The sequence below is a fragment of the Microcaecilia unicolor genome, chromosome 3 (assembly GCF_901765095.1).
Source record: "Microcaecilia unicolor chromosome 3, aMicUni1.1, whole genome shotgun sequence".
NCBI lineage: Eukaryota > Metazoa > Chordata > Amphibia > Gymnophiona > Siphonopidae > Microcaecilia > Microcaecilia unicolor.
Window position 1 is genome coordinate 422361628 of NC_044033.1, and position 1153433 is coordinate 423515060.

The following is a 1153433-nucleotide window of genomic DNA, read 5'->3' on the forward strand; positions in this document are numbered from 1 at the left end:
AGGAAATTTGGTCATTTTAAGCCCTGTCCCATTGCAATATAAAAAAACAAAAAAAAACCCAGGATTTGTTTTCATAGCTCCCAGTCCTCAACTAAACCTCTCATCCTATGCATTGGCAGGTAAATAATCTGTAGAGGGTAAGAAGCTGATGATGCAGTAGTAGACAGGGACACCAGGCCAGCTCACCTGTGACTGGTACTATACTGCATAAAACAAAAGGTAAGACATCAGGTCAGCTGAATTAAGAGTCCTCACTGTATACGAGTTTTAGGGATAGGGACCACTGGTTGCAAATTGTTGGGATCCTACAAAATCTGTGATATTCAGTGCTGGTTGATACTCAGATATCATTGCTGAATATCTGGGTATAGAGTGGCAGCCAAAAGTTATCCAGGTACCAGCAACATTCAGCTGTTCTAATTTATCTTATCTTACCTAAATAGTTGTCTGATATTGGTGGTACTCGGATAACTTCTGGATCCACCTTCTATCCACCACTGGATTGCCTCAGCACTACCCAGATAATGTTAAGATGGTCAGAGATGATTTTCAACAGCATTATCCAGGTGATGTCACTGCAAATCGAGGTATAGCCCTGGTAGGTGACACTTATTTGGAATAGAGTCCCTCTTACCTGGATGAGTGCCACTGAATATCAGGCACAGAGCCAACACTGATTCAATGAGTTTCTTATAATAAAACCAAGTTACTGACATTTCATCAAATAGATTTTTTTAGTGTAGAAACAAAGATTTTCACCTTGTTTCACTTAAGTTCCCTTGACTCATGAATTGATCATGGCTCAGCTATCATCCTGCTTTTCTTTTCTCAGTCTTCTCTCTTCAGCCTTTTTAACCTTTTACAACTACAATCATTCTTTCTCCATCTAGCAGCAGCTGAAATTAAAGAATCACAAAAGAATCATTCGTTTTGTACATTAAAGTTATCTGAGTCTTTGTGCAACGGGGGCCATCTTTTTGTAGAAGTTATTAGCTACCAGCAGAGACACTATAATGAATGCCACATTAGTTACATTTAGGGAAGAGGAAGGATAGCAATTTCAAGCAACGCTTGTTGCCAAGATGTGTGAGGTTAGATTTATCCTGTGATTCATCCCTAAGAGCATCTAATAGTGTGTGATAATGCCACTAGAAATTTTAAGTTCAAGGATAAACCCTTCTTACTGCAAAAGAACTACTTCTTGTTTTGTCCCTGTGAAAGCACATAGGGGCCAGTTTTCAAAAGGATTATCTGCAGGTAAATGGGTTTTGTCCCATAGAGAAGGCACCTTTAAATATTTCCCTAGGCCAATGGTCTTCAACCTTTTCCATGTAAAAGGCCATAATGTGAATACGAGAAAGTTCTGAGGGCAACCACAATATTTCAGTCTTATAATTATAAGCCTACACTAGTTAAATACTACTGAATTTGTAAACTACCTTTACCTGGTTTTACAGACCAGGTATTAAACATTAATACTAATATTGATTCTACAACACTTCAAGGATATATTTCAAAAGCTCGCTTTATTTTGGCTTGTTAAAGTAGAAAATATCATAAATGAGACACCTGAGTTACCCACTTAAGAGAGATTGTTTGCAGTTACTATATGAAGTGATTATTACACATGAAATATTGATTCTACAGCACAGAAAGGATATATTTAAATTTGCTTAACTGTGGTTCGTCAGCTGTAGCAAATATCATTCATAAGATGCTTGTGTCTGCATCACTGTGTCCTCTAAGTTTAGCAGGAGCCCTCTACCAACAGTTCTGCCACTGGGGGGTGCTGTTTCTCTATCACATTTTCAATAGTGAGGGACAGGCAAGCTCTGCAGGACTCCAGGGAACCTGCCTGTCCCTAGTAATTGAAAACTCAATATTGAAGCACCCAGTGGCGTACCAAGGGGGGGGCAGTGGGGGCGGTCCGCCCCAGGTGCACGTCGCTGGGGGGGTGCTGCGCGCCGGTCAGCGTCGTTCATTTCCATGCTCCCTCTGCCCCGGAACAGGAACCTGTTCCGGGGCAGAGGGAGCATGGAAATGAACGACGCTGACCGGTGCGCAGCACCCCCCCCCCAGGGGCATGCACCCGGGGGGTGAGGGGGTTCTTTTGCCGGGGTGGGGGGTGTCCTTTCGCCGGGGGGGGTTGCGCTACATGGGGGGGCACTGCACCCGGGGGGGCGGGGTGGGTGTCAGCGCCCCTAGGAACGCTACTGGATGCACCACCACCCACTGGCAGCAATGCAGTTAGAGGACTCCCATTCAGCTTAGAGGGAACAATGGTCAGCATATTGTTTACCAGCACAGCATATTAAGGACCACAACAGAGGACTTCGGGGGCCGCATGCAGCTCGTGGGCTGTGCATTGGAGACCACTGCCCTAGGTCCTCTAAGGGAAAAAGTATACATGCTTCTGAAAGGGTGCATACTTTCCCCATGAAAAAAAGAGTAATGTTGGTGGAAGGATCAGGGTGGGACTGGAAAAGCAAGCCTGGGAATCTCATTTGCAAATACCTCAACAGGCTTTTAATGACTTTGATGTGCATACATAGGCGGTTGGTGGCCCAACTGTTTGGGGAGGCTAAAGGGGGCGGGGATAGGGGTGGTGCCAGGGGCGGAGCTTACCTCCATAATTGTCTGACAACACACAGAAAAAAATAAGTAAAAATAAAATAGTCATAATTAATACCTTTTATTAAATATAGATATTAGATATGTATCATATGTAAAAGAATAAAGTGGTTGCTCAAAGCATATACTAACCACAATCGCTCAACTGCAAAACACTATGCACAACTTTGTGCAAAAACACACTCAGAACCTTATTGTACCAAAAATATTACACTGGGCAGACCCTAATACACCAATATACCACCCATATGGAAAATGCAGACCGTCAACAATATGAAACAAGGGATCTTATCATCACAATTCTCATGTAGAGCCACAAAACACCCTTTTAGAGTGGATAGTGTTCACAATGAGCTCCTTTTATTAACGACAATATGTAGATCCTTCAAGAGGTAGTGTGTCATGATTTAGGCTCTACACCCTTTCTGATGTTTTGGTGCTACCTCAGTAAGGCCAACACACAATCTCTCCACTGCAAAACACTATACACAAACTTGTGCAAAAACACACTCATAAGCTTACCAAACCATAACAGCACCAATTCCAAGGACAAGACGAGCTACAACCTTATGCGTGGAAAGACAGCACTATAATTACACCGGGCTCTAAAACACCAGTAGGACTGCTAAGTCCCTTCCTTAGGTAATGTTACTGTAAATATACATTTTTAATTAACCTCATTGTTTCTGCTCTAGTGGAATCAACTACTCACCCAAGACAAGGAAAAGCTTCACTTCTGAAATCAGATTCAGGAGTACAGGATTAAACAGCATAAAGGCAATTAATTTTAGAGAATGCTGGAAAAAGAGAGACAAGCAGGAGAAAGGGTACACAAGATGAAAGTGAAGAGGGAAATGGGAGACACAGAAACAAAAAGAAGAGAGAGGCGAGAACGGAAGACAAGAGAAGCTCCTGAAAAGGAAATAGAGACACCACAGAGTAAAGGCCAGGAGAATACAGACAAACCAGAAAGGCCAAAAAAGAGAGAAGTCTGGAAGAAAAGATGAAAACTTCCTGGTGGTTTTTGAACATGGGCCATGGCTTCCAGCAGTGCACATCCTTAGCCCTGCTCAGCTTTTGGCAAATTAGGGTATTATGTTTATTCCCATCCATTATCACCTTATCAGCATAACATCCTTACAGAGATCCATCAGTGAAAATTCTCAAATAAAGTCAGCTTCAAGAAACAAGAGTAGTGAGCATATCATCATTATACTAATTATACTAATTAGAAACCGTGACTACAAAAGATCCATATGATCACAAAGATTATCTCAAGCCCGATAATTGATTGATAACAACTTGATGTCGGGAGAGGCAAGAGAATCTCACTCCCTGAGGAGTGTACTTGGCGTACTGCGAGCCGGCTTTGACCGCTTGACTAAACTGATTAGCGAGTAGCGAGCTGCTAGATAAACCAATTTTTGGACTCACCCAAGCCACGTGGAAACCGAGTCTCGACCTGACTGTAGTGGCGGAAGCTCATGTCTTGTCCAGCAATCTGTTCCCCTCCCCTCCCTTCCCTTCCATGTCCAGCGATTCTCCCTGCCCTCGCCTTAACCATTTTACTCTCCCTGGCAGCAACGTCTGTGAAGAAAAAGGCACTGCAGGCTCGTCTCCGGCTTCAGCTTTTCCATTCGCTTCGCTCTTCACACAGTGTCCCACCTTCGCGGAAACAGGAAATGCATCATCGCGAAGGCGGGACACTGTGTGAAGAGTGAAGTGAAGGGAAAAGCTGAAGCCGGAGGCGAGCCTGCAGTGCCTTTTTCTTCACAGACGTTGCTGCCAGGGAGAGTAAAACGGTTGTACGCGGGGGGGGGGGGGGGGGGGGCAAGGAAGGCTGCCTGTCGGGGAGAGCAGGAAGGAAGAAGGGACAGTGGGCGAGCTCCCTGGATGCTGTGCAAGCCCTGCGTTTGTGAGGGCAGCAGCCAGGGGAAGGTCAAGATTGGGCTGGGGAGGCTTAGCCTCCCCAAGCCTCTTATATGGGGCGTCTATGTGTGCATATTTTGCACCCACAAATTATGGGTGCAAAATATGCACATCACAGCACTGAGAAGTCTGAAAATCAGTCTCCTAACATGCAAAGTAAAAGCATATGGATTCTGAAGTCATTGGGATAATTTATAACTTCTTATGTTCATGTATACTATAGATTGCCCAAAGAACAAATCAGTTAGTATTGGAGGAGATCAAAGCTAAGCTTTCTTTGGAAACTCAAAGGCCAAGACTTCAAGTTCTTACTTCCAACACATCATGGGAAGAGAAAGATCTTTACAGAAAGATATCATGCTTGGCAAAGTTGAAGGTCGATGTAAAATATTGAATATTTTTACTGTTGTAATTGTCTATTGCTTATGTTTGATTTATTCTTACTTTACACCGCCTTGACTGAATTCTTTCAAAAAGGTAGTAAACAAATCCTAATAATAAATAAAAAGAGGAAGACCAGCAATGTGATGTGTTGATTCAATAATAATAGGTATGGACTACTCTTTCAATGATTAGCCACCGGACTGAAGACCAAATACAGTTCAGGGCAACTATCTACAGGGTTTCCCTCAATTCAGCACCAGCTCAGTAGCATTTAACAACAATAACATGTCTATGGGACCTATGCAATAAAACTCACTAAAATCCAATTTTAGCATAGGCTCACAAAATAGTAAATAAATAAGTAACAACAGGCACATTAAAAAAATGCAGCAGGCTTATGGTAAAAATGTTAGAAATAGCATACTCACCTTGTTCTCATGCACAGAAACTTGAAAATGCATTGATTAAGTAGCTTAAGAACATAAGAGTAGCCATACTAAGTCAGACCGATGGTCCATCTAGCCCAGTATCCTGTTTTCCAAACAGTGGCCAAGCCAAGTCACAAGTACCTGGCAGAAACCCAAATCGTGGCAACATACCATACTACAAATCCAGGGCAAGCAGTTGCTTCCCATGTCTGCCTCAATAGCAGACTATGGACTTTTCCTCCAGGAATTTGTCCAAACCTTTTTTTAACCCAGATACACTAACCGCTGTTACCACCTCCTTCAGCAAAGAGTTCCAGAGCTTAACATGGTACCTACCAGAGCTTGGCCATGGTACTTACAAATTGCATGCTATAATAATGTTGGCATGCTAAACTGAGCATGCACAGTTACTTCCCTTTTAATCTTTGCATTGGCTTCTAGGGCATATATAACAAAGTTGGGTATATTGATATTGCATCTCAATGTAAAGGAAAGAAGGGGGGAACTGGAACGCTCTAGGTATGATGGTCCAAGTAGAGTGGAGAGTTCAAGAGCACACTGATATGGCTGCAAGATTAACGATCTTCCAAGACTGGTGTGAGAAAACATGGCTAGGGGAGAAAGGCAACATGAAAGAGAAAACTGCTGTGGAATTTACAAACTCTTGCCACCACATCTTTGAAAAATTTGACACAGGAAACTTAGGACTCTGGTTTAAATATTTCCCACGGTAAAATATAGACCTGCATATTTATTGTATTTGTTTGGTGCGTCCCATTAAACATGGTAAAAGTGATATGCAAAATCAACAGCAAAATATAATAAGTAACATAAACAAACCAAGCAGCATAGATACATAAAAATTAAAAACAAATATTAGAGAAACCACATTGCAATCCAGTTAGTATTAATCAAAGACCCAAAGCCCATACTAAGCCCACCCCATCAAAAAAGCCACGTCTTAATCATTATCCTAAAAGCCATCAAATCCCTAGTTTCTCAGATAGTTCATGGCACCAAGTTAATGGCAGGAGTAAACTTTGAAAAGACCCTGCTGCATATCATTTGTTATCTTATTGCATTCACCAAATATAAGCAGACCAGTAATTCCTCTGATGAACTCAATACCCTTCCTGGTCAATAGTCAACTATGCATTCCTTCAGACAGGAAGGCACCATCCTTTGCATATTATAGGAACTCTGACCAGTAACCACCCTGATACGGAAGACCTTAGAGAGACCTGTTAAAACCCAGCCCTTCTTCAACCCCTCTCCCCCCCATAAAAGGCTATCTCTCATCATAGAAGTCAAGCCAGACAGATCACTCAGCCAAACAATAGACAAAGATAAGTCCTATTCCTATTTAAGGACTCCCATGAAGACCCCTATTTAAGAACATTATCTGTAGCATTATCTGGAGGGTGGGAGAATTCTCTTAAATTTAATAGTAAGGAGTCAAACTTCAGGAACAGTCATAGCCAGGATGAATATTAGCAAATGGAACATGAGGTAGTTATAGGTTCTTCTACAGATGTACAGAAGTACATATAACAGCTTTACTATCTTCCTCTTCTGGCAAGAAAACTTGATGGTCCCGTACATGTCTCTCACTCCTTTCTAGGGTCTACATCTGGCTTCCAGGGCCCTAGCTTTATGGGTTTCAGAAGTGTCTCATGGAAACTGAATCCACCTGAAGCTCTAATGTTTTGTCCTCTCCCCAGTTATATAAGGGGACTTTCCGACACCCCTTTCAGCCTTTGTTTTCATCTCCATTCCTTGTGAGTTCAGAGACCTAACTGACATGGGCTTGTCCAGAGTTCAGAACAGCTTGGTAGAAAAAGGAACATTTCAATGTGGCTGCTCCCACACTTTATCATGGATGATTGCTGAACCAGTCAAGTCAGAGCACCAAGGTCAGCTTACAGAAGTAGGTAACCAGTTTTTCTCTTCCTTCTCTCAATGGAACAGAGAACAGCACTATCCCAGGCCCTTAGAGTTACAGGTAAGACAAATAAGCTGGAATCTTTAGGCCAAGCGGCTCCCTTCAGGATTTCAGGGTTCAAGAAAAATACTTTCCATCCAAAATCATGGTTACATGTGGAGGGGCATTTTTGAACTGGGACGCCCATCTCTGAGGATGTCCCCGCGAAGGGGTGGGGCATCCCGTATTATCGAAACAAGATGGGCGTCCATCTTTCGTTTCAAAAATACAGTCAGGGACATCCAAATCTCAACATTTAGGTCGACCTTAGAGATGGTCGACCTAAATGTTGAGATGGTCGACGTTAGAGATGGGTGACCTCAGTTTTCGCCGATAATGGAAACCGAGGACGCACATCTCAAAAACGACCAAATGCAAGTCATTTGGTCATGGGAGGAACCAGCATTCATAGTGCACTGGTCCCCCTCAATTGCCAGGACACCAGCCGGGCATCTTAGGGGCACTGCAGTGGACTTCAGAAATTGCTCCCAGGTGCATATCTCCCTTACCTTGTGTGCTGAGCCCCCCAAACCCCACCAAAAACTCACTCCCCACAACTGTACACCACTACCATAGCCCTAAGGGGTGAAGGGGGCACCTACATGTGGTTACAATGGGTTTCGGGTGGGTTTTGGAGGACTCACATTTACCACCACAAGTGTAACAGGTAGGGGGGGATGGGCCTGGGTCCACCTGCCTGAAGTGCACTGCACCCACTAAAAACTGCTCCAGGGACATGCATACTGCTGTCATGGAGCTGGGTATGACATTTGAGGCTGGCATAGAGGCTGGAAAAAATGTTTTTTTTTTATTTTTTTTGGGTGGGAGGGGGTTGGTGACCACAGGGGGATTAAGGGGAGGTCATCCCCAATTCCCTCCAGTGGTCATCTGGTCAGTTCGGGCACCTTTTTGAGGCTTGGTTGTGAAAAACATTGGACCAAGTAAAGTCGGCAAAATGATAGTCAAGGACGCCCTTCTTTTTTCCATTATGGGCCGAGGACGCCCATCTCTTAAGCACGCCCCTGTCCTGCCTTCGGTACACTGCTGACACGCCTCCGTGAACTTTGGTCATCCCCGCAATGGAAAGCAGTTGAGGACGCCCAAAATCGGCATTCAATTATGCCGAATTGGGCGACCCTGAGAGAAGGACGCCCATCTCCCGATTTGTGTCAGAAGGACGCCTTCTCTTTCGATTATGCCCCTGATAGTCTCTCCAACTACCCTGTCAGTGAGCTTCATAGCTGCTGAATGGAACATGACTAGATGTGAACTCATGCAGATTCCAGGGCAGAAGCTTCCCTGCAGGACCCAAGTCCCAAAATTAGGTTTTAGTGACACTTGGGTCACACGTCCAACGGGGCATACAAAGATGCATACCTCGTGGATATACCCCTTAGACAGGCCCCACTATGGCAGGAGATGTCTCAGAGTCTGTCTTTAAAGCACTGTCAGAGATCTCACCGATGATGCTCTTGCTGACATCTCAGCTGGAGGGCACAGTCAAAAGGCTGAAGCTTCACACAGCAGATGGGGAGGCCTCACAGGGCTAGATGATTATTAAAGTCTCTGTATCATTTCTCTGTATGACATTTAGGCAACTGGAGTTAAAAAAAAACCATGCTTACCACAGAGTCCACATAGCACTATCAGAGCTCTTATTCATGACAGGTGCTGAAAATTTACTTTTGGAAGTTTGTTTGTTTGTTTGTTTGTTTTAAGCGATTTCAGGACTTGCTACCTTCCGACACCCTGCAAAGCCTATTGACAGCACACAAGCACTCTGTTGAAATATGAGCATTGTCTGTCAGGAATGAGAGCTTCTCATGATGTGCAGCAGTATAAAAATCCTACAAAGAAAAGCAATTTGAGTGTTATATTCCCTCAAGTAACATTTCAGCTTTTTGCCAACTTTTTGACTAGGCAAATTATGAAGAATATATTCACACACAGAGCTGCTATGTTTGCAATGTACATTGATTTTCCACTTTGCAAACCCAGCACCTCTGCGTCTGAATGTATTCTTCATAATCTGCCTATTCAAAAAATTGGCAAAAAGCTGAAATGTTTCCAGAGGGTATATTATACCACTAAAATTGGTTTTCTTTCTGTCAAATCAGTGTACATGCTGCTTTGTAACACCCGGTGGTGGGAAGATAAAGATAAATATCCTAATTTTAATGTCAAATAACTGTTAGACAATGCCAATACATACTGTCAGAACACTGCAATGGTTACAGACCAGAACCAAATGCCTATACTTAGCACGTGCATTAACCATGTAGGCACCTATAGGGATATTGTAGGTACATACATGGTTAACGTGTGTACATGGTTAACACGCATTAAAAATGCTAGCACGCCTATAACGCTGCTTAGTAAACAGGGCTCTTAGTCTTATAAGTCACTTCAATCAAAGTACACAATACCCCTTTATGTTTTCTTTTTGAAAATCAGGATGCACATTTTCATAAGTCACCAATCTGAATGCCTCAAATATTATTAAAGGTTATTTTTCCTGCATTACCCTAATTGGTAGAGCTGAGCTCTTTTTATTAAAAGCAATAAACAGTATTCTGAAAATGGGGATGCCATAGGATATTAAAATATATACGAGTAGCCCTTGGATCCTTTTTTTCTTGTCATTGAAAGGCAAGACCAACACTTTAATGAATTATTGGGGGGGGGGGGGGGGTTAATAGCTTAGTGCTACTAAATTTTGCTGAAAAACAAGTGTCTACATTGATTTTAAATTTGTACAATTACAGTGTATAAAACATTTTTGAAGAATCAGGTGAAATCAATGGGTTTAACTGTATTCATGAGCAAAATATGGAATGCAACTATTAACTGCTAGCTGTGCATAAATATTCCTCTTAGTTATATGATTTAGAAAGCAATCCCCTAGCTACTGTTGCAGCCTCATGTTTTTGATATATTTATTCATTCACTACTCACAGCAAATTAAGTCTTGTCCACCTTCCCCTCCCTGAGCTATAAATTTAAGATTAATAAATTTAGCTTGGGTCTCAGTTTAAATTAAATTGTATCTAATTACTCTTACACTCAACTAGAGAAGACAGATCAATGGAATAGTATGAGCCTTGCTTGTGAGCTACAGGAAAACTGGCTGCAAATTCTCTTTCTCCAACACCTGAAGAACCCCAGAGGACCTACAAATTATAAGGCAGACCTTGGCACTTTTCTCTGTACACCAGAAAGCAATAGCTTGAAATATTTGAATTAGGAGTAATAGAAATGCACCATGGATACAGCCCCAAAGAATCTACATTTCTGTAATCGTCAGGCAATTATATCTGAGAATGACTAACGTATCCTGCCTGATAGTTTATTGCCATGCAGAGTTAGTCTCATGAAACAGAACTCGTGTGGCACTGTGGAAGAAAGCCACTTTATATGCACTGCACACTCCCACAATGCAGCAACACTTGCAAGGATGCCAATGGAATACACCAGCAGAAACTTCACGTATCAGACCTAAAGATGTAAACACAGGAAAATCTCTTTACAGCACCTGCACACGCTCCTTAAATATCACTGGGATGGAAGTTAAAAAAAGGGGGGAGGGGATAGAAATTAACAAGGCTTCATCTAGAATTCTCTCAGTCCTGTTCTCCATGGTTTTCACAAATCTGACACAGATGCTAAGGTGACCATATATGTAAGTAGAAAGCTTTTCATGGTTTTGGAACATTTTAGTGAAGGAAACTTTTATAAAAAGAGACTGAATTTGAGGCCTCTTCAGGAGTTGTCAGACGGCACATGCTCCTCAAAGCCCTCACTCTCCCTGACAAGAGCCTGTTCCAGAATCACTGCCTTCTTTGTAGTGCTGGCTATCTTCCCTAGTGAACTCGTACGTAAGTACATAAGTATTGCCATACTGGGACAGATCGAAGATCCATCAAGCCCAGCATCCTGTTTCCAACAGTGGCCAATCCAGGTCACAAGTACCTGGCAAGATCCAAAAACAGTACAATACATTTTATGCTGCTTATCCTAGAAATAAGCAGTGGATTTTTCCTAAGTCCATTTTAATAATGGTCTATGGACTTTTCATTTAGGAAGCCACCCAAACCTTTTTTAAACCCCTCTAAGCTAACTGCTTTTACTACGTTCTCTGGAAACAAATTCCAGAGTTTTACACATTGAGTGAAGAAATATTTTCTCTGATTCATTTTAAATTTACTACTTTGAAGCTTCATTGTGTGCCTCCTAGTCCTAATATTTTTGGAAAGAGTAAACAATCGATTCACGTCTACCCATTCCAACCATAGATCCAACCAAGTTTGCTATTGCAGTTCTTGCAGCTCATATCACAAACCATGTGCTAGCCTGTGAGCATGACCATGTCCTGGATATCACTGTACTGTAGATTTTCCAGCATGTTTAAGAGGAAAGCTCTCCCACTCCTGTGAAACAAGTGAAGATAAGCCCTGAACGGTTGGTCAGAATTGTGTCTCTAAAGCCATGACAGTCACACAAATATTATTTACACTGAACTGTAATCAATATACAAATATCCAGTACGTGAAATGTCTCAGAACTGTAGATAACAAAAATGAACCTTTCTCATTGGCAATTCATATGTTGCTTGTTTCAGCTAATAACTGGTTTACCTTTATGTTGTTTTTTGCCTATGAGCACAATGTTTAATATTTGGATTTTTTTTGTCCACCTTTTCAAATATTGCAATGGAGGCAGGACATGCAAATCTCTTTGTCTTCATTATGTATCTCCTGAAATTCAGACCTGCTGCCTGTGTCCTGAAGACTGGGTTGAGAATTGCTGTTCTATAAAAATTATGGGACTTGTGTACTAAAAATTGTACTACACATTTTTCTGTGTATTCAGTAAAATGTTTAACATGAAAACAAAATGCCATTTAGTAGGCTAAGCAATAATTTTTACATTTACATGCAAAGAGTCTCTTTCATTAGCATATATGATAGACACATGTACGTTAAGTTTCAAAGCTCAATGTTCAACTTTATTTAATAGACCACAAGTCAGTGTAATCTCAGCAGTTCACATTATTCAAGCATAAAACATAAATGTATCAAAGAGGAGGAGATGGAAAGACACATAAGGGAACTAGATTACAAATTATCATTTAATAGGAAAGAGGGATGGGGGATTGGAGGCAATAAATAAATAAATATTAAAAAATTAACCAAAACAAAGTTCCCAACTGCTGTACCCATGGACGTAACTCTAGAAATAATTGAGTCTTCTCTGGGTCACTCTGGCTGCATCTGGTTATGCTCTAACTTTCGAAATACAAAACAGGAAAAAACCTCTATGACGAGTAAGCACGACAGACAACAGTAGAGGCTGACAAAGAACGAATCACCACCGGAGATATGAACCCAGCAGGGTCCTTCTTTTTAACTTTATAATAAAGCCTGCTGGATTCATATCTCCGGTGGTGATTCGTCCTTTGTCAGCCTCTACTCTTGTCTGTTATGCTCTAACTTTGCAATTTAAGAAAACAGCATCTCTGTGGGGAAGGGAGAGCCTCAGAATCCAGTCACAATGTAGACTCAGTGCAAATTTTACAATTAAAGTAGCAGGTATTACACCTGCAGCTTCTTCCTCTAAAGTCCATGTAAGATTCAGCAAATCAAATGAAGTATCCGCCTCTATAGGACTAGGTGGAATTTGATCCGATTGTCTTTTGGCAAATGGTGGAACATAATAAATTTATGAAATTGGACGATGAGGTTGTTCAGAAATCTTTAAAATTTCAGTTAAATACTTCTTAAATGATCCTAAAGGTGCTACAGCTTCTAAAAGGTGGTAAATAAATCCTAATAAATAAAAATTAATAAAACAAAGCCCCTTTTGCCATGCTGCAGTAAAAGAGGCCCTACAGTGGTGTCGTTGTGTGGAATTGCCATGCTCCGAGGCCCCCTTTTACCACAGTGGGTAAAAGACTTTAAAAAAAAAAGGAATGGCTGTGCGGTAAGTTAAACTCTTACTGTGCAGCTATTTCCTCGGGGATCCTCATGAGCTAACCGGGCAGCAATTACTGCTGGGTATGCCCTTGGTGCTAAAAATAGAAAAATATTTTTTAAGCACCAGAAATGGCATACGGAAGGGGCAGGAACTACTACCAGGCTCCTGCGGTAGCCCAGCGGTAATGACAAATTGGCATGTGGCAAGCCCGCAGTAGGTATGCCGCGCCATTGTAAAATGGCCTCCTCTATTATCTAAGTTCTCAATCTTTCTATGAAGCTGTATATTATCTTTAATCAAAACACTATTTTTATCTTATAATTCTTTAAAGTTTTTTTTCCATATGAGAGCTTTTCTGCACCAAAGTATCCAAAGAAGCAAAAGATTCCTTAAATTGCTTAACAGTAGTTACCAGTTTCTGAGAAAACGAATCTTCCATTCTTGCCATAGCATTCCAGAGTAATTACCACAGGTTTTTGAAGAAAAAATCTCAATAATTCTGTCTGAATTTGGGAAAGATTAGACCCGTGCACCAATTCTGCTGATGTCTTTTTTAATCCAACTCCCTTGATGTCTTGGGCATCTCTTCCAACTGTGTGAGTCTCTCTCCAGAACTCCTGACAGCCAATTCGGTCATTAAAAGCCCCACCTGCGAGTGGTCTCTAGACACCAGCATCAGGGGAGGACTCCGCTGCTCTGGGCTAACCATGATGTCTTCCTTAAGCAGGGGGAGCGGTTCCTCTCTTGTCGCTGCCTCCGTAAGCGAGGGAATCTGTCCAGACTGCAACAAGAGTTGAGAAGCGATCCATCAGCCCTGTAACTGAAGCTGCGGTCATTGTAGGATAAGTACGCTGCTTTCCTCTCCACATTTTGTCTGCATTCGCTCAGATCCCTTGATAAAGGGTCAGCGAAACAGAAGCCTGTCGGGGTCTAGTGAGCATGCAGAATGGACAGATAAGTGGCTTTATTTTCCTCACTGCCAAGTATTGATTGCCTGTCGTTTCTATAGTTAAACAGAGTAGATTTCTAAAAGGTTGAACAATTAAAAAATTTAAAAAATATAAAATACAAAGTTGATAAATTATATAAGAACATTCAGTAGGAGGGGGGTTTATGTCGATGATTATACAAGTCACGTAAGGGCATCACTCATATCCAGAGTGTTGTTTAAGACAGACTAGTCCCGGTGACAGTATGAGACTTTTTCTTCCCCTTACATACTGAACCAGTTATTAAGTTGATCACTTACTAGTAAGTAGACTTAGTCATGTTGTAGTTGTATTAAGTAATTCCTCTCCTCTTCAACATTTAAAGAAACAAGGTAAGGAAATAATAGGGAATAATAAGGAGAATGGCATCTGAGCTCAGGCACAGCATTTCCTTTCAGACGTCCCTGAGTTTTTCTTGATGGACAGACTGAATGAACCATATAGGTCTTTATCTGCCATCGTCTAAAATGTTACTATGTTAGATTAGTGGCTCGTGGTTATCCTTATAAGATTATACAGCAGGCATACTTGAGATCTCTTTATGCCATTCCTATTTTTTTATTACAGGAACAGCCTATCGATCCTATATTCAAACAAGTGTGCATTTTGAGATATTCTACATTGGCTCTTCAAATAGATAACAGTATCTAATCTCACTAGCATATTTTGACGCTGCTGTCAATATTCTACAAGGACTCCTGTGTTTACTAGTACAGTTTGTTCATGTTTTGGGACATCAGGGGCTCTTTGAAGGGCATAATCGAATGGGGTGCCCAAGTTTTCATGAGGGCGTCCTCGCAGGATGGCCCTGTGAATGGGCGGGAAACCTGTATTATCGAAACAAGATGGGCATCCATCTTTCATTTCGATAATACGGTCGGGGACGCCCAAATCTCAACATTTAGGTCGACATTAGAGTATGACATTTGAGGCTGGCATAGAGGCTGGCAAAAATTGTTTTAAAATTTTGCTTTTTGGGTGGGAGGGGGTTGGTAACCACTGGGGGAGTAAGGGGAGGTCTGGCAACGCCCCTGACACAAAGGTGTGACACATACTGTATCAGGACTTGCTTATCCACTCTTATCCTAGCAGAGATTATATTCATGTACCTTTCTGATTTTGGGTGCAACTTTGTCCCTTACTGTCTAACTCCTTTTACTCTATCATGAGATAAGAGGCAATGTTCTGCTGTGAATTAGGAATTTGTTATTGGACAGAAAACAGAGGGTAGGGTTAAATGGCCATTTTTCTCAATAGGGGAGGGTGAATAATGGAGTGTCACAGGGATCTGTACTATTTAACATATTTATAAATGATCTGAAAATGGATGGACAATAAAGACAGACACAAACCAATTCCTCCTTGAATGGTACGATAGATGTAGATCAATATTAGACAACATCGCCCCAATTCAAACCAGAACCTCAAACAGGAAGAAATCAACACCATGGTTCAATGAAGAATTGAAAAAACTCAAAACACAAGTCAGAAGGTTAGAACGTGCGTGGAACAAAAAGAAAGACGAACCCACACTTAACGCCTGGAAACAACTTCAAAGAAAATATAAATACACCATAAGACAAACTAAAAGATTATCTTATAAAACTGAAATCGGACCAGGCTACAAAGACACACATAAACTCTTCCAACTCGTGAATAAACTACTAGATAGCACACCAGTCACAACCAACAGCAAAGATACACCAGGAGCAGACAATCTTGCAAGATACTTCAATGAGAAAATCATACAACTGCGACTTAAAATACCAGTCAGTACCACCGATTACGCCGAACTGCTCGACTGTCTAGATCCAGACCCTGGAGTATACCCAGCAGACAGAACCTGGACTACCTTTGAGATATTATCAGAGGATACTATCTCCCAAACGCTCAAAAGATTCGCCAAATCTCACTGCAAACTAGATATATGCCCAAACAACCTTATGACATCTGCTCCTCAACAATTTATAATAGACCTCACGAATCACGTGAACTATATGTTAAAAATTGGACTCTTCCCGAAGGAGAAAGGAAACATTCTACTTACCCCTATACCCAAAGACGCAAAGAAGAGTGCTAGTGAACTAACCAACTAAAGGCCAGTAGCATCCATCCCCTTAATAACCGAACTAACGGAAGGTATGGTAACCAAACTCCTCACAAACCATTTAGACAAATTCTCAATAATACACGACTCCCAGCCAGGATTCCGATCTAATCACAGCATGGAAACGGTACTAGTTACTCTCATGAATAAATTTAAACAAACGATCGCAACTGGCAAGAACATATTACTTCTACAATTTGATATGTCTAGCGCCTTCAACATGGTAAACCATGGAATACTACTACACATCCTCGAGTACTTCGGAATTGGAGGCAACGTTCTCAATTGGTTCAAGGGGTTCCTAACTACACGATCATACCAAGTGACAGCTAATTCGACTACATCAGCTACATGGATTCCTGAATGCGGAGTTCCACAGGGATCCCCCCTCTCACCGACCTTATTCAACTTAATGATGATACGATTGGTGAAACTACTATCAAACCAAAACCTTAACCCGTACATATACACAGACGACATAACGATCTACATCCCATTTAAACAAGACTTAAAGGAAATTTCCAATGATATCAACAAAAGCCTACATATCATGCACACATGGGCAGACGCTTTTCAGCTGAAACTCAATGCAGAAAAAACCCAATGCCTAATACTCACCTCGCAAATAACACGAACAAATTCAACACCATTAACACACCAAAACTGAATCTTCCAATTTCGGAGACCCTAAAAATTCTTGGAGTTACCATTGACCGACACCTAACACTTGAGAGCCACACGAAAAACACAACCAAGATGATGTTCCATTCAATGTGGAAATTAAAAAGAGTAAAACCTTTCTTCCCAAGGGCTGTCTTCCGTAACCTGGTACAATCAATGGTACTCAGCCATTTAGATTACTGCAATGCACTCTACGCTGGCTGTAAAGAGCAAATAATCAAGAAACTTCAAACAGCTCAGAACACTGCAGCTAGACTCATATTCGGTAAAGCAAAATATGAAAGTGCTAAACTCCTGAGAGAAAAACTACACTGGCTCCCACTCAAAGAATGGATCACGTTCAAGGTATGCACCCTAGTTCACAAAATCATCCACGGAGACGCCCCAGCATACATGTCAGGCCTGATAGACCTACCACCCAGGAATGCTAAAAAGTCATCCCGCACATTCCTCAATCTTCACTTCCCCAACTGTAAAGGCTTAAAATACAAACTAACACATGCGTTAACCTTCTCCTACCTGAGCACACAATTCTGAAACGTGCTGCCGCGCAACTTAAAAACGATCTATGAACGAACTAACTTCCTCAAACTACTGAAGACACATCTCTTCAACAAGGAATACCACAAAGATCAACAAATATGATCTCCTAAACGTACATCCAGAATTGCCTTACAACATTTGCTTGTTAAACTACCATCATGTTCTTAGTTATCAAGTTACTCTAGATCCTCTGTAATACTAAATGTATACTTTCTTTCATCTTTCCACTATTCATGATGTATTGTAAGCCACATTGAGCCTGCAAAGAGGTGGGAAAATGTGGAATACAAATGCAATAAATAAATAAATAAATGACAACTGAGGTGATTAAATTTGCAGATGACACAAAACTATTCAAAGTTGTTTGAATAGTTTTGTTTTAAGTTGTTAAAACACATGCAGACTGTGAAAAATTGCAGGGAAATTTTCAGAAATTGGAAGACTAAGCATCCAATTACCTGAAGAAATTTAATGTGGACAAGTGCAAAGTGATGCACATTGGGAAGAATAATCCAAATCATAGTTGCCTGATACTACAGTCCACCATGGGAGTCAGACCCCCCCCCCCCCCCCCAAGAATGATCTAGGTGTCATTGTAGACAATATGCTGAAATCTTCTGCCTGGTGTCTGATGGCAGCCAAAAAAGCCAACAGGATGATAGGAATTGTTAGGAATAGGAGGATAAATAAAACCAAGAATACTATAATGCCTCTGTATCACTCCATGGTGCAATTTCACCTTGTGTATTGCATTCACATCTGGCCGCCATATCTCAGAAAAGATATAGCCGAATTAGAAAAGGTTCAAAGAAGGGCAAGTAAAATGATAAAGGGGATGGAACTCCTCTCAAATGAGGAAAGGTTAAAGAGATTAGGGCTGTTCAGTATGGAAAAGAAATGGCTGAGCGCAGTGGTGTGCTGGTAAATTTTTAACAACAGGCTCTCTCCCTGGTCCACCTCTGTGCCCCCCACCCCACCCCACAACAGGCTCTCTCCCCAGTCCACCTCTGCACGCCCCCCCCCCCCCACAATGGGCTTTCTCTCAGGTCCACTTCTGCGCGCCCCCCCCCCCCCCCAAATTACAGAGCTGGCTATAGCCGGGAAGAGAGCCTGGGAGGGAGGCAATGCATTACTCTTTCCAGGAAGACTGAGATTCTGTGGTGCAGGGCAAGCTGGCTCTGCTCTTCTCCTCCTCACCTCCCCTCCCCTCCCTGCCCTGCCCCTGTGGTGTAAGGCAAGCCAGCTCTGCTCTTCTCCTTCTCCCCCGCCCCGCGCGAGCTGTAGGGTCCCAGTCTCTGAGTCCAGTACATACCTGAGGAAGGCAATCTGGTTGTCCAGTGGATTCTTCAGGGCAGGCAGGAAAGATCCCCAGTCTTTCCTGCTCACTGCCAGCGCTGACTCTCCCGCAGTGCTACTGCATCGCTCTTCAAAATTGCCACCGAGACTTACGAGGGCGGCCTCCAAGACTTCAGCAGAAGTCTCACAAGGCCGCCACTGGAAGTCTCGGCGGCCATTTTTAAAGAGTGATCCGGCAGCGGGGGAGGGTCAGCGCCGGCAGCAGGCAGGTAAGACTGGGGATCTTTCCTGCCTGCCCTGAAGAATCCACTGGACAACCAGAGTGGTTGCCTTCTTCAGGTATGTATACTGGACTCGGAGCCTGGGACCCTGTAGCTCGGGGGAGGGAGGGAGGAGAGCCGGCTCGCCCTGAAGAACAACCGGCTCTTGCCGGCTCCAGCACACCACTGGCTGAGCGGAGAAATAATTGAGGTCTATAAAATCCTGAGTGGTGTAGAATCTTTTTATTCTTTCAAAAGTAGAAAGACTAAGGGACACTCCTTTCACTCAAAGAATAGTTAAGCTCTTGAACTCATTGCCGGAGGATGTGGTAACAGCAGTTAGTGTATCTGGGTTTAAAACAGGTCTGGACAAGGTCCTGGAAGAAAAGTTTATAGTCTGCTATTGAGCTAGACACGAGGAAGGCACTGCTTGTCCTGGAATTGGTAACATGGAATCTTGCTACCCTTTGGGTTTCTGCCAGGTACCTGTGACCTGGATTGGCCACTGCTGGAAACAGGATACTGGGCTAGATGGACCATTGGCCTGATCCAGTATGGTTATTCTTATGTTCTTCCATTCTTATCCATCTTTATTTTCTATCTTTGCTTACACCCTATGCTGTTTTTTAAAATGTTTTATTGCGTATTGGGTTAGAACATGACGGCAGATACGGCCATATGGCCCATCCAGTCTGCCCATCTTGACTTTGTAATGTAGCATACTATGCCATACCTTGTATTGTTATTGGAATATTTTTACTGCTGTAATTGTCTATTGCCCCTGTTTTACTTATTCTTGCTGTACACTGCCCTGAGTGAATTCCTTCAAAAAGGTGGTAAATAAATCCTAATAAATAAAATAATAAAATTAAAAATATAGGTGGACTATAGTACTTTTATAAAATAGTGCCTAAGTAAATGCCTACTTGCCCTCTTAAACTAGGTTCTCTCTTATAAAATTACCCTCACATTGTACTTTCTTTACACTGGAAGAAATTCCACAAGCAAATAACACAATGTACCCGTAAAATGCTATTCACTGATTTGTAAAGTTTATTGAGTTCCATTGTTTCACAGCTCATTAAGACATGGTTTCTTCATGCATTAATGTTCACTGCTTTTGTGCTGTTCCTTTTTAGGTATACATACAGTACATGCTGTGAATGCTTGTGACTTTATTGTGCAACTCATTTTTCTTATATGCTACAGTTCATAATGACCTGATCAGTGGTAAATTACAAACATGTTCAGAAAAAGCTGCCAAGCTACAGTTAACAGTCATTTCACTTGCATGAAATACCATACTCCTCTTTTTATTTTTATTATTTTTTTATAAACAACATCACATCAAGGATCTATAAAAATAAAGCATCAATAAAGGCAAATTATTAAACCTCATTCAAGCAATAATGCACCATGTACTCCTTTAACTGAGCAATGAATGTTGCTGAATTATGGCTAAAAATCACACCCTGAGAAAAGGAGCAGGGTTTTTTTAACAAATAAATCCAGAAGAGATTTTAAAGCTGTAATAACCCAATGTCATCAGGGGAAAGAGCGGCAAAGACAAGAAAGGAGAGCAATTTAATTCAGTTTGCTGTGTTCTAATGAGGTTGGGTTACAAACATTCTCATTCTCTTGGATGCTAGAAGCGTCTGTGGAATCTTCATCACCTGCAATTATTCCTACAGAAGACAGGCTAGAAATAAAAGAATGCATCTTTTTTGCATAGATATCTCTAATATTATAATAAGGTAGTTCATTGTGTCTATCAATTTCTTCTTCATTACATTCTCCCACATATATGGCTTTCTGCTTTTGATAGTATTTAGAAAATTTATTAAAAATAATGGTGATAGGAAGGGCAACCACAAGTATACCACAGAGAATGCAAAGACTACCAAGGAGTTTTCCGAGTAATGTGATGGGATGGGTGTCTCCATAGCCTACAGTAGTCATACTAATAGTTGCCCACCACCAGCATATTGGAATGCTATTTAGTTCTGACACTGTCTCATCCTTCTCCACTGAGTAAACAAGAACTGAAAAGATGGCAATCCCTACAGACAAAAACAGAAGTAGAAGCCCAACCTCATGGTAACTGTGTCTCAAAGTGGCTCCCAAAGATCGAAGGCCAACAGAATGTCTTGCAAGCTTCAGGATGCGAAATATCCTCATCAGCCTCAGAATCTGAACTACTTTCCCCATATTTTCTATGCCTTCACTTTCTTCGTCTTTTGTGACCACAACCAAAGTGGCATAAAATGGAATAACAGAGACAAAATCTATGATGTTCATTGGATTTGTCCAGAATTTCTTCTGACAGGGTGCCACCGCAAATCTTATCACAAATTCTGTTGTGAACCATGCAATACATATAACCTCCAACACTTCTAATACAGGATCTTCAATCTCTTTTTCATTGGCATCAAATTGTTGGAATTCTGGCATGCTGTGGATACACATAGCCACAATAGAGGTTAGGACAACACTCAAGGAAGAAACTGCAAAGATTTTGGCTGATAAAGAATATGCAGGATTTTCCAATCTGATCCATATTTTCCTTTTGAAGTCACCAAATAGCTGTGTGTCAAACTTCTCTAATTCCTTCTCAAATACAGATGATGCTTCAGTAGATGAGTCTAAGCTTCTCAGATCACTTTTCTGGTCCCACTCCTTGTCTGAAATGGTATCCTTTCTTTCCTGGTATTTGTTGCTGCAACAGGAATCAATGAAGAGCTCATTGATGCCCCAGTACTCAATTTCCTGGCAGAAGGAAAAGACACACAACTCCTCCATAACATGCAATTTTCCCGTGTAATAAAAATTCAAAACATATCTAAATAATGAAGGATTCCGGTCAAAGTAATATTCCTTGTCTGTGACATTGTAATCATCACATAGCTCCAGGATAGCTTCTTCAGAGTGGCATTTAAGCAATTTCCCAAGCCTGGTATGAGGAAAGCGTAGGAGAGTACTTTGGTCAATTGACTGCTTAAATCCTCCTACATTCAGTTTAACCACTTCCTCCCCTCTTGTCGTTCTATGGAAAAACTCACCGTAAACCATTTTGAATACAGTAAAGGCTCCTTGGTTAAAAGGTCACATTGTACCTAGAAGGACAACAACAGATCATTAGGCAATATAATAATAGCCACAGCACAATTAGCCTTATATTTAAGTTCTAATAAGTAATGAGATATTTGAAGAAAACATATGCTTTGGACAGTAAAGCTTCCTCAAAATTCCACTCTCCCAAACCAACTAGAATTTGCCCTACCTGTGATATGGTGGTAGGAGGCAGCAGAGCATATAACTGAAACGGAATGATATTTTCATTTTTTTTTTATTCACTGCCTATACTCAAGATTAAGAGGGGCATTTTTAAAAGGAGGTCCAAGTCAGCACATCTAAAATGGATCACCATCTGACATATATTTTCAAACAAGAAATAAATCATGATTTCCTGTTCGAAAACACATGAGATGGACATCCATATGTTCGAAACATCCAGCATGAACATTTATTTTACAAACTGGAATGTCCAAACTATGACCCGGGGGGAAGGGGTGATGGACAAAGGACATGGATGTTTCTATGCCAACATTCTCTGAAAATGGCCATGCAGAGTAGAGGAGCAGCCTAGTGGTTAATGCAGTGGACTGTGAACCAATCCCACTTTAGCTCTTTAATTTTGTAATTATGAGCCCTCCAGGAACAGCAACATACCCTACTGTACCTGGATGTACACCACTTCTATAGCCGTTAGTCTTGCAGGTGGATGACATATTTAGGTACAGTAGATAGTTTTCTGTTTCTGGAGGGCTCACAATTACCAAAAAAAAAAAAAAAAACCTGAAATGAGGTTTGAACCTGGGTCACTTGGTTTATAGTCCCCTGCACAAACTACTAGGCTATTCCTCAGACTTGCTTCCTGCTTTGAGTGCCGATAATACCTGAAGCTGTCATAGAGCCTGGTATCCCTTTTAGGTTTCACTTTCAGAGGAGCTGGAGGGGAACAGCAGCCACTAGGGAATTAAGGAGGTGTAATGCCTTAATCCCTCAAGTGGACAGCTGCTCAATAGGGCAACTTTTTGTACCCTGGACATGCCTGAAACAGGTCTAATTAAGGATAGCCTTCTTCTTAGACATGAATATTTCTTTCCTTTGGTAATGGCTCTCGTTCGTCCAGATTTCAGACCCTCCCTAATCTCACCCACAACATGCAGTATTTGGACATACTGCAGTGTTGGACATTCCTTTTCTGCCTTTGCAAAATTGATACTTGGACATTTCAAGCACATGAACATCCATTTCAGCCTTTTGAGAAATCCATACACTTTGAAAATAAGCACCTAAGTGTTATACAGAAACATAAATATAGAAAATGATGGCAGATAAAAATCACACTCCCTATCCAGTCTGCCCATCCATACAAACTATGAAACTCTTCAATCCCTTCCTCTCCCTTATAGATCCTCTGTACTGTCCCCTGCTTTCTTGCATTCAGATAAAATTCTTGTCTCCACCAGGAGGCTGTTTCACACATCCACCAACCTTTCTATAAAGAAATATCTCTTTAGACTATTCCATTTATTTTTATTCTATAACCCTCATTCCAGAATTTCCTTTTAATTGAAAAAGGTCAAGGAGGTATTTAAATCTTTCAATCACTCTATCATATCTTTCCTTTCTTCCAAAATATACATATTGAAATTATTATGTCGGTCCCCATATGCTTTGTAACATAGATAATGCCCCATTTTAGTAGCCAACTTCCAGACTGATTATATCTTTTTGAAGGGGCTCTCAACTTCTTTTGGCAGTTCATGAGTAGGGTGACCACGTAGTTCCATGCTCAAGTGGGCATGAAATTATGAGGGGCTGCACTTATTCCTATGTGGTCAATCTTTAGGTAAAACACAATGACCAGACAGTCTAGTAAAAGAGCACACTTTGCACCCAACATAAAGGGAAAGGGGGTGGGACTTGATATACTGCCTGTGTTTTTTGCAACTACATTCAAAGTGGTTTACATATTATATTCAGGTACTTTATTTGTACCTGGGGCAATGGAGGGTTATGTGACTTGTCCAGAGTCACAAGGAGCTACAGCGGGAATCAAACCCAGGATCAAAGTCCACTGCACTAACCACTAGGCTACTCCTCTACATAAAATGCAAAAAGAAGTATGGAGGGGCATTTTCAATAAGACGTTCAAATGGTGAAATAAACAGTTATAGGAAAACTTTTACAAAATGAAGAGCACAATGGAAGAAAAAACTAAATGTTTTTCAATATTCAAAAATACACAAAAAAGTTTTGAAAAAGAATGTACCAAAAACGTCAGACATTCAGAGATAAACGTTTCTGTCAATCAAAAATACAGTATGCAAAATGGCGGTACTGGTCCCCGCATCGAGAAAACGTCTTCTACATGTGGAGGAACATTCATCAGTGGGCACAGCTATGTCTCTGAGAAGGAAGCCAAATTTCTCTGTGCCAGAAACCAAGCTACTGGTCAAGTAATGAAGCAGGTCCACCACCTGCCCCCACATAATGTCTCCATTAGGACATGACAATCAATAAGGAGCAGCTTGGAAAGGTGAGTGTGAAATATCGCCCCCTCCCCTGAATCACAGCACCACTCATGTGCAAGTACCATGCATAGGTAAAGTCACATGCACTGAGGTCCCTTTGTTGTTGCAATACATGTTATTGCCTTTTCATCAGAAAGAAAACAAAACATTGCTGAAATCAGAATGTACAGAATATCCAATGACAAGTTATTATAGGGCTCTCCTCCACTAACCATGCAAAGCTAAAATGAGGGGGCTGCACATCTCTGGCCCCCTCTGCCCCTGACTTCACATTCAGGCCCACGCCTTCATACTCATGGGAATGTTGGCAGCAGCTCACTAAAGCACATTGAGCGCAAAGGTACACCTGCTTTACCCCACTGTCTGTTCCCACCTCCCAGCAATGTGCACATGCTCCACAGGAAGGCCACCATGTCACCCTCCGTTTCCATGGTCACCTCAGCTCACACAGTATCTGTGCCTGTCTCATACCCACCCACCCCCTCAGCCCCATCCCCTCCCCCAACCTGCCTGTTGCCATCTGTCACAGGCTATGTGAGGAGCATTACACAACATATTGAGCAAAATCATAATGTATATAATGCCAAGAATGTCCATCATTTGAACCTTGTCTCCACCAACTTGTGTTTTGCAGATGCTTCGGAATACACTGGGACCTTGAGTTGCTCCAGCACCAGTACTGGAATGTCTGTCATGAAGGAGTGCCTCAGGGCCTGATGTAAGTACCATAGTCATAGCACCCCTATAACAGCTCTGTCCCTGATCAAGGCCTGAATATGCAACTTCCCTCATTACTATGTGCCCACAGCCTCCCATATCTACTAGAATGTGTTACAGCCAACCACCAACCTATGAAATGACATGGAAAGGAAGGGGGAAGGGGGGAAACCCTTTGGACAGCATCCTCCACCAGCCAATAGAAAAGTGCCCAGCGTGCCATACACACACCTACCTAGCACATTGCAGCTGCCATGGCAGGGGAAATAAACAGTAAAACCAAACACCAACAGTGGGAACCACACCCATGTATCCTGAAACACAGGCCTACCCCCACGCCAAACAAGCTCCTGGCAGTACACTGACCACAGAGGGCCATCACAGCATCAGTTGCCCCCCCCCCCCCAAATGGATGTTCTCTCAAGTCCCCAAACCCACACTCATTGGTTATACCATTGTCTGCTCCAAATGTCGGTATACTGTCCTGTGAGACATCCCTCAAGACCCAAGCTGGGGGTCCCTGAAATCTCCACATTATAGTGGGCCCCCTACCCAACAATGAAAACTACCACATGTGTACACTTCCCTCCCCCCCCCCCCCCCCAGAGCACCCCAAAAGTATGGGCATGACTCATGGAGTGATGTGCAGCCACCGCCATCAGTCATAAGAACATAAGAGTAGCCATACTGGGTCAGACCAATAGTCCATCTAGCCCAGTATCCTATTTTTGAAACAGTGGCTAAGCCACTGCACAGATAGATGTTCTCAAATCTAGGTTTCCCACCTTGCCAACTGGAAACTGCCTTTCTCCAGGGATCCTAGCAGAGGTGGCCAGAAGGATGGGCGGCTTTGACAGGGTCCCCTGCCATCTCCCAGCCAACTGTAGGACACATAGGTATATGGACGCATGCACCCTCACATCTCTGACAAATGGCCCCATGGTGCAACGGCACAGTGCCATACTACCTCCCAGCCAATGCCTGCTCACCCAATGCCTTCCAGTAGGCTCAGAACCAGAGCCGGTTCAACCTATGGACCAGGTGAGGAGCTGGCTCAGAGTGCCAGTGATAAAGAGTATCAAAATCCTGATCCAGCATCTCTCTCCCTCCCCACCCTCGGCCCACAGTTTGGTATCTACAGGATGAGGGGAGGGAAGAGAGAGGGAGAGATGCTGGACTGGGATTTGTTGCCCATTTTCACCAGTGAGGGTGGGGGGACTTGAAAGAGTGAAGAGATACGGGATCATGAAGGGGGTGCTGATGCAAAAGATGGCTCAGAGCATTCTTCTTATCTGCTGGGGTGCTGGGAGCAGCTCTGCAGCTGTCAGCTCTGCTGGTTCCCTGCTCCCTCTGCTCCGGAACAAGAAGTAACAGCAGAGGGAACAGGGAACCAGAAAAGACAACAGCCACGTGGCTGCTCCCTGCACCCCTCCTGCAGCATGCACCTGGGGCGGACTGCCCCCACCTACCTGCCCTCGGTATGGCACTGCCCCCCCTGGCAGCTACACTGGAGGGCATAGAACCTTAGGTATCCCAGGAAATGGCTGCCACACCTGATGGTGGGCCCACCCACCCAGACACCCAAGTCCAGATCCTGCTTCAAGTCTCAGCCATGCACAGAGACTTGCAGCAGGAGCTGGTGGTCCAAAGTGGTCTGCTGGCCCAGACTGTGGTCAAGCTGAGGATGCTCCGTCAGGAGTGGCAGCAGCCTCAATGAGGCCAATGGACAATGACCAGCTTGAATATTGTTTTTAATGTTTATTTCTGAGAAATACAATGTTTACAGGTTTTGGCATACAAAGGTCTATGTCTCCACGCTGTAAAAAATGTGCTGATGTTCTGATATGCAAGGCTGACAGGTGCTGTGGTGCGAACACTACTAGTCAAGCCCTGGGAAAGGGAGACTGCAGAAACAGGGGCAGGAAGGGTGACAGAGGGGAAGAGAAGTGTCCAAAGGGCCCTCAGTGTCCACAGGGCTGCACTAACAGAGAGGGATCTAATGGGCACTGCAGCAAATGAAGGCCCTTTGGGACTCATACCTGCCCCCCCCCCCCCAGATCCCAGAGCACACCCAAAACCATCATGCTGTGCCTCCAGTAGGCCAAAATTCGGTGACAGCAAATGTCTTAGGGCCTGCGACAGCTGATGGATGTACATGTCTCCCTGACAGATTCCTGGGCCTGCTCTTCACCAACTGATAGGCCGGTCTGCCCTCAGGACCTGGCAGGGCAATATCTGGCCTCTGGACTCAGCTTGGGAAGGGTCCCACTTCCAGATGCCCCACAGCCATGAGCTTAGCCAATGTCCCTCCGAGGATTAGCAGAAAGTTTGGAAAGTGAAATGAACAAAGGAGATTATCCACTAATGTACCTATAGTTACCTAGGTATGAGAATACAAAGGAGGTCACAGAAACAGCATTGTGGGTCACAGTATGTGACAGACTGCCCACTTACATCACCATTGCACTCTGTAGCCCTCTGTTCTCTGGGGGTTCACAATCTGCTCATTGTCCTATACCGATGTGGCCAACAGATATGTGGTCTGAGGGAAAGCTGGAGTTGATGGGGTTGCATGGTCCGTGACATTAACATTGATGCAAACCTAGCATGCTGGTCTCCCAATGTCCCTTGCTAAAGATTCTAGGAAGACATTTGCATTTCTGGCCCTAGGGAGGGGGCCACATGCATTGATGTCAGCTAGGGGTGCCATTTTGAGGGATGACACCAGAAGGGCAGGAACGATTGGATTTGTTCCTGCCCAGGGTCTACTATGTCACCAGGGAATTACAGTATGACTGTGGAGGTGGAGGGATACTTTGGAGAGTAGCTTGTGTAGAGGGGGTCTCTTGTTTGTGGGGCTCTTTTTTGGAGGGTCTGGATTGGGGGAGGCTCTTCTTCAGGTGAGCCTTGTTCAGGGGAGGCCCCTATTCAGAAAGTTCTGGATAGTAGTCTGAATTGATGGGGCTGTTTTCAGGGATTGGGACTGCAGGGGGAAAGCGTGGAAGACATTGCTGAGAGCATCAGGCCATGACTTGGCAGCCCAGTCTTCCAGAGCGGTAAAGTAACCTCAGTTCATTACTATGTAAAAGCTATAACGCAACTTGGAGTGTCTTCAGTGCTTGCTACAAGTCACGTTACGACATTTACATAGTAATGAGCTGCTTTATATACTGTACATTGGTATGTTTTGTACCTCATTACTATGTAACCTGCGGTGACTTAAATACTGCTGTGCTAGAGCAAGATAACCTACATTTGTGCCCTTTAAGTCATATTAAGGAGCCAACAAGGTGGGTTTTTGCCCTAATGCAGCTTGATAACTTCCCCCTTTAGGGACCTATGCACTAACCACAAAAATGTTCATGGGTTAGTACCCGTTTTTGCAAAATTTAGCCAGGAAATGCAAATGAGCACTTGGCTCCGGCTCCTTTACATTAGCAGCAAAATTTGGCATAAAACTTTTCATGCGTTGTCACAGCCAGGAACTTCACATGTTCTGGGCTGAGGCAGTGTGAAGAAAAAGGTAATGCAGAGTCAAGATGGTGCTGGATTGTGAACACTAGCTGCTGCTTAGTTTTTTCCCACCACTTTTTTCTATGGACAAAAAGAAGGGCAAGAAGCAGAAGTGATTTTATCAGGCCAAACTTTGATTCCTTCTTTCATTCAGGCAGTGGAAGTGGAATGTTGGGGCCAAGTCTTGCTGCTGGGTCTGCATTGGAGGAGAGAGCCCAGCTTGAGGCAGACAATTTGCTCAGCCCTGACTCCTATCATCCAGGCTAGCGAGGGCACCAGTGACCCGGCACAGTATGGAGGAGCCACGCCCATGGCACAGCCAGCAGCCAGAAGTAAAGCAGAGCAGCTGAGCTTACCAAAACAAACAGGACGGTAGTCAGACAGGAGTTAGCAAGAGCTGAGAGTAGTGGTGCGGGATGGCATGCAGCACTTAATGGCCTACCGAGGATCCATATTCAGGACCCGAACTGCCTAAAAAAACAAAGAACACATTTAGGCAGGTAGGAGGAGGACCGGGAAAGATGCCGGCTGCCCAAAAGCAGGTGGGAAGTGACTGAGCCACAACAAAAAGGCTGTGTACTTCGGCACCTAAACTGGGTGGGCCTGAGCCAAGATTGGATAGGCTTGGACCCAGTTGAGATTGGGTAGGCCTAGGCCCATCCAGGCCCACCAATAGTTACACCCCTGCTCCTAGCACCTCCATCTGTACCCGGGGGTACATTCCTCTCCCTGTCTGCTGAGGCAACTGATGTTGGGGAAGCACATGGAACAGGAAATATGGGCAAGGCAGAGGAGTTGCCAATGATTGCACAACAAGAGGATTCCCCTCTCAGCCCCACATTAGAGTTGGGTACTAGGAAACAAAGGGCTGCTGTGTTGAGTGGTGAGTCTGCCCTTAGTTCCTTTTGGGTGTTATAGAGAGAGGCCAAACATGTGTGAGGCTTATGAATAAGCACTCCTCAATGCTTCACTGTCCAGAGGTGATGACTTTGGATTCAATTTGCCATTGTTTTGTTGAAACACAATGTCTCGATTAAATTGCGTACTAATGAGAGGTCCCAGAATGACCTGTTGGTGAGAATGAAGGTATTAGCCTCTGGGATAAAGTCTTTGAATGGAAAAATAAAGCTAGCAATGACTGCATTACATCTGTGTAGACTCTGGTGACTCTATTAGTGCAAGAAAATCACATGGTGGCCCATAAAGGTTAAATAGTAGAGAACAGATCTAGAAGTTTGAAACTTAGGGTTTTAAACTTTCCAAATAATAAGTCTGAAGGCCATGTTTAAGAAATAATATGGTTGAAGCCCTTAAAATACCATCTGAGGCTGAAAGACACATTGTGATCTTGGTGGAATGGGGGTTGTGCTGAAACCTCGCAGGTTTTGGCAAATATCTTAGATGTTACAACCATACTGCAGGGGCCTGAATCTGCACTGGTTTCTCAATCTTTTCTTGTTCCTTTTCTTTTTGAAACAGAGAAAAACAATATTATGAGACTTTTGCATATGAAATGTGCAGTTTATGGACCAGAAGACACTAGGCATGAACTGTCATTTGCAACAAAACCATTTGCCAATCATAGTGCACACTCGTCTTAAAGATGGTGCATATTCTTAAAGAGCAAACGTGTGCACATGCACTAGGGTTCACGCATGTATGATGGTTCACACATATATGCACTATCAGAAAGAGTGTGCCCTCTTTGTATATAGTGAATACATTTTATTTTGCTCACACCTTTTCAGTAGTAGTGCAAGATGAGTTACATTCAGGTACACTGAGCATTTCTCTGTCCCTGGAGGGCTCACAATCTAACTTTGTACCTCAGGCAATAGATGGTTAAGTGACTTCCCAAGATCACAAGGAGCAGCAGTGGGATTTGAACCAGCCACCTCTGGATGTCAAGACTGGTGCTCTAACCACAAGGCCACTCTTCCACTCCACACTACATAAATTGTTTACAGTGAGGACACACTCTTGATGGCATTGGTTCTGGAACCAAAAACAAAAAACAGAACAACATGAAAACTTTTTGGCTGCCCACCCCTAGAAGAAATAGGTGTTTCCCGAATTATTTTAGGCAAACTCAGAATAGACATTGTCAGTTTCTGAGGATGTGGTGTGAAGCTTCTACCTAGGGGGTGATTTTTTTCTTCCTTACCCTTGCTATATGCTTGATAAAACTGAATATTGTGAGATATACGTTTCTAGATCCTAAACACTTGAGAGAATTTCTAGATAAAATATCTAAGTATTAATTGTCTTTATGGTTGTTTTCCACATAATCTAGTACTCATGCACAGCACATGTAATGTTAATCCCAACAGCCAGTGCCTTGTTTATACCTAAATTTAAATTTAATTTATTTAAGATCATCTTCCATGTTGCTGTAATCTGTCCCTTGCTTTTGTGAGCTTGATAGAGGGTGACTATAATATTTTCTTTTTGAGGATATTGTATTCTTCTTGCTATTATGATCATCCTATTTACTATGCAAGATATTTGCTTGTAATGTTTAATTTGAAAATTTCTGAAAATAAAGCACAATTAGTGCACATAAATTATAAAATCTTATAATCTACATGCATTCCTTTGTAGTTTAAATTTTTTTAAAAATCCCTTAGTTTACTGGTAAAAAGTTCAATAGAACAAACATAGCCAGGAAAATGTACTACATCTAATAAATTTATCTAGTTAATGTAATGTAATAAAAAAAGCCCCCTCAGAAATTTAAACACCCACATGGTAGTCACTCACGACCACAAACTGGTGAAATATCGCAGTTCATTCATTGGGTAGCTGACTCTATGTTGTGACATTTTGTGTACAAATGTGCTATTTTGTGCTTAGTGTAATAGTATCCCTTAATTACTTATCAAACAATGCACTGCATACACAAAATATCACAACATGGAGTGAGCGACCCAATGAATGAAGTGCTATATTTCACCTGTTGGTGGTCTTGAGTGACTGCCACGTGGGTGTTTAAATTTCTGAGGGTGCTTTTTTCATTACATGATATTAACTAGATAAATTATTAGATTTAGTACGTTTTCCTGGTTATATTTTTGTTCCTTTGTACTTTAGGCATGAGCATTTATACCAACTGTATAGCTGATTGTAGGAGCGTTAAAAACATTAACGTGCCTTAGTAAATAGGGCCCTTAGGGTGGAATTTTTTTGTGGGTCACAGCAAGGGTCTTTAAGTGAAGTTTTTCACTTCGCTTGGGATTGAACCAACCTAGTAACCCTTTCCCCCTTATATAATAATAATTTTATCAGCTGCTTTTACTGATTGGCAAATACTCAGGCACAGAACTGCATTGCATAGTTTAACTACTGTTTTCTCCTGGTAATTATGCCTGTCTTCCTCCTCTCTCTCTTTCTCTCTCTTTGCTTCTTTGATGCACCATAATCATTTCTTAATTCATTCTCATTTGCTAATATGCCTAACACAATGATTTGTTGCCATGTCAATGCTCCTTTTGTTGTGATCCATAATTCTTCTGTTCTACTTAGATCCCTTTCTACTGAGCAGGGAGAACAGATGCCCTGCAATCTGTTGGCCAGAACCCAGATAGATACTGGCTGGTTCATTTCTTCCATAGGACACCTTCATTGTTGGCATATGGCCCTCTCATGGATGGAAATTATGTGCTGAAACAAGGTAAAATGGCTAATTAGCTGACTGTCAAGTTTGCATGTATATCTGCTATGCAGAAGGGGGGGTGTGGGCTGACAAGATTTGAATTAGACCTAAAGTGAGATTAATATTATATTTCTTTTCTATATTTTTTATTTAAGCAAAGATTTTGCATAAGTGATTATGGGGCTTTTTTCTGACCGTGCAAAATGTAACACATGGGCAAACATTTCACAGTGCTGCTTGGAAATTTCATTGCAGTGGAATTTTTTCTTTACCTGATGTTGCAGGAAACTAAGGCCTGTATTTACTAAACTGTGAAGGACATCATAAAAGTGCACTTTGCTCGAAAATACTGCAAACACTTATAAATGCCCAAAGATGAGAAGTCACTGTGCTATATTGAACTTTAGTGCAAACATAAGTTTCTGTAAATTTTGGAGTGGAGGAGTGGCCTAGTGGTTAGGGTGGTGGACTTTGGTCCTGGGGAACTCAGGAACTGAGTTCAATTCCCAGCACAGGCAGCTCCTTGTGACTCTGGGCAAGTCACTTAACCCTCCATTGCCACATTGAGCCTGCCATGAGTGGGAAAGCATGGGGTACAAATGTAACAAAAAAAAAAGTTTGCATTAATGAGCTGCTGTGATGCAAAATCAGGTAAAGCAGAAAAAAAAGCAAGAATGGCACCGTTGGCCTGCTTTTGCAGAGCTGTAATTATTTTCCCAATTGCTGCCAGAAAAATAAAGGTACTAGTAGTGGCCAGTGAAAATTTAAGGGGCTCAGCAAGATGGCTGCCTGGATGGCAAAGACTAAACTATGATAAAACAAAATTCCTACTGCCAGGCCATAACACAACCACAGAACAAAACATTTCCATTGTAGTGAATGGTTTACCCTACAAACCAGAACCCTCCCTCAAAATCCTAGGCATTATAATACACCAAAATTTATCCTGGAAAACACAGGTGAATAGGACAGTCAAGTCTTGCTTCTTCCAACTGCATAACCTCAGACGAATACAGGAATATTTTACACAAGATCACTGCAGACTCGTGGTACAGGCTCTAATTCTAAATAAACTAGACTACGGTAATATATTCTACTTAAAGTGCCCTAAAAACTTAATACGCAAATAGACAACACAAAGCACAGCCATAAGACTAATCTACAGTCTGAAAACATTTGACAGGGTCTCTCACCTATATGCCCAGTTACACTGGCTACCGATAGAGGCCAGAATTATCTTTAAACTCTATTCTTTTATCTTTAAAATCTTTTAGTGCTCTGATCTCCAGTACATGTTCTCTCTAATTATAATTCTGAACTCAAACTACAGGACAAGAAACTCTCTAAAATTATCCTTCCCATCCTTCAAGGAATTTCAACTAAAGAGACTTTTCTCAAGTCTATTCTCTTACCAAGCCGCCAAATTCTGGAACCCCCTACCGACACCAATGCTCAACATCAACTGCTACACTCAATTCTGTAAAGCCTTAAAATCCATTCTATTCAAGAAATACATCTTACCAAACTCCTCTTAAACCTGGTTCCCCAATATGCATCTGTGTATTGGACTGACTTATCTACCTGCTAACCCGCTCTGTAATCTGCTATGAAACTTGTCTTCCCAATGCAATCTTGTTGAATTCTCTTTACTCTGTAGTCTGCTCAAAACCTTTTGAGGTGTGAGCGTAATAGAAGCACCTGGTAAAGTAAAATAAAAGTAAAGGACTGTGGAGGAGCTCCGCATCGTACCAATTCTCAGCATAAGTTTTTTCTCTGTTAGATGCTTTACCTTTTATCTTTAAGGGGAAAACTAAAGGTACTCCTTCCTGCCCTTCAAAGGGTATGCTGTGGCAAACTACAATTGTGGAGTATTTTGCTGGCACATCAGTTCCTTCCGAGGTGAGCTTGAAGTCATGCTGTCCCTGGAAGAGAGGCTCAGATTACCCCACTTGGAAACAAAGAGCTTGTTTGCTCTACTAGCACTATTGAGAGTTTCCAGTGAAGGTTTGTCCAAGGTGCAGAGGGAGGAGGTGAGCAAAGAATGCCCTGCGGTTCCTGCTTTAGCCATACAGCAGAAGGCTCCTAAAGTGGCTGGTAGAACTATGACTCCTTCAGCATCGGGATTCAAACCTGCCGTTGAAGATATGGCTCAGATTTGTGAGCGCTCACTGTTGTTAAGCCGGCACAAATAACATTGGATTCATTGTGGACTGTTTTGGTGTTGTTAGATGTTTCTTTTTCAACTTTGGTGAGAGTGTGTACTGCATCTTATACTGGACTGCAATCTCAGGAAAAGGGTTTAGAGAACTGTAAGACACAAGTTTTGAAGTTAGAGAAAACGGCTGTGAGAATGACAACTAGACAAACTGGCCTTATGCAGGCCAGTTTGTCTAGTTGTGCAGGATTAGTTGGCGCTCCATAGGAAAATTGAGACTTTGGAAAATAGATCAAGGGCTCTAAATTTGAGAGTAATAAATTTTCGTAAAAGATCTTTGGAGCAACCAATTGATTTGCTAAAGAAATATCTTCAGGAGGATTTGGGATATAAGCCAGAGCTATTCCCTCCTATGAGCACAGTGTTGGTGGTAGTACTGGTAGAAGTGAGAGATCTAGTCCCTGGTGAGGTTTCTGCTGACAGTTTACATGTTTCTGGTCTGTTGGAAGATATGGATGGAGTAGTACTAAAAAGAGCAACACTTCTTGTGTCTATTGTCTTTCTCTCGAATAGAGATCATGTCCAAAGACTTTCTTTCGTCAAAGACATACTTTATTTCTTGTACAAAAGATTTGGATATTTTCTGATTTGTGTAGGACCTCCTAGGATCAGAGGAAGAAATTTATTGCAATATGTCGTGTATTATTTTGGTGTGTATTTATTTTGATTTAGAAACATAGAAACATGACAGCAGATAAGAGCCAAATGGCCTATCCAGTCTGCCCATCCACAGCAACCATTATCTCCTCCATTCCCTAAGAGATCCCATGTGCCTGTCCCATGCTTTCTTAAATTCAGACACAGTCCTCGTCTCTACCACCCTTTCCATGAAAAAGTATTTCCTTACATTACTCCTGAGCCTATACCCTCTTAACTTTATCCTATGCCCTCTCATTCCAAAGTTTCCCTTCATTATTGTCACAGAGGTATTTAAACGTCTCTATCATAACCCCCTCTCTCCCACCTTTCTTCCAATGTATACATATTGAGAGCCTTATGTTTATCTTACTAAACTGGCCACATAGACATCCCAGCAGAGCAATGGGGCAGAACAGGGAGCACTGCAGTGACGTTCACATTAAAGTTCCCAGGTACACATCACATCATAACCCCCTTATATTGTATGGTGAGCCCTTCAGGAACAGCAAAAAAATGTACTGTACCCAACTGTACACCACTAAAATAGCCCTTATGCCTGCAGGTGTCACCTATATGTGGGTTCAGTAGGTTTTTTGTGGTTTTGGGGGCACTCACAATTCCCAAAACAAGTGTACCAGTTATAGTGGGAGATAGGCCTGAGTCCTCTTTTCAACAGTCCACTGCACTGACCATTAGGCTGACCTGCTTGCTGCTCTAAGAGGAATGACCATTATATCTGCAGCTGTCATAGAGCCCCACAAGCCAAAGAGTTTCTCTGCTGGAGCCTTGCTCATGTTACCTGAGCAGCAGGAAGTCAGCGGATTGCTCCAGCCATCGATGCCGGCACTTTCGCACATGCTCAATTCATATATACCAGGTCTCCCCACAGAGAATCTACACTTGATGAGAGGTCATAGACTTTAAGGGCTACAGTTCTAAATAAGGGTGTGTGACTGATTTTAAAACAAAATTGTCCCCATGTCTCAGGTTGCAGCCCTGTGCATTGGGCCACAAGGGATCTGGCTTCAAATCTGTTCTTTATCAGGCCCCACCTGAATGTAGACATGCAATGGAAGTAGTGTGATCAGACCAGGAAGAGAGATAAAAAGAGACACTGCAGCTACTATAGGAGGTCCTGCCAAACCATAAGTGCATTCAGTGGTGCCAAGGATGCACCTCAAACATAGGCCTCTGTCTAGTCCTCAGGCCAGTAAATTCTCCCATAAGCTACCATGATAGACCATCTGGAGTGCTGCAGTAGGAAAAAGAGTGAAAAAGCCCAGAATAATACAAATTCATCAATGATTTATTAAATACCTGCCAGTATTCAAGGCAGCTTTAAATCGTTGGTGTATGTCTAATCGTAAACAAATGTCATCTATTGTAGCTTAGTCCTAAAATTGCACAGTTCATCAAAACTTTTTTTTTTTAACCAGACAGGCAACTAAAATAAATGTTAAGTTCTACCAAGGGTGTAGTGCTTCAATGTGCGAAGGAAGAGCGGGACTTGGGGGTGATTGTGTCTGATGACCTTAAAGCTTTCAAACAGGTAGAAAAAGCGACGGCCAAAGCCAGAAGGATGCGTGGGTGCATAAAGAGAGGCATGACCAGCAGGAAAAAGGAGGTGATAGTGCCATTTTATAAGTCTCTGGTGAGGCCTCATTTGGATGTCTGGATGTCTCAACGCCACCTGAAATTAAATATGACCAAAACCGAGCTTCTAATTTTCCCACCCAAACCCACCTCCCCGCTCCCCCCGATTTCTATTTCTGTTGATGGCTCTCTCATTTTCCCTGTCTCCTCAGCTCAAAACCATGGGGTCATCTTTGACTCTTCTCTCTCCTTCTCTGCTCATATCCAACAGATTGCCAAGACCTGTCATTTCTTTCTTTACAACATCCGTAAAATCCCCCCCTTTCTTTCCGAGCACTCTACCAAAACCCTCATCCACACCCTTGTCACCTCTCGTTTAGACTACTGCAATCTGCTTCTTGCTGGCCTCCCACTTAGTCACCTCTCCCCCCTCCAGTCGGTTCAAAACTCTGCTGCCCGTCTCGTCTTCTGCCAGGGTCGCTTTACTCATACTACCCCTCTCCTCAAGACCCTTCACTGGCTCCCTATCCGTTTTCGCATCCTGTTCAAACTTCTTCTACTAACCTATAAATGTACTCACTCTGCTGCTCCCCAGTATCTCTCCACACTCGTCCTTCCCTACACCCCTTCCCGTGCACTCCGCTCCATGGATAAATCCTTCTTATCTGTTCCCTTCTCCACTACTGCCAACTCCAGACTTCGCGCCTTCTGTCTCGCTGCACCCTACGCCTGGAATAAACTTCCTGAGCCCCTATGTCTTGCCCCGTCCTTGGCCACCTTTAAATCTAGACTGAAAGCCCACCTCTTTAACATTGCTTTTGACTCGTAACCACTTGTAACCACTCGCCTCCACCTACCCTCCTCTCTTCCTTCCCGTTCACATTAATTGATTTGATTTGCTTACTTTATTTATTTTTTGTCTATTAGATTGTAAGCTCTTTGAGCAGGGACTGTCTTTCTTCTATGCTTGTGCAGCGCTGCGTACGCCTTGTAGTGCTATAGAAATGCTAAATAGTAGTAGTAGTAGTAGTAGAGTACTGCGTGCAGTTCTGGAGACCGCACCTACGGAAAGATATAAACAGGATGGAGTCAGTCCAGAGGGCGGCTACGAAATTAGTAAGCGGTCTTGAATGCAAAAGTTATAGGGACAGGCTTATGAACCTCAACATGTATACGCTGGGATAAAGGAGACACGATAGAAACGTTTAAATATCTCAAGGGCATTTATGTACAGGAAGAGAGCCTTTTTCAAATGAAGGAGAGCTCTGGAATGAGGGGGCATAGGACAAAGTTAAGAGGGAATAGACGTAGAGTAACCTAAGGAAGTATTATTTCACAGAAAGGGTGGTGGAGGCGTGGAATGGCCTCCCGGTGGAGGTGGTGGAGTCGAGGACTGTTCCAGAATTTAAAAAGGCATGGGATAAACATGTGGGATCACTTAGGAACAGGAAGAATTAGGGGTTACAGAGGATGGGCAGACTGGATGGGTCATACGGCCTTTATCTGCCGTCATGTTTCTATTAGATGCATACTGTAAAAGTAAAAGCTAGGAGGGGGACAAGCGTGGCGCATGCACAGAAGAGCTTCAAAATAAGCCCAGCTCCTGTGTGCATGCACCAGGCAAACCCAAACATGAAGCACAAACTGGCGTCTGTTTTCTATGCCTTTAATTATAAGCTGTTCAATGTTTTTTTTTTTATTTTTTTATTTGGAAGGTTTATATTTAAATGCAGGAAACGGGCACCAATGTGTGCTTTCAGTTTCAGGTTTACTCTGACTCGCACACATTCGCTTCCCACTACCAGCGCTTAGGGGCTTGCATGGGCTTCCTTCTACTTCAAAATTAAAGAAAAAATGGTAGATTTTAAAGATAGAATGGTGAGAAATCCTCTCTTCAAACACCCTAACACCTACTCTGAGCTGGTGTTATTTTTTTCAGCGGTAAGGGCAGCTTTGTTCTGTGCGCTGTTCTCTGAGCATTAGAAAGGAATAGGAAATGACCTCATTAACATCCATTTGACTACATTAGCATGCTATTTGCACTAATCATTGGCACGTTCGTTGTTTCCCATGCTACAGCCTCTGAGCATTCTGCGCACACTAAGTGTTAGTCTGGTGCTAATGGTCTTTAGTGCCTGCGTTTGCTTCTAAGCATCGGAGTCCCAGAGCATATGCTTGCCAAAGGAGGTAAACCAACTGACCAAGGAGAGAAGAGCTACAGAGTAGCAGAGAGGAGATTAAAGACACCATCAGGAGTAAGGAACTAAGGATTACAGCTATACAGCCTGTGATAAGAGTAAATGATTATTATTATTTATTTATTGCATTTGTATCCTACATTTTCCCACCTATTTGCAGGCTCAATGTGGCTTACATAGTTTTGTTAACATTGTCATTCCAGGATATTAGATACAGTTAGTATTGTGCAGAGATTAAGTAAGGGAAGAGAGAAAGTAAGGGAAGAGAGAAGGAGGCAGGGAGTGATTAGAGTAGTTGTAGAAGGTGGGCTTTCATAACTGAGTGGATTGCTAAAGTGGATCAGTGAGGTTATCGGTTCTCATTGTAGGCTTTGTTGAAAAAATATGTCTTCAGAGATTTGCGAAAGACAGTTGTTTCGTCGATTGTTTTCAGGTCTGTAGGTAGTGCATTCCATAATTGAGTGCTGGAGATGGAAGTAGGAGATACTGTGCAGAGGAGACAGAGAACTGTGTCTTTTAAGAAATTGATTATTTTTGCAACTACTTTACATTGATGTTATGCACTGTTTGTGTTTTGATTTTCATGATTCTTCCTCTGTCTATACTTATACATTAAAGGGAAGATTTATTTTTTCAACTTACAACAGTCTCTATACCTGGAGTGTAGGAGTAGCCTAATGGTTAGTGCAGCAGGCTTTGATCCTGGCAACCTGGGATTGATTCCCTCTGCAGCTCCTTGTGACCTTGGGCAAGTCACTCGACCCTTTGTTGCCCCAGGTACAAAAAAACTTAGATAATGAGCCCCCTAGGGAGAGAAAGTACCTGTGTACAATGTGTACAATTCTGAATACGTCTAGTAGCACTATAGAAACGATTAGTAGTAGTACTTTACCTTTGTTGTGCTGGATTAATATTTTGCTTTGCAAGCTAAGAGCAACAGTAGAGGACCCTTTATTTGTCTGTGAGCTATGAAGGACAGAAACGAAATTGTTGCAGCATATTTTGGCCATAGACTTTACTGTTTTGATTATGTACCTGCCTCAGGAATGATCCTTGACCCCAACTAACAAGGGAGCTGCCATACTCCTCCTCCTTTTGCCCATTAAGCAAAGAACCAAAACTCCTGTGGGCCCCAGAGAGGCTAACCCACTTACTGTAGCTCTACATCTCTCTACAGGACCACCTCTGGGGGAGGAAGGACCTTCCTTGCAGGAACCCTCTGGTAACACCCCTCTCTGAACTTCCCTCCAAAAGCTTTGGGCTACTATCACTGACTAGAGCACCCCCTATTCAAATTTGATTGGCACCTTTCTGGAGCAGGGGCCTAGAATGTTCTTTCTGCAACAGCATAGGAAAGTCTGATACATATGATTTTCTGAGTTGATAGGGAGATACCTGCTTAAACCTTTCCCAAACCACAAATACTGCCTTTCTGTGGTAACAATCAAAGTGACTTACATATTATATACAAGTACTTATTTTGTGTCTGGGGCAATGGAGGGTTAAGTGACTTGCCCCGAGTGTTACAAGAAGCTACAGTGGGAATTGAATCCATCTCCCTGGGTTCTAAGCCCCCTGCATTAATGTTAGGCGACTCCTTCACTCTTCAAAGACAACTGCTGTCAGGTGCTTTCAGAGCCTGTAACATCTTTAGCACTCCGAGGAAGTATGCAACATGTCTTTCTCAAAATATCTTCCTTGGCTCTATTTTCTCCCTTTTTAGTTGGGTTTATTCCAGTGTTATTTTTAGCATTAGCAAAATTTCATACAAACAGGGAAGCAACCTAAGCACAGCGCATATTCCAGAATTTCAAAAGGCCAAAACCATTGCAATCAAACTATCTGCCATATTTAAAAGGCTCTACTGGTTCAAAGTTTCAGGGTTGTTGCAGGAAATCTGCAACAATTTAATGTTTTAAATAATTTTGTGACAATACAAAACTACTTAGGCCATCAAACAATGTACTTAGCTAATAACAACATCCTGTACACTTAGAGAAAAAAAAGAAATCCATATCCAAACTGAAATCCATGGAATGGAGTGGCCTAGTGGTTAGAGCACCGGTCTTGATATCCAGAGGTGTTAGTTTAAATCCTACTGCTGCTGCTCCTTGTGATCTTGGGCAAGTTACTTACCCCTCAATTGCCTCAGGTACAAACTTATGAGCCATCCAGGTACAAGGAAATACCAACTGTAACTCACACTGAGCCACTACTGAAAAGGTGTGAGCAAAATCCAAATAAATAAAAGTCACAGAAAATAGAGGCATGTGCTGGACAGGAAGAAACACTCAAGTCAGCTCTTTTCCAAAGAAGCTAAATAAAACTGTGTTTCCATTTTCTTCCAATTGGAAACTTTCATCAAACGATTCCATTACCAAAATAAATCAAAATCAAATTTATAGATAGATGTCATGAAGTTATATAGTAGTATATTTAAATCACAAAGGAGAAAATATTTTTTTCATTGAACTCATAGTTAAGCTCTGGAACTCTTTGTCAGATTAAGTGGTAACAGCAGCTGGATTTAAAAATGGTTTGGACAAATTCCTGGAGGAAATGTTTGTAAATCATTATTATGTTAGATCTGGAGAAAGCCATTGTTTATCCCTGGGGGTAGGCAGCATGGAAACTATCAACTGTTTTGGGTCCTTACCAGGTATTTGTGACCTCGATTGGCCACTGTTGGAAATGGATGTTGGGCTTGATGGACTTTGGTACAACGCAGTATGACAACTCTTAGAAACAGCAAGACTTTGACTTTCTTTCTCTCCCCCCTCTTAAAATCTCTCACTTTCTTTTCAGTTTCTCTTCTCCTTACCCAATACAGTCTCTCTCATTTCCCTATCCTTATCTCTTTCTCATGGCTGTTGCCCTGTCTTTCCCCACCTGCCCTCTCAGCCTCCTTCACTGCCCCAGTCTCAGCTTGTTTCTCCCATTCATTCCTAAAGCGCTCTCTCTCTCTCGCTCTACCTCTCCTCAAACAACTTATTTCTCACAGAATTCCTATTATAAATATAAACTAGGTTTAGAAAAAAATTGAAGGGAGGATCCAAGATGGCATCACACTGACACACACAGAAAAATGATTAAATAAAAGGAGGTGGAGGTTTTTATGACTGGAAGTGGAGGTTTTTATGACTGATGATGGTGGTCATGGTTTTACCTTGAATACCTTATAAGCAACTGTGTTACTTAAGCCTTTTCCTCCATTTAAAGTCAAAACATCATAGGACATTACATTATATGAAGAGATTTGATTTAATAATCTCAAAGATAATCAGTGAAGATTTCAAACACTTATATTTATAAGGCCATTAGCCCAGTGTTTCCCAAGTCCATCCTGAAATACCCCTTGCCAGTCATGTTTTCAGGATATCCACAATGAATATGCATGAACTTGATTTACACACACTGCCTCTATTATATGCAAATCTCTTTCGTGCATATTCATTGTGGATCTCCTGAAAATCTGGCAAGAGGGTACTCAAATATGTTTGCTTGGTTTTAAATTGTGGTTCATTTCCCTGCCTCCCGCCTTGAGCCAAGGATCAAAGTTATTTAATGCAGCTTGGTTTGCCTGTAATAGTAAGTACATGATTTAAGTATTTTTTTGCTTTTTAGTGGTGATCTAGAGAGAAGATCTTTATATGTTTTCAAATATTTTTTTCATTCTATAAACCCTGGAAGCAGGTCGTTGCATGCCAAACACCAGACACCCACAATATACATAATCGAGTTTTGGTCCAACGATCTGCTTCCAGGGTTAATAGAATGGTTCACAAGCAAATGAAAAAATAATTTCAATACATTCATGCATTGACTTGCCGGTTTGTAATTAGGTGGGGCAATTGGCATTAATTTAATGACTATTTTATTTTCATTGGTTATAGATAGATGGTCTTTTTTTATTTAATCATTTTATGTATACATCTGTTTTCATCTTTTTCTTGTTTATTTATTTCATGTACAGATCAGTCTCTGTAGTTTCCTGACAATGCACTTGTGCACTACATGATTCATTTTATGATACATTGACAGTATCCTTCTTGATTTTTGTAGTCTGTATATTTTTTACGAGTGTTAACTATATATTTATTTGCTATTTACAGACTCCTAAGGCAGGCATGTACAGCCGAAACACGGTGCTATGTCAAGTCTTGAGCTACAGTCAATAGAGAGTTCAACGCTTTAGTGTTCCATGATTTTTGAAGAGCCATTATCTGTTTCCCACTCCTTCCTGTAGATCCCAGAGGACACCAGCTTATCTCCAGCCATCAGAAGACTCACCATCTACAGAGTCCCAAGTACAAAAGAGATCATCATAGTCATTGGGGGTGGTTCCGGTTCCTTTATAATAATCAGCATTGCCATTGCATGTATTTAGCAGAAGAAATGTGATCTGTGAACAACAGTCAAAGTTATCTGTGGAGTTAAGAAGATGGTCTGCACTGAGGAGCTGGAGCGTCTGTAAGTTTATTGCCTGCCTTTGCTGAAGAAATATCTGTTTGATTTGAACTGAAGTATATTAGTAAAAACAAAAAAAAAATGGTTCAGAGCACATCTAGCGTGTGGTCTTAGTTATTCAAGAAGGAGACTATGAACTGTAACAGCCTCTTTCGCCCTCCTTGAGAAGTTTCCAGTCCCAGCTGAAGCATCAGAAAACAAATATTACGTACCCAGCCCCCTCCCATACTCTGAAGAGAACATTAGATGACCACCTAGATTGACCCCCCCTCCCCCAATGTGGCCAGGGTGTACACAAAGAGCATCCTACAGTTTGATGACGAGTACTTTGCCAATTATTCTCTGAACCAATTTCCCATTATTGATTATGGAGATTCATTGAATATATATAACAGCATTTCTTTGCAAGATGAATAAAAATCTTCTCTGAGCTGCACATATGGAAACAAATACCCCTATTTAGATTACAAATGAAATCTCCAAGGATGGTTAGTTTGGCTTGGACAAAAAAATATGTACAATTTATATCTATAGATATATAAAGAAAATTATAGGGTCACGATAAAAGGAAACTATTGAAGAAATAAATGTTTTACTTACCAGTGTGCTAATAGCTTCAGCAAAGTAGTGTTTCCTAATGGCATACAGTGTGTCAAATTCTGATGACTTGCTATAATTAGCTAAGCTTTACCTTCAGAAAATCAATTTCACTTCTTGCATCCCTTTATACGTTCTCCAGTTGTGCTCACTAAGGGGTCCTTTTACAAAGGCACACCTAAAAGTGGCCTTCGTTGGTATAGGCGCATGTTTTGGACACGCGCAGGTCAATTTTTCAGCGCGCCTGGAAAAAAGGCACTTTTGTGGCCGAAAATGGAAATGCAGCAAAATTAAAACCAGCGCACGTCCATTTTCAGGCCGAGACCTTACCGCCATCCATTGACTTAGTGGTAAGGTCTCACACGCTAACCGGGTGGTAAGTGGACAGCATGCATAAACTGCCGATTAACGCCGCGTAAGTGCCACACAGTAGAAAATATTTTCTACCGCGTGTTTTGGGCACGCGTCAAAAATGGAATTACCACCCAGGGCATGTGGTAGCCGGGTGGTAGCTCCACTTTGGCGTGCATTGGATGCCTGTAGGCGCCTATGCACCTTAGTAAAAGGGCCCATAACTCTTTTTTTTCTGTTCCAAATACATTAAAGCAGCCAGTTCTCTAAGTAGGCACTTCCATTTAAGCACACTGAGGTCATGCAGTAGGACCCTAGTTTATAACAGAACCTAGATTCTGTTATACAATACTAGCAGAACCCGGTATCAGCAATCTTAACATTTTAACTCCCACAGTTGCACCAGCCATGGAACTGGCATAAGTGTGGGCACCTTAATGCAGCAGGGATGTGCATAATTTACAGTATTAAGGGGCCTTTTTACTAAGCAGTGGTAAGGCTAATGCATGCCAAATTGACAGTACTGCTGGGGTAGTGCAAGCACCCAGCAGTAATTTTGAAGTTGGCACGTGCGCTGTTTCCCATAGTAGAAAAATATTTTTTCTGTTTCTACCATGGAGGGCATTCCTGGCGGTAATCAGAAGCGCAGCCACATTGGCACATGCTGCATGATTGCTGTGCAATTAGCATGTGAGCCCTTACCGCTAGGTCAATGGGTGGCGGTAAGGGCTTAGGCAGTAAATAGCCACGCGTTACTTTTGATTTTAGCGCATGGCCATTTACTGCCCCATTACAAAAAAAAAAACTTTTTTACCAGCCGCTGTAAAAATTGTACCAGTGCATGTCAATTTAACACATCCAAACTACAACAGGCCACTTTTTACCGCAGCTTAGTAAAAGGGCCCCTTAGTAAGTTACTCAGGTAAATGGGCGACAGGCCTATGTCCTGCCTATCCTCCGCCCCCTCTGTACGCCCTTTTGCAAATACGTGCTATGTTAGTTTAGTGTTTTTTTACAGAATAGTGCTTAGGCATCCCGCTAGAGCTTATGCAGGTACGTGCAGATGTACATGCATGTACATGTGGGTGTCTGGGTTATATAAAACTGCCTTTTAAGGGGGTAATTTTATAAAGGTTATTTTGCATGTCTGCAACAGTAACCCCCAAGTTCTAAAAATGGAGCTTAAAAATACATGCACAATTTAATTGAATTATGAGCCAATTAGTGCCGATAACTGAGCCCTATCAATTTAATTTAAATTTACATTCGCATTTTTAGGTGCCAGGGTCCATGCATAAATTTTACACTTGGCTCCAAAAAGGGGGCATTGCTATGAGAGGGTCATGGGCAGTTCAGGGGCATTCCTGCAATTTATGCGCGCTGTTATAAAAGAGATCCACGCCTAATTTAAGTGCGAGGATTTACATCAGGGTTTAGTTGGTATAGATCCTCACATCTAAAGCTAGGCATAGTTCCGGGTGCTAAATGCTATTCTAGAAACAGCGTCTAACTTTGAGTGAATAGCACGTTTTTTTTTTTCTGTGCTGATTTTTTTGGCACCATTTATAGAATTTAGTCCTAAATGTGTATTATGGGGGTAATTCTATAACAGAGCCCCTAGAATAAAAGAGTAAATAGGGGACTGTTTCAAACCTAGTCTATAAAGAGAATACTAGCACAAGTGGTAGAAAATACATACAAATAAGTACCTGTATATAATATGTAAGCCGCATTGAGCCTGCCATGAGTGGGAAAGCGCAGGGTACAAATGTAACAAAAATAAAATAAAATAAAAATCTACATTGACGATGCGATCACTTAAATCAATCCTATGGCTGGTGTAAATGCTCATGCTGAAATGTTACAAAGAGGAAAATACACCGCAGAATGCAGAGCAAGAAAAGAGAGCAGTGATGACCAAGGGAAGGGATGACACACTACTCAGTAGTCCACAAGATATGAAGATCTATTTCAAATCCAAACAGACATGGCGTTCACAGAGGTCCGACATGGACTGTGTTTCGGCTAAAAAAAAAAACTTGTCTCGGGGGTCCTCAAACTGTGACTTGCCAAATCTCTAGTTTTGTTAGAAGCTGCTACTCTAGCGGTAGGACCATAGAGTTGAAGCATATTTGAGGATTCTTATTATTCAAAATTAAAGATACAGGCTTTTTTAACCAAAGTATGGTCAGTGCCGGGCCTCTATGAATGGCATGTCTATTTGGATTTGAAATAAATCTTCATCTCTGGTGGACTCCCAAGCCGTGCGTCATCCCTCCCCTGACTAATCACCGCTCCCTTTTCTTATCACACTTAAATGTTAGCCAAAATGCACGTAAATACAGGATACTATAATTTGCACAGGTAATTCTGCGCATCACCCAAATTTCACCCATGCACTTGCCCACTGGCAAAGTACATGTTATTTTCTATATCAATATTCTATAAGACATCATCATGTATGTAGGTGGTCACTACCATTTACAAGCATTCATGCCAACTAAAACTGGGCACCTCTTTAGAAAATTACCCCAAACCCCCAGATTCTATGTGACTTGAGTTGCCACAATTTAGGTCATATTCTGTAATGAGCAGGCAACTTAATTATCTTAACAAGCTAATCGGTGCCAATAATTGCCAATCATCAACAATTGGACACTAATTGGCTTTAATTAGAATTTATGCATACAACCAATTAAAAAGGGATTCAAAGGTATTGCCATCACCACGCCATAGGATAAAAATATCGTCGATGCACATAAATTCTAATGTGGCTATGGGTGCTGAATGGGCGGATCATGGGACTTACTAAAAGTTATGCGTGCTGTTATAGAATACACCTGTTCCATCCCTTAGTCACTGGCATTCACACCAAGTTTTACTTGGCATAAATTCCCATGACTAGATTTAGTCAAGTGAATGGGACCTAGGTGTATTCTAGAAAGCACGCCCAAAGTTAGGCACGGTTTATAGACTACACCTTTCTGTGCTGATTTTTATGGCGCCATATATAGAATCCAGCCCAAAGTGCCTCATAAAATCACTACATGTGTACCTATGAGTGGGATGCTATAAAGGGTGCCCAAAGTTACATGTGCAACTAAATTGACTAATGAGCCTATTAGCATCAATAATTGGGTGCTATCAATTATTGGCATTAATTGGTAACTTTTTGGATTTGCCCGCACATTTTTGCTAAGTGCTATTCTATAGAAATCCGCACACAAATCTTCTGGCATGCAACTCAAAAAGGGGTGTTGCCATTGGAGGGGCATGGGCAGGTCAGGGGCATTCCTTAAAGATGCATACAGTACTACAGAATTCATGGGATCCGCACCAAACTTGGGCGCCTGCGTTTAGACCAGGTTTTAGTAGGCATAACTCTGACACCCAAAGTTAAGTGCGAGATCCATGCTGAAGAATTAATCTATAAAGGGAGCACCCTTCATAGAACAGCACTCCAGTTGCTTTTTTGGTGCCCAAATTTTGATTGCCATTTACTGAAACTATCCCCATACCACGCAGGCTTGTACTTGTATCCAACCTACATGTTAGGCATGTTTGGAGGAGGACTTTGAGCAGAGCACAGGGAGAGTCACAAAATCTGTGTAGATTATAAAATACAGACCTATGCACACATTTAAACCACATACTTTTATATCTACTCCCACGTGTACATTTTAACTGCAATTATGGCTGCTTTTGTGCTGGTATTTTATAGGAACTTCTTTATCAAATAGGCTTATTATAGGCAACTTGTTATAAAATTAACCTCATTTGACATTTGCCCAAGCTTTTCCTCTCTATTTATTAATGTCTTTGGCTGGTGTGGGAATTCCATTTTCTTGGTTTGGAAGGCTAACTTAGCAGTTTAATAGGTGCCTCCTCCTATTAAACACAAGCTTTACCTTTTGGACTGGACAGTCTTCTCTTGTTCCTTTTCTTTTTCAGCACAACTAAAACCGGCTCCATCAGCCATCATTCGTACTACCCAGACCATAACACATGCATTTATACAGCTCTTCTACCAGGCGCAGTTCAGAACTACTACCCAATTATATCTGATTGCTCATTGCAACTGTCTTGGATAGCTGAGAGGTGTGAGTTAATCAGGGTAGGGATGGGATCCGAGATCATGAAGTGCAGACCACAAAATCAGGCCCAGATTTTTCACTATGCAACGTAGAGAGCTGCCTATGGATGCCAGCCTGAAAGAAGAATTTCCTTCTCTGCCCCAGCAGGACTGTCTTCTCAGAACTGCTTCGTGCCCCATCAGGCCCATCCTTAAAAAGGTATAGAAGCAGATCAGTGACATTCAAAGCACTAAAGAATGGCATTAGTCTTCCCTTGCACCTTTAAATGGACAAATCTTGTAATGTGAGTTTTCTTTTCATTTTATCATGCACAAAATAACATGAAATAGTGCATTGTAAAAGTATGCTAACACACTTCATTTAATGCATACTGCTCAAGCCCCTCCAATGTGACACCAGTGGCATAGTCACAGGTGGGCCTGGGTGGGCTGGGGCCCACCCACTTAAGGCTCAGGCCCACTCAACAGTAGCACATGTTTAGTGGTAGCTCTGTGGGGATCCTAAGCTCCGCCTACTGAAGACTTCCCCTGATGGTAAGAAAAACGCTACTCTCCGTGATACTGGCACCTGCACATTCTCAGTTTTTAGCACATGCTTGCTACAGACTGCCAAGGAGGAAAAGAAGTGTTATCCCACCAGCTGAGGTATATTTTTTTTGGTGGTGGGGGAGGGGGAGAGAACACTTGGTGCCCACCCACATCTTGCCTAGGCCCACCCAAAATCTGTTGTCTGGCTACGCCCCTGTGTGACACAACCTACTAGCAGCTCCGAAGGAGTGGCAGCAGCATGAGAAGCAGGAGGCACAGCAGTGCAGAGGGATGCCTGGTGGCAGGAGAAGCGGCAGTGTTCACACTGGCTTGTTTCTGTAAGTAGACCCTCAGCCGCACTCCTTCACCAGACTGCAGCAAACTGGTGCTTATTATGATTTCATTTTCAGTGCACACCAACACAAGGGAAGTTAAATCATAAGACTTGCTGCATGCTGCTCCTCCTCCTGCCACACTGGAGAGGCAAGATGCTGCACCGTTGGTAGGGAGAAGGGGAGAGGGAGACACTGTTAGTGAGGGAAGAGGAGAAAAACTGGACTGTTGGGGAGGGGGAGAAAAGAGATGCTGGGCCAATGAGGGGAAAGAGAGGGGAGATGCTGAACTGTTAGGGGAGAGGGGCAACACTGGAATGTAGAGAAGGAGAGAGAGAAAATGCTAGACTGTTTGGGGAGAGGGGAGATGTTGGACTACAGGGATGGGGTGAGAGAAAAAAAGAGGGGAGATGCTGGTCATGGTGGAACCATGCAGGAGAAGCCATGGGGAGGAGAGCTTGGCAGAAAAGAAAGAAGTGGAGGAAAGAGCTGACAGGAAAATTTAAATGCAAAGACAAATATAAGGGAGGAATGGACAATGACAGGAGGAGAGAGGAGAAATGGCAAATGGACGGTAGGCCTTGGAAAAAATTAGGAAAGCACAAATGAAAGAAGAAAAGACAGACTAGGGATCAATGTGATTGGAAAAGACAACAAAGGTAGAAAAAGTATTTTGTTTTGAATTTAAGTAGAATATGTCAGCTTTAACATTTCTATTTCGATAGCGTTGTACTGTATGAAATCTGACATCTTGTGATTTTCAGTTACATTTTTGTCTGCATATTTTTATTTCTAATTTGCGGTCCCTTGATCTGTATTTGGTGAGGAGCTGTCTATATTCAGCCTGTGAGACTGAGGTGTGGTATTCTATCACTGTTACTTGCTGTGTAGGGGTCTAAAGCAGTCCTGCTTTTGCTGTTTTCCCAATAGGAGGTGTATTGCTGTGTGGGTGTTGACTGTGCTATTATGGTAGAGTAGGTCTGCAATAGTGTTTTGCAGTACTTCATAATGTATCTCCCTGTTGGCACTGGAGGGGAGTTGTGTAGAAATCTCGTAGCCCCCAGCCCCACTGCCTGTATAAAGACTGTTCAGACTCTCATGAAGGAATAAGGACAGAAGAAAAGCTAGTGGACTCCATAGGAATACAGGAGGGGGAGGGTGGGAACAGCACAGCAATCATTTGCACAGGGCAGCAAATAGGAAGCACCAGCCCTGGCACAAAGCATTGCAAGCATTTAAATAATTGAGTTTTACATTTTTTAATTTGTCACTCGATATAGATGACAGCTGTTGCAGACTACTTAGGAATCTATTGTCAGCTGCGCTTGAAGGCACTTGTCAGTAAGAGTCTTACTAATAAATTTCATATCTACGTGCCTAGTGCCCCCTCCCAAAAAAATCAGTTCTGGCTACATCACTGCTGCACATCAATACATTTTCATGTGCATTAGCAAAATAACATATACTAAAAAAAATTTAAAAACACCCCTAATGAATGGGTCACCCTCTGGCGGCAGCAGCTCATCTTTCAATGTGACATCTCCTCCTCCACCACCTTATCCTCGAGAGGGACCCTCCTTCCTAAGGATGTCAAGAAGAAGGAAGATTTAAAATGCAGCCCTGCACATGGCTCTTAGCATGGATTTTTGCAGAGTTTCAGAGCTGTTGCTTACTGAAATGGAGAAGTTTCGTCTTTAACGCTGGTGCTGTGATAGAAAATACACCTCACACATCCACGTTCCAGTGCTCACATCCAGCAAGTGTATTCCTATGACATTCGTTTGCTCTCTTAATCCATCTTTCTCCTATTGCAATTAACGAGCTCTTACTTTCATCTTGCAACTATTCAAAAATGTATGAGGTTGCACAATTCTTTCTTCCTGCTTAAAGGATCGGTCCAAATATATTTTTAAATATTCCAGCACAAACAAATAAAAATCACTTTTGTGGCTTGCTTGGTGCAAGTGTTTCTGTGTTTGGGTGTTTATTTTCTGCTCTCCTCTTAGTGCCTTGGCTGGCTGACAGATACCTCATATGGTCATTATGCCTTTTGCATGACTATAACATTAAATAACGGACTGAAAAAGAAATCTGGACAGACTCCATAGGCGGGGTTGCTTCCATCTGCCTGGTACCAGCCCCAAATCACTCGCATGTGGTCCAGAACCACATAGTTTGTCTAATTTTAAAAGACACGTGTGCATGACAGAACAAATGGTCCAATATATCTGGCCAAACTCACAGATGGCCCGATTCAAATATTTTATGTACCACTGAATCAGCAATGGCTAAGTCACCTGATCTGGCTGACCAGTTTTGATTTTTCTAGGGCATTAAGGGACCCTTTTACTAATATGCTGACAGTTTTTTGCTCTTACCATATCTTAACTGCAAACGTAACCGTATCTACCCTGCATTTACTACACAGAACAGATACTTACATCATGAACCCACGTTCCATGCTTTTGGGCCCACATTCTATGCTACCTACCCAGGCACGGAATGACGACCCCAGTGGTCAAAGTTTAACAAAATGAAAGAATCATGGCGGTGGCTACACCCCCTTCTGATCCTGATCTTCAACACTTCCCCTCTTCCGATTCCTCCCCCACCCCCAGACAGTTCCCACACTTGAACACAACCTCCCTGGAGCACAACCTCCTCCTCCACCCCACTCCCCAGACTTCCCTGGTAGTCTATTAACATAGAAGCAGTCCCTTTCTGATTCTGCCCAGTATAGTTCCTGACCACTAGCCATGGTCTCGTGGAACTACTACTAGGGATTATCATTTGAGATAAGGAGTGATGGCCCTTCTTTGGAAGGATAATCCTCCCTAGCTGTAGTACTATCAGACAACCACTAGAAGTCAGGACGGCCATTTTAAAACTCGGAGCAGAGGAGGACTACTCCAGCCACTAGACTACCAAGGAACCCCCAGTTTAGTCTTGGGAGGGGTTAGGCTATACTGGTGAGGGAGGTTGTACTCGGAGAGGGAACTATCCTGGGGTTGGGTACTGAAATACCAGGGAGTATTGGATGGGGAAGTACTAGTGGGATGATCAGGCAGGGTAAAACTGTGCTGATAATAACTCTTTCATTTGTTTAACTTTGGGCAGCAACGATGCTACCAGACTGCCAGTAGTGTGGCTACCCTTAACTCTACCTTTGAGGTGGCATTAACTACAGCTGCATAATTAGTAGTTATAAGAGCTAGTGCATGGTACTGATCCCTGCTCTAGCTGTCACAGTTGATCACACCTTACTGCCACCCTTTTACCACCCATGATCACTTGCTCCTGCCTGTGTTAAGCAGCTAATACAGGCTTTTTACCATGCTGGCGGTATTAATGTATGGTAGCTGTTACCACAGGCAGGGGCGTATCTGCGTGGGACCGCAGGGGCCTGGGCCCCCGCAGATTTCGCCCTGGACCCCCCTACCGGCGTTAACCCTCCCCCGCCTAAAGCCATCCCTTTCCCCGCCTACCGCGGTCACCTACCCCCGAGGTCCGCTCCTGCCGGTTTTTTAAAATATTACTTCAGCTGGCGGGGGACCCCAACCCCCGCCAGCCCAGCCTAGGTCTTTAACTTTTTCATCCTCGTGCTGTTAAAGCTGCAATGCATCCTTCCAGTTGGATAGAGTTTGACGTCGCAGCACGTTGACGTCCTGCACGTACAACGTGCTGCGACGTCAAACTCCGTCCAACTGGAAGGATGCATTGCAGCTTTAACAGCACGAGGATGAAAAAGTTAAAGACCTCGGCTGGGCTGGTGGGGGTTGGGGTCCCCCGCCAGCTGAAGTACTGGAAGGATGCATTGCAGCTTTAACAGCATGAGGATAAAAAAGTTAAAGACCTCGGCTGGGCTGGCGGGGTTTGGGGTCCCCCGCCAGCTGAAGTAATATTTTAAAAAACCGGCAGGAGCGGACCTCGGGGGTAGGTGACCGTGGTAGGCGAGGAAAGGGTTGGCGGTAGGCGGGGGAGGGTTAACGGCGGTGGGGGGGCGGCGGCCGGGGGGGGTTATAATGTGCCCCCTCACTCTAGCCCCGGCCCCCCCCTACCGCCGAACCTCAGATACGCCCCGTTCCACGCTAACAGTTATCACATGGTAAAACCCGCACAGGCTGCTTAACACCGCTTAGTAAAAGGACCCCTAAGTTTCGGTCTTAGTTTCTTTAAAATATTAATCAAACAGAGTTTTAACAAATGTTTTCAGAGAGAGCTCTGGGCATGCAAAAGAATGCAGAAGCATAAAATAGCAGTAATAATAATGTTTCATGTTTAAAAAGTCTCTTAATGTACCATCTTTCATTACAAATCAAAGCAGTGTATATCATGGTCCAAAAAAAAAAACAGAGAACACCACTGATAACAGAAAAACCTAAAAACAGGAAAGCATATAAGATGATTTAGGAAAAGGAAAGAGAACAAGGGAGGGGAAGGGCACATATAAGGGCTACTGTACCATAATAATCGGTTTGAAACCTCCTTATTCAGCAGCTTTATAGAGCAGGTAAATGGGAGGGATCAGGGCTGATTTTCAATACAGAATAAAGAGGGCCAGAATCTCTGCAGTGTGAACGCTGCTGCTCCTAAAACCTTCATCACAGCAAGATAAGATTTACAATATCTAGTGATCATGTCATTAAATTAAAAAAAAGACAATATTATTGTCTAGGCAGCATTTGATTACAGAAATTGAACTGCTTTTTCAGACACTACAAATGTGAGAGGCTTGCTCCTGTCCCCAGGGTTTATTCGATTTGCGCTTTCACTGATTAGATTGTGTAACATTGCATTTTAACAGATTGAGTCAACATTGATTTTTTTTTCGTTCTTTTTTTTATTATTATTATTCCTGTATTCTGTAACCTGTGGTAAGAGATCCCAGTTAAACAGGGCCAATGCAATACAACTGGAACTACCGAATTTTAGAAATGAGATCTTTGGATCTCAGAAGCCAGATGGCCAACTAAATACCTTTTAGCCAAAATGTGAAAGGGGAAACAGAGAGGAGCTTATCAGGGTGCTTTAAAAGTGGCTGTATCATGCAGGGATGCAGAGCAGGCCAAAATACACATGTGCAGCTGTGTAGAAAAAAGTATATTTATTTATTTATTGCATTTGTATCCCACATTTTCCCACCTATTTGCAGGCTCAATGTGGCTTACATTGTTCCGTCATGGCGATCGTCATTTCCGGAGTGAGAGATACAAGTGGTATTACATTAAAGATCATGATTGACATAGAGGGGCATAATCAAACGCAAATGCCTATCTCCATGGGCATTTATCTCTGAAAATGGGTCCGTGAAGGGGCGGGCCGAACCATATTTTCGAAAAAATGGACGTTTTTGAGCTGGGCGTTTGTTTTTTTTAGCGATAATGGAAACTAAAAACGCCCAGCTCAAAAACGTCCTAATCCGAGCCATTTGGTCGTGGGAGGGGCCAGGATTCGTAGTACACTGGCCCCCCTGATATGCCAGGACACCAACTGGGCACCCTAGGTCAGTGCGGTGGACTTCAGACAACGCTCCCACATGCATACCTCCCTTACCACGGGTGCTGAGCTCCCAACCCCCTCCCCCAAAACCCACTACCCACAAATGTACAACACTACCATAGCTCTTAGGGGTGAATGAGGCACCTACATGTGGGTACATTGGGTTTTGGAGGCCTCCCATTTACCAGCACACATGTTACAGGTGGGGGGGGATGGGCCTGGGGCCACCTGGCTGAAGTGCACTGCGGTACCCACTAAAAGTGCTCCAGGGACCTGCATACATGCAGGCCTCTAGGACTTGTTGCTGCTGTATAACATTGGCACAACAGTTGACACCTGAAGACTAATCTCTCCGAAAACGTCCTTTATTGGAATAACCGCCTTTACTCACAGTTAACTGCAGATCAGAGGTTGTGCCCCACTGGCAACAAGTCTCCCTGGTACTAAGATTACCAGTAGGTCAGAGCTGGCAGAATGCTGTACAATGCCCTCTTTCAGCCACATTCAAGGTAAGAACTAAATTGTCTAACGTGGCTAACACAGGAAAGGGAAGTAAAACTGGCTTACAAAAATGGCCACTACCGCATGGACTACAACAGGAAACACAACAGGGCCTACCCAGTAGGCAGGGGGAAAAGCACCATGGGAGAAGAGCCTACCAACTACCAACATCGTGAGACTGTAACACAAGCTAATGAAATCACGGAGCCCAATATTCTACACCCACCACAATGCAATGCTGATGTGACCCTGTAGTGCACCCGAGAGCCACATCTGACCCAGAGAAAGGCTGTGAGAGGATCGAACACATTCTGCTGTTATGGAGGTGGGTATGGCATTTGAGGCTGGCATACAGGCTGGGAAAAAAGTTTTTAAAGTGGGGTTTTTTTGGTGGGAGGGGGTTAGTGACCACTGGGGGAGTCCGGGGACGTCATCCCCGATTCCCTCCAGTGGTCATCTGGGCAGTTGGGGCACTTTTTTGGGACTTGTTCGTGGAAAAAAAAGGGTCCAAAAAAAGTGACCCAAATCGCGGTAAAAACGCCTTTTTTTTCGATTATCAGCTGAAGACGCCCATCTCTCCTCGGCTGATAACCACGCCCCAGTCCCACCTCCGACACGCCTCCGACAAGCCCCTGTCAACTTTATTCGTTTCCATGACGGAGTGCAGTTGGAAACGCCCCAAATCGGCTTTCGATTATACCGATTTGGGTGCCTTTGCGAGAAAAACGCCCATCTCCCGATTTGGGTCAAAATATAGGCGTTTTTCTTTTTCGATTATAAGCTGGATAGTAGATTAAGCAGTCAAGTATAAAGAGTTCATATTCAGAATGAGAGATAAAGTGGTATTGCGTTAAAGTTCATTCGTGGTAGAGTAGACCTTGTTAGTCGAGTATAGAGAGTTAGGCTTTATCCAGTTCTGGCTTGAGTTTCGTTGTCTGGTATTAGGATGAATCATTGTGGTATGCCTTGTTGCACAGGCTCGTCTTCAGTGATCTCCAAAAGTTAGTTAGGTCACGCATTTGTTTCACGGCGACCGGTAATGCATTCCATAGCTGCATGCTTATACATTACAGTGGTTCTTCTACTTCAAAAGAAATCTTCAAAAAGAAGATTAAACCACACAGTAATAGACAGAACAGTTCTGTAATTATAAATTTTTGACTCCTTCAGTTTTCTTGCTGCTTGTGTTGGGGTACCAGTTCAATCAGAACTTAACCTGTGCAGGCTACGCTTAATGCTACCTTTGAGGTGGCATTAACTGCAGCTGCATAATTAGCAGCCATGATAGCTGGTGCATGGCACTAATCCCTGTTTTAGCTGTCACAGTTGATCATACCTTGTTGCTGCCCTTTTACCACCCATGATCACCTGCTCCTGCCTGTGTTAAGCAGCTAATGCAGGCTTTTTACCATGCTGGCGGTATTAATGTATGGTAGCTGTTGCCACAGGTTTTCTCTTCCCAGAATTTCTTTCAATATTGTATTTCTACCCCCATCCTCAGGGTTTTGTTGTTTATTACATCTCATTCCTTTTTATCATTTTATTGTGAACCACTCAGATTTTATTTGATGGGCGGGGTATAAACCCCTAATAAACTTGAAACATGTACCCTTCCATTTGAGGCTACCAAGGATTTCCCTCTATTTTATAACCCCCATCACCTATTGCAGCCAGTACAGTGATGGTACTTAGCCAGCCGACCACAGCTCTGTCCACAACCCAGTAACCTCCAGATTCAACGTGGAAGAAAACAGTAAGCCAACAAAAAGAAAAAAATATCTTATTTATTCACTATACTTGCTGCAGGTTATTTAAAAACAGATGCCCGACATGGTTATATTTCACTAAGGGCTGCTTCAGGGGCATACAAAGTGCTCAAATTAATGTTTGGATTGGACTGGGACATGTTCTGTGCATAACTGAAGCCCCTCTGATGCTCCTGAGGATTAAATGAATCTTGTTGGCCAGCTGCCTTGTTTTTTGGGACCTCTAGATTCAATACAGGTCGCCCAAGTTGAGAACCCAAATTTAAGTGCCCAGGGCAGATGCGTGTGCAAATTAATTAGTTAACAAGGTGCTAACAATAATTGGAGTTAATTGGAATCAGTTTGGATTTACTCGCATATCTGCCCTAGTCACTATTCTATAACATACATGCCTAGATTTCATAGCACACAACTCAAAAGGGGTGTAACTATGGGAGGAGGATCATCAAGGGTATTCCCGGAAGTTAGGTACAAGGTTATAGAATAATGTCATATCTGTGCCTAAGCTGGGAGCTGGCATTGCACCAGGTTTTAGCAGGCGTAAATCCAGCTCCCAAAGTTAGTCATGAGATCCATGCTAATCTACTATTCTGCAAAGGGTGTACACCCTTTATAGAATACTAGTTTAGTGTGGATCTTTCTGGCACCTAAATTTGGGCATCATTTACTCAATCCAGCCCTAAACATGTATCCTTAGTCTGACCAGCAGGTTACACCTTTAGACAATGGTCAAGACTCCTTCATGCCAGAGGCTACGAACACCACCTCCAAACATCTGATCCCAGCAGTGGCGTTCCTAGGGGGGCTGACACCCGGGGCAGATCGCCGATGCGCCCCACCCCCCGGGCGTAGCACCCCCCCCCCCCGGATGCAGCGTGACACCCCCCGTGAAAGAACCCCCCCGGGTGCACGCCGCTGGGGGGGTGCCGCGCGCGCCTGTCCTCCGTTCGTTCCATGCTTCTTCTCTGCCCCGGAACAGGAACCTGTTCCGGGGCAGAGAAGAAGCATGGAACGAACGGAGGACAGGCGCGTGCGGCACCCCCCAGCGGCATGCACTCAGGGCGGACCGCACCCATCGCCTCCCCCCCCCCCAGGAACGACACTGGATCCCAGTCATGCAAGGCAGCAGAAGTGAGCCCCAGGATCTGAACAAGAATCACACAATACAGCAGAAGTGAACTCCAAAAACTGAATCTGGATCACACAAGAAGGAGCTCCAAAAACTGAACCTGGATCGCACAAGGCAGCAGAAGGTAGCTCCAGGAAGTGAACCTGGATCGCTCAAGGTAGAAGTAGTGAGCTCCAGGAACCAAACCTGGATCGTACAAGGCAGAAGAAGTGAGATCCTGTTTTGTAGAAGTTTACATATTTAGATTCACAAACTGATTGTTCTGTTTTGAACATGTTTCAGGGACAGTGGTTTTATAAGTTAAAATAAAAATAAATATTTTGTTTCATGCAGATCTCTTATGTTTAAACAAAACTAAATGGGCTATAAGCCCCTAATGCAGTCCATTGGTTTTCTTATATTTTGTTTTTGTGATGACTTATACAGTACCAAAACTGAAAACTCTTACCTCTATCTGGTTGATAATAAACCAGTGCCACAATTTTGGAGTGGACTTAAGCTCAAAGTGAGGGGACCAAGGCCCCCTCGCGTTATATCCCTGGGGGGAATAGATGCTGGATAGGGGATATAATAGAATGAACTGAAACTCTCTCTCTTACCCATCCCTGCTGTCACTGGTGTAAATAAAATATTTTCTGGAATGGCAGTGGGACTGAGGTGTGCCAGAGGGCAGAGCCATGGGGTAGAATGGGGGGGGGAGTCCAAGGAAGAATGGGGTGGTGCTGGGGCGTGAACTAAAAATCTCCCTCTCAAAAATCGGGACCCCTTGACAGCTCTGCACCCAGTCTCTGCGACTGCCAATCAGTGCCTGTCTGCACAGCTGTATTCAGTCATGTGCAGTTGTGCAAGGCAACCTCTGGAATGGTTTAGAAAACAAGCCACACAGCAGCTCTCCCATCTCCTTTACTGGGAGTCGGGTATCATGGGGAGGACCTGCTTTGGCACATTATGCAGAGTACCTCAGCAATAAAGAGAACAGCAGCCAACAGCACATGCCTTCCAGTGGGGACAGACAGTGGCAAGTGCTTCACTAAGAATTCTGATGTCTGAGATCTCACCAGCCCTGCCTTATGGGATGAGTGCAAGTCAAGGTACAAGGAAGTGAATGAGGAAGGGGAGTGAGCGGACTAGCAGCCAGGAGGTTTAGATTTTGTCAACAGCATGCTGATGCCCACCCACATACAATGAACCATGCGTGTTCACAACACTGAGGGAGAGATAGTGAGGAGCGAGTGAAACCCAAACTTCCCTCCCCAAACAAAAAAAGACAGCTGGACACTTTCCAAGAAAAAAAAGAGGCAGCAGAAATGACATCCAAGCTGCTGGACTGCATGAGCATTGTAGCAGGGAAGAGAACTTGGGACACTGTATTTCCAAATAGATCGCTAATTTTTTTTTCATGCATTGCTGATGTGAAGCCATGGATAAAAGTTGAAAGCTGTCCGTCAACTTTTTAACTGGACTTTTGTAGGCAGCCGGCGCAGAGGTATTCTTAGCTATGAAGTCGCCACCACTTTTGTGTTGGGCTTTTGTCAGGGCAAAGGATGGAAATTTTTCTTTTAAATGGAGAGGGAGAAGCTCCACGAATGAAAGAAGAGGGTGAGGGCTGGGAGATGCCTAACCAAGGTTGTCAAAAAAAAAGTTTTATATTTAATGCTGGTGTGCTTCTGGGTGGGCCATGGGGAGGGGGGTTAGGGAAGGGTACGGCTGATGCCACACTATGTGGTAGGGAGTAGGGCAGGGCTGATGCTGGGCTACATGGATGAGGGAGTAGGAAAGGGAAAGTAAGGCTGATTTCAGACTACAAGAATGGATTGGGGAGATAGGAAAGGAAGGGCCCACACTGCCCACCCAAAATTTCAAGTCTGGCTACGCCACTGGCACAAGGCAGCAGGTGGGAGCTTCAGGAACTGAATCTGGATTGCACAAGCAGAAGGGAACTGCAGGAACCAAACCTGGATTGCACAAGGCAGAAGGGAACCCCAGGAACTGAACCTGAATCACAGAAGGCAGCAGAAGAGAGCTTCAGGAACTGAACCTGGATCCATAAGGCAGCACTTGGGGGGAGAGGTTCTAGTACTATTTGGGGAGGCAATCATCGTTGAGGCACTACAGCTAAGCCAGTCTTGACTAGGGGAAGGGGTAATGAAATCCCCCAAGCCAACCTTTTCACCTTAGGACATCTAACATATGATCAAGGTTCCCTTTACCAGGTAGGTGCACATGCTGCTCCTCATTAACTAGTGAAAATGTTACCTCAATTTTAGCATTCACTTCATTTTATGATTTTATTTTGTTTTATTGACTGTCGTTTTGTTAAAGAATTCACCAGGTTCCCAAGTTACTTTCATTTAAAAGCTTAATAAAATTAGAAGGTTCAGAATGGTTTATATTGAGGTAAATGGTTTATATTCAAGTACCTGTAATCCTTCTCTCATTCCTTCCTTTCCTCCCCCTCCCTCCCCCATTGCATTCGGCATTCCTGTTGCAGTCAGCTCTGCCCCCAACTGGAAATGCTCAGTCTCTCCTTGTAACACAAACACCCCCCTCCCAGACCCACCATAGGCCCTCTCCCTGGGCCTACCTTCCAGCCCTGGCGGTCCAGTGGTGAGCGGAGCAGGAGCAATCCTCCCACATTCCTGCCCATGAACCGGACTAATCAACGTGGAGTCCCCTCAAGGCTCCCCATTATCACCATTACTTTTCAATACTTACAAACATTCACTCGGCTTTGAATTAGAAAAGAAAGGTTTTTGTAGTTATGTGTATACGGATGATATAACGGTTCTAATTCCTATTTATTCAGTTGTATCATCATAAATTACGGTAATCCGGAAGGTTATTTTATTGGAAAATTGGATGAGGATTCATAAATCAAAACTGAATACCAATAAAACAAAATATTTACTTATTAACAATGGTTTGAGCGAAGTTGAGACAAGTGAAGTGGTTAAAAATATTACTTATCAGTTTTCAACATCTGCTAGAATTTTGGAAGTTTATTTGGATTCCAGATTTACATTACAGACATAGGTCACTATATTAATCCAAAGAGCTATTTTTTTTACTATGCACATACTTTGTAGCAGTGGCGTAGCTACGTGGGGCCACGGGGGCCTGGGCCCCCGTAAATTTGGCCCTGAACCCCCCTGCTGATGACACTCTCGACCCCCCCCCCCCCCCCACCACCACTGCCTACCGTGCAGGACGTCAGACTCACAGAAACAGAACGAAGCCTTATGCCAGAAGAAGAGGGCCTCGGCTGGCAGGGGTTGGGTCCACCGCCAGCAAAGTTAGGCGGCGGCAGCGGGGGAGGGTTGGCAGCGGGAGGGGGGGTCGAGAGGGTCGTCGGCAGGGGGGGCCAAAGTTGTTGGTGGTGGTGGTGGCGGCGGTGCCGGGGGGCGGGCTAAAATGTGCCCCCTCACCTCGGGCTCTGGACCCCCCTCCCGCCCAAGTCTGGCTACGCCCCTGCTTTGTAGAGTACATAAATACTTTGAACAAGATCAATTTTGCTTAATTGTACAACCATTAATACTAAGGGGAACATTTACTAAAGCTTAGCATACGCTAAATGCTGGGCATCGTATTTTATACCTATGGGCCATGTGGCACTTAAGCTTTAGTAAAAGGGACCCCAAAGCTTGTTGGATTACTATAATGCTATTTATCTTGGCTGTTCCAAGAAGTTGTTAAACTTACAGAGTATTCAAAACACAACCTTATGATTGATTTACTCTTTTAAGAAATCTGACAGAATTTCTCCAATATGTGCAGGTTCACTGGCTACCAATATATACCAGAATCAGCTTTTTTTATTTTAATTCTTTATTCAGTTTTATAGATCCACAAAATACAAACACCTATTGAAGCATAGTTAGCTCTGGAGCTACTCCACTCTCCAAACGCATACTCATTAGGATCCACAAAACAACCTGAATAAACCCCAATGCACAAAAACCAAATGCAGAAAAAAAAAACAAACCTACCACAACCCTATCCCCTGCCCCATATAACTACTGATACAATAACACTGCAAATCTGACATATTACCCCAACACACCAAACCCATCTCCCAACCAAAAATATAACCCCACATTACTCCATATCCCCATTCCCAGCAGAAACAAACAACTTTTCCAAAGCTATGTACCATCCCCACATATGGTGAAATTGAACCCAATTCTGGGTCTGTAAGACAAAGGCGATATTTCTTGCAGAGCCAGCCCAGCTGTTCTTGCACTGCAACAAAGACAGGGGTCTGCTTCTGTCTCCATTGCCAGGCTATGAGCATGCAAGCTGCTACAAAAACCAGAATCAGCAGTTTTATCACCAAGCCTGTCCAGGTCAGTAGCCCAAACATGCAACAAAGCCATTTTCGTAGACAGAGGTACCTCACACTCCACCATATGTCGCGCGTAGTCAAACACCTTATCCCCAAACCCCTGAAGGGCAGGACAACCCCACCACATGTGTATAAAGATACCCACCTCCCCACACCCCCACCAACAGTGCTGTTCCCCCTCCCCTAAAGCATGACCCACTACCACCAGTGTTCTATGCCACCAAACTAGCAACTTATGTGTAAGGCATAAGCAATGTGATGTATACGCTTCAATATGTCCGCCAAAGCCTCTCTAGTAAGTGTCCAATCCAGATTGTTCTCCCTAGAAATCACATAGCATGTTTTAACATTCCTGTTCTCATAAAGCAATCAATATAGAAACACCCAACAGCTGCTCAAAGGGAGTTCTAGCCAGATGTCGGGGTACCTTAGCCCCAGGCCACGAGATATAATCTTTGATCTGAGGATAAGGGGAAAGATCTCTCAGTTGCAATTGATATTTCGCCTGAAGTTCTGGAAACTCCATTATGCGACCATCTTCTAATACCCAACCAAAAAAACATAGATTCAACCTCTCTCATCCACAGAAATCCCCCCTCCCTACCCATTTGGAAATCTACAGAATAGCCAATGGATCAAAAATAGATCCCAGCTCCTCCCTTCAGAAGCTTATGCGACACCCTGTGCCATACCTTTAGGGTAGTTTTGCACCTTTCCCAAACTTAAGTTCACCCATGGGAAGTATCCTAGTCAAGGCAAGTCCCTAGGTAAGAGCCCCACATCCTACTCTACCTCAGCCTACTGTTTAGGGTAAGAAATCTGTCAATCCACTACTACTCTAAGTTGTGCTGCTAGATAGTACCTCTCCAAGTTGAGCATAAGAACATAAGAGTAGCTATACTGGGTCAGACCAAATGGTCCAATGTTTCCAACAGTGGCCAAGACAGTTCACACGTACTTGGCAGAAACCCAAAAGTACCTGGCAGAAACCCAGTTGGGGATACTTAACCCACCCTCTCCCTTAAATTTAAACATAGCCTGCTTGACAATGAGGGGAGATTTACCCCCCCTCCCCCCCCCCCACCCGCCAGTAAAATGAAAGATTTTCCCATGCTGTGAAAGCTCTTGGTTGGGATTTCAACTGGCAATGCCTGAAACAAATACAAAAAGTTGAGCAACACCATCATCTGGATTGCCTCCATTCTTCCTAACCAAAATACAAAAAGTTAATCCCATCTCTCCAAATCTCTATTTCCCCCGCAATCAGGGGTTCAAAGTTCTGCTGATATAAAGAACACAAGTCTACCCCCACCTGCACCCCAAATACCTAATGGGACCTGACACCCACCAAAACGATAAGCATTGCTTAAGGGTACCGACTCTTTGCTCAGAGACCAACAAATTTAAAATCTATGTTTTAGACAAGATAGCCTTAAAAAAACAGGGATCCAGAATAAACTGTTTGGTCTTGCAAAGCCCTCAAAGCAACCTCCGTACCAGTAATGATTGCCAAAATATCAGTTTATGCTCCCTGCCATTAATGTGTAATCCCTGGATGTCCCCATTCTGTCAAATTCCCTAACCCAAAGGCTCCACCACCTCGATCAAATTCTCTGGTCACCCAGTTAAAGAATTCAGATCCATTTGGCATGATTTTCCTTTAAAAAAAAAACACATTGCCTCAGATCTTGTAACTCATTGGCTTCTAGGAAATACACCATTCTTTCTTTCATCAAAGCTTCCATTACTTTTCCAATGACCAAAGTGAGGCTTACCGGTCTGTAGTTTCCCGCTTCTTCTCCGACACCACTTTTGTAAAAGGGACCACATCCGCTCTTCTCCAATCCCACAGAACCTCTCCTGTCTCCAAGGATTTATTAAACAAGTCTTTAAGAGTACCCACAGAAACCTTTCTGAGCTCCCTCAATATCCTGGGATGGATCCTGTCCAGTCCCATGGCTTTGTCCGTCTTCATTCTTTCAAGTTTTTCATAAACACTTTCTTCTGTGAACAATGCAATATCTATTCCATTCTCATGTGTACCTTTGCCAGCTTATCATGTTCCTTCTCTAGAATTTTCTTGTCGACCCTTGCACACTCTATCCTGAACTTAGTATTATATAATGTATACAATGTGTTTAGCAAGGCAAGGAAGAACTAAATAAAGATAAAGTTTAAAAAGTTGTGGAGTTCTGATTCCAAAAGACTGGACTAAATATGTCTAACTCATTATACCTGGGATAAAAAAATGTTTAAAAACTATGCTGAACAATGTTTGAAAGGGTTGTATGGCACTAATCAGATTGGTACAGTTTTGGAATTCTCTATCTAGTGATTTGAAAACTCAATCTTCTTATTTTCCGTTTCAAAAAAAAATTGAAGACATATTTGTTTAAAAAGTTGTTTTTTTAACATTGTTATAATTTATCATATTCCGTTTGTAGTACATTCTCTAGTGATTGTCATCCGCTTTGAACCTAACCAGGAACTAGCGGAATACAAATATCATGTTACATTACATTACACTGTGATAAGGGAACTCTTCTAATTTTTTTCTGAATGAAGACCATGTCCCTCTTTGCCTCTGATCTCTCAATCAACATAATCTCAGTTTAAAAGGAAACAATTAAAACTGAATCATAGTGTATAGGTTCTTGTAGATATATTTATTGCATTTGTATCCCACATTTTCCCACCTATTTGCAGGCTCAATGTGGCTTACATAGTACCGTAAAGGCATTTGCCAGTCCAGTAGGAACAGTTACAATGTGATATTGTGGTCGGATAAGGTACACATGTTTCAGGTACAATGGGGTCAAAGAGAGGAAAGGTTGTAAAGTGTCCATTTAGCGCTTTGGTTTTGCTGTGTTGCAGTTACAGTGGGGGTCGAGGAGAGGAAGGTTATGAAGTGTCTATTTCGAGCTTGGATTTGCTGTGTTGCGGGATGTAGGTGTTTATGTTGGGTCAGGGAGATGAAACTGTTACCAAAGTTTTGAGCCAAAAAAAATGACTAAACTTCATCATTTACAGCTAAATAGTTTCTTAAGAACACAAATATGAATATGTCTGCTCAGTATTTTAGGGAACCAGCCAGACACAGGTTATCAAGATAATCCACCTCTAAATTCAATCTTTTTTTGCCATCATGTTTGAATCGATGGCCACTATCATTTCCATTGTGCCAGAGAGGGCCATTGGAACTCCAGTTCCAGGTCAGAATTTTAATTCTGGGATGAAAATTCAGTGAAGATATGGAACCAGATCTGTATTTTAAAATCCCTGCACAGAAAGAAGATGTAAGAGATCTAACTATACCAGAAAATGGTTTTCAAGGGTGACGATGTGGAGGAACTGAAAGAAATCTTGGTGAACCTGGAAGCTGTACTGAGTCAAATCGACAAATTAAAGAGTACTAAATCACTTGGACCAGATGGTATGCATCCTAGGGTACTGAAAGAACTCAAACTGCTGATCTATGGTTAGTGATCTGTAGCCTGTCATTAAAATTGTCCATAGTAACAGAAAATTGGTGAGTGGCCACCAGAGAATGTGGTAAAGGCGGTTAGCTTAGGGGAGTTTAAAAAAGGTTGGGACGGATTCCTAAAGGAAAAGTCCATAGACCATTATTAAATGGACTTAGGGAAAAATCCACTATTTCTGGGATAAGCAGTATAAAATGTTTTGTACTTTTTTGGGATCTTACCAGGTATTTGTGACCTGGATTGGCCACTGTTGGAAACAGGATGCTGGGCTTGATGGACCTTTGGTCTGACCCAGTATAGCTATTCTTATGTTGTTATGTAGCCCATTTTTGTCTGTCTTTTTATGTATGTTTATTGTAACTCACCCTAGGATTCAAATTATTAATAAACTAGTAAAAAAGGCCCGTTTCTGACACAAATGAAACGGGCGTTAGCAAGGTTTTCCTCGGCTCCCCTACAGCCACCCATGTCCAGCGACCCTCCTCTCCCCCTGCAGCCACTGCAGCCACCCATGTCCAGCAAACTTCCTTTCTCCCCTGCCCCCCCTGCTGCCACCCATGTCCAGCGACCCTCCTCTCCCCTGCCCCCTCCAGCCACCCATGTCCAGTGACCCCCCTGCCCCCCCTGCTACCACCCATGTCCAGCGACCCTCCTCTCTCCCCTGCCCCCCTCCAGCCACCCATGTCCAGCGACCCCCTGCCTGTTGCCACCCATGTCCAGCGACCCTCCTCTCTCTGCCCCCCTCCAGCCACCCATGTCCAGCGACCCTCCTCTCTCCCCTGCCCCCCTCCAACCACCCATGTCCAGCGACCCTCCTCTCTCCCCTGCCCCCCCTCCAGCCACCCATGTCCAGCGACCCTCTTCTGGACATGGATCAGCTGTGAGGCATTTTTCCCCCGGGTTCTGAAGTTGACATCATAATGGCTACAGTGATGTCAGCCTGATCTATGGAGCCTAGCAGACCAACTCGGAATGAGCCACGGTCCCAGGCAGCAAGTCAGAACGTTGGAGGTGAGAATTATTATATAGGACTAGTAAAAAAGGCCCGTTTCTGAAACCAATGATACGGGCGCTAGCATGTGGCTTTTTGTGTGTGTGTGTGTGTGTGTGTGTGTGTGTGTGTGTGTGTGTGTGTGAAGGTTGTTGATGTGTGTCTTTTTTTTTTTTTGCTTGGGGGTTGGGGGATGTGCTGTGCTGTGCTGGCAAAGTGGGTTGGATTGGTGTGTGGCTTTGAGGGTGTGTTTCTGTTGTATTGTGTGTGTGTGGTTTTGTCTGTCAAGGAGGTTTGTGGAGGGGGGTCTTTCTGTTGGTGAAATGTAAATGTGGTTGTAGGGGGGTCAGCCTTTGCCGAGTGTTTTTTTTTCCAGGTTTTTTTTTTTTTGTGTTCTGCTGAGGCAGCAGTGTTGTTTTAGATGGGCGGAAGGTAGAGAAGCACGTTCTTTGTCGGTATTTTTTGGTCATTTCAGGGCTGCTGTAGGGGAATGCTGGAAGAGAAATGTGCTGTTGGAAGCAGCGCCATCTTTTTCCATTGGGCTGGGGTTCTGGGCATCCTGGAGGTGGGTGACGGCTTGCCTGAGGACGGGGATGGTTGTTTTAAGTTGGCGGAAGGGAGAAGAGCATGGTCTCGGGCCGTCCGGGGGTGATCCGGTATGTTTGGTCCATTTCAGGCCAGCTGCAGGGCAATGCTGGAATATTTATGCGCTGCAGGAATCAGCGCCGTCTTTTTCCGGGTGCTCGGGGAATCCCCGAGGTGGGAGACAGCTTATCTGAGGCTGGGGATGGTTGGGCACGTCCTTGGCTGCTTCGGCAAAAGGGGAAGAGGAAGGGGGTGGGGAGTTACCTGCAGCCGCCTGAGAAACCATGTATTGTTTGTTTTGTATTATTAGTTTGCATTTCTGTTGAAGAAAGAGTGGATGCCTTTCGAATGATGGAGGTGGTGCGTCGGTGTGCGATTGTTTTGTTAGTTTGGCAGCCAGTCTCCAGCAATTCCTAGGCAGGGAAGAAGTACTCCTCCCCCTTCCTTGGTCGCTGTTTGCTGCTGGCTGGGTCGCGGGTAATCCTTCCAGCTGGGCCGCAGCTTGACCTGTTCGCCCACGTCCCAGATGGGACTCTTCAGTACTGGCATTAGGCATTTAAAATCCCCCCCCCCCCCCCCCCCCCCGGTCTATTTTTTTTTTTTTTTCTTTATTGAGTTTATATTATCCCCGGTCTATTTTTTTTTTTTTTCTTTATTGAGTTTATATTATCCCCGGTCTATTTTTGCACATACCCACAGCAGGAATATTCTTTTCTCGTTCCAGCGGTAGTTCTGTGCTCTCCGTGCTGCGCAGATAATGAGCCATTCTGCTGGGGAATGTTCCTCCCTTATTGTCACGTAGTTTCCTCTGATTGGTCCATCTTACGTTGCCTAGTGTTGCCTGGGAACGGTGTTGTGATGGTCCTTTGTGTTTCAGAATGTTGAGGGTGTTTTTTCTGATTGGTCCGTCATGCGAGGGCGGGGCAGAGAGACATGGTCATTGTTGTGGCTGATTGGTCCGTCATGTGAGGGCGGGGCAGAGAGACATGGTCATTGTTGTGGCTTCACCACCATGAATCCATGAACCCTTCAGGGAGTGACTGAGTGACTTCAGAACGTTGTCTTCAGAACGTTGAGGGTGAGTTTTATTATAGTAGATATTTAGATAAATACATACATACATAATCTCTAGCTAAGGCTACTGAGAAAATCTGCACACCAAATAAAACACCAGATGCATCTAGAGTCAGATTCATTTTCCCATGAGTAGGATTACCAAATAATGCAAAACAGAATGAGAACTTGTTCCAGGATGAAATTAAGATGTGTATTAAAAGAAAAAAAACAGATGTGCTGCTTCTGCATCTTTTTTGTGTTGCTTAGTCTCAATGGCACTGGCAGTAAGTAACTGAAGCCCAAGTTAAATCTGACTCATTAGGCACATACAACGTTACAAAAGAACAAGGAAAAACAGCCACTCTCCTATGCCACCACTCCATGCCCCTAGTGCTAACATTAGTGCACGGCCCGAAAAAAAAAATTGAAAAACAGCCCTTTTTGATTGCCGCACTAGAAATAGACTTAGCATGCAGGAAAGTCCCACATGCGGGTGCACTAAACCCATTTCTTAGTGCAGCTTAGTAAAAGGATCCTTTACATTATAAGCCCCCTCCCCCCCCCCCCCCCCCGAGACAGGGAAATACCTACTGTAACTGAATGTAATTTATCTTGAGCTACCACTGAAAAGGCATGAGCTAAATCCAATCCAACCCATAATTCCCACCCTTCTGCTCTTTCACAACATCCAAAACACTGATGCTACTATGGGGTAAGAAGGAGGATCTGCAAACCAACTTTTATAATTGCTTTCTTTTCTGGGGTAACCTATCTACAAGGAGAGCAAAGGTAGGGCTTTTCCTTGCATTATAGAACCCACATGTAGCTAGCTGGAAGCAGAGTAACATGCATTCCATATTACTTATAAAATGAATCTGTAACCTGAATAGACACACATTTTCTAGACAAAAAAAAAAAAATAAAACATTTCCAGCTACTCTAAAATCAAAGTGGTCCATTTATCAAAGATGTTCTCTCATTATATATCTACATGAGAAAACCCTTAGATTACAATAGGTGCCTAAATGACTGGATCCAGGACCTATTGTATATAATCAATTTGATCTGATTTTCCTTGAAGTGAAAGCAACTGAAAAGTTCTTCTGCTCAATCATTTTTATACTAATAATAGAAACTGAATGCATTCAATAAAGTACATACCTGTAGGTTGTACTAGGCTCCTCTTGCAGGGATGGCTCAGAGTCTGCATCGCTCTCTGTCTGCCTGGTCAAAACTGGTAGGACACTCGGGGACGGGCAGAGGAGAGAGAGGAAGGACTTTGTGCCTCACCACAAGTCTATTGATGTGGTAGACGTCTGTCCTTCTTCCATGTGTGGACAGCCTTGGGGACCTAGTGCAGGCTCCCGGTTCTGAAAGAGAACAATTTGTCTCCTCCCTGCATGCAGAGCCTGGGCAGGAATCTCTGTGGGAAAGGGCTGAGTGCCAAGAAGAAAATGAGGTCCTTAACCAGTGCAGCCAAATGGTATATTTCCTCTTGAATTGCAACTGGGAGCTTCCAGAAAGCCAAGTATACAGAAACATAACCTCTAAAAGTCCTGTCCTGGAGGTACAAGCACAGAGAAAAGAAAGTTACAAAGGATTGTATGGCTCAGAAAGGCAGAGCTCAAGAGATTATGAGATAGCAGATTACATCAGCTATCAGGCTTTTGCATGAAAACAGTCACAGCACAGGAAAAAAAAAATCATAAGCACTGTCTTCCTAGAAGGATCACAGCAGCAGGGAATGACAATTTCACCCCAGTTGACCCAGTATCTATATCCAGCAGCATCCTCAACTGGGAGACCCATGAGTTCAGGGGGTTCATGGTCCCTATGCAGGATGGTGATTAGTTTAGTTTAATATTTTGATATACTGTCCTGCATAAAACATCAGAGCAGTTGGCAAATACAAAAGTTTAAACAACAGACGACAAGACAAAAAAATAAATGCAAATTAGTATCATATTCCCTATTATAGCAGCCTCACCTCAGTTCAGTGCTGTTTCCACCGGGGACAATGCTGTATTGCCCAGCCTCTTACAGGGTAATTCTACAAAGTACATGCTATCAGGTATGTGCCGATTATATGTGTAAATAATTAGAATCATGACATATATGAACATATTTATTGGGATTTATTAACAATATTTCTTCCCCCTGATCTCCTCTGATTCACAGCAGGCTGCTCTATCCACTAGGCTACTCCTTCACATCCCCTTGTTCGTTCTCTCTCTCTCTCCACCCCCCCCCCCTCTCTCTCTCTCTCCAGTATTGAGTCCTTCTTCATCTGTTCTCTTATCCAGCATCTCTCTCTCTCTCTCTCCCTTCATCCCTCTTCTCAGTACCCTTCTGTCAGTACCTGCGTATCTTATATAGTGCTGTGCTTTTTTTTTTTTTTACAAGTAGGCATACAGATTAGGCAGTATCTGGGTAGATCAGGGACAAGACTCACACACCTGTAATTTATAGAATACTATAATTTATGTGCATGTTACTGAAACTTAGGCATACATACTGACTCTTGCACTTTGGCTGGCATAAGTGCTCATGTCTAATTTATATTATGCATGTATTTTCAGTTACACTAGTATTCTATAAAGGAAAGGAGGCACCCAGTTAAAGAATAAACCCACCCCGAAGAATCCAGTCCAGTTACACATACAGATTATTGTCAAATGTCACTCTGCATCTAGGAGATATAAGCATCAAGGCAGTCACTTACATTACCTTCTCCTTTTTCAGAACAAAATTACAAACTTAACTTTTTCTGCACGTGTTTGGGTGCAGCACCCACATTCTGTTTTCCCGTTCATGATGCACCCTGTCTGATGTGACGTGGAGGGGCATTTTCGAAAGGACGTCAAAGTCAAAATAGAGACATGCAGCTCATAGCATCTAAAATGGACATCCATTTTGCATGTATTTTCCAAAGGAAACGTCATTATTTCCTGTTCAGAAATATGTGAGATGGACATCAGTGTGCTGAGGATGTCTAGCATGGACAACCATTTTACAAATCATAACGTTCAACATATGAATGGGAAAAAAGCAGGGACAAGGACGTCTGTCTGGCAGTATTCTTAGAATGGACACACAGATATCCTTGAAGAGCAGAGGGGCAGCCTAGTGGTTAATGCAGTGGTCTTTAAACCAGGGGACCCATATTCAAATCCCACTTTAACTCTTATTTTGTAATTGTGAGCTCTCCAGAAACAGAAAAATACATACTGTACCTGTGGTCTCACCAGTGTCTATACAGGGACATCATTTTCTCATTTTTCCTACTGGTCATTCCTCTCCCTATGCACCAACCATCCTTCTAGCTTCCACCGTCACCTTTTCTTCCTGTTAGGCCACCTTAAGATCATCACATACGATCACACCCAAGTCTCGCTCCTCTTTTGTACAAAAAGGTTCTTCACTCCCTAAACTGTACCGTTCTCTCTGGTTTGGGGTAAGGTGGCTGAAACATGTTTGGAAAGCATGCACAAAATGTTGCCCACAAACAATTAACCAGTACTTACCTTGGAGAGTACAATGAGGGGCATAATCGAACGGGGACAACCATCTCTAAGGGCGCCCATCTGTAAGAACGTCCCGGGGAAGGGGCGGGGAAACCGCTATTATCGAAACAAGATGGTTGTCCACCTTTCATTTCGATAATATGGTCGGGGATGCCGAAATCTTGACATTTAGGTCGACCTTAGAGATGGTCGACCTTAGAGATGGTCGTCCCCGGTTTTCGGCGATAATGGAAACCGAGGACGCCCATCTCAAAAATGACCAAATCCAAGGCATTTTGTCATGGAAGGAGCCAACATTCATAGTGCACTGGTCCCCCTCACATGCCAGGACACCAACCGGGCACCCTAAGGGGCACTGCAGTGGACTTCAGAAATTGCTCCCAGGTGCATAGCTCCCATACCTTGTGTGCTGAGCTCCCCAATCCCCCCCCCCCCAAAACCCACTCCCCACAACTGTATGCCACTACCATAGCCCTTATGGGTGAAGGGGGGTACAGTGGGTTTCGGGTGGGGTTTGAAGGGCTCACATTTACCAGCACAAGTGTAACAGGTAGTGGGGGGATGGGTCTGGGTCCGCCTGCCTGAAGTGCACTGCACCCACTAAAACTGCTCCAGGGACATGCATACTGCTGTCAGGTAGCTGGGTATGACATTTGAGGCTGGCAAAAATATTTTTTCTTAGGGTAGGAGGGGGTTAGTGACCACTGGGGGAGTAAGGGGAGGTCATCCCCAATTCCCTACGGTGGTCATCTGGTCAGTTCGGGTGCCTTTTTGAGGCTTGGTCGTGAAAAACAATGGACCAAGTAAAGTCGACCAAATGCTCATCAGGGACGCCCTTCTTTTTTCCATTATCGGCCGAGGACACCCATCTCTCTTAAGCACTCCCCAGTCCCACCTTCGCTACGCTTCCAACACACCCCCGTGACAGACTGCAGTTGAGGACGCCCAAAATCGGCTTTCAATTATGCCGATTTGGGCGACCCTAAGAGAAGGACACCCATCTCCCGATTTGTGTCGAAAGATGGGCACCCTTCTCTTTCAAAAATGCCCCTGAATGTGTCTTCAAATATAGTCTTAACTGATTAGTTAAAACTATATTTGAAGATATCGCTTTATGAACGGTGACACATTGTACTCTCCAAGATAAGTACTGGTTAATTGTTTGTGGGCAACACTTTGTGCATGCTTTCCAAACATAATTCTGTGTCTTTAAAAAGGGATTTTGTCATTTTGCAGAAACTTAAAAATATAAGCGGAGTTTGTTTTTATGACTAATGATTATGAAGAGTCCCCTGCATTTATGGAGGTTTGGCCTCACTAGTAGGTGTGTCTTTTCCACATTGAAGTCTTTTTTTTCTCCAAGTTTTGGTAATTTGACTGCATGACATTCCTTGGGACACAGAACTACATTGTAGAAGGTTTTTTGTCATTTGTGAGTTTGAATTCTACACGATTCTTTGTGTCAGGTGATTTTAGTTACTCCAATATTGACTAGATAAATGGTACATCAGGGAGCGCTAGGGAGGTAAAATTCTTAGATGAAATAGACTGCTTCTTGGAGCAACTGGTCCAAGAACTAACAAAAATGGGAGCTATTTTAAATCTATGATGTGAAAGATCTGAAAGAAACTCGGTGAACCTGGAAGACGTACTGAGCCAAACTGAAAAGTTAAAAAGTGATAAATTACCTGGACCAGATGGCATATACCCCAGGGTACTCAAAGAAATCAAACATGAAATTGCTGATCTGTTGTTAGTGATCTGTAACCTGTTAAAATCATCCACAGTACCTGAAAAATGTGATCAATGCAACACCGATTTTTTTTTTAAGGTTCTGGGGTGATCCAGGAAATTACAGACCAGTAAGTCTGACTTCAGTGCCAGGAAAAATAGTGGAAATTAAAAGAATAAAATTACAAACACAGAGAAACATGGTTTAATGGGACAGAGTCGTCATGGATTCAACCAAGGGAAGACTTGCCTCACCAATTTGCTTCATTTCTCTGAAGGTGTAAATAAACATGTGGATAAAGACAAGCTAGTTAATGTAGTGTATCCAGTGGCGTAGCCAAGGGTGGGCTCGGGTGGGCCCAGGCCCACCCACTTTGGGCTCAGGCCCACCCAGTAGCAGCACACCTATGATGTGACTGGCAGGGATCCCCAAGCCCCACCAGCCAAAAACTCCCAACAACTGTCCCTCCTGCGTACCTTGTAAACAGCAGATCTTCACCTGCAGTGAGACGCAACTGATACATACTGCTTGCTTGGCCCCACAGCCTTCCCTCTGATGTATTCCCGCCTATGCGAAAACAGGTAGATGCATCAGAGGGAAGGCTTTGGGGTTAACATGAGCAATGTGTATTAGTTGCTGCTCGCTGCTGGTGAAAATCTGTTATTTACAGGAGAAGGGGGGGATGTTTGATAGACCATATGGCATGCAGGGGAGAGAGGGAGAGACCAAATCACTTGTGGGACAAGGCAGAGTTCTTCTGCCCACCCATCTTAGGCCCAGGCCCACCCAAAATTGAGTGTCTGGCTACGCCCCTGAGTGTATCTAGATTTTCAGAAAGCTTTTGACAAAATTCCCCATGAGAGATTCCTGAGAAAATTAAAAAGTCATGGAATAGGAGACAAAGTCTTCTGTGGGTTATGGCAGCAGTTCCTAAACTGTGCACCATGGCACCCTGGTGGGCCACAGCGATCTCTCAGGGGTGCCACAGTACAACCTGACTTCCCTCCCATCGCCCATAATCCAACATCGCTCCCTACTTTCCCCTCCCGCAGGTCCGGAATCTGCTGCTTCCTCCTTCTTCTCCCGCTGCCACTGCAGTGCTTCCAGCTTACATTTTTGGACCATCCGCAATTCACACAGGCACTGCGGTGACTTCCTTCTGTCGTGTCCAGCCCTCGCATTCAGTTATCACTGCTGAATGTCCTGATTTTGGGCCCTCCCTAATCCCACCCAAAACACACCCCCCTTGCTATTTGGACATACTGTAGTATTGAACATCTCTTTTCTGCCTTTGAAAAATCTGGATTTGAACGTTCCAATCACATGGACATCCATTTGGGCATTTTGAGATGTCCATATACTTTGAAAATAAGCACCATAGTATACGTGTTATTTTCCTGGTAGAAGAGCATAAGAAATACGCAGAATTAAAGGGTACTAAGAAGAGCCAATGTGGGAACCTGGACAGGCCTTATCTCCCTAAGGCACACAATTGAAAACAAACTCCAGGCTCAAAACTCTGGCCAAGAGTTTGCCTAGAATTTTTCCTTAGATCAAGGAAAACCCCTTTGGAAAAAAAAAAAAAAAAAAAAACCTCCCTTTTCCTCCAGATTGTTCCTTCCTCCAAGAAATATCAATGCTGTGGCACTTGGCTAGGTTTTCCACTTTAGGCCTAAAGAGTCTCTTCTGTTCTGGGCCTAAATTTGTGGAGTGGAAGAGAACCCTAATGGTTATGTTGGTAGGCTAGCCAGGGTTCAATTTCTCCTTATGGCCTTGGCAAGTCACTTCACTATCTATTCAATTACCTCAGGTACAGATTGTAGGTCGTCCCCTGTTGTCCTCCTCCCCCCCCCCCCCCCCCCGAGTAAGGAAATGCACTTAAAAGTACCTGGCCTTGAGTGCAAATCTGGAAAGGTAAATAATTAAATCTGGAATAATAATTAAATCTACTCTAGTCAGGGCAGGATTTTCTAGTAGGCTATATACGGACCTGCTGGAGCTGAAAAATCAGCAAACTTGAGTGCCTGTGCTGAAGTGGAGAGAAGCCACGGCTAGAGCTGCCAGAGGGTGCACTGCCTACCTGTCACTGTACCAGACGGCCACCAGCAGTACAAGGCAAAGGAAAACAACAATGGTAAAGCAAGATTGGAGTTCCTAGAGATCTGCTGGGTAGAGAGAGACAGAGAGAGAGCGAGGAGGGGATACTGGTTATAGGTGGACAGAAGGGTACCGAGCAGAGGGGTAAAGAGACAGAGAGAGAAATAGACCAACAAAAGAAAAAGAGTGGGAGGCACAGGATAAAAGTCAGAAATGAGTGGGACACAGGGCAGAGATTAAGGAAGAAAAAAATGAGGGAGGCTATGAAAAGAAGCTGGCAATATTTTTTAGGATAGCTGCAGCGGAGGGGGGAGTCATGCATACTCTGCCTTGCCTCAATCTTCATTTGGCCCTCATCAAAAGGGGCAGAACATAGATATGGTCCATGATCCAGGGCCAGGACTGGGCCTAGAGACCCATTGATCTTTGGGTTGAGAAGGGGTATGGAGCTTTGTGGGCCACCAAGCTCCTGTTGTTCTTATGTCAGAAGTGAAGTCGGGGTGTTATCTTGGGTCCTGCAAACCCCATTGCTTCCCTTGTGCCATAGAGTCTCATCATTCCTCTTTTGATTGGGGAGTGAGGGTTTTACATTGGCTTCAACGAGTCCCTTTGTTGTTCTTACATGGGGAGGAAGAGAAAGGTGTCAAAACCCCTGTGCCCAGGAGTGCATTCTATTTAAATCTAGCCCCCATGGTAGTGGTGTTATCAACTCCTGATGGAGGTAACAGAAACTGTGGATCAGCCCTTAAAAAGGTTTTCTGAATTCTGAATGTGAGCAAATAGTCATGAAATTAGAAGGGAAAAATGGTTGTGAGCTGTTCATAAAGAGCTCAGATGAGAAATCTGTTAAGAGCTCATCTGAGAATCCCCACTTGAAAACAGGGAAACTAATGGAGATGAGACTTTCACAGGGAAGAAGCATTACGTACCAGGCCACTAACTACATTTCTAATTAATAATAGATGTTTTGAAGGAGTCCTAACAAGACACAGGCAGAGGCTTCAAATATGACTGTGGAGTCTGGTTTTGACTATACAAGAAAACTCACTCTGCAAGTAATACTGAATCAAGAAATGGCAGGCAGCTCACCAGTCAGGGTCTTTCTTCCAAAGGATAAGAAGAGCCACACTTCTGGAGTGAGACCAGCTACCAGCTTAAAACAGAGCTAACAAGTTGCCCATTCCAGGAGGGAGACTTTTTGACCAGTTCTGGCGTTACACTTACATCCCAAGCAGTGTAGTATTTGTAGTCCCTGATTCCATCCATTGCAATCAGTTCTGTAGGTCCCATAATGCACCATGCTGAAGTTGGGAGAAATCCAGGACTGGCCGAAAAGTCTCCCTCCTGGAATGGGTAACTTGATAGATTTGGCTTAGAAGGGGAGGAGGGCACATAACAGGGTCCAAGCCTGCTACACTGAATTGCAGCCTATGTTAGGAAATCCAGGCCAGGTTTTCTACTGAACATTCAGGAATAGGAAAGCTGCAGAAAGTACACTTAAAAAGGCAGTGCTCAGTAAAAGGATGGCTGATTAGGCTAGATACTGAAAGCTGGTGCTGTACACCTCTGTTTCTCCCTCAGGGACTGGTTAAATGTTCCACTAATTAGAAGGTATGTTTCTGGCCAAGTTGGTGAAAACTGAAAGTGTCAGTTGTACAACTGGGTGCTCTCTTTTAGCTGTCCCAATGCTGCAGAGAATTAGAATTAATTATTTCTAATCTGCCCTTATCTATGGTGGAGTACAACTCAACATACATAAAATCGCACCCACAAACATTTAGAATATACAAACAGCCAAAAAAGCAGAAATACAGTTTCAGCAACACAGCTCAAAAATCTTACGGACTCAGTCAAGGCAGTCTTATTCAGGCAGGTATATAATAAGCCTGGCAGTAAATATTCTCTCAAAATATTTTTTTAAATATTAGCAGTTGAGTTTCATTTTTTTATCGCAATGGCAGTTTGTTCCACTCCAGTGGGCAGAAAATGGAAAAGGTGCCAGTTCTTGTCACTTCCAAGCGTAACCATCGAAGAGGAGGCACTACAAGATCACGCTTCTCCAAAGATCTTAGTGGTACATACCACTTGACAGGGTTTTTCAGATAATAAGAAAAATCCTGATACAGAATAAAATTAGTAGAGGAACACCGCTGAAGTGGAGGCCTGGGATACACTACATACAGAAACACACAGAGAAAGAGTAGTATAGCCAGCAAAGCTCTTCCAGAAGAATAACAGGACAACAACTGAGAAGAAAAAAACTTTATTCTTGAAGAAACCCGACACAGCACCATGTTTCAGCAAAATGCCTGCCTCAGGGTCTAAAAACAATTTAAAACATATAGTAGTAATAAAAATATATAATAAAAAAAACACATACAGTATACAAAATATTTAAAAAATAGAATACATTAATAATTACAAGACTCCATGTATTCTCATTTATTGCTATTTCCTCATGGAGTCTTGTAATTATTAATGTATTCTATTTTTTAAACAATTTGTATATTGTATATGTTTTTTCTTATATATTTTTATTACTACTATATGTTTTTATTATTATTGTTTTTAGACTCCTGAGACTTGCGTTTTCCAGAAACATGGTGCCGTGTTGAATCTCTTCAAGAATAAATTTTTTTTCTTCTCATTTAGTCATAGTCTTGTTCTTCTTCTGGAAAAGCTTTGCTGGCTATACTACTCTTTTTCTATGTACAGAATAAAATTAACCATCAGCAGTAATTTATACTGTATTCGATATCTCATCAGCAACTATTTCTGTTCTTGTGAATTGATGTATGCTCAGACCTTGAAAGGCCAAATAGAAACCTTACTGCCTAATTTAATGCAACCTAAAGCACCTGAATACAATAACTTGGCAAACCTAGGTAAATTATGTTACAGCAATCCATTGCCTGAACCACTTTCTTGAAATCAAACCAAAGGTAAGAATGGTTTCAACTTGCTCAACATTCTCATTTTAAAATACACAGTAGGAATTAAAGCCCGAGTCCCAAACTCCCAAATTTCTTACTTGGTTTGAAGTTTTAATAGGCACACCCAATAACGATATTGTTTCTGGTAACAAAATCGCAGAATCAGAAACCACATACATCACTTCAGTTTTTTGAACATTTAGCTACAGTCTCTTCTGAGTCAACCAGACAAGGACAGCATCTAAAATTACCTTCATGCTGGGGGCCACAGAACTGAATATCATCTGCGTACACCCTATGTGAGGCTCACAAAGATTGCAACAGCTTACATAAAAGGTGCAAGTAGGTATTAAACAATATAGCTGAATAGTGTCTATTTTACTAACAGCATCTGGGTTCCCATATTTTATTTTGTTACATTGGTACCCTGCGCTTTCCCACTCATGGCAGGCTCAATGCGGCTTACACGGGGCAATGGAGGATTAAGTAACTTGCCCAGAGTCACAAGGAGCTGCCTGTGCCTGAAGTGGGAATCGAACTCAGTTCCTCAGTTCCCCAGGACCAAAGTCCACCACCCATTATAGAATACTAGTGTAAATAAACATCGGCATATCTGGTTATACAGGTCTATGACGGACATCACACCTTACAGTATTCTGTAAGTTGTACGCCTACCTTGCTGCTCTGCTCACGTGTATGCCCTTGAAGTTATGGGCTATCATAACTGCAGACGCGGATAAAAGCTGTATCCCAGGCCCTAGTCTAAGAAGGGCATTGGAGTTACACTACTCAGACTCCCTACCAGAGCTCCTTAAACCTTGCAGACTGAAACTCCTGAGATTCGCCTCCTTAAAGAGAGGCTGGAGGATTATAGAGTCAGAAACGTAAGGCTGAATCTGTGCTTGCAGGGCGTGAGAGAGACTCCTACTACTGAACAAAACCGAAATGAAGCTGGTGTTTCTATTACTATGGTGGGGGGAACTACCTTATCAAGCTGCCTGCCTTCCTGAACTGCTTATTGGAATGGCTGGACTGTCCTGCCCTGCCTACTTTCCCAGCCCCATCTCCCACAAGTCCAGTCAGTGAATAGACGCACATTTCAGGCACAAAATAAAGTAGCGTCTGTTGCTCACGAGTCATTCAGACACTCATCATGCATTTAAGGTCTTCTCGCATGCGGTATCTTCTACATAAGAAAAGCTGACACTAAAACAGCAGAGCTGTCTGTACTATCCGGGACTCTTTAGATAAAAGCTGCCTGGCACGTTTTACCTTGTCATGAAAGTGGCTGAAAAGTTGTGCTTTGTCCTTTTGAATCATAGTAATTGAAGGTGCAGAATGTAGAATACGTACCTGCAAGGAAGGCTCCCGAGTCTGCAGCCCTCGCTGCTAGCCTGGCCGAAGCCGGCAGGATGGATGTTGTGGAGGAGGTAGTGGGGAGGGGAGGGCTCCCGATCCTCCCAGTGAATCTATTGGTTGGCCAGCGGTTAGTCCGTCCTCCCCCAGCCTGAGCTGACCCGCTGCCTTTCACTGCAGATGAAACTCCAGGGCACAGGCAAGGCAGCCTGCCTACCTTCCCAACCCAGCCACAGCTGAAGGCTGGCTGAGCAAGGAACTTTACTGTCCCTGTCTGGAAAACACAGCATGACAAAAGGAGAATTACAAAAAGAAAAAAGTACTGTAAGAGAAAGGGAAATGGGACTTGATATACTGCCTTTCTGAGGTTTTTGCAACTACACTCAAAGCAGTTTACATATATTCAGGTACTTATTTTTTTGTACCAGGGGCAATGGAGGGTTAGGTGACTTGCCCAGGGTCACAAGGAGCTGCAGTGGGAATTGAACTCAGTTTCCCCAGGATCAAAGTCTACTGCATTAACCACTAGGCTATTCCTCAGTTACAGAAAACTAGAAATGAAGAAAAGAACCCCCCCCCCCCCCCCCCAAAAAAAAAAAAAAAAAAAAAACCACTCACAACATGAAGGGCACCAGAAATTCGAAAGCTGACCCAAATGGGAAAATTAATTGCTGAGGAGATTTAGAAAAATATTCCTCACCACAATTTCCGAGTTTAGAATAGGAGTGGGGGAGGCATAGGTTGTCTGCGGTATCTTACGAAAAGGATGCCCCCACAAATATGCTCATATTAGAAGAACTACTATAAAATATTTTTTTTTTCAGTAGGGACCTTTTGGAAATCACCCTAAAAATAAATAAGATGAAAAAATTTGCTTGAACTTTTCCTTTTTTTCCACAACTGATAGCTCAGTATGGAAAATGATTTTAAAACATCTGTAGGCTTTGAGACTGCATATCATTTTGTATGGTGCATCCAGTTATTGCATTCGTACTGCTGCTACAGTTAAATGAGGAAAGATACAGATCGTGTGCCCTAAGTGCTGAAAGATGGATATTGGAAAGGGGAGGGGCTGTTTAGGGAAAGGGAATGGGACTTGATATACTGCCTTTCTGGGTTTTTTTTTTTTTTTTTGCAACTACATTCAAAGTGGTTTACATACTATACACAGGTACTAGTTGTACCTGGGGCAATGGAGGATTAAGTGACTTGCCCAGAGTCACAAGGAGCTACAGTGGGAATCTAACCCAGTTCCCCAGAATAGAAGTCCACTGCACTAACCACTAGGCGACTCCTCCACGCCACTCCACTTTAGAATAATATCACCAAATGATCCTCATCATTCCTAAAATCAAGGCATGTTGGAGTCATCTGAAGCTCTCGGATTTAGGGTTTAGGCTAGTGCCATTACCTATGTTTTTTTTTTTGTTTTGCTTTTTTGTAAACTCATACACGGTGCTAGGCTAGCCTTGGCAAGGGGGGGGGAGAGACAGTGGGATGCACTGTCCCCCCCCCCCCATAGCTTCGCCCCTGCACCTGGTCACAGAGCTTATGAAAAGCAGCACTGCAAACATTACACCTGTTCCTTGAACACCAACAATTAGGAAAACAGAGATCTCTACTCAGAAACTACGCCCAGATACCTCACCTGACACCAACAGATCCTCACCAAAATACAGAACAAGGGATCATAACTTAAAATAGAAATGTGCAGACAAAACTGAACAGGAAATTAAAAACAAACAAAACTAGACTCTGCATCCAGTGCAATACCAGAGCAGAAATGCATTTTCTCTTGTTCTGCAGAAAATTAAAAAGATATCAGAGATGCCATATATTAAGAACATAAAATGGCTACACTGGGTCAGACAAATGGTCCATCTAGCCCAGTATCCTGCTTCCAACAGTGACCAATCCAGGTCACAAGTACCTGGCAGAAACCCAAATACTAGCAGTATTCCATGCTACCAAAGATTCTGTTTGGATGGGATTTGATATATTACCTTCCAATAGCTATAATCCAAGCATTTTATATATTATATGTAGGTACTTACTTTGTTCCTTGGGCAAAGGAGGGCTATGCCCCAGAAGACTCATTCACATGGTTATAGCAAAATTCTGCACATGGTAACAGCTGTGACCAGTCATTTTGCTGAGAAGAGACATAGTTACACAGGAAGGACTTCAGGATCTGGATGACCCTCTCTGTCTGGCCATTAGTTTGAGGATGATAACCCTACGAATAGTCAAGCTTAATCTGTAAGGTCTGCCAGAACCTGGATGCAAATTGCACCTCCTGGTCAGAGACAATGGTTTCTGGTAAGCCGTGTAGATGGAAAACTTCCTTAAAGAAATGTCAGGCCAATGCAGGTGCACAGAGTAATCTGGGTAAAGAAATAAAATGAGCCATCTTGGAGAATCGACTCACAATTACCCATATGGTGGTGAATCCATCAGACTCGGAGATCTATGGCACCTCTGGTACCAGAAGTGGATGGACAAGCTCCCACGGGTGTGAATGCAATGACTTGTGATGAGCACATACAAGGCACAAGGTCACAAAGTTATGCACATCCTTTCTCAACTGTGGCCACCAGTAGACTCAGTAATTGAACTCCAGTGTCTCTCGAACTCGGGGTGGCTAGCAATCCTGGATTTGTGCCTCTACTTCAATAATTTGTACTAAAGTCATTTAGATACCACCATCTTCCCCGGAGGCACTGGCATTGAAATGGCTGCCTGGATCTTGGCCGGCTTCAAGATGGTCTGAAGATCAGAACTCTCGTTAGTAGGCTTGAAGGACCAGGAGAGAGCATCTGCCCATACATTTTTCTCAGCTGGACGAAAGACTACCTGAAAGTGGAATCGAGAGAGAAAAAAAAGAGACCATCGAGCCTGATGGATTTGAGCCTTCAGGCCTCCCGAAGATACAGAAGGTTCTTGTGGTCTGTGGTCACTGTGAACAGATATTTGGCTGCCTCCAGGAAGTAACACCATTCTTCCAACGCCATCTTGATTGCTAACAATTCCTGATCTCCAATAGTATAATTCTTTTCCTCAGGTGAAACTTTTTTGGAAGAGAATGCACAAGGTAACAATTTACCTTTGGTGTCGGATTGAGAGGATGGCCTTGCCCCAATGGAAGAAGCATTGACCTCCACAGCGAAGCGCTTATCACCATCAGGATGACAGAGTGAAGGCTTGTTTCAAGAGCTCAAAAGCTAATATCGCCTCCTCAGGCCAGTCTTTAGTCTTAGCTTCCTTTCAAGTCAGAGCTATCAGGGGTACAGCAATGGTAGAGTAGCTAGGGATAATGAACTGCAAATATAAACTTCTATTATATTAAAAAAAAATAAAATGTGTTTCAAATATTTACAATATAATAAAATAAATATTGAATAAGAAAATCTATTTATAAAAAGGCATAAATTAAAAACTACAGACGGAAGTGAAAAATGAACGTCAAACCCAAAGAAATAAAAAGGATAAGGGAAAGGTTCACTGAGGGCAGAGAAGAGAGAGGGAAATCCCTCAACAGGTCCTGGTGTGGCCGCAGGAGGGGGGACAGACAAGGGTTGTGGCAGGGGTCTGGGCCCAGCACCTGAGCACAAGCCAGGCTGGCAAGAGCCCCTTTTCAAGACCCTTAGTCTCCTGACAATGGCCTCGAGCCTTGCCTCAATCTTCTCCTATACAGGCATAATTCCAGGGGCAGGTGCAGGGCAAGGTGCACCAGCTATACCTGCAGCTGCCTCTGCCCCTGGAATTGATTGAGCCTCCACTTTCTGTACTGGAGGAGGGTCAAGGCAGACCATTGCCCTCACCCTGAGACATTGGAGCCGGCTCTGTGGGTGCTATGGGTGCTTGAGCACCCCCAATATTGAGCAAATTCCTTGATTGTGTCCAGGGAGAGGTCATTTCTATTAGCACCCCCAATAATTTTGAAAAGTTGGCTTCCCTGCCCTGAGAGCCAACACACCCCTCCTGAGGCTAGTCCAGCTGCTCCTGGTGTGGCACAGGGGATCCAGGGTAGACAGGTGGGGGGGGGGGGGAAATTGTGCCCATGGGGCAGTGGTGTGCTGGTAAATTTTTAACAACAGGCTCTCTCAACAGACATAGCCAGCCCTGCAATTTAGGTGGGCCCCATGGTGGACAAGCGGTGCAACACATTCCTCTCTCTCTCCTCCCTCCCCCCTCCCCCCCCAATGTGGGCACACTAGGCATACCTTTGCTGGCAGGGATGCCGAGTCCCACCACCCAACTAAATGGATTACTGACACTCCCTGCTGCTTGTTTCTGGATCTAAGCAGCATGCTAGGAATTCTCACACATACTCTAAAAGAAAAAGAACTGCCGGTACAGAGCCATGTGCTGCAACCCCACAGCAGCAGGAAATGTGTCACAGGGAAGGTTCCGGGCCAGCAGAGCGTGGTTGTGACTATTGCAGCACACAGTTCTGTACTGGCAGCTCTTTCTTTTTAGTGCTCAGAACCACTGCGGGAAGGAGCCATGAGTTTGAAGGGGATGGGGGAGCCAGAAGAAACAAAAGAAAAAAGAATTTATGCTGGGGCACGAGGGGTGGGGGTGGGGTGGGGAATGGGAAGATGAAGGATGCACCCGGTTCAGCAGCGTTTGAGGGGGCAATGCCCCTCTCCCCCCCCCTCAAACTACTCCCATGCTTGCTACCAACAATAAAGAGAAACAACATGCATAGAGCAACTCACCAGCACCTTCTTGCTTCTTCTTCTGCCACCATCAATAAGTGATGATGTCAAATAGGCATGAATCACCGTATTATACAGTGCATGGAAATAGTGTAAACTATACTTTTGGCGCCACTGTTCACAGTGCTAAAATCCATATTGGAATTTAGAGTGCATTCACATGATATACTGTGTTTCTGGTGATATGACAAATTTGGGGTGCACTGTGACCCAACCCCTTACCCATTTCTATTACATTCTATCTGTGCTGTTCCTGCTTCCTCTCTTCTCAACTATACCTGCAGCACAGCTGTCCATTCCTCCCTCCCCCATTCCCCTCCTCCGCCCTGTATGCAAGTTGGTGTGGGTGTCTCAGTCTGAGTGTGTGTATTAGTATGGGTATGAGTCACTGTCCGCCATAACAGAGCCCAAAGCAGTTCCCCTGGCAAGTGACAGAGAGAAAATGTGCCCTCAACACCAGATTCCACTGACTTGAGCATTCTGGGGGTGAGCATTTGGATTGAGGGGGGAATTAGATCCAAATTAGCCCAACAGGGTGGATCTAGTCCTGGCCTCACCCCACTGCATGCAGGGACTGGTGGATCTGATTTCTCAATCAGAAAAACAAGGTTACAAGTACCAGAATACATTGAGGTAATCCCAGGATTGGCTCGACCATATCAGTACATGGCAACGCTAATTTGGACAAGCCAGCAAAGGTCTCTGTGTAGAATGCAACAGATAGTGAAGACCTAGAGTATCAATACTGTTAAGGATGCTTTTATTGTGAACCCCATAGACAGCTGTTTGTTACCACCCCTCTCGGCTGGACTGTAGTGATGTGCTCCCAGATACCTGATGGTTGTAGTCGTGGCGAATATCCAGGGAACACACACTCACAGCCGAGGGAGTGGAACAAATAAACTAACCTCGTCCTTTACTCTCAAAGAATAAAGGAGGAAAAGAAGCTAAATTTAGGATTTGTTCCTGAACTGGAAGAACCGCACCTTCAGATTTACAAATTATCTTTTTCTTTATTGAATACAAATGCAAGCAAATTTTTATTCAAATAAACTCAAATTCACAATTAGTGTGAGGTTTAGTAGAACTGCCATAACATAGTCAACATTCAAATGTAGAACTACATGTATACCCTTAACTTTGCTTTTTCACCTAAAAAGGCAGAAAAGAACCTTTTCAGATAAGTATTTAAATTGTCTTTTATCAAAATCAGATATTTGTGGTTATTCTCTTTCCTGATGTAAAAATTGGTCTCTTTGTGTGCACTATTGGTGTTTTTGCAGGGATCTCATAGATTTTTAATATCTGATGGTCTGTTCCTTTGTTTTCCCTTAAAATGTTGTGAAAAAAATAATATATTCCGTTCAACACCCTTGGCAATGTCACTTAGCTATAGTTGAATTTACTTAGATGATGTCTTTCTTGCATTGGAGCTCATCTGGAAATCCTTCAGCGGATGATCTACAGAATTCTTCTTCCTAAAACCTCACTTATAAAGAAAATAAATGGAAGCAAAGTCCTTAAAACTCCCTGCTTGTCCAGGAATGGACTCCACTCTGGTGACAATTAATCAGTTCTCAATACTATGGCCACACTCTCTAATTGAAATAAAATAAGTGAAAGGTTTTCTCACTACAAAACCTATTTCTCACTGTAGATTCCCTGTTCTAAAATCCAGCAGGCTTCACACTGCATTCAGAGATCTCACACAGTAACCCATTCCATATTCAAATGGTGATTGAGCATTGCATCTCACAGACTTCACATATAAACATAACATTTCCCTGCACAGCTATCAGATCAATCTGGAAAATACAGCACTCTCATCCAAAAGCAGGGCTTAATCTGCCACCTGACAAACCTTGTACTGAACTCAGAACATATGCACAAAACACACCTTCCACACAGACACTGCCTGCTAGCAATTTTCTCCAAATAACAGATTCACCTCTCAGTCCTTCCCCTGTGTCACACTTAAAATCCTTACACACTTTTTTTTTTCCTGACACCCTTATAGGCTTTCTCATTTAGTACAATTTCCAGCACAAAGCACAACCTCTCTCACTCTTACCAGGATAGGCAGCCATGTGTCCTCTTAGTACCTTTGCATACAGACTCTCAGTCCACCTTCCATGACCTTAAATTTCCTTAGAACTTAACCATTTCATTCACTGCATGCAGGGACATACCTCTGTTTCACTCCAAACCAAACTAAATTTGGTTTAAACTTTCTCACAGCTTTCTATTAGTACAGCTCTCTCTCACCCAGGACACATCAGTTTTCCCCACATGTATTCAGCAACACAGCCATGAAAAAGGCAGTCTGTTTATTTAAGTACTCACTTCTAAGCTCAAATCATCTCATTCTCAGTACCAAGGCTCACCTTCACTCACTTTCAATATCAAAGTACCTTTTTCCAATGTCACATTTCACTTTAAACTCATAAAATATACTTTTATTCCTCCTACTTTACACAGACACACCATACGTTTTTTCTTTCCCAGACTTCCCTTCTCTATCTGCTCAGCAGTCTCCCTCAAGGTTGCCAGCTGGGAAAAATTTTCCCAGCCCAAAACCAGCCGTAAACCCGCCCAAAAACCGCCCACAGCCAACCCCGCCTCCCGCGTCACCGAATCCCGCCCCTGTGTCACATAACCCCGCCCCCATGTCACTAACCCTGCCTCCCGCATCACTAGCCCCGCCCCCAACATCACTCCTGACGTCGACCCCGCCCCTGAAAGGCTTCTATTGGACCAAATTGGACCAATAGAAGCCCCGGCAGCGGGAAAACCGGCCAATTGGCGGCCGCGAAAACCCACCCAATCCCTCACCGCGGTCGCTCAAAAACCCACCCAAATCCCCGCAACCCACGCGATTCAAAAATTCCCCGCAGCCGTTTCCGAAAAGCCGCCCAATTCTGCGGCTTAACCGCAACCCTGGCAAGTTTGGTCTCCCTGGCAACTCACCCCCCCTAGAGGAACACCTGACATCACTCAGCTTGTCAGCTAAAGACTGTTTTTTTTTCCTCTGATCTGTTTAGAATCTCCCTCCCCCATAGAAGTAAATGCAAAACTTCCTATACAGAGAATTTCAAAGTCAATTTTAACCTGACTTGTACCCAAAACAGAAAGGAACATTTTAAAGTACAATCCCCACCTAATCATGGTTTGTTTCTTGAAAAATAAAACCACATTTAAGAAACATCTCACACTTTCTTCAGCTAACTCCATTAACAATTCCCAAACTAAACTTTAAACCTTTTCCAGCCAGCACCATCCACCAAAACCCTGGAACAAGCCCCCCCCCCCCCCCCCCCAGAGCCCCAGGAAAAAAACATTTAATATATGTTATGTTACCATATATTACACTGTTCATGATTAATTCTGTAGTATATCAAGTGTACAAATAAATAAAATAAACAAAAATGATCTGTTATATTTCACTCTGATAAAAACGGTTTGACCCCTTGACAGTTGATATCTTGTCCTTACAAACTGAGTAAAATTGAACAATGAGACTTACAAAAGAGGCCTATTTAAAAAAGAAAGGAGAAAAGAAAAGTGCCCCTATGACAGCTTCTCCACTTTTTGAAGAACTTATGTTTTGTTTTGGTTATTTGGGGGGGGGGGGGGGTCATAAAGTAGCCCCAGTGAACCAAGGCCCCTTTCTATGAACATAGCAAATGAAAATTAAAAAAAAAAGCACATAGTAATTACACAGAAGTGCAAGCTGTCTTCAGAATACGCAACCACAGCCACTTAAACTCAAAGAGGCACTTTTACTAAAGCTTAGAACAAGTTTAGCATGTGCTAACAGATATTAGTGTGCGCTAACTGCTAAGAAACCCATTATATCCTATTTCAGGCCTCTATAAGGTCATCTTCCTAAGTATACCCTGATGTGTAAACATGTGGCTGTACTAAAACTGTTTTCTACCAAATAAGGGAGATTCCAAATCCTTCTTCCAAATTCACATTTAATAAAATTGATGACAAAGAATGAACAAATGGAACACTTGTAAATAGAAATAATCTGGATTAGGACTCTTGTCCATACAGAATGAGTCTGTGACTTAATCTTCTCCCAGAGAGGAGAATTATCAAGACCAGATAATGAAGTTCTCACAGACCAGCATCAGCAGGCAGCATCGGCAGAAGCTAACAATCAACAGCTGCAGTCAACAGGTAAAAAAAATCACTATGGCTTTCTTTCTATGTTTGAAGGGAATACTAAGCAGCCAGGCGATGCCTCAGTGCAGAGTGTTCAGGCATCCTGTATACACACTGGATTAATTATTTAGGGATAGTTCTAACAGCCAGTTGCCATGTCCTTCCACTGTATCTCCACAGAGATCACTCAGAGGGAGGGGAAAACCTGTTCCTCCCAGCATGCCCAGGGGCAGGTATCTTCAACAAGCTGCCAGTATTGAGAGCAGGCACAGGCGATTATAAAGGTTAATCACTGAGGACCACCAGACAGTGGCGTAGCTACGTGGGGCAAGGGGGCCTGGGCCCCCGTAGATTTGGCCCTGGACCCCCCTGCCGATGACCCTCTTGACCCCCCTCCCGTCGCCAACCCACCGTCGCCATCGCTTGCCTTTGCTGGCGGGGGACCCCAACCCCCGCCAGCCGAGGTCCTCTTCTTCTCGCAAAAGGCTTCCTTCTGTTTCTGACGTCCTGCAGGAAGCCTTTTGCGAGAAGAAGAGGACCTCAGCTGGTGGGGATTGGGGTCCCCCGCCAGCAAAGGGAGGCGACGGCAACGGCGGGTTGGTAGCGAGAGGGGGGGTTGAGAGGGTCGGCGGCGGGGGGGGCAAAGCTGGTGGCAGCAGCGGGTTTTGCAATGGCGGGGGGGTCGTCGGAGCCAGGGGGGCTAAAATGTGCCCCCTCACCTCGGGCTCTGAATCCCCCTCCCATCGAAGTCTGGCTATGCCCCTGCCACCAGAATACAGGAATCTAGTCCATTTTACACAAATCAAAATTACAGACATGAATTCCATTACCATATATAGAGCAAAGGCTGTCCCATGCAATGGGGATAACACACTCCCCATCTGGTGTCCGTAGATACCACTATTAACACTTTTACCAATAACTAATCAATACCTATAGGCTTCTTGGAATTTAGCACACACTAATTCTGTTAGCACATGCTAAATGTTAGTTAAAAAAAAGCCCCAAAGTGTGACATGTGTTATGTTCACAGAGCAACAACAAGAGGACCTCTGCAGCCCCAAACATATCACCTCCCACCCTCAGAGAAACAGCAAAAGAGGCTCAGTGGCTCCATCACGTCACCTCTCAGTGAAAGCTTATAGGTAGGGATCCCCAAGCCCCTCTTACCATTTCTCTGAGGCTGGGAGGTTTCCAACCCTAGAGAAACAGGATGAAGGGCTCAGCAGACCCAACATATCCTCTTCCAATCCCAGAGAAACAGCAAGAGGGGCTTGGGAGCCTCAACATATCCCCTCTCAACCCCAGGGCAATAACAAGAAGTGCTCGACAACTCCATCATATTACCTCTTAGTGGGAGCTTAAAGATTAGAGTGGCCATACTCAAAGAAACAAGAAGAGGAGCTTGGCAGCTCCATTCAACTCTCCTAATGACATTTGCCTACCCCACAAACACTCCTTTCTCTCTGTCCCATCATGTCTTCCTCATTGTGTTCTCCTGTTTCCCAAACTTCCTTCAAACCACACCCTTACTTTGTTCTCTCTTCCCTTCTGTCCCCCTTTTAACAAATGCATACCCATTCCTCTCTTTTTTCCAATACTGCCCCTTCCCCTCATTACACCAAAATCTCCTCTCTGTACTCCACCCCTTCCTCTCTCCATCACGATCACTTTTCTCCTGCTGTACCCATTTATCCCAACCTCACAGTAAAGTTTTTTTTTTCTTTAACCAGCACTGAGGTTGCAAGTTCTAGGCTGAGGAACCAGAGCAAGGCTGCAGCCACAGTTGCAATTGGACCTCTTGACCTGTCTGCACAGCCAGTGGTTTAGAAAAAGCCAGAGGAAGGTGCTGCTTTTCTGTTGGTGGTTGGTCAGCACAGAGCTAGCACCTCAGACCAGGGCAGCCCCTTGTAGGTTCTTGGTTTATGTTAATGTTAATCTGCTTCTTTTCTCCTCTGGGCCTTTTCTTATCTGCTCTGTCTCATCCACAGTACCTCCTCTTCTTCTGTCTTCTTTTTTCTTTTGATGCTACTACTACTACTTATCATTTCTATAGCGCTACAAGGCATACGCAGTGCTGTACACCATACTCAAAAGACTGTGTTAAAGACTCTCTCCCCTCTTCCCTTGGTGTGAATTAATCTTTCACCTTATTATCTGTAGGGCTCACAAAGATGCAGAGTCTCACTCATTAAGGCCCCAATGCTCAATAGTAAACACGGGCGTTAGAGGTCATTAGCACTGTACTAGCACCCGAATTTAGCTGTGCAGAATGTTCAGAGGGGTCTAGCATGGGAAACGAATGCACCAGGCACTAGCGCAGATAGCATGCAAATGTAACCAAGCTCATGTTAATGAGGTCATTTTGTATTCCTCCCTCAATGCTCAGAAAAGAGTGCCCAAAACAAAACTGCCTTACCGCTGCAAAAAAAAAAAAAAATGCCAGATTGGAGCAGGCATTAGAGTGTTGGAAGAGAGGATTTCTCATGATTCTCATGCTTCTCTCATGATTCTTTCTGCAAAATCTGCCCATTCTTACCGCTTTTGGAATCAGAAGGAAGCCCGTGCAAGCCCTTAAGTGCTGGCGTTGAGAAACAGCAGCCCCATGTGAAGGCACACATTGGCATCTGTTTCCTGCATCTAAATATAAGCATCATGTGTGCTTCATGTTCGGGTTTTACCAGGCACATGCACACAGGAGCCGAGCTTACCGCAGAACTCTTCTGCGCATGTGCCAAGCAAGGCACAATCCTCCTGCGTCAAATCACAATCCTCCCGCCAAACTCCCTGATGCTTAATGCTATGAGCGCACCTATATTTGCATCTCATTAGCATTGAGCATTAGGGTGTTGGTCTTCTGCAGTATTCGGAATAGCACTGGGGATTTGAGCATCGGGGCCTAAGGCTAAAGGGTCATGGATTTCATACCTTTCTGTGGTAGAACCAAAGCAGTTTACATACTCTATGCAGGTACTTTCTCTGTCACTACTAGGCTCACAATCTGCTTTTGTACCTGGAGCAATTGAGGGTTAAGTGTCTTGTCCAGGGCCAAAAGGAGCTGCAGTGGGAATTAAACCCAGTTTCACAGGTTCACAGACCACTTCACTATTAGGCTACTCCTCCACTCCACTCATTAGAGTATGTCATATTCATTTGAGGGCTTTCTCTCACTCAGGAGCATCAGAACATCGTTTTGGTTGTAGGGAGCCAAACAAACCAAACTGCAGCCCCACCACATAGCTGAAAAAATAAAAGCAAAAGAGGCTTTGTTCAGGAAATACAAAAGAACGCAACGAGAGGATCACGGAAAAGATTATCGGATTAAACTCAAAGGAGAGCAATATTTTTACTTGTATATCCCTGTAAATGTATAGTAAAATATGTGGGAATTAAGTATATTTTTTTCGCACCAGAACAGCTGAAAGCCTTCATAGACCTGAAAAGAGTAACTGAGTTATAATATCAGAAGGCATCATAAATTTATCGGTGGAAGGGTAAATAGCCTTTCTTTTTTCTTTTTTACTGATTTCCCTGATCATTTCATTTCCACTCCCCCCTCCTATAGTGGTCTAAGGAAGGGACAAAAGAATATGTTTTTGTTACTTATGATTCTCTATGAAGAGTATATATTTTTAATATAACATATTTGATTTCTTTTGTATCCTGAGTTACATGTAACAAGATTTATGCTTGTGTAAAATTATAAATGAATAAATAAAAAATAAAAAATACTCAAAGGAGCGAAGAGGGAAATACGGCTAGCGAAAGCACAAGTGGAAGAAAAAATGACTAAAGATGTAAAGAGAGGTGACAAAACCTTTTTCAGATATATTGGAGAAAGGAGAAGATAGAGGAATGGAATTGCGAGACTGAAAGATAATGTGAATAGCTATGTGGAAAGTGATGAAGATAAAGCGAATGTGCTAAACAATTATTTCTCTTCGGTATTCACGGAGGAAAATCCTGGAGAAGGACCGCGGTTGGCTGCCGAGGGAACGTCTGAGAATGAAGTGGATACTGCGCCGTTTACGGAAGAAAGAGTTTATAAACAGCTGGAGAATCTGAAGGTGAACAAAGCCATAGGGCTGGATGGGATATATCCCAGGATACTGAAGGAGATCAGTATCCACAAAAGTGGAGACAGGGAAGAAGTGGGAAACTACAGACTGGTAAGTCTCACATCAGTGGTAGGAAAATAATAGAGTCGCTGCTGAAAGAAAGGATAGTTAACATTCTAGAAACCAACAGGTTACAGGGCCCAAGGCAACATGGCTTTACCAAAGGAAAATCCTGCCAAACAAATTTTATTGACTTTTTTGACTGGGTGACCAAAGAACTGGATGAGGGACGTGCGCTAGATGTAATCTACTTCGACTTCAACAAAGCCTTTGATACGGTCCCCCACAGAAGACTCGTAAATAAGCTGAAAGGGTTGAACTTAGGACCAAAAGTGGTAAACTGGATAAGAAACTAGTTGACTGACAGGTGGCAGAGGGTGGTGGTAAATGGAATCCGTTTGGAGGAAAGGAAGGTGAGTAGTGGAGTTCCTCAGGGGTCAGTGCTGGGGCCTATTCTGTTTAATATATTTGTGGGAGATATTGCTGAAGGGTTGGAAGGAAAGGTGTGCCTTTTTGCGGATGACACAAAAATAGCCAATAGAGTGGATACCCTGGAGGGAGTAAAAACGATGAGAAGGGATCTCCGAACGTTAGAAGAATGGTTGAGAGTCTGGCAGTTAAATGTTATGATTGGGGTCTGAACCCCTCTCAAACTTACCTCTTTCCTGGGGGTCAGCTTCTTAGCTGGCTTCTGTTTCTTTTCTCTGTCCTTTCTGAGCTGGCTCTGTCTCTCTGTGCTGGCAGCTTCCAGCAGCATGGCTCTAATTGTTTCACTATACTGCACCTGTGTGTGTGTTGCCTGAGTTGCTCTACCTCTCTTTGGGTGTACTGGCTTCAAGTGCTTCACAGTGTTGCATTGGTGTGGGTTGGGCCTCTCTGGGTCAGTGTGCTTTTGCCTAGGTCTAGGGAGTGTGACATCATCAGGGAGGGCCTTGATAAGGAAGTGGTGTTGTTTCCTTCAGGGCCTTGGCAACAGTGGTGTTTGCTTTAGGTAGGGTGGTGCAGTGTGCACTTCTGACTTTGTGTCTAGTTTCCCTGCTTGCTTTTGCTAAGGTCCAGGTTAGTGTTAGTGCAGTGTGCACTGGTGACTGTGTGTTTAGCTTTCCTGCTTTTCCCTCTTGGTTTTGGAAGCATTGCTGTGGGTAGGGCTTTGGAAGCTCTGTTGCTGATAGAAGTACTTCAGGGTTTGGTGTTGTTAGGAACACTGCAGAGTTTGCTGTTAGAAGTACTTCTAGTGTTTGTGCTATTGGGAGCATTGCAGTCTTTGCTGTTGGTGTTTGGTGCTTTAGAAGCACTTTTGGCTTATGTGTTAGCTTCACTGCTTTTTCCTTGTGGCCCCCCTGTCTTCCCTTTTAGTGCTAGGAGCTCATCTGGTTGCTTGCCAGAGTAGTGCTTAGGAAGCACCTTGTTAGTTGTATCTAGCTTGCTAGAGCAGTGCTTAGGTAGCTGGTTAGTTTTGTGTTTAGCTTATTAGTGTAGAGCTCTGCTTGTAGCTTGGTGCTTAGTAGCACCTGTGTTAGCTTTGTGTTTAGTTCCCTGCTCTGTTAGTTTAGGGCTTAGGAAGTCCCTTTCTTGAGCAGGGATTAGGAGCTCCTGTTTAGTATAGGGCTTAGGAAGTCCTTTTGTCAGTTTACTGTTAGGAACACTCCTGCTGGTTTAGGGATTGGGAGCACGTAGATCAGTTTAGGTTTAGGAGCACTTCTGTTTCCAGTCCTAGGCCCTAGGTCATCCGGTATCCAGTAAGTCCTGTCGGCTACTCGAACCCAGGAGCTCAACTCCTGGGGGGCTTAGTAGCTAAGTGCAGGTGAAGCTGTGTGGACCAGTCCGGTGTGCTCCAGTCCGGTGTTCCAGTCCTGTGTCCTCCAGTCCGGGGGATTCCAGTCCATGTGTTCCGGTTCGCTGGGCAGTGCCTGCAGTCCCTGCCGGTGTGCTTGCCCAGTGTTGGTTGGTGGGTTTTGCCTGCTGCTGTCGCTCCTCGGCAGCAGCCCAAGGGCTCACGTTTGCTCCAGAGCCCGGCCCCGCGGGCTCTGAACCTGAGAACCTGACATTAAAATTTAATCTTAGGCCTAATAGGGGATATGCAAACAATAGGAAGTACCTAAAACATTAATAGCAAGCAGTACTCCTATATAAGTTACAAAATCTTTATTAGTGAAAATAAATCAGTGCATTAAAAAACTACTAAATAATATCCCTGCAACTCCTCTCCAGATGTGCTTTCACCAGATAATACGATCAGTCTTAGGTTATTCAGCCTTCTAAAAGATTGCATCCAGCACTATGATAAAAAAAAAAAAAAACTGCTGAAACAGAGAAGAGAGGACTGCTGGAAGAGTCACAGGCTCCCTCATGAGGATTCCTTTAATAACTACAAGCTAAAATGCTTTTAAGTACCTTAACCTTTGGATATTGATTTGCTAAAGGCTGCTTTTGTATCTTCTCAGCATGCAGAGCAGTAAACCATGAATAAATAATCTCTCCCTCTCCCAAATCAATAGGAAGGTGTGAAGCAGAATTCACTGATTCCTAGGAAGCTGGCAGGAGCTAGGTGAATGCTTCTAGATTGAGACCACTAACTGATTTCAAATAGCCCACCTTTTTTTAAGTCTCTCCTGCCTTGAATTTGAACTCTTCACCTAGAAGTGAAAGATTCAATAATACTGTAACAATTCATTTGACCCCTACAGTCCCTAGTGAATTTCACCATCTTGGGTGAAGCTCTTCATAAAAGTGGTTAATAAATCAATAAATAAATACATTTGCAGTGTGTGAAGTCTATTGTTCACCTGGAAAATGGCTTTTAAAATTGTGTGGGGGTACACACATATAGACTATTGTGGATGAGCAGGAATAAATTTGTTATGAAAGCTTTTGCATGCTACTAGGGATTATTATAGGATTCTATTTATAGGCACAGAGGGACCCTTTTATTAAGATGTGGTAATCACTAATATTTTTTTTGTTACATTTGTACCCTGCACTTTCCCACTCATGGCAGGCTCAGTGTGGCTTACATATTATATACAGGTACTTATTTGTACCTGGGGCAATGGAGGGTTAAGTGACTTGCTCAGAGTCACAAGGAGCTGCCTGTGCCTGAAGTGGAAATTGAACTCAGTTCCTCAGCACCAAAGTCCACCACCCTAACCACTAGGCCACTCCTCCACTCCACTCCTTACAGCAGGCTAAAATACATTATTGTGACGCAAGCTCAGGCATCCTGCGATAGTTATTGGATATGCACACGCTACCCATGTGCTAAGAACATAAGCGTTGCAATACTGGGACAGACCGAAGGTCCACCAAGCTCAGCGTCCGGTTTCCAACAGTGGGGTCACAAGTACCCGGTAAGATCCCAAAACAGTACACCAATGAAAAAGGACATTGTCTTTTCTTACAGCATAATTCCTATGTTGCAGAAATTCTTGGAACCATTGCAAAACTAACCTCCCCCCCCCCCCCCCCCCCCCCCCACACACACACACCCACACCAGCAGCACTCAATCTTAATAGTACCAGGTCACGGTCTACTGCATCAAAAGCAGCAGATATATCAAACTGTAATAACGTGGAAAGTCAACACCAATAACAAAGATTCAGTACTATGATACACCCAAAACCCAAACTGAGATGTATGTGAACATGAAAACTTGTCTATATGCTCAGAAAATAATCCGCCTACATAGGATTCAATTAGTTTACTCAGAAAACTCACTACTGGTCGAAAATTGGAAGGTATAGGATCAAGACAAGTACCCTTAAAAATGTGGGTCAGAATAATGTTGTCCATATCTAAAGGTAAGGAACCTTGCTGTAGTAATTCATTAGCTCGTAACATGATCCAACAAACAGAATCATCAGGGGCTTTTGATATTAGACACATGAGAACTACATCTAAGAAACATTGAGAGTCAGAAACTTTATTCAGTAACATTTTAACCTTCTCAGCAGTAATAGGAGGCAAAAAATGCCATAGACAGTTTAACAAAACAGGTTTCTGGGCTACTATCCACATAGAATGGTTATTACTAGAGTTGATGGATTTTTCCAGAGCCCTGGTAGGAGGGAGGTCCCTGTCAATGGGCTGGAGTGGGATGTCCCTGGGTGGGGGGAGACCCAGCCCAAGGAAGGAGTGTTGGAATAAAAAGCAAAGAGATAGTGTAGTAGATAGTATCTCTGTGTAGAGTGACAGCAGGGGTGGAGAATAAAATAAATGGTGGGGAGGTACATGAGGTATTTTGTCAGCCTGCAGGTCTTTGGTTCCTGTATCCCTGCCGGGACCCTTGGGAGTATTGGGGGGTGCTGGAGTGAAGGAAATACAGGCTGGCTACAAGAGTAGTTGCTACCCCTATAAGTGGCAACTGGCAAGAGGAGTTAGGCTTTGGGTGGACAGAGGACAGTCCAGCCTGGAAATGGAACTGGGACAGAGTGTAGCCTTGGAGAGGTGCACTGCTGGTGGCAAGGACAGTCAACATGGGACTGTGCCTAAAAATTATCATGTGGCGAAAAGGAGTAGAGGTCACAGCCTGAGATATATTCCTATCATGAAGGGATGGGAAAGTGGACAGGTGGCACTGTAAATATGTACAATATAAATCTCAAGTGAAAGGGAAGTGAGATTGATCATTTCATCCCACTAGAGGATGTTATGGAACTGTAAATATCTAAAAGTTGAATTGTTGTCAAACTGGTTGCCAAAGTTACAGTCAAGTTGGAGTTGTATTTTCAATAAACTTCTGTCTGAAGTACCATGTGGTCCTTGGAACAGCAGTGAGAGGGTGCTCAGACAGAGAAATGACCCCTGACATTCCCACTAGCAACTTCCAACACCTCGGATATCTGTTCTGGACCATTGACCCACTCCCAAGCTCGATGGATGGAAGCATGACTGTATGAGTGAAAAGCCAGTGGTAACTGAATAGTGCAGTGAGAGAAAGAAATTGGTCCTCTGTGATTCAGACCCAGGTGGCGGACTGTCAGACCCAGGGTTACACAAACTGGTACCCAGCATGGGTCTGTGCTTTATGGACCCAGGCAGGACCTTGGAGCTAGCTGGGACCACGAGGCCCGGGTTAGAAGTATAACCCACAAAGGACATTTGACATACAATGCAGCCCCTCATAGTGCAGTACACCTTAACACACCACCCCCATTGTAACTGAAGAACATTGGTGAAGTAGCACATTATCTATTGTCCCCCCTAAAATGCAACAGCAAACTTGTGCCAGTGGTGCTGTGAGGGAAAAGGAACGAAGTCTGGAGTTAGCAGTGGAGGAGAAGGGGGACGACAAGAGAGATTTGTCCAGTGAGCGGAGTTCACGGGGAGGAATGTAGGGAAAGATGAGAATGCAGAGGCAATGGGGAGCTGCAGAATGGATGCATTTAAAGGTCAGTAAGAGAAGATTGAATTGTATGCAGAAGCGGACAGGGAGCCAGTGAAGTGAGTTGAGTAGTGGGCTAGTGTGGGTATAACGATTTTGGCAGAAAATAAGTTGTGATGCAGAATTTTGGACAGACTGGAGAGGAGAGAGATGGCTGAGAGGAAGACCAGTGAGAAGTAAATTGCAATAATCCAAACGAGAGGTGACAAGGGTTTGGACAAGGGTTCTGGTAGCTTATTCAGAAAGGAAGGGACGGATTTTGCTAATGTTGTAGATAAAGAAACGACAGGTTTTGGCGATCTGTTGAATATGGGCAGAGAAGAAGAGAGGAATCAAAGATGACTCCAAGGTTACGAGCCGAATACCTATAACGAATATGCATGTAATATTGTTTTGTTTGCTCCTTAATTTCCTCCTGTTCTATGCTACCATATGGCTCCAGAAAAAGTAGGACACATTGATCCAGTCCGGGTTTTGCTTCCATTGAAAGCAATGGAAGTAAAACCCAGACTGGCTCAATCTGTCCTCCTTTTTCTGGAGCCATATGGTAACCCTATATTTGTTGTAATCTTGTTTTTTACTAAGATGTTTTATCTTTCCTTCCGCATTGTAGTTCTTTTTCTTTTAACCAACATTGTTTTAATTATGAATTATTGTAAACCGCTAAGACCTACTAGTTAGCATTAGCGGTATAGCAAATCAACCTATAAAACTATAGGTTAGATGGAATAGTAGGGTGTATAGCATCACAATATCCATGAGGTGGCAAATACATTTAACACATTCCCTACACCTCCTTCTTGAACCATAATGAGTGTTACAGTGCAATCGTAACTGTACAAGGATGTTCATTATGCATATCAGCAGAGTAAGAGAACAATCATGGCAACCCTTACAACATACACTTTCATTGACCAAACCAGCCAGTTAGGTTTTCAGGATATCCACAAAGAATATTCATGAGAAATATTTCCATGCACTGCCTTCACTGCCTGCAAAGCGCTCTCATGAATAATCATCAGATGAAGATGGTGTGTGACACTCGATGATCCCCAGGTGACGTATGGTTCTTCTGGGTTGTATACTGGAATGCAAGTTTTGACTTCAGTTTCAAAAGGATTGACGGTCTTGTCGTGACGATCTGCCAAACTTTGGAAGACTTGAATAACCTGTATTATTGAATGATTGAGAACTTTCCTGGTATTAATCACCAACAATTTGAAGAAGAACCTTATTGATATATGAACTATTTGTATGAGTACAATTGCTGCGGGGAGGGGGGTGTAGTTTTAGATTGATTGTTTGGGACTATATTGTATTAAAGATTGTGGTTTTGAACAGTGTATGAATAATTGTGAATGGGTTATTATATATTGTGCAAGTATTGTATTAGTCATCAGTGATGGTATGAATAATCATTGGGGATATCCTGTAAACCTCACTGGCTGGGGTGCCTCCAGGACCAGGTTTAGGAACCACTGGTATTTCCCACAAGCTGATGGAGTAACACACTTTAATATACACAAACACTTTTCAGAAGTTTGACTTCAATGTGACAGCTGCACCACTCAATGATGTATAGCTACAGGCCCCATGTTTTAACCAAATGAATATCATGTAAGCCCCTTCTACAAATCCAGGAACTTGGGTGGCATCATTATATGTGTAATGCTACAATGCAGTATGGGAAAGCAAGAAAACAACAATATTTACTGGATCCCCCATTGAGTGTGGCACCCCTGTCACTACCAGTGGAAATCACATTGGCCAAACAATTGTTAGAGATTTCTCCTATTGCTCACGTGCCAGTAGGAGAGGGATCCATGCCAAGAGGTCACAGGTGCACAGGGTACAACAGGAACATAGTGGCATAGTAGATGATAGCAGATAAAGACCTGTACAGTCCATCTAGTCTGCCCATCAAGATAAACTCATTACCTAAGGTATGTGATACTTCTGGTCTTGATTTGGTTTTCCATTTTCAGGGAATAGACCATAGAAGTCTGCTCAGCACTGTCCTTGTTCTCCAACTTCTGAAGCTGAATCTGTCCAGCACAGACCGTAAAAGTTTGCCAGTACTAGCTTTCCTTCCCAATTACCAGTGTTGCTTCCTTATCTCTGCTAAACTTGTTTAGACCCATTCCTTCTAAACAGAATTCCTTTCTGTTTAACCCATGAATTTTTGAATTCCATTACCATTTTCATCTCCTCCACCACCTGCGGAAGGGTATTCCAGGTATCTACCACACTATCCATGAAAAAATACTTCCAGACATTATGTCCTCTAGTTCTAGCACCTTCCTGTCTCTGGAAAAGGTTTGTTTGTGGATTAATACCTTTCAAATATTTGAACATCTGTATCATATCACCCATTTCTCCTTTCTTCCAGGGTATACATGTTCAGGTCAGTAGATCTCTCCTCATACATCTTGCAATGCAAATCCCATACCAGTTTTGTCACATCTTTGAACCACTTCAAGTCTTTTTACATCCTTACTAAGATACAGCCTCCAAAACTGAACACAATACTCCAAGTGGGCCCTCACCAACGACTTGTATAGAGGCATAAACACCTCCTTTCTTCTACTGGTTATACCCCTCTCTATGCAACCTAGCATCTTCTGGCCATGGCCACTGCCTTGTCACACCGTTTTGTCACCTTCAGATCCTCGGATACCATTACCCCAAGGTTCCTCTCCTAAGCTGAGCTTACTTATCTCTCCCCTCCCCTATCCTTTTTTATTGAACTAACAATACATTTTTTATTAGCTTTCGAAGGCAATACCTTTGAAAGTTAGTCAAAATATGTATTGCTATTCCAATAAAAAGGGTATCATCTTTTCTTCTTTTCTTTTCTTTTCTTTATATTTATTATTTTTAAAAGTGGACTAATACAGCTACCACATCACTTTAGCCAAACTTTCTGCTGACAAACAGGACATCAACATCCTGAAATACTAAACACCCAATAATGAAGACAGTAAATGAGACAAACAACATAATTCATACAGTTATTAACTTCAGAGAAAAAATATAACCTCCAAAAGTGTTGACATTTTTAACTAGTCTAAATCTTCTGTAAAAATTGGTTCTAGTACTAATTTACTGCAAGTGACTAAAGAGTGCGTGTGGGTTTGTCTCAAGCCAGTCCTACAGTATCCCTTAATCAGTCAAGGTTTTAGGATATTCATCAATATGCATCAGATAGATTTGCATATGGTGCCTGCTTTTCAGACACATTTATCTCATGGTTATTCATGATGGATACCCTAAAAACCTGACCAGCTGTGTTTGTCCCAGTGACTGAGCTGAGAACCGGTATGTTGGAATTACAGATGAAATTTACTATGAATCAAAAATATATTTCTGTTACCTCAGCATAGATTAAAGGCATGTCAGCTATTGTAGTGGTTCTTATTTTTTAGGCTCTAATATTCTATATTGTGCCAAATTGGTTTCAAACCATCATGAAGTTTGAATCCAGTCTTCAGATCCTAACTCCCACTTTATTGCAAAGCTGAAAAGCATAAAAGATTTCTACTTCATAACATCACATTTGGTTGGTAACACCTGCTGTTCTGAGCTCTATCCATTGTGTGCACTGGAATGCATCTCAACTTCAGAAATGCAAGTTACCTGGTTCCAGGCTGAAGAGTTTGGGCAGCTCTGGTTTTGAATTTACATTCCAAAAGCAATATGGGATTTGTAGTGCCAGATCCTGCCCATTGAAATTAGCACTTCAAGTCCCATAATGCACCAGGATGGGTTGGTCAAAAATTCAAGACTACCCAAAATCTCCAGCCTGGAATTGGGTAACTTGGCATCTCTGTAACCTGTACAGTCAAGTGACTTGGTTTCCCAGAGCTGCTACATTATCCAGCTCCAGGAGGGAGACTTTTGGTCGATCTTTTGTTTTGAAACTACCCTACAAAGCAGTGTGGGACTTATAGTCCCTGATTCTACCCATTGAAATCAGCGCTAGAAGTCCCATAATGCACCAGGATGAAGTGGTCAGAACGTCAGAATTGCTCTAAAATCTCCCTCTTGGCACTGGGTAACTTGGCAGCTCTGGTTTCTGGAGGGACATTGTTGATCAATTCTGGGTTTTGAAGTTATATCCCAGAGAATTGTGCTATTAACAGTCTCTTTCTCTTCACACCTACCAATAAAAGAGTAGCTAAGATACCCTGTTGCAGGAGGGATACTTTTTGACCAGTCCTAGTTTTGAATTTACATCCCCCCCCAAAGCAGTGTGGGATTTGCAGTCCTGGGCAGCCTGGAACGCTCTCCCTAGACCTATCGGAGCAATCCATGACCACCTACCATTCAGAAAAGCACTAAAAACCCATCTATTCAAACAAGCCTACCCCAAAGACCCAGATTAATCTCATGAACCCATCTACCTTACATATACTGAAGAGAAAACGACATTGACCCAGACTCTTATCTCCCACCTTACCCTCCTCTCTCTATCACCTGTCTCTACTTACCTACCCATCCATCCTTCTATTATGTTATACTTAATTTCCTACTTTACATAACAACATTCTGTGTTACCTATTATTATGTAAGCCCCATTGAGCCTGCTTTTAGTGGGAAAGTGCAGGATACAAATATAATAAATAAATAAATACATCTACCCATTGAACTCAACGTCCTAGATCTCCTAAAAGCATCAGGATGGGGCTGTCTATCACATACCCGGTCTGGGTAACTTGGCAGTTTTGGGGGAAAAAACGGGTTAATATAAAAGAGAACGGTGATGGCAAAATAGTACGAGGACGTTTGTACCGTGCTTGGATTATGTCTGGTGTTGGAAAGCATCAGCTATTGTTTGATATGAGAACGGAACAGATAATCAGAAACGTGAAGAATCGAAGTATTATCGAAAGGATGAACTAGCACAGCTTGTCGTCTACTACAGTATTACAATACAAATCCTATCAATTCTAGCCATCCAGTTTCATAGACGGATAATGTGTAAAGGGTTCTCTAAAATAAATATTGAGTTGTTGTTGTTGGGGGTTTTTTTTATAACAAGCGATGAACAGCAAAAATTCCAAACGTGCACTTGGTACTAATTTATTATTTTATAAATGTTTTTGCTAGGATCAGGATAAACTATATTAAATAGGATTGAAGACGTACCCGTCACTGGTTAAAAAAAGGTTAATTGCCTGGGAGGGAAATTTCTGACAACACGATGAATAAATTAAATGGAATCGAAGACCAGGTGCAAAGGATTGATTGTAGGTGCGACAAGTAATGGGCGGGTCGTCTGCTATATTCCTGAAGAGAGGAAAGTTTTCTAGTTCTCTTTATCTTGCAGTGTTCGTTTGTAAAGTGCAGTGGGTTTCTGAATTTTGGTTGTGTTGTTACTGAATTAATAAATACCTTCTGGTCCCTGGAATGCCGTTGAGTTATGGCGAGCAATATTTTGTTTAGGTAAGGGGGGAGGGGGGGGGTTGGGGAGCTGTTGTCTACTAATCCTAAAATCGAGATAAAAACAAAGTGGTGAACAAATTATTATAGAAGACAAGGGGATTATAGGGAAATATGAATATATGTAGGGCGTGGTCTTCCTTTAACCCCGCTACAGTGAGGTTGGAAACACTTGTGATTCGAATGCTTTGTAAATACGATTAACTTATGGAGCATTTTTAATCGGGAACTCTTTCTCCCCATCAGTTCGGTTTCGTAAGCATCTTAACACTTTTTATTATTATTAATGAAATATGTGGGATTTTTTTAAATGGAGGACGATTCTTTTTATTATAATTATTATTATTCCTGGATGTGGTATTCCGGCTTTATTGCAATCCATATGAAACTGAGTAGATTTTGCAGAATATAATTTGAAGTATAATCTATCTGCACACTTGGTTCTAACTATCCTTATTGTCTATTTGTATTTGTTTAGATATATTAAAATGTTTCATTTGTGAAAAAATAGTGGCTTTTCTAAAGGAAAAAAACTGGAGGAGGTTAAACACAAAATTTTGAGACTTAAGGAACCTGTTCTGTTTGCTTTCTTCCCCCTCCTCCAGATTATATTTTTTTGTGGGTATATTTGCCTCTGCAGTATGGACACACAAGCTAGCCACAGGTAAACTGCCTGCTTGAGTCTAATTCCAGTTTCAGTGTTGTGCTTTCAAAAACTGACTTTGTATCTGGTTTGTGCGTTTAGAGTTCATGAGCCTGGAATGTGTGCCCACACTGTCGCTGGCACGGATTTATTTGCGTGCAGGATACGTCCTGGACAAACACGTGAGATTTTCTGCTGTTGGTAAGAATATAGAGGGAATCGAAGGGTCTTGTATAACTTTTACACTCTGATTAGTGTTAAAAGCCTTTTATGTAATATCCAAGCCTGGAGTCTGTAGTTGCCTATGCAGTGGTGCTAAGATTGAAAGAGCAAATCTTGGCTAGAAAGGAACTAGGCTTTTATCTAAAGTTTCATTTAAAAAGAGGCTTCTATTGAACTATTCTATTGTATGGTTATACCCAAATGTTTTAACTTCTAGTATTTTGTATCTTCTTGAGATGTTTGGGGGGAAGGGGGTTGTATTCTATCCACTGTAACCTGTTTGCTCATGGTTGAGATGTACTTACTAAAAGTCACAGCTAAAGACATTTTTGTTTATCACTTCTCTTATCTTTTAATTGGTATTAAAAGATACTATAAGAATGTATGTTGCCAAGGGTTGATTTACTGTTACTTTTTATACATGATGTGCTAAATATGTAATCCAAACTGATCAATCTTTGGCTGATCTTCCTGTCTGGTTCTCCTTATTCCTCTTAAGGAAGGTTGTAAGTTGGTCATTTGTGTGGGATGTTATGCTAGAAGTGTAAGTGTTGAAACACTGAAGTTTTAAATTCAGAGACTTTTAATGGTAAATGCAAACTTGACTTTAACCTTTTTACACCTAAACAGGAAAAGTGGCTTGATTTACTACCAACAAGTGCTCCACAACAACAGCAAATCTCAGGCAGGGTTGGGATACTATAAATCTCGCTAGTATTAAAACTGGCCTGGTGTTAATTTCTTCCTTATTCACAATTCAGTGGGCTAAGAATATGTAGCATTCAGCTATAACCTCAACAACACTATCTGGGTTCTTATAGTTAATTTCGCATGTACATGTTGATATCGAACCAAAATATGGATACACTTCTTTATATGAACTGTGGAAGTATCTGGAAGCCCAAGAGCCCAGTCTTGCAGGGGCAAGTTTAACTTAGCTGGGCTATTCGCTATGATGGCCTACAGGGTATCGGCAGGATGGGACTGTAGTGGCAGGCAAGGAAAGTGAGGAAGGGAAGAATATTAAAGGGGGAGTCGGGAGCCTTGGGGGGGATTGGCAGATTTAAAATCCAAGCGGCCTTTCCCACTAAGGTCCCAGTAGAAGATTGGCAGGCGACCTAGGATGGGAGTGGGTCGTAAGTATATTTAAGTAGGTTTCCCCTGAAGCGCATGGTCATCTGCTCAGAGGCAGTTTACTTGCCTGCCCTCCCTTGCATGTGTGTTGGTTGTGTGCCACTGGGTTCTTGGTCATGGAGGCTTTCCTGGGTCTGAGGTGGCTGATGTCACAGCAGGTGGGCACCTAAGCTATGGGTGTAAATTCATAGGGAGATCCTTGAGGCTCTGAGATTTGGAGGATCAGGTGACACAGTACAGGTAGGTATGGAGGCCCATAACATTGCCCTATTACCAGCATCAAAACTAAGTGGAAATTGTAGGAAAAAGCTCTGGAGAAAACTATAAACCACATTTTTTTTTTTTTTTTAAATCACCAGAGTGTAAATTTCAATTATCAAACACTCAATAACTAGTTACGTGTAACTTGTGCTCATAATATTTTCAATGGACATTCACAGACCTCAGTGGTCTAAATTGCGTACCCCAACACTTTTAATCATCTCACATTTTTGTGTAACCAGTCACCCAACGTGATTAAACAACTGGATACTCATTTAACAGAGTGAGAGTCCCCAGCTCCTAAAGTTATGTGCTGAGGGTCTCTTCAGACGACTCTTGTGGTTTTGTTTTTGTGTAGGGAAAGTGTTTGTTTGTTTTTATGCTAATAGCAATGTGTTTCAGAATTTATATGCTGGGCAGTCATTTTTGTTTTTTTCAGGTATTTCTAGTCCTTAAAATCTGGCCTACCAGAATAACTAACTTTAAAAGTTCTTGTAAATATGGTAATAGGATAGACAGCTGCCATAAAAACTGTTTAAGTGCTTAGAGCACAGCTGATAACCCAAGGTAGAATGAAAGCAGGTATAACTGGGACTCTTCAGGATTTTGTCTGTTTTATTCCTCCCTCAAATCTCCAACACAACTTTCTAGATCAATATGGGAGAGTTCATGAAATCAACAGGGCATTGGCCATGCAGTGTGGTTATACTATCTCGACCGACTTTAGGGGCAACATTGAATTTCGGGCTTCCCTTATTAGCTGCTATTCTCAGATTGTGGTAAGTCTAAATTTACCTTGTTCATTTTTAGTTAGTGATACATTCATTGTCTAGGTTAAGAAGATAGTACAAATGTGTTTTGCGCACCTGCTCTTCTTTTTTGGAAATACTATGGGTCAAATGTATCAAGTTATTTATAGGAAACACTTAGCACCTGGTAGCATCGCATTTACTCTCATCCAGAGGTTTTTCTGAAAGAGGTTTCAGATTCAGAGGCCAAACATCTTAAAGTAGTTCTCAACCCAATCCTTGGGTTACACTCAGCTAGTCAGGTTTTCAGAATACCCGGTGAATATACATGAGACAGATTGCATACACTGTCTCCATTGTATTGAAAATTTCTCATGCATATTCATAGCAGATAACTTAAAAACAAGACTGGCTTGGTGTATATCATGGACTGGACTGAGACCACCACCTGGTTTGGAGCCATGGTTTTCAAACCCATCTTGGGGGACCACCAACCAGTTGGGTTTTAACCCAAGAGAAATTTTGCATATAATGGAGGTGTCAGGCAAGCAACTCTCTCTCATGCATATTTATCTAACAGTATCCCAAAACCTGACTGGCTGGTAATCCCCTGGAACAGATTTGAGAGCTAATGTCCAGAGGTTTATGAATATGCATGATAATTTTACATGTATTTGAAAATGGCAAGAGGTTTCCATTACAGTAATCTTGATGCTCTTTCGAGAAGAATTGAAAAGTTGGTCTGTCTTCAAATTATCTGCACTCTGGGTATAAGCAGGATTCCATGATATGAATACTCTAGATCAGGTGTTCTCAACACACACCTAGCCAGTCAGTTTTTGGAATGTCAACAATATGCAGAAGTTGAATATGCATATTTGCATACAATGGAGGTAGTACATGCAAATTTATTATGGCTGAGATATATCCTGAAAACCTGACTGGCTAGCTATGTACCAAGCAGTGGGTTGACAAACACTGCTCTAGATAAATGTGAGACGGTGCTCCCAGGCAGGAAGAAAAATGATCAGTTCGATGACTGACCTGATCAGTGTAGCTGAAATTGTGATCTAGAATAGAGAGGTGTGACCAGCAGAAGAAAGGAAGTGTTGATGCCCCAGTGCAAGTCATTGGTAAACAGTAATGGAATTTTAAAATGCGTGGGATAAACATAAAGGAATCCTGTTCAGAAGGAATTGATCCTCAGAAGCTTAGAGATTGGCTAGCAGCACTGGTGGTTGGTAGGCGGGGCTAGTGCTGGGCAGACTTCTACGGTCTGTGCCCTGATAATGGCAGATACAAATCAAGGTCAGGCATACATATAAAATAGCACATATGAGTTTATCTTGTTGGGCAGACTGGATGGACCGTACAGGTCTTTCTGCCATCATCTACTATGTTACTATGTAATGGGTAATAAATAAGCTACACTAATCCAGGCTGTATGGTAGCCATAAGTACATAAGTATTGCCATACTGGGACAGACCAAAGGTCTATTAAGCACAGCATCCTGTTGCCAACAGTGGCCAATCCAGGTCAAATACCTGGCAAGATCCCCAAAACTACAAAACAGTTTATGCTGCTTAACCCAGAAATAGTGGATTTCCTCCAAATCCAATTTAATAATGGTCTATGGACTTTTCCTTTAGGAAACCATCCAAACCTTTTTAAAACTCTGCTAAGCTGACAGTCTTTACCACATTCTCTGGCAACAAATTCCAGAGTTTAATTACACGTTGAGTGAAGAAACATTTTCGCAGATTCATGTTAAATTTACTACTTTGTAGCTTCATCCCGTGCCCCCTAGTCCTAGTATTTTTGAAAAGCGTAAACTGACGCTTCACATCTACTCTTTACACTCCACTCATTATTTTATAGATCTCTATCATATATCCCCTCAGCCGTCTTTTCTCCAAGCTGAAGAGCCCTAGCTGCTTTAGCCTTTCCTCATAGGAAAGTCGTCCCATCCCCTTTATCTTTTTGTCACCCTTCTCTGCACCTCTTCTAATTCCACTATATATTTTTTGAGATATAGGCAACCAGAAATGAACACAATATTCGAGCTGCGGTCACACCATGGAGCGATACAAAGGCATTATAACGTCCTCCTTTTTGTTTTCCATTCCTTTCCTAATAATACCTAACATTCTATTTGCTTTCTTAGCTGCCACAACACACTGAGCAGAAGGTTTCAATGTATCATCAGTGATGACACCTAGATCCCTTTCTTGGTCAGTGACTCCTAACGTGGAACCTTGCATGATGTAGCTATAACTCGGGTTCCTCTTTCCCGCATGCATCACTTTGCACTTGCTCACATTAAATGTTGTCTGCCATTTAGACACCCAGTCTCTTAAGGTCCTCGTGTAATTTTTCACAATCCTCCTGTGATTTAACGACTTTGAATAACTTTGTGTCATCAGCAAATTTAATTACCTCACTAGTTACCCCCCATCTCTAGGTTATTTATAAATATGTTAAAAAGCAGCAGTCCCAGCACAGACCCCTGGGGAACCCCACTACCCATTGAAAATACTGACCACGTAACCCTACTCTGTTTTCTCTCTCTTAACCAGTTTTTAATCCACAATAGAACACTACCTCCTATCCCATGACTCTCCAATTTCCTCTGGAGTCTTTCATGAGGTACTTTGTCAAATGCCTCCTGAAAATCCAGATACATAATATCAACCAGCTCACCTTTGTCCACATGTTTGTTCACCCCTTCAAAGAAATGTAATGGATTGGTGAGGCAAGATTTCCGTCACTAAATCCATGTTGGTTTTGTGTCATTAATCCATGTTTTTGAATGTGCTCTGTAACTTTGTTCTTTATAATAGTCTCTACCATTTTGCCTAGCACCGATGTCAGACTCACCAGTCTATAATTTCCCGGATCTCCTCTAGAACCTTTTTTTAAAAAATCGGCGTTACATTGGCCGCCACCCATTCTTCCGGTACCGTGCTCGATTTTAAGGATAAATTACATATTACTAACAATAGCTCCGCAAGTTCATTTTTCAGTTCTATCAATACTCTGGGATGAATACCATCCGGTCCAGGAGATTTGCTACTCTTCAATTTGTAGAACTGCCCCATTATCTCCTTCAGGTTTTGAGATTTCATTCAGTTTCTACGACTCGTCAGCTTCAAATACCATTTCTGGCACCGGTATCTCTCTCAGATATTCCTCAGTGAAGACCGAAGCAAAGAATTCATTTAATCTCTCCGCTACGGCTTTGTCTTCCCTGATCATCCCTTTTACCCCTCGGTCATCTAGAGGTCCAACCGATTCCTTTGCCGGCTTATTGCTTTTAATATACCTAAAAGTTTTACTATGTGTGTGTGCCTCCAACGCAATCTTTTTTTTCATAGTCCCTCTTTGCCTTCCTTATCAGTGCTTTGCATTTGACTTGACATTCCTTATGCTGTTTCTTATTATTTTCGGTTGGTTCCTTCCATTTTCTGAAGGATTTTCTTTTAGCTCTAATAGCTTCCTTCACCTCACTTTTTAACCATGCCAGCTGTCGTTTGGACTTCCGTCCTCCTTTTTTAATATGCAGAATATATTTGGCCTGGGCTTCCAGGATCGTGTTTCTGAACAGCATCCACGCATAATGTAAATTTTTGACCCTCGAAGCTGCTTTCTAATTACACTAATGCAATATATCAAACTAGTATAGCATATGTTAAGCTGTTTCTGAAAATCAAAAAGTTGATCACAAAATGGCATACTCTCTTTTTTTGTAAGGGTCTGCACACACAAGGCTGCTGAAATGTTTCTCTTGTGAGAGAACAGCAAGCCCATGTGGTCAGTGATCAACTGGGTCACTAGTATTTGTAGCACTGTCAGGGTGGCTCCAGGGGAGTTGCACATTATTTGTTAGTAAGTAACTTTCTTTTACTAGGTGTGTGAACAATTACATCTGTTCCTAAGTGACCACTGGGCATATTTTCAAAGCACTTAGACTTACAAAGTTCTATAAGTTACTATGGAAGTTTGTAAGTTTAAGTGCTTTGAAAATTTACCTTTTAGATATGAAGGTGTAAAAAGAAAAACAAAATTGTGGGCTTAAAATTGTTGCACCATCTCATATCTTACCCTGCTACCTGCACAGGAATATTTAGCATGAGTACTTCCTATATAAATTAGCACAAAATATCAAATGCAAATCAGAACTTGAGATTTCTTTCATTTAGGCACTAAAATAGTTGAATTCTATCCCAAGGGAAAGTTGTCTTATCTGACCTTTCGCAAATTCTTGAAGGCTTTTCTTTTCAATAAATTTCTTCACTAGATGTTGAAATCAAGTTAACCTCGTCGATGCTACTTTTTCACGAATGTTCCTTTAACTCATTTTTCATGTATTATACATTAACTTCTACTGTTATGTAAGCCACATAGAGCTGAGAAATTGTATTCGGATAATGTGGAATACAAGTATCAGATATAGTATACATAACTAATTGTGAAAGGATCAAACAAAATCCAGTATTACCTTCCACCTAACGTTTTTAGTCAGATTTTCAGGGAAGCTGAATCTAGCTATACACAACACAAATAATACCTGAATCTCATTGATTTCAGTATAATTCTCATATAAAAGTTTGTTCTACATAGAACACATCTCCCCAAGTGAGCTATTGAACAACATAAAATGGATTTATGAAAAATATATATAATTGGAAAATTGTGGTAACATTGAGCTGTATAGCCAAATTCACTAGCTGATGCCAGAGGATGTAGTAGCAGCAACAGCAGTTAGTATATCTGGGTTTAAAGGTTTGGACAAGTTCCTGGAGAAAAGGTCCACAGTCTGCTATTGAAATGGACGTGGAGCAGGGCCGGTCTTAGGCAGAGGCGACCAAGGTGGCCGCATAGGGCCCCGCGCCTAAGGGGGCCCCGCACGGCGCGCCTCAACTCTGCCTCGCTTGTGCCTCCACTCCGACCTCCGCCGCTGCTCGCCTTAGTTGCCTGAGATGATCCCCATTCCCGCGGTTCAGCCGCTCCGCTCCCGCCACCATCAGTGCGGCGCCCACCCCCGGCCTTCTGATGTATTTCCTGTTTCCAGACGCGGGGGCGGGGCTAGGATGGGGCCCCACCAAATTGGTCTGCATAGGGCCCCGCACTTGCTAAGACCGGCCCTGACGTGGAGAAAACCACTGCTTGTCCCTGGGATCAGTAGCATGAATCTTACTACTACTTGGGATTCTGTCAGGTACTTGTGACCTGAATTGACCACTGCTGGAAGCAGGATGCTGGGCTACATGGATCATTGGTCATACCCAGTATGGCTATTATGTTCTTATTCTAAATAACATTAGGTGGAGGGTAATATATTAGGCATCATATAAACTAAATATACAGGGCCTTTTTGCAGTACTAAAGTGGCCAGCGTTATCCCCAGTGTGAATCTTTTCCACACACTAAGGCCGCTTTTAGTGTGGTGGGAAAATGGCTCCATCTTCTATTTTCTTTAATGGTCATGTGCTAATTCCCCCACTAGCGCATGGCCATTAGTGAGGCCTTTACACCACCTATTTAGTAGGTAAGAGGTGTCAATGTAGCTGCCCTAACCATTTGGTACAGAACATGCCTAGTCCTCCCCCCCCCCCCCCCCCCCCAAGTAGCGTGTTGCAGATACCTCTGGACACCTGGGCACATCCTGTAGTAGTGCTTTTGAACCCGCAGTGAGCACACACTGTTTACCGCAGCTCAATAAAAAGACCCCACAGTAATCTGCAACTGCAGAAACTACTCAAAAAGTCCTCTTTCAGGGCAACCCAGAAGGCCAAAAGACTAAACTGAGCCCATAACTCCATATATATTGGCTTGTATGGATTTTTAGTCTTTCAGTAATTGGTGAATAGCAAAGCCATTTAGTCTTCATAGTAATGCTTGATATATTGCATTTTACTCTAGCTGTATCATTCACTTCCTTTAGGATGACCGGAACTTTACCATAACAGTGCAAATTGATGTAGCTAATACATCTGACATGAAAAATGCTTCAAGCTGCTTGAGAACTTTGTCGTGCTCTTATTTTTCCTGGCGTCCAAGAGAGATTCTGTGTGAAACAAACTACATGGAGGTAAGATGTTGTTACTCTAATCTGGTCAAGAAGAGGGGGATTTAGATCTTCTAGAATTAAAGCTACATGGCGATGTTGTTGCTGCATAAATTTACCAGTGTCACTTTATAATGCACCACTTCCTTACTTCCTTTTTCTGAAGTACTGGACTGGAAGAGTAGCCTAATGGTTAGAAGGCTTTATAACCAGGGAAGCCTAGTTCAGTTGTCACTGACTCATGTTATCGTGGGCAAGTCGCTTATCTTTCCATTTCCTCAGGTATTTAGATAATAAGCCCTCTCCGGACAGGAAAAGGCCTCAAACTGCTGAAGTATGTAAACAAAATAAGTTGGTGAACTGCTATGAATTTACAGCCTGTCACACTGTCACAGACTACTCAATAATTACTGTGGATTCTTTTGGATTCATATTGAGTAAATGAGACCTTTTATTAGAGGAGCTAAATTCTACAATGATTAAGGTATATACAATGGTTAGCTCTATACACACAATGGTTAGCTAAACAATCATTACATCACTGGTCTCTACACCTAAGCAATGCCAAGAGTTCTTAGACCAGGAAAAGAAGCAATACATACACTATACATATAACATCACTGGTCCTTACGTCATCCAGGCTCTTATCAGCTGGGGGGGGGGGGCCCGTTACAGCGAAAGCCAGGAGCTTTTTAGACCAGGAACAGATCCTCTGCACAGTACGTATGTTACAGATGAGCTCCCACTCTGCTGTGACAAGCCCTCCATTTTTATTAGGATCTGAGCTCATGTTCAGAGCTAAGGAAATTTACAGAATGCTGCTCTGTTTAGGTAAACAAGCCATACTGTGGGGATGTGGTCACATGTTTTAGAACTCCAGGTGGCCAGGCTGGACCTGGAAACAAGAACCATCCTCCCCTTTGCATACCAAATTAATTCTGTGCCTTATCTTCTGCATTCCAACTTATTTTCACACAATCGGTTACAATGATTTTTAAACAGAATTACTTTTAATAAACTATACAGACCCCGAGTGCACTGGTCGATCAAGACAGAGATGAAAAGCAATCTTTTAAAATTCACTTCCATTACAGTTGGGCATCCCCTCCTTTTTTCCTGATTATCTCTCCCCTTGCCTCTTTGCTTTTGAGGAGAAAATGGAGCTGCTTGCAATACTGAACTCACTGTCATTAATCTGCTACTGATGCTCTGCCAAACATATATCCCGGTTTCCCAGTATGAACACACATCACCATTTGTAATATAACCTCATTGGTTGCTGATCACTTGGCAAATATGTTGTAAAGTTTTCACACTGATTTTTAAGTTCTTGATGACAACGTCCTTGTCTTGATGCCACCTTGATGATCCATGTGCCAACCTATACTTTGAGATTCATAACTCACATTTTGGAGGTTTCCAGTTTCAGGCAGATTAGATTGGAAAAATACAGAAGTTCATGGTTACAGGTCCATATTATGGAATTAATTATCAACGTTTGTTTTATTGAGCAATCTCTGCTCACTTTACAGCTAAACATTTTTTTTTTCAACAAGCTTTCTTTTAATTCTATATGTATTTTGGTTTGTAATATGCTCTTATTTTATTGTTGTAAGTTGTCTTGTGTGACTTTGAAAGCCATCTAAATTTTGTAGATTGGCAGGGTGTAAGTTTTTATTTTTATGTAAAAATTTCTATCCCTCATGTCTTTGCCACTAAGGGTCCTCTATACCAATCCTTAGGAAATACCCAGCCAGTTGAATTTTCAAGATATCGGCAATGAATATGAATGGAATTACTCCGTCTTTTACACATCCCAGTGCTATGTAGTAAGAGCCTATTGTGGTGGATTTCCAGATTGTATTAATGGAATACTAGTGCAGTCCAGTATCAGGGTGCTTAAATCAGGCAACCACAGTTACACCAGCCATAGACCAGAAAAGACTGTGGTTGCCTAAATGCAGCAAGTATTTTGTAAGTGGCAGCACTGCCTATGCCCTTGCCCCTTCCATGCTAAGCCACTGTAATGGTGTTTATCTTTCTAGTACTTAGATGCTTGTCATGTGCACTCAAGTGACAGTCATGAAAGTGATTGATTGGTATTCTGTGCACTTGTGTGCTCGTGTTGTATAAATGGAGGCTCCCTGTTATAGAATTGCTCATCTTAGGAATATTAAAAACCAGACTGCTCAAAGATCTGAAGGACTAGATTTGGCAATGCATCTGAACCTGTGCTTTTTTCATCACCTCTACTAGGAATCTCTTATACTACTCTTTGGCTTTGTGCAGGTCACACCATCTTGTTCTCCAGTGTGGGATTATTCAAATGCTGCAGATTACTTATGAGCTTACTGTAGCCCTCGGAATTTGTCAGGAGGGAGGGAGTGAGCAGGCAGGCACAAGAGTGTGTAAGGGAGCAGTTTTTGTGCACCCATCTTCCATCATTCTCCTGTAGTGACTGCAACAGATGGGGAGGAGGTACTAGGGGCTGTTACCAAGGTGTGATTCTGTGTCTGGATGCTCCTGGGGGTAGGAGAGAAGAATAGCTTCAGGTCCTTGGGGTCAGGACAGATAAAACTGTCTTCCATCAGCAAGTGGGCCAAAACCAAGATAAAATACTTCAAAATGTTCAAAGATTTCAGTTAAATGTTAATCCAGAACATAAGGGACCTCCCAGGCTATTTGATGCTTTCAGGCCTGGATTAAGTGTAGGTAGATTACATGCTTGTTTAGTCTGCCAGCTTCTAAGGCAGGGGACACAGGCAGGTTTTCAGGGTATCCGCAATGACTTGCATGAGAGTTTGCTCCTTGGTATGCAAATGCCATGCCTAGTCATTGCTGATATCCTGAAAGCACAACCTGGCATAGTGCGCCTTGAGGACTGTGAGAACCACTTTTTTCTAGGGTGGCAAAGAACTGCAGTAGGGACAGCAAAATAGGACCAACAGCCATGTGAGCTCAAATAGCATTTGTGAAAATAGTTTTTATTTTGAAACAGAAGGCAGATAATCATGGGTACTTAGAATGTCTGTCTGAAAGGTGCAGGCTTCTGCTTGCTTTCTCATGTCTTTTATTCTTCTTTTCAACCCTCATCTCCTTTTGGAGGGTGTGGAGGAGTAGCCTAGTGGTTAGTACAGTGGACTTTGATCCTGGAGAACCGAGTTCAATTCCCACTGCAGCTCCTTGTGACTCTGGGCAAGTCACTTAACCCTCCATTGCCCCTGGTACAAAATAAGTACCTGAATATTTGTAAACAGCTTTGAATATAGTTGCAAAAACCTCCGAAAGGCAGTATATCAAGTCCCATTTCCCTTTCCCTTTTATACACTCCTCAAGCTTCTGTTCCACCAACAGCAGAGGTCGTAGGGACTTGGTACATAAGCAGAGCTGTCAGCCCTGCAGTCACTGTTCCCTCTAAGCTGAGGTTGAGGAGGAGTCATCCATCTACAGTCCTGCCTGTGGGAAGGTGCTGTTTCGCTATCACATTGTCAATGGCGAGAGAAGGGCAAGCTCTGCAGGGCTCCATGAAACCTACCTGTCTCTAGAGACTGAAAATACAAATAAGCACCACCCCCAGTGATCACAATGCTGTGGTGCCCACAGTTCTCCTTTCAACCATTATTGGGCACTTAACAGGTAGTTGACAAGTAGAAGGCAGGTCATGTAGATCAGTAATGCTACATGTGTTAAGGTTCTTCTTGGCTATATTAAGACTCAGACTCAGTCTGAGTTCTGTCTACCTGTCCTCCATAGTGGGACCTCAAATGAAGTAGGTGTGCATTATGCAAGAGGTGTTGAGGATGCAGGCATGTGCTCTGCTGCTGAATTGGCTCCTGTGAATGAAATAGGAGGAAGGGGTAGACTGTCTACCATAGATTTTCAGCCATCTTAAGTCTGTATGGGCCACTTCAGCAACAGAACCTATGCCTGTGCCAGCTAGGCAAAGCCATGCTTAGTGCTCACCCATTCTAGTTCTAACTCTAGCTCAGATCTATAGAAAATTCTGTGGTGGTACAATGGTTTCTCTAGAGCTTAATCACTGAGGCCCAGATAGTTTCCAAATGCTGCTCATGCTATTGAATTTATGACTAATTGGACAGCTAGGCATAAGAACATAAGTATTATCATACTGGGACAAACTGAAGGTCTCGAGCCCAGTATCCTGTTGCCAACAGTGGCCGATCCAGGTTGCAAATACCTGGCAAGATGCCAAAATAGGTATAAATCAAATTGATGATGTCTCTATGCTTTGAAAGTTTGTTTTCTTCTTTTTTTTGTTTTGTTTTTCAAGATTGGACTACTATGCATTTTTGTGGTCTTCCCACAGATTAAGCAAAGTGTACAGAAATGGTAACTGCATTGTAGTTTTTGAGCTACAGATCCCTCCCAAGGGCTTAAATTTTAGTGCTTACATTTTTAAACTATTGAATATCATCCTTATGAAAGTGTATTGCAAATTCTACCTTTTTCTCCTGGTTGATTATTTTTCTTTTCCTTTTTTGCCCCTTGACATCTCCAGATCCTAATGTTTGTTTTTCCTTGTTAGAAAATATTGCTTACAAAAAATGCACATATTCATTATATCTCAAGTTATATACTTTTTGTTTTTGAAAATTTTATAAAAATCAAAAAAATATTGAATAGCTAGGATCCTTTTTCTATTTGGCAGAGTAACTCTGTACAAATCTACAAGTCATCTGATGTGCTGGGATGTTGGTCTTTGTGGTTAGATGCTATGAACACATTAATGCTTTTTCCCTGATTTGCTCCCTGTTTATGGCTTGCACTTCCCAGAGTTTTACTTCATTTGAAAAAGGCTTGCCTCCTGTACATTAATGCCACTGAGGTATTTAAATGTCTTATTATATCCCCTCTCCTGTCTCTCTTTTCCAGTGTATATATGTTGAAGTCCATAAGCCCGTCCCTATATGTTTTGGGACAAGAGACAATCGACAATTTTTTTTTTTTGTTGCACTCTTGACAGACTCCATCCTGTTTATCTTAAGTGTGGTCTCCAGAATTGCACACAGTATTCTAAATGGGGCTTCATCAGAGACTTAAACAAGGGCATTATCACCTCCTTCCCCCACTCCCTGGTAGTCATTCCTTTCTGGCTTTGAAGTAGCCTTTTCTACCTTAAGATCACTAGACAAAATCACCCCCCCCCCCCCCAATCCTGTTCTTTCATACACAGAAGCTCTTCACCCCCTATACTGTACTGTTGCTTGGATTTTTGTAATCCAAGTACATGACCCTTCATTTCTTAGCATTAAAACTTAGTTGCCAATTATTGGACCATAAGTTTCATGAGATCATTCCTCATGTTATCCACACCCTCAGGGGTGTCCACCCTATTACAGAGTCTGGTATTATCTGCGAAAAGACAAACCTTACCAGACAGTCCTTCTGAATATCACTCCCAAAGATGTTAAAAGCTGACTCAAGGACCAGTCCCTGCAGTACACCACTGATCATGGCCGCTGAGGGGGGGGGGGACAGGAGGGACAAAATTCCTGGGGCCCGGGCCTCCAAGGGGGCCCGGTGCCGCAGTCCCACCCGAGTCAGAAGACAGCACTTCTGCTGGCAGGGGTTTGGGTGGAAGGGGCCCAGCCCGGTGGTGGAGGCGGGTGGTACTGTGGCACCGGGCCCCCCTCAGGGGGGGGGCGATGACGATGACGACGACAACCTGGGGGGGTGGCAGTGGGGCGGGGCCCGGGGGCGGGGGCTCGGCCCAGTCTCTCGGCGGCCCTGCCACTGATAACATCGCAAGCTCCATTTACCACTACTCTGTCTCCTTCTAGTTAACCAGTCTTAAACCCAGTCCTCACTTTAGGTCCCATGCTAAGGGCACTCGGTTTTATTTATCAGTTATCCGTACAGATCCATGTTAAAGGCTTTGCTAAAATCCAAGTACACCACATCTAGTACCCCTCCCAAGTACAACTGTTTGGTCACCCAGTCAAAGAGAAGTCTGATTTGTCTGACAAGATCTGCCTCTAGTGAAACCATGCTGCCTCTGGTCATACAGTCCATTCAAGAAACTTCACAATCTGCTTCAGAAGTGTTTCCATTAGTTTACTCACCACAAAGGTCAGTCAGACTGCATCTGTAATTCCCAACCTCCTCCTCCTTAGTTCCGCTCTTGTGCAGAGGGACCACATCTGCTCTTCAGTCTTCCAGGACTGCTCCAGACTCTAAGGAAGCATTGAAGAGGTCAGACAATGGAACCACCAGAACTTCCTTCAAGTTCCTTGAGTACCCTTTGGATGTATCCCATCAGGCCCCATTACTTTGTCTACTTTTAGTTTAGCTCCTCATGAACAGTCTTCCGAGCATCGGCCCTCGTATACCATACATCCATCCCCATTAGCATTTTTCTGTGGTCCTACCTCCAGCCTCTTATCCATGAGCACAGAACAAAAATAATTAAGCAGTTCAACTTTATCCTTGTCAGCTTGTACATATTCTTCCCCTTTACCCTTGAGCCTCAAATTGCTATTATACTTCCTCCTATCATGTATCTGAAAAATGTCTTGTCTGCTACTGCTATTTTTACCGTATCAGCTCTTCCTTCCGCAAAGAAAGCGTTGGATATGGCATCAATACGACAGACTCCAGGATGCAGGGCACACACACACACACACACACACACACACACACACACACACACACACACACACACATACTCCACACTCCTGCATTTACTACTTCAGCTGTTCCCATCTAACTCTTCTTGACACATTCCCCCATCTTGGCAAAGTTTGTTCTTTTGAATTTTCAATCATAAAGCCCCCCTCGTCCTGTCTGATCATTAGATGCCAAATGATCTCCCACTGTAACATCAAATATTCTTGCTGTTTCAGCACCATGTCTAGAATAGCTACATCTTACATTGATTCTGTTGCTGGAGCAACTCTTCCTATAGAGAAGATCCCTTTGCTTCTAGATGACACCCCATACGTTTTATGGTGAGGATATGACTTTATATATATATACACACACACATAACTACCCTAGAAATGGTGATATCCTCTTCTCCTCTTCCCCTTATTTCCCATAAGTTATGCATATATAGTTTTGATACAGAGTGGGTCTACAGGAAACCAGTATTTGGCTTTATTAGAACAGAGTAGGCTCTGAGAAGTTCCTGTACCTGCTTCAAGATGTTATGCAGCTACATTTGTGATATCTGAAAAGGTAATGATCATACGTTTTATAGTGAGGATGTGACTTTATGCTCAGAACAGAGAGATGGTCTAAAAGGCCACGGTAGTCATGTGGGTCAATATGCACTTGATCAATTAGTTTTTAGTTTTGAAAATTGTTTTAAAATGCCTAAATTAAGTCCATAATGTCCACTGAGAAATAATGAATATGAATGGTGACATCCTTTCCTGACTTCAAAGGTATCTGTGAGGAGAGAAATTCCACAGATTCAGGACTTCATCCAAGATGAACCAGATGACTGGACTGAAGTGTTTCCTGAGGTAAGATTGGGGTAGGTGTCGTCCTGTCCCATAACATCACCTCACCAAGCTCCATTTTAGTTTGTTAAAATTCAAATGGGTTACTAGTGTATGTGTTAAATTTTTAATGTGTTAATTGGAATAACAATAACCTTTTCTGATAGGAAAATCTATAGTCTTGCAGATTTCTGTTCTGCAACATGCCCCACTGGTGTGTGGGAGGGAGGAGTAATACTTAATTAGTGGTAATGAGCTGTAAAACATTTGGGTTGTCTTGTCTTTCAAAAAAATCATGAGAAATAGTAGAAAAAGTTTTTACCACAGAAAAGCTTGCTTGTTTTTTTTAATGCCTACCAGCTGTTTAAGTGCACCATTTCAGGAATGAACCTGTCTGAATTGAATTATGTCAGACCATGACTTAATGAGACCTGTACAAATGATTTCTAGACTCTAATACTTGCATCCAACAAACTTTGTGTTTCTAAATATTTATGTAAACATATATTTCTAACCTTTTAGGCTTAATGAGTTCAAGCTTGGGCACGAGTAGAAGGGATCTCTTGGCAGGCAATACTTCGTTCCCTCCTTAAGGACTAAGGAGTGCACAAATTCTAACAAGATACAGCTTATTTTGAATCAAATGATTACACTTTTTTCAATTCGATTTTGAATGTTTCCTTCTAGATCGCGTTCACCTGCTAAATTTTTGAATATTGGTCTACTGTCAACTACTCTATAGCTCTTACCCCATAATTGGGAAAATATTTCAAATTGCCCTTAATATCATGTTATCACTTAAGTTGCTTAAGGGTCTTAGATCTGTGGCTCTTAGAACTTCATGTGTCCCTGAAAGCTATTGCTATCAATTTCTAACACTTAGGTGTAATGTATATTTGAGTTTGATGTTACACATTCTGATTAGCTGGTTTAGATACTTAATATTTAGAAACTATTCAAAAGGTCTCATTGGGCCATCATTCAAGCTAAACTTGTGAGAGTGCTGAAATTAAGAAATAGATCACCAAGGTCTTTATCTATATTTACCTTAATGGAAGAAGTCATACATTATACTGTTTACTGTAGATGTACTTTTGCTGCCTTTTGATTTCCAGGCAGCCTCGGGTCCTGCATCAGTTTGGCAAGTGGTATTCCATCTTCCTTCCGCAAAGAAAGCGATGTTAGTGAGTGAAGCTCAGAGTGTTGGCTATGGCATCAATACGACAGACTCCAGGATTTTGCTGAGAGCGCCCTTCGATGCAAGTGAAGCTCGGGAAATGAATGCAAGTAGACCACAGTTCTTTAAAATGTCTAACAAGATGGTTTAGATGTGCCCATTTTTAAAGAACTGAAATTCTATTGTAGGTTCAAGGGGTAACTTTTTCTGTTTTGCGATCGAGCACATTCTATAAGCAGCGGTGGATGATTCTGCTGGTAGACACTGCAGTGGCATGTCCTGTGGGTGAGTGATATGTAGTCGGACTGGAGATGTGGTCAAAAGTATTGAACCTAAATCATTTTAGAAAGGTAAGGGGCTATTTACGTGTGTGTGTGTGTATATATGACCATATATGTGATACAGCACAGTGCTTAATTCCTTGGCATCCCTCTAGACCGGCCCAGAAAGTGACTGATGGGTTGTGCACTCCTTCCAGCAGATGGAAACTGAGAATTCTGGCTCTTGATAGCCAAGAGCCCTGGATAGCCTAGAGAGATTCGGTATTCTCAGTCTCCAGCAGGTGGCAGGAGGTGAGCCTTAAAAAAAAAAAAAAAAAAAAAAAAAAAACTCATCAGTAGTGCAGCTGTCTCTCCCAGTCCTCGGAACACCCTTCCCGCAAAGGGGCTGAGGTAGTGCAAAAACTCTCCTGAGTGGAGGAAGATAGTAGCACTTAAACAGAAATCTTGGGAGGAGTTGGGGGGGGGGGGAGAGATGCAGCCACCCCCCCCCCCCAAGGCCTCAGCCTACTAAGAGAGACTCTGCAACACAGAATCCATAGAAAAGTAACCCCCCTTTCTAAAAAATAAAAAATAAAAAAAGGGGGGGGGGTTGCTTTTCTATGGATTCTGTGTTGCAGGGTTTCTCTTAGTAGCCTGAGGCCTTGGAGGGGGGCGGGGGCTGGATCTCTTCCCACAAATTCCTCCCAAGATTTCTGTTAAGTATTACCATCTTACTCCGTTCAGCAGAGTTTTTGCACTACCTCAGCCCCTCTGCGGGAAGGGTGTTCTGAGGACTGGGAGAGACAGCTGCACTAATGTTGGATCTACTTTATTTTCAGTCAGCTGCCCTTCCTCTTTGGGTTCTGTGACAGGAGAAACTTTCCAGGGTCTAAAAAAAGTCATTTTTGCCGCTCTTTAATATGGTTGATAAATGCTGTACAGCCTGTCAGAGAAAGGGTCTGATGGTGTTGGGAGTTCTGCACTGTGAAAGAACTTCCATCTGTTTTTCTGCCGTGAGCTGGTGGCTTCCTCAATCTCGGCCGATGAAGGAACTCTGGTTTCATCGGGGAAATACCGCCATTTTGATCAAGCAGACTATAAAGCGTTGGAAAGGCCGACTCCCTGTTAAGCAACTGTTGTCAGGGACTTCTCAGCCTTCTCTTGAGCAGCAGGAAATTCCTGAGGTGGGATTCCCTCCTGAATTTTTTTTTAATTGCTTTACTTATATTACACAAGTAATAACTTGTTATATGCAACAACACAGGGAAATAATACAAATTCAATATGTCTTCACATACAAAGGAAAAAACTTTTTGACTTCATTTTTGTTTCATAGTTAACCCTTCCTTAGACCACAAACTTGGGGAGTGACCAAAATATTTAAGGAAATCAAAATGGAATACAATAAACAAAGGCCCAGCCTGCCCTACATTAAATCATACAGCCTATTTAACAGTTGTTAATTCCCCTGATACCCTCTTCAGGTGTATATTTAACTATACATTTACAAGGGTAAAGTAAAAAAGTAGCCCCCAACAATTTTTTCATCTCTCATATCTAAGAAACTCTTCCGTTTTGTCCTTGAGCAGATCTAGTGACATCTGGGAATATCCTTAATTTTTGACCACAAAATGTTTGGTAAAGATTAAAGTATAACTTCAAAATGGCATTAAAGTCATCTTCAAATACAAATACCAATAATGTGGCCCTTTTTGTTAACGTCTGATAAGGAGTCCTCCAAAATCAAGGAAATATTTCTTAAATCATCCAATTTCTCCTCTTCCTGGACCTGTTCCATTTCTTCCGGAAAAGACAAGTAGGTTCTTATGAAGAAAGAATCTTATTTATAGGAGGAATATTTTGCACTCAAATTTTCAATAAGGTATTTTTTAAATAGTTCTAAAGGAAGAATTCCAACAGGCCTTGAAGTTCAATATCTTCGTATTGAGACGTCCTTTTCAATTTGTTCTATTTTTTGACATATAAACGAATTATCTTTCATGACTGCTGAAACATTGTCCTTAATAGTCACAACATCAGTTTGATATTTTAGTACCTGATCATTGAAGTTCTGCTTTAATTTAACCATTGATTTGGAAAACTGCTCCACCATTGAAACTAGTGTTGTTTCCTGGGTTGATTTTGTAATAGAAAAGTTCAGTTTTCAATTGCCTGCCAGAGGGCATCAAGGGTTACCACAATGGGAGGGTTCAATACACCCTTCTTATCAAAGGTATCCGCTTCCACTGCTGGCCGCCCTGATGAGGAACCACTACCACAGGGCCCAATTTCAGCGCCTTCCGTGTTCTTGGGACCCGTCATCTACACTCACGACTCGGCAAGACATGGTGGTATCTCGGCTTCCAGGAGGGATAATGTTGTTTCATGATCCAGGGGTGCCAAGGTCCCTCCCTCGGCACACACAGCGGAACTTCCCCATGGTTATAATCCATGGGCACCAGAGTGCAAAGCTGTCGAGGGTTTGCTGCTTCGGGGAAGATGCAAGGGCTGGAAGCGGTAAGGACCTTCAATCCGCTTTCTTTTAGTATGAGGCATAGCGGCAGCAGTAATCCAATTCAAAACTCTTCAGCAAGCCCTCCTAAACAGTCTCACTCCTCTCAGCGTGTCGGTGCCTGGAAAGCCCACTCAGGCATTCATTGCCCCAAATGTGGGGTTCGACTCCATTCGGTGTCCCAACCCACAGTTTGGGAAGCTCTGGTATAGTGATTTTTAGAAAACAAATGGCTGTTCTACTGTTAGTACTATAAAATACACATTTTCCCCACACCCTCCATGTTGGACAAGACTTTTTTGTGCAGAATACATTGCAAACTGTGAAGGTTCCAACATGGCTGGCCATTTTTCCAACTTCAATCTATCTAAAATTGGGCTCTACACTTGGAACTTTTATTCTTGTATAAAGATGATGGAAACTTTACAGACCTGTATGATCTGAAATATTTACAGTATGCATAATAGTAGTCATGCATCCCTGCATCTTGAACATATATTATGTAGTTATGTATCCCTGCACATTGAAGTATTAACAAAGCCTCTTCATCTGTCTTGTATAGTATACTCATTACGTTTTCAATTCTGTTCTCCCAGATGATATCAAGTTCACAAAGGATACCATTATATGGAGCATTCCAAAAAATATTGATTCACTTCTGGTTGGTGCAAGTTACTATAATGATATCCACATTGTGATGGGTGTTAACCTTCACAAATTGAGTTCTACAGACATTAGTAAGAAGAATTATTTATTTTCACATGATCACCAGACCATCACTGTCCAGATCCCAGTAGGTGCTGAAGGTGGCTATTTCAAGGTCAGTTATTTAACATGTTCTTTAAAATGCATGTGTAATGCATAGGAATACCCATTATGTCAAGTGGCTATGAATATGGACATACTAATAGTGGGAAGGCTAAGGATAGATTTGTCATTTATTCAAAAAGTACAAAGACCAGGGTACACTCTAAAATTGTATGGAAATAATTTTAAAGCAAATAAGAGGAAATATTCAGTCAAAGAATAGTTAACTCTAGAACTCATTGCTGGAGGATGTGGTAATGGCGGTTAGCGTATCTGGGTTAAAAAAAAAAAAGGGCTGGATAAGTTCCTGGAGGACGTCTTTATAGCCTGTTATTTAGATGGACATGGGGGAAGTCGCTGCTTGTCCTGGGATTGATAGCATGTAATGGTGCTACTAATTGGGTTTTTGCCAGGTACTTGTGACCTGGATTGATCACTGCTGGAAGCAGGATACTGGGCTAGATGAACCATTGGTCTGACCCAGTATGGGACACGTCATTGCCATTCTTATAAAATTGATACTAGATCATGAGCTTAATTTTATTACATAACTATTGGTTAGCAAACAGTATATAGAGCTATGTAGTACCTTAGGAGGTCATTTGCTAACAGAGCATACACACTCACAATCCCCTCCCCCCCCCACACACACACACACAACTCCGTTTACTAAGCTACACAGCCCATTCAAAGTGAATGAGCTGTGTCTGTAATATCACACTGCCAGCCGGTAGCATAGGTTTTTAAACAAGGGGGTTAGTAATAAGCCCTAAATATGCAATGTTAGCTGTATAGATATTGTGAAAAAATGGGTAAAGGTCATGATTTTTAAACTTGAGGTAGCCATGTTTCCCCTTAAGTGGACTAAAAATCACCTACATTCTTTATTTAGGTTAACTTAAATGTATATTTTGATTAGCTTTCAGAAGCCTGAGGGCCTCATATTATAAACCTTAAAATTCTACTGCTTTGTCACCTTCCCCATCTCCCATTCATCTTTCCCTGTCTCACACCACCTCCCCCACCTTTCTTCTTGAGACTCCTTGGAATGCTTTTGTATCACTTGTTTGTATATTCCCATACTGTCCTGACCTGAGGAAGGAGGTTTTGGGCTTCTGGAAACTAGTTAAATACATTGCAAGTCCAATAAAGACTTGTAAAATTCATGAACATAAATTCTGTAAACAAATATTTATACTGTTGCATAATAAAGGATTAAATAAAAAGTGGAAGACAGTCCTTGCATGTATAAAAACCAAACAGAAGGTAAGAGTAGGGAAAGCAGATACCTTCCAAACTTCAAACCATAAATAGCACCAGGAGTTTAAAACTAAGGAGCTTCACCAATGTAAAGTCCACAAGGGCATAATCACCAGGAGGAACAATATAAGACACTGTTGACACAATGGACACATGGATCTGTGTGTCAGCATTCAGTGTCTGCCTCAGGAGTCAGATACTAAAGTTGCTGTAGTGCTAAATTAATATGTAGCGTAATCTTTGCATATTTTCTTATGGTGGATACACCAAATATTTGGCAGTATGGCAGGTTTAGCATCTGACTCCTGAGGCAATTGAACTCCTGGTGCTTCTTATCGTTTGGAAGGTCTGTAGCTTTCCCTACTCTCTCTTCTGCTTAGTAAAGTTGTTTCTCATAACAGTAAATGCATTTGACTATACAATTAATGGTATTCATGCATATGTTAGATCTTAAGATGGAATGTTGCCCTTTTGTCTTCTCTGCTCTTATAAATTTAAGAGCTAATGAATAATGCCCAAACATGTGTACTGGAAAAGTAGACTATTTCCTCAAACACAGGGGTTCTATGTGAGTGATCAATGCAAATACCTTCCCAGAAAGGGGGGTGAATTCAGGGAACAGCCTCCCAGAGGAAATGGTGGAGATAAACAGTATCTGAATTCAAGAGAGCTTAGGACAAGTACATAGGATATGCAAGAGTGATAGGCAAAGTAGATGGCATGGATGGGCAGACTTAGAGACCATATGGTCTATCTGCCTACATTTTTCTCTCTCTCCCCCCCCCCCCCCCCCCCCCCCCCCCAATGTAAAACTCAGTTCCTGCATATTTTGGAGTTATCACCATTGCACATAAGTGAAGGCAGCCACAGATAATTTCATTCTTGGGCTATTTTATTTAAAGAAATTTTAATTCAGGCAGCCATTGGCTCCCTCTGTATCAAGGTGGGCCCAATCATTAAGCAAGATTAGGAGGTCACCTAGGCAATGCTTGTCCATTGCCTTCAATAGTCATTTCTCTCCACCCCTTTCAGGGTGGGCTTGGGGATCTTCTAAAAGCTGTAACAGAGCCCTCCTAACCTGTCCCTTTTGTACATCATGTAAAGAGAAAATAGGCTTAGCCTGTCTTGCTCCAGGTGCTGTTGCCCACTAGCTATAACCAGTACTTGTCTGACGGGGGGGGGGGGGGGTAGAGGAGAGAGAGTAAGCCCCTCTCACACATTGGAAGGGATCTTAACCATGCTGCATGGTATGAGTCCTAATTCAGTCTGTGTATGAATTTCACCTCAAATGCTGAAAAAAGGCTGCATTTATTTTACTTCAAAATAACATGTTAAAAGGTTAACTTCATTTAACAGGTGTCACATAATTACATGACAGTTGCATGACTGCTGTAAATTTGTCTTGTCCCTTATTTTAGAGTCATGTGAGAGAGGGCAAGCATGGAATAACTTATAGTATTAATGTGTTCTTGGAACATCAGTGGGATGACGACAGGTGGGGTGCTACTAAACATACTATAATAAAGGAAATAACCACACCTTTTAAACATGTGCCTCCCGTTATAACCAACAGTAAGTATTTGGACTAATTCCAATATACACCTGTCTTAAAACATTCTAATTTGGTGTTTGTGACTGTGATGAAAATGGATGGATACATAAGGGAATTTGGGGGATTGGGTGCGGGATGCATCTGTGGTCCTCCCCCCCCCCCCCCCCATGAGATGGAAGACAAGACAAGATATCTTACGGGCTTCCCCCCCCCCCCCCCCCCCCCAATTTTATTCTCCACTTTTGTTTGAGAGACAGTAGCATCTTAAAACGAGAACTGAACAAAACAAAAACGCCACTTAATGGCTGTTATGTTAGATTACAGCACTATACCTGTCTGTGTTGTATCTTGTCACTAATCTAGTATTTTGAATTTTTAGATACAATTCCAAGTAGGAAGCTCTTCAATGTGAGCATTGGGACATTCCTTACAGATACCAAATTAGTGAGCCTGACTATTGGTTCTGAAAGTTTGGCTGTAACTGAAGCAAACAAGCGGGGATACAGCATCTCCGAGATAAAGCATCCCAATGGGAGCACAAGTTACATAGTAACCGTTCCCTTTGATTCTCCGAATGTTAAGAAAACGGTAGGCACTATGGCACTATAAAATCCACTTTCATAAACTATTTGGTCTATTGTGTGTTTAAAATCTGTTTTTTCTTTTTCTTTTCTTTAGTATGACGGTGGTATTGACAGAATATATACTCTGAATATTATCTATAAATTCCAAGTCATTCCAGAGAACCAGGTGTTTACTGAAACAGCTATCGTCTCGTGCCCTGTCCCTGATGCAGGTATTTTTTTTTTCTCTCTTGGAGTGGTCTAGAAATTACTACAAACAGTCCTTGGTCATACTCTTGGTTCTTTTATTAACTTATAACTTGCAATTTATTTTGCCTTGTCTTACTCATCCTTTTGTACTATGTTGCAACTGATTCCTGTCCATATTTGTCCTAGCTTGTTCTGTGCTTTATATCCCTTCCTGTTGGTTGCTGCTTAGTTTCCCTTTGTCCCTCTTCTCATGACGATCTCCTTGTCCACTGCATGTTGGCCTACTCAATACCTGATCACTTCGCCACAAAGGCTCCCTCATCTCCAACCTTGTGGCTCAGCACTCCTTGACATTGTCTGATGTGGCTCCACCCGTGTAACACTGCGACATGTTCAATTACTGTCCCCCTAATTATCTGTCCGCACTCCCTGCCCCTCCCATCATGAAAGCAGTGTTGCCTGCATGTTCTCCTCCTCCTCCTCACAATGCCTTGTCCATATCAGATTATCTCATCCTCCGCTTCTCACTACCACCTGTTGCTTTTTATCTGGCCCTCCATTGCCCTCCTTCCCTTACCATTTTACTTCATTTTTCATTTGTTTTTATATCCTGCATTATCCCAAAGTATGGTTCAATATGGCTTACATAGAACAGAAGTAAATAGTTGCTTACATATAACTGGGGGGAAAAAAATAAAACAGCTTGTATAAACATACATTATAACAGGCTGACATTTGCAAAGTTCCATCTAGAAAACATGAAGGTCTAACCTTATAGCATTGTGAATACAACAGATAGGGGATGAAGTAGCAGTTGAAAACTTTACCGAGGTAGAAACAGAGGGGAGTAAGAACTTCTGAGCTGCTAGGTTGGCGTTTGTGTGATCTAGTAAGATTAGGGAGTGACTCGCCTTAGAGAAACGACATGGGAAACTGAGTCTGGTAGGGAGGAGGTTGTGAATTTCAATATTATCCTAAGCCACAATTGTCTGAACTGCATTTCCTGAAATTAGATAGTCTATGACATGTCTGACATTAGGCAGTAGGGTGTTCCAGATCTTTGTGGAAAGACATGAAAAACAGGAGTCTATAGACTTGTATTTCTTTGTGGTATGGGTGGTGGAGAGTCAGTTAGAGTGCCTACTATGGTGTTCCTCAGGGGAAGACCTATTAGTGTTGAGGTAGTCAAGGGATTCACCTTAAATTGTGAAAACATTGATCTTGAAGATAGTATTGTCTTTTTATTAGGAGACAGTGAAGTGCTTGTAGCAGGGGTGAGGCCCTGTGGTAACGTGGAGACCTGAAAATAAAACGTGCAGCAGTATTTTGTATAGTATTGCAGTGTGTGTGTTTTGCTCAGTTCTTTGCAGCCTGCGTATAGCCCATTGCAGTAATCTAATTGGGATAATATTAGTTTGGACCAGAAGTGGATATTGGGGGGGGGGGGGGTTCCTGATTCTTACTTTCCAGTGTGACCTAAAAGCTTTTTTGGTGACTGTTGCTATTTGGTAAAGTGTCGTGCCCAGTATTTTGATGTTTCATTCTAGGTGGAAGCTGGTCTAGCTGACTGAAATTGCAGGTTAACGGCTGGAAAGGGTTTGTCATATATCATTGGTGTAAATATGCGATTTTTAGGCTGTTACTCCAAATGATGCTGGATTCACAGAGCCATCATGTGGATTCCCTTGTCATAAGAGGTATCATGTTCTAAACAGAATTTGAGCCCTTGAGGGCAGCCCATGTATGGGTGAGAGAGCCTTTGTTGGGGATGATGGCGATCCTTGTGGTACATTGCAGCTTGGGGACCAAGGTAGGGATATATGATTGGCTACTTTCTTACATGTATGTATGTATATATATGATCATGATTTGAGAAAATGGAGAACCAGTACAACACTGCTCTGCCTAATCGGATATAGTCCAGGAGGTAGATGAGTGTTGTGGTCCACCACATCAAAGGCGCTGGACCTGTTGAACTGGAGTGTTAGAACTTAATTTCCTTTGCTAATTTCCAGCTTAATGTAATTTACTAAGGAGCTGAGTTCTGATTCTGTGCTGTGGTGTGGTGTGGTCTGAAGCCTGACTGGGAAGAGTGCAGGATTGAGTGCGCCGATAGGGTATTTCATCAATTGTCAGATAAGCTTTCCTTCCATGACTTTAACTAGCAATGGGATGGAGGCAACCAGTCTGAAGTTGATGACCTTGTTTAGCTTGGTCAGGATACTTTTTGGGATGGGGGTCAGCATTATACTGCCTTTTGCCATGGGGAAGCTCCCTGCTCATAAGGAGATGTTTGGTTAGTAGGTTTTCTCTTTTTAAAGCTCTTAAAACCTTTCATCCACCTCCTACTTAGCTTTTTCTCTTTCCTTTCCTTTGATTCCCCTCCCCCCTCATCTGTCCCTTCCAGCTTTCATCCACCTACTTAGTTTTTGCTCTTTCCTTTCTGATTCCCATCTGTCCCTTCTGTCATCAGCTTTGGGGTTTTTTTTCAATTGTAAACGGATTAGTTGCCAGTATTGGATGTATTTTGCAATATCAAGTGGAGGAAAGGATAAAATTATTTCTTGCAAAGATTCCTCAATTGGTACCATTCTGTTCCATGGTGCTTCAGCCTCTAAGATGTCTGCCATTTTTTTATTCATTTCCTCATGTCAAATCTTAACCCTCTTGTCAAATGCTAGAACATTCTGCCATGTGATTTGGTGTTGGTAGAATGCTAGCAAAATTAAAGCAATCTAAAAATATGAAAAAACTCTTAACACTGCCAACATTAAATATTGCAGTCTTGCCTGATGCAGTTGGGTACTGTGATAAAGAGCATCTTTCCTTGATGGTTACTCGTGGCAATGTTGACGAGGACTGGCTCCCTTTTCTTTCCAACCTACTATTGACAACATCACGACATTCTGGCTACACGCTGCATGATAATGGAACACATTTCCTGCTTCAGGTGTTAAAGCACTCATCTCTTGTTTTGTATGAGGTAAGGAGTTTTGAAAGCTGAATTGGTATCTACCATTAGGGAATGGCAAGGAATGAACGCAATTGGGGAACCTTTTTGGCTGGCATGAGAAAAGGTTGAAGATGTAAAGTGGTTTAAAAATTATATATAAACATGTTTTGACTGTTGTGACACTCTTGTGAACCTAATTAAAACATGCTGTGTAGCATGGATCAATTTTTTTTCTTGGACACTTTTTCACTTGACATCATACAAAATTGCCTGAGCTTGCAGCAGGTTAAAATAACCTGGGAGGAAAGGTGGATTTTGTTGTCCATTTACATCTGTTGGGTTTGGCTACTTCCACTAAACTCGGTTACAACTAAATAACTTAGCAAGCCATATGTTCATGAATGGGACCTAAAGAGGTAAAGCCACAGGGGTAAACTTAGTGAATGCTAATTTTTTGCAATATCTTGGTGAGTGAGACCTTTTCTTTTTGTCTTTTTGTTTTTGAATTGTTCCTACTACTATTTAGCATTTCTATAGCGCTACAAGGCGTACGCAGCACTGCACAAACAGAAGAAAGACAGTCTCTGCTCAAAGAGCTTACAATCTAATAGACAAAAAATAAAGTAAGGAGGAGGGTAGGTGGAGGCGAGTGGTTACGAGTCAAAAGCAATGATAAAGAGGTGGGCTTTCAGTCTAATACAGTTCATGCTGAGGTAACTAGTGCTTGTAAAATGCTATAAAAGACTGGTCCCTGGAACATCTCACTGACTTACTCTTTAACATTTTAGAGTCTCCAGAGCTCAGACATCATGATTACACTTCCTCTAGACATGAGGGACAGCTCTGGGCTTACAATGAAGAATTTCTCAATTTCCTGCAGCTATCCCTCCAAAGATCTTATAGGTAAGTATGCATTTCAGAATTGGTTCATCTTCAGGAGCAGTTTTCAAGGTCAAACTGGATGAGCAGTTTGAGAATGTACTTGCAGCTTTGTTCTTGACACAGGGAACTCGGTCATTGCTAGTGGAATTTATTTATATACGTCTTTCTTGTAGAATGTCTACCTAATGGAACAATGATTGTTACAGCTGTGAAACTAGTAGAAGTCCCAGATATGGATCCCAGCCAGCTAGCTCTACGAGATAAAAACTGCAGACCTACTCTTGTAACAGAAGAAAGTGCAACATTTATATTCAACGTCAATAGCTGTGGAACAGTTAGAAAGGTAAAAGGTCAACAAATGAGTTTTGTAATTGATGCATTTATTTAGTCCAATAAAAGGTGGTTAACTTTCAAAAGCTAAGCTTCATCAAGAAAAGAGTAGCTTAGTTGTCAGCAGTGGGCTGGGAAACAGGGAGATCAAGGTTAAAATTTCACTGAAACTTGTGACCTTTGACAGTCACTTAATTCACCATTACTGGGGGGGGGGGGGAGGATTATCATTTTTATGACAATGTGTCTGCCTATGTCGTTTTAGTTCAACCAAATGGCAATGATCTACGAGAATGATGTGCTATACTTCAGACCAGGAATGTCAGACCCAGCATACCAGTAAGTGCTATTAAGATAGGCACTTGCACAACTTCCCAAATTAAAACATTCAACACAGTCTGTACACAAAAAATAGTTAACAAAATTGATAGTTGGCAAGACATTTGCTGCAGATTTATTCATAACATAAGCAGCAACATTGAATTGTCGAGGCCCACAATAATTCCGCTTGTCAGTAGTGAACTAGCCACTTATCCCAAACCAGAGACCTTTCGCATCTCATTACTATAAATGCCCAACCTGTGGTGGTGCAGGGTTGTGCTTCCACTTTTGTGGCGATGGTGCACACAAGTATCAATCTGTTGAGCCTTCATCCCCCACTAATGCCCTCTGTCTAATCCCATTGGGACCCAGTCTTAACTTTCAGAGCACCTTTCCAGACAACCTAGGATTAATTATATATTAGACCATACAAATCATATACATAAGCTGCTAAGGAACTTGCTGAATTCTACCCCCTTTATAGTTCATAAGTCATCTTATCCTGCCTCCCCCCCCCCCCCCCCCCCCCCAAAGTGAACTATGGAAGAAAAAAATGGCCACAAGACCACAGACCAGGTAGATCTGGAAGCCAACACAGAGGAGAGACCACAGGCACCTCAAGGCAAGCACGGAAACGCCAACACTGAAATCAGCCAAACAGGGAAACGGTGGGACCCCACTGACCAACTCTAAGACCGAAACCTTGCCTGAGAGCCATGTTGGAAGAGGCCAGAACAGCCAGTTGGAACTTGCCCAAAGACACCAGTAGTCCTCAAAGCCAAGGAAACCAGGAAGCAAAAAACCAGCTCCTCTGCAGCAAGGGAGAGATCGCTGCAGGCAGCCTTGGCAGTCTGTACGAGGAGGCCAACCAGACTCCCAAATGCCCGACAAACGCTGCACCCTAGGCCCTCTGAAACTGGCTGAAAGTTTTTAAACTCTGAGAGCTGACTGACCCAGTGTTTTGGGCCTGTCATGACTGAAGTACAATTGCCAAGCCTGAGCCCAGAAAAACACCACCACCAAGTCGCAGCGGGTAAATTTGTCACACCAAAATGAACAAGTCAGTGATGCAAGATCAAGATTAGTTTTCTTGTTGCTGGTGTCATTTTAATGACCTTTCACTTTCTCAACACACACCTACTGCACCCAAAACTCTTAAAGTTGCTACAAACTACGCTCAGCAGTGGTGGGCTCAGCCGTGTTAATTGCCCCTAGAATTATTCTGAAGGCATCAATATTACATCGAACAGGGTGATTTACAATCTAAAAATCTGACACTTCCTCTTTCTCCCCCCCCCCCCCCCTTTTTCTTTTATCTTTAGACTGAAAGTTGCATGTTGGTACACCATAAATGAGACCATTGTCTTTCCATATGGATTTGAAAGTAACCCAGCACCTAAAGTCCAGCCAGGATTTGGACCACTTGCTCTGGTCATGAGATTATTTAAAGGTAAAAGCTGTTCATGTAGTCGCTTTGCAAATATTTCAAAGATACATTTTTGGAAGGTCAGTATTTATTATAGTGGTACAGCATTGATTTCAGTAGTAGCAGACATTACTACAGATGCCAATGGCTTCCACCATTTTTTTTTTGCATTTGTTCTTAAACGATTAGCATAATCTTAGTGGAAGAAAATTTGTTACTGACCCATCTTCTCCATTGTAAAACGATTCCTGAAAAAAAACATATCTGCACCAGTTGACTACTTTGTGCTTTGCCTTTAAATTTTTACTTGAGTAACTCTTAGATGAGAGAATGTACCTCCATTTTCTTCCATTACCAGTGTTCTACTTTTATCTAAATCTTGAGTTGCCATTGTGGTATGACTGTTTTTGTATGGTTTGCTTTTCTTAGACTTGACTTACTCCGACTTCTATGAGGATACAGAGTACCCTATAGTAAGGTACTTAAGACAGTCATTATATTTTGAAGTTGAACTCCTGTACAGTGAAGATCCCCAACTTGAATTATTTTTAGACAACTGCTGGTCAACCACTTCCTCTGATCAAAGGAGTAGTCCACAGTGGGATGTTGTGATAAACAGGTATACAAATGATTTTAATTGTGTACATCATTGCATGAGACAGAAGACATGTAACATTAATTACAAGCAAAAAAAAAAGCCTTTCATGATGTATTGCTTTAGGCAGCAGGGTTCATAACCTGGCTTATGCTTGCTATTAATACTTGTATAAGGTGTCTGATTACACAACCTGTAGTTTTAATTAGGCTCGCACCTGTTTTCAGTTGTAGCTCAAGATGAACCTACATTCAGGTACAGAAGTTATTTCCCTGACCCTCAGGGGCTACAATCTAAGGGGCCAATGCAGAAAGCTTATGTAGATGTTGCTGTGAGGTTGGTGCAACTTCTGCTTGTGTAATGGCTGTGCAATGCAGATCTATTTCCCCACAGAATATAATATTGCAGGAATCCGTACATACGACACAGGAGCACAACATATTGAAATGAAGCTATTCAGCCCTGATGCAGAGAACTGCACGGAAGGCTTTAGGCTGAGCACAAGTCAAGAACATTCACGACACCTTGGAGGTATAGAGAGGTTTAGATCTTGCAGTGCTATCTGTAATTTGGCCATGAGATTCCTTCCTTCCCCCCCCCCCCCCCCCAAAAAAAAATACATTTTATTTATATATATATATATATATATATATATATATATAGCTTTTGGAAGATATGGTAGAGGCTGGAGCAAGTGGGCATTACCCCTGCCTTGCTTCAAGGTAACACTGAGAGAAGGGTATGGGGGGGGGGGGGGTGTTGGGAAACTATTTTTGGGCAGTGGGTTTTTTTTAAAATGTCTCCGTTACTTTGTGAACCCATTTTTTCTGTACTTCAGGAGTTTCATAAGTTGTAATATTGAGCCAGTCCAACACTTCTCCAACTGATTTTCCTGATATGTACTAAATGAAGAGGTAGCACTTTCCAGTAGCTTGCTTAATGTAAAACATCAAAACTTGTGGATGGTTTTATAATGTACTTCTGCACAGTAGTACCAGAAATTGTTTCAAAATAGTTACAAGATGGTCCATGCAACATCCTGCCATTATAAATGCTTCCACCTTTTTTTTTTTTCTTTCCCTCAAAGCTGTGAAAACACAGAAGACTCCCATGAAACCCTCTTTCATCCAGTAATGAATAATTCAAGGTTAAGGTTTGCTAGCCATGCAAAGAGATTTGAAGTAAAAATGTTTACATTTATACATGATACAAAGGCACTATTGGGTGAGGTGCGTATGAAATGTTCATTCTCATTAGAGGGAGCAGGTTTTGTTTGTTTGTTTTTTTTTTTTTTAAAGTGGAAACTTCCAAAGCTTTAATGATATCTTCTAGATTCTTCCACCCCAGCCCCATTCACATTCTTCTTTTGAAGTATCTGAAATGTTGTAAATTTGATAAAGATGTAGTTGGGGTGGGCGGGGGTCTACTTTGGATGACTGTACTTTTTAAACATAACTGGCTTTAATTAGAATTATAGCTTCCCCCCCTTCAGTTACAAATAACTGAGTTGAGATCTGCTTGGGCCTAAATATTTTTTAGTGCATATTAGTGGTGCAGGTAGTATAAGATGAATGTTTCACTAGGGGATGCAGGTAGTATAAGATGAATGTTTCACTAGGGGATGAAAAAAACCTAATCTTCCGTGATTTACCCAGAAGTGTAGTGTTTTTTTTTTTTTGTTTGTTTTTGTTTTTTGGGGGGGTGGAGGGGATAGCTTCAAGCAAACTGATTAAGTTGCATTTGTGTAGCTCTAACACTTAAAATATTTTATCTCTGCAAATGCCAAAGGATTTTAAGTTTATTGAAGCTTGGACTTTGCTTTTAAAATTTACGCAGCTTACTGAAAAATAGAGCTTATCTTTGTAGGTATACTTCCACTGCAGTGTAGTGATATGCGATGCCAGGGACCCATCGTCAGACCTGCTCTGTGCAAGAATATGTATTCCTGACAAGCAGAGATTTGGTAAGGATTGTTATATTGGGAGCTTCGAAAGCTAGTTCATTTTGTCCAAGCTGCCTCTCAAAATTCTGGCTTTCGAGAGGTGAAGTTTCTCAACTCAGTGTAGCATATGGTTACTGTTAGGTGCTTGCTAGTTTTTCACATTGATATGTAAAACAATCGCTGGATATTCATGTACCTCTTTAGGCCGCAGCGCTGAAATGCATTATTTGCATGGCCATGTATCATCTGGTGCCGTCATACTAATGGTGGATGGAAAAGAGCAAAATGCTAGGATGACCAAATCAGGTACTTGGGGGGGGGGGGGGAGGGGGGAAGGAGAGGGAGGGAACTGTCCTTTGCAAATTTTATTTGAACTTTAAATTTTTGTATTCTCTTCTGTTTGCAGTTGACTGAAGACTGATCCAGAAAAGCAGCCTCCTATTTTAACAAAACATGCATGTTAAATCAGCAGTAATAAAGGACTGTTACAATTTCAATTGCTTGCACCTTTTTGTGAATCCATTGAAGATATACTGGAGGCCAAAAGAGTTTCAGGGAATATCTGTCCAAGTATTAGATTCAAGCTTTAGTGACAAATCACTTATTGACTCTTAATGAAATATAAATTTGTTCCTCAAACTTAAGTTACACAACCTTTTTTGTTTGACATTTTCACCTACAATTGGTCTACCTTCTATGCAACTGGCTTGCCAATTTAGTCTGGCACATAAGTTGTCATTTTCCTTAAGGTCTGCCAATAAAATGGCCCCAAGTAGTTGAAAAAGAAAAAGCAGGTAGTCCAACATAAATATGCTATATAGAATGTTCCTTTTTTTTAATTTTATTGATTTTAAAGCAACATATTTATAAAAACATATAAAAGCATAGAATATGGAACAATGAAGAAAAAAACAAAAAAAAACATACAGGTCAGTGAGCTGATAAAAATAAAACAGGACAGTATATGCAACATACTTCAGAGAGCTAATTCCCTTCAAAAGTCACATAGTTGTCTAGCAGCGACCATGCTCTATGGAAAGAGGAGATGCAACCAAATCTTATGGCAGCCAGTTCCTCATATCGCCTATAAAAACACAGCAGATTCCACCATTCGTGATGTGAAACAAGCTGATTATTCTTCCAATGCAATGCAATCAGATGAAGAGCAAGAGAAATCATTAAGTTAAACAGTAGAATGTTCCTTTTGATAGGACTTTTTATCACTTGGAAAATTTCCCCAGTATCTTCAATAGCAATGTTGAAGATGCTCCTCAAAGTTTTTCATTGTCCTAGAAGAAATCACTAGTTCTCAAATGTGATGCCCCTTTTGTAGGGACTATATAATTATGCAAGATGTTGTAGACAAGGTCTGACATAATGGAACATCTGCAAAGGATAGTTAATGCCAAATTTCTTTCAGATAATTGTCACCTGAAGTCCATTTCCACAGTGCAGCTTTTACAGTATAGCTCATTTGCCATAGCTAAAAATCTTATGGGTTAAATGTTACTCAAGTATATTCAGACTTACAGCATGATAGCATTCCATATTACCCAGAACCATGCCAACAGTTACTTGCCTTAAGCTCAACTAAGCTATATCTTCAATTTTGCAAATGGCTAATTTTTCCATCTAGATCAAGCTACGCAAGCTACAGTTTTCCCTCAGATTGGCTTCAAACCCATTCCACTTAACTAAATGTGCTCTTTCAAATGTTTTGAACCTGAGGAAGTTTTGAGGCTCTCTTGCGATTTGAGTGAAGCGGGAGTATGGCAGTGATGGCAGCTTCTTGACCAAAACCATTTCTTCAATTGGTAGAGGTAAGGCCAGCTTGGATTTGCTGAATAACAGATGCAAATGTATAATTCTATATCTAAATAAAAAAAGCAAAAAATGAATTTTACACTGAAAATAAATTCACCTGTTTACTTTTAAGAGCTAATATTAGAGAACCATGAGAATCATCCCTCTAAACCAGCATGCTCCTGGGAACTGGACCATACCACTTTAGTAATGGTTTGATACAGCATTCCCTTCAGGGCTTGCTGCAATGGTTCCACTTAAATTCCTAATGCCATTTAGCATTCAGTGGGATGGGTGGCTTTGCAGTGGAGACAGGTTTGAATGAGCTCTAGCTATAATGTATTACTTATCCATAAACAATCAACTTTTTGGAAAGCATAAATAGCTGAAAGGGAATGGGACTTGATTATACTGCCTTTCTGTGGTTTTTGCAACTACATTCAAAGCGGTTTACATAGTATATTCATGTACTTATTTTGTACCAGGGGCAATGGAGGGTTAAGTGACTTGCCCAGAGTCACAAGGAGCTGCAGTGGGAATTGAACCCAATTCCCCAGGATCAAAGTCCACTGCACTAACCACTAAGCTACCCCTCCACTCTAAATACCAAAGCTCAATGCAACCTTGCTTTTCCCACAAATATTTGGCCATCCTGACCCACTAGAATCTTTTTTGTGTGTGTGTGCAGGACCTCTTGTACATCTGCAAAGTGGGCTGGTTAAAGCTGAAGTTAATATAAACTCGCATGCACAAATCCTTGCCATGTTTTGACTCCTGTTCTGAAGACAACTTTTTCAACATATAAGCTCCACACAGTGATTTCAAAACACTAGGTTTTTTTTTTTTCTCACACTGTGCACTTTTTTTAAGAAAACCAACTGCTGCAAAGTGGTCTAATAACCATCCAGAAGCAGCCTTTAGACTTCCTTGTGCTCTAACAGTGCGTTAAGAGATCAGAAGCAGTTTTCTACTGTGCTGGGATTTGGTCCCCTAATCGCAGTGCTTACCAGTAATAGTATGGGGTCAGTTGTAGTATGTTTAAAATTCAAAATGTTCCTGAACACATGTGGACTTTTTGTAAGAATTTGTAAATGTAGTACTATGCTTCCCCCCTCCCTTTTTTTTTTCTTAATCTAGTTCATTCTCTTATTTCATCACAAGTGTGACATTCCAGAGCATCTTTGGTACAGTGCATGGTTAACCTTAATTCAGCATTGATTTTTATACTGTCTTTTTTAAACATTTCCACATATACCTCCAAGGAGGTTCAAAGCAGACACTACATTGCACATAACTTGTACAGAGCAGATAGAAAGAGATAAGGGGATGGAATTTGGTTTATGTACTTAAAAGGTAAGTTATTTTCAAGTGCAGTGGGTATTTTTCCATCCCTGGAGGGCTTAGTCCAAGCTTGTATTTATCACAGCAATAGCGTTTCAAGTCATGTTTTGTATTTAAAATGCCTTTAAATAAAGGGGTTTTCCCTTTTAAGTGTCGTACGGTAAATGACGTCAGCTAAAGTCCTGCCAATAAGGCAGCCAGAGCCATATCCTCCACTCCATGCAGGTTATAATCCATGGCATTGCAACCAAGGCAGATGGCAATCTACCATGCCTATCATATAAGGCAGTTTCTGTAAGATGCTACAAAATCCCACCACCATGCTAATTGTCTGAAAAGTGGTTTTATTATTATGGCCTCAGCACCGTCATTCATTATGATGATGATTAAACTAACAATCCATATTAGCATTTTACTCTCTGTTAACCTTAAAATGTCTGCCTCTCCCCATAGTGATACATACCATACTCATAGCATATGATATAAAATATGCATCATCCTGACTTGATGTTTGCAATTTTCTGGATGCAAATGGAGACATCTCCTTCTGCTGTCTATATTTGCTACTGTTCAAATGGTATAGAATGGAATGAGTATGTGGTAACTATCCTGATTTGCTTTTGTGAAGACACTTTTTCTCAACACAGATTTGATGCTTATTAACCATCCTGTCTATGCAGAGGTAGCAAGACACCTTTTTTTTTGTTAGAAGGGCCAAACTACTCCATGGCCATGTTCCCAAGCGCTGCAGTTATTCACTGTGTTTGGGATAATATTGGCAGGGCCATGGCTCCAATAGTCCACTCGATTTCCATTACCTGTTAGATTTGCATGTTACCTCAAGTCTAACAAGTATGTATGTGAATTCGCCCCCTCACCCCCTCCCCCCAAATGTATTCCCCTGTTTCCAGGGGAGACTTTTCTTGTGTGGTTCTGGCACACTTAAATTTTTGTCCCTGCGTGGTGTGGACAACTAGACTTGTCAGCGGTGAGTTCTGTGCCTTGGTTGGACCACTACATTACATGTTTTAAGGGGGCTGTTTTTCAGATCTTGTGTAGCCTAGTGGTTAGTGCAGTGGACTTTGATCCTGGGGAGGGTGCGGGGGAGATAAGATGGACAGACACTGGATGAGGGGAGAGTGGAGAGGGTACAGAAGCCAGATGGAAAGAGGGAGAAGAGGACAGACACTGAATGAGGGGGAAAGAGGGAGAGCAGATACTAGATGGAAGGAAGAAACATATATGCCAGATGAAGAGGCGGAGAGAGGGGATAAATGCCAAATGAAAGGGGGAGAGGATGCAGATGTTGGATGGAAATGGGGAGAGGGGCCTGAGTAGATGGCAGTGAGGAGATAGAGCAGCCAGATGCTGGATGGAGGAGGAAGAGGAGTGACTTTGGATGGAAGTGAGGAGAGAGAAGGGGGAGGAGAGGGGACAGATAATGGATGGAGAGGGGCAGAGATTGAGGAAACAATAGACTGGGACCAACACAATTAGAGAAGAAATAAATGGCCAGATAAAGGTAGTAAGAAGTGAATTTTTTTAAGTTTAGGATAAAGTAGTGTGGTAGCTCTGTTAATAAAGACAGAAAATAGAAATAAGGTGATATATTGACTATAAACATTTTTGACTTATGTTTGGAAACCAACCCTCAATTCTCGTATCAGAACACCATTACAGCAGTATATTGTCCTGACCTGAGGAAAGAGGTTTTGGCCTCTGAAAGCTAATGTATTTAGCCCAATAAAATGGTATAGCTTCCATTTTTTTAAATTTGCATTTGTTAACCTATAGTATAGTGATTGAAATAGTGGAGGAGTGGCCTAGTGGTTAGGGTGGTGGACTTTGGTCCTGAGGAACTGAGTTCAATTCCCACTTCAGGCACAGGCAGCTCCTTGTGACTCTGGGCAAGTCACTTAACCCTCCATTGCCCATGTAAGCCGCATTGAGTCTGCCATGAGTGGGAAAGCGTGGGGTACAAATGTGAAAAAAACAAATATGTTGGTTTTTGAAATTTGCATCTGCTGTCTAGTGTAGGGGGATATGCATACTTTTTTCTTTCTCTAGAGTTGCACTGAGGCCTTTTGGGAGTTCAGTTTAATACTTGCCAACATATTTTTATACTATGATGGGGGTTCAAAGGTAGGGAAGGATGCTGGATGCTGTGGGGGTGACTATGCAATATTAGGTAAGGGGAGATGCTAGAGTTGGGGTGGAGCTTCCCCCCCCCCCCCCAAAAAAAAAAATAGGCATTCCATTGCCTCTGAAGTGATTTTCATTCCTCAGTTTTCTGTATTTTGTTCACTGTATATTTTATGGATGTTTTTATTGTAATCTGCTTTGGATAGGGGTGGAAAACAATGTAATTGAACATATTAGGTAATTTAAAATGGGGAAATGAGCATAAGATTATATATAGCACCTCAGTTTAGTACCCTCTTGGTTAAAGACCATAGTCGGGTAAGAAGGAATATTAAGGATGAAGGGAGTTTGGGTTGGTACCATGGAGGACTGTGATTCATGTAGCAATGGCTGTGACATTTTGAAAGGTTTTGGATGACATGTTCAAATGATTTAATTAGATGCAGATTCTTATGAAATCAATATCAGAGGTTGAAAAGGGACAATTTAGGAGGTCTTTTACTAAAGTTTAGCTCAAGTTATCTGCAGCACGGCCCCTAGGAATAAAATGGGCCCTGTTATCATAGATAACTTGAGCTAAGCTTTAGTGAAAGGGGGTATGTCTGTTCTGCAGCCTGGTGTCGGGAAGAGGGGTCTGAGGAGGAGAAAACCAGGAAGAATCTAGGTCCATTATATAGTCTTTAAGCTGGTGTCTCCTTGGGTTTGTTAGTAAAACAAGTTACCTCCCTCCCTTCCACAGGGAATAAATGTCACTTAGAGGAAGAGGTGATGGGCTAGCTACACCCATTTCGATATAGAAAAGGGGACTGTCAGTATATAGGCTAGTTCTAATTTTGAATGTCCATGAAAGTAAAGAACTCCTTTACATGAATAGTTCAAGCTCATATAAGTTCAGACAGTCTAGCTGGAATAGTGAGCAGGCCGTAATAAGCAGTCAGTGCTGTTGTAGTTTCAGATCTTGTACTGATCAAGGTGGTGGTCTGTGAATTCAGTTGGATCTCTCTGGCATTGCACACTATCCAGAATGATTTGTTACTGGTATGCTTGTAGGCACTGGTAGATCTGCGTCATGTGGAATTAGACTAGTTTTTAGCTCCTACCTTGAAAATAGAATGCAGTAGCCATCATTTTGGAAATGTCTCAGCAGTATTTACATAGATGTAAAATACTGATTTCAGAAAACTATTTCTAGGTGGAGAATAAACACTATGGGCCTGGGAAAACTTTCCACATCTAGTTTAACCCCAGCTCACAGATAAGCACAGTTTTTAAAAAGTGCTAATTTGAATCAGGGTTGCACATGAAGTCTTAAGTGAGTCATTTGCTTTAATTCCATGTAGCTGGGCTTTATTTTAGAAAAGGAAACAGTGTAGTCTCACTATTAAATTGATATTTACACATGTACATTTTGTAATATGTGGTTTTGGTTCAAAACTTCTACATGCAAGTGGTAACACGTCCAGCTGGAAGTGGCTGGGGCCATGCCAGTCACTTTTTTTTCCCAGAATGCATATTTATTAAATGGCTGCTTGCATTTGCACTCCTGCAGGTGCATTATGTATTGCAGCGGGAGTCATGGGACTATAGCTGTTAACATCTGTAGTCCCATGACTCCCTCTGCAATACATAATACAGGGGAGACCATCTTAAATACTACATAATGGGTCAGATTATGCCTGGTTTTCCCTTCCTTCTCAGACCCCTTCTCCCCCAACACAAGGCTGCAGAACAGACCCCTTACCATAATCAACTTGTCCTTTTTCAACCACTGCTATTGATTTTCATAGGGATCTGCATCTAAATCATTTGCACACCAACATGTCAAGCAAAACCTTTCAAAATGGCACAGCCATTGCTATATGAATTACAGTCCTCCATGGTACCAACCCAAATTATTCCTCCTCATGCGAGTATGGTCTTTAACCAGGACGGTACTAAACTGAGGTGCTAACTAAAATAATACTAGAATTGAGCACTTCATGAGTTTGATATCTTGCTGCCAATCCCTTGTGCTGTGTGAACTGGTACTCAGTGTAGTGTAGCATGTGCCTTTTTTGTGTTTGTGCTTTAATTTATGGGGTCCTAGTTTTGTTTAATTTGTGAATGGTACCTTTTTGTTGTAGAAACTCAAGTTCAGGGTTGCTTTCTGTGGCTATGCTAGTGCTATTCAGCTGCTCTCATAGAGAGAGTGATCAGGGTAACTTTATATGAACATGTGTAGTAGTGACATTTAATTAAGGAGAATGCTTTGTCCCAAACTGCAGAGAAGGTGGCGGTAATGTGGGTTTTGGGCATGAGAGATCTGCATTAGCATCCCTGCACTGATCAGCCATTTCAACTGTAATATACCTTGAGTTTAGAAAGATGATTAGCCCTCAGTTTCAGCTAGTGTCACAGGGGCTGGGTTCAATTTCCTGACCTGATGCTGTCAATTTAAGCTTTTTCTGACTTAAGAACTTGATGCTGGTTTTGTTAATCATAATCAGCCAATTAAATTACTGTAACCTTGTTTTTGAATCTCCCTCAGACTAATCTAAGACATATACAGCTAATGGAAAATAAAGAGAATAGGGACAGCAAGGCTTCTGAATGGAAGTGCCTTACTGAAGCACTTCCTTTTGCCATTGTAGGGCAGCAGTGGGACCACCTCCCCTTTCAATGCAGAATTTTTACTAGGGGTGGGCCACAATTCAGCACACTACCATTTTGGAGGTTAATTGCTGGTAACTAGATTCACTCTGATCTTCTAGTTGTGTCATCAGCCAGGGCTGTGTTAGCTACTTTCTTTGATAACAGATCAACTGATCTTTATTTATGTATAAGTGTCTGCTGTTGGTCCAAAATGAGTCCCCACCACCCTCATCCTGGTGAGATGATGTTTTGGAAGCACTTATAACCTGTCTTTTTCTAGACCCTTTAAAAGTGAATGGTTGTTTGAGAGTCCATAGTGTTGACGTTATATTGGGACAGAGCTTCCACCTTATAAGGCTGGCTTAAGCCAAGACCTTGAAGCAGCTCGGCAAAACTCTGGCCATCATTGGTCTGGGGTGTTTAGAGAACAATTCAAGAAGCTGCCTCTACCTGTGCTGCTTAAATATAAGTGTATTAGATATTTGGATCAGTAAAACTGATATTTGCTCACAGTATATAGTAGAGCTCTGCCTTTATCAAAATAAATTAAGTGACTTATTACTGTATAGTGTTATGAAAAATGAACTTTGAAAAGTGAAAAAAAAAAAGGTTTTACTGAGAGAGAAGATTGCAAAGATCACACCTAGCTCCATAGACTTCCTGAGCTGGTGTGTCAAGTTCCATCTCTTGCTGTCTTCCAATCTAAGTTTAAAAAAAAAACAAACCTACCTTCTTGATGCTGTTTTTAATTCCTAATCCCTACTTCATTGCCCCCTTAGAAATTCCCATACCCATTATTTGTCCTGTTTGTCCTAATTAGAGTGTAAGTTCTGTTGGGCTTCTCTTTATAGCCAGTGTACAGTGCTCCATATGTCTAGTATTGCTATAGAAATAAGGTAGGAGTTAAGAGTTCCTTGAAGCTTTCCTTTTGTATTTTTTTAATACAATTAGTTTATTTAAAAATATATGCTGACATTATATATCAAATAGTGGATAAATATACAATTCAGTTAATGAGGTCTTATTTGGGGACACATTTTGGAAAACACTGTACTCGTGAGACCCTGGCTATAGCCATGCGGCTATGTGTTGGTGTACAGCCTCTCCTCTGACACACATAGAGGCATATTTTCAAAGCACTTAGCCTTCCAAAGTTCCATAGAAACCTATGGAACTTTGGAAGGCTAAGTGCTTTGAAAATATGCCTCATAGTGGGTTTTCCTATTAGGAGGAGGTTTGTGTGTATGTAGATATGTTTCCTTAGTTCAGAGGTAGGAATCTTTTGTGCATGGATAAAGTAGTGTGATAGACTTAAATAATGATAAATAAAAACATAAACTGGAAAATTAAAGTGATACCTTATGGGACCAGCTGTCAAAGGTCAAAACCACCTTCCTGCAGGCAGGACTGTATGTGTAAAAAAAAAAAAAAAAGTCAAATCAGAATATATGTGAAATATAAAAGTATTAGTAAAAAAGGCCTGTTTTGGTATGACATGAAACGGGTGCTAGCAAGGTTATCCTTCTCTCTCTCCCTCTGTCTCCTCCAAGTCCCACAGCCCCCTGTCTTCCCTTCCGATTTCCAGGCCCTCCCTCTCTTCCCCCCCCCCCCCCCCCGAGTTCCAGTTCCCCTTCCTCTCTCTCACAGACACGTCCTTGCGATGCCTCCACCCGTGGCCCATCCCCTTACGTGCATGTTGCCCCCCCTTCTTACCAGGGTCCTTGTGGCAGCAGTGAAGAGCCTCGCGAGTCTGCTGCCTTCCCTTATCTTTGCTCTCAGCTCTGACTCTAGTCCCACCCTCAGAGTCAGAGCTGAGACCTAAGGGAAGGCAGCAGACTAGTGAGGCTTGCTGCTGCTGCTGCAGGGTCCCTGCTAAGAGGGGGGAGGGGAGGGTAGCCAACTTTGGAGAGGGGGAATGATGTGCACTTAAGGATATCTCTGCCCGCTCTTGCTATTCTTCAATGCACAATGTGGCCAGTGATGTCAGCAGGTGCTTACGATCCCAGTGAGAGACTTTAGAATGTTCACATAGCAAATTATTATATTAGATTCTATTGATAGGTGCCTACTCCCCTTACCTTTCCTATAAGACTGTTTTTCTTAATGGGTTTGGCTTGGGTGGGGGCAGGTGCTGTGCATATGTCTTCCCTAGGAGTGGTTTGTGTAAATTTTATGCCTTATATTTACACTTTCAGGATGCAAGAAGCTAAAAAAAAAAAAAAGCACACTTTTTTATTGTGCCAGTAGATGGCACTCTAAACAACTCCTATAATGTGATTTCCTACACCAATGCAGTAAAACTCTTGTACGATATTTCTTCAGGCACTCACATCTGATCCTTTTTCAAATTATCACTTATATAGTATTTCCTCCATTTTCAGAGACTTATTTATCCTAAAGGTGATGGCCCTTTGTGATTTGCAAGGTCCTCTATACCTTTATCTAACTTTTTTCTAATATTCCATTCTCCTATAAAGATCAAAAAAGGTGCAGCACTCCTAAGCTGATTGTTGTACAGCTCAAGGCTCATACTCTTTGCCATGTTCCTGGTGCCCCCTGTGTTGAACCCAATAATTGAAGGCAATGGCTGGGAAGCAATTTTGGTACCGCCTATCTTGCCTGTCTTCTGTTATCTATGCTATGGCCCTGCCACACGTTCAGAGCAGAGGAAAGCTGAAAAAAAAAAAAAAAAGGAATTTATTCTGTCTTCTGGAGTAAAGCGGTGTGGTGGAGCTCTGTCTACTTCGAAAGGTAATAAATATACATAAAGCAGAAAAGAAAATATACTTTTTTTTTTTATACATACAAAAACACATTTGAGAGCCATTGGCATACTGTCACTGCTGGACTTGTAACTGTACCTTGGCAACTCTGCCAAGCTAAAAGGAACAAGGCAGCTTCCCAACTGTAACAGTCGAGGTGGAAGGAATAGGCTAGAGGGGAGTCCAAGGCTGTCAGATTTAAAGGGGCAGACAGGAGGGGAAAGCTATACATCCCCGTCCTTGAATAGGATGGGACAGAAGCAAAGGGAAGTTGGGCATTGTCGTGGTGTGGGTGAGCTATGGTGAAATTCAAATTAAAGGGGGCCGTTGACACCGGTTTTCATCCTGCTGCTTTTGTATTTCCAGATCAGCGTAAACTAGAGCTGGGAGTTGTGCCATGAGCTTTTACAACCACCTGTAGATGTTTTCACCCACCTCTCTCTAAACACTGTAAGGATTAGAGAGAAGGGGGCGTTTCTGCAATCTTGAATTAAACCAGCAGGTGACACGCTTAAACAATGAACACAATTTCTTCCCCCCTCCCCACCTCACCTCACAGCATCCTCAGTCCCAATTCACCTGGGCCAGTAAAAGACCACAGCGGCCTGGTCCACAAATTGCAATCATTTTAAAGCAGCATTTACGGTAAGCAAAAAATTGTAAGCAAGCCAGAGTGTTTCGCGTGGTCCAAGTTTATTAGCTAAATTCATTGAACGATTAAGGAAACTACAAATTATATACAAAACTCAAACTTCAGATTAACCCTCATCCAATATACATATCTACACATACCCCTACACATGGTTATAGGTATTGAAAAGTCTCCCTCTCTGTTTCCTGGGTGTAGGAAACATTGGCTTTTTCAGACAGAATTTTCACGTACATTAATATTTTTCAAAAATGTATATATTAAAATGACATTTCGTCCATCTGTTACTAAAATCTTTCTTGGTCACATTCATTTTTCACTTTTCCGTACCGCACATGGATTTGTTAAAAATATGAATGTGATATATGGTTTAAAACTAAATAGGTAAAGGTTAAAAAAATTAGAGGTTGACAGAACTGATGTCGGCATCCAGCTCCATTCTGCACCGCTCGCGGCTGCTTTTCCCCTGTTACCTTGCCTCTGCTCTGTGGCAGTGAGCACCTTTTGACACCATTAAAATTTGCCTGGCCACCTTCTCCTTTTCATGCATCTCCAAAAGAGTTAACCCCTCAGGGTCGGCTGTAGCAGCACATCCCTCATTGGGGGGTCGTCTCTGCGACACTGCCTCTTAATACCAAATAAAATCCAGCTGAAACAAGCTGTAATGAAATTTACAATGTAAAGTCTCACTGCCCGGCGGGGAGCAATTGGACCTATGACATTTATCACCAGGAAAGTCAAAGCAATTTAAGGTTTCAGTAGATTTGTTTCATGGCTTTTAAAAGCAACCGATCTGGACGTTTGTTCCTGTGTAGTACGGACATTATCTCTTACTATACACAATAAGGCCAGATTTTCTAACTATACCATTTAAGCTGTTTCAGTTGCAAATACAATGCTATGTAAAGATTGAACTGCACAGAAAAAATGTGGATCCTTTTCTATTTCATACTTTGATATTTCACATCAATTTAGGACACACAGACACACTCTTTAATGCCGATGACAGGAAGACACAGTTTATGATAGTGGTGCTATGAATGGAATCGGAGCAGTGTCACCCACTTTCTCCTGCTTCTCGGATAATTGACGAATGGCTCATTGAAATGTCTTAATAATTAGCTTGCTTTAATAGTCATTTGACTCTCGGGCCAAAACAAGTACAAGTCTGTACAAGAGTTTCCCTTAAAACTGAGAGTGCTTTGATATTTCATAGTTCCTCTCTTGTGTGATCCATTGGTATTGACTGAAGGTAAAGATCTGAGTCACTGTACATACAAAACCTTCGTGCTGAAGCCACTCAAGTCAATGCTTTCGTAAGTCTTCTCCTGTGTTGGGCCGGGGGGGGGGGGGGGGGAATATTTTCAAGGTCCACTGAAGGCTTACTGAAGCCCTTACGCTTTCAGGGTGTTCACCAGGTCTGAGAGTTCCCTGATGTACCTGATGGTACATTTCAGAGTCTGGATTTTGGTGAGAGGTCTGCCTCCCTGGCTGTAGATGGGAGGCAGAAAATTACGGAGAGTGAGCAGGGCTTCGGCCAGGTTCCTCATCCGGAGTTTCTCTCTTTCGCTGGCTTTCCTCCGGCGCTGCACCGTCATTCTGCGCTTGGGGCTTCTCTGGTGCATTTTCTCATGGCCTGAGCTCTGGAGCCGGCTGCAAGGGAAATCCACGAAGCTGTAGCCCATCAGGTTGCTGCAGGGCATCTCCACCGCTGCCGAGCAAGGAGGGGAAGAGCTGGATTCCAAAGAAGCATCTGACAAGGGCGACAGGCTTTGGGGAGACGACACTAGGTTTAACACACAGGTCTCCGGATTGTATTTCCATTTCCAGGTAGAGAATAGAGCATCGGGCTCTGGAGCAGAGTCCAGTACGTATTCGGTGACAGCTGGATGCAACTTAGCCATCGTTACAGCCAAACTAGCCCTTTTGCTAGTGCTTGGAATCTGATGTCTTTTGAAAGAGAGGGGGACCTTTTTATGAAGCCAGAGAAGTGCTAGAATGGGAGACAGCATCTGAAGGAGAGTTCAAAGGAAAGCAGGGTGCCAGAATAATGAACTCCTGAGGTGTGATTTTCTTCCCATTGAGAATTATCATCTCTAAGTGAACGTGAAAGGGGAGAGACACTTCATTTTGGACAGTCAGTTCATTGAACATCTCGGTCTGGACCAGTTTTTGAGAGAGACGAATCAAACCAGATTGACAACATCATAAACTCATGTTTTATTATCATCACTGTATCCTTGATTCAATTGAAGACATGAATTGCTATAGCCAATTTCTGTTCTAAGTCAGAAGTTAAGTAAGGTCTGGGGCTGCAGGAAAGTTTGCAGTTGAGATAGAACATGATACCAGAGATCACACTTTTCAATGTTTGCATATTCACCATTTAAAGGCATAAATGACCATTTAGATTTTGTAAACAATTTTGGGGAAATAAAGTTACAAAAAAAGATTTTTTTCTTGAATGCTTTTCTATAAAGTAGACATTTCTCAGTCTGAGAAATGTCTACTTCATAGAAAAGCATCCAAGAAAAATATATTTTTTTAATTTTCTTTCAAAAAAGTTATTTAGCAAATATCAATGTTTATGCTTTCAAAAATAGTAAAGATGCAAACATAGAATGTTATGCCAGAACTCACACTTCTCTACCTCATCTGCCAAATTCCAGGCAGGCTCAGACCTTGCTTACCAACTTAGAACATATTTCTGGAACTTACTGTAACATCAAACAATATTTGGCATGCATTTCTGGATGGCCATAACCCTCAAATGTTTGAAATGATCATGACTCATGCCAGAGACAGTTTCTGATATTCTACATGTGTTTCCTTTTTTCTCTTTGGTGGCTTCTTCCCCCCCCCCCCCCCCCCCCCCCCCCCCCCCCCTTCCTGACCAGTTCCACAGAATTGCCAAGTACTTGAACGAAATGTTAGGCCTGTCCTGGCTTTGTGATATAATTGGCGTATGTTGACAGCGGAGGGCTGTACTCATGGTGAATAATAAAGCTGGGTTTTACAAAAGTTTGCACAAGTTCATGAAGAACAACATTAGCCAGGTTACATCTAAGAAGGAGCAACAGCCACTGTTCTCCCCGGTTAGGATCTGATTACTATTTCCAAGTGACTTAAATTGCCTAATGTCAAAGATAGGAAGCTGGTTTTGATGGATGAGTGCTCTCGCCCAAGACTTTTTTTTTTTTAACCCACCTTTCCAAAGAATGACAAAGTGATTTCACAGTATAAGTCAGTACCTGAGATAACAGGAGGCAAAGTGCCTTACTGGTGGTCACATGCGCTGTGAGTGATGAAATGTGGGAACTGAACCTTGATTTCACTGATTCTCAACCCCCTGCAACCATTAAGTCACTCCTAAGGTAGTGCTAGTAAGTGGCAGCACTAAAGATACAACAGGGCCATTAGGATGTAGCCCAAAGTCTCCTGCCAGAGATTTGGTTTCCTTTGGGCCAATTCTGTTTCAACAAGTAGCAGAAACTTTCCTTGTTTTTACCCTGGCCCTGTGGAGCAGCCTTATCCCTTGATATTCTCTCCCCTTACCTTTGGAATTCCTGCTTACAATCTCAACTTTACTTACTTTCATATGGAATCTAATAGGGTGCTGGTGGGGGAGGGAACCTCATTTATTCCTCTCTTTCTCAGATTTTAATGATTAAGGGGTGTAGTATTCAAACTTCTTTAGGGCACTAACCCATGTTATTTGCCCTTTAATGTGTGTTAAAGGTCTCTAATGCTGGTTTTAGTGCCTTAATATAGCACTATTTAGGTCACCTGATGTTACATAGTAATGAGATGTAAAGCAGCTAATTATTATAAAAATATTATAATGTGACTTGTGGTGTGTACACAGTGCAGCCCTCAAGCTATGTGTTATAGCCAGGAAAATATAGCCAGGAAAATAACCCCAGTTGAAAACAGAGGTTAGTTTACTGCCTGGGAGCAGCAGGCTGCATGCCAGTTGCTGGACAGAATGCTATGGTCTCTGTCCCACAAATGGCAAAAGACTAAAAAGATTTGGCAGCTCCAGCATTGGGAGAGCTGGTGCTGGACAGACTGCTATAGTCTGTGTCCTGCAAAAGGCAGGTAAAGCTTCACCAACGCCGGTGCTGTAGATCACTTTATTGTCATGTGCTGTGAGTGAGGGTGCTATGCAGCTCAGGGGAGAGGGGAAGACATCTTGATGGGGAAGATAAGCACTGTCAGCAATACTTGGGGATCATTTGTGGTTATAACCAAGATGTGCCATCATGTTTGGCTGCCTCTATGGTTGGCATGGTGGAGACAATAATCATGTAAGCATGGGTGCAACTGTGGCCACCTGTTGGGCAGACTGGATGGAGTGTCCAGGTCTTTATCTGCTGTCATTTTGGGGGTGGGGGTATTAGTTAAAGGGGCAAGAACCCCTCAGTAATAGCAGTGGCCAGAGTACCCCACTCAGCCTGAAAGCCTCTCTTGGGTTCTCCTCCAAAGACACTCCCCTTGTGCCACCCCAACCAGACTGCCTCCAATTCTAAGGGCCCTCCTTATTGGCAACCCCCACCTGGAAGTGTCCCCTTCACCAAATGACCAAGACAGTAACTCCTCTCCTAGGTTTCCCGAATCTCCTGAAAGGCCCCTCCTCAGGCCTACCTTAGTCTAAATCTGATGTCTAGTAGTCCAGGCAGGAGTAACCCTCCACTGCTCCTGCCCTCACTGGTGCCTTCATCCAAAATGGTTCTGGCAATCCCTAGCAGTGGTCTCACTGTACTACCATTAGGGGTCATGCTTCATTTAAGAGCAGTAGACTACCGCTAGGGGTCACCAGCACCATTTTGGATGAAGGTACCAGTGAGGCCAGGAGTGACTGGAGATCACTCCTGCCCAGACCACTAGACATCAAGGATTTTGACTAAGGTAGGCCTGAAGGAGGGGGGGTGGCCTGGGGAAGGGGTTACTGCCTGGGGGAGTCTTCATTTAGGGATTAGGTCACTTCCAGTGGGGGTTACGACAAGGTGGGGGCCTTTCAGATTGGGAGGAGTCTGGTTGGAGTGGCACAAGGGAGGGCCTTGATTTGGGGAAGCACAAGAGGGGCTTTCAGCCTGGGGGGTTGTGCCCTGGCCACCACTGTTACTGAGGGAGGCTAGCCCCTTTAACATGCAGTTTGGGAGCATTGGGCCATGGTGTGGCAGCCAGGTGCTCCTGGGCAGTGAGCTTGTGCGATGACTCACAAGCAGCATTAATCTTTCCCAATGGCAGGCAGTAGTCTGCAGTATTGAAACGCCACAGCTTGGTGGTTCCCATTGTAAGTCAAGGTGCAATAAAAGCCTGCCTCTAACCGCACTTGATAACTTCCCCCCTAATTGTTTTCTATTTCTATGATTTTGTTTTTTATGCCCTATGCTTCAAAGGTTTCTTTTCAGGTGCCCTTGGCATTACTACTTTGTAAATCTATTATAAAGACCATAGAAATATACCAGCAAAAGAATCCATCTCCTGGTTCATTAGTCTAGCAAAAAGAAACTCATGCTGTAGAAGACAGACTGAAGAGAAATGCAGACATGCACAAGTTACCATTTTGCTTAGAAGATTGATCACCCTATCCCAAAAGATAGATTCTGCTACACTACTCAGAGGAGACAAAAATTACCCTAAACCTTGTTTGAACCATTAAATTACCAGGAATGTGTGGCTTGTGTTGTACAAACAAATAATTTTTTATATAGATATGGTCCATTCTGTTCTTTTAAACCAATAGCTATGCCAAAAAAAGTAGAGGGAGAATTATTGATCTTTCTTTTCCATTTGTTTGCATGAGTCTTGACCACTGAGATATAAAGTAAATCATCTTTCCAGCCCATAGGCGTGTATGAAAAATCTGAGCTCAGACCGGAAGCAGGCTAATTTCAGCTAGCTCTGAGGTTGACAGAATTGGCAACATTTTTCTTCTGATAAAATGGAGCAAATCATGGAAATCTATCACAGAGCTGTCAATTTGCAGAAATCCCTATCAAAGTTTTGGCCTTTTCCAAAGTTGTAGGTGTGGAGGCGTAAACTAATGGTTAGGGAGATTGAAATCCCAATGCTGCTCCTTCTGACTTTGTTTCAAATGTAGTTTATTCTTGGTATTATACTGCATCATAAGTGTTGACCATCTTGTCCCATTTATATATCACAACTACATGTGCCCTCTCAACTGCCTATTAAGATGTTTCATTCTATTGTAGGTCATAAACTAAATACTTTAGGCTATAAAGTTCAGAACTTCAGCAAAGGAAAAATCAGTTTGCATTCAATTCACCTTTCCTCCTGCAAATTCTGTCTTGAATGGATAGTAGACACTCTTAATACTTAAAGATAGAATATTTTTAGCTTTAAAATGTTTTTTAAATACTTTTTGGACCAACAGAATGCCTTCTCCAATTACAATTTATATTTGAACATCTGTCATAATGTCATAATTCTTCATAGGTCTTTATTTTTTATTATGGATGCACCTTAATCACAGTTAATGCCTTGCTTAATGTGAAATTAATTAATCATGATTAAAAAAATAATCGTGGTTAATAAAATTAATCTGCAGTGCCTTACCTTTACGCCTCAGGCGGTCGCCATTTTCTCCTTCCTTTCTCGTCCCCTCCTTGTGTCCCTTTCATTGACTGTTTGGCCTGAGCTCCTGATTGGTTTCCATAAACGTACAACCAGAAACAAAAAAGAATGGGGAAAAAAAGGCCTTGAGTCTAACAGACTTCATGGATTGGAAAGCCAAAAGTTGTTGATTGCAACGCCTATTAGTAATGGTGGAATTTAGAATTATCAATAAGTGAGACAATTCATATGGACAATTACCTTTCCACAATTAAAAAAAAAAAAAACTAGGCATAATACCATAAAATGTACTGGTATTCAATGCAGCATGTGCTAAGGTTTAGTAAAAGGGCCCCAAAGAGAGCAGTTTAAACGTTATCCTATAACTCACGGGTAACCCATGAAGTTTATTTAAAGTTGGGGAAAGGTTATGGAGCATCCTGGCTGCAGTATTCTAAATATATTTCAATTGTTTCAAGTGCCTATACAAAAAATTACAAATAATTGAGCTAATCAAATTCTGTAGCATTAATACCTGTTGCTAAACTATCATTCAGAAGATATGGTCTCAAATTTCAGACAATCCTCAGTTTATAAAATAATGATTTGATTAAATAATCTATGTGATTGCATAGACAATCTTGTATATAACAATTTTAAAACATTCTTTTAAAATTCTAGATTCCTGTGATCTATGAAAATTGGATTTGGTGACACGCTTTTGCCAGAAGATGGCTTCTATTGGTCTTTGACTGTGATTGATGACATTTGTGATTCATTGACTGGTGTATTGGATTTTTTTTTCTCTTGGATTGGTCATAATGAAAAGACTATGGCCCAGATGATCAAAAGCCCTGCGCTGTTCCAAACAGCGCCCTAAAAATAGCGCCGGGACAGCGCAGGGCTTTTCTGCATCGATGATCAAAGATAATGCATGCAAATCTAAGCAGCGCTATTATCTTTGATTATCATGTTGAAGTGCGGGAGAATTGTGCCCGAGCATGCGCTCAGCACAATCCTCCCGCACTTCTTTGACAGGTCTAGGCTGTCAAAAGCTCAAAACTGTCAAAGTGGCCCGCCGATCCCCCAACAAAGAGCGGCGGCCAAACTGACTCCCACCCTCCCACCCAGCGATGGGGGGGGGGGGCTGGAGGTCCGGTGGACCTCCGGTCCCCCCGACGACCCCCCCCCCATGTTCACAGAGGGCTGGAGATCCGGTGGTTCTCCAGCCCCCCCCCCCCACGAACCCCAGAGGACTTGGTTGCCGGCTTTAGAGAAACGCTGCCCTACCCTCCCATCTGCGACAGGGGGGGGGGGCTGGAGGATCGGTGGGTCTCCAGCCCCCCCCCCCCGGTGCTGGTGGGAGGGTGGGACAATGCTTGGCCGGAGGCGGCCACGAAGATTTTGGGGGGTTCGGGGGAGGGTCGGATCATCGGGGGGGGGGGACCAGAGGTCCACCGGACCTCCGGTCCCGTGTGCTGTTGCCTTGGGAGGGAACGGGGGCCTGCCAGCATGCAACTGCATGCTGGACAGGGCTCACCATTCCTCCCCAATGATCCGCAAAATCTAACGCCAGCTCGGAGCTGGCGTTGATTTTGCTGCGGCCAGCAACCCAATCTTTGGCACGCTGGTCGCTGATCATTGGGGATGAATGCGTTAAGCGCCAATTAGCATGCATTTGCAAGCTAATTGCGCTAGAAGCCTTGTTTAGCATGCATTTGCATGCTACTTGCGCTGAGAGCCCTCGAGTGCGCTGTTTCAGGTGCTCGAGGGCTCTGATCATGGGTCGGCTGCAAACTCTGGTGCTAGTATGGCATTAACAGCCTCTAGCGCCAGAGTTTGCTTTTGATCATGAGGGCCTATATGAGTATGTCTGCTTTTATTGCGATGGTGGAGTGCCTAACAAGAGAAGAATTCAAGTCTTTTCCCCCTGATGCAGTGGATTGCAAAATGAAGGTCCATGTTGGGCATGGACTTATGACTTTGAAAATTTAGATAAAATTAATTGAAATATTAATAATGTCTATATTTATAAACAAAATTAAAACTGGCATATTATTATGAACACTGAAAAATAATGAAAAAAGTGAAGGCATTATGATGAAAGATTGAAAGTGTAACCACTAGTGTTTTAGCTCACATTAAAAATCAGCTGGCGGTAAACACTGAGACACCCATAGGAATATAATCTCACCGTTTACCGCCAGCTGATTTTTACCATAAGCTAAAAATGCTAACACAGCTTTGTAAAAGACTCCCCTAAGTGTTTATACTTAAGGTTGTGTTCTGAGGTTCTTTTTCTCATTTATTGGAACACTTCCTGGGTTTCTTCTTGGTTGCAAGATAAGCAAAGTTTTGTTGTCGTTTGTGAGGTTATTCATTCCTCATGCGCCACCTTTAATGCTAGCAGCTCTATCATAGAAGCAATAGTTCTTTCAAAGCAGGTACTATTCAAAGTTGTTAAAAGGGAAATGGGACTTGATATACTGCCTTTATGAGGTTTTTGCAACTACCTTCAAAGCGGTTTACATATATTCAGGTACTTATTTTGTACGGGGGGGGGGGGGGGGCGCAATGGAGGGTTAAGTGACTTGCCCAGAGTCACAAGGAGCTGCAGTGCGAATCAAACTCAGTTCCCCACGATCAAAGTCCACTGCACTAACCACTAGGCTACTCCTCACATGCAGACTGTGAAAAATTGCAGGGAGATCTTAGGAACATGGAAGATTGGGCATCCAAATGTCAGATGAAATTTAATGTGGACAAATGCAGTGGCGTAGCAAGGGGGGTGGGAGGGGCGGTCCGCCCCGGGTGTCAGCTCGGGGGAGGGGTGCTCCCTGCCAGCTCCCCCCCTCGGTGAATCGACCCCCCCCCCCCCAAACCAGCTCCCGCATCCTACCTTTAAAAAGAATATCGGGAGGTGAGGCGCAGCGCCTCACGCCTGCCCTGCACGTAAAAGAAATGTGGACTGTCGGGTCTTCCCTCGCTCTATCTGTCCCGCCCTCCGCTGACGCAACTTCCTATTTCCACAAGGGCAGGACAGATAGAGTGAGGGAAGACCCGACGGTCCACATTTCTTTTACGTGCAGGGCAGGCACGAGGCGCTGCGCCTCGCCTCCCGATATTCTTTTTAAAGGTAGGGTGCGGGAGGTGGGAAGGGGGTGTCATCGTGCTGCACCCGGGGGGGGGGTGCAACGGCGAACCGCCCCGCCCCAGGTGGCAGCACCCCCTGCTACGCCACTGGACAAATACAAGGTGATGCACATTGGGAAGAATACCTGATGCTAGGGTCCACTTTGGGAGTCAGCACCCAAGAAAAATATCTGGCTGTCATTGTAGACAATACACTGAAATCTTCTGCTCAGTGTGCGGCACAAGCCAAAAAAGAGGATGCTAGGAATTATTAGGAAAGTGATGGTAAATAAGACCAAGAATACTATAATTCCTCTGTATCCTTCCATGGCACAACCTCAGTTTGAGTATTGTGTTCAATTCTGGTTGCTGTATCTCAAAAAAGATATAGCAGAATTAGAAAAGATTCAAAGAAGAGCAGACAAAATAATGGAACCCTTCCTATGAGAAAAGGTGAAAGAGGATAAGGCTGCTCAGCTCGGAAAAGAGACGGCTGAGGGGAGATATGATTGAGGTGTACAAAATCCTGGAACAAGTAGAAGTGAATTGATGTTTACTCTTTCAAAAAATACAAAGACTAGAGGACACGCAATGAAGTTACATGGAAATACTTCTAAAACAAATAGAAGGAAATATTTTTTCACTCAACAAATAGTTAAGCTCTGGAACTCATTGCCAGAAGATGTGGCAACAGCGGTTAGCATATCTGAGTTTAAAAAAGGTTGGACGAGTTCCTGGAGAAAAAGTCCATAGTCCGCTATTGAGATAGACATGGGGAAGCCATTCTTGCCATGGGATTGGTAGTATGGGATGTTGCTATTATTTGGATTTCTGCCAGGTACTTGTGACCTGGATTGGCCATTGATGGAAATGGGATACTGGGCTAGAAGGACTATTAGTCTGACCCAGCATGGCTATTCATATGTTCTTATACTCATCGTCCTTCAGTTCTAAATTGGACAGATGATTCTGCTGATAGAACAACAGTAAAGATCTTCTGGTATGTCTTCCATGAAATGTGAATGTGCTAGTAAAGAATATCTTTGAATTTTCCCCCAAAATTATAACATTTAAATTAGATTGTCAGACTCCAGGCAAACATGAAAATCAAGTTTAAGTACCCTCAGGGCAGTGTAGACAGGATCCCTTATTCCAATTTATTCTTCTGTAAAGTATTGTGACTGCTGTTATTGTGCTTGAATATATATATATATATATATATATATATATTATTTTTTTTTTTTTTTTAAGGGATGAACAAACAAGTTAATGGCCCAACTGTATATATTTGGGGCTACTATTCAAAAGCTATGCTCTTGTCATCAGAGTGAAGAAATGGCACTGTCATGCAAGCTTTAAAAAGGACAGAGTCCTCTATGTGCTAGTCTGTCCCCTTGTTGTTTCCATGTAAAGGTAAAATATCCAACAGGAGAGGCTGCTGTTGACAGTTTTTAGGAATTTGTAGTATTCTGCTTCCTCTCATATAGCTATGAATCAGCTGAACTCTAGTGACAGTCCATCACTCTAGACAACAAAAGCAGCCTTATGTTTCAATAATAGCTAGCCATCTAGGCCACTTAGCCCAGGTCCCCCCTCTACTCCTCCCTCAGGCCAGGCATCCTTTTGAAGGAAGCAAAATATTCATCAGGAAAAGGTGTTGCTTCTCTCGGGGTTCATTCCTTTGATGGCACCACTATGGTGTGAAAGCAGGAAACAAAAGTTTAAAACTCAAACAAATTATCCTGTTATGTTTGGCATTAGAAAAGAAGTCTCTCAGTATCTGACCTGTGAAATTAGGAAAGTGTTGCTCTGTTTCAACTGATGTGTTTAAATTTTTCTAACAAAAGACCTAGTTATATATTTGGCTTGGCTTCAACTGCTGTACTTATCTGTTCATGCTATCCATCATCTGGTCCGTGAGCAAAATATTTCCTAGATAGAAAACAAAGAACAAAACAAAAACCTTTTTAAACCTCTTTTTGGTTTGGTTTTGTGTTATTTCTATTTATTACCTTTAAAGTGGACTAACATGGCTACCATAGTGGAGGAGTAGTCTAAATCAAATCAAAATCAAGTGTTTAATGTAACTGTGCTCCCAGATAGGGTAGGTGTCTGTACTTTCAATAGGTTAACAGTAGCATTCACTATCTGGGAATCAATCTTGGGGGCCCAAGTACTAATCCTTTTTGATCTGAACTAATGGTTAGAGCAGTGGGCTGGGAATCAAGAGAGCCAAAGTTCAAATCACTCAGCATCCCCTTGTGGTCTTGGAGAAGTCAATGGCAAAAACCACTCCTGTAGCATGCCAAGAAAACCACAAGTGGGGGTCCCTCACGGTGTGTTCCCCAGGAGTCAACTCTGCCTCAAGGGCACATCTGGGTCTGGACCACAACAACCATATCACTATATCCAAAATATTTTCTGACACTGTTTCTGAGCTTAGCACTTTGGAGCATCATACTGTGACCCTTTGTTCTAGCACTTCCTTTCCATTGAAATAAGTGTATTTCTTGAGCATTGTTTTATTTATTGGGATTTATTAACTATAGTTATGAAGAGATGAATACATGTTAATACATTTTAGGTATTTAAATGAGTCAATCCTCCGTCTTTCTTCTAGATTATACATATTTAGATCCCTGTGTCTCATCTCTTGACTTTTGATGCAGCCTCCACAAATGTTAAGTTGTTTTTCTCTAACTAGAGGTTTGCACTGGGACATAATCTGGTCCCCATCCCTAGTCAATTCTTTTCTATTCCCAACCCATCCCATCACCTATTGCTACCATCCTGTCAATTCTTTTCCATCACCAATCCAATCCCATTATATTGGTACCATCCCCAACCCACATTTCAAAGACCTTATAGATTCAAACAAAACATCAAATATGTTCTATAACTTGTTAAGACAAAGCAATAGGTATTACTTTGTTAAATATGCAAGAAAAGCGTTCTTATTAACATGAAGTGTGATAAAACAATCATTTCAAACTGTGTTAAAAATAAGCCCTTTACAGAGCCAGAGTTCAGTTCCATTGTACATTCCTCAATAATTCATCCTGCAACTGAAAAAGAATGCTCTGATGATGTGCTAATGACAGGTTTTCCAAGCTGAGGTGTTGGTGTTTCAAGTGTCTGAGTTGAGGTTTGCACAGAGACAAAATCTGGTCCCTATCCTCGCACATTCCCATTCACTTCTGATCCATTCCCTCCCATCCTCTTCCCTCCCCTCTCTATTTATTTCTAATCATCCCCTCCTATCCCTGCGGTATTAATGGTTGTTTTGTCACCAACACCACGGATTCCCGTGGATCTCCACGAGTTTCCTGTTGTCCCCATCTCCATGCACACCTCTACTCTAAACCATCCCTAACCTATGTTTCTTTTTGAGATACGGCTTCCAGAACTTTGGAATGAAAACAATGATAAAAGCATAAGAACATAAGGCTCCCACGTTTTTAGTTCACCAGCTCTTGGGTCAGTAGCTTATCTTCAATACTAAAAAAAATCCTTTCCAAGCCTTTCTCTACCTCTCTCCACTCTGGTTCCCTGAACTCAAGGGTACTGGGATCCTTGCCACATTACTAGATGAGTGCCAAAATTCCTCTGGCATATAGAATAACATTTGCTGTTTGTCCTCTTCCCCAGTACCTCCACACTGGTCATACAGTAGATCAGCAGAGTCTCTCTAGCTGCAAGTCCTTCAGCTCTTTACCATAAACTGTCACACTCTTCCTCAGTGTACTCCTCCACTGCTCATAGGTCTCAACAGTACTGCCTGCAGGAGAATGGAAGAAAAATCTTCCACCTTTCCTTTTCCTCTGCTCAAGATCTTGTTCAGCACCCAGTGCTGGACTAGCTCAGGAACCCTGTGTTTCCTCTCACTAGCAAAGCATCTTCATAACTTCAATGAGCTCATTATCCCCTGCTCTGGCCATTCCCTTTGGGGACAGTCCACTACAAAACACTCCCATATATTACATCAGTAAATAGACAGAGGCAAATAATACCATGCCTGGATGCCCTCATACAGAATTAGGGCTGCCGACTGGATCCAGATTTACCCAATAGGGATTTATACTTCTGATTTCCCCAATGCATCCCCTAAGAAAAGCAAAATAGGTCATCAGCCTGGCATTCAGAACTTCTAAGTTATCCAGTTCCAGGAGGGAGATTTTAGACCAGTCCTGGTTTTCTGCCAACCTCATCCTGATGCATTATGGGACCTGTGGCACTGCTTTCAATGGGTGGAATCAGAGACTACACATTCCACATTGCTTTGGGATGCAAGTTTAAACCAGGACTAGCCAAAAAAACTTCCTTCCTAGAACTAGTGGCATGCTGAGGGCCATATTGTACTTACTGGAACCTTCTTGGCCTGGATCACAATTGGGAATTGCAATTTATTGATACAGCAGACTACCTTTGAGCTACAAATATAACACTGTTTTGGGAAGCAAGTTTAAAAGGACTGGTCAAAAGTCTCCCTCCTAGAACTGGGTAACTTGGCAGCTCTGTAATAAGCATTTCTCCCATTCATTGTCTATGGGGGGGAAAAGCATCTGTTTTGGTTCACGACTAATTAGAAAAAAAAGGTTTCAGAGTGGTCAAAGGCATCACAAAGATCTTTGAATAGTCATAGTCAACTCAAAATTGCAACAGTAGGATTAAGAGTAAATTGATACAAACCTGTGCTAATTCAACCACTAAGTTGTTTTTTTTTACCATGTGTCCAATATAGGCATGTATTTCCCTGAGTTAATTGACCAGTTCTTAAAACAATCTCCTCTTAAGATGGCACATAACATCTAACAATAGAGTGGTTATCAGTTGGATGAAGGCCTTATATTCCTTGCTCATGCACATGATGTTGTTGCCTCTCCATTCACACATTATCAATAAGATGCAAGGAACACAGGTCCCGATAGTCAAAGAATTTAAGTTCCTAACTTTGAGAGTTATATTCTTAAACTGGCTTCCTTGAAAATTTATTAGGGTTTAGTTCCTAAATGTATACTCAAATTTCACAAAACTCTTAAAGTGGGTATTAGTAGGGTGGGTTTAGAAGAGCAACAACACTTAGGAATTTAGCACTGATTTCAGTATGCCTACTTTGTTTGGGGGAACAAGAGGGTATGGAGCTCAAATTAGTGAGGAAGGGTGAATTTTCTCCTCCTCCTTTCAGATGGCTATTGATTAGCTTTCTCTCTCCTCCCCTCCACCTGCCATGCACACTTTCCCACACTCCCCCCACCCCCTATTTATTTCAGTTTATTTGATATACCATATTTCAAAAGCCATATCAGAGAGAAAGATCAGTAGGCTGAGACTTGGAAGGCTAAGGTTCAAATCTCACAACAGCTGCTTCTGGCCTTGGGCAAATCACTTAGGCCCAGATGATCAAAAGCAAATATGGGCGCTAGAGGCCATTAGTGCTGGACTAGCACCCACATTTACCTGTGCCCCCAAAATACTAGGACTAGGGGGCATGCGATGAAGCTACAAAGTAGTAAATTTAAAACGAATCAGAGAAACTTTTTCTTCACTCAACTTGTAATTCAACTCTGGAATTCATTGCCAGAAAATGTGGTAAAGGTGGTTAGCTTAGCAGAGTTTAAAAATTTTTGGACGGCTTCCTAAAGGAAAAGTCCATAGACCATTATTAAATGGACTTGGGAAAATCCACAATTTCTGGGATAAGCAGTATAAAATGTTTTGTACTTTTTGGGATCTTGCCAGGTATTTGAGACCTGGATTGGCCACTGTTGGAAACAGGATGCTGGGCTTAATGGACCTTTGGTTTGTCCCAGTATGGTAATACTTATGTACTTATGAGAGCCAACGAGCATGTGAAACAATGCACTTGCCGGCTCTGACTGCTAATTGCATGCAAAAGAGGGTCTCCTGAATTCCTCCCTTATGATCAGCGGGCAGCGTGCCAAACAAAAATGCTGCTCCTGCTGCAAACCCTACGCCAGCTCGGAGCTGGAATTATGGTTTGCCAGCAAGGGAGGAATGGGGGAGAGCAACAGAAGAGGATTGATAGATCTGGGATATTCTCCTGGACCTGTCAAACCTAAGCTCCCCCCCCCCCCATCCCACACACACACTAAAAAGACCTGGTGGTCCAGTGGGATTGCTAGCCCTCCACACCCACTTTGGCATCCCCCACGGCCTACCTCAAAGTTTGAAGAGGGAGGGACTAGCACCCCCTCCCTCCTCTGTGGGTGCCTTCTCAAAATGGCAGCACCCTGCCCTGCCCAGTGCATTCTGGGATGTGCTGGGTAGGGCTTAACCCTTATATGGAAGTTAAGCTCCACCCAATGTATCTCAGGATATATATACACACATACACCCTTCCTCCCAGGCCTGCCGCACCTACCTCAACCATCTCACCTACCCATTTGTAGCAGCAGCAGGGTGATAAAATAACACATTTTCAACCTTTGTATTTCTTTATTATCTCATTTTATTTCTATTTCCACATTTCATTTCCCTTCTGATTTCTAAGTTTTCCTTCTGTTACCCATTTCTCTTTCAGCATTTCCTTTAGATTTTCTTTTTGTCATCGTTCTTTACTTTTTGTTATAGGTTTCAGTTCCATTTTTTTTGTTTTCACCTTTTCCTTGTTTCCATTTATCCCACCTATTCTCTTCCGTTCACCTCTTCTCCTCCTACTCATACCCTACCTCCTCAGCTCCCCGAACACATTTATCCTTCCCACCTCTCCACAATTCCCTCATCTTTTTCCTCTTTTTAAAACTCTTCTTCCACTCTCTCTCCTTTCTTCTCTCCTCCACATCACTGTTTTCCTACTTCCTTCTCTCCAGTTCAGGCCCTTACCACTCATCTCTCCTCTCCACCCTTTTCTCAGCAATTCTTCTTCCCCTCTCATCTCTCTTATTTTCCCCCCTTCCTCACCATCACTTTTATTTTTTCCCATCATTTTCTCTGCCTCCTTTGTCTCTTTCCTTCTCACTCCTCACACCCTCCCCTCATATCTCTCCAGCCTCTCAACTTTCCCTCTCCAGCACGCACACACCCGCGCTCTCTCTCTTCTTCCTCCTGGCACTATCTCTCCCCTTCCTTGCACTCACTCTCACCTTACAAACTTTTCTGGCATACCCTCTCCCCTCCTTACTTCTTTCTCCCTCTCTTTTTTTCATCCTCCCTCCTGATACTCTTCCTCAGGGGCAGTGGCGTAGGAAGGGGGGGCGGTGGGGCGGTCCGCCCCGGGTGCACGCCGCTGGGGGGTGTCGGCGCCTCGCTGGTTCCTTGCTTTCTCTGCCCCGGAACAGGTTACTTCCTGTTCCGGGGCAGAGAGAGCAAGGAACCAACGAGGCGCCGACACCCCCTGGCGGCGTGCACTCGGCGGATTGGCCCTCCCGCCCGCCCCTCACCGCCTTCCAGGTATGTTCTTGCGGGGGGGTTGCGCTACGGAGGGGGGAGGGTGCGCAGCGGCGACCCGCCCCGGGTGTCAGCTGCCCTCACGACACCACTGCTCAGGGGCATCTTTTACTTTGGAGGGCCAAGCAAACCAAGCTCTGTTTCTGCTCCATCCCCCTCCAAGTGCTGATACTGTGAGGGGCAAAAAATTGATAGGGCCATGATCCCTGTGTTAGAGGCTGACCGAAATTGCTTTTTTCCATTTCATCTGAAACCGAAACTGCAGCCAAAACTGTCTAAACACTTTTGGCCAAAACTGAAAACTAAAGTTTGGTTGTGTTGTGTGAATGTGAACCAATGAGGCCCACTGGGGATTGTCAGAGTGTGCAGTCAGCAGCCATCTGCTAAACCCACAGGAGATTATTACCCTCCAGTCCCAGGAACTGCAAGCACAAGCTGACAACCAGGAGAGCCATTTTAACAAAGACTTCTTAACAAGTCTGGCATGTTTAGTTCCCAAGTCAGTGCAGACGTAGTTAAATATCCTCTGAGACAGGAACTTTGTGAGAACTTGTAAAAATAAATCATGATTACCAGCTTTTTATGCTTACGTTAACTGTGTACAAGTAACAAGAAAAAGTAGCAATGAGATGTTCCCCATTTTGCATTTACTTATAAAACTGATTAAGGACAAGCATGATATAGATTCTTCCTAAGATAGAGTAAAGGAGTCGAGACGCTGGTCTACACTGCGGACATTATACCAGCCTGATGCACAATCTAGAATTTAAAAAAGCCCATTGATATTATTTATTTATTGTCATTAATAACATTTACAGACTGCTTAATCCTAGTTTACAATTTAAAACATACATAATCCGTAATACAAATCCATATACAATCAGAATGTCAGACTGCTACAATAATGAATGCAAGGACTATATGCTCTGAAAAACTACAATCAAAAGTAATACATTCTCAAACTATTTTCTAATATATAGACTTCATTTCATTGTAATACCATTTCCCTACTAACACTATAAGCTGACTAGCACTTGTGCTTGAAAACAATCATTGCAGGTTCTTGTCTCATAGAATCTAGCTTCTACATGCCACAAGTTTGATTAAAATTCTGCACCTTCATCATACCCAACAAAGCCTGGATTTATTTTTCTTTAGAGGTACCCAAATAGTATCCAAGCCTAAATATATATAATAATTTAAAAAATAAAAGACCATATTTCCCCTCTGCACATATGGACCTTTGCTAATGAAAACTGAAATGAAAAGCCACAGTGCTTTTACAATGGTTGTCTTTGCACCACATTTGGAGTGACAGCTGATGCTGTATCTCCACAGAGAGGCTAATTCCTAAGGAGCACATCATTTCAAATTTACAGACTTAAATTCTTGCTAAATTTTTTATATGAAAAGCATTTATTTGGAGCACACTATTTATCATATAAACTACTATGCAAGATCACAACTGCATTACTTGCAATCACATTACACACACACAAAAACAGAATGCAAAGAATAGCCCCCCCTCCCCGCCCTGACTATCTTTGCATATATAACCTGCGGGTTATACATGATTTTACATTTAGAACAGGAGAGGGTGCAGGTAATATAAGTACTTACATTCCCAGACAATAAACTGTGAGATGCAAATTCAATAATAAACGGTATATCTTTTTATCACCAATAGTAAAAAGACAGTATTTACAAATCAATTTCACCATTTTCACAAGCATATTCACTGATTAATTTCTTGGGCATCATCTTCCTTTTCACCACCAGAAGTAAAGCCTTCAAAGTCAGTGGCAGCATCAGTGTCGGTAAAATGTTTTACAGCAAATGCTTCAGCTTCATCTCCCATTTCATATTCTTCATCATCATTGAAGTCTAAATATGGTAAGTTGTCGTTCTCAAGTAAGCCTGCCTTTTGAAAGCCATGGATAATGGTAGTTGGCTCCACAGCATTCCAAACAGTCTCTACCCAACAACAAACTTCCACATATGTTGTGTGCCGTTGTCTACCAGAAGGAGTAAATGAATGAGTTCCTTCTTGCATCCACTTATCTCACTCTTTTCTTATTAGCGTTTTAAATGAGTGATTGATGACAATGTCAACTGGTTGTAGTTTGCAAGGAAGTCTGCCAGGGATGACAACAATATGAGCCTTAGCATTGTTTGTCAAAACAGCAACCAACATGTCAGGGTAAGAAAACCCCCATGTGTAGTCCAAAAGCCAGTACAAAAGAGTAGGGGTAGACCAAAGAATCTCATCAGCCGATGGTAGTGACTTTTTTCAGCACCAGATGTGTATGTGTGTCACATACATATCTGGTGATAAATAAAGTCACTTCAACCTACCATTGGCTGGTGAGATTCTTTGGTCCATCCCTAGCATTGTTTAACTTCTTATTAACAGGTTCTAGTTTGTGGGCTGCCATTGAGTCAAATATAAGTAAAGGTTTCTGAGCAAACAAATCCGCCAGATCAAGCACAGAAACCCTTGTCAATCCACTCGTTCATATTGACTTCATTCATCCAGCCTTTTTTGTTGACCATGACGACAACACTGCGAGGAAATTTTCACGAGGCGTAGTTAAGCATTTGAAAATAGCCAATAGTTTCAATTTCGTCATGTCGGCATCACAGGCTAACACAACAGCAAAGGTGGTCCGTTCATGGCCTGTTGTTGTAATTGACACCGTATTGCTGTCTCATTCAGCCACTGTTCCTGGTGTTTCTAATGCCATAGGGACTTTGTCCATGTTAAGAATGCTTCCTGGTAAAAAATTACCTTTAAGCCTCTCACCTCTGACAAAATTACAGAAGTTAACCGTTTTCTCAATCTTCCGGTAGCTTCTGACCAACCGTGGTTCTGGCCCTGACAAATCATTTCTACACAGAAATTTATGAGTCCAATTAACCCCTCCAGTAAATCTGGTATTTTCATCTTGATGGCAAGCACTTTGGTCTTTTGTTTGATGCTGATAATTGAGATCACCCTGCAACTTTCTCTTTGCAATAATATCCATTGTTTCAAATTTGCATCAAGTTGAGGCCACTTGGCAGACCTTCCACGACAAGCACGCTTCCTTGGGTTGAGTTTATTCAAGGTTTTTTCTTGTCAGCGTCATTCACAGACAGACTTCTCATCCACAGAGACTAAGTGTCCAGCTTCTCTGTTTCTATCTTCTTTTGCATACTCTATCATTGATAACTTAGTCAGATGTATATGACTTCCTTTTCGGCATAGTTAAGGTAGCCCTTATGTAGAATTGAATTGTTAACTTACAAAGATTGCTTTCTGCAAGGTGTGCATAGCTACATTCTGTGTATATAACTGCAGGCTATATAAGGGTGTGGGGCATACACAGACACATACAAACAGGCCAATTTAATGTGGGCTATAAATGGGTATGGGTTATATGCATGAAAATATGGTATACAACTTTTACAAACAATATTTTGAGTTGGTAACAGTATATACCTAGAGAGGTAAAATCAAAAGACCATGCTTCCCTCTAGAACCAACAGTAAGGATGAATTCTGAAACAATTATTAAATCAAATCAATAAGCATCACAGCAAAGTTTCAAAGCTACTTGAAAAAATCAGAACCAAAACTGTCAAAAAGATAAAACAGTAAAAAAAAAAAAAAAAAAAAAAAAGTAAAAGAGCTTTTAGTATTTAGCACACACTAATTCCCTTAACGCGTGTTAAAGGTACATTAAGGCCATAATGCTGCTTGATGAATTCCCCCCTTATGCTCCTATGTTTGCCTGAAAACAAATCATAAACTTAGAAGCCTAATTTAAAGCTTAAATTTAGAAGCTATGACTTTTTTCTTTTTTTGACTACCAGGCCCACAATTGTTTTTTTACAATTGTTTTTGGCACTTTAAATGCCTCCTTCTTTGCATGTTTGTGATAAGACTCTCAATAACTCCAGTTCAAGAGATTTGTTTTCCTGCAAATGTCATAACATATTCTGGATATTAGAGCTGAGTATCTTGTGAATTATATAAATGTAATGTGAAGAATAAAATGAATCCCTTGTTCTTTGACCTGATACAGCAGAAATTTTCATAAGGGATAAACCTTCTGGAGATGTTTGATTTTTCTATTAGATTTGTGGTTATCTTCATCATGGGTAGTAAAGGGGCAACTGATACTGTCTTGGATACTGTAGGAGTTTGTGCTGTTCACCAGCCATGATAACAGGTGGTCTGTTCATGGCCCGTTGTTGTAATCAACACTGTTTTGCTGCCTTGTTCAGCTGGTGTGTTGAATGTCATAGGGACTTCATCTATGCTATGAATGCTTCCTGGTAAAAGATTACCATTAAGCCTTTCGCCTCTGACAAAATCACCATTTTACCACAACCAAAGGTCCATCAAGCCCAGCATCCTGTTTCCAATTGTAGCCAATCCAGGTCACCAATACCTGGCAAGATTCCAGAAAAGCTCAATACATTTTATGCTGTTTATCCCACAAATAAGCAGTGGATTTTCCCCAAGTCAATTTAATAATGGTCTATAGACTTTTCCCTTTAGGAAGCCGTCCAGACTTCTGGAAGCTTCTGACCAACCGTGGTTCTGGCCCTAACTTAGGAAAGGGTATGATACATACCTGTAGCAGTTGTTCTCCGAGGACAGCAGGCTGATTGTTCTCACGACTGGGTGACGTCCGCGGCAGCCCCCACCAACCGGAAATAAGCTTCGCGGGACGGTCGGCACGCAGGGCACGCCCACCGCGCATGCGCGGCCGTCTTCCCGCCCGTGCGCGACCGCTCCCGCCAGTTGAATGACTAGCAAAAAATATGAAACACACAACTCCAAAGGGGAGAAGGGAGGGAAGGTGAGAACAATCAGCCTGCTGTCCTCGGAGAACAACTGCTACAGGTATGTATCATACCCTTTCTCCGAGGACAAGCAGGCTGCTTGTTCTCACGACTGGGGTATCCCTAGCTCTCAGGCTCACTCAAAACAAGAACCCAGGTCAATTGAACCTCGCAACGGCGAGGGTATAACAGAAATTGACCTACGAAGAACAACTAACTGAGAGTGCAGCCTGACCAGAATAAATTCGGGTCCTGGAGGGTGGAGTTGGATTTACACCCCAAACAGATTCTGCAGCACCGACTGCCCGAACCGACTGTCGCGTCGGGTATCCTGCTGGAGGCAGTAATGAGATGTGAATGTGTGGACAGATGACCACGTCGCAGCCTTGCAGATCTCTTCAATAGTGGCTGACTTCAAGTGGGCCACTGACGCTGCCATGGCTCTGACACTATGAGCCGTGACATGACCCTCAAGAGTCAGCCCAGCCTGGGCGTAAGTGAAGGAAATGCAATCTGCTAGCCAATTAGAGATGGTGCGTTTCCCGACAGCGACCCCTAGCCTGTTAGGGTCGAAAGAAACAAACAATTGGGCGGACTGTCTGTTGGGCTGTGTCCGCTCCAAGTAGAAGGCCAATGCTCTCTTGCAGTCCAATGTGTGCAACTGACGTTCAGCAGGGCGGGTATGCGGCCTGGGGAAGAATGTTGGCAAGACAATTGACTGGTTAAGATGGAACTCCGACACCACCTTCGGCAGGAACTTTGGGTGGGTGCGGAGCACTACTCTGTTGTGATGAAATTTGGTATATGGAGCATGAGCTACTAGGGCTTGAAGCTCACTGACCCTACGAGCTGAAGTAACTGCCACCAAGAAAATGACCTTCCAGGTCAAGTACTTCAGATGGCAGGTATTCAGTGGCTCAAAAGGAGGTTTCATCAGCTGGGTGAGGACGACGTTGAGATCCCATGACACAGCAGGAGGCTTGATAGGGGGCTTTGACAAAAGCAAGCCTCTCATGAATCGAACGACTAAAGGCTCTCCAGAGATGGCTTTGCCTTCCACACGATAATGGTAAGCACTAATCGCACTAAGGTGATTCCTTACTGAGTTGGTCTTGAGGCCAGACTCTGATAAGTGCAGAAGGTATTCAAGCAGGTTCTGTGCAGGGCAAGAACGAGGTTCTAGGGCCATGCTCTCACACCACACGACAAACCTCCTCCACTTGAAAAAGTAACTCTTTTTAGTGGAATCCTTCCTAGAGGCAAGCAAGACCCGGGAGACACCCTCAGACAGACCCAACACAGTGAAGTCTACGCCCTCAACATCCAGGCCGTGAGAGCCAGAGACTGAAGGTTGGGGTGCAGCAACGCTCCGTCGTTCTGCGAAATGAGAGTCGGAAAACACTCCAATCTCCACGGTTTTTCGGAGGACAACTCCAGAAGAAGAGGGAACCAGATCTGACGGGGCCAAAAGGGCGCGATCAGAATCATGGTGCCGCGGTCTTGCTTGAGCTTCAGTAAGGTCTTCCCCACCAAAGGTATGGGAGGATAAGCATACAGGAGGCCGGTCCCCCAATGGAGGAGAAAGGCATCCGACGCTAGCCTGCCGTGTGCCTGAAGTCTGGAACAGAACAGAGGCAGCTTGTGGTTGGTCTGAGAGGCGAAAAGGTCCACCGAGGGGGTGCCCCACGCTCGGAAGATCTTGCGTACCACTCTGGCATGGAGCGACCACTCGTGCGGTTGCAAGACTCTGCTCAGTCTGTCGGCCAGACTGTTGTTTACGCCTGCCAGGTACGTGGCTTGGAGGAGCATGCCGAACCGACACGCCCAACGCCACATCCCGACGGCCTCCTGGCACAGGGGGCGAGATCCGGTGCCCCCCTGCTTGTTGACGTAATACATTGCAACCTGATTGTCTGTCCGAATTTGGATAATTTGACAGGACAGCCGATCTCTGAAAGCCTTCAGTGCGTTCCAGATCGCTCGGAGCTCCAGGAGGTTGATCTGCAGATCCTTTTCCTGGAGGGACCACAGACCCTGAGTGTGGAGCCCATCGACATGGGCTCCCCACCCCAGGCGAGATGCATCCGTCGTCAGCACTTTCGTGGGCTGCGGAATTTGGAATGGGCGTCCCAGGGTCAAATTGGTCCGGATGGTCCACCAGAGCAGTGAAGTGCGGCAACTGGTGGGGAGGCGGATGACATCTTCTAGATTCCCGGTGGCCTGGAACCACTGGGAAGCTAGGGTCCATTGAGCAGATCTCATGTGAAGACGAGCCATGGGAGTCACATGAACTGTGGAGGCCATATGACCCAGAAGTCTCAACATCTGCCGAGCTGTGATCTGCTGAGACGCTCTGGTCTGCGAAGCCAGGGTCAAGAGATTGGTGGCCCTCGCTTCGGGAAGGTAGGCCTGAGCTGTCTGGGAATTCAGCAGCGCTCCTATGAATTCCAGAGACTGAGTTGGCTGGAGATGGGACTTTGGGTAATTTATCACAAACCCCAGCAGCTCCAGAAGTTGGATAGTGCACTGCATGGACCGGAGGGCTCCTGCCTCCGAGGTGTTCTTGACCAGCCAATCGTCGAGATATGGGAACACGTGCACTCCCAGCTTGCGTAGATAGGCCGCTACCACCACGAGGCACTTGGTAAACACTCGTGGGGCAGAGGCGAGCCCAAAGGGCAGCACACAATACTGAAAGTGGCGTGCGCCCAGACGGAATCTGAGATACTGTCTGTGAGCTGGCAGTATCGGTATGTGAGTATATGCGTCCTTTAAATCCAGGGAACATAGCCAATCGTTTTTCTGAATCATTGGCAGAAGGGTGCCCAAGGAAAGCATCCTGAACTTTTCTTTGACCAGGAATTTGTTCAGGCCTCTCAGGTCTAGGATGGGACGCATCCCCCCTGTTTTCTTTTCCACAAGGAAGTACCTGGAATAGAATCCCTGCCCTTCCTGCCCGGGTGGTACGGGCTCGACCGCATTGGCGCTGAGAAGGGCGGAGAGTTCCTCTGCAAGTACCTGCTTGTGATGGGAGCTGAAAGACTGAGCTCCCGGAGGACAATTTAGAGGCAGGGAGGCCAAATTCAGGGCGTATCCGCACCGCACTATTTGGAGAACCCACTGATCGGAGGTTATGAGAGGCCACCTTTGGTGAAAAAATTTTAACCTCCCTCCGACCGGCAGATCGTCCGGTACGGACACTTGTAGGGCGGCTATGTTCCCGTGGATCCAGTCAAAAGCCCGTCCCCGGCTTTTGCTGTGGAGGCGCAGGGGGCTGCTTAGGCGCACGCTGTTGACGAGAACGAGCGCGCTGGGGCTGTCCCTGTGCCTGACGAGGCCTTCGGGCCGGCTGGTTGTACCTACGCTTTGCAAAAGAATAGGGTGCAGCCTGCCGTGCCCGGGAAAAACGCCCACCCGTGGGGGCGGGTGCTGAAGGCGCCCGGTGGGAGAGCTTGTCGAGAGCGGTTTCCCGCTGATGCAGTTGGTCCACCATCTGCTCGACCTTCTCACCGAAAATGTTATCCCCCCGGCAAGGGACGTCAGCCAGTCTCTGCTGGGTGCGGTTGTCCAGGTCAGAGGCACGCAGCCATGAGAGCCTGCGCATCACTATACCTTGGGCCGCAGCACGAGATGCCACGTCACAGGTGTCAAAAATCCCCCTGGACAGGAACTTTCTGCACGCCTTCAGCTGCCTGACCACCTCCTGATAAGGCCTGGACTGCTCCGGCGGGAGCTTATCGACCAGGTCCGCCAGCTGTTGCACATTGGTCCGCATGTGGATGCTCATATAGAGCAGGTAAGATTGGATGCGGGTCACGAGCATGGAGGATTGGTAGGCCTTCCTCCCAAATGAGTCCAGAGTGCGAGACTCCCGCCCCGGGGGCGCCGAGGCGGTATCCCTCGAACTCCGTGCCCTCTTGAGAGCAGAATCCACGACCGCTGAGTCATGGGGCAACTGGGGCCGCATGAGCTCTGGGTCAGAGTGGATCCTGTACTGGGACTCTGCTTTCTTGGGAATGGTGGGATTAGTTAGTGGTCGCACCCAGTTCCGGAGCAGCGTCTCCTTCAGGACATTGTGCAGCGGTACCGTGGAGGACTCTCTAGGTGGTGATGGATAGTCGAGGACCTCGAGCATCTCGGCCCTCGGCTCTTCCACAGAGACCACGGGAAAGGGAATGCTTATAGACATATCCCGCACAAAGGAGGCAAAGGAGAGACTCTCAGGAGGTGAGAGCTTCCTCTCCGGTGACGGCGTGGGGTCCGAGGGAAGGCCCGTAGACTCCTCTGAGGAGAAATATCTCGGGTCCTCCTCTTCCCCCCACGAGTCCTCATCCTCGGTATCGGACATTAGCTCATGTAGCTGCGTCCGGTACCGGGCCCGGCTCGACGTCGAGGCACCGAGGTCTCGGTGTCGTCGAGCGGTGGACCCCCGCGCCGGCGGGGACGGAGCTCCCTCCATCGACGTCGACGGGGACTCCACCTGCGTGGCTGTCGAGACCGGCACCGCAAGCGGCGGCGGTGTCGACTGCCCCGGCGCCGGGCTAGAGCTCGCCGGCGCCACAGTCATCGGCGCCGAGGGCGCAAGCACCCCCGGCGCCGGCACAGCCTGGCGCATCAGCCCTTCCAGGATCCCCAGAAGGATGGCTCTGAGGCACTCGTCCAGGCCCGCTGCCGGGAAAGGCGGTGGGGCCGGTAAGGGTGTCGGTGCCGGAAGCTGCTGGGGGCCAGGAGACGGCACCGAGGTGCCGGAACCCCGACGTGTCGGTACCTCCACCACCGACGGAGATCTCTCCTCTCTGCGATGACGCTTCGGCGTCGACTCCTCTTCAGGGTGCACCGAGGGCTCCCGGTGACGGCGCTTCTTGTCTTTTTTCCGGTGCACGTCACCGGTGCCGGAGGGCATGGAGGAGGAGGAGGTCGATCCCCCTCGGTCTCGGGGTACCGGGTCCGACAGGGTTCGGTCCCGTGGCTCACGAGTTGAGGGAGTGACCGGGGCCGACTGCCCACGCGGTCTCTCTACCCCACTCTCGCCGGCGGACCGGCGGGCCGACGGGACCTGTTCTCCTGGGGTCGCTGCCATCGGTGCCGATGTCTCGGGCATCGATACCGGTACCGAAGAACCGGCCTTCGATACCGATGCCGTCGAGGTCGACGTCGAGGGGCCGGCGCAAGTTCCAAAAAGACGGTCCCGCAGAACTTGCCTCGCAACCTGAGTCCGTTTCCGGAGACCGAGACACAAAACGCACGACTTGAGATTGTGCTCCGGCCCGAGGCACTGGAGGCACCAAGCGTGGGTGTCGGTCTGCGAGATCGGCCGGCCGCAGCGACCACACTTTTTAAATCCACTCGGGACCTTCGAGGACATCGACGGAAAAATCGCGTCGGCGAAGTCAAAGTCGGCAATGGTGGCTAAAATCACACCACGAAAATTGTAACCGACCGAGCGGCCACTAGGCCGCAACGAGGCGTCCCCGCTAGAAAGCGAGGGAAAAGAAGGAGCGCGTGCTCCACATGCGCAAAATTCTTTTTTTTTTTTTTTTTTTTTAATAAAGAAGAAGAAGAAGAGGCCGAACAGGCCAAAAGCGACGATCCGCGTAAACGCGGTCGAAAAAATCCGGCGGCTGAAACGAGAGAGAGGGGAAAACACAACTCTCTCAGTCGCGGAAAAAAAGTAACTGGCGGGAGCGGTCGCGCACGGGCGGGAAGACGGCCGCGCATGCGCGGTGGGCGTGCCCTGCGTGCCGACCGTCCCGCGAAGCTTATTTCCGGTTGGTGGGGGCTGCCGCGGACGTCACCCAGTCGTGAGAACAAGCAGCCTGCTTGTCCTCGGAGAATCATTTCTATGCATAAATTTGTGAGTCCAATTAACATCTGTAGTTTGTGTGCTTGATACACATATGTGGGGATAGAGAGTGAAGGAGCGGAGGCATCTCCTTAATAAATTTTCAGGTTTTTTGTTTTTTGAAGGATCCACATTTACTTCCAGACAACTGGAAAGTAGAATCCATTAGTTCTGCAGAGAATTCCTTGTATTTATTTTTTGATAAAATCATTGACTCGTATTGTTTGTTTTCCTATGATTTTTCAGATGGATTTATTTGAAATAGATAATAAAGAAATATGCCAATTCAGTAGTATGCACATCATGTGATTTTAATTAGCACAGATAAGAGTAGTTTTCTGCCTTTCTGTGCAGTTTGCAGGTCCACACATAATTTATACCCACAGATCTGGAAGATCATTTTAAAAAGAAAAGAAGAAAAAGAGAACACCTCCATGGAGTGTCCTTTTGAAAATGGTCTTGCCCATAGCCTGCCAACTTTACACCTGTATTTGGCTAAACCTTTTCATCCCATATTAATCTCATTCTCAGGCAAATATTTAATGCTTTAGAAGTTTTTGGCATTCCTCTCTAACCCCTCCAAAATAAAAACACAAAAGCAATGTTTAAAAAAAGGATATATCTAGCAACAGCTATGTATAAAAAGCTTTATTATTGGTACAATCAATGATATCTCAAAAACACAAAGTATACAAAGCAGGGTGGGAAAATCTATTCATGGAGATATCAGCTTTAAACCTCTAAGGAAGTGTTAAATGCTCCTGCATTAGGGACAAAAGGAAATTGCATTTAGCAGTACTGCTAGACCTGTTGTAACCTAAGTGCTAGGAACAGAACAATAAAATTCAAGCTTGTTTTAACACTTTCTCCTCCAGGAAAGAAAGACTTTAATGATGTGATCTCACTAAACTGCTAAAATGGACCTTAAATGCAGAGGCCTACTCTGATTTACCACTATATGTTTGAAGAATGGTCTAATTACAATTTGCTTGTTTGTTTTTAGCTCCTGTCTTTCCCATGTATAGGCATAATCTGTAAGTCCAGAGCTGGCCAATTTTTCTTATTTTCACAATCACTTATGCCCTGGTGCTCATAACTCCAGCGCTGTATGGAACAGCAATAGAAAAATAGCACAGGAGCAGCACAGAAAACAACTTTCTAATTTATTTTATTTATTTATTAGGATTTATTTACCGCCTTTTTGATGGAGTTCACTCAAGGCGATGTATGGTAAGAATAGATCAAACATGAGCAATAGGCAATTACAGCAGTAAAAATATTCAAAAACAATACAAAGTATGGCATGGTATACTAGCAATGTCAACACAATATGTAATAAAACATTATAATTGGTAGTGAAGGGTAAGGCAAAGTTGTAACATATAGATGGGTAAGAAAGTAGGAAGAATTAGAAAGTAAGGTGACTGATTTGAAGGAAATTGCACATGGAGGAGTGGATAAACATGTCCCGCTGCAGTATGTGCAGCCCGAGTCACTCCTTGTGTATGTGAGTGAGATGTGCAATGTTCAATGCTAAATGGCATTCAAATATAGGCATGCTTTTTGCGCATTAGGAAAGTAAGAGGGAGGATTGTGCCTGGGCCTGCGCACAAGAGGTAAAGATCCACAGATCGGGTGGGGGCAGGGAGAGGAGCGGCTGAAGGATGTTTTAGCTGTCAAACAAGGCTCATCTTTGGGACCCCAATCCTTCTGGCATCTGGTGAACATTTCAGACTGCAAAAGTATTTGAAGAATCAGAAAAAAAAAAAAAACCCCAAAAGTTGTAACTGAGCCACCTGCATCTTGGCAGCATGTCAGGTCTCACTCTCAGGTCTTGTGTGCTCCCCGGGCTGCTTTTCCGCTTCTTGAAAGTGAAAAGATGATAGGGAAGATGGTTCTGCATGCATGAGAGGGCAAGGACCACTGCAGCAGCTCAAAGGCACTCTATTTTATGCCTGTAGACACCATAACGCCAGCTGGCGTAAGGTTTCCGGCAGTAAGTGTGCCCTTGTTAAGGCTGCTGTACTTTCAGCATAAGAGGAAATAGGAAATAACCTCATTTAAATCCTATTAGCATACTACTGTGCTGATCTTGAGCGGGCTCGCTATTTCCTACAGTAAGGTCCTCTGAGCATTGTGCGCTAGAAAATGCGGGCAGTAGTCCAGTGCTAATGGCCTCTAGCATCCACATTTGCTTCTGAGCATCAGGGCCTTAGGGGTTTGTGTGTGCCTGCGTCATCTTCTACTGTCCCCAGAACAAGTCTATAACTGTTAATTACAGATTGAGTATCCTGTTCATTTCCATAGATCATGCCACTGTATACCACTCAATAGAAATAAATACACAGCATAGTCCCTTTTCGCAGAATATCAAATTGTCAGCAAGAAAAACCCAGAGACAGAAAAATTGGCATCACCCCCCCCCCCCCCTTGGTGTATCACCCCCTCCCCCTGAAGTGCATCATCCTTACCATCTGGGGGAACAGAAAGTAACATCAGAGGGGGCAGGGAACCAGTGGAGCCAACAGACATGCAACTGCTCCATGCACTCGCTTGCTTAATGCATCCGGGGTTGACCACCTCCACCGCCCCACCCTTGGTACACTACTGATTTGCACTATTTTTCAAGTGGAGGCTGTGTTGACAAAAACAAAAAATGAATAAGAGAGCTAAGACAATCACCAGACAAAGAGATGACGCTGCTGAAGCACATTCAGGACCCGATGTAGTAAGCTGCGCTAGCCTTTAGCATGGTTTACTCCCAGTTTTCCCATGCTATCTTATCCTGATGCAGTAAGAAGTTTTAGCATGGAAAAATCAGTGGCAAAAGCACTGCCCTAAAGGGTAGTACAGTGGGCATGCACTTCATGTACAACTTTCTTTAAAGTACTTCCCTTACTAACTCCTCTTAGTCTATCTGTTTATTTCATCTTTGTTTACACACTATGCTGTATGTTAAAATGTTTTATTGCATATTGTGTTCACATTGTAAGCAGCATACTATACCATACCTTGATTAATTGAATATTTGTTATTGCTTTTTCCTCTCAAAGTACAATATGCAGACCCCTCCTCCCCCAGAAATACCAGTGTATGCTCACTGTACAATAAGAGTGGTAAATCTGACATGTTCTATTACCTATAACAACAGAATGCCAAACAAAATAATCCAACATCATGTGTGTTTCCAAAATGTGGAATATCCAACAAAGGTATTATAGAGTTTGTATATGCTCATCATGGAGAAAGTGAGAATCTCAGCTCACCCTCCTAAATAAAAGAATAAGGAAAAGAAAAAAAAATGTGATTAGAAACACAAGACAATGAATAAGTCATTAAAGGAGAAGACCATTATCCAAAGCTATTCCAGGCTTTATTCCAAATGTCCCAGGTAGTTAACAATACTCTGTGGTTGTCTGCTCGGGCTGGAGTAATAACTAATAAAGAGTACCGGTACCTTTTAAAACCATATCCTCGTACACCCTTCATATATTTCCTTCCGAAGATTCACAAAACATTGAGACATCCTCCGGGTCATCCCATCGTCTCGTGATGTGAATCTCTTAATGAGCCTCTCTCTCAATATTTGGACTTTCATTTACAACCGAGAGTACAGACACTCTCTTATCTTAGAGACTCAGCTCATCTTTTACAAATCTTGCAAGATATTCAACCTCTACATATCCTAGTTACATTAGTATCTTTGGATGTAGTGTCACTATACACTAGCATCCCACATAATGATGCCTGTAGCCTTGTGAACTCCCATCTTCAACAGCTCGAAATCTCTCTGGAGAAAATAACTTTATTAAATGATCTAACAGAGATTATAATTAAGAAAAATTATTTTCAATTTGAAGAGAGATTCTACCTGCAAACCCACGGTATAGCGATGGGTGCTACCGTGGCTCCAACCATCGCATGCCTTTATATGGCGGACTTCGAGGAGAAGTTCCTGTACTCATCAAGATTTGCCTCCAAAATATTATTATGGAAACGCTTTATTGATGATGTAATCCTCATCTGGACTGGAACTATGAATGAGCTACAACAATGTTTACATCATTTGAATTCAGCTGATACATACATTAAATTTGAGTCATTGATTGGTGGTCAATCCATTAATTTTTTAGACATCATGATTCATATACAGGAAGGGAGTTTCATCACAGAAGTTTTTCGGAAAACAACTGACTCGAATACGCTACTGCATTACCACAGCTTTCACCCAACTGCCTCAAAGAATGGAATCCCTATAGGGCAATTCTTACGCATGGAGAAACTATCTATTTCTAAAGAATGCTTTAGAAACTCAGCCATTGATCTATACAATAGATTCAAAACTCGAGCTTACCCCAACAGAGTGATTAAGAAGGCTTTTAAAAGAGACACGAATGCTGATCGACAGTAGCTATTGAACCCGCCCTCCAAACCCTTGGATAAAAATGAATGACTTGTTTATGTGCTGCCCCATTCTCGCCAAACAACCACCATTAAGAAAATTATCAACAAACACTGGTTTATGTTAGCAGACCTTGGTTTTGATCAGGTACCCATGTTTGCTTATACACGAGACCGAAATATGGGTGAGATTTTTTCTTTGATTAAATCATCTTTTCGGACTACCACTACATCTGAAATACAAGGTCACAAGAGTTGTGGCAGATGCATATATTGCCAACATGCCTGGCATACCACAATGGTCACTAACCCCAAAACAGGCAAACCTTTTTTTCTCAATAGCTCTACAGATTGTAATTTGTCTCAGGTTGTTTACGGCATAGTGTGTTCTTGCACCAAGTGGTACTTAGGACACACGAACAGACGTATCAACAAAGAATTGGGGAGCATTTAAGTAATTTGAGGACCTGTAAACGTGAAGCACCACCACTTGTACACCACTGGCTACAAATGCAACACACGATCAAGGATTTAAAATTTGTGGTGCTTCTCCAAATTAATTTACCTCTAGGGGGTGATGCTCCTCGGATTCTTCTCAGAAAAGAACAGGAATTCATCTATCGTTGGCATACAGTGGCCCCTAGTGGCCTGAATAGGAAAATTGAATGGCAGGTATTCATAATTAACGTTTCCCGCGCTTGCCAGACAGCTAATCACCCCCATAAATAGTGAGCATGTGTGGGTGTTCTTTTGTAGGTTTTAGACCGGGTCGGATTGTGTTCCTCCCTGGGTTTGCTGGACTGTGAGTAATGAAGTTTACAAAGTCTAATTTAATATATGAGTTTTTGAATGCTGCAGTGAAAAAAATTTTTTGTATACAGAGTATAGTGCTGCTGTTTTTTATTTTTTGTTTTTGAGTTTTTTTCATATTTAATTTTTATTTTTATCTGTTTTTCTAGATCAGTTCCCCTGAAGACGCTGCTATAAAGGCGAAACATGGCCCATGTAGGGAACTTTGGATACTGACTTTTGTTTGAAGCTTTGGACTGAGATACACACAGACTTTGAATTGAAAAAGTATTACACTGACCAAGAATTTACAACAGCATCTGCATTTGCATGCCAAGTAGATGGATAAAACTTCATACCGCCCAAGCTAAGTAGCGGATATTTTCATACTTTTTAGGAAAACTATTTTCAGTTGTGCTGTGCTGCAACTAGGTTGGAGGTAGGGCATGCAATGATGTTAGCAGGGTGTTGACTTACACCTCGAGCCTTTGCATCATTGTATATACACCAAAAAAACTGAGCACAAACTTTTACTATAAAAAAGTTATTCTTTTTTTTCTTTATTTTCATTAGAATGCATAGTATTATCCTGGTTTCTGATAGTATTTACTAGTTAAAATTTAATGCCAAGAAGTGTAGAGTGATGCACTTGGGGTGCAGAAACCCAAAAGAGAGATACCGGATAGGAGGGGAGAGATTAGTAAGCTCGACTCAGGAGAGAGACCTTGGGGTGTTGGTGTTGGAGGATCAGAAGGTGAAGAAACGATGCGACAAGGCGATGGCCGTGGCCAGAAGGATGCCAGGCTGCGTAGAGAGGGATATAACCAGCAGAAGAAAGGAGGTGTTGATGCCCCACTTAGAGTATCGTGTTCAGTTTTGGAGGCCATATCTTGCTAAAGATGTAAAAAGACTGGAATCGGTGCAAAGAAAAGCTACGAAAATGGTATGGGATTTGCGTTACAAACCGTACGAGGAGAGACTTGCTGACCTGAACATGCATACCTTGGAGGAAAGAAGAAACATGGGTGATATGATACAGACGTTCAAATATTTGAAAGGTATTAATCCACAAACGAACCTTTTCCGCAGACGGGAAGGCGATAGAACTACAGGACATGAATTGAGGTTGAAGGGGGGCAGACTCAGGACTAATGTCAGGAAGTATTTTTACATGGAGAGGGTGGTGGATATGTGGAATGCCCTCCTGCGGGAGGTGGTGGAGATGAAAACGGTAATGGAATTCAAACATGCATGGGATAAATACAAAGGAATCCTGTTTAGAAGGAATGGTTCCATGGAATCTTAGCGGAGATTGGGTGACGACGCCGGTAATTGGAAACAAAATGGGAGCTGGGCAGACTTCTATGGTCTACGCCCTGATCGTGACTGGATAGGGATGGGCTGGAGTGTAAATTTTAAGGGGCTTCGATGTTAGCTTTAGAACTTAGTACAAGAACAGTATTGGGCAGACTTCTACGGTCTGTGCCCTGAGAAAGGCATGGACAAATCAAACTCGGGTATACATATAAAGTATCACATACCATGTAAAATGAGTTTATCTTGCTGGGCAGACTGGATGGACCGTACAGGTCTTTATCTGCCGTCATTTACTATGTTACTATGTTATTTCCTCTCCTGCCAATTTCTAGCAATGCTGGGGTGGAGCCCACACCCTTCTCTTCTTGAAACCCATTCCAGCCAATATCCAGCTATGCACGGGTGGACTCTTTATCATAAGTACAGCCATACTGGGACAGACCAAAGGTCCATCAGGCTCAGCATCCTGTTTCCAACAGTGGCCAATCCTGATCACAAATACCTGGCAAGATCCCAAAAAAGTACAAAACATTTTATGCTGTTTATCCCAGAAATAAGCAGTGGATTTTCCCCAAGTCCATTTTAATAATGATCTATGGACTTTTCCTTTAGGAAGCTGTTCAAACCTTTTTAAAACCTCACTAATTAACCACCTTTACCACATTCTCTGGTAATGAATTCCAGAGTTTAATTACACGTTGAGTGAAGAAAGATTGTCTCCGATTTGTTTTAAATTTGCTACTTTGTAGCTTCATTGAATGCCCCCTAGTTCTAGCAGCTTCATTCTGTTCTGTTCCCGGTGTCATTCTAAGATCAACCATGGGTGGACTCTTTATCAAAGGGGTTTGCCTGCTCCTGGTGCCTTTCAGAAATTTTGATGCTGTCCACATGCTGAGTCTCTAGCCATCTCAAACTCTGTCCATGAAGAAACCATCTTGTAAGCGTGTCATTCACCACTTATCTGCACTAGATCAACTGCAGTCTGGTAAGCAACAAGCCCAGCTGGTAAAAGACCTTGGCCTCAATGAATCTACTCTAAGAGGGTGGAGGAAAGAAGGAGAAAAGCTGAGAGGTTTTCTCTGTATCCTAGAAGAAGCAGCACGATTGCATAGGAAAAAAATTAAAGTGGCTAGTAATGAAAACTTGGATTCTGCGCTATATCAGTGGTTCATCCAAGCTCGGTCACAGGGAGTCCCTATTTCTGGCCCCATTATGGAAGCACAGGCCGAAAAATTTGACACACAGCTAAATGGCCAAAATTCAACGTTCAAAGCCAATAATGGTTGGCTTGACGGATTTAAGAAACAGCATGCCAGTCAAATCCTTTTCTCAGGGGAGATCTGATTGGATGGCAAGGATGTTGCACATTTTTGGGGGGCTTTTTTCTCCAGAATACGTGCAGTTAGCATAAAAGGCATTTAAAAAATTCCAATATGTGCTTAATGGGCAGTTTTTTTGTATATAACTGTGCCACTCCATCTAAAAATTCAGTTACCTGCCTCCTATAATTTAAGATAGTATAAGTTGACTGTTTATTTTCTGAACATTTGTGTGCTTGTTCTGCACTTAAGCTTTAAATAAAGACTCTTCTGTTGGCTCAATTTGTTTCTTAAGCTGGGAGCCATATTGAATAAACTGACCTCAAATGACAGCCTTTATGGGCCAATGCTTAAAACATAATGCTAGCGCTGGCGTTACTGAGTGCAGAATGCTCAGATGGCTCAAGCACAGGAGACAATGTGCGCACCAAAGATTAGCACAAATAGCATGCAAATACAGTCAAACAGATGTTAATATGGTCATTTCCTATTCCCTCCCAATGCTCATTGAACAGCGCACAAAACAAAGCTGCCCTTACCGCTGAGAACCTAATGCCAGCTCAGAGCACTATTAGAATTGTGAAAAATCCTCTCTTCAAACACATTTTCTTTAAAATATGCCAGTTTTTTTATTTCTTTTGGAAGTGAAAGAAAGCCTGTGCAAGCCTGTAAGCGCAGGTATTAAGAAATAAATGTGTGCGAGTCCGAGCAAACCCAAAAGTGAAAGCACACATTGGTGCCTGTTTCCTGTGCTTAAATATAAACCTTCCAAATAAAACAAAAATTGAAAAGCTTATATTTAAAGGCACAGAAAACAGGCATTAATATGTGCTTCATTTTCGGGTTTGCCTAGCGTATGTGAACAAGAGCTGAGATTACCGCTAAACTCTTCTGTGCATGCACTGAGCATGTTCTCCTCTTGCTTTTGCTTTTACAGTACACATATAATGTGAATACCATTTTCTTTCAGCATTGGAGAGCTAGTTTTCTGCACTGTTCTGGCATTATGGATTCTACGCTATTGGCTTTACCGCGGGAGTTCTGAGCATCAGCCTGCTAAGGCTTCCCAAACTATAAATGTGTCAACAGTCTCATTATCATTAAAGTGCAAGTACTTTGTAATCCGAGCTTATAGATATTTAACAAATTTGGCATGGGATAACACTTTAGTATTCATGTACCATAGCCTACAGCCACAAAGCCCAGAGGTTCCAAAATGCATATTTAGGTGTAAGGGGCGTGGTCTGAACAGGTAATAAGGTTGAATAGCACATTTGCCCAGTTTAGAATACAGCTCAGGGCACACTAAAAAGTAAACAATTCTGGAGTACAAATTAACTGCATAACAGGTGTTGGATTTTGCTTTCTCTGATAGTTGGATTTTGCATTCTCCATACATCAGGGAATGTAATTTAGCAATTCAGCAAACCATACAATCGAATATTGCAATGAGCTATCCAATTGCTTTACCCTAGATGATCTGTCCCAATCTTCTGATGGTACAACATTGAGATTTTTCATTTCATTTATTACCATTTATATTCCGCTCTTATCCAGAGCGAAGCACAATATACACACATAATAAAATCATATCAAGCACAGACTTGTACATAAAAAATACAGTCAGAATTGTCACAGCATTGTGTTCCCATTATACTGAGATCACCTCCTATAAGTAAGGGCAAGGTTGTCCAAGTGAATAGTTGATCTAGAACCTCACTGTGAATCGTATACAGACGTTCAAATATTTGAAAGGTATTAATCTGCAAACGAACCTTTTCCGGAGATGGGAGGGCGGTAGAACGAGAGGACATGATATGAGAGTGAAGGGGGGCAGACTCAAGAAAAATGTCAGGAAGTATTTTTTCACGGAGAAAGTGGTAGATACTTGGAATGCCCTCCTGCGGGAGGTGGTGGAGATGAAAACGGTAGCGGAATTCAAGCATGCGTGGGATAAACATAAAGGAATCCTATGCAGAAGGAATGGATCCTCAGAAGCTTAGCCGAGATTGGGAGGCGGGGCTGGTGTTTGGGTGGTGGGGCTAGTTCTGGGCAAGACTTCTACGGTCTGTGTCCTGAAAATGACAGGTACAAATCAAGGTAAGGTATACACAAGAAGTAGCACATATGAGTTTATCTTGTTGGGCAGACTAGATGGACCGTGCAGGTCTTTTTCTGCTGTCATCTACTATGTTACTATGTATGTATGTATATGCACACTGAAGAATCACTGTGCTCTCATAGAAGCAAAATTGCTCTCATTTAATCTATGTGAGAGGAAAAACCTCATACTCCTGTGTAGTGCATTTTTTCTAGCGAAAATGGTGCTGGTACTCAAATGCCAGGCCGCCCTTCAGAGGTGGGGTGGATCACAATAGCCAGACCCTTGCAACCAGTCACAGAATCTATGACAAGGCAGAATTGGTCTGTAGCCTGAGTTCTTTCATTAAAACTTGGGGATCATTGGCAGTGGTGTGCTGGAGCAGGCTCTCACAGGCTCGCAAGAGCTGGTTATTAAGTTTTTAAGAATTTTGGGAGCCGGTTGTTAAAGTAGGGCCCTCCATGGCTATTTTAACAACTGGTTCCCAAAATGTGGGCTTGGGCCCCCTGCTGAATTCTATTTTACTTTGCTGGTGGGGATGCTGATCCCTGCCAGCCAAGGAAATAGACTGCTGCTGCTCCCCACTCCTTGTTTCCAGCTCTGAGCAGCAGGCTGGGATTTCTCCAGCATGTGTGAGAAGTTTCAGCATGCTGCTCAGAGCAAGAGGTTGGGAGTGGTGGCAGTCCATTTATTGGCTGCCAGCAAAGGTATGCCTAGCGTGCCCCCACGAAGGGAGGGAGGAGAGAGAGGCAAGTGTTGCTCCCCACCCCGGCCACCCCTGGCCCTTCCAACTGCAGAGCTGGCTACGTCCGGAGAAAGAGCCTGTTGTTAAAAATTTACCAGCACACCCCTGATCATTGGTCAATGTTAGCAGACAATGGAAAAGGTGCCAGTACTCAGTACCCCCAAGTACTCCCTCAAAAAAAGCCCTGCTCCTGTGGCTCAACATGGTTCTTTCAACCGGAATGCTGCTTAACTGAAAATCACCTAAAGCTCACAGTTAAAACCTAATCATTGGTTAAAAAAAAAAAACTCTCAACAGTGTTAAATCATCCACTCTTTTCTGGACTGATTGCTATGTGAAACGAAAAAAGACTGCTCCATTTCTCCTGGCCAATCAGTCTCCGAAACAGTGAGGTCCCGACTGACCCATTTCACTTAGGCTTTTTCACGAGCCCTCACTGTGATTGAACCGTTATGCCATGATCCTATCATAGGGCAGCCAGCAAGCAACTGTGAGCTTTAACTGATTTTCAGCTAAGCAGTGTTCCGGTTGAAAGAACAGTGTTGAGCCACAGGAGTATGTTTTTCCTCGCACTTAAATAGATTAAATGAGAGCAATTTTGTTTCTATGAGAGCCCAGTGATTTTTCAGTGTGCATATATGATTCACAGTGGGTTTTGTTTCGTAACAGATTTGAAGAGTGAATCAGATCTATATAGTTTACACTTACGTGATCTAGAACCTCATCCAAAAACTCCAACTGGCCTCTGTTAGGAGCGTATATGTTCAATAAGCAAAACTGAAAGTTTTATTCACAGTTATTTCTGCTGCAACTACCCTTCCCTTTTGGTCCCTCCAGCTATGAAGTATTATACTATTCCAATTTTTATGGAATAAAATCAACACTGCACTGTTAGAGGTGCCAAAGGAGTGGATGACAGTGCCCGCCCAAGGAACCCTAATGCAGTTCTTATCAATTGCTTGCAAACGTGTTTCCTGTACCAGAAAAACATTGACAGCCTTCCCACCAAATTCCAGAATGATTCTCTTTCCTTTATGGATCTCCTGTATTCCCCGACATTATAAGAAAGAATGTTTACATGCATCCTTGACATAGGTCTGTGCCCTGAAAATACAGTCTGTGCCTTGAAAATGGCAGATAGAAATCAAGATCAGGTATACACATAAAGTAGCACATATGAGCTATCTTGTTGGGCAGACTGGATGGACCGTATAGGTCTTTCTCTGCCGTCATCTACTATGTTACTTACTGAAATTGTAAGGATTTATAGGTCCTGGGGAACCTATAAACCCTTACAAAATAACATATAGTAATTATATCTCACCCCAATCATATGATCTAGTCTATTTAAAATAGGGCATCAAACAGCTATTTCTTAACTCTCTTATGAAAAACAATATAAGAAAAACTCTGGTGAATATCTAAAGGTAAAGAGTTCCATATTTCAACTGCACAATAATAAGAACCTTGAAGCACACTTTTATACCTCATACCTTTGCAAGATGGAAAATGCAATAACAATCTATCACGATTTCGAGATCCAACCTGCCCACTCAACAAATTAATTAGAAAAGGAAAATTATCAGGTACTTCTCCATATAGATCTTTAAACATTAAACAGCACAACTTACCTCATACCTTTGCAAGATGGAAAATGCAATAACAATCTATCACGATTTCGAGTTCCAACCTGCCCACTCAACAAATTAATTAGAAAAGGAAAATTATCAGGTACATCTCCATATAGAGCTTTAAACACTAAACAAACTCGACTTAAACTTAATCCACAATTCCACCGGAAGCCAGTGCAGATTCAAAAGTGAGGCCAACCAAAACTGGTGGTTTTGACAGAAACCAAATCCAGAGCTGAAATTCGCCACTCAGTTTTGGCCAGAACCAAAGCTGAAACAGAAAACGTCATACCTCCCCCATCTGCCTAGAGAAAATAGGTCCCTCCAGGCTGCTGCCACCAGCCCCAGCAGAGATATGCCCCCTCCGACCATCTGTAGGCCCTCCCCGGGCCTACCTTAATAAGCCCTGGTGGTCTAGTGGCCTCTTCAGAAAAACAAGTTTCTCTGGGCAGCTGCTGCCCCCCTCCCAGCAAAGCTCCAGTTGCTCTTGCTTATGCAGATGCCAATCTCAAAATGGCTGCCGGGACTTCCTGCTGTAGTCTTGGCAGCCATTTTGAGACTGGCATTGGAATAAGCAAAAGTGGCTGGAGATGGCACCAGAATAAGCAGGAGCAAACTTGGCGACTATTTCCATTGAGTAGTGCCTCATTTGTAGTGGAACTGGCTGTTAAGACTGCCACAGGAGGTCCCGGCAGTCATTTTGAGATTGGCACCATCATAAGCAGGAGTGATTAGAGATTGTGCCTGCTTATGTCAGTGCCAATCTTTAGTTGCTTTTGCTTATTCCAATGCCAGTATCAAAATGGTCACTGAGACTGCCATGGTGGGAGGTCCTGGTAGCCATTTGGAGATCAGCACTGGCATAAGCAGAAATGACTGAAGTCTGGTACCAGCATAAGCAGGAGTAATCTTAAAATGACTGCTGGACCCTACTACTACTATTTAGCATTTCTATAGCGCTACAAGGCGTACACAGCACTGCACAAACATAGAAGAAAGACAGTCCCTGCTCAAAGAGCTTACAATCTAATAGACAAAAAAAAAAAAAAAGAGGCTGCCGTGGGAAGTCTTAGAAGCCATTTCCATTGAGCGATGGCATTGGGGCAGGAATGAGTCATTTCTGTTTCCAAAAAGGCCAACTTTATCACCAGAGCTTGTTGAGGTAGGCCCAGGTGGCCTGGGGGTCTAGATTGCTGCTGGGTGGGGGTGGGGGCGGCAGCTGCCCAGAGGAACTAGTTTTCTGCGAGGGAAACACTTCCTCTACCTTTTGGCGGCCCAAGGGAGTGTGTGGAGATTGATCGTGGGCTGGGGGGGAGTTTCAGTTTCATTCAAAAATGAACTGGCATTTTCAGCAGAAACCTGAATTTTGGGCTGGTTTCAGTGCTGAAAATGAAACTTGGTCAGCCTCTAGTTACAACCCTAACCACGTTACAAGGCAGACTGGAAAGGCCCATTTAGTCTTTATTTGTTGTCATCTACTATGTTACTATGATGGTTATTTTAAAAACTCTATTTCTGTTTTGAACACATTGTCTGTTCCGCATTTAGATGTCCATATTGCGCGTCCAGAAGCAACGGCAGCAGATCACTGCGCAATCAAGGAGCAATGGCAGTATGGAAAACTTTAATGCACAAATAACATCACAATGCATTTAGCATTGCAGATCCCTGCCTCTTATCTATCCCAGTCCATACTGCATGGGCATCCAAATTCCAATTAAAAAAAAATCACAATATGGATGTCTAAAACGCTATGTCCATATGACAACGGAGCATGGCCTGGGAGTGTTTTGAGTAGGAATAGGGAGGGGCCAAAAGATGAACATCCAATTCTGATTGCAAAAGGGATGTCCATGTCCAAAAAGATGGATGTTCATATTTAGAGCTGGTACTTGGAAAGTACAGGTTACAGAAAGGTACTCTGATTAAGCGGTTCTCCATTGGAGAGAGTAAGGGAAGTCTCAGTAGGAATTTTCCTATCCCTGGCCTGGAGGCTCACAGTAAAAAAAAAAAAAAAAATTACAAACAACTACTATGGAATTCAAACCTGTGACATCTGGATCTCTGCTCTAATTCTCAGCTGGTTGCTCTAACCATTATGCTACTCCTCTATATGGACATTTGTATGGGCATTTTATAATATTGATGCTCTTATGGTGCCACAAAGCCATCCATGTCCCTTGTTTTGCTCCATAGTTTGGCTATTCAGTTTGTAAAATGGAAGCTCATGCTGGACTTAGCCTGCACTTGGACATCCATTTCTCATGTGTTTTTAGAACAGACTGTTAGCAGATCCTAAGAAATGGACATCCATATCTGATGTACAGACTTGGATGTCCATATTCTGAGTTGGGCATCCTTTCTAAAATTCTGTTCCACTAGATTAAAAATCATCTCCTGCATGCAGGACTAAATTTATTGGTAGGCGATTTCAATTTCCCAGATCTTCACTGGGACATCCCACCTGCAATGTCATATAGAAGGTAGATCCTGGATTCTGTATAGGAAGGACTGTGTGATAAATGTTGTTTGTGCATGTCATAAGAGTTTTTCAGGACCTATGATTATAAAGGGGTCTATAAGCTGACTTGTTGGAAGCTGTTTGGCTATTGAATTCTAAGTGCCTGACCATATGAGGTCCTTTTCTCCTAACAATATAAAAGTATTTAAAAGTTTATTCCATACATATAAGTGAGTAGTGATACTTTTGCATTTTGTATTGGAATTGAATAACATCTTTTTGGATTGCAATTTTTACAATCAATGTAAAAATAGTACAAGATATGAGAACTCACTGACATCTAAAACGGAAGAATTGCAATAAAACAAGAATTAGAATAGTAAAGCATGTAAGTAAATATTAAACCAAATGGATGTCATTTATTTTTCTTGGTGACAGAAGCACTAACAAGGAAGGTTTTTACTATTTTACAAAAAGTTATATAATTATTTTAGTAGGAATTCCATCTTTTAGTACTCTGATAAGTAAAACCCGCAGTATGAATGGATTTGTAGACTATTTTCTTGCAACAAGGGTAATGAAGAATTAAGGAGTCTCTTGTTCCTATGAAAGCATTATGTAAAGGTTATTTGACTAGGTGTTGCATATATGCAGTAGGCATTCCACATAAGTTTTTAAAAGACAAAGATGCATATTTTAGAGGTAATTCTGGCATGTATTGGAAGTCAATGTAATTTTAGCAGTATAGGTGATGCCTTTCCAAATCATGGGGCCTTACAGACACATCGAGCAGCGATATTTTGGGCTGTTTGTAGTTTCCTTAAGACTATGTTCTTACAACCAGAATATATAGCATTGCAATAGTCAAGTATCGTTAGTACTACGGATTGTACTAAGGTGAAGAAGATAGTGTTTAGGAAAAGAGGTTTTATTCTTTCCAACTTCCACAATGACCTAAAGATGCTCGATACTATCTTGGTAACCTGTGATTCAAATGTCAAGTATTGATCAATAGTTATTCCCAAAAGTTTCTTGGTTGGTTCTTAAGGGTATGTTGTTTGGTTGATAGTAAAATTCTTATAAAGAACAGGATGAAGATGATTTGTTAAAATTAGGACATTTTGTTGTATCCCTGTTATGTTTCAATTTGAAATTGGATGTCCAAGATTTCATCAGGTCTAGTCCTGATTTAATTGTACTCAATAATTCTCTTAAGTCATTGGCGAAGGGAATAAAAATTGCTAAACTATCAGCGTAAATGAAGGTGTTGAACCCACTGACTTCCAGTTTTCTCCCCAGTGCAGCCATCATAATGTTAAATAGAACTGGAGAGAGGGGTGAGCACTGTGGGACTCCACAGGCAGAGGACCATGGAGGAGAAATGGAACTGGATAACTTTACTTGATAGGACCTCAATTCTAGGAAACCATTAAACCATAAATATACTTCCCTGCAGATCCTGAAATTATATAATAATTTTAGTAAAATGTTGTGGTCAACTATATTGAACGCACTTGGACATATCAAACTGGAGGATTATTATTTTTCTGGCCAAACGTAGGGGCCCTTTTGCTATGCTGCAGCAAAACATGGCCTGCGGCAGTGTGAGTGCATCCTTTGGGCATGCACTGGGCCATATTTTACCATGTCCTGGAAAAAGGGCCTTTTTTTAAGGGGCCGGAAAATGGATGTAAAATGAAAACCAGTGCGCATCCATTTTCGGCCTGAGACGTTACCGCCACATATTGACTTAGCAGTAAGGTCTCAAGTGCTACCCGGGTGGTAAACATACCGTGTGCGTCAACTGCCATATACCACCGGGAAAGTGCCTTGTAGTAGAAAATAGAAAATATTTTGTCCTGCATGTTTATGGTGCATGCCAACTTTGGAATTACTGCCCAGGGCAAACGGTAGCCGGGCGGTAATGCTGATTTGGTGTGCGCTGGCTTCGTGTAGGCCCTTATGTGCTTTTGTAAAAGGCCCCCTTTATTCTTTCCTGAAATTTGCCACTAGAGTTGTTAAGACTGTCTTGGTACTGTAACAAGGTCTAAAACCAGATTATGAGCTATGTAAAATGGAGAAGGTCTGAAGATATTCCATGAGTTGGTGAGCTACAATGCCATCCATCACTTTAACCAACAGAGGTATGGAAGCTACAGGTCTGCAGTTAGAGACTTCACAACTTTTTACCTGTAAGTTCTTTAGGAGTTAATATTATGCTGCCTTTCTCTTTAGAGAAATGGCCGTGAGATAACATGAAGGACAGATATGAGGCAATAAGGGGGTCTTTTACTACGGTGTGCTAGCGTTTTTAGCGTGTGCTAAACAGTAGTGACGTCCATATATTTCTATGGACGTTGCTAACGTTTAGCACGCCGTAAATATTAGCGCATGCCAAAAATGCTAGTGCGCCTTAGTAAAAGAGGCACTAAATAAATTGTTCTGGAGCTGATTTTAGTAAGTAACTAGGGCAGGTATCTAATATGCAGTGAGAGGATGAGTGTTTAAGGAGAAAGGACTTAAGAGTAATGCAAATGAGAACCAAATCCTACCAGCTACTAGGCCCATATTCAAATTAATTTTGAGTTCCAACATAGTCATTGATAATGCCTCTGGAGCTCTTTATTTCCTTCCTAATTTTGATTATTTTCTGCTCGAAATAAGTTGCCAATTGATCAGCAGATGGAGTAGGTTTGTTGGCAATGGTCAGGGGTAGCGAATGCTACATACCTGTAGAAGGTATTCTCTGAGGACAGCAGGCTGATTGTTCTCACTGATGGGGTGACGTCCACGGCAGCCCCTCCAATCGGAAACTTCACTAGCAAAGTCCTTTGCTAGTCCTCGCGCGCCCGCGCGCACCGCGCATGCGCGGCCGTCTTCCCGCCCGAAACCGGCTCGAGCCGGCCAGTCCAGTATGTAGCAAGACAATACACTTCAAGGGAAGACACAACTCCAAAGGGGAGGCGGGCGGGTTTGTGAGAACAATCAGCCTGCTGTCCTCGGAGAATACCTTCTACAGGTATGTAGCATTCGCTTTCTCCGAGGACAAGCAGGCTGCTTGTTCTCACTGATGGGGTATCCCTAGCCCCCAGGCTCACTCAAACAACAACCATGGTCAATTGGGCCTCGCAACGGCGAGGACATAACTGAGATTGACCTAAAAAATTTACCAACTAACTGAGAGTGTAGCCTGGAACAGAACAAACAGGGCCCTCGGGGGGTGGAGTTGGATCCTAAAGCCCAAACAGGTTCTGAAGAACTGACTGCCCGAACCGACTGTCGCGTCGGGTATCCTGCTGCAGGCAGTAATGAGATGTGAATGTGTGGACAGATGACCACGTCGCAGCTTTGCAAATTTCTTCAATGGAGGCTGACTTCAAGTGGGCTACCGACGCAGCCATGGCTCGAACATTATGAGCCGTGACATGACCCTCAAGAGCCAGCCCCGCCTGGGCGTAAGTGAAGGAAATGCAATCTGCTAGCCAATTGGATATGGTGCGTTTTTCCTACAGCCACTCCCCTCCTATTGGGATCAAAAGAAACAAACAATTGGGCGGACTGTCTGTGGGGCTGTGTCCGCTCCAGATAGAAGGCCAATGCTCTCTTACAGTCCAATGTGTGCAGCTGACGCTCAGCAGGGCAGGAATGAGGACGGGGAAAGAATGTTGGCAAGACAATTGACTGGTTCAGATGGAACTCCGACACGACCTTTGGCAGAAACTTAGGGTGAGTGCGGAGGACTACTCTGTTGTGATGAAATTTGGTGTAAGGGGCCTGGGCTACCAGGGCCTGAAGCTCACTGACTCTACGAGCCGAAGTAACTGCCACCAAGAAAATGACCTTCCAGGTCAAGTACTTCGGATGGCAGGAATTCAGTGGCCCAAAAGGAGGTTTCATCAGCTGGGTGAGAACGACATTGAGATCCCATGACACTGTAGGAGGCTTGACAGGGGGCTTTGACAAAAGCAAACCTCTCATGAAGCGAACAACTAAAGGCTGTCCTGAGATCGGCTTACCTTCCACACGGTAATGGTATGCACTAATCGCACTAAGGTGAACCCTTACGGAGTTGGTCTTGAGACCAGACTCAGACAAGTGCAGAAGGTAATCAAGCAGGGTCTGTGTAGGACAAGAGCGAGGATCTAAGGCCTTGCTGTCACACCAGACGGCAAACCTCCTCCAATGGAAGAAGTAACTCCTCTTAGTGGAATCTTTCCTGGAAGCAAGCAAGATGCGGGAGACACCCTCTGACAGACCCAAAGAGGCAAAGTCTACGCCCTCAACATCCAGGCCGTAAGAGCCAGCGACTGGAGGTTGGGATGCAGAAGCGCCCCTTCGTCCTGTGTGATGAGGGTCGGAAAACACTCCAATCTCCACGGTTCTTCGGAGGACAACTCCAGAAGAAGAGGGAACCAGATCTGACGCGGCCAAAAGGGAGCAATCAGAATCATGGTGCCTCGGTCTTGCTTGAGTTTCAACAAAGTCTTCCCCACCAGAGGGATGGGAGGATAAGCATACAGCAGGCCCTCCCCCCAATCCAGGAGGAAGGCATCCGATGCCAGTCTGCCGTGGGCCTGAAGCCTGGAACAGAACTGAGGGACTTTGTGGTTCACTCGAGATGCGAAGAGATCTACCAAGGGGGTGCCCCACGCTTGGAAGACCTGATGCACCACTCGGGAGTTGAGCGACCACTCGTGAGGTTGCATAATCCTGCTCAACCTGTCGGCCAGACTGTTGTTTACGCCTGCCAGATATGTGGCTTGGAGCACCATGCCTTGACGGCGAGCCCAGAGCCACATGCTGACGGCTTCCTGACACAGGGGGCGAGATCCGGTGCCCCCCTGCTTGTTGACATAGTACATGGCAACCTGGTTGTCTGTCTGAATTTGGATAATTTGGTGGGACAGCCGATCTCTGAAAGCCTTCAGAGCGTTCCAGATCGCTCGTAACTCCAGAAGATTGATCTGCAGATCGCGTTCCTGGAGGGACCAGCTTCCTTGGGTGTGGAGCCCATCGACATGAGCTCCCCATCCCAGGAGGGACGCATCCGTGGTCAGCACTTTTTGTGGCTGAGGAATTTGGAAGGGACGTCCCAGAGTCAAATTGGAGCAAATCGTCCACCAATACAGGGAGTCGAGAAAACTTGTGGACAGGTGGATCACGTCCTCTAGACCTCCTGCGGCCTGATACCACTGAGAGGCCAGGGTCCATTGAGCAGATCTCATGTGAAGGCGGGCCATGGGAGTCACATGAACTGTGGAGGCCATGTGGCCCAGCAATCTCAACATCTGCCGAGCTGTGATCTGCTGGGACGCTCGCACCCGCGAGACGAGGGACAACAAGTTGTTGGCTCTCGTCTCTGGGAGATAGGCGCGAGCCGTCCGAGAATCCAGCAGAGCTCCTATGAATTCGAGTCTCTGCGCTGGGAGAAGGTGGGACTTTGGATAATTATCACAAACCCCAGTAGTTCCAGTAGGCGAATAGTCATCCGCATGGACTGCAGGGCTCCTGCCTCTGATGTGTTCTTTACCAGCCAATCGTCGAGATATGGGAACACGTGCACTCCCAGCCTGCGGAGTGCCGCTGCTACCACAGCTAGGCACTTTGTGAACACCCTGGGCGCAGAGGCGAGCCCAAAGGGTAGCACACAGTACTGGAAGTGGCGTGTGCCCACCTGAAATCGCAGATACTGTCTGTGAGCTGGCAGTATCGGGATGTGTGTGTAGGCATCCTTCAAGTCCAGAGAGCATAGCCAATCGTTTTGCTGAATCATGGGGAGAAGGGTGCCCAGGGAAAGCATCCTGAACTTTTCTTTTTCGAGATATTTGTTCAGGGCCCTTAGGTCTAGGATGGGACGCATCCCCCCTGTTTTCTTTTCCACAAGGAAGTACCTGGAATAGAATCCCAGCCCTTCTTGCCCGGATGGCACGGGCTCGACCGCATTGGCGCTGAGAAGGGCGGAGAGTTCCTCTGCAAGTACCTGCTTGTGTTGGAAGCTGTAAGACTGAGCTCCCGGTGGACAATTTGGAGGTTTTGATGTCAAATTGAGGGTGTATCCCTGCCGGACTATTTGCAGAACCCACTGATCGGAGGTTATGAGAGGCCACCTTTGGTGAAAAGCTTTCAACCTCCCTCCGACTGGCAGGTCGCCCGGCACGGACACTTGGATGTCGGCTATGCTCTGCTGGAGCCAGTCAAAAGCTCGCCCATTGCTTTTGCTGGGGAGCCGCGGGGCCTTGCTGAGTCGCACGCTGCTGACGAGAGCGAGCGCGCTGGGGCTTAGCCTGGGCCGCAGGCTGTCGGGAAGGAGGATTGTACCTACGCTTGCCAGAAGAGTAGGGAACTGTCTTCCTTCCCCCGAAAAATCGTCTACCTGTAGAGGTAGAGGCTGAAGGCTGCCGGCGGGCGAATTTGTCGAATGCGGTGTCCCGCTGGTGGAGAGACTCTACCACCTGTTCAACTTTTTCGCCAAAAATATTGTCCGCACGGCAAGGCGAGTCCGCAATCCGCTGCTGGAGTCTATTCTCCAGGTCGGCGGCACGCAGCCATGAGAGCCTGCGCATCACCACACCTTGAGCAGCGGCCCTGGACGCAACATCAAAAGTGTCATAAACTCCTCTGGCCAGGAATTTTCTGCACGCCTTCAGCTGCCTGACCACCTCCTGAAAAGGCTTGGCTTGCTCGGGGGGAAGAGCATCAACCAAGCCCGCCAACTGCCGCACATTGTTCCGCATGTGTATGCTCGTGTAGAGCTGGTAAGACTGGATCTTGGACACGAGCATAGAGGAATGGTAGGCCTTCCTCCCAAAGGAGTCTAAGGTTCTAGCGTCCTTGCCCGGGGGCGCCGAAGCATGTTCCCTAGAACTCTTAGCCTTCTTTAGGGCCAAATCCACAACTCCAGAGTCATGAGGCAACTGAGTGCGCATCAGCTCTGGGTCCCCATGGATCCGGTACTGGGACTCGATCTTCTTGGGAATGTGGGGATTAGTTAAGGGTTTTGTCCAGTTCGCAAGCAATGTCTTTTTTAGGACATGGTGCAAGGGAACAGTGGACGCTTCCTTAGGTGGAGAAGGATAGTCCAGGAGCTCAAACATTTCAGCCCTGGGCTCGTCCTCCACAACCACCGGGAAGGGGATGGCCGTAGACATCTCCCGGACAAAGGAAGTGAAAGACAGGCTCTCAGGAGGAGAAAGCTGCCTTTCAGGAGAGGGAGTGGGATCAGACGGAAGACCCTCAGACTCCTCGTCAGAGAAATATCTGGGGTCTTCCTCTTCCTCCCACGAGGCCTCACCCTCGGTGTCAGACACAAGTTCCCGAACCTGTGTCTGCAACCTCGCCCTGCTCGACTCAGTGGAACCACGTCCACGACGGGGGCGTCGAGAGGAAGACTCCCTCGCCCGCATCGGCGAAGCTCCCTCCGCCGACGTAGTCGGGGAGCCCTCCTGGGAGGTGGCCGCGGTCGGTACCGCACGCGGTACCGACGTCGGGGACCTCAACCTGGGCGATGGGCCAGCCGGCGCCACGCTCGACGGTACCGGAGGCGCAAGCACCGCCGGTACCGGAGGGGTAGGGTGCAACAGCTCTCCCAGAATCTCTGGGAGAACGGCCCGGAGGCTCTCGTTCAGAGTGGCTGCAGAAAAAGGCTGAGAGGTCGATGCAGGCGTCGACGTCAGAACCTGTTCCGGGCGAGGAGGCTGTTCCGGGCTGTCCAGAGTGGAGCGCATCGACACCTCTTGAACAGAGGGTGAGCGGTCCTCTCGGTGCCGATGCCTGCTGGGTGCCGAATCCCTCGGCGACCCAGAGCTCTCGGTGCCGACACGGGGAGGAGACCGGTGTCGATGCTTCTTCGATTTCTTCCGAAGCATGTCACCGGAGCTCCCCGGCACCGACGAGGAGGACGTAGAATCCATCCGTCGCTTCCTCGGGGCCGAGACCGAAGAGGGTCGATCTCGGGGGGGCTGTACCGCAGGAGCCCTCAGGGTAGGAGGAGACCCACCCGAGGGCTCACCGCCACCAGCAGGGGAATGGACAGCCCTCACCTGCACTCCACTCGATGCACCACCGTCCGACGACATCAGGAGACGAGGTCCCGGTACCACCGACGTCGATGCAGCTATCCGATGTCTCGGCGCCGATGCAGAGGCCCGATGCCTCGATGCACTCGATGCAAGGGCGGCCGAGGAAGATGGTCTGGACGCTGACGACGTCGATGCACTCGAAGATCCCGGTGCCGATGCCGACGAAGAGCCCGAGAACAACACGTTCCACTGGGCTAGTCTCGCTACCTGAGTCCGCCTTTGAAGCAGGGAACACAGACTGCAGTTCTGAGGGCGGTGCTCAGCCCCCAGACACTGAAGACACGACGAGTGTCGATCAGTGAGCGAGATAACCCGGGCGCACTGGGTGCACTTCTTGAAGCCGCTGGAAGGCTTCGATGTCATGGGCGGAAAAATCACGCCGGCGAAATCAAAAGCCAAAATGGCGAAAATTGAAGCACCAAAATTAGAGGGAGAAAAATCTCGACCGAGGCCGAAAGAGGCCTACCCCGACGACGAAAGAAAACTTATCGGGGCAAAAAGCTGGAAGTACGGGGAGGATTGACACGAAACCCGGGGAGGGTTTCCGGAGCACTTCCCGCACTAGAAGAAAGCTTTTCCGAAGAAAAAACACGCTCAAAAAAACTTTGGACGCGCGAGGTCGACTTTCCGGGGCTCGACACGGCGAAAAAACGACCGTACCGAGTGCGGACAAAAGAAGACTGGCCGGCTCGAGCCGGTTTCGGGCGGGAAGACGGCCGCGCGGGCGCGCGAGGACTAGCAAAGGACTTTGCTAGTGAAGTTTCCGATTGGAGGGGCTGCCGTGGACGTCACCCCATCAGTGAGAACAAGCAGCCTGCTTGTCCTCGGAGAATGAGTATTTTATAAATTATTAATTAAACCATATAGCTTTTGTGTATTCAAGGATTTATCACCTATATATTTTTCATAAGTGGATTTTGCAACCTTTATTTTATATTTGTACTCTTTTACCAATTTTCTCCATTTTTGTGAGTTATCTGTAGTTTTAACCTTGGATCATATTCTCTCTTGTTTCCTACAGAGTCATTTCACAGTCAAAATGTTTTCGGAAAACAAAGGGGATAGCTTTTTCTTGTGTCTCAGTTTTTTTTTTTTTTGGTGCTATCTCATTTAGTATGGAACTACATATAACATCCTAATTGTGCCTGACATTTATAGCATTTGAAGTGAGTAAGAGTTGATCAATAGGAATTCTGGTGGAAAGATTGTCGCCCACTCTTATGATGCTTTCGGCTTCTTTCCAATTGAAGGTAAATATTAATTTACTATGCTCAGACTAAGAAGTGGGTAACCATACTGGTTCCGAGTTAGAAAAATTGGTTGGATCAGTGAATCAATATGCTAGTAGGCCTAATAAGTGGCCTTTGATGTGAGAAGAAATTGCAGGAGGTTGGGAGAATTGCCACGATGTTAGAAAGTCCAAGAAACTCTTAGTATTTGTATCAGTTCTTAAGGAGAGACAAGCAATATCTGGCAAAAGAGAAGCTGGGAAAGTAGTCAGGAAAGTGAATATGCAAATAGACTTTAAAAAATAGATGAAACAGTAAAACATGAGGAAAAGAATTTTATTAGACATCTGTGCAACAAGAGGAACAGCATTATGATACTCAGGGGGTAAAAGGGACGAATATATAGAGGCCAAATGAGGATAAGACAGAACTTCTTCATAAATATTTCTGTGTTCACTGAGGACAGACAGGATGCAGGACACAAACAAGAATGGAAGTGAGTTAGATCTCAAGCAACTTTCAGAAGAATGTTATTTGTTAGCAGCTAGTTAAACTAAAAGTGAACACAGTGATGGCACCAGACAGGATATATCATAGGTATTAAGGGAATTAAGGAAAGTTGTAGCTGCTCTGCTCTCTATCTTTTCAATGCTTCCTTAGAGCTGGGAGTAGTTCTAGAGGACTGGTGATGGGTAGATGTCATTATTTTTACAAAAGCAGAACTAAGGATGAGGTTGGAAACTACAGGCCGGTCTGACCTCAATGGTGACTAAATTAATGGAGTTGCTGAAAAAAATAGAAGATAGTACAGTTTCTGGAATCCAGTGGATTATAGTATCCAAGCCAGTATAATTGTATCAGAAATAAGCCTTGTCAGAGAAATCTGGTCAATTTGTTTGACTAGGTGACCTGAGAGCTGGATCAGTATAGAACAGTAGATGTGGTGTACAGTTTCACCTAGGCAATTAATAAATAAACTGAACACTCTTGGGGCCAGATGCACTAAACTTTATGAGGCAATAACGAGCCAATAACGAGCAAGTAGTAAACCCTGGCATGCACTAAATACTTTTTTCCCGATGACGGTAGCAGCTAACGCAAACGGAATGCAGATGAGCAAATTGTGTAGAAATGAGATGCACTAAGCTTTTCCGTTTGCCCTAACGCTGGAAAATGCCGAGAAAGCTAACGAGAGGTCTGTACCTCTTGTTGGGGCTGTGTGGGCTTCGAAAACTTATAAAATGTTAAAAAAAAAAAAATCGGGAGGGGGCAAAAATGCTCGTAAGGAGCATCCTTTATGGATGTTCTTCACTGTAGGTATTACAGGTATTATAAAAAAAAATCGCAGGCATCCGCTGCACTTATGGTACGCCACTCCCCCCTCCACCGAAATCAGAACTTTTACGCAGCCCCGGCCCCCCTTCCTTCCTTGAAATGACAGCTTCCCCGCCATCCTCCACCCCCCGTGGCCCCGCCCCGCCGCCCCCCTGAGGTCGTCGCCAATGGCGGGAAGCTGTCATTTCAAGGAAGGGAGGAGGGAGGGAGGGAGGGGGCCAGGGCTGCGTAAAAGTTCTGATTTCAATGCAGGGGGAGCGGGGAGCAGTGGTGACCTCGGGCGGGGTGGGGGGGAGCAAGGCTGTCAATAATGGACATCCATAAAGGCCGGTTTTTTTTAACATCTTTGGCATGCGCAGAGGACCCAGCATAACGCTTGGCTGCTCTGCGCAAGCTCTACCGGCCGATTATCCAACAGTTTTACGAAGGGTTAGAGAATGCAAGTGAGATGCAACGAGCAGCTCATTTGCATTCTCTTTCCTTCATGCATAGCCGTTCCCTACCGATTCGCTATGTAATTCGGTAGGGAAAGGCTCTAACGACGACTTTAGTGCATCCCCCCCTTGGTATGGGCCCTGAAATGTCTGACTGGATTAGAAAGCTGTTGAATGGGAAGTGTCAAAGGTTAGTGGTAAATGGAGTTTGAAACAAGAAAAAAAGGCATTGCTAGTGGTGTGCCACAAACATCAAATCACTGGACTGGTTCTTTTCAATATTTTTGTAAGTGGCATTGCAAAGATGCTGTCAGGAAAGATTTGTCTTTTTGCAGATGACACCAAAATCTACAACAGGGTAGCTGTGGGGAAAAAAAAAGGAGGAAGCATCTAGCAAAACTTGAGGAATAGTCTAGAATTTGGTAGCTAAGATTTAAGGCTACAAAAAGACTTTTCTAAATGGAAAAAATAATAGCAACTCCAAGGGGTCCTTTTACAAAGGCGCACTAGCGTATTTAGCGTGCACTAAAAATATATGTGCACTAAATGCTAGAGACGCCCACTAAAAACACTACCGCACATTTGTAAAAGGCCCCCCCCAAATTCATTAAAAGGTAAAGGTCTTATTTTTTTTAAAAAAAAGTTTTCTTTCATAGACCTGAAACAGAGCAGAAACGGTGCTTAAAGTGCTAGCAACAGACTTTTGAGATGAAAAGACTCAAGTGTTGAATTAACACCTAGTCAGCTTTTAAGTAGGATATTTTACTACTCCAGGCTTTCTAGCTGATATCTGAGATCTCAGTTTTATATCCCTGTTAAACTTAAAAGGAGATTGTGCTTTAATGTCTGTGGAACATTTTAACAAGTAATTTATGAATCTTTTATCAAGTCAAAGGCTACTGTCCACAACAAAAAGAGGGCCAGTTTAACTGATAATTTCCCCACAACTAATAAAGGTTCTTTTTTTTTAAATCTCAAACATTTTAGAATTAATGTAAAAGGGATTATTTTACCTTTATTTAAGAATTTAACCCAATATTACTCAAACTCAAAGTGTAATGACTTTTCTATAAAACAACAGAAAGTTTGCTTTCATTTGATCCTCAAACACTGTCTGCAGAATACAAATCATATTTTGATAATAACTCATGAGCAAATTTAGGGGTCTTTTTACAAAGACACGCGTTTTCGCAGGCGCTAAAAATAAGCACGCACTAAAAACGCTACAGTGACTTTGTAAAAGATCCTATTAGATTTCTGATTAGTATAGAGCACAGTATATCTATAGCTATATGTCATTTATTAGGATTTATTTTCTGCCTTTTTGAAAAAAATTCACCCAAGGTGGTGTACAGCAAGAACAATCTGGACATAGGCAACAGATAATTACAGCAGTAAAAATATTTATATAACTACATACTATGGCATAGTATGCTACTTACAATGTCAACCCAATACACAATAAAACATTTTAATAGAAAGCATAGGGTGTAAGTGGAGGTGGACCATACAGACAGATAAGATAAAGTAACAGGATTTAGGGGGAGATGCTCAAAGCAAACCGGGCTTGCAACGTTTCATTTAGAATGGTTTTAGCCATCCAAATGAAACGTTATTTTGAGGCTAATGCACAGAGACTTCTGGCCACTGCTTTATCGTGCACGGAAACAGTGACCGAAAGTCCTAGGCTAATGAAATTGCTAGTATTAAAAATGAGCTCATTAGCGATGCCCTCCAATGCTCAGAAAACCAGCTGAAACCCCCCTCCCCTCCCTCATGACTAAAACCTACTGACAGCTCCGGAGTGGTCGGTAGGTCTATTGGCGATCACAATATCAGCCCTTCTGACCCCTGTCTTCTCCTCTGCTCAGTTAAGGCATAGAAGACTGTTCACCTTTCTCATCCCCATCCAAGGTCTGCAACAATGGGATCTCCAGCTCAACCAACTCCTCCGAAGACCGCAGGTTGAAATAAAAATAACCCCAGCAGCAGACAGCAAATGAGAAAAACAAGACTAAAAACATGACTGCTTCTGGCTCTTTTCTCAATCTTTATAAACTTCCCACTCTCAGATCCTCTGGTGAATGAACTCTCCCAGAGGAACAAAGCTCCAATTGTAAGAGGAGTACGTCTAGTGGCATAAGGCTGGGAACCTGGAAGTCAGGTTCAAATTGCACCAATGCAGCTTTCACACCACGTCCAAAATGCCCCATTGACTAGACATGCACATGTGGGCACGCACAGGAATGTTCCTTCCCCTTTACCAACCAATGCTCAACACTGACAATATGCACATAATTTGCATGCTGCTAGAGTTGAACATTGGTTGCTAAATCAAAATTGGTGTTCCTGCCAGTATTTCTGGTGCTGTTCTCTACAGCGGCAGAGTTCAGTACATGTCAATGTCACTCTTATTAATCGCTATTTCCCCTTAAAATAAGGGTTCAATGCGATGTACAAATACGTCTCCCCCTTAGACAGAAAATATGGGTACTAACAATGAAAGTTGCACATGTAGGAGTGGCTAAGCAAGTCCTGCTAAATTATGTGCAGCCAGTGTTAGTCTTTATCCCCTAGATTCTATATAGCGTGCCTAGAGATCCACGCCAAACTCCAAGTGCATTCTGTAACAACGCGTATAACTTAATTGGCTTAATAAGGCACTCAGTGTTGATAACAGCACTTAACAAGAATAATGAGCACTAATTGGCAATAATTAGAATTTATGCGCACAACTTGCTAAGCATATTCTGTAATGCAGTGCGTCTAACTTCTAACATACGTATGCAGCAAAAAAGGGGCGTGGTTATGGGTGTTCCAAAATTTACAAGCGTATTTACAGAATATGGCCCAATGTGCCTAAAACTACAGGTCAGGATTTACACCATGTTTTCTTTGGTGTAAACGGACGAGTCTAGTTTTAGGCACTGGGATATCAACTAAGTGTATTCTATATACCGCGCCTAAGTCTAGGCACCGCTTATAGAATACGCTTAGGCGAAAATGTTTTCCACATGGACTTTTTTAGGTGCCATATATAGAATCTCTCCCTACATGTATGACACTATCAAGTTAGTTGCTTCTGTCATCAAAGACCTGGGAAAAGACTACTATTACTATTTAACATTTCTAGAGCGCTACAAAGTGTACATAAGAAGAAAGACAGTCCCTGCTCAAAGAGCTTACAATCTAATAGACAAAAAGTAAAGCATTTAAATTTAAAATATTTAAGCAGTCAAGCACAAGAGAACAGTCACAGAAGGACTGAAGATGTTGAAGGGTGGTCAGTGTGATTAGGTGTAACTCTGGTTGGACTAGTGGGAGAAGGTGATAGAAGAATAGAAATGGGTGAGGTAAATTAATGAGTGGGTTGATAGGGAGGTTATAGACCTACCAATCAGAAACATAACCAGATCATCTCGAACATACCTAAACCTTCACTACCCAAACTGCAAAGGACTTAAATACAAAGCAACCTATGCACCTTTCACCTGCATCTTTGCGTTGAACTAAGTCTTTCAGGGAGTGCATTCTGGAGTGTGGAAGCTACTCCGAAGAAGGCTTGCTGGCAGGTATCACATCGTGTGATGTCCTTTGGAGATATTCCTTAGGAGGACCTTAGCAACCTTGGAGGTGTGTAGAGAGAGATCTCGTTCTTCACGTATTCTGGCTATTTTCCCTTAAGGGCCTTGAAGATCAAACACAGAGTTTTTAATGTTTTCCTGCATTGTACTGGTAGCCAGTGAAGCTTTTGCAGAAATGGTGTGATACGATCACGTCCCTTACAACCTTCTGTCAATCTCATCAGTCAACATTTAGCCACCATGGTTAGCATTTCTTTTTTAAACATTGGCTGCAGCAGTCAAAAAGTATCCAGATACTCAGCAACACTATCCAGATAGTGGCCAGTGCTGATAAGGCAGAACATATCTGGCAATATTCAATCTGCTAACTTGTTAATTTAGGACAGATTTCAATCTGTGAACTACTACTACTACTAACTAGCATTTCTAAAGCGCTACTAGGGTTACGCAGCGCTGTACAATTTAAACATAGAAGGACGGTCCCTGCTCAAAGAGCTTACAATCTAAAGACAAGAGAACAATCTAAGGACAAGTGAACAATCTAGAGGACGAGTGAACAGTTAATCTGATAGGGTGGATAGATTAGGGCATTCTATCTATCTCGAGCGGTTAGGCGCTGAAGGCAGCATAGAAGAGGTGAGTTTTAAGCAGAGATTTGAAGATGGGTAGGGAGGGGGCATGGCGTATGGGTAAAGGAAGATTGTTCCAGGCATGGGGTGAAGCAAGGCAGAATGAGTGGAGCCTGGAGTTGGCAGTGGTGGAGAAGGGTACTGAGAGAAGGACTTCGTCCTGTGAGCGGAGGTTACGGGCGGGAACATAGGGGGAGATGAGGGTGGAGAGGTAGTGAGGAGCCGCAGACTGAGTGCACTTGTAGGTAAGGAGGAGGAGCTTGAATTGTATGCGATATCTGATCGGAAGCCAATGAAGTGATTTAAGGAGAGGGGTGATATGAGTATATCGGTTTTGGCGGAATATAAGACGTGCAGCAGCGTTCTGAACGGATTGAAGGGGGATAGATGGCCGAGTGGGAGGCCGGTGAGGAGTAAGTTGCAGTAATCAAGGCGGGAGGTAATGAGAGCATGGACGAGAGTTCTGGTGGTATGCTCAGAGAGGAAAGGGCGAATTTTGCTGATGTTGAAGAGGAAAAAGCGACAGGTCTTGGCAGTCTGTTGGATATGCGCAGAGAAGGAGAGGGAGGAGTCGAAGATGACTACGAGGTTGCGGGCAGATGGGACGGGGAGGATGAGGGTGTTATCAACAGAGATAGAGAGTGGAGGAAGAGGAGAAGTGGGTTTGGGAGGAAAGACGAGGAGCTCGGTCTTGGACATATGTTCAGCTTCAGGTGGCCGTTGGACATCCATGCCGCGATGTCGGATAAACAGGCCAATACCTTGGCCTGGGTCACCGCGGTGATGTCAGGTGTGGAGAGGTATAGCTGAGTGTCATCAGCATAAAGATGATACTGGAAACCATGAGACGAGATCAGCGAGCCCAGGGAAGAGGTGTAGATTGAGAAGAGAAGGGGTCCAAGGACAGATCCCTGGGGAACTCCAACAGATAGTGGGATGGGAGTGGAGGAAGATCCATGGGAGTGTACCCTGAAGGTGCGGTGGGAGAGATAAGAGGAGAACCAGGAGAGGACAGGGCCTTGGAATCCAAAAGAGGATAGCGTGGCAAGAAGTAAATCATGGTTGACAGTGTCAAACGCGGCGGAAAGATCGAGGAGGATGAGGATGGAGTAATGACCTCTGGATTTGGCCAGGAGCAGGTCATTGCAAACTTTAGAGAGTGCTGTTTCTGTCGAGTGCAGAGGGCGAAAACCGGATTGAAGTGGATCGAGGATGTCATGAGAGGAGAGAAAGTCAAGGCAGCGGCTGTGAACGGCGCGCTCAAGTAATTTGGAAAGGAAGGGTAAAAGAGAGATGGGGCGGTAGTTAGAGGGGCAGGTAGGGTCAAGTGAAGGTTTTTTTAGGAGAGGTGTGACAACAGCGTGTTTGAAGGTGTCAGGGACAGTTGCCGTGGAGAGAGAGAGGTTGAGGATGCGACAGATGGCGGGGGTGACAGTATGGGAGATAGTGTTGAGTAGGTTGGTGGGGATGGGATCAGAGGAACAGGTGGTGCATTTCGAGGAGGAAAGAAGGCGGGAAGTTTCATCCTCGGTGATCTCAGGAAAGGAGGAGAAGGAGACCTGGGTAGGTTGGTTGAGGGAGTGGTGTAGCCAGATAGTCAATTTTGGGTAGGCACATTTTCTCGGCCCCTGCCCTACCCACACTCTTCACCCCTCCCCTGGCATTTCACAACTCAAAATATAAATACTTTAGTTAATGAGGATCCCCAGGCTCTGTCAGATGAAGACTTCCTCTGAAGGTGGCCAGAACTTCCTTTTACCAAGTTTGGCAGGCAGCATAAATGCCCCTGAGCCATCGATGTTGGCACCCTATGCATGTGTAGTTGTCAGTGACTCAAGGATGATGCTGCATACTGCAGAACTTGGCAGAAGGGAATTCTTGCCACCTTTGGAGGAAATCCTCAGCTGGCAACGCTTGGAGATCCCCACTAGCTACAGCAAAGGGTCACGGCTGGTGTTAAACATGCTGGGGCCCAGGACAGAAAATGAAAGAGGGGGCACTCCTGATCCCTGTCTCCCCTCCTGTCTCCCAGCTACCATTAATATCATACCGAGAGACTCTCACCAAATACAGGACAAGGGATCACAAAAATTGAACTGGGAATCCCAAGAAGTCAAACTTGTCATATACTGCAACACCGGAGAAATAAAAACATAAATGCATTTCTTTTACTACTGAACACAATACAGAGGCATTTGTATGCACATTTCCCAAAGCTTTTCTCTACCTTTGTTGTTTGAACATTTTATTCTTCCATCATGTTGATTCCAGTTTCGTTTTTCTGCTTTCCTGTCTTCTGCTAATTCTCCTTCAAACAGCTGCTGTCCATTTGTCTTTTCTCCTCTCTCCTTTCTTGTTCCGCTTCCTTACTACACTTATCTTTGACATATCGATCTTTCCTTTTTAGCTCTTTCCTCTCTTTTTCTCTTTACTGCCTCTCTGTTCAAATTTCACTTCTTTCTCATCCTTCTCCTTTTTACTTTTCAGCTACCTATCAAATTCTATCTCCTTCTCTCAGCCACTAGCTCTCCCATTCCTCATCTCACTCCTTCCCCAAGCCTTTCATCTTTAATCATCTCCCCATTACCATATTTCAACCCCTTGTAATCACTATCTTCATCTCACTTATTTCCTCGCCACCCCGTATTTGGCCTCTCCCACATAGTTCCACCACTTCCAATGTCTTCTTCCCTCAACCCTTCTAGCCCAGCACTTGCTCCTTCTTTCTTCCCTACCCACCCCTGTAGCCTGATATCTCCCTGTCCTTTCCCCCCCCCCCCCCCAGCATCTTCCTGCCCCTTCTCTCGTCCTTCCTGCCCCCCCCATGGTCCAGCATGTCTCTCTCTTCCCTCCCTCCAATTGTCAAGCATCTCTCCCACACTCCTTTCTGTCCCTGGATCTAACATCTCCCTTCCCCCTTCTATGCATATCTCTCCCTCCCTCTCCTCCACCCCTATGTCCAACCTTTCTTCCCTCCTCCCTCTCTCCCACTGTCCACATCTTTCTCTCTCTTCTTTGTGCCCCAGGTCCAACATCTCTTTCTTTCTCAACCCTCCCCATGCAGCATCTCTCCTTCCCTCCCTGCCACCCACCTCCATTTCCAACATTTCTCCCTCTCTCTCCCTGTGCATCTGTCCCTCCCCTTCACCCCCATGTCCAACATTTCTCCCTCTTATCACTCTCCCCTCACCCCAAGCCAAACAATTCTCCCTCTCCCCCAATCCATGCTGCATTTCCCCACTCCACCTCCAAAAATCCTCCCTTTCCCCCCAACCCATGCAGCATCTCTCCCTCCCACCCCATCTCCAGCAATTCTCCCTCTCTTCTCCCACACCCCATGCAGCATATCTCCCTTCCTCCATATCCAACAATTAGCCCTCTCTCTTCCCTCCCACGTGCAGCACCTCTTTCCTTCCCTCCCCTCCACCACCATGCATTTCTCTGCCAGTATGAATCTCTCCCACACCTACCATCTTCCTTCGTAAATGTTTGTGTGAAAGGATTGCCGGCAGCAGCAGTGATTCGCATACACTGCCCACGGCTAACCCGGAAGCCTCCCCTCTCTTGGAAGCCTCCTTTCTGCCATTTTCTACCCATGCAAAAAAACAGGAAGTTGTGTCGAGTGGGGGCAGTACACAGCAGAGGGGAGGCTTCTGGGTTAGGTGCAGGCAGTGTGTGAGAATCACTGCTACTGCTGGCAACCCTTTGATACAAACTTTTGTAAGTAAAGGCAGGGAGGGAGGAAGATGCAGGACCGCAGGAGCCTACACAGACCAGCTTGCTCATGCTATGCCAGCGCTTGCAAGAGTGCAGAGCTGCTGGGTGGCCCTGATCCCAAAGTGGGTGGGCCCAGGCCCTCCTGTGGCTATGCCCCTGCTGTGAACACACTGCCCTTCACATCTTTTTTCTTATTTAGCTTTTTTTTTTTAAAAAAAACAAACTTTATACACAGCACAGCTCAGAGACAATATAGGCAACCAGTGGGCAAAAACAATCAGTGAAGTAGGAGAACGAGTAGGAATGACCAAATGCAACTCAGATACAGAAGCCTTATACCTATCTCCCCAGCAGTGTTCCCATGGGGTACACCAACTCAGAAACCCAGGCACCCAGGAAATAGACCTGTAGGCCCAAGTCCTACACTTGGAGTTACACTCTGGCTCAATTAGGGCAAGGGTCCATCGACCGATCCCTAAGTGCTTACAGAAGGCACTGGAGTTCGACCATGGGCCACAAACTTAACCTGCACTACAAGAAGCCTGCGGCACCAATCCACACTGCAACCATCTGCTGGAGGTAAGAGAATGCTGGCAAGTTCCAGCACTGCACTAAAATCTTATATTGGTGATGATGTCACTGAAAGACTGGCCTAGGAAGATAAGGAAACTCACGATTCCAAGTAAATTAGGGTATTGCTGTGCTGATCCTTAGATTCTAATGCAGACATTATACAGCAAAAACAACTAGCAAGTGGAGGCAGGGAGTTGATTTCTAATAATTGGGCTGTGGCTACAAAAAAGGTCACATTTATTTTTTTAAATATTATGTACATAAAAAAGTGAATAAAACTGTACAAAACAAAGGATATTAGAGTGAGTCCACAATAGTACACATAGATTTGAGATAAAGGTAAGCTGTACATGTATAAATTTCAGTAGTATTACTGTTTAAAACCTGATATCCAAAAAGAACTAAAATAAGCCAAAATAGCAGAGAGGTACAATTAATCTACACACAAACACACTCATACAAAATAAAGTATAATCAACATGAATTAATAGCTACTAAAAACATTTACATATAAAATACAGGTTTTACATTTTCGGTCAGCAAGCAATCTTGCTATTATGGTTTCTGCCAAGTAACGTAATGCTCATTAGTCATTACTTTACAACAGTATTAGAATCTACAAATTGGTTCTGAATGAAAAACTATTTACTTCTTCTGTTAATTTGCTCAAAAAAGAAAAAGAAAAAAAGCAAACAAGACATAATAGAAATTATTAGTTGGGCAGTACTTGATAGTCAAAAAAGCAGGCTATGTGAAAGACTATGCACACCTTTTAGTTAAGCCAAAAATCATGGCGAATGGGAAGCTAAGGCATGACAAGAGCTTTTAGTGCATCAACTTCTCTCTAGTCTTAACTTTAGCCTCTCAGACAATGGCAGAGGACTATCTACAGAAAGGACTGAATCATCGTTTGCATCTTCATGTACCGGCAACAAAGGTGAATCACATCTTGTGACTCTTTCCATGGGGTTTTGGAAACTGACAATTACACTTGAACTTTTATGCATAGAAGTGCTTGTGTGTGACACTGCAGCATCTTGATCTGCAAAACAGCTTCCAGTCATATCACAACTCTTTTCGATTAGTGCCCCTTGACTTGCTTCTTGTCCTCTTCCATTGTCACCTAGCTTCTTTGAGCTCTTTTTCTTACACTGAGTCGGGTTCATTTTTCTGCTGTGCTGCTTAACTTTAGCAAGCTGTGGTTCACTGTTAATATCTTCCCTGTCACTCTCTTCGCTAGAAGAGTACCCTATGTGGCAGACACTCTTTTTAGTATTCTGCTTCCGACCGGTTTTAGTTTTCATTATTCCACTTCTACAGTCAGTTGATTCTCTTTGTGGGTCATTCACCCAAGGGAGGAATTTGCCAGGGTGACCACTTCGAACTGCCAGTGGCACAGAGCTACTTGGTTTCTTGCACTGTAGGACTTTAGCAGCCATACTTGCTGCTTCACAGTTTTTCATCTCTTTTTGTGCATCCAATTGCGCAGAATCCTCTTTTATATACACTACATCAGATGAACAGCGAACAGGAAGACATGCTGTCCAAGAATCTGAAGAGTCTCTTTTGCTCTCCACAAATGATTGATTGGTCAAATAACCTGTTGTACTAGAAAGCAGGCTTTGAGGATGTGAAGTATCATACTGGAAAGCATTCTTCAGAAGAATGCGCTCTTTTAAAGGCATTGTTTGAAGATGTGCAGCTACAAAGGTATCAACAGAAGAGGAATATTCTAGACTACAGCAAGAAGTCTGAACGCATGGACCAGGTTTGGTAGTAGCTATATCATTTCCTATGCCTCTACATTGTGAGTGGTACCATTGATTTGTGCAATTATTAGATGAATACCCAACAGCCTCATCAGTTGTTAAAATATGAGCAGGATTAATATGACTCTGCACCTGAGGGGAACAGCTAAATGAAGTCGCCTCCCAATCAATGTTACTCAGTTGCATTTCAGAGATTAGGGATGAGATGTCAGGTGATGACACATGAAGGGAGTGTTCGCTGAACTGTACTGAAGGGCATAATGGATCATCAAATGTTGTTGCACACTTTGCACTGTCTGGCACGTACACTGGATGCGCATTTGGTAGTGATCCAGCTGTTGTTGATGAGACCATAGTATATGAAGAATCATCACAACTTGACTTGTTTTTTTGTAGGTTTCCCCTATTCAAAACTATTTGAAGATCTTCCTCAGAATCCACTGAAGTAAAGGTCTCCTTCTCTTCATGTTTTAAGTTCATTTGAGTGAACTGATCAGCTACACTGTCAAGCTCAGAGATTTGCTTTCCTCTAATTTTGGTCTTCTTGCCTGTAATAAAAGAAAGGAAGTACAATTAAATCGTTTACTTTTCAAACCCAAAGGACAAATATTCCCATCTTATTCTGTGGGTGTAGTAGAAACCATCTTACAGGCAGATGATCAAAAGCCCCGCGCCTTTCCAAACAGCACTCTAAAATAGCGCTGGAACAGCGCGGGGCGCTATTAGACCTATGATCAGAGATAATGCATGCAAATTTAAGCAGTGCAATTATCTCTGATCATGGGGTAGAAGTGTGGGCGAACTGTGCCTGAGCATGCGCTCAGCACAATCCTCCTGCACTTGTTTGACAGGTCTGGGCTATCAAAAGCCCAAACCTGTCAAACACAGGGGCTGGAGGTCAATGGGACCACCAGGCCCTGACTACCCCTGCCCAAAGTAACGGGGGCTGGATGTCCGGCAGACTTCCGGTCCCCCCTCCCTCCCTCAGGTTCAGGGAGGGCTGGAGATCCGGTGGGTCTCCAGCCCCCCCAAACCCCCAGAAAATGGTCCCTGGTGGTCCAGTGGCCGCCGACCAACCCCCCCCTCCAGCCCACCCGAAATCCCACCCCCCCCAGCATTGTCTGCCAAATCCCTGGTGGTCCAGCGTGAAAAAGAACCCCCTCACGGCCCCCCTACCTTAGTTGGAGGAGGAAGGTAGCCTGCCTCCCTCCTCTTCCTTGGGTTGACACCGCCGCAAAATGGCGGCGCCCAGCCCTTCCCAGTGCATCCTGGGATGCGCTGGGTGGGGCTACAGACCATATAAGGGAATTGCCATTTTGCAGCGTCATCAACCCAAGGAAGGGGAGGGAGGCAGGCTACCTCCCTCCTCCAACTAAGGTAGGGGGGGGCCGAGAGGGGGTTCTTTTTCACGCTGGACCACCAGGGATTCAGCAGACAACGCTGGGGGGGGGGGGGGGGGGAGTTGGGGTGGGCTGGAGGTCCGTTGGACCTCCAACCCCCCCCCCCCGTCGCTTGCTGGGGGGGGGGGGGGTTGGCCGGCCACCACTGGACCACCAGGGACCATTTTCTGGGGGTTTGGAGGGGGCTGGAGACCCACCAGATCTCCAGCCCTCCCTGAACCTGAGGGGGGGGGTCGTCGGGGGGGACCGCAGGTCCGCCGGACCTCCAGCCCCATTGGCAGGTTTGCTTTGGTGGGGGGGGGGGGGGGAACAGGGGCCTGCCAGTATGCAACTGCATGCTGGACAGGGCTCACCATTCCTCCCCAATGATCTGCAAACCCTAACGCCAGCTCGGATCTGGCTGGCCACTGATCATTGGCGATGAATACGCTAAGCCCTGTTTAGCATGCATTTGCATGCTATTTGTGCAAAGAGCCCTCAAGCGTGTTGTTTCACGCGCTCGAGGGCTCTGATCATGGGGCGGTAGCAAACGCCAGCGCTAGTATGGCGCTAACAGCCTCTAGCGCCGGTGTTTGCTTTTGATCATCTGCCTATTAGTGTCCCATAGTTTTGATTACTCCAAGGAAGTAAAACAGCATATTTTAAAAAATATATGCTACTGGGTGAAACCAGGACTGAATCATCCTAGTCTGACAAGACAGTTCACTAGTAATCCTAAATTCTTATCTTAGAAACACAGGATTACCATGTGGAGTCCAAACATTACAGGATCAAAATAAAGGATGGCATCACTAGAAAAAATAATTAGCTTCCAAAAACAGTAAATTTAAACTTTTAAAATCCAGCAAAGGAGTGACAAAATGGGCACCATTTATTGGGGAGAGGGAATAGGCAGTCTGAACTTACATAAGAATAATGCACCATCCACTTTAAAATAGTTTACTATAAAAATATAAGTATAAAAGAAAACAATATCAACAGTAGGATAAGAGGAAAACTGCACCAAAATCATGTCTTCTAATTTAATTGTTCCATACATATTGTAAAGAAGCTGTTGAATTAGGGTGCAATCAACACTAACCCCAAATTCTATAAATGGTGCTTTAAACTGTGCGTGTTATAGAATTTGGGGAATCTGCGCTTAAATAGGTGTGGGGGGTTTACACTAGGGTTTTGTTCATGTAAATGGCCATGCCTAAAAGTACTTGCAGTTCAAGGCGATAAGCGCTATTACGTACATAAGTACATAAGCACCGCCATACTGGGAAAAGACCAAGGGTCCATCAAGCCCAGCATCCTGTCTCCGACAGCGGCCAATCCAGGCTTCAAGAACCCAGCAACCCCCCCACCCCAAAAAAAAAAAATTTAATAATGTTCAATGGACTTTTCCCTCAGGAATCTGTCCAAACCCCCTTTAAATTCCGTAAGGCCAGCTGCTGTCACTACATTCTCCGGCAACGAGTTCCAGAGTCTAACTACAAGCTGAGTAAAGAAAAACTTTCTCTTATTTATTTTAAATTTACCATATTCTAGCTTCATCTTGTGCCCCCTGGTTTTGTTGTTGTTTGAAAGTGTAAACAAACGCTTCACATCTGTCCGCTCTACTCTGCTCATTATCTTGTAGACTTCTATCATATCATCCCTCAGCCGCCTTTTCTCCAAGCTGAAGAGCCCTAACCTTCTCAGCCTTTCCTCATAGAGAAATCGTTCCATTCCCTTTATCATTTTCGTCGCCCTTCTCTGCACCTTTTCTAATTCCTTTATATTTTTTTTGAGATGCGGCGACCAGAATTGGACACAATACTCGAGGTGCGGTCGCACCATGGAGCGATACAACGGCATTATAACATCTTTGTGTTTGTTTTCCATCCCTTTCCTAATAATACCCAACATTCTGTGCGCTTTCTTAGCCGCGGCAGCACACTGGGCAGACGTTTTTAACGTCTTATCCACGATGACTCCCAGATCCCTTTCTAGGTCCGTAACTCCTAACGCGGAACCTTGCATGACATAGCTGTAATTCGGGTTCCTCTTACCCACATGCATCACTTTGCACTTGTCAACAATGAACTTCATCTGCCACTTGGACGCCCAATCCCCCAGTCTCGCGAGGTGCCTAATTTTGAGCGTTGCTTACAGAATAGCACAAAGTGCTTTTCTTCAGTGCCATTTTTTTAGGCGCCATTTATAGAATTTAGTCCCAAATGGAAGTACAATGTCAGCTTGCTGAAAATAACACTAGTTAAATAAAAACCAACAAAATAGCTGGCTCAAGATGACAACTTTATAACGCTAACATTGTTTAAGAAGCAGATTTTTGGGACTTATGGTTCCTTCCTTAGATGGTGATATAATTAAAAATTTAGAGGCTCATTTTCAAAGCACATAGACTTACAAAGTTACAGATTACTATGAGGCGTATTTTCAAAGAACTTAGACTTACAAAGTTACATAAAGGGGCACTTTTGATAGTGCATCTAAGTCGAACTTTGGACATTTTGAATTAAACATCCAAAATCTGAACAGAAAATATACCCATTTTCGAAAAAAGGGAAAAAGTCTATCTTTTTTCGAAAATACCATTTTGAACAAGATTTTGTGCTTTGCGCGTTTATCTTTTCAGGCCATTTTCGAAAAAAAAAAAACCACCCAAGTTAAAAAAGCACAAAATCAAGCCATTGGGATGTAGGAGGGGCTAGCATTTTTAGCAGAGTAGTCTCCAAAATATCCCAGGAGAGCAATGGGGCACTGCAGTGGACTACAAATAAATGCTCCCAGGTACACACGTCACTGTTGCTCCCTTATCTTGTCTGCTGGGCCCTCCAAAACCCACCCCAAACGCACTACCCCCAACTATACACCACTACAATAGCCCTTATGGGTGAATGGGGCACTTATATGTGGGTACAGTGGGTTTCTGATGAGTTTTGGAGGGCTTGTTTACACCACGAGTGTGACAGGTAGAGGAAGATAGGGACCTGAGTATCCCACTGCATAGTGCACTGCACCTACCACTACACTATTCCAGGGTCCTGCATGCTGCACTACTAGACCTGGCTATAACATCTCAGGCTGTCATAGAGGCTGGTAAACACCAGGCATCAAACAGTAGAGGAAAAAAAGGAAGAACCTCTCGCAGATGGTGTCCAGGAAAGATCTTTATTAACAACAGTCTTCAATAATAATAAAGGGGATAAGTCATATTTTATTCCCTTTTTTTGGGAGGGGGTGGAAGGGGGTCAGTGACCATGGGGGGTGGGGTCATCCCTGATTCTCTCCAGTGGTTATCTGGTCATTTAGGGCACCTTTTTGTGCCTTATTTGTTCTAAAAACAGGTATGCCTTGTAGCGCTATAGAAGTGTTAAGTAGTAGTAGTAGTCTAGATCAATTTGTCTTACTTTTAGTTTTGAATGGTTTTGTTTTATTATGGCTGAAAAACATCTAAGTCTTAGGAACACCCATACCCCGCCCTTAACACACCCCTGACATGCCCCTTGAGATCTGGACGCACTGCAGATGAACAGCATAGAAAAATGTCTGAAAAAATAGGTTTCAAAAATACTGATTTGGATGTTTTTGTGAGAAAAACAAATGCTGATTTATGCAACTGTTTAGATGTTTTTCTTTTTTGAAAATGAGCCCCATGGAATGATTATGTCATAACCAAACTCTGTAAGACACATTGAGCCTGCAAATAGGTGGGAAAATGCAGGATACAAATGCAATAAATAAATAAATAGAAACCTATGGAACTTTGTAAGTCTAAGTGCTTTGAAAATGAGCACCTAATCTTCTAAGAAGCCTAGAGAAATATTGGCTGAAACACTTACTTTTATGTTTTCTGTTGCCAACATCCAACTTTACTCTTTGAAAACATTCAACAATGTCAGGGTAGGCAGCTCGAAACAGAGATTCCTCCTCCACTGTCACTGGCTGAGATTCCAAAGGGTGGCCCTCTGCACAGACAAAGTGCTCTAAAAAATAAGTACATGTCTTAAGTGTTAAATGGCAGTCCTTGTGCACAAAACCAAAAAGGTGATGTGTAAATCAGTTAGATAAAGGTGCTAGAAAATAACTTTAAATATAACTGGGCTAGTTGACTAGCTTAGTTGTTCACAGATCAAGTGCAGATATGCAAGACAAAAAGAAGAATAACTACTTCTAGTCTTTGGAAAGAGTGTGGTTTTAAAGAATGTCACTTGTTTCTGATTCTAGTAGGTATTTATTATCTGAAATTCTCTATTTTAATTATTATTTGCTGATGTTTAGTCTAGTACCTTTTATATTTACTTTTATGTTTTTATTTTGTTTTACTTATTGTATGCCAATTACAGAACTGATATATTTGCAGTATATAAAAACACCAAACAAATGCTCTTTTTGTCTTATGCCATTACTATTAATTTACTTCTATAGCACCTGTAGCAAACTGCTGTATATTCAAGCCTGAATTTACAAGGTTGTAAAACAGAAAAGTACAATTTCATTAAGGGGCCCTTTTACTAAAGTGAGTTAAGTTTTGCACTTACTCTGCCTTAACAACCAAACGTAACATGTAGTACTTACAGCAACTGCACAGAAATGTTCATTAGTATGCGCTGTGGTTGCCGTCAGCACAGATACACTTTGCGCCTCCTAATGAAGTGGCACTAACTGAACCTGAACTAAATGCACAAATGACAGCTTGTGGCATGTACCCCGTGCTAACTGCAGTATGCTATACATGAACCCGAGATAAAATGCAGTTCACTTGTGAAGCAGTGTGCACTAATGCCATAATGATCAAAGGTAAATGCTAGCGCTAGAGGTCACTAGCACCCGCATTTACCAGCACAGAATGATCAGAGAGGTTTGGCGCAGCAAACAACGAGCGTGCCAGGGAATACCACAGAGTTCATTTAAATGAGTTCTGTGGTATTCCACCCGTATGATCAGAGAACTGCATTTTGATTGTATGGGTGGAATACCACCTTAACCCTATGCCAGCTCGGAGCTGGTGTTAGGGTTAAGGCTTCTCTCTTCTCCCCCCCCCCCCCCCCCCCCCACCAAGCCAGGCAGCCTGGGCTGTCATTTTCAGCCCAGGCTGCCACCATCAGTCCTGGGGGTCCAGTGGCTAAGGCCCCCCTGCTCTGGTGGCCTACTGCCTCTCCAGGTCCCCCAACCAACCCTAGGTCCCTAGAAACCGACACTGGACCTCCAGCCCCCCCAATACAAAATAAAATACCAGGTGGTCCAGTGGGACCCTAGTTTTAGCCCCCCAGCCAACCCCAACCCAAATCCCCCGTACCTTAAGGCAGGCAGGAGGAGGGAGTAGCACTCCCTCCTCTTGTGAGCATTGCCTTCAAAATGGTAGTGAAGCCCCATCCAGCGCATCCCAGGATGCACCAGGTCAGGTAGGGCGCTGCCATTTTGATGGTAGCGCTTGCAGGAGGAGGGTATGGGAGGGGGGTTGGGGGTATAAGTAGGGTCCTGCTGGACCACCAAGTATTATTTTTGTATATGGGGTGCTGGGAGGGTCCAGGGGGGTGTGGGGGTAGCACTAGGTCGCCAGCGCGGGGGGGGGGGGGGGGGGGGAGGGGGCTACAATTATGTCCTGCTAGACCACCAGGTATTTTTCTTGTATTATTGGTGGTGGTGGGGCTTTCAAACATGTTATTAGTTTGATCATTGGTGCGTTGTTCCCACTGTTGTTCTGGTGCTAATTTTAAAATGCTGTTTGGAACAGAACGGGGAAAATGGAAACAGAAAGCTTGTGCAATAGCAGTTAACGCATGCGAATTTGCATGTTAAATACTTAAAGTGCTTTAATAAAAGGGCCCTTATGTGTGAATGCAATAAAGGACAGAATCATGCATTTGGGGTACAGAATCCTTGAGAGCAGAATGCAATGGGGTGATGTCTGATGATCACAAAACAGCTAAACATTGGTAGCCGGTGCACAGATGAATAACCAGCACAAAAAGAGATATTGCCTCTATAAAATGCTGGTGAGTCCTCCCCTAGAACATTGTTTTGGAAGCCAAACATCAGACAGATTTACATACATTGCTAACAATACATATTCATTGTGGATTATAATGAAATGAAGACTAGCTAAGGGATACTTTAGGACCAGCATGAGAAACACTGCTCTAGAATGCTCACAGTATGAAGCTTCACAGAGGTAGACTCAGGAGCAACATCAGAAATGATTTCTTCACAGAAAAGGTGCTGGATACACAGAATGGACTGTTAAAGGAGGTGGAGAAGAAATGATAATGGCATTCATGAAAGCCTGGGATAAATACAAAGACAAACTTATCATAAATTGCAAAGAAATGAGGGGAAAGCAAGAGTACAACTGGAGTTTATAGTACAGCACTAGGGAGCCGATGATCAAATTCTCCGTGCTGTTCTGAACAGCACTGAAAAATTAGCACCGGAATAGCGCGGGGAATTAAAGCCCCAATGATCAAAACTAATAACAAGCAAATTTATATGCGCTATTAGTTTTGATCATGGGGGAACTTCTGCAGGAGGAAAAATTTTCTCTGGTGGCCCAGTGAGCAACCTTACCCCCACCCGCCCCAGGTGGTCTACTGCCCCCAACCCCCCCCCCCCCCGTACCTTTAGCAGCACAGGAGGGAGTAGCACTCCCTCCTCCTGGAACACTACCTTCAAAATGGTGGTGCCCTGCTCTGCCCAGTGCATCAGGGGATGTACTGGGCAGGGCTTCAATACCATATAGGGATAAATTCCCTTATCTGGTACTGAAGCCCCAAATGCATCTAAGGATGCACCAGGCAGGGAAGGGCACCGCCATTTTGAGGGAGTTCTACTCCCTCCTCTAATTCTAAAGGTACAGGGGGATGGGGAGAGGGGTTGGAAGGCACTATATCACCAGGACGGCTGGGGGTAGGGTTGCCCACTGGTGTCAGGGTTTTTGGGTGGGCTGGATGTCTGTGTCCAAGGAGTGGGGGTAGCTCACTGGACCACCAGGGAAACTTGTCTGGGGGGGGAGGGTTAGGGGAGCTGGAGGACCACGGACCCCCAGCCCCCTGTGCCCAGGGGGATGGGGGCCTGTAAGCATGCAAATGCATGCTGGACAGGGCTCCCCAATGCTCTGTGAACCCTAACCCCAGCTCCAAGCTGGTGTAGGGCTTGCCACAGGAGTAGCGCCAATGTTTGGTGCGCTGCCCACTGAGGATAAATAGGTAATGCCCTGTTTTGCATGCATTTGCATACTACTTGCAGTCAGAGTCGGCTGAGCTCGTTGCTTCACGAACTTGCTGGGTCTGACCATGAGGCGGGAGGAAACGCAGGCACTAGTACGGCGCTAATAGCTTCTAGTGCCCGCGTTTGCTTCTGATCATCAGGGCCTAGGAGTAAAACTGGCAAATTAAAGTGGCCCAAGGTCCTTATCTGACATCACAGTCTCTGTTTTTATTCAATAAGTAATTAGATGCACGAAGTAAGCATGAAATTCAAAGAGAAGAAAGCAATAGCTAATTAATAAATGCTAGAACTTGGGCCTTAGTCTGCAACAACATTACACACACATACAAGTATAAAATTCACACACCTGGCTTTTCCCATTCGACTTCAAAACAAGGAACGCCACTTCTAACACGCGTCTTGATTATCCTGTTAAATTAATTATACACTGAATGAACTTCAAACTCTATTATCTCTCTGTAGAGATCTACAGTTTGGTTATTGTGCTAAAAGATAAGATGGCCATAGGAATATAATGGGCTTTATTATTTAGCGCACCTTAGTAAAAGGACCCCTAAATTGTTTAAGGCACAATAACAAATGCATATCCCTACCACCTTTTTCCCCCAAAAGGTTATTTTAAATGTATTATAATTGGATCATACTGAATATGTATATTTAGTTATGCTTTTCACTATTATAAATACACTTTAGAACTTTGGCTGTGAAATATTAAATTTGATAAATAAATCTTCCAGAACAGTCTAGGAGTGGGCAGACAGAAGATGAAGATTAGTTCTTTTGTGTCTCAGAATTCAACAAAAAATAATGAAACTACTGGATTTAAGAGGATTGTGCTCCGCTTTGCGGCACAGTGATCTGGTTGGACTATGATACTTGAGGTGCAACTTAGGATAGATCTTGGTAACTAACTCCTGGAATATCTTTGCACCATCCTCTTCCAAAGTCACTGAACATTATTTGTAGAAAAATAATTAGGTTGGTCTAATAGTAGCAATGAAACCAAAGTGGACAACTCATCTGTTCTGTGACAAAAAATAGAGTGGTTAGTGACTTTTTATGTGTTGACTGGACCCTTTGGAGCCTCTTGTGTATGTTTGCTGTGCCCAGGATGCAGGCAAAGAGAATGATGAAGAAGATATGTGCTTTCTCTGTGCAGATGGACAAACTGTTTTAACACAGCTAGTGCATTGTGCTGAACTCAGTACAGAAGTGTGATCTGTACTGGAAAGCTCATAATGGGACATCTTGGGTGCAGAAGAGTCAGCACAGGAAATAAGCTTTTTTTGTTGTTGTTTTTTTTAAAATTTAGAATAATTCCAAACATAATCACATCATTCATGCAATTAAATAAGTAAAGCACAAACATACACAAAAAAAAATCTAAATTACAATCAGGAAATGTAGAACTACATTCCATCCACAATATTAGGGAAAAACAGCACCAAGAATCTTAGAAAGAAAAAAGAAAAGCAGATAACTACAATTAGAACAGTGCCTCAAGCCAATCTTACAGTGCTTATATCTATCACTTCAAAACATCATGTTTGAATCCTCAGTTCTTCCTTAGAAACCAAACTTACTGTACACTGCCTTGAGTGAATTCCTTCAAAAAGGCGGTAAATAAATCCTAATAAATAAATAAACATTCTAATAATTGCTTAGGATAAAAATAATACAATTTCCCCTCATAAGTCAAAACACAATTACAAGGAACAGGTAAGGAAAAGCACATCCCCAGAGCCTGAGCCCTGGGATGCAGAGACAAAACACTTGACATCGTCTCTGCTACAGCCTGACCGAAATCGAACAGCATTCTGGTCCAACACTTGGGCATGCAGCTTAGCTGCTCCAGTCACCACAGAAATATCAGCCACAAACCTAGAAGCCACCTTAAGTAAGGAGGTACTGAGCACCTGCATGGTGTCCCAAAGTGAGTCCAAAGCTACCTCAAACTACTACTACTAATAATCATTTCTATAGTGCTACTAGATGTACACAGTGCTGTACACATATGCAAGTAATTTCTCTGACCCTAGAGGGCTCACAATCTACCCCCACTGTTTGCTAGGCTGTGCTGGCAGCTGCCGTGAATGGGCTGTGTTGGCATTGCTGTATGGCTTGGTAAACAGGGGGGTACGATTTTTGTACCTGGGGCAATGGAGGGTTAAGGTCACAAGGAGCTGCAGTGGGACTTGAACCCAGGTTGCCAGGATCAAAGCCTGCTGCACTAAGCACTAGGCTATTTCTCCACCTCCACCAGAAGCCATTCGCCCTGGACAAATTGAAGCACTCACAATGGCTGCTGTTGCACTTCTTTGTTTTTTTTCCACTTTATTTTTATTAATCTGCTTCAAAAGACACAAAGCAATCTTATATACAGAAACTAATAAGAAATAATCAATATACGAAAACTAATATAGTCAAGCCAACATCAAGGGGAGCACATAGGACCTCTTTTATCAAGCCACGCTAGCGGTTAATTCGTGGCAATGCCAACGGAGCCCATTCAAAATGAGTGGGCTTTGTTGGCATTACCGCATTGGGAGCCACTAGCACAGTTTGATAAAAGAGGTCCATAGTGTACAATTCCAAGCAATGAAACAAAAAGAAATCAAAATACTAATACAGTATACTCAACGCTGCTTAACCATCCTAAACTATATCTAACCCTAATCTAAGGTCTATTGCCAGAGGACTCTTTTTTTCTTATGTCTCTACTGTGTAGACCTTGATATTTCAGGAAAGATTCTAAGCTTCTAACTGCAATATATATATACATTTTTTTAAATGTATGAAGTACAAGAAGCTTACCATTTTCAGAAATAAAAAAACCCAAAAGGGTGTAGCGTTGGCTAAACTCGTCCTGAGAAGTCTCTAGAAATTTTGTTAAATCAAACTCTGAAACATTTTCTCATGACTCCATTGCCTCCTCATCAGGTTTCTGAATAATTTTCTTCTGAGATAAATAATACAAACTTGAAAAAACAATTTGTGTCTATTTTAGCAATTTAAAAAACTTCCTTCCTTGCCCTGAAGAGGACAGGTACAAAAAGAAGCACATATGAGTTTATCTTGTTGGACAGACTGGATGGACCGTGCAGGTCTTTTTCTGCCGTCATCTACTATGTTACAATGTTACTATTTCTGAAGCAATAGCTCACATGATAATCTAGTGACAGGAAAATTTAAAAACTTCAAATTCCTAGACCTGTGATAATTCTATAACTGCTCACAATTACAATAAAGAAATAAACTACCCCTAATAGCTGTTATGCTTGTGACTTGCAGTGTATTAACTTTAGGCTCCAAGGATCCCAGCCATTTATCACAATCAACAGTTCTAAGATCAAGGTTTTGCAAGGACTGTGAAACTTGCTCTGGGTAATCACACAATTGAGAAACAGGTTTTTTTTTTTTAGCACAGACTCTACTCTAGAGACTGGCTTCCAAATGTCAGCCAAAGATAAATCAGAGGGAACTTGTCCAACACTGACCAATTCAACCACTGGATGTGGGACTGGTACAGGTATTTTGCATCTAGCTCCAGAAATTAGAGGAGTCCCCATTTCCCAAAACCCCAACAGAAACAAGAACCATCTCGGATGTCCCGTCCTTGGGAGTCTAGAAAAGAAGATATAGGTACGGGTGGGGTAAGGGACTCCCAGTGCATAAAGACGCTCCTGAGATCGAAGTAGGAGTTGCCACACAAAACGTGGAGCTCCTTGTTGTAATAACAGGCTGAACGTGTCTAGCCATTGGGTCAACAGTAACTTTAGAGACTGAGGATACAGAGCCTTCCTTATTTTTCTTCCCCATAATTCAAAAAGCACAGTACTCACAAAAGTCTGACGACAAGAGGAACATCAAGGAGTTTTCCGGTCTCCTAAGGGTTCTGGAGGGGAGTGGTCACACCCCTTTGGGCCACACTTCTGCGGCTGTGTGCCGAAGGCACAGTGCTCTGATATGATGATCCAGCATGGACTCCCACTGATATTGGGAGGTTCTGTCTCAGGTTGGTCCCACTGTCCCTGTCTCCGAATTCACAAACACCTGGCTCTCATTGCTGTTGTACTTCAATTTGTGTGAGAATATTCTTAGGGGAAGAAGCTGTAAACTGGGAGACCCTGCAGAGGCTGCACAAGAAGTGGAGCCTCTTTGAACTGCACTACACTCTCCGCAGCTGAGGAGCAACTTCTGGGCTGTGGTGGCACTGAACTTAAAGCTGGGGTTAGAGAAGCCCCATTTTCACTGGCGCTGGAAGCAATTTCCTCTGGCAAGGCTGAAGGGCACACCAATTCCAAGCAAGGGGCAGTCTAAAAACCATCCAACATGGTTTGCTTCACTGGGGCTAGAGGGACCCACCAAGTTACACCCTCTCTCTTCCCTACCGGTTTGAAGGGAAAAACAAACAGAAAGCAAAACAAGATAAGGGAGACAAGATAGGGAGCTCTCTCTTTTATAACTGCTCACAACACTATCTTGATCCACCGAGCATGAAAAAAAGTTTCTTGGGATTTAGAGTAATGACATGACTGGCGCTGAGAGATCTGCACTTAACGACCTCCTTGGAACTATGCACTTTGGAGAATCACCATTTAGACTGGTACGCCAGTGCTGAGGAATCATGTGCTTTTGGTTTGGAAACTTCAGCTGAGACCTCTGTCTACTTTGAAGAGGTTTGGCACGCCTCTTTTTTCATGATGGGACTCTCTCAGCCAAGGTCTGAGGGAACAGAGGCACTTTCCAAGGAAGATGATCTGCCAGACTGCATGGAGCAAGCTGGCTTCTACACAAAATAAACTCTTCATCTTAGGGACGTGTCCTTCAGCCTCATAATATTTGCAGAGCTCAAAGAGATGTTTCCTGGCCCTGGGGAACATTTTTCCATACGCATAATTTTCGTGCTAGAGAGTGAGACTCAGTCAAATGACTTTACGATTGTCATCACTGACCACTCTCCTATTGCAGGTGGAGCAGGCCTATTTTAGCCTGTGCCATGGACCCACAGTGAAAAATAAAAATAAATTAAAGAAAGAAAAAAATTAATAGTAAGAATAAAAGAACATAAATGAAAAAGAAAGCGAGACAAAAGATGGACAATTCTCTCAATGGAGGAGAGTGAATAGTGGAGGGCCACAGGGATCTGTACTGGGGCTTTTTAACATATTTATAAATGATCTAGAAATGCGAATGATAGGTGAGTTGATCAAATATGAAGATGACACAAAATTATTCAAAGTTCTTTAATCACATGAGGACTGTGAGAAATTTCAGGAGTACCATAAGAGTACTACTACTACTATTTATTCTATAGTGCTACTAGACGTACGCAGCGCTGTACAGTTGAACATGAAGAGACAGTCCCTGCTCAACACAGCTTACAATCTAATTAGGACAGACAAAAAGGACAAATAAGAGATAAGGGAATTACTAAGGTGGGAATGATAAAACAGACATGGGTACTGAACAAGTGAATAGGAGTTAGGAATTAAAAGCAGCCTCAAAAAGGTTGGCTTTTAGCCTAGATTTGAAGACGGCCAGAGATGGAGCTTGACATACTAGCTCGGGAAGTCTATTCCAGGCGTATGGTGCAGGAATGGAGTCTGGAGCTGGTAGTGGAGGAGAAGGGTACAGATAAGAGAGATTTATCCAATGAATGGAGTTCCAGGGGAGTGTAGGGAGAGATAAGAGTGGAGAGGTACTGAGGAGCTGCAGAGTGAATGCACTTGTAAGTCAATAAGAGGCATTTGAACTGTATGCGGAAATGGATAGGGAGCCAAAGAAGTGACTTGAGAAGAGGACTAATACGAGCACAGTGACACTGGCGGAATATAAGTCGTGCAGCAGAATTTTGAACAGATTGAAGGGGAGAGAGATGGCTTAGTGGGAGACCTGTGAGAAGAAAGTATTCTAAGCAAGAGGTGATAAGAGTGTGAATAAGGGTTTTGTTTGTGCTCTCAGAGAGGGACAAATTTTAGTGATATTATACAGAAAGCAATGACAGGTTTTAGCAGCCTGTTGGATATGTGCAAAGAAAGAGAGTCAAAGATGACACCAAGGTTACGAGCTGATGAGACAAGGAGGATGAGAGTGTTATCCACAGAGACAGAGAATGGGGGAAGAGGAGAGATGGGTTTAGAGGGGGAAGTGGCTGGAAGACTGGGTATCCAAGTGGCAAATAACTTTTAATGTGGACAAGTGCAAGTGATGCACACTGGGAAGAATAACTGAAAAATTACGACTACACAGTTTGGTTCTACATAGGAGTTATCGCACAGGAAAAAGATCTAGGTGTTATCATGGACAATACATTGAAACTTTCTGGTCAGTATGTGGTGGCGGCCAAAAAAAGCAAACAGAATGTTAGGAATTATTATGAATGGAATAGAGAAAAAAAAACAAAACGAGTATTATAATGTCTCTGTATCGTTCCATGGTGTGACTGTACTTTTGAGTATTATGTGCAATTCTGGTTGCCACATCTCCAAAAAACATATTGTGTTAATAAATAATGTACAGAAAAGGGTGTTCAAAATGATTAAGGGGATGGAACTCCTCTCCACTGAGGAAAGGCTAAAGAGATTAGGGCGCTTCAGCTTGCAGAAGAAATGGATGAGAGGAGATATGATTGAGGTCTACAAAATCCTGAGTGATGTGGAACAGATAAAACCTAACTGCTTGTTATTTCAAAAAGTACAAAGAGTAGAGGACACATCATGAAATTACATTAAAACAAATAGGAGAAAATATTTTTTTTTTTTACTCAACTCAATTAAAATTCTGGAACTTGTTGCCAGAGGATATGGTAAAAGCAGTTAGTGTAACTGGGTTTGAAAACGGTTTGGACAAATTCATTAAGATAATGTTAATAAACATTTAAGTTAGACCTGGGTGAAGCTACTGCTTATCCCTGGAGGTAAGTGCCATGGCAGAGCTGCCAAGTTACTCGTTCCAGGAGGGAGACTTTTTGGCCAGTCCTGAATTTCTGCCACTCATTCTGGTGCATTATGGGACATGCTACACTGCTTTGGGATGTAAGTTTAAAACCAGGACCGGCCAAAAGGTCTCCCTCCTGGAATGGGTAACTTGGCAGCTGAACCTTGGTGGAGGGGTAGCTGGAAACCAGACCTGAGGGAGAGGTTCAGTAGGCAGCCTGAGGCGGAAGCTGTGGCTGCTGGGAGTTGTACTGGAGAAACCTGTTGCTTCCCAGGTGGGAAAGGCACTATGCTAATCAGCACAGCAGTCTGGGTATCCTGATAGTGAGATTGGAAAAGAGACCGTAGTAGATCAAGTGTGCTTAAATAAAAATAAAAATCAGACAAAAGATTGCCTAAGAAATAAGATGGGAGAGTTAGAATATATTGCACTAAATGAAAAATTAGATATAATAGGCATCTCTGAGACCTGGTGGAAGGAGGATAACCAGTGGGACACTGTCATACCAGGGTACAAATTATATCGTAGTGATAAGGTGGATCGAATTGGTGGAGGGGTAGCATTGTATATTAACGAGAGCCTTGAATCAAATAGATTGAAAATTCTGCAGGAACAAAACACTTCTTGGAATCACTGTGGATTGAAATTCCATGCGTAAAGGGGAAAAGGATAGTGATAGGAGTGTACTACCGTCCGACTGGCCAGGATGAACAGACGGATGCAGAAATGTTAAAGGAAATTAGGGACGCAAACAAACTGGGCAACACAATAATAATGGGTGATTTCAATTACCCCATATTGACTGGGTAAATTTAATATTGGGGCACGCTAGGGAAGTAAAATTCCTTGTTGAAATCAAGGACAGCATTATGGAGCAGCTGGTACAGGAGCCGACGAGAGAAGGAAAAATTCTAGACTTAGTCCTTAGTGGAGCGCATGATCTGGTGTGGGAGGTAATGGTGCTGGGGCCGCTTGATAACAGTGAACATACTATGATTGGATTTGATATTAGCCTTGAAGTAAGTATACATAGGAAATCAAATACATTAGTGTTTAACTTTAAAAAAGGAGACTATGATAAAATGAGAAGAACGGTGAAAAAAAAAACTTAGAGGAGCGACTGCGAGGGTCAAAATTTTACATCAGGCATGGATGCTGTTCAAAAACATCATCCTGGAAGCCCAGGCCAAATATATTCCGTGTATTAAAAATGGAGGACGGAAGACCCCAAACGACAGCCGGCATGGTTAAAAAGTGAGGTGAAGGAAGCTATTAGAGTTAAAAGAAAATCCTTCAGAAAATGGAAGAAGGAACTGACTGAAAATAATAAGAAACAGCATAAGGAATGTCAAGTCAAATGCAATGCGCTGATAAGAAAGGCTAAGAGGGACTTCGAAAAAAAGATTGTGTTGAATGCAAAAACACATAGTAAAATTTTTTTTAGGTATATTAAAAGCAGGAAGCCGGCAAAAGAATCGGTTGGACTGCTAGATGACCGAGGAGTAAAAGGGGCGGATCAGGGAAGACAAAGCCGTAGCAGAGAGATTAAATGAATTCTTTGCTTCAGTCTTCACCGAGGAAGATTTGGGTGGGATACTGGTGCCAGAAATGGTATTCGAAGCTGACGAGTCGGAGAAACTTAATGAATTCTCTGTAAACCTGGAGGATGTAATGGGGCAGTTCTACAAGAGTAGCAAATCTCCTGGACCGGATGGTATTCATCCCAGGTACTGATAGAACTGAAAAATAAGCTTGCAGAGCTAGGAGTAGCCTAGTGGTTAGTGCAGTGGACTTTGATCTTGGAGAACTGAGTTCGATTCCCATCGTACCGGAAGATTGGAGGGTGGCCAATGTAACGCCGATTTTTTAAAAAGGTTCCAGAGGAGATCCGGGCAAAGTGGTAGAGACTATTATTAAGAACAAAATTACAGAGCATATTCAAAAGTATGGATTAATGAGACAAAGTCAACATGGATTTAGTAAAGGGAAATCTTGTCTATTACATTTCTTTGAAGGGGTGAACAAACATGTGGATCAAGGTGAGCCGGTTGATATTGTGTATCTGGATTTTCAGAAGGCGTTTGATAAAGTACCTCATGAAAGACTCCAGAGGAAACTGGAGAGTCATGGGATAGGAGGCAGTGTTCTATTGTGGATTAAAAACTGGTTAAAGATAGAAAACAGAGAGTAGGGTTAAATGGTCAGTATTCTCAATGGAGAAGGGTAGTTAGTGGGGTTCCCCAAGGGTCTGTGCTGGGACCGCTGCTTTTTAACATATTTATAAATGACCTAGAGATGGAAGTAACTAGTGAGGTAATTAAATTTGCTGAGGACACAAAGTTATTCAAAGTCGTTAAATCGCGGGAGGATTGTGAAAATTACAAGAGGACCTTACGAGACTGGGAGACTGGGCGTCTAAAATGGCAGATGATATTAATGTGAGCAAGTGCAAAGTGATGCATGTGGGAAAGAGAACCCGAATTATAGGTTCGTCATGCAAGGTTCCACATTAGGAGTCACGGACCAAGAAAGGGATCTATGGTATTGTCGTTGATGATACGTTGAAACCTTCTGCTCAGTGTGCTGCTGCAGCTAAGAAAGCAAATAGAATGTTAAGTATTATTAGGAAAGGAATGGAAAACAAAAATGAGGATGTTATAATGCCTTTGTATCGCTCCATGGTGTGACCGCACCTCGAATATTGTGTTTATTCTGGTTCATCTCAAAAAAGATATAGTGGAATTAGAAAAGGTGCAGAGAAGGGCGACGAAAATGATAAAGAGATGGATGACTAAAGCGGCTAGGGCTCTTCAGCTTAGAGAAAAGGCGGCTGAGGGGAGATATCATAGAGGTCTATAAAATAATGAGTGGTGTTGACGGGTAGATGTGAAGCGTCTGTTTACGCTTTCCAAAAATACTAGGACTAGGGGGCATGCAATGAAGCTACAATGTAGTAAATTTAAATGAACTGTAGAAAATATTTTCTTCACTCAACGTGTAATTAAACTCTGGCATTCGTTGCCAGAGAATGTGGTAAAGGCGGTTAGCTTAGCGGAGTTTAAAAAAGGTTTGGACGGCTTCCTAAAGGAAAAGTCCATAGACCATTATTAAATGGACATGGGGAAAATCCACTATTTCTGGGATAAGCAGTATAAAATGTTTTGTACTTTTTGGGATCTTGCCAGGTATTGCGACCTGGATTGGCCACTGTTGGAAACAGGATGCTGGGCTTGATGGACCTTTGGTTTTTCTCAGTATGGCAACACTTACGTACTCAGGAAAAGGGTGTGGCTGGAAACACTCTAGCTATAGCTACTATAAGAAGAGAGTGCCAAGGATTCTCAACAGGAGGAAGACAGGATGGGCTGACAATCCCTGGTTAAGAATGTCCCAGAAGGAGAAGACGGGTTGAGAACCCCTGGGTTACAGACATAACTATATGGAGTCGTATGGACTGAGGCTCCAGACTAGGGAAACCATCTGGAAGGAAGGGCATAAGAAGGTTGTATCTGGTGGCCTGGGTAAGGGTTGAATTCCCGTGGTGTGTGAAAGACGGGCTGGCAATCCCCAGGTTAAGGTTAGTCCCAGGAGTGAAACGGGGGTTGGGTTACCCTGGTGTGTGAAAGCGGGCTGGTAATCCCTGGATTAAGGTTAGTCCCAGAAGGAGTGGGAAGGGGGGTTTGAGCTACCCTAGTTGTATCAAGAAGGGTTAGGGTTACACTGAGTTTGTAAAGAGGACCCTGAGACCTACCCTTTGTTGGGAAAAGAAGGAATGTGCTTAAAGGGAAACTGATGTGTAATGTATAAATTTGCTGGACCACATGTTACAAAGAGAAAAGGTTTAATTGTCATTGATGTAATTGTGCTGGAAGCCAAGTTACACCCCTGCTCTCTGAAAGGGACAGCAGAATTATTTAGTGGAATGAGATTTGTGTTGTCCAGAATAAAGAATATTTTGTTTATTTTAAAACCTTATGAAGCCTTGGTTATTGGTTAGGCAGTTGCCTAGGCCCGGGAAAGTGACTGATAACTGAGGGGTTAAAGGAGTGGGCAGGGTAGCTCAGCCTTAGTAGAAAGGGGGAGTCCCTCAGATCCAGTTCTCTCCACTAAAGCAAGCAGGCTCCACTCAAGCCGTCCCTAGCACCACTGTAAAGGTTTGGACTAGGACAAACACCCACTAGGTGTTTGTCCTAGTCCTCCAAATATGGGACCTCCACTGGCCAAACATGCAACCCACCCATAACAAAGGACACACACTAGATATTATCACCCACAAAATTCTCATCAGAACCTAACCTCACACTTACAGATACAAAATGGACAGCCATGCCATGGTCTGATCACTACAAAGCAAACCTTACCCTCCGCTGGAGAACAAAAAAGGAACAACAAAAACAAGAACAAAAAAACATATACTACGAGAGGCAAAATAGACCCCACTAACATTCTGGCAACAATTCTATACCGACGAATGGATAACACCTAAAGACTCGCCCCCAATTTCTCCAAGAATGGGACAACAGATGCAGAACAGTACTAGACAACCATTTCAACACCAGAACCTCTCATAGAAAAAATCAATACCATGGTTTAATGAAGAACTGAAAGAACTAAAACACAGGTCAGAAGATTAGAAGAGCATGGAGCAAGAAAAAGACGAACACACACTCAAAGGACTGGAAACAGCTACAAAGAAAATACAAATACAAAGTAGACAAACTAAAAGAACGTACTACAAACCATAATAGGACCAAACTACAAGGATACAACAAACTCTTCTCAACTCGTAAACAAACTCACAAATACTACACCTGTCACCTCTAATAATACAGACACCCCATCCGCAACCAACCTTGTGAACTACTTCAAAGAAAAAATTATAAAGCTCTCGACTCATGATACCTACCACAATCACTGAATACACAAATATCCTGAATGTCTAGGACCCAAAACCTGGGGAATGCCCAGCAGATCGATCATGGACCAACTTTGACACGATATCGTCAGATGAAATCTCCCAATGGCTTGAAAAAATACGCCAAGTCACAATGCAAATTAGGACATTTGCCCTACTAGCCTAATAAGATCCGCCCCCAAACAATTCAAAAAAGACCTCATGAATCATGTAACCACAGGCTTCAAAATGGTCTCTTTCCCACGGATAAAGGAAATATCCTACTTACTCCGCTGCCAAAAGATGCTAAGAAAAGTACAATGGACCTAACCAATTATCGCCCAGTAGCATCTATTCCGCTCATAACCAAACTCATGGAGGGCATAATGACAAAACAACTCACTGAATACCTTAATAAACACTCAATTCTGCATGAGTCTCAATCAGGATTTCAGTCAAATCACAGCACCAAAACTGTACTAGTGTCCGCAATGAACTCATTCAAACAAGCAATAGCAAACTGGTACAACATACTCCTCCTACAATTCGACATGTCCAGCGCCTTCGACATGGTAATCATGGAATACTATTATATTATACTAGACTACTTCGGAGTAGGAGGTACAGTTCTCAAATGGTTCAAAGGATTCCTGACCACAAGATCATACCAAGTAACAACGAACATGGAAATATCACCCCATGGATACCTGAATGTGGAGCTCCCCAAGGATCCCCCTCTCACCACTCTCTTCAACCTAATGATGATACCTTTATCCAAACTTCTAGCCAATCAAAACCTCAACCCCTACGTATACGCAGACAATGTCATGATTTACATCCCATTCAAACATGATCTAAACGAAATCACCAACGAAATCAACCAAAGCCTCCAAATCATGCACTCCTGGGCGGATGCATTCCAGCTAAAACTCAACGCAGAAAAAACACAATGCCTGGTACTCACTTCCCAACACAACACAAACAATTACTCCACCATAACCACACCATATTGTTATCTTCCTGTCTCACAAAATCTGAAAATTCTTGGAGTTACCATTGATCGAAACTCACACTCGATGCCCACGTGAAGAATACCACAATAAAGATGTTCCACTCCATGTGGAAACTCAAAAGAGTAAAACCTTTCTTCCTGAGATACATCTTCCGTACCCTGGTACAGTCAATGGTAATAAGTCATCTGGACTACTGCAACGCACTGTACGCTGGCTGCAAAGAACAGACTATCAAAACAAACAGCCCAGAATACGCAGCCAGACTCATATTTGGAAAAAACAAATATGAAAGTGCAAAACCCCTAAGAGAGAACTTCACTGGCTCCCAACTCAAGGAACGCATTGCGTTCAAGATATGCACGACTGTACACAAAATCATTCACGCAGACGCCCCAATCTACATGCTAAACCTCGTGGACCTGCCTCCCAGAAACGCCATAAGATCAGCCCACAAATTTCTCAATCTGCACTTCCCAGCTGTAAAGTACTAAAATAGAAGCTGACACACGCCACCACCTTCTCTTACATGAGCACGCAGTTGTGGAATGCACTACCTACAGCCCTGAAAACCAATGACGAAATAACTAACTTTCGCAAATCTCTGAAGACACATCTCTTCAACAAGGCCTACATAGAGAACCCATAACCTTACAAAACTACCTCACCAATCTACCGTTATCAAAGCCCACCTTCTATACTATCCTGCCTAACACCTTCCTTCTCTCTTCCCTTACTTAATCGTTGTACATTACTAATTGTATCTGATATCCTGGAATGACTATGTCATAACAAACTCTGTAAGCCACATTGAGCCTGCAAATAGGTGGGAAATGTGGGATAATAAATAATATTTGTTAACTTTGTGGATGATGTGAAGTATCTGTGACCTGGCTTGACCACTGTTAGAAACAGATATTAGGTTACATGGACCTCTGGTCTGATCCAATATGGGAATTTTTATGTTTTTATCTAATACCCCCCACCCCCAAATCAATCCTGACAAGCATTTCAGCAAATTAGTATATGTCCACATCCCTCCTCTCCCCTCAAAAAGAGAATACAACAAAAAAAGCTATCATTCTGTATTCAGAACTGAAAATACACCTGCTATACTCTATAAAACATCACATGGCTACAGAGAACAGATCTGATATTGGTACCGAATTGCCTGCAGTTGCCTCATATCCATTTGACCAGACCTCCTCTTGCACATGTCATAGTGTGTCAGCAGGATCAGCACTTTCTCACATGAATAATGCCGAGGCCAGTCCAGCATTTCCAGGCAAACTTCTGCAAAAAAACAACAACAAACAAAACAAAGGAATAATCTGTGAACTTTAAGGGATTTTGAACTTTAGAGTTCTTAAACAACTATGGTAATGGGAATTCCCCTTCTTCTCCAAAAGAAAGCCACAGCATGATAGCTGAAATGTGGTTTCACTCACCTGGACGAAGCACAATCCAGACAGCAGCAACGATTATTATTACCACGTAAGTCTACCTGGATTTGTAGAACTAAGGACCACCACAAAGTTGTGTGTGATACCTTTTTATTGGACTAATTTGGTGGCTCTCAATCTAGTCCTTTACCCAGCCAGTATGGTTTTCAGGATATCCAGAAGAATATGCATGAGACAGATATGCATCCAGTGAAGCAGTGCATGCAAATGTATTACAAGCATATTCACTGTGGATATCCTGAATAACTGGCTGTGTTCTGAGGACTCAGCTGAAAATCACTGGACTAAATTAATATATATCAGTGACTAGCTTTCTAGAGTTACCCTCTCATTATCAGAACACTAAAACCCCCCAGCATAGTTACATTAGTTTTAAATAGCAGTGTCCTCAGAAATGAAACAGGTCAATTTTCAATTAGGGAATCTATGTCTGTATTGAAGACGTGGAGGGGCATAATCGAACGGGGGAGCCAGTGAAGTTTCTCTCTTAAGGGTTTTGCACTTTCATATTTAGTTTTTCCAAAAGATTCACCCAAGGAGGTGTACAGCAGGTATGGTTTAACATAAAAGGTAAAATTATGTATAATCATACCTGATAATTTTCTTTCCATTAATCATAGCTGATCAATCCATAGACTGGTGGGTTGTGTCCATCTACCAGCAGGTGGAGATAGAGAGCAAACTTTTGCCTCCCTATATGTGGTCATGTGCTGCCGGAAACTCCTCAGTATGTCGATATCAAAGCTCCATCCGCAGGACTCAGCACTTAGAGAATTACACCCACGAAGGGACACTCTGCCCAGCTCACCACCGCCGAAACGGGGGAGGGGAATTACCCGCTCATCCCCACACAAGTGGGGAGGGAATCCGTCAGATCATCCCCGCGGAGCGGGGGGAGGGCCACCACACCCGCCGATGCGGGGGATCTGGCTTATCCTGCAAACCGCAACCGCGGGAGAGCTGACTGACCCTAACAACCGCCGCAGCGGGAGGGGTACAAAGCTGCCCTACAGCCGCCACGAAGCGGGAGGGAGTGCCGGCAGAATTTATGTCTCAATCCAGCCCCGTAAAACGGAGGGGAGAAGGACATGCAGCAGCTCACTGTAACACAAACTCGTCTCAACTCTGAAGGAATCAAGTGAAAGAAGAACTTGAACACGAAGTCCTCCTGAAGTAACTGAAGGCTAAACTTGAACCTAAAATTCAACCAGAATATAAACAGTACAGATATCTGGGAGGGGCTATGGATTGATCAGCTATGATTAATGGAAAGAAAATTATCAGGTATGATTATACATAATTTTACCTTCCATATCATCAAGCTGATCAATCCATAGACTGGTGGGATGTACCGAAGCAGTACTCACCCAGGGCGGGACATAGAAATCCCTGACCTCAACACTGAAGCTCCAAACCGGGCCTCCGCCCGTGCAGCCACAGTCAACCGGTAATGCTTGGAGAATGTATGAGCCGAAGCCCAAGTTGCCGCCTTGCATATCTCTTCCAAGGAGACGGATCCGGCCTCTGCCATCGAGGCCGCCTGAGCTCTCGTGGAGTGAGCCTTCAGCTGGATAGGCGGCACCTTCCCCGCGGCCACATAAGCCGCTGCAATGGCTTCCTTGACCCATCTTGCCACTGTAGGCTTAGCAGCCTGCAGACCCTTACGAGGACCTGCAAACAGGACAAACAGATGATTTCCGGAAATCATTGGTCACTTCCAAGTATCTGATGATGACTCGTCTCACATCCAGATATTCAAGAGCGGAGTACTCCTCTGGGTAGTCCTCCCTACGAAAGGAAGGGAGACAGAGCTGCTGATTCACATGGAAGCGAGAACCAATCTTGGGCAGGAAGGCAGGCACTGTGCGAATAGTCACTCCTGCCTCAGTGAACTGCAGAAAAGGCTCTCGACATGAGAGCGCCTGGAGCTCGGAAACTCTTCTGGCTGAAGTGATAGCCACCAAAAAGACTGCTTTCAACGTCAGGTCTTTCAGAGATGCCCTCGACAAGGGTTCCAAAGGCGGCTTCTGCAATGCTCTTAGCACCAGGTTGAGATTCCACGCAGGCACCACTGAGTGCAGAGGAGGGCGCAGGTGATTAACTCCCTTGAGAAAGCGCACCACATCTGGCTGCGAAGCCAGGGAAGCACCCTTCAGGCGGCCCCTGAAGCAAGCCAGAGCCGCTACCTGGACTTTAAGGGAACTGAGCGACAGGCCTTTCTCCAGACCTTCTTGCAGGAACGCCAACACTGAAGAAATTGGAGCAGTGAAGGGAGAAAGTGAGCCTGCTTCACACCATGCTGCAAAGATACGCCAAACCCTGGCGTAAGCAGTAGAAGTAGAGCGCTTCCTCGCTCTCAGCATAGTGGCGATGACCTTGTCTGAGAAGCCCTTCTTCCTCAGACGCTGCCGCTCAATAGCCAGGCCGTAAGACCAAAGGGAGAGGGATACTCCATCACCACGGGACCCTGATGTAACAGGCCCTGCTCCACTGACAGCCGCAGAGGATCGTCGACTGAGAGCCTGAACAAGTCCGCATACCAGGGACGTCTGGGCCAATCCGGACCCACCAGGATTACCCTGCCGGGATGCTTTGCCACCCGGTCTAGCACCCTGCCCAACATGGGCCAGGGCGGGAACACATAGAGGAGCTCTTGTGTCGGCCACTGTTGGAGAAGAGCATCTACTCCCAGGGATCGAGGGTCCCGTCCTCTGCTGAAAAAGCGCGGCACTTGGCCATTGGCCGATGACGCCATCAGATCTAGGCTCGGCTGGCCCCAGCGCTTCGTGATGTCCAAGAACGCCTGAGCAGATAGTTGCCACTCTCCGGGCTCCAAGGTATGGCGACTGAGAAAGTCCGCCTTGACATTCATGACTCCGGCAATGTGGGCCGCTGAAAGCTGCTCCAGGTTCGCTTCCGCCCACTGGCAAAGACTCATAGCCTCCTGGCTAGAGGGGCGCTCTTGGTACCTCCCTGGCGGTTGATATAGGCCACAGCCGTGGCATTGTCCGACAGGACCCGTACAGGCTTCAACACCAGTACCGGGATGAACTCCAATAACACCAACCGAATGGCTCTGAGTTCCAGGAGGTTGATAGACCACTTGCCTCTGCAGGCGACTAGAGCCCCTGCGCTGTCCTTCCCAAGCAGTGGGCTCCCCAGCCCATCAAAGAGGCTCTGTCGTGACGACAATACACTCCGGGGTCACAGAGGCAATCTGCAGACAACCTTGTCTGTCTGCGTCACCAGCTCAGCGCCTTGCGCACTGCTGGGTCCCCGGAAGGCGCACAGCATAATCCTCCGACATCGGAGTCCAGAGCCGCAGCAGAGATAGCTGTAGTGGTCTCATATGAGCCCTGGCCCAGGGCACTCTTCCATCGTGGCCGTCATAGAGGCCCAACAGCTGCACGTAGTCCCAAGCCCGAACAGGAGAGGCTACTAGGAACTAGTCCACCTGAGCCTGAAGCTTGACAATCCGATTGTCTGGCAGGAACACTCTGCCCACTTGGGTGTCGAATCGAACTCCCAGATACACCAGGGACTGAGTCGGCGCAGCTGGCTCTTCTTCCAGTTGATGATCCATCCCAGGGAGCTCAAAAGAGCAACTACCCGGTCCATAGCTTTGCCGCACTCTGCATAAGAGGGGGCTCGGATCAACAGTCGTCCAGCATAAGGATGGACTTGTACTCCTTCCTTTAGCAGGAAGGCCGCTATGACCCCCATTACTTTGGAAAAAGGTCCGCGGAGCAGTAGCCAACCCGAAAGGGAGGGCTCTGAACTGGAAGTGTCGTCTCAGGACTGTAAAACGCAGAAAGCGTTGGAGAGGAGGCCAGATGGGAATATGCAGTACGCTTCCTTGATGTCCAAGGAAGCCAAGAACTCTCCTGCCTTCACTGCCGCTATAACAGAGCGGAGAGTCTCCAGCGAAAGTGCCTTACTTTCCAGGCCCGATTGACCCCTTTGAGGTCGAGGATAGGCCGGACAGAACCTCCTTTCTTGGAACCACAAAGTAAATGGAGTAACGTCCCTTGCCATCTGATTTTTTGGCACACGGAACGACCGCACCCAGGCGATCAGGTTGTCCAAGGTCTGCTGCACTACCACAGCTGACCGGAGACTTGCAGGGAGAGAGTACAAACCCGTCTCTTAGGGTTGGCAGAACTCTAGCTTGTAGCCGTCTCTGATGACTTCCAGCACCCACGCGTCTGAAGTTATAGTGGTCCACTCGCCCAGAAACGAGGACCAGCCGCCTCCAATCTGCACTGGGGCGTGGACCAGGCCCCGTCCTTGGTCCGAGACCCTGGGGTGAGGACCAGGAGGAAGCACCTCCGGGAACGGCGGTCCTCTGCGAAAGGATGCTAGCTTGGGGGAGAAAATTCCTCTTGAAGGAAGAGGGGGCAGAGGAACCCATTGCCCGGGCGTACCGATGGGCTTCCTGCAACCGTCCTCTGGAGGGTACGGACGAGTACTAACCCAGCCCTGACCTCTGGTAATTTCTTGCCCTTAGAACGTGCCGAGATCGGTCACGATTTTGTCCAGCTCGACCCCAAAGGAGCACTTGCCTTTAAAAGGCAATCTAGCCAGGCGGGATTTAGAGGCGTGGTCACAGACCATGTTTCAGCCAAAGCCACCGCCGCGCAGAGACTGTCTGAGCCATCCTTAGCTGAGGCTCTCCAGACATCATACAGCAAGTCTGGCCAAATAGGGCTAAGCCCGATTCCAGGGCCGGCCATCAGCCCTCAAGGATGATCCGAGGGAGCCCGCTGCACCATAGTCCGGCACGCCCTGGCCACATAGGAGCCGCAAACTGAGGCCTGCAAACTTAAAGCAGCTGCCTCAAGGACGACCTTAAGGGCGCCTCCAATCTTCTGTCTTGGGCGTCCTTTAGGGCCGTGCCACCTTCCCACCGGCAACTGCCGTATTTCGTAGTCACCGCAGTGATTAAAGAATCCACGGTAGGCCACAGATAGGCCTCACGTTCACTCACAGCCAAAGGATAGAGGCGGGACATAGCCCTAGCCACTTAAGGCTCGTTTCCGGGACATCCCATTGAGCCGCAATTAAGGTGTGCATGGCATCATGCACGTGGAAGGTTCTAGGCGGGCGCTTCGTCCCCAGCATAATGGCAGAGCCAACAGGGGCTGAGGAGAGACGTCCTCCGAGAGGAAATCTTCAAAGTGTCCATGGCCTGTAACAACAGGTTGGGCAAATCCTCTGGGCTAAAAAGCCGCGCTGCAGAGGGTCATCCGCTCCATCCGAGCGGGGATCTATCTCCTCCAAAGGAATCCGCAAAGGAATCGTTGGAGACCTCAGACACGCTGCCCTCATCTACATCGGAGGATACAAAAGTCCTCCAAGGCCTGGATCAACCCGAGGGCGTTTACCTCTGGACCCTCAACCTCTTTATCCGAAGGAGGGAGCAGGGGCAGCGTTTTTGCATGAGGAAAGCCTGATGCAGCAGCAAAAACAACCTCGGGGAGAAACCCCCCAGACTGTGCACTTCCGCAGCCTGGCACAGCCCTAGGACCACTCATCAAAACCGAGCGCTCGCAATAGCGGGGGGAGAGACATGCTGCGCATCCAAAAATGGCGTCCGGCGCGAAACTCCGTGAAGGATCCGCGCGGAAGAACGCGCTTAACTTTAGCCGCTTTTGTGCCGTCGCCCAAATTAAGGGCGTTCATGGCATTATGTCTCCAACCTCAAAGGGCGGCCCGAAGTAAAGCCGTCCGAGCCGCGTGGCCGGCCAAGATGGCGGAGGCGAGGAGCGTGTGGATGGGCGTTTATGGCGGGAAAAACACCGCCACGCCGGAGGAAACGACCGGGACATTCCATCGGTCACTAAACTATCACCCATCAGGGCGAATCAGGTTGTAAAACCCCCGCATCCCCTCTATGAAGCGCTCCAGCGATCCGGGGAGCGACCCTTTGCGCCCCTCGCCCTCCGACGCCATTGCCACGAGGAGAAGACTCGGGGAACCCCCTGCCCGCTATAAAAAGGGTAAAATTACCTGCTTGCCGCTCCGAGCTGTTAAACGAACTGGTGTCCCAGTGAGTAGCTGCAATGAAACGTTTAAAGAAACGTCGAATTAAACGCCTTTAAAGACGTTTAAAAATTTTTTTTTTTTTTTAAACGGAGCCAGCGGGAGGGGGAGAAAAGGAGGGACCTGGCACCACCAGTTTGCACTTGCTCAAAAGAGCCCTCAACCCCAGGCCTCAACAAAACCTAAGGATTAGGCTTGGAGGCCTAGCCAGAGCTGCTGCTGTGTGTGACACCACCTGCTGAGATAGAGAACATACTGAGGAGTTTCCGGCAGCACATGACCACATATAGGGAGGCAAAAGTTTGCTCTCTATCTCCACCTGCTGGTAGATGGACACAACCCACCGGTCTATGGATTGATCAGCTTGATGATATGGAAACTTACAATTTGTTAACAGCATAACAATAGTAAAATAACCAAAATAACCAAATACAATAAATGAGGTAACTTGAAAAACAGTAAATTGAAACCTAATACAGAACTACCGTGAAACAGTATCAAAATGTACACATTTAACAGCACTGGAATTCAAATACAAGAGATGTAATATAATGCTAGCATAATACTAATGATACACCTAATAAGCATGCATTAGAACATTCAACTAACACAGATAAGATGCTAAAGATTTCTACATGCTAGATTTAAGCTTTATAAACAGGAAAGTGGTATAAGCTGAGAAACCAATACTACAAAGACCAAATTGTGAATGGAAAGAATGGAACTAAGGAAGTTTTCTGATTTCTAATCAATTCCTAAAGGCAGACACTATTAAGAAAGAATAATGCCTATTCAGCACGTTATCCAGCTTATTTTCGAAGAGAAAGACACCCATATTTCGACCCAAATCGGGAGATGGGCATCTTTCTCCCTTGGGGCGCCCAAATCGGTACAATCGAAAGCCGATTTTGGGCGTCTTCAACTGCATTCCATCGCGGACGAACAGCCAAAGTTGACGGGGGCATGTCGTAGGCATGGTGAAGGCGGAGACTGGGGCTAGTTTATCGGCCGAACAGAAATGGGTGACTTCGCCGATAATGGAACAAAATAGCCGTTTTTAGCGAGAATTTAGGTCACTTTTTTGGACCCTTTTTTTCAACGAACAAGTCCCAAAAAGTGCCCTAAATGACCAATGACCACCGGAGGGAATCGGGGATGACCTCTCCTGACCCCCCCAGTGGTCACTAACCCCCTCCCACCAAAACAAAACACTTTAAAAACTTTTTTTTTCCCAGCCTGTAGTGCCAGCCTCAAATGTCATACCCAGCTCCATCACAGCAGTATGCAGGTCCCTGGAGCAGTTGTTAGTGGATGCAGTGGGCTTCAGGCAGGCGGACCCAGGCCCATCCCCCCCTACCTATTACACTTGTGCTGGTTAATGCTGAGCCCTCCAAAACCCCCCGAAACCCACTGTACCCACATGTAGGTGCCCCCCTTCACACCCCTTAGGGCTATGGTAATGGTGTAGACTTGTGGGCAGTGGGTTTTGGGGGATTTGGGGGGCTCAGCACACAAGGGAAAGGCTGCTATGCACCTGGGAGCTCTTTTACTGTTTTTTTTTAATTGTTACAAGTGCCCCCTAGGGTGCCCGGTTGGTGGCCTGGCATGTGAGGGGGACCAGTGCACTACGAATCCTGGCCCCTCCCACGACCCAATGCCTTGGAGTTGTTTGTTTTTGAGCTGGGCGCCTTCGTTTTCCATTATCGCTGAAAAACGAAACTGCCCAGCTCAAATCCGCACAAATCCGATGCATTTGGCTGGCACAACCGTATTATCGGAAAAAAGATGGACGCCCATTTTTTTTTCGAAAATACGTTTTGTCCCGCCCCTTCACGTACCTGTTCTCGGAGACAGATGCCCATGGAGATGGGCGTTCGCGTTCGATTATGCCCCTATATGCATACCAACTGGCACTAAAATCAAAATTCTTAGCCTCATCTTAGGAAAAAAGAAATACTCTAGAAAAATAAGGTAGGTGATGAGACTTAGATTTAACAACAGTACTTTGATGCACTATATAGGCTACTATTTATTATGCAAGACCTTTGTTGTATTTGATATTTCTTTATGCTTTATATTTTAATTATTTTGATTTTGTATATTGTAGCACTCTGTAGACTGCATTGAACTGGGCAAACAGCTAAGTGCTACAAAAATGCCATATTAATTAAAACTAAAACCAAGCAAAATGCTAACTCCGATTTGAATTTTAACCATAAAAAATATAACTCAGGAGCTCTTAACCACATACCAAGTTCAAACTTTTCTTCCCTTATTATCCAACCCACATAAAAGAGACAGGGTTTTTCCCCCCCCCCCTTTCTTCAGACTGTGATCTTTGACACTTGTTAGTAACAAGAATATGTAGTGTAATGTGACAACATTGTAGGATGTACTTTCACCTCTCAGCCTAGAGTTCCAGGAGGTGAGGATCAGCAAGGAGTGAGAGTTTCCAGATGTGTATAGCACTGCCATGCAAACTCTGGCAAGATGCAGCACTGCTCATTAGTATCTTCTCAACTTTCTGAATACACCTAAACTTTTCATACTCAATTTCAGGAAAATGTTATTTGTATGGTATCTGTACATGTTTTTTCACAGTAATAATTAAAAATGGTTAAAAAAAAAGGACCAAAATTATAGCTATTTAGAATGTGTGTGTGGCTCTGGTGCTGGTCTGTTTTGCCCTAGTCATATTACATTTCTATTGGTGGGGGTAAAGTACAACTATTTTGATGCCATGTCCCTCCACCCCCCCCCCCCCCCCCCCCCATGATTAAACAAAAGATTTTTCTGCTTATTTATCTGTTTTTTTTTTTAAAACATGCATCTCTGATCTCTTTGTATTTTGCACACTAGCAAGTCTAAATCTAAAAAAAAATCAAAGTTAATGAATAAAACATACATTTTAGTTTCTATTACTCCAGTGTTGCTTTACATGCAGAGTCTGGCTTCTTTGGGTTTACAATTTTCATTTGCATCTTTCTATTTCTAGTCTGTGGTCACTTATCCAGTGATTGGTGAGAGTCTTTCTGGGTTTGCATGGATGACATAGGAGGTATACTGCTAGTGTGTAGTTTCTGTGCAGGTCAGCTTAATCTGTTTTCTAACCTCTTCCACAGGAAGTGGTAGGGTCAAAAACAGTGATGAAATTGTAAAAGGCATGGGATAAAACAGAGGTTCCCTGTATTGAATGAAGATGCAATAATAATATAGAACATTTCCACTCACAGTAAAATTTAAATAACCCTTTAAAAAAAAAATTAAGATATAAAAACACAGAGGCTGGACATCAGTTACAACCTTAAAGACAAATTGGAAGGGGGTGGGGGTAAACCTGTAAGGAGTTGCAAGTACAAACCTGGCTGCTTTTCTGGGCAGACTGGATGGGCCATGCTGGCCTTTATCCGTCCTCCTTTACTATTTGACTGTGCTACTAATCTGCTTCTCCTAACAGGATAGGGATGCTAGTTCAGTCTTGGAGGACTACAAATAGGTCAGGTGTTCAGGATCTTCCTAATAAATACGCATGAGAGAGTTCAGCATGTGTACTGCCTTCATTGAATGTAAATCTCTCTCATGCATACACATTTGAGGCAGTGCTCACCGATGTTTCTGTGGCCACAAACCCAAATTGCAAAACTGCAGAAAGCGAGCAACCTCCAGGTGGTGCAGGACAACGACATCCTATGAGGCACCTGACCAGATCATGACTTCAAACACAAGTTTCGTGACCCCATTTGGGGTCCTGACCCCCCCAGTTATGGAAGTTTAAAATTAGGATAGAAGCTGTGCACCCCTACAATAGGATGTATACTAGTGTAACTTATTTATTTATTAGGATTTATTTTCCGCCTTTTGAAGGATTCACTCAAGGCGGTGTACAGTAAGAATAGATTCAACCATGAGCAGGAGGCATTAGAGCAGTAAAATAGTTGAACAACAACACAAAGTACGGCATGGTATACTACTTGCAATGACAACACAATTGTACTACGACATTATATTGGTAGTGAAGGGTAACGGCAAAGTTGTAACATATAGGAGTGATAAGAAAGTAGGAAAATTAGAAAGTAAGGTGATTGATTTGAAGAAAGTTGCACATGAGTCAGACGAGATGGTTAAATATTATCTCAGCTAGGTAGGAGTTGGATAAACATGTCCTGCTGCCAGTATGTACTACTACTACTACTATTTAACATTTCTAAAGCGCTACTAGGGTTACGCAGCGCTGTACATTTAAACATAGAAAGACAGTCCCTGCTCAAAGAGCTTACAATCTAAAGACAAATGTACAGTCAGACAAGTAGGGGGTCGTCAAACTGGGCAGTCTAGATTTCCTGAAAGGTAAAAGGTTTAGGTGCCGAAAGCAACATTGAAGAGGTGTGCTTTGAGTAAGGATTTGAAGATGGGTAGGGAGGGGGATTGGCGTATGGGCTCAGGAAGTTTATTCCAGCGATAGGTGAGCGAGGCAGAATGGGCAGGATGCCTGAATTGGCAGTGGTGGAGAAGGGTACTGAGAGGAGGGATTTGTCCTGTGAGCGGAGGTTTCGGGCGGGAACGTAAGGGGAGATGAGGTAGAGAGGTAGTGAGGGGCTGCAGACTGAGTGCATTTGTAGGTAAGAAGGAGAAAGCTTGAAACTGTATGCGTATCTGATCGGAAGCCAGTGAAGTGACCTGAGGAGAGGGTGATATGATATAGTCGTTTCAGGCGGAATATAAGACGTGCAGCAGAGTTCTGAACGGATTGAAGGGGGATAGATGGTTAAAATGGGAGGCCAGTGAGGAGTAGGTTGCGTAGTCACGGCGAGAGGTAAGAGAGCGTGGATGAGAGTTCGGGTGGTGTGCTTAGAGAGGAAAGGGCGATTAAAGAGGAAGAAGCGACAGTTCTTGCTGTCTGCTGGATATGCGCAGAGAAGGAGAGGGAGGAGTCGAAGATGACTCCAGGTTGCGGCGGATTGAGACGGGAAGGATGAGGGGATGAGACGGGAAGGATGAGGTGTTATCTACTGAGATCGAGAGCGGAAGAGGAGAAGTGGGTTTTGGTGGAAAGACCATAAGCTCGGTCTTGGCCATGTTCAGTATGTGCAGCCTGATCATCCTTGTGTGTGTGAGTGCAGACTAACAGTTTAGTTACTTCTTCCATTAAGGCTTGTTGAGAGCCAAGCTTTCAGCTGCTTCCTGAAGTAAAGGTAGTCGTGTGTTAAGACGGAGCCTTTCAGGCAATGCATTCCAGAGTGTGGGGGGCTACTCCGGAGAAGGCTCGCTTGCGGGTATTACATCGTGTAATGTCTTTGGAGAGGGTGATAGTTAGTGAAAGTCCCTTGGGAGGACCTTAGTGTCCTTGGTGGTGTGTGGAGGATCATCCGATTCTTCAGATACTCGGGGCCAATTTCCTTTCAGGGCCTTGAAGATCAGACATAGAGTTTTAAATTTAGCCCTGTAGTGTACTGGTAGCCAATGAAGTTTTTTGCAAAAATGGTGTGATGTGGTCACGTCGCTTGTAACCTTCTGATCGACATTAGGACACGCAGTATTTAGCGCACAACTAAGTTTTAGTAAAAGGGCCCCTTAGTAAAACTTAGTTTAGTATGGAAGGGGGAAGAGAATTATGACAATTGATTATTTGTAATTCAGTTTATATTTCATATATTTCAATTTTTTTCTGTTCCGTACATGAATGGCCTAGATGGCTTTCCAAACATATATAAGCTGTTTTAGGTTAGTTATTTGAACTTGATAGACTGCCTTAGTGGTGCAACCGATCAATTGAAAAACAGGAAGCAAAGAGCATTTCAGATAGGGAGAGCACATACATCACACAAGACATAGAAAAACTGGCAAGTACAGGGGCACATAAAAGGAAAACATGTGACTAACACTGTGGCCCCAACACCTGGTACTCAAAAGCCAAACAGAACAAAGGGTCTTAGTAGTTTTAGATCCAAAGGAGCAGCGAGAATTTGAAAAATGCTGAACTGCTATAATTTACTAGCATGATTCACCTTCCTTTTCTCCCAACATACGCAAACCAAGTGGCCGGGTGAGGTGGGGATGGAAATGAGATCACTTCAGACACCCTTCAGATTGCAAATGAGACACAGCACTATGGGAGACAAGAAGGCAATGCAAACCTCTTTTTTCTGGTAAACTGTAACTGCCTTCCTGCTATTCTTTAGAATAGAAGAGTTAGCTCTTTTTGTCAGACCACCAATGGTCACCAAGGACCACCTGGTACTGGACACACTGGTGTTAGATCTCTATTAAGTTGGTTCCCAAGGGAGGGGGGAGAAATCAGCCCTAAAAGACTTACCCGAAGCAGTGGCATAGCCAAGGGGAAGCCTGGGCCCCCAAAGCCTGCTGATTTGGGTTGCAAGGACTCCCCAAGCCCTGCCAGCAGAAGCTTTCCTCCAGCAATGTTTGCTGCTGTGCTGTCTGCCCTACTTCCTCCCCCCCTCCTGTGCACATTCTCAGTTTTAGTGAAATTGAGCATGTGTGAAGCCTTGCACATGATTAAGTTCATTAAAACCGAGCATGTGTGCAAGGGGGGAGCAGGGCAGGTAGTGCAGCGGAGAGCATCGACAGGAGGAAGGATTCTGCTAGCGAGCTTGGGGACCCTGCTAGCCAAAACCAGCAGACTTGGAGGCCTGAATCCAAATTGGGGGCCCAGGTTTCCAACAGCCCCCGTGGCTATGCCACTGCTTCTGGGCAAAACCTTTTAGAGCTAAAGGAAAAGCTTCCTGCTGATAGGGCTTGGGGACCTCTGCCGATCCAGGGATATGGGGTTGCAGAGGAGTGGAGAGCAGGGGGAGGCAGGGCAAAATGTGCCCTCCCCTACTTTGGGCTCAGGCCTCTCCCCCCCTAAAAAATGAGGTCTGGCTACACGCCTGCCCCTGGAATTGGGTTACCCTCCACTGGGAATCTGGGCCTGTAGCTTTCCTTGGCGCAGCCTACTCCTAGTTGCTGTACACACGTCCAACATTTGATGAAGACAGAGAATGCTGAGGAGTTAAAGGCAGCACTAGTCCCCTATAAGGGAAGTGAAATCAACTGAGCACTTTTTCCCCTAGTCTCCAACTGCAGGTGGGGGGAGGGACATAACCCACTCATCTGGACTGGTCTGGTATGGATAAGGAAGTAGAATTTGTGTGTGGTTTATATATTTGGCAGTAATACCATAACCTAAAGCTTGCTAAAACAAAGAAAGTTTTGATCTGCTATAAGACTAATGCACTGTAGACACTGCTGCTCTTTGACAAAAACATGTACGATACCTCATGAAAAGTCAGCAGACTAGGTCTATTGCCATTTGTTTAGTTTCTCCACTTTGTCTTTGGTGATGACAAATTCTTGGATAACCTTGCAATAAAGCAAAAGATCTAAAATAAATCTTTATCTGATAGCATGACCAAACAGCACAACAGAGTTCGATTCCCACTTCAGGCACAGCTCCTTGTGACTCTGGGCAAGTCACTTAACCCTCCATTGCCCCATGTAAGCCACATTGAGCCTGCCATGAGTGGGAAAGCGCGGGGTACAAATGTAACTAAAACAAAAAACCAGTTATATCAGGAACCTGCGAAAACTTGAACAGTCAAATTCAAATCCTACCTCTACACCTTACTCTGTGCCATTCAGCAAGCTGCTTAAAAACTTACTATATTCTGTAAAGTAGAGGCCTGGCACAAGGATCTACAAAAGTTTATCCAAACAAGCATATTATATTTTACATCAGAAAACAAAAGTACTGTTCTTTGTGACAAAGAAACATAGGAAAATTTTAAAAATTGGCATGACAGCAGGTTCCAGCTTGCATTATTCCGTCTTATATATACTAGTAAAAAAGGCCCGTTTCTGAACACAATGAAACGGGCGCTAAGCAAGGTTTTCCTTGGATGTGTAGTTTAAGAGAGTGTGTGTGCGAGTGACTGTGTGAGAGGCATGGGGGACAATTTCCGTTGTTCCTTGTACTTCCCTTAAGCTAACCCTTCTGCATTGTGAATTCTGCCCACAGAGATAGATTGTGTGTGTGTGTTGGTGTGTGTGTCACAGGGAGAGTTCGTGTATGTGTGTGTGTGTGAGTGAGAGAGGGTGGGCGGGCTGGAGGTTGGGTGCGAGTGTTTTGTTATTGTGTGTCTCACAATGACAGGGGGAAAGGGGGGTGGTGAACTGAGAGTTTGTTGCAGGGGGCTTGGAGGGGGGGGGTCAGGTTTGTTGGGGTGGGGGGGTTGGCCATGTTGTTGCTGGCTGGTATAGTAGGTGCTTTATTGAGTGTATGTGTTTTTTGCTGTTGATTTTTGAGGGGGTGTGGCAGTGTTTTTGTGTGTGAGATTGAAAGGTCATGTGTGTCACAGAGATAGATTGTGTGTGGTGGAATGATGGAGAGTGTGGTGAAAGTTGGTGTGTGGGGTTGAGTAAGTGTGTGTGTGTGGAGTTTATTGTATAATCAGTGATATCTGTATGAGGGAGAATGTCTGAGTTGCATGAGCAGTTAGTGTTGCATTGTTTTGGGGGGAAGGGGTGCTTGTGGGGTAGGGTAGGTTGTTTTGTTGAGTGTTTGTGGTTTGGGGCGGGGTTTCTTTGGGGCGGGGTTAATGACGCAGGAGGCGGGTTAGGTGACGCAGGGGGTGGGGTTAGGCTTCGGGCGGTTTTGGGTTGTGGGGAGTTGGTGTGGTTTTTTTTTTTTTGTTTTGCCCGGTAGGGTTGATTCTCTGCATGTGAGTCTGAGACAGTAATGAGAAATCAGCAGGGCAAGTCTGTAGTGCTATTTGTAAGCACTTGTATTTTTTGTTGTAACCGGAGGGATCCGTTCCAGGCAGGTAGGATGAGGAGTATTATGGCTTGGTTTGAGTGTTAAATGTGGGTGGTTTTCTGTAGTGGGGGCGGGGCTGAAGGCGCATGTGTCATCTGATGGAGGTTTCCGTTGTAGTCACTGATTGTTTGGCTTTTTTTTTTTTTTTGGGGGGGGGGGGTTGTGCGTCAGAGGTTTGTTTTTGTCTGCTTTTTGTTTTGGGGGGGGCGGGTGGATGTTGCGTTTCCGTGGCAGTCGTTCGGAAGTACTCAGTGGGCTCTTTGTATGTATTTTTATGAAACCGGAGGGATCCGTTGTGGTGTTGTTTGTTTGGTGTGGGGGAGGGGGTTTGGGCGCCAGAGGGTTTCTGTTTGGGTGGGTTTTGTTTGTGTGGGGGGGGTTGCGTCGGAGGGATCCTTTTGTCTGTTTTTTTTGTGGGGGGTTCAGTGCGGTTAGTGTAGGCGTGTGCTTCGTGCGATTCCTTGGCAGCCGGTCCGGGAGGACAGGGAGGGTGTTTGTTGTGGTTGACGATGCGTACCCGGCGTGATTGGCAGTTTTTATCTGGTTTTCCATTTGCAAGGGGGAGGGAGCGGGGTTGTTGCTCGGAGGAGTGTAGTTATGGCGTTCCGTTTCTGTTTGCTGGGAGGGCTTTTTTTTATTGGGATAGCACATACCGGCAACAGGATCAGGGGCATCAGAATGGGAATCCCTTCAGTGATGTTCCTTCGCTCCCTGCTGCTGTGGAAGTGTGAATTGTTCGTTTGTTGTGGTGCTCTTTCTCCTCCCTTGTTCTGATGTTGTTCTTTGTGATTGTTTTTTTTTTCGATGCAATTTTGTCGCGTGGCAACGGGTTGGCGATGCTTCAGTGTCAGTGCTCCGCCCTCGACGTCATCGCGTTTGACGCGTGGGCGGGGCAGACACTCTTGGATCAAAGTGGTCTCTGCCGTCTCACTTTTAGAACGTTGGGAAAGTGAAGGCTTCATATAGAACGTTGGAGGTGCGTTTTATATAGAGAGATTGGTACTTGACTGACCTATGCCCCAAAAATTGATTTCTCTATGAACAGGTGCATTATAGAGATAAGGGGTAATTGTGTAATTGGGCACATCGTAAGAGACGATTCTACCCTGTGTTTAAAAACAAATAAAAAAGGCTATACAAAGCTTGTTTTCTGCATAATTCTATCAATACTTGACCAATTTCAATAAAATTTGGGCTATCATCCTGAATAAATTTGCATTAAGCCTACAACAAATGTTCAAAATTGCCCCGTTGGCATACTCACATGCTTGGAATCATTTTCTTTACTGATCAACCACAGAATCAGTGAAATCCTGAAGAAAGCTGGTCCACACCTCAGCCAGATGCTGCTTAAGTTTGTCAGTGTCATGAATCAATAGGGTTCAGATCTGGACTGTTAAGGGGTTACAAGTCCACTGAAATGAAATCCCGAGTCATTCTCTGCAGCAGCTGGATGGTTTCACAAGCACGATGAGCAGGTGCACTGTCTTGCAGAAACATGTAAATATTGCCAGAAATATGATGAATGGCCAGTAGCACCTGGGTTGAAGAACAAAAACTCCATGCATCCCATTTTGGTCATTCTGACGGAGACCATGACCGATTTGCTTAATGTCAAGCAAGTACACAAAATACGATCGGAAGCAATATCACGCTTCTCCTCTGCAGTCTGTGTGTAAAAGTTCGGTCATTTTGGGTACTGGTAGGTACCTCAACCATAAAAACTTTCTCATCTGTAAACCAAATGAAATCAAAAGCACATGGGTGGAACTTGTAAAGGAATTGCTTGGATCATGTCATACGAGCAATGCAGTTTTTCTCGGTTAGCTGTTGCACTTCCCTCTACTTAAGACACTGTAGGTCAAGATCACTGATAATTAAAAAACACCATTGACTGAGAAATATGCCAGTTGCTCAACTAATTTGATGAATGTTCTGGTGAGTTCTAGCTGCATCCGCTTGACTCAGCACAAGTTTTCAACTGTTGCAGTTGTTTTCTTCAGTGTGAACTGATCAGGCGCAGCCATTTCCTGACTTGCAATTTCTTCCAAATATAGTCTATGCTTACCCTCTTCCACCTCTTTTCTGGAAACTCTTACACCAGTCTATGAGAACCACAACCTTTCTCTAGATACAAATTTTTAATAAGGATCAGATCCTCCTGACTGAAAACCATGACAATGGATTATGTTTAAAGCAAACCTGCATCTGCATGTATGTCAGGCTTTCAAGGCAGAAACTAGGTTCGTGAGCCCTTGGCTGGAACGGGAACTTGAGTAGACTCAGCATCTTGGCTAAAACTGGAATCAGAGAAGACTCAGCATCTAGGCTGGACTGCAACTCGATCTGGACTCAGCAGCTTGGCTGGAGCTGGACCTCGGCTTGGACTCAGCAGCTTGGCTGGAGCTGGAACTCGACTGATCTCAGCAATCTTGGCTGGAACTGGAACTCAACTTGGACTCAGCAGCAATTCGGCTGACAGCATCCCTCAGGATGGACTGCTGGTAAGCCTGGACCTTGGGATTTGCAAGACACTTTCTTTCAACGGCAGCTTCCCAAGTATCCCGCAGGGCTGGGTCGGAGATAAGTAGGCGGCGGTATGTCCCAGAGTGGTGTTTAGGCATCAATGGCAGAAACTGGGTTTACAATGAGCCCAAGCTGCCGGACACGCTTCTCTCTGCCGAAGCTTCAGGCTACTTCTTCAAGCTTGGATCAGACAAATGTTTTCTTACGATAATTCCTCAAGTGTCATGAAAAGCTCAGAACAATAATAAAGCCAGAACCGAACTTCACAAGGGAACAGGAGCAAACCCGGGTGGAGACCCGGATTGCCAACAGGGCAAAAGTCCTAGGCTGGAAGCCCAGCGGGTGAGGGTGATCTGTCGACGCTCATGGCATTGCATTCTGTCAGGCTTTCAAGGCAAGAAACTAGGTTCGTGAGCTCTTGGGCCACTGCGTGGAGCAGCAGTGGCAGGCAAAACCACCCCACACCAGAGACAAGGAGCACTCTGACAGAAACAGCTAGACTTCACCTGCGCTTGACCGCCCTTCCCCAGGAGTTGAGCCCCCGGGTGCAGGCAGCCAGCAGGACTTACCAGACAGGGCAGGCACTGGATACCAACTAGGCTGAACAGGGACTGAGGGTCAGAGGGGAAAGGAATATACATGGGCAGCAAGGCAGGAAACTGGGCTAGGACTCACAGACACACAATACTACACACAGCAAGAAATGGACAAGCTAAAGGACAGGAACTGAAAGCTGCCACGCAGCCACTGAAACAGGGTACAAATACTGACAGACAAGAGACAGGACTGAAGCTGCAGAGCAGCCCACCCTAAACCGGGTACAATACTGACAGAACAAGAGACAGGACTGAAGCTGCAGAGCAGCCACTAAGCAAGAGACGTAGACAAACAGAAACTAGACAAGGAATACAGCCAGAAACAAGACTAGGGAAATAAGCAAATAACCTAAACTACACACAGACTAACTAGAATCAGACAAGGAACAATACAAGAAACCAGACTAGGCAGAAGTTGCAACAAAGCACCAACAACCAGGGACCTTAGACGATGCAAAGGCAAACTCAGAAGGGTTCCAGGTGGTAATAAACCCATCAGCAGCTGAACTCACTGCAGGAATCATGAGGCAGCTACGGGCGAGGCTATCTGACAAACTTCAAACCAAAATCCGGAGAGCTGGAATATCTGGACCGGACCGCACCAGAAAGAAAGTCTGGAAAGTCTAATGGCAGCCACCGGTTCTGGCCACCAGAGGGCGAGAGGAACACAAACCAAGACACAGGCAGAAAGCATACTGAAGCACAGAGAGGCTTAACACCCACAGGTGCAGTATAGTGGAGTAATCAGAGCCATGCTGGAAGCAGCCAGCCACAGAGACAGAGGCAGAAGACACAGACAGAAGACAGCTCAGAAGCTGACCGCCGGAATAAGGTGAGTCTGAGAGACACAATCGTGACAATGTATGACTATAATCGCTAGGTTGTGGTGACATCATTTAGGAGAGGTGGCCAGCGTAAGTGTAGGCTTTTTGTAAATTTATTCAGGATGATATATCCCACATTTTATTGGTGAAGGTTTGACAGACTTATGCAGAAAAGAAGTTTTGTATAATTTTTTTGAAACTTGGTGCAAAAATGAGCATAGATGCCTACTTCAATTACAGAATAACAACAAACCTCAAATATATATGACTATAAGTTAGTTTGTGAAACACTTATGCCTGTCATAGAACTGGTAGAAATGTGCACGCCTAAGTGACAGAGATGTGTATGTAACTCACAGTATTCTGTAAGTCACAATAATTAAGGGCCAGATTCTATATAAGTTGCCTAAAAAATTAATGAGGAAAACATTCCGCCTAAGCATATTCTATAACCGGTACCTACATTTACGTGCGGTATATAGAATACACTTAGTGATATCCCAGCACCTAAAACTACAAGCATCCATTTACATCAATGAAATATGGCATAAATCCCAGGGCATAGATTTGCCTGCATTGGGCCATGAGATGCCCATTTCCCCGCCCATAGCCATGCCCCTTTTGAACTGCGTGCATTTAGGTCCTCTAGCGATTTAAGAACTTTGAATAAATTAAAAAGCAGCGGTCCAAGCACAGGCTCCTGCGGAACCCCAATATCTACCCTTCTCCATTGAGAATACTGACCATTTAACCCTACTCTCTGTTTTCTATCTTTTAACCAGTTTTTTAATCCACAATACAACACTACTTCCTATCCCATGACTCTCCAATTTCCTCTGGAGTCTTTCATGAGGTACATCGTCAAACGCCTTTTGAAAATCCAGTTACACCATATCAATCAGCTCACCTTTATCCACACCTTTGTTCACCCCTCAAAGAAATGTAATAGATTGGTGAGGCAAAATTTCCCTTCATTAAATCCATGTTGGCTTTTAGGCTTATTTCAAAAGGGATCACTGGCAATCTTCCAACACAAATCGGGAGATCGCTGGCGATGTCCTGATCCCGGCCAAATCGTATTATCGAAAGCCGATTTTGGCCGGCTTCAACTACTGTTTCATCGCGGCGCTGGCCAACCTTCAAGGGGGCGTGTTAGTAGGGTAGCGAAGGCGGGGCGGGGGCATGGGTACGAGATGGCCGGCTTCGCCTTATAATGGAAAAAAAGAGGCCGGCTCAAACGAGCATTTCGCCGGCCGGGACTTGGTCCATTTATTTTAGGACCAAGTTTGGCAAAAGTGCCCCCAACTACCAGATGACCACCGGAGGGAAGTGGGGATCACCTCCCCTTACTCACCCCAGTGGTCACCAACCCCCTCCAAACCCCCCCCCCCCCCCCAAAAAAAAAAGCACACTTTTTTTTGCCAGCCTGTATGCCAGCCTGAGGATTCATACCCAGCTCCTTGACAGCAGTATGCAGGTCCATGGAGCAATTTTTAGTGGGTGCAGTGCACTTCAGCAGATGGACCAGGCCCATCCCCCCCCTACCTGTTCACTTGTGGTGGTTAATGTAGAGCCCTCCCAAACCCCACTGTACCCACATGTAGGTGCCTCCCTTCACCCCTTAGGGCTATGGTAATGGTGTAGAGTTGTGGCGAGTGGGTTTTGAGGGGAGGGAGGAGTGGCCTAGTGGTTAGGGTGGTGGACTTTCGTCCTGGGAACTGAGGAACTGAGTTTGATTCCCAGCACAGGCAGCTCCTTGTGCTCTGGGCAAGTCACTTAACCCTCCATTGCCCCATGTAAGCCGCATTGAGGCCTGCCATGAGTGGGAAAGCGCGGGGTACAAACGTAACAAAAATAAAAATAAAAATTTGGGGGGGCTCAGCACACAAAGTAAGGGTGCTATGCACCTGGAAGTTATTTTTTTTTTAAAGTGCCCCCTAGGGTGCCCTGTTGGTGTCCTAGCATGTGAGGGGGACCAAGTGCCTTGCCATTTCGCCAGGTTTGAGATGGCAGGCCCGGTTTCCATTATGGCTGAAAAAACGAAGCTGGCCATCTCATATAACCGGCGATCTTCTCTAAACCCGGCAAGCGATTTGGCCGGTGCCAAGCGTATTTCGAAAATATGCTTGGTTCCGCCTGCTTACGGTCCCGGCCCCGAAGATGGCCGGCGCCGTTCAATTATGCCCCTCTTTGTCTCATTAATCCATGCTTTTGACTATGCTCTGTAATTTTGTTCTTTAAAATAGTTTCTACCATTTTGCCCGGCACCGACGTCAGGCTCACCAGTCTACAATTTCCTGATCACCTCTTGAACCTTTTTAAAAAAACAGCATTACATTGGCCACCCTCCAATTTTCCGGTACCGTGCTTGATTTCAAAGATAAATTACATATTACTAACAACAGTCTGCCAAGTTCATTTTTCAATCCTGTTTGTACTCTGGGATGAATTTGCCAAATTGCACATTAACAGCCTCCAGGTTTATAGAGATTTCATTCAGTTTTTCTCACTCATCAGCACTGAATACCATTTCTGGCACCGGTATCTCTCCCAAACCCTTCCTCGGTGAAGACTGAAGCAAAGAATTCATTTTATCTCTCTACTATGGTTCTGTCTTCCTGATTGCCCCTTTACTCCTCGGTCATCTAGTGGTCCAACCGATTCTTTTGCCGGATTCATGCTTTTAATATACCTAAAATAATTTTTACTATGTGTTTTTGCCTCAAACACAATCTTTTTTTCAAAGTCTATCTTAGCCTTCCTTATCAGCGCTTTGTATTTGACTTGACATTCCTTATGCTGTTTCTTATTATTTTCAGTCAGGTCCTTCTTCCATTTTCTGAAGGATTTTCTTTTAGCTCTAATAGCTTCCTTCACCTCACTTTTTAATCATACCGGCTGTTTGGTCTTCTTTCTCCTTTTTTAATACATGGAATACATTTGGCATGAGCTTCCAGGATGGTATTTTTGAACAGAATCCAGGCATGATGTAAATTTTTGAACTTCACAGCTGCTCCTCTAAGTTTTTTTTTTCACTGTTTTTCTCATTTTATCATAGTCTCCTTTTTGAAAGTTAAATGCTAATGTATTGGATTTCCTGTGTGTATTTACTCCAAAGCCAATATAAAATCTGCTCATATTATGATCACTGTTATGAAGAGGCCCCCGCACTATTACTTCTGCACCAGATCATGCGCTCCACTAAGGACTAGGTCTAGAATTTTTCCTCCTCTTTTGGTTCCTGTACCAGCTGCTCCGTAAAGCAGTCTTTGGTTTCGTCAAGGAATTTTACCTCCCTAGCATGCCCTGATGTTACATTTACAATATTGGGGTAATTGAAATCACCCATTATTATTGTGTTCCCCAGTTTGTTAGCCTCCCTAATTTCTGATAGCATTTCTACATCTGTCTGTTCATCCTGGCCAGGTGGATGGTAGTACACTTCTTTCACTATCCTTCTCCCCTTTACACATGGAATTTCAATCCATAAGGATTCCAAGATGTGTTTTGTTTCCTGCAGAATTTTCAATCTAGTTGATTCAAAGCCCTTCTTAACATAAACATCTGATCCACCCTATCACAATATAATTTGTACCCTGGTATGACAGTGTCCTACGGTTATCCTCCTTCCACCAGGTCTCAGAGATGCCTATATCTAATTTTTCATTTAGTGCAATATATTCTAACTGTTCCATCTTATTCTTAGGCTTCTGGCATTCGCATATAGACATTCTGTTCAACAGCATATCATTACCTTGGGCACTGAACTGTGGGGTGCCACAGGGATCCATAATGCCTCTCAATTTATTTAATATCTACCTCAAGCCTCTGATAAGCTGCTTCAGTCGTGGACACAAAATTATATATCTACGACGATGATGGCATACCAGCGCTAATATTCAGCGGAACTATTTGTGAAGTGCTTCTTTGATATAGTGGTTAGGCTGGCCAATGTGATTTAACCAGGCAGGAGCCTCTCCTGCTCGATTAAATCCATGTTCAGTATCAACCCTCATTCCAACTGGAGCCTGGGGAATGACAGGGTGCAAGGTGCATAGTAAAATAAACAACCCCCCCCCCCCAGGTGCCTCTTAGCTGCTGGGAGCATGCCGTGCGCCTGCCGGCTCTGCTGGTTCCCTGCTCCCTTTGCCCAGAACAGGTTATTTTCTGTTCTGGGGCAGAGGAAGCAGGGAGCCAGCAGAGCGAGAGCCGCGCGGCTGCTCCCAGCAGCTAAGAAGGCACCTGGGGGGGGGGGTTGTTTATGTTTACTATGCACCTTGCACCCTGTCATTCCCAGGCTCCAGTTGGAAACAATAGGGTTGATACTGAACATGGATTTAATCGAGCAGGAGAGGCTCCTGCCTGGTTAAATCACATTGGCCAGCCTGACCACTAATATCAAAGAAGCACTTAACAAATAGTGCCGCTGAATATTAGTGCTGACTGCCATGACACCCAGGGCGTACCCGAAAGTTATCCGAGCACTGCAGATATTCAAGCCAGTGTACCAGATAGCTAAACAGGCAAGTTGATCAACATATAATAAAGTCCTAATTATGTCCAATTAACTATCTGGATATGAAACAGAATAACGACTGCACCCAGATAACTTCCAGGTACTGCCTCTGCCAAACATATAGCTATTCATCGCCTGTACCCAGAAAGGTGTTGGCACTGAAAATCTGGTCCTAATTCAGCTGGTGGCCAGCGTTTAAGGCTGAACATTGACCAGAAAGTTTTTAGCTTCATCTGGCTTTCTCATTCCACAGGTTTAAAGAAATAGACCTAAGCAGGGTAATGTTAAAGCCATTTTTGTATAAATGGGCTTTAATAAAATGGCCTTCCCTTTGTGCTAGTGTGGTTACATGATACAGCCTGGATATATGTATTTTTACCTGTAGCCAGCAGAGGCAATGCCAAGAGTGGGCTTTGCACCTATGTGCCTACTTTTGGATATTCCAGAAGTACACATATGTTACCTCAGAAATATTACGTGCATCAAACAGGTGTAATTAGAGAGGTCAAAATGGGACTGGACTTGCATGCACTGTACCTCATGGAAAGGAAAACATCACAGGCTCCAGCCTTCCTGCAAACCGAAGAAAAGAAGACACAGTTACAAAACTGAAACATGGGCAGCACCATTAACTCAGAGCACGCTGCTTTGAAATAACTTCCATGAAAAAAAACTCAGACTTTTTGATATTGTTTTCTGCTGCATTGGCTTGTTTCTCGCGTTCCATGTGGTGCCACTCACAGGGGCACTGGTAAGTATAGTCATGGGGTTCACAGTAGCGAGCACTCTCACATAGTTTACAGCCCTTGCATTCATGGTCTCTGGCAGAACCTGCAGCAGAGAAAGAGAAAGAGCAAGTGGTTACTATCAGCAAAACAGCAAGGGAAGAAACATAGACTGGTGAAACTGGTTAACGCCACCTTATTAGGCACATCGTGTGTGTAAACAATGATGTAGGCAACCAGTATATCACAGAAATAACTTACATGCTGTATTTCATGCAAGGCCACTCTCAACCACTTTAGCCTCTACAACTTGGAGGTATGTGCAGTGCCGTGTGCTGTTCCCTAGGCAGTTTCTAATGCAGTCTCTGAGTAATTTATTATTTTATTAAAATTACTATGCCGCCTCTGACGAGCACTAAATCATCTTCTCTGATGATTTCTTTCTACAGGTGTCCATGTGATTGGTTCCAGGTCAAATTGTTAGTCCACTTTAAATTAATAAACTGGTTGGATCTGAACTATAACCCCTAGAAAACTCCTTTCTTTAACAGCCAAGCAATACTTATTTTCCTCTCACCAGGATCCAAATCTGATGGTTCACTCTATCATTTATTGTATTTTATTCTTTCAAGAACACAAACTAACCCTTAATAAAAGGGTATATAGAAGTAAGATTATTAGGATTTACCAGGGTAGTGTACAGCAAGTATTACGCAAACATAGGCAATGAACAATTACAAGTGTACATTATTAAAATGACTATATATATTACAGCATAGTATTCTACTTTCAAAGTTAATACAATGCACATTAAGACATCTGAATAGAGAGCAAAGGGGATGTGCAGCAGTGGATAGAAAAAAGAGAATAACAGGAATTTAGAGGGGAGAGATTAGTAAGCTCGACTCAGGAGAGAGACCTTAGAGTGTTGGTGTCGGAGGATCTGAAGGTGAAGAAATCAATGCGACAAGGCGACGGCCATGGCCAGAAGGATGCTAGGCTGCGTAGAGAGGGGCATAACCAGCAGAAGGAGGTGTTGATGCCCCTCTACAAGTCGTTGGTGAGGCCCCACTTGGAGTATCGTGTTCAGTTTTGGAGGCCATGTCTTGCTAAAGATGTAAAAAGACTGGAAGCGGTGCAAAGAAAAGCTACGAAAATGGTATGGGATTTGCGTTGCAAACCGTATGAGGAGAGGCTTGCTGACCTGAACATGTATACCTTGGAGGAAAGGAGAAACAGGGTGATATGATACAGACGTTCAAATATTTGAAAGGCATTAATCCGCAAACGAACCTTTTCCGGAGATGGGAAGCCGGAAGAACTAGAGGACATAAATTGAGGTTGAAGGGGGAAGACTCAGGACTAATGTCAGGAGGTATTTTTCCCGAAGAGGGTGGTGGATATGTGGAATGCCCTCCCGCGGGAGGTGGTGAAGATGAAAACGGTAATGGAATTCAAACATGCGTGGGATAAACACAAAGGAATCCTATTTAGAAGGAACGGTTCTTTGGAATCTTAGCAGAGATTGGGTGGCGACGCCGGTAATTGGAAACAAAACGGGAGCTGGTCAGACTTCTACGGTCTACGCCCTGATAGTGACTGAATAGGGCTGGAGTGTAAATTTTAAGGGGCTTAGATGTTAGCTTCAGAACTTAGTACAAGAACAGTAATGGGCAGACTTCTACGGTCTGTGCCCTGAGAAAGGCAAGGCCAAATCAAACTCGGGTATATATATAAAGTATCACATACCATGTAAAATGAGTTTATCTTGCTGGGCAGACTGGATGGACCATACACGTCTTTATCTGCTGTCATTTATTATGTTACTATCCAGCTTATTTTCGAAAGAGAAGGGTGCCCATCTTCTGACACAAATTGGGAGATGGGCGTCCTTCTCCTAAGGGCACCCAAATTGGCATAATCGAAAGCCGATTTTTTGACACCCTCGATGGCTTTCCGTTGCGGGGACGACCAAAGTTCACGGGAGCGTGTTGGCAGGGTAGAGAAGGCGGGACTGGGGCGTGATTAGGAGATGGGCGTCCTCGGCCGATAATGGAAAAAAGAAGGGTGTCCCTGACGAGCACTTGTCCGACTTTACTTGGTCCATTTTTTCTTGCAACCAAGCCTCAAAAAGGTGCCCAAACTGACCAGATGACCACCAGAGGGAATCAGGGATGACCTCCCCTTACTCCCCCAGTGGTCACTAACCCTCTCCCACCAAAAAAAACAGGTTAAAAATCATTTTTTGCCAGCCTCTATGCCAGCCTCAAATGCCATACTCAGGTCCATCGCAGCTGTATACAGGTCCCTGGAGCAGTTGTAGTTGGTGCAGTGTACTTCAGGCAGGTGGACCTGGGGTGGGGGTTGGAGGGGCTCAGCACCCAAGGTAAGGGAGCTATGCACCTGGGAGCAATTTGTGAAGTCCGCTGCAGTGCCCCCTAGGGTGCCCGGTTGGTGTCCTGGCATGTGAGGGGGGCCAGTGCACTACAAATGTTGGCTCCTCCCACGACCAATGGCTTGGATTTGGCCATTTCTGAGATGGACGTCTTTGGTTTCCATTATCGGCGAAAACCAAGGTCGGCCATCTCTAAGGGTGGCCATCTCTAAGGTCGACCTAAATGTCAAGATTTGGGCATCCCCGACCGTATTAACGAAAGATGGACGCCCATCTTGTTTCGATAATACGAGTTTCCCCACCCCTTCGTGGCGCCGTCCTTAGAAATGGGCGCCCCCGTTCGATTATGCCCCTCAATGTAACCAACTTGAGAAAATATTGCACATGCAGTCAAGAAAGGTGTATGCAACTGATCTCAGCTACAGAACATGTGGTAAGCACCCTTCTCCTCCACTGCTAACTCCAGAATCCATTCCTTTTATCTTGCTGCACCATATGCCTGGAATAGACACCTTGAGCCAGTATGTCAAGCTCCATCTCTGGCCGTCTTCAAATCCAGGCTAAAAGCCCACCTTTTTGATGCTGCTTTTAACTCCTAACCCTTACTCACTTGTTCAGTACCCGTATTTTATCATTCCCACCTTAGTAATCCCCTTATCTCTTATTTGTCCTTTTTGTCTGTCCTAATTAGATTGTAAGCTCTGTCAAGCAGGGACTGTCTCTTCATGTTCAAGTGTACAGCGCTGCGTACGTCTTGTAGTGCTATAGAAATGATAAGTAGTAGTACTAGTAAGCAAATCCTTCTGCAGTATGTGCAGTTGTTAGTCCTTATGTGTGCGACTAGCTAGTTAGCTGTTTCTTCCATTAAAGGCTTGGGATAAGAGGGTTCTCACCTGCTTCCTGAAGTAGAGATAGCCTTGTGTTAGGTGAAAACCTTTCTGGAAGTGCATGTGGGGGCTACTCCTGAGAAGGCTCGCTGGCAAGTGCCACATCATGGAGGAGGAGAAGGAACCTAAAGGTTAGAGCAGCAGGCTGAGAACCAGGGGAGCACGGTTCAAATTCTATTGTAGCTCTTTGCCATCTTGGACAAGTCATTTAACCCTCCAATACCACAGGTACAAACTAGGGACAGGGAAAATGCTTGTTCTACCTGTATGTACATTGCTTTATACCTCTCAGGCTTGTAGGCGGTACATAAGAAATGAAATACAATAAAACGACACACATTGCCGTTGAGGAGGGTGTGGTTAGGGATGCTCCTTGGGAAGACCTTAGGGGCCTTGGAGGTGTAGCAAGGGAGATCCTGTTCTTCAAGTACTCTGGCCCATTTCCTTTAAGGCCTTGAAGATCAAAGACAGAGTTTTAAATTTAGTCCTGTATTGTACTGGTAGCCAGTGAAGGTTTTGCAGGAATGGTGTGGAGTGATCATATCATTATGACTTTCCATTAATCACACTGCAGCATTATTCTGACTCAAATAGGGTTGGTAGAAACCTGTTGTAGTGTTTACAGTAATCCAGTTTCGATGTTATCATGGCCTGAACCACTGTGACAAGAACTCATCTTCTCAATGTATGGACAGAGTCTGTACAATTGGCGCAGGTGATGTGGAGGGGCATAATCGAACAGGGGCACCCAACTATAAGGGCGGTCATCCTCTAATGACGGCCCTGTTAAGCGGCGTACCCGACTGTATTATCGAAACAAGATAGCCGGCCATCTTTCGTTTCGATAATACGGTCGGGCACGGCCAAATCTCAACATCTGGGCCGCCCTTAGAGATCGCCGATGTTAGAGATGGCCGCAATGGAAACTAATGGTGGCCATCTCAAACCCGGCCAAATCCAAGCCATTTGGTCGTGGGAGGAGCCAGCATCTGTAGTGCACTGGTCCCCCTCACATGTCAGGACACCAACCGGGCACCCTAGGGGGCACTGCAGTGGACTTCACAAATTGATCCCAGGTGCATAGCTCCTTACCTTGGGTGCTGAGCCCCCCCCCCCCCAAAAAAAAAAAAAAACCCCCAAACCCACTACCCACAACTGTACAACACTACCATAGCCCTTAAAGGGTAACGGAGGGCACCTAGATGTGGGTACAGTGGGTTTCGGGGTGGGTTTTGGAGGGCTCCCATTTACCACCACAAGTGTAACAGGTAGGGGGGATGGGCCTGGGTCCGCCTGCCTGAAGTGCACTGCAGTACCCACTAAAAACTGCTCCAGGGAGCTGCATAGTGCTGTGATGGAGCTGGGTATGACATTTGAGGCTGGCAAAGAAATGTGTTTAATTTTTTTTTTGGTTGGGAAGGGATTGGCGACCACTGGGGAAGTAAGGGGAGGTGATCCCCGATTCCCTCCGGTGGTCATCTGGTCAATTCAGGCACCTTTTCAAGGCTTGGTCGTGAACAAAAAGGGACCTAGTAAGTCAGCCAAATGCTCGTCAGGCCGGCCTTCTTTTTTCCATTATCGGCCGAGGACGGCCATCTCTTAACCACGCCCCCGTCCGGCCTTCGGTACACTGCCGACACGCCCCCTTGAACTTTGGCCGGCCCTGCGATGGAAAGCAGTTGAAGCCAGCCAAAATCGGCTTTCGATTATATCGATTTGGCCGGCCTTAGTAGAAGGCTGGCCATCTCCGATTTGTGTTGGAAGATGGCCGCCCTTCTCCTTAGAAAATAAGCAGGAAAGGTGCTTCCAGAAGATTGTCTGTAATTGGGAATCTGTGTTAATTTTTGTTCAAACTGTACCCCAAGGTTCCTAACCTCTGATATAAAGGAAAGTTTTTAGCTCCTAAAAGGAATTTTGATGTCAAGTATGTGATCCCTTGCATCAGGAACCCACTGGAGCCTTGTTTTACTTTGGTTCAGACAAAGTCTGCTGTTTTTTCAGCCCATTCTTGAATTACTGTTAGACAGACAGTCAATTTATTCAAGGCTGTACATAAGTCTGGTATCAGGATGGAGCACTAAGTATTCACCGACTGAATCAGCAAGGCCTGTGATTCTCAACCCGATCCTCAGGCCACACCTAGCCAACCAAGTTTTCAGGATAGGCACAGTGAATATGCATGAGATACATTTGTATGCACTACCTCCACTGTATGCAAATATATCTTATACATATTCACTAAGGCTATCCTAAAAACCTGATTGGCTGAATGTGTCCTAAGGACTGGATTAAGAAACCCAGAGCTAGGCTTGTGGCTTCAGGTAGATATTAACAGAAAAGGTAATAGTATGGATCCCTGTGTTATCCCTAGTGTCAGAGCCAAGATTACGATGAGATGCTGCTGAGCAGTATGGATTGTTGCCTATCTGATAGATAGGATCTCAACCAGGCAAGTAATGTGCCACTGATTTCTGTTTCTGCAATTTGTGCTAGCATGTTATTGTGGTCCACAGTGTCAAAAGCTGCTAAGAAATCTAGCAGAGGATCGCCTGTTCCAATGTCTGTGGAGATCATCTAGCAGGGATACAAAGATTGTCTCCGTTCTGTAACTGAGCCTGAATCCAGATTGACATGAATCCAGCATGTTTTTCTCTTCTAGCCAATCAGAGACTTGAATGAAGGCTGTTTGTTATGTAAGTTTTCCTAGAAATGGGTTGTTATATACTGGGTGATAACATAAGAACATAAGAGTAGCCATACTGGGTCAGACTAATGGTCCATCTAGCCCAGTATCCTGTTTTCCAAACAGCGGCCAAGCCAAGTCACAAGTACCTGGCAGAAATCCAACCATACTACAACTTTTCCGCTTGTCCTGATTAAGGCTATTTTTTTTTTAGCAAAAGGCAACAAGTTCCAACAAAACCACAAGTCTGTTAATCCTCACCTTCAGCTGTGAATTGCAATCTTGCTATAAAAGGGCCAGGTGAACAAGTTGCCTGCCTGCCAGCCACCACCCACGTAGCATTTGTTTTTTCCAGAGCTAAATCCACCCCGCAGAAAAGTACATCCAAACTATGTTATCAGAGAGCAATCCCAAACCTTGAACAGGTTGTTCCAGTCTGCTCCGCAAGCATCCTTCCCTCCAATCGCCAGGAAGAGACCGACTGTTCTTTCAGCTCTAACAAAACAGTGAACGCCTCCTCTTCCTGATTTTACTCTCTCAGTTTGTCACAGGAACCAGCCACAGTTGATTCCCAATACCTTAGGGCAAAATTTGTTGGTTATAGCGGCTTCCTGTCTGGTTTTCCCTTGCTTATTTTGCTGTTTTAACTCTTGGCTTATTGGTCCCTCCCTTGACTTTTCTCTTATGGAGAAATTAGGTCTTACCAGATCATTTTCTTTCCATTAGTCCTTCCCACTATTCCAGAACCTGTGGGAAAGTTGTGTCCATCAATCAGCAGGTAGAGATAGAGAACTGAAAACTGAGCTGAGACATATCTCTCTCAGCATCCTGTCCAGCTCCTCCGTATTTATGTAGACAAGCAGTAAGGATAATACTCAGAATAAACAACAACCTTAAACTAACTGGCTAACCTAACACTAAACCAAACAAGTAAACACATGTGCACCTGCTCATCTCTGGACAAACGTGTAGAGAGCAAGAGATACAGTGGTGGAAATAAGTATTTGATCCCTTGCTGATTTTGTAAGTTTGCCCACTGACAAAGACATGAGCAGCCCATAATTGAAGGGTAGGTTATTGGTAACAGTGAGAGATAGCACATCACAAATTAAAATCCGGAAATCACATTGTGGAAAGTATATGAAATTATTGCATTCTGCAGAGGGAAATAAGTATTTAATCCCTCTGGCAAAACAAGACCTAATACTTGGTGGCAAAACCCTTGTTGGCAAGCACAGCGGTCAGACGGTCTTCTGTAGTTGATGATGAGGTTTGCACACATGTCAGGAGGAATTTTGGTCCACTCCTCTTTGCAGATCATCTCTAAATCATTAAGAGTTCTGGGCTGTCGCTTGGCAACTCGCAGCTTCAGCTCCCTCCATAAGTTTTCAATGGGATTAAGGTCTGGTGACTGGCTAGGCCACTCCATGACCCTAATGTGCTTCTCCTGAGCCACTCCTTGTTGCCTTGGCTGTTATGTTTTGGGTCATTGTCGTGCTGGAAGACCCCAACCACGACCCATTTTTAAGGCCCTGGCGGAGGGAAGGAGGTTGTCACTCAGAATTGTACGGTACATGGCCCCATCCATTCTCCCATTGATGCGGTGAAGTAGTCCTGTGGCCCTTAGCAGAGAAACACCCCCAAAACATAACATTTCCACCTCCATGCTTGACAGTGGGGACGGTGTTCTTTGGGTCATAGGCAGCATTTATCTTCCTCCAAACACGGCGAGTTGAGTTCTGCCAAAGAGCTCAATTTTTGTCTCATCTGACCACAGCAACTTCTCCCAATCACTCTCGGCATCATCCAGGTGTTCACTGGCAACTTCAGACGGGCCATCACATGTGCCTTCCGGAGCAGGGGGACCTTGCGGGCACTGCAGGATTGCAATCCGTTATGTAGTAATGTGTTACCATGGTTTTCGTGGTGACAGTGGTCCCAGCTGCCTTGAGATCATTGACAAGTTCCCCCCTTGTAGTTGTAGGCTGATTTCTCAACTTCCTCATGATCAAGGATACCCCACGAGGTGAGATTTTGCGTGGAGCCCCAGATCTTTGTCGATTGACAGTCATGTTGTACTTCTTCCATTTCTCTACTATGGCACCAACAGTTGTCTCCTTCTCGCCCAGGTCTTACTGATGGTTTTGTAGCCCATTTCCAGCCTTGTGCAGGTGTATGATCTTGTCCCTGGTACATCCTTAGACAGCTCCTTGCTCTTGGCCATTTTGTAGAGGTTAGAGTCTGACTGATTCACTGAGTCTGTGGACAGGTGTCTTTCATACAGGTGACCATTGCCGACAGCTGTCTGTCATGCAGGTAACGAGTTGATTTGGAGCATCTACCTGGTCTGTAGGGGCCAGATCTCTTACTGGTTGGTGGGGGATCAAATACTTATTTCCCTCTGCAGAATGCAAATAAATTCATATACTTTCCCACAATGTGATTTTCCGGATTTAATTTGTGATGTGCTATCTCTCACTGTTACCAATAACCTACCCTTCAATTATGGGCTGCTCATGTCTTTGTCAGTGGGCAAAACTTACAAAATCAGCAAGGGATCAAATACTTATTTCCACCACTGTATGTAGGAAGCACCATACAAGGTGACAGTCATTATTTGGCCATTAGTTTGCATCTACATACATCTCAGAAACCTCAGGCAGGCCTCTGAAATAATGGGAAGGACTACAAGAAAGAAAATGATCAGGGAAGACCTAATTTCTCCTTCAATTATGTAGCTTTCTACTATTCCAGAACCGTGGTATGTATAAAAGCAATCCCTAGAATGGGTGGGATCCTGGAACTGCTGCCTGGAGGACCAAAGTTCCCATAACTGGATTATGAGTACAACCGTAATGTACACCCTATAGTACTTGGCAAAGGTATGCAGCGTCAACGGTTGCCACCTTACAATATCCACCGGAGACAGTAAGGTAGTCTCCATCCAGTATATCGCTGTACACCTCGTAGAAAGAGCCTGCAGGCAAATAAGCTGATGTGACAGTTTCCTTTAGCCATCAAACAATTGTGGGCTTGGAAGCAATAAGGCCAAGTCTTTGTTTACCAAAAAGCACAAACAGTCTGTCTGATTTACAAAACTCATTTGTGACATCCAGATATCTAACAATGATTCTATGCATACAGAGAAACTTCATGGAAGAATACCAAGTCTCTTTGTCCTCTCTGCAAAAGAACAGAAGCTCCACAGATGGCTGAGATAAAATGCCAATACTACTTTCGGAAGAAAGGGAAGGAACCGTGCACAGGGAGAACCCTGCCTCTGAAAACGTAGAAAGGATCTCAACAAAAGAGAGACTGAAGCCCCAAAACCCTACATGCCAACACAACAGCCACCAAGAACACTGTTTTAGCGTAAGATATTTCAAAGAGGCATTCCACAACTGCTCAAAAGGAGGCTTCTGAACAGCCAGAAGGACAACATTAAGGTTTCTCTCTAGACACGGCCATACAAAAGGATTTCCATAAGTGACCCACTCCCACAAGAAGGTGAACGATGTCCAGGCGAGAAGCAAGAGACAACATCTTCTGTAGTCCAGCTCCTGATATAGGTCAAAGTGGCAAACTAAACTTTAGAGAACCTAATGCCAATCCTTTCTGAAGGCTACCTGGAGAATTGTTAGGATGTATGCGATCTGAGCAGAGAAGGGAGAAAGTTCGAGCTCAGAACACCAGCTCTCAATCGTCCTCCACACGCTTGCATATGCCATGGATGTAGAGCGTTTCCGAGCCTGAAGCAAGGTAGCAATGACTAAAACAGAATAACCTTTTGGTTTCAACCAAGCCCTTTCAATAGGTCAAGCCATAAGACAAAGGGGCACGGATCCTCCATGAGCACCGGGCCTTGCCTCAGTAGGCCATGTACTATGGAAGACAGAGAAGACCTCAGTCCAAAGTCTGCGTACCACAGGACTCCGCCGCCAATCTGGGCTACAATAATTATTCGACTCCGGTGCCATGTGATACTTTTCAACCCATGGTGTACCATGGGCCAACGAGGGAAGATATATAGCAGATGTGTTTCCAGCCATGGCTGCAGTAAGGTATCGATCCTCATTCTTTCTAATGGCTGAAGAACTTGCGCACTTTGGCATTCCGTTTCGTTGCCATCAAGTCCAGAAGCAGAGAACCCCATCAGTCCACTATCAGCTGAAACCCCTGGTTAGATAGTTCCCATTCTCCTGGGTCCAAGAAGTGCCTGCTGAGAAAGTCTGCCTCCACATTTAAGGACCCAGTGGATGTGAGTTGCCGACAAGCAGAAATTTTTTCTCCACCCAACTCCTGAGGGAGGCTGCCTCCACTGAAATTGGATGACTGTAGGTCCCACCTTGCTTGTTGATATGGAGCTCTTTGAGCAGGGACTGTCTTTCTTCTATGTTTGTGCAGCGCTGCGTATGCCTTTGTAGCGCTATAGAAATGCTAAATAGTAGTAGTAGTAGTAGTAGATATAAGCCACCGCTGTTGCATTGTTGGAGAAAACTTAGATTGGGGCCCCTGCCAGAAAGGGAGTGAAGTCACGTAAGGCATTATGCATTGCCCTGAGATCCAAGTGATTTATTGACCACTAAGACTCCCCATGGTTAGTAGGATCGCAGTCAGCGAACGAGGGAAGCAGGCCATCTGGCGTTCCTGTGCTCGCTTGCGGAGCAGATGTCCTCTTGGGTACATAGCAAGATCAGATCATCAAGGGTAGGTGGGAGATCACAACCCTGCCAATTCATCCTTAATCTGGGGAGAGATACCTTGCCAGAGCACAGTGACTAGACGTTCATTATTCCATTCTAATTCGTTCGCTAGGGTCCAGAATCGAATGGCATAGTTACCTGAGGTCGATGATCCCTGACATAGGTTCACAGAGGTGGCTTCCATGGTTCTTTGAAAATCCTGTGGAATTGAACCAAAACTCAGAGAGATTGTTTAACATTGGATCATTCCTCTCCCAGATAGCAGAGAGGCCCAGGCGAGTGCAGGACCAGTAAGCAAGGAGATAACATAAGCTACCTTGGCTCTGTTGGAACAAAAGTCTCTAGCTTGCAGTTCAAATACGATTTAGCACTGGTTCAAGAAACCCCAGTAGGCCTTAGGCTTGCCATCAAATTGAGGAGGTGGGGTGAAATGAATTCCCGTGCAGCTGGGGGTGACTGCCGGGGCTGGGACCCCAATGAATGGTGCTGGTGCTCCTTGAGGAGCTTCTGGATTCTGGATACTGTTCATGCGTCGGGTCAAGGTCTGCACTGCCCCAGACAGCTGTTGGAGTTGGAGGGCGAGTTGCTGCAGCAACTGCAAGGCAGGTGATGCCATCAAGCTCATGGCCTTTGCAAGCTGTCAGATTCTAGGTGTCTGTCCAAATAGTGAGCCTTGGGTCATTGTTGGTTCTGAACCAAGGAGGGGGAGAACTCCATGGACGCAGACTGAAATACCACCAGACCGAACTGGATACTAGACCTCCAGATGAAGAACCATGGTCAGGAGGCAGGAACCGTGGAGCGATGGACCGGGTCACAAAACTAGCGGCAGGAGACTGGAAACTCTGAAGCAACTGGGAGACTGGAACTCTGAAGCAGTGGAAGATTGGAACTCAGAAATCGGGCTGCGGACCAGACTCAGGAGGCAGCTGAAGGTTGAAACTCAGTGTCACATTTTCAAACAGGAAACTGGGTCGTGATCCCTTGGGCCACTGCTGAGGAGCGGCAGGCAAAACCACCCTCAAACCAGGGACAGGGCAGAACAGGACTGGAACCCCGGACTGGGGTTGCAGCAGAGGCAAACAAGCTGGACCAGGCAAAGCAGGAACCCTAGACTTCACCTGCGCTTAGCCGCTTTTCCCCAGGAGTTGAGCCCCTGGGTGCAGGCGGGCCCTCAGGGCTTGCAGGACAGGGAAGGGGCAGGATACCAACAGGCAACAAACAACAGAGTAGGACTAAAAGCTGCCAGCGCAGCCACTAAACAAGAAACACAAACAGATAAGAAATAGGACTGAAAGCTGCCAGGCAGCCACTAAACAACACAGAGAACCCAGAACTAGACACAGAAATACAAACAAGAGTCAAGACTAGGACAGTACAAGCTAAGCTACACAAAGGCTAAACTAGAATCAGGCAGGGAACTAGAACAAGAAACTAAACTAGGCAGAAATGCCACAAGCACCAACATACCAGGGCCTTAAGCGATGCAAAGGCAAAGCAGAAAGATTTCAGAATGGCTAATAAGCCCAGCAGCAGCTGAGGCTCAAGCTGCAGCAATCACCAGGCAACTATGGGAGCTGTGCAGGTTCAAACAAAAAGAGCAAGTCTGGCAGGCTGGAAGATCCGGACCGGACTAGGCTGAAATCTGGAACGGGTGACAATAACCAGACAGTTCATTGCAGCCATCAGGTCTGGCCACCAGGTGGCAAGAAGAAGGAGAGCACGAAACATGGGCACAACCGTGACACTCAGGAACAGAGCTGCAGACTGGAACTCAGAAGCAGCTGAAGGCTGAAACTCAGGAACAGAGCTGCAGACCGGAACTCAGAGGCAGCTGAAGGCTGAAACTCAGGAACAGAGCTGCAGACTGGAACTCAGAAGCAGCTGAAGACTGGAACTCAGGAACAGGGCAGCACGGCTGAACGGTTGCAAAGGCGAGGACTGAGGGGTGGGGAGCTCTGGGAAATACCACCCAATCTGGAAGTGGAGTTACTCCAGGGCCCAGCAGGCCTTCCTGTCACAGTCCTCAAAGCCATGTCTTTGGCATGTGCCTGTGCCCTAGGGAACCCCGCCCCCGACGGGGCTGATGCAGCCCGGATATTTTCTATGCGGTGCCCCAAACGCTGCCAAGCAGCCTTCGCCAGTCAGTGAGGGACGCCATCAGACGGTGACCCCCGCTGGTATGAAGAGTCTGCAGATCATGGCCAGGGGCATGACACGGAGAGCTCAAAGTTACCAACATATTCGGATACTGCGCCAAATCTGAAGACGCGCTGCTGCTGACCGTTTCCTCCACGTCCTGTGGGATTCACGGTTTGAACGCACTGCAACGCACGGATGCCGGCTGGTGGGTCCCACAGCAGGAATACCGATTAGCTGCCTCCGCAGGAGTCGCCATTCATCCCGAACACAAGCACTGTACCACACGGTGAGTCAGGATCCCTCCCCTGCACCAAGTAGAACTTTCAGCCTCCAAGTGGTTCTGAGTCAAACCCCAAGCTCACAATCGCCACGAGTCTTATCCCAAATGAAACACAATCTGGACTGATACTTTGCCCCATGCTCTCCAGCAAACTTCTTTTTTTTAAAGATTCTTGGGCTAAAAAGGAGAGCTCCACAGAAAAGGAGAGAAGGGAGGGAAGAAGTAAATTCACAGGGCACCAGAGATGGGGATCTGAAGACCTCCAGATATGATTCTGCAGATTCAAGCAACCCACAAAGCTCAACTGGGGACCAGTCGACCAACTGGACCAGAATCAAATCACTCAGAACCAGAGGCTGAAAAGTGTGCCCATTCACCTGCTGAGATAGAAAATACTGAGGAGCAGGACTGGATGCCAAGAGAGATATGTCTCGGCTCAGTTTCAGTTCTCTATCTCCATCTGCTGGTTGATGGACACAACTATCCCACATGTTCTAGAATAGTGAGAAGCAACATAATGGAAACAGTTTTATTTGACAGGGTACAGAAGCCTTCTCTCGCCTTCCTGGATGCCAGTGATGGATGTACACCCTGTCACAGTGTGATAATTTGCTATAAAACACAGCTAAATATCTTCCAGTCATGCCTCAAACTTTTTTTTGCAGTCTGAAATAAAATGCTGCAAGTTAAACATCTCCAAATATTCATCCACTTAGACGATCCAGCAATTTTGAAGAACCAAAGGCTTTTGATCAGAGAAGATTTCTGAATTTTTTGTATTAGTGTATATACATGGCTGAGTTAGAATGATCCAGTTGTATCTAATTTTCATCAGATTTCTTTTCACATGCCATTTTATTTACCTCTTTTCTACTGTCACTGAAATGCCCTGTACTTTTTCAGATTTGGATTTTAGTTCACACCGTCTTAGTAGCAGTTCAAAGAGGGTTATGTTCAGGTACAACATTTCCCTGTTCTTGGAAGACTTGCACTCTAAGAGGCTTGTTTTACTAAGCTGTGTTAGGTACTAATGCAGCCTAAAATAGCACACGCTCAGGCTTCTTGCGGTAACTGCTAAATTAGCACACGCTAATCCAGGCTAAGGAATATTTGTATTTTGGGGGGAGGAGCATGTCAGGAGGACAGACGGTGGGTGCTCCTGTGCTAAAGTTAGAGCAGGATTACCATGTGAGCCTTTACTGCCTACAAAATGGGTGGCAGTAAGTGGTTACATGGTTATTTGTTTTAATGGCCGCATACTAAATAACAACATTAGCATATGGCCATTAATAGAAAAAAATTGGTCATTTTACGGCTGCGGTAAAAATGGCCTTATGCATGGGAAAAACCCATGCAAATGTGTGCTAAGTCCTTTATTTATTTATTTAGTTTTACCGCAGCTTATTAAAAGTTCCCCTAAATATGTACCTGAGGCAATGGAGGGCTAAGTGACTTGCACAAGATCACATAGAGTGGTCAGTCAGATTTGAACTTTGTCTTCCATGGTTTTCAGCTCATTGCTCTAACCATAAGGCTACTCCCTCAGCTCAAAATCTTGCCTAAGGTAAAAAAATGCTTGAAGTTTTGTAAAGTGTCGCCATTCTACCTTCTCACTAAAGTCTGAAAGTCCAGTTAGATGGACATCCTCCAGGGATTATGTGGCTCAGTTTGTTACTATTCTGTTGTGCTCAATAACACAATAATTCTTTCCTGTTCTAAAGGTTTTCCATCCATTTTTTTTTTTTTTTTAAACGGAGCCAGCGGGAGGGGGGAGAAAAGGAGGGACCTGGCACCACCAGGTTTGCACTTGCTCAAAAGAGCCCTCAACCCCAGGCCTCAACAAAACCTAAGGATTAGGCTTGGAGGCCTAGCCAGAGCTGCTGCTGTGTGTGACCACCACCTGCTGAGATAGAGAACATACTGAGGAGTTTCCGGCAGCACATGACCACATATAGGGAGGCAAAAGTTTGCTCTCTATCTCCACCTGCTGGTAGATGGACACAACCCACCAGTCTATGGATTGATCAGCTTGATGATATGGAATATAATACACTTAAAACTTGTACCTAACTTATGCTGGAGTACTTATTTATATATCATACTGAAAATCATATTTTATGGCAAGAGAGTAAAAGGTTCACAATTTAATATACAGCCACACTCCATAGACATTTGAGAACATAAAAAATAAATGAAATACAGGATGCTGTCTCATTACCTGGATGGCAACATACAGAACAATGAATTCTTTTCTTAATGGCTACAGGTTGAGCTTCACCGTTTTGAAACTGCTTTTCCCATATACGAAACCTGAAACATAAAATTTGAAAACTCCCTTTTAAATTAACAAGCAGGAAATTAAAGGTATGGGCCTCAATGCGAAACAGCTTCTGTGCTGATTTTCAGTGCCACAAGCCTTGATATGCAACTCTCCTGCGTTTTTGCTACTAGTCTATATCCCCTTCCACTTATTTTAGACAGCAGTCATGCACTTTTGTTCCATCAGGACCACAAACAGTGGGCCTGGTATATGACCTATAGGTGACACTGTAGAACAATAGTTGAGACATCCACTTTCCAGAGGTTGTAACTCTGATTATAGCATCCCAACTCCCAGCCAGTCCAAGAAGCAGACTCCTTTTTTCAGGAATCAAACCCAGGTTCTCTGAAAGCGAATCACCAGGTTAGCTGTATAAATATATTTCACATGCTTCATAAAATAAGAATTTGCTTATATTTTGTTTTGTTTGCCTGCTTGCAAGCAACACCAATGTCAAAGGCTGGACTAGCTAGCAGAGAGACAAAACTGAAAATAAATGGAGGAAGAGAGAAAGAAGCAAAGCTGGAGGGAACTCCAGGACTTGCCAGACTAAGACCTAGAGGAACTGGTACGAAAAAGTGGCAAAGAAAAAGTGACTGGCAGAGATTTCCAATCAGAGCAGTAGTCTAGGCATTTCAGCATCCAGGCCAGGTCAGAACATTCACGCTCCCCTATTCCCACTTAAATCCTCTCTCCTTTATCCTTCCACTCTAACCCTGTTTTTTTTTGTTCTTCTCACACAACCTGGTTAGTAGGAAAGTTGAATTCCTCATAGCTTTCCATATGCTGCTGGCTCTGATGATAACTAACCTTTCTGCTATTGCTGCTTTCCCAATGCCTCTTTTTTCATCTGCATGCTATCAGTTACTCTAGTACTGATGTAAAGTAATGCTGGTCACACGTTACCAGCATTGCTGTTGAAGAAATGCTAGACAGCCTGGAAGATGAAAATCTGTGTCCTCCTAGGTAGACTTAGAATTTATTTGTTTATTTATTTATTTTGGGGTGGGGGTGGGGGGGGTGGGGAGGATGAAAGCTCTTTCCACCCCTAGGCTAATTTCAGCTTTGGGTAGCTGGAAGTATCTGCACTACATGTGACTCTGGATTTAGTCGGGGTGGGGTAGTGGCCCCCTCCTGTACTTTTTACAAGTGGCAGCCTGGCAGCTACTCCTAGCAAATCAATTCTAATTCAAGAGAGGGCAGGGGGGTGACAGGAAGCTCTCATTACCCCCCAGAATAACTTCTAAATGCAATGGGGAGTGAAGGACAGTAACCAGAACAGAGATAACAGTATAGGCACCAAATTTCAGCTACCTAGATTCAAAATGCTCATCCTAAAATCTCAAGAGAGGCACCAAATTTCAGCTACCTAGATTCAAAATGCTCATCCTAAAATCTCAAGAGAATCCATGTACGTGGAGAACTCAATAGATCCCACGGCACGTAAAGTGTAAACAAAAAGGTGAGAATATGAGCCAGACTATCCAATAATTGGACCTGAAGTTAAGTTTAAAATAAACAAAATTTAATAATATTCAAACAAATAATAATAACAAAATTCCACATTAAAAACATTGTGTTTCGGCTGGATGGCCTACATCAGGAGTCTATAAACAAAAACAGTAAATAAATACATGAATAAAATATACATAGATATGATATGCAAAAAGAGGAACAACTATGAGATATAAGATATCATAAAACATTGATCATTCGGGCCTCGCAACGGGGAGGACTTAACATAGGTTAACCTGAAACTATATACAGCTAGCTGAGAGTGCATCCTGGAACAGAATAAAATGGGCCTAGGGGGGTGGAGTTGGATTCTAAACAGATTCTGCAGCACTGACTGCCCAAACCGACTGTCACGTCAGGTATTTTTTCAAGACAGTAATGTGAGGTGAATGTGTGGACTGAAGACCACGTTGCAGCTTTGCAAATCTCTTCAATGGAGGTTGACTTTAAGTGAGCCACTGACACAGCCATGGCTCTAGCATTATGAGCCGTGACATGGCCCTCCAGAGTCAGCCCAGCTTGCGCATAAGTGAAGGAAATGCAATCTGCCAGCCAATTGGAGATTGTGTGTTTTCTGATGGCGACTCCCCTCCTGTTGGGATCAAGAGCAACAAACTGGGCGGACTGTCTGAAAGGCTTCGTCCGCTCCACGTAAACGACCAGTGCTCTCTTGCAGTCCAAGGTGTGCAAACTGGTTTCGCCAGGGTGGGCATGAGGGCGGGGAAAAAATGTTGGCAAGACAATCGACTTGTTCAGATACGGAACTCCAATACACCTTCGGCAGGAACTTAGGATGCGTGCGGAGGACTACTCTGTTGTGATGAAATTTAGTATAAGGTGCATCCACTACTAGGGCCTGAAGATCACTGACCCTACGAGCTGAAGTAACAGCCACCAAGAAAATGACCTTCCAGGTCAATTACTTCAGATAGCAGGAATTCAGTGGCTCAAAAGGAGCTTTCATCAGCTGGGTGAGAACGACGTTGAGATCCCACGACACTGGTGGAGGTTTGACAGGGAGCTTTGACAAAAGCAAACCTCTCATGAAGCGAATAAATAAAGGCTGTCCAGAGATAGGCTTACCCTCTACACGTCGATGATAAGCGCTAATTGCACTGACGTGAACCCTTACAGAGTTGGTCTTGAGACCAGACTCTGACAAGTGTAGAAGGTATTCAAGCAGGATCTGTGAAGGACAAGATAGAGTATCTAGGGCCTTGCTTTCACACCAGATGGCAAACCTCCTCAATTTGAAAGAATAACACCTCTTTGTGGAATCTTTCCTGGAAGCAAGCAAGACTCGGGAGACACCCTCTGAAAGACCCAAAGAGGCAAATTCTAAGTTCTCAGCATCCAGGCCGTGAGAGCCAGAGACTGGAGGTTGGGATGTAGAAGCGACCCCTCATCCTGAGTGATGAGGGTTGGCAAACACTCTAATCTCCACGGTTCTTCGGAGGATAACTCCAGAAGAAGAGGGAACCAAATCTGACGCGGCCAGTAGGGTGTAATCAGGATCATGGTTCTGCAGTCTTGCTTGAGTTTCAGCAAAGACTTCCCTACTAGAGGTATGGGAGAATAATGTAGGAGAAAGGCATCTGACGCTAGTCTGTCATGGGCCTGAAGCCTGGAACAGAACTGAGGGACCTTGTGATTGATTTGAATTGCAAAAGGATCCACCGAGGGGGTGTCCCACCCTCGGTTCAGTGACCACTTGTGAGATTGCATTACCCTGCTCAGCCTGTTGGCCAAACTGTTGTTTACACCTGCCAGATAAATGGCTTGGAGAAACATGCCGTGATGGTGTGCCCAAAGCCACATCCAGACAGCTTCCTGACACAGAGGGCGAGATCCAGTGCCCCCCTGCTTGTTGGTGTAGTATATCGCAACCTGATTGTCTGTTTGAATCAAGATGATTTGGTTGGACAGCCGATCTCTGAAAGCCTTTAGAGCGTTTCAGATCGCTCGTAATTCCAGGAGGTTGATCTGAAGACCTGTTTCCTGGAAAGACCTGGCTCCCTGAGTGTGAAGCCCATCTACATGAGCTCCCCACCCCTGGAGGGATACATCCATCGTCAGCACTTTTTGTGGCTGAGGAATTTCGAATGATTGTCCCATGGCCAAATTGGATTGGATTGTCCACCACTGAAGAGAATTCCGAAAGTCGGTGGACAGTTGGATCACATCCTCTAGATTCCTTTCAGCTTGATACCACTGGGAAGCTAGGGTCCATTGAGCTGATATCATATGTAGACATACCATGGATGTTACATGAACTGTGGAGGTCATGTGCCCCAAAAGTCTCAACATCTGCCGAGCTGTGACCTGCTGAAACACTCAAACTGTGGACATCAGGGACATCCCCTTGTCTCGGGGAGATAAGCTCAAGCTGTCTTCGTGTCCAGTAGTGCTCCAATGAGCTCCAATTTCTAAACAGGAGTGAGATGGGACTTGGAGTAATTTATTATGAATCCCAGTAGCTCTAGCACTTGAATGGTCATCCGCATGGTCTCCAGAGCACCGTCCTCCAAGGTGCTCTTTACCAGCCAATCGTCGAGATAAGGAAATACATGCACTCCCAGTCTGCGTAGCAATGCTGCAACTACTGCTTCAAACTTAGTAAACACTCTGGGCACACACATCAGTCCAAAGAGCAGTACACGGTACTGAAAGTGCTGTGTTCCCAGCCGAAACCGAAGATACTTCCTGTGAGTTGGAAGTATCGAGATGTATGTGTAAGCATCCTTTAAGTCCAGAGAGTATAGCCAATCGTTCTCTTGAATCATGGGAAGAAGGGTGCCCAGAGAAACCATCCTGAACTTTTCTGGGACTAGGAATTTGTTCAGGGCCCTTAGGTCTAGGATGGGATGCATCCCCCCTGTTTTCTTTTGCACAAGGAAGTACCTGGAATAGAATCCCAGCTCTTCTTCCCCTGGTGGAACGGATTCGACTGCATGGACCTTTAGAAAGGCAGAGTTCCTCTGCAAGTACCTGCCTGTGCTGGGAGCTGTAAGGATGAGCTCCCGGTGGGCAATTTGGAGGTTTGCATTCCAGATTGAGGGTGTATCCTAACCGGACTATTTGAAGAACCCACCGGTCGGAGGTTACGAGAGGCCACCTTTGGTAAAAAACATTAACCTCCCTCCAACCAGCAAGTGGTCCGGTATGGACACTTTTACTGTGCCTATGCTTCGCTGGAGCCAGTCAAAATCCTGTCCCTTGCTTTTGCTGGAGAGCAGCAGGGGCCTTAGGCACATGCTGTTGACAAGAACAAGCGCACTGGGGATGAGCCTGACCAGGCTGTTGGGATGCCAGAGTGTACCTACGCCTAGCATAGGAATAGGGACCACTCCGTGCCCCCCCCCCCAAATCCTCCTAGTTGAGGAGGCTGTAGCAGAAGGTGCCTGGCGGGAGAGAGAAGCCATAGCATCATTGTGCTTCATGATCTGGTCAACCAGATCTTACACCTTCTCTCTGAAAAGGTTATTCCCCCCGGCAAGGTACATCCGCTATCCTCTGCTGGACTGAATGAACCAGGTCAGAGACACGTAGCCATGAGAGTCTGCGCATCGCTATACCCTGAGCAGTGATTCTGGACGCCACATCAAAAGTATCATAAGTGCCCCTGGCCAGGAATTTACAACAAGCCTTCTGCTGCCTGACCACCTGGCGAAAAGGCTCGGCCTGCTCTGGAGGGAGGGCACTGACCAAGGAAGACAGCTGCCTCACCGAGTACCGCAAGTGAACGCTCATGTAGAGCTGGTAAGATTGGATATGGGCAGTGAGCATAGCGGCCTGATACATCTTCCTCCCAAAAGAGCCCAAGGTCCTAGCTTCTCTACCCGGGGGTGCCGAGGCATAGTCCCTAGTACTCTGGCTCTTTTGAGGGCAGAGTCCACCACTATGGAATTGTGTGGTAACTGAGACCTCATCAACCCAGGTTCACCATGGATCTGATATTGGGAATCAGTCTTCTTTGGGATCACGGGAGCAGACAGAGGGAACGATCAGTTTCGCATAAGGACTTCCTTGAGTACCTTATGCAAAGGAGCAGTCACAGCCTCCTTAGGTGGAGAGGGATAATCCAGGACCTCGAGCATCTCAGCCCTGGGCTCATCCTCCAGCTCCATAGGGAATGGAATAGCAATAGCCATTTTCCAGACAAAAGATGTAAAAGAGAGACTCTCAGGAGAAGACAGTCTCCTTTCAGGTGGAGGGGAAGGTTCAGAGGGAATCCCAAAAGACTCATCGGAGGAAAAGTATCTGGGATCTTCCTCTGACTCCCACGAACGCTCCTCTTCAGTATCGGAAAGCACTTCCCTAAGGGAACTCCAAGACTGAGCCTGCCTCAACGCTGAGGATCGATGTCCTTGATGGCGATGTCGAGAAGCCGACACCCGCATGGAATGTGGTGAAGCTTCCTCCACCGACGTCGAAGGAGAGTTGATCTGGGTGGCAGCCGACACCGATGCCGCAAGCAGCACTGAGGACGGGGAGCTCACCGCAGGAGAAGGGCCAGATGCCGCTGCAGCAGGTGGCGTGAAACGCGCAAGCACCCCCGACACCAAAGCAGACTGGCACAGCAGTCCTTCCAGAAGCTCTGGAAGCAGGGCCCGGATGCGCTCGTTGAGAGCCACCATCGGAGAAGGCTGCGGGGCCAGTGGAGCAACTGGAGGCAGAATCTGCTGAGGTTAAGGAGCAGGTACTGGGCTGCCAAGAGTCTGACGCATCAGCACCTCCTGTATGGAGGGGGAGCAATCCTCTCAGCGCCGATGCTTCTTGGGTGCCGAATCCTTCTACGCCCCGGAGCTCCCAGCATGATGTGTCGAAGGAGATCGGTGACGGTACTTCTTCGCCTTCGCTTGATGCCCGTCACCGAGGCTCCTTGGTGCCGACGAGGACGATGTGGAATTCTCAAGTCTCCTCGGGGTCGGGACCGACCAGGGCCTGCATAGCAGGAGGCCTCAAGACAGGTGGAGACCCACTTGACATCTCATTTCTCCCAGTGCAACTTGGTCTCTCAGCAGCCTTTATCTTTGCTCGATGCTGACGTCGGAGGACCGAACCGAGCCCCAAAATGTTTCTCGCTTTGGGCTTCTTGAGCTACTTAGGTCCGCTTCTTCATACGAAGACACAGAGCATAAGCAGCTGGGCTGTGGTTGGGCCCAAGGCACTGGATACACCAGGAATGGGTATCGGTACCTGAGATGGTCCAATTGCACCGAGTACAACGTTTGAAGCTGCGGTTCTTTATTTTTTATTTTTTTAAGAAAACAAAGTAGAATAATAATAATAATTTAAAAAAAAAGCGAAAAAAAAATCGCTCTTCAGAAGAAACTCTGTCCTGGGCCAGAATGAGAACCACAGGAGGAACCTGCCGCACCTTGTCGCGGAAAAAAAGTAACTGAGGTACGCACTAGCGTGGTGGGTGGAAAGTCAGTCTGCGCATGTGCGGTGCACGCACGCCAGAAGACTCTAGCGAAGTTTTTTTGTTCTTTGCTATGGCAAAATGCTGATTCCTGGGCTGATGCATACATCGACCCACGTGTGAGAATAATGCAGCCTGCTTGTTCACGGAGAATACTGCTGTTAGGGTTCTTAGTTATGTGAAAAAATATGATCATGTTACTCCCTTCTCAAACTTAATCACTGGCTTCCCATACAATTTAGAATACAATTTAAAATCTATGTTCTAACTCAAAGTTCTGCAAATTGGTATCCCTGCTTTTCTTTCCTCACTGATTATTCCTTATGCCCCATGTGACACTGCGAGCGAGGGTTGAGGGTGGGACTCTGAAATAACACAGCTGGACAAAGGGATATAAATGAAAACAAGTTTATTTAATTGAATCCTGAGGCCTGTTTGTCACAGGACTAGGAACAAAAGATAGACCGCCTCTGTAATTCAATAAGCAGTCTTAAGCAGGCCTCAGACTAGAAAAGACTGAACACAGTCTATGGTTGGTAGGGCGGCCCTGCCCAAACACAGCCTGTGAGTCTTTCTCGGTTCTTCTCCAAGTACTAGGGTCTGGCTCCAGCCAGACCTCAGAGCAAGGCTTATCAGTCTCAAACAAGATGCAAAAGCGGCTTACCTCAGCCAGATCACAATTCTCAAACACAGGTGGTGGTAGCATACACTGGGGCTTTGATTCCTTCTTCTCTCTGGGCCTCCTTAATCTCAGTCAGGCCCTGCCTTATATACTTCCTGGTTTAGGCTTCACCACTTCCCTCATGGGCAGGACTAGTGTTCTTAAAGTGGCTCAGGCTGTCTAAGGGACTGTTCTTAAGAGTGAGGAGCAGAGTTCTATAAACCCCCTCACACCCCACCAAAAGATCTTCACTCTCTTAATGATTGTCAATTACACATTCCCCTGGTGTCTTGTGCCCATTTGGATTCTATTTCCTCCTCTGCCTTCTACTGAACAGCTCACTTTTTGTGGGATTCACTTCCAGCACAAAAAAGGCTGGAATCCTCAAACATAAAGATTAAAAAATGCCCTGAAAACACGTCTATTTAGTAAAGCTTTTGATGCTTAGACAGGATTTTGGATGGACAACTAGATTCCTCTGTCTGATGCCTTTAACTTCTGGATTATACTGTGCCTGAGTGTTAGACTGAACTGTGTGACGGTCTTACCTTTGCTCTTAGAGCAATTCTAGAGCAACGTTTATTTGATCTAATAATCAATCCTATTCTATCTTCTTCTCTGTCTGTCCTTTTATATTTGTCTTATTATCTCTGTTTACTATCCTATCACATTAATGGAATTCTTTTCTACCTCTCTTTTATTTATTGTAAACTGCTCTTCTGCTGACTATTTTGCTTTGAAGAGTAATATATTAAAACTAAATAAACCTTAAACCATTTGGAGTTCAATCTTGACTGAAAATCAGTCTATAACTAATTATTGTGCAGATTTACACATTTTGTGCTATTCAAACCAGATCTGATTAATGGTAAGCAAAAGCCTAACCACAGTTAACAAATTTAAGAGATCCAAAGCAACCAAACAAGATTATTATTCCAGAAAAGCAAAAATCAAGATTTATTGTATACCTTTCCAGCAAGCTCTGTCCTTTCAGACACTCTATCAGCTTTATAGCTTGTTCTTTTCCAACTCCTGGAACTCCCTTTCAGAGGCAAAAAATAAGAACATAAAACATTTAAGATGATATTTTAAACATTACCATTAAAAATAAAATGAAAAGCTAGTTAAGCAATTAAGTACCTTCTATAATATTCCAGTATTCCAAGTACAATATTCTAAGTAAGAATACATGCTAATTAACACACCTGCAAAAGTTCCATTCATTGCTGTAAGGCAGGGGGTGCTCAATGTTGGTCCTCAACCCAGTCGGGTTTTCAGGATTTCCCCAATGAATATGCATGAGTTCTATTGCATTCACTGCCTCCACTGTATGCAAAATAGAACTCATGCATATTCACTGTGGAAATCATGAAAACTCGACTGGGTTGGGGATCTCAAGGACCAATATTGAGCATCCTTGCTCTAGCAATAGTGTCACTTGCATTATAATTAGGGCTCCAGCGCAGGCAAAACAGCCAATTGCGATTAATAATTTTAATCTTGTGATTTAAGGGGGGGGGGGGGGGGCACATTTCCTCTACCTTCCCCCGCATTAAGTACTATACATTTGCTGGTGGGGATGCCAAAGCCCCGCCAGTTGAAGAAATCCACTGCCAAAGCCCCTTCCTCCTCATACTGTCTCAGGAGTGACAAAGCTGCCACTCTCCAAACATGCTCAGTTCATGCTTGGGGAGTGCAAGAGTCAGAGGCTGGAAGCATGGTGCTGACTTCCTCACTGCTGAGGCTGTTTGAGGAGGAAAAGGGTGACACAGGAAGTGGATTTCTTTGGCTAGCAGGGCTTCTGCTACCTCATCAGCCATTGAACAGGAACTGCAGATTTGGAGGTGACCTGAGCCCAATGTGGAGGACCTAGGTCCCCAAGACCCCCCCCCCCCCCCCTTTGTGGCTATGCCACTGATTAAAAGCTCAGTATCCTCCTTTCTCCCGCCCCTAAGTCCAGCTCTATTTTCTTCCCTCCCTTCTACCCCTAGGCCCATTATTTTTCTCTCTTCCCTCCCCCCACCCCACCCCAGGCCTATTATCTCTCTCCTTCTCCCCTCCCCCAGTCCATCTTTCTTTTACTTCATTCCCTCCACTCTAGGTCCATTATTTCTCGCTCTCTTTCTTCCCTCCATCCCTCTGAGTCCAGCATCTCTCCCTCTCTGTTTTCCTCCCTCCCTCCATCCTTCTCTCCCTACCCTCCCAGATCTATCCACGGTTCTCTCTCCATTCCCTCCCTCTCCTCCCCACCAACGGTCTGGCGCAAGCATCTTTCCCTCCCATCCCGGACTTGCCCACAGTTCTCTCTCTCAAATCCCTCCTCCCCTAGCCTGGTTCCTGCATCTCTCTCTCCCCTACTGGACCTGCCTGCGGCTCTTTCTCAAGTGTCTGCCTGGTGTACCTTTTGAAAAGAAAGCAAGTCTTCGGCCCTGCCACACTCAAAGGCTGCCTGCAGCTGACATGGGCCTTTCCTTCTGATCCATCCCACCCCTTCTGATGCAACTTCCTGTTTTTGGAAGGGCAGGACAGGTTAGAAGGAAAGGCCCGTTGCAGGCAGCCTTTGAGTACAGCTGTTGCTGGTGCTGCAGGGCTGAAGACTTGCTTTCTTTTCAAAAGGTACACCAGGCCGGTGGATAGAGACAGCCGTGGGCAGGTCTGGGAGGGGAGGGAGAGAATGCCAGACCATGCACAGTGGGGCAGAAGGTGGGCATCAAGCGATTAATTACTAATCAAGTTTAAATTTTTAAATCATGATTACTACTTAAAGCACTAATCGCAATTAACACGCAGCCCTAATTATAATGCTCTTATGTTGTCAGATTAGTGATTTTTCAAACCTCTGCATTCAAGTGAGACTGCTCATTCCTGTCACTGTATACACAAAACTAACTCGTTTGGAAACATTGCCCTGGGACAATGAGATTTTGTATCATATTGGTCAGATACCAATTTGGTAACAATCCCACAGACAGATCTCTAAAGAGTTCAATGAGGGAGCTGGGAGAAAAGGATTCCTCAACGCAGCAGATTTATGTGACTTTTTTACTCATTCTACAACATGGCGCTTTAAGGTTAGACACCATTTTTGTGCGCCTGTTATAGAATGCTACCATATACATGTGTATAGGACTAACTTCTATAAATAGAGCCGAAAAAATTGCTCAGATGCAGTTTGTAGAATAGCGCTTAGTGTAAGGAACCATGTATACATTTAGGTGTGACTATTTACACCAGCAAAACCTTGGTGTAAATCCCTGTGCCTAAATTAAGCACGGATCCCCCTTATTCTATAATGGCCTCGACCCGTTTTATCCGCACATATATTTACACACATTGATTTTAATTAATGCAATTAGCACTAATAAAGGCCCAATTATCAGCTCTAATTGGCTAGTTATTCAATTAAATTGCATGTGTGTCCAAATTAGCACGCACAATTTAAAGTGCCATTTATAGAATTCAGGGGATAATGTGCAATTAGGTGTGTGTGTGTAAGCTGTGTGCTAAGCAATATTCTATAATATGAGTATGTGATTGCCTTAGCATGTAACTGCAAGGGAGTAGAACAGAACAGTGGTGGCAAGCAAAACACGGCAGACCACTATCTAGTAGAAAATGATTTTATTGATCAAAAGTGCCCGATGTGGTCATGTTTCACCTTCCTAAAGGCTGCATCAGGAGGATTACACTGTACAATCAAAACAAATATAATAAGTGAAAAACAAAAAAATATATATACTTGAAACCAACTAAATTCATTGAAAAATCATAAACAATTAGTCGTCATTCACAGCAATGTCACAGTAAAACCTGAAAGCAGAAAGAATAACATAGAGATGTAGCAGTGAGTTGATAAAACAGATGGACATGCTTTTATGTTTTAGTAGACTATCATTTTATCATATAATTCATGTTTCTAAGATGTCTGATTTTTTATATTTTATTGACTGTTCACTGTGGATTCTAAAGATTAATTACATATTTATTGATTATTTATTTATTTAGGGCCCTGTTTACAAAGGTGCTAGGTACATTAAAAGCAATAAGTTGTCAAAAGAATCAGTTGCACCGCTAGCTTATGTATTAAGGGACATGTTTACTAAGCTGCATTACAGGCGCTAGCATTTTTAATGCGCGTTAATCATATAAGCGCCTACAATATCCCTACACGTGCCTACATGATTAGTACATGCACTAATTGTAGACATGTTAAAAACAATAACGCGCCTTAGTAAACAGGGCCCTAAGTTTTTTTGAGGAGTATTTCACTTTTAACATACAGTTTTTAAAGTTTTTGCACTCCCCTGCACTTCCTTTAAAAGTTTTGTTTTATCTATAAAACAATTTTTATAAAGTTTGGATTAAAATTCCTCTTTTTTTTTTTCAAAGTTTTGCTATGTTTAACAATACTTCCATCCCCTCCTCCTCCCCCTCCCAAAAAAAAAATTAAAAATTGGTCATCCAACCATAGTCACAACTCAAAATGCTAACATGCTGCTGAGGAATGAGTGTGCCCTGCCAACACATCTTGTGTACTCCTTTTTCAGACCAGCTTCCAGGGTTCCCTGTCATGTCATCTCATGCATCTCACACCCCATGTATCTAGACCAGGGCTCACCAATGACCCCACCTTTTCCCATTCCTGCCTCATGCCAGCCAGCCAGCTCCTGCACTATGCAAGCCGATCTCAAGGACAATCCTTTTACATACACAGGTTGCCAGCAGCAGCAGAAGGAGGAGGCTGAGGCAGCACCAGTGGTGGAGGAGGCGGCAACAACAGAAGGGCCAGAACCCTGGCATGACATGCCTCCTCTTGAGGGGGATGAAGGACCAACACCATCCGCCCTCTCCACAACATCCCCATCCCCAGCACTGCGCCTCCTGCAGCAACTGGTGAATAGCCAAAACCAGTTGCTGCAGGAGGTGTCAGCAATGAGGCTGGAGGTGTCGGTGATGCGGCAGGCTAACGAGCAGCACTTCAGGGCACAGAGGCTGCTCCTGGTGCTACTCGTTAGCCTGCTGCACAAGGCCATGTAGGAAGGAGGACGTGGCCTCCCTTGAAGGACTTTTGGTGGGGGGGGGGGGGGGGATTGTACATAGTTTTATTTTTTGGGTTCACTTAAATACAAATTTAATATTTTTCATATAACAGGGTGTGTGTGTGTGTGTGTGTCTCTACTTTGTGCACTACATATTATCAAATGCTGGGGTTGATGTGAGAAGAGGCAGCAATCTGGGTTGCATGACAGGTCAACTGTGACAGAAAAACTTTGGTACATATGTGTCATAAGTGTGGCCATACAGGTCACCTGTTCCTTCCAAACTGCATGGCTGTATGGTAAGGGTGGGGGGGGGGGGGGGGGGAGGCTGGGTGGGCATTTGTGTTGAGGAACAGAAATGCCCATCCAGCTTCTCCCCCCTTACCATAGAGCCCCACAGCACAGAGTTGTGTAAATAATAGGTATGTTGTCTAGCACTAGTGATCTGCCAAGTACAAAACTTGCAGATAACCATAGGTAGCCCTTGTTGTAGCCACTCTTTCTGTGATGGCTAGTACCAGACTCAAAGCCCAAGACTGAGATCCATCTAGATACCTTTCAGCAAAATACAACAGTGCTGGGAAGAAGATGCCCTTACCGTCCAGGCAACACAGGTGACCTCTCAAAACGTTTTTGTGATCCTGCTGGTATAGGTGACCTGGACAGGCCACTGTCTGAGAACGTATGACTATATATTGTGTTCCCAAAGACCTGGCTGGCACCGCCCAAATAAGCATCAACAAGCAATACATGAACCTAAATTATGAAGTTGATTTGTTCATTAAAAGTAGTTTATTTCATGTAACATGCTCTGCCATAACTTTAGCTACCGCCTCCTTCCCCAAAAATATTCTAGTTTGCTTACAGAGGGATTTGTAATCTTTATATAGCCAATAGCAAATAACTCACCTTTGGAAGATAATCACACCCAAGGAGCACACCCAGTCCAATCAGCTTATCTCTGTCAAAACCCAATCTTTCTTTAATAAATGACATTTTATAGCAGTCTACATGTGGATCCTGCAAGAAAAATATGAAACTGTAGATAAGGTGATTCAGAGCAAACATCAATAAACTAGTGTGAGGTTTACGCTGAGCTTCTATTCTGGTCCTAGCTGAACAGGTAGTGGATTGCTCTTTGGCAAGCTGCCTAAGTAGCTGCAAATTGTATTACTGTGGTAAATATTTATTTATTTTTATTTAAGAGTATTTGGTATACTGTCCTTCATTAACCATATTAAAGCAGTTCACATAATAATTGTAAAATGGTAGAAAGGTTTACATCAAAAACATGAGGGGATGCATAAGACAACATATAAACCTGAAAACTTAAGTAAACTGTGAAACATAGGGAATAAAAACAAAATTATGAATTACTAATTTCCACTAATTACATCAAATTTGCAAACTACTATTACTTTGAGAAGAAATTAGCGTTGGAAGCAAAAATACATAGTAAAAATTTTTTTAGATACATTAAAAGCAGGAAACCGGCCAAAGAGTCGGTTGGGCCGCTGGACGAAAATGGTGTTAAAGGGGCGATCAAGGAGGACAAAGCCGTAGCGGAGAAATTAAATGAATTCTTTGCTTCGGTCTTCACCGAGGAGGATTTGGGGGGGACACCGGTGCCGGAAAGAATATTTGAAGCGGGGGAGTCGGAGAAACTAAACAAATTCTCTGTAACCTTGGAGGATGTAATGGGTCAGTTCAGCAAGCTGAAGAGTAGTAAATCACCGGGACCTGATGGTATTCATCCCAGAGTATTAATAGAACTAAAAAATGAACTTGCGGAGCTACTGTTAGAAATATGCAATCTGTCCCTAAAATCGAGTGTAGTACCGGAAGACTGGAGGGTAGCCAATGTTACTCCGATTTTTAAGAAGGGTTCCAGAGGAGATCCGGGAAATTATAGACCGGTGAGTCTGACGTCGGTGCCGGGCAAGATGGTGGAGGCTATTATTAAGAATAAAATTGCAGAGCATATACAAAAACATGGACTGATGAGACAAAGTCAGCACGGATTTAGTGAAGGGAAGTCTTGCCTCACCAATCTAATGCATTTTTTTGAGGGGGTAAGCAAACATGTGGACAATGGGGAGCCGGTTGATATTGTATATCTGGATTTTCAGAAGGCGTTTGACAAAGTGCCGCACGAAAGACTCCTGAAGAAATTGCAGAGTCATGGAATCGGAGGTAGGGTATTATTATGGATTAAGAACTGGTTGAAAGATAGGAAGCAGAGAGTAGGATTGCGTGGCCAGTATTCTCAGTGGAGGAGGGTAGTTAGTGGGGTCCCGCAGGGGTCTGTGCTGGGTCCGTTGCTTTTTAATGTATTTATAAATGACCTAGAGATGGGAATAACTAGTGAGGTAATTAAATTCGCCGATGACACAAAATTATTCAGGGTCGTCAAGTCGCAGGAGGAATGTGAACGATTACAGGAGGACCTTGCGAGACTGGGAGAATGGGCGTGCAAGTGGCAGATGAAGTTCAATGTTGACAAGTGCAAAGTGATGCATGTGGGTAAGAGGAACCCGAATTATAGCTACGTCTTGCAAGGTTCCGCGTTAGGAGTTACGGATCAAGAAAGGGATCTGGGTGTCGTCGTCGATGATACGCTGAAACCTTCTGCTCAGTGTGCTGCTGCGGCTAGGAAAGCGAATAGAATGTTGGGTGTTATTAGGAAGGGTATGGAGTCCAGGTGTGCGGATGTTATAATGCCGTTGTATCGCTCCATGGTGCGACCGCACCTGGAGTATTGTGTTCAGTACTGGTCTCCGTATCTCAAAAAAGATATAGTAGAATTGGAAAAGGTACAGCGAAGGGCGACGAAAATGATAGTGGGGATGGGACAACTTTCCTATGAAGAGAGGCTGAGAAGGCTAGGGCTTTTCAGCTTGGAGAAGAGACGGCTGAGGGGAGATATGATAGAAGTGTATAAAATAATGAGTGGAATGGATCGGGTGGATGTGAAGCGACTGTTCACGCTATCCAAAAATACTAGGACTAGAGGGCATGAGTTGAAGCTACAGTGTGGTAAATTTAAAACGAATCGGAGAAAATTTTTCTTCACCCAACGTGTAATTAGACTCTGGAATTCGTTGCCGGAGAACGTGGTACGGGCGGTTAGCTTGACGGAGTTTAAAAAGGGGTTAGATAGATTCCTAAAGGACAAGTCCATAGACCGCTATTAAATGGACTTGGAAAAATTCCGCATTTTTAGGTATAACTTGTCTGGAATGTTTTTACGTTTGAGGAGCGTGCCAGGTGCCCTTGACCTGGATTGGCCACTGTCGGTGACAGGATGCTGGGCTAGATGGACCTTTGGTCTTTCCCAGTATGGCACTACTTATGTACTTATGTACTTATATCAAAATCCTAACTAGGCTCATGAGATTCTCCAAATCATATCAGAATTCCAAATAAACATCAGAAGCTTAAATATACTCTATAAATCCTGACTAGGCTCATCAAATTCTCCAGATCATATCAGAGTGTGCGCCCTTGCATGCATGAAAAAATACTTGGATGTTTAAGTACAGTAAAACTATTTTACTTATTTGGTTCATTGCCATAAAACAATGAATTAAATATTCAAGTTTCCTGCACTCAGCTTCAAGATCACTCCCTTTATCTCAATTGCAAGAAATGTGGGGCTATTTATTTTCCAAACCCTATCTCCCTGACCCCTTCTCATCCTGTTCGTCATTAACATATACTACCGTGTCAAGACATCGTTAAGATCCCTGGGGTATTTTTTTTGATTTGCCACCTCACTTTCAAACCACAAATCAACACTGTAGTGAAAGCTTCCTTTTTCTCACTCCACCACATTCAGTCTGTTTGTTCTATCTTTTCTTTCTCTTCCATACAAGAGCTTCTCCTTTCACAGGTGATCACTCATCTGGATTACTGTAATTCTCTATATGCAGGACTCCTGCTCTACTCTTTAAAGCATCTTCAACTAGTGCAATCTACAGTTGTTCGCCTTCTATATTGTGCCCAGCCTTTTGACCATATTACACCTTTACTGTATCAAGAACACTGGTTACGAATTCAGTACAAATTCCTGATTTTGATCTTTAAGTCTCGCTCTCCAACTGCCCCAGATTACATCTCTCTAATTGTCATTCCATACACACCTTCACGCTCCCTCTGCTCAAATGATGCTAGCCTACTCCAATTGCCTCCTCTCTCTGTTATCAAATTGGAAACCACAGCTTTCAGTTACATTGATCCTCAGCTATAGAAGAGTTTACCCTCACGCCTCAATTCAGAATCCTCATATGCTAAATTCAAGGCTTCTTTAAAAACTCACCTTGCAAGATATCTAGCGTGGGAATAGCCTTTATCAGTTTAGGAAAGTCTACCCCCTCCATACCATACCATGGCCCTCAAGAATGGAGCAGAGACCTCGGGTATGGTGCTAGGCCCTTTCACTGGGAATATATCATCTTCCAAGTTAGGACGTCAATATCCCTGGCAGAAAATGAACTGCACCCTTGGAGATTTAGTTACCTTTCTGGCATTGATGTACAGTACAAGAGTTAACACAAGCTGTGTTTTTTTTACATATTAATAAGCTACTCTGCATGCATTTGTGCCTGATAGTTTTCAGCAACAGGGTTTAATATGCATTAATATATTCAATACCAATTTGGGTGTCACACCATTATACTGATAAAACTCATACTCACTGTGTTTCTTGCATTAATTGTCATGCTATATTTTCTTCCTTTAAGATAACTGAGTTTCAATTTATTTTTATTTTAAAGGCTTTTAATACTTTTTGATTTACAGATAGGGTTCACAGTTGTTTTACTGATGATTTTCAAGGTGGTAATATTTTAGAATTTTATTTGTAACTGTTTGCTTTATTTTCACTGGTATAACTGAATTATGGTTATGCTTGTTGTTTATATTTTATTGTATTTCATTTTATTTTTTTGCTGCAAGATGCCTTGACCATTATACTTATATTTATTAGATTTGCTAGACCACTCTAGCTGCCTGAGCAGAGCAGAGCTGTGTAAACATAAAGAAAAAGGAAAGGAACTCAAATTATTGACAGAAAAGATATATAATCATACAGAAGAAAACATTATTGAAAAGACAAGGTAAAAATAAAAATAAACTTAAGAAACAGGCTTCCTGTTTGTCCTTCCCCTTTTCATGATCATAGCACTACTGCATCGTACAAAATAATAAAAGGGAAGAGAAAGGAGGGATGGAAATAATAAAGTGGAAAGAGGACAGAGAGAAAAGAAAGATGAAAGAAAGGGAGGCATAGAACAAAGTGAAGATAGAGGCAGAAGAAACACAGATGAGAAGGAAGAGAGAGAGAGAGAGAGAGAGAAAGAAAAATAAAGGGGTGTTGGGCCGAGGAGCAGCCAGGTCACAAAATATCATGGGAAGAAAACTGTGGCTTCAGCAGACTTGAGGCAGATAAGAGAGATTACCAAGGGGAAGGAGATGGTATTTGGGAGGGAAATAATTAAGGGGCCCTTTTACAAAGGCACACTGTAAAAATGGCCTGCGGTAGTGTAGACGTGTGTTTTAGGCACGCACAGAATCATTTTTTAGCGCACCTGTAAAGAAATGCCTTTTTAAAATTTTTTCGGAAAACAGATGTATGGCAAAATGAAAATTGCCGCATGTCCATTTTTGGGTCTGAGAACTTACCGCCAGCCATTGACCTAGCGGTAAAGTCTCACAGGGTAACCGGGATGCAATGACCTACGCGCGTCAAATGCCACTTGGCGCACAGACACGCGTATTGGATGCTCGCCAAAAATGAAATTATCACAAGAGCCACGCAGTAACCGGACTGTAACTCCATTTTGCCATGCGTTGGGTGCGCATAGATGCTTACGTAGCTTAGTAAAAGGGCCCTAAAAAAGGGGGAAATGTTTAGGAGAAAGCACTTAACATTGCTAAAACATTTAGGACAAAGCTGGATGCCACAAAAAAAGAGCCTCTTTTGGCCTTTGTTTTTTTTGTGTGGCTTGTTTAAGCATGGTACAACTTCATTACATTGATAAAACTGTTAACTTCAGTCAACATATTCTAAAATAAAGAGAGGAAAATAACACAACCCAGCTCTCAAAAAAAAATGTAAATGTTTGTATTGCTGATGCCATCACTAACTGAATACATGACAGCTCTGTTTAAGAAAAATAAAATTAGTGTCCTTGGCTATATTCCATTTTTCCCTACTGTGGAAGTATCAATTTTATTTTAAATTCATGCTCACTCCAGATACCCCAAAGTGCAGCTGGAAGATAAGCTAGCGATGAGCTGTGGCTTGGTGGCAGAGATGTCATATGGGAGAAGCCAACTCCAAGGCTTACCCCCCATAGGTCATGCACTGAATACACCTCTCACAAGAGGAACGGAAAGTCAGATCTATTGCTTCTTACCTGGTCAGCTATAAAAGGACTTGGTAGATAGCATGAAAATGGGGGCAAGTAATATGAGGCTGGAGGTGACAGAGGGATGAGTGGATTCCAAAAACAGATGTGGGTTTGAAGAAAGCAGCAGTACCTTTGCATTCATGGTAAAATTCCTGTAAACGGTTTGAGCCCCATATAGAAAAACATCTCCATCGTTGGTGATGCATCCATCCACATAGCCATTGGCATCCAGATAGGCACACATGGCTTCTGCCTCACCAGCAGCTTGAACCCAGGGAACTCCCAAGCACTCCAGCATTTGCAGGCACTAGAAAAAGTCATGAAAATAAAACAAAACAAAAGCTGACAAGCCATATAAAACAAGTACTAAATTCCTTTTGTTTTCTATTCATTGACCATTAAAGTGATTACTGACCTGGTGCAGTAGTCACCTGAACTGTGCACTACAAGTTTTTTTTTAGGTGTATTTTTCTTACAACCACTTAAATCCATCTCTTCAGATATCTAATGTGAATGGCTTGCTTAAGCCCACTCTTAAAAAATGTTGTTTTTTCGAAAAGCACAAACCCTCCCCAAACGTACTCACACAAAGAACATCCAAAATAGTACCAGTACTGCACTCCAGAGCAGCTCCAGAACTGCATGCTACTATAAAAGATATCAAATGAATTGTAATTGTCACAGACACACTTGGGCTGAAAGGGGAGGGGGGGAGCTTTAAAAAAAGGAAGGCTTGGAGAAAGACTTCTTAAGTAACTGCAAATAATAGTTCCTAGTGTTTAGCCCCTATAACAATTGATTTCAATACAGCCGAAAGCCATTAAGTAGCAGGAATAAACTGTTATGCCTCCCCTCTTTGATGGAGGGCTGAGACAGGACTTGCTAACTACTGCTGGGAAGAATCTGAGCTTGTGAGTGTTTACCTGCTGGGAAATTGTCTTAAAGCTTAAGGAATAGGGAGATTTGCGTTAAACTGATAAATTATTTGTTTGTATTTTGTCCATTAGTAAAAAGAGAAAGCAGAGTAGGGTAAATTTCCTTTGTACATACAGAGATAAGTTGTTTACTGGAGAAACTGCCCTATAATGAGAACATTTTTGCAAGGAGTCTTTCCTGCTAGGAAGTGACAGAACAGTAATGTTTGAACGTGTGTTAATAAAAGCATGGAGACAGATTAAAGAAAAAACACACAAAAGAGACAAATTGAAAAGGTCCCTCTGCCAATCAAATTCCAGTATGAATAGGCAAAAGATTTTTTAAAAGACACTGACTTAGAAGCACAGAGCTTGGGGCCGATGCAGAAACCACATGTTAGAGCCATGTGCCAATGGCTGAGAACATGACTTCTAATGCAACCTAATATGGAAGTTTTTCTTTTCCAACGCAGTAAACAAATGGTATGCAAATTATCACCATGTTAAAAAGGGTATAATGTCAGAAGGCTAGCAGGGGATCATTTTCAAAGCACTTAAACTTACAAAGTTCTATAAGTTACTATGGAACTTTGTAAGCCTAAGTGCTTTGAAAATACGCCTCCACCTGACAGAAAGGAAAACATCCTCCTATATAATAATTCTCACCTTCAACGTTCTATGCGTCTGGCTGCCTGTGTCCGTGGCTTTCTTCAGAGTTGGTCTGCTAGGCTCCGAAGCCCAGGCTGACGTCGCACGCAGCACTGACCAACTGCACGATAGCAGCACGAGGCCCCGCCCCTGCCGCCACGCGCCTCCCCCAAGGCCGCCACCGCTCACCCCTCCACGCCCCAAGGTCGCCATCACTCCCCCCTCCACCCACCCCCCGAGGTCGCCACCACTCCCCCCTCCACCCCCCCAGGGTCGCCACCATTCCCCCCCCTCCACCCCACCTCCCATGGTCGCCGCAGCCACTGCTCCCCCCACTCCACCACCACCCCCGAGGTCGCCTCTCTCCCCTGCCCCCCTCCAACCCAATTGGCTCAAAACTATTTTCCCAATATTGATGCTTTCCAAACAGAAGGGAAGCTAAGAGTTCCAGTCATGCAAGAGTGGTATGTAAAAAGTCCATAAATCAAGGGCATGTCAGTTAGCTTACACAGAACAATAAATTTATTCCAAGCAGCATTTCAGATCCTCTGCAGCAATGATCCAATTAATTAATAACAAATTTACATTTCACACAATCTGCAGTCGTTGGCAGATAACAAATAGAAACATATATAATAATATATCATACATATAACACATGAACAAAACATTTACTTGTTTTCATCATCTGATTAATATGTCTGTTTCTAAATCAATTACTAAGTTCCCTGTTTACTAAGCCGTACTATAGGCGCGCTAGCATTTTTAGTGAACGCTAACACTAGAGACACCCATACCGAACCTTAATAAACCGGGCCTTAAATCTCAAAGCCCCACAGAAATAATACTGTTTTCAAAGCCTTCTTAAACTGTTCTAGAAGGCGGCAATGTATTCCACATTTTAGGGCTCACAACGTAAAAAACAGAATTTCGATACTCATCTTATCTTAGGCTTTTATAGACTGCTTTATCCCAAAAAGGTTCAGAGCAGTGTAACATATTTAAGAAGCTAATTAATAAAGAAAAACAAAATCAGGAGCATATAAAATCAGACATAACATTACACAAATCATGGGCTCCTTTTACAAAGCGGCGCTACCGATTAATGGCGCGCTGAATGCGAAGAAGTCCATTCAATTCCCATGGACTTCTTCGCAGTAAATGCATGCTAATTGGTACACCGCTTTGTAAAAGGAGCCCCATAATTTTTACAAAAGGTATTTGCAAAATAAGTAAATGTTCAATTGTTTTCTAAAACTAATATAAGAAGGAATTAAACGTACTATTTGAGGCACAGAGTTTCAAATTTTTACAGATTGGAAGAAAAAAAAAACAACTCTCTAAACACCGTTTGAACTTCAGACCTTTTTACTGTAGGGGAGCACAAAAAGACGATAATCCAAGATATTTTGAGTGTGACTCAAAGAGCTAATCAAAGACTGGGGCAGTGCCCATGGGGCCTGGTGTTCAAGTTTGGGCACAAGATACTGGAACTGGACTGCAACATATATCTGCTACGCTGGAAGACTCTTTGACAAGGGACATTGATTGTTTCATTTGTTTTTTTAACAAGATCTCAATGCAGTTATGAGACTGTATTTTAGGAACTTTTGTGGTCATAGAATTTGGACATATCCAGATGTAACGAAGGTTACACAAGAAAGTTGTTTCTGGCTCTTAGAGAAGAGATGAGGGCTCTCTGGGGGTCTTTTCTATTATGAAGAAAATTTACAATGGATCAGAAGGAACAACTAGTTAAGGCTATGAAGAATTAGTATGGTTAAATCAGGCTATGCTTTTTCTTTATACGTATAATTTTCATTATAAATGATCTTCTCATCAATGTACACTCTCCCCCCCCCTTGTTTTTGAGGTATAAGGAGGAGAGATATTGTTGACTTATTTGATTGGTGCTTTTTTTTCCTTTCTCTGTATTTCTTTATGCAAGTGTTGACCCTAAAGATATCTTACATTCCACAAATAAATAATAATAATAATACAAGAGTAAGTTGTCGAAGAACAACCTTCTAGGATTGTATAAACGAGACACAAGTTTTAAAAGCAATATGGGTTTCTCCTTCTGGCCAGTGAAGTTGAACAAACAAAGGAGTTACATGATCATACCTCTACGTTTTAAATATAAAACAAACTGTATTCTGAATTAGAGGGTTTTTTTTCTAAGTTTAGATGAAATTCCTAAATAAAGACAGATGCAGTAACCTAGTTGTGAAAGAATCAATAAATGGACTACCACTGTGAAATGAGCATCATCGAATAAGTCAGTTATATGAGTTTAAAGAAAGGTTTTCTTATTATATTATTGATTTGAGGTTCCATAGTTAGGGAAGGAGTGTGGTAGCCGTGTTAGTCCACTCTTAAGGTTATCAATAGAAATCAAACAAAATAAAACATGGAAAAGAAAATAAGATGATACCTTTTTTATTGGACATAACTTAATACATTTCTTGACTAGCTTTCGAAGGTTGCCCTTTTGCTTATTTCCGATCTGAGGAAGAAGGGCAACCTTCGAAAGCTAATCAAGAAATGTATTAAGTTATGTCCAATAAAAAAGGTATCATCTTATTTTCTTTTCCATGTTTTATTTTGTTTGATTTCTATTGATAACCATAGTTAGGGAAGAATCTAGCAAAAGTCACTAAACCCTAGATCAATGGTTTCCAAACTTTTTCAGTTCACGGCACCCTTAGTGTCCGATCAATTTTTAATGGCACTGCCCCCCCCCCCCCCATCCACATAGGTCTTCACCCCCCCAGACACACAGTTCTCTACTGCCCCCTCCACCACACATTTTTACACTGCTCACCTTCACCTGAAGCAGCCTTGGGGTGGGGGGGAGGGGCTCTGAAGTATCCAGCTCCACTTCAGGCTCCCTGGAACTACTGCTTTTGCTTCTTCTCTAGATGAGAGGCAGAGGCAAAACAAGCTGCAGCCATGTGGGATCAGACTCTCCATACACGCCTTGCTGGCTGTGCCCCGGAACAGGAAGTGATGTTCAAGGGGGCAGGATCAGTGCATATTTGAAGTCTGGGTCTGTGTGGTAACAGCTAGTTTTGAAGCCACTGCTGCTGCTAATCTAGAGAACCAGCAATGGCAGGGATGGGTTTGAATAGTGGTGGTGGGAGGGAGGTCAGGATTTTTTGTGGCACCCCTGACAGTTCGCTGTGGCGCACCAGGGTGCCAAGGTGCATAGTTTGGAAACCGCTGCCCTACATACTTTTTCCATCAAGCTGTATTGTATGAAATGAAGGAACATCCAATAAATTTGCTGAAGCAGGTCATAAAGGCCTTGATAGTTGATGCAACCGTAAAATGTGAGGCCACCAGTAACTTTTTATTAAACAGAGCTTTAAAGCGAGGAAAAATGTGATCAAATTTGGGCAGTCTACACATAACATGGGCAGGCAGCACGCACTCTCGTCCCCCTCCCTCATCATTATCCCGTCGCCCCACAGACGATGCATGAGATAGGTTTTATCTTTGGGAAAATTTGGCCACAGCTTTATTGCAAACACATTAACAACAACACCTCTAGGAAGCACCCGAGCCATAGGTATGATGCTGTAGATGCTCCGGCCCTCCGCCATGCTCTCCATCTAGAGGGCCCATGTCTCCATTCAGCATTGCGGCCAGCCATGTCTCCGCCTCCAGCGTGGCCGCACCTTCATCGGATTTTGGCACGTTGCTCCAGACCAGTGTTCCACCTGCCATGTAAACCAGCGAGGTGAATAGTCTGCCAGCGGTGAGTGCCCCAGTCTCTTGCTAGAAGGTCCGATCTTCCTTCTGTCCGTTGTTCATGCACCTCCCAGTATTCCCAGGCTCGGGTGCCTCCGCTGCTGTGACAGCATTCATAATTGGCAAAGCCATGCATAACAGGTAGCAGAGGTAAGTATATTAAGGCATATCATTGACAAATCATCTTCACAATAGACACTCAAACTTAACATGGTAAACTTGTCAACAATCCATATCCTATTGCTATAACATAACAAACTAACCGTTCCCACCCCGCATTGTTTAGTACCACCTAACTGGTCGGGACAGTCATAATGGGTAACATGGGTACATGTATTAATGCATATAAGTGACAAATCATGTATTAATGCATATAAGTGACAAATCATATTCACAATAAAACCCAAACCTAACATGGTACAACTCGCTAACAATCGGTACCCTATTGGTATAACATAACACACTACTATTCCCACCTCACATTGCTTATTCTAACATAACAGTAAAATTCTCCTAGTGGCCCCCCTCTGCCCGTCTTGACTACAAAACATGCTTGGGGAGGGTGTGGAGGGAAACTCATGTACCGCCCGCTTCAAAAAGACCGCTCAGACCCGCTCGGCAGCCTTTTCTCTTGTGTCTGCAGCCCACCCGCTGTGACCCCGCCCCCTTCCGGCCCCTCCGCCAATGACGCAGCGGGTCACCTGCTACGTCACCTGGGATGGCAGGGAAGCCGGAAGCAGGGGGCAATTCGGACCAGGGAGCGAGCATGCGGCAGCCGCCATGTTATGTCCGGCTGCTCTGCATTCGCTTCGCTTGCCTCTTTATACATGAGCTGTAGCAGTTTGTGCAATTTGTAATAACTTCAATGAATTTCTGAGCAGTCCTAAAAGAAGACTATTACAGTAATCAAAACTCAACAATTGTCCTAAAATTCTCTTGGTTCAAGAACTTAATTAATCGCCTAATTTTTCTAAGTTTTGAGAAAATTATTCCAATCATCATTTGAATATGATATTTCATATTCAAGCCAGTGTCAAAGATTACACCTAATGAGCAAATTCTATCAACTAACAATTTCATGATCATCAAGGAAAAAAAACCCCAAAAAACAAAACCTGAAGATTGAAGGGTGGCAATGTAATGCCGATTTTTAAAAGGGTTCTAGGGGTGATCCGGGAAATTACAGACCGGTAAGCCTGACTTCAGTGCTTGGGAAAATAATGGAAACTATTATAAAGAATAATTATAAAGAATAAAATTACAGAATACATAGACAAACATTGTTGAACGGACACAGAGTTTGCGTGGATTCAGCCTTACTAATTTGCTTCATTTCTTTGAAGCTGTAAATAAACTTGTGGACAAAGGTGAGCAAGTTGAAATAGTGGATCTAGATTTTCAGAAACCTTTTGACAAAGTTCCTCATGAGAGACTCCTGAGAAAATTAAAAAGTCATGGGATAGGACAATGCCCTTCTGTGGATTAGGAACTGGTTACTGGACAGAAAACAGAGGGTAGTGTTAAATGGCCATTTTTCTCAATGGAGGAGGGTGAATAGTGGAGTGATGCAGCGATCTGTACTGGGACCAGAACGATGAGTGAGGTGATTAAATTTACAGATGACACAAAACTATTCAAAGTTGTCAAAACACATGCGGATTGTGAAAAATTGCAGGAAGGCCTTAGGAAACTAGAAGACTGGACATCCAAATGGCAGAAGAAATTTAATGTGGACAAATACAAAGTGATGCACATTGGGAAGAATAGTCTAAATCATAGTTACCTGATGCTAGGGTCTTACTTAGGAGTCAGCATTCAAGAAAAGATCTAGGTGTCACTGTAGACAATATGCTGAAATTTTCTGTCCAGTGTACGGCAGCAGCCAAAAAAGCAAACAGGATGCTAGGAATTATTAGGAAAAGGATGCAAAATAAGACCAAGAATATTATGATGCCTCTGAATAGCTCCATTGAGCGACCTCACCTCGAGTATTGCGTTCAATTCTGGTCACCGTATCTCAAAAAAAGAAATAGCAGAATTAGAAAACGTTCAAAAAGAAGAGCAATCAAAATGATAAAGGGATTGGAACTCCTCCTATATGAGGAAAGGCTAAAGAAGTTAGGGCTCTTCAGAATGGAATAGAGATGGCTGAGGGGGGGATATGACTGAGTTCTATAAAATACTGAGTGCTGTAGAATGGGTAAAAGTGAATCGATTTTTCACTCTTTCAAAAAGTACAAAGACCAGGGGACATTAAATGAAATTACACGAAAATACTTTTAAAACAAATAGGAGGAAATATTTCTTCACTCAAAGAATAGTTAAGATCTGGAACTCACTGCCAGAGGATGTGGTAACAGCGGATAGTGTATCTGGGTTTAAAAAAGGTTTGGACAAATTCTGGAGGAAAAGTCCATTGTCTGTTATTGAGATGAACATGGGGAAAACCACTGCTTGCCCTGGGACTGGCAGCATGGAATGTTGCTACTAATTGGGTATCTGCCAGGTACTTTTGACCTGAATTGGCCACGGTTGGAATCAGGATACCGGGCTAGATGGACCATTTGTCTGACCCAGTATGGCTATTCTTATGTTCTTATGTTGGAGAATCATTAATAGAATAGCTTGAAAGCAACATTACCAGTATGTTCAACATGTTTAAATTTCAGATGATGTTTTAGTGGGGGAAATACTTTGATAACTGACTTGCTAAAGATTAGCTATGAGTACCTTCTCAGACAAAACAGCTTGTGAACCAAGGCCCTTGTGAACTATTACCTGGAAAAGAACTGACCTCTTGAGTTTATGATATATGCATAGAAATTTCCCAAAGTACTAACCTCCTTCAATACAGATATAAAGTGAGATCTTCCTTTTCGAGTAGGTCCATTTTTCTTGGAGACACCATACCTCATCTCTGTCCTCTTGTTCATTGTGGCTGCTTTCAGCTTTGGAGCATCCCCTTCCATAATAAAAACCAGCTTGACGCCCATCAAAATTAAAGAGGAGACTCGAAAAAACAAATTCCTAGAATAAAGCAAAATGTGTGGCCAAGTTTACTTTAAAGGTAAGTTAAACAAAGCAAACATGGTGGATATGTGTTAGAAAGAGAAAATCTTTGGCAATTTTCTTTACATAAAACTTTGGCCTGATTTACTTAGCTTTTTTTTTCTCCTCCAATGAATACAAAATGGGAAAAAAGCATAAGTGAATCAAGCTCTTTGAATAACAGTCAAAACTAAATGAGTGCAGTCCTCCTGGTCTTTCATGATTCTTTGGCTGCTGAATTGCCAATTCCCCATGGAACTCATGTAGAAGAGCTACATTCTTTTATATCCACAGTGCTTGCTGGTACCAAATTTTCACAGGGTAACACTGCCCACAGACTTTCAAATTTGCACCTTTATTATATAATATACAAATATTTAAAAATAAGAAACCTAGGGCTCTGTTTACTAAGGTGTGCTAGCGTTTTTAGCACGTGCTAACACTAGAGACAAGAGAGTGCTTAAAACACTAGCGAGCCTACAGAACGGCTTAGTAAACAGGGCCCTTAGCGCACGCTAATGGAATCAACATAAGCTAAATGCTAAGAAACCCATTTTATACCTATGGGCTTCTCAGCATTTAGCACGCACTAATTCTTTTAGTGCACACTCAGTTTTAATAAAAGGGACCATAAACACAACTAAAATCCTTAACTGACTCTTTCAAATAAAGGGCCCTGTTTACTAAGGTGTGCTAGCATTTTTAGCATATGCTAAAATTAGCATGCGCTAAATGCTAGCCACCTATATATTCCCATGGGCGTCTCTAGAATTAGTGCGTGCTAAAAACGTTAGCGTGCCTATAGCGCGGCTTAGTAAACAGGGTCCAAAGATATTAGTTATATATCCTGATACAGAGAATGCTCCAGTATTGACAGAAAACTGGAGCGTTTGTGTTTTGCCAGTAGGTGGCAATACAGAACACAATGGAAGAAAGTTTTGTAAGCCTTCCCGTTAGAGAAATTAGTGCCACAATTTCCCTGAAGTATAGGGGCCAACTTTTGAAAACAATTGGGTATGCTAGACTGATTACAAACTACCCCTCCTTGGATATAATAGAGTTTACTTGAAAACCTACAGAGCTGGCACCTATGCCCTGAGACGCGAGATCCTCAAAAATGGGAGAGGTTTTTTAAACATTCCACGTGAGAAAAATATCTCTGTGAGAATCATGTTACAAAATTATATTATGGAAGTGCTTGTTATATCTGAAGATCTGATTCTATCTGTTCACGCATATTGTTTACCAGGAAAGAGACATGGAACTAGTATCCCAGGAGATATGACCATTGATTCTTTGGAATTTTGTAAGGACTCCTCTGGGTTGCAAGGATCTTCAGGTACAACTCTAGTGGTTACTTTGGCTACTAGAATGGATAGAGATCGGTTGTTAAAGTTATATTTTAAGAATAAAGAGAAACAGTTTACGAGACAAAAATTGTTAGCATAATTTACTATTGGTCTATAAAATGATTACTTTCTTGGTTAACTACCTGTCTCAGGCCCTTGCAGTGGGACTTCTTGCTAGACGGAGGTTTTTTTTTTCTATTTAAGAGATCTGCCTTATAATTAACACATATTCTGTTTATTTCCAATGAGCTCCCCAACCAGACAGTGACGCATCCATTCCGGGGTTTGCAGAGGAATGCCTGACACCAGATTCTTTTGAATGAACCACCAGTGCATGACTGAGTGCAGACGGGTCGAACATGGCACCCGAATCTTGTAATCCTCCAAGAGAGGAGACCAATGGCTCAGAAGGTGCCACTGCAGGGGGCGCATGTGAGCTCTGGCCCACTTTACAACATCCAAGGTGGAAGCCATGGAACTCAGAACTTGTACATAGTCCCAAGCCTGCGGGTTCAAAGTTTGGAACAGAGCTTGTCGACTCTCCTCGAAAGAAGACGCCCACACAAGCCAGTCGTCTAGATAAGGAGTGGAGGAGTAGCCTAGTGGTTAGTGCAGTGGACTTTGATCCTGGGGAACTGAGTTTGATTCTCACTGCAGCTCCTTGAGACTCTGGGCAAGTCACTTAACCCTCCATGGCCCCTTGTACAAAATAAGTACCTGAATATATGTAAACCGCTTTGAATGTAGTTGCAAAAACCACAGAAAGGCAGTATATCAAGTCCCATTTCCCTTTCCCTTCCTTTCTGAGATAGGCTGCCACTACAAGGACCTTGGAAAAAGTCCGAGGTGCTGTGGCTAGGCCAAAGGGCATCGCTTTGAATTGAAAATGACGACTGAGCACTGCAAAGCGAAGAAAACGCCTGTGGAATGTGTAAATAGGCCTCTTTGAGATCGAGAGATGTTAAAAACTACCCTGGCTGTACCGCTGCGATCACAGAGCGGAGGGTTTCCATGTGGAAATGCCGAACTCGTAAGGACCTGTTGACGCACTTGAGATCTAGGATGGGTCGCCAAGAACAGCCCTTTTTTGGCACCACAAAATAAATGGAGTATTGATCGCACCCTCATTCTGCTCGGGGTAGAGGCTGGACGGCTCCTAGTCATTGTAAGTTGAAGAGGTGTGACAAACTGCCCGCACCTTGGTGGGAGATTTGCAAGGAGATTCCAGAAACGAGTCTACTATCGGACGAGCCAATTCCAACTTGTAGCTGTCTCTGATAACCTCCAAGACCCATCCGTTGGATGTTACCCTGGTCCACTCCAACAGAAATATGGACAGCCTGCCCCCAATAACCAGCTGGAGATGTACCAGGGCCCCATCATTGGGCGGACCTGGCTGCGGGCTGGTTTCTGTTACCGGAAAGGAAGGCCTACCTGTCACCTCGAAAGGGCTGAGGTCTCTGAGAAGACCTTGCTCTCTGAAAAGAGGCCCCGCGACCTGGACAGTAACAATGTATATCCCTAAACTTAGGTCTAGGTCCCGTCGGTCGCACAAATTTGGACCTATCCTCCGGGAGGCACTGGCCCTTAGAGTCACCGAGGTCTTTCACAATCTGTTCTAGTTCTGTCCCAAACAAAAACTAGCCCCTAAAAGGAAGCCTTGCCAGCCGTGACTTAGAGGCCATGTCTGCAGCCCAATGTCGCAACCACAGCCAGCGATGCATGGTGACCGCCTTCGCCGAAGCCCTCAAAAGATCATAAAGAAGATCCGCAAGGAAGGCTAAACCGGACTCTAAGACCAGCAAAACAGCCACAAGGTCCTCCAGAGAGGAGGCTTTCTGTACCTACGATAAGCATTCCCGCGCCGCATAAGAGCCACTAACTGAAGCTTGCAGGGAAAGGGCCGTTACTTCAAAGGACAGCTTCAAGCAAGTCTCCAACTTACGATCCTGAGGGTCCTTGAATGCCGTGCCACCCTCCACAGGGAGAGTGGTTTTCTTAGTGACCGCTGTGATTAATGAATCCACCGTAGGAACCTTCAGAAATAAAGACACGACATAAGCTCTAGCAACCTTAAGCCCACTGTCTGGCGTATCCCACTGCTCCGAAATAAGGATTTTCATGGCCTCATGCACATGAAAGGAACGAGGTGGGCATTGGTGCCAGACATAATAGAGGGGACCGGACCTGTTCCCCGACGATTCAAGGGGTGAAATGACCAAAACCTCAAAAGCCCTAATAATCAGGGAGGGAAGCTCTTCCCTGTGAAAAAGGCGGGCAGCCGTCAGGTCAACCCCCTCCTCAGAAGGCAGGGTGACCTCATCTGCCAAATCCAGTGATTCTGAGGGAGAGCCCGGAGACAAAACTGGGCCATCTGTGCCAGATAGCTCCTCAGGATCCAAAATCTCCACCTGGGGACGTTTTGGCAGGAAAGACTGAGAGGCTGCAGCAACCGAAATTTGCTGAGGAAGAGACGGGGCTGCCTGAAGAGAAGCTCCTGACTTCTTCAGAAGAAAGGCATTGTGCATTAATAAAACAAAATCCATCAGTTGTAACAGAAGTTTAGTCAGCTTGAGACCGATACCCCTGTCAGTATGATCTAACTGAGTGGTTCCTGATGAAGCCCCGTTGAAAATCAACAGTTGAACTGTGGGGTTGTCAAGCCAGCATTTATTGAGCTAAGTTGATGCATGCCATGCTGTAGCTTGAACAGTTTTTGTAACTCAGTTATCTTTAATATTTGTGCTCTATTATGGGCTTTTTTGTATAAAATATTTGTGCTCTATTATGGGCAATTTTGCATGATGCTCCAATATGGGCATTTTTGAATGAGTGGAGCAGGGAATATTTACCCCATGAAAGAAACTTGATCACGGGCACAAAGTCTTTTATAGACAACTAGCCGTTCAGCCTGTAAAAACGGGCTAGTATAGGAAGGGGGGGGGGAGGGTTGAAAGGCCCCCCCACCCCGCCGTCGAGTTCGCCGCTGCTGCTCCCCCTCCGAGTTCGCCCTTCCGGAGCCGTCGCCACCCACCTTCCACCCGGTCGGGCCCTCGCTCCGCTATTGAAACAGCGAGGGCACGCAGCACACAGCTCTACTGCTGAGCTGCCATGGCCTTCCTTCTTCTTCTCTGCCTGTGTCCCGCCCTCGTGTGACAAAACGTCGTCGTGGGTGGGACACAGGCAGAGAAGAAGAAGGAAGGCCGACGGCAGCTCAGCAGAGCTGTGTGCTGCGTGCCCTCGCTGTTTCAATAGCGGAGCGAGGGCCCGACCGGGTGGAAGGTGGGTGGCGGTGGCGGCGACTCCGGGTGGGGGGAGCGTTAGCGATGGCAGTGTCCCTCGCAAATGCGCAGTAGAGACCCTCTCTGTTCCGTCCCCGTCATCACGTATTGACGCGGGGGCGGGGCAGAGAGGGTCTCTACTGCGCATTTGCGAGTACGACACTCGCCATTTATATATATTGATAGCCGTTCAGCCCGTAAAAACGGGCTAGTATAGGAAGGGGGGGGGGGTTGAAAGGCCCCCCACCCCGCCGTCGAGTTCGCCGCTGCTGCTCCCCCTCCGAGTTCGCCCCTCCGGAGCCGTCGCCACCCACCTTCCACCCGGTCGGGCCCTCACTCCGCTATTGAAACAGCGAGGGCACGCAGCACACAGCTCTACTGCTGAGCTGCCGTGGCCTTCCTTCTTCTTCTCTGCCTGTGTCCCGCCCTCGTGTGACAAAACGTCGTCGAGGGTGGGACACAGGCAGAGAAGAAGGAAGGCTGACGGCAGCTCAGCAGAGCTGTGTGCTGCGTGCCCTCGCTGTTTCAATAGCGGAGCGAGGGCCCGACCGGGTGGAAGGTGGGTGGCGGTGGCGGCGACTCCGGGTGGGGGGAGCGTTAGCGATGGCAGTGTCCCTCGCAAATGCGCAGTAGAGACCCTCTCTGTTCCGTCCCCGTCATCACGTATTGACGCGGGGGCGGGGCAGAGAGGGTCTCTACTGCGCATTTGCGAGTGAGTACGACACTCGCCATTTATATATATTGATAGTGTCTTGTTGATTAGACCTTGGCAGAAGCCTTGGTTTCTGAGGGTATTTCCCACTTTCCTCATTTCTTTACATTCATTCCACACAACCCTTTGGATTGTCTTTGGCTGTTTTTCAGTTCTCGGGAGTATTTGATTTCAATTATCCACATATAGACTGGGTTAATGTAACATCGGTACACGGTAGGTAGGTGAAATTTAGACTCTGGAACTCGTTGCCGGAGAATGTAGTGACAGCAGCTGGCCTTACGGAATTTAAAGGGGGTTTGGACAGATTCCTGAGGGAAAAGTCCATTGAACATTATTATTATTATTATTTTTTTTTTTGGGGGGGGGGGGGTTGCCGGGTTTTTGAAGCCTGGATTGGCCGCTGTCGGAGACAGGATGCTGGGCTTGATGGACCCTTGGTCTTTTCCCAGTATGGCGGTGCTTATCTACTTATGTCTAGAAAATCCTGAGTGGTGTAGAACGAGAAGTGAATTGATTTTTTACTCTTTCAAAAAGTACAAAGACTAGGGGACACTCAGTGAAGTTACGTGGAAATACTTTTTACTCAACCAATAGTTAAGCTCTGAAACTGGTTGCAGAGGATGTGCTAACAGCGGTTAGCGTACCTGCATTTAAAAAAAAGTTTGCAAAAGTTCCTCGAGGAAAAGCCTATAGTCTGCTATTGAGAGAGACATGGGAAAGCCACTGCTTGCCCCAGGATTGGTAGCATAGAAATGTTACTATTTGGGTTTCTGCCATGTACTTGTGACCTGGATTGGCCACTGTTGGAAACAGGATACTGGGCTAGATGGACCACTGGTTCTTATGTAAGCTGAGGCTTTCCTCCATTACAAGCCTGGGTCAGAGTACACCTACCAGTACTGACCACTGGAGGAGATGCTTTGTAAAAGGATGCTGTTTTGTAGCACTCCCTCAAAGTGGCTCTTTTTGCCCTTATTATTGGAAGATGAAGGTTCACTGGTTTTTCTATGGGGCATGATACCTTAGGCCTCTGCTCCCTGAGAGATCCTGCCTTATGAAGCGATACGCTTAGATCATGGGGAAACTGCAAGTAACAAGATACTATAGCTTGCATTTTCCCAACTTGGCTAAAACACAGCATTTAATGGATTCAGCTGGAGATTTCCCTTCAAATCCCTAATGTGCAAGGTGGCAGTTGTGTATGCTGGAGGTCAGTGGAAGGAATGATTATGCGACAGAAGAGGAAATATTTTCTAAAAAAAATTCTAAACTTCTGCAGAAAGCCATATTCATCCACACTGGAACAGTATAAAAATAATGAAATACATTTTGCCAACTATCTTTTTTAAACAGCAGTTTAATCTTCCCATTTCAGTCAGGTCTGAATGGTTCTCATCTCCAATGGCAGTGTCTTACCCCACCATTGTGCAGACTCTCAATCCAGCAAAAAGGCCAAGAAGTGACCATTATCAACTCATGATTCAGGCTTCAAATTTGATCTCAGCTTCTCTTTCGCTAACTGGGAATGCAGTACAGGTGGGGTCAATATTTCCAAAAGTACTTAAACAGCAACTATCTCACCCATACGGTCACAAATAACCTCCCACCCTTGGGATCATGTGCATCCCATTCCATGTGACATACTCTTGCCTAAGTTTGATACATCAAGTCTAGTGATATATAATCACCATCATGTTAACTGCAGCCTTCTAACATCTCAAAGGCATGGTGAAAAAGGGGTGATTGAAATGTTTGTATAATTCTCTGAGAAAAGGTTCTAATGAAAATTAGAAGTTCTTATCGTGACACTCTTTTTAATTAAAATCTGTCTTTTCTTATTCAATAACAGCAAGTTCTTGCCTTCTCTGAAGGGTAGAAATCTATTTTAAATAAATGATGTGCTCCTACATGCAGAAGAGAGACTGGTCTAATGTTATACCCTTGCATTAATGTTACCTGAGATGGGGCTTAGTGACTGTTCCAATCATCTTTTTTACTGTCTGTGCTTCGCAGACCCAAAGACTCAGATCAACAGCAAGGGTTTTCCCACTGAGATTCTTCAGGGGGATGTGTTGCCTCACAGGCTCCAGAATCTGCCACAAGTCTGTCACCCCCATAGTCTTCAGTGCTCTGCCACCAACCTATAGGCATCACTTCTAAAACAAAAGAAGCACATTTTTCCTATAATACATTATTGTAGACTAATTGATCTTGGATTTAACTAACATAAAATATACTGACAAGTGTTTTTGTTACAAAACTACCATTGTGGATCTGGAAAAGTCAGAGTTTGTCTGAAAAATGTAAAAAATTGTCTTGAGTGTGTAATTAACAAAATGTGTAAGTCTCAGCAGATTTAACTGGACATTGTGAAAGGCCAGTAAGGACTAGCGTGCATAAATAGAAATAGTTTTTGATAACCACAAATGCTTCCAAATCTATACTAATGGAAGAATGGAATAAGGATTGAAATTGCTGCTTTTCTTTTCCCCTTTTCCAAAACCACAACTATTATGTTTAGCTTAAATAGACAATTTGCAACTATTAGACTCTTATTTGAGTAGCGAGAAATACTATGTAACAGACATTCTCCTCTTTTTCCTTAAATCATCTGTATCCTTCAAGTCAATTGATTTCCTAGAATAGAATTGATTACTTCTTTTTTTTTTTTTTAGCCAAACTACTAATGTAAGCTGTTTTCTGCCTATATAACTTTGTGCCTTTCATGCTGTAAGGTAAGAGGAGATCAAGAATGAAACTGATCAGTCCAGCTTATGGGATCCTTTATTGCTGGCAATTATCCTTCTGAATAAAAGCAATCTCAACTGACCACTTTATTTTTGAAGCATTAATTAGCAGCCTGACAACTTTGCCATCTATACACTTCGCAAGGCCTAGAGGTTTATCTATCACTGCTAGGGTGTGAAGGTATCAAATGCAATGGAGAAACTTCAGCCATGGACCATGTACCTCTTCCCCACTCTAGTACAGCAAACCTTCTCTCCCTACTTCCTGAGGCCCAGCAACCCTTCTTTCCAACCATCTCCAGCAGCAATATTTCTCTCTTCCCATGTCCCTCTAGTTTCAGCTTCTCTATCTTTCTCTGCCCCCACAACAGCCACAGACTACACTGGGAATTTCAGATTTACATTTCTTTTCTGAGTCTTCTGCTGAATTTATGTTCCCTGCTGTCACATTGTAGCTGGAGCCAACTCTCTTGATTTATTTCCTTGATATACTGCTAAATACAATAAAGTGATAAAGCAGCCATGGGCCAGACTCCCTTTATGTGCCATTTCATTTATTAGCGTGGCTGCAGCATGTGACATCATTGCCTGCTATGGATGGGGGGGGGGGGGAGAAGGGGGGAAGTGCCAAGTTTTGAGGAGAGACAGCAGTGACAGGGCAATGCATGCAGTCAAGGCTCAGGAGGAGGAAAGCTTCAGTTTTCACTTGATTTTTTGCCAATGTAGTAGTTCACTGCCTTGAATGTCACACTACCATCCACAAAATTGTTCTGCCCTAGTTGGGTTGGCCCTCATCATACACATGAGCAGATCTGGTCTGAAGTGTTAAGGTCAGCACTAAGGGAAACAGAAAGCTGACTACATAATCCTGCTGCTCTAAACATTAGGCTATTCCTCTGCCCCAATGATACAATGCATCTCTTCCTATTAGTAATGTTTTTTTTTTTTACTATAGGCACAAAATCATATTACTAGATTTCTCAGATGTTTTCCATATGCTTCTCTCCCCTCCCCCATTTGCTTCTCTTCTCTCCCCTCTCCTCTCCACACATCCATCTACTTCTCTCACCTCCCTTCCCCATTCAGCATGTCCCTCCATCTGCTTCTCCCTCCCCTCTCTACTAAGCATACCCTCATCTACTTCTCTCTTCCCCCCTCATGGGTATACAGCCCCCTTCCCATGGCAACATCTAGCTTGCTGTGGCCCCCATTCCCCTTGCACACCCTCAAGCAGACCACTCCCAGCTTTCTCCAGACCCCTCTTCGGTAGCACATCCACCTAATGGCTGTACATTGGGCAGGAAGACATGGTCTGAAGCAGAGCTATTTTCTTCCAATCACAGCAGAGAGGGAGAGAGAACCATTGATTCTGCCTCCTGCTACCATGCTGATGCAATTTGCTCAGAATTCTGCACAGATAGGGAATGTCAAACAAATTCTGCATTGCATAGAATTATCCCAAAGGTTAATGATAAAGGGGATGGAATGCCTCCTTCTGAAAGAATCAGGGCTCTTTAGCTTATATTCCGTGGCATCTCCAAAAGGATTCACTGCGGATCACAGCATAAGAAGCATCACAATCAATTGGAATTACATACATCTCAATTCAAATCATACTTTATCTCTGGGGATAATACAGTTTTCAGTTGCTTTCTAAATTGTCAATAAGAATTGATATATCTAATCTGGTAATGTACATTATTCCATAATTTTACTCCCAAACAGTGAAAAGAATTAAGTAGTTTTTAACCTTAATTCCCCTGAAGCTCGGAAACATCAAGGACCTAAAATTAAACAGCCGAGATGTACTCCTTTCTGATAATAAAATCAAGTAATTTGAAAGACAAACTACATTTTCACCCACCAGACTTATGAAGACTATACAGAGTATACTGGTAACCAATGTAATCTTTCCAGAAGAGGTGTGACTCTCTCAAATCTAACAGCTCTTAAAATCAGTCTTGCAGTCATATTTTAGAGCAACTGCAATCTCTGCAAAGACTTTAAAGTCAAGCTGCCATATAAATAAATACATAAGTATTGCCATACTGGGACAGACTGAAGGTCCATCAAGCCAAACATCCTGTTTCCAACAGTGGCCAATCCAGGTCACAAATACCTGGCAAGATACATTTTATGCAGCTTATCTTAGAATAAGCAGTGGATTTTCCCCAAGTCCATTTTAACAATGGTCTATGGTGTTTTCATTTAGGAAACCATCCAAACCTTTTTTAAACCCCACTAAGCTAATTACTTTTATTGCATTTTCTGACAACGAATTCCAGAGTTTAAATTTACTACTTTGTAGCTTCATTGCATGCCCCCTAGTCCTAGTATTTTTGGAAAAAGTAAAAAAATGATTCACATCCACTCATTTTACTCCACTCATTATTTCATAGACCTCTATCACATCTCCCCTCAGCCGTCTTTTGTTCAAGTTCAAAAGCCCTAGCCGCATTAGCCTTACCTCATAGGGATATTGTCTCATCCCCTTTATCATTTTTGTCGCCCTTATCCGTATCTTTTCTAATTCAACTATATCTTTTTTGAGATGCAGTGACCAATATTTGAGATACGGTTGCATCATGGAGAGATACAAAAGCATTATAATATCCTCATTTTTGTTTTACATTCCTTTCCTAATAATACCTAACATTCTATTTGCTTTCTTAGCTGCTGTCACACAGTGAGCAGAGGGTTTCAACATATCATCAACGATGACACCTAGATCCCTTTCCTGGTCAGTGACTCCTAATATGGAACCTTCCATAACGTAGCTTTAATTCCTCCTTCCCACATGCATCACTTTGCATTTGCTCACATTAAACAACATCTGCCATTTAGAGAGAAAGGGAAATGGGACTTACTATACCGCCTTCCTGTGGTATTTTGCAACTACATTCAAAGCGATTTACATATATACAGGTACTTATTTTGTACCTGGGGCAATGGAGGGTTAAGTGACTTGCCCACAGTCACAAAGAGCTGCACTGGGAATTGAACCCAGTTCCCCAGGATCAAAGTCCGCTGCACTAACCACTAGGTTACTCCCAGTCTCATAAGGTCCTCTTGTAATTTTTCATAATCCTCTTGCGATTTAACAACTTTGAATAACTTTTGTGTCATCAGTAAATTTAATTACCTCACTAGTTACTCCCATCTCTACATCATTTATAAAAATGTTAAAAAGCAGCGGTTCCAGCACAGACCCCTGGGGAACTCCACTATTTACCCTTCTCCACTGAGAATACTGACCATTTAACCCTACTCTCTCTGTTCTATCTTTTAACCAGATTTTAATCCACAATAGGATACTGCCTCCTATCCTATAACTCTCTAATTTCCTCTGGAGTCTTTCATGAGGTACTTTGTCAAATGTCTTTTCAAAATCCAGACACAAAATATCGACCGTCTCACCTTTATACACGCTTGTTCACCCTTTCAAAGAAAAGTAATAGATTGGTGAGGCAAGATTTCTCTTCACTAAATCTATGTTGGCTTTGTCTCATTAATCCATGCTTTTAAATATGCACTGTAAATTTGTTCTTTATAATAGTCCCTACCATTTTGCCTAGATCTCCTCTGGAACCTTTTTTTAAAAATTGGTGTTACATTGGCCACCCTCCAATCTTAGGTTACAACGCTTGATTTTAAAGATAAATTACATACTAATAATATTAGTTCTGCAAGTTCATTTTTCTATTCTGTCAGTACTCTGGGATGAATACCATACGGTCCAGGAGATTTGCTACTCTTCAATTTGTCAAATTGCGCCATTACATCCTCTAGATTTATAGAGATGTCATTTATTTTCTCTGACTTATCAACTTTGACTAACAATTCTGACACTGGTATCTCTCCCAAATCTTCCTCAGTGAAGACCGAAGTAAAGAATTCATTTAATCTCTCCACTACGGCTTTATCTTCCCTTAGAGCCCCTTTTACCCCTCGGTCATCAAGCGGTCCAACCGAAACATTTGCCGCCTTCTTGCTTTTAATATATCTAAAAAAGTTATCACTATGCGTTTTTGCCTCCAATGCAATCTTTTTTTCAAAGTCCCTCTTTGCCTTACTTATCAGAGCTTTGCATTTGACTTGCCATTCCTTATGCTGTTTCTTATTATTTTTAGTCAGATCCTTCTTCCACTTTCTGAAGGATTTTCTTTTAGCTCTAATAGCTTCCTTCAACTCAATTTTCAAAAATGCCGGCTGTCGTTAGGTCTTCCTTCCTCCTTTTTTAATAGATGGAATATATTTCGCCTGGGCTTCCAAGATGGTATTTCTGAACAGCATCCACACCTGATGTAAATTTTTGACCTTCACAGCTGCTCCTCTAAGTTTTTTTTTTCACCGTTCTTCTCATTTTATCATAATCTCCTTTTTGAAAGTTAAATGCTAACGTATTGGACTTCCTGGTTGAACTTACTCCAAAGCTGATATAAAATCTGATCATATTATCATCACTGTTATCAAGCAGCCCCAGGACCTCCTGCACTAGATCATGTGCTCCACTAAAAACCAGATCTAAAAATTTTCCTTCTCTTGTTGGCTCCATAAAGCAGTCCTTGATTTCATCAAGGAATTTTACATCCCTAGCATACCCTGATGTTACATTTACCCAGTCAGTATCAGGGTAATTGAAAAAATCCATTATTATTGTGTTGCCCAGTTTGTTAGACTCCCTAATTTCTGATTACATTTCTACATCCGTCTGTTCAGCCTGGTCATGTGGACGGTAGTACACTCCTATAACTATCCTTTTCCCCTTTATACATGGAATTTCAATCCATAGCAATTCCAGGATATGTTTTGTTTCCTGCAGAATTTTCAATCTATTTGATTCAAAGCCCTCCATAACATACAATGCTACCCCTCCTCCAATTCAATCCACTCTATCACTATAATATAATTTGTACCCCGGTATGACAGCCAATAATCCAAATAAGGTAATAAAATAGATTGTGCTATAGCTCGAAAATATTCTTTACTCAGACTGGATCGTATTGCTGTCAGCTGACATAAAGCGAAGATACTCACCTGTAGCAGGTATTCTTCGAGGAAAACAGGCTTCATATTCTCACAAGTGGGTGATGGAGATCCACGTCACCGGGTCCGGCATTTCCCATAGTAAAAAAGAGAGGTTTATGGAGAGCCTTCCGCCCGTCACACGAACGCAGTCTCCTCAATTTAATGCTAAAGCAAAAATAAAGTAAAAATAACCAAGGAGACAACTCCAAGGGGAGGTAGGACGGATTGTGAGAATATGAGGCCTGTTGTCCTCGGAAAATACCTGTTACAGGTAAATATCTTCGCTTTCTCTGAGGACAAGCATAAGTACATAAGTAATGCCATACTGGGAAAAGACCAAAGGTCCATCGAGCCCAGCATCCTGTCCCCAACAGCGGCCAATCCAGGTCAAGGGCACCTGGCAAGCTACCCAAACGTACAAACATTTTATACAAGTTATTCCCGTAATTGTGGATTTTTCCCAAGTCCATTTAGTAGCAGTCTATGGACTTGTCCTTTAGGAAACCGTCTAACCCCTTTTTAAAATCTGCCAAGCTAACCGCCTTCACTACGTTCTCCGGCAACGAATTCCAGAGTTTAATTATGCGTTGGGTGAAGAAAAATTTTCTCCGATTTGTTTTAAATTTACTACACTGTAGTTTCATCGCATGCCCCCTAGTCCTAGTATTTTTGGAAAGCGTGAACAGACGCTTCACATCCACCTGTACCACTCCACTCATTTTTTTTATACCTCTATCATGTCTCCCCTCAGCCATCTCTTCTCCAAGCTGAAAAGCCCTAGCCTCCTTAATCTTTCTTCATAGGGAAGTCGTCCCATCCCCGCTATCATTTTTGTCGCCCTTTGCTGCACCTTTTCCAGTTCTACTTTATCTTTCTTGAGATGCGGCGACCAGAATTGAACACAATACTCAAGGTGCGGTCGCACCATGCAGCGATACAACGGCATTATAACATCCTCACATCTGTTCTCCATACCTTTCCTAATAATACCCAACATTCTATTCGCTTTCCGAGCCGCAGCAGCACACTGAGCAGAAGGTTTCAGTGTATTATCAACGATGACACCCAGATCCCTTTCTTGGTCCATAACTCCTAACGTGGAACCTTGCATGACGTAGCTATAATTTGGGTTCTTTTTTCCCACGTGCATCACCTTGCACTTGTTCACATTAAACGTCATCTGCCATTTAGTCGCCCAGTCTCCCAGTCTCGTAAGGTCCTTCTGTAATTTTTCACAATCCTGTCATGAGTTAACGACTTTGAATAACTTTTTTTTTTAGTTACATTTGTACCCCGCGCTTTGCCACTCATGGCAGGCTCAATGCGGCTTACATGTACAGGTACTTATTTGTACCTGGGGCAATGGAGGGTTAAGTGACTTGCCCAGAGTCACAAGGAGCTGCCAGTGCCTGAAGTGGGAATCGAACTCAGTTCCCCAGGACCAGAGTCCACCACCCTAACCACTAGGCCACTCCTCCACTCATCAGCAAATTTAAATTACCTCGCTGCTTACTCCCATCTCTAAATCATTTATAAACATATTAAAAAGCAGTGGTCCTAGCACTGACCCCTGAGGAACCCCACTAACTACCCTTCTCCATTGTGAATACTGCCCATTTAACCCCACTCTCTGTTTCCTATCCTTCAACCAGTTTTTAATCCACAATAGGACTTTTCCTCCTATCCCATGACCCTCCAATTTCCTCTGTAGCCTTTCATGAGGTACCTGTCAAATGCCTTTTGAAAATCCAGATACACAATATCAACCGGCTCCCCTTTGTCCACGTTTGTTTACGCCTTCAAAGAATTGAAGTAAATTGGTCAAGCAAGATTTCCCCACACTAAAGCCGTGCTGACTTGGTCTCAGTAATCCATGTCCTCGGATGTGCTCTGTAATTTTGTTTTTAATAATAGCCTCTACCATTTTCCCCGGCACCAACGTCAGGTCTATAATTTCCCAGATCTCCCCTGGCGTTACATTGGCCACCCTCCAATCTTCTATCTTCTCACAAGTGGGGAATCCCTAGCATCCATGCTAGGCAAAAACAATAAACAGTGGTCAATTGGGCCTCGCAACGGAGAGGATATAACACAGATTAACCTGAAACTATATACAATCTGAATGAGAGTGCAGCCTGGAACAGAATAAAACGGGCCTAGGAGAGTGGAGTTGGATTCTAGACCTCAAACAAATTCTGCAACACTGATTACCCAAATTGACTGTCACATCCGGTATACTGCTTAAGTCAGTAGTGAGATGTGAATGTGTGGACTGAAGACCAAGTCACAGCCTTACAAATTTCTTCAATGGAGGCTGACCTCAAGTGGGCTACCGACGTGGCCATGGCTCTGACATTATGAGCCGTGACATGACCCTCCAAGGTCAGCCCAGCCTGGACATAAGTGAAAGGAATGCAACCTGCCAGCCAAATTGAAATGGTGTATTTCCTGATAGCGACCCCCATCCTGTTGGGATCAAAAGAAAGAAAAAACTGGGCGGACTGTTTGTGGGGCCTTGTCCGCTCCATGTAGTAGGCAATGCTCTCTTGCAATCCACGGTGTGGAAGCTGCTTTTGCCGGGATGGGCATGAGGTCGGGGAAAGAATGTTGCCAGGACAACTGACTGGTTCAGATGGAACTCTGACACCACCTTCTGCAGGAACTTTGGGTGCATGCGGAGGACTACTCTGTTGTGATGAAACTTAGTATAATGTGCAACCACTACTAAGGCCTGAAGCTCACTGACCCTACGAGCTGAAGTAACAGCCACCAAGAAAATAACCTTCCGGGTCAAGTACTTCAGGTGGCAGAAATTCAGTGGGTCAAAAGGTCCTTTCATCAGCTGTTGAGAATGACGTTGAGATCCCATGACAATGGTGAAGGTTTGACAGGGGGGCTTTGACAGAAGCAAACCTCTCATAAATCGAACACATAGAGGCTGACCAGAGAGGGGTTTACTTTCTATACTACTACTATTTAACATTTCTAGAGCGCTACAAAGTGTACGCAGCGCTGTACAAACACAGAAGAAAGACAGATGTTAAGCAGTAATTGCACTAAGGTGAATCCTTATAGAGTTGGTCTTCAGACCAGACTCTGACAAGTGTAGAAAGCATTCAAGCAGGGTTTGTGTAGGGCAAAAAAGGGGATCTAGGGCCTTGCTCTCACACTAGATGGTAAACCTCCTCCATTTAAAAGAGTAACACCTCTTAGCAGAATCTTTCCTGGAAGCCAGCAAGACTTGGAAGACACCCTCCGAAAGACCAAAGGAAGCAAATTCTAGGCTCTCAACATTTAAGCTGTGAGAGCCAGAGACTGGAGGTAGGCATGCAGAAGCGATCTCTCATCCTGTGTGATGAGAGCATGAAAACAGCTCAATCTCCACGTTTTTGCAGAGGATAATGCCAGAAGAGGGAACCATAGGGCTAGTACAGAGTCTTGAGTTTCAAAAACATCTTTCCCACTAGAGGTATTGGAGGATACACATACAGAAGACCCGTTCCCCACCTGAGGGGGAACACATCTGATGCTAGCCTGTCGTGGGTCTGAATCCTGGAACAGAACTGAGGGACCTTGTGGTTGATCCGAATGTCAAAAAGATCCATCAAGAGGGTTCCCCACACTCAGATCATCTTGTGGGCTATGCCCAAACTGAGAGACCACTCATCCAGCTGCATTATCCTGCTCAGCCTATCGGCCAGGGTATTGTTTGCGCCCGCTAGATAAGTGGCTCAAAGGAACATGCCATGTTCGCAAGCCCAATGCCACACCTGGACAGCCTTCTGACACAGAGGGCGTGATCCAGTGCCCCCCTGCTTGTTGGTGTAATACATTGTATCCTGATTGTCTGTCTTGATGAGAACAATTTGATGAGATAGCCAATCTCTGAAAGCCCGAAGCTCCAGAAGGTTGATCTGAAGATTCGTTTCCTGGGCTGACCAAACACCTTGCATGTGAAGCCCATCTACATGAGCTCCTCATCCCAGGAAAGATGAATCTGTTGTCAGCACTTTTTGTGGCTGAGGAATTTGGAATGGAAGTCCCAGAGTCAAATTGGACTGAATTGTCCACCACGGAAGAGAGAGTACAAGCTCTGGAAACACTTGGATGACATATTTTAGCCTTCCTGTGGATTGATACCACTCATACGCCAGGGTCCATTAAGATGGTCTCAGGTGAAGACGTTTCATGGGTGTAACATACTCTGTGGAAGCCATGTGGCCCAACAATCTGAACATCTGCCGAGCTGTGACCTGCTAAGAGGCACGGACCTTGGATGCCAGTGAAACAAGATTGTCCTCTCTCGTCTCCGGGAGGTAGGCTCGAACCCTCCGTGTGTTGAGCAGGGCTCCTATGAACTCCAATCTTTGGACACGGTGGAGATGGGACTTGGGTAGTTTCAAATGACTCCTGAGCACCGTCCTCTGAGGTGCTCTTCACCAGCCAATCATCGAGACGAAACACATGGACTCCTAGTCTGAGTAGCGATGCTGCAACTACTGTTAGACATTTGGTGAAGAACCTAGGAGCTGACACAAGGCCAAAAGGCAACACGCGATACTGAGTGATGTGTTCCTAGCTGAAACTGAACATACTTCCAGTGGACAGAATGTATTGGGATGCGAGTATATGCATCCTTTAAGTTCAGAGAGCATAGCCAATTGTTTTCTGAATCATTGGGAGAAGGGTGTCCAGGGAAACCATCCTTAACTTTTCTCAGACTAGAAACTTGTTCAGGGCCCTTAAATCTAGAATGGGACGCATACCCCATGTCTTCTTCTGTACAAGGAAGTACCTGGAATAGAATCCTTGCCCATCTTTCCCCGGTGGAATGGTTCGACCACATGGGCCTTTAGAAAGGCGGAGAATTCCTTTGCAAGTACCTGCCTGTGCTGAGAGCTGAATGAATGAGCTCTCAGTGGGCAATTTGGAGGTTTGAGTTACCAACTGAGGTCATATCCAAGATGAACTATTTGAAGAACCCACCGTTCAGAGGTTATAAGTGGCAACATTTGGTAAAAAAAATTTTAGCCTCCTCCTGACCAGCAAGTCATCCAGGACGGACACTTTTACTGCAGCTAAGCTCTGCTGGAGCCCTTCAAAAGCTCGTCTCTTGCTTTGCCTGAGGAGCAGCAGGGTCCTTAGGCGCACGCTATTGACATGAAAGTGCACGCTGGGGCTAAGCCTGAGTAGGCTGGCAAGCCGAAGGATTGTACCTACGCCTACAATAGTGTTAGGAACCGCTCCTTGGCTTGTCAAAAATCCTCCTAGCTGAGGAGGTAGATGCAGAAGGCACCCAGCAGGACAGAGAGGAAATTGTATCAGTATGCTTCTTGATTTGGTCAGTGACCTCTTCAATTTCTCTCCAAAAAGGTTATCCCAATGGCAAGGGGCATCTGCCAACCGCTGCTGATCAGAGTGTTCCAAGCCAGAAACACACAGTCATGAGAGTCTGCGCATTGCTATACTTTGAGCAGAGATCCATGCATTATTATAGCCAAATTGTAGCAAAGAAATCGTTTTATCTTTTGAAGGAAACTCAGAGCCATAAGGAAGTATTTTAAACCATGATTATTCATGAGAGAGATTTGTATGCAGTGGAGGTAATGTATACAAATCTCTCTCATGAGTATTCATTGTTGGTATCCAGACAACCTGATTGGCTGGGGTGCCTCCAGGACCAGGTTTGGGAACCACTAGATTAACTACCTCATCTAGATTTCAGAACTATAAATGTAACTGTTTGCACTACTAGATATGGGGAAGCTTAGAAGCTGAGAGATGTTTCTGCTTGTCTCCTACCTTGTTACAGTGGCATAGCCCTGGGTGGGTCCGAGAGGGCCTAGGCCCACCCAAACTTATGGCACCTTTGTTATAGCTCACGAGGATCTCCAAGGCTAGCTAGCTAGAAGAGGTCCTTCAGCGGCCAGAACAGCTCATTCTCCTACTTGCGGCAGCCAGCAGCACTTTGCACAAAAACTAAGCATGTATAAGAGGGGAGAGGCCGACACAGCAGCAGAATGTGAACAATGCCACTGGCTGCAGTAAGCAGGAGAATAAGCTGTTTTGCCCACCAGAAGACCTCTTTCAGTAGGCTGAGTTCGTGGATCCCTACCAGCTCAGGTATTTATCTGTTTGCGGGAGGGGGGGGGGGGGCACTGCTGCAGGTTCTGGGGTGGGGAACTGTGTACCCACCCACTTTGGGCTCAGGCCCACCCAAAATATCATGTCTGGCAACACCTCTGCCTTATTAACAAGATACCTTATGCAACGCAATAAAAAGACCAGCTTCACTGACCACTTGTAGACTATTTTATTTTTCAAAATTTACTTTCACTGCCTTAAAATATCTGGCTTTTACCCATCTTAGCAGAGCTTGACAAAGCTGCTGAACCTGCAACTTCCAGAGAAATCCAGAGGATCCAGGTTTTCCTCATGTTGGTAAAGCTGGATCCTCCAGACCCGATGCACAATGCATTAAATGAGCTGTCAGCTCTGGTAAAGATGGGTAAAAGCCAGATCTTAAGGTGGAATGCATTAGATCTAGTGGATCCAGCTTTTACTTATTTCCAGAGATCTCTCTGCCATCGGTGTTGCCAGACTGGGCTATTTCACACCCAGTTGGGCTAATCTATTTCCTCATTGTGTAAGAAAAACAATTCTTCACACAGGTTGGATTAATTTTGGGCCTACCTGACATCCTTAACCTGTGCATGCTAACCTCCTTTAGTCACTGCTGTGTGCAGTTACAAATCCAGTTGTCCTATTTTAAAAAGGATATAGTAAAAATATAGAAAAGCAACCAAAATGACAAAGGGGTGGAATGGTTTCCCTATGAAGGAAGGCAAAATATTCAGCCAAATACTAATAATGGGTATTGAGCTTTAACATAACAAACAACAAATGCAAGAAATAAAAGAAGCAACAAGAAATCAGACATCAAGTGTTTATTCCAGCAGATTTAGAAACAGTAGAGAAGTGATTCAAATTTAAATCACTATTCAGATGAATACGAATAATGTATTTGGGGGCCAAATAGAATACAAATATTCGGTACAGCTCTAGCTAGCACATTTTCAGCATGTTTTCAGAAATGTGTATATTTTAATACTCCAGAAACAAAAATAATTATGGGAAATGTCATACATATAAAGAAAGGGAGGAATGAGTAGATATAAATATATAGATATTTGTCTTTACATTTGATCATTTTTAAGATTTGGCTACCTTTGAGCATAGGACCCCCTTTTCCTCAGGTGAATTGGGCTACTACTTGCCTTCCTTTTGGATACAACACCCCCCCCCAGTGGTGTGCTAGAGCCGGCTTGCGAGCCAGTTGTTAACTTTTTAAACATTTTGCAAGCTGGTTGTTCAGGCAGGGCTCTCCCTCCCCTAAGCCGCATGGTCCTGGCACATACCTGAAGGCAGCCACCCTGGTGGTCTAGTGGATTCTTTTGGGTAGGAAAGACCTTCAGTCTTTCCTGCCCGCTGCCGGTGCTGACCCTCCTGCAGCCGCATTGCTCTTTAAAAGTAGTGCCAAGACTTCCGCTGAAGTCTTGGCAACCATTTTAAAGAAGATGCAGCAGTGGGCAGGAAAGACTGAGGATCTTTCCTGCCCCGAAGAATTCACTAGAACACCAAGGTGGCTTCAGTTCAGTTATGTGCCGGGACCTTGCGGCTTAGGGGTCTGGGCAAGCAGGGAGATCTGGAATAGTTAGGTAGGTGGGTGGGGAGGATACTATAAAAAAATGGTTGAATTTGTATTTAATCTCACTTATATTTTCAAACATGCCGGTTTGTGCATATGGATGTACACAGAGGAAGTGTAATAATGGAATAACTTTTCATAAATAGAGTAGCAATTTGTTATAAATCGTAATTACTGTGTCATTTGGACGGGCTGGTTATAGGGCCACCCTAGCACATGTTATATTCATGCAGAGATTTTTTTTCTCCTGATAATGGTAAAAGGCCACTAAAACAGACATCATGTTATGAGAAGCAGATGCTCAATATTCATTGTTTCTATTTATTTATTTACTTATCTTTGGCATTTTATCCCACATTAAACATGAATTAGATTTGAAACAGAGCATTTAAAATCTTTGTTTTTTCCTGGAGAAAGTAACGCATTGACCACCCTCCCCAGGTATAGCCAGCCCTGCAATTTAAAAAGCCAGCCCCAAATTAAAAGGCTGGCTATACCCAGAGAGAGAGCCTGTCGTTAACAATTTACCAGCACACCACTATCCCCCCCCCCCCCCCCTTTAAAATATGGCTACCCGTCCCCAATCCCCGGGAGCTGGGAGAAGCAGAGAAATGTGTTATAATTGTGTTTAAATATATAATGCATTCTTGCACCAAAAGAGTTACTTTCGAGTTATATCACAGAGTCTGCACAAACCTCAGAACACAAGAGATCTTTCGATTTCAATAGTCCAGAAGAGTTCACCCGATACGGGAACAACACCTGCCGCTTCGCCAACAAGATTCACTGGAGCTCCAATAATAAACAAAGCTACACCTATAAACAGAAAACTCCAAGACACCTCGCTCACAGTGTTTAAACTTCCCGCCGGCGCTAACTTCGGCCCCCAATTACAGCTACAAAGCTGAGACAACCCCCAGATAGCAAAACGAAATCAGCGCGCCTTCGCTCGGATCTTCTACAATCCCGAAACAGAACAATCGTACCGTAAAAATTGTTTCATGTTATTTTTGTTGGTTGATTTAATAATGACGTCATTAGTAAGCGCACCCCATAACTCCATGCACTGTAATAATAAGCGCCTTCAGATTGTGCTAAGCGCTTGACGGCGCATGCGATTGTCGTAGTGCGCATGCGATTCGACAGCTTAGCTGTCGTAGGTTTGTGGCGCACAGAGACGGGGGCGGGGACTGGGTTTGAGAAGTTTGAAGTTTCGTTTATTATTCCAACAACGAATCGTTGGTGGTGCGCTTTAAACGGCGAGACGTGCGAGTGTCCCCGTCGCTTCGGTGACACATAGGGTTTGCCCGCGCGCGGCTGGTAAGTATCCATGATGCAACCTCAACAAAAACAAGAATGGGTATAGTTTTATCTAGAGGGGCGGAGCGAGGTTTTCTTGTTAGCTTGGGACTTTTGTCAGGCTCCGGCTGATGTCTACAGTGGTTCTGGTTCCGGAGTTATTATGTCCGATATCTTTTAATTCTGATATAGCGGGAGCTTCCCACTGTTCCTTCTTTCTGGTTTCCTGGTATGCACAGGTATGTCATTGCACACATATTTTGTTTGTTCTTTCTTCCATAGCTGATGTGGTGGTCCCTTCAAAGTTAGTTAAAGTTTTGCTCTCTGTATCTTTCATGCGGTTGAATTGCTCCAGGATTTAGGCGGGTTTAGGATTTGTTTCCACTGACGCCCCAGGTTTCACCTTTCTCCACGATTCTTTTTAATGTATATGTGAGTGAACTGGATTTGATTCTGCGTAGAAGGAGAGTATTGGAATAATTTTCCTATGCGGATGATATTGTTTTGATTTTTCCTATTTTATCGGATTTTAATGATGTGAAAATGCTGATGAATGCAGTTTTTATGGACGTTTGGATGTCCAGGCATTTTTTTAAAGATTAATCTTAATAAGATTAATGTTCTGAGGGTAAGATCGAGGAGAATTAAGCAATTGTTAGGGATCGGAATTTCGGAAGTCACCAGTTGGCCTCAAGTCTGCGAGTAGTATTTATTTATTGCATTTGTATCCCACATTTTCCCACCTATTTGCGGGTTCAGTGTGGCTTACAATACATTGTGATTGATGGAAGTACAATTTGTTACAATACGATTATGGGTTACATTGTGAGGGTTTAGGGTAGACAGTCAGTTCATAATATCATTGGGGGATATAACAATAGAATGTAGCAATGGGGAATGATAGGACGATAGAACAATAGCCAGAGAACGTTAGGGTGTCACAGTTTTGTCTGTGGGTAAATTATTAAGTGTGGTGAAAGTATGGGAAGAGAAATTTAGGAGAAGTGTATTGGTGCATTTCTATTGATGTGTATGGACTTCATGTGTTTTGAGCCTTGCTGTAGATTTCTCAAAGAGATGAGTTTTCAATAGTTTGCGGAAGTTGGTTAGTTCGTAGATCGTTTTCAGGTTGCGTGGTAATGTATTCCAGAATTGCGTGCTTATATAAGAGAAGGTTGAGGCGTGCATTACTTTGTATTTTATGCCTTTGCACTTAGGGAAGTGGAGATTGAGGAACGTTCGGGATGATTTTTTAGCATTTCTGGGTGGCAGGTCTATTGACTCAGACATGTATTCAGGGGCTTCACCGTGAATGATTTTGTGCACTAAGGCGCATACTTTAAAGGTGATACGTTCCTTGAGTGGGAGCCAGTGTAATTTCTCACGAAAAGGTTTTGCACTTCGTATTTTGGTTTTCCGAAGATGAGTCTGGCTGCTGTGTTCTGGGCTGTTTGAAGTTTCCTCAGTATTTGTTCTTTGCAGCCTGCGTATAGCGAGTTGCAGTAGTCTAGATTACTGAGTACGAGTGATTGCACTAGGCTGCGGAAGACAGATCTCGGAAAGAATGGTTTAATTCTTTTCAGTTTCCACATGGAGTAGAACATCTTTTTGGTTGTGTTGTTCACGTGAGTCTCAAGTGTTAGGTGGCGGTCAATGGTGACTCCAAGGATTTTTAGAGTTTCTGAGATTGGCAGATTTAGTTTAGGTGTGTTAATAGCGGTAAATTTTTTCATGTTGTATTGGGAGGTAAGTATGAGGCATTGAGTTTTTTCTGCGTTCAGTTTCAGTCGGAATGCATCTGCCCAGGTGTTCATGATGTGTAGACTTTGGTTGATTTCGTTGGAGATTTCATTGATGTCTTGTTTGAAAGGAATACAGTGGGGGAAATAAGTATTTGATCCCTTGCTGATTTTGTAAGTTTGCCCACTGACAAAGACATGAGCAGCCCATAATTGAAGGGTAGGTTATTGGTAACAGTGAGAGATAGCACATCACAAATTAAATCCGGAAAATCACATTGTGGAAAGTATATGAATTTATTTGCATTCTGCAGAGGGAAATAAGTATTTGATCCCCCACCAACCAGTAAGAGATCTGGCCCCTACAGACCAGGTAGATGCTCCAAATCAACTCGTTACCTGCATGACAGACAGCTGTCGGCAATGGTCACCTGTATGAAAGACACCTGTCCACAGACTCAGTGAATCAGTCAGACTCTAACCTCTACAAAATGGCCAAGAGCAAGGAGCTGTCTAAGGATGTCAGGGACAAGATCATACACCTGCACAAGGCTGGAATGGGCTACAAAACCATCAGTAAGACGCTGGGCGAGAAGGAGACAACTGTTGGTGCCATAGTAAGAAAATGGAAGAAGTACAAAATGACTGTCAATCGACAAAGGTCTGGGGCTCCACGCAAAATCTCACCTCGTGGGGTATCCTTGATCATGAGGAAGGTTAGAAATCAGCCTACAACTACAAGGGGGGAACTTGTCAATGATCTCAAGGCAGCTGGGACCACTGTCACCACGAAAACCATTGGTAACACATTACAACATAACGGATTGCAATCCTGCAGTGCCCGCAAGGTCCCCCTGCTCCGGAAGGCACATGTGACGGCCCGTCTGAAGTTTGCCAGTGAACACCTGGATGATGCCGAGAGTGATTGGGAGAAGGTGCTGTGGTCAGATGAGACAAAAATTGAGCTCTTTGGCATGAACTCAACTCGCCGTGTTTGGAGGAAGAGAAATGCTGCCTATGACCCAAAGAACACCGTCCCCACTGTCAAGCATGGAGGTGGAAATGTTATGTTTGGGGGTGTTTCTCTGCTAAGGGCACAGGACTACTTCACCGCATCAATGGGAGAATGGATGGGGCCATGTACCGTACAATTCTGAGTGACAACCTCCTTCCCTCCGCCAGGGCCTTAAAAATGGGTCGTGGCTGGGTCTTCCAGCACGACAATGACCCAAAACATACAGCCAAGGCAACAAAGGAGTGGCTCAGGAAGCAGCACATTAGGGTCATGGAGTGGCCTAGCCAGTCACAAGACCTTAATCCCATTGAAAACTTATGGAGGGAGCTGAAGCTGCGAGTTGCCAAGCGACAGCCCAGAACTCTTAATGATTTAGAGATGATCTGCAAAGAGGAGTGGACCAAAATTCCTCCTGACGTGTGCAAACCTCATCATCAACTACAGAAGACGTCTGACCGCTGTGCTTGCCAACAAGGGTTTTGCCACCAAGTATTAGGTCTTGTTTGCCAGAGGGATTAAATACTTATTTCCCTCTGCAGAATGCAAATAAATTCATATACTTTCCACAATGTGATTTTCCGGATTTAATTTGTGATGTGCTATCTCTCACTGTTACCAATAACCTACCCTTCAATTATGGGCTGCTCATGTCTTTGTCAGTGGGCAAACTTACAAAATCAGCAAGGGATCAAATACTTATTTCCCCCACTGTATATATCGTTACATCATCGGCATATATGTATGGGTTAAGGTTATTGTTTGATAGAAGTTTTGCCAAGGGGATCATCATTAGGTTGAAAATAGTTGGCGAGTGGGGGGGGATCCCTGTGGCACTCCACATTCAGGTGTCCATGCAGCAGACGTATTTGAATTTGATGTGACCTGATATGATCGTAAGGTTAAGAACCCCTTGAACCAGTTTAGGACATTGCCTCCAATGCCAAAATATTCAAGTATGTGTAATAGGATTCCATGGTCAACCATATCAAAGGCGCTTGACATGTCGAATTGTAAGAGGAGTATGTTGGTGCCGGTTGCAATCATTTGTTTAAATTTGGTCATGAGGGTAATTAGTACTGTTTCTGTGCTGTGATTTGACCGGAATCCTGATTGGGCGTCATGCAGCACTGAGAACTTGTTGAGGTAGTTTGTGAGTTGTTTTGTAACCATCCCTTCGGTTATTTTGGTTATTAGTGGTATTGATGCTACTGGTCTATAGTTATTTCGCTTGCGTGTTTCTTTGTGTCTTTGGGTATTGGGGTGAGTAAGATCTTTCCTTTCTCCTTTGGAAAAAGTCCATTTTGTAGCATGAAATTCACGTGGTTCGTTAGGTCTGTTATGAATTGTTGAGGAGCTAATTTCATGAGGTTGTTTGGGCAGATATCTAGTTTGCATTGGGATTTGGTGAATCTTTTAAGCGTTTTAGAGATGAGGTCCTCTGACAGTGATTCGAATTCGGTCCAGATCCTGTCTGCTGGATATATTCCATCTTCTGGGTCTAGACAGTTTAGGAATGTGGAGTATTCGATTGGGCTGGTGGGTATTTTAAATCGTAGTTGTATAATTTTTTCCTTGAAGTATTTCGCAAGGTTGTCGACCCCTGGTGTATCCTTGCTGTTATTTGTAAATGGTGTGGTGTCCAGTAGTTTATTTACAAGGTTGAAGAGTTTGTGTGTGTCTTTATAGTTTGGTCCAATTATTGTTTTGTAGTGAAATCTTTTAGTCTGTTTTATGGTGTATTTGTATTTCCTCCGTAATGATTTCCAGAGATTCAGTGTGTGTTCATCTTTCTTTTTGTTCCATGCGCGTTCTAGTTCTAGTACGGCTTCACGATTCTAATGTGTCCATAAAGCATGAAATAAAACTTTTTGAGAGTCTGGTTGGATTCTGGCATTCTACCATGGAAACTCATGTTAATGATTTGATTCTAACAATTTTGTTCAAACTGAAATTGTTGCGTAGAATGAAATATTTTTTGGTGCACTGCCACTTTCAGATCATTATTCAGGCGGTTATACTTACATCACTTGATTATTCTAATGTTTGTTTACTGGGATTGCCAGTTAAGCAATTACATAGCCTTCAAGTTTTGCAAAATGTCTGCTAAATTGATTTTGTACGGTAATAAATTTGACCATGCAATTCCACTTTTGCTGAGTTGCATTGCTTACCCATAGGAGCAAGGATTTAATTTTTAATTTTAAAAATTAATATGGATTGAGTCCTGGGTACTTAGTTGGTATGATTACCATGTATTGATCTATTCCAAGCTTGTGGTCTTCAGAAGAGTCTGCTCCTCCTTGTCACTTATTATATTGATTAGTAGAAAAAAATAGAACTTATTTGAGAAAGCTTCTGAACTCTGGAATAGTTTGCCGCTTACTTTTAAGAAACATTTCATGTTATGGACCAAATTCTATATATGGCGCTTAAAAATCCATGTGGAATTAAACGTATGCTATATGATTTAGGCACTTGGTATAGAATACGCTTAGTTGATACTGTAGCGCCTAAATCTATGTGCGTCCATTTATGCCTATAAAATCCTGGTGTAAATTCGTGCACATAGATTTAGGCTGACTGACCCGTATAGTGTATTTACGTGCAGAAATTTTGGAACACCCATGAAATGCCCATACACATGCTTCTTTTAAGCTGCACACATTTATTTTGAACTACACGCTTTGCAATTTAGGCATAGTCCTTTATAGAATACGCTTAGTGGTTTCTGTGCATAAATTGTAATTATTGCCAATTAGTGCTGGTTATTAAGTGCTGTTAAAACACTACCTTGTTACGCACCTATCTCCGTGCAGAATCTAGGTGCCATATGTAGAATATGGGGGTATATATGTTTTAGGAAAGCTATAAAAACATGGTTGTTTCAGAAATATTTGTAAGTTTACTGCTTTATTGATTGAGGAATTGTAAATTTGTTTCCTTGTCACTTGCAGCAGATGAATCCAGGAACTAGTGGGTTAAGTCCGCCTACCAGCAGGTGGCGATAGAGATAAACAAACTAAAGGCAGTGATATCCACAGCCAGCTCCTTCCTCAGTTAGTATGTCTCTAACTCAGCAGGTGGTGGACGGCTTTTTCTTCAGCTCCTGGGCCCAAGGCCTCTGAGGGTGCTCCTGGGCCAGTGGCCAGTTTGAGCCGGGGGTGGCGGACTGGTGGTGTCACCTTTGGCAGCATACGCAGTTGCTGGGTCCCTGCTGCACCTCAAATTCCCTCTGAACAGGCTTTTGCTGTTCCTTTCCTTCCCTGTTTGTTTCTGCCTCCTCACTAAAAAAAAAAAAAGAGAACCATAGAATTTGTTTAAAAGAGAAAGAGAAGCACAGGGAAGTGTGTTTTTGCTGAGAGCAGGTTTGTGTTACTGCTGTCTGAGTCCTGTTTTCTGTTGCCTGCTTGTCTGAGCCTGCCTCAAAGTGGAGTCGGAGAGTTTTTTTTCTTCGGCTCGGCGGTCAGTTCCCGCGCTTTCCCGGTCCGGGGTAAGTCCTGCTGGGTTCCTGTCCGGGGGCGGGCGATGGCAGTGGAGGCGGGGAAACGGCGTTCGGCAGCGGGCCTTTGCAGCGCGGGGTGCGCTGATTTGGCAGGACTCGACGGAGCGGTGCCCCCCCCCCCCCAAAGAGCGTGCACGGAGCCAGCTCCAGTAGCGGTTTTGGGCAAAGCTTCTCTGCTGGTAGGGGAGTCGGGGGAGGGCCGTCAGGCACTGTGGGCAGTGGTGCAGGTGCCATGTCTGCGACCTCCATTGCGGGGGAGAGGTTTTCGCCAGAGTTTATTTTGCTACTGCAATAGGCGTTTTTGTTGAAAAGGGCCTTGCCCCCCCCCCCCCCCCCACGCGGCTGCAACAGCTTCGGCCTTTGATTCTCTCACGGGGTCTGGGGGTAACCAAGAGATTTTGGGTTTTTCCCCAGAGGATTTCTCCTCCCTTAAAAAGCCTAGGCTTTCTTTGGGGTCCGAGGATGGGTCCTGCATACGGTTGCCTGCAGCTTCCTCCGTGGTGGCTCTCTCGGAGCAGATGGGGGTAGAGGACGTGGAGGGCGGTGTCCTCACTGACCAACCGTGAGGATTTTCCATAAAGAGGAGTTGTCCTCCTTTGTCTCTCAGGCGCTGGAAGCCCTGAATATAGAGGACCCTGAGGTTGCGGCTTCTCAGGTGGTCAACCCCAAGATGGCTAGTACCAGATGACCTTCTGAGGCCTTTCCGGTACATGAAGCTATTGAAGAGTTGATTTCGGCCCAGTGGGCGGATCCGGATGGGGGGCTGAAAGTAGCCAGGGGTGTGGCCAGGCTGTATCCGGTTTCAGCGGACCGTTTAGAGCAGTTTGCTCTACCTAGGGTGGATGCCCTGGTGACGGCGGTCACTAAGAAGACTACTCTTCCAGTGGAAGGTGGTGTGGCACTTAAGGATATGGAAGACAGAGGCTAGAGGCCTCTTTAAAACATGCCTTTGAGGTGGCCGCTTTGACATTTCAAGCTTCTGTTTGTAGTTCTTATGCGGCTAGAGCTTGTCTCAGTTGGCTACATTCTGTCATGGATTCGATTTCGGAGTCTGATATGCCGGGAACTCCTCAGATGTCGCTGATGGATAGTGGGCTGGCGTACTTGGCGGATGCTTTGTATGATTTGGTCCGTGCTTCGGCCAAACTCGTGGCCTTGACCATTTCCTCTTGGCGTCTTCTGTGGCTCCGTCATTGGGCTGCAGATATGGCCTCTAAGCAACGGCTCATTAAACTGCCTTTCCGGGGGAAATTGCTTTTTGGGAGGACTGTAAATAATTGCGTGTTCCCACACCATGATTAATTACTCTGATCTCGAATCTGCTTAGACTGTTTTACACAGTCTGGGCACTAACGAGCTCCATAATCAGAAGGACACCCGGGATTCAGTGGATATAGTAATATAGTTTTATTAAGCATCTCACCCAAGGCAATACAGGCAATTGGGCATTCATATCTGGAACATGGTGGAGCAGCACTTCGCAACACACAGCAGGTGCAGTCTGTCTTCTCTCTTCTGTCTTTTCCCTTCTGCTCCGATACCTTTGCAGACTGCCCTTTTTATATCTTTCTTGTACCATTCATTCCTATGGACCCCCACCTTCTCACCAGCAGTCTTTGGCCATTATCGGTTGATAATAATGGCTTCATATGTTTCCAAATTCTATGTATCAACAAATGATGTTCATGTCAACATCTGTTAATTAATGACTTCACATGTTCCCAAGCCTTCCACCAGCCTCCCCCCCCCCCCCCCCCCCCCCCCCCCCCCCCATTTGGATATTCTCATCCTACTTGCACCTGACCCATTGCTATCTTCCACTAGCCAAAACATCCTTGCTTGTGACTTTCTTGCTAGCGCCAATCCAGCTGTTATTTACAGACCAGATTCCCCCTCCCTCTGCCTGCTCTCAGTTGCTTATTTCAGCATTTACTGCAGTGAAATGTATCTGTGTCAGAAGTGACGGAACTCCAAAAGACAGCCGGCCTGGTTGAAAAGTGAGGTGAAGGAAGCTATTAGAGCTAAAAGAAATGCCTTCAGAAAATGGAAGAAGGAACCGTCTGAAAATAACAAGAAGCAGCATAAGGAGTGTCAAAGCAAATGCAAGGCGCAGATAAAGAAGGCCAAGAGAGATTAAGAAAAAAAGATAGCATTAGAGGCAAAAAAAACATAGTAAAATTTTTTTTCAGTACTAAAAGCAGGAAGCCGGCAAAAGAATTGGTTGGGCCGCTGGATGACTGAGGGGTAAAAGGGGCATCAAGGAATACAAAGACGTAGCGGAGAGATTGAATGAATTCTTTGCTTCGGTCTTCACCGAGGAAGATTTGGGTGGGATACCGGTGTCGGAAATGATATTTCAAGCGATGAGTCGGAGAAACTTACTGACTTCCGGTAAACCTGGAGGACTTAATGGGGCCGTTCAGCAAACTGAAGAGTAGCAAATCTTCTGGACCAGATGGTATTCATCCTAGAGTACTCATAGATTTGAAAAATGAGCTTACGGAGCTACTGCTAGTGATATGCAATTTATCCTTAAAATCGAGCGTGGTACCGGATGATTGGAGGGTGGCCAATGTAACGCCCAGAAATTATAGACCGGTGAGTCTGACGTCGGTGCCTGGGAAAATGGTAGAGGCTATTATTAAAAATTACAGAGCACATCCGATTACTGAGTCCGAGTCAGCACGGCTTTTGTGTGGGGAAATGTTGCCTGACCAATTTTCTTCAATTCTTTGAAGGAGTAAACAAACGTGGACAAAGGGGAGCCGGTTGATACTGTATATCTGGATTTTCAAAAGGCGTTTGACAAGGTACCTCATGAAAGGCTACAGAGGAAATTGGAGGGTCATGGGATAGGAGGAAAAGTCCTATTGTGGATTAAAAACTGGTTGACGGATAGGAAACAGAGTGGGGTTAAATGGGCAGTAATTAAATTTGCTGATGACACAAAGTTATTCAGTCGTTAACTCGCGACAGGATTGTGAAAAATTACAGAAGGACCTTACGAGACTGGGAGACTGGGCGGCTAGATGGCAGATGACGTTTAATGTGAGCAAGTGCAAGGTGATGCATGTGGGGAAAAAAGAACCTGAATTATAGCTACGTCATGCAAGGTTCCACGTTAGGAGTTACGGACCAAGAAAGGGATCTGGGTGTTGTCGTCGATAATACACTGAAACCTTCTGCACAGTGTGCTGCTGCGGCTCGGAAAGCGAATAGAATGTTGGGTATTATTAGGAAAGGTATGGAAAACAGGTGTGAGGATGTTATAATGCCGTTATATCGCTCCATGGTGCGACCGCACCTTGAGTATTGTGTTCAGTTCTGGTCGCCGCATCTCAAGAAAGATATAGTGGAATTGGAAAAGGTGCAGCGAAGGGCGACTAAAATGATAGCGGGGATGGGACGACTTCTCTCTGAAGAAAGACTAAGGAGGCTAGGGCTTTTCAGCTTGGAGAAGAGACGGCTGAGGGGAGTCATGATAGAGGTATATAAAATAATGAGTTGAGCGGAACAGGTGGATGTGAAGCGTCTGTTCACGCTTTCCAAAAATACTAGGACTAGGGGGCATGCGATGAAACTACAGTGTAGTAAATTTAAAACAAATCGGAGAAACTTTTTCTTCACCCAACGCGTAATTAAACTCTGGAATTCGTTGCTGGAGAACGTGGTGAAGGCTTGGCAGATTTTAAAAAGGGGTTAGACGGTTTCTTAAAGGACAAGTCCATAAACTGCTACTAAATGGACTTGGGAAAAATCCACAATTCCAGGAATAACATGTATAGAATGTTTGTACGTTTGGGTAGCTTGCCAGGTGCCCTTGACCTGGATTGGCCGCTGTCGTGGACAGGATGCTGGGCTCGATGGACCCTTGGTCTTTTTTCAGTGTGGCATTACTTACATACTTATGTACTTATTCTTAGAGGCCTAGCTCTTAGCCTGAGCCCTTGGCCTGTATTTCACTGAAAACAAGTGACAGCATATTTCTACAAGACCTAGAAAGGAGCCTCGAGGTCACGTTTCAGAGAGACGCGCCGGTATCGCCCGGGGCGGTCCAACGCAGCCTTTCAGCATCCTCGTTTTGGGCAGCGTTCTTCCTTTCGCAACGAGAAGCATCCGGCTGGACCCCCCCTCTCGTCAGGGGACTCCTTCTCGGGCCTCCCAGTGATGGGGCGCAGGTCCACTCGGGAGGAGAGCAGATCGGTGGTCGGCTTTCTCTGTTTCTTCCAGAGTGGGCCAGAATTACTTCGGATCAGTGGGTCCTCGATGTGGTGCGAGAAGATTACAAGCTAGAATTCTTCTCTTCTGTCGCAGACTTTTTTCTAGAGTCCCGCTGTGTATCACGGGCCAAGAGGACAGCGGTTCTGCAGTGTTTGTGAGACCTGCTAAGGATAGGGGCTATTGTGCCTGTTCCTCCTCTCGAAAGACACACAGGTCGGTACTCCATCTTCTTTGTGGTTTCAAAGAAGGGAGGGGCTTTCCGGCCTATTTTTGATGTCAGAAAAGTAAACCAGTTTTTGCAGGTTCGTCACTTCCGCATGGAGACATTAAGGGCAGTTATTGCTGCTGTTCAACCAGACGAGTTTTTGACGGCTCTCAATTTGAGGGAAGCTTACCTGCACATTCCAATTTGGCAGCCCCATCACTCAGATTTGCGGTGCTGGGTCAGAACTTCCAGTTTCGGGCCCTTCCTTTCTGAATAGCCACTGCCCCACGCACTTTTTCCAAGGACATGGTGGTGGTGGCGGCGTTCCTGCGGAAGGAGGGGATTCGCATGCATCCATATCTCGATGTCTGGCTGATTCGGGCGACGACAGCAGAGAAGAGTCGAGTGGTCACCGACCGAGTGATTGCGGTGTTGCAATCCTTAGGTTGGGTGGTCAATATGGACAAGAGTCATCTGGTTCCTACTCAGAGTCTGGAGTATCTTGGAGTGCAATTCGATACGAAGCGGGGGAAGGTGTTTCTCCCCGAGGGGCGAAGGATCAAATTGCTTTCTCAGGTACGGACATTGAGTCGTCGCGCTCCCCAAGTATGGGACTATGTTCAGGTCCTCGGTTCCATGACGGCGACCTTGGAGGTCATTCCATGGGGAAGGGCTCACATGCGGCCTCTTCAGAATTTCCTTTTGAGCAGATGGTCGCCGACGTTGCTGAATTATCATTGATGCCTTCCTTGGTCAAGCCGGGCCAGGGACAGTCTCGCGTGGTGGCTCCGGTCAGCCAATTTGCAGAAGGGTGTTTCTCTGGCGTCTCCCAATTGGGTGGTAGTCATGACAGATGCCAGCCTTACGGGCTGGGGAGTCCATTGTTTTCATTGAGTAGCTCAGGGATCGTGGACCCCTTTCGAAGCGACATGGCCAATAAATCGTCTGGAGTTGCGAGCAGTCGTGAATGCGCTGCGGAGTTTTCAGGACCTTCTGCAGGAGCAGGCGGTTCGTGTATTCTTGGACAACACCACGACGGTGGCCTACATCAATCGGCAGGGGGGCACTCGCAGTCTTCCCTTGGCTGTGGAAGCGTTTCGTCTTCTAGTATGGGCGGAAGCGCATGTTCAGAGTCTGTTGGCAGCTCACATTGCGGGTCAAGACAATGTTGAAGCGGATTTTCTCAGCCGGACTCTTTTGGACGCAGCGGAATGGATGCTGTTGGACTCGGCTTTTCGGCTGATCTGTCAACGTTGGGGAAAACCAGTAATGGATCTCATGGCCATGGCTTGCAATGCCAAAGTCCCCCAGTTCTTCAGCCGCAAACGGCAGCCAAGATCCGCAGGATTGGACGCTGTTCTCCAGCCATGGCCGGAACAACAGCTACTGTATGTTTTTCCTCCGTGGCCTCTGATAGGGAGAGTTCTTTGCCTCATAGGGCGGCATCGGGGGCCGGTCGTTCTAGTGGCCCCAGACTGACCCCGACGGCCGTGGTAATGCGGATCTCGTTCGAGCACTCTCAGAGCCACCATTGTGACTTACTAGTTACTCCCGATCTGCTGCATCGAGGGTCAGTTCAGATGGAAAATCCCTCCCGCATTGGTCTTACGGTCTGGCTATTGGAAGGCGGCAGCTGAGGAAGAAGGGATTTTCAGGACCAGTCATTGCCACTCTTTTGGGGGCACGGAAGCACTCTACTTCAGTAGCATACGCGCGAGTGTGGAAAGCTTTCTCGGCGTGGTGTGCTTTGCGTGCTGAATCTCCTTTTCGGGCGGATATTCTGGTTATTCTGGAGTTCCTTCATAATGGTCGTCAAAAGGGATTGGCATATAATTCCCTTCGAGTGCAGGTGGCCGCGCTAGCTTGTTTTAGGGGCAAACTGGACAGTTCCTCTTTAGCAGCTCACTCTGCTGTGGTCCATTTCCTGCACGGGGCTCTTTGCCTTCGACCTCCTCTGCGGCAGCCGTGCCCGTCATGGCATTTGAATGTGGTACTATGAGCCTTCCAGGCCCCACCGTTTGAGCTGTTGAATAAGGTTTCTGAGAAGGATCTAACACTTAAGTCAGTGTTTTTGGTGGCCATTGCTTCGGCTTGGAGGATTTCTGAAATTCAGGCTTTGTCTTCCAGAGATCCTTTTTTGCAGTTTTCTGAAGCAGGGGTGTCGATTCGGATGGTGCCGTCGTTTCTACCTAAAGTGGGTTCGGCTTTCCATGTCAATCAGGCGGTTTATCTTCCGTCTTTTCGAAGAGAGGATTATCCGGGGGAGTTTGTCTTGCTACGTTTCCTGGACGGGTAGAGAGCCTTGTTTCAGTACTTGCAGATCTCTAACGAGTTTCGACGCTCGGATCATCTCTTTGTGCTTTTGTCGGGATTGAAAAGAGGTGAGGCGGCTTTTAAGGCTTCCATTGCTCGCTGGATTAGAGAAGCCATTGGAGCGGTGTATTTGCTACAAGGGCGAGCGTCTCCAGTGGCCCTGAAGGCACATTCTACACGGGCACAGTTGGCTTCTTGGGCGGAGGTGTCGTCCTTATCCCTGGAAGAGATTTGTCGGGTGGCTACTTGGGCGTCCCATCATACTTTTGAGAAGCATTACAGGCTAGACGTGTCTGCTCGGGAGGATGCGAGTTTTGGGGCGGGAGTGCTGGCGCGGGGAGCGTCGGCTTCCCACCCTACTTAAGAAATGCTATGGTACATCCTACTAATTCCTGAATTCATCTGCTGCAAGTGACAAGCAAGGTAAAATTATGTCTCACCTGATAATTTTCTTCCTTTAACGCAGCAGATGAATCCAGGATCCCTCCCTAGTTCAGCTGACAGTTTTTTCATTTTCCGCGCAGTGTGGCTATTTTTTCCTTCCAGGTTCTCTTTTGCGGAGTTCAGACAGCTATGGGAACACGGAAAGGATTCCGATTTCTGGATCAAGTTGCAGTTATTTCGAAGTTCTTATTTGGTTCTCTGTTTTTCATAGTGAGGATGGTTTCTGGTTGTTGTTGGTTTCATATTTTTGGCCTTGGCAAATGCTTACGAGTGACATACTGAGGAAGGAGCTGGCCGTCTGGCATCACTGCCTTTAGTTTGTTTATCTCTATCTCCACCTGCTGGTAGGCGGACTTAACCCACTAGTTCCTGGATTCATCTGCTGCGTTAAAGGAAAGAAAATTATCAGGTAAGACATAATTTTATCTTCGAATTGTAATTACTGCTTTGCTGTAACCCACTTTGAACTTGATGGTTAAGCAGGATATAAATGTCGATATTAAATTTTCTAAAGGTTTTCTCCCATTTCTTGTCTGTGGAGGAAATATATATTATGTAGGGCCCAAACCTTTGCTTCTAGAAATGACAGACAATAAGGGTTGCAAAAGCTGCCTGTGGGATCTTGAAATCTTACTTAAGTATTCCCATACTGGGACAGACCGAAGGTCCATCAAGCCCAGCATCCTGTTTCCAACAGTGGCCAATTCAGGTCACAAGTACCTGGCAAGATCTCAAAAAAGTACAAAACATTTAATGCTGCTTATCCTTGAAATAAGCAGTGGATTTTCCCCAAATCCATTTTAATAATGGTCTATGGACTTTTCCTTTAGGAAGTCATCCAAACCTTTTTAAAACCCCGCTAAGCTAGCTGCGTTTACTATATTTTCTGGCAACGAATTCCAGAGCTTAATTACACATTGAGAGAAGAAAAATTTTCTTTGATTCGTTTTAAATTTACTGCTTTGTAGTTTTATTTTATGCCCCCTAGCCCTAGATTTTTTGAAAGAGTAAAGTGATTCACGTCTATCCGTTGCACTCCACTCATTATTTTATAAACCTCTATCATATCTCCCGTCAGCTGTCTTTTTTTTTTTTTTTTTTCTCCAAGCAGAAAAGCCTTTTTAGCCTTTCCTCATAGGGAACTTGTCCCATCCCCTTTTTCATTTTCGTTGCCCTTCTCTGTACCTTTTCCTATTCCATTATACTTTTTTTGAGATGTGGTAACCAAAATTGAACACAATATTCGAGGTGTTGATCGCACCATGGAGCGATACAGTGGCATTATATCATCCTCATTTTTGTTTTTCATTCCTTTGCCTTCCAAATTATACCTAACATTCTGTTTGCTTTCTTAGCGGCCACCGCACACTGAGCAGAGGGTTTCAACATATCATCAATGATGACGCCTAGATCCCTTTCCTGGTTTGCGACTCCTAATGTGGAACCTTGTATTGCATAGGTATAATTCAGGTTCCTGTTTCCCACATGCATCACTTTGCACTTGCACACATTAAACGTCATCTGCCATTTGGATGGTCAGTCTCTCAGTCTCATAAGGTCATGTTGCAATTTTTCACAATCCTCTCGCGATTTAGCAACTTTGAATAACTTTGTGTCATCAGCAAATATAATTTAATTACCTAACTAGTTATTCCGATCTCTAGATCATTTATAAAAATGTTAAAAAGCAGCTGTCCCAGCACAGACCCCTGGGGAATCCCACTATCTACCCTTCTCCATTGAGAATACTGACCATTTAACCCTACTCTTTCCTTTCTGTCTTTTAACCAGTTTTTAATCCACAATAGGACGCTGCTTCCTATCCCATGACTCTCCAATTTCCTCTGGAATCTTTCATGAGGTACGTTGTCAAACGCCTTTTGAAAATCCAGATACATATTATCGACCTGTTCACCCCTTCAAAGAAATGCAATAGATTGGTGAGGCAAGATTTCTCTTCACTAAATCCATGTTGGCTTTGTCTCATTAATCCATGCTTTTGAATATTCTCTGTAATTTTCTTCTTTATAATAGTTTCTACTATTTTCCCTGGTCTGATGTCAGGCTCTCTGGTCTATAATTTCCCGGATCTCCTCTGGAACCTTTTTTAAAAATCGGTGTTAACATTGGCCACCCTCTAATCATCTGGTACCACGCTTGATTTTAAAGATAAATTACACATTACTAACAATAGTTCTGCAAATTCATTTTTCAATTCTTTCAGTACTCTGGAAAAAATACCATCCAGTCCAGGAGATTTGCTACTCTTCAATTTGTTAAATTGCGCCATTACATCCTCCAGGTTTATAGCTTTGAGCTGCCTCACCACCGCATGTCTTTTGACATCATCACTAGAAGTGATGATTCTCAACCGCATCCTTAATTTAGGATAGCAGACTGACATGACATTGAGAGGGATCCCGCCTGCAGCCTTTAAGGCACACTCCACAAGAGCGATTTCCTCTTCCTGGGCGGAAACTGGCGCACTATCTCTTCAGGAGATTTGCAGTGCTGCAACATGGGCTTCTAAGCTCTCTTTCACCCGACATTACAGGCTGGATGTGGCTGCCAGGAGGGATGCGCGTTTTGGAGCACAGGTGCTAGCGTGTAGTGTGGCTTGTTCCCACCCTATTTAGGGATTGCTTTGTTACATCCCATACTTAATGGCTTCATCTGCTTGATGACAAGGAAGGGAAAATTAGGTTCTTACCTTGGTAATTTTCTTTCCTTTAGTCATAGCAGATGAAGCCATGAGCCCTCCCTGTATGATTGTCTGTATTGCAGTGATTCTGATTTCAGGTGCTGTTCTTGTTTCCTGAAGTTATATTTCTTCCTTGGGGAGTCGGAAAACAGTCTTCAGGATTCTTGTTACAGTTATAGGAGGATGCGTTCATTCCCTCCAGTTCATGTTTTGGGAGGATGAGTTTATTCCCTCCATGAGGATGAGTTCATTCCCTCCTTTTGTTGAGTTTATGCCCTTGTTAAGGGGCCATCGTTCGCTGTGAGGAAAGTTCATGTTATTCCCATTGCGGTTTGCCATACTGCTTTGGAAGCTTCAAATACTGAAGAGGCAGTGGAGCTAGCTGGCCATGAGGCACTGTGAAAAGTTGAGAGCTCTCTATCTCCCCCTGCTGGTTGATGGGCACAACCCATACGTAATGGCTTCATCTGCTATGACTAAAGGAAAGAAAATTACCAAGGTAAGAACCTAATTTTCCCTTGATTGGCTTATGTTTTCATTGTTTTTTTTTTCTGCATGATGTGTTTTGTCAGTATATATTGACACGTGTGACTGAGATAAGGGCCTAAAGTAGTAAATGTGATTTGTTTCTTCTGGTGTAGAAATTACCTCTCTGAGGATGTGGTTGAAAGATTTTTTGTTAATAGAAATTTCCATTAGATAAATTCTCTGGAGAACGGGTATCGCAATTGGGTTTCTAATTTAACCTGTCTCTCATTCTTTGCTTTAATGACATTTGTCCAGTGAACCTACGTTGCATTTTTCAGGCCCGATGGGGAAAAGGAAGGATGAGAGTCCCACCGCAGCAGCTGTGGAGCACAAACGAGCAAGACAGACAGCTGAGGAACTAGAGGATGGCACTGCAGGAGGGAGACATTCACAGGCTTCTTTGGATAGCACCTCTAATTCCCAACGTTCTCAAACGGTAAGATTCTTTTATTTTTGTATAGCTAATAATTAGATGTGTTTGGTGGCTATTGAGGAAGTATTTTCCTGTTGTTTTGAGAGAGTAAGATGCTTTTATTATAGATATTTTGGTATAGCTAATAATTAGGTGTCTGAAGTATGTGAAAATTTATTTTTTTATAGTTCTTATAGACAAATTTTCTTGGTCTATCCGACCATCAAAAGTGTTTTTTAACATTTAAAATTTATATGAAGAAGCAAATAAAACCACTTAAATTTGACTAACTACTTTATGTACATGTACGCCTCATACAAGCACATAAGACAATCTGAGATGAATTAGAAATCTTCCATGCCTTGTTCTCCTCCTGTTCTTGTACTTTGATTCTTTGCTTCTATTGCTACTCCCAGACAGTCTAACCTTACATCACTCTTCCTTTCTTTTCCCTTGTCAGTTGTTCATCTCCTCTACGTCACACCCAAATGGGAGCCAAATTCAATTATTGTCAAAATAGCCAGTTCCTTAGCATCAGCAGCAGATGAATCCAGAGGCAGGTGGGTTGTGACCATCTTTCCAGCAGGTGGAGATAGAGAGCACTGATTTGAATTCTGTTATTGTATGGTATACTCCTGGCAGCCTTAGTATTCTCTATCTCCAGCATGCGGGTGGACGGTCTTCTGCCTGCTCCTGGCTTCATCTGACTGCAGCTTCTATTCTGGTTATCTGGTTTAGCTAAGCTTGGGGGTGCTAGTCTGAGCAGTGCCAGCTTTAGGGGGTACACCTGGTGATGCCAGGTCTCTCCCCCGCTCTGATCTCCTCTCCAGCCCTTTTCTACCTTCTGTTTCCTCACAGCTCCTTTCACAGCAGAGAAAAAAAAAGTTCCTGCGGTGGTTTTCCTAGCACTTTGTGCTTCGTGGCTTTATTGGAGAGTGAGCAGCTGGTGTTCTCCATGCAGCACTGCCTTCCCTGGACACCTTCCTCTCTCCGGGGCAAGTGTGCCTCCTTGTTCTTCCCACAAGGGACTCTGAAGTACTGTGGCATGGTGGCGGAGTTGGTTAAACGATGCTCCCACTGTGGGAAATGGAGAACAGCATCTGGGGCTTGTCCCGATGGCTGTTCAGGCCCAGAGACCATGAATGCGACGGTGGATTTCGGCGGGAACAATTCCTACCTAAGCTCTAGACGCATGCCCACTTCCCCTCAGGCTGCTGCGATAGCCATGTTGGATCACCTCGGGTCTGACATGTGGTATCGGGGACTGTCTTACAGACACCTGAAGCAGACTTGGGTCGCTGTCAGCTGGTGGGGGTGAGTCCTGCCCACCCCCCGGGGGTCCAGGTGGGGGAGAAACAGATGTTCCGTTCTCCCTAGAGTTTGTCTTGCTCTTGCACAGAGCCTACCATTTTAAAGAGGTCACAGACTGCTTCTGTGGCAGTATTGGACCTTTCTGGACCTTCTGTGGACCCTCTGGTGGTGCAAATGGTTTGTGAGACAAAGCGGCCATGTTTGTGTTCTGTGTCTGAGTTAGGGTCTCCTGTGCCTTTGTCCCCTGCCCTCTCAGAGGGGGATTTAGCACCTCCATCAGTATCTTCCATCAGTATCTTCCCATAGGTTGGAAGACCTGAAGAAGGGAGAGTTTTGCCTGAAGGAGGAACTCCTGGCCTTCATTACTTAAAGCCTTGCGTGGTGTACTAGGCTAGTACACGCAGTCTGCCGAAGGCCTTTCCGGTCCATAAGGTGATACAGGTGCTTATTTCTCCTCAGTGGACTACTCTGGATTCTAGCCTCCGAGTTTTCAAGATAATGTCTCGCCATGGCTCAGGAAGAGCTGGATTGCTTGGTGCCGCCTAAGATGGATGTCTTGGTGGCGGTGGTCACAAAAGACTTACCGGTGGAAGGGGGTAGCGCTCAAGGACATTTGGGACAGCAAGCTTGAATCTACTTTAAAGGTTTCTTTTGAGATCTCTGCTCTGGCTATGCGAGCTGCGGTATGTAGCTGTTATGCGGTGGCTGTATCTCTTCGCAACTCCGCTCTGGTTCTGGAGGCAGATTTGCTCCTGCAGTTGGCAGAGTGTCATCTGTCACAGCTCTCGGCGGCCCACATAGCGGGAGTGGAGAATGTGATGGCCAACTTCCTCAGTTGGCACAATGTGCACCCGCGGGAGTGGGAGCTAACTGAGGAGGTCTTCCACTTGATCACCCCGGAGTCCCAGTGATGGACCTGATGGCGACCCATTGCAGTTCAAAGACCCCCAGGTTTTTCAGCAGGAGAAAGGACTTGGGTCAGAGGGAATAAGCACTCTGCTTCAGCCATGGCTGGAGTCCGGACTTCTGTACGTCTTTCCCCCATGGCCGCTGATTGAGTGAATCCTACGTGATGTTTGGCAATATTAGGGCAGGGTGCTGTTCATTTCACCAGACTGGCCTAAACACCTGTGGTACACAGATTTAGTGACTGTGGATTGGCCTTTCCACCTCCCTGGAGGCTCCTGCATCAGGGTTCTCTAATCAGGGAGGATCCCTCCCCCTTTGTTCTTACTCTTGAGTGGTAGAGATTAGGGAAGAAAGGGTACTCGGAGGAGGTTATTTCAACCTTTCTTCAGTCTAAGAAGCAGTCTACACCAGTGGCATATGTGCAGGTTTGACATGTATTTGAGAGTTTCTTTTGTGCCAGAGCTTGGTCTTCCTTTCATGCTTCAGTATCACAGATTCTGGCCTTAACAAAGGGTTTAGAGGTCAGCTCCTTGCGTGTGCAAATGGCAGCACTTCCTGTTATCGTGGTCGCGTGTCTGGTTCCTCCCTGGCGTATTATCCATGCGTGCTCTGTTTCCTTAAAGGGGTGACTTGACTGCGCCAACCAGTTTCTCGGCCAGGACTGGCATGGAACCTTAATTTGGTCCTTTGTTCGTTGCAAGGGGCGCCTTCTGAAGTCTGTGTTTCTGGTCGCGCTCTCATCTGCTCTGAGGGTGTTGGGGCTCAGACTCCATCTTGTAGGGAATTCTTTCTCTCTCCGAGGCGGGGTTTACGGTGCGTACAGTGCTGTCCTTCCTTCCCAAGGTGGTTTGGACCTTTCATTTGAATCTCTCTTCTTTTTGGAGGGAACAGTACCCAGATAATTTTTGCTGGTTGCATTTACTGGATGTACAGTGTGTTCTGTTGCTGTATCTGCTACAAATGAATTTCGTCGTTCGGACCACCCGTTTGTGCCTTTTTTCTGGGCCTTGGTGAAGCGGCTTCCAAAGCTATGATCTCTCATTGGGTTAAGGAGGCTTTCTCTTCTGCATGTCGTTGTGGGACATATCCCACCTGTAGGACTGACTCTCTTCTGGTGGCTTCTGATGAAATTTATAGGGAGGCGACTTGGGCTTAGGCGTATACTTTTGTTAAGCATTATCGTGTGGATGTGGCTGCTCGTGCGGAGGTGGTGTGTGGAGCATCTGAGCTGACGGTGGGAGTTTTGGCTCCTCACCCTGTGTAGGTACTGTTTTGCTACATCCAACCTGTCTCTGGATTCATCTGCTGCTGGTGCTAAGGATTGAAAAATTTTTATCTTACCCGATAATTTTCTTCCCTTTAGTTGCAGCAGATGAATCCAGAGGCCCACCCTGAGCCGAAGAGAACATATCCGGGTGAGGTTGGTTGTCCGCAGAAGTTCAACTAAAGGGAAAAATAGTTATCAGATTAAATTTTTTTCGTTTTTTATCTTTTTTTTTTTTTTTTTTCTAAATGTTCAGTATCCAGCGGGAGTGTATTCCATGTTTTGAAGGGCAGGTACTGAGATTGCCTGTGCTTGGCTGTAAATAATGGTATATCCTGCAAACTAATCTGGCTCAACCTGAGACTTCTAGTCTGTACATACCCCCCCCCCCTCCCCCGTAACATTTCATACAATACCAGACACACACTTTTACAATAATAAAGGTGGGAAATAAGGCCCTACATTACGGTTCTCATTGCAGCCTTTTTTAGTTTTAAAATTATCAATAGAAATCAAACAAAACATGGAAAAGAAAATAAGATGATACCTTTTTTATTGGACATAACTTAATACATTTCTTGATTAGCTTTCGAAGGTTGCCCTTCTTCCTCAGATCGGAAATAAGCAAATGTGCTAGCTGACAGTGTATATAAGTGAAAACATTCAAGCATTACTATGACAGTCTGACAGGGTGGGAGGAGGGGGGTGGGTAGGAAGTATGCATTGGGACATCAAAGCATATCATTGATATTCTAACAGGATGGGTGTGGATAGGTGAGGGGAGGGTGATCAACAGAGACATACAGCTTTATGGTTTATAATGGGCTAGAAACCCCAGATCCTTGTTAAGTCCTTTCTGTTGGGTGTTAAAATATTCAATCATTCTGACTTCAAAGGTCTTACGTTCTTGTATGGTTTTAAAGTTACCTTTCAGGATTCTCACTGTGATGTCACTGGTACAGTGTCCTGGTCCTGTAAAATGTTGACCAACAGGCGTGGGAACCCTGCTGGCACCAGTATTGTTCATATGATGTCTATGTAAATTGAATCTTGTCTTAAGCATCTGGCCTGTTTCTCCAATATAGCATCCTTCGTTACATTTTTTACACTGAATGATATATACCACATTGGAAGATGAGCAAGTGAAAGATCCCTTTATGTTGAATATCTTTCCTTTGTGGATGACTTTGGGGTCCTGTGAAATATTTTGGCATAGTTTGCAACTGGATAAATTACAGGGAAGTGTGCCCTTCTGTTCCTTTTCAGTCTGTGATGGAAGTTTACTTCTGATTAGCTTGTGTTTTTTTTTTTTTAATTTTTTTTTTTAATTTATATTTTTATTTTAATCAAATTAAACTATTGTTACATTTGACAGGAAATACAGACAGAATTATATTATATGAGAAACAATATCCCTTCCCATAAAATAAATCAAAGGAAAAAAAAATTTTTATCTTCTTTTACCTGATCTGAAGACTGAAATTAAAGAAATATTCATTATTACCTTTAACATGAAATACAAACAGAATTATATTATATGAGAAAGACATCCCTTCCCTAAAGTAAATCAAAGGAAAAGATTTTTATCTTCTTTAGACCACAAATAGGGGGGGATCTACCACATCTGAAGACTAAAATTAAAGAAACAATCGTAAAGTAGAAATTTGCTTAACATGCTGACCTATCTAATACATACAATTATAATTATCTTCAATAGGTTAACGGTTGGTCAATTTCTTCGTATTCAGAAAAACTTTAAGTTGCTCGGGTTGGTAAAAAATGTATTTCAATCCCTGATATTTTATAACACATTTGCAGGGGTAATTAAGATAGAAGGAGGCCCCTAAAGATATAACTTCTGATCTTAAAGTTAAAAACAACTTCCTCCTTTCTTGAGTATGTTTTGTTACATCAGGATATATCCAGATTCTTTTACCCCTAAACATTGTTTGCATTTTTTTAAAGTATAATCGTAATACTGCATCTAAATCTTGCTGAAAAACAAAAGAAACAATTAGAGTAGACCTTTCAGAGTTCACATTTAAAGTAGTCTCTAGTATGTTAGTAATATTCAAAGAGTCTTCCTGAATTTCCTTTGGAGTTGCTTGTATAGTTGCTGGGGGTATTTTTTTTGAAGTAATATAATATGCTTTATTCAAAGGTGGAATAGAGTCTTGGGGAAAATTTAAAACCTCCTGCAAGTATAATTTAAATGCATCCAAGGGGTTAATACCCATTTCTTTCGGGAAATTCAAGAGTCTAAGATTTAATTTCCGATTGAAGTTTTCTAACAATTCTAATCTTCGTTGTGTCGCCATATTTTCTTTAACAAGTGTTACGGAGACTTCTTTCATATTTTTTACTTCCAATTTAAGGCCCTCCATTTGTTCTCTTGTTTCCTGCTGTGCTATTGTAAAAGTCTGGGATAGCGTTGCAACAGTACTTACTAAATCTTTGATTTCCTTAGCGGAATTGGCCACCGTTAACTCTACTCTCTGAAGAGCCGTCCAAATGCTCTCGAGAGTCACAGCCGTATTCTCCCTACAAATCGGGGTAAGATGTTTAGCCGTTGCCATCAGGCTGCCTTCAGAAACCGCCGCATCTGTTCCTCTATTCGAAACCGCATCGACCTCTTCCGGGTCAGATAGGGTTCGCCAGAGTAGGCGTTCTTCGGGAATCGGCGGTGGATGAAGATCTGGAGGGGAGAGTGTAACCTCAAGCCCCAAGTCGCCAAAGGAGTCTTCACCGATGGAAACAGCAGGGCCCCTTCCAGGCTCCAAGGTAGGTTGCTTCGTGGTATATCTCTCAATAGACTGTTGAACCGGAGAAGAGGTTTTAGTAGCCGAGGTTGCTACTTTCCCCTTACGTTTAGTATGAGGCATTTTTTTTTAAAGGAAAATAGGTTAAGCTCAACAGGTTAGCAGAGAGCTCCAACGTTAGCATTCAGCATGTCGCCATCTTGGGATTAGCTTGTGTTTTAAATTGGGTGGCTGTCGGAAGGCCAGTACTGGTGTTGATGGGAATATCTCTTTCAGTAATTCATCCTCCTGGAGTATAGGTTGTCGATCTCTTATGATTTTCCTCAGTTTTTCCAGCTCTGGATTGTATGTCACTACAAGCGGGATTCTGTCTGTGGATTTTTTCTTTTAGTACTGTAGCAGATTCTCCCTGGGTGTTTTGAGGGAGGAGGCAATATTCTTGGAGATTATTTTGGGGTTGTAGCCTTTCTGTTTGAAGGATTCAGTCAGGCTTTTAAGGTGTCTGTCTCTGTCCCCTGGGTCAGAGCAGATACGGTGGTATCTTGTGGCTTGGCTGTAAATGATGGATCTTTTTGTATGTGAAGGATGGAAGCTGGAGTTGTGGAGGTAGCTGCATCTGTCTGTGGGTTTCTTTTATATAGATGTTTGTATACAGCCATCACTGATTGAGACCGTGGTGTCCAAAAAATTGACTTTTTCTGGGGAGTAGTCAATTTTGAATCTGATTGTAGGATGGTATGTATTGAAGGCAGAATAAAATTGTTTCAGAGTTTCTTCACCCTCCGTCCAAATCATAAAAATGTCATCGATGTACCGGTAGTATTTTAGAGGTTTGGTCTGGTGTGTATTCAGAAATGTCTCTTCCAGCTCAGCCATAAAAAGGTTGGCATATTGGGGTGCTGTCCTGGTGCCCATCGCAGTGCCCATTATTTGCAGATAGATATTGTTAAAGTGGAAGTAGTTGTGAGTTAAAATGAATTTGATTAATTTTGTAATAGTTTCTGGTGAATATTGATGGTCCAGTGTGGATTTTTTTAGGAGTCTTCCACATGCAGCTATGCCATCAGCATGTGGAATGTTGCTGTATAGTGATTCTACATCCATCATGACCAGAAGGGTGTTAGGTGGTAGTTGCTTGATATTTTTCAATTTATTCAGAAAGTCTGTGGTGTCTTGTATGAAGCTGTTAGTTTTGTGTATGAGAGGTTTCAGAATTCCCTCTATGAATCCAGATATTTCTTCCATGAGTGTGCCAATACCTGATATGATTGGTCTGCCAGGGTTTCCCCGGTTTGTGGATCTTGGGTAGCATGTAGAATGTGCCCACGGAAGGTTGATTTGGTATGAGTTTCTTCAGGTGAGGTTGCGCTTGTGTAGGAAATGTTTTGATAAGGTATTTCAGCTGTTTTGTGTAATCCTGTGTGTGGTCCTCAGTTAGTTTCCTGTAGTATTTATTGTCTGAGAGCTGTCTGTGCCCCTCTTCAATGTATTTTTGTATGTCCATAATTACCACTGCGCCTCCTTTGTCTGCGGGTTTGATGATAATGCGTTCGTTAGTTTGTAGGGTTCTTATGGCCGCTCTTTCTGGTGGGGTAAGATTGTACAGGATTCTCTTTTGTTTGTTGGAAAGTTGGGATTTCACCCTATGTCTGAAACTTTCTATGTAATTATCCAGCTTGTAGTTTTGTCCCTCCTGTGGGGTGAAATAAGTGTTCTTTTGTTTAAGACTGTATTCCGGTCTGTTTGGTGTCCCTTTATTATAGAAATGTGTTTTAAGGCGCATTTTTCTAAAGAATTCCTCTAGGTCTGAGTGTAGTTGGATTACATCTAGTTCCCTGGACGGGCAGAATGAGAGCCCTTTGGATAACACCGAGACCTCTTGCTGTGATAATTGATGGTTCGAGAGGTTTATTATCCCCATTTGGTTTGCATCTGTAAAGGTGTGATCAGTATTCCCTGGTTTGTTTGGGCTTTGATTTTCACATGCCTCAACTGTGCATCCAAGTGTCTCCAAGGTGTCTGGGGATGTTGGTTCTGCAGAGTTATAGCTTTAAAAAGTTTTAAAAGTAATCTTTGCACTCCATTTCAAAGAGACCATTATGCAATACTTCAGTAAACCCATAGCCCATTTCCATAGTAACCCCATTGTCAAAACTCACCTGTGGGAAATGAAATTAGGATTTGGGAGTATCTACAGAATCCACCTACACCATTCAGGTTTTGATCTCCATTTTTACCAATGTTAATCCCCATAATTTGTCTTAACAAAGATAAGTACCACTTATCTGTTTACACCCTCAGCTGAACTGACACTTGCTTTCTCTTTTTTTTTTTCATAACTGGAACAGTGATTTAAATATAATTCATATAACAATAAACTTTCAGTCCTAATGATCAAATCAACCTTACAGTGATTGAAGGAAGATATTAAATAAAGGAGAACATGAGGAACGCAGCAATCCAACTTTACTGTAGTTATTAAAATAAACAAAGCATTTGTAACAGATGCCTTGCCTTTCTTCCATTTTGACAGACTCCTAAACCTAAGCCCAACCTCCTACATCTCTAAAAGGATCACACAATCTATTAATTCAAAGACAGCTGTGTCTAGTGATGCTGTGATTGATCACTCTTATCCATCGTTCTTTCTACAAGGAGAGTAGAATAAAGAGCAAGGATGTGGCACTGTCTGAAAATATTGTAGACATACCCCTTGGTCTTTTAAAGTGCACTAGTAAATGGGCTTAGCATGTGCTAATTCGGGACTTGCTACGCGCATTTCTGGCGTGCTATGGAAATAGGGCAATTTCCAGTATTTCTCTTTCAGGTCATGTGCTAATTATAGCATGAGCATGCGCAACATGAAAAAAAAAGCAGCATAACATTTACTTTACTATTTTCGGATCTTGCCAAGTACTCGTGACCTGGATTGACCACTGGAAGCAGGATACTGGGAGGCAACTCTTTTTGTCTTATGTTCTTAATTAATGGGGAGGCCTTAAGAACACTTATGGGAAAATTAGGTTCTTACCATGATAATTTTCTTTCTTTTAGTCATAGCAGATGAAGCCATTATGTATGGGTTGTGTCCATCGACCAGCAGGGGGAGATAGAGAGCACTCAACTTTTCACAGTGTCTCATGGCCAGCTAGCTCCACTGCCTGTTCAGTATTTGAAGCTTCCAAAGCAGTATGGCAAACCGCAATGGGAATAACATGAACTTTCCTCACAGTGAACGATGGCCCCTTAACAAGGGCATAAACTCAACAAAAGGAGGGAATGAACTCATCCTCATGGAGGGAATAAACTCATCCTCCCAAAACATGAACTGGAGGGAATGAACTCATCCTCCTATCACTGTAACAAGAATCCTGAAGACTGTTATTCGACTCCCCAAGGAAGGAATATAACTTCAGGAAACAAGAACAGCACTTAAAATCAGAATCACTGCAATACAGACAATCATACAGGGAGGGCTCATGGCTTCATCTGCTATGACTAAAGGAAAGAAAATTATCATGGTAAGAACCTAATTTTCCCTTCCTTGTCATCAAGTAGATGAAGCCATTACGTATGGGATGTAACAAAGCAATCCCTAAATAGGGTGGGAACAAGTCACACCACGCGCTAGCACCTGTGCTCCAAAATGCGCATCCCTCCTGGCAGCCACACCCAGCCTGTAATGTTGGGCGAAAGAGAGCTTAGAAGCCCATGTTGCAGCACTGCAAATCTCATGAAGAGATAGTGCTCCAGTTTCTGCCCCGGAAGAGGAAATCGCTCTTGTGGAATGTGCCTTAAAGGCTTCAGGCGGAGCCCGGCCAGACAGCAGATATGCTGAAAAGATAGCTTCTTTGAGCCAACGGGCAATAGTGGCTTTAGACGCTGAAGACCCTCTGCGAGGACCTGCAAACAGCACAAAAGATGATCAGAGGTCCTGAAAGAATTTGTAATTCGCAGATACTGCAACAGAGACCTGCGCACATCCAAAAGGTGCAACTGCCCAAATGAATCTGGAAACTCCTCCGCAACAAAGGAGGGAAGAAAAACAGGCTGGTTTAGGTGAAACGCTGAAACTACCTTAGGCATGAAGGAAGCCACGGTCCGAACCGTGACCGCTGACTCTGAGAATTGCAGAAAAGGGTCTCTTCAGGACAGCGCCTGGAGCTCTGACACCCGTGTCGCCAAGGTAATGGCCACTAAAAAGACGGCCTTCAGTGTCAAATCTTTCTCTGAAGCACGCTGAAGCGGTTCAAAGGGAGCCCCTTGAAGGGCCTTCAATACTAACCCCAGGTTCCAAGCTGGACAAGGTGCCTGCACGGGAGGACGGAGCCGAAGCACCCGTCTAAGAAATCGTGCCACATCTGGATGAGCAGCTAAGGACACGCCTTCAACCTTGCCACGCAGGGAGGCCAATGCTGCCACTTGCACCCGCAGAATTGGCGAGACAGGAGCCCGCAACGGAGAAAGCGCTCTTGAAACACACCAGACTTCAAACTGGCGCCAAATCCTGGCATAAGCCACGGAAGTGGAGCGCTTACGGGCCTGCAGGAGAGTGGAAATTACCTTATTTGAGTAGCCTTTATCTCTCAATTGCGCCCTCTCAATCGCCATGCCATAAGACCAAAGCAGCAGGCGTCCTCCATGGCCACCGGACCCTGTGACAACAGGTGCGGAACCAGAGGTAACGGAAAGGGAGCCTCCAACAGCATCTGTCGGAGGTCCGCATACCAAGGCCTCCTGGGCCAATCCGGGGCGATGAGCACCACTTCTCCTGGATGCAGCCGAATCCGCAGGAGCACTCGCCCTATCAAGGACCACGGAGGGAAGACATACAGCAAGCCCAGGGGCCAGGGTTGAGCCAAGGCATCCAACCCGGCAGAGCGAGGATCCCTCCGTCTGCTGAAGAAGCACGGGACTTTGGAATTGGAACTGGTCGCTATAAGATCCATCACTGGCTTGCCCCATTTGGCACATATCTGCAGGAATACATCGTCTGCTAGTTCCCACTCCGCTGGATCGATCTGATGCCTGCTTAGATAGCTTGCACGTTGCTCTGACCTGCAATGTGAGCTGCTGACAGGGACTGTAGATGCAGCTCGGCCCAATGGCAAATTTGTTCGGCCTGCGCGGCTAGAGCTCTGCACTGAGTGCCGCCTTGTCGATTTATGTAGGCCACTGCTGTCGTGTTGTCTGACATCACCCGGACAGCCAATCCTTCTAGGGTCACTTGAAAGGCCAGAAGAGCCAGAAACACCGCTTTCAACTCCAGGCATCCACTTTAGGCATTGCAAAGCGAGCCAAATGTTCCTCACTCAGAGGGTATAATTGCCCCATAGCCCTGGCAACCTTCAAAGGTCCCTCGGGGTCAGCCCATTGAGCTGAAATAAGCTCTTGGATGGAGTCATGCAAAGGGAAAGGCTCGAGCAGGCTTTCTGGTACTAGCCATCCTTGGATTAACAGAGGAGGCTGTGCCACTCCCAGGATCTTCAATCGAGAGGGCTTGTAAGGCATCTGAAATAAGCGCTGGCAGCTCCTCGCGGTGGAAAATCTTCACCGCAGACAGATCATCAAGCTCCTGTGGCAATTCTGCACCCAACTCTGGCTCCTCAGCCCAAGAAGTTCTGCCAGACCCCTCAGAATCCTCATAGCCCGACCATGGGGGAGAAAAGGGGGGGGGGGGGCGCCATACTCAGAAGGGGAATTAGCCCTTCTGCGTTTATCAGGAGGATAAGAAACAGGCAAAGCCAACTCCAAAAGGCCAGGATCCAACGGGGGGGCAGGCAGAGGGTCCGAAGATCCCTGTGGAAGAGCTCTTTTAAGCATATATGCCCTATGCAGCATTAAAACAAAATCAGGGGAGAAAAACGCTCCCTGACCGCCCAGATCCTGCCCAGGGCTATCAGCTCTATTATTAGCCTCAGTCAGAGGACCCTCCCCCGGATTCAGGGCTCTCCGTCGCAACGATGGCCGCGCCATGTGGAAAATCCAAAATGACGTCCGCTGCCAGCTCAGAGCGCAACAGATCGCCGGTCGCCATGCTCGGGCTGGCTCTACCGTCTGAACAGCACGAATTACAGAGCCCCGCTGCTGATTTGCGCTTGCCACATTTAGAACAGCGTTTTACAGTCTCCGCAGCCATCGCCGAAAACTGCAGTAAAATTTAAAAATGGCGGTTCGCGCCAAAAACGTCCCGATCGCGGGCCCACCCGGAGGAGTCAGAAAACACTCTTACCTCACTAGACCGAGTATCACAGCTCCGGTCCTGCAGAAGAATCTCAAGAAAAAAACCTCTTTTTTTTTTTTTTTTTAACGCTGTGAGGAAAGCAGAGGTAAATAAAAACACTCCGGAAGCTCAGATAAGTGGGAAAGGCAAGGAAAGGCGACCCAATGTGCCTGCATCCACTGAGTGAGAAAGGACAGGGAAAAGCAAGCTAATATGTCCACATCCACGGGGCATGGGTAAGGCAGGGAAAGGGCTGACCTATGTGCCTTCAAAGTGAAGCTGCTATAGCCTCTAACACCCCGGCTAACAACTGGCAAGCCAGGAGCCACCCCCAGGCTCGAAGAAGCTGCAGCCACCCTGCTTGGGGAGATAGAGAATACTGAAGAGGCAGTGGAGCTAGCTGGCCATGAGGCACTGTGAAAAGTTGAGTGCTCTCTATCGCCCCCTGCTGGTTGATGGACACAACCCATACGTAATGGCTTCATCTGCTTGATTACAAGGAAGTTATGGACGCAGTAATCAGAACGCACTAGCAGGATAGTGCATCAATGTTATTTCTCCTCCCCTAACACGCCCCCTCTCGATAATAAATGCAAAAAACTAAATAGCATGTTAACGCATGCATGCTAAGCATGTGTTAGGACACAATACCCATTAGTAGAAATACCTCGAAGTATGTGTGTGTGTAGGGGGGGGGGGGGGGGATGCTGTTCCATTGGTAAAGTACAGGGGGTTTTTTTGTTCTTTTTTTTTTGAAACAGCTAAAGTTTTGTCATGTCTCCAGGTCCCTTTTGCCTTTAAGAGCAAATAATTAGTAGGATCTGTGTGTTCTCGAGAAGGGCAACCTTTAAAAAAAATAAATAGTCTACAACAGGGTAGAAACACTTTTAAAGAATTTGGATGCATATGAAAATTTCTTTAGCAAAAGTAGTTTTTTGTCTCACTTTTTTGTTTTTAGTTATTTTTTTTTTCTAATTTCAAAATTCATGATTATAGAAGTATTGAGAAATACAAAAGGAAATGTTCTTTTGTTCTGTCCGTATTTCAAGGTTTTTTCTCCCCTCACCCCCCTCCACATTTTTGCTTGTACTGTATTGTTTAATGTATTTGCTTTTTGAAGTTCTCATTTAACAAAAAAAGTGTTTAGCTTGGACTTTTTTGTTTTGGCCTATTTGTTTTCAGGTTAGGTTCAAAATTTGTATTTGATTAACTGCTTAAAAGATAAATCCACCAAAGCAGAGTATAATGTATAAAATCCTTGCATTGCTATTATTTTCTCCAGACATTCTTCCCCTTCCTCTAGCATTTCTTTGTTAAGATTTGTCTGTTAGATATAATTATTTTCTTTATCTAAACCCATGCTCAGGAAGAGACAAAATTTCAGATATACAGTAGGTAGTCTTCTACCTGGGAGCACTTTGTAATCTTAGGAGTCAATGCTCAAAAGTCCCTGTTAAAAACTGCGTCCCTTTAGATCCACGGTAGAAGTTGGAAATAGCAAGCAGTGCGCAAAGGAAGTCACGTGCAAATGAGCTTCACGTAAATTTAGCAAGCAGCTCGGTAGGGAAAGAGCCTAGCACATGTGCAGAACAGTCTCTAGGTAATTGTCCATGTTTTCTTCCATGCCCAGGCTGTACTCTCTCCATTCCCCTGCAGTACTTGCTGACTCCACTGTCCCCCATCTCCTTTTTCCTACAGTGCTCTGATTCTGACTCCACCTTCCTCCTATGCTTATTTGCCTTCCCTAAGGCTGCCCCTGATTTTCGCTTGGAAATCTCCTCCTTGCTGAAATTCCCCCCCGCCCAGCTGACATCACAGTGGCTTTCCACAGCCATTTGGCTGTCTGCCCTTATGATGTCAGCTAGGGGGGAAGCTTTCAGCAAGGAGAAGATTCCCAAGCAAAATCATCTTGGGCAGCCTGAGGGAAGGCAAGTGAGCTGCAGAAGGAAGGTGGAGCCAGCATCATAGCAATTTGCTATTGAAAAAAAATCTCCTTCTTGCTGAAAGCCACCCACCCCTCTCCCCGCTTGTTTCTTTGCCCCTCTAAGCTGTTCTGTGTCCTTGTCAGCATTCTTCCTTCCCCTTCTGGAACCTCAGTCTGGTTCTTCGGGCATTATCTGAGTTCCTACACTCTGCTTTGGTCAAGGATTTGACTCTCAATATGGTGTTCCTGGTGCCTATCACTTCTTCTAGTGGAGTATCAGAGTTGCAGGCTTTATCCTGCAGAGATCCGTACCTTGCCTTTGTGGAGGACTTCGTGTCCCTGCGCATAGTTCCAGCCTTCTTGCTGAAGGTGGTGTCTGTGTTTCACGTGAATCAGGAAATTGTCTTGCTCTCTTTTTTTTTTAGCCGAGTGTTCCATCTTCAGAGGTCCGGAGGCTTCAGAAGCTGCATGTCCAGAGGTCTTTGCTCTGGTACTTGCAGATGACGAATGACTTTTGTCTCTGACCACCTCTTTGTGGTGTTCCATGGTCCTTGAAGAGCCAGGAGGCCTCCAAGGCTTCCATTATGAGATGGACCAAGGTGGCTATTGAGGCTGCTTATATTTGCAGGAATCGTCTGGTGCCTCAGGGTTTGAGGACCCACTCAATTAGGGCACAAGTTACGTCCTGGGGCAATTTGCAGGGGTTGGACATGGGGGTCAGAGCCATCATTCAAGGGGCCTTATCTTTCCCCGCCCAGTAGACTGCTTCTGTACATCATGTCTGTGCGGAATAGTGATGCTGACACTAAGAAAGGAGAAATTGTTTTACCTGATAATTTCTTTTCTTCAATCGCTGGCACTGTTCTGCAATCCCGCCCAGTGTTTCGAGTGTGCTCTGTGCTTTCTTTCATTGTTTTTCTGAGTTATAAAAAAAAATATGTGGTTCCTGTGATCCTGGTTTATGCAAGTTAGCGAGTGTCACTGGTGTTCTGCTCGCTTGATTAACATTGTAGCTGCAGTGGTTGATGGGGCATGGGTGCATTACAAAGGGACAATCTGCTTGCTTAGGCAGATGCATATTGGACTCTTCCAAGGGTCCACCACAGCATATTACCGGTGATGTCATTGGTAAATTTCAGTCTTTTCTCTACCTCCGCATGTTGATGGGAAGGGATAACACCTGTCCGTTCAGAATAGAGCCGCTGATAAGATCAGGTAAGGCATATTTTCTCCTTGGTATCTGAGGCAGTAAAGGGCAAATTGATTTGCTCAGGGTCACAAGGGGCATCAGTGGGTAAAGGAGGTTTTGAACCATAGCTTTTCTGGTTCTTAGCCCACTGATTTAACCGCTAGGTTACTTCTCCCTTCTATTTTCCTTTAGCCTCTCTGGTCAAAGAGCAACTCCATGTCACAGTGACTCATTGACCTGGGTCTGATGCAGACAGTGAAAGGTTTGTTCTGTCTAAGAACATAGACTTGGTTGCAGGCTGCTAGTAGATGTTGGTGGAAATGATGTTTAGCAATGACTTTGTCACAAGAAACCTTTAGGTTGATATGTTTACCAGTTCATGGTGTTAATGTAGCTTTCTTCTTTTTGTAGAGTACGGCTGAAGTTGGGATTATTGAAAGCATTTCACTGAAAAACTTTATGTGCCATTCTATGCTTGGTCCTTTTCAGTTTGGACCGAATGTGAACTTTGTGGTTGGAAACAATGGAAGTGAGTAGAAGTTCATTTTTAGTGTTTGCTTATTCACTAGAGAACTGTGTAGTTTAAACTAAGTGACATCAGATAACAAATGTTGTGAGTATTAACATAGCTGGGACTGTCAAGTGTTCCAAAGGTTGCTTAGAAACAAAAACATAAGGAGCCTTAAAGAAAGGGGATGTCAACTAAAATTTTATTCAACAGACTTGACACGGTCCATGTTTCAGCAAAACTGCATGTGTCAGGGGTTTGATAAAATGGCAATTGCCAGAAATCCCATGCAGCAGCCAGGATTTGGAGAGAAGCTGCTGTAATCCGTGAGTGGAGGGGCAGTTGCAGACTGCGTCGGGTGTGTGTTGAATAAAATTTGAGTTGACTCCCCCTTTCTTGAAGACTCCTTGTGCTTTTGTTTCTTTCCTCCTGTGTGAGTGTACTTTGGTTTCCCTCTCCGGTGTTTTCCAAAAGTTGCTCAAACATCTTGTCAGGGATTGTGCACTTTAGTGCTAAACAGTTGTTTCAGGCAGCAAGTTATCCATGGTTAAATTCTTTTAATAATCACCATATATATTGATGTTTCCTAGCTTTCTAAAGCAGTTGAGCAATATTTAATGCTGTAAATTTAAAATTCTGGACTTTTGTGATGCTGTGACAAAGGGCACAGCATCTGACCTTTGCCACATGGAACTGTGGGAAACCAACCAGAGCCAGGATGGGAATGAAACACATGAGGTTTTCCTCACTTTGAAATCCTCTTTCCCTCCATTTCTCCAGCAGTTGGAAGAAAGCAATGTTCTATAACACATCTTTTCCTCCTACCATTTTGGGCTAGACTTGTGGTTTGAATTGTGCAGTGTCCTGTGCAATGAGCTTGGGCCCCATATGGCAGAAGGAGGCAGGGATGATATAAAGGATTGAGGATATGGGTTGGCAGCTTTTCTACATGGGTGTTTATGCATCTTAAACATAGGCATTTAAAGTTGTCATTTGCTACATAGACATTTGTTAATCGCTTGCTAAAAGCATGTGTAGCAGGTTTTATTTTGAAGAGTTTGAAATGTGCTCATCACCTTCATTAAATAAGGCATCATGTTCCAGTGTTTTGACATGATCTGAAAGAAGGTTTCTTGGTCATCAGTTCTAGGCTCCAGAATAACACATCAAATATATGTTTGAGTAGATGCACTAATATATTACAGGTTTAAAAAAAAAAAAAAGCGTTTTTGGTTCCTCTGAGTGTGGAAGGAACTTAATTACATCTGTTCTTAAAGTATTTATTTCATTTCATATTTTAGCAGTAGTCATATGCTCAAGGAGATTTGTGTGACATAAAGCAGAGCATTCCAAACTGTGGGTCAGGACCTCAAATGGATTCACAAAACCCATGTTTGGAGTAGTAACTTGTGTGGGCTCTCCATAGGTGGACCATTCTGCATCTCCAGGGACAAGGGGATATCACACTGTTTTTTTGTGTGATAAGGACTGACTTAAAGCCCCTGACTAAGGGAAGATGTCCAAAAGAAGTTAGCGGATATATACCCTATTATGGTGAGAAATTTAGCAACAAAGTGGAAAAAAAATGGTGGATATCTTAAAAGATAAATGCATCCACTTACGAACTTCTTAACAGAAATGATCAAATAACTACAGCAGGAAAGCTTTCTTACCTATATAGAAAACATTAGCTCCAGCAAAGGAGATCTTATAAGCATTATCCCAGACAGAGGCAATAATAACAGCAGCATTAACGCAAACCCAGACAGAAGAATGAGAGTTAATCCAAACTTAAGGCCTGATTGCTAACGTCTTTTAAAGCATTTTGTGTGTTTAATAAGTAAATGAGCCCATTGATGACAGTGGGGGCTTGGTTGGGTCCAATAACATGCATTAATGTACATATTAGAGCTGCACATTTAATGCGTTAATAACACAATTAACACTTTAAATGTTTAATGCACATTAAAATTTTTAACACATGTTAACTGCAAGTCTCTTACCCTCATCCAGCATTGCTCTACTTCCCTCTCCACCATACTAAATTTACCTGCTGCTTCTCTCACCCTGTGAAAAACCAACTTTAGTATCCCCCTGGAAATAGGAAGTCCTGTCAGAAGAGGTGGGGCATTATAGAGAGAGGCTTTGGGCAGGTGAGAGATGGTGCCCATGTTTGCTGGGAGTCTGCTTCCAGGTGTCCCTCTGCTCCTCCGATCCCGGCCTTGGTGAACACGATAAGCCAAAATAGTTCTATATCACTCCTGGTCACGCTGCTGGCCATGGGCTGTGGCTTTCCCGGCTCTGGCTCAGCTGTTGTTGCTGGGAGGTCTGGGGTGAAAGGGTAGTGGGTGGGGAGGAAATATTATTGATTAGTTTATTGGAGATTTGATATACTGCTGTTGCAACACAATTGATCACAGCGGTGAGCAATAAAACAGTAAAATATCAAAAGAAAAGGAACGCTATCAGTAGATAAGACAGGAAATCAAGCACACGAGAGGGAGGAGGATACTGAGGGGCCTGAGACTATGATTGCAGGTTGACGAGCTAGCTGTCAAGTAGTGGTGAGATCAGATTGAAAGGCTAAATGATAAAAGTGAATTTTAGGAGTGATTTAAATTTGGAAAACAAGAGTTCTGATCTCATGATGGGGGGGAGGGATAGTCATCCCAAATTTTAGGGGCAATGGAAAAAAAAAGGCAGAGGAACGAGTGGACTCATAATGGGCCAAGTGAGGGAAGGGCAGAACAAGACAGTTGGCATCTAAGGACCTAAGGGTACGATTAGGGGTAGTCAGGGAGGAAGAGGATCCCATGTAGAGAGCCTTATGGATCAGGCAGAAAATTTTAAAATTGGGCTGATAGAAATTGGGGAGCCAATGCAGTGAGGAAACACGATCAAATTTGTGTGCTGTTAAGGGAAGGTGAACTGCTGAATTCTGAAGAGCTTGTAACCGACGGAGAGAAGTTCTAGAGATACTAGAGTAAACAGAGTTGCAATAGTCAATCCGTGAAGTCAGGAATGCATGAATCGAGGTATAGAGAAGGGGTGTCAATGTAATTATGAATGGACCGGAATTTTTGCAGAGTTAGGAAACCTTGTTTAGTAACATGGGGCTCAAAAGATAGTTTAAAGCTGATAAGAACGAGATAATGGAAGCAGTCAACTGGTAGTATAGGTCTGTTAAAGAGGACTGGAGTAAGAGTTGGGGAAGAATGGAAGCCAGTGATCCAGGAAACAGCAGTCTTAGAAGGGTTGAGTACAAGCTTGTGATCAGTTAGCCAGTTGATTAGTGCGTCCAAATAAACCTGTAATTGTGTGAGAATACGAGGTATGTGGGATGTTGAGTAGATCAGCAAGATTTATTTATTTATTTATTTATTTATTTACCTACCGCCTTTTTGAAGGAATTCACTCAAGGCAGTGTACAGTAAGAATAGGTCAAACATGAGCAATAGGCAATTACAGCAGTAAAAATATGCAAATAATACAAAGTATGGCATGGTATACTACTTACTTTGTCAGCACAATACGTAATTAATAGAGCATTATAATTGATAGTGAAGGGTAAAGCAAAGATGTAACAGGTAAGATAGGAAGAGTTAGAAAGTAAGGTGACTGATTTAAAGAAAGTTGCACATGAGGACGGAGAGACGGTTAAGTATTATCTCAGCTAGGAATGGATAAACATGTCCTGCTGTAATATATGCAGCCCAAGTCACTCCTTGTGTGAGTAAGACAAGTTAGTTACTTCTTCCATTAAAGGCCTGGTTGAAGAGCCAGGCTTTCACCTGCTTCTTGAAGTAGAGATAGTCTTGTGTTAAGCGAAGCTCAGGCAGTACATTCCAGAGTGGGAGCTACTCCGGAGAAGGCTCGCTTGCGGGTATCACATTGTGTAATGTCTTTTGGAGAGGGTATGATTAGTGAAAGTCCTTGGGAGGACCTTAGTGTCCTTGGTGGTGTGTGGAGGATCATCCTATTTTTCAGGTACTCAGGGTCATTTCCTTTCAGAACCTTGAAGATCAGACAGTTTTCGCCCTGTGCACTTGGCACGCTTGGCCGTGCCTAAAGTAGATGCCCTAGTCACGGCTGTGACGAAGAAGACTACCCTCTGAGTAGAGGGAGGGGTCGCCCTGAAGGACATGCAGGACCGACGGCTGGAATCAGCAATGAAACGGTCCTTTGAAATTTCAGGCCTAGCCTTACGGGCGTCTGTGTGCAGTTATGCTGCTCGAGCCTGCCTCGCTTGGTTGCAACAGGCAGTGGAACAGCCTGGGGATGGAGCGAAGCCCCTTGTTTAGGTGGCACCGCGGATAGAGTCGGCCTTGTCCTTTTTGGCTGACGCCCTTTATGATCTAGTCAGAGCCTCGGCTAAACAGATGTCTGTGGCGGTGGCCGCTCGCCGCCTTCTATGGCTACGGCATTGGGCGACTGACATGGCCTCTAAGCAAAGGTTGGTGAAGTTGCCGCTCCAGGGCCTTCTCCTATTTGGTGAAGAGTTGGAGAAAATTGTCAAGGGCCTGGGGGATGCTAAACCCCAGCGGTTACCAGAGGGTAGGCCTTCTTCCAAGGGTCAGGCGGTTCCCTCCTCTTACAGATCTCGCTTCCGTGAAGCTAGAAGGTACCGCCCGGGGCGTTCTGCTGGGTTTACTTCGCGTGCCCGTTTTCAACAGAGGAACTCCTTTCGCTCGGGCAAATGCTCTGCAGCGGCCGGTTCAAGGCCTGGAGTTTATGGGCGACCCTCTCAATGATGGTGCACCGGCCCACTCCTCGATTCCTGCAGTTGGAGGACGTCATTCCCTCTTTCTCGAGGAGTGGGTAAAGATTACCTCAGATCAGTGGGTTTTGGACCTGATCAGAGACGGCTACAGATTGGAATTTACTGCCCCGGTGAGCGACATGTTTTTGGAGTCCCGATGCGGCACTGCCGTCAAACGAGCGGCGGTAGAGGAGACCTTGCAAGGCTTGTTGCACCTGGGAGCGGTGATCCCCGTACCTCCCGCCGAACGCAGCTGCGGTCATTACTCCATTTATTTTGTGGTACCGCGAAAGGTGGGTCTTTTCGGCCCATTTTCGACTTGAAGAAAGTCAACGAGTCACTCAAAGTATGGCATTTCCACATGGAAACCCTGTGCTCCGTCATTGCGGCGGTTCAGCCAGGAGAGTTTCTCACGTCTCTGGACCTGAAAGAAGCTTACTTGCACATCCCTATTTGGCCCCCGCAACAACGGTTTGTCCGGTTTGCGGTGTTGGGAAAACACTTTCAGTTTCGGGCCTTGCCACAGCTCCCCAAACCTTTTCCAAGGTAATGGTGGTGGTAGATACCTTTCTCAGGCGAGAGGGTATCCGGGTTCACCCGTACCTCGACGACTGGCTCATCAGAGCGCACTGTACATAAGTACATAAGTAATGCCACACTAGGAAAAGACCAAGGGTCCATCAAGCCCAGCATCCTGTCCATGACAGCGGCCAATCTAGGCCAAGGGCACCTGGCAAGCTTCCCAAACGTACAAACATTCTATACATGTTATTCCCAGAATTGTGGATTTTTCCCAGGTCCATTTAGTAGCGGTTTATGGACTTGTCCTTTAGGAAACCGTAACCCCTTTTTAAACTCTGCCAAGCTAACTGCCTTCACCACGTTCTCCGGCAACGAATTCCAGAGTTTAATTACGCGTTGGGTGAAGAAAAAGTTTTTCCGATTTGTTTTAAATTTACTACACTGTAGTTTCATCGCATGTCCCCTAGTGCTAGTATTTTTGGAAAGCGTGAACATACACTTCACATGTACCTGTTCCACTCCACTCATTATTTTATATACCTCTATCATGTCTCCCCTCAGCAGTCTCTTCTCCAAGCTGAAAAGCCCTAGCCTCCTTAGTCTTTCTTCATAGGGAAGTCGTCCCATCCCCGCTATCATTTTAGTCGCCCTTCGCTGCACCTTTTCCAATTCTACTATATCTTTCTTGAGATGCGGCAACCAGAATTGAACACAATACTCAAGGTGCGGTCGCACCATGGAGCGATACAACGGCATTATAACATCCTCACACCTGTTTTTTATACCTTTCCTAATAATACCCAACATTCTATTCGCTTTCCTAGCTGCAGCAGCACACTGAGCAGAAGGTTTCAGTGTATTATCGACGACGACACCCAGATCTCTTTCTTGGTCCGTAACTCCTAACGTGGAACCTTGCATGAAGTAGCTATAATTCGGGTTCTTTTTTCCCACATGCATCACCTTGCACTTGCTCACATTAAACGTCATCTGCCAATTAGCTGCCCAGTCTCCCAGTCTCGTAAGGTCCTTCTGTAATTTTTCACAATCCTGTCGCGAGTTAACGACTTTGAATAACTTCGTGTCATCAGCAAATTTAATTACCTCACTAGTTACTCCCATCTTTAAATCTATATATATAAAACTCACCCTCAATATTCTATTGGCTGCTGACGTCACTGAAGCCAAGGTTCGTATGTTCGAAGCTCTAAAGCCTCGAAAATCACAGTCTCTGGGCCCCGCTCTCGTGTCAAACATTATGACGTTGAGGGCCGAGGCGGAGCAATTCACCCACATCGACGACGGGTGGGGAGGGGGCCACAGGAAAGCCTTGCTAGCGCCCGTTTCATTGGCTCCAGAAACGGCCTTTTTTTACTAGTCATTTATAAATATATTAAAAAGCAGCGGTCCTAGCACAGACCCCTGAGGAACCCCACTAACTACCCTTCTCCATTGTGAATACTGCCCATTTAACCCCACTCTCTGTTTCCTATCCTTCAACCAGTTTTTAATCCACAATAGGACTTTTCCTCCTATCCCATGACCCTCCAATTTCCTCTGTAGCCTTTCATGAGGTACCTTGTCAAACGCCTTTTGAAAATCCAGATACACAGTATCAACCGGTTCCCCTTTGTCCACATGTTTGTTTACTCCTTCAAAGAATTGAAGTAAATTGGTCAGGCAAGATTTCCCCACACAAAAGCCGTGCTGACTCGGTCTCAGTAATCCATGTCCTCGGATGTGCTCTTTAATTTTGTTTTTAATAATAGCCTCTACCATTTTCCCCGGCACCGATGTCAGACTCACTGGTCTATAATTTCCCGGATCTCCCCTGGAACCTTTTTTAAAAATGGGCGTTACATTGGCCACCCTCCAATCTTCCGGTACCATGCTCGATTTTAAGAATAAATTGCATATCACTAGCAGTAGCTCCGCAAGCTCATTTTTCAGTTCTATCAGTACTCTAGGATGAATACCATCCGGTCCAGGAGATTTGCTACTCTTCAGTTTGCTGAACTGCCCCATTACGTTCTCCAGGTTTACCGTGAAGTCAGTAAGTTTCTCCGACTCGTCCGCTTGAAATATCATGTCCGACACCGATATCCCACCCAAATCTTCCTCGGTGACGACCGAAGCAAAGAATTCATTCAATCTCTCCGCTACGTCTTTGTCTTCCTTGATCGCCCCTTTTACCCCTCGGTCATCCAGCGGCCCAACCGATTCTTTTGCCAGCTTCCTGCTTTTAATATACCGATAAAATCTTTTACTATGCTTTTTTCTTCTAATGCTATCTTTTTTTCGTAATCCCTCTTGGCCTTCTTTATCTGCGCCTTGCATTTGCTTTGACACTCCTTATGCTGCTTCTTGTTATTTTCAGACGGTTCCTTCTTCCATTTTCTGAAGGCATTTCTTTTAGCCCTAATAGCTTCCTTCACCTCACTTTTCAACCACGCCGGCTGTCTTTTGGAGTTCTGTCTTTCTTTTCTAATTTGTGGAATATGTTTGGCCTGGGCCTCCAGGATGGTATTTTTGAACAGCGTCCATGACTGTTGTACAGTTTTTACCCTCTCAGTTGTCCCCCTAAGTTTTTTTTTCCACCGTTCTTCTCATTTTATCATAGTCTCCTTTTTTAAAGTTAAACGCTAATGTATATATTTTTTTGTTACATTTGTACCCCGCGCTTTCCCATTCATGGCAGGCTCAATGCGGCTTACATGGGGCAATGGAGGGTTAAGTGAGTTGCCCAGAGTCACAGGGAGCTGCCTGTGCCTGAAGTGGGAATCGAACTCAGTTCCTCAGTTCCCCAGGACCAAAGTCCACCACCCTAACCACTAGGCTACTCCACTTCCTGTGTATAGTTACTTCAAGGTTGATATCAAAACTGATCATATTATAATCATTGTTATCAAGCGGCCCGAGTACCATAACGTCCCTCACCAGATCATGCGCTCCACTAAGGACCAAGTCTAGAATTTTTCCTTCTCTCGTCGGCTCCTGCACCAGCTGCTCCATAGAGCTGTCTCTGCAGAAGAGAGTCATCATGTAACAGCCAGAGTGGTCTCAGTACTGCAGTCTCTGGGCTGGATCGTCAATATACCCAAAAGTCACCTGACCCCCTCTCAATCTCTAGAGTATTTGGGGGTTTAATTCGACACGGCCTCTGGGTTGGTTTTTTTACCCGAGCAAAGGAGGTGCAAGCTTCAGACCCAGGTTCGTCTGCTCCTGAGGATGCCTCGCCTGCGAGCTTGGGACATTGTCCAGCTCTTGGGGTCGATGACGGCCACCCTAGAAGTGGTGCCTTGGGCGAGAGCGCACATGAGACCGCTGCAGTGTTCCTTGCTACAAGGTTGGTCTCCCATTTCCAAGGATTATCAGTGCAGATTCAGTTGGCTCCCTGCGGCCCAACTCAGCATGGAGTGTTGGCTCTCAGACAGCAAGCTGCGGCGAGGAATGCCGTTAGCACTCCCCGACTGGTGCCTGGTGGTAATCGATGCCAGCCTGAAGGGCTGGGGAGCTCATTGCCAGGAGAGGCATGCGCAGGGTCTGTGGACACTCGAAGAATCGAAGTGGTCCATCAATCGCTTGGAGTTAAAAGCAATTTTCCAGACATTGCTGGCCTTTCAATCGACCTTGGAGGGATTGGCTGTCAGAGTGCTGTTGGACAATATGACGGCAGTGGCCTATGTAAATCAACAAGGCGGAACGCAATGCAGAGCACTGGCCGCGCAGGCCGCTCAGATTTGCCACTGGGCCGAGCTGCATCTACAGTTACTGTCAGCAACTCATATTGCAGGTCAGAGCAACGTGCAAGCTGATTATCTAAGCAGACACCACATCGACCCAGCGGAGTGGGAGTTGGCAGACGAAGTGTTCCTTCAACTCTGTGCCAAATGGGGAACGCCCGTAGTGGATCTGATGGCGTCAAGCACAAATGCCAAAGTCCTGTGCTTCTACAGCAGACGGAGAGATCCTCGCTCGACGGGGTTGGATGCCTTGGTTCAACCCTGGCCTCTGGGCCTTATATATGTGTTCCCGCCTTGGCCCTTGATAGGGCGAGTACTCCTGTGAATTCTACTGCACCAGGGCTTGGTGATTCTCATTGCCCAGGATTGGCCCAGGCGGCCCTGGTATGCGGACCTCCGGCGGATGCTGGTGGAGGCTCCTAATCCTTTGCCTCTGGTACCGAACCTGTTGACGCAGGGCCCGGTAACCATGGAGGATCCCTGCCGTTTTGGTCTTACGGCATGGCTATTGAGAGGGCGCAATTGAGAGACAAGGGCTATTCTAACAAGGTCACCTCCACTCTCTTGCAGGCCCGCAAGCGTTCCATTTCCGTTGCTTATGCTCAGATCTGGCGCCAGTTTGAGGCTTGGTGTGTTTCTAAAGCGATCACACCCATGCGGGCTTCTGTCTCGCCGATACTTGACTTTTTGCAGGATGGTATACAAAAAGGCTTGGCCTATAATTCCCTGCGTGTTCAAGTGGCAGCCTTGGCATGTTTTCGGGGGAAGGTCGCTGGCCTCTCCCTGGCTTCACATCCGGACATTGCATGGTTTCTTAGAGGGGTGCTTTGGCTCCGTCCTCTCCCGTGCGGGCCCCTTGTCCGGCTTGGAACCTGGGGCTAGTATTAAAGGCTCTTCAGTGTTTACCCTTCGAGTCAATGAGGCAAGCTTCGGAGAAAGATGTGACTCTAAAGACAGTCTTTTTGGTGGCCATTACATTGGTGAGACGGGTGTCTGAGCTCCAGGCGCTATCCTGTCGAGACCCATTTCTGCAATTCTCAGAGTCCGGAGAAACGGTACGTACTGTGCCTTCCTTTCTGCCTAAGGTGGTTTCAGCGTTTCACCTAAACCAGCCTATTTATCTGCCCTCCTTTACTAGGGAGGAGTTTCCGGAATCTTTTCGGCAGTTGCAACGTTCTGGATGTGCGCAGGGCTCTGTTGCAGTATCTGCAGATGTCTAATGCTTTCAGGACCTCTGATTACCTTTTTGTATTGTTGTCAGGTCCTCGCAGAGGGTCTCCAGCGTCTAAAGAACGCCGCCGCGCGTCTTATATTCCGCCAGAACCGATATGCTCATATCCCCCCTCTCCTCAAGTCACTTCACTGGCTTCCGATCAGATACCGCATACAATTCAAGATTCTCCTCCTTACCTACAAATGCACCCGGTCAGCGGCTCCCCACTACCTCTCTACCCTCATCTCCCCCTATGTTCCCGCCCGTAACCTCCGCTCACAGGACAAATCCCTCCTTTCAGTTCCCTTCTCCACCACTGCCAACTCCAGGCTCCGCTCATTCTGCCTTGCCTCACCCTATGCTTGGAACAATCTTCCTCAACCCATACGCCAAGCCCCCTCCCTACCCATCTTCAAATCTGTGCTTAAAACTCACCTCTTCAAGGCTGCTTTCGGCACCTAACCTTTCGTGATATATAGTATGCCCTATCAGACGGACTCTACACTTGTCCGTTGACTGTACACTTATCTTTAGATTGTTTGATTATCTCTTGATTGTACACCTGTCTTCTAGATTGTAAGCTTAGATCGTACACCTGTCTTTTAGATTGTAAGCTCTTTGAGCAGGGACTGTCCTTCCATGTTAAATTGTACAGCGCTGCGTAACCCTAGTAGCGCTTTAGAAATGTTAAATAGTAGTAGTAGTATAGCCTGTTGGCTTAAGGATGCCATTTTTTCTGCATATCTGCTATCTGGCTGGCCTCCGCCTAACGCCTTTAAGGCACATTCCACAAGAGCGATTTCCTCCTCTTGGGCTGAGATGGGAGCACTCTCTCTTCAAGAGATATGTAGTGCTGCTACTTGGGCTTCTAAGCTCTCTTTTGCCCGTCATTACAGGCTGGATGTGGCTCCCAGGAGGGACGCGCTTTTTGGAGCACAAGTGCTTGCGCATGGTGTGGCTTGTTCCCGCCCTATCTAGGGATTGCTTTGATACATCCCATTCGTAATGGATTCATCTGCTGCTGATGACAAGGAAGGGAAAATTAGGTTCTTACCTTGGTAATTTTCTTTCCTTTAGTCACAGCAGATGAATCCATGATCCCTCCCTGTCTAACTTTGTTTTTGGTTCAGATCTTTCATGCAGATATAAATCTCATTGGGAGAAGTTGGAAACCAGTTCTCAAAATGTCTACATTTTGTTCTATTACAGGAGGTTGAGATCGTCCCTCCTTTGTATGGTTATTGCTCTGGTTCGGGGGCATTTGTTCGCTGTGAGAAAAGTTTATATGATGTTACTTTTCTTATTCACTCTGCTTTGGAAATTTCAAATACTGAAGGCAGTTGGGGCTAGCCGTCCAAGGGTCACTGTGGTTCTTCAGTGTTCTCTATCTCCACCTGCTGGTAGGTGGATACAACCCATTAGTTAATGGATTCATCTGCTGTGACTAAAGGAAAGAAAATTATTACCAAGGTAAGAACCAAATTTTCCCTTCTGAGGTCTGGCTTAGGCCAGACCTGGAAAGCCAGAGAGAGAGCAGAAACTTAGACTGTGTTTGGTGCATGGCAATCATAAGCTACAGACTTTGTTTCGGGCCCTGTCAGCTATGGCCCTGGTTAAGACTGTGTTCTCTGAAATAAAGAGACTTTACCTTTTATTCTTGGGCCTGTGAAGTAACAGGCCTCAGATGTAAGCTTAATAAAGCACTTATTTTATGTTTACAGCTTTCTTCGACTGTGTTATTGTGAAGGCCCACACTTGGCCCTCGCTCACAGTATCACAAGATTGTTGTTCGCAGTGACTATTGTAAAGGCTCTGCGCTCTGGATCGTTTAGGAACGCCTCCTCCCCCACGGACGTCCAGGGATTTTTCCAGGAAATCCAGCGGAAGCTTGTTCACTGCTCCACTCTCCCCACCGACTCAAAATAATGACTCAACAACTCAGTCCAGGCAATATATATCAGTTTATGTACATCAGCTCCTCTGCAACTACAATAATCCAAACAAAAGGTTCAAACCACCCACAGTTCTTCTAAAGTAGCTCTCCCAAACCCCACGGTTCTCAGTGGGCTCCAAAATGCCCCCCCAACTTATCAGTTTAGATCATATAAAGCAGTTTCCAAAGGGTACAAAATCACAGCAGTTCATGTAAAGCAGTTTCCAAAGGGTTCAAAATCACCTCCCACTGGGCCAGCACTGTCTTCCAGCCACCTCTCCCCATTGGACCCTCCAGGAAAAACAGCTTCTCAGCTCCCCTTTGGAGAAAAACACCTTCTTCCTTTTTCCACCCAGCTCCCATACCAAGCTCCCAACTGCTGCTTTATCTCGCCTTTTAGTTTAGCTAGAGCTGAGGTATCCATCGGCTCCTCCTCTTTCCTCTCCCTTTTCTGCCCCTTGCGATTCCATGGGTTCCTCTCCATATCCCTCTCCCATCTGCCTCTCCTTTCTTTGATTGGGCAGATTCAGGACCTTCTCCCCTAGCCTAGTTCTCTGTGTCGGGGTTTTCCAATTTCCCGCCCTTGTCCTTCTCTCAACCTCCTTTGGGGGCTGATGGGAACAATGGTATGCCTCCCTCCTGCTGGGAAACGTAGTCCTGCATTCTAGGTTGCGCTCATCTTGGGGACTGGTGGGAGTTGTAGTCTTTCTCCTTTCTCCACTTCTCTGGGGAATAGGATCTGCTCCTTTCTCTAGCCCTGTCTTCCCTCCTACCCCCCTCATATTCCTTACACAATGGAGTTCATCAAAGACAATTGTGTTGCATAATTTAGATGCAAAAGGAAGATTAGAACCAGGGCAGAAGTTAGCTGGGCAGGGTGAGTCAAGAGAAGCTTTCTCGTGAAGAGGAGTGACAATTGCTTTCTTCCAGGGCAGGGGAACAAGGCCAGAAGAGAGAATGTGATTGATCATATGAAGGCTGAGAGGCAGAAATCCATGGGTGGAGAAAGTAAAGCATTTGGAAAGGACCGGATCTAAAGAACGGGTTGTAAGGTACGTAGAATGCAGGATATTTGAGTTTAGCTACAGACGGTTGGGAAAAGGAATCCCAAGTGGAGAAGCATGCTACTGGTGGAAGGGGGGGGGGGGGGATAAATGCTGGGAAAATGTACTGGAAGGGGTAGAAGGTGCACTAGAAGGCAGAGCGTCGTAATTATATGTACTTTGGAGGAGGAATATTTTACAAGGTTGGCGACGGATGGAGACGTTCGACAATCCTTGGAGGGTTGCAGAGTGAGTTGTGAAACTACTGAGAAAAGAGCCTTTGTTGAATTTGATGATTTAGAAATAAGAGTGGAGGAATAGGACCATTTGACTTCTTTTTGATTTTCACAGCATAAAGATTCTGGCAGGTCATAAGAGCCCAAGCTGAGCTGTTAGATCGATGCTTACGCTAAATATGCTCGGCTCTCCTAAGTTGATGGCTGAGAAGGAGCAAGCCAGAATGGAACCAAGGGATTCTGCTTTTCAGGAGGAGTAGCTTCAGAGTTAGAAGAGCCAGTAAAAAATGAAGAAAGAGTTGAGTTCCAACAGAATGCTTTGTCCTTGAGAGGAAGGGACAGGATATCTGAAGGGAATAGGGAGTACAGGGGAGCTGAAGTAACTAGATCATAATAGAGAAGCCGAGAATTGTTGGATTGAGAAAGTTTCATAGATGGTAAAGAACGGTATGGGTGGTTTTGAGAAATAAGGTGACCAAATGATGATTCGTCCAGAAGAGAGGCAGGGTATTGATTTGGGTAACTGTGAAAGGGGCAAAAAAGGGTGTGTCCTGCTCTATGAGTAGGGTCATGGACAAACTGGGAAAGGTTGATATTGGGTAAGAAATGCTAAGAAAGAAGTGGGAAGGTCCATGTGTATTTTGAAGTCGCCAATAACTAGTAAATTAGGATATCGGATGGCAGCATCAATCAAAGATTGCTCAAGGGAAGCCCAGAAGTGGGCAGGAAGGGGGGGGGGGGGGGGGCTGAAGCAAGTGAGAATTGTGAAAGACCATGGAGCCAGAATTGAAAGTTCAAGAAGTTCCGGTTATGCAAAAGTATTGACGGGAAGTTCTAAGCATTGGGAGGAGGGAAGGCAGATCGCCTCCTCTAAGGGAAGACCGGGCTGTACAAAATGCAGTAAACACTGAACCTGATATAAGTAGGCCTCTTCCCCCTCCCCCCCCCCCCCCCCCCCCCCCCCAGCCAAGTTTGTGATAGCCAGCAGATCTAAAGAAGAAGTGGTGAAAAGGTCTTGCAGAAGTGGTCTTATTTCAGATAGAATGTGCATTAAACAGACCAAGCTTGAGAGAGGGAGGATCAGTTATGGAGTTGTAAGGAAGAGCAGGTGCAGAAACTTGCCTACAATATATAAAGGTTGTCAGTCCAATGTGTGGTAGTAGATGGGATTCTGAATGGCCTAGGATTCCATAGAACTGGAATGGAATTAGTGTTGGAGAAAAGTGGGAATAGGAGGGAAATGAGGAAGAGGAGAGGAAATATACCACCAAGGGACAGAGAGAACGGCCATGAAGGGAGCTAACCTGGGTTCACCCCAAGGAGCATTACCAGTTCATTGGGTGCACCCATGGCACAAAACAGCACTGGCAGATTAGATTTAAAGAGAGTCTTTTGGGTAGAGCTTATATCTGTGGGTTATGTGATAAGGTGAAGCCCAGAGAGGGTAGGTTCAGTAGAGCAGGTGGGTCATGCGACAAGGTGAAGACTGGAGGAGGTGGGTTAGCAGAACTCGAGACCTGCAATCACAGAAAAAAAATTCATCAGGGACACAAGCTGGCAGATTAGATTTAAAGATACTGTCTTCTGGGTAGAGCTTATGACTGAAGGTCTTGTGACAAGGTGAAGTTCAGACTGGGTGGGTTCAGCAGAACTTGGGATGTCTGTGGGTCACATGATGAGGTGAAGCCGGATGTGGTGGGTTTGGCAGAACTTGGGACCTGTAATCACAGAAAACAAGCTCCTCAGAGATATAAGCAGGCAAACTGAGTAAAGCCCTGCAGACTATTAACCCTTGCCAGGTCACGACAGTGTGTTAATGCCTTTTCCTGGGATATAAGTTTTGTTAGTAATACTGTGGCCCAGATTACATACGTAACTACCTCTCATTAGGGGTATGGCTGAGGTATGTTAATAACCCTTCCTGCAGCATGGCATAAGTCCCTTTGATCATGGTAAATAGCAGTAGTGATTTTTGTACACTTCCTTGGAACAGTAAGTCTAGTTTCACTTTTCAGAGGGTGTCGAAGGGTTTGAAATCCAAGTAACAATTGAAGCTTTGAGATTTGGCTATTCAACAGCAGCACAGGGTTAACTCCTGAAAATTATTAAATCTTGTAGGCTATTACCTATGATGAAATTATTGACTTCATAAACTGAGACGAAAAATATCCCTGAATCGTGAATGTGGTTGACTAATCGTATGGCTATAATAATTTTAACAAATTATTGGAGGCTAACTTCATTTCTCCGAGGACAAGCAGGCTGCTTGTTCTCACTGATGGGTGACGTCCACGGCAGCCCCTCCAATCGGAAACTTCACTAGCAAAGTCCTTTGCTAGCCCTCGCGCGCCCGCGCGCACCGCGCATGCGCGGCCGTCTTCCCGCCCGAAACCGGCTCGAGCCGGCCAGTCTTCTTTTGTCCGCACTCGGTACGGTCGTGTTTTCGCCGTGTCGAGCCCCGGAAAGTCGACCTCGCGCGTCCAATTTGTTTGAACGTGTTTTTTTCCTTCGGGAAAGCTTTGTCCTAGTCGGGAAGTGCTCCGGAAACCCCCCGCCGGGTTTCGTGTAAATCCTCCCCGTACTTCCAGCTTTTTTTGCCCCGGTAAGTTTTCTTTCGTCGTCGGGGTAGGCCTTTTTTCGGCCTCGGTCGAGATTTTTTCTCCCTCTAAATTTGGTGCTTCGAATTTCGCCATTTCGGCTTTTGATTTCGCCGGCGTGATTTTTCCGCCCATGACATCGAAGCCTTCCAGCGGCTTCAAGAAGTGCACCCAGTGCGCCCGGGTTATCTCGCTCACTGATCGACACTCGTCGTGTCTTCAGTGTCTGGGGGCCGAGCACCGCCCTCAGAACTGCAGTCTGTGTTCCCTGCTTCAAAGGCGGACTCAGGTAGCGAGACTAGCCCAGTGGAACGTGTTGTTCTCGGGCTCTTCGTCGGCATCGGCACCGGGATCTTCGAGTGCATCGACGTCGTCAGCGTCCAGACCATCTTCCTCGGCCGCCCCTGCATCGAGTGCATCGAGGCATCGGGCCTCTGCATCGGCGCCGAGACATCGGATAGCTGCATCGACGTCGGTGGTACCAGGACCTCGTCTGCTGATGTCGTCGGACGGTGGTGCATCGGGTGGAGTGCAGGTGAGGGCTGTCCATTCCCCTGCTGGTGGCGGTGAGCCCTCGGGTGGGTCTCCGCCTACCCTGAGGGCTCCTGCGGTACAGCCCCCCCGAGATCGACCTTCTTCAGTCTCGGCCCCGAGGAAGCGACGGGTGGATTCGACGTCCTCCTCGTCGGTGCCGGGGAGCTCCGGTGACATGCTTCGGAAGAAATCGAAGAAGCATCGACACCGGTCTCCTCCCCGTGTCGGCACCGAGAGCTCTGGGTCGCCGAGGGATTCGGCACCCAGCAGGCATCGGCACCGAGAGGACCGCTCACCCTCTGTTCAGGAGGTGTCGATGCGCTCCGCTCTGGACAGCCCGGAACAGCCTCCACGCCCGGAACAGGTACTGACGTCGACGCCTGCATCGACCTCTCAGCCTTTCTCTGCAGCCGCTCTAAACGAGAGCCTCCGGGCCGTTCTCCCAGAGATTCTGGGAGAGCTGTTGCGCCCTACCCCTCCGGTACCGGCGGTGCTTGCGCCACCGGTACCGTCGAGCGTGGCGCCGGCTGGCCCATCGCCCAGGTTGAGGTCCCCGACGTCGGTACCGCGTGCGGTACCGACCGCGGCCACCTCCCAGGAAGGCTCCCCGACTACGTCGGCGGAGGGAGCTTCGCCGATGCGGGCGAGGGAGTCTACCTCTCGACGCCCCCATCGTGGACAGGGTTCCACGGAGTCGAGCAGGGCGAGGTTGCAGACACAGGTCCGTGAACTTGTGTCTGACACCGAGGGTGAGGCCTCGTGGGAGGAAGAGGAAGATCCCAGATATTTCTCTGACGAGGAGTCTGGGGGTCTTCCGTCTGATCCCACTCCCTCTCCTGAGAGACAGCTTTCTCCTCCCGAGAGTCTGTCTTTTGCCTCCTTTGTCCGGGAGATGTCTACGGCCATCCCCTTCCCGGTGGTTGTGGAGGACGAGCCCAGGGCTGAAATGTTTGAGCTCCTGGACTATCCTTCTCCACCTAAGGAAGCGTCCACTGTTCCCTTGCACCATGTCCTGAAGAAGACATTGCTTGCGAACTGGACCAAACCATTAACTAATCCCCACATTCCCAAGAAGATCGAGTCCCAGTACCGGATCCATGGGGACCCAGAGCTGATGCGCACTCAGTTGCCTCATGACTCTGGAGTTGTGGATTTGGCCCTAAAGAAGGCTAAGAGTTCTAGGGAACATGCTTCGGCGCCCCCGGGCAAGGACGCTAGAACCTTAGACTCCTTTGGGAGGAAGGCCTACCATTCCTCTATGCTCGTGTCCAAGATCCAGTCTTACCAGCTCTACACGAGCATACACATGCGGAATAATGTGCGGCAGTTGGCGGGCTTGGTTGATGCTCTTCCCCCTGAGCAAGCCAAGCCTTTTCAGGAGGTGGTCAGGCAGCTGAAGGCGTGCAGAAAATTCCTGGCCAGAGGAGTTTATGACACTTTTGATGTTGCGTCCAGGGCCGCTGCTCAAGGTGTGGTGATGCGCAGGCTCTCATGGCTGCGTGCCGCCGACCTGGAGAATAGAGTCCAGCAGCGGATTACGGACTTGCCTTGCCGTGCGGATAACATTTTTGGCGAAAAAGTCGAGCAGGTGGTAGAGTCTCTCCACCAGCGGGACACCGCATTCGACAAGTTCGCCCGCCGGCAGCCTTCAGCTTCTACCTCTACAGGTAGACGATTTTTTCGGGGGAAGGAAGACTGTTCCCTATACTTCTGGCAAGCGTAGGTACAATCCTCCTTCCCGACAGCCTGCGGCCCAGGCTAAGCCCCAGCGCGCTCGCTCTCGTCAGCAGCGTGCGAATCAGCAAGGCCCCGCGGCTCCCCAGCAAAAGCAAGGGGCGAGCTTTTGACTGGCTCCAGCAGAGCATAGCCGACATCCAAGTGTCAGTGCCGGGCGACCTGCCTGTCGGAGGGAGGTTGAAAGCTTTTCACCAAAGGTGGCCTCTTATAACCTCCGATCAGTGGGTTCTCCAAATAGTCCGGCAAGGATACACCCTCAATTTGGCCTCTCAACCTCCAAATTGTCCACCGGGAGCTCAGTCCTACAGCTTCCAGCACAAGCAGGTACTTGCAGAGGAACTCTCCGCCCTTCTCAGCGCCAATGCGGTCGAGCCCGTGCCATCCGGGCAAGAAGGGCTGGGGTTCTATTCCAGGTACTTCCTTGTGGAAAAGAAAACAGGGGGGATGCGTCCCATCCTAGACCTAAGGGCCCTGAACAAATATCTCGTAAAAGAAAAGTTCAGGATGCTTTCCCTGGGCACCCTTCTCCCCATGATTCAGCAAAACGATTGGCTATGCTCTCTGGACTTGAAGGATGCCTACACACACATCCCGATACTGCCAGCTCACAGACAGTATCTACGATTTCAGCTGGGCGCACGCCACTTCCAGTACTGTGTGCTACCCTTTGGGCTCGCCTCTGCGCCCAGGGTGTTCACAAAGTGCCTAGCGGTGGTAGCAGCGGCGCTTCGCAGGCTGGGGGTGCACGTGTTCCCATATCTCGACGATTGGCTGGTGAAGAACACATCCGAGGCAGGAGCCCTGCAGTCCATGCAGATGACTATTCGCCTCCTGGAGCTACTGGGGTTTGTGATAAATTACCCAAAGTCCCATCTTCTCCCAGTGCAGAAACTCGAATTCATCGGAGCCCTGCTGGATTCTCGGACGGCTCGCGCCTATCTCCCAGAGGCGAGGGCCAACAACTTGTTGTCCCTCGTCTCGCGGGTGCGAGCGTCCCAGCAGATCACAGCTCGGCAGATGTTGAGATTGCTGGGCCACATGGCCTCCACAGTTCATGTGACTCCCATGGCCCGCCTTCACATGAGATCTGCTCAATGGACCCTAGCCTCCCAGTGGTATCAGGCCGCCGGGGGTCTAGAGGACGTGATCCACCTGTCCACGAGTTTTCTCGAATCCCTGTATTGGTGGACGATTTGCTCCAATTTGACTCTGGGACGTCCCTTCCAAATTCCTCAGCCTCAAAAAGTGCTGACCACGGATGCGTCTCTCCTGGGATGGGGAGCTCATGTCGATGGGCTTCACACCCAAGGAAGGTGGTCCCTCCAAGAAAGCGATCTACAGATCAATCTTCTGGAGTTGCGAGCGATCTGGAACACTCTGAAGGCTTTCAGAGATCGGCTGTCCCACCAAATTATCCAAATTCAGACAGACAATCAGGTTGCCATGTACTATGTCAACAAGCAGGGGGGCACCGGATCTCGCCCCCTGTGTCAGGAAGCCGTCAGCATGTGGCTCTGGGCTCGCCGTCAAGGCATGGTGCTCCAAGCCACATATCTGGCAGGCGTAAACAACAGTCTGGCCGACAGGTTGAGCAGGATTATGCAACCTCACGAGTGGTCGCTCAATTCCCGTGTGGTGCGACAGATCTTCCGGGCGTGGGGCACCCCCCTGGTAGATCTCTTCGCATCTCAAGTGAACCACAAGGTCCCTCAGTTCTGTTCCAGGCTTCAGGCCCACGGCAGACTGGCGTCGGATGCCTTCCTCCTGGATTGGGGGGAAGGTCTGCTGTATGCTTATCCTCCCATTCCTCTGGTGGGGAAGACTTTGTTGAAACTCAAGCAAGACCGAGGCACCATGATTCTGATTGCTCCCTTTTGGCCGCGTCAGATCTGGTTCCCTCTTCTTCTGGAGTTATCCTCCGAAGAACCGTGGAGATTGGAGTGTTTTCCGACCCTCATCACGCAGGACGAAGGGGCTCTGCTGCATCCCAACCTCCAGTCCCTGGCTCTCACGGCCTGGATGTTGAGGGCGTAGACTTTGCCTCTTTGGGTCTGCCAGAGGGTGTCTCCCGCATCTTGCTTGCTTCCAGGAAAGACTCCACTAAGAGAAGTTACTTCTTTCATTGGAGGAGGTTTGCCGTCTGGTGTGACAGCAAGGCCCTAGATCCTCGCTCTTGTCCTACACAGACCCTGCTTGAATACCTTCTCCACTTGTCGGAGTCTGGTCTGAAGACCAACTCCGTAAGGGTTCACCTTAGTGCAATCAGTGCATACCATTACCAAGTGGAAGGTAAGCCGATCTCAGGACAGCCTTTAGTTGTTCGCTTCATGAGAGGTTTGCTTTTGTCAAAGCCCCCTGTCAAGCCTCCTACAGTGTCATGGGATCTCAATGTCGTTCTCACCCAGCTGATGAAACCTCCTTTCGAGCCACTGAATTCCTGCCATCCGAAGTACTTGACCTGGAAGGTCATTTTCTTGGTGGCAGTTACCTCGGCTCGTAGAGTCAGTGAGCTTCAGGCCCTGGTAGCCCAGGCCCCTTACACCAAATTTCATCACAACAGAGTAGTCCTCCGCACTCACCCTAAGTTTCTGCCAAAGGTTGTGTCGGAGTTCCATCTGAACCAGTCAATTGTCTTGCCAACATTCTTTCCCCGTCCTCATTCCTGCCCTGCTGAACGTCAGCTGCACACATTGGACTGCAAGAGAGCATTGGCCTTCTATCTGGAGCGGACACAGCCCCACAGACAGTCCGCCCAATTGTTTGTTTCTTTTGATCCCAACAAGAGGGGAGTGGCTGTAGGGAAACGCACCATATCCAATTGGCTAGCAGATTGCATTTCCTTCACTTACGCCCAGGCTGGGCTGGCTCTTGAGGGTCATGTCACGGCTCATAATGTTAGAGCCATGGCAGCGTCGGTAGCCCACTTGAAGTCAGCCACCATGGAGGAAATTTGCAAAGCTGCGACGTGGTCATCTGTCCACACATTCACATCTCATTACTGTCTGCAGCAGGATACCCGACGTGACAGTCGGTTCGGGCAGTCAGTTCTTCAGAACCTGTTTGGGCTTTAGGATCCAACTCCACCCCCCGAGGGCCCTGTTTGTTCTGTTCCAGGCTACACTCTCAGTTAGTTGGTAAATTTTTTAGGTCAATCTCAGTTATGTCCTCGCCGTTGCGAGGCCCAATTGACCAATGTTGTTGTTTTGAGTGAGCCTGGGGGCTAGGGATACCCCATCAGTGAGAACAAGCAGCCTGCTTGTCCTCGGAGAAAGCGAATGCTACATACCTGTAGAAGGTATTCTCCGAGGACAGCAGGCTGATTGTTCTCACAAACCCGCCCGCCTCCCCTTTGGAGTTGTGTCTTCCCTTGAAGTGTATTGTCTTGCTACATACTGGACTGGCCGGCTCGAGCCGGTTTCGGGCGGGAAGACGGCCGCGCATGCGCGGTGCGCGCGGGCGCGCGAGGGCTAGCAAAGGACTTTGCTAGTGAAGTTTCCGATTGGAGGGGCTGCCGTGGACGTCACCCATCAGTGAGAACAATCAGCCTGCTGTCCTCGGAGAATACCTTCTACAGGTATGTAGCATTCGCTTAATAGCTGTTACAAAGGCAGGCTTTAAGGCTCTTCCCTTCTTAATGTGGCAGTGAGCAATGCAGTGTTTTGGGCTTTGTAATTGTTCTGATTTTAATTTTATTTAACTCGGTAGTTGAATAGGTTTCATTTCTAGCATTGTATGGTTTTTGCTGTTATTTATTATCTATGTAATGCATGGTTCCACACTAGGGGTCACTGCCCAGGAAAAGGTTTTAGGTATTGTTGATAATACGATGAAATCCTCTGCTCAGTGTGCAGTGGTGCTAAGAAAGTAAATAGTGCTTAGTAATTATTAGAAAGGATTGAGGAAGAAAACTGAGAATGTTATAATGCCTTTGTATTTCTCCATGTATGCAGTTTTGGCCACCGCATGTCCAAAAAGATACAGCAAAATTAGAAAAGGTACAGAGAAGGATAATGAAATGATAATATAGGTGATGGGACGCCTTCACTATTGAGTAAGGCTAAAGAGGCTAGGGCTCTTCAGCTTGGAGAAGACTGCTGAGGGGAGATATGATAGAGGTCTATAAAATACTGAGTGGAGTGGAATGGGTAGATGTGCATTGCTTGTTTACTGTTATAGGACTAGGTGGCACGCAGTGAAGCTACTAAGTAGTAAATTTAAAACAAATCGAAGAAAATATTTCTTCACTTGGCATTTAATTAAACTCTGGAATTCGTTGCCAGAGAATGTGGTAAATGCAGTTATCTTAGCAGGGTTTTAAAAAGGTTTGGACAAGTTCCTACAAGAAAGAAAAGTCCATAAGCCATTATTAAGATAGACCTGGGAAAATCCACTGCTTATTTCTGGGATAAGCAGCATAAAATCTGTTTTACTCTCTTGGGATCTTGCCAGGTACTTGTGACCTGGATTGTCCACTGTTGGAAATGGGATACTGGGCTTAATGGATCTTCAGTCTGACCCAGTGTGTTAGTGCTTATGTTCTTATTTGAGAAGAGGAGGGAGACTGGAGGAGATGGTGCCCATGAATGGGAGGGGTAGTGAAGGGAACAGATAAACTATACAGATTTGAGGAGGAAGAAAACTGGAAGAAAGTTGAATGTGAAAGATGGCTTTAGGGCAGGAAGTTAAGGAGCAGAAAAAAATAAACAATGAATAGACAGGAAGGCATGGAAACCAGACAACAAAGGTAAAATACGCGATTTTACTTTTAGCTTAGTATTTGAAATATGTCAGTTTTGAGAATTTTACATCTGCTGTCTGTATATTGTGAAAGAGGGAAAATGTGAGGTGGGCGCTTTGTGCAATTAATCGTGCGATTTAAAAATTGTAATCGATGGACAGCTCTAGTTAATATAATTTAGTGCACATTAATGCATGGATGTTACATCTAGATCTATTCTCTCACAATCATATTTTCCAGCTCTTTGAGGTACAAGAGCATAATGAACTCTTTCTCCATCAAAACACAAGTATTTTGTTTACAGCTGTGGCCAATCAGGTCAGAAAAACCTGAAAGCATTCAAAAATGGTAGATAGATTCCATGATGCTTAGTGCTTACTCCTTGGATAAGTAGTGGCTTTCCCAATGGCTGGTTTAAGAACGACTTAGGGATTGTTTTCCTTAAAGAAATTATCCAAGCCTTTATTAAACCCAGCTATGCTAACTGCTATTTACTACATCCTTCAACAATGAATTCCAGAGCTTGTACATGCATTAAATGAAAATTGTTTTCTCTAGTTTTTAAATGTTCAATCAGTAACTTCATGGTGTGTGCCCTAGTTTTTGTACTTCTGCAAGAGTAAACACCAATTTGCATTTTACTTGTTCCATTCTAGTTATTTATTTATTTTATTTATTTAATTTATTTATTTATTTATTTTGCAGCATTTGTATCCCACATTTTCCCACCTATTTGCAGGCTCAATGTGGCTTACATTATGCCATAACAGAGATCGCCATTCCGGAATGAGAAATAAAGAATATTATTACATTTAAAGTACAGAAAATATAAAATAAGTTATAAGTACATATACAATTCAGTTCAGTCATTAAAGATCAAGGGTAAATGTAAAACGTTCAACAGTAATAATGTGAATAAAGTAAACAAATAAGAAGACACCTTCTGAAAATCCAGATACACAATATCGAGTGGCTCACCTTTATCCACGTTTGTTCACCCCTTCAAAGAAATGTAGTAGATTGTTGAGGCAAGATTTCCCTTCACTAAATCCATGTTAACTTTGTCTCATTAATCCATGCTTTTGAATATGCTCTGTAATTTTGTGCTTAATAATAGTATCTACCATTTTGCCTGGCACGGACATCAGACTCACCGGCCTATAATTTCCTAGATCTCCTCTGGAACCTTTTTTAAAAATCAGCGTTACATTGGCCACCCTCCAATCTTCCAGTACCACGCTCAATCTTAAGGATAATTTACATATTACTAGCAATAGCTTCGCAAGCTCATTTTTCAGTTCTATCTGTACTCAGGGATGAAAACCATCCGGTCCAGGAGATTTGCTACTCTTCAGTTTGTAGAACTGCCCCATTACATCCTCCAAGTTTACAGAGAATTCATTAAGTTTCTCCAACTCGTAAGCTTCGAATACCATTTCCGGCACCAGTATCCTACCCAACTTTTCCTCGGTGAAGACCGAAGCAAAGAATTCATTTAATCTGTCCGCTACAGCTTTGTCTTCCCTGATCGCCCCTTTTACTTCTGGATCATCTAGCGGTCCAACCGATTCTTTTGCCAGCTTCCTGCTTTTAATATACTTTAAAAAACTTTTACTATGTGTTTTTGCCTCCAGCGCAATCTTTTTTTCGAAGTCCCTCTTAGCCTTCCTTATCAGTGCTTTGCATTTGACTTGACATTCCTTATGCTGTTTCTTATTATTTTCAGTCGGTTCCTTCTTCCATTTTCTGAAGGATTTTCTTTTAGCTCTGATAGCTTTCTTCACCTCACTTTTTAACCATGCCATCTGTCATTTGGTCTTCCGTTCTCCTTTTTTTAATATGCGGAATATATTTGGCCTGGGCTTCCAGGATGGTGTTTATGAACAGCATCTACGCCTGATGTAAATTTTTGAACCTCGCAGTTGCTCCTCCTAAGTTGTTGGTTTTTTTTTTCACCGTTCTTCTCATTTTATCATAGTCTCCTTTTTTAAAGTTATTTGATTTCCTATGTATACTTCAAAGCTAATATCAAGTCCAATCATATTATGATCACTGTTATCAAGCGGCCCCTAGCACCATTACCTCCCGCGCCAGATCATGCGCTCCATTAAGGACTAGGTCTAGAATTTTTCCTTCTCTCGTTTGCTCCTGTACCAGCTGCTCCATAATGCTGTCCTTGATTTTATCAAGGAATTTTACCTCCCTAGCGTGCCCCGATGTTTCATTTACTCAGTCCGTATCGGAGTAATTGAAATCACCTATTATTATTGTATTGCCCAGTTTGTTTCTGTCCCTAATTTCCTTTAACATTTCTGCATCCGTCTGTTCATCCTGGCCAGGCGGACAGTAGTACACTCCTGTCACTATCCTTTTCCCCTTTACACATGGAATTTCAATCCACATTGATTCCAAGACGTGTTTTGTTTCCTGCAGAATTTTCAATCTATTTGATTCAAGGCTCTCATTAATATACATAGTAACATAGTAAATGACAGCAGAAAAAGACCTGCATGGTCCATCCAGTCTGCCCTACAAGATAAACTCATATGTGCTACTTTTTGTGTATACCTTACCTTGATTTGTACCTGTCCTTTTCAGGGCACAGACCATGTAAGTCTGCCCAGCACTATCCCCGCCTCCCACCACCGGCTTTGGCACAGACCATATAAGTCTGCCCAGCACTATCCCTGCCTCCCGCCACCGGCTTTGCCACCCAATCTCGGCTAAGCTCCTTAGGATCCATTTGTTCTGAACAGGATTCCTTTATGTTTATCCCACGCGTGTTTGAATTCTGTTACCGTTTTCATTTCCACCACCTCCCGTGGGAGGGCATTCCAAGCATTCACTATTCTCTCCGTGAAAAAATACTTCCTGACATTTTTCTTGAGTCTGCCCCCCTTCAATCTCATTTCATGTTCTCTCGTTCTACCGCCTTCGCACCTCCGGAAAAGGTTAGTTTGCGGATTAATACTTTTCAAATATTTGAACGTCTGTATCATATCACCCCTGTTTCTCCTTTCTTCCAGAGTATACATGTTCAGGTCATCAAGTCTCTTCTCATACGTCTTGTAACGCAAATCCCTTACCATTCTCGTAGCTTTTCTTTGCACCGCTTCAATTCTTTTTACATCCTTCGCAAGGTACAGCCTCCAAAACTGAATACAATACTCTAGGTGGGGCCTCACCAACGACTTATATAGGGGCATCAACACCTCCTTTCTTCTGCTGGTCACACCTCTCTCTATACAGCCTAACAACCTTCTAGCTACGGCCACCGCCTTGTCACACTGTTTTGTCGCCTTCAGATCCTCAGATGCTATCACCCCAAGATCCCTCTCCCCGTCCGTACCTATCAGATTCTCCCCACCTAACACATACGTCTCCCGAGGATTTCTGTTCCCTAAGTGCATCACTTTGCATTTCTTAGCATTGAATTTTAATTGCCAAACCTTAGACCATTCTTCTAGCTTCCTCAGATCCTTTTTCATGTTTTCCACTCCCTCCCGGCTACCCCTCCACCAATTCGATCCACCCTATCACTACGATATAAGTTGTACCCCGGTATGACAGTGTCCCACTGGTTATCCTCCTTCAACCAGGTCTCAGAGATACCTATTATATCTAATTTTTCAATATATTCAAACTCTCCCATCTTATTTCTTAGGCTCCTGGCATTTGCATATGGACATTTCAGTTTGTTGTTCCTATTTACATCATGCTTAGTACTTGATAGTATTAATTTACAATCTTTTGTCTGATTTTTATTTAAGGACACCTGATTTACTATGGTCTCTTTTGCAACCTCACTATCAGGGTACCTTATCTTTCCTGTCTTGGTGATACCTTTGAAAGATACCTTATCCTGAACCATGCGCTTTTGAGCGACTGTCGGCCTCCCCCCCCCCGTTTCTAGTTTAAAAGCTGCTCTATCTATTAGATGGGGAAATTAAGACTTTGCAGAATTTAACAGGGACGTTGATTAAGGACAAGGAAAGTCTGGTGAAGAAATTAGAGTATCTTAATAATCAAGGGAGAAGGAATAATTTAAGGTTTCTTAATTTTCCTAAAACACCCTTGATCTCTGCAACTGATATGCTTAAAAGATATTTTGGAGACGTTCTAACTATTCCTATAGAGGGTTTTCCCACCTGTTGTTAAAGCTCAATATATCTTTGGAACTAAGTCTTCTATACCAGAACCTCAACCTGAACTCAATATTACTGATTTCCTGGAAAATTCATTAGAAGTTGTAACTCAACGGATGACTCTGTTAGTTTCATTTGCTTTTGAATCAGAGAAGAATAATATATTTCGATTATACTTTAAACATATGAATGCTAAGTTCTTTGGTGAAAAAGTTCGGATATTTCCAGATTTGAATAGAGATACACAAAAAAGAAGACGAGAGTTTATGGTTTTTAAACCAAAAATTCTAGCCTTAGGTGGTACATATATCTTGAAATATCCGTGTAGATGTTTGGTATCAATTAATGTAAACCATGTATTTCTTGATCCAAAGACAATGCATGAACATATAAGTGCCAAGGAAAAAGGGAATGCTTCAGCCTGAATTATCCCATGGGGAAAATATGCTGTTAATACCTACTAGCAAGCTTATTACGCTCTCCTCTCTGATTACTTAAATTTCTTTATATTTTATTTAATTTACTTATATCTTGTCCTCCAAATTATTGTGGTCAATATATATTAATTTCTTTTTTTGTCTTGTGTACCTTTAAATAGGGAAAAGGAAGAGTTTTGTTAGAGTGCCTTAAAATTTAATCTATAATCCTGCATTTGTATAGATATGAATGTGTTATTTGAAAACTATAAATAAAGAAATTAAAAAAAAAAAAGCTGCTCTATCTCCTTTTTAAATGGTGATTCCAGCAGCCTGGTCCCACCCTGGTTAAGGTGGAGCCCATCCTTTCAGAATAGGGTCCCCCTTCCCCAGAATGTTGCCCAGTTCCTAACAAATCTAAAACCCTCCTCCCTGCACCATTGTCTCATCCACGCATTGAGACTCTGGAGCTGTGCCTGTCTCTTTGGCCCTGTGCATGGAACGGGTTACATTTCAGAAAATGCTACCCTAGAGGATCTGGATTTGAGCTTTCTACCTCAAATGGAGGAGTGGCCTAGTGGTTAGGGTGGTGGACTTTGGTCCTGGGGAACTGAGGAACTGAGTTTGGTTCCCGCCACAGGCAGCTCCTTGTGACTCTGGGCAAGTCAGTTAACCTTCCATTGCCCACCGCATTGAGCCTGCCATGAGTGGGAAAGCGCGGGGTACAAATGTAACAAAACAAAAAAAAATTTGGCTTCCAGAACCTCCCTCCCACATTTTCCTATGTCATTGGTACCCACATGTACCAAGACAGCCGGCTTCTCCCCAGCACTATCTAAAATCCTATCTAGGTGACGCATGAGGTCCACCACCTTTGCACCAGACAGGCAAGTCACCAGGTGATCCTCACGTCCACCAGCCACCCAGCTATCTATATGCGTAATGATCCTGCAGTGCTAGATTCTATCTGTCAATGCTGCGGTACAAAGTTCTTAAAACTAAGTGGAAAAGACTATGGAGATTAGTTGATAAAATTTGCTTATTATAATTTTATTTTGCTTAACACTAACCTACAATTCCTCCTTTAAACCCCAATTTTTAAGTTCCCAAAGCACAAAGCAAAATAGCGTTCACTCACCAGACAAATGTCCTCTTCTCTTGGAACTTCTCAGAAAGAAAGTTCAGTGGGACCTTTCCTCTTTATATAGTTTTGAATCTAAGGGGCCTTTTTTAAACAGGCTCTTTGAAGCTGACTCAACAACCTATGCAAGTATTCTACTTCCCCACACCTTAATTAACACTTAATTGAGGTCGCTGGATGAGCTACCTCTCCAGCAGCCAAGGAACAGAAAATAACTGCCCTTTAGAACAAGAGTTTTCGGCTGTTTAGTTTCTACCTATAGAAATGGTTTCAGTTTAAAACTATGGGAAAAATGCCTATTTCTAGAGAAAATTTCAGTTTAAAACTTTGGGAAAAGGGTTTTGTACACTATGAGGCATATTTTCAAAGCACTTTGGGAGGCTAAGTTCCATAGGTTTCTATGGAACTTTGGGAGGCTAAGTGCTTTGAAAATGAGTCTGTATGACAACTAGTTAATGATGCTTGCTTCTCTCTCTCTTTTCCCCCTTAATACTAAACTAGATCCTGCTTGCTTTTTTTTTTTGTTACATTTGTACTCCGCGCTTTCCCACTCATGGCAGGCTCAATGCGTCTTACATGGGGCAATGGAGGGTTAAGTGACTTGCCCAGAGTCACAAGGAGCTGACTGTGCCTGAAGTGGGAATCGAACTCAGTTCCCTAGGACCAAAGTCCACCACCCTAACCACTAGGCCACTCCTCCACTCCACTTTTCCCTCTCTCGCTCTTTTTTTTTTTTTTATTCCCCCTTAATACTAAACTAGATCCTGCAGTGCCTTCTAGATTCTTTCTGTTAATGATGTGGTACAAAGTTTTTAAAACTAAGTGGAAAAGACTATGGAGATTAGTTGATAAAATTTGCTTTTTATATTTTTATTTTGCCTAACACTAACCTACAATTCCCCCTTTAAACCCCATTCTTTAAGTTCCCAAAGCACAAAGCAAAATAGCGTTCTTACCAGAGAAATGTCCTCTTCTCGTTTCTTCTGCGCTTAAAATTTACAAACCTTTGAAGGTGTTTTTATCTGTGACCTTCTGTTATATCATTTTTATCAGTATAACCATACTATGAACCTATGATATAAAGGAGCTAAAGTGATACATCCCGAAAGAACCCCAACCCTATCCCCCACTCCCCAGTGTACAGGATAGCCAGACGTTAAGTCTGCTCAATGTGCCATTAGCATCATACCTTTTGCTATGAGTTTATCTTGTTGGGCAGACTGGATGGACCGTAAAGTTCTTTATCTGCTGTTATCTACTATGTTACTATTACAGTTCCTAGCATTCTGCGTGCCTTTTTGGCTGCATCTGAACACTGACTGGGATTTCAGTGTGTTGTCCTTGATTTTCCTGAGTGGTAGCGCTTAATGTGGAACCTAGAATCATGTAGCTATAATTTGGGTTCTTTTTCCCTTTTAAATCACTTTGCAGTTGTCCGCATTAGGTATCTAAAGGGCTGATAAAAGTTAGTCTCATAGAGTTCTGTAATTTCTCACAATCTGCTTCTGGATTTAGTGAGTTTTGGTATGTTGAAGACTTGGTGAGCTCAAAGTTACTGATGAGTTATGCACACCTTGAGACAGCCTATGATGATGAAACTTTGGCCTTGATGTGATTGATTCTTCTAGTATGTCTATGTTTACCATCAATTTAGAAGTTTTAAGTTAAGTATTCTTTCTTCTTTTTTTGGATCCATGAGAAAATATGACTTTCCTGTGAAGTTTTTAGCAAAAATAGAAATGAAATAAGGGTTTTTTATGCCGATGAGGAAAGTGTGACCCATGTTGTTTTCCTCCATTCCTTACAAAAAATATAGACTTGGTGGAGGTTGGGGTACTGAGGCTTTTTCCCTTTCTCTGGAGTACACTCTTTTTCACTTCACAGGAATATAGTATATTATCAAGTAAACTTGCAGTTCATGTAAGAGGGTTTTTTTGATTTTGTGTTCTCACAGCTGGGTGACATCATCAGATGGAGTGTGGTGTGTGAGTGCAGGTTCCTGTTTTCATTTTTTCGTGGCGCAGGGAAGGACGCATGATAGTGTTCCGCTCATAGTGTGTGTGTGTGTTTTTTTTCTTCTGATTCTCAGTGCCTTCCTGACCAGGTATTTTTGTCTCTTTTTATGGTTATTATTCCTTCCTCTTTATTTTATTCTGTTACCCTTTCATTTTTGTAGTGTTTTCAGCTCTTCAACTTTCCTGTCTTTTTCACGTGTTGTTAGGCCTGTTGGCCGGAGCACTGACCTCAGTTTTAACGCTGCCCCTTTTTACAGATCACAATTCAGAAATTGTATTTGGCCGTGATTCTTTTCTCAAAGTCCAAGAAGCCCCCAGTGGCTTCAAACAGTGCACCTAAATGCAGCTGAGGACACAGTGCAGGGCAGGTCCAGCAGGAGAGACTTTTTGGCTCCTCGAAGGCCAGCCTGTTGACATTGACACCGGAAGTGTTGACCTCAATTGCTGTTAAGACTTCAGCTACCACTGGGAATGCACTGCCATCGAGGAGGTCTCCAACTCTCTCGAAAGGTGCTGAAAGTGGGCCCTGGGACTAGTCAGCATTACACCTGACATTGAAGACAAGTACAGGTTCAACTACCTCATCGGCATTAAAGGACCACTATGCTGAGCATCGGGGGGAAGCCTAAGAAGCATAATCGTCTATCCTCAGGGGGAGGAATGCTGGCTTCGGCCTAACCCCTGGTAAGCCTTTCCTCAGCTGAGAGGTGCCCACCTCTACCACCGGCTGCCTTTCAGGTGCTGTGGAGGACTTGCAGCTCATCTGCATATCCTTACAGCCTTCTCCGGGGTGACACCCAGGTCCACCCCGATCCACTCAGGGCCTCTGCTCTAGGTGCCGCGCGCATTTTTCTCTTTCTATCTAATCTTTTTCCAGTTGCTAAGTACCTTAATCGTTTATGGCCCCTATTCACATTCTCTTCCTAGCTCTGTCCCTTCCTAATCTTTTCCCTCACCCCCTACCTCTCTCTGCTACAGGAACTCACTTCCCATCCATTGACTTCATCACCTCACCTTCTCTCCTACCCTCTTCCTCCCTCTTGGCTCTTAATCTCCGTCTCTTTCTTCCCTCCATTTTGCCTTCCCCATTCCACCTAAATACCTCTCGCCTTCGACGCCACACCTCTCCTACTCTCCTCCGCTCTCTTTTACTCCTTCTCTTACTCTCAGCTGGTGACATCAATCCCAATCCTGGCCCTCCTCACCAACTCTTATCCAAACTCTACAGATCTCACCGTGACCTCTCTAACCTCATCTCTATTCCTCTACTCCCCTCCTCTTCTCTGCCCTTCTCTTGCGCCCTATGGAATGCCTGCTCTATCTGTAACAAACTCCCCTATATCCAGGACCTCTTTATCTCGCGTCACCTCCATCTGCTCGCCATAACAGAAACCTGGCTCTGCCCTGATGACTCTGCTTCAGTCGCAGCCCTGTGCCATGGCGGTTATCTATTTTCACATACTCCTCGCCCTGCTGGCCGTGGGGGCGGTGTTGGACTACTTCTCTCTCCCTCCTCCAGATTTCAACCCCTTCTTCCACCTCAATCTCACTGTTTTTCCTCCTTTGAAGTCCACTCTATCCGCCTTTTCTCTCCTCTGCCTCTTCGAATAGCGGTCATTTATCGTCCCCCTGATAAGTCCCTTTCATCCTTTCTCAGTGACTTTGACGCCTGGCTTGCCTTCTTCCATGATCCTTCCTCCCCCTCTCTCATCCTTGGTGACTTTAATATTCCTGCTAATGATCCTTCCAACTCTTATATTTCCAAGTTACTCGCTTTAACGTCGTCCTTTAATCTCCAACTATGCTCCACCTCCCCCACTCATCAAAATGGTCACTGTCTTGATCTCATCTTCTCCTCCAACTGTTCACCTTCTAGTTTCCTTGCCTCTGATCATCCCTCCTCTGATCACCATCTTATAACTTTCACACTTAAATCTCCTCCCTCCCAGTCCCGTCCTATCCTATCTAATTTATCTAGGAATCTTCACGATATTGACCCTTCATCTCTATCCTCCCATGTTTCAAACCTCCTCTCTACTGTGGCACCATCCACGTCTGTCAACGAGGCTGTTTCTTCTTACAACAATACTCTATCCTCTGCCTTATCTTGCACCTTAGATGACCCGCCCTGTAAGGCGTACAAAACCCCAACCTTGGCTGACTTCTAATATCCGCTACCTACGTTCCTGTACCCGCTCCGCCGAACGCCTCTGGCGGAAATCTCGGGCCCTTGCTGATTTCTTACACTTTAAGTTCTTGCTGACCTCCTTCCAATCTGCTCTTTTACGTGCCAAACAGGATTATTATATCCAACTGACCAACTCTCTTGGCTCTAATCCTCGACTTCTCTTCACCACATTGAACTCTCTCCTCAAGGTGCCCCCTCCCCCAACTCCCCCTTCATTATCTCCTCAGACCCTTGCTGAATTCTTTCACAACAAGGTTCAAAAGATAAACCTTGCTTTCTCTACCTCACCACCTCTCCCTCCACTAGTCCGTTCCCCTCTCTCTCCTTCCCCTCATTCCCTTTCCTGAAGTTACTATTGAGGAAACTACACGTCTCCTTTCTTCCTCAAAATGTACCACCTGTTCCTCTGATCCCATTCCCACCCACCTTCTTAATGCCATCTCTCCTACTCTTATTCCTTTTATCTGTCACATTCTCAACCTCACTTTCCACTGCAACTGTCCCTGCTGCCTTTAAACATGCTGTGGTCACACCTCTCCTTAAGAAGCCTTCACTTGACCCTACCTGTCCCTCTAATTACCGACCCATCTCCCTCCTTCCTTTTCTCTCCAAATTACTTGAGCGTGCTGTTCACCGCCGCTGCCTTGATTTTCTCTCCTCACATGCTATTCTTGACCCATTACAATCTGGTTTTCGCCCTCTCCACTCAACCGAAACTGCGCTTACTAAAGTCTCCAATGACCTATTACTGGCTAAATCCAGAGGTCAATATTCCATCCTCATTCTTCTTGATCTTTCCGCTGCTTTTGACACTGTCGATCACAGCATACTTCTCGATACCCTGTCCTCACTTGGATTCCAGGGCTCTGTCCTTTCCTGGTTCTCTTCCTACCTCTCCCTCCGCACCTTTAGTGTTCACTCTGGTGGATCCTCTTCTACTTCTATCCCTCTGCCTGTCGGCGTACCTCAGGGTTCTGTTCTTGGTCCCCTCCTCTTTTCTATCTACACTTCTTCCCTTGGTTCATTAATCTCATCCCATGGCTTTTCCTACCATCTCTATGCTGATGACTCCCAAATCTACCTTTCTACCCCTGATATCTCACCTTGCATCCAAACCAAAGTTTCAGCGTGCTTGTCTGACATTGCTGCCTGGATGTCTCAACGCCACCTGAAATTAAATATGACCAAAACCGAGCTTCTCATTTCCCCCCCCAAACCCACCTCCCCACTCCCCCCGTTTTCTATTTCTGTTGATGGCTCTCTCATTCTCCCTGTCTCCTCAGCTCGAAACCTTGGGGTCATCTTTGACTCTTCTCTCTCCTTCTCTGCTCATATCCAGCAGACCGCCAAGACCTGTCGTTTCTTTCTTTACAACATTCGTAAAATCCGCCCCTTTCTTTCCGAGCACTCAACCAAAACCCTCATCCACACCCTTGTCACCTCTCGTTTAGACTACTGCAATCTGCTTCTTGCTGGCCTCCCACTTAGTCACCTCTCCCCTCTCCAGTCGGTTCAAAACTCTGCTGCCCGTCTCATCTTCCGCCAGGGTCGCTTTACTCATACTACCCCTCTCCTCAAGACCCTTCACTGGCTCCCTATCCGTTTTCGCATCCTGTTCAAACTTCTTCTACTAACCTATAAATGTATTCACTCTGCTGCTCCCCAGTATCTCTCCACACTCGTCCTTCCCTACACCCCTTCCCGTGCACTCCGCTCCATGGATAAATCCTTCTTATCTGTTCCCTTCTCCACTACTGCCAACTCCAGACCGCGCCTTCTGTCTCGCTGCACCCTACGCCTGGAATAAACTTCCTGAGCCCCTACGTCTTGCCCCATCCTTGGCCACCTTTAAATCTAGACTGAAAGCCCACCTCTTTAACATTGCTTTTGACTCGTAACCACTTGTAACCACTCGCCTCCACCTACCCTCCTCTCTTCCTTCCCGTTCACATTAATTGATTTGATTTGCTTACTTTATTTATTTTTTGTCTACTAGATTGTAAGCTCTTTGAGCAGGGACTGTCTTTCTTCTATGTTTGTGCAGCGCTGCGTATGCCTTGTAGCGCTATAGAAATGCTAAATAGTAGTAGTAGTAGTAGTAGTCTATCCTCATTGACGTAGGGTGCCAGGAGCTCTGGAACGTCTGCATCGCCAGCACTTGAAAAGCACTCTCTCTATTAGAGGTGCTGGTGTGCAAGTCTCCGAGCAGCCAGGTTCCTGCTTTGGTTCAGCACTGACATCTTGTTAGGCTGCCTCTCTCGGCTCTTCCACCTTTGCCAGTTGTCTCCCTTCCATGACTGGTTCTAAGCCATGATCAGGGAGAAGCTGGCGCCGATGCTACAGTTGTAGTCGGGGAGGTGCTAACGCAGATGTTGTAGTTGCAATTCACAAAGGCATCAAGGATGCTTGTGCTATCTGTGGATCAGCCCCAGATTCTTCCTGAGACTCTGTCCACATCTGTGGAGAGATCAGAGTGTTGATATTTGATTCATGCAGAACAACACTCGAAATTGGGGGAGAAAGTTTCCCTGGAGTCTGAAGGTAGAGCTGTACCTCGGTGCTTTTTGGGGCATGGACATGGTTCCACAGAGCTGAAGCAGACAAAAGTTGAAGGTGGATACGTGGTATCGTATCCAAAAGGCGCCCGGTTTTGAGAAGGCACAACTGCCTTGCCACTCTCTGGTTGTCAAATCCACCTTAAAATGAGCTAGGGGCTCCAGGAGTTAAGCGTTGGCACCAAAGGCTCGGACACTAGACTCGTTTGGGAGGAAAACATTTCAGGCCTTTATTGCCTGCGTCCAGTCCTGCCAGCTCTACATGAGCATTTGCTTGCAATCTTAGCTATGCAGTACACTCAGTCTTGCAGATTCTATCCCACTGGAGCAAACAGCAGAGCTTCGCCAGTTGGCCAGTAAGCAGCCATGGGTGTAGGGGTGGACAGACTCTCATTACTGTGTGTCTCTGACATAGAACCAGTGGTTCAGGAGAGGTTGGTGGATGTACCTTGCCAAGGAGGCAATCTCTGTTTGGGGACAAAGTGGAGAAGGTTGCTGACTTCATAAAGAAACATATTGATACCATTCAGACCCTGTCTCGGCAACGTCCAGCTGCAGCCTTTTTGTCTAGGAGTTTTTTTGAGTAGGCCTAAGTGGTAACTCTACTACTGTCAAAGGCATAGGTTTCTGCCATGGTCTAGGTGGTGACCCTACTATTCTCAAAGGTATAGGTTTCTGTCGCCTTCTCTCTTTGCCCAGAGTCCTCAGGCCCAGCATTCTTGGCCTCACCAGTCCTGACCTCAGAAGTCCCAGCCGGCTCCCTAGTTGAAGCAAGGGGAGAGCTTTTGACTGTCTCCAGGAGTGCTTAGCCGCACTCAAAGCATCCATCGTGGACGGCCTATTGGTAGGAAGGAGGCAGAATTTTTTCCAACATAGGTTGCCCTTTGTAACCTCCGACCAATGGTTTCTTCAAGTAGTCCCATCTCGATTGCGTCCTGCATTGGTGTCAAAGAGCATCATTCATGAGCTGTCTGCACAAACTTGTAGAGGAAATATCTGCTCTTCTACAGGCCAGTGCAGTTGAACCAGAGAAGAAGGAAAGGAATTCTATTCCAGGTACTTGCACCAGGGAAATTGGGGTGGGGGTGGATTTCATCCCATCCTAGACCTAAGGACTCTGAAGAAATTTCTGGTCAAAGAAAAGTTTAGGTTGATTTCCCTGGGCACCCTTCTCCCTATTATTCAGGGAAAAGATTGCCTATGCTCTCTGGACTTAAAAGTTGCCTCTACCCACATTTCAGTACTTCCCAGTCACAGGAAGTATCTCAGATTCCAAATAGGGAAACACCACTACCAGTATCACTTCTGCCATTTGGCCTTTTGCCAGCTCCCAGGGTGTTTATCAAGTGTTTAGCGCTAGTTGCAGAATATTCGCGCGACTGGGAGTATGTGTTTGCCTGGCTGGGCGATTGACTGGTCAACAGCACATTGCAGAGGGAACGATAGTCAGTGCGCGTAACTAGTCGGGTGTTGGAGTTACTAGGGTTCATCCATAAACTACCCCAAGTCCCACCTTCTCCTAGTTCAGGAATTGGAGTACATAGGAGCCCTGCTCGATATATTGCAGGCTTGGGCTTTTCTTCCATGATCGAGAGCAGAGACCTTAACACTTGCCTCACAGGTCCAAAGCAGCAAGCAGGTCACAGCTCAGCAAATGTTGAGATTGGTGCTCACCGCTTAAGCCATGTAGCCTGTCACTCTCTTGGCACGTCTCCATTTGATAGAGTCCCAGTGGACTCTAGCTTCCCAGTGGTCTTGGGTGGCTGGGAATCTAGTGGATGTAATCCAAATTCCACTAGAATTGTCATGTACCTGAGATATCAAGGTTGGAGCCAAGCGTTCTCCCCTCAAACAAATTGTATACTTCCCTTCTGACTTCCACACTTTAGCATGCCTGCAGTTTGGGTGCGCCTACTCTGACGTCAGACGCCTTCATTTTAAAACCAGGAACTTCTCCCTACTTCATTGCCTCGGCTACAACCTTCTTGGTGTCTGGTGCGTTTATCTTGTTGCTGTTTTGTCTGACCTGACTACTGCCTGACCTGACTACTGCTGGATTGCTACCTGACCACTGCTGGATTGCTGCCTGACCTGACTATTGCCTGGTACCGACCACTGCTGGATTGCCATCTGCCTTGACCACTGCCTGGTACTGATTTCTGCTGTGCTCTGCTCTGTCTGAGCTGAGTCCTCTTCCTTGCCTGACTTCCTAAGTCCTGTTTGCCACTTGAACCAAGGGGCTCTACCGCTGGGGAATGGTGTTCACCGCAGGTGAAGCATTGGGTTTCTGACTGCTGGTCCTTTGATCAGCACAAGGGCTCACTTCCACTCCTGACATTGTGACAAGAATTGACTCATGCCCCTCTCTAGTGTCCCTGTTCTGGAATTATCCTCCGAAAATCCATGAAGGTTGAAATATTTTCCAACCCTCCTCATGCAGAATGAGGGATCCTTTCTGTGTCCCAACCGCCAATCTTTGGCCCTGATGGCTTGGATGTTGAGAGCATAGAGTTTGAACCCTTAGATTTTTTGGAGGGTGTCTCCCGCATCTTGCTGGCTTCCATGAAAGATTCCCCTGAAAAGTGTTACTTATTTAAGTTGAGGAGGTTTTCTATCTGATGTGAGGGCAAGACCTTAGATCCCCTCATTTGCCCTACGCAAAAACTGCTTGAATACCTCCTACATCCCTCTGAGTCTGGTTTGAAAACCAACTCTGTAAGGGTTCATCTAAGTACAATTAGTACTTATCGCCATGTAGGAGGTAAGCCCATCTTTTTACAGCCTGTAGTTGTTCGCTTCTTGAGAGGTTTGCTATTGACAAAGCCCCTTGTCAAGCCACTAACTGTGTCATGGGATCTCAGTGTTGTCTTCACCCAGCTGACAAAAGCTCCTTTTAAACTACTTCATTTGAAGTATTTGATCTTGAGCGTTGTGTGTTTTGGTTGTGGTCGCTTCAGCTCGCAGAGTCAGTGAGCTTCACACCCTAGTAGCTGATCCACCTTACACTAAGTTTCACTACAACAGAGTAGTTCTCTGTACACACCTGAAGGTCCTTCCTAAGATAGTGTCAGACTTCCTTCTTAATCAGTCATTCTGCCAACATTTTCCCCCAAACTACATGCCCATCCTGGCAAAAGTGTACTACATACCTTAGATTGGAAGTGAACCTTAGCCTTCTATCTGTAGTAGACTAAAGCCCATAGACACTCCACCCATATTGCATTCCCTTCATTTATGCCCAGGCTGGGCTGACACTAGAGGGTCATGTCAAGGCTCATAATGTCAGAGCCATGGCTACGTCGGTAGGCCACTTGAGATCAGCTTCCATAGAGGAAATTGCAAAGTGACAATGTGGTTTTCTGTCCACACATTCACATTTCATTACTGCCTTGAGCAGGATACCCAACTTGACAGACTGTTTAGACAGTCAATCCTGAAGAATTTGTTCGTGTAGAATCCAAGTCCACCCTGCAAGCCTAGTTTTCTTCGTTTCCAGGCTGCACAATCATTGCATTACAGTTTTAGTACATTGGACTTATCAAACCAACACTTATACCAAGGGTGGGCAATTTATGGACTGTGGATCGGATGCGACTTGCCATTGAATTTTACGCAGCTTTGCCAGACCATAGGATGTGTACACAGAAAACATTAACAAGAGTCTTGGTGATTTTCAAATACTGTATTTCACAAATATGTTCAGAGTAGCCACTCTCAGCAGTTTTAGATACATTTTTATTTATCACAGAATGTCTGTGAAGCTCTGTGCATTTCTGATTCTGATTACTATGTAGTGCTGCACCCCGTCAGAGATAGTACTAACATTTGTACAGCCTCTGTGTGTAAAGGTTTCCCACCCGTGACTTATACCATACTCTTGATGCAAGCGACTACTAAAATGTGGCTGCATGAGTTCACTGGTGTGTACATTTTTAATAAAGGATTTTACTGTGACACCATACTGGATAACCTAGTGTTTTTCTTGCCATTTTGGTAGTTATCATTTACACCTCTTGCCTGGTTTCTTCTGACCCCTTTTGTGGTCATTGTGTCTTTTCATTGGACTGATTTATTCTGTTGTCTTTGGATAACCCCTGTTGACTGTTTTGCTTTTTTTTTTTTCCCTGTACCTTGAGTGTCATTGGAATTATATGAATGTTCTTTCTTCCTGCAGGTGGGAAAAGTGCAGTGTTAACAGCTCTCATTGTAGGCCTTGGTGGGAAAGCTACTGCAACAAATCGTGGTTCTTCTTTGAAAGGATTTGTGAAGTATGGCCAGTCGTAAGTAGAACCTTCTTTGTTACCAAGTATCAGACCGACAAATTAAAAGTTGAGCTGGAGCTTCAAAAATGTAGGGAAACTTTGATAGAATATGTTTCTTTTCCATATATTTTATTCTATGATTTTGCTTTAGTGCAGAAATTCAGTAAATTGTAACAATCAATTGCTTCTGGGTATGTACATTTCTTGCTTTATATTTTGATTGCTGCTGCTGCTTTGAAGAGGGAAGGGAGAGTTTCGGCATTATTACTCTTCCTGCTTATCTTTATCCCCTAAGTACTCTATATTTGATCATTGTCATCCTGTCATGTGTTCTGTCTATAAAAAACTGCATCCCCAGGAAAGAGAGCAGCCAAGAGAAGCATGTCAAGTATGCTAAAGCAGCATAGGACACTTTAACCAGGTACATCACTTAGTTGGCTATTACCTTGTCCCTGGCTTGCAGAATCCTAAATTGAAACGTGTAGAGGAATGGCGGTTAATCCGTTGCATGACACTGAGAACTGCAGTAAGATTCTATTTCTCCTGTTTTGTGTAAATATGACTTACTATTTTCCTTCAGACAGTATAGCATTGTTTATCATCTATAATGGATGTTTTCTGATATCAGCAGGATTTATCAGGCACAAAAGTAGTTGACATCCATTGGTTCTGGGATGAATAAGCTTCCCCAGAGCTTAGAACTGTTATAAAATTCTGAATATGTGCAGGCCTTCTTGTGCACAGTGGTCTCTTCAGTTCCTCAGTCTTCGTTGATGTTGAAACCTATTAGTTCAGCCTGTGGTAAATTCTCACTTTCATCTAACCAGAGTTCACTTATTCCTAAGTTTTCAAGATGTTGTTCATGGATGATGACATAGATCACTGAGGATTTCTTAGCAGATGATTTGGCATTCACCAGTCCTGTGGGTTGGTATGGCATTAAGGTGATCCTTTAAGTACTGTTACATAGGTGTTTAACCTCTTTCACTTTTGTGTGCTCTTTGGTTGGTGGGAATTATAGTTTTCTCTCCCACACACCACTGGGGTCCCCGAGGTCTCTTGGTCTGCTGGGCCAAGACACTTTCTTTGTGTCAGACGCTCCTTAGACAAATTTCACTGGCTGACTCCACAGAGTCATTTAGGCAAAAGTCCTAAAAGACACTGTGAATTGGCAATCTTACCAGTTGGTAATGCAAAGCTTAAGAGAACAGACCTTTTAAAGTTGTAATTTCAGACCAGGACTGGGAGATCAAATGCTTCTAGTAATAGAGAAACAAATGATTGCACTTTGCCTTCTGTGTGACTCTCCTTGGAGACTTAATGCAGAGGAGGTTGATGGTGGACTTTAGTTTTAACAGATTGCAAATTGGCAAGTGGCAAGCTTAAGCAGGAGGGTAGAGTGGATTGCTGCTTATCTCCAGAAGGGGAGATCCTCTATGAGTTGTTTGTTCAAAGGCTAATTTGCTTTCTCCCAACAGAGTCACTGGTTCCACCCACTAAGTTTAAAACAACTGTTAGGTGGGGGAAGGGAGGAATTAGCTATTTTTGATGAACAAGAGAGAGATCTGATGGTAAATAAGTTTATCAATATTGTTGTGAGAACAGCAGATACCACTGCAAATTGGCAAGTGGCAAGCTTAAAGCAGGAGGGCAGAGTGGATTGCTGCTTATCTCCAGAAGGGGAGATCCTCTGAGTTGTTTGTTCAAAGGCTAATTTGCTTTCTCCCATCAGTCACTGGTCCCTATTGTAGCATTGGGATTTAGCCGCAAGGGAGACTAGATCCCTCCACTTTTGGCTCAGTCCCCCTCCCTCAGCCAGTGATTAAGAGCTGGTTAAAAGATAGGAAGCAGAGAGTAGGGTTGAATGGTCATTATTCTCGATGGAGGAGGGTAGTTAGTGGGGTCCCTCAGGGGTCTGTGCTGGGACTGCTGCTTTTTAACATATTTATAAATGACCTTGAGATGGGAGTAACTACTGAGATAATTTAATTCGCAGATGACACAAAGTTATCCAGGGTCGTCTCGTCGCGGGAGGAGTGTGAAAGATTACAAGAGGACCTCGTGAGACTGGGGGATTGGGGGTCCAAATGGCAGATGAAGTTCAACGTTGACAAGTGCAAAGTGATACATGTGGGAAGGAGGAACCCGAATTACGGCTATGTCATGCAAGGTTCCGTTTTAAGTGTTACGGACCAAGAAAGGGATCTGGGAGCCATCGTGGATAGGACGTTGAAATCTTCAGCTCAATGTGCTGCGGCGGCTAAGAAGGCGAACAGAATGTTGAGTATTATTAGAAAAGGGATGGAAAACAAGCATGAGGATGTTATAATGCCGTTTTCTCCGAGGACAAGCAGGCTGCTTGTTCTCACTGATGGGTGACGTCCACGGCAGCCCCTCCAATCGGAAACTTCACTAGCAAAGGCCTTTGCTAGTCCTCGCGCGCCCATGCGCACCGCACATGCGCGGCCGTCTTCCCGCCCCAACCGGCTCGTGTTCATCAGTCTTCTTTTGTCCGCGCTCGGGACGGTCGTGTTTTGCGCCGTTTCGCGCCCCTCAAAATGACCCTCGTGCGTCGTCGCGATTTCGCTAAAAAAAAAAAAAAAAAAAGACCTCAGCCTTGTCCCTTCCCGTGTGTCCAGTTTGTTTCCCCGACGTAAGTTTCCTTTCGCTTTCGGGGTAGGCCTTTTTTGGGGCCTCGGTACGGGTTTTTTCTCTCCCCCTTATTTTTGGTGCCCTTAGTCGCCATCGCGAATTTTGATTTCGCCGGCATGATTTTTCCGCCCATGTCATCGAAGTCTCCCAGCGGCTTCAAGAAGTGCACCCAGTGCGCCCAGGTAATCTCGCTCACTGATAGGCACGCGTCGTGTCTTCAGTGTCTGGGGGCTTGGCACCGCCCGCAGGCCTGCAGTCTTTGTGCTCTTTTACAGAAGAGGACTCAGGTTGTGAGATTGGCCCAGTGGAACGTGTTGTTCTCGGGCTCTTCGTCGACAACAGCACCGGAGGCATCGAGTGCATCGACGTCAGCAGCATCAAGACCTTCGACCTCGGCATCGACTGCATCGAGGTATCGACCCTCTGCATCGTCGGTACCGAGACATCGGAAGGCTGCGTCGGTGGTACCGGGACCTCCGCTGTTGCTGATGTTGTCGGACGGTGGTGCTTCGACTGGAGTGCAGGTGAGGGCTGTCCATTCCCCTGCTGGTGGCGGTGAGCCTTCAGGTGGGTCTCCTCCTACCCTGAGGGCTCCTGCGGTACAGCCCCCTCGAGACCGACCTTCTTTGGCCTCGGCCCCAAGGAAGAGACGGCTGGATTCTACATCCTCCTCGTCGGTACCGGGAAGCTCCGGTGACATGCTTCGTTTGAAGAAATCAAAGAAGCATCGACACCGGTCACCTTCGCACATTGGTACCGAGAGCTCTGGGTCGCCGAGGGAGTCGGCACCCAGTAGGCATCGGCACCGGGAGGACCGCTCACCCTCTATTCAGGAGGTGTCGATGCGCTCCACCTTGGACAGCCCGGAACAGCCTCCAGGCCCGGAACAGACTCTGACCTCGACGCCTGCATCGGCTTCCATGTCTTTCTCCACAGCCCTGCACGAGAGTCTCCGGGCTGTTCTCCCGGAGATCCTGGGAGAGCTGTTGCGCCCTTCCCCTCCGGTACCGGGGGTGCTTGCGCCACCGGTACCGTCGAGTGAGGCGCCGGCTGGCCCCTTGCCCATGGTGAGGTCTCCGACATTGGTACCGCTTGCGGTATCGACTGCGGCCGCCTCCCAGGAAGGCTCCCCGACGACGTCGGCGGAGGGAGCTTCGCCGGTGCTGGCGAGGGAGTCTACCTCTCGACGATCCCACCATGGCCGTGTTTCCACGGAGTCGAGTCGGGCACGGCTTCAGACACAGGTTCATGAACTTGTGTCTGATACTGATGGTGAGGCCTCATGGGAGGAGGAGGAGGACATCAGATATTTCTCTGATGAGGAGTCTGATGGCCTTCCTTCTGATCCCACTCCCTCCCCTGAAAGGCAGCTTTCTCCTCCCGAGAGTCTGTCTTTTGCGGCCTTTGTCCGGGAGATGTCTACGGCCATCCCCTTCCCGGTGGTTGTGGAGGATGAGCCCAGAGCTGAAATGTTTGAGCTCTTGGACTATCCTTCTCCACCTAAGAAAGCGTCCACAGAAGCCATGCATCATGTCCTAAAAAAGACATTGCTGGTGAACTGGACCAAGCCTTTAACTAATCCCCATATTCCCAAGAAGATCGAGTCCCAGTACCGGATCCATGGGGACCCAGAGCTGATGCGCACTCAGTTGCCTCACGACTCTGGTGTGGTGGATCTGGCCCTAAAGAAGGCTAAGAGTTCTAGGGAGCATGCTTCGGCGCCCCCGGGGAAGGACTCTAGAACCTTAGACTCCTTTTTTTTTTTTTTACCATTTGTACCCTGCGCTTTCCCACTCATGGCAGGCTCAATGCGGCTTACATGGGGCAATGGAGGGTTAAGTGACTTGCCCAGAGTCCCAAGGAGCTGCCTGTGCCTGAAGTGGGAATCTAACTCAGTTCCTCAGTTCTCCAGGACCAAAGTCCACCACCCTAACCACTAGGCCACTCCTCCACTTTGGGAGGAAGGCCTACCATTCTTCTATGCTCGTGGCCAAAATTCAGTCTTACCAGCTCTACACGAGCATCCATATGCGGAACAATGTGCAGCAGTTGGCGGGCTTGGTGGACAAGCTCCCTCCTGAGCAAGCCAAGCCATTTCAGGAGGTGGTCAGGCAGCTGAAGGCGTGCAGAAAATTCCTGGCCAGAGGGGTATATGATACCTTTGATGTTGCGTCCAGGGCCGCTGCTCAAGGTGTGGTGATGCGCAGGCTCTCATGGCTGCGTGCCGCCGACCTGGAGAATAGGATCCAGCAGCGGATTGCGGACACCCCTTGCCGTGCGGACAACATTTTTGGAGAGAAAGTCGAACAGGTGGTAGAGCAGCTCCACCAGCGGGATACCGCTTTCGACAAGTTCTCCCGCCGGCAGCCTTCAGCATCTCCCTCCTCAGGTAGACGTTTTTATGGGGGAAGGAAGACTGTTCCCTACTCTTCTGGTAAGCGTAGGTACAATCCTCCTTCTCGACAGCCTGCGGCCCAGGCTAAGCCCCAGCGCGCTCGCTCTCGTCAGCAGCATGCGCCTTAGCAAGGCCCCATGGCTCCCCAGCAAAAGCAGGGGGTGAGCTTTTGACTGGCTCCAGCAGAGCATAGCCGACATCAACGTATCAGTGCCGGGCGATCTGCCGGTCGGGGGCAGGTTGAAAGTTTTTCACCAAAGGTGGCCTCTCATAACCTCCGACCGTTGGGTTCTTCAAATAGTCTGGCAAGGATACACCCTCAATTTGGCCTCGAAACCTCCAAATTGCCCACCGGGAGCTCAATCCTACAGCGTCCAGCACAAGCAGGTACTTGCAGAGGAACTCTCCGCCCTTCTCAGCGCCAATGTGGTCGAGCCCGTGCCATCCGGGCAAGAAGGGCTGGGATTCTATTCCAGGTACTTCCTTGTGGAAAAGAAAACAGGGGGGATGCGTCCCATCCTAGACCTAAGGGCCCTGAACAAATATCTGGTCAAGGAAAAGTTCAGGATGCTTTCCCTGGGCACCCTTCTTCCCATGATTCAGCAAAACGACTGGCTATGCTCTCTGGATTTGAAGGACGCCTACACGCACATCCTGATACTGCCAGCTCACAGGCAGTATCTGTGATTTCAGCTGGGCACATGTCACTTCCAGTACTGTGTGCTACCCTTTGGGCTCGCCTCTGCGCCCAGAGTGCTCACGAAGTGCCTGGCTGTAGTAGCAGCAGTGCTTCGCAGGCTGGGAGTACTCGTGTTCCCCTATCTCGACAATTGGCTGGTGAAGAACACATCCAAGGTAGGAGCTCTACAGTCCATGCAGATGACTATTCGCCTCCTGGAGCTACTGGGGTTTGTGATAATTATCCAAAGTCCCATCTTCTCCCAGTACAGAGACTCGAATTCATAGGAGCTCTGCTGGATTCTCGGACGGCTCGTGCCTATCTCCCAGAGACGAGAGCCAACAACTTGTTGTCCCTCGTCTCTCGGGTGCAAGCGTCCCAGCAGATCACAGCTCGGCAGATGTTGAGATTGCTGGGCCACATGGCCTCCACAGTTCATGTGACTCCCATGGCCCGCCTTCACATGCGATCTGCCCAATGGACCCTAGCTTCCCAGTGGTTTCAGGCTGCTGGGGATCTAGAAGACGTGATCCACCTGTCCACGAGTTTTCTCAAATCCCTGTATTGGTGGACGATTTGGTCCAATTTGACTCTGGGACGTCCTTTCCAAATTCCTCAGCCACAAAAAGTGCTGACTACGGAAGCGTCTCTCCTGGGGTGGGGAGCTCATGTCGATGGGCTTCACACCCAGGGAAGCTGGTCCCTCCAGGAACGCGATCTGCAGATCAATCTCCTGGAGTTACGAGCAGTCTGGAACGCTCTGAAGGCTTTCAGAGATCGGCTGTCCCACCAAATTATCCAAATTCAGACAGACAACCAGGTTGCCATGTATTACATTAACAAGCAGGGGGGCACCGGATCTCGCCCCCTGTGTCAGGAAACTGTCAGCATGTGGCTGTGGGCTCGTCGTCACGGCATGTTGCTCCAAGCCACATATCTGGCAGGCGTAAACAACAGTCTGGCCGACAGGTTGAGCAGGATTATGCACCTCACGAGTGGTCGCTCAACTCCAGAGTAGTGCGCCAGATCTTCCAGGTGTGGGGCACCCCCTTGGTAGATCTCTTTGCATCTTGAGCCAACCACAAAGTCCCTCAGTTCTGTTCCAGACTTCAGGCCCACGGCAGACTGGCATCGGATGGCTTCCTCCTGGACTGGGGGGAAGGTCTGCTGTATGCTTATCCTCCCATACCCCTGGTGGGGAAGACTTCGTTGAAACTCAAGCAAGACCGAGGCACCATGATTCTGATTGCTCCGTTTTGGCCGCATCAGATCTTGTTCCCTCTTCTTCTGGAGTTGTCCTCCGAAGAACCGTGGAGATTGGAGTGTTTTCCGACCCTCATCACACAGGACGAAGGGGCGCTTCTGCATCCCAACCTCCAGTCTCTGGCTCTCACGGCCTGGATGTTGAGAGCGTAGACTTTGCCTCTTTGGGTCTGTCAGAGGGTGTCTCCCGTATCTTGCTTGCTTCCAGGAAAGATTCCACTAAGAGGAGTTACTTCTTTTTATGGAGGAGGTTTGCCGTCTGGTGTGACAGCAAGGCCGTAGATCCTCGCTCTTGTCCTACCAGACCCTGCTTGACTACCTTCTGCACTTGTCTGAGTCTGGTCTCAAGACCAACTCTGTAAGGGTTCACCTTAGTGCAATCAGTGCATACCATTACCGTGTGGAAGGTAAGCCGATCTCAGGACAGCCTTTAGTTGTTCGCTTCATAAGAGGTTTGCTTTTGTCAAAGCCCCCTGTCAAACCTCCTACGGTGTCATGGGATCTCACTGTCGTTCTCACCCAGCTGATGAAACCTCCTTTTGAGCCACTGAACTCTTGCCATCTGAAGTACTTGACCTGGAGGGTCATTTTCTTGGTGGCAGTTACTTCAGCTCGTAGAGTCAGTGAGCTTCAGGCCCTGGTAGCCCAGGCCCCTTAAACCAAATTTCATCATAATAGAGTAGTCCTCCGCACTCACCCTAAGTTCTTGCCGAAGGTAGTGTTGGAGTTCCATCTGAACCAGTCAATTGTCTTGCCAACATTTTTTCCCTGTCCTCATTCCTGCCCTGCTGAACGTCAGCTGCACACATTGGACTGCAAAAGAGCATTGGCCTTCTATCTGGAGCGGACACAGCCCAACAGACAGTCCGCCCAATTGTTTGTTTATTTTGATCCCAACAGGAGGGGAGTGGCTGTGGGGAAACGCACCATATCCAATTGGCTAGCAGATTGTATTTCCTTCACTTACGCCCAGGCTGGGCTGGCTCTTGAGGGTCATGTCACGGCTCACAATGTCAGAGCCATGGCTGCGTCAGTGGCCCACTTGAAGTCATCCACTGTTGAAGAGATCTGCAAAGCTGCAACGTGGTTATCTGTCCACACATTCACATCTCATTACTGCCTGCAGCAGGATACCCGATGTGACAGTCGGTTCGGGCAGTCAGTGCTTCAGAATCTTTTCGGGGTTTAGAATCCAACTCCACCCCCCTAGGCCCATGTTTATTCTGTTCCAGGCTACACTCTCAGTTAGTTGGATAAATTGTTAGGTCAATCTCAGTTTTGTCCTCGCCGTTGCGAGGCCCAATTGACCATGTTTGTTGTTTTGAGTGAGCCTGGGGGCTAGGGATACCCCATCAGTGAGAACAAGCAGCCTGCTTGTCCTCGGAGAAAGCGAATGCTACATACCTGTAGAAGGTATTCTCCGAGGACAGCAGGCTGATTGTTCTCACAAACCTGCCCGCCTCCCCTTTGGAGTTGTGTCTTCCCTTGTCTTTGTCTTGTTACATATGGGACTGACGAACACGAGCCGGTTCGGACGGGAAGACTAGTGAAGTTTCCGATTGGAGGGGCTGCCGTGGACGTCACCCATCAGTGAGAACAATCAGCCTGCTGTCCTCGGAGAATACCTTCTACAGGTATGTAGCATTCGCTATATCGATCCATGGTGCGACCGCACCTGGAGTATTGTGTTCAGTTCTGGTCGCCTTATCTAAAAAAGATATTAAGGAATTGGAGAAGGTGCAGAGAAGGGCGACGAAAATGATAAAAGGGATGGGACGACTACCTTATGAGGAGAGGCTAAGAAGGTTAGGACTTAGCCTGGAGAAAAGGCGGCGGAGGGGTGATATGATAGAGGTGTACAAAATAATGAGTGGGGTAGAGCGGTCAGATGTGAAGCGTTTGTTTACACTTTCTAACAATAATGAACCAGGGGACACAAGATGAAATTAGAATGTGGTAGGTTTAAAACAAATCAGAGAGAGTTTTTCTTTACTCAGCGCGTGGTTATTCTCCGAGGACAAGCAGGCTGCTTGTTCTCACGACTGGGTTGACGTCCGCGGCAGCCCCCACCAACCGGAAGAAGCTTCGCGGGACGGTCGGCACGCAGGCCACGCCCACCGCGCATGCGCGGCCGCCTTCCCGCCCGTGCGCGACCCGCTCCCCGCCCAGTTCCTTTTTTTCCGCGCCTGGAGAGAGTCGTGCTTTGCCGCTCTCTCTACTTCAGCCGCCGGATTCTTGCGATCGCGTATACGCGGATCGCGCTTCGTTAATTTAATTTAATTTCCTTTTATTATCGTTTCTTTTACAAAAAAAAAAAAAAAAAAAAAGACTGCGCGTGTGGAGCACGCGCTCCCCTTTTCCCTCGCTTCCAGCGGGGACGCCTCGTTGCGGCCTAGTGGCCGCTCGGTATCGGCTAGTTTTTTTTCGTGGTGTGATTTTAGCCACCATTGCCGACTTTGACTTCGCCGACGCCGATTTTTTCCGTCGATGTCCTCGAAGGTCCCGAGTGGATTTAAAAAGTGTGGTCGCTGCGGCCGGCCGATCTCGCAGACCGACACCCACGCTTGGTGCCTCCAGTGCCTCGGGCCGGAGCACAATCTCAAGTCGTGCGCGCTGTGTCTCGGTCTCCGGAAACGGACTCAGGTTGCGAGGCAAGTTCTGCGGGACCGTCTTTTTGGAACTTGCGCCGGCCCCTCGACGTCGACCTCGACGGCATCGGTATCGAAGGCCGGATCTTCGGTACCGGTATCGATGCCCGAGACATCGGCACCGATGGCAGCGACCCCAGGAGAACAGGTCCCGTCGGCCCGCCGGTCCGCCGGTGAGAGTGGGGTTGAGAGGCCGCGTGGGCTGTCCAGCCCCGGTCACTCCCTCAGCTCGTGAGCCACGGGACCGAACCCTGTCTGACCCGGTACCCTCGAGACCGAGGGGGATCGACTCCTCCTCCTCCATGCCCTCCGGCGCCGTGACGTGCACCGGAAAAAAGACAAGAAGCGCCGTCCACCGGAGCCCTCGGTGCACCCTGAAGGGGAGTCGACGCCGAAGCGTCATCGCAGAGAGGAGAGATCTCCGTCGGTGGTGGAGGTACGACGCGTCGGGGTTCCGGCACTCGGTGCCGTCTCCTGGCCCCCAGCAGCTTCTGGCACCGGGGACACCCTGTACCCGCCCCAGACCGCCTTTCCCGGCAGCGGGCCTGGACGAGTGCCTCAGAGCCATCCTTCTGGGATCCGGAAGGGCTGATGCGCCAGGCTGTGCCGGCGTCGGGGGTGCTTGCGCCCCCGGCCCGATGACTGTGCGCCGCGAGCTCTAGCCCGGCGCCGGGCTGTCGACACCGCCGCCGCTTGCGGTGCCGGTCTCGACCGCCACGCAGGTGGAGTCCCCGTCGACGTCGATGGAGGGAGCTCCGTCCCCGCCGGCGCGGGAGTCCACCGCTCGACGACACCGAGGCCTCGGTGCCTCGACGTCGAGCCGGGCCCGGTACCGGACTCAGCTACATGAGCTAATGTCCGATACCGAGGATGAGGACTCGTGGGGGGAAGAGGAAGACCCGAGATATTTCTCCTCAGAGGAGTCTACGGGCCTTCCCTCGGACCCCACGCCGTCACCGGGAGAGGAAGCTCTCACCTCCTGAGAGTCTCTCCTTTGCCTCCTTGTGCGGGATATGTCTATAAGCATTCCCTTTCCCGTGGTCTCTGTGGAAGAGCCGAGGGCCGAGATGCTCGAGGTCCTCGACTATCCATCACCACCTAGAGAGTCCTCCACGGTACGCTGCACAATGTCCTGAAGGAGACGCTGCTTCGGAACTGGGTGCGACCACTAACTAACCCCACCATTCCCAAGAAAGCAGAGTCCCAGTACAGGATCCACTCTGACCCAGAGCTCATGCGGCCCCAGTTGCCCCATGACTCAGCGGTCGTGGATTCTGCTCTCAAGAGGGCACGGAGTTCGAGGGATACCGCCTCGGCGCCCCCGGGGCGGGAGTCTCGCACTCTGGACTCATTTGGGAGGAAGGCCTACCAATCCTCCATGCTCGTGACCCGCATCCAATCTTACCTGCTCTATATGAGCATCCACATGCGGACCAATGTGCAACAGCTGGCGGACCTGGTCGATAAGCTCCCGCCGGAGCAGTCCAGGCCATATCAGGAGGTGGTCAGGCAGCTGAAGGCGTGCAGAAAGTTCCTGTCCAGGGGGATTTTTGACACCTGTGACGTGGCATCTCGTGCTGCGGCCCAAGGTATAGTGATGCGCAGGCTCTCATGGCTGCGTGCCTCTGACCTGGACAACCGCACCCAGCAGAGACTGGCTGACGTCCCTTGCCGGGGGGATAATATTTTTGGCGAGAAGGTCGAGCAGATGGTTGACCAACTGCATCAGCGGGAAACCGCTCTCGACAAGCTCTCCCACCGGGCGCCTTCAGCACCCGCCCCCGCGGTCGGGGCGTTTTTCCCGGGCTCGGCAGGCTGCACCCTATTCTTTTGCGAAGCGTAGGTACAACCAGCCGGCCCGAAGGCCTCGTCAGGCACAGGGACAGCCCCAGCGCGCTCGTCCCGTCAACAGCGTGCGCCTAAGCAGCCCCCTGCGCCTCCACAGCAAAAGCCGGGGACAGGCTTTTGACTGGATCCACGGGAACATAGCCGCCCTACAAGTGTCCGTACCGGACGACCTGCCGGTCGGAGGGAGGTTAAAATTCTTTCACCAAAGGTGGCCTCTCATAACCTCCGACCAGTGGGTTCTCCAAATAGTGCGGTGCGGATACGCCCTGAATTTGACCTCCCTGCCTCCAAATTGTCCTCCGGGAGCTCAGTCTTTTCAGCCCCCATCACAAGCAGGTACTTGCAGAGGAACTCTCCGCCCTCTCAGCGCCAATGCGGTCGAGCCCGTACCACCCGGGCAGGAAGGCAGGGATTCTATTCCAGGTACTTCCTTGTGGAAAAGAAAACAGGGGGGATGCGTCCCATCCTAGACCTGAGAGGCCTGAACAAATTCCTGGTCAAAGAAAAGTTCAGGATGCTTTCCTTGGGCACCCTTCTGCCAATGATTCAGAAAAACGATTGGCTATGTTCCCGGATTTAAAGGACGCATACACTCACATCCCGATACTGCCAGCTCACAGACAGTATCTTCAGATTCCGCCTGGGCGCACGGCACTTCAGTATGTGTGCTGCCCTTGGGCTCGCCTCTGCCCCACGAGTGTTTACAAAGTGCCTCGTGGTGGTAGCGGCCTACCTACGCAAGCTGGGAGTGCACGTGTTCCCATATTCGACGATTGGCTGGTCAGAACTACCTCGGAGGCAGGAGCCCTCCGGTCCATGCAGTGCACTATTCAACTTCTGGAGCTGCTGGGGTTTGTGATAAATTACCCAAAGTCCCATCTCCAGCCAACTCAGTCTCTGGAATTCATAGGAGCGCTGCTGAATTCCCAGATGGCTCAGGCCTACCTTCCCGAAGCGAGGGCCACCAATCTCTTGGCCCTGGCTTCGCAGACCAGAGCGTCTCAGCAGATCACAGCTCGGCAGATGTTGAGACTTCTGGGTCATATGGCCTCCACAGTTCATGTGACTCCCATGGCTCGTCTTCATATGAGATCTGCTCAATGGACCCTAGCTTCCCAGTGGTTCCAAGCCACCGGGAATCTAGAGGATGTCATCCGCCTCTCCACCAGTTGCCGCACTTCACTGCTCTGGTGGACCATACGGACCAATTTGACCCTGGGACGTCCATTCGAAATTCCGCAGCCCACGAAAGTGCTGACGACGGATGCATCTCGCCTGGGGTGGGGAGCCCATGTCGATGGGCTTCACACCCAGGGTCTGTGGTCCCTCCAGGAAAAGGATCTGCAGATCAACCTCCTGGAGCTCCGAGCGATCTGGAACGCACTGAAGGCTTTCAGAAGATCGGCTGTCCTGCCAAATTATCCAAATTCGGACAGACAATCAGGTTGCAATGTATTACGTCAACAAGCAGGGGGGCACCGGATCTCGCCCCCTGTGTCAGGAAGCCGTCGGTATGTGGCGTTGGGCGTGTCGGTTCGGCATGCTTCTCCAAGCCACGTACCTGGCAGGCGGTAAACAACAGTCTGGCCGACAGACTGAGCAGAGTCATGCAACCGCACGAGTGGTCGCTCCATTCCAGAGTGGTACGCAAGATCTTCCGAGCGTGGGGCACCCCCTTCGGTGGATCTTTTCGCCCTCTCAGACCAACCACAAGCTGCCTCTGTTCTGTTCCAGACTTCAGGACACACGGCAGGCTAGCGTCAGATGCCTTTCTCCTTCATTGGGGGACGGCCCTCCTGTATGCTTATCCTCCCATACCTTTGGTGGGGAAGACCTTACTGAAGCTCAAGCAAGACCGCGGCACCATGATTCTGATAGCGCCCTTTTGGCCCCGTCAGATCTGGTTCCCTCTTCTTCTGGAGTTGTCCTCCGAAGAACCGTGGAGATTGGAGTGTTTTCCGACTCTCATTTCGCAGAACGACGGAGCGTTGCTGCACCCCAACCTTCAATCCCTGGCTCTCACGGCCTGGATGTTGAGGGCGTAGACTTCGCTGCGTTGGGTCTGTCTGAGGGTGTCTCCCGGGTCTTGCTTGCCTCTAGGAAGGATTCCACTAAAAAGAGTTACTTTTTCAAGTGGAGGAGGTTTGTCGTTTGGTGTGAGAGCAAGGCCCTAGAACCTCGTTCTTGCCCTGCACAGAACCTGCTTGAATACCTTCTGCACTTATCAGAGTCTGGCCTCAAGACCAACTCAGTAAGGAATCACCTTAGTGCGATTAGTGCTTACCATTATCGTGTGGAAGGTAAAGCCATCTCTGGAGAGCCTTTAGTCGTTCGATTCATGAGAGGCTTGCTTTTGTCAAAGCCCCCTATCAAGCCTCCTACTGTGTCATGGGATCTCAACGTCGTCCTCACCCAGCTGATGAAACCTCCTTTTGAGCCACTGAATACCTGCCATCTGAAGTACTTGACCTGGAAGGTCATTTTCTTGGTGGCAGTTACTTCAGCTCGTAGGGTCAGTGAGCTTCAAGCCCTAGTAGCTCATGCTCCATATACTAAATTTCATCACAACAGAGTAGTGCTCCGCACTCACCCAAAGTTCCTGCCGAAGGTGGTGTCGGAGTTCCATCTTAACCAGTCAATTGTCTTGCCAACATTCTTCCCCAGGCCGCATACCCGCCCTGCTGAACGTCAGTTGCACACATTGGACTGCAAGAGAGCATTGGCCTTCTACTTGGAGCGGACACAGCCCAACAGACAGTCCGCCCAATTGTTTATTTCTTTCGACCCTAACAGGCTAGGGGTCGCTGTCGGGAAACGCACCATCTCCAATTGGCTAGCAGATTGCATTTCCTTCACTTACGCCCAGGCTGGGCTGACTCTTGAGGGTCATGTCACGGCTCATAGTGTCAGAGCCATGGCAGCGTCGGTGGCCCACTTGAAGTCAGCCACTATTGAAGAGATCTGCAAGGCTGCGACGTGGTCATCTGTCCACACATTCACATCTCATTACTGCCTCCAGCAGGATACCCGACGCGACAGTCGGTTCGGGCAGTCGGTGTTGCAGAATCTGTTTGGGGTGTAAATCCAACTCCACCCTCCAGGACCCGAATTTATTCTGGTCAGGCTGCACTCTCAGTTAGTTGTTCTTCGTAGGTCAATTTCTGTTGTACCCTCGCCGTTGCGAGGTTCAATTGACCTGGGTTATTGTTTTGAGTGAGCCTGAGAGCTAGGGATACCCCAGTCGTGAGAACAAGCAGCCTGCTTGTCCTCGGAGAAAGGGTATGATACATACCTGTAGCAGTTGTTCTCCGAGGACAGCAGGCTGATTGTTCTCACCTACCCTCCCTCCTCCCCTTTGGAGTTGTGTGTTTCATATTTTATTGCTTGTCATTCAACTGGCGGGAGCGGTCGCGCACGGGCGGGAAGGCGGCCGCGCATGCGCGGTGGGCGTGGCCTGCGTGCCGACCGTCCCGCGAAGCTTCTTCCGGTTGGTGGGGGCTGCCGCGGACGTCAACCCAGTCGTGAGAACAATCAGCCTGCTGTCCTCGGAGAACAACTGCTACAGGTATGTATCATACCCTGACTCTGGAACTCATTGCCCGAGAAGGTAGTGACGGCAGCTGGCCTTGCTGAGTTTAAAGGGGGTCTGGACAGATTCCTGAAGGAAAAGTCCATTGATCGTTATTAAATTTTGGATTTTTGCCAAGTTCTTGGGGCCTGGATTGGCTGCTGTTGGAGACAGAGTGCTGGGCTTGATAGACCTTTGGTCTTTTCCCAACGTGGCAGTGCTTATGTGATGGGCAGCGTCAGCAGAACTCGGCAGAAAGGCCAGTAGCAAAAACAAGAAGCAAACATAGGGCCTCTGCACCTGCGAGCTCTGAAGGCCTGCAGTGTTCTCACCTACTCTGTAACCGGAAGTCTGAGCATTTTTATGACAGGCCAGTTTATAAATCTGAAGTATACTACCAATTCATCTGTATTATCTGTATTATCTGTATTGTTGGAAAGGGGAGGAGGGAGATCTTGAAAAGAAATAGTCAGGGCTGCAGAGTCAGGGGTGGAGTCGGAACTGGTAAAAATGTATTGACTGTCTCCAGCTTCAAAATAAAAAACTTATATGGTAAATTTATAATTTTATACTCCTATATTTTTAGTTCAAGTTCTTTGTTCAAACTTCAAATTAAATATATTTTGTGGTCTGTTAGTCCTAATTTTGTACATAAAGAAATATTGTATGTTTCTGTAATTAAATTTCTTTTAGATTTATTATACATAGTATAAGTTGGAGTCAAAGGTTTTTAGTGTATGAACTCCACATCTCTAGACATAATGCATATGCTAATATTTGCTGAAGTCTAACTTGATCTTTTTATCAGACTTTAGCATTACAGCAACCAAAAGATTTCATAGGATTCTAATTCTTTCAATAGAACACAGTGGTACATAGATCAGAAATAGTAAAAAGGTGTAGAGTCCAGTGTTTGAAATTGTGCTTGATACCAGAGGCTATGAGCTCAAATACCAAGAGCTCACTCATTACTTAAAAGCAATATTTACTGACTGCTGTAAGTTCATAATTGTACTGGGATATTACCCAGGCCTCAGTTTGTAGGACTGCTATTAGAATGACTGAGCTAAGAGAGGGGTGAAGAAACCTATTAAGGTGTTCCATTTGTATTGTGCTGACGTTGTGGTATTGTATGTGTTCTAATAATGTTCCTCCATGCTGCCTATTATGATGGTATTCATTTTTTTTGTTGTTACTTAACAGCACTGTAGAACAATCCTGTGAATTTCTGATGCTGTATCATGTCAGCCCTGTTACTAGTTTTTAGTTTGCCATCTCCATGTTTACCTTGTTGATTGTATTTATGCTTGGTCATTTTACTATTCTTATACTCTTGACATAAAAATTACAGTTTTGTTAAGAAGTGTTTTTCTGTACACCACTGGGTGAATCTCTTCAAAAAGGCAGTTAATAAATCTCCCAGCATTCATATTAACAACCCCGGGAGGCAATCAACAAAGGCCAAATGGTGGAAAAAAAGACCATCAGATTAGGTGGGCAGAGAGAAAGAAAGGTTCAGTAACTAATTTTTTTCCTTTTAGCTCTGCAGATGTTTCTATTACATTACGAAACCGAGGCGAAGACGCATTTAAACCCGAGGTGTATGGCGATTCTATTATTGTACAGCAGCATATTACCCAGGAGGGTAGTCGTACTTACAAACTGAAAAGCAGAACGGGTAATGCAGTCTTTCATTTTCTTTTCATGAAAGCTATAGTTAAAAACCATCGCTTCTAATAATCATTCATTTTAGCATGATACAATAGATGAATAAAATAGGAGCACATTTTTTTGTTTTGTTTTTATAGAGAACTTTAGGTTTGTCATTTTTGTGTGTGTGGTTTTTTTTTGTTTGTTTTGTTTTTAGGGGGGGGGGGGTTATTTTACTTGTGTAACTTAAATTTAATATCTTTTTTGTTTCTGGGTGTTACTACTACAAATCATTTCTATAGCACTACTAGACTTATGCAGTGCTGTACACTGAACATGTAAGAAAAGACAGTCCCTGCTGAACAAAGCTTACAATCTGATTAAGACAGACAAACAGGACAGGTAAAGGATAAGGGACTTGCTTAAGGTGGGAATGATAAAACAGTCATGGGTACCGAAGAAGTGAACAGGAGTTGAGACTTAAAAGCAGCCTCAAAAAGGTGGGCTTTTAGCCTATATTTGAAGACAGCCAGAGCTGAAGCTTGACATACTGATTCAGGAAGTTTATTCCAGGCATATGGTGCAGCAAGGTAAAAGGAACGGAGTCTGGAGTTGGCAGTGGAGGAGAAGGGTACAGATAAGACAGATTTACCCGGAGTTCCTGGGGAGGAATGTATGGCGAGATAAGAGTGCAGAGGTACTGAGGAGCTGCAGAGTGAATGCATTTGTAAGTCAAGATGAGGAGTTTGAATTGTTTGTGGACACAGATAAGGGAGCCCATGAAGTGACTTGAGGAGAAGGCTAATATGAGCATAGCAGCATTGGCAGAATATAAGTTGTGCATCAGAATTTTGAACAGATTGAAGGGGAGAGAGATGGGTTAGTGTGAGACTTGTGAGAAGCAAGTTGCAATAATCTAAGCGAGAGGTCTAGAGTGTGGATAAGGGTTTTGGTAGTTGGCTCAGAAGGGAAGGAACATATTTTGGTGATATTACAGAGAAAGAAACAACAGGTTTTAGCAGTCTGTTGGATATGTGCAGAGAAAGAGAGAGAGTGGAGTCATAGAGGACCCCAAGGTTATGAGCTGATGAGACAGGGAGGATGAGAGTGTTATCCACAGAGATCGAGAATGGGGGAAGAGGAGAGGTGGGTTTAGAGGGAACTATAAGAAGCTCTGTCTTGGCCATGTTTAGTTTGATGGCAGTGAGACATCCAGTCAGCAGTATCAGATAGGCAGGCTGAAACTTGGGCCTGGATTCCTGCTGAAATTTCTGGTGTGGAGAGGTAGATCTGGGGGTCATTAGCATAAAGGTGATACTGAAAATCATGAGAGGAGATTGGAGCACCAGGGAAGAAGTATAGGTGGAGAAAAGAAGAGGTCCCAAGACAGAGCCCTGAGGTACACCATCTGATAGTGGGATAGAAGTGGAGGAGGATCCACTAGAGCATACACTAAAATTGCGATGGGAGAGATGAGAAGAAAACCCAGACAGATCAGAGTCCTGAAATGCGAGTGAGGACAGCGTATTGAGGAGTAGGTAGTGATCAACAGTGTCAAAAGCAGCAGATAGATGGAGAAGCATGAGGATAGAATAGAAACCTTCGTATCTGGCCAGGAACAGGTCATTGGAGTCTTTTGCAAGGGCTGTTTCAGTTGAATGTAGAGGGTGAAAGCCAGAATGAAGTGGATCAAGAATAGCTTGAGACAAAAGAAAGTCAAGACAAAGGCAGTGTACCGCACGTTCAAGTATCTTGGATAGGAAAGGGGAGAAGGGAGATGGGGTGATAGTTGGAAGGGCAGCTAGGGTCCAATGAAGGTTTTTTGTGGAGTGGTTTAACTACAGCATGTTTGAAGGCATCAGCCACAGTCGCAGTGGAAAGTGAAAGACTGAGGATATAACAGATAGAAGGGATGATAGTAGGAAAGATGGTGCTGAGTTGATGGGTGGGAATAGGATCAGAGGAACAGGTAGTTTGGAGGAGGAAAGCAAATGTGCAGTTTCCTCTTCAGTGATTTCAGAAAAGAAAGAAAAGGAGGCAGCGTTTCAACGAGAGTGAAACTTACCATGAAAGTACTCAGCTATAGTCTGGGGAGAAGGTGAAGGAGGGATTGGAGGTGAAGGCACTCTGAGGAGAGAGCAAAGAGATGTTGAGGTTTTGAGCCATGAGAGTTTGTCAAGTTGATGTAATAGTCCTGTTTGGCAAGTGACAGTGCAGACTGGGTCAGCAAGAATATGAATTGTATGAAGTCAGCATGGGCACGGGATTTCAGCCAAATGCATTCAGCGGATCAGGCACAGGAACATATGTAGTAGATTCTAGAAGTCAGCTAAGGCTGGGGTTTGGTGCGCCTTACAGAACGGGGAATGGGATGAGCAAAAGTATCCAGAGCAGAGGAGAGATTAGTATTATAGGAAGAGACAGCCTCATTGACAGACTTGGATAACAGTGATTGAGAAAAGGGATGAAACATTAGTGAAGAGAGTGCAAGAGTCAATAGCCTGAAGGTTCCTAAATGTATAGGTGGAAATTGGATGGGACTGGGGGGGGGGAGGGTGTTGAAGTGTGAAGGTTATTAGATGATGGTCCGAGAGGTGAAGAACTGAGGTGCAGAAACTAGAAAGTGAGCAGTTGGGGAAGACGAGATCAAGACAGTGGCCATTCTGGTGAGTAGGGTTAGTGGAACACAGCTGAAGATTGAAGGAGGATATTAAAGCAAGAAACTGAGAGGCCTAAGAGTCAGAGGCATCATTAGCATGAATGTTAAAATCCCCAAAAATGAGAGGTCAAGAATGAAGGAAAGTGAGGAGTCAGTCAATGAGAAAGAAAGAAAGAAAGGAACTTATCAGGGGGTCGATAAATGACTTCTACTCGGAGAAGTTAGAAGAGTAAATAGACGGATGGAGTGGACTTTGAAGGAAGAAAAGCAGTGAGACTGAGGTGGAAGAAGAGGTTGAAATCTACAAGAGAATGGGAGTAGTAGCCCGACATCACCACCTCAGCCAACTGGGCGAGGTGTATGGGAGAAAAGGTAACCTCCATGATACAGGGCAGCAGCTGAAGCAGAGTCTTCAGGTCAAAGCCATGTCTCAAAGCAGAATGGAGAGTATGAGAGAGAAAGAGGTGGATGTAGGAAAGCTTGTTGGAGACAAAGTGAGCATTCCACAGGGCACATGAGAGAGGCAGAGAAGAAGGGGAGAGGAGAGGAACAGAAATTAGATTGGAGACATTGCAATGTGACTTATATGAGTAAGGTGAGAGCTGATTTTGGGGGACCAGGATTGGGATCGATAACTCCAGCAGAGAGCAGGAGAAGGAGCAAGAGTACAGAGAAGAGTAGGAGAGGCATGACAACAGTGACAAAGATGAGATGCAGTCAGACTGAATGCAGATGGTTGAATGAAAGGAAGAAAGTTTTGAAGCTTGAGAGCTGAAAAGAAGGGAGAAGACAAAAGGAACAGTGAGGTGATGAATGCAGGAGGTGGACAATGTGGTCCTGAGATATACAGTGGTTTTAGATGTAGAAGGAGATTGAGAAGGGACTGTATCAAGAAGAGAAATTGTACTGGAGTCATTGGGAATAGCAGAAAGGAACATAAAACTTGTAGAGAGCAAACGACACCTGGAGCAGTGAACCTGGAAGTCACCACGGAGAACACTGGGAGGCTATGCAGATGGACTGCAAGTCCTCCACAGCAACTGAAAAGCAGCTGGTGGAAGCGCTAGGCACCTGGAGTGGAGGCCCTAGGAGGCTCAAGTTGGATCTGGGAGTCACCCCGGAGAATGCTAGGAGGATATGCAGATGGGCTGGAAATCCCTCCACAGCAGCTGTGTTCAGTTATGTTGAGATTTTCAGTATATCATGCTTGCATTCTTTCTGCATTTCTAACAAAAGAAAGGTGTGGTAGCCGTGTTAGTCCACTCTTAAGGTTATCAATAGAAATCAAACAAAATAAAACATGGAAAAGAAAATAAGATAACTTAATACATTTCTTGATTAGCTTTCGAAGGTAGCCCTTCGTCAGATCTGACGAAGAAGGGCTACCTTCGAAAGCTAATCAAGAAATGTATTGTTATGTTCAATAAAAAAGGTATCATCTTATTTTCTTTTCCTTGTTTTATTTTGTTTGATTTCTATTGATAACAAAAGAAAAAAATTAGTCTGAGAATAAGCAAGGAGAGCTGGGGGCGTATTTTAATTTGTGTTTGTACTTTTCAGGTCAGTTAGTTTCTTCAAAGAAAGAAGAACTTATTGCAGTACTTGATCATTTCAATATACAGGTAATTTATTCATACATCACTGTTAAATCAGTGTGTTCCTATACTTTATGTAGTGGTCTAAACAGGTTTTAATGTTTTAGGGCTTCTTTTACTAAGCCACGCTAACGACTCCCACGCAGGAAATGAGAAGTTGCAAACCAATAGGAATTGAATGGTGTGGCTAAGTAAGAGGCCCTTAATTTGTTCAGTTTTAGTAGGTTGTTTGTTGGTTTGGGTTTTTTTTTACATTTAGAGGGCAGTGCCTCACAATGCCATTCTCAATTACATGGTAGTAATCACCATAGTTATCTTTTTGTCTCACTTGCCTTCAGTGGTCTCTGCAGTCTCTGTTTTTACCTGAGCAGCGTAAGTGACCTTAGCTGGCCTCTACAGCAGAAACATTTGCTGCTTACAATACACACCCCCCAAGCTCCTGCTTGATTGTGGCTCCCCCAGTCCTGGTTAGTCCCTTGAGAGAAGAGATTTGAGTACTGGGTCCTAGGCATTGTAACATAGCACTGCATCTGGAACCCAAAGGCCAGTTCATTTTAGATTTTGTATTGTGGTGTTATTTTTTTAAACAGGTACTCTATGCAGAATGTTAACAAATAATGGTGACATGCCTTATCAGCAAATTTAGGGGCCCTTTTACTAAGCTGCGGTAAAAAGTGGTCTGGGCTAGTTTTGGCACGTGAAATTGGCATGCACTGTGCCACTTTTTACAGCGGCGGGAAAAAGGCCTTTTTAAAGATGGGACATTAAATGGCTTTGCGCTAATATTAAAAGCACACACCTAGTTACTGCCTGAGCCCTTACCTTCACCTATTTAGTAGGGCCAATTTTGGTGCATGATACCCTCGGGGTAGCCCTATCGCAGCTTAGTAAAAGGTCCCCTAATGTGCATCTGTGCTCATTTTATTTCTGTACTGGTTCACAGTAGATCAGTGATTCCCAAACTGGGGTTCTTGGGTTTCTCAAGAAGTTATATAGAATATGTTTGTATATGTTTAAATAAACTGGGGGTTCTTCGGTGTTTGAAAAAATATTTTAGGGTTTCCGCCATTGGTTTTAAAAAAAAAAAAAAAGCTTGGGAATCACTGCAGTAGACTCATAGATGATAGTTTCAGAGTCCTCAACAGAATATAGTTCACTAATCCCATTATTTTGAAATGCAAAGCTATGCTGTAGATCTGTTGCTAGTTTATTTTATTTTATTTGTTACATTTGTATCCCACATTTTCCCACGTATTTGCAGGCTCAATGTGGTTTACATAGTACCGTAGTGGAGATCGCCAATACCGGTATGAACAAATACAGAGTGAGGTTATGGTAGAGTAAAGTTCATGTGTGACAGACATATTGGGAATCATAAGGAGGAAGAGTTAAGTTATGTCCAGTATGAGCTTTGGTTTTGTTGTGTTGCAGGGTTAAGGCATTTGTTGGATCGTTGAGGTATGCCTTTTTGAACAGGTTAGTTTTTAGGGAGTTTCCAGAAGGTTAGGTGGTGATATGTTGTTTTCACGTCGCTTGATGGTTCATTTATTTTATTTATTTATTGCATTTGTATCCCACATTATCCCACCTATTTGCAGGCTCAATGTGGCTTACGTAGTTTTGTTAACACAGTTAATCCTGGATGTCAGGTACTACTACTACTTGACATTTCTAGAGCGCTACTAGGGTTACACAGCGCTGTACAGTTTAACAAAGAAGGACAGTCCCTGCTCGAAGAAGCTTACAATCTAAAGGACGAAATGTCAAGTTGGGGCAGTCAAGATTTCCTGAATAGAGGTGTAGTGGTTCGGTGCCGAAGGCGACATTGAAGAGGTGGACTTTGAGTTATTATTTGCAGAGATTAATTAAGGGAAGAAAGAAGAGAGAAGAAGGAAGGAATTTATTAGGTGTAGTAGAAGGTGGGTTTTTCAGAAGTGGATTAGTGAGGTTCTGGGTTTTCATTGTAGGCTTTGTTGAAGAGATATGGCTTGAGGGATTTGCGAAAGATATTTGTTTCATTGATTGTTTTCAGGTTTCTAGGTAGTGCATTCCATAACTTCGTGCTCATGTAAGAGAAGGTGGTAGCATGCATCAGTTTATATTTTAGTCCTTTGCAGCTGGGGAACTGCAGGTTGAGAAATTTGCGAGATGATTTTGTGGCGTTTCTGGGAGGTAGGTCCACGAGGATTAGCATGTAGATTGGGGCGTCTGCGTGAATGATTTTGTGCACCATCGTACAGATCTTGAATGCAATACGTTCCTTAAGTGGGAGCCAGTAAAGTTTCTCTCTTAAGGGTTTTGCGTTTTCATATTTAGTTTTTCCAAATATGAGTTTGGCAGCAGTATTCTGGGCAGTTTGGAGTTTCTTGATGTTCTGCTCTTTGCAGCCTGCGTACAGTGCATTGCAGTAATCAAGATGACTTATTACCATTGACTGTACCAGGGCACAGAATATGTATCTCGGGAAGAAAGGTTTTACTCTTTTGAGTTTCCACATGGAATAGAACATCTTTTTCCTCGTGTTTTTCACGTGGGCGTCGAGAGTAAGGTTTCAATCAATGGTGACTCCTAGGATTTTCAAGTTTTGAGAAACAGGCAAAGAACAGTATGGTGTGGTTATGGTGGAGAAGTTTTTTGTGTTATGTTGTGAGGTGAGAACAAGACATTGTGTTTTTTCTGCATTAAGTTTCAGCTGGAATGCATCTGCCCAGGTGTGCATTATTTGGAGGCTTTGGTTGATCTCGTTGGTGATTTCATTTAGATCGTGTCTGAACGAGTTGTAGATAGTGACGTCATCTGCATATATGTAGGGGTTGAGGTTTTCATTGGCTAGAAGTTTAGCCAAAGGTATCATCACAGGTTGAATAAGGTTGGTGAGAGGGGGGATCCTTGGGGTACTCCACATTCAGGTATCCATGGGGGTGATCTATCCACGTTCGTTGTTACTTGGTATGATCTCGTGGTCAGGAATCCTTTGAACAATTTGAGAACTGTGCCTCCTATTCCGAAGTATTCTAGTATATGTAATAGTATTTCATGGTCAACCATGTCAAAGGCACTGGACATGTCGAATTGTAAGAGGAGTACGTCGTTGCCCTTTGCAATTGCTTGTTTAAATGAATTCATTGCAGACACTAGAACAGTTTCAGTGCTGTGATTTGACCTAAATCCTGATTGAGACTCGTGGAGAATTGAATGTTTATTTAGGTATTCAGTAAGTTGTTTCGTTACTATGCCTTCCATGAGTTTGGTTATGAGTGGGATAGATGCTACTGGTCGATAGTTGGTTAGGTCCATTGTGCTTTTTTTTAGCATCTTTCGGTAGTGGAGTAAGTAGGATATTTCCTTTGTCCGTGAGAAAGAGCCCATTTTGAATTCTGTGATTTACATGGTTCGTGATGTCTATTTTAAATTGTTTGGGTGCTGATCTTATTAGACTGTTAGGGCAGATGTCTAATTTACATTGTGATTTGGCGTATTTTCCGAGCCAATGTGAGATTTCATTTGATGAAAGTGTGTCGAAGTTGGTCCATGATCGATGATCTGGGTATTCCCCGGGTTTTGGGTCTAGACATTCAAGGATATTTGTGTAATTTGTTTTGTTGGTGGGTATCATGAGTCGGAGCTTTATAATATTTTCCTTGAAGTAATTTGCAAGATTGGTTGCTGATGGGGTATCTGTGTTAGAGGTGACCGTAGTAGTATTTAGGAGGTGGTTTACGAGTGTGAAGAGTTTGTGTGTGTCCTTGTAGTTTGGCCCTATTTTGGCTTTGTAATATGTCCTTTTAGTTTGTCTGATAGTGTATTTGTATTTTCTTTGTAATTGTTTCCAGTCTTTTCATTTTCGTCTTTTTTATTGTTCCATGCTCTTTCTAATCTTCTGACCTGTGTTTTTAATTCTTTCAATTCTTCGTTAAACCATGGAATTGAGTTCTTTCTGTGTGAGATTCTGGTTTGAAGTGGTGCTATATTGTCTAATATTGTTCTGCATCTGTTCTCCCATTCTTGAAAAAATTGGGGTGAGTCTGTAGGTGTTGTCCATTCGTCGGTATATAGTTGTTGCTAGAATATTAGTGGGTCTATTTTGCCTCTTGTAGTGTAGGTTTGTTGTTTTTGTTTTTGTTGTATCTTTTTTGTTCTCCAGTGAAGGGAAAGGTTTGCATTGTAATGGTCGGACCATGGCTTGGCTGTCCATTTTGTGTCTATTAGTGTGAGGTTTGATTCTGATGAGAATTTGTGGGTGATGATGTCTAGTGTATGTCCTTTGTTATGGGTGGGTTGTGTGTTTAGCCAGTGGAGCTCCCATAGTTGAGGAAGTCTTTGCATTTGCGTACATTGTTGAGTTAGTATCTTCAAGGTGGAGGTTGATGTCTCCTGCTATGAGAAGGTTCTGAGCGGAAACACAAGTATTCGATGTGAAATCCAGGAAGTGCGATTGTGAATCTTGCCAATTGCCCGGAGGTCTGTAAAATAAGATTAGGTTCAGGTGATCACGTAAGTTGGAGTGGTTGATTCTGACTGAGGCTATTTCGAGTTGGGAAGAATAGATTCTGCTATTGTGTGACTGTGAATTGAGATTTATAGGTTATTGCTATGCTTCCTCCTCTTTTTCTTCTCTTGTTTAGTGGGTAATTTTGTATCCTGGAGGACAGAGTTCTAAAATTATTGGGTCTTTGGGTTCATGGATCCAGGTTTCGCTAATAAGTAGGAGGTCGAGATGGTCAGTTGTAATCCAGTCGGTCAGTATCATGGTTTTATTGACTGCCGATCTGGCATTGATGCTATTTGTGTAAGTTGGTGGTGTTCAGTTAAGTTTGAGGTAGTGTTAATTTTTATCAGCTGTCTGTCTTCTTGATGTGTGAGTTTGTTGTGTCCTTTCGTTCCTTTCTGTTGGTGGTGACCGTGGCTGATAGATTTTTCGTGTCATTGTTTAATTTTTTGGATAGGCATGATGTGTGTATGTTGTGTGAATGGATTGAGAGTTGTAGGATTAGTGTTGCCTATGTTAGGGTTTGTGGGTGCGTAATAGGTTAGGGACAGATAGTAGGTAATTAGGTATATTAATTTGCTGGGGTTCATATCAGTGTTAGTTGTTTAGGGAGGGTTTGGAAGATTAGAGTTCAAGATGCAGTATAAGACTATGAGATGCCTATTAAACAATTAGAAGGTATTTAGCAGGTTATGAGTCATGTTACAGTATTATGAGATGCCTAATAAGCAGTTTAAGGCATTACAAATCTTGCTTCAATAAAATGCTATGGAAAAACCTAGTAAACATTTAAAGGCATTTAAATACAAGTTTATATGAAAAATTATGTTGTGAAATGCTTATTATGTAGTTAAACACTTCAGTTCACTGTAGGCAGGGAAGCCATTCGGCTTATATAAGAGAAGCTGGATGCATAGGCTGATTTATATTTGAGTCCTTTGCAGCTTGGGTGGTGAAGATTTAGGTATGTTCGTGTTGATCTTGTTGTGTTTCTAGTTGGTAGGTCTATGAGGTCTGTCATCTATCCTGGGGCATTGCCATAGATGATTTTCTGAACCAGGGTGCAGATTTTGAACTCAATACATTCTTTGATTGGGAGCCAGTGCATTTTTTCTCGTAGGGGTTTGGTGCTTTTGAATCTCGTTTTTCCAAATATAAGCCTGGCTGCTGTTTTTTGAGCAGTTTGGAGTTTTTTTTAATGATTTGTTCTTTGCATCCCGCATAGATTCCATTGCAGTAGTCTAGATGGCTTAGTACCATGGATTGTACCAAGTTGCAAAATATTTCCCTGGGGGAAAAAAGTTTTCACTCGTTTGAGCTTCCACATTGCGTAGAACATTTTCTTTGTTGTAGCTTTCACTTGGCTCTCTAGTGTGATATTTCGGTCAAATTGTAACTCCGAGAATTTTCAGGCTGTCTGAGATAGGGAGGGTATAATCTGGGTGGTTATGTTGGTGGGTTTGTTCCTGTTATATTGGGATGAGAGAATGAGAGGTGTGTTTTTTCTGTGTTAAGTGCATTCGCCCATGAGTTCATGATGTTCAAAGCAGAGTTTGATTTCTTTAGTGATTTCTGTTCCATCTATTTTATTGTCTTGAGTGTTGCATAAGATAGTTGATTTAAAATCTTTTGTTCCTTGTCATCAAGCAGATGAAGCCATTACGTATGGGTTGTGTCCATCAACCAGCAGGGGGAGATAGAGAGCACTCAAATTTCACAGTGCCACATGGTCAGCTAGCTCCACTGCCTCTTCAGTATTCTCTGTCTCCCCAAGCAGGGTGGTTGCAAAATCTGCCTTGTCCCTTTTTGTACCTGTTTACTCTAACCTTACCCAACCCTTATTTTAAATTGTATTTGTTTAATACCTACCCGGACTTGGCGATCGCCTTATGGTATTATATAAGCCACATTGAGCCTGCTAATGGATGGGAAAATGTGGGATATAGATGTTACAAACAAACAAATAAATACATACATTAGAGCACCAACATATCCTCTACTCGGAAACTGGAACAAGATGGACTGTTACTGATTCCTACACAGACACCATATACCAGCAGAATCCTTCACCTCAATTACAGATTCAGAGCATGACTCTCACCTGATACAAATTAGGGAACTGCAAAAAAAAAAAAAAACATGCACACAAAAACTGAAAGCAGAGATACTGAGCTCTGCATGTCGTGCAACATCAGAGAAATAGAAATGCATGTCCTCTCAAAATTGACACAATTCAATCACTACTACTACTACTATTTAGCATTTTTGTAGTGCTACAGAGCGTACGCAGCGCTGCACAAACATAGAAGAAAGGCAGTCCCTGCTCAAAGAGCTTACAATCTAATAGACAAAAAATAAAGCAAGTAAATCAATTAATGTGTAGAGGAAAGAGGAGAGGAGGGTAGGTGAAGGCGAGTGGTTACAAGTCAAAAGCAATGTTAAAGAGGTGGGCTTTCAATCTAGATTTAAAGATGGTCAAGGATGGGGCAAGGCGTAGGGGCTCAGGAAGTTTATTCCAGGCGTAGGGTGCAGCGAGGCAGAAGGAGCGAAGTCTGGAGTTGGCATTAGTGGAGCAGGGAACAGATAAGAAGGATTTATCCATGGAACGGAGTGCACGGGAAGGGGAGTAGGGAAGGACGAGTGTGGAGAGATACTGGGGAGCAGCAGAGTGAGTACATTTATAGGTTAGTAGAAGAAGTTTAAACAGGATGTGAAAACGGATAGGGAGCCAGTGAAGCAACCTGAGGAGAGGGGTAGTATGAGTAAAGCGACTAACCAAAATAAAATCATTTTTCATACCTTTTGTTGTCTGGAGATTTTATTTTTCTAATCATATTGTTCCCAGTCTTTGGTTCTGCTTCCCTTTGTGAGCTTAGCTCTGTTTTCAGGACTTCCTGCCCATTTGTGTGTTTTTTTTCTCTCCTCCTTTCTTCATTTCTTTTTTTTTTTTTTTGTTACATTTGTGCCCTGCGCTTTCCCACTCATGGCAGGCTCAATGCAGCTTACATGGGGCAATGGAGGGTTAAGTGACTTACCCAGAGTCACAAGGAGCTGCCTATGCCTGAAGTGGGAATTGAACTCAGTTCATCAGTTCCCCAGGACCAAAGTCCACCACCCTAACCACTAGGCCACTCCTCCACTCCACTCCATTCCACTCTACTCCTGCCCTACATTCATCTTTAGCACGGATCTTTCACATTCAGCTTTCTTTCATTTTGCTGCCTCTAGTTTCCCTTCTCTTCCATCCATGTGCAGCATTCCCCCTCATTCCCTCTCCTTCCATCCATGTGCATTTCCCCCATACCTTCTTTTTTTTTTTTCTCCAAGTTTTTTTTATTGGTTTTAATATAATGCAGATATTATACCAGTAACCAAAATGGTAAAATATTATATTACATAGTAGTGGAAAGTGTGCCAATGAATTATACAAATATAATTATATTTTCTTTGAATTTTTATTGAAATAACATCTCAAACATAACAACGAGCCATTGGCTCCAGCACATGACAATGCAACAATTTAATTTTTATTTTAACATTATGCTTATAACCCTTTTATCCCCCCTCACCCCTCCCCCCCCCCCCCCCACTAACCCCTCAACAACTATAATTATATTTTCAGAATAGATATTAATATTCATTTATGTGCTTTCATAAGTAATAGAGGCAAGGTAGGAAACAACTGGAGACCATATAATATTTGTTTTAACTATTGATCCAGTAAAACTAGCTGAGGCAAGTTCAAGCTTATGGTACATTAAGACAGACTGCTACCAAAAATGTTCATTAAGCATTGAAGAGGTTTTTCAGTTAGCTAATATCATACGCTGTGCTATTGTAATTAATATATCAAATAGTTTGTAATTATTAGGAGAGAAAGTGTAATCTGGAGAACAAGATTTCAGTGTTAATGAGGGTTTTAGTGGCAAATCTGCTTCAAATATTTTGCAAATGGTGCTCCGTATTGCTTTCCAAAATCTTTGTATATGAGAACAGTCAAACAACATGTGCAATAATGTTCCAGGTGCTAGCCTGTAGTGACGCCTATGCTGCAGGATCCCCCGCAGACTCTTCCGCATACCTGGGGAGCATCTACGGCACATTGGTTGAAAAATGCTGTTCTAAGGGTATTAACAAAAAAAAAAAAAGCTTTCTGAATTACCAGATAATGTTTCTGTTATAGGTGGATAATCCAGTGTCTGTTTTAACCCAAGAGATGAGTAAGCACTTCTTGCACTCTAAAAATGAAGGTGATAAATATAAGGTAAGTCCAATCTTTGTAAAAAAAAAAAAAAAAAAAGTACCAAGGCCTACTAATAGGGTTTCTGCCAGGTACTTGTGACCTGGATTGGCCACTGCTAGAAGCAGGATACTGGGCTAGATGGACCAGTGGTCTGACCCTGTATGGCTATTATTACATTCTTATGGCCTATTTTGTGTAGAGCTGTGAGAGCTTCTGATTGATATAGTTCTTGTTTTTGACACTACTTGTTTGTATGTAAGGCTTTGGATAAATAAACCAAATTTCTTTGAGTTTAGGAGCCAGCCAAAATGCTTTGGAGCCAGCAGCTGAGACCACGTCATCCCCCTCACCCCCCTTCCCATTCACCATCGGCTCCACAAAAGTTGAAGAATGAAGTGGGGGAGGTGAAATACCCTCTGAGGTATACTGTTTTCCCCTCTTTTGTCTAAGGGGAAAATAGTAGGCCACTGATAGAAATATAGAAACTTCAGGCCCACTTCTCTTCCCAGTCTCGTTCCCCCAACCTGTTGTCACTGAGTCTTCGAGGTCACTCAGTCTTCAATATCTCTCGCATCATCCTTTCCGCAAATGGGCAACCCGACTACCCCCTCCAGCTAGTCCTCACCATCCGGAAACCAGTGAGCCTTCTGCACGGCACTGCTCTGCTCTCCCATGTAGCTAGCTGCTACTCCCCATACCTAGCTGGCCATTATAGCTACTGCCCCTTGGTTGGTAGCCAGCTAACCCATATCCTTCCCATTAAGCTAGATCTACTGACCTTGATCCTCATTTTGAAACCCCAACACAAGCTCAAAAGCTCCTGCACCACACAGTTCAAACATGCAGAGAGCTGTGCAGAGGGGGAATATGCTGGTTTGCTGGAATGCTGAAAATTCAATACAAGTATGAATATTTTGAACTGGGGGAAATTTCTAGCCATCATGGGATCTTGGAATCTGGGATTTGTTGAGCCCTGTACTATTTTTTTTTCTATTTTTTTTTCTTTTTCTCCTCCTTTTCTAAGACTGGCATGCATTCTAGGCATTGGGCTTTAGCTGTTGGACTATTCACAACATAGCTGATTGCTTTTTTTTGAGCTATGTATTATAAATTATGCTGGAGTCCTATTAGGTCAATGTTATTTAATTTCATAAGATTCCTAGCCCATCTATCTTAAAATTCTCTGCAAGTGACAGTCTCACATGGCACTAACTCTTATATGTATCAAGTCACATGCCCACTTTAATTGTTTATTCAGTAATCACGATACTGTATACTATACACTGCTATATATATATTTGATTACTAAACCGGGTTGGATGGGATTATTTGTTTAGCACATTGACATCAAAGGGAATAACTGGATGGTTTTTGCAGGCAGTACAAACTTCATACAACAAACCGGGAGCGAATGTGTTGGTGAATGGTATAAAAGAGTCAACCTTTGACATTCAGAGAGGTACGAGACAAGGCTGCCCCCTTTCGCCTGCTCTATTTTTACTATCAATGGAACCACTGCTATGTGCACTAAGAAACAAGACTGAAATTAAGGGAATATATGTAGCTAGACACGAAGTGAAAGTACTGGCATTTGCTGATGATTTGCTTCTGACAGTGACAGCTCCCCCAAGGTCAATAAAGGTGCTGATGGAAGAGATGGAACAATTTAGTCGATTGTCGGGCTTCACACTGAATCTATTCAAATCCTCAGCCTTGGAAGCAGTAGCAGGAGATGACAATGGATGGAAAGTTAAAGTTCCGCTTAAATGGGCTGACTCCCATATTAAATACTTTGGGGTGCTTATTCCTGCTAATTTAGACCACCTATATGAAATAAATGTACAACGAATGCTATCGGACAGTAAACTGAAGCTGCAAGCTTGGGCAGCGCTACCAATTTCGCTACTTGGGCGGATAGCTCTGCATAACATGATAGTGGCACCAAAGTGGATTTATATCTTTCAAACCATCCCGATCTATCTGAGATGGAAGGATGAGCAAACATATAGCAAAATGTTGCAAAGATTTCTCTGGAAAGGGAAAAAGGCTCGCATGTCCATTTCAACATTAAGCATTCCAGTGGAGTACGGAGGACTGGGCCTGCTAAACCTAAGACACTTAAATATTGCCAGCGGCATGAGAACTATTAACGATTGGTACAGAGATACCGAGGACTATAATAACATGAGTCTGGAACTTAGTCTCTCGCCAGGGACCCACTTTAGCAATTATCTACACGGGACAGGGGCATCTGTCCCCCAAGCTTTAACACACTCGTGGATTATGAGGACCGCACGTGCCATCTGGAAATGGGTGTGCCGTTTACATCATTTTTCAGCAAGGGTGACTCCATTTCTGCAAATATGTGATAACCACACCTTTGTGCCCGGGAAACTATATTCAACGTTTCAAAGATGGCAGAGCAAAGGGACTGTGTATCTGCTCCAAGTGGTGACCAAAGAATGAAACCGTTTCGGGATTTACAGATAGAATATGACATACCAAGTAAAGATAACTTTCACTACATACAACTATGTCACTATGTGTCAACTTTACCATGGACATCACTAACAGAAGATGTTCAGAAGGAGCTATCATCGGCTTTCTCCCTTGAGTCTCAACAAAGAGTACCAATGTCATTTCATCATCAACATGTACGAGACACCACACCAGAATTACAATACCATAAGTTGGCACAAGTCTGGTCCGCAGACCTGCAAGTAACAGTCCAAGCGGCGCAGCTAAAAAGCCATATATTGCAATCGGAAAAGTGACAGACTGGATTTTACACTGGGAATTACAATATAAAATGGTTACGCGCATATATATACCACCACGCCGGGCTTTCCACATGGGGCTTTCACCTTGGGGGGAATGCCTGAAATGCGGACTGAGCGGAGCTACATTGGGCCACATGTTTTGGATATGCACTGGCATCCAGAAATTTTGGAAACGGATTACAACATATGTTTCAGCCATGTGGGGACAAGTATGGAGGTGCGACCCGGCCTTCCTTTTTGGAGGTTTGGGCCTAGGGCCCTCACCCCGGAAGGGATACACAGCGTTTGTGATGAGAGCCATAATTGTCGGGAAACAGGCCATACTAGCAAAGTGGTTATCTAACCAGTACCCCACATGGCAACAATGGCGTACATGTATGATGATGCTAGTACGCCTGGAGCGTCTAGGTATACTAAAACTTGACTCTCCACAAGGTATAAAATTTCAACAGCGGTGGAGCCCATTTTGGGACACTATGAGCCCAGCGGCAAGAAGTCATTTACTTAACATCTGAGCAGGCTGGGCTACATAGCCTAGGGAAAAGTGACACTGTGCTGCAGAGGGGCAGGGCGGGGGGTGGGGGGGGGGGGGAAATAAGAAAAAAAAAAGCAATAGAAGAAAGGTTTGTGAAACCAGCTGTCTAGTTGACATGTAGCACTTTGATGGTTATGCTAGCTGTTTTAAATGTTAATTCCCTAAGTAACTCAAGATTACTGCATAACTGATACTGCTTGAGCAAATACCACAGTTATTAACGTTGGCACATTGTAAATGACAGCTGACAATTGTAATATGGTACTATTATAGTTATAATTGTTCCAACGTATATGATATCTTCAGACTATCAGAGGCGGTACTCCGTTTACTGGCGGTACACCATTATCAGTTCTCATACGGTGAATATTTCCCACCTTTTTCGTCATTGGTTATGGTGTAGAATACCTATATATTTCTTACTGTATAATTTTCTTAGATAGGTTCCTTTAAATACCATTCACCTCTAGAAAAAATTCATCTTTACTTATCTTTTGACTGGTCTTGATATCTTATCAGGCTAGATATCGGGGCTGCATACCGACACGTGTTTTGCTTGTAAAGCTTTTTCAAGGGGAGACTGGGTACTCTTTTTTTTTTTTTTTTTTAGACATAAAGGGGCATACCTTGAAAAAGCTGAACAAGCGAAACACGTGTCGTCCCTTACCATGCAACACTGCCTCTCTCTTTTTTTTTTTCCCTCCAATTCAAACTGTTCCTCTGTCTCTCTCAGCCCATCGCTTCTATCTTTCTTCCCGGTATAAGATCACCCTTCTATCTCTCATCCTCTAGCATCCACCATTGCCCCATCTCTCTCTCCGCCCCTCCATCCAGTATTGCCTGTCTAGCAGAGTGGAGCCAGGAGTCTGGGGGGTGGCCCTGGAGGCAGCAGATCTGTCATTGGGCAGAGACACATCTGCATGCTGTCTCAGCTGTCTATATTGTGGGCAGTGATAATGTGCAGATGAACGTTCTCAATTACGCTCTTCTGGATCTGGAACAGTGGGAGCTGGAGCTTTAGGCATTCCAGCTAATGGACCTCTGGGTGCTTCCTCAGTTCGACTTGATGGCATCTAGAGCCAATGTGAAGGTGGAATGACTTTTCAGTCTTCAGAGGGAGCTGGCCTCTCGAAGAATAGATACCCTGGTGCAGCCTTGGCTGCTAGTGAACCCTCTCAATATCTTCCCTCCTTGGCCTCTCATTGGTTGCTTGTTGCTCAGGATTGTGCATCACCCTCATCTGGTCTTGCTGGTGTCATCAGATTGCCCTCACAGGTCTAGGTATGTGGATCTCAAGTGTCTGCTGGTGGAGGATCTCCTTCCGCTGCCCAAGTGTCTTGGTCTGCTCTGGCAAGGGCCGGTACAGGTGGCAGATCCAGATCCGGTTTAGCTTACAAGTATGGCTATTGAGAGGTGACGATCAGAGAAGCATAGGTTTTCCCCTGCAGTGGCTTCAACCTTGCTTCGCTCCAGGAAGTCCTCTATGTCCCAGGATCTGGCGTGTGCATGTCCTCATGTGGGGAACAGTCCCTTTCATCTTGGAAGGTTTTCTATAGCAGGGTGTGGAACAGGGGCTAGCCGTGAGCTCCCTGAGGTTCCAGGTGGCTTCATTGTCCAGCTTTTGGGGAAGGTAAAGGGCATATCTCTGGCTCTGCATAGAGAAGTAGCTCAGTTTCTGAAGGGGGTAGCACATCTATGCCCCCCTCTTCGTCTTTCCTTTCCTTCTTGGGACCTCAATATGGACCTCTGGGCTCCTATGAGGCTCGGTTCGAGCTCCTGCACTTGACTTCCATAAAGAATGTTACTCTGAAGACAGTATTTTTGGTGACCATCACCCCTGCTAGGAGGTTTCAGAATTGCAGCCCTGTCACGCTGGGATCCCTAACTCTCCTTCTCAGAGGATTCTGTGTCCTTGCACACAGAACTTTCTTCCCAAGGTAGTGCCTCTCCGTTCTTTGTGAATCAGGAGGATTGGAGTCTTCACAATCTGGAAATCTGGACAATGCTGCACAGGTACCTCAATTAGATGAACAAGTTTAGTCTCTTGGACCACCTCTTTCTACATCTCCATGGCCCTCGGAAGGGCAAGGCAGCCTCGAAGGCCTCCATTGCAAGGTGGATTAAGGCAGCTATTGAGCCCCCTTACATCGGCAAGAATTGTCCAGTGCCTCAGAGGCTCTAAGCACACTCTACTAGTGCTCAGGCTGCTTCCTGGGCACACACAGACCATATTTAAAATTGGGCTTGAAAGGCTAATTTTGGCCATAATATAATAAATATCAAGGAAAGAAATAAACATTTCATAGTAGATGAAAGTGAGATTAGATATTTAAATTTTTATGTATATTTTTCTTAAAATGCAGTAAATCTTTAAAACTCATGTTTTGTATCTTCTGGTTCTAGTTTTTTATGAAAGCAACACAACTTGAACAGATGAAAGAAGATTATTCTTATATCATGGAAACCAAATCAAGGACACACGATCAGATAAAGCAAGGTGTGGAGGTATGCATTTTTTGAAATTGCTGACATTAAATCCATCTGACTTGCTTATGGGCACTACTTCATACAGTTATGATTCAACTGATTCTGAATTTCAACCTGGGAGTTTGCAGCAGTTCAGAGTCTTTCTGAGAGAGAATATTGATTGTATTGCCATTGCTGCTGTTAATACTTGTCAGTGCTACATGAAGCAAAACTGAACTGACTTCAGATGTAACTGGATCTTACCATTTTAGCTACAGGAAGTGGGTACTGTATGTGATTGGATAGATGAGGTAACAAGTGGTAGGCTGTTGGGGCCTGTGTAGGAAACTTGTATTCTCCGAGGACAAGCAGGCTGCTTGTTCTCACGACTGGGTTGACGTCCGCGGCAGCCCCCACCAACCGGAAGAAGCTTCGCGGGACGGTCGGCACGCAGGCCACGCCCACCGCGCATGCGCGGCCGCCTTCCCGCCCGTGCGCGACCGCTCCCGCCAGTTACTTTTTTCCCGCGACTGAGAGAGTGGTGCGTTTGCCTCTCTCTCTGTTCAGCCGCCGGATTTTCGACCGCGTTTACGCGGATCGTCGCTTGGACCGTTCGGTTCCCTCTGTTTTTTGTTTGTATTGTTTTAAAAAAAAAAAAAAAAGAAATTTTTTTTGCGCGTGTGGAGCACGCGCTCCCCTTTTCCCTCGCTTTCTAGCGGGGACGCCACGTTGCGGCCTAGTGGCCGCTCGGTCGGTTGATTTTTTCGTGGTGTGATTTTAGCCACCATTGCCGACTTTGACTTCGCCGACGCGATTTTTCCGTCGATGTCCTCGAAGGTCCCGAGTGGATTTAAAAAGTGTGGTCGCTGCGGCCGGCCGATCTCGCAGACCGACACCCACGCTTGGTGCCTCCAGTGCCTCGGGCCGGAGCACAACCTCAAGTCGTGTGCTTTGTGTCTCGGTCTCCGGAAACGGACTCAGGTTGCGAGGCAAGTTCTGCGGGACCGTCTTTTTGGAACTTGCGCCGGCCCCTCGACGTCGACCTCGACGGCATCGGTATCGAAGGCCGGTTCTTCGGTACCGGTATCGATGCCCGAGACATCGGCACCGATGGCAGCGACCCCAGGAGAACAGGTCCCGTTGGCCCGCCGGTCCGCCGGTGAGAGTGGGGTTGAGAGGCCGCGTGGGCAGTCGGCCCCGGTCACTCCCTCAACTCGTGAGCCACGGGACCGAACCCTGTCGGACCCGGTACCTCGAGACCGAGGGGGATCGACCTCCTCCTCCTCCATGCCCTCCGGCACCGGTGACGTGCACCGGAAAAAAGATAAGAAGCGCCGTCACCGGGAGCCCTCGGTGCACCCTGAAGAGGAGTCGACGCCGAAGCGTCATCGCAGAGAGGAGAGATCTCCGTCGGTGGTGGAGGTACCGACGCGTCGGGGTTCCGGCACCTCGGTGCCGTCTCCTGGCCCCCAGCAGCTTCTGGCACCGACACCCTTACCGGCCCCACCGCCTTTCCCGGCAGCGGGCCTGGACGAGTGCCTCAGAGCCATCCTTCTGGGGATCCTGGAAGGGCTGATGCGCCAGGCTGTGCCGGCGTCGGGGGTGCTTGCGCCCCCGGCGCCGATGACTGTGGCGCCGGCGAGCTCTAGCCCGGCGCCGGGGCTGTCGACACCGCCGCCGCTTGCGGTGCCGGTCTCGACCGCCACGCAGGTGGAGTCCCCGTCGACGTCGATGGAGGGAGCTCCGTCCCCGCCGGCGCGGGAGTCCACCGCTCGACGACACCGAGACCTTGGTGCCTCGACGTCGAGCCGGGCCCGGTACCGGACTCAGCTACATGAGCTAATGTCCGATACCGAGGATGAGGACTCGTGGGGGGAAGAGGAGGACCCGAGATATTTCTCCTCAGAGGAGTCTACGGGCCTTCCCTCGGACCCCACGCCGTCACCGGAGAGGAAGCTCTCACCTCCTGAGAGTCTCTCCTTTGCCTCCTTTGTGCGGGATATGTCTATAAGCATTCCCTTTCCCGTGGTCTCTGTGGAAGAGCCGAGGGCCGAGATGCTCGAGGTCCTCGACTATCCATCACCACCTAGAGAGTCCTCCACGGTACCGCTGCACAATGTCCTGAAGGAGACGCTGCTTCGGAACTGGGTGCGACCACTAACTAACCCCACCATTCCCAAGAAAGCAGAGTCCCAGTACAGGATCCACTCTGACCAGAGCTCATGCGGCCCCAGTTGCCCCATGACTCAGCGGTCGTGGATTCTGCTCTCAAGAGGGCACGGAGTTCGAGGGATACCGCCTCGGCGCCCCCGGGGCGGGAGTCTCGCACTCTGGACTCATTTGGGAGGAAGGCCTACCAATCCTCCATGCTCGTGACCCGCATCCAATCTTACCTGCTCTATATGAGCATCCACATGCGGACCAATGTGCAACAGCTGGCGGACCTGGTCGATAAGCTCCCGCCGGAGCAGTCCAGGCCTTATCAGGAGGTGGTCAGGCAGCTGAAGGCGTGCAGAAAGTTCCTGTCCAGGGGGATTTTTGACACCTGTGACGTGGCATCTCGTGCTGCGGCCCAAGGTATAGTGATGCGCAGGCTCTCATGGCTGCGTGCCTCTGACCTGGACAACCGCACCCAGCAGAGACTGGCTGACGTCCCTTGCCGGGGGGATAATATTTTTGGCGAGAAGGTCGAGCAGATGGTTGACCAACTGCATCAGCGGGAAACCGCTCTCGACAAGCTCTCCCACCGGGCGCCTTCAGCACCCGCCCCCGCGGGCGGGCGTTTTTCCCGGGCTCGGCAGGCTGCACCCTATTCTTTTGCGAAGCGTAGGTACAACCAGCCGGCCCGAAGGCCTCGTCAGGCACAGGGACAGCCCCAGCGCGCTCGTTCCCGTCAACAGCGTGCGCCTAAGCAGCCCCCTGCGCCTCCACAGCAAAAGCCGGGGACGGGCTTTTGACTGGATCCATGGGAACATAGCCGCCCTTCAAGTGTCCGTACCGGACGACCTGCCGGTCGGAGGGAGGTTAAAATTCTTTCACCAAAGGTGGCCTCTCATAACCTCCGACCAGTGGGTTCTCCAAATAGTGCGGTACGGATACGCCCTGAATTTGGCCTCCCTGCCTCCAAATTGTCCCCCGGGAGCTCAGTCTTTCAGCTCCCATCACAAGCAGGTACTTGCAGAGGAACTCTCCGCCCTTCTCAGCGCCAATGCGGTCGAGCCCGTACCACCCGGGCAGGAAGGGCAGGGATTCTATTCCAGGTACTTCCTTGTGGAAAAGAAAACAGGGGGGATGCGTCCCATCCTAGACCTGAGAGGCCTGAACAAATTCCTGGTCAAAGAAAAGTTCAGGATGCTTTCCTTGGGCACCCTTCTGCCAATGATTCAGAAAAACGATTGGCTATGTTCCCTGGATTTAAAGGACGCATACACTCACATCCCGATACTGCCAGCTCACAGACAGTATCTCAGATTCCGCCTGGGCGCACGGCACTTTCAGTATTGTGTGCTGCCCTTTGGGCTCGCCTCTGCCCCACGAGTGTTTACAAAGTGCCTCGTGGTGGTAGCGGCCTACCTACGCAAGCTGGGAGTGCACGTGTTCCCATATCTCGACGATTGGCTGGTCAAGAACACCTCGGAGGCCGGAGCCCTCCGGTCCATGCAGTGCACTATTCAACTTCTGGAGCTGCTGGGGTTTGTGATAAATTACCCAAAGTCCCATCTCCAGCCAACTCAGTCTCTGGAATTCATAGGAGCGCTGCTGAATTCCCAGACGGCTCAGGCCTACCTTCCCGAAGCGAGGGCCACCAATCTCTTGGCCCTGGCTTCGCAGACCAGAGCGTCTCAGCAGATCACAGCTCGGCAGATGTTGAGACTTCTGGGTCATATGGCCTCCACAGTTCATGTGACTCCCATGGCTCGTCTTCACATGAGATCTGCTCAATGGACCCTAGCTTCCCAGTGGTTCCAAGCCACCGGGAATCTAGAGGATGTCATCCGCCTCTCCACCAGTTGCCGCACTTCACTGCTCTGGTGGACCATACGGACCAATTTGACCCTGGGACGTCCATTCCAAATTCCGCAGCCCACGAAAGTGCTGACGACGGATGCATCTCGCCTGGGGTGGGGAGCCCATGTCGATGGGCTTCACACCCAGGGTCTGTGGTCCCTCCAGGAAAAGGATCTGCAGATCAACCTCCTGGAGCTCCGAGCGATCTGGAACGCACTGAAGGCTTTCAGAGATCGGCTGTCCTGCCAAATTATCCAAATTCGGACAGACAATCAGGTTGCAATGTATTACGTCAACAAGCAGGGGGGCACCGGATCTCGCCCCCTGTGTCAGGAAGCCGTCGGTATGTGGCGTTGGGCGTGTCGGTTCGGCATGCTTCTCCAAGCCACGTACCTGGCAGGCGTAAACAACAGTCTGGCCGACAGACTGAGCAGAGTCATGCAACCGCACGAGTGGTCGCTCCATTCCAGAGTGGTACGCAAGATCTTCCGAGAGTGGGGCACCCCCTCGATGGATCTTTTCGCCTCTCAGACCAACCACAAGCTGCCTCCGTTCTGTTCCAGACTTCAGACACACGGCAGGCTAGCGTCAGATGCCTTTCTCCTTCATTGGGGGACCGGCCTCCTGTATGCTTATCCTCCCATACCTTTGGTGGGGAAGACCTTACTGAAGCTCAAGCAAGACCGCGGCACCATGATTCTGATAGCGCCCTTTTGGCCCCGTCAGATCTGGTTCCCTCTTCTTCTGGAGTTGTCCTCCGAAGAACCGTGGAGATTGGAGTGTTTTCCGACTCTCATTTCGCAGAACGACGGAGCGTTGCTGCACCCCAACCTTCAATCCCTGGCTCTCACGGCCTGGATGTTGAGGGCGTAGACTTCGCTGCGTTGGGTCTGTCTGAGGGTGTCTCCCGGGTCTTGCTTGCCTCTAGGAAGGATTCCACTAAAAAGAGTTACTTTTTCAAGTGGAGGAGGTTTGTCGTTTGGTGTGAGAGCAAGGCCCTAGAACCTCGTTCTTGCCCTGCACAGAACCTGCTTGAATACCTTCTGCACTTATCAGAGTCTGGCCTCAAGACCAACTCAGTAAGGAATCACCTTAGTGCGATTAGTGCTTACCATTATCGTGTGGAAGGTAAAGCCATCTCTGGAGAGCCTTTAGTCGTTCGATTCATGAGAGGCTTGCTTTTGTCAAAGCCCCCTATCAAGCCTCCTACTGTGTCATGGGATCTCAACGTCGTCCTCACCCAGCTGATGAAACCTCCTTTTGAGCCACTGAATACCTGCCATCTGAAGTACTTGACCTGGAAGGTCATTTTCTTGGTGGCAGTTACTTCAGCTCGTAGGGTCAGTGAGCTTCAAGCCCTAGTAGCTCATGCTCCATATACTAAATTTCATCACAACAGAGTAGTGCTCCGCACTCACCCAAAGTTTCTGCCGAAGGTGGTGTCGGAGTTCCATCTTAACCAGTCAATTGTCTTGCCAACATTCTTCCCCAGGCCGCATACCCGCCCTGCTGAACGTCAGTTGCACACATTGGACTGCAAGAGAGCATTGGCCTTCTACTTGGAGGGGACACAGCCCAACAGACAGTCCGCCCAATTGTTTATTTCTTTCGACCCTAACAGGCTAGGGGTCGCTGTCGGGAAACGCACCATCTCCAATTGGCTAGCAGATTGCATTTCCTTCACTTACGCCCAGGCTGGGCTGGCTCTTGAGGGTCATGTCACGGCTCATAGTGTCAGAGCCATGGCAGCGTCGGTGGCCCACTTGAAGTCAGCCACTATTGAAGAGATCTGCAAGGCTGCGACGTGGTCATCTGTCCACACATTCACATCTCATTACTGCCTCCAGCAGGATACCCGACGCGACAGTCGGTTCGGGCAGTCGGTGTTGCAGAATCTGTTTGGGGTGTAAATCCAACTCCACCCTCCAGGACCCGAATTTATTCTGGTCAGGCTGCACTCTCAGTTAGTTGTTCTTCGTAGGTCAATTTCTGTTGTACCCTCGCCGTTGCGAGGTTTAATTGACCTGGGTTATTGTTTTGAGTGAGCCTGAGAGCTAGGGATACCCCAGTCGTGAGAACAAGCAGCCTGCTTGTCCTCGGAGAAAGGGTATGATACATACCTGTAGCAGTTGTTCTCCGAGGACAGCAGGCTGATTGTTCTCACCTACCCTCCCTCCTCCCCTTTGGAGTTGTGTGTTTCATATTTTATTGCTTGTCATTCAACTGGCGGGAGCGGTCGCGCACGGGCGGGAAGGCGGCCGCGCATGCGCGGTGGGCGTGGCCTGCGTGCCGACCGTCCCGCGAAGCTTCTTCCGGTTGGTGGGGGCTGCCGCGGACGTCAACCCAGTCGTGAGAACAATCAGCCTGCTGTCCTCGGAGAACAACTGCTACAGGTATGTATCATACCCTATATGTATAATGAGATGTTACAACTAGATAGTGCAGAAGCATGAAGGCTAGTTAGGTATTGATTCTAGCTGGTACTAAAGTGCAGAGAGCAATAAAAGGGATCTTTGAGTGATAAATAACTACTTAAAGATGTGAGGAGAGTTATTTTGGGTCACGAGGAGAGTTATTTCGGGTCATTGCATGTGTGCTGAAACACCAGCTGTAAGAAAAGAAAATTGCAAGACTTTTGTTCTTCGTACTCATATGGTAAAGGAGTGAGTAATGGTTGTTGATATTTAAAGTGTATTTCTCTAGTTTGGTGAGGAAGTGGTGCATGTTTTGTGTTTAAAACTGTTACGGAAAAATGACTGTTCCTTCTTTAGTTTAACACAAAGAGGAAGTAACCTGCAGTAAGGTGGCCAGCTACTTTTAAAAAATGTTGTTCAGGGCTCTGATTGGCCCAGGAGCTCAAATTAAGTCTTGAAATACTGGAGTTTTCTCCAGTTTCAGTTTGGAAGTAGAGAAAGACCTTTACTGAGCTCTGTAAGCGGTTATATTCTGTATCCTGTGAGCAGCTATATTTCCTGTACTTCCCAGGCACTATCCAGGTAGTGATAAAATGTTTAGATAGTTTTATAATTGATTCTTATTCAGATACCTGTTATTTTCCATCTATTTTTTTATAGTTCACTGGTCAATATTTTTATGACCACTTCTTTTTTTTTTTTAGTTTGACTCTGCTTGTCTGTACTGAATAAGAATCCTGGTGGTTTGTCTGTTGGGTCTGTGAGTGCTTTCCAGGAAATGTGGGATCACTGGAAGTGTGGCCCCAGTAACCCAGAAATCACTGGGGATAACTTGAGAGCAGGAGACTCACTTAGAGGCGGTTGAGACCCAGTCGGTAGGAGGAGGGTACTATTGTAGAGCACATGCCCAGATGCAGGTGGACCTGAGCAGTGCTGGAGATAGACCCTCTAAGTGGCCCCAGGCAGGTGGCTAGGTGTTTCCTGACAGATAGTGAAGGATAACTTTTAAATAGGTAAGATTTAGAAATGGGTAGAAATTAATGAAAACCCTTCCTTACCTCTCTTTCTTCAGTACTTGTAAATAATCCTATATAATAAAACGCACCTCCAACATTCTGAAGCTGACTGTATGGCTGAGGCATTCCTGCTCTCTGTATCCATCTCCTGAATTGACATCACGTACGTCCGGGTTCGTCACAAGCAGAAGTGACCAATCACACAAGGTTTCTCGGCTTCAGAATGTTGGAGGTGCATTCTATTAAATAGGATTGGTCAGTTCCTTGAAGCACAGCCAGAGCTCAACGTCCTGCACAGTAACGCTCAGACACCAGAAAGAGAGGTGGGGGGGGGGGCTGACACCAGAGAGAGGGAGGGAAGGGGGGCCTGACACCAGAGGGGGGGGAGGTATCTCTGTCACACACACACACTCTCTCACACAGTCAATGTCTTTCTCTCTCTCACTCTCACACACTCTCTCTCACACACTCTACGTCTCACACTGTATCACATTCACTCTCTATGTGTCACACACTCTCTTGGTATCATACACTCAGTCTCACAGAGAGTCTGTGTCTCACACACACTCTCTCGCACACACTGTATCTGTGTGAAACACACTCTCTCTGTCTCAAACTGTGTCTCACGTACGCACTTGCACACACTCTCATTCTCACACACACACTCTGTCTCTCACAGACACACTTGCACCCAGACTCACTCTCTCTCTCTCTCTCTCTCTCACACACACACACACTCGTACATTCACTCTCTCTCTCTCACACACAGTCACTCTCACATACACTCTCTCAAACATACACACTCCAAGGAAAACCTTGCTAGCGCCCGTTTCATTTGTGTCAGAAACGGACCTTTTTTACTAGTAGTACATAATTATCAAATGTCACTGCTCTTGCTACAAATATCTGAGTTTGTCAAATATTCCAGCTTCGGCTCACAATGTACAGCTGTTATCACCATAATTCTTGCCCTTATCACCATCTCCTATTTTAAGAGTATTTCTCGGCTATCAGCCATTCAAGCCTGGCTTGTCAGATCACTCCTTTTCTGTTTTGTTTTTAGCTGGAATGTGTAGTAAAGTTGGCTTGCATCCCATGCTAGGAAACTTGCCACCTTCCTTGAATACATTTGAGAAAGTACCAAAGCACTACTGACGCTGCATATCCATTGACCTAGTCTTCTTTTCTTTAGACGTAATGCAGCTGTATCACTGCTCTTTGCAAATGTTAGTTATCTGTTTTGATATTAAAAAAAAAAAAAAAAAGCAAATGGTGGTGAACAAAATTTTCTTCCTCTTCATTTTGGCTCTCTAACATTCCAAGTAAATGATGTAAGTTTTCATACTTAGTGCAACAACTGGTCCCTTATTTCTAGCACTGTATTCCCTAGCCCCTGCTGCTACCACTACCCCCTAGGAATGCTTAAATTCTGCCCAGTTTATTACCATCTTAAAGCTCAGAGCATCATTTCAGAGAGAAATTTTCACCCTAATGCAGTAACCATATACAGTGAAGTTTTGTTAAGAAGTATTACTTAATACGTGGAATACGCATTGACCACAGTGTAGATTACATAACATAGTATTCATTAACACACGGGGCCAAATTTCCTTCCTCTAATAGCCTTAGTACTGGTCCTCTTTATGTAGCTCTGCCTGCGTATAATCGGAGTTCTTCACAGTATCATGTGTATACATTTTTTTTTTCTGACTAGTACTGTATTTGTGATCTTTGGTTAAGAACTTTGATGCCCATTAAATGATGCTTGCAATTGAAATGTTTACATTCATTTTCTTGTATCTCTTTAATTTGATTGATCATTGCAACCAGAGTCTTGGTAAGTACAATACATTTTTGTTTAGTATTTGAAACAGTAATAAAGCAGGGTTCCCATATCTCACAGTTCACATCAACCGAAGTAGTTAATTATTTGACTCCCGATTTCAACGTGTTAAAGGATCCACCCTGTAGTATGGAAACTATGTGCAAAGATAGGAGAACATACTAGAAGCACAAGGATCTGCATTAGCAGCAGTTATTTTATGCGCTCAAAAAAACTGTATTGGCATGAACATGTGCTGAATTCTTTTCTACATAGATACATAGAAAAGTGAAGGCAGATAAAGAACATGGTCTATCCAGTCTGTCTACCCATGCCACCTACTATCCCTTCCTCCCCCTTTGAGGTCCTATGAACTTATCCCAAGCTTTCTTGAATTCAGATACAGTTTTTGTCTCAACACCTCCACCTAGAGGTTGTTCCACAAATTCATCACCCTTTCCATGAAAAAGTATTTCCTCAGGTTACATCTATCTCTTTTCACTTGCCTCCTGTGCATTTATGCCACATAGCCACCGCACATGCACCTTCTCGTAAGTCGCGCAAATGCGGTCTGTTCTTTTTCCATGTGAGAAGCTGTTTTTTTTTCTTGTCCTCTCCTCATTTGCTCAGTAGACAGCTGTTTTTTTTGTGCCTTTTGGCAATTTTTGCAGCCTGTTTAATAGGGCTCCTTTTATTGGACCCTTTTTTCCCATCCTTTAATTTCTTTAGAATTGTTTTTCCCCGGTTTTGAAGTTTTATTGTTTTTCCATCGTCATCGGGCCACTTTTAGGCCTTACTTTGGCTGGGTCTTCCCCTTTACTTTTTGTGCCTTGCCCCTTTTTCAGACACCATCGCGTCATTTAATTCCTGCTGTGTTCTCTATCTTCACATGAAGAGGGCACAGGATTTCAGTCCTGTTTGTTGCCTTTTGGCCTTGCGTTGGCTCCCAGAATCTTCACCAAGTGTCTAATGGTAGTTGCAGCATTGCTACGCAGACTGGGAGTTCAAGTTCTCGTATCTCGACTATTGGATGCTAAAGAGCTCCTTGAGGACAGTTCTCAGGAGCATATGCGGATGACTATTCGGGTGCTCGAGCTACTAGGGTTCGTTTTAAACTACCCCATTGCATCTCAGCCCTGTCCAGCGATTGGCGTTCATTGGAGCCCAGCTCAACACACAAGAGGGTTTGAGTCTACCTTCTGCAGACTAGAGAGGACAATCTTGTCTTGCTTGTGTCCAAGGTTTGTGCCTCTCAGCAGGTCACAGATTGGCAGATGTTGAGATTGTTGGGCCACATGGCTTCCACAGTGTACATTACATCCACAACACGTCTTCACATCAGATCATCTCAATGGATCCAGGCTTCTCAATGGTATCAAGCAATGGGGAGTCTAGAAGATATCATCCAAGTGCCCCCAGAGCTTGTATGCTCAGTGGTGGACAATTCAATCCATTTCTTCCATTCCAAATTCCTCAGCCACAAAAAGTGCTGATGATGGATACATCTGTCCTGGAATGTGGAGCTCATGTAGATGGACTTCACAGTTAAGGTGCTTGGTCTTCCTAGTAAACGAATCTTCAGATCAATCTCCTGGAACTTTGAGCTATCTGGAACTTCTAAAGGCTTTTGGCTATCTCACTAAATTGCTGTCATCCAAACAGACAATTGGGTTGCAATATAATTACACCAGCAAGCAGGGGGACACTGGATCACACCTTCTGTGTCAGGAGACTGTCCGGATGTGACATTGGGCTCGCCAACATGGCATGTTCCTTCGAGCCAGTTATCTGACGGGTACAAACAATACCCTGGCTGACAGGCTGAGCAAGACAATGCAACCGCACGAGTGGTCTCTCAATGTGGACATAGCCCGTAAGATCTTACGAGAGTAGTGCACCCCTCTGTTGATCTTTTTGCCACCAGAGAGGAGACTATCTCCACCGGAGAGCCTTTCCTTTTCTTCTTTTGTCCAGGAAATGGCTACGGCTATTCCCTTCCCTGTGGAGGTTGAGGATGAGCCCGGGACTGAGATGCTCGAAGTCCTGGACTATTCTTCTCCATCTAAAGAGGCTGTAACAGTTCCTTTGCATAAGGTACTGAAGGAAGTCCTTATGCAAAACTGGTTGGCCCCTCTGTCTGGCCCTATGGTCCCGAAGAAAGCTGAATCCCAGTATCGGATCCACGGTGAACCTGGATTGATGAGGTCTCAGTTACCCCACAATTCTATGGTGGTGGACTCCGCCCTCAAAAGAGCTAGGAGTACTAGAGACTATGCTTCAGCGCCCCCAGGCATAGAAGCTAGGACTCTTGATTCTTTTGGGAGGAAGACGTATCAGGCCGCTATTCTCGCTGCCAAGATTCAGTCATACCAGCTCTTCACGAGCGTTCACTTGCGGGACTCGATAAAGCAACTGTCGAGCTTGGTTGATGTACTCCCTTTGGAGCTGACTGAGCCCTTTCGCCAAGTGGCCAGGCAGCAGAAGGTGTGTCGAAAATTCCTGGCCAGGGGTACATTCAACACTTTTGATGTAGCATCCAGGATCGTTGCTCAGGGTATAGTGATGCACAGACTCATGGCTGCGTGTCTCTGACCTGGATCATTCTGTCCAGCAGCAAATGTCAGATGTTCCTTGCCATGGGGACAACCTTTTTGGTGAAAAAAGTAGAGGATCTTGTTGATCAGATCAAGAAGCATAATGATGCTATGGATTCTCCCACCGGGTGCCTTCTGCTACAACCTCTTCATCTAGGAGGTATTTGGGGGAAGAAGAGTGCTCCCTATTCCTATCCAAGCTGTAACTACACTCCTGCTTCTCTGCAGCCTGCCCAGGCTCATCCCCAGCGCACTCGTTCTCGTCAACAACATGCATCTAAGGCCCATTCTACTCCCCAGCAAATGCAGGGGGTGGGCTTTTGGCTGGTTCCAGCTAAGCATAGTCTCAATAAAAGTGTCTGTACCAGACAATTTACCAGTTGGAGTGAGGTTAATATTTTTTCAGCAAAGGTGGCCTCTTATACCCTCCAACAAGTGGGTTCTTCAAATAGTCCGGTTAGGATACACCCTCAATCTGGAATCCAAACCTCCAAATTGCCCATCGGGAGTTCATTCATACAGTTCCTAGCACAAACAGGTACTTGCAGAGGAACTCTCTGCCCTTCTAAAGGCCCAAGCGGTCGAACCCGTTCCACCAGGGGAAGGAGGACTGGGATTCTATTCCAGGTACTTCCTTGTGCAAAAGAAAACAGGAGGGATGTGTCCCATCCTAGACCTAAGGGCCCTGAACAAATTCCTAATCCGAGAAAAGTTCGGGATGGTTTCCCTGGGCACCCTTCTTCCCATGATTCAAGAGAATGATTGGCTATGCTCTCTGGACTTAAAGGATGCTTACACACACATCTCAATACTTCCAGCTGAAAGGAAGTATCTTCGGTTTCAGCTGGGAACTCAGCACTTTCAGTACTGTGTATTGCCTTTTGGTCTGGCGTCTGCGCCCAGAGTGTTTACAAAGTGTCTAGCGGTAGTTACAGCGTCACTATGCAGACTAGGAGTGCATGTGTTCCCTTATCTCGACGATTGGCTGGTGAAGAGCGCCACGGAGGCAGGTGCTCTACAGTCCATCCGAATGACTATTCAGGTGCTGGAGCTACTGGACTTCGTGATCAATTACTCCAAGTCCCATCTCACCCCAGTACAAAAGTTGGAATTCGTTGGAGCTCTGTTGAACACAAGGACAGCTCGAGCTCATCTTCCCGAGGCAAAGGCAGATATCCTCCTGTCCCTGGTGTCCATGGTTTGAGCTTCTCAACAGATCACGTCTCGGCAGATGTTGAGACTTCTGGGGCACATGGCCTCCACAGTTCACGTGACTCATAGCACGCCTGCACATGAGATCAGCTCAATGGACCCTAGCTTCCCAGTGGTATCAAGCTGCGGGGGATCTAGAGGATTGTCATGATTCTCCCGGTACTTCTAGATTAGTGAGCCCTTAGGCCACTGCCGAGGAACGGCAGCGGCAGGAGAATCACCCGAACACAGGACAGGCAGAACAGACCTCCCGGCACCCCGGGTCGGAACTCTCAGACAAAGGCTGCCACCAACTGGACTGGAAATAGCCCAAACTTCACCTGCACTTAACCACCGGTCCTCAGGGGTTGAGCCCCAGAGTGCGGGCGATCGGCAGGACTTACTGGACAGGGCAGGAGAGCAGAACTGCAGGGACCAGCAGGATAAAGGAACCAGGAACCCAGCTGGAGCAGGGCCGGCAGCAGAGCAAGCCAGGAGACAAGCCGGGTCTGGGCAGGCAATAGACAGAGTAAGTCAGTAAACAAGCAGAGTCAAAACCTAAATCAGGAAAACACTCAGCAGCACTGCAAACGACTTCCACCAAAGGAAACTCCTCTGAGGACCTCTGTTGCAAGGCAACTAGGAACCTTACCAGGTGGTTAATAAAGGCAGGTCACAAGGGAGTTCACAAGGTACGGGTACTGCTTGGTTCCAAAAAACTCCAAAAACAATCTGGAGGACTGGAAGATCCGGACCGGACCAGCATATCTTCTGGAACACGGGAAACGGTAAACTAGCAATTCGCAGCAGTCCCTGGGTCTAACCCCTGGGGCCTGAGGTGACTGCGAGCCAGGAACCTGGACACAACAGTGACAAGGATATAATTCAACTGCCCACCGACTTTCGGAATTCCCTACAGTGGTGGACGATTCGATCCAATTTGATCTTGGGATGTCCCATTCCAAATTCCTCAGCCACAAAAAGTGCTGACGACAGAAGCATGCCTCCTGGAGTGGGGAGCTCATGTAGATGGGCTTCACACTCAAGGAGCCTGGTCCTTTCAGGAAAAAGGTCTTCAGATCAATCTCCTGGAATTGCAAGCGATCTGGAACGCTCTAAAGGCTTTCCGAGATTGGCTGTCCAACCAAATGACTTTGATTCAAACAGACAATCAGGTTGCCATGTTTTACACCAACAAGCAGGGGGGCACCGGATCTCGCCCTCTGTGTCAGGAAGCCATCCAGATGTGGCTTTGGGCTCGCCGTCACAGAATGATTCTCCAAGCCACTTATCTGGCAGGCGTAAACAACAGTCTGACAGGCTGAGCAGGATAATGCAAACTCACGAGTGGTCACTGAACATGGGTGTCGCCCGCAAGATCTTCCGAGTGTGGGGTATCCCCTCAGTGGATCATTTTGCCACTCAGATCAATCACAAGGTCCCTCAGTTCTGTTCTAGGCTTCAGGCCCATGACAGAGTAGTGTCAGATGCCTTTATCCTGCATTGGGGAACAGGCCTTCTGTATGCCTATCCTCCCATACCTCTAGTAGGAAAGACTTTGCTGAAACTCAAGCAAGACCAGGGAACAATGATTCTCATTGCTCCCCTCTGGCCACGCCAGATTTGGTTCCCTCTTCTTCTCGAGTTGTCCTCCGAGGACCCGTGGAGATTGGAGTGTTTTCCGACCTTCATCACCCAGAACGAGGGGTCGCTTCTACATCCCAACCTGAAGTCTCTGGCTCTCACGGCCTGGATGTTGAGAGCTTAGAATTCGCCTCCTTGGGTCTTTCAGAGGGTGTCTCCCGAGTCTTGCTTCCAGGAAAGATTCTGCGAAAAAGTGTTACTCTTTCAAATGGAGGAGGTTTGCCGTCTGGTGTGACACAAGGCCCTACATCCTCTCTCTTGTCCTACGCAGGCCCTGCTTGAATATTTTCTACACTTATAAGAGTCTGGTCTCAAGACCAACTCCATAAGAGTTCACCTTAGTGCGATTAGTGCTTATCATCACTGTGTAGAGAGTAAGCCTATCTCTGGACAGCCTTTAGTTGATCGCTTTATGAGAGGTTAGCTTTTGTCAAAGCCCCTGGTCGAACCTCCACCAGTGTCATGGGATTTCAACGTTGTTCTCACCCAGCTGATGAAAGCTCCTTTTGAGCCACTGAATTCCTGCCATCTGAAGTACTTGGCCTGGAAGGTCTTTTTATTGTTGGCTGTTACTTCAGCTCGTAAGGTCAGTGAGCATCAGGCCTTAGTAGTAAATGCACCTTAGATCAGGTTTCATCACAACAGAGTAGTCCTCCGCTCACACCCTAAGTTCCTGCCAAAGGTGGTGTCGGAGTTCCATCTGAACCAGTCAATTGTCTTGCCAACATTCTTTCCCCGTCCTCATACCTATGCTGGCGAAAGCAGTTTGCATACCTTAAACTGCAAGAGAGCATTGGCCTTCTACGTTAAGCAGATGAAGCCCTTCAGACAGTCCGCCCAGTTGTTTGTTTCTTTCGACCCCAACAGGACGGGAGTCGCCATCGGAAAATGCACAATCTCCAGTTGGGTAGCAGATTGCATTTCCTTCACTTATGCCCAAGCTGGGCTGACTCTGGAGGGCCTTGTCATGGCTCATAATGTTAGAGCCATGGCTGCGTCAGTGGCTCACTTAAAGTCAGCCTCCATTGAGGAGATTTGCAAGGCTGCAACGTGGTCATCAATCCACACATTCACATCTCATTACTGCCTTCAGCAGGATACCCGACGCGACAGTCAATTTGGGCAGTCAGGGCTGCAGAATCTGTTCGGGGTTTAGAATCCAACTCCACCCCTTCCCCCCCCCCCCCCCCCCCCCCCCCCCCCGATCCATTTTTTGTTCTGTTCCAGGCTGCACTCTCATTTAGTTGTTTATAGTTTCAGGTCAATCTATGTTATGTCCTCGCTGTTGCAAGGCCCAATTGACCAATGCTCATTGTTTTGAGTGAGCCTGGTTGCTAGGGATTCCCCACATGTGAGAACAAGCAGCCTGCTTGTCCTCGGAGAAAGCGAAGATACTTCCCTGTAGCAGGTATTCTCCGAGGACAGTAGGCTGATTGTTCTCACATACCCACCCACCTCCCCTTTGGAGTTGTTACTAGTTTGTTGTATGCTTTTTGATTTAACTAAGGAGCACGTTCGCCTATGTGTGGTCTGCGTGATTCACACGCCAGAAGACTCTGGGCAAAACTTTTTATTTTTGCTATAAAAATTTGCCGTTTCCTGGGCTGACGCAGACAATGACCCACATGTGAGAACAATCAGCCTGCTGTCCTCGGAGAATACCTGCTACAGGTAAGTATTTTCACTATTTCCACTGTGTCTTTTTTAAGATGTGTTGACTCAAATTGCACATAGTATTCGAGGTGCGGTCATACCATGGAGTTATATAAAGGCATTACAATGTCTTTATTTTGTTTGAAGGAGATAGGTTGAGAAGTTCAGGTCGTTATTATTTAGCGAAGGGCTGCTTTAGAGAGGCTTGGGAGTATGATCTGGAGAAATCAGTGTTGGAGGGGGGGGGAAGGGGAGAAAAGGAGCTTCTCAAAGTAGGTTCCTTTCCAGAGGCCAATCTTTTTGAGGCAGTTGAGAAGGGAGCATGAAGGAGGTGAGGAAATAAGACTGTGTGTCTAATGTGTTTTTGGGGCCAGTTTTGCCAGTAGGAGGTTTTTACTAGAGAGAGGCCCAGAGTATTCAAACCAGTGGTTCCTTTAGGTTTTCCATGAGGGTTATGCTTGTAAGTTAATTTAATTTTAATGCAGATAATAAAACTGTTGAGTTGTAGGTCAGTGGTAAAGCTTGATGGTTTTGGGTTTGTCCCTTTTACATAAACCATTTGGAGCTTCGGGTTGAAACAGCCCCACACCCACACATAGCATCTACCAGCACTCACCAATAAGCTACGAGGAGGAGGAGCTGGAGTTATAGGTCAATGGTAAAGCTTGATGGTTTTGGGTTTGTCCCTTTTACATAAACCATTTGGAGCTTTGGGTTGAAACAGCCCCACACCCACACATAGCATCTACCAGCACTCACCAATAAGCTACGAGGAGGAGGAGCTGTAGTAGGAGTTACACTGACATAATGAGATCTTGTGTAACTCCTACTACAGCTCCTCCTCCTCGTAGCTTATTGGTGAGTGCTGGTAGATGCTATGTGTGGGTGTGGGGCTGGAAAAAAAAATCTACGGATGGTGTGTGGGTGCAGGGGCGCCTGGAAAAAATCTGGATGATATATGGGGGGGGGGGGGGGGCTGGAAAAAAATTATGGATGGTGTGTGGGTGCAGGGGGGCTGGAAAAAAATTATGGATAGTGTATGGGTACAGGGGAGGCGGGGAAAATAATTATGGTTGGCGTGGGTGCAGGGGGGCTGGAAAAGAAAACTATGGATGGTGTGTTGTAGGTGCAGGGGAGGCTGAAATAAATATGGATGGCATAGGTGCGGGGTCTGGAAAAAAACTATGAATGGTATGTGGGTGTACAGGGTGCTGGAATAAAATTGATGTGGGTGCAGGGGGGGTGAAGAAATAAACTGTGAATGGTGTGAGTGCAGGGGGGACTGGAAAAAACTATGGATGATGTGTGAGGTCAGGGAAGGCTGGAAAAAAACTATTGATGGTGTGTGGGTGCAGGAAAGGCTGGAGGAAAAAACTGTGGAGGGGTTGTGGGTACAGGGGAGGCTGGGGAAAAATGGATGTTGTGTGTGTACAGGGGGCTGTAATATTGGTTAAATTATGACAAACTTACTGAATTTGCAAATTTTGTATGCAGAATTTTGCAGAATTTGCAAATTTTGTTCACAGAATTTCTTGACCTTTTTTTGGCGTAGAATTTCAGCAGTAGTAAAGGGCTTATCCATTGGAAACCGTATAAACACTGTAACATTGCTATTCATGACCCTGATAGAATTGTCAAACATAGAGCTGTGATCACCTGAGACATTACCATTTATACTAATAAGCTTGAAGTATGAAAACTGAACATGGCAGTAAAGGAGAAAAGCAGAAGAGCTGCATTACTAATAGAAATATTGGTGCCAAGTGACGATTGTCCTACATACAGAAAATGAAGATTCTCCAGTAACAAAAAAATGTAATTAAATATGAAGAAAATGTGGCAGAAAGCTACTGAAATTCTCCCAGTTGTTTTAGGTATTTAAAAGCATTTCCAGGTGCACCATGTTTTGTTGCCTGAACATATTACTTCAGGAGCTCCAAAAGGAAACTCTTTGGCACAGTGCAAGTGTTGAGACTGGCACTAACAGTAAATCTAAAAGTTTGAGGTCATTACCAATTAGAGAGCTGCACGGTTTCCGTCCCCGCGGGAATCCCGCGGAACCCGCGGGATTCCCGCGGGGATGGAACCAGTCCTGCGGGGTTCCCGCGGGGACGGAGGCAGTTCCTGCGGGGTTCCCGCGGGGATGGACCCAGTTCTGTGGGCTTCCCGTGAAAGTGTAAGCTGCATCTGCACCAGCCTCTCATCTACCGAATACCAATTTATTTGAGTGCTGTCTCCTCCTCCTCCTCTTCTTCCTTGCTTTAACAGCATAAATGTGGAAAGTCTTCCATTAAGGAGGTGGTAGAGTCACAAATGATGACGGAATTCAAAAAGGCGTGGGATGAACACAGAGGATCTCTAATTAGAAAATGGAAGTTATATAAAACCTAACCTTAAATGGCTGCATGTGTGTGGATATGTCAAGTGACACTTAGATGGTGACTCTGGCTGTGATGAACTAGAGCTGATACCTGGCAGATTTGTATGGTCTCTGTCTCATACATGGCAATCTGGTGTAGGATGGGCTGGAAAGGGCTTAGACAGCAACTTCAGTGGCTGGAACATGAGGACAGTGCTGGACAGACTTTTACGGTCTGTGTCCCACAAATGAGAACATGAATAGGCTGGAGTGGGCTTCGATGGCAACTCCAGCAGTTGGAACATAAGGATGGGGCCAGATAGACTTCTGTGGTCTTTGTTCCAGAAACACGAAAGAAAAACCATAATCAAGTATATAATATCACATTCGTTGATTTAATGATGAATTGATCATGAGTATGACTATTGGGCAGAGTGGATGGACCGTTCAGGTCTATTTGCTGTCACTTACTATGTTACTATTAATCCTCTTTGCTCCCAGGCTGGTGCACAGACCTCAGCTGTGACACAGGCACGAGAATCAGATGTCACCTGACCTACTGGCGCGTGCATGTGGCGGCCTCTCAGCACACACTGCCAGTGAATCAGAGACAAATCTTACATGTGCGCACCAGAGTTCCAAGTTCCAACTTCCGTTCCTTCCTTGCCTACAGTGCTGTGGCTCAAATCCAGAAAGAGACTGAGGGAGCTGACTGGAACTTTCTTTTATGTACTATTAAATTCTTACGGGGATGGGTGGGGATGGGTTAAATTCTTGCGGGGATGGGTGGGGACGGGTTGGGATGGTTTACATTTTTGCGGGGATGGGTGGGGATGGGTAAGATTCCAGTGGGGATGGGTGGGGACGGGTAAGATTCCAGCAGGGACGGGCGGGGATGGGTAAGATTTCTGTCCCCATGCAACTCTCTATTACCAATATACCTTGTAATGTATGTGCAAAACTAACCTATTGGAAGACGTAACCCAAAGACAAGCTACAGACTCTTAACAAGCGTAATTATTTGCTAATGAGCTTTTTAGTTAATCATCTTATTAGCCCTACATTATCTGATTTTTTTTTTTTTTTAGTTCTTTTCTGACTTTTAAATTTAGGACTGTAACCAGCTTAATTTCGAAGGAGATCGCCGGCCATCTTCCGACACAAATCAGGAGATTGCCGACCATCTCCTAAAGCCAGCCAAATCAGTATAATCGAAAACCAATTTCCATATCATCAAGCTGATCAATCCATAGACTGGTGGGTAGTGTCCATCTACCAGCAGGTGGAGATAGAGAGCAAAGCTTTTGCCTCCCTATATGTGGTCATGTGCTGCCGGAAACTCCTCAGTATGTTCTCTATCACAGCAGGTGGTGGTCACACACAGCAGCAGCTCTGGCTAGGTCTCCAAGCCTAATTTTTAGGTTTTGTTGAGTACCTGGGGTTGAGGGCTCTTCTTGAGCAAGTGCAAACCTGGTGGCGCCAGGTCCCTCCTTTTCTCCCCCCCCTCCCGCTGGCTCCGTTAAAAAAAAAAAAAAAAAATTTTGGACATCCTTAAGGGCGTTTATTTCGACGTTTATTTAAACGTTTATTGCAGCTACTCACTGGGACACCAGGTCGTTACAGCTCGGAGCGAGAAGCAGGTAATTTTACCTTTTTATAGCGGGCAGGGGGTTCCCCGATTGATCTCCACGTGGCCTATGGCATCGGAGGGCGAAGGTGCGAAGAATCGCTCCCCGGACCGCGTGTGCGCTTCTAGCGGGGATGCGGGGGTTTTAAAGTCTGATTCGCCCTTGTCGGGTGTCAGTTTGGAGGCCGGTCAGTGTCCCGGGTCTTCCTCCGGTGCGGCGGTTTTTCCCGCCATAAACGCCCATCCCCCGCTGCTCGCCTCCGCCATCTTGGCCGGCCACTCTGCTCGGACGGCTTCTTCTTGGGCCGCCCTTGAGCTGGGAGACGTTCATGCCATGGCCGCCCTTGATTTGGGCGACGGCAAAAAAGCGGCGAAAGTTAAGCGCCGTTCTTCCCGCGCGGCTCCTTCGCGGAGTGTCGCGCCGGACGCCATCTTGGATGCGCAGCACGTTTCTCCCCCCGCTCTTGCGAGCGCCGGTTGAGGGTGCTTCTAGGGCTGTGGCCCAGGCTGCTGAAATACACAGTCTGGGGGGTTTCTCCCCCGAGTTTATTTTGCTGCTGCATCAGGCCTTCCTTATGCAGAACGCTGCCCCTTCTCCCTTGTCCGATAAAGGGGTTGAGGCCCCCGGAAGTAAACGCCCTCGGGTGGATTCCCAGGCCTTAGAGGACTTTGTCTCCTCTGATGTAGATGAGGGCAGCGTGTCTGAGTTCTCCCAACGGTCCTTTGCGGATTCCTTGGAGGAGACGGATTCCCGCTCGGATGGAGCGGATGACCCCTCTGCAGCGCGGATCTTTCGCTCAGAGGATATGCCCAACCTGTTACTGCAGGCCATGAGCATTTTGAAGATTTCCTCTCCAGAGGACGTCTCTCCCTCAGCCCCTGTTGGCTCAGCCATTATGCTGGGGACTAAGCGCCCGCCTAGAACCTTCCACGTGCATGATGCCATGCACACCTTAATTTCGGCTCAGTGGGATGTCCCGGAAGCGAGCCTCAAAGTGGCTAGGGCTATGTCCCGCCTCTATCCTTTGCCTGAAAGTGAACGGGAAGCCTTTCTTTGGCCTATCGTGGATTCTTTAATCACTGCGGTGACTAAGAAAATGGTGTTGCCGGTGGAAGGTGGCACGGCCCTAAAGGACGCCCAAGACAGAAGATTGGAGGCGGCCTTAAGGTCGTCCTTCGAGGCGGCTGCCTTAAGTTTGCAGGCCTCGGTTTGCGGCTCCTATGTGGCCAGGGCGTGCCTGATGATTGTGCAGCGGGCTTCCCCCTCGGATCCTTCCTTGAGGGCTGATTGGCCGGCCCTGGAATCGGGCTTGGCTTATTTGGCAGACTTACTGTATGATGTCTTGAGAGCCTCGGCTAAAGGTATGGCTCAGACAGTCTCTGCGCGGCAGTGGCTTTGGCTGAAACATTGGTCTGCGGACCACGCCTCTAAGTCCCACCTGGCTAAGTTGCCTTTTAAAGGCAAGCTGCTCTTTGGGGTCGAGCTGGACAAGATTGTGACCGATCTCGGCACGTCTAAGGGCAAGAGGTTACCAGAGGTCAGGGCTCGGGCCAGTGCTCGCCCCGGTATCTCCAGAGGACGGTTTCAGGAAGCCCGTCGGTACCGCCCGGGCAAGTCGGGCTCCTCTGCCCCCTCTTCCTTCAAGAGGAATTTCTCCCCCAAGCAGCATTCCTTTCGCAGAGACCGCCGTCCCGGAGGTCCTCCCCCAGGGTCTCGTACCCAATGACAGGGTCCTGGTCCATGGCCCAGTGCAGATTGGAGCACGCCTGTCCTCGTTTCTGGGCGAGTGGACCAGAGTAACTTCAGACGCTTGGGTGCTGGAAGTCATCAGAGACGGCTACAAGCTAGAGTTCTGCCGACCCTTAAGAGACGGGTTTGTACTCTCTCCCTGCAAGTCTCCGGTCAAAGCTGTGGCAGTGCAGCAGACCTTGGACAATCTGATCCGCCTGGGTGCGGTCGTTACGGTGCCAGAAAATCAGCTTGGCAAGGAACGTTACTCCATTTACTTTGTGGTACCAAAGAAAGGAGGTTCTGTACGGCCTATCCTCTACCTCAAAAGGGTCAATCGGGCCTTGAAAGTTCGGCACTTTCGCATGGAGACTCTCCGCTCTGTTATAGCGGCAGTGAAGGCAGGGGAGTTCCTGGCATCCTTGGACATCAAGGAAGCGTACTTGCATATTCCCATCTGGCCTCCTCATCAACGCTTTCTGCGTTTTGCAGTCCTGGGCCGACACTTCCAGTTCAGAGCCCTCCCGTTCGGGTTGGCTACTGCTCCGCGGACCTTCTCCAAAGTAATGGTGGTCATCGCGGCCTTCCTGCGAAAGGAAGGAGTACAAGTCCATCCTTATCTGGACGACTGGTTGATCCGAGCCCCCTCTTATGCAGAGTGCGGCAAAGCTGTGGACCGGGTGATTGCTCTTTTGAGCTCCCTGGGGTGGATCATCAACTGGGAGAAAAGCCAGCTGCGCCCGACTCAGTCCCTGGAGTATCTGGGAGTTCGATTCGACACCCAAGTGGGCAGAGTGTTCCTGCCGGACAATCGGATTGTCAAACTTCAGGCTCAGGTGGACCAGTTCCTAGTAGCCTCTCCGCTTCGGGCTTGGGACTATGTGCAGCTGTTGGGCTCTATGACGGCCACGATGGATGTAGTGCCCTGGGCCAGGGCTCATATGAGACCACTACAACACTCTCTGCTGCAGCGCTGGACTCCGGTGTCGGAGGATTATGCTGTGCGCCTTCCCTTGGACCCAGCAGTGCGCAAGGCGCTGAGCTGGTGGCTGAAGACAGACAAGTTGTCTGCAGGAATGCCTCTTGTGACCTCGGAGTGGATTGTCGTCACGACGGATGCCTCTTTGACGGGCTGGGGAGCCCACTGCATGGGAAGGACAGCGCAGGGGCTCTGGTCTCCTGCAGAGGCAAAGTGGTCTATCAACCTCCTGGAACTCAGAGCCATTCGGTTGGCGCTTGTGGAGTTCCTCCCGGTACTGGCGTTGAAGCCAGTACGGGTCCTGTCGGACAATGCCACGGCTGTGGCCTATGTCAACCGCCAGGGAGGTACCAAGAGCGCCCCTCTAGCCAAGGAAGCCATGAATCTATGCCAGTGGGCGGAAGCAAACCTGGAACAGCTGTCAGCGGCCCACATTGCCGGAGTCATGAATGTCAAGGCGGACTTTCTCAGTCGCCATACCTTGGATCCCGGAGAGTGGCAGTTATCGGCTCAGGCGTTCTTGGACATCACAAAGTGCTGGGGCCAGCCGAGCCTAGATCTGATGGCGTCATCGGCCAATTGCCAATTGCCAAGTGCCGCGCTTTTTCAGCAGAGGACGGGACCCTCGATCTCTAGGAGTAGATGCTCTTCTCCAACAGTGGCCGACACAAGAGCTTCTCTATGTGTTCCCGCCCTAGGCCATGTTGGGCAGGGTACTAGACCAGGTGGCAAAGCATCCGGGCCGGATAATCCTGATGGGTCCGGACTGGCCCAGACGTCCCTGGTATGCGGACTTGATCAGGCTGTCAGTGGACGACCCTCTGCGGCTGCCAGTGGAGCAGGGCCTGTTGCATCAGGGTCCCGTGGTGATGGAGGATCCCTCCCCCTTTGGTCTTACGGCCTGGCTATTGAGCGGCAGCGTCTGAGGAAGAAGGGCTTCTCAGACAAGGTCATCGCCACTATGCTGAGAGCGAGGAAGCGCTCTACTTCTACTGCTTACGCCAGGGTTTGGCGTACCTTTGCAGCGTGGTGTGAAGCAGGCTCACTTTCTCCCTTCACTGCTCCAATTTCTTCAGTGCTGGCGTTCCTGCAAGAAGGTCTGGAGAAAGGCCTGTCGCTCAGTTCCCTTAAAGTCCAGGTGGCGGCTCTGGCTTGCTTCAGGGGCCGCCTGAAGGGTGCTTCCCTGGCTTCGCAGCCAGATGTGGTACGTTTTCTCAAGGGAGTTAATCACCTGCGCCCTCCTCTGCACTCAGTGGTGCCTGCGTGGAATCTCAACCTGGTGCTAAGAGCCTTGCAGAAGCCGCCTTTTGAACCCTTGTCGAGGGCATCTCTGAAAGACCTGACGTTGAAAGCAGTCTTTTTGGTGGCTATCACTTCAGCCAGAAGAGTTTCCGAGCTCCAGGCACTCTCATGTCGAGAGCCTTTTCTGCAGTTCACTGAGGCAGGAGTGACTATTCGCACAGTGCCTTCCTTCCTGCCCAAGATTGTTTCTCGCTTCCATGTGAATCAGCAGCTCTGTCTCCCTTCCTTTCGTAGGGAGGACTACCCAGAGGAATACTCTGCTCTCAAATTTCTGGATGTGAGACGAGGAGTCATCAGATACTTGGAAGTGACCAATGATTTCAGGAAATCGGATCATCTGTTTGTCCTGTTTGCAGGTTCTCGTAAGGATCTGCAGGCTGCTAAGCCTACAGTGGCAAGATGGGTCAAGGAAGCCATTGCAGCGGCTTATGTGGCCGCGGGGAAGGTGCCGCCTATCCAGCTGAAGGCTCACTCCACTAGAGCTCAGGCGGCCTCGATGGCAGAGGCCGGGTCCGTCTCCTTGGAAGAGATTTGCAAGGCGGCAACTTGGGCATACCTTCTCCAGGCATTACCGCTTGACTGTGGCTGCTCGGGCGGAGGCCCGGTTTGGAGCTTCAGTGTTGCGGTCAGGGATTTCTATGTCCCGCCCTGGGTGAGTACTGCTTCGGTACATCCCACCAGTCTATGGATTGATCAGCTTGATGATATGGAAGGTAAAATTATGTATCATACCTGATAATTTTCTTTCCATTAATCATAGCTGATCAATCCATAGCCCCTCCCAGATATCTGTACTGTTTATATTCTGGTTGCATTTCAGGTTCAAGTTTAGTCTTCAGTTCCTGTTCAGGAGGACTTCGTCTTCAAGTTTTTTCAATTGGATTCTTCAAGAGTTGAGACGAGTTTGTGTTACAGTGAGCTGCTGCATTCCTCTCCCCTCCGTTTTACGGGGCTGGATTGAGACATAAATTCTGCCGGCGCTCCCTCCCGCTTCGTGCGGCTGTAGGGCAGCTTTGTACCCCTCCCGCTTCGGCGGTGTTAGGGTCAGTCAGCTCCTCCCGCGGGTGCGGTTGCAGGATAAGCCAGATCCCCCCGCATCGGCGGGGTGGTGTCCCTCCCCCGCTCCACGGGGATGAGCTGGACGGATTCCCCTCCCCCACTTGTGTGGGGATGAGCTGGGTTAATTCCCCTCCCCCGTTTTGGCGGTGGGGAGCTGGGCAGAGTGTCCCTTTGTGGGTGTAATTCTCTAAGTGCTGAGTCCTGCGAATGGAGCTTTGATATCGACATACTGAGGAGTTTCCGGCAGCACATGACCACATATAGGGAGACAAAAGCTTTGCTCTCTATCTCCACCTGCTGGTAGATGGACACAACCCACCAGTCTATGGATTGATCAGCTATGATTAATGGAAAGAAAATTATCAGGTATGATACATAATTTTACCTTTGGCCGGCTCCAACTGCTTTCCGTTGCGGAGCTGGCTAAACTTCAAGGGGTAGTTCGGTAGGGTAGCGAATGCGGGACGGGGGCGTGCTTTGAGATGGCCGGCTTCACCCGATAATGGAAAAAAGAAAGCTGGCCTTCACGAGAATTTGGTCCACTTTATTTGGTCCCTTTTTTTTTTTTCAGGTCCAAGTCCCGAAAAAGTGCCCGAACTGACCAGATGACCACCGGAGGGAATCGGGGATCACCTCCCCTGACTCCCCCAGTGGTCACTAACCCCCTCCCACCCTCAAAAATCAACTTTAAAAACTTTTTTTGCCAGCCTCTATGCCAGCCTCAAATGTCATACTCAGGTCCATCGCAGCAGTATACAGGTCTCTGGAGCAGTTTTAGTGGGTGCAGTGGACTTCAGGCAGACCCAGACCCATGCCCCCCACCTGTTACACTTGTGGTGGATAATGGGAGCCCTCCGAAACCCACTGTACCCACATGTAGGTGCCCCCCTTCACCCCTTAGGGCTATGGTAGTGGTGTATAGTTGTGGGGAGTGGGTTTTGGGGGGGGTCTTGGGGGACTCAGCACCTGGGACCAGCTATGCACCTGGGACCAATTTGCAGTCCACTGTAGTGCCCCCTAGGGTGTCCAGTTGGTGTCCTGGCATGTGAGGGGGACCAGTGCACTACGAATCCTGGCCCCTCCCACGACCAAATGCCTTGGATTTGTTCGTTTTTGAGATGGCCGACTTCGGTTTTCATTATGGGCGAAAACCGAAGCCGGCCATCTCAAACCCGTCAATCTCAACATTTATGTCGAGATTTGGCCAGCCCCAACTGTATTATCGAAAAAAAAAGATGGCCGGCCATCTTTTTCGAAAATACGGTTGGCTCCGCCCCTTCACGGCGCCGTCCTCAGAGATGCGCGCCCTTAGAGATGGGCGTCCCCAGTCAAAAATGCTCCTCCACACCACCTTGACATGTTCATCAGAAAAGGTGATATAGTAAGCTCTGAGTAAGCATAATTATCTTGGCTCAGTGCCAGATAGAATAGTTGGCTAATATGCTGACCTGATGTACCAAATACAGACTACTACTTTATTGATTATGTAGCTTTAATCTGGCATGCATGACAAAATGAGAAGTTGATAAAATTCATTATAAGGGGTGGAAAATTATTTGTAAAAGTAGAATACAGGCCTGTGTTTTCAGATGCCAGGGTAAAAATATTTTCCAGCTTTTGTTATTTGCTCAGATACTATAAGGCTGGGAGAGAGAGGTGGTTGTGGTGAGCATGTTGGATTTTTATTTTGGGGTATCTTATGATTTCTCTCTGTCCTTCCTCTCCCAATTACCTCTCCTTTTTTGTCCATCTTCTGTTTAATACAATCAGGGAGCATTTCCATGCTACTGTGGCTCTTTAGGCCATATCCCTGCTCTCAGCCTCTGTGTTCATCAAATCCATTTCTGCCAGCAGTAGGTACCAATTTTTAGACGATCTTGTTTGTTAGATTACTGCCTGTCTAACATAACTCATTAGATACCAAAGTTTTTGATGGGTTAGTAAAAGGTCTACATTGGCCATTTACCAGTTTCAGCTATTTTATGGGATCATCTATTAATCGATTATTCTATTTATTTATTAGATCTTATTTCTTTATAATAAGTGAATTCTAGCACCATTGCGTAGGCAAATTCTTAAACTAATTGTACTGACAGTTCTCACAGCTTATTTTAATGGTGTATAGAAAAGATCAAAACAGACAAAAAGTATTGAATTTACAAAACTGAGTTATTTATTACTTATAAAATGTCTTTGTTCTAGCGTCTTGAAGAACTGAAGCAACACTGTTTGGAAAAAGAGAGACGCTTCCAAAGCATTACATGTTTAACCGAAATGAAAGATCAACTGGAAAGCCTTAAACATCAAATGGCTTGGGCAGTGGTAATGTTTGCTATTCATTTGATACTATCCGTTTATAATTTTCAAAATAACAGTAAGTAAAAGTGCATGCATTTTTTTTTCTTCTTTTAGGTTAATGAGCTTGAAAAACAGCTTAACCCTATCAGGGACCATCTTAATGTTGAGGAAAGCCGTACTGTGAAGTTTGATCAAAAAGTAGAGGAATGGCAGGTATGTGTACTTTTTTTTTTTTTTTTTTACTATTAGGTGATAAGAATGTTTGTTTATTTTGTGGTGTAGTTAGCAACATGGCCTACAATTAAGATTACTACTACTACTACTTATCATTTCTAAAGCGCTACTAGACGTACGCAGCGCTGTACACTTGAACATGTAGAGACAGTCCCTGCTCGACAGAGCTTACAATCTAATTAGGACAGACAGAACAAACAAGAGATAAGGGAATATTAAAGTGAGGATGATAAAATAAGGGTTCTGAACAAAGTGAATAAAGGTTAGGAGTTAAAAGCAACATCAAAAAGGTGGGCTTTTAACTTAGATTTGAAGACGGCCAGAGATGGAGCTTGACGTACCGGCTCAGGAAGTCTATTCCAGGCATATGGTGCAGCAAGATAAAAAGAACGGAGTCTGGAGTTAGCAGTGGAGGAGAAGGGTGCAGATAAGAGAGATTTACCCAGTGAACGGAGTTCCCGGGGAGGAATGTAGGGCGAGATGAGAGTGGAGAGGTACTGAGGAGCTGCAGAGTGAATGCACTTATCTACTATAATAAAACTCACCCTCAACGTTCTGAAGACAACGTTCTGAAGTCACTCAGTCCCTGAAGGGTTCATGGATTCATGGTGGTGAAGCCATAACACTGACCATGTCTCTCTGCCCCGCCCTCGCATGACGGACCAATCAGAAAAAACACCCTCAACATTCTGAAACACAAAGGACCATCACAACACCGTTCCCAGGCAACACTAGGCAACGTAAGACGGACCAATCAGAGGAAACTACGTGACAATAAGGGAGGAGCATTCCCCAGCAGAATGGCTCATTATCTGTGCAGCACGGAGAGCACAGAACCACCGCTGGAACGAGAGAAGAATATTCCTGCTGTGGGTATGTGCAAAAATAGACCGGGGGGGGGGGGGGGAGAAATTTTTAAATGCCTATTGCCAGTACTGAAGAGTGCCAGAGGGCCCATAGCAAAGACTAAATTTGGGATCGCTTGACATGGAGTCAGAGGAGCCGGAAAACAACGTGCCTGTCGCCATCTGGGACGTGGGCGAACAGGACAAGCTGCGGCCCAGCTGGAAGGATTACCCGCGACCCAGCCAGCAGCAAACAGCGACCAAGGAAGGGGGAGGAGTAGGGAAACACGCGGAGCATGTTTCCCTACTCCTTCCCTGCCTAGGAATTGCTGGAGACTTGCTGCCAAACTAACGAAACAACCGCACACCGACGCACCACCTCCATCATTCAAAAGGCATCCACTCTTTCTTCAACAGAAATGCAAACTAATAATACAAAACAAAGAATACCCGTTTTCTCACGCAGCTACAGGTAACTCCCCAACCCCTTCCTCTTCCCCTTTTGCCAAAGCGGCCGTGCCCAACCATCCCCAGCCTCAGGCAAGCCGTCTCCCACCTCGGGGATTCCCTGAGCAGCCGGAAAAAGACGGCACAGCTTCCTGCAGCGCATGTTCCAGCATTCCCCTGCAGCCGGCCTGAAATGGACCGAACATACCGGATCACCACCCGATGGCCCGAGACCGTGCTCCTCTCCCTTCCGCCAACTTAAAACAACCATCCCCGTCCTCAGGCAAGCCGTCTCCCACCTCCAGGATGCCCAGAACCCCAGCCCAACGGAAAAAGACGGCGCTGCTTCCCACAGCACATTTCTCTTCCAGTGTTCCCCTACAGCAGCCCTGAAACGGGCAAAAAATACCGACAGACCAAGAACGTGCTCCTCTACCTTCTGCCCAATGTAAAAAAAACACTGCTGCCTCAGCACAACACTAAAAAAAACAATAAAAAACGGAAAAAACAATCCACCACTCAGCAAAGGCTGACCTCCCTACAACCACATTTACATTTCACCAACAGAAAGACCCCCCTCCACAAACCTCCTTGACAGACAAAACCACACACACACAATACAACAGACACACACCCTCAAAGCCACACACCAATCCATCCCACTTTGCCAGCATAGCACAGCACATCCCCCAACCCCCCAAACAAAAAAACAAAACAAACAAACAAAAAAAGACACACATCAACAACCTGCACACACACCCCACCCTCACACACACACACACACAAAATAACTCTGTGACACATACATACACACACACACACAAAAAAAAACCACATGCTAGCGCCTGTTTCATTGGTTTCGGAAACGGGCCTTTTTTACTAGTAGGTCAATAAGAGCAGTTTGAACAATATGCGGAAACGGATAGGAAGCCAGTGAAGTGACTTGAGGAGAGGGCTAATATGAGCATAACGACACTGGCAGAATATTAGTCGTGCAGCAGAATTTTGAACAGATTGAAGAGGAGAGAGATGGCTAAGTGGGAGACCTGTAAGAAGCAAGTTGCAATAGTCTAAGATGTGTTATTTTACCACTTATTCATGGTAATTTAGCGAAGATTGCATGAATATGTGGGGTTAACAGTAAAATAACACATTTTAATGGTAGCTCACATTGATAACTCCTCTCCTTAGTTTTGTGGCACAACATTAAAATAGCACCTGTATAAGACACTCAGCAAAACACTGCTGTTTTTAAATTGTATCTTGTTCCTCCATCAAAATTTTTATTCTCATTCAATGGAGAGCCAGCGTGGAACCTCAAGTGTTTTCCTTGTGGTAGAAGAACATTTCAAAAGTGGCCAGACTCCTTGTATTAGAAGAACAAAATCGTAGGTGCCCAGACTCCTCGTGGTTTAACAACAAGTCCAAGGTGCCCAGACTCTTCGTGGTAGAACAACAAGTCAAAAGTGCCAGAAAGTTATTTCTGTTGTACTAGGCTTTTCCCCCGCCTACAGTATGTGTGTGTCTATTCATAAAATTTTTATACCTGTTGTTATAGAAATAAAATTCATTCAAAATGATTTCTTTCTTTAAGACTTTTATATCCTACATTATCCCAAGTTATACTCTAGTTCAAATAAAAGAGAAACAATAATAATAGCAAGAGTAATAGATTAAAAACAGAAAATATTAAAATACAAATATAATGGGCATCAACGCTGCACTTCATAAGCCTGAGCAAAGGTAAAGTCTTCAATCTCCTCTTATAGGACAGCATTGAGGGTTGATCTCTCAAGTCCTGAAGAAGATGATTCCTACCTTCTGGACCATTAATCCTAAAGGGATCAATGGACGAGCCTCACAATGTCCCAACTAGGTATTGCAAACAAATGCCTAGTTTCAAATTGTAACGTTCTTCTTGTACAGTATGGCACCCAAGAGTTCTTTAAGGTATAGTGGTTGAGATATATCAATTACTTTATACATAATCATCAATTTAAACTGACAATGCCCTCTCTCCCTAGGAACCAATATAAGCGTTCCATATACCTGTGAATACTGTCCCGTTTTGTCAGTCTAAATATCAAACAAACAGCCAAATTCTGTGCCAGTTAATTTGTTTAGTATTATGCCAAAACCCCAGTGTAAAGGGCATTACAGTAATCCAGAACACACACTTCCACTACAATACATTTATGTTTATTCAGGTATTTATATAACACCTTTCAGACAGTCAAGGCGATTTACAATTTGAAGAGAAAACAGAAAAGAACTACAAAATGAGATAGGATAGTAAAAGAAAAAAAAGAGCTATGAATGTTCCCATTGCTACTGTCACTGGCAGGACCAGCCTGGGGACCTACTGAGTCGGAAAATGTCTGAGAAAACAAGAAGGACTTCATGAGACTCCGAAACAGGAGACAGGACAACTCCGAACGGATCTCAAAGCAAGAGAGTTCCAATAAAATGGACCATGCAGGAGAGCAGTCGCAAGTGAACGGCGCTCCTGCCCCACCTCTCTCCCTCCAACAATATTGAGCCGATCTTAGGACCCCAAAACAACGAATTTACAGTGGGGGGAGAGATAACACTCACTGCTTCCTGGCTTGTTGTTTAGCAGCGCGGAAATGGCAGCGAAATCTGCACAGAAAGATAAGCTCCGAAGCAAGCCGCCGGAAAACAAGATGGTGTCTTCGCTTAGCCCCACGGGTCCCTCAACATCGGTCTCTTCTGCATGGGTGACGGAGATAACAAATGAAATGGAAAACTTGGAGCAAAAGGTGGAGGACCTAGAAAATCACTCCAGACGGAATAATCTGTGGCTGGTCGGGCTCCCCGAACAGCTAGGAGACCAGGACTTGGTAGCGACACTGGAGCGCTGGCTAACAGAAGGAATTGTTTTTCCTGCCGCTATGGGGCCATTAAGGGTGGAAAGGGCCCACAGGATCGGCCCACACCACATTAATTCCAGTAAGCCTAGAGTGGTTATATTGCGTGTGTTAAACTTTATACACAATTTATTTTGCAATCCTCACGACTGGATAAACCTTTGCTATATGAAAATAAGCGGATCCTGTGTTTTTAGGATTATTCGGCCGGAGTGGCGGGCCGACGTAGAGCTTTTTTGCCGCTCTGTGCTGTACTGTTTTCTTGGAAAATATGCTTTGCACTGGTATATCCTGCTGTACTGAAGATTACATACAAAGGAAAAATTCACTCGTTTGAATCGGTGATGGAGGCACAAGGTTATGTGCATCAAATGGAGGAAGAAATCACAGCGGGACCTAATGAAGCAACACGGAGGACTGAGTGGATGCTGCCCATGGAGACGAAGTATGCGGTGCTGAGGCACATCGGACCTTATCATAGCCATAATGAGAGATCTGGTTATGGAAGATATATGAGAGTCTCAAGGCAACTAAACAAAAGCTGGACACTGGTATTAAGAATCTGGCTTCCTCTGAGGGAGGGACGAGTGACGGGTTATAAGGGATAAGACATAACCCGGGTTTGCTTTAGGAACTTTGTGAAAAGTTTTATATACTGTGGGGAAAAGGTTTCAAAAGCAGTTGGGGAATTGGAACAAGGGTAAAGGGGGGGGGGGATTTAACCGTGACAATTCCCTCTATGGGAACGCTAGATATAGGGGTGGAGGGAAGGAAGATGAGGGGGGGGAACAAAGCAGAGAACGAGGGGGAGGAGGGGGAACCGGAGCAGGAGAGAGGAAGGGGTTGGGAAGTAATGGGGGGGGGGGGGGTTGTTACTAAGTATAGTGGTGTGTAACGAAAGAATGCATGGTGTTTGGAAATTATGGTATATGAGAAGCGTGAGAGACAAGGAAAAGATAGGAATAGGGGGGCGCTGGCTGGGACTCTACCCTGGATGTCGATTTCTGAGTGTCTTTGAACTTAGCAATATTATGATGTTATACGTATGGTAAAACTAGTAAGTTGGAATGTTGGAGGTATTAACTCTCCGATTAAAAGAGCCAAAATATTACAGCATTTACAGATACATAAAATTGATATTGCACTGCTACAAGAGACCCACTTGAGCCAAGTAGAGCATGTTAAATTGAAAACGTGGTGGGTAGATGACTGTGTGGCAGCAGCGGCCCAAGGGAAAAAAGGAGGAGTGGCAGTGTTATTCCGCAGAGGGGTGGCGGCGGCTATTAAGCCAATACTTATATACCCGGGGGGTAGATGTGTAATAGTGGAATTAGAAATCCAGAGCCAAAAAATATTACTTTGCAATATGTACGCACCTCATCAGTACGATAAGAAGTTCTACAATGCATCGATAGGACACCTACTTGGTCATTCCGGGGCCCCTGTTATAGTGGGAGGAGACTTTAACACTGTCTGGGACCCCAGAGTAGATAGCTCGCAGGGTAGTCGGAGAGATATGGGAGTGTCTAAGGCCTGCATAGGCTGGGGCGTTTGTTAGACTTAGTGGACATCTGGAGAGTGCTACACCCCACAGAAAGAGACTACACCTTTCCAGGGCACACTCTACTCAGGCACAAATTGATTATATTCTTGTTTCAAAGGAGCTGTTTGGCAAGGTCTCTAAAGTAGAAATTGGGCCATATGTAATTTCAGATCATGCATGGGTGTATATGGACTGGGAACTGGGTCCTGCACATGTCGGTGGCAATTTTTGGAGGTTTCCGACGGCCTTATATAGAGATGCGACTTTTAAGGAAAAGATCGTGGAGTGCTGGCGCGATTACAGGACCATGGATGGGGGGGCACGACGATGATCCAATTTTATATTGGGATGCAGCGAAATTGGTACTCCGTGGGGAAGTCATTAGTTACTCACATTATATGAAAGTAGCCCGGAACAGAGAGATATTGAGATTAAGCTCTCAGGTCAGTAAGGCCCGAAAACGTTTTGGTCAGACACACAGTGAGGCTCACAGGGTCCGGTTAGTGGAGCTGCAAGTGGCGTTAAATGAACGTGTACACCAGCGAGCCTCCAAATCTCAAGCCTATTACAGATACATGCTATATCAGTATGGGAACAAAGCAGGGCAATTATTGGCGCGTCTGATGCGGCCCAAGGGGGAAGGGTTCTTCAGTTGAAGGATGGACAGGGAAAAATGGCTCGCACGGATGAGGTTATGTGTCGGGTTTTTTACAAATTCTACAGTCACTTGTATGAAAAACCTCAAGAACAGGGACTTCTGGGGACCCTCTACTTGAACAACTTAGACTTACCCTCCCTGAGACAGAGAGATGTGGAAAAATGAAATAGGCAGATTCAGGAGGAGGAAGTAGCATCAGTGATAACAAGAGGCTCCTTGTTCAAAACTCCCAGGTCCTGATGGGCTCCGAATGGAGTTCTATAAAATTCTGGGAGAAAACATTATACAGCCCCTGACTAGATATCTAAATAGGTTAGTAGTGATGGAGGAGCTACCTGTCTTAGGCGCAAATAATTGTTTTACCAAAGCCTGGTAGAGACCCAACGATACCGGAGTCATACCGCCCTATATCATTACTGAATGTGGAGGCGAAATTACTGGCTAAGATCATGGCCAACCGCATGGCTGGAGTCCTGCCGGGTCTTGTACATGAGGCGCAAACAGGGTTTGTGGAGGGGAGAACGGTAGCAAAGAACCTACGGAAAATCTTGACCGCACTGCAGATGTGGAAATGGAATAAAATGCTGCTGTTGCTGATAAGCTTTGACGCAGAAAAGGCGTTTGATAGGGTCCATTGGGATTTCATGTTCAACACCCTGGAGAATTATGGTTTCACGTCTGCAGTTCGGGCCCTTTATCATTCTCCTCAGGCCAAAGTTCTGGTAAATGGTATAGAATCAAGGACATTTCCCATACTTCGGGGAACGAGAAAAGGATGTCCTTTGTAGCCTTTATTATTTGTACTATCCCTGGACCCACTTATACGAGATGTCCTAGACACTGCATCTATAAAAGGGTTACGGGTAGGTCGGTCTGAATTCAAAATAGCGGCTTTTGCTTATGATCTTCTTGTATTTTTGACGGACCCAAGGGAATCTTTTATAGCCCTAATGGAGGTCTTGAGGGAGTATGGGGACTATGTTTAAATTTGGCTAAGTCAGAGGCGTTGGAATCCTCTTTGGAGATGAAACAGCAGTGGGGCATGGATTTTCCGCTGAGTTGGGCGGAGGGGTCATTTAGGTACCTAGGTGTCAGGTTAACCCTAGATCTGGATTCATTATATACTCTTAATATTACATCTCTTATAGAAGAAACAAAGAAACAGTTGGAGACCTGGGGAGAACTCCCATTAACGTTGCGGGGCAGGATAAACCTAGTGCAGATGACTATATTCCCTCGTTGGCTTTACGTATTGCGAACCCTGCTGCTTCGCATATTGCAGAAAGATTTGAAGAAAATATATAGGGTCCTCAGTAAATTTTGTTGGGCAAAGAAGAAGCCGAAGTTGCGTTTTTCATTTGTACTAGGAGGTTGGAAGCAGGGAGGGCTTGGACTCCCTGACCTTTATTTGTATAATCAAGCTTGCTTATTACGCCACTAGGGTGATTGGTTTGGTCAGACCAACGTGTACACACCCCGATTGAGATGGAAAAGGAGTACTTTGCCCCCTTTAATTTCTTCTCTTTACTGCACCAGCCACGTGGAGAACTCCCAAAAATATTTAGACATTGCATAATACTTAATCCATTACGAGAGGCGTGGAGGGGGATGGTGAAGAGCCTAGGGGGGAACCCTGTGGTGTCTGAGGTATTGACCATTAGAGGCAATCCAGCCTTTGAGCCAGGCTGGGACAACCCAGTGTTTCTTGCGTGGGAGAGGCACGGAATTGAGCAGCTCGAGCACTTATGGGGAGGGGAAATTTAATAGGATATGAAGAGCTACAAACAAGAATAGGAAGGCATTGGGGGAATCAGTTTGCGTACACTCAAATTAATCATTTTTTTCTTGGCATTGGACCAACCAAGTCTAAGATTACGCCTGGGACAGAGAGTGCGAGATTTCTTTCAGGAAATGGAGAGCACAGGGGGTGTCAGTGTCAGCATTCCACAAAGCATTGGTTCGTCGGAACCCTCCAAAGGACTACCTAGCTATTAAGGATAGGTGGGAACAAGAATCAGGGACCTCCCTGGAGGGATAGGATGTTGGGGCAACATTGCAGAGTATCCCAGCCCTAATCACGGACGAGAGACTATGGGAATGTGGATACATGGTAATTATGCGGGCATACATGTTCGGGCAACAGATGTCACATATAAGCTTGCTACAGGGGGCATCTTGTGTTAAGTGTGGATATTTCCCCCATACACTTTATCATGCTTTCTGGGCCTGCCCGGGAGTGAGAGCCTTTGGGGAACGAATAAGAAATTTTTTGGTCATAGCGTTGGGAACGCCAATGACGGGAACATGGGTCCATTTTATATTAGACACCCAAAAGGCTTTCCATGCCCAATCAACGGGCGCTCGCCTCCTATGCCGTAAGTTGAGCTTGGTGGCTCGGAAAACCATATTACAATATTGGCCTGTGCCAGACTCACCAACTTATTGGCGTTGGAGGAACCAAGTGCACCAGTTGGCTAGATGGGAGGCAAGGGAGGCGAAAGGGTTCCCAAAGCGGTTTAAACGTTTAAGACCTGGGATCCCTATTTCCTAGGGGGCGCAGTCTGCTTCTCAATAGGATATAGCGTATAGAAGTAGGATAATCGTCTAGATTTCCTTTAATGTACACACAGATTAGTTTACAGCTCACAGTTCGTGGGAGGGAGGGGGGTGGGGAGAGGGGACTATGGGAGGGGGGCAATAAGTAATGAAGACAATAAGTACAGATGTACTCTCTTACAGAGTTTTGTTCACTGGTTCATGTTTTGATGATTCATATAAACTGGTTGGGAGGCTTAGCATATTCCTTTTGTTCTATTAAAGAATTATAGGGGGGGTGGGGTGAAAAGTATAAAAGTATGACGAAGAATAATCTTATATGAGTGTCGTGTGGATGTATCGTGAACACCAAACTGGGATACCAGATTTGCATAACTTGTACTTTGTGCTTTTTCGTCAATAAAAATGTGTTAAACTAAAATAGAGCAACAGCAAAAAAGGCAGAATGGTATGTGGACTACAGTTTTGTTAAATACAGTGGGGGAGTAGTAAGTTGATGACCTAAATAGGAACAGAGCGCATGGACCAGCCTTTAAGGAGTAATAAAACAGACAAGATAAAGAGGAGTCTCATGGTGCAATGTGAGAATCTTATGGATTCTACAAAACTTAATTGGCAGCCAGTGATGTCTCAGCAGATGGGATATATGATTGTAACATCGAGCATGTATGAGGAGTCATATTGTCGTGTTTTGAACGGTTTGGAGTTTTTTTTAACAGCGAGTGTAGGAAGCCCAGTATATACAGCGTTACAGTAATCTAATTGAGATGGGATGAGGGCAAAAAAGCAAAGTAGGACAGCTATCATTATTTAAAAACTGTCGAATGGAACGGTTCAAGCAAAGAGAGTAGAAACATGATTTGGTGACTGTGAACGGAAAGTAAGGCCTGAGTCAGAGAACCCCTAGGTATTTAAGAGTGTCCACCAGTTGGATAAGGGTTACCTTGTAGGAGAAGTGGAGGGAAAAGCTTGATGCTTAGTAACCCATAATACAGTTGATTTCTTTGTATTTAAAACAAGGTAATGGGTGGTAAGCGAGTCAACATTCTTATCCAAACTAGATTGCAGCAGAGGAAAATCAGGAGTTGAATGGTCTTGTGGAGAAACCAGTAAAATATCAGCGTAAATTTAACAATGGGTTTGAGATTCTTGGATTAACAGTGCTAGTGGACGAAGGAAGATTTTGAAAAGAAGAGGAGAGAACTGAACCCTGAGGGACACCACGGTAAAGAAAGAACAGTTGACAAAGTAGGAAGAGACAAAGTCCTATTTGCCAGAAATGAAATGAACCACTATAAGGTAGAACCAGTAATCCCTAATGCGGCCAAGCAAGAAAGCAAGAGATTGACTCACCAACTTGAATGCTGCAGATAAGTCTAAAGAAATAAGCAGAAGAGCCTTGCCCTGATCAAAAGCGGGATAACAGTCATTTAGCAGAGAGGCAGTGATGGTCTCAGTAGAATGACCTTTTTTGAAACCCTGACTCAAAAGGATTAATAATGTTTGTAGCCTCAACATTGCAAAAACACAACTTCTCAAGACGTTTGGCCAAGAAAGGTAAATTAGGCACTGGGTGGAAATTGTAGACAACAGAATTGTCCAGAGATTTGACTTTCAAGATTAGACTGACAACAGCTGATTTCTGAGCATCTGGAACAAAACCAGGAGAGAGGCTATTCACTATCGGTCATAGCCAATGGTGTGAGACCATACCTAGACTCAACCATAATGAGGGGGAAGGGTCCAAAGAACAACTAGTTTTCCCGACTGAGCCTAGTACCTTTTCAAATATCATAATAGAAGGCAAAGAAACTGTGACCAAGACGAGGTAAGAGAAATAGAACAATCTTCCTGTAATGCAGAGGAAGAAACATGAAGCAGATAAGGGCCAAAAGGCCCATCCAGTGTGGCCATCCTCAGTAACCACTAACTCTCCCTTTCCTAAGGGATCCCAAATGCCTGTCCAGCACTTTCTTAAATTCTGAAGCAGTCTTCGTCTCCACAACCTCCACCAGGAAGCCATTCCACTCATCCACCACCCTTTCCGTGAAAGAGTATTTTCTTAGATTCCTCCTAATCTTATTTTCCTCTTAACTTCTTCATATGTCCCCTCATTCCAGAGTTTTCCTTCATTTGAAAAAGGCTCACCTGCTATACATTAACACCACTGAGGTTTTTAAATGTCTCTATCAGAGGGAGATAGGTAGAGAAAAATGAAGGCGCAGAAAGAGGGGAACTTGGACAGGAAGCACAAAAGAGGACACTTTAGAGACAAAGAAAAATCAGCAAAATACTGAGCCTGTAGAGAGGTGGGGAAGGAGGAAGGTGTTTTAAGAGAAGAGACATGAGCTACTGCACAGAAGAGTTTGTTAGTTTGATTAGGGGCCTTGCGAATGAGGATTGTATAATAAGCACGGTGAGCCTCCTTCAGCAAGGAGCGATAGCAAACCAACTGAGCTTGATAGGCCTTCAGAGATTCTTGAGACTTAGAATTCCTCCAATACCTTTCCAAAACACACAGTTGCTGCTTCAGTGGCCAACAGTTACCATCATACCACAGTGTCTTAAATGAACAACAATGACAGCGTCTCATGTGGGGGTGGCGAGCAAGAGCAGTACAAAGTAAAGAGTCTCAAGCCTCCATCTGGGAAGACAATGGAAGGGAAAGGAAGTCCCCAGGAAAGGCAGTGAAGAGTGGGGATAAACATTTGGGTCAGGAGGAAAACCATTAGAAGGAGTAACAGTAGGAGTACAGAATGAAGACTGAAGGAAGCCAAAGGAGGAAACCTTAAAGGCTAGAATAACATGATCAGACTACAGCAGAGGAGGAGTAGAAAGATCTGAAATAGAGAGTGTCAGATTCATGGGTAAGAGCTAAACCCAGATTATGACCCACAGAATGGGTTGGGAAATGGACATGTTGCTCCAGATTTACATCTAGATACAGCTGAATCTATCACTATATCAGGCAACATATCAAGATATGTGTAGAAATATGGTTGGGACATGCCATGTTTTAGCCTCAAGTTGTCTTTAAGTCCTGTTTGTACATTAAATGAGGGATAACTTTATTACATATAACATTGTATATTTGTTGCTTTAAAGGGCAAGGTAAATGAAGCAGAAGAAATGTTCAAAGCTGTTCAAGATAGATTGGAGACAATAAACGAGGAGGCACAAGCTCTGAAACCCCAGTGCATTACTTTAAAAGCAGATGTGCAGGCAACAAAGAGAGAATACAATGAAGCTGAGGTGAGAAAATATTTGGAATACTTTGGAAAACTCTAACATTGCAGGTTCAGGATTTGTTGTGGCACACAAAAGAAGTAAAAGTGGTTATTAGCTTGTTTATATAGAGAAAAGGACTTTAGTAAGTCTTACATGAGTAACACAAATGGAGTATTACTGATAAGAGGGTGAGATTCTGCAGGTGGTACTCAAATATTCATTTTTGTTTGAAATGTTTATTAAATTGAAAATAATTCCAGAGGTGCCTATTATGTTTAAGGCTTCTATCGTTAAGAGTTTATAAATTTAGATGCTTTAAGGATAAACAGCAGCTTTTGCAAGTCTACCTGGCTAATAATTGTTAATCTTTCCTTTTTTCTTGCTAGACTCTTGTTAAACCCAGCTGCATTAATTGCTTTCAAAACATCTTTGAGCAACAGATTCCACAGCATAATTGCGCATTGTGTGAAAACAAAATTCTTTCTTCAGTTAGTTTTAAAATTGCTACCTATTAGCTTCATGAAGTATGTCCTTACTTTTAGTACTCTGACAAGAGTAAACAAATGTTTCTATATAACTACCTACTCCACTCATGGTTTTATAGACCCCTATCATCTCTCATCCATAGCATGCCAAACAGAAGATCCCTAACCTTTTCAGCCTTTCCTTATACACTGGAACTTTACTACATGTTGTTTGATTGCAGCTTAGCTTTTTGGAACGAAGTATGGTCTATTATTACCAAAATATTTAATCTTCATATTCCCATCTCACCATTCATTGTTATATTTAAATCTAGCGCTATTCCTCATCTTTTACTTGACACATAAGCGCCTATTTGACATATTACTCACTATAGCACAAAAAGCTATTTTGGCCAATTGGAAAAATTTCAGTCTATTAAATATTCATTACTGGTGGCAATCATAAGCTTGTGATAGCCTCAGCTGAATTTCAGGGTTTAGCTACCAAAAAACACCAAACTTGGTCACCTCTTGAAACTTATTTGCATTCGTGACAACATATGTTGTCATACTTGTATAATATACTTAATGTAAGTCTTATTTTTTTTAAATATAGAGAATGTGATTTCTTCTGAATTGCTATAACGTCTCTAGGGGGAATTTTTCTCTTCACAGTTTTCTCAATTTTTGTATGCTCTACTTTCGTGGGAAAAAAAAGTGAACCTGCGCGTTTGCTACTGTGTACCTATTTAAGTCAAATTTTCAGTAAATGTGCAGAAATGTATTAAAAATAAGGCAATAACAATACACACTACCGCACCATAATGCTATTGTCACATACCTTGTAAAATACAAGATTTAAAAATTTGAATGAAACATAAGTTCAGTAAACATTTAGCAAAAATGTATGTGACCTTTTTGAACTAGTAACAAACATGGAGCTACCCCTGCAAAGTAAATGATAAGGTTAATTTCAGTCACAGAATTTATTCAAATTGTCCTCCTGGAGCAGACACAGAAGCACCAAGATGTGTATGCCACTGTCTTATTGCAGTGATGATCATGCATTGATCAAGTTTTACCAGTTTCTTCAGTGTTTTTCAGAAGTTTATTGCTGAATTTGATGAAGAATTGGACATTTAAGGCCTTAAATAAATCCATTTTGCACTGTAAATGTTTAGTTTGTTGCAGTAACATAACAGCTCTATCTCTCTATATAAAACACACCTCCAACGTTCTAATGAAGCCTCACTTTCCCAATGTTCTAAAGTGAGGCGGCAGAGATAGCTTTTCCTACATGAGTGTCTGCCCTGCCCTCGCATCACAACGTGATGACGTCGAGGGCGGAGCAATGACAATCAACAAATCACATCGCTCACCCGTTGATTCCAAGGGAAGGGAAGGAGTACTGCTCCTCCCCCTGCCTGAGAATCAGCTGTCAGTGCGCCGACAATTCCAAAATGGCGCCCGAAACGCGCGTCGAAGCACGGGAAACAACCGCTTCAGACGCTGCCGCCAGACGAACAGAGCCCGCTTCCTCTAGGCAGCCTGCGCTACAACTCCCTGCCCGGCTGCGTCTCTTTCCACAGCTTTAGCCTCTTCGAAGCCCATAACCGCACACGCACTGACAGTGAGGGGAGGGGGAGGGAACAAAAATGGCGCTAAGCCACTCAGACTCACCCTGCTCATGCAGCAACGTCCAGTACAACCACTCCCCCAGGAGCCAGAAATAAAATGGCGTACCAGCGACCCAGTTCACAGAGCTCAAGTGTGGAAACGTGCTGTTTTTTGTTTTCTATTGTGAGCCAAGTCAGATGGAAAAAAAGAACTCACTGAAGACAGCACAGAGCACCCTACTGGGAAGGAGGGAGAAAAGGGTAAGGCAGGGACCCGAACTCAAGTATGCCTTCAAAGTGGCCACACATCCACAGTTCAACTGGGAATCCCAGGAATTCCCTCAAGCACAGAGCCTCAGACAGATTCAGTTCTCAGGAGCTATTCCTGCAGCCCGTAAGGGAAGAGATGCTATTTTAGCTATCATAAGAGAGGGGGGGGGGGATGGCATATTTTGTCACTTAAGTTGGGAGTAAGCAGTTCTAAAGTTTTATGCTTTCTTTATGCATTGTTCCAGCTATTGGTTTAACTCTGAAATCAGAGGATTTTAAACAAGTGTGACTACCTTGTTTGGACTGACTACTATATGTGTTTCTTAATCATTTTTTAAAGTATCCTTAGAAAATAGAAATATGAATATGGTGTTTTGGTTTCTTAATTTGGGTAAAAATGTTTTCTTTGGAGGTCTTTTGTAATCGACACCGAACTGAATTAAAACGACTAGAACGAGATGATCAGCAGCTTCGAATGCGAATTGAAGAACTGAAAAAAAGGTAAACTGAGCTTGAGTATTAGAGGTCTCTGAATGCTGTGAAATCATCCTGCATTAGATATTTGAAAGGACTCATAATTAGAGTGATTCTTTCTTTGATGATAGCATATAAATGAATCTGTCACGCAAGGGGTTGATGCCATTTGACAGCAGTGACAGGAATGTTTCTTCCATAGCTATGGAATAAACACAGAATGCGGAGCACTGGAGTCTCAGTGCATTGATGAAACGATGGTTCAGAGAGGATAGCTTTAAATTTGTTAGAAATTGGGCAGCATTCTGAGGGAGAGAGCCTGTTTCAAAAGAATGGCTTTTAAACTAGAAATTGGGGGTGAAAGCTGATACCTTACTCTGAATCCTGCACTCCTAAGTGTCCATCTTCAAGAGATATTGGGAAAATGCAGAAGTTAGAATATCCTGGTACAGAGGTTACACATAGTAACATAGTAAATGATGGCAGATAAAGACCTGTACGGTCCAAATGATATAAAAGCTGAAGTATTTCAAAAGTATTTAAATAAAGAGCTTCCAGGAAATGTGTGATCCAAATTACCCCATCAACTACTATACAAATTTGAAATACAAATATACTTTAGATTAGATTGTATGCAGCCATGAATAGTCTAAAGACAATAGATATAGATATATGTATATAAGACGGGAGCATTTGAATCTGTGGCATTAGATGAGAAGTTAGACATAATAGGTATCTCAAAGTCTGATGGACGGGGGACAACTAATGGGATTCTGTGACACCAAGGTACAGACTACATCACAATGATAGGGTGGATCAAATTGGTTTATCATTGATGCTATATGTTAAGGATGGCATAGAGTGAAACAAGGTAGAAGTTCTGCAGGAAACAAAATGCAATGTGGGATCTTTATGGATAGAAATTCTTGTGTGTGATAGGAAGTGCTTACTATTGGGGGTATACTACCAACCGCATGAAGAGGCAGTGAAAGGCTATGAGAAACTAGGAAGGCTATCAAATTTGATGGTAAAACAATAAGGGGGCATTACAATTACCAACCATCAAAAAAAAACCAGAAGCAATGCAAAAGCCATAAAATCTGAATTCAGAACCCTGTTTCTGTAGAAAAATGTTGTGAAAGACACTAAGAGGGGGGGGGGGGGGGGGGGGGGAGAGAAATTCATCAATATGCAGTAAAAGTTCACCTTTTATCACACCTTCATTTTCCATGGGTTCAGCAACCTGCTAAATCCTGCCTTAGAAGAATAAACTTGTTTGCAAGCCACCTCCGCAATTAGTGTTATTCCAGTGGCCCGGAACACAAACCAATGCTCCTGCCAACTAGCACAGGGTCCTCCCCAGACTTCTGCCGCCCACTCCCCCCCCCCCCCCCCCCCCCCCTGAAAGATTGCATTGGTGGTCCGGGAGGGGTTCTTTGGGCAGGAGTGATGTTGAGTCGCTCTTACCCTGCCCAGGCCACGTTCAAAAGAAAATCCTTATATAGAATATGACCCTTAGCTAGGGGTGCCATTTATAAGGTGGCACTGGTTAGGGCAGGAAAGATGGGCATCGCTCCTGCTCGAAAAGCCCCCACCCCGGAACTCTACAAGGTCTCCCTGGAGGACCCCCAGCCTGGACCACCAGTGAAACCTTTCAGGTGGGGGGGGGGGGGTGCTTGAGTGGGGGTGGGGGCCAGAGGTCTGGGGGGGGGGGGGACCCTTAGTTAGTGGCCTGAGAGCATCCAGCTGGTGTTCTGTGGCCCGATGCTCCTGAATGGTAAAATAATCCTAGAAAAAAGCTGGGTCTGCTTTACCATGGTGTTTGGGCCCTAACACGACTTGCAGTGTATTACCCCCTCTTAGTGTCACCATTTTTGTTTTCAAATACTGTGGGAAAATGTGGGATACAAATGTAACAAATAAATACCAAAACTGGAGAGGACCTCAGAACCCAAGCTCAAATCCCAAACTTTTTAATGGACGCCAATACTATCATCACAGGTTAAAAAAAAAAAAAACTTCCCCACTAATATATTCATCTTGCTTGTTTAATAAAAAGTATAAATGCCATAAAATTTAATAAAATTAATTAATAATTTTTAAAAGGATAAACAGTTTTCTCCGAGGACAAGCAGAGGCTGCTTGTTCTCACATGTGGGTCGACGTCCTCGTCAGCCCAGGAAGCGGCATTTTGCCAGCAAAATAAAACCGAGTTTTGCTAGAGTCTTCTAGCACGCGATTCGCACGCACCGCGCATGCGCGGACGACTTCTTGCCCGTTGCGTGAGCGTGCTTCCTCAGTTTTTTCTTGTCCGAAATGGAGAGACAGCGTTTCTACACTTCTCTTCACTTTTGGCCCAGGAGAAAGAGTCTTGACGACGATTTTGTTTACTTTTATTTTATTTTTCACCTCATTCTTTAAAAAAATAAAAACTTCTGTATTTTTCTAGTTTTTAGCCCTTTTTTTAATGTTTTCTTTTTTTTTTCAATGCACCCGACTTCTTTCCTTTCTTTTATGCCCATTTTTTCTTTTCAAGGCACAGTCGCGACGTTTGATTTCGCCGAAGCCGTTTTTCCCTTCCATGTCATCGAAGACACCCAGCGGCTTCAAGCGTTGTACGCGGTGCAACCGGACTATCTCAGGTACCGATACCCACACCTTGTGTATCCAGTGCCTTGGGCGCGACCATAGCTCAACCGCTTGTAGCCTGAAGCGTATGAAGAAACGGACTCAAGCGTCTCGAGAAGCCCAACAAGAAAAACTTTTTGGGGCTCAGTCCGGTCTTTTGACGTCAGCATCGACATCGGTACTGAAGTCGTCAACATCGACAGGAGCATCGACGTCGGGAAGAAAGGTAATGGCTGCTGAGAGACCAACTCGTGCTGGGAGCATTGAGGCGTCGAGTGGGTCTCCACCTGCCTCGAGGCCTCCTGTTATGCAGGCCCCCCGGGACCGACCACGTACTCGGTACCAAGGAGTCTCGATGAGGGGCGTCGAGCGAAGGTGAAGAAGCACCGTCATCGTCCTTCAACACATGGTACTGGGAGCTCCGGGGCGTCGAGAGAGTTGGCAACCGAGAAGCGTCGGCGCCAAGAGGATCGCTCCCCCTCAATACAGGAGGTGCCGATTCGTCGGTCTCCTAGCAGCCCAGTACCTGCTCCCGAGCCTCCATGGATTCTAACACCGCCTGTTACACCTACCCCGCAACCTTCTCCGATGGCCACTCGACGAGCGCATCCAGGCCTTGTTTCCAGAACTTCTGGAGGGACTGCTACGACAGTCAGCTTCGGTGTCGGGGGTGCTTGCGCCTTCTGTACCTGCTGCTGCAGCTGTGTCTGGCCCTTCGCCTGTGGTGAAGTCCCTGACCACAATACCGCTTGCGGCATCCACGTCAGCTGCCACATAGGTCGACTCCCCTTCGATGTCGGAGGGAGCGTCAACGCAGTCGGACCGGGCATCGGCCTCTCGACATCACCATAGAGGACATCGTTCCTCGGCATCAGGTTCAGTGTCGAAGCACCTTAATTCATGTTCTATCCGATACTGAGCAGGAGCGTTCGTGGGAGTATGAAGAGGATCCCAGGTACTTCTCTTCTGATGATTCCTTTGGGATTCCCTCTGATCCTTCCCCTCTGCTAGAAAGGAGACTATCTCCACCGGAGAATCTGTCCTTTTTCTCTTTTGTCCGGGAAATGACTGCGGCTATTCCCTTCCCTAAGTTGATGATGAGCCCAGGACTGAGATGCTCAAGGTCCTGGATTATTCTTCTCCACCTAAAGAGGCTGTGACAGTTCTTTTGCGTAAGGTACTGAAGGAAGTCCTTATGCGAAACTGGTCAGCCCCTCTGTCTGGCCCCATGGTTCCGAAAAAAGCTGAATCCCAGTATCGGATCCACAGTGAACCTGGGTTGATGAGATCTCAGTTACCCCACAATTCTATGATGGTGGACTCCACCCTCAAGAGAGCCAGGAGTACTAGAGATTATGCTTCGGCGCCCAGGAAGAGAGGCTAGAACTCTTGACATTTTTGGGAGGAAGACGTACTAGGCCGATATGCTCACCGCCAAGATTGTCTTACCAGCTCTTCACGAGCGTGCACTTGCGGGACTCAATAAGGCAACTGTTGAGCTTGGTTGATACACTTCCTACGGAGCTGGCCGATCCTTTTCGCCAAGTGGTCAGGCAGCAGAAGGCGTGTCAGAAACTTTGACACTTTTGACGTGGCATCCAGAGTTGCTGCTCAAGGTATAGTGATGCGCAGACTCTCATGGCTGCGTGTCTCTGACCTGGATCATTCTGTCCAGCAGCAGATGGCGGCTGTTCCTTGCCATGGGGATAATCTTTTTGGTGAAAATGTAGAGGATCTAGTTGATCAGATCAAGAAGCATAATGATGCTATGGATTCTCTCTCCCACTGCCTCCTCATCTAGGAGGATTTTTGGCGGGAGGAGGAGTGCTCCCTATTACTATTCTAGGCGTAGGTACACTCCTGCTTCTCGGCAGCCTGCCCAGGCTCAGCCCCAGCGCGCTCGTTCTTGTCAACAGTGTGCGACTAAGGCCCATACTGCTCCCCAGCAAAAGCAAGGGACGGGCTTTTGACTGGCTCCAGTTAAGCATAGCCTCAATAAGTGTCCGTACCAGACGACTTACCGGTTGGAGGCAGGTTGATATTTTTTCACCAGCAGTGACCTCTTATAACCTCCGACAAGTGGGTTCTTCAACTAGTCCGGTTAGGAAACACTCTCAATCTGGAATCCAAACCTCCAAATTGTCCACCGGGAGCTCAATCTTACAGTTCCCAGCACAAGCAGGTACTTGCAGAGGAACTCTCCGCCCTTCTAAAGCCGGTGCAGTCGAACCCATTCCACCAGGATAAGAAGGTCTGGGATTCTATTCCAGGTACTTCCTTGTGCAAAAGAAAACAGGAGGGATGTGTCCCATCCTAGACCTAAGGGGCCTGAACAAATTTCTAGTTCGAGAAACGTTCAGGATGGTTTCCCTGGGCACCCTTCTTCCCATGATTCAAGAGAACGATTGGCTATGCTCTCTGGACTTAAAGGATGCTTACACTAGAGAGCTGCACAGGAACAGGGTTCGCGGGACCGCAGGGACGGAAGCAAGTCCTGCGGGGTTTCCGTGGGGATAGAAGCAGTTCTGCAGGGTTCCCGCGGCGATGGAAGCAGTTCTGCGGGGTTCCTGTGGAAGTGTAAGCTGCACTGCATCAGCCTGTCATCTACCGAGTACCTTGAGTGCTGTCTCCTCCTCTTCCTCCTTGCTTTAACAGCTCACATGTAGAAAGTCTTCTGTTAAGGAGGTGGTAGAGACACAAATGATGATGGAATTCAAAAAGGCTTGGGATGAACACAGAGGATCTCTAATTAGAAAAAGGAAGTTATAAAAATCCTAACCTTAAATGGCTGCATGTGTGTGGATGTGTCAAGTGACGCTAAATAGTAGTAGTAGTAGATGGCGACTCTGGCTGTGATTAACCAGGGCCGATACCAGGCAGACTTGTATGGTCTGTGTCTAATATATGGCAGTCTGGTTTAGGATGGGCTAGCAACTTCAATGGCTGGAACATAAGGACAGTGCTGGACAGATTTTTACGGTCTGTATCCCACAAATGAGAAAACGAATAGACTGGAGTGGGCTTCATCAAGAACTCCAGCAGCTGGAACATATGTATTGGGCCAGATATAACAGCTGAAGTGGAGGGCGGCCACTCTAAACTCAAAGTCCTGGATTTCAAGCGTGCTGACTTTAGTAAAATGGTGGAATACCTGAGGAAGGAGCTGATGGGCTGGGAGGACGTACAAGAAGTGGAAGGGCAGTGCTCCAGGCTAAAAGAAGTACTAAATAGGGCCACAGACCTTTATGTAAGGAGAGTAAATAAAAGCAAGAGAAAAAGGAAACTGATATGGTTCTCCAAGCAAGTGGCTGAGAAAATAAAGGCTAAAAAGTTAGCGTTCCAGAAATATAGAAAATCTCAAGAAGAGGAACACAGGGAGGAATACCGGATGAAACTGAAAGAAGCCAAGAGAGAGGTACGTCTGGCGAAGGCGCAAGCGGAAGAACAAATGGCTAGAAATGTAAGGAGGGGCGACAAAAATTTCTTCAGGTATATTAGTGAAAGGAGAATGACTAAAAAGGGAATTGTGAGACTAAAAGATACAGCGAACCGCTATGTAGATAATGATGAAGAAAAAGCCAATTTGCTAAATAGATATTTTTGTTCTGTTTTCACTGAAGAAAATCCTGGAGATGGACCGCGAGGGACTGGCAAAAGTACACCTGAGAATGGAATGGATATAGCACCGTTCACGGAAGAGAGTGTGTATCAACAACTTGGAAAGCTAAAGGTGGACAAAGCCATGGGACCGGATGGGATCCACCCCAGAATATTGAGGGAGCTCAGAGAGGTTCTGGCGGGTCCTCTTAAAGATTTGTTTAATAAATCCTTGGAGACGGAAGAGGTTCCGAGGTATTGGAGAACGGCGGAGGTGGTCCCTCTTCACAAAAGTGGTGATAGGGAAGAAGCTGGAAACTACAGGCCGGTAAGCCTCACTTTGGTTATTGGAAAAGTAATGGAAGCGATGCTGAAGGAAAGGATAGTGAATTTCCTGGAAGCCAATAAGTTGCAAGATCCGAGACAACATGGTTTTACCAGAGGGAAATCGTGCCAAACGAATCTCATTGAATTCTTTGATTGGGTAACTGGAGAATTGAATCATCGACGTGCTATAGACGTAATCTACTTAGATTTTAGCAAAGCTTTTGACACGGTTCCCCACAGGAGGCTCTTAAATAAACTAGATGGGCTAAAGATAGGTCCCGAAGTGGTGAACTGGATTAGGAACTGGTTGACGGACAGACAGAGGGTGGTGGTAAATGGAGTTCGCTCGGAGGAGGGAAAGGTGAGTAGTGGAGTGCCTCAGGGATCGGTGCTGGGGCCGATTCTGTTCAATATATTTGTGAGTGACATTGCCGAAGGCTTAGAAGATAAAGTTTGCCTATTTGCGGATGATACTAAGATTTGCAACAGAGTGGACACCCGGGAGGGAGTGGAAAGCATGAAAAAGGATCTGAGGACGCTAGAAGAATGGTCTAAGGTTTGGCAATTAAAATTCAATGCGAAGAAATGCAAAGTGATGCATTTAGGGAGTAGAAACCCACAAGAGACGTATGTGTTAGGCGGTGAGAGTCTGATAGGTACTGAGGGGGAAAGGGATCTTGGGGTGATAGTATCCGAGGATCTGAAGGCGACGAAACAGTGTGACAAGGCGGTGGCTGTAGCGAGAAGGTTGCTAGGCTGTATAGAGAGAGGTGTGATCAGCAGAAGAAAGGAAGTGTTGATGCCCCTGTACAAGTCGTTGGTGAGGCCCCACCTGGAGTATTGTGTTCAGTTTTGGAGGCCGTACCTTGTGAAGGATGTAAAAAGAATTGAAGCGGTGCAAAGAAAAGCTACGAGAATGGTAAGGGATTTGAATACAAGACGTATGAGGAGAGACTTGATGACCTGAACACGTATACTCTGGATGGACCATGCAGGTCTTTTTCTGCCGTCATCTACTATGTTATGTTACTATGTAATTCATTTATTTATATATTGGGATTATTTACTGGGATTTATTAACTGCCTTCATGAAGAGATTCACCCAAGGCATTGTACAGCAGGTACAGTTTAACAAAATTTACATTTTTGTTAACTGCATAAGAATAGTAAAATGACCAAATATAAACATAAATACAAATAAAGGAGGTAAACTTGGAAATAACAAATTTAAACCTAATAATAGGGCTAACGAAACAGTATAAAAATTTAACAATACTGTAAAACAATCATATAATAGAAACATGATAAATGTCAGTACAGTACAAACAATACCATAACAGACAGAATGGAAGAACACTTAATAAGACAAATAATACGATGTCAGCATAATATCAATGAAACACCTAGTAAGTACATATTAAAACATTCAAATAATACAGTGGGGGAAATAAGTATTTGATCCCTTGCTGATTTTGTAAGTTTGCCCACTGACAAAGACATGAGCAGCCCATAATTGAAGGGTAGGTTATTGGTAACAGTGAGAGATAGCACATCACAAATTAAATCCGGAAAATCACATTGTGGAAAGTATATGAATTTATTTGCATTCTGCAGAGGGAAATAAGTATTTAATCCCTCTGGCAAACAAGACCTAATACTTGGTGGCAAAACCCTTGTTGGCAAGCACAGCGGTCAGACGTCTTCTGTAGTTGATGATGAGGTTTGCACACATGTCAGGAGGAATTTTGGTCCACTCCTCTTTGCAGATCATCTCTAAATCATTAAGAGTTCTGGGCTGTCGCTTGGCAACTCGCAGCTTCAGCTCCCTCCATAAGTTTTCAATGGGATTAAGGTCTGGTGACTGGCTAGGCCACTCCATGACCCTAATGTGCTTCTTCCTGAGCCACTCCTTTGTTGCCTTGGCTGTATGTTTTGGGTCATTGTCGTGCTGGAAGACCCAGCCACGACCCTTTTTTAAGGCCCTGGCGGAGGGAAGGAGGTTGTCACTCAGAATTGTACGGTACATGGCCCCATCCATTCTCCCATTGATGCGGTGAAGTAGTCCTGTGCCCTTAGCAGAGAAACACCCCCAAAACATAACATTTCCACCTCCATGCTTGACAGTGGGGATGGTGTTCTTTGGGTCATAGGCAGCATTTCTCTTCCTCCAAACACGGCGAGTTGAGTTCATGCCAAAGAGCTCAATTTTTGTCTCATCTGACCACAGCACCTTCTCCCAATCACTCTCGACATCATCCAGGTGTTCACTGGCAAACTTCAGACGGGCCGTCACATTTGCCTTCCGGAGCAGGGGGACCTTGCGGGCACTGCAGGATTGCAATCCGTTATGTCGTAATGTGTTACCAATGGTTTTCGTGGTGACAGTGGTCCCAGCTGCCTTGAGATCATTGACAAGTTCCCCCCTTGCAGTTGTAGGCTGATTTCTAACCTTCCTCATGATCAAGGATACCCCACGAGGTGAGATTTTGCGTGGAGCCCCAGATCTTTGTCGATTGACAGTCATTTTGTACTTCTTCCATTTTCTTACTATGGCACCAACAGTTGTCTCCTTCTCGCCCAGCGTCTTACTGATGGTTTTGTAGCCCATTCCAGCCTTGTGCAGGTGTATGATCTTGTCCCTGACATCCTTAGACAGCTCCTTGCTCTTGGCCATTTTGTAGAGGTTAGAGTCTGACTGATTCACTGAGTCTGTGGACAGGTGTCTTTCATACAGGTGACCATTGCCGACAGCTGTCTGTCATGCAGGTAACGAGTTGATTTGGAGCATCTACCTGGTCTGTAGGGGCCAGATCTCTTACTGGTTGGTGGGGGATCAAATACTTATTTCCCTCTGCAGAATGCAAATAAATTCATATACTTTCCACAATGTGATTTTCCGGATTTAATTTGTGATGTGCTATCTCTCACTGTTACCAATAACCTACCCTTCAATTATGGGCTGCTCATGTCTTTGTCAGTGGGCAAACTTACAAAATCAGCAAGGGATCAAATACTTATTTCCCCCACTGTAGATATGATGCTAATGCTTTTTCTACAATACAGCTTACTATGCAGTCGAGGACTCAAGTGCAGATATATAGATTGTGCCAAGATGGGTAGTATAGAGTCGACTGGGATAGACAGATGGATAGCTAGCTAAGCTCAAGGCAAGTTCTTTGTACAGCTAAATAAGCTATGAGGAACTGGTCTAAGGTACAGCGTGTGCAGCAAGCTAGTCCAGGAGCAGAATAAGTGTATAGTCAGTCACCATATATATTATATATATTAAAGACTTGACAGAAGAGTCAGGCTTTTACCTGTTTCCTTAAGTAGAGGCAGTTTGTACTGATAAGCTGTGAAGACAAATAATCATTTTATTAAAGTACAGGAGGAGTTTGGGGGCAGGAAGGAGAGTGAGGATGGCATGAAAGAACATGCAGAGGAGGAATCTGAGAAGCCTCCTGTGAACTGGATATTAAGGATATGAAGGAGAGAGCAAAGATACTTAGCTGTAGCAGGTATTCTCCGAGGACAGCAGGCTGATTGTTCTCACATGTGGGTCGATGTCCGCGTTGGCAAAGAAATCAGCATTTTGCCAGCAAAATAAAGCAAATTTATGCTTCAGTCTTCTAGCATGAATCGTACGCATCGTGCATGCGGGGACAACTTCCCAACCGTCACGTGAGCGTGCTTCCTCAGTTTACTCAAAAAGCAACAAACAACAAGAACTACTCCAAAAGGGAGGAGGGCGGGTTTGTGAGAACAATCAGCCTGCTGTCCTCAGAGAATACCTGCTACAGGTAAGTATCTTCGCTTTCTCCGAGGACAAGCAGGCTGCTTGTTCTCACATGTGGGGTATCCCTAGCCCCAGGCTCACTCAAAATAATGAACATTGGTGAATTGGGCTTCACAATGGCGAGGACATAAAATAGATTGATCTGAAACCATAAATAACTAACTGAGAGTGCAGCCTAGAACAGAACAAAAAAATGGGTCTACGGGGGTGAAGCTGGATTCTAAACCCCGAACAGATTCTGCAGCACTGACTGCCCAAACCGAGTGTCGTGTCAGGTATCCTGTTGAAGGCAGTAGTGAGAAGTGCATGTGTGGACTGATGACCACGTTGCAGCCTAGCAAATCTCCTCAATGGAGGCTGACTTTAAGTGAGCCACTGACGCAGTCATGGCTCTAACATTATGAGCCGCGACATGGCCCTCTAAAGACAGCCCAGCTTGGGCATAAGTGAAGGAAATGCAATCTGTAGCCAACTGGAGATTGTGCATTTTCCGATGGCGACTCCCCTCCTGTTGGGATCAAAAGAAACAAACAACTGGGCGGACTGTCTGAAGGGCTTTGTCTGCTCGCAATTCCAGGAGATTGATCTGAAGACCTGTTTCCTGAAAGGACCAGTCTCCTTGAGTGTGAAGCCCATCTACATGAGCTCCCCACCCTAGGAGGGATGCATCCGTTGTCAGCACTTTTTGTGGCTGAGGAATTTGGAATGGATGTCCCAAGGTCAGATTGGATCGAATTGCCCACCACTACAGAGAATTCCGGAAGTCGGTGGACAGTTGGATTACATCCTCTAGACTCCCCGCAGCTTGAAACCACTGGGAAGCTAGGGTCCACTGAACCGATCTCATGTGTAGATGTGGCATGGGAGTTACTTAAACTGTGGAGGCCATGTGCCCCAGAAGTCTCAACATCTGCCGAGCTATGATCTGTCGAGATGCTTGAACTGACACCAGGGACAGGAGGTTGTCTGCCCTTGTCTCGGGAAGATAAGCTCGAACTTTCTTCGTGTTTAATAGGGCTCCAATGAATTCCAACTTTTGACCTGCAGTGAGATGGGACTTGGGGTAATTGATTATGAACCCCATTAGCTCTAGCACCCAAATAGTCATTCACATTGACTGCTGAGCGCCTGTCTTCGAAGTGCTCTTCACCAGCCAATCGTCGAGATAAGGGAACACATGCACTCCAATCTGCGTAGCAACGTTGCGACTACTGCCAGACACTTTGTGAATACCCTGGGCGCAGATGCCAGACCAAAGGGCAGCACACAGTAGTGAAAGTGCTGAGTTCCCAGCCAAAATCGAAGATAATTCATGTGTGTGTAAGCTAGAGAGTTGCACGGGGACAGAAATCTTACCCATCCCCGCCCGTCCCCCCTAGAATCTCACTCATCCCCACTGGAATCTTACCCATCCCCGCCCATCCTCGCAAAAATTTAATCCATCCCAACCCGTCCCCACCCGTCCCAGCAAGAATTTAACCCATCCCCGCAAGAATTTAATGGTACATAAAATTCTGGTCAGCTCCCTCAGTCTCTCTCTGGATTTGAGCCACATCACTGTAGGCAAGGAAGGAATGGAAGCTGAAACTTAGAACAGTCTGGTGTGCACATGTAAGATTTGTTTCTGATTTCTGGCACTTTATGCTGAGAGGTCAACACATGCACGCGCCAGTAGGTCAGGTGACATCCGATGCTCTTGCCTGTGTCAGAGCTGAAGTCTGCACATCAGCCCGGGAGCAAAGAGGATTAATTGTAACATAGTAAGTGACAGCAAATAAAGACCTGAACGGTCCATCCAGTCTGCCCAATAGTCACACTCATTTCAATTCATGATGAAATCAACGAGTGTGATGATATATACTTTCTTTCGTGTTTCTGGAACATAGACCATAGAAGTCTATATAGTAACATAGTAGATGACGGCAGAAAAAGACCTGCATGGTCCATCCAGTCTGCCCAACAAGATAAACTCTCATATATGTATATACCTTACCTTGATTTGTACCTGCCTTTTTCAGGGCACAGATTGTACAAGTCTGCCCAGCAGTATTTCCCGCCTCCCAACCACCAGTCCCGCCTCCCATCACCGGCTCTGGCACAGACCGTATAAGTCTGCCCTCCACTATCATCGCCTCATCCCTTTCAAACATGATTTGACAGCACCAACGAAATCAACATGAGCTTGCATACCATGAACTCATGGGCAAACGCTTTCCAACTTAAACTCAATACAGAAAAAACACACTGTGGGTATGTTTGTATTGTATCGGGATGAGAGAATGAGGCAAACTTAATCACCCCAGTCTACACCCTCCCTATCTCAGATAACCTGAAAATCCTTGGTGTCACAATCGACAGGAACTTTACACTCGAGAATGAAGTTAACTCTACAATCAAGAAAATGTTCCACTCAGTGTGGAAACTTAAACGAGTGAAACCATTCTTCCCAAGGGCAACATTCTGCAACCTGGTACAATCAATGGTACTAAGCCATGCCGACCACTGCAACGGAATTTATGCAGGATGCAAAGAGAATCTTATAAAGAAGCTTCAGACCGTTCAAAACACAGCAGCCAGGCTTGTATTTGGAAAATCGCGATTCGAAAGCGCCAAACCCCTTTGAGAAAAACTACATTGGCTCCCAATCAGAGAACATATTACTTTTAAAATTTGCACCCTGGTCCACAAAATCATTTATGTGATGCCCCAGGATATATGTTTGACCTCATAGACCTGTCAACCAGAAACTCAATCAGATCATCACGAACTCCGCTAACCTAGTTGCAAAGGACTGAAGTACAAATCAATTTATGGATCCAGCTTCTCCTATATAAGCACCCAACTCTGGAATGCACTTCCAAAAGCCGTAAAAACTACGTTCGACCACCTCAATTTCCGGAAATCACTAAAGACCTACCTGTTTGAAAAGGCATACCCCACTGACCTAACTTAAGTTCCTGAACCCAGCAACACAAAGAAACCTAAACTTGTAATGAACACTATGATCGCTATGTAACTTCCCTCTCTACGATTCCTTGATATGTCTGTTCATATTTATTTCATTGACAATAACATCACTCTGTATTTGTTTTCCACTGGAGGTGGCTATCACCTCACGGTACTATGTAAGCCACATTGAGCCTGCAAATAGGTGGGAAAATGTGGGGTACAAATGTAACAAATAAATAAAATAAAGTAACAACAGAACTAGGATAAACAGGTGCCAGAAATGTTTTGCCAGCCTCAAAAGAAGTTTCTTATGCCTAAGTCAAAAGTAGCTGAGAGGTCTAGAGAGATCAAAATAACTTTTTCAGTGGCAAGCAGGACATTATTATATCGTCACATCTGAGTGACATCTTCTGAAGAGCTTGCAACAGAGACACTCCCCAATGTTCTTTTGTAAAAGCCTTTGGGACCACGCACCGCACATGTATGCATCTTCCCGCCTGCCATTGCTGTTCCAGGACCAGTCAGTCCTTTTTTTCTTCTATGGAGCTGAGAGAATGCATTTGTTAGCTCTCCCTCACACATGCTATTTTGTGCCTTTTCCTTATAGCAAGTTTGTCTGGTTTTCTTGGTCTTCCAGTGCCAGTGATGTCTCTTCTTCATGTGAGACGATGTCTCCCTTCCATTTGGTTAGGGTTTTTCTTTTTCCGTTGCTTGCCTGGTCCTCTTTATGTCTTGAGCATCAGGTCAGATAAGTTTCCCATTTTTGGTCAAGATTGAGCCGTGTGATTTTTGGCTATTTTTCGTTCAGTGTCCTAAATCCATTGGATTTAAGTGTGGCAGGATCGTGTTCCCCAACGGTCACTCGTTCTTGGTGCCTATTAGGATTGGATTTGATTGGATTTATTACTTATAACCCGCCCTTTTCCAGGGTGGCAAACAAACATATATACATAAAATCACATAAAAACAATTGAGAACAGCAGCACAAAAACATTTTTTGGCGCCATCAAGAGACCTATTGTGGCAGCTCCTGAAATCAAGATATTTGTTCACATCCATAGGCTTCCTACAGAGGTCAGTGTGAAAGGTCCCTCTGTGGAAAATGATGGTTCTATCTAGAGAAGAGATGGTCTGTCATAGCACATCTGAAATTTCCAATTGGTGTTAAAATAGTTCAGCGATTAAAAAAAATTAATTAAGATCAGCCACAGTTCCTTTCCAGATCATGACATGTGTATATATTCTCCATAGCATGACGTACTCCAGGAGTAGTCATTAAAAAAAAAATCTTTGTTCAAATTGTGCTACTTAATAGGTTAGAATCTGAAGATGCCATAGTGGCGCCCATTGCAGTTCCTTTAGTCTGCTGCTAAAAATTGTCCTCAAAACAGAAGAAATTTTTAGTCAAAGCAATAATCGCCATTTCCACAACAAATTCAGTAAATATATGCGGACAGATATTTTCTTTGATTGCTGCATCTCTAATTACTTCACTAGCCTCAGCCCGGGGTATATTTGTATACAACAACTCAGTATCAAGTGTCACCAGTTACTATCTCCTCATCTGTCTAAATTTGGCTAAGTTTGTTAATAATGTCTGCTGAATCTCTGGTGTAAGATAGGACTTTATTAGAAAGAATATAGTATTTGTGAGCTGCATTGCTGAAGGTTAGAAGGAAAAGTTTGCCTTTTTGCAAAGGACACTAAGATTGCAACAGAGTGGACACCCCAGAGGGAGAGGACAACACGAGAAGGGATCTAGAAAAAATGGTCTAATGTTTGTTAGCTAAAATTCAATGCAAAGGAGTGCAAAGTGATACACTTGGGATGTAGAAGTCCAAAAAAGCAGTATACGCTAGGGGGCGAGAGACGGGTGTCTGAAGATCTCAAGATGGCAAAACAGTGTGACAAGGCAGTGGCTGTAGCCAGAAAAATGCAAGGCTGCTTAGAGAGACACAACCAGCAGAAGAAAGGAATTTTTGATGTACATGTCGCTGGTGAGGCCCCACTTGGAATATTCTGTCCTGAAATGGCAATAAGAAACAAGTGCTTCATTAAAGATAGGTACTTGCTGCTTTTTCTTATTGCAGGGCAGTATTGTGTTTAGGTTTGGAGGGCTTAACTCTCCAATGATATAAAAAGACCCGAGGCAGTTCAGAGGAAGGTAGCAAAAATGTTACAAGGTTTGCGCCAAAAGACGCGTGAGAAGAGACCGCAAAACCAAAACGAACACATATATATATATATATATATATATATATATATATATATATATATATGTATATATACACACACACACACAGCTCAAAATACAAATAATCTTTGAAAAAGCTTATATAGTGAAAACATTTAGAAATTTTTGATGTGTGCTCATAATAAGTTGAGAGACCCACAGATCACATGATCTTATATGTCTGTTACTCAGCTTGTTTTAATTATACCACATTGAATATCCCAAAACAAGTGAAAAAATAATTTTTGAAAATAATGTTGCTTATCTGGTGAAAATGTGAAAACAATTTTTTTGATGAGTGGATTAGATTCAAATCGCATCAATAGAGAAAGATTCCTTCTATAAGAGCCCTGACATCATTGTTATTATTAGCATTTGTATAGCGCTACCAGACACACGCAGCACTGAACACCTGATACAAAGAGACAGTCCCTGCTCAAGAGAGCTTACAATCTAAATAATACAGACAGACAAGATAGTTATGGGTGAGGGAATTAATGGGAGCTAAAACGCAGCAGTGAAAAGATGGGTTTTCAGCATAGATTTGAAAACAGGTAGAGATGGAGCTAGACGTATAGGTCCAGGAATTCTATTCCAGGCATAAGGTGCTGCGAGAGAAAAGGAGCGAAGCCTGGAGTTAGCAGTGGAGGAGAAGGGAGACGACAAGAGAGATTTGTCCAGCGAGCGGAGTTCACGGGGAGGAATGTGGAGAGGTAATGGGGGCTGCAGAGTGGATGCATTTAAAGGTCAGTACGAGAAGTTTAAACTGAATGCGGAAGCGGACAGGGAGCCAGTGAAGTGACTTGAGGAGCGGGCTAGTGTGGGTATAACGATTCTGGCAGAAAATAAGCCGTGCCGCAAAATTTTGTACAGATTGGAGAGGAGAGAGATGACTGAGCGGAAGACCAGTGAGAAGTAAATTGCAATTGTCCAAGCGAGAGGTGACAAAGGTGTGGATAAGGGTTCTGGCAGCGTATTCAGAAAGGAAGGGGTGGATTTTGCTAATATTGTAGATAAAGAAACGACAGGTTTTGGCAGTCTGTTGAATATGCGCAGAGAAGGAGAGAGAGGAATCAAAGATGACTCCAAGGTTACGAGCTGAGGAGACGGAGGATGTGCATAAGTACATAAGTAATGCCATACTGGGAAAAGACCAGGGGTCCATCGAGCCCAGCATCTTGTCCACGACAGTGGCCAATCCAGGCCAAGGGCACCTGGCAAGCTTCCCAAACGTACAAACATTCTATACATGTTATTCCTGGAATTGTGGATTTTTCCCAAGTCCATTTAGTAGCGGTTTATGGACTTGTCCTTTAGGAAACCGTCCAACCCCTTTTTAAACTCTGCTAAGCTAACCGCCTTCACCACTTTCTCCGGCAACGAATTCCAGAGTTTAATTATACGTTGGGTGAAGAAAAAGTTTCTCCGATTTGTTTTAAATTTACTACACTGTAGTTTCATCGCATGCCCCCTAGTCCTAGTATTTTTGGAAAGCGTGAACAGACTCTTCACATCCACCTGTTCCACTCCACTCATTATTTTATATACCTCTATCATGTCTCCCCTCAGCCGTCTCATCTCCAAGCTGAATAGCCCTAGCCTCCTTAATCTTTCTTCATAGGGAAGTCGTCCCATCCCCGCTATAATTTTAGTCGCCCTTCGCTGCACCTTTTCCAATTCTACTATATCTTTCTTGAGATGTGGCGACCAGAATTGAACACAATACTCAAGGTGCGGTCGCACCATGGAGCGATACAATGGCATTATAACATCCTCACACCTGTTTTCCATACCTTTCCTAATAATACCCAACATTCTATTCACTTTCCTAGTCGCAGCAGCACACTGAGCAGAAGGTTTCAGCGTATTATCGACAACGACACCCAGATCCCTTTCTTGGTCCGTAACTCCTAACATGGAACCTTGCATGACTAGCTATAATTCGGGTTCTTTTTTCCCCACGTGCATCACCTTGCACTTGCTCACATTAAACGTCATCTGCCATTTAGTCGCCCAGTCTCCCAGTCTCGTAAGGTCCTCTTGTAATTCTTCACAATCCTGTCGCGATTTAACAACTTTGAATAACTTTGTGTCATCAGCAAATTTAATTACCTCGCTAGTTACTCCCATCTCTAAATCATTTATAAATATATTAAAAAGCAGCGGTCCTAGCACAGACCCCTGAGAAACCCCACTAACTACCATTCTCCATTGTGAATACTGACCATTTAACCCCACTCTCTGTTTCCTATCCTTCAACTAGTTTTTAATCCACAATAGGACATTTCCTCCTATCCCATGACCCTCCAATTTCCTCTGTAGCCTTTCATGTGGTACCTTGTCAAACGCCTTTTGAAAATCCAGATACACAATATCAACCGGTTCCCCTTTGTCCACATGTTTGTTTACTCCTTCAAAGAACTGAAGTAAATTGGTCAGGCAAGATTTCCCCACACAAAAGTCGCGTGAGCCATTAACAGAGAAAGAAAGGGGGAAGAGGGGAGGTGGGTTTAGGGGGAAAAACGAGAAGTTCAGTTTTTGACATATTGAGCTTTAGATGGTTTTGAGACATCCAAGCAGCAATGTCGGACAAGCAGGCTGAGATTTTGTCCTGGATCGAGGTTGAGATTTCAGGAGTAGAGATGTAGATCTGAGAGTCATCAGTGTAAAGATGGTATTGAAAGCCAATGGATGAAATCAGGGTAGCAAGGGAAGAGGTATATATGGAGAAAAGGAGGGTTCCAAGGACAGAACCCTGAGGCACACCAACAAGCGAGATGGAAGTTGAAGAGGATCCACTAGAGTGAACACTGAAAGGACGAAGTGAGAGGTAAGAGGACCATGTTTCACCATTTGTTGCTTCAGAGAACCCCAGTCGTCAAAACTTGTCACTCTACTTGCAGTGCTTCTGTGTTGGTCTCTAAAATTAAATCTCACACCTTTAAATCAATAGCTTGAAAAAAGACCTAAAAGAATCCTAGGAGTGCATTTTAAATTATTATTATTTGAAGTATTATAATAGTTGAAACAAATGAGTATCAGAGCTTGGAAAATAGACCAAAAATTACTTTAAAGAAAGGTCCTTAAACCGCATAGGGCTACATTCTTTATATGGTGCCTGAAAAATCCGTGGCATGAATTTCCGCCTAAGTTTATTCTATAAGCAGCACCTAGATTTATGCGCAGTATATATAGAATGCACTTAGTTGATATCCCAGTGTCTAGAACTGTGCATATCCATTTACACTAGTGTTGCTTAAATACTAGTGTGTAGATTTAGGTGCAGGGGGGCATATTCTATAACTGTGTGTAAAGTTTGGAACGCCCATTTCCTCGTCCATAACCACGCCCATTTTTTGCTCTGTTCATTATAATTTAGGTGCTGTGTGTTTCAGAATACGCTTAACAAGTTATGCACTTAAATACTAAAGCCAATTAGTACTCATTGCTTGCTAAGTGCTGATTAAAACATACGTTGTTATAAAATATGCTTGGATTTCGGCATACAATATCTACTATTGCCATTGTTTCTGGGTTCATATTTTGAAGAGAATATAGCTCTGCAAGAAATTTAATTTTGTTGCTTTTATTTTTTTTCTTTAGTGTTGACCAGGTTTCTGAAACTGAAAAGCTGGAAAGACTAAATAAGATTGCTATGCTGAAGGAGCAGTTGAAGATGCTTCTTGACAAAGAGAGAACTACTGTTGAGCAAATTGATCAGTTTCAGCAAGCAATATATAAGTATAGAGAGGAACACAGCAGGCTTAGGTAAGTTTATGCATTGTAATATGCAGTTTTCACATGGGTGTTCGTTACTTTAGGAATATACTGTACTTTTTTCCTGAAGTATAGCAGGTTCTGGGAGTCTATAATTAATTAATGTAGAGGGGCATTTTCAATATGATGTCTAAGTCCAACTTTGAATGTTTTCTGAAAAGGTCCAGAAATCAAGTGGTGAACATGGCCATTTTTGAACCTGAAAAACGTCTATCTTTTTTTTCCAAAAATCTCCATTTCCTAGATGTTTTGTGCTCGGTGCGTTTTTGTGACCATTTCCGGGTGGGGGGGGGGGGGGGAGAGAGAGAAAAAGTACAAGGGAAAACCGCATAAAAACAAGCTATTGGGACGTCTTGGGGGCCAGCATTCCTAGTACACTGCCACCATAGACATCCCAGCAGAGCAGTGGGGCACTATAGGAGGGGCTGCAATGCACTTCACATAAAAAGGTTCCAGGTACACATCTCACAGTTACCCCCTTATATTTTATGAGGAGCCCTCCAAAAACCTCTGTACCCGACTGTACACCACTACAGTAGCCCTTATGGATGCATGTGTCGCCTATATGTGGGTACAGTAGGTTTTGGAGAGCTCTCACTTTCGTCCACAAGTGTAACAGATAGAGTGAGATATGGGCCTGTGACACCTTCTCTATTGTTCACTGCACTGACCACTAGGCTACTCCAGGGACCTGCATTCTGCTCTAATAGGACTGGCCATAACTTCTGAAGCTGTCATAGAGGCTAGTATGGACTGTTCTTTTACATCTTTGAGGGGTGGGAGGGGGTCATTGACTACTGGGGGAATAAGGGGGGGTCATGCCTTAATCTCTCCAGTCTGGTCATTTCGGGCAACTTTTTATGACTTAGGGCCCTGTTTACTAAGCTATGCTGTAGACGTACTATCATTTTTAGCACACACTAACGCTAGAGACATATTCCTATGGGTGTCCCACTCCCTTGTGATTTGGATGCACAGACAAACTGCTTAGAAAAACGTCTTAAATTTTGAAAATAGTGATTTTGACTTTTTTTTTTGCTAGAAAAACATCCTTCTTCCACTTTGTGCTGTTTTTGGGCGTTTTTCTTTTTCAAAAGTAAGCCCCATATTTATGTTTAAAATTTGTTATACCGCAGTATCACCGGATATCAAAGCACTTTACGTTTCCAAGACAGACATCGGTTGATAATATACACAGCTGGGGTCAAAGTGGGAAAAATTAATTATTGGTAGGGTCTGATGAAGATGGTCCAGTAAAGACAAAGCCATAGCGGAGAGATTAAAGGAATTCTTTCCTTCGGTCTTCACCAAGGAAGATTTGGGAGAGATACCGGTGCCAGAAATGGTAGTCAAAGCTGATGAGTCAGAGAAACTGAATGAAATTTGTATAAACTTGGAGGATGTAATGCCGCAATTTGACAAATTGAAGAGTAGCAGATCGCCTGGACCGGATGGTATTCATCCCTGAGTACTGATAGAATTGAAAAATGAACTTGCAGAAGTATTGTTAGTAATATATAATTTATTTTTAAAATCGAGCACGGTACCGGAAGATTGGAGGGTGGCCAATGTAATGCCAATTTTTAAAAAAGATTCCAGAGCTGAGTCAGGAAATTATAGACCGGTGAGCCTGACATCAGTGCTAGGCAAAATAGTAGAGACTATTATAAGGACAAAATTACAGAGCATATTCAAAAGCATGGATTAATGAGACAAAGCCAACATGGATTTAGTGAAGGGAAATCTTGCCTCACCAATCCATTACATTTCTTTGAAGGGGTGAACAAACGTGGGTAAAGGTGAGACGGTCGATATTGTGTATCTGGTTTTTCAAAAGACATTTGGCAAAGTACCTCATGAAACACTCCTGAGGAAAATGGAGAGTCATGGGGTAGAAGGTAGTGTTCTATTGTGGATTAAAAGCTGGTTAAAGGATAGAAAACAGAGAGTAGGGTTAAATGGTTAGTATTCTCAATGGAGAAGTGTAGATAGTGGGGTTCCTCAGGGGTCTATTCTGGGACCTCTGCTTTCTAACATATTTATAAATGATCTAGAGATGGTAACTAGTGATGTAATTAAATTTGCTGACGACATAAAGGTATTCAAAATTGTTAAAGCGCAAAAGGATTATGAAAAATTACAAGCGGACCTTACGAAACTGGGCATCTAAATGGCAGATGGCATTTAATGTGAGCAAGTGCAAAGTGATTCATGTGGGAAAGAGGAACTTGAGCTATAGCTACTATGTTAAGCAGGGTTCCACGTTAGGAGTCACTGACCAGAAAAGGGATCTAGGTGCCATCGTTGATGATAAGTTGAAATCCTCTGCTCAGTGTGCGACGGCAGCTAAGAAAGCAAATAGAATGTTAGGTATTATTAGGAAAGGAATGGAAAAGAAAAATGAGGGCATTATAATGCCTTTGTATCACTCCATCGCTCCTTGAATATCATGTTCAATTCTGGTCGCTGCATCTCAGAAAAGATGTGGAGGGGCATAATTGAACGGGGCACCCGTTTTCGTGAGGACGTCCTCGCAGGACGTCCCAGCGAAGGGGCGGGGAAACCTGTATTATCGAAACAAGATGGGCGTCCCATCTTTCGTTTCGATAATACGGTTGGGGACACCCAAATCTCCACATTTAGGTCGACCTTAGAGATGGTTGTCCTCGGTTTTCGGCGATAATGGAAACCAAGGACGACCATCTCAGAAACGACCAAATCCAAGCCCTTTAGTCGTGGGAGGAGCCAGCATTTGTAGTGCACTGGTCCCCGTCACATGCCAAGGCACCAACCGAGCACCCTAGGGGGCACTGTAGTGGACTTCATAAATTGCCCCTAGGTGCATAGCTCCCTTACCTTGGATGCTGAGCTCCCCAAAACCCCCTACCCACAACTGTACACTACCATAGCCCTAAGGGGTGAAGGGGGGCACCTACATGTGGGTGCAGTGGGTTTCTGGTGGGTTTTGAAGGGCTCACATTTACCACCACAAGTGTAACAGGTTGGGGGAAATGGGCCTGGGTCCGCCTGCCTGAAGTGCACTGCACCCACTAAAAATGCTCCAGGGACCTGCATACTGCTGTTAAGGAGCTGGGTATGACATTTGAGGCTGGCAAAAAATATTTTTAAAGTTTTTTTTTTTTTTTTTTTTAAATGGTGGGAGGGGGTTAGAGACCACTGGGGTAGTAAGGGGTGGTCATCTGGTCAGTTCGGACACCTTTTTGAGGCTTGGTCACAAGAAAAAATGGACCAAGTAAAGTTGGCCAAGTGCTCGTCAGGGACGCCCTTCTTATTTCCATTATCGGCCGAGGATGCCCATGTGTTAAGCACGCCCCAGTCCCGCCTTCGCTATGCATCCGATGCCCCCAGGAACTTTGGTCGTCTCCGCAACGGAAAGCAGTTGAGGGCGCCCAAAATCGGCTTTCAATTATGCTGATTTGGGCGACCCTGTGAGAAGAACGCCCATCTCCCAATTTGTGTCGAAAGATGGGCGCCCTTCTCTTTCGAAAATAAGCCTGATAGTGGAATTAGAATAGGTACAGAGAAGGGCGACGAAAATGCTAAAGGGGATGGGACGACTCCCCTATAAGGAAAGGCTAAAACAGCTAGGGCTCTTCAGCTTGGAGAAAAGAAGGCTGAGGGGAGATGTGATAGAGATCTATAAAATAATGTGTTGAGTGGAACAGGTAGATGTGAATCGCTTGTTTACTCTTTCCAAAAATACAAGGACTAGGGGGCGCGTGATGAAGCTACAAAGTAGTAAATTTAAAACTAATCAGAGAAAGTATTTCTTCACTGAACGTATAATTAAACTCTGGAATTCGTTGCAAGAGAATGTAGTAAAAGCAGTTAGCTTAGCAGGGTTTAAAAAAAGGTTTGGATAGCTTCCTAAAGGAAAAGTCCATAGACCATTATTAAAATGGACTTGGGGAAAAATCCAATGCTTATTTCTGGGATAAGCAGCATTAAATGTATTGTACTTTTTGGGATCTTGCCAGGTACTTGTGACCTGGATTGGCCACTGTTGGAAACAGGATACTGGGCTTGAATGACCTTCGGCCTGTCCCAGTATGGCAATACTTATGTACTTATTAGGCTTGAGGAACAAAATAGTGGCTAAGTAGCAGGGTTTTTTTTTTTAAACTGATTTCTGTAATAAATTATTTGAAGCAGTTTAAAAATTATATTTTCCCTGCACAGCATGCTGAGGTGTCCTGTATACTCCATTATTGAGCTTGGTTCTGATTCCATTAGCATTTATCTTCAGATATATATGATTTTTATCTCCCAATGCCTTCTATCTTGAACAAATTTTGTTTCTGCTCATAAACAGAAATTAAAAAAAAAAAAAAAGAAGAAATAAAGAGAGGTGGATGTGTAACCAGAAGGTGACAAGGTAGCATAATTTTATGGTGTGTAATATGGTAGGAAACCCAGATCCTTATTAAGTATGGCCACTTTCAAAGATGATGAAGGCTCAGTGGATCTTTGTTTGACCCAGCATGTTTTTTTTTTTTAATGTTCATATGAGAATTAATGTTTTACAGTGCAGTACTGTTACACAAGATATCTCTACTATAATAAAAAAGCACCTCCAACGTTCTGAAGCTGATTCCGTTGCTTCATTGAAGTGAAGGGTTCGTAAGGTTTGTTTGATTCGTGAATCTGTAACCATCTCTTTCGGCCCCGCCCTAGCGCCTCTGAAAGGTCCGCCGCCCTCGACATCACATTTTGACGTCAAGGGCAGCGGACCTATCAGGCGTGTGGGCGGGGCCGAAAGACATGGTAACAGACTGACGAAACTGATGAACCTTACAAACCCTTCACTTCAATGAAGCCACGGAGTCAGCTTCACAACCTAACAGGTGCGTTTGGATAAAAACCAAGCTCCATTATTTTCCAAAAATACATCGCAGGGTGGCTGGAGGGGGGGTGGGAAAGAGGGGGGGGCAACTACCTTGCAACTGGGAGGGAGGGAGAGAGGGGGGGGGGGCAACGACCATGGAACTAGAAAAGGGGACCAGGCGGACCCTGAAACTGGAGGGGGGAGAGGGGGGCAACGACCCTGGAACTTGGAGGGAGGGGGTGAAACCTGAAACTGGGAGGGAGGGAGGGGGCCCCTGACAAACACTCTCATTCTCACACACACACACACACACACTCACAGCTCCTAATTTTTCATGTAAACATCGCAGGGTGGCTTGAGGGGGGGGGGAGAACAGGGGGGCATCTACCCTGGAACTGAGAGGGAGAGAGGGGGGGGGGCAACAACTCTGGAACTGGGTGGGAGGGAGTGCAGACCAAGGAACTTGGAGGGGGGCCAGGCGGACCCAGAAACTGGGAGGGAGGGGGGACCCAGAAACTGGGAGGGAGGGGGAGAGGGGGGCCAACAACCCTGGAACTGGGTGGGTGGGAGGGAGGGAGGGCGGACCCTGAAACTGGGAGGGAGGGAGGGGGCCCCTGGCACACACTCTCATTCTCACACACACACACATTCTCGCACACAGTCTCACTCTCTCTGTCACACACACTCACACATTCACTCTATCACACACTCTCACACACACTCTGTAAAACACACACACTCCGAGGAAAACCTTGCTAGCGCCCGTTTCATTTGAGTCCGAAACGGGCCTTTTTTCCTAGTCCTTAATGTGGTTGTGGAGTTTCCAACGCCAAGAAATTAATGAAACCTATGATGATACAGTTTTCCAACACTTTTTTAAGCTTCATACAAACAAAGTGTGCAACCACATTAAAATATGCTCAGTAGTCAAAACTAAAGCCAGGTTGAACCAGTATGCAATTCTTAGATGTTTTTTTTATTCTAGGACCCTCTCAATATTTTGTTTCCTCATGTACAGTTTATATTCATTAGAACACCTTTTTATACATTTTTGGCTATGTTTACTGTTAACTTGCTGGTGCTTAACTTAACCCTCACTGTTCTTGGTCTTATGATAGATTCTAGTTTCAGGTTAGCTCTGTTATTAAAACAGCTTTTTTAAAATGTGCATAATATTTGTAATTTGCTTATTTGGCAAATTCAGTTTTGTTCTTTTGTTTCCGGCGTTTACCTACTACAATGCTGTTTATATTGGTTTACCAAACCAAAAAACTTAGTAAATCCGAAACATCTCTGCCTGCTTAGTGTGTAGATTAAGTTTGATCATATTATGGCTATTTTGAAACTACTACGTTAGCTGCAAGTGAGATGCTTGAATTTAAAAAGCTGGTCTTGGTGTATCGTGCATTGATCTTTGATGGCGTTGATTATAGTATCTAAGAATATCTTAGATGGTGTTTATAGGATTATGTTGCTGCCAGATCCTTACATTCTCCTAGCTCTATCATTTGTTCTACTAATATTAGGTTGGCAGACACTAAGAAATAGGCTTTTTCATATATTGATCCTAAATTATGGAACTCTTCCTTTGGAGAAATTGTAATGCAACATTTTTTCACTTTCTCTTAAGACCTGCTTATATGGGAGAGCTTTTAGTTTAAATTAATAAGATTTTTCTGGGAATTGTGAGGTCAGTTTATAGAATGGAGGTTTTGTTTTTCACTGTATTGGATTTGTTTTATTTTTATTTATTTTTTTGCCAAGTAATTTTTTGTATTAATTATGAAGATAATATAAAAGAACAAACAACTATTGGAACAGTTGAAGTGAGTAAACAGCAAGGATGCATACAAATATATAACATGTAATTAGCTCAATAATACTATAGAAACTAAGGGACGTTTTTACAAATCCACGCTATCATTTTTAGCTCGTGGTAAAAATCAGCTGGTGGTAAACGCTAAGACGCCCATAGGAATATAATGGTTATCTCAGTGTTTACCACCAGCTGATATTTACCAGAAGCTAAAAACGCTAGTGCTGCTTTATAAAAGACCCACTAAGTAATCATCTAGTACTTTCCATCTATGGAGTTTGGTAGAAATATGTTGGGAATGGTAAATCAAAGATTGCTCATATTTTTTATACAACAGTATCCAATTCCACCACATACAGACGTTAAAGATCGAGTTATTTTTCCAGTTGGATATAATCAGTTTCAAAGTCACTATAGTCAAAAAGGATCCAAGAGGGGAAAAGGAATAGAAACAGATTTCCATAAAATGTACTTAACATACAGTTGAGCTTTAAATTGGCAGATGTCTTGAATTTTCTGAATTACATCTTCACAAAATATTGTTAGATTGAGACATTCAAATATGAGACGCAGAAATGTACCAGTTGCTGATTGGCAAGACCAACAAAAATCAGAAGTACTATAGCCAGATAATTGACATTTTCTAGGCGTCCACAAGGCTCTGTGATACAGAAAGAATATAGATTGAATCATTGAAGCCAATAGTGAGGCCCTGGAGTCTGTTAACCAAATTGCAGACCAAAGACAGTTGGACAACGAAGCACCCAAATCCTTCTCCCAAACTTGTTGCAGACTGCGGCAGGAACTGGAAGCTTGAAGTAGCTCCTTATTTAAAAAAAAACAGTAGCACGATGTGATATAGAACCCAGAACCAAGTATAAAAGCTGTAACATGATTCTTAAAAGTTGCATGAGCAGCATCCCAAATGGGTGATTTAATAGCATGTTGAAGTTGAATGCAATGTAAAAACTGTGACTCGGGGAGCTGAAATTCAGACATTAATTGAGCAAAAGACTTAAAAGAACCATCTGTAGGAGGAAGTGACGTCACAGAGCTTGATGGCGCCTTGAGTTCTTAGCTCCGGCGCCTTCCCACTGAAATCAGCTATTTATAGCCGTCTCAGCAAGTGCAAGTGAGTGCCTGACATTGCTCCCACCGTCGGAAATATGAGTAAATCCATCGGGGCATCGAGGAAGGAGGGCGAGCGCCATTTGGTACGACAGCAGGGAAAGAGTTCACAATGCCGCATGTCGCCGGCTCGGCCCTCAGGGTCAGATTCGGAATCGGCCCTTTCCCAGTCTGAGCAACAAGAACTGTTCTCTCAAAGTAGTGCGCCGCATAGCTTGGCGAAGAGCCTTGAAGCGATTCGGGCAGAAATAAAATCTTCAAAAGAGGCGAACCTTGAGCGGATTGATGTTATGAATACAGATCTCCGCGAGCTAGGAGGGAGAGTTGAAGAACTGGAGACGCGCATGGATGATATGGGAGATCAAATTAACACGGCGGAGTCCCAGATTACCCAGGTCCTAGCAATCTGTGATGAGCTCCAATACAAGATCTACGACCTGGAGAACCGGGAGCGACGTAAGAATCTCTGTTTTCGGGGAGTCCCAGAGGTGAGGGATGGTGAGGATGTTCCCGCCATTGTGAGAGCCCTGTGTGGCCAGTTGATGGGTGCTGCACTGGATCCCACGGAGGGTACTGTGGAATGAGCACATAGGGCATTGAAAAAGCTGCCAGATAATCGTCCCCGTGATACTGTTGCGAGATTTGCTTCGTTCGCCTTTAAGGAGCGTGCGTTGCAGTGTGCCCACCAAGCTAACACAGTGGAATTTAACGATGCCCGGGTAGGGGTATATCAAGATCTTTCTCTTTTCACTTTGGCACAAAGAAGAGCCATGAAGCCTGCTTTGGACATTTTGATTAAGGAAAAGATACAATATCGCTGGGCTTTTCCTTTTGCACTATGCTTCTCCGTAAAGGGAACAGCATTTCGGGTGAGGCACTTGTCGGAAGCCTGGAAAAGGTTGCACGAGGCAGGATTGGCGCCAAATGCTTCTCCCCCTGTGGATATTGCATCGGAGACGAAAGCTAAATTGCAGCGCTGGAAGCAGGTATCTCGCAAAGAGAAGTAGTCAGTAAATTGTGCCTTATGGATTATTTCTGATAATTTGTGACTTTCCTCCAGCACAAATTTCCAGGCAGCTCTGGCGTTTGGATTGTTGGACTGTTGAAGGTCTCTTTGTTAAGAAATTTTACACTATGTGTGGTAAGTATGCTTGTGGTAGGGGGCAAGTATGTGTTGGTGAGATAGGTGAAGTGTTGGTTGAACGTGGGCAGGGAGGGCTTTGTTATTCAATGTATGGTTAAATAGATATATGAGGAGGGGGCTGTATGTGGAGTGTGAGTGGTTTCTGTGATATTGCTATATGTGGGAGGGAAGGGTTGGACATGTAGGCTCGGGAGTGGATGGATGGAGAGATTGAATGGGTTATTAGGTATGACTGAAGGAGTGCTTGAGTGGGGCGGTATGTGTGGTAAGCTATATGGGGGGTGTAGGGGGGGATTCGAGTGCGCTGTGGGGTATTGTGACTACTTGTTCCTTGTTTCCTAGACAAGTTTTGATGGGCTTTCTGTCTGGTGGTTGTGGATGGGAGGGGGGGTCCAGGGAGGTGGGGGATATGTGTTCTGCAGAAAGAAGGGGTAAGGTTGGGGGGGGGGGTTGGTTGGGAAGGTGCCTCTTTATATTGAAGCTGTTTTGCAGGGGGTTCAGGGGGGCTCCCCGGTCTCAATTTTTTGCATGTGCCTTGCCTGGCCTCAGATAGATTGTATTAATTAGTAGAGAACTAAAGTTTTTGTCTTACAATGTCAAAGGCCTTAATTCACCACAGAAGTGTCAAAAAATCTTTAAGGAATTGGGGCATCTGAAACCACATGTGGTGTTCCTCCAGGAGACCCATCTGCGAAGGGACCATGAAAGATTTTTATCATTCTCTCAATATCACTTAGTTTTTTGTGCATCTGCTATAGATGGATCTAAAAAAAGGGGCGTTGCTATATTGCTACATTCATCATTGCAAGTTCAAGTTTCCAAGGTACAGAGGGACGCGGAGGGGAGATTTCTGCTTCTCAATCTTAACGTAGATAATGTGGCGCTCAATTTAGTTTCTATATATGCTCCGAATGAAGATCAGGGGGGTTTTCTGCATAAGTTGGTGGGTCGCCTTACTTCTTGTCCACCGGGTAAGTTGATTGTTGGGGGGGGGGGGGGACTTTAATGCTACTTTGCATCCGGCTTTGGATAGATTTGCACAGCCTTCGTGTACTGATAGTCAGATATCTCAAGCTTTCAATAGGTTTGTTGGGGATGTTGGAGTCGTTGATGTCTGGCGCATTGCTATTCCTTCTATTCCCACCCTCATGATTCCTATTCTCGAATTGATTATTTGCTAATGCACATTTCATTAACTCACGCGGGCTGGGTGGCAGAGATTGGTACATGTACTCTATCGGATCATGCCCCAGTATGGGCATGTTTGCCCTCTCTTGAGGAGGAAGAGAAAGAGTGGAGGTGGACCTTGAATACTACATTGTTAAAGGAGGAGGAGATTCTAGCAGGTTATAGGCAGCTTTTCAAGGAGTATATAGAGTTTAATGTTCACTCGGGTCCTGCTTTGGGGGTGGTCTTGGATGCCCTGAAGGCTGTTTCTAGGGGTTTTTTGCTCCAGAAGGTTAGTTCGAGGGCGCGGAAGCAACGGGCTGAAATTGCAAGGTGTTTGTCCCGATTGTCGGCTTTATCTGAACAGCATAAATTATCTCACTCGGAGACTACTTTGAGGGAAATCCAGGGTCTTCGCTTACGGCTTGATCATATTTACTCGGACCAGCTGAAATTGGTTAATGCTAAATACCAATGTTCCCAATATATACATGCTAATAAACCCAGTAGGGCTTTGGCGATCAAATTATTGCAGAGGAAAGTTGATCGTATTATCTTGAAGGTGGGGGTGGAAAGAGTGGCTATGTGACTTCATTGGGGAAGATTCGTCAGCGCTTTCAAGAATTTTATCAAGAGCTTTACTCATCTGATATCAACCCATCACCTGATGAGCTGAAAAATTTTCTCTCGGCTTACTCTCTTCCGCAGCTTACAGTAGCGCAGCAGGAGGCAATGGATGGAAAGGTTACGGTGGAGGAGGTAGTAAGGGTTATTAAATCTTTGCCAGTGGGGAAGTCGCCAGGGCTAGATGGATTGCCTAATGAATTCTACAAAACATTTAGAGGGGAGTTGGCCCCCTCTATTGACGGAGCTTCTTAATGAGGTTTTACTGGGAGAGGACTTCCCTTCTTCAATGATGGAAGCCTGGATCGCTGTTATTCCAAAGCCAGCGAAGGATAGGACGGAATGTGCATCATATCGTCCCATTTCTATTTTGAATTCTGATGTGAAGATCTTGGCGAAGGTGTTGGCGAACCGCCTAGCAAGGGTCTTGCCAGATTTAATACACCCTGACCAAATTGGATTTATTCCTAATAGACAAGCCATGGATAATGTTTGTCGTATGATTAACCTGATTCATGTATCTAAGAAGAGCGATTTGTCGGTTTGTTTGTTAGGTCTGGATGCTGAGAAGGCCTTTGACTGTGTTCATTGGCCTTTCATACTTCAGGTTTTAGAGAGGTTTGGAGTGGGGCCAGGGTTTTGTTGGTGGGTACAGGCTCTTTATATTCCCCCGCGGGCGTGTGTTCGTATTAACGGCGGAAACTCTATGGGCTTTCCCCTTTATCGTGGCACTTGGCAGGGGTGTCCTTTATCTCCGTTGCTATTTGCGTTTGTTATGGAACCTCTTGCGATCTCTATCCGAGTGGACCCTAACATAGCGGGAATACCAGTGGGGCAGCAGGAGTATAAATTAGCTCTCTTCGCAGACGACGTCTTGCTCTCAGTGACGAAACCGTTGCTTTCTTTACCGAATCTTATGCAGAAGCTGAGTGCTTATTCTATGGTATCTGGGTTTAAATTAAATATGAGTAAATCGGAGGCTTTGGCTATTGGGATTCCCTCTCTGGTTTTGGACTCTTTAAAATCCTCCTTTTCCTTTCGCTGGGTTACCAGAGGGCTCACTTATTTGGGGGTCACTCTAACCCCGGTCTTAAAAGATTTGTTTTTGGCCAGTTACCCTCCTTTGTTGAAAAGTCTCTACAAGGATTTGGATAGATGGGATGTTACAGACTTATCTTGGCTCTGCAGGGTCGCAACATTAAAGATGAATGTTTTGCCCAGACTATTATATCTTTTTCAGGTTCTGCCTCTTAATATCTCCAGGGGATTTTTGGCGAAGATTCAGGATCGATTGGTCTGATTTGTTTGGTCAAATAAACGTCCCCGATACAACAGTGCCCTAGGCAACCGGACGCGGAGGAAAGGTGGTTTGGGAGTTCCCAATATTATGTGGTATTATAAGGCAGCTCAGGCATGTTCAGCCTTTGAATGGTTTCAGGCCCATTCCCATAAGTTGTGGGTCCACATGGAGCAGGCTGAGATAGGGTCTTGTCCTCTTCGCTCTTTAATGTGGCTTCCAAGTAGATATTGGGATTTACGCAGAGATCTGAGTCCCTCAATTTTATCCACTTTCTTTTATTGGGATGGGCTTTTTACCACGTCAGATGGGGTGCTCTCTAGGTTTTCGCCCATAGCTAACAATCCGCTATTCTCTCCGGGACTTCAACCTGGGCCTTTCTCTAGGTGGGCCACCTTGGGATTGGTGTCTTGGGGTCAGTTCTTTGATGATGGTAGTTTGATTTCATTTGAATCTCTCCAGGATCAGTTTCCGATTCTGCCGCAAGAATTGTTTGCTTATTCACAGATACGACACTTTCTGTCCACTAGAGAAATTCAATCTAAAATTCTGCGTGAAAACTCCTTTTTTGAGGATCTTTGTGAAGACTCCAAGACCACTAGAGGATTAATTACGTGTCTTTATTCTTATTTGAGCCAGCAGCTTCGTCCCAGCCTTCTTCACAGAGAGCGTTGGCACCAAGAGTTAGGAGTCACTTTTGATGAGGCTGACTGGTCAGTTTAGGAGAATGGTTGGGCGAAGGTGTCGGTATCTGTTCCATTTCAGGAAAATATGTTGAAAGTGCTTTACAGGTGGTATTTGACTCCTGTGAGGTTGCACCACATGTTCTCGGATGTCTCTCCTTTGTGCTGGTGTGGATTTGGTCAGAAAGGCTCGATGGGACACATTTGGTGGACCTGTCCTAAGGTGCGGGCCTACTGGAAATCTATTCAATATAGACTACAGCATTGGTTTCAGAGGCCTATTAAGTGGTCTCCGGAATTGTTCCTTTTTTCCAAAAAGCCTCCGGGCCTTACTAAATCGCAAGGGCTGTTAACCAGGCAGGCTGTGCTGGCGGCAAGAGTGGTACTGGCAGCTCATTGGAAGTCCTCTGTAGTTCCCTCGAGGGTGCGATGGTTGAACAAACTATGGTTCATTTACGAGAGGGAAAGACTTCGTTCGGAGCAGTGCCACACTGTGGGGAAGTGGGAGACTGTGTGGGAGCCCTTCCTGCAGAATTGTTCATGTTAATTGTTTGGGAAGGAGGAGGAATCTGTGGGTGGGGTGCTGTTGGTGGGTGGACATTGAAACAGTTGGAGGCAGAGTGTCTTGGGGGGGATGGGATGGGGTAGGGCGGTGGGAGGGGACTTGTTTGACTGGGAAGTGGGAACCTTCGTAAAACATGGAAAATTTGAGGAAAACGTTTGCTATGTTGAGCAAGTTAAACTTTTATACACTGTTAGTTGAGGCGAAGTGTCTTTGATTATATGTATTGAGTATGTTTGGGCGCCTCACTGGCTGTCTGTACCTTTATTAATGTTCAATAAACTCTTCAAAAAAATAAAAAAAAGAACCATCTGTATCAATTTGACTAGGAATTCAAATGTTACACTTTTGCCAAATAGGCCAGAGGATAGGAAGTTTGTTTGCACAAATAGACTAATTATTCCATAAAACATCATCATCTACACAACCTAAGGAAGTAGATAGAGCTGATGTCAGTCTTTGAAAGGCCCTTATTGTGGCCCCAGAGACATTATTAGTACTAGATTTTGGATAAAGACACAGAGAGGAAAAATTAGCCATAATATAGACAGGAAAGGGCTTATGAAGCTGTGATTCCAAACAAAGCCAAGTAGGGGAAAAATAGTCAAGCTCATAAGTAAACCAGAAAAATCCCATAGATAACATAAACAAGTCATGGTACAAAGAAAAATTAGGATAAAATTCTATCAGTGGAGTTAAATAAATAAGTGGGTAGGGAAATAGGCAGCATATTGAGGAGGTAGCTTATTCTAAGAACTAGTCACTTTTATAGATTCAAGACGACCCCACCAACTTAGGTGTAGTGGAGACCATTTGGAGGTAGATGTTTTCAAGGAATTTAAAAGTTCATCTACATTTTTGTTAATGGTATCAGTAAGAGAATGACGTAGATAAATGCCTAGATATTTAATATGTAATAATTGTGTTTTAAATGGGAAGGAGTGTAATTCTGTGAGATCCGGAGAGTCATGCATTGGAAGACAACTCTGTTTTATCCCAATTGATTCTATAACACGATATATCAGAGAATTGTGGAGTAAGAATAGAAGAGATAGAGGAGGGAGTGGTGTATAGAAGTAAATCATCTGCATAGAGGGATAGTTTTAAAGGACAGGAAAGAAATGCAATACCCTTGATATCAGTAGCTGAACGAATGGCAATGGCAAGTGGCTCTATGGCTAGGTTGAACAACAGTGGAGACAATGGGCAAACATCTCTAGTGCCACTTGACACTGTGATGTATGTAGAAGTTTTGTTATTTACAAATATACTGGCTTTAGGATGCTGATATAACAATTTAATCATCTGAATTATCTTAGGGCCGAAACCAAAATGATGATGGGTAGCATACAGATATTGCCATTCAATCCTGTCAGATGCTTTTTCAGCATCTATTGACAAAGCAATTACCGTCCCCCTTAATCTATTAACCAGAGGAAGAAGGTTGCAGAACATGCAGGCATTATCACTGGTAAACTTGTTAGCCATGAAACCACATTGATCCAGATGTATGATAACTAGGTAGGAGGGAGCAAGTTGATTAACTATAATCTGAGTGTATAATTTACTATCTGAATTAATTGATGATTGGTTTATAGTTTGATAGTAATATGGGATCCTTTCCTGGTTTAGGTAGGACTATAATACATGCATCAGTAAACTTACCATCTACAAAAGTTTATTCAATGATACAGGAGTAAAGTTGCAAGAGTAAGGGAGACACTTGTGTCTCCACACTTGTCTTTAGATTGTACACCTGTCTTTTAGATTGTAAGCTCCTTGAGCAGGGACTGTCCTTCCATGTTAAATTGTACAGCGCTGCGTAACCCTAGTAGCGCTTTAGAAATGTTAAGTAGTAGTAGTAAAACCTTTGTTAAATTCTGCTGATAAACTATCGGGGCTAGGAGCTTAATTAATAGGAGAGGCTGATATAGCTTTTTCAATATCTGATTGAGGAATAGGGGCCTCCAATGTATCCAATTGATTAGGGAATAATTGAGGGATAGAAAGTTGACCAAGAAAAGAATCAATAGCTTCATCTGAAGATTCCAATTCAGGCATGTATAATTTGGAATAGGATTCCTGAAATAAATTCAGAATTTCATCGCCATTAGTTGAAATTAATGTTAAGGTTTTTGATTGAGGCTACTTTGAGTTTTATGTCTAAGATAATTGGCTAATGGCCACATTCGTTATTGTCAAAGTAGTATATGGCACCAATAGGTGCCAAATGATTTGAGGCAAGCTTACTGAAAATAAGGTTATATTCTGCTCTAAGAACACATAACTCCTGAAATGCACTAGTTATGATTGGAAATACAATTTAATTTCATAGATTCTAATTCTACTGTACGAGCCTTATTCCGTTTAAGCCACTTAGCTGTAAAGCTTATGATGACGCCCCTTATGTAAGCCTTAAATACATCCCACCAGGTGGTTATTGGGGTGTCAGGTTGTTAAAGGTGGTGTAATCCTTAATGCCTTGAAGTATTGAATCAGAAAGCCACATTGTCAACAGCTTCAGGTTTAATCTCCAACTAGGCTTAGTTGTTTCATGCCTATGTGCGGGTGAAGGTTGTTAGCCCCGCCCTCTCTGACACACATGTGTCAGAGGGGCGGTGCCAACAGGACCTCCACAAGCGGATAGGCTGAAAGGCTCCTCGCGTAAGTTAGCGCTGGTCACAGTGGCGGGCCTGGTACTTTTTTCTTGTGGCCACAGGCCTGCATTCAAAGACACAGCAGTGTGAGGGAAAGGAAATCAGAGCGCAGTGGGGTGGCAAGCTGTTTTTTTTTTTTTGGTGGAGGGGGGTGGTACTTGCCACCCCATGGCAATACCTATGGACTGTGGGTTCCAGAAAATAAGTTCTCCCCCTCCCCACCCCAAATAAATGCCCCAGTTCATTTAATTACATGGGAGTAATTCCAGCTTCTTTAGTAGAATTTAAATAAAGTGAAACACAAAGAATTTCTCCTTTTCAAAACTGCCTCTCCCTGTTCTCTACTCTTCCAACCCTCCCCCCTCTCAAACTGATCCACCCTTGAATGTTACCACTTCTGCAATTACCCCACATCCACAAATTACCCCAACCACTGCCCCAATACCTTACAAACTGCCTTTATTTCCAAAATATATCACCCTGCAAACTGCTTCCACCCCCAATAGCTATTCCTGCAAGCTGCCCCACCTCACTCACACAAAGAAAGTCTAGAGATCAGCTACCATCCTGTAAACTGCCCTCACCCCAAATAACTACCTTCAGTTAGCCCACCATCTCTTTATACTGCCCACATACCCCAAAACTGCCTCCCTACAACTGCCCTGCCACCTCAATTGCCTCCACTCCCCAAAACTAGTCCCCACAACTACCTCACCACTCTAGAAGTGGCTACTACTCAAACTACCACACACAACTGCATACCTCTCCTCCCCAGACACATATACATCATATGCAGAGCAAACACACAACATGCACACATGCACAAGGATTAGAAATCTGTAGCTCTCATGGTAACTCGTAAGTTATTCAAAATACATATGTCATGATCTTATTTCCACAGTGAAGCCATCTGACTGAATTGTGCTGTTTTCTCATTGGTTGCTATTTGTATGGCCAACTAACTTCAGTTACTATGGCCATTGTTAGATTAAGACATAGGCAAACTAAGAATATACCTAGAATTCAAGTTTAGCGGAGCCCTTTCAATTGGGGTCACAACTCAGGAGGTTAGTTTAACAATTGTCTGGATTTTTTCAGGATTCTACTAACTTTTATCTTCATGTTTGGATGCTAGAAGGATGGGTAACATGCCTGGATGTTTTTCTGACTTTAAAAACTGCCTGCTGATCTCCAAACCTCCTCCTATGAGTGAGCCTGCCTTGCCTGTTTCTTTGGTAACTAGCAGTGGCGACTGGGGGTAGTATGGAAATGGAATCAATGTTGCCATGTCTGCGGGAAAACTGTAATTGGGGAGGTTCCCATGGGCCCTCATGGGAAAATTTCAAAAGTCGCATGTTGCAACATTTTGGAAGGCTTTCACCACCAAGGCCCACGGGTTGGTGGGTTTTTCCTCTCTCCATCCTATTGGTCAAATTTGACCAATAGGACGGTGAGAAAGGTAGTATTCAGCTGACCTTTTAAGCTTCCTCCTCCCCTTCCTTCTCGCTCCCTCTCAATCGCAAACTCGTCTCGTTGTGGTTTGTGAGGAGATCGGGCCGGGTGCACTGCGAGTCGAGGAAGGAAGGAGAACTGGCTACAGTGATAGAGTGGAGAGGGACAAGTTCATTTCTCATCTGCTTATAAGTACTGTAGCTTGTGTAAATCTTAACAAGGGCAGTAAAAAACAAATTGGTGTTGCAAAAAAGACTGAAGGACATGGTATTTTTAGATGTTACAGTACATGTGAAAGAAATAATGATGCATCTGTGTAAAATAGTTCTTTTCACCGGAATTGATGTAGTTTTCATGTATTAGTGTAAATGAAAATTTTACAACTTGAATTCTAGATAAATAATATCAAGAAATTAATAGTTGAAAGATTTCAAAATGTACAAGTTGGTAGTTGAAAGCTTCCCCCCCCCCCCCCCCCCCCCCCCCCCCCCCCCCCCCCCCCCCCGAATGTTGTACCTTACTTTATTAAGATAAAGTTGTTATGAGGTCTGAATTATGTTCTACTTAACAGAGAGTAATTTGACTTTTTCTTTCTTTTGTTAAGGAAATTTCCTTTTGAAGTTTTGTTTTCTGTGGGGTTTTGAAGTTGACGTGAATATCTTTATTTCATGACACGTATTGTGTTTCTTTAGAAGAGCAATCAGAAGGGTGTAGTTTCCAGAAAACTCAAAATTAGGTTAAGTGCTTGCACAGGTAGGCCTGCTCCTCATATAGCTATTTTTGGTGTCAAAAGATAGTCTGAAAATATATTATTGATATTAATATTATAATTCTACTAGTAAAAAAGCCCCGTTTCTGATGCAAATGAAACGGGGGCTAGCAAGGTTTTCTTCTGTGTGCATGTGGGAGTGTGTGTGTCCCTGCCCTCTGCCCTCTCTCCCCTCCCCCCCTCTGAGTCCTTCACTGCTTTGCTGTGTTTTCCTTCACTGACTATTTGTGTTACAGAGAGGGCGGGGCAGACACTCATGGGGAAACCGGATATCTCTCCCCCTTCACACTTCCGGCTGGAGGCTTCATAGAACATTGGTGTTGCCTTTTATATAGAGAGATTATATAGCTATTTTTTGTATCAAAACTGTTGGGCTACCTTTTGTGCGTATTGGGCTGGAAAATTTTTGATCATTGGCAACTCTGTTTGGAATGCTGGAATCCAATCCAAAACAAGTGTCTGTTGAATCACCTATAGCATACTAGGTAATCCTACTGAGAGAATCTAGGCAGCTGGAGACAGATCTCTGGCTTGCTCTAAAAGCAGGGTTACTGTGCATTAGTCTATTTGTTTAACTTTTTGTATACCTCCTGCAAGCTTATTTAGGTACAGTGATTATTTCCTTGTCCATGCAGGGCTCATTAGTTTGTACCTGACGCAACAGAAGGTTAAGTTTTTCTTACAGCAGTGTTTATGCCTTTGTTCCATAAAAGGCATAAACTGGAAAGCTTGTGATTATAAGGCACTTGCAGGTTAGGCTTCTTGAAAGAACCAGTTCTCTCTCACTTCCATATGTGCACACAACAAAAGTTTTGACTTAAAATTTAAATGCCTTGTCATAGCGGCCTGGTTAAGCATGCTCCATCATTTGTACAGCTGCTGCTTCATTATGTCTTGATCAGCCCTGTTGGTCAAGGTCACCATGAGCTGTTGCTGCACAAGTTGTGTTGACAGCCAACCATGGGAGACAGCCTACCTTGTTTTTTCGTGAGGGAAACTTCAGCAGCACTGGAAGTTACGATTCCAGACCCAGGGGAAGGAATTGACTGGCAGTTAAGATCAAGTTACTTCTTTCATTGAAGTGGGTTAGGATCCACTGGATAGGAAGACTGGGGGGGGGGGGGGGGGCAAAGGACTGGAAGACTGCTTTAATCACAGAAATGGAAGTATCGAGCTGGAGGGGTTGGAAAGAATTCCGTGAGCTATGCTCTACATGCTTGCATGAGAATTCCATGAGCCATGCTCAGCATAATTTCCCTACTTATATTTTTAATTTATTTTCATTTGTTTGTATCTTTTGTTTTATTTATTTAAAGAGAGAGAGATAATGTTAGTGTTCCATATTGTTTTGAATGGGCAGTAAAAATCTGAATGAGAAATGTATAACCTAATAGCTTTTTTTTTCACGTTGATATATGGTGACATTTGGTCAACCATGTACTTTGCTCACACTCTCTGTGTTTCACATGCTTTCCCTTCTGTCTTTGAATGATTTACTGTTAATTTATGGATGCTTTACTGACCCTCAATTGTTCAGGAGGGAGGAACGTGATGTACAGTCTATACTGGAACGCCATAAAAAACACCTACGAGGACTGAAGGAGAGTAAGACAGACAGGCTAAAAAGATTTGGGGAGCAGATGCCGAATTTCTTAACGCAATTGATAAAGCTTTCACAGAAGGACGTTTTATAAAGAAACCAGTTGGCCCCATAGGTAAGAAAGTAACTGGATAAAATGATATGAAAATAGCTATTTGCAAATATTTATGTTTATGGCTTATATTTTAAATTTTCTGTGTTGTGTGCTTTATAGTTGTGTGCAGACTTGTTTCCATATTTTCCTTCTAGACCAGTCCAAATAAGTGGGTTATGTACCCCAACCAGCAGATGAAGGCAGAGGATACTGACCGTAACACCTGTATAAGGTATGATGCAGCCTTGGAACCAGTCAGTATTTCTCTGCCTCTAGCAGTTGGTACAGGTGATCTGGTGCAGCAGGCTGATTTGTTCTTTGTCAAGCCTGACTCTCAGGGGCACAAGCTATCACATGTAGCTCTCTGGTCAAGTCTTTTGAAGTCTAGAGCTTGCAGCGATCTGTATGTGGACCTTATTGTGATATGAGAGCCCCAAGCTTGTGAGGTAGTAGTGACTGTCATTTGGTCCCATGAGTAGAAGCCAGCAGGCATAGCCAAGAGGTCCTAGTCTCAGCTTGTAAGCCTTGGCTGTACGGTGCAGTGGCTGGAAGGGGTCCTGTAGTGCCAGAACAGGTGAGTACTTTGCTTGACTCCTTTTGGCTCCCCACCCCCCCCCCCCCCCCCCCCCCCCCCCCGATCTCTCGTCTTCCTGTTTTGTTTTTAGATGCAAAGAAACAGCTGTTGGTAAGTGAGGCTTGTCCTTGGAAGTGGCCTCCAGCTATATTGCTCTCTGATACCTTGGATCACTCGCTAGAGACATCAAGTTCTTTCCTTTGGGTGCATAGGACATGGTTTCTTTGGGTCAGGGATATTTTTGGCCATTTCCCTAATTCAGATTTGGACTATAGGGAGATTTTAGGAAATGGTGGGTGGTCCAGAGGAGTAAGTCCCCTTCACCTTCAGCAAGGGTTTTCAACCCAGTCTTTGGGGTACAACCAGCCAGTAGGGGTTTTCAGTGGGGATATGCTGAAAATCACGATTGGCTGGGTGTGCCCCAATAACTGGATTGAAAATCGTTGACTTACAGGGTATTCTAGACTTGCCTTCTTGTGAGTCCGGGATTTAGAGACCCATATTTGTAGTGATTCCTCTTGTGTCCATGCCTCTTAAATAATAACAATAATAGTAGTATCCGTTCACAGAGTCTGTATTTTATGTCTTAGGTCAGTCTTGTTGCATTTTCTCCCAGTTCAGCCTTTTAGGTATGGGAAAATTTGAAGAAGCCTGGTCACTGGCTGTGGGGGTCACTTTTGAGTATCTGGTATAGGAGTTTTTCTGGCTTCTCCTGGTAAAGGGGAAGCAATGAGAGAACGTATACACAGACAACAAAATATGAAAGGTAGCACTCTGGTTGTTTAGGTTAGATGTAAAAACATCCCTTCAACTATAGATCCAAATTCATTATAGTCTAGAATAATCACTAGAAAAGAACAAGACACAAGGCTCAGATGTTATGGAAAAGCAAAAGCTAATTGTATTATTGGCAGCAAACAAAATGGCAATCGATGATAAATGTTCTTATGTTAATTACCCACAATGATGGTAAAGCAGTAAATACTTAGTCACCTGTCAAGGCAAGGTAAAAATAATGCACATTCTTTCCTAGTCCTGAACTGATTAGGACTCCTAACCCTGAGGCATTAAGAAAAGAAAAATTCAACCTAGCAGGTGGAGAATGCTCCCCCACACTTACGAACGCTGAAAGTAGAGGCAGTCAGGAAGCTGTCGAACTTCCCTGGAAGATACTGGAGCCTTAGCTGAGATGGTCAGTCAGGTGTGTGCTCTCTCTCTCTCTCTCTGACAGGTGTCCCCGGCTGGCAAGCAGTAAGCAACATTTTGACAGGCCTCAGATGTTTTTCATCATGTGGCTGGCTCGGACTGGGGCTGTCACCTGCCTCACCGATGGTAGTTCTCACTTGAAGTGCTTCAGATAACACCCAGATAACATTATGTTTATGGAAAGGCTTCATATACCCTTTTCTTGGGCAAAGGAGTCTTATTGTCCAGAACAACAACTCAGAGTTTTCCATTGTTGTGACTTGAAGAACCAAACAATAGAGCTATCAGCGGCAAGAGCAGATTGGTCCTGACCATGGATTCCCAGTTTCTGTATACAAGATGATTGTTGAAGTTTTTTGCTGTCTCATAACCTTGTTCATTCAACAATGTTCTGCACATAGACCTGAGGCCTGTTAGAACAGCAAGCCTGACGTGAGAGATTTTGGCCTGAAAATTTATCGGTCTCTTAAAGTTGGATTCATTGTGATGAACAGTGCCTCCTGTAGGGCTTCTTTTGCTCCCACAGTCCCCCCTTTTTCAAGAAATTCAGCTCTAAAAAGGAACTGAAGGGCTTGAAACACTAGCTAAAGAGCAACCGTGTGTGTACTCTTATCCACAATAACAGACACATTAGCATAAACCTAATGTCACGAAATGCCTAGATCCTACCTGGGGGGGTTAACCCTGCAGTCACCTAAAGGGTTTTTCCCAGCACAGCTCAGGTCCTTTACTACCTGCGCACGTGCTCTACACTATGTGATAAGTATGAGGCTGTCCTATCCTGGGTAGGCCACTAGAGGGCGCTAGTAGGAGAATAAGTGGAGGTCGCTAGGACCGGGGAGAGCCCTGGGATGTCCACAGGTGTAGGAGGTTATGGGCTGGGTCCTGTGTAGCTAATTAACCACTTTATACCCCACCTGAGTTGTGAAAGGAGGAGAAGTGAGCTGGCAGCAGAAGAAGAGAGATCCCCCTGGAAGATACTGGCTAACCCTATGGACTTGTGGTGGACTGTGTGTCCAAAGGAGAGAAGCAGGCTGAAATCCTGGGGTAAGAAGTCCCTAAAGCATTAGTGTTGGACTGGGTGTCCTCAGTACTTATAGGAACTGTGTGTTCAAGAAGGAAGGACTGTGTGTCCAAAGAAGGGGGGACTGTGTATCCCAGTACTGAGAGAAGCAGCTGCAAAGCCTGGGGTTGGGAGTCCCCAAAGTATTGAAGCTAGTACTGAGCCCATGTATCTGTGTGGGGCGGCTCAGTGTGAAGACCTATGAAAGCATAAAGTATTAAGCTAGAAGAAGTGTGTCCAGGGGCTGGAATAAAGAGTTGCCTGAGAACTATGCAGTTGGTGAGACCTGTTTAATTTGCTTAGTGGGAACCAGGTCACCCTGAGCGAGAAGGGGTAGCACACTAATTTGCATATAATCTGCATATTGAGAACCAGGTCACCCTGAGGGAGAAGGGGTATATCACAACTGGCATACTTTTCCACCCACCTGCTGGATCCCACTTGCCTCTGGGCGAGTCTCCCACCTGCAAGTTATTTCCCCAGTGGTTTCTAAGAATTGTGGGGCTGTAATCCCATGGGTCCCATAGTTCCCAGAATGCACCCACAGACCAAAGCACAAACCACCAGGATTCTTAAGTCAGTCCAGGACAGCAGAGTCAGTAAACTAATAATTTTTATTGTTAGGAAATTAAACAGTGAATGGTAAGAGGAAAAATGGTGAAAATATAGCCTCAATAACAGGTAAATCAAACAGTTATCAAGTTGTGTTGACAGCCAACCATGGGAGAGACTCTACTTTGCTTTTGCGTTAGTAGTACCTGGGGAGTTCAGGAAATATAGCTGCTCACCGGTTATAAAATATAGCTGCCCACAGGGCCCCAGTGAAGAGATTTTTCTCCTGTCCCTGTCTGAGTCTAAAAATTACCTCACAGCTTGGGCAGGAAAAAGCTGTCACTTCTGTAACAGCTTTACAAAAAAAAAAAAATACAAACACTATCTGCTGGCCAAACAAGTGAAATGAAATTCATGAAATAATTAATACAGTTCACAGGCTTAGAAACCCACTGTTTCACCATTATTAGTACAACATACTCTAGTTCTGATTATGTAAAAGGATTCAATGGCATGTCTCAACACAAGCAAACATGGGAATATACAGAGTACATGAAGTGAAATTATAGTTTGTTTTCAGGTTGTAAGCAAATTAAATAGCATTGAACAATGTTCATGAAAGTGTGGTTGAGTGACATGATGGAAATTAAGTGTCCATAAAAGTCAAGTGACTTATTGGTCCATGAGAAAGTCACTGGTAGATGAAATGATGTGGGTAATGCTGATGGAAATGCTTAACATACCCAAGATCTTAAGGACTCCCAGCATGGCCATGGTCTAGGCGGCCTGTGGATGTGCGATACATTTTATCAAAGTTTAGGCCAAATGCCAGAAGTAGGATCTTCAAGACTTGCAACAATTGGAAATGAACAACAAGTGAATAATGCTGCCAGTAAGGAGTGGAAAGAAGCTGCTGAATGTCCATTCACAAAATTAGAATCATGGGATACGAGGCAAGGCTGTGGTATGGATTAGGAATTGGTTATTGGACAGAAAACAGAGGGTAGGGTTAAATGGTCATTTCTCCAAGGACAAGCAGGCTGCTTGTTCTCACACTTGGGTCGACGTCCACGGCAGCCCCAGGAATGGAAAATTTTCAAAGCAAAAATCATCAAAGCTTTGCTAGAGCCTTCTGGTGCGCAGGGCGCGCGCTTCACGCATGCGTGGCCGTCTTCCTGCCCGTCGCGTGAGCACTCTCGCTCAGTTTCCGTTTTTCCGCCACAGATTCTGACGCTGATTCCTGTACTGACCCCGCAGCCTTGCTCGACATTGACTCTAGACGAGCGCATCCGAGCCATTCTTCCAGGTCTTCTGGAGGGGCTGCTGTGTCAGTGTGCTCCAGTGCCGGGGTTGCTTGTGCCCTCTACACCGTTGGTGGAAGCGGCAGCTGGCTCTATGCCTGTGATGAGGTCCTCGACGCCGGTGCCGCCTGCCAACCAGGTCGATTCCCCGTTGACATCGATGGAGGGAGCTTCATTGCCACTGGCATGGGAGTCGACCTCTCGACATTGCCATCGAGGACATGGTTCCTCGGCGTCGAGACATACCCGGTTTAGGACTGCAGTTAAGGAACTCCTGTCTGACACCGATGAGGATGCCTCGTAGGATGAAGGGGGGGGGGGGGGATTCCAGGTATTTCTCTTCTGAGGAGTCTTGTTGGTCTCCCTTCTGATCCTAGTCCCCTCATCAGAAAGAAAGCTTTCACCCCAGGAGAGTCTTTCTTTCTTTTCATTGTCCAGGAAATGTCTGTGGCCATTCCCTTCCCGGTGGGTCTCTGAGGATGAGCCCAAGACTGAAGATGCTCGAGGTCCTTGACTATCCTTCACCACCTAAGGAGTCATCCACGGTTCCTTGCATAATGTGCTCAAGGAGACACTTATGCGGAACTGGATGAAACCATTAAGTAATCCCACCATTCCCAAGAAGGCAGAGTCCCAATATCGGATTCACGGAGAACCTGAATTGATGAAGTTGCCGTTACCTCACGACTCTATGGTTGTGGATTCCGCTCTCAAGAGAGCCAGGAGTTCTAGAGACTTTGCCTCGGCGCCCCCAGGAGAGAATCTAGAACCCTGGACTCTTTTGGGAGGAAGGTGTATCAGGCCTCTATGCTCGCGGCCAAAATTAAATCTTAAAAGCTCTACACGAGCATTCACTTGAGGAACACGATGAAGCAACTGGCGTACTTGGTTGATAAGCTCCCTCTGGAGCAGGCCAAGCCTTTTCAGGAGTTGCTCAGGCAGCTTGAAGGCGTGTCGTAAATTCCTGTCCAGGGGTGCTTACGATACTTTTGATGATGCATCCAGAATCGCTGCCCAAGGTATAGTGATGCGCAGACTCTCATGGCTGCGTACCTCTACCCTGGACAATAGAGTCCAGCAGCGAATTGCGAATGTCTCTTTGCCAGGGGGATAACATTTTTGGTGAGAAGGCTGAGCAAGTGGTAGATCAGATCACGCAGTGGGAAACCGGTATGGACCATCTCTCCCGCCGGGCGCCTTCTGCTTCTACCTCATCTGGTAGACGATTTTTCCGGGGAAGGAAGAATGCTCCCTACACCTATAACAAGCGTAGGTACAATCCTCATTCTCGACAGCCTTCTCAGGCTCATCCCCAGCATGCTCGTTCTCGTCAAAAGCGTGCACCAAGGCAGGCCCCTATGGCTCCCCAGCAAAAGCAAGGGACCGGCTTTTGACTGGCTACAGCTGAGCATAGCCGCTGTAAAAGTGTCCGTGCCGGATGACTTACCGGTCGGAGGGAGGTTAAAAGTTTTTTTTTTTTTTACCAAAGGTGGCCTCTCATAACCTCCGATCGGTGGGTTCTTCAAATAGTCCGGTTAGGATACTCCCTCAATTTGATATCCAGGCCTCCAGATTGCCCACCGGGATCTCAGTCTTTCAGCTTCCAGCACAGGCAGGTACTTGCAGAGGAACTCTCCGCCCTTCTCAAGGCCAGTGCAGTCGAGCCCGTTCCACCAGGGCAAGAAGGGCTGGGATTCTATTCCAAGTAGTTCCTTGTGCAAAAGAAAAGAGGGGGGATGCGTCCCATCCTAGACCTAAGGGCCCTGAACAAATTTTTTAGTCCACGAAAGTTCAGAATGGTTTACCTGGCCACCGTTCTTCCCATGATTCAAGAGAATGATTGGCTATGCTCTCTGGACTTAAAGGATGCTTATACGCACATCCTGATATTTCCAGCTCACAGGAAGTATCTTCGATTTTGTCTGGGGGCGCAGCACTTCCAGTATTGTGTACTGCCTTTTGGTCTGGCGTCTGTGCCAGGGTCTTCACAAAATGCTGGCAGTAGTGGAGAGCATGTGTTCCCTTATCTTGACGATTGGCTGGTGAAGAACACCTCAGAGGCAGGGCTCTACAGTCCATGCAGATCACTATTCAACTGCTGGAGCTACTCGGATTTGTTATAAATTACCCCAAGTCCCATCTCTTCCCTGTCCAGAATCTGGAATTTATAGGAGCTCTGTTGGACTCACAGACAGCTCGCGCCTATCTTCCAGAGGCAAGAGCAGACAATCTTCTGTCTCTAGTTTCCATGGCTAGAGCGTCTCAACGGATCACAGCTCGGCAGATGTTGAGACTTCTAGGCCATATGGCCTCCACAGTTCATGTGACTCCTATGGTGTGTCTTCACATGAGATCAGCTCAATGGACCCTAGCTTCCCAGTGGTATCAAGCTACAGGGGATCTAGAGGATACAATCCAGCTGTCTACCGATTTTCACAATTCCCTTCATTGCTGGACAATTCGATCCAATTTGACCTTGGGATGTCCCTTTCAAATTCCTCAGCCACAAAAAGTGCTGACAGCGGATGCATCCCTCCTGGGGTGGGGAGCTCATGTAGATGAGCTTCACACTCAAGGTGTTTGGTCCCTTCATGAAGAAGGTCTTCAGATCAACCTCCTGGAGTGTTGAGCGGTCTGGAATGCTCTAGAGGCTTTCAGAGATCGACTGTCCAATCAAATCATCCTAATTCAGACAATCAGGTTGTGATGTACTACATCAACAAGCAGGGGGGCACAGGATCTCGCCCTCTGTGTCAGGAAGCCGTCAGGATGTGGCTTTGGGCTCACCACCACAAAATGTTTCTCCAGGCCACATACCTGGCAGGCGTAAACAACAGTCTGGCCGACAAGTTGAGCAAGATCATGCAACCTCACGAGTGGTCACTGAACATGGGCATTTTCCGCAAGATCTTCCGAGGGTGGGGCACCACCTCAGTGGCTCTTTTTACCACTCTGCATCCCAACTTCCAGTCTCTGGCACTCACGGCCTGGATGTTGAAAGTGTAGAATTCGCTTCCTTGGGTCTTACTGAGGGTGTCTTCTGAGTTTTGCTTGCTTCCAGGAAAGATTCCACGAAGCGGTGTTACTTTTTCAAATGGAGGAGGTTTGCCGTCTGGTGTAACAACAAGGTCCTAGATCCTCGCTCTTGTCCTACACAGACCCTGCTTGCATACCTTCTACACTCAAGACCAACTCCATAAGAGTTCATCTTAGCGCAATTACTGCTTATCATTGTCGTGTGGAGGGTAAGCCTATCTCTGGACAGCCTTTTAGTTGTTCGCTTCATGAGAGGTTTACTTTTGTCACAGCCCCCTGTCAAACCTCCTGCAGTGTCATTGGATCTCAACGTCATTCTCACCCAGCTGATGAAAGCTCCTTTTGAGCCACTGAATACCTGCCATCTGAAGTACTTAACCTGGAAGGTCATTTTCTTGGTGGCTGTTACTTCAGCTCGTAGGGTCAGTGAGCTTCAAGCCTTGGTAGTGCATGCACCTTATCTCAAATTTCATCATAACAGAGTAGTCCTCCGCACTCACCCTAAGTTCCTACCGAAGGTGGTGTCAGAGTTCCATCTGAACCAGTCAATTGTCTTGCCAACATTTTTTCCCCGTCCTCATACCCGCACTGCTTGAACGTCAGTTACACATCTTGGACTGCAAGAGAGCATTGGCTTTTTTCGTGGAGTGGACAAGCCCCTTCAGACAGTCCGCCCAAATGAAGGGGAGTCGCAGTTGAGAAACGCACCATTTCCAATTGGCTAGCAGATTGCATTTCCTTCACTTATGCCCAGGCTGGGCTGACTCTTGAGGGTCATGTCACGGCTCATACTGTTAGAGCCGTGGTGGCATCGGTGGCTCACTTGAAGTCAACCACTATAGAAGAGATTTGCAAGGCTGCGACGTGGTTATCAATCCACACATTCACATCTCACTACTGCCTTCAGGATACCCGACTCAACAGTCGGTTTGGGCATTCGGTGCTGCAGAATCTGTTCTGGGTTTAGAATCCAACTCCACCCCCCTAGGCCCATTTTTATTCTATTCCGGGCTGCACTCTCAGTTAGATGTTCTGGTTTTTAAGGTCAATCCTTGTTATGTCCTCGCCGTTACGAGGCCCAATTGACCTTTCTTTGTTGTTTTGAGGTGTTCTCCGAGGACAGCAGGCTGATTGTTCCCACAAACCCACCCACCTCCCCTTTGGAGGAGGAGTTCTTGTTTATCTTGCTTTTAGATATAACTGAGTGGGAGTGCTCACGCGATGGGCGGGAAGATGGCTGCGCATGCGTGATGCGCGCTCCCCACGCGCAGAAGGCTCTGGCAAAGCTTTGATGATTTTTGCTTTGAAACTTTTCCGTTCCTGGTGCCGCCATGGACGTCGACCCAAGTGTGAGAACAATCAGCCTGCTGTCCTCGGAGAACACCTGCTACAGGTATTTATCTTTGCTTTCTCTCAATGGAGGAGAGTGGAGTGCCACAGGGTTCTGTACTAGGACTGGTACTATTTAACATATTTATAAATGATATGGAAATCGGAACGACGAGTGAGGTGATCAAATTTGCAGATACAAAACTATTTAAGGTTGTTAAAACACGTGCAGACTGTGAAATATTGCAGGAAGACCTTAGGAAATTGGAAACTAGAAACGGGGATAAGGCCGACAGTCGTTCAAAAGCGCATGGTTCGCGATAAGGTATCTTTCAAAGATATCACCAAAACAGGGAAGATAGGGTATCCTGATAGTGAGGTTGCAAAAGAGACTGTGGTAGATCATGTGTCCTTAAATAAAAATAAAAATCAGACAAAAGATTGCAAATTAATACTGTCAAGTACTAAACATGATGTAAATAGGAACAACAAACATACTTTGAAATGTCTATATGCGAATGACAGGAGCCCAAGAAATAAGATGGGAGAGTTAGAATATATTGCACTAAATGAAAAATTAGATATAATAGGCATCTCTGAGACCTGGTGGAAGGAGGATAACCAGTGGGACACTGTCATACCTGGGTACAAATTATATCGTAGTGATAGGGTGGATCGAATTGGTGGAGGGGGTAGCATTGTATATTAGCAAGAGCCTTGAATCAAATAGATTGAAAATTCTGCAGGAAAAAAAAACCACTTCTTGGAATCACTGTGGATTGAAATTCCATGTGTAAAGGGGAAAAGGATAGTGATAGGTGTGTACTACTGTCCGCCTGGCCAGGATGAACAGACGGATGCAGAAATGTTAAAGGAAATTAGTGACGCAACCAAACTGGGCAACACGATAATAATGGGTGATTTCAATTACCCCGATATTGACTGGCTAAATGTAACATCGGGGCACGCTTGGGAGGTAAAATGCCTTGATGAAATCAAGGACTGCTTTATGGAGCAGCTGGTACAGGAGCCGACGAGAGAATGAAAAATTCTAGACATAGTCCTTAGTGGAGCCATGATCTGGTGCGGGAGGTAATGATGCTGGGGCCGTTTGATAACAGTGATCATAAAAACTTAGAGGGTCAAAAATTTACATCAGGCATGAATGCTGTTAAAAAACACCATCCTGGAAGCCCAGGCCAAATATATTCCCTATATTAAAAAAGGAGAACGGAAGACCAAACGACAGCCGACGTGGTTAAAAAGTGAGATGAAGGAAGCTATTAGAGCTAAAAGAAAATCCCTCAGAATATGGAAGAAGGAACCGACTGAAAATAATAAGAAACAGCATAAGGAATGTCAAGTCAAATGCAAAGCACTGATAAGGAAGGCTAAGAGGGACTTCGAAGAAAAGATTGTGTTGGAGGCAAAAACACATAGTAAAAATTTTTTTTTAGGTATATTAAAAGCAGGAAGCTGGCAAAAGAATCAGTTGGACCACTAGATGACCGAGGAGTAAAAGGAGTGATCATGGAAGACAAAGCCATAGCGGAGAGATTCTTCGGTCTTCACTGAGGTAGATTTGGGTGGGATACCGGTGCCAGAAATGGTATTCGAAGCTGACGAGTCGGAGAAACTTAATGAATTCTCTGTAAACCTGGAGGATGTAATGGGGCAGTTCTACAAACTGAAGAGTAGCAAATCTGCTGGACCGGATGGTATTTGTCCCAGAGTACTGATAGAACTGAAAAATGCGCTTGCAGAGCTATTGTTAGAAATATGTAATTTATTCTTAAAATCGAGCGTGGTACCGGAAGATTGGAGGGTGGCCAATGTAACGCCGATTTTTTAAAAAAGGTTCCAGAGGAGATCTGGGAAAGTACCTCATGAAAGATTAAAGAGGAAATTGGAGAGTCATGGGATAGGAGGTAGTGTTCTATTGTGGATTAAAAACTGGTTAAAAGATAGAAAACAGAGAGTAGGGTTAAATGGTCAGTATTCTCAATGGAGATGGGTAGTTAGTGGGGTTCCCCAGGGGTCTGTGCTGGGACCGCTGCTTTTTAACATATTTATATAAATGACCTAGAGTTGGGAGTAACTAGCGAGGTTATTAAATTTGCTGATGACACAAAGTTATTCAAAGTCATTAAATCGCGGGAGGATTGTGAAAAATTACAAGAGGACCTTACGAGACTGGGAGACTGGGCGTCTAAATGGTAGATAACGTATAATGTGAGCAAGTGCAAAGTGATGCATGTGGGAAAGAGGAACCCGAATTATAGCTATATCATGCAGGGTTCAACGTTAGGAGTCACAGACCAAGAAAGGGGATCTAGGTGTCATCGTCGATGATACGTTGAAACCTTCTGCTCAGTGTGCTGCTGCGGCTAAGAAAGCAAATAGAATGTTAGGTATTATTAGGAAAGGAATGGAAAACAAAAATGAGGATGTTATAATGCCTTTGTATCACTCCATGGTGCAACCGCACCTTGAATATTGTGTTCAATTCTGGTTGCCGCATCTCAAAAAAGATACAGTGAAATTAGAAAAGGTGCAGAGAAGGGCGATGAGAATGATAAAGGGGATGGGACGACTTCCCTATGAGGAAAGGCTAAAGTGGCTAGGGCTCTTCAGCTTGGAGAAAAGGTGGCTGAGGGGAGATATGATAGAGGTTTATAAAATAATGAGTGGAGTGGAACAGGTATTCGTGAACCGCTTGTTTATGCTTTCCAAAAATACTAGCACTAGGGGGGCATGCAGTGAAGCTAGAAAGTTGTAATTTAAAACAAATCAGAGAAAATATTTTTTCACTTAACGTGTAGTTAAACACTGGAATTCTTTGCCAGATAATGTAGTAAAAGCAGTTAGCTTAGTGGGGTTTAAAAAAGGTTTAGATAATTTCCTAAAAGAAAAAGCCATTATTAAAATGGACTTGAAGAAAATCCACTGCTTATTTCTCGGATAAGCAGTGTAAAATGTAGTGCTGTGGTATCTTGCCAGGTACTTGTGACCTGGATTGGCCACTGTTGGAAACAGGATGCTGGGCTTGATGGATCTTCGGTCTTTCCCAGTATGGTAATACTTCTTTACTTATGTCTAAACCACTGCCTCTGGTGTCCCACTTTTCTCCAATAATGCAACTGCAGTGGCTTATGTTATCAAGTGTGGCATTACCCACATCTTTCCAATGGCGGTGGAGGTGTTCTCCCTCATGATTTGGGCAGAGAAAAGTCCTCTCAGCTTGTTGGCAGCTCACATCGTGGGGTCCTTGAATGTGGAGGTGGACTTTTTCAGCAGGCACTCATAGGATCCAGGCGAATAGGAACTATCCAGCCAGTGTATTCAGCTGATAGTGGGCCAGTGGGGTTCTTCACTTTGGACTTGATGGCAACGAATAGGAATGCCTAAGGACCGAAGTACTTCTGCCATCGTATAGAACCAGGATCAATGCCTTACTGCAGCCCCGGGCTGTAAACACATGGTAGGCCATGAGTTGAAAAGACTGCTGGACGGGGATCCTCTCAGTCTTTCACAGGTGCACAGCCTTTGAAGCAAGGTCTGGTGCTGATGAAGGGTCTGTGCCCCTTTAGTCTTACGGCTTGGGTATTGAAAGGGCTTGTTTGAGACAAAAGGGTTATTCTGATTTATTCATTGCTACCTTCAAACTTGGAAATGCTCTGTGGGGGACGGTTGAGGGCTCGTGTTCTCAGTGTGGACTTTCTCCCTTCTCTGTTCAGATCAATCACATCCTAGCGTTTCTCCAGGCAGGTTTTCAGAAAGTATTGACGTTAGGTGCTCTAAGAAAAAAAGTTCAGGTTGCAGCTTTGGCCTGTTTCAATGACTGATTTCAGAAAACGTCTCTTGAGCCTCACCTAGATATCGTTCAATTCTAGCAGGTCGCTCGTGGTCTCCCTTTCATACTCTATTTCCAGAGTGGAACCTTAATTTAGCCTTTTGGGCTCTTTAGAAGCCTCCTTTTGATTCACTCTAGAAGGCCTCTTGGAAAGATCTTATGCTAGACATCATTCTTGATGATTGTTGCATCAGCACTTAGTTTCAGAACTTCAGGCTGTCCTTTCAGGATCCTTTTTTCTGCCTTTCAGAGATGAGTCTCCTGAGCACGGTTCCTTCCTTTCTTTCGAAAGTTGTATCATCATTTCATCTCAAACAATCTGTGGCTCTTCCGTTCTTTTGCAGAGGGTACAAAGAGGCTCCATATTCTTACTTGAAGCATCTAGAGATGTGTGTAGGTTCCTTTTTAGATATCTGAAAGTCACAAACGAGTTTCACAAATCATTCAGACTGTTTATGCTTTTTTGTAAACAGAGGCTTGGCCTCATGGCTTCCAAGCACACAATCGCTAGATGAGTGAAGGAATCTATCTCATCAGATTATTTGCTTGCAGTGAAGCAGGCTCCTCAGGCCTTGTCGGCTTATTCTACAGGGCGTTTGGAAACTATCTTACTGTCTCCGGCAGATATTTGCAAGGTGGCGATGTGGTCGACGCTGCATACCATTGCCAAGCACTACAGGGTGGATGTTGCATTGTGCTTGGAAGCCAGTTTTTGTGCTTCAGTCCTCTGGGTTGCAGCACCAGGATCACACCCACTCTAGGGATTGCTTTTAAAAATCTCACAGGTTCTAAAATATTGGGAAGCTACATAAAGGAAAGAGAAATTGGGTCTTACCTGATAATTTTCTTTCTGTTAGTCCTTCCCACTATTCCAGAGGTCCATCCATGGTTTGAGATGTTTAGGGGGTGCGAAGTAATGAGTCAAACAACAACTGTCTTCTTGCACGGTGCTACTTGCTTATCTCTTGTTCTCTACAAATTGTCCAGAAATGAGAGATGTTTGCACGTTTGCTCATCTGGTTAGTGTTAGATTAGTGAGTTGTTTAAAGTTGTTTTGTTTATTCTAAGTTTCTCCTTACCGCTTCTCTACATGAATAAAGAGATGCTGGATTGGGTGCCAAGTGAAATTTCTGAGCTAAGTTTTCTATTTCCAATTGCCGGTTGGTGGACACAACTCCTCCCACAGGTTCTGGAATACCGGGAACTACTAATAGACAGAAAATTGTCAGGTAAGATCTAATTTCTCCTTTGCCCAGCAGTGATAGCAGGCTCACTGGTCTGTAGTTTCCCAGATTATCCTTGGAAACCTTTTTAAAAATTGGCTTTACGTTAACGTATGTAGTTTTTCTCTGTCATGGTTAACCCTGCAAGTTGACCACCCACAGAGTTTACCTCACTGCAGATAGTTTAATTACATGCACGTAAATTGTACATGGATATTTATTCAGACTTCTTTTTTCAATGTACTTTAGGAGCCTGTATTCGTCTCAAAGATGCACAACTTGCTCTGGCTGTGGAATCTTGTTTTAAAGGTCTGCTTCATGCTTTTTGTTGTGATAACCATCGAGATGAAAGAATGCTTCAGTTTCTAATGAGCAAGCATTTTCAACCCACGAAAAGACCCCAGATTATTGTGAATGAATTTCGAAATGAAGTCTATGATGTACAGCAAAGGTGAGTTTTTCATTTACAAGTGATAATGGTTAATAGAGGTCATTTTCCTATCATATTCATGTTTTTCACCACAGATTGTTAAAGTAGAGTTTAAAATTGGTTTTGGTAGAAAGTAAAGGTTAAATCTGGCAATTGATTCGTTTTTCTGAGATTTGTTTTGTAACATTAAAGACTGGTAGTGCTTTTATATCAAAAGTTGTACTTTGATATCCATACATCTTGAAAGGTGATATTCTTCTTTTTTTGTTTTCTCTCCCTCCTCTGGGAGCAGTTTTCAGAGCTGCACCACGCCAAGGATTTGGAGCTCATATTTGAACCCCATCTGTTTTGGGGTCTGCAAAAAAAAAATGTACTTAGGAGAATTGATAGTTACTTTAGAGGGAGCTTTAAAAGTTTAGCATTGAAAAGAATTTGTTTCCCAATCTTTGATTTTCTTAACTGCTGTTAGTGGCAATCTTAAAATGTCTATGCTGTCAAGCATAATGTGGTGAATACATGTGGGAAAAGTCGTCACACAGTTGTATTGTCTCAATGGAAATGAAAATAGAGATTTTATGTTTGAATTGACTATTAGTACTTCAGTACAGTATCTTTGTTTTTGCTTTCTTATGTGTGAAGGTTGAAGCAGTAGTCATGTCCATTGGGATAATATCACTGTGTGAGGGCTTTATTGGTGTGCATTCCCCACAGTGCAGTTGCACAGAAATTTAAGGACCCCTGGTGCAGGCACATGCTGAAACATGACTCTGTCCTGTCATATTTTTAAATAAAGCAAACATAAAACATCATGTGCCATGATAGTTTATAGGACCACACACTATGAAACCCTATGTTGCATGCATATTTTATTTATTTATGTTTATTTGTTTATGCCATTTGTACCCCACACTATCCCAAGCAAGTTCGGATTCAATGTGGCTTTCATCAAACTTTCAAAGCAAATTACAATAAGAGAACATAATGAAAGTACAAAACATTAATAGGTAAAAACATCCAGCAGTAAGATGACTCATTTTGGAGGAATTGACTAAATAAGCATGCTTTTAACAATTTACGAAATTTCAAGTAGTAATGTATCTGAGTGACTTTGATAGGGAATTCAATTTCCTAGTAGCTTGGTATGTGAAGCTTGCATCATGAATAGATCTGTACCAAAAGTTTTTACAACACAGACAATGGAGGAGAAGATAGTCTATCGACGTCAGATGAGCATTATATAAAGGTAATTCTAACAAGTATTGCATGTAGTCAGGTAAAAGACCAAATAAAATTTGAATAAATAAGTACATACAGTTTAAAGGTAACTTGCATTTATTGGAAGCCAATGCAGTTTGATTAAAAGAGGAGCTGTCTTGGTGAATTGAGGGGCCTCAGTATTCTGAGTTGTTTGAAGTTTTTTGATAAGAGAGACTTTTAGACCTGAGTAAACAGCATTGCAGTAATCCGATTTGGATAGCACTAAAGATTGAACTAAAGAGTGAAAAAGTAAGTTGGAAAAGAAAGGTCTCAGTCTTTTCAATCTCCACAGAGAATTAAAGACTCTAGAAATCACCACAGAAACCTGATGTTCCAATGATTGGTATTGGTCGATAGTTATTCCCAAGATTTTCATGGTGGTAGAAAAAGGGTAGGACACATTATCAGTAGTGAAGTTTTTATTAGTCAATGGATGGGCAGAATTGGTTAGGATCAGGAACTTGGCTTTATCCTTATTCAGTTTTAATTTAAAATTGTTAGCCCAAGATTCCATCAGATTCAAGTTGAACTTAATTCTAGTCAAGATTTCATCTAAGTTTTCTTTAAATAGTATGCAAATAGTGACATCAGCTTAAATAAAGGTGTTAAAGCCATTTGATTCCAGTGGGACCATCATTATATTAATCAGAATGTGAGAAAGGAAGGAACCCTGGGGCACCCCACACACAGAGACCCAGGGTGAGGAAATGTTACCAGATAACTTTACTTGATATTGTCTTGACTTTAAGAAACCATTGAACCATTGCAGGACTTCATCACAATTGCCAAAGTGATCCATCAGACTCATTAAAATATTATGGTCAGCTTTGTCAAAAACACTGGACATATTAAATTGTAAAATGAAAATTTTCTTGTCCCGACTTAGGTCTATCCTGAAATTGTTTATCAAAGTGGTAAGAACTGTCTCTGTACTATATGCAGGTCTAAACCTCCATTGAAAACTGTGTAAGATACTATGAGTCGGAAGGTATTCCATGAGTTGACTGGACATCAGACCTTCCATCACCTTTACTAACAATGGTATGGAGGCCACCGGTCTGTAATTGGATACTTCACTCATGCTAGACTTGGGGTTCTTAGGAATGGGCGTGAGATTTTTTGCCTTTGTCTTTAGGGAATAAGCCTTCTAAATATAGGATCTGTATCTATTAATAATTAATCTCTACAGTGTTTTCTCTTAAATCATTGTACATCAGCTACAAATTATTCACAAAAATACTTTTAACTAGCTTTAATAGAAAATCTTAGACATACATTAAGCCCAGCAGATCCCTGAGCTGAGTACAAACTTGCCCTGTGTAGTGCATTGCCTCTGTAAATCAACATTAACATCTCCAAATTTTCAGCTATTATGTCTTATTTTTCAGTTGATTGTCCAGTTAAATTTCAGTCCTTTAGGAGCACCGGAGGAGCTTCCATTGCAGGGAGGCTCCTCCGGTTGAATTTTCACACCAAAGTGATCATGAATGAAGTTTTACTGACAGTGTTTAGTTTTCTGATGATGCACATTTTGTGAAACACACAGTGATGGAACTAAAGGAACCAGATGTAAAACATTCAAAGTGCCACTTGAAACCGAGCAGAGGGTATTTTTGGCATCTGTAAAGGCATTGGAAGTTGCAAAGTTTTAAAATTTTTTTCCTCTTTGAAGTGGAATATGTGTTAGAAGTGGAGCACAGCTTCCCAGGCAGCAGAACAATAACTGCACATTGTGAAGGACCAGCGATTAAGGTAATTTCAACACAGAGTTTAAAGTGATACTGTTAGACTGAGGTGCTGGTGCTTCTAAAGGATTGAAGTTTAACTGGACAATCAACTGAAAAACAAGACATAATAGCTGGAGATTTGGATACACAATATCAACCAGCTTACCTTTATCCACATGTTTGTTCACCCCTTCAAAAAAATGTAATGGATTGGTGAGGCAAGATTTCCCGTCACTAAATCCATGTTGGCTTTGTCTCATTAATCCATCCTTTTGAATATGCTCTGTAATTTTGTTCTCTACCATTTTGCCCAGCACCGATGTCAGGCTCACCAGTCTATAATTTCCCGGATCACCTCTGGAACCTTTTTTAAAAATCAGCGTTACTTTGACCACCCTCCAGTCTTCCAGTACAATGCTTGATTTTAAAGATAAATTATATATTACTAACAATAGTTCTGCAAGTTCATTTTTCAATTCTATCAGTACTCGGGGATGAATACAATCTGGTCCAGGAAATTTGCTACTCTTTAATTTGTCAAATTGCACCATTAGATCCTTCAGGTTTATAGAGATTTCGTTCAGTTTCTCTGACTCATCAGCTTTGAATACCATTTCTGGCACCGGTATCCCACCCAAATCTTCCTCGGTGAAGAGTAAAGCAAAGAATTAATTTAATCTCTCCGCTATGGCTTTGTCTTCCCTGATTGCCCCTTTTACCCCTCGGTCATCTAGCGGGCCAACCGATTCTTTTGCCGGCTTCCTGCTTTTAATACACCTAAAAATAATTTTTACTGTGTGTTTTTTTTCCTCCAACACAATCTTTTTTTCAAAGTCTCTCTTTGGCTTCCTTATCAGTGCTTTGCATTTGACTTGCCATTACTTACGCTGTTTCTTATTATTTTCAGTTGGGTCCTTCTATTTTCGGAAGGATTTTCTTTTAGCTAATAGCTTCCTTCACCTCACTTTTTAACCATGCCGCCTGTCGTTTGGTCTTCCTTCCTCCCTTTTTAATACACTGAATATATTTGACCTGGGCTTCCAGGATGGTATTTTTGAACAATATCCAAGCCCAATGTACATTTTTTACCTTCACGACTGCTCTTCTAAGTTTTTTTTTTTATTTGTTTCACCGTTCTTATCATTTTATCATAGTCTTCTTTTTGAAAGTTAAATGCTAATGTATTGGATTTCCTGTGTGTACTTACTCCAAAGCCCATATCAAATCTGATCATATTATGATCACTGTTATCAAACGGCCCTAGCACCATTACCTCCTGCACCAGATCACGCACTCCACTAAGATCTAGGTCTAGAATTTTTCCTTCTCTTATTGGATCCTGTACCAGCTGCTCCATAAAGCAGTCCTTGATTTCGTCAAGGAATTTTACCTTCCTAGCATACCTTGATGTTACATTTACCCAGTCAATACCCCAAGCCTATTCCCTCTTAACTTTGTCATATGCCCCTTCATCACTACGATATAATTTGTACCCCAGTATGACAGAGTCCCATTGGTTATCTTCCTCTCACCAAGTCTCAGAGATACCTATTATATCTAATGTTTCATTTAGTGCAATATATTCTAACTCTCCCATCTTATTTTTTTAGGCTTCTGGCATTTGCATATAGACATTTCAAGCTATGTTTGTTGTTCCTATTTACATCTTGCTCATTAGTTGACAGTGTTAATTTGCAGTCTTTTGTCTGATTTTTACTTGGTCACCTGATCTACTCTGGTCTCTTTTGCTACCTCACTATCAGGATACCCTAAATCCTTCCTCTCTGCTCCCTTCTCCACCATCGCCAACTCCAGGCTCCGCCCTTTCTGCCTTGCCTCTCCCAATGTTTTGAACAAACTCCCTGAGCCCATACGCAGAGCCCCTTCCCTGCCCATCTTCAAATCCTTACTCAAAGCCCATCTCTTCAATGTCACCTTCGGCACCTAATCATTTTACCTCTATCCAGAAAATCTAGACTGCCCCAATTGACTGTCTGCACATGTTGTCCATTACATTGTAAGCTGACTGCACATGCTGTCCTTTAGATTGTAAGCTCCTTTGAGCAGAGACTGTCCTTCTTTGTTAAACTGTACAGCGCTGCGTAACCCTAGTAGCGCTTTAGAAATGTTAAGTAGTAGTAGTAGTTTTGGTGATAACTTTGATAGATACCTTGTTTCGATCCATGCATTTTTGAACGACTGTCGACCTTCTCCCAGGTTCTAGTTTAAAAGCTGCTCTATCTCCTTTTTAAATGCCGATGCCAGCAGCCTGGTCCCACCCTAGTTAAGGTGGATCCCATTTATTTATTTTGTTACATTTGTACCCCGCGCTTTCCCACTCATGGCAGGCTCATTAATCCATCCTTCCAAATATGCATAGCCTGCTCTTGGGGAAGGCTTTCCTCAGCCATCTTCTTTCACAACATAATTTCAAACCAGGCAAACGGTTGGTGATAACAGAAAGCACCTCCCACAATAGGCAGCTTGCTTCTGAGGCTCTACGTCTATCAAAACTGCTGAACTCTCACTCTCACTGTGAGCCAGTATTCCCATCAGGACTGCTGAGCTCCCTCTCTCACTGTAAGCCTGCACTTACTTTAGAACTGTTAAGCTCCCACTTTTACAGCAGTCTACACTCTTATTAGAGCTGCTGAGCTCCAACCTTTATTGTAACCTGCTCTTGGGAAGGCTTTCCTCAGCCATCATCTTTCACAACATAATTTCAAACCAGGCAGACGGTTGATGATACCAGAAAGCACCTCCCACAATAGGCAGCATGCTTCTGAGGCTCTACTTCTATCAGAACTGCTGAACTCTCACTCTCACTGTGAGCCTGTATTCCCATCAGAACTGCTAAGCTCCCACTCTCACTGTAAGCCTGACTTATAGGTGTCCAGGACTTCACTCCCGAGCATCTGACTGTGAGTAACCTATATATCCTAAATTGACACCAAAATGAACACAATCAAAATACTTCTGGTAATCTACTCCCTTTCACTGATCCACCTAGCACTATCCATCCCACTCACAGAACATTACTTCATACCCACCCTACAAAATCACCAAACATTCCACACTCCACCAAATTGACTCTCATCACACTAAAGGAAAACTATCTAAATATGGACATCACCAACAAAACGAGAGGAAAGACCACTACAAACACACATCACCCAAGGAACGACAACTAACCAAAATCCACATAACACCAAACCTAGATGCCCCATACCAAAACATCCAGGTAGGCTACATCAATGCTAGATCCATAATCAACAAAACAACAACAATATCAGATTGGATCACCTCAGAAAACCTCGATCTCATCTTTATCAATGAAACATGGATTCACAACCAAAACGACCCCATAATCCTTGAACTGTATCCGCCAGGTTACAAAATCACCCACCGAACCAGATTGGAAAAAGAGAGGTGGTGGCATAGCACTAATATACCGAGAAAAATTCACCACCGAAACCACTGCCACCTCCATAACACCTCAACTAGAAATTGCCTCATTTAGAATCCATAACAACTCCCTAACCGATCACCTGAATTGCGTATTATTCTACAGACCACCCGACAACTGGAAAGAAATGCAGCTCACCTTCATGGACTTCATATCAAACAACTGTGTAAACAACAACAATATACTGCTACTAGGCGACATTAACCTTCACCTAGAAGACCCCAACTCCACAAACACACTTGAATGTAAAGACTTCCTACAGTCCTGGGATTTTAAATGGCCCCACAAGCAAACTACCCATATCAAAGGACATACATTGGACCTCCTGTCACATAAACTACCTACAGACAATAGCCTATTAATAACAGACATCAAATGGACAGCAATACCTTGGACTGACCATTACAAACGGAACCTAATTCTAAACTGGCGGAAGAAGGGCTCAAACAGAACACCAAACGTACTACTTACACTACAAGAGGGCAAATCGATCCACAAATATTCTGGCAACAAATATATGACAACGAATAGACAACACGCACTGATTCCATACTTTATCTTAACCACTGGGATGGCAGATGCAACAGCGTACTAAACAAAATAGCACCCTTAAAAACAAAAATATCAAAAAGACAAAACACTATACCTTGGGCTTTTTTTTTTTTTGTTACATTTGTACCCCGCGCTTTCCCACTCACGGCAGGCTCAATGCGGCTTACACGGGGCAGTGGAGGGTTAAATGACTTGCCCAGAGTCACAAGGAGCTGCCTGTGCCTGAAGTGGTCCTGGGGAACTCAGTTCCTCAGTTCCCCAGGACCAAAGTCCACCACCCTAACCACTAGGCCACTCCTCCACTCAGTGACGAACTAAAAAAACTCAAAACACAATCTAGAAAACTTGAACGAGTATGGAGAAAGACAAAAGATGAACACACACTCAACACATGGAAACAAATACATAGAAATTACAAATATGCAATAAAACAAACCAAAAGGTCCTACTACAAAACCAAATTAGGACCGGACTACAAAGATATGAAGAAACTATTCCAACTCGTAAATAAGTTACTAGACACCACCCCTATCACCACAACCAACACAGACATCTCTCCCACAGACAAACTTTAACGAAAAAATAATAAAACTGCGCAGCACACTTCCTCATCACAATACCAACATTGAAATCTTCTTCAATGATCTGGACCCATCCTCCGAAGGATACCCAGCTGAACGCATTTGGACAACATTTAATCTCCTCAGCACCGAATCAGTTACACAAGCGACTCACAGGTTCGCCAAGACCCACTGCAAACTGGATACATGTCCCAGTCATCTACTCAAGTCTGCCCCAGACCGCTTCATAGCAGACCTTACATCCCATCTAAACTTCATGTTACAACAGGGTCTCTTCCCTGAGGAACATGGCAACATCCTACTCACCCCAATACCAAAAGACACCAAGAAAAGCACAAATGATATCATCAATTACCGCCCAGTTGCATCTATCCCATTAGTAGTAAAAATAATGGAGAGCTTCATGACTAAACAGCTTACGGAATACCTGGACAAGTTCTCAATACTACATAATTCACAATCAGGATTCCGATAGCACCGAAACTGTCCTAGTCACCCTCCTGGCCAAATTCAAGCAGGAGATTGCCACAGTAAAAAGCATACTCCTCCTCCAGTTCGACATGTTGAGTGCATTCGACATGGTAAACCACAACATACTACTAAGAATACTAGGCCACTTCGGGATTGAAGGAAACGTACTTAACTGGGTCAAAGGCTTTCTAACCACCAGAACTTATCAAGTAAAATCAAAGTCAAACATATCACCACCGTGGAAAGCAGTCTGCGGAGTACCTCAAGGATCACCATTATCACCAGTACTCTTCAACATGATGATGATTCCACTGGCCCAGTCCTTATCCAACCGAGGCCTTAACCCATTCATTTATGCAGATGATGTTACAATATACATCCCCTTCAGACATGATCTGACAGAAATAACCAACAAAATCAACGATAGTCTGAACATCATGGACTCCTGGGCAAACTCATTCCAACTGAAACTGAACACCGAAAAAACACATTGCCTCATCCTCTCCTCTCCATATAACAAATACAAACCCATAACCATAAATACTCCAGGACATACCCTCCCTACCTCGGACAGTTTGAAAATACTCATTCCAACTGAAACTGAACACCGAAAAAACACATTGCCTCATCCTCTCCTCTCCATATAACAAATACAAACCCACAACCATAAATACTCCAGGACATACCCTCCCTACCTCGGACAGTTTGAAAATACTCGGTGTCACACTCGATCGGAACCTTACCTTTGACAGTCAAGTAAACTCTGTAACAAAGAAAATGTTCTATTCAGTGTGGAAGCTCAAACGATTAAAACCTTTCTTCCCAAGAGCAACTTTTCGATACCTAATACAATCAATGGTTGTAAGCCATGCAGATTATTGCAATGGAATCTACGCAGGCTGCAAAGAACAACTCATAAAAAAACTCCAGACCACCCAAAGTACAGCAGCCAGGCTGATATTCAGCAAAACGCTCTTCGAAAGTGCCAAACCCCTCCGAGAAAAGTTGCATTGGCTCCCAATCAAAGAACAGATCATCTTCAAAATCTGCACCTTAGTCCACAAAATCATATACGGCGTAGTCCCAGAATACATGACAGACCTCATAGACTTACCAATAAGAAACAAAGTCAGATCATCAAGATCCTACCTAAACCTACACTACCCAAATTGCAAAGGACTGAAATAACAACTTATGCAGCCGACTTCTCTTACATAAGCCCGCAACTATGGAATGGGCTCCCAAAAGCTGTGAAAACAATCTACGACCACTTGAACTTCAGGAAATAACTAAAAACCAACCTCTTCAAAAAGGCCTACCCCAACGACCCCATGTAACCCTCTTCACCTGCCAACACAGCATGACTATGATCGCATAGGACAACACACAATCTTCATCCATTTCGACCCTCCACTTATACCTCATACGATCACTATACAACTTTGTATTTGTTATCCACCGACTGGGCAAACGCCTTTGACGGTACTATGTAAGCCACATTGAGCCTGCAAATAGGTGGGAAAATGTGGGGCACAAATGCAATAAATAAATAAATCCCTAATATCATAACCAACAATTTCTAATTGTGGAGAAATTAACTCAAGACAGATGTAATCTTGAAGAAGGACTTCTAAAGAGTTGACTTTAGTAAGATGGAATATCTTATGATCACAGGGCATATGTCATTAATGATGGGATAATCCCTAGAATGTATCCACGTTTCAGTAATCAAGATAAAGCTAAATTCTTCATCTAGAATCCAGTCACCTATTACTTCAGAATGCAAATGCTGTTTGAGAGGGTATGATTTTAATTAGATGATCTTCACATTGAATCATTTTTAACTTATGGCTAGTTTTATAATAGGCTGAATTGCGAAAAGCTGGATTAAGGAGAAGTAGAACAACCGATTAAAGACCAATGAAAGTGTTGCCCACATGTATAAATCACTGGGCTATAATAGTATTCCTCAAGTGCATGGAATTGGAGTCTGACCAAGTATGATAGGTGAAATAAGAATGGGAGCCACCTAACTAAAATAAATTAGATTATGGACTAATTAGAATTGGATAAGAAGAGAGGTTTGATGGATGAAGATCCAAAGGACACTATGATAATAGAATTAAATTAGTTGAGCAAATAGAAGAAAAGGAGAAAAGTTACTGACTAGAGTGATAGACTAACCAGACTAGAATAGACTATGATAATGCAAGGTTGAAGGATACATAATGAATAGATGAAAAGGATTCACTATTAAATAAGAGTTGTAAGTTCCATGAGAAAGCAGCTGAGAAAGTTAGCTAATAAAAAGAATTTAGCTAACATGAGGCATGATATTAAGTAGACTGCATTAAGTATATTGAACAAGAGAAGCTTAATTAGGTGAAAAAATTATGGACAACAACATCTCCTACCAATTAGGCATAACACCTATACGCCGCCCAGGAGCCACATGAAGGCAGCACACAGACACAGTTGTTAAAGTCCTGCACTTGACAGTAAAGACAGGTGGTAAAATATCCAGCACTGATAAGGCAGGCAGTTCTCCGGAGCTGGCTTCCCACTTAAATACCTAAAGATAAATATGCATGTGGGTAAGAGGAACCCGAATTATAGCTACGTCTTGCAAGGTTCCGCGTTAGGAGTTACGGATCAAGAAAGGGATCTGGGTGTCGTCGTCGATGATACGCTGAAACCTTCTGCTCAGTGTGCTGCTGCGGCTAGGAAAGCGAATAGAATGTTGGGTGTTATTAGGAAGGGTATGGAGTCCAGGTGTGCGGATGTTATAATGCCGTTGTATCGCTCCATGGTGCGACCGCACCTGGAGTATTGTGTTCAGTACTGGTCTCCGTATCTCAAAAAAGATATAGTAGAATTGGAAAAGGTACAGCGAAGGGCGACGAAAATGATAGTGGGGATGGGACGACTTTCCTATGAAGAGAGGCTGAGAAGGCTAGGGCTTTTTAGCTTGGAGAAGAGACGGCTGAGGGAGATATGATAGAAGTGTATAAATAATGAGTGGAATGGATCGGGTGGATGTGAAGCGACTGTTCACGCTATCCAAAAATACTAGGACTAGAGGGCATGAGTTGAAGCTACAGTGTGGTAAATTTAAAACGAATCGGAGAAAATTTTTCTTCACCCAACGTGTAATTAGACTCTGGAATTCGTTGCCGAAGAACGTGGTACGGGCGGTTAGCTTGACGGAGTTTAAAAAGGGGTTAGATAGATTCCTAAAGGACAAGTCCATAGACCGCTATTAAATGGACTTGGAAAAATTCCGCATTTTTAGGTATAACTTGTCTGGAATGTTTTTACGTTTGGGGAGCGTGCCAGGTGCCCTTGACCTGGATTGGCCACTGTCGGTGACAGGATGCTGGGCTAGATGGACCTTTGGTCTTTCCCAGTATGGCACTACTTATGTACTTATGTAGATAAAGAATCATCCTTAATATCACAAGCAACAATTTCTAACTGTAGAGAAATTAACTCAGAGACAGGTGTAAGCTTGTAGGATTTATAAAGAATTGCTAAGCCCCCATGTATTGATGATGATGACCTGCAAATTGTTGAAATCAAACCTTTGCTTGGCATTCTTATCAGACTAGTCCAGAATTTGTGGGTTGTGCTCATCAACTACAGATGTGTGGAAACAAATTCTAGAATTCTGGGCTCTATTAGGACATCATGCAGCCTGAGGTCTTCAGCAGATGGTGACAGGCATATTGTACAGATCTTCAACTAGTCTTTGAGGGAACCTCCTGGTCCAGTTGGAGAACTGGTATCCGGTTGAGAAAAGGGGTGCTCCTTTACCTGCTGGGGTAAAAAAAAAAAAGAATAGAAGTTGGAATTTATTTTTTCTGGAGCCAGGGGACATCCAGAAGAGTCTGAAAGTTTGTTCTCCCTCTCCCCCCCCCCCCCCCCCCTCACATATCTGCTTTTCTGTGAAAACAGTAGAGTAGAGCAGAATTTCTCTGAGTATTTGCTTTTGGGCAAATGAAGAACTTTTTGCACTACAAAGATTTATGAGTACTTGAGGGTTGGAAAGGTTTATTCCTTACTTTATGAGCTCAGGAGAACTCAATTTAACAGTAGTATTCTTTAAGTTTTGGACCATGTCTTCAGTGCTGACAGAGGCCGCAGCACTGACCTCAGGTTTTATCATGGCCAGTGGCCTGACTGAAACTTTGGTTGGGTTGCTCATGGAAGCCTCAGCTGAGTGTGCAAGGAATTGTTCAAACTCTAGTGGCTGGCATACTGTTGGTTGGGACTGTGCCTCATGTTGGACTGCTGATACTCTCCCAGGGCCCTTGACCTTGGGAAAAATGTTTTGGGGCATTCTTCAATTCTGGCTTTAAATACAAGTCAGTCCTGCAGTTGCCAGGCAGTGTCTGAGGGGGGAGAAGCCTTTTTGTCATGTTCCTTGTCAGATTCTATTTTCTCTGCATTGCCTATGCTTGATGAGTCTAGCTCACAGTAGGGGATTTCTGACCATCAGGTAGCAGTCCCTTCAATCTTTAAAAATCACCTCTCATTCTTTGAGACCTTCTTCAGATTTGTAGGAGGACCTCATAATCTGTGCTTTTAGTTCATAAGGCTTTTTTGTTGACGTCTCAAAAGGAAACTATTCTTTCTTTTGCTGTGAAAACTGATGGTGTTTCAGCATCAAAATGTAGGTGCATTCCAGATTTACGTGACTGGAAAATTAGTTTGGTTCTTTGGGAAGTTCTTTTAGGATACATCCAAACTTCTTTGCAGAACAGCCAGAAGAGGGAGATATTCCACCTGATGAGGGGGATGCACCTTCTGTGGCATGTTTGTTCCAAAGAGATGAACTTCCAGCGGTAATTTCAAAGACCTTAGTAGCTTTAAGTATCTCCTGAGGAACCATCACAGGAAACTTCTTTAGGAACTCCTGTTTTGTTGTGGATACTAGAAAGCCTTCTAAAACTCTTCCTATCCATCAGTCTATTGAAGGGGTTCTCAACCCAGTCCTTGGGACACACCTAGGCAGTCAGGTTTTCAGGATATCCGCAATGAATATGCATGGAATAAATTTGCATACACTGCCTCTTTGTGTTCAAATCAATCTATGCATATTCATTGTGGGTATCTTGAAAATCTGACTGGCTTGGTGTGTCCTAGGGACTGGGTTGTGAATCCTTGGTCTAATGAAACAAGTACTTAATTTCACTGATTGGGAATGTCCTGTGTTTGGATTGAAAGTAGGTAGGACTATTGCTAAGCAAGACCACTATTCCTGTTGAGCAGGGGTGGGCAACCACAGTCTTTGAGGGCCACAACCCACTCAGATTTTCAATGTTTCCAAAATTAATATGCATGAAATCTATTTACATATAATGGAAGCAGAACATGCAAATCAATCTCATGCATATTCATGGTAGAAATCTTAAAAACCTGATTGGGTTGTGACCGTCAAGGACCTTGGTTGCCCACCACTTCTGTAGAGGGTGGCTCTGCCGTAAAAGATATTCAAGATAGTAAGTTAGAGATTTTGTTTAAGTAAGCTTTGGATGTCTCGGCGCTCATTCTCAAAACAGCTGTTTGTAGAACTAGAGTCCTCCAGAGCTTGTTTCTTAAAGATATAACAAGGGCAGGAGCTGCCTTCAGAGACTGAAGAAGCCTCCTTTGAACATTCTCCAGAGAGACAGATGTTTTGCTTACGTGGCAGATAACTCGTATGATTTGATAAGAGTTTTGGCTTGATCTACGGCTCTAGCTTTATTCTCTAGGCATTTCTTATGACCATGTAACTGGCTTGCTGAGAATGCTTATAAGACAAGTTTGTGCAGGTGTCCCTTCTGGGGTAGGTTACAATTTTGGTGAGGATTTAGGAGAAATCAAACCACAGAGGTTGCCTTAAGATAGGCCCAAACCACCTTCTTTGAGACAAGATTCTTCTAGACTCCAATTGAAGGATGAAGATATGACCCAAGAAGTCAGAGAATTTTCAGCAATCTTATTTTCAGGCTCGCAGTTTGTCCTTTTGGTTAGACAAAAAGGGAGCTTGTAAGCTCTGTCGAACAGGGACCGTCTCTTCATGTTCAAGTGTACAGCGCTGCATACATCTAGTAGCGCTATAGAAATGATTAGTAGTAGGAGCTTCCCCAGCTTCTCATCCCTCAGGACCCTCCAGAAGTTCACAATGATGCCTTCAATGGCCATTGCTCTTAACAGCAAATAAGAGGGTGTTCCTTTTCTATGACGAATTGGCCAGAATAACATTCATCCAGAGGGTTTTGGATGTCATAAGGTACAATTATAAATTAAAGTTTTCCTGAACTTTAAGAGAGTCGTTTCAACCTCTTGGGCTCTGCCAAAAGACAAGTGGTCAAGACAAATCTTCTTGACCTTGGGGCAGTTGTCCAAGTGCCTCCCAGTGAGTGGGGAATTGGAAGGTGTTCTGAAAAAAGAAGGAATGTTTTGTTCAATCTTGGCCACCAAAGGAGTAATTTGAGCCTCAAAGTTGAAGTGCTTTAGAATGGAGATCTTAGGGGCCATGATTGCAGGAATTCATCAAGGAGAATTTCTGACCTTATGATATGAGAGGTTTACCTAAATATTCCAGTTTGGGTTCTGGAGATTTGCGATACTGATCAGTTATCAGTTTTAAGCAGTGTCCTTTGATCTGGTGACTTGCACCCAGTACCTTTTCCAAGGTCATGGTGGTTGTGGTGGCTTTCCTTCAAAGGCAAGGCGTAGTTCACGTTAATGATTTGTTGATTTGAGCCAACTCCCAACAGGAGTACGAACAAGCAAATTCAAGAGTTTTTCAACTCCTGGAGTCATTTGCTCTTGAAAAGATTGATTATCCAACCTATCTAGCTCCTTCTGAGGTCCTGGAGTATCTGGGAGAGAAGTTTGTTACCAGCCTGGGTGTGGTGTGTTTTGTCTTGTCTTGCGTTTTCCTTCTTCCAGAGAACAGAATGCTAAAGTTGTTGTCCCAGGTCACTTCCCCTTTGTCTCTGACTGCTCCCACAGCATGGGATTATATGCAGGTCCTGGGATCAACAGTGACACCCATAGATCTGGTTCCATGGGCACATGCTCACTTGAGACATCTCCAGAATTCATTGCTGACCTCTTGGTTTCATCGAAACAGGATTACAAAATCCAGTTTCCGTGGCCTTCTCAGTCAAACTTCAACTTGAAGTGATGATTTTGTCTGCATAGTCTGCTTTGAGGAATTTTCTTCCAGTCTCCCATTTGGCTTGTAATCACCACAGATGTGAATCTATTAGATGGAGAGCACACTACAAAATCAAAGTGGTGCAAGGCGTGTGGCCTCAAATAAGTGTCTTGCCAGCTTATAATCGAAAGTGATCACCGGCCATCTTCCGACACAAATCGGGAGATGGCCGGCGATTTCTTAAAAGCGGTGAAATCAGTATAATCGAAAGCGGCATTTTTGACAGCATGCTTTCCCGTCGCTTCGCCGGCGAAAGTTCAAGGGGGCGTGTCGGTAGATTAGCGAAGGCGGGACATGGGCGGGCATGAGTGTGGCTACCAGATGGCCGGCTTTCGCCGATAATGGGAAAAAAAAAGCGGCGTTAAGCAGTGTTTCGCCGGGTTTACTTGGTCCTTTTATTTTCACGACCAAGCCTCAAAAGGTGCCCCAACTGACCAGATGACCACCGGAAGGAATCGAGGATGACCTCCCCGTGCTCCCCCAGTGGTCACCAACCCCCTCCCACACTAAAACAATAAAACTAAAAACCTTTTTTGCCAGCCTGTATGCCAGCCTCAAATGCCTTACCCACCTCCATGACAGCAGAATGTGTTGTATCCTCCGACAGCCTTTCCCAGGTTGCGATGTGGCTCTCGGGTGAGTGTGACACCTTTTCTGTTAGGTGCCGTGCAGAGTCACATTAGCAATGCATTGTGGTGGGTGTAGGTACTGGGCTGTACTCCCATGATGCTTTCCCCCCCCTGCTAACTGGGTCAGAGTGTGCCCTGTTTTGTTTCCTGTTGTAGTCCATGCGGTAGTGGCCATTTTTGTAAGCCAGTTTTAGTTCCCTTTCCTGTGTTACCTACGTTAGAGAACGTAGTTCTTACCTTGAATGGTGCTGAAAGAGGGCATTGTACACCATTGTGCCAGCTCTGACCTACTGCTAATCTTAGTACCAGGGGACTCTTTGCCAGTGGGGCGCAACCTCTGATCTGCAGTTAACTGTGAGTAAACGTGGTTATTTCAAGAAAGGACTTTTTCAGAGAGATTAGTCTTCAGGTGTGAACTGGTGTGCCAAAGTTATACTTTTTTTTTTTTTTAATTATTTGTACCCCGCGCTTTCCCACTCATGGCAGGCTCAATGCGGCTGCAGCAATAAGTCCTAGAGGCTGTATGCATGTCCCTGGAGCAATTTTAGTGAGTGCAGTACATTGGGGGGGGGGGGGGGGGGGTTGGGGGGCTCAGCTCCCAAAGTAAGGGAGCTATGCACGTGGGAGCTTTTCTGAAGTCCACCGCAGTGACCCCTAGGGTGGCTGGTTGGTGTCCTGGCATGTCGGGGGGGGGCCAGTGCACAAAAAATGCTGGCTGCTCCCACGGCCAAATGCCTTGAATTTGGCCGGGGTTTGAGATGGCCGACATAACTTTCCATTACCGCTGAAAAACAAACCCGGCCATCTCAAACCCGGCGAACTCCACTGCATTTGGCCGGGCTAAACCATATTATCGACAAAAAAGATGGCCGGCCATCTTTTTCGATAATACGGTTCCGGCCAGCTGTAGCGCCACCGCCAACATAGATCGCCATTGATCTATTTGGCCAGCAACGTTCGATTATGCCCCTCTTGGTTGATCAGCCATTTGGAATTCAGAGTGTTTCATCTAGTGTTCCAGTCTTTTTCCAGATTTCAAAGAAGCGAGGTGGTCCGAGTGTTCTCTATGCTTAACAAGGAGGAGCCAGAAGTGTGGCTGTGGTGAAGAAAACAGGATTGTTGTTGTGTTGGGCAGAACACAAACTTTTGAATCTGTCAGGAGCTCATATTGCCAGAGTTCAAAATGCCTTGGTGGAATTTCTCAACAGGCAGACCTTAGATATCGAAGAATGGAAGTGGTCTCATGGAGCATTTCTTCTGATAACAAGATTCTGGACCGAGCCGTTGATGGGATCTTATGTCAGCAAGAGTCAATTTTAGGCTGCCGCTTTATTACAGCAGAAGTAAAGAGATTGGTTCCAGTGGTCCAGATGCACTTCTACAATCTTGGCCTCTAGATCAGTTTCTCTGTTTCCACCTTATCCAATGATAGGTCAAGTCCTTCAAAAGATTTTGCAGATCTCATATGCCTCAAGATAGATCAGCTGCTCCTTCCTCAATGGAGAACAACTTCTTCAAGGGCTGGTAATCACAGAGGATTTGACTCCCTTTGTCTTATGGGTTGGCTGTTGAGAAGTCGAGTTTTAAGTTATAAAGGTCATTCAGAAGAAGCTATTGCAAACTTTACGTCAGTCTAGAATGCTTTCCATTTTCAAAGTGTATGCTTGGAATTTGGAGAGTTTTTTAAATCATGGTGCTCTTTTTGAGCATTACCATCTCCAAAAGCTAGCATTTTAGATTTCTTCAGGATGGTCTTCCCACAGATTTTGCTTCTTTGAAAGTGCTCGTGACAGCCTTATCCTTTTTCAGAGGACCTTTGAGGACTTCTTTAGCATTGCTTCCAGATGTAGTTCAATTTCTTAGCAGTCTGTCCTGAATAGAACTTTAACAGTTCTTAAGGTTCTGGGATTTCCTTCCTTTGATCCTTTTAAGAGAGCAGGAGCAATGTTAAAAGACCTTACAGGATTGGTTTGATAGCATTTCACTTGTAGTGAGGGAGTTAAATTGGTTACCTATTGCATAACATATTGGATTTAAAATGGTATGTCTGATTTTTTAAGCAGTATTTAAGTTGAATTCAGAAGGGCTGGTGGGATTTGTTGGGTTTCCCTCTTCCAAAAGAAAATCTCTGTTTTTGGACATGAACGTTAGATTGTCCATCAATTAGTAAAGTCAGATTAGCATTTATTATTGAAAAATCATTTCCTTTTCAGGGTGCACATCAATGGAACATGCTACCTATGTTCCTGAAAACACAATTTTCCTGTAGACGTTTCAGGAAGATGCTTAAGACCTATCTTTTTGAGGATTAAGACTGTTTTTATCATGTCTTTTGGTTTTGTAATTTCTTCTCTTTTTAATGTTTAGAATTTTATATTTTATGAACTGCTGTGAATCCAGTTTAGGAATAACGGTCGGTATACAAGAACTCGATAGAATAGATAGTATTTTTGTTGCCTATTTCTTCTGTATGCAGAATTTCTGAATTTTAGACTTTACCTTGCAGAGATTCTTTTTTGGGTTTCACAGAAACAGATGTCTTTATTAGAACAGTTTCTTACTAAGGTAGTCGCTTCCTTTCATGTTAATCAAGTGCTATGTCTACCTTCTTTGTGTAAAGATTCTAAGACCCTTATTTGTTAGATGTCAGGGGGGTTATCTTCAGATACCTCAGTCACTAATAAATTGAGATAATAAGACAGATTGTTGGTTTTCTTTGGAGGGCCAAGGAAATGGCCTCTGAAGCTACTATTGCGCAGTGACTTAGAGATGATTTTTTTTCAGCCTACATCATAAAAGGAAAGAAACCTCCAGTTTCTTTGAAATTACATTCCACAAGAGAGATTTCAGTATCATGGGCAGAAGCCTCTGTTTCTCCTCTTGATATTGATAGAGCGGCAACTTGGTCATCTCTCCATGCTTTTGCAAGGCATTACCAGCTTAATGTAGCTGCTAGGTCAGATGCAGCTTTTGGAGCACAGGTTCTTAGAGCAGGAATCTCTGTCTCACCCTTCTTAAGGACTGGTCTAGTAAGGATGCTTAAAAAAAAAAGGAGAAAATAGCTTCCCTGTTAATTTTCTTTACTTTAGTCCTACCAGACCTTTTCAGAAGCCTTCCTAATGTGTTTTTTTTTTTATAATCAGCTGTTGATTTCTAGTTATCAAGTTGTTATAGGAGTGAATTGAAGTTTTTCATTCGTTGGCAAAGTTTAGCTACTCAGCTTTTTTCAACATTTGCTCAAATTATCTTGCTTTTCTAGTCAAATGCTGAAGACCTCAGGCTGCATGATGCCCTAATAAGATAGCGCCCAGAATTCTAGAATCAGTCTCCACACATCTGCGGGCAGATGAGCATATCCCACAGGTTATGGACTGGTCTGGTAGGATTGAAAATTAACAGATCTTCTTCCTGGATGAAGATCAGTATTCCTGTTATATGAAGTGAATTTTATAGGCGTAGGATGAAGCAACCTTAGAAACAAGTCAACAGACTGCAGCACTTTGGCAGACTGACTCAGACCTCACATGCATGAGAACTATTCAACAAATGTCCATTGAGGAGCATGGTATCAGGAATGGGATTGAGAAAGCTTTTAATCCCAGTGGGAAGAAGAAACTCAAGATCTTCCAGTTTATGGCATGGAAGAGGACGACAGTTGTGAAATATCTATGGAATGTTAGTGTTTCTTTCATGTGGTATATGAAATTTTAATTTGTAATCTTAATTTGTAGACTGCTTTGAATGACTTCTTAGCTGGGGAGGTAGTATATAAGAACTTCAAATAAACTACATCTTAGCAAATTATTTAAGTAAAGGTCTAAAGATGCCTAAAATGGAACTGCCAGAAGAGTTCTGTAATAAAATTATTCAAACGTTTAGATGTGAGAATGCTATGAAAATCAGTTATGTTTGAATACCCCTTGGAGTATTGTGTTATCCATTACTCTGAGGAAGAAACAGTTTGGTACTGCCAAGACACTGACTCAGTCAATCCTTTCCTCCAGTCAGTAGCCATGAGTTAAAGAGATGGTTGAAGAAGGCCTTTCTAAGGCCTAAGATGACTTTAAACGAATTAGAGATCTTTGACTAAGAAAAATGTTCACTGTTGAGCAGATTTAGGATTACTCCACAAACATAGCCTGTAAGGGAGGGTGGTAAGAAAGAACCCACTGTTGAAGAAAAGATATGATGAGCTACATAGTGTTTGTAAAGAATGTATTGTGGTCTGATATCAAAGTACAATTTTTGGTCTTCATACAGGATGATGCAAAGGATAGGCAGATCCTGAAGGAAAACCGGTTCCAGTCTGCCATAGACCTTGAGCCGGAGAGAGAGCTCATCTTTAGGACAATGATTCTAAACACACAGCAAAAAATTATCAGCTGCTCAGCAAGAAGAAAGTGTGAATTACCTCCTAACGATCTAGTCAAAACCCAGACCAGATCTGAATCCAATAGAAAATCTGTGGCAGTGTTTTTAGACCACAGTCCACAAATCATCCCCAGCCAACTTAGGGGCAGATGCACTAAAGCTAAATGAGCCTTTAATGACTCTCCAACGAGGAAAATTTGATCCGTTGCATGCATCAAAGGGCTTTTACCGAGGAAGCCAGCAGCTAACGAAAACGGAATGGAGATGAGCAATTAGTGTGAAAACCCCATTGAAACGACATGCACTAACCTTTTCCGATTGCCTTTACGCAGGAAAAAGGCAGGAAATCTAACGAGAGGTCTGGACTACTCGTTAGGACAGCTCTGTGCCAGGAAAAATCATTAAGTAAAAAAATAAACAAACTTTGAGCCAATCCCAGCGCATTAGCAGAGCTAAAAGCGCTGTGATTGGTCCAAAGGACGTCAGAAAAACATAAATAAATAAAAATAAAAAAAAGGATCGGGAGGGGGCAAGGGCGCTCATCAGGAGCGTCCTGTACGGACGGCCTTGGCCCCCCCCCCCCCCCCCCTCCCCGCTGCTCCCCACTTTCCGCCGCTCCCCCCCCCCCCCCCCCGAAAAAGCAAAATTCAAGCAGCCCCTGCCCCCCTCCCTTCCTCACTACTCTCTCACCTCAGCTCCGCCTCCCGACATCCTCCGTCCTGTGCCCCGTCCCCTTTTGGGGTCGTCGCCGCCATTCCCCTCCTCCATCGGGCCCCCCTCCCTCTTACCGGGCCCGTGCAGCGCCTCTCTCCTCTGTCCGAAGGCGCTGCACGGGCAAGAAGACAGCTGATGCCTGCCTTCGCCCAGCTTCGATGGCGCGTCTTTCTCCTGCTGGGCCCGCCCCTGTCTGACGTCAGTAACCTACGTAGGTTACTGACGTCAGACATGGGCGGCCCAGCAGGAGAAAGACGCGCCATCGAAGCTGGGCGAAGGCAGGCATCAGCTGTCTTCTTGCCCGTGCAGCGCCTTCGGACAGAGGAGAGAGGCGCTGCACGGGCCCGGTAAGAGGGAGGGGGGCCCGATGGAGGAGGGGAATGGCGGCGACGACCCCAAAAGGGGGCGGGGCACAGGATGGAGGATGTCGGGAGGCGGAGCTGAGGTGAGAGAGTAGTGAGGAAGGGAGGGGGGCAGGGGCTGCTTGAATTTTGCTTTTTCGGGTGGGGGGAGCGGCGGAAAGTGGGGAGCAGCGGGGGGGGGCAAGGCCGTCCGTACAGGACGCTCCTGATGAGCGCCCTTGCCCCCTCCCGACCCTTTTTTTTTATTTTTGTTTTGATTTGGGAGCCATGTGCTTGTGATTTGACTGTGTTTTGACTTTGTGGCATGCGCAGAGCAGCTAACATAACGCTTGGCTGCTCTGCGCATGATTTGGGGGCCGATTAACGATGTGTATTGTGATTCTTTGATACATTGTACGTTTCTATACCGATCTGAGCATGTGTGACTTTTTTTTTGGTGCATTCTTCGTTTTTTAAAAATCGTTAGGGCCTTTAACGATTTTGATTTTTTTACGTTTGCTTGATGCATCTACCCCTTAGAGCTTCAGTTATTCTAGGGAAAGAGGATGGGGTTTGATATACCGCCTTTCTGTGGTTACAGTCAAAGCGGTTTAGGTATTAGATACAGGTAATTACTTTGTACCTGGGAAAATGAAAGGTTAAGTGATTTGCCCAGAGTCGCAAGGAGCTGCAATGGGACCAGCTCAGTTCCCCTGGTTTTCAGGCCGCTGCACTAACCCATTAGGCTACTCCGCTCACTCCTCTGTCAAGAAGAGGGATCAAAAAACTGCACCATCTCATTGTACAAAGTTGGCAGGCATTTATCCTAAAGATCTCATGGCTCTCAGTGCTGCAAATGGGTCTTTCAAGTATTGTCCCAGGAAGTATAAAAAAAACTGTGCAATTGACACTTTTTGTTTTTCTCATTTATACTTACTTTTTAACTGTTTCTATAATAATCTTTCACTGTGAAAAAATATAGAAAAATCAGTGTGTATAAGTGAAAGAAACTGCTGTAGTGACTTTTTTTTATAAGACAACAGAATATCAATAATGACAACAGAATATAACTAATGTACACAGGTGTGAAGATTTTTGTAAGATACTTTACCTGTAACAGGGGCTCATCATAGACAGCATAATAAATCAGAAACACGCTCACCCCACTGACTGTCGCAGGAATTTGATACCTAAGTTTTGTAGTAACATAGTAGTAATGGCATAAAAAGACCTTCACGGTCCATCCAGTCTGCCCAACAAGATAAACTCATATGTGCTACTTTTTGTGTATACCCTACCTTGATTTGTACCTGTCCTCGTCAGGGCACAGACCGTATAAGTCTGCCCAGCACTATCCCCGCCTCCCAACCACCACCGAAGAAACTCACAAGAGAGCTTTCTGTGTTGATGCTTTGGATAATATCTGTTTTGATTTATTCTGTTGTCTATGGAGAGGCCCTATAAGCAACTTGATTTATTTGTGGGTTTCTTTTTCTGAAAATAGAGAATTCCATTTCATTTTCTTTTTTATTGAAAGTGGTTTGAATTACTAATGATATGTTTTTGTTTTTCCCTCACCCTCAGAGCAGTGTTTCATCCGAAGTACCCATCTGTTCTTAATGCGTTAGAAATAGAAGACCCTGTGGTTGCAAATTCTTTAATTGACATGAGAGGAATTGAGACAGTCCTGCTTATTAAAGTATGACCTACCACTTTTTTATGTAATCTAAAATTATATTCATTGTATTCATCCTGCTGTATTCAAGTGATATGCTTTGGGCCTTGAGAGTGGCAGTGGGCCTTTGTTGCTGGCTGATGAGAAGCATGAAGGTTCATATTGAGACGTTCCGTATATACACGACTATAAGCCAAGGTTTTTGGGATCTCTGCTTATAGTCGGGTTGGCACACCATTTCTGATCTTCCTCCCTCCCCCTGCAGTGAGCGCGATTCTTCTTACCGGTATGCCTGCACGCTGCCTCCTGGAGTTATTGCTGACACAGATGTGGTAACTGCAAGCTGGGCCAGTGAGGAGCCTTGAGCATCTGCACATGCTCGAGGTTTATCCGATCCTGCAGGCCTTGAGTGATGCACAGATGCTCAAGGCTCCTCACTGGCCCAGCTTGCAGTTACCATACTTCTGTGTCAGCGGTAGCTTCAGGAGGCAGCGTGCAGGCATACTGGTAAGAAGAATAATGGTCACTGAGGTGGAGGAAAGAGAGTCATGCTGGTCATTGTGGGGGAGGGGTGTGAGGAGAGAGATGTGCTGTGCCGGTATCTACTGCTGTCTCTCTTGTGCTATGGAGCTTTGATCCAGTGCACTGTTTAAAATGGCTTTTCCAGTGCATTTCAGTGTTGGTTTTTAATGCCGAAAACAATGTGAAAACCAAGGGCCTGATGCATCCATTGATGACTTTATTAAAGTGTTGGTTAAGATGCCCTGACGGTGGCTTCCTGAACTATTGTGTCATTATCAAGTTTCCTCTATCCTAGAAATGACATAAAGGCACACCCCTTATGAACTGTGTGTGCAAGAATGAAGTAATTCTTTTTTGTATAGGCTGTGCTGCCAATCACCTGTTCTGAGTTGACTTATTACTTCACAGAAGAATGCAGGGTCTTGACCAGCTGAACTTCAGAAGGAATTCATAGAGGTCAATGAAAACATGTGAGGATGGTAATCTTGCATTCCCTTGACAAGTATGATGGAACAAGGGTATCCATTAATACCCTTCACCATCATAATTTTTTTTTAAAAGGTACTTATGATTTACTGGAAATGGTTTTTTTTTAATTCTATTTCTTCCTTTCAAATTGCTGACATGGGCAAGGTGAAAATAGAAGTTATCTGTAGCAGCCTTAATGGAAGTGGACCTGAAAAATCTCGCTCTTGGACCTTTAATTTTAAGCTGCCAGTGGTCTGTGTATATAGTATGTCCTACCAGGTAGGATTAAATGGATCACAGTTGGATAAGAGCAGTGCATTTATCTCTGGGCTGCTAACAGATCTGTTTTTCAAGATATTCATGGTGAATATTTAGGTTGATGTTCTGCCTTTGTTCTTTATTTCTTTGAGTACTGGTGTTTTGGAATTTGCTATTCTCAGAGGACAAGCAGGCTGCTTGTTCTCACTGGTGGGTGACGTCCGATGGCAGCTCCAGGATCGGAACATCTTCCTAGCAATAAAGTTTGCTAGCTCTCGTGTGCACATGCACGAACTGCGCATGCGCGACCGTCTTCCCGCCCGTAGCGCGAGCGTGCTCCCCAGTCTCTCTTTTTCCGCGGTTCAGAACGGCTGTGTATCCGTCATTCTCTGCCCCAGAGAGGCCCGCCCTGTTTTCTTCGCCGCGTTTTTTGTGCCGATTTCGGCTCGTTCTTCAAGTACTCTCGTGTTATTTCAAAAAATAAGTTGTTTGTTTTCCTTTTACTTTCTAAAGTTTTCCCCGCCTGTACGGGTTTTTTCCTTCTTTTGGTGCCTTTTTTCCGGCATCATCGCGTTTGACCTCGCCGGCGCGATTTTTCCGCCCCTGTCCTTGAAGCCTGCCAGCGGTTTCAAGAAGTGCACGCTGTGCAACCGGACGATCTCGCTCACTGACAGGCACGTTTCGTGTCTTCAGTGTTTCAGGGCTGGTCATCGCCCTAACGCCTGTACTTTGTGCCTCCAGCTCAAGAAGAGGACACAGGCGGCGAGATTGGCTCAGTGGAACATTTTGTTCGGAGCCTCGTCCGGTCCCTCAGCGTCGACGGAGCCAGCGGTACCGAGGTCATTGCGGTATCGATGTCGGCATCAGAGGGTGCATCGACGTCCGGAGTGCAGTGATGGCTATCCAGAGATCCCACGCTGGTAGCAGTGAGCCATCGAGTGGGTCTCCACCTGCCTCGAGGGCTCCTTCGCTGCAGGCCCCCCGGGACCGACCACCTTCAGACCCGGCCCCGAGGAGACATTTGAATTTCACGTCTTCCTCTTCGGTACGGGGAGGTACTGCTGACGTTCTTTGTGCGAAGGTGAAGAAGCACCGTCATCGGTCACCTTCCCGCCATGGTACCGAGAGCTTTGGGACACCGAGGGATTCTGTATCCGTGAAGCGTCAATGCCGGGAGGACCGCTCACCCTCCATACAGGAGGTGTCGATGCGCTGTGCTCCGGACAGCCCGGTACCGCCTCCGTGCCCCAGGCAGGTTCTGACTTCGTCGTCGGTACCGGCCCCAATGCCTTGCTCGACAGCCACTCTGAACGAGTGCCTCAGAGCCATTCTTCCGGAGATCCTGGAAGGGCTGCTGCGACCGCCTGCGTCGCCGCTACCGTTTAGAGACGCGGCAGTTGACTCCCCGCTTGTGGTGAGGACGGCGATGCCGGTACCGCTTGCGGCATCTGCTTCTGCTGCCACCCAGGTTGACTCCCCGTCGACGTCGCTGGAGGGAGCTTCGTCGCCGGCCATAGGGGACCTAGTTCCTCGGCGTCGAGACGGGCTCGACTTCGGACTGAAGTTCGTGAACTTGTGTCCGATACCGAAGGTGAGGCCTCGGAGGCAGAGGAAGACCCCAGATATTTCTCTGACGAGGAGTCTTGTGGTCTTCCTACTCCTTCGCCAGAGAGAAAGCTGTCTCCCCCTGAGAGTCTGTCTTTCTCGTCATTTGTCCGGGAAATGTCTACGGCCATTCCCTTCCCAGTGGTTACTGAGGACGAGCCCAGGGCTGAGATGTTCGAGGTCCTGGACTATCCTTCGCCACCTAAGGAGTCGTCCACTTCATAATGTCCTGAAGCAGACATTGATGATGAACTGGACGAAACCCTTAAGTAATCCTACTATTCCCAAAAAGATTGAGTCCCAATATCGGATCCATGGAGACCCAGAGTTGATGAAGACCCAGTTGCCTCATGACTCTGGAGTTGTGGATCTGGCTCTCAAGAAAGTCAAGAGTACTAGGGATTACGCCTCGGCGCCCCCGGGGCGGGAGTCTAGGACTCTGGACACTTTTGGGAAGAAGGCCTACCATTCTGTTATGCTCGTGTCCAAGATTCAATCCTACCAGCTCTACACGAGCAGCCACATGCGGAACAATGTGAGGCAGCTTACGGACTTGGTCGATAAGCTCCCATTGGAGCAGGCCAAGCCTTTTCAGGAGGTGGTCAGGCAGCTGAAGGCGTGTTGCAAATTCCTGTCCAGGGGTGTTTACGACACTTTTTATGTTGCGTCCAGGGCTGCTGGTCAAGGTATAGTGATGCGCAGACTCTCATGGCTACGTGCCTCTGACCTGGAGAATAGAGTCCAGCAGCGGATTACGGATGCTCCTTGCCGGGGGGATAGCATTTTTGGTGAGCGCGTCGAACAGGTGGTAGAGCAGCTCCACCAGCGGGACACCGCATTCAACAAGCTGTCCCACCGGACGCCTTCAGCATCTACCTCAACAGGTAGACGTTTTTATAGGGGCAGGAGGAGTGCTCCCTACGCTTATAATAAGCGTAGGTACAATCCACCTGCCCACCAGCCTGCTCAGGCTAAGCCCCAGCGCTTGTTCCCGTCAACAGCGTGCGCCTCCACAGGTCCCTGCAGCTTCCCTGCAAAAGCAAGGGACGGGCTTTTGACTGGCTCCAGGCAAGCATAGCCGAGATAAAAGTGTCCGTGCTGGACGATCTGCCGGTAGGAGTGAGGTTAAAGTTTTTTCACCAAAGGTGGCCTCTTGTAACCTCCGATCGGTGGGTTCTCCAAATAGTCCGGCTAGGATACTCCCTCAATTTGATCTCAAAACCTCCAAATTATCCTCCGGGAGCTCAGTCCTTCAGCTTCCAGCACAAGCAGGTACTTGCAGAGGAACTCTCCGCCCTTCTCAGCGCCAATGCGGTCGAGCCCGTGCCACCGGGGCAGGAAGGGCTGGGATTCTATTCCATGTACTTTCTTGTAGAAAAGAAAACGGGGGTGATGCGTCCCATCCTAGACCTAAGGGCCCTGATCAAATATCTGGTCCGAGAAAAGTTCAGGATGCTTTCCCTGGGCACCCTTCTCACCATGATTCAGAAAAAATGATTGGCTATGCTCTCTGGACTTAAAGGATGCTTATACTCACATTCCGATACTACCAGCTCACAGGCAGTATCTTCGATTCCGTCTGGGAACACGGCATTTTCAGTACTGTGTGCTATCCTTTGGTCTCGCCTCTGTGCCCAGAGTGTTCACGAAATGCCTGGCAGTAGTGGCGGCCTCTTTGCGCAGACTGGGAGTGCATGTGTTCCCTTATCTCAATGATTGGCTGGTGAAGAACACCTCAGAGGCAGGAGCTCTACAGTCCATGCGGCTGACTATTCAACTCCTGGAGCTACTAGGGTTTGTGATAAATTATCCAAAGTCCCACCTTCTTCCAGTGCAAAAATTAGAATTCATTGGAGCTCTGCTAGACTCCCAGACTGCTCATGCCTACCTCTCCGAAGCGAGGACAGACAATCTTCTGTCCCTTGTCTCCTGGGTACAAGCGTCTCAGCAGATCACAGCTCGGCAGATGTTGAGATTGCTCGGCCACGTGGCCTCCACAGTTCATGTGACTCCCATGGCCCGTCTTCACATGAGATCTGCTCAATGGACCCTAGCTTCCCAGTGGTACCAAGCCGCGGGGGATCTAGAAGACGTGATCCGGTTGTCCACAGTTTTTCTCAAATCCCTGCATTGGTGGACAATTCGCACCAGTTTGACCTTGGGATGTCCCTTTCAAATTCCTTAGCCGCAAAAAGTGCTGACTGCGGATGCGTCTCTCCTGGGGTGGGGAGCTCATGTCGATGGGCTTCACACCCAAGAATGCTGGTCCCTCCAGGAGACAGGTTTTCAGATCAACCTCCTGGAATTACAAGCGGTCTGGAACGTGCTAAAGGCTTTTAGAGATCGGCTGTCCAACCAAATTATCCAAATTCAGACAGACAATCAGGTTGCCATGTATTACATCAACAAGCAGGGGGGCACCGGATCTCGCCCCCTGTGTCAGGAAGCCATCAGGATGTGGCTTTGGGGCCCGCCAGCACAACATGTTTCTCCAAGCCACGTATCTGGCAGGCGTAAACAACAGTCTGGCCGACAGGTTGAGCAAGATCATGCAACCTCACGAGTGGTCTCTCAACTCGAGAGTAGTACGCAAGATCTTTCAAGCATGGGGCACCCCCTTGGTAGATCTTTTTGCCAGTCAGGACAACCACAAGGTCCCTCAGTTCTGTTCCAGACTTCAGGCCCACGGCAGACTAGCATCAGATGCCTTTCTCATTGGGGGAAGGGCCTCCTGTATGCGTATCCTCCCTTACCCTTGGTAGGGAAGACTTTGCTGAAACTCAAGCAGGATCATGGAACCATGATTCTGATCACTGCCTTTTGGCCGCGTCAGATCTGGTTCCCTCTTCTTCTGCAGTTGTCCTCCGAAGAACCGTGGAGATTGGAGTGTTTTCCAACCCTCATCATTCAGAACGAGGGGGCGCTTCTGCATCCCAACCTCCAGTCTCTAGCCCTCACGGCCTAGATATTGAGAGCGTAGACTTTGTCTCCTTGGGTCTTTCTGAGGGTGTCTCCCGAGTCTTGCTTGCTTCCAGGAAAGATTCCATGAAAAGGTAGTATGCTTTCAAATGGAAGAGGTTTGCCGTCTGGTGTGATAGCCAGGCCCTAGATCCTCGTTCTTGTCCTACACAGACCCTGCTTGAATACCTTCTGCACTTGTCCGAGTCTGGTCTCAAGACCAACTCTGTAAGAGTTCATCTTAGCGCAATTAGTGCTTTCCATTATCGTGTATAGGGTAAGCCTATCTCGGGACAGCCTTTAGTTGTTCGCTTCATGAGAGGTTTGCTTTTGTCAAAGCCCCCTGTCAAACCTCCACCAGTGTCATGGGATCTTAATGTCGTTCTCACCCAGCTGATGAAACCTCCTTTTGAGCCACTGAATTCTTGCCATCTGAAGTACTTGACCTGGAAGGTCATTTTCTTGGTGGCAGTCACTTCAGCTCATAGTGAGCTTCAAGCCTTGGTAGCTCATGCTCCTTATACCAAATTTCATCATAACAGAGTAGTCCTCCGCACTCACCCTAAGTTCTTGCCAAAGGTGGTGTTGGAGTTCCATCTGAACCAGTCAATTGTCTTGCCAACATTCTTTCCCCGCCCTCATACCTGCCCTGCTGAACGTCAGTTGCACACATTGGACTGCAAGAGAGCATTGGCCTTCTATCTGGAGCGGACAAGCCCACACAGACAGTCCACCCAATTGTTTGTTTCTTTTGACCCCAGTAGAAGGGGAGTGGCTGTTGGGAAACGCACCATCTCAAATTGGCTAGCAGATTGCATTTCCTTCACTTACGCCTAAGCTGGGCTGACTCTTGAGGGCCATGTCACGGCTCATAGTGTTCGAGCCATGGCTGCGTCAGTGGCTCACTTGAAGTCAGCCACTTTTGAGGAGATTTGCAAGGCTGCGACATGGTCATCAGTCCACACATTCACATCTCATTACTGCCTCCAGCAGGATACCCGACGCGACAGTCTGTTCGGACAGTCGGTGCTGCAGAATCTGTTTGGGGTTTAGAATCCAACTCCACCCCTGTAGGCCCAGTTTTATTCTGTTGCAGGCTGCACTCTCAGTTAGTGGTTCTTGTTTAGGTCAATTTCAGTTATGTCCTCGCCGTTGCGAGGTCCAATTGATCAATCTTTATTGTTTTGAGTGAGCCTGGGGGCTAGGGATACCCCATCAGTGAGAACAAGCAGCCTGCTTGTCCTCGGAGAAAGTGAGGTTACTAACCTGTAGCGGGTATTCTCCGAGGACAGCAGGCTGATTGTTCTCACAAAACCCGCCCACCTCCCCTTTGGAGTTGTGTCTTCCCTTGTTTTTTGCTTTTCACTGGACTGGGGAGCACCCTCGCGCTACGGGCGGGAAGACGGTAGCGCATGCGCGGTTCGTGCATGTGCACGCGAGAGCTAGCAAACTTTGTTGCTAGGAAGATCTTCCGATCCTGGGGCTGCCGTCGGACGTCACCCATCAGTGAGAACAATCAGCCTGCTGTCCTCGGAGAATACCTGCTACAGGTTAGTAACCTCGCTTTATCCATTTCCATTGTAACATTCTAAATTGCAAAATAAAAAAATAAAAAAACTTATTGTAAGGATGTCTAGTCTTGGTAGCCTTTGTAGATTGGCTCATCACAATCTCTCAGATTTCTATCCTCTACTTACATTTGAGTCAACCTCTCCCCCCCCCCCCCCCCCCCCCCCCCCCCCATTTTTTTGAGGGGGGTGCATTAGCTTCTATTTGGATGGGCTTAAATTCACATATATACGGTAAGTTTATCTTGATGTTGGTGACATTTTCAGATGGGTTGTCACTCCACAGAAGCATACCTCTTAAGATTTTAGGTGTCCTTGGTATTACACAACTATCTGAACCACAAGTCAGTCGTATTCTTTTTTATTTGTTTTGTAAATTGCATCAACTCTGTGCTATATACGCTCACTGTCTTAGAAGAATGTTTTTTTATTATTGGTTCAGGCGCTTGTTTCTCATTTGGACTGCTGTAATAGCCTATAGTCAACTATCTCTGTAAACCTCCACTCCAGATACCTTAGAATACTGCTGCTAGGATGATTTTTCATTTTAAAAATTTGATAGCGCTACTCCATTTCTGATTCATCTGCAGTGGTTGCCTATCTAAGCCCTTTGTTTTGTTTTGTTAATTGGCATATATTATTTCCAAGATTTTTGAGGGCATTAGCCTGAGTACTTAACTTGGATTTTCTTTTCCAAATAATGTCAGGTCAACTAAAGCAAGAGATTTTTGCTTAATTTATTTTCTCCCAGTGGTAGAAGTTTGTTAGAAGAAGATCTTGGATAGTTTGATCTGTTATTGGGCAGTTCAGGTTTGGTGTTCACCAAAGGAGTTGTGAGCTATGAGTTCTTACTCCTCCTTTAGGAGACCTTTGAAGATATATTTGTTTAAAAAATATCTAATGTAATTTCTTGGCTTTTGTAAAGTTGTTCTTTAAAATGTATGTAATCCGCTTTGGGCCTTACTGGGAGTTGGCAGAATATAAATGATACATTAAATTAGAAAGCAGCCCTTCTTGTCCTTTGACTTCAGGAAATCTTAGCTAATCCTGTGCAAATTCTGGGTGGACTTTTTCATAGTGAAAGAGAATTGCCATTGTCTGTTCAGCCTACATAAAGGCTTATGTGCAGCTTGCCCCTCCCCCCCCCCCCCCCCCCCCCCACCCCTCTTACTAGAGCTCAAGACTTCACTATATTTTGGTTTCAAGCACAGCTGACCAGTGACATCATACTTATCAGGATTTTCTGATCAGTTTTGCTTTGGTTTCTGCAGTTGTGAGACTTACTGACTTGCTCTCTCCATGAATTACAACATTAGAGAACGCATCCTGTGGTCTGCTGTATGGTCCATTCTGTTTAATTTTCTCAACCATACAGTCTTGTTATTATTTATTAATATAAATTTGGAAATAATGACAGTCCACCCACCGTAGGTGATTTTGGTCATCTTTTAGTTCTGTCTTAAATCCCTGTAATATTTGAAAGTTAAGAAAAGAATAACTATATTGGGTTAGACCAATGGACCATCTAGTTAAGTATCCTGTTTCCAAGTACCTGGCAGAAACCCAAGGTAGCAACATTCAGTGCTACCAATCACAGGGTAAGCAGTGGCTTCCCTATGTCTCTTTAGCAGACTATGGACTTTTCCTCCTGGAATTCGTCCAAACCTTTTTTAAACCCAGGTACGCTAACCGCTGTTACCACATCCTTCAGCAATGAGTTTGAGTTCTTAACTTCCTTTGCTCGTATGAGAGGAGTTCCATCCCCTTTATCATTTTGGTCGCTCGTCTTTGAACCTTTTCTAAATCCTCTTTATCTTTTTGGAGATACGGTGACCAGAATTGGAACGCAGTACTCAGTGAGGTCACACCATGGAGCAATACAGAGACATTAATAGTATTCTCAGTCTTATTTACCATCCCTTTCCAAATAATTCCTAGCATAGTGATTGCTTTTTTTTGGCTGCTGCCACACACTTTTCAGAAAATGTCAGCATACTGTCTACAGTGACTCCTAGATCTTTGAATAGTTTTGTGTCATCTTTAGATTTAATCACCTCACTTGTCGCTCCGATTTCCAGATCATTTATAAATGTTAAATATCACTGGTCCCAATACAGATCCCTGTGGCACTCCAGTATTCACCCTCCTCCATTGAGAAAATTGGCCATTCAATCCTACTCTCTGTTTTCTATCCAGTAACCAATTCCTAATCCACAACAGAACATTGCCTCCTATCCCAAGACTCTCTAATTTTGTTAGGCGTCTCTCATGAGGAGTCAAAAGTTTTGTGAAAATCTACATCAACTGGCTCACCTTTATCCACATGTTTTATTCATGCCTTCAAAAAAATGAAACAAGTTACTGTTAACTAGTGAAATTGCTATTAGCAAACTGAGTGGGGAAGTTATCAATGTGAGCTACTATTAATATGGGTTAACAGTAAAATAGCCTGTCTTAAAGGCTTTGAACTCCACCCCCCCCCCCCCCTGACATGATAGAAAAAATCTGCTTCCTTAAATTCATAGGAATTATTTTACAGTACTGTATCAGTTTTATGGAGGTGCTCAGTTAAACAGTCTTTTGTACATGACAAACTGTCTAAAAAAGGTATGGCTGAGTTTCTTATCTAGAGCACCTGATCCTTCTAGTTGAAGTCACTCATCAATCTACTGGAGTTAAGGAGCAGTACTGAACACCTTTATGGAGTTTCAGAAATAAACAAAACTGTCCTCATATATGATACAGGTGATCATGTTCTAGCTCAACAAACAAGGTAGAGTGAGTAGATGATGCCATCCAAAAAGTGATGTACCTGGCAGTAGCAGACATTTCAGTTGCCATCTGAATCCCCAAAGGGTGGTCCTTTTGTCTCAGACTTGGCAGACTTTGAATTTGTTTGATGGAACAAGAAAGCAAAATAAGGAGACAGAAGACACACTAGCTGTATTCTTTTTCCATCATTGGGGCCAGGAATTCTGTTTAAATAACCACCACGTATGTGATAGAGAGAACCTTCAAACTGAAAAGGGGATTGGAAAACCATGTTCTTATAGCTCCCATTTGGTTTGATTTCAACTTTTCTGGAACCATACCTGAAAAAAAGTGCAGTCAGCAAACAATAACAAGTAACTGAAATATGGATCAATTATAACACTAATTAAACATTTTGTTTACTTTCTAAAAGTACCTGGGAAGATCAGGACATATAGCTACTCACAAGTTATCAAACGTAACTGTTTGTAGGGCCTTAGCAAAGAGGTCCCGCTCTCTTTTCTTACTGGCTAAGACTGGGGAAAAGCCAGTAAAATCCAAATGAAATAAGCTCGTGGGTCAATCAGATCCCAGAACACAATGTTTGAAAGTATACTGTAGAATACCTTTGCAAAAGGCTTAAGCAAAGAATACAGCCTTGGTTCTATATCAGCTTCAAAACATAAACATTCACCACCTGATGGCCAAACCAGCAAAATACAATTTACAGGCTTAAAACCCACTGTTCTGTCACAATCCTGATCTGATTTTTGTCATTTACAGGACCCAGACCTTAGAAGCCTTCCCGGCATTGGTCTTACTTACAACCGAGAGGGTAAAACTGTACAACAGGCATGGGCTCTGTTCAAAAATACCATCCTGGAGGCCCAGACCAAACATATTCCACTAATTAGAAAAGAAAGACGGAACTCCAAAAGACAGCTGGCCTGGTTGAAAAGTGAGGTGAAGGAAGCTATTAGGGATAAGAGAAGTGCCTTCAGAAAATGGAAGAAGGAACCGTCTGAAAATAACAAGAAGCAGCATAAGGAGTGTCAAAGCAAATGCAAGTCGCAGATAAAGAAGGCCAAGAGGGATTGCGAAAAAAAGATAGCATTAGAGGCAAAAATACATAGTAAAATTTGTTTTCTGTATATTAAAAGCAGGAAGCCGGCAAAAGAATCGGTTGGGCCGCTGGATGACCGAGGGGTAGAAGGGGCGTTCAAGGAAGACAAAGACGTAGCGGAGAGGTTGAATGAATTCTTTGCTTCGGTCTTCACCGAGGAAGATTTGGGTGGGATACCGGTGTCGGAAATATTTCAAGCGGACGAGTTGGAGAAACTTACTGACTTCACGGTAAACCTGGAGGACTTAATGGGGCAGTTCAGCAAACTGAAGAGTAGCAAATCTCCTGGACTGGATGGTATTCATCCTAGACTACTGATAGAACTGAAAAATGAGCTTGCGGAGCTACTGCTAGTGATATGCAATTTATCCTTAAAATCGAGCGTGGTACCGGAAGATTGGAGGGTTTCCAATGTAACGCCCATTTTTAAGGTTCCAGGGGAGATCCAGGAAATTATAGACTGGTGAGTCTGACGTTGGTGCCGGGGAAAATGGTAGAGGCTATTATTAAAAACAAAATTACAGAGCACATCCGAGGACATGGATTACTGAGACCGAGTCAGCACGGCTTTTATGTGGGGAAGTGTTGCCTGACCAATAAACAAACATGTGGACAAAGGGGAGCCGGTTGATATTGTCTATCTGGATTTTCCAAAGGCATTTGACAAGGTACCTCATGAAAGGCTACAGAGGAAATTGGAGGGTAATGGGATAGGAGGAAAAGTCCTATTGTGGATGAAAAACTGGTTGAAGGATAGGAAAGGATAGGAAACAGAGATTGGGGTTAAATGGGCAGTATTCACAATGGAGAAGGGTAGTTAGTGGGGTTCCTCAGGGGTCTGTGCTAGGACCGCTGCTTTTTAATATATTTATAAATGATTTAGAGATGGGAGTAACTAGCGAGGTATTTAAATTTGCTGATGACACAAAGTTATTCAAAGTCGTTAACTCGCGACAGGATTATGAAAAATTGCCAAAGGACCTTACGAGACTGGGAGACTGGGCGGCTAGATGGCAGATGACATTTAATGTGAGCAAGTGCAAGGCGATGCATGTGGGAAAAAAGAACCTGAATTATAGCTACGTCATGCAAGGTTCCACGTTAGGAGTTACGGACCAAGAAAGGGATCTGGGTGTCGTCAATAATACATTGAAACCTTCTGCTCAGTGTGCTGCTGCGGCTCGGAACGCAACTAGAATGTTGGGTATTATTAGGAAAAGTATGGAAAACAGGTGTGAGGATGTTATAATACCGTTATATCGCTCCATGGTGCGACCGCACCTTGAGTATTGTGTTCAATTCTGGTCGCCGTATCTCAAGAAAGATATAGTGGAATTGGAAAATGTGCAGCGAAGGGCAACTAAAATGATAGCGGGGATGGGATAACTTCCCTATGAAGAAAGACTAAGGAGGCTAGGGCTTTTCAGCTTGGAGAAGAGACGGCTGAGGGGAGACATGATAGAGGTATATAAAATAATGAGTGGAGTGAAACAGGTGGATGTGAAGCGTCTGTTCACGCTTTCCAAAAATACTAGGACTAGGGGGCATGCGATGAAACTACAGTGTAGTAAATTTAAAACAAATTGGAGAAATATTTTCTTCACCCAACGGGTAATTAAACTCTGGAATTCGTTGCCGGAGAACGTGATGAAGGCGGTTAGCTTGGCAGAGTTTAAAAAGGGGTTAGATGGTTTCCTAAAGGACAAGTCCATAAACCGCTACTAAATGGACTTGGGAAAAATCCACAAAATTCCAGGAATAACATGTATAGAATGTTTGTACGTTTGGGAAGCTTGCCAGGTGCCCTTGGCCTGGATTGGCCTCTGTCGTGGACAGGATGCTGGGCTCGATGGACCCTTGGTCTTTTCCCAGTGTGGCATTACTTATGTACTTACTTGCTTACCTCTGGAGCTCCCATGAAAGCTCACTCCAGCTCTGAGGTCATTAAAACTTTGTTTTAATTTGATTCCATCATTTTCTGCATAGAGATCCTTTGTGTTTATCCTATGTATTCTTGAATTTTGTCATAATTTTTATCTTCACCACATCCCCCGTGAGAACATTCCAGGCATCCACCACCCTGTCTGTGAAAAATTATTTTCTTAAGTTGCTCTGAAGTCTACCACTCTGCAACCTTGACTCATGACCTCTAGCTCTATCGCTTCCCCACTTCTGAAAGATCAGTTTGCATATTAATAATTTTAAGTGTTAAAACCTCTGTATGATATTCCCTCAGCCCTCCTTTCTTCTAGGGTATACATATTGAGGTCTTCAAATCTCTTCTCCTATGTCTTCTGGCACAAGCCCCATATCATTTTTGTCGCTTTCCTCTGAACTGCCTCGTCTTTTGATGTCCTTAGTGAGATACAGCCTCCAAAATTGAATGTAATACTCCAAATGGGGCCCTCACCAACATCTTGTACAGGTGCATTACTACTACTACTATTTAGCATTTCTATAGCGCTACAAGGCATACGCAGCGCTGCACAAACATAGAAGAAAGACAGTCCCTGCTCAAAGAGCTTACAATCTAACACCTTCTTTCTTGTACTGGCTATGCCTCTTTCAATGCAGCCTAACAAGAATTAATACAAGTGGTACATCTTTACTTAGGGCTTCAAATAACAAGACCAAGATTTTAAACTGAATTTTCTAGAAAACCGGAAAACAATCTCAAAAAGTATTGAAGTAAAGGGGTCTGTTCTACTAGTACCAGTGAAGACATGTGCTGCAGCATTTAGAATGAAGAGCTTTCAGGGAAATTACTAGAAAGCCTCAATACAGTAACCCAGCATTACAACTACCAAAGATTGAAATATAGTTCAAAACTTTTTTACAGTTGAAAAATGTGTCAAGTACAGATCACACACAATTTAAAGAATGCTTTTTAAACAACTGCTATAATATGTAGCTTCATATTCAAGTCTGGGTTAAACCTTGTTGTACTGTGGTAGGTAAGGTAAACCATCTATTAGAAATTGTTTGGTTCTGGAGCACAACTAATACTGCCTATTCCAAAGAAAAGACCAAAACCATTCATGTATTTTAACTGAAATTCCAGTTTCTAACACGCTGTCTCATAAGACCAGGATTAATCATGTGAAATGAGGCTGAGATATCCAAGAGACCAAGCACATGAGAGTTCCTTACTCAAAATATTGTTAGAGTACATGGAAACTAATCAACACAAAAGTGTCGGTACCATGACTTGAGTGAAAACCAAATTGAAATTTCTCTAAAAGATTATACTCATCAACATATTCTTGCAGCAGGTTCAGCACTACTCTTTGCAAGAAAGGTAAGTGAAGAAATTGGACAATAATTCTCTGGATCCTTTTGATCCAGACTGGAGGTTTTCAATAGAGAACAAATCATATTCATCTATATAAATAATTCCCACCTCCAACGTTCTGAAGCTCACTCTCACTCCGTGGCAGTGAAGCACTGAAGCCCTGTACTGGTCGCTGTTCGTAGGCTAGGCTCTCAGCACCACTCACCCTCACTCAGAGACCCGCCCTCAGCCACGCCCCATCCAGACATAATTCTCTACTCCAACGTTCTAATGCAGCAACTTCCGTAGTTGTGTAGACCGCTGTTCCCCCATGTGCCCCGCCCTTGCATCACAATGTGATGATGTCGCGGGCGGAGCACTGACACCGAATGGGCTGCATGGAGCGCAATACGCATAACAGGGAAGTGTAGCTCCGCCCTCGCGTCAAAACACGATGACGTCGAGGGCGGACTGGGAAAGGCATTGCACCTGGGGCAAGGGAGACACGCTAACACCCCTCCGCTGCGAATCGGAGACGTGAGTGACTAGGGCACCGGGGGCTTACCCACCAAGGAGCTCTCGATACCCCCTCTTCTGCTGCGTGAGGCCCGCAAGACGCCTGAGGATCGCTCGCAACGTCCCCGGCTTAGGCTGCCCCTATCAACTCGCCGGCAGCGAAAAATCTAAAGGTGGACAAAGCACTGGGACCGGACGGGATCCACCCCAGGATATTGAGGGAGCTCAGAGAGATTCTGGCAGGTCCTCTTAAAGATTTGTTTAATAAATCCTTGGAGACGGGACAGGTTCCATGGGATTGGAGAACGGTGGAAGTGGTCCCTCTTCACAAAAGTGGTGATAGGGAAGAAGCCGGAAACTACAGGCCGGTAAGCCTCACTTCGATTATTGGAAAAGTAATGGAAGCGATGCTGAAGGAAAGGATAGTGAATTTCCTAGAAGCAAATAAGTTGCAAGATCCGAGACAACATGGTTTCACCAAAGGGAAATCGTGTCAAACGGATCTCATTGAATTCTTTGACTGGGTGACTGGAGAATTAAATCAAGGACGTGCTACGGACGTAATCTACTTAGATTTCAGCAAAGCCTTTGACACGGTTTCCCACAGGAGGCTCTTAAATAAACTAGACAGGCTAAAGATAGGACCCGAAGTGGTGAACTGGATTAGGAACTGGTTAATGGGCAGACGCCAGAGGGTGGTGGTAAATGGAGTTCGCTCAGAGGAGGGAAAGGTGAGTAGTGGAGTGCCTCAGGGATCGGTGCTGGGGCCGATTCTGTTCAATATATTTGTGAGTGACATTGCCGAAGGGTTACAAGGTAAAGTTTGCCTTTTTGCGGATGACACCAAGATTTGCAACAGAGTGGACACCCTGGATGGAGTGGAAAACATGAAAAAAGATCTGCGGAAGCTAGAAGAATGGTCTAACGTTTGGCAATTAAAATTCAATGCGAAGAAATGCAAAGTGATGCATTTAGGGAGTAGAAATCCACGGGAGACGTATGTGTTAGGCGGTGAGAGTCTGATAGGTACGGACGGGGAGAGGGATCTTGGGGTGATAGTATCTGAGGACCTGAAGGCAACGAAACAGTGTGACAAAGCGGTGGCCGTAGCTAGAAGATTGCTTGGCTGTATAGAGAGAGGTGTGACCAGCAGAAGAAAAGAGGTTTTAATACCCCTGTATAAGACGTTGGTGAGGCCCCACCTGGAGTATTGTGTTCAGTTTTGGAGGCCGTATCTTGCGAAGGATGTTAAAAAAAAATGGAAGCGGTGCAAAGAAAAGCTACGAAAATGGTATGGGATTTGCGTTACAAGACGTATGAGGAGAGACTTGTTGACCTGAACATGTATACCCTGGAGGAAAGGAGAAACAGGGGTGATATGATACAGACGTTCAAATATTTGAAAAGTATTAATCCGCAAACGAACCTTTTCTGGAGAGGGGAAGGCGGTAGAACGAGTGGACATGAAATGAGATTGAAGTGGGGCAGACTCAAGAAAAATGTCAGGAAGTATTTCTTCACGGAGAGAGTGGTGGATGCTTGGAATGCCCTCCCGCGGGAGGTGGTGGAAATGAAAACGGTAACGGAATTCAAACATGCGTGGGATAAACATAAAGGAATCCTGTTCAGAAGGAATGGATCCTCAGGAGCTTAGCCGAGATTGGGTGGTTGGGAGGCGGGGATAGTGCTGGGCAGACTTATATGGTCTATGCCGGGGCTGATGGTTGGGAGACGGGGATAATGCTGGGCAGATTTATACGGTCTGTGCCAGAGCTGGTGGTGGAAGGCGGGGCTGGTGGTTGGGAGGCGGGGATAGTGCTGGGCAGACTTATATGTTCTGTGCCCTGAAGAGGACAGGTTCAAATCAAGGTAGGGTATACACAAAAAGTAGCACATATGAGTTTATCTTGTTGGGCAGACTGGATGGACTGTGAAGGTCTTTTTCTGCCGTCATTTACTATGTTTCTATGAGGCAGCCCGTGAGTGACTAGGGCACCGGGGGCTTACCCACTCCTGCCACGAGGAAGGGGCGAGGGATGATACCTGGACACTGGCCCTGCTATGCTGGGACAGCGGATCCCAGAGCGACTGTCCCGCCTCCGGCAGCATCTCAGTTGACAGGTTACCCCTGATAAATGCATCGATGAGAAAGTACCCAGAAACTGAGGATACAGGGCTCTAACTCCCTACAATCAGGAAAATCCTGGACTGCTCAGCAGCCTGATCACAGCTCAAAAAAACACAAACATAACATTGAATTCCTGTTCAGAAATACTTTAAAAAAATAGCAGCATCAGCATTTAAAATAACAATCAACAGGGTGGCCAGCAATTAAGCTTAAAATTGTCCTGCAAATGGGGCTACAGTTTCAAAAGCAGAAAACATGACAACATTCAACAAACTTCTCAAACAGTCCCAAACCTTTCACCACCACATCAGAGAATATCTCTGCCTTACAATAATATTCCTCAGAGTCCTGCAGAGGGGAGATTCCTGGGAAAGACAAGTCAGTGGAATTCTCAGTCTAATGCCACATACACAGAAGCAGTGTGTTTTGGTTTAAGTGACACAGATGATGACACACACACACAGACAAACAATGTGTCTTGGTCTCACACACTCTCTCTGTGTCTCAACAACACACAAACACTCACTTTGTTTCACCAACACACACACACAGTCTCACATAGACAGACTGTTTCTCTCACACACATAGTCACTCTCACACACTCTCTCTCAAACATATACACTCTGAGGAAAACCTTGCTAGTGCCCGTTTCATTTGTGTCAGAAACGGGCCTTCCTCAGCAATCCTCCAGACCGTTCAAGACGTTTGGGTTATGCACTCCTACCAGCAGAGGGAGACTGAGAACACTAAAACTTTTTATACAAGTAGCCTGTGCAGACCTTCTACTAACCAGTATTTTCTCAGTCTCAGCAGAGGGTAGATGTGTGCAGCCTGTGCAGTGAACTCAGTCTGGTAGGCCCGTTTGGGGTTTCTATGTTGGGTTGTAAATGTTAGAGAACCCACACTTGGATCTCTATTACAGGGTGTAAGTCCTAAGGGGCTTCTTATTCCCTGTAGGGTGTCACACCTGGGTGGCCGGGTCCCTCCCCCTGTGCTCTTCCTCTGGAGGACTGCTTGACCTCGGCTACAGACCTCGTTCTGTACCCCTGAGGCGTTTAGGCATCAGCAACGAGGTTTAAAAAAACTGTTTTTAAAAGGCGGCTATTTTGGCCGTTCTTGTGGCAGTCCAGAGATAAAACGTCTTCAAGGGCGTTCTTGCCTTAGGCGGTTTTGCCTATTAGTCTATCAGAGCACAAAGCAACTGTTTGTTTTTATTGTGGTCGCGGCCATTATGTCTAAGCCGGCGAGGTGTCGGTTTTGCACGAAGCGGTGGCCAATGTAAATTTTGTGGGGAGCCTACGTTGTCAGCGCTCTTGCCCCTGTGTTTTCCCCTGAGTCGGTGGAGGTGTTGGGCGGCGATTTGACCGCACAATCCCGGGCCGGCAACAGCAGGGCCGGTTTTGGCGGGAAACGTGGCCATCTTCGCTGCGCATCCCAGGTCTGCCTCGACGGAGCCGTTTTTGGCGGGAAGCACGGCCCTTTTGGCCACGCATTCCGTACCGGTGCTGGGGGACCCGTGTGTGGCGGGAAGCACGCCTAGTTTAGCCGCGGATCACGCAATGGACCTGCCGCCTCGGGAGCGAGGGGGTCCGTCGCAGAGACTGCAGGAAGTGTTGGGGCTTCAGCAGCGTCAGGGGGGGTCTGGTTTCCCCCCCTGAGTTTGTTTAGTCTCTGTATAATGCCTGGAGAGCTGGCCCCTCTCAGGCTGTTTGTTCCCCGGAGGCTGCTAGCTCAGTGGGAGTTAAGCGCCTGCGGGTGGATATTTCGGAGCCTATAGAGATACTTTCTCTGCCTGGGTCGGAGGTTTGGAGTGACCCAGGAGAGGAGGATCTCTTAGATGAGTCTGAGGGTCAGGATGGGCTAAGGCCTGGGGAAGATGCTTCAGTGGATCGCATTTTTCATAAGGAGGAGTTGTTAGAGCTCATTGATCAGGTGATCTCTACTTTGAAGTTTGCTCCGGCGGCCACTCCCTCTGCGGAGGGACCCCAGGTAGATTCGTTGGTTAAGGGGATTCGGAGAGCCTCCCGTTCCTTTCCCATGAATTCAGACATTAGAGACATGGTTTTTCAGGAATGGTCTGTGCCGGAGGCTGCTTGTAAGGTGTCTAGGGCTATGGCGCAGCTGTATCCCTTGCCTCCGGAAGAATTGGCCCTGCTGAAACCACCTACTGTGGATGCGGTGATTACGGCGGTTACTAAGGCTAAGGCCATTCCGGTGGATGGCGGTACAGCCTTACGGGATCCTCAGGATAGGAAGCTAGAGTCCTTTCTGAAACGCAGCTTTGATTTGTAGGCTTTGGCCTTGCAAGCCTCTGTGTGGGGGCATGGTAGCCAGAGCTTGTTTCCGTTGGGCGGAGAAGCTCTTGGATGAGCCTGCGTTAGATAAGACTGGTTTGGTTCAGGACCTGGCCAAATTGGAGATGGGGTCTTCGTTTTTGGCGGACACCCTTTATGATTTGCTAAGGGCTTCAGCTAAGAATATGGCTCTGGCGGTGACGGCTCGCAGGGCTCTTTAGCTTAGGGGCTGGGTAGCAGATGCGGCCTCTAAAGCAAAGTTGTGTTCTCTACCTTTCAAAGGTTCTATGTTGTTTGGAGAGGACTTGGATAAACTGATGAGTGGTCTTGGGGATACCAAGGTCTCACGGTTGCCGGAATCACGGCCTAAGGCGGCTAGTCGAGGTGCTTCGGCTAGAGGTCGGTTTAAGGACGCGAGGCGATACAGGCTGGGCAGATTTTAATCTCCTTCTAAAAGGCGTTTTTTCCAGTGGACGCAGTCCTTTCGAGGGGGTCGTCAAGGAGGTCGGGACTCCTCCGGAGGTGCCAGAAATGGTAATAAGTCCTCCTTATGAAGGTGTGCGGGTCCAGCCTCTGGTGAAGGTCGGGGCGCGACTTTGTCTGTTTTATCAGGGGTGGACCCAAATTACTTCAGATCAGTGGGTGCTGGAGGTCGTTCGCGTCAGTTATGCGCTCGAGTTCGAGCACCCGCTGCCGGATCTGTTTCTTCCCTCTCCTTGTCACTCTCGAGTCAAGTTAAAGGCTATTCAAGAGACTCTGGGTCACTTAATCCAGGTGGGAGCTGTGGTACGAGCAGGGAATGGGTTGTTCCATTTACTTTGTGGTGCCAAAGGAGGACGAGTTTCAACCCATTTTAGATCTCAAGAGGGTCAGTGGGGCGCTCAAGGTGCCATCCTTCCGCATGGAGACTCTGCGCTTGGTCATAGTGGCTGTTCGTCAGGGAGAATTTCTCACGTCACTGGATCTCACGGAAGCGTATCTGCACGTGCCGATTCGAGAGGCACATCAGCGTTTCCTTCGTTTTGCTGTTTTAGGGAGGCAGTTTCAGTTCTGTGCCCTGCCTGTTGGTCTGGCAACGGCTCCACGCACCTTCTCCAAGATAATGGTGGTGGTAGCAGCGGCTTTGCGGAGGCAGGGAATTCTGGTGCATCCGTATCTGGACGACTGCTTGCTCCGGGCGAAGTCTCGGGCTCACAGGGTTGCGGCGACGGCTCAGGTGGTCGCGTTTCTAGAATCGCTTGGATGGGTAGTGAATGTAGTCAAAAGCCAGTTGATCCCATCGCAGAGTCTGGAGTACTTGGGAGTGTGGTTCGACCCAGCAGTGGGTCGTGTTTTTCTGCCGGATTCTCGGATCGCCTCTCTTCAGCAGCAGGTCCGGCTGTTAATGTCCTTTCAGAGTCCGACGGTTCGAATGTACCTTCAGGTTCTGGGCCTCATGACAGCAACAATAGAGGTAGTACCATGGGCCAGGGCGCATATGCGTCAGCTTCAGGCGGCTCTGTTGTCCCGGTGGTCTCCCCAGGTACACAGTTTAGAGTTGCGGTTGCCATTGAGGGGGGCTCCTCGGCGCAGTCTCCAGTGGTGGCTGTGCTCGGCCCATCTGAAAAAGGGCATGCCGTTGGAACCTCCTCAGTGGGTGATTCTGGTAACGGATGCCAGTCTGCTGGGCTGGGGAGCTCAGTGTCTCGGTCGGTCCGCGCAGGGGCGGTGGTCGACGGAGGAAGCTCAGTGGTCTATCAACTGGTTGGAGACGAGGGCGATTCGGCTAGCACTGTTGATGGTTCGCTCAAGTGTGGTCGGAAAGGCGGTAAGAGTCATGTCCAGCAACGCGACAGTGGTAGCGTATGTCAACCGGCAGGGCGGTAAAAGAGTCCGCAGTTGGCAATCGAGACGGCTCTGCTCATGAGTTGGGCGGAAAGTCATCTAGTGCAGATTTCGGCGGCGCACATGGCCGGGGTGGACAACGTGAACGCAGATTTTCCAAAAAGACACGTTGGTCCCCGGAGAATGGTCTCTGCACCAGTCGGTGTTTGACCAGATAGTTCTAAAGTGGGGAATGCCAGTAGTGAATCTCATGGCGTTGGCACAGAATGCTCAGGTTCCTCGGTATTTCAGTCAGCGTCGGGATCCACAAGCGGAAGGGATCGATGCATTGGTCCTTCCGTGGCCTCAGCGGGTGTTGCTGTACGTATTTCCCCCGTGGCCCTTGATAGGTCGAATCCTACAGAGGGTAGAATGTCATGCGGGTCCGGTGTTGTTGGTGGCTCCGAATTGGCCGCGTTGGTCGTGGTTTGGGGATCTGATGCGCTTGTTAGAAGGTGAGCCTCTGCAGCTGGGGGGCTCGGTGCTGTTGTGTCAGGGTCCAATTGTCATGCCGGATCCAGCTCAGTTCTCTCTTACGGTGTGGCCCTTACGGTTGAGAAGGAAAGGGGTTTCCCCTCAGGTGATTCAGACGATGCTGCAGTCTTGCAAACGTTCGACGTCTTTGGCCTATTTGCGTGTGAGGCTCATATTTGAAGATTGGTGTGAGGTCCGGGCGTGTGTCCCTTCGACAGCTTCTGTGTTGTGCATTTTAGATTTCTTGCAGGATGGTTTTGAGAAGGGCCTTTCATTGTCATCTTTGAAGGTGCAGCTGACTGCTTTGGCGTGTTTTCGGGGTAAGGTGCAGGGCAGGTCGGTTGCGTCTTCCCCGGATGTGGTCCATTTTTTGAGGGGGGTGAAGGTGCTTTGTCCTGCTCAGTGACCGGTAATTCCTCAGTGGGATCTTAATATCTTTCTTGACTCTTTGGCGGGTTCTCCTTTTGAGCCCTTGGAGTCTTGTTCGATAAAAGACCTTACTATGAAGGTGTTCTTTTTGGTAGCTATATCGTCGGCTCGCCGGATTTCGGAACTTCGGGCTCTTTCATGTAGGCCTCCGGTTCTGTGGTTTGCTAAGGAAAAGGTTTTGCTGTGTCCAGTCCCTTCGTTTTTGCCTAAGGTGGTATCCTCCTTTCATGTCAATCAGGTGATTTCGTTGCCAGTCTTGGGGGACGCTTCTCAGCATCGTTTGGCGAAATTGGATGTGCGCAGAGTGTTGAAGGTTTACTTGCGCAGGTCGGAGGAATTCAGTTCTTCGGACAGGTTATTTGTTCTTCATGGGGGGCCCAAGAAGGGAGCGGCTGCTTCTAAGGCATCTATAGCTCGGTGGTTGAAGGATGCCATCTCTTCGGCTTACATATTGCATGGCCTTACGGTGCCGGTGGGGCTCAAGGCACATTCCACTAGGGGGATGGCGGCTTCTTGGGCAGAGAGTAGTTTTGTTCCACTGGTGGACATTTGTAGAGCTGCGGTGTGGTCCTCCCTGCATTCTTTTGTCAAACATTACAGAGTGGATGTACAGGCAGGGAGGATGCCAGTTTTGGAGCTTCAGTCCTGTCCTCTGGGCTTCGCAGGTCCCACCCTTAGATGTGTTTACTGCTTTGGTACGTCCCAAGCGTCTTGAACGGTCTGGAGGATTGCTGAGGAAGGTGAAATTAAGCCTCACCTGCTAATTTTCTTCCCTCTAGATCCTCCAGACCGTTCAAGAGCCCACCCAGTGTATCGGACAGTTCAATATGATATTTTCTTTAGACTTCAGTTGCTGATATTTCTAGTAGCTCCTGTGATTTGGGTCCTGGAGTTTTACTAAGGGCAGTTTGTGGTACCATTTGTGCCCATCTGCAGTTGAATTCCCCCGTCTTAAGGGGAGGCGATCTGAGTGTGGATTCAGTGGTTTTGTTTAGATGGAGGTGTTTTGTTCCTCTGCTTTGTTACTGTTTTACTGGTTAGTAAAAGGTCTGCACAGGCTACTTGTATAAGAAGTTTTAGTGTTCTCAGTCTCCCTCTGCTGGTAGGAGTGCATAACCCAAGCGTCTTGAACGGTCTGGAGGATCTAGAGGAAAGAAAATTAGCAGATAAGGCCTAATTTCACCTTTTTTACTAGTATTGCCATAAAATAACTCAGTGGAAAAGATGTAATCAAACCTCGAATGAGCTTATATGCTCTTCACAGTTCTTCCAAAGTCCACACAAAGGAGCTCACTATGGTGTTATTGCTTTATGTGAATGAGATTTGTCATGTAATGTGAGGGCTAGTCTCTAGATTAGGGTGGACAACTCCAGTTCAGGAATGCCACAAGTTAGATATCAGGGTATGTATAATGAATATGCATGAGTTGCATTTGCTTATCAATGCTACAGCTTGTTAATACATATAAGTATGTACATAAGTAATGCCACACTGGGAAAAGACCAAGGGTCCATCGAGCCCAGCATCCTGTCCACGACAGCGGCCAATCCAGGCCAAGGGCACCTGGCAAGCTTCCCAAATGTACAAACATTCTATACATGTTATTCCTGGAATTGTGGATTTTTCCCAAGTCCATTTAGTAGTGGTTTATGGACTTGTCCTTTAGGAAACCGTCTGACCCCTTTTTAAACTCTGCCAAGGTAACCGCCTTCACCACGTTCTCCGGCAACAAATGCCAGAGTTTAATTATGCATATTCAGTAGGGATATTTTGGAAACTCTAACTGGCTTGCAGCATTCAGAATAGAGTTGCCTACCACTGTCTTACATTCTTCTTTAGTTGCTACAAACATTGCTTAAATGTTAGATGCTTCTACATCTTTCAAAGTTCAGCCAGTATTGAGGAAGGTAGTGTTCTTCTACGAGAATAGCTAGGGAAATTGCTCTTTTAGTCCAGCAGTAGAGTTTCTGGATGGACTTTCAGTCTGTCCCAGTTACTTATGTACTTATGGCTAAGGTTTCACTATAGTACATAAGTATTGCCATACTGGGAAAGGCCAAAGGTCCGTCAAGCCCAGCATCCTGTTTCCAACAGTGGCCAATCCAGGTCACAAATACCTGGCAAGATCCCAAAAAAGTACAAAACATTTTATACTGCTTATCCCAGAAGTAGTGAATTCTCCCCAAGTCCATTTAATAAAGGTCTATAGACTTTTTCTTTAGGAAGCCGTCCAAACCTTTTTTAAACTCCACTAAGCTAACCGCCTTTACCACGTTCTTTGGCAACGAATTCCAGAGATTAATTACCGGTCTATAATTTCCCGACTCTCCAATGGAACCTTTTTTAAAAATCGGCATTATGTTGGCCACCCTCCAATGTTCTGGTACCACGTTCGATTTTAAGGATAAATTACATATTACTAACAAAAGCTCCGCAAGCTCATTTGTCAGTTCTATCAGTACTCTGGGATGAATACCATCTGGTCCAACAGATTTGCTACTCTTCAGTTTGTAGAACTGCCTCATTACATCCTCCAGGTTTACAGAGAATTCATTATGTTTCTCCGACTCGTCAGCTTCGAATACCATTTCCGGCACTGGTATCCCACGCAAATCTTCCTCGGTGAAGACCAAAGCAAAGAATTCATTTAATCTCTCCACTACTGCTTTGTCTTCCCTGATTGCCCCTTTTACTCCTCGATCATCTAGCAGTCCAACCGATTAAAAAAAGCAGCGTCCTGCTTTTAATATACCTAAAAAAAACTTTTACCGTGTGTTTTTGCCTCCAACGCAATCTTTTTTTCAAAGTTCCTCTTAGCCTTCCTTATCAGCGCTTTGCATTTGACTTGGCATTCCTTATGCTGTTTCTTATTATTTTCAGTCTGTTCCTTCTTTCATTTTCTGAAGGATTTTCTTTTAGCTCTAATAGCTTCCTTCACCTCACTTTTTAACCATGCCGGCTGTCGTTTGGTCTTCCGTCTTCCTTTTTTAATGCACGGAATATATTTGGCCTGGGCTTCCAGGATGGTGTTTATGAACAGCATCCACGCCTGCTGTAAATTTTTTTTTTCCACCGTTCTTATCATTTTATCATAGTCTCCTTATTTTAAAGTTAAATGCTCCATAAACCTGTCTTTGATTTTATCATGGAATTTTACCTCCCTAGCATGCCCCGATGTTACACTTACCCAGTCAATATCGGAGTAATTGAAATCACCCATTATTATTGTGTTGCCAATTTGTTTGCGTCCCTAATTTCCTTTAACATTTCTGCATCCGTCTATTCATCCTGGCCAGATGGACGGTAGTACACTCCTATCATTATCCTTTTCCCCTTTACACATGGAAGTATTTCCTGCAGAATTTTCAATCTATTTGATTCAAGGCTCTCGTTAATATACAGTGCTACCCCTCCACCAATTCGATCCACCCTATCACTACGATATAATTTGTACCCCGGTATGACAGTGTCCCACTGGTTATCCTCCTTCCACCAGGTCTCAGAGGTGCCTATTATATCTAATTTTTCATTTAGTGCAATATATTCTAACTCTCCCATCTTATTTCTTAGGCTCCTGGCATTCGCATATAGACATTTCAAAGTATGTTGTGTGTTCCTATTTACATCATGCTTATTACTTGACAGTATTAATTTGCAATCTTTTGTCTGATTTTTGTTTTTATTTAAGGACACCTGATCTTCTATGGCCTCTTTTGCAATTTCACTATCAGGATACTCTATCTTCCCTGTTTTGGTGATATTTTTGAAAGATACCTTATCGCGAACCATGCGCTTTTGAGTGACTGTCTGCCTTCCCCCCGTTTCTAGTTTAGAAGCTGCTCTATCTCCTTTTAAAAATGCCGATGCCAACAGCCTGGTCCCACCCTGGTTAAGGTGGAGCCCATCCTTTCGGAATAGGCTCCCCCTTCCCCAGAATTTTGCCCAGTTCTTAAATCTAAAACCCTCCTCCCTGCACCATCGTCTCATCCATGCATTGAGACTCCGGAGCTCTGCCTGTCTCTTTGGCCCTGTCCGAGGAATGGGTAGCATTTCAGAAAATGCTACCCTAGAGGATCTGGATTTGAGCTTTCTGTCTAAGAGCTTAAATTTGGCTTCCAGAAGCTCTCTCCCACTTTTTCCTATGTCATTGGTACCCACAAGTACCAAGACAGCCGGCTGCTCCCCAGCACTATCTAAAATCCTATCTAGGTGGCGCGTGAGGTCTGCCAGCTTCGCACCAGGCAGGGAAGTCACCAGGCGATCCTCACGTTCACCAGCCACCCAACTATCTATATGCCTAATGATTGAATCACCAACTACTACAGCTGTCCTAACCTTTCCCTCCCGGTCAACACCAACACTTGGAGACATATCCTCGGTGTGAGAGGATAGTACATCCCCTGGTGGGCAGGTCCTGGCTACAGGAGTACTTCCTACTTCACCAGGGTGATGCTCTCCTTCTAGGAGACCTCCCTCCTTCAAGGTAGCACAGGGGCTACCAGACTGGAGGTGGGACTTCTCTACAACATCCCTGTAGGTCTCCTCTATGTACCTCTCTGTCTTCCTCAGCTCCACCAAGTCTGCTTCTCTAGCCTCAAGAGAACGGACACGTTCTCGCTAGGAGCTCTTTGCATCGGGCACACACATATGACATCTCACCAACTGGGAGATAATCATACATGTGACACTCAATGCAAAAGACTGGATAGCACCCCTCTCGCTGCTGGACTGCTGACTCCATCTTAGTGTTTTTGAGTTTTTCAGTAATTTAAAACTTGCTACAGTATTAAGGATATTAGCCTAATATAAAAGTGTCTTTTAGTTTATATAGTATATTGTATGATTTATTTAGTGTTTCCTTCTTAGATGGTAATGAAATGTATTTAAAACTCTGTAAGAGCACTTCTTGCTTGTTACCCTAATTACAATAACTGTCTATAAATGAAGAGTTGTCCTAGGGGTGGGGGATTTTGGGGAGGGTGGGGGGGGAGACTAAACTAGATTCTGCATTGCCTACTATATTCTATCTGTTAATGTGTGGTACAAAGTTTGTAAAACTAAGTGGAAAAGACTATGGAGATTAGTTGATAAAATTTGCTTTTTATATTTTTATTTTGCCTATCACTAACCTACAATTCCTCTTTTAATCCCCCAATCTTTAAGTTCCCAAAGCAAAATAGTGTTTACTTACCAGAGAAATGTCCTCTTCTCTCGGAACTTCTCAGAAATGTTACATTAGCGTTGCCACCAGTTTTCCTCCCCCATTGAATATGCGTTTCTGCCATCTTATCATTCTCCAACTGTCTTCAAAATCCATTTAGATTTTGTGTGTAATAAAATACCAAGATGGATAATATTCTACATTTAATAATCTATGATATATTATCAGCATTGTAATAGAATTCATGTTGTTACAGAACAATCAGGATGCCCGCAGAGTTATGCAGGAACAAAGACCCCCAAGAAATTGCAGGGAAGCCTTTACAGCTGATGGGGATCAGGTGTTTGCGAACCGTTATTATTCATCTGAAAGTAATGGACCCAAATATCTCAGTCGGGATGTGGAAACAGAAATAAGGTAATCCCTAAGATGTAGAAAAATTCGTTTTGTTGATTACTGAACAGAGATGATACAGCAAGCTTGGGTTTTTGAAATGTTTCACATATTCTTGCAATATTTATTAAAGACAACTTCCATTTGTTGAAAACATTGTTTGTGGATATTTTAAGGTATTAACATACTAAGCAAATTGGTGCATTTTTGATTTTTGATAATTATGATAAGTTGAGAGTGCAGGACCAGAATTGTGGAACTTGCTTTCTACGACTTTGCATCAAGTAAAAAGTTATATGCAATTCCAATGGGGCCTAAAGACGTAGAGGCCATTTTTACTAAACTGTGCTAAAAGATGGCCTGCACTATTACTAGTGTGTGGGTTTTCTGCGCACTGAGACCACCTTTTAATGCTGGGGTAAAATGGTTGATTTTTGTATATTGGCAATAATGGCCAGGCGCTAATTTTTCCATAAGCATGTGAGCCCTTAATTTCAACTTTTCTAGGCGGTAAGTGCTCATGTGCTAATTGGTTAGCACATGGCAGTGAACATTAATGTGTGCTAAATGCTGCATGTCCTATTTTATACCTATGGGCTACATGGCACTTAGAACACGCTAATGTGAGTGTGCACCAAACTTGAGTAAAAGGACTCCTACTTTCATGTAATGCATGAATACTAATGTGTAAATGTTTAGGGGCCCTTTTACTAAGCTGTGGTAAGCACTAACACGTGCTTACACAGGTTAAAAGTGCCTACTGTGGGGGACTGAGGCATCTCATGTTAATTTCGGGATCAGTGCACACTTCTCACATGCTAAGAAAAGTTGTTGTTTTTCAACACTGGGGGCGTGTTTAGGGGCAAAGAGTAGGCGTGTACAGCGCTAATGGGTTAGTGCGGGGCATAGCTGCGAGCTAACCCATTAGCACATGAGCCCTTACTGCCTACAAAATAGGTGTATTTAAGGACTCGCGCATTAATGGAAAAATTAGCACGTGACCATTATTGCCAAAATACAAAAACTGGCTATTTTACTCCCATGTTAAAAAGTGGCCTAGCACGTGGTACAATCCTGCATTGGAGCTAGTGTAGTTTAATGCCCTCTTAGGTATTTATAATGTATATAGAAATGACATGCAGGACTGTCCTGTGTGCTAGGCTGCTTCATAACACAGGGTTAAAATGACAGATTTTTGTATTTTGGCAATAGTGACAATGTGCAAATATTTCCATTAACTCATGAGCCCTTAACTACACATATTTTGTAGGCAGTAAGCAGTGCCGTAGCGAGGGCAGCTGACACCCGGGGCGGGTCACTGCTGCGCGCCCCCCCCCCCCCCCCCCCCCCCCCCCCGGAGCACATTCTTACTTCAATTAAGAAGCGAGGGGCGGGCGAGAGGGCCGATTCGCCCCCGAGTGCACGTCACTGGGAGCTGCGTCGGCTCCGCTGGTTCCTTGCTCTCTCTGCCCTGGAAGTAACCTGTTCCAGGGCAGAGGGCGCAGGGAACCAGCGGAGCCGACACCTCCCCAGCGGCGTGCACCCAGGGCGGACCGCCCCACTGCCCCCCCCCCCCCCTTCCTACGCCACTGGCAGTAAGGGCTCATGAGCTAATGGGTGTGAGAGGTTACTGAGTAGACGGCCTCAAGGAAAGCGAGCAGCCCTGGAGGGAGATAGACATTCACAAATCTTATAGAGGAAGAGTACGCCCTCTGATGGCCAAGAGATTTATTGGAATAAGGAATAAGCCCAGGGACCACCAGGCCCACAATGCACCTGACCCAATACAGGACTCACAGGAAGTGAAGGGGGAGGGGCAGGATTGGGAGATGGCTTGTAATCAGGGAGATGAGGAGCAGCTGGGGGAACTCTGGGAGGAGGAAGAAAAAAATGGGATGGGATAAAAAGGAGGCTATAGAGGAGAGTGAGGAGGAGAGTATGGAGGTAGCTGCATTCACGCAAACTGCTGGTACCAAGGTGAGAGGTTTCCTGGCTGCTCTATTTCCTAAACTGTCTAGAATTGGAAAGACAGAATTGATGCAGCTGGGAAGAAACCTGTTGCAGCAGGTAACTCAAAAGGTTAAGAATATGGGAAGTAAAATACCGTGTGTTGTAAGAAACTGGTGATTAACAAGGTAATTAGTAGCTACCTGAAAAGAGAAAGTGATGTTAAAGGACTGAACTATAAGCAGCAAGCTAGTGGATATAACCCTGTGTGACATTGTGAATGGGAACAAATGTCAAGGAACCTGAGATAATGCAGTATGCTGTGCTGTTAAAGTTGCTACAAACGAACTGGTATAAATAAATGAGAAACCTTTATTATAAGAATGTTGGAGTCCCTGTCAGTTTATTGGGTGATCACTGAAGTACAAGTCAAAGGAACAGTGAATCCAGAAGGTCCTGGCTGTAGGAGAAAGAACAGGTGTTGACCGGTGTCTAAAGAGATAGAAGCCGGAGTTGAAGCATATCTGCTAAGCAGGGTTAACCCAGGCCAAAGAGTGGAAGGGAGACCTGCTGACATGGGTTAACGTGTGGCAATTCCCACACTCTAACCCATTAGCGCTGAACACGTCCACTCTCTGCCCCTAAACACGCCCCCAGTGGTTTAAAAAAAAAAAAACTTTTAGCCCATGAGAAGTACAGACCGATCCCCAAACTACCCTGGCACGGAAAAAGCTTGTACAGTTTAAAACAATTGTAGAAGATTTTTTGCAACAATTTTTTCTTTATGAAAACTTTAACAGGAAGGATTGATGTGAACACCGCTTGGGCACCCTAGGTGCTTCACCTTCTCTCCCAGAGCCATAAAGTCATGTTTGGTATATTCAGTAGGATAGCTAGCAGTAACATGCGTGCCAACATAGATGAGCAGCATAGGGTAGTGATTAGTAGGCGTGATGAGTCTATGCAATCTTTCCGCTACATCTCAAATGTTGGCACCAGGCATACATCACACCTATGTGAAAGCTACAGCCTAAAATTATTGGTGTTATATTGGTAAAACAGAGAAAAAGCCCTCAGAAACCGCTGGCAAACTGCCTGCGGTTTAGTGCATGGTTATATATAATTCAATTCATAACTCACACAGCGTTTCTATCATTGGGCAAAAAAACTCTGTCACCACAGGGCTATATATTTACAAGCCTCAACAGGATTATACTGACTGACAGCAATAGTTTTTAAAGTATCAGGCCCCACTTATGACCCAAATCAAATCAGCAAATAAAGACTTAGCTTTGAACTGAATTCAAGCACTCTTCTTTGTCCGTTCAACGGGAATCACCGTTTCACCTAAGACCACGGCTTCATCAGGAACGGAGTGCTAATATGCTGAAATTGAATTGAAGGCGTGAACTCTTTCAAAATGGCGCCATTTTGAAAGAGTTCACGCCTTCAATTCAATTTCAGCATAAGTGGGGCCTGATACTTTAAAAACTATTGCTGTCAGTCAGTATAATCCTGTTGAGGCTTGTAAATATATAGCCCTGTGGTGACAGAGTTTTTTTGCCCAATGATAGAAACGCTGTGTGAGTTATGAATTGAATTATATATAACCATGCACTAAACCGCAGGCAGTTTGCCAGCGGTTTCTGAGGGCTTTTTCTCTGTTTTACCAATATAACACCAATAATTTTAGGCTGTAGCTTTCACATAGTATTGATTCATACGTTTTTGCTACAGCACACTGCATTTTGTTTCGGCTATTACTTGATATACATCACACCTCCCTGGACATTATGTCTGGTCGGCAGATGGGCACTTCAGTCCCCTCAGAAGAGAATCTCCAACCACCACTACCTTTTGCTTCTTATTGGCCACCAATCTGGGTGCTTTGGAATTTTTGATCCTCGTTTCCTCCTGTTCCTGAGATGTTTTCATTTCTTCTACCTCCAGTGCTGAGGACTGCTAGCTGTGACACCAATCTCCAATGTTCTAATTCGACACCTCACTGCATCTCTGTTATTCTACAAGCCTGTAGCAATAAATTAAGCAAGAAAAACTACAGATTTAATTTATACCAGTGCTAAACCCTCAACTAACAGGGTTTAACGGTTTTATAATACAGTGCTCAGGGAAATAATAGTCCTATATCAGAATCAAACAGGTTTTAAATACAGTGCACAGGTTCAAAGCAAGACTAAAAAAAGACATTTTTTCCCTTTTGTGAAAGAACAGGTAGTTTAGAGAAGCAAACAGAATAACTCTAGTGTAATGAATAGCCAGATAGATATAAGGAGGAGGGAATATAGAAATGTTTCTTATCTCCAGGTAGTGAGGTCCAAGTAAAGGCAGATCTCAAGACTACATGTAAGTCCTTTTTGCTTCACTATTTCAAAATGGTTAGTCCCACCTCTGCTTTAGAATTTTGCCCACTAGTGATCAGGTGATTCAGCTATAGGTAGAGAAAGGGTGGGGGAAGAGAAGGGCAACAGGCTGATGCAATATATTTGAAGTAATAAAAACGACAGATTTAATTTCTACCAGTGCTAAACCAGTTTTGTAATGCAGTGCCCAGGTAAATAATAACCCTGTATCAAAATGAAACCGGTTTTAAATACAATGCACAGGTTCAAAGCAAAACTAAAAGACCTTTCCTTCCACCCCCACTTCTCCCCCCCCCCCCCCCTTTTGTGGGATAGGGCATGGGGAAGGCACTGCTTGCCCTGGGATTGGTAGTGTGGAATGTTGCTGCAGTTTGGGTTTCTGCCGGGTACTTGTGATCTGGATTGGCCACTGTTGGAAACAGGATGCTGGGCTAGATGGACCATTGGTCTGACCCAGTATGGCAATTCTTATGTTCCTATGATCAGTTTTTAGCCATATATAAATTAGTTTCATGTTTTTAAACTCAGACTTTTTATGAATCAGATTTGTTTTATTTTAATGAGAATATGAGTAGAGGAGTAGCCTAATGGTTAGTGCTGAAAACCAAGTGAACTGGGTCCAGTTCCCACTGTAGCTCTTTGTGATTCTGGGCAAATCACTTAACCCCTCCGTTGCACAAGATACTAAACTTTTGATTGTGAACCCACTAGGAGCAGAAAAAGTACCTACCTATAATATATATAAACTGCTTTGGTTGTACCCATAGAAAGGTGGTATATCAAATCCTTGTCCCTTTACCTTTATCTAGTTCATTATTACATAATATCAGGATCTTTTTTTTTTTTTTTAATTTTCTGTTCAATTTACATCACAGGATTTCTCCTCTTCTTTAAAAAAATTTGATTGTATAATTTGTTAGTTGCATTGTAATTTTTGTTTTAAAACTTTTATTGTATTTGAATTTTGTATGTATGATCGACCTATATCTTTGTTCACGCCAAACATTTCTAGTAAATAAACCTATATTATGACTGGAAGGTTAAATTCTTATAAAGAACTGTACTGTACTATCCCTTCAGTGCTAATTACACACACAGGTGAGTTATTCTGAAGAAAAGTTTTCTAAACGACTTGTCTGAAGACAATTAGGTTTATCTTTCACATACACGTACACGCATACACAGACTTTATAAAAAGCCGTAAGATAATACAAATTAAAAGTATCTGTATATAATATCTGTAAACCATTTTGATTTGTACCACAGAGACAGTATATCAGTACACACACAGACATACTCTTCCAGATCGATGTAACAGTTTGAATTTACTGCAGTGTTGGGTGCAACCAGTGGTGTACCAAGGTCGGGGCGGTCCGCCCCGGGTGCACATCGCTGGGGGGGGGGGGGGTGCCGCGCGCCTGCCAGCTTCGTTCGTTTCCATGCTCCCTCTGCCCCGGAACAGGAAGTGACCTGTTCCGGGGCAGAGGGAGCATGGAAACGAACGAAGCTGACCAGCGCACGGCACCCCCCCCCCCCCCCCCCCCAGCGGCGTGCACCCGGGGGGGGGGGGCGCATCGGTGATCCGCCCCGGGTGTCAGCCCCCCTAGGAACGCCACTGGGTGCAACATTAGCTTAAAAGTATTGTTTAAAAGTTGCTTTGTACGAATGTTTGCTGTCGGAGGTAGAATCAATTTTAATAATAGCTTGGGTTAAGCAGTAGTCTTTTATATGACAGAGTTATGAATTATTTTCTCATGTTTATATTAGAGTTATCTAAGCAGCCTTTTACCAAATTTGGTCTTGGGCAAGCTTTTGTTCAGTATACCCACTGTTGCTATGGAGACCAAAACAGTTAAAAATCTGTGTAATTGTTTTCAATTTTCTTAAAGTGTCTTGGAGAAAGAAATTGAAAACAAGGCAGCACAATTGTCTACATTTGAGCAGCGTTTGCTTTCTATTGAAAATGATACCAGACAAAATGAAGAACACTGCAGACGGTATCAGCAGATCAGCAAACAAATGCAGGTAAATACTCTGTTAAGTAGAGATACACTAACCGCTGTGGATTGATTTTTTTTTTTTTTTTACTTGTTCCAAAAGTACAAAAACTAGGGGACACTCGAGGAAGTTACATGGAAATACTTTTAAAACAAATAGGAGGAAATATTTTTTTCACTCAACGAATAGGTAAGCTCTGGAACTCTGCTGGAGGATGTGGTAACAGTGGTTAGTGTATCTGGGCTTAAAAAAGGTTTGGACAGATTTCTGGAGGAAAAGTCCATAGTCTGCTATTGAGATAGACATGGGAAGCAACTGCTTGCCCTGGGATTTGTAGTATGCAGTGTTGCCACGATTTGGGTTTCTTCCAGGTACTTGTGACCTGGCTTAGCCACTGGTTGAAAAACAGGATACTGGGCTAGATGGACCATTGATCAGACCCAGTATGTCTACTCTTATGTTCTTATGAAATTTTAACCTTCATTTTTGTGGGGATTTGGAGGGGGGAAGAAGCATAGTCGCCCGGTATAAGAGGCTTGGAGAGGCTGAGCCTCCCCTGCTGTGCTCTGAGGGGTTTAAATTGTTGATTTACCTCCATCCTCCCAGCAGGAGCTGCAGTGAAATCCTCTAGCCTTGTGTAACCAGTTGTAGAAATTGGTTTATGGTTTGTTTACCTTACTGCTGGGGGGTTGGCTGGAGGTGTCCTGGGTTGCCAGGGAGATATTTAACGAGGATGACTTCCTGACCTGCACTGAGGACAGATAGCAGCAGAATCGGATACTGGGCCAGCATGATCAGAAAAAGTCACCAGACAACAAAGGTAGAAAAGATCATTTTATTTTCATTATAGTGTTTGGAATATGTCCACTTTGAGAATCAGGTGCTCAACATTAAAAGTTTATATTTATTTACTTATTTATGGCATTTTATCCCACATTAAACATGAATTAGGGTGTTTTGTGGCTCTACATGAGAATTGTGATGATATGATCCCTTGTTTCATATTGTTGACGGTCTGCATTATCGGTATGGGTGGTATATTGGTGTATTAGGTTCTGCCCATTGTAATATTTATGGTACAGTAAGGTTCTGAGTGTGTTTTTGCACAAAGTTGTGCATAGTGTTTTGCAGTTGAGCGATTGTGCTTAGAATATGCTTTGAGCAACCACTTTATTCTTTGACATATGATACATATCTAATATCTAAATTTAATAAAAGGTATTGTGAAGACAGGTCTAGCGCTAGAAGCTTCAAAAGTCTGCCACCGCAAATATATGTATGCCATCAAGAAAGCCAAGCGCTTTTACTTTTCCTTGAAACTAAAAACTGCAGGTAAAGATAACAAAAAGCTAAACCAGCTCTTGAACTCGTTTCTCACCACAAATAAGCTGGAGACCTCTCGGGATGAACTACCTTCGGCGGACCTGCTTGCTACTTATTTCAAGGACAAAATAGAAGTTCTCAGGTCAACTCTAACTAGTTTCCCAGCAGATGTGGATGACTTCTTAGATTCACTGGATCCGTGCTCTGCTTACTGTCCAGCCGATCGCACTTGGACTGCCTTTGAAAGCGTTCCTGTAGACCACGTTTCTAAAGCACTCCGGAAGTTCTCAAACAAGTATTGTGGTTTGGATGCTTGCCCCAATCACCTTCTAAAAGCGGCCCTGAAGCGCTTCATCGTTGACCTAACTTCCTATCTTAATTACATGTTGAACCATGGCATCTTCCCCCCGGAGCATGGCAGAATTCTTCTCACACCCATCCGAAAGAATCCAAAGATTAGAGCCAATGTCACATCAAATTATCGGCCAGTGGCGTCCATACCGCTGATTGTCAAAGTTATGGACAGATTGGTGAATACTCAGTTAAATGAATTCCTTGAAACCTTTGACATTCTGCACTACTCTCAGTCAGGTTTCCGTGCTCAGTTTAGCACTGAAATGGTTCTGGTCACAGCCCTGTTGGATTTTAAAAGGGACATTTCTGTTGGTATGAAAATTTTACTGATGCAGTTTGACATGTCCAACACGTTTGAATGGTGGACCACACCATCTTACGACATCTACTGGACACCCTAGGCATCGGAGGGTGCGTGTTACACTGGTTTAAGGGTTTTCTGTCAATAAGAACATACCAGGTCAAAGGCACTCCAGATCATTCTGCACCTTGGAAAGCTTCTTGTGGGGTTCCCCAAGGTTTGCCCCTTTCTCCAACGATATTCAGTATCATGCTGTTTCCCCTTGCCACCGCACTAGCAAACCTAGGACTGAAACCATTTATCTACACAGATGACATAACCATCTCCATCCCCTTCCATACCTCATTAGATGAAATCACAGATTTGATCGAAGCGAGTTTTTCCGTCTTGGAACGTTGGGCCGAGGTATTCCAGTTTAAGATCAACAAAGACAAAACTCAGTGTCTTGTGCTTTCGTCCATCCATGCCAGATTTTCCACCAACTCCCTTGTCATTAAAGACCAGACCCTCCCTATTTCACAGAGCCTTAGACTTCTGGGTGTTGAGCTGGATCCTCACCTGCACCTGGATCCGCAAGTGCAAGCGGTCACCAAGCGGATGTTCTATGCAGTGTGGACGCTGTGGCGTGTTAGGTTTTGTCTCACCAGAGAGCTCTTCCGCACTCTCGTTCACTGGCTAGTTCTGTCTCACCTGGACTACTGCAGTGGGATTTACGCAGGCTGCCAGGAGCATCTACTGAGGAAATTCCAGACTGCCCAGAATACTGCTACAAGACTCATCTTGGGCAAACTGCGCTTGGTTTCTGCGCAGCCCCTACGTTTCAATCTACACTGGCTACCTGTGAGAGAACGAATCGCATTCAAGATCTGCACTCTGACACATAAAATAATCTACGGCTTAGCTCCGGAATATATGATTCCTCTCATAGATCTCCCACCTAGAAATTCCATCACAACAGCACGCACCTTTTTACAACTACATTATCCATCTTGTAGGGGTGTTAAGTACAAGCTTCTTTTTGCCTCTACTTTCCACTACTCCAGCCCAAAGATTTGGAACGCTCTTCCCCTGTACCTAAAATCGCAAGCTGACCAGCTTCTTTTCAAGAAGCTGCTGAAAATGTACCTTTTTGAACAAGTGTATTCCATTAGTAATTCTGCTGTTTAGCCATCCTAATTGCTGCTAACGATTTATTTGCATAGTAGAAAACTTGTCTAACTAGATGACAGTTGTCACTTTGTTTTCCACCAAAGATGAACAGCAAGACTTGTAAAGAGGTTTCACGAGTAGTTTCTGATGCAGACAGAATGTGTGGATGATGAAAAAAATAACAATAGAGCTCTGAATGGTTTGCAAAAAAAAAAAAAAAAAGCAGAGGAGTAGCCTAATGCAGTGTGTCTCAACCCAGTCCTTGAGGCATACCTGGTCCTATCAGTTTTTCAGGATAGACACAATGAATATGTATGAGAATTTTTTTTTCCCCATTTTAGATATCTTGAAAACCTGATTGGGCTAGGTGTACCTCAGTGACTGGATTGAGAATCACCGGCTTAATGGTTAGTGCAGTGAGCTGAGAACCTAGGGAACTGGGTTCATTGCCCACTGTGGCTCCTTGTGATCCTGGGCAAGTCACCTAACTCTCTGTGCTAAGATTGTGAGCCCACCAGGGACAGAGAAGATACATGCATATAATAAATGTAAACCACTTTGGTCGTAACACAGAAAGGTGGTATATCAAATCCATGGGAAAGAAAAAAATGTATAAAGCTTGATATCATGTAGCAAAAAAAAAAAAAGTTATTATTTAAAGGTTCTGCATAGCAGGTTAATTGTTTTGCTGCAAATGATTTGGCTTTTTAACCAGTGGACATATCTGTTTTTAAGCAGTGGGAAATTTTGCAGTAGCAGAGCTGAACATTGGCAAATGCACTGCACATTTGCTAGTGATCTCTACTCCAAACATACCAAGATTAACAGTAAGTACACTGTAGACCACATACATATAGCAAGTATAATATGAACAAGGGCTTAACCCTGTTTTTTTTTTTGTTAGTAGTAATATGTAACATCTAATGAAGGTCAGATATCTTTGACTTCCAATGCTCACAATAGGTGGGATCTGCACGGTAATTGGGTTTTTTTTTAATGTTGTGTAACAGACAAGCCTTATGTGCAATCATGGCAAAGAAATTATAAGGATACAATAATATGTATATACAACTGTACCTGACATTTTCCCAAAAGGTATGAAAACAACAGACAGATGACTTCATGTCAGGCATAAGAGAGAAGGAAAAACAACCTACCAGGCTTTCTCCAAAGGGACACTCTTTCCTGGTGGGGGTTGTAGTGTATTTAAAAGATTGAATGGTAAGTATTAAGATCCCCACCCCAAAAAGCCTACAGTCTGAGGGAGTGGGAAATAATGATTTGCCCAGGTCACAATCTGATTCTCTTGTCAGAGGTAGAAATGGAATTTGGTCCCTGATTTGTAGCCCTTTGCTCTAACCACTAAGTTACTCCTCTCCATCTTTGAAGATCTTGAAACATTCATTGCAAATGAAATTGGAAGCGCATCAAAGCACTAAATTCTTGTATAGTGCAGGACTTGGGTATAGTGTAAGTCCCAAACACTCTGCAGTAGCCCTGCTCAGATTTATTTATTTATTTGCTGCATTTGTACCCCACATTTTCCCACCTATTTGCAGGCTTTGTGTGGCTTACATTATATTGCAAAAGGTATAATCATAAATAGAGTAAGGTGATTGGTCTAATTTAACATATTAATGTATAAGAAATTAGGTAGATAGGTCAGTAGATTCTTGTGTCCTCCTTGGTTGGGCTTCCTTACAGCGGAATGAAAATGTTTGACGATACCCTTTATGCTGATTGAGCTTGACCCTAATGAAGTTTGTCTGTATTTCAGTATTTACAATTAGTGCTCTGGATAGTGCACCATATAACAGCATCAAATTCATTGAATTTGCATATTACTGCAACTTCTCTTTAAGATGTAATGCTGAAACATACACAGGCTCTGCCACACATTCAGTTATCTTGCTTGCATGCTTCACCAATGTTCATTCTTCCTGTTTTATTTGATCTTTTCTTTGTAGTGAGCTTGCATACTGTAATGCTAATGTAGGGGCTCTTCGGGCACCAAATACCTGCATACTCTTCCATTATTGTTTGTGTTTTCCCTCTGTCATCCTAGCTCATTATTTATATGGTACTGTGAAAATATATGTGAAAAAAATCTTAAGAATTCTACCTGTATTATCCTTTCAGACAAAAATGCAAAGTATACGTATGAATATAGCAGACCTTGAGAATGTAGAAGAGCAACAGTCAGTGGATGTCTCTACACTGGTAAGAAACATAGACTATATTGGCAGATATGGAGTAACAGTCTACTGAGTGTTTTTAGGTCTCTTAGTCCCCCACCCCAAATCATTAAATATCCACTATCCAATAGATGGAATGAGGGAAGACCAAGGCTGCATATGAGAAAGGTTAAGTATTTTATTTGCCAAGTACAAATCACAAGCTACAGTTTCTCATGGGAGACAAGGCTGTTACACATCAGTGTTAGCTGCACAAAGTCCCCTATCATGTATCTGGTACAATCACTGTCTTTTCTTCATGTTCAGTTGTGAAGCGCTATGACTGGTAGCGTTATAGAAATGATTTATAGTAGTAGTAATTTTAAACAACAGTTCATATTCAGTTAACTTGGTAATAAGGTGGTTACTTGGTAATAGGTTAATCAATAGTTCTTGGAAACTTTGTCATTTTCCTGTGGGAATAACTGGTTCTGTTTTTCTCCTGAACATGTGTTACCACAAGTTTGCCAACCCTTGCAGTTCTGCTCTTGCACCCTCGCCCCTTCCTCATTCTTTCTTTCACCAGAGTGTCTCAACAGATCATGAGTTCTTGACTCATACAGAAGTCACTGAGGCCTATCAGCTTATTTATGATTTCAGGCCTTGAACCAAAGTCAATAGTTAGGTTCATAATATACAGTAGTCTACCCAATTTGCTAGCTTTTATAATGCTGTAAACCAGAATTACAAAAATTTAAATTTTTAGTTCACTTCCTTTAACAAAATAATGTGGATGTAATTAAAGATCCTCTCTGCTTATCCCAAGCTTTCTTTATTCTATTTTTATCTCCACTCCATCATCTCACCTAAGAGACCATTCTGTGTGTCTGCCATTCCTTTTTTTGTGGAATGTATACTGATGTTACTGTTATGTCCAACCCTTGGAACCTAATTTCATGATCTTATAGAGTTTTCTACTAGAAAAGGTTAGCTTTCGCAATATTTATATCTTTGGCATTTTTTAATATTTGCCTTTGATTTATTTAAATATATCTATCCTAATCACTCTCTCTCCTACCTTGAATATACATATATACGTTAAGTTACATCTTGTAGAGCATTTGAGGCAGATTCTACAATTTCAGAAGCTCACTACTGGCCTGTTATACCTTCTACATTGTTTACTATTAGTTCATCTGGAGTCCTGTTTCTGTTAATAAATATTTTCATCCCCCCCCCCCCCCCCCCCCCCCCCCCTTTACTGGTTTTGCTTCTTTGCACACTATTGATTTTACTCTCTCCCTTGTTGTACTTTTACATTATTAGATAATGTGAAATTTTGTATTGTGTTTAGAGCTATGGTTATGTTTTATATCACTAATAATGTGTTAACCTAAATTGTAATATTGTAAAAATATGTATTTGCAAAAAATGGTTTATACTTAAAGGGGAATTTTGTAACAGCCTTCCTAAATTATGTAGCCAATATGCCAGTTAAACCAGTTTTTAAAACAAATACACATGCACACTTGCCCTTTTTTTTTTTTTTAATCAACAAAAGTACCTCCATACAGTTATACCTGTTATTTAGTATGCACAAGATTACAATTTTAGATGCACACTTTTGAAAATACAAACATGAGGCCAAAGATCAAGTAGGAGAAAGAAATCTGATTTCAAAAAGTTGGTCTAACCAAATAAGCAGCAGAGATAGGAATTTTAAAAAACAAAACAAAAAACCTTTAATGCATATCAAAATAATAAAACCAAAGTATTACAAAGCGTTAAAAACCAAGATATTCAAAAGATTAACAGTTCAACCAGCCCAACTTGCCTGCATTTTACATTACCTGCATGGAACAAGTATGTGAGCAAATAATTGAAACAACCAAAAAAATGGAGCCCAAAGTAGTAACTCCAAAAGTCAACAATTAGAAAAATAACTACTTCCTATAACAAGGACATTCATAAAGGATGGAACAAAAAGCCAATAGAATTAACCACATTATCTGACTACGCTCAAACAGTGTCCAAAAAAGTAGAGAAAAGGCATTTGACAAAGTAGCTCCTGGGGAAATTAGAAAGTCATGGGATAGGAGGTAATGTCCTATTGCAGATTAAAAACTGATTAAAAGATAGAAAACAGAATAGGGTTAAATGGTCAGTATTCTCAATGGAGAAGGGTAGATAGTGGGTTTCCCCAAGGGTCTGTGCTGGGACCACTGCTTTTTAACATATTTATAAATGATCTAGAGATAGGAATAACTAGTGAAGTAATTAAATTTGCTAATGATTCAAAGTTGTTAAATAGCAAGAGGATTGTGGAAAATTGCAAGAGGACCTTACAAGACTGGGAGACTGGGCATCCAAATGACAGATGTCATTTAATGTAAGTGCAAAGTGATTCATGTGGGAAGAAGGAACCCAAACCATAGCTACGTGATGCAAGCTTCCACATTAGGAGTCACCGCCCACGGAAAGGATCTAAGTGTCGTCATTGATGCTACATTGAAACTCTCTGTTCAGTGTGCAGCAGCGGCTAAGAAAGTAAATAGAATGTTAGGAATTATTAGGAAAGGGATGGAAAACAAAAATGAGAATGTTATAATGCCTTTGTATCATTCCATGGTGCGACCGCACCTTGAATTCTTTATGCAATTCTGGTCACCACATCTCAAAAAAGATATAGTGGAATTACGAAAGGTGCAAAGAAGGGCAACGAAAATGTTAAAGGGGATGGGACGATTTCCCTATGAGGAAAGGCTAAAGTGGCTTTGGCTCTTCAGCTTGGAGAAGAGATAACTGAGGGGAGGTATGATAGAGGTCTATAAAATATAGAGTACAATGGAACTGGTAAAGGAGTCTCTTCTTTATTCTTTCCAAAAAAAACTAGGACTAGGGGGCACACAATGAAGCTACTAAGTAGTAAATTTAAAACAAATCTGAGAAAATATTTCTTCACTCAATGAGTAATTAAACTCTGGAATTTGTTTCCAGAAAATGTGGTAAAAACAGTTAGCTTAGCAGGGTTTAAAAAAGGTATGGATAATTTCCTAAAGGTAAAGTCCATAAGCCATAATTAGGATGGACTTGGGGAAAATCCACTGCTTATAAAATCTGTTTTACTTTTCTGGGATCTTGCCAGGTACTTGTGGCCTGGATTGTTCACTATTGGAAACATGATACTGGGCTTGATGGATGTTCAGTCTCTCCCAGTATGGCAACACTTCTGTTCTTTTGGAAAAAAAAAAATAGACCTCGGAATTTAGTGTTTCTCTTGTTGTTATTTAAATTGTAGAGTTTCTAGTGACCATCCTAACAGTTAAATATACACAGTCTGTCATATAATATGCATAGAGGCTCATTTTCAAAGCACATAGACTTACAAAATTACATATATTACTATGGAACTTTGCAAGTCTGTCCGCCTTATAATCGAAAGTGAAAGACGCCTATATTTTTACCCAAATCGGGAGATGGGCGTCTTTCTTCCGTGGGCGCCCAAATCGGTATAATCGAAAGCCGATTTTGGGCGTTTCCAACTGCAATCCGTCGCGGAAACGGATAAAGTTGACGGGGGCGTGTCGGAGGCTTGGTGAAGGCGGGACTGGGGCGTGGTAATCGGCCGAGGAGAGATGGGCGTCTAGCTGATAATAAAAAAAAAAAAAGGCGTTTTTAGCGTGATTTTGGGTCACTTGCCCAGATGACCACTGGAGGGAATCGGGGATGACCTCCCCGGACTCTCCCAGTGGTCACTAACCCTCTCCCACCAAAAAAAACCCCACTTTAAAAACTTCTTTTTCCAGCCTCTATGCCAGCCTCAAATGCCTTACCCACCTCCATGACAGCAGAATGTGTTCTATCCTCCTACAGCCTTTCCCTGGTTCTGATGTGGCTCTTGGGTGAGTGTGACACCTTTTCTGTTATCGCACTGCAGAGACACATCAGCAGTGCATTGTGGTGGGTGTAGGGTATTGGGCTCCTTGATTCCACTAGCTTGTGGTAAATGCTCACAATGTTGGTAGTTTGTAGGCTGTACTCCCATGGTGCTTTTCCCCCTGCTTACTGGGTCAGTGTGTGCCCTGTTTTGTTTCCGGTAGTCCATGAGGTAGTGGCCATTTTTGTAAGCCACTTTTAGATCCCTTTCATGTGTTAGCCACGTCACAGAACCTAGTTCTTACCTTGAATGTTGCTCAAAGAGGGCATTGTACAGCATTCTGCCAGCTCTGACCTACTGCTAATCTCAGTACCAGGGAGACTCATTGCCAGTGGGGCACAACCTCTGATCTGCAGTTAACTGTGAGTAAACGTGCTTATTCAAATAAAGGACGTTTTCAGAGAGATTAGTCTTCAGGTGTCAACTGGTGTGCCAAAGTTATACAGCAGCAACAAGTCCTAGAGGCCTGCGTGTATGCAGGTCCCTGGAGCACTTTTAGTGGGTACCGCAGTGCACTTCAGGCAGGCGGACCCAGGCCCATCCCCCCTACCTGTAACACTTGTGCTGGTAAATGGGAGGCCTCCAAAACCCACTGTACCCACATGTAGGTGCCCCCTTCACCCCTAAGAGCTATGATAGTGTTGTACATTTGTGGGTAGTGGGTTTTGGGGGAGGGGGGTTGGATACTCAGCACCCGTGGTAAGGGAGCTATGTATGTGGGAGCTTTTTCTGAAGTCCACCACACTGACCTCTAGGGTGCCCAGTTGTCCTGGCATATCAGGGGGGCCAGTGTACTACAAATCCTGGCCCCTTCCATGACCAAATGGCTCAGATTAGGACATTTTTGAGCTGGGCATTTTTAGTTTCCATTATCGCTAAAAAAAAACAAACGCCCAGCTCAGAAACGAACAAATCCATGGCATTTGGTCCATACAAACCGTATTATCGAAAAAAAAGATGGACATCCATTTTTTTTCAAAAATACGGTCTGCCCCGCCTCTTCACGTACCCGTTTTCGGACATAGACGCCCATGGAGATAGGCGTTCGCGTTCAATTATGCCCCTCCACGTGCTTTGAAAATGAGCACCAAAGTCTCTCATCTAACAAACACTTAGCTCAGTTCAATAATGAGTGTTTCCAGTATGCTTCTTTACTGTCCACTGCCCAAAAGAGAGGGTTCAAAAGTACACAACCAAAGCAGCAAAAAGAAGCACAAATGAGCCTTCATTAGTAAAACAATAGGGAGTCCTTGAATTCAATATGCCCGACATGGGCCGTGTTTCGTCACAAACTGGGATCGGAGGTAGGGTATTACTATGGATTAAGAACTGGTTGAAAGATAGGAAGCAAAGAGTAGGGTTGAATGGTCAGTATTCTCAGTGGAAAAGGGTAGTTAGTGGGGTCCCGCAGGGGTCTGTGCTGGGACCGCTGCTTTTTAACATATTTATAAATGACCTAGAGATGGGAGTAACTAGTGAGGTAATTAAATTCGCAGATGACACAAAGTTATTCAGGGTCGTCAAGTCGCAGGAGGAGTGTGAAAGATTACAGGAGGACCTCGCGAGACGGAGGGATTGGGCGTCCAACTGGCAGATGAAGTTCAATGTTGACAAGTGCAAAGTGATGCATGTGGGAAGGAGGAACCCGAATTACAGCTATGTCATGCAAGGTTGCGCGTTAGGAGTCAGGGACCTAGAAAGGGATCTGGGAGTCATCATTGATAAGACATTAAAAACTTCTGCTCAAGTGTGCTGCTACGGCGGCTAAGAAAGTGCACAGAATGTTGAGTATTATTAGGAAGGGAATGGAAAACAAACACGAGAATGTTATAATGCCGTTGTATCGCTCCATGGTGCTACCGCACCTCAAATAATTGTGTCCAATTCTGGTCGCCGAATCTCAAAAAAGATATAAAGGACTTAGAGAAGGTGCATAGAAGGGCGACGAAAATGATAAAGGGAATGGAACGACTTCCCTATGAGGAAAGGCTGAGAAGGTTAGGGCTCTTCAGCTTGGAGAAAAGGCGGCTGAGGGGTGATATGATAGAAGTCTACAAGATAATGAGCGGATTAGAGCGGACAGATGTGAAGCGTTTGTTTACACTTTCAAACAACTACAAAACCAGGGGACACAAGATGAAGCTAGAATATGGTAGATTTAAAACAAATAGGAGAACGTTTTTCTTTACTCAGCGTGTAGTTAGACTCTGGAACTCGTTGCCGGAGAATGTCGTGACAGCAGCTGGCCTAACGGAATTTAAAGGGGGTTTGGACAGATTCCTGAGGGAAAAGTCCATTGAACATTATAAAATTTGTTGGGGGGGTTTCCGGGTTCTTGAAGCCTGGATTGGCCGCTGTCAGAGACAGGATGCTGGGCTTGAAGGACCCTTGGTCTTTTCCCAGTATGGTGGTACTTACGTAACTGCACCTGCCTCAGGGCTCTGACAAAAAATAACATTGCAGATACACATAAGCTTCCATAAAGCTGCTCTGAATTCGAGAAACCAGCTGATTAATCCAAAACCTGACAAGGAGTCACTGTTTCATAATTCGTGCTACTTCAGGGAAAACAACACTGTTCTTATGTTCAGTCACTCATCAAATAAAATGGAAACACTCATATCAAACAAAATTGCAAATAATCAGAACCAATCGAATAACATCATTGAACCCAAAGCCAATAAACAGAGAGCAAACCTTATGAAGTACTATCTCCTGAAGTAACTAAATCTAAATCTGCTGGGTCTTGATGGTACTAGTCTTGAAAAAAAAAAATCCTAAAGCTGTAAAAAAAAAATAGCTGAGAAACCAATGGGTTAATTATCAAATCATTGGTTTTTAACTCTCTTAGATTTATATTTAGGAATTTTGAGCATTATATATTTTGAAACAGCTTGTATGAGTTGTCTATATTTAGCAAGACGTGTAGTAAATATAATTTGTTCTGCTGGGGATACTTACTTTTATTGGTACTTTAGATGTTGTACTTCATGCGATGACACTGTGTGCATACATTTTATTTTGTTTTTCCAATCCGGTTGGTTCTCCTTTGATAATTGGCTTTAATTTGAATGACGTTATTTGATTGGTTATGATTTAATTGGTCCTGTGCTTTATCCATGTAGGTGATTAAATCTAACTTTCTAGAATTAAGCGTCCCTGACACAGGCAACTACATCAAAACATGAGCTAAGGATTAAATTGTAAGTCTGTTGAATATCTTTGGTTTTTACCACCTTGTAATACAGTACGGTCTTGGTTATCGGACCTTTGGTAATCCGACTATCCAATATATCCAACAGACCATCAGGTGATTTCATCACATTGATTTCTATTAAAAAATCTTTGTTGGAACAATTTTTGAAAATCGCGAACTCTATGTCTTTGTTTATGCAGTGTTTTCCACATTAACTGACTTTACTGTTATCCGACAATGGGTCAAATTTTCAAATTTAAACCTGCCAGTTGCAGTGTCTGTAAATGAAAAATCCATTTTTCTTCTAGTTGAGCTAGACAGCGTTTACTGTCACCCCCTCTGGTGTTGAGAGTCAATTATTGCAGAATTATGCACTTTAAAGTTTCTAAGGTATGTTGCTCTTTCACACAATGGATAGCCAGCGGTGCTCCCGCTTTCTTTTATATTGATGTTACTCTTATGTTCTGTTAAACAGGTTGACAGTTTCCTTGAAGTCTGCCCAACATACAGTTTTCTACATGGGCATTGGACACAATATACAACATAACTAGATGAACAGGAGGTCTTCGAGCGCAAAATATACTTCTTGCCCGACTGAGGATCACCAAACTCCGTTGTACACAGCATTGTGCCACACATTTGACAGCCTCCACAGCTGTAATGGCTCAGTGCCTCTGTTCGCTCTTCCAGTCTGTCCCGACTGTAGGCAAATCTTAATTTTGCTTCTGCCAGTGTTGGTATCGTCTGCAGCACTGGTCAGTGTTGCATAATAGCTGCTGTCACCCTCGACGTTGTGCTTATATATTGCATCACACACCTACATACTTCATCTGTATCTTCATCCTTCGATTTGGGGATTAATAGATATTCGCAGTTATTAAATCTCGCTCGTTTGTATGCTCTATTGATTACCTGTCCTGGATACCCTCTTTCTAATAATCTATTTGTAAGATCTTTAGATCTAATCTTAAAGTCATTAACATCAGAGCATATCCTCCTATATGGTAAGAACTGTGAAAAGGGTAAACTGTCTTTTAAACTTTGTGGATGACAACTTTTGTAATCTAAAAGGGTGTTCCTATCTGTCTGTTTTCAAAAAAATTGTGGTAGTAAATCCTATCCTATTTTTTCTTATTAGGACATCCAAATATGTAATTTCCCATCTTTCGTATTTCACAGTAAATCTGATTGTGGGATGACTCTCATTCAGTGCTTTAATGAAACTCATTAAATCAGCTTCTGTACCCTTCCATAGACAAAAAATGTCATCAATAAATTTCACCCAGGTACTCACATGTTCAAAAAATGGCAAGCAGTATACCACCTCCTGCTCAAAATGGGACATAAAGAGATTTGCGGTAGAGGGAGCCATGGTGACTCCCATCACGACCCCAGACTTCTCTTTTTTTTTTTTAATTTATAACCATTTAAATTTTTACAAGCGATAAAACAACTTGCTGGAAATACAGAGAAAGTAATATGTAGGAATTATTTCAGTCAGGTAATTCTATTCTCTTCCTTAGACCACTAATTAAGGAATGGGCAAGATGCAACTTTATGCCACTGATCAAAGTAGAATCAGGGGTGTGGCATTAGCTCCACTGTACCATCCATCAGGAGATGTGTATGTGGTGAGGGGATGAGAGGGAAGGGCTAGGGGCTCTCTGGTTTTCCGAGCCAGCAGGGAGCAGTGGTGGCTCATTTGTGCCATGAATCAGAGGAGAACGGTGGCCTCACCCATTTTGTGCCACCAGTTATTGCAGGAGCACAGGGGGCAATGCAGGAGTATGGGGAGCGAGTTGTGCCATCAATCAGGACAGGAGCAAGGAGGGTGGCAGCAATGCCATCATGCCACTGATCAGGGCAGGAGGATGGGGAGCGGCAGTGCCTCCTTGCCACTGATCAGGGCAGAAAAACAGCCTAGTAATGCCTGTGTATCTTAGTAGGGATACTATTATGAAAATGTTCCAATTGTATGCTTCTGCCAGTGGCTGTGAAGGATTTGTATAGGGGAAGAAGTTGGGTATTTGTTGTGACTGAGATTCACACTATGCAAGTTGTTCCTCTGTATTAGAGAGTTGCACGGGGACAGAAATCCAACCCTTCCCCACTGGAATCCAACCCGTCCCCACGGGGAATCTAGCCCGTCCTTGCAAGAATTCAACCTGTCCTCACCCACAAGAATTTAATGGTACATTACAAAAAATTCCTGTCAGCTCTCTCAGTCTCTGGGTTTGAGCCGCTGCGGCTCAGAAAGTGAACAGAATGTTGGGTATTATTAGGAAAGGTATGGAAAACAGGTGTGAGGATGTTATAATGTCGTTATATCGCTCCATGGTGCGACCGCACCTTGAGTATTGTGTTCAATTCTGGTCGCCGCATCTCAAGAAAGATATAGTGGAATTGGAAAAGGTGCTGCGAAGGGCGACTAAAATGATAGCGGGGATGGGACGACTTTCCTATGAAGAAAGACTAAGGAGGCTAGGGCTTTTCAGCTTGGAGAAGAGACGGCTGAGGGGAGACATGATAGAGGTATATAAAATAATGAGTGGAGTGGAACAGGTGGATGTGAAGCGACTGTTCACGCTTTCCAAAAATACTAGGACTAGGGGGCATGCAATGAAACTACAGTGTAGTAAATTTAAAACAAATCGGAGAAAATATTTCTTCACCCAACGTGTAATTAAACTCTGGAATTCGTTGCCGGAGAACGTGGTGAAGGCGGTTAGCTTGGCAGAGTTTAAAAAGGGGTTAGACGGTTTCCTAAAGGATAAGTCCATAAACCGCTACTAAATGGACTTGGGAAAAATCCACTATTCCGGGAATAACATGTATAGAATGTACGTTTGGGAAGCTTGCCAGGTGCCCTTGGCCTGGATTGGCCGCTGTCGTGGACAGGATGCTGGGCTCGATGGACCCTTGGTCTTTTCCCAGTGTGGCTTTACTTATGTACTTAAATAGGGAGAGTGAAACAAGATAAGGAGATCAATTAAACAGTAAACAGAAAAAAAACCCCGTGGTATTAACCTGATTATCCCCAGATATTAATCGTCTAATTCATTATTCCACATTGATCATCTGGTTGGCTTCTTCAAGGCCAATACGGTGTATAGTCAAATCATTTCATTGAAAAACATACTTATTGTCCAATATTAGTTAGAAAGAATACATCTGATTACATTCTTTCTCTTTTAAAAACCAGAAGTTATTTAACAATACATATACTTAAATCTCTAATTCAAATCCCACTGATTGAAGTAATCCCAGTTTTCACAGGCTTCCTTTTAAAATAATAATTTGAGGAAATTTGACCCCAGACTTCTGACAAAAAAGTCTCCTATTAAATTGGAAAAAATTATTCTTCATCGCTATTGAAATAAGGGAGATGATAAAATCTGTTGAGACAGACTGATCCTCCCTATGGTTCAAAGCCTCAATTAAAATCTTGAGAGCCTCAGTTTGAGGTATCACCGTGTAAAGGCTGACCATATCCAGTGTCACGAGCCAGTTGATATCTTCTAGCACAGTTACTCGAGTAAGACAATTCAAAAAATCTGTAGTGTCCTTAATATAGGACCTAGTATGCTCCACCAAGGGATGGAGGAATGTATCTGCGTAAATTGACTGGAGCTGCTGCTCGAGACTATTGGTCGCCCTAGGGGATGGTTCACAGTCTTGTGGATTTTGGGCAGAGTATGTAGTACGGGGATCAGCGGATATTTCAAATTTAAGAAAGAGAACTCTTTTTGTGTCAAAAATCTTTGCACAAACCCGCTACCTGTAAGGGCAAAACTCTGCTCCTGTTGTCTCACCGTTGGATTATCCAGTAGTTCTTCATAACTAGACCGATCTGACAGCTGTCTCCATATCTCTTTCTCATAGTCAGATCTATTCTGTATAACTATGGAGCCCCCCTTATCTGCTCGTCTAATGACAATGTCCTTGTTCTCTTTCAAAGACTTAATAGCCAGTCTTTCATCCTTATTGCAGTTTGAATTTATTTATTTATTTGTTAACATTTGTATCCCACATTTTCCCACCTATTTGCAGGCTTACATAGTACCGTAAAGGTAATCGCCAATTCCGGTAGGAATAAATACAATAATGTTTTGGTGGGGTAAGTTTCAACTGTAGCAGTCATATAGGGAATCGTAGAGAGAAAGAGTTCTTATGCGTCCATTATGAACTTTGGTTTCGTTGTGTTGCAAGTTGTCTGCATTTAAGTTGGGTCGGTGAGGTATGCCTTTTTGAACAGGTTGGTTTTTAATGCTTTCCGGAATTATAGGTGGTCATACCATCTCCTGTCAATTCGTTCGACTTCTTCAAACTCCTTCAATACCAATTGTCTGAAAATGGCCAATGCTGGGTCCATAGAGAAAGGAGGGGAACCCATTTAGATCTCAGTTTGACTCTCGAGCAATCTGTCCACTCATCGGTTGACTCTCCCAAAAAGGTTTTAATGTGTAGGGTGCACAAGAATTTTTCAAAATCCCTCCTACATTGAAAAGTGTTATGGTCAAGAATGGGCACAAATGATAATCCTTTGGCTAATGCTAAGTGCTCAGTTGTCGACAAGGCATTCCTGGATAAGTTGTTCACAACAGAGTCTTTTACTTTTGTGACCGCGTATATGGTCTCTCTTCCCTGTCTTGAGCAAAACTCCTGTCTTGTTTGTTGCCCTGTCTCTGTTGTCTTCCGCGTCCCTGTATTCTCCCTCTGCACCCTCAGCCTGAGTCTAAAAATGTTGTCCTATATTCTGAGCCTGAGGAATCGCTATCTGTGGATTCTCGTCCTTCTTCAAAGGCTGGCCTTATACATGATGTCTCTTTGTTCATCCATGGGTACAACCGATTTCTGCTCATAATCTCTCTCATCCCGATGGAATTTCCTAATCTTAAATTGCTGCATCTCAAATCGTGCTTGCTCTATCTTTCGTGTCAATTCCTCATGCTGTTTTTTGAAGGGCTTTTCAGGTTCCTGTTTCAATAGATTTTCTGTACTTTCAATATCTTAATCTGTACAGTTAATTATTTTGTCTTATCTACGATTAGCACCATCAGATCTAACGAACACTTGTTTAATATTGTCGCCCATTTCTCCAGGAATTCCTTGTGTTCTTGGAACAATTTGGTGCTTTAATTACATGCAACCTCCGCAGTATAAATCCTTTCTTACAGTATTCGATCATAGTGGCACCATGCAGTTCTGCTTTAATTAATCTTTTATGCATGTTTTGTAGAACAATCCAGGAGGCTGATGGGGTTGAACTATTCTCCTTTTGCAACAGAGAGGAACCCTGGAGCGAGTCTGAAACATGTTCCGATGAAAAACTGTGCCCGGATTTCCAGGACTGTGCTTGTGCCATGGCTCAATGAAACTTATAATTTTCTATTACACTAATACACAAGCTTAAGAGGATAAACGTTAATACTACTGCTATAATAGTCCTCTCTAACAGTGGTCTTTACTCTGATTTACTATTAAACCAAAAAGTAAAATATGGAGGAAAAAGCCTCAAAAAAGACTCCTTTCTCTGTGGCATTGCTTTCTCTTTCAAGGAGCTGTCTTTATCATCACAGGCCTAAAAACCTCCAACCTCCTTTGTTTCAAATTTTTATGTGAATGCTTTCCACTGAAGTGAATTTATAAAATAATAAACTTATCTTTGCATGCTGCTCAGTACCGTCCACACGCCACGGCCGACAATGGCCAAAGTTTCAAATCTTCTTCAGGGTCCGTGATGGGTCACTCTTCATAATACAAAACAGCATTTTAGTGATTTCAGTACCAAAACCATCAACTTATTCTACATACCGCTTCACTGATCTGGCGTCCGGTGCTAAGGTACTGCAGCACTGTAGAGCACTCTTTGCAATATGGCGCCTTTACTTATAGACTGACGTCAGACGCCAGCTTCACAAAGTCACCAGTCATCCACTACTTAGATCTGACATATTGACAATTACCCATGGGGAAAGCTCCTTTCTATCTAAAACTTTAGAAGAAATGATTCCATTCAGTTCTCAAATTTAAACCTGCCGGTTGCAGTGTCTGTAAACAAAAATTCCATTTTTGTTCTAGTTGAGCTAGACAGCGTTTATTGTCACCCCCTCTGGTGTTTAGAGTCAGTTGTTGCAGAACAATGCACTTTAAAGTTTCAAAGGTATGTTGCTCTTTCACACAATGTTGGGCAGACTTCAAGGAAACTGTCAACCCGTTTAAGAGAACATAAGAGTAACATCAATCACTGCTGGAGAAAAAGTAAAAGATTTCTCAGAAGTTTAAAACCAGTGTTCAAGCACCAACATTCCTCAACTGATCACATTCCAAAGAGCAGTTAAAGCCAAGCACCTAATTGCCAGGAGTTAGATCAAAGGAGGCCCTGACTCAGAGCTACCTTCCCCCCTCCCATCTTTTCTACTGACCATCTTATCACTGAAACCGGATCCATCACCGGTCTCAACAGCTGAAAGGCAAGCTAAAATAACACACAAGACCAGAACACTAGACTTCATAAAAAGATCAAAGCCCTATCACACATCCAGCCACCAAAACACGATATTATTAGTAGCCCACAGTGAATAGAAACCAAAATGAATATCTTTAAACTAATCCTAATAATTTACTCCTTAACAATGAGCCACCTAACACTAACCAGTCCACTTGCAGAAACTAACATCATACCTATACTACACAATCATCATAGATTGATCAGATACACCACACCTCATCAAACTGACAACCTAAGCAAAGGATAAACACCAACATGCGGACAACCTCACCAGAAGGGAAAAAAGGGTCCAACCAAATTCACCTCAACAAAAAAACAACAACTAATAAAAGTCCACACAACAACAAACACAGAAGACCCATTCCAAACAATCCAAGTGGGCTACATCAAAGCCAGATCCGCTGTAAACAAAACAGCAATTCTAACAGACTGGATTATGTCAGAAAACCTTGACCTACTCTTCCTCAACGAAACCTGGATCCATGACCAAAATGACCCCATAATCCTAGACCTATGCCCTCCAGGATACAAAATCACACACTGGACCAGAAAGGAAAAGACAGGTGGAGGCATAGCTCTAATCTACCGATCCCACTTCACAATCGAAACCACTGCCGAGTCCATAACACCATAGCTTGAAATTGCCTCAATCAGAATCCATAACAAAACCCTACGCGATCATTTGAAATGTATCTTGTTTTACAGACCTCCAGTCAATTGGAATGAAAGCCAGACTAACTTCATGGATTTCATTTCAAACACATGTGTAATCAACTCCAATATACTAGTACTAGGAGACATCAACCTTCACTTAGAAGACCCAAACTCTATTAACGCACGAGAATGCAAGGAATTCCTCCACTCATGTGATCTCAAATGGCCACGAATGCAAACTACCCACGTCAAAGGGCACACACTCGATCTCGTCTCACACAAACTTTCAACAGACCAGAACATAATAATAACAGATATTAAATGGACAGAAACACCCTGGACCGATCACTACAAACTAAACGAATCCCTACATTGGCGGAAGAAAGGTTCATACCGAATACAAGAACACACATCCTACAACACAAGAGGTCAAGTAGACATGAAAACATTCTGGCAACTGATATACAATAACGAATGGACAGCACAAACAGACTCCGTATAGTACCTCATAGAATGGGATAAAAGATGCAAAAGCATACTAGATGAAATTGCACCCTTACGAACAAGAACTTCACGTAAGCATAACTCGATACCATGGTTCAATCATGAACTGAGAAAGCTAAAAACACAATCCAGGAAACTCGAACGAGCATGAAGAAAAACTAAAGATGAACATACACTCAACACATGGAAACAAATACAAAGAAAATACAAATACGCAATAAGACAATCCAAAAGATCATACTATAAAACTAAAATATGGGCAGATTACAAAGACACGAAGAAATTATACCAACTCGTGAACAAACTCCTAGACACCAACTTGGTCACCACAACGAATACAGACATCCCATCTGCAGATAAACTTGCCAAGTATTTCAATGAAAAAAATCATTAACCTATGCAACTCGTTACCTCAGGACAAAACTGACATGGAAAACTTCCTCAGTGAGTTTGACCCAACCATCGGAGGATCCAAGAAAACAACAGGGTAGTCGATCTGCAAACTACAAGATGGAAAACAGACAAAGCAGATACATATGTGAAAAAGTACAATATTTAATGAGTAAAAAGCAAAACAAAATTAACAAGTCTGACACAGGCCATGTTTTGCCCAACTGGGCTGCATCAGGGGCTACAAAACAAACAGTTATATAACAATTAGAACAGATTTAAACAATTAGAGATAAAACAATAATTGAGTTCTATAACCATGATCGAATGCTCGGCTGATAATCAAAAAACACCATGATAATAAAATCTAGTATATAAATGAATTAAAATGAAATATCAAAATGACATAACAAATTACTACGTGTATAAATTAGATATACAAATATAATTAAACAATCTATTTTTAAAAAAATAATGTTAATAACATTCCTTCCAAAGACAAACCAAATATGTATATCATAATAATGAATGAATAATAAATTATATAGTTTACATATAAAATACAACATATAAAATGTCACTTGAGGGGGTGTGTCTTAAGATGGCGGCATGCTGAGGTTCGTTTGCAATTCTTTTCTACGGGTTGACGAATTTAAAAACTTTTCTTCAAAACAAGATGCCCCATACCAAGCGCAAGGGGACTGTTAAAGTAGTTTCCTCGACTACTAGGACATCCTCGCCGGTACAGCAATCCATAGAGAGATGCGCTACGAAACCACCTACCTTAAATACCGAGAGGGGCCCTGCTGTCTCCGTGGGTGAAGACTCCCTGGGAGACTTGGGGTTGGAGGTTTCACTCTCCCCTCCGGATCTCAATCCTCCGCCGCTCCCCCAAGCATGTCTCTCCCGACGTGATCAACCTGACCCGGAAGTGGTTACAGGCGCGATAGCGGCTCGGGGAATGGGAGAGACAGAGTTAGAGGGAGGCCCGATTTCGAGAGAGTCTCGGGCTGAGCGTTCTGCTCCGACAAAGAAAATAGCGGCAGTGTCTCTGGAGAGCATTTGGGAAGCTCTCCAGAGGGTAGAAGTGACGGCTGCCAATTCAGCGAAAGAAATACAGCACTTAGTAAGTACAGTTGAAAATCTTTCATCCTCATTTAATGCTACAAAACAAGAAACAGCAGAGCAATTGGAAGTTCTAAAGAAAGATGTTGTGAAATTGAATGATATCTCAGCCTCCATTGTGAAAGATAATTTGTCTACACAACGTATGCTGGAACAAATAGAAAACTATAATCGGAGGCTAAATTTAAGACCCTTGAATTTTCGAAGGAAATGGGAATTAATCCTCAAGATGCCTTTAAATTGTACTTGTTGGAAGTTCTAAATTTTTCCCCGGAAACAGTTCCTCCACTGAACAAGGTGTATTACATCCCAACAAAAAAATTACCTGAAACAGCTATTCAAGCTATTCCAGACGAAAATCAAGAGGAATCTTTGAATGTATCTGAACTTTTAGAAACAACTTTGAATATAAATTCTGAAAGAACTACATTGATTGCATCTTTTATATTTCAGCAAGATTTTGATGCGGTAATGCGTATGTACTTTAAAAAAAATGCAAGCCCTGTTCAGGGGTAAAAAAGTTTGGATTTATCCTGATATTACCAAACAGACTCAGGAAAGGAGGAAACTGTTCCTAGCTATGGGGACAGAAGCAACATCCATAGGGGCATCCTTTTACCTTAATTACCCATGTAAATGTGTTATTAAGTATATGAGTTTAAAATATACTTTTTATCAGCCTGAACAGTTGAAAGCATTTATAAATATGAAGAAAATTGGTTAACCGTCAATCTAGATGAGATATTTGAATTATTAAGTTAGGTTGCATGCTAAGCATATTTCCACATATTTTTTTATTTTCCTGTTTGTTGGTAATCTTCCTAATTTTAGACTAACCCCCCCATTATGGTGGTCTAAAGAAGAGTAAAAACATTTCTTTTTTTGTTTATTTTTCCCTAGGGAAAAGTATGTTTTCTTATAAATTTTGCATGTCTGTATTGCCTGTTCAAATGTAACAGTATGTTTAATTTGATTAAAACCAATAAATAATTTTTAAAAAAGTCACGTGATAATAGATAATAATTAACAATAAATATTGATTATCAAACATATAAATGGCAAGTGACCTACTCACCTGCAAATGCGCAGTAGAGACTTCCCTCTCTGTCCCGCCCTCGCATCAAGACGTGATGACGTCAGAGGGCGGAACAGAGAGGGAAACGGAGTCGGACGCTACTGCTGCCGATGGAGCCTGGAAACGAACATCGCACTCACCAACCTCCATCCTCCCCCCCCATCCCTGCCGCTGCTCCCACCCCCTCCGTATCGGGCCCCCTGCACTGACCTGACAGCGCCTCTCACCTCCGTGTGGAAGCGCTGCAGGCAGCAGCAGAGCGATCTGCTGCTGCCTGCAGCGCTTTCACACGGAGGTGAGAGGCGCTGTCAGGTCAGTGCAGGGGGCCCGGCACGGAGGGGGGAGGGAGCGGCGGCGAGGAGGGTAGCTGGAAATCTCGCCCCTTTTAACGGGCTTAACAGCTAGTTAAAATATATACTGCAAAAAGATCCAACATAAACTCTAATTGTGCTTATATTTAAAATAAAATTGACACCTACCTAATATATATGTATGATCATATGATTTCCACTTAAATATCTAAGAAGTAATGAATAGACATTAAAAAATAAGATAAATAAAAAGGTAATCGGAAGAAAAAAGTGTAGTTGATTGCAAAATGACTGATGAAAAATAATAAATAATAAAAACCAAAAAAATCAATCAAAAAGTAAGAGGGTAAAACATAAACAAGTATATAAATTTTGAACAATTAAAAAATTATGAAACATATAAAAATGTATTTCTAACCTTTCTCAACCAACATGATTCAAAAATTGAATTTCTTTTATCTTTTTAATATACATATTCTATATTAAAATGATATAATTAAATAGTAATTTTTTAATAATTTCAATTAATAGTAGTAACTAAAACATAATAGTGTAAATTACCTATTTGTTGAGTTCACAATTGTGCAATGGAAAAGCACATCTTGTCACTTTGGAAAGAAAAATCCTACAAGAATTGAGCAGTGTATCATGAATATAATGCTATGTATAAGTCAATATGGACATATACTACTACTAGTTATCATTTCTAGAGCGCTACTAGACATACATACAGTGATGTCTGATTACCGTTTGTAATTTGCAACTAGCCAATTTCCATCAGACCACTCATTTCTCTTATGAATTTAGCTCTCTGTAAGTCCAACGCCAGCAAATGAAAGGACTACTGTATGAATTGTGTATATACATTTAAAATCCACACACAGTGACAGAATGGCAGTATTTAATTTTCATAATGAGTTGAGTTTAGAATGGTTTTAAATATTTATTTAGTTTGAACATGCACTTTGACCTTTTTGATCAGGTATAAAACATCATAGCTAGCCGGTAGTTTCCTTCCATTCACAGTTTTATTGTGGTATATGTCGACTGGACGGCTTTTTGAACGTAAGTTTGATTGTTTTGCAATCTTTATTGTTAGACTTTTAAAGCCACCTCCGTTTTAAATCAGTTAATAGCCGATTTTTATTTTAAAATGTGGGATACAAATGTAACAATAGTAATAGAATATTAAATTTATTTCCCAAGTGCATAAGCTGTTTGCCTCCTTAATGCTTTGGTAATGTAGTTAAAATGTGTTTTCTCAGTTCACATGGTTTATTTGTTTTGGGTTTTTTTTGCTTATCCCATTGCATTGTAATTGTATAAAACTTAATGGGTAAACAAATTGCAGCAGTTCTAGGAGTAACAATATGGAGATGTTTATTAAATTAACTTCACAGGAAGATGAAGCTCAAGAAAATAAAAACAAGATGGAGTCCGTGAAGAATGACTTGGAAACAGCCAGGGATAAAATGGATAAATGGAAACATTTAGTAATAGTGGCTGAAAAAAAATATGATGAAATTAAAATGAAAATCAGTGTGGTGGCCGAGGAAGCTGAGCCAGTGAAGGTACACGCATGAATGTTGTAAGCTAAAGAAAAATTATATGAAATGTCTGTTTTAAAAACTGCAGTTTGCACTAAACTTTGTGTTTACTTTATATATATTAATGTTCTAGGTTTTTTTTTTTTTTTGGAGGGGGGGGGGCAAAGACGTGAGAGGCGAGAGGTTTAAAATCATCCCAGCTCTCATATTCCTGGAATATGTGGTATAGCAAGTTCTTAATAAACATAAGAAAGAAAATGTTTCTTTTAACTGTGCTATTTGTGATTTTGGCCTAAAACTTTGTTTCAGGTGACTTCATTTATAACCTTTCTTATCTTATACAGATTGTTTTGCAGCAAGCAGATAATTTTTGCTGATTTACCAAATCAATCCCATTCTTCAGTTAAGCTCCACTTGTTAGTCTACCTTACCATTCAAGTTCTGTTTGCTACTTGCTCCATTTTAGTCACTCTCTCATTTACCCTAGTGGCATGTTTTCTTATGTAGACTATTTGAGTGGAGAAATGAATTATTGTCACCTTCAATTCAGCAAGCTTTTGGGGTGTTTCAGTGTTACCCTTAATACCAATTCTTCCTTCAATTTCTAATTCTTCTTGCTACACTTCGTCTCACTAGCTCTGAAGCTTTCCAACAGCTTATCTTTTCTATCGTGCCTCTGCTGTTCTAACTCAGTCTCTTATTTTTATTTGTTCCTTGTCTTTATTGGCTAGGCTTTAAGCGCCAAGGAGCAAGGGACTCTGTCATGTTTCTATAAATGGAATCACCTGGCAAGGTGGATGCTCAATCCCCTGATTCCAGCTACAGTGCTAGCGCCCCTGAGATTTATCTTCATCCATTCACGAAAATCAACAAGTCTAGCAATGATCTATTCTATGAAAATATAAAGCATGCTGGTAAAGGGTCATGGACTTGATAGACCGTCTTTCTGTGGTACAGACACGGAGTCCAAAAAGAAAAGCATTGACCTTAGAGTTCTATTCTGGAGTGTCAAGTACAAGTTTGGGGCCTGGTAGGGATACGTGCAACACAATTATGGTGGGGCCTTCAGGAAAGCAGACCTAGGAGCAGTATGGTGACTGAGAAATGCTGCCAAATCGAAGATAACTTCAAAGCTGGTCTGAAAGTTTAAATGGCACTATAGTAAGTGCAAAAACTTGATCTGCACACACATTCCTCAGTGAGCTTGTTGAAAAAGCGGATGAGGGCAGATATGATAGAGGTCTATAAAATAATGAGTGGAGTTGAACGGGTAGATGTGAAGTGTCCACGCTTTCCAAAAATACTAGGACTAGGGGGCATGCGATGAAGCTTAAAACGAATCTGAGAAAATATTTCTTCACTCAACGTGTAATTAAACTCTGGAATTCGTTGACAGAGAATGTGGTAAAGGCGGTTAGCTTAGTGGAGTTTAAAAAAGGTTTGGGCGGCTTCCTAAAGGAAAAGTTCATAGGCCGTTATTAAATGGACTTGGGGAAAATCCACTATTTCTGGGATAAGCAGTATAAAATGTTTTGTACATTTTTGGGATCTTGCCGGGTATTTGTGACCTGGATTGGCCACTGTTGGAAACAGGATTCTGGGCTCCATGAAACTTTGATCTTTCCCAGTATGACAATACTTATGTACTTATGAGCTGTGGCTCAAAATATGCAGAATTGGCCATAGAGTAGAGGAGACAAAAAAAAATAAGATGGAGGAACATGTGGAGGTGGTGCATGCCTTGATGTGTAGTATATTGAGATTTAGTAAAAGGCCAAACAGGAGAGCAAATACATAAGTAAGTAATGCCATACTGGGAAAAGTCCAAAGGTCCATCGAGCCCAGCATCCAGTCCCCGACAGCGGCCAATCCAGGTCAAGGGCACCTGGCAAGCTACCCAAACGTACAAACATTTTATACCTGTTATTCCCGAAATTGTGGCTTTTTCCCAAGTCCATTCAGCAGCGGTCTATGGACTTGTCCCTCAGGCAACCGTCCAACCCCCCTTGTAAACTCTGCCAAGCTAACCACCTTCACTACGTTCTCCGGCTAAGAATTCCAGAGTTTAATTATGTGTTGGGTGAAGAAACATTTTCTCCTATTTGTTTTAAATTTACTACACTGTAATGCAGGTTGGAAGTGAAGGCATCTGTAAGAGCATCACCCTCCCCACCCACCCAAGGGTTGTGCTGGCCTCTGTGCAGCTGAGTCAAAGGGCTGGATTTCATACACATGAACTTTAAGGTTCACAAATTCTTCATTTATCAAAAACAAAAAGTGCCAAGTGGCTGAGGAAAGTGCTTAAGTTGGGTTCTGCTTTTATCTGAAAATAGCAGCCCCTATAGCACCTGGATAAGAATCTCTTGTGAGTACCTCCAGTACACATATGGTTTGGCTCCTTATAGCTTTCTTTTAGACCATCATCTTCCTTCATCAGGGCACCACAAGTGAAAGAAAACTGCATTTCACAGTACTCATCAAAAGTTTTTTGAAAACTGTATATATCCCAATCTTGACATTTTAAAAATCAGTACTGATGACTTCCCAGTTATAATATTAAAAAAAAAAAAACAGTAGACCCCCTCCCCTCCTCCCTCCACCTCATCCCATTTACCTCTCACTCATTTCCTCAGCTTTAATGGATTATTCACAGTACTTGAAGAAGCCTGTGGACTTAGAAAACAGGCTTCAATGGTGCAACCTGTGATTTGGTGGCTACCGGAGGATCCAGGGTATCAAGATATTGTGGTTGTAATTCAGATATTTTATGTGACACTGCTGGGACATTCAAATGCTGGCAGTTCAGCACTGAAGATTAAAACAGAGCGTGCCCACCGGGTCCTCAGCAAAGAAAGAGACCACAGGCCATTGTTGTATGCTGGCTTGCAAGAACTGTGGGGAAAATCCATTGGAATGGACAATAAACTACATGTGTATTCTAATCTTTCACCAGTGACCCTCAGGAGATGCAAGGACTTAACACTTGAGAGCTGATCAACAGAAATATCACTGGCTGTTTTCTCATTAGAGGATAACAGTTACAGTGAAAAGGGATACAATAACAGTGCAGAATGTCTCAAAAGCCCTGCATGACCTAAACAAATTGGGTCTTAAAAACTTCACAGAAGAGCAGATATAGTAGAATTGGAAAAGGTGCAGCGAAGGGCGACTAAAATGATAGCGGGGATGGGACGACTTCCCTATGAAGAAAGACTAAGGAGGCTAGGGCTATACAGCTTGGAGAAGAGACGGCTGAGGGGAGACATGATAGAGGTATATAAAATAATGAGTGGAGTGGAACAGGTGGATGTGAAGCTTCTGTTCACGCTTTCCAAAAATACTAGGACTAGGGGGCATGCGATGAAACTACAGTGTAGTAAATTTAAAACAAATCGGAGAAAATTTTTCTTCACCCAACGTGTAATTAAACTCTGGAATTCGTTGCCGGAGAAAGTGGTGAAGGCGGTTAGCTTAGCAGAGTTTAAAAAGGGGTTGGACGGTTTCCTAAAGGACAAGTCCATAAACCGCTACTAAACGGACTTGGAAAAATCCAAAATTCCAGGAATAACATGTATAGAATGTTTGTACGTTTGGGAAGCTTGCCAGGTGCCCTTGGCCTGGATTGGCCGCTGTCGTGGACAGGATGCTGGGCTCGATGGACCCTTGGTCTTTTCCCAGTATGGCATTACTTATGTACTTATAGATGGGCAAAACTGCAACTAAACTAATGAAACATTGAAGACAGGGATTGTATAGAAGAAGGGAAGACATTATGATGCAGATCCAGTGGCCCCACATCCCGTGGAGGCATTGCACTATGATCACCCTTAGATGAGTGTTTTGGATTAAAGTGGATGGATCCTTAGATAATTACAGGGGATTAACTAGAGGATATTAACACAGGCTGTTTATCTAGTGGAGGGATGAATGGTGAGGGATATCTGAAAGAGGGGGGAACCAAGGATAGATCAAAATGATGGGGATAAAAGAGTATGGAAATGAATATGAAGTGCATGGAAAGGGTTCACTTGGAGAAGAAAATCTGACCACAACCGCTGGAATGGTTTAGGAAGGGAGGAGTAAAAAGGAGAATGACTTTTTTTTTTCCAGGGGGGGGGGGGGGGGGTTAAAGTGGGGCTTAGGGGATGGTGGGGATTGGATGTCTACTATAAGTATATAGGAAAATGATTTATCTCTGATCCATAATCTGGGATGATGGATATTAAAATAATATTCTTAAATGTGTGTGTGGGGGGGGGGGGGGGGGGGGGGAGGTTAAAGTCCACCACACGCTATGCATTTTTGTTTAAAGAAGTCCTAGTGAGAGAAGGATATTTCTTTGGTACAAGAGACACACTTGGTGAAGAAAGATTAGCAGTGCTTACACAGGTGAGAGTTTACCCACATAGTATTAGCCTCTTATGAAGTGGAGAGAAAGAAGGGGGTGGGGAGGAGACCTGGGATGCCCCCCCCCCCCCAAAAAAAAGTTTAAATATAGAGATACATAGAACTTATAGAGAAAAGGAGTAGTGCTTTCTCATACTGAACACATTTGTAAAAGGGTGAAAATATACTGTAGTTAATATATACGGTGCTGTGTATGTCTTCTAGTACTATAAAAATGATAAGTAGTATTAGTAATATACGCACCAAACACCCAACAGTCTTAGTTTATTATACATGAATATCGCTGGTTAGGCAATACCAGCACAGGGGTTTACAATTAAGATAAAATAGAAATAAAAGTCCAAAGATAAGAGGAAAATTATATCCATATATGTAAAACAGAAGAATTATCGTCCTCTCCACAGTCATAAGCAACTTTGATAATTGCAATTTCTTAATGAAAAGGATCTACTTTATTGTAATTTTGTCTTAATTGTTACAAAACAATGGTATCCTCCCCAACACCCACCCACCCCTAGGACAACTCTTCAATTATAGTCCGTTATTGTAATTAGGGTAACAAGCAAAGAGTGCTCTTACAGAGTTTTAAATACATTTCATTACCATCTAAGAAGGAAATACTAAATAAATCATACAATATACTACAGTGGTGGAAATAAGTATTTGATCCCTTGCTGATTTTGTAAGTTTGCCCACTGACAAAGACATGAGCAGCCCATAATTGAAGGGTAGGTTATTGGTAACAGTGAGAGATAGCACATCACAAATTAAATCCGGAAAATCACATTGTGGAAAGTATATGAATTTATTTGCATTCTGCAGAGGGAAATAAGTATTTGATCCCCCACCAACCAGTAAGAGATCTGGCCCCTACAGACCAGGTAGATGCTCCAAATCAACTCGTTACCTGCATGACAGACAGCTGTCGGCAATGGTCACCTGTATGAAAGACACCTGTCCACAGACTCAGTGAATCAGTCAGACTCTAACCTCTACAAAATGGCCAAGAGCAAGGAGCTGTCTAAGGATGTCAGGGACAAGATCATACACCTGCACAAGGCTGGAATGGGCTACAAAACCATCAGTAAGACGCTGGGCGAGAAGGAGACAACTGTTGGTGCCATAGTAAGAAAATGGAAGAAGTACAAAATGACTGTCAATCGACAAAGATCTGGGGCTCCACGCAAAATCTCACCTCGTGGGGTATCCTTGATCATGAGGAAGGTTAGAAATCAGCCTACAACTACAAGGGGGGAACTTGTCAATGATCTCAAGGCAGCTGGGACCACTGTCACCACGAAAACCATTGGTAACACATTACGACATAACGGATTGCAATCCTGCAGTGCCCGCAAGGTCCCCCTGCTCCGGAAGGCACATGTGACGGCCCGTCTGAAGTTTGCCAGTGAACACCTGGATGATGCCGAGAGTGATTGGGAGAAGGTGCTGTGGTCAGATGAGACAAAAATTGAGCTCTTTGGCATGAACTCAACTCGCCGTGTTTGGAGGAAGAGAAATGCTGCCTATGACCCAAAGAACACCGTCCCCACTGTCAAGCATGGAGGTGGAAATGTTATGTTTTGGGGGTGTTTCTCTGCTAAGGGCACAGGACTACTTCACCGCATCAATGGGAGAATGGATGGGGCCATGTACCGTACAATTCTGAGTGACAACCTCCTTCCCTCCGCCAGGGCCTTAAAAATGGGTCGTGGCTGGGTCTTCCAGCACGACAATGACCCAAAACATACAGCCAAGGCAACAAAGGAGTGGCTCAGGAAGAAGCACATTAGGGTCATGGAGTGGCCTAGCCAGTCACCAGACCTTAATCCCATTGAAAACTTATGGAGGGAGCTGAAGCTGCGAGTTGCCAAGCGACAGCCCAGAACTCTTAATGATTTAGAGATGATCTGCAAAGAGGAGTGGACCAAAATTCCTCCTGACATGTGTGCAAACCTCATCATCAACTACAGAAGACGTCTGACCGCTGTGCTTGCCAACAAGGGTTTTGCCACCAAGTATTAGGTCTTGTTTGCCAGAGGGATTAAATACTTATTTCCCTCTGCAGAATGCAAATAAATTCATATACTTTCCACAATGTGATTTTCCGGATTTAATTTGTGATGTGCTATCTCTCACTGTTACCAATAACCTACCCTTCAATTATGGGCTGCTCATGTCTTTGTCAGTGGGCAAACTTACAAAATCAGCAAGGGATCAAATACTTATTTCCACCACTGTATATAAACTAAAAGACACTTTTATATTAGGCTAATATCCTTAATACTGTAGCAAGTTTTAAATTATTGAAAAACTGAAAAACACTAAGATGGAGTCAGCAGTCCAGCAGCGAGAGGGGTGCTATCCAGTCTTTTGTGTTGAGTGTCGCATGTATGATTATCTCCCAGTTGGTGAGATGTCATATGTGTGTGCCCGATGCAAAGAGCTCCTAGCTCTTAGAGAACGTGTCCGTTCTCTTGAAGCTAGAGTAGCAGACATGGTGGAGCTGAGGGAGACAGAGAGGTACATAGAGGAGACCTTCAGGGATGTTGTAGAGAAGTCCCACCTCCAGTCTGGTAGCCCTTGTGCTATCTTGGAGGAGGGAGGTCTCCTAGAAGGAGAGCATCACCCTGGTGAAGTAAGAAGTACTCCAGTAGCCAGGACCTGCCCACCAGGGGATGTACTATCCTCTCGCACCGAGGATATGTCTCCAAATACTGCCCGGGAGGGAAAGGTTAGGACAGCCGTTGTAGTTGGTGATTCGATCATTAGGCATATAGATAGTTGGGTGGCTGGTGAACGTGAGGATCGCCTGGTGACTTCCCTGCCTGGTGCGAAGGTGGCAGACCTCACGTGCCACCTAGATAGGATTTTAGATAGTGCTGGGGAGCAGCCGGCTGTCTTGGTACTTGTGGGTACCAATGACATAGGAAAAAGTGGGAGAGAGGTTCTGGAAGCCAAATTTAGGCTCTTAGGTAGAAAGCTCAAATCCAGATCCTCTAGGGTAGCATTTTCTGAAATGCTACCTGTTCCACACGCAGGGCCAAAGAGAGAGGCAGAGCTCTGGAGTCTCAATGCGTGGATGAGACGATGGTGCAGGGAGGAGGGTTTCAGATTTGTTAGGAACTGGGCAACATTCTGGGGAAGGGGGAGCCCATTCCGAAAGGATGGGCTCTACCTTAACCAGGGTGGGAACAGGCTGCTGGCATTGGCATTTAAACAGGAGATAGAGCAGCTTTTAAACTAGAAATGGGGGGAAGGCCCACAGTCGCAAAAAAGCGCATGATTCGGGATAAGGTATCTTGCAAGAATACCTCACAAACAGGGAAGATAGGGTTTCTGGATAGTGAGGTTGCACAACAGACCGTGGTAGGCCAGGTGCCCTTAAATACAACCAAAGATCAGACAAAAGATGGCAAATCATTACTGTCAAGTACTAAGCATCATGCAAATAGGAACAACAAACATACTCTGAAATGTCTATATGGAAATGCTAGGAGTCTAAGAAATAAGATGGGAGAGTTGGAATATATTGCACTTAATGAAAAATTGGATATAATAGGCATTACTGAGACTTGGTGGAAGGAGAATAACCAGTGGGACACTGTCATACCGGGGTACAAAGTATATCGTAGTGATAGGGTGGACCGTGCTGGTGGAAGGGTAGCATTGTATATTAACGAGAGCCTTGACTCAGATAGATTACAAATTCAGCAGGACACAAATCACACCTTTGAATCATTGTGGGTTGAAATTCCATGTATAAAAGGGAAAAGGACGGTGATAGGATGTACTACCGTCTGCCTCGTCAGGATGAGCAGGTAGACGCAGAAATGATAAAAGAAATCAGAGACGCAAACAAAATGGGCTATGTGATAATAATGGGTGACTTCAATTATCCAAATATAGACTGGGTAAATGTAACATCGGGACACGCTAGAGAGGTACAATTCCTTGATGAAATCAAGGACAGCTTTATGGCGCAGCTGGTGCAGGAGCCGACAAGAGAAGGAAAAATTCTAGACTTGGTCCTTAGTGGAGCGCATGATCTGGTGAGGGACGTTATGGTACTGGGCCGCTTGATAACTGTGATCATAATATGATCAGTTTTGATATCAACCTTGAAGTAACTATACACAGGAAGTCAAATACGTTAGTGTTTAACTTTAAAAAAGAAGACTATGATAAAATGAGAAGAATGGTTAAAAAAAAACTTAGGGGGGCAACTGAGAGAGTAAAAACTGTACAACAGGTATGGACGCTGTTCAAAAATACCATCCTGGAAGCCCAGGCCAAACATATTCCGCGAATTAGAAAAGAAAGACGAAAGTCCAAAAGACAGCCGGCGTGGTTGAAAAGTGAGGTGAAGGAAGCTATTAGGGCTAAAAGAAACGACTTCAGAAAATGGAAGAAGGAGCTGTCTGAAAATAACAAGAAGCAGCATAAGGAGTGTCAAAGCAAATGCAAGGCGCAGATAAAGAAGGCCAAGAGGGATTACGAAAAAAAGATAGCATTAGAGGCAAAAAAAACATAGCAAAAATTTTTTTCGGTATATTAAAAGCAGGAAGCCGGTAAAAGAATCGGTTGGTTTTTTATCTTGAAGCCCACTGAATACACCCGTTATATATTGTGTCCGTGTTATAGGAGGGTTTGCCTCCTCTGGAATTCCTTTCTTTTCTTTTGAGTGGTTCACGCTAAATCCGGAAATACTTGAATTTTTTGTCCCAAAAATGTCTCGCTGATATGTCTGAAGTAAGACTTTAAGATATTGTTGCGATCATATTCAAGTACAAATGTGACCAATAATGTCGTCCGTTCAGAGATCAACTCCAGAAAAGACTCCAAAAATTCAGTTAGATTTAAATCTTGAGATGTAATTGCAGGGCTTTCGGGCTGGAACCCCTGGAGCGCAGATGTCCACTTTGATTGGTCCGGCGTTATCTAGCGCAGAACGCAGCACTGAGGGAGCGACGCTTAGCCCCCCGTCTCTCACTACACCTCCGCAACCCGGAAGCGATTTTTTAGCTATGGGAGAACAGCGTTTGGAGGCCTTGGAGCAGCCTAGAGCCTCGGCGCTGGTGGAAGGTGGCCCCATAACTACTTCAACCCCAGGCAAGGAATCATCACTGCAGGAACCCCTTCGGGGAAGCGTGCAGACTGCCTCGGAGATCGGAACTGTGAGTACTGGAGGATTATTAAGACCAAGTGTAGTGACAATGGATTCGCTATGGGAAACTATCCAGGGCGTAAACAGCACACTACTTTTGATTAATGCTTCTTTTAAAAATGAAATAACGGAATTAAAAAATGCGGATCAGATATTGAACGCTCAATTTCAAGAACAGAGTGCTAAGAACTTGAAAACTCAAGAAGATATTACTAAATTACAGCACATAACGGAAGCTTTGATTAAAGAACGAGAAGTTCATGAAAGAAAGATGGAATATCTTGAAAATAATGTTCGTAGAAATAATTTAAGATTTCTCAACTTCCCAAAATCTCCTCTAACGCTTCGGATATGCTTAAAAAATACTTTAAGGACACAACAAACTTTCTTACTTGTGTACTTCCACATATCAATCCCAAGGTGTCTATCAGGTTTCTTTAACCTACATTAGTTTCATTTACACCCCTCCCCCCAAGAGTTATCTACATTTGTATTTTAATTTCAAGGATCATCCCTAAACGCATTTCAAAGATTTTCACTTGTTTGAATAAGGTATCTGAAACTGTGACAGAGAGGTTGGTATTCCAGAGTGATAAATTTTATGAACCAAAGTAAGAAATCTTAGAGGTTATCCCCTACGTGAAACAGGGAGCCAATGCTCCAGTTTCAATAATAGTATGATTAATTTCTTACATAAGTACATAAGTAATGCCACAATGGGAAAAGACCAAGGGTCCATCGAGCCCAGCATCCTGACCACGACAGCGGCCAATCCAGGCCAAGGGCACCTGGCGAGCTTCTCAAACGTACAAACATTCTATACATGTTATTCCTGGAATTGTGGATTTTTCCCAAGTCCATTTAGTAGTGGTTTATGGACTTGTCCTTTAGGAAACCGTCTAACCCCTTTTTAAACTCCGCCAAGTTAACTGCCTTCACCACGTTCTCTGGCAACGAATTCCAGAGTTTAATTACGCGTTGGGTGAAGAACATTTTTTTCCGATTTGTTTTAAATTTACTACACTGTAGTTTCATCGCATGCCCCCTAATCCTAGTATTTTTGGAAAGCGTGAACAGACACTTCACATTCACCTGTTCCACTCCACTCATTATTTTATATACCTCTATCATGTCTCCCCTCAGCCATCTCTTCTCCAAGCTGAAAAGCCATAGCCTCCTTAGTCTTTCTTCATAGGGAAGTTGTCCCATCCCCGCTATCATTTTAGTCACCCTTGGCTGCACCTTTTCCAGTTCCACTATATCTTTCTTGAGATGCGGCGACCAGAATTGAACACAATACTCAAGGTGCGGTCGCACCATGGAGCAATACAACGGCATTATAACATCCTCACACCTGTTTTCCATACCTTTCCTAATAATACCCAACATTCTATTCACTTTCCTAGCCGCAGCAGCACACTGAGCAGAAGGTTTCAGTGTATTATCGACGACTACACCCGGATCCCTTTCTTGGTTTGTAACTCCTAACGTGGAACCTTGCATGACGTAGCTATAATTCGGGTTCCTTTTTCCCACATGCATCACCTTGCACTTGCTCACATTAAATGCCATCTAGCCTCCCAGTCTCGTAAGGTCCTTCTGTAATTTTTCACAATCCTGTCGTGAGTTAACGACTTTGAATAACTTTGTGTCATCAGCAAATTTAATTACCTCGCTAGTTACTCCCATCTCTAAATCATTTATAAATATATTAAAAAGCAGCGGTCCTAGCACAGACCCCTGAGGAACCCCACTAACTACCCTTCTCCATTGTGAATACTGCCCATTTAACCCCACTCTCTGTTTCCTATCTTTCAACCAGTTTTTAATCCACAATAGGACTTTTCCTCCTATCCCATGACCCTCCAATTTCCTCTGTAGCCTTTCATGAGGTACCTTGTCAACCCCCTTTTGAAAATCCAGATAACACAATATCAACCGGCTCCCCTTTGTCCACATGTTTGTTTACTCCTTCAAAGAATTGAGGTAAATTGGTCAGGCAAGATTTCCCCACCCAAAAGCCGTGCTGACTCGGTCTCAGTAATCCATGTCCTCGGATGTGCTCTGTAATTTTGTTTTTATTTTTAAACTATTTTATTGACGATATGCATAATACAAATCAGCTTGGAGTAATCATACAACATGGATCAATATACAAATCAACATTCCAACAACATATGTAACATCGTCAGTTGCTTTTCCCCCATTTTCTCCCCCCTTGCCCCCCTCTCCTCCTTACAACTTTCCAACAGTTTTCATCAATGACAACATCAATAATAGAGCTGCACCATAAGTCAGCCAATATATTCTAACACATTTGGTTCTCTGCAATAGAACTCCCCAGGTACATTCCATCCTTAGGATTTTAACATTTTATGTTACTCCCCCTCTCTCCCCCTATTCCATCAGTTGTACCCCATCAACAGTTCCAATGGTGATCACATAATTTCCATATCTTCACAATAAACTATACAAATTTCCAACTGGACCTTTCTCCAACTGTTTCTTATATAGAAACCCATCATACATCAGAATCAGAAATAGCCCCATGCTATCAACTTAATGATATATGTCAATCTTTGAATTTGGAGCTATTCTACACCTGTAACTCCCCACACCTTTGTGGCCCACCTTAATCAAATTCCCCCATCTATTCCCTCGGTTATTTAGTTTGATGTTGTCTATTACCATTGAATATACTTGTCCCCCCCCCCCTCCCTTCCCCTCCCCCCTTCCCATCCCTCTATTCTATCCTATCTTACCTATCTTAGGAAGTCATCAGTGTAATTTATGTGTGTGTGGTTGTAAACTGCCCGAAGATCTTTTGATTCATGTGTGTTAGTCCAACAATCTTACAACGTATTAAGGATATGGCTTCTACCTTTCTGAGTTAGAGTCCCCAAGAGTGGTCCCCAAATATTAAGGAAGCGCTTCTTACGTTTGCAAGATCCTCTTGCTTCCCGCGCTTCCCATGCCATTAATTGATGTGCTTGGTTACGCCAGTGCCAATATTCTGGAGGGTTCTCTGACACCCAGACCTGTAATATGCATTTCCTGGCTACTAAACTCAGTTTACGACACAGAAATATCTTATCCGCGGTTAAATCCCCAAATGACCCTAAACAATCTAATATTAACTGACATGGGGTACCTGTTATCCGTGTTGATAATATTTCAGATAAAAATTTCACTACGCCTCAGAAACGGCAAAAATTTTTTAAGGAGCTGATGCACCTAAAGCCGCAAATAGTTTTATTGCAGGAAACGCACCTTCGCCGTAAGCACGAAAAGCTCCTCTCTCATCCCAGCTATCCACTTATTCTATTTGCATCCTCTGCTGAAGGGTCAAAGAGAGGGGTGGCGGTGATGCTACATGCATCGGTGGCGGCGCAGATAAGGCAGATTAAACGGGATCCTGGGGGACGGTTCTTGTTTGTGCACATAATGCTTGACCAAGTAGACCTAACTCTGGCCTCTGTGTACGCCCCAAACGAACAACAAGGGGCCTTTTTCACTAAGGTGAAAAACATACTTGCCACTTTTGTACAGGGCCCCCTAATCCTGGGTGGAGATTTTAATGCTGTAATGGACCCAGCACTGGATAGGTCGGGAGTCAGCCGCTCTGGGGACAGTAAGGAGTCAATTGCACTAGGAGCAATGGCATACTCTTTGGGTGTGTTGGATGTGTGGAGGGTGAATCATGGGGGGGAGCGGGATTATACATGCTATTCATCTGTCCACGACTCTTATTCCCGAATTGACTGCATCTTTCTGGACATTGGTCTGGTAGAGAGGGGCCCCATAACAGGGATAGGCAATATGACCTTATCCGATCATGCCCCAGTTTGGGTGACCTTGTCATCTATTCGGGCAGAGGTTAAGGAAAAAAGGTGGACGCTCAACACGACTATGCTCCAAGAGGTAGAGGTGGTGGAGGGTTGCAGGAGAGTTTTGAAGGATTATCTAGAGCTTAACATGGAATCGGGGCCTCCCCTTAGCACGGTATGGGACGCAATGAAAGCAGTCACGAGAGGTTATTTTTTACAATTAGCAAGTAAGAGAGCGAAAATCCGTAGAGCACAAGTGGCGAGTTGTCTGGGAAACATACAGCGCTTAGAAGCACAGCATAAGGTTGGGAGATCACCAGCAGTATTAGAAGAACTGAGGGGTGAGAGACTTAAGTTGGACTCTATTTACTCAGAGCAACTAAGTCTGTTACAATCTAGAATTAAAAGTAGCACTTATGAGTTTACCAATAAAGCAGGGCGCAGACTTGCCACGAAATTACGCAGACAAAAATAGACCGTACAGTAACCAGGGTGAGGGACAGTAAGGGTAATATACTCACTACATCTGAGAACATACGTAAGAGGTTTGGGGAATACTACCAAGCCTTGTACGCACAAGGGGGAGATCCGTCCCCGGAGGCCATTGATGAGTACTTGGCAGAGAGTGATCTCTCACCTCTGACATTACAACAAAGAACAGAGCTGGAAAAGCCAGTCACGCCATTGGAGATACAAAAAGCTATTCAGCATTTGCCGTCCAGCAAATCTCCGGGGTTGGATGGCTTCCCTAATGAATTTTATAAGAAATTTGCTTTGGAATTGGCGCCCCTGTTGGCAGACCTGTTTAACCAGATTGGAGGGGGTGAGGTTTTGCCCCCTACCATGCTGGAAGCGTGGATTGCCATCTTACCCAAGCCGGATAAGGATCACACGGAGTGTGGCTCTTATCGCCCAATATCAGTTCTGAATGCGGACGTAAAAATATTAGCTAAAGTGTTGTCTAACCGATTGGCTCCGTTGCTTCCGGCGATTATCCATCCTGATCAAGTAGGCTTTGTGCCATATAGGAAGGCTATGGATAATACCCGAAGGGTAGTTGATCTAATGCACCTGGCTGGGAGGGTGAAGAGGCCAATGTGTTTCCTTAGTTTAGACGCTGAAAAGGCCTTCGATAGGGTCCAATGGCCATATATGTATAAAGTGTTGGAGGCATTTGGGATAGGCCCCCAGTTTCGCAACTGGATCCACTCTTTTTATGACTCACCCAAAGCATGCGTGCGAGTTAATGGGGCAAATTCAGCTATGTTTACCTTGTACAGAGGAACTCGTCAGGGTTGCCCATTGTCTCCCTTGCTATTCGCCATGGCGATGGAGCCTTTCGCTTCCACAATACGTGCGGATCCAAATATTACTGGGGTTACAGTGGCGGGCAGAGAGCACAAAATGGCGCTTTTTGCAGATGATGTGCTTCTGTTCGTTACTCGACCCCAGGTTACATTCCCTAATTTGTTAGAGGCGATTGATAAGTACTCGGCAGTGTCTGGCTTCAAAGTGAATATGACAAAGTCAGAGGCCCTGAATATATCTCTCCCTGATGAGTTAATGCAGTCATTAAAATCCTCATTTGCCTTCAGATGGGCACCTAAGCAGATTAGGTACCTGGGTGTAAACTTGACAGCAAAGTTGGGTGGCCTCTTTACGGCAAATTACAAGGGTTTAGCACAGGTTATTACGGCTGACCTTGAAGGGTGGGGTGACCTGGGACTATCATGGTTCGGCAGAATAGCTGTTGTCAAAATGAACGTATTGCCCCGGCTGCTCTACTTATTCCAGGCCCTCCCAATTAAGATGCCTAAAAAATATCTCTCAGCTTTACAGGATCGTATCGTAAGATTTATTTGGGCGGGGAAAAGACCGCGCTTGTCGCGGGCGTACTTGTACCAGGCTAGGAGAAGGGGAGGTTTGGGGGTCCCTAACTTGAGTTGGTACTATAGAGCAGCTCAAGCACGCGCAGCCATTGAATGGTTTCAGGACTATCCAGATAGACAATGGGTACACTTGGAGCAATACTCTATAGGTCAGAGACCTTTGGGGGCAGTGATGTGGCTCCCCAATCAGTTTCGGGCGCTTGGGGAAGAGTTATGTCCCTCCATCCAGGTTACCTTGCATTACTGGGATAGCCTGTTTCCCAAAAGGAAGTGTGCATTGTCCCGCTTATCTCCTATAGCTTTCAACCCACTATTTTACCCTGGGACAGAGAAGGGGGTATTTACGCGGTGGCACCAAGAAGGATTAAAAATGTGGGGTCAATTGTTTGAAGGTGATCAGTTATTACCGTTCAGTGCTGTGGTGGGGACTTTTCCAAATCTGAAGGGTGACGATTTTGCTTATCGCCAATTGTCACACTTCCTCAAAACACGAGCTGTTAGAGAGGTGGTAAGCAGGAACAAAACCACCTTGGAGGAAATTTGTGAGGGATCCACCATGACTAGTGGACTAATATCACGCTTATATAGCACCATTAATCTGAAGGAGTCTAATTACACTCTTCATAGGAAGAGTTGGCAGAAGGAGTTGGGCATATCTTTGGAGGAGGGGGAATGGGAGAGGTTGGAGAGAGCTACGGCGAGGGTGTCTTCACATGTTCCATTTAGGGAGAATGCGGTGAAGGTGATGTTCCGGTGGTACTTGACGCCGGAGCGCATCCAGCGCATTTACCCCGCATCAACGGGTTTGTGTTGGAGGGGTTGTGGGGTTAAGGGCACGATGGGTCACATCTGGTGGACCTGTAGGAAAGTACAGGCCTATTGGAAATCAGTGCACAGCAGGCTGCAGTACTGGCTGGGATGCGTGGTCCCATGGAATCCAACTACTTTTCTTTTCTCTGCGAAGGTGGCGGGTCTCTCGCAGGCTCGCCAGACTTTGCTGAGGCATGCTATAAGTGCGGCTAGAGTGATTGTGGCAACTTTTTGGAAGAAGCCCTTGACTCCTCCAATAGCGAGATGGCTTAGTAAACTGAGGTATGTTTGCGAAATGGAAAGGCTCCTGGCGGAAAGGCGTAATCAGCAGCAAAGGTGGCACTCAATATGGGACCCTTTCACCAGCACGACCATGAGTCAGTGAGGCATATGGGAGACCAAGCATTGTTAGAGGAGGCGAGGACCTAACCGGGAGGGAGGGGGGAATGGCGTAGGGAAGGGGGGGGGGACTTGGTTAAGTATATAAAAAATGTTCTACAAATTTTGGAGTGTGTGTTTTTGCCTACAAATGTAAGGTTGAACAACAATGACAAGACTGTTGCTGTTAGGTCTTTAATAATTGCGTTGACTGTGGATTGATTTAATGTGGCTTGGTGTTATCTTCTTTTTCCTCTTGTTGTATGTTTACCTTGTCAATAAAGACTTCATGCAAATAAAAAAAAAAAAAAATTTCACTACACCTTTCCAAAATCTCTGTATTTTAACACATTCCCAAAAGGCATGATAAAATGTATTCTCATGTTGTCCACACTTCGAACATACTGGTGAGTGAATCCTTCCGGATGTAATTTTGTTTTTAATAATAGCCTCTACCATTTTCCCCGGCACCGACGTCAGACTCACCGGTCTATAATTTCCCGGATCTCCCCTGGAACCTATCCCTCTCTTATAGTGGTGTCGATACTGCAGTCACCATGCAGCCTGGATCCTGTTTCCAGTTCAGCATGAGCAAATTCACAGGCTATTTCCACACTGGCTCTGGCCCAGCTCTTCGATGAGTGGTTTTGGGCCATACAGAATAGCTGGTGGGCTTGCCGCAGCAGCAGATTGCTACGGCATTGAGGGGAAACACAGCCACAACACCAATGCCTTTGCCTCAATGGGCAATCGGGGTCAGAGTTGTGGTCTTCTCATGCAGTGACCTGCTCAACATCGGAGGAGGAAGCTTCTCCGTTGTCAGGTGGAAGTCCCATACTTCAGCGCCTTTTGAGGCCTGGACGATCCTCCAGGAGACAGAGACAGGCACAGACTCACTTGCCTCAAGGAGAGTACTTCACTGAGTGAGTTTAACCGTTCATGGGAGTGTGAGATAGAGCCACAATACTTCTTGGAGGAGAGGTCTTATGGCATACCTTCATAAACCCTCTCCTCCACAAGAGAGAAGGAAGTCTCCACCTGAGGCACTTTCCTGTACCGGTTTTGTCAAGGTGATGGTGTCTTCCATCTCATTTAAGTTGGAGACTGAGGACCAGCCTAGAGTAGAGTTTTTGACCATCTTGTACTACGACTTTCCACCTAGGAAGGCAGTCACTGTACCTCGCAACGCTGTCCTCAGGGATGCACAGATGAAGAATGGGGAGACCCCTCTCTCTGTGCAGGTTCCCAAGAAGGTGGATTCCATATATTGAATTCAAAAGGCTCCCAGATTCGAGAAGGCCCACTTGCCCCACCACTCCATGATGGTCATCTCTGTTCTCAAGAGAGCCATGGCTCATGCTTTGGCACCCCCAGTCATTGAACTCCTTTGGGAGAAAGATTTATCAATCCTTGTTGCTTATTTCCTGCCAGACCTACCAGCTCTATTCTCTTTATTTGAAGTTCATTGTACAAAGTGGACTGGACTTCACAGATACTCTCTCGTCAGAGCAGTCCACAGAGCTTTGCCAGCTGGCTACTAAGCAGAAGGAGTGCCACACATAGACCCAGGGGTACTTTTGATACTTTCAATGTTGCTTACAGATTCTCCGCGTTGGTTGTGGGGATGCATAGACTCTCATGGCTGTGTGTGTCTGACCTCGAACCAGTGGTTCAGGAGAGATTAGCGGAAGTTCAGTGCTGAGATGGTAATCTTATTGTTGACAAGGTGGAGGAGATCACAGACCTCATTAAAAACTTTGACACCATTAAGTCCCTTTTTCGGCCTCTTCATCCTCCTGCTCTCGGGGGGTTTCTGCTAGGCCTATAAATGGTACCTACTATTCTCAAAGGCATAGGTTTACTCTTTCCCCTTTCTTCCCAAATGACCCAGCCCCAGCACTCCCATCCTCACCAGCAAAGTACCCAAAAGGCCCAATTGGCTCCTGAGTCAAAGCACGGGACAAGCTTTTGACTGGGTTCAGGAGAGCATAGCCACTATCTCAGTAGCCATTCTGGATGAACTGCCATTAGGGAGGAGACTGATACTTTTGTTCCAGGAAAGGTGGCCCCTTATAACCTTCGTCCGGTGAGTTCTCCAAATTTCCCACTGAGAGCATCTTATTTCAGCTATGTGCAAAGGGAGTGCTTGCAGAGGAACTCCCCACCCTTCTCAAGACCAATGCTGACAAACCCATTCCATGAGGGGAAGAAGGGAAGGGATTCTATTCCTGGTACTTCCTTGTGCCCAAGAAAATGGGGGGGGGGGGGGGGGGGGGGGGGGGGGGGAATCTCATCCCATCCTAGACCTCAGGGGCTTGAACACAAGTATCTGTTCAAACCAAAAGTTCAAGATTTCGTCCCTTAGCACCCTTCTCCCCATATTTCAGGAAAAAGATTGGCTATGGTCTCTGGACATCAATGATGCCTATACTCACATCAGGTACTTCCCAGTCACAGTAAGTATCTCAGATTTCAAGTAGAGAAACACCACTACTAGTACCAGGTTTTGCCATTTGGCCTCACTTTATCTTCCAGGGTGTTCACCAAATGTCTAGTGGTAGTCGCAGCATCACTATGCAGACTGGGAGTTCATGTGTTTCCCCACCTGGACAATTGGCTGATCAAGAGCATCTCAAAGGAAAGGTGCTCAGGAGTCCATGCAGAGAACTGTTTGGGTGTTTTAGCTGCTAAGGTTCATGATCAGCTACCCCAATCCCACCTGCAATCAGTATAGCAATTGGAATACACTGGAGCCCTGCCACGCAGTGCAGACTTGAGCCTACCTGCCGTAGGTACTGCTCAGGTCTGAAGCAGCCAGCAGGTCACAGCTCGGCAGATGTGAAGGTTGTTTGGGCATGTGTCTTTCACTGTCCACTTCACACCCATGGCATACCTTTGTTTGCAAGGTACCCAGTGGACCCTAGCTTCTCAGTGGTCGCAATCCATGGGGATCCTGGCAAATGTCATCCAGATCACCCTGCAATTGACTCTGCCTTGGTAGATGATTTGATCCTAGGACTCCTATTTCAAATTCATCCAACCCACAAATAGTTGACCATGGATGCATCCACTCTGGGGTAGGGAGCCCATGTCAATTGTCTTTAAACCCAGGGGTTATGGTCCACCCAAGAAATCGCATAGCAAATCAACCTCCTGGAGCTGTGGGTGATTTGGACTACTCTAAAGGCTTTCAGAGATCGGCTGATGAGCCAGATTATACTCATTCAAACGGACAACCAGGTTGCCATGTTATGTGAACGAGCAGGGGGGAACAGGTCCTACCCTTTGGGTCAGAAAGCGGTCAGAATGTGGACTTGGTCCATCAGTCAAGGCATGGTACTCCAAGCCACGTATCTGGTGGGGAAACAGAACTGTCTGACGAACAGGCTGAGCAGTTTCTTCCGACAACGTCATCCCCACTCATCTGATGAAAGCTCCTTTTGAGCCACTTCCTGTTATCTGAAGTACCTGACCAGGAAGATCGTTTGTTTGGTGGCAGTAACTTCAGCTTGTAAAGTCAGTGAGCTTCAGGCCCTAGTAGCAAATCCGCCTTACACAAAACTTCATCATAACATAGTAGTTCTCCGCATGCACCCTGAGTTCCTTCCTAAGTTGGTTTCAGAGTTCCATCTTACCCAGTCAGTCAGCCTGCCAACATTCGTCCCAAAACTGCTTGCCCATCCTAGGGCCACAATGAAGCATATTTTCAAAGCACTTAGCCTTCCAAAGTTCCATAGAAACCTATGGAACTTTGGAAGGCTAATTGCTTTGAAAATATGCCTTTTTATATCCAAATGAGCTGTATGAGAGCCACCAAGTATCTTCCCATGTGATGCTGATCAATGAGTGTTGGTGACATCCACCCCATCAGCCTGCCTTCAAACTTTTTGTGTGTTTATTTATTTGTTACATTTATACCCCACATTTTCCCACCTATTTGCAGGCTCAAGGAGGTGGTCATTCCTCAAGGAGGTGGTCATTTCCATTATAATGTTTGTCTATTGAGAAATTCTTTATCCTTCAAGCATGTGGCTATTCCTTCCATCCACTTACCCTTTTCTGTCATGAGCTTGGGTAAAGAGGCAGAGAGTAGCAGAAAAAATATCCAGAATAAGGGCTGCCCCAGAGGTTTCCAGGGGCTGTCCTTGGACCTTGTATTGAAGAGCTCTGCCATAGACAGTCCACCCAGCTTTTTGTTTCTTTTGATCTAAAGAGGATGGGGGTAGCCATCAGGAAGTGCACATTATACAATTTCTTTGAAGGGGTGAAGAAACATGGATTTAGTGAAAGGAAATCTTGCCTCACCAATGTACTACATTTCTTTGAAGGGGTGAACAAACATGTGGATAAAGGTGAGTCGGTTGATATTGTGTATCTGGATTATCAGAAGGCGTTTGACAGCGTTTGACAAAGTACCTCATGAAGGACACCAGAGGAAATTGGACAGTCACGGGATAGGAGGTAGTGTCCTATTGTGGATTAAAAACTGGTTAAAAGATAGAAGACAGAGAGTAGGGTTAAATGGTCAGTATTCTCAATGAAGAAGGGTAGATAGTGGGTTCCTCAGGGGTCTGTGCTGGGACCGCTGCTTTTTAACATATTTATAAATGATCTAGAGATGGGAGTAACTAGTAATTAAATTTGCTGATGACACAAAGTTATACATAGTTGTTAAATCGCAAGAGGATTGTGAAAAATTACAAGAGCACCTTACAAGACTGGAAGACTAGGATCCTAAATGGCAGGTGATGTTTAATTTGACCAAGTGCAAAGTGATGCATATGGGAAAGAGGAACCCGAATTATAGCTACGTAATGCAGAGTTGCACATCAGGAGTCACCGACCAGGAAAGGGATCTAGGTATCATCGTTGATACGTTGAAACCTTCTGCTCACTCTACGACAGCAGGTATGAAAGCAAATAGAATGTTAGGTATTATTTGGAAAGGAATGGAAAACAAAAATGAGGACGTTATAATGCCTTTGTATCGCTCCATGGTGCGGCCGCATCTTGAATATTGTGTTCAGTTCTGGTCACCGCATTTCAAAAAAGATATTGTGGAATTAGAAAAGGTGCAGAGAAGGGCGATGAAAATGATTAAGGGGATGGGACGACTTTCCTATGAGGAAAGGCTAAAGCGGCTAGGGTTTTTTTGCTTGGAGAAAAGATGGCTGAGGGGAGATATAATAGAGGTATGTAAAATAATGAGTGGAACGGGTAGATGTGAAGCGTCTGTTTACTCTTTCCTAAAATACTAGGACTAGGGGGAATGCAATGAAGCTGCAAAGTAGTAAATTTAAAATGAATCGGAAAAAAGTTTTCTTCACTCAACGTGTAATTAAACGCTGGAATTTGTTCCCAGAGAACGTGGTAAAAGCGGTTAGCTTAGCGGGGTTTAAAAAAGGTCTGGATGGCTTCCTAAAGGAAAAGTCTATAGACCATTATTAAAATGGACTTGGGAAAAATCCACTGCTTATTTCTGGGATAAACAGCATAAAATATTTTGTACTTTTTTTTTTTAGATCTTGCCATGTGTTTGTGACCTGGATTGGCCACAGTTGGAAACAGGATGCTTGGCTTGATGGACCTTTGGTCTGGCCCAGTATGGCAATACTTATGTAATACAGAAATAAATAGTTCATTAGTATTATTTAATCCAGAGAGGCAAAAGTGTGAGAAGAGATGTGTGAACCTATATATGTATTATATATCTACACAGTTTAACCCAGGCCAAATAGCACAGAGTTACAAGTTTCAAGTGTACACTATGGTGATATTAAGAACAGTAGACATCTGTAAAAGTGCAGCATTTGATATCATAAAAATAACTGTGATAGCACAGACTTTGATTTTATAAAAAGTTCACTTCATCACAAAAATATACAAACAATCCTGATTAAGTATACATAAATATAATCAACAGTCAAAAAGTTAATAGTCTAATGGATGAAGTAAAAGATAAGTCTCTATAAAATATGAAGTTTCAAACAAATATCACACATTCAGCTGGAATAAAGTTAAAATTGAGAAACTTCATTATTTAAAAAAACAATAAATGAAAATAAATGGTTAAAACACATATCCTTAGAAAACGTTTAGTCATAACCAGACATAAGTCTAAAACAGTAAAGGAAAGTGTAAAAATTTCAAGATATTTATTTCCAATTTTTCGGACGAAAAACCAGGGATGCCACCCACTACAAACAATGTTGTAAGTAACATACCAAAAGAATACAGGTTCTCCAGTAGTGGGTCTGACTAATGGATGTGTACCTTGCTCAATTTTAATTTGTCCACATCCTTGGAAAATGTCATTGGTATCGAACACTAACCTATCAGTGTCCCGTCCGTGGCCGTGCCAACCCTCAGACTTACCCTGTTTCTGGGAGTCAGTGTCTGTGCTGGCTTCTGCTTGTCTCTGTGTCTGTGTCTGTCTTAGGTTCTCTCTGGCTCTGTGTGCTGATTGCCTTACTGAACCTCACCTGTGTGGGCTTTGCCTCTTCCAAGATGGCTGCCGCCTCCTCCTCTTTGCCAGTATCCAAGATGGCCCCCGCTGTTCCTTCCTATGGGCTGACTGCTCTGAGTGTCAAGCCTCTGTTTGGTCACAAGGTGATTGCTGTAGCTGTGGCCCTGGTGTTGATGGGCTTTATTAGTCACTTGGAGACTACAGTCCTGGCCTTTGCATCTCATCTAAAGGTCCTGGTGTATAGAGTGCCCTGTACACAGTTTCAGTGTTTGCTCTGAGTGAGTTTCTATGTTTGTGTATACTAGCTAGCTTAGGCACCGTGTGGCTTGTAGCCTGTGTATAGCTTTGCTAGTGTTCTATGTTTGTCCAGACTAGCTAGCTTAGGCACCGTGTGGCTTGTAGCCTGTGTATAGCTTTGCTAGTGTTCTATGTTTGTCCAGACTAGCTAGCTTAGGCACCGTCTGGCTTGTAGCCTGTGCATAGCTCTGCTAGTTCTCTGTGTTTGTTTCCAGTGTTTGACTAGCTAGCTTAGGCACCGTCTGGCTTGTAGCCTGTGCATAGCTCTGCTAGTTCTCTGTGTTTGTTCCTAGTGTTAGACTGGCCGCCCTTGCTAGTCACTATCCCAAGACTGTGTTTGTTCCTAGTGTTAGACTGGCCGCCCTTGCTAGTCACTATCCCAAGACTGTGTTTGTTCCTAGTGTTAGACTGGCCGCCCTTGCTAGTCACTATCCCAAGACTGTGTTTGTTCCTAGTGTTAGACTGGCCGCCCTTGCTAGTCACTATCCCAAGACTGTGTTTGTTCCCAGTGTTAGACTGGCCGCCCTTGCTAGTCACTATCCCAAGACTGTGTTTGTTCCCAGTGTTAGACTAGCCGCCCCTGCTAGCCACCTCCAGAGACAGTGTTGCATCTCCTGCTAGCCCTCCTGCGGAGACAGTGACTTCAGCTAGCCGTCCTGCTAGCCATCTCCAGAGACAGTGTTGCATCTCCTGCTAGCCGTCCTGCTAGCCCTCCTGCGGAGACAGTGACTTCAGCTAGCCGTCCTGCTAGCCACCTCCAGAGACAGTGTTGAATCCTGCCGACTGCCAGAACCCGGACAGACCCTGCTTGTCTGCCTTGCCTTCGCCTAGGGGCCAGGGGGCACCCCTGGACCTTCATTCCTGCTGTTCCTGTAAGTCCTACCGGCTGCCAGAACCTGAGGGCTCAACCCGAGGGGGAAGGCAGTCAAGTGTAGGTGAAGCCTAGGTCCAGGGTGTTCCAGTTCCGCGGGTTCCGCTCCATTGTGTTCCAGTCCAGCGGGTTTCACCCCTGTATGTTTCAGTCCAGTGGGGCCACTCCAGTGTGTCCAGTCCAGTGGGCCCCACTCCAGTGCGCACCCGTCCGGTGCGTTCCAGTTCCGAGTGTTCCGGTGTAGAACTCCAGTCCGGAGTTCCGGTCCAGTCTTATCTCCTCTCTACCTGGAAGGTGATTTTGCCTAAAGGACTCACAAACCCCGCGCTTCCGGGGAAGAAGCCTGAAGGTATGCCAAGGTCCTCGAGAGCGCGGCAAGCGCGAGAGACGCGACAATCAGGTCCAGTAGTCCATGTGTCAAGTAAAGGGTAACACAAGTTATCAAATCTAATTACAGGTTCCCAGTCAGGATCATTATCCAGGCCAGGATCCCAACCTAGGGGGTGTATGGGAAAGGCACCGTTCAGAGGATTATTATGGTGAACACCGGTCATTTGATAGCGGAGCAGGAGTAAAAGGAAAAATATATATATAATGATGGTAGGAGGTAAGAAGCGTAAAATGTAAATTAAAAACAAAAATAGCCTAAATCAAGTTCATAGCAGATCAGTCTCTATTAATTTGTAGGTAATATGATCACAGCTCCAGTGTTCTGTTCGGAGATCATAGAAAACGCTTTGTGTCCTGTTCTCTGAAGTTCAGTTGCAGATGAAAGTTCGGTATCATGCAGAATTTCCGATGAACAAGATCGCCAACTTAGATCGGAGGGGTTGTTGTAGGAGCAGATTCACTAGAAACAGATGAAAACGAGGACAAGTTAATTATCACGTTCTGTAACTGATTCCAATATACAGAATAGGTATCAGGCAAGTGATGATTTGGATTGCCAGGAAGCATAAAGCAATGTTATGGTATCATGAGTAAAAGTGGGCCATGAACAATTAAAACAATGGTGGCATATTTCTTAAACAAGGACACAAACCTGAAAAACAAGCATCAACAGGAAAAACAACAGGATGATCAGATATACACTAAATTAATAAATTGCAACATGTCTAAAGCCACTTAGCATTAGTACCGGCTTGCAAACTAGGAGTAAAGAAAGAAAACTGCATCAAGTGAAGTGCTAGAAAGTAAACGAAATTCAGCACGGATAGAAAATCAAGCATACATAGGTACAGATAACAGAAGCATTTGCAGTATAGTAAGTGAAACAATGTCAGAAAATATCCATGGAAGGAAAAACAGCATAGATAGATTTAAAAAGGAATAGTTAACATGTACAGCAGCAGCAGAAACCATATGGCACAAAGCATTAAAAGACTAGGGAACAGAAACTGCAGACATATGATGAGTAATATTAATGGTAAGAAGAGAAACAAAGGTGGAGAGTGAGCAACAAGAATAGGAGAAAAACAAAGAGTTGTAAGAATAAAAGACAAATTCATTATTATGGCAAATACTTCATTCTCCGAGGACAAGCAGGCTGCTTGTTCTCACTGATGGGTGACGTCCACGGCAGCCCCTCCAATCGGAATCTTCACTAGCAAAGGCCTTTGCTAGCCCTCACGCGCCGATGCGCACCGCACATGCGCGGCCGTCTTCCCGCCCGAACCGGCTCGTATTCGTCAGTCTTCTTTTGTCTGCGCTCGGGACGGTCGTGTTTTGCGCCGTTTTGTGCCCCTCACGTTGACCTCGCGCGTCTTCGTGATTTTCGCAAAAAAAAAAAAAAAGAAGGACCTTTACGGTCTTTACCCCTTTCACGTGCTTCCAGCTTTTGCCCCGCGTAAGTTTCCTTTCGCTTTCGGGACCGGCCTTTTTGGCCTCGGTACGGGTTTTTTCTCCCTTCTTTTTGGTGCCTTCCGTCATCATCGCGAATTTTGATTTCGCCGGCGTGATTTTTCCGCCCATGTCATCAAAGTCTTCCAGCGGCTTCAAGAAGTGCACCCAGTGCGCCCGGGTAATCTCGCTCACTGATAGGCACGCGTCATGTCTCAGGGCTGGGCACCGCCCGCAGGCCTGTAGTCTTTGCGCTCTTTTGAAAAAGCGGACTCAGGTAGCGAGATTGGCCCAGTGGAACACGTTGTTCTTGGGCTCTTCGACAACACCAGCACAGGACGCACCGAGCGCATCGGCGTCGACAGCATCGAAGTCATCGACCTCGGCATCGACTGCATTGAGGATCCGACTCCCTGCATCGTCGGTACCGAGGCATCGAAAGGCTGCATCGACGTCGGTGGTACCGAGGCCTCCGCTGTTGCTGATGTCGTCGGACGGTGGTGCTTCGTCTGGAGTGCAGGTGAGGGCTGTCCATTCCCCTGCTGGTGGCGGTGAGCCTTCGGGTGGGTCTCCCCCTACCCTGAGGGCTCCTGCGGTACAGCCCCCCCCCCCGAGATCGACCTTCTTCGGACTCGGCCCCGAGGAAGCGACGGTTGGATTCTACGTCCTCCTCGTCGGTACCGGGAAGCTCCGGTGACATGCTTCACTTGAAGAAGTCAAAGAAGCATCGTCACCGGTGTCCTTCCCGTCTCGGTACCGAGAGCTCTGGGTCGCCGAGGCAGTCGGCACCCAGTAGGCATCGGCACCGGGAGGACCGCTCACCCTCTGTTCAGGAGGTGTCGATGCGCTCCCCCTTGGACAGCCCGGAACCGCCTCCACGGCCAGAACAGACTCTGACCTCGACACCTGCATCGGCTTCCCAGTCTTTTTCCACAGCCGCTCGGCACGAGAGTCTCCGGGCCGTTCTTCCAGAGATTCTGGGAGAGCTGTTGCGCCCTTCTCCGGTACCGGGGGTGCTTGCGCCACCGGTACCGTCGAGTGAGGCAACGGCGGGCCCCTTGCCCGAGGTGAGGTCCCCGGTACCGCTGCTGGTGCTGGCGAGGGAGTCCACCTCTCGACGCTCCTACCGTGGCCGTGTTTCCACGGAGTCGAGTCGGGCACGGCTTCAGACGCAGGTTCGTGAACTTGTGTTTGATACCGATGGTGAGGCCTCGTGGGAGGAGGAGGAGGACATCAGATATTTCTCTGATGAGGAGTCTGATGGCCTTCCTTCTGATCCCACTCCCTCTCCTGAAAGGCAGCTTTCTCCTCCCGAGAGGCTGTCTTTCGCAGCCTTTGTCCGGGAGATGTCTACGGCCATCCCCTTCCCGGTGGTTGTGGAGGATGAGCCCAGGGCTGAAATGTTTGAGCTCTTGGACTATCCTTCACCTAAGGAAGCGTCCACAGTACCCATGCATCATGTCCTAAAAAATACATTGCTGGCGAACTGGACCAAGCCTCTAATCCTCACATTCCCAAGAAGATCGATTCCCAGTATCGGATCCATGGGGACCCAGAGCTGATGCGCACTCAGTTGTCTCACGACTCTGGTGTGGTGGATCTGGCCCTAAAGAAGGCTAAGAGTTCTAGAGAGCATGCTTCGGCGCCCCCGGGCAAAGACTCCAGAACCTTAGACTCCTTTGGGAGGAAGGCCTATCATTCCTCTATGCTCGTGGCCAAAATCCAGTCTTACCAGCTCTACACGAGCATCCATATGCGGAACAATGTGCGGCAGTTGGCGGGCTTGGTGGACAAGCTCCCTCCTGAGCAAGCCAAGCCGTTTCAGGAGGTGGTCAGGCAGCTGAAGTCGTGCAGAAAATTCCTGGCCAGAGGGGTATATGATACCTTTGATGTTGCGTCCAGGGCCGCTGCTCAAGGTGTGGTGATGCGCAGACTCTCATGGCTGCGTGCCTCCGACCTGGAGAATAGGATCCAGCAGCGGATTGCGGACTCTCCTTGCCGAGCGGACAACATTTTTGGAGAAAAAGTCGAACAGGTGGTAGAACAGCTCCACCAGCGGGATACCGCTTTCGACAAGTTCTCCCGCCGGCAGCCTTCAGCATCTACCTCTTCAGGTAGACGTTTTTATGGGGGAAGGAGGGCTGTTCCCTACTCTTCTGGTAAGCGTAGGAACAATCCTCCCTCTCGACAGCCTGCGACCCAGGCTAAGCCCCAGCGCGCTCGCTCTCGTCAGCAGCGTGCGCCTCAGCAAGGCCCCACGGCTCCCCAGCAAAAGCAAGGAACGAGCTTTTGACTGGCTCCAGCAGAGCATAGCCGACATCAACGTGTCCGTGCCGGGCGATCTGCCAGTCGGGGGGAGGTTGAAAGTTTTTCACCAAAGGTGGCCTCTTATAACCTCCGACCGGTGGGTTCTTCAAATAGTCCGGCATGGATACACCCTCAATTTGGCCTCGAAGCCTCCAAATTGCCCACCGGGAGCTTAGTCCTACAGCTTCCAGCACAAGCAGGTACTTGCAGAGGTACTCTCCGCCCTTCTCAGCGCCAATGCGGTCGAGCCCGTGCCATCTGGGCAAGAAGGGCTCGGATTCTATTCCAGGTACTTCCTTGTGGAAAAGTAAACAGGGGGGATGCGTCCCAACCTAGACCTAAGGGCCCTGAACAAATATCTGATCAAGGAAAAGTTCAGGATGCTTTCCCTGGGCACCCTTCTTCCCATGATTCAGGAAAACGATTGGCTATGCTCTCTGGACTTGAAGGACACCTACACGCACATCCCGATACTGCCAGCTCACAGGCAGTATCTGCGATTTCAGCTGGGCACACGTCACTTCCAGTACTGTGTGCTACCCTTTGGGCTCGCCTCTGCGCCCAGCGTGTTCACGAAGTGCCTGGCTGTAGTAGCAGCGGCGCTTCGCAGGCTGGGAGTGCATGTGTTCCCCTATCTCGACGATTGGCTGGTGAAGAACACATCCGAGGCAGGAGCTCTACAGTCCATGCAGATGACTATTCGCCTCCTGGAGCTACTGGGGTTTGTGATAAATTATCCAAAGTCCCACCTTCTCCCAGTACAAAGACTCGAATTCATAGGAGCTCTGCTGGATTCTCGGACGGCTCGTGCCTATCTCCCAGAGACGAGAGCCAACAACTTGTTGTCCCTCGTCTCTCGGGTGCGAGCATCCCAGCAGATCACAGCTCGGCAGATGTTGAGATTGCTGGGCCACATGGCCTCCACAGTTCATGTGACTCCCATGGCCCGCCTTCACATGCGATCTGCTCAATGGAGCTTCCCAGTGGTTTCAGGCTGCTGGGGATCTAGAGGACGTGATCCACCTGTTCACGAGTTTTCTCAAATCCCTGCAGTGGTGGACGATTTGGTCCAATTTGAATTTGGGACGTCCTTTCCAAATTCCTCATTCACAAAAAGTGCTGACTACGGATGCGTCTCTCCTGGGGTGGGGAGCTCATGTCGATGGGCTTCACACCCAGGGAAGCTGGTCCCTCCAGGAACAAGGTCTACAGATCAATCTCCTGGAGTTGCGAGCGGTCTGGAATGCTCTGAAGGCTTTCAGAGATCGGCTGTCCCACCAAATTATCCAAATTCAGACAGACAACCAGGTTGCCATGTATTACATCAACAAGCAGGGGGGCACCGGATCTCGCCCCCTGTGTCAGGAAGCCGTCAGCATGTGGCTGTGGGCTCGCCGTTAAGGCATGCTGCTCCAAGCCACATATCTGGCAGGCGTAAACAACAGTCTGGCCGACAGGTTGAGCAGGATTATGCAACCTCACGAGTGGTCGCTCAACTCCAGAGTAGTGCGCCAGATCTTCCAGGTGTGGGGCACCCCCTTGGTAGATCTCTTTGCATCGGGCCAACCACAAGGTCCCTCAGTTCTGTTCCAGACTTCAGTCCCACGGCCGACTGGCATCGGATGCCTTCCTCCTGGATTGGGGGGAAGGCCTGCTGTATGCTTATCCTCCCATACCCCTGGTGGGGAAGACTTTGTTGAAACTCAAGCAAGACCGAGGCACCATGATTCTGATTGCTCTGTTTTGGCCGCGTCAGATCTGGTTCCCTCTTCTTCTGGAGTTGTCCTCCGAAGAACCGTGGAGATTGGAGTGTTTTCCGACCCTCATCACCCAGAACGAAGGGGCGCTTCTGCATCTCAACCTCCAGTCTCTGGCTCTCATGACCTGGATGTTGAAAGCGTAGACTTTGCCTCTTTGTGTCTGTCGGAGGGTGTCTCCTGTGTCTTGCTTGCTTCCAGAAAAGATTCCACTAAGAGGAGTTACTTCTTTTTATGGACGAGGTTTGCCGTCTGGTGTGACAGCAAGGCCTTAGATCCTCGCTCCTGTCCTACACAAACCCTACTTGAATACCTTCTGCACTTGTCTGAGTCTGGTCTCAAGACCAACTCTGTAAGGGTTCACCTTAGTGCAATCAGTGCATACCATTACCGTGTGCAAGGTAAGCCGATCTCAGGACAGCCTTTAGTTGTTGCTTCATGAGAGGTTTGCTTTTGTCAAGGCCCCACATCAAGCCTCCTACAGTGTCATGGGATCTCAACGTCGTTCTCACCCAGCTGATGAAACCTCCTTTTGAGCCACTGAACTCCTGCCATCTGAAGTACTTGACCTGGAAGGTCATTTTCTTGGTGGCAGTTACTTCAGCTCGTAGAGTCAATGAGCTTCAGGCCCTGGTAGCTCATGCTCCTTATACCAAATTTCATCACAATAGAGTAGTCCTCCGCACTCACCCTAAGTTCTTGCCGAAGGTAGTGTCGGAGTTCCATCTGAACCAGTCAATTGTCTTGCCAACATTTTTTCCCCGTCCTCATTCCTGCCCTGCTGAATGTCAGCTGCACACATTGGAATGCAAAAGAGCATTGGCCTTCTATCTGGAGCGGACACAGCCCAACAGACAGTCCGCCCAAATGTTTGTTTCTTTTGATCCCAACAGGAAGGGAGTGGCTGTGGGGAAACGCACCATATCCAATTGGCTAGCAGATTGCATTTCCTTCACTTACGCCCAGGCTGGGCTGGCTCTTGAGGGTCATGTCACGGCTCACAATGTTAGAGCCATGGCAGCGTCAGTGGCCCACTTGAAGTCAGCCACTATTGAAGAGATCTGCAAAGCTGTGACGTGGTCATCTGTCCACACATTCACATCTCATTACTGCCTGCAGCAGGATACCCGACGCGACAGTCGGTTCGGGCAGTCAGTGCTTCAGAATCTGTTCGGGGTTTAGAATCCAACTCTACCCCCCTAGGCCCATGTTTATTCTGTTCCAGGCTACACTCTCAGTTAGTTGGATAAGTTGTTAGGTCAATCTCAGTTATGTCCTCGCCGTTGCGAGGCCCAATTGACCATGTTTGTTGTTTTGAGTGAGCCTGGGGGCTAGGCATACCCCATCAGTGAGAACAAGCAGCCTGCTTGTCCTCGGAGAAAGCGAATGCTACATACCTGCTCTAAGGACAGCAGGCTGATTGTTCTCACAAACCCGCCCGCCTCCCCTTTGGAGTTGTGTCTTCCCTTGTCTTTGTCTTGCTACATACGGGACTGATGAACACGAGCCGGTTCGGGCGGGAAGACGGCCGCGCATGCGCGGTGCGCATCGGCGCGCGAGGGCTAGCAAAGGCCTTTGCTAGTGAAGATTCCGATTGGAGGGGCTGCCGTGGACGTCACCCATCAGTGAGAACAATCAACCTGCTGGCCTTGGAGAATACCTTCCACAGGTATGTAGCATTCGCTTTATGGCAAAAGTTTAAACTGTAAAGTGCAAAATGTAAAGTCCTTGTCAAGTTCCAGACAAAACAGTAGAGAAAAGGTGAAGATCAGATAAATGGTTCCAGGAAGAATCTCCTTCAGGTAAATATGATGTTGGGGTAAGAGTCCAAATGCAAAAGTGTCCAGAATAGACAGGAGCAGGATGTTAGGGCCTCCGTTTCGACCCTAAATTCTCACTTGGGTTGTTGTGTTCTTCACCGGCTTTGAGACGAGGGTTCCTATTGAAGCATCTCCCATTTTCAGTTGGGCTTACCCTTGCGAGAGGTTGATCTAATCTGGTTGCCTAATCTCAGCTCCTTCTGCTAACTTCTTGCAGTGCGATAGGTGTCGTTCAGCAATTTTTACAGCTGTGGGATACTCAGGAATACTTGGTATGGACCTTCCCAGCGAGGTGAAGCCTAATTTCCTTCTTGATAACCTTGACAAGGACCCAGTCTCCTGCTTGGCCCTTGTCAAGCTCAATAGTTGCAGGATCTGTTGACACTAGTGACCAACAACAGAAAAATGAAAAACAGTTAAAATGGAGGCGGTAAAGGGATCCCCCCCCCCCCCCCCCCAGTGGGTTTGTATGTGAACAATTTCAAAACAGTTCAACACAATCTCCCCTTTCCCTAGAGAGGTTAGGTAATGGTATGCTTCCCCATTCAAGTTTAAGTAGACCAATCCCATAGGGGTAGATTGTGTCTAAAAGAAGAGTACCTGAGCCTGTGGTGCAATTATCAATCAAATGTTCACACAAATTAGAAAAGCAGACATGAAAGGGTTAAAACGTCGTAACAGTTTTCTCATAAATGTTGGAGTAATACAAATTGTAAATCCTCTTTTTATCAAAAAACTGTTACTAACAAGGCATTGAGAATAACGAGGAAGAGAAAAAAAAGATGAAATACATTAAAATTCTAGAACCATAAGTCTACTACTACTACTACTTAACATTTCTAGAGCACTACTAGGGTTACGCAGCGCTGTACAAAATAAACAGAGAAGGACGGTCCCTGCTCAAAGGAGCTTACAATCTAAAGAACGAAATGTCAAGTTGGGCAGTCTAGATTTCCTGGGTAGAGGTGTAGAGGTTAGGTGCCGAAGGCGACGTTGAAGAGGTGGGCTTTAAGCAGAGATTTGAAGATGGGCAGGGAGGGGGCCTGGCGTATGGGCTCGGGGAGTTTGTTCCACGCGTGGGGTGAGGCGAGGCAGAAAGGGTGGAGCCCGGAGTTGGCGGTGGTGGAGAAGGGTACTGAAAGGAGGGATTTGTCTTGAGAGCTGAGGTTACGGGTAGGAACGTAAGGGGAGATGAGGGTTGAGAGGTAAGGAGGGGCTGCAGTTCGAGTTCATTTGTAGGTTAGTAGCAGAAGCTTGAATTGAATGCGGTATCTGATCAGAAGCCAATGAAGTGACTTGAGGAGAGGGGTGATATGAGTGTATCGGTTCAGGCGGAAGATGAGACGTGCAGCAGAGTTCTGAACGGACTGAAGGGGGGATAGGTGGCTAAGTGGGAGACCAGTGAGGAGTAGGTTGCAGTAGTCAAAGCGAGAGGTAATGAGAGAGTGGATGAGAGTTTGGGTGGTGTGCTCAGAGAGGAAAGGGCGGATTTTGCTAATGTTATAGAGGAAGAAGCGACAGGTCTTGGCTATTTGCTGGATATGCGCAGAGAAGGAGAGGGAGGAGTCGAAGATGACACCGAGGTTGCAGGCAGATGAGATGGGGACGATGAGGGTGTTTGGGTGGGAAGACAAGAAGTTCGGTCTTGGCCATGTTCAGTTTCAGGTGGCGGTTGGACATCCAGGCAGCAATGTCGGATAAGCAGGCCGATACTTTGGCCTGGGTTTCTGCAGTGATGTCAGGTGTGGAGAGATAAAGCTGGGTGTCGTCAGCATACAGATGATACTGGAAGCCATGAGACGAGATCAGGGAGCCCAGGGAAGAGGTGTAGATAGAGAAAAGAAGGGGTCCAAGGACAGAACCCTGAGGGACTCCAACAGAGAGCGGGATAGGGGTGGAGGAGGAACCATGAGAGTGTACTCTGAAGGTACGATGGGAGAGATAAGAGGAGAACCAGGAGAGGACAGATCCCTGGAACTCAAAAGAGGACAGTGTGTCAAGAAGTAAGTTGTGATTGACAGTGTCAAAGGCGGCGGATAGGTCGAGGAGAATGAGGATGGAGTAATGACCTTTGGATTTGGTGAGGAACAGGTCATTACAGACTTTGGATAATGCCGTTTCTGTCGAGTGAAGTTGGCGAAAGCCAGATTGAAGCGGATCGAGGATGGTATGAGAGGCGAGAAAATCAATGCAACGGCTGTGAACGGCGCGTTCAAGTATTTTGGAGAGGAAGGGTAGGAGGGAAATGGGGCAGTAGTTGGAGGGACAAGTAGGGTCAAGTGAAGGTTTTTTGAGGAGTGGTGTGACAACAGCATGCTTGAAGGTGTCAGGGACAGTTACGGTGGAGAGAGAGAGGTTGAGGATATGACAGATGGGAGGGGTGATAGTGGGAGAGATGGTGGTAAGTAAGTTGGTGGGGGTGGGGTCTGAGGAACAGGTGGTGCATTTCGAGGAGGAGAGAAGATGGGCGGTTTCCTCTTCGGTGATATCAGGAAAAGAGGAGAAGGAGGCCTGGGTTGGTTGGTTGAGGGAGTGGGAGATAGAAGGAAGGGGAGGAGAAGGTTTAGCGGTGAATTCGAGGTTGATCTTTTGGACCTTGTCGCGGAAGTAGTCAGCCAGTGATTGAGGAGAGAGTGAAGGAGGGGTGGGAGCGGAGGGCACTTTGAGGAGGGAGTTGAGGGTGGCGAAGAGACGACGCGGGTTAGAACTGAGGGAATTAGTCAATTGAGTGTAGTAGTCCTGTTTGGCGAGGAATAGGGAGGACTGGAAGGAGGATAGCATGAATGTGTAGTGAATGAAGTCAGCATGGGTGCGAGATTTCCTCCATAGGCGTTCAGCCGATCGAGAGCTGGAGCAAAGGTAGCGGGTGCAAGGGTTAAGCCAGGGCTGGGGATTAGTGCACCTAGTGGGACGGGAGACAGACGGTGCAAGGGTGTCAAGGGCGGAGGAGAAAGTGGCATTGTAATTGGAGACAGCCTTGTCGACAGACTCGGAGGACGTGATGGACGGGAGGAGATCAGAGAAACTAGCGGATAAGGTGGGGGGGTCAACTGCCTGGAGATTCCTGGAGGTAGTAGTTAGGGTTGGGCGAGACTGAGGGGGAGGGTGATGAAGTGTGAATGTGATCAGGTGATGGTCAGAAATGGGAAGAGCGGAGACGCAGAGATTAGAGGGCGTGCAGGTAGAAGAGAGGACGAGATCAAGACAGTGTCCAGATTTGTGAGTAGGGGTGGTGGAGCTCAGTTGGAGGTTGAAGGAGGAGGTTAGGGTGAGGAATTGAGAAGCATATGAGTCAGATGGGTTATCAGTGTGTATGTTGAAGTCACCAAGGATGGGGATGAGGGCTCGAGAAAAACGGAGAGCCAGGCATCGAAGTCAGTAAGGAAGGAAGGGAGGGACTTATCAGGGGGGCGGTAGATGACTGCAACACGGAGTGGCAGCGGGTAGAATAGACGGATGGAATGGACTTCAAAGGATGAGAAGCAGTGAGACTGTGGTAGGAGGAGGGGTTGAAAACTGCAGGAGGGCGAAAGTAGTATGCCAATGCCGCCGCCGCGGCTAGCTGTGCGGGGCGAATGGGAGAAAAGGTAGCCTCCGTGGCAAAGGGCTGCGACTGAGGCAGAGTTGTCGGGGGTGAGCCAGGTTTCGGTTAGAGCGAGCAGATGGAGGGAACGGGAGATGAAGAGATCATGGGTGAAGGTAAGTTTGTTGCCGATTGAGTGGGCATTCCAAAGGGCACATGAGAAGGGGAGGGAGGAAGGGGGGAGGAGGGGAATTGAGATGAGATTGGAGATATCGCGGGAACGTTTGCATAGATGAGACGAGGACGAGGACATGTGTGGTGGACCTGGGTTGGGATTGATGTCTCCTGCGGATAGCAGGAGAAGGAGCAAGAGAGAGCGGAGAAGGGTGGGGGAGGTGGGGCGCCGAAGGCGGGATGCGCTGAGGAGGAATGGGGAAGGGTTCATGGCAGGAAGGAGGTGTTAGAGGTTGAGAGCTAGGAAGGAGGAGGAGGACAGTAGGGATGGTGAGGTGGTGGGGGGTAGGGGTAGGTAGGGTATAGCAGTAGTGGGCAGGACGGGGGGATGGGTAGTGAGTTCGTGTGGTAGACAGCGGAGGGAGGGGGAAGAGATTGGGGAGGGATAGGGCGAGGAATAGAATGTGAAAGGGGTCCATGGGTAGTGAGAGAGTTAGGGAGTGGGTGAGCAGGCAGGTTGGATGAGCTGGTGGGGTGGAGTAAGCTGGTGCAGATGGACTGGAAGCTTGATCAGGCGGGCTGGAGCAGGCTGGTGCAGATGAGATGGACTGGATCGAGCAGGGAAAGCTAGATCAGACTGACTGGAGCAAGCAGGTTTAGGCGGGCAGGAGCAAGCTGGTGCAGATGGACTGGAAGCTGGTGCAGATGGACTGGAAGCTGGATGAGGCGGGCTGGAGCAAGCTGGTGCAGAAGGACTGGATCGAGCAGGGATGCTGGATCAGGCTGACTGGAGGAAGCAGGTTTAGGTGGGCTGGAGCAGCAGGAGCAGATGGCTGGAGCAAGCTGGAAGAGTTGGATCCGACGGAGGCTGGAGCAGATGGACTGGGACAAGCAGGAAGAGCTGGATCCGACGGAGGCTGGAGCAGATGGACTGGGAGCAAGCTGGATTAGGCGGGCTGGAACAGCTGGAGCAGGTGGCTGGAACAAGCAGGAAGAAGCTGGATTAGGCGGGCTGGAACAGCTGGAGCAGGTGACTGGAACAGGCAGGAAGAAGCTGGATCCGACGGACTGGAACAGGGTGGTTCAAATGGACTTGAACGAGCAGGGAGAAGCTGGGTCAGATGGAGTGGAACAAGCTGGGCGAGCTGGATCAGGCGGGCTGGACCAAGCTGTAGCAAGCAGGAAGAAGCTGGATCTGACGGACTGGAACAGGGTGGTGGAGATGGCCTGGAACGAACAGGACGCTGGAGCAGGCGGAATAGGCAGGAAGAAGCCGGAACGTGTGGAGTGGATGGAACAGGAGGTAGAAACTGGGTCAGGTGTCTTGGAGCAAGCTGAGCAGATGGTCCGGATTCGGCAGATGGATCAGAGCAGGCAGGGAAAAACTGGGTTAGCAAAGTGGAGCGAGCTGGAGCAGGCAGATGGAGCGGAAGGAACAGAGTAGGCAGGCAGCTGGCCACTGCAGACGCTGGATCGACGGGATGGAACGGGCCGGGGCTGGTGGACCCTCCCGTCGGCGCTGCGACTTCCTTTCCAGATGGTCAGTCCTTTAGGCGACTCGGTCCCGTGGTCAGCACTGCAGTACGCGCCCAGGCCGTTCCGGCCGGGGAGTGCGGCAGCAGTGCACAGGACCACAGTCGACCAGTGTGGCAGACTACGGCCCGCACGATCTCTCTGCGCAGGAAACCCGAGCACTCCGGGCTCCCCCGGACTGCATGGGCAGAGAGACCGTGGGAGCCCTGAGCGGCCGGGCGATAGTGGGGGCAGGACGCAGCCACGCGGCAGGCAGGCCACAGTCGGCCCGGACCGTCCGGCCGCACCAGAAACCAACGACGCAGTCCTCAATCATACAGTATGAAGTATGGCTGAGTCAAGTTTTGTTGTATCTGAATCAGGAAGTATGGTTTGCAGCTTTACAACAGTGGCTGACAAGGCCTCAATTCGAAAATGTCCAGAGGAAATAGAGTGCTTCCAAGGTATGGGTGCATAGGATCTTTAAACTGATCTGTAATGACATTAGATAGAGAAACTTCTTTGTTAGGTCACAAAAAGATTTTCAGATTTGATACTGTATGCCAATCTAGTTGAAGTTAATTCAGAATAATAAAGCTATTGCTATTCTGGCCTATGAGAAAAGAGTATACCAAAAAGAGGATACCATAATTCATATACATTCTCCTGTTCAAACACTTCAACATACGTAAACTCACTACAATTCAAAACATTACTGGAAATCTTTATCATGGTAGCCTCCTCTTGTGGCTAAAAGTAGGAGAACAGGTTTAATATAAAACAATGTGGAAAAATTTGCAAGCAGATAGTGGGAACAAGTCATCTCGTTTGCAGTGGAAGAGAATGTAATTTAAGTAATTGAGGGGTCACTAGAGCAGTTGCAGGCAAAGCACATAAAAAACTAAACAATTTCATAAGGGAAAAGCTCATTTAGGGACAATGTTCCTGGGAGGTATGTCTGTGAAAGCTCAGTTACTGTGGGTACAGATGCATGGCTCTCTCATGAGACCTAAAAATGAAACACATTTAGACAAACAGTGCTTGTAATTAAATTTAAAGACGGAAAGCATGAACCGGGCAGGAAACCACTATTGCAGAGAATGCAGATCAAGCAATGGCAAGATTTGAACCCAATCTAATAAAATTGAGCTGTTAAAAAAGTAATGAAGGAGCAAGAGGCAGGAAAACCAGTTAATTTTAAAGGAAAGGTCTGCGTACAATAAATTTCACAGGCAGCTGAATTTTCCCTGAAAGATAAAACTGGAAGGTTAGTCACGCCCCCACACATCAAGAGAAAGGAGAAGAAAAAAGAAAACAGAGCTGCAGCTTTAACTCCACCGCTGCCAGGAAGTAGTAAAAAAGAAGTACAAATGTCTTTAATTTTCCCACAAGTTGGTACTGGGAAAAGCCAGGACGGGCTTTGTGTGTCAGAAATGCTCTCTTTTATGGAGAAGGGAGGCTTAGAATGATAGCTTGAATGGCATAAATCCCATGGGAGTTCAGTGAGGCTTACTGGCATGAAGACCACCCTTGAGAATATGCCGGAACAACAAGTGGTTACCAACCTCAAAAAAGGATAGAAGTTTAGAGGTGGATATATAATAGAAAAGAAGATAATCACTAGGCACCAGTTCCAACACATTAGTGTGTCTTCACCAAGGTACATGCTAGCAGAAAATGAAAAATAAAGCTACAGGGACAGTAAACTAGATTGAGTTACCAAGGAAAGACATGTGGTGAGTGTTTTCGATTTTACCAACAAGGATTGTATTAATGAAACTCAATACTTAATTCTGTATAAAGTAGCAAATGCTAACAAAAGAAAGGCAAGGAATTAAGAGGTTATAAATTAGATCATGTTATCAAAATTAAATACTGGGCATAATTTTTAAAGTAGGCATGATGTTATATACAAGTATATATGATAAATTACCAAAATGGTTTCTTAGAACCAGAAGTACTTCTTATATGTATGAATTAACATAGCTACTTCAGAGATAGGAAGAAAAAAAAAAAGAAGTACAAATTACTCCATCGGGATTAAACTGCAGCTGAAATTCAGATGGAATGCACTGAGGAATAAGTAAATATATCCCTTCCATATTCCACTGGAATAGCTATGTCAGTTAGCAAAAGAACACGGCAAATGAATATTATTTAATCTAACATTTCAAACAATAGACATTAATTCCATAACCATTAAACATAAACTATTTTTCATAATTGAGAGAGAAGGCTCCTAGCAAGAACTTTCTCTAGCAACAGTTTGTTAATGATTCAAAGCAGAAGGAAACATAATGAATATTACAAACAAAGGCAAAGATATAAACAGATTTTATAATTTTTGTGAAATAAGAGACAAAAAATTACAGAGGATAGAGGTGATCAGTCTCTATCCACTTGTACATAAAAACAGACATAGATAGTAACTTAGAAAAGCATCTGGGGATTTTTTGAGCACACACAGAGTCTGGTCCTATGTATATGGGACAATTCCTAATCTTCAATTTAATAGCTTCAAACTTTTAAACTAGGTATAGACAAATCTTGTTTCAAGGCTATAAGTTGCAAAACCTATCTAGCTCAGCGATTTGAGTTGGAATTAAAAAGCTTGTACTAAGCTATTTCAGTGGGAATCCTGTCTGCATAACTTAGAACAGCAAAGGGAAACTATCTGTGAACCACACAGTTCCGGAAATCATTTGCCTTGCATACGAAATGTTGAAACAGAAAGGGAGAAATAATGAGTTTATCTTGTTAACAGTATTTGCTTATCTGAAAACCCGTTAGAGACAGGATAAACAGCATGAGAAAGGCACAGAATTGGAATGTTTAAGTGTGTGATTCATGGTTGAAATGAGATGTTTGTCAGAGTGCCTCACAGTTAAAAGGATGACGGTCGCAACTGTGACGGAGCAAGAAATAAAGAAGGGAAAATTAACAAAAAAGGTTTAGGGGTTAGGATTAGGACCGTTTCAGGCAAGGATACTTTTAAACTGTCAGATATAGGAATGTGTTAATTACTTAGCCTTTGCTAGTAGCGCATATCAGGAGAACAAAACAAAATATATGACCTTGTGTGAAGGGAAGAAGAAAAGAAACAGCCTTTTCTTTTTTTAAACAGGCTTTTGACAACACAGACTGCCTTAGATCTGTGGCCAATGAAACTAGAAGCGAGATTTGAGGGAACAAACAACTATTCTCAGTAACAATAACTAACGTGGCTACACTGTATGTGGCAGGGGAGGAAATCTTTCACTCTGAAGTAAGAAGTCAGTGTCATTCTCATGTTGGGAAACGAAAACTCACTGGTTTAAAGCCTGAAGGTGCTTTAGAAGAGGTACTTCTTTTTAGTTTTTTCAATATAATTTATAAATGATTGCAAAAGTTGTAAATCAAAGGAATCCTTTATATGGCCCCAAAAAATCAGTTTGTCCTTTGTTGCAATCATGTTATTGGTTACAAATATATTCTAATTCTTTTCGCTGTGTATAGATAAACATCTTACAATAATTTGGCCATAATGTAAACAACAAGAAAACCTAACAGACTTTTCTAAAAGATGTAGACAAATTATACTTACAAATGGATGTCTGTTAGGTACTTACAGAGGCAATTACAGCTTCTATAAGTTCGATATTCAGAGAATCTGCAGCTGAACCCAAATATCGTATCACCAAGAATCCTGTACTGATTTCTTTGGCGAGGCACCGCAAAAAAAAAGATCGATCCTTCCAAACAAAGATCTTTCACACCTTAAAAAATTTAGGGAATTCCAGCAGTGGATAAATATCAGTTTCAGAAATCTGACAGCTGAATCTGAAAGAGTATTTGAGGCACTGAACAGCTTCTGCAATCCTGTCACTGAAACAGAAACTGGGAAAAAAGAAGAATAAAAAAAGGAATTCAAAATAAACAGTATAATTTGCTGCTAGCAGAAATAATATATATATATATATATATATATATATATATATATATATATATATATATATATATATCTTTATCACTGAGCTCAGATTTTCCTAAATTCAAAAATGTAACCATATCTCAAATCAATTTAAATTTACCTAAAACACATTTCAAAATCCAATCCCAGAGGATATAGTAAAACATAGTAAACCTTGACTCCACTTTATAGTAAATCCATTTCCTCTGCTACCATATGATTATAGTAGAGTCTTAGGGAAGACCATAATACGGTCCTTCCCTGATAACTACCCAGTCCCAGAAAAGGTCGTAATATTCTTCCTTCTTATCCTTCCACTTATCATAAGGAATATAATAATTTGGACAGGTGAGGCAATAGGTTTTCTGTCTCCCAACACTTACCCCAAGATACAGTGTGACAGAATAGACAGAAAGAACAGAGAAATTAGAGAGGACGGAGACTGTTTTTTCTAAAGGAAAAGTCTTTATTACTTACCAATTATAGATGATACCAAGGCAATAAAACAATTAGGCAAAATAATCAGGCGAAGTAATTAGAGTAATCAAAGTGATCAGGTAATAACAAAGCAATCAGGCAGGTAACAAATAGTAAAGAAATCAGGCAACAGCAATCTTTTACGAGAGGGAGACCTCTGTGATGAAGAGTCACTCAGTTGATCATTTCAGCCCTCCTGACTAGATATAACACAACAGTGCCTTATATACAGTGGATTGGGCATCAATCCCCTCCCAACTTGCAATTTCAGCTAGTTCCAGCTAATTCCTGTCTGTCTTCATTGTGTACATAGAATGGAACATACTATCTGAATGTTATGGAACATAGAACAATGTTTATGGAACTCAGCATTTTCGAGGTTCTTTTACAGAGGATTTCAGTTGCCATTTTGTTATAGGAATTTCCCTGATACCCATGATTATCTTAAAAAAAAACTCAACATGTCTTCACCCTCAAACTGTAAATACATTTCTTTGTGTATGTAGAATTAGTGGCACTGACTCTGTCAGGGTGGGGGGGAAGAATGCTTCTCTGCTTAGATCATCACAACCTTGCATTCACAGCTTTTCACAGCTCTCAGCAAAAATACAGAGAATATGCAGTTCTGAGCAAAAAGTACAGAAAATGCAGTTCTGAGGCATTTCAGTTTGAGCCTTTTAGCTATGCAGTTCATAGGTCATAAATGACCTGTCTGTGGTCAGAAAAGAGCAAATCAATTCAGTTCGTAAGAAAGGTACCAAATCTAATTCTACATTTAATCCATTAGGTGTTACTGTATTAAGGTAAGATATATAGCGTTGTTCTTCTCGTAACAATAAATTCTCTGTCTCTCTTCCCCCTCCCATATCTTAGTTTAATCTGTTTAATTATGAAAAAAATTCTCTCATCTATTGTATGATTTGCCTCATACCATTGTGAAACAGTATGTTCTGATTGAATATTTCTACTTACACAGCTCCTGTGATCTTCAAGTCTCCTCTTTACCATTCCTTTGGTCTTTCCAATATATAGTAATTTACAAGAGCAAATTATAATACACACCACTGAAGTGGAATTGCAGTCAGTAGATTGTCTTAAAGAGTAAACGTGATTAATTATTGATGGGTTGTACAAATTCATCTAAAATTAGGCCTTGTCTGCATACTGAGCACGTCCCATAGACAGAATGTCCAGTGTGTGACCTCTGGAAGTGTTGAGGGCACGAGCAGTGTTGTATAGTAACCAAGTAAATGTAACTACTGTACTTATGTAAAAGCTTTGTTACTTTTACATGTAAAGAAGTACAGGAAGAATGTGTTACTTTTACCAAAGTAATAATTTTACCAATTGTTACTGCCTTTACGTAGTTACTTCTGATGCTTGCAGTTAAAAGTAAAAAGTAAGTGGCAGAGAGACCTAAATGATGATTCCTTAGTAAACCAAATGAAACAGCAAAACCCAGAACAGGATTTTGCAGTTGCAAACTTCGTCACATAAATGTGGGTCATCTCATCTTAAATGTTGGTGTTCAGGGAATACAGCCTATGAGAACAGTAGAGTTGCCTGTGCTTATTGTTCTGGTTACTAGTCTCTGGTCAAACAGAACAGTGATGAGTTTGGTCACTTTGAAGCAAAGCTGAAGCTGGTTGCAATTCATGGTCTACAGATGTATGTCTCTGTGAACATCCCATAGAAAATTTTACATTGGTGTGACAGTGCATTGGATTGATAGTCTGCTTGTCTGGCCTTAAGACTGGAGAGTTCCCAAACTTTTGACATTCTTGTATCAGTTCTTGAAGATATTCAGAGTTTACCATCAGATGAAAAACTGGACAACAACAGGTAATGATTTCAACTTTGTGAAAGCCTTCTCTGTAAATTAGACAGCATGACAGCTATGATAAAGATGAAGATGCAAGTGATGAATTAGCACTACTACTAATGCAGATGATAGTGACAACGATGATGATAAAGCATCCTTTGCTTTAAGGAAATCAAGAGTTTCATACAGAGATTCCTTTCATCAATACCTGCAGACCCAGTTAAAAAGCATCAGTAATATTGCGGCCTGTGCTGATTTGATAGAACTTTTCATCAGACTGAACAATCTACTTCCTGTTAGTGCAGTTGTTGAACACCTTTTTAGCTGTGGTGGACTAAAGACTCACAAGCACACTCACATGAGTGACAGTCATTTTCAAAATTTAGTTTTACTAAAAGCGAAGTAGATTGAATTGTAGAACAATAAAATTGTTGGGATGAAAATGTTAACAATAGGTGCATTCACTGTAGTTACAGTACTTTTAAATTTTACTCAAAAAGTATTAGGCAGTACTTTTTTACTTAAGTAAATTTTTTAATGTGTTCTTCATTTTACTTGAGTATTAAAATATATATTTATTTTTACTTAAGTAATTTGACCCAGTGTACTTTGAACAACACTGGGTACAAGTCTTTCGAATTTTTATGCCTTGAGTACACAATAATAGGTTTCATATCCTTAAAGCAAGCTTATGGTTCCAAAATGTTCCAATTTTTTGTGATTGCTCTGTGAAACTGATTTGAAAGATGAGAGAAGGGTACAAACTTTGTCAGGTTTACTTTTGTTGTTTTTTGGTATCAGTAATGATTCTTAAAACATTGAGACATAGCTTGTGCTTGATTCTCAAAGTCTTCAAAATTAGTAGAATCATCATAGGTGCTGAAATTGTGAGCATGGGAGATTATTTTTCAGACTACAGTTATGGAAACTTTGAAAATGGAGGTAAGCATTTCTGTCAGTGGGTTTCTTGTAAACATTAGTTACAAAACGATAATTTGTCTTAGTAATTAGAATATCCAGATATGAGTCTGATGTGGATTATATTATAGTAACATAATAGATGATGGCAGATAAAGACCTGTATGGTCCATCCAGTCTGCCCAACAAGATAAACGACCAGTCTGCCCAACAAGATAAACTCATTGTATGTGATATATATATATATATATATATATATATATTGTGAGAAGGAAGAGGCTGTCCTACCCTGGTTAGGCCCCTAGAGGGCGCTGTTCCCCTAAAATGTCCAGGGAGAAGGGCTAGGTGAGTCACTAAAGGGAGCCAGTAAGGGGTGTATAGCAGGAGGTCGCTAGGACCACGGAGAGGCCTGGGGATAGAAACAGGTGCAGCAGGTTATGGGCTGGGTCCTGTTTGGCCATTAACCACTTAATACCCCACCTGAGTGGTGAGAGAGCGAGGAAGAGCCTATGGACCTCTCAGCCTGGGCTCACTTCTTAGGTAACAAACTAAGGGACCAGGTAACTTCATGGTATGGTAACTGGACTGAGAGAGGAAAGCTAGCAGCTGCAGAGGAGAGCTGGTAGCTGAAGCAGGAGGCCCCATGAGAAGTACTGGCTGTGCCCTTTGGACTGTTGGTGAACTGTGTGTTACCAAGAAGGACTGAGTTAATACGGCTGGGGTAAGAAGGCCCTAGAGTATCAAGTATAGGACTGTGTGTTCAAAGAGGGGCTGTGTGTCCAAGAAGAAAAGACTGTGTGTCTAGAACTGTGTGTTCAAGAATAAAAGACTGTGTGTCTAGAACTGTGTGTTCAAAGAGGGACTGTGTGTCCGAGGATGAGGAGACTGTGTGTCTAGGACTGTGGGTCCAAAGTGCTAAGAGAAGCAGGCTGCAAAGCCTGGGGGTTGAGAGTCCCCAAAGTATTGGTATAGTACTGAGCCCATGTATCTGTGTGGGGAGGCTCAGGGTGAAGACCTATGAAAGTATAAAGTATTAAGCTAAAAGAAGTGTGGCCCAGAGGCTGGAATAAAGATTTTGTATGAGAAAAATCCTGTTGATGAGACCTGACTGTGTTTGCCTTTGAGAAGCAGGTCACCCCGAGTAGAAAGGGGTAGTCGACTAATTTGCATAAAATCTGCATACTGAGAACCAGCTCACCCTGAGTGAAAGAGGGACCTGGGAGCCTGAGGTGGGAGCTTCGTCATCTTCACAATAGCCTCATCATTTTCACAATATCTATCCTATATAATAAAACTCACCCTCAATGTTCTGAGGACACTGACGTCACTGTCAGGTCCTCCGGGCACTTCCTTCCGGTTCGAAGCCTTCGTGGTGGTGAAGCCACCTAAAACACTCTGTTGGAGCCCCGCCCTCGCGTCAAACATGATGACGTTGAGGGCGGAGCAATGGCATCAGTGGCTTCACAACCAACAACGCAGCAGATTGAAGGTGGCATGCCGAGGTCCGCAACAATGGCGGCCAGTGCCATCAGAACGCCGAAAGGGGGTGAGTAGGGAGGGGAGTAGGTTCAGAAGGAAACCGTGCTAGCGCCCGTTTCATTAACGCAAGAAACGGGCATGTTTTACTAGTATATATATACCTGTCCTTGATTTGTCCTTGCCATTTTCAGAGCACAGACCGTAGACGTCTGCCCAGCACTGGCTTTGCTTCTTATTTAACAGTGTTGCCACCCAATCTCCACTAAGCTTCTATGGATCCATTCCTTCTAAACAGGATTCCTTTGTGTTTATCCCATGCTTTTTTGAATTACAAGTATCTACCACCCTCTCCGTGAAAAAATTCTTCCTGACTTTATTCCTGAGTCTGTCCCCTTCTTCAGCCTCAATTCATGTCCTCTAGTTCTACTGTTTTCCTGTTTCCAGAAAAGGTTTGTTTGCGGATTAATACCTTTCAAATATCTGAACGTCTATCATATCACCCCTGTTCTCATTTCCTGCAGGTTATACATGTTCAGATCAGTAAGTCTCTCCTCGTACATCTTGCAACACAAATACCATACCATTTTTGTAGCTTTTGTTTGCACCGCTTCAGATACGGCTTCCAAAACTGAACACTATACTCCAAGTGGGCCTCACTAATGACTTGTAGAGGAGCATCAACACCTCTTTCTTCTGCTGGTTCTATCCCTCTCTATGCATCCTTCTGGCCACCACCTTGTCGCTTTGTTTCTTCACCTTTAAATCCTCAGACACCAGCACCCCAAGGTCTCTCTCCTGATTCGAGCTTACTAATCTCTCCCCTCCTATCCGGTTTATCTCTTTTGGGTTCTGCACCCCATGTGCATCATTGTGCACTTCTTGGCATTAAAAAGGTTTGAGTGAGTGAGTTCATAGGGTTCCATAGTATGCTGGGGTTAGTATTTGTTTTTGTAGTATTATTATTTAAATAAATGGTAAAGCTAATCATTAATGGAGTACTTTGTTTGATGTAATTTGTTTGAACTGTACTCTAATATAAGCTATTTTCCCCGTAGTAAATTAGATATTAAAATTTAACTATTAGCAAATCAGGAAAATATAACTTTTATTGCAATCTACAAAAAATCTTTATTAGCAAATTCACAATAGCAATATATAATAATAATTTCTTACACAACACATTTAAAATAACATACCCATTCATACTCCATTCATTCTCATCGAAATCCATAATTAAAATACAAATTTTGAAGTAGAAGTGACCATCGATAAATAAACCACATAAACCATTGGATCCTCACATGGAGTTCCTCCTATAGTTATATCTTCAGTCTATTAGAGGTACTAGACAGTTTCCAGCCACCAAACCTATTCAACTGAGTGGTCATAATGGAGCAGATTGTCTGACTTCTTGATCCCCAGTAATGACTTGCTATAGATTGATATCTACTTATGGTAAGTTGCTTGTGTAATACAATATATATTTGATTGGAGGGTTTATGATGATAATATTGATAGGAGTGGTGTTTTATACATATTTTTTACACAGTATAACAGCTCCTGAGGACGCCAAGTGAGTGGCGAAACACATGATTGAGACGCCAACTGTGCGGGACAAATGATTGTGTCGAGCTGAGAAGAGCTAAGAATGAAAGGCAATGAGTATTGAAACTGTTTATAACTCTGATGTGATATTCGATATGGATTTTGAAATAAGATGAGATTCAGAAGGGAAAGACCATCGAATTGAGGCTGTTAAGATCTGAACTTTTATTCGTGGAGATATAAGAACTGAAGTTTGGTGGCTGGAAACTGTCTAGTACCTCTAATAGACTGAAGATATAACTATAGGAGGAACTCCATGTGAGGATCCAATGGTTTATGTGGTTTATTTATCGATGGTCACTTCTACTTCAAAATTTGTATTTTAATTATGGATTTCGATGAGAATGAATGGGTATGTTATTTTAAATGTGTTGTGATGTGTAAGGAATTATTATTATATATTGCTGTGAATTTGCTAATAAAGATTTTTTGTAGATTGCAATAAAAGTTATATTTTCCTTATTTGCTAATAATTAATGCTGGGAGGAAATTTAGATTAGTTTGATTCCTATTTATATTTTTGATTTATTAAAATTTAACTGCCAGATCCTTGACCATCCTTCTAACACTTGGAGATCCCTTCTCATGGTTTCTACTCCTTCCAGGATATCCACTTTATTGGCTATCTTTGTATCATCAGCAAAAAGGCAAACCTTTCCTTGAAACCCTTCAGCCAGCAATATTTCTCACAATTAAACAGAATCGGCCCCAGCACCAACCCCTGAGGCACTCCACTACTCACCTTCCTTTCCTCCGAGCGGATTCCGTTTACCACCATCCTCTTTCGTCTGTCGACCAGTTTCCTATCCAGTTCACAACTTTGGGTCCCTAAGTTCAATCCTCTCAGCTTATTCACGAGTCGTATCAAAGGCTTTGCTGAAATCCAAGTAGATTACATCTAGCGCACGTCCTTTATCCAGTTCTTTGGTCACTCAGTCAAAGAAGTCTCTAAAGATCTATTAAATAAATCCTTAAGAAGTCCTGCCAGGACTTCTCTGAGCTCCCTCAGTATCCTGGTATGTATCCCATCTGGCCCCATAACTTTGTTCACCTTCAGATTCTGTAGCTGTTTATAAACTCTTTCCTCCGTGAACAGCACAGTATCCATTCCCAGATATTCCCTCGGCTGTCAACCGTGGTCCTTCCCCAGGATTTTCTTCCATGAACACTGAAGAGAAGCAATTGTTTAGCATGTTCGCTTTATTCTTATCACTCTCCACATAGCCATTCTCAGTATTTTTCAGTCTTGCAATTCCACTCCTATCTTTCTCCTTTCCCCAATACATCTGAAAAAGGTCTTTTCACTTCTCTTAACATCTTCAGCCATTTTTCTTCTGCCTATGATTTTGCTAACCATATTTCCCTCTTTACTTCTTTGTGTTTAGTCCGATAATCTTTTCTATGATCCTTTCATTGCGTTCTTCTGTATTTCTGAAACAAAGCCTCTTTTGCTCTTATTTTTTCAGCCACATGTATAGGCTTCCTGTTTCTCTTGTTGTTTACTTTCCTTGCATAAAGATCAGTTGCCATATTTATAGCAACTATCAGCTTGGACCACTGATTTGCTGCTTCACCTACACCTACTCATTCCATCAGTTCCTTCTTCAGGTAATTTGCCTCATTTTACCAAAATCAGTACGTCTGAAATCTAGTACTTTGAGTTTTGTGTGTCCGCACTCCACCTTTGCCCTTATTTCAGACCACATCATGTGATGATCACTATTACATAGGTGGGCTCCCACCCAGATATTGGAAACACTCAATTTGTGAGCACTAGATCCAATGTCGACCCTTCTCTAGTGGGTTACGTCACCATTTTTCTGAGCAAAGGAGAAAGGGAAATGGGACTTGATATACCGCCTTTCTGAGGTTTTTGCAACAACATTCAAAGCGGTTTACATATATTCAGGTACTTATTTTGTACCAGGGGCAATGGAGGGTTAAGTGACTTGCCCAGAGTCACAAGGAGCTGCAGTGGGAATCGAAATCAGTTCCCCAGGATCAAAGTCCACTGCACTAACCACTAGGCTACTCCTCCAGTCAAGTCACTTTGCCAGGTGTCTACGGTTTCCCTACTTCTTTCTGATTCTAATCTACATCAGGTAAGTTGAAATCTCCCAAAAGTAGCACCTCCCCTTTCATACCAAGCTTTTTGAATATCTTCTGTCAGATTCTTGTCCACCTATTCCATTTGTGCCCCGCATTTCAGCTGTTCTGATATTGTTTCTCGCATATAGCGCCACTCCTCCACGTTTTCGGTTCTGTCCTTCCTAAAAAGATTATAGCCTGATATGTTGTATTGAACCATGTTTCTATAATAGTGACAATATCAAAGTTTTTCTCAAACATCAAGACTTGCAGATCTTGAACCTTTTTATTTAGACTACAAGCATTTGCGCTCATTGCTTTCCATGTGCTAAGTTAGTTTGGGTGGTCTTCTATAGATGACCTTTTCCTCTACCATCATGTTAATTCTGGGGGTGACTTTCTGAATTTCTTTGTTTACTTTTGTCACCCCCACCCTCTAGTTTAGATGTCTAGAAACATACCTTCTAAATTCTTTCCTGTCACAGAAAGATATAGCCCATCAGTACAGCCTGCTATTTTCTACGTATTACCCATGCTCCTGTGTATCTAGAACCTTCTTCATTACACCAACATTCGAACCACTTATTGAATTTCACTGTTTTATGTAGTCTTTCCTCTCCCTTCGCACATTAGGAATTACTTCAGAAAAAGTCACAGTCTGAACTAAAGACTTCAGTCCCTCCCAAGCTTCTGGAATGCTCTCTGTGCTGTAAACTTGCAATTGTTGTCCAGGTCATTTGTCCCCAGGTGGATTACAATATCAGTATTAGAATCCTAGCTCTCTTCTCAGATCACGTTCAGTATTTGGTCGGTACTTCTGGTAGCTGAGGATCCTGGAAGGTATTTCACTAGGTTGGAACCCTTGAACTGTGTTCCTAAGTTATTGCCTCTCTGATAACAGAGTCTCCTAGCAGTAAGAATTTTCTGTCATTGTTTGGGGGATGTTTCTTGGATTGTGCTACCTTCCTTGCTTCTGATTCCACCTCAGCACTTCTTTTCTCAGCATCATAATGATCCAGTGCAGCAAAGGAATTATACAGGTGCAAAGGTTGGGAGGGTGAATGTTCCTGTGTCACAGATCTTAATCTACCTGATCCTACTGAGACCCATCTATTCTTCTGTTGCTTCATTCTCTGTGGCAGTGGTGGTGGTAAATTGGCTGGGAATTGAGTAATTCTATATGCTTCCTTAATTGTAGCCAATTCCTTCTTGGTTATTGATCTCATCTTTCATAGCAGATATTTGGAGACAGACAAGGCAAGTCACGTAAGTGCGTACACGTGCCCAACGTGTACCAAAATGGAGTTACTGCCCAACTACAATGTGGCTCTTGCGGTAATTTCATTTTTGACGTGCGTCTGAAAAATATTTTTTATTATCTGACACACACCAAGTGGTATTTGACGCGTGTAGGTCATTACCGCCCAGATTCTTTACCGTTAGGTCAGTGGCTGCCGGTATGGTCTCTGACCCAAAATGTACGCGCAGCAGTTTTGATTTTGCCACACATCCATTTTCAGCAAAAAAAAAAAAAAAAAAGGCCTTTTTTACAGGCGCTAAAAAATGGATCAGTGCATGACAAAAACCCATGCCTACAGTACCGCAAGCCATTTTTCTGCACACCTTTGTAAAAGGACCCCTTAGTATGAATTCAGAGATATAGAAACTTTTAAAGTCAAAAACACTGCAAATGGAAAGAGAGATTTTTTTTAAATATTTTTTTAATAGGAAAGGATAGAAGAAAGGAAAGTAAATAGTTTATTAAATAGATATTAAGAGAATGACATTTAAAATCAGAATAGAATCAAACCAAGTCTGATAATTTTAAAATGTAAATTCTTGTCACACATGTTTAGCCAATTAAAGAATTCAAGCAGTCTTTTCTCTTCACCTCTCCATAGCAAAAATATATCATACCTTTTATTTAAAAAAGAAAAAAAACAAACACAAATCTACTTCAGCTTTGTATGGATGATCTTTCAAAAAAAAATTTTCACAATTGAACCTGGTTGCTAGGGATTCCCAGTTGTGAGAATATTACGTCCTGGAGAAAATGTAGTTACTTACCTGTAGCAGGTGTTCTCCGAGGACAGCAGGTCTTCTCACATACATAAGAACATAAGAGTAGCTACAGTATACTGGGTCAGACCAGTAGTGCATCTAGCCCAGTATCCTGTGTTTTTTTTTTTTTTTTTGTTACATTTGTACCCCGCGCTTTCCCACTCATGGTAGTCTCGATGTGGCTTACATGGGGCAATGGAGGGTTAAGTGACTTGCTCAGAGTCACAAGGAGCTGCCTGTGCCTGAAGTGGGAATTGAACTCAGTTCCCCAGGACCAAAGTCCACCACCCTAACCACTAGGCCACTCCTCCACTTAGTCTCCAATCAGTGTCCAAGCATTAGAGTTGTCTTGTCCAGCTATAGTGTTGTACTGTTGATCCTGTGCTCACACATTGGGTGGGAAGGCACCCACGTATGTATGGCAAGATTCTGCCAAAGGCTTTTTAAAGGAACAGTTTGATAGGCAGTGTCTGCACCGGGCGCTGTCTGATGATGTTACCCTACTGTCGTCAGTGAACACTTGCTACAGGTAAGTAACTACATTATATCTATGATATGTGTTATTTTTTTATGTAGTCCATCTTTAACTTTGGAAGATTAAGCGGAACATAAATCCCAAATCAAAATAAAATTTAAGATCATTGAGGAGCTAGCTAACACAAAAGAAGTAAGAAAAGCACAAGTCCCTCAGTGGCTGGTACTGCTTTTTTTTTTTTTAATTGCTTTTTCCCCATTCTTTGAATAGTTTTTGTGGTATTGTTGGAGACTGTTACTGTGAAATACTATAAATAAAAAGCTAATTTTTAGCCTTTTGTACAAGTCATCATTTTCTTAGATCGAAATATATTGTGACTTGTTTCTACATTGTAAACTCCTTTTTTTTCGTTTTGCTTTGTTCCTTAAAGGATGAGCTGAACAAATTGGACAAGGAAGTTGACAATTGTAAACGCCATAAAAATCATTATGAAGAAAAACGGAGAGAACACTTGGAGAAAATAAAAGCAAGAAAGGAGGAATTAGCTGCTAACGAAAGGGGGCTGAAGGTATTATTTATTTATTTATTTATTTATTTGTTTGTTTATTACATTTGTACCTTGCGCTTTCCCATACATGGCAGGCTCAATGCGGCTTACATAGCAACAATATAAAATCTCAATTATACTGATAACCTACCCTTTACCGTGGCTTTATGGAATAAACCTACAAATTATGTTTCAATCATTTTTATTCAAAACTTAAGAAGAAAAGTTAACATCATCATGTATGAACGTCTGATATTTTCCCCCCATGTGGCTAAACTAACACATAGTACTTCTACCCCAACAATAAACCTACAAATTATAAAATCTCAGAACCTCCACAGCTACTCTTCAAGGTCAGCTGACCGTGGCTGGCTAAATTAGCCCCTGATACTCAGTGCTGGGCCATGTGTGGATACCGAGAATGAATATCCAGGGCTAACTGCACCCGTGCTGGCTGCCGGAGCGTATGCATGTCCTAGCCGATATTCAGCCAGGGCCTGCATAAACAACAGAAGTCTGCAAGTTCCCTCTGATCCCCCTCTCTGGTTCTGGTCCTGATCCGTTCTGGTCCTGATCCCCCTCTCCCTGTCACACAACAAGCTACCCCCCAACATGTAAGATAGGCTCCCTGAACCTACAGTGGGGGAAATAAGTATTTGATCCCTTGCTGATTTTGTAAGTTTGCCCACTGACAAAGACATGAGCAGCCCATAATTGAAGGGTAGGTTATTGGTAACAGTGAGAGATAGCACATCACAAATTAAATCCGGAAAATCACATTGTGGAAAGTATATGAATTTATTTGCATTCTGCAGAGGGAAATAAGTATTTAATCCCTCTGGCAAACAAGACCTAATACTTGGTGACAAAACCCTTGTTGGCAAGCACAGCGGTCAGACGTCTTCTGTAGTTGATGATGAAGTTTGCACACATGTCAGGAGGAATTTTGGTCCACTCCTCTTTGCAGATCATCTCTAAATCATTAAGAGTTCTGGGCTGTCGCTTGGCAACTCGCAGCTTCAGCTCCCTCCATAAGTTTTCAATGGGATTAAGGTCTGGTGACTGGCTAGGCCACTCCATGACCCTAATGTGCTTCTTCCTGAGCCACTCCTTTGTTGCCTTGGCTGTATGTTTGGGGTCATTGTCGTGCTGGAAGACCCAGCCACGACCCATTTTTAAGGCCCTGGCGGAGGGAAGGAGGTTGTCGCTCAGAATTGTACGGTACATGGCCCCATCCATTCTCCCATTGATGCGGTGAAGTAGTCCTGTGCCCTTAGCAGAGAAACACCCCCAAAACATAACATTTCCACCCTCCATGCTTGACAGTGGGGACGGTGTTCTTTGGGTCATAGGCAGCATTTCTCTTCCTCCAAACACGGCGAGTTGAGTTCATGCCAAAGAGCTCAATTTTGTCTCATCTGACCACAGCACCTTCTCCCAATCACTCTCGGCATCATCCAGGTGTTCACTGGCAAACTTCAGACGGGCCGTCACATGTGCCTCCGGAGCAGGGGACCTTGCGGGCACTGCAGGATTGCAATCCGTTATGTCGTAATGTGTTACCAATGGTTTTCGTGGTGACAGTGGTCCCAGCTGCCTTGAGATCATTGACAAGTTCCCCCCCTTGTAGTTGTAGGCGGATTTCTAACCTTCCTCATGATCAAGGATACCCCACGAGGTGAGATTTTGCGTGGAGCCCCAGATCTTTGTCGATTGACAGTCATTTTGTACTTCTTCCATTTTCTTACTATGGCACCAACAGTTGTCTCCTTCTCGCCCAGCGTCTTACTGATGGTTTTGTAGCCCATTCCAGCCTTGTGCAGGTGTATGATCTTGTCCCTGACATCCTTAGACAGCTCCTTGCTCTTGGCCATTTTGTAGAGGTTAGAGTCTGACTGATTCACTGAGTCTGTGGACAGGTGTCTTTCATACAGGTGACCATTGCCGACAGCTGTCTGTCATGCAGGTAACGAGTTGATTTGGAGCATCTACCTGGTCTGTAGGGGCCAGATCTCTTACTGGTTGGTGGGGGATCAAATACTTATTTCCCTCTGCAGAATGCAAATAAATTCATATACTTTCCACAATGTGATTTTCCGGATTTAATTTGTGATGTGCTATCTCTCACTGTTACCAATAACCTACCCTTCAATTATGGGCTGCTCATGTCTTTGTCAGTGGGCAAACTTACAAAATCAGCAAGGGATCAAATACTTATTTCCCCCACTGTACCTGTAATCCCTTGTGGTCCAGTGGGGGCAGGAGCGAAGCCCACTCATCCTGCCCCTAGCAGCTGCCTTTCTAAAATGGATGCCATAACCTCTAGCACTAACCACTTCAGGGTGGGGGGTGTTACGTGGTCATGGAGAATGGGGCTTTGAGTCGCTTGATAAAGGGGATCAGAGGAAATCTGCAGATTTTTTGTTTGTTTGTTTGTTACGTGCTTCCTGGCCAATATTCAGGCAGCATCAACATGGTTAAGTGCCTGAATTTAGGGCAGCCTTTGAGCTGGTACCCTCATAACTGCTGGCTCTTCCCCAGTGCTACCACCCCTAACCTGCCTACATTTTGTTGACCAGGCAGAACTGATACTCAGCGGCATTGCCTGGTTAAGTTCCACTGAACATCAGTGGTTGGGAGGCCCTGAAAGATTTAAGTGGGCAGGAGCTTCTCCTGCCCACTTAAATTGTTTTGAATATCGGCCCATTGATTCCTACATGCTGCCAAGCTTTAGTGTTGGAGAAGACTAGCAATATGTTCTGCGATGATAGAATAATTATGCATCATGTATCATAACGTATCATGGGTATAGTCTTTGAATTTGTTAACACATGGAATAAAGAAAAGTATTTACTAATTTTGTTGGCAAAGTATGCAGCAAAGTCATTGCAGTTCAGTTTAGACAGGGCAGACTGGTTCTGTTGTGGGAGCTACAATAAGCTGTTTACTATACTGAACAACTGCTTGGTTGAATTGGCAGCCTGTGCAATGCATTAAGAGAAATACTATGTTTTGATTGCTGTTAAGGCTTTGCGGTACTTTGCCATTTGCTTCCTTCACTTTAGTCTGTCTTCATCCAGGCGAGATTTGCGCCATCTCCTTTCTAGTTTTCGTCCTTTGCGTTTAAGGATCCGAAGTTCTAGAGAAAACCAAGGTGAGCGTTTGTGAGTGAGGCATAAGACCTTTTTTAGTGGTGCTGTTTTCTCTAAGGTATTGGCTAAGTGTGTATTCCAGATGCCAACTTATGCTCCACTTATGCCCCACTCACAAACGCTTACCTTGGTTTTCTCCAGAACTTTGGATCCTTAAACTTTGCCTGAACCCAAAGTAAAACCAAGCTTCTCTGGGTCCCTAACACAAGTGGATAAATACCTGACATCAAAATCCCTTTTGGGAAGTACGAACTACCCCTCAAATCACAAGTCAGGAACCTTGGAATACAGTTAGATTCAATACTTACTTTGATTCCCCAAATTCAGGCAACCTTCAAGAGCTGCTTCTACTACTGGCGACAGCTATGTTGCCTCTCTCCTTACATGGAGAAGGTAAATCTTATCCCAAATGCACATGCCATGATAACATCAAGACTGGATTACTGCAATGCACTATACAATGGTCTGACTACAAAGGGCCTGTACCAGCTCCAGTTTATTCAGAATGCAGCAGCAAGACTCATAGAAGGTTCCAAGCAATGTAATCATATCACACCATTTTTGCAAAAACTTCATTGGTAACCAGTACACTACAGGGCTAAATCTAAAACTCTATGTCTGATCTTCAAGGCCCTGAAAGGAAATGGCCCTGAGTACCTGAAAAATAGGATGATCCTCCACACACCGCCAGGACACTAAGGTCCTCCCAAGGACTTTCACTAACCACACCCTCTCCAAAAGACATTACACGATGTGATACCTGCAAGCGAGCCTTCTCCGGAGTAGCCCCCACACTCTGGAATGCAGGGCCTGAAATGCTGTGCTTAACACAAGACTAGCTCTACTTCAGGAAGCAGGTGAAAACTTGGCTCTTCAACCAGGCCTTTAATGGAAGAAGTAACTAACTCATTAGTCTCACTCACAAGAGTGACTCGGGCTGCATATACTTCAGCAGGACATGATTATCCACTCCTACCCTAGCTGAGATAATATTTAACCATTTCTCTGACCTCATGTGCAACTTTCTTTAAATCAATCTCCTTACTTTCTACTCTTCCTACTTTCTTACCTATCTATATGCTACATCTTTACTTACTCACGTTGAGCCTGCAAATAGGTGGAAAATGTGAGGTATAAATGCTATAAATAAATTATTATGTTCTATTACGTATTGTGTTGACATTGTAAAGTAGTATACCATGCCATACTTGTATTGTTTTTGAATATTTTACTGCTGTAATTGTCTATTGCTCATGTTTGATCTATTCTTTCTGTACACCGCCTTGAGTGAATTCCTTCAAAAAGGCGGTAAATAAATTAAATAATTTGTTTTGAGTATGGCTGCAGATTCTTATAAGCACTCGTCTGTTGAATTTGACAGGTCCCAACTAGTTCAGTATGTCCCTAGTAGACAGGTCAATCAAAGCCCATCCTACTTGATGGAGACAGTTAATGGAGAATTCCTCAACCAAATGGTCATCTGTCTGTGACAGTGACATCTCTAGACAGAAATACTTGGGGTGGGGTTGTGAGCTAGGTATCGGGGGCAGGGGAGGCAAGTCAGAGTGACCTTTTTGCATATCATACCCCTCCCCCCACTTTTAAATTAGTATGATAATTGATAGCATCATTCAACAAATTCTTCTGTATGTTCTCTACAGTATTGGTCAGAATCAAACATATAAACGGCGAGTGACCGTACTCACTGCAAATGCGCAGTAGAGACTTCACTCTCTGTCCCGCCCCCGCGTCAATACGTGATGACGGGGGGGGGGGCGGGACAGAGAGGGAAACTGCACCGCCGTCGTTGCTACCGCTCCCCCCCCCCCCCCCCACTCGGAGTCGCCGCCGCCAACCCTCCACCCGGCCCGGGCCCTCTCTTCCCTTCTGAACTTACAGATCCATCGCCGAACGCAGCAACGCACATCAGCTGAGCTGCAGTGAGCCCTTCCTTCTTTGCCTGTGGCCCCGCCCTCCTGTGACGTAACGTCAGCGAGGGCGGGACACACACAGGCCAGAGAAGGAAGGGGCAGCTCAGCTGATATGCGTTGCTGCGTTCGGCGAATGGATCTGTAAGTTCAGAAGTGAAAGAGGGCCCGGACCAGGTGGAGGGGTGGCGGCGGCGACGACTTCGAGGGGGGGAGGGGAGCGGTGGTGACCGCGGGGGGAGGAAAACCTCTATACCAGCCCGTTTTTACAGGCTCAACGGCTAGTCTCAACATAAACCCGGAATATCCAGTTCTATATCACAAACTTCATATTCCCTATCAATGGAGCTATCCTTCTTAGAGCATGCCATACAAAAATATTCAGATTGTGATTATCACCTCCTTCCACTGCCAGGCACTTTGTCTAAAGCTGGCAAGTTTTAGTTTGTGTGGTAACTCTATAGAATACGGAGACCACTAGTCCTGAGCATTTTTATTTGGGTGACAAGGGCTGCCTTTGGCAACCCTTTCCCCAGAGTTTTCTTTCAAACAGACCAGACAGTTTGCAAAATAACACAAAACCCTGCAAAAAGACACACAAAACCTATACAGAAAAAACTTACAAACCATAACAGACCCTGATTCACCTATGAAAAGATATTGTTATAAATTAGACTGGGCCCAGAGCACAAGAGAAACTGAAACAGTTACACAGTCCTCGAAAGATACTACACTTTTACCTCAGACAGACATGCAACACAAGAACAGACCCTCACCTGATACAAAATAGGAGACCACAAAAAACATGCAGACAAAGACTGAAATGGAGACCCCCACAAGTAAGCCAGACTCTATAAGCAATGAAAATACTGGTAAAGAGAAATAGAAATGCATTTTCTCCTGTACTCTTGTAAATAAAAAAAAAAATAGAAAAGATGTATATTTCCCAAAGCAGATACATAACAATCCTTAAAGTATTAATTATTATTTTTCTTTTCTATCTTTGTTGTCTGGGTGCTTTTCTAATTGGTTTGATCCCAGTCTGTCCATTATTTGTGTTGGTCTTCTAAAATTTTTCCAGATTGCCTTCCTATTTCTTCTGGCTCCTCTTGTCCTCCTTCCTTTTCTTCTCTACATCTGTCTTGCACCGATGTTTCTTTTTGACTTTTCTGTTTGCTGCCTTTATATCCACCTATATATGATTTTAACCCCTCATTCTCTCTCTAACCCTCTAGTACTTAGTCGCCTTCTTTTCATCTACGAGCTTTTCTTATCTTCCTCCTATCATCTCTCCAGCAATCCCATTTCCCCCTCTGTCCTTCCTTCCCCAGTCTGCTAATCCCCCTCCATCTTCAGCCACTCTCTAGTTCCCCATTTCTATCCTCTCTACTCACCCCTCATCTACCATTCACTGCCTCTCATCCCCTCGCTGGCCTCTACTCCATCCCTATCTCTCCTTCCTTCCCTTGTCTCCAGGTCATTCTGTCTCTTACCTTCTACTCCATCCCTATTACCTCTTTTGACCACATTAACTCAATTTCCACCCTCACTCAATGCCTTAGGACCTACAGTGGTGGAAATAAGTATTTGATCCCTTGCTGATTTTGTAAGTTTGCCCACTGACAAAGACATGAGCAGCCCATAATTGAAGGGTAGGTTATTGGTAACAGTGAGAGATAGCACATCACAAATTAAATCCGGAAAATCACATTGTGGAAAGTATATGAATTTATTTGCATTCTGCAGAGGGAAATAAGTATTTAATCCCTCTGGCAAACAAGACCTAATACTTGGTGGCAAAACCCTTGTTGGCAAGCACAGCGGTCAGACGTCTTCTGTAGTTGATGATGAGGTTTGCACACATGTCAGGAGGAATTTTGGTCCACTCCTCTTTGCAGATCATCTCTAAATCATTAAGAGTTCTGGGCTGTCGCTTGGCAACTCGCAGCTTCAGCTCCCTCCATAAGTTTTCAATGGGATTAAGGTCTGGTGACTGGCTAGGCCACTCCATGACCCTAATGTGCTTCTTCCTGAGCCACTCCTTTGTTGCCTTGGCTGTATGTTTTGGGTCATTGTCGTGCTGGAAGACCCAGCCACGACCCATTTTTAAGGCCCTGGCGGAGGGAAGGAGGTTGTCGCTCAGAATTGTACGGTACATGGCCCCATCCATTCTCCCATTGATGCGGTGAAGTAGTCCTGTGCCCTTAGCAGAGAAACACCCCCAAAACATAACATTTCCACCTCCATGCTTGACAGTGGGGACGGTGTTCTTTGGGTCATAGGCAGCATTTCTCTTCCTCCAAACACGGCGAGTTGAGTTCATGCCAAAGAGCTCAATTTTTGTCTCATCTGACCACAGCACCTTCTCCCAATCACTCTCGGCATCATCCAGGTGTTCACTGGCAAACTTCAGACGGGCCGTCACATGTGCCTTCCGGAGCAGGGGGACCTTGCGGGCACTGCAGGATTGCAATCCGTTATGTCGTAATGTGTTACCAATGGTTTTCGTGGTGACAGTGGTCCCAGCTGCCTTGAGATCATTGACAAGTTCCCCCCTTGTAGTTGTAGGCGGATTTCTAACCTTCCTCATGATCAAGGATACCCCACGAGGTGAGATTTTGCGTGGAGCCCCAGATCTTTGTCGATTGACAGTCATTTTGTACTTCTTCCATTTTCTTACTATGGCACCAACAGTTGTCTCCTTCTCGCCCAGCGTCTTACTGATGGTTTTGTAGCCCATTCCAGCCTTGTGCAGGTGTATGATCTTGTCCCTGACATCCTTAGACAGCTCCTTGCTCTTGGCCATTTTGTAGAGGTTAGAGTCTGACTGATTCACTGAGTCTGTGGACAGGTGTCTTTCATACAGGTGACCATTGCCGACAGCTGTCTGTCATGCAGGTAACGAGTTGATTTGGAGCATCTACCTGGTCTGTAGGGGCCAGATCTCTTACTGGTTGGTGGGGGATCAAATACTTATTTCCCTCTGCAGAATGCAAATAAATTCATATACTTTCCACAATGTGATTTTCCGGATTTAATTTGTGATGTGCTATCTCTCACTGTTACCAATAACCTACCCTTCAATTATGGGCTGCTCATGTCTTTGTCAGTGGGCAAACTTACAAAATCAGCAAGGGATCAAATACTTATTTCCACCACTGTATCTACTCTCTCATACTCTTCTACAGCACTCCATCCTGGCCTCGGTCATATATGCAGAACACAGATTGCCCCTGTTCAAATACAGGATAAGTGTCCACAAATTAAAAGTGCTAATGTAGACAAAAATTAAACTTGAGATGCCAAACTCTGAATGCAATGCAACACCAGAGAAATAGAAAGAAACACATTGCCTCTGTACAGTGCAAAATAACGCTGGCAGGTTTAAATTTTCAAAACTGGCATAGTTCAGTCACTATGAAAATCATTTTTCCTACTTTTGTTGTCCATTTGTTATTTTCTTGCCTCCTTTCTTCTTCACTTCCTGCCCTACATCCATCTTTAGCACTGATCTTTCCAATTCAGCTTTTTTCCATTTTTATGCCTTCTTCTGAAAACTCTACTTTTCCACTTTCCTTCTCTTCTATCCATGTGCAGCATCCCCCCTTCTCTTCCCCTCCATTTATATGCACCAACCCCCCTCCCAAACGTCCCTTCCATGTGCAGCATTTCTCTCTCTCTTCTCTTCTCTTCTTTTCCATCCATGTGCAGCATTTTCCCTTCCATCTATGTGCAGCATTTCCCTCTCTCCATCTATGTGCAGCATTTCCCTCCCTTTCCTTCCATCTGTGGACATTCGTCACCTCCCTCTCTCTTCACTTCCCTTCCATATACATCATTCCCTCTCCAATCCATGTGCAGCATGTCCCCCTTTTCCTCCATCTATGTGGAGCATTTCCCTGCTCTCTTCACTTCCATCGTGCACATTTCTTCCTTCTCATCTTTCCCATCCATTTGCAACATATCCCCCTCTCCCTTCCCTTCCATTCATATGTAACATATCTCATTCTCCCTTCCCTTCCCTTTGCAGCATTCCTCCCTCCCTTTCTTTCCTGTTTATTTAGTCTCTCCCTTTCCATCGATGTGCTACATTTCTCCCCTTTCTGTGTGCAGCTTCTCCCCTCCTCCATTCTCTCCTGTGGGTCTGGCATCATCACCTTCCTATCTTCCTTTGTATCGACCACCCCACCACCACCACCACCAGCGGGCCATGCAGCATTCACTGGCAGTGCTGGTAGCAATGACTTCAAACTCTCTCCAGCTGCTTCATGGCTTTCCCTCTGCCATGTCCTTCCCCTGCAACAACAGGAAGTTGTGACAAAGGGAAGGACTCCCAGGACCAGATGGAGAGAGCCTGATAGTGGCAGTGCCTGCAAACATGCAAATTAGGTAATTGTGCCAGACCCGCAGGAGGGTACAGGAGGAGGTGGAGGGGAGAGTGAGGCAAGGAGGCAATGTTTACTGGCAGGAGCAGTGTGCTGATATTGGCGTGGCAAAGCAATTTTTGAGGGTGGTATTTGCCACCTCATGCCACCCTTTGATGACGCCTATGGTCTGTGTATCTCCACAGTGGCATATTGAGATCAGTGTTCAGTGGCATAGCCACTGCATTTCTACACTTTAAAAGTTCTATGTTTTCAGCACCTGCCAAATGATACTTCTTTTCTCCATTCATTTATGGGCCATTCACTTCTGCACTGTCAGCCAACTTTTTGTAAAGTTTCCTCCTTGTTTTTGTTGCAACATTGGATATGGAGTGGAGGAGTGGCCTAGTGGTTAGGGTGGTGGACTTTGGTCCTGGGGAACTGAGGAACTGAGTTTGATTCCCACTTCAGGCACAGGCAGCTCCTTGTGACTGTGGGCAAGTCACTTAACCCTCCATTGCCCCGTGTAAGCCGCATTGAGCCTGCCATGAGTGGGAAAGTGCGGGGTACAAATGTAACAAAAATAAATATCTCTTAACATCAAGTAGTCACTGGTAGTGGGAATTTCTGGCCTCAGTGGCCCTGCATTATTTGGGGGTTTGGGTTTGTTTGTTTTTTCATTATTTGATCTGCTGTCACCATAAATTTGTCAATGTACTTCACTTGCAGCTCCTTTTTGTAAATATATTTTTTTTTACCTCTGGGATAGATCCCAGAGCAGTAGTGCAGGATGTCATCTACTGCTCTCTTGTAGTATATATTTAAAAAAATAAATAAGAAACAATGACCCACTAGTGTAACAAAAAATATGTGGAAGTACAGCACGTTACACAGTGAGGAAGGAAAAAGCTTTGAGCTCCAGACCAACGAACTAAATGATCAATTCCTCATCATTGGCTGAAAAAAAACCTTCCTCAATATTTGTCAAAACCTGGAACTGAATTCTCAAAAACACAAATTTCATATTTCAAAGGCTGCAACACATTCAAACCTCAACAATACATTCACTGAAAGTGTCAGATGCTGTCACCAAATATCGTCCATATGAAATAGGATAGATGACATTTTTAAAGCTAAGTACTCCTGGAAGTTTATTTGTTTTTCCTATTTCATATGGACAATATTTGATGACAGCATCTGATACTTTCAGTGAATGTATTGTTGAGTTTTGCAAGTGTTGCATCTTTTGAAATATGAAATTTGTGTTTTTGAGAATTCAGTTCCAGGTTTTGACAAATATTGAGGAAGGTTTTTTTTCAGCCAATGATGAGGAATTGGTCATTTAGATCACTTTTAGCTCTATAGATCTGTTGGTCTGGAGCTCTTTGAGGCTTTTTCCTTCCTCACGGTGTAATGTGCTGTACTTCCAAATATTTTTTGTTACACTAGTAGGTCATTTTTGATTATTTATTTTCTGGTGAAGAGTTGAGTGACTCCACATCCATTATGTGTATATATTAACAAATTCCAGATTTACTTTTATGTTATAAAAATATAAATGTAGCATACTGTGAATACTGTATGCTACATTTATAAAGAGTTTTTAGGCTGTTTCAGTGGAAAAAGCTGGCATCTCTTTGGGGCTCATATGTCCATTCTCAGTCACTCAGGGTGAAGGGTACTTTACCAGGTAGCATTCACCCTTGAGAATGGAAGCAGTCAGTTGTCTTGCAGTGGTAATGCCAGTGATTGGTTTTATGGCCTATGGTCTGTAGGGAACAGTAGTACATTGCCCCCAGCTGAGGACTTTGGCACTTATAAACCACTTTGATTTTATTTTGAAAGGTATATCAAGTTTTTAATAAACATTAACGTTGCAGATTAAAGTGGTAGATTCCCGAACATTTTCGACTGAATGGCAGCACATTCCAGCCCCGATTTTGATAGATCTGAAATGCAGAGGAGGAGCAGCAGCCCTCCCCCCCCCCCCCCCCCCCCCCCCCCGGCTTCCTTAATTGATTAAGAATAATCCGCAAAAGTCTTGAAAATTAAGCATTCACTTGTGTCAAATGTCTGAAACAGACTTGCAATAGATTTTGGAATAATAGAGCTCTTTCACCTTTTATTCAGGAGAAAATCGGAAAGGCCAGGCAAATCTATCCAGAACAATAGAAGTCAATAGAACTGCTAGGAGTCTTGATTCAGAAATTAATAGATTACGGGAAAAGATTAATACAGAACGGGATCGTCATGGAAACCGTGAAGAAATTATAAGGTAATCCATAAATGATGTTTGTTCTGGTCATACAAATGATCTCATTGTAGTTTGGTTTATTTTAATTTTAAATTTAACATGTTCTCCAAATTTAGAAAGGTGGTTTTACAACCAGTAGTTTATTATATGACTACAAAAGATTTTGATCATTTTGGGTTTGTGTATTACTTGTCTTTCAGCACAACTTCCCTCCTGTCTTACTAAGCAAAAGAACTTGTTTATCTTTGTTACTTAGTTTGTCATAACATCAGACAGGGTTTTAGAAAATTTAGCAGAATCTGTTGTGTGTTGAGATGGTTCTCTTTATAGCAAACGTGTGTGGTCAGGTTTAAATTATGAGATACAGACAGACAAGGGATCTTTAAATTAAATTGAATTGTTTCCATAGATTTGGATGTGGTTTATATTTAAACAAATAAAAGAATCTTTAAAAAAAGTGCTTGAAATAATTGAGTTTAAAATATGTAACATCATCTATGATACAGAAATCCATTTTTACATTCATGTGAAAGATATTACTTGCCATTAAGAGTAGCCAGCAGCCCTTCCTTGGCCTTTAGTCTCTTCACCACCATTTTCATGCTCTGTAAGAAAAACCTCACTCATTGACCTTCAGTTTCACTTATTGGGGTGGTACATGTCACTCTTCTGGATGGGCCACCCTTGCATCTCTGCATTCTGGACTATCATATTCCTTCCCTCTACTACCTTCATGTCCAGCCTTTTCCTCTCCACTCCCCCCCCCCCCCCCCCCCCCCCCCCCAACATCTTCCATCTGCACTGTGCAGCCATGGAGAATCAGACAGTTTGAGCAACCTGAGTTCACAAAAAACCTGTTGACCTTGCAGCTCCCAATCTCATGAGACAGCAAAATCAACAAGCTCTCTGAGGGTGGGAGAGGAGGGGGAAGATATTTATGTGAGAAAGGGGGGCAGATGGGCTGAGGCCGGGTGGGATATACGAGAGAAAGATAGGGGCAGATGTGCTGCAGGCAAGTGGGAGAGATGAGAGAGAAGAAAGGAGACTGTCTACAGGGCTCTGTGGAGGTGGAGGCATCATCTACTGACACTTTTTTTTTAATCCACTTGTAATTCATTTGCCTAAGAGATCTGTATATATTTACTGAAGTTTGCACTGCTTAATTTTCTTTCTCACTTTATTCTTCGGCATTTTATACCATTTATTAAATTTAGATATGTTTTATCTGCAACTATTTTACTGACTTTTCTTTCAGTATGTTGTCAGACATTTAAGGACTCAGACCCTGCCCTCCCCACCCACCCCACTTAAGCCTCCACAAACAGCTGAACCATTGACCGCCTATGGCGGTGGTTGCACTGGGGAGAATGAAAACCCACCTTGAGTGGACCGGCTTCAGCTTTATGATGTAACACGTCTCCTGTTCTTTCTCCAACCTCCTTGGGCTTCTGTGATAGCTTCAGGTATTATGGACAGTCTTAACAATGCAGGAAGCAAGTCTGAGGAGTATCCTAGTGGTTAGGGCAGTGGACTGTAAACCAGGGCACCCAGGTTCAAATCCTACTTCAGCTGTCTTATTTATGTTAATTGTGAACCCTCCAGAAACAGAAAAATATCTACTGTACCTAAATATATGTAAGCACCTGCAAGCCTAAAGGCTATAGAAGTGATGTACATTCAGTTACAATAGGTATGTTGCTGTTCCTGGAGGGCTCACAATTACAAAATAAGATTTAGTGGGATTTGAACCTGATTCCCTTGGTTCACAGTCCCCTGCAGTAACCACTAGGTTACTCCCTACACTTGCTTCCTGTTTGGTAGAATGCCCATAATAGCATAATACCTGAAGCTATTGTAGAGCCTGGTATCCCCTTGCTGTTTCAGGTGAGAGGGAGGGGAGGGTGCCCCTCTCCTCTGCATAGATATCTATGTGGCCATTTTCAAAGAATGCTGCATACAGACATCCCTTTTCCCCTGTTCCTAATTTGGACATTCCAGTTTTTAAAATGGATGTTCATGCTGGATGTTTCCAGCATATGGACGTCCATGTCATGTATTTTCAAACAGGAAATCTTGACTTATTTCCTGTTCAATAATACATTTCAGATGGATGTCTGTTTGGGACATTCTTACGTATACATCCTTTCAGAAATGCCCTTCCACGTGAACATGTTCAAATATCATTAAAAGATGTCATTTGCCAACTAAAGTATTTCAGTACTGTTAGTTCAAATATGTCTTACTCTTTCTTTTATTTGTATTTTATTGTTCTTGTTGACAAATTAGGCAATATCAGGAAGCAAAGGAAACTTATCAGGATATAGATAGCAAAGTAAAGAATCTCAAAAAGTTCATTAAGCTCCTAGATGAAATAATGACCCAAAGATACAAGACATACCAGCAGTTCAGAAGGTAGGAGACAATGCATACTTCTGAATACTTAACATTGTTTGCTATTTATATTTATAATAACTGATTTTGTTTCACCTTTCAACTCAGTTTATTATTAAAGCAGATTTCAAACTAAGGGTGCACTTATCTCTAGAAATGTCACAGTGCTTTTAGAGTATCATGCTTACGTATCCGTTTTAATCTCAATATGTGTGAAGGAAATATATTCCCTTGCATATATAGTCAAGCAAGGCGCAAGCTACCTATTTGTAAGTATGAAATATAAAATTTGCATTATGTTTTCATTCAAGTGGTATTCTAATATGCTTTACATTTTTAGATAACTAAAGTTTCTTAGTTCAAACATAGCACAGTGCATTTAAAAAACTGAACCATGTCTCTGCAAGTTTAAAATCTATATAAATTACATGAGGGGATCTCCAGCTCCACTGGAAAGGAGCTCCGGTTTGTTTATTTTTGTGTGTGTGTGCAAAAATGTGTATCCACTCTAATCAGATAATAGAACAAAAGACGATAGAAAAGTGCCCTAACAATACATCTCCTACAAATGTGATGCTTTCACCCTAGTACGTATACGTATGAAAATATGAACAATGTATGTAGAAATATGAAACATTTAAGCATACGTACAGTGTATGCAAAATAAAAAAAGGTTCCCTCTAGAAACGTCCAGTCTGCCCATCCCCAGCACCACTAACTCTTCCTTTCCTAAGGGGATCCACATGCCTGTCCACACTTCTTAAATTCTGGCCACAGTCCTCGTCTCCATGCCCTCCACCGTGAGGCCCTTCCCCACATCCACCACCCTTCGTGAAAGGAGGAATCCGAGAAAATACTCGTTTCCTGTTAACTTCATCATATGCCCCTCATTCCAGAGCTTTCCTTCATTTGAAAATGACTCACCTCCTGTATATTGACACCACTGAGGTAGATTGTGTTGCTGTTTTCTCAGCAGCTATTTGGATTTTTTTTTTTTTTTTTAATATTGATTTATTTCTAAAAAATTTAAATTAACACTCCAACATAAACTTTGTATTGCCAGAGTAGCAAAGAAATAATTAGGAAAGTCCCCATTAAAAAAGAACAGAATGAACGGGCATTAGTCTACTAACAAGGAAGGGGGGGGGGCATGAAAAATACACATTACCTGAGAGGAAGTAAAAAAGGAAGAATTAAGAATCAAGAATGTATACTACCAGCACCTAATAGCTATAATGTCCCAGGTAACATCATGGACCTCACTTGGGAGTCTTGCATCAGCTGTGAAGGTTTCAAAGAAGTGAAATTAGTATTGTCTATCTGTAGAATTTGAACCGTGAAATTTTACAGCTTTATTATTACAATCCTACATTAATCTCATTTCACTTGGCACATAATCTTTAAACACAGCAAAGTTAGACATTTTTTTAGCATGACCAACCAGCGATATTTGCACATTCCAATTGTTTGCACTGTAAAAACTACCTTTATTTTTTGGGGGAAAAAGGGGGGTACCAGCTTACTGTTAATGACATTACAGGTGATGTAGGCTTTTGTGTGGGGAGCAATGTTGGAGGCCTATCACAAGCTCCATCCAAAGCCACAAATAATTTCCGAACACGAAGGAAGCATTACAGTTGATCTGGGACAGCCTGCCACAAGGACTGATCAAAAAGGCTGTTAATAATTTCCCAAAGAAACTGAAGGCCTGTTTTAAAGCTGGAGGTGGGCACTCTGAGCATTCACAGTGAATGTGAAATTCTGACACATTGTGAAATTGTATAGTTTAAATGATGATATTTTACTGAATTCTAATTTGAACATTTTTAAACATGCAAAAATCGCTAGGTAGTAACCCTAAAATGTCAGTAACATCAACATAGTAAATGTTTGTTTAATACGCAAGTATGATGACTAAATGAGTATGTAAAATATCTCTTTGAAATTTGAAAATGGGAACAAATTCTAGGGGGTTACTTTTATGCCTCACCCTGTGTGTGTGGTGTATGTAATGTATATATATATTTTTTTTCCAGCCAATTTAGCCCCAAATATCCCCATACCCTGTGACTTTCTTACTTTAGTTTATTCTTTGCCTTCATGTACCACCTTTTGGCCTATGCAAGACACTCGAAGGTGGTTTACAATTAGACAGTACAAATGAAGAGACAGAGAGTGGAGGTCACAGCGGGCCATGTCCCTAACCCCACCCCCTCCACCACCATCATCCCCCACTCCACAATTGACAAACTAAAGAGTAAGAAATCATCAAGACTAAGTTGTATTGACCCCAAAGTTCTGAAAGAACTCAATCATGAAATAGGTTACAGATTACTAACAGGTGTTAATTATTCAAAATACCCCCCTAGCAAAGTTGTGGTGTCTATATTAAGATGTCTATATTAGAAAAGGGGGAAAAAGTCTCAACCAATGCGGCAACTATTATCCAAGAATTTTATTGCACGCACAAAAAAAGTCATCATTTGACTAGAAAACCCCCCTGTTAAAAATCAGTTTATTTTTCCATTTTTTTTTATTCCTTTTATTCTTAATTTTTTGTTTTATGCTTCACACAAATAGACTTTAGTGATGTGTACTTTCTTTCTGCAACACTAATGATTTTTTCATAAGATGCACACAACCACTTATCTTTGAAATGTCTGCTCCAGCTTGCGTGTTGATTCCAATGGTCCCGTTTCGATATTCTTCTTCAGGGAACCATACCCGCCACGAACCTTTGATAACAATCAATGCTGGAGTCAAAAGCAAAAGATATTGTGTTACGAGTCCATATCGCACATTGTAAAATGCACAAAGATCCCCTTGTACAAAAAATAGACAGCATGTCCTCATGCTATTACCTTCATGCTGGAGATTACATCGACTGACATCAGCATTACTGGGCCAGGCTAGATTTAAATGTTGTTGATCGGTGTATGATATTTTTGATTATTCAAAATAGACTCGGGAATGGAAGGTGGACAGTGTAACACCAGTTGTTAAAAAGGGCTTCAGGAGTGATCCAGGAAATTGTAAACAGGTGATCCTTATGTCCGTTCAGGGCAAAATGATAGAAGGGCTTTGTATGAAGCAAAACTGACCATATACACAGCTTAATGGTAATAATCAATATGACTTTAGCAAAGAGAAGATTTTCCTTACCAATATTAAATTTTTGAAATACAAACACACTTTGATAAAGATGAGCTGGTTGATATGTGGAGGGACATCTTCAAATAATGTCCAAATCAGAATAGTGACGTCCAGCTCATAACATCCAAAATGGACATCCATCTCACATGTATATTCCAGTAGAAAATTTGTCAGAAATTCCTGTTTGAAAAGCTGAGAGATAGAATATCAGGACATCCAGCAAGAGCAGCTATTTTACAAACTGCAACTTCAAACATACGAACGGCAAAAAAACAGGACAAGGACATCTGTCTAGCAGCATTCGTAGAAGAATGGCCACACAGACATCACTGTAGAGCAGAGGAGTAGCCTAGTGGTTAGTGCCAGTGGACAAGGGACCCAGGTCACATTCCACTTTAACTCTTTTATTTTGTACTAGCCGTTAAGCCCGTAAAAACGGGCGAGATTTCCAGCTACCCTCCTCGCCGCCGCTCCCTCCCCCCTCCGTGCTGGGCCCCTGCACTGACCTGACAGCACCTCTCACCTCCGTGTGAAAGTGCTGCAGGCAGCAGCAGATCGCTCGGCTTCTGCCTGCAGCAGTTCCACAAGGAGGTGAGAGGCGCTGTCAGGTCAGTGCAGGGGGCGGGGAGCGGCGGCGGGAATGGGGGGAGGGTGGAGGTTGGTGCGCGCGATGTTCGTTTCCAGGCGGCAGCGTCCGACAGTGACTCCGACTCCGTTTCCCTCTCTGTTCCGCCCTCTGACATCATCACGTCTTGACGCGAGGGTGGGACAGAGAGGGAAGTCTCTACTGCGCATTTGCAGGGTGAGTCGGTCACTTGCCGGTTATATGTTTGATTGTGACCCTCCAGGAACTGACATACCTACTGTATGTTGTTACAATTTGCTATGCCGCTTGATTAAAATAATAAATCACAGCAGTTTACAAAAATCATAAAACATTAAATCAATAGAAAAGAACTCTATTACCCAGGAAAGAACCCAGCCAATGATTAAAGAGGAGGAGTGGCCTAGTGGTTAGGGTGGTGGACTTGGAACTGAGGAACTGAGTTCGATTCCCGGCACAGGCAGCTCCTTGTGACTCTGGGCAAGTCACTTAACCCTCCATTGCCTGCCGCATTGAGCCTGCCATGAGTGGGAAAGCGCGGGGTACAAATGTAACTAAAATAAAATAAATTAATTAAAGAGACCTCATTGCCAGAACCACACACATCCTTCATGGCAATGCACTGGTAAATTAAATTCAGTTGAAAAAAGTAACTGTTCAACAGCACCTTAAATCTAATAAAAGACTCCACGCTTCAATCGGTAGCTGATTCCACAAACAAGGAACCACCCAAAAAAAAAGCCCTCTTCCTCGTTAAGAACCTGACACACTAATGAAAGAGCAGGAACTACTGTTCTGTTACCTGCCTGAGTCCGCATTGTACACAACTTCAGTAGCCTTCAGGCTTATATATTTAGATGCAAAAAAGCTAAAATAGGATTTCAATCAGGGTCCCTTGGTTTAAAATCCACTGCACTAATCACTAGACTACTCCTCATATTTGCTTCCTGCTTTGCTAAGAATAAGTACATAAGTAAATCTACACTGGGAAAAGACCAAGGGACCATCGAGCCCAGCATCCTGTCCACGACAGCGGCCAATCCAGGCCAAGGGCACTGGCGAGCTTCCCAAACGTACAAACATTCTATACATGTTATTCCTGGAATTGTGGATTTTTCCCAAGTCCATTTAGTAGTGGTTCATGGACTTGTCTTTTCGGAAACCGTCTAACCCCTTTTCAAACTCTGCTAAGCTGACCGCCTTCACCACGTTCTCCGGCAACGAATTCCAGAGTTTAATTATGCATTGGGTGAAGAAATATTTTCTCTGATTTATTGTAAATTCACTACACTGTAGTTTCACTGCATGCCCCCCAGTCCCAGCATTTTTGGAAAGCGTGAACAGATGCTTCACATCCACCCGTTCCACTCCACTCATTACTTCATATACCTCTATCACGTCTCCCCTCAGCCGTCTCTTGTCCAAGCTGAAAAGCCCCAGCCTCCCTAGTCTTTCCTCATAGGGAAGCCGTCCCATCCTCGCTATCATTTTAGTCGCCCTTCGCTGCACCTTTTCCAATTCCACTATATCTTTCTTGAGATGCAGCGACCAGAATTGAACACAATACTCAAGGTGCGGCCACACCATGGAGCGACACAACGGCATTACAACATCCTCGCACCTGTTTTCCATACCTTTCCTAATAATACCCAACATTCCATTTGCCTTCCCAGCCGCAGCACACTGAGCAGAAGGTTTCAGTATATTATAGACGACGACACCCAGATCCCTTTCTTGGTCCGTAACTCCCAACATGGAACCTTGCATGACGTAGCTACAATTCGGGCTCCTCTTTCCCACATGCATCACCCCGCACCCGCCCACATTAAAGGTCATCTGCCATCCAGCCGCCCAGTCTCGCAAGGTCCTTCCGTAATTCTTCACAATCCTGTCGCGAGTCAACGACCCCGAATAACTTTGTGTCATCAGCAAATCCAATTACCTCACTAGTTACTCCCATCTCTAAATCATTTATAAATATATTAAAAAGCAGCGGTCCTAGCACAGACCCCTGAGGAACCCCACTAACTACCCTTCTCCATTGTGAATACTACCCATTTAACCCCACTCTCTGTTTCCTATCCTTCAACCAGTTTTTAATCCACAATAGGACTTTTCTTCCTATCCCATGACCCTCCAATTTCCTCTGTAGCCTTTCATGAGGTACCTTGTCAAACGCCTTTAGAAAATCCAGATACACAATACCAACCGGTTCCCCTTTGTCCACATGTTTGTTTACTCTTTAAAAGAATTGAAGTAAATTGGTCAGGCAAGATTTCCCCACACAAAAGCAGTGCTGACTTGGTCTCAGTAATCCATGTCCTCGGATGTGCTCTGTAATTTTGTTTTTGATAATAGCCTCTACCATTTTCCCTGGCACTGACGTCAGACTAACCGGTCTATAATTTTCCAGATCTCCCCTGGAACCTTTTTTAAAAATCGGCGTTACATTGGCCACCCTCCCATCTTTCGGTACCATGCTCGATTTTAAGGATAAATTGCATATCACTAACAGTAGCTCCGCAAGCTAATTTTTCAGTTCTATCAGTACTCTAGGATGAATACCATCTGGTCCACAAGATTTGCTACTCTTCAGTTTGCTGAACTGCCCCTTTACGTCCTCCAGGTTTACCGTGAAGTCAGTAAGTTTCTCTGACTCGTCTGCTTGAAATACCATTTCCGACACCAGTATCCCACCCTAATCTTCCTCGGTGAAGACCGAAGCAAAGAATTCATTCAATCTCTCCACTACGTCTTTGTCTTCCTTGATTGCCCCTTTTACCCCTCGGTCATCCAGCGGCCCAACCGATTCTTCACCTCACTTTTCAACCACGCCGGCTGTCTTTTGGACTTCCGTCTTTCTTTTTTAATTTGCGAAATATGTTTGGCCTGGGCCTCCAGGATGGTATTTTTGAACAGCATCCATGCCTGTTGTACAGTTTTTACCCTCTCAGTTGCCCCCCTAAGTTTTTTTTTTTTTTTTTTTTTTTTACCGTTCTTCGCAATTTATCATAGTCTTCTTTTTTAAAGTTAAATGCTAACGTATTTGACTTCCTGTGTATAGTTACTTCAAGGTTGATATCAAAACTGATCATATTATGATCACTGTTATCAAGCGGCCCCAGTACCATAACGTCCCTCACCAGATCATGCACTCCACTAAGGGCCAAGTCTAGAATTTTTCCTTCTCTCGTCGGCTCCTGCACCAGCTGCTCCATAAAGCTGTCCTTAGTGACATAGTAGATGACGGCAGAAAAAGACCTGCACGGTCCATCCAGTCTGCCCAACAAGACAAACTCATATGTGCTAGTTTTTGTGTATATCTTACCTTGATTTGTAACTCTCATTTTCAGGGCACAGACCGTACAAGTCTCCCCAGCACTATCCCCGCCTCCCAACCACCAGCCCTGCCTCCCACCACTGGCTCTGGCACAGACCGTATAAGTCTGCCCAGCACTATCCCCGCCTCCCACCACCGGCTCTGGCACAGACCGTATAAGTCTTCCCAGCACTATCCCCGCCTCCCAACCACCAGCCCCGCCTCCCACCACCAGCTCTGCCACCCAATCAAGGCTAAGCTCCTGAGGATCCATTTCTTCTGAACAGGATTCCTTTATGTTTTTCCCACGCATGTTTGATTCCGTTACCGTTTTCCCTCTCCACCACCTCCCACGGGAGGGCATTCCAAGCATCCACCACTCTCTCCGTGAAAAAATACTTCCTGACATTTTTTTTGAGTCTGCCCCCCCTTCAATCTCATTTCATGCCCTCTAGTTCTGCCGCCTTCCCATCTCTGGAAAAGGTTCGTTTGCGGATTAATACCTTTCAAATATTTGAACGTCTGTATCATATCATATCACTGTCCTTGATTTCATCAAGGAATTGTACCTCCCTAGCGTGCCCCAATGTTACATTTACCCAGTCTATATTGGGTAATTGAAGTCACCCATTATTATCACATTGCCCATTTTGTTTGCGTCTCTGATTTCTTTTATCATTTCTGTGTCTACCTGCTCATCCTGGCGAGGCGGACGATAGTATACTCCTATCACCGTCCTTTTCCTTTTATACATGAAATTCAACCCACAATGACTCAAAGGTGGGATTTGTGTCCTGCTGAATTTGTAATCTATCTGAGTCAAGGTTCTCATTAATATACAATGCTACCCCTCCACCAGTCCTTTCCACCCTATCACTACGATATATTTTGTACCCCGGTATGACAGTGTACCACGGGTTATCCTCCTTCCACCAAGTCTCATGTAATGCCTATTATATCCAATTTTTCATTAAGTGCAATATATTCCAACTCTCCCATCTTATTTCTTACAACTCCTAGCATTTGCATATAGACATTTCAGAGTATGTTGTTTGTTCCTATTTGCGTGATGCTTAGTACTTGATACTATTGATTTGCATCTTTTGTCTGATCTTTAGTTGTATTTAAAGGCACCTGGCCAATGCTGACATAGCTTGTCTTCAAGAGACCAGATTGTCCGCTGAAGAACACGAAAAGCTCAAGAAAATGTGGGTGGGCCAAGTAGACTATGTATCCTCGGGTCAGAGAAGAGGGGGGGTGGCAATTTTATATCGCAAGCATTTAGTGTACTCATCAGAAATTGTGTTTAAAGACGAGGAGGGGCGTTATCTGATGGTCAGGTTGAATATTCAGGGCAAAGAAATGTACTTGTTGTCAGTATATGCTCCCACCCCCCAAACACCTGATTTTTTTCCTGAGTTGATGCGGGCTCTCCTCCCGTTTAGAGACCAAGAGATAATTCTTGCAGGGGATATGAATGCAATCATGGACAATGAGGTGGATTGTACGGGGAGGAGGAACATGAGGGCAGATAATAGAAGGGGGAAGGACTTACTATCCTCTTTCGTGACATCTCTTGGGTTAATAGACACATGGAGAGCTCTACACCCAGAGGGCAAAGACTTCACACACAGATCCCGCGCACACGGGACTTGGGCACGCTTAGATTACATTTTGTGTCAGCATCTTTGTTCCCAGGTACTACGGAGGCCTCCATAGAACAAATTATAATCTCTGACCACTCCCCGATGAGATTACCATAGAATTTGGGGGGGGACTCACACAACGAAGCACTGGAGGTTTCCGGGCTACCTGGTGAAGGACGTGGATTTCACCAGTTTCCAAAAAAAAAAATGGGAGGAGTTCTCTCTCCACAACCAGCAACACAGGGGGGACCCAGTCTTGTATTGGTGCACGGCAAAGGTAGTGATGAGGGGGGAAGTGATCTCTTACATGGCGGCCAGAAAGAAAAAAGTGGCCGCTAGTATCATTAATCTGACAGCGCAACTGAGGCGACGCCAACGCAAATTCATTACCTCCCCCTCACAGACACACAGGGACAATTATGAAGCGCTGCAAGTTACCATAAATTCCTTAATACAAGAACAAACACAAAAGAATATTACCTATCACAAATTTAGATTGCATAAGTATGGGAATAGGCAGGGAGGTCTGTTGGCCAAGATGGTTAGCCCCCCCGACTGGAAATCGCACTATCCTACACTGAAGGACCCGCAGGGGAACATCCATAATAAAAACTAATGAGATACTGAGGCTGTTGCAAGAATATTTTAGAAACTTGTATACAGCTGCGGGCCCGGCCCCCATGGCGGAGGTGGATAGGTTTCTGTCCAGATCAGGGTTGCCCAGGTTAGATGAGGGGACCCGAGCTGCCTTGGAATTGCCCCTGCAGCTAAAAGAACTTCAAAATGCTATTCGTAGCCTTAAGCTGGGGTCGGCCCGGGGATAGATGGATTCCTCGGGGGAATTTACAAAACATTACAGTTGTCCATAGTCGCACCTTTAATGGAGTACTACCAGGCGGTGATAGACGATGGGAAGCTCCCACAGCATGAAAACACGGCACTGATTACAATCTTACTTAAACAGGGCAAGCCGGCGGGGGATCCTGACTCCTATCGCCCCATCTCTCTAATCAATGTAGACGTCAAACTACTAGCAAAGATACTGGCTAATAGATTAGCAGCGAATATCTCAGATCTCATAAGCCCAGCACAGGTGGGGTTCATTCCCAAACGTCATTCTGTCCGACACGTGCGGAGAATTCTCTTAGCCATGGCCCTTTGCAATGGTCAAAAAGAACCTGGTATGCTAGTAATTCTAGACGCAGCGAAGGCTTTTGATCATGTGGACTGGAGTTATCTGTTCAGGGGTGTTGGAGTGGATGGGGTTCCCAGAAGGATACGGGCGCTGAATGGTGCCGATGAAATTAGGGGGGTGAACATTGCTGTGAAGAGGTGAAAACCTTGGCTTATGCGGATGACATTCTGCTGGTCTTGCGGGAGCCTCAGGCGTTTTTTGCGACATGCCTTGGAAGTTGTGAGGCGATATGGGGCTCTTTCGGGGTTTTCGCTGAACCTCCAGAAGTCATGCGCACTCGCCTTAGATGTAGGGCTACAACACACATGGCAGGGGAGCTTCCAGCTACGCTGGGCAGATACAAAACTAAAATATTTGGGGATAATAATCCCTCGGGATCTGTCGACCCTATACAAACTCAATATTGGCCCAATGATGGAAAGTATGAAACTAAAATTGGCATTGTGGCAGGCTCTCCCGCTCTCCCTGTGGGGGCGGATTGCACTCTTTAACATGCTTATGGCCCCGAGGGTGGCTTACCTTTTCCAACAGCTCCCACTGTTTTGAAAGGGAAAGAAGAACGGGTTTTAAACAGGCTGATGCAAAATTTTCTCTGGCGGGGGAAACGTCCTAGATTGCCCTTATCAGTAGTCTTCCACCCCCAAAGAACAGGGTGGATGGGGCTGTTGAGTTTAAGGGTACCTTTCGATCGCATGCGTTATGAGGCATGTCAACGATTGGTTTCGGGGAACGGCCGAGTTTTCCAACACGGTGGCTGAGACGACTATCTTCCCTGGGACACATTTTAGTTATCTCCTGCACACGGGTTCTCGCTTACCGCCCTTAGCATATTATCGCCATCCCTTATTGTATTCACTCAGAGCTACTTGGAGGTGGGTGTGTAGGAGACACAATTTCAATGCCAAAGTCACACCGTTGCTTTCTATATGTAACAATCCAGAGTTTCCTCCGGGGCTGGGTGCTAGTGTCTTTGGCCGGTGGAGGAACAGAGGGGTTGTTTATTTGTCTCAAGTAGTTAATGAAGAGGGGCAACTCAAAACATTGGCTGCTCTCACAGAAGAGTTTGGCATTCCTGGCACACACTATTTTGCGCACACACAATTAAAGCACTACGTGTCCTCTCTCACATGGTCTGACCTCACAGAAGATGTAGTAGATATTCTTACAGAGAATTATTCGCTTGGGGCACAAGAATCTGTCCCCCTGCGGTTTCATCTTCAGCAGCTAAAGGACTCCACCCAAGAAATAGATTATACGCGGCTGGCTGCAGCTGGTCAGAGGACTTGGGGTGTACGCTTACTCTGGAGAATTGCAAGAACTTCATTAGGAAAATTCACTTACAACACCTGTCAGTCCCACAGTGTGAAAAAGTTATATAGATTTCCTTTGGAGGACATACTTGGCACCAAAGAGAGTAGCTCGTATAACTGAAGCTTGTGATGGGACCTGTACCAGGTGTGGGAGTGGGTCAGCCCTCACTGGGACATATGTTCTGGCTCTGTCCTTCGGTGCAGCAATTCTGGGGGGATATTCTTCACTCTCTGCACTCACAGTGGGGGTGCTCATTAGTGTATGACCCTCTGATTCTATTTTACATCTACAAATTTACAGAGAGACCACCACCCGGGTTTAAGAGATATGTCCAGTGGGCGATACTATTTGGGATTTCCACAATTCTGAAAACCTGGCGGTCGGAGTTGAGACCACCTATGCCACTCGGCGTGCCCTGATGATTCAGCAAATGAAGCTGTGATAGATGCAGGGTGCGGACACTGTACAGTGATGAAGGGGAGGCGTTCCGTAAACTATGGGAACCTTTGTGGCTGGACCATGCCCTCACGAGCGAGAAAGCTATATCTTGAACATCTGATTGACTCACAAGGGGGGGGGGGGGAACATGGGAGAGGGGGAGTTATTTGTTTAGGTTTTGGGGTTGTAAAGTTTTTTGGTTAATGGAAACTCAACATGGCTGTTATACGCTGTACTGTTTTATTTTGTGCTTGTGATGTATTATGCAGCATATGTTGACAATAAAAATGATTACACATAAAGGCACCTGGCCTACCACAGTCTGTTGTGCAACCTCACTATCCAGAAACCCTATCTTCCCTGTTTGTGAGATATCCTTGCAAGATACCTTATCCCGAACCATGCGCTTTTGAGCGACTGTCGGCCTTTCCCCCATTTCTAGTTTAAAAGCTGCTCTATCTCCTTTTTAAAAGCCGATGCCAGCAGCCTGGTCACACCCTGGTTAAGGTGGAGCCCATCCTTTCGGAATAGGCTCCCCCTTCCCCACAATGTTGCCCAGCTCCTAACAAATCTAAAACCCTCCTCCCTACACCATCGTCTCATCCACTCATTGAGACTCCGGAGCTCTGCCTGTCTCTTTGGCCCTGCTACCCTAGAGGATATGGATTTGAGCTTTCTACCTAAAAGCCTATATTTGGCTTCCAGAACCTCTCTCCCACATTTTCCTTTGTCATTGGTACCCACATGTACCAAGACAGCCGACTCCTGCCCAGCACTATCTAAAATCCTATCTAGGTGACGCGTGAGGTCCGCCACCTTCGCACCAGGCAATCCTCACCGATCCCTTAGCGATTCAGAAAGAAACGAGTATGCATGAAGGAAATCGCCTGCAAATGAGCTGTTCCTGTTAGCTCATTTGCACACGATTCCTTCCTAAGGAGGGGAAGGCCAGTGCAGAGCAGCCAAACATTATGGTTGGCTGCTCTGCGCATGCCAAAGACGGCTTCATATATGCAGACAAGCTGCGTGTATAATAGCTGTCTACAACCTTAAATAAATTGCCATCTGCAACCTTAGAAAAATACAAGTCCAGGTGAAAACGTCCAAGTGCTCGTCAGGGACGTCTTTTTTTTTTTTTTTTTTTTTTTAAGAGTATGGGGGAAGGACGTCCTTCGCTATGCCTCCATCCCTGCGACGGCAGTGAGGACGTCCAAAATGTGGATGTTTATGTGAGAAGGATGTCCAAGCCTAGATGTTTCTGTGAGAAGGACGTCCATGCCTTTGCTATGCCTCCGACACCCCCTATTTGGATTTTTGGATTACAAGTAGCAGCAGTGGGATTTGAACCGGCCACCTCTGGATTGCAAGACCAGTGCTCTAACCACTAGGCCACTCCTCCACTCCACTCCCTTGAAATTTGGCCTTTCCTATGGGGGGGCGGGCAGTTCAGGACATTAAAATGTTTGAAAGAAGGACGTCCACGCCTTCACTATGCCTTCACTGACACACACACATACCTCCCCTCCCCCCCCCCCCCCCCATGGACCTGCATACTGCTGCAGTGGACCTGAGTATAACCACTGGGGGAGTCGGGAGGTCATCCCCGATTCCCTCCGGTGGTCATCTGGACAGTTCAGGCACCTTTTGAGGCTTGGTCGTTAGAAAAAATGGGCCAGTAAAGTCGCCCAAGTGCTCGTCAGGGACGCCCTTCTTTTTTCCATTATCGCTCGAGGACGTCCATCTGTTAGGCACGCCCCAGTCCTGCCTTCACTATGCCTCCGACATGTCCCCGGGAACTTTGGTTGTCTCTGCGACGGAAAGCAGTTTGAGAAGCCCAAAATCGGCTTTCGATTATGCCGATTTGGGCAACCCTAAGAAAAGGACGCCCGGCTCCCAATGTTTCGAAAGATGGGTGCCTTTCTCTTTCAAAAATAAGCCTGAATGTGAAATCTCTTTCTGGAGAATATGGTGAAGGTGGCTAACATAGTGGATATAGGGTGCTGGACTTGATGGACTATGGTTAGACTCAGCATGGCTTACCTTGTGTTCTTACACACAGTATCTTATTCTTTGGGCTCTCTGCTCACACTCTGTTCCTGGAGTGTAGTGATGGTTCTTGAGCCATGTTTGTCAGTCTCTCAATTCTCCTGAGACACAGGATTCATGTATAGACACAATTTCAGTGCTCTCTAGACCTGTCAGGATGGCTGGCAGCCCCCAGATCCTCTCCCAACCTTTTCTCTCTCCCAGTCTTCCCACACACACGGTTTTAATAATCTACAGTGTAGGACGATTGATCATCTTACCCTTCCTCAACGGGGTGGTGACATCAATAGGACACTACTGCAGAAAGAACTGTTCTGGATTTACCACCTGAACACCATGGAACCCATGGGCCTCAACACGCATATGCATTGGGGGTGTTACATGTGATCAAGTTGTTTCTGTTGACATAACTCCGCTGATTCCAGGTTCCGGTTATTCCATACGTCATTTCCGGTCCGTTAGTCTTTAAAAAAAAAAGATGCCGTCGCCATTTTTTTCAAACAATCGTTGGCGTTCATGTAGTAAAGAATTACACCTAGTAAGTACATGCTGATTTTTTGGGGAGTTTTCCAAGTTCATTTAGTTCGTGTGGTTTCTTATTATTACTCTCTTTAATAGGACAGCACCATTGCAACAGACAAGACCAGCTGTGACCCCTTGATAAAGCGTTCCGTGAAAGGGTACCTGTCGGGGATAATAGACTGAGACAATTCAGATAAGTCTGGCTGGTTTTTTTGGGTGCTTCCAATTTAACTGCCACCATAAGTCGCATTGCACAGAAGAGAGCTTTATCTTTTTTGAATAAATAGCACAGAAGGGAATTTGTGCACATTGGGAGAGATTGCGGTGTGCACATTAAGCATTCTTTTGGATAAGGAAAAAGATAATATAGAAATATTCAAAAATTGAAAACATTAAATTTGGTAGGAGGGGGATCAGTCAACGATTACACAAGGACACCACTGGGCAAACATCCTAATATAGGGTATACAAAGCCGTTTGAAAATCCAGACCTGTTTCTTCCCCCTCAGATCAAATTCGAGTTTGTATTGCAACACATGAATGTGAACTTCTGACTATCATTGATTTTTAAGTATTTGTAGGATAATCAATATAAAACCTGTTTTACTCTCTTGGGATCTTGCCAGGTGCGTGTGACCTGGATTGGCAACTATTGGAAACAGGATACTGGACTTGATGGATCTTTAGTCTGGCCCAGGATTGCAACGCTTATGTTCTTAAGTCTCTTCATATTCTCTTTTGACCTGTCTTATCAAGCATTACATCTAACTTGGCAATGCATATGCCAAGTGAAACCAAATTAAAATAAAGTAAATTAAATTTCTTTATTTTGATCTGTTTTCACTTATTTTTAAATGTCATATTGGCTTTAATAAACTTTCACTTCACCATTTAACTATGCTGGCAGTTCGTAGTGCTTATTATTGATAGTTATCACCTGCTAAAGCTATTATATAATTAATTTCCAATATGTGTTATATTAAAGACTTTTTTCCCCATTGACAAAGAGGATTGCACCAGGCATCTTATACTTAGATCTGAGCTATAGGACAGCTGTTCTGTCCTTGCACCATCAAATTACATCACTCCACTTGTACATCTGATCAATCCTGTTGTCTGTGGAAAACACATCTTCCTTTGAAGAGTGATCAGATTAAATGACCAGTATTTAAAACTGCCCATGAAGTTATGTTACTGACTTGACTTTATGGAACATTAATCATGGGAACAATGTAAGTCGCATAAAAAGAAATACTTCTATGTATGCTACCATGAACATATTGAGGTATGTTTTTTAGGACCCGTGATCAGATTTTGTATTGCTCTTGAGTTTAGTATGTTTAAAACGCTAAGCAAATATGTTTGATTTGATTTGGTTTTATGGAAGACTCCTCTAGTTTGTAGGTAAACTATTTGAAATGATGTTGATTCTGGAAAAATAGGAAAAAAAATATATATATAGTTAAATCCATTATTATTTCTCATCTAATATAAATGTATTTAATTTCCAAGGTACCTTACTGTACGCTGCAAGTTCTACTTTGATACTTTATTATCTCAACGAGCTTATTCTGGAAAAATAAATTTTGACCACAAGAATGAGACACTTTCTATAACAGTAAGTGAAAGTACAGGTAATTCTTTGCTTTTAATGGGAGGTCAACTTAATTTCTCTGAATATTAAACTTTCAAAGACAAGCCTGATAAATAATCTGAACACTAGCACTTTTTTCTTTGTCATTCTCTCTGAAGATGAGCACTTGAGCCAACTTCACAAGTGGATCTCTTGACTATACATAGATAGCAGATGCACAGAAACGTTCAGAGTTTTTTAGAAAGGCAAATGCTAAGCTTTGATTTGCTCTTGTATACAGAGACATAGGGCCCACCCAGTTTGGGCTCAGGCCCACCCAGCAGTGCTGTACCTTTTAACATCACTGGGCTTGGAGAGGAGCAGACTGGGCTTCCACAATCCTGCATCTCCCCCCCCCCCCCCTTAGTGTTGCTCTTTTGTGATCGGGTTCCCCAGCATTGGCAGCAGTCCCCACACGCTGCCTGCCACTAAGCCAGAAGCCTCATTTCTGTTGCGTCCCACCCCCCCTCTGTTACAACTTCCTGTTTCTAATTAGGTGGAACGCGGCAGAAAAGAGGCTTCCGGCATAGCGGCAGGCAGCATGTGGGAATCAGTGCTGTTGCAGGGGACCTGGTCAAGCAAGAGCGATGCTTAAAGGAGGGAGATGCAGGACTGCGGCAGCCCAGCCTGCTCCCTTCACCATTGCGGGGGGGGGGGGGGGGGGGGGGGAGGTTGGGTAATAGAGGGAGAATTGTTGGACATAGGATGGAGAGGGGAGAATTGTTAGACATAAGGGTGAGAGGGGAAGGCGAGATGCTGCATGGAGGATGAGAGAAGAAGTGTTAGACATAGGGGGTACTATCAAAACTTTAAAAAGAAATTTAAATACATTGCAAAACAGCCTGAACTAGAAGTTGAGGAATGCACCCTGATGCAGCGAAAGGTGAAACATGACAGTGGGTCTATCAGAGAATTAAAATAAGTGGTCGAACTCACATATAAAATTTATGAGAGGAAATTTTTAAAAGTTTTAATAGTACTATGAAGGTGTTTATAAATGGTAATTAATAAACAGTGACCAATGAAGAGACAGGCAAACCACAGATTGAGTGGTCCATGTGAATAAAAGTTGCCACTGAGGTCCAGAAGACTGTTATATGGTATGGTGTTGTGATAAATTGAGTTTTTAGTGTTGGGTGATATATGGCATATCTTTGGTTTGACTATAGACAAATAAAGGTCATTCTCTACAATCTGAAAAATTGTCTTAATTGAAGTTTATGGATTAAGTGATGGATTTCAATTCTGGCTCAGAATGGGTTATGTAGCTACGTAGGAACAAAGAACGAACGGGCTCTCCTGATCAATTTAATTACTGTTAAGTCTGCTTTATTTGCCGTCAGATTTGAGGTCCTTGCCAAAACTTGTCATTCTGTTACATCCCACATCTGTGACTGTAACCTTGGAAAACCTGATTGGTTAGGTGTGCTTCCAGGCCAAGATTGTGAACATTGTTCTGCCAAATAACTTTTATAATGGCCGCACATGCTCAGTAAAAACATGAAAGCATCCATGGAAGCTTTTAAAGAATGTCCTCTGTATATTTTCTCCCATCTGTATAATGTATTACTTTGAAGAAGCCGCACCCCCATTAGCCATAGTATATGGGAGACCCAAACTCAGATGTCCTACGTCATAGTTTAACATCTGTGCATTGGAGTAGATTTATTCAAAATAAAATAAAACCCTCAACCCAGCAATGTAATAATGAATACTTCAAATGATTTCTTTGCAAAATTCCAGTAACATATGTCATTCTGGGGGGTTTTTAATCTCTCCGCCAAGAGAGATGTGGATGGAACCTAACCTCATTGTCTGGGGATAGATGCCAAACTCAGGAATTATTCATAACATTATGGTCCTTACATTAAAAAAAACACCCCTCTTTAATGGTGTACATAAAAATATGAAATGTTTCTCAATGTGCTGCAGCTTAGAAAAACTGCCACAAGATGTCATTACAGTCTTAACAAACAATATATTCTTTGTTGTGTTTACTTCCTTCTAGCAGGGTTAGGTATGGTTTTTCCAAAAAACATGTTTGTCAAAAAAAAAAAAAAGCTAGGTGTGTTTTGATCATTTAGATTGTATATTATCAAGCATTGTTCTATACATTTATCACAATTTCTTTATTTTTAAAGAAAATCAGAATGTTGAAACACTGACCCAAATGTTATTTGGTGTTCCTTTGCTAACTGAATCATGCAGCACAGCACATCAGTTGTTGGCTGATTCTCTGTGCACTGCAGTTGTTACCAATTTTTCATTGGTAGATTGTAGTCTCATTTGAAGTCATCTACATAGCAATCTCCACCCTCATCATTAACATTAATCAGCCTGCTGGGTTTTTGAATAGATATTGCTTGTTTTGTATTCTCTGAAGCATCTTCATTTTAGAAATAAAAGATTCTATTTTTACCTGATGTTTTGAATTTTAATAGTATGTGATTAATCTCCTTTGCCTTATTCAAGGTCCAGCCTGGAGAGGGAAACAAGGCTGCTCTGAACGATATGAGGTCCTTATCTGGAGGTGAACGCTCTTTCTCAACTGTTTGTTTCGTCCTTTCCCTGTGGTCCATCGCTGAGTCTCCTTTCAGATGTCTGGATGAGTTTGATGTTTACATGGTACCATTTATTTCAGTTAACCTACTTGTGTTTTCTATTAAAACTGCTAGGTAATTTCTGGGCAGTTATAATAAATGGCTGGTAAACCCAGCCAGGTAGTTGATCTTGCATTTCTAGAGACTACTACTGTTAGGCTTGTTTTCTTTTCACCCTACAGTCATTGTTTTTAAGTAGGTACAAATAACTAACTGGTGGAATAGGTAGCATTAGTTGGTGATATTTAAGTAAGGCTGATTTAAATCTCTTACATTGTAGTATTTTTCACCCAGATATTCACAAATTTAGTACATCATAGACATCAAAATTAGTAGAGTGGGGGGGAAGTATGCAAGAAGGTTTTTTTGCATATTCTATGTGGCTTTCTCTGAAGCAGGAACAACATTTTTCACATAGAAACATGAGACTGTACAGTGCTGCATACGTCTCAAAGTAATACAGAAATAAGTAATAGTGATTATTATACAATTGTCATTTTTTCTTTTAACTTGTCAGTATAGTAAACTAAACTATGTCCCATTACTTCTTTATGCCTGTTTAATTTTCTTATTCTCCCAATATTTTTTATTCAGCTTTTATGAATGCTGCTTTAGTGATTCTGTATAAAGGTGATAGTAAAAGTATAGCACTTGCACACTGAGCAGTTTTTAATGGTACTGTGTGAGCAGTTAAACGTACAGTGGTGGAAATAAGTATTTGATCCCTTGCTGATTTTGTAAGTTTGCCCACTGACAAAGACATGAGCAGCCCATAATTGAAGGGTAGGTTATTGGTAACAGTGAGAGATAGCACATCACAAATTAAATCCGGAAAATCACATTGTGGAAGTATATGAATTTATTTGCATTCTGCAGAGGGAAATAAGTATTTAATCCCTCTGGCAAACAAGACCTAATACTTGGTGGCAAAACCCTTGTTGGCAAGCACAGCGGTCAGACGTCTTCTGTAGTTGATGATGAGGTTTGCACACATGTCAGGAGGAATTTTGGTCCACTCCTCTTTGCAGATCATCTCTAAATCATTAAGAGTTCTGGGCTGTCGCTTGGCAACTCGCAGCTTCAGCTCCCTCCATAAGTTTTCAATGGGATTAAGGTCTGGTGACTGGCTAGGCCACTCCATGACCCTAATGTGCTTCTTCCTGAGCCACTCCTTTGTTGCCTTGGCTGTATGTTTTGGGTCATTGTCGTGCTGGAAGACCCAGCCACGACCCATTTTTAAGGCCCTGGCGGAGGGAAGGAGGTTGTCACTCAGAATTGTACGGTACATGGCCCCATCCATTCTCCCATTGATGCGGTGAAGTAGTCCTGTGCCCTTAGCAGAGAAACACCCCCAAAACATAACATTTCCACCTCCATGCTTGACAGTGGGGACGGTGTTCTTTGGGTCATAGGCAGCATTTCTCTTCCTCCAAACACGGCGAGTTGAGTTCATGCCAAAGAGCTCAATTTTTGTCTCATCTGACCACAGCACCTTCTCCCAATCACTCTCGGCATCATCCAGGTGTTCACTGGCAAACTTCAGACGGGCCGTCACATGTGCCTTCCGGAGCAGGGGGACCTTGCGGGCACTGCAGGATTGCAATCCGTTATGTCGTAATGTGTTACCAATGGTTTTCGTGGTGACAGTGGTCCCAGCTGCCTTGAGATCATTGACAAGTTCCCCCCTTGTAGTTGTAGGCTGATTTCTAACCTTCCTCATGATCAAGGATACCCCACGAGGTGAGATTTTGCGTGGAGCCCCAGATCTTTGTCGATTGACAGTCATTTTGTACTTCTTCCATTTTCTTACTATGGCACCAACAGTTGTCTCCTTCTCGCCCAGCGTCTTACTGATGGTTTTGTAGCCCATTCCAGCCTTGTGCAGGTGTATGATCTTGTCCCTGACATCCTTAGACAGCTCCTTGCTCTTGGCCATTTTGTAGAGGTTAGAGTCTGACTGATTCACTGAGTCTGTGGACAGGTGTCTTTCATACAGGTGACCATTGCCGACAGCTGTCTGTCATGCAGGTAACGAGTTGATTTGGAGCATCTACCTGGTCTGTAGGGACCAGATCTCTTACTGGTTGGTGGGGGATCAAATACTTATTTCCCTCTGCAGAATGCAAATAAATTCATATACTTTCCACAATGTGATTTCCGGATTTAATTTGTGATGTGCTATCTCTCACTGTTACCAATAACCTACCCTTCAATTATGGGCTGCTCATGTCTTTGTCAGTGGGCAAACTTACAAATCAGCAAGGGATCAAATACTTATTTCCACCACTGTATAAGAAGTACCATATTGAGTCAGACCAAAGGTCCATTGTGGCCAGCATTCTAAAGAAACCAGACCTTTTAGGGTAATACACTATTGTTTTGGGTTTAACTCATTCCTGTTAAGTAATACTTCATGATGAATTACATTCAGGTATAGTAGATATTTTCTTGTCCCCATGGGGCTTATAATCGGTACCTGAGACAGCAGAGGGTTGTGATCTTGCCAGGGCCACAAGAAGTGTCACTGTGGTTATCCTGGTTCTTAGCCCACTGTTCTAATCACTAAGCTATCTCTCAGTTAAAAACTTCAAAGAAGAGCTATAATTTTTAGGGATACAAATGAACATAAGAATGTAAGAGTTGTTTACCCAACCTTATATGATTTTTTTTGTTGCTAATGTCTTATTACATGGGATGTTATCAAGACTTACGTCTACTTCGTGTTGCAGTACCATTTTTATAAACTCCTGTTATGACTAAATTAAACATTACAACATTAAATGTTAAGGGTATGTCCCACCCTATCAAACAGACAAATTGATAACTCCAGTTGCTGAACCACAGTTATAAATTCCCCAGTGATAAATTCCCCAGTGTCCCCTTTGTTTCTCTTTGCTGTTTATGGGCAAGTTCTTTTTTCCTTCTGATGCAGCAAAACAAAGGGGCATTTGAAAGCCCAATTTTTTTTTTCATTCAGATATGTGATGCTTGTTTTTGATGATGTGCACAGTAGTTCAGAGCTTGTTTTATTGTGATAGATTCTTTATAAGCCTGTTTAAAAAATTTTGGATCCAGCGGGAAATTATTTAGTCAGCAGTTTGCTTACCATTATCAATGGCGGGTTTTTTAGTAGTAGTGTTTTCTCTGTGATGAGTTGTTTTCTACTATCCCTTTTTTCTGGATTGTATAGAAACCTGTGATAGAAGCCCTTTTGAGGGTTAAATGGCTGAACGTTTAGCCTTCCCCTGGGCAGTTCAAGTTTTCTATTGTTTAAATAATATCTAATTTTGCCAAAGGACAATCATCAGGAAGTGATCAAGTCAGATTGAATAACATTTAGAGATCTGATATTTTGCTGTCCTTTCTAAGAGTAGTTCCGATAAGAAGAAATTTGGTGAATGTACAGCCAATGCCAAGTTAAGATATACCCCCAAATTATGATCCTCAAACTGTCCTAGTTGGTGGTCCTATTCATGATAAACTGGGGGCATCAGGCCTGTAGCTTAGGTCTACAGACCATCAAAACTTAACTCTTCTCAAGATTTAGCTTTATATACTGTAATTATTTGCAGCTCACTTTATAATAGCTTCCAAACCCTTGCTGGTATTTTCAGTCACTCTGATAACCAAGTTGAGAGTCACAAACAACAGTTATGTCTCTAAGCATAAAAAAAAACAATTCAGCAGCTGAATATAAGCTTCATAGATGTGGAGGTAAACCAAAGCAGCACAGGAGAAGGATGGAGATAATCATTACAGCCTGCCCAAACGTCAGCAAATGAATAAGCAGTGCATTCCCATTTAAAATTCACTTTCCAATTAAAAAAAGATTCTAATCAAATGGGAAAAAAAGTAACAGAAAAGATGCAACTTAACTGAAAAAGTTTAATATAATTCCAGACAGTTGTTTAGCAAAAATGTTCATTCTGATTGAAAGTTACCAATAAAGTTGGAACAAAAAGACATGAAGGTACCCAAAGTGAAAAGACACCCCCAAAAAGTCATGAAGGTACCCAAAGTGAAAAGACACCCCCAAATCACTAATGTTGAAACAAATACCAAGAAATATAGATGGAACGTGATGGCCACAAATGCTCATAGTCTAAGCAATAAAGTTCATGACCTTCAAGCCCTGATGTTGGAGGCAGACTTAGATGTTGTTGCAATCACAGAGACGTGGCTCAACGGTTCCCACGAATGGGATGCAAGCATACCAGGCTATAATCTATTTAGGAAGGATAGAGAGGGTCGTAAAGGTGGAGGAGTAGCTCTGTATGTGAGGAATGATATCATGGCGACTGAAATGACAGGAACCTGGGGAAAAGAAGAAGCGATATGGATCACCTTAAAAAGAGATGATAGAACCTCTGTCCACGTGGGTGTTGTCTACAGACCCCCGACACAATTAGAGGAACTAGATAAAGATCTGATCGCAGATATTCAAAAATTAGGAAAGAAAAAAGAGGTTCTGTTGATGGGAGATTTCAATCTGCCGGATGTAGATTGAAAGGTTCCGTCTGCCAAATCAGAAAGAAGTAGAGAGATTGTGGATGCTTTCCAAAGTGCTCTGCTCAGACAAATGGTGACGGAACCCACGAGGGAGGGAGCAACGCTGGATCTGGTGCTCACAAATGGGGATAGTGTGTCAAATGTCCAAGTGGATGCACACCTGGGAAGCAGTGACCATCAAACGGTTTGGTTTGATATAACGGCTGAACTGGAGGGCGGCCACTCTAAACTCAAAGTCCTGGATTTCAAGCATGCTAACTTTAGTAAAATGGGGGAATACCTGAGGAAGGAGATGATGGGCTGGGAGGACGTACAAGAAGTGGAAGGGCAGTGGTCCAGGCTGAAAGAAGTAATAAATAGGGCCACAGACCTTTATGTAAGGAGAGTAAATAAAAGCAAGAGAAAAAGGAAACTGATGTGGTTCTCCAAGCAAGTGGCTGAGAAAATAAAGGCTAAAGAGTTAGCGTTCCAGAAATATAGAAAATCTCAAGAAGAGGAACACGGGGAGGAATACCGGATGAAACTGAAAGAAGCCAAGAGAGAGGTACGACTGGCGAAGGCGCAAGCGGAAGAACAAATGGCTAGAAATGTAAGGAGGGGCGACAAAAATTTCTTCAGGTATATTAGTGAAAGGAAAATGACTAAAAAGGGAATTGTGAGACTAAATACAGCGAACCGCTATGTAGATAATGATGAAGAAAAAGCCAATTTGCTAAATAGATACTTTTGTTCTGTTTTCACTGAAGAAAATCCTGGAGAAGGACCGCGAGGGACTGGCAAAAGTACACCTGAGAATGGAATGGCTAGAGCACCGTTCACGGAAGAGAGTGTGTATCAACAACTTGGAAAGCTAAAGGTGGACAAAGCCATGGGACCGGATGGGATCCACCCCAGAATATTGAGGGAGCTCAGAGAGGTTCTGGCGGGTCCTCTTAAAGATTTGTTTAATAAATCCTTGGAGACGGGAGAGGTTCCGAGGGATTGGAGAACGGCGGAGGTGGTCCCTCTTCACAAAAGTGGTGATAGGGAAGAAGCTGGAAACTACAGGCCGGTAAGCCTCACTTCGGTTATTGGAAAAGTAATGGAAGCGATGCTGAAGGAAAGGATAGTGAATTTCCTGGAAGCCAATAAGTTGCAAGATCCGAGACAACATGGTTTTACCAGAGGGAAATCGTGCCAAACGAATCTCATTGAAATCTTTGATTGGGTAACTGGAGAATTGAATCATCGACGTGCTGTAGACGTAATCTACTTAGATTTTAGCAAAGCTTTTGACACGGTTCCCCACAGGAGGCTCTTAAATAAACTAGATGGGCTGAAGATAGGTCCCGAAGTGGTGAATTGGATTAGGAACTGGTTGACGGACAGACGACAGAGGGTGGTGGTAAATGGAGTTCACTCGGAGGAGGGAAAGGTGAGTAGTGGAGTGCCTCAGGGATCTGTGCTGGGGCCGATTATGTTCAATATATTTGTGAGTGACATTGCCGAAGTGTTAGAAGGCAAAGTTTGCCTATTTGCGGATGATACTAAGATTTGCAACAGAGTGGACACCCGGGAGGGAGTGGAAAGCATGAAAAAGGATCTGAGGAAGCTAGAAGAATGGTCTAAGGTTTGGCAATTAAAATTCAATGCGAAGAAATGCAACGAAACAGTGTGACAAGGCGGTGGCCGTAGCGAGAAGGTTGCTAGGCTGTTTAGAGAGAGGTGTGATCAGCAGAAGAAAGGAAGTGTTGATGCCCCTGTACAAGTCGTTGGTGAGGCCCCACCTGGAGTATTGTGTTCAGTTTTGGAGGCCGTACCTTGCGAAGGATGTTAAAAAAAAATGGAAGCAGTGCAAAGAAAAGCTACAAGAATGGTATGGGATTTGCGTTCCAAGACGTATGAGCAGAGACTTGCTGACCTGAGCATGTATACCCTGGAGGAAAGGAGGAACAGGGGCGATATGATACAGACGTTCAAATACTTGAAAGGTATTAATCCGCAAACAAATCTTTTCCGGAGATGGGAAGGCGGTAGAACGAGAGGACATGAAATGAGATTGAAGGGGGGCAGACTCAAAAAAGATGTCAGGAAGTATTTTTTCACGGAAAGGGCGGTGGATGCTTGGAATGCCCTCCCGCGGGAGGTGGTGGAGATGAAAACGGTAACGGAATTCAAACATGCATGGGATATGCATAAAGGAATCCTGTGTAGTAGGAATGGATCCTCAGAAGCTTAGCCAAAATTGGGTGGCGGAGCAGGTGGGGGAAGAGAGGTTGGTGGTTGGGAGGCGAGGATAGTGGAGGGCAGACTTATACGGTCTGTGCCGGAGCCAGTGATGGGAGGCGGGAAATACTGCTGGGCAGACTTGTACGGTCTGTGCCCTGAATAAGGCAGGTACAAATCAAGGTAAGATATACACATATGAGTTTATCTTGTTGGGCAGACTGGATGGACCATGCAGGTCTTTTCCTGCCGTCAGCTACTATGTTACTATGTTACTATGACAGCAGTTTTTCATAGGAAAGTTGTGGCTGTTTGTTGTTTTATCATAATGAACCTTTAGTAAAGTGTGGTAATGTTTTGCAGTTATTGCATGGAAATTGCGTAAATTACCATATGGTAACTGCAAAGCCTCTTTGTTAAATACTGGGGGGGGGGGGGGGGGTTCTAGCATCTTCCCATCAATTACTGCAGAGGAAAAATGTTTGCCACAATTGCATTGGCAGCATAGATGGCGCTTATCACCTCCTTTTGAGATGATGATAAATTATCTGTGCCATCTGCAGTGGTATCAGTTAATGCGTGGTAACTGCATTAGCTGCAAGGTGCAGTCAACACCTCATTTGATGCTGTGTACTTAAGAACATAAAAGTAGCCATACAGAGTCTAGCCCAGTATCTTGTTTTCCAAATAGTGGCCAAGCCAGGTCATAAGTACAAGGCAGAAACCCAAATTGTGGCAACAGTTTGCTGGAGGAATGTTGTTCCGCTGTTTTATGTGCATATTGCATTAGAGAAAATTGCGAAAGCTGGGAGAAAGTAGTAATAACCACTGATGTTTCCCTTTCCAGATGGTGAATTAACATTTGGTAAATGTCAAGCTGCCCATGCTAACCTCACATGTTCAGGTTATTTGGTATATTGCAAAATTTTCAAAAAGAATTCTAAGTGGTTTATAGAGTTAAAAAAATTTCTATTATATAACTTTGTATTTCAAATTACTATGTAAGCCGCATTGAGCCTGCATTGTGTGGGAAGGCGCGGGGTACAAATGTAATAAATAAATTAAATACTGCTTCACTTTAAAGATGTAACAGACTAAAAAAAAAAGTCTGATAAATCCGCATCATGCCATGCCTCAACTATTAGATATTGTCAAAGGCTTGCAAAAACAGATGCATCTTCAATAATTTTTTTAATTGCTGAAAAGTAGTATATAACCAGGCAGTTTAAGCGGACCTGCCACAGGCAGAGGAAATGCTGTTTCTGCATAATGAAACTTGCTCAAGTTTGGAACAGCCAAGTGTTTATCATTATCAGATCTTAAATTCCACAGTGGCCTACACAATTGTATTTGTTTCAAATACCATGAAGCAGCTTCATATGAACTCTGGTAAATCTGATTTGATATGACATAGGTAGCCAATGCAACTTTTAATAAAGGGGTAATACGTTCAAATTTACCACCCCCATAACCATTCTAGCTACTTTATTTTGAATTACTTGAAGTGCTTGATGACATGTCTAGCCATTCCCAAATACAGAACATTACAATAGTCCCATCTTGTCAGTAGCAAACCATTGCACAACTACACGCAAGTCATAAGCACTCTACATAGGTTTCAGTTTCACTAGCATCAGTAAATTTTAAAAACCATGATCTCACAACATGTACTACCTGTGCACGAAAATCCAGGCCAAAGTCTAAATATACTTTTTATTTGCTGCTTCGCAGGCACCTCCACATTATCAAAAGAACATGCAATGTACTTGTTTGATTACCTATCTTAACAATTTCAGTTTTCATCATATTCAATAGCAATTTATTATTTTGCATCCAGCTCACACTGTCCATATAACTTCTCAACCTCGCAGAAACATCATCCCCAAATCTTAAGGGAAGAAGAATTGCACATCATCAGCATACATTCTATAACTCACTTATAATTCATTACACTTCCCCTAATGATGAGATATACACATTAAACAACAAGGTTGACAGTGTCGAGCCTTGTGGCACTTCTGTAGACATTGAATATAGTGAAGAAACAAACTTGCACCTGCATCCGTTCGCACTCAAGTAAGAACGAAACCAGTCATATACAGCCCCCTATATACGCTATCGAAAGAACTTCTACATTCACAGTTGTCGCGTGCTCGAGGACCTTGGCATACTGTCAGGCTTCTTCCCCGGGAGCACTGGGTTCGTGAGCCCATGGGCCACTACCGTGGAGCGGCAGTGGCAGGCAAGATCACCTCCAAGGTAGAGATGAGACAAAACTGGACCGGAACCCCGGACTGGAGTTCTACACCGGAATATATGGAACTGGAATGCACCGGACGGGTGCGCACTGGAGTGGAGCCCGCTGGACTGGAACACACTGGAGGGCCCCACAGGACTGGAACATACAGGAGTGAAACCCGCTGGACTGGAACACACTGGACCTAGGCTTCACCTATGCTTGACCACCTTTCCCCGAGGGTTGAGCCCTCAGGTTCTGGCAGCCGGTAGGACTTACAGGAAAACCCGGAACTGGAACTTGCAAGCAGGAACAGCAGGAATGAAGATCCAGGAGTGCCCCCTGGCACCTAGGCGCAGGCAAGGCCGACAGGCAGGGACTGTCTGGGTTCTGGCAGTCAGCAGGTTTAAACACAATGACTAGTAAACTGTACCTAGGCTAATAGAAACGCTATACCCAGGCAAACCAGTCATACAGAAGAAACATACACAGAGCACACTCAGGAGACTTGAAAGCTATACACCAGCTAACAACTAAGCTGTGCCCAAGCTAACAAGTCATGCACTGGAAACAAACACAGAGCACTAGCAAAGCTATACACAGGCTAACAAGCCACACGGTGCCTAAGCTGGCTAGTCTAAACAAACCCAGAGCACTAGCAAAGCTATACACAGGCTAACAAGCCACACGGTGCCTAAGCTGGCTAGTCTAAACAAAGACACTCACACAGAGCAAACACTGAAACAGTGTACAGAGCACTCTATACACCAGGGCCCTAAATGAAATGCAAAGGCCAGGGCTGTAGTCTCTAAGTGATTAATAAAGCCTTTCCACACCAGAGGCACAGCTGCAGCAATCACCTTGCATCCAAACAGAGGCTTGACACACAGAGAAGTCAGCCCAGTGGGAGCCATCTTGGATACTGGCATAGAGGAGTCGGCGGCAGCCATCTTGGAAAAGGCATAGCCCACACAGGTGAGGTTCAGTAGGGCAATCAGCACACAGAGCCAGAGAGAAACTAAGACAGAGACAGACACAGAGACAAGCAGAAGCCAGCACAGCCACTGACTCCCAGAAACAGGGTAAGTCTGAGGGTGGTCACAGCCACAGATGTAACAGTACCCCCTCCTCAAGACCCCCCTCTCGGTCTCCCTGAGGAGTTCAGGTGTCCAGGGGTAACTATGGTGAAACCTCCTGATGGGTCTCAAAAGCCAGACATAGATCACTGGACTGGAAGTCACAAGGAAGTTCAAAACTGGCAGACAAAAGTAGAACCTGTGACCAGGAGGCTCCTTCGAATCACCACGGGGCAACCTCAGGAACATGGATGCATCAAGAGGAACAAAATTCAAAAGTAACCCTTCCCAGAGGGAACCCACAATGTCCTGGACCTCTTGGCAATTCCGTGTAATGGCAAGAGCAAGGCTGAAGCCACTACCCCAGCTGACATCAGAAGCCGGGCTGGTGCCCGAAGTGGCATCCCAGTCTTGACAGGAACTAGAAGTCTGAACAGAAGCAGATCTGGAACTGGAACCTGGGTTGGCATCCAAAACTGAGCTGGGATTTGGACCCGGACTGGAATCAACCCCTTGATTGTAACTGGAACTGCAACTCGATCCAGACTCAGCATCTTGACTGGAACTCCAACTCGATCCAGACTCAGCATCTTGCCTGGAACTGCAACCCGATCCAGACTCAGCATCTTGACTGGAACTCCAACTCGATCCAGACTCAGCATCTTGACTGGAACTGCAACTCGATCCAGACTCAGCATCTTGACTGGAACTGCAACCCGATCCAGACTCAGCATCTTGACTGGAACTGCAACCCGATCCAGACTCAGCATCTTGACTGGAGCTGCAACTCGATCCAGACTCAGCATCTTGACTGGAGCTGCAACTCGATCCAGACTCAGCATCTTGCCTGGAACTCCAACTCGATCCAGACTCAGCATCTTGACTGGAACTCCAACTCGATCCAGACTCAGCATCTTGACTGGAGCTGCAACTCGATCCAGACTCAGCATCTTGACTGGAGCTGCAACTCGATCCAGACTCAGCATCTTGCCTGGAACTCCAACTCGATCCAGACTCAGCATCTTGACTGGAACTCCAACTCGATCCAGACTCAGCATCTTGACTGGAACTGCAACCCGATCCAGACTCAGCATCTTGACTGGAGCTGCAACTCGATCCAGACTCAGCATCTTGCCTGGAACTCCAACTCGATCCAGACTCAGCATCTTGCCTGGAACTCCAACTCGATCCAGACTCAGCATCTTGCCTGGAACTGCAACTCGGTCCAGACTCAGCATCTTGACTGGAACCGCAACTCGATCCAGACTCAGCCTCTTGACTGGAACTCCAACTCGATCCAGACTCAGCATCTTGCCTGGAACTCCAACTCGATCCAGACTCAGCATCTTGACTGGAACTGCAACTCGATCCAGACTCAGCATCTTGACTGGAACTCCAACTCGATCCAGACTCAGCATCTTGACTGGAACTGCAACTCGATCCAGACTCAGCATCTTGACTGGAACACCAACTCGATCCAGACTCAGCATCTTGCCTGGAACTGCAACTCGGTCCAGACTCAGCATCTTGACTGGAACACCAACTCGATCCAGACTCAGCATCTTGCTTGGAACACCAACTCGATCCAGACTCAGCATCTTGACTGGAACCGCAACTCGATCCAGACTCAGCATCTTGACTGGAACCGCAACTCGATCCAGACTCAGCATCTTGACTGGAACTGCAACTCGATCCAGACTCAGCATCTTGACTGGAACTACAACTCGATCCAGACTCAGCATCTTGACTGGAACTGCAACTCGATTCTGATTCGGCATCTCGGCTGAACTCTGCACTCGGTGCAGACTCAGCACTCATCGTGAACTCATCATTCGGTGTAGACTCGGTCGAAAGCTTCCCTCGGACTGGCCTCAGAGACTCGAATGGAAGCGCCACCTGAACTGGGATAGGAGGCTCGGTTCGAAGAGCCCTCTGGACTGGACTCGGAGGCTCGGTCAGGAGCATCCCTCGGACTGGACTCAGAGGCTTGAGTGGAAGCGCCACTTGAACTGGAGTCGGCGACTCGGTTAGGAGCTTCCCTTGGACTAGGCTCCGAGGCTTCAGTGGAAGCGCCCCTTGAACTGGCATCGGAGGCTCGGTCAGCAGCGTCCCTCGGACTGGACTCTGAAGCTTGGCTGAACGCGCTGCTCGGACTGGATTCAGAGGCTTGTCTGGACGCTCTGCTTGAATGGGACTGGACCCCTGCTGGGCCCAGAGCGTGGAATTCCCAAGACGTCTTCTCTCAGCGACAGCTTCCGGAGTATCCCACAAAGCTGGATTCAGGACAAGGCTGCGGCGATACTCTGAGAGCGTGATGAAAGGGTCCATATCTGAAACTGGGCTTTCAGTGATTCCAAGCCACCGGACACGTTTTCTCTCAGCTGCCGCTTCAGGGGTCTTCTTCAAAACAGGATGAGACAACAGTTTCCCATGATACTGACGAAGAGTCATAGAAGGATCAAGAACAATGATGGAGCTGGACCCCAGATGGGTCAGCTGGGTGGGGGTTCTTGCCGGGCTCATGGCCTTTGCATTCTGTCGCGTGCTCGAGGACCTTGGCATACTGTCAGGCTTCTTCCCCGGGAGCACTGGGTTCGTGAGCCCATGGGCCACTACCGTGGAGCGGCAGTGGCAGGCAAGATCACCTCCAAGGTAGAGATGAGACAAAACTGGACCGGAACCCCGGACTGGAGTTCTACACCGGAATATACGGAACTGGAATGCACCGGACGGGTACGCACTGGAGTGGAGCCCGCTGGACTGGAACACACTGGAGGGCCCCACAGGACTGGAACATACAGGAGTGAAACCCGCTGGACTGGAACACACTGAACCTAGGCTTCACCTACGCTTGACCACCTTTCCCCCGAGGGTTGAGCCCTCAGGTTCTGGCAGCCAGTAGGACTTACAGGAAAACCCGGAACTGGAACTTGCAAGCAGGAACAGCAGGAATGAAGATCCAGGAGTGCCCCCTGGCACCTAGGCGCAGGCAAGGCCGACAGGCAGGGACTGTCCGGGTTCTGGCAGTCAGCAGGTTTAAACACAATGACTAGTAAACTGTACCTAGGCTAATAGAAACGCTATACCCAGGCAAACCAGTCATACACAAGAAACATACACAGAGCACACTCAGGAGACTTGAAAGCTATACACCAGCTAACAACAAAGCTGTGCCCAAGCTAACAAGTCATGCACTGGAAACAAACACAGAGCACTAGCAAAGCTATACACAGGCTAACAAGCCACACGGTGCCTAAGCTGGCTAGTCTAAACAAACCCAGAGCACTAGCAAAGCTATACACAGGCTAACAAGCCACACGGTGCCTAAGCTGGCTAGTCTAAACAAAGACACTCACACAGAGCAAACACTGAAACAGTGTACAGAGCACTCTATACACCAGGGCCCTAAATGAAATGCAAAGGCCAGGGCTGTAGTCTCTAAGTGATTAATAAAGCCTTTCCACACCAGAGGCACAGCTGCAGCAATCACCTTGCATCCAAACAGAGGCTTGACACACAGAGAAGTCAGCCCATTGGGAGCCATCTTGGATACTGGCATAGAGGAGTCGGCGGCAGCCATCTTGGAAAAGGTATAGCCCACACAGGTGAGGTTCAGTAGGGCAATCAGCACACAGAGCCAGAGAGAAACTAAGACAGACACAGAGACAAGCAGAAGCCAGCACAGCCACTGACTCCCAGAAACAGGGTAAGTCTGAGGGTGGTCACAGCCACAGACGTAACAACAGTGTTAAACGCAGAAGAAACATCAAGTGAAACAAAGACAATAAATTCTCTTATCTTGTCCCCTCCATAATTCATCTGCAGTTGAAATCAACAAAGTTTCCACACTGTGAGCTTTTCTAAATCCATATTGAAGTGGGGTTAATTCTTGTACATTATCGATAAATTCTTAGCTGCTGTAAAACTACCTTTTCTTACCATTGGCAATATTGGAATTGGTCTGTAATTACAAGAGCTTCACAGTTGCTACTTTTAAAGCAGCAGGGAAGACTCCAGAATCCAAAGATGTATTAACAATGAAGGTCAAGGATGAAGCTATCAGTTCTGCTATGGTCTAATATCTGCGGATGAACACAGGATCAATCACTGACTTTGTAGGTCTGAAATTTTGAATAATATAAGCAATTATGACATATCAGATGAAATTGATTCCAATAATTACTAACAGTCAATATTTGGCTCAAGTCCTCCCCATAATGTTTGCTTTAACATTTCAAATTTATTAATCATAAACTGCACAAACTCTTCCGCTTCTGGACCGTCATACTTTTCATTTCTACCATTCCCTTTACACAAGTGTTTCTAAGGGAAAACAACTCCTTTGTTCTGTTAATTGCAGTTCTGGTTTTTGTGCAATAATACCTATTATGCTCTTCATTACATACAGGTATGTATTCCACCAATCATATACAATCATCAATATCTCTCATATGTCGCCATACATGTTTAGCCTTATGTAACTCTTCTCAAGGTCTTCAATGCTTTAGTATACCATGGACAAAAATCTAAACTTCGATTTACAGTCGCTGTGTGTACTGGTGCCTCTATATTTATCTAATGCACTTTTTTCAGGGTATCATACACTGACATCATCATCAAATCTTACTCAGATCCAGTTATCATTCAAATTGCAAATATCAGAGGCTGATCAAATTTGTCTGCATCCCTACTTTCAAACTATTCTTTGGTGAATCTCTTATCAAAATTTTTTGTAAGAACTGGGCTCCGTAGCACCCTAAAGTACCTCATGGAAGACTCTAGAAGAAATTGGAGAGTCATGGGATAGGAGGTAGTGTACTATTGTGGATTAAAACCTGATTAAAAAATAGAAAACGGAGAGTAGGGTTACATGATCAGTATTCTCAATGGAAAAGGGTAGATAGCAGGGTTCTCCAAGGGTCTGTGCTGGGACTGTTGCTTTTTAACATATTTATAATAGTCTAGAGGTGGAAGTAACTAGTGAGGTAATTAAATTTGCTGCCACCACAAAGTTATTCAGAGTTGTTAAATCACAAAAGGATTGTGAAAAATTACAAGAGGACCTTGGGAGACTGGGCATCCAAATGGCAGATGACATTTAATGTGAGCAAGTGCAAAGTGATGCATGTCAGAAAGAGGAACCCAAGCTGTAGCTACGTAATGCAAGGTTCCACATTAGGAGTCACTGACCAGGAAAGGGATCCGGGTGTCATCATTGAAGATACGTTGAAACCCTCTGCTCAGTGTGCGGCGGCGGCTGAGAAATCAAATAGAATGTTAGGTATTATTAGGAAAGGAATGGAAAACAAAAATGAGGATATTATAATGCCTTTGTTATCACTCCATGGTGCGACCGCACCTCAAATATTGTGTGTAATTCTGGTCACCGCATCTCAAAAAAGTTATAGTGGAATTAGAAAAGGTACAGAGAAGGGTGACGACAGTGATAAAGGGGATGGGATGACTTCCCTATGAGGAGAGGCTAAAGCGGCTAGGGCTTTTCAGCTTGGAGAAGAGGCAGCTCAGGAGAGATATGATAGAGATCTATAAAATAATGAGTGGAATGGAACGAGTAGACGTGAATCGCTTGTTTACTCTTTCCAAAAATACTAGGACTAGGGGGCACGCAATGAAATACAAAGTATTAAATTTAAAATGAATCGGAGAAACTTTTTCTTCACTCAACATGTAATTAAACTGTGGAATTTGTTGCCAGAGAATGTAGTAAAAGCATTTAGCTTATTGGGTTTTAAAAAAGGTTTTAAAAAAGGTTTGGCTAGCTTCCTAAAAGAAAAGTACATATGCCATTATTAAGATGGACTTGGGGAAATCCACTGCTTGTGACCTGGATTCACCGTTGTTGAAAAGAGGATGCTAGGCTTGATGGACCTTTGGTCTGTCCCAGTATGGCAATACTTATGTAAGAGCCAGGCTTTCACCTGCTTCCTGAAGGTAGAGGTAGTCTGGGCAAGTCACTTAACCCTCCATTGCCTGCCGCATTGAGCCTCCCATGAGTGGGAAAGCGCAGGGTACAAATGTAACTAAAATAAAATAAAAATTGTACAATTTCTTATAATGAGGGGACAAATAGTGATGATCCTTAAGAGGACCTTAGAGTTCTCAAAGGTGTGTAAAAGGCTAACTTATTTTTAAGTACTCAGTTCCATTTTTTCTGAGGGCCTTGAAAATCAAACTCTCTAACTTTTGGTCCACATAAATATTAAAATCATTCAGTACTATAATAAACTCTCAAACCAGTGCCACTGATTCAGCAACTTCCAAAAGAGCTAAAATAGACTCGGGGAAATTCACTGGAGCACAAAAAAACTATTAAGACCTAACAGCCATTAAGCATTCACATGCTGAGAACTCTACAGTGTTCTCAAAGGCCAGTCACTAATATAAACAGCCTTCCCCCTCTGCTTTCTTCCTTTCTGCTCCTGAACTAAAAAAAGAAAACCAGGGTAAGCAAAGTTGAGTAGTAGTAAAACTATGCTTTTTCTCTCACCAGGATTCAGTAATGAATGTAAACATACACTGTTCTTCAGAGATAAAATAAGCTATAACCTGGGTTTTGTTACCTACTGTCTTGAGCATTAAATAACATCTTCGCATCCATTCCTAACAAGCACATCCTTGTATATACTTGGCTGATAAACAAACTGTAAAGGCTGGGAGTGATCCTACAATTGAGAAACTTCTGCCTAAAACAAGAATCCCCCCATCTCCCCTGTCCTAAAACAAATTCCACATGTTCCTCCCCTGTCCTAAAACAACCTTCCTTAACCCTACCAAGCATTCCCCTAGGAGCAATAGCCATTAAAAAAAAAAAAAAACGAATTACTAACCCAGAATATCCTCCTCACAACCCTCTGCCTGCTATTATAAAACATCACAGTTTCATAAACTACCAGAATACATGGGTTTAAATCTATACCACACAAAACAAAGAAGCAAAGGGAGCAAGATGGCGGCACCCTGAATTCCTCATGAATGACCTTTCTGAGCTTGTTACGTTTCGAATGCATATTTTGCTTTTTTTTTCTTCAAAAAATAATGAGAAAAGGTTCCGTGAAGGTCGGGACCCCGTCGACCAGAACTTTATCGCCCACGCAACAAAGCATAGAAAGATTCACCACGAGGCGATCCACCATACCTGAAGTCAGCGAGATTCCTGCTGTGTCTTTGGCTCAAGGAGAAGCCGAGACCCTAGGACTGGACATAATTGCCCCCCCCCCCCCCCCCGACTCTTTTCCCACTGCCACAGCCAGCCGAACTTGACCATCGGGGCAGAACTTCCGGCCATGCAGAGGAAGGAGGTACACCGCGTCGGGGACCCGAGGTCGAGGTAGCGGCTGAGCTCCAAAGAACTTCGGTTCTTTCGACAGGACTTCTAACAGTCCAGAACTACGGCGGTTACTCTGGAATCCATCTGGGATAAACTCCAGCACTTGGATCAGACCCTGATGAATACTGCGGGTCGAATAGAAACAGTGAGTACTGTTCAAAATTTGTCTACAACGTTTGTAACGATGAAAACTGAAGTAAATGAAAAAATAGGCTTCATGAACTTAGAAGTGAGTAAAATTAAAGAAACCTCTGTACAGCTGATAAAGGATAATACTCTATTACATCGTAAAATTCAACAATTTGAGAACTATAACCGAAGGTTAAATCTCCGTTTACTTAACTTTCCTCGAGTGCCTGTATCTACTCCTCTTGAAATATTTAAACGGTACCTGTGATCAAGGCAACCTCCTGGGAGTTGGCACACACCTGCATTCTATCTGTTATAAGGCTTCTAGAACTCATCGAGTTTGTGATCAGGTACCCCAAATCACATCTTCAGCCGGTTCAGACCTTAGAGTTCATAGGGGCTCTCCTTGACACTACTCAGTGCTGAGCCTTCCTTCCTCAACTGAAAGCAAACAGCATACTGCATCTCATCACTCAGGTATTCAAGTCCACCCAAGTATCTGCTCATCAGGTGCTCCGCCTACTCAATCACATGGCTTCAACAGTCCATGTAACACCATTGGCTCGACTCCACTTCTGAATTCCTCAGTGGACACACTCCTCTCAATGGCACCAAGCCATAGGATTGCTGTCGGTCTGTATTTGAGTCAGTCCACAGCTATTGTGTGGTGGATGGTGTCCCAGAATTTCACCCGGGGTCTTCTGTTTCAGTCCAGTCTGCCTCCATGGTAGGTTTAGGTGCTCACACAGGGTTCTTGGTCCCCATGGAAGAAACTACATCATATCAATTTCCTGGAATTACTAGCAGTCTGAAACACCCTCAAAATTTTCCAGCCCACATTCACAATCAGATAATACTTGTTAGCACAGACAGCCAGGTTGCAATGTATTACCTAATCAAACAAGGAGGAATAGTTTCTTACGACCTCTGTTGGCAGGCAATCCAGATATTGTCTTGAGCAGCTTCTCGAAACAACTGTATAAGAGCTGTTCACATAGCCAGCAAACAGAATGTTGTGGCAGACAAATTGAGCAGTCCTTTAGCCTCACGAATGGTCCCTCAGCATCTCTGTAGTTTGTTGAATCTTCCAGCAGTGGGGGACCCCAGTGATAGACCGATTTGCTTCTCCTCAGAACAGGAGCCTCCCCATTTTTGTTCCAGGAAATATGTTCCCAACTGTACAGCCCCAGATGCCTTCTTGCTCCACTGGGGAACGGACCTTTACACTTTTTCCCCAGTACCTCTCAGAGGCCTCTTCTCAAACTGTGTTGAGACCAAGGGACCATGATTCCAATTGCTTCCTACTGGCCATGTCAAATCTGGTTCTCTCTTCTAGAGTTATCATCCAGAGAACTATTGATGTTTGATACTTTTCCAATCCTAATAACACAGAACAAGGGTCCTTCCTCCCCCTCCTTCCAGACCCTTGCTCTCTAGCCCTGACAGCTTGGTTCATGATGACATAGATTTAGGTTCCTTAAACCTTCCTGTCAGAGTATCTAGGATACTCTTAGCCTCTAGGAAACCTTCTACACAGAAATATTACTGTTTCAAGTTGAAAAGATTTTCCCTTTGTTGTGCTTCCAGAGCACTTGACCCTGCTAGGAGCTCTCTGAGTACCCTTATGGGCATACCTCCTCCATCTCTATGATTCTGGCCAGTATCTAGCCCAGTATCCTGTTTTCCAAACAGTGGCCAAGCCAGGTCACATGTACCTGGCAGAAACTCAAATTGCAGCAACGCTCAATATTACAAATCCCGGGGCAAGCAGTTGCTTCAATAGCAGACTATGGACGTTTCCTCCAGGAATTTGTCCAAACCTTTTTTTAAACCCAGATACGCTAACTGCTGTTACCACATCCTCCTGCAAAGTGTTCCAGAGCGTAACTATATGTTGAGTGAAAAAAATATTTCCTCCTGTTTGTTTTAAAAGTATTTCCATGTAACTTCCTCGAGTGTCCCCTAGTCTTTGTATTTTTGGAACGATTAAAAAATCAATTTATTTCTACTCGTTCTACACCACTCAGGATTTTTTAGCCCTCGGTCATATCTCCCCTCATCTGTCTCTTTTCCAAGCAGAACAGCCCTAACCTCTTTAAGCTTTCCTCATACAAGAGGAGAATCCATCCCCTTTATCATTTATCTTATTTCTTAGTCTTCTGGCATTTGCATATAGACATTTCAAACTGTTTGTTGTTCCTATTTACATCTTGCTCAGCAGTTGACGGTGTTAATTTGCAATCTTTTGTCTGCTTTTTATTTAAGTACACCTGGTCTACTATGGGTCTCTATTGCAACCTCGCTATCAGGATACCATATCTTCCCTGTTTTGGTGATATCTTTGAAAGATACCCTGTTCCTAACCATGTGCTTTTGAACGACCGTTGGCCTTCCCCCAGGTTCTAGTTTAAAAGCTGCTGTATCTCCTTTTTAAATGCCGATGCCAGCAGCCTTGTCCCACTCGAGATAAGTTGAAGCCCATCATTCGGGAATAATCTTCCCCTTCCCCAGAATTTTGCCCAGTTACTTATAAATCTAGAACCCTGTTCCCTGCACCATCGCCTCATCCACGCATTGAGACTGCGGAGCTCTGCCTGTCTCTTGGGCCCTGCGAGTGGAACGGGTAGCACTTCTGAAAATGCTATCCTAGTGGTTCTGGATTTGAGCTTTCTACCAAAGAGCCTAAATTTGGCTTCCAGAATCATTCTCCCACATTTTCCTATGTCACTGGTACCCACATGTACCAAGTCAGCCAACTCCTCCCCAACACTAATTAAAATCCTATCTAGGTTACGCGTGATGTCCGCCACCTTCGCACCTGGCAGTCAATTGACCAGGAGATCCTCATGTCCACCAGCCACCCAGCTATCTACATGCCTAGTAATCGAATCACCAACTCCTAACCCTTCCCTCCTGGCCAAAAGCTCCTGGAGACACATCCTCAGTGCAAGAGGATATTGTATCCCTCGGTGTGCTCTCCTGGCTACAGGGTTACTTCCAGCTGCACCAGGTTGATACTGTCCTTTTAGAAGACCTCCCTCCTCCAAGGCAGCACAGGAGCTGCCAGATTGGAGGTGGGACATCCCTACAACATCCCTGTAGGCCTCCTCTCTGTCTCCCTCAGCTCCACCAAGTCTGCTGCTCTAGCCTCGAGAACAGACTCGTTCTTTGCATCAAGCACACACACATAACCTCTCACCAACTGTGAGATAATCATATATGTGGCAATCAATGCAAAAGACTGGATAACACCCCTCTCACTGCTGGACTTCTGTCTACATCTTAGTATTATAGAGTTGTTTAATTAAAACTTCTTAAGGTACTAGGGATATCAGGTGAATATAAAGACACTTAGGATTATATGGTGTAATATGTAATTTATTTAGTGTTTGCTCTCAAAAACTAATTAAATGTAATTAAAACTCTAATGAAAACTCTCTTCTTGTTCTAAATAGAATAATTGACTATAAATGAAGAGTTGAGCTATGGGTGGGTGGGAGATGGGTGGGTTGGTGGGAATAAGGACTAAACTAGGCCCTGCTGTTCCTTCTAGAGTCTATCTGTTAATGCTGTGGCATAAATTTCAAGATTTTAGAACTGCAGGAAAGGGTATGGAGACTAGCTAATAAAGTTTTCTGCCTTTTAAAAAAATGTCCTCTTTTATACCCAATCTTTAAGTTACCAAGCATAGAGCAAAGTAATGTCACTTATTAGAGAAATGGCCTCTTCTCTGGAAGAGTAAAATAGTAAACATTGTGACGTGTGTGGCTTCATAGCACAGAAAGCCCTATACTACAAAGTGTAGTGACTCATAGTTTAAATTGGGCATCCTTTGAATATATACATCCATTTCTCTTACAGAGTTACACATCAGGTTTTGTGAAATCTGTTAAATTAATTATGTGTTTACCATGTTGTATTCTTTACCCTTTAGGATATGGTTAATAGAAGAATTTCAATGGATATGATGCTTAAGATGGCCGACTCTCAGAGATTCAGACAATTTATTTTGCTTACTCCACAAAACATGAGGTAAGTTTCGTGCATGTTTTTTGTTGCTAAAGTTTATGAAGCTTCAAACTTTAAACTGGGCCTTTAGCTAAAATAGTTTTTGATTCTGAAGCAGTATCTCTTCATTGTAAGTACACACACACAAAAAAAAACAATGGTAGACTATTATTTGTGTAAAGGAAGGGAGAGACAAACTCTTGAAGTATATACAGATGAAAGCCTTTAGAGCGTTCCAGATTGCTTGTAGCCCTAGGAGGTTGATCTTATTCCTGAGCCGATCAAGCACCTTGGTTGTGAAGCCCATCCATATGAACTCCCCACACCAGGCAGGATGCATCCGTCATCAGCACCTTCTGGGGCTGAGCAATTTGGAATGGAAATCCCATGGTCAAATTGGATTGAATTGACCACCAGAGGGAGGGACTGATCCAACTCCAGTGTTACTCAGATGACATCCACTAGATTCATGGAAATCTGATACCACTGGGCAATTCTCATGTAAAGACATGCCATGAGTTTGATGTACTACTACTACTACTACTACTATTTAGCATTTCTATAGCGCTACAAGGCATACGCAGCGCTGTACAAACATAGAAGAAAGACAGTCCCTGCTCAAAGAGCTTACAATCTAATAGCACCGTGGAGGCCATGTGGCCTAGCAACTTCATCTGCCAAGCTGTGACTTGCTGGCTGGCCTGAACCCGAGTGGCTTTTGTGACTAGAACTTCCTCCCTCGGCACATGGATATAGGCTCATGCCTGCTGTGTGTCTAGCAGGCTCCTTGAGCTCCAGTTGCTGAACTGGGAGCAGATGGGGTAGTTTAAAATGAACCCTAGTAGCTCTAGCACCCAAATATTTCTCCACGTGAACTCCTGAGCACCATCCTTCAATGTGCTCTTCACCAGTCAATCATCCAGGTATGGAAACACATGGACTCCCAGTCTGCGTAGCGATGCTGCAACTACCACTTGACACTTGGTGAAAACCTGGGAGCTGACGCAAGGCCAAACAGCAACACGTAGTACTGGAAGTGTGGTCTGAAAGTATTGGGATGTGAGCATAGACATCCTTTAAGTCCAGAGAGCATAGACAATCTTTTTCCTGAGTCATTGGGAGAAGGGTATCCAGGGAAAACATCCTGAACTTTTCTTTGGCCAGGAATTTGTTCAGGGTCCTTAAGTCTAGGATGGGACGCATACTTGGAATAGAATCCCTTCCCTTCTTCCCCTAGTGGAATAAGCTCAGCCATATGGGCCTTCAGAAGGGCAGAGAGTTCCTGGAAAGAACATGCTCTTGGAGGGCAATTTGGTGGTCTTTGATGCCAATGTAGAGCGCAACTGAGACAGACAATTTGATGATCCCACCTTTCCTGGGAAAAAGTCAGTCCACCCCCCCCCCCCCCCCCTCGACAGGTCATCTGGTATGCCAGCTATGCTGTGCTGAAAGGGTCTTCAAAAATGTTTCCAGGTCTTAGTTGGAAGGGACATAAAAATGAATTCCTGGGCATAATATTCATTTTTACTGTTGCAATTCAACTCGGCCACAAAAAAAATACTTCCCCGTCCGTATTTCAAAATTCCTATAAATGGCTTTAAGCTATGATGCATACTCAAAATTGAACAGTCTAGAGAGATTACCCCCAAGTAGCATTTGGAGTCTCTGGCCCATTCAGAAGGAAAAGTGGCCTTAAGCCTAGATTCCATCTGGACAATCATAAGAACATAAGAATAGCCATACTGGGTCAGAACAGTGGTCCATCTAGCCCAGTATCTTGTTTCCAACAGTGGCCAATCCAGGTCACAAATAACTGGCAGAAACCCAGATAGTAGCAACATTTCCATGCTACCAATCCCAGGACAAGCAGTGGCTTCCCCATGTCTGTCTCAGTAGCAGCCTATGGACTTTTCCTCCAGGAACTTGTACAAACCATTTTTAAACCCAAACACACTAACTGCTGTTACCACATCCTCTGCCAACTAGTTCCAGAGCTTAACTATTCGCTCAGTGAAAAAAATATTTCCTCCTGTTTGTTTTAAAAGTATTTCCATGTAACTTCATTGAGTGTCCCCTAGTCTTTGTTCACATGTAGTCATGTACTTTGTTCTTATGTACTCGTGTTCATTTTGTACCCCAACACTTCATTATAGGGTCTGAATCTCCTGAGATGATATAGTAGCAGGGATATAATCGGTTGACTGATAGTGAAACTGATAGTGTAAGCCTCTTTGATTGTTTTTTTGCTAGAAGAGCAGTATATCATGGGATATTACATACATACATATGAGTCTTGCTCTTATTTGCCCTGGCTATAGAATTTTGGGAGCAATAATCTGAAGGCAGGCAGATATTTGCATCATATGGGTTGGGAATACTGCATATAGAGGTGCATTGTTCTCTTTGGCTTCTGTGGCTGGTATTATGGTTCTTGAAGCTGTCTGGGTGCTGCCATGTCCGAGTTTGCTTGACTGACATTTCAGCCATCTTGTTGTAGCTTTCTTCACCCTTCACCAGATTTTATTAGAATTTATTTACTGCCTTTTTGAAGAAATTCACCCAAGTTGGTATACAGCAAGAATAATTCAGACAAAGGCAATAAACAATTACAACAGTAAAACATTCCAATAACAGCACCCATTGTAGCATAGTGTGCTAGTTACAAAGTCAATACAATATACATTAAAACATTTTAATAGACAGCAAAGGAGACCAGCAGAGGTGGAACAAGTAGACAGATAAGATAGAGTAACAAGGATTTATGCCAGTGGCGTAGCCAGACTGCCAATTTTGGATGGGCCTGAACCCAAAGTGGGTGGGCACAAAATTTTCTCTCTACCCCCCTCCCTCAGCAAAATTTAGTCACGCTAATCAGATGCATTTGTCACACAGGGTAAAGTGCTGCTTTTCAGTGCATCAGATTTCAGAAAATTTATTTAATAGCCTAACATCCTTTTCAGTGAGCTTTTAGAGGCCAAAACCTCCTGCCTCAGGTCAGTATAATGCTGTTACGGTATCCTCGCCTGACCTAAGGAAGGAAGTATTGGTCTCTGAAACTTCATTAACACAGGTACCATATTACTTTATCCTAAATTTAAAATAAAATTATTTTCTTTACCTTTCTTGTAGGGCCATTTACTTTTTCTCATTGTGTCGCTCCCAGTCTCTAGATTCTGCTTTCCTTCGTATTCGCTTAACTCTTCTGCCAGGTTTTCCTGGCCATTTGTCATTTTTCTCTCCTTTTTCTTTGCTTTCTTCAATATTTTTCTCTCTCTCTCTCTGTCCTGATTTAATTCATTCTTACTATCCATTCTTTAATTTCCTTCATCTACTTATGGCTTTTCATCTTTTTCTCACCCTTGTTCTCCCCATGCCCCTTCCTCTTATTCTCCAGTCTTTCACTACTCCCCTTTTCCATCCAGCAGCTCTCCTCTTTCTCTCCCCATCCTTCCAGTCTCCCCTCTCTCTCCCCATCCTTCCAGTAGTCTCCCCTCTTTCTTTCTGCATCCTTCCATCCAGTGTCACCTCTTTCTCCCTACCCTTCCATCCAGCATCTTCCCTCTTTCTCTCCCCATCCTTCCATCTGTTTTCCCTCTTTCTCCCCATCCTTCCATGTTTTCCCTCTTTCTCCCAATCCTTCCATGTTTTCCCTCATTCTCTGCCATCCTTCCATCTGTTTTCCCTCTTTTCTCCCCATCCTTCCATCTGTTTTCCCTTTCTCCCCATCCTACCATGTTTTCCCTCTTTCTCCCCATCCTTCCATGTTTTCCCTCATTCTCTGCCATCCTTCCATCTGTTTTCCCTCTCTTCTCCCCATCCTTCCATCTGTTTTCCCTCTTTTCTCCCCATCCTTCCATCTGTTTTCCCTCTTTCTCCCTATCCTTCCATGTTTTCCCTCTTTCTCCCCATCCTTCCACGTTTTCCCTCATTCTCTGCCATCCTTCCATGTTTTCCCTCTTTTCTCTTTTCCTCAAGGCCCGCCCTGCATGCCAGCGCCAGCCCCAGCTCCCATTGCCGGCCACTGCTGCTTTTCCTGTTGAGCAGCAGGCGCTACAAAAAGAAGAAGCGCTAACGCTAAGGACAAAAAATGTATTAAAAAAAAAGTGCGGCACCGGCAGGCACTGTCTAGGCAGCCTTGAGGCATTGGCTGCTGGCTCGCAGGCTTCTCCCGTCTCTTACGTTACTGCCCCTGCAGTGACGTAGGAGACGAGAGGAGCCTGCGAGCCAGCAGCCAATGCCTCAAGGCTGCCTAGACAGTGCCTGCCGGTGCCGCACTTTTTTTTTTTTTTTTAACATTTTTGTTCTTAGCGTTAGCGCTTCTTTTTGTAGCGCCGGCCCTGCTGCTCAACAGGAAAAGCAGCAGTGGCTGGCAGTGGGAGCTGGGGCTGAAATTGGGTGGGCCTGGGCCCAGCCAGGCCCACCCATAGCTACGCCCCTGATTTATGCAGATAAGGGTAACCAACTTAAGGAAAATTTTGTACATGTGGTCAAAAAAGGTGAATGCAACTGATCTCAGCTACAGTATGTATGGTAAGCAAGTCGTGCTACAGTATGTGCAGCTAAAGTTAGTCCTTGTGTGAAACTAGCTAGCTAGTTGCCTCTTCCATTAAAGATTTTGGAGAACTGCTGGGCTTTACCTGCTTCCTGAAGCAGAGCTTTGAATTAGGCGAATCCTTTCTGGGAGTGCGTTTGGAGGTGAGGAGCCAAGTATTTCCAGTGACAATAAATGGTGCTCTGTGCACACCTGATGTCTGCAGGTCAAAAATGATGGCTTATCTTCTTTACAGAACATGATATGAAATTTAAGGTATGGGGGAAACCCCATTGTGCCTCTTTTCCAACAGTCATGCTTGTTTTCGAAACAGGAAGAAAGAGAATTTTTTTCAATTTCCATATACTGTTGTATCTCTGCACCTAGTATGAAAGGGGAGAGGAAAGAATAGGCGGGTTGGTAAGGGGGCTGTAGACATTGATTCTCTGATCTTAGTCTTTGGGATGTGTAATAAAATATTAGAAGAATGGCAGATAGAGAAGACTCATTACTTAAAGCTTTATGCCATAAAACAACTTACCTCGGAGCAGAAATGGCGCTGCAATCCTAACAGGCCCAAACAACTTGGATACACTTTACAATCCATCTGAGGTATGTGAAAATCAAAATCTGAACAAACCAGGAGATCAAGAAAGTCTGCAAATACCATGCAGGCAAACCACCTCTGATCTCCCTATCGGAAATGTAAATCAATTGGGGATAGTAAACCTCTCAAACTATCAATTATCACAGCATGAAGTCTCTGTACTTTCCAAAGGACTCTCGTTTTGCCCATCCAGCAAGCTTGATGGAATTCAGTTATACTCGGATCTGGAAGAATTCTTTAGAAAACTACTACTACTACTACTAAACACATTTAAAGCGCTGCCCGGGTTACGCAGCGCTGTACAGTTTAACAAAGAAGGACAGTCCCTGCTCAAAGGAGCTTACAATCTAAAGGACAAAAAGTGCAGTCAATCAAATTTTTTTTCTTTTTTTTTTATTATTTCTTTATTCATATATTTCCATATATCATCACAATACGTGAATATGCAATCGGCATTTATACAAAAGGCTAAATAAAAAATAAAGAGAAATATTAACAGCCTTTCTGTCCACAAGTTTATGAAATTTTGGAATCCAAGAATTTAGAATTTAAAGTAAAACATATAGCAATAATTAAGGACTAGTGGTTGCAACCTCTGGTTCAGACCCCAGCCTGCATTGCAGTCAATCAAATTGGGGCAGACTAGATTTCCTGAATGGAGGTATAATGGTTAGGTGCCGAAGGCGACATTGAAGAGGTGGGCTTTGAGCAAGGATTTGAAGATGGGCAGGGAGGGGGCTTGGTGATTGGGCTCAGGGAGTTTATTCCAAGCATAGGGTGAGGCAAGGCAGAAAGGGCGGAGCCTGGAGTTGGCGGTGGTGGAGAAGAGTACTGAGAGGAGGGATTTGTCCTGTGAGCGGAGGTTACGGGTAGGAGTGTAAGAGGAGATGAGGGTAGAGAGGTATTGCAGGGCTGCAGATCGCGTGCATTTGTAGGTTAGTAGGAGAAGCTTGAACTGTTTGCGGTACCTGATCGGGAGCCAGTGAAGAGACTTGAGGAGAAGGGTGATATGAGCATATCGGTCAAGGCGGAAGATAAGACGCGCTGCAGAGTTCTGAACAGATTGAAGGGGGGATAGATGGTTAAGTGGGAGGCCGGTGAGGAGTAGGTTGCAGAAGTCAAGGCGAGAGGTAATGAGAGATTGGATGAGAGTTCGGATGGTGTGCTCAGAGAGGAAGGGGCGAATTTTGCTGATGTTATAGAGGAAGAAGCGACAGGTCTTGGCTGTCTGCTGGATATACGTAGAGAAGGAGAGGGAGGAATCGAAGATGACCTCGAGGTTGCGGGCAGATGAGACGGGGAGGATGAGGGTGTTGTCGACTGAAATAGAGAGTGGGGGAGAGGAGGAAGTGGGTTTGGGTGGAAAGACAATGAGCTCAGTCTTGGCCATGTTCAGTTTCAGGTGGCGGTTGGACATCCAGGCAGCAACGTCAGATAGGCAATAAAGTAACACCCAACAGACTGGAACACAATTTTAAACAAAAGAACACATATTTCACCCCACAATGTGGACAAAACAATAAACTGGACAGCTACATAGAAAGTTTCAGGTACAGGGTAAAATCACAACTTTCCAGCAAACAAAAGAAAGTCCTTTACAACCTTTACTCCACCAGAAATAGCATCCGTAAGCAACCTACAAAACAACCAACGCATTATCATCAAACCCGCAGACAAAGGGGGCTCAGTGGTGATTATGGGCACACAGAAATACATCGAAGAAGGGCACAGACAGCTCTCAGACAAAACATACTATAGGAAACTAACTGAAGATCCCACACAGGACTATACGAAACAATTGAAAGTCCTTATCAGAACATTTCCTAAACAAGTACAGCCACATCCGAAGAAACTCATACCAAACCAGCCCTCTGTGGGCACATTCTACATGCTACCCAAAATCCACAAACCTGGAAACCCTGGCAGACCAATCATATCGGGTATCGGCACACTCATGGAGGAAATGTCTGAACTTAGAGAGGGGATTCTGAAACTTCTTGTGCACAAGACAAACAGCTTCATTCAAGACACCACAGACTTTCTGAATAAATTGAAAAATATCAAGCAATTACCACCGGGTACCCTTCTGGTCGTGATTTATTTTATTTATTTATTTATTTATTGCATTTGTATCCCACATTTTCCCACCTATTTGCAGGCTCAATGTGGCTTACAGAGTTTGGTTATGACATAATCATTCCATGATATCAGATACAATTAGTAATGTACAATGATTGGGTAAGGGAAGAGAGAAAGAAGGTGTTAGGCAGGATAGAAGGTGGACTGTGATAACTGGGTGGATTGGTAGGGTAGTTTTGTATGCTATGGGTTCTCTTTGTAGGCCTTGTGGAAGAGATGTGTCTTCAGAGATTTGAGGAAGTTGGTTATTTCGTCAGTAGGTTTCAAGGCTATAGGTAGTGCATTCCACAACTGCGTGCTCATGTAAGAGAAGATGGTGGCGTGTATCAGCTTGTAGATGTAGAATCACTATACAGCAACATTCCCCATGCGAATGGCATAGCTGCATGTGAGAAGCTCGTAAAAACATCCACACTGGACCATCAATACTCACCAGAAACTATTACAAAATTAATCAAATTTATTCTAACTCGCAACTATTTCTGCTTCAACAATGATATTTACCTACAAATCATGGGCACTGTGTTGGGCACCAGGGCAGCACCCCATTATACTAACCTCTTTATGGCTGAACTGGAAGAGATTTCTGAATACATATCAGACCACACCCCTAAAATACTACCGGTACATTGATGCCATTTTTATGATTTGGACCGAGGGGGAAGAAACTCTAAAACAATTTTACAGTTGTTTCAATACATACCATCCTACAATCAGATTCAAAATTGACTACTCCCCAGAAAAAGTCAATTTTTTGGACACCACAGTTTCAATCAGCAATGGCTACAAACAAACATTCATATATAGGAAACCCACAGACAAATGCAGCTACCTCCACAACTCCAGTTTCCACCCTTCACATACAAAAAAATCCATTATCCACAGCCAAGCCACAAGATACTACCGTATCTGCTCTGACCCAGGGGACAGAGATAGGCACCTCAAAATCCTGACTGCATCCTTCGAACAGAAAGGATACAACCCCAAAATAATCTCCAAGAATATTGCCGCCTCCCTCAAAACACCCAGGGAAAATCTGCTACAATACAAGGAAAAGAAAGCCAAAGTCAGAACCCTCCTTATAGTGACATACAACCCAGAGCTGGAAAAACTGAGGAAAATCATAAGAGATCTGCAGCCACTACTCCAGGAGGATGAATTACTGAAAGAGATATTCCCATCCCCACCAGTGCTGACCTTCCGACAGCCACCCAGTTTAAAACACAAGCTAGTGAGAAGCAAACTCTCAACAGAGACCCAAAAAGAAGAGAATGGCACACATCCTTGTAATTTATCCAGCTGCAAAGTATGCCAAAACATTTCACAAGACCCCACAGTCATCCACAAAGGAAAAATATTCAACATAAAGGAATCCTTCACATGCTCATCTTCCAATGTAGTAAGTATATGTCATCCAGTGTAAAAAATGTGACAAAGGGAAACAAGCCAGATTCTGAAGAAGAGATTTAATTTACATAGACATCATATGAAAAATGCCAGTGCCAATCAAGATGTTACCTCTGTGGGACAGCACTTTACAAAACCAGAACACTATACTAATGATTTTATAGTGAGAATACTTAAAGGAAACTTTAAAACAATACAGGAACGCAAGACCTTTGAAGTCAAAATGATTAAATGTTTTGACACCCACCAGACAGGACTTAACAAAGATCTGGGTTTTCTAGCCCATTATAAACCATGAAATTTCACTGCTTTGTCACCCTCTGATCACCATGCATATATCCCAGTCCCCCATCCTCTCAGCCCTCTCTGTTTCTCACCTAGCCCAGCCCTCCCTCATCCTTTCAGACTGTCACTGAAATACTTTGATGTTTCACTTATATATGCTGTTATCAAAATTTGCTTATTTCTGATCTGATGAAGAAGGGCTATCTTCAAAAGCTAATCAAAAAATGTATTAAGTTAGTACAATAAAAAAGGTGGTATCTTATTTTATTTTCTATGTTTTATTTTATTCTATTTCTGTTGACTGGCTTTAGAAGTGGACTAACAGCATGGCTACCACATCTCTCTGCCATAAAATGAGAATCTTAACTTTTATTCACCAAGCAACTGTCAACCAATGTAGTGCATGCTGCACTGGAGTTATATGCTCAAAACGACTAGTCCCTGTCAGGACTTGTGCAGAAACATGCGACTTCGTTTATAGTGTTATAACTGCTGTTATCTGTGGGTTACCGCCACATTAGAAGCACAAAAGTCATTTTTTTTCTTTTTTTTTTTTCTTTTTTATAATTTTAAGAACATTAGTAAAGCATACAGCTTGCATAGCACCACGGGTTCTTCAGTGCCTACTGCAAACAAATGAAGAAACCTCTTACACAAAAACTAGCATCCCTTGTTAAGAACTCAATAGAATATATAGGAAATACAAAAACTCCCTCCATCCCCACCCTCCTCTACCCTTCCACCTCCAGGAATCTATCCCATAGTTCTTGACATTGATGCCTATCATGATTTTGCATAGCTGCAAGGTGATATTTTTCACACAGCCAGCCCAATTGAGCATGAATGTCTTGCATAGTAGGTGGTTAGTACATAAGTACATAAGTAGTGCCATACTGGGAAAGACCAAAGGTCCATCTAGCCCAGCATCCTGTCACCGACAGTGGCCAATCCAGGTCAAGGGCACCTGGCACGCTCCCCAAACGTAAAAACATTCCAGACAAGTTATACCTAAAAATGCGGAATTTTTCCAAGTCCATTTAATAGCGGTCTATGGACTTGTCCTTTAGGAATCTAACCCCTTTTTAAACTCCGTCAAGCTTAACCGCCCGTACCACGTTCTCCGGCAACGAATTCCAGAGTCTAATTACACGTTGGGTGAAGAAAAATTTTCTCCGATTCGTTTTAAATTTACCACACTGTAGCTTCAACTCATGCCCTCTAGTCCTAGTATTTTTGGATAGCGTGAACAGTCGCTTCACATCCACCCGATCCATTCCACTCATTATTTTATACACTTCTATCATATCTCCCCTCAGCCGTCTCTTCTCCAAGCTGAAAAGCCCTAGCCTTCTCAGCCTCTCTTCATAGGAAAGTCGTCCCATCCCCACTATCATTTTCGTCGCCCTTCGCTGTACCTTTTCCAATTCTACTATATCTTTTTTGAGATACGGAGACCAGTACTGAACACAATACTCCAGGTGCGGTCGCACCATGGAGCGATACAACGGCATTATAACATCCGCACACCTGGACTCCATACCCTTCCTAATAACACCCAACATTCTATTCGCTTTCCTAGCCGCAGCAGCACACTGAGCAGAAGGTTTCAGCGTATCATCGACGACGACACCCAGATCCCTTTCTTGATCCGTAACTCCTAACGCGGAACCTTGCAAGACGTAGCTATAATTCGGGTTCCTCTTACCCACATGCATCACTTTGCACTTGTCAACATTGAACTTCATCTGCCACTTGCACGCCCATTCTCCCAGTCTCGCAAGGTCCTCCTGAAATCGTTCACATTCCTCCTGCGACTTGACGACCCTGAATAATTTTGTGTCATCGGCGAATTTAATTACCTCACTAGTTATTCCCATCTCTAGGTCATTTATAAATACATTAAAAAGCAACGGACCCAGCACAGACCCCTGCGGGACCCCACTAACTACCCTCCTCCACTGAGAATACTGGCCACGCAATCCTACTCTCTGCTTCCTATCTTTCAACCAGTTCTTAATCCATAATAATACCCTACCTCCGATTCCATGACTCTGCAATTTCTTCAGGAGTCTTTCGTGCGGCACTTTGTCAAACGCCTTCTGAAAATCCAGATATACAATATCAACCGGCTCCCCATTGTCCACATGTTTGCTTACCCCCTCAAAAAAATGCATTAGATTGGTGAGGCAAGACTTCCCTTCACTAAATCCGTGCTGACTTTGTCTCATCAGTCCATGTTTTTGTATATGCTCTGCAATTTTATTCTTAATAATAGCCTCCACCATCTTGCCCGGCACCGACGTCAGACTCACCGGTCTATAATTTCCCGGATCTCCTCTGGAACCCTTCTTAAAAATCGGAGTAACATTGGCTACCCTCCAGTCTTCCGGTACTACACTCGATTTTAGGGACAGATTGCATATTTCTAACAGTAGCTCCGCAAGTTCATTTTTAGTTCTATTAATACTCTGGGATGAATACCATCAGGTCCCGGTGATTTACTACTCTTCAGCTTGCTGAACTGACCCATTACATCCTCCAAGGTTACAGAGAATTTGTTTAGTTTCTCCGACTCCCCCGCTTCAAATATTCTTTCCGGCACCGGTGTCCCCCCCAAATCCTCCTCGGTGAAGACCGAAGCAAAGAATTCATTTAATTTCTCCGCTACGGCTTTGTCCTCCTTGATCGCCCCTTTAACACCATTTTCGTCCAGCGGCCCAACCGACTCTTTGGCCGGTTTCCTGCTTTAATGTATCTAAAAAAATTTTTACTATGTATTTTTGCTTCCAACGCTAATTTCTTCTCAAAGTCCTTTTTTGCCCTCCTTATCTCCGCTTTGCATTTGGCTTGGCATTCCTTATGATCTATCCTGTTACTTTCAGTTGGTTCTCTTCTCCACTTTCTGAAGGATTGTTTTTTGGCTCTAATGATTTCCTTTATCTTACTGTTTAGCCACGCCGGCTGACGTTTAGTCTTTTTTTCCCTTTTTTCTAATACGTGGAATATATTTGTCCTGAACCTCCAGGATGGTGTTTTTTAAACAGCATCCACGCCTGATGCAAGTTTTTTACTCTGCGAGCTGCTCCTTTCAGTCTTTTTTTCACCATTTTTCTCATTTTGTCGTAATCACCTTTTCTATAGTTAAACACTAGCGTACTTGATTTCCTAGTTTCACTTCCTTCAATGCCAATATCAAAACCGATCATATTATGATCACTGTTATCAAGCGGCCCTCGTATCGTTACCCCCTGCACTAGATCATGAGCACCACTAAGGACTAAGTCTAGTATTTTTCCTTCTCTTGTCGGCTCCTGAACTAGCTGTTCCATGAAGCTGTCCTTGATTTCATCAAGAAATCTTATGTCCCTTGCGTGTACAGATGTTACATTAACCCAGTCTATATGCGGGTAATTGAAATCCCCCATTATTATTGTGTTGCCCAGTTTGTTTGCGTCCCTGATTTCCTTTAACATTTCCGCATCCGTCTGTTCGTCCTGTTGAGGTTGTCCCCGTTGGTGCACCATCACCATGTGAGCCAACGTAAAAGCAAGCATCATTAATATATCTCTTGGACCCTTCAGGCCTCACGGGGCATTCAGGAGAGCTATTTCCATAACAAAAGGTATTGGAATCGCCACCAAAGTATGTACGTAATCAAACACGTTCTGCCAATAAGTCCAAAGAAATGGACAGCCCTACCACATGTGACGAAAGGTGCCCTTCTCCCTGCACCCTTCCAGCATCTCTTATCCCCTTTACCTGAAGTATAAAAAAAACACAATTTGTGTTCTATACTAATGTACTAACATATTTAAATCGTTTTCAATGATCTGTGGTTCATTTGAAATATGATGTATGCATGTAAACATGCCCTCCCATTCTTCTACAGAAATGTCCCTACTTATATTCGTCTTCCATGCTACCATATACTTCATCTTCACCTCTTTAGCATCGAGCAATAGTCTATCATTTGGGAGATAAGACCCCTGTAAGTGCCAATGCCCAATGGTTGTTCAAATTTGGTTTTAATGAGTTGGCCTGACAGAGGACCCTTTGCCTTTAATATATAATTTTTCACCTGCAAATAAGGGAACAAATCCTCCTGGTGTAACTGATACCTACGTTGGAGATCCACAAATTCCAGAACCTGTCTACCCTACACAAAGTAGCCAAAATAAAATAGGTTGATCTCTCCCACTGCCTAAAGACCCCTCCATCCAGCCCTGGTAGAAAATGTATGTGAAAGCAAAGCAGAGAAGGCAAAAGTAGAAACTAAAAGACGATTCACCACTGGAGACGTGAGTCCAACAGTCTTTATTATATCAATGACAACGACCCGACACAGGCCGTGTTTCGACGCTAAAAAAGCGTCTGCATCAGGGGTCAATAAATACACCAAGTAGTAAATTGAAAACGAGGAGTCCTACTTGTATGTGTGTTGTCAACTCACTGATCACGTAGCACTAATCAGAAAATGCTGGAGGCAAACTATCAGAGCAAGAATCATTTTTTTATGATTCTTGCTCTGATAGTCTCTACTTTTGCCTTCTGTGATTTGTCATCGTAGAGAACTTCTCCTGTTCTATATTTTGAAAGCAAAGCAGACCTCATTCAAGGATTCCATGAGGTCTGCTTTGCTTTCACAAGTATATAAAGAATATTCCCTTGACAAAGCTGTCAATGCGAAACAGGCTCCTGTCGGGACTACAGACATATCTGAGATCGCGCACAGATAAGTGACATTAATTCGTTTCCAGCATTGTTGAATAAATGTAGAACTGCAGTCAGTTTGTCTTAAGGCACAAGTGTTAGAAAGACGTGCCAGTTATCGCAGAGACTGTGGCCATACATTGGGTAATGATACCAAACTGCTTCCCGCATTTAAGAAAAACCACAGTACGAGTTCTGTAATTATGGCAAGCAATTAAGATTACAACAAATGCAAAATTTTATAAAAAACAAAAATTGAACCAGAAGAAAAATTAGAATAAAAGCAATGGACACTTTTTGCATGCTAAAATTGTATCACGGAAGGTTGGGGGTTGTTGGTGATTATAAATAGTCATGGTGTATAGGCTCACCTTTTGGTGATAAAAAATTGCCTAAGTGACTGTATGAGACTTCCCAATCACAAATTAATAATTAGAGGTACTGTGTATTACATGTTTTACTACTAACCGATTGTGTATTATCTACTGTATATTGGTAGAACATTGCCATTCCTATTTTTGACAGTTATTTCTAGGATAAGCATCGTAAAAATCTATTTTACTGTTCTGGGATCTTGCCAGGTACTTGTGACCTGGATTAGCCACTGTTGGAAGCAGGATACTGGGCTTGATGGACCTTTGGTCTGTTCCAGTTTAGCAACACTTAATGTTTTTATGACATTAGTTACTTTCTGGGTTGCCGTAGTCTGGGCTGATTTCGGACTACTTGTGGCAGTGCCTTCTTTCTGCTGTATTGCCCGGGCTTCTGAAGCTGTCACTACTCTTATTCATGCAATGAAGTGTAAATAGCAGCTTGAAAAGAAACAGTGTCTTACAACAAATACTCTTCTGTTTAAAGATGGCCAAGACCTCCCAAAATTCTCAGTAGTGCTGCAGGATAATGGATGAGAGATCTTGAAATATTTCCACCTTATGATTTTGTCAAAAGGGTCCTTACTCCTTGGCTTTCCTCAAGTCTCCTTGGCTTTTTTTAAAAATCATGAAAGCTGACCTCTGTATCCTTTTGGAGATCCCCTCTCTTTGGACTCATTGCCCTGTGGGCCCTATCCACCTTGATGCACCCAGAAACTCCACCATCTAAAGTATCTCCAGCGCCAGCCACTTCACTGTAAATGCTCTGGACAATTTTCTCTGCATCATGCAATTCCTCTTTGTCCGGGACCCCCCTAACTCATGTATTCTGTCACATTGATCTGTTCCTCAGTTCCGCCACCTGCTTAACAGCTCCATATGATCCTTCTGCATAACCCTATTATTTTCTTAGCCACTTCCACTTGGCCCATCAACTCTGCAAAGTCTTTTCTTGTGTCTCTGACCACCTCTTTTATTTTGCCCCACATTCTTTGGAGCTCACTCCTAAATTCTGGGGCCCCAGTCTCTGCGATCTGCTTTTGTAAGGGGTGCTGCATTATCAGTCTCCTGATTGTGCAGAGGTCTGCGGTTGATCACCGTGTCCTCCTCTGATGCACTGTCCCCAGAGTCTCTGTGAGCTGCCGTAGATGCTGCGTGCACATGATGCAAGCTGTTATCAGCCAAGCATGAGAATCTGCAGGAATCTTTGATTCGCATTTTTGCCAGTATAGCTAAACCCAGCTGCAATCAGAAGACAAATCCTCTCCCTTTTCAGCACTTCTGGTGGGGTATGCACTATATTTGAGGGATAGTAATGCCTGATGGACCAGAACTCTGTTCTCACTCAGCCATGTTGCCTGGTGATAGCTACCCAAAGTCCAAATTGCATTTCATTTTTGAGTTGAAGTATTCTATCCTTGGATTCCATCCTCATAGAAAATGTGGGCAGATAAAGACCATGGGGCCTATTCAGTCTGCCCATTCATACCTACTAAACTCTACTAAGCTCCTTCTCTCTTACAGAACCTCTGTGCTTGTCCCATGCTTTCTTGAAATCGGTTACAGTCCTCTCCTCCACCTCTGCTGGGAGGGTGTTCCATGCATCCAACAGTTTCTGTACAAAAGTATTTCATAAGAACATAATCATTGCCATACTGGGACAGACTGAAGGTCCATGAAGCCTAGTATCCTGTTTCCAGCAGTAGCCAATCCAGGTCACAAGTACCTGGCAAGATCCCATAACAGTAAAACAGATTTTATTCATTGGATTTTCCTTAGATTACTCCCCAGTCTATCCCTTTTCACCTTCATCCCATTCCCTCTCGTTCCAGAGCTTCTCTTTAATTGAAAAAGGCTCATCTGTGAAATTACGCCACCAAGATATTCAGATGCAGTTCTTGGAAACCTAAAGTACATGATTATAGTGGTCAGGATGTGAAATTACCTGTGGTTGAACAACAGTAAGATTGTCAAAATTCAAAAAAGTTCTCAATTTCATATGTAATTTATAAATTCAGCACTGCTTTAATCTATGCTTTCGCTGGCAGATTAGGGTCAAGAGTAATCACTAAGGGCTTCTTTTTCAAAACCGCGCTAGCGATTCCCACGCGGCAAATGAGAGGAAGCCCATTCAAATCCTATGAGCTTCCTCTCATTTGCCGCACTGGGAGTCATTAGCGCAGCTTAGTAAAAGAGGCTGTCAGTCCTTAAGCTCAGTAGAAATAGAGAGAACCTATTCAGCAACTTTCAGTTGAGTTTGCAGTTGTATAACAGGAGTCTCAATATTATAATTTCTGTTCTCTGAACATTTATAAATAACTTATTCACTAACATCCAAGTTTTTACAGTCTTAAGATATAACACTACTGATTTAATTTTCTTCAACAGAACTACTAACAGGCACAGAAAATTGTAGGTTGACATATAATTGATAAATAATATCTAAACCTGATAAAAATAAGCAATTTGGTTGAATATAAATAGTAAAATTAAATTGCTGATGTGCCAGACCCTGTGATGTATCTCTTGATATAGAAAATACATGGAGTACTTATCACCTGGTCTAACTTGAAGAGCTGTTTAAGCCATTTGATTGCACTCTCCTATGCCAATATAAACTAGCCTTCTCAGTAAAGTGCTATGATTAATTTGTTCTACCATTTGTTTTTTTCATTCTGTTCATCTGTGATAATTCTGCAAATTATTGTTTCATACACAAATGTTTATATATCCTTGCTATATGTTTTATTATGTTTAAGTATTTATAATATTTTAAAATATATAACAAAATGTATATTAAGGACTTATAAACATTTGTGTATGGAACAATAATTTGCAGAATTATCACAGATTAGTTTGTTCTCCCATTTGTTTTCTTTTTCCATTTGAGGATTTTTGGGTGAATAGATTATTTTTGCCCTATATTTTATTCATGATTAATAGAATCAAATGTTACTGGAATACCAGAGAGCACCCAGTACACAAGTCCTTAGTTCAAATCCTCTTTGTATTGTGTCAAAGCAAGATAAAAACAGTCTCAATGCCATGTTTGTCACAAAATCTAAACGGAAGTATCTAGAAAGCCCTGGAATTAGAGTACAACCTTCTCTAAAACCTTAGAAAGAAATGAGGGTGTAGAAATGGGCCAGTATTTAACTGGGTCCAGTTGGTCTACAGCTTGATTATTATTCTTTTTTTAACACTGGGCATATACATGCCCTTTTCAACAAATTAGACATATATCCTTCGGTGAAAAATTTATTAATAATTACTGTGATAGAATTAGCTCTTCACTCTTTCAATTTATGAACACTAATCTTTCTTTTTAAGTTATTTCTTTGAAATGCCATAATGGCTCCAATTCTTCTTACTTTTATTTACTTTCCTAACACACAGGGTTTGTTTCGGGGGGATTTAAGTATTTTCTTTCAGCTTTTCCCACTGCCTTTTTTTTTTTTTTTTACTCTACTCCCCCCATAGATACTCCCAGCCATCTAATAACTCTTTGAGGTTTTCCCAAGATAGTTTACCTGAAGTCTAGGATCCTCACTTTGAGTGAACCATGCCCACCCATGTCCGAATACAGAATCACACTATCTGATGATCACTGGATGGCTGATGATTGCCCTCTACAGCATCAGGTGCTCACTCCCCACTTGTAAGTGCCAGGTCCAGTTTATGGTTGTTAATAGTTCCCCTATTGCTGTGTTGACGGTTTTATGTGTGATATTTTTTTATACTGTGCCACCACTCCTTTTCTTGCTACCCTATCTTTCCTGAATAGATTATAACCCTGTATAACTATATCCCATAGTTCTCCATAAGACACTTCTGTATGACCCACCATGTCATCATCTTCCATTATAGCCTCTAGATCCAGAGCTTTATTTCCAATACTATGAATATTGGTATACGTTAGAGCTGTAACGAATAGCATGTTTTACTATTCGGTCAAATACAAATAGTGGGCATTGAGCTTTAACATAACAAATAATAAAAGAAGCAGTGTGAAATCAGAGTTTAAGTGTTTATTTCAAAAGGATTAAGCACAGTAGAGCCACAGATTCTTATTTGAATTTAAATCATTATTCGGCTAAATATGAATAATGTATTTTGGGTACTGTTCAGGGCCGAATCAAATCGAATATGAATATTCAGTACAGCCCCAGTAAAAATAGCTTTCCAGGTGTCTCTTTTCCCCATTTCTATTGAAGTATTAATGTTTTACTCACCTCAGGGTTTTGTCTACCCATCCCTATTAATCGTAGTTTAAAGATGTCTTCAGTATGATAGCCAGTCAGTTTTGGAAGACATTTCACCCCTCGTTTTATTGGTGGATGCCATCTCTTTTCAGCAGCCCTTAGAAAACCATCCTAATGATCCTGAAAGCTATCACCTTGTCAATACTAAAGGATGTGGATGTAATGTCATGCGGTGCTCTGACAATAATGGCTAATTTTGTGTAGTAATTGTTTGTTTGTTTGTTTATTTATTTGCTGCATTTGTATCCCACATTTTCCCACCTATTTGCATGCTCAATGTGGCTTACAATGTTCCTTCATGGCATTTGCCACTCCAGAGTAAAAAGGTACAATTGATATTAAATAGAGAACATGGATAACCTAATAGATTACAGAGTAAAAGAGACAGTTGGTGTTAACTAAAGATTAAACAGATAGATTAATAGAACGTCATTTCAGAGTATAGATGCAATTTGTATACTACAGAGAATATAGATGATCTACAAGAACTAAACAAAAAGCATAAGGAGAAAACATTTTGGATATCAAGTAAGAGGTGTTGTATTACAGGTACTATTATGGGTCATTGTGGTATGCCTTGTTGAAGAGATAGGTCTTCAGTGATTTGCGAAAGTTGATTAGATTGTAAATTATTTTCAGATCCATTGGCAATGCGTTCCACAGCTTATAAATATGGAAGTTTGTGTGGTTGGGAAGACTTTTTTTCTGTCTATGTACCTTTTGAGCCCTTATAGAATTTACCTTTTCTAGTATGTCTTTTATATTATTCCTCTGTTTGGTTACAATACTGATCAGAAATTCAAGGTTAAAGAACATTTTATGTAGAAACTATTGCTAATGAAAGAAGATAGTTTGCTAGTTCAACTGGAGGTAGAAATTTTTTTTATGTGTCATGCCAAATTATAAAGTGTTTATAAGCTATTAGGTTGAAATAGCTTGAACTGCTGCATGATTAGGGCTTCTAAAGGGTTTATAAATAGCAAATTTAGGTGTTTATTTTCTAAGGAGCCCTTTTACTAAGGCGCGCCTAAAAGTGGCCTGCACAAATGTAGGCGCACATTTTGGACGCACGCAGGCCAATTTTTTAGCGCGCATGAAAAAGACTTTTTTTTTTTTAGCCGAAAATGGACGTGCGGCAAAATTAAAACCAGCATGCATCCATTTTCGGCCTCAGACCTTACCACTACCCATTGACTTAGCAGTCAGGTCTCCTGCTAACCGGGTGGTAAGCCGCCAGCACATGTAAACCGCTGATTACTGCCAGGTAAGTGCCACACGGTAGAAAATAGAAAATATTTTCTACTGTGTGTTTTGGGCGTGCGGCAAAAATGGAATTATCACCCGGGGCACGCATTAGCTGAGCAGTAGTTCCAATTTGGTGCGCATTGGGCATTCGAGGGCACCTACGTGTCTTAGTAAAAGGGCCTCAAAGTAACTAAGGGCTCCTTTTACAGAGTTGCGGTAGTGATGAAGCCTATAGGAATTCTTCATTGCATTTGCTATGCTGGGAATCACTACTGTGGCTTTGTAAAAGGAGCCCTAAGGTTCTTTGACAGTGCAGAAAATCATTGTTTTTGTGGCATAGGTGCTACTGCCAGGTGCATTTTCTGGTGAAATCAAGTAAAATACATTTGTGCAGCTGAGGAATTATCAGCACGGAATCAAAGTGGAGGATCCAAGATAGATTAAGAGGAGAGGTGAAAGAATAGTAGAAGAATTAGGGTTTATCCAGAAATCAATCACAGAATAGGACAATTAAAATTTGTGAATCAGAGAAGACATATAAAGCAAGGTCATTTAGCAAGATGCATTAACAGTCATTCACCAAGATAAGTCATTTCAGTTTTCTTTGTTTTTTAGTTCCCTGCCTTCAAGTAGCCTTATCCGAATCCTTCGAATGCAAGACCCTGAGAGAGGACAAACAACGCTGCCATTTCTACCTCGAAGTCAAGATGAAGAAAATGAAAATTCATCTTGATGTTCTCACACTCAAACACTTTGCATTTGTTTAAATAATGTATTAATATAAAATATAAGTTTGATAAATTATTACCTGTGTTCCAGTTTGAAAAGAAATTTTAGTTGATATATTTCTTGGCAATAGGTAATCTTCATTTTGGGGGTCCTTTTACTAAGGTGCACTAACAGATTTAGCACACGCTATCAATTGGCATGATCTAAATGATGATTCCCATTATATTCCTATGGGCATCTTATCATTTAGCACGGTCTAAGAGCCCTGTTTACTAAGCCACGTTATAGGCGCATTAACGTTTTTAACGCGTGTTAACCATGTATGCGTATTAACTGTGTATGCATCTACAATATCCCTATAGGCGCCTAAACGGTTAGCACTCACTATAACTGTAGGCAAGTTAAAAACGCTAACGCACCTTAGTAAACAAGGCCCTAAATCTGTTAGCGCACCCTATATTATCTGCAGTGTATGTTTACTTAAAATGTAAATAAAAGTGTGAATAGGGTGACTAGCTTTCAATGTTTGAGAACTATTTGAGCACAGATATTGTGAAGATACCTTTTTTTTTTTTTTTTTTTTAAACTAATACCAGCTATTAATTATTTACATTTTATATATTTCTTACTTTTTGTTAGCTGGTATGTAAACTTTTCATTTTTTATTGTCTAAAATTGGCATGACAGTACAATTTTTATATATCAAATTTACCACTAATAATTGCAGTAATTTTAAACAATATATACAATGTTGTAAAATGTTTATCATTTACCATTATATCAATAAACATCATACTCTTAACTTGGTTTAAAACTCTGCTCAATATTGTGGGTCAGCTACATGTTTGCCATTCATTATTCTGACTTCAGTGGGAGGATTAAGCTTATTTCCATCACCTTTTGTGTGTAAACAGTATGCATATTAGAGGTATGACTAATGAACCTAAATCAAAATGCATTATGATTTAAAATAAAAGTCATAGAGCAGCATCTCTGGCTGACGTTGTTGCCCTCTGCACTGAATGGACATCTGTTCAGATCTTTCTGGAAAAGACTTGAGGTCTTTCATAAACATGGAAGTTTCTGTACTGTTTCCATCTTGCTGTATCCCTCTGTTCCATTTCGACTGTGAAAGGCTTCAGACATATTAGTTTAATGGCCTTGCTTTTTTGTGTTGCTTCATTCTTATTTTAACAAAAACACAAATGCCAAAATCTGCCTAGAAAAATTATTTACATTTTATTCTGCTTGGCATCATAATGCTTGTTTTGGCTCCTAATCAAGATATGTCATTCATAAATAAATAAATAAATGAGTGCTTGAAGGCATGATGTACTGGCCAGGAAACCACACCAAGCAGAGGTGACAGGGTTATGCTGAAGGGGCTGTGGCCCCTTAATCCAAGAGGAAGCCCAGGAGCCAAGTCTGGCTTCTCCTGTTGAGTGCAAAGCCTAAGAACGTCAACCTCACATGAAGGCTCTGGAGCATCAGCATCGAACAGGTTTCAAGCAGAAGCAAGAGAGTTCAACATGGGAAATTTATCCTCCCTTCAACACAAGTAGAGTGCAATATCCTAGGAGATGACTTTTAGGACATGAAGATGTGGGTTGGTGTTCTCACCTGCTTGTGTTCAGTGCATCTTCTTCTGAATCAGAGTTCTTTGGCCTTTCTTAAATTGTTGAAGACTGATTTTTTTTTTTTTTTTGTAATTGTGATCTCATATTCATAAAGGTCTGCCAAGAAAATGTGGGACACACTGTTAGGAAATTATCAATCTTTAAGACTTGCCAGCCTAGCAAGGATGGTTTTAAACTTGGCTGATTGAGGAATGGTGACAAAAGCCTACAGGAAAACTGTATGTGTATAAATGAACCTTTCGGAGCAAAAGCAAGCTGTGTCCAATTTTTTTCATTATTACAGCTATGCACTGATTCATAGCCTTTGTGGCTTTTCAGGGAAAAAAAACCCAGACAATGTCCATACATACAGATCAAAGCCAATTCAGGCATTGCTTGTTCTTTTTACTGAAATGTATACCTCACAATTTAGATGGCCAGTTTCTCCGATTTGTAATAAAGTGGATTTGGCTCATTTGTGTTCTCAAGGGTCAAAACTGCAATGAAATTGTGGGAAGGAGATGATGTACCAGGTTTTCAGTATTAGCAGGTAGATACACTGATGCCGTAGTAAATTGGAAGACATTTAAGGTACCAAATAGAAATTGTAAGACTGAACCAGGTGAAAGTAAGAGGCTGGTTAAGTGACAGACTGGTGTAATTCGTAAGAGGGAAGAAATAGAAAATGAGAGCATGGAAAGAGCCTCTTGGAAAGTCCTGTGTACAAATGTCCATAGATACCTAAACGAAAGGTATACAAAGTAATGGGTCCAGATGGGAATACATTTGAGGATACTGAAGGAATTTCTGGAAGTTCTGCTGACTTTGCTGTCTTATCTTTTAAGTGCTTCTCTAGAGTCAGCAGTGGTTCCAGAAGACTGGAGGACAGATGTCCACCAAAGCAGAAGTAAGGAAGAGGATGAGAATTACAGGCCAGTCAGTCTGACCTCTGTGATTAAATTAATGGAAAAATTTCTAATGCAAAGGAATCTAATGGATTGCAGGACCTAAGACAGCATGTTTTTACTAAAGGTAGCGCATTTTTTTTTGAGTGGGTAGCATAGAACATGATTGAAGATAAGGGCCAAATGGCCCATCCTCAGTAACCATTAACTCTTCCTTTCCTAAGGGATCCCACATGCCTGTGCACTAGACATGATGTACTTAGATTCAGCAAAGGCTTTGACACAGTTCTGCAAAGGTGACAAATAACTGAACCCCCTTGATATATGCCAGTGGTTCCCAAACCTGGTCCTGGAGGCACTCCAGCCAGTAAGGTTTTCAGGATATCCATAATGATTGCATGCAGTGGAGATAGTACATGCAAATCTCTCATGAATATTCATCGTGGGTATCTTGAAAACCTGACTTGCTGGGGTGCCTCCAGGACCAGGTTTGGGAACCACTGGTATGTGCCCTAAAATGGCTAGGTTAACAACTGTTTGAATGGGAGGTGACAAAAAGTAGAGGTAAATGGTGGTCATTTTGAAAAAAAAAAAAAGGCATAATCATTGCTGTGCTGTGGGGTGGGGGGGGGGGGGGGTTGGTTCTTGGTCTGGTTGTTTTTAACAAATATTTTTCAGTTATATTGTAATTGCTGTCTGGTAAGGTTTGCCTCTTTGCAGATAATGCCAAAATCTGCAGTAAGTTGAACGGTGGGAATAACATGAGGGGGATCTAGCGAAGCTCAATGAATGGTCTAGAATTTTTGGAGACCGCACCTTCCAAACATGATGGAGCCAGTCCAGAGGTCACTATTAAAATAGTCAGTGGTCTTCACAAAGCGTATGGGTACAGACCTAAAGATCTAAATATGTATACTTTGGGGGAAAAAGGTGAGAAAGGGAAGATATGATAGAGACATATAAATATCTCCATAGCGTAATTGCACAGAAAGTGGACCACTAATTGAAAGGAAGGTCTGTAATGAGGGGGCTTAGTATGATGAGGAAAGGGGACAGACTCCGGAGTAATCTAAGGAAATACTTCTTTACAGAAAGAGTGAGGGATGTGTGGAACAGCCTGTGGAGATGGTGGAGACGAAGACTGTCTGATTTCAAGAAAGCATGATGCAAACAATGAGGATCTCAAAGGGAGAGGAAGGAATAGTAGAGATTAGTAGTTGGTATGGATGGGCAGACTGGGTAGGTGATAAGGGGGCTTTTTTGATTTGATGTCTAAATCCGACTTTGGATGATTTGTGGAAAAGGTCAAAAAATCGAGTAGCAAACATGACTGTTTTTAAACCGGAACAATGTATATATATATATATATATTTTTTTTTTTTCAGAAATGCCCATTTTCTAGACAACGTTATGCTCGGTGCATCTTTTTTTTTTTTTGGACCATTAAAAAAGAAGTCCAAATAAAAAACACACAACATCAAGCCATTGGGATGCAGAAGGAGTTTCCCCTTATATTGTATGGGGAACCCACCAAAAACCTACTGTACACCACTACAATTGCCCTTTTGGTGACAGGTGTCACCTGTGTGTGGGTACTGTAGGTTTTTTGTGGGTTTTGGAAGGCTCATGCTTACCACCACAAGTGTAACAGAGTGGGTTAAGGTTGTGGGCCCCCCTTCTCTACAGTGCACTGCCACAGCTGCTAGGCTAGTCCAGGGGTCTGCTTGCTGCACTAATAGGACTGACCATAACATCTGAAGCTGTTAGAGACACTGTAGTAGTGTTTCACATCTTTGGGAGGTGGTCAGTGACCACTGGGAGAGTATGGGGGGGGGGTCATACTTTAATTCCTCAAGTGGTCATTTGGGGCACCTTTTTGTGACTTAGTCATTCTGAAAACAGGTCTAGCCCAAAATGTCTTAGTTTTAGTCCTGGATGTTTTTGTTTTGTTCCATTATGACAGAAAAATGTCCAAGTGTTAGGAATGTCCAAATCCCGCCTCCAAACACCCCTTGTGATTTGGATGCACTGCAAATAAACTGCATAGAAAAACTTCTAAAAATGTGTTTTGAAAATAGGAATTTGGATGTTTTTGCAAGAAAAACATCCAAATGCCAATTTGTGCCATTTTTTGGTTGTTTTTTCTGTTTGGAAAATGAGCCCCATGGTCTTAATTTGCCCTTATTTTCTTTGAGGATGGAAATGAAGGATAGAATGCTTCAGCTCAAAACTGCAGTGACATGACTTTTGCACTTTTAAGAAGACATGGGTGGAGCTAATCTGCACAAAGTAGCAGTTTACAATGCTATAGATTAGTCTCAGCAGAGGGATATCCCGCACAGAGTGGCAGTTACAACCCTAACTATCTTACTAGGCAGACTGGATGGTCTATGCTTGATTTTATCTGCTGTCGTCATATTTTGAAAAGTGTATACACTATTGTATCCTTCCCAGCAACCTGTATGCCAATGATTCCCAAACCTGGTCCTGGAGGCACCCCAGCCAGTCAGGTTTTCAGGATATCCACAATGAATATTCATGAGAGATATTTGCATGCACTGCCTCCACTGCATGCAAATCTGTCTCATGAATATTCATTGTGGATATCCCAAAAATCTAACTGGCTGGGGTGCCTCTAGGACCAGGTTTGGGAACCACTTCTGTATGCAGTAGATGTACAGGAGATAAATAGTCTGTCTTTGAAAACAGAAAGCATGCACATTAGAAGTAATTAGGCAGGCTAATTGGAAATTGTCCTCACAGGATAATTTTCAAAAGTATATTGTTGGATTTACCTAGCTAGACCTTCCAGAGTAGTTTGACTTTGAAAATTTGCTACCAGTTATATGGATACAAAAGTACCTACAGACTATGTGCAAGTGAAATAATGAAAACTCCTCTTGATTATATATTTTGTTGGATTTATGTAAATAAGTCATATTTAGAAATACTACATTTTAAGAACGCAAATTGAGCTTAGAAAAGTCATCCTAAGGTGGTATTTTTAGAAATTGTTTATCTGTTGGAAGGAAATCATAAGCATCTGATCTGTGTTTCCATAGATTCTCTTTGTAGAATTCCTAGGATCTTATTAGACTCTTCTATCCTTTCAGGCATCAGATTTCAAAGGTAGACCTCATTAATAAAAGGCAGAACTGGAAGAGATGAGGGGTTTGGTCTTCTAGGGTTTAAACTCTACATTTCTAGTCTAGCACTTAAAAATAACTCAGTTTTTATGTGGTGTATCATTTTTTTAAAAATGCACAGCTATACAACTTGCACTGACTTCTTTACATAGAACTATGGGAGATGTTGGCAGAAATGGTTTACCCTTTCTGTCCATCTGTGCCTGACTGCTGTGCTGTCAGATTGCACGATTTATAGTCTTCTTCCTTCTGCTGTCAGTAAGATCTGTAGAAGTATAATACTTCCATGGTTTTGGCTCTTCCCACCAGGGCCGTGCCGATGCGGTAAGCGGGGTAAGCGCCGCAGGGGGGCGCCCACCTCTGGAGGGCGCCGCCGCGGTGCTTACTCTCGCCCCGCGCCGCCGAGGCCTTTAAATCTTTTACCTGGTCGCAGCAGCGTCAGTGAAAGCGCTGCCGACGTCTCCCTTCCCTTGCACTCATTGGTTCCCTCAGTGTCCCGCCTTCTAGAAGAAGGCGGACACTGAGGGAACCAAGAGCGCGAAGGGAGATGTCGGCAGCGCTCCGCTTTCACTGACGCTGCTGCGACCGGAAGTAAAAGATTTAAAGGCCCCAGGGTGCGGAGGAAAGAGCAGAGGCATAGGCGCCCCGTATAAGAGGCTTGGGGAGGCTAAGCCTCCCCAGCCCAACCATGACCTTTAAAACCGGCTCCGGTCCCCACCTGGCAGTGTTGACGGCGTCCCCTGTGCCTTTGAGCAGCTTACCGGCACACGCAGCACTTCTCTTGTTTCTCCTCTTCGTTGCCGTCGCGTCGTCCCACCCCCCCCTTCACGCGATTTGCGAACCGCGCTGCCGCTTAGCACTGCTTAAAAAAAAAATTTACACGTCAGCAGGAACAGGCTGCTTCAGCCAATCCCAGGAGCCTTCCTTCAGCCCTTGGGCGGAACACGCTGAAGGAAGGCCCCTGGGATTGGCTGAAGCAGCCTGTTCCTGCTGATGTGTAATTTTTTTTTTAAGCAGTGCTAAGCGGTTCGCGAATCGCGTGAAGGGAGAGGACAATTTGCTGGAAATGGAGGGGAAGGGAGAGAGAGGAGGATTGCTGGTTATGGATGGAGGAGGGAAGGGCAGAGAGGGACAAGGATGGACATGGGGGCCCACGGAGAGGACAATTTGCTGGAAATGGAGGGGAGGGGAGAGAGGAGGATTGCTGGCTATGGATGGAGGAGGGAAGGGCAGAGAGGGACAAGGATGGACATGGGGGCCCACGGAGAGGACAATTTGCTGGAAATGGAGGGGAGGGGAGAGAGGAGGATTGCTGGCTATGGATGGAGGAGGGAAGGGCAGAGAGGGACAAGGATGGACATGGGGGCCCACGGAGAGGACAATTTGCTGGAAATGGAGGGGAGGGGAGAGAGGAGGATTGCTGGCTATGGATGGAGGAGGGAAGGGCAGAGGGGGACAAGGATGGACATGGGGGCCCACGGAGAGGACAATTTGCTGGAAATGGAGGGGAGGGGAGAGAGGAGGATTGCTGGCTATGGATGGAGGAGGGAAGGGCAGAGGGGGACAAGGATGGACATGGGGGCCCAGGGAGAGGACAATTTGCTGGAAATGGAGGGGAGAGGAGAGAGGAGGATTGCTGGCTATGGATGGAGGAGGGAAGGGCAGAGAGGGACAAGGATGGACATGGGGGCCCACGGAGAGGACAATTTGCTGGAAATGGAGGGGAGGGGAGAGAGGAGGATTGCTGGCTATGGATGGAGGAGGGAAGGGCAGAGAGGGACAAGGATGGACATGGATGGGAGGACAGGACCCAGGGAGAGAGAAGAAATTGCTGGAAATGGATCTAGAGCAAGAAATGAAGAAGAAAGGAGGAAAGTAAAGAAATAAATGGAAAGGAAGCCCTGGAAATGGAGTTAAGAGGACAGATAGCAGCAGACTCAGATACTGGGCCAGCATGATCGGAAAAAGAAAGTCACCAGACAACAAAGGTAGAAAAAAATCATTTTATTTTCATTTTAGCGTTTGGAATATGTCTACTTTGAGAATTTACATCTGCTATCTTATTTTGCAATGTATAGCAATTTGTTTCTAAGAATGTTGCTGACAATTCCTGTCAGTGTAGCAAGTGGTGAGCGATCATTTTCACCGGGGGGGGGGGGGGCGCCAACTGATAGTCTGCAGGGGGGCGCCAGAGACCCTAGGCACGGCCCTGCTTCCCACCTTCAAGTTTGCTTCAAATATCTACCAGACTATCAGCAAAAACAAAATATTTCCCTGTATTCTTTTTGAGTTTCATATGACTCCTTGCCCTTGGGCTTTCCCTTCTATGGAACATGTTACCTTCTAGGATCTTTTTGAAGTCTGTCATCTTAAATGTTTTGTTTTCTGTTTCTTTAGCCATAAACTTGGAGTTTATTCTTTCACTACCATGGGTATCTAAATTGCTCTGTCAAGCCAAATTCCTTCTGTTTCTGATGTCCCGTCAGAAACAGAAGAGTGCCTTTTGCGAGGAGGACCTCGGCTGACGGGGGGGGGGGGGGGGTTGGGGTCACCCACCAGCACAGGTAGGCGGCGGGTTGGTGGTGGGAGGGGGGGTCAAGCGGGTCAGCGGCGGGGGGGGGGGGGCAGGGCCCCACAGGCCCCACATAGCTACACCACTGATGCATGGATTTTTGTTGAAGGACAGTATGGTAAATGTGCTAATAAATATAAACGTACTATACCTGAATGCAACTCACCTTGACCTACTGAAAAGATTTGCACTAAATCCAAATCCATTTCCTTATTCTAAGATTTCTCCATGAATCATGACTTTCTTGAACCATTGCCAGACCAGTTTTTGCAGAGATGTTACTGGTATTACTTTTAGATATTTGCATTGGGAACTGGATTGGCAAGACTATACCCTTGATGTTCCTTGATGGATTTTCCACCTTTGGCAACTTAGATCACACCATTTTGCTCACACAGTTGAAAGCAATGGGGCTGGGATCAGCCATAAAATGATTTGAATATTTTTTTTTGATTGGTTGAGCTCAGCAAGTGTGATTTTTGGGCAGAGTTCTAGCTGGCAACCCATTTGTGGCTCCACAAGGATCATCCAACTCCACCATGTTGTTCAACATTTTGTATATTGCAACCTGATTGGTAAGTGTAAGGGTGTGATATTTGATATACTGCCTTTCTGTGGTTACAGTCAAAGCAATTTACATATTATATACAAGTACTTATGTACCTGGGGCAATAGAAGGTTAAGTAACTTACCCAGGGTCACAAGGAGCTGCAGTGGGAATCAAACCCAGTTCTCCAAGTTTTCAGGCCACTACACTAATCATTAGGCTGTTTCAGATATATGTGGATGATATCCATTTATTTTTTGCTATGAAGTCTAATAAAGGTTATCCATCGGAGATCATTGCAAGCTGCATACAGGCTGTAGGCAACAAGCTGAAATGCAACAAACTATCCTTGAATGTATGGAAACTAGACATCCTGTGGGTGACCTATACATTGAATCCTATTTAGATTCATACTGACTTTAATAGCCTGTTGTATTAGTGTTTAGTACATGGGTGTCAGCATGCATTATGTGATGCATCACCATATAGGAATTCAGAGTGCTATTGGGGCAGATGACATGGCACTAAATTAGAAAAAGGGGCCCTAAATTAACCAGGATATATAAGAGCAGTGCCCAAAACAACATTTTATTAACAATGTGTTGACTGAAATCTCTGTTAAATCCTTGGACAGTCATGCAGGCTTTATTTCTTCTGGAGGTTGATAATGCAGGTTTACCTAGGTCTCCTTAAGACTCTTATATGTACATTAGAATTAATTCAGATTATCACAACCTACATCACCTCTGGTTGCAGTTTTTAGGACAGGATCGCTCTGGTCTTTAAGTTCCTATGCAGTGGAGAGTGAAATTTACAATCCTGATGCTTATCTTTAAAGATACCAGGGGTGAAACAGTTGGCTATTTGCAAAGCATAGGCGGTCGGTGGCCCAACTGTTTGAGGTAGCTAAAGGGGGCAGGGTTAGGGGTAATGCCAGGGGTGGGGCTTACATACATACTTGTCTGACAAAACACAGAAAAAAAATAAATAAAAGTAAAATAGTCACAATTAATACCTTTAACAATTCAACAACAGATCCTCCAAAATATTATAAAACCACGTCTGATGTTATGACAAACTAAAATTAATTTAAAGTGTTGATGTCACCCTAGTGCGGCCAACACACAATCTCTCCACTGCAAAACAGTATATACAAACTTGTGCAAAAACACACTCAGAACCTTAACAAACCATAACAGCAGTAATTCCAAGAACAGGACAAGCTACAACCTTATGATGTATGGAAAGGCAGCACTGTAATTACACCAGTCTCTAACCCAGGGGCGTATCTGCGTGGGGCCTCAGGGGCCTGGGCCCCCGCAGATTTTGCCCTGGACCCCCCCTACCGCCATCAACCCTCCCCCGCTGCCGTTCTTACTTTTGCTGGCGGGGGACCCCAACCCCCGCCAGCCGAGGTCTGCTTCCACCTTCCGCTGCCGTAAAAACTTCTTCTTCAGCCGGCGGGGGACCCCAAACCCCCGCCAGCCGCCCCGCGGTGTTTAAAATTCATCTTCGGCCTCCGTGGCCGTGCTGCTGTGATAGGCGCTGTTGAAATCCACTTCGGAGTCTGACGTCGCAGCACGTACAACGTACAACGACGTCAGACTCCGAAGTGGATTTCAACAGCGCCTATCACAGCAGCACGGCCACGGAGGCCGAAGATGAATTTTAAACACCGCGGGGCGGCTGGCGGGGGTTTGGGGTCCCCCGCCGGCTGAAGAAGAAGTTTTTGCGGCAGGTGGAAGCAGACCTCGGCTGGCGGGGGTTGGGGTCCCCCGCCAGCAAAAGTAAGAACGGCAGCGGGGGAGGGTTGGCGGCGGGAGGGGGGTGGAGAGAGTCATTGGTGGCGGTGGGGGCTCGGCGGCGGCGGGGGCGGCGGGGGGGGGCTAAAATGTGCCCCCTCCCTCTGGCTCTGGCCCCCCCTACCGCCGGAGTCCAGATACGCCCCTGCTCTAACCAATACAATACCTCGTGAAAAAAACAAAACAAAAAGGGCTGCAAATACTACATGCTAGCAGAATACTGCACCTTGATCACACATGAAAAACACATGATAACAGATATGACACAAGGAACTAGAAATCAAAAGATATGAAGGCAAAGTACTGAACTGGAAAGTTACCTCAAGAAGTCAGACTCGGCATGCAGTAATACTAGAGAAATTGAAACTTCCGTGCAAAATATCACAGATGCACATTTTCAAAAGCTGACATATTCCAATTAATAAATTCTGAATAAAATACTTTTCTCTACCTTTGTTGTCTGAGCATTTAGTTTTTCTATTCACTTTGGTCCCAGTGTCTTCTGTTTTATGGTGTCTTCTTTCCATTTGATATTTTTTCACTCACCGTGTGCACCATCCTCCTGTATCCTTATGCGTTCTGTCTACCATCTGTAGCCCTGTCCCTATCCTTCCTCCAGTTGCCAAAGCATTCCAATCCAGCCCTTAAATTTAGCAGTTTCCCCTCCATCCATATTCGGCATTTCTCCTCACTCCCCTCCCCTTCATTCATGTGCATTTACTTCCTCTGTCTTCCCTCCCCTCCATCGATGTCCAGCATTTCTCCTCTCTTCCCTGCCCTCCATCCATGTTCCATGTGCATCTCCTTCCTGTCTTCCCTCGATCCATCCATGCCCAGCAACTTTCCTCTCCCCTACCCTCTTCTCCATCCATATCTAGCAAATCTCCTCTCTCCCCTGGCCCCTCCATCCATCCATCCATCCATCCATCTATATCTAGGAAATCTCCTCTGGCCCCTCCATCCATCCATATCTAGCAATTATCTTCTCTCCCCTGCCCTCCCCTCCATGTCCAGTGATTTCTCTTCTCCCCCGTCCTCCCCTCCCCTCCATGTCCAGTGATTTCTCCTCCCCTGTCATCCCATCCCATCCATGTCCACCAATTCTCCTCTGCCCTCCCATCCATGTCCAACGATTCTTCTTTGCCCCTGCCCTCTCCTCCCATCCATGTCCGGTGACTTGCCCCAGCCCCCCTTCTCAGCCCCCGAGTTCAAGGTGTAACCCAGCCCCACCTGCCTGTCCTCAGCTCCCCGACAGCCATCCATTCCATTCCTGTCTAAAATCATGAATCGTCCAAAATGCAGTAAAAAAACAGCATGAACCAAATGAATCATAAAAGATAGTGACGTGAATAACGTCCTGAACCTTCACAATTCTAGAATGCTGAAGGTTCAGGACGTTATTCACGTCACTATCTATTATGATTCATTTGGTTCATGCTGTTTTTTACTGCATTTTGGAAGATTCATGATTTTAGACTTCCATTACTTTGTCATCTCGACTTTTAAAGAATACTGTGTAGCCCTGTTGGGCGAAACATGACCAGTATCGGGCTGATTTGTTTATTTGGTTGTCATTCAATAAACTATTTTCTTTGATTGATCTGCTTTTTTTTTTTTACCCCTCTGCTAGTACACGTTGCAGTCCACTGTAATTTATTTTACTCCTGTAGAAACATTTGGAGTAGAGAATTTCTCTAAGGGCCAGATGCATCAACCAAACGTTAAAAAAAAAAAAATTAAATGTAAAAGTCCCTCACGAATTTTGAAAAACGAAGAATGCACGCACATGTTCGGTGTGGTGTTGTAAAGTACAATGCATTAAACTGGTGTAATCCCCGTCGGTAGTCGGCCCCTAAAGCATGCGCAGAGCAGCCATGCGTTATGCTGGCTGCTCTGCGCATGCCCCAAACGTCAAAACAACAACAAAAAAAAACAAAACACAAGCACGTGTGTTTTGGGAGGGGGCAAAGGTGCTCTTCAGAAGCGTCCTGTATGGACGGCCTTGCCCCCCCCCCCCCCCCCCGCCCGAAGTCACAGCTGCTCCCCGCTTCCCCCTGCAGCATAGAAATCCAAACTTTAGCAGCCCCGGCCCCCTCCCTTCCTTTCTTTTGCCCACAGCTCCGCCTCCCGCCATCCTCCGCCCCCGTGCCCCCCTGCCCGAGTTCGCCGCTGCTCCCCGCTTCCCCCTGCAGCATAGAAATCCAAACTTTAGCAGCCCCGGCCCCCCTCTCTTCCTTTCTTTCGCCCACAGCTCCATCTCCTGCCATCCTCTGTCCCTGTGCCCTGCCCCGCCGCCACTCCCCTGCCCCCGTCTGACGTAAGTAACCTACGTAGGTTACTTACGTCAGAGGGGGGTGGGCCCAGCTCAGGGAAGGAGAGATGTCCTGAAGACTCGCGGTGATCAGATGTTCTTCTTGCCCGTGCAGTGCCTTCACACAGAGGTGAGAGGCGTTGCACGGGCCCGGTAAGGCGGAGGGGGGGCCCAGTGGAGGGGGGGAGTGGCGGCGGGCACGGGGACGGAGGATGGCGGGAGGTGGAGCTGTGGGCGAAAGAAAGGAAGGGAGGGGGCCAGGGCTGCTAAAGTTTGGATTTCTATGCTGCAGGGGGAAGCGGGGAGCAGCGGCGAACTCGGGCGGGGGGGGGGCACGGGGGGGGAGGAGGGCGGGAGGCGGAGCTGTGGGAGAAAGAAAGGAGAAAGGGAGGGAGGGAGAGGGCTGGGGCTGATAAAGTTTTAAATTTTGTGCTTTTTAATGCAGGGGGAGCGGGGAGCAGCGGTGACCTCGGGTGGGGGGAGGGGCAAGGACGCTCATAAAGGATGCTCCTGATGAGCGTTTTTGCCCCCGCCCTCCCTCCCAATTTTTTTTTTACATTACAGTTTGGAAGCCGGGCAGACCTAACGAGAGGTACAGACCTCTCGTTAGCTTTCCGGTGGTTTTCCTGCGTTAGGGCAAGCGGTAAACTTTGATGCATCTCATTCCAATAGGGTTTCTAAACAATTTGTTCATCTGCATTCCGTTTTCGTTAGCTGCTGTCGTCTTCAGAAAAAGGCCTTTAATGCATGTCACGGTTTAAAACTTGTTCGTTAAAAGGTTGTCAAAGGGTCGTTAAAGTTTGGTGCATCTGGCCCTAAATCTAAGGAAAGCAAATCTGCACACACCTGAGTTTGTCTCCAAGGAGAAAGAACCCCTGCTTAAAATTTCAGTCAAAACAAAGACCTTGAGCATTGGGGAATATGTAGTCAGTTTATTCATCTTTGGATTTGAAAAAGGGATGAAAATTGAGTGAATTATCACAGCTGAAATAAAAGGGTATCCAGGCCACTGTTCCAAGTGGGAGTCCTCACACTGCTTTGCCACCAGTGAGGAGCGCTGCTTCCATGTTGTGTTTTCAATGGCTAGAGACAGGTAAGCTCCTTGGAATCTTGCAGAGCTTGCCTGTCCCTCACTATTAAAAATGTGATAGTGAAACAGCACCTCCCACAGACAGGACTGTAGGTGGAGGACTCCTGCCCAGCTTAGAGGGAACAGTGATCCAGGCTTACCGAATATTAAAAAAGAACTACCACCGATCCAACATGGCCACTGGAGATAGTTCCGCCTTGAGTGTGCATCATTTCTGGGGGAAAAAGAAAACCCCCAGAAATGGTTTGTGCGGCGGTAATCGAGAATCACTGTGCATTGGAGGCGGTAAGAGTTGCCCACCACATGGCCATGTGGTAAGAGTTCACTTACCACGTGGCCATGTTTGGCTGGGGGCTTTTTATCCGCTATGGTGAAAAGGGCCCTGGCGCGTGGGAAAACAGCCCTCACCACTAGTGCTGGGCCCTTTTTTCCCCGCAGCTTGGTAAAAGGACCCCTCAGTTCTAAAGGGATTTTTTCTAGGGCTGTACTTATGAGAAAATCCCTTGAAAAACAGTTCCCAAATGGGTGATGTTTTGGTTACCTTCTGTACATCTGTTTTGTTTTGTTTTTTGGTCATGCTACAGGACTAGCCAACAATAAATTCACATGAGCAGAAGAAAATAGAAACAAAATACATCAGTTGCGCTGGGGTTTACTAAGCCAGTAATGCGGCTGGCTGTGCGCTAGTGCCGGGCTGTCGGCAATGGCACGCGGCTTACTAAACAGACCCTTTGGACTTAAGGATTTAGTCTAGGCTTGAGAGAAAAATCACATTTTACACCAGTTATATTTTGTGTTCCTAGGCTGCTTCTTTTAAGTTTGGATTCTTCTGTAATTGTCTGAGTATCAGTAAAGTGTCTTACGAGTACTGTCTAACAGTGTCATTTCAAAATGTTAAGAAAGGTTCTCTCATTACAAACACATTTATCAATAAAATAATTTGTGTAGTTCTGTTTAATGCTACTTCTCCAAGAACACTCCACATTTTTGGTAGCTTATGCTTTCCCTTATATCACAGGACAATTTATTTTGTTTCAATTGGACCGGTTTATATTTTTACCTTAGGAATTTGATAGTACTTCAAGTTTTTCCAAAATGTAACCTTAATAGATATTTCTAGTTTTACTTACTAAGGGGTATATTTACTAAGGCATGCTAGCGTTTTTAATGTGCATTAATGGATAACGAGTGTTAAACGCTAATGCGCCCACACGTTTAATGCGCCTTAACCTTAAAGGCATGTTAAAAATGCTAACACGCCTTAATAAACATACTCTTAAATGTAATGCGCTGTTCTTTATGATCTCAGTGATGTCATCCATAGATACCAAATTTATAAATGGCATTCTAAAATAAATTGTTCTAACATTGATATGTCTTGGTCATTTGGATTTTAATAGATCTATAAAAAAAAAACTGGGAAAACCTTACTGAATCTAAAATATTAACTTTACTGCAGTAGAGGCACCTGAGGGTGAAGGAAATATCCTCATATCGCTGCTGTGTGCTTAATTGGAGTAGAGCAATAGCCTAGCGGTTACAGCAGAGGGCGGAGACCGAGGGAAGCTAGGGCTCAAATCTCACTTTTCCTGCTGATGCACCCTTAGGTAAATCACTTCATCCTTAATTCTCTCAGCTACAAACACCTAGGCCTAGATATACTGAAGAGCACGACTGTATTAGCACTAGTGAATAGGTATCACTGCATAAGTTAGCACAAGTGAGTGACTTCTGGGAGTGGAGAAGTGGCCTAGTGGTTAGGGTGGTGGACTTTGGTCCTGGGGAACTGAGGAACTGAGTTCGATTCCCAGCACAGGCAGCTCCTTGTGACTCTGGGCAAGTCACTTAACCCTCCATTGCCTGCCACATTGAGCCTGCCATGAGTAGGAAAGCGCGGGGTACAAATGTAACAAAAAAAAATTAGCCCTTAGATTGTAAATCTTCTGGCAACAGGAATATAACTACTGTACACCTGAATGTATCTTATCTTCACAGACCTCATTCTGCCTCCCCCCCTCCTCCCCCAACACACTTTTTTTTGCAATTACTTTTCCCTCACTTAAGGGCCCTGTTACAGAGTGGCGGTAAGCCCAACGCAGGTTTACCGCTTGCTGTTCCAGGACTACCACCAGCCCAACGAGGCCACCGGCAGTGGTCCTTCCAGGGGAAAAAGACCCTCCCCCCCCCCAGAAATGGCTTGCACAGCAATAACCCGGCAGTAATCGGGCATTGTCGTGCGCTGCCCAGTTACCACCAAGTTAGTGCGGGAGCCCTTATCAAGGGCTCCCTCCTGCATGGCCACTCGGTGAGAGTTATCTCACTGCGTGGCCATTTTTTTCAGCTTTTACTGGCTGCGAGAAAAACAGCCGCCACCGCTAGCGCAGGGCCCTTTTTCCGCAGCTTGGTAAAAGGACCCCTCAACCTTGATCTGGATTGTAACTTTCCTCACTTCCCTTTTCCATCTGTGTTTATATTGCGTGACTATATTTGTCTTAGTGTGTCCTGCAGTATCATCTGCTGCTCCCTTCCTCATATAATTTTTTTTCCACAATATTGTAAACTGCTTGGATTTTTGTAAAAATATTTGCAGTATACCAAATAAATTGAACTTGAAAAGAGTGGGCACTAAACCTCCCCCCAAAACTATTCTGCTTAAGCAAAGACTTCAGCGAGCAGTTTGATATGTACAGTAGTAGTAGGAGGAATAACCACAGAGTAGCTGAAACCTGCAAAAAATTTGCAATTCAACTAGTATCCATATTCCAACACCTCTCTCATTCCTTCCCCTCTTCCTCTTTGCTCACCTATTTCCATCACTCCTTCCAGGATATTCTCCACTCTTCTTTTACTCCACTGCCCCTTCACTTCACCCTGGACCCTTTCTTCCCCATATTTCACCTCTAATCCCGCATACCCTCTTCTCTTCCCTGGATGAACTTTCTTACTGTCCACTCATTCCTCCAGGCCTCAACTATCACTGCACTGGCCCTTTTGATTTAACAGTATTTTTACTAGTAGTCAGCCCATTATTAAGAAAAAAAAAACATAATTCAACTGTGGAGAGTTGTTATCTGACTGTGGGTTTTAATTGTCTATGGCCAGATTATCTTGTTCTTAAAATTAAGGCCTATTATTAGTTTCCTGAAGGAGCAAAGAGGAACACCAAGGAAGGTGATAACCCCACCATATTTCCTTGAAGGTTAATATTTTTATCTGCTGTAAATACCAGGCTTGCTTTTTTAGATTAAATGATGATCATCAAGTGAACAGTGTACCTACATGATTTTATGGCCTTCACTCTTCAGTCCATCAAAGGGGATTTTTTTTCTTGACAGCAACTTTTCTGTTAAATTCTTTTACATAAAGAAATGGGACAAGATAGTAGGTGGAATAGTATTAGGTTACAAGTTCTTTGCAGATATCTTAGCTTGTTATATAATATATGTGGAAGTAGAGCTACACCTTTGTCTACGTTATACAGCAGAGGAAAAGAATATTATATTTCCTGATGCACAATTTATCAAACAGGCAAAAATGACATTTTACATATTATGTCCAGTATTTTCATTGACTGTTGACATGTGAAAAATAGTACAATACTGCAATATACAGAAACTTCCAAATAACCCTCTGTAGAAGGGTGAGAATATTTGAGTAAAAAATATTTTATTTGTCTTCTCTGGCCAGTCCAAAATTTAATATAGTCAAATGCATTTCGGTGAAAGAGTTCTACCATGGCCCTCTCAACTAAAAAAGCGTCTGCATCCTTTCTTCCAAACACTGGGAGGCATACAGTAGTTATTGTACTTTTAGGGTGAACAGTTGTTTCTAAGAGACATGGACATTAGATGTAGAATTAATATTATTCAAGATATGACAAAAGAATTCAGTAGGGAAAGAGAGTCAAATATAATATTGTGGGACAATGTATTGCTGCCTCTTTGGAAGCCTTTGAAAATTCAGCCATATTTATCATTGTACTTCCAAAAAGAAAACCCAATAATACTTGCCATCTCTTTTAGAACTAAGGGCCCCTTTTATAAAGCGGCAATACCCATACCACTGCTTTGCCGCACGGCGATCTGGCACTAATGCTGGGCTCCTGCAGGAGCCCAGCCGTAGTGCCTGCCCCCAATGCAAACCACTTCTGGTGCATCAGATTAAAAAAAAAAAAATGTTTGTACCGGGGGCTTACCTGGCTGTAATCAGACAGTGCTGCCCGGTTACTGCTGGGGTAGTGCAGGAGCCCTTACTGCCTCCTAAATAGTTGGCGGTAAGGACTGCCACAGCAAATGGCCGTGCGATGAGTGTTTCATTTACCGCACGGCCATTTCCGTCCCCGCCCGGAAGTTCCTTTTTCTCGGCGGCAGTTAAGGGGGGGGCCTCTGTGCTGTACGGTCTTTGGCTGAAAGCTGCGGATTGTAAGATGTTATATTAAGTGATTACATAAAATTAAATTATGAAGGTGCCCTTTTACGAAGCAGCAGTAAGCGCTAGCTAAAAGACACTACTGCGGGACGCACTCAGGTGTCCCATGGTAGTTTCCGAAACAGCACACGCTACCCATGGGCAAAAAATAGGTTTTATTTTTTAGCGCGGGGGGCCGGGGGGGTTGTATGTTTGGAGGTGGAGAGTAGGCATAATAGATAGCATGGGTAAATCTCGCGGGCTGCCCGATCAGCAGGGGAGCCCTTGCCACCTAGTAAGCAGGTAGCGTAAGGGCTCCCGCGCTCATTGAGAAATTAGCATGTAGCCGCCAGAAATCGCAGCCATTTTACAGCCGCGCTACAAGTGGTGCATTGCTCCTCTTAGCGCACCTTGGTAAACGGGCCCCTAAGGGAATACCTAAGCAGGTTTTGCTTACATTTGATCATACTGCAGTCCTCTAACACAGCTCTTTCCAGACTGATAGGATGCAAATGAGGTAAGAATTAAAGCAAACCTAAAAGGCATGCGAATGAAGTACATTTATATTCATTGACAGTACAAGCATATGTGCGTGGAGCAGACTTCATGAACTGAGGCAATTTCCCTCTGTCTGTCCAGAACTACTTTACAGAAGAATGGCGAGATGCTTTATTATAAACAATTACATTTACCATGGGTATTCGTGTCACTACCACTAATAGTATAGAGACGCACAGCTAGCATCAGTAAAACATGAGCAATAGATAGCATCATAATCAGTGCAGCACATTACTGATGCACAGGCTTCTGAGAAACGGGATCCTTATGAAATGACATTGCGTACTTCACGTTGTGGCATTTTTACATATATTTGTATATATATAGATATATGTATATATATAGATATATATATATAGCTCATATATGTATTTTAAAATTCTTTAGCAAATTACATTCTCATGCACACAAGTGTTTCAAACACAAGAAGCAAGTCCGTTTATAGGTAGTCCAAGCAAATTTTGTTTTGTTGTCGTCGTGGAAATAGCTGCAAACTGAATGGAACATTTAAATTTCTGTGCAGTCCATATTGCTTTTACAGTAGCTCATTTCTGAATGTCACATTGCAGCAGTAATACAATGGAAGGATCACTCTTTGCAGCTTCTTTGAATTCATCCAGTGTAATCTGGTCATCTTTGTTCTTATCCATCTTACTGAAGATCTTGTCTACTCGTTGCTCTGGCGTAAGGCCATCTTCATTCATTTTCATCATTATCACAGTGCCCACCATTTTATAAATAGCCTTGGAAGAGGAAAAGAAATGAAAAATGCAATGATAAATTTGTTAGATTATTGCATATACTGTTAGTATTGAGTACTGTATGAATGTTATTGCTACTTGCTAAGATCACCTGATGGCATAGTCTGAGATAGATAACACTAAGCTTATATCATAATGGTTAGACAGAATTTGCTTAAAACAATATTGAGCTAACAATAATAAATCCATTCAATCTCACATGACAGAATTACTTACCACAAACAGACTTGGGTCTATGATTCTCACCCTAACCTTATTGAGACATTGTTCTAGTTTTTTTTTCCCTACTAAATTTAATTTATAAACTTCTTGTGTGGACTGTAGCAGCTCCTCCTTCCTATTGGGCCTGGCGAAATAAAGTTCACTCACTAATGCTGCTGGAGAAAACTGTAGCCTGATCATCTGCACAGCGAAAGAAGTCTTTTTGATTGGTGTGGGACTATTATACAACACCTTTCCCCATAGACCCACAGAGGGATACTAAACATTCTTTAAGAGGTTACGGAGATCTTGGTGGTTTTTTTTTTTTTTTTGGGGGGGGGGGGGGTTGAAACTGTTCAAGCAGTTCTGAGTTATCTTGATGCAGAAGGGTCATAACAGTCCAAGCCCTCTGAGACCTTCATCTACTCAGGAGCCTTCGTCAGTCCTTCGGTATGTGATTACTTGAGCTCTCAGTGCCATTGAGCCTTTTGACCTTCTATCAGCCATTTTCCCTCCATGTCATGCTTTAAAACTGCTCAGTGTAATAGGACTATTTCAAACAAAGACCCCCTTAACTGGTGTGTTCAGTGCCTGGTTCCAGACCACCAGATATTCACTGTAACCTCTGTCGCCATATGCAGAAGAGGTCTTTAAAGCCCACAGAATCCAGTGTCAAAAATATTTTGGTTCTCCATTGATTTTAGCATCAAGCATAGAAGATGATTCGGCCAAAGACACAGCACCTATGTTGGCATCGGCAGTGACATAGAATGCACCCATGCAGCATCGAGATGGTGCTGCATCGAAATTGATGCCACATTCATGCCAGGACTCTACATCCTCCTCATCGGTACTTCGATCATCAAGGTACCTGCAGCGTAAAAAGCCTAAGAAGCATCGCCATTGCTCTCCCTCTAGGCACTCATCCAACACCTCCCCTGCATTGATGCATGGGAATAGTCCATGCTGTAGTGACCATTCTCCATTTCTACAGATCATTTCGTAATCAGATCTTTTGAGGTCTTCTAGATCTCCTATGCCTGCACAGGCTACATCTATACCGGTTTTTCATCTACGAGACAATTTTTTCCACAAAGAAAGTTTTGCATGGTGTCTCTAGTGTCACTACTCCCCATGATACAACTCAATGATTGGCTTTGCTCTCTAGACCTCAAGGCGGCATATACTAAACATACCTATTCTACCCACTCACAGGAAATATCATTGGTTCCACTATGGGTCTCTACACTATCAGTACAAGTCAAGATTTTACCATTTGGCTTGGCCTCGGCTCCTCGAATGTTCACGAAGTGTCTAGTAGTCATAGCTGCAGCACTTCAGAGATGGGGCATCTAAGTTCTTCCTTACCTGGATGACTGGTTAATCAAGGCAGCCACTCAGAAATCTGCCACCGATTCCATGAAGTCAACAATACAACTCCAGAACTCCTCGGATTTGTAGTCAGCTACCCCAAATCATATCTTCAACTGGTACAGACTTTGGAATTCATAGGGGCTCTTCTTGACAACTCAAGGTCGAACGTTTCTCCTTTACCAGAGGGCAAACAATGCATATCACCACTCAGGTATCCCAGGCGACTCATCTCTGCACATCAGACGCTCCACCTCCTCAGTCACATGGCTTCAACAGTTCATGTGACACCATTGGCTAACCTTCACTCCTCTGTCAACAAGTAATCCCAATATGGACAAGGGTGGCTTCCAGAAACATCTTCCTCAGAGCTGTTTACTTAGCCAGGCAACAGAATGTCCTGGAAGACAAGTTTAGCAGAATCCTTCAACCCCATGAACGGTCCGAATGGTCTCTCAGTGTCTCAGTCATCCACCAGATATTTCAGAAATGGAAAACATCAAAGATAGACCTATTTGCTTCTCCAATGAACAGCAAGCTTCCTGAATTCTCTTCCAGACTCTATGCTCCCAACTGCATAGCCCCAGATGCCTTCCTGATGCACTGGGAAAAGATCTTCTCTATGCTTTTTCCCCCAATGCCTCCCATCAGAAAAATGCTTCTCAAACCCCATTGAAACCAAAGGATTATAAATCTAGTTGCTCCTTACTGGCCTCAACAAATTTGGTTTCCTATACTCCTAGAGTTGTCATCCAAGGAACCATTCAGTTTGGATCCTTTCCCAATCTTCATAACTCGGAACAAAGGATCCCTTCTACATCAGAACCCTTGTTCTCTGGCCCTCACAGCATGGTACCTGATGACGTAGAATTGCATTCTTTAAACATTCCCAATGCAATTTCTCACATACTCTTGCTTCCAGAAAACCCTCCACAAGAAAATGTTACTATCTGAAAAGGAAAAGGTTTTCCCTCTGGCGTGCCTCTATATTGATAAACCCTATTTCATGTTCTCTATCTACTCTGATGGAAAACTTCCTTCATCTTTCCAATTCTGGCCTCAAGGCTAACTCAGAGTACATTTGAATGCCATCAGTGCATATCATGCTAAACTTGAAAATAGACTAATTGCAGTGCATCCCTTGATGATTAGATTCATGAAAGGTTTATACCACACTAAACCTCCATCAAACTGCATCTTGTGGTACGGGATCTCAACGTCGTTCTCACATGAAACCTCTGTTTGAACCACTGCATTCTTGTTTTCTAAAATTCCTTACTTATAAAGTATTGTTCTTGACAGCTCTTACTTCTTCCAGAACAGTTAGTGAGCTCCAAGCCCTTATGGCAGATCCTCCTTACATCAGATTCTACTATGACAGGGTTGTACTCTGAGCCCACCCAAATTCCTCCAAAAGGTTGTTTCGGAGTTTCATCTCAATCAATCCATTGTTCTGCCTGTCTTCTTCCCTAAACCGCATTCTCATCCTGGAGAAGCAGCACTGCATAACTTGGACTCCAATTGACAATAGAATACTATCTAGAATGCACAAAGCCTCATCGATAATCCTCCTAGCTCTTTGTATCCTTTGATCCTGACAGATTGGGAATTCTCATCACCAAGAGTACAATCTCTACTTGGGTGGCTCACTGTCAGGCTTATTTTCAAAAGAGAAGGGCGCCCATCTTTTGACACAAATCGGGAGATGGGCGCCCTTCTCTCAGGGTCGCCCAAATTGGCAAAATCGAAAGCCGATTTTGGGAATCTTCAACTGCTTTCCATCGCGGGGATGACCAAAGTTCACAGGGGCGTGTCAGAAGCATAGCGAAGGTGGGACTGGGGCGTGCCTAACACACTGGCATCCTTGACCGATAATGGAAAAAAGAAGGGCGTCCCTGAAGAGCACTTGGCCGACTTTACTTGGTCCATTTCTTCTTACGACCAAACCTCAAAAAGGTGCCCGAACTAAACAGATAACCACTGGAGGGAATCGGGGATGACTTCCCCTTACTCCCCCCAGTGGTCACTAACTCCCTCCCACCCTAAAAAAAACTTTTAAAATATTTTTTGCCAGCCTCAAATGTCATACCCAGCTCCCTGACAGCAGTATGCAGGTCACTGGAGCAGTTTTAGTGGGTGCAGTGCACTTCAGGCAGGCGGACCCAGGCCCATTCCCCCCTACCTGTTACACTTATGCTGGTAAATGTGAGCCCTCCAAAACCCACCAGAAACCCACTGTACCCACATGTAGGTGCCCCCTTCACCCCTGGGTGTACAGTTGTGGGGAGTGGGTTTGGGGGATTGCTTAGCACCGAAGGTAAGGGAGCTATGCACCTGGGAGCAATTTGTGAAGTCCACTGCAGTACCCCCTAGGGTGCCCGGTTGGTGGTCCTGGCATGTCAGGGGGACCAGTGCACTATGAATTCTGGCTCCTCCCACGACCAAAGGGCTTGGATTTGGTCATTTTTGAGATGGGGGTCCTCGGTTTCCATTATGGCTGAAAACCAGGAATGACCATCTCTAAGGTCGACTATCTCAACATTTAGGTCGACCATCTCTAAGTTCGACCTAAATGTTGAGATTTGGGCTTCCCCGACCATATTATCAAAACAAAGATGGACACTCATCTTGTTTCGATAATACGGGTTTCCCCGCACCTTTGCGGGGCCGTCCTGTGAGGACGCCCTCATGAAAATTTGGGCACGCCATTTGATTATGTCCCTCCACGTAATTCAGACCTTCTAGGATTTATGTTATAATTACCATGCCATGGTGGCTGTGTACAAATGGCAAAAAAAAAAAGGCAATAGCTAACTGCAGCGGTCCACAAATTCAGAAAGGAGCAGGCATTCATGATGCCAAAGCATAATCAGTCATGCCATACCCTTTATTGATGAAGGTCACTTTTCTAATAAAGGATGAATAGGAATCACATTTTTCTAGGAATTTAGACTTGGAGAAACTCAGGAGGACCAACATTTTCATTTTTTGCAGCTAACCGTATAAGTATAAGTGGTCACTGATGAGTTTTCATAATTCATTACAATTTGATTGTTTTCATTTCTGTACAAATGTGCTCTTATTACATGTATTCCCTTAGGCCTGTTACTTAGGCCGCACTATAAGCATGTTATCGTTTTAGCACGCGCTAATGCTAGAGACACCCATAGGAAGATATAGGTGTCTCTAGCGTTAGCTCAGGCTAATATTTAACTTGTGCTAAAAATGCTAGCGCACCTTAGTAAACAGGGCCTTTCAGTGGCGTACCGAGGGTGGTGGGGGCAGTCCGCCCGGGTGCACGTCACTGGAGGGGCGCATAAAGTAGCTGCATGGCTGTCAGCTCTGCTGGTTCCCTGCTCCATTCTGCCCCAGAACACATTACTTCCTGTTTCGGGCAGAGGGGACAGGGAACCAGTGGAAACCGACAGATGTGCGGCTGCTCCAGCAGGTAAGAATGCACCCGGGGGGGGGGGGGGGGGCGGGCGTCGTGCTGCACCCAGGGGGAGATAGACACCGCTGCACCCAGTGGGGGGGGGGGGGGGGGGGTTGCGCAGTGGCGATCCGCCCCGGGTAGCAGCCAACCAAGGATAGCCATTGGGGCCTTTAATATTTTTCTTCACATATTTCCCTTTGCCGCCTAAAATTAATACTACTTCAATAAAGGGCCCTGACCAGTAGGTAAAATATATTTTCTCATACATTAAATACATTTTTACTGCAATCTACAGACAGAGTCAATAAATGCTTTCAGGCCAAAGCATGAGACACAGACAAGAGGTCATATAGAGAAGTGTTTTTCAAGCTAGTCTTGGATTACTCCCCCCCCCCCCCCCCAGCCAATCGGTCTTTCAGGGATTCAGAATGAATATGCATGAGATAAAAGTGCATGTACTGCATCTACTGCAATGCAAACTGTCTCATGCGTATTCACCAAGAAACACTGACATAAATAATGCATTATTAGACGGTCAAAGGGATCACGTATTAATATAGGTACAAAATGGATTTAACTTTTTAAAACTCTATAGCCAGAAAGTACTTGTGTATGCCACAGTTTTATCAGTGGACAAATCAATATTCAGCCAGTGGCAATCAGCCCTGTGGGCTAATTTAGACCCAGACATTCAGTGCTGGTCCAAGCCCGGATACTGGTACTAAATATACAGGTTTTAACAGGTTTTAGGTGGCTGCTGGAAGTTATCTAGGTGCTGCCAATATTCACAATCAGGACGCGGATAACTATCCAGGCAAGTCAGCACAGCCTTTTGTCAGACTCAACCTGACGCTGAATATCAGTAATGCCCAGATCATTTCTAGCTCTGCCATCTGGATAGTCACAGCACTATCTGGATAATACCAAGCTGGTCATTGCTGGACCCTGTCAGTGGGGGTTAGCCAGGGAGAAACTGCACCGAACTGGTTACCTCCCGCTGAATATCAAATTCGGAGATTTTTTCCTAGCTATTTTAGAAAGCCACAAGAATCCAATAAAATATTCATATTTGCTTATACATCACACATAGGGTTACCATATTTTGTCCCCCCCAAAGGAGGACACATGCCCTGCCCCCCACACCCCCTTTCACGCCCTTGCTCCACCCCCTTGTCACATTTTCCCCTCCCCCCTACCACACACCCCGTCACTCCCCCTCCCCGTTACCCCTCCCCTTACCTTACTACTGCCCTGGTGGTCTCGTGATCTCTTTGGGGCAGGAAAGAGCCCCTCTTTCCTGCCCATAGCACTGCCCTGCATGCATCCTTCTGTTGCTGATCTCAGTGCCGATTCAAAATGGCCGCCGAAAGTTGAAGTCTCGCGAGGTCACTTCAACTCTCGGCGGCCATTTTGAATCGGAGCCGAGATCAGGAACAGGAAGGATGCATGCAGGGCAGCGCTCCGGGCAGGAAAGAGGGGCCTCTTTCCTGCCCTGAACGCGGAAGAGGTCACTAGACCCCAGGGCAGTAGTAAGTAAGGGGAGGGGAGGCTAGCAATCTGCCTGTTTGTCCGGATTTCTGGACAAACAGGCAGATTGGCAAAACCCGCCCTGTTGCCCGGACATGTCCTCAAAAAGAGGACATGTCCAGGTAAATCCGGACATATGGTAACCCTAATCACACACACACACATCTTTCCTATGGATTGGCAGACTGGAGAGGCCATATGGTTTTTATCTACCTTCATTTTTCTCTGTTCCTATGTATAAAAGCACTGCTAGCATCACTTATGTTATATACCGGTATTTCTGTAGGATAAATACACTAACACTAACTGCACCCTGAACAATATGTGAACAGATTTTTATAAATATACAGCATCTGCTTTACCTCTATGATCTCAAGCATCTCAATCCGTGTAATTTTGCCATCGCCATCCAAATCATACATGTTGAAGGCCCAGTTGAGTTTCTGTTCGAAGCTACCCCTGGATGTGATAGACAGGGCACAAATAAACTCTCTGAAGTCAATGGTGCCATCCCCATTCTTATCGAAGGTTCTGAATGCATGTTGCGCAAACTTTGAAGCATCTCCATACGGGAAAAACTGCAGAAACAGAAAGAAAAATAAATAAGTTATTTTTTTAACACACTAATATAGAACATTGTACCAGCAGATGCATAATTACCAAACTCATACTCATGAGATGAATCACCTACCCCTTAGCTCTTTATTTCAGTTTCTATTGGCCCAGAGGCTCCATGGGTGCTACAATGCTGCTTCAGTGCTGATTTTGTGATGGCAGATAAGTGATCGCTTTTTACTTTTGACTCTTGCTAATTTCTCTGTTTTTGTTTATTTTGAATAAAGGTAAAACATTTCATGGAGCCTGTTGGCTGATAGAAATTGAAATAAAGAGCTAAGGGGAGCAGGTGATTGGTCTTCATGATATAGGCTGGGATTTGAAATAGCTTGGGCTATAGGAGATCTAGTGGCCTATTAATAACGAATTTCTGATGCCCTCTTGCTTGTTTTTCTTATATACGTATCTGAAAAAGTATTTGCTTTGTAGTGCCAAGTTAATTCTATACCATCTTAAAGAATAGCACATAACTAGAATATTGGCATGATGTGTGTATATGCTGCTATTCTGGTCAGTTACGTCCATTCTTGGCGCCTAAACGATGGCGCCTTCTTTACAGAATACTTCTTCCAAGGGTAATTTTATAAACCATTTTCAGGTGTAAAATGCTGATTTACGTGCATAATGAGCTCTTATAATATTAGGTCATACCTAAAGGTATGGATAGTGCAAGCCAGCTTTTACTTTTTTAGTGGGACAAACACACAGGAATCCAGTTTAGAAGGATCGGATCCAAAGAAGCTTAGGGGAGATTAGGTAGGAAAGCCAGTGCTGGACAGACTTCTACGGTCTGGTCTGGTGTAGACAGAAGAATGAGTCAACACTTGATCTGTTACTAATAGCCCAAATGGATGCATCCAGAAATAAAGACATCCTCTTCCAGTAAAGCTACTAACAGCTCTTAAATCTATAACTTACTGTCCTATCAATGGCCACTGTCACCTAACTGAACCATAAAGCTGTCTTTAACTTTGAGCATGAAATCTCTTTTAATATCCGATTCCAGTGTTGCACTTTCTCCATCATCTCTATCATGTTTAAACCACAGTTTTGAATAGATTGTTTGTAAATGTACTCAGGCTTTTTTTTATTATTTGTAGTATTACATAATTGCTTGCACACATTTCAAAAGTGCAATCTCACTTTTCCCACCCTAACTACATAAGTTTGCCATACTGGGACAGACTGAAGGTCCATCATGCCCAGAATCCTGTTTCCAACAGTGGCCAATCCAGGTTACAAGTACCTGGCAAGATCCCAAAACAGTACAATACATTTTATGCTGCTTATCCTAGAAATAAGCAGTGGATTTTCCCCAACTCCATCTTAATAATGGCTTATGGACTTTTCTTTTAGGAAGCTATCCAAACCTTTTTAAAACCCCGCTAAGGTAACTCCTTTATTTTCTCTGATATTTTAAAAATGTACTACTTTGTAGCTTCATTGCGTGCCCCTAGTCCTAGTATTTTTGGAAAAAGTAAACAAGTGATTCACGTCTACCTCTTCCACTCTTCTCATTATTTTATAGACCCTATCATATCTCCCCTCAGCCGTCTTTTCTCCAAGCTGAAGAGCCCTAGCCGCTTTAGCCTTTCCTCCTCATTGGGAATGCGACTGTATGAAAAATTGCAGGCATGTATAAAATGGCACAGGGGCAAGTTTCCGGTGATACATTCCTGTTTCTGCTCATGGTACAGTTTGTTTCTCTTGGTTGCCTGTATTTTTGTTATGCTGGCTGGAGTACAAGCAGCATCTCTTCTGGGTTAGCACTGCTTTGTCAGCAGAGCTCAACACCATTAGCTTCTGCAGATAATTTGTATTCTGAGCTAGCCAGAGCTATCAAACCCCAACTTTATAGCTAGAGTGTGAACATTAGAAAAGGTCCAAAAAGAAAATCCATGGGTTTTGCATTCAAACCAAGTCACTTCAAAGTTTTGCTTTTTTTCATCATCCAGAAATGCAATTAGCATTATGGTAATACTTTAAGGATTTATTCTGGAATCAGTTCAAAATTTCTCTTACAGTTCTGTTAAAAAAAAAAGAAAAGAAAAGTTGTTGGCATGCAAATGTGCATCATATGTAGATCCATGTGAGTACAGATGCAGAAGTGGGTGTGAATTGGAATGAATTTGCCTAATTTTGTAATAGCTTCCTATGTGTATTGGTGATCCGGGGAAATCTTTAGAAATTTATCACATGGTATTATGGCCATCTGTACAGGGAATTTTAGCAAGCTGTGTTAAAACTTTGTAGTTGCTATGCATTAGCAGACAAAATTAACATGTGCTAACTGCAAAGTCTGTGTGTTAACTGTTGGGGCCTGCACAGCATTTTACCATACAGTTAACACTGAAACAATGCAATTACTACCTGCTAATTAGGGGCCCTTTTACAACGCCCCAGTACAGCTACTGCAGCATTAGCGCGCACCGAGCTGGCGGTAGTGCCGCCCCCACTATGCAACATTTCCTGCGCGACAGGAAATATTTTTTTTTATTTTACTCCTAGGTTAGCATGAGGGCCCTTACCGTACAGCCATTTTCTTTAAAAAGAAAACCCTGCCACAGTAAAAAGGGCGTCGGTGCACAGCAAATCCACGCACCGATACACCGCAGGCCCCGTTTTACTGCAACTTACTTTGTTCCTATTTTCGTCATATAAATGCTATTTTTTTGGGATCGAAAAAATCAAGTTTTTCCTGACCTAGCTAGGGACCACAAAAAAGGAGAGAATTCTTGGCCTTAAAACCAAGAGTTCTCAATTAGGTGGTATATTTCAGTTAAAATCTCCTGTCGATGTATAGTGTCTCTAAATCTAATTAATTATGTATTTTTTTCCCAAGAACTGCAGGGATTTATTACTTCTAAGGAGGAGAAAACTGCAGGGATTTATTACTTCTAGGAGGAGTAAGTGAGGTCTCCTTAGTTGCATCCACTAGTTAAGTAATGCTGTATCTTGGCTGTGGGTGTTTGTTCGCTCCTAACTGCTTCATTGATTAAAATCTGTTTTCCTATTATTGACTTTTATTTTCCTAGTATCTGGATCAATATTTGTGGACAAAGTTAATGGTGAGATTTCCGCTGGTACTTGTTTTCTTTATTACTTAGTGCTGATATTGCTAACACGTTTATGTTTATTATGTGAATGTAAAATTAAAATCCATAAATATAAAAAAAAGAGCCCCTTATTGAGGTGGAGTTAACTACTCTGCGTTATCTTCTGCATGTTAACGGTAAGGCACTATCAATGCCCCATTCTACCTTTGATAGTTAATGCAGGCATTAGTACATACTAATCCCCCTGTTTACTAAGCTACGCTAGCGGCTGCCATGCAGCAATGCCAACACAGCCCATTCAAAGTGAATGGGCTGTGTTGGCAATAGCGCACAGCAGCTACTAGCGCACCTTAGTAAACAGTCAAGCCTCTGTGTTTATTTAACATTTATACCCCACATTTTCCCACTTAATTGCAGGCTCAATGTGGCTTACACAATGTCGAAAAATTAAAATGCAAATAGACAATATAATAGTAATCCTGTAAGTAACTTGAATATAAAGCAACAGATGTAGCAAAAAGTACAGTAATGGTCCATGAATTTTGCTATATCATAAGGAGTAAATTAAGTTGGGTCTGAGGCATAAGCCTTCTTAAACAGTGTGGTTTTCAGTGACTTCCTAAAGTTGAGATGGTTATGAATTGATCTGACGGTTTTAGGTAACGCATTCCATAGTTTTGTACCTATATAAGCATAGTATTTATTTTATTTTTGTTACATTTGTACCCCACGCTTTCCCACTCATGGCAGGCTCAATGCGGCTTACTTAACAGTGTTAACTGTTAGTGTGGATGTGAACGAACAATGAAAGCTAATTCCCGTGTTAATTACTTACATGATTTAGTAAACGGGCCCTAAATCTTTTAAGAGAAATATTTGAGTGAAAAACTAAGTATCACCTTCAGTGGAGGACCTCGATATACGTTAATTTTGACTGATGTTAGCATTTGGTACACTGCCATTTGAATATAGTAGTTATCACGATAGTTTACAAATCTAGACAATCAATGGAAAAACAAACACACATCACAAATTAAAAATTAATTTGGAAAAGACAAAAAGATGGGGATGAGTAGAACAACTATAATAACTAATTAAAACAAATGATGATTTCCTTCACAGAAGACGGAGGGGAAAAGGACAGCTTAGTCCAACATTCTGAATACCCAGCGTACTACACAAAGTTAAAGATCAGGAAAAGAACGGCAAAAAAGCCAAGGGGTCGATATTCCCATTATTTAAGAAGGAAGGAGAGGCTCCTGCTGACTTAAACCACCTGAATAAGCTGTCCACCAATATTCAGCAGCACTTAACCAGATAGTACAGCTGAATATTGTCTCTGGCTACCTGGCATAATCCAGGCAGTCTCTAAAAATCAAATGAAGGCTTGGATAATCTCAATAATATATCCACGATAAAAGCATATTCAACTATCCAGTATGTTAGTGTGTGTTTTTTAATAAAATGAGGAAAAAGCCTCAAATGCTAAAGAGAGCTCCTATGTTAGTCGCCCACTTAAGGGAGCACGCTTTCATTCATCACAGGCTGAAAAAACCTCGTTATTATGTCTATATACTTGAACCTAATAAAACTTTTTCTAAAGGTTCTAAGATTGATGTATGGTGACGGGGCCGTGATTGATGTATGGTGACTATAGCTGTCAAGATAAGTGCATTTTGAAATCTTAGAACCTTTAGAAAAAGTTTTATGAGGTTAAAGTATATAGACATAATAACGAGGTTTTTTCAGCCTGTGATGAATGAAAGCGTGCTCCCTTAAGTTGGGCGACTAACATAGGAGCTCTCTTTAGCATTTGAGGCTTTTTCCTCGTTTTATTAAAAAACACACACTAACACACTGGATAATCAAGGCAGTGCCAGGGAGATCTAGGAGTCGAGTCAGAAGATAATGCAGGCACTGATGACAGCCAGAGCCTGTGCCTTCATACCTAACTGGGCAGACAGGACAGCATAAAAAGCTGTTCTGTTTTTGCCCCTTTAGGTATGCAGGTTCTAGCACTAAATACTGGCCAGCACTTGCATAACTTCCAGGTCTGCTGATGACGCGGATTTTCAGTGCCAGTATACAGACATGGCCTGCCACTGAATATCCAGGTTTCATTTAGCCAACAGACATCAGCGTTTAAAGAAACACTGACCACTGCTGACAATATTGACCGGCAAATTTTAATACTTGACTTAAAACATTTTATAATAGCGTTCTTAATGTATATCCACCGGTAGAGTTTCAAAGTGAGGGGATCAGGAAACTAGAGTACTGACGTAACTTTGAGAGTGGTAGATTACTAAAAGACTCGCTTGTATCTTCTCTGTTCCTTGCATTATAGGCTTTTTTACATTTCTTATTTATGTGATCTTGTAAATGATCTAATATTTATTTTGTTTTCTACTGAACTCTCTTTTGAATCTTGGCCTCAGAAATTCATATGTATACAGACAGAAAAAACCAGAAACATTTCTCTTTATCCTTTGCAGTTGTATGTGCGTTTTCATATCTTGAATTAAAAAAAAAAACAATAAAAGAATATTTAATAAAAGCCTTAAATTAATTTATACACTTTCTAAAATGCAAGACCAATAAATCTTATCTTTAAAGTATTGATTTAATGTCTTCATTATTATAATGGCAATTGATTTGTCAACTCTATTAGATTCCATGCACCTTCATCTTGTTATTATGCTTTATATCAACTTGTTCCTAGTCTCAGGACTGGGGCAGGGCACCACGTCTCCCAAAACGTGGGCCTGAGGCCAAGGAGGAAACACTGCTCCATTACTGTTGAAGGACCATGATGGTGTACATTTATGACATTGCCTATCATTCAATGAGCTGTGTCAGGCCATCTTCTGTGGAACCTTTCACTGTTGGGAAAACTGATGTGGGATTTGTTATGTTCTTTTTTTCCGTGAGATATGATCATTTGTTCCAATTTTGGCACTGTAATGGTTCTACCTTCCATCCTGGTAAAGGGGTGATGGGGTGTGAGTGGGTGTGTGTGTGTGTGTGTGTGTGTGTGTGTGTGTGAAATGATATCCTTTCTCTGTTTTGTGTACAGTTCCAGTTGCCTACATAGTAAAAGCAGATGCTGTTTATGGCTTTATTGAGTTTTCTCTACTATGTTCTATGCCTCTCTATATGTTGTCTTGTTTCTAGGTCTCCTTCCTCATATTCCTCATAATTTCTTCTTTTCAACTTGCTTCTTCTATATTCCCGATGCTATTGTGAGCATGCAGCAGTTTCTCTACAAGGCCACACTCTTCACAGAAACAGAAAAATGTAGGTAGATAAAGATCATATGGCCTATCCAGTCTGCCCATCCATGCTATCTTCTCTTCCTATCACTTCCTTTGAGATCCTATGTACTTGTCCCAAGCTCTCTTGAATTCAGATATTGTTTTCTTCTGCACCACTTCCACCGGGAGACTGTTCCATGAATTACCACCCTTCCTCTGAAGAAGTATTTCCTTGGGTTACTTCTGAGTCCATCCCCTTTCACCTTTACCCTTCTGACCTTGCATTCATACACTGGGTTTGCTCTACAGAAGGATTGACCATCTTTGTGGCTGTGACCCCATGATTGCAACCAATAAAATTGAGTGACCCCTTGGGAGATACAGAATAATGATGCAGCAATGGATAGCCCACCCAGGTTGTGGCCTCAAACAGGGGTTTTGTAACCCCATTTTGGGACCCAACCCACAGTTTGGGAAGCTCTGCTCTAGAGATTGTTTAAACTTTTAAATTTAAAGATAAAAATGTAAGCATCTGTGCTGTTCTTATATCTGGAATACCAGTACAACCTATATACCTTCCTCTATTCCATGATTTACTATGTTGCACAAGAGTGGAATCGGAATAAATCTCCAACATAGTTTCCAATTTTCACACCTTGTGTAACATTGTAGATAGATATTCAAAATGGCACAAATGGTTACATTTTATCTTTAAATGGAAAAGGTATAAACAATCCAATTAAGAGACAGAAGTTTCTTACCTCTATTAGAAAGGAATATTCTGACTTTTGTGTACAGGAGATGCACCTTGACTTTAAAGTATCACTAATATTGAAGGATAAGGGATACACAATGAAAGCTTTCTCTCCAGTCTACAAAAAAGAAATAGGGTAGCAATTTTGGTAAGGAAAGCCCTGCAATAACACTGTCATCTCTGAGCTTAAGGATCAGTAGAGAAGATGCTTAAATTTAACAATATAGAATGATAATATCCAATATATGTTGCCTAATATTTATACTCCAACTCTTCCAAGCATTGGCAGAAGTCATAGTGCAAATGTAAGAATTTTTTATTATGCAGGGAGGATATTTACATGCCTCTAGATATGACACAGATATAAAATTTGGCCATCCAAATCCTGGGGTCTTGCGTCATTCCATCACAGAGAGAGTATGAAAATAGTAGAGCAACAGTGGAGTTTAACACCCACTGCTAGGGATCTTACCTTTCACTTCCCACACCCATCAGACTTATACTCAAATTGATTATCTTCTAGTTTCAAGTGCATTGTTATAGCCCTAATTCTCCAATTGCAATATCAAACCATGTTGACATTTTTTTCATGCTGCAGAACAAGGCCTTTTCCTCTTTGGCTCACAACTGGAGACCTTAATGCTGGGCTGCTGAATGATGAAGTGCTACAAGATACACATTCAGAAAGGTCTTAGATGAAAATTGTCACACAGTGACCCTGCTGCAGTGGCGTTCCTAGGGGGGGCGGACACCCGGGGCAGCGCCCCCCCCCCCAATGCAGCAACGGACCCCCCCCCCCCCCCGCAAAAGAGCCCCCCCCGGGTGCATGCCGTTGGGGGGGTGCCACAGTGTGCGCCTTGCTGCGAGTTTACTAACTTTGCTCGTTCGCTTGCAGCTCCCTCTGCCCCGGAACAGGAAGTAACCTGTTCCGGGGCAGAGGGAGCTGCAGCAAACGAAAGAAGTTAGCGAACTCTCGCAGCAGGCGCGCGCCGCGGCACCCCCCAGCGACGTGCACCCGGGGCGGACAGCATGTATTATTTTGACCTTCCGAGCAATACACCACATGCTGCTGTCAGTGATTTTAAATGCTGACTGCCGCGGGCTAATTTATACCCAGGGCTTTTTTTGAGGGGTACTGAGTACCGGCACCTTTTCCATTGTCTGCTAAAATTGACCCAGGGCCCCCGATTTTAATGAAAGAGCTCAGGCTCTACACACCAATTCTGCCTTGTTATAGATTCTGTGACTGGTTACAGGGGGCCTGGCTATTGTGGGGTAGGTCCCTCAGTGATCACCCCACTCCTGAAGGGTGGCTTAGCATTTGAGTACCGGCACCTTTTTGCTAGAAAAAAAAAAAAACGTAGTGTTTATACCTGATATTTAGTACCAGACCATATCCAGCAAGCAGCATTAATATCTGGGTCTTGGGTGGCTGCCAGAAGTTATCCAGGTATCTAGATAGCTTTCTGGGCAAGTCAGGACTGCAATTTATGCACTCCTACTTGCTCAAATAGTTATCCGGACATCAGCATTGAATATCGGCAGTGCCCGGGTAACTTTGGACCTGCCTATGCTCTAATCTCAGACATGATATTCAGCAGCACCATCCAATTAGGTGCCCCCAAATATCACATCAAGACCAGGTCAGTAGTTAACTCCAGCTGAACATCTAAGATGGTTTAAAGGCTTCTTAACAGCAAGATCTTATCAAGTGATTTCAAAATCAGAAATGTCAACACCATGGAAACCTGAATGCAGAGTAACCACAAGGTTCACCACTCTCACCAAACCCTTTTTAACCTAATGATGACACTTTTAGGCCAATCGCTATCCAACCAAGGACTCAACCCATACATCTATGCAGACGATGTCACAATATACATCCCATTCAAACAAGACATAACCGAAATCACAAATGAAATCACACACAGCCTCCAAATAATGAACTCATGGGCAGACGCATTCCAACTAAAGCTAAACGCAGAAAAAATACAATGTCTCATCCTGTCCTCACAATACAACACAAACAAACCCAATACCATAAACACCCCAGGCTACACCCTTCCGGTCTCAGACAGCCTGAAGATTCTGGGAGTCACAATTGACCGTAATCTCACATTCGAGACCATGCAAAAAAATACAGCAAAGAAAATGTTCTATGCAATGTGAAACTAAAAAGAATCAAACCTTTCTTCCCAAGGGATGTATTCCACAACCTAGTACAAACAATGGTGCTAAGTCAGCTAGACTACTGCAATGCCATCTATGCCGGATGAAAAAGAACAAATCATTAAGAAGCTTCAAACCGCTCAAAACACAACAGCCAGACTCATATTTGGGAAAACGAAATACGAAAGCACCAAACCCCTAAGAGAAAAACTTCATTGGCTCCCACTAAAAGAATGAATTGCGTTCAAAGTTTTCACCTTGGTCCACAAAATCGTTCACGGGGAAGCCCCTACCTATATGTCAGACCTTATAGACTTTTGCCTATTAGGAATGCGAAAAGATCATCACGCACATTCCTCAATCTCCATTATCCTAACTGTAAAGGGCTAAAATATAAATCCACATACGCGACCAGTTTCTCATACATCTGCACGCAGCTATGAAACGAACTACCGAAGGCCACAAAAACAATGCAGGACCTTATCATCTTCTGAAGGCTACTGAAAACAGATCTTTTCAAGAAGGCATACCATAAACATCCAACTTAAATACTAAATAACAACGCTATACACGATCTATACATAACCGATCTTTTACCTCATGACTGATTAACCTCTTTGATAGTCATGATCAAGTATTACCACTTCAACCTTATGCTTAATAGGGACTCTCTATAATCGACGACCTAATGTATGCTACAATCCAATTTATTCTCAGAAACTTTCATGCAATAGCATCATTTATTTTTCTTTACCATGTATGTATGTATGTATGCACATGCCATGTTCCATGTATGTTACCATGTATGTATGCACCTTAATGCAATACCATTTGTAATTCTGTTACCCGGTAATGGCAACCACCATTATGGCAAATGTAAGCCACATTGAGCCTGCAAATTGGTGAGAAAATGTGGGATACAAATGCTACAAATAAATAAAATCTACTCCTGCATTCACTAATGACAAGGCTAATTTTTGTGACAGATCTTGAAAGACCTGGATATCCCTAAAAATACAAGGAAAGAACAGGAAGTTCCTTTATGGTAATCCAAAGGCAACAGAAAAAAAGTAAAGGATGACATACAACTCACAGTGACGGCAGCATTTGTTTTTTGGACCGAAGCTGTTCTTCTAACCATCAGACATATTGTTCCGTTGAATATCTAGTGTATTGCACCAGTACAACATTCTCAACCATATAGAATGCTTGTACATGACCCCTGAAGTAGGCGGCCTGTCTCCTGAAACACAGACCTGTGTCAGGTCTTTATTATTAGTGCTACAATAAAATGTTTTCTGCAGCTCCCAGCCTGCGAGTCATGTGTCATCCTCTACTTTTCTTTTGTTGCTTAAAAATACAAGTGCACATTCTAAAAATAATCTTGAAACAGATGAGCAAACTTGAGGCTAGATTTACTAAACGGCATTGATGTGCATTGTTTTACCACAGCTCCCATTTTATATAATGGGTTAATGCCATTAGAGCATGCTAATGCAATTTAGTAACTCACTCCTTGAACACCAGTACAAATAAATGGAAAGATTATCAAAATGTATAGATATATTGATCTTATATAGAAAAGCCACCATAAAGTTGGCAATCAGAATAAAAGGAAGCAGGTTCTCTCAGTCGTGGAGTGGCACACTATACAAGTATATTGGGGACAATATTCAAGCTGTCTGCATTGGAAAAAAAAGACTACACATACTTTTTACCCAAAGGCTTTCCAGCAAGTTTTCAATCAAAACGCACACTCACACTTTCGCTTGAAACATCATGGATACAAACTATATGCAGTCACTTGCTCTTTCTGTGGGCCGATTTTGCTGGAAAAGTATGCGGTAAGATAGGAAAATGCAATTTATACAAACTCGTTTCCCTCCCCCAATGTGGCTAACAGTGCGGCATATTTTTGTATTTTATATGCATTTTTTCATAGTTGTGGATCATCTCATGATTTTTGATAGAGGTGATTTGAAGCACTTTATTAAACATTGAAGGACTGCGATTAAGCAACAGCTGGAAAACCTGTATTTCATCCCTGTAGATCATTTGAAAATTGTTCTTCTTAATGTACAACTTTTGTTTTGCATGATTGGTAGGGCTTGCTTGCTTTTTCTTGTTTAACTACAAATCCACACTGGTTAGTTAGTTTATTTATATTATCACCAAATGATAGCTAATTCCCTTATTTATATTACTGCTCAACTAACCTAGGCCAAGTTTACTAAGCCGCGCTAGTGGCATGTTAGGGTTTTTAGCGCACACTGTGTAGATGCCAATAATATTCCTATGGGAGCCTAGATGGTTAGTGTGCGTTAATTTTTAACACATGCTAAAAACATTAGCGCACCTTAGTAAACAGAGCCCCTAGTTTGTTATATATTTCCAATACTTGAATTTTTATGTGGAGGAAAGGACTTCAGTATTCATTACAATACCTGTTAAGTCTTATAGCTATATGTAAAGGTTTCTGAATTTTACCATCATCAGTCTGCATTAGCTGAGCAGTAATATAAAAGGGGAATTAGCTATCATTTGCTGATACTTTTCTTGTTTCACAAAGAAACAAAGGACATACCTAATGTAACAGGACATACTTAATGTAACCTGTCTTCTCTGGAAGGTTGTTGGGGTTTTTTTTTGTTTTTTTTTACCTAGGTACCTTTTTACAAAAGTCATTTTTGGAAATGACAACAAAGAAACACATTGCCCTATAGTAGCTGCTAATGGCTCTTTTATTTGTCACAGTTTTGTTAAACAAATGCATAGCAGCATGCTGTCAGCTACACTGAGGTGCCTATTCTGAAAAATTCTTCAATAATGTAACACTCAGAATATGTGGACTGTGGCACTTCTTGTAAAGCAACAAAAGATACTCAGCTGAGCTTGACAGATTTTTGTCTTTGTTCCCTGGAAATGTATTCCTGTGCATGTTTTGCTTGTCTTCACATGTCATAGAACAGAGGTCCAAATGCTTAAATGGGATGCTCACAGCAAGTAAATATGAGATGTGTTTGCACACAATGGAGACAGGACCTGCAAATATCTCTTATGTATACTCATTGTAAATATTTTGAAAATTTGACTGGCCAGACTGCATCTGACAACTGAGTTGAGAACCTCGGGGGTAGAGTATGTGGTGATCACAGAAGCCAATCACAGTCACAGAACAAAGTGTACAATAGCATTTTGATTTCTGCTGGCATTTTGAGCCTAGAAAACTGTCAAGCTCCCCACTGAAAGATTCCATGGATCCCTAAGCTTTGTAGTGACAAAACATGTAAGTTACCTCCTCTGTGCCATTGTTTAGTATTGCACCTGATGTTCTGTGCTGTTTTGCTTAAAAAAGATTTCCCATTTTGTGTCACAGCTATAAAGAGAGATCTGGAGGGTAGAATGTTGTTGTTGCAGGGGGAGTTAGGGGATGAGAAGCTGGCTATATTAAATGTTTTTGTCCCATGTGATCTACCTGCTCGCTTCTGGAAGAATCTGGGTACATTCTTGGGAGATCAGGACTTGGGACATTTGCTTATTGGGGGGGGGGGGGGGGGGGGGGGGGGGGGGGGGGGGGGGGGGGGGGTTGTAATGTTGTTTTGGATATCAAGTCTCCCAAAGGAGCTGATGGGGTGCAGGTCTCACGCAAGCAACTGTTATGCGTGAATTTCATTTAGCTGATCTGTAGCCTAGTCAGCATCCAGCAGGCAAAGATTACTCCTTCTACTCCTCACATCATATTAGTTACTCGCATATTGTTCTCAAGCTACGTGATACTTATATAGGGATAGAGTCCCATACATGGACTAACCATGCTCCAATACGGGCTACCTTTAATGTGGGTAATGCTATGGTAGGTAGAGGAGTCTGGCGCCTGAATAAAAATCTGTTGAGGGATGCCCAGGTGGTTGAGGATATTAGAAGGGAATTTAAAGTATTTAGAGTTTAATGATCGGGGAGATATGCAGGATGGAATAGTTTGGTAGGGGTTGAAGGCTGCCATCCAGGGTTTTTTTTTAAATTAAGTGAGGTTCCCTTAGATGGAAGCAGATAATGGCTAAAGAGAGAGAATTATTGGCTCAAAATCAACATGTATATGCTGGAAGACAGACGGGAGATGATAGACACATTTAAATACCTCAGTGGCGTTATGTACAGGAGATGGGCCTTTTTCAAATGAAGGAAAACTCTGGAATGAGGGGGCATACGATGAAGTTATGAGGAAATAGGCTTAGGAGGAATGTAAGAAAATACTCTTTCACGGAAAGGGCGGTGCCGTGGAATGGCCTCCCAGCGGAGGTCATGGAGACGAGGCCTGTGTCAGAGTTTAAGAAAGTGTGGGACAGGCATGTGGGGTCCCTTAGGACAGAAAAGTTGGTGGCTACTGAGGATGGGCAGACTGGATGGGCCCTTTGGCCTTTATCTGTCATTATGTTTTTATGTTTCTAAATTACTCAGTTGGAAGGTCAGCATAAACAGGGCTGTTCTCAGAATATCCTACTGACCCTACAGCAAAAGAGAACCAAGCTCAATCAATTAAGGTTGGATGACCTAGCTCATAAATTGCAACAAGCTCAACAAATGCATTTTGAATTTGAAAATAAACCGGGTAGGCTACTTGCTCGGAAACTTCAGCAGAGGCAGAAGGAATTAGCCATCCTACGCATAAAGGAGGAAGGAGGGTGATATAAAATTTTTTTATAAGTAAGAAGATATCCAGTAGCAGTTTATACAGTTATATAAGCAGCTATATAGCCAGGAATCCCAGGTAACAGATGAAGCTATTGGAGTTTATCTGTGGAATATTAATCTGCCTATACTTACAGATCCGTTGTGGGACCAACTTGAAGCAAATATTACGGCTCAGGAGATCTATGACACCATTAAGTGTCTCCCCACTGGTAAGGCTCCTGGCCTGGATGGCTTTTGCACAGGCTTTTATAAACATTTTGCGTTGCAACTGGTGCTCTTGCTGGGCAGAATTGCCTAACTCCATGAAAACAGCAGAAATTACCATATTGTGCAAACTGGGTAGGGATAGTGCACTTTGTGGGTCTCATCACCTATCTCTTTTTGAGCTTAGATGTTAAGCTCTTGGCCAAGTATCTGGCTGATAGATTAGCAGTTTTGCTTCCTTAGGTTATTCATGCTGACCAAACAGGTTTGTTAGCTGGAGACAGGGGACAGATAATGTTAAAAAGGCAGTGTATTCCATCTGGGCAGCACAAAAAGGAGGAAGCCAAATTATATTTTTGGGAATCGATGCAGAAAAAGCATTTGCTATGTTCCGTAAGGTGGGCTTGGGGAATTGCTATATACATTGGATTGCAAACCTGTATACTGCCCTACAGCTGCAATAAAAATTAATGGGAACTATTCTGTGGCTTTTTCTTTAGTAAAAGGGGATCAGGCATGGGTGTCCGCTATCCCCATTATTATTCACTTTAGTAATGGAACCCCTAGCACAAAGAATTAGGGATCATCTGGATCATCCACTGACCTTGATTCCAAATTTGTTGGTAGAATTACACTTGTATGGGGCAGTATCTGGGTTTAAAATAAATCTAGATAAAACAGAAGCTTTAAAAATCAATCTTACAGGAGGTGAATTAGCACAAATCAAAGTGAATTTTCCTTTCAGATGGGTACGCTCTTGCTTAAAATATCTGACCATTCAGATCCATGGGTGGAAGACCACTTTCAGGTTAAGTATGGGTCCTTGGTCAAAAAGGTGTGTTTAGAGGGTCTGACACGGTTAGGTATGGTTGAGGTGGTGAAAATGAATATTTTGCGTCGCTATCTATATCTTTTTCAATCCCTCCCACTGCCTATCCCAAGGAGTACTCTAAAGCAATGGCAGCGGGATATTACTTGGTTTATTTGGCAGGCAGACCTCCCTGTTTTAGGCTGCCAATCCTTTGAGAACACAAAACTGGGGGTGGGATGTGTATTCCTGGGTTTTATGAAGTTGCACATCTGTGCCACCTTTGGGACAGGCTTTAGTGGAAGGGGTCTGTCTGCATTATTTGCCATGGGTTCATAGGGAATTATGGGGGATTTGTGAGATTGCTAATGATGTCTAAACACTTGGTTTCTTTGTGGGGCCAGATCTGGGATGTGGCTTGTAGGGACTTGGGATCTGCTGGATCTCTGCTTGCTACTTTTAATTGGGAAATGGAAAGAGGGTTAGAGCAGGGCGAGGGAGCAAGGGTGGGGTGGAATAGATATGGGTTACATTACTGTTAGCTTTTAGATGGTGGGATACTTCTTAGCTGCAACAGGAATTTGGGCTTCCCCATAAGCAATTTTATAACTATTTGAGGGTTAGACACTTCATGTGCCAGAGAGATTGGGTGGCAATTTGGAGTAGAAAAATGAATAAGTGAGAAGAGGTGTGGGTTGTCCACCAGGGGGCTAAGGGTTTAATTTCTTCCTTGTATTCCTTGCTGACCTCATCTTGGGAATGAGATCTAGGCGTCATCTTTTCTGAGACCCAGTGGTCCAAGATCCTTCTCAGAGCTCTTAAATTTTCAGTCTCAGCTGCTATTAAAGAAGCTAACCTGAAAGTGTTGATGGACTGGCATTTAACATTGGTTTGTTTACACAAGATGTTTCCTCATAGCTCTCCTGACTGCTGGAGGGGGTGTGGGTTATGAGGTACGTTTTTCTACCTTTGATTTTTGGGACATTTTTTTTACTTTGGACCCAACTTGTTGCCTGTTGGGAATGAAGGGGGATTTCTCTCCAATTAATGTACAGGTCTCCTTATGTTGACTGGCAGTCTTGTGGGGCTTGGCAAAGTATTGGAGATCTTCAGAGATTCTTCCTCTAAGAGTATGGAAAATCTATTTACGGGATATGGTACTCATACAAACCATCATGGCTATTCGGATGAATAAGAAACTCAGTCTCAACAGGATATATTGCGTACCTATCTTAAAGGTTGTTGAAGTGTTTGGGAGGGGGAGAGGGGAGGGCATAGGAGCCAGCTCTGTGAGTGCTACTGGTGCATGATCACCCCCGTATTTAGCAAACTCCTTGACTGTATCAAGGGATGAGGTAATTTCCATTGGATTTAGCACCTCTAATCATTTAAAACACTTGGCTCCCATGGGGAAGAGGGATTGGGGTTGGGGGAGCGGGGACAGAATTTGGTTGGGTATAGTAGAGAGAAAGTCATGGTTTGTCTTTTGCTGTATGTTAGTTGGGATATGCCATTGTGTTATAAGTAATTCCAGCTATGATTTGGATGTGCTGTTCTCACACTTGGTTGCATTTTTCTTCTTATTGTAAAACTTTAATAAACATGTTAATTTAAAAAAAGTCATTCTCTCTCTGAGTTTGGATAACTTCCTAAAAGAAAAGTCCATAAGCCATTATTAAGATGGGGAAAATCCACTGCTTATTTCTAGGATAAGCAGCATAAAATGTATTGTACTGTTTTGGGAACTTGCCAGGTACTTGAAACCTTGATTGGTCACTGTTGGAAACAGGATGCTGGGCTTGATGGACCTTCAGTCTTGTCCCAGTATGGCAATGCTTATGTTCTTATGTAGTCCAAGGTCAATTGTAGCAGCAACATTGCAGGAGTCACTACTTCAGTATCCGATTGCTCCAAAACATTTGTTAAATCTAAACTATCCATAGATACCTCAGGTGATTTAGGGGAAGAAGACACCTTTTTAGCGCTTGGAAGATAGTATACCTCAGAGCATGGGGGAAATGGAAGCCAATGGAATTTGAAAGAGGTATCTCAATCATATCTTAAAAAGAAATAGAAAAAGCTTTTGGAAAACTGATCAGACAAACTGGAACATCCGACCATATTTTCTAATGATTACACCTTGTTTCTTAAATTAAGACTATCTTTCATTCTTATCTCAGCATGTGACTCCAAAGTTTGCAATTTCCCTTCTAAAACCTTCAATTTGTTTTCCAAATCAAAGACTTTGGACTTCAACTCAAATGACGCAGATCGCACAGATTCCAATGTTGAAGAAAAATGTTTCATCTGGGAACTCAAATTCATCTAAGAGTTGAAATAGCTTCCCATACAGTTTCTACACTGAAAACCTCAGAATGTCACAAAGGGGGAACTACCATACACACAAACTGCACAGTATTTACAATCAGTCCAGTGTATGGCTCTCGCAGGTCCCTCACAGATTCCCTGAGATCACCATTCTAGCATCTTTGAGCACGATGCCCAGCGAATGGGGCAGAACTTCCCATGAGCCTCCAGCAGAATCCTCCACTCCTACATGGCTCTGCATCACCCCGTCTTGATCCACCTGAACGGCGTCGCCAACAGGAAGTGCCAGTGCTAGCGGCTGCGCAGGGGCACTCCTAACTTTAAGACAGAGTGACGTCTTCGAAGGGGGTCAGCCGACTCCCCGTCAAAGGGCTGCCTGTAGCCAAAGTGCTCACCAAAGGAAAACCTCTGGATCCATGGACCATGAAGGAATTCATCGGCCCTGGAGCTGTTGTAAGCTTTGCTCTCCATTTCACCATCTGAATTCACAAGCAACAGGAATGGCATCCCAAGGGTGTCCTCAAACCACTACCTTGACTTAGGCTCCAACCATGGATGTCTATGTATTCAGTAATTTTATTCTTTATAATAGTTTCCACTGTTTTGCCTGGCACTGAAATCAGGCTTACCAGCAGTGGCGTAGCCACAGGTGGGCTTGGGTAGGCCAGGGCCCACCCATTTATGGCTCAGGCCCACCTAACAGTAGCACATGTTTAGTGGTAACTGGTGGGAATCCCGAGCTCCGCCAGCTAAAGATTTCCCCCTGATGGTAACGAAAATGCTACTTTCCACAACACCGGCACCTGCTCAGTTTTCAGTGCATGCCTGCTGCCAAGGTGGAAAGAAGTGTTTTCCCACCAACTGAGATAATTGTTTTTGTGTGTGTGTGGGGGGGGGGGGGGGGGGGGGGAGAACACTTGGTGCCCACCCAATTCTTTCCTAGGCCCACCCAAAATCTGGTGTCTGGCTACGCCCCCGCTTACCAGTCTGTAATTTCCTGGATCACCCCTGGAACCCCTTTCAAAGCTGCCTTGTCTTTAAATTTCAACATATTAACCTTTAGTAAATGACCCTCTACATGCCTTTGGAACCAAATATCTGGCTGATCTTCTGTCTACTTATAACTCACCTAGTTTTTCATTTATCTCATCATTTTTTGCTGAATATACAGACATAGAGCTTTCTTATTATGCACTACCTCCTTGAAACTCATTTCCAATAGAACTGCAATGGGAAGTACATTATTTGGCCTTCCGGAAGAGGACTCAAGTATGATTGTTTTTCCACGTTTTTTGGACAGTTGTTTCACCTCTTATATGTCATTTAATTAATGTATGAAAGGTTTACAGCCTCATTATAATTGGGGGAGATCAGAAGATTGTACTTTATCAATGAATTGGGATGGAATTTGAGTGCTCAATTAGTTTATTATGTAATGACATCTTTGCATTGTTGAAATTGTTAGTTTTATGCATTATGCTATGCTATAATTATGTTTGTATTGGGGCCAATATTCAGCAATTCAATTTCAAATTCAACTTAACCACATAAGTTATCTGATTAACTTAATGAGATAAATCAAAGGAATATCCAGCTAATGTCAGGCAACTGAACATACTTGCCTAAAGTTAAGTAGGTAAGTCATCTAAGTTAACCCAGGAGACTTGCTTATGCAGCCCAACATTACTGGATAACTTTACCCAAAAAGTGCAGTCTCAGTAAATGTTAACCATGTCCTTGGCACGTCTCTCTCCCCTCTATGTTTAACAAGTTACATTTTGCCTGCCCAACTCGCTGGCTGGATAAACTTTCAGCGGTCTGCTGGGGGGAGGGGCAGTGCTTTGAAATGCGATGATTTGTCTGGCTAGATCCCAAAGCTACTTGAACAATATATCAAAACATCAACCTAATTGTGATTAAAATGTTAATAAGTGTTGATAGTATATACAAACGATCTTCTAACCTGTCCTGGACATTAATGATAGGGTTAAGTAATGAAAATGAACTCAAATCTAACTCCATAGTTTCTTCCATGGAAGTTGGCAACCAGGCTGAATGGTCACATGCATTACAGCAGGTACAGTACATATTTGACAGTTACCAATAGCTGGAGTTACCAACATGCATTACCATATTAGAATGCACTAATACCTTAAGTACACAATATATATATATATATTTTTTTTTGTTGTTGCATTTGTACCCCACGCTTTCCCACTCATGGCAGGCTCAATGTGGCTTACATGGGGCAATGGAGGGTTAAGTGACTTGCCCAGAGTCACAAGGAGCTGCCTGTGCCTGAAGTGGGAATTGAACTCAGTTCTTCAGTTCCCCAGGACCAAAGTCCACCACTCTAACCACTAGGCCACTCCTCCACTGTAGGCTACTGTAAAATAAAAACAAATTAATGGCATTAAAAGGCACTAATGCAGCAGCATATATTAGTAATTGTAATTTGTCAGGCATTAAGAGAAGACAAAATAAACAAGGACCAAGAAGACCCAAGCAAAGGGGATATTGCAGTGGGAATAATGGAGGACATAAATGGGGGAAAATATGACTGTAATGAAGAGATCTTTGAACAGAAATATTGTGCAAGCAAATCTGCTGAAGGAATAGAATTAGGATATTCCTTACAAGAGGTGGAGGGGTGATTGGAAAATGATAAAAACAGCTGCCTAAAGGAATTTGTAAATTCAGTAATCAGATGGGAATAATAGTTCTTTTTGGCTCTATTAAGTTGAGAGACATAAAATCATTGGCACTATTTACAATGTCTAAGAGTAATTAGATTCCTGTCCTTTTTCCAACGCCTTTCTGACCTATGCACTTGGTATTTTAATAACTGAAGACCCATGTGGTACCAGGGTTGGCCTCCTTGATTGGTGTGTTTTAAGAAATATAGTGGTGGTAAAGAGTCAAGCTTATCAGTTAAGAAGGAATCCCAGCATGTTAGTATTGAAAACATTTTTATATGTTGCTCATTAGTTAATGAAAACTATCCGAGCAGTGTACAGTAAAAACTACTTAAAACACATAAAATCCTATATTAAACTTTGCTCTCATTCTTCAGCATTCACTCAATATAGTCAAGAACAATCAATGCCTCTCTCTCTATTTGGGAAATAACTGACCACCTGATATTCAGCGCCATTTAACCGGCCAGAACGGCTGCTGACCAGTTAAATAGTGCTTAACTGGTTATCTGCTGATATACAGGGCGGGGGGGGGGGGGGGGGGGATAACTGGCTATCCTCTGCTGAATATCCCTGGTTAGCAGCTAGCAGCTAGAGATATAACCGGCCATCTGCCCATTATTAAAACCGGTTTAGCGGACGTATATGGCCGCATGAAAAGGTGGGATATCTTTGACCAATTTAAAGATAACCAGCTAAGTCTGAATATCAACATAGCTGGTTACCTTTAAACCGACCAAGAATAAACTGGATATTCAATGCTGGTGACCAGAAATGGCCCGGCATGAAATATCCGGGTTCAGCACCGACTGCAGGACTTAGTCAGTCTAACTCCTGTGGTCTGAATATCGCCCCCCCCCCCCCCCCAATATCTTTACAGCTTTCTTAAACGTTTTATATTTCCCAACTTTTACGTATCTCTAAAGGTATTTTATTCTTTATCTATTTATTATTAGGATTTATTTACCACCTTTTTGAAGGAATTCACTCAAGGCGGTATACAGTAAGTACAGATCAAACATGAGAAATAGGCAATTACAGCAGTAAAAAATATAATACAAAGTATGGTTTGGTATACTACTTACAGTGTCAACACAACATGGAATAGAACATTTTAATTGATAGTGAAGGGTATAAGCAAAGATGCAGCATATAGACAGGTAAGAGAGTAAGAAGAGTTAGAAAGTATGGCAACTAATTTAAGGAAAGTTGCACATGAGGTCAGAGAGATGGTTAAATATTATTTCAGCTAGGGCAGGAGTGGATAAACATGTTCTGCTGCAGTCCATGCAGCCTTTGTCACTCCTTGTGTATGTGAGTGAGACCAACAAGTTAGTTACTTCTTCCATTAAAGGCTTGGTTGATGAGCCAAGGTTTCACCTGCTTCCTGAAGTAGAGATAGTCTTGTGTTAAGCAGAGCCTTTCAGGCAATGCAGTCCAGAGTGTGGGGGCTACTTAGAGAAGGGCTCGCTTGCAGGTATTACATCGTGTAATGTCTTTTGGAGAGGGTGTGGTTAGTGATAATCCTTGAGAGGACCCAAATATACACTAGTTCATAGGCCTTGCTACTGAAAAAGCCCTTTCTCTTAACCAGGATCCTTTAATGGGTCTAACTGAGATAATGTCCAATAGCTTAATCCTGCTGGAACACAAAGAAAAATTTGTCATTATCTTTTGACCTAGGACCTATTCCTTGAGGCACCAAAAATACCATACATAAAATTTTAAAAAGAATTCTTGTTTCTATAGTTAGCCAATGCGGTGATTCCAGTAATGGTTGAGCTGACCTTCACCTAGATGTCTGGTATATTAATCTGGCCGTAGCATTTTGCACTATCTGGAGTTTACGGAACAGATATTTAGGAAGCCCTAGAAGTTTAATACATATGATCAGAGAGTTAGAACTTTTGGCACTGAATGAACAAGAGAATAACTAGCATCTCAGAGACTTGGTGGAAAATAACCAACGGGACACGGACACTACAAAGGCAGGGTACACATAAGATCACAGCTGACAATGTGGATCAAATTGTTTCAGTCTTTACTGAGGAGGATTTACAGGAGATACTCATGCTGGAAACAGTATTTAATGGTGACCACTCAGAGGGACTGAATCAAATCTCAGTGAACCTTGAAGATCTAATAGGGAAAATTGCCAATTAAAGAGTAGCGAATCACCTGAACCACACAGTATACATTTTAGAGTACTGACAAAACTCAAAAATAAAACCGCAGATCAACTATTAGCAATTTGTAACCTCTCATTAGATAAAGTAGTGTAGTTACCATGTTGTTCCACTTTAAAGGTAATAAAAAGAAATAAAACAAAGCAAAAGAAAGGAAAAGAAGGTTATTTTGACATTCACCAGACAGAACTTAAGAATATGGGTTTCCTATCAAATTACATTGTTACCTTCTAATTACGCATGCACCTCTCCCTGTCACTCCTTTCCTCCCTCTTACTTGAAAATATGTTTGGAATGCTTTTCACTTTTCACTATATATATTTTGATTTTGTCATCTTTTGCTCATAACCTGAAGAATTTATGGTGCCTTTGAAAGCTTGTCAAAAATGTATTTGGTCCAATAAAAAATGTCACCTTATTTTCCTTTGTTTTGTTTTGCTCTGCTTTATTTCTATTTATAACCTCTCATTAAAATCCTCTAAGATATATGAAGATTAAAAAAATTGGTGTTACATTGGCCACCCTTCAAAGGGGTTCCAGGAGTGATCCAGGAAATTCAGACGGTGAACCTGAAATCAGTTCTGGGCAAAATGGTAGACATGAACACAATTATTGAATATATAATCAGTCATGGTTTAATGGGATAAAGCCAACATGGCTTTAGCCAGGGGAAGTCGTGCTTCATCAATCTGCTACATTTTTGAAAGCATGAGTAAGCATGCGGAAAAAGGTGAGCCAATTGATCTACAGTTTCAGAAAGCATTTGATAGTCTCTCGTGAGAGACTCCTGAGGAAAGTAAAAAGTCATGGGATAAGAGGCAATGTCCTATTATGGACTGGGAAATGGTTGAAAGATTTAAAAAAATGAAAAAAAAAGTACGGCTAAATAGTCAAGTTTCTTAATGGAGATACGTGATCTGTAATACAGATTTATGAATGATCTGGAAATGGGAATGAGTGAATTGATCAAATATGCAGATGAGACAAAGAGGGGCATAATCAAACGGCGCCAGCCATCTATATAGCCGGCGCCGCAAAAAGTGGTCCTGAACCACATTAACGAAAAAGATGGCTGGCCAGGGTTTGACATGGCCAGCATCGGATTTCGCCGATAATGGAAACCGATGCCGGCCATCTCAAACCCGGCCAAATCCAAAGCATTTTGGAGGGGCCAGCATTTGTAGTGCACTGGTTCCCCTGACATGCCAGGACACCAACCGGGCACCCTAGGGGGCACTGCAGTGCACTTCAAAAATTGCTCCCAGGTTCATAGCTCCCTTACCTTGTGTGCTGAGCCCCCCAAATCCCCCTCAAAATCCACTCCCCACAACTGTACACCACTACCATAGCCCTTAGGAATGAAGGGGGGGGCACCTACATATGGGTACAGTGGGTTTTGTTTTGGGGGGGGGGGGAGTTTGGAGGGATCCCATTTACCACCACAAGTGTACCAGGTATGGGGGGAGTGGGCCTGGGTCCACCTGCCTGAAGCACACTGCACCCACTAAAAACTGCTCCAGGGACCTGCATACTGCTGTCATGGAGCTGGGTATGACATTTGGGGCTGGTATAGAGGCTGGCAAAAAATGTTTTTTTATTTTTTGGGGGTGGGTGGGAGGGGGTTGGTGACCACTGGGGGAGTAAGGGGAGGTCATCCCCAATTCCCTCCGGTGGTCATCTGCTCAGTTGGGGCACTTTTTTGAGGCTTGGTCCTAAAAATAAATGGACTAAGTGAAGCCGGCCAAGTGCTCATCAGAGCCGGCCTTCTTTTTTCCATTACTGGCCGAAGCCAGACATCTCGTAACCACGCCCCCATCCCACCTTCCATACCCTGCTGAAATGCCCCCATAAACTTTGGCCGGCCCTGCAACGGAAAGCAGTTGAAGCCAGTGAAAATTGGTTTTCGATTATACCGATTTTGCCGGCTTCAGGAGATGGCCGGCCATCTCCCGATTTGTGTCGGAAGATGGCCGGCCTTCTCGTTCAAAAATAAGCAGGAAAGTTATTCAAATTTGTTAAATCTCAACCAAACTGCAGAAGGACCTTGCAAGACTGGGCAGCCATAAAGCAGATGAAATTCAGTGTGAACAAGTGAAAGGTGAAGCACATGGGGAATAATAACCCAAACCATAGCTACCTTTTGCTAGTTTCCACGTTAGGAGTCCCCACACAGGGAAAGGGTCGTCATTAAAATTTAAATTACACCCCCAAAATGTGATTTAAAACATTATTTGCCAGCCTCTATGCCAGGCTCAGATGTCATACTCAGGTCCATTAGAACAGCATGCAGGTCCATGGAATATTCTAGTGGTGGGTGCAGTGCACTGCAGGCAGGTGGACCCAGGCCCATACCTCCCCCTACCTGTTACACTTGTGGAGGAAACTGTGAGCCCTCTAAAACTCACCAGAAATCCACTGTACCCACATAATCTTAGATCTATGTCCACCAGGATACAAAATTACCCATTGGACAAGAAACGGAAAAAGAGGAGGAGGAATAGCCAAAATATACAAATCAGAGTTCACCATCACAACCGTAGCCGAATCCATTCTGCCACAACTTGAAATCGTTTCGGTAAGAATTAGCCATCCTAATTTGCAAGAACACCTCAGCGCAGTCCTGCTCTACAGACCACCAGGCAATTGGCAAGACTCCCAAACACACTTCATGGACTTCATCTCGAACACCTGTGTCTCCACCACAAATCTTATCATTATAAGAGATATCAACCTGCACCTTGAAGATCTCAGCTTAACAAGCACCCAAGAATGCGAAGAATTCCTCCAACTATGGGATCTTCATAGGATAAACATGCAGCCAACTCACATCAAAGGACATACACTAGACATTGTCGCACACAAATTTGACCCCAACTCAAACCTTATACTAATGGACACAAATTGGACACCCGCACCATGGTCCGACCACTATAAAGCACACATCTCCCTCCAATGGAGAACGAAAGACTCACCAATTAAACAAGAACGAATAACCTATACCACGAGAGGAAAAATTAACCCGGTAATATTCTGGCAACAGATCTACTACAACGAATGGACAATAAAAACAGATACAATCCAATTCCTCTCAGAATGGGACGACAGATGCAGATCCATATTAGACAACATTGACCCAATCCAAACCAGAACCTCACGCAGAAAGAATGCAATACCTTGGTTCAATGAGGAGCTGAAAAAACTTAAAACACAAGTTAGAAGATTAGAACGTGCATGGAAAAAAAAAAAAGAAAGACGACCCCACAATTAACGCATGGAAACAACTCCAAAGACAATACAAATACACCATAAGGAACACTAAAAGATTATATTACAAAACCGTAATTGGACCAAATTACAAGGACACACAAACTTTTCCAACTCGTGAATAAACTACTAGACACAACACCAGTCACAACCAACAGCAAAGACGCACCAGGAGCAGATAATCTCGTAAAATATTTCAACGAGAAAATCATACAGCTGCGACTTAAGATACCTTCCAGTACCACCGACTATGCTACACTCCTTGACTGTCTTGACCCAGACCTTGGCAGTTACCCAGCAGACTGAACCTGGACCAACTTCAAGACACTATCAGAGGATATCATTTCCCAAACGCTCAAAAGATTTGCCAAATCTCACTGAAAACTAGACATATGTCCAAACAACCTCATGACATCTGCTCCTCAACAATTTATAACAGACATTATGAAACACTTGAACTATATGTTACAAAGTGGCTTCTTCCCGAAGGAGAAAGGAAACATCCTACTCACCCCAATACCCAAAGACGTAAAGAAAAGCGCCAGTGAACTAACCAACTACAGACCAGTAACATCCATTCCCTTAATAACCAAACTAACGTTATTTACGGCGAAGTTCCTGGATATATGTTAAACCTCATAAATCTACCAGCCAGAAACAGTACTAGCCTATCTGGTACTTAACTTAAATTTGCATTATCCAGACTGCAATGGTCTTAGATACAAATCAACTTATGCATCCAGCTTTTCCTACATAAGTACACAACTGTGGAATGCTCTGCCCAAAACCTTGAGATATATTCATAACCATCTCAACTTCAGGAAATTACATGAAACCCAACTTGTTTAAGAAGGCCTATCCCCCTGACCCAAATTAACTTTCTACTTCCTGCGACACAGAAAAACTATGGACCGTATTGGACTTCTATCACCACCCCCTCTTTATTTCTTTGTTGCTCTATACTTATGTTTCTTTCAAGGTGATTACTATATTGTGTATCTGTATTTAATCGAACCGGAGCCTGCCTCTCCGGTACTGTGTAAGCCACATTGAGCCTGCATCTAAGTAGGAAAATGTGGGATATAAATGTGTTAAATAAATAAATCTAGGCACCATTTATAGAATACGCTTAGCTGGCACTGTTTTACGCACTGATTTTTTAGGCGCCATATATATCTCCCCCTAAATGCTGCACATCTTATTTTATAACTGTGGGCAACATTACTGCATGCTAACCTTTAGTAAAAGGGCCTCTTAATGGGGGGTAGAGAGGGGATGGAAAGAGGGTTGCTGGGGATAGCAGGGGGAATAAGGTGTGATAGAGAAGATCATGCACATTTGGGGGGGGGGGGGGTTAAGAACAAAAACCTTTCATGCATCTTGGGGATGATGACCTGGGGGAAGGGGGAAAAGGGAGGGGGGTAGGTTTGTACTATGACAAAGAAAATGAACATGCTGCTCCTGTATTGGCCTCAAATGACTTATGAAATGTTTCCAAAGACTGTTTGACTTTTGTGTGTGTTCAATAAAAACTGCATATAAATAAAAGGCCTTTTACCATTCACTGCCTACGGAAAAAAATAATCTTCATTGTATAAGGCTTTTAAATGCATTTTTAGCTGATTATTTCTTTTCCTGCTGAACAGGATTTTCTATGATATACTGAATGATGTGCACTGTGTACCACAGCGGGAGCAAGGGGTACCAATTTACGTGAAAGCATTTCTCTCCAGTTCTGCCAGCAGATGTCGCAAAGCATGAGTGGCCCAGTTATACAGTGAGACCCATACAAAGTACAGATTAGCCTATAATAGAAACTTTACATTTCTGTCAACTGCACACTTTGTTAATGTCATGTCACATAGAACAGTATGTTCAGACTGCTACTATTAGCAAAATATAACAGCAGCAAATACTCCCAAGCTTGAGAGATTCTTGTTTTTTTTTTTATTGAAAAAAATAAGCTCTAAGATTAGAGCACAAATCCTCAGTACAAATACATTGGATTCCTTCCCATCAAAAGTATATGCATTTTAAAATCTTTTGTAATGTATATCAGTTCACTACCAGGTCAAAAGCATTAATTTTTCATCCTCTTTCATGTAATCCATCTAAAGTCTTATTTTCAAAGTTATATATAAACTGAAAATTAATGGCATGTTGCATCTATACCCTTTGAAGCTCCTACTTTCATTCTTTCCACTACTGTTTTCGGTTTCAACCCTTTCTGTCAAGGCTGTGTCTCTCTCTCCTATTCCTGTGCTCTGGAGCCATCATCGCACACCTTTACCTTTTACTTCTGGCCTTGCTTCCACTGTCTCCTTTACTTTTAGCTTGAAAACCGCTTTATTTTAACACAAGGTCCTCACAAGCCAAGACTACCCTGTATTCATGATTTTATCCTTGATAACTACCTAGAATTACCTTGCTTTACTGAAACTTGGCTAAGGGATGGTAATGAAATTTATCTTTCCCACTGTCTCGCTCTTGGGTTCTCTTTCCTTTCCCTCTAAGCTGAGCAAGTATCTTCCAACTGCACTGCTACCAGAGGGGGGTGGTGCTTCAATGTTGTATTTTCAATCTCTAGGGACAAGCAGGTTCCCTGGAGTCTGCAGAACTTGCCTCTCTCACTACTGAAAATGTGAAAGTGAAACAGTACCCCCCCACACGGGCAGGACTGTAGATGGAGGACTCTCACTCAGCTTAAAGGGAACAGTGGTGGGCTTGCTATAATCTGTTCTGACACTCTACCTATTAGTAGGTTTAACCCCAATTTCATATATTATCCCAAATCTGTTTTGACTCTCTGCCTTTCACTAGTCTTAACCCTGAATTCTTTCTTTATCCTGTTTTGGTTTTGAAATTCCAGGTCATCTACTATTGTTTTACTGCCTGTCCTTTTTGGGATCTGGGTCTTGGGACACTGTCTGTTCTATCAGAAGCAGCAGTCCATTTGGCCAACACTTATTTTTGGTGATTTTAATATTAATTTCAACAACCCCATTAGGGCCCAAGATAAAGATGTTGAGTCTTTTATGGATAATATGGGCTTTAACAAACATTTTTAATGCCCCACACACGTTGTGGGAAATACACTATCTAACAGTCTCTTACTCACACTCCTCTCCAACCAAAAGATCCTGTTGCTTGTCCTTTACCCTGGACTAATCACTTTTGATTGACCTTCATTTTAAAACAACTCTTCAATCCTCTATCCCTATCAAATGGGTCGGTTCCTCTCCAGACGAATTAATAGTGTCAGTTTTGATACTTTAACACTTCTTGTTCCTGGATGACCTTGATACCTATCCATTTGATGATCAAGTCACTTATGGCAACCATGTTTTTTGCATTCTGCTTTGGATATTGTTCCTCCACTCCAAGTCTATTGTCACCGATGGTATCACAGTAGCCTCTGCTTACTTAAATACCAGGCTAAGAAGGATGAGAGAATCTGGCATAAGTACTAGTCTTCTTACATGGTTGCTCTCTGTAGAGAACAACAGCATCTATATAGTTTGAGTATGAAGCAGGACAAAAAGTCCTACTACTACACTCATTTGATCACTACTAGCTCTAATAGACCTAAGAGGCTTTTCTCTGTCTTCTCTAAACTTACATCCTGGACCTCAGCTTTACCCCTACTCCAATGACTCTGCACATTACTTTGTCTCAAAATTTAATGATCTTCAAACAGCCTTCTCACCTACTGGATTTTTGTTAGGTCCATGCTCTCCAATGCAATCCCTCTTGACATCTATTTACAGTTGGTCTTTAAACAATCATCTTCTAAATCTATCCCGCAAAGTTCCTCTCCTGCTACCAGATCTCGCCCTTGGGCATCATTTAATCCTGTCACCAAGATTCTTGTTGCGGCAAGGTCTACCACTTGCTCCCTTGATCATTTGTGTTCAAAATAGTTTAATGAACCTATTATTGGTCTACTCTCCATCTTGCAATCATTAATCACAGTCTTGGATTTGGAGCAGTTCCTGACCTTTAGAAGCAGGTCATCATTCAACCAATCTTAAAGAAGTCCAATCCTTTTTCCTTCATTTTCTCTAAATAACTGCCAATTTCTAATCTGTCTTATCTCTCTAAAATAGTAGATAGACGTGGTCTTTGCACAGTGTGACACCCTGAGTGAGTGTTGGGAGTGGGCCAGTGAAATAACACAGCCGGACAAAAGGGATGAACACAAAAATAAGCATTTATTCAAAGGATTCCTTGGGTCTGTTCCCACATAGGGCAATGTAAATTGTTTCGATCTGGGTTCATGAGAAGAGGTATAGCAAATTTGATAAATGATCTCTAAAATGTGAGCTTCTCTGCCTTGGCCTTTATCCTCAGCATCGAGGATTGCCTTTACCTCCCCTTCACTCAATATCTTTATTTTTTATTTTCACTATTCTTTACTTCATGGTAAATTGGTTCAAGGGGTTCTTAACCTCACGCTCATACCAAGTCACATCAAATTCAACCACATCTGCTGCATGGACACCTGAGTGCGGAGTACCGCAGGGATCTCCCCTCTCACCAACAATTTTCAACCTACTGATGACTCCACTAGCAAAACTTCTATCAAACCATAACCTCAACCCTTATATATATGCCGATGATGTAACGATATATATTCCTTTTAAACAAAACATCAACGAAATCTCCAACGAAATCAACCAAAGTCTACACATCATGAACACCTGGGCAGACGCATTCCGACTGAAATTGAACGCAGAAAAAACTCAATGCCTCATATTAACCTCCCAATACAACACAACAAAATTTACTGCTATCAACACACCTAAACTAAACTTGCCAATTTCAGAAAATTTAAAAATCCTTGGAGTAACAATCGACCGCTACCTTACACTTAAGACTCACACGAACAACACAACAAAAAGATGTTCTTCTCCATGTGGAAGCTGAAAAGAATAAAACCATTCTTTCCAAGATCTGTCTTCCGCAACCTGGTACAATCACTCGTGTTAAGCCATCTAGATTACTGCAACTCATTATACGCAGGCTGCAAAGAACAAATAATGAGAAAACTTCAGACAGCCCAGAATACAGCAGCCAGACTCATCTTCGGAAAACCAAAATACGAAAGCGCAGCACCATTACGCAAGAAACTACACTGGCTCCCACTCAGGGAACGTGTCACCTTTAAAATATGCACGTTAGTGCACAAAATCATTCACGGTGAAGCCCCTGCATACATGTCTGACTTGGTAGACCTGCCACCCAGAAACGCCAAAAAATCATCCAGAACTTTCCTCAACCTCCACTTCCCTAAGTGCAAAGGCATAAAGTATAAAGTACTGCATGCATCAACCTTCTCCTACAAGAGCACGCAATTCTGGAACGCACTGCCACGCGGCCTGAGAGCGGTCTATGAGTTGACAGACTTCCGCAAACGATTGAAGACCTATCTCTTTGACAAAACATACCGCAAGGATCAAAACATATAAATCCCATATACACCATAACAACGCCTCAAGATATTACCCCATGTACTCCACTTCCCCGTACTCTCTCCCATTCAACAATCTACCCACAGATAAAAACTGTCTACCCCATCGCTCTCTTGATATTATTCGATCAGCGTAGTAATTCCCCAACGTCATATCCTTTAGTTTCTACGCCCCAAAGGTGATTGATCTGACTCTGTCTTCCTTAACTATTCACAATGTAACCCATAATCGTAATGTAACAAACTGTATTTCCATCATTTACAATGAGGCATATTTTCAAAGCACTTTGGGAGGCTAAGAGGCTTATTTTCAAAGCACTTAGCCTCCCAAAGTTCCATAGAAACCTATGGAACTTAGCCTCCCAAAGTGCTTTGAAAATTTGCCTCCATGTTCCATAGGTTTCTATGGAACTTTGGGAGGCTAAGTGCTTTGAAAATGAGCCTCAATGTATTGTAAGCCACACTGAGCCCGCAAATAGGTGGGAAAATGTGGGATACAAATGCAATCAAATAAATAAATAAATAAATAAATAAAATGGTCACCTAACAAGCCATCCTTTGCACCTCTCCAAAAATGATGCTTTGCTGACTTCACTCCCATCCTGATAATCCATCATGTTCCCCTTCCTCATAGTTTAGTCATTGCTCCATTCCTTAAATCTTTTTCAAGACTGGAAATAGATTGATGACATTAAAGCCTACTTTAGGATAGCTCACTAAGATTGGAATCAAGATATCTAGGTTGGGACGTGCTCAATTTCACCTGTATGTTAGAAAAGGTGCTGGTAAAAGTGGAGCCTTTTGTAAAATATGTAAAAGGTGTGCAGGAGTGCACATGTCTATTCTACAATGGAATCTGGGCACTCAGATACCATTATAGAATAGGCTCCCATAACACCTCCTCAGGGCACTTAAAAGAACAGACAATGAAGAGTGCCCAGCTTAAAAGCTAAGTGCAACAGTTTACGCCTTATTGTTAAATAGTGGTTGTTGGAAAAAGAAAAGAAAAAACATATCTGGAAAAAGAACGAAAAAACATATTTTATAATAGCAACACTTTAAGCTATAGAATTAAAAGTTTAAAAAGCTATAAAAATTGCAAGCTTAATCCAAAATGAAGTTTTTTGCCCAATGATAGAATCGTGGCGTGTGTTATAAGAGCAATATAACCGCGCACTAAACCCTGGGTATTTTACCCACGGTTTCTGAGGGCTTTTTCTTCATTTTTTGTACAAGCACACAAGCTGTCACTAGAGCACTTAAATGGAGGCACCTAGTTATGGAATTGCCCCCACTGTGGAGCTATTTTACAAATTATATGTGTGTGTGTATGTGTAATATATATATATTTGTATATATGTATATAAGTGCTACCAATTAACTGCTGAGGCTGCAATTTTTTGACGCTCCTTAATCCTTCTTTTCTTTATTTCTGCCTCTAAGTTGAGGCAGAAATAAAAAAAAGAAGGATTAAGGAGCATTACTCCCTTAAACCCTGGCTCAAACACTATAAAAATATCTGTGCATGCCTCTGACCATGTGGCAAAACCAGACAGTGAAATTTGGGTCAATATATGTGTATTCCTATTTCAGCCTGCCCAAGCCACACCCCTTCAAAGTATCTGCACCCTGTGGGGTCTTCATGCATAAATAGCAGCTTTAAGAAATCGCCATTTACATAAATATTTGATCTATATGTTTAAATGCTGTAATTTAAATGTGGAGATGCATTTATAATGACCCCCATCTGCTAAGCAAGCAATGTGGTTGCTGTGTAGCTTATTTTGCAATAACATGATCAAAACAGCATAACACAATGTTGTTTTAGTCCAATGACACTTATTTTGTTTGTTGACCTTTATTTCTATGTACTCAGAGCGTAAATGTACTACTCCAAAGCTGAATACCATGTAGGCTGTAATTCTAAAATTGTTCCCCAAGTACAATAGTGCTGTTTGACCTTGGGCTGCATGTTAGAATACCCAACAGAGCAGCAAAATAGAACAAGTTTGGAGAAAATCAAAAGAAAAGTAATTTTAGATGCTATAAATGGTATGGAAAATTATATTGTAAAAAAAATTCTTGTAGAGTTATTCTTTCTTGCACCCTGTAAAGAGCACTGAAACAGTTAAGGTGGCAGGCTTTGCTTCTTCTACCAAGACTATTAAATAGAAAATGAAAAGCAGAACATAGAAAAAAAATAAATGCAACCAGCTGGAGAAATAGAGACAAGTCGCAGCCAAGCTGATATTTTTGGAGATTAGTAGTGTCAAGGGCTGTTGCCGTAAATAATTTCAAATCCATGGTGGAAGATATAGATTATCCCTGCAGGAGCATTGATTCTGTTTTCAAACTACAAGTAATTAGAATGTCTCATTTAGGAGAACTATTCTTTGGAGATTGTGACTTCTTCAACCAATCCTATATACAGACAATATTTTATTATTTTATCAACATATTTTAATATATTGATCTTCAAAGGGTAGGGAAGAGGAAGAGGTTCACAAACAATGAGACCTACAGATGTTGTCATTTTGGTTCCTTTAATTGATCAACATTTGTGGACTCCAATACTATAATTGAGGGAGTCGGGATGGCCCACTCTGTAGATCATTATTCTAGCATTTAGGTCATTATTTTAAAATTTAGTTTTAATTCTTTCATATTAGCAAAACTTCAATGCATTACACAAATATGTCTTACAACTATAATCAATTCCATTGCTGAAAGTAAAATATAGACATTCAACCAGGTTGTTCTACCATCCCAATACTTACAAGCATTGAATCTTCAGTCTTAGGATCAAACCACAACCTATCCCCTCCCCTCCAGTCTTCCAACCGCATCTATTTCTGTGCATGAGACATGCAAAGACCTTTACTCTTATAGTTCTCACATACAGTAGATTACCACCCAAACCCTCTCCTACCTCCTTCATAGTCCCTTCTAGCTCCAAACCTAAATGATCTGGAAAATGGAATGACAAGTGAGATATGATAGGGGTCTATAAAATAATGAGGAGAGTGGAATGGGTAGACGTGAACCGATTGTTTACTATTTCCAAAAATATTAGGACTAGGGGGCAAGCAATGAAGCTACAAAGTACTACATTTAAAATGAATTGGAGAAAAAGTTTCTTCACTCAATGTGTAATCAAATTCTGGAATTCATTGACTTCATCCTTCCAGTGGTCAGCTGATCAATCAGGGCACCTTTTTGTACCCTGGACATGAGTGAAACAGGTCTAGATAAAAACATCCTCCTTTTTTTGCCTTGGACGTTTCTTCCCATTCCATTATCAGTGAAGGACATCCTAATTTTGGGCCCGCCCTAGTCCTGCCCAAAACACGCCTCCAACATCCCCCTTGCTATTTGGATGAACGGTTTTGTAAATTTTCAAATTATTTGTTAATGGATTATTGTAATTTTCATTAGAACTGTCTATGTTATCTGTGCAGAGCTTAACAGGTGTGTGGGAATACAAATGTTTTATTCTATTGTATCCTATGACAGTCAGGCAAAGAGAAAGAGAGACAGAGAGAGAGAGAAAGGGGGAGGAGGAGTGGAGATGCTGAATAGATGGCAGGGACAGATTTCTTTTTTTATAAAAGGGAGAGAGAGAGAGAGGAAAAATGAAGTTGCAAACTTTCATGGATTGATTTAACTTGTCAAAAGGTTTAGCAAGCTGATTTCTGGTGTTTCAAGAATTTTTTTCACATGTCAACAATTGCATCCTTTAACCTCAGAAGAAATGCTGTTCAACTCTCTCAGTCTTTTAGAAAGAACTGATAAAATTAGAATGCTGCTGTCATGTTCTTGTCACACTTTTCAATGCATACATTGCAGTACATGTAGCTAGGATTTTTAACTGAAGATTTTGCATATCCTGCTTCTTTATCCTTTAGTTACTGTCCTTGGTTCTGTAACCAAAATAGTCCTATTACCCTCTGCTTCGCTGTGTGCCTTCCATGTCTTCCCTTTCACATTCATAGTGGCTTGGTCTTCACTTCCAGTCCTCGAGGGCGGCCAAAAGGTTAGGTTTTCAAGATAACCCTTATGAATATGCATGAAAAAATTTGCATACAATGGAGGTGGCAGGCATACACATTTCTTATGTATATTTATTAGGGCTTTTACTACTACTAATAGCATTTATATAGCGCTACCAGACGCACGCAGCGCTGAACATTTGACATAGAGAGACAGTCCCTGCTCAAAGAGGACTGGGAGTGAAAACTGAGGTCCCAGGAGCCGCTAGCTCTCCTTTGCTGCCATTTTTGGGTCAAAATCTATAGTTGCTAGCCATTGCAGTTTCCTATGCTTCTTAATACTGCACATACAATTTCTGCTTCTTGCTCTGCCACACACATATGTTCAGCCTCATTATGGCTGCAGACTTCTCCTCTGTGCTTGACAGCTAATATACACTTTAATTAACAGCCTGGATGAACGCATAAATGAATTAATGCATACGTACAATGATACGGTCAACAATGTTTAAATTCTGGATAATGTTATCAGATGTTGTGTCACCTTGCTTTGGTCTACTGGGAGCCATTTCAATACTATGATTCATCACTTCTGTTTTCCTTTTTTTTTTGTTTGTTTGTTTGCTGCTTCTCCTCTTTTCCCCACTAGAAGATCAAACACTGCAATAAACTCCTAGGAAAATATCGCTTGCTCTGCAGCATTTCACAGACTCATCAAGCAGCACTTCTCTGAGAAGCACATGCCTGGGTTAAATCTGGCATCAAACAATTATAGCTGGATCTTCAGTCAGACACAGTTCTAAATCCAGGTTCTTATAGTTAACCCATAATTCATGTGGAGAAACTAATGTCCTAATTTACCTAACCATGACCTGGGAGTGAAACCCTGTCCTATTCTTCTGTCTAAATTGTATGGTGTGAATGCTGACCTTTACTATTTTTAATTGGAGTTCCTTTCTTGTTTCACATTTTTTTTTAGTCTGTACACTGCTCTGTATTGCTTTAGCAGCTAGAGTGGTCTAGCAAATTGAAATAAACTATAAAAAAATAATGGCAGATAAAGATGATATAGCTATCCAGGTTGCCCTCCATACTAACTACTAGGCTCTACAATCCCTTATTCCCTTATGGATCCTTTGTGTTTGTCTCATGCTTTTTTCAATTCACAATTCCTCTGTGTTTGTCTTTGTTTCCACCATCTCTGCTGGGACACTGTTTCATACATCCACCACCCTTTCTGTAAAGAAATATTTCCTTACACTACTCCTGAGTCTTGACCTTCTTCTTTCACTTCTTTCAATGGAAACTGGTGGGAGTGGAAATTTAATAGTAAACTTTTTTTTTTTTCCAAAAGTAAGTAAAAGTAACAAAAGGTGGAAAATACAATATTTTTCTTAAAGTGCTTCAACAGTTTAGATCAATGATTGTCAAACCTGTCCTGGGGGACCACCAACTAGTCGGGTTTTCAGGATATCCCTAACAAATACATTCCGCGGCTCACACTTGCATACTTGAAACAGGAGAAACAGTTTTCATCCTGATAAAGGCTAATTAAAAAAAAACTTTCATTGCTTCTATTGTTCAGAGCTGATGGCTAGATGGTTTAAAGCAAGGTTACCATCACAAAGGAACACTCAAGATAAGCAGACTGGTATAATTTGTATCACCAGGTAAAATTTGGATGTATAGACAATTGGGGTGGACACAACAATTCTCTCAACATAAGAGATTATTTTGTTTGTATTCATTGAACAAATGTATTGTGTGGGTTTTATAATTAATGTAATTTTGATATGTGAATAAAGAAAGTTGAGTAAGCATAATGTGGAGTGGAATGGGTAGATGTGAATCGGTTGTTTACTCTTTCCAAAAATACTAGGAGTTGGGGGCACGCAATGAAGCTACAAAGTAGTAAATTTAAAATGAATCTGAGAAAATATTTCTTCACTCAAAGTGTAATTAAACTCTGGAATTCACTGTCAGAGAATGTGGTAAAAGCAGTTAGGTTAGCGGAGTTTAAAAGAGATTTGGATAGTTTCCTATAAGAAAGTCCATAAGCCATTATTAAAATGGACATGGGAAAATCCACTGCTTATTTCCGGGATAAGCAGCATAAAATGCATTGTACTGTTTTGGGATCTTGCCTGGTACTTGTCACCTGGATTAGCCACTGTTAGAAACTGGATACTGGGCTTAATGGACCTTCGGTCTCTCCCAGTATGGCAACATTTATGTACTAATGAACTTAAGTAACAAATAAACACGAGACAGATTTGTATATCTGTTACCTCAATTATGGACTCAATTCTATAAATGGCACCCAAATTTTGGCACTAACTAAAATGTGCGCCAAGCAGTGATGATCCTAGGTCGGCTGCCACCCGGGGCGGATCGCCGATGCGAACCCCCTCCCCCGAGTGCAGCACGACCCCCCTCCTGGCACAATGACACCCCTCAGCGCATCAACCCCTGCCCCCTGGGTGCATTCTTGGCTACTGGGAGCAGCAGTGTGCCTGTCGGCTCCGCTGGTTCCCTGCTCCTTCTGCCCCGGAACAGGTTACTTCCTGTTCCGGGGCAGAGGGGGCAGGGAGCCAACGGAGCCGACAGGTGCGCGGCTGCTCTCTGTACCCCTCCAGTGGCGTGCACCCAGAGCGGACTGCCCCCACCGCCCCACCCATGGTACGCCGCTGGCGCCAAGTGCTGTTCTATAAATAGCTCTCCAAGTAGGGTGCTATTTACAGAAGAGCGCATAGTGCCAGGATCTGTGCCCAATTTTGGGCATGAGGATTTACATCAACTGAATCTTGGTATAAATCCCCACACCGAAATTAGGCACAGGTCCCCCAAATTCTATAACACTGAGCACAAATTGTTGAAATGCCCAGACCCACCCATGCCCCTCCCAAGGTCACACCCTCTTTTCGGATTCACGAAGAACAATTTACATGCTCATCTTTATAGAATTGCGAGTACAAAGATGCATGTGTAAATTCCAAGTATTTCCAATTAGTGGCAATAATTGATTGTTAGCACCCAGTTATCGGTGCTAATTGGCTTGTTAAGCAATTAAATTGAACACACAATTTTGAGCGCTATATATAGAATTAGGGGATATATGCAAATCTGTCTCATTCACAGTCATTACAGATATCCTGAAAACCTGACTGGTTGGTGGTTCCCTAGAATAGGTTTGAGAACCATTGATTTACACAATTGACCCTGGATTCTACATACAGAGCCTAGCATTCTATGCCGAAATCCAAGCATATTCTATAACAACGCATGTAACTCAATTGGCTCAACAAGCTAATCAGAGTTGATAACAGATTTTAACAAGCAATAATAAGCTCTAATTGGGAATTGTGACAAAACAGTGGGTTTTTAAGCCTGTAAAAATGTATTATTTCTTGAAGTGTATTTCTTTAGTGTGGCCAGCAGGTGGTATATGTGTATGTTTAAAGCTGTTACCGAGAAATGACTGTTTCCTCTTTAGTTAACACAGATAAGAGTGCAGTGATGTAGCCAGCTATTTTTAAAACTTGTTGTTCTGGGATCTGATTGACCAAGGAGCTCAAAATTCAGCTAGGATATACTGGCTTTTTCTCTAGTGTTAGCCAGGGAGAAAAAAGAGAAGGATCTATTTCCTGAGGCCCTGTGATGGAGTTATATTTGATAACTTGTGAGCAGCTATATGTCCTAATTTCCCCAGGTACTATTTAGATAGGATTACTTATAAAACTATCTAAACATTTGCTTACTATTTCATTTACCTGTTAATGTTTTGCTGATTGCACATTTTCTGTTCATTGTTCTAATTTTTCATGACAATAAACATTTTTAGTTTATTGCCTCTGCTTGTCTGGATTGACTAAGAATCCTGGCAGTTTGTGTGTTGGGTCTTTGAGTGCTTTCTGGGAACAGTGGCCCCCAGTAACCTAGAAATCACTGGAGATAATTTAAGAGTTGGAGCCTTGTCCAGAGACAGTTGGGACTCAGCTGGTAGGAAAGGGGAAAGGGAAATGGGATTTGATATACTGCCTTTCTGAGGTTTTTACAACTACATTCAAAGCAGTTTACATATATTCAGGTACTTATTTTGTACCAGGGGCAATGGAGGGTTAAGTGACTTGCCCAGACTTACAAGGAGCTGTAGTGGGAATTGAACTCAGTTCCCCAGGATCAAAGTCCACTGCACTAACCACTAGGCTACTCCTCCGCTAGGAGGGTGCTTGTGTAGAGAACAAGCGGCAGGTGGACCTGAGCTGTGCTGGGGATAGACCCTCTAAGTGTCCACGGAGTAGCCCCAGGCAAGTGGCTAGGCGTTTCATGACAGCAATAATTAGAATTTACATGCACAAATTAATAAATGTATTCTATAATGCACTGTGCCAAAGTTCTAACGCACGCAGCCAAAAAGGGGCATAGTTATGGGCAGAGAAATGGATGTTTCGTGGGCTTTCTAAAATTTACACGCATTGTTATAGAATATGCACCTCTGCGACAAAATCTACATGCTGATGTTTGTGTCACATTTCCCTTGGTGTAAATGGATTCATGTAGTTTTAAGCACTGTGATATCAACTAATCATATTCTATATACCGTGCCTAAATATAGGTGCCACTTACAGAATGCTTTTAAGTGGAAATATATTCTGTGCGGAGTTTTCAGGCCTCATATATAGAATCTGGCCCTTGATTCTTAACAACATAAGTTGCTGAACAGATTTGCATCTTTTCAGAGATCTCATAAGCTAATATTGTTCACAATCTCTAAATTATATATATATATATATTTTTTTTTATTAGGATTTATTTACCGCCTTTTTGAAGGAATTCACTCAAGGTGGTGTACAGAAAGAATAGATCAAACATGAGCAATAGACAATTACAGCAGTAAAAATATTCAAAAGCAATACAAAGTATGGCATAGTATACTATTTACAATGTCAGCACAATACGTATTAGAACATTATAATTGATAGTGAAGGGTAAAGCAAAGATGTAACATATAGATAAGGTAAGAAAGTAGGAAGAGTTAGAAAGTAAGGTGATTTAAAGAAAGTTGCACATGAGGTCAGTAAAATGGTTAAATATTATCTCAGCTAGGGTAGGAGTGGATAAACATGTCCTGCTGCAGTATATGCAGCCTGAGTCAATCCTTGTGTGTGTGTGTGAGTGAGACTAACGAGTTAGTTACTTCTTCCATTAAAGGCCTGGTTGAAGAGCCAAGCTTTCACCTGCTTCCTGAAGGTGAGATAGTCTTGGTTATTCAGTTGGTCCACTTGGACTACCAATATATTTTAAGCCCCAATTGTACATAGGAAATAGAGCAACCTGGTTAGGGCATGCACATTTCCCAAGTATTTTACAAAAGGCTTACTGAATGTGTAGGATACAAGAACCACACATGTAAGTGTATAACAAGACTGACTACTTTAGTAAGAAACGCATTCAGAAAATTACAACATTACTTGGGGCTCTGAAGTATAAGTGCTAGCACAGAGGGATGGAGCGAAGATATTAGGTGCCCTAAGCAAACCTTCAGTCTTGTGTCCTCCTCCCCCACATCAACACACAAGTACTGAAGACAATTCCAAAAGATCTTTAACTGGGTAAAAGGGCTATTTGAAAACTACCTGATTCACTGCTGGAGAAAGTTTATGCTTATGATTCCTTACCTTAGCACTGCTGTCGGGCCCTATTGCTTTCTCGGAAGTTCAGCTTTCTGCTATTCCCTCAGAAGATGCAATACTAGGCAACTGCCTAGTCTTCGCATGGTTAAGCTGGCTCTGCTGTTACTTACACATGTAAGCACTGGTTCCGCAAGCTACACAGGTAGATCCCAGATTTTACAAAACTGGACATCTAGGAAGAGTCCAGCAAAAAGTGTAATAAACCAACTAAACTGTTTGGATTTTTGAGGTGCTCTTAAACACCAGAGATATATAGAGGGGCATTTTCGATATGACGTCTAAGTCCGAATTTGGACGTTTTGCACAAAACATCCAAAATCCAAATAGGAAAGAAGGTCATTTTCGAAAAAAGGAAAATGTCTTATCTTTTTTTTTTTTTAATATCGTTTACCACAAAGTTTTGTGCTTTGTACTTGTGAAAAACGTATAAAATTAGGCCACTGGAATGTAGGAGGGGACAGCATTTGTAGTAGACTGGCCCCCCAGACATTCCAGGAGAGCAATGGGGCACCCTAGAGGGCATTGCTGTGGACTTCAAATAAATGCATCCAAGTACACAACTCACCGTTGCTCTCTTATCTTGCCTGCTAAGCCCCCCCTAAAACCCACTACCCACAACTGTACACCACAACAATAGCCCTTATGGGTGAAGGGGGCACCTATATATGGGTACAATGGGTTTCTGGTGAGTTTTAGAGGGCTCACAGTTTCCACCACAAGTGTAACAGGTAGGGGGGAGGTATGGGCCTGGGTCCACCTGTTTGCAGTGCACTGTATCCATGACTAGACTACTCCAGGGATATCTGCATGCTTCTCTAATAGACCTGAGTACAACATCTGAGGCTGACATAGAGGCTGGTAAGTAATGGTTTTAATCACACTTTTTTTGGGGGGTGGGAGGGTATCAGTGACCACTGGGGGAGTAAGGGGAGGTCATCCTTGAATCTCTCCAGTGGTCATCTGGTCATTTAGGGCACACCTTTTTGTGCCTTATTCGTTATAAAACTAGGTCTAACTCAAAATGTCTTAGTTTTAGTCCTGGACGGTTTTGTTTTGTTCTATTATGGCAGAAAAACGTCCAAGTCTTAGAAATGCCCAACTCCCACCCTTAACATGCCCCTGACACATCCCCTTGAGATATGGATGCACTGTAGATGAACAGCATAGAAAAACAGGGTTCAAAAAAATACTGATTTGGACATTCTTGTGAGAAAAATATCCAAATGCTGCTTCATGTCACTTTTTTGGCATTTTTCTTTTTCAAAAATGAGCCCCATAATAGCCTAATGGTTAATGCAGTGGGCTAAGAACTTGGAAATCTGGGTTCAATTCCCAGTGCAGCTCCTTTTGACTTTGAGAAGTCACTTAACATTCCCCAGATACAAAATAAGCACCTGTACATATGTAAAAACTGCTTTGATTGCAACCATAGAAAGGTGATCCTGTAAACCCTTGGCCCAAACTAACAGCTTACTGAAACTTAAGGCTGCCCTGCAGAAGGTACCATGCTGACATCTAGAATTTTTAATACACATGTATTGAACCAGAAATACAAACGTGCTTTACAGGCCACCTGGCACTATGCCCATTTGAAAACTATGTGTGCCATGAACATACACATGAAATTTGCAGCTTTTCTAAAACAGTGAGTTTAGATGCCTTTAACCATTTAAACATCACTCTTCATATATGCAAATGCTGTGTAAACCTTTTCAAATAACCTCCTTTTTGACTAGTTTTTGGGAGCTAAATTGCCTTCCTCAATTCAGGACAGAATATCATCTGGATTAGTCATCTAGTGGTTAAAACAGTAGGTTGTGACCTTTGGAAATTCATTTTAACCTACCTGTGCTTCAGGTATAGTTTATGCTTGCCTAATGGGAAACACAAATGGTGTTGTTATATAAGGAACAATAAAGACAAAGTTTTTAAAAACTAATTTATGATATTCCATCCATCTGCTTTGAAAGTAAAAAAAATTGTGCATTAGAGCACTGATTTTTATATTATTTTTTATCCTTCAGAGCAGTGCTCGTCAATCATTTTGAGATAATGACACCATGATAGCAGCCAAATAAAACTGTGTAACCCCTCTGGAGGTACAGAATAATGATGCAAAAATGGAGAACCCACCCCAGCTTATGACCCCAAATTTTGATTTTCTGAGCCAATTTAGGGTCCCAACCCCCAGTTTGGGAAGCTCTGCTGAAGAAACACATTTTTGCAGCAAGGTTCCAAACTATGTGTGATCTCGACTGGCACTCCTAAATAACACCAAACTTTTTGAATTATTTGCATCACTCAGATTGGTAGAAAACTGACTATAAGACAGCAGTAAATGAATTGATTTTCAATGCCAGCTGAACAGTGAACATTCTAATATAGCTGTCCCTGTGCAATCACATGAACTCCTGGTAACAATCAATAAGGCAGACCTACAATGCCTTAAAATAGTTTAGTAGTAAATATTGCATTAACCAGAGCAGATGACTGATCATGTCACTGCTTCTGTAGCTGCTGTATTGGTGATTCTTTCCCAAGCACTCAGAGCTCAGTGGTAGTAACAATTTCGTTGAAGAACAGCACTACGCTAACCCAAGGTCATCTCCAGGGTCATGACAGTGTCACAATCATGTGCTGTACTGATACTACACTCCACATCCCTTTAGAGGACATTACTATTCCTTCATCTTGCAACATGCCAGAGGCAAGAAATAACATCATCCTTCATTTGGGTTTAGCTGGTCTATCTGAGAGCTCCTGTCCTCCCCTTTCTCTTATGGTTCTCTGCACTTATGCAGATGTATAGATTTCATGTACCGTGGAGGGGCATAACCGAACGTGGCGCCCAAGTTTTCCTGGGGCCATTCTCGCAGGATGGCTCCGTGTAGGGGCGGGGAAACCCGTATTATTGAAACAAGATGGGTGTCCATCTTTCGTTTTGATAATATGGTCGGGGACGCCTAAATCTCAACATTTAGGTCGACCTTAGAGATGGTCGTCCTTGGTTTTCAGCGATAATGGAAACCGAGGACGCCCATCTCATAAATGACCAAATCCATTTGGTCGTGGAGGAGCCAGCATTCGTAGTGCACTGGTCTCCCTGACATGCCAGGACACCAACCGGGCACCCTAGGGGGCACTACAGTGGACTTCACAAATTGCTCCCAGGTGCATAGCTCCCTTACCTTGTGTGCTGAGCCCCCCAACACCCCCCCAAAAAAAAACCCCCATTCCCCACAACTGTACACCACTACCATAGTCCTAAGTGGTGAAAGGGGGCACCTACATGTGGGTAAAGTGGGTTCCTGGTGGGTTTTGAAGGGCTCACATTTATCACCACAAGGGTAACAGGCAGGGGGGGGTGGGCCTGGGTCCACCTGCCTGAAGTGCACTGCACCCACTAAAACTGCTCCAGGGACCTGCATTCTGCTGTCATGGAGCTGTGTATGACATTTGAGGCTGGCAAAAAATTTTTAACGTTTTTTTTTAGGGTGGGAAGGGGTTGGTGACCACTGGGGGAGTAAGGGGAGGTCATCCACGATTCCCTCCGGTGGTCATCTGGTCAGTTTGGGCACATTTTTGAGGCTTGGTAGCAAGGAAAAATGGACCAAGTAAAGTCAGCCAAGTGCTCATCAGGGACACCCTTCTTTTTTTCATTATTGGCCGAGGACGCCCACCTCTTAAGCATGCCCCAGTCCCGCCTTCGCTACGCTGCTGACATGCCCCCGTGAACTTTGGTCGTCCCCGCGACGGAAAGCAGTTGAGGACGTCCAAAATCGGCTTTTGATTATGCCGATTTGGGTGACCCTGAGAGGACGCCCATCTCCCGATTTGTGTCGGAAGAAGGGCACCCTCCTCTTTCGAAAATAAGCCTGATAGTCACCTCAACGTGGAAGGAACTGTATGACATTCAAACTGTTACCAACAGATCAAGCTCTAGCATAAAACCCTAGCCATTGCTTATGCATGGGAAATAAATCATTCAAGCCCAATTAGCAAGGAAACTGATATTGATGATGTTTCATTGATTTAATGTCACCCAGTACCCTGCCGTTTGCCCCTCCACTCCTTCTAATTACAAAGCAGTGTGCTGCTGCGGCTAGGAAAGCGAATAGAATGTTGGGTGTTATTAAGAAGGGTATGGAGTCCAGGTGTGCGGATGTTATAATGCCGTTGTATCGCTCCATGGTGCGACCGCACCTGGAGTATTGTGTTCAGTACTGGTCTCCGTATCTCAAAAAAGATATAGTAGAATTGGAAAAGGTACAGCGAAGGGCGACGAAAATGATAGTGGGGATGGGACGACTTTCCTATGAAGAGAGGCTGAGAAGGCTAGGGCTTTTCAGCTTGGAGAAGAGACGGCTGAGGGGAGATATGATAGAAGTGTATAAAATAATGAGTGGAATGGATCGGGTGGATGTGAAGCGACTGTTCACGCTATCCAAAAATACTAGGACTAGAGGGCATGAGTTGAAGCTACAGTGTGGTAAATTTAAAACGAATCGGAGAAAATTTTTCTTCACCCAACGTGTAATTAGACTCTGGAATTCATTGCCGGAGAACGTGGTACGGGCGGTTAGCTTGACGGAGTTTAAAAAGGGGTTAGATAGATTCCTAAAGGACAAGTCCATAGACCGCTATTAAATGGACTGGAAAAATTCCTCATTTTTAGGTATAACTTGTCTGGAATGTTTTTACGTTTGGGGAGCGTGCCAGGTGCCCTTGACCTGGATTGGCCACTGTCGGTGACAGGATGCTGGGCTAGATGGACCTTTGGTCTTTCCCAGTATGGCACTACTTATGTACTTATGTACTTATGTACCAAGGGGTCATTCAGTTCAGATCACCTAAAGTGATCGCATCGCGTTCAAGATCTGCACGATAGTACACAAAATCATTCACACAGACGCCCCAATCTACAAGCTAAACCTCGTAGACCTACCTCCCAGAAACGCCACAAGATCATCCCGCAAATTTCTCAACCTGCACTACCCCAGATGCAAAGGACTTAAATACAAGCAGATGCATGCCACTACCTTCTCCTACATGAGCACGCAGATATGGAATGCATTACCTACAGACCTGAAAGCAATCAGCGAAACAACAGTCTTTCGGAAATCCCTGAAGACATTCTTCTTCAACAAGGCCTACACTGAGAATCTATAGCCTCACTAAACTAATCAATGAAAACATTCATCCTTCGAAAATCCTTGAAGACATTCTTCTTTTTCTACAAGTCCCACAATGAGAACCTATAGCCTCACTAAGTCACCCCACTAACCCAATTAAGAATGTCTACCTACTACAACTACTCTAATCACTCTCTTCCTTCTTCTCTTACCTCTCCTAATCATTACACATTAATAATTGTATCTGATATCCTGTAATGACAATGTTTCAAATCTATGTAAGCCACATTGAGCCTGCAAATAGGGATACAAATGCAAGAAAGAAAGAAAGAGAGGTGCAATTGCTGTTATAGAATATTAGCATCAGTCGGTATTTATGATCCAACATTTAAACGTGACTGCTTACAGCAGGGGTTGGCAACCTTAGACCTCAAGTGCTGCAGCCCAGTCGGGTTTTCAGGATTTCCTCATTGAATATGCATGACATACAACAGAGGCAGTGCATGCAAATAGATCTCTTGCATAGTCATTTTAAAAATCCTGAAAACCTGACTGGGTTACAGCACTTGATGATCGAGATTGCCCACCCCTTCCTTACACCATGTCAGTGGCTGGTGTAAATATCCGTGACTAAATGTTGCTGTTGTGTGCGTAACCGTCGGTATGCTACAACCTTAGCACATAAGTGCTGTCCATGCCCCTGACCTGCCCATGCTCTTCCCAGGTCCATACCTCTTTGCAGTTGTGCGTTATGAAATTTGCACGGTAAGGTTAGAGAATACCACATGTAGTTACATGCATAGCTGCTAATTAGTGCTAATTAGAAACAATCAACTCCAATTCTCACTGATTACTGGGTGTTAATACCAATTAGCAGCTAATTTGTCAATGAACTTACATGTACAACTGAAGGTATTTTATAACCTATGTGCACAATTTTGCAAGCTAAGTAAAAACATTGCGCACGCAAGGTTACAGAACGAAGGGGATAATGGGTTTTAAGTAGGTCACAGCTGTGCTGCAAAATTATGGGGGTTAAACCCCTCTCTCCCCCCCCCCCCCCAATATACCCGAGCCACTGAACTAGGTTCTGAGCCTTTGTGGCCATTCAACATTATTACAAGCTGAACTGTCTCCCTTTTGAGGCCCCTTACTAACATCACCAAGCCCTTTGATGCCCTACCATGTGATTAGCTAGGGTAGCCACTCTCCTCAGCCAGCATCCCTGGCTGCTTTAGAAAGACTGTACACTGGAGTGCAGTGCTATCAACTCAGTCAGTTGGACTTGAGCTGTTTAGACCATGCTGTCCTCTCACTACCCTTTCTAGTTCAACATTTTGGCTTGAGTAACCTGCTATAACAACATTATAAATGTAAAACCAATGAACTTATTAACACAATGACAACCATTCATATAACTACTGGAAAGGTGGGAGGAAACATCTCCACCCCTACCATAATGGAAATGGCTGCCAAGCACTTCCCCTCATTTCTCTTTATCCTTCCCCGTTAGATCCCCTGTAACCCCTCTCCTCCAATACCACTACACAGCCTGTTTATTTAAAAACCAAGGACCTGATATGCAGCTGGCAGTGGTCAGCGTTTTGCTGACCACTGCCAGCGTTATACCCGGACATTCAATGCTGGGCTATGTCCGGGCTCCAGCACTGAAGTTCTGGGTATACAGAGCCGGCGAGAACACAGCTGGTTAAGTGTGATATTGGCAATTAAATGGCTATGAAGAACCACATAAAGACAGGACTGTATTTTATGCCAACTCCGCCCCCTGAACACTCTCAAAGTTTTGGCCCGGGCACTAACTGGGCATTTTCAGTAGCGCTATTCAGTTAAGTACCACTGAAAATGCTCGCTTAGCCCTGGATGGGACGAGTGGAGGAGTGGCCTAGTGGTTAGAGCACTGGTCTTGCAATCCAGAGGTGGCTGGTTCAAATCCCATTGCTGCTCCTTGTGATCTTGGGCAAGTCACTTAACCCTCCATTGCCTCAGGTACAAACTTAGATTGCGAGCCCTCCTGGGACAGAGAAATATCCAGAGTACCTGAATGTAACTCACCCTGAGCTACTACTGAAAAAGGTGTGAGCAAAATCTAAATAAATAATTTTAAAATGTCAGGAGGACTCTCCTGGCCATTTAAATTATTTTGAATATCAAGCCTTAAGTACACCCCCCCCCAATCCAATCCTACCACCTCAATTTTACACCATTCATATTCCTCAGCTCCCCCTACCAATTCAATAAACCACTTTCCTTAAACCAACCCCCTCCCCCCACATACACACATCACCCCACCCTCGATGTCCATGTTTTCAAAGTCCAGTTCGGTGTTTTTTTTCTTGGTGACTGAGACTTTACCCAGCCCCATCCTCGATTTCCAAAAACATTTCTCAGCTTCCACACGTAACCTTTTCACCAAAAGATCTGCTTTCAAAATCAGGATACGGTTCAAACACTAACTAATAAGCTAGGAGCCTTTTCCATCGTCTCTCATGGTTACTAAAACACTGTTATTTAGTATTAAATATATCAACAAAACCAGGAGATATATAAAAATATCATTGTTTAAAAATTAAATAAAAGGAAATCTCTACAAGAAATGCAACCAGTAAGACAAATGTCCTAGTGTAAGTATGAATATTCATCATAAAACATAAACCCTCTAATTCTACAAGCTTGTGTGCACTATTTTGCACTTAGCATGAAAAGCTGTATGTGTAAGTTATAGAATAGTGTCAGTTGTACACATAACTTGATTTGATAATTAGTTGCTAATTATCGGCTATAATTGGCACTATTTACACATTTGGTAAACTGTACATGCAATATCAATAACACGCAACTGCAGGGGAAGCGTGGACCTGGGAGGGACATAGGCAGGTCAGGGGCATGCCTAGCAGTTGCACACACAGGTTACAGAATACTAGCATTTATGTGTCTAACTGCCTATATTTGGCTGCAAACATTTACAGCAGCCGTTGAGCTAGCTAAAGTACTCCAAGAGTTAAGGATGGCACACTGCAAAGTGTCATTGCTCTTGTTGAATATGAGTAATAGGGTGATAAAATCTGCATCTAGCAATGCAGAAGGTTTGGGGTCTCATATAAGGAGAAACATGGCTGGTGTAAGGGTACTGGGTGCCTTAACCAAAAAGCCTTGTGCCTGACTCTTGCCAATTCCTTAAGGCCCACACCACGAACATGTGGTCCTTAAACTGCTACTAAACGGACTTGGAAAAATCCAAAATCCCAGGAATAACATGTATAGAATATGTTTGTACGTTTGGGAAGCTTGCCAGGTGCCCTTGGCCTGGATTGGCCGCTGTCGTGGACAAGATGCTGGGCTCAATGGACCCTTGGTCTTTTCCCAGTATGGCATTACTTATGTACTTATGTTCAAAATACATTGGCAACACGTCCTAATCCTGGTATGCACTGAGAGATCAGTAACAGATTCGCCACCCAGGGTGGGTCGCTGCTGCGCCCAGGGCCACCAAAAGGGGGGCAGGCGGTGGCAATATTCCCTGGGCCTCCAAGGGGGGCCTGGCACTGGGGTTTCTTTTTCTCTCTCTATGCCTCTGCCAAGCAGCTGTTTTTTCCTTTAGGCCTCACATGCTTGGTTTTGAAATCAAGCATGCTCGACGTGAGAGAAATAGCAGCTGCAGAGGCAGGCCATGCAGCAGAGTGAAGAAGACCAGCGCTGGAGGAAGACTCTTCTGTTGGCGGGGCCTTGGGATCCCCGCCAGCCAAGGTATTTTCAGTTGCGGTGGGTGGGGTCGGCAGCGATTCTGAGGGGGGAGAGAGAGCGGTGGCAATGATCCTGGGGGGGGGCAGCCCCAGAATCAGCTCAGGCTCTCGGCAGCCCTGGCTGTGCTCCCCCGGTGGTGTGTCACCCCCACCCCCTCGAAGCGCATCTCCAGACCTTTCCTCCCAGCAAGGGGGTCCGTGGAGGTGTGCGGCTGTCAGCTCTGCCAGTCCCCTACCCCGGAACAGGAAGTAACGGCCGCGGACCGCCCCCACTGCCCTGCCCTTGGTACGCTACTGGCAACAGAAAGTACTGGCCCTACAACCACAGGAGTTTGATGCTGACACTGTCAGCCTTTAGGAAGAGGAGTAAAAGTAGTAGAGAACCATAGCACAGCCTCCTGTTGCTCTGCCTGACATGTCTCCTTGGCTGGTGAGCACAGAGATCCCCACCTGTGAAATTGTTCCACCAAGCCACTCTAGTGACTGTCTATGTTCGCTTAGAGGTGGAGCCAGTCCCAGAGACAAAATGTATAATAATTTGTGCTTAGGCGGTCGGTGGCCCAACTGTTTGGGGAGGCTAAAGGGGGCGGGGTTATGGGTGGTACCAGGGGGCGGGGCTTACATCCATAATTGTCCGACAACATACAGGAAAAATAAATAAATAAAAGTCAAATAGTCACAATTAATACCTTTAACAATTTTAACATCAGATCCTCCAAATTATTATAAAACCATGTCTGATGTTATGACAAACTAAAATGAATTTAAAGTGTTGATGTCACCTTAGTACGGCCAACACACAATCTTTCCACTGCAAAACACTATACACAAACTTGTGCAAAAACACACTCAGAAACTTACCAAATCATAACAGCACTAATTCCAAGGGCAGGACGAGCTACAATCTTATGCGTGGAAAGGCAGCACTGTAATTACACCAGGCTCTAAAACACTAATACACTACCTAGTGAAAAAAACAAAACCAAAAGGGCTGCAAATAGTACACGCTAGCAGAATACTGCACCTTGATCACACATGAAAAACACATGACAACAGATATGACAAAAGGAACTAGAAATCAAAAGATATGAAGGCAAAATATTGAACTGGAAAATTACCTCAAGAAGTCAGACTTGGCATGCAGCAATACTAGAGAAATTGAAACTTACGTGCAAAATATCACAGATGCACATTTCCAAAAGCTGACATATTCCAATTAATACATTATGAATAAAATACTTTTTTCTACCTTTGTTGTCTGATCTATTCGCTTTGGTCCCAGTGTCTTCTGTTTTATGCAGTGTCTTCTTTCCATTTGATATTCTTTCACTCACCATGTCCACCATCCTCCTGTGTCCTTATGCGTTCTGTCTAGCATCTGTGGCACCCTGTCCCTATCCTTCCTCCAGTTGCAGCATCTGCCCTCAAAGCGTTCCGATCCAGTCCTTAAATTCAGCATTTCCCCTCACTCCCCTCCATTCATCCATCCATGTCCAGCAACTCTCCTCCCTCCCCTGTCCTCCATCCATATCTAGCAAATCTCCTCTCTCCCCTGGTCCTTCCATCCATCCATCTAGCAAATCTCCTCTCTCCCCTGATCCCTCCATCCTTCCATATCTAGCAATTCTCCTCTCTCCTCTGCCCTCCCCTACATGTCCAGTGATTTCTCTTCTCTCCCCTGTCCCGTCTACCCCCCTCTCCTCATCCTTCCATCCGTTTCCCCTCTTTATCTCCCCATCCTTCTGTCTTCCTCTTCCCTCTTTCTCTCCATGTCCTTCCATTCGTCTACCCCCTCTCCCGATCCTGCCATCCAACGTCTACCCCCCTCTCTCCCAATCCTTCCATCCAGTGTCTCTCTCTATCCCCTTTTCCATCCAGTGTCTCTCTCTCTACCCTTTTCCATTCATCATGCCCCCTCTCTCTCCCCATCCTTCAATGTTTCTCCTCCTGTTAGTTTCTCTCTCCCTACCCTTCCTTCCAGTGTCTTCCCTCTTTCACCCCCCCTCCCACTTTCTCCTCATTTTAAGCAGCTTCTCCCTTTCTCCAGGACTCCAGCCCTTCTCCATGTCCCCTCCTTCTCTTCCCATCTTCCCACTCTCCATTATACCTGCCTAGTGCCTCCAGCTCCCCTTCCACCCGGTATTAATTTGTTGGCCACTGCTGCTGCTTCTCCTCTTCAGCAGCAGCGCCCCAAGTCCCGACAAAAAAAAAAAAGGTAACACGTGTTACACGCCCCCAAAGCGCAGGAATCAGCTGGGAGGACCGACACCACGCAGCTGCAACTGCTTTGGAGCCCCCAGGAGCAACAGCTGGCTGCTGGAACAAGCGCGGGGCTGTACCATAGCAGCTTTCAGCATGGGCTGTCGGCACTGCAGCCGCTCCTCTCTGTCCCCGAAGCAGAGCAGGAAGTCGATGTCAACTTCCTTCCTGCTCCTCCAGGGGCAGAGAAAAGAGCGGCTGCAGCGCAGACAGCCCATGCTTGAAGGCTGCCACGGCCCCGCTCTTGCTTCTTTTTTTTTGTTTTGTCGCGCGACTCGCGCTGAAGAAGAGACTTTCCCACTTTGCCGGCTCGGACTCGGGAGTGCGGGAGACTCCCGACTTGGCAGGTCTGGGTGAGCAGGCCTTGGGCCTGGAGGGAAAGTGGCTACGTTTGGGGGGGGGGGTGGGCAATGCAGCATGGGCGGGAAAGGTCATAGCTGGGCTGGGGAGGCTTAGCCTCCCCAAGCCTCTTATATGGGGCGCCTATGAATTTGTAGACATAAAGTCAATTCACATTTTTTGTAAGACATCCATCTTGTAAAATGGGTTTTCTACAAAAAATCACTAATCTGAAATTATGCCCACTATGTGCTTGCAAACCTTGACTCTTTTTAGCTTAATATTTTCTGCTTCATTGAGGGATTAGAGGCACTAATCTTTAGTTAAGTTCTGCTAATCAGAGTGCCTGTAATCAGGATTTATACCAAGGAGAAATCTGTATTATGTAAATTTAGAGCACTGAAAGTTATATTGGAATACCACCCAGGACTCAGCCTGATTATTATGTCAGTAAATTTAAGGATATGTAGGCTGTGTCTTAGCTGTGGAGAAGGAATCCCCGCCCCCCCCCCCCCCCCCCCCCCATCTGGTGCTGTAGTTGCTGCTGGTAGAAAAATGGAAAAAACGGTCAGAGTACTGAAAGTAGCCCCGTTTCACTAAGAGGTACATTTACTAAGTTGCATTAGGCAGTAATGCACACCTAATGCCGCTTAAAATGGTGTACTGTGGGTACAAAAGCAAGAAGTAGAAAAGGTAGGCTCTTCTAAAAACCGCTGCTCTTCTCTGTTCTGACAGTGGAAGTTTATATGAAAGTTTTTTTCGTAACAAACTATTGACTTTACACAATCAGCTATACATAATAAGACTCCTGAAGAAGGCGTGAGCTAGTGCCGAAACACAGCTGTGTTGAGTCGTTGTCACTTCGCTTGCAATAAAGAATTGTTTCTTTATAGACGTCTCCTCCGGTTTTTAGAAAAGCCTACCTTTCCTACTTCTTGCTCCTGCAACCTTTCACGTAGGAACCAGTGTACCTCCACCCCTTTGGGGTGGTTTTCTTTGCCCATACTGTGGAGGCGGCGTATCAGGAGTACACGCTCCTATGGTAATCAGTTAGTGTGGCTACATTACTGCGTGCTAACTAGATGGCGCAGGATTAGCGTGTGAACCCTTCCTGCCTACAAAATAGGTGTTGGTAAGTGCTCTCATAGTAATTTTTTTTAATGGCGGTGTGCTAATGGCAACGTCAGCGCACGGCCATTAATACGAAACATAGAAAATCAGCTATTTTATTGCTGTGGTAAAAAGAACTTTAGAAAGCAGGAAAAACCCATGCACGGGCACATTAAGGACAGTTTTTGCCACATCTTAGTAAAATCATTCAGGGACAGGGACTACACACACTACTAAAATTAAAGGGCTGGGGGAAGGGGTTCCACAGAATTTCACAGAGTGGAACTTACAACCCTAATTACTTTACTGGTCAGACTAGATATACAGTTTAGGTCCCTTTCTGTCTTCACCTACTATATACCTCAGGTGGAGGGGCATTTTCGATATGACGTCTAAATCTGAATTTGGACATTTTACACAAAACAGGAAAGAAGGTCATTTTCGAAAAAGAAAAACATCTATCTTTTTTTCAAAATACTATGGACGTTTTGTATTTTGGACAGTTTGTGATTTGGACAGGTTTTTTTTTTTTTGGTCCACTTTGGAAAAAAAAAAAAAAAAGTCCAAGTGTAAAACGTACAAAATCAAGCCATTGGGAGGTAGGAGGAGCCAGCATTTTTAGTAGACTGGTTCCCCTGACATCCCAGTACAGAAATAGGACACCCTAGGGGGCACTGCAGTGGACTTCATAAAATGCTCCCTGGTTCACATCTCATCATTGCTCCCTTACTTTGTTTGCTGAGCCCCCCAAAACCCACTACCCAACTGTACACCACTACCATAGCCCATATGGGGCTGAAGGGGGCACCTATATGAGGGTACAGTGGGTTTCTGGTGAGTTTTGGAGGGCTTGCAGTTTCCTCCACAACTGTAACAGGTGGGGAGAGGTAGGAGGCTGGGTCCACCTTCCTGCAGTGCACTGCACCCACTACTAGACTACTCCAGGGACCTGCATGCTATTCTGATGGACCTGAGTATAACATCTGAGGGTGGCACAGAGACTGGCAAGTAATGTTTTTCATCACATTTTTGGGGGGTGGGAGGGGGGGTTAGTGACCACTGGGAAATAAAGGGAGGTCATTCCTGATTCCCTCCAGTGGTCATCTGGTCAGTTAGGGCACCTTTTTATGCCTTATTCATAATAAAAACAGGTCTAGCTCAAAATGTCTTAAGTTTTAGCCCTGGCTGTTTTTGTTTTGTGCCATTATGGCTGAAAAACATCTAAGTCTTAGGAACACCCACATCATGCCCTGAACACGCCCCTAAAACGCCCCCTTGAGATTTAAACATAATTCTGATGGACTTCATAGAAAAACGTCTAAAAATAGGTTTCGAAAAATACTGATTTGGACATTTTTGTGAGAAAATGGAATCTATGGAATCTGGATCTATTAAATCTTAGAGAACATGGGTGGTGACGCCGGTATTTGGAGAATAAAACCGGTGCAGGGCGGACTTCTACGGTCTGTGCCCCTGAGAAAGGCAGGGACAAATCAAACGCGGATATACATATGAAGTATTACATACCATGTAAAATGAGTTTACCTTGTTGGGCAGACTGGATGGACCATTCAGGTCTTTATCTGCCGTCATTTACTATGTTACTATGTAAAACATCCAAATGCAGACTTACGTCACTTTTTAGACGTTTTTTCTCTTGAAAATGAGCCTGATAGTCATACAATATATGTAGCATGAAGTATAACAATAAATCCAATCAACACTCATAATCTCATTCTGTTCCTAGTCACCTGTCAGAGTGTATATTTTTATGACGATTCAGATGGGTAAGAAAGGCAGCTCATGTTAATTGTGAATCTTGCTTTCTGTGATATGAACAGCTGACCTCTGGCGAAATAAATTGAATTCCTTCAACATGTTCCACAAGAATTGGCAATATATTTTGTAATTATTCTAGTTGTTTAAAGTTAATCTTTTCATGCACAAATGTGCTTTGATGTATCACCAGAAGACATTACTCATCTTGTCAAAACCTCCACTCCACTCGAAATGGAATCTCAATTTCCTAATTTTCCTTGGTTATACAAATACCTATCTACCTAGCAGATGATGCATTTCTTTTCATTTATTTTTCTATACAAATAGGTCTTGAAATTCCTATAAGCGGCCTTATTTCCTGGCCCCCGATGTCCACCGGAAATATTTAACACAAAACGTAAAATGAGGGGGCTGGGAAAAAGTTGCGCATTCAGCAGGACACCGAACAAAGGCAGCATACTCCACTGAATCGCAGAAAGCTGCATTCTCATAACTATTCAAGCAATAACATATTTTTCATCTAGCTGCTCATCTGTGCCTATGCAGCTGATAGAGAGGTATTGTTTCCAGTCTTTTGATTTATAACAAGTGGAGGTTACTAGAAAAGCAAATCAGCACACATTGAGCACATCAGCTGCTCTTCAAAGAAAGCCTTGAGTCACCAGCATCTTTTCATTTTCACTCATGCTACAGCTTCTAGGTAATAATAGCTAAGTAAATTTCATTGGTACACTTCTTAATACATAAATATACATGTAAACACACCTATAACTCTAATCAGTGCACTGCAGCTGAATTCTAGTAATCACAAACAATGACATTTCAAATTGGCAAATGTTTCTTTGGAAGTTGTTTGAATGTCAGTTAGATGCAGAAATTATTACATGCTTTATTTTCACTCTGCACCAATGAAAAAATCTTACAGAAAATAAAACACAATCCCCCGGATTCTGTAGAGGGGATCTCAGATCCACATGTAAACTAATTAGTCAATTAGGCACTAGCAATCAATTACTGGAGTTAGCAAGCACTTACTTGGCAGATATTAGGAGTTACATATGGATCTGCCCTATGTACTATTCTATAACATGCGTGCAACTCTAAAGGGGATGTGGGCAAGGAAGGAGCATGGGAGGGTCAGGGGCGTTCCCAGAAATTAGGCACGTTATAGAAAACCTACATTTGCACGCGCCTGTCATCAGTAGGGTGCAGGCATACCTACATGAGGCCATGGGCCCCCACAGATTTGGCCCTGGCCCCCCCCCGCCGCCCCTTTCGACCCCCTCCTGCTGCCGCCAACCCTCCGGCGCGTTGCTGATCTGGAAGGATTCTGTTTCTGTGAGTCCTCAGGAACAGAATCCTTCCAGCTCAGCAACGCGCCGGACAGCGGTGCTGAAGAGGATTTCGGCTGGTGGGGGTTGGCGACCCCCGCAAGCAAAGGTACCTGACGGCAGCAGCGGCACGGGGGGGGGGGCTCAAAAGTGGTGGGGGGGGGCTAAAATGTGCCCCCTCACCTCGAGCTCTGGACCCCCCTCTCGCCAAAGTCTGGCTACGCCCCTGGTAGGGTGTAAGAATTTACACCAGCTTTAGGTAGGCATAAATGCTCACATACAAATGTTAGACGTGAAACGCATGCTAAGCTGGTATTCAATAAAGGACGGTCCATGCAGAACACCCTTTACAGAATACTAGCTTAGCACAGATCATCCCATTTGTTGAACCTAGGTTGATGAGTGCAATTCTACAACTGGATGCCGGGTGGAGGAGCTGGGACATCAGAGTCTGGAACCTGTGCGCTAGAGGCACAAAGCCCGTGCAGGGTTGATTGCCGTTTGGAAGGGATGGACAAGGAGAGGCAGTGTATATATTTCTGATGTGCACTCTTGTAAATAATTTGATAAAATCAAGTTGTTTATATTGGACCATTATCTATTTCATTGGATTGAACAGACTGAACTGCAGGTTGCAGAGGTTAATAAAAGTTCCAGTTGATTTTCATATAAACTGCTGGACTATGGAGTGATTTAATCCTGTAAAGTACCATGGGAATCAAGGGCTCTCAAGGGCTGTTCTAACTGCCAGCTTGCATCCCACAGGAGATTTGGAGCAGAGACAGTTCCTGGGAAGAAAAGGTCTCTGAACCCACAAACCATTTCTTTTTTTCCAGGTGAAAGCACTGCGCCAACTGTAAAGAGAAAGGTTCCGAAGGAGTCTGCCTGTTCAGAAGGATCCCCGCCTGCCCGCTCGGACCCGAGGAAGCACCGGAAAGGGGGTGTTGCACAAGTATATACTTGCATGGGACCCTTTTACTAAACCATATTGAGCACTTGTGTGCTTAATGTGAGGGAAAAACACATTTATTTATTTTCTGCATTTAAATCCCACATTTTCCCACCTCTTTGCAGGCTCAATGTGGCTTACAAATACCGTAGTGGTGATAGCCATTTCCGGAATAAGAAATACAGAGTAATGTTCTAGTTAAAGTATATAGAATACACAGTAAATTAGAAGAAAATCGGTAACCAATACATTTCAGGTGTTGAAATCAAGGGTAGTGAAAAGGCATTCAATAATGACAATGTAATAAAGTGTTATGTGGTAATTTGCCTCTCACTGTTCACTAACTGTACGTTATTAATTTTTTTGTAATTTTTTAGTGGCACTAAATAGATAATACAGAGTTAACGTGGGAGCACTTGGCACCACCCAAAGTAATCTCATGTTATTTTTTAGTTTTGCAAGTCCCACACGTTAATGGAAAAAGTAGCAAAAAGAAAAATCCTTAGAATATTGGCACCTTAAATATAGACTTAGCATAGCAAATTTTAATACATTAAGTGGGTAGTTACAAAATAGCGCTTAGGCAGAATTTTAGCAATTATGTGCGTAGGTGTACACACATACTTAAATGTCATTGTTCACAACACTTACTTGTGTCATTGGTGCATTAATGTTAATGTCTATACAATAGAATTACCCCCAATATGACTATGGGGGTAACTTTAAAAGGCATTCTGCAGGTAAAAAAACAGTGTTTTACACACAAATAGCCTCTAATAGAAACATAGAATAACATAGAAACATAGAATCATGACGGCAGATAAGGGCCAAATGGCCCATCCAGTCTGCCCTTCCTCAGTAACCACTAGCTCCTCCTTTTCCTAAGGGATCCCATGTGACTGTCTCACACTTTCTTAAATTCCGACAAATTCCTCATCTCCAGGACCTCCACTGGGAGGCCATTCCACCCATCCACCACCCTTTCCGTGAAATAGTATTTTCTTAGATTCCTTCTAAGCCTACTTCCTCTTAAGTGTCGCGTTCCCGAGGACCTTGGCATACTGTCAGGCTTCTTCCCCGGGAGCACTGGGTTTGTGAGTCCTTGGGCCACTACCGTGGAGCGGCAGTGGCAGGCAAGATCACCTTCAAGGTAGAGACAAGACAAGACTGGACCGGAACCCCGGACTGGAGTTCTACACAGGAATACACGGGACTGGAACGCACCGGACGGGTGCGCACTGGAGTGGAGCCCGCTGGACTGGAACACACTGGAGTGGACCCACTGGACTGGAACATACAGGAGTGAAGCCCGCTGGACTGGAACCCACTGGAGCAGAACCCACTGGACTGGAACCCATGGGACCTAGGCTTCACCTACGCTTAGCCACCTTTCCCTGAGGGTTGAGCCCTCAGGTTCGGGCAACCGGCAGGGCTTACAGGAAAAACCGGAACTGGAACTTGCAAGCAGGAACAGCAGGAATCAGGATACAGAAGTGCCCCCAGGCACCTAGGCGAAAGGAAGGCAGACAGGCAGGGAATGTCCGGGTTCCGGCAGTAGGCAGGTTCAAAGCAATACACTAAGCAAACACAGGAGAACTGGTAAAGCTGTACACAAGCTAACAAGCAAAGCTGTGCCCAAGCTAACAAGTCAAACACTAGAAACATACACTAAGCAAACACAGGAGATCTGGTAAAGCTGTACACAGGCTAACAAGCAAAGCTGTGCCCAAGCTAACTAGTCATACACTAGGAACTCACACTGAGCAAACACAGGAGAACTAGAAAAGCTGTACACAGGCTAACAAGCAAAGCTGGGCCCAAGCTAACTAGTCAAACACTAGGAACTCACACTGAGCTGGACAATGTAGCAGTGCACAGCGCACTCTACATACCAGGGCCCTTAGACGAAATGCAAAGGCAAGGGCTGCAGACTCTAAGTGATTAATAAAGCCTTTCAACACCAGAGGCACAGCTGCAGCAATCGCCTTGCCTCCAAACAGAGGCTTGACACACAGAGAAGTCAGCCCACAGGAAGGAACAGCGGGAGCCATCTTGGATACTGGCATAGAGGAGTCGGCAGCCATCTTGGAAGAGGCATAGCCCACACAGGTGAGGTTCAGTAAGGCACTCAGCACACAGAGCCAGAGAGAAACTAAGACAGACACAGAGACAAGCAGAAGCCAGCACAGCCACTGACTCCCAGAAACAGGGTAAGCATGAGGGTGGTCACGGCCACAGACGTGACATTAAGTTCCTCCTATGCCCTCTCAGTCCAGAGTTTTCCTTCATTTGCAAAAAGGCTCACCTCCTGTACATTAACGCCACTGAGGTATTTAAACATCTCTAACATATCCCCTCTCTCCCAGCGTACACATGTTGAGGTCCATAAGCTCGTCCCCATATGTTTTATGACAGATACTGTTTACTAATTTAGCATGGCCAAATTGTATGCACAACTTAATTAACAAGCCAATCAGTACCAATGATTGGTACTTAATCATTAGGGCACTAATTAACTTTAATTAGAATTAACATGCACAACTTTCTAGGCATATTCTATAACACGGTGCATGTAAATTCGAATATGCACATTCAAAAAGGGGGCATGGCCATGGGCATGGAATGGGCAGATTGTGGGCATTTCAAAAAACTATGCGCATTATTATAGAATACACACGATCTGTGCCTAACTTAGGCACAGGTATTTAGGCCTGGTTTCAGGTGACCTAAATGGGAGCACCTACATTTTAGTCACAAGAACAGCACGTGAGCGTATCCTGTAAACTATGCCTAACTTTAGGTGCACTTTCTAGAATCACACTAACCGCGTGGTTGTACGGCACTGATTTTTAAGGAACCATATACAGAATTCTCCCCTCCAGCGTTTTCTTCTGTTGGAGGGGGGGTGTTAGGAGGGCTGGAGGTTCAGCAGACCTTTAGGTCCCACATGTTGGTGTCTGGGGGTGGGGGTTGCGCTCACCGCGGCCATAAGGATTGGGGAGTCTACTGGACCCCCAGTTGACACAGCCTGGGTGGAGAGCTGCATCCTGCCACCCGGCTGCTGTCCTGCTTCTCTCTTCCTGCCCTAATGCCAGCTCCAAGCTGGCACAGGGTTTTGAGTGGTACAACGCCATTGTTCAGTGCATTCTACTGTTAATCATGGGGGTGCCAGAAAGAAACAGCGCACCAGCATACATTAATATGCTACTTGCGTTGATCTGCTGTGTGCTCTTTTGTTCCGGCACTATGGGCAGCTAATCATAAAGTACAAGGAAGGGGCAAGGGTGCAGAAGCAGGACAATATGATTTAGTAATAGAGGGGAAACAGGTGGCTGGAAAAGGGAACAAGATAATTCCAGATGCAGGGTGACTAATAGGCGTATTTTCAAAGCAGTTAGACTTACAAAGTTCCATAGTAACCTATGGAACTTTGTAAGTCTAAGTGCTTTGAAAATGAGCCCCTAAGTTTTTTTAGAAGTGCTAATCAGCTTGTTTGTGCTATTAACCATATTTAAACTATTGCTAAAGATATGTATATAAGTGACAGCATCCAAGCATTACTTTGGAGAAAGACAGAAGCAGCTAACACTTTTGTGTAACAGTACTGCCTGCTCTCCCATGAGAAATTATCCTTTGTATTTGTATCTCCTTTGGTAAAAAAAAGAATTTGACTTTCTCATACGTGGCCTTGGCTTTATTTCTTCATCCCAGATTTGTATAGGCCCATTGCAATTTGGGGAGGGGTGATATAAAAGCCTAAAAAAACAAGCCCTGATAAAGAGCATTACAATGGTCCATGTGACTAATGACAAAAGCATGGACAAGTGTTTCCAGTGCTGCTGAATGAAATAGGTGTCTGAAAGATCTAATCTGATGCAATCTATAGAAACAGCGCTGTATGGCAGATGTAATTTGCTCCTGGAAAGTAATATGAGCATCCAAAAGAACACCTAGTATTTTCAATGTAGGAACAATGGGTACAACTGTGCCTTGAATAAGCAGTGGGAAGCATAAGGTAGGATGGGCACAACGCGAGATCAAGAGAGCTTTACTTTTCTGAGGATTCAGGGCCATGTCGCAATGTGATCAAGTTTTCATTGACAGCTCTAATTGCAGAGATTTTTGAGGGTCAATAGCAGTAACTATCTATATGTCATCTGCAAATACAAATGAAGTCAGACCTAGAGACTGTATGAGGGTCAGTAGTGGTGCTAGAAAAATATTAAAGAGAAGTGGAGCCAAAAGGGATCCTTGCAGTATAAGATATGGAGCACCAGATTGCCAATTAACCAGCTGAGTTCTATGCTCAAGATAGGAATGGAACCAAGTAAGGGCAGTCCCCTAGATCCCTATAACACTGAGGCAACACAGGAGAAGAACATAATCAATCAGATCTAATGCCAATGTGAGATCTAAAGAGAGACCGAGAACTGCACAGCCTTGATCCAAATGATGTAAGATAAAACTAATAATGCCTAACAAATACATTTCCGTGTTATCATTACTACTACTACTATTTAGCATTTCTATAGCGCTACAAGGCATACGCAGCGCTGCACAAACATAGAAGAAAGACAGTCCCTGCTCAAAGAGCTTACAATCTAATATCATGTGTGCAAAAACCTGCTTGATGTGAATGAATAAAAGCACTTCCATGATGTTAGTGTCATGCTGGTAAATTTGAGAAGGTTATGCCAGTATAACTGAAATTACACTGGTTGCCTATAGAATATCATGCTATATTTAAATTATGTAGTTTGGTCTTTAAGGTATTTCAGGGCAGGTGTTTCTCTATGTCAGTCAGCTAATAATTTTCTCCAGGCAATTACGACAGGAGAAAAATCTGATATTACATTTCCATTTCCCTGATGTGAAAGGAATTAGATATACAAGAGTGTTTGTTCAAACTTTTGCATACCAAGCAGCTTTGACGTAAAATGATTTGCCGTCTGAAATTAGATTACAAACTGATTATGGGGCTCATTTTCAAAGCACTTAGACTTACAAAGTTCCACAGGTTACTATTGGGCTCATTTTCGAAAGAGAAGGATGTCCATCTTTCGACATAAATCAGAAGATGGACGTCCTTCTCCCCAATTCAATGGTGCATTTGGGGGCCCTTTTGCAAAGCATCAGTAAAGCCCAATGTGGGTTTATCGCACACTAACCCGGAACTACTGCTGGTTCAATGTGGCCGCTGGCAGTAGTTCCACCTTGAGTGTGTGCCATTTACGGCATGTGGGGAAATGTTTTTATTTTATAGAGTGGCACTAACCCAACGGTAATCGGGCATCACCTTGCACTGTCTGGTTACTGCCAGATTATTGCGGAAGCCTATACCACCACCTCAATGGGTGGCGGTAAGTGCTCCCCACGCATGGCCATGCGGTAACAGTAATCTTACCAACCTGCCATTTTTTAAAGGGGCTTTTTACCTGCTGTGGTAAAGGGGGCCCTGGCGCATGGGAAAAACAGCCCCCACCACTACCACAGGACCCTTTTTTCCGCAGCTTAGTAAAAGGACCCCTTGATACGCAAAGGTGGTTGGTGCCTACCTCTAGACATCACTTTACAGAATTACTCCCAGTCTGCTTCAGAGTAGTCAATCTCCCCAGAAGTTGTACAGTATCAAGTGAACACTGCTTCAATATAGCATTACACCATAACTGTGGCTGTGATCCCTTTCACTGTTTGTCTAGAGCACTGGATGGACCTATTCTCTTTTGACTTAACTTCACAGGAAATTTCCTGTACTTTATAGCTCCTGTTTGGTGCTTTGCCCTCTTCTTTTGATTTGTAGCTCAAACTCTTGCGTCCACACCTCTTTTCTGCACTCCAACTCTCACACACACTTCATGAAAGGATATTAAATTAAAACTCAAGGAATACTTCTCAACGGACATAATGGAAATCAGGCACTAAGGATTGCACTGCTTGGTTCCTGCAGCAAGCAAAAAGAAATCCACTCATAATCCATACCGTACCATGGGGGTCTCACACTTATATCGAGTTATGCAAAACTACTGCAGCCATCCCAGCAGCTAATCACAATGCCATTCAATATATGCCTATGTAGTTTAGGTATCAGTGTTTCCCTTCAGATCCACATAGCCTTGGTGTTATCCTAGACTTTGCATTAGCTTTCAAACTTCATATTCACTCTGCTCTGCTGTAAAAGATATTTTTTTCAAATTGAAAATGCTTAACAGACTCAAACCTATCCTTTCGCCAAAGATTTGGATCAGTTTTACAAGCAAGTCTTACAAGATTGGTGTTAGCAGCTAGCATAAAAAATATAAGAACATAAAAATAGCCATACTAGGTCAGACTAATGGTCCATCCAGCCCAGTATCCTGTTTCCAACAGTGGCCAATTCAGGTCACAAGTCATGGGCAGAAACCCAAATAGTAACAACATTCCATGCTAACAATCCCAGGGCAAGCAGTGGCTTGTTCATGTCTGTCTCAATAGGTCTTTTCCTCCAGGAACTTGTCCAAACTTTTTTTAAACCCAGATATATTGTGAAAAAATATTTCCTCCTATTTATTTTAAAAGTATTACCATGTAACTTCATTGAGTGTCCCCTAGTCTTTGTACTTACTGAAAGAGTAAAACAATTTGATTCACTTCTACTCATTCTACACCATTCGGGATTTTGTAGACCTCTATCATATCTCACCTCAGCTGTCTCTTTTCCAAGTTTGGTTGTTTCTGAGATGGGCGTCCTCGGTTTCCATTATCGCTGAAAACCGGGGACGACCATCTCTAAGGACGACCTAAATGTTGAGATTTGGGCGTCCTAGACCGTATTATTGAAACGAAAGATGGACGCCCATCTTGTTTTGATAATACGTGTTTTCCGCTCCCCTTCGCGAGGATGTCCTGCGAGGACACCCTCAGGAAAACTTGGGCGCCCCATTCGGTTATGCCCCTCCACGTAACACAGAACATGCAAAATACTGTCGGTGCTCTAGTTCTCCGATTTTATTCTGGCCCAGCTATCTGTGCAATACATGCACTTTATTAATTCTCACATTTTAGGAATAAACATAGTTGCTTTGTTTGAGATGAGAGCAAGAAGCAGAGGTCATATTTGCAGTAGGGGGAGGAAATCCAATTCAGCATCATCACCTGGCTGCCCTACCCATGTCCCCTTGCTCTTAAAGGTGCTGTTGAATATTTAACAGCCACTGCTGGGATTTCATGTTGCTGCAAGATGCTGGCAGTAGCGCCCATGTGCTGGTCTGGACTTCAGCAGTGGGCAGACGTAACCTTTTTTGTGGCACACCTGATCAGGTCTGAAGGCAGAGTGGTGGAGAAATAGTGAGCTACGATTTACAACTAAGATGCTTCCATTTTCACTACTTTTGGTCATGTGTGAAGAATGTTTATCATTTAGAGCAGCTGTTTCACAAACTACAGTGGTTTCCAGCACTGGCCCTGTATGGAACTTCCTGCCGTGACTCAAGTGTTATTCTTTGTGATACATTTTGTGAATTTAATAAATTTGATGCTTTTTCTCAGTTTAAAAGTGCTAAACCTAACACTTGAAGAGGCAGTGACAAGCCTTATTTAAATTAATACTTACTTTAAACTAATGAAGTGAGAGGTTGGGCGTACATGTGAAATGCATGACCCAATTTAGGAGTTAGGTACAATGTCTTGCAAAAATCCTCACACCCTTGGATAGTTTTCACACTTTAAAAAATACAATTCAAAATTATCTATAGAAGGTGACAGAACAATTATAGAAATATTAAAAAAATAAAAAAAAAAACCAACATTTGTGATTGCACAAGTCATTTTTGTATCAAGAACATCCATTTTGGAAGTGTCCACCAACTTTACACAGTAGGACAGTGAAGTTTTTGTCAATTCTTCTGGGCAGAATAACTCAGGTGTTCTTTTACTACGGTGCGCTGAAAAACGGCCTGCAGTAGTGTAGGTGCGGATTTTGGGCGCACGCAGGTTCATTTTTCAGTGCACCTGTAAAAAAAGGCCTTTTAAAAAACTTTTTGCCGAAAATGGACGTGCAGCAAAATCAAAATTGGCTAACGTCCATTTTGGGTCTGAGACCTTACTGCCAGCCATTCACCTAGCGGTAAAGTCTCATGCAGTAACCAGGCAGTAATGACCTATGCGTATCAAATGCCATTAGGCGCGTGTCCAATACACTCGTCTGAAAATAAAAATTATTTTTCAGACATGCATATCGAACGTGTGCCAAAAATGAAATTACCACAAGAACCACATGGTAGCTGGGCAGTTACTCCATTTTGGCACGCGTTGGGCACGTGTAGTCGCTTATGGGGCTTAGTATAAGGGCTCCTCAGTCTCTTTCACATTGGTTGGGAATTATGTGCAGACTGCAATCAAGACCTGAACAGATTTTCCAAGAAGTCTGGGCTTTGATTGGGCCATGTTCTTTTTGACAAGCTCTTCCACTGTAGCTTAAGATCACTTTCCTGGTGAATAGTGTTCTTTCTAAATTGTGCATGGGCGCACAGATCATGAACTCCAAGCACACACTGCACGCACGAGAAAATATAATACCACAATAGACTGTAATTTGGCACTGTAAAGAAGCCTGGTCTTCAGTAGTTAAACACACCTATTTAGCCTAAATTGGCACTCAGCTCAGTTGATGGTTTGGGTCTTAATCATAGGATGATGTTATAATATTTTAATTTTAGCGCACGGCCATTTACTGCTCCCATTAAAAAAGCCTTTTTTCCCCAGCCATGGTAAAAAATGGCCCAGTGTGCACCAAAAACACACGCCCACACTACCACAGGCCACTTTTTACCACAGTAAAAAGACCCCTTACTTGAATATTCATACATTTTCTTGTGTGTTCCCAGTTATTATAAAAACAAGTTTATAACTTTTATGAACCTCTGCATCCCTTGATAAGGGCACAGTGGCTGCTGAAACACTAGTGTCAGGACATTGGAGCACTGAGACATTCAGGTTATGGTTTCAGATGTGAACCTATTTAAGTTAAATTTTATTTGGGAAAAGCCATGAAGATCCTTAGTGATAAATGATTATGTTCACTGACAGGTACTTTTGTTTTCTCAACTTAGTTGGTTATTTTGGCATATTTAATTAAGTAATATTTTTCATTATAAACATTTTGTATTACAAATTTTCTAAGTGATTGCATTATTTATCTCATATTTCTTATATTCTATTATTCGTAATATTTTTGGCCACTGTTTTTCGTTATGCTGCGTAATATTGTAATCAGTTTGTTTTATGCTATACATATCATTTAACAAATGAAACCAAAAGGTTTTACCTTGGTCTCATTAGACCACAATGTGCGGTGCCTCCCTTAAGTATTTCTGATTAAAGCTACACAGCACATCACATAGCTTTTCTTCAGGAGTTGCTTCCTTCTTACCATTCTCCCATACAAGGCATGTTTGTGGAATAATCTTGAACAGTCAACATTTTGTCCAGTCTTAGCCACAGATCTCTGTAGTTTTTAAAGTAATCTTAGGCCTCACAGGGAGCATCCTCAGCAGTTTCCTTACCCGTGGCTCTAATCTTTAGAGGGACATCTTGATTGAGGTTAATGTCTTCATCAGACTGTTTTCACTTTATAAGGATGAACCTCACACACTGATATTTTCTTATAGCCTCCCTTAAATCTGTACCTTTGAATAATTTTATCCTGGGGTTCTTTTGTCAGCTCCCTGTTTGGCCTGTTTAGACCTTTTCTTCAAATTCAGTTCCTACAACAGAAAAAGCATCCTTCATCCAGTATTCAAATGAGCTCAAGTACTGTGACTGCATACAGGTGGGCTCTACTTAACTTATTATAAGCCTTGATAGGGCAAGTTTTGGAAGTGGAGCTGGTATGGTTGCATTGACAAAGGGTATGCATACTTGCGCAGGTTTCTTATTCTTAATTACTTTTTCTTGCTCTTTTATGTTAAAAGTATAGCATTTGTTACATAGATCGATAAAACAGATTCCAACTGTAATGCATTTGGAACTGTATCCCTTGATATTCAGCTCATAGCTGTCAATGCTTTTTTTTTAAAGCTGGCTACTGTGGGGTTTTTATACCCAGATATTCAGCATCAATATCGGATATAAAATAATCTTTGCAGTAACTATGAACATGTCAGCCTCAGAAATGTTTTTGTCCAATATTGTTATAAAAGGTGCAGCAGAGTCTTGGTTGGATCAGCTTTTTGTGTGAGAAGCTTAGTGTTTGTGAAAACATATTCCTCCCGATATTCGAAGCTATTTAACTGTCCAGAAATGGCCGTTGACTGGTTAAATACAGCTTTGGCACCTAACTGCGAATATTCAGGGGGTCTTTTACTAAGGCTCGCTAACATTTTTAGCGCATACTAAAAATAGGCACGTGCTAAACACTAGAGATGCCCATAGGAAAAAACTGGCATTTCTAGCATTTAGCAAATGTCTATTTTTAGCATGTGCTAAAAACACTAGAATGCCTTAGTAAAAGTGTCCAGCGCTGCATACATCTAGTAGCGCTTTAGAAATGATAAGTAGTAGTAGTAGTAGTAAAAGACCTCCTCAGTGTGAGATAACCAGTCACCTCTGCTGAATATTTGCAATTAACACTGAAAAGTTAACTGGCTATATTGAGCGATAACCAGCAATATTCAGTGCTAACTGGTAAGTTTAGCAGGCAAATCAGACCGCACAAATAACAGTCCTATCTTTGCCCGCTATTAACTTAACTGGCCAGCACTGAATATTTGCTTAGCTGGTTAAAGGCCCTGTTTACAATGGTGCGCTAGCATTTTTAGCACGCGCTAATCGTGTAGACAGCCATAGGAATGTTAAGGGCATCTATACGGTTAGCGCGCCTTTGTAAACAGAGCCCTAAGTTAGCCCCCCCTAAAAAAGAAAGGGATAATCCATGCAGGTCACCAGATTCCACACTCAAATCTCTCTCTGCTCTAGTAAAGAACCAGGACTTCCTCTATGTATCCACTGGAATGCCTAGAGATCAGGCCTACTCACTACCAGAACCATGAGCAAAGACTCACTTGAAACTGCATAAATCCTATGGGCAATATAGAAGCCCCAGTCTCTTATCCAGTAATTATATCACCAAGACAGGTCAAATCCACTACCAAACATGTACCTTCCAGCTATGGGAAAAGCACAAAACTGGGTAGGCTGCACACAAGGAGAATACAGCAAAGAAAGAGCTACTACCAATGTTGAGATAAAATTATTCATATGAATCAGGATACCCTCTCAGTATATATTTCACCAAAGGGTAGGTACAAACTATACTTTTCCTTTGGCCCAAAAGCTAAAATGAGGTAGCCACAAATGGGCTGAATACACAGAAGGTTAGTTGGAAAAAAAAATGAGGCATCATTAGAATGTAACCACCTTACCTCCCTCATTACCCCACCAGGGGGCTGTGATACTTTTAAAAGATCAAAGATAAAGATGTTGCAGTATATTGCACCACAGTGGTCCCTTTGTGTTCTGATTCCAAGAGGGGTTGGTATTAATTAAGCTGGAAGCCCCAAAGAGGAAAAAGAACCTTCAAGAATAAGATCTACCCCCTGCTCCACAGACCAAACAAGAATGTCCGTATATAACTGCTATTAGAAAATTGATCATTTTATATACATCTATATTTTACTGAATTTATTATTTAATTTTCTAACAATAGTTCTATTGGCAATGAATAATGAAATAATTCTGCTTACATATTTTATATATTTATTTTATCTACCCACTCCTTAAACTTTTTCAACACATATAATTATCTGCCTAAAACCTGCTGCTTCAGGCATTCTTTCTTAATTATAATCATGATGTCATGGTTAATGCCACAGCTGTTAATAGTAGGAGGGAGACTGCCAGTATAAATGTACTAATTTTAATTTACAGTAGAGAGAGGAAAAAGAATGGAGAGGCAATTATAAACAATATGGCAAAGGCCACAGTTTGATTACCAATAAGTCTACATAATTATACAAAACACCCAAGGGCCCTGTTTGTTTTTCTACCTGAGCATGGAAATATTTTTGCAATCTTTTCAGATCACGTCTGTAAGGGGGAGGATGCACCAATATGCAAAAAAAGTATTATGCTACTATGTTATTACACAATTAATAACAGAAGAACAGAAAAGTGTCAGGGGCGTCCAGAGCTAGGATAGCAATTCTTCATTGAACTACTCGACACAGGCTGTGTTTCGGCATTTCTGCCTGCGTCAGGGGTCCGATGTGCATATACTACTGTTGTAAGTAGGCTATCCAATATAGAGACTGCAGTGTCAGTTAAAACAGAGCTTCCACAGGGGATCAAAGCTCACAGGCACCTTCCTGTAGAGACGCCTGTGAGCTGCGATCCCGCAGCGCTGCGGAAGCTCAGTTTTAACCGACACTGCAGTGTCTATATTGGATAGCTTACTGCAGTGGTATATTCATATCAGACCCCTGGCGCAGGCAGGAAGCCCATGTCGGGTCTTTGAATAAAGAATTACTATCCTAGTTCCGGAGGCCCCTGGTGCTTTTTTGTTCTGTTTGTTGCTTTTGTACTTTGGAATTACCTCTCTCTCCTTCACCATACAATTAATATCAGCTATGATAACACGTCATTGTCTATGTAAATGGGGCAGTGAGAATGCTCATGCTAATTTAGCATTCAGCTGGCATGTACTATAGTCAGGTTGAGATTCAAAAGGGCTTATGCAGTTAGTGGTGACTCTAGCTAAAAAATGCTTTTTATTTTTTGATTCATGGGGACTGAATAGACCATTTTGGATCTATAAATCATTATACACCTGAAATTATCCATGAACAAGGGGTGGGATTTGGGGTCATTCCAAGGGCAGTGCTACTCAAATAAATAAAGGGTCCTTTTACAAAGGTGTGCTAGCATTTTTAGGGGCCCTTTTACTAAGCCTCGTAAGCGTCTACGCATGCCCAATGTGCACCAAAATGGAGTTACCGCTTGGCTACCAAGTGGCTCTTGCGGTAATTTCATTTTTTGCCGCGTGTCTGATACACGCATCCAAAAAATAATTTTTCTTTTCGGACACGCATATTGAGCGCGCACCAAGTGACATTTGATGTGCATAGGTCATTACCGCCCGGTTAGCACGTGAGACCGCGCAGCAATTTTCATTCTACCGCATGTCTATTTTTGGCAAAAATCTTAAAATGGCATTTTTTGAGGGTGCGCTGAAAAATTATTCTGTGCGCACCCAAAACACACATCTACACTACTGCAGGCCATTTTTCAGAACACCTTAGTAAAAGGACCCCCTTAATGTATGCTAAAAATAATGCGCTAAACACTAGAGATGCCCATATATTGCTATGGGTAAACGACCCCCTAAGTTAGATGTCCGTCTATTTTATTTATGAAGATTTATTTACCATCTTTTTGAAAAACTTCACCTAAGAAGGTCTACTGCAGGTATAACTCAGACATAGACAATGAACAATTACATGAGTAAAATTACTGAAATAATAGTACACATGAGGGTATAGTGTGCCAATTAGAATGTCAACACCAGACACATTAAAAAATATTAATAGACAGCATAGGACAGCCATTCCCAACCCAGTCCTCAGGGCATGGATAGTGTCATCAGATTTTCAGGATATCCAAAATGAATATTCATGAGTTAGATTTTCATGCACTGCCTCAATTGCAGGTAGATCTATCTCATGCACATTCATTGTGGATATCTTGAAAATCTGATGGGACTAGGTGTGCCCCGAGGACTGGGTTGGGAATGGCTGGCATAAGGTGTAAGCGGAGGTGGAACATATTCACAAATAAGGGTGAACAACTTATGAAAATACTACACATGGAATAAGGAAAGGTGTAAGAAGTGGTAGGTACAACCTTAAACAAAGGCATAGAGAGATATAACCTGCAAGGAGCAACAGGTTTCTAAGCAATGGGTTTAACATATCCTGGGCACCAAATCCTAATGGCACCTGGAAATTATACACTTTTCTGTTCTTATACTTCAGTTTCCAAAAAAAAAAACAGACAGGCAAATGATCCGCAAGCAGATCAGTGATAGATATGCAAACTTTATTCATGCAAATAGCAAAACTCCTTGCATCGCCCGACATTGGCTGTGTTTCGCCCAAAATGGGCTGCCTCAGGGGCTATCCTGTGATATATACTGGCAGACAAGTGTATGAACGTCAGCGAGACTGTAGACAGCGTCTTCTTTAAAAAAAACAGCACTAACACTTATAGAAGTGGAGTCCTTACAACTGCCAGAGTGACGTATACAAACCCCTCTTGCTATCGCTGGGAAAAACTTATGCTTCAGTTTTCTAGTACAATATTAAACAAAGAGCTAAATCAGTCCAACATTCATAGAGGAGACACAAGCTCCTAATTTCCAGCTGTTTAATACAGATAAGTAAAGGCAAGAGATTTAGGGGTCCTTTTACCAAGCTGTGGTAAAAAGAATCCTGCGTAGGCAGCGGGCCTGTTTTTGCCATGCGGCACGCTGAGGCCTTTTTTACCACAGTGGGTAAAAAGGCCGAAAAAAGAGACATAGCCATATAGTACGATTTCACTTACCACCTGGCCATGCGGGGGTGTGGGGGGAGCAGTTAACGCCACCTATTGAGGTGGCGGTAAGGGCTCCTGTGCTAACCCAGCAGTAACCAGGTAGTGTGCAGCGCTGCCCGATTACCGCTGGGTTTGTGCCGCGCTAAAATATATGGCTCTATTTTCCCCAGCACAGGAAATGACGTGCACTGGGGCTGGAACTACCGTTAGGCCGGTGGTAGTTCCAGATTAGCGCGTGGTAAGACCGCGTTGGGCTTACTGCTGCTTTGTAAAAGGGTCCCTTACTGCATGAAGACAGCTGAAACTAGATTGAGGCAGTTTGTTTGATTTGTTTTAGTTATGCATCCACTGGTAGGATGGGCTGTTTAGGTTGAACAACCTCTATGGGGGATGAATGGAGACAAACAATGCAGAATGTGAATGCTGAACCAGTGAAAAGCTGATGAATTTGCAAAGGTGAAAAGGAGGAAGAGGAGGATCGTGAGACCTTGCCTTGCCATACTGGAGTCGAGATGGAGATTTTCTCCCGAGGGTGAGGGACGCAGAGAACGATCTAAGGTGCTAGGGGCTCTGGAAGCAACCAATGGGGTCAAAGGTTATAACTGGCTGAGGAATGAACAGAACAGGTCTCAAGGAGACTGGAGAAAAGTGTGTCACATTTTACCTACGAGTGAAAAGTTTACATGACCAAGCAGGAAATATTTTACATTAGCTGTAAGCTGTGAGTAGAGTATATGATTCATAATTTTTATTAATTTTTATATACTTATTACAGAAGTTATCATACTGCAAAAGTATAATACAGCCATTAAATACAACAAATCATCTAAATAAAGACAAATATTGGCTTCCTTAGACCTCAATAGTGGGGAGGCAGGAAATAGTGAAGATATACAAAATCAAAACATATTAGTGAAACTTTTATGGTACCGTCAGTCCCATTTATAATTCTAATTCTATCGTTGTTTAGTGTCTAGAAAAGTCTGAAGCTGTTCAGGCATATAATATATGTATTTAGCTTGATTCAACCTGATGACACATTTACATGGGTAAGCCAGGAGGAAAGAGCCTCCCATTTCCAATACTTTAGACCTCATAGATAGAAACTTTTTACGTTTTTCTTGTGTGGATTTAGTCACATCCGGATAAAGCCAAATCTTTTGACCTGCAAATTCTCGATTAGTAGATTTAAAGTAAAGACGCATAACTGCATTTAAATCCTGTTGAAATACAAAGGAAATTATCAATGTCCCCCTTTCTGGTGATTCCTCAATTGTTTGCTCCAAAATGGCTGTGACATTTTGTAGGTCAATAGAATTTTCTGTCCCAACTTTTTTCATCGTGCTTGGAATATAATATATTTTATCCAGAGGAGGAAATACTTCTTGGGGAAAGTTTAAATTTTCTTTTAGATATCTCTGGAACAGATCTTTTGGAGATTCTCCCAGTATTCTAGGAAAATTCAACATTCGAAGATTTAATCTCCTATTGAAATTCTCTACCTGTTCCAGTTTTCTTCTAATTTCCATATTGTCTTTTACCACTGCCATTTTGAAATCTTCTGTTTGTTTTGTCTCTCTCTCTAAGGCCTCAATCTTTAAAGTAAAATCTTGTTTTGCCAAATCTAGGGAGCCTTTCACTTCCTGTACATTGAAATTCAAAGTCTTTACCTCATCCGAAGATTGTCTCAAGGTTTTTTCTATTTCCAATAACTTCAGCCAGATCTTGCCCAGGCTCACCTCCGTCTCCTCTGCAGCTGCAGTTGTCTTTACAGAGCCAGGCTCCCCTCTGGGCTCCCCAGGATAGCCCTTTCCGGGCTCCAAGAGAAACCCCGACTCGCTCAAGGCAGTTGCAGGGCAAGGAGGCGTCGTAGAAGGCGGGGAGAGAGAAACTTCTATTTCCTGCGGGGAGGTCGCTTCACCGGCCCCACTCACTAAGGACTCCGCTCCGCTTCTTCGGGACAATGCAGGGAAGAAGCGTTCCAAACCTCCGCTTGCCGGTGTGGACGTCGCGGGGTGAAGGGGAATCCCCCGAGTCGTCCCTTTACGCTTGGTATGCGGCATTACAGGAAAAAACAGGTATATAATTTAAATTCCGCAAGCAAAAGGCAGGAGCTCGCTTCTAGCACACCTGCTCACGGCGCCATCTTGACACGCCCCCCCTGAGTAGAGTATAAACTGAATGTAAACATGTACACACCACAGTAAGGGCAAATACACCCTGGGCCTAGAATTTTGTGGCCTCATAAGATTTGGTTTTTTGCATTTACCAGTGCCATTGCTGAAACAGATGTTCCTCTTCCATCTGAAGTGCAATTCAGTTCACATTTGGGCTAAGTAGTAAAGGACTTCTCATGCATGTTTTGCAAGATGAGTTCCCTTGCCACATGGATCAAATTTGAACTGAGATTACAAGATAATGGGGAGTGTATGCATTCATCAGCCCCACTGGGGGTGGGAACTAGGATGGTTAGGACTGTGGGGCTGAAAGAGGGAGACTGCTGAGGAGAACAGAAGGATAAAGAAGGGAGACTGGGTGAGGATGATGGTGGGATGAGGAAGTGGAGATAGGACAGGGTGGGAAGAATACAAGAAAAGGGGACTGAAAAGTACCAGAGATGAAATAAAGGTAACTGAATGAGGACCGAGTGAAAGAAAGACACAGATGAGGAAGAATGGGATGGTGTGGGTGATGACGGAGGGGGTGGGGTGACCGAGGGAAGGCAGGGGCAATGAGAGAGAGAGAGAGAGAGGGTGACCAGTGAAAACCCTGTCACTGATGACAAGTGATCAGAGGAGCACAGACATTGCTGACAGCATGCTTGGGGGAGGGGGGCTGCCGGCTTCTGCCAGTGCTGTGCAGTGGCACATTAGAAACCTGATGTACTAAGCTTTCTCGTTGAAGGAAAACAGAATAAGAAAACCGTCTTAGTAAATCAGGCTCTGAAGGAGTTGTACAGCAAAACACAGAGCAGACCAGCAATTTGAAGAAATGTGAGGTTTAAAGAAGGCAGGCGAGGAGCATGCCGAGCAGCTGCCAATAACATGGCGGCTGCCACGCAGCAGCTCCCCGAACCGAACAACCCTTCCCTTCCGGCTTCCCTCTGAATGACGTAGGGGAGAACCTCGCCCGTCATTGGCTGGGGGGGCCGAAAGGGGCGGGGCTTTGGGGGATGCCCTCTCGCACCACTTAAAAGTCGCCGATGAGACAAGGGGAGTCTCTTGGTCGGCGGTTAGTGGTGCGGGAATTTTCCCCGCCCTCCCTCCCCCTTCACATTTCTTAGAATGGCCACTGGGCTCATCTGGTGCTGTGCAAGGTGAGCAGGGTTCTAGCAGTGTGCAATTTTCCTGTTTGGCTGTGATACCCACCGCAAACTATTGGGACCACTCACAAGAGAATCTATTGTATGTTTTGTTACTTTCTGTTGTGCTGCATGGTTCATTCTCCATGGCATTGCGTTGCCATTACATTTGTTAAGGTTCCCTTATAAGGTTAGGTTGCATTGTTAGTTCTCCATGTCGTTGTAAAGTTATAGAAGTTGTTACAGAACGTGCCCACTTTGTTTCCTTGCCATATATGTATATCGCTACACTGCATGGAATTTAGGTTCGCCTACGACTACTGTTGTCTCTTCACAGGCGGATGCTAAAAAAAAATCTGTATAATGTCACAGCAGCTGAGGCACCCGAGCCTGGGAACTCTGGGATGTGCTGGAACAATAGGCAAAAGGAAGATTGCCCGCTTCAAGCAAGGGACAGGAACACTCACTGCTGGCAGACCAATCACCTCGCTGGTCACACATGGCAGGTGGGACTCTGGTCTGGGGTGCAGTCCCAAGCTGGCTTGCCCGCTTCACGCAAGGGACAGGAACACTCATGGCTGGCAGACCAATCATCTCGCTGGTTATACATGGCAGGTGGGACTATGGTCTGGGGCGCAGTCCCAAGCAGGCGGATGTGCGGCCACGCTAAGGGCAGAGTCAAGGCTGGGCGGGGATGCTGGCTTTCTAGCTGGATAAGCATGGCGGAGGGCTGCAATGTCCAACCCAAGGCTCGGGTGCTTCCTAGGGGCAGTTTAATGTGTTGTCAATAAAGCTGTGGCCATTTATTCCCAAAAATCTGTCTCATGCCTGGTTTGTGTGTGCTCGAGGGGAAAAGCGAGGGAGGGGGCGCAAGAGTGTGCAGCCTGCCTATGTTATTAAACATGCACTCGATGTGGCCACATTTAGCCCAAAGACTGCATCAGGGTAAATCTGGATTATAAACATTTAAATTAAATAAAATCGTACAAATATATAATAAATATATAGCAAGAGTCATAATAATAAAACATATAAAAAGAAGTCAAAAACTGAAATATATAATACAAATTATAAAATCAATTTGTTACATAGATAAAAGGTTACATAAATTGGTATATAAATATATAATAGGACTTAAAATTATCAGAACAATGAGAGAGTGGTGTATCCGTCAATATACGTTTTCATAATCACAAACAGGTCCAGAATGGTATCAGTGCAGGCTGAGTGACTCACATAAAATATATGTAGGTGTAAAAATATATGTAGGTGTAAAAGAAAAATAAGTAGCACCAAATAGGACACATATCTAGAGGGGAATTAACTCTTCCCTAATAGCCAATTCTATCCAAAACAGCATAAAAAAATTTTTAAAAACTTTTTTGCTTCAACGCAATAAGGAAAGCAGTTTAACAGCATAAAGCTGCTCACAACACAGCCCTCTCTCTTCAGAGCAACAGCATCTCCACTATACGGGCAGAAACAAGGAATCAGTCATGCTGTGGAAAACTGCTAGCTTTATTCCCTTCTGCTAGGGTGGAAGCTCAAAAAACAAAAGAAAGTATTTTTTACAAAAAAACTTATTTATTTATTTATTGCTTGCATTTGTACCCCACATCATCCCACCTTTTTGCAGGCTCAATGTGGCTTACAGAGTGTTATAATGATATAGTCATTACATGATCTTAAATACAGTCGATAATAAGCTGAAGGTAGATGAGGATTTAGATGGAAAGGTGTTAGGTAAGGTCGAGTGAGAAGTGTTTTTTGAGGCACTTGGGTGGTATAAAGAGTGATTTGTTTCGTTAAGGATGTCTTTTGTAGGCCTTGTTGAAGAGATGTGTCTTCAAAAATTTGTGAAAGCTGGTTAAGTTGTCCATGGTTTTTAGGGCCATGGGTAGTGCGTTCCATATCTGTGTGCTCTTGTACGCAAAGGTAGTCGCGTATGCCTGTTTGTATTTAATTCCTTTACAGCTGGGGAAGTTCAAATGGAGGAATTTGTGGGCTGATCTTTTGGCGTTTCTTACAAACTAAGGTCCTGTTTACTAAGCCACATTGTAGGTACACTAACATCTTTTAGCCTAGAGACACCCATATATTCTTATGGGTGTCTCTAACGTTAGCGCATGCTAATTTTCAGTACACGCTAGAAATGCTAGCGCACCTTAGTAAGCAGAGCCCTAAGGGTTCCCCTTATAAAGCAGTACTAGTGGTTAGCAGCGAGCCAAATGCGATCAAGCCCATTCAGTTCCTATGGGCTTTGTCACATTCAACACACGGAAATCATTACTGCAGTTTTGTAAAAGGAGCCCTAAATATTTTAAGCACTAAACTATGAAATAACAAGCAAACAGGGGAAAATATAGTCTTAATACCTCTCTAAGGAACTTCAAAAGCATATCTGATGAATTTACTAAATAAAAAAAAAATCTTTTTAAAATCACTCAAAACTCAGAACCAAAAATAAAACGAGGTGCAGCTGGCTCTGCTGACCTAAAATCTCTATTTATCAACAAAAAGTGCTGAAAAACTGGTGTATAAAATGCTAAAGAAAAGTCAGAAAAATTATGCGTTCCAGCAGCCACCTTGTATGCATTTCAATGATGCAAATGACGTCACTAGAATGTGGATGTATTGTGCACAATGGGGAATCATAAAGTCACAAAAGCTCAATAATTGCTCCCAAAAGTGTTGAAAAGCCAGAATGCTGTTAAATAAACACAAATAATGACTACACATACGAATAAATAAATGCACAGTACTTCCTTATTGGCATGACACATAAATAGTAATAGTAGAAAGGACTTTAATTTTGTGTTAGAGGCAAAACTAGAGAGGTAGGGTATAAAGTTAGATACCTTTGAGGAGTTGCTGCAAGAATTCACCTAGATTGTTACTCTAGAGAGAAGTGTGCTTTTGATACCACCTCTCTAACTTTGCCTCTGACGCAATCTTTGGTGAAACATGGCCATGTCAGGCATACGTGTATTTGGTAGAATTAAAGTCCTTACTACTAATATCTACATGTGCTGTGTTGTATTGCAGATCTTCTGCCTCTCTTGTTTTCTAAACACCAGACCTGCTCGGAACTAAATCAAAGGAAAAAAAAATGCAGGTACTAATAAAGAGATGCTAGTGTATGCAAGATCCAACTGCCCAGCACTTAAAGAGCTAAACAAGACTGTCTGACTGACAGACAGAGAGAAAACGGTTCTGATTGAATCAATTATTGTGATGGACAGTAACAGACCAGTCAATGGTAAAACTGTTCTTTAGCCATGGTCAGAGGGATCATTTGGCTTTTTGTTTTTCCATTTGAGGACAGGGAACTAACTGGACTTAGAATGCATGTACGTTTTGCTTTGCTCTCCTTATTTTATATAATTTTAATCATTGGGTTACCTACTGTCCTGTCAGCAGTGTAGATATCAATTATGCCCTTTTTCCACAGAAGGAACCCCAGGAGACTGAATTTCTTCCATATGATAATTGGATTTATTGAGATTTACTCATTAACAATTAATACAGAATGGATGAGAAGGAGACATAATGGACAGGAGAGTCCAGAAATAGCATATGGACTTTCCCTTTTAATCTACAAAGTAACACATAATTGCCTATGTTGATGTTTGCTTACAAGGCATTATTCTCCACTATCCATTTATATTTGTCCTCACTTATTACTCCCCACACCCCTTCTCATTCCCTGTGTTGTTATCCATGACTACCGCCTCACTATCTCTTCAGCTTTCAGAGCAAGCCTAGACTCAACTTGTCAATCTGCTTTTTTCTGCACTGCGCTGCTGCTGTGGAATGCTCTCCCATTATTTAAGTATTCACAACGCTCTCTTCCCAAATTTAAAACACCGCTCTTCACCATGCATTTGGCGATTGAGTGTACTGTGGTTAGCATTTTGTCCACTTTGGCACAAATCATGCTTCCCACTTTCCTGGCCAGTCCTCCTTGGGCCAGTGCAGAAAGCTAACGGGAGCCTAACCACGGGGTAACTGAGGGTTGTATGTGCACGTCAATGGCTAATCATTGCAGAGAGTAGTTCAGTACGGGTATTAACTTACATGTAAGACATGGCCACACATTGTGTAAAAGCGTATGCTAGTGGGGCCATTTAGTGTTCCACATCAATGCAGAAATCAAATCAATTCTTGTATACCACTAATATCCCCTTTCCAGGTTTCAGTGTGGTTTACATTCTAGGTGAGACAAAAGCAGCTAATGTTAATATGAAGTACGAGACCATTGGTGTAATGCATGAGACCAAAACATTATAGGAAAGGATAATGGATGATACTAGGAGGCAGAAGTCAATGGATTGTTAAGAAGCAGTCTTTGGGAAGAGAGGTTTTTAGCCTCTTCCTAAAGCTAAGGTAGCTGTTTTCTGTTCTGATGGCAATAGGTAGAGAGTTATATATTTTAACTCCAAGTACAGGGAATAGAGAGCTGAAAATCTTCTGATTTCGAATTGTCTTTTGAAACTGTGGTGCTAGCGTCAGTTCTTTCAGTTTGTGGCTTTTGTCATGGGGACAATGTGAGAAATTTCTTGATAGATCTGGCAGAGTGCGGAAGCATAAGTGGAGAGGATGTCATGAGATTTAACTGCCAGTTTTGTCTTCCTCTGCAATCGAAGAAAAACGAAAGTGCCAACACACCTGGGTACCTGTTCTGCATATAAATATCAGCCTCAAAAAAATATTGTGAGCACAAAATCACATGCATTAATTGTAAAATGCTAAAAACTCTGCATGAACTTTACAAATGTTGGCATAGAAAGTTAAATCTGTTGTAGGGCTGGTGTAAATGCCCATGCTTGCCACTTTCAATAGTATTTCATAAAACAGTCTTAATACAGGCATCTTAAAAGGCACTTTAAGTAGGCACCCCTTCAAAAAAAAAACCAATCAAATAATACATATATTTGTAGAAGTTTACAACTGATTTTGCACACTTTTTATGCCTTCAAAATAATGTGGGACCAATGGTTATAGCCGCATTTGGTGGTTCAAAAATGTTAAACCTCACATAAATGGACCTGGAAGACCCTCATAGGCGCCTGGTATAAGAGGCTTGGAGAGGCTAAGCCTTCCCCCTGCTGCAGCGGAATGGATCAGCTGTGGAGTCCAGCTGCTCTGAGGTGATTAAATTGTTGATTTACCTCCATCCTCAAAGCAGGAGCTGCAGTGAAAGCCCTCTAGCAGTTGTAGAAATTGGTTTATGGTTTGTTTACCTTACTGCTGGGAAAGCAAGGAAGGGGGGGGGGGGGTTGGCTGGAGGTGTCCTGGGTTGCCAGGGAGATATTTAACGAGGATGACTGCCTGACCTGCACTGAGGACAGATAGCAGCAGAACGGATACTGGGCCAGCATGATCAGAAAAAGTCACCAGACAACAAAGGTAGAAAAGATCATTTTATTTTCATTATAGTGTTTGGAATATGTCCACTTTGAGAATCAGGTGCTCAACATTAAAAGTTTATATTTATTTACTTATTTATGGCATTTTATCCCACATTAAACATGAATTAGGGTGTTTTGTGTCTGTACATGAGAATTGTGATATTATGATCCCTTGTTTCATATTGTTAATGGTCTGCATTTTCCGTATGGGTGGTATACTGGTGTATTAGGTTCTGCCCAGTGTAATATTTATGGTACAGTAAGGTTCTGAGTGTGTTTTTGGACAAAGTTGTGCATAGTGTTTTGCAGTTGAGCGATTGTGGTTAGAATATGCTTTGAGCAACCACTTTATTCTCTGACATATGATACATATCTAATATCTAAATTTAATAAAAGGTATTAATTGTGACTTTTATTTTTATTTATTTATTTTTTCTGCATGCTATCAGACAATTATGGATTTAAGCTCCACCCCTGGACCCACCCCTAACCCCGCCCCTTTAGCCTCCCCAAACAGTTGGGCCACCGACCGCCTATGAAGACCCTGCTGTTATGGCTTTACTATAAATTAATTAAACATTATACATTTGTGCATACATAGTGTGAGAAGGTATTTTTGGTTAATGGCAACATGGATGCCTGTGTGCCTTTATAAAATATACAAGCAAAACCAGCCCCCATAGTGCAGTGGTTCTCAACCCAGTCTTGGGGGGAGCACACCTATTCAGTCAGGTTTTCGAGATATCCATAATAAATATGCACAAGATAGATTTATATACCGAGGCAGTACATGCAAATCTATCTCATGCATATTCATTGTGGATATCTGAAAACCAACTGGCTAGGTGTGTCCAGAGAACTGGGTTGAGAATCACTGCCATAGTGTACAAATTCACTTGCTTCCAAAGATGGTATACATGTATGCATGAATTCTACACACCTATCCGCATATTTTATTAAAAATGTGCATACGTTGCAACTTCATCTGCACTGCTCATACTACACCCCCCTCCACACCCCCGGAAATGATTGTGCACAGTCCACGTAAAAGTACACAATGTTTTCACAAGCACCCTTTTTATACATGGGTTACAGACATGTCAGTTTATAAAAGGCCTTTTCTGAGAGTAAAATATTTTATATGAGGAAATCCCTTTATTATTATTTATTTATTTTGCTGCATTTATATCCCACATTTTCCCACCTATTTGCAGGCTCAATGTGGCTTACAATATCATACAACAACAATCACATTGATGGAATAAGAAAATCAGAATATAGATAGCGCTGGTGCATAAAAATCATGGCAACCATATTTATTAAACTATCCCCGTTTGCAGAGCTGCCAAATTGTCCAATTCCTGGAGGGAGACTCTTTAGCTAATCCTGGTTTTGAATTTACATCCCACAGCAGAGTGGTATGTGTACACCTTGATTCTACCCACTGAAATCAATGCTACCAATCTGATGTCATCTCAATGGAACTGCTCCCATATGAGGAAAGGCTAAAGAGGTTAGAGCGCTTCAGCTTGGAAAAGAGTCGGCTGAAGGAGGATATGATTGAGGTCTACAAAGTCCTGTGTGTGGTGTGGAGTGGGTGCAGGTGAATCGATTTTTCACTCATTCAAAAAGTACAAAGACAAGGGGACACTCAATGAAATTACATAGAAATACTTTTAAAACAAATAGGAAGAAATATTTTTCATTCAAAGAATAGTTAAGCTCTAGAACTCATTGCCGGATGTGGTAACGGTGGTCAGCATATTTGGGTTTGAAAAAGGTTTGGACAAGTTCCTGGAGGAAAAGTCCATAGTCTGTTATTGAGATGGACATGGTGGAAGCCTCTGCTTGCCCTGGGACTGGTAGCATGGAATGGTGCTACTAATTGGGTTTCTGTCAGGTACTTGCGACCTGGATTGGCCACTGCTGGAAGAAGATTACTGGGCTAGATGAACCCAGTTTGGCTACTCTTATGTTCTTTTGACGTGGTCAGAAATCCAGGACCGGCAGATCATCTCATGATTGAAACTAGGCCACTTGGCTGCTCTGCCTATGTCTAATTAAATTATGCCAGGCTTGTTTTCTAAGAAATCAAAATGATTATGTTCTGTGGGCCACTTGGCCGCTCTGCCTATGTCTAATTAAATTAGAAATGCCATGCTTGTTTTCTAAGAAATTAAAATGATTATCTTCTGTGGTATGTCAGTAACTTCAGGTAGACTTTCTCCTCAAACCCTTAATCCGAACGATGGCTATTTTTAAACAGCAACATATTTCCCTTAATCAGGAATACAGTGGAAGGATTAAAGAAAACAAAGCCTGGTAAATTCAGATTTTCTCAGCAGAACAGCATCACAGCAAAATTAAATCAGCTTAAATTATAGATAGGAAACTGCTGAACATAAGCTGGGTGTCAAAAACCTTCCCTACAAAAGGAAAGAATGTGGGTGTGTGACAAAGATCGCAATGTTCTCGTGGGCATATGGTGCACCATTGCTATGCGGCATCTGTCAGACAGCTCGGAATCCCTGCTCTCCCTGTTAAATTAAAGCATAGCATTTGCTTACTAACTGCTTCTCTAATCAGAAGGAAAAAATAAATGGTAAGGCACTAGGTATGTGATTCTCAAAGTGCTTGACTACAGGGTACACAGACAACAAGGCTTCAATTTTTCCACATCAAAAAATTTTTGAGTGTACTTCCCTTAATCAATGTGTGGAAAAATTGATTCTTTTCAGAGCATTTCTTTTGTTAAAATGTACCCCCCATTGGGCTCATTTTCGAAAGAGAAGGGCACCCTCTTTCGACAGAAATCGGAAGATGGGAGTGCTTCTCCCAGGGTCGCCCAAATCGGCATAATCGAAAGCCGATTATGGGTGCCCTCAACTGCTTTCCGTCGCGGGGACGACCGTAGTTCCCGGGGCGGGGGGGGGTGTCGGAAGCGTAGCGAAGGTGGAACTGGGGTGTGCTTAACACATGGGCGTCCTCGGTTGATAATGGAAAAAAGAAGGGCGTCCCTGATGAACACTTGGCCAACTTTACTTGGTCCTTTTTTTTATGACCATGCCACAAAAATGTGCCCTAAATGACCAGATGACCACTGCAGGGAATCGGGGATGACCTCCCCCTACTCTCTAAGTGGTCATTAACCCCCTCCCACCCTAAAAGGTTTTTTTAAATATTTTTTCTAGCCTCTATGACAGCCTCAAATATCATACCCAGATCCATGACAGCAGTATGCAGGTCCCTGGAGCAGTTTTAGTGGGTACTGCAGTGCACTTCAGGCAGGCGGACCCAGGCCCATCCCCCCCCCCACCTGTTACACTTGAGTTGGTAAATGTGAGCCCTCCAAAACCCATCACAAACCCACTGTACCCACATGTAGGTGCCCCCCTTCATCCCTAAGGGCTATGGTAGTGGTGGTACAGTTGTGGGGAGTGGGTTTGGGGGGGGTTGGGGGGCTCAGCAAACAAGGTAAGGGAGCTATGCACCTGGGAGCTTTTTCTGAAGTCCACTGCAGTGCCCCCTAGGGTGCCCAGTTGGTGTCCTGGCATGTCAGAGGGACCACTGCACTATGAATACTGGCTCCTCCCACGACCAAAGGGCTTGGATTTGGTAGTTTCTGAGATGGGCATCCTCGGTTTCCATTATTGCCAAAAATCGGGGACGACCATCTCTAAGGTCGACCTAAATGTGGAGATTTGGGTGCCCCCCGACTGCATTATCGAAACGAGATGGCTGCCCATCTTGTTTTGATAATACGGGTTTCCCCGCCCCTTCGCAGGGACGTCCTGCGAGGACGCCCTCAGGAAAACGTGGGCGCCCAGTTCGATTATGCCTCTCCATGTGATTAAAAATATGTACGTTTGAGATACCAATTAAGAGCAGACTATAATTATGCCGGGGATTAAGGTTAGTGATCTGCCCTTGACCTTTGAATGCGCATGTCACCTAGCTAATTTTACTGATCACCTGGCTAAGGTAACAGAAATTTTATAATATCATAAAGAACACCCCGTAACCCTCACCCAGCTGCCAAAAATTTATGAGAATTCTTATTCCACAAAAAAAATCCAACCAAAATGTAGGATATTTCTCTTTGGAAGTCGCCATACAAAAAATATTCTGATTCTCATGTCACCTGAACAACATAAATCTCTTCACTACCAGGCACACTGTGAAATACAAAACCTAAAAAAGAATTCCAACTCAATGTACACATAGAAAACCTGTCATTCAACAGTAGCACTTATTCCTATGATTCCAACAGTAAGCACCCTACCTATGAATAGGCAGTACTACAAATACTACACTGGTCCCTAGAACACCAAAACACCTACTACTGGTAAAACAGAACAAGTGGGATTACTATAGATCACAAACTACATGCAAACAGAATATTGTACCTTGGTGACAGGCAAAACAGCCACATAGAAGCCAGCTATGTGAATCCAGTGGGTTCTGCACACCCCCAATATCAAGCAAGCTCCTTCATTATATCCAGGAAGGGGTTATTTGTATTATCTGGCATCCCCAATCATTTTGAAATGGTGCCTATGCACTGATAGACCCTCACTAAATACATATCACAGATTAGAAATAGAAATATGAAAACAAAAAATGAACTGGTAACCCTTGGAAGTCAAAGTTGGCATTTACCACAACACTGGAGAGAGAAAAACACAAAGGTATCACCTGCATTTGTGATGAATTGGTGTATTTGCATAAGCATCCTTAAGATCCAGCAAACACAGTTGGTCTCCTTTAGTTAAGAGAAGGATGCTGGGAAAGGTGTTCACTTTGAACTTTTCTTTGAGGAGAAAAAGGCTGCGGTCCCTAAGGTACAATATAGGACTCAGCCCCCTTTTTTCTTTGGGCTGAGAAAGTTTCTGGAGCAGAACCTCCAACTGTACTGTCATCAACACAGCCATGCCCTGCTGCATCCCTACTCACATTTGGCGGTCAGTGGTCATCTGTGATGCTCCCTGGGCCTCTGGTTCGTCCCTCTGGGGCAGCAGGCTGCAGGTGCTGTGGTTTTTGGCGCTATGCGGCATTCTGCTGCTTGTTCGGGCCCTCTGGTTGCTGCTGTTGAACAGGCGTTGAAACAAAGGTCTCCCAATGTTCATTGAATAGTCGCATGTGTGTGTGTTTATTATTATTATTATTTTTTTTTTTTTTGGGGGGGGGGGCTTGTTGTCTGTGTCCAGGATAGCAGATGAAAGGAAAAGATGGTTTAAAAGGCACAATTCCTTAATCAATATGCTACAATGATTACAGTGAATCAGCTGTTGGAACTGCTTCTACCATAGAAATGTACTGGCATTTTTTGGAGGGGATTCATTTCTTTTCCATCCACACTACATACAGAAACTTTCTCCAGATTACCACCTCCCTATCCACTATTTCTGGGATAAGATTTTATACTTTTTTGGGATCTTGCTTGAATTGGCCACTGTTGGAAACAGGATGCTGGGCTTGATGGACCTTTGGTCTGTCCCAGTGTGGCAATACTTATGTACTTATCTGACTAGAGCTGCCACCCAGTCCTCTTTACTCACTGCCTTTCCATTGGCTGGGTCCTACATATAGTCTGCTGCTAGTTACAATAAAACCAGGCAGGTTGGGGGTGGGGTTCGAGAGGTGGGAAGAAGAATAGAGAACGGCAGGTAGGGGCTTTAAACTCAGAAAAATGTCCAGACATATTACCCATCCTTCTACTTTGTGGACCAGCGGCTCCCGAACTGTGCACCACGGCACCCTAGGGGTGCTGTGGAATATTTTCCCCACCTTCCTCCCATTGCCATCACCCAAGCCACCACTGCTGCTTCTCTAGATGAGCAGCAGCAGTGGCAAAACAAGCTGCAGCCACATGGGGCCAGACTCTCCCATACATGCGGCTGACGGTCCTGCCCCCTTGGATGTCACTTCCTGTTCCAGGGCACATCCGGCAGCCACGTGAATGAAGAGTCTTGCCATGTGGTGGCTGCAACTTGCTTTGCCGCTGCTGCTGATCTTAGAAGCAGCAATGGCAGGGATGGATGTGTGGGGGGAAAGGGGGACAGAGAGGAGGCAGATGCTGGATTGGGGTGAGAAACAGAGAAGGGGCAGAAGCTGGGTGGAAGGGGAGAAAGGCTGGATGGAAGTGGGAAGAGAGGGAGGGCAGAGGCTGGATGAAGTGGGGACAGAAGGAGGGCAGAGACTGGATGAAAGTAGGAAGAGCAGGAGGGCACATACTGGATGAAAAGGGGGAAGAGGAGGGCAGATGCTGGATAAAAAGGGGGAAGAGAAGGAGGGCATGCATGGAAATGTAGGCATCAGTGGCTGAACCATGACACCGATTTGCTCACTGCACAAGCAGCATGGAGCTCGGGATTTGGACCTCTTTGGCTGGTAGGGCTTGGGCATCCCTGTCAGCAAAGGTAGAGCTCAACACTATTGGGGGGGGGGGGGGGGGGGAGACCTGAAAAGAAATGTGTAGCCTAGAGGTACCGTGACCATTGTTCCAGACATTAATGTAAAATTCTGTTACTTCTGAACGGCAATCCTAGACCCCAGAGTCCAGAGTACATCTCACAGGTACTACCCCCTAAACATGTGAGCACAAAACGGGGGTTATTCTCTATACATTGCCTATAGTTAGGCACTAAGATGATGTGCATTAAGTGTGGATTCTATATTGGCAATTACACACTCAATTTCTATTTCAGAATATTAACGTAACTCTGCAGTTACACACCTAACTTTAGGTACGAGTACCTATGAAAGCTCAATGGTTGGTGTAAATACTCACATGTTACTGCTAGAATTTATAACCTGTGCATACAAGTGCTTGGCATGCCTCTACATCCCTTGCACTTATGGACTTTGGATTTTGTGTGCACCGAATTAATGCAGTTAGGTGCATAACTAATTAGTGCCAATTAGCACCAACTGACACCAATTATAGCCAGTAATCGGATGTTAATGCCAATTTGCTGATTACGATATTAATTTACGTGCGTAACTGACAGTATTCTATAACATGTACACAACTTTGTGCTCCAAGCGTGAAATTGTGCGTGCAAGTTTATCAAATTAGGGAAAATATGTGCAAAGTTCGCCAATGGCATAATCTAGCCCTGCCAACAGCATGTAGGGATAGTTATAGGGATACTAATTTTGGGGGTAGGGCTGTGGTGCTAGGTCAGATGCAGAGGAAGGAGGAGTATTTGGGCTGTAGGGGCAGATTGGGGGTAGGGCAGTTGCAAGGACGGTTTGGGGCAATTTGGGGGTTTGGAAGAGAAGGGGATTCCGCCTTTTTAAACTGCCTTGTTCTGTTCTCTAACTACTACATTCCACTCCAAGTGGCTCTTTTACTAAAGCTTAAGATACGTTAACAGACACTAGCATGCACTAAGGGGTCCTTTTACAAAGGTGCGCTAAAAATAAGGATGCACTAGACACTAGAGGCATCCATAGGAATATATGGGTATCTCTAGTGCTGATTTGGCCCATTTCTAAAATGTTATGCCTTTTTACTGTTTTTTCCCCCTCATTCTAAGTTTCATCCCACTCAGTTAAATTTTCAGAATTATTTTGCTCCCAGATATTCTTGACTGCTTTTGTATAATTCTTTCCAATTTCCGTTGGGTTGGAAAGAATAATACATGACTGCCTCATGGTGGAGCTGGTTCAGGAAGACAAGAAGGCAAGCTATTTTATATCTAGTATTTAGTGGAATGCAGGACTTGGTGCAGAGATAACGATGCTGGTTCCAACTGGCAACAGCGATCATAACATGATCAAATTTGAATTAATATCTAAATTTAGTTCCTATTAATCCCACTTTTAAGATGCCTCGTCTTAGTTTCTCTTACTTAAGAAAAATAATTTTTAGTTACTGCCCGTTCCATTAAGAATAAGTGAGATTTTTGTTGATGTACATGGGCATTTTTGATATGAACATCTAAATCCAATTTTAGACTTTTAGGAAAAACATCCAAAAATCCAGTAGAGAACTTAGTCATTTTCAAACCAAGAAAAATGTCCAACGTTTTGTTTTAAAAAAAGGTCATTTGCTAGATGTTTTTGTGTGCAGTGCATCTATCTTTTAGGACCGTTTTCCTAAAAAAATAAAAAAAAGTCCAAGGGAAAAATGCACAAAAACAAGTCATTGGGATGTATGGGGGAGGGGCAACATTCTTACTAGACTGCACCTAGCAGACACACAAAACATTCACTTGTGCTTCTGATACACACATGCATTGACTCTCTCTGTTTAGGCACAGATACACATACATACTCATTCACTCTCTCTTTCTTCTGGTGCTGTGCTGCTCTTTCAGTCAGTGCCCTCCCCCACTTCTGCCCTTCATCACGTAAAGTTATTACATTCTTTACCAGCTCTATAGTTCCTGAGTGACATTTATAGGATTTTGTATTACTTTAAAATACAACTGATACTGTTTTTTGGATCTGAATTTAGATTATGCCTTTCTCGGTAGTAGCTCAAGGCAAGTTACATTCAGGTACAGTAGATATTTTCTTTTTCTGGAGGGCCACGGAGTGTTAAGTGACATGTCCAAAAAATCAAGGAACAACAGTGGGATTTAAACCCTGGCTTCCCTGGTTGGCAGCCTGCTACTCTAACCATTAAGTACAGCTAATACATATTATTATTATTAGCATTTGTATAGCGCTACCAGACGTACGCAGCGCTGAACACCTGATACAAAGAGACAGTCCCTTGCTCAAAACAGCTTACAATCTAAATAATACAGACAGACAAGACAGTTACGGGTGAGGGAAGTAATGGGAGCTAAAAAGCAGCAGTGAAAAGGTGGGTTTTCAGCATAGATTTGAAAGCAGGTAGAGATGGAGCTAGACGTATAGGTCCAGGAAGTCTATTCCAGGCATAAGGTGCCGCGAGAGAAAAGGAGCGAAGTCTGGAGTTAGCAGTGGAGGAGAAGGGGGACGCCCCCCAGCATAAGGATTTTATCTTGCCAATCATACCCCATTCCACTCCGCCTTAGCTCCACCCATCTAAGCCTCCCTAAACAGTTGAGTCACTGACTGCCTATGATGGATTGGAGGCCAAAAGTAGAAGTCAGCATGAGGAATAAGAAAACAAAGAAATTGTTGTGCAAAATCTTCAGAGAGAAGAGAGAATTTGGAAGGGATATTGTAAGGGCAATTCTATAACAGAAAGAAGGGGGGTCCACCCCTTCCACAGAAACGCAAGCAAAGCAGACCAAGGGTGGAAGAAACCATGTCCAAATGACCAGCCCAAACAAGGAAGTAAGAGCTTCAGAATAAGTTTATTTGGACCCAACACGGGCCGTGTTTTGGCAAAAAGCCTTCCTCAGGGGTTGGGTAGCATAAACTTTCTACACAACGCCAGAAAATGTAGAGGTGCTGACAAAGCACAGGCGGGAGAACGCTGAGTCCACAAAGTACAGGACACTTACATTTTGCCACCTGATAGGAGTCTATTTTGTGAAGGAAAGTAGGTGCCTACTAACCCATCTGGAAATGTTATTCTGGAAGATTAGAAACTACTTTCTGTCATTGTCATCCATTTTGCCAACCCAAATACAGCATTTCTACATCTAGAGCCTGTGTATTCTAAGGTTCATACTGGTATGGAATGGGGAACATTTTGTAATACTAGGGAAAAGGGAATGCTGGTTAAAGAAGGAGGGAGGGAAGGAGGAAGAAAAGAGCAGGGCTTTGGACAGAGAGAAAAAGAGAGCAGGCCATAGTAGTGTCCCATTGTGATTTTCCTAATGATAATTCGATTATCTCGCATAACTTGTACAATATAACCCATAACCAAGTTGTAACAAATGTATTTTCATTATTCTTATCTTATTGTAAGCCACACTGAGCCCGCAAAGAGGTGGGAAAATGTGGGATACAAATGCAAACAATAAATAAATAAAAATAAATAGTGAGGGGAAGGGGAGACTGACAGTGTGCACTGCCCTTGATAATTCATGGGGATGTGAGTGAGGCATCATGAGACAAACTTCTCTTGGTGCTGGTTCATTTCAGTGAAAATAAATCTTTACTGTCCAATAAACTGGGTTTCTATCCAGTCTATTTTTTGAGATGACCAAAATGAATATGTATGATTATATATATATATATATATATATATATATGCAAATGAATATACTAATGTGTCACAGCCCACCCCCCAAACTGGAACAGTCAAACTACAGCTATGTTTAAATTCTATGGTACTTGGGACATTAGCTATTAAAGGCAGATGCAGAGAAGTGCACAGACGATCCTAAGGCTAAGTGCAGGGCAGTAGCATACCAAGGGCGGGGCAGTGGGGGCAGTCCGCCCAGGGTGCACGCAGCAAGAGGGTGCATGGAGCAGTCATGCATCTGTTGACTCCGCCGGTTCCCTGTCCCCTTCCGACGTTACTTCCTGTTCCGGGGTAGGGGACAGACGAAGCCAACAGCCACGTGACTGCTCCGGTCACCCCCAGGTGGTGAGGATGATGCGCTTCGGAGGAGGGGAGATGGGTGATGTGCCGAGAGGGGGGGGGGGGCATTGCACCGGGAGCACAGCGGCGACCCACGCCGGGTGGCAGTCAACCAAAGTATGCCACTGGTGCAGGATTTTCTAATGCTAGGTCTTAGGAAGAGTAAAAGGTTAGCAAGTCCTTCTGAAGTCAGCATCAGTTAGGATTTCTTCTCTTTACTGTGAACATATAGGACCTTTTAACCTTTGACTTCCTTGAATGGTACGAGTACAAAATAAAAATAACAACCAACAGAGGGTGAGCAGCTGAGAGTGAGGTATGCTGGAAAAGAGTCAGGTGCTAGACTGTAAGGAAATGCACCACGTAATATTAATGTTAATGGTTAAACTGCATTCCAACACATGCCCAAAATGTATGTATATGGAACTCCTTGTGTGCTGATAAGCAACATTTTTTAATACCAATGATATCACACTGGTAGTTACATGCACATGCATCTGCACATGAGCTGGAATGCTATTGTTGGTATTGGGAAAAACTCTAAAGACAGAATAGCTTTCCAGCACATGTGCAGATATAATACGCTTGCAACTCTGGGTACCAATAACAATTTTGTGTGTGCAAAACATAGCTATTGCTGGTTCAAACATGTTTGCACATACATATCCGGTGTTAGCACACATTTTGTGCACACTTTTTATTATTTTTTATTTTAATCTTTTTATTAAGTACGTTCGTTTTTCAACAAAACACTAAGAAGCAATTACCAAAACTGAAATACAACACAATGGTACAAAGTACAAAAAAAAAAGAAATGGGAAACTCTCATCACTCCACTGGTGGTCTCTGATCCAGCGGGAAGAAAACAGCGTGACAACTAAGGCTGCACAATTTTCAATACAAAACTCCAACCATAACAACCATAAGAATCACCAATTATACTCCATTCACGCCAACAGTCAGCCATACCCCCTCCCCAGGTCGCTCAACTTATTTGCATATTTGCTTACTGTATTGGGGACCAAACGTTATTTACACTTATGATAGGAAACCATGCACCGAGCTGTAAGTAGCATCAACCTCATAATGTACTTTCTGTTGGAGAAAGGAGCAAGGGAGGGAGCTGCAGGGGCACAGAGTGTGTGGGCTCACAATCCTCATTCTCAGGACACTAAGGGGTCCTTTTACTAAGCTGCGGCCAAAAAAGTGGCCTTAGCACATTCTTCCATGGGTCTTTCCCTACGCTAAGGCCATTTTTTTTTTTACCACAGTCATAAAATGGCCGATTTTCTATTTTTCCCATTGTATTGCCATTAGCGCGCGGCCATTAAAAAAATACTGTGTGTGCCTTTACCGCCACCCATTTTGTACATGGGAACGGGCTCATGCAGCATTCTTGCACTGCCAGTTAGTGTGCAGTAATGAAGATGTGCTAACTGGCTGGTGCAGGAATGCCTGCTCTCCACCCCCGACACACCTCCTCAAAAACTATATGTTTAGCGCTCAGTTACAGTGTGCACATTTGGTAGTTACCGCAGGATGCCTGAGTGCATTTTGCAGTATAGCAGCATACAACAGAGAGGGTCGAAGTACACAGCACAAGCAGTCCAAAAAAGCGCAAAGGGCTCTCAAAAATGGTACAAGTGTGCTTTATTTCTGACCCGATATGGGCCGCGTTTCGGCACAAAACAATGACTGCCTCAGGGGTCAATTCAGCAAATCAACACTAATCACATGAGCTATTGCTCAAAATATAGTACTTAGCGTATTGACAATCTGCTCTGGAGACGGAGAATCAAAGTACCAGTGCGGAACAAACCGCCATGGAAACGCTCACTGGTACTTTGATTTTCTGTCCTCAGAGCGGACTTGTCAATACGATGAAGGTGTGGGGTGAAACTGGCAGAGTATTGTAATGATGCCATTTATTTGGTTGGCTTTTTTTCTGCCCTCATTGGCAACCCTAAAGCCAGCTGAGAAGAGAACAGTGCCTAGGATCTCTAGAGCAAACTGCACTAAGAATTTCAGGTTCCCAGATATGGATTCATGATAGGAGCCAAAATGCTTTCAGTAATGATAGCGGCTTGAAGAGGAAATTTTTAACAGGCTTTATTAAATCAACAAAGAGATAAAAACAGGAAGTGAACTACATGTGGACAGGTAAAGCTGCTGCTAAACTCCCCCAGGCACAATTTATTGGCTTACTCAGAGGAATTAATTATGCATCCTCATAATACCCATCACAGTTTTTATACCAACACTCACTGCCTAGAGGATAGATAGCATCATTACAGGTAACAGCCCAGCTTAAAAGCTAACAATGAAACAGTGATGCAAAAGCCAAATGTTAAAGTAAACACGACTGCATAAACTGCATAAACACGACTGCATAGTTACTTATTTTTCTTTTATTCTTTGCACCTTTGAAAAACATAATACATACAAAGGTGACTTTCAAGAGCAATCAGAAGAGAGAGCTGTTATCAGATGCTTTGCTGGTCTTTTAACTGTTTATCAGAACTTAACTGGCTCACAGTCATTTCATCTTGTACATTTGTAGAACACTAATGTGTCACTGATACGTTGGACCTGATCTGTTTCCTTAACTAAAAAAATCCAAGAAAAAATGGCTGGTACAATCACTTTAGCATATGCATGCTAAAACCTCACTTAGAGACCCTTTCACACAACAGCGGTAGAGGTACTGCCGCTTTGTCGCGTGCCAAATCAGGATTACCTCAGCAGCCCAGCGATAGTTCCCACCTCAAATGTGCACCATTTGGTAAGGGCTCCCTCGGAAATGGCCACGTGCCAATCCATGCAATTAGTACACAACCATTTCTTTAAAAAAACAAAAAACAGCCCTTTACCCACTATGTTAAAAGGAGGCCTTGGCTCGCATCAAAAACACGCACCGACACTACTGCAGGCACCCTTTTACTGCAGCTTGATAAAAGGGGCCCTTAATGAGGGCCCTGTTTTCTAAGGTGCACTAGCATTTTTAACGTGTGCTAAAAATTAGCATGTGCTTATTTTTAGCACCTATATATTCCTATAGATGTCTCTAGCTTTAGCACGTGCTAATTTGTAGCACACATTAAAAACGCTAGTGCGCTATAGCGCAGCTTAGTAAACAGGGCCCTCAGCAATTTATTACATATTTAAAAAAAAAAAAAAAAAAAAAAAAATATATATATAGTCTTAATAGTGTATGAAAACTATCAACTTACACTTTTCCAAAAGTGCACAGGTCTCATGGTGTCTTTTAAAACTAATACCATTTGGTTAATCCACTCTTACAGAGTAAAAGGTTTTCATATGTAGGTGAGTAGTGACTTCCGATCAGATCATCCTTAGCTCTTGAATGAATCAGGGATTTCAAAACGTAAGTACTGATTAGATCTTTTCAAAGATAAACCATCAAAGGAAGAGCTTGAACAGAAACAGTTGGACTTCCAATTCTGCATTTCATTTATTTTATAAAATTTATAGCCCACTGATCCGCTGGCTGCTCATAGCGATATCAATTGCTTTTTGTTTTGTAAATCGCTTTGATGCTTTGTGAAAGGCAGTATATTTAGGGGTGTAGTTATCAATGTGATCTACCTTTAAGACACTTTTTTTTAATACTAACTTGTGCTATTTTCGCACAAGTCCCATTTTAAGCAACAAAACCTAGTAACTACTTACTGGGTTGAACAGTAAAAACACATCTTAACGGTAGCCCACATTCATAACTTTCCCCCTAAGCCTTCTAATAAGCAAACAAACAAATATCTTGAAGGGACCGACATAAAACAATCATTGCACAGACTAATCAACGTACAAGACATGCAGTACCCCTTTTCTTGTCCTCCACTTGTCGGGGTTTTAATTCATACACACTTCTTTCCTCCCTTTTGTCTTAGAATCTACTTCCTTGGTTTCATTTAATTTGTGTAATATAATTGCAAATTGGGTACCATTTGCTTCCTTCCCCTTTCCCCCTTTGATATTCTTAACACTATTTTTTTATTAATACGCAAACTGCTAGGACATTAATTTGATGAGTAGCATGTCAAATAAAAACTATGATCTATAAAGTTTAACCCTAAAACATCCAGTATAATCTGTAGATAGTTGGGGGAAACTTGCAAACACATGGCTATAGCATTAAGAAAAGAGGGTGATTTAACTGCTTTTCAATGTATGCAATATTTGACAGCCCAATATATAGCCCTAAAATTAAACAGCTAATTTAAATGGATAAGGTAGGACTGTTACTTGTGTAGTCCCCTAAATGGATAAATTTATCTGGATACCGGCTAGCTACATAATATTTTTAAAATTAGTTCTCCTGCCACCTCCAGAATATCCCCGGCCTTCCTAATTTAACATGAAAATATAGGGAGGTCAGAATCCACACAAGTACTGAGACACACAAAAGGTAGAACCAGTGTCATACTGTGGTTTTCAATAGTGGTTGTTGCAGTTTAGTTTGGTTCCTCTGTTAATCTAATCATTTATACACTGTCCCTTAGACCATCTTTATGCACAGAGAGCAGAATTTCTTTTTGCCCATGTAATTGGTGTGTTTTTATCTTCAACTTTTAACATCTGATGCAGCAGTGGCAGATAACAAAATACTGCCACTGAATATCCGGGTATAGGGTGGCCGTTATCTGTGTACCACCAAAATTCAGTGTCAGTACTTAAATGATGCCTCGAGAGAGTAATTCTATAAACAAGGAGCTAACATTTATACACTGATTATGTACGTAAATGATTCAAATACCAGCATTTTGGTGTGTATCTGTATTCATACAAGCATAAAGGCCCAAAATCGACCTAAACGCTAGTCTGCAAATATGCACATATCTTATGCAGAGTGTGTTTGATAGGTGGGCTTCACATGGGAGAAGTCTGGGCAGCGCTCACACTTAATCTCTCCAGCGATATTCTCAGGCACACATGAATTTAAATATTAGAGATAATTTGTCACAATCCATATTTTAAAAACCTATAAATACCACAAGTTTTTAGAAAAGAGGTTTATATTTTTGGACCAATGAAGATCTGGGTTATAGTTTGTCAGTTATGAGTTAAATACACTGATGCATTCTCTCTGATGATACAGTATAAAAACATAAAACTTGTGGTATTTAGAGTTGTTCTTTTTTTGGGGGGGGGGGGGGGGGAGGGGTTATAACATCTATCGCTTGCATTTAGGCATGAGGACTTACACTCGCTCTATGACTGGTATTAATTGCTCTTGCCTAAATTATAGTCCTGTACTTTAACTGTTAAGCTAGTATTGGCATTGTATAAAGAGAAGTAGCAGCTACTTTCCTTTTTAGAATAGGTACCACCTAAGCACCCGTTGGCCTCGAACTATAGGTGCACTCTTATAGAATTACTTTCCACTAACCCAACTGAATTCTGACCTGTCCAAAATCTAATTTATTTTTATTTTATTTGTAACACTTGTATCCCACATTTTCCCACCTATTTGCAGGCTCAATGTGGCTTACATAGTACCGTAGAGGCGATCGCCAATATCGGTATGAACGAATACAGAGTGAAGTTGTGGTAGAGTAAAGTTCGTGTGTAACAGACAGATTTAGGATCATAAGGAAGAAGAGGTAATTTATGTTAAAGCGAACTTTGGATTTGTTATGTTGCAGAGTTGAGGCATTTAAGTTGGGTGGGTCGAGTATGCCTTTTTGAACAAGTAGGTTTTTAGTAGTTTCCGGAAGTTCAGGTGGTCATATGTTGTTTTCACGGCGTTTGGTAGTGCATTCCATAGTTGTGTGCTTATATAGGAGAAGCCGGATGCGTAGGTTGATTTATATTTGAGTCCTTTGCAATCAAAAGCCTGATTAAAATAAAGGACATTCACCAGCATGTTCCAAAGAATTATCCATGTATGAAAAGTCCCTATTATGATCTTAAAGAGCAATTCCCTTAGGGGGCCTTTTACTATGCCGCGGTAGGGCTACCGAGTGGGTAGCGCACACCAAATCGGCCTTACTGCCAAGGTAGCACAGGAGCCCGGTGACAGTTCCAAAGTTGGTGCGCTCAGTTTCCCATGGTAGAAAATAATTTTCTATTTTCTACCACGGAGGGGGGGGGGGGGGCTGGCGGCACTTCCCAGCAGTAATCAGCAGCATAGCCACATTGCTGTGCACTGCCCAATTACTGCACAAGTAGCACGTGAGCCCTTACCACTTACTAAACAGGTGGCGTTAAGGGATCAGGCAGTAAATAGCTGTGTGCTAATTTTAATATTAGTGCCCAGCCATTTACAGCCCCATTTTTAAAAAAAAAGGCCTTTTTTGCACCATGGTAAGAAGTGGCCCTGATCGCACCAAAACTAGCGCAGGCCACTTTTTGTCATGGCTTAGTAAAAGGAGTGGGAGTGGAGGAGTAGCCTAATGGTTAGAGCAGTGGGCTTTGATCCTGGGTTCAATTCCCACTGTAGCTCCTTGTGACCCTGGGCAAGTCACTTAACCCTCCACTGCCTCAGGTACAAAAAAAATTATATTGTGAGCCCTCTAGGGACACAGAAAGTACCTGCTTATGTGTACAGTGCTGTGTACATCTAGTAGCACTATAGAAATGATTAGTAATAGTAGTAAAAGGGCCCCTTAATTAGAGAATATATAACATGGACTTACTTGGGGACCTAAGCAAATGACTCAGTTCATAAAGCAGATCCAAGCTCAAGAGAGGGTCATGCCAATAGAAAGTATGGTTGGGCTCTGCTGCCTGCTTGCTCTGTAAACTTTATTTTTGCCACCCTTGTAAGCATTGTGTTTTTGCTAGCAAAAAAGGTGCCAGTACTCAAATGCCTGGCCACCCTTCAGGGGTGGCGTAATCACTGAGGAACTCACCCCACAATAGTCAGGCCCCCTACAACCAGTCCCAGAATCTATGACAAGGCAGAATTGGTGTGTATAGCCTGAGCTCTTTCATTAAAGCTTGGGGACCATGGGTCAATTTTAGCAGACAATGGAAAAGGTGGCAGTACTCAATACCCCCAAGTACCCCGTCAAAAAAAGCCCTGCTTGTAAGTAACTTTTTGAGAATTTGAAAACACGCACAAAAGCAGCAAAGAAAGCAGAAAAGCAAATCTCCATTTTAACATCATCAGATATTTGGGAAAGCCTGATATTTATCTTCTGGAGACCAATACAGCTGGAGGTAAATTGTTCCTTGGCTTGTAAACTCAGTGGGGCAGGGGGGCTACTGACACCTCTGCAGTTTTCTGTAGAGGTGTTATGTAAAATATTAGTTAAATGCAAATAAATACAAATATTACAGAATTCTATTTTCAAGGGCATTTGTTTTTCTTGTCCTCTTAACAGTACTCAGATGCTATTTTCCTAAAAATTAAAAAAAAAAAAGGTAGCTTTGCACACACACACATGCAAGATCCAAATGAAATGGCAGATAATTACAATATGCAACTACAATGGAAAGGCTAGCTTACTTCTCCGAGGGGTCCTTTTACAAAGGCACAGTAGCGTTTTTGCGCTAAACGCTAGAGTTGTCCATAGAAACAAATGGGTATCTCTAGCATTTAGCACACACTTATTTTTAAGGCGTGCTAAAAACGCTAGCTCGTCTTTGTAAAAGGACTCCTGAGTTAGCTAGCCATTTACCTTCCAACCAGTTTAAGAATTTGATTTTCTGTCTTCCTTTTTTTTTTCATGTGAGGATAACAGCTTTCTGTATACTGAAACTGCGCGATCATTTCCCTTAGAGCTGGTCCATGCAGGCTAGCTGCTTAGCAACAAAGGCTCAGCCTCCATCCAAGAGCTGAGATTCAAATCCTAATTCTAGTGAAATACTGTATATATTTAGTTACATCGGAGAAATCTTGTGCTTTAAATAGCAGCAAGAGAATTACTCTGTTTCTTGTATGTCATAATACTGGGTTTTCATGTAGAGTCTGATGCTACTTTACCAACAGCATTTTCAAGCTAAAGCTGCCATTAGGGGGAAAAAAACCCCAAACTCAAAACAGAACTTCATCCTGTCTGGGCTACTCTTGTCAATATCAAGATGAAAGGGCACACCGTATTTTTCGGACTATAAGACGCACTGGACCATAAGACACACCTAGGTTTTAGAGGAGGGAAATAGGAAAAAAAATGTTTTCCTTTTTCCCTCCTCTAAAACCTAGGTGCTCCGGTGCGTCTTGTCCGAATCCCTCCCTCCGAGTTCGGGATCGCCCTCCCCCCGGCCCTGTCACCACTTCTCCCTACTCACGTGATCTTCCCTGGTGGTCTAGTGACGTCGGGGCAGGAAAGAGCCCCCTCTTTCCTGCCCAGCGCGCTGCTCTCCATCCTCCTGTATGCATTGCTGCCTGACGGTCTCAGCGAGATTCAAAATGGCCGCCGAGAATTGAAGTCTCGGCGGCCATTTTGAATCTCGCTGAGACCGTCAGGCAGCAATGCATACAGGAGGATGGAGAGCAGCGCGCTGGGCAGGAAAGAGGGGGCTCTTTCCTGCCCCGACGTCACTAGACCACCAGGGAAGATCGCGTGAGTAGAGAGAAGTGGTGACAGGGCCGGGGGGGTGGGGGGAGGAGGTAACCCTGACGGTGATCCGGAACTCGGAGGCCGGGCGGCCTGCCAGCCAGCCAAATCTACCTTCGGACTATAAGACGCACCCCCCATTTTCCTCCCAAATTTTGGGGGAAAAAGTGCGTCTTATAGTCCGAAAAATACGGTAATTATGATAGACAAAAAAAAAAAAAAGCTATTCCAAGAGAGACACAAAACAAGAAAGTCTAGCATTTATGTTCTAAAACGTTTAGGAGCCCTTTTACAATGGCGCGGTAGGCTCTACGCGCGTACAGTGTGTGCAAAATTAGACTACCTCCAGGGTAGTGTACCCCCTTGGTGGTAGTTTTGGATTTGGTGTGCACCCATAATGCTGGGACACATTAGTTTTCTATCTCCTACTGCACATGGTGTTTCTGGCGTTAATCGGCAGTCGGTGTGTGCCGACCGGTCACCGCACTTGTAGCAAGTAAACCCTTACCGCTAGATCAATGTTTGGCAGTAAGGTCTCAGGCTGAAAATGGATGCGCACTGGTATCAATTTTAGAGAGCACGTCCTTTTTCTGGCCCCTTAAAAAAAGGCTCTTTTTCCTAGATGCAGTAAAAAATGGCCCAGCATACGCCCATAAGACACGCTTGCACTACTGCAGACCACTTTTCACCATGGCTTAGTAAAAGGACCCCTTAGTTTGTTAGGCTTCAGTGACAAGGACACTGATTATCATGTGGCTTGAGATCAGTCTGTATAAGTGGATTATTATTGGAATACATCTGTCAGATATAATTTTACTACTTGGAGACTAAACAAGGCTACAGGACCATTGTTTATGCCCCTGATGTAGATAAGCCGAAACATAGCCGTGTCAGGCTCATTTGAATAAAAGTGACTTTTACCATATAGGGCTGGACTGCGTGTTATCCAACTCTTTTTCATATCCTAAAGTATTTAGCTACATGGTGACCATGACTTCTGTTTTCAATAGCTGGTGCTGAATCTTGCCCCGTGATTTAGAGGTCCTTCTACTAAAGTGTGTTAGGCACTTAACCCATGGTTAATGCACAAAAACAGGCAAAAATACAACTGCATTAAGGCATTCTGGGGTCCTTTTACCAAGCTGTGGTAAATAGGGCCCTGTGCAAATGGCAGAAGCCGTTTTTACCACGTGTTGAGGCCCTTTTTACCGTAGTGGGTAAAAAAAGGCTGAAAATAGCCATGGCCATTCGGTACCGCGTGGCCATGCAAGAGGGAGCACTTACCGCCACCCACTGAGGTGGCGGTAAGGTCTCCTGTGCTAACCTGATGGTAATCAAAACTAGTATTTCTAAAATGAATATAAGAATTTTCTCTTTGCCATTTTCTTATCAGGCAACAAAAATGAGGAATGAATTTTTTAGGAAATCTTCCAAGACAATGCTATTTAGGAAGTATGTAATCCAGTGGTTCCCAAACCTGGTCCTACAGGCACCTCAACCAGTCAGGTTTTTCAGGATATCCACAATGAATATGCATGAGAGAGATTTGAATGTAGTGGAGGTAGTGCATGCAGATAACTCTGATGAATATACATTGTGGATATCCTGAAAACCTGACTGGCTAGGGTGCCTTCGAGATCAGGTTTGGGAACAACTGATGTAATCTCTTCTTAGCGAATAAAAGGTTAAATTTTGTTTATCGAGAATCATTTTAGCATTGTTTAGATTTTAAGTTTGATGTGTTTTTTTGTATGTTCCCAGAATTGTGTTTATGGCTTCTCTATATGGAATCCACCTTCAACTTAACAATATAGGCGGAATATAAGAAATGGGAAATGTAATGTAATCATTGCTCCATAGGGCCCCTTTATACACCTGTAGTGCTACTCTAGGGAGTTTCACTTCAGGTTTTAACTACAGCATTTCTCTCTCTGTTTCAGGGATGGATCTCCTCTCCTGTATGATTAACATGTAGGGCCAGGGACAGCTCTCTCTCTCTCACGTCCTGTGGAGCTGCCCTAAAATATATTCTTTTTGGACCCAATTAATACGCTAGTTGGAGACTCTTTTGGGGAAACACATTAGGATTTCGCCACTAGGATTTTTGTTTGGACACTCTGGGTCTTATGGGTCCCAAACCAAAGGGGAACAGTTCTTGCTAGCTAAGGCTGGTAATATTGGCAAGAAATGTATACTACAATGCTGGACAGGGGATATAACTCCAACACAGCACTGAAGAAATGCGGGGGGGGGGGGGGGGGGGGGGGTGTTCCTATTATGACTTTGGAGGCTCGGGATGTGTGATACACCATTAAGAAAAAAAAAAAAGAAAAGCTTTTTTGGTCTATATGGGAGGTGTATCTGCAGGCACTACCTTCCAGAGTATGGAGCTAAATAGTGAATATGCTTGATCTGTAACCTTGCCTCATATTTATTTATTTGTTGCATTTGTATCCCACATTTTCCCACCTATTTGCAGGCTCAATGTGGCTTACAATGTTCCGTCATGGCATTTGCCATTCCATCAAACATATAAAAGGCGAGTGTTGTACTCACTCGCAAATGCGCAGTAGAGACTTCCCTCTCTGCCCTGCCCCTGCATCAATACGTGATGAGGGGGGCGGGACAGAGCGGGAAGTCTCTACTGCGCATGCCGCAGATGTACTCGCAACCGCTCTGCCCTCCCCCCCCCGAGGTCACTGCTACCGCTCCCCCCACCCGGAGTCGCCGCCTCTCCACCCGGCCCGAGCACTGTCTTTCTTATTGAACTTACATCGCACCACGCAGACGCAGCAGGCACATCAGCAAAGCTGCTGTCGGGACAGGCTTCCTTCTCTGCCTGTGTCTCGCCCTCGCCGTGTTACGTCACACGAGGGCGGGACACAGGCAGAGAAGGAAGCCCGTCCCGATGGCAGCTTTGCTGATGTGCCTGCTGCGTCTGTGTGGTGTGATGTAAGTTCAATAACAGACAGTGCTCGGGCCGGGGGGGGGGGGGGGGGCCTCGGACCCCCCCATTCCAAAACTAGCCCGTTTACACGGGCTCAACGGCTAGTATTATATTATATTTTTGTATATTATATGAGTTGTTTACTTTGTTCAATAAAAGGATTTTAACTAAAGCAGGCAGTAATGATAATTAAAAAATGAATATCCCTAATGTGTGCCGGAAAATATTTTTATTTTCTGGTGCGTGGGCGGTAATCAGCATTGTACTTGAGCAGACCATTACCGCCCAGTTATCGCGTGAGACCTTACCGCTAGGCTGGCAGTAAGGTCTCAGACACAAAATGGACGTGAGGCAATTTTCATTTTGCCGCACGTCCATTTTTGGCAAAAGTTTTTAAAAGGCATTTTTTACAGGTGCGCTGAAAACTGATTCTGCACGTGCACAAAATATGCGTCTATACTACCGCAGGCCATTTTTCAGTATGCTTTTGTAAAAGGGCCCCTGAAGGATCTTTTTTGAATAACAATTTTTCTTAGCTGTTACAATGGCTTCCTTATATTCCTTAATACATTTTCTCCACTCTTGTTTGTCATCAGCACAACCAGAGAATTTCCAATGATTCTCTAACTTTGTTTTTTTGAGGGCTAATAAATTTGTAAACCAAGGTGAAGTAATTGTTTTGGGAGTAATCATTTTGCAAGGAGCAATTGAGTCAGCTAACATACCCAAATGTTCATTTCAATTGTTAATCATAGTATCAACATCAGTAGGAAGATCTTGTAATAAAGTCTGAAAAAGGGAACTAGCTTGGACAACAAATCCTCCCTTTTAAATTTAGATCTGACTAAGGCCTCTTATTAAACTGTGTTAGTGGTCCCTTGTGCGGCAATGCCGACGAAGCCCATTCACTATGAATGGGCTTCATTGGCACTGCCTCGCAGCTTGATAAAAAAAAAAGAGTCCTTAAATGAGGTGAAGACATCAATATGTATACCCTAGAGCGGTGATGGCGAACCGATGGCACGCATGCCAGAGAGGGCACGCGCGCCGCCCGTCACCTCAGTCCGTTCCAGCCCTCCCTGCCACCCACCCGGCGTCAAGCATTCCTTCCTCCCTCCCACTCGGCACCAGCCCGCCTGGCCTCCCTCCCTCCGAGCAGAAAATTTAAAAGTCTTCCCTTGTCGCTGTTAAAGCCGCGCCAGCAGTAGCAGTGAAAAGCGTGCTGCTGGTTCGGCGTGCCTTCAGCCTTCCGTCTCTCAAACTCTGGTCCCGCCCTAACAGGAGTTTGAGAGACGGAAGGCTGAAGGCGCGCCGAACCAGCAGCACGCTTTTCACTGCTACTGCTGACGCGGCTTTAACAGCGACAAGGGAAGACTTTTAAATTTTCTGCTCGGAGGGAGGGAGGCTGGGCGGGCTGGTGCCGGATGGGAGGGAGGGACGAAGGAATGCTTGACACCGGGTGGGTGGGAGGGAGGGTGGTCTGGTGCCTGCTGCCAGGTGGGTGGGTGGGAAGTCGGCCTGGTGCTTGGGTGGGAGTGCTGGGTGGGTGGATGGATGGCCTGGTGCTGGGTGGGTGGCCTGGTGCTGGGTGGGAGGTCTGGTGGGTGGGTGAGTGACAGGCCTGGTGCCGGGTGACCTGGGTGGGAGGCCTGGGTGGGTGGGAGGTAGGGAGGCTTGGTGCTGGGTGGGTGGCCTGGTGCTGGGAGGAAGGGAGGCCTGGTGCTGGCTGAGTGGCAGACCTGGTGCTGGGTGGCAGGCCTGCCTGCCTGCCTGGTGCTGGGTGGGAGGGAGGCCTGCCGCTGGGAGGGCAGGGGGGAGAGGAGGGTGGCTGGAGGGGAGGGCAGGGGAGAGAGGAGGGTGGCTGGACATGGATGGAGGGCAAGAAATGAAGAAGAAAGGAGGAAAATAAATAAATAAATAAATGGAAAGGAAGCCCTGGAAACAGAGTTAAGAGAACAGATAGAGAGCAGCAGAATCAGCAACTAGGACCAATATGGATAGAAAAACAAAATCACCAGACAACAAAGGTAGAAAAAATCATTTTCTTTTCATTTTAGTGTTTGGAATATGTCCAATTTGAGAATTTACATCTGCTGTCTTATTTTGCACTGGGTATACTGGAGCTGTAACAACTTACAGAAATGATTTATAATAAAAGAAAATCATGTTATTTTTTTCTCCTATACTAGTATAATATTTTCAATGATGTCTGTTTATATGTGCCATGGCTGGTGTAAGGGGGTGTGGCTATCATAGGGGTGGAGTCATATGTGGTGACCCCGCCCATAATGAGTACCGGCACTTCGCGGTCAATAATTAGATTTTGGGTTGCTGTTTGGGCACTCGGTCTCTGAAAGGTTCGCCATCACTGCCCTAGAGGAAAGGAAGGATGGGGGGATATGACACGGATGTTTGCGTATTCAAGAAGTATTAATATGAAAAAAGTCAAGGAAGAAGTAGGTCATGAGTGGAGGTTGGAGGGTGGAAGACTTAAGAGCAATGTCAGGAAATATTGTTCACAGAAAGGGTGGTGGGTGCCTGGAATGCCCTCTCGTGGGAGGTTGTGAAAACAAAAACGGTGACGGAATTCAAGAATGCATGGGATAAACAGAGGAACGCTATATAGAAAAAGGATGAAATCCAATTAAAGCAAAACTTAAATGTCCTCATAACTGGAGTGAGCTTTGACAGTAGCTTCAGATAAAGGCTAGAGTGGGCTTTGACAGCAACTCCAGTAGCTTGGAAGCAGGGGCGTAGCTACGGGGGCCCCCGCAAATTTCGTCCGGGCCCCTGGTTTGGCTGACGGGGGTCCCCAACCCCCGCCAGCTGAAGACTTCTTTAGCGCCAGTCCCTGGCGCAGCCGCATTCGCTATCCTGCTCTTCTTTCTTCTTGCTCCTCCTGTGCACACTGACGCTCCTTTACGTGAAACTGAGAAGGAGCGTCAGCGTGCACAGGACAGGAGGAGCAAGAATAAAGAAAAACAGGGCAGCGAACATGGCTGCGCCAGAGACCGGCACTGAAGAAGTCTTCGTCTGGCGGGGGTTGGGCACCCCCGCCAGCAAAGGTATTTGTTTGCGAGGCGAGGTGGTGAGGCGGTGGGGGCGAGGAGGCGAGACGGCACTCAAAATGTGCCCCCAACCTCAGGCTCTAGCCCCCTCTCACCATAAGGTTTGGCTACGCCCCTGTTTGGAATGTCAGACTTCTACGGTCTGTGTCTCAAAACTGGAAGGGAAAGAGAGATTAAGTATATCAGTGTTAAGTCATGAAGAAGTGGAACCTATGCAGAGTGCCAGATTCAACTCTGGCCGCCTTGTTGGGCAGACTGGATTGACCATGTAGGTCTATCTGCTGACATTTACTATGTTACAATGAATAATAAATATCCACCCAATCAAGTCACACATTCCACCATTCCCAAATCCTACCAAAATACTGAGAAACACTCTAGAACAAGTAATCAGTTTGTCCGCAGGCCTTAGTAAAAAGCCATGTTGAAAAACCACAGTGAAATGTAAGAAAACAGATCTATATTTCTTTGGCAAAGAATTCCAGTCATGGAGCTATCACTGAAAAAGCTTGATTATGTTGTAACAAACCACAACTCTGAAAACAGAGAAATAACCAGCAATCCCCTCCTGTTGTGACTGTCATATATACAGAAACATAGAAGCATAGTTACCACTCAGTCAAGGTCTCAGGCTAAGCTTCCTGTGTCAGGTACTGGGCGCCAGGATTCATAAAACAAATTGTACTTCAGATGAGCTGTGTGCAGGCTGGGGACAAAGAAAATTTCTGGTAGGCCAAAGGGTAATCCCAACCTGGGAGGATGCAAGAGTCCACTTTCAAATAATGACCAGCAGTTTCAGTAGGTAAACTTCAAACTTTCTTTTACTGAATTAACTTAAACCAACAAAACAGTCCATCAATCCTCATTTCTTCAATTTAAGTGTATAAGAGGCCTAGTCACATCTGATCAAAGTCCAGTATATGTCTATCTCATCCCGGATTAGGGATCCTCTGCCTGGCTGGCAAAGTTCTGTCAGGAGTGGGGCTCCTCCGCAGCCACTTCCTTCCTACCTGGGGTGTATTTTTTCCACCAGGCACTCCTTCTCTAGTTTCCCCATTACGAGGAATCAATTCAGACCCCCTCTACCCCTTCCTTCTTGAGTTTCCCTGCTACAAAGAATCAGTTCAGACCCCTTCTGCTCCCTGAGATTTCAGTAACTAGCCACACCAGAATCTACCTAATCTGCTCCAGGACTACCCATTGGTACTCAGGGTCTCAGCAGGGGTAAGGAAACCAAAGACTCTGATTCACTGTTCACAGTCCCTTTTATCTACTCCTCCACCCTGCCTCTAGAGTTGGGCTCTCCCTATATCCACACAGCAGGCCAGATGTACCAGCCCCAATTATCATAGTGACCCCCAGAAAATCCTCTCAACTCCTGCCTGCAGCAGAGGCACTTTCTTAGGGGGGGGGGGGGGTGGTTCACACATAGAAACCTAGAAAAATGTAGGCAGATAAAGACCATATGGCCTATCCAGTCTGATGAGGTTGTGAATATGCTTGTAACAAACACTCCAAAGACCCTGGACCTTAATCATGCCTGGCCTTAACAATAAGGAGTGCCAATTTAAAAGAGACACTGCTAGGTAACTGGCAATCAGTGAAGCTCCCTGAAAACTGGAGTCCTATGATCCTTCCATTCTGCATTAGAGGAGTGGTTGTCAACCCAGTCCAAGGTACACACCTAGCCAATCAGTTGTTCCGAATACTCACAATGAATATGCATGAGACAGATTTGCATACGTCGGAAGACTGGGTTGAGAACTCCTGCATTAGAAGAACTTGGAGCATCATTTTGTATGTGCTGAAGCCCAGACAAGTCTCCCCCCCCCCCCCCCCCCCCCCCCCCCCCCCCGTAGAAAACATATAGATAGCATTACAACAGCCTAGATGTAAAATAAGCGAAGTTGGAACCAAAATTACCAGATCAAAGTGAAGAAAAATGATAGAGTTGTTATAAAACCCACAAATGCCTAACATCCCATTACACAATGCCACCTAGAAAGGGAAAATCTAAGTGAGCTATCTTCTAAACAGACAAAGCAAAACTATTTATTTAAAAAGTTTATTGCAAATGGAAACTTAGAACACAAAATTACTTTTGGTGGTTAAGAGCCATGTCGGTGCACAGATCATTTTGAATCAAAGGGCCTGATTTATAAATAGTGGGTCACTTTTGCCTGTCTCCTAAAATAAATTGTTGTTTTGCAGCAATCCACAGAACCACCTGGCAAGATAAAACAAACTGGGTGTTAAGTAAAGCACCATCTACATGGGAGAGTGTTATTTTCATTTCCACTAGTACAACTGGGGTCAATGAAACAGCAGGCAACTTTCTATCTATCCTCTATTTTTATACTCTGTGTGGGAAGGAGCAGGGCAGTCTGGGAAGTGGGTATCTGTGTTCTTAACGAGCAAATTTAAACCATTTCTGCTTTGGCATAACTGAGCATGATAAAATGGCATGCAAGCATCAGTCCTCCATTTTTGCTGTGTGGGTTATGTGTGACAAAAAAAAAAAAGGCTCGAGGACATCATATCTCCATGAATCATTTGTAAATTATAATGGTGTTAGAACACATTCTCCTTACTAGATTTTAGTCATCAACCTTTACGCTCTGAGTTTTGAGAAAACTGACTAATCCACGGAAGCTACTGTTAATAACTAGGGGAGGGCATTTAGGGCAGTATTAATTTGATTAATTTTTTACAATTTTAACTAGGATTACATTTTTTAATCCTAATCAAAACTTTTAACTCCCCTCTGTTGTCCAGCATTAGTTTCTCTCCCTGGCCTATCCTATTTCACTTTGGTATAATGTAGCAGATGGAGTGGAGGAGTGGCCTAGTGGTTAAGGTGGTGGACTTTGGTCCTGAGGAACTGAGTTTGATTCCCAGCACAGGCAGCTCCTTGTGACTCTGGGCAAGTCACTTAATCCTCCATTGCCCACCGCATTGAGCCTGCCATGAGTGGGAAAGCACGGGGTACAAATGTAACACACACACACAAAAAAAAGACATCTGAGTTGCAAGGAGCATGCAGGGAAGACATGTTGGACCTCGGGGGGGGGGGGGGGGCAGGGGAACAGCAGCAAGAGAGGAGAAAAATGGTTGTCTGTATGTCAGAGGTAACAGGTTTAGCAGCAGAAAGGGAGACTCTTGGGTGTATGTACAGGGGAAGGATGCAGCGGGAGAAGAGAAAGGAGGGAAGCAGGAGCAGTGTGCTATGGGAAGAAGTATGTGTATGCAACTTTTCATTATATTCAGCAGGTTTAAAGATTTCCACGTAGTGCGAATTTACTAGTACCAAGACATCCAGCTCAGAAGTGCGATTAATCATGCGATTAAAAATTTTGATACCGTGGTTAATTTTGATTACACTTTTTCATACTCACTGATAAGAATAATTCAAAAGCAAGCACAGAAACAAATCAAAATTCTCTTCTAAGGTTTACATGTGTTATATGCATTCTATTTTCTATCTTGTATTATTCCATGTTTAAGAATAACCAATATGCTGCAAATGGCATAACTAGATTATTTTAGAAGCTTTCACACTTTTAAATAGCAGTATTTACATATGTAGATGCCATTTTGAACAGGGGTTATCTAAATGTGGTGGTGTGGCCATTTTAAATAACTGTCCTTCTCCTCCTCCTATTCAAGGAGAAACAGGTAAGAGGAAAACACCAATTAAAAAACTGGGATGGTATTCCACAGTCCCTGAAGCAGAATCCATGGAATTTGAAACATGGATACATACAGGACATTTGGAAATTTGATAGTTGTTATGATACTATTACATTTTATAGGGTTTTGATGTTGGATATCTATGTTTGAAAGCTAAGGGGTCTTTTTACTAAGTGGTGTGAAGCCCCAACGTATACTTAGCTTGTGAAAAATAGCTTACTGCAAAATATGTTAAAGCGTTTTGTGGTAATCTGCCATTTTACACATGCAACTGCATATTTTTTACAAATATTTTTGGACAGGCCATCACAAGGAAGCATTATCCAACAAACATGTTCACATTTATTTCTTTCTTGTATCCCACTATTATCCAAAAACAAGTTTTGGTTCAAAGTGACTTACAATTTACATTTTGGTGGAGTTACAATAGTGTTGTGCAATGTGGAGAGGGCATCTATAGTTCATGTGATTATTCACAGAGTTTTTGAAGAGATAGATTTGAAGTGGAAAAGGTAGTGGTAGCTTTTGTGGTCAATTGTAAAGTTCTGGTGATATTCATATAGTTTTTGAAGAGGTAGATTTGAAAGGAAGGCAACAATAGCTTTGTGATTAGCTGTAGAATTTTTTGAAGAGGCAGGTTTTCATTTCTTTTCTGAATTGGAGATTTCTGATGCGTCTTATGGTTTTTGGTATCGAGTTACACCATTTGGAACCCAGGTAGCTAAATCCTGCTGTGTAGATAGTTTTGTAGATGGTGTTTTTACAGTTGGGTAGATGTAGGAGTAGGTAGTTTCTGTTTTCTGCACTGGCATTTCTTGAGGATAGTTCAATCATGTTAATCATATATTCGGGTGCCATTCCGAATAGTATCTTGAAGATTAGGGTGCTCGTTTTGAAAAATATTCTTGCCTTGACTGGTAGCCAATGTAGTGTTTCAAGCAGTGGGGTTGCTCTTTCATATTTTGATTTCTTGAAAATCAGTCTTGCTGCCATGTTTTGGACTGTTTGCAGCGATTTTAGTGCGTTTTCCCTGCACCCTACATATGCTGTATTGCAGTAGTTTAGTTGCAACAATATCATTGATTGGACCAGTATCTGGAAAGATTGTCTAGGAAAATAGTCTCTTATTCTTCTCAGTTTCCATAGTATTCTGAAGCATTTTGATGTTACTGCTAATATTTGATTGTGAAGTAATGGGTGTTTGTCGAGTATGTTAAGTTGTGTTGATGTGGTATGTTTGTTGGTTGTTTGTGAATTTTTGGTAGGATGTGGGGTAGGATGTGTGGGCTAGATATTACTGGGAATTTGGTTTTGTCTCTGTTCAGTTTGAGTTTGAAAATTGTTGCCCATTCTTCCATGAGGTCCAATCCTTTTTTTTTTTAAATTTTGTCCTGTACGTTTGTGATATTGTTTTGGAAAATTATGAAGATGGTGACATGAACTGCATATGTAAATGGGTTGAAATCCATCAATTCCAGTTTTTTTCCTGAGTGGCACCATCGTTACATTGAACAGCATTGGTCATATTGGTGATCCATATGGTACCCCACACTCAGAGATCCATGAGACTGATGTTTGGTTGGACATCTTTACAATGTAGGATCTAGTCTTTAGGAAGCCATTAAACCATGTTGCCACTACACCGCTGATTCCTATGTTGTCGAGCAGAGTCATTAGTGTGGTGTGGTCTACTAGGTCAAACACACTTTACATTTTGAATTGTAGTAGTAATCACATGCTAAGTGGATAACCCACATTTAGGGGGTCTTTTACTAAGGTGCGTTGCATTATTAGCTTGAACTAAAAATCACCTGGCGCTAAGTGCTGAGACACCCAGTATATTCCTATAGGCATCTCAGTATTTAATGCTAGCTAAAAATGCTAGCACATCTTAGTAAAAGACCTCCCTAATCTGGTCGCAATTAGTGCGCCCACATTAATTTTTTTGCAAGTTCTTTGTTTTAATGGCGTAATTAGCAAGGGACCTGCAAAAAAAAAAAAAAAAAAAGCCCTAAATACTGATCCATTAAATCGGGGCTTAGTGCATGGGAAACTCCTGCATTAAAACGCATTAAGCCCAGATTTTATTGTATACTAGTAAAAAAGGCCCGTTTCTGGCTGAAATGAAACGGGCACTAGCAAGGTTTTGCGCGGAGTGTGTATGTTTGAGGGAGTGTCTGTGAGAGTGACTGTGTGAGAGTGAGAATGTGCAAGTGTGTGTGTGTGACAGAGAGTGGGTGTGAGTGTGTCTGTGAGAGAGCGTGTGTGTATGTGAGAATGAGTGTGTGTGAGTGCGTATGTGAGACAGTGAGTGTCCTTCCCTGTCCCCCCTGTCAGGTGTCAGGACTGGAGGGACTGTGGACAGTCATGAAGGCAGCCCCTACCAAAATAATGAAAGCAAGACCATTTGTATAATAATCACTGCATTCCAGAGAACAAAATGGAGCAAGTTCCCACATGCTATCTTTTGCTTTCTGTATTCAGTAGCTGACAGGCTAATTTTCCATTGGTTTTAAGGTGTAAAACTCCACCTGAATGATGGGATGCTACTTAGATTTCTAATCTCCAGGTGCTGTAACACGTGTTCAATTTAGTCATTTAGCACACTGCAAATTAGCTGTACATGGCTAGCTGCAAGTTCAATCTTCTAAACCATCCACTTTTCAATACCTAATTCTACATTTAAGCATCCAAATTAGGGGTGGGCAACATTTGGCCTGCCATTGAATTATATGAGGCTCCTGAGACCATAGGAAGTATTCATAGAAAATGTCATTACTGTAACTAGAGTTTTGGCAATTTAAAATACTGTATTTCACAAATATTTTCAAAATAGCCACTCTAGCAGGTTGTTTCCATTGTTTTTAGTTCAATAACACAGAAGGCCATATGGAGCTCTGTGCACTTCCAGTTCTGACATTACATAATGTTGTGACTGGTTGCCCACCTCTCATCTGATCGCCTTTCTAAGAGCTTTTTTCCAGTATTCCTTTTATAATGGGCAAGAAAAGATTAAAGATAGTTGATTTTCTTTTTTCATATCAAGCTGCCTAACATGGAATAGAATTTGCTAAAATTATATGGGCTTCTTCTATTTATTTAGACTTCAGAAAATGATTAAAAACCTTACTATTTCATAAATTCGTTTTGAAATCTTGTTAAATTAATATAATTGTTGATTTAATGTAGCTCACAGATAATTTCTGGTTTGCCGTTATTGTAATTCGCTTAGAACTTATTAGGCACAAGCGGGCTATAAATCCTATTGTAATGTAATGTAATCTAAATTCTACTAAGATGTTATCTTGTTTTCCTGAAAATGTATGAGACGTCTGATTCCTTAACATGATAATACAGCCAGTTTAAATACTGCATTACTATTGCAATTCTTCACATAACCTTCTTTGCCTTTCCCTATGAAAAAAGGCTAAAAAGGCTAAAAAGGCCAGGGCTCTTGAGCTTGGAGAAGCGATGGCTGAGGGGAAATATGATACAGGTCTATAAAATACGGAGTGGAGTGGAACATGTAAACGTGAATTGATCGTTTACTCTTTCCAAAAATACGAGGACTGGGGGGGCATGAAAGGAAGCTAGTAAGTAGTAAATTTAAAACAAATATTTCTTCACTCAATGTGTAATTAAACTTTGGAGTTCGTTGCCAGAGAATGTGGTTCAGCATATCTATCAAACAAGGAAGAGTAGAGGCTAACCAAAGGATGAATCCAACACTGGAGATGTTAAGGAGAAACGCTTACATCAGGGGTCAAATGAATAATTCCTTGGAAAGAACCTATATTCCAAATCAGTCAGGAAATATCAAACCAAAGAACTGTGGTACTGCCAAACTGGCCAAAGGCATATGCAAATAGACTGACACTGACATCCTCTATGGGGTCTGCTCAAATTCGGAAAAATGATGTAGGTGTTTTGTGACGCCGAAACACAGACCGTGTCGGGTTCCCCCAATATTAACAATAATAAAGTATTTCTCCATAACATCTCCAGTGTTGGATTCGTCCTTTGGTCAGCCTCTACTCTTCCTTGTTTGGTCTTCCTGACGTAGAGGCTCCTCCTGCCCTTGTTTTTTCCTTCAGCATCTCTATCACCCTTCCCTTCCCCTCCCCTTCCCAGGAAACTTGCCTCTGAACCTCACTGGCAGCAGCAGCAGCCTTTCAAGACATACTGCTCTCGCCAATGTCAGGGCTTTGCATCTGCCAGTCCTGCCTTCTAAGGTAACTTCCTACTTCTGTGAAGGCAGGACCCAGCAGAGGAAAGGACCTGACGTCGACGAGAACTGCATGTCTTGAAAGGCTGCTTCTGCTGACAGAGAGGATCAGAGGCAAGTTTTACAGTGTGTGTGTGTGTGGGGGGGGGGGGGGGGGGGAACAGTGACAGAGAAAGACACTGAACTTGAGGAGGGATGAGGGAGACATGCTGGACCTGGGGTGTGGGAGGAAAGGAAGAGAGAGGAGACAGAAGAGACATTGGGAATGGAGTAAGAATAGAGACAGGGACACAGGACAGTGGTGGAAAAGGGGTGGGATAGGAACACCGAGGAGCAACGCTGAATTTAAGGGGAGGATAGGGACACTACAAGACCAGATGCTGAACATGGGAGGAAGATGAGAACAGGTACAACAAGAAATGATGCTGGAGAGGACAGATAGGGACAATGGAGAGAAGATGGATAGCAGACATAGAGAGAAAAGAAATGTCAAATAGAGAAGAAACCCCGGAAGGCAAGAAAAACAGAGAAAAGCAGAAGAGACACAAACCAAACTCAATGGAAAAATAAAATGCTCAGACTACAAAAGGTAAAACAAAAAATTGTATTTTATCAGTTGGACCGTTTCAGCTTTAGGAAATGTGCATCTCAAATATCTTTCATTTCCGTTTCTGTTTTTTTTAGTATTGCTGGGGGTGGAAGCATGAACTGTCTGTGCTACAGGGAAGGGAGAGGGAACAAAAACTGGTGTCAGCGTGCTGGGTGCAGGTGGAGAAGATAAAAAGCTGGACAGCAGTATTGAGAATTCATTGTGTGTGTGTGTGGGGGGGGGGGGGGAAGAGTCATCACTGGCAAACAGCGACTGGCAGCAGATAACGCTAGAAGTTTTTTTTTGTTGGTATTGACGGATTGGCTGAACAATCATTTGGTCAAGGGTTACTTTCCAATAGATTGGGGGAAACTCATTTTGACGCCTATCTCTAAAAATCCTGAAGGGAATTTACAAGCTACAAATAATTACCATCTGTAGCTTCCATTCCTCTGTTTACATAGGTTATGGAAGGATATGTCATCAAGCTGTTGGAAGAAATATTTGGATAGATACATCATCTTACATTTTTCACAATCCAGAATTCGGAAGAATTATAGTACAGAGAATGTGGTAGGCTCTATTGTTGCTCAAGGGAAGTCTTTGTTAAGTCAGGGTCTACATTTGATTGTTGTACAGTTTGATCTTTCTTGTGCCTTCGACCTGGTAGATCATGATTTTATGATTACTAGGATGAGTAGCATAGGTTGAGGTTCTCTCTCCACCCGGGTATACAGTGTGAAGAAAGGTAATGATTTTTCAGCTCCTTGGACACCCAATTGTGGTGTTCCACAAGGGTCTCCTTTGTCACCATCTTTGTTTACATTCTTCTCCAATCTCTGGGTGTGGAGTTGGATAATCTTAAGGTCCCATTTTTTATATATGTGGCTGACATCACAATACATCTTCCAGTGACTGGAGATTGGACTACTTACTACCTTGAATAAAACTGAGGAATGTGTCCAACTGATCGAGAATTGGATTTTGGCCCATCGGCTAAAACTGAATCGGGAAAAAAAACAAGTCCCAGTGGATTTGGTTCATTTGAAAAGACTGGGCTTCCTTTGAATTTTACTATCAAATTAGATACCTTATCAGAGTTCTTATCTAGGGGTTTGGGAGTAGAGGTTGACAGTTACATTTAGACTGTATGTGAAATCTTATATACCTCTATCATGTCTCCCCTCAGTCGTCTCTTCTCCAAGCTGAAAAGCCCTAGCCTCCTTAGTCTTTCTTCCTAGGGAAGTCGTCCCATCCCCACTATCATTTTAGTCGTCCTTCGCTGCACCTTTTCCAATTTTGCTATATTTAAGATCATGTACGGTGATGCTCCAGGTTATTTAAGTGAATGGGTAACTTTTCTGTATAATGGTCTTTTTCATCGGACCCATAATCAGATGTTGCTGTGCTTTCCATTGGTACAAAGGATTAAATCACATAAAATGCTAAATGAGTCACTTAAATATCAAGCATCTCTAGTTTGGAATTCACTTCCTTCTCAGATTACACTGCTTTCACACTATTCTATATTTAGGAGATCTCTGAAAACGTTCTTTTTACGAAAATATGTAATATTGAGAAATTATTTTGTTTTGATGGCCGAACTGTAATTCCTGGAATTTTGTTATCCAGTCTTCTTAAATGTTGTAATCCGCTTAGAACTAAGTAGTAGTAGTAGTAGAACTACAATAGTACTAGCAGAATAGAAGCTTGGAGTAACATTCCTAAAAGAAAAATCCAGAAGCCATTATTAAGATGTGCTTGGAAACATCTACTGCTTACATCTGGGATAAGCAGCATAAAATCTGTTTTACTCTTTTGGGTCTTGCCCGGTATTGCTGGAAACATAATACTGGGCTTGGTGGACCTTTGGTGTGTCCCAGTATGGTGATGCTTATGTTCTTATGCCTGTTTTCAAAACTCCCTTCACAAGCCCATGCTTTTCTTTTTTTTTTATTATGTACCATCTTGTCTCTGCTTTGATATTGTGCATCCCTGTTCTCAAGACGCAGGTCTTCCATTACCATCTTGCTGAAATATCCCAATCTGGACATCTGCTACTGACAATATTGCCTTCATGTACCCAGTGCTTCTCTTGAAAACTCTCCAAGTGTGCTAATGACATTTTCTGGAGTGTAGCATTATTGGGGAGAGGGTTAAATAAGGCAAGTTAAAATTCAGAGCTTCTACAGAAGCATTTTCTGTTTAGTTCTTCCATTCCGCCCTTTGCTGCGATAATATTCAGATGAGCTGGAATCATAAACAGTGTGGAAAGTGAGAATGGACGCTGCATAATGAAAGCAGCATATAAGTTATGAACACAGGGCTGATTTTCAGTACAAGCTTTGTATTTGCTGGAAGGTGGCATAAATATAGCGAAGATACTTACTTGTAGCAGGTGTTCTCTGAGGACAGCAGTCTATTCATTCTCACATGTGGGTGACATCATCCACGTCACCCAATGCAGAGCTTAAACAGCTAAAAATAGCCTTTTTCAGTATGAACAGTGTTCCCACCATGCATATGCGAGTGCCTTCCTGTCCACCGCGAAGTGGAGCAGAGGAGTAGCCTACTGGTTTGTGCAGAGGGGTTTGAGCCTGGTGAATTGGGTTCGATTCCCACTGCAGCTCCTTGTTATTCTGGGCAAGTCACGTAACCCATCACTACCCCAGGTACAAAATAAGTGTCTGTATATAATATGTAAACCACTTTAATGTAACCACAGAAAGGCGATAATATATCAAGTCCCATTCCCTTTCCCCCCTGTCATGAAATGCCTACTCACCCACCAGGGCTACCCTGCGGCCACTAAGAGGGTCTATCCTCAGCACAGCTCAGGTCCGCCTGCAACTGTTGCTTGCTCTGTACTCAACTGCCTCCTCTCAAGATGTTCCCCAGTGATTTCTAGGTTACTGGGGCTACACTCCCAGTGGTCCAACAGTTCCTAGAAAGCACTCACAGAACCAACATATAAACCACCAGGATTCTTACTCAGTCTAGACAAGCAGAGGCAATAAACTAAAAATGTTTATTGTCATGAAAAATTAGAACAATAAACAGAAAATGTGCAATCAGCAACAACAGGTAACTGAAACATGGATCAATTATAAAACTAACTAAACATTTGTTTACATAGTAAATAGCAGATGACAGCAGATAAAGACATGTACGGTCCATCCACTCTGCCCAACAAGATAAACTCATATGTGCTACTTTATATGTATACTTGACCTTGATATGTTCTTGCCATTTTCAGGGCACAGACTGTAGAAGTCTGCCCAGCACTAGCTTTGCTTCCTAATTACCGGTGTTGCCACCCAATCTCCGCTAAGCTTCTGTGGATCCTTTGTGTTTATCCCCGCATTTTAAAATTCCATTACCGTTTTCACCTCCACCACCTCCTACAGGAGGGCATTCCAAGTATCCATCACACTCTCTGTGAAAAATTACTTCTTGACATTTTTTCTGACTCTGCCCCCCTTCAACCTCATTTCATGTCCACTAGTTCTACCACCTTCCTGTCTACGGAAAAGGTTTGTTTGTAGATTAATACTTTTCAAATATCTGAACGTCTATCATATCACCAGTTTCCTTTCCTCCACGGTATACATGTTCAGGTCAGCAAGCATCTCCTTGTACATCTTGTAACGCAAATCCCATACCATTTTTGTAGCTTCAAGTCTTTTTACATCCTTAGCAAGATATGGCCTCCAAAACTGAACACAATACTCCAGGTGGGGACTCACCAATGACCTGTAGAGGGGCATCAACACCCCCTTTCTTCTGCTGGTTATACCTCTCTCTATATAGCCTAGCATCCTTCTGGCTACAGCCACTGCCTTGTCACACTGTTTCGTTGCCTTCAGATCCTCAGATACTATCACCCCCAAGATCCCTCTCCTTGTCTGTGCACATCAGACTCTCACTGCCTAACACATACGTCTCCTGTGGATTTCTACTCCCTAAGTGCATCACTTTGGACTTCTTTGCATTGAATTTTAATTGCCAAATACTAGACCATTCTTCTAGCTTCTGCAGATCCTTTTTCATGTTTTCCACTCCCTCCGGGGTGTCCACTCTGTTACAAATCTTGGTATCATCAAAAAGGCAAATTTTACCTTCTAAACCCTTCGGCAATGTCACTCACAAATATACTTAACAGAATCGGCTCCAGCACTGATCCTTGAGGCACTCCATTACCTTTCCCTCCTCCGAGTGAATTCCGTTAACCACTATCCTCTGTCGTCAGTCCGTCAACCAGTTCCTAATCCAGTTCAGCATGTTGGGTCCTATTTTCAGCCTGTCAAGTTTATTCAAGAGCCCCTGCTGAAATTTAAGCAGATTACATCTATCGCACATCCTTGATTCAATTCTCTGATCACCTAGTCAAAGAAATAAATGAGATTCGTTTGGCATGATTTACCTTTGGTAAAACCATGTTGCCTGGGACCTTGCAACTTATTAGATTCCAGGAAGTTCACTATCCTTTCCTTCAGCATCGCTTCCATTATTTTTCCAATAACCGAAGTGAGGCTTACCGGCCTGTAGTTTCCAGCTTCTTTTCTGTCACCACTTTTGTGAAGAGGGACCACATCTGTTCTTCTCCAATCCCATGGAACCTCCCCTATCTCCAAGGATTTATTAAACAAATCTTTACTATCTAAATAGTACCTGGGGAGATCAGGACGTATTGCTGCTCACAGGTTATCAAGTATAACTGTTCACAGGGCTTCAGCAAAGAGATCCTTCTTTCTTTTCTCCCTGGCTAAGACTGGAGAAAAAGTCAGTAGATCCTAGCTGAAGTTTGAGCTCAAGGCCAATCAGAGCCCAGAACAGCAAGTTTTAAAAGTATCTGGCCACATCACTGCAGGTTACCTCATCTGTGTTAAATAAGAAGGAACAGTCAGTTCTCTCTAATAGCTTTACACATAAACATGCACCCATAACATTTTTGTAGATTGCCACCTGCTGGCCAAACTAGAGAAACACACTTTAAGAAATAATACAGTTTTACAGGCTTAAAACCCCACTGTTTTGTTAACCCCCCCCCCCCCACCCCCAATCCCCATCAGTACAATAGTATAGCATATGAAAAAAAGGAGACAACTACAAGGGGAGAAGGGAGGGTATGTGAGAATGAATGGCCTGCTGCCATCAGAGAATACCTGCTACAGGTAAGTATCTTAGCTTTCTCTGAGGATAAGCAGACCATATTCTCACATGTTGGAATCCCTAGCTACCAGACTCACTGATAACAATAACCATAGGCCAATTGGGCCTCACAATGGCGAGGACAAAATAGTAATTAACCTGAAACTATTTACAATTGTGTGAGAGTGCAGCCTGGAACAGATCAAAAGAAGCCAACAAATTCTGCAGAACTATCTGTCCAAACTGACTATCACATTGGGTAACCTGCTCAAGGCAATAATGAGATGTGAATGTGTGGACTGAAGACCACGTCACAGCCTTGCAAATTTTTTCAATGGAGGCTGTACTCAAGTGGGCTACAGACGTAGCCATGGCTCAGACATTATGAGCCTTGATATGACCCTCAAGAGTCAGCCCGGCTTGTGCACAAGTGAAAGAAATGCAATCTGCTAACCAATTAAAGATTGTGCATTTCCCGATTGCAGCTCCCATCCTGGCCTGCTCACTGACCCTGCAAGCTGAAGTAACAGCCACCAAAAACAAGACCTTCTAGGTCAAGTACTTCAGATGACAGTGGCTCAAAAGGAGCTTTCATCAGTTAGGTGAGGACAACATTAAGGTCCCATGACACAGTTGGAGGCCTGACACGGAGTTTCATCAAAAGCAAATCTCTCATGAAAAGAACTACAGGCTGTCCAGAGATGGGTTTACTCTCTGCACATTGATGATATGCAATTATTGCACTAAGGGTTGCAGAGCTGGTCTTGAGACCAGCCTCAGAGAGGCGAAGGTATTCAAGCAGGGTCTATGTAGGGCAAGAGAGGGGATCTAGGGCCTTGGCCTAACACCAGATGGCAAACCTCCTCCATTTGATAGTAACACCACTTAGTAGAATCTTTCCTGGAAGCCAGCAAGACTCTGGAGACACCATCAGAAAGATGCAAGAAAGCAAATTCTAAGCTCTCAACATCCAGGCTGTGAGGGCCAGAGACTGGAGGTTGGAATGCAGAAGAGACCCCTCAATTCTGCGTGATGAGGGTTGGAAACACTCCAATCTCCAAAGTTCTTAGGAGGATAACTCCAGAAGAGGGAACCAGATTTGTGTTGGCCAGTAAGAAATGATCAGGATCATGGTTCCTTGGTCTTGTTTGAGTTTTAGCAAAGTCTTCCCCACAAGAGGGATGGGATGATACACATACAGAAGACTGGTCCCTCAATGAAGGAGGAAGGCATCCAACGCTAGCCTTTCACGGGCCCAGAGCCTGGAACAGAACTGAGGGACTCTGTGATTGGATTGAGTGGCAAAGAGATTCACTGAGGGGGTGCTCTATGCTTGGAATATCTCACGGACAACAGCCATGTTGAATGATCACTCGTGCGGTTGCATGATCCTGCTCAGTCTGTTGTCCAGGCTGTTGGATTTGCCCGCCAGATACATGGCTTTGAGGCACACCCCATGCTGGGTTGCCCAGTGCCACATCTGGATGGCCTCCTGACACAGAGGGTGTGATCTGGTGCTCCCTGCTTGTTGGTGTAATACATTGCAACCTGATTGTCTGTTTAAATGAGCATAATTTAGTTGAACAGCCTTTAGAGCATTCCAGATTGCCTTAAGCTCCAGAAGGTTGATGTGGGCTGAGAAAGGGTGGGGTGATACATCTCTGCCCAACGAAAGAGACTTGCCTCTTCCAGAGTTACCATCTGACTCCAGGTACCACCCTGATTGTTGATGCATGCCATAACCACTACATCATCTGACATCACTTAGACTACCTTCCCTTCCTGAAGTGGCCGAAACACCAGCAGCACAAGGCAGACTGCCTGAGTCTCTAGATGATTGATAGACCAGCTTGCCTTCTGGCTCGACCAGATGCCCTGTGCCACATGACCCAGGAAGTGAGCCCCCCAACCAAGGAGGTTCGCATCCATGGTAATGAGCACCCAGTGAATTGGATCCAGAGGAACTCCATTCAACAGATGAACCGGACTGTACCACCAGTCCAGAATGAGTCTTGCATTGGGAATGAGAGGAGGAGGATGCTGAAAGTCCTGATCTGTCAGAACACACCATGATAACAAAGCCCACTGAAGAGGACGCATATGAGTCTTTGCCCAAGGAACAACCTCCAGAGTCACCGTCATAGAGCCTAGGAGCTGCAAATAGTCCCAGACCCTTGGCAGCTGAAGGTTGCACAGCTGATGCCTCTGTGCCCACAGCTTTTCTGACCGCTCTTCCAGTAGGAACACCATCCCCAAGACTAGGTCGACGCAGACCCCCCAGGTACTCCAGCACCTGAGAGGGAACCAAATGACTCTTGGACCGATTCACAACACAGCCCCGAGACTCCAGAAGGGAAATAATCTGTGCAGTGTCATGGACGGCTTCTGCCACTAAATCGACTTCAATCAGTCAGTCATCCAAGTAAGGGTGAACCCACACCCCCTGATGCTTCCACTTCCACCACCACCACCACCATCACCACCATCACCATTGCCTTGGAAAACATGCGTGGTGCCATAGCCAGGCCAAAAGGCAAGGCCTGGAACTGAAAGTGCTGCCCCTGTTCACAGAAGTGCAAAAATCTACTGTGATGATCCACAATAGGGATATGGAGATAAGCCTCTGTAAGGGCCAGGGAGGTCAAGAACTCTCCTAGCTGGACCAACGCGATGTCCGAGTGAAGGGTCTCCATCCAAATGTGCTGAACCCTCAAGCAAACATTTACCCCCTTGAGGTCCAGGATGGACCAGAAGGAACTTTCTTTCTTTGGGATCACAAAATAGATGGAGTACCAATTCAGATTGTGCTCCTCTGGTGGGACAAACTACACCGCTTCAAGGGCACACAAATGCTGAATGGTAAGAGTGACAGCCTGCCGCTTGAGGGCTGAGCTACATGGGGAGGTCATGAAGACATTGGGAACTGGACAGGTATTCTCCAAGGAGTAAACCTTCTCGGCAACCTCCAGGACCCATTGATCCGAGGTGATGCAGGCCCACTCATCTCAAAAGAGAGAGACCCTGCTTCCCACTGGGATCAATGAGAGGCTCAACGTACCCTTATTGGGCAGGCCTCAGAGCCGCTATCCTGCCTGAGGAACATGCAGCACTGGCCTTTCTTAGGCCACAAAAGGAGTTCTGCTTGAAGGATCTACCTTGATCCCCTCCCTGGGCCGAAGAGTGTCAAGAGGACCCAAAACAAACTGCCCCCTGGAAGTAGGGGAGAACTGTGCTCACTTTTGCTGACGCTCTGGGACCCAGAGAGGGCGTGCATCTCCCAGGTCCTTTACCAGCTTCTTGATGTCCTCGATGAAGAGCAAGCACCCCCTAAAGAGAAACCGACTCAACAGCTTTTTAGAGGCAGCATTCGCCACCAGTTGCATAGCCACAACCAATGGCGCTCCACCGCAGAAGCGGCTACAGACTAGGAAGCAAGATGATCATAAAGAACATCCGCCAAAAATGCTGTGCTAGACTCTAGGCAAACCACTTCTGGAGACTATGGAAGCTGTACAGCCAGCGCAGCATAGCCATCGCTACATAGCCACCACAAATGGCTGCCTCGAGGGCCAAACCCCCTGAACTGCCACTGCAGTCACCTTCATGACTGCTGTGTTCAGAGTGCCTACTTTATGGAATGACCAGTAACTCCACCAACTCCTCAGATGCAAAGGTATGAAGATGGTCTAGAACAGTGTTTTCCCAAGTCTGGTCTTAGAGTACCCCTTGCCAATCAGGTTTTCAGGATATCCACAATGAATTTGTATGAAAAAGATTTGCATATAATGGAGGAGGTGTATGCAAATCAAGTTTATGCATAGTCATTGTGGATATCCTGAAAACCTGACTGGCAAGGGGTACTCCAGGACTGGACTTGGAAAACACTGGTTTAGAACTCAAGCACCATCAGGAGTTCCCTCTTTGCCATCATCATGTGGACCAGGGCCTTGTGCAGGGAAAATTGCTTCGGGGGCCCAGTGAGCCTCTCTAGCAGAGGATCCCACTCCATGGAGTCCACGGCAAGAGGCTTGAGTATGGCTAAGGACTGAATGATCTCATCAATAAGATGAAACAACTCATCCCTCCGAAAGAGGCAGATAACATGTGACCGCTTCTCCTCCACTTCTGGGGGCAGGGACCTTCTGAAACTGAATATGGAGAGGAAAGGAAGTCCAACAGGTGCTCCGAATCTGGCCTCACTCCCCTCCCCAAAGGCACCAGTGCCTTCTAAGCCTGACACTCCACTCTGCGCTGTTTTCCTCCAAAATGGGTCTCCCTCTGAGACCCTGCTGACCCTCAGGGAACCCTACTATAGGGGGTTAACCCACCGTCTGTCCACAGGGCTTGCCATCTGTGCCAAGCTCTGGAGCCAAAAAACCCCTCGGGGACCCAGCGGGCTCTCCTTCACAGGTGGACTCGAGGGGGCAGGAGAGAGGAACCCCCCCTAACCCCGCCAACCCTGGCGTTGGAAGGAGATGACTTCTGATGCATAGAAACAGCAGCAGCACTGCCTAAAATGGCTGCCATTTCCACCAAAGGCATTGGGACTGTGAATCCTGACGCCTTGCCAGAGGGAGAAGCAGAGCAGGACCCAACCGAACCTCCCCCCCCCCCCCCCCCCCCAAGCCATTTCCAAAGTCAGAAATGGCCCATCGCATCAGGGACAACAGAGCTGGTAGGGAAAGGGCTGCCAGGTCAAACTGAATTTAACCTGGGGCTATAGGCAGTGGTGTGCTGGAGCCGGCTCGCACCGGCTCACAAGAGCTGGTTGTTAAATTTACTGTCATCTTGCGAGACGGTTGTTGGCCCGTGCGAGCCGGCTCGCCTCTGCTCCCCCGCTCATCCATCTTCCCCCTCTGCAGATCTGCCGATAGTAGCCCTGGTTTCCTTCTTGCCCCGCCGCCCTGCCTTTAAAATTTTTATTTTCCCTCGAGGCGCGCCAGCGTTGAAGTGAAGGCAGCAGGCTCAGCTTGGTTCCAGCCTTCGTTCCGTTCCTTCGCATCATGGCTCCGCCCTCGCCTGACATATTTCCTGTTTGCGCGAGGGCGGAGCCATGATGCGAAGGAACGGAACGAAGGCTGGAACCGAGCTAAGCCTGCTACCTTCGCTTCAACGCTGGCGCGCCTCGAGGGAAAATAAAAATTTTAAAGGCAGGGCGGCGGGGCAAGAAGGAAACCAGGGCTACTATCGGGGAGCAGAGCTGCAGAGGGCAGACGGAAGATGGACGACCAGGGGAGTGGGGAGGACTGGAAGAAGGCAGATGGAGGAGAGGAAGGCAGATGGAGGAGAAGAGGGCAGGGGGGAGACGAGGGTTGCTGGACATGGGTGGGCGGGTGGATGGAGGGCAGGGGAGAGGAGGGTTGCTGGACATGGGTGGGTGGATGGAGGGCAGGGGGGAGACAAGGGTTGCTGGACATGGGTGGGTGGATGGAGGGCAGGGGAGAGGAGGGTTGCTGGACATGGGTGGAGGAGAGGGAAGGGAGAGAGAAGAAATGCTGGACATGGGTGGAGGGGAGGGAAGAGTGAGGAATGAGATGAGAAGAGGGAAAAGGAAGAGAGGAGAATAACTGCAAATGAATGGAGAAAATAGGGAGAAGCTGAGGACCAGAAACGAAGAAGAAAGGAGGAAAGAAATAAATGGAAAGGAAGCCCTGGAAACGGAGTTAAGAGGACAGATAGCAGCAGAATCGGATACTGGGCCAGCATGATCAGAAAAACAGTCACCAGAAAACGAAGGGAGAAAAAAACTCATTTTATTTTCATTACAGTGTTTGGAATATGTTCACCTTGAGAATCAGGTGCTCAACATTAAAAGTTTATATTTATTTACTTATTTATGGCATTTTATCCCACATTAAACATGAATTAGATTGGAACCTGGGATCATTTAATAGTTTTTTCCTGGAGAGAGAAATGCATTGCTCCCCCCCCCCCCCCCGGCTATAGCCAGCTCTGCAATTTTTTTGGGGGGGGGGGGTGCAGAGGTGGATGGGGGGGGGGGGCTCAGTGGTGGACGGGGGAGAGAGCCTGTTGTTAAAAATTTACCAGCACACCACTGGCTATAGGGAAGCCCAGGGAAAGTGACCACCCCAACAGGGATGACCAGGCAAGGGGGGGGGGGGGACCCTCACACCCTAGGCAAGGTCCAATGGGATTGAGCCAAAGCCACGAACAGTAGCACAAAGAAGTGCAAACTGGGGGCTGTGGAGTCAAGCTCCATGCTCAAGCAGGCACAGAACAACTCCATAAGCCTAGGAGCAGCCTTTAGTCTCAACCACACTGCGCGGCCATGGCCACAAAAGTGGGGAGCTACGCCAGGAACTCAGGGGCACCGAATAGCACACCTTCTGCCTGCTAAATGTAGAGAAAAATACTGGAATCTTCCAGGGGGCACCACAGTATATAACAGTGATGTCACTGGTAAAATTCAATCTTTTCTCTACCTCCAAGGGATAACACCTGTTTGTTCAGAACAGTGGAGCTGATGCTAAGAAATGAAGATTTTGCAACCCATTTGAGGTTGCAACCAATAATTGAGGAGCCCTATATTGTCTTGTACCACTCCCTTGTGTTTTTTTTTTTAATCATTTATCATTTTTTCATTTTACAAGGATCACTTGCAAAACAGTAAAACAGAGATGATTGTACATTAAAACAATATTAGAAGAAAACAATCTCAACAAGATAAATGGATTTTATACAATCTTTCTCTTTCTTAGACCACAAAATAAATAGGGAGAGTGAAACAAGACAAGGAGATCAATTTAAGCAACAGCAAACAAAGAAAACGTGGTATTAACCCGATTATCCCCAGTTATTATTTATCTAAATCATTATTCCACATTGATCATCTGGTTGGTTTCTTCAAGACTATAACGGTGCATAGTCCATCAATTTCATTGGAAACATACTTATTGTCCAATATTAGTGAAAGTAATACACCTGATTTCATTTTTTTCCCTTTTAAAACCAGAAATTGTTTAACAATACAAACCCTTGAATCTCCAATCCAATTCCCGCTGATTAAAGTAATCCCAGTTTCACAGGCTTCACTCCTTTTGAATTAATATATTAAGAGGAATCATTTACTCCCTTGTGTTTTTCAGTTTCAATACATGACTCAGTATTTCTTTGCATTAAATCTTAGATGTCAGACTCTAGACTATTCCTCAACTTTGCTAGATCCCTCCTCATGCTTTCAATATCTAGACAACATCATACATTGTCCCCCAAACAGCCTGCTCTTTCATGCACCTGGGAGTGAAATCAACCTGACAGAATAAAGGCCCAGCTGGAGAGAGCAGAAACCTACAGTTCTAGCACTAGAAGCAGTGGCAAAGCCAAGGGTGGGCCCGGATGGTTAACAGCACACGTATGATATGGCTGGCTGGGATCCCCAAGCCCCACCAGCCAAAAACTCCCAACAACTATCCCTCCTGCATACCTTGTAAATAGCAGATCTTCGCCCGCAGTGAGCAGCAACTGATAAATACTGTTCGCACCAGACCCACAACCTTCCCTCTGAGGTATTCCCACCTATGCAGAAACAGGAAGTTGCATCAGAGGGAAGTGTGTACTAGTTGCTGCTTGCTATTGATGAAAATTTGCTATTTAAAAAGTAAGCAGGAGAGGGGGGATGCATGTGACAGAGGGAGAGACCAAATCACTTGTGGGAGAGTTCTTCTGCCCACCCATCTTGGGCCCAGACCCACCCAAAATTGGGTGTCTGGCTACGCCCCTGACTAGAAGCAATAAGCAGATGAACTCAGTGAAAGACAGTAAAGGGAAGGGAAGTACTTTTCTCAGCTTTGGTTCCATGACATTGAGGCTTACTGAGTCAGTTGACTGTTAAGCAGCTCAAGGGGGGCAGGATGGCTGGCAAGATAGGTGGCATCATTCCGCTTGAAGAAGTTGGATACTGTCCCAGAAAGACATAAGAGAAAGCAGTTTCTAGCTGCCTGGGTCTGTTAAATAAGTTGCTTAGGGGCTGCTGCTTCTAGGCAGTGAGGCAGAGCAAGTCAGGAGATTGATGCAAGGGGGATGATGGGCAAAGGGAGACCGTTGCAAATGGGATGTCCTGGGATAATGCAAAAGAGAGACTGATGCCAAGGAAGAGTGGTGGTGGTGGTGGTGGTGGTGAGTGGGAGTGATACAAAGGGTGGTAAATGCTGTGGGAGGAAGAGAAAAACTGATGCCAAAGCAATAAAATATTTGGATCTGTCTAGATTTATACTTTGGAAACACTTCTGGAAAAAGATAACTGTTTGGCCTTTAGTCTCAATCATTAGGGCAGTAAATCTCATTCACTGGGGCAGGCCACCCTTGGCCATCTCTACATGACAACAAGCTTCTCTATATTCTCCTACCTACAACCCCCCCCCCCCAAAAAAAAAAAAAAAAAATATATATATATATATATATATATATTCCCATCTTTCCCTCCACTGCAAAGCTCTCTGTAGTACTCTTGCACAACACCATGTATCCCAGTCTCTCTTCCATCAGTCTCAGTATTTCTCTCCTTCTTTCTAGTTGCATATATTTATTCTCCTATCTCAGTCTTTTTTTTCTCCCTTCCTCACCACCATACAAATAAATAAATATATATATATAAATAAAACTTTTAAAACCCTGTCTCATGCAGATGACTAACTCTCCCACTCACACTGCAGGGTGCTGATTCTCCACTTACAATTTAAAAAAACAAGTAGGCAGGTGGCCTGAAAAATCCAGACAGAAGGAAATGATGAGCAGACTAGAAAAAGACTGTAGAAGTCCAAAATAATACAACCCCCCCCCCCCCCCCCTTTGTTATGAAACAAGAGTGGAGGGTTTTGAACACATAGCCCGACTTGGCTAAGTTTTGTCAAATGGTTGCTTGAGGAGCTAAATTTACAATATCAGGGTAAAATGAGGCATGCGCCAGATGGACATGGGTGCTGGAGCAGGAAAGACTACAACTGAGTCAGAGCTGGTGCATGCCAGTTCACACAATGATCTGGTTATTTTAGCCTCTGAAGCAGCCATTTTGCGAAACGTGGACACGTCAGGCTCTGTGTTTGAAACCCTCCACTCTTGTTGCATAATAATGGTGTTTTTTTGCATTATTTTAGACTTCTACAATTAAATACATAAGGATTTTAAATATGCAAGTATAGCAATATGAACTAAGGAATCACTGCAAGAAAAATAGCTTAAACCAGGAAATATGGAAGAAGGCTAACATTTTGTTTAATAAATTCCTTTCATCTTTGTTCTTGTTGAAGAATGGCCATTACTCCCACACCACTAAACTGCAGATGTCAATAATGAGGGAGATATACATTTTGTAAACGCTCTGGGAGGTTTCCATTCCTCATTCAATTCAACAATATAAAAAAATAAACACTTTCTTTTAGCAGCTGGCATTCTGACCCTGACATGCAGGAGAACAGCATAAAATAAATGAAAGATGAGCTATGTATTGTACCATTTTTTTAGTCCATTGCCAGCAGCTCAGATTTGTCATGATCTTGCAATTTCCACTTGCTTCATTGGCCAGGAAATTGAATTAGAGGTTTCAGGAGTGTCCTGAGTTGGAATCTTGCCTTGTGCGACTTACCCTCTAACACTCCTGCCCCCGTACTACTCTGAGGCCACTGCAGGGGAGAGAATGGTCAGACATCCCTGTGTGGCTGCACTGCTCACTCAGGCCTTGGGTTGGCCCTGGTTTGGAGTTTCCAGCTTGTTCTGAATTGAGAGTAGGGGGAGCTGGGTGGGCAGAGGGCTGGGATTCAGCACTGTGAGCTTTCATTTATGAATGCCCAGCAAGTTCCCTTTCTGTTTACATCTAGAACTTCTGATTTTAAGTTGTAACCACATTGGGGGGGGGGGGGGGGGGGATTTTGCTTATACCTTTTTCAATTGTAGTTCAAGGTGAGTTACATTCAGGTACAGTTGGTATTTACCTGTTCCCAAAAGGTTTAAAAACTAAGGGGCAGATGCAGAAAGATTGTTATAGCTGTGTGCCAATAGCTTAGTATGTGGCTTTGAATTCAAGTTGAGCACACAGTTTTTGCTCGTTGATGTGGTAAACATATGGTACACAAATTGGACCCACGCAAATCAGGAAGAGCATACCACACATTTGTGCACAAGGTTGCACACTGAAGGCAGCTAGTGTACATGTCTGAATGAAAAAAAAAAAACCCAAAAAACTATTGGCTCACATTTGGCTGGGATGCTAGTCTGTGCCTAACATTCTTGTCTGATGCAAATATTTATGTGCAGAATAACATTCCAGCACTTATGCAGATTGTGCAGCAATATAAATTTTTGCTGCTCAGACTTGTGTGAAATTATAGCTTCAGTGAGCATAAAATCATCACTTCCCCATTTTCTCTCCCTTTTTTTTTTCATTCAGACATGTACAGCACTAGCTGCCTTCAGCTATGCTCTTCATGGTTCCTCAGATGGTATGGGCCTTATTGCAGTTGAGGGGTTTGCATGTTCCTGCGAAGCAGAGAGCTATGTGGGCGATAGTGTAGCTACTAGCAGGGTCTCCCAAGCCAGACAAGTCTCTGCAGAGGAGCTAGACAAACACATACCCCTCTCAGTGGTATGGCAGCACTGAGTTGTATCAGCCCCCTCATAAGTAGCAATTCTGAGTGGTATCAAGCTGAAGGGATCCTTCAACTGGCAGCCATGAGATCAATGGTTTCATGGACCTGGCCTTGAGGGATGAAATGCAGTAAAGATCTACACAGTGTCTGTCACCTTCTGCCTTCTACACCAGATAAGCAGTACGGCAGTGCCACACAAACTAAGTGGTTGTCTGGAGAACCTTTTGGAGAAAGAACTGGCAACCTACCCTGATATTCTTCCAAAATATTCTATGGCTCAACAGTTCACCGATGTTTCCAATATGGTACTGGAAAGTGGGACCCCCCAGGCCAGAAGGTACTCAAAGTTCAACAGGGGAAGAGCAAGGACATCAGCCTGGCAACCAGATGTAGATTGGTCAGTGCAATCATCTTCCCAATAGAAACACATGTCTGTGAATCTTGGATGCTGAGAAAGTCAGACAGGTGAAAAATTGATGCATTTGAAGTTCTGGGGACAACTGTTATGCATCTTATGGACAGCCAAAATAACAAACCAAGCAGTTCTGAACGTATCAAACCAAAAATCTTGCTGGAGGCCAAGGTAGCAAAACAAAAGCTCTCCTATTTTGGTCACATCATGCAAAGCAAATCCCTTGAAAAAGACATCATGCTTGGAATTGTTACTGGTAAAAGAAAAAGAGGCCACCCAAGAATTCACTGGATAGATACTATCTAGGAAAATACTGGAATGAACATAGTAGAACTGAAAGAAGCTGTGAAAGATCGGAGGGCATGGCAAACACTGATCCACACAGTGACCGACAGCCATACTCGACCGATCGGATAAGGAAGGAAGAAGGCTCTTCATGGAGGCCACAAAAAAGTCGGCAAGTCCTATATGCTCAAAGAAGAAAGAACAGGCATTAAATCATCACATGCACTACAGTAGAAAAACAATCTACACCTCCTTAAATGTGGTATTAAAAACTACTGTAACAGACCAAATAGTTATTGGGTTATTGCCATTGATTGGGTCAGTGCTGGGGCTGGTGGTTGGGAGGCGGGGATAGTGCTGGGCAGACTTACACGGTCTGTGCCCTGAAAAGGACAGGTACAAATCAATGTAAGGTATACACAAAAAGTAGCACATATGAGTTTATCTTGTTGGGAAGACTGGATGGACCATGCAGGTCTTTTTCTGCCGTCATCTACTATGTTACTATGATTTTAATAGACTTTGTGCTGGTGTCTAACACACACCATTGCACAGGGTTATTTTCTACACAAAACCCTTTTCTGTATTGTGCACCCAGAAGATTGTGCCCAGATACAGCATTATCCTGGCACCGATATTTGCAAAATCTTTCTGTACAGGCCTTTAAGTTTGTACCCGAGACAGTGGAGAGTTAAATGACTTACCCAAGATCACCAGGAGCCACAGGGGGATTTGAAGAAGGCTTCCCTGATTCTCGGCCCACCACTCTAATCATTAGGCTACTTCTCCACTTTTGTTGGTACAAAAATAACTTTAAAATAGGAATTTATTGGATAAACACTGGAAAAATACAACTTCCCCGTATACTCACACCCCTCCCTTGCATATCTTAGATTCTCCACGCCTGTTTTTGTGCCTTTTCTATACCAAGGACAGAGGCATAGCCAGAAGCTGATTTGGGGAGGGGGGAGGAACAAGCATTTCCTCTCAGGCCCAGATGCATCAACCAAACGTAAAAAAATCAAAATCGTAAAAGTACTTAGCGAATTGAAAAAAACGAAAAATGCATTAAAAAAACAGCTCAGAAATGTTTGGTGCGGTATTGAAAAGTACAAGGTATCATACATCCGTAATACCCGTCGGTAAAAGGCCCCTAAAGCATGCGCAGAGCAGCCAAGCGTTATGCTGGCTGCTCTGCGCATGCCACTGTCAAAACAAAAAAAAGCAAACACATGGCTCCCAAAATAAAAACAAAACTCAAAAAAGGACCGGGAGGGGGCAAAGGCGCTCGTCAGGAGCGTCCTGTTTGAACGGCCTTGCCCCCCCCACCCCGTCCGAGGTCGCCGCTGCTGCCCGCATTATAAATTTAAAAAGCAAAACAAAGAAATCCTTACTTTAGAAGCCACGGCCGGCCCCCCTCCATTCCTCTGTACTCTTCTGTCAACCCCACAGCTCCGCCTCCTGACTTACACCCTCCGCCCTGTGCCCCGCCTCCTCCGCGGGTCCTCGCCGCCATTCCCCCCCTCCCTCTTACCGGGCCCGTGCAGCGCCTCTCACCTCTATGTGAAGGCGCTGCACGGGCAAGAAGATCAGCTGACGCCTCTGTCTTCCATTCTTCCTTCGCGTCTCTCTCCTTTTGGGCCCGCCCCCGTCTGACATTGGTTACTCCTGATGAGCGCCTTTGCCCCCTCCCGGTCCTTTATTTTTTAACTTCTGGATTGCTTGCAAAGGAAGCGGGGAGCAGCGGCGACCTGGGGCGTCAATAAAGGATGCCCCTGGCGCGTGTTTTCACCCCCTTGTTCTTTTTTTTTTTTAGTTCTACATTAGAGTTTTTAGCTGGAGAGCCCTAACGAGAGGTACAGACCTCTCGTTAGATTTCTCGGCGTTTTCCTTCGTTAAACCAATCGGAAAACGTTAGTGCATGTCATTTCAAAAGGGTTTCTACACTAACTGTTCATCTGCATTCCATTTTCATTAGCTGCTACGGTCCTCGAAAAATGGGCCTTAGTACATGAAACGGTTGGCAATTTCTTCGATAAAGGGTGGTTAAAGGGTTGTTAAAGTTTTGTGCATCTGGGCCTCAGTCCCCCCCACCCCCACTCATACCTTTGCTGGCGGGGATGCTCAGGCCCTGCCAGCTGAAGTTTCACCGTCACCCATCGGAACTCTGCCCTGCCCTTGCAGTTTGAGAAGCAGGCAGGCTCCTCCAGCCTCTGACATCAGCACTTCTGTGCATTCTCAGTTCAAATACATCAGCCACTAGAGCGCCCTGCCAACTTTCAGCTGCTGGGGCAAAATGGGCAGAACTCGGCAGGGAAACTCTTCGGCTTGAGCACCCCCACCAGCCGTGTAAGCCTGAAGTTGGAGGAGGGAGGCTCAGGCCCCCACAGTGGCTCTGACCCCTCCCGTGGCAGCTCTGCCCTCCCCCACCCATGGCTACTTCACTGCCAAGGACTCCTCTGCTGTACAAATATACTTATTTGATTCCACTGAAAAAGGAACTAAGCAACAGTGCCTGTACCCTAACACCTTAGAAGGGAAGCCTTATTTATATCCTCTTCCAAGTCCTTTAACCATTTCAGCAACAGTCCTCAGCCAGGGGCCACATACTAGAGTTCCTGGAATTCTGCTTAGAGACCTAAGCTCAGACCATTAGATGTCATTGTTCTTTGATGGGGTACGGACTCCCTTCCCTACCCCATAAGCTGTTAGCACCATCTTTACAATTTTCAACTCCAGCTGGTCCAGGGAGCAGAGTCTTGGTTTGGGAATCAAACTTCTCATAAAGGAAACTGCCACAGACGTTTTCAGCTAATGTTTATAGTAAGACTTTCTAGTTGAAAATCATTATCTTTGGTGAGATGGGGGTAGCAATGACTGGTCAGCACAGTTTTCAGTTTTTAGAGGATGGAGTGAAGGCCAATGGAAGATGACAGTTATTTGCAACTGTTTTTCATTTTTCTGGTGAGGTGATGGTGGAAGGTATGAAATTCTGCAAACTTGTCTTTTTCTTTTGGTTCTGTTCCCTTACCTTCCTTTATAATGATTCTTGTTGTAATTTTACATTTTACACTAACTGTGCATTCATCTTTCTATATGTGCCAACTCAACAAACCCTTTACAATCCCTCAGAATTATAGTCCGGTTTCTAAATAAGTGATAAATATTCCAGTGACTTTATGGAGAAGGCCTGGCCCAAATGCCAAATATGCCTTACAGCTAAATAATGGGAATCACTGAGCACCTGCTGATGAGGCAAAGATTTGTAATCAGGGACAAATAATGAGACTGAAGGTACACCTCTGCCAACTGACTCAACAAATCGAAATCTATTCTCTTCTATAATGTTTCACTCATTCTTGTAATGGCCACTACAAACGCTGTTGTAGGAATGTTTCCTATAAATCATTAAACAATCATATTGATCTATCTGAAATGAGAAAGAAAAATTATTTAGCATAAACCTTTAACATAGGCATGTGAAATCACTGCTGTTCAGTCCCCTAGCCCAGTACTGCAAAAGCTAAATGATCACAGGCACTTCGTAAAAATAAAAGGCAGCAACAGCAGTTATCGATATAAATCACTTATATTCCCAGAGAAGTAATTCTATTGTTTACCTATACACTTTAAGGCTTTCAAGGTTTCCCCTTTATTTTAATGCACAGGTCATGGAAGAAAAGTTAACTTAGATTATTCTTTTAAGCCCATAGAGTCTCACATAGACATATAATTGCATTAAGTAAATCAAGGTGTTAGTTGAAATTCAATTATTAAATATTAAAATAAAGACAAGTGCATTATAATAAATATTAATTTACTATTCTACCTTTAAAAGATAGTTTAAAATATTTTGAAACCTTGAGCTCAATCATGAGCATAGCTACAAGTCTACTTGAGCAGACCTGGGCCCATTCACTTTCAGATCAGCTCACCCAGCAGTGGTGTGCATCTTCGGTGTAGCTGGAAGGTATCCCCAAGTCTCATCTGCAGAAGACATCCTCTGTCAGAGCACTGTGGCAGCAGCTGGACACATGGCTGCTGACTACTACTGGTATCTGTGCATACTTAAGTTCATATGCAAGAAGCACACTTGGGGTGCCAGAATCAGGATTTGAGAACATGCATGCCGACAGCCACAATGTTCTGAAAGCCAGGGTGTTCTGATGGAGGTTGTCTTCATCTGGTGGGGCACTGGGGTCATAAGAATAAGAACATAAACACATAAGAACATAATCATTACCATACTGGGACAGATCGAAGGTCCATCAAGCCCAGTATCCTGTTTCTAACAGTGGCCAATCCAGGTTACAAGTACCTGACAAGATCCCAGAACAGTAAAACTGATTTTATGCTGCTTAACCTAGAATGTGCAGTGGATTTTCCCCAAGTCCATCTAAAAATGGCTTATGGACTTTTCTTTTAGGAAATTATCCAAACCTTTTTTAAACCCTGCTAAACTAACTGCTTTTACCACATTCTCTGACAACGTTTTATTCCATAGTGTGCTGACACTGCAAGTACGAAGTACCATGCCACACTATGTACTGTTATTTGAATATTTTTACTGCTGCAATTATCTATTGCCTATGATTGACTTGTTCCTGCTGTATACCGCCTTGAGCGAAATTCTTCAAAAAGACAGGAAATAAATCCTAATAAATAAACCATTGCTCAATGCGAATGAGTTAAATCATAGAGGTCATTTTCACTGTGGATATACATATTAAGGATAATTCTATAACAAAGTGCCCCTTTGCATGCATATATGCACAAAAAATACCACTTATGTATGTAAGTGCCCTAAGTGCTGTACAGTAAGTTACATGTGTCCTTGCTGCATTTACATGCACTCAGTTATGCCATCTCTAAGGTTGGTATAACTATGGGTGCCTAAATGTAGGGAAAGGGAAGGGAAATGGGACTTGATACACTGCCTTTCTGAGGTTTCTGCAACTACATTCAAAGTGGTTTACATATATTCAGGTACTTATTTTGTACCAGGGGCAATGGAGGGTTAAGTGACTTGCCCAGAGTCACAAGGAACTGCAGTGGGAATTGAACTCAGTTCCCCAGGATCAAAGTCCACTGCACTAACCACTAGGCTACTCCTCCAGGGTGCACCAATGCTGGGTTATGCTAGTATTCTATAAAGGAATCCAGGCACCCAGATGTCGTTATAAAACACATGCTTTCTGCGCAAAATCAGGATATCTACATACAGGCGCCCACTTACAGAATTGCCCCCATTGTCCCCAAGTAATTTAGTCTAATTGTTTTCATCATCCAGAACTAACTATTTTAACATTGATCTATAAGTGTGTCTGATTGCAACACCTCTCAGGTTACCTGTATCATCCTGTGCCCTTGTAAGTTACTATATATTGGACATACTGTACTACTCATCCAGTCAAGCTCAGAATTGAGGAACAATTGAGCAGGATTCAATGTGGGATGGATGAGACTGCTCTTGTATCCCACTGGCGACAAACAGTGTGATCCTTGCAACGTTTAGAGGACAGCCAGCGAGAAAGGTTTTCAGGATATCCACAAAGAATACGCATACAAACATAGGAATTATGCATTAAAATTTGCAGAAAGATGTGTGCTTAACTTTGAACCATGTAGAGAATGCATCACCTTCTGCTCACTTAAGTTTTCACTGAAGCATACAATTTATCATAGCTACATAAACATTTGCACTAAACTGTAAGCTTTAACTGTGACAAAACAAATCTACATCCAGCATAAAATCTGATCTACATTTCCTGGCTATAAGGAAAATTAAAAAAAAAAAAAAAGAACACTTACATCTTCAGCTAATCAGGGTTCACCTTTATTCCAAAAGTACCCCTCCCCCCTCCTTTGGTGCTCAATACACCTCGTATCATTTTTGTACTGAAGTACTTCTCATTCTTTATGTATGACCATTCTACCCAGCGTTCTTGCTTCAAATCTGTACTCAGTGCATTTAAACCTGATTATGTATTCTTCTACATACAGTATATCCTATCTTTTATGTAATCCATCTTGTACTTTGCTAAGAAAAGGCAGAGTATCAAATGAACATGAATACTTGTCCAAGACGACTGCAGTTTCACAACTTACATTACTGAGCAAACAAAACTATATAATCCAGGATATTTTATGCCCTTTTCACTATGCTAAGATTCCATTATGAATAAGTATTTGGAATAATAAATATACCTTTATCTATGAGTTTCAGGATATTGAATTCATAACACTGCTTTGTCTAAAATTCATAACAATATTTAGCATCTACCAGGCATTTTGGGAATAAATAAGCACCCGCCCCACACACATTCCAAAGTTATAGTAAGTATGCAATAGCAAAACAGCACTTTCTCAAATAACTCAATTCCTAGTTATGAAAGCGCAGCAGTGCAACTATTATACCCGCCCATACAAGTCCTACTGAGCAAACGGAGTTCGCCAGACTGTTATAGATCTCTTACTCATTAACTAAAGACTAATGCATGTGGTGACTGACTATCCACTCTCGCTGCATGCTTTGGGATCCCCTGTAAAGGGATCCCAAAGATAGGAGTTGAAATGATGCAAACTAAGCTAGTATTCTGTACAGGGCTATACAGGGCACCTGATTGGAATGACCTTTACAGAATACTAGCTTAGTACACATTTTGGAGTAGCTTCTATATATGGTGCCTAAAACCTTATCACCTTCCTTGCACCTACTGTTACTCTATTTTCCACTCTGTATATATTCCCGGAGTTGGTACTCTCCTCTCCGGAACCTGTAAGCCACATTGAGCCTACTGCTATGCGGGAAAATGTGGGATACAAATGTAATAAATAAATAAACATTACGCACTGAAAAGAAATATGCCTAGGTGTATTCTCTAAAGTACGCCTATATTTTATAGAATAGGCTTAAATTTCTGCACGGTATATAGAATACGCCAAGCGCCTCTCTAGGCAACCAAATTTAGTTGTGGCCATTTACGCCTTGTTTTACTTGACGTAAATCCTGACACCTAAATTAGGCACAGAGTGGGTGTATTCTATAAAGACGTGCATAGATTTTGGAAATGCCCATACCCCGCCCATGGCTACACGCCCTTTCAACTATGTGACTTAGAATTTAAGTGCACCATGTTACAGAATACATTTAGCGAGTTCTGTGAGTAAACCTTAATGCCAATTAGTACTGATAATTGCTTGTTAACATCCAATTGACAGTGCTGATTAGCTAGTTAAGCAATTAAGTTACATGCATTGTTAAGAATACACTTTAATTTCTGCATTAAAAATTAAGGCACGATATATAGTATCCCGGGGTTTATGCCTAATATTGAGTGCAAACATTTACACCTGCCACAGGTTCATTGGTACTGCAGAAGAGATTATGTGGGAGTGATTGCTGCTTTAAAGTATGGTACCCTTGATATTAATCATGATTTACAAAAGTTGAAGATGGGGGTTATTTAATGCCCGTTCAATACGTAACAAGGGTGTAGTAATTCTTTATAGAACACGTTTAACTTTTAAACCCAAAGATTCTGATTCTTCAGAATTTGCTGGCCATATTAGTACTTGAAAATAAGGATATTGCATTTTGTTTGCTGTATTGTCCACCTGAAAAATTATTGTGCAATTCTTTCTTTTAGAATTTTGTTTCCTCATTGGAAATAGATTTGGATAAAGTATGTATTTTAGGTGATTTTAATGTACCTTTTGATTTTCCTTTCAGCTTGTCCGTCCTCAAAAGCAAGTTTGGTTTAATGTTTTGCATGACTACTCTTAAGCAGGACACAGTTTGGATTTGGTATTTCTATCTACCAAACTGTTTAAGTCACTGCTTTCTACTCCTAGTATTCAAGATTTAGGGTGGTCAGATCATTTTCAGATCACTTTTGAGTTGCAAATTGGGGACACTCATGTCCCAGCTTTAGAGCCAGCAGAACTGATGGTGAGACCACAATTTGAGTTACAAGATTTGAAGGATTTGTGGGGACCCAAGTTGACTTCTGCAAGTGATTGAGAAGTGGATGAAATGTTCGATCAGTGGACTAATTCTTTGACCAAGGCATTAGATGTCATTGCTCCTTAGAAAGTGGTTGAGATTAGGCAACCTAAGGCATTACGTCCTTGATATACTAGACCTTTGAAAGAACAGAGGCAGGAATTGAGAGTGATGGAGTGTAAATGGAAGAAAACATGGGATACTGAGGTTTATGATTTTCTTCAGTTGAAATTGTCTGAATATAATGTGTCATGTGATAAAGCTAAGAAGCTATACGATCATGAAAAAATTAAGAGCGCTTTAAACATGACATTTTTGGTGAATGGTGTGAATGAGGATGTGGATTCCAGGTTGTCACCTGATGAATATAGTAAATGGTTGTGTGAGAAAGTGAGTACTGATGGATTGCAGCATGATAATATGGAAGTGGACTTTGAGACTGTAGGGGAGGTGGCTTCTAGTGTTTTATGACGCTTTGACTTGGTGAGTGAAGACAGTGTTACCTTGGTTATTAAAAAGATAACTCCAACCAAAGCGTGTGTTGATCTGTGTTCATCAGCATCGATTCATTCTCTCATTGATGTAGTGGCATTGCCTCTGACTATGATTGTTAATAAATTATTTGAAGAAGGTAGATTGCCGAATTCTTTGAAACAAGAAACGGTGAAGCCAGTGCTTAAGAAGATGGCAACCAATTACACCAAACAATTATAGATCTATCTCTGTGTTACCATTTGTGGCAAAGTTTATTGAAAAAGTGGTGCTGGATCAAATTTCAAAATTTGAGAACAGACATCTTTTAGATGAATTTCAGTATGGTTTTAAGAAGAATCACAGTGTTGCTTTTGCTCTCAGTGGTGAATGAGCTGAGACTGGGCATGGATCAGAATGTTTCTTATTGTTTGGTTATGTTGGATGTTATTTCTGCCTTGGTTCACTTTCTGAACAATTTCTGATCTAATGAGGGGTCCTCATAGGGTTTGGCCCTTTCTGCCTTACTTTTTAATGTTTCTAACATCATTGGGTACAGTATTTAGAGAACTAAATATCTCCTTTCTGAATATCAGCGTTTAGCCTGCTTTAGGCTATTTAACAGGAAGAAACGGCTCCTGACCGATTAAACCAAAACTGAATACTGGGCGGTTAGTGGCTAAATATTGCTATTAAACATATAATTGGTGACTTCACTTCTGCCCCACCTAATGCTAGTCCCTTCTAATATAGATAAAATTTGACTGTTCAGTGAGTTAAGCGGACTGATTTAATCCACATACTGTCTGAATATACACACATAAATGAGTTATTCATTTACCATCTGCCAGCGGCAGCTAAGGAAGAAAACAGAATGTTAGGAATTATTAGGAAAGAAACGGAAAACAAAAATGAGAATGTTATAATGTCTTTGTATCGCTCCATGGTGCGACCGTACCTCGAATACTGTGTGCAATTCTGGTCACTGCATCTCAAAAAAGATATAGTGGAATTAGACAATGTACAGAGAAGGGCGACAAAAATGATAAAGGGGATGGGACAACTTCCCTATGAGGAAAAGCTAAAGTGGCTAGGACTAGCTTGGAAAAGAGACGACTGAGGAGAGATATTAGATTGTAAGCTCTTTGAGCAGGGACTGTCTTTCTTCTATGTTTGTGCAGCACTGCGTACGCCTTGTAGCGTTATAGAAATGCTAAATAGTAGTAGTAGTAGATATGATATAAACCTGTAAAATACTGGAGTGGAACGGGTAGAGGTGAATTGTTTGTTTACCCTTTCCAAAAATACTAGGACTAAGGGGCACACAATGAAGCTACTAAGTAGTAAATTTAAAACAAACTGGAGAAAATATTTCTTCACTTAATCCACTAATTAAACTCTAGAATTTGTTGCCAGAGAATGTGATAAAAGCAGTTAGCATGGCAGGTTTAAAAAAGGTTTGGATAATTTTCTAAAAGAAAAAGTCTTTATGTTTCAACATTTTTATTGACCAACCGATACAGAAATAAAATTTTGCACATATGAATCTACATAGCCAATTGTCGTCTGTGATCATTATCAGCATCCAACATTATTTCCCCCCCCTTTTTTCCCACCCTCCTCCCCCCACCCCTCCCTCCCTCTTCTTTCCAATGATACTATCCATTTGTTTACTCCTTCACCCCTCTCTCCCCGATCTCCCTCCTGGCTTGTATTCTGATAGCCCTGAGAGATCCCTTCCTTCCCCCCCCCCCCCCCGCTGTCTTTTGACTACAGAATATGTGTGATCAGAATTATCTTTAACCTTCAGGGTGTCGCATTGTGCCAATTAAGTAGTAAACTACGTCCTCTAGGGCTTAATGCCTCCAAATAAGGGCCCCATATCTGTTTAAAATTTGCATATCTCTTCGGGGAGCCCCTAGCCTCCCGTGCTTCCCATGTTGCTAAAAGGTGTACCTGATTTCTCCAGTGCCAGTAAGCCGGCGACTCCAGAGCCGTCCAATACTGCAGAACAGTCTTCCGCGCCACCAAGCTAAGCTTACGGCATAAGGTACGTGCCCCCGCTGAATGTGTCCTGAAGGCCCTTTTTGTGTCCAATACATAGTGATCCCAAGTTCCCGTTACTGATGAACCTAGCATTCGGGACAAGAATCTCTCAACCTGTGTCCAGAAAGCCCTTACCCCTGGACATGCCCAAAATGCATGGAACAATGTATGCGGGGTTTGACTACATTTAATGCAACTCGCTCCTTGCGGGGAGCCTATATGTGACAACTGTTGCCCTGACATATATGCCCGCATGATTGTCCGATAGCCACACTCACGTAACCTTTCATCTGACGTAAGGGTTGCTATTCCTTTCAGCATGGTTCCCCCTTCCCAACCCACCAGGGTTCTCCCTGCCTCCTGTTCCCATCTACCTTTTATAACTTCATAATTCTTTACAGGAGGTCCCCGACGGGTCAATGCTTTATGAAGTGCCGACACTGACAGGCCTGTTGCTTCTGTTTCTTGAAAAAAGTCCCTTACTTTTTGCCCCAAACCCTGTCTCAGCATAGGTTGATCTAAAGCAGATATATAGTGTTTAATTTGGACATACGCGAACTTATTCCCCCAAGAAACTCCTACTCGTCTCTGCAATTCTTCATAACCTATTAGGTCTCCCTCTCTCCCCAGGAGGTGTTCCAGTTTCCTAATACCCTCTCTTTCCCATTTTATAAATACTGGATTATCCGTGCCTGACTGGAAAGTCGGATTCCCCCCTTAAAGAAAAAGTCTTTATTAAGATGGACTTTGGGAAAATCCACTGATTATTTTCTAGGATAAGCAACATAAAATTTGTTTTACTCTTTTGGGGTCTTGCCAGGTACTTGTGACCTGGATTGCCCACTGCTGGAAACAGGATACTGGTATTTTTTTTTATTACATTTGTAACCCGTGCTTTCCCACTCATGGCAGGCTCAATGCGGCTAACATATTATATACAGGTACTTATTTGTACCTGGGGCAATGGAGGGTTAAGTGACTTGCCCAGAGTCACAAGGAGCTGCCTGTGCCTGCAGTGGGAATCGAATCTAGTTCCCCAGGACCAAAGTCCACCACTCTAACCACTAGGCCACTCCTCCACTATAGGAACATTTATGTTCTTATGAATATCAAGCCCATTATTTAACAGGTTTATTTATTTAACAAGTACTAAATGACATTACTCTCCCAAATTTCCATGCAATCTCTAGACTAGAAGACAAAGCAATTAGAAGGTCTCACTAGACAAGGCCTCTATTCTGCACATTTTTTGATGTGCATGATTAATTACATATGTATAGACCTCTCAGGGACAGACTAATATAAATCTCTCACAAGGTGACCCAAATACATTTTCTAAAAGCATAAGAACCAAAACACTACTGGCCAAATATCTCAAGGAATTTTGCAGAATTGAACTTTAACAGAGTTGCTTGGATATGTAATGCAATGGGTTGCTCCCATAGTTACTCTGCTCCTAGCTACTTCAATACAATTTCTATGACTATTATGAAAAAGAAAAAAAGATTTAGAGAACCACTAACACAGTAAACTATTGTATCTTTATTTTTGGATCATGTTTAGACTACTCTCTGGCTCCTGGCTAGGAGACTCATTTTTAACAAGCACATTTTAAAGTTAAACAGATCACATCATTCTAAAACAATCCTTATTAAAAATTATTGATTACTATTGAGACACTGTCTCTCACAGATCCTGAGAGCTCAATTTATGAATGAAATACACCAACATGAGATGATTTGTCCTGTACAAACAGCTCAATATGCCTTCATAGAGCATATAATTAAATGTCAACATTGCAGTGGTAACCTTTACAGAAGGATAAGCTGTTCTTTAACGATAGACGTAATTAGCACAAAGGGGCTCTTATTCCTCATTTATTTCTCCTCCAATGTTCCTCATGGTGCGTCAGATTAGTTGAAGAGTACAAGAACATATTCAATGGTGTTTTAGGAAGAATTGTATGATTTATTGTTAACAATTTACTTCTATTGGACTATGGGTAGTAGTAAGCAGTAAAAAAGTCTTTTTTTCACTAGAAGCTGATTATTTCATGTATGTTGTCAAGGCATGTGAAGAAACTGAGACCCTAAATGTTCTTACATGGACACCTGACAAGTCCACTGATACAGGCAGTAGCCAATACGTAGCTAGAGTTACTAATATGCACTAACACTGTTGGTGCACATTAACAACAACAAGGTCCCACTGTATAAAATGGGACCTGCAGTAAAAGAAGGCATTTTAAATTTTTTATTTATTTATTACATTTGTACCCCGTGCTTTCCCACACATGGCAGGCTCAATACGGCTTACATAGTAACAATAAAAAGAATTACAAGTAGTAAGAAGAATATACAATTTGTAGTAAACGTAATATTAATGAGGTAACATAGGAGGAATTAGGTGTAGAAGGAAATGGGCGTTAGGAGGTAGGCGTAGGAAGACGGAGAGGAATAGATGGAGGTAACTTACATTAGTAGCTCTAGCCACGGCTGCCGAGAGGGAGTGGGGCAAGATTCCCCCTGGCCTGCTCTTCAAGGGGGGCTCTGCGCCAGGGTCTCTCTCCTGCTCCTGACGGGACCCAGGTGATCACGTTAATGCAATCATCCGGGTCCCGACAGGAGACTTCAGTGCCGGGCACCCCTTAGAGGCTGGGGAGGAGCAGATACAGGATTTGAAATTGGGTTCGGCTTCGGGGCCTCTGGTTTGGATGGTGGAGGTCCCCAAGACCCGCCAGCAGAAGCCTTCCTCCAGTGCTGTTCTCTGTCACATTGCCTGCCCTGTGGCTGTTCCTCTTACATCGTGCATGCTCGGTTTTGATGAAATTGAGCATGCGTGATGTGAGGGGGAAGCAGCCGTAGGACAGGCAGTGCGGTGGAGAACAGCGTGGGAGGAAGGCTTCTGCTAATGGGGCTTAGGGACTCCCACCAGCCAAGGTATAAGGAGTTGCAGCGGGGGGGGGGGGGGGGGTAGGGAGGTGGGGCAAAATGTCGTCGTTCCCCAATTTTTGAAGTCTGGCTATGTGGCGTCCTGGGGGGGGGGGGGGGGGGGGGGAAGCATTAACAGCAGTCCTGCCCCGGGTCTGGCTCCGTCTCTCGGCGACTGGCTCTAGCTGTAATCAGGACCAGCATTAGGTGGTGGCTAACCCCAAGTCTGATTCAAGCTGAAAGAGGCATAGCCTGCAGGTGGACTTCAGGGCTCTCTCCCTAGTTACTGCTCTGGACTATTCTATATCTAACACCACCCCTGGCTGAAATTTTCCTAAGTATTCAGCGCTCACCCTTTTTCCCAGGCTTTACTGTCCTGTCTCAAAACATACCCAATTCCTCTTATGACACGGGCTGTTTGGTAATGAGTGATCGTCATCCTTCTGATAGTAATAATTTGATACATATTATCCTACATTAACAGTAACAAGTGCTGCAGTAAAATACTCCTGATATATAGGCATGGCAACATAATAGAAGCATACAAATATAGATTGTAACTACACGGTGATCCATTTTCCCTCCTGCTGCAATACCGCATGCTCTCCTTGATCTCAGAGTTTTACCCTCATTAGGAGCCCTCTGTGCTAGTCAGATGCATTTCCAGGTTCTAATACTGTTTTTATTCCTTGTACAAAAATACTTGCTTATGTTACTCCCAAGACTTGTCCTTTCAGCCTCAGATGACGACTGTAGTTCCAGAATGTTCTTTTCTATAGGAACATTTTTACCTTATGTGCACTATTTTTTACACAGTAACATACAGTAACTCAGAAAAAGATCTGAAAGAACCATCCAGTCTTCCCAATAAAGCAGCCAGAGCCGCACTCGCCACTCTGTGTAGGTTACACACCTTCAAAACTGAGCATTGGCCTCATAACCAGGGCTCTTAGCAGTTTCTTACCTCGCCTATCACATATAGGCAGTTCTATATATAATGCTGAAATATCACAACAGCATTGTCAATAGTCTGAAGAGTGGTTTTATTATTATGTCCTCAGCATAGTCACATTCACTATGATAACAATTAAACCAACAATCTAACCATATTGCTAGTAAACAATATTTTACTCTCTAATTTCAATCTTACGATGCCTTCCCCTCCCCCTCACACTATAGATAAATATCTAAAAGTTTTCTCTCTCTCATATTCCTATTCCATCATCTTCTGTAGGGTATCCATGTTATAATCTTTGAGACTCAAGTCATAAAGTATATGTTACAGAGTATGTTGGTCCCCTACATACTCCAATGGCAAAACTTCTCATTGGTGTACACTCCATCTACTACCATCCTCTGTTACTTATAAATTAACAAGCTTCTTACCCATTATCACTTAGAACCCGTCCATGGACAGTTCATCTAGATTAATCAGACATTTGAGTAGGCCATAGTTTCTTTTATCTAGGGAAGGAAACAAACAGATCCTGCGTATCAAGTGTCCCTTTCTGCATAAACCTGGGTTATACTGTAGAGGCAGGCAAGCCAAGACTCCTTCATTTCAGATTTCCTTGAGGGGAATTTAGTCACTTTGGTCTATTTTAAACATGGAGGAGTGGCCAAGTGGTTAGAACACCGGTCTTGAAATCCAGAAGTGGCTGGTTCAAATCCCACTGCTGCTCCTTGTGATCTTGAGCAAGTCACGTAACCCTCCATTGCCTCAGGTACAAACTTAGATTGTGAGCCCTCCTGGGACAGAGAAATATCCAGTGTACCTGAATGTAACTCACCTTGAGCTACTACTGAAAAAGGTGTGAGCAAAATCTAAATTAAATTATAAAAATTTAGTGTGGATTATGGCAAAATAAAGGCGTAAATCACCCCTTACAGAATAATTACTAGTCGTAAAGTATATACCATGACATACACATACTTTGTTGGCGGGTGTGCACAGAGGTGGAGTTTGGGTGGATCGCACAAATACACACATAGCTTAAAAATTACAAGAGCTGGTATAAATGCCAACACCCATTTCTGCTAGTATTATTATAAAGAAAACTAGGCACCTTCTTAAAGTATCAGTTTATTCGTCTGATTTTACTTCTATTGATTAACCCATAAAGTGAACTAACATGGCAGACCTCTTTTCTTAGGTGCCCTATTATAAAATAATTACTCTCAAAGTTATCTATAGCTTTGTGGCTTTCCTTACTATGTTCTCACTGCTACCAGTGCTGGGATCAGATTAATTATATTACCATATACAGAGGGGCGATAACAGCACTTCCTCCTCCTATTCTGCTTTCTGCTGATCAGGATTCACTATTAGCTGGCGTTTTAAGCATTCTTAAGTGGTCTCCACATAATCAGTCTCTTATGTTATCTGCCTTTTAGAGATCTAGTGATAATACTGCTCTCAGCCATTGCTTTGGACATTATCTTTCCCTGGGGGTTGCCAAGTCTCCCTAAAGGGACAAAACAGTTTTCCATTATGTGCTTCAAGCTTCAGTACTTAAATTGTATATTATATTTTCTGATAACAGTAAAATGATTATTTAACGTAATTACTTGATGTTTCTTCAATGCAACATTTTGTAATTAAGTAAGCCATAAAACCTGAGATACCAATTTTTGGCTCTGCCATGTAACACTGATAGAGTTATTATCTGTGCATAGTTCATATTCCCCAGAGAAACTTGAAAGAGATAAACAGTCACACAAAGCTGGCTCTTGTAACAGCACGATAACAATCATGAAATGTTATGGTAGCATTATATAATTTTTGCTCAGTTTATAAACATATTTAACTAAAGTACTTTTTTATTTGAAAAGGGAAGTGTCCTGATTTATTCTAAACTAATTTACTATACTTTGTGCCATTTTGTAAAGATGCCATTTTGTAAAAATTAGTTCTGACCATATAATTTTCTTTCCTTTTGTGCAACAGATCAATCCAGGATAAGTGGGTTGTGCCTGCCTACCAGCAGGTGGAGATAGAGGACAGAGTTGACTGTGCCTTAAGCCCCAGTCAGTGTAATCTCTCAGTATTCCAATAACAAAGTAGTGTGAAAGGAGCAAAACCAGATAGTAGCTCTGCCTGAAGAGGTCTCCTTCCTCTGCCTCCAGAATAGAGAGATCGGGGTTAGTGGGAATCCCATGGGACTCCTGCAGGGATCTCCTCCAGGTCTACGGGATTCCTATGGGGATCCCCTCCAGGTCTGTGGGGATCCTGCGAGGATGGACGCAGGGCCTGTGGGTTCCTACGGACGTGTAGTGCCAGGCCAGCCTACCTATCCTTTGATTGTGCCATTGTAACTATAAGCACAAAAAAAATTAATGGATGTGGTTGATAGCATTGAAATCCCCATAAGCACTGAAAGGGGAAGTTATCGACATGGGCTACTGTTAAGTTGGGTTATTTTAGCACAGGGATGGGCGGGGATAGAAGAGATTACTTGCTGGGATGGGAGGGGATAGAGGAGATTCCAGTGGGAATGGGCAGGGATGGGTTAGATCCAGAGGGGATGGGCAGGGACAGGTAAAATTTCTGTCCTCATGCAACTCTCTACTCCAGAATCATGGAGAATATCCAAGCAATAAACTAGAACAGCGAAAGCCACATCTAAATAAAGAAGTCTGGGGAACAAAAAACAAACTACACCAAACTAGCAGAAATGTTTCAAGGGAGGGCTCCTGGATTGATCTTTTGCACTAAAGAAAAGAAAATTATCTGATAAGCACTAATTTTTCCTTCCTTAGCTTGGCAACTGATCAATCCAGGATTAATGGCTGATGCAATGAGCACCAAAAACAGTCTTGAGCGTAGTATCCTTCAGAGAAACACTACAAAGTGGCACAAAAGGAGCCCCCTGAAGACTTTTCAGGACCAAATAAAGATCCCATGAGAACAGATAAGCCGGAGCGGCAGTTACAAACTATTATTTTATATTGTAAACCGTTTAGATTTCTTTGTGAACATTTTGCTGTATATAAAATAAATTCAACTTGAACTATTAACTCTTCTCAAGAACCAGATCACATCTGGATGAGATGCCAATGAAGAATTGTTCACACTCCCCCTGTAACAGGCCAAGGCCGCCACCTGGACCTTCAACAAAATCTCTCATGTATTTTTGGCAGTATATAAATTGCTGGTATTTTAGATTATTGAGTATTTAAATCTCATGCTCTTTCCAGGTAATAAATGCACTGTTTACTGCTTCTGACGACAAAACATAGATGTCATACTGAATTGCTACTGTAGAACTCCCCATCCAACACTTACATAACTAGATGGGTCAGATAGTTGTCTCTGAACTTCTGCCTCATAATCACATGTACTCATAATTACCACTGCTGCTCCTTTATACGCTCTCTTAATGACAAGAGTCATCTCAAACTGTCCTAAGGCTTGCCACTCAAGCACATGTCAAATTAAACCTTCCCTAGTAGATCCAAGTTCTTATTCCATCATATCTTTCATCACCAAATTTTTTAAATGTCTGCTGTTCTATATCTAAAGGACCCAGTGGCATCTATGAATATTTATTTTTAACCACTGATCTGTCTACATATAATTCCTTATCAGAGAAAAGCAATTTCTCTAAACTGGAAGGGATCATACTCATAACCTTGGACAACAGAAAAATCTTTAGAAAGCAAGGAAAGCTGTGAATCTGAGAGAACGTTATTTGATAAATCCCCAACTGAACAGAGCTCCTTAATGATATGGTGACCGTTTCATACATCGTGTAGAGGGAAATATTTTAAAAAATATTTGATGTCCTGACGTTATTAAGGCCATTTGAACTGAATTGGGAGGACATTATATGTGAGATTACATTGTAGAGAACAATGTTTCTGTGACTGCTCAGGACGGAAAGGTGCATTGTACTCCCTGTCAAATCTTCATAGATTTATTTATTTGCTGCACTTGTATCCCACATTTTTCCACCTATTTTCAGGCTCAATGTGGCTTACAAAAATGTTACAACAACATATACACATTATAGAATAAGAATTTCAGAATACAGATACAGATAGGTGCATAAGAATATCATAGCAATCATATTAACGGAATAATAATTTTACAATTGTTACAAATAAGAGTGCATAAGTAAATCATGTAGGATTGGAAGTGGATTGATAGATAAACATAACATAATGATATCAGGACAAGATATAATATTCAGTCATGAGGATGTAATTAAGATGAACAAATAGGAGGGTTCCATAATATTTGTAATTGGAATAATTTGGGAGTCAGATCGTTATGGGGAATCTTTTTTGTACGTCTTTATGAATATGTAAGCCTTTAGTAATTTTCGGAAGGTTGTCAAGTCGTGTGTATTTTATTTTAATTACAAATATTTGTGATGCCCCCTTGGGAAAAAACATTCTGCATATGTTATCAAGTGTCTCTGCAATAAAATCTATGTGAGGAAAACCACATGGCAGTTGCACAGTTGGTTGGCAGTGCATAAATACAGTCTGAATAAAGCTAAATTGGAAGTACCATTAGTTCTTCATTGCATAGAATAAGAACATACTTTCTATCCACTTATTGAACCAGATAGAGGAGGTCTGAATATCACCACAAACCAGTTAAGTGCCAGCCCCTCCCAAGCTCTACTCCGAACCACCCCAGCACTAACAAGACAATGCTTAAGTGCTGCTGAATATTGTCAATGGCCAACTCAGTGGTGTTTAATTAGGCAGTAACCTTCTCTTGCCCAGTTAAGCCTTTCTGAATATCGGGCCCTATAATATTTCATTTGTGTGTCTCTCTCTTGCTAGCTTGTCCTTGTACAGTTTGTTTATTCTCACTTCCTTCTAGCCACATCCCTTCCTATCTCATCTTTTTCTCTTTTCTTTCTCCCTTTCATCTCTTTTCTCTCCATCATGCCCCCCCCCCTCAACACTTTTCCTCTCATGCCTTCTAAGTCCTCTCCTTTTCCAGTCTCAAAGCAGCAATTCTGTATCTCTTTCAGAACTTCTTCACTCTTCTTTTGTCCGCTTTAACTGCTCTTCTTCCATTCCCCCCATCAGAGCTTCTGTCCCCTCTTAGCCTGTATCTACTCCTTTCCCATAGCTCCACTTCTAGCCATGTAACTGGGCCTTTCTTCCCCTTACAGCAATTTTCTGCCTCCTCCAGCTCTTCACTGTAGCATTCTTTCTCCTAAGCAGGAGCCCCTTTCAATTCCCTGCACCCCTTTCAGGCATGTCTATTTTTATTCCAGCATTTCTCTACAGCTGCAAAGGGGACCCAATTTTTGAGAGGGAGATTTTAGTACACACACCCAGCCCAGACCTGCCCACTCTGCCCAGGCTAGCCCCACCTACTCTACCTCCTGGCTCCACCCCCTACCACACCTCAATCTCACAGCCATTACAGAAAACACCTTATTTACACTGGTGACAACTACTACTACTAATCATCATTTCTATAGTGCTACCAGGCATACACAGCACTGTACATATTGGAGCTGGATAAGCACTATAAATAACTGTTTCCCCCATTCTTCCTGGCATCTCCCTCTCACAACTCTTCTTTTAACTTAGGTTCCCTATCAGTCACTTTCTTTGGCTTACAATGTAGAACAAGACTGTAAATATTACCCCAGGACATAATAGCATAAATATATCTACTACTGGGAAATTAGAACAAGCTGGACTGCTACAGATCCCTACACAGGAACTACATGCTTAGCAGAATCCTTCACCTCAGTCACACGTACAGATCCTCATCCAATGCAGAGCACTCGATCATAAGTTAGACGTTTTCATTTCAGTTTTTTTCTACGGAAGCCAGAATCTATCAGCAGTGCAGTACCAGCAAATGAGAAACAAAAGTGCATTTCCATCTGTACGTTACAATATGCTGACAGTTTAGTTCACAAAAATTTAATATATCTTTTTTTCTTTTCTATCTTTGTTGTCTTGGCATTTTATTTTTCTAACCGTGTTTCTTCCAGTCCTCTTTTCTACTTTCCTTGTGTGTTTCTTCTCCTAAATTTTTTTTTGTCAGCATCTCCTTTGCATCTCCTCTCTTCCTGACTTCCTATTGTCCACTACCGCTTTCTTTCCTTTCCCAGACTATTCTTCCTTTGTCTTTCACTCATTCCCTAATTCCCCATTTCCATCCTCTGTACTCATCCCCTCCCAAGCCCTCATTTCTCAGATTCATTTTCTCACCAGCCCCAGCTCCTTCTCTATAACTCAACCCAGGGGCGGCCTAACACAATCTGCTACCTGAGGCATGGATAAGATGCCACCCTGCCCCGCCCAACCACAGTCTGGCATCTCTCCCCTTCCCTCCTCAACCCTCTTCCCCACGTTTACCTTCTTTTTTTCTTTTCCAAAAGGTGGCAGCAATTCCCATAGGCTGCCTTGTCACTGGCACCAGCCTCTTTGCTCTACTGCATCCTGCCTCTGAGGAAACTGAAAATTACGTCAAAGGCAGGCCGCAGTAGGGAGAAGAGGCCAATGCTGGCAGAAGGCAGCCTATAGGAATCACTGCCACTGCAACTACCACCTTCTGGAAAAGAAATAAAAAGGTAAATGTGGGGAAGAGAGTTGGAGGGAAGTGGGGAGATAACACCACATGGACAGTGCCTCATGAGGCCCTACCTCAGTTGGCCTAATGGTAGGGCTGCCACTGACTCAACCCTTCCTGAAATCTGGATCATCTTTTCTTCCTCTTACCCCTACCCAGCTTTCTATGTCTCCTCTTCAGTCCCATTTCCATATTCTCTATACCCTTCACAGTCCCATCACTGCTTCCTAAGCCCCCAAACCTCTAATTGTTCACACCCCCCCCCCCCCCCGGATATACTTTTCCCCTTCTCTCCCTCTCACTAGCGGCTCTTCTCCCCGGTCCCTCTCTCCCACCCACTACAGGTTTGTCCCTCTCTTTAAAAATGCTTCTTTCCTCTGTTCACATTCTCCCTAATTCCTTTCTCCCAGTAGAGACTATCCACCCTCTTTCCCCCATTCTCATCCCATCCACTTTCTCTCATTCTCACCCCCATTCACCTATGATGTTTATTAACCCCATTCTCACCCCACACCTCCCCATAGTACTTTTACCTTCATTCTTGTCTCCATTTATCTACCTGATGCTTTTCTCCCCATTCTCACCCTCGTTTCACCTCCATGATGCTTTTTGCCCCACCCACCCAATGCTCTTTCAACCATTCTCCATCCCTCTGATTGACTAGCAATAGTACCTAGCCACTAAAGGGGTTCTCCTCACTCCCTTCCCTTCCCCAATTCTTTGAAGCACCAACATGCAGCCTCCCCCTTCATCAGAAGAAGAAGACGCATTAATAAGGATGTGATCTCCTGCTGCCACGGGACCAGTCTTGCAGTAAGAGCTTTTATCAAGAGACTGGTCTCACAGCAGCAGGAGACAATGTCTTATTAATGCATCTCCTGCTACAGATGGAGGGGTAAGTTCCTGCGCGGGAGTTTTTTGCTACCCATCGGGAGTTTAGAAAATAACTTGTGAAAGCTGAATGCAGGAGACTTGGCAGATATGCATCTCTCAGTCTCTTTTCACTTTCTCATTCTCTCTCTGTTGCTCTTTCCCTCCTCAGTGGTGGCTGCAGGAAGTGTATCTATCCTAGATTGCTATAGCTCCGCCTTCCCACTGTAACCCACTGGTCAGGCATTCCATAGTCAGCCAATAAGCTACAAGGAAAGTGGGAGCACTAGATAACCGACAGAAACACTTCATTGTTGCCCTCCCCTACATACTTGCAACTTGGAGCTCTCAGTTTTCAATCTAGAAACGTGTGAAAGAGAATACTGGGGGGGGGGGGGGGGGTTATACACACACCCACATGGCTGGCACTTACGTCTGTATTAAATATAGAGACAGAAGATCCTCAAGTACCAAGAGACTAGAAAAACGTAAAATAATTACAATTTTATTTGGCACCACTAGTTTGATTACAAAGTTTCAATCATGTCTTGATATGTTATCTGAAAGGAAGGACATTGGCTGTAATGCAAGTACTATGAAAAACACTAGCAGTAAAATGGACTGAGATCATACCCAAAATACTCTGTCTTGAAAGTGAGGATCATTCTTGTCACATGTGCAAAACAATCCAATAAAAATATGGCACCTTCGTTCTGTAAGTATGTTATCACAGAATGAGCAAATCAGAGATGGGGTAAGGAAAGAGATGAAATGAAGGAGAATCCAGGACAGGGAGGGACGTTCAGATGATTTTGGAAGAAAGGGGAAATCAGACTAGGAGGAGAGATGTAGATGTCCCTACCCCTAATTAGGTTCTGCTACCTCTTACATCCCAAACCCCCCACCTGCATTTCTCTTTAACACCCCAGAATCATATGCCATCAGTCACGTTCATATACACACATACAAGGTCAACCTCCTTGAAATGTCCCCACTGACTTGCAAGTCTATTCTACCTTCGTAAGTCATTCCCCCAATCAACTAGCCTGGCCTTTCCCAGTCAGTCTGTCCCCAACATTCTCTCCTATCAGCCAGCTTACACTCACCATAGCCTGTAAACTAATCCTAGTCATCCAGTCCTGCTTGCCAGCCTCCGCAGCTACTCACCCCCTACCCCCAAGCACTGCTTGCCAGATCCTTGACTCTGCCTCCTCCTTATCCCCAGCAAGCATGCCAGCCTGGCTATCTCCCTCACCATCCCACTGCAAGCCATCCCTACCCATTCCCCCTCGCTGTCTCCTAAACAGCTAATGCTGACAGCACTGCACAGCACAGAGTTTGATCCACGTAGGTGCTTGCGGTCTCTGTCTTGATATATCAGCGTGAGATTACATCTTTTATTCTCACCCTGATCCTGTGAGATAGACTGCAAGCCTAGCAAAAGAATGAGAACCCCTATGCAGATCAATCTTAGAAAACCATCCTGTGCTGGTTATCAGCTATTTTGGGAGAGAGTAGGGGGAAAACTGGTGGGGCCAGGGTCCTGCTCGCCCACACCATTCTGACACCCACTGTCATCATTTCATGTTATCAATTACATTTCATAATGTCTCAGCTTCAGACCAGCAAGTCCTCAAACCTGTCTTAGGCAGCTCTCAGCCAGTCAGGTTTTAGGATATCCACAATGAATATAAATGAGAAAAAGGTGAATGCAATGGAGGCAGTGCATACAACTCTATCTCCTGAAGACCTGGATTTGCTATTGTAGCTTTTGAAGTATGTTTCACAATGAATAAAAAGCTCTTCATAATAGCTGTTTTTTTTCTCTTTCCATAGTTCCCGTTAGCCAATTCTGTGTTTTCCACAATTATCCGTTTATTATTTGTTTATATAAGGTGGCATATGTCTCATTGCTCCTTAAGGCTGCTTTGATTCTATTGATATCAGAACGGTAGTCCCTTCCAGTCAGGCAGGAACCAATCCGCCCAACAAATAAAGCACTGTTTACTGAGGGATCAATAAAAATATTGCAACACAAGATGATTATAAAATGCACCTGCTCAATATTACACCGGAAGCCTACACTTCTCCAACTTGTAAGCTTGTTAATGCAGTGTAATGGGATCTCTTTAATACCTATTTGCTGATGAAGCTTTAATGTCCATAGAACCAGCTAATTATTCTCATGCTAGAATAAAAGCTGAATCAGTCTGCCAAACGTCTAGTATAAAGTATGCAAAATTGATTTCAAAGCCTTAACTTACCTTTACGTAGAGCTGCTGAAATTCCTCAAGGTTCAGCCTACCAGTTGGACAGTCTTTTAGAAATCCTTTGTACCACTGTTTGAGTTCATGCTCATTAAATTCGGTGCTCTTCACCAGATCCTCCATCACCTCAGGAGCCAGTTTGCTGTTCTGTTTCCCCATTCTGCCTTAAAGAAAGTAAACAGATAAAATTAGCTTAGCTGCAGGAGTCGATACAAACTTGATTAAGCTGTGTAGCTGAAAGTATGGCTCCACTCAGCTTTAGTATATGCTCACTTCGTCTCTCAGAGTTATTCCCTATTTCCATGATTTTCATCTTAAATTTTGTCATCTTCCTTTTACAATTACTGTATGTACATTGCAATATGGTTCATTACTCCATTTAAGACAACCTTGTGGCCAGTTGAAAAAAATTAAAAGCATAAAGATCTTTGTACCCTTAATCTGCCTTAAATGATGAAAGATGCTTTGTAATTTTAGAAGTGTTTCCTGTGCTATTAATCAGTAATGATCACCATTAAGGTGCATAAAAACAAATGAAGAAAAGGTGAACAGGAGTGGCCTAGTGGTTACAGAACCGGTCTTAACATCCAGAGGTGGCCAGTTCAAATCCTGCTGCTGCTCCTTGAGATCTTGGGCAAGTCACGTAACGTGTCTTTTACTAAGAGCTCATTTTATTCCTATGGGCCCTGCTGCAGATAACTCGAGCTACAGTAAAAGACACCCCTAACCCTCTATTGTCTCAGGTACAAAATTAGACTGTGAGCTTCCAGGGCCAGGGAAATTTCAAATGTACCTAAATGTAACTCACCTTGAGCTACTACTGAAAAAGATGTGAGCAAAATCTAAATAAATAAATAATGGAATACACCTGCTAATGGTGATTTGAGTCCTCTCTGATCTATTCAAGCACCTGTTGTTTAATATATTGCAAATATACAATACAAAATGTACGTTAAAATTAGCCAGACTGGAGTTATTTCAAACCCATTATTTCCCTGTCATTGATCCTTATGAAGCAGATAACATCATTACTCAATAAAGATAAGAGAGGTTAGCAAAAAAAAAAAAAAAAAAAAAAGAAGTATGCAGGGTCTGAGGGCAATTTACAGGAGTGAAAGCAGCCACCTGAAAAATGTTCTAATTCAGTGCAGCTAAATATATGCATGTTACCTTGAGCTACATTTAGGAGAACAAGACAGGTATCTAGGCTTGGTTGGAGCACTACCATATGTAAAACTGCATTTTGAAACCTATATGCATTATTCACCCTCTCTCCAAAAAAATAATTATCTAGAAAAAAAGATGGAAATGTCCACAAGTACTTTGTACCCAGGTTAAGGGATCCTTTTACTAAGCTGCGGTAAGCAGCAATATGTGCTTATCACAGGTTAAAAAGACTATCATGGGGTACGCTCAGGTATCCTGTGGTAGTTCTGGAATCGGCACGTGCTACCTACATGCTAAAAATTGAATTTATTTTTCAACACTGGGGTGTACTGCAAGGCTCTCTTCTTTCTCCAATACTATTTAATGTCATAATGGCTCCGCTAGGTGGGGGGGAGATTCGAGTCTATGGGATTCTATTCTTTTATTTATGCTGATGATGCCACTATTTACATCCCCTTTCAAGGTGGCATCCATGGAATCCTCCATAGAATTAAATTGGGCCTTGACTTAATGGATTTCTAGGCCTCTGAATTTAGGCTTAAGTTAAATTTTTGGTATTAACCAGTCCGTTTGACCATGATCCCTGCAGCAATTTTAGCACTGACTGCATTACTTATACCTTGGAAACCACTCTTAAAATATTGGGGGTTGTTGTTGATTGGCACTTATCCTTTGAATCTAAGGTGTCCTCTGTAGTCGCTAAATCTTTTAAGGTACTTTGGAAGCTAAAGCAAATCAGGTCCTTTTTTTCAATAGATTTATATATATTTTTTTATTTAACCTTTTCACATTACAATCTCAAGAGTTAACACTTGATCAGGAATAGTATCTATATTACATTAGAAACAATCAAGAAAAATGTTACAAAACACATAAAGATACTCATGTCCACATAATAATGGATTCCAAGATTACAAAAATGAGGAGATATCAACAGAAAAAAAAAGTTTTCAGGAAATTTATACCTAAACTAAGAACAGACTATTATTTATATTTCAGCAATTTCAACCCGTTTAGAGGCAACAAATGATGTCAATTGTGAGGGCTCAAGGAATACAAATTTAAGTGAATTGTATCGGATGATACATTTACAGGGGTATCTAAGGTAGAATACACCCCCCATCTGAAGAACAGCCGGCTTCAGCAACAGGAATTGTTTCCGCCTTTTCTGTGTCTCTCTTGAGACATCAGGAAATAAGTTAATTTTCAATCCCAGGAACAATTTGTCCTTGTTCTTGAAAAACAATTTGAAAAGCCACTGCTTATCCGGAAGAAGAGCCACGGTTGCCGCCATGGCTTGCTCTGTCTCTGAGGTCTCCAGTAAGGCAGAAACATATAAATCAGGTTGTTGTTCTTTTTTGAGGTATATAATATGCTTGAGTAAATGGCGGCATAGCAGATTCAGGAACTTCCAAAATTTCAGTTAAATATCTTTTCAACATTTCATTTGGGGAAACTATTTTAAGTTTTGGAAAATTCAAGAATCTTATATTACAACTTCTAGTACAGTTCTCAACCATTTCAGATTTTCTCCTCATTACAGTTAAATCTTTGACCATGTCCATTTGTATAGTAGTTAAATTAGTTATACTATTTTCTATTTTTTCTACCCGAGTTGTCAAGGATTTTATATCTTCCTCTGCTTTAGCAGACGTTTTTTCCACTTCTGTCAACTTTTTTGCCATTTGCTCATATTCAACGGTAGAAGACTGAATTACATTTGAAATCAAGTCCCATAGGGACTCTAATGTTACCTCTGTCAGTTTCTGGATGAGAGGTGCAGTATCAAACTTTGATTCCTTAGGCTCCTCTGTCCCTCTTCCTTCCACAGCTCCTACTGCAGGATTCAACTGTTTCTCCGTTGCTAGTTGTTCTTGTGCTTCCTTCGATGTCATGCCCTCTTCGCTTCGTGGCGGGGCCCAGTCGAACCGAGAGAAGGGGAACTGGTCATCCGCGGCTGTGGAGGGGGTGCTTGCATGTCGGGACTCAGCGAGATGTCCAAACCCGAGATGGCCGAAAGCTCCTCTACAACGCCAGCGGTAGCAATGGGTCTGCTCCCGACCAACTCAGCCTGTCCCCGTGGCCTTGGGAAACGGTCCATCGGACCGACAGGTAAAGAAGGAGAGGCTAGGGAAGCATGAGCTGGCACTCTTCCTCGTTGTTTTGGCATAGCGTAGATAACAGAAGTGAGGTCTCAGAGTGTCTAGGTATAAGCAGGCACCATCTTGGAATCCGGAATGCCTCAATAGATATTTTAAGATTACTTGTCCAGTCTCTAGTCTTGGTCCAATTTGATTACTGTAATTCTATTTATGCTGGTTGCAAAGAGTGTGTTTTAAGGAAGCTTCAAACTGCCCAGAATACCACGGCCAAGTTAGTCCTGCATGTGCCACACTTTGGAAAGGTTACTCCACTGCTGATTCAATTGTATTGCCATCCTATTAAGGCCAGGGTTATTTTTAAGCTCTGTGCTCTCGTATTTCAGACTTTATATGGCACTGTCCCTGATTATATGTTGCCTCTTGTCACTTTGCCTTCTCGCAATGCTACCTATGGTGCGAGACATTACCTGTGTCTTCATTTTCCTACCTGTAAGAAAGTAGTCTATAAGTCAATTTTATTCTACTACTTTTTCTTACCAAGGTACTAAGTGGTGGAATTCCTTGCCGAAATACATTAGATCCCAGTATGATTACTTAGTTTTTTACAAGCTTTTGAAATCTTTCCTTTAAAAAAAAAAAAAAATTCCGTTAATTGATGCTGATGTCTAGTGCTATCCCCCTCCCCCCATTGCATATGTATTTACGATTCTTTCCTATGTTGCTTCTTTCCTTTGTGTGGGATTATGTTTTTTTATTTAATATTTTGTACAGTTTTCTTGTAGCTTGTTAGCCACATTGAATTTGAATTTGTGCAGAAAAAATGTGGGGTATAAATGTTATAAATCAATCTATTAATTCACAGTATGCTCAGCTTCTTCACATTTATATCTTGTCTATCATAGGTCAATAGGATCGGGAAATCATAATAGGATCTATCAGATTAGCGTACCTACCCCTACTATTGGGATAAATCAATCTATGGCACAATGGTACCAAGAGAGTCTCACTCATTACCAACTTGGGGGCGGGGAGGAAATAAAGGTACCTCAGTTCTTAAGGAGTTGGGCTCTGCTGGCCCCACAAGCATTGTCACTAGTGGGGCAGTCCTGCTTCTGGCTCTGCCCTTGTGAAGATGATTTGGAGCTGGTCCCCTTGGCCTTCTTAGAACATGGTTAACAAATTCAGGGCCTCCATCTTAAATGTCTTGAATTTACAGGCTTTAGGGGACATCTTCACACAATGTGCACAACTGGGTACATCATGACTAAGGCTCAAGTACAGGTAGCATACCATATGCAAATCAGTGATAGACAATATTGGTGCTTTTGCAAAGAAGATATCAGACAACTTGCCTCCATACTTTAGAGGGAAAAAAACACAAAGGAGGCCAGACAGTCATGTACAGGAGTAATAAAGAGACAAAAAGATTGGTTAACTGAACACCTGCACAGGCAAAAAAGGACCAAGTACATCAGGAAGTCATGTGTGATAGAAATCCTGTGCATACTCAAAATGTGTTTTGGTCTACCTGAGCTCTGCGAGAGCTGCATTCATTTTGGCACTATCAAATAATATCACTCACAAGTGCAGCTGATTTGGTTCTGCTTGTCGATGGAGAACAAACATATGCAAAATCCAACTGAAACCAACCACAGGTTATGACAAAAAAAGCTGATATAATATTGGTCTCAATATAAAAATACAGGACAGAAGAAAAACTAATATTCGTACATACACTCTTCTTAAATAATCAGGTTTTGTCACTTAAGGACCCTGTTTACTAAGGCGTGCTAGTGTTTTTAGTGCACACCTAAAATTAGCATGCACAAAACACTAGAAACACCCATATATTCCTATGGGTGTCTTTAGCATTTAACACACTCTAAAAACTCTAGCGCGCCCTTAGCACTGCTTAGTAAACAGGGCCCTTAGTGTCACCTTAGGGAACCCGGTGACGCTGAAAGCAGAGGCAGTGCAGGAATACAGAGTGATCCGACACTTTAATACAGCTTCGGGCGAAACTCTGGCCACATTCCATGGGAATCCATAGAATGTAATTTCTTGAGCATGAATTTGAAAAAGTTGTTTTTCAATTTTTAAATCACGTTTATTGGGTTACCAGTGACGATTAGCAGTGAACCAAGGCTTAATACTTTTTGTGGGGAGGTTTTTTGCTGATGATCTGAAAAATACCCTATAACATTGCCACTTTAGTAGGTGGATTCAGGGTTGAACTAGGGCTCCGAGGATTTTCCTCCCTTTTGAGCATACATTGGTGCTTAATTTATCACTACAATTCAAGCTGGTGATTTAAAGAAGAGTATATGTAAGAATAATATTGGTCTCATTCAGATATGGAAGCTCAAAGAAAGATCACAACCTTGATCATGTTCCTTAGAAGCACTGCCGCTCTCTTACCATACTAAACTACACCCAAAAGCCTGAGTCAGACTAGTTTTGATGAAGCTGCGTGTTTCAAGGGCAACCTGCAGGACTGTCTAAACTTTAAAATGTGGATTCCACGAGATGATGTCTTTGAGATAAGCAAGGTAAACTTAATAGCTTATCTACACATGATCTTATTTTATTTTCACTGCTTCATATGGTTATCAACTGTTGTAGCAGTGCTAAAAGTGAGTGTAAGGGAGTCATGTCATTCCTGTGCAAAAATATTAATCTTGATTTCATCTTCCTATAGTTACTGGAAAGGACAGTGCTATGAATGTAATGAGTAAAAAGGAGGGATCTACCTGTAAAAATTGATTTGTATGCATAAAAATAATGCATGGACAAAATTAGCAGTGCGGGGACAGTTAATCAATATCCAGAAGACAGTCCCTGCAACAAAAGAATTGCAAGCTGAATATTCATTTTATAATCCACTCTTAATTAGTTAGAATTTTTCCATTTCAGTTCATTTCTCCATTAATAAAACAGAGAACTCACCAATCATAGCATGTTACCTTTCACGGACCTTCAGAAAAGAGTGGCCTTAATTCCAGCACATAGTCTCTTTATGACAACTGTTGGCAAATATGGCACTATAAAGAGACTATCAGGCTTATTTTCGAAAGAGAAGGGCGCCCATCTTCCAACCCAAATCGGGAGATGGGCGTCCTTCTCTCAGGGTCGCCCAAATTGGCATAATTGAAAGCCGATTTTGGGCGTCCTCAACTGCTTCCCATCGCGGGGACGACCAAAGTTCACGGGGGCTTGTCGGCACCGTAGTGAAGGCGGGACTGGGGTGTGATTAAGAGATGGGCGTCCTCGGCCGATATGGGAAAAAGAAGGGCGTCCCTGATGAGCACTTGGCCGACTTTACTTGGTCCATTTTTTCTTGCGACCAAGCCATGAAAAGGTACCTGAACTGACCAGATGACCACCGAAGGGTATCGGGGATGACCTCCCCTTACTCCCCCATTGGTCACCAACCCCTTCCCACCCTAAAAAAAAAAAAAAAAAAAATTTTTTTTTGCCAGCCTCAAATGTCATACCCAGCTCCATGACAGCTGTATGCAGGTCCCTGGAGCAGTTTTAGTGGGTGCAGTGCACTTCAGGCAGGCGGACCCAGGCCCATCCCCCCCTACCTGTTACACTTGTGCTGGTAAATGTGAGCCCTCCAAAACCCACCCGAAACCCACTGTACAGACATGTAGGTGCCCCTCTTCACCCCTTAGGGCTATGGTAGTGGTGTACAGTTGTGGGGAGTGGGTTTTGGGGGGCTCAGCACCCAAGGTAAGGGAGCTATACACCTGGGAGCAATTTCTGAAGTCCACTGCAATGCCCCCTAGGGTGCCCGTTTGGTGTCCTGGCATGCCAGGGGGACCAGTGCACTACGAATTCTGGCTCCTCCCATGACCAAAGGGCTTGGATTTGGTTGTTGAGATGGGTGTCCTCTGTTTCCATTATGGCTGAAAACCGGGTACGACCATCTCTAAGATCGACCATCTCAACATTTAGGTTGACAGTCTTTAAGGTTGACCTAAATGTTGAGATTTGGGGGTCCCCGACCATATTATTGAAACGATAGATGGACGCCCATCTTGTTTCGATAATACGGGTTTCCCCACTCCTTCGCGGGGCCGTCCTGCCAGGACGCCCTCATGAAAACTTGGGCACCCTGTTCGATTATGCCCCTCCAAGGGTTTCATTTTCAAAAAAGAAAAACATCTAAAAAGTGGCATAAAGCAGCATAAGGATGTGTTTCTCACAAAAACATCAATCAGTATTTTTGAAACCTATTTTTCAGACGTTTTTCTATACTGTTCATCTGCAGTGCATCCAAATCTCAAGGAGGCATATCAGGGGCATGTTAAGAGCAGGATTTGGGCATTTCTTAGATGTTTTTCAGCCATAATGGAAAAAAAACAAAACTAAAACTAAGATGTTTTGAACTAGACTTGTTTTTATAACTAATAAGGGATAAAAAGGTGCCCTAAATGACCAGATGACCACTGGAGAGAATAAGGGATGACCCCCAAATTCCCCCCCAGTGGTCACTGATACTCTCCCACCCCCTACCCCCTAATATATGAAAATAAATATGACTTACCAGCCTCTATGACAGCCTCAGATATTATAGCCAGATCTATTAGAAAAGCATGCAGGTCCCTGGAGTAGTGTAGTGGCCGGTGCAGTGCACTATAGTAGTGGGGGACTCGGGTCCCTACCTCCCTCTGTCACACTTGTGATGGAAACTGTGACCCCTCCCAAAGTCACCAAAACCCTACTATACCCACAGACAGGTCCCCCTACAATAAGGGCTATTGTAGTGGTGTACAGTGGGGGGCAGCAGGGAGCATTTTAGTGAAGTGCACAGAAGTGCCCCTTAGGGTACCTCATTGCTCTTCTTGGATGGCTGGGGGACCAGTCTGCTAAAAAAAGCTGGTTCCTCCTACATCCCAATGGCTTGATTTTCTACGTTTTGCACTTATTCATTTTTTTTTTCGATAATGGACCAAAATGCAAAATGTCCAAAGCACAAAATCTTGTTCTAAACAGTATTTTTGAGAAAAAAAGATAGACATTTTTCTTTTTTTTGAAAATGACACTCTTTCCTATTTGGATTTTGGACATTTTGTGCAAAATCATAGTCTTTGGAAGAAAAAAGTCCCAGCCACTGATCAAAAGTTATATTTACTGGACAGGTCAAGAGCACACTTTGCAAAGTCCTAGAGGACTAAGGCCCATGACCCAGAACTGTCATTATAATTCATGGGCTAGCAGACAGGAAGGGAAGAATGAAGAAAAATGATGAAAACACAATTAGCTATGAACATAAGATCATGGCTCCATGGTCCCATTTAGAACATATTGCAATGTTCATGGAACCATAATAGATCAGGAAAACCTTCAGTGAAATGATGTCTCTGAAGTTAGATCATTGAATTAAATTCTCACTCTGAGTAGACACTACAACGATTTAAAACATCGCCTTTTGAGTTGGATTTTTTTTAGGAACAAAATATGAAAACTGAACAATTTTCACATTCTGTTGATAAAAAATACAATTCAAGAATACATTAATCTATACAATATACTCTACATTTTCAACATGAAGTAATAATTATAGAAATACTCAAAAATAATCAAGCAATACACAGGTCTTAATTGTACAAGTATTCACACACTAGTTACAGCAAATCCAAATTGTTTTTCAAAAATGTCCTCAATTGGGCTTCATTACTGAGCCCCTGAGCTGATCTGAATACTCCTGGATGAAGAATCAATCTGTACATGTTACGGGAAGTCAATTTGAAGCAAAGATCTAAGAATTCCAAAGAAGTTGCTGAAAGGATTCAGGGCTAAAATTATTTGAAAATGCAAACTGCAGATGAAGGGGCAAAGTTATTACAATATTTCAGTGTATTTGAACATCCGTTGGGGTACTGTTAGCTCCATCAATGCAAACTGGAAACAGTTTGGTAACACCAAAACACTGCCTCAATTTGGTCTTCCCTCCAAAGTCAGTACCCGTGGTTAAGAAAACAAATGACGGTGCTCACTGTAAGGCCTAAGATTATTTCACAAGAGCTATGTAGATAGACAGGGCAAATATAGACTGTTCAACAATTTCAAGATTACTCAACAAGCATTGCCTGTATGGCAGATTTGCAAAAAAGGAAGCCTCTAGTGAAGAAAAGTCATATGATGTACACTGTTGCACTTGAAAAGAAATATATAACGCTACATATGTGAAAGTAGAGACTACAATCCTTACTTTCTGTGGTCCTAAGGTTTGGGGGATAGACTTGTTTCATGGCTCTACTCTTGCCGATGTTATACATCATCACCGCTGTTTTTGCTCTCTCCTCAATACTACTACTACTACCACTATTTAGCATTTCTATAGCGCTACAAGGCATACGCAGCGCTGCACAAACATAGAAGAAAGACAGTCCCTGCTCAAAGAGCTTACAATCTAATAGACAAAAAATTAAAAAAAATAAGCAAATCAAATCAATTAATGTGAACGGGAAGGAAGAGAGGAGGGTAGGTGGAGGCGAGTGGTTACGAGTCAAAGGCAATGTTAAAGAGGTGGGCTTTCAGTCTAGATTTAAAGGTGGCCAAGGATGGGGCAAGACGTAGGGGCTCAGGAAGTTTATTCCAGGCGTAGGGTGCAGCGAGACAGAAGGCGCGAAGTCTGGAGTTGGCAGTAGTGGAGAAGGGAACAGATAAGAAGGATTTATCCATGGATCGGAGTGCACGGGAAGGGGTGTAGGGAAGGACGAGTGTGGAGAGATACTGGGGAGCAGCAAAGTGAATACATTTATAGGTTAGTAGAAGAACTTTGAACAGGATGCGAAAACGGATAGGGAGCCAGTGAAGGGTCTTGAGGAGAGGGGTAGTATGAGTAAAGCGACCCTGGCGGAAGATGAGACGGGCAGCAGAGTTTTGAACCGACTGGAGAGGGGAGAGGTGACTAAGTGGGAGGCCAGCAAGAAGCAGATTGCAGTAGTCTAAACGAGAGGTGACAAGGGTGTGGATGAGGGTTTTGGTAGAGTGCTCGGAAAGAAAGGGGCGGATTTTACGGATGTTGTAAAGAAAGAAACGACAGGTCTTGGCGGTCTGCTGGATATGAGCAGAGAAGGAGAGAGAAGAGTCAAAGATGACCCCAAGGTTTCGAGCTGAGGAGACAGGGAGAATGAGAGAGCCATCAACAGAAATAGAAAACGGGGGGAGCGGGGAGGTGGGTTTGGGGGGGGAAAATGAGAAGCTCGGTTTTGGTCATATTTAATTTCAGGTGGCGTTGAGACATCCAGGCAGCAATGTCAGACAAGCACGCTGAAACTTTGGTTTGGATGCAAGGTGAGATATCAGGGGTAGAAAGGTAGATTTGGGAGTCATCAGCATAGAGATGGTAGGAAAAGCCATGGGATGAGATTAATGAACCAAGGGAAGAAGTGTAGATAGAAAAGAGGAGTGGACCAAGAACAGAACCCTGAGGTACGCCGACAGGCAGAGGGATAGAAGTAGAAGAGGATCCACCAGAGTGAACACTAAAGGTGCGGAGGGAGAGGTAGGAAGAGAACCAGGAAAGGACAGAGCCCTGGAATCCAAGTGAGGACAGGGTATTGAGAAGTATGCTGTGATCGACAGTGTCAAAAGCAGTGGAAAGATCAAGAAGAATGAGGATGGAATATTGACCTCTGGATTTAGCCAGTAATAGGTCATTGGAGACTTTAGTAAGCGCAGTTTCGGTTGAGTGGAGAGGGCGAAAACCAGATTGTAATGTGTCAAGAATAGCATGTGAGGAGAGAAAATCAAGGCAGCGGCGGTGAACAGCACGCTCAAGTAATTTGGAGAGAAAAGGAAGGAGGGAGATGGGTCGGTAATTAGAGGGACAAGTAGGGTCGAGTGAAGGCTTAAGGAGAGGTGTGACCACAGCATGTTTAAAGGCAGCAGGGACAGTCGCAGTGGAAAGTGAGAGGTTGAGAATGTGACAGATAAAAGGAATAAGAGTAGGAGAGATGGCATTAAGAAGGTGGGTGGGAATGGGATCAGAGGAACAGGTGGTACATTTTGAGGAAGAAAGGAGAAGTGTAGTTTCCTCAATAGTAACTTCAGGAAAGGAGGAAAGGGAATGAGGGGAAGGAGAGAGAGGGGAACGGACTAGTGGAGGGAGAGCTGGTGAGGTAGAGAAAGCAAGGTTTATCTTTTGAACCTTGTTGTGAAAGAATTCAGCAAGGGTCTGAGGAGATAATGAAGGGGGAGTTGGGGGGAGGGGCACCTTGAGGAGAGAGTTCAATGTGGTGAAGAGAAGTCGAGGATTAGAGCCAAGAGAGTTGGTCAGTTGGATATAATAATCCTGTTTGGCACGTAAAAGAGCAGATTGGAAGGAGGTCAGCATGAACAAAGTGTAAGAAATCAGCAAGGGCCCGAGATTTCCGCCAGAGGCGTTCGGCGGAGCGGGTACAGGAACGTAGGTAGCGGATATTAGAAGTCAGCCAAGGTTGGGGTTTTGTACGCCTTACAGGGCACCTAGAAGTGTCACAGTCCAGTCTAGGCTTTGGTTATATATATTAACAACATAGGGCCTGAAATGGCTGGTATACGTAAAAACAATCCTTCAGATACTGTGGAGCTGACAAATAAATTGTTTGATGAACAAAACAAAGCACTTTATACTGTATCAGACAGTGAACTGCAACCAATGCAACTGTTTCAAAATAGGGGTGATAAGAGTCACCCTGGATACTCCTGGATACTCCAGTAAGCAACCTTGCCACTGCATTTTGCACCAACTGCAATGCTCTAATCCTGGACTTACACATACCAAGATAAAGAGTGTTGCAGTAATCCAACCTAGATTAAAACCATACTTCGTATAACGCCACAACAATCACTCGTCGGTAGCATAGGTTACAACCTATATAGCAATCAAAATTGAGCAAAACAAGACTGAATAACATTCACCACTTGATGTTTCATGGACATACTTGACTGGGTTGGGACAGAATATTCAACAGCATTTAACCAAATAGTGCCACTGAATATTATGTCTAACTGCTGCAGGCCTACCTGCTCAGCAAAGGGATGATGGATCCACCAGTATTGAGTGCCTGTACCTGGCTAACTAACTAGGCAAATAGGACCATTTAAAAAGCAGTCCCAGCAATGTCCAGATCACTTGTGCCAATACCCAGATATGGCTTGGCATTGAACATCAGGGGTTACTTTAGCCTGTGGCACTCAGCATTTTTTTTTAACATGCTGACCGCCACGGGATGAATATTAACTGAACTAAGTTTAAACTAATGCTCGCTGTGGTTATAGGTGCCAGCACACTAGCTCTTTGGTATGTTTTGGAAACGCCACTGCATATCCCTGAGGATAGGCGGAATGTAATCTATCTACTTTTTGGGATACTTCCAGGTACCTTTAACTTGGATTGGCCACTATTGGAAACAGGATACTTGATTTGATGGTCCTTTGGTCTGACCCATTGTAGCAGTTTTTATATGTACTAGCAAGAAAGCAAGAGAGTCCAAAATTTTTGAAGTTTTATATAGTAAGAAAACCAGTGTATTAAACTAAAAGTACAAAAACTTTTATACATGAAAACAAATTGTCACTTTATGCATCTAAAGTGTACACATGCAGTTAAACTAGATTTAATGAGTTCTTGACAGAATATTCATCCGAGCAAATAAGATAAAAGGAGAAAATACATCTTTGGGACTTGGCTGCCCTTGCCATAACAACTACATTAATGAAAACCACAAGATCTCAATGCAGCAAATATTAGTGGAAATGATTAGTGTGAAATTAGATAAGACATGTTAAAACTAAACAAAGCTTCTGCATTATGCCAGCAAGGGCTCCTTCGGTGAAAAAGAAACCACATTCATTACAAATCAGTCATCAAAAATGTTCCCCCTTGACTGCCCTTGAATGCATTTTATTAAAAGCAAGTGAAATAAATGCATTATCAAAACCATGAATCATAATTGTGCACAATGAAATGAGTGACTTTATGCTTTTAAATTAGAAAGCCAGAGATGATCAGACTTGCTGGTCCTTGGCATTACTGGAGGATGAATAAATTAATCGTGCAGATTAAAAAATTGTGTCCTGAACATAAAACCACCAGATTTAAAAAAAATTAAAGACTTAAAAAGTTATTTTGACTGTCTTATCTTTAAAAGTTCACCAAAGAAACTTAATACAATCATTCAAAGCAGTCAGTGATATTTGAACTTAAGTCATTCACCAAGTTGGTCTAATTAGTACATTTGCAGAAATTAAGGAACAATGCAGGTATGGTGAACACTACTCTTTCACTGCCTCTGTCAGCTATCAGGTATATTTACATCCAAGCAATTTGGTTCAGGGTAAATCTGTACATTTTACTTAAACATGAAAACTTTTTAAATGAAGGCAAGGTTGAACCAGTCCAGAGACATAGCTCTAGTGAGCTATTCCTCAGTCTCATTCTGAATAGCAGTTCCAATGGTTCTGAACCCTGTGGAGGAGTAACCTAAAGGTTAGTGCAGTGGCCTAAGAACCAGAGGAACTGTGTTCAATTCCCATTGCAGCTTCATGTGACTCTGGACAAGCCTTTTAACCAGAGGAACAGCCAGAAGTGCATGGGGAGGGGAGGGGCCCAAAGGTGGACCGAGAGGGTCACGCATTCCTCTTTCTCCACCCCCTCCCCCACTGCCACTGCAACATTGGGCATACCTTTGGTGTCAGGAATGCCAAGACCTGCCAACTGAAGAGATCTCCTCTGCACGTCCTGCCTGTACTGCTATAGCAGCACAAGTCAGAAGCACACTTCTGCACATGCTCATGAGAGAGCCAGCACTGGAGGATGAAGTGTGCCTACTGACTTAAGTGCTGCTCTGGCAGCACAGGTGGGACTCACAAAAGAGATCTCTTTGGCTGGCAAGGCTTGGCATCCCTACCAGCCATTAAAACTGAACGGGCCAGGCCCCCGAGATACTCTCCCCCCAGTGGCTACGCCACTGCATTTAACCCTCCCAGGTACAAAAATTAAGTACCTGTATATAATATGTAAACTACTTTGATTGTAACCACAGAAGGGTGGTATATCAAATCCGATTCCCTTTCCTTCTTCCAGAAGGACCCCTTGTCCAGTCTGGTTTCCAGGATGGCCATGATGAATATGCATGAGATCTGTTTGCATGCACTGGATCTCCAATGCTTCATTCTGGCCTCCATGAAAACCAGGGTTCACAACCATGTTCTATTTTATTAATGTTCCTTATCATGGCCAAAATAGCCTAATGCAGCATTTTCCAAGTTGGTCCTGGAGTACCCCCCTTGCTAGTCGGGTTTTCAGGATATCCACTAGAGTTGCACAGGGACAGAAATCCAACCCATCACCGCCCATCCCCGCTGGAATCTAACCTGTCCCCATGGAGAATCTAACCCGCCCCCATGGGAATCTAAACCATCCCTGCTGCAAGTAATCTCCTCCATCCCATCTCTCAGCCCGCCAAGCCCTTGCCATGCAGCAGCCACCTTGACCCCCCCCCCCCCCCAAGAAAGCCAGATTCTATAAGCAGTAAAAAAAAACTAGTAGAAGTACTTTCTTCTGTACTCTAAGACAGCAGATGTACAGAACAGCACAGGACTCAAAGCAGTCCAAATTCCAAAACAAGTAAAGTCAGAAACAACACAGTTTATAGCTAATTGTTAAACCACCCTTAGGATTCACCTTTGGGATTAAAAAGCAAACATATAAGGACTGGATAAATTAATTAAAACTAAGCTTAAAGCAAATGCCCTTAATATGTAATACTTGATGCAATATTTACATAGCAAGAAGCCTGAGACAACAGATTAATTTTCTTCTGAACATAATTAACTTTGTACAAACTTGGTGGCTAATAGTGTTCTGAACTGGATAATGTAGCCACATTTAGACTGATGCTGGACAAAACTTTCCCGGGGGGGATGACTATGACTACCTTCTGCATAAAGGAAACCCTTCTCTAATTATTCAATACCTTTCTGTGAAAAAGTAGTAATAAAAAAGGCAAGTGCATTTTTATAATATACCACTGCAATTCATAAAACAAAAGGAGCAAGTTCCCACATGCTCTTTTTCTTTTTAGGGAGGCACAGGGAAAAAAAGAAGATTTTAAATGCCGCCAGGTTTCAACTGAATTCATGTTTAATATGGGATATAAATATCACAAATAAGTAAATTGATAGATAGAAACTCAGAATGTTGAGCACCTGATTCTCATAACATATTGTCTGTTTTAGTGGCCCTTTACCAGGACAAAAAAAATCTCTGTATGAATATAACACGTTAGGGTGTCCCTATAATCGGCCTCTCCAACTAACATACTGATTTATAACAAATTACTACTCTACCTATGAAAAGTTATTCCATCATTATACTTTCTCTGTGTACATCTGTATGCTGCACAAGCTGGCATGTTTAAAAATAAAAATGCCACCAAGAAAGAACGACAATGTGGATGCAGCAGCTCATAGGACCACTCACTTTGTTTTGAGTGTATGATGATGACGGCGGCACGAGGAAGGAGCAACCTTTTACCTCCCCTACGACCCTGGGTTGTATGAGCCCGAGGTAGCCTGGTGGTCTAATGGCTTCTTCAGGGCAGGAAAGATTCACACTCTTTACTGCCCGGTACCATGGCGCTAATCCTCTCCTCTGTGCTCTTTTAACATGGCTGCCGAGACTTCCAGCAGTGACAATAGAAGTCTCTGCAGCCATGTTAAAACAGCACAGAGGACAGGATCAATGCCACATCAGCGGGAAGGAAAGAGTAGGAATCTTTCCTGTCCCAAAGAAGTCACTAGACCACCAGGGTAACTCGAGGTATGTGACCGGAGGGCACCCTGCGCTCGGGAGAAGGAAGGCACTTCTGTGGGGATCCCGCAGGATCTAGGTCCATCCCCATGGGATTCCCGTGGACCTGGATCCAGCCCTGCAGGATTCCCGCAGACATGGAAGGGAATGCCGCTATCCCCGTTCCCGTGCAGCTCCCTAATATCCACAATGAATATGCATGAAATAGATTTGCATATAATGGAGGCAGTGTATGCAAATCGATTTCATGTATATTCATTGTGGATATTCTAAAAACCTTACCAGTCAGGGGGTACTCCAGGACTGACTTGGAAAACACTGGCCTAATGTATGTGTCTTTCCTACAGGAGCGTCCCAAGCTGGAAACACAGCCTATGTGACACACTCCCTTAGTATCCCCCCACCCCACCCACTACATCACGTCAAAGCAGGGGAAGCAACAGATGGTGTGAAATTCTGGTGCTCCCACCTCCTTTGCACCTTGTATGGCCCTGCTTCCCTACTCCTTTCCAGTAACTCAGACTCAGATAGGTTAGTCCATTTGCTTGCAGTTTCAAGGCAAATTCTTCTCTTGCACAGTAAACATCCCATATTTACCATAACGCACTCTCCCTTCATCTGCTCAAATTCTTCTTAGTATACCTTCTCACAGTCACATTTGGCTTGTTTTTCTGCTGTGGCGCCTCCCACTCTCACTTAGATCTGAGCCTTCATTCCAAAAATTTAAAAATTCTCTAGAATCTTTTTACTCAAGCATTTCCCCATCCTGAAATCCCCTTTATTTTGCATCAATCACTATCTTTAGTTCGGCAATGCATCACCTCTTGTTTATCCCCTTCTCATTCATTCCTTAGTACACAGGTTTAAAATATTGTAATTCGTTGCTTTCCCTTTTGTCTTATGTCCCTTCTCCATCCTTGTATTTTGCCTTTTATGCCCTGTCACCTTATTTGTTCCCTTTTTATATTTTTAACTTTGTGAACCACCTAGACTTTTTAAAATGATTTTGCGTATATCTCAAAAATAAAGGGACAGATTCTATATGAGGTACCTAAAAAAATCTGTGCGGTAAAAATTTCCACCTAAGCATGTTCCATAAGCAGTGCCTAGATTTAGGTGTGGTACATAGAATATGCTTAGTTGATAACCCAGTGCCTAAAACTACGCGCCTCTATTTACACCAATGAAATGTATATGTAGATTTACGCACAATGGGTCATCTATAACTAAGAGCATAAATTTTGGGAATGCCCTTAAAATGCCCATTTCCCCAACTATAGCCATGCCCCCTTTTGAACTGCGCACATTGGAATTTAGGTGCAATTAATGACAGAATACGCTTAGTGAGTTGTGCGTGTAAATTCTAATTATTACCAATTAGTGCTTATTATTGCTTGTTAAATGCTGTTATCAACACCTATTAGCTTGTTAAGTCAATTAAGTTACGCATGCTGTTATAAAATACACCTGGATTTCAGCACGCGCACTATATAGAATCCGGTGGGGGGGGGGGGGGGGTGACTATGACTACCTTGTTATGGTACTCTTGCCTTGTCATTGGTTCCTGTTCTGATGCTTAAACAGAAGCAGAGCACACTAGTTTCTTTTCAGTGTGTAAACACATTCATATGAAAATTATATTTCATCACCAGAGCCTAATGTTCCTCGGATAACACCGTCATGTGAGGTGGATATCAACACCTATTGCTTAACTTGATTTACAAGCAAGAGAAAGAATGTGCCTATTGTCAAAATGTAGTTATCACTAGTCAACCACATTTTATGAAATGAGTTGCCACAGCACTAGCTGATAACAGTGTTTCTCAGGCATAGTAAGGTGTCAGCTCCTTTTAATTTTCAAGGCTGTAGAAACTATACTTAGAATATAACCCTACTTGATTTTTATTTTTTTGCTTATCTTACACAACATCCTTCTTATGTTCAAAGCTACTCTAAAGCACAGGTACACAACAAACCCAAGCTCAGGGTCGTTCACAAAGATGCTCACTTTCAAAGCACTTAGAGGCTCTTTCACAAAGGTGCATAAGGGCCTACACGTGTCCAGCATGTGCCAAATTGGCATTACCGCCCAGCTACCATGTGCCTCGAGCGGTAATTCTGAATTTGGCGTGTGCCAAAACCACACGGTAGAAAATGTTTTCTATTTTCTACCGGTGGTGCTTACCCTTGAAGTAAATGACAGTGGGCGCGCACTGCATGCCTACCACCTGAGTAGCACACGTGACCTTACCGCTATCAATAGGTGGCGGTAAGGTCTCAGGCTGAAAATGAATGCCTGCTGGTTTTTATTTTGCCGCATGTCCATTTTCTGGCCCTTTAAAAAAAAGGCCCATTTTCCAGGATGCGGTAAAAACTGGCCCAGTGCGCACCCAAAAGATGCGCTCACACTGCCGCAGGCCACATTTTAGTGCACCTTAGTAAAAGGGCCTCTTAGACTTAAAAAGTCACACAGGGGCTCATTTTCAAAGTGCCCCATAGTGCCCTAAACCACTGTATGACAAATTATGTATACAAGTCCTCGTTTTATAGCCGAGCATAGAAATTAAAATAGTACATACATACTTCCCCCTGTGCAGGTCCTGGTAGATTTTCAAACCAACAACTGCTATTTTGAAAATTACCATGGGGAATTTATGCGCTTACTTTTACACCTATTCTTGACCATGCACAAGCTTCCCCATGTCTATATGCATAATTTACAAAATATGCACATAATACCTTTATATGCATATCAGATGTCTAATGCTAGTTATTATGTTTTAAATTCTGTACAACACATTAACCCAAAGCACACTAAAGTTTTGTAGTTACTACATGATAATAACCTGAATTAACGTACAAGAGCTACAAAACCTCCGAGTTAACTTTTGGGGGGTATTCCCAGCATTTTTTGGGAAGGCTGCTATATAGCTAAAAAAAAAAAAATGCTAGTACATGTCAGAAGCATAGCCAACAACATGCAATGCAATCAGCTACATCTCTTGAGGTGGAGTCAAGTGCTCTGCGTTACCTCACCTGTTAACAGTGGGGGCCCTTTTACAAAAACGGCGGGAAGGCCAATGTGGGCTTACCGCACGCTAATCTGGAGCTACTGCTGGGCCCAATGCAGGAGCCAGCAGTAGTTCTAGCCCCAGTGTGCAGCATTTCCCACGCTAGGGAAAACTGCTCCATATTTAGCGTGGCGCCAATCTGGTGGTAATCAGGAAGTGCTGCACGCTACCCGGTTACCGTGGAAGCCCTTACCGCCATCTCAATGGGTAGTGGTAAGTGCTGCCCCCCCCCCCCCCCCACAAGAACATGCAGTAAGAGCAATCTTACCACATGGCCATGGCTATTTTCAGCCTCTCTTACCTGGTAGGGTAAAAAACGGCCCCTGCCGCTAGCGCAGTGTCCCTTTTACTGCAGTTTGGTAAAAGGACCCTTTAATTCATTATATTTATATATATGTTAAACGGGTAATTCTATAACTTAGCTGGTCAGTTATGCACACATTATGCCTACATGCATGCGCATATGCTAATATCAGGCATATTTTCAAAGCACTTAGCCTTCCAAAGTTCCATAGAAACCTATGGAACTTTGGAAGGCTAAATGCTTTGAAAATATGCCTCTTAGTCACCTAAGCGCTATTCTGCAAATACCTATTTACCTTCCATAGCACCTATTTGAAAGGTGAGTGTATACAAGGGTGAAGTAGGGGTAGGACATAGGTGGGTCACTGAGGTATGCATATATCTTCCAGAATACTGTAAGTTACATGGGTAGTTGTCACATTTAGGTACTCACACTTATACCAGCTCTATAACAGAATCTAAGCACATAGGTCCCTTTACAGAATAGGCTCCTGCCACATGCCCCAAAGGTGTCTAACATAGTAACACAGTAGATGACGGCAGAAAAAGACCTGCACGGTCCATCTAGTCTGCCCACGATAAACTCATGTGCATACCTTACCTTGATTCGTACCTGTCTTTTTCAGGGCACAGATCATATAAGTCTGTGCAGCAGTATTTCCCGCCTCCCAACCACCAGTCCCGCCTCCCATCACCGGCTCCGGCACAGACCCATAGGCGTAGTTTGACTGTTTCATTTGGGGGGGCAAAAAATGGGCGGAGCATATTAGCATATCATTTGCATATATACATATGCAAATGAATATGCTAATATGGAGGAAGGAAATGAAATTTACAGGCAAAATATCACAGATGCACATTTCAAAAAGCTGACATTTCAATTAATAAATTATGAATAAAATAAACTTTTATTTACCTTTGTTGTCTGATCATGTAGTTTTTCTATTCGCTTTGATCCCAGTGTCTTCTGTTTTATGCAGTGTCTTCTTTCCAGTAGGCTTCCCTCTGCTCCCCACCCTCCCAGTCCCATCCATCTCTTGCTCCTTCCCTCTGCTCCCCACCCCTCCCAGTCCCATCCATCTTCTGTTCCTTCCCTCTGCTCACCATCCCTCCGTCCCATCCATCTCTTGCTCCTTCCCTCTGCTGTGCCTGACCTCTCCAAATCCCATCCATCTCCTGGTCCATCCCTCTGCTCCCCACCCCTCGCAGTCCCATCCATCTCTTGCTCCTTTCCTCTGCTCCCCACCCCTCCCAGTCCCAACCATCTCTTGCTCCTTCCCGCTGCTCCCCACCCCTCCCAGTCCCATCCATCTCCTGCTCCTTCCCACTGCTTCCCACCCTCCCAGTCCCATCCATCTCCTGCTCCTTCCCTCTGCTCCCCACCCCTCCCAGTCCCAACCATCTCTTGCTCCTTCCCGCTGCTCCCCACCCCTCCCAGTCCCATCCATCTCCTGCTCCTTCCCACTGCTTCCCACCCTCCCAGTCCCATCCATCTCCTGCTCCTTCCCACTGCTTCCCACCCTCCCAGTCCCATCCATCTCCTGCTCCTTCCCACCCTCCCAGTCCCATCCATCTCCTGCTCCTTCCCACTGCTTCCCACCCTCCCAGTCCCATCCATCTCCTGCTCCTTCCCTCTGCTCCCCACCCCTCCCAGTCCCAACCATCTCTTGCTCCTTCCCTCTGCTCCCCACCCCTCCCAGTACTATCCATCTTCCCTCTGCTCCCCACCCCTCCCCCCCGCGCGAGGTCCAAGATGGTGACTCCGTTTACCCCCTCTCTTCCTCCCTCCCTCCCTCCCTCCGGCGCAGGCAGCAGTCTTTTCCAGCGTTCCTGGCAGCTGTAGCGATATACACGCTGCCTTCGGTCTGCCCCGGAAGCCTTCTCTTCAAGTTCCTGTTCCCACCTATGCGGGAACAGGAACTTGAAGAGAAGGCTTCGGGGCACAGCCAAAGGCAGCGTGTACAACGCTACCGCTGCCAGGAACGCTGGAAAAGACTGCTGCCTGCGCCGGAGGGAGGGAGGAAGAGAGAGGAGTAGACGGAGACGCTCCTCTCCGTCCGATTGGCTTCCCTGCCCTCTCTGTCTGCGTCCCGCCCGAAAGGAAATGACGTCAGAGGAAGGCGGGACGCAGATAGAGAGGGCAGGGAAGCCAATCGGACGGAGAGGAGCGCGTGCCTGCATGTGTTTTTTTTTTTTTTTTTTTTAACTAATGGCGCGGCAGCGCCTCGCGTCGTTTGGGGGGGCACTGCCCCCCCTCGCCCCCCCAGTCTACGCCTATGCACAGACCCCGTATAAGTCTGCCCTCCCCCATCCTAGCCTCTCAACCACCAACCCCTCTTCCCCCCGCCACATTGAGATGCCCCGTTATTGAGTTGCCCCCTAGCTATACGATGCAGTTCCACCTGTTCCCCAATACAACAGGTTTTCCACATTAGCTGTTTAACACGGAAGTTAATGTGCTCTAACAATTAACTCACTAAGCAGTTATAATCAGTTAAAATCTGGCTGTGTGCATGTAAACTGAGGTGAGATTATCAGTTCTGCTATTCATAAGAGGAAGGATATGGAAATCCTGTGATTGGAGCGACAAGAAGGAAGGTCCCCCAGAGAGTAATTACCTTATGGGACTCTGGGGGTTGTCATCTGCATACCGACCAGGAGATTGGCACATGTTTTCAGATACATCTGGAGCATCTATATGTGGCACCAGTGAATGAAGGTCTGTGGGGAAGAACAGTATTTGGATGGGTTAACCTTACCTAGCCTGTCACCGGGACAGAATGAGTCATTGGATGCCCCTATAGCCAATCCAGGCTTCAAAAACCCGGCAACCCCCCCCCCCCCCCCCAAAAAAAAAAATAGAAGTAGATGAGGATCCACTAGAGTATCAATGCAGCAAGATGGTGCAGTAAAGGGGGTGAGTGACATGCTGGGAGGAGTTAGAGTTAGGTAGTGATAAAAGGATTACCATGTGCTTGCATTCCGTTTTCGTTAGCTGCTTGCTTCGTTGGAAAAAGGCCTTTAATGCATGCAACGGTTAGGAATTTCCTTCATTAAAGGGTCGTAAAGGTTTAGTGCATCTGGCCCCATGATCTTTTGGCTGTCCAAAATTCCCCTGCCGGAGACCAGGGTAGAGTAAAGGGGAGTCACTGATTAAGAACTGACAACCTGTGGACTTGGGAAAAGGAGACCAGTCATAGTCCAGATGGACAGAGACTGTCAGGAGCTCTGGAGCATGGGTCAAGGCAGGGAGCTACGTCCAGGAGCAGTAGCTGGAGTTAGGAACAGGGGAGACCCTGTATATGGGTTCCATCTCATAGGTGAGCTGGGACACCTGAGTCTGGAACCCATATACAGGAACCACACAGCCTGTGTGGAGTAGACTGTCATTTGGAAGGGATGGACAAGGCCAGACGCTGTACAACATGTATATATTTCTGATCTGCACTCTTGTACATACTCTGCTAAAATGAAGTCAAGATATCATTGGGCTGCTATTTATTTCATTGGTTTGAACTGTATGAGCTGCTGGTTGCAGAAGTTAATAAATGTTCCAGTTGTTGTTCATATAAATCACTGGACTGTGGAGTGACTTAATCCTGGAAAGTGTTGTGAGAACCAAGGGCTCTCAGGAGCCGTTCTAACTAACTGCTAGCTTACATCCCACAGGGGGCTCAAGCCCAAGACTGAGTTCCTGGGAGGAGAAGAGGGTCTCTGAACCCACTAATCACTTCTTTTTCCCAGGTGGAGAGAAGCACGCGTCAACTGTGAAGTGCAAGGGTCTGAAGGAGTCTGCCCAACGAAGAGGCTCCCCGCCCGCTCAGACCCCAGAACCAAGGAAGTGCCAGGAAGGGGGAATTTCAAAAGCATTGACCTGTTCATTTAGTGATGGTCCAATTACAATTATGAGCACATCTGAAACTATTTATACAGAAGTTTAGATATATTTTCAGTATTTTACTGTGGGTTTATTTGATGACAGTATGAGCATTTTCCCTCAGTATTTAATTATGCTCCTTTCCTGTATTTGACAGAACTGGAGATAGGCAGGATACAAGAGGTTTTAAATAAATAGTGCAGCACCATGCCATTTGCATACGTTAAAAGCTGTGTTAAACAACTAATACAGAATAGCACATAGGCTACATGTTGAAAAAGCATGTAAATTGAATAATTATTATTTACTATTTTCACATATAAAGCAGTGCAAATGACATACAGGGATAAGAGCCACATTGAGCCTGCAAATAGGTGGGAAAATGTGGGATACAAGTGCAATAAATAAATAAATATTCTATGTATCACGAATAAAAGAAAACAGTGCCAACAAAATATGCCTGGGCGTATTCTATAAACTATGACTGAAGTTAAGCGCGGTTTATAGAATACACCTAAATCTAGATGTAGTTTATAGAATATGACCTGCAGCCATTTTCAGCCACTATATTTATTTGCAGTCATTTACACCAATGAAAACCTGGAGCAAATGATGACATCTAAATTACAAGTGGATCATGCATATTCCATAGCACTGCAACATAAATTCAAGGAATGCCCACAACAACTGTCCATACCCCTCCAGTGGCCACACCCACTTTTCAGATCTGCATCTTAGAATTTACACACATCACTTTAGAGAACATGTTTAGTTATGTGTGTAAATTCTAATTAATGCCAATTAGTGTCAATAATTAAGTGCAATTATCAGTGCAGACTGGCTTATTAAGCTAATTAAGTTGTGCACGCAAATCCGGAATACAACCGGATTTGCACACACAACTTAAGCCACACTATATAGAATCCAGGGGACAAAGTGCAATCTGTTTGCAACTGAAAAGCAGCAAAAAGAAAAACAGTTCTAAATTATAAATGTTAACACTAAAATAATTTTTTTAAAAAACCTCATTTGCAGTGCTCATGCATTAATTAATCAAGAGATGATTCTTCTTCACACCCAAAATCTGTGTTAACTCATACAGAAAGCAGTCAGCTTCAGTACTGGGCCCTTCTGCAAATTTCTGCACTGTAGTTTTTAATTTTTTCCATAGCTTTACATAATTTGATTTCCTGTTTCAGCTCTGTTTCAATTCTCCTTTTCATGTAAGCTGATAGCATTTATATGTTATAAATAAAAATAAGGCCATTAATATTTTAATATTGTCTTCAAGAGCTTTTACATTGCATATTATTGACCAGACAGTTTTGTATTAGGACCAATAATTACCTTTCTTAGCAAACAATGGGGCCAATTTGCTAGATGTTTTTTCCCCATTTTGGGGTAATTCTATTTAGGCGCCTATTTTATAAAAGGAAGGTAGACCCCTGCTTTCCTTTACAAAATACTAGCATAACAAGTGAAATATGTACCTCTAACTTAAGCGCAAGCACTTAAACCAGCCATAGAGCTGGCAATTGGTGGCAACATTCCTGCCACTGCTACTACTGACACAGAGACATAGCTGGGAGGTGGGGCACTGGGAGCGGATGCTCCCCCAAACAGACTTCAAATAAAAATGGTGCCTATCTCTTTTGCTGCTGGGCCCACTCCCCTCACAGGCCCCTTCCCCCTCCTCTCCCAATCATTCTCTTACAGTATTTCAAGTTCATCGGCCGGCAGCAGCACTATTTTCCTGCATGCACTGCTGCGGCTCTGCTGGTCATGCCCCCTCTGAAGTAAACTTCCTGTGTTGGAGGGAGTGTGATCGGCAGAGAAGTGGCGCATGCAGGAAAATGGTCCCGCTTGTTTTCACTTTGTTTTTCGAGCTGATAGCAACAAACTTGAGAAATGCTGTTAGAGGATGATTGGAAGAGGGAGGAAAAGAGAAAGGGGGCGAGACTGGATGGGGGGAGGGTTAAGAGAAAATGATGTATGAGGTGATGCCAGATGGGGGAAGAGAGAGAGAAAAGAGAAAAGAGAGATGAGGTCATGCTTGATTGGCGGGAGAAAGAGACAGACAACATGAAGTTGGGTGGCTTAGCATAGACAGTGTGGAAGATGGTGTAATGCTGAATGGGGCGAGATATAGAGTGATGTTGGATGGGGGAGAGAGATGGAGTGATACTGGATGGGGAGAAGAGAGAGATGGGGTTATGCTGGATGGGGAGGAAGAGAGACAGGGCGATGCTGGATTGGAGGTGAAAAAGATAGGATGATGCAGGATGGGGAGGGGAAGGAGAGACATAGAAATGGGGTGATGCTGGATGGGGGAAGAGAGAAAGACAGGTGGATGAGAAGGGAGAGAGAGATGGGATCATGCTGGATGAGGTGGTGGAAGAGAGATAGAGACAACATGATGCTGGATAGCGGAGAAAGAATGAAAGAAACGGTGTAATGCTGGATGGAGAGAAAAGAGGGAGATGGGGTAATGCTGGATAAGGAGGGGGATAGAGAGAAAGAGATGGGATGATGCTGGATGGTAGGGGAAGAGAAAGACAAAGAGTGGTAAAGCTGTTTGGCAGTCAGGTGGGGAGAAAGAGATTGAGAGGAGATGCTGCATGGCGGGGGGGGGGGGGGGGGAGAGAAAAACAGAGAAGAGATATAGCAGAGGAAGAGAGGGCAGAGTTAATGAAAGAATGGGCAATAACAGAAAGTGAAATGGATGGGCCTGGGTGAGGGAAAGACATAGAAAGCTAAAGGTAGATTTGATGAAAAAAGGCAGCTTAAAGACTGGATAATAAGAATAAATGAAATCTAAATGGATAGAGGTGGAAAAATAGAAGGAAGTTGAACAAAAAAGATGAATGTCAGAGATGGATGTAGTGGATGAAGTGGAGAAGATAGAGAAAAAAAGAGAAATGGAGAGAAAACCCTGGCATGAGAGCTGATAGAAGATAGAAGATAGAAGAAAGCAGAAACTAGAACCAAAATGGTCAGAAAACTTAAATGGCCAGACAAGAAAGGTAGAAAAAGAATTTTATTTTTAATTCAGGATAAAGTAGTGTGGTAGCCATGTTAGTTCACGCTAAAAGTTAAAAATAAAACAAAATATGGAAAATTAGGTGATACTTTTATTGTACCAACTTAATACACCTTCCTCAGGTCAAGGTAGTATACTATGAAAGTACAAAGAAAGTGAGAAAGCATTATACTATCCTGATCCGAGGAAAGAGTTTTTGGTCTATTTAAATCAAAAAATGTATTTAGTCCAATAGAAATATATCACCTTATTTTCTGTTTGTTTGCTTTTTGCTTTATTTGTATTTGTTAATTTCTAATGTGGTGATTGGATTATGTTAGTTTTTTTTAAACTTTGCAGCTATTACCTTTGTTTTGCACAGTACAGGGGGCATATGTCATTGTATCTACGTCTCTGATGTTGTAACATATGCAGAGTCTGGCTTCTTGCAGGGGGTGGGGTTCAGATTAATTTTTGTCTAAATATTTCTACTTTTAGGTTATGGTTACTTATTTTATATTTGGTGAGGTTGTGTGTGTGTGTGTGAAGAGGTCAGGTATTTTGTTAAGCACTGAATTTCTGTGTAGGATCAATCTGTACTAATACAGCTTTTTATTTTTTTCCAATAGGTGTATTCATGTTCTAGTGCCCACTACAATATTTACTGTGCTGCCTTTATCTAGGTAGGCCCTTATTGTGCGATTCCTAGAAGTAAGTGCTATTATGGCATGCTAGAGTTGCTCTATAGGTCTTGGGTGACATTTGTAGGGTTTTGTATTACTTCATAGTATACCTGGTACTGGATTTTGGATTTTATTTAGTTCACACCTCACAGTAATAGCTGAAGGTGAGTTACATTCAGGTACAACATGTATTTCCCTGTACCTGGAGGCTTACAGGCTAAGTTTGTACTAGAGGTAATGGAGAGTTAAGTGACTTCCCCAAGCTCTCAAGGAGCAGCAGTGCAATTTGAACCCTGGCTTCCTTGGTTCTCAGCCCACTTTTCTAACCATTAGATACAGCTAATACAAATAATACCTATACCAAACATGTTTTGTTACTGTATAGTAAACTAAAGACCAGCAGATCTAAAGCCTGGTGACCATTTGGCAACTTACCAAAAAATATGATTGGAAATAATTGTGTGGTTGCCAGTAACTGAACATCACTGTTCACATGGCCAACAGGAAGATGCTGGACTGGGGAGCTAGGACTGACTGGAAAAGAAGAGTTAAAGTACCTGCATGTATTTGCAGAATAATGCAAATACTATTCTGTTTAATAATTTGTATTATTGTGATACATTATTTGGATGTTTTGGGCACATAATTCCACGGAGGGTGTACAATACCATCAGTAATGGAGATACTAGGAGGAAATAGCTGGTACACATGTACCAGACACACAGTGAAGGTGTCCACTGCTGTGTTCAAAAGTGTCCTCAATGTCCCTCTACAGCTGACAGGGGTGCTGCCACCACCCTAAGGATTTTAACTAGCCCTGCCCCAACACCACTTTCTAGGCCCACCCCACCCCACCCTAGCTTTCCAAAACAGCAGAGTCACTGACAGCATATGCCTATGTGAATTTTAACCCTCCCCTCTCTCCCGGCCCTTCAGCCTCACACTGGTACCTACTTTACAAAAGTCTCCCTCCCCCCGATGTTAAACCCAGGCTACGCCTCTATACTATAACCCTGCCCATGCTTAGTTTTTACACATGTGCAAAAACTGAACATATGCAGTGTAGTGGTAGCCCAGGGACATTGCTGCCAACTGCTAAGCTTGGTAGGAGTTCTGGCTGCCGGAGGAGGAGGTCTTCAGCTGGCAGGGTTTGGGGATCCTTGCAAGACACAGCAAAGATGGGCTGCTTTTGGGTGACCCTGAGCCCAAAGTGGGTGGGCCCCTGCCTACCCGGGTCCAACCATGGCTATGCCACTGATACAGAGTGCATATTAGCATTCTGTTTATTGCAACACTGCTATGTTTTGAATCTTATTGGTTTATAATCTACATTAGGCATTAAAGCTTGATGTACTGCTGATATTAAAATTAACAAGTAACTAATGTTACCATGCTGGTTTCAACACTTGTTAGTACACAGATGCCTAAATCATCACCTGAAAGCAAAAGTGTCATATGTGCAGTTTTTTCATGAAATGAGGCAAGACATATTTCAATACACTGCTGTAAGATCTTCCTGAATGTCAAACTGTGTTAACTTCCTCAAGGCTGTATCTGAAGTTAAAAACAAACAAACAAACAAAAAAAAAGAAAACAAACAAAAACAAAGTTTTATTACTGGTGATTTATAATAAGAATATTAAACCATTTCTCATTGTTTCTATTTCATATGAAGTACACATATAACACTTTTGCTTTCAGGTTACAAAATGTACTTTTTAATTCAACGGTTGACTGAGGTGATCAATTAGGGCAACATGGAGGAAGAGGGATGTCATGTTTCTGACTACAACTGTTTAGAGGGGTGTGTTTTGTTTTGTTTTTATACTTTTGATTGGAAGATGGATAGAAAAGTTGTCTCTTAAATGTTGGGTGCTAATTTATTCTGGTGGAAAGGGGCAAATAAAACACAAAAGCACCTGGCTCTAGCCAGGAACATATGCAGAGTGCCAGATTGTAGGCAAGAATGTAAGAATGGCATATGGAAGAAATAAAAAAGTTGATTGTCAAATAGGACAGAATCATGAACACAGCTCTACCATGCATTGCCTTATCCTCAAACTGTCCACCGATTTTTGTCCGGTATACTACGTATAAAGTTTGTATAGTGTTCATATGCTGTGTATGATTTAGTAAATATTTCAATAAAAACAAAGTTGGAAACCTGTGATTCAGAGATACTGCAGGGCAGCAGCCAGAACCATTTTGTGTGCATAAGAGTCCATAACCAAACTAAAATGGATGCAAAGCATTATGAACTTCTGACATAGATGCTGTTATTCTGCCTGTGGTTGTGCCCCTAAAGAAACAAGAACATCCTGTTTATGTTGTGTACTGGTTGAAACAGTTCTAATGCTTCAAACTGGATCTGTTTCTGAAGACCCAGCAGTGGAGACAAAAACACTGCATTTCTTAGCTGAACTCTATCATACTGTTTCAAAGATGGTGCACATCTGACCCCTACATGTTGGTGCCTGTTTGATTGGTCCTGCCAGCAATGATGGGCTCCAATATATCCAATTACAGATGGTTTCCAGAATTCAAGCACACAGCACTAATAACAGACAAATCTATTGTTGCCATTCTCTGCTATGTATTTTGTCTGGCATTTTGTATTGCTGCTTCAGCAGTTTGCTATTACTTTTCTTACAGGCATTTGCCAAAAGCATTGAGGGGCATATTTTCTCTAAGCTGCCATCTTCAGTGGACCACCTATGACTCACAGACTACACTGGACATTGTATGTTCCAAAGTATCTGTAACTCTGTTTGCCTTTGTAGTCTTAGCAATGGCAAACACCATGAATCACTGACTGACTGATCGGGTTAGCTGGAGACCGTGTAAGGAGACACATTCCAGCCCTATTGTGCAGAAGACATTGCTGGATCCTGAATTTGCATCTTGTCTGCCACGGAAAAGTTGTATGGCTGTTTATGTTATTCTCCTAGAAAGGAAGTGTTAGATAGGATAGGGTTCTTTTGATTTGTGAATTAACACAAAATAACACATTAAATGATGGCAGATAAAGACCTGCATGGTTCATCCGGACTGCCCAACAAGGTGGCCACAGCCGCACCTGCCACTGTGTATGGGCCCCAGCTAGCCATGCTCAAACACTGGTTGACAATTCTCCACCATGCCGAACATATAGGCAGCCAAACATGATGGAGTCTTGGTTATAACCATATAGCATCCCCAAGTATTCTGGGTCAGCCTTTGATACTGTGGTCTTTGTTTACGTAAGTTAAAAAAAAACAATTATTTATAAGAAGGTAAGACGATCAGGCTTATTTTTGAAAGAGAAGGGCGCCCATCTTTCAACACAAATCGGGAGATGGGCGTCCTTCTCCCAGGGCCGCCCAAATCGGCATAATTAAAAGCTGATTTTGGGCTTCCTCAACTGCTTTCCGTCGCGGGGATAACCAAAGTTCATGGGGGCGTGTCGGAAGCGTAGCAAAGGCGGGACTGGGGTGTGCATAACACGTGGACGTCCTCGACCGATAATGGAAAAAAGAAGGGCGTCCCTGATGAGCACTTGGGCAACTTTACTTGGTCCATTTTTTCTTGGGACCAAGCATCAAAAAGGTGTCCGAACTGACCAGATGACCACCAGAGGGAATCGGGGATGACCTCCCCTTACTCCCCCAGTGGTCACCAACCCCTTCCCACCCTAAAAAAAAAAAACAAAAAAATACTTTAAAATACTTTTTGCCAGCCTCAAATGTCATGCCCAGCTCCATGACAGCAGTATGCAGGTCCCTTGCCCCGGGCCCAGCCCAGTCTCTCTGTGGACCTGCTGCCAAGCCAATGGAACGAGTGAATTTGGGACCGGGGGAGGTGTGATATAACCACAGGTACAGACATCACCTTTTTTCCCTACAACAGGAGTTTAAAACATGAGAGAAATTTAATCAGGAACTAATGATCTAAGGGGGTCTTTTACAAAGGTATGGTAATGATTAGCGTGCGCTAAATGCTAGAGGCATCCATAGAAATATATAGGTGTCTGTAGTGTTTAGCGTGCACTAAAAACACTACCGCTTCTTTGTAAAAGACCCTCTAAAAGAACAGAGGGCCAGATGCACCAAACTTTAACAACCCTTTAACGAACAAGTTTTAAACCGTGACATGCATTAAAGGCCTTTTTCTGAAGACGACAGCAGCTAACGAAAACAGAATGCAGATGGGCAAATTGTTAAGAAACCCTATTGGAATGAGATGCATCGGGGGCGTGTCAAGATGGCGCCGTGAGCGGTTGTGTTTGAAGCGGTCTCCTGCCTTCCCTGCTGACTAAAGATATTCCTGTTAGAATGCCGCATACAAAACGTAAAGGGACGATCCGGGGAGTTCCCCAACCTTCCGGGACATCCACTCCGGCGAGGACAGGCTTGGAGCGCTTCTTTCCCCGCGGTTTCCCGCGTTAGCGGAACGGAGTCCTTAGCGGGGGGAACCGGTGAAGCGGCTCTCCCGCTGGACATAGAAACATCTCTTTCCCCGCTATGCTCTATAACTCCTCCTTGCCCGGCAACTCTCGCCAGTCGAACGGGGTTTCCTCCAGGACCCGGAAAGGGTGATTCTGAAGAGCCCAGAGGGGAGCTCGACCTGACGGGGAGATCAGAAGTTGCAGGAGAGACGGAGGTGAATCTAAGTCGGATCTGGCTGAAGTTATTAGAAATTGAAAGAACCCTGAAACAATCTTCTGATGAGGTAAAAACATTAAATTTATCGGTACAAGAAGTGAAGAACTCTATGGAAGTAGCTAACCGGGATTTTTCAAAGAAAATTGAGGCCTTACAGACAGACTCTAAGCAAACGGAAGAATTCAAAGTGGCTGTGATTAAAGATAGTATCGAGATTAGAAGAAAAATGGAACAAATGGAGAACTATAACAGGAGGTTAAACCTTCGACTATTAAATTTTCCTAGAATGTTGGGAGTCTCTCCAAATGATATGTTTTGCAGATTTTTGAAAGAAAATTTGAATTTTCCCCAAGAAATATTTCCTCCTTTGAATAAAATTTATTACATTTCAAATACAATGAACAAAGTAGAGGGAGAAGACTCAGTAGACTTACAAAATGTCACAGCCATTTTGGAACAATCAATTACAAACGTGATGGAAAGAGGAACGTTGATAGTCTCTTTTGTTTTCCAGCAGGACTTAAATGCAGTAATGAGACTTTATTTTAAATCAACCAACCGCATGTTTGTAGGCCAGAAGATCTGGCTTTATCCTGATGTGACTAAAATAACACAGGAAAAAAGGAAAAAGTTTCTGTCAATGAGGTCAAAAATGTTGGAAATGGGAGGCTCCTTCCTTCTTGCCTATCCTTGTAAATATGTTATCAAGATAAATCAAACAAAATATATATATTATATGCCTGATCAGCTTCAGAACTTCTTAGATACTAAACAAGCGTAGAGATAAGAAGTAAGGGAATAACGGTGTCACTTTTTTTTCTTGTTTAAAGTGTAATATTGTGTAATACACTTCACTAATTCCTACCCCCCCTAACCTTTACATTGTGGTCTAAGGAAGCCAATGTTATATAAATAATTGAACAAACTTTTTCTTTTTCCTAAGTTTGTAAAGTTATTACAATTGTGGCTGTATTACACTTTGCAGTTGTATTTATCTGTACAAGTATATATAAAATAATAAAAAATTATAAATTAAAAAAAGGAATGAGATGCATCAAAGTTTACCGCTTGCCCTAACGCAGGAAAACCACCGGAAAGCTAACGAGAGGTCTGTACCTCTCGTTAGGGCTGCCCGGCTTCCAAACTGTAATGTAAAAAAAAAAAAATCAGGATGGAGGGAGGGGGCAAAAATGCTCATCAGGAGCGTCCTTTATGAGCCCATGAAGGCTAATGGCCATTTCCTTCATGAGACTCCTGAAAAAATAAAAAACCCACGGGATAGAAGGCAGTGTTCTATTGTTGATTAGAAACTGGTTGATGGATAGAAAACAGAGGGTAGGCCAATTATCTCAGTGGAGGAGGGTGAATAGTGGAGTGCCCCAGGAATCTGTACTGGGACCGGTGCTATTTAACATATTTATTAATGATCTGGAAATGGGAATGACGAATGAGGTGATTAAGTCTGCATACATAAAACTATTCAAAATTGTTAAAACGCATGTGGATTGTGAAAAATTGCAGGAAGACCTTAAGAACTTGGAAGACTGAGTATCCAAATGGCAGATTACATTTAACGTGGACAAGTGCAAAGTGATGCACATTGGGAAGAATAATCCAATGTGCAACAATTCATCATAGTTATTTGATGCTAGGTTCCAACCTAGAAGTCAGCACCCAAGAAAAATATCTAGGTATCATCGTGGACAATACGCTAAAATCTTCTGCCCAGTGTGTGTGTCGGACAAAAAAGCAAACGGAACGCTAGGAATTATTAGGAAAGGGATAGAAAATAAGACAAAAAATATTATAATGCTTCTGTATCACTCCATGGTGAGACCACAACTTGAGTATTGTGTGCAATTCTGGTTCCCATATCTAGCAGAATTAGAAAAGGTTCAAAGAAGGGTGACCAAAATGATTAAGGGGATGGAATTCCTTTCATATGAGGAAAGAGGTTAGGACTCTTCAGCTTGGGAAAGAGATGGCTCAGGCTGGATATGACAGAGGTCTACAAAGTACTGAGTGGTGTAGAGGAGGTAATAATAAATCGAGTTTGTACTCTTTCAAAAAGGACAAAGACTAGGGGACACTTCAGAAAGTTACATGGTATTACTTTTAAAATGAACAGGAGGAAATATTTTTTTCACTCAATACATATTTAAACTCTGGAACTCATTGCCAGAGGATATGGTATCAGCAATTTGTGTATCTGGGTTTAAAAAAAGGTTTGGACAAGTTCCTGGAAGAAGAGTCCATAGTCTGCTGTTGAGATAGACATGGGGAAAGCTACTGCTTATCCCTGGGATTAGTAGCATGAATCCTGCTACTGTTTCGGCTAGATGGACCATTGGTCTGACCCAGTATGGCTATTCTTATGAGACTAACTCATATTGTGTACAGGTATGCAGACAATGTAAGCACAGGAAACATTCACACAACATTAAAAATTGTATACTACAGAGTCAAGCATGGCAAACAACTTCCCCAGGTCTAAATTAATTATTCATGGCAGATGAAAATGGTTTCAGAATTTCCAAGTCCTATACTCAAAGAGATTAGGCTCCTAACTTAGTAACAACACTTATTTTTGTAGCACTACTGGATGTACAGTAGCAATAAAGTATTCAAGTATAGTATTTCCCTGCTTACGGAGCTTATAATTTAAGTGGCACCTGAGGCAATGGGATTCAAACTGACTTGGCTAAGTTCACAAGTAGTATCAGTGGCAGAAACAAGATTTGAACACTGACTTCTGTGGTTCTCAGCCCAGTCCTTGGAACCAGTGGCGTGGCTGGGGAGGGGGTGCCAGGGGAGCGGCCGCTCCCCCAAATGGAGTTCTGCTGGTGCCGGCGCCTATTTTTTCTCAATGTGTTGCATTGAAAATGTGCACCGGTGCCGGCGCAAATCCGCTCGCTCCCCCCGCGCCATGAACCTGGCTCTGCTTCTGCTTGGAACTCACCCAGACAGTCAAGTTTTCAGGATACCTACAATAAATATGCATGAGAAAGATTTGCATACAATAAAGGGTAATGCATACTAATGTATCTCATGCATATTTATTACAGATGCCTTGAAAACTTGGCTGACTGGTTTGTCCCTAGAACTGCGTTGAGAACCCCTGCTTCTAAGCACTAGGCCATGTCTCCTGAGACTGAAGCTCCTAAAATGGCTTCTGTAAATCTACTAGGGCTGAATTTCTAAATTTATCCTCTCTTTTTCACTATGCTCCAAAATTTAGGAGCCTAAAAATGGGTGGAAATAGAGTGAAATAAGTTCTTGTGTTAATTTTAACTACAGTATAAATTGTTTCACTGCACCACAATGAAATAGGGACATATGTACTTGTATGTTTATACTGGATATATGGTAGCAAAAGGAAAAAGGGTTGAATTAGCACAAACCTGAAACTTGTGAGCAGCACAACCAGGTTTCAAAGTTATGCTACTTCAGCCTTTTGTGTGAATCACAATGCTATTGATATTGGGCTGAAACTCATTTTAGGTACTTCATGATCAGAATACTTCATTTTGCAATTTTAAACCATTTCTCCACATACTACGAGGGAACATAAAATAAGGACTGTGATGTTATATAGTGATGAGTAAATGAGTATCCTATCACTGGTATGTTAAAGCACACATGAACTTGACACGCCGTTCTTACCCTACCAGTACACTACTGTTTACTATTCTGCAGTCTTTTAGGCTGAACCACATAATTGCTGATCTTGATGAAGCATAATTTTGCACAACTGTGGTTAAGATTGTAACTTGGCTATACTCAGATGTGTTTAAGTTAATTTTGAAGTGTTTATGCTTTCCAAAAATACTAGGACAAAGGGGCATGCGATGAAGCTGGAGTACAGTAAGTTTAAAACAAATAAGAGAAAAATTTTCTTTACTCAGTGCGTAATTCGACTCTGGAATTGGTTGCCAGAGAATGTGGTTAGGGCAGTTAGCTTAGCAGAGTTTAAGAAAGGTTTGGACGGCTTCCTGAAGGAAAAGGCCATAGAATGTTATTAAATAGACGTAGGGAAAAATCCACTATTCCTGGGACAAGCAGTACAAAATGCTTTGCTCCGTGGACCTTGTCGGGTGATTGTGACCTGGATTGGCCACTGTCAGAGACAGGGTGCTGGGCTAGATGGACCTTTGGTCTGTCCCAGTGTTGCGATGCGTATGTCTTTAAAAAGGGGTATAAACAGAAAAATATTTTGGTAGTGAATATTTTGGTAGTGTGAATTTAAGTATTTCAACTTTTGGAGACAGTGCCTTACTTTTATGATTATATAAAATAAACCAGAAAACTTGAAAGAAACTTGCACTAACCAGCCTCTAATAGCATAAACCTGAGGTTTATGGGTTGAAATCAAGACTTAATGGCCTGAGAAGCAGGGGAACTAGATTTGATTCCCACTGTAGCTTCTTGTGACTCTGGGCAAGTCATTGCCCCAGGTACAAAAGTACCTGTATATAATATATAAAACTGCTTTGATTGTAACCAGAGAAATGCAGTATATCAAACACCATCCCCTTTTCTTTCTTATTGCAGATCTAGTTTTCATAAGTTACTGACAATTATCAGGGCTCCAATGCACTAACTGCAAAACAATTCAGAGGTTAGGGAGCATTTTTGCAATACTTAACTATGGGATGCGGATAAGCTCCGGCTCAGACATAAATGAGACCAAGAGGGTAGCCTTGAGTAATGTTATCCTCAGTGGCGTAGCTAGGGTAGTTGACACCCGGGGCCGGTCATTTTTTAACACCCCCCCCCCCCCCGAAATCCAGTACTAGGCATACCGAGAATACAAAACACTCAGGACCTATAGAGCAATTCTACCATACCATAAGCAGTAATTTGTACGAGTCACACAAGGAAAAGGAAAGCATCTTAAACACTACAGTGAGCACTAGAACATCAATTCACCTACTGTAAAACGAAAACAGACAGATTAGTACAGATCGTCGATCCTGCACAGTCAATGCCAACCGAAAGCCATGTCTTTTTCACAAACACAGATACACCCTAATCCACTATAGAATAAGTAATCATAAAATTTCTATTTAGACAAAAATTAAACTGAACCCCCAAGATGCCAGACTCTGCATACAATGCAACACCACAGAAACAGAAAATGTCCTCTAGTACTGTGCAAAATATAAAGACAGCAGATGTAAATTTGAAAAAAACTAACAAATACCAATCACCACTTTACAAATTAACAAACAGAAATAAAACAAATAATATCATTTTATTGGACTAATACATTTAGCTTTCAGAGGCCAAAACCTCCTTCCTCAGGTCAATTCAGTATAGTACTGTTACAGTGTCCTATCCTGACCTGAGGAAGGGGGTTTTGTTCTCCGAAAGTAAAATGTATTAAAATTAGTCCAATAAAAAGATTACCTTATTTACATGTTCTATTATAAACATTTATTAACACAGCTACAATACTACTTTGACCTAAAGCAAAAAAATAAAAATATATATTTACAGTTCGCTGTCTCTGGTTTCTGCTTTCCTCATCTTTTCACTGTCTTCCTTCTATCCAGCATCTGTCTTCGCTCTCTCTCTCTGCCATCCAGTGTCTGCCCTCTCTCTCTGCCCCTTCCATCCACTGTCTGCCCTCTCTCCCTTCCATCCACTTCTGCCCCTTCCATGCACCATCTGCCCCAGTCTGCCATCTCTCTCTCCCCCTTCCATCAACATCTGCCATCTATCTCTGCCCCTTCCATCCACCATTTGCCCCAGTCTGCCCTCTTTCTCTCTCCCCTTCCACCCACCATCTGCCCTTTCTCTCTGCCCCTTCAATCCGTCTGCCCTCCCTCTCCCATCCGTGCAGGGTCTGCCCTCCCTCACGTGCCCCCCTTCCATCCAGGATCTGTCCCCTCTCTCTCTGCCCCCAGTTCCAGTCCCCTTCATCCACCACATGCCTTGCATCCCCCCCTTTCAGCCCCAGACCCATTCTCCCACCTGCCCCAGGCATGGACCCATTTTCCCTCCTGCCCCCATGTCAGACCCCAGTTCCAGCTTCAGACCCCTTCTCCCCTGAGCACTACCCTCCCCCAATCCCTTTCTCCCCTCTCTGAGCACCCATCTGAGCTCCCCCACCCTCCCTAATCCCCTTCTCCCCTCCTTGATGCTCTCCCACCCTCCCTAATCCCCTTTAAGCACCCCTCTGAGCTCCCCCACCCCTCCCCAATCCCCTTCTCCCCTCTCTGAGCTCCCCACCCTCCCTAACCCCCTTTAAGCACCCTTCCGAGTTCCCCCACCCTTCCCCAATCCCCTTCTCCCCTCTCTGAGCTCCCCACCCTCCCTAATCCCCTTTAAGCACCCCTCTGAGGTCCCCCACCTCTCCCCAATCCCCTTCTCCCCTCTGAGTCCCCCCCCCCCCGAGATCCGTTCTCCTGCTGCTCCTACCCTGTCCTGCCTTTAACATTTTTTTTTTCAAAGCGCCGAGAGTGGCAGGCAGCGCGCCTGCCCTGCTAGTAAAGAAGATCTCGCTGACGTCGTCGCCCTTCCCACATTGAGTCCCGCCCCCCTGAGGCAACTTCCTATTACCGCGAGGGCGGGCGGGACTCGGGGAAGGACGACGACGTCAGCGAGAACTTCTTTACTAGCAGGGCAGACGCGAGGCGCGCTGCCTGCCACTCTCCGGCGCTTTGAAAAAAAAATGTTAAAGGCGGAGCAGCGGGAGCGGAGCACCCCCCCACCCGATGACACCCGGGGCGGACCGCCCCCACCGCCCCGCCCTTGCTACGCCACTGGTTATCCTGACAGCTTTCTAGAAATGCAGACAGATCAAATCTATCCAGTTTCTCCATTATATCAAAACCTCCTTCTGTCTCATTAATTATAGAAACATTACCAATAGGCCAGTATATCTGAGAAAACAGCCACCTCAGAATAGGGTCAGATTTTGTGTGTGTTTTTTTTTTTTTAATATAGGAAAAGGTGGGGAACGAAAGATTTCCAACAGTTGAAGAATGGAACAGGCTACCATCTGAGATTAGGAAAATAGCAACATATTTACCCTTTAGGAAGGCAGTGAAAACTTGATTCCCAGATTTTAAATTTAGATTTTATGTGTTTTATCAACTTTTATGATTTCATTGTATTGTTCACTATCTTGAATGGCAATTTGCTTGCCAAGAAGAGCATATACAAAGTTTCATAAATAAATAAAGAAGCTGAAGCACCTCAGAGAACTATTTTAAGAGACTCTTAGGGAATAGCAATCTTATTACAAGAATGTTTAAAAATCCCAGAAATTCAGTTTAGCTCTTTAAGAAAAAGACCAATATTAGAGATGAAATGCAATCAACTATAAATGTTGAACTAGATGTACTTTTGAAAGAATAGGGGTGTGTCAGGATTCTTTGCTGTTATCTCTAGTGAGGGTAGATGCTAGTAGTAGAGAGAGTAAGGAAGGTGTCCAGGGAGTTCAATACTCTTTGGACAGCTTCTATTTGGTGACAGGAGAGAAAGTGGAGGATATGTTAGGGGATTGGTATACCCTGTTTATCTAATCCACTTCTACTGGTCATTTGAAAGTGTATAAGCTTGAAAATTGTGCCTTTATTGTCTTGTATACTGAGTAACCCGTTAATACAGGGACATTTGCCTGCAGTTTTCAAACATGCAATTATTCAGCCTATTTAAGAGTGGAAATGAGGATAGAGGATCTTTGTTGTCTCAACGCCCAGTTTCCCCAATAACCATTTGTGAATAAGCATATTGAAAAACTTGTCTCTCATTTAGCTGCTTAGGTGGAAGTGCCAGACCATCTGGTTTTTAAAAGTACCATAGTGCAGACTCTACAATATGGTTTGGAAAAAGGGAATTATGATCTTTTGATTTGTTAGATTTAATAATAGCATTTGATAGTATTAATCACCAGTTGCTGTTAGTGGCAATTCTATAGTGGAGTGGAGAAGTGGCCTAGTGGTTAAAGCACCGGTCTTGCAATCCAGAGGTGGCCGGTTCAAATCCCACCGCTGCTTCTTGTGATCTTGGCCAAGTCACTTAACCCTCCATTGCCTCAGGTACAAACTTAGATTGTGAGCCCTCCTGGGACAGAGAAATATCCACAGTACCTGAATGTAACTCACCTTGAGCTACTACTGAAAAAGGTGTGAGCAAAATCTAAATAAATAAATAAATATAAAGTGGTGCAAAGTGGCACTTAGACACCTATGTGCACTTGTTGCTATTCTATTAGGTGGTACCTAAGTGCCATAGTGCTGCCATAGTGCTTAGCTGCAAGGGAACGTACACAAGGGTGGAGCACTGTCAGGCCAGGGTCGTGTCTCCCAGTTATGCAAAAAGTTTATAGAATACTAATGGTATAAACTAGACATGCCCTTTGGCACACCTTACATCTACCACTGACATGGAGTAAGACGGGAACCTATACATGGGTGCACCAATGCCAACCTTACACTGGTATAATTGGTGCCAAGACATCATTATAAAACTGGCACTAAACATATGACATTGGAGTGCCTAAACTGAGGTGCCAATTCATATAATTACCCCCCTTAGTAATCTGCGAATTGGAGGACTGGTGTTGTCCTGGGTTATTTATTTTTTTATCTAATAGATCACAAAAGGTTTATTGGGATGGGCAGTTTTCAGATTCTACCTTTCTTACCTGTGGATTTCACAGGGCGCAGTGCTGTCTCCGATATTTTTTAATTTGCATCCGAGTCCTGTGGTTATCTATTATCGAAAAATTTGGTTTTATCTTGCCATTTTTATCCTGATGATATTCAACTAGGTTTGGAGGTTGGCGAATATAAGAGAACTGTTGGATCACTGTTTGAAAGAGAATTCTCATTAATTTCAGTCTGTGGTTCACAAGAAGGCAAAGGGTTTGGGGGCTGGCTCCTTCGATTACTGGCTTCTCCTTAACTGAGAAGTTAGTGGTTCAGAATCTGGGGGTTTTAGTGGCTAAAGACTTAACTTTTAACAACCAAATTTCATCTGTAAATTGGGTTATTAGTTTGTGCGTTTATCCCAGCTTCACTCAGATCATAAAGATTTGGCTATTTTGCTTCATGCCTTTGTTCTTTCTAGGCTGGGTTACTGGAATTCCGTTTACTGTGGTCTTCCACAATATCAGCTCCAAATACCACAGCTGGTCCAAAATATAGCTGCTAAATTTTTACTGAATGTGCTGGCAACCTGCAGAGCAGCACATTTTTTTTATTGAAGTATTTTCTTTAGTTTTTAGTATTTTGAATCTGTAGGGTCCTGCATATTTAAAAGATCTGTTAATAAATATACAATTACCAAAAAGCTTACATGCCTCTCAATTATGTAACCCCCCATTATAATGGGGATTACTAAGAGGCAGGAGTAGAACTCTCCAGAGTCACCAGGTGGGATGATTAGAGATGTAAGAGGAGTGGGAATCCAGCCCAAAGGGATGGGTTCTGGAATAATTTGCAGAAAGAAAGTGCTGCTGAGTGATGATTGATAATTGGGGAGGAGTAAGTTGATAAAGGGGATTGCAGAGAGGGACACAGGATCTTTGGTTGCCTGTACTCCCGCTGGGATCCTTGAAGGAGAGGGGGATCCTGGAGTGGAAGAACAAAACTGGGCTGAATTGAGAAGTTGCTGCCCCTAACAGTGGCAACTGTGGAGGAGTGTGGAGCTCTGAGTGGGTAAGGGGAACCCAGCACGAGAGCAGGATTTGGAACAGGAGAAACCTGTTCAAGGTCAGGGTGCAGGTCAAGAAGTGCATCGCTGGAAGGAGGACAGCCAAAAGGGTCTGTGCCTGAAAGAGTTGGATTGTAATCTGGGATACCAATAGCAGCCAAAGGATGGGTCAAGGACAGGGGGAATTGTAGATATGTAAATATATTGAGTTTACTAAGTGAAACAATTTGAAGAGTAGTTGGGGTTGTAATACACAATCTTGAATGAGACCAAGTAGTGACTGTAAATAAGGAATTATAAAACAGTTTACCTGCTAGTTGCAGAAAGTCCAGTAAAGTTGAATTTGCATAAAGACTTAATCCTTGGAGTACTGTGGTTCTTTGGATCGGGAGTGAGGACACTTGTTCCCTGGACTGGCAGAGAGAAACCCTGAGAAGCCCGACTTCATTCCCCATTGCCACCGGATCTCTATTCCGGATCTTGGCCAATTCCTAAGCTGAAATGGTGACACCAGTGATTGTGTGAGTTGGAGAGACAAAGTGGAGAGCCCGATAAAAATTTCTGCTTCTGGCCTGGGTCTAAGGGGCTGTCAGCACCCCTCAGGGACTGGGAGCGAGACCCAGGTTACAATTATTGCAGGTATCAGGGGTGTCAAACTGCAGACAATCTGGTCACAGACTTTTATGATGATGGGTCTGAAGATGTAACTCTTGTTCTGCTGGAACTGTTTACTAAGCCACGCGGCAATGCCGACACAGCCCATTCAAAGTGAATGGGCTGTGTTGGCAATAGGGCACAGCAGCCACTAGTGAGCTTAGTAAACAGGGAGGTAAGATTTTTAAAATGTTAAAACACATTTTAAAAAGAATTTAAAGACATGGTTTTATAAGAAGATTTTTAATAACTAGATGAGTTATGGTATTTTGTTTTACAATTTGTTAGATGCCGGGTTGGGTTAGTAGGAGAATAATGGTGTATGTGTGTGTGTATATATATATATATATATATATATATATATATATATATATATATATTGCACACACACATATATATATACACACACACACATATAGTATATCATTAAATAGCTATCTACCTATGGTGACTGTTAAGGCTGTAGTGTGATTACATCCTGCATTTTTTTCTTGAGTCTGGTACTTGAACTGGTTTCTTACTCCAATTCTTATAAATTCATACTTCTATGCATGACGACTGCCTTAGGACTGACTGTCTTATCTATGCCTCATAATTTATAGATATACAATTGCTCATATTAATAAAAGTGAATTAAAGTGTGTACAGAAAATCATTGTTTTCAAAGCACAAGCACTCACAGATTCTTGTAGCAATGCTATAAACAGGACAAATTAAATGCAATTTTCATGAAGTGAAGCAGCTCACTTCCTCCACAGAACAAAAAGGTATACGTATGCTTGCAACAAAAATAAAAAAAATATATCCTAACCAATCTTACTGATGTTGATGTATACATTTATTTATTTGTTCTCTTTTATTATATCCTTTTTTTATATCTCCATTAACATTCAAAATTAAACTTTATATATATTCAAACTATGTTGCCATAATGCACATTTTTCCAATTATGTTAAAAATCTAATAGCACAACCACTTAAAAAAAAACATCTAAAATCTGGCAGAGTAAATTATTTAATCACAGCTTAATTTATTGCATGCAAACTATTCTATTGATTTTTATATCTATTTTATGTACCTTTATAGACAGAAGCTCTCCATTTTAAGCAGCTTGCTAATATACATGCATAAATTGTTAATCATTAATCTTCCTTTAAAAGCAGGCAATAAAATCCTCCTTGTCTTTAAAAACTACAAATAAGCTAATTTAATGTAAATTATATTCCACCTACTTACTAGCCTAAACAAGATTAATTTAATTTTTGTTTTAATTTTTGTAATCTATCACAAACATAGGACGTCAACAATTAACAAAAAGCTCTTTAAGGAATGGATCCTAAAGAGCTTAGATGAGATTTGGTGGCAAAGCCGGTGGCGGGAGACGGAGATGGTGCTGGGCAGACTTATACGGTCTGTGCCAGAGCCGGTGGTGGGAAGCGGGACTGGTGGTTTGGAGGCGGGGATAGTGCTGGGCAGACTTATACGGTCCGTGCCCTGAAAAGAACAGGTACAAATCAAGGTAAGGTATACACAAAAAGTAGCACATGTGAGTTTATCTTGTTGGGCAGACTGGATGGACCGTGCAGGTCTTTTTCTGCCGTCATCTACTATGTTACTATGTTACTAAGCTGGCTACAAATTACAACATGTATACTAAAACCCCTACTCAACACCATAACATTAAAGTGATACCACCACATACTAAAACCAGATATACCTCTATTTATATGCAGTGAATTGGGTGGCTGGATCGGTTATCCGAGGGAAATCAGCTTATCAAGCTAACGAAGGAGCAGCAGGAAAACGTGTGTGGAGCCTTGAGGGGCTGAGAAAGAATAGAAAAATGGAGCTTAGCATGCTTCCATGTTCACTGTGTCAGTTTCCTCTGTACCTTCTATAAGTACTTTGATGAAACCCCCAGTTTATCACCAGAGACTCCATAGGAAGGGATTCTAGATTTATCTCACATCTTTTGCAATATTAGCTCAAGACATGTTATGTTCAGGTACATCAGGTATTTTTTCATTCTCTAGAAGGCTTACAAATAAACTTCACTGCTATGACATGGTATATTGGAGATTCTGAGTTTCTGAGATTTGCTGCTAATGCCCACCTCAACATTTGCACTGTTCCAAAGAAAGCCTCCTTCTGGAGTTCACAAGCAGGCTTATTTTCGAAAGAAAAGGGCGCCCATCTTTCGACACAAATCGGGAGATGGGCATCCTCTCAGGGTCGCCCAAATCGGCATAATCGAAAGCCAATTTTGGGCATCCTCAACTGCTTCCCGTAGCAGGGACGACCAAAGTTCACTGGGGCGTGTCGGAAGCGTAGTAAAGGCGGGACTGGGCGTGCCTAACAGATGGGCGTCCTCGAGCGATAATGGAAAAAAGAAGGGCGTCCCTGACAAGCACTTGGCCGACTTTACTTGGTCCATTTTTTCTTACGACCAAGCCTCAAAAAGGTGCCCGAACTGACCAGATGACCACCGGAGGGAATTGGGGATGACTTCCCCTGACTCCCCCAGTGGTGACTAACCCCTTTCCCATCCTGAAAAAAATCTTTAAAAATTTTTTCCCCCAGCCTCAAATATCATACTCAGGTCCATCGCAGCAGTATGCAGGTTCCTGGAGTTCGACTGGTCTCCTCTGCTGCTGGCTCATGATAACCATTGTCATTGTTGTGCAGTCTTTCTGTGGATTGACTCAGACTGGTTGTCTGATCTACTTAACCATTCATTTGTCAGGTATTGATCTGCTTGTGGTTTCTGACTTAAAACCTGTATTTCTCACTATATTTGTGCTTTATTCTGCAGTCCCTCCCCCCCCCCCCCCCACCACCATTTGCTGGTGTAATGCCTTTAAAATATTTTTCACTTGCTTTGAGATGAAAAAGGTACCACCTACAACTTAGTTGTTGACTCTTATTTCCACATTCTCTTGTTTTGCAAATTATATTGCTTGTTTGGATCTGCTGCCCACTAGATTGGTTCAAGAAGCTCATATTGATCTGATCCTAGGGCTAGCACAGATAATGATTTATTGGTATAAGGGTTCAGGAACCCACACTGAAAAAAAATCCAACCAGTTATCCACCCATTCCTTAAAGAAACAAACAAAAAAAAAACCTTTCCTGGGTTGCTAGAAATATTATTAAAATCCCTACAGTGTCTAATATATGTTACCTTGTGAAGGTGTTGGAACAGATAGTACTAGTATAGCTAAATGACTTTCTCCAACAGGAGAGAATATTAGATGTCTGTCAGTCTGGTTTTAAGGCTTGCCATGGCATAGAAACCCTGCCACTGGCTTTAATGGGAGGATTTTCTGCTAGTGTGGGATCAAGCAAATGTCAGCCTATTTTTATTATTATTATATTTTCATCTGACTTTGATCAACAGGATGATTAGCATTGAGATATCTGATTTGTGGGATGTAGCAAAGCAGTCCTTAAAACAGGATGGGATGCAGAACGCAAAAAGGACAGACGCCCCGAAGGAAGCCTCCGCTCATGCAGTGACATCAACCTGATAGTGTTTAGAAAACATTTGCAATGATGACAAGGTATTTCTTCCAGAGAAAAGGTGCAGGGCTCCACCCAAAAAGTGGACCAAGACTAGTAGAGTGCAATTGAAGCGAATTTGGAGAACACCCCCACCAACACATAAATTGCAGCAATAGCTTCCCTGATGCAAAGCGCAACAATAGCTTTAGAGGCTAATGTGCCCTTATTGGGACCCCCCTGCTTCTTCCGTAAAGACTGAAGCAAAGAATTCATTCAGTCTCTCCGCTATGGCCTTTTCTTCCTTCAGTGCCCCTTTTGCTTCTTCATGATGAAACGGTCTCACAGGTACCCTCACAGGCTTTCTGCTTCTGATGAACCTGAAAAAGCTGATGTCACGGAAAGAGATGTCATAGACGTGCCCCTTTTTCTAAGATGGTGGCTACCACTGGGCGCACTATGTCACTTCCTGTTTCAACTACTGACCGCCATCTTGGATGGGACAAATGACGAGAAGTGACGTCAAAAAACCCCAACACTGCCCCGTACAGCCTTGGAGGAATGTGCGCAGCTTTACTTTTTTCTCACTGGAAAGAAAATAGACATTTTTAGATCCGGACTCACCGGTTTTCTTTTTTCATTTTTTTTCTTTCAAAACGATACTTTGTACTTATTTTAAACTGGATCAAGTTAGGTCAGTCTGCTTTTAAGTATGACAGGAAGAACTAGCGTGCTATACAAAGCCTCTGCAAGGGCACTGTGTGAGCCCCCTTGGCCCCCTCCTTCCACGTCTCCTTTAGCAAAATCATCAGCCCAACCGGTTGCAGTCAGCTCTCTTTCTCTCTTTCCATCCAGCCTAGCCCTCCCTTCCTTCTACTACTCCTTTAACAAAACCATCAGCCCAACCTGCTGCAGTCAGCTCTCTCTCTCTCTGCATCCCCCCAGGCTCCCCTCTAGCAAAACCATTAGCCCAACCCGCTGCATTCAGCTCTCTCTGTATACCCCACCCTGGCTTCCCTCCTTAAGCTCTTCCTTCTACTTCTCCTTTAGCAAAACCAGCGGCCCAACCAGCTGCAATCAGACAGAAAATGCTTTATACAGGGGTTCTTTTGTGTTACAGATAAGAAAACTTAAAGGGACTCCCAAGCACTATCCTTCCAAGAAGTGTGGACATAATCAGTAACCGTAAGGCAGATGTACTGCTTGGTTTGATTGCCTCTGTCCTCTGCAACAAGGACCAAGGGAAAGAGAAAGGGGTTAGGACTTGATATACTGCCTTTCTGTGCTTACAATTATACACAGGTAATTTGTTCCTCCCCTAGAAGTGTTAGGCCACTGTACATAGAGAATTGCAACAAGCAGCTAATTATACACCCCCTCCCCACTCCCTTTATACTTCTTCCTCCATCCTATAGCACTAGTGTTGAAACGTGCACCACCCTATGAAGTCATGTACAAATCCTACACAAAACGTACTTCATTCCGGAGGAAGTCGGGAGTTTATGAGGCATCACGCCTCTCTGCTCAGGGCATCTAGAAAACATAATAAAACTCTCAATAGAATACAGATTGAAGAATGGGTCAGGGAGCAAGACCTGCTTGCATTCATTTTCAAAGAAACAAAACCATAGTTTCAAAGTAGGACGCTCAATGACAAACAGACTTGGTGGATCTGTCATCTCTGTCTTCTTTTAACTACAGCTATAAATACATACTGACTATTATCGACATCTTATCAAAATATGCTTGGGCTGTAAAAGATGGAAGATAAAGACCTGAACAGTCCATCCAGTCTGCCCAACAAGATAAACTCATTTTACATGGTATATGATACTTTATATGTATATACCTGAGTTTGATTTGTCCCTGACTTTCTCAGGGCACAGACCGTAAAAATCTGCCCAGCACGGTTCCTGTACTAAAGGTTCAGAAGCTAATGTCAAAGCCCCTTAAAATTTACACTCCAGCACATCCATATCTACTCAGCCACGATCAGGGCGCACAACATAGAAGTCCGCCCACCACTGGTTTTACTCTCCAATTACCGGAATTGCCACCCAATCTCCAAGATTTCGTAGATCCATTCCTTCTAAACAGGATTCCTTTGTTTCTATTTCCACGCATGTTTGAGATCCATTACCGTTTTCATGCGAACCACCTCCTACGGGAGTCCCGGCATTCCACGTATCTACCACCCTTTCCATTAAAAAATACTTCCTGACATTACTCCGAGTCTGCCCCCCTTCAACCTCAATTCATGTCCTCTATTCCTGTCTCCGGAAAAGATTCGTTTGCGGATTAATACCTTTCAAATATTTGAACATCTGTATCATGTCACCCCTGTTTCTCCTTTCCTACAAGGTATACATGTTCAGGTCGGCAAGTCTTTCTTCGTACATTTTGCAACGCAAATCCCATACCATTTTTGTAGCTTTTCTTTGCACCGCTTCCAGTCTTTTTACATCTTTAGCAAGATACGGCCTCTAAAACTGAACACAGTACTCCAAGTGGGGCCTCACCAATGACTTGTAGAGGGGCATCAACACCTCCTTTCTTCTGCTGGTTATACCCCTCTCTATGCAGCCTAGCATCCTTCTGGCCATGGCTGTCGCATTCTCACATTGTTTCTTCACCTTCAGATCCTCGGACACCAGCACCCCAAGGTCTCTCTTCTGAGTCTAGCTTACAAATCTCTCCCCTCCTATTCGGTATCTCTCTTTTGGGTTTCTGCACCCCAAATGCATCACTCTGCACTTCTTGGCAGTAAATTTTAACTACTATCTCACTACTATCCTAACCACTGAACTGTATACATTTATTTCAATACGTTCTCATACGGAGGAAAAAGCCTCAACAGACTCCTTAACTTAGCCTTATGGCTTTTAATTACCAGAGTTAACTCTGGTTAATTAAAAGCCATAAGGCTAAGGAGTCTGTTGCGGCTTTTTCCTCCGTATGAGAACATATTGAAATAAATGTATACAGTTCAGTGGTTAGGATAGTAGTGAGATATTACTGAAGTAGTTCGATCCTAAGAGACGCTAAGACATAGTGAATAGTAAATTTTAACTGCCAGACCCTCGACCATTCTTCTACCTTTTGGAGATCCCTTCTCATTGTTTCTATTCCGTCCAGGGTATCCACTGTACTGGTTATCTTCGTGTTATCCGCAAAAAGGCAAACCTTTCCTACCAACCCTTCAGCAATATCTCTCACAAATATATTAAACAGAATAGGCCCCAGTACCGACCTCTGAGGAACTCCACTGCTCACCTTCCTTTCCTCTGAGAAGATTCAAATTTCCACCACTCTCTTCCACCTGTCGGTCAATCAATCAGTTTCCTATCCAGTTCACCGCTTTCAGTCCTAAGTTCTTCTGTGTGGGACCGTATCAAAGGCTTTGCTGAAATCCAAGTAGATTATATCTAGCGCATGTCCTTCATCCATTTCTTTGGTCACGCAGTCAAAGAAGTCAATGAGATTTGTTTGGCAGGATTTTCCTTTGGTAAAGCCATGTTGCTTCGGGTCCTGTAACCCATTGACTTCTAGAAAGTTAACTATCCTTTCTTTCAGCAGCGACTCCATTATTTTTCCTACCACCGACGTAAGACTTACTGGTCTGTAGTTTCACACTTCTTCCCCGTCTCCACTTTTCTGAAAAGGGACCACATCCGCTCATCTTCAATCTCGCGGAACCTCTCCCATCTCTAAAGATCTATTAAATAAATCTTTAAGAAGTCCCATCAGGACATCCCTGAGCTACCTCAGTATCCTGGGATGTATCTCATCCGGCCCCATAGCTTTGTCCACCTTCAGATTCTCCAGCTGTTTATAAACTCTTTCTTCCGTAAATGGCGCAGTATCCACTCCATCTCCAGATAGTCCCTCGGCAGCCAACCGCGGTCCTTCTCCAGGATTTTCCTCCATGAATACTGAAGAGAAGTAATTGTTTAGTACATTCGCTTTATTCTCCTCACTCTCCACATAACCGGTCTCATAATCTTTCAGCCTTGCAATTCCATTCCTATCTTTTCTCCTTTCTCCAATATATCTGTAAAATGTCTTGTCACCTCTCTTTACATCTTTAGCCATTTTTTCTCCCACTAGCGCTTTCGCTAGCCGTATTTCCCTCTTCGCTTCTTTGAGTTTAATCCAATAATCTTTTCCATGATCCTCGAAAGTCTTTGAAAAGGGACATAATGGGGTTTATTATATGTGAAGGTGACAAACTCATTACTTTTCCCTTTAACCGGTATGTAATGCAGCAGTGGTACACAATGGCCTGGTACTAACTGATGCTCCATGATGTCTGTATAGAGGTACAAGGTGTTAAAACTAGATGTGATGTCAGACGACAAGATCACATTACTAATAAAACTGTTGGTTCTAACTCTAAAATGATCACTAATTGATCATCTGCTCGGATGAGTGATGAGCCCCTATTTTTCTCATTATGTTTCTATGTCTGATGGGGTCATAACAGATTAACAGGGGTTCCTTTTCACAGCGAATGGTGATGTCATTGTCCATACTCTCTGTTAAAGTTTTCCATGCTCGAGTAATAACTTCTCCGTACTACAAATGTTCCATCCAGTAAGCCATACACCATCAAGATGTAAAATTGGTCTTTTGTAACGTTGTCCCACGTGTGTGGGTATTGTATTTTTGCCAAACCCACTTCCCAAGGGCCTTGTAGATCCAGAGGTCTTGCTAACTGCACAGTAAAATTAGAACTGGAGTTTTGCAGGAATATTTCTACAGAGATATTGCTAGGTATTGTGATGTATAACCCCTCATTGTCCATGTTGGTTCTTGTGCACAGCCTTAGATGTCTTGTACCTTGCTGGAGAGCGCCCAACTGTTAAATTTCTCAGGTCAGCCTCTGCATTTCACTAGACATTTTTTGCTCAGACTCGTTGCTTTTACTTCTAATACTTTTTCAATATGGTAGACCCCATCAGGATTGATTTTTAATAGTTCTTTGTGGTATAATATCCTATTTGTTTTAAAAGTATTTCTATGTAATTTCATTGAGTGTCCCCTCACTTTTGCCCATTCTACACCACTCAGAATTCTGTAGACTTGAATCATATCCCCCCTCAGTCATCTCTTTTCCAAGCTGAAGAGCCATGACCTCTTTAACCTTTCCTCATTGGAGAGGTGTTCCATGCCCATCATTTTGGGTCGCTCTTCTCTGAACCTTTTCTAACCGCACTATATCTTTTTTGAGATGCAGCAACCAGAACTGAATGCAATACTGAAGGTGAGGCCACAACCCGGAGCGATACAGAGGCATTATAGTATTCTTGGTCTTATTTACCATCCCTTTACTAATAATTCCTAGCATCTTTTTTTGGCCGCCGCTGCACATTGAGAATGAGATTTCAGCGTATTGTCTGCAATGACACCTAGATCTTTTTCTTGAATGCTGATTTCTAAGGTGGTCCCTAGAATCAGGTAACTATGATTTGGATTATTCTTTCCAATGTGCATCACTTTACATTTGTCCACATTAAATTTCATCTGCCATATGGATGCACAGTCTTCCAATTGCATAAGATCTTCCTGCAATTTTTTACAGTCCGCATGTGTTTTAACAACTTTGAATAATTTTGCTTCATCTGCAAATGTAATCACCTCAGCTGTCATCCAATCTCCAAGTCATTTATAAATATGTTAAATAGCACCAGTCCCAGTACAGATCCCTGCAGTACTTCACTATTCACCCGCCTCTATTGAGAAAAATTGACCATTTAACCCTACCCCTATTTTCTTCCAATAACCAATTCCTAATCCTAATATATATATGCAGTGCGTTTGTTCTAGTAAATGAGGTGCCGGTACTCAAATGCTAAGGCCACCCTTCAGGGGTGGGGTGAACACTGAGGGACCCACCCAACAATAGCCAGGCCCCCTGCAACCAGTCACAGAATCTATGAAAAGGCAGAATTGGTGTGTAGAGCCTGAGCTCTTTCATTAAAACTTGGGGACCATGGGTCGATTTTAGCAGACAATGAAAAAGGTGCCGGTACTCAGTACCCCCAAGTACCCCCTCAAAAAAAGCCCTGTATATATGAAGCACATGTAAAATATAATTGAAAAGAAAATAACGTCATTCCAGAATAACATATATCATGAGCTCTAATAATAAAGGAACAATTAGTTATTCAAATCGAAAAAGGTATGTGTGGAAAACACAAAGAAAAAGGAAAAAAAATCTCATCCAAAAACAAGCAATCCTAATTGTATCGTCCAGACATAATGCTATTCACTAATGTGTTCTCTTACTAAGCAAGGGAAAAAGCAGACCAGAGAGAATATTCTTCAAAGAAACAGGAATGGCTATTGAAACAAAAAATAAATTAAGAAAGTCAGCAGGATGCTAAAACAAAAAGCAACTAGGTCACAGTCTGTAGGCTCAGATAATGGCAATAGCTGTTTCTCCAAACTTTGTACACAAAAGAAAGGAGTAACATCATGCTCAGCCATGAGTATCTTGCATTTTCATCAACATATGGCCTTGCCACTGAACATATTCCCGCAAGTCCTTAGGAACAAGTTTTCTTGCTAATTTTTTAAAGTAATTGTTTATCAGTTTTTACTTAGTTCCTTTATATTTTCCTTATGATCAAATATAATGCTTGGAAGTTAGCCATTACAGATTCTACCCAGGCTAGATGGATCCTTGCTCTGACCCAGAGGGGCAACTCTTATGTTCAGATGTTAACAAAGTGCATTTGACCTTTTAGACCACACCACACTAATGGCACTGCTCGACAACATAGGAATCAGCAGTGCAGTGGCAGCATGATTCAATGGCTTCTAAAGTTCAGACCCTACATTGTAAAGATGTCCAACCAAACATCAGCCTCATGGATCCCTGAGTGTGGAATGCCATAGGGCTCGCATATATCACCAATATTGTTCAATGTAATGATGGCGCCTCTTGGAAAAAAACTGGAATTAATGGGTTTCAACCCACTTATATATGCAGATGACGTACCTTTCCAAAGCAATATCACAAACATACAGGACAAAATTTTAAAAAGATTGGACTGTAGCATGATATGAGTTTAATTGTCAGAGTTTTTGATTTTGCTGGATCAGATACAAATGTAAAATATACAGCTGCAAAGACTTATTGAAACAGTAACAGATAAATTGCTCTGACCATCACCCTCCCATGTAACAAAAATTAGCTGGGTGGATACCTAAGTCCATCAACACATCTCCAAAGAACAAAAATCTGAAGATGAACAGCAATCACAGAGACTGGAGTTAACAAAGACAGTGAAACTCCACCTATTCTCAGTCAATGACTCAGAGACTGAAAAGCCCATCTACCTATCTAATCTGACAAAAGAAGCTTACCTACTCTCAGACAAAGACTCTTTTAATCCTGTCAGATGCCTTCTGGATGTATATCACAACAGATGTCCAGACAGAAACTCTAGTGATGTCATTAAAACATGTGACCAGTTACCATGCTCCATCTCAAAACTAGATGAAACCAGTTTTCAGCTATCTCTGAGTTTTAATTGGATCGAGTACACCCCACCTGACTTCAGCCTATGATTCAACAAGAGATTATAAAAAGCCTGGAAAATGCTCAGTTCGCTCTCTTGCTCTTGTGTTCTTGTGTTCTTGCTCCTGGCTCTCGGCTCCTCAATTCCTGATCTGCACCTCCATGATCCTTGATAGACTTCACACACATCCCTGATAAGACTTTCTCCAGGCTCCAGCAACAAATGACTTCTTTAGAAGCGAGGATCTCCTTCATCATTCCAACCAGCAGCCTCCATCAAAGTGAGTTACCATTATCCAGCATAATTTATAATTTAGACTTTTCTAATCTTGAAGCACATTTCCCCTTGTGAAAGATTCCTAAAAACTGCCTCTCTCTTGTAACATTATTACATTACCTGTATTGTAAATAAACATTTTAAAGTTAAATATATGGTCTTTATGTTCTCAGCACATGTCCTTAAACCTTACAGTGCAGGTTAATGCAATTCAACAAATATATTATTTAATTCCCCCTTTTCTTACATATTCTTATTCTTATCATATTACATTATATCTAATTGGTGGAGAACAGAATAGAATATATTATATATTATTATTTTTACATTTTTAAATTGTGGAGAATGTGGGCAAGGAAAATTGTGCACAAGATGCTAGTATCCTCCTAATAGTTAAATTGTTACTGAAATTGTATTTTGCTGCTTTATAGAGAATTGAGTGTCTTGTTTCATTAATAAAACTCCTGTTGGTAAAAGTGAAAACACTCACCACATGTCTATCCTTGGTAACTCAATTTAATTTACTGTCCCTGTGGCTTTATTTTTCATTTTCTGCTAGCATGTACCTTGGTGAAGACACTTTAATATGTTGGAACTGGTGCCTAGCAAATCTTTAATCTTCTAACCCTCTTCTCAATTATATATCCATTCCTAAACTTCCATTCTTTTTGAGGCTGGTAACCACTTGTTGTTCAGGCATATTTTCAAAAGCAGTCTTCATGCCAGTAAGCCTTATTGAACTCCCATGAAACTTTTGCCATTTCAGCAATCATTCTAAGCCTCCCTTCTCTATAAAAGAGAGCATTTCTGACACACAAAGTCTACCCCGGCTTCTCCCCATACCAACTTGTGGAAAGTTAAATATATTCTTGAATTTGCCTGCATAACCATGTTTTGGCGTAAAAAGAAAACTGATTTTTCAGCTTATTGTGAGGGTGCCACACATACACACACTATTCTAGGTGTAGATAGCTCCACTTTGTTTAAGCAATGTGTAGTATCCTCTAGCCCTAACCCTTGGACTCGTAGTGTAGCCGATATCATCACCACCTCTGATATTGAAACCAAATTTGAAAAGTACTGTCCCTTATATTCAGTTAAGTCAGAGTGTAAGAGAAATGCTGCTTCTCTTTGGTTACTGTGGGCCATATGTAAGAAAATGTTAAAAGAGCGTGCAGAATTGAAAGAGAAATTACAAGCCAAAGAGAAAGAATGTATGGAAACAGAAAAAGAAAAGGAGTTTTTAATCACAATGACTACTTGCTTAAGTTATCAAGTAGATTCTCTGAAATAGCAAGTCCAACAACAGGTAGCCCAAGAAAATCAAATGCAGACCCAAATTTCAGCTTTGGAAATACAAGCAAGCCAGGTTCCAGGCTTGAAACACTTAGTAAGAGAGTTAACACTGCAGACTCCCACTCTAGGTGAAGATGCTGATCATGCACATTGTCACAGGGAGACACAGATCTTAAAACAAAAGCTGCAAGATTCTCGCTTGCAGGTCTCAGCAATTACAGGCCTTAAATATACCCCTCTGGACCCAAAGACAGCCACAGCTAACCCTGAGTCAGCTGTAATAAAGGTATCACAATCTCAACCTATAGAAGGAGGTTTCACTTAAACTATTAGCTCACAACCCTTATCACAGACAGATATGGAAGTGATAGCTAAGCAGGTAGGCAAGATAGACCCCAATAATTTTCCCCATGCATATGTTGTGCTATGGAAGTTAGAGCAGGAAGAGAAGCTTGATACAGAGGAACTGATTAAAATTGTTTGCCTCTGTATTAAACCCGAATATGCAGAGCAAATGGAAAAAGCTATTAATTTGGCTAAACAGATAAGCTTTTCCTTACTCAATTTGGCAACAGCTGCTTGTGTCTCTTTTGGCATGAGAAGGTTTAAGGCCCAAAGTGCAGTTATCCAACAGGATAAGAATGAGAGTACTGAAGATTATGTTAGAAAAGCAATACCATTACTGGTGATGACTGGACTAGCTGATGGGGGAGATTCAAGAGGGCAGCTACCAAAAGATCTTTTAGATGTGCATATAGGTACTGAGGACCTCAGGGAAATTTGTCAGGGCATGCATCCTGCTATTGCAAGAGCTTTATGGTGAGCCTGCTTCTTCTAGAGATTTGTGTGTGAAGGCAGTGAATGTCCAAAAGTATCAGCCTTAGCTTCACACTCAGTGGCAGCAGCTGGACCCATTTTATACCCTGATTTAATACCATACCAGAAACAGGCCCCAACACAGCATCCAAAACCCCAGCACATATATGCACAACCTGCTTTGCATTCTGACCTAAGCTCCCTTAAAAGTAAACCTTCAATTAAAAATTCAGCCCGTCAGTCCATAGATGTACAACCTGTTTTGCGTTCTGACCTAAGCTCCAATAAAAGTAAACCTTTAATTAAAAATTCAGCTCCTCAATATGTAGATACTGAAACCCACATGCAAGCATGTGACATTTTGAAATCTCATGGTGAAAATCTTTCATATTGGGATAACAAACCCACCAGTGTCCTTACAGCAAGAGCCTTATAGATAGCTACACAGAAATCTCATAAAAAGAGAAATCTGCCACCAGATAAACAGGAAGCTATAACTGCATGTCCTACTGTAACAAAAGCTAACATCCTCTCAGCCCTTCCTTCAATGTTTGATTTCTATGGAACATGAGGAGACGCGTCCAGCCTGGACTGGACTTCTCCACAGCAGGGTCCACTCTGCAGAATGCAGTGGGATCCAGGTGGCTGATTTTTGGTATAGGTTGGACAGGAATATAGAGAAAAGTTTTGCACTGAAGTACCCTTGTAATATAGTTTAAGATTTAAAATGTCTCTCTGTGATAAGTAACTCCCACTTGATATAAAACTAAATTTCTAGCCATAGCAGATACTGAAATAGTTAAAAATTAAACCCTTGTTGAGTTGAAACTAAAAACTATTGTATCTTGATTAACAAGCTGTGCTTATTTTTGCAGAGTGAACTAAAGCCTGACAGTGTACACCCTGCTTGCATTCTATGGTATAAGATTGTGTGAAGGAACTGTGAATGAGGGAGTGTCCTACCAATAAACGAGCCAGAACAGTGGAGCCATGTGACCTTGTAAATTAATGTGAAAGTGTCTTTTTTCTCTCTCTTTCAGAGTTCATGCCTTTAATTTAGGATTCTTATGGGGGCACGATTTGATACATACATGGCTATCCTGGAAACATTTTTAATATAAGCAAATCCTTTTCTATTTATGGGATAGTTAAGCCATGTATAATTTTTGCTTACTTCTACACATAAGAAGTACTTCTCGCTCAATGGAACTGCTTTGGTAATCCAATTGGATATCACATATGCTGCTTTTTTATATAATAGTGTGTTTATTTGCAGGTTAAGCCCAGTCCTGAATCCTGAATGGACCGATCTGATATATATAAGGCCTACTAGAACTCTGTGTTTTGTCAGTCATGTGGTCTCCATTTTTATCTGTTTGTTTTATCTTATGGGATACCCAAGGAACTATAACACAACAGCCATTCCTAGACCTTCCCACTCAGCCCTTTCATTAGTCCAAATTATGCCATGTTCTTTTCCAAAACATATTCTCACTGGCAGGCAATATATATATATATATATATGATTCAAGCTATGGTTTATACACTCTGATTATAACTCAGCTAAGGGTTATTTTATAGGATGGTATATTAAAAAAACCCAACTTTATATTTATTAAGTTATACAAACTACTATGTAATGTTATGTATTTATATGAGTATATATATTCAAAACCATGAAAAATAAGGTTTCTCTTTATATAAACTACCCGATACAATCGGTATAGGGAATATATCTGACTTTTTAGTTTATTCTGTAGTACAATCAGTACATACAGATGGTCTCTCTCCTGAAGAAAATATTAGTTGTATGCAAAACACAGTTAATATATCTCTTGTGAATTCTATTTGAAGTACAATAAACACATTAGTATTGTCTATATCAATTTACTACATTAAATATAGTCGATGAATAGTATAACCTTTTACTACACTCAGTACAGATACAGGACCTCATGGAAGAATGAGCAACAACTTTCAAACTCAAACTGAACAGAGACAAAGCCAAATCCCTAGTACTATCCAGCCCACACAACCCACATCCTATCAAAAATTCACAATCAACCAACAAACATACCACATCAAAACACAACTTAAAATATTAGGAATCATTCTCAACAAACACCTAACACCGGACAATCAAATATCAGCAGTAACATCAAAATGTTTCAGAACACTATGGAAACTGAGAAGAATAAGAGACTATTTTCCTAGACAATCTTTCTGGATACTGGCCCAATCAATGATACTATTGCAACTAGATTACTGCAATGCAGCATACATAGGGTGCAAGGAAAACACACTAAAAATTGCTGCAAACAATCGAAAACACAGCAGCAAGACCAATTTTCAAGAAATTGAAATATGAAAGAGCAACCCCACTACTTGAAACACTACACTGGCTAAACGGTCAAGGCAAGAATATTTTTCAAAGCGAGCATCCTTATCCTCAAGATACTATTCAGAATGGCACCCGAACACATGCTTAACATGACTGAACTATACTCAAGAAATGCCAGTACAGAAAACAAACTACCTACTCCTATATCTACCCAACTGCAAAAACACCATCTACAAAACTATCTACACAGCAGGATTTAGCTACCTGGATTCCAAATGGTGTAACTCGATATCAAAAACCATAAGAACCATCACAAATCTCCTCCATTTCAGAAAAGAAATGAAAACCTACCTCTTCAAAAATTTCTACAGCTGATCACAAAGATATTGTCGCCTTCCTTTCAAATCTACCTCTTCAAAAACTATATGAATGAATATCACCAAAACTCTACAATTGAACACAAAAACTACCACTACCTTTTCCACTTCAAAACTATCTCTTCAAAAACTCTATGAACAAGTACACGAACTATAGATGCTCTCTCCACATTGAACAAAACTACTGTAACTCCACCAAAATGTAAACCATTTTGAACCAAAACTTGTTTTTTGGATAATAGTGGGATACAAGAATGCATAAATAAATAAGTAAAAAGTGGTAACTGGCAATCAAGCTTTTCATACTTATAACACACAATTTAGTTTGTCTTCTTTAGTTCTTTAATATTCTGAGTAGATGAACTTATACGTTAACCTATTTTCATCTGTTCTGGATCCAGCTCCTTTGTGTGTGTGTAGGGGGGGGGGGGGGGCTGGATTAAAGGTTTTCATGTGTATGTCCTGTAAGCCCGTGCCCTAGGTAGGTCAGTGTTGCTCCCAGGTCATTCCCTCCCTCTGTCAGCATCATTACCATCAAGGAGTCCATGACCATTTCTTTTTGCCAATGATGCCAATATGGATGATCTTGAAGATACAGTACCAGCAGGCAGAGAGTATGGGATTATAACAGTACTGCTGAGTGACTTGCTGAAAGATTCCCTTAGGCCACTTCTGATCCATAGACCATTGTTTACCCACATCTGAGCTGATCATTTTTCCTCTCTATATAGTATCACACAAATTAAAGAAATGTTTATCAACAGTGGCCAATCCCGATCACATGTGCCTAGCAGAGCCCCAAAAGGTAGCAGGTTACCATGCTTCTCAATTCCAAGAATAAGCAGTGGCTTTCTCCAAGTCCACCTTGATAACAGTTTATGGACTTTTCCTTTAGGAATGTGTCCAAATTAACTGCTTTTACCATTTTCTCTGGTAATGAGTCCTGCAGCTTAAACTATATGTTGAGTGAAAAAAGTTCTCTCTTATTTTATTTTAAATATGCTACTATGTAACTTCATGGAGTGTCCCTTAGTTTTGTACTTTTTCAAAGAGCATACAATTAATTTGTGTTTACCTGCTACACTCCATTCAGGGTTTTACACCTTTAAATTAAATTAATTTAATACACTTATAATCTGCCTGTCAGTTCAGGGCAGATTACAATAATAAACATAATAAGGTTAAAAATAACATACCCCCACTAAATTAATACATTTAAATAATCTAAATACCATAATCAACGGCACCTAATCCCAGCTTCCTTATTCCTAATACAGTTATCTTGGTGCATACTCAAATATTTTGTAAAAAGTCCAAATTTTTAAATGCTGGAATCTCCTTGAACTTTACCCTCCCGCCTGCACCTCCCTGTTCCATCTTTCTTCCCTCCCTCCCATCTGCCCCCAGATCCAACATCTCTCCCTCTCTCTACCCCCAGGTATAACATCTCTCTCTCTCCCCTACCACACACATTGTACTTTGTACATTGTCTCTCTATGAGTCTCCAGGTCTACAGCTTGCTGACAACAGCAGGAGCAATTTACTTCTGCTACTGGGGATGGGTCTTGAAACCTTTCCTCTGTGGCATCCTGCCCCCTTTGACATAACTTCCTGCTTCCACAGGGGCAAGACGCCACAGAGGGAAGGTTCCAGGACCAGCCCTCAGCAGTGTAGGTGAATCACTGCTGCCACTGGCAAGCTGTAGACTCAAAGGACTCAGGAAGAGACACCATTTAAGGAACAATGCGAGAGAGAGAGAAACAGAGGGAGGGAGAGGAAGATGCCAGACCACAGGTGGGAGAGGTTTGAGAAAGCAGGGAGACCCAGGAGAAGGGAGGGAGAAGATGCTGGACACTTGGGAGAAGACACTGAGCCTCTCAGAGATAGAGCGGAAGTAGGGAGTTCCACACAACAGCAACTGCAAGAGCAGCAGCTAGAAGGGAAATTGGGTGGGGCCCTTATGTATCAGGGCTGGTGCAACAGGTAGTGCTTGGTTTGTGGCAGCTTTTGACACCCTCCAAAGGTTGAAGCCCCCCCCCAATGCTTGCTGGTTTGTGCTGGCCCTGGTGGGAGTGACAGTAGAGGAGTCACAAGCCTTCCTTCTTTCTCCCGAATCATGGAGCTTTCAGCTTTCAACACAAGTGGGTACAAGAGACAATACTGGGGGGTGCTCAAGTTTCCACAGAGCCGACTACAGCAGGGAAGAAATTAGTGGCATAGCCAACACTGAGTAAGCATGGCAAAGAGCGAAGGACTGCCTGCCAGTTGGGCTGCCTGCTGCTGCGAAGAACTAAGTTACAGGATGAAAATTTGAAGAACAGAAGCAGTGTGCTGGGAGCAGGTCTGCACAACAGACATTCTGTTTACTACTAGGAGTGTGGTCACACTGCATCTAACCCTTTCCTTTCATCCTCCTCCTGCAAAGCCAGGCAGGAGCAGAAGCACTTAAGTGTGCCCTTTCTCTTGCTGTCACATGAAGCCAAATCTCACAGTAGGTGCTACAATATTGGCTCTGCATGACAGTGATAAACAGAAAACTCTTAAGTACTTCTGCTACATGGTAATGAAAAACTCATGCAGGAGGAGAGAGCACTACTGAGCTTGTTGGAGCACTAGGACAAGCATATCCCACAATGTATTTTTACTCTCAACTCTCTATTGCTGCTGCGGGACTGCAATGAAAAAGGCCTACCGAAGGCCTGAATGAAGGTACAGTCACAATATTCCTACCAAATTTGACACTGGCCTCTTCCCAGTACCATAGACTGCTTTACCTGCTCATGGAGGATAGAGGGAGGGTGTTTTTCCTCTGAATTCTCCATTGAGCCTAGATCTCCTTATCTGAACCACTCAGACCATGTCCCCCTCACATGCCCACTGAGTGCCCGACATGTTTCTCCTGGATCCTCCAAACCCTCTGCATCTTAAAAGACACTATCCTTGGATACCCTCTCAGAACCTTACCCACATCACTACCCTAGACCTCTTTCCCTAGACCATACCCCCACTCACACCTTCACTGTGCACCTGATATTCTTGCTCCTTGACACCCTCCATCCCACCTTAGATATACAACCTGCAACTGACATCCCAATTTACACAGGCTCCCACAATCACATTCCCATTGCATCCTTAACATACACAATCCCCCACTTCAGAAGATACCCCATACCCATCCTACATGTAGCCCCAGCCCTAGATACCATACCATTTCTCCTTATGTTCCTGCCTTACTCACATATCACTCCTGACCTGCCCTCGATATTAATCCACACACTGCCTGCTGTTGTTACCCCTTCAGTTTCTATATATACACAACCCCAGACCACTTACCCCACTTCCTGACTTGAGCACTGAGGGGGGCCCCCACAACACCATGCTCACTTTAATTTATTTGCCTGGAGCCCATTCAGTCCTAGCTAGGCCACTGGGAAAAATGATTATGTACAGCAACAGAGTGAGAAGAGTAATGGAAGCTGGAGGCAGAGGAAGAGCAACTCGGGGTTAAGACAGTGAGCAATGGTAGTTGAGAAGATAAGAGAGAACAGTGCAGAAGGGTTGCAGCATTGGAAATGAACAAGGAAGAAATATGGGCTGGATGCAAAAAATAAAAAAAATAGAGCAATGACAGGTGGAAGATGGGAAGGAGGGATGGGTCAGAAGAGTGACAGCATGCATGAGTGGGCATTTGCAGTAAGTATCTGGAGGGTTTTTCATATACACGGCCTCCCTTGCTCACACATATAAACCACATGATCTGCAATACCAATAAAATACCGATAACAGAATATAAAAACAAATATACAAACATACATCATTACACCAAATGAGTATTCAGGACCCCCCCCCCCCCCCACACACACACACCCCATAAAGGGCATTTTCTCTCACCCATACATGAAGAACCTTCCCCTACACCCACCCTCATTCAAATGCAAAATATAAAAATACACGTGAAGAATATTTCTACCAAAAGGTGAGGGAGGTGCCAAAGAAGCAGCAGAGGCACATAAAAACAAGAGGCGAGGACTATGCGTGTACTAAATAATGAAATATTTGAACTGCCAAATCTTTTCATTGATGACAGCCATTCTACTAGTCATTTAATAAATCTACATCCCCATATATTCCACTATACACTTGCCTGTAATTTGATATCACCTGACCAGTACTGGTTGGGAGTAGCCACCTGCAGGCCTGGGCTCCTCCACTTTTGTCTCAAGCTCCCCCCCCCCCCCACCCCACCCAATTCTACTCCCATCCAAGCAGCCAGATGCACCATTCCTGTATTTGGCAGGGATCCCCAAGCCCTGCCAGCTGAAGAAACCTGGAGAGAAGTGAAGAAACCTAACAGCAGTAGCAGTTCAAGCCGCTCATACTGGCATCATCTGCCGGATTCTATATATCGCGCCTAAATCTAAGCATATTCCATAACAATGTGTGTAACATAACTGGCTTAACAAGCCAATCAGCATTAACAGCACTTAAGCAATAACGCGCACTAATTGGCAATTTATGCACATAACTCGCTAACCATATGCTGTAATGAATTGTGCCTAAATTCTAAAGCATGCAGTTCAAAAGTGGCGTGGCTATGGACATTTCGTTTTTCGTGAGCATTCCCAAATTTACGTGCGTTGTTATAGAATATTGCCCAGTCTGCCTAAATCTACTTACAGGCAATTTATGCCACTTTTTTGTTGGTGTGAATGGATGTGTGTACTTTTAGGCACTGGGATATGAACTAAGCAAGTTCTACATACCACGCCTAAATCTTACAGAATACACTTAGGCAAAAATGGATTTACGCACAGATTTTCCAGACGTCATATACAGAATCTCCCCCCATATGTTCAGTTCTTGTGGGAACATTTCCCAATATTTATTGTCTGAGATCAGCATTGGGCAGCGCTAGTCTGCCAGTACTCAGTGCACTAGTGGTGCCGATGCTAGCGGCTTGAAGCGTTGCTGCTGACTGCTGTGTTTCTTCACTTCTTAGCTGACCAGGCTCTGAACATCCTCAGTTGGCACCAGTGGAGCATGGGAATCTCTGCCAGCTATGGTATTTTTTATTTAAATTTTGATTGGGGGGGAGGGTAAATAGAAAGAGAAACTTAAGTGACAAATGTTGAAGGATCGCAGCACAGAGGAAATGGGTAGGCACTAAGAAACCAAACAACCCATGTTAACCATGTTAATCATCATATCAAAAGACAATAAAATAATGTCATCTTATATATATATATATATATATATATATATATATATATATATTCCAACATAACCAATACTCTAGTCTAGCTTCATGACAAACACAATTAATCCTAATATGTTAAAATGTTATAATTATCTCATTGTATTATATTTTTGATATATTTTTTTGAATGTACACCAAACACAACTTGGGTTCAGTGTGGCTTAATGTGAGATACAAATGCCATACACTTACCACCTGCCACTTCCCTTTAAAAAAATTCAAGTCTGACTAAGCCACTGCTGCCAGGATTATCACCCTCCTTAAAGAACATTTCAATAAAAAAAGGCAACAAGAGTTTTAAAATTCTGATTTGAGGTGATGCTTCTTGTAGTATACACTGGAGAGATTTATGAATGAGAGGTCACAAATTAAATTAAATATTTTACAGACAAATTGTTGATTGAAAGCATTTGCACATTTAAACATTTTCGTTAAGGAAGGAAGGCCGCCTGCTTCTATTTCATTAGGGTTAACATTTCACATCAACAGAACTACATAAAGACAACTAAAGAACTGGATCTGAAGGAAAGGAAAAGCCCAAGAGAGCTTTTAAAACCTTTACTGTTATCCTGCAAACTATAAAATATAAAAGTAGCTGATGACAGGTTTATGCAACAAAAGCACATTTAAATAACAGAGGTTCCAATTTTCTGCATTAAAAAAAAACCTGGGGTTTGCCCTTCAATTAAAAAAAAATAATAAATAAAAAATATGATCCCACTAATATTGCAGTGTTGTATTTTTAAATTTTAAAAGGAAGAGACAAGCCCGAAAGCTTGTCTTGAAAGGCCTAATTAACCATGGGCTGGGCCACTTACCATAGGCTTGGGGTTGCAGTAGGGAGAAAATTCTAGATGGGGGAGGCGGGGGGGGGGGGGGTCACAGGGTAGGCGGGGAAAGAGTTTTTGGACTGGCTGCATGATTAGCCTTTTCAAGCAATGCACTTTCTCCTACCTACCATCTCTGATAGCTCATTGGTTGTACCTTGCAGTTGGGTGGGCTTTGGGGGGGGGGGGTATTTAAAGTAGCCCTTCTGAGGCTCAGGTCTTTTTCCCTGCTCCTCGGATGTGGTTTATGATGGCATTGGGTGATGTAACTGAAGCGGCTGTGGAGGATGAGGAGGTCTCATTGTGGGCTAGCGATTTACTAGATGAGGAGAGGAAACAAGGCCAGAGCAGGTGGATGTCTCTGCCGGTGTGCAGCTCTAAGGAGAATGCCCATGCGGCCATGTCAATCAAGCCTACTCTGGCTTCCAGTTCCAAATGCCACAAAAAAGGGGCCTCTACTAGTGGGGAGCAGAGAGGGCTGGTCAGGATAAGGGGTCTGTTTGCTGTGGGCCAAGGCCTGGCTGGGATTGTAGCTACCACAATGCAGACTCTTCCGTTGCCAGAGGCTATTCCCCTGGGGCAGGCCCATGTTTCCCTTAATGAAGACGAGCATGTGCAGGTTCAGGTAGTCCCTCTCCCACCATGCTGACTCCAGAGTTGATGCCTGCCTCTTCTCAACGGACTGAGCTGTTTTGGCCCTGCCCTTTCTGGCACCGATTGATGGCAGTGGTGGGGATGTTCAGGGAGTTGCAGGTTCAAATCCCTGGGCTGGGGTAGTGCCTCCTCCTGTCTCACAATTTCAGGGTATGCGTTTTCCTACTGGATCTATGCCAATGGCACCCACTGCTTTTTGGGATTGGTCCTCACAGGGCCCTTATGGCCCGATGGTCCCTTGGGGTGGAGAATTTTCTCATTATATTTGGCCTCCCATGTCACATTTCAGCCTATTGGCCCTCTGGGTGGTGGTGGAGGGCGGGAGGCGCTCAGGCCGCTGAGCAGGGAGCAGATTCTGCTGGTGTGTCTCTGTTGTTTCTTTGCAGGTGCCTTTGGCTGGTGAGTGGGAGCGGACAGCATAGGAAGATTAATCCTCTATGACTGGGATGGCAGTGTTAAGGGGTTCAACAGCAGTCCAAAGTGGCCCGTACAAGTGGCTCCAAGAGGGCTGGTCTGGCTGGACTTGGGGACAATGGGACTTCATAGTCAGTGGAACCTCCTCGAGGAACAGCAAGTGAGGACTCTGCTTCAGTCTCTGTGATGTCTATGGCAGGAGTTTGACCATCTTCCAACAGTAAAACAGCTGCTAAGGGTTCTAAGTGTTCCAGGGGTGCTAAGAAAAAGAAGAAGAGTAAGAAAAAGATATAGGAGTACATCTTCCGCTTCTTCTGGGTCTGGTTCTTCTTCCTTCTCATATTCCTCCTCTTCCTCTAATATTGCACACCTGGCTTCTAAACCAGCTCAGTTGGGGGGGGGGGGGGGGGAGAAAAAAATGCTAGCCATATGGAGGAGAACAAAATGCTGATCCATGGAGGGGGAATAATAAATAAATACTAATCCATGAGGGGTTGGCAAAGGAGAAATGCTGGAGCACTTGGAGGGGTGGGGAGAAGGAAAAAATGCTAGGCCACGTGGGGGTGGGGGGGGAGAAATGCTGTGCCATGTGGAGGGGGGGGGGAGGAGAAATGCTGGACCATATGGAGGGGGGGACCATGTGGGGAAGAGAATGCTGGACCATGTGGGGAAGAGAAGGAAAACTGCTGGACAGGGAGTAGAGGGGAAAATGGGAGACAGGGGAAGGGAAGAGACAGTGGGATTCTAGATATGAAGTGAGAAAAAGTGAAGAGTTGCTGAATATGGTGGGAAAGACAAGAATGAGATGGGGAGATTCTGACTGGGAGGGGGAAGGGGAAAGGGATAGAAAGGAGGATGTTGATTATGTCTTTCTTCTATGTTTGTACAGCGCTGCGTATGCTTTGTAGCACTATAGAAATGCTAAATAGTAGTAGTAGTAAAAGGGGGATGCTGATTATGGGGTGAAAGGGAGAAGCTACTGAAGCTATTCTGTTGGGAAGGGAGGAAAAGAGATAGGGAAATGCTAGGCTACAAGTGTGGAGGAGATGGAAGGTATTTGGCTATAAGGGTGGAGAGAAGGATATGAGATACTGGGCAGTGGAAAGAAGGATAAAAAGAAGAGATGCTGACCATGATGGAACTATGTGGGAAAAGCCATAGGGGGTTGTCACGGAGATTAGGATGGGCGAGCTAGTGACTGGGAAATGGAGACAGAAAGTTGGTAAGTAGGTGAAAAGTAAATAGGAGATGGAGAACTAGAGGGTAAGAAAGAAGGAGAAATTTGAGGGAACAAAGTCAGAAAAGAAAAGGGGGAAACAGCTAACAGGGAAAGATCAATATGTTACAGACAGATGTGAGGGAACAGAAGACAGACATGAAAGTGGAAGAGAAAAAAAATCACTGGGACCACCATGATTAGAAAAATAAAATGCCCAGACAACAAAGGTAGAAAAAACTGCTTTTATTCAGAATTTATGAACTGGAATATGTTAGTTTTGATAAATGTGTATTGTGGAAATCTTTGTTTTGTGTTAAAAATGAGAGTAAATTAATTTGTTTTTCTTTCTCCAGTATTGTAGTTAATGCAGAGTTTGACTTCTTGGAGTTACTAGTTCAATTTTTGGTTTTCATATTTTTATTTCCGATTTGTATTCTGGATTTGGTGAGGGTCTATCTGTGCAGAAGTGGCAGTGTTTCAAAATGATTGGGGTGCCAGACACAATACAAATAGCCCCTTCCTGGACACAATAACAGAGCTTCCTCAGTATTAAGGGGGCTCAGCACCCACTGGAGCCACAGAGCTGGCTCCTATCATCGTATCTAGCTATGTTTTGGCTGTGATCAATGTGCAATATTCTGTTCACATGTAATTTGTGTAGAGATCTGTAGCAGTCACACTTTTTCTGTTTGACCAGTAGTAAGTTTATTGGTGCTCTACCTGTATTGCTGAATATTCATAGGTATGGTTCTTGCTGTTTGAATCACAGTACTTAGTGCTACTGCTGTGTGCCGGGTTTGCTATATGTATGTTGACTTGGGATTTATTTTTTTCAGGTTTTGCATTTCATAGTGTGCCTGGTAGTGGAGAGATTTATATTGTGATTGTTCAGATGACATGAGCATCAGAATATTTTTTTTGTATGGTGACTTTCAAGGAGAAATCCTGTTGCTGGGGGAGGGGGGTGGATTTTTATATTTACATTTAGCTCATAAGAACTGCTACACGGTGTCAGACCAAAGGTCCTTGAAAATTTTGTTTTGTTTACATTATTAACCATATTTTTATTGTTTTCATGTAGGTGTATATATATTTTTAATATTTAAATAAGACTGGTCAGTGTGGAATTTTGTTTTCAATATTTGTAAAACAAAAATTTATCATTAAGGAGGGGAAGTTATCAACGTGGGCTACCGAAAAGCCAGGTTATTTTGCCACAAGCAGCGCTGTTTTAGCACAGGTCCCATTTTATGCAATGAGACCCTATGTATCAATAGCATGACTTGTGGTAATATATAACCTGTCTTAAATGGTAGCCCACATAGATAACTCCCCCCCCCCCCTTAATCAGTTAATATTAAATTACACAATTAATTTTTGCCCTGCATTGTGCATTTACTTTAAATAATCTACGTGTTTGCAGAGATACAAGTAGTTGCATTTATAAATAACAGCAACTTTTATAATATTGTGCAGTATTCCTCCATCCCCACCCACTTACTCCTTCATGCCATCAGGCTGACAAAACTTGCTGGGGAGAACACCGTTTTAGTAAATGTGCTGAGAAAAACACTGATTAGTCTTGGATTTGTTCATAATGATGCAAATTTGCATTACTATTGGTAATATTCTTTAAAATTGTTTTATTAAATATATGAATTTTCCAAGTATATGTACATACCAGTTTCCTTTTTATCCCCAGAGTATTGTGTGTATGCTTTTCAGCATTATGGAAGGTGGTCATGGTGGAACTACAACTAAGCTTTCCATGATAAAATGGAAGAGAAACTCCATATGTCGTGTGGCACACAGAACATCAAACTGTGGCTCAGGCACATGGCCCTGCGGTCAGCAGCTGCTAGTGTGGCTGGTGAGAGAAGGGCTTTGGGGTCTATCCTGGGGTTATTTGGCCATTTCATTCCTCAGGGGCAGGAGCTGGAGCTTCTGGTTCAGGAAATGGATCAGACATCTGTTGGAGATTTAATAGAGTGTCTTGTCTGTGCCCTGACTGCAGGTTCAAGCACTCCTGCTCTCAACATGGACAGAAGCATTCGGCAGCAAAATGCCCCAAGAAGGGAGCGAGCGTGTGGCCTCCTTAGGAAAATGAGCAGGCATTTAGTAGAGCGACTATCCCGATTAATATTTGTACATTACTGCTGTTCACTAGTTCATATTATTGTTCTAGCTTATGAGTACTCATCTTTTTATACGTCGAACCCAGGGGTTTTAATGTCTGACATGCTGGCGCTAATGACGGCTTAGGGGGATTGTCCTTGAGACAGCTCGTCTTTGGGCGAAACATGCATGTCGGACATTAAAACCCCTGGGTTCGACATATAAAAAGATGAGTACTCATAAGCTAGAACAATAATATGAACTAGTAAACAGTAGTAATGTACAAATGTTAATCGGGTGAGCCGATTAATAAGTGGGTGCTGGCTACATTGCTATGTCTATGCATTAGCAATCAGCACCACTGAGGTCACCAAAGAAATATTGAGAATTAAATAACATGTGACTGTAAATATTGGGTCTTCAAAAATTGATCTATTGGATATCTTTAAAAACTGATTTACTGGATACCGTTAATAGAGATTATATACGTAATTGCTGATGGAGCAAGCAGGGAGATACACTGCGCATATGACTGGTCTGTGCCAAAACAGACCAAACGGAAAGGGGTCAGTCTGTTGGGCTGAGAAGGGTCCCAGAAGTTGCCACCTTCCCTATTGGTCATATGGTTGGTTATTTGGAGGTTCGCCCCTCAGGGGCTCACACTTTCTTGGTGCATGCAGATGGGGCAGTACTCATCAGATACCAGTTTCTGGCAGTATTGCAGAAATGCCTGAGTGTGGTAGGGGAAGATCCATCATGGTTTGGAACATATTCCTTTTGATTTGGCACAGCAACAAGTGCCAGTGCGGCAGGACTGGGGGATGCTGCAATTAAGAGTATAGACCGCTGGTCTTCCAAGGTTATGTTCGATCCTGCAAGTAACATTGTTAGCCATTTTGTCATTGGAGGGACAGAAGGGGGAATTGATAGTGGCTGATCTGTAGGTTGCCAGTTCAGTGACTTCAGACTTATGGTAGGGGGTGCCTTGCTGGTTTGTTTTTCTTCTCAAGACTGTTGCTCATTTCATTCTTCTGCTAATGGCTTTAGGTCATTTCTCTGTTCCTGGTTTGCGCCATCTTTACCTCCCCTTGACTTGCTTATCTCTTCCAGATGCAGTTGGCTGGGTATGCTCTGTTTGGATTATTGACCATTCCTTTATTCATTGGGCAGGTCACAGAGCGGTGCATTGACCGGGCAGAGTATATCTGGGCATGGCGCATTGGAGGATAAGGATATCTTGGCTTGAGGAGAATGGTATGTGGTGCCAGTTGCTCCCACTCTTGTATAATCTGCATTCCAAGCCCCGACATCCACATTTGATGGTCATATACTTGGGAAAAAATGACGAACAACTGGACTGACAAGAGACTTCTTAAAACAGCAAAGGATGATTTGAGATTGATCTTGTCATGGTATTCATCCTCCCGGGTGGTTTAGTCAGACATCATTCCCAGGCATGCTTTCTTGGTAATGAAAATGGATGGTAAAAAAATGGACATGGGGTTTGATGAAAGTCAACAGACAGATTGGGGGCTGGCTAATGTCACAGTGGGGCTACCAACTCAGGCCTGCATGGGTTGACACACAACGTGCTTGTCTGTTTGGGTGGGATAAAATCAATTTGTCCGATATTGGATATACAGGACATTACCAAGACTTTTTTCACTGTTATGGTCCTGTAGGCCACAGTTTTGGGGGTGGGGGCCATTGACTGAGGTCACTGGCCCCTGTGGCGGAGCTACGGAGGTTGTGGATCATGGGGGAAGAGCCACAACAAGAAGCAGGAATCAAGATTTGATTATCATGGTAGATCGCATGACCCAGCAGTGGACATGGAGGTCCATACCTGCTCCAAGGACCTAGCTGTCAAGGCGGGGCTCGGGGAGCGAAGATCATCGGAGATGGAGCAGTTGGCAGACTGCTACTTGGCTGAGAAGGTGAGTAGTTGTTTGGGGTTTTTTTTGGCAATATATACTTAAAGCTTAGCTCGAGGTGTTAGCATATTCCTTGTTAAAAAAAATGTTATGTTAATAAACAAGCTGCAGCCTACTGTTTATTGCCAATTGGAATTTGATGAATTTGACTGATAAAGATTTGAATATTAAAGTTATTGCAAAGGTATGTTAGAAAGAAGGGACTAGTGGGGGGGGGGGGGGGGGGGGGTAGTGAGTCATGGGTGGGTGAGGCTGTCCCAGCTCCAATGGTTAGTTATCTTAAGAAAAATAAAATGGCTTAAAATTACATAAGTACACAAGTATTGCCACACTGGGCCAGGCTAAAGGTCCATCAAGCCCAGCATTCTGCTTCCAACAATGGCCAATCCAGGTCACAAATACCTGGCAAGATCCGAAAAATGTACAAAACATTTTATACTGCTTATCCCAGAAATAGTGGATTTTCCCCAAGGCTATTTAATAATGGTCTATGGACTTTTCCTTGTATTAGCACTCATTTTCAAAGAACATAGACTTGCACAGATTACTTTGTAAGTCTATGTGCTTTGAAAATGAGCACCAAAGTGTTTTGCTAGCAATTACATCCTAAGTGACTTTACAGCAATCTGGAATACAGATGATGCTTTTTCCATTGCAAAGAATTTGTATAGGATCTTATATTATTTGCATGCAAACAGCCTCTATTTATGCAGCAGACTGCCTAGGCTACATACCGTCTTATTACCTAGCACAAACTGCAGGATCTAGTGTCTAACAGATTACACAATTAAAGGTAGTGGTCCTTAAGGTGTGTTACGGCAATTACATAAACTATTTGACACTTATTGCGCATTAAAATGGCAATAACGTGTTATATAGCTGTAACATATGTTAATATTAGTTACCACAGGATACAGAGAAAGGAGATGGAAATCATGCAAAACACCTCACTGTTATATATAACACAGCTTAAACCGTGTTATTCCTTGAAAAAAAAAATTAGGCCGTGAAACTCTCTGGAGTGCATCTGGAAAGGGGTCTGGCAAAAATTCATAAAGCTTACCCTTCTCCTCAAGTCCCTTTACATCATATTCCCCACTGAAGAGCACCCTCTCCCCATTTTTCAACAAGGGCCCCTATCCTCAGGACCCTTTTATAACTCACCCACACCCCTCCACTGAAGAGTCTCTATCAGATGCTCCTCCTCTTTCCAAGTACCTCTATAAAATTGTCTCTTTTCTCTCTCTTACACACACACACCCCAAGACAGAAAGCATGCGTCTGTTCTACACTGCTGCTTCTCTCTGTCTGTTATACAGCAGCTTGACCCCTAATGGTAATACTCTGAGATTATCGCTAAGGGTGGTTGGCACCATTAGAAGCATTGAAGCAGGAGCAGTTAACTGGCTATCATGTCTGCTCCATACCCACTAAACCCCAGGAATTTATACAGGTAGGTCTTGGGGAAAAGGAGGGGGGAGAGCGAAGGGTGGATTATATATTATTGCCTGACCCCTTTAAGATGCTCCCAGGTTCTATGAACAACACAGCTTGCAAGATTAATTTCAAGCTGTGTTATTCATGTACTGCAGGAGTCACTAGCCTATGGTACTGAGACAGCGCAAATTAGTCACTCATAAGTACATAAGTGTTGCCATACTAGGAGAGACCAAAGGTCCATCGAGCCCATAATCCTGCTTCCAACAGTAGCCAATCCAGGTTACAAGTACCTGGCAAAATCCCAAAATAGGACAATACATTTTATGTTGCTTATCTTAGCAATAAGAAGTGGATTTTCCCCAAATCCATCTTAATAATGGCTAATGAACTTTTCTTTTAGGAAGCTAGCCAAGTCTTTTTAAACCCCGCTAAGCTAACTGCTTTCATCACATTCTCTGGCAACAAATTCCAGAGTTTAATTACACACTGAATGAAGAAATATTTTCTCCAGTTCTCCACTCGTTATTTTATAGACCTCTATCATATTTCCCCCTCAGTCGTCTATTCTCCAAGCTGAAGATCCCAAGCCACTTTAGCCTTTCCTCATACAGAAGTCGTCCCATCCTCTTTATGATTTTTGTCGCCCTTCTCTGTACATTTTCTAATTTCACTATATCTTTCTTTAGATGTGGCGACCAGAATTGCACACAGTATTCAGTATCCTGCGCAGTGATATAGGCCAGGGCCCCCATCAATTTGGGTTCAGACCCCCAAAGTCTGCTGGGGTCCCCAAGCCCCACCAGAAGAAGCTTTCCTGTGTCAATATTCACTGCCATACTGCCTGTCCTGCTTCTCCCTCCCTCACGTGCATTTTCAATTTTAATGAAACTGAGTAAGTACAAGCTTCGTGGATGCTCAATTTCACTAAAAGTGAGCTTGCACACCAGGGCAGGAAAGCAGGACAGGCAGCATGATGCCAAGCATTGCCAAAAGAAGGCTTCCGTTGGCGGGGCTTAGGGACCCCTGTCAGTCCAGGTATGTGGGGTTGCAGCGGGGGTCAGAGATGTGTGTCCCCCCCCACTTTGGACTCAGGCCCCCTCCAAAAATTGATGTCTAGCTACACCTCTGCTCCTGCGGTAAACTGAGGGGCAGTAAAAGCCCAACCTATACCATACCTTAATTAACTCCCCCTTAATGAAATATATTTTGCAATCTGCTACCATAAATTTGTCAAGACACAATCATGTTTTCTAATATTGATATTACATTCACTGGAATCTTTATGGAAAAATCAAAACCTTTTAAAAAGGGCAAGAAAAGAAAGCTAATGTACCACCATCTGAAGACAGCACAAGTACCTTCTGATACGCCATTCATTAAACACCATTTTTTTTTAGCTATACCTGACTGAAATGCTAACTTGAAAATCTCATTTGCAAATGGGCCTTGCATACAAGAAGCCTACTTGAGACAAATCTGCAAGTTTTTGTCATTTCAATTATATAGTTTTGCGCACACTCCGCTACACATGAAATTTTATTTAAATTCTAAATTAATGAGCGCTCATCAGAATCTATAACAAATTTTTGTGGGAATGGGCTGCCAGTGTGGGTTGGTATTGTCACCTCCTAGGATGCCTTTAAAATTACAAAAAAATAAAATAAAAGCCCCCAAACCCAACCTACTACTATTTAGCATTTCTATAGCTCTTCAACAAACTCAAAATTTTGGTAAGAATTTTTTTTACCCAAAAATGTCCTCACTAATGAATACAGCCCAATAATGCTCAATTAGATGGAAACTGGGGAAGCTAGGGATCAAATCCCACTTCTCTCACCGACACTCTTTGGGGCCCTTTAGCTAAATCTTGTGACGCACATACCCCCTGGATTCTATATATGGTGCTCAGAACTACAAGTGCAAATTTGGGCATGCACCCAATTTGAACTCGCAATTTAGAGTAACGAGCCAAACAGAGCCAATATTTGGGCACTAACAATTATTGACGTTAACTGGCAACTGAAAAGGGTGTAGCCATGGGTTGAGCATGGGCGAGTCAGGGGTGTCCACTATAGATCCGTGCAGTATTACAGCACTCAAGAGGATCAGAACCTAATTTACACATGAGGATTTACAACCACATTTCAGCTGGTGTAAATCTTCATGCCAAAGGAGTTGTGCATGGATTCCAGCATTACACGCCATTCTATAAATGGCGCCCAGCTTGGATCACCATTTATAGAATAGTGCTTAGCGCTCTTTTTTTTTTTTACGTCTAAATTTGAGCACCATTTACACAACCTGGTCCTTAACCCATGGTTTAGCGCACAGAGCCACGCTGAAAAGTTTTGTGGTAATTTTAGCAGTTACTGTGCAGTAAACCATGCACAGTGTCAGGGGGCATGGCATGGGCAGAGAGTGGGCGTGGAGGGCATTTGGTAGTTAACGCCAGTGGTGTAGCTATGTGGGGCCAGGGCCTGGGCCCTCGTAGATTTGGCCCTGGACCCCCCTGCCAACGACTCTCTCAACCTTCCCCTCCCGCCGTCGCCTGCCTTTGCTGGCGGGGGACCTTAACCCCCGCCAGCCGAGGTTTTCTTCTTTCCGCAAAAGGCTTCCTTCTGTTTCTGACATCCTGCATGTACAACGTGCAGGACATCAGAAACAGAAGGAAGCCTTCAGCGGGAAGAAGAGGACCTCGGCTGGAGGGGGTTAGGGTCCCCCGCTAGCAAAGGTAGGTGATGGCGGGTTGGCAGCGGGAGGGGGGGTTCAGAGGATTGTCAGCAAGGGGGGGGGGCAAAGTTGTTGGTGGTGGCGGCGGCGGGGTCAGCAATGGCGGGGGGGGGGGGGGGGGCTAAAATGTGCCCCCTCACCTCGGGCTCTGGACCCCCCTCCTGCCGAAGACTTATTGCACATTAATGAAGAATTAATACGGGACCACTTGTTACCTCCTGAACAGGCGGTGTTAAGTGCTTCTGTGTGAACCGGGAGCAGGTGCCATGCATTAATGTGAATGTTAATGCACAAACTGTGATGTCAAATACAGGTAACGCCCCTAGGTGCTGTGTTAAACCTGCAGCATTAAAGACCTACGTTAAGCCGTGGTAACTTCACACTTTACTGCTTTGTGACCTTGGACAGGTCACTTCCTTCTCCTTTGCCGCAGGTACAACTCAGATAAGCCCTTTTGAGTAGGCAAATTCATCATTTTCCAAAAGTACTTGAATATAATTCACCTTGAGCTCATATTTGGAAAATGATGAATAATAAATCTACATTCAAATTCAAAAATACTTTTGTTCTCTGAGCCACATGCATGAAAGAATGTCTCCCCTTTATGCCCATCAGAAAATGGTTTGTATATCAGGCTACAAGTATACAAACCTAATGGAAACAATCTCTTATTCCATTCTTAGCACCTTATGAACTATTTATAAGCAAAACCAAATGGAAAGTTAGGTTCCAAATAGTATGGCTGGCCGAAGCACAAGGCGTCACTCCCTGAGAAATGCCTCATTTTACTGAAAGGCTCAGAATGTTTATATCAACAACCACTATCATTAGAAATATACAAAAAGCCACATTACACCTTCTAAAAACATATTTTGGCTTCTAATTGGAATTGTGAATGAGTGTATTTACTAGCAATTCCTTTTCTATCTGATATCGCTGTTCAGGATGCACAGTCTTACTCAGCAAAACAGGATAATTGCACAACATCAGCCTTTTAGGTCCTCACTGTTTTCTTATCTTTTCCTTTCCTGAAAGTCACCTCAAATAATGCCCAGCCGTTCTGCAAGCAGCAATTCTGTCAAACCTTAATTTTTTCCCTAAACAGAATCAAAATTCGTCAATACAGTACTTGTACCCTAACATGATTACTGGAAACTATTTACTGGAAACATAAAAACAGATGCAGTCAATTTATACTTTTCTCCAAACCTCTTGATATTTAAACAGCATCATAGCCTATGGTGAATATACAGTAAAGTCGCTAGTTTACCTCAGGTACACAGACTGCTGGGGACAGGAGCTGCAGGAATACTAACATCCTACATTAACTTAATAGTTCTGAATAGCCCATAAAGAGACTGGTTTACCAATTACAATTAGATTCATGAATGCCCAGCAAAAATATGAAAATCATAAGTTAAAGCAACAGTGTTTTCGCAAAGGTTAAGGCACATTATAATGTGAACAAACTAGATGGCTCTGCTAACAGAACTGTTAATGTAATCAATAGTTCACAAGCATTTTTAATGCAAAAGAAATCTGTATTAATAAGGTAAAGAGATGCAAAGTAGTTAATTGTTATCACAGAGAAAAAAAATTACTGGAGTTAAAATGAGCAAACCTGAATGCAAACCCATTAACATAAGAGGGAATAGTTACGTTTTTGAAGTAATTTCCATTACGATGTTTTAACAGCCAATATTAGTGCATTTTAATACACTGGCTTCAAAATGTGTACTATTGTATAAACATTTTGGAGTGGAGTAGCCTAATGGTTACTGCAGAGGATTGAGAACTTGGATCTGGGCAAGTCACAACCCTCAACAGCCTCAGGAAAAAAAAAAGAGATTAGATATCAGCCCATTAGGGACCAAGAAAGTACCAGTATATAATAAATGTAAACTGCTTTGATTATAACCACAGAAAGGCAGTATATCAAATCCATGGCCTTTTACCCTTTATGTTGGGAATCACATCATTGGTTATCCATGTAAGCAAGCTTTTCACAGAAGGGAGCACCATCTAAAGATACACTGTGCTTGGGTTAAGGCCTTGGTGGCCTAGTGAATAGCAAAAGCAGCCAGGGCACAGAGAGGGAGACACAGTGCATCAAAAACACATTTAGAAGTGTCTCCTCTTCACGCCTATCTACTTCACAATAATGTCCCTCACTCTACATAATTGCCTTATTTTACATAAGGTAGAGCTTCGCAAACTAGGGGTCGAGGCCCCAAATGGGATCACAAAACCTGCAATGGGGACATCCTTATTGTACACCTCTAGGGGGGTCACACAATTTTATTTGGCCATGATCATGGGGTCTCAGCCACAAAAAGATTGACAACCATTGAAATAAGGGCTAACAACATAGCGTCTCTTTACTTCAGAAATTGACAAACCTCTCTGCTTACTCTGGGACCCTGAATGGCTCATGAAAGCTCTCAGTAATCAAATTTAAGGTTGTAAATATCTACAGCACAAACACTGCAGCCAAAGAAATTATCATATAGTGGTGGGTACATTGGCAATACACAATTATTATTTTACTACTACCTTTCTGCTGGACAGCAGATCCAATGTGTGCTATGGAGTGATAAGATTAAACAGCATGTGAGGATCATGGAAAATACTAGCGACATTTAGACTGAACAGAAAAAAGAACTAGGCATCTTTCTGTATTTCAGAGTTAAAAACCACGATACTGATAGCTAAGCAGACTGAAGAGCAAGAGTTTGTAAATAAATCATTAAAATACTTGTATGTAGAAAGAGGTAGAAGTTCATAGTAAATTGGTTTGATGGCAGGGACAATTTTTATTTTTAATAATAACATTTCTACCTATACTAACAGATCTGCTGAGACATTTGATTGTAGCTGAATTCATACCTACATCGACATCAGTGATACTAATCTGGTTAATGAAAGCCTGATGTGGCTATAATGTAGAGTACTGCAGACTACATCAAAACATCTTAGCCACCTAACTGGTAAATCCTTCACCAACTGGTGGCGATAAAAAAAAATCATTTCATGATGTCTTTGTATGGGATGTACAAAGTCAGAGACCTACAAAATTGATCCACTGATTTCCAGACAGGTTAATCTTTAGAATGTCATATTCTGGATATGAATATGTTATTCTGCAGTTGAGGTGGGAAGATCTATAGCATACATGACATTTGGAGGGCTGACACATGAAAAACTGCTGCTTCAGTTACAAAACATGACCTTATAGATCTACCCTACCGTTGTGTTTCAAGTCATTTTCTGCTACAACATTACTGGCATATAGGGTTCTGCCAACACATATATATCTAACAATCTGATCTTTCAATTTATGTAAAGGTCAATCAACTTTACAAGTTTACCATTTTAATTAAACTAGCTTACAATATTACAGAATTGGGAATGGCTAAAATCTGCACAACACCCATAACACAATGAAGACGCAGTTTCTACGCTCATCATACCACAGGAACTAATGATTTTTTGTTAACCATATTAAATGACAAAACAATAAGGAAAAACTGAGCACCCTGGTTGGAAATAGTCCTGGAAAAGTTTATTTGTTTTCCTTCCCAGACGTCTTCAGTGGTTCAAATATTGATGAAAATGCTGTATGTGGCCATACATGATAGCTACAAGGTGGGTAAAATATGCAAAAATTGTCTTCAGCTTGTGTTAGATCTAAAGTAATATAATTGGTTTAAGATTGGGTGCAATAATAATTTGCAGCATTGATTTCATTTATATTTAGTCTTCAGCAAGGAAATGCCATCGCAAGAGAACTGAGGAAATGTTAAGGGCATCTTCCATTCCCTCAGCAGCAAGGAGCTCGTGCTAACGGCAGGAAGGGGGAGGAAGTGCAGTGGGTTATACTGCACTATGAGCTTCTTTATACCTTCAAGGTGACTAATCTGGCCAGGGAAAATGTGAATCTAATAAATAATCCATGAAATGCTCAAATATACATTCTTTTCAGCATTTTGCTTCAAACCTCAATAACATTAAGGACAAAGATTTTGGTGCTTTGATACACACATAAAAAACAAACCCCAGTCATGATGTCCGCTAAAAACATCCACAAGGAGAGGGTCATTTTTCCCCCTTTTCAAACACAACTGTCTCGATATCAGGTTTGTCCTTGCAAGAAGAAACCATGCAGACAAAAAAACCCCTGTATTTTTATCTACATCAAACCACACACAGGAACTGAACGGGGTGGGGGGGGGGGGGGGGGGGGGGAGGGGTAAGAATAAACTGTTTCAAGATGTAAATCAATTTACGGAAAACCTGAGTGTCTAACATGAATGGAATTAGAAACAGCGTCAAAATGATCTTGATTCTGTATCTAATTTATTTCACTGCATAAAATCCTTATGGTGTCCTTTATGTAACTTTTGGTCAGGTGGAATAAAACAACCAACCCTTTCTCTTTCATGTGAAGTAATACCACATATCCAACAGCAGTTTTTTTTTTGCTTTAATCACCACCACCACCATTTTTGCAACCACAGAAGATGGGGTTAGAACTGTTCACGTCTAACCACGAACACCAATGCAGCAAGCCCATCCACAGAGGGGAAACAATAATGTGTATAAAAACCATAAGCCTGGAGACAGCTGGTCTTCCTGCGCCGCTGCTTATGCTCTTGACATTCAAAAGCGCCCATATACAAGAGCTGCCAAAATGAAAAGGGAAGTAACTAGGAATATTTCAGCAATTTGTTTGCTTTTCCTAATGGGTATGACCTTGATGTGCCAGAGATCGTTTATTACTGTTATCAGCCGCAGAGTAATTTATTATTCTCTTATTGAATAAATATAGGTTTCCAAATTCATCTGAATGTTTTAGAGTGGTAATAATTAAAGAGGCAAAATCCATGCATCCTTAAAAAAACATATATTGCTTTTGTATTAATATTTATTAACCTGTTACAATGCGATTAATTTCCTCATCTGTAAAGAAACAACTAAAGAAGCAGTGCAGGACGAGTCACACTTCTTTCAACTGAAACAGAGATGTCATATATTTTAACATAAACGGTGTACTGAACTTTGCTTGGTAGCATGCAAGCACTATAGAAAACGTCTACTAGCAGCAGGTTAAATTACACTGCTATCAGTTCTGGAGCGTACATCCTCTCTCTCTGCGATTGTCGCGAGCATCTCCAAAAATCGCTTTCACCACAGTATTTAGCAAAAATACTGCATGGAAGGGAAGAGAGGATCCGATTAGAATTCGTCTTTTTCCTCCCACTGCAATCAGTCAAGGCGCAAATTCTCCCCCTGAACTGCATCTTACACGAACGATCTTTCACCCACACTACAAGACTGTAGTACTGGTTTCTCCATTTTAACACTCAGTGTAAAAACACAATCTGTAGCATGCCTGTTCGTACAGCTATTTCATTCCCTTCGTGCCCTAACCTACGTGATCTCCAACCTGCACCTCTTCCCTTCCTTCGTGATAAATAACAAGAAAGCGACAGCCAGCCAAGTACTTTAACCCATTTATTCGCACCCGCCTGTGTAATAAAACAATAGTTTATTGCATACAAACGACACAAGCACAGCCCTAATCATAACCTTGCGCACTGGCCAGCTGAAACGTATTTCCAAAATTTCCTGGCAGTTTCAATGCTGATCATGCTACTAAAGAGTATGTAGATGGTCACACTTACAGTTAACGCTGTGCAGTCACCTAATGCAAAATGCAAAGCTCAACAATGCAGATCTAGGGGGTGGTTGTATTATTTTATATTTTTGCTGCTTTTTAGTTTTGTTTTGTTTTTTGTCGTTGTTCTAATTCAAACGGAGAGTGAATCCCGGTCGGCGTCGCTCTCCACAGCTTGCTTTAAATCCCTCTTCTCCATGGACAAGCAGGATTCTGATCAGCCACACATATGGGTTTACGTCATCCTGACGGCTACAGACCGGACCCTCTCTCTCCCAAACCCAGAAGAGACTAGAAAAACTCTCTGGGCATGCGTGAAAGCTCCCTCCCCAGTAACCGACGCCCCCTCTCCTCAAGCTACTTCATCTGATAAGGCAGGAACCGCGCTCTCTGTCTTCTTCCTTTGTTATAGTTTTCTCTTATGCCACTACTTCCTAATCAGAGCTCAAGCAGTACGGAAGAAGAGAGTTTACACCTGAGGCTCTGTTTCAGTCACAGGGGCTGTCTGCTCAGAAACTTAAGTGCCTGCCAATATCAGCAGTATTTTCAGAGATTTTTTTTTGAAGCAGGTTATCTGCAGTACATATAAAGAAGATGTCTGACATCCTGGGGGGGCTCAGCTTCAGTCACCAGGGGTTGTCACACCCTTGCAACTTAAATGCTTGTTAGCTATAGTGCTGCTTTAGGTGGCTTTGTACAATGAAGTAGTATTGCTGCAAAAACTGCCTGAACAGCTCTAGTCTCTTAAACGGCGTCTCATACCCTAGTCTGAAACTTTGTGTGCATTTCCTGCGGACTACTTTTAAGCGGATAGCGAGCTGGAGCTCAGTTTCAATACCATGAGTCTTGATGCCCTGCAGCAAAAGTGCTTGCCTGCATTGCAGCGCTGTTATTCAGGACACCCTCAGCTATGGCCGGCAGCTGTGCTCCAAGAATTTACCTCGGCGGGACTCAAGGGGCTCTATACGAGAACCTTAGAGAACTGTCTGCTGAAACTAGTAACAACGTTGACAGGGAGCTGGTAAGTATGCTCCCTACGTAACGCTGGCAGTGGCCGCGGTTAGTACGCTTCTTAAATAATTGGGGATGGGTTAAGTTACTACGTAGGGGTAAGTTTCTGACTTAAGGGCATTTGTTTCCGGGTGCCCTTGATGTTATCCTCAGTGCATGTTTTCTAGTGAAAAAGGTGCCGGTACTCAAATGCCAAGCCACTCTTCAGGGGTAGGGTGGGGTGATCACTGAGGGACATACCCCACAATAGCCAGTCACAGAATCTATGACAAGGCAGAATTGGAGTGTAGAGCCTGAGCTGTTTCACAAAACTTGGGGGCCATGGGTCAATTTTAGCAGACAATGGAAAAGGTGCCTGTACTCAGTACCCCCTCAAAAAAAGCCTTCCTTATCCTAGAATGGTGCCTTGCTGAAAGGTTCATTCACTATTATACAGTTCACTGGTTTCCCTTTAATCAACATTGTACGGGCAGCCTCAGTGACCAGGAAGCCAGTAACAGCCACATCTATGACTGGAATCTTTTACAGATCTGATTTTCCTATAATTTTATTCTCAAATGAATTATTTTTTTCTGCTATTTTACTTATGTCTGGGACTTTATACCAAAAATATGATCAGTTGACATTTGCTAATATATAACAAACTGGTGTTCATCTCCTTTCTTCGTTTTTAAAAGCATCTTAAAATCATTTAGACCATAGTTAACTGCATCATTTATGGAAACACTGATCTGGATTGTGGTGCTTAAGCCACAAAGAAAAGAGCAATGACCCAAACCTATAGATGGTCAGATGTACCAATGGGTGGTGGCCCGGCAAAGCAGGCGATGAGGCCCTGGGAGGGAAGGTGGGCTGAGTGTAAAAGAAAGGATTGGGAGGCAGGTGGAAGCAAGGTAAATCAGGCATACAGGCATAGGAAGGGGAGAAGGGGTAGTAAGGTAGGTGTAGGGGGCTGGGGTACATAAGAACATAAGAGTAGCCATACTGGGTCAGACTACTACTACTACTACACATTTCTAAAGCGCTACTAGGGTTATGCAGCGCTGTACAATTTAACATATAGGGACAGTCCCTGCTCAAAGAGCTTACAATCTAGTAGACAAGTGAACGGTCAGTCCGATAGGGGCAGTCAAATTGGGGCAGTCTGGATTTACTGAACGGTAAGTGTTAGGTGCCAAACGCAGCATTGAAGAGGTGGGTTTTAAGTGACCAAAACCGAGCTTCTCATTTTCCCCCCCAAACCCACCTCCCCGCTCCCCCCGTTTTCTATTTCTGTTGATGGCTCTCTCATTCTCCCTGTCTCCTCAGCTCGAAACCTTGGGGTCATCTTTGACTCTTCTCTCTCCTTCTCTGCTCATATCCAGCAGACCGCCAAGACCTGTCGTTTCTTTCTTTACAACATCCGTAAAATCCGCACCTTTCTTTCCGAGCACTCTACCAAAACCCTCATCCACACCCTTGTCACCTCTCGTTTAGACTACTGCAATCTGCTTCTTGCTGGCCTCCCACTTAGTCACCTCTCCCCTCTCCAGTCGGTTCAAAACTCTGCTGCCCGTCTCATCTTCCGCCAGGGTCGCTTTACTCATACTACCCCTCTCCTCAAGACCCTTCACTGGCTCCCTATCCGTTTTCGCATCCTGTTCAAACTTCTTCTACTAACCTATAAATGTATTCACTCTGCTGCTTCTCCAGTATCTCTCCACACTCGTCCTTCCCTACACCCCTTCCCGTGCACTCCGCTCCATGGATAAATCCTTCTTACCTGTTCCCTTCTCCACTACTGCCAACTCCAGACTTCGCGCCTTCTGTCTCGCTGCACCCTACGCCTGGAATAAACTTCCTGAGCCCCTACGTCTTGCCCCATCCTTGGCCACCTTTAAATCTAGACTGAAAGCCCACCTCTTTAACATTGCTTTTGACTCGTAACCACTTGTAACCACTCGCCTCCACCTACCCTCCTCTCTTCCTTCCCGTTCACATTAATTGATTTGATTTGCTTACTTTATTTATTTTTTGTCTATTAGATTGTAAGCTCTTTGAGCAGGGACTGTCTTTCTTCTATGTTTGTGCAGCGCTGCGTATGCCTTGTAGCGCTATAGAAATGCTAAATAGTAGTAGTAGTAGTAGTAGTAAAGACTTGAAGATGGGCAGGGAGGGGGCTTGGCGTAAGGGCTCAGGAAGGTTGTTCCAAGCATAGGGTGAGGCGAGGCAGAATGAGCAGAGGCTGGAGTTGGCGGTGGTGGAGAAGGGTACTGAGAGGAGGGATTTGTCCTGTGAACGGAGGTTACGGGTGGGAACGTAAGGGGAGATGACGGTAGAAAGGTAGTGAGGGGCAGCAGACTGGGTGCATTTGTAGGTAAGAAGGAGAAGCTTGAATTGAATGCGGTATCTGATTGGAAGCCATTGGAAGACCAATGGTCTATCTAGCCTAGTATCCTGTTTTCCAAACAGTGGCCAAGCCAGGTCACAAGTACCTGGCAGAAACCCAAATCGTGGCAACACGCCATACTACAAATCCCAGGGCAAGCAGTTACTTCCCATGTCTGCCTCAATAGCAGATTATGGACTTTTCCTCCAGGAATTTGTCCAAACCTTTTTAAAATAGATACACTAACCACTGTTAACCACATCCTCTGGCAAAGAGCTCCAGAGCTTAACTATTCGTTGAGTGAAAAACTATTTCCTATTTGTTTTAAAAGTATTTCCATGTGACTTTCTTGAGTATCCCCTAGTCTTTTGGAACAAGTAAAACATCGATTTACTTCTATTCGTTCTACACTAAGGATTTTGTAGACCTCAAATATCTCCCCTCAGCCATCTCTTTTCCAAGCTGAAGAGCCTTAACCTCTTTAGCCTTTCCTCATACGAGAGGTTATCAATAGAAATCAAACAAAATAAAACATGGAAAAGAAAATAAGATACCTTTTTTATTGGACATAATACATTTCTTGATTAGCTTTTGAAGGTTGCCCTTCTTCGTCAGATCGGTTCTGACGAAGAAGGGCAACCTTCGAAAGCTAATCAAGAAATGTATTAAGTTATGTCCAATAAAAAAGGTATCTTATTTTCTTTTCCATGTTTTATTTTGTTTGATTTCTATTGATAACCTTTAAGAGTGGACTAACACGGCTACCATACCTCTCTACTCATACGAGAGGCATTCCATCCCCTTTATCATTTTGGTCGCTTTTCTTTGAACCTTTTCTAATTCCGCTATATCTTTTATGAGATACGGCGACCAGAACTGAATGCAATACTCAAGGTGCGGATGCACCATGGAGCAATACAAAGGCATTATAGTGTTTTCAGTCTTATTCACCATTCCTTTCCTAATATTTCCTAGCATCCTATTTGCTTTTTTGGCAGCCGCCGCACACTGAGCAGAAGTTTTCCGTGTATTATCTACGACACCCAGATCTTTTTCTTTAGTGCTGACCCCCCAAGGTGGACCCCAGCACCAAGTAACTATGATTCAGATTATTCTTTCCAATATGCATCACCTTGCATTTGTCCACAATAAATTTCATCTGCAATTTGGACGCCCAGTCTTCCAATTTCTTAAAATCTTCCTGCAGTATTTCACAGTCCGCACGTGTTTTAACAACCTTGAATACTTTTGTATCATCTGCAAATGTGATTGTCTCATTTATCGTTCCGATTTCCATATCATTTATAAATATGTTATAGTACTGGTCCCAGTACAGATCCCTGCGGTACTCCACTGTTCACTCTCCTCCACTGAGAGAAAAGATCATTTAACCCTACCCTCTGTTTTCAGTCCAATAATCAATTCCTAATCCACACCAGAACCTTGCCTCCTATCCCATGACTCTTTAATTTTCTCAGGAGTCTCTCATGAGGAACTTTATCAAAAGCTTTCTGAAAATCTAGATACACACATCAACTGGCTGACCTTTATCCACATATTTATTCAAGCCTTCAAAGAAATTAAGCAAATTCTTGAGGCAAGACTTCCCTCAGCTGAACCCATGCTGACTGTCCCATTAAACCATGTTTGTCTACATGTTCTATAATTTTATTCTTTATAATGGTTTCCACTATTTTGCCCAGCAACCACATCAGGCTTTCCACTAGGAGTGGCCTAATGGTTACAGCACTGGTCTTGCAATCCAGAGATGGCCGGTTCAAATCCCACTGCTGCTCCTTGTGATCTTGGGCAAGTCACCTAACCCTCCATTGCCTCAGGTACAAACTTAGATTGTGAGCCCTCCTGGGCCAGAGAAATATCCAGAGTACCTGAATGTAACTTACCTTGAGCTACTACTGAAAAAGGTGTGAGCAAAATCTAAATAAAATAAATATAAATTACCAGTCTATAATTTCCCAGATCACTCCTAGAACCCTTTTTAAAAATCAGCGTCACATTGGCCACCCTCCAATCTTCTGGTACTGTGGACGATTTTACTAACAGCAGATAAGCAATTTCATGCTTGAGTTCTTTGAGTACCCTTGGATGTATGCCATCCAGTCCAGGTGATTTACTACTGTTTAATTTGTTAGTTTGGCTCAGTACAACTTCCAGGTTCACTGAAATTTCTTTCAGTTCCTCTGCATCATCACCCTTGAAAACCAATTCTGTTACAGGCATATCTCTTACATCTTCTGTAAAAACAGAAGCAATGAATTCATTCAGTTTCTTCGCTATGGCCTTGTCCTCCCTCAGCGCCCCTTTTGCTCCTTTGTGATCTAACGGTCCCACAAATTCCCTCACAGGCTTTCTGCTTCTCATAGACCTGAAAAAGTTGTTACTGTGAGTTTTAGACTCTGCAGCAAGTTTCTCTTCATATTCTCTTATAGCCTTCCTTATTAATGCTTTGCGTCTGACTTGCCAGTGCTTATGTTGCTGCTTATTTTCTTCATTTGGGTCCTTTTTCCATTCTTTGAAGAACAATCTTTAGGCTGTAATGGCCTCTTTCACCTTTTAACCATACAGGCTGACGTTCTACCACCTTCCTGTCTCCGGAAAAGGTTCGTTTTAATACCTTTAAAATATTGGAACGTCTGTATCATGTCTCCCCTGTTTCTCCTTTTCTACAAGGTATACATGTTCAGTTCGGCAAGTCTCATACGGTTTGCAACGCTAGTCCTATACCAATTTTGTAGCTTTTCTTTGCACCGCTTCCAGTGTTTATATCTTTAGCAAGATGCGGCCTCCAAAACTGAACACAATACTTCAAGTGGGGCCTCACCAACGACTTGTACAGGGACATAAACACCTCCTTCTGATAGTTATACCCCTCTCTATGCAGCCTAGCATCCTTCTGGCCACAGCCGTCACATTGTTTCTTCACCTTTATATCCTCTGACACCAACACCCCAAGGTCTCTTTCCTGAGTCGAGCTTACTAATCTCTCCCCTCCTATTCAGTATCTCTTGGGTTTCTGCACCCCAAATGCATCACTCTGCACTTCTTGGCAGTAAATAATAATAGACACCCCATCCGCAACCAACCTCGCAAAATACTTCAAGGAAAAAATTATAAAGCTCAGACTCAAGATACCTACCAACAACACTGAGTACACAAACATCCTTGAATGTCTAGACCCAAAACCCGGGGAATGCCCAGCAGACCGATCATGGACCAACTTTGATACGCTATCATCAAAGGAAATCTCATATTGGATCGGAAAATATGCTAAGTCACAATGCAAATTAGACATCTGCACTAATAGCCTAATAAGATCCGCCCCCAAACAATTTGAAAAAGACCTCACGAATCACGTAAACCACAGGCTTCAAAATGGTCTCTTTCCCACGGACAAAGGGAACATCCTACTTACTCCGTTGCCAAAAGATGCTAAGAAAAGCACAATGGACCTAACTAATTATCGCCCAGTAGCATCGATTCCACTCATAACCAAACTCATGGAGGGCACAGTAATGAAACAACTCACTGATTACCTAAATAAACACTCAATTCTGCATGAGTCTCAATCAGGATTTCGGTGAAATCACAGCACCGAAACTGTACTAGTATCCGCAATGAACTCATTCAAACAAGCAATAGCAACTGGCAACAACATACTCCTACTACAATTTGACATGTCCAGCGCCTTTGACATGGTTAGTCATGAAATACTATTACATATACTAGAATACTTCGGAATAGGAGGCACAGTTCTCAAATGGCTTAAAGGATTCCTAACCACAAGATCATACCGAGTAACAACAAACGCAGACATATCACTCCCATGGACACCTGAATGTGGAGTTCCCCAAGGTTCCCCCCTCTCTCCAACTCTCTTCAACCTAATGATGATACCTCTAGCCACACTGCTAGCCAATCAAAACCTCAACCCCTACATATACGCAGATGATGTCACGATCTACATACCATTCAAACAAGATCTAAACGAAATCACCAACGAGATTCAAATCATACACTCCTGGGCTGATGCATTCCAGCTAAAACTCAACGCAGAAAAAACACAATGCCTTGTACTCACCTCACAACACAAACAAATACTCCACCATAACATACTGCTCACTTACCGTCTCACAAAATCTGAAAATTCTGGGAGTTACCATTGATCGAAACCTCACACTCGATGCCCATGTGAAGAATACAACGAAAAAGATGTTTCATTCCATGTGGAAACTCAAAAGAGTAAAACCTTTCTTCCCGAGATACATCTTCCGCACCATAGTACAATCAATGGTAATAAGTCATCTGGATTACTGCAATGCACTATACGCGGGCTGCAAAGAACAAACTATCAAAAAACTCCAAACAGCCCAGAACATTGCTGCCAGACTCATATTTGGAAAAACTAAATATGAAAGTGCAAAACCCCTAAGAGAGAAACTTCACTGGCTCCCACTCAAGGAACGCATTGCGTTCAAGATCTGCTCGATAGTACACAAAATCTACATGCTAAACCTCGTGGACCTTCCTCCCAGAAATGCCAAAAGATCATCCTGCAAATTTCTGAACCTACACTTCCCCAGTTATAAAGGACTAAAATACAAGCTGATACACTCCACCACCTTCTCTTACATGAGCACGAAGCTGTGGAATGCATTACCAACTGCCTTGAAAACTACTGCTGAAATAACGAAATTTCGTAAATCTCTGAAGACACATCTCTTCAACAAGGCATACTAAGAGAACCCATAACCTACAAAATACCTACGAATCCACCAGCTTTGACAGTCCACCTTCTATACTATCCTTCCTAAAACCTTCCTTATCTTTTCACTTACTTAACCCTGACTTACCTATAATGAATATGCCATAACAAAACTCTGTACACTACCAATCTGACATCTTGTAATGACTATGACATAACAAAACTCTGTAAGCCACATTGAGCCTGCAAATAGGTGGGAAAATGTGGGATACAAATGCAATAAATAAATTGGCAATAACGATGGATCAAGAATTTTAATTTCACTTTAGCACAACGGTGAAGGCCTTGACAGCAATGAACACTCATCCTACCCCTATCACCAGGAGACCACCCACAGATAAGTGATCTTATTCACAATTTGATAGTAGTTAAATCTGTAACAGACTATGGTGATTTTAAAATAGGAGGACGGTAGGAACAGTGCAATGATGGTTGGATGCTGCGGGCCGTTTGCACAACATATGGCATAAGGCACACGAGCAATTTCTGAGCACTGCACATAGAAAAATAAAAAATTTTATATATTGAATATATGAAACAGGAACAAATACTGGTGAAATTGTTTTATAGTAAATTTTAACTGCCAGACTCTCAGCCATTCTTCTAAACTTTGGAGATCCCTGTTCATTGTTTCTACTCCCTCCAGGGTATCCACTCTATTGGCTATCTTTGTGTCATCCGTAAAAAGGCAAACCTTTCCTTCCAACTCTTCAGCAATATCTCTCACAAAAATATATTAAACAGAATCGTCCCCAGCACCGACCTCGGAGGAACTCCACTGCTCACCTTCCTTTCCTCCGAGCGGATTCCATTTACCACCACCCTCTGCCACCTGTCGTCCTATCCAGTTCACCACTTTGGGTCCTAAGTTCAGCCCTTTCATCTTATTCATAAGTCTTTTGTGGGGGACCGTATCAAAGACTTTACTGAAATCCAAGTAGATTACATCTAGCGCACGTCCTCCATCCACTTCTTTGGTCACCCAGTCGAAGTCAATGAGGTTTGGCAGGACTTTTCTTTGGTAAAGCCATGTTGCCTCGGGTCCTGTAAACTGTTGGCTTCCAGAAAGTTAACTATCCTTTCTTTCAGCAGCAACTCCATTATTTTTCCTACCACTGACATGAAAATTACCGGTCTGTAATGTCCCCCTTCTTCCCTGACTCCACTTTTGTGAAGAGGGACCACAACCGCTCATCTCCAATCTCGCAGAACCTCTCCCGTCTCTAAAGATCTATTAAATCTTTAAGAGGTTCCACCAGGACCTCTCTGAGCTCCCTCAGTATCCTGGCATGTATCCCATTCGGCCCCATAGCTTTATCCACCTTCAGATTCTCCAGCTGTTTTTATAAACTCTTTCTTCCATAAACGGCGCAGTATCCACTCCATTCCCAGATATTCTGTTGCTAGCCAACCGCGGTCGTTCACCAGGATCTTCCTCTATGAATACTGAAGAGAAGTAATTGTTTAGCACATTCGCTTTATCCTCCTCACTCTCCACATAACTATTCACATTGTCTTTCAGTCTTGGAATTCCATTCTTATCTTTTCTCCTTTCTCCAATATATCTGAAAAAGGTCTTGTCACCTCTGTTTACATCTTTAGCCATTTTTTCTTCCCCTCGCGCTTTTGCTAGCCGTATTTCCCTCTTCGCTTCTTTGAGTTTAATCCAATAATCTTTTCCGTGATCCTCTCGTTTCAATCTTTTGTATTTTTTGAACAAAACCTCTTTTTCTCTTATTTTTTCAGCTACTTATTTGGAGAACCATATAGGCTTCCTTTTTCTCTTGGTTTTGTTTACTTTCCTCACGTAAAGATCAGTTGCCATATTTATAGCAGCCTTTAGCTTTGTCCTCTGATTTTCCACTTCTCCTACGCCTTCCCACTCCAACAGCTCCTTCTTCAGGTATTCTCCCAGTTTATCAAAATCAATAGGCCAGTCTTTATTATCCCATGTTTCTAGATTGCACTGGACCTTCCAGCTGGGTATTTTGTTTTATGAAGGTGTGGAGCAGAGAGAGAAGGTGGGTGCCACCACAACAGATCTGCCTAGACACAGTTGGAGTCCTTTGTCTCTGCTTATTTTGAGTCATTTTGGTGTGGCCAGATGCCGCTGCTTCATGCCATAGTTATTTACTCATGGAATATTTACTAACTGCCTTACAGCAGCCAGTTTTTTGGGGGATACTCACATAGTGCTTGTTAAGTACATTGCATGCTATAACCATGTGTGCTGCTCACATATGTCTTGTTTTGCAGATATGCCCCTGCTTATAGCAGCAAAAGCCTGCTATGTGCTCCCGGGTATTGGCCAGTCTGCAAGAAGCCCTCCGGGTTGGCCTTTCTAGATCTGTGCGGGCCAGGTACTGACCTTAAGTCAGCTAGACTTTATCGGGTTGCTCAGGTACTGTTTCATCCTTGAATGCTGCTACACTTATATCGATTCTGGGCTGTCAGCCAAGGCCTAGGCGATACCATATAGGTGAGCACTGCTGGCGGGGTGTTCACAAAAACGCCTTATGGTTTTGACCACTCTTGAATGTACAGCACTTAGAAGCTCGTGGCTGAGAGTTACATATTTCATATTCCATAAAGCAGCATGTCCCGTAAAGGCAGCCTGTCGGTATTAACTTTATGCAAATGATTTCCATTCCCTTTCCATCAGGAGTGCTATAGGGATTTAGAATTCATATTAATGGATTCTATTCCACATGACTGTGTACCCTCCTTCATTGAAAATGACCATTGAATCCTCCCTGCCATTTTCTGTCCAGGAACCAGTTCACAGAGAGACATTGCCTCCTATCCCACAACTTTTTGATTTTCAAGAGTCTGTCATGGGGAACTTTGTCAGAAGCCTTTGGGGAGTCCGGATGCACTACATCTACTGGCTCACAGTTGTACACAGTTTTATTCATGCCTCCAGAGAGGTGAAGCAAACTGGTGAGGCAAGACTTCCCTTGCTTGATCCCATGTTGACTCTGCCCAATAGGACAATGTCAGTTCTCGTGTTCCATAATTTTATTCTTTATAATAGTTTTCACTTTTTGTCCAGCACTGAAGCCAGGATTCCCATTCTGCGGTTTTCATGGATCGCTTCTGGAACCCCTTTTGGAGCTTGGCATTGCATTGGTCACTCTCCATTTTTAAGGTACTAGGGACGATTTTCACAACAGGCTTCGGATCACTAACAGCAGATCAGCCATAGAGTTCTGGGTGCTAGAATTACCGCCAGATTGCCTACTAGGTATTTGCAAGAAAGATACCTTGCTAGCAGAAGTTTCGAGTTCGGATTTTCCTCTGTTGGAATTTCAGGTACTAATAATCACCTTTGTGATGGCATTGGTTCTTGGGCCAGCAGGCAATACCTAGCCGATTTGGCAGCCGGGAGCAATTATTATCTTGCTTATGAAAACCCAATCATATGTGCTCCATTAGCATATTTCCCGCCTTCAGCATGAACTTAGTTCAAGTTATAGTACACTTCAGTGCATTGCCACTAACCAGCGGCAATTTTTGCTCCACTCTCCAAAGTGTGGCATATTCTGGCAGGCATTCCCATCACCACATCCAGTGTCATTAGTATGATATGTTTTTCCATTTGCCACAGTTTTCAGTCAATGCTTGCATGGCTGGGGATATGCATTCTTGTACAGCATTCCATCATGCTATTAGGCTAAGGGGCAAAACAGCTCAAGATGCAGCTGTCTATTACATTCGCAGTGGGGAGGCTTTATGTCCATTCACATACTTTCAGTATGTTGCATTCCAAACCGCATACAAACCATGTCTGGTTGCATCTACACACAGTTTTTGCCATTCAGTGGCAATAGGAGCAGGCCCAAAAGTTTGAATTTGCATTCTTTCTAATTCTGCCTAGTCTGAAGACATGGTGCTTTTGTCCATCTGAATCCTCTGCAGGGCACTTGCCTAGGACTTGGGCTATGCAGCACATATTGGAGTAGTACTTGAACCAAGAGGGAGTTCTCCACCATGCTACCTGCTCAAATCTTTGCCATTCATACAATACTCACCGATGCTATAAGGTGCTGACAAACTTATTGACGTTGGTTTTCTATATGATGTAATACTGGTCTCCATAGTATGGTCCAATCTCTGATGCTGCAGAAGGGGGTTGAGTTTCACTGTAGCAGCTGGGCAGCAGATGCATGTTAACCAAATCAGCCGGCTCGAGTCGAGGGGAGGGAGATTTTTCCCTCAAGACAGCAGTTTTAGCTAGGCTAAGTGGCATGTTAAACATTGAATGATCCAGTACTTTTACTGCTGTACAATTCTCTCTTTAAAACACTTGACTTACGTATAATGAATATGTTGGCATCGACATTGACATTATCTGTACTAGAAGTCGTGCTGTGTAACTCATCACCTGCATCTTCATCTTCTTTGTCATACTGTCCAGTTACAGAAAAGGCTTTCACAAAGTTGGAATCGTTGTCTAATTTGAATATCAGGTTTAATGCTAGAATGTCAAGGGCCAGATTCTATAGAGCACCGAAACACAATATACTGCACACATAGGCAGGAGTAGCAGCGCTGCCACATACACGACACATGATAGTACAATAGCAATGCCCATCGCGCCTACCATTCATGCTCGCATCTATGCTGGGGTTCTCGATAAAAGCGCCTTTTTTCTACGACTTGCTCTCATTTCTTGTTGGTCCCATTACAAGTTATTTCTTGTTATTCCTACATTGTACATGGAATTAGTATGCCATGGTACTCCCAACTGCAAGTCATTTTCTCCTATTCCTAGCAGCATGTGTTTTGTGACATTCTAATTACTTGGCCATGGGAACAGTTTTCTGTGTTTCTCCTTGACATGTACGCAGTCCTCATCATACTTTGGTACGGAATCTAATCATTCCTTGTCCTTTATGGAGTAATCCGGCCTTCCCACAAAGCCAGTAGCTGGGTTTCTGTTCGATCTCATGTTAAGTCAGCTATAGCTAATCTTCACCCTCTATAACACCATCAATACTCGTCACATACAAGCAGTGAATATCGGTCAAAATATCAGTCCAAACCCAGTGTCTCTCATCAAGTGGAGGGAGTTGGTTCTGTTTTCTAGTGCTCCCATACAATTACCATTCACTGGCTAGCTTCTGCTAGAACAATTTGCATAGATTTGACAGCTTCACATAGCATCTGGTGTTGCACAGGATTGGGAAGATGGGAACAAGAAACTGGGCTAAGTTGGCAAAAGGGCCATAAAAAGGGCATCAACATATAAGGGGCCACTATTGGGTGGCACAGGCTTACTCAACTCTTTATGGAAGGCCCTTTATATGTATATGTATATATATATATGTGTGTGTGTGTATATATATATATATATATATATATATACACACACACACACAGTGCACTCCATTTAAGTGCACGTAGGATAAGCACATGCTCTGTTTAACTACATGCCATACTTCGGTCCCGTTTTTGGTGCCATCAATTTCTATGGGGACAAGCTTCGGTTTAGCGCACCACTGATAAGTGCAAGATTCACTTATATGCATGGTTTAAGACCGCTCCTCTGCAGGAAAGACTTCGCGTAAGCGCACGCGCGGAATATGGAAGCTGATTGGCGTGTGACAAAGGGACGGTAAATTTGAAATCTCGTTAGTTAACTGCCACAAGCAGAAGAAGCGAAAGAATGTTGTAAGAGTGTACACTAGAGTCGTCGTCGTGCAACTGTAAGACTTTAACACTGGCTGAACGAATAGAAGTTCTTAAAAAATTAGAAAACAGTCAAGCATCTATTGTTAAAGAATATGGTGTCAATCCCAGTAAAATTTCACATATCTTGAAACAGAAAGACCAGCTTCTGGAAGACTGGCAAAACAATACAAATCTACAGCGGAAATGTAAACGGGCGGGAAAAGCTGAGGATGTAGAAGATGCTCTTCTTCGGTGGTTTTCTCAAGTCAGCAGCAGACAGTCCACTGTTTATGGAGAAAGCTAATCAGCTAGCTGAAAGTCTTGGACTAACTGAATTCAAAGCCACTGTTGGATGGTTGGAAAGATGGAAGGAGAGGAACAACATAAAATTCAAGAAACAGCATGGTGAAAAACAAGACGCTGATGACTTTGGTGCTGAAAATTGGGTTGTTTCAGTTCTTCCTACCATCTTGAACGAGTTTGCACCTCATGACATTTTCATTGCTGACAAAAACTGTCTCTACTGGTGAGCGATTCCTGATGGAACACTTGCATTCAAACAAGCTGAAACTACAGGAAGTAAAACATCGAAGGACCGACTGACGATCCTCCTTTGCTGCAATATGGATGGGAGTGAGAGTGGAACCCCTCGTCATTGGAAAGAGCAAACAGCCCCGTTGCTTCAAGAATGTTACGCGACTTCCTGTGTCATACAAAGCTAACGCAAATTCATGGATGACTGGGGAAATTTGGAAGCAGTGGCTAAAGAAGTTAGACACTAGAATGCGGGCACAAAAGCGTCAGATTTTGTTGCTTTGTGATAATTCTGCAGCACACAGTGATGATGTCAGGCTGTCTTACGTCAAGGTGGTCTTCCTGCCACCAAACACTACCTCTCTGATCCAACCTATGGATCAGGGCACAATAGCCAATTTCAGACAACATTATCGGGCTCTTGTGCTATGTCGTCTGATGAGCGTTATGGATGACCAGACTGGCAAGGATAAACGTGCTGTTGAACTGGCTCGTAATCTATCACTGTTGGATTCTCTACATATGCAGAAAGAAGCCTGGAATCATGTTACACAGGCAACCATTGTGAACTGCTACAAGTGGGCAAGCTTTGTTAGGGATGTGGAGAGGGATGAAACAGATGCAGCTGTTGCAAATGCGTCAGATGAACAGGCTATTGACGTCCCAGCCGGTGTTACTGAAGAGGAGTTCCATGACAAAGTCAGCATGGATTTAGTGAAGGGAGGTCTTGCCTCACCAATCTACTGCATTTTTTTGAGGGGGTGAACAAACATGTGGACAATGGGGAGCTGGTGGATATTGTGTATCTGGATATTCAGAAGGCGTTCGACAAAGTGCCTCATGAAAGACTCCAGAGGAAACTGGAGAGTCATGGGATCGGAGGTAGGGTATTATTGTGGATTAAGAGCTGGTTGAAAGATAGGATGCAGAGAGTAGGGTTGAATGGTCAGTGTTCTCAATGGAGAAGGGTAGTTAGTGGGGTCCCTCAGGGGTCTGTGCTAGGACTGCTGCTTTTTAACATATTTATAAATGACCTAGAGATGGGAGTAACTAGTGAGGTAATTAAATGTGCAGATGACACAAAGTTATTCAGGGTCATCAAGTCGCAGGAGGAGTGTGAAAGATTACAGGAGGACCTCGTGAGACTAGGAGATTGGGCGTCCAAGTGGCAGATGATGTTCAATGTTGACAAGTGCAAAGTGATGCATGTGGGAAAGAGAAACCCAAATTACAGCTATGTCATGCAAGGTTCCGCGTTAGGAGTTACAGACCTAGAAAGGGATCTGGGAGTTATCGTGGATAAGAACTTCTGCTCAGTGTGCTGCGGCGACTAAGAAAGCCCACAGAATGTTGAGCATTATTAGGAAAGGGATGAAAAACAAACACGAGGATGTTATAATGCCGTTGTATCGTTCCATGGTGCGACCGCACCTCGAGTATTGTGTTCAGTTCTGGTCGCCGCACCTCAAAAAAAATATAAAGAAATTGGAGACGGTGCAGAGAAGGGCGACGAAAATGGTAAAAGGGATGGGAGGACTTCCCTTTGAGGGAAGGCTAAGACAGTTAGGGCTCTTCAGCTTGGAGAAGAGGTGGCTCAGGGGTGATATGATAGAAGTCTACAAGATAATGAGTGGAATGGAGCAGACAGACGCAAAGCGTTACAATAATAGAATCAGGGGACATAAGATGAAGCTAGAATGTGGTAGATTTAAAACATAGGGGAAAGTTTTTCTTTACTCAGCGCGTAGTTAGACTCTGGAACTCGTTGCCGGAGAATGTAGTAACAGCAGTTGGCCTTGCTGAGTTTAAAGGAGGTTTGGACAGATTCCTGAAGGAAAAGTCCATTGAACATAATTTAAATTTTTGTTTTGTTTTTGGGTTTTTTGCCGGGTTCTTGAGGCCTGGATTGGCCACTGTCGGAGACAAGATGCTGGGCTTGATGGATCCTTGGTCTTTTCCCAGTATGGCGGTGTTTATGTTATGTTCACTACAAACAGCTGACGACAGCACTGATGTCGAGATATGCGCCTACACGCAGGCAACGGCTGATGATGAAACAGATGACGAAATGAGCAGCGAGGCACATGCTGACGAAATTCAACAACCTCCTGTCACTTTTGCAAGAGCGCTGGAGAGTCTCAACACCGTGCGGGCCTATCTGGAGGCCACTGGATGTCAGTGCTATGACAGTTTTTACCATCTGGCAGATGTAGTCTATGGAACTCACAGACACAAGAGTGTACAGAGGATTATGACCGATTACTTCAAGTAAACCTAACGTCAGTTAACGGAGACTGTATATGTATAATAAACAGTACTGTACATATGTTTATCAGATGTCAAGCTTCTTTGGGTCACAATGGCTAAGTGTACGCTCCGGTTAACTTCATGTATGTCTTTGATCCCAGACCCTTGCACTTAAACTGATTGCACTGTGTGTGTGTGTATATATATATATATAATATACACACACACACACACGTGGGTGTGGGTGTATAATATATATATAATATACACACACACGTGGGTGTGGATGTGAAATCAGCATATCTCAAGCTATGACTGCCTGGGTTTTGACTGTGCAACAAGTAGCAGTGGCCGCAGCTAGGATGCAGGTTAGTGGGGAGACCGCAACAAGTGAGGTGGTGTCGCTGTTGCAGTCTATGGCGGTGGGTCCTAGCCTGATAGAGTACACAGCAGTATGTCTTAGACCAAATCAAGGTCAAATGTGAAGTGGTTTTGTCCTATGTTAGCAGTCGCATGGATGATGGCTAAGATCAGTAGCCAGTGCCAGAGTAACAGATCATCATTAGTGCCACCTCAGACTTTGATGGAATGGGGAGGCTGAAGGCTTCAAGAAAGAGTCAACGATTGGGAAGGGGAGGATGATTTTATGGTAATCCCCCGATCAAAGCTGTAATGTTAGCACCTAGGTATGTCTATGGCATATGCCCCAGGTGGAGCAGAGAATGTGTAAGGTGGAAATAGAGGAAGCTATGTGACTCAAAAGGCTGGACCCCTTGCCTAAAGTGCTCTAGCAGATCGAGTCAGGTATTTAATTGTTATTGTAAACTGTATCCATTCATGTAATTGCTCACTGTTATGAATGTTTTTGCATATGTAAGTTGTAGAATGCTGCGGCGATAATAAATTCCATTCTTCTCGGATAGCTTGTCGTGTGGCTATATGTAATGTATGGTTTGGAATGGAGAGTAGTGAAGGTAGCAGGGCTCTTCGACAGAGGAGGAGACAAAAGATTTAAATATCAGTCATTATTCTTCAAAAACCCGACACAGTACTGTGTTTCGGCAAAGTGCCTGAGTCAGGGGTCTTAATATGAAATCACTGGTAAAATTTAAGAGTCAGGATAATCATCTTTAAAAAGACGCGAATACCTGAAACACATGCAGGGTATAGTGTAGCAGTACAGAATCAAAAAGTGCTTTTGATTCCCAAAACAGAGTACTGTGTCGGGTTTTTGAAGAATTAACAGTTTTTGAAGAATAAAGACTTTGATATTTAAATCTTTTGTCTCCTCGTCCTCTGTGGAAGAGCCCTGCTACCTTCACTACTCCTTTCGTTTGGCGCTCCCCTCCACTTAGTGGCATACGGTCCTCCGCTCCTACAGGTGTCCTGTCTTTGAATGGAGAGTTCCAAGGTGCCGCCTGCCCAGTTTGTGACATAGACCATCTGCCAGGCAGAAGTTAGCTTTTCTCTGTTTGGTTTGTTTATTCTGTCTTTCACGTGCTTGTATACTCAGGGGGCCGATGCTCAAAGGTATGGAGTCTTGTGCTGTTCGCTTTATCGCCAGAACAGAAGATCAGAGCAGAAACTTAGTTCTGCAATGACACTGAATTATATATGTGCTATGAAACTGAAAATAAGGGGGAGGAATGAGCCTGGCACATGCACACAAGAGTTTCTTAGTAAGCGCAGCTCTTGTGTGCATGCCCAGGCAAGAACAGAACTGCAAGCTTACACTGGTGCCATTTTGCTTCTTTAAATATAAGAGTTTCAAAAATTGTTTTCAATTGAAAGGCTCTCATTTAAGTGCAGAAGAAAGGTGCCAATGTGTGCTTGCAATTTGTTTTCCTCCGACTCACACACATTTGTTTCCCACTATCAGCATTTATAGGCTGTACGTGCTTCCTTCTGTTTCTTTAAGAAACAAAAACAGGCAGTGTAAAGTAAGACATTCTGAAAAAATCCTTTATTGAAAACCTTCAACACTACCACCAAGCTGCCAGTAAGTTTCCAGCATTAAGGGCAGCATTTGTTTCAGTGTTCTCTGAGCACTGGGAGGGGATACCAAATTATCTCATTAACAGCCGCTTGAGTACATTTAAATACAGTTTGTGCCCATCTTTGGTGCACACACTGTTTCCTACAGTAGAGGCATTGGAACTTTCTGCGCACATGAATTTAGATGGTAGGGAGGCTAACTCGGGAATAATGTTAGGAAGTACTTTTTCACAAAGAGGGTGCTAGATGCCTGGAATGCCCTCCTGTGGGAGGTGGTTGAGATGAAAACAGTAACAAGGAACAGCAGAGGAGACGAACACACAAGGACTACGAAATTAAGGGTTTTTTTTCTCTGGTTTCCTGCGCTGTTGTAGATTTGTTACTGTGATATTTGTGAGACATTTTTTCCACAGATTTCCATCGATCAGTTATTTTAGTGCTAGCGTTATGCTCATTTGAGCACTGCCTAGCCACACTATTTCTCATATAATCGAATAGGTTGTGATAAGACTCCTGATGAAAGCCTAGGTGCCAAAACAAGAGTCATGTCAAGTCTTATTTGATCAACCAATAAAGTATTGACAGCAGCACCTTGATTTCTTAGTCATTATGTGTTTGTCTCCTCCACTGTTTCTGCTGCATACTGTGGAGGACTGTACTTCTTTGTGCTTTGGAAGATGAAAACAGTAACAGAATTCAAAAACGCATGTGTTAAACACAAAGGCATCCTGTATGCAAGGCATGGAACCAAACAAGCTTAGTTGTGATTAGATGGCACCACCAGTAATTCAGAAGCAAAGCCAGTGCTGGACAGACTTCTGAAGTCTGTGCCCAGATCATGGCTGGACAGATTCAGCTTCAGTAGTTGGAGAACAAGGGCATGGCAGACATAGGCGTAGTTTGACTGTTTCATTTGGGGGGGGGGGGGGGGGGGGGGGGGGGGGGGGGGGGCAAAGGATGGGGCGGAGCATATTAGCATATTCATTTGCATATATACATATGCAAATGAATATGCTAATATGGAGGAAGGAATTGAAATTTACAGACAAAATATCACAGATGCACATTTCAAAAAGCTGACATATTTCAGTTAATAAATTCTGAATAAAATACTTTTTTCTACCTTTGTTGTCTGATCATTTAGTTTCTCTATTCGCAAATGATATGTATGCTTAATTTGCAGTTCCCTCTCTTTCAAGCATCCCCTCCTCTGCAGTTTGGCAGCTGGCCTCTCTCTCAACTGTCCTCCAATTGTCCAGCAGCTCATCCTTCTCCCTCTCACCTCCTGATTCTGCAGGCCTTCTCTCTCTCAACCCCCCCCCCCAGCCTTGTGATTCAGCTCATTCGACCTCCCTAGTCCAACAGCTTCTCCCCTTTCACCCCCCCCCCCACCCTGATCTGGCAGCTTCCCTCTCTCTGACCCCCTCCAATTCGACAGTTCTCCTCTCTCTCAACCCCCCAGGTGCCTGTAATCCAGCAGCTCCCCCTATCTCAATCACTCCCAGCCTGTGTGATCCAGCAGTTCCCCCTCTCTTAACCCCTCCTGCCCCTGTGATTCAGTGGCTCCCTCTCTCAAACAACCCCCCCCATTCCAATAACTCTCCTCTCTCTCAAGCCTCCCCACCAGCACTTGCAATCCAGCAGCTCCCTCTCTCTCAAATACTCCATCCATCGACCAGCTTCCTTCTCTCTCACCCGCACCAATACGGCAGCTCTCCTCTCCACCCCCCAACCCATCTACTTTTAAATAAATGCTTCTCTTCTCTAGCAGCGGCGAATGGACAAGCATAAAAACAGCAATCAAGCGCAGCCAGGCTCAAGTACTCCGTCCTTCACTTTCTGAATCCTGACCTCTCAGCGTCCCGCCTGAAAGGAAATGACATCAGAGGAAGGTGGGACGCTGAGAGGTCAGGATTCAGAAAGCGAAGGACGGAGTACTTGAGCCTGGCTGCGCTTGCATGCTGTTTTTACACTTGCCCGTTCACCGCTGCGGGAAAGAAGATTAAGTTGTCTTTGTCGTTTGGGGGGGCATTGCCCCCCCCCCCCCAGTCTACGCCCATGATGGCAGACTTCTACTGTCTGTGCCCCAATTGTGGCTGGAGAGATTTGGATGGGCTGGAGTGGACTTCAATGATAGCTTCATTAGTTGGAGAAATGGCAAGGACAAATCAAGATCAAGTATGATTATGTAGTATCACATCATAAGGTATCAGTTTATCTTGTTGGGCAGACTGGTTGGATTGTACAGGTCTTTATCTGCCATCATCAACTATATATGTTGGTATGCACATTAATGTCCACGCTGGACCAGCTGTAATAATCTCTAATGCTGTTAGGTTTTGAGCATCGCCAGTAAGTGAGCTATTCTCCCAGGGGGCTTTCACCATTCATCATCCTGTCTCTAGGTGAGTGCTTCTCTACTGCTGTGCCATATAAGATTTTGTCCTCCCCCAAACACATGCTCAGTAACAGGCTGTTTTCCACATGCTTTGTGCTGCAAAGCAGCCTGCTACCAACACTTGCTCAACTGCCCTAATTGGCGGAGTGGAGCAAAGGCTAAAAAGCATGTATTAGGAGAGGAAAAAGAACTCCATTAATTAACAGAAAAGAAAGCATTGCATCACCATTGAGAGCAGGAACAGGACCTGGAGGCTTTAGGAAGCAAGTGACCTTTTGCTGAGAGTAGGCAGCAGAAGCTGGAATGGGAGACTTCACAGGGGTGGGGATCGACTGAAACAAGCAGGGGGCCTTTTTCTCAGTGGGGGCAGTTGGAGCAGAACCCAGAGTCTACTCTAGCTGACCTAATATTTAACCATCTCTCTGACCTCATGTGCACCTTAGTCACCTTATTTTCTAACTCCTCTTACTCTTTCCTATCTATATGTTAACCATCTCTCTGACCTCATGTGCAACTTCCTTTAGTCACCTTACTTTCTAGCTCCTTTAACTCTCTTACCTATCTATATGTTCCACCTTTGCTTATACCCTACACTGTCAATTAAAATGTTATATTACGTATTGTGTTGGCATTGTAAGTAGTATACTATGCTGTACTTTGTATTGTTATTTGAATGTTTTTACTGCTGTAATTGTCTATTGCTCATATTTGATTTATTCTTATTGTACACTGCCTTGAGTGAATTCCTTCCAAAAGGTGGTAAATAAATCCTAATAAATAAAAATAAATTTTGCATGAGTGGATTGACCTGAAGTACTAGCTTGAATTTGCACTGTTGTGATTTCTTCCCTACAGTGTTCTCTCCCTTGTTACTCTTTTGTGTGACTTCCTCCTCCTACTTGAGGGAATGCTTTCTTTCCTATTATTAATGGAGTTCCTCTTCCTTTCCTAATACATGCTTTTTAGCCTGTACACTGCTCTGCTGTGCCAGGGCAGTTAGGACAGTTTAGCAAGTCACTATAAACTATAATGGTGGGCAATTGTTGGTAGTAGGCTGCTTTGTGCACTCCGGGGGGGGGGGGGGGAGTGCAATGTTCATAACTACCACTAGTATTAATATGCAGTTAATGCTGGCTTTGTGCGTACATTACAATCACCTAGTGGCTCCCAGCTCAGAAGGCTCGAGGGCATTAAAGATAGCTGGAAGTTGCATTTCAAAATGTATTTAAATAGATGCTAATGAGGCCAGTAGTTATTCCCTCCCAATGCTCAGAGAGAAGCGCTGCAATGTGCAGAAGCAACTGATGGCCTATAACATCGAAAACATAGGATTTCTTGGTAAAGTCTCACATTGAATTGCAGGTTTTGTCTTATTCACAAGTGGAAGGAAGCCAATGGAAGTTTGAAGTGCGTTCAGAGACCAGAACAGAAACAAATGCTGCCATTAGCATTGGGAGGGAATACCAAATGACCTCATTAACATCCATTTGAGTACCTTTAAATACAATTTGTAGCCATCTTGAGAAATAAAATGTGTGTGTGTGTGAGAAATCAAAAGTGAAAGTGCACATTGGCGCCTGTTTTTCTGCGCTTAAATACGAGTCTTTCAAAAATTTAAAGTGCAAACAATTTTTGAAAGGCTCCTATTAAAAGCACAGAAGAACTGTGCGTTGTGTGCTTGCTCTTCTAGTTTTTGTATGGGCATGTGCACAAGAGCTGCACTTACTGCTAAAGCTTTGTGAGCATGTGCTAGGCATGTTTCTCCCCCTACTTTAGGTTTACTAGAACAGATTTGCCACACATAGTATTTGCATCTGTTTTCATTCGAGCACTGCTTAGCTATGTTTTGTACTGTTCTTTCATTGTAGCTTTAGTGCCTGACTTTGAGCATCATCATTCAGAACAGGTAATAATTGGAGGAAGATTGCTTAAAAATTTCCCTTGAGGGAAGGGAGGGTAAGCGCTGCAAGTGGAGGGAGCTAATGGAAACAAAATAATGATGCCTCTGGGGAACGAAGTTTTCATTAAAATAGTGCTGCCTGTGGGGAGTGCTGGGGAAGAAAATAAATTAGTGCCTATATGGGGTGCCAGTGAGAGAAAAAAAATGCCTGGCTTCCTGTGTGGGGTGCAGGGGAAGAAAAATCAAAATGGTGGCTGTGTGGCACCACAACAACCTCACTCATTGGTCTTCAATTGCTCTCATTTGGGTGGCAAACTTCACTTTGGATGGGCCACCCTTGGCATCTCCAAAGCTGTGTGTATGTTGGGGAAGGGGAAGAGAGGGACATATCGAGTGCGTGGGACAGAAAGAGATGGCAGTGTGCATAGTAATGGTGGTGGGAGGGTGGCGAGATGATGGCTTATTTTGGACCACGGTCTATCAAATATCATATGTAGATACTTACCGAAGCCACTTAAACTATTTGAAATTGAATTGCTATAAAACAAGACTATTTTAACTTGTAAGAGATTGGGTGGCGGAGCCGGTGGTGGGAGGCGGGGCTAGTGCTGGGCAGACTTCTACGGTCTGTGCCCTGAAAATGACAGATACAAATCAAGGTAAGGTATACCCAAAAAGAAGCACATATGAGTTTATATCTTGTTGGGCAGACTGGATGGACTGTGCAGGTCTCTTTCTGCCATCACCTACTATGTTACTATGTAAGAGTGTTGTTTTAAAGGCACAGCTTTTGAATATAAGTTAAGATGATAAGGGGAATGGATTAAAGTAACGGGATTTGGGTGGTATTTGGAAAATACCAATAGCGGTGTTCCAGGGATCCAATTTTATTTATTTCTTTTATAAAAATTTATATGCTGCTTTCCTGACAAAGACCTATTTCTCTTCTAAAATTTCTTCAAAAGAAAAGCTTTTTTTTTTTGTTTGTTTTACCTATTATGTCACACGAACATATAAAATAAACTCCTGGACATTCTAGCCAACATATTTTCCCTCCCTCTAGATCTATGGTTGCCAGGGTCACATTAATCACCTATGGGGCCTAGGGCAAATTTATGTGGATGGGCCCCATGTGGTCAAGCACCCTTGCCTTTGTCCATGAGTCCAGCAGTCCCCTTTCTCTCCACCCCTCTGGTCCAGCAGCTTAGTTTACTTCCCTACCTATTAGCCAAGCCACTTCCTGGGGGGGGGGGGGGGGGGAAGGTGAGAATCCACTGTCAGTCCATGCCGCTGATGGCTCTTGCCAGTCCCGCCCCTTCTGATGTGACTTCCTGTTTCTAAGGGGTATGACCAATAGTGGCATAGACTTATGGTGGCTCTACCCCTTTATGCTGCTTTTCCCCCTGGAAAGCAGGTGAGGGGGGGAGGGGAGAAGAATGTAGGAACGATGCTGGACCAGAATGGGCCCTGTCCTTGGGCAGCTGCCCTCTTTATTCTGATGGTGGCTCTATCCCTTTATGTTGCTTTTTCCCCTGGAAAGCAGCTGAACGGTGAAGGGGGGGGGGGGGGGGGGGGGGGGGGGAGAATGATGTAAAGGAAGATGCTGGACCAGAATGGGCCCTGTCCTTGGGTAGCTGCCCTCTTTATCCATTGGTTAAAGCTGCCTTGAAGGCTACCACCTACTGGGTTCAATTCCAAGTGTGGGTATTTGGGGTTACTGTTTAGGAGCTAGAGTAAATAGCATGAATGGGCAGACTGGATAGGTCATATGATCTTTATCTACCTACATTTTTCTCTGTTTGTTTCCTTGCACATACCAATCTGCCATCACACTTCTTGCTGTACCTTACTTCCCCCTTTGCCCAGATCTGCTGCTGTCACATTCTTATTCTTCCCAGTCTGCCAGTACAACCACCTCCTCCTTCCCAGCCCTGATTTGTAACATTGGCTAACAAGTTTGCATTGCGCTTGCAACTGCTGGTAATATTGTAGGGATTTTTTTTCCATAATTTATCATGCCTGCAATAAAATCATGCCCTTAATTATTGTCCTCTTAATTTAGGACTTTTTTCCTTACTATTATAATGGAATCATCCTTGTTATATAAGAATCAGTGACTATGGCTTTGTACATCACACTGTATACATAGTCACACATACAGGATCAGTAAGCAGTGTTGTATAGTAACTAAGTAAATGTAACTAGTTACTGTACTTAAATAAAAGTTTAATACTTGCAGAGAAGTACAGGAAAATTTTGTTACTTTTACTGAAGTAAACGCTTACCTAGTTACTTCTGATTAGTTAAAAGTGGCAAAGAGATCTAAATGTTGATTCCTCAATAAACCAAATGAAACAGCAAAACCTTGTTACACAAACAGTGGATAATCTCATCTTAAATTTTGTTGTATAGGGCATACAGCCTATGAGAACATTAGAGTTGCCTGTGCTGGTTGAACTGGTTGCTAGTCTCCAGCCAAACAGTGATGAGTTTGGTCACTTTGAAGTGGAGTTGAAGCTGGTTGCAATTATTGGTGAACAGAAATATGTCTCTATCACAACAGACAGATGGACATCCCATGGAAAATTTTACATTGGCGTGACAGTCCACTGGATTGATAGTCTGCTTGCCTGGCCTTAAGACTGAAGAGTTCCCATACATTTGACATTCTTGCATCAGTTCTTCAAGATATTCAGAGTTTGTCATCAGAAAAAAATAGAACAGATAATGATTTAAACTTTGTGAAAGCCTTCTCTGTAATTGGACAGCATGACAGTGATAACAAAGATGAAGATGAAAGTGATGAATTAGCACTACTGTTAATGCAGATAATAATGACAACGATGATGATGATAAAGCATCCCTGGCTATACGGAAGTCAATAGTCATAGAGATTCCTTTGATCAATACCTGCAGACCCAGTTAAAAAGGCATCAGTAATATTGTCCTGGCCTGATTTGAAGGAACTTTTATCAGACTGAACAATCCACTTCCTGATAGTGCAGTTATTAAACACCTTTTTAGCTGTGGTGGATTAAAGATTCACAAGCGCACTCACATAAGCGACAGTCATTTTCAAAATTTAGTTTTACTAAAAGTGAAGTAGATTGAATTCTAGCGCAATAAAATTGTGGGATAAAAAATGTTAACAATAGTTGCTTTCATTGTAGTTACGGTACTTTTACTTTTTCTCAAAAAGTATTATATTAAGCAGTAACTTTTTTATGTTTACTTATTTCTTAGGATTTATTTACCGCCTTTTTGAAGGAATTAACTCAAGGCGGTGTACAGTAAGAATAGATCAAACATGAGCAATAGGCAATTACAGCAATAAAACTATTCAACTAAAATTTACTTAAATAAAAGTACAATGAAGATCACACTAAAATTTACTTAAGTATTAAAATATACATTAATTTTTACTTTTACTTAAGTATTTTGACCTAGTACTTTGAACAACACTGTCTGTAAGGGCTTCTTACAATCATAACAGTACTGTTTTTTTTCTAGGTTAAAAATGGATAAAATGAGGCACAAAGGGATATATGAGAGTTTACAAATGTACCAAATCTGGCAGAGGAATCAGGATTCAGACTTGGGAGTTTATAACACCTGCATCTCATAATTTTGTCTCCATTAGGTCACATATCTTCCATAACTATCCTCTAACAGCAATATATTTTTTCTAAATGTTCAAACATGCTGCCTTTAGTGAACATAAAATAGCTATAGTTGAAACAAAAATTACTGAGCTCAAGCAAATGTTCAGAGCAGAATTTACATTTGCTTGTGGAATTTTAACAAATTGGTTACTGGCTTTGTTGTTAAAAAAATGTTTCTGACTACCAGTATTCTTCTTGTATAAACAAAACAGTGCCTGCACTGTCTGTTACTTTGAATGTTATATGCCAGATGTTTTTAATATAGTAGTCAGGTTTTGGAATACACTGCTCGGTTGTTTGATTTGTGATCATGCTGTTCAGTTTTCTGACAAGGAATGCTTGTCAGGTCGTCAAGGAAAAGAAGGGCTTTTTTTCCCCCCCTAAATGTTCAGCTGTGCTAGTGCTTCCTTGTATTATTTAGTTCCAGTTTTAGAAGTCAATATCTGCTCACAGATCTGCAGATGAGTGCTTCTCTAATCAAGTTCCTGTATCTGGTCTATTCCAAAGCCCATTTAACTATATGTAGGGGGCAAATTTATATATGTTGGGTAGGAGGATGTGTGTATTGGGAAAATGGGATGTCTGCACTTGTATTTTATACACTGTGCAGAAAGGACCTGCACCGTTTATAAATGTAGCTGCCGAGGTGTGTGGTCGCTCAATGGGTACACATTTTCTATAGGGAGACCTGGGATACATACTTCAGGGGAGTATCTTGTTCAGTTCTACCATCCATGGAATATAGGGTTCTAGGATAGGACCAGCCAAGTTGGGAGGCTACTGGCTCCTAGGATCACTCACTCCACTTTTGCAAAAGTGCTGTCCAGCCCAGGGTTTATTGTAAACCAACTAAAGTGTCCTGGAAGTTTTTATACAGTCAAGACATGTGAAAATAAGAGTACAAGATACTAAAAAAAAAATCACAGTTCAGCTCATCTTTTCCTCTGCTGCCTTCTCCAATGATTGAGATTCACCCCAAGGAAAAGGAAATGCAGTCTCATCTGAACACTATCAAATACTTTGAAGCTACTATAAGACTAGATGTGGGCTCAGGTAGTAGGGACCTCTTTCCTTAGAAGCCTGGCTCTCATGGTCTTAGCTCCTGGGCCTGTTGTCTTGATTCCTTCCTTCTAGGATCAGAGAAACCTTTGTCCAGAAGTTTCCATTCTGCCCCTTTCTCCTCAGTGATCATATATTGAGGAAAGCCACCTAGGGATATGTGGGATAAACTGTTTTAAATAAATAAATCAAAAATCAATCTTGGCTTAACCGGTCAAAGCACGAAAACTCCATGGTGGTATGATGTCTTAGCAAACCAAGGACAGAGTTCTGGTATTTGTCACTCATATTTCCTTCTAGTTCAAGGACTCCATTTACCATTGCCTCACTGGTAAGGAGAATCCTGTCAATACTTGAAATTTCTGTTATATAGATATCACTTTTTATATCTAGCAGAATCACTGGGGTGTAAACATAAAACATGCTTTTCCCCCGTCTCCTGTAGTACATGTATATAATGTGCACGCATAGATGTATGCACTGTGGTAGCCAGGCATTGGGACTCAACAAAGCAGCTTCATACAAGAGTTGCTTTATTACTGTTGAAAGAATGAATCTTCAATTCTGTTCGCTCCACAGGCTTGATACTTTAAACAAACAATTTCTTACTAGAGTTCCTTTCAACCCTGTCCCTGACAGGGCTCCATAATTTAGTATATGCTACTTCTCTCTTTAACTTCAAGGTTACTACAGCCTTTGCCTGACCTGGCTCCACAGGTTCAATAAAACACTCACTTTCTCTTTAAGTTCAGGTTTCCTTGGTAGAGAGGTGTGGTAGCCGTGTTAGTCCACTCTTAAAGCTTATCAATAGAAATCAAACAAAATAAAACATGGAAAAGAAAATAAGATGATACCTTTTTTATTGGACATAATACATTTCTTGATTAGCTTTCGAAGGTTGCCCTGATCTGACGAAGAAGGGCAACCTTCGAAAGCTAATCAAGAAATGTATTAAGTTATGTCCAATAAAAAAGGTATCATCTTATTTTCTTTTCCATGTTTTATTTTGTTAGGTTTCCTTGGAAAACTTTGCCTACCTCAGTTAGGCTTTTGGCAAACACAGGGTAGCAACATCTGCTGATGGGCCACTTATCTTCCCTGTGCTCTCCCCAGGTACTGCAGCCAACAGGAATGCCATGGGAAGATTACTTTACTTGCGACCTCCCTGTCCTGTTCTGCTCTAGGGCATACCTCCTCTCTGCCTGAGCCCTGCCCTCCTGACTCAGCAGGATGGCTCACTCTCAGCGTGGGTGAGGGAATATTCTTACAAGAACCCTGCCATATACTATTGATTCCCTCACATGTACATAGCATGCATCGGGGACATCAGGAAAATAGCACCTTGGGCTTGCAAGCCAAATTTTGAAGCCGAGTACACCATCCTACTGGTCCACCTGATGGTGGATCAGTAGGAGAGGCTTTTCCCTGTGGAAATAGAAGAGGGCTGGGAATGTATCACCAGATGCTTCAACTAGTGCTCCTCATACCACAGAGAGTATGTGTTTTATATGGGTGGTCCTTTTTATTTTGTTAGAGCCATAGGAGGATAAATTATCAGAGAGGCTTGATTTGCTTATTTCCAAATTAGGCGGTATATATATTTTTTAAATCTCAGATGAGCAGGTGGCAGGACTCGGCATCTTTTTGAGGAGATTATACAGGCAAAGGCTGGGATGTGGCTGCTTAGGGATCCACAGGGCTATCCTACTGAAGCATATAGCATATATCATCACTAAATGGATGGTTATGGTTTTACAGCACCAGTGTACACTACATACCTAGTGTTCTAGGGCTTGCATATTAGATGATAGGAGGGCCCACTGCGGAAGCTCCATGCTACAAATATATTTTCTTGAATATGTAAACCACCATGAAGTCCTTTCTGGACAAATGTTAGATAGTATAGTATAGTACTAATGAAAAGCTGCCACCTTCCAAAACCATTCCCTTACTATTGCTATTTCACCAAGGGGCTCATTTTCAAAGCACTTAGCCTCCCAAAGTTCCATAGAAACCTATGGAACTTAGCCTCCCAAAGTGCTTTGAAAATATGCCTCTATGTCTCTGATAAACATCTCTCTTTGATGCCCATCGCCCACTTCTCTGAGCTGTTATTTTACTTGGGGAAACCTTTCTATCTTGAGCTAAACAAGTTAGTGCCCATCTTCCCATCTCTTGTGCACATCTTTCTTTCATAGAATACCCATTCTTAGGCTTACCTAATCATTTCTAGCTTGCAAAATTGCCCTGTGCAATGATATTCCCATGTTCACAAAACCCATTCTCTTCTTCCCAACCTCCTTTACTTGCACAGCTAGTGAGCCAAATGCAGGCCAGGCCCCACTGTTACCACTGCCAGCTGTAGCAGCACTGTCACAGCCACCACCAGTGCCACCAGTATTAGTAGAAATGGCAACTGTACCACCATCATCACCACTGACAGGAGCAGTAGCTTTTTTCCCCTTTTTATTTTAGTTCCCCCTTTCCCTCAGCTTCTTTCCCAATAGGGGCTTCCTTTGTTTTACCCCAGGGAGAATGGGGGGGGGGGGGGGTCGGGTCTAGAGGATGTCCTCCAGTTGGAAGTCCTGCTGATAGCAGCCTGCTGCCTTCTGCTGTCCACAGATGTAGGAACTGCACTATTTCCTGCAAGTACTCTGCAATGTGTTTTGCCTCCTCCCATGGGGTTCAGGTGACATGATCTAGTAGCTTCTTTGCAGGAGCAGCTAGGTCAGCAGGTGGCTGTCATGGAGGGGCAGCTCCATCAATTGGGGAAGGGCATGCAGAGAATGCTGCATAATCAGAAGCAGATGTTAGATCTGGATATTCTTATAGCTTTCACTCATGAGCATTAGGGTCTCTTCTTCATGTCTTAATCCCAACTCCCTGTAAAACACCTCCTTGGACTTCTTGTACTCCTTTTCATGGGGTTTCCCCCTGTTTGATACTCTGGCCCTCCTCATCAACTATTATCCAAACTCTACAGATCTCACCGTGACCTCTCTAACCTCATCTCTATTCCTCTACTCCCCTCCTCTTCTCTGCCCTTCTCTTGCACCCTATGGAATGCCCGCTCTATCTGTAACAAACTCGCCTATATCCAGGACCTCTTTATCTCGCGTCACCTCCATCTGCTCGCCATAACAGAAACCTGGCTCTGCCCTGATGACTCTGCTTCAGTCGCAGCCCTGTGCCATGGCGGTTATCTATTTTCACATACTCCTCGCCCTGCTGGCCATGGGGGCGGTGTTGGACTACTTCTCTCTCCCTCCTCCAGATTTCAACCCCTTCTTCCACCTCAATCTCACTGTTTTTCCTCCTTTGAAGTCCACTCTATCCGCCTTTTCTCTCCTCTGCCTCTTCGAATAGCGGTCATTTATCGTCCCCCTGATAAGTCCCTTTCATCCTCTCAGTGACTTTGACGCCTGGCTTGCCTTCTTCCATGATCCTTCCTCCCCCTCTCTCATCCTTCGTGACTTTAATATTCCTGCTAATGATCCTTCCAACTCTTATATTTCCAAGTTACTCGCTTTAACGTCCTCCTTTAATCTCCAACTATGCTCCACCTCCCCCACTCATCAAAATGGTCACTGTCTTGATCTCATCTTCTCCTCCAACTGTTCACCTTCTAGTTTCCTTGCCTCTGATCTTCCCTCCTCTGATCACCATCTTATAACTTTCACACTTAAATCTCCTCCCTCCCAGTCCCGTCCTATCTTATCTAATTTATCTAGGAATCTTCACGATATTGACCCTTCATCTCTATCCTCCCATGTTTCAAACCTCCTCTCTACTGTGGCACCATCCACGTCTGTCAACGAGGCTGTTTCTTCTTACAATAATACTTTATCCTCGGCCTTAGACACTCTTGCACCTTTGATGACCCGCCCTGTAAGGCGTACAAAACCCCAACCTTGGCTGACTTCTAATATCCGCTACCTACGTTCCTGTACCCGCTCTGCCGAACGCCTCTGGCGGAAATCTCGGGCCCTTGCTGATTTCTTACACTTTAAGTTCATGCTAACCTCCTTCCAATCTGCTCTTTACGTGCCAAACAGGATTATTATATCCAACTGACCAACTCTCTTGGCTCTAATCCTCGACTTCTCTTCACCACATTGAACTCTCTCCTCAAGGTGCCCCCTCCCCCAACTCCCCCTTCATTATCTCCTCAGACCCTTGCTGAATTCTTTCACAACAAGGTTCAAAAGATAACCTTGCTTTCTCTACCTCACCACCTCTCCCTCCACTAGTCCGTTCCCCTCTCTCTCCTTCCCCTCATTCCCTTTCCTCCTTTCCTGAAGTTACTATTGAGGAAACTACACTTCTCCTTTCTTCCTCAAAATGTACCACCTGTTCCTCTGATCCCATTCCCACCCACCTTCTTAATGCCATCTCTCCTGCTCTTATTCCTTTTATCTGTCATATTCTCAACCTCTCACTTTCCACTGCGACTGTCCCTGCTGCCTTTAAACATGCTGTGGTCACACCTCTCCTTAAGAAGCCTTCACTCGACCCTACTTGTCCCTCTAATTATCGACCCATCTCCCTACTTCCTTTTCTCTCAAAATTACTTGAGCGTGCTGTTCACCGCCGCTGCCTTGATTTTCTCTCCTCACATGCTATTCTTGACCCACTACAATCTGGTTTTCGCCCTCTCCATTCAACCGAAACTGCACTTACTAAAGTCTCCAATGACCTATTACTGGCTAAATCCAGAGGTCAATATTCCATCCTCATTCTTCTTGATCTTTCCGCTGCTTTTGACACTGTCGATCACAGCATACTTCTCGATACCCTGTCCTCACTTGGATTCCAGGGCTCTGTCCTTTCCTGGTTCTCTTCCTACCTCTCCCTCCGCACCTTTAGTGTTCACTCTGGTGGATCCTCTTCTACTTCTATCCCTCTGCCTGTCGGCGTACCTCAGGGTTCTGTTCTTGGTCCCTTCCTCTTTTCTATCTACACTTCTTCCCTTGGTTCATTAATCTCATCCCATGGCTTTTCCTACCATCTCTATGCTGATGACTTCCAAATCTACCTTTCTACCCCTGATATCTCACCTTGCATCCAAACCAAAGTTTCAGCGTGCTTGTCTGACATTGCTGTCTGGATGTCTCAACGCCACCTGAAATTAAATATGACCAAAACCGAGCTTCTCATTTCCCCCCCAAACCCACCTCCCCGCTCCCCCCGTTTTCTATTTCTGTTGATGGCTTTCTCATTCTCCCTGTCTCCTCAGCTCGAAACCTTGGGGTCATCTTTGACTCTTCTCTCTCCTTCTCTGCTCATATCCAGCAGATCGCCAAGACCTGTCGTTTCTTTCTTTACAACATCCGTAAAATCCGCCCTTTCTTTCCGAGCACTCTACCAAAACCCTCATCCACACCCTTGTCACCTCTCGTTTAGACTACTGCAATCTGCTTCTTGCTGGCCTCCCACTTAGTCACCTCTCCCCTCTCCAGTCGGTTCAAAACTCTGCTGCCCGTCTCATCTTCCGCCAGGGTCGCTTTACTCATACTACCCCTCTCCTCAAGACCCTTCACTGGCTCCCTATCCGTTTTCGCATCCTGTTCAAACTTCTTCTACTAACCTATAAATGTACTCACTCTGCTGCTCCCCAGTATCTCTCCACACTCGTCCTTCCCTACACCCCTTCCCGTGCACTCCGCTCCATGGATAAATCCTTCTTATCTGTTCCCTTCTCCACTATTGCCAACTCCAGACTTCGCGCCTTCTGTCTCGCTGCACCCTACGCCTGGAATAAACTTCCTGAGCCCCTACGTCTTGCCCCATCCTTGGCCACCTTTAAATCTAGACTGAAAGCCCACCTCTTTAACATTGCTTTTGACTCGTAACCACTTGCCTCCACCTACCCTCCTCTCTTCCTTCCCGTTCACATTAATTGATTTGATTGCGTTATTTATTTTTTGTCTATTAGATTGTAAGCTCTTTGAGCAGGGACTGTCTTTCTTCTATGTTTGTGCAGCGCTGCGTATGCCTTGTAGCACTATAGAAATGCTAAATAGTAGTAGTAGTAGTAGTACTTTTCCTCACCCCTTCCTCAACCGCTTTAGTATGTGTGTTTAATGAACCTTTGTTATATTTTTTTGTTCAAGAGCTGTCATGTCTATTTATTTTAAATTTGGGGTTCCATCAGCCTTGACACAAGACATTCCTAGCAGGTGACAAGCAATATATATTGAAATGGGTACATGGAGAGGCAAAAAATTACAAGTGGAAACAGCAAGCTGCCTCATAGGATGAGACCAATAGCAGCAGTATAGAAGCACGTTTGAGGTTAACAAAGATTTAAAATTTTTTTTTTTTCAAAAGACCCAATGCAGCCAATATTTTGGCACCTGCCCTCATCAGGGTTATCAACATATGTTTCTGACACAAAATTATATTGTTACTGTTTCACACTATCATCAACTTTAAAACTACAGTAAAGGGCAGATGGTTAGTTACTGGGAGATGAAAACCCTATGCTTGGAACAACCTTCCTGAACCCTTACGCCAAGCCCCCTCCCTGCCCATCTTCAAGTCTTTGCTTAAAGCCCACCTCTTCAATGCTGCGTTCGGCACCTAACCCTTACCGTTCAGTGAATCCAGACTGCCCCAATTTGACTGCCCCGATCGGACCGACCGTTCACTTGTCTATTAGATTGTAAGCTCTTTGAGCAGGGACTGTCTCTCTTTGTTAAATTGTACAGCGCTGCGTAACCCTAGTAGCGCTCTAGAAATGTTAAGTAGTAGTAGTAGTAGTATGTATCATCTCAGGCCCATCTGATTTGTCCTCTGCCCCATTTTAGGACTCTCCTTAAAGAGCACTTTTTAAATTTCAAAAAAATGCTGTATTTTATTATTATTAGGGCCCTGTTGATTAAGACGCACTAGCGTTTTTAGCGCACGCTAAACACTAGAGACACCCACAGGAATAAATGGGTGTCTTTAGCGTTTAGCGCATGCTAAAAACGCTAGTGCGCCTTTAGTGGAGTTTAGTACACAGGGCCCTTAGTGTGCTCATTTCCTTGCATATTTCAGATTTTCATTTTACCTTATTTGCCATTTTTACTCACATTTTAAAATCAAAGCTTTTATGTTGACCTTTGACCCCTTTGGGTGGTTTATAAATTGGCGGCAAACAGTGTTCAACAGATTCTCTTACTGCAACGCCAAGGTGAAGTGCTGCTATTGCAACTGCCTAGGTTTCTGTGAGTATGTTACCATGCAATCAGTTTTCTTTTCAAAAAGGATATTTTACACAAAAATTTGTTTCCCTTAACATTTTAATTGCACACAGGTTTTTGGAATGCTTTCACATCAATACGGGTAGACAGTCCCCCGGATTCTATATAGCATGCCTAGAGATCAGTGCCAAAATTGGAGCTGATTCTATAACAATGCGCGTAATTTAACAAGCTTAACAAGCTAATGAGTGTTGATAACAGCATTTAACAAGCAATAATGAGCACTAATTGGACTGATTACAATTTAGGCGCACTCATTAAGTGTATTCTGTAATGATGTGCACTGAACTTCTAACGCGTACAGGTAAAAAGGGGCATGGTTGTAAGTGGGGAAATCGGTGATTCATGGGTGTTCCGAAATTTACGCACCTAGTTATAGAATATGTCCCAGTGTGCATAAATCTATGCGCTGGGATTTACACCATGTTTTCGTTGGTGTAAATGGATACTGTTTGGGCCTGTTGGTGCTGGGTCTCGGAACCAAAACCCAACGCCTCAACCCCACAAATTCCCCAACTGATTTCTTAGTACCACCGGCTGGGTAAAATACCAAAAACAGTATAAACAAGAGAAGCTTCTCACAAAAGAAGCTCTTAGACCAAGTGGAGATGGTGAAAAAAGTACACCCTCTCCTCACCGCTGTAAAAAAGCAACTAAGGTGACCATGTTTGTGCGACAGATGGGAAGGCACTCGCACACATGAAGTGTGTCTTGCACTCCACAAAGCTCTTCTTATGCTTGTCCTAAGATCCGGACTGGGCAACGCAGCCTGCACTACCCACTTGTGAGAATAGATAGACCTGCTTGTCCTTGGAGAGAATCTATACCAAATCTCACAAAGGTGGCACTACAATTGATGTATTATAGAAAAGAAGAGGAAAAATATATAGTGTGACTGGTAAGACCAGTGTTTCAGAAGAGGAAGAGAACGGTTAGATTCATAGAGCCCCTAGTAATCACCATGATTACAAGGGAGATACTTGGAAACAGACAGAAAAGTATTCTTACCTGGAATCTAGTGCTCCTAGTTGTTACAAGATATAGGGGAGGAGCAGGAGGAAGCAGAACACAGGAATCTGGGCAAGAAGGCAGCTCAGGAAAGGAAATTGGAACCCTGGGAAATGTACTGCAAAGCCCTTGTTACCTGCAGGTAAGCCAGGAAGCTCATTAGCTTCTCTGGCAGCTGCAGTAGGGGGTGGGGCTGCAAACCTCCCTGAGTAGTATTGACCAATATAAGGAAGCAGCCTGAGTCAGAGAGAGAGAGCAAGGACAAGCAAGCAAATGCCTGTTGTGCCTTAAACCTGCCCTGAACAGAACTAGAAAATGAGACCTTAGCTCTAGACTTCCTGCAAGTTTCTCTCAAGAAGTAACATAGTAACATAGTAGATGACGGCAGAAAAAGACCTGCACGGACGGTCTATCCAGTCTGCCCAACAAGATAATCTCATATGTGCCACTTTTTGTGTATACCTTACCTTGATTTCTACCTGTCCCTTTCAGTCTGCCCAGCACTATCCCACCCCAACCACCAGCCCCACCTCCCACCAGCGGCTCTGGCACAGACCGTATAAGTCTGCCCAGCACTATCCCCGCCTCCCACTACGAGCTCTGCCACCCAATCTTGGCTAAATCCCAATACATAAAGATAGAGAAGTTGTCCCAGGCTATCCAGCATCTGATCGCACACACCCCATTAGTCCCTTGCCTGTCAGATCATACACAAAGGACAAAACCAATAACATTATATATGAAATGGGGTGGACCCAGAGCCATAGCCCAACTGTTTGCTCCAAATGGCTTCAGCAAGAATTCATAGGGCAGGGGCAGTGGTTAGAATTAACCCCTCTAACCAAAGAGCTGTTCTACTACCAAAGCTGGTGTTAAACATAATAGGGCCCACGGAAAAAATCAGTAAGAGACCTAAAAGTCCACCAGCAGGGTGTATATTCCTCAGCTTCAGGTGAAGGAATAGGAAAGGCTTTAGCAGTGACAAAGGAAATGTAGGAAGAAATAGGTATTTGGGGAAGCAGCAACGAAAAGGGCAGTTTCTACAAAACAGACTTGACCTTAGGAAAATGCTGTTTGATAACATTATTACTCTCCATGAAAGAATGTTTGAGTATGGCTGTTTAAGGAATCCAGCCAGCTACCATTTCACTAATACAGAATGGGGGAAGGGAAACCTCTGCCATAGCCAGGAGGCATATGTAGAGAGTGGTGCTTGATTAACCAAGAAGGAGAGAAGGAAAACTGCTGGAAGCTCAAGTAAGAGTGCAAGGTGAATTCCCTGAGTGATTTAAGTGATAAGCATTCTAAGAAATTGAATTTTCAAGCAGAACCTGAGACTGTTCAATTTATTTTTGAAAGTACAACCCTGGGAGAGTTGAATACGTTTCTGTGCTGTTTGGATTAACCTTTAATTCTGGGGACTGGCGCCTGTGAGGGAGAAAACCTGGAGGTTTGAATAGATTCTTTTGGTTGTTTCAATAAATATGTTGCACGTTAGATCCTCTAGCTGGTATAGAGTACTGCTTTATGGGGGTGGAGCTTTATCATCTGTATTTTCTGAGAGGCAAAGGAGGACTGGGAGAAGCAGATAAACTTTCTTTGGAGGTAGTGATTGTCAGGTTCTCAGGTTCAGAGCCCGCGGGGCCAGGCTCTGGAGCAAATGTGAGCCCTTGGGCAAGCAAAACCCCCAACCAACACTGGGCAAGCACACCAGCACCGGCAAGGACTGCAGGCACCGCCCAGCGAGCCGGAACACAAGGACTGGAATCCCCCGGACTGGAGGACACAGGACTGGAACACTGGACTGGCACACACCAGACTGGAACACACTGGACCGGAGCGCACTGGACTGGTCCGTACAGCTTCACCTGCACTTAGCCACTGTCCCCCAAGAGTTGAGCCCTTGGGTTTGAGTGGCCGGCAGGACTTACCGGACGACACAGGGACCAGGACTGGAAACAGAAGTACTCCTAAATCCTAAAGTGACCTAAGAGCTCCCAAGCCCTAAACCAGCAAAAGTGTTCCTAACAGCAAACTAACAAAAGGACTTCCTAACAGAGCAGGGAACTAAACACAAAGCTAACACAGGTGCTACTAAGCACCAAGCTACAAGCAGTGCTCTACAACTCTAAACTAACTAAGGTGCTCCTATGCACCAAACAACCAGAAGTGCTCCTAGCACTAAAAGGGACACTGGGGAGCCACAAGGGAAAAACAAGGAAGAAAAAACACAAAAACTAGCAAAGGTGCTTCCTAAACACCAAGCTACAGCTGTGCCCCACAGCACTAAACTAACCAAGCACTAAACCTACAGAACTGCTAGTAACAGAAACTAACAGGGGAGCAGGGAAACCACAAGGAAACAAGCGGGGAAGCTAAACATGAATCAAAGTGCACACTGCACTAGCACTAACCTGGACCTTTAGCAAAAGCAAGCAGAGAAACTAGACACAAAGTCAGAAGTGCACACTGCACCACCCTTATTCAAGCAAATGCAACCGTTGCAAAGGGAAGAACACCACTTCCTTATCAAGGCCCTCCCAGATGATGTCACACTCCCTAGAGCCAGGCAGATAGCACACTGAAACCCCGAGAGGCCCAACCCACACCAATGCAGCACTGTGAAGCACTTGAAGCCAGTACACCCAAAGAGAGGTAGAGCTAACTCAGTCCACACACACAACTGTAGTAAAGTGAAACAATTAGAGTCATGCTGCTGGAAGCTGCCAGCATAGAGAGAGAGCTAGCTCAGAAAGGACAGACAAAAGAAACAGAAGCCAGCTATGAAGCTGCCCCCCAGGAAAAAGGTAAGTTTGAGAGGGGTTCTGACCACGATCATAAGAGTGATATTATTGGAAGATGAGGGTACTGCAGGGGCTAACTAGCAGGGCCGGTCCTAGGGTCTCTGGTGCCCCCCTGCAGACTATCAGTTGGTGCCCCACCTAGCATCTCCGCCCTCTTCTCCCCCCAACACCCCCTTTTTCTTCCTGCCAGCTTGCGTGGTTTAAGTCTTTTTTAATTTACCTCCGTCCCAGCAGCCACGTCATTTCAAAGCCTTGCCGGTCTCTAGCCTTCCCTCCCTTCGTGAGTTTGTTCCCTCAGAGTCCCGCCCTCGAGGAAAGAGGAAATGACATCAGAAGGCGGGACTCTGAGGGAACAAACTCACGAAGGGAGGGAGGGAAGGCTAGAGACAGGCAAGGCTTTGAAATGACACGGCCGCTGGGTCGGAGGTAAATAAAAGATTTAACCCCCCCAAGGGCAGCACAGTATGGCGGCGCAGCGCTGCAGCGGCACCCTTGAAGGCAGGCACCCCGCTGCAGTGCTTACCCCGCTTACCGAGTTTGACCGGCCCTGCTAACTAGTTCTGGAGGATAGCAAAAGATCCTTCCAGGAGATCACTGATCTGTGAACACCACATGGGGCCAAGGCATACCCTTAAGGGTGCCCATCTAGACCCAAGGAATCTTGAGTGCCCCCTGGAGGTATGAATACTAGTCACATGTTGCACAGAATAAAAACGTTCCCACTGGTAGCTTTTGCACTAAGGGGTCCTTTTATAAAGGTGTGCTAGTGTCTTTAGTGTGCGCTAAATGCTAGAGACACCCACAGGAATATGTGGGCATCTCTAGCATTTAGCGCATGCATATTTAATGCACTTGCTAGAAAAAGCTAGCATGCCTTTGTAAAAGGATTCCTAGGACTAGAGATCGTAGTAGTGATGGCGCACACAATGCAGATGATGACAACACTCCTGCAGCAATTAAAGGCTGTGGTGAACTTGTTCAAAGACCCAAAAGAGGAGACAAAAAAGAAGATGGGGGATGGGGGAGGAGGAGAAAGACAAAAAGGAGATGTGGGAGAGAGACAAAAAGGACAGAAGAAAAAATGTTTACAGAATACCACTGGTTGGCAATTACTGTTCTGGTTCTATTGTGAGTCGCCCTGGGATTAGTAGCATGGAATGTTGTTACTATTTGGGTTTCTGCCAGGTACTTGTGACATGGATTGGCCACTGCAGAAAGCAGGATATTGGGCTACATGGACTATTAGTCTGACCAAGTATGGCTATTCTTATGTTATTATGAGATGTAGAATGTGTGTGTGGGGGGGGGGGGGGGGGGAGGAGAGACAAAAAGTTGAGGTAGGATGGGGAGGAGAGAGACAAAAAGGAAATGTACCCTGGAGGAAAGGAGAAACAGGGGTGATATGATACAGATGTTCAAATATTTAAAGGTATAAATCCACAAACAAATCTTTTTCCGTAGATGGGAAGGCGGTAGAAGTAGAGGACATGAAATAAGATTGAAGGGGGGCAGACTCAAGAAAAACATCAGGAAGTATTTTTTCACGGAGAGAGTGGTGGGTACTTGGAATGCCCTCCCGCGGGAGGTGGTGGAGATGAAAACGGTAATGGAATTTAAATGCGTGGGATAAACAAAGGAATCCTGTTCAGAAGGAATGGATCCTCGGAAGCTTAGCAGAGATTGGGTGGCAGAGCCGGTGGGGGAGGCGGGACTAGTGCTGGGCAGACTTTTACGGTCTGTGCCCTGAAAATGGCAGATACAAATCAAGGTCAGGTATACACATAAAGTAGCACATATGAGTTTGTCTTGTTGGGCAGACTGGATGAACCGTACAGGTCTTTCTCTACCATCATCTACTATGTTACTATGTAGGATTTGGTGGGGTGGGGGAAAGACAAAAAAGAAATGTAGGGTGTGTTTGTGGCGGGGTAGAAACAAAGAGCAGATGTAGGATGTGTTGTCAGTCACTTGAGTGTGCGACACTTTAGCGTGCGTCTTTTTATGCAAGTGCCATTTAGTCACATTTAAGCACGTGACTTTTTGACGTGCATCAGTTTGTCAATTATAAAATTTCAGTGTGCGACACATGAGTACGCTTCACTCAAGCATGTGTCACATGACTGAACATCTCTTAAGGGGGCATGACTGTTAAGCTCCACGAGGCCATACTGGTAGAGGCATAGAGATTTATAAGTCCTTAAGGGGAAAGAGACAAAATATATCTTAATGGCTTTTCTTACCATTTCACACGGAAAAAAAAGTCCACTTTGAACTGGAAATGCGACTAACAGTGTTGCAATGGTAGTTTAACAACCTCGTTGGATTATAATACTGCTAATGCATCTTTCATGAATTGCGACCTCACAGCCATACTCCCGAGCCTGCCTCCAAGGAGCTCAAAGAGAAACTACAAAGAATGACACTTGATAGGTGACTTAATAGGCTACGTCCTCGACGTGTGATAAGCCCTGATTTGGCATCTTTTACCGAAGAAGTTCTCGCATCTGCTCCCCTGAAATATCTCTGACCCATAAAATCCAGCATGCTCAGAAGTGCCTTGATGGATTCGAGGAAGAACTAAGTTCTGCAGTGAGTTTGCATGTTCTAGAGAAACATTAGATTGCCATTCATGTAGGAAAGACTTTGTGGTTTCTGCTACATTGTGAAGATAGTTGTACAAATGTTGATGAGGTGAATTCTAAACCAATGGTTATTTATGCTTCTAACGCATGCTAGATGTCTTAAAGTTTGGATGTGCGATGAGACTTTTAAAACCATACCTTTAACATTGTCAGTTCTTCACTATTCATGCAGTTTGCGGTGGTGGAGTTTACCCCTACATTTATACAATCCTGCCTGATAAACCCCAATCAACCTATTTGCACCTGTTTGCTGTTTTAAAGATATTCTGCAATTGTTTAGCTCAAGAAAGTTGTATTATGGATTTCCAGCTTGCATCAAAAGCAGCCTTTGAGGATGAATTCCCAGATGTCAATATCCAGGGATTTTTTTTTTCTCATCTGACTCAGTCCGTATGGAGGAATATGCAATGTAATGGATTTAAAGCAGCATATACAGAGAATTAAGATGTTCGCCGCGTGATATAGTCATTGTGTTCTCTGGCATTTTTCCCTGTTCAAGAAGTGCCTGAAACTTTTGATGATATTCTAGATGAAGCTGAGTTATTAAATCTCAACAATCTGAACTGCGGTATGCCACAGCTGCTGAGAAGTTACTGTATCCAACCTGCAGAAAAGAGCTGGAGTTGACCGACAAGGTGAAACAGTGCCCAACAGGGAAAGGTGAAAATACGCTCCACAGTCCGAGACTGAACTGTGCTCAAGGGACAGAAACGAAGATGCAGTCATCAGGCAGTGTAGGATCCGTGCTCAACGAGAACAAACGGATTTGTACTCAAAGCACACAAACTGAGCCACGCACCACGGGCAGGGAAAGAGTTGCACACCTCTGGCAAAGATAGAAATGCGCTGAACAAGCAGAGAAAAAGCTGAGAGTAACAGACAGAGGATGAGCAGTGCCCCACTGAAAGAGCTGGATGTTAGAGGTACCTGCAGAACTGAAGCTGTGGTAGCGATGGAACTGTGTATAAAACGCAGACAAGGAGCTGCTTTCCACGCGCAAACAAGGAGCGGCGCTCCAGATGCCAGCAAAGAGCTGTGCTCCACATACCACCCTGGAACTTCACCCAATTTGCAGAGAAGAATTGTGCTAAACACACAGAGATGGAGCTATACTCGACAGCCGGTGGAGCTGCGCTCTGCATGCAGACAGGGAGCTGCATTCCATACGCAGAAAGGGAGCTGCATGCCATACACACAGACAAGGAGCTACGTTCCACAGGCAGACACAGGACTGTGCCCCACACTGAGACCTGCAGAGAAAGAACTACACTCAACATGTGACAATGGAGCTGTGTTCAACATGCAGAGACGAAAGTTTACAGAATAAGCAGCGAAGGAACTTCACTCAACATGCCATGATGGAGCTAAAGCCAACCTGGAACTGTGGAACCATGCCCAACATGCAGCGATGGAGCCGTGCCCAACATGGAACGGTGGAACTGCATGGAATAATGAAGCGGCACTCAACATGTAGAGATGGAGCCGTGCTCAACAAGCAAAATGCATAAATGGTGCCCCCAAGTAACAGCCAGAGAAGAAGGTGCTGCCAGGAGGCCAACAGGAAAGGAGCACAACTTGTATCATCTGAAGTTCATAAGTGTTTGGAACTAATAAGCGCCTGGATGTGGAAATATAAACTAAAATTGAATGCCAAGAAAACTAAATTTTTGTTACTGGATTATAATCTAGATCCTTTGGCAGATCATATTTTAGGAGGCCAAACAGAATATCCACTACTTCCTATCATCAAAATATTAGGAGTTCATGTTCACCAGTCTTTATCTTTGGATGCTTATATTAATGCATTGAATAACAGTTCTTTTTTCTTTCTGAGGAATCTTAGAAGAATCATAAAAATTTTTTGAACCTGTTCAGTTTAGACTTTTGGTACAATCATTACTATTATCCAAATTAGATTACAGTAATCTTCTATTTTTAGGAGCTTCTAAACAAACCTTTCAAAAGCTGCAGTCTGTTCAGACTATAGTAACATAGTAAATGATGGCAGATAAAGACCTGAACAGTCCATCCAGTCTGCCCAAGATAACTCATTTTACATGGTATGTGAAGACTCTCAACTGAGTGCCCTCTTGTGGCTCCTGTCCAGCCTCACATGCTCTCTGCCCAGCCTCACTAGCACTTGGCTTCTGAGAAGGACTCAGACAGTTCTTCTCTATAGTGCCCTATAATCCCAGTCTCAGTATTTGGGGCTCCTCTTTCACTCATGGTGACTATTCCCTATTTATCACTGCTTCTGAGAATCCTTCCCTGGTTACACCCTCTGGTAACCCGTCACCCTTCTGGTACTCTGGCGGTACTCCTTGACACCTTCTTTGGGAATATAACCCTGGGTTTCTCAGCTTTCAATATGCAAAACTCCATGCCATATGCAAATTCACTTTATTCGCATTCTGCTCCAGTCTTACAGGGAACACCTTCTTTCCCGCTTATTATTCAATTTGTTTCTTCTCCACTGAGCCCACTTACTTGAGAGACCTGGGTCTCAGTGTAAAACAGCCACCTCCCCTGGATAGGACTTTCTTTACTCTCCTTAACTCTACAGTCCTATCCTCCACCCCACAGCTGTTAGTCCATTTCAAATAATCCCCAGTATCATTAATAACGTGTCCACAGTCAGGTAAGTACCTTCTGGGTTTTTGAGGGAACCTTCTCTCTCAGCTTCCAATTCTCCTCCAGCCGGTCTCTTCCTTCACTTTCTCATTCTGACTTCAATCATTCCAAGTCCCCATCTCCTCCTCTTCCTCTCGTCTTGGAGGGCACTCTTTATAGGGTGGCCAATAATCCATCTCCACCTCTTTAGGCCCCTCCCCCTGGTTCCAGAAAGGTCCAGGCCCATAACTCTCTTCACCTGTCTCTCCCCAACTCTGAACACTCCCCTACTGGCCCCTTCTGGAAAAACAGGTCCTGTATCCTGATCACCCCTAGCTGTCCCTCCAGGTCATTACGGGGATGTACCTCTCTTGGCTCCCTCTAGTGACCAGAGTGGGCATTTTCCCGACTTTCTATAGGACGGCGCCCTCTGGCGGCCTCCTCAGGGTAGGGCAGTCCTGTGATTATCACAATGTAATACTTTATATGTATATCCGTGTTTGATTTGTCCCTGCATTTCTCAGGACACAGACCTTAGAAGTCCGCCCTGCACCGGTTTTATTCTCCAAATGCCGGTGTTGCCACCCATGTCTGCTAAGATTCCATAGATCCATTCCTTCTAAACAGGATTCCTTTGTGTTTATCCCACGCATATTTGAATTCCATTACCGTTTTCATCTCCACCACCTCCCGCGGAAGGGCATTTCACGTATCCACCACCCTCTCCGTGAAAAAAATACTTCCTGACATTACTCCTGAGTCTGCCCCCCTGCAACCTCAATTCATGTCCTCTAGTTCTACCACCTTCCCGTTTCTGGAAAAGGTTTGAATGCGGATTAATACCTTTCAAATATTTGAACATCTGTATCATGTCACCCCTGTTTCTCCTTTCCTCTAAGGTATACATGTTGAGGTCGGCAAGAATACTGCACTACGGTTAATTTTCTCATTACTTAAATAGTATGAGCTTCACTGGTTGACCAGGTAAATAAAAGCATTTAATAGGAAAACTCTCTGGCTGATCTAAATGTAACACCTCTTCAAAGTTTGTTTAAAACAAAATTTCATGAGAAATCAAATAAGTCATAGGAAAATTTAAAAAACTCAAAATTTTTTATACGTAAATGATTTGCCATCAACTCTAGTCTATGCAGAACACTCAGGTTTACCTTAACTGAACAGGCATTAACTGCCTGTAAGGCCTGAACCTGAGACTGCATAGCTGAGATTGAACATTCTAAATTGGTGACCTTATCCTGTAATACAACAAAATTATCTACCACCTGAGTTAAAAAATCACATAACTGTGCAACTTTCCCTTGTAGAAGACTTTCGGTTCTAGAAACCACCTGCCAAATGTCCATCAAAAAAACATCTCTTTCCACCACAGTTCCAACTGCAATCTCTGCTGACCGATCAAAAACAACCAGTTGCAGTTTCGGTGGGTGATGAACTGGTAACACTTGGGAAGGATTTTGTTCAGCTTCCCCCTGCAACACTTCGGTTGCGGATTCAGCTTGAAACCTGCTTGAGGGCGGTAAGAGAGGGGTTCTAGCGTTGGAGCTTAAAGAGGTTCCCTCTGATGACAACACAGATGTTTGTGGGACTGGTTTAAGATGTTTATCCACTGGACCCTTTTCTTTAGGAGTGGACACAGAAGCTTTCACAGCTTTTACCTTTGGCTTATTTGTCATCTTCATACTGTAATATCTCCAGAAGACCAACAGAGGACGACCCACTTCAAACTGTTTCAAAGGGGCTTGGGCATGCCTTAACGCCCATGCGCCTTGGCACGGCCAGATTTTCTGGGAGTAAGAGGCAGAGTCAGTGATGTCACAGGCAAAGCTCTCCTCCAAATGCCTTCCAAGCCTCGAAGCCCCTTGCCCTCTCTCATAAAACCTTGGCGCCGCCAGAAAATGTACCTGGAGAAAGAGGTGGAGTCAGTGATGCCAGGCAAAATCTCTTCTCCAAATGCCTTCCAAGCCCCGAAGCCTCTCACCCTCTCTCACAAAACCTTGGCACAGCCAGAGGATGTACCAGGAGAAAGAGGCGGCGTCAGTGATGTCACAGGCAAAGTCTCTCCTCCAAATGCCTTCCAGGCCCCAAAGCCTCTCGCCCTCTCTCAACTGAGATTATTTTTATGTTTTGGCTTTAAGTTGTCTATGTATGTGTTGTTTCTCACCTTGGCCTAGGCAGGTTATAAATTAATTAACAATAACCATAACAATGACACACAGATCTATGTATGGCCAACAAACAGAAGTATTAGCAGGGCCGGTGCTAAGGTTTCTGAGCCCCCCCCCTTGCAACCCATATATCAGCACCCCCTTCCATGTGGCATCTCCTGTATTTTTGTCTCTTCTCTTCCCTCCCTTCCTCCCATTCAGCATCTCCCTTTTTCTTTCCTGTCTCTCCCCTGCCAGTCGTCCAGCATCACTCACTCTCTCCCCTCCCCCAGTCCAACATTTCCTTAACTCCAGTGGTTCCCAAACTTTTTCAGTTCATGGCACTCTTCGTGTCCAAGCAATTTTTCGTGGCACTCCCCCAACCTCAAACCCCCTCGGCCACATAAGTCTCTGCCCCTCCGGCCACACAGGTCTCCATCTTTTTGTCTACAGAAATATATCAGTGTTAGGGTGTCCCTATAACCAGCTCTTCCAAATAACACACCGATTTATAACAAATTACTATTCTACCTATGAAAAGTTATCCCATTATTATACTTCCTCTTTGTATAACTGTATGCAGCACAAGCCAGCATGTTTAAAAATGTGAGATTAAATTAAAAAAATGCTACCAACAATAAAGAATGACAACACGGATACTGCAGCTCATAGGTTTGCTTGCTTTTTTTTGAATGGGAATGAAGGCAGAGACTACTTACCTATTGGCTTCAATTTTTTTACTTTATCCTGTCTCCTGTTTTCATCCAACCTTCTTAGCAGTTGCCTCTGAGTCCCAAATGCCGTCTACTCCCTGTCCCCACTAGTCGTGACAAAAAAAAAACAAGTGAGGGGCTGCAGCAGCCTTCGGCATGCTCTGTCGGCTCCGCTGGTCCTCTGCCCCCGCTGACGTCAACTTCCAGTTCCGGGGGCAGAGTACTGGCAGAACAGACAGCTCATGCTTGAAGGCTGCTGCAGTTCTGTGCTTGCTTTTTTGTTGCTGTTGTTTTTCTGCTGCTGCTGCGCTGCTGTGTGCAGTGGCGGTTTGGGTGGGAAGGATGTTGGGATTTGCCGCAGCACCACAGAGAGGTTGCTGTGGCGCACCTGGGTGCCGCAGTGAACAGTTTGGGAAACGCTAACTCTCTTCACACCCACCCATTCAGCATTTTCCCTCAAACCTCCCTCCCTCTCTCCCTTTTGCTGTTGCTTCTCTGATTATTGCTGCTTTCCACTGCCATGGTGATGATAGATGGAAAGGAGAAACAGGGCAGACAGTGGATGGAAGGAAGAGAATGAACAGAAGATGACGAAATCAGAAACCAGAGACTACAAATGTCCAGCATGTCTCCTCCCCCCCTCCTACAAAGTGTTCTAATATATCTCCTTTTTCTCCCCATTCCTCCCAATGGTCCAACATGTCTCCTTTTTCTCCCCTTCCCATCCCTATCATCCAGCATGCCTCCTTCTCTCTCCCTCCTCCAACAGTCTCCACGCCTCCTTTTTCTCCCTTTACTTTAAGGATACGGCGATTAGCCAGCGTTTTGTTGTCCAGTTGCTTTCTTTTCAGTAATTACCAGCGGAGACTTTTCCTGATGATCTTTCTGGGAATATATATATATATGACAAAATCCTAGAACTCTGATGCAGGCAAGTAGGGCAGAAACATGAGTCATGTTGGGTCTCCTTTATTGCTCTTGCAGTTTACCAAAATAAAGTTTTTGGACACCATCTGTGAGAAGTGTTCCTTTTTTCCTGTACTGTTTTTTGCCTGGTGCATCCCATCCGTGGAGGTTTCTTCCTTCTGTTTGGAGGAAAGGAAAATGGGACTTGATATACCGCCTTTTGGAGGTTTTTGCAACTACATTCAAAGCGGTTTACATATATTCAGGTACTTATTTTTGTACCAGGGGCAATGGAGGGTGAAGTGACTTGCCCAGAGTCACAAGGAACTGCAGTGGGAATCGAACTCAGTTCCCCAGGATTAAAGTCCACTGCACTAACCACTAGGCTACTCCTCCTTTGTGCCTGATTCCTCCTTTTTCTCCCCACCACAGTCAGTGTTGCCAGGTGGGCGGTTTTACCGCCCAATTGGGCGGTTTTCCGCGACCCGCCGTGGGAAATTTTTGCCCGCGGTGGGTTGCGGTTTTTTGGGCGGCTTTTTGGGTTTCTGTGCGGTTTTTTGGGCGGCTTTTTGCCTTTTTCGGCCGCGGGGGGGCGGGGTTAGTGACGTTTTTTGGGCGGGGTTAGTGACGTTTTGGGCGGGCCGATGATGTGGGAGGCGGGGCCGATGATGTGGGAGGCGGGGCCGATGACGGGGAGGCGGGGCCGGTGATGTGGGAGGCGGGGCCGGTGACGGCGGGGGTGATGACGCGGGGGTGGGGGTGTCAGGGGCGGGGTTTGTGTTTGGGCGGGTTTTGGGCTGGTTTTTGGGCTGGATTGGGCTAGAAAAAAATTTTCCACCTGGCAACCCTGACCACAGTCCAGAATGTCTCCTTCTCCCCATCCCTCCCAATGGTTCAACAACATGTCTCCTTTTTCTCCCCACCCCACCCCAATGGTCCAACATGTCTTCTTTTCATCCCACCCCTGCAGAATGTCTCCTTTTTCTCTCCACCCCAATGGTCCAGTATGCCTCCACTACACCTCACAAGATCCAGCATTTATCTTTTATCAAAAACTCTCGCCCTCTCGTACCTTTTAAAAGTTGTTTTTCCTTGTACAGGCTGAGACCGCGTGCAGTGAACAAGTTGAGCATACGAGCAGCTTGCGCGCCTTGCCGCCTTCCCCCACCACCACAGCCTTCACTCTCTCTCACGGAACTTCCTGCTCCTGCAAAGGCGGGAAGCGTCTGAGTGAAAGCTGAAGGAAGAAGGGGGGCGAACAGCGTGTATGCTCAACTCATCGCGGCCTCTACGGCCAAGTACTTCGTTTAAAAGGTATACGCAGGGGGTGATATCGGCTGGCATGGGGAAAAGGAAGGCGAGAGAAGCCGGACCGTGGGGGAAAACACGGGGAGTGGGTATTTCACAAATTAAGCCCTGAATATACTATAGAATAGTTTAGATGTGGTTTGCCCACATTAAGTCATTCTTCCTGTATTTCAGTCAACCATAGCTGGTAGCTGAATGAGGTTTCTTTTTTAATTAAAATCTCAGTTGGGTTTTTTTTTCCTCATAATTATCAAAGTTTGATTTATTTATTTGTTGTTATTGTAAAAACAAGGTACTTGGAATTGTTCAGTTTAGGTTGCTCTCTCTGTGTCCATACAAACACTGCAGAGCTTTGGTCTATGTAGGATATGTATTTTATAGACATTGGAACAAGTTGGGCCATAAGGGTCATGGCCCACCAAAATCTGAGCAAAGCCTAGCCTGCTGGTGACTGTGTACTAGGCAACTGCCTAGGATAGTGGTGGCAGGACAAGAATGGTGCATTTTATTTCCCCAGTATTGTTTGGAATAGTTGTCTAAGCACCCTTCTTTGGGATCCTGACGGATAAATACTGGAAGAAATGGCCATAGCTCTAGTGTTCAGCAGAAGTGCTTCAGCCTCCTTTCAGCTCAGCAGCAGTTAGGATTTCAGTTGGTTTTTCAGGGCATAGAAGGGAAATGCAGGAACCAGGAAGTTGGATGATCTGGGAGAGCCAGATTCAACTGACATCTAGTCTCTTGCATATATTCTTGTTAGGAGCCTAAAATCCCTAGGTCTGATTTCTACTGGCAGTAATCAGAAGTGGCATTGAGCCCTTTTTCACCCTCTCGGTCCAGGGGTTCCTAGGGTGGCCCTTTTGGACATTGACTAGTCCCTTCTTAGAGTCAGTCTGTTTCCTCCAACTATCACCCAGTTCAACTGGTCCATAGGGTGTTGGTCTTGGGGCCATTTGCTTGGCCAGCTTTATGTCTGTGTTCCAAGTCCTCCTTGAAAGTCCAGGCTTCTTGCAGCAACTTCCATATTGTTGTGGATAGCTCTAGCATGTTTTCCACAGTAGTGGAAGTCTTGAAGTATAACAGGGACCTTATGGCTCATTGCATCAGGTTGGTCTTGGGATTAAGCAGATACTTAAAGGTTGCTTTCTGTCTTGAATTGAGCCACTTTTGATCCTGCTTTGCTTGGCGGGCTGCTTAGGGGCATATGTTACTTGGCTTATGGAGCTAGTGAAGCCATGGTCTCTGGCCACATGGTTGGGATGAAGGTTTTGCTGATCTTTCTCCCATTCCAAGATAGCTTAAACTCTGGAATTCGTTGCCGGAGAAAGTGGTGAAGGCGGTTAGCTTAGCAGAGTTTAAAAGGGGGTTGGACGGTTTCCTAAAGGACAAGTCCATAAACCGCTACTAAATGGACTGGGGAAAAATCCATAATTCCAGGAATAACATGTATAGAATGTTTGTACGTTTGGGAAGCTTGCCAGGTGCCCTTGGCCTGGATTGGTCACTGTCGTGGACAGGATGCTGGGCTCGATGGACCCTTGGTCTTTTCCCAGTGTGGCATTACTTATGTACTTAGCTTGGGCAATACCCTTGGCAGGATCTGGGACAGTGGTATGAGACTCGGTGCTGGTTGCCAACCTGACTGGCACCCTTCCCCTCTACTTGATTATCCCAAGGGGAATATTTGGGAGAGGGGAAGGTACCTTGGTGATGTGGTATCCAAGGGGTCCTTTTCTTCCACTCGGGGCCTTAAAGCTTTGCTGCATTCCATTCATCTGGACTGGTGTAGCAGGATGTTAAGGAATGTGAAATTTGTTCTTACCTACTAATTTCCTTTCCTTAAGTCCTATTAGATCAGTCCAGGACCCACCCAAGAAGTCTAGGAATTCAGTTTTTCCCTTTTAACTTACTCAAGTGATTGACTTGGATTCTCAGTGTTTCCTCAGAGAGGGCCCAGGGGTAACTTTCTGTCAATAATGTGGGTGTGAGTTTTGATTAATGACATATTAACGATATGCTCAACTTTCAGATCTGCTTTATCAGTAGTATTCTGACAAGTTCCAGGGCTGCACATTTCTTATACCAGTGATGACATAATTGAAAGCACAGTGTTTCTCTGCCTCCACCTGCTGGTTTGGACTGGTTTACCAGGACTCAGGGAAAGGAAATTAGCAGATATGAGCAAATTTCACATTTTCATTTTCACACACTGGGTAGCGTGTACAAATGAATTATTGCTTAGCACTACTCCAGACTGGCCCAGAATGTGACTGATGGTTGTGCGCTCCTTCCAGCAGGTGAAGACTGAGAACTCTGACTCTCGTGGGAGCCAGTAAGAGCCCTGGCCAGCTAGAGTGAGATTCAGTATTCTCAGCCTCCAGCAGGAGGAAGGAGGTGAACCCTTCAGTCTCTTTCTCATTTCTCCCTTTTGACTTTAAAAAATAAATTATTATTATTATATTCTATGCATTCTGTCCTCCGGTGTTTCTCTTAAAGTTGGAGGCTGAGGCCCATGGGGTTTTTTAGTAAGTCTCTGGGGTGCTAAACTCGGGTGGCTGGGTCGTTCCCCCCTAAAATCCTCCCAAATGTTTGTTTTAGTGCTTCTAGCTTCAATTGACTGAAGTTTTGATTGCTCTGCTTCTACCCCTTCAAGGGAAGGGTGTCCTGAGAGCCAAGAGAGACAGCCACACTGATTCTGACTAAAAAAAAGACAAGCAAAACAGCTCTATTTTGGCTTCCTTCAGCAGCCATACCTTTATATTGGGTTCATTGCTAGTTGGTTGTCTTTCCTTGCTGGGAGAGTATCAGCCGAGTTCGCTGGTCTCTGCAATGGCAGAGAAACTGAGGCACTTCAGGGTCGTTTAAGAAGGGTCAATTCAGCGGCTGGTGTTTTGTACTTTTCGATGGTTTCTCGGTGTGCCAATTCAGCGGTTCCCTTTGTAATGCAGCGGTTTTCTTCTCTTACCGTTGAGGGAACTCGGACAGCGTTGGCTTCAGTTTCGTTTTAGAGAAAAGAACTGCCAAGGCAAAGAGGCCAGTTTCTTTCACGGTTTCAGTGTTAGGAGTTTTCTTCTCAACTTTCTCATCACCAGCAGGACCTTCTGGAGGGATGAATTGCTTCTGAATTTGGTTGGCTTCATTTTCTTCTACTGCTGAGAGGTTTTTAACGTTGGTTAAGCGTCCCAGGGTTACCTGGGACCTGGTGGGTGACCCTTTGTCTGGTTCAGACCCTGTTATGCCATTTCTATAAGCTGATAATTGTTTGAATGTCACAGAGTTTTCTGGGGACACTGGTTCCATGATTTTGATTCAGAATGTACTGCTACCTGGAGAAGATCCTTCAGTAGGCAGATTCTATATCTAACATAGTAACATAGTAGATGACGGCAGAAAAAGACCTACACGGTCCATCCAGTCTGCCCAAGATAAACTCATATGTGTATACCTTACCTTGATTTGTACCTGTCTTTTTCAGGGCACAGACCGTATAAGTCTGCCCAGCAATATTCCCCGCCTCCCAACCACCAGTCCCGTCTCCCATCACCGGCTCTGGCACAGACCGTATAAGTCTGCCCTCCACTATCCACACCTCCCCACCACCAACCCCTCTTCCGCCCACCTGCTCTGCCACCCAATTTTAGCTAAGGTTCTGAGGATCCATTCCTTCTGCACAGGATTCCTTTATGCATATCCCACGCATGTTTGAATTCCGTTACCGTTTTCATCTCCACCACCTCCCGCGGGAGGGCATTCCAAGCATCCACCACCCTCTCCGTGAAAAAATACTTCCTGACATCTTTCCTGAGTCTGCCCCCCTTCAATCTCATTTCATGTCCTCTCGTTTACCGCCTTCCCATCTCCGGAAAAGATTCGTTTGCGGATTAATACCTTTCAAATATTTGAACGTCTGTATCATATCACCTCTGTTCCTCCTTTCCTCCAAGGTATACGTGTTCAGGTCAGCAAGTCTTTGGTCATACGTCTTGGAACGCAAATCCCATACCATTCTCGTAGCTTTTCTTTGCACCGCTTCCATTTTTTAAACATCCTTCACAAGGTACGGCCTCCAAAACTGAACACAATACTCCAGGTGGGGCCTCACCAACGTCTTATACAGGGGCATTAAAACCTCCTTTTTTCTGCTGGTCACACCTCTCTCTATACAGCCTAGCAATCTTCTAGCTACGGCCACCGCCTTGTCGCACTGTTTTGTCGCCTTCAGGTCCTCAGATACTATCACCCCAAGATCCCTCTCCCCGTCCGTGCCTATCAGACTCTCCCCGCCTAACACATACGCCTCCCGTGGATTTCTACTCCCTAAGTGCATCACTTTGCATTTCTTCGCATTGAATTTTAATTGCCAAACGTTAGACCATTCTTCCAGCTTCTTCAGATCTTTTTTCATGTTTTCCACTCCCTCCGGGGTGTCCACTCTGTTGCAAATCTTGGTGTCATCCGCAAAAAGGCAAACTTTACCTTGTAACCCTTCGGCAATGTCACTCACAAATATATTGAACATAATCGGCCCCAGCACCGATCCCTGAGGCACTCCACTACTCACCTTTCCCTCCTCCGAGCGAACTCCATTCACCACCACCCTCTGGCGTCTGCCCGTCAACCAGTTCCTAATCCAGTTTACCACTTCGGGTCCTATCTTCAGCCCATCTAGTTTATTCAAGAGCCTCCTGTGGGGAACCATGTCAAAAGCCTTGCTTAAATCTAAGTAGATTACGTCCATAGCACGTCCTTGATTTAATTCTCCTGTCACCCAGTCAAAGAATTCAATGAGATTCGTTTGGCACGATTTCCCTTTGGTGAAACCATGTTGTCTCGGATCTTGCAACTTATTGGCTTCCAGGAAATTCACTATCCTTTCCTTCAGCATCGTTTCCATTACTTTTCCAATAACTGAAGTGAGGCTTACCGGCCTGTAGTTTCCAGCTTCTTCCCTATCACCACTTTTGTGAAGAGGGACCACCTCCGCCGTTCTCCAATCCCTCGGAACCTCTCCCGTCTCCAAGGATTTATGAAACAAATCTTTAAGAGGACCCGCCAGAACCTCTCTGAGCTCCCTCAGTATTCTGGGGTGGATCCCGTCCGGTCCCATTTCTACCTATAGTAGCTGTAGATGCATGAATATTCATACTGTTGGTATATTTCAGGTGATTATAGTAAGATACACAAATCAAAAGATGTCATTCCATACTCTGAAAAATCCAATTCAATTTTCCCCTCCCACTAGACACGCATTGATGTCAGTCTCTTTGACTCAGAACACAGAATGCCTAAAAAAAAAATGTGGCAATTCTGTACCTTGGCACCTCAGTTTAGGGTGTGTTTGGCGCTCATTTCTAGCATGGCATATAGGCACTTCTAAGTTTTGGCTTGCTAGTGCAAAACCACTCTCATGTGCCAAATCTTAAGACACAAAAGGTCATGTATTTGATATGCCTCCTTTCTGTGGGTACAGTCAAGGTGGTTGGCGTCTCTTATATGCAGGTACTGTTTCTGCCCCTACTGGGATCTCTGTCTGAGTTTGTATCTGGGGCAGTGGAGAGTTGGGTGCCTTGCCCAGGTTAGCAGGGGATTTCTGTGGGTGTCTAGTGCAGTTCCCCAGGTTCTCAGCTCACTGCACTGGCCGTTAGGCATCTCCTCTCCTACCTTTATGTCGTGCAAAACAGTTTTCCCTAAATGTTCCAAGTGGCATGCTTGACTAACAGTATTCTATAAGTTACAGGCCTTTTTATCGGTGCCATGTCACTGGTCTCCAAATGCTCCTCCCATATTTTGGCACATCTTGGAATTACTTGCTATGGCTCAGGTGCTAATTTTTTTTGGAAAATGCCAGTTAAAGACACCTTTGACACACATGCCAGTGACATGCTCTAGGCATAAGTCTATAGCGCTGGGACAAGGCCCTAGTTAGCACTAATTCCATAACTGATAACACAGTTTTCCTTTGTTATGGATTTGCAATTCTTCCTTCCTGCATGTCGCTGACTATCAGAGCCCATTAGATTCTCCACCAATTTCATCTAAACCAGCCAAGTGCCCTCTATATAATGGTTACTCCAGTTAACCTTCCCTTCTCACTACTCTTTGCTACCTTTAGTGATTCCAGCTTTATTTTTCTCCACACTGCAGGTTTGGGGGAGACAGAAGCAAAGCACCTTTGAGTTTGCGGGGAAGCTGCCACATACTCTCCTAGATTCTCCTCGGTCACGTCTCAAAGCGGAAGCCGTCAGGGCTACTTTACACAGGCTTCTCAACACTCAAGCTGTTTACACAGTACCTCTGGCAGATAGCAGAACAGGGCGCTACTCTAGTTACTTCGCCGTTCTGAAGAAGAAAGGGTTCTGTAGGCTGGTTTAGTTCTCAAGTGGGCAACTGAGCACTCGTGATCTCCTCTTTTCTTATGGAAACTCTTCATTCCATCGTAGTCACAATGCATTCAGGGGAGTTACTAACAACTCTGGACTTAACGGAGGCCTGTCTTCAAGTCCCAATTCGTCCATTTCATCAGCGGTTTCTTCTCTTTGTGGTCTTGTGCAAGATTTATCAATCTCAAGATTCGCTACAGTTCCTCGACCATTCCCCAAGTTCATGTTAGTAGTAGCTGCAGCTTTCAGGTATGATGGTATTCTAGTTCACCCTTGTCTGGACAATTGGTTGATTGATGCAAAGTCTCTCCAGAAGAGGCTGCAAGGTACATCTCCAGTTGTCCAGTTTCTTCAGTCCCTCGGTTAGGTAGTAAACCCTATTAAGAGTCATTTGGAGCCCTCTCAGTACCTCCTTATCTCAGAGTCTCCTTCAGTTCTCTTCAGGGTTGGGGGTTCTCTTTTGTAGGACAGGATTGTCATTCTTCAGGGCCAGATTAATTCTGTCTTGAGCAGACCGTTATCTTGGGCAAAGGATTATCTTCGGATTTTTAGATTCCATGACAGCTACAATAGAGGTAGTGCCTTGGGCCAGAGCACTCAGGAGACCTCTACAGATATCCCACTAGTCTCCACATACAGATCCACTGACTGTTTAACTGCTGCTCAGACCTTTCAAAAGAGAGAGTCTCCGTCAGTGCCTTCAGACCCCAATTCTGATCAGGGATGTTCCTTTGCATCTGCCCTAATGGTTAAAGATAACACCGAGGCCAGTCTTGGGTGCTGAAGAACTCACTGTATGGGGCATCTTCCTTTTGGTCGGTGGTTCCCCACGGAAGCATACTCTTTGATCACTCTGTTGGAAACAAGGGCAATTTGTTCTGTTTTTACAGTCTTTCCAACGTCTACTGGAATCCTATTCTTTGCAAGTGCTCTCAGACTGCATGACGACAGTGGCCTATGTCAATCGTTACGGAGGGAAGAAGAGTCGCCTTTACAACAGGAAGCAGCTCTTCTCATTGCCTGGGCACAACAGTATCTTTCGAAACTGTCGACATCTCATGTAGCGGGGACAACCAAGGTTCCTGCAGATTTCTCACTTGTCATGGCAACAAATTTGAGTTGCAAGGAAAGGTCACAAAGTGGAAGGCATAGATGCTCTTCTAAATTCATTTCCTCTTTTGCCTCTTCTAGGCAGACTCATTCAAAGGATCGAGGTCCACAACGGTCTTCTACTCTTGATAGCTTCAGTTTGGCCTTGCAGGACTTGGTATGCTGCTCTTGTGCATCTTCTGGTGGTCTCTCTGTTGAAGTTTCCGGAGTCTCCCGGCCTCCTTCAGGGATCACTGGTTCTTCCAGTTCAGCCTCAAATTTGTCTTATGGCTTGGCTCTTGGAAGAGCTTGCTTATTTAAGAGGGGTTATTCTAAAGTAATAGTCGCAATGCTATATTCAGACTTGGCGCATATTTCAAGTCTAGGTGTGTCAAAAATCAAATTTTTCCTTTGCATGCTTCAATAGGACAGTTTCTTGCATTTTTATAGGTTGGCTGTCATAAAAGGCTTGCTGCTTGCTTATTTAAGGGTGCTTGTTTCCGTGCTGCAAAGGTCTTAAATACAAATCAATCTACGCATCCAGTTTCTCCTACTTAAGCACGCAATTATGGAATGCATTACCAAAAGCCTTGAAAACGATGTACAACTACCTAAACTTCTGGAAATCACTAAAGACTAACCTGTTCCAAAAGGCATACCCTACCGACCCAACTAAATGCCTGAACTCTGCTACACAACAAAACTCAAGTACGTAATGGACATTACTCAACTCTTCCGTTGTACGACTCCCTAATATGACAGTGCTACATGAACTCTATCCTATCAGAACATGTGCTCTGACTTATTTATATCTACCAGGAACAGAGAGGCATCAAATAACTTCTTTCCTTCCCAGCCTTTGTTATCAGCTATTTCCTTTGCAAACTCCAGTTTAATTTCCTGATGTAAGGAAGGTGAGCACTTTCACAGGTTTTAATCTTTGAAGTCCCTAGTTCTGGAGCCTATCTGTCTGGCTTTCATTGTTTTCAGAGAGCCCTGGTCCCAGATGCCCAGAGAGGACAAAGGTATGTTAATTAGGGGTACTTGAGAAACAAAGGGCTAGCAGGCAGCAGGGCAACATTTGGTCCATCTGCCATCCTCAGGGATTCATGAGGGAGGAGGGGGGTTATCAGAAGCTGGTTTCATATTAATCTAAGTATGTCCAGCAATCCTGACATCTCCACCACTTCTTTTTTTTTTTGTGCATGGAGGCAAGATGGAAGCAAACCTGGATACCTGATCTGTCACTGTAGTGACGACTGTTTATAGTAACATAGTAGATGATGGCAGAAAAAGACCTGCATGGTCCATCCAGTCTGCCCAACAAGATAAACTCATTATGTGCTAGTTTTTTGTGTATACCTTACCTTGATTTGTACCTGTCTTTTTCAGGGCACAGACCGTATAAGTCCGCCCAGTACTATCCCCGCCTCCCAACCACCAGCCCCGCCTCACACCACTGGCTCTGGCACAGACCGTATAAGTCTACCCAGCACTATCCCCGCCTCCCAACCAGCAGCCCTGGCACAGACCGTATAAGTCTGCCCAGCACTAGCTCCGCCTCCCAACCGTCTCTGCCACCCATTCAAGGCTAAGCTCCTGAGGATCCCTTCCTTCTGAACAGGATTCCTTTATGTTTATCCCACGCATGTTTGAATTCCGTTACCGTTTTCCTCTCCACCACCTCCCGCGGGAGGGCATTCCAAGCATCCACCACCCTCTCTGTGAAAAAATATTTCCTGACATTTTTCTTAAGTCTGCCCCCCTTCAATTTCATTTCATGCCCTCTCATTCTACCGCCTTCCCATCTCTGGAAAAGGTTCGTTTGCGGATTAATACCTTTCAAATATTTGAACGTCTGTATCATATCACCCCTGTTTCTCCTTTCCTCCAGGGTATACATGTCCAGGTCAGCAAGTCTCTTCTCATACGTCTTGTAACGTAAATCCCATACCATCCTCGTAGCTTTTCTTTGCACCGCTTCAATTCTTTTTACATCCTTAGCAAGATACGGCCTCCAAAACTGAACACAATACTCCAGGTGGGGCCTCACCAATGACTTGTACAGGGGCATCAACACCTGTTTTCTTCTGCTGGCCATGCCTCTCCCTATACAGCCTTGCAACCTTCTAGCTACGGCCACCGCCTTGTCACACTGTTTCGTTGCCTTCAGATCCTCAGATACTATCACCCCAAGATCTCTCTCCCCGTCCGTACCTAGCAGACTCTCCCCGCCTAACACATACGCCTCCCGTGGATTTCTACTCCCTAAGTGCATCACTTTGCATTTCTTTGCATTGAATTTTAATTGCCAAACCTTAGACCATTCTTCTAGCTTTTTCAGATCCTTTTTCATGTTTTCCACTCCCTCCGGGGTGTCCACTGTGTTACAAATCTTAGTATCATCCGCAAAAAGGCAAACTTTACCTTCTAACCCTTCGGCAATGTCACTCACAAATATATTGAACAGAATCGGCCCCAGCACCGATCCCTGAGGCACTCCACTACTCACCTTTCCCTCCTCCGAACGAACTCCATTCACCACCACCCTCTGGCGCCGGTCCGTCAACCAGTTCCTAATCCAGTTTACCACTTTGGGTCCCATCTTCAGCCCATCCAGTTTATTTAAGAGCCTCCTTTGGGGAACCATGTCAAAAGCCTTACTGAAATCTAAGTAGATTACGTCTATAGCACGTCCACGGTTCAATTCTCCGGTCACCCAGTCAAAGAATTCAATGAGATTCGTTTGGCACAATTTCCCTTTGGTAAAACCATGTTGTCTCGGATCTTGCAGCTCATTTTCTTCCAGGAAATTCACTATCCTTTCCTTCAGCATCGCTTCCATTACTTTTCCAATAATAGAAGTGAGGCTTACTGGCCTGTAGTTTCCAGTTTCTTCCCTTTATGTAAGGAAAGTAAATAAAAACATGTTCCCATACCTCCAGTTATATTGCTTCTGCTAGTTCTAGCAGGCCCCCTGTCCTGCTTATTCATATCTCCACAATAGTGAGATGTTTAAGTCCCCTTATGAGTCCAAGCCTCGTGCCTTAGGTTGGGCAGTCACTAGTGGGCGGGGATAACCCAATATGCCACATCTTACCCGTCTTGGAGGAGAATGGACCGTGCATAATGGAGGCAGTACTTTGGAGGTTAAGGCCTACAGGTACCAGGATGCCCGGTATAAAAAGCCCAAATTAACCTGCCAGACTAGAGTGGTTCCAAGGTAAATGATGGGACTGTTAAAAAAAAACCCAATTACATGCCAGATTAAAATGTAAATCCTGGGAAGAAAGTAGTGTGTGTATTTGTGTATATGGCTGCCTTACAGGGGTGAGGGTATTTTATAGGTTAAACTTTGCAAAGAGTTGTGCATATGTTTAAGCTTACAGCACATGAAAATCATAACAATGCATAGCAATACTTGTACACCAGTTAACATAATGATAGGGTGAATTAAAACATTAAAGACATGATCAGCTGTAGGTGAGTATCCAAAGAATATTTCCCATGCTGAAACATGGGAGTCTTGTAGCAAATTTTGAACAGTTTGTCTAATTTGTCCATTCTCATAGGTGATGGTATGATTCACTTCTGTGTAGGTTGTTTTCAGATGGTCCATATAGGCATGAAGTTCAGTAAAGTTCAGTAGTTTGTGTAAAGTCTCTTCTCCCATGCCCAGAGGGAGTGGATGTACAGCGTATGGAATAAAATCTGGAATGTCAAGAGAGTCATTGGTAACCAGAGGTGCAGAATATGTTGTCTCATTAATGGTGATGGAGACCAGCGGTGTATGACGTATTGTTCTGTAAATAGTTTGAACTGTACATCAAAGTGTTCTTAGGGAGGCGGATGTCATATACTTGGGGAGCAATGGAAAAAGAAATATTTTGAGGAAAGAACAGATTAAAACAAAAGTGTCCAGCTCTAAGGTAGTACACCCTATGTGAGACAGTGGGTGAATACAGTCATAGTGCAGAAGGATGAATTGTTCCAGCAGGAGCTGTCCCTCTCTTTAAACTGATGAGGTTCACACTGGAAATGAAAGGGTGTCCACTGGCACAGGCTACGGTCCATTGGTTTGAATGATGTCCACTTATTGTCCAGGGGCTGCACCCATTTGAGATGGTTCAAAGGATACATTATCACATTATTAACTTGCACACCAATATTAACAACTGGGTAAATAATTGTTTCCTTAGCGTCCCTCCGGACCGGACCAGGATTGGACTGATGGGTTGTGCTCGCCTACCAGCAGGTGGAGACTGAGAAAAAACTCTGACTCTAGAGAGCCAATAGGAGCCCTGGCCATGTGACCTTAGCCTCAGTATTTTCTCAGTCTCCCAGCAGGTAGGAAGTGAGCCCATTAGTCTCTCTCCTTTTCTCTTTAAGATATTACAGATATTTATAATAATTCTTCTGTGCCTGGAATCTTATTTAGAGGCTTGACAGGGTTTCCTTTCTCTTCTTTCTTTGACAGCCTCTGGGGTGTTAAACTCGGGTGTCTCGAGTCCACCCCCCTTCCTCCCCATCTCCCTGGCTTAGCAGGCAAGGGCCGTCCCTTTCTCTGGAAAGGTGTACCGTCTTTGGGAGAGGCAGCCACTTTTAATAGGCAGCTGTTTTAAAAAAATTAAATCAAATAAAAGGAAATTCAAAGAAGAAGCCTTTCTTTCCCCAGACTTCTAACGAGCAGGCAGCTCCAGTGTTTTATTATGATTGAGGAGTTATAAAAAAAAAGAAAAAACCAGAAGAAAATAATTCAGTGTCTGTGACTTTAAACAGCGATTTTTATCGTCAGATTTAATTTCCTCCATTTTCTTGCGTTTTGGCAGCTGCAGTTTAAACAAACGGGAAAAAAAAAAGAAAAAGGCGCGAACCGCGTAAGCGCGGCCACCTGTTTTTTCCGATATGGCTGGAAAGTTCAAAGAGCTGCTGTTGGTCAGCGTCGCGCAGTTCACGCAGCCGGAACGTGTAAATTTTGCTCTCCCTTCGAGGTTTCTTCGAGTCCGGTGCTGCCTCCGATTTTTCAGGGCCTTTTTCGCTGGCTGTTGTTTCTTCACCGTTCCGCTATGCTCTGCTTGTTCGGAGGTGTCGGGCACGCTGTCGACGATCGCCACAGGGCCAGTGGTGCGAACGGCAGCCATTTTGTTTCTCCCTCCATCTTATCAGTCGGGGATCTCTGCTGAAGGTAAGGCTGCAGTTCATAGAGCTGTTCAGCTCCAAGGTGTGAACACTTTTGTATGTGCTGAAAGGCATATTCTAAAATATACATCACATCAGCAGGCAATATTTGGTTGAAAGGGCTCCTTTCATATATGGATATATAACAAGCTTTTCTTGTTTTAACTTTCTATGTATCACGGGGCTGTTAACACTAGTTTTATCTGGTGCTCAGTCATTTTCATTGCCTGATGGAAAATCTACATCTTATCATAATGTCATAATTCATTTCAAGCATTTTCCTCAATAGCTGTAGTATTATACAGTGTTTTAAGAACTTTAGAAACTTTCTCTATAGGCATAGAGTAAATTTCTGTCTTTCTCATTCCCTGGTGAATAGGACTACATTGTCTAAGAGTCAATTGATTGGTACTTTGCAATTCTGACCATAATATCTTAATTCCTTTCAAGCATTTTACTCCATGGCTATGAGGTTATACAGTGTTTTAAGAACTTAACAAACAAATCACTCTCAATGGCTGTAGTGTTATACAGTGTTTTCTTTTTCAGACTTTAAGAAGCCTTCTCTATAGGCATACAGTAGATTGTTCAGATGCCATGGGGATATATCAGCTCTCTCATATTCTCTGAGGGACAGTCCTGTCTACCAAGCTCCCAATCACTCAGCTGCCTTAGCAGGCATACTTTATTTATGTCTTCCCTTCTTTTCCAACTGCCTTGAAGCCTCTCATATTTCATTTTAGCTTTCTTCTGGTATTTACAGGACATATGGTCACTTAGAGAATAAAGTCATTCTTTCATTTTGCATATTTCCCACTTAAAGATAGTGGAAGGTCCTCAAACCATCTACTTGTGTTTGTCTCTACTCTATCAGTTCAGCATTGGCAGATTATAAACATCCTGTTTTGGTCCAGTATGCCTATATATACCATCTGCTATCTCTTCCTCTTCCTTAGAGACCTTATGTTATATCAAGCTTTCTTGAATTCAGATACAGTCTTGTCTACACTGCCTTCACCAAGTGGCTGTGGCACAACTTCACTTTTTTCGTTACAGGTATTTTCCAAGTTTGTCCTTTTTCATTTTCATTCTATGCGCCTTCACTCCAGAGTTTTCTTTCAATTGGAAGGGGATTCACTCACTTCCTGTGTATTTATGCCATAGGTACATAAGTATGTTTATGCTGGGAAAGGCCTAAAGTCCATCAAGTCCATCAAGTCCAGCATTCATATCTATGGGCATAGGTACATAAGTTTTGCCATACTGGGAAAGCTCAAAGGTCCACCTTTCTACAATCAAAACAGAATTACAAAAAAAAAAAAAAACTCTCACGAGAGTGTCGAACAGAAATCTCTGCTCCAAAAGCAAGACTTTAAAGTAATTCTGCAAACTAACGCATACAATATTTGCCATGGCTGTTCACCACTAGGAACACCGGGGACCCTGGGCCTAGGTTCTGTGTTTTAACCTGAAACAAGCTCAACATTCATATCTATTGGGTGTGAGTCTGGTACTACTACTACTACTACTTAACATTTCTAGAGCGCTACTACGGTTACGCAGCGCTGTACAAATTAACAAAGAAGGACATTCCCTGCTCAAAGGAGCTTACAATCTACATCTCAGTGAGGGAGGACGCATGACCGTAGTACGTGGATTAGGGAGATCCAAGAAATTACAGGCCGGTGAATCAGATGTTCATATTGGGACAATGTTTTCTGTCCGGAGCGTACTACCATAGCTGGTGGACTCCTATATTCAGAACTTACTCAACTATGGTACGCCATAGAGATAGGGCTGGGGTTTGTAGCCCTATTTAACTGGTGTCCTTGGTCACCCTTCCTCTTCTCCTCAGGATCCAGAGGATGGCTAGTTTTTGCTTATGCATTAACCGGTCATTTTCAGCAGTACTCTCTCTTCCGTTCTTTTATAGATCTAAGAGGATGTTCATTGCGCTCTTAGGGTCATTTCATCCTTACCTAGATGACTGCCTAATTGGAGAAAGTCTTACCAGCAGAGTTCTCAGGTCACGCACCGGGTGTTGCATTTCTTACAGTCTCTAGGTTGGGTGGTGATTGTAGCCAGGCCTCTCATTTGATCTCTCATCAGATATCTCTGATTTTCTCTTTGTTTAGTCAGGTTGGCGCACAGTCTTTTGTCTCCTCTGCAAACATCCCAGTTTATATTTTTCTTGATGACCTTGGGCCTTCGGCCATTTCCTCGCTCTATTCTGCAGAATGCAATTTTACTTTCTAATTCCCAAGAAGGAATTTTCCTTCATCCTATTGCGAATCTCAGGGTCATCAATCGCGCTATTTAAGTGTCATCTAGTTATCTCAAGAACCTTAGTTCTGTCATAGGGATGCTTCGTGCAGTACACTTTTTGGCAGAAGCTTGTTTGTATATATTTTTTTTCTGGGGGACCACAGCAATTCGTTTACCTTTGGGTGAATTTTGTTTTCCCTACTGACAAACAAGGCGGAGAGAGCTATGTTGGTCCTTGCCATGGCAATGGGTTATGTCATCCGCCATGGAGGAGTTAAGAGTATACTCTTGAGTTTGTAGTCATTTTTTTTTCTTAGTTGTCTCACCCTGCATTTAGGTGAATGGACTCTCATCTTTTCAGTCTTACTTCCTCACTGCACTGCGACACTTCAGGGCTATCTCTCTTTGCCTTCAGGCTCACGAACATTTCTTGCTTCTTCCGTTCAGCAACAGTCTTGACGGAGACAGGGACAGACGCCAACATCCAGCAGGGGTTTTTCAACCTTCTATATGCGTTTCTTCCGTCAACTCACTAGATGTTGGGTTATATTTTTAAAAAAAAGAGAAAAATTCCATCTTTCTTCCATATCAGGCTTTATTTGGTCATCGGTTTTGGCTCTGCTTCAGTAGTTCTTTCTATGCGGTGGTTCATTTTTTGTTGGTTTTCATAAAGGATTACTCTCTTTTCTCTTCTCCTACAGTTTGCAGTTTTTTCCTGTTTCTGAGGTCCAATACGGCCTCGTCTTTTTGGAAGTTCTCATTTCCTTTAAGGTTCTTACTGTCCTTCGCACGACAGGCCAAAATCCTCTTCAAATCACAATCTTAATCTTTCAGCTCTCGTAGGTCCTCTTTTTGGGCTGTTTTTTTTTTTTTTCTGGTGTCCTTTAAGGTTTTCCCTCTTAAAGTTCTGTTTTCTAGTAGCCATAACTTTTTCTATAAAGTTTTCCTCTTCAAGCAGTGTTTCCTAGTAGCCATTGCAGCAAGTAGATCTATGTGTGGAATACTTCTACGGTTGGTAACTTCTTTTCGGTCTGCTGTAGTTTAGAGTTTTCACCTTTCCCAATCGGTTTTTTCTTATTGGTTTTGTCCTTCTAGCCAGTAGCCGTAAGAGTTTCATTGTTTCTAACCCGCTATATCTCGAAGGATCAAGGAAATGAGAATGTCTATTTCTCTTCTCTCTGAGAGGGCAGTTCCACAGCGTATTACACCATATTCCACAACTTCAGAAGCGGGCTTTATTCTTACTACAGTGATTTTTGGTGCTCTCTGTGCACATTGGTAAGTTGGCAACTTAGTCCTAGTTTCATTTTATTTTGCTCATTGGGACACACTACATGTTAGTTGTCGCCAGGTGGCCTATGCAGTATGAACATTTCTCTGCAGTTTTCATAGGGTCCCTCCCTTCAGATTACTGCTTTGGTACTTCCCATCAGTCCAATCCTGGTCCGGTCCGGAGGCACGCTAAGGAAGGAGAAATTAGATCTTACCTGCTAATTTGCTTTCCTTTAGTCCCTCTGGACCAGACCAGGCCCCTCCCATGTTCTCTCTACTCTTTAGCTTCTTTTATTAAGTAGGAAGTGTATTCATTCCTTTACGATTCGTGGAACAATACTATATATATACAAAACTTTACGTGGTCCATACCAATTCTCTGGTGGTTGCTGGTGAGCTCAGTTGCTGGACTCTATCTGTAAAACCTTAAACACGCCATACCACTTCTCTGGTGAGAGTTGTGGCTAAGCTCAGTTGCTGGAATATCTATAAAACCTTAAATATGATTTACCACTTTTCTGGTGAGAGTTGCTGGTGAGCTCAGTTGATGGAATATATATAAAATCTTAAGTGGGCCATACCACTTCTCTGGTGAGAGTTGCTGGGGAGCTATAAGACAAGTGAGCCATACCACTTCTCTGGTGAGAGTTGCTGGTGAGCTATATTATAAGTGAGCCATACCACCGCTTCTCTGGTGAGAGTTGCTGGTGAGCTATAGTACAAGTGAGCCATACCACTTCTCTGGTGAGAGTTGCTGGTGAGCTATGGTACAAGTGAGCCATACCACTTCTCTGGTGAGAGTTGCTGGTGAGCTGTAATACAAATCGAGCCATACCACTTCTCTGGTGAGAGTTGCTGGTGAGCTCTGATACTTGGCATTGTCGAGTGCTTTGTGGCTGCTAGGATTCCATACGGCACAGAAGGTCTTTCTTTCTTTTTTTCCTGCTTTGTTATTCAAATACTGAGGCTAAGGTCACATGGCCAGGGCTCCTATTGGCTCTCTAGAGTCAGAGTTTTTTCTCAGTCTCCACCTGCTGGTAGGCGAGCACAACCCATCAGTCCAATCCTGGTCCGGTCCGGAGGGTCTAAAGGAAAGCAAATTAGCAGGTAAGATCTAATTTCTCCATGTTGTCCTGACCATGGGATCAAAGTACAGATAGAGCATCCTTGTTGGGAACAGATTGGAACACTAACCGTCCACCAATCAAGGTGAGCTATAGCAAGTTTCGGTAATTTGGTGCTAGCCATCTGAACAAGAGATGGTGGCCAGTGGCTTAACTTAGACGTGATCAGAATTTCTTTTAAGATAGTAATAAGCTCAATCTGTATTTGATCACAGGCCATAGCCCATGAAATAGTCTTTCCCAACCTGTATTCTTCATGTGCTAAAGTCACAATTTTCTGTTCTGTAGTGGGTGATATAAGAGCAAAGGTATCTACAATTACATTAGATAGTTTATCTGACGCCTCATTAATAATATGTTGTGAGGTAAACCCTTCAGAATCATGTTGAGCTGTGGAGCCGATCTTATTCCGGAGCACCTCTATATCAATTGTATTAAGGGCTCCCAGTGCAGTTCCTGTGCCCCTTAAAATGGTGTCCAATAATTCCCGCTTGTATCTAGAGGGATTGGCTGGGGGTGTGACTGACTGCATATCCAACCACGTATTAAGCATATGTATGTGGTTGGCAACAAATTGAGAGCAGTTTGGATATTTGGTAGTGACTAGAAATACTTTAGGAAACAGATGCCAAGTAAGAAAGTGGTATTCTACATCATATAAAACATCATGGGGTGCATTGTATTTAATCTGAAATGGTTTCCCCTCCTGGAACAAATTAATATCTGAGAGGTACAGAATAGGAGGAGCTGAAGTGGTAGGGGTGGGGGGGGGGGGGGGGGGTAGGAGGAGGACTGTTAGGTAAGCATGGTACACCAAAAAAGAAAGAAGTCTCAGTATTGTGCCGTTGATTACTTTGAATCCACGTATAAGTGATCTGCCAAGTACCTTTATCCTGACAGGAAATATTGAACAGAATCAAGGCAGGAGGGCCTAGAAAGTATTTCTCTGGGGGTGCAATCAATTCTTGTGTTCTTTCTAGGGAAGGGGAAATTGGTGGAGCCCACTGTGCGTGAGTGATTTCCCTTCAAATCCCTCCCTACCAAATTAGAGGTGCAAATCCCCACCAGAGGAACTCTCATTTATTTTATAAGAGGGATTGCTTAGGCCTTCTAATTTCAGTTAGAGATGGAAGAGGTGCCCAGACAGAAGTAATGGTTATCCTCAAATTCCTTGACCCCCTAAGGAGGTGTGGCTGCCCATTCACTGTTATCATAAGGATATACAGATGAGAATGTGAGAGTCACCCCTCATATCTCCTATTAATGAGAAGGTTGACTGTATATATAGAGTCTAGAAGACTCCAGGATTCGAGATGCAACAGGTTCTTCACCATTCCATGGTGATCGAATCCACTCTCAAAAAGGCCAGAGGTTTCAAGACTTACTCCTTGGTACCCCCTGGGAGGGAGGCTTGCATATTTGAGTCTTTTGGGAAGAGACTGTTTCAAAATGCTGTGTTCTTTTCCCTCACAACATCCTACCAGCTTTTTATGGGCATGCGCTTGCAGAACATTGTAATACAGTGTTGCAGAGTTTGCAGACACTCTTCTTAGAGATAATGCTGAGTGAGGAATCCTGCTCACTAGTAGCCGAAGGAGGTCTGAACATAGTCTGACATGATATTTTTGATATGGTATTAAAAGCTTCTGAAATAGGGTTTGGTGCCCACAGACTTCAAATCCAAGATGAGTTGTGCAGGAAAAGCTCACGGATATGGAAAAAATCATGAAGTAATGAAGTGACACACTTAAGACCATCTCCAAGCCCACTTCTGACCCGGTCTCCTATTTTAGGAAGTACCAGAGTGGAATGCAATGAAGGTCCTATTCTCCTAGGACAAGCAGGCTGCTTGTTCTCACTGATGGGTGACGTCTACGGCAGCCCCTCCAATCGGAACACTTTTCTAGCAAAGTCCTTTGCTAGTCCTCGCGCGCCGATGCGCACCGCGCATGCGCGGCCGTCTTCCCGCCCGAACCGGCTCGTGTTCGTCAGTCTTCTTTTGTCCGCGCTCGGTACGGTCGTGTTACGCCGTTCGCGCCCCTTAAGTCGACCTCGCGCGTCTTTTTGACTAAAAAAAAAGGGAAAAGGATTTCGGAAGAAGGCCTTTTCGGTCTTTTACCCCTTCCGGTATTTCCAGTTTTTGCCCCGTTAAGTTTCTTTTCGTTTTCGGGGAAGGCCCTTTTGAGGCCTCGGGTCGAATTTTTTTCTTCCCCTCTTTTTTGGTGCCTTACCGCAATTACGAGTTTTGATTTCGCCGGCGTGATTTTTCCGCACATGTCATTGAAGTCTCCCAGCGGCTTCAAGAAGTGCACCCAGTGCGCCCGGGTAATCTCGCTCACTGACAGGCACGCGTCGTGTCTTCAGTGTCTGGGGGCTGGGCACCGCCCGCAGGCCTGTAGTCTTTGCACCCTTTTACAGAAAAGGACTCAGGTAGCGAGATTGGCCCAGTGGAACGTTTTGTTCTCGGGCTCTTCGTCGGCATCGGCACCAGGAGTATCGAGTGCATCGACGTCGGCACCGTCAAGACCTCCGTCCTCGGCCGCAACTGCATCGAGTGCATCGAGGCATCGACCCTCTGCATCGGGGCCGAGACATCGGAAGGCTGCGTCGGCGTCGATGGTACCGGGACCTCCACTTCTGCTGATGTCGTCGGACGGTGGTGCTTCGACTGGAGTGCAGGTGAGGGCTGTCCATTCCCCTGCTGGTGGCGGTGAGCCTTCGGGTGGGTCTCCCCCTACCCTGAGGGCTCCTGCGGTACAGCCCCCCCCCGAGACCGACCTTCTTCGGCCTCGGCCCCGAGGAAGCGACGGCTGGATTCTACGTCCTCGTCGGTGCCGGGAAGCTCCAGTGACATGCTTCGTTTGAAAAAGTCAAAGAAGCATCGACACCGGTCTCCTTCCCGTGTCGGTACCGAGAGCTCTGGGTCGCCGAGGGAGTCGGCACCCAGTAGGCATCGGCACCGAGAGGACCGCTCACCCTCTGTTCAGGAGGTGTCAATGCGCTCCACTTTGGACAGCCCCGAACAGCCTCCACGCCCGGAACAGACTCTGACATCGACACCTGCATCGGCTTCCATGTCTTTCTCTACAGCCGCTCTGCACGAGAGTCTCCGGGCCGTTCTCCCAGAGATCCTGGGAGAGCTGTTGCGCCCTTCCCCTCCGGTACCGCAAAAGACAGGCTCTCGGGAGGAGAGTGAGGCGCCGGCTGGCCCCTTGCCCGGGGTGAGGTCTCCGACATCGGTGCCGCTTGCGGTACCGACTGCGGTCGCCTCCCAGGAAGGCTCCCCGATGACGTCGGCGGAGGGAGCTTCGCCGGTGCGGGCGAGGGAGTCTACCTCTCGACGCCCACACCGTGGACGTGGTTCCACGGAGTCGAGCCAGGCACGGCTTCAGACACAGGTCCGTGAACTTGTGTCTGATACCGATGGTGAGGCCTCGTGGGAGGAGGAGGAGGACATCAGATATTTCTCTGACGAGGAGTCTGATGGCCTTCCTTCGGATCCCACTCCCTCCCCTGAAAGGCAGCTTTCTCCTCCCGAGAGCCTGTCTTTTGCGGCTTTTGTCCGGGAGATGTCTACGGCCATCCCCTTCCCGGTGGTTGTGGAGGACGAGCCCAGGGCTGAAATGTTTGAGCTCCTGGACTATCCTTCTCCACCTAAGGAAGCGTCCACAGTATCCATGCATCATGTCCTAAAAAAGACATTGCTGGCGAACTGGACCAAGCCATTAAGTAATCCCCACATTCCCAAGAAGATCGAGTCCCAGTACCGGATCCATGGGGACCCAGAGCTGATGCGCACTCAGTTGCCTCACGACTCTGGAGTTGTGGATTTGGCCCTAAAGAAGGCTAAGAGTTCTAGGGAGCATGCTTCGGCGCCCCCGGGCAAGGACTCTAGAACCTTAGACTCCTTTGGGAGGAAGGCCTACCATTCTTCTATGCTCGTGGCCAAAATCCAGTCTTACCAGCTCTACACGAGCATACACATGCGGAACAATGTGCGGCAGTTGGCGGGCTTGGTGGACAAGCTCCCCCCTGAGCAAGCCAAGCCATTTCAGGAGGTGGTCAGGCAGCTGAAGGCGTGCAGAAAATTCCTGGCCAGAGGGGTGTATGACACCTTTGATGTTGCGTCCAGGGCCGCTGCTCAAGGTGTGGTGATGCGCAGACTCTCATGGCTGCGTGCCTCCGACCTGGAGAATAGGATCCAGCAGCGGATTGCGGACTCGCCTTGCCGTGCGGATAATATTTTTGGAGAGAAGGTCGAACAGGTGGTAGAGCAGCTCCACCAGCAGGATACCGCTTTCGACAAGTTCTCCCGCCGGCAACCTTCAGCTTCTACCTCTACAGGTAGACGATTTTTTGGGGGAAGGAAGACTGTTCCCTACTCTTCTGGTAAGCGTAGGTACAATCCTCCTTCTCGACAGCCTGCGGCCCAGGCTAAGCCCCAGCGCGCTCGCTCTCGTCAGCAGCGTGCGCCTCAGCAAGGCCCCTCGGCTCCCCAGCAAAAGCAAGGGACGAGCTTTTGACTGGCTCCAGCAGAGCATAGCCGACATCCAAGTGTCAGTGCCGGGCGATCTGCCGGTCGGAGGGAGGTTGAAAGTTTTTCACTAAAGGTGGCCTCTCATAACCTCCGATCAGTGGGTTCTCCAAATAGTCCGGCAAGGATACACCCTCAATTTGGCCTCAAAACCTCCAAATTGTCCACCGGGAGCTCAGTCTTACAGCTTCCAACACAAGCAGGTACTTGCAGAGGAACTCTCCGCCCTTCTCAGCGCCAATGCGGTCGAGCCCGTGCCATCCGGGCAGGAAGGGCTGGGATTCTATTCCAGGTACTTTCTTGTGGAAAAGAAAACAGGGGGGATGCGTCCCATCCTAGACCTAAGGGCCCTGAACAAATATCTGGTCAAAGAAAAGTTCAGGATGCTTTCCCTGGGCACCCTTCTTCCCATGATTCAGGAAAACGATTGGCTATGCTCTCTGGACTTGAAGGACGCCTACACTCACATCCCGATACTGCCAGCTCACAGACAGTATCTGCGATTTCAGCTGGGCACACGTCACTTCCAGTACTGTGTGCTACCCTTTGGGCTTGCCTCTGCGCCCAGAGTGTTCACGAAGTGCTTGGCTGTAGTAGCAGCGGCACTTCGCAGGCTGGGGGTACACGTGTTCCCATATCTCGACGATTGGCTGGTGAAGAAACACATCCGAGGCAGGAGCTCTACAGTCCATGCAGATGACTATTCGCCTCCTGGAGCTACTGGGGTTTGTGATAAATTATCCAAAGTCCCACCTTCTCCCAGTGCAGAAACTCGAATTCATAGGAGCTCTGCTGGATTCTCGGACGGCTCGTGCCTATCTCCCAGAGGCGAGAGCCAACAACTTGTTGTCCCTCGTCTCGCGGGTGTGAGCGTCCCAGCAGATCACAGCTCGGCAGATGTTGAGATTGCTGGGCCACATGGCCTCCACAGTTCATGTGACTCCCATGGCCCGCCTTCACATGAGATCTGCTCAATGGACCCTAGATTCCCAGTGGTTTCAGGCTGCTGGGGATCTAGAAGATGTGATCCACCTGTCCACGAGTTTTCTCAAATCCCTGTATTGGTGGACGATTTGGTCCAATTTGACTCTGGGACGTCCTTTCCAAATTCCTCAGCCACAAAAAGTGCTGACGACGGATGCATCTCTCCTGGGGTGGGGAGCTCATGTCGATGGGCTTCACACCCAAGGAAGCTGGCCCCTCCAGGAACGTGATCTGCAGATCAATCTCCTGGAGTTACGAGCGGTCTGGAACGCTCTGAAGGCTTTCAGAGATCGGCTGTCCCACCAAATTATCCAAATTCAGACAGACAACCAGGTTGCCATGTATTACATCAACAAGCAGGGGGGCACCGGATCTCGCCCCCTGTGTCAGGAAGCCGTCAGCATGTGGCTCTGGGCTCGCCATCACGGCATGGTGCTCCAAGCCACATATCTGGCAGGCGTAAACAACAGTCTGGCCGACAGACTGAGCAGGATTATGCAACCTCACGAGTGGTCGCTCAATTCCCGAGTAGTGCGCCAGATCTTACAGGTGTGGGGCACCCCCTTGGTAGATCTCGTCGCATCTCGAGCCAACCACAAAGTCCCTCAGTTCTGTTCCAGGCTTCAGGCCCACGGCAGACTGGCATCGGATGCCTTCCTCCTGGACTGGGGGGAGGGTCTGCTGTATGCTTATCCTCCCATACCTCTGGTGGGGAAGACTTTGTTGAAACTCAAGCAAGACCAAGGCACCATGATTCTGATTGCTCCTTTTTGGCCGCGTCAGATCTGGTTCCCTCTTCTTCTGGAGTTGTCCTCCGAAGAACCGTGGAGATTGGAGTGTTTTCCGACCCTCATCACACAGGACGAAGGGGCGCTTCTGCATCCCAACCTCCGGTCTCTGGCTCTCACGGCCTGGATGTTGAGAGCGTAGACTTTGCCTCTTTGGGTCTGTCGGAGGGTGTCTCCCGTGTCTTGCTTGCTTCCAGGAAAGATTCCACTAAGAGGAGTTACCTCTTTCTATGGAGGAGGTTTGCCGTCTGGTGTGACAGCAAGGCCTTAGATCCTCGCTCTTGTCCTACACAGACCCTGCTTGAATACCTTCTGCACTTGTCTGAGTCTGGTCTCAAGACCAACTCTGTAAGGGTTCACCTTAGTGCAATCAGTGCATACCATTACCGTGTGGAAGGTAAGCCGATCTCAGGACAGCCTTTAGTTGTTCGCTTCATGAGAGGTTTGCTTTTGTCAAAGACCCCTGTCAAGCCTCCTACAGTGTCATGGGATCTCAATGTCGTTCTCACCCAGCTGATGAAACCTCCTTTTGAGCCACTGAACTCCTGCCATCTGAAGTACTTGACCTGGAAGGTCATTTTCTTGGTGGCAGTTACTTCAGCTCGTAGAGTCAGTGAGCTTCAGGCCCTGGTAGCCCAGGCCCCTTACACCAAATTTCATCATAACAGAGTAGTCCTCCGCACTCACCCTAAGTTCTTGACAAAGGTTGTGTCGGAGTTCCATCTGAACCAGTCAATTGTCTTGCCAACATTCTTTCCCCGTCCTCATTCCTGCCCTGCTGAACGTCAGCTGCACACATTGGACTGCAAGAGAGCATTGGCCTTCTACCTGGAGCGGACACAGCCCAACAGACAGTCCGCCCAATTGTTTGTTTCTTTTGATCCCAACAGGAGGGGAGTGGCTGTAGGGAAACGCACCATATCCAATTGGCTCGCAGATTGCATTTCCTTCACTTATGCCCAGGCTGGGCTGGCTCTTGAGGGTCATGTCACGGCTCATAATGTTAGAGCCATGGCAGCGTCGGTAGCCCACTTGAAGTCAGCCACTATTGAAGAGATTTGCAAAGCTGTGACGTGGTCATCTGTCCACACATTCACATCTCATTACTGCCTGCAGCAGGATACCCGACGCGACAGTCGGTTCGGGCAGTCAGTGCTTCAGAATCTGTTCGGGGTTTAGAATCCAACTCCACCCCCCTAGGCCCATGTTTATTCTGTTCCAGGCTGCACTCTCAGTTAGTTGGATAAATTGTTAGGTCAATCTCAGTTATGTCCTCGCCGTTGCGAGGCCCAATTGACCATGGTTGTTGTTTTGAGTGAGCCTGGGGGCTAGGGATACCCTATCAATGAGAACAAGCAGCCTGCTTGTCCTCGGAGAAAGCGAATGCTACATACCTGTAGAAGGTATTATCCGAGGACAGCAGGCTGATTGTTCTCACAAACCCGCCCGCCTCCCCTTTGGAGTTGTGCCTTCCCTTGTCTTTGTTTTGCTACATATGGGACTGACGAACACGAGCCGGTTCAGGCGGGAAGACGGCCGCGCATGCGCGGTGCGTGAGGACTAGCAAAGGACTTTGCTAGAAAAGTGTTCCGATTGGAGGGGCTGCCGTGGACATCACCCATCAGTGAGAACAATCAGCCTGCTGTCCTCGGAGAATACCTTCTACAGGTATGTAGCATTCGCTTTACTTTCATAGGTAGAGGTATCCGCCATCCATCATGGTGCTCCTACTTGTCTAGACAGGTTTCTTGCTCTCATCCCAACCTGCATTGCTGTCAAAACCAGGGATGGAGTTTTGACTGCCTCAGTGAAAACATACCTTCAGTCTCTGTATCCATTCAGGATGAAGACTGAAATTGTTTTTGCAGACAGATGGCTCCTTATAATCTTACTGTATACAATATATCAAAGGAAGTGGATCACACTCAGCCAACATATATAAACCCAAACCTCCACTATGTAACAAAAGAGCTGTAAAAAAGTGCAAAGTTTAAAAATTGTTTGTCTTTGAACATTTTTTAATAAGTAAATATTTTAAAGTTGGGTAAGTGAGAGGTTTTTAAGACTGTGCTAATAACTGAGTTTAATAGTCTTAAGACTTATTCTGTGCCCACTGAAGCTTTTTCTTCTCACATTAGAGGTTTGGCACCCATCCATTATTACACAGTGGAGTTTTACCCTTACTAACTTCAGACAGGTGGGTTTCCAAAATAGTCGGGATAGGATATGATCTTCCATTGGTGGATCAGTCTCCAAATTCCCCACTGAGAGCATCAAGGTTAATCTCTTAAATTAGGAAATATGTACAAAGGAGCTCTTTTCCCTTTTACAGGCCAATATGGTCAAACCTGTTTCAGCATGGGAAAAAAGGCAGGGCTTTTATTCAAGATATTTTCTGATCTCAAAGAAGATATCCGAACTCCTCCCAATCCTAGACTTGAGGGCTCTGAACAATTATCTGACCAAACAGTTCAGGATTGTTTCCTTAGGTTCCCTCATACCACTTGTTCAAGACAGGCTGTGTTCTCTGAATTTAAAGCACACTTGCACTAACAGATTCATCCAAACAACAGGAAGTATCTGTGCTTCGTCATAGGGAGACACAACTACAAATACTGCATTATTTATTTTATTTATTTATTTATTGCATTTGTACCCCACATTATCCCACCTTTTTGCAGGCTCAATGTGGCTTACAGGATGTGAATTTGGTATGATCGTTACATAGAGTTGGGTACAGTTGGTAGTGAATTGTAGTAAAAGAGGAATTAATTAGAAGGTACTGGGTAAGGTCATGTTGAAGTGTTTTAGAGCGTTTGGGTGATGTACGGAGTAGTATGATTCATCAGGATTGTTTTGTAAGCTATGTTGAGGGGAAATGTCTTCAAAGGTTTGTAGATTGATTCATCAAGGATTATTTTTGTAGGCTTTGTTGAAGAGAAATGTCTTCAAAGTTTTGCGAAAGTTGGTTAAGTTGTCCGTGGTTTTCAGGGTTTTGGGTAGTGCGTTCCATAGCTGTGTGCTTTTGTACGCAAAGGTAGTAGCGTATGCCTGTTTGTATTTGGTTCCTTTACATCTGGGGAAGTTCAAGTTGAGGAACTTACAGGCTGATCTTCTGGCATTTCTGGGTGGTAAGTCTATTAGGTTCAGCATGTAGATTGGGGCCTCTGCGTGAATGATTTTGTATACGGTCGTGCAGATCTTGAACTCAATTCGTTCCTTGAGCGGGAGCCAGTGTAGTTTCTCTCTTAGGTGTTTTGCACTTTCGTATTTGGGTTTTCCAAAAATAAGACGGGCTGCGGTGTTCTGGGCTGTTTGGAGTTTCTTAATGGTCTGTTCTTTACATCCTACATACAGAGCATTGCAATAGTCCAGGTGACTTATCACTAGTGATTGTACCAGGGTGTGGAAGACGTATCTAGGGAAAAAAGGTTTTATTCTTTTGAGTTTCCACATTGAGTAGTACATTTTTTTCGTTGTGTTCTTCACATGGGTATCGAGTGTGAGGTTTCGATCAATAGTGACTCCCAGAATTTTCAGATTTTCTGAGATAGGAAGTGTGCAGTAAGGTGTGGTTATGGTAGGATAGTTGCTTGTGTTGTATTGGGATGTGAGGACCAGACATTGAGTTTTTTCTGCGTTCAGTTTTAACTTGAATGAGTCCGCCCCAGAGTGCATGATGTGGAGGCTCTGATTGATTTCGTTGGTTATTTCGTTTAGGTTATTTTTGAACGGGATATAGATCGTCACGTCGTCCGCATATATATAGGGGTTTAGGTTCTGATTTGCTAGTAATTTGGCCAGTGGTGTCATCATCAGGTTGAAAATAGTTGGCGAGAGGGGGGATCCCTGAGGAACTCCACACTCCGGCGTCCAGGTTGGTGATCTGTCATTGTTCGTTACTACTTGGTAGGACCTGGTGGTGAGGAAGCCTTTGATCCAGTTGAGAACTGGGCCTCCGATTCCAAAATATTCTAATAAGTGTAGTAATATTTCGTGGTCTACCATGTCGAAGGCACTAGACATGTCGAATTGTAGTACGAGTATATTTTTGCCGGTTGCAATTGTTTTTTTGAATGAGTTCATTGCAGACACAAGTACAGTTTCAGTGCTGTGGTTTGATCTGAATCCTGATTGAGACTCATGTAGAATTGAGTGTTTTGTTAGGTATTCCGTGAGTTGTTTTGTTACTATGCCCTTCATCAGTTTTGTTATGAGCAGGATGGAGGCGACTGGTTGGTAATTTGTTAGGTCCATTGTGCTTTTCTTGGCGTCTTTTGGCAATGGTGTGAGAAGGATATTTCCTTTGTCCTTAGGAAAGAGACCATTTAGGAGTCTGTAATTCAGTTGGTTCGTGAGGTCTATTTTGAATTGTTTGGGGGCGGCTTTTAGTAAGCTGATCGGGCAGATGTCAAGTTTGCATTGAGATTTGGCGTATTTTCCAAGCCAGTGTGTGATTTCATCCAATGTAATCAGGTCAAAGTTGGTCCATGATCTGTCCGCTGGATATTCCCCATGTTTCGGGTCTAGGCATTCAAGGATGCTTGTATATTCAGTGGTAGTGATTGGAATCATGTGTCGAAGCTTTATGATTTTCTCTTTGAAATATTTTGCTAGGTTAGTAGCCGATGGGGCTTCTGTGCTATTTGAGGTGACCAGTGTAGTGTCTAGGAGATTGTTTACAAGTGAGAAGAGTTTGTGCGTGTCCTTGTAATTTGGTCCTATTATAGTTCTGTAGTGCATTCTTTTGGCTTGTCTGATTTTGTATTTGTATTTCCTTTGCGTCTGTTTCCATTCATTGAGCGTGTATTATGCTATTTGGCCTTATATCAGCCCCTCAAGTATTCACAAAATGTTTAGCAGTTGTTACAGTGTATCTTACGCTGACTATGGGTTAATGGACAATTGGCTGGTGTAGCATGCAACTCAGGATGGAGCAGAGCAATTTGTATGTTCAACTATTCAGATTCTGAATTTTCTAGGATTCATCATAAATTATCCCTAGTCATATCTGAACACAACTCAACAATTGTAATTCATAGAAGCCTTGCTAGACATGACTCAAGCAACAACTGCCCATCTTCCACAGAAAAGGATAACCAACTTGATTTCTACTGGAAATTCAGGTGAGTCAGGAAGTATCAGCAATGAGAATGAATGGGGATATTGAGGCATATGACATCAATAGTTCATGTCACTCTGATGGTATGCCTTACTACTACTTAACATTTCTAGAGCGCTACTAGGGTTACGCAGCGCTGTACAAATTAATAACCAAGGACGGTCCCTGCTCAGAAGAGCTTACAATCTAAAGGACGAAATGTCAAGTTGGGGTAGACTAGATTTCCTGTGTAGAGGTGTTGTGATTAGGTGCCGAAAGCGACATTGAAGAGGTGGGCTTTGAGCAATGATTTGAAGATGGGTAGGGAGGGGGCCCGGCGTATGGGCTCAGGGAGTTTGTTCCAAGCATGGGGTGAGGCGAGGCAGAAAGGGCGGAGCCTAGAGTTGGCGGTGGTGGAGAAGGGTACTGAAAGGAGGGATTTGTCTTGAGAGCGGAGGTTACGGGTAGGGACGTAAGGGGAGATGAGGGTAGAGAGGTAAGGAGGGGCTGCAGATCGAGTGCATTTGTAGGTTAGTAGGAGAAGCTTGAACTGTATGCGGTATCTGATCGGAAGCCAGTGAAGTGACTTGAGGAGAGGGGTGATATGAGTATATCGGTCAAGGCGGAAGATAAGACGTGCGGGATGGACTGAAGGGGGGATAGGTGGCTAAGTGGGAGGCCGGTGAGGAGTAGGTTGCAGTAGTCAAGGCGAGAGGTAATGAGAGAGTGGATGAGAGTTCGGGTGGTGTGCTCAGAGAGGAAGGGGCAAATTTTGCTAATGTTGTAGAGGAAGAAGCGACAGGTCTTGGCTATCTGCTGGATATGCGCAGAGAAGGAGAGGGAGGAGTCGAAGATGACACCGAGGTTGCGGGCAGATGAGACGGGGATGATGAGGGTGTTATCAACTGAGATAGAGAGTGAAGGGAGAGGAGAAGTGGGTTTGGGTGGGAAAACAAAAAGTTCAGTCTTGGCCATGTTCAGTTTCAGGTGGCGGTTGGACATCCAGGCAGCAATGTCGGATAAGCAGGCCGATACTTTGGCCTGGGTTTCCGCAGTGATGTCTGGTGTCTGGTGCCTTCATTTGAGGCAAACAATGTACCTTGTTCGCCAAGTGGACTGAATCTATGAGGAATCTCCAGGACATCATATTTGTCTCAGTCCTCTATGGGACCCAATGTCCTGGTGGATGAACCATTCCAATCTGGCAAAAGGAATCTTCCAAATTCCTCAGATTCAAGCAACTCTGTCAGATGTGTCAAAGCTAGTCTGAGGAGGTAATCTGGATTGGCTTCACAGGAAAGACGAAGCGTCCTCGAGTTAAGAGCAGTTTGCAACACTCTAAAAGCTTTCAGAGATGGTTATCCAACTAAGTCATCCTGGTTCAAATGAACAAGTAGGTGGCTATTATTACTATTCCTTTATTTTATTTATTTGGATTTTACTCACACCTTTTTCAGTAGTAGCGCAAGGTAAGTTACATTCATGTACACTAGTTATTTCCATGTTCCTTGGAGGACATACGATCGTTACTGACTGCCCCCCCCCCCCCCCCAAAAAAAAAACAGGAAAACTGATAAACACAGTATGTTGCCCCTAAAAATAATGATCTGCCTGTTGTGTCTCCATTTGTGTTTCCTTTATTCTGTTGAAGGTAGCTTGTACCTAGGGAGCATAGATGAGGATTTTATAGTCCTGCAAGAAAAACAAAGTTAATTAATTGTAGCAGGCGTTCCCTAAGGACAGCAGAACTTGAATACTTACAATCCTCCCACCTCCTCAAGGAGAGATATTCCTCTGGCTAGTAATAGACTGAGGAGATCCCATGCATATATACAGTGAGCCAAACCAAAGACTTCTAGAAAAGTTGCTGGAGTACAGCTTTCTGCGCCAGACTCCTTCAGTGACGCCACCCTATTGGTGAAGATTTAAGACCTGCTGTCCTCAGAGAACATCTACTACAGGTAAGTAATTTTGTTTTATGGTAGTCTTGTTTGTTGTATTTTATTAGTATTGTCATGAAATCCCATTTTATATAGAACATAGAGACTGGAATAGAAATGTTCAGGTCGGGATGTCCACAGCAGTATGCTAACAGTCACTTTATTGAGATACAGCCTGATGCAGCCACATTTCAACTAACACCATATTTGTAAGATGAGCTGCTTTAAGCCAGTGCTGTGGAGAGTGCGACATAGCTAACACACGTAGTGTCCTCTGTCTTTGAAGGGATGAAACCTATTCCATAAGTGATTGTGAGAAGTGCATTTTTTTTATTTGTGGCCATTAGAAATTTAGGTATCAGTGTATGCCCTTGATGCAGGAGTTAGCCAAAACGTGGCCATGTCAGGCTGTCTTGCAATAAAAGCGATTGTTACCACACCACTGTAAACTTTCTTCTTTTTCCCAACATATCTTCATCCTTGACATGTGGTGTGTTGGGCTTAGCTTGTTTTCCATCTGCCAGTAGAGAGCCTTTTCTACAATACCTGTAGGAGATCATGTGTATGTGCTGGAGTGTGTAATGGGAGCAGACATTTTATAAATATACACAATAAGAAAAATGAACAATATGGACCTGGTAGCTAGCTTCCATGTGGAGGTGTTGGTATTTACACTTGTAGCTACCTCATTCTGATTAAATAGTGAGGTGGCAATTTTTTAATACTATTTTATTTTGGGGTGAAAATCAATTAAATGGGATTAAGGAGAATGACTTCTTTAAACCCTCTTGTAAACTCCTTGCTGAAATAACCCCCCCCCCCCCCCATTTATTTTAAACCTATACATGCTATTGAGCAGGTGCGAAAGCCAACATGGAACTTTTCCCCATACACATGCATTCTCTTTGTGAAATAAGGAATACACATGCACTGGTAGATATTCAAAATGATTTAACTGACCAGAAATAACCATTGACAAGTTAAATTGCTTGTTTGGGGCTATCCACTAATTCTCCGAGGAAAAGCAGCCTTCTATCTTCTCACAAGTAGGTGACACCGATCCACGTTGTCTGATCCGGCTTTTGCCATAGTAAAAAAGAGAGCTTTGTGGAGCACGAACCGTGCCTTCCTGCCTGTTATGTGAACGCAGTCTCAGTTCTGTTTTTTCCACGTGAGGAGAAGGTGCATTTTTTTGTCCTCTTACTCGCTCGTTTTTTTGAGAGCTGTTAGTGCCTTTTGGTCTTTTTTTCTACTTCTCTTATGGCTCCTTTAATTGGGCCTTACAAATCCATGTTTATTTTTTCTTAGTTTTGTTTATTTTTCATCGTCATCGGGCCATTTTTAGGCTCTGACTTCGGTAGGATCTTTCACTTTCTTTTGCTCCATGCCTTGCACCTTTTTTAGGCACCATTGAGTTGTTTAATTTAGCCAAGTTTTTCCGTCCATGTCCATGAAGAGTCCCAGTGGCTTCAAGCGCTGTACCTGGTGCAATTGGACTATCTCAGGAAAGGACACCCATTCTTGATGTCTGCAATGTCTTGGGTCTGACCATAGCCCTGCTAACTGTGTTCTCTGTCTTTGTATGGAGAAGAGGACCCAGTTTTCCCGAGAGGCTCAACGAGAGAGGATTTTTGGAACCAAGTCTAGTTTCTCAACATCGGCATCGAGGTTGGAGGCGTGAGCATCGATGTTGAGCATCGCACCGGTATCAGGAGCGTCGGTAAGCATGGCTGCCTCTAGATCCTTAGACACTGGGAGCAGTGAGGTGTCGAGTGGTTCTCCATCTGTTTCGAGGCGTCCTGTTGTGCAGGCTCCCCAAAACCATCCATCATCGTAACCGACCCCAAGGCGACGTAAGGATTCAGCATCATCCTCTTTCGCACCGAGGAGCCTGGGTGACACACTTCGGGCGAAGGCCAAGAAGCATCGTCATCAGTCACCCTTGACACGTGGTGCCTGGATTTCCGAGGTGTCGAAGGATTCGGCATCGGAGAAGTGTCGGCACCGGGAGTTTCGCTCTCTCTATACAGGAGGTGTCAATGTGCTTGTCTCCAAGTAGCCAAGATCCAGCTCCTGCATCGACCCCAGCGGTTCTGCAACCTGCGCCTCAACCAGCACCCCAGTTTTTCCCGGTGTTGGACCTCAATGAGCGCATCCGGGCCATACTCTTAGAGCTGCTGGATGGCCTTATGCAATGGTGTGCATCGATGTTGGTGCTTGTGCTTACCCTACTTCCCGTTGCGGTCCCGTCTGGCCCTCAACCTGCGGTGTGGCCCTGGTTTCGACTGCCACCCAAGCCGGCCCCTCTCCGACGTCGGTGGAAGAAGCTTTGCCGGTGTCGAGGCGGGAGTTGACTTCTCAACGCCGCTCTTGAGGACATGGTTCCTCAGCCTCGAGGCAGGTTCGGTCTTGGCAATCTCATAGGGACATATTGTTCTACATAGAGGAAGAGTGCTCATGGGATTCAGAGGAGGATTGCAGATTCTCTCTGAACCCTGCCCCCCACCTGAAAAGAGACTGTCTCCCTGGAGAGTCTTTCATTTCCTTCTTTTGTAAAGGAAATGTCTGAGGCCATTCCATTTCCTTTGGAAGAGGAGGGTGAGCCCAGGGCCAAGATGCTTGAGGTCCTGGACTATACATCTCCTAAGGAGGCTGTGACTGCACCTCTGCACGAGGTACTCAAGGAAGTCCTCGTCAGTAACTGGGAGTCCCCTCTGCCGATCTCTGTCATGCCCAAGAAGATTGACACCCAGTATTGGATCCATGGTACATCTGGTTTTGATAGGCCTCAGTTGCCTCACAATTCCATGGTGGTGGAGTCTGCTCTTAAGAGAGTCAGGAGTATTAGAGACTATGCCTCGGCGCCCTCAGGCATAAAGGCTAGGACCCTGGACTCTTTTCAGAGGAAGATGTAGCAGGCTTTAATGCTCATCTCCTGTATACAGTCCTACAAGCTCTTCACAAGCGTCTGCTTGCTGTCGGACTTGGTGGATGCGCTCCCTCTGGAGCATACCGAGCCTTTTCACCAGTTGGTCAAGCAGCAGAAGGCATGTCAAAAGTTGTTGACCAGGGGCACTTATGACACTTTTGATGTGGCATCCAGGATCTATAGCAATGTGCGAACTGTTATGGCTGCGTGTTTCTGACATGGAATACTCTTTTCAACAACGGTTGGCAGATGCCTCTTACCGGGGGGGGGGGGGGGGGAAATAACCTTTTTGGAGAGAAGGTTGAGGAGTTCGCTGACCAATTCAAGAAGCATACTGATACAATCCCTTCGCTCTCCTGCTGGGCCCCTTCTGCATCCACCTCCTCAGCTAGGAGGGTTTTTGTCAAGCCATGGAGCGGTTCCTACTACTATTCTAGGCGTAGATACACACCTTTGGCTCGCAATCCTACTCAGGCGTAGCCCCAGCATGCTCGTTCACATCAACAGTGTTTGCCTAAGGCCTCTGCTGCTCCCCAGTTAAAACAAGTGATGAGCTTTTGATTGGCTCCAACACAGCATAGCCTCAGTAAAAGTGTCTGTTCCAGATGACTTGCCAGTCAGGGGGGCTAGAATATTTTCACCTAAGGTGGCCTCTTATAACCTCCGACTGGTGTGTTCTTCAAAGAGTCCATCTCAGATACCCCCTCAATTGGTATCAAAAACCTCCAAATTACCCACCGAGAGCTTATTCATACAGCTCTCAGCACAGGCAGGTACTTGCAGAGGAACTCTCTGCCTTTCTAAAGGCCCATGCGGTCGAACCCATTCCACCAGGGGAAGCAGGGCAGGGATTCTATTCCAGGTACTTCCTTGTGCAGAAGAGGACAGGGAGGATGCATTCCATCCTAGACCTAAGGGCCCTGAACAAATTTCTAGTCCGAGAAAAGTTCAGGATGGTTTCTCTGAGCACCCTTCTCCCAATGATTCAGGAAAACGATTGGCTATGCTCTCTGAACTTAAAGGATGCATATACTCATATCCCTATACTTCCAGCCCACCAGAAGTATCTTCGATTTTGGCTGGGAACACATCACTTTCAGTATCGTCTTTACCAAGTGTCTAGCGCTAGTTGCAGTATCGCTATGCAGACTGGGAGTCCATGTGTTCCTGTATCTCGACGATTGGCTGGTGTAGAGCATCTCAGAGGACGGTGCTCGGGAATCCATACGGTTGACTATTCAGGTGCTAGAGCTACTAGGGTTCGTTTTAAACTACCCCAAGTCCCATCTGTATCCTGTCCAGCGACTAGAGTTCATAGGAGCCCTGCTCGACACACAGAGGGTTTGAGCTTACCTCCCAGAGACGAGAGCACGGATCTTGTCTTGCTGGTGTCCAAGGTTCGTGCCTCTCAGCAGGTTACAGCTCAGCAGATATTGAGATTGTTGAGCCACATGGCTTCCACAGTGTACATTACACCCATGACACGTTTTCATATGAGATCAGCACAATGGACCCTGGCTTTTCAGTGATATCAACCTATGGGAAGTCTAGAAGATGTCATTCAAGTGTCCCCAGAGCTTGTACGCTCTCTTCAGTGGTGGACAATTCGATCCAATTTGACTCTGGAACTTCCATTCTAAATTCCTCAGCCACAAAATGTGCTGATAATGGGGAGCTCATGTTGATAGGCTTCACACTCAAGGAGCTTGGTCCTCCCAGGAAACAAATCTTCAGATCAACCTCCTGGAGCTTCAGGCAATCTGGAACACTCTAAAGGCTTTCACAGATTAGCTGTCTCATCAAATTGTTCTCATTCAAACAGACAATCAGGTCGCAATGTATTGCTCTGACAAGTGTGTGTGTGTGTGTGGGGGGGGGGGGGGGGGGGGGGGGCACCGGATCACACACTCTGTGTCAGGAGGCCATCTGGATATGGTATTGGTCTCACCAGCACAGTATGTTTCTTCGAGCCACTTATCTGGCAGGTGCAAACAATATCCTGGCCGATAGGCTGAGCAGGATAATGCAACTGCACGAGCGGTCTCTCAATATAGGCATAGCCTGCAAGATCTTCTGAGTTTTGCCACTCAAATCAACCACATGGTTCTGTTCCAGGCTTCAGGCCCATGGCAGACTGGCATCAGATGCTTTCCTCCTCAATTGGGGGACAGGTCTTCTGTATGCGCATCCTCCCATACCACTAGTGGAAAAACTTTGTTGAAACTTGAGCAAGACCGCGGAACCTTGATTCTGATCATGCCGAACTGGGCGCTGCAGATATGGTTCCCTCTGCTTCTAGTATTATCCTCCGAAGAACCATGGAGATTGGAGTGTTTTCTGGCCCTCATTGCACATAATGAGGGGTTGCTTCTATATCCCAACCTCCAGTCTCTGGCTACTATAGCTTGGATGTTGAGAGCCTAGAATTCGCTTCCTTGGGTCTTTCGGAGGGTGTCTCCCGAGTCTTGCTGGCTTCCAGGAAAGATTTCACAAAGAAGTGTTACTCTATTAAGTGGAGGAGGTTTGCTCTTTGGTGTGAGAGCAAGGCCCTAGATCCTCTTACTTGCCCGACACAGACCCTGCTTGAATACCTTCAACACATATCAGAGTCTGGTCTCAAGACCAACTCCGTAAGAGTTCACCTTAGTGCAATTAGTGCTTATCATCAGCGTGTAGAAAGTAAGCCCATCTCTGGACAGCCTTTGGTTGTTTGCTTCATGAGAGGTTTGCTTTTGTCAATGCCCCCTGTCAAACCTTCACCAGGGTCATGGGATCTCAATGTCATTCTCACCCAACTGATGAAAGCTCCTTTTGAGCCACTGGATTCCTGCCATCTGAAGTACTTGAACTGGAAGGTCGTTTTCTTCGCTGTTACTTCAGCTCACAGGATCAGTGAGCTTCATGCCTTAGTGGTGGATGCACCTTATACTAAGTTTCATCACAACAAAGTAGTCCTCCACACGCACCCTAAGTTCTTACCGAAGGTGTTGTCAGAGTTCCATCTGAACCAGTCGATTGTCTTGCCAAGATTCTTTCCTGAACCTCATGCTCATCCTGGCGAAAGCAGCTTGCATACCTTGGATTTCAAGAGAGCATTGGCCTATTACATGGAGCGGACAAGGCCCCACAGACAGTCCACCCAGCTTTTTGTTTCTTTTGATCCCAACAGGATGGGGGTCGCCATCGAGAAACGCACCATTTCAATTTGCCTGGCAGATTGCATTTCCTTCACTTATGCCCAGGCTGGGCTGGTTTTGGAGGGTCATGTCACGGCTTTTAATGTCAGAGCTATGGCCGCCTCATTAGCCCACTTGAGGTCAGCCTCCATTGAAGAAATTTGAAAGGTTGTGATGTCTTCAGTCCACACATTCACATCACACTACTGCCTTGAGCAGAATACCTAACGTGACAGTCAGTTCGGGCAGTCAGTGTTGCAGAATCTGATTTGGGTCTGGAATCCAGCTCCACCCTTTTAGGCCCATTTTATTGTGTTCAAGGCTACACTGTCATTCAGATTGTATATACTTTGAAAAAAACTGGGGTGTTTTGGGGTCCCCCAAGTCTATAGCTCTATGTGGTATGCTTCGGTCTTACTGTTACACACCAGATAGAACTCTGAGAAGGCTATTTATAAGACCTTCACATCTGACTCCATTTCTGGATAAATCAGTAGGGCTATACTGGACTAAACCAAGGAGGATGTTAGTAATAGATTATAATAAACAGTAGGAGAGATATTTTAGTTCCAAGAGTTATCAATTTATTTACTTACCAACAGACATGTACAATCAGTTAGTTGTAGGGATACAATAATCCAGCTGCGAACATGTGCAATCTGGGTTTTAATCTTTTATGACTTCTTTCACCAATCAAGGGTTTACATGGGAAAGCAATTAGGTAATTTACCAATTCTGCTGGTCATATTGGTTTCCCCTGGGCTTCCAAATAATTATACAACTTTCAAGTTAATCTGTGTTATGTCTTCTCCATTGCGAGTCCCAATTGACCAATGTTTGGTATTTTTTTGTGAGCCTGGGTGCTAGGGATTCCCTATTTGTGAGAAGATAGAAGCCTGCTTGTCCCGGAGAAAGCAAAGATACTTACCTGTAGCAGGTATTCTCCGAGGACAGCAGGCTTAATATTCTCACAATCTCTCCCAACACCCCTTGGAGTTTTCTCCTTGGTTATTTTTACTTTATTTTTTGCCTTAGTATTAAACTGAGGAGACCACGTTTGTGTGTTGGAGTGCGGCTTGCGCTCCACAAAGCTCTCTTTTTTACTGTGGCAAAAGTTGGACCAGGAGACACAGATCGGCGTCGCCCACTTGTGAGAATATGAAGCCTACTGTCCTCAGAGAATACCTGCTATAGCTAAGTATCTTCGCTATATCAACTATACCAAACTGGCTATCACTGCTGATAATTAGCAGTTAGCGCCTAAGTGTAAACTGGCTATTTGGGGGGCGTTCCGTGGGCAGAGTCAGCACTTGACTGGTTAAATGCCAATATTCAGTACTTAAGTGGCCAGGTTAGGTACGTAAATGGGGCTGCATAAAACACAGTTCTATTTTGTGCAGCAACCCATGACTAGTTAAATACTGAATATTGATTTAACCAGCTATGTGTTAGCTGGCACCACATAAACCAGATGTTCGGTGCCGAAGCCCAGGCCTGGGCCAGCATTGAATATCTGAGAATAACACCATTGGTGGTCAGCAAAACACTCACTGCTGCTGGCTGAATATTTACCCCATAAATTTTAGTTCCATCCTAACCACACCCCTGAAATCTATAAATATTGTGGATCTCCACATATAAATGGCAGCTTTCTGAAACCAGTCATACACATGTTTACAATATACACATGTAGTAAGTGCCAGTATTTCCACATGGATATCACTTATAAGGCTTCTAAAATGTTCCCCCCTCAGTCTGTTGAATGTATGAGGGAAGATAACACAGGGTCTGAGGATAAACTGAAGCTTTATCAAAATCATTACAAAAATGATTTTAGATAGCACAGTCACTATACTTAAATTATTTTATGTCCTTTCCAGGATGGAAGACATAAGCTTTGAAATTCTGCTTGAAGAAACTGAAATGTATCCAGCTCATAAGCGAAAAAAGTTAGAAATCGACAACATAGGGATAGAAGAAAGAAGATATCAATTAGAAAATTTAATTTTCAGTGTAGATGAGTCTAGGTACTTACTTAGTAGTAAACATCAACATTTAACAGAAGATTTACTTACTTTAAAAAATACTGGGTTAAATGGATGGGAATTACCTAACCAGCATAACTGTGCTAGAGCACAACATAAAACAGTGGCAAATTTCAAAAGTGATACTTTGGATTTTCAACTTACAAACAGTAAACAAGTCAGTGATGTCAGTCTTTATTGCAGATTGAATTTAGAAAACAGCTTAAGTAACAAAGAAAATGAAGTTCACTGTTCTCAGAAAGAAAAAGATTTTGACATGCATGCAACAGAATTCCAAGAAAGAGAAACATGTTGCATATGGAATATAAACAGAAGCTGTAATGATACCTTAGAATCTTGCAAAGCCCAGATGAGCACAGCTGAAACAACTACGTTCACACTCAATAGTATTGAAAATACAAATTTATCTCAGGTTGAAATTCTAGAACAGAAAATAGGCCAGAATGAAATCCTGAAAGAATGGCAACCTTTAAATACCCATCTTTTATATAATGTTTGTTGTACATTTGGTGAAATGGGGACTGAAGACAAAAACTGCAACACAGATAAACCCTTTACTGGCAAAGTAAAAGCATTGTATAATTGTCATAATTTAGAATCTATTAAATCATTAAATAAAAAGGGACTGGACACTTTACCTCTCCAAAGACAAAAGTTTGATGAGATCCTGTTTGTGAAAATTCCCCAAGACACATTTTTCTGCACTGATAAAACAATAAGCAGTTTATATGAATCAAAGTATGATATTTCTTCACAAAATTCTAAGAAGGTAACAGAGCAGAAATATGTACAAAGTGATTCACATCCCAGTGCATCTTCAAAAGTTGACCATTGCCAGCATTGTTTTGATATTAAGGAACGAATTTTGCAAAATGAAAAGAATACTGTCAATTCTTCAAGTGACATCAGTGTCCACAGGCAATGTTGTGCCACTCATCAAGATGCCTGGAATTTAGCAACTGAAAAACAACAAAGAGGAAGCCATAGAAAAGACAAATATACATGTAAGCAAGTATTTATTTTGAAAAATATGAAGCCAAACCTGCAAGTAAATATAAAGGAGAGAGAATATAACAGAGATCAGGATGAAAATAAGGGAAACAGCAGAAGTAGAAATTACAAATGTAGCAATGTTAAAAATGTTTTGAAAAGGAGTCGAGTAGAAGAGAATAGAATGTTTGAGATAATCTGCTATCAGTTTGTACCAATATATAAAAGGCTGAAAGACAAAACAGAAGATACAACTGTACCACTTATATCAGATGTTTCAAGTGGAAGAAGTTTTGGTTTCCATAATAAAATTTATTGCACTAAAAATAGATCAGTTGTGCAAAAAAGAAATACAAAGTACCTTGCATTGGATATTTTTGATGTTAAACAGGACTCAGCAAGAAAATATTTATGTGTGAATGGTGATATTCTTTGTAGCATAAATCAATGCTGCCCAAATAGTCCTCTTGTCGACTCTGATTTTAATGTTGAAAAAAGTAAAGAATTTCAGAAAAAGGTCATGGCCAATCCAGAGTTACATCATGATACTGTAAAATTTGACTGCATCGAGAAGTATGGCTTAGAATTATTTTATACTGATCTGTATACACATGATTTGAATATTACATCATTTCAAAATAAAGCTTCTTTACAGAGTAAAGGACTTCTTTTAAATACAAAATACAGTATGTCATCAAAGAGAAAAAAAGAACAAAAATATGCCTATTGCAATGAAAATAGATTTCTAAAGAAATCTAATGCTTTTTCAGCACTGTTAGAAGAAAAAGACTATATGAAAGTAAAACATTTATTTATTACTACTATGATTTCATCAGAAGAGAGTCCGAATGCTTGTAGTATGTCCTTGCAAGAGAATAAAATGTATATTGCTGGCAGAACGCAAGATCTTACAGAAAACTACAAGAGACCTTTACATTGTTTTTCTGTAGCTTCAAAAATGAAACTGCAAAAGTTAATCAGTCCAGGTTGTTCAGATATGTCTGAGCTGGTAAGGACATCCAAACAAATAAATCTTAAGAAAAAAGAAAAAAACAAATACTATTGTAATCTTCTGCCTATTAGTGGAATGTTGAAAACATTGCATTCTGTTAAAAAAGATAAAAAGTCTAAAAGTCATAATTTAAAAAATAGTGGCAATATGAATTTTGCAGAGGAAACTATATATGTTTTTCCAGAATATCCTAAAGCTTGTGGTTTAGCATCATTAGAATGGAAGGAATATAAGAAGTTACATGAAATGCAAAAAAATGCTTGCTTCGCAAAAGAATCCTATCTCTTTTTTGTAGATACTTTTGAAAAAATTTCCCTCTGTACTGATTTTGAAGAGTTGAACAAAATTACACTTGTAACACAAAATTCTATTAGTGATGGATTTACTGAAAATAATACAGTCAGCAGTACAATAAAAAGTGAACATAGATGTTCTGATACATTAGATAGCATTTGGATGTTGCCCGAACTCGCAAATACAGGTACAGTGGATTCTCACCCAAGTTTGCTTCAAGATGGACAAGTGGCTGGTCCCCAGTATTCCAGGACAACAAATATACATAATCAACATAGAAAGAGAGAAAGGAAACATATGGAAACTTCAGTATGCTGTTTGCATTGTGAAATTTCTTGTCATATTGCTACAAATAGTAAACGTAAATCTACAATATTTGGTATAGGATCTTTTGAAAAGAAAAAAGAAGCAACTCACAGTCATAATTCCATAGCTGAAGAGGAACAAATTATAGTGCCCACAAGTAGAGAAATTGAACACAACCATTATCCTAGCTATGAAAATATGAACACACATCCTGCACAGTGTTCAAAAGTAAGAGCTTATTCTAAAGTGTCTAATAATAATATGAATGTTACATTCAGAAGAGAATTTGAAGGACTTTGTAATAAATCTTTATCTTTCATAAACAATATAAACCAAGATAGTAGCTTTTGCCTTTTGAATTCTAAGCCTTTAAGTATGAAATGGAATGGTGAACGCTTGATAGAGACAAAAGAAATAGTTTTTAAGACAATTTGTGATACTGGAAAAAATCAAATTATAGTACATAATAATATGTTGGAAGACATAATTTTATCAAATGAAATGAACAATGAGTATCACAATGTAACACTGATGCACACACCTGCAGAAAACAGAAGCGATAACAAGTTTGAACTGAAAACTCAATTTGATTTAGTACTTGAAGAACTTTGTATGTTTCATGAAATAAGCAAGGAAGAAGAGGGAGACCCATGCAACAAGAAAATAACCAGTGCACAAAAATGTCTGCTTGAAACAAGTAGTAGGCCTGGAGATGTAATATTGATAAAAGAAGATCTCTATAATGTATCACAGAATAAAGATTTTATATCTTTATTTAATTGTGACACTTCAGTAAATGAAAATAAATCAAATGGAAATCATGAATTTCATGAAAAAAATATATTAACTAGAAAGGGAGAACAGGAAGTCCTTTTTGGATATGGATCTTCAGGGGCAACAGAAGAACAATCACTTTATTCAACTTATGAAGAAGGTCAGCATGCTCGATTGTGGAGGTTATTTGTACAGTTAAAATAATAATTGAATGAAATGATCAAATATTTCAAAAGCATTAATTATACTGCTAATATATTACGGGAATCTATTTACAAAACTCTGTTTGCTTGTGTTAGTAGCTACTTTAACAGCTAAATGTTAACATGGATGTCATGATAACAGTTAATGTGGTTCATTACCAGTTAAAATATTGTAAAATCTGCGTGAAGAGCTAATGCAGAACAACCTGGAGAATAGAGCATGGGTGAAAATTGTGTCTTAGAATTAATACAGAAAATAGTGCAGTACAATAATACCACCTGAATAGGTGTAGCTAGCTTTATTGTGTTGTCTTCCATTCAGTTAATGCACAGTAAAGATAAAATGATGGGCTCCTCAACAGCTAGTGTGGAGGTTTTGTAATTACCATGCATTAATTTTAATCAGTAACCTCTGGTAACTGCAAAATCTTCTGACATTCTAGTAGCTATTGAATGGTAAATAGGGTCACAGGATATGATTTTAGTGGACTTCAGTAAATATTAAGGGGTCAATTATCAAATAGTTTAGGTGCCTATTTTAGGAAACTGAAAACTGACTTAGGGCTGGACACCTAAATATAGGTGCTTAAAAAGTTGGCTATAATAGGGCCAGAGTAAAGGTAGAAAAAAGTTAGATGTCTAGATTTCTAATATTGATTTGTGTATGAGGCACCTATCTTGGGGGTCCTTTTACTAAGGTGCACTAACATATTTTGCACATGCTAACGATTAGCATGTGCTAAATGATATGATGCCCATGGGAATATAATGGGTGTCTTATCATTTAGTGCACCTTAGTAAAAGGACCCCTTAGATGTCTACATTTAGTTGAATTTACAGGTGAAAACTTATGGATTGATATTCAAACACATTTATGCAAGGCCAGTCAACCATTAGGCAAACTAGGCATCAACTGGTGGTGGTGGGGGCACAGAGTGCTGCTGTGAAAACAAGACAGTAGGTTTTGACAGCCACCCAAACTCAAAGAATCAACAGCATATACTTTTATCTGCAGAGAATTTCAAAAGGTCATTTATAGAAATTGGCATATTCTAGAGACCCATCCCTGCTTTAAAAACATTAAACCCACAATAGCATTTATGGGACTAAGTTATGCTATTACTGCTATCATTATTTGCTAAGCTGTCGGTGCATGAACACAATAGCATTTTCAAGAGGTAAAAATTTGAAAGACAAGTTAGTCCCGTCAACCCTTCCAGACAGGGATATAATAGAACCTATAATAACAGGACATAGAACATGCAGCAGATGTTCGGTCTGCACCCACGCAATTGTTACAGATATCTTTATGCATCCCACCACCAAAATAAGATATCACTTAAGGGGTCACACTGACTGTAATTCGATAGGGGTAATTTACATCATTAGATGTCCCTGTGATCTCTTGTACATAGGCAAGACCAAACGGATTATAATGACTAGGATAATAGAACACAGAAGCTGTATAAATAGGAATATCGAGACAGCTCCCCTAGTAACTCACTGGAACACTTTGCACCATGCATTAGGAGACCTACAGTTTTTAGTTTTCAAACAAATAATCCCCAAATGGAGAGGGGGTGACATTGACAGCCTCCTGTTACAAGAAGAAAAATGTTTGATCTTTGAATTAGGTACTGTACACCCCAAAGGGCTTAACACAGATCTAGATTTAACAGCATTCCTGTGACCATCTGGTAGAGGAATGAGTTTTATAAGCATGTTCATGCACTGACAGCTTAGCAAATAATGATAGCAGTAATAGCATAACTTAGTCCCATAAAGCTATGTATATAATGACAATTGATGTAATGGTCGTTCCCCTTTTCCAGCTTTCTCCTTTCCCCTTCCCTCTCCTCCCCCTCCCCCTTCCTTTTCCTCCTCCTTCTTCCCTCCCCCCTCCTCATTGCACAATCTCCATTTGTGATTTTTGGAAACTTATATCAGAATATTTTTAAATATGATGTTTTATTATCATTTTTATCATAAGAATTGTTTTGGAAATTACTATTTTTATTCACATATACTGTTTGCCCTAGTTTTTGGGACTTAACTACATATGCTTAGCAGACTCTTATGATTCTTCATTTTCTATTCTTCCCCCTTTTTTCAGTTTTTTTTCATTTCCTTTTTCTTTTTTGTTTACCAGACTGTCAAGTTTTCCATTGGTTTTTATCACACCCTTTTTATTATTATATTCTTTACATTTTTATTTTTTTAAAGCTTTTTAGTTTTGTTTAATTTGTCCATTATTCAAATCAGTGCTTGCTATTTCCATCGGAATGTGCTTTACATATTTTTTCAAAATAATCTTTGCGAAGGAGTATTAACCTACTCTACACTACCCCTACTGGCCTAAAGTGGTCACTACACCATTTTCCTATACACAATGACATTACTACACCATTCCCTAACAGATGATAACTTTTCTACAATTAGTGACGTCGGTGTATGCACTACGAATAAAAAAACCCACAATCCGTTGTACAGGCTTTTATGTTTTACGGACAGTGCTGCTCATACTGGTATAAAGAAGTTGAGATTATCTTTTCTCAACATTTTAAAGGTAGGATTTAGGTGCTTTTAATGCTGTTTGTATTAAAACTGTCTCGAATTTTACCTTTTAAAAACCTTTTAAGATCTGTATTTTTCGGTCTTGTTTCACTTAGTTTAATGATGACGATGAACTTGTATAAGGTGGCAAGCTTTTTAAGCAGGGATACTTTGATTCAACCTCCATCAGGTTTTAGATTAGTGTGTGTTACGGTGCCTTTATAAGAGTCATTCTGGATTGTTATTGTTTGACAGTTGCGATTTTCCCGTCACTTTTCCGGGACCCATTATATCTTGCACAGGGTCTTTAGGCTTCTATAGGAATATTGCTAGCAGAGGATTTTTCGGTGCAACCTTCAACAGGTTTGAGATTTTTGTCTTAAACGTTGTTTAAAGTAGACCTGTCCCAGTTTGTTAATGAGTGGCAGTTGCAATTTTCCCGCCATTCTCAGGGACTTACTACATTTTTTGAATTGGTTCTTACAGTTGTTTTAAATTGGCCCTTAAAGTTTTTTCAGGCCCTTATATTCGACATTTATTGACTCGATTTTATTCTAATTTTTGGTGTGATTTTACAACCGTCTTTTATTCCCTTCCCAGGTCTTGTTAGTAAATTCTAATAGTCGGACAAGACTTTTCCTAGCGAACCAACAGCACTTTGCCATACAGGTACTCTCTATAAGATGAACCATTTAGGGTGGTTTCCTATATACAAAAGATTGCCTTCCAAATTGGTTTCCTGACAATACATAATATCTAAACATACAATGGGATTCAATTAAAACAAAGACATTAAGTTCATTATGCATAAGATTTACATTTGTTTTTAATGGAATAAAGATGTGTTTTGCTATCTTTAGATTTTGTTTTTTAAATTGAAACGAGATCATAGCTTTTGCATGTCACATACATATGTGTACAATTCTAAAGACTGTTTTTTAGTTTACTTTTTGTCAACATTTTTGCATTTCCTGAAATATCTTGATGCGATACACATGGTTTTTACCAAGTGTTTATAACATTTTTGAATTGAACATACATGATTTCTGTATGGTCTTTACCAAGTATTCACATCATTAGGATTGAGAAAACATGTTTTGCGTCTGGTTTTGAATGTTATATCCATGGTTTTTTCCACGTATTTGTAATATTTTTATTTTCATAAGTTCCTTACTGAATGTAAGAGACGTCTCTGATAATCTACAGTTTTACTCTCAATGATGCATTTATGATTGTTTATTTGAGTTTGTAATAATATGTATATTTCCTTAAGTTATATATAGACATATAGTTTGTGTCTGTTGTTGTTATTATTATGTTTATTATTATCATTATTATTGTTTTATTTTATTATTTACTCTGAGTTAAGATAATTTATTATATATTATTTTAGGAACTCCTGAGGCAGGCCACGAAACACGACTCGTGTCGAGTCCAGTTTTTAAGAATAAACTCTTGCTGTGAACTTTTTCTGAGTCCAGTAGAAGTTTTGTTTGGCATCATCTATCTTGTCGCCTTCGCTGTGTTCTACTCTTGGTTTTTCCATTGCGGAGGTCTGCTTTCTTCTGTTTTTACCGTTCTTTTTGAAATTGCTGTCATTGTGTATATATTTACAAATCCAAGTTGTTTTTAAAAGGATTGTTCTAGGAGTGATGGTGTTGGGATGATCATGATTCCTGAGTTTATCAGTTTTCTTGGGAGAAGAGTATAAATGTTAATTGAGAAGGGGGTACAAGGCTGAAGTTGCACCGGCCCTGCTTATGTGGGTGTTAACAACAGAAGTGCTTTTTAACAAGTAGGGAAAGCATGCAGAGTGTGGCTCATGGAATTTTTTTCCAACTGTCTGCATATATATATGTGTGTGCTTGTACACATCTGTCTTTTTTTTTTATCTGCTTTGGCCAATATGTGTGTGGATGTTTTTGTTTTTTTGTGTGTTTCATCTGTGTATATGTATAGTTCTGTTGTATAGATTTATCCATTTTGTTTGTGTGTATCCCTATTTTGTATGTGTCTCTACTGTATGTTTATGGGTGTCAGAGACCGTTGGATTCATATGGATGCTAGATTTTAAAAAACAACAATAAAAATACACAGTTCTCCCCCCCCTTTTTAGGCCACAATACCCTCGGTGCGCATGTTAACAGTTCAACTCAGGCCAGCCTATGTTTCTCACTCTTTTCCTGAAGGCTGCGCTCAGAGTATAGGCCTCACTCGGTTCTGGGAATCCTTGGCCCTGTTTGCGGGTTTGGACAGCATATGAGTTTGCTTTCCCTTTCTCAGAAGACAACGCTCCTACTCTCTTTCGGAAGTCCTTCCTCTTTAATCAGATGCTATGGTCTCTCACCCTATCCCTGAATGGGATTTCTGAATGGACCTTGATAATGCAGGCCCTCCTAGGTGGCCTACACTTGGGTGCGAGTGGCTTCCATGACTACATTGGTGACCTCAAATGTCTAACTTTGTGGCCCTTCTTGTAAGCAGTGCAGAGCACCATTGCTTGGTTATTCAAAAAAGCGAACTTTCCAGGATCCATGATACCCTTCAGGGGTGAGATACTTGGAAATATTTTTTCTATGTCTCCTTCCACTGGTGGGTGGACATAAACAATTAGTCTGGACTGGTCTGGTTGGATTAAAGGAAAGACAATTATCAGGGAAGACATAATTTTTCCATATGCTCAGTAATTCTACATAAAATTATATATGCACATAATTCCCTAGGGTATATCTTTGGTTCTTATAGAGTTCTTGTCTTACTGTGTGTTCTTTAATGGCGTACTTGTGAGGATTTCTGTTTGTCTCAAGTTTTGCTAGTCTGTGTATTAGAAGAGTGACACTAGAGAACATGGAAAGAATGTAACAAATATGGGATAGGAATAGGTTTCTAAAGGTATACTAAGGAGGCTGAACGCTGAACTGAGGAAGAAGTGAAGAGGCTTGATGTTCAAGGAATGTACATATTTAGTAGCAGCTGCTAACTTATAAGACCCCTATATGTGAATTTTCAGCAGTAATGCATGAAGAATGCTGCTGAAAATTATCTTTAATGACTCCAGCACTATCCTCTAATACTAAAGCAGAGCAGGACACTTTGCCCAGTTATTTAGATAATGGTGATATTCAGCTACTATCCATATAGCTAAGTGGTGTCATTTTGGGCAGAAATAAAGTCATAAGTTAAACTACTTAGTTTTATGTATAGATGGCAGATTCTACCCCAGACTGTCATATAAAAGCACATGCTGTTTTGTTACTGCATGTACTTTTGTGATCATAACCCCTGGGGTAATTTTATAAATGCTCTTTTATTCATATAGAACAGGGTTTTGCACATGCAGCATTTATAAAATTTATAACAAGGAGACTATGATAAAATGAGAAAAACAGTGAAAAAAAACTTAGAGGAGCAGTTGTGAAGGTCAAAAATCTACATCAGGCATGGATGCTGTTCAAAAATACCATCCTGGAAGCCCAGGCCAAATATATTCTGTGTATTAAAAAAAGGAGGAAGGAAGATCAAACGACAGCCGGCATGGTTAAAAAATGAGGAGAAGGAACCTATTAGAGCTAAAAGAAAATCCTTCAGAAAATGGAAAAAAGGAGCCGACTGAAAATAATAAGAAACAGCATAAGGAATGGCAAGTCAAATGCAAAGCGCTGATAAGGAAGGCAAAGAGGGACTTTGAAAAAAAGATTGCGTTGGAGGCAAAAACACATAGTAAAAATTTTTTTAGGTATATTAAAAGGAAGAAGCCAGCAAAAGAATTGGTTGGACCGCTAGATGACCGAGGTGTAAAAGGGGCAATCAGGGAAGACAAAGCCATAGCTGAGAGATTAAATGAATTCTTTGCTTTGGTCTTCACCGAGGAAGATGTGGGAGAGATACTGGTGCCAGAAATGGTATTGAAAGCTGACAAGTCAGAGAAACTGAATGAAATCTCTATAAACCTGGAGGATGTAATGGCTCAATTTGACAAATTGAAGAGTAGCAAATCTCCAGGACCAGATGGTATTCATCCCAGAGTACTGATAGAACTTGCGGAACTAATGTTAGTGATAAGTAATTTATCTTTAAGATCGAGCCTGGTACCGGAAAATTGGAGAGTGGCCAATGTAACGCTGATTTTTAAAAAAGGTTCCAGGAGAGATCCAGAAAATTATAGACCGGTGAGCCTGACATCAGTGCACAGCAAAATGGTAGAGACTATTATAAAGAACAAAATTGCAGAGCATATTCAAAAGCATGGATTAATGAGACAAAGCCAACATAGATTTAGTGAAAGGAAATCTTGCCTCACCAGTCTATTACATTTCTTTGAAGGGGTGAACAAACATGTGGATAACGGTGAGCTGGTCGATATTGTGTATCTGGATTTTCGAAAGGCGTTTGACAAAGTACCTCCTGAAAGACTCCAAAGGAAATTTGAGAGTCATGGGATAGGAGGTAGTGTCCTATTGTGGATTAAAAACTGGATTAGAAAACAGAGAGTAGGGTTAAATGGTCAGTATTCTCAATGGAGAAGGGTAGATAGTGGGGTTCCCCAGGGGTCTGTGCTGGGACCACTGCTTTTTAAGATATTTATAAATGATCTAGAGATGGGAGTAACTAGTGAGGTAATTAAATTTGCTGATGACACACAATTTATTCAAAGTTGTTAAATCGCAAGAGGATTGTGAAAAATTACAATAGGACTTTACGAGACTGGGAGACTGGGCATCTAAATGGCAGGTGACGTTTAATGTGAACAAGTGCAAAGTGATGCATGTGGGAAAGAGGAACCTAAATTATAGTTACATAATGCAATCTCAAAAAAGATATAGTGGAATTAGAAAAGGTACAGAGAAGGGCGACGAAAATTGTAAGTGATGGGACGACTTCCCAATGAGGAAAGGTTAAAGCGTGCCGGAGAATCTAGTGACAGCAGCTGGCCTTACAGAGTTTAAGGGGGGTTTGGACAGATTCCTGAAGGAAAAGTCCATTGAACAAAAAAAGGGAAAACATTTATTTTTTTTTTTGGGGGGGGGGGGGGGGTTGCCAGGTTCTTGAAGCCTGGATTGGCCGCTGTCGGAGACAGGATGCTGGGCTTGATGGACCCTTGGTCTTTACCCAGTATGGCAGTGCTTATGACTAGGGCTCTTCAGTTTGGAGAAAAGACAGCTGAGGGGAGATATGATAGAAGTCTGTAAAATAATGAGTGGAGTGGAACGAGTAGATGAGAATCGCTTGTTTACTCTTTCTAAAAATACCAGGACTAGGGGGCATGCAATGAAACTAAAAAATAATAAATTTTAAAATGAATTGGAGAAAATGTTTCTTCACTCAACGTGTAATTAAGCTCTGGAATTTGTTGTCAGAGAATGTAGTAAAAACAGTTAACTAAGCGGGGTTTAAAAAAGGGTTTGGATGGCTTCCTAAAGGAAAAGTTCATAGACCATTATTAAAATGGACTTAGGGAAAATCCACTGCTTATTTCTAGGATAACTAAGAAAATGATTCAGACCGTCACTCTGTCACATATGTTAAAATAACAAACAAAATACACAGAGTGTATAGATGCCAATGCGATAGTCTTAAATACTGTTAGACTAAAGTGAAGGAGAGTCTCATATATAATTTTTTTAGTAATATTCTTTTCACTCAATAGGTGAATATATTACATATGTTCATGTCATAATCATTGACTCCGCCTCCACCATCCCTTTTATAGTGGCAAAAAACAACTTGCTCTGCTTTTTCTATATTGAATGTCTGTAAATGTGTATTTATCAAAAAAACACACTGCACTTATCTTAGGCAAATTGGTGCCCTCTTAAAACCCCAATTTGCCTAAGATAAGTGCAGTGTGTTTTTTTGATAAATACACATTTACAGACATTCAATATAGAAAAAGCAGAGCAAGTTGTTTTTTGCCACTATAAAAGGGATGGTGGAGGCGGAGTCAATGATTATGACTTGAACATATGTAATATATTCACCTATTGAGTGAAAAGAATATTACTAAAAAAATTATATATGAGACTCTCCTTCACTTTAGTCTAACAGTATTTAAGACTATCGCATTGGCATCTATACACTCTGTGTATTTTGTTTGTTATTTCTAGGATAAGCAGCATAAAATGTATTGTACTTTTTTGGGATCTTGTCAGGTACTTGTGACCTGGATTGGCCACTGTCGGAAACAGGATGCTGGACTTGATGGATCTTCAGTCTGTCCCAGTATGGCAATACTTATGTATTTATGTACTTACATCTACTTATGGCTTGGAGAAGAGATGGCTAAGGGGAAATATCTTAGAGGTCTATAAAATAATGAGTTGAGTGTAATGGGTAAACAGGAATTGGCTGTTTATTCTTCAAAAAGGTACAATGAAGTTACTACGTGATACACTTAGAACAATTTGGAGAAAATATTTTGTTAGTCAACACATAAGCTCTGAAATTCATTTCCAGAATATGTGGTAAAAGCAGTTGGTGTAGCTGGGTTTAAAAAATATTGGATAAGCTCCTTGAGGAAAAGTCCATAAACCATTATTGCTTCTTTGCTAGATGAACATATTAAGCTCAGAGATAAGATTTAAAATTTTGACCTCATCTCGTACCCTAGGGGTGATCTTAGACTCCTATTTGACTATACAAGAATGTAAAGAACATATATTCCATCTTTGCTTACACTCTATACTGTCTATGAAAATGTTTTATTGCATATTGTGTTGACATTGTAATGTAGCATCTATGCCATACTTTGTATTGTTCTAATATTTTTACTGCTGTAATTGTCTATTGCTTATGTTTGACATATTCTTACTGTCAGTGGCGTACCTAGGGTAGTTGACACCCGAGGCCGGTCATTTTTTAACACCCCCCCCCCCTCTCCAAAATCTAGTACTAGGCATGCCGAGAATACAAAACACTCAGGACCTATAGAGCAATTCTAGCATACCATAAGCAGTAATTTCTACAAGTCACACAAGGAAAAGGAAAGCATCTTAAACACTACAGTGAGCACTAGAACATCAATTCACCTACTGTAAAACAAAACCAGGCAGAATAACACAGATCGTCCATCTTGCACAGTCAATGCCAACCGAAAGCCATGTCTTTTTCACAAACACAGATACACCCTAATCCACTATAGAATAAGCAATAATAAACTTTCTATTTAGACAAAAATTAAACTGAACCCCCAAGATGCCAGACTCTGCATACAATGCAACACCACAGAAACAGAAAATGTCCCCTAGTGCTGTGCAAAACATAAAGACAGCAGATGTAAATTTGAAAAAACTAACAAGTACCAATCACCACTTTACAAATTAACAAATAGAAATAAAACAAATCTAGAAAATAAAATAATACCATTTTATTGGAGTAATACATTTAGCTTTCAGAGGCCAAAATATCCTTCCTCAGGTCAATACAGTATAGTGTTGTTACAATATCCTATCCGGACCTGAGGAAGGGGGTTTTGTTCTCCGAAAGTTAGCCAAAATGTATTAAAATTAGTCCAATAAAAAGATTACCTTGTTAACATGTTCTATTATAAACATTAACACAGCTACAATACTACTTTATCCTAAAGCAAAAAAAATAAAAAAATATATTTTATTTACAGTTTGTTGTCTCTGGTTTCTGCTTTCCTCATCTTCTTTTCACTGTCTTCCTTCCATCCAGCATCTGTCTTTCTTCTCTCTCTGCCATCCAGTGTCTGCCCTCTCTGCTATCCCCTCCATCCAATGTCTGCCCTCTCTCCCATCTACATCTGCCCTCTGTCTCTGCCCCTTCCATCCACCATCTGCCCCTGTCTGCCCTCTCTCGCTCCCCCTTCCATTCACTCTCTGCCCTTTCTATCGCTTCCATCCACTGTCTGCCCTTTCTCTCTGTCCGCTCAATCCACCATTTGCCCTCCCTCTCCCATCCATCTAGGGTCTGCCCTCCCTCCCACTCCCCCTTCCATCCAGGATCTGTCCCCTCTCTGCCCCTTTTTTCCAGCCCCTAGTTCCAGCCCTACTATCCCACCAGTCCCCAGTTTCAGCCCCAGTCCTTGTCTCCCACCAGTCCCGAGCTTTAGCCCCCAGCCACTTCTCCCTGTCCCCTTTTTAGCCCCCAGTTTCAACCCCAGCCCTTTTCTGTCACCAGTCCTGAGCTTCAGCCCCAGCCACTTCTCCCTGTCTCCTTTTCAGCCCCCAGTCCCCACAATTTCAGCCCCTGCTGCCTTTCAGCCCCCAGTCCCAGTACTAGCCCCTTATCCCACCTACCCTCCTTCAGCCCCCAGTTTCAGCCACCTTCATCCACATGCCTTGCCCCCCTTTTCAGCCCGACCCATTCTCCCACCTGACCCAGGCATGCCCCATTTTCCATCATGACCCCTTCTCAGACCCCAGTTCCAGCCCCCTTCTCCCATTTGAGAGCCCCCTCCTCCCATCTGAGAACCCCTTCCCTCCCCCCATCTGAGAACCCCTCCCCACCCCTTCTCCCATCTGAGAACCCCCAGACCACCCCTCTCCTCTCCCATTTGAGAACCTCCTCCCCACCCCAGTCCCCTTCTAACATCTGGAAACCCCCTCCCCACTACAGTCCCCTTCTCCCATCTAAAAACCCCCTCCCCATCTAAGAACCCCCAGAACACCCCTCTCCCATCTGAGAACCCCCTCCCCACCCCTCCCCCTTCTCCCATCTGGATACCCGCTCCCCACTCCAGTCCCCTTCTCCCATCTGAAAACCCCCTCCCCATCTAAGAACCTCCAGAACACCCCTCTCCCATCTGAGAACCCCCTCCCCACCCCAATCCCCTTCTCCCATATAAAACCCCCTCCCCTCCCCATGTGAGAACCCCTACAACACCCCTCTCCCATCTGAGATCCCCCTCCCCACTCAGTCCCCTTCTCCCATATGAAAACCCCCTCCCCATGTGAGAACCCCCACAATACCCCTCTCCCATCTGAGGACCCCGACCCGACTCTCCTGCTCCCACCCTACCTTTAAAAAAAATTATTTTGAAGCGTCGTTGCAGGCAGCGCCTCGCGTCTGCCCTGCAGAAGTAAATCTCTTCGCTTCGAAGTTCGTCGTCGTCGTCGGGCCTCACTATGTCCCACCCTCCTCTGAGGAAACTTCCTATTTCCGCGAGGGCGGGACATAGTGAGGCCAGACGACGAACTTCGAAGCGAAGAGATTTACTTCTGCAGGGCAGACGCGAGGCGCTGCCTGCAACGACGCTTTAAAAAATTTTTTTTTAAGGTAGGGTGGGAGCAGCGGGAGCGAAGCGGATCACCCCCCCACCCACTGACATCCGGGGCGGACCGCCCCCACCGCCCCCCCCCTTGGTACGCCACTGCTTACTGTACATCGCCTTGAGTGAATTCCTTCAAAAAGGCGGTAAATAAATCCAAATAAATAAAGTGCACTTGGAGAAATCCACTGCTTATTCCTGGGTTAACCACTGTGGAATCTATCTACATTTGGGATCCTACTAGGTACTTGTGACCTGCATTGATCGCTGTTGGAAACAGGATATTAGGCTTGATGGACCTTTGGTCTGACTTGTTTTTGAAAATTATTAAGAAAGTTACTTTGTGTGAACATGGAAATATCATACCTTTTTTTTTTTGCTTTTCTAGTTAAAGAAAATACTGTATCAGATAATAAAAGTACTAGACTGTGGTCCTCTGCATTTATGCAAGAGAGAAATAATAATTTGCATAGAGACAAAGGTAAGTAGGTAGAGTTCTACCTGCCAGTATGCTTGGACTCTAGGTAATGATATTATTTTCTAAGTTATCATTATGTATTTATTTAAAATACTTATAACCCACACCATCTGTGACTCTAGCTGGCTTACAAATGTATATACACAATTTATAAAATAATCTAAAATTACTCGGAAAAATAATCTGTGCACAAAATTCATTACATGACAGATTTAAAAAATTGGTGACATCTTTTCTGCTTTCTAATATTGTCAATTATACTATTTAATGGCAGTTATCACTAAGGGGTCATTTTACTAAGGCATGCTAACAGATTTAGTGCTTTCTAACAATTAGCATTCGCTAAACGACAAGACGTCGGTTATATTCCTATGGGCACCTTATCATTTAGTATACACTAAATCTGTTAGGGTGCCTTAGTAAAAGGACTCCTAAGCTTTCTAACAGCAAAGTATGTGCATATTTTTGTACCCTTGTGTTAGAGATTTTCAAACTGCCTGATTAGGTTCTCTTTGAAAATTAGCAAACACGCAGATGCAAAACTACCTATGTTCTTTGCCCTTTTTTCATTGGTAGATGGGATTATGCAAGGAAACTACACCTGTATATTTGAATATTCATTAAACACACTTTAAGCTGCTGGGAACATCTATAGTTAGAGTATCTAACTATAGCCATGTAGTAAAATTAGACAATAAACCACAAAAACCTCGAGGAGTGAAGTAAAAATCAAAACTTTACTAAAGGCTGTGCACAGTGTTTTAAAAGGCCAGATGTGCAGTTACCATCATTTAAAGTAAACAGTTTTTCATATGATTTTTTAATATTTTGAATTTTTTTAGAAATGGAAGAAAGTCTCAAAAATTATACAGGTATAAATGAATTTTCACCTGTCTGCTTCAATCATCAGCTCAAAAAACCATCACAATTTTTTATTATCATTTAAAAAAAAAAATAGATAACTTTGTTTTTAACGTGGCTTTTGACTCTGCTTGATGCACCCCAATGTTGGCCAGCATTTTGTGTTGCCAAAACCTCTGCGTCAGGGGGTGAAAGCTTTAGATAACTGCAGAGAAAGCAAAAAGAAAGTTATCAGCATCAATCCATATGAAATATTTCAACAAAAATGATTGTCATTATACTCACTCCTCTCTAGTTCACATCTGGCATACTGAGCACTTATTCAAAATGGCGGCTTGGTGTCTGAGAGTCTGTATATATACTTAAATTTAGTCCAGTCAGAAGCCAGTGTATAAAAGATTCTTATTGATTGAAGAAGAATGTCCATCAAACTCATTCTCAATCGTGTTGGTTAGCCTGAGGGGTTTTGATAAAAATCACTCCATTCAATACATAAATTCAGACCATTAGGCTGTAGAGTGTTCAATTTATAAATCCAGTGTTGTTCTTTCTGCAAAAGTTGTAATTGATGATCTTCTCTTCTGATGTCATCCACGACTACTTGATAGCAAAACAGAGCTCATCAAAAGTGTGCTCATGTTCCAAACAGTGCTCAACTATAGGTGTTTCCTTTACCCTTCTATGCAGGGCACTCCAATGTTTTATTAAATGAGTTTTTAATTTTCTCGATGTCTGACCTACATAGAATTTAAAATACAGAGACTCTATGATGTAAACCACAAAGTCAAAAATGCAAGTGGTTTGATGTTTAAGTATATATTCCTTGCTGTCCAGGGATTTACAAATTTTGTAGTAATCAAAGCTATCTTACATACTAAACAATTTTGACAGGCAGAATGTCCCCTAATACTCACTGGGACAATGATGCTGAAGTAGGAAATAACATTTCCTTTAAAATTTTCCCTTGCTTGAATACGAGATTAATTCTTATGCCTTCAAAGCTGGGTAGATTTGCAAAAACTTCCCAGTGCTTCTTCAAGATCTTAGCTACTTTACTTTCCTACTGCTGCCACCAAATTGTAGAACACAGGTTATGGATTCATCATCATCATCATTGCTCTTATCTTTTTTCTGTTTCTGATTGCATAACAAGTCCTGGTCATTATTTAGTGCTCTTTTATTTGCCGCTCTTACTGTCCATTTTGGATAACTCCTGTTCAATAATCTCCTTTGTAGGATTTTAGACTTTTGTTTAAATACCTCCTTAGAGAAACAAAGATGTCTGTGCCAAAACAATTGGGATAGTGGAAGACTGCTTTTAAGTGGCTCAGAAATCACAGACCCTTTCTCAGTCTAAACAACAAGCCAGTTTTTGACTCCTTCCTAGAGAGCATTGTCACCGTTCAGTTGTCCAAGCCAAGCAATCTACCAGTAGGAGGCAGACTCATCCTCTTTCAATAACCTCCGACCATTGGATGATGCATATCGTACAGCACAGTTACGTTCTGCATTGGGAAAAAAATACCTTCTAACCATCCACCAAGAGAGTCTCGTTTAAATTCCCTCCAGACGATACTACTTTGAGAAGAGCTCTCTACCCTCCTCTGGCAGAATGCAATAGAACCAGTTCCTCTGCCGGAGAAGGGTCAAGGGTTTTATTCCAGATACTTTCTTATACCAAAAAAAGATTGGGAGATTTATGATCAATTCTCAACCTGCAAGATCTAAACAAATTTTTACTCAAAGAAAAAGTTTGCATGGTTTCCCTTGGATTACTTCTTTCCATGATCCAGTCAATGATTGGCTTTGCTCTCTAGATCTGAAGGAGTCATATAGTTCACGTACCTATCAAACCTGCGCACATAAAGTTCCTGTGCTTCTGCTGTTGATCTCTGCCTTATCAATATAAAGTCTGCATTTTGGCTTGGCTTTGGACCCACAAATCTTCACAAAATGCCTCATAGTGGTAGCTGCAATGCTCTGCAAGTGAAGCACACGTGTTTCCTTACCTGGACAAATGGTTAATCAAAGCAGCCTCCTAAGAGTCGGCACAGACCTCAATTCAATCTGCAATAAGGCTCCTAGAACTCCTCGGTTTTGTGATAAAGTACCCCAATTCACATCTTCAACCAGTTGAGACCTTACAGTTCATTGGGGCTCTCCTCAACCTAGAACAAATATCATAATTCATCTCTCAGGTTTCCAGATCCACCCAGGTATCTGTTCATCAGATGCTCCGCCTAATCAGTCACATGTCTTCAACAGTCCATGTAACACCATTGGCTTATCTTCATTTCCAAATTCCTCAGTGGGCACTCTCCTTTCAAGAGACCCAAGCCATGTGATTGCTCTCAGCCCATATTCGAGTTATTCCACAGCTATGCCACTCTCTGCAGTGGTGGATGGTTTCTCAGAATCTCACCCAGGGACTTACGTTTCAGCCCCTCCCACATCACAAATTCCTCACCATGGATGCCTCCATGGTATGTTGGGGTACTCACCTTGATGGTCTCCACACACAGGGTTCTTGGTCCCCACAGGTAAAACAGTATCATATCAGTTTCCTGGAACTGTGAGCAGTCTGGAACACCCTCAAAACTTTCCAAGACTGCATCCTCAATCAGATAATACTCGTTCGCATGGACAACCAAGTTGTGATTTATTTCCTTAACAAACAAGGAGGAACCAGTTCCTACCATGTCTGTTGTTTTTTGTCTTTTAGATGATCTCCCAGAAACAACAGTGCTTGCCTCATAGAACTGGCTGCGGGACCCGTGCTCCCTTATATTTCCTCACTGTTTTGCTGATGTAAGCCTGACCTCTCACTGGATATCCTGAGCCCACTTAACTATATATCCCTAGCTCCTGCTTCAGTGTGTTGCCATGGGATCTCAGCATTGTCCTCACCCAGATGATCAAGGTTCCTTTCAAGTCACTTGATTCCGGTCATCTGAAGTATTTGATCTGAAATGTTGTGTTTCTGGTGGCAGTCACTTCAGCTTGCAGATTTAGTGAGCTTCAAGCCCTAGTAGCTGACCCAGCTTACACTAAATTTCACCACAATAGTGTAGTTCTCCACATGCATCCTAAGTTCCTTCCTAAGTTAGTGTTGGAGTTCCCTCTTAATCAGTCATATGCCCATCCTGGCGAGAGTGCACTACATGCTTTGGACTGCATGCAAGCCTTAGCCTTCTATCTGGAGTGGACTAAAGCCCATAGACAGTCCACCCAGACTTTTGTTTCTTTTGACCCAAACAGGATGGGGGTAGCCATCAGCAAGCACACAATTTCCTGAAAGGAGCAGCTCGCAGAGTAAAAAACTTGCATCAGGCGTGGATGCTGTTTAAAAACACCATCCTGGAGGTTCAGGACAAATATATTCCACGTATTAGAAAAAAGGGAAAAAAGACTAAACGTCAGCCGGCGTGGCTAAACAGTAAGATAAAGGAAATCATTAGAGCCAAAAAACAATCCTTCAGAAAGTGGAGAAGAGAACCAACTGAAAGTAACAGGATAGATCATAAGGAATGCCAAGCCAAATGCAAAGCGGAGATAAGGAGGGCAAAAAAGGACTTTGAGAAGAAATTAGCGTTGGAAGCAAAAATACATAGTAAAAATTTTTTTAGATACATTAAAAGCAGGAAACCGGCCAAAGAGTCGGTTGGGCCGCTGGACGAAAATGGTGTTAAAGGGGCGATCAAGGAGGACAAAGCCGTAGCGGAGAAATTAAATGAATTCTTTGCTTCGGTCTTCACCGAGGAGGATTTGGGGGGGACACCGGTGCCGGAAAGAATATTTGAAGCGGGGGAGTCGGAGAAACTAAACAAATTCTCTGTAACCTTGGAGGATGTAATGGGTCAGTTCAGCAAGCTGAAGAGTAGTAAATCACCGGGACCTGATGGTATTCATCCCAGAGTATTAATAGAACTAAAAAATGAACTTGCGGAGCTACTGTTAGAAATATGCAATCTGTCCCTAAAATCGAGTGTAGTACCGGAAGACTGGAGGGTAGCCAATGTTACTCCGATTTTTAAGAAGGGTTCCAGAGGAGATCCGGGAAATTATAGACCGGTGAGTCTGACGTCGGTGCCGGGCAAGATGGTGGAGGCTATTATTAAGAATAAAATTGCAGAGCATATACAAAAACATGGACTGATGAGACAAAGTCAGCACGGATTTAGTGAAGGGAAGTCTTGCCTCACCAATCTAATGCATTTTTTTGAGGGGGTAAGCAAACATGTGGACAATGGGGAGCCGGTTGATATTGTATATCTGGATTTTCAGAAGGCGTTTGACAAAGTGCCGCACGAAAGACTCCTGAAGAAATTGCAGAGTCATGGAATCGGAGGTAGGGTATTATTATGGATTAAGAACTGGTTGAAAGATAGGAAGCAGAGAGTAGGATTGCGTGGCCAGTATTCTCAGTGGAGGAGGGTAGTTAGTGGGGTCCCGCAGGGGTCTGTGCTGGGTCCGTTGCTTTTTAATGTATTTATAAATGACCTAGAGATGGGAATAACTAGTGAGGTAATTAAATTCGCCGATGACACAAAATTATTCAGGGTCGTCAAGTCGCAGGAGGAATGTGAACGATTACAGGAGGACCTTGCGAGACTGGGAGAATGGGCGTGCAAGTGGCAGATGAAGTTCAATGTTGACAAGTGCAAAGTGATGCATGTGGGTAAGAGGAACCCGAATTATAGCTACGTCTTGCAAGGTTCCGCGTTAGGAGTTACGGATCAAGAAAGGGATCTGGGTGTCGTCGTCGATGATACGCTGAAACCTTCTGCTCAGTGTGCTGCTGCGGCTAGGAAAGCGAATAGAATGTTGGGTGTTATTAGGAAGGGTATAGAGTCCAGGTGTGCGGATGTTATAATGCCGTTGTATCGCTCCATGGTGCGACCGCACCTGGAGTATTGTGTTCAGTACTGGTCTCCGTATCTCAAAAAAGATATAGTAGAATTGGAAAAGGTACAGCGAAGGGCAACGAAAATGATAGTGGGGATGGGACGACTTTCCTATGAAGAGAGGCTGAGAAGGCTAGGGCTTTTCAGCTTGGAGAAGAGACGGCTGAGGGGAGATATGATAGAAGTGTATAAAATAATGAGTGGAATGGATCGGGTGGATGTGAAGCGACTGTTCACGCTATCCAAAAATACTAGGACTAGAGGGCATGAGTTGAAGCTACAGTGTGGTAAATTTAAAACGAATCGGAGAAAATTTTTCTTCACCCAACGTGTAATTAGACTCTGGAATTTGTTGCCGGAGAACGTGGTACGGGCGGTTAGCTTGACGGAGTTTAAAAAGGGGTTAGATAGATTCCTAAAGGACAAGTCCATAGACCGCTATTAAATGGACTTGGAAAAATTCCGCATTTTTAGGTATAACTTGTCTGGAATGTTTTTACGTTTGGGGAGCGTGCCAGGTGCCCTTGACCTGGATTGGCCACTGTCGGTGACAGGATGCTGGGCTAGATGGACCTTTGGTCTTTCCCAGTATGGCACTACTTATGTACTTATGTACTTATGTACTTATACCCAGGCTGGGCTGACTCGAGGAATAATATCAAATTCATAACCAAAACTACAAAAGTTTTTTTTAATAGAATATAACTTTTTAAATAAAATATTGTGAATATGATGTGCTCAGAACCTCATATGTGACTAATCCAAAATGTACAAAACACATTTCCAGCCATTAGTATCTATCATCACACATCAGGCTTTCTAACTATTCACAGTTCAGAGTCTGTCCCAAAATCATTAAAATAATCCAGTTTGGAAAAACATATCTGTATGATGTAGCTGTTGGACAAAATCATATTGCTTGTTCGCTGTTGCAGCAATCACAAAAAGCCCCTCCATTGATAGATACTGACTGTAATCATCCAATGTAAACAATGTTCCACGATATCCCAACTCAGATCAAGGTTTCACCACTTACATGGCTTCTTCAGGGAGCAAAGTAGATCAAGCACTCCAACACTCCAAGATGGCTCTAGAGGGTCATGTCAAGGCTGATAATGTCAGAGCAAGGGCTGTGTTGGTAGCCCACTTGAGATCAGCCTCCGTAGAGTAAATTTGCAAAGCTGCAACATGGTCATCTGTCCTCACATTCACATCTCATTACTGCCTTGAATAGGATACCCAACTTTACAGCCAGTTTGGTCAGACAGTCCTGCAGAATTTGTTTGGTGTCTAGAATCCAACTCCCCCCCGCCCCCAGGCACAGTTTTGTTCTGTTCCAGGCTGCACCTCCACAACTAGTATATAAATTGTTTCAGGTTGATTGAGTACAGGCCTTGACATTACGAGTCCCTATGTCCTAGCATCATTGTTTTTGATGAGCCTTATAGCTAGGGATTCCCACAAGTGAGAATACAATGACCTGCTTGTCCTTGAAGAAAGCAAAGTTACTCATCTGTGGCAGGTTTTCTCCGAAGACAGCAGGCCAGGTATTCTCATACACCTCCCACCTCCCCTTGGAGTTGCATTCTTTAGCTTTTTACAATGACTGAGGGACCTGAGTTCACATGTTGGGTGGAAAGCACCAGCGCATACACTGTGGGATGCTGCTTGAAAATTCTTGAACTTGCTAGTCAGCATCCACACCGGGCTCTTCAGATGACATCACCCACATGTGAGAATACTTGGCTTGCTGTCCTCGGAGATCACCTGCTGCAGGTGAGTAACTTTGCTATATGGAAAAAATAAGCAGCACAAACCCAGCAGCTTCTTCATGGAAGTGTTGGAATTCCCATGTTTTGATTAGCAATTTCACATCTTCCATGGGTGAGCAGCACCGTTTCTTTGTGTAGCTGACCCGGTTTACAAACCTAGACATGTAAGTGCTGTCAATTAAATAATGAGCTGCAGTTTTCATTTTAATTCATTTTGAAGGCAGAAATAATGGAAGATTAAGAAGAATTACTCACTTAATCCTTTGTTTAAAGGCCTGGCTGAAAAAAGTACTTTAAAAAAATGTTTGCATATGTTCAACCTGATATGAAACCAAATGGGAAATATTTTTCCAATAGATATATATTCCCTTTGTAAAATGGAGAACATACATGTAGATTTTTATACTGTTCAATGCATGCCTTCTTAACATTATCTTGAAATCTCTTTGTGTTGTGGATTTTCACTTGTAAATAGTAGCTTTCTGAAATCACCATTTACACATGTATGTGATCTACATGTGTAAATGTCACTATTTACATGTTGAGATACTTCTAAATTAATCCCCATATCAACTGGCTTACCTTTTATCTGATGTTTATTTATAACTTCAAAAATCACTGAGAAGACTTTCCTTTGCAAAACCCATGCTGACTCATTCCCATTAGGCTGTGTCTGTGTATATAGACAGTAATTTTGTTTTTTAGTATATCGCCTACCATTCTATAGTTTCTCTGCCCATCTTTATTATGCTGGTATCCAGTTTTCAAAGCTTTTTCTATGTGTAAAAAAAAAGTTTAGACATGGAAAAAGTGTTGCTGAGAATGTCCCTCCAAATCTGCTGGTAAAAGTATCCATACTGTATGGCAATATAGATAATTTAGATTGTATCCAATATCCTGTCATGGCTTTGTCATAACAACACTCTGTAAGCCACATTGAGCCTGCAAATAGGTGGGAAAATGTGGGGTACAAATGCAATAAATAATAATAATACTTCTAGCCATGGCCAAAAAGGTCAGGGGAGCTAGTTACTCATGCTGGGGATTTCAGTCTGAAATCAACATAGGTGCTTTCAGCCATGAGCTTTGTTGCTGTAGAAAAGTAGGTGCAAAGTATGTGAGTACCCATTCATTTGTGGTACAGCCAATCATTTCTAGTTTCTTATTAGCCTTGATATCCCACTTAGGAGAAAAATCTATCAAAGCGGTTTACATAAATTCTGAAAATTATGAGAAATGAAAAGAACTATATTAGTGAATAGGAAAGGAGACACAAATAGAAATAGTAAAGGAGAGGTGAGTACAAAAGGAGGCACTGTCACAAAGCGGAATCTGAACCACCTAGCAATGGCCCACAACCCTATTAGAATGCCCTAGAGAATAAGTATTGTCATACTGGGACAAATCGAAGGTCTATCAAGCCCAGCATCCTGTTTCCAACAGTGGCCAATCCAAGTCATAAGTACCTGTCAAGATCCCAAAATGAACTTTAAGTTGGGCCTTAAAAATTGGTAATGAAGTCTCCAATTGGAGACCTGAAGGAATAGCATTCCAAAGAAGTGGACCCATCACATTAAAAATACAGGAACGGACAGTGGAGAAGCAGACTGAACTGAGTGACAGAATCTGTAGCAAATGGGATTGAGTAGAATAGAGTGTTCTAGAAGGATTGTAGGGAATTTGCATCCTGGAAGGATTGTAGGGAATTAGATATTGTGCAAAATAAGAAGGTAGGCCAGAATTATATATTTTATGAGCCAACAGAAGCATTTTGTAGGTGATGTGGAATGCAACTGGTGTAGGCAAATATAGATAAGCCAAGAGGTTCTACAAAAGACAACAAAGGAGACAAGAAAATGTTAAAAAGAAGTGGGGACAACACACAGTGCTTAGGAACCCCTCTGGGAGTTGAATAGGTGAAAGAAGAAGAATTCTGCCATTGAACTTTATTGTCTTCAGTCCTTCTTACATAATAGAACTTATATAAGGGTTTGTCCTGGACACCTATAGAAGAAAGATGGTATAAAAGAAGAGCATTGTCCAGCAGGTCAAATGCCATGGTAAGGTCTAGGAAGATCATAATGATACTCATTCATATCACAGTGTCTGAGAATGTGCATAGTGAGACCCAATATTGCAGTCTCCATACTATTGGATTTCCTAAGTTCAGTCTTTTGGGGGTGGAGAAGCGAATGCCACTTTTAAGTGTTCATCAAGTTGAGAATGGATGATATGTTCAGCTAGTTTGGATATGAAATGGAGTTGGGCAATGGAACAATAGCGAGTGGTGCTGGACTAATGACTTTATCTTTTAATTTAGGTATAATGAATGCATGTTTCCAGATCTTAGGGACAAATCCTAGAGATAAGGAACCATGCATCAGTGAATGAAAAAAAAGGGGTAGAGTAGTTCTGAATTGCTGGATGAATACAGATGGCAGTGGGTCCTAAGGAGCAGTGTTAAGATGTACAGTTAAAGGATCTTGGATAACTGAGCAATTGAGGGAAGAACAAATTCCAAGACAGTACTGGAGGTAAGTTGAGATTGTCAGAAACAGAAGGAGAGACTGGCATAATGGAAGAAGAAGGATCTGAAGGAAGAAAGAACAATGCCTGTGCAGCAGTCACTTTCGCTTGAATATGTCAGCAGATGGAGAAAAATCATTAATTGTGGAGAGTGCGGGTATAGAAGCCAGAGATCGAAATATATGATAAAGCTAGCTAGAAGAAGGAAGGTGCAAAATCAAAGCACAGTAATAGTATTTTTTACCAAAGTAACAGCAGATTTGTATTGGATAGTCCCAGTTTTATAACGTAAAGCTGCAACTAGTTTCTGTTTAGCGGCCGCAGCTAAGAAAGAAAATAGAATGTTAGGTATTATTATTAGGAAAGGAATGGAAAACAAAAATGAGGCCGTTATAATCCATGGTGTGACCACACCTCAAATATTGTGTGCAATTCTGGCCACCACATCTCAAAAAATATATAGTGGAATTAGAAAAGGTACAGAGAAGGGCAACAAAAATGATAAAGGAGATGGGGTGACTTCCCTAAGAGGAAAGGCTAAAGCGGCTAGGGCTGTTCAGCTTGGGAAAAAGACGGCTGAGATATAATAGAGGTCTATAAAATAATGAGTGGGGTGGAACAGGTAGTCATGAATCACGTTTACTCTTTTCAAAAATACTAGAACTAGGGGCATGCAATGAAGCTACAGATAGTAAATTTAAAACAAATAGGAGAAAATATTTCTTCACGCAACGTGTAATTAAACTCTGGAATTCAATGCCAGAGAACGTAGTAAAAGCAGTTAGCTTTGCAGGGTTTAAGAAAGGTTTAGGTAGCTTTCTAAAAGAAAAGTCCATAAGCCATTATTAAAATGGACTTGGGGAAAATCCACTGCTTATTTTTAGAATAAGCAGTATAAAATGTATTGTACATAAAAACATAAGAGTAGCCATACTGGGTCAGACCAATGGTCCATCTAGCCCAGTATCTTGTTTTCCAAACAGTGGCCAAGCCAAGGTAACAAGTACCTGGTAGAAACCCAATTAGTAGCAGCATTCTATGCTGCCAATCTTGGGGCTAGCAGTTGCTTCCCCATGTCTGTCTCAATAACAGACTATGGACTTTTCCTCCAGGAATTTGTCCAAACCCTTTTTAAACCCAGATACGCTAACCGCTGTTACTGCATCCTTTGGCAAAGAGTTCCAGAGTTTAACTATTCATTGAGTGAAAAAATATTTCCTCCTATTTGTTTTAAAAATATTTCCATGTAACTTCCTCAAGTGTCCCCTAGTCTTTGTACTTAAAATATTCATTTTCTTCTACTCGTTTTACACCACTCAGGATTTTGTAGACCTCAATCATATCTCCCCTCATCCATCTCTTTTCCAAACCGAAGAGCCCTAACCTCGTTAGCCTTTCCTCATACGAGAGGAGATCTATCCCCTTTATCATTTTGGTCTTCTTTGACCTTTTTCTGATTCCACTATATCTTTTTTAAGATACGGTGACCAGAGCTAAATGCAATACTCAAGGTGCATTCGCACCGTGGAGCGATACAAAGGCATTATAGTATTTTTGGTCTTATTTCACCATCCCTTTCCTAATAATTCCTAGCATCCTGTTTGCTTTTTTGACCACTGCTGCACACTGAGCAGAAGATTTCAGCGTATTATTTACAATGACACCTAGATCTTTTTCTTGTGCTGGATATAAAGTACTGGTAAATAAAAGTTATATTTGCCAGTAGTTTGGATCCAGAACAAAAGCTTTAATCCTAATATCAGGAGGTAGAGTTGGACAATAGAAAAAATAGATGAGTCAGAGTTGAAGATTTAATGTACCGACTCGACATCTCCGAAAAGGATGTGTAGGGGTGCACATGTGTTTGCTGGCATACATAGTATGTGCAGCCTTATTACAAATAATACATATGAAAAAGAAAAGCATAAACCTACCAACTTTTATGTGGAAATGGTGCTGCCCTATTTTACAAAACCTAGATGCCTAAGTGCTGCCCATTAAGTAGTAAGGCCACAATATTTATTTTTCTTCATTTTGGAGGTGAAAATAAACAACAGGAAATTAAAGAAAATTGTATCCTTAATCTCTCATACAAGGGGACTAAATGAGCACTTTTTAAAAATCTATCATTCCTTTGAGCTGGTGTAAAACCCAAGGAGGAAATTGTTTTCCCTTAAACTTGTTTTTCCTTTCTAAAATGGGGAATGCATATGTAGATTTTTGTCTGCCTCCCCCCCCCCCCCCCAAGGTACAACAAAACCATGTCCCCACCATGTCCTGAAATTTCTGCACGATGTGGTTCTCCATGTGTAAATGTGAATTTCTACACATATATCCAGAATTGCCTTACGATATTTGCTTGTTAAACCACTATCATGCTTCATCATTATCAAGTTACCCAAGATCCTTATGTAATACTAAATGTCTATTTTCTTACATATTTCCACTAATCATGATATATTGTAAGCCACATTGTGCCTGCAAAGAGGCGGGAAAATGCGGGATATAAATGCAATAAATAAATAAAATAGTGACTTTCTGTTGCAATCCAAGAAAACAAATAGGCAGGCGAGCCACAATATCCAGCATAGAGCACAAAAGAGCAGATCACACACATGTAATCCAAAAATGTTCAATGTATTCACCACATATAAGAATTAATAAAATAATGAGCTCCTTTCTGTTCCAATCTACATTTGTAAATGTCACTCTTTACACATGGAAAATGCTTCTAAAATAACCCCCACTGCTTCTCTAATTGGGTTTTTCCAATGAAAAATGATCTTGCAGTTACTGTATACCCAAAGGATTGTAAACTACCTGTAGAATTTCAAAATTGTCTAGTAAAATGTAAATAATTCATGAGCTGAGAAGTATTTTAAGGAAGGAAATTTTTAAAAACAAGGATTAGTGTATAATGTTAAGAAATGGTATTCCAAATAAGTGAAAAAATATTTTAAAATATACTGATGTAAAAAATTAAAATATACTGATGTAAAACAAAAAAAAGGAAAGGTACCATATAAGAATATGTAATGCATCAGTTAAACCATGATGGAAATACATTAATATTTTCTGCAAGCTACTACTATGACTACTAATGCTACTACTGATCATTTCTATAGTGCTACTAGATGTCTGCAGTACTACATAAAACACATAAGGGACAGTTCCTGCTACATAGAGCTACATAGAGGAGTGGCCTAGTGGTTAGAGTGGTGGACTTTGGTCCTGGGGAACTGGGTTTGATTCCCACTTCAGGCACAGGCAACTCCTTGTGACTCTGGGCAAGTCACTTAACCCTCCATTGCCCCAGGTACAAATAAGTACCTGTATATAATATGTAAGCCGCATTGAACCTGCTATGAGTGGGAAAGCGTGGGGTACAAATGTAATAAAAAAAAATTATTAAAACAAACATGGGTACTTAACAGGTGAATAGAAGTTAAGAGTTAAGGTCCCCTTTTACTAAGCAGCAGTAAGTTCAATGCAGGCTTACCGCTCAGTAAATAGGAAGTACCGCTGTGCTACCGCAGCAGCCCAGCAGTACTTCCCACCCCTAGTGCGCCGTCATATCCGGCGCGACAAAAATATATTTTGTTCTGACTGCATATTGTACAGGTTTCTGTATGCAACACATATATTCAGAAAATATATTTCTCCTAGGACAAGTAGGCTGATATTCTCACATGTGGGTGACGTCACGTCAGCCCCGGAGGATTTTCAAGCAAAATCGCCAAATGTCTCTTCTAGAGTGTTATGTCGCGCGAGATGAGCACAGCGCGCATGCACGATTTCCTGCCCGCTGCGCGGACACGCTCAGTTGTTTTCTTTCCGCGTCTGAGGAGACATGGAGTTTCGCTTCACGTTTCTTCGGGTCCCAAGGAGTGAAAGTTTCTTCGGCGAATTGAATTCGCTTGTTAAAAAAAAAAAAATTCCTTTATTTCCTTAATTTTCTTTGTTTTTAAAGTTTCCTTTCTTTTTCGTTTGCGACCGTTCTGAGGTCGCTCGGTCGGGTTTTTCCCTGTTTTGCACCATCGCGTCCTTTGATTTTGCGGAGGCCATTTTTCCCGCGATGTCATCGAAGACACCCAGCGGCTTCAAGCCTTGCGCCCACTGCAACCAGACCATCTCTGGCACTGATCTGCACTCCTGATGCCTTCAGTGCCTTGGGCCCGACCATCTGCAGGAAAGCTGTAAGTTGTGCCTAAAAATGAAAAAGCGCACTCAGCTTTCTAGAGAGGCCCAAAGAGAAAAGCTTTTTGGGTCCGGTACCTCGACGTCGGCGTCGACATCGGTACCATTGACGTCGAGGGCAGCGTTGGCATCGGGAGACCGGGTACAGGCTGCCAAGAGACCGATGCACGCTGGGAGCAGTGATGCATCGAACGGGGCTCCAGGCTCCAGGCTTTGCAGGCCCCCCGGGACCGACCTCTATTGGACCCGGCCCCGAGGAAGCGTGTGGATTCCACGTCTTCCTCACCAGTACCGAGGAGTCTCGATGACGGGCATCGGGTGAGGGCCAAGAAGCACCGTCATCGTTCTCCTTCTTGACACGGTACAGCGAGCTCCGGGTCATCGAACCATTCGGTACCCGAGAAGCGTCGATGCCGAGAGGATCGCTCTCCCTCTGTTATGGAGGTATCGACGCGCAGGTCATCTGGCAGCCCGGTACCGGCTCCCCAGCATCTGCAGATTCTGCCTCTGAAGCCCACACCGACACCGCATCCTTCCCCGACAGCTTCTGTAGATGAGCGCATCAAGGCTATTTTTCCTGATTTCATGGAAGCGGTGCTGCACCATTTGCACCCGGCACCGGAGGTGCCGTAGGCTCCTGCGGCATTGTGCCTTTCGCTGGTGGTGAGGTCTTTTCCGGTACCGCTTCCGGTATCGGGGTCGGCAGCCTCCCGGTTCGACTCTCCATTGCCTTCGATGGAGGAAGCTTCACTGGAGTCTCCTGAGGAGTCGACTTCTTGACACCGTCATCGAGGTCACCGCACCTCCATGTCGAGACGGGCTCGGATCTGGGCTGCTCTTTCTGAGTAGTTAGCCCCATCCAATGATGGCTCATCTGATGAAGATGGGGGGTCATGGAGTTTTCTCTGCCGAGGATTCTCTAGGTCTTCCGTCTGATTTGACCCCCTCACCTCAGAGACAGCTCTTCCCTCCGGAGAGCTTGTCTTTTTCATCTTTTGTGCGGGAAATGTCTGAGGCCATTCCCTTCCCTGTGGAGACTGTGGATGAGCCCAGGGCCAAGATGCTCGAGGTCCTGGATTATCCATCTCCACCTTCTACCACAGCTCCTTTTCATGATACACTCAGGGAAGTGCTGATGAGGAACTGGGAGAAGCCTCTTTCATGTCCAACTATCCCCAAAAAGGCTGAATCCCAGTATCGGATCCACGGGGAACCCAGTTTCATCCGGCCTCAGTTGCCTCATGACTCTGCGGTGGTGGATTCCGCTCTCAGAAGAGCTAAGAGTTCTAAGAATTTTGCCTCGGCGCCCCCGGGGCAAGAACATAGAACCTTGGATTCTTTTGGGAGGAAGGCGTATCAGGCTGGCATGCTCGCTTCCAAAATTCAGTCGTATCAGCTCTTCACGAGCATTCATTTGTGGAACTCAGTGCGGCAGCTTGAGAGCTTGGTTGATGCACTCCCACCGGAGCAGGCCAAGCCTTTTCGCCAAGTGGTCAGGCAGCAGAAGGCGTGTCGCAAGTTCCTGTCCAGTGGCATTTACGATACTTGCGATGTGACATCCAGATTTTCTGCTATGGGTATAGTGATGCGCAGACTCTCATGGCTGCGTGCCTCTAACCTAGAGGAACGAACTCAGCAGAAAATTGCAGATATCCCTTACCGGGGGGATCATCTTTTCGGCGAGAAGGTCGAAGAGTTGATTGGTCATCTCTATCAGCATGATAATGCTATGGACTCTCTCTCCCCCGCCGGGTGCCTTCTGCATCCGCTTCCTCATCTAGGATTTTTTTAAAGGGAAGAGAAGTGCGCCTTATGCCTCTAGGGGCCATAAGTACACTCCTACTTCTCGACAGCCGGTTCAGGCTCTGCCACAGCATGCTCGTTCTCGTCAACAGTGTGCGCCCAAACAGGCCCCTGCAGCTCCCCAGCAAACACCAGGGACGGGTTTTTGACTGGCTGTAGTTGAGCATAGCCACCATAAATGTGTCCGTACCGGGTGATCTGCCTGTCGGAGGGAGGTTAAAATTCTTTCGCCAAAGGTGGCCTCTGATAACCTCCGACCGGTGGGTTCTTCAAATAGTTCGGTTAGGATACACCCTCAATCTGGAAACCAAGCCTCCAAATTGCCCACCGGGAGCTCAGTCCTTCAGCTCCCAACACAAGCAGGTACTTGCAGAGGAACTCTTCGCCCTTCTCAGCGCCAATGCGATCGAGCCCGTTCCACCAGGGCAAGAAGGGCTGGGATTCTATTCCAGGTACTTCCTTGTGGAAAAGAAGACAGGGGGGATGCGTCCCATCCTAGACCTAAGGGGCCTGAACAAATATCTGGTTTGAGAAAAGTTCAGGATTCTTTCCCTGGGCACCCTTCTTCCCATGATTCAGGAAAACGATTGGCTATGCTCTCTGGACTTAAAGGATGCTTTCACTCACATCTCGATACTTCCAGCTCACAGACAGTATCTGCGGTTTCGGCTGGGAATGCAGCATTTTCAGTACTGTGTGCTGCCTTTTGGCTTGGCATCTGTGCCCAGGGTCTTTACCAAGTGCCTGGCAGTTGTTGCAGTGTCTCTACGCAGACTGGGAGTGCATGTGTTCCCTTATCTGGACGATTGGCTGGTGAAGAGCACCTCCTACGACGGGACTTTACAGTCCATGCGGATGATTATTCAAGTGCTGGAGCTACTAGGGTTTGTCATCAATTACCCAAAGTCCCATCTCAACCCAGTTCAAAAATTGGAATTCATAGGGGCTCTGTTGTGCACGAAGACAGCTTGTGCCTATCTTCCCGAGCCAAGAGCGGACAACCATCTGTCTCTAGTCTCCAAGGTTCAAGCGTCTCAACAGATCACAGCTCGGCAGATGTTGAGACTTCTGGGCCACATGGCTTCCACAGTTCATGTAACTCCCATGGCACGTCTTCACATGAGATCGGCTCAGTGGACCCTAGCTTCCCAGTGGTTTCAAGCTGCAGGGAATCTAGAGGATATGGTCCAGCTGTCCATCGACTTTCGCAATTCACTTCAGTGGTGGACAATTTGATCCAATCTGGTTTTGGGGCGCCCATTCCAAATTCCTCAGCCACAAAAAGGGCTGACGACGGATGCATCCCTCCTCGGGTGGGGAGCGCATGTAGATGGGCTTCACACTCAAGGAGCTTGGTCCCTTCAGGAAAAGCGTCTTCAGATCAACCTCCTGGAGTTGCGAGTGATCTGGAACACTCTAAAGGCTTTCAGAGATCGGTTATCCAACCAAATTATTCTGATTCAAACAGACAGTTAGGTTGCGATGTACTACATAAACAAGCAAGGGGGCACCGGATCTCGCCCTCTGTGTCAGGAAGCTGTGCAGATGTGGCTTTGGGCTTGCCAACACGGCATGTTTCTCCAAGCCGTTTATCTGGCCAGCATAAACAACAGTCTGGCCGACAGGTTGAGCAGGATAATGCAACCTCACGAGTGGTCACTGAGCATGGCTGTCGCCAGAAAGATCTTCTGAGCGTGGGGCACCCCCTCGGTGGATCTTTTTGCCACTCAATTCAATCACAAAGTCCCTTAGTTCTGTTCCAGACTACAGGCCCATGGCAGGCTAGCGTCGGTTGCCTTTCTCTTTCATTGGGGAACAGGCCTTCTGTACGCGTATCCTCCCATACCTCTGGTGGGGAAGACTTTGCTGAAACTCAAGCAAGACCGCGGAACCATGATTCTGATTGCGCCTTTCTGGCCGCATCAGATCTGGTTCCCTCTTCTTCTGGAGTTGTCCTCCGAAGAACCGCAGAGATTGGAGTGTTTTCCAGCCCTCATTACTCAGAACGAGGGGGCGCTTCTACATCCCAACCTCCAGTCTCTGGCTCTCACGGCCTGGATGTTGAGAGCTTAGAATTTGCCTCCTTGGGTCTTTCTGAGGGTGTCTCCCGAGTCTTGCTTGCTTCCAGGAAAGATTCCACTAAAAGATGTTACTCTTTTAAATGGAAGAGGTTTGCCATCTGGTGTGACAGCAGGGCCCTAGATCCCTTTCCTTGTTCTACACAGACCTTGCTTGAGTACCTTCTGCATTTATCAGAGTCTGGTCTCAAGACCAACTCCGTAAGAGTTCACCTTAGTACGATTAGTGCTTACCATCAACATATAGAAGGTCAGCCTGTCTCTGGACAGCCTTTAGTTGTTCGCTTCATGACAGGTTTGCTTTTCTCAAAGCCCCCTGTCAAACCTCCTCCTGTGTCATGGGATCTCAATGTCGTTCTCACCCAGCTGATGAAACCCCCTTTCGAGCCACTGAATTCCTGCCATCTGAAGTACTTGACCTGGAAGGTCATTTTCTTGGTGGCTGTTACTTCAGCTTGTAGGGTCAGTGAGCTTCAGGCTCTAGTAGTTCATGCTCCTTACTTTAAATTTCATCATAACAGAGTAGTCCTCCGCATGCACCCTAAGTTCCTGCCAAAGGTGGTGTCGGAGTTCCATCTGAACCAGTCAATTGTCTTGCCAACATTTTTTCCTCGCCCTCATACAAGTCGCAAGCTGCACACTTTGGACTACAAAAGAGCACTGGCCTTTTACGTGGAGCGGACAAGCCCCCACAAACAGTCCGCCCAGTTGTTTATTTCTTTTAATCCCAACAAGAGGGGAGTTGCTGTCGGTGTTATGATATCAGTTTAATTGTCAGGATTATTGAAATATATGTAGCATAATTATTGATTATGCTGAATCAGATATACCAATATAAATATACAGCTTTAAAAACGTATTGAAACTGCAGCAATGAAACTGGCTTTCATGTCAAGTCCCTCCCCCCCCCCTTTTTCCTGGGAACTTCTGATAGCAGGGCTAGTCAATTACAAACACTTAACAGAGAGAAAAGGTACTGGCTTCACAGAGATATAACTTCCTCTGCCCTCCTACCTAAAAGACCTAACAAGGACTGGTAACAAAAGCTGACTGGGTGGATCACCAAGACACCTCCAAAGATCAAAGATACAAGGAGACCGAAAGTCTGGAGAAGCCATTGCAGACAAAGGCTTCAGGGGAAACCATAAACAAAACATTTGCCTGTCATCAGATGTATACCTGCCCCCTCCCATCAGCTATCAGATAGGAAGACGCCAGGACATGTGCAGAAAGGAAAGACTTATAATGTGATCATGTGAACAGACTACATTAACCATAATGCCCTGCAAATTATCCAGTGCAAACCAAGAAGCAAGTGCTGAGGTTCATGAGATCATGTCCTCCTGCAACTTGCAATGTATAAAAGGCAGAAGTTGTTCCACACAAAGCTCAGATCTCTCCTACCCTGCTGCAGCCCTGATCATCTCCCTGCCACTGCTACAGAGACTCTCATTCCTCCTGCAACCACGTGCTTACCTCATGCTGCTCATGCTTTGTAACAAGGACTTGTAAGTAACTTATAACTTGTGATATAAACCTGTTGCCTAGCTTTAGCACAGATTCTCTGTAAGAACTACCTCTCGCTGCAATTGTATTATAAATAAACTCCTTTTGAAGCTAAATATATGGTCTGTTCTTTACATATGTTCTTAAACCTGGTAAGGCAGGTTAATGTAATCCAATAAATATACTTAATTCCTTTTATTCATGCAATTGCGAATATTATTATCTTAATAGATAATTGATGGAGAAATAACTAAAATATATCTTAAAAATTATAAGTATTAGTGAATGCTCTGGAGCAATTCCCCAGTATAAATTATTTCTTGTTAAATCGGGAAACGCACCATATCTAATTGGCTAGCAGATTGCATTTCCTTCACTTATGCCTAAGCTGGGCTGACTTTAGAGGGCCATGTCACAGCTCATAATGTTAGAGCCATGACTGCGTCAGTGGCTCATCTGAGGTCAGCCACTATTGAAGAGATCTGCAAGGCTGCGACGTGGTCATCAGTCCACACATTCACATCTCACTACTGCCTTCAGCAGGATAGCTGACGCGACAGTCGGTTTGGGCAGTCGGTGCTGCAGAATCTGTTTGGGATTTAGAATCCAACTCCAACCCTCCTAGGCCCATTTTTATTCTGTTCCACGCTGCACTCTCAGTTAGATGTTTCTTGTTTGAGGTCAATTTTTGTTATGTCCTCGCCGTTGCGAGGCCCAATTGACCACTGTTTGTTGTGTTGAGTGAGCCTGGGGGCTAGGGATATCCCACATATGAGAATATCAGCCTGCTTGTCCTCGGAGAAAGCAAAGTTTCTTACCTGAAGCAGGTATTCTCCAAGGACAGCAGGCTGCATATTCTCACAAACCCTCCCACCTCCCCTTTGGAGTTGTTTTTCTTTCATCTTTTGGATTCAACTGAGGAGCGTGTCTGCGCGGCGGGCGGGAAATCGTGCGCGTGCATGCGCGGTGTGATCATCTCGCAAGACAGAACGCTGTAGAAGAGACTTTTGGCGATTTTACTTGAAAATCCTCCGGGTCCGACGTGACGTCACCCACATGTGAGAATATGCAGCCTGCTGTCCTCGGAGAATACCTGCTTCAGGTAAGAAACTTCGCTTTTCGTAGTGATGGAGTGTACCCGGTGGTAATTGCTGCCCAGTTACCACTGGGTTAGAGTGGGATTCCCTACCGCCACCTCAATGGGTGGTGGTAAGGGCTCCCCCCAGAAATGGCCGCTTGGCAAGTGCTTTGCCGCACAGCCATTTCCTGCAGGAGAGACTTCCCATTTACCAGCTGCAGTAAAAAGGGGCCTCGGTGCACGTGAAAAATGCACCGATGCCAGCGCAGGCCCCCTTTTGCTGCAGCTTGGCAAAAGGGGCCTTAAAAGCAGTCTCAAAAGGATGGGCTTTTAGTCTACATTTGAATAGGGCCAGAGCATGATCTATTGACTGAGAAAGTCAATTCCAGGCATATGGCACACCAAGATAAAAGGAACAGAGTATAGAGCTGGCAGTGGAGGAGAAGGGTACGGCTAAGAGTGACTTACCAGATGAGTGGATGTCCTGGGATGTGTGTAGGGAGAGATAAGACAGGAGAAATACTGAGGAGTTGCAGAATAAGTGCACTTCTAAGTCATAAAGAGGATTTTGAACTGTATATGGAAATGGATAGGGAGCCAATGAAATGACTTGAAGAGAGGGGTTATATGAGAGGTAGAACATAAGTCATGCAGTTGAATTTTGAACAGATTGAAGAAGAGAGAGATGTTTATTGGGAGACCTGTGAGAAGTAAGTGGCAACTCAAATATCTTGGAATACTGATTGACTATCAGCTCATTTTGAGGCTCAAATATTGGCCGTAGTTAAAAACAAATGTTTATGGGCTATACAATTTTTTTCGACTATCCTTGTTCCTATCTAGACAGGGATTCTCAGTTAACCTTAATATATGCATTAATAACTTCTTGGATTGATTACTGTAATGGGATATATAATGGTCTTCCAAAATACTTAACAAACTGTGTACCAGCTGTACAAAATACAGCCATAAGGGTTGTATATTATGCCCAGAAACATGACAAGGTAACACCAATTCTGGTACATTACTGGCTTCCTGACACTTCAGATTTCAGTACAAACTCTGGGGCTAATATTGAGACTGGGGGACGCAGACTGGCTAACTCCCGTGGTCAACAGCATACCCAGAAATTCAATACCAGGCCATATCTGGTGACCGGCATTGAATTTTCAGGGTTTTTATGATCACTGTGTACATAGCCAGTTAAGTCAATATTCATCAGCTGACAGGCTAAGTTATAGCAGCCAAAGATAGACCTTCTATTTAAGTGGGTCTATCTGGCCGCTAAACTTATCTGGTCAGCTGATGAATATTGGCGCTAACCGACTATGTCACACTAAGCGCTAATATTCAGCCAAGATAGCCGGCTATCTCGCACTGAATATTAGCGCTTAGGCAGCTTAAGGCTATTTTAATTGGCCAGGACCAGTTAAATAACACTGAATATTGGACAGTCTGTGTCTCTATACAGGTATTCCTGCTTCCTTCTTATCTCTCCTTCATGACAATCATGCATAGTTCTGTAAGGGCTTTACAGAATGGTCATCTTCACATCCCTGTTCCAAAACTTGCCCAACTCAAATCTACCTGCCTTTGAACCTTTTTTTTGTACCACACCCTAACTTTGGAATTCACTTCCATTATCTCTGCGAACTGAACTATATTTTTGCAATTTAAATCAGGACTAAAGATGTTTCAATAGGCCTATCCTTCTTATTGCCAGGATTGACAGATTTTAATACTTTTCACTTTACTGCTGCCAGCCAGGGAGGGAGTGAAAAGTGTTTATTTGTTTATGAGTTTATATCTGCTGTCTCTGTAGTTTTACTTTTGCTTTCCTGATCTTTTACATGATGGAGTTCCTTTTCCTTTCAAATGTTTTGATCTAAATTTGTAATCCACTTTGCTATCCTGTGAGGAAAGGTGAAATATTAAATCAAATAAACTATATCTAAGCGTCAGGTGATGAGAGTGTAGATAAGGGTTTTGGTAGTATGCTCTGAAAGGAAGAGGCAAATTTTGGTGATGATTTAGAGAAAGAAAGAACAGGTTTTAGCAGTCTTGAATATGTGCAGAGAAAGAGTTAAGACCTGATGAGATAAGGAGGATGAGAGTGTTAAGCTATATAATACTGTTGTTTTAAGGACACGCCTCATAATTTTAAGAGCTTGCTGTTTTCTGAATATATGTGTTGCAGTACAGAAACCTGTGCAAAATATTTTAGGAGTTTAACATTGTTAAAACAAAATTCCTAGTAGTTATACCAATGATCTTTTAGACCACTTACTGGAAAACTTTAACTATGAAAATTTGTAGCAAAATTTAGTGACAGTATAATGTTGATATTGTCATTAATTATTTCATATGTTTGTATGTAGGATGCAGTTTATCACATGGAATTGTGAGAGTTCAACCTCTTATAACGTGCAATGGCCCAATCCGGATTGGCCTCTCAAAAAAGGCTAAACCTAAACAGCTTCATCCATATCTGAAATAAGTTGAGTCTGCTCATTAGAGATGATGTTCATATATTCAGAAGTCTTTCTGCTTAAAAGTTGTGAAAAATATGTTTTATTGTACTTCCAAATGAATGTTTTATGGGGGTAATTCTAAGTTGGCTCCTCCTTTTTGAGGCCCCGAAGCAGTGCAGGGAGTGCCAATTTTATAATGGCATCAGGGAACCCTAATTCTGTTATAGAGTACTTGCACAAACCCCTATTGGTGAGCCGTTTTTCACTAAGTCAACAGCAGTCATGTGCGAGTGGTTAGATGCACCAATCAACATGCGCAACTTGTATTCTATGTACTGATGGTTGACACGCCCATGTCCTGCCCATGCTCCTCCCATGTGTATGCCTACTTCACAATTGCGTGCTATTGATCTTTCGAACGTACAGAATAGCGCTTTAGGCAGAAGGGTGTGTATGTGGCATTTGTTCTGCAGTTACAACTTCAGACGTGTATCTGCAGGCACACCTTATACAGAATTGCTGTGTACATCTTTATTTTGCAAAATTCAAAGCGAGTAAACATTAGACACAAAAGTAAATCTCCAAAAAGAGAGAGCAAAATATGACCTAAGATAGTTTCTTGCAGTGTGCAAAATAAAAAGGTTTTGGAGCAGATATTTTTAGGTATTCAGTTTGTAGTACTGCTTAAAACCATCACCGAACTAATCTGGTGGTAAAGAATAATCCTGTTATTGTGTTAACAGTTTATAGAATAAATATTTACTAAAATAATAGTAAATATTAAAATAAATATGCCTACTCAGGAGCTTATTTACAAAAGTGAGTTAAGGTTTTGCACTCAACACACTTGTGTGGCAGTTGTTAATGTATGTTAACCATAGAGCCCCTGTGGTATTTGTAAGGCTGCAAAGAGGATATTCCTGGCATTTGTAGAAAATCAGTCCTACTGATAATGAATGCAGTTTGCTATACCTTTCAAAGAAGAGTTCAAAATATACTGTTCTGCATTATTTGCCAGTTTTGCAGTTCAGCCTGGTATAGTAATGTATGTAGCTTCATTGAGCATTACCCTTCCTGCCTTGTTCCCACCCCCTAGTGTGCATTGCCATAGTATTCTTTATTAGTTGTTTAATGCAGGATGTAACATGCATTAATACTTTTGACTCTGTATTAGCTATTTTTAATGCACATTAAGATGCCTTTTTACTATTGTGAATTATGTTTGTGCACTTACCACTCTTTAATGGCAAAACTTAAAGCTTGGAAAGTGCAAAGGCTGTGTAGTAACTTTTGGGGGTGTGCCCCACCATGTCCTCAGCAGCTACTGCACTGAAATGTTCTTTTTAGCACATCAGCTATTTGCAATTAGTGCAGATGCACTTAACACCTCCTTTTGAAGAGGCAGTAAGTGTACCCATGCTAACTGCACAAGTAACAACACATGGTAATTGCCCGAACTAACCCCAGAATGTTGTCCATACCCATTCTCTGCTCCTAGTCTGTCCAGATCTTGCTCCCTAACATACAAATTAGTATGCACTGTCATCCTACTGCTCTAACAGTTACTACATTTTTATATTAACAGTGCACATTAATTTACACATTAACTGCTAACACACTTTAGTAAAAGGTCCCTAAAATCTGTGCTAACAACATAACATGGTTTAGTAAATATGCCTGTGAATGACTAAGATTTTTTTATGTTTTAGGATGAATATTTATTAGTGTCTATGTTGAAGTATAACCATAGTTAATTAAATTTGTATTAATTTATTAATGACTAATAAACAAACATGAGTTTTGTTTGACTTGTTTAATGTAGCACTGACTACTTTGTTTACTTGGCAAATGGATGTCATTTAGAAGTACTGAAATATGTTGACTTTGCTTTTAACACATTTTTAATATTCTTATGCTGAAAGGTAAAGTATATATTACATTTCAAATATATATTTATGACATTTCAATAAATGCTACTTGCAGAACTTGTTTTACTGTATTTCATTTAGGGGTTGCTTTTTTTTCAAGGGATGTGCATGAAAAATATTTTCAGTTCATTATCAGGTCTATTTGGGAAATTTTTCTTGACTTACAGACATTTTTTCAGTTTATTTCAAAATTTATTTTATTAATGTGTATTAAAACTTTTCAATATGTACAGATCAGCTTTATAAGTGTTTAATTGATTTTGCTTGCAAAATTTAAGGTGTGGAAAGTGCAAAGGTCATGCAGTCAATGCAGTGGGTATGGCGAATGACTGTCCTGCTTTGACACACAGGGTAGGCACTTAGGGGTAATTCTATAATGAGGTAGCTGCTATCACAACTATTGCCACAGCTGTACTTAATGCCACAAAAGTTGTTATGTGCAGTTACACTACTGGTAGTCTGGGAATACAGCCATGACCCTGTAAGGGGCATCTCCAATGACTGCAATGAAGCCCCAGTCCCCTGATAAGGCCTCCCAATCAAGGTTCCCCCACAATAAGCCCTCTGATGAAGAACCCCCAAATCATGAACCTCTCCATACATGCCTATCCCCCAGTGAAGAACCTCCAAACATGCCAATCTAAGCACAGAATCCCTCTTATAGCCCCCCCTGGTTCTCCCAACACCATAGCCTGATCCTCAAGACACATTGATTCTCTGGTAGTCTAGAGCAATGGAGTGGGAGTGGTCCCCCTCTCTTTTCACGAGGGCAGAAGCAGCAGAGCAGGAGCAGAGCCTCTACATGCATAAACACAATCAAAAAAGGAGTAGAGAATGAAACAAACAATGATCAGCCGTGGGGATGAGGTCTTCAAATCTTTATTACAAGCACCAGTGTAATGGGACCTGACATGGGCCATGTTTCAGTGGGCAGAGCAACCTCCCTCAGGGGTCGCAAATATAACTCAAAACCCAATATTAGGCTAACAAAATGTATCTCTGGTGCACGAAAACAGGAAAAGCCTTACTATGGGCTCAATGACTGGGGAGTCTATAGAGCAAAACACCGTGAATGCAGTGGTGAAACAGCAAACACCCCATCTGTCTCCAGATTTAAATGGCAATGATTACCACTAGCAGTATTCTTATGGTATAGGGGAAGTTTTGTGCTTGGAGTGCGATGTCTAGAGTTTATGCTCAGGGGATCTTCACTAGGGAAAACTTAATGGTGGAGGGTCTTGATGAGGGTCTGTCTTGTGAGAAAGATTTTCAGTGGGGGTCTTCATAAGGACATAAGAATTCCATACGGAGTCAGACTAATGGTTCATTTAGCCCAGTGGGCAATCCAGATCACAAGTACCTGGCAGAATCCTAAATAATAGCGAGATTCTATGGAATCAATTGCAGGGCAAGCAATGGCTTCCCCCATGTCTGTCTCTATAGCAGATTGTGGACTTTTCCTCTAGAGAGGAAAGGTCCCACTTAACTTTCTTTCTTAGAAGGTCTGAGAGAAGAGGGTAAGTGATATTATTTTATTCACTGCTTGGCAACGTAAAGATTGGGTTTAAAAGAGTTCTCCGAGGACAAGCAGGCTGATATTCTCACATGTGGGTGACGTCACATCGGCCCTGGAGGATTTTCAAGCAAAATCACAAAAAGTCTCTTCTAGAGCGTTCCGTTGCGCGAGATGAACACACTGCGCATGCGCGCGCATGATTTCCCACCCGCCGCGCGGACACACCCCTCAGTTGTTTTCTTTCCGCATCTGAGACACGGAGTTTCGCTTCGTGCACTTCGCGTTTTGTTCAGGTCCCCGGAGTGAAAGTTTCTTCGAATTGAATTCGCTTATTTAAAAAAAAAAATTCCTTTATTCCCTTAATTTTTCTTCATTTTAAAGTTTCCTCTCTTTTTCGTTTGCGACCACTCTTAGGTTGTTCGGTCGGGTTTTTCCCTGTTTTGTGTCCCTTTTTTCAGACACCATCGTGTCCTTTGATTTGGCGGAGGCGATTTTTCCCGTGATGTCATTGAAGACGCCCAGCGGCTTCAAGCCATGCGCCCGCTGCAACCAACTGATCCGCACTCTTGGTGCCTTCAGTGCCTTGGGCCCGACCATCTTCAGGAAAGCTGTAAGTTGTGCCTAAAAATGAAGAAGCGCACTCAGCTTTCTCGAGAGGCCCAAAGAGAAAAGCTTTTTGGGTCCGGTTCCTCGGCGTCAACATCAGTACCGTCGTCGAGGGCAGCATTGGCATCGGGAGACCAGGTACAGGCTGCCAAAAGACCGATGCACGCTGGGAGCAGTGATGCATCGAGCAGGTCTCCACCTGCTTCGGCGCCTCCTGCTTTGCAGGCCCCCCGGGACCGACCTCTATCGGACCCGGCCCCGAGGAAGCGTGTGGATTCCACGTCTTCCTCACCAGTACCGAGGAGTCTCGATGACGGGCGTCGGGCGAAGGCCAAGAAGCACCGTCATCGTTCTCCTTCTCGACACAGTACCGCGAGCTCCGGGTCGTGTAGGCATTCGGCACCCGAGCAGCGTCGATGCCGAGAGGATCGCTCTCCCTCTGTTATGGAGGTATCGACGCGCAGGTCGTCTGGCAGCCCAGTACCGGCTCCACAGCCTCTGCAGATTCTGCCTCTGAAGCCCGCACCGATACCGCAGCCTTCCCCGACAGCTTCTGTAGATGAGCGTATCAAGGCTATTTTTCCAGACTTTATGGAAGCGGTGCTGCACCATTTGCGTCCGGCACCGGAGGTACCGGTACCGATGGTGCTGGAGGTTCCTGTGGCACCTAGCCTTTTGCCGGTGGGAGGTCCCCTTCTCCGGTATTGGGGTCGGTAGCCTCCCGGGTCGACTCTCCATTGCCTTCGGTGAAGGAAGCTTCACCGGAGTCGACTTCTTGACACCGTCATTGAGGTCACCGCACCTCCATGTCGAAACGGGCTCGGATCTGGGCTGCTCTTTCTGAGTTGCTAGCCCCATCCGATGATGGCTCATCTGATGAAGATGAGGGTAATGGAGTTTTCTCTGCCGAGGATTCTCTAGGTCTCCCATCTGATTCAACCCCCTCACCTCAGAGGCAGCTGTCCCCTCCGGAGAGCTTGTCTTTTTCATCTTTTGTGCGGGAAATGTCTGAGGCCATTCCCTTCCCTGTGGAGACTGTGGATGAGCCCAGGGCCAAGATGCTCGAGGTCCTGGATTATCCATCTCCACCTTCTACCACAGCTCCTTTTCATGATACACTCAGGGAAGTGCTGATGAGGAACTGGGAGAAACCTCTTTCATGTCCAACTATCCCCAAAAAGGCTGAATCCCAGTATCAGATCCACGGGGAACCCAGTTTCATCCGGCCTCAGTTGCCTCATGACTCTGCGGTGGTGGATTCCGCTCTCAGAAGAGCTAAGAGTTCTAAGAATTTTGCCTCGGCGCCCCCGGGGCAAGAACATAGAACCTTGGATTCTTTTGGGAGGAAGGCGTATCAGGCTGGCATGCTTGCTTCCAAAATTCAGTCGTACCAGCTCTTCACAAGCATTCATTTGCAGAACTCAGTGCGGCAGCTTGAGAGCGTGGTTGATGCACTCCCACCGGAGCAGGCCGAGCCTTTTCGCCAAGTGGTCAGGCAGCAGAAGGCATGTCGCATGTTCCTGTCCAGGGGCATTTACGATACTTGCGATGTGACATCCAGATTTTCTGCTATGGGTATAGTGATGCGCAGACTCTCATGGCTGCGTGCCTCTAACCTAGAGGAACGAACTCAGCAGAAAATTGCGGATATCCCTTGCACCAGGGCAAGAAGGGCTGGGATTCTATTCCAGGTACTTCCTTGTGGAAAAGAAGACAGGGGGGGATGCGTCCCATCCTAGACCTAAGGGGCCTGAACATATATCTGGTTCAAGAAAAGTTCAGGATGCTTTCCCTGGGCACCCTTCTTCCCATGATTCAGGAAAACAATTGGCTATGCTCTCTGGACTTAAAGGATGCTTACATTCGCATCTCGATACTTCCAGCTCACAGGAAGTATCTGCGGTTTCGGCTGGGAATGCAGCACTTTCAGTACTGTGTGCTGCCTTTTGGCTTGGTGTCTGCGCCCAGGTTCTTTACCAAGTGCCTGGCAGTTGTTGCAGCGTCTCTACGCAGACTGGGAGTGCATGTGTTCCCTATCTGGACGATTGGCTGGTGAAGAGCACCTCCCACAACGGGGCTTTTCAGTCCATGAGGATGCCTATTCAAGTGCTGAAGCTACTGGAGTGGCCTAGTGGTTAGGGTGGTGGACTTTGGTCCTGGGGAACTGAGGAACTGAGTTCGATTCCCGGCACAGGCAGCTCCTTGTGACTCTGGGTAAGTCACTTAACCCTCCATTGCCTGCCACATTGAGCCTGCCATGAGTGGGAAAGCGTGGGGTACAAATGTAACAAAAAAAAATTACCCAAAGTCCCATCTCAACCCAGTTCAAAAATTGGAATTCATAGAGGCATATTTTCAAAGCACTTTGGGAGGCTAAGTTCCATAGGTTTCTATGGAACTTTGGGAGGCTAAGTGCTTTGAAAATGAGCCTCATAGGGGCTCTGTTGCGCACGAAGACAGCTTGTGCCTACCTTCCCGAGCCAAGAGCGGACAACCTTCTGTTTCTAGTCTCCAAGGTTCAAGCGTCTCAGCAGATCACAGCTCGGCAGATGTTGAGACTTCTGGGCCACATGGCTTCCACAGTTCATGTAACTTCCATGGCACGTCTTCACATGAGATCGGCTCAGTGGACCCTAGCTTCCCAGTGGTTTCAAGCTGCAGGGAATCTAGAGGATGTGGTCCAGCTGTCCATCGACTTTCGGAATTCACTTCAGTGGTGGACAATTCGATCCAATCTGGTTTTGGGACTCCCATTCCAAATTCCTCAGCCACAAAACGTGCTGACGATGGATGCATCCCTCGGGTGGGGAGCGCATGTAGATGGGCTTCACACTCAAGGAGCTTGGTCCCTTCAGGAAAAGCTTCTTCAGATCAACCTCCTGGAGTTGCGAGCAATCTGGAACGCTCTAAAGGCTTTCAGAGATCGGTTATCCAACCAAATTATTCTGATTCAAACAGACAATCAGGTTGCGATGTACTACACAAACAAGCAAGGGGCACCGGATCTCGCCCTTTGTGTCAGGAAGCCGTACAGATGTGGCTTTGGGTTCGCCAACACGGCATGTTTCTCCAAGCCATTTATCTAGCCGGCGTAAACAACAGTCTGGCCAACAGGTTGAGCAGGATAATACAACCTCACGAGTGGTCACTGAGCATGGCTGTCGCCAGAAAGATCTTCCGAGCATGGGGCACCCCCTCGGTGGATCTTTTTGCCACTCAATTCAATCACAAGGTCCCTCAGTTCTGTTCCAGACTACAGGCCCACGGCAGGCTAGCGTTGGATGCCTTTCTCCTTCATTGGGGAACAGGCCTTCTGTATGCGTATCCTCCCATACCTCTGGTGGGGAAGACTTTGCTGAAACTCAAGCAAGACCGAGGAACCATGATTCTGATTGCGCCTTTCTGGCCGCATCAGATCTGGTTCCCTCTTCTTCTGGAGTTGTCCTCCGAAGAACCATGGAGATTAGAGTGTTTTCCAACCCTCATTACTCAGAACGAGGGGGCGCTTCTACATCCTAACCTCCAGTCTCTGGCTCTCACGGCCTGGATGTTGAGATCAGGTACCGCATACAGTTCAAGCTTCTCCTACTAACCTACAAATGCACTCGATCTGCAGCCCCTCCTTACCTCTCTACCCTCATCTCCCCTTACATTCCTACCCTTAACCTCCGCTCTCAAGACAAATCCCTCCTCTCAATACCCTTCTCCACCACCGCGAACTACAGGCTCTGCCCTTTCTGCCTCGCCTCACCCCATGCTTGGAATAAACTCCCTGAGCCCATACGCCAGGCCCCTCCCTGCCCATCTTCAAATCCTTGCTCAAAGCCCACCTCTTCAATGTCGCCTTCGGCACCTAACCACTACACCTCTATTCAGGAAATCTTGACTGCCCAACTTGACATTTCGTCCTTTAGATTGTAAGCTCCTTCGAGCAGGGACTGTCCTTCTTTGTTAAACTGTACAGCGCTGCGTAACCCTAGTAGCGCTATAGAAATGTTAAGTAGTAGTAGTAGTAGTTTACATGGAGCGGACAAGCCCCCACAGACAGTCCGCCCAGTTGTTTATTTCTTTTAATCCCAACAAGAAGGGAGTTGCTGTCGGGAAACGCACCATATCTAATTGGCTAGCAGATTGCATTTCCTTCACTTATGCCCAAGCTGGGCTGACTTTAGAGGGCCATGTCACGGCTCATAATGTTAGAGTCATGGCTGCGTCAGTGGCTCATCTGAGGTCAGCCACTATTCAAGAGATCTGCAAGGCTGCGATGTGGTCATCAGTCCACACATTCACATCGCATTACTTCCTTCAGCAGGACAGTTGACGCGACAGTCGGTTTGGGCAGTCGGTGCTGCAGAATTTGTTTGGGGTCTAGAATCCAACTCCAACCCTCCTAGGCCCATTTTTATTCTGTTCTAGGCTGCACTCTCAATTAGATGTTTCTTGTTTCAGGTCAATTTTTCTAAAGTCCTCGCCATTGCGAGGTCCAATTGACCAATGTTTGTTGTTTTGAGTGAGCCTGGGGGCTAGGGATACCCCACATGTGAGAATATCAGCCTGCTTGTCCTCGGAGAAAGCGAAGTTTCTTACCTGAAGCAGGTATTCTCCAAGGACAACAGGCTGGATATTCTCACAAACCCTCCCACCTCCCCTTTGGAGTTGTTTTTCTTTCATCTTTTGGATTCAACTGAGGAGCGTGTCCGTGCGGCTGGCGGGAAATCATGTGCGCGCGCATGCGCGGTGTGTTCGTCTCGCACGACAGAATGCTCTAGAAGAGACTTTTGGTGATTTTGCTTGAAAATCCTCCGGGGCCGACGTGACGTCACCCACATGTGAGAATATCCAGCCTGCTGTCCTCGGAGAATACCTGCTTTAGGTAAGAAACTTCGCTGAATTGTAGGATATTGATAAACACAGAATTAAAAAAAAACAAAAGCTAGAATTAAAAAAAAAAAAAAGAAGCAAACTTTGTTAGCTAGTCTCCAGACCCTTTCCCCCATAGTTCTAAAACTTGAATTTTCCACCACAGCATTAACAGTCTCTAGAAGGCACAGTAGGGCCTAGTTCGGTCCTCATTCCCACCCATAGCTCAACTCTTCATTTATAGTCAATTATTCTAATTAGGACATCAAGAGGAGAGTTTCCATTAGAGTTTTAATTACATTTAATTAGTTTTTGAGAATCAAACACTAAATAAATTACAAATGAAACCAATCTTAAGGCTCTTTATATACATCTGATATCCCTAGTGCCTTAATAAGTTTTAATTAAACAATTCTTTAATACTAAGATACAGACAGTAGTCCAGCAGCGAGAGGGGTGCTATCCAGTCTTTTGCATTGAGTGTCACATGTATGATTATTTTGCAGTTGGTGAGAGGTCATGTGTGTGTGCTTGATGCAAAGAGCTTCTAGCTTTCAGAAAATGAGTCCGTTCTCTTCAGGCTTGAGTAAGCAGACTTGGAGGAGCTGAGGGAGACAGACAGGTACATAGAGGAGGCCTACAGGGATTTAGAGAAGGCCCACCTCCAACCTGGCAGTCCCTGTGCTGCCTTGGAGGAGAGAGGTCTTCTAAAAGGAAAGTATCACCCTAGTGCAGCTGGAAGTAATCCTGTAGCCAGGACCAACCCAGCAAGGGATGCAATATCCTTTCGCACCGCGGATGTGTCTCCAGGAGCTACTGCCCTGAAGGGAAGGGTTAGGACGGCTGTTGTAGTTGGTGATTTGATTAATAGGCATGTAGATAGCTGGGTGGCTGGTGGACGAGAGGATCGCCTGGTCATGTGCCTGCCTGGTGCGAAGGTGGTGGACCTCACGCATCACCTAGATAAGATTTTAGATAGTATTAAGGAGGAGCCGGCTGTCTTGGTACACGTGGGTACCAATGACATAGGAAAATGTGGGAGAGAGGTTCTGGAAGCCACATTTAGGCTGTTAGGTAGAAAGCTCAAATCTAGAACCTCTAGGGTAACATTTTCTGAAGTGCTACCCAATCCACGTGCAGGAACCAAGAGATGGGCAGAGCTCCGGAGTCTCAATGCATGTATGAGGCGATGGTGGAGGGAGGAGGGTTTTTATATTTTTAAGGAACTGGGCAACATTCTGGGGAAGGGTGAGGCTATTCTGGAAGGATGGGCTCCACCTTAACCAGGGTGGGACCAGGCTGCTGGCATCAGGAGATAAAGTGGCTTTTAAACTAGAACCTGGGAGAAGGTCGTCAGTTGTTCAAAACGCATGGCTCGGAAGAAGGTATCTGTCAAAGATATCACCAGAACAGGGAAAATAGGGTATCCCGATAGCGAGGTTGCAGTAGAGACCATAGTAGACCAGGAGGGGCATTTTTGAAAGAAACGTCTAAGTTGGAATTTGGACGTCTTTGTAAAATGTCCAAATTCGGAGGCGGGGAAAAGATCATTTTCGAAAAAAGATGGACATCTTTCGTTTTGAAAATACCAAGGATGCCCTTAGATTTGGACGTCTTTGATTTTCGGCGATTTTCGAACCCAAACATCCAAATGCAAGCCATTTGGATGTGGGAGGAGCCAGCATTCTTAGTACACACTCCCCCTGACTTGCCAGGACAGCAGTCGGGCACCCTAGGGGGCACTGCAGTGGACTTCATAAAATGCTCCCAGGTACATAGCTCCCTTACCTTGTGTGCTGAGCCCCCCCCCCCCCCAAAAAAAAAAACCCACTACTCCCAACTGTACACCACTACCATAGCCCTTACAGGTGAAGGGGTGCACCCATATGTGGGTACAGAGGGTTTCTGGTGGGTTTTGGAGGGCTCGCTGTTTCCTCCACAAGTGTAACAGGTAGGGGGGTATGGGCCTGGGCCCACCTGTCTGAAGTGCACTGCACCCTCTAAAACTGCTCCAGGGACCTGCATGTGCTGTCATAGACCTGAGTATGACATCTGAGGCTGGAATTGAGGCTAGCAATCAATATTTTTAATGATGTTTTTTGAGGATGGGAGGGGTTAGTGACCACTGGGGGAGTAAGGGGAGGTCATCCCCGATTCCCTCCGGTGGTCGTCTGGTCATTTCGGGCACCTTTTTGTGCCTTATTCACAATAAAAACAGGTCCGGGTGAAAATAACCAAGTTTTAGACTTGGATATCTCTGCTTTTTTCCATTGTAGCTCAAAGACGTCCAAGTCTTAGGAACGCCCAAGTCCCGCCTTCACCACACCTCCGATATGCCCCCCTCAGATTTGGACGTCCTTGCGACGGACTTTCACTAGAGACGTCCAAAATCGTGTTTCGATTATACCGATTTGGACGTCGCTGAGAGATAGACGTCCAAGTGCTGATTTATGTCGGAAGTTGGACGTCCATCTCTTTCGAAAATGAGCCTGCAGGTGTCCTTAAATAAAAATCAAATAAAAGATTGCAAAGTAACACTGTCTGAGCAAGATGTAAATAGGAACAGCAAACATAGTTTGAAATGTCTATATGCAAATGCCAGAAGCCAAAGAAATAAAATGGGAGAGTTAGAATATATTGCACTGAATGAAAAGTTAGATATAATAGACATCTCTGAGACCTGGTGGAAGGAACCATTGGGACACTGTCATAGCAGGGTACAAATTGTATCGTAGTGATAGGGTGGATCAAATTGGTGGAGGGGTAGCTTTGATGGTTAAGGAGGGCCTTGAATCAAATAGATTCAAAATTCTACAGAAAACACATCTTGGAATCCCTATAGATTGAAATTCCATGTGTAAAGGGGAAAAGGATAGTGATAGGAGTGTACTAACATCCACCTGGCCAGGATGAACAGACAGATGTAGAAATGTTATCAGAAATTAAGAAGGCTAACAAACTGGGCAACAATAATATTGGGTGACTTCAATTACCCCGGTATTGACTGGGTAAATGTAACATCAGAGCATGCTAGGAAGGTAAAATTCCTTGACAAAATCAAAAACTGCTCTATGGAGCAGCCGGTACAGGAGCCAACAAGAGAATGAAAAATTCTAGATCTAGTCCTTAGTGGAAGGCATGAGCTAGGGAAAGGATGTAATGGTGCTGGGGCTGCTTGATAACAGTGATCATAATATGATCAGATTTGATATTGGCTTTGGAGTAAGTACACACAGGAAATCCAATACATTATCATTTAACTTTCAAAAAGGAGACTATGATAAAATGAGAACGGTGAAAAAAAATACTTAGAGGATCAGCTGCTAAGGTGAAAAATTTACATTAGGCATGGATGTTGTTCAAAAATATCCAGGAAGCCCAGGCCAAATATATTCAGTGTATTAAAATAGGAGAAAGGAAGACCAAACGACAGCCGGCATGGTTAAAAAGTGATGTAAAGGAAGCTATTAGAGCTAAAAGAAAATCCTTCAGACAATGGAAGAAGGATTCGACTGAAAATAATAAGAAACAGCATAAGGAATGTCAAGTCAAATGCAAAGCGCTGATAAGGAAGGCAAAGAGGAATATTGAAAAAAAAGATTGCGTTGGAGGCAAAAACACATAGTAAAACATTTTTTAGGTATACTAAAAGCATGAAGCTGGTTAAAGAATCAATTTGACCACTAGATGACTGAGGGGTAAAAGGGGCACTCAGGGAAGACAAAGCCATATCATAGAGTTTAAATGAATTCTTTGTTTTGGTCTTCACTGAGGAAGATTTCTGAGAGATACCAGTGCCAGAAATGGTATTGAATGCTGACAAGGCAGAGAAACTGAATGAAATCTCTATAAACTTGAATGGTATAATGGTGCAATTTGACAAATTGAGGAGTAGCAAATCTGGATCAGATGGTATTCATCCCTGAGTACTGATAGAATTGAAAAATGAACTTGCAGAACTAATGTTAGTAATATGTAATTTATCTTTCAACTCAAGCATGGTTCCAGAAGATTGGAGGGTGGCCAATGTAACGCCAATTTTTAAAAAAGGTTCCAGAGGTGATCCGGGAAATTATAGACCGGTGAGCCTGATTTCTGTGCCGGGCAAAATGGTAGAGTCTATTATAAAGAACAAAATTACAGAGAATATTTAAATGCATGGATTAATGAGACAACGCCAACATGGATTTAGTGAAGGGAAATGTTGCCTCACCAATCTATTACATTTCTTTGAAGGGGTGAACAAATATGTGGATAACGGTGAGCCAGTCGATATTGTGTATCTAGATTTTCAAAAGGCGTTTGACAAAGTACCTCATTAAAGACTCCAGAGGAAATTGGAAAGTCATAGGATATGAGGTAGTGTCCTATTGTGGATTAAAAACTGGTTAAAAGGTAAAAAAGAGAGAGTAAGATTAAATGGTCAGTATTCTCAATGTAGAAGGGTAGATTGTGGAGTTCCCCAGGGGTCTGTGCTAGGACCGCTGCTTTTTAACATATTTATAACTGATCTAGAGATGGGAGTAACTAGTGAGGTAATTAAAATTGCTGATGACACAAAATTATTCAAAGTGGTTAAATCGCAAGAGGATTGTGAGAAATTACAAGAGGACCTTATGAGACTGGGAGACTGGGCATCCAAATGGCAGATGTTGTTTAATGTGAGCAAAAGCAAAGTGATCCATGTGAGAAAGAGAAACCCGAATTATAGTTACATAATGCAAGGTACCACATTAGGAGTCACCGACCAGGAAAGGGATCTAGGTGCCATTGTTGATACTTTGAAACCCTCTGCTCAGTGAGCAGCGGCGCAAATAGAATGTTAGGTATTATTTGGAAAGAAACAGAAAACAAAAATGAGGACGTTATAATGCCTTTGTATCACTCCATGGTGCGACCGCACCTCAAATATTATGTTTGATTCTGGTCACCTTATCTCAAAAAAAGATATAGTGGAATTAGAAAAGGTAAAGAGAAGGGCGACAAAAATGATAAACGGGATGGAACAACTTCCCTATGAGGAAAGGTTTAAGTGGCTAGGGCTCTTCAGCATGGAGAAAAGATGGCTGAGGGGAGATATGATAGAGATCTATAAAATAGTGGAGTGGAGTGGAATGGGTAGATGTAAATTGCTTGTTTACTGTTTCCAAAAATACTAGAACAAGGAGGTACGCAATGAAGCTAAAAAGTAGTAAATTTAAAACAAATCGGAGAAAATATTTCTTCATTCAATGTGCAATTAAATCTAGAATGTGTTGCCAGAGAATGTAGTAAAAGCAGTCAGCTTAGCAAGGTTTAAAAAAGTTTTGGATGGCTTCCTAAAGGAAAAGTCCATAGACCATTATTAAAATGGACTTGGGGAAAATCCACTGCTTATTTCTAGAATAAGCAGCATAAAATATATTGTGCTGTTTTGGGATCTTGCCAGGTACTTGTGACCTGGATGGGCCACTGTTGGAAACAGGATGCCGGGCTTTATTGATCTTCGGTCTGTCCCAGTATGGCAGTATGGCAGTACTTATGTAGTTTCTACGCCCCAAAAGTGACCGATATAACTCTGTCTTCCTTAACTATTCACAATGTAACCCATAATCGTAATGTAACAAACTGTATTTCCATTATTTACAATGTATTGTAAGCCACACTGAGCCCGCAAATAGGTGGGAAAATGTGGGATACAAATGCAACTAAATAAATAAATAAAATATGTATGTAATTTGTCCAAACCGTTTTTAAACCCAGATATGCTAACCACAGGAACGAGTTCCAGAGCTTAACTATTATTTTAGTAAAAAATTTGTCCTTCTATTCATTTTAAAAGTACCTTATAACTTCATTGAGTTTCCCCTAGTTTTTGTAAGAGTAAAAAATGGATTCACTTTTACCCATTCTACACCACTCAGGATTTTGTACACCTCTATCATAAATCCCCTCAGCTGTCTCTTTTCCAGGCTGAAGAGCCCTAACCTCTTTAGCCTTTCCTCTTTATCATTTTGGTTGCCTTTCTTTGAACATTTTCTATTTCCACTATGTCTTTTGAGATACAGTGACCAGAATTGGATGTAAATTTTGTTGGATTATTTGTAGTAAATAATTAGCAGATTTTAGTACACACAGCTTCAGCTTTAGAAATGTTAATTTCTTTCTTCATCTCTCTCTCATTCACCCCTGAATAATTCACTGCTGAGTCACTTTAAAGTTGAAGTAACAAAACATCTGTTTACTCACAGTTTGTAGTTAGATTATAATCAGACAGGCTTATATATACATATTACTATACATTTGTATTATCAGCTCCTTCCATGTGCTTAGATGGTAATGGATGCTCACACCACCATAGATCCTCTCAGGTTAGGAGAGAACATGAGCTCCATGTGCTCCATGTGCTGCATGTGCTGCATCTAACCCCCACAGGAAGTTGCATAGCTGTGTGACCTCTCTAAGTAATTCACATCAGAGGTCACAGAGTAATCACAGAGAAATAATAGGTGACAGGCAATGCATGTAAAATACAATTACATTCCAACAAACCCCTTCTCATGCATAACTGTCATGCAATTATTTATTCATACAAAGTCCAAGCTTTATACGCAGATTCACAAAATGTTCTCTGGGTAACGGTTTGGTCATGATGTCAGCTGTCATCTCACTGGTGTGACAATAGTGTAGACTGATGACCCCTTCTTTCGCCAACTCTCGCACGTTATGGTATTTCGTTGCGATGTGCTTGGTGCGTGACTGAACCTTGTCATTCTGTGACAGTCGGATGCAGCTCTGATTATCTTCCATTATCTGGATTGGTCTCTTTTCAGCTATTCCAAAATCCAGCAAAAGTTTTTCAATCCACATCAGTTCTCTGCACGCTTCCGATACGGCCACGTATTCAGCTTCTGTAGAAGACAAACTCACAATACTTTGTTTATGACTGGCCCATGAAATTTGTACATTTCCATACATAAACACATATCCACTTGTGGATTTATAATCAGAATGATCCCCTGCCCAATCTGAATCACAGTAACATATTAGTTTTGGATTACTATTGGCTGAAATCTTTAATTTACAATCAATGGTACCCTTTAAATACCTTACCATCCTTTTAACTGCAGTCCAATCTGATTTGGTAGGTGAGCTGACCCTTCTGCTCAAAATTCCTACTGCATTTGCTATATCAGCCCTGTATGTGGTAGCTAGATATAAAAGCTTACCTATGGCTGATCTATATTGGATGTTATCTGGTAAAGGTTCTCTTACTGTTTCATCCTTCAGAAAATCAGTGATCATGGGAGTGCTTACAACTTGGGCATCTTGCATACCTAAACTTTCAATAAGCTCATTTATTTTCTGCTTCTGGCTTAGAAGATAAGAACCATCATTTTGTTTCTCAATTTCTATACCAAGATAGTATGACACATTTCCAAGTTCTTTTATCTCAACATTCAGGTTTAAACACTTTACAATGTCCTTGTACTCTTGCTCACTTTTGCTTGCAATGAGCAGATCATCAACAAAAGCTAAAATGTATGCATATTGTCCATTTGTGCACCTAGTGTACAAGCATTTATCTGCTTCACCTTGCTTAAATCCTAAATTTGTCAATATTTCATGCAATTTATCATTCCAACATTTTGCACTTTGCTTTAATCCATAAAGACCTTTGTTTAATTTACACACTAGCTGTCTTTGTTTTGTATTTATGAAACCTGTTGGCTGTTCCATGTACAAGTCTTCAGTTATTTCTCCATGAAGAAACGCTGTTTTCACATCAATGTGGTTGACTTGCATGCCTTTTGAGACTGCAATGCTCAGAAGTGTTCTTATTGTCGTGTGTTTCACTACAGGTGCAAACACTTCATCAAAATCTTCTCCATATTTTTTGAAGATATCCCTTTGCGACTAATCTGGCTTTATACCTTTCCACTTTTCCTTGTGCATTCCTTTTTAACTTGAATACCCATTTGCATCCTATAGCTTTCTTGCCAGGAGGTAATTTTGTAAGAATTCAAGTATTATTTTTATCCAATGCATCAATTTCTTCTTGTGCAGCTTTACGCCATTCAGCAGCTTCTTCTGCTGGCATTTTCTCAATCTCATCCCATGTTAAGGGCTCTTGAGCTTCTGCTGACTTTGTTAGGTAAGACAGTCTTGGGGGTGGAACACCTTTGTTTTCCCTGGATGAGCGTCTGACAACAGGTTGGTCTGACCTTTCCGCATCCTCTAAATCTGAGAGTTCTTCTCCAATTGATTCCCCTTCTCCAACTGTACTGTCTTCTTCAATGATCCTTTCTGTGTCTGTTTCCTCTGCCTGTTCCTCGTTAGAAACAGATGAGTTGCTTTCAGACATCTGCCTTGGTATGGCATTTATATACACTGGCATGTCTATTATGGTTCTAGTTTCATATTCTGGATGATAAGGCTCATCTGGGATAATCCAGCCTTTATCAACCCTTTTGTTTTCATCAAAATATGTAACATGTCTTATGCCAACAATGCCAGTTTTCAGATTCAAAATTCTATATCCTTTGTGTCCTGGAGCATAGCCAACTAAAATGCCCCTTTCTGTTGTGGAATCCAGCTTATGCCTTCTTTGCTTTGGTATATGAGCATATGCTGTACTTCCAAATGTTCTTATGTGTGACAGGTTTGGCTTCCTACCATGCCATGTCTCATGTGGTGTGCGCTCAGCGCCTTTAGTTGGCATTCTGTTTTGTAGGTACACTGCTGTGAGAATGGCTTCCCCCCATAGTCTTTTAGGGAGATTGCTATCTGACAGCATACATCTGGTCATTTCCACAAGTGACCTAAATTTTCTCTCTGCAACAGAATTTTGCTCTGGTGTATAAGCTACTGTTGTGATATGCTGAATGCCTTCTTGTTCTAGAAATGTGCGCATGCTTTGTGAAGTGAACTCACCACCATTGTCGGTCTGAAGAACCTTTGGTTTTCTTTCAAATTTATTGCTCACCATGGCTACGTATTTCTTCAGCATGTCTGTGACTTGACCTTTTTCTTTCAGCAAATAGGCCACACAATATCTAGAGAAATCATCCAAGAATATTAGCACAAATCTGTTATTTCCCAATGATGGGATATTAAACGGTCCACATAAGTCACTGTGTATTAAGTCCAGTACTTTATTACTCCTATTTCCTGTGTATGCAGGAAATGAGGGTCTCACACCCTTTTGAGTAACACAGTCTATGCATTTCTCCATTTTACCAGCATCTGCACTTATCTGAATGCCGGTGGCCAGTTGCTTACTGTAAAGATCCTGGATCACCTTAGAATCACGATGTCCCAGGCGGCGGTGCCAGATTTCCAGACTACATTTACCATCATTCTTCCTTACTTGCGCCATATGTGAGGCTTCACCTGAAATGTTCAGCTTATAAACATCATTATGCATAAAAGCTTCAGCATACACTTCATCATTTTTAGAGATTGTGCACTTACTGTTTTCAAAATGAATCACAAATCCCTTCTTATCTAATGTAGATACACTAAGCATATTGCAAACTGCTTGGGGAATATACAAGACATCACTTACAGGAATTTCTTTAACTTCATTAGACACTTTGCATTTTAAGAATCCAATACCTTTTGCTTGGATCTTAGCAGTCCCTGCGTTTGCAGTTTTAAGAATACCTTCCTCTGGACACATTTCCTGAAAGAAATTCTTACAATTGGTTAAATGGCATGTGCTCCCTGAATCCAAAATCCAAGTACTTTCATTTGAATTATTATTTACCATAGTCAAAGATTTTTCTGCCATTAGAAAGCCCTTGTGTTTATCTTTGTCCTTCATACATTTCCTGGTTTGAAAATTCTTTAGTTCCATTGGCTTAGGTGAGCTAGAGGGAGTGTTTTGTGTTTCCTTACACCATTTAGATACATGTCCCTCCTTTCCACATGAGTAGCAAATCAGCTTGCCCTTGGGTGGAGTTTTCCCATAGCTCCGCCTTCCTCTGTTCTTTGCCAAGAAATTTGTTTCATTTCTCTCTGACTTGCTTTGAGAACACATCTCCTCAGAATCATTTATTATGCATTCCTGCCTTAGTTTTGATGTTGCCTGTTCAAAAGATTGCCCTTCAATGGCCTCATTTACAGACCTAAAAACATCAAACTTCTTTGATAGTGAGGTAAAAAGAAATGCTCTTTTCAATGCATCACACATGGGAATTCCAGAAAGTTCTAGCTTTTGAAATGAAGACATAAGATGCATAATGTGATCATTACATTTACTTTTATCCCTTAATTTGGTTTCATTCAACTCTGCCAACCAAATTGGTTGCTGCTTTGCATATGTAGTTGCATACATAGTTCTCAGTTTATATAAAATGTCCTTTGGTGTATCTTTTCCCTCCACTAATATGGCTTGTTTCTCTGAGAGAGCTTCCAAAAGCATGCACTTCACATAATAGTTTGCATTGTCCCATTCAGCCATATTTTCATCTGTTCTGTCTTGGTCTAAGCATATATCTAATCTTTTTGCTCGAAGGAGACATATGAATCTTAGTTCCCACTGGTGATAATTAAACTCAGTTAATCTAGGCACCTTGAGAGAATAGAACAATGGTGAATTTCCTCCCTCAGCCATTTTCTTAGCCTTCTGTCTGCTGTGTGGGGGGAGAGAGAGACAGACTGAATCTTTCCTTTAAAACTTAAGAGAAAAATGTGGCCTTTTTTTCTGCCTGGTAATATTTCTCTTCTTTTTCAATTCCTGGACCCTGGGCCCATAACCCTTTTGTTGGATTATTTGTAGTAAATAATTAGCAGATTTTAGTACACACAGCTTCAGCTTTAGAAATGTTAATTTCTTTCTTCATCTCTCTCTCATTCACCCCTGAATAATTCACTGCTGAGTCACTTTAAAGTTGAAGTAACAAAACATCTGTTTACTCACAGTTTGTAGTTAGATTATAATCAGACAGGCTTATATATACATATTACTATACATTTGTATTATCAGCTCCTTCCATGTGCTTAGATGGTAATGGATGCTCACACCACCATAGATCCTCTCAGGTTAGGAGAGAACATGAGCTCCATGTGCTCCATGTGCTGCATGTGCTGCATCTAACCCCCACAGGAAGTTGCATAGCTGTGTGACCTCTCTAAGTAATTCACATCAGAGGTCACAGAGTAATCACAGAGAAATAATAGGTGACAGGCAATGCATGTAAAATACAATTACATTCCAACAAATTTTCCATTCCTTTCCTAATAATTCCTAGTATCCTGTTTGCTTTTTTGGCCGCCACCACACACTCGGCAGAAGATTTCAGCATATTGTCTATGATGACACCTAGATCTATTTCTTGGGTGCTGACTCCAACGGTGGACCCTAGTATCAAGTAACTTTGTGTGAGGAAGGGGATTCCTGTATTGACTGAATCTTCCAGAAATGAAATAACAGGAATTTCAGTAAATAAGCCTCAAATGGCATAACAACAAGGAAGCTGTACACTACATAGATTTCTCCCACTGCAAAGATTTTCAGCCTGAGAAACAGGAGTTTCAGGGAGAAAAGTAAAGAGCGTTTTGGAGAGAGGTAAGCAATTTTGGAGCAGGGAGAGCCAGCATCAGGAACCACACAGGACCTGGGAGAAAAAAGGCACAAGTTGAACTCTTCAAGTCTAAAGAAAACACAAAGAAACCCCTTAAGAAACACAGCATCTGGTTTCAGCTGTAGAGATACAACAGGAAAACAGTGAAGATGGCCAAAAGAGACCAGAGTGCAGCAAAAAAGTGTCTTCACAAAAAAAGTTCTTTTATTGGCATATGATAGACGAGCTTGTATAATCACACATAACACACTCAACACTGGCCATGTTTTGACTACATTACCTGCATCAGGAGTCCTAACAAGAAAACTAAACAAATGAATACAAACAATAACAATGCTGGAAATAACAAATACAATCGTACATAAAAGACACACATAAGGATGATTATAACACATATATGTAATGTGTGTCTTGAGTGTAATAAATAAAAGACATACATGTTGATGAAAAACATGTAAAAGGTATCTATATATTCAATATATATTTAATATGTATATTATGTATATAAAATAATAATAAATTATATGTATACAAGTGATAAGCCTTAAACCATATAATATATTCATGCTTGAAAAATATGTTTAGATCACATTAAAAAGAGTCACATGAGCAATAAATGACATATCAAATGAAAACGCCTCAGTTTGCTTGTGTGAGGCGAACAAAACATGCGATTTAATTTATTCATTTGATTTACCACATTTATATCCTAAGGCAATATGACTATTACAATTTTTAAAACATATGCATAAAATAAAACTCTTCATGTACAATGCAGAAAATAACCCAATTTCATCATTTGCAATTGCCCAAAACAATCTACATAAAGCCAGGTTTTCAAGGCCTTACAAAAACTACAAGTAATTTTCTATATTCCTAATGTCCTCTGGCAACTGATATAATGCTGAAAAGGTCTTTAAAATGAACAAAAGTACATGGGAAAAGGGACATCAATATATGGTGCCATATTAAAATTCCAATTGATCAATACAGAAAGTGGTGTAACTCATTAAAAAAACAGTAAAACTAAATAAATAAAGGATCCTTTTACAATGCTGCGGGGAAAAGGGCCCTGCAGTAGCGGTAGGGCCCTTTTTACCGCAGCAGGTAAAAAGCCCCCCCCCCCCAAATGCCCACACAGTAAGATAACCCTTACCGCATGGCCATGTAGCGGGGAGCACTTACCGCCACCCATTGATATGGTGGTAAGGGCTCTTGTGGTAATCTGTTGGTAACGGGTCAGCACGCAGTGATGCCCAATTACCGCCAGGTTAGTGCTGCACTAGGGAAAAAGTTTCTCAGAGCGCCAAAAATGGCACATGCTCCAGCTGGAATTACCACTGGCAGCCATGTTGGGCCGGCGGTCATTCTGTTTTAGCGTGTGGTAAGCCCATGTTCTGCTTACCGTCGCTTTGAAAAAACCCCCAAAATAAAGAGGCTCTGATAGCCAAAGTACAAAAAAACATGAAATGTGAAGTTATGCAGTACTACAGTACACAGTGGTGCAACAAAAAAAAAAACCAGTGAAATAAATAAAAAGCCTCTTATCTTATGAATATGAACTCCCCCCCCTTCAACCCCCTTGAGGTGGGTTTTGATGAGAGTAAGGGGAGAGAGAAAATCTGGCTGGATTGCTTTTTAAAAACACAAACGTTTATTTTTTCTGAGTTCATAACTGTCAGTCTGCATGCTTTAGGAAAAGCTGCCAGGAGTGTGGCAGTTTGCAGGAGGGGGGATGGATCCCACAGCTGCAAATGAAGGGCAGACATACAGATTGATGGGAGCTTTTTGATACATTTGGAGCAGAGTACTTCACTAAATTGAATAAAGCTTGTGGGACAAACTATGCCTACACACTGTATGGAGTGAGCTGAATTAAACTGAGGGGAAAGGAAAATCTCCCCATGAGTTTAGAGGGGGAAGGTGACTGATGGCACGAATAGTGAAAGCAGTTAAGAGCTTGGTAAAGAGCTTGACTCATGCTGAACCCTCTGTATAGTTCTGGCTGGGTATGGAGATTATTCTCTAGTGGGGAAACCCTGGAGCTGGTGGTTGCAGATCCCTGCTAAGGGCTGGTACCTCTGAACCCCAGCAGGGAGAAGCCCCAGAGGGTCCTCTTAAAAAAAAAAAGGATCAGTAAGGGAGAAGGTCTCGGGGGGGGGGGGGGGGTGCAATCGGCACTAGGGGCCCAGGAAGGATGGACAGCACTTGGTAGGATATCGGGTCCTCAGAGCCCTGGGAATTTCCAGGAAGCAGCAGCAGGGCCAGACACAATAGGTCTGGAAGCCCAGTCTAGTCAACTTTTACAGGAGGGGTGAGATTTGAGGGGACTCGGACTGAGTGGACTTGTAGAGAAGGAGGGGAAGAACCAAGGCCACCCAGCCATGCCCACACACTAATCTGCCTAGGCAGCAGGGAACACTTTATAGCTGCTACCTGGGCAAGCCAGACTGACATAGACTGAACAATGTGGGAGGTGCCAAGTTATTGGAGGGAGGGAGCAGAGATACGCGGAGGTGAAGTGAATCCCCCCAGAGCTACCAACTTAGCCAGGCCTGGGTTGTGGCACCAGGGGCAATCCGCACTCCACCGGAGAGCCCCATCGGGGCCACAAGGAAACCAGGGCGAAGGAAGGATCAAAGCTAGGACACTGGACCAACTCACCCAGGACTGGGCTGAGGTACCAGGGCGACCCGCACTCCACTGAAGAGCCAAGGTGCACAGCACACTTGACGGCTGGCGGATTCCGCATCCCCAGAACGCCAACGGTGCAGGAGCACCGGCTGCACAGACTGGGACCACAATCAGTGCAGAGAGTGAAGAACCTGATCGATCTGGGCGACCCAACCCTAAGAACAGGAGGTAGTCTGGGAAGCAATGGTGCAGGATTAAGTACTGCAGTACTGGTGTAGGAGTAAGAGCTGCGGCTGAAGGAAAGCGAAGGAGAATGGAAAACTAAGCAGAGTAAGGCAGCTCAGCTTGGAGGAAGGCAAATAATGGGACTGGACAAGAACCAGCACCGGAGAGAAGCTGGTTAACCCACACCGGAGAGATGGAATAAAGAGGCAGAGAGGTGAACAGTAGTAGTAGGAGAGAAACCAAGTAGGACCGGTGAAAGCCCATATAAACACAGATATATACACACACACAAACAAACAAACAAAAAAACACCCAGCATGGAAAGCCAACCTGGAAAATAACAACAGGATCACCACACAGAATCCCTACAGAGCTTCCCTATAGGTAGCTCCCAGTGAATAAGCACTCCCAAAATGGCTAACCTAAGGACATGGATTCTTTACTACATGATAGCAATATGGATAATAGGAATACTAGCAACAGCACCAAATGAATGGAACAAAATACCCATATGTATCACTGACAAATGACAATTTTTATTACATTTGTACCCCGCGCTTTCCCACTCATGGCAGGCTCAATGCGGCAGGCAATGGAGGGTTAAGTGACTTGCCCAGAGTCACAAGGAGCTGCCTGTGCGGGGAATCAAACTCAGTTCCTCAGTTTCCCAAGACCAAAGTCCACCACCCTAACCACTAGGCCACTCCTCCACTCATACCACCAATTGGAAGAACCAGAATACAACCCCCAAAAACTGACAACAAGCACTAAAAAACCAAGTCAGAATAACAATCTACAGGACCAAAATCATAAAACAGACAGACCACATAGACAACTACAAACAATCAAACGCACCAAAAACAACCACAATAAATACGCCCTAATGCCAATAGAATACATAAACGCAAGATCAGCAGTTAACAAGACAACATTGCTGAGAGATTGGATAGAAATGGAACAACTAGGACTACTGCTAATAACAGAAACATGGCTGCAACTTGAAGATGACCCAGCACTACTGGACCTATGACCACCGGGATTCAAAACTATATATATCAACAGAACCAAAGAGAAAGGGAGGAGGAGTGGCAATAATATACAAATCCACTTGCACCATAGAGCCAATTGCTAAACACATAACCTCAGCAATAGAAACACTGGCTTGCAAAATTACCAACACAAACACTAGCAGGTCAATTAAGTCTCATACTATTCTACTGACCCCCAGGCAGCTAGACTAACACTCAAGAAGACTTCCAGGACTCAAGTCAGATCTCACGACTGTGATCAGAGTTACAAGAATCTATGGATGTTTTGAGAAAGGATGTCAGTGAAATAGTGCATCGGGTGAAAGAGCACAAGGAACTCCTGTAGTCACATAAGGAGGAGATGGAATGGCTGCAATCCCGCACGGCGAAACTGGAAGAACTGCAAGAGGCAGCTGCCCTTAAGTTGGAGGATCTGGAAAACAGATCTAGGCGCTGCAATATACGCCTGTGAGGGGTACCTGACAGGTGGTGGATAGTCAAATCAAGGAGACCGTGGGCCTAATTTTAGCAAAGGCCTTGCAACCAGCAGATGCATCAAAGCAAGTTCCTCCCCCCATGTTAGATAGAGTGCACAGGCTGATGGGGGTCAGGGTGGGCAACCGGCCACGTGACAAAGTAGTCTGCTTCCACAAGTATGAAAATAAGGAAAACATTTTACGTATAATTCAGTGAAATGGTGGATCTGTCAATTGGGAAGATGCAGAGGTGGAAATTTATCCTGATATTGCTTCAGCAACTTTGGTTTGACGACAGGCATATAGAGACTGGACGCGCTTGCTGCAAGAACATCAAGCCCGCTATAGATGGCTATTTCCAATTGGAATATCTTTCACTTATGGAGGGAAAACATACTCGGCTACATCAGTTACTGCGGTGAAGGAGAATTTAATGTCAGCAGGGCTGCTGACTCGGGAGAGCAACTCTACTCCAGCACCAGCCGCCTCACCGTACAAGTCACCTGGGAAGCACGGCTGGTGCCGAGTGACAAAAACTGGGAAAAACTCGTGATTTAAAAATTGTTCTGATGGGATCTCTATGCTTGCTCACCTATAATGTTAGGGGGTTGAATTCCCACCAAAAACAATCATTGTTTTTTAAGGAGGCGATGAGAGCTAATATTGATGTGGGGTTTATACAAGAGACACATCTTTTGCCTTCCAAAACACCATTGCTCTCACACCCCAAGTTTCCTGAGGTGTTTCAAGCTCCGAATAAGCTATGTAAAAAAAACAATGGCATGGGAATATTAATATTTAAGAGAATTCAGATGAAGCTTCAAGATGTGATGAGAGATCGAGAGGGTCGTTATTTGTTTGTAAAGGCAGAATTAAATGGGACGCTCTATACTTTGGCAAATATCTGTGCACCCAATACTAGACAGGGAGAACTTTTTGAATCTTTACTACCTCGATTGATGGCATTTCAGGAAGGGATTTTGATAGTGGGAGGGGATTTTAATTTGACCTGCCACCCCTTGATGGATAACTCCTCTAGTAAAATTCAATATGCAAAACGAGATCGTACTATGTTGCAAAGTTGTATGGCGCATTTGGGACTAGAAGATGTTTGGTGTCTGTTCCACCCGAGTGAGCGGGATTACTCTTTCTATTTGGCAATGCATGACTCATATACTCGCATAGATTTGTGGCTAATAGAGCGGGGTCACTGCTTGCTGATTTCCAAAGTGGCTATAGAGCAGCCGGTGTGGTCAGATCATGCTCCAGTTTTGCTAGTGATTGAACAACCGAGGGTGAAGTGTGGCATGCATTTCTGGCGGCTCAATGACAAACTTTTGATGGATCCACACC

The 1153433-nt window shown here is 43.8% G+C and overlaps 6 protein-coding genes across 17 annotated transcripts; 2 read left to right on the plus strand and 4 right to left on the minus strand.

The window, feature by feature from the left end:
- Positions 1 to 20268: 20268 nt before the first annotated feature.
- On the minus strand, positions 20269 to 103785 carry KCNS3 (potassium voltage-gated channel modifier subfamily S member 3). Of its 8 annotated transcripts, XM_030198842.1 has the most exons (4): positions 80688 to 80743; positions 70210 to 70609; positions 22262 to 22315; positions 20269 to 22152 (listed from the first exon to the last, which is right to left on the minus strand). In XM_030198842.1, the coding sequence occupies exon 4, from the start codon at positions 21999 to 22001 to the stop codon at positions 20787 to 20789; it is 1215 nt and encodes a 404-aa protein (XP_030054702.1). In that variant the 5' UTR covers positions 22002 to 22152; positions 22262 to 22315; positions 70210 to 70609; positions 80688 to 80743; the 3' UTR covers positions 20269 to 20786. The 8 variants fall into 8 exon arrangements, with proteins under 8 accessions (XP_030054702.1, XP_030054697.1, XP_030054694.1 ...); XM_030198837.1 differs by lacking the exon at positions 80688 to 80743 and adding an exon at positions 103721 to 103785 and having other exon boundaries at positions 20269 to 22315; XM_030198834.1 differs by having other exon boundaries at positions 20269 to 22315.
- Positions 103786 to 104347: 562 nt separating this feature from the next.
- Positions 104348 to 138337, plus strand: LOC115465185 (zona pellucida sperm-binding protein 2-like). Of its 3 annotated transcripts, none has more exons than XM_030195591.1 (22): positions 104348 to 104525; positions 105128 to 105186; positions 105268 to 105366; positions 107434 to 107561; positions 113477 to 113623; positions 121006 to 121086; positions 122178 to 122345; positions 122428 to 122524; positions 125608 to 125831; positions 128497 to 128650; positions 129010 to 129218; positions 129309 to 129426; positions 132187 to 132386; positions 133145 to 133259; positions 133412 to 133581; positions 133834 to 133907; positions 135212 to 135339; positions 135745 to 135934; positions 136998 to 137139; positions 137777 to 137873; positions 138057 to 138158; positions 138259 to 138337. In XM_030195591.1, exons 1-22 carry the CDS (start codon positions 104503 to 104505, stop codon positions 138264 to 138266), a joined length of 2733 nt encoding a protein of 910 aa, XP_030051451.1. In that variant the 5' UTR covers positions 104348 to 104502; the 3' UTR covers positions 138267 to 138337. The 3 variants fall into 3 exon arrangements, with proteins under 3 accessions (XP_030051451.1, XP_030051453.1, XP_030051452.1); XM_030195592.1 differs by lacking the exon at positions 104348 to 104525 and adding an exon at positions 104761 to 104777; XM_030195593.1 differs by lacking the exons at positions 105128 to 105186; positions 105268 to 105366.
- A 12237-nt stretch (positions 138338 to 150574) lies between these two features.
- MSGN1 (mesogenin 1) lies at positions 150575 to 151084 on the minus strand. The gene has a single exon (XM_030195142.1). The coding sequence runs from the start codon at positions 151082 to 151084 to the stop codon at positions 150575 to 150577; it is 510 nt and encodes a 169-aa protein (XP_030051002.1).
- Positions 151085 to 211617: 60533 nt separating this feature from the next.
- Positions 211618 to 324678, minus strand: GEN1 (GEN1 Holliday junction 5' flap endonuclease). Its single transcript, XM_030198843.1, is given in 16 exon segments — positions 211618 to 213632; positions 218315 to 218458; positions 222046 to 222107; positions 235706 to 235832; positions 238253 to 238280; positions 249350 to 249406; positions 259859 to 259875; positions 259878 to 259894; positions 260002 to 260152; positions 275355 to 275446; positions 284026 to 284099; positions 289006 to 289116; positions 294640 to 294816; positions 302665 to 302851; positions 310174 to 310373; positions 324397 to 324678. Coding segments are annotated over 15 exon segments (2889 nt in total). The 5' UTR covers positions 310335 to 310373; positions 324397 to 324678; the 3' UTR covers positions 211618 to 212148.
- A 218-nt stretch (positions 324679 to 324896) lies between these two features.
- On the plus strand, positions 324897 to 738804 carry SMC6 (structural maintenance of chromosomes 6). The gene is given in 29 exon segments (XM_030198844.1): positions 324897 to 325020; positions 341946 to 342103; positions 358070 to 358187; positions 397856 to 397961; positions 414538 to 414674; positions 418866 to 418927; positions 427573 to 427653; positions 433351 to 433452; positions 461013 to 461132; positions 461223 to 461321; positions 473385 to 473531; positions 476270 to 476358; positions 495465 to 495629; positions 515321 to 515427; positions 515430 to 515498; positions 529864 to 530065; positions 552948 to 553062; positions 580685 to 580845; positions 587039 to 587174; positions 592414 to 592494; positions 611552 to 611722; positions 664044 to 664181; positions 675735 to 675768; positions 675771 to 675879; positions 678145 to 678270; positions 693996 to 694101; positions 696589 to 696741; positions 718154 to 718251; positions 738400 to 738804. Coding segments are annotated over 28 exon segments (3303 nt in total). The 5' UTR covers positions 324897 to 325020; positions 341946 to 341950; the 3' UTR covers positions 738518 to 738804.
- A 17170-nt stretch (positions 738805 to 755974) lies between these two features.
- On the minus strand, positions 755975 to 1000625 carry VSNL1 (visinin like 1). Of its 3 annotated transcripts, none has more exons than XM_030198846.1 (4): positions 1000378 to 1000625; positions 919978 to 920140; positions 765123 to 765338; positions 755975 to 758210 (listed from the first exon to the last, which is right to left on the minus strand). In XM_030198846.1, the coding sequence occupies exons 2-4, from the start codon at positions 920137 to 920139 to the stop codon at positions 758013 to 758015; spliced, it is 576 nt and encodes a 191-aa protein (XP_030054706.1). In that variant the 5' UTR covers position 920140; positions 1000378 to 1000625; the 3' UTR covers positions 755975 to 758012. The 3 variants fall into 3 exon arrangements, with proteins under 3 accessions (XP_030054706.1, XP_030054705.1, XP_030054707.1); XM_030198845.1 differs by having other exon boundaries at positions 919978 to 920144; XM_030198847.1 differs by lacking the exon at positions 1000378 to 1000625 and adding an exon at positions 923787 to 923823 and having other exon boundaries at positions 919978 to 920144.
- Between the last annotated feature and the right edge of the window lie 152808 nt (positions 1000626 to 1153433).

Bases quoted from the DNA above. Each gene is read 5' to 3' on its own strand.
- KCNS3 (XM_030198837.1), bottom strand. From the start codon at position 22,271: ATGGTTTACGGTGAGTTTTTCCATAGAACGACAAGAGGGGAGGAAGTG.
- LOC115465185 (XM_030195591.1), top strand. From the start codon at position 104,503: ATGGCGAGCAATATTTTGTTTAG. The intron at 105,187-105,267 runs GTAAACTGCCTG...TTGTGCGTTTAG, and splicing joins GACACACAAGCTAGCCACAG to AGTTCATGAGCCTGGAATGT. The intron at 113,624-121,005 runs GTAAGATGTTGT...CTGACTTCAAAG, and splicing joins GTGAAACAAACTACATGGAG to GTATCTGTGAGGAGAGAAAT.
- MSGN1 (XM_030195142.1), bottom strand. From the start codon at position 151,084: ATGGCTAAGTTGCATCCAGCTGTCACCGAATACGTACTGGACTCTGCT.
- VSNL1 (XM_030198846.1), bottom strand. From the start codon at position 920,139: ATGGGGAAACAGAACAGCAAACTGGCTCCTGAGGTGATGGAGGATCTG. The intron at 765,339-919,977 runs GTAAGTTAAGGC...CTGTTTCTGCAG, and splicing joins TTCAGCAGCTCTACGTAAAG to TTTTTCCCGTATGGAGATGC. The intron at 758,211-765,122 runs GTAAAGCAGATG...TCCTCTTCCAAG, and splicing joins AGATGCTTGAGATCATAGAG to GCTATTTATAAAATGGTGGG.